We start from the raw sequence: 1,153,433 nt of genomic DNA on the forward strand, positions 1-1,153,433 counted from the left end.
CTCGGAATTAAGCGGGCTTACAGTAGAAATCAAGGCTGGAAGCAGCCTCGGGCCAATTCAGAGAAATGAATGCCAGTGATTCAGATGCAGGGCAATTTCAGATTCCTTTTCGCAATTTTTTTCCGAGTGTGAATCCACACTGGAGATCTCGTTCTCATTTCAAATCACTCTTGGGAAATAGGTCCTCAGGTACAATCTACGCATGAATCTTCAGCTTCATGGGGACTCTGGTGGCAGTAGGACCCTGGGGCAGGGAGACTGCACACCAGTCTGGGGAAGCAGTGTTAGTCACCTACCAGCCCCTCACGCCCAAGTCCCCAGTACTAGGGTTTGGCCGGGGACCACACTCTGCCCCCTAAACACCTTGGGGGCGTATCCACCACTGCTGCTGTCTTGAGGCCAGATGGCAATAATCTCTTCCTTAGATTGTCGATTTGTTAAAAACAGAAATCCCACTGGGTCATCGCATCACTTCAGAACCTTCCAAATGATTCCCCACTTACCCTACAGCAACCTCCAGGCTGACTCACGCGGCACCCCCCTAACTCCGTATTCCGTCTCCCTCCACCCCATCCCCTGCTCACACTTGGGGCTCCAGCCAGCTGGACTTCTTTTACTCCACAGGCATGTCATTCTTTTCTTTCCTTTTTTTTTATTGTTTACTTATTTTTTGAGAAAGAGAGACAGAGTGTGAGCGGGCAAGGGGCAGAGAGAGAGGGAGACACAGAATCCGAAGCAGGCTCCAGGCTCTGAGCTTGTCAGCTCACAGCCCACTTCAGATTCTCTGTCCCCTTCTCTCTCTGCCCCTCCTCCGCCCCCTCCTCCGCTCCCGCGTGTATGCTCTCTCTTAAAAATAAATAAACATTAAAAACGAATTCCAACATCCAGATTCTTTGGCGTGAGCAACAGTTGCTTCTTGTCCCCTGGTCTCTACAGCGTGGGCGGCTCTGATCTCTGTGGTTTAGAGGTGACCGTGGCCTCTGCCCTTAGGAGATAGCAGTAATGATGTTGTTAAAGCAAAACTGACTTTGAAAAAGGCTGCTCCCCATCAGTGTGCATTCGGGCGGCCAGGAAATTGAGGTTTCTGTCCATTTCAAGTCTGGGAAAAACTTGGCTTTCATCATGTTTGAGACCAAGAACAAAAGCGAATCAGGGAGTCATAAGACATTTTTGGATGGGACTAAGCCAGGTGAATGGATTAAAACTGTAGGATAAGGAGTGAATCTTAATTGACAACCACTGCCATATACGGGGCTTTGGGGGATCCACCCCTGACATACGGTGACCTCGTGGGTGCTGAGGCTTCCGTGAGGTCTTAGGTCTGCCCTGATATCTGTGAGGCCTGCATGCCTCTCTCCCAGACCAGAACTGTGGTTCTCTCAGATCCCTCACTGGCTACGTATTCTTTTTTTTTTTAATTTTTTTTTCAACGTTTATTTATTTTTGGGACAGAGAGAGACAGAGCATGAACGGGGGAGGGGCAGAGAGAGAGGGAGACACAGAATCGGAAACAGGCTCCAGGCTCTGAGCCATCAGCCCAGAGCCCAACGCGGGGCTGGAAATGGACCAGGAGATCGTGACCTGAGCCGAAGTGGGACGCTCAACAGACCGAGCCACCCAGGCGCCCCAACATATACAACACTTTATTTATTTTTTTTTTAATTTTTTTTTCAACATTTATTTATTTTTGGGACAGAGAGAGACAGAGCATGAACGGGGGAGGGGCAGAGAGAGAAGGAGACACAGAATCGGAAACAGGCTCCAGGCTCTGAGCCATCAGCCCAGAGCCTGACACGGGGCTCGAACTCACGGACCGCGAGATCGTGACCTGGCTGAAGTCGGACGCTTCACCGACTGCGCCACCCAGGCGCCCCCTGGCTACGTATTCTAAAGACTTTTCAATCCACTGCAGCACGGATTTTTAATTCATCATCTTTTATTTTCTCATTCATTCATTTATTCATTCAACAGGTGTTTACTGAAGCTCTACCACGAGTCAGGCCCATCTAGGGAGAGACCAAGAACTGATGAAGAAAGTACAATGGAGGATAGTAAGTATCAGGGTGACATTGGAGCCCAAAGCAGCCTCAGGGAAAGTATCAGAGAAGAGAACAGCTACAATGAGTGGAGAGGGGGAGAATGTTCCAGGCAGAGGAACCGTGTGCATGCAAGTCTAGCAAAAGACTCTCTCAAGAATGACATATTGGGGCACCTGGGTGGCTCAGTCAGTTAAGTGGGCTTGAACCCATGAACCGTGAGATCATGACCTGAGCTGTAATCGGACACTTAACCAACTGAGTTACCCGGGCCCCGCTGGATGTTGGAATTTTAAAATCACTAAGCTATGGCTGAAAATATTTATTTGTACCTTAAGGACAGCAGTGCTTTTTAAAACCTTTATTTATTTATTTATTTTTAATTTTTTTTTAACATTTATTTATTTTTGAGACAAAGAGAGACAGAGCATGAACGGGGGAGGGGCAGAGAGAGAGGGAGACACAGAATCGGAAGCAGGCTCCAGGCTCTGAGCTGTCAGCCCAGAGCCCGATGCGGGGCTCGAACTCACGGACCGTGAGATCGTGACCTGAGCTGAAGTCGGACGCTCAACCGACTGAGCCACCCAGGCGCCCCTAAAACCTATATTTAATATGTAAACTAAATCCAGGAAATAAAGCTGCATGGCACAGAGGTTCATACAACTAGTTCTCCTAAGGAAGACCTTTTCTACAGCCTGAAGATGCAATGTCTATAGCTTCGTCAAGCCAAAAGAGAGCATTTCGAAGGTGAAGACGTCCATTGAAGACCCCAGAATAATCCCGCTGATCTCATCCACTAGCCTTGATATCACAGAATGAGAGCCAACAAGACTGGGTCCCTAACCACTGAGTGCTGTGAGAAAATAATAAACATACGGTATGCACGTATTCATACTTGGCCTTGTTCTGCAAAGCTTAGCTACTGGAAACACACGAATTACAATAGTAAGACATAAATAAATGCTAAAACACAAGAATCAGAGAAACCACACAATAGAACGGGGTGTTCGGTTAAGGGGTGGGGGAAATAGAGCGCAGTTTTTAAAGCCAGAACGTTCCACGCATTATTATAGATAAGCTGCAAATTTAAATGTTTTAAAACATGTATTTATTTTTGAGAGACAAAGTGAGAGTGGGGGAGGGGCAGAGAGAGAGGGAGACACAGAATCCGAAGCAGGCTCCAGGCTCTGAGCTGTCAGCACAGAGCCCGATGCGGGGCTCGAACCATGAGATTGTGACCTGAGCCGACGTCGAACGCTTAACCTACTGAGCTACCCGGGGGGCCCCGATTTGCTGCAAATTTAGCTCTGAGCTTTTTGGTACCCCAGATGAGAAGGGACTATAGCTAGCATCTTACAACCGCATATCTTGGGGGTTGCCCTTGTACAGGAATGCCTCCATTCCTGGGAACATTGAGAAATTCTGGATGCTAGTGTGACAGGTATAATGGAGCTTTATTTTTACCTTGGTGAACTGATCTCTTCCCATGCCCCTAAATCATATCATAAAGGTGACAACACATTCTGTCCCTCTCAGGTCTATCCCCAGGCTCTGAATGGGTTCATCCATTCAGCATTTACTGATGGCTCACTCTGTGCCGGGCACTATGCTGGGTGTGATGGACAGTGATGTCCTGCCCAAGGTCCCTGCAGGCAGGAAGGACTCCCCTCTGTCTCTGAGTGTGCTGCAGGCATCCAGCCCCAGCTGTCAGCTCACCTCCAGAACCGCATGAGCGGAAGGTAGCCACCTCACCTGGGGTGGCTGACATCTAAGGTCTTATTCGTTGGGAGCAGGAGGATATGAAGGCCCACCCCCGTTCTCTCAGCTTGCGACAATTCTAGACGGACACACCCCAGAGAGTTGTCTGGGGGCTCAATGGAGACTGAAGTCCTTCCTAGTAAACCTCAGAAACACCACCTGCATCTCAGAGCAAACTTGAAGGAGGGGAAGAAGAGAAGTTACATCTGGTGAGTGGTTACATTCCTGCTTCCTCTCTAAGAAGCCACAGCAGGAGTCAGGAGGGAGGGAGGACCCTAGCGGTGGTCCCCAATTGCCACCATCCCTCACCCCTGTCCCCGTCTCCCTCGCTGCTGGGGGTCCGGGGTCCCAGGCTCCCTCCCTCCTTTCTCTCTCATTATCAGAAATCAATCTCGGGCTAAGTTTTCCTACACTTAAAACGAGGGAAATGGACTAAATGGTTTGTAAGCTCTATAATTATGACTCTTGGAACATTTTAAAACACAGTCGTGTTCTTTCAAATCTCAACCATTTATTTCAGAGAGTGGCAATTTATGCAAACGCCAACCAAAGGACATCACAATACGCGATTTATTTTTTCAATACGCTGTAGTTTAGTAAATACATTTACGTCACCATCATTGAAGAACATTCAATGGGCACCCGCCAGATGCATCGTATAGCGCTTGAAGAATCAGCAATTGTTGAGATGTTGACATGTTTAAATTCGGCTCGTATTACATGAAGCAAACGAGAGCGCATAACTGAGCTTGGGAGTGACATTCATGCTACATGGCTGTTGTTTCTTCTTCCTCTTCTTCTCTCTCCTCTTCTTTCAGGCTGCCAGACGGTGTGGATCAAATTATTCTAGAATGCAGGGAGTCTGGATTTCTGCAGATGAGCATAACGGCAGCGCAGACTTTTGCTTCGGTCACTGCGACTCTCGGTGGTGTAATCTGCTCCCACCAGGATGCCCTAGCCTTCCATGCTGCTCGGGTGTCGGGCCGGTTCCAGCAGCATTTTTAAGTGCCCTTTGAGAATTTCTGCAAGAAAACTTCTGTGTCATCTCTTGTACTTATTTTCTTAAAATCTTAGAAACACAAGTTGTACCTTTAGCTTAAAAAAGTGAACGTATCACTAGACTGCATTAAAACACGGTGGTTAAAATTCCAGCTTGGAGACTCAGCCAGACGATAATGATATCAAAATTTTATTGAGAGTTTTCTGTCAACTTATCTGATCCTCACAACAGTGTCTCCATTTCATAGGGGAAGAAACTGAGGCACAGAGAGGAAGGGCAACTTGCCTAAGGTCACCTGCTAAGAAGAGAGAGAGCCAGGATTTTCACCCAGGCAGTTTGGGTTATAGAGACCCTGTTTTGAACTGCCTGTCTCTGCTGATAGCTCCGTGACTCAGTATCCCCATTAAAATATAGGGATAAGGACATGGGGGACTTGGGTGGCTCAACCTGTTGAGCGTCCGACTTCGTCTTGGGTCACGATCTCACGGTTCCTGAGTTCGAGCCCCACATCGGGCTTACGACTGCCAGCCTGAGCTCACTTCAGATCCTTTGTCCCCTCTCTCTGCCCCTCCCCTGCTTGCACTCTCCCCCCCCCCCATATATTTTAAATATATATATAGGGATAAGGACATCATCTTCAATATAGGATTGTGCAGCGGTAAGGGGACCCAAGGAAAGCATTTGGCTCTCTGCCAGGCATAGTAAGCTCTAAAATGCACTTGCCATTGTGAGAGTTCAAGGGGGCTCTGTCAAGGGGAAGGCACGCATCCCCTAATGTTTCACTATTACCTGTATGGATATGGATGCATTACATCACATACGTATGTGGTACATTGCAAATGTGTATTATGTATCTGTACATACGACCTTTGTATCTGTCTTAATTGGTGTTTCTGCAGAGTCAAACTGTGAGGAAAGGATACAAATGTGTGTCGCCGTTTTCTCTCCCAGGAACCTCCAGTAGGAGAGCGGAGAAGCAGGGCGAGGCAAGGCAAGATAGGTAAGGAAGGAAATGTAGTCAACTAAGGGCAATTACCAAGAAAGTTGCCACTGACGACAGCCAGAGAGCAATGCTGCTGGGCAAGTCTGGAAAACAGCGTAGCTCTCACCCCGGAGTGATCTCGCCCAAGGGGCCAGGAAGCTGAGGCATTTACCCACCAAAGGTCCATCTGCCATCGGTTGTGGGCTCCTCCCAGAAGCAATCACTCTGGAGTCACTCCTGCTTGCTGCAAATGCTCCCAGGGCCAGAACCAGAGGCCCCAGGTGGGAAGACTCAGGGTGCACAGGTGTGCCAAGGTGAGGGGAGAGAGGACATTAGGAGGGGCACTGACAGACTCTGCTCAAATACATAGAGAGGCTGTCTGGGGATAGATACATAAGGAACTGGTGTCAGTAGTGGGAAAAAGAGAGGGGAACTAGAAGGTTGGAGGGGTTGGGTATTTTCACCATGAACCCTACGATGCTTTCAGAATTTTGTGATGTGCAAATATCACCCATTCTCAAGGCAAACAAAATGGTGTCTCAAAATGAAATTGATCCCTGCAGAGATGCACGGGAGGCCAACAAGTATGTCTCTAGAGCACCCGGGTACTGTTGATACTTGGAGCTGGATAATCCTGCCCTGTGCACTGCAGGATGTATGGCTCATCCCTGGGCTCTACTCATTAGACGCCAGCGGCAACCCCGTCCTCAAGCTGGGGTCATCAAAAATGTCTCCAGACATGGCCAGATGTCCCCAGGGGCCAAATCACCACCCTGGCCTCATTGAGAACCACTGTTCTGGAGAACCTGGTCAGTCTGCATTCTCTTGTAGCTCTCTGGTGAGCCCCAGCGGTCTGAGGTGGCACATCCATAGGTCTGCGTGAAGCCTGACTATGGGGAGGGACCCCAGACACCCAGTCTACACTATAAAAGGAGTGACTGGAGAGCCTTCTGCTTCTCCTTCCTGCCCTTCCCTCCGGCCGGCCTGTCCTCATTTCCCACCCTCCGCAATGGTCTCATTCACTTCATGTGTCTGTCTGTTATCTGTCAGCCCCTGCGAGAAGTAGGCTGTGCGGGAATGGGTATGATTCTGGTCCTCCCCTCACAGACAGTGCTTGGTACAAAAGAGGTGGTCAGTGAGTACCTGTTGCTTGAAGAATTGAATGACTGGATGACTGGATGTTCCAGAGCGTTGGAGAAGGGGGAAAGAAAACAGGAACGATGATGAGGGGGAAAGAGACAAGGCAGGAACCAGGGTGGGAGATGTCGTGGAAGGCGGCAGGCACGGGTTCTGCTGCTCAGAACTGGGATGAAAGCTCCTCCCCGACAAAGGAGCTGGGATGCCTTCCCACCGGCTCCTCCCCGCCTCCTGTAGTTGCCTCCCAGAAGCTGGACCTGGGCCACAGTTGGCAGGGGGTAACATTGTCAGAGGGCGGTGACATCGCTGAAGTGAACTGATTTTAGATGCGTTTGGATCGCTTTGTGTCCCGTTTACCAGATCCAGGCGCCATCCGCCACTTTTGCAAACAGGCAATGGGGGAAGAAAGGAGGCTCTGTTTCCTCAAAATGAAGGCCAGCTTGTCCGGAGACTGTGCTGCAAGGTTGGCATTGTTTGGGTGGCTGTCGGGCAAGATGCATTCTCCCTCCCCCGTGGGCCAAGTGCACGTCCCTGCTCCATAGATGTTGGGCTTGACTTGGTCAAACCTCTCTTGGTCAATGGACTGCCAGTCACAACACTCTGAGGCCTTAAGTGCACTCACCCATGTGGCTTAGTTCTTAACTCCGGTGTCCCCTGAGGGGAGCACGTAAGTGCGTGGCCGTTGCCCTTTCCCTTGGGCCCCAGAGTGAACACCCCTGGAGCTGACCTGAATCCGACTCCTAGCCCATCCCACAGAACCCACAGCCGGAAGCCCAGTCACCCACTGAGACCAGCGCAGCTCTCCCAAGCCACAGTCCCACCCACAGACCTCCAAGGCGGAGAATAAAGGCTGACTGTAAGCCACTGAGTCTGGGGTGGTTTGTTCAGCAGCATTATTGTGGTGATAGATGATTGACTCAATAGTAATCAGCAACGCCTGCCCCAAAGTCAGGCATGAGCCTTCCTAATGACTCTTCTCCTAATAGCTCGATAGCACTGGGCAAGTTAGCCTTTCGGCCTCAGTTTCCTCATTTATAAAACGGAAGTAATAATAGCATTACTCTCAGCACCATTGGGAGGATTACATGAGATAATCGATACAGAGTGCTTAACATCGCACCTGTAAACATCGCCCGGAGTAAACGTTCTAGAACTCAGAGGTCACAAATTGGACCCGTGTTCTCAGATAATTCAACGAATTGTCTCTATTGGGATCAATCCTCAACTGCCAGCTGGGAAATTTCATGTGAAAAAGCAATCCACACTTGCAGCTTCTCTGGGAAAGTCAGATCTGGCCAACACTGGGCCAGCCTTTCTACATGGCGACAATGGATAGGGCTAGGGGGCAGTATATTACCATGTGAGTAACAGCAAATGTGACCACTAGGGTTTAAACAATTGAGGGGTTCGGTTTTCGCAGGCAGCATGACATCCAGGAGTCAGAAGCCCAGGGCTGGCACCAAGCCGAACGATGCCATCGGGAAGCTGGGCGCCTCGGTCTTGAAACCTTGCCATCTTTAGCACGTGGTGTTTGGGCCTCATAATCTCAAGATAGCTGCTGCACATCCAGCCGCGGTATCTATGTCTCAGGCCAAAAAAGAAAAAAAAAAAAAAAGGAGGATGGAGGAGGTAAAGGGGCAACGGACATCTCTCCTCGCAAGGCTTTGTCCTTTTATACTGGAAAGGGAGACTTTCCAGGAAGTTCCACTTACGTCTCAAAGGTCAGAAGTGAGTCGCCTTAGCCACACCTTGCTGCGAGTGTGCTGGGAAACGGAGCAAGCGCTCTGTGATGGTCTCTGTAGCTGAGAAAGAAGGGAACTGGAAAGAACAGCTCTAGTCGCACGGCTCAGTTTAGCACAGAACCTTCCTAGGCAGGGTATCATCTGCTTTGTTTGCAAACATATATGCATCTGTTTTGTTTGCAATTCCTGCCCTAGGTGGTGCCTGTCTGTGTGATCCTTGGCCACGTAAGGGCATCGATGGGGAGCGTGCTCTTGAGTTTCTCACCGCTGGCCAAGGTCTTTCTAAGATCACGGCAGAACTGAACTTCCAGGACCCCCCCCTCCCCAGCTACTTTGCCCCATTCTTCGTCTTCATAAAGCTTCTCGTCTGGGGCAGAAGCCGACGTACAAGTTGCTCAGCAAACAGTGGAAAGTTTCTCTTACAAGGAACTCTGACCACACTAGCCACATTCCTGCCGCAGTCTTGGCTAACGCTGAGAAAACACTCTTTCCCTCCACTCCGCTTGTCTTCTTTTTTCTTTTGATGGACTGTGATAGCTTCATACCATTTTTCAAGGCAGGCTAGTGACGTACCAGGAGGTGACCTCTATTTACTACAATAAAATTAGTGATTTATAGAAAGACGGAATTCCACAATCCCCTAAACTCTCCTTTTATCCCTAACTGCTGTGTCAACAAAGCGCCCAGCATCCAGTGTGGTTCAAAGGTCTGAATTGTATAGCAAAATAAATCATTTTTAAAATCCCAACAGTAATGTATGGTGGGAGCATTCTTAACTTGAACTGAGTAAGGGGGAAGAGAACGGATGGAGCCAACCTTAGCTATAGTATATTACTCAAGTTGATGTGGGGCAGAGAAGATTGGATATTTAATGTCAATGATACCATGAGAGGGGGATGAAAAATTCCAAGTTCCACCAGAAAATAAGAAGGAAAAATTTAGGTCCCACAAGCCCTGGCCTATTTTTCCTTTCCTTCTCCTCTCCCACCCTCTGTTTTCTTACCTTCCTCCCTTCTCTCTCCCTTCCTGCCTGCTGAAGGTCTATTTCTGGGGCCACTGCAGAAAGCCCAACACATTTTTCAGTAGGGCCCTAGTTTAGGCTCAGGGTGGACATTCTAATATATGCAGGACCCTGGCCCCAGACTCGCTTGTTCAAACGCACTCGATGCCGTGCCTTACGTCACAATGTTCAAGCCTAAATCTCTGGAGTGTGCGTGCGGACCTGCCTGGAGTCCGTGTAGAAACTGTTTCATTTGGGTCAGTTCAAGCAGGTGTTCACTCCAGGAGGCTCAGGAATCATGGAAAGAAAAGGTCTGACTGGTAGGTCATGGGGCGGGCTGAGTGGGTCTGACCGATCAGTGACAGCAACTCACTTGAGTTCAACCAGTTTACCTTGAGCTCCTAGAGTCAGACACAGTGCTAGGTCTGGGGATGCAAATACCCATACCATATACTCCTGCCTTTCAGAAGCCCACTACCTAGAGGAGGTGGCTCCAAATGAATTATTTACCCCTCCAGGAAAACTCTAAATCCCCGCTAGTATAGTGCTTCTCACACTTCAACATGCACACAGATCCCAAGATTCTTATGCAAATATCAATTGGGGCTCAGTAGCTCTGGAAGAGGCCTGAGATTCTGCCCATCCAACTGGGTCCCAGGTGCCGGCCACGCGGCTGGTCTGTGGCTGCACTTTGAGTAGCTGGGTCCCAGGGTTGAGTGTCAGCTTCGAAGGAGCACAGAGGGCTGCTGGGTGAGGAATGCCCCAGGGAGCAACTAGAGGCTGCTTTTTCCTCGCTTCAGAAGCATGTGGCTCCACTCGGGATGTATGAACAGGCTTTGCCCGGCCCGCTAAGGTCACCTGTCATTGTGTTGCTCCAAGTCAAAGGAGCATCTTTCAGCAGGGGGCTGAGTGGTGGGGCAATTTCAGGAGGCAAGTCTTTGAAAAAGGAAGCAGCAAACCATTGTTTAGGGTTGAAAGTGTTGGGAGAAAGTGCCCTCTTGTTCTTCTTGGACAGACTTCCTTTCTCTCTTTTCGATCTTCCTCGGGAAAAGGGGCCTTTTTTGGTTCGCTGAAGATTCTGTAGCATTCCACGGAGACCTTTTTCTCCCACACCCCCTTCTCCACATAAAGGTTACTGTACTTGTCAGAATTCTTATGGAACTCCATACACAGCAGGTGCTCAATAAATGCTTTAACAATCTTGAGAAGAAAACTCACGGGGATTATATTCCGCGTTTTGCTTTTTAAAGTCTGAAAGCAGACCCTAGGACCGATTATGTACTTCTCAATTCCTACTTAGAAAACGTTTCTTTCTCCTTTCTTGTAAAAGATCGTGTCAGAGATGCACTATGTGCAAAACCATTAGGAGATCAATGAGTTTCTAGTCCGTGAGACTCCAGATGTGTGCTATTGTATTAGCTATCTATGGCCACGGCTAATGCTGTGTAACAAACAAGAAGCCCTCATAAGCAATATACTTATTGTTCATGCATCTGTTGGTTGGCGAGGAGGCTCTGCTCATCTGGGGTGGGCTCATTCACGTATCTGGTGGTCATCCAGTTGTGTTGACTGGACATTTGGGGTAACTGGCCTTTGTCCATGTGTTCTGTCTTCCAACAGGCTCTCCCAGGCATGTTTTTATGGCGACTGTGGAGGGTGCAGAAATGCAAGCAGAGACATTTTTTTCCCCCAAGCTTATGCCTGCATTATGTCTGCCAAAATTCTGCCTGCCAGAGAAAGTCACATGGCTGGGCTAGGGTCAGAGCAGGAGGGCACTGCAAGGTTACATGGCCAAAAACACAGGGCTTTAATGCAGCCCATGAACACAGCCTGTATGTGTAACAAAGTAACTTCACAGTTCATAGTTAAGCTGATACAAGCAACATCTTTGCAAAGAGCAAACATCTAGCCTTCTCCCTGCTCCAAAAGACAGAACAGCTGCAGAAAAGTCCAGGGAAAACAAAGCCATCTGAGAGGAGGAAGAGCAAGAAGTATTCACTGACAATGCTCAATTTGTAATCCACGTTTATTTCAAACTCAAAAGGACGTATTTACAATATGCCAGGTTTTCATGTCCCCACCCTTCAGTGGCATCTCTGCAGCAATAGAAATATCAAGCTTTCTGCCTCTTTCAAAAGCGAGGGCCTGTGTTTGCAAGGTAAACAAAGGGTAATGAAACAGCAAATGGCAGAGTGTCAAGTTGTTGGAAGGTGTCTTCCCGGGATGCCACGGGGACGCGGTTTCATTCTGGTCTCATTTAACATCTTCATTAATGATCTGGAAGAGGGAGTAAACAGCACATTAATTATAATCACAAGTGTTGCTAAATTGGGATTTGGTGCTTGCACCAAAGAAAGGGACTCTGAAAGGACCAGGCAGGAGGTGGATCCGGCTTGGAAAAGCTGAACGGCACCTAGGAAGAAAATCACAGCACATGGCAGGGGAGGAAACAAGGCACTTGGAAGCAGTGAGGCCAAAAGGCAAGGAAGCTGCCTGAAATCCCTTCTGGAACAACCTGAGGTGTTCACAAATAAACCCAAGAGCGAAGTGTTTATGGCAAGGAGGTAGCATCCAGGATTGAGATGTAAGCAAGCAGGAGCAGGAGATGGGGGGACAGCCATAAACACACCAGGGACCAGGGGCACTTGAAACTTTTTCCCCCCTAGCCTCCTTCTCCCTCCGGGATATTAGCTTCTGAGAACAGGGGTTTGTGTTGATTTGTTTTCTGCTATATCCCCAGCACCTGGAATAATGCTTGGGACACAGAAGTCACTCAATAAGTACTTGTGAAACACACACCTGAATGAATGGATGAGGGAGGGACGCTGGGTGGCTTCTGAACGAGAGAGGCTTTCTCTCCAAGAGGTAGGAGCCAGCCAGAGATTGATTAAAAACTGAAACAAACAAAGCAACGAAGTAAAAATTGGGGAAGGGGAGGAAATGAACAAAGTGAAAATCAGGAAAACTCCTCAGAGAGCAGAGAGCCTGTTGGTGTTATTATACAAATAAACAATAGTGTAAAAGACTTAACGGTAGTGCTTATGGGTGTCTGTCACTGTCTAAGTGGCTTTGTACACATTATCTCATGTAATCATCACAAGAAAACTACCGGGTGTGTTCTATCATTGCCCTTGTTTTAGGTCCGAGGCACAGAAAGATTAAGGAGCTTTCCAAGGTCACATCGAAGGTCCTCTCGGTGGTGAGATTCATTTCATTTATTCATTTTAAGTAGGATTCACACCCAGCAAGGGGCTGCACCCAGGACTTGAACTGATGACCCTGAGATCAAGAGCTGAGCGGAGAGCAGAGGTCAGACGCTTAATTGACTGAGCCACTCGGGGTTGAAACCTGTGTGACCCTATTTCCTGTTCTCCACGACCATTTTACATGGCCTGCCATATTGGTCTAAAGGGAAGGTTGGCAGTGGAAGAGACAGAGAGGGAGAGAAGGCTGAGGCGAGATGAGGAGAAGAAGAAGGCAGGGGGAGGGGGGGAGAAAACGGAAAAGAGAAGTAAACAAACACAGAATAGGGCAAGTGACTTTTCTCCACCCCCCACTCAGGGAACCACTCGCCAGCCAGCATGAGCGGGAGGTTCGACACAACTCGGCCCTTCTCCCTGGAGGCGGCTCATGGTCTCTGCCCTAAATATCACGCTAGTATTTAAAGCTAGATGCTTTTTTGGTACAAAATGCCCCTTAATTCTAACCCGCATACTTTAGCCGGTGTTCAACTGAAGAAACCATCGGTCGTCGTTCTGCATTTTCTTCTTTATTCTTCCATTTCTTTTGTGCCTTTTATGTAAGAAATCTGGAATTTTGTACTTTGTATTTTGCCTGTACGTTATTCATTATTTCCTGCACATTATTGCAGGCCTCTGTCATTTGTATATATCGAGCGTTAAGGACATAAAACCACATAGACTGTACTTGATAGGTGATTTAAGGACTTTCAAGGGTGATTTTTTTACAGGAATTGTTTTCTGTCCCTCTCTTTGGCTTTAAAATAAAGCCCCCACCATTCTGGGCTTCTCCTCCTTTGAAACCACTCTGTGCTGCTTAACATTTTTGCTCGTGGCTCTAATTTTAAAACAATCGTCTTTGTTTTGTCTAGTATTTATTATGTGAATACTTGAAGGTCATGAATTTGACTTCTGTCACCAGCAACTAGAGGCAGCATGGTCTGTGGTGGGGCGTGTTGAAGCTAAGGCAGAAACAAGCTGTGATTGATGAGAGAGTCCTGGAAACATCAAGAAACAGGGTCCAGCCCCCAAGGTACCCAAAAGTGCTCTGGTTACTGAAATTTGTCCTCTACTTACAAAAGTTTCTTCCTGAAATTACTTTTTTTCTTTTTTCTTGCCTGCTCAAATTGAGTTTCCATCTCTTACAACCAAACAATTCCTTCACCATGCAATGACCTTACAATCTGTCCAATTTTAAACAGTCCATGCTTTATTTTCTGGCATTCGAATGCTAACACTGATGGGGGGAAAGGGATCAAGTTATCAGTGTTCTGGGGGATGATGGGAAACCATTGCTCTGAGTCTTTCTCATCCTGGGATCATCTGGAAATCACTGTGAATCAACTCTAAGCTCCATGCCTCAGTTGTGAAAATATGCCCCCAGAGGAGACTTCCTAAGACCGATTTAAGGTGGTATTCAAAAGCTGCTCGTGCAAGGACAGTGGGCATAAGACAGGGTAATCACACCCTATGTACAATGTGCCTCAGCAAACAGAGTTCCTTGGCCCAAAAAGTTTCCTCACTTGAGTTCCCTTCTTGAGGGTCACAGTACCCGTTCTGTTAAAAGCTCTGAGTCCTTGGGGCACCTGGGTGGCTCAGTTGGTTGAGCTTCCGACTTTGGCTCAGGTCATGATCTCACTGTCCGTGAGTTCGAGGCCCGCGTCAGGCTCTGTGCTGACAGCTCAGAGCCTGGAGCCTGCTTCGGATTCTGTGCCTCCCTCTCTCTCTGACCCTCCCCCGTTCATGCTCTGTCTCTCTCTGTCTCAAAAATAAATAAAAATTAAAAAAAAAAAAAGCTCTGAGTCCTATAATAAAGAAGTCCACTAAATTTTATCTAAGCCCAGTATTTCCCAATTTATCAGATTATGAAGTCTTTCTTCTCTTTTTTCCTTCCCCGCCCTTCTCCTCCTCCTTCATGAAATCTTCATTCTCAGTAACACTTAGTACCACCCCCAAGGACTCAGTGTTCTGTAGAATATCCTTCAGAAACTGCTGACCTTGAGCATATCTTATTCAGATACAGAGTCACCTGCCACCTAAAGGAACAACCCAAAATCTAAGGCCTCCGAAACAAAAATATCTTCCCACCAAGCTCCCATTTGCCTGAAATTTCTACCGTTATTTTCTCCTTTAAGGACCTTTTAAAGGATATGCACGTTGTAATGGGGTTAGGCATTATGTCATCTGGAAGGAATAACTCATTAGCTAGCTAAACATTAGCAATAATTAGTTTATCTGAATAGCCACTTACCACCCATAGATTTGAGCGGGGAACGGGTCCCCCAGGACTTCTCTTCATGGGAGGAATGGGGGAAAGGGTCTGGCCGGTGCAGTACTTTAGTGGAGGGTAATATTAATACGGTTCCCAAACTTTACTCCACCGAAGATCATGTCTCTTCACTTACTCTCTCCTATCTCGTTTTAAAAGATGCTGTCCTTCAAATAAACTGAACTTACTCAATAGTAACATTTGTTTAACTTTGTATTATATTTTCTTCACCTGCTTTTCACATTTTTTCTTCTGAGAATGCTTCTTCCCAATGTCAATGTTGAGGTTCTAAAAAGGGTATTCATGGGGCACCTGGGTGGCTCAGTCGGTTAAGCATCCAGCTTTGGCTCAGGTCATGATCTTCTGGTCTATGAGTTCGAGCCCCGCTTTGGGCTCTGTGCTGACGGCTCGGAGCCTGGAGCCTGCTTCAGATTCTGTGTCTCTCTCTCTGCACCTCCCCCGCTCACACACACACTCTCTCTCTCTCGAAATAAATAAACATTAAAAAAATAAATAAAAATAAAACATAAATAAATAGGGTATTCATGATCTAAACTCTTACCTTTCTGGACTTCTGGACTAGTCTAAGGGTGAACCCCCAGACCAAGCTGAGTCCGTCAGAGAACTTCCCTGGGATTTATTATTATTATCATTATTATTAATTATTATTTAAATATAGTTGACATAAAATAGCCTATTAGTTTTAGTTACACATCATAGTGATTTGATATTTTCATCCATTACAAAATCATCCCCACGACAAGTCTAGTTACTACCTGCTACTATACAAAGCTATTACAGTATTGTTGACCATATTCCCAATGCTGCACATGACATCCCATGACTTACTTATTTTGTAACTGGAAGTTTGTACTGCTTAATCCCCCTCGCCTATTTTGCCCATCCCCCCACCCGGTCCCCACTCTGGTAGCCAACAGCTTGTTTCCTGTACCTGTGAGTCTGTTCACGTTTTGTTTGGTTTGTTCATTTGTTTTGTTTTTTAGATTCCACGTAAAGGTGAAATCATAAGGTTTCTCTTTTTTTTTTTTTCATTGATTTTTGACGTTTGGATCAGAATGAGCAAGTCTCAGTCCCCCTGGGATCTTGGAGCAGGTTTCTCAACTGTTATGGACATTTGGGGTCAGATAACTTTTTGTTTTGGGGGCTGTTCCGTGCATCGTAGTATCTTTAGCAGCATCTGCGACCTCCACCCACTGGATGCCACCCTCCCCCCAGACATCTCCAAGTGCCCCCTGCGGGGTAAAATCCCTCTCCATCCCTGGCAGAGAACCACTGGTCTCGAGAATGAAGCCCACACTCAGAGGACAACACAGGTAATAGAGCTAGAGAATGAGAGAATGTCCTGGTGACATTTGAGGCCCCCGTTCCAGCTGTCCCCAAGGCTCAGCATACCCGAGTTCTTCCTGTGGATTGATTTCATGAGCCAATAATTCCATTTTTCTCCCCCTAAGCCGGCTCAAGTCGGATTTCCCTAGTTGCACACAAGAGTATTGCGTTCATCTATAATTTCCATTTGGATTTTTGACAAACTGAAAATAGCTCACTTCCCGGCTCTCCTCCTTCTGTCTCCCCACCCCCACCGAGCCGGCCCACGATTACATGTAAAGACCCCTGTGAATCAGAGTTCCCTACGCCTGTACCAGACGGGCAGGTCTGAGGCACGAAGGAGGACGGAGGTAGGAAAAGTGAGCCAGATCTAATGTGCACCCAACAGAAACAGTTCCTCTCCTTTCTCCAGCAAGCAGCAGAGGTGGGCTTGCCTAGAGATTTTTTTTTTTCCTTGGAAAGGGGGCTAGGGGTTGTGGAGAGGGGGGAAGGAAGTTTCCCTTCAATGGTGGAAATAAGCTAAGGAAAAGCTAGAAAGCACAGAGAGCGAATACCTCGATGGCAGAGGAGGCCTTTCTCCGGGACTGCTACAGGCTGCAGGGAGTTCCCAGGGTACCGAAACCGGTGCCCATGCCTCCCGCAGCGAGGAGAGGCTGTGGCCTGACCTGCCAGACATTGCCTTCTTGAGCCACAAGGTCCTGAGCCTCTTGTGTAAAACCCCCAGCTCTGCTCTAGGACTGAGCTCCCTGGCCCACCCACCCCCAAGGGCATAGGCCCGCTGACAGCTGAAGTCTCTTAGGCTCACTTTCAGCACATCTTCCGAGCTTAGAACAGGGTGCTTGGAGCGGGGCAGGGCACGCCAGGACAGCCAGAGGTTGTTAAAATATTGGAATGCTTCCACACGGGTGGATAATGCTATTCTGAGCCAACTGGGCATGCCTTGGCCCCCGTGGAACCCAACCCCCGGGAACGAAAGAGTTAATGGGGCACAACAGGTGGCTCCGGGGACCCTGCTTCCGAGCAAGGCTGTTTGCACCTCGGTGGGTGCTGATGCCTTGCTGGTTGTAACTTATTTTGAATAGCCAATCTGAAAGGGAAAACGGAATTCTGGAGGAAAGGGGCAGGGAGGTGGCAAAGACCTCACGTTATCTTCCACTTCTGCTTCGGAATGGTCCCGCGATGTCACCTGTTCGTGGCGTTCAACGCCATTATGCGCCTACACTTGGACATGAAGGAGACTTGGCTCCTGCTGCAGGCGCTCCCCGGTGTGGCGGGCGCCGTGGAGAGCACAGGTGACGAAGAAGATGCTGCCCGGGGACTCCGCTGATGGACGGATGCCTGCATTCCCTCTAGAGGTCCCGCTGGGTTTCTGTGGTTTGCCCAGGGGTTGGGACCCACTGGCAGTGTGCACTTGCACTCTCTTTTGGTGCTCCCTAATGGGCTCACCTGGGCAAGTCCACCTCATAGGAATTCAGCTTCCCTCCCACCACAGAGGAAGCACACTCATCATCCTGGCCATGTCTGGGCTTTGCTGCGGCCCGCTGAGCCACGGGGGCCACCTGTGGCCCACGGGACGGGTGCTACGAAATGGAGCTGAAATTAGACTGGAGGGGGATTCATTGTGGTAATTTCCTTGGATTACTTTTACCCTTTCTAATTTAGGCATGGGGAAGCAGAGACACTCCAGCATCTCTCCTTAATTCAATTTGTGCTCAGGTCAAGGAGAAACAAAGCAACCATTTTCAAACTACTTGTCTTCCGAAGGCAAAGAGAGGGTTCTGGATAATGGGGAGCAGTGTTCCCTCTGGTCAAAATATAAGAAAGAGCCAAATAACCCCCCCTTCAATAAATACTCTGTCTCCTTCCTGAATCTGTGTGTCCCCCCCCCCCCATCCCGCTGCCGATCTGCCCCCGCTATGCTCCTGCAACAGTCAACTATTAACTAATAAGGCTTAACAACTCCCAGTAGGTATTTGCATTTTAATAGAGAATTATTGAAGACCAAAACGCTTTCAGGGTCTGAAAGAACAAAGCACAGAATCAGAGGCTATGAGGTGGATGTTTGGGGGAGCAGAAAATTGTCCAGGTTATTCTCAATTTTCATCGTGTTTACTTTGTCCTCTTCACAAGGGACACCTATCGTCTAACCCTCCCGTGGCGTTCTCCCCTCCCACCCCACTCCCGCCCTGTCCTGTGCACACGTTGGCGGTCAGTGGCTAGTTTGGGGGCTGTCTGCTAAAATGGAGGACGTAAGGAGAGATGACAAAAAGGAAAGAAGGTAGAATATGGGGATAGATCATGATTTTATTTTTTAAAGTTTATTTATTTTTGACAGAGATAGATAGAGTGTGAGCACGAGCTGGGGAGGGGCAGAGAGAGACGGAGACACAGAACCCGAAGCGGGCTCCAGGCTCCGAGCTGTCAGCCCAGAACCCGACGCGGGGCTCGAACCCACGAACCGTAAGATCGCGATCATGACCTGGGCCGAAGTCGGACGCCCAACCGACTGAGCCACCCAGGTGCCCCTAGATCATGGTTTTATACGGAAGACCAGCCAGTAAGAAGCTCATGGCCAACGGCCATCGAGAATAGGGATTTTAATGTTTAATTTTAAGTTGGGGTGTGTATGCATGTGTGTGCCTGTGCTGTATTGAGTTAAAAGCAACCCCCATACAATCAAAATATCGCCAGAAGCTTCCTACGCCTTGTGTCAAGAAGGACTTCGAGGGGAGTGCGTGTATTTGAGTAAACATCACTAGCTGTGGTAGCAGGGAAGCCTGAAACAGATCAACCTTAATCGATACATGCTTATCTCTCACTCTGGTCACAATCCAATGAGGATTGGGAAGCCACTTCGTGGCTATGCATTTGGAACACAATGGCCTCCCAGGTCAAAGACCGATGCGATGTTAAGAACGAAATCAATCAGGCGACATGGAAAAGGAAGAGCATGCCCCCCTCTACCAAAGGATGTAGAATGGAGGTGGGGAATTATATGAAAGCAAGAAACTGAAACCAGAGGTGGCCAGGAGGAAATTAAAGCCACAGAGAAAAGTGTAAAAGATTTTGGGAAGGATGTTGATCTGGGACAAAAGTGAGATGGGAAAATTTGAGTGAACCTTCTTGAAATCTTAAAGGGCATCATGACCGCGGGCTGGGAGAACTGGGGGCTTCTAGATAGCTGACATTTAGTCACCGTGAGATAGAGAGTGTTTACCTGTCCTCCCACTGTGCTCCTTCCAATATGTCCCTGTTTCAAATATTCCGGTCGTCTGTAGTGTGGATGTGGAAAGAATGAATGCCTTTTCCAGGGAAAATGGGAGCCCAGCTCCCATCATTTCCACTCCTGGGTACAAGACCGCAAAAGAGTACAGGCTAAAAAAACCACTGGGCATGACGTGACTGTGGCAGAGTGGTGACAGCGGGGTTGTGTTCAATCATGGGACACAGGACGTGCATGATGGGGAACTCCGCGTTCAGACCAGGTCCCAGATGAAGAGACTCTTTCCACCAAAGGGGGTTAAAACACCGCTCACATAGTTACAGATGGCATTTGGGAAATTATAACTGGACCAGAGAGACAGAGAGTGAGAGGTGCATGATTAACACGCCCAAAGACGCAGCCACAGTAGAAACTCTAAGGTGAACACTAGACAAGACTTCTGAGACAGCTCTGCCCCACCACAGAAGCCACAGCTGGTGGAGGTCAGCCTCCAGGGATAGCAGCCAACAGGGGGCGAACTTTGTGTAGGGAGACAGAGTCACGGACCCGAGAAATTAGACCAAAAATGTACCTTCCAAGATATGCGGGAAGCCACGCCTCCCTAAAGATAACATGTTAAGGGGATTTTGAACATTGTGTATGCAAAGCCAGGGACTATCTGCAAATCACAATAAAGAGAGGGGAGTGGGTGTCCTAAGATCCATTTCTCCACCTTTCCTCTCCTCTGCTCTGTATCCTGCAAAGTATGTGTGTTAAGAGGGTGAGAGATAGGGGCCCCCGGGGGGGTTCGGTGGGTTAAAGTGTCTGACTCTTGATCTGGGCTCAGGTCATGATCTGCCCCTCCCCTGCTCTCTGTCTTTCTCTCCCTCTGTCTCAAAAATAAATAAACTTAAAAAAAAAAAAAAAGAACTCTTAAAAAAAAGAAAAAAAAGAGGGTGAGAGATGGGTTCACCCTGACCAGCTGCTTTCCCCAGGTTGCCCCGTTAGGGGGCTCGCATTGGATGCAGCCACTAGGAGGCAGTAGTGAGAGACCGGAACCCAAGGAAGGGAGAAGCAGGGTCTTCCCTCTGCCTCTGAACCGCCCCTCCTCCTCCAGCAGCAGCAGCACCGCCTGGCGCAGACAGACAGACTTGCGGTGGTCCTTGCACCTGCCAGGTGAGCCCCGCCCAGCCCCTGGGCTCCAGCAGCACTGCCGTCTCCCTCTGTCCTTCCAAAGGGGTGGCAGTAGCTTTCTGCCTTTGCAAGTCTCTGGGCCACTTCCCTCTCCCCTTTGTCTTCTCAACTTTTCCGTCACCCGACCAAACGATGCCAGCATTAAGTTCCCTGTTTAAAACAAAGTTTGTTTATTTATTTTGAGAGAGCGAGCGAGCAGGGGAGGGGCAGAGAGAGAGAGAGAGAGAGAGAGAATCCCTAGCAGCTCTGCACTGTCAGCGAGGAGCCTGACACAAGGCTTGAACTCCCTAACCATGAGATCATGACCTGAGCTGAAATCAAGAGCCAGATGCTTAACCGACTGAGCCAGCCGGGTGCCCCTCCCTGTTGTAAATACTCAGAAGGTTCCCACCGTCCTGGCTGGGGCCTGACGGTCAAAGCCCGGAAATTGAGAAATACTACCACGTAGAAGAGTGGAGGGAAGAGAGGTGGACAGACACACGGAGTAGCGAGGTGCCGACAGAGAACCTCCACTCCTTTGGTTGAGGATCCCCATCCTAGCCTAGAGAGGGTACTAGAAGGTTATACTAGAAGTGATTATGCGTAAGTACATGTTTAGAAAAACGTTCAAGCAGCTTCCATTGCAGAATGGGGGTTCAGTTATTGTCCACTCCTTTTGTCATCCTAATGCATGCCAGCTCAATGAGGTCAGAGGTTTTTTGCGTAACTTTTTATTTGGAGATAATTTCAAACACGGAAAAGTGGCCAACGTAAAGATAGTACAAAGAACAGCCTTTTCCCAGATTCACCCTTATAACATACTCCTTCCCTCTTATATAACCATGTTATCACTTCTAGTTACTTCCGTGTATATTTTCCAAGAACTGGGATATTCTCCTAAATAACCACAGTACAGGTATCAACTTTAGTACATTTAACTCTGCTAAAACACTTTAATCTACTTGCTATATTCCAATTGACAATTGACCCAATAATGTCAATCGGCCCAAAATGTCAATTGACCCAATTCTGTACTTTATAGCATTTCTCCCTCCCAGCCTTCCTTTGTATTTTATGACATCGGCACTTTTGAAGACTAGGGGGCTTCTCTGTCTCCGTCTCTCTCTCAATAGAAGTTTCCTCATTTGGAGTTCATCTGCTGTGTCCTCATAGTTAGCTTCAGGATCTACATTCCCTGCCAGAATCTGCCATAGGTGATGTGTATCCTTCTCAATAAAGGACATCTGGAGCTATACAGCATGCACCTGCCCCCCCTGGGTGATGTCAGTTTTAATCATCTGGTCAAGGTGATGTCTGACTTCGGCACTATAATAATCACTGATGACCAATCTCTAGAGAGACACTTAAGCCCATACAAATCTCCTGTTGCTTATGAAAATTACCTCCTAGGTTTAGAACCATTGGCGATCCTTGCCTGAGCCTACCTTCGTTGTGGTGCTGGTAAGAGGGGATCTCTAACGTTAGCGCTCCATGCACACTTACCAGGGGGACTTGGCCTTTTACTGGAAGCAAGAGCCCTCCCTTCTCCCTTATCTGCCCATTGTTAAAACGGATTCATCTATTTCTATTTTTTAATGATTTATAATTCACTGTTGTCTCTAATTATTTGGCACTTAAATGTCCCAGATTTTGCTGGTGGGAACCCTTTTGAGCGGGCTCTGTGTCCTTGAGGCATGCATTCAACCTTTTGGGGGTGCTTCCTTACTCTCTGCACATTAGCAGCTGTTCAAGGTTCATCTTGTAGTTACCCAGGTCAGGGATTTGTCTGTTTAGTTCATTGCTGTGTCTTCAGTACCTAGAATCATGCCTGTACATAATAGGTGCTCAATAAATCTGTTTTGATTATATGAAAGACGTTCCTCTTCAGGTACTGAGACGGATATCTCTGCTGAGCAAAACCTAAATGTTAAAGTTAAGATTTTGGTGGCCAGAAGCTTGTGAATCCTGTAACCTACTAGTTCTATCTAGGGATCAATCTGAAAAGGAACGATCTGAGATTAATATATAATCTGTGATTGAACAAAGATGCCGATGCAGCCATGTTTGCACAAAGAAAACTTAGACTCAGTGTCCAGAAGTGGGGGAAATGCCTAAGTAAAACTATGTGATATTCACATAATATAAAACAGTCATGAGAAGTCCTATTTCTAAAGGTTTGTCAGTAGTGGAAAATGCTTTTGCTCTGATAGTAAGGGAAAAATGAGAAGACAGAATTGAATATGTAACGTCTATGAAATATACTAAAATATGCCTACCAGAAAAAACCAAAAGAAAATACAGAAGAAAACTTAGTGGAAATGGCCTGTGTGGGAGGAGTATGTGTTTTTTCTCTCTTTTTACTTAACTTTTGCACACCCAATTTTTCTACAGTCCACCTGAATTTCTTTTTTAACTAGTAAAGTTAATGTTTTAAAAAGGAAAGAGAGGGGCGCCTGGGTGGCTCAGTCGGTTGAGCGTCTGACTTCGGCTCAGGTCATGATCTCACAGCTTGTGAGTTCAAGCCCCGCATCGGGCTCTGTGCTGGCAGCTCGGAGCCTGGAGCCTGCTTCGGATTCTGTGTCTCCCTCTCTCTGCCCCAACCCACTCGCATTCTGTCTCTGTCTCTCTCAAAAATAAATAAACATTAAAAAAAATAAAAAATAAATAAAATAAAAAGGAAAGAGAAAATATAAACATGCATAATGAGTAACTAGGTAAGGGGTACCCGTCGTGTTTGCTAACACGTGTGCCGCTGTTACAGAATCAATCCTATGTTCTGGGGAGCACTTGTATACGCACAGAATAGACCAGCTTAGAGCAGCTTCAAGACCTTATTCAAGCAAGACCCTGTGCTTACACCTCTGCACCAGCCTCCCTCCATCTGTCAATATTGTACCCATCAAGGCGACTTGGTTTGATTTCTGACACAAGCAGAAACAAGGGCTAGGGTGTAGGTGGCTTCTTTGAAAGAGGAAGGCAAAAAGGTGTGTGTTAGTGAGCAGGTTACAATTTTCTGTGTGAGCTCAGGTACTTCTAAATGGCTCAGTCCCCTCATCTGTAAAAGGGGGATAATAGTCCCTGGGTAGTTTGCAAAGCTGGCTACAATTCTTCACCCCTCTGGTAGCCACACTCTTTACATGTAACTGTGCCGTGCCTCTCATCAAGAGGTGGAACCTATTGCCCACTCCCTGAATCTGGGCAATGTACCCTTGTAGATTTGCTTTGGCCAAGTGCAAATGTAGCAGAATCGACCATCTGCCAGCTTCAAGTCTCGGCCTCCAGAGGTTTCTATGCTCCTTGGACTCCCAACACTGTCATGAGAATGCTGGAGGAGCAGAGACTGAGTAAAACAGAGGCAAAACATTTCATCTGAGACCCTCCCAAACGGGCCGGTCCCTGGCTGCCCAGAGGCAGGAGAGAACCCAGCCGAGGTGTCTCAGCCAACAGCCGGCTGCCCCAGAAGCGGAAGCTCCCAGCTGATACACAGACTTGTGAGCAAAAAGAAACGTTGTTGCGTGCCGCTGAGGTTTTATGGTCGTTACACAGCATTATTATGGCCATAGCTGACTGATACAGTGCCGATTTTACTAAGGATTAAAGAAGCATATAAACCTGTGCAGGATTTAGCATAGTGCCGGGACCATGATACCCTTTCCTTAAATGTTTATTATTGTTATAATAATATTGCACTATCACAGTGTGCCATATTTTCAGATCGTGTGTGTGTGTGTGTGTGTGTGTGTGTGTGTGTGTGTCAGTTTCTCCTGCTAAACTAGGGGCTCCTGGATGATAGAAAACCAGAACCAATTCATCCTTGAGGACATATTTTCCTACACTCAGGAGCCCATAATTCAGAAGAGAGACAGATGTATACATAAAGTCTGTTGTGGGAACCGGAGATAGCAAGCATCCAAAAGTGCTGAACACAGAGCTTAGCACAAAGAAGATGCCCAATAATGATAAAATAAATAATAAAAAGCAAGCTTCCCCCACGTCAGAGCATTTCTGTGGAACGTGTGATTGATAAGGACCAGGCTGGCCATCACCCTCCCCCTCTCAGAAGCTCAGCCAAGGGAATGATGGGCTTATTTGGTGGTTTTATACCCGTAGCTGCTGCTCAAACTTTCAAGCTCTCTCTTCCTCCAGAGACCAGCATCACATGATGAAAAAACTAATTAGAGCAAGCACGGTGCTCAGAATACGCGGCCTATTAAAGAAATTTGAGTCGAATGCAGCAGGACTTATATTATAAATATATCCTTAACAAGTATTTATTTTGGGGTTTTTTTTTCTCCCCAACCTCCCTAGGGGAGTTTATTGTTCGAGAAAGGGCCAGGTAAAAATCAGAATATTTTTACAATAGGCTGCCTGCTCCCCATAGAGATGCTCCCCGGGGCCAGGAGGCTGAGCGGAACAAGCTCCTAGCAGGAAACATGCAGGCAGCACGTGCTGAGCCTAGACAGCAGGTTAACAGAGAATCAGACAAATTCATCTTCATTTCATGTCTTCGACAGCCTCTCAACTTAGGTCAAGTCCAAGGTAAACCAGGTAATTTTATTAGAGGCAGGGAAGGGTGGTAGAGAGCATGAAGATTGGCTTGGATTATGTTCCCCGCTCCATGACCCGCCAGTCAAGAGACCTTGCCCTAGTTATTTAATTTCTCTGAGTCTCAATTCTCTCATCTGAAAAATAGGGATCATGAGAAGTCACCTTGCTGGGCCAGGATGAAGACCAAAGAGAGCCAAGTGCCTGGCTCATAATGGCAGGCAGATAGGGACAGGATAGCCCAGTGGCTAAGCAACTGGGCTCTCGAGCCAGATGGCCCGTGTTTGTAAGCGGCTTGTCCAGTTCCTACCTGTCCTTAACCTCTCTGGGCCTCGGATTCTGCAAAATCTGTAAAGGAGGGAAAGTTATTTCTGGCCCTTAAGGTTGTAATGATTAAGGGAATTCGTCTATGTGAACTCCCGAGGACAGCTTCTGCTACACGCAAGTGCTCAGTAAGTGTTAGCTATTATTGTTCTTCAAATAGGATTATTAATAAAAATCTCTGATGACCAGAGACCTCCTAATCATTTCACTTTGGTCCAGATATCAGCTGCAATGCATTAGCTCATACGCACAAATGGCGAGAGTGGATTTAAGCACATCATAATTCAGTGAGTCATGATTCCAGTTTATAAGCAGAGAAGCACAATTCAATTTTATAGGCAGCTGGGCTGCTAATTAAGAAGAAGCCCTTAATTACAGCACCTGACATAGGAGACTTGTCTCATGCTCACTCGCCTTATTCGTCCTCATTTCTCCTTCCTCCATCTATTTCTCTGCTTATTATTTATTTTCCTGTCTCCATCGAGGGTATGTCAGTGGTCTGGAGACCTAAATACTGAAACTTCTCCCTGACTTTGGAACCCACTCGTCTCTGCTTGAAGTGGACACAGTACTCAACTCTCTAGGCACGGATTAAGGCAACAGATATAGGGGAACCATAGGAGTCGTGGGAAGCCAAGGAAATGGTCCATGGGTTTACCCAAGGGACATAAAGACCTATGTTCATATAAAAGTCTATATGAAGATATGTATAGTGGCTTGATTCATAATCACCCAAACCTGGAAACGACCCACATGTGTTTCAACTTGGTGAATGGATAAACACGCTGTGGTATGTGCACACAGTGGAATACTGTTCAGCAATAACGAAGAACAAACCACCGGTGCAAATGCACCATGGTGCATCTCAAATGCATTAACTGGGTAAAAGAAGCCAGAGTTAAAAGGCGACATACTGTATGATTCCATTAACATAACTTTCTGGAAAAGGTAAAACTGTGGGAACTGAAAACAGATCAGCGATTGCCTGAGCTTGAGATGGGAGAAGGGGGCCAGCTACCAGGGGCCTTAGGGAATTTGGGGGAGGAATGGAAATGTTCTAACCCGTACACATGTGTCAAAAGTCATAGAACTGGACACTAAAATGGGTCAATTTTACCCCTTGTAAATTATGCTTCATTAACCTGACTTTAAAATGAAATTGACCATAGGATCCATGGAGCAGCAAAAAAAAGGACCTTGGCATTTCCAAAAGTCTGACTGCTAACCTCTATTTTTTCCTTTTATTTTGATTTTATACGCTTCTTGACATCCTTGTTAGCTATTAAAATGCGCATTAAACTTTTTTTAATGTTTACTCATTTTTGAGAGAAAGAAAGAAACAGAGCACGAGCAGGGGAGGGGCAGAGAGAGAGGGAGACACAGAATCCAAAGCAGCGTCCAGGCTCCGAGCTGTCAGCACAGAGCCCGACGCGGGGCTCGAACCCACGAACCGGGAGATCGTGACCTGAGCCCAAGTTGGATGCTTAACCGACTGAAGCATCGGTTCAGGCGCCCCTAAAATATGCATTTTTAAAAGTAGGGGGTGATTAATCTCATCAATATAGTAACACTAGCATAAGAAAATATTTCTTTTCCCAAGTAAAGCTAGTCTTTTAGGAAGAATCCGATAGGAATTCCATTGGGCGAAAGCCGTTGTAAACATCAGATGATGCATAGAATAGGATGCGTGTGTTTCAGAGTCTGGGGTAGAGGGGAGAAGGGCTATTAACATATTCTGCCCAACTGACTCCTATCAGATCTCAGTGCACAATGACCTCAACACATTGGGAAGTTGGTCCTGCAAAATTAGGACAAGGTCAAATGTAGACACATGCTATGTAGGTACTCCCAGCAGAATAATAGCTTTGCCCAAGTCAAAGAACACCAGCATGGGTAACAATCCAAGAATTCGTATTTAGAATGCCTACAAACTGCCCAGGGTCTAGCATTGCAGAAAGAGAACCAGTTTTCACAGTTCGCCACGGCATAAACGGGTGTGGATGGATGGCTGTGAGCTTTTTCCACCATTAAAATGATTTTTCTCAACTAGGAACACACGTCACTGATGAATCACTAGTGCCAGCTTTTCACACAACTCCAAAAAGTATCCGCGAATAAATGAATAACCCACGGCTGGGCGGGGCGGGGAACGGCAGGGGGCTGTGAGCCAATTAGCACGGAGTTATTTGCTGAGTACTGATCTGCACGGCCAGGTCTCACGCCACCACCGCCTACAAGAAAGATGGGGTTGTCACCACTTTACAGACAGGAGATGAGGGCTTAGAGAAGCGAAACCACTTGCCCTTAACCCTTTTATAACACCCCCCCCCCCTTTTTTTTTAACGTTTTCAAGTACTCATGTTCTGCGACCCCACGGCAAGTGGGAATGGTGATTGCCGAGTTACATTCAGACAGAGCCGGGGGGAGGCAAAGGGAGAGAGAATGAAATCATAACGAGGTGGGCCACGGTGTGCTGGTAAGTGTTTAACAGCCTGTTCTGGGGCAGAGAGGGCTGGCTGGTTTATGGCGGCAGCACCATAGCCAAGTTGAGGCTATCCGTGGGAAGCTAACGAGCTTGCAGATTTCCTGACAGTTCAGCAAGCAGCTATCCTGAGAGTTGCTGCTGGGGAAATTTGGGGTGAAAAACTTGGGTTTCGGGAAAGCCTCAAGAGAACCCTGGGGGAACTAGAAATCTAGGAACAGGAAAGTAATCGGAAGAGGAAAGAGACCGAAGATGGGGGAGGAAATAACAAAGGAAGACAGGATCCAGAAGACAGAGCTGAGACCCCCTGATGAAAATGGAGGAACTGTCGGCAGTTTAATGAAGCCGGGGAAGCCCTGAGTCTGTCCATGCCCCACTGTCCCAAAGCCCCCAGAGTTTAAGCAACGCGTGGACCAGGAAACTGAGCAGAAGCCTCTACCCTGGGTGCCTGGGTGGCTCAATCAGTTAAGCAGCCGACTCTTGATTTAGGCTCAGGGCACGATATCATGGTTTGTGAGATCAAGCCCCGAGTCGGGCTCTGTGCTGATAGTGTAGAGCCTGCCTGGGATTCTTACCTCTCTCTCTCTGCCCCTCCTCTGCTTGCTCACTATCTCTCTCAAAAATAAAGAAAGAAACTTAAAAGAAGAAGAAGAAGCAGCAGCAGCAGCAGCAGCAGCCACCTGTACCCGAGGAAAGACCAGGAACACAGGGATCGCTGGTCAGGGTTTGGAGAAGGGATCTGTAGAACAGGAAAAGACTGAGTTGTTTAGGAGAGGAAATAGTGGTTTCCAGTGACCGCATTATCAGATTGACCTCGTTTTCATCTTTCCGCTTTGCAGCCTCATCACGCCCTGCGGGTTTGAGGGACACATAGTCTTGCCCTCCTATACATCTGGCTTCCTGTTGGATTCTCCCCACCTCCATGCTGTTTTGAAACAAACCTGCCAATCCTTTGATGCTCATTCCTTTGATGCGTGTCCCTTCCTTTCGAGTCCGGGCAGGCTTGGACCAATAGAACGTGACGGAGGTGCCACAACACGATTCTGAGATTGGCTCATAAACGATCATGCAGTCCTGGGCTGCCAAGTAAGAACACAAATTACCCTGAGGCCACCATGACAGAAAAGCCACACGTAGGCACGCCAGTGGCCAGTCCCAGCTGAACTCAGTGTTTCGTCCAACTTGCCGAGCCACCAGACGTGTGAGTTAAGGCCAACTTGAGCTCTTCCGGCCAGCCTAGCCTTCAGTTGGATACTGCCGAGTGCTTTTAGGTGATGCCGCACTGAATACTTCTGCTGACCCCTGCCTCAATGCCTCAGGCCCTAAATTGTGAGATCTCCCAAAACGGTTGTTGGTTTAAGCCAATAAGCTTGGGATAGTTTGTCCCATAGCAATGGCTGACTAGAACACTGCACTCTCAGGCTTTTCATGCCTCCCTCTTTAAAGAGCCTCTGGGAAGACAGGGCAGCTGAGAATAGCACCATGAAATACTGGTTTATTTAATTCTATCAGATCAGCCAATAACGACTTTACTAGCCTGTGTTCCGCACGTGTATGGATATGCAATAGAGAATCACAGCCTTCAGCACACCTTTCCTTGAAAAATCAATCTCTGGACATAAGAGCTATCAGATATTTCTAAAGTGCCCTGTTACTATTTGTTTGCTATTTGTTTATTCACTTGCTTGTAAACTGAAACCTATTAGAGAAATAGAAGCACATTTCAAAGATTAATAAACAGTTTAAGTGAGAAAGTTCTTTTTTTAAAATGTTTTAAATGTCTATTTTTGAGGGAGGGAGAAAGAGAGAGAGCACGAGTAGGGAAGGTGAAGAGACAGAGAGAGAGAGAGAGAGACAGAATCCCAAGCAGCCTCCAGGCTCTGAACTGTCACCACAGAACCCAACACAGGGCTTGAGCTCACGACCCGAGAGATCATGACCCGAGCCGAAGACGGACACTTAACCGACTGAGCCGCCCAGGCGCCCCATTAAGTGAGAAAATTCTATCCATTTATGTGAGCTTTTTACTCCTGAATTTGAGAAGAACTTCTTCAAATTGAGAAATAAAACATCTCCATCACAATCCATGGAACGAGGAAGAATAAATCAAGAACCACTCTTTCAAACCCATGTCAGTCCAACTAAATAACTGATAGATGAACATGTGCCATTAGTTACCTGACTAGCTTCTAGTTTGCATTTACCCACTTATTTCTATAGTCTTTATTGAGCACGTAATACATACCAAGCACCATACTGGACTTTAGCAACACAGAGATGAAACTGAAGAAATAGCAGAACTAAGGGGTGTATAGTCTTGCAAAGGAAACAAAGGCATTGGCAACCATCTTAATTTTGTGATTGTAAATGCAAAAGTGTTCATGTTCCATATTTCTGGAATTGGAGTGTGTCTTACAATTTACAATCAACGTCCATTCTCACTTTCCTACCAACTGCCAGGCAAAAGAGTCAGTTGTCACCATCTGGGATAATACAAGCGGGAAGGCCCAAGCATGGAACTATTTAGTGCCATACAGTGAATCTATTTATCCTTTTCTCGGCTCTGCAAGTTATTTCCATTGGTGACAAAACTATAACTGAACTTTGGATTTTTAATTGTTGCTTCAAATGTCTTTCAGAAGATTATGTTGTGATGAAGCATTAAAACAAAATAATATCAGGGCGCCTGGCTGGCTCAGTGGGTATGGCATGTGACTCTTGATGTTGAGGCTGTAAGTTCAAGCCCCACATTGGATGTGGAGATTACTTAAAATAAAATCTTTTTAAAAATTAAAAAAAAAAAACATTAATATTGGACACAAAGAAAAGAGCCTCTCTTCAACAGACAATGCGATCACAGGCAGTACAAACAGCCGAGTCTCTCAGGAATAGCTGACAGAACTTCCCAAACCTGGGAGAGATGGGTGTGACCAATTCACACACCATGAAGAATTGTCACTCAGGTTCTAGAAGTTTCTTTGTTCGAATCTTCCTGTCACTTAGAGAGAAGCCATTTAACTTTCAGTAATGGAGCAATCAAGACTCTGAGTTTAACAAAATAAGAAACAAAGACAAAACTCTGATAATGTTTAATATACTTCAGTACTTAATGGTCTTACCTAAAGGTCCTAAAGAGGTCACCATCATCAGTTCAGATTACAACCTGATCATGAACTAAACCACAATGGTAGGCAAACTGCAGGTGTTGAGATGTGATTCAGAAGGACCCTTAGATTTTCAGTATGTTGAAGACTTACACTCAAACTTTGTAATACTAAACAAAAAAGTAGAACGTGATGATCTGGAGAAGTTTGGTAGTTTAAAAAATTTGATGTAGTTTAACGGTTCTTTTAAAAAGTCATTAGTAAATAAACGTGCCATCTTAAAACCAATAGTGTCTTCAAATCAAGGAACTATGGTAATTATATTTTACTGCCTAATGTGCTTATGGAGAGGATGACAGAGCATTTTAATATACTGTAATTATAATATATTGTCAGATGTGCTATGGAGTCTTGATTTAAAATATTTTATCCATTTTCCTCATTAGTATTATTATACTTATCAGAAAACATGGTATGCTTGTTGATCAGGAAGATCAATAAGGTCATGGATGATAGAGTAAAAGGACCATGGGACATAAAAAAAAGGAGTGATTCATTTTCCTTAAAATAGAAGAGTCAAGAAAGACATTGGATGTCTGAAATGGCGATTTCTTTTTCATTTTGTCTTTAAAGATAGATAAATTTTTGTCGCAGGAGTTAAATTAGGGGAAAATGGGGCAGCTGGGTGGCTCGGTCGGTTGAGCGTCTGACTCGTGATTTTGGCTCAGGTCATGATCTCATAGTTCGAGGGTTCGAGTCCCACCTTGGGCCCTGCAATGACAGTGCGGAGCCTGCTTGGGATTCTTTCTCCCTCTCTCTCTGCCCCTCCCCTTACCTGTGCTCACTCATGCACTCTCTCCCTCAAAATAAATCAATAAACTTAAAAAAAAAAAAAAAAGAAAAGAAAATTAAAGGAAAATAACATGAATGAAGCCAAAATATTTGGTTTATTCAGGAACCTCTGAGTGGTTCAGGGGCTAGATTTTAGGGCCTAGTTTAGGACAGTGACAGAAAAAGTACAATGGCGGAAGTGGCAGGACCATATGTGAAGGGGCTTGTGTTTCATTTCATCCTCTGCACACAAAGAATTCACAAAAAGGTTTAAATAGGCAAGTCTCCTGATTAAATGTATGTGTTAAAAAAAAACAAAAAAGCAATTGTGACAGATAGCTACAGAGAAAATGAATGGGAAGAGAACAAGGCTGGAGGCAAGCAAGGAGGCCGGTGGAGGCTGTTAGAATACTCCAGGGGAGAGATAATGAAAGCCAAGTAAGTGGCTATGCAAATGGGTGAAGGAAGCAACGCCTCTGGGTTTCATTCTATTGTATTCCCCTATTCTTCACCATATTCTTAAATTCTGTGTGTGGGACCAGAGCACAGACAAAGGAAACGTATATTATTGGAGATAAAGAAGATAAAATACGAAAAGTATATGAATCCAGGGCTTTCAACGGTGGATAGAAAATTCCCTTTTTAAATTCGTTCTTATTTCTTATGAAAGCAATATTCATAAATCGATCAGTGTGATCCACCATATTGACTGGCTAAGGGAGAAAAATCACATGATCATTCCGACGGAGGCAGAAGCAACATTCAACATAATTTAGCACCCCTTGATAATAAAAACTCTCAGAAAATTAGAACTATAGGAGAACTTCCACAATTTCATAAAGAACATCTACAAAACTACAGCTAACACCGAACTTCATTTGAAAGACTGAATGCTTTCCCCCTAAGATCAGGAAAACAATGTTGTCCACTCTTACCATTGCTGTCAACATAGTACTGGGTGTTCGGGCCAGAGTAATAAGGGAAGAAACGGAAATTTTTTTTAAAGGATACATTTGGGAAGGAAGAAATAAAACAACCTGCTTGTAGATGACATATGGATCTACCTTAGAAAATGACAAGAACTTTGTTAAAAAAACCAAAACTCCTAGAATGCTAAGCAACTTTAGCAAGGTTGCAGGCTATAAGATCAACATACAAAATCAATTGTATATTGGTACACATATCAGTAATTGTATACATACTAGCCATGAATATGTGGAAGGCAAAATTAAAAATACAATACCACTTATATATATTGAAAGACTCAGCATATTAAAGATGTCAATTCTCAGAGGGCCTGGGGGGCTCAGTCAGTTAAGCATCCGACTTCGGCTCAGGTCATGATCTCGCAGTTCGTGAGTTCAAGCCCCATGTTGGGCTCTGTGCTGACAGCTCAGAGCCTGGAGCCTGCTTCGGATTCTGTGTCTCCCTCTCTCTCTCTGCTCCAGCGCTCACGCTCTGTCTCTCTCTCTCTCTGTCTCTCTGAAAAATAAATAGACGTTAAAAAAAATTTAAAGATGTCAATTCTCTCGAAATTGATATACAGCCTTAATGCAATTCCTGTCAAAATCCCAGCAAGATTTTTTGTAGCTACAGACAAGATAATTATAAAATTTATACAGAAAAGCAAAGAAAGTAGGATAGGTAAAGCCCTTCTGAAAAAGAAGAATCAAATGGAAGGAACCACTCTACCTGATTTCAAGACTTACCGTATAGCTATCGTAATTAGGGTTGTGTGGTATTCGCAGAGAGATAGACACATAGATCAGGGGAACAATTTAGAGGACCCAGAAACAGCTCTATGCACGTACAGCCAACTTACTTTTTATAAAGGTCAAATGCAATTCAACAGATGAAGGAGAGTCTTCTCGATAAATGGTGCTGGCACAATTGGCTATGCATAGGCAAAACCCAAAACACAACGAAACCCCCAAAACCAAAAGTAAAGCCGACTTGAGCCTTGCACCTTATACAAAAATTAACTCAAATGTATCATAGACTTAAATGTAAAATATAAAAACCATGAACATTTTACAGGATAATGTAGGAAAAGTATTCAGGACCTCGGGCTTAGTGAAAAGTTCTTAGACATACAACCAAAAACACTACCCATAAAAGAAAAAAAATGGGTAACTTGGACTTTGTCAAAATTCAAACTTTGCTCTGTGAAAGACCCTGTTAAAAAGATAAAAAAAAAAAAAGCAAGCTATAGACCGGGGAGAAATATTTGCAAAAAACCAAGGTCTCATTCCTCTAATACCCAGAGAACACTTAAAAGTCAACCAGCAATGTGATTGGAAAGTGGGCAAAAGACACGCAGAGACATTTGACCAAAAAGGCCATACGAGTGGCAAATAAGAATATAAGTAGAATTTTAACATCACTAGCCATTAGGAAAATGCAGTGTAATAGCATACAATGAGATAGCACTATACACCTGTCAGAACAGCTAGAATAAAAAATAATGGGGCGCCCGGGTGGCTCAGTCGGTTGAGCGTCCGACTTCGGCTCAGGTCATGATCTCGCGGTTCGTGAGTTCGAGCCTCGCGTCGGGCTCTGTGCTGACGGCTTGGAGCCTGAAGCCCGCTTCGGATTCTGTGTCTCCCCCTCACTCTGCCCCTCCTCCACTCATGCTCTGTCTCTGTCTCTGTCTCTGTCTCTGTCTCTGTCTCTCTCTGTCAAAAATAAATAAACACTAAAAAAAAATTAAACTAAAAAATAGTGACAGTACAGTACTAATTTACCAGGGTTGCCATAACAAATACCACAGACTGGGTGGCTTAAATCATCTGGATTTCTCACAGTTCTGAGCCTGGAAGTCCAGAGCAAGGAGTTGGCATGATCGATTTCATCCTGAGGCCTTTCTCCATGGCTTTTCGAAGGCTCTCTTCTCCCGGTATCTCCCCATGGTCTTCCCTCTGTTAACAAATACCTAGTGGAGGATGTCAAGAAACTGCATCCCTTGTACATTGCTGGTGGGGATCTTAAATAGTACAGCGACCTCTGGAAAATAGTTTGTCGCTTTCTTAAAGAGTTAAACTAAACATACACTCGGAATGTAACAGCATTCGCACTCTGGGGCTTTTATGCTAGAGAGATGAAAACTTACACCCGCACAGAAGTCTGTACGTGAATTTTCACAGCAGCACGATTTGTAATAGCCCCAAACGGGAAACAACCAAAATGTCCCTCAATAGGTGAATAGTTGAACAAACTCGGGTACATCCATACTGTAGAGTACTCAGCAATAAAAAGAAGCAAACTATTGATGCTTGCAGCAATTGGGAGAGATTTTCAAAGGTCATGATGCTGAGTGAAGAAAAGCCAGACTCAAGAAGTCATAGACCATGTGAGTTCACTTATGCACCATTCTTAAAATGACAAGATCACGGATGTGGAAATCAGATGGGTTTTTGCCAGCGGTTAGGGAGGGGGAAAGGAAGGGATGTGTAGCACAAGGGAGATCTTTGAGGGAATAGAATCGTTTCTGCATCTATAGAATCAAACGAATAGATTCTGCATCTTGATCATGAATCTACACATTATTTTTTTTATTTTTTTAATGTTTATTTATTTTTTAATTTTTTTTTCAACGTGTATTTACTTTTGGGACAGAGAGAGACAGAGCATGAACGGGGGAGGGGCAGAGTGAGAGGGAGACACAGAATCGGAAACAGGCTCCAGGCTCTGAGCCATCAGCCCAGAGCCTGACGCGGGGCTGGAACTCACGGACCGCGAGATCGTAACCTGGCTGAAGTCGGACGCTTAACTGACTGCGCCACCCAGGCGCCCCATAATGTTTATTTATTTTTGAGAGAGAGAGACAGACAGAGAGAGAGAGAGAGAGAGAGAGAGGGAGGGAGCATGGGTGGGGGAGGGGCAGAGAGCTAGAGAGACAGAGAATCTAAAGCAGGCTCCAGGCTCTGAGCTGTTAGCACAGAGCCCGAAACGGGGCTCAGCTCACAAACCGGCGAGATTGTGACCTGAGCCGAAGTCGGACGCTTAACCAACTGAGCCACCCAGGCGCCCCTACGCATTATTAAACAACACAAAATTATACTCACACATTACACCATGTCAGATCTCTGGTTTTGACACTATTCTATGGTTATGTAAAACGTTACTGTTGAAGGAAACCGGGTAAAGAATACATAGGATCTCTTTGCGCAGTAGTTGCCTCTTATCCACAGGGATATGTTCTAAGACCTCTGGGCGGACGCCTGAAACTGTCAACAGTACCAAATCCTATATATACTATGATTTTTCCTTCACATACAGACCTGTGATAAAGTGTAATTTCTAAATCAGGCATTGTAAAAGATTAACAATAACTAATAACAAAATGGCATAGTTATACTGTAATAAAAGTTACGTGACTATGGTCTCTCTCAAAGTATCTTACTGTAGTGTACTCCCCCCGTCTTCTTATGATGATGTCAGATGATAAAATGTCTATGCGATGAGATGAAGTGAGGTGAACAGTGTACTCATGTGATGTAGCATTAGACCGACCCTGACTTTTGGGGGGGGGGGTTTGGCATCCATGGGTGGGCTATGCTACCACCACTATTGACTGTTTTGTTTTTGTTTTTGTTTTGTTCCGTTGTGTTGTTTGTTTGTTTTAGAGAGCGCAAGCAGGGGAGGGGCAAAGGGAGAGAAAGAATCTTAAGCAGGGGGCTCCATCCCACAACCCTGGGAACACGATCTGAGCCGAAATCAAGAGTCTGAGGTTCAACCGACTGAGCCACCCAGGCACCCTTTACTGTTGACCTTCTGCTGATGTGTTAGAAGGAGGATGATCTCTGCATCCGAATGGCATTTGACCGCAGGTAACTGAAACCGTGGAAAGTGAAACTACAGATAAGGGGGGACTACTATATAATCTTTGCAATTTCCTGTGAATGCATAATTATTTCAAAAAAGAGAAAGAGATTTCAGGGGCGCTTGGGTGGCTCAGTCGGTTAAGCATCTGACTTCGGCTCAGGTCAGGATCTCACGGTTCGTGGGTTTGAGCCCCGCGTTGGGCTCTGTGCTGACAGCTCAGAGCCTGGAGCCTGCTTCAGATTCTGTGTGTGTGTGTGTGTGTGTGTGTGCGCGCGCGCGTGTGTGTCTGCCCCTCCCCCATTTGCGCGCGCTCTCTCTCAAAAATAAATAAACATTAATAAAATAGCAATATTTTACATAAAGGCAGTATCCAAAGGGACCAGGATTCTAGTGAGGTAAGGCCAGTCATGCAATTGTAAGGACTTCATTTAAATTTTTGACATTCCGTTCCCCGATAGATTTTTTTGCATTAACTTTGATCTTTTTTAAATGTTGCATTAAAGTATCTCTTACCTCGACTACTGAGTTTTTTTGCTATCCCCTTAAATTTTGCGCCCAAGACCAGTGCGTCCTTTGCCTCATCCCAGTCCCAGCTCTGTGGCTCACCATGTGTTGCCAGACCGTTTGTCAGAGGGTTTTGCCGCTAATGACTGCTATGTAAAACCCGAGCATTATTTTGCAGTGTTTTTAAATTCGACTGCAAAAATACTGCATGCTCATAAAAAATAAGAGTGTAAAGTAAAATGTAAAAGTCTCTCATATCTTTCTCCTCTCAGTCCTGTCTCCAGAAGTAGGCATTGTTAATAAATTATGTATCCTCCCAGATAGCTTTGATATAAATGCATGCAAAGCATACGTGCTATCCATGAACTTTAAGAAACAAATGGGATAGTATTCTACCACTCTTCTGAATTTGCTTTTCTTTTCAATTAATGATATAACAGACACATTTCTGTATCCTCCTATTCTAGCACATTCTATCTGAGATGCATGGAAATCCGTGGCATTGCTAGGTCAGAATTTGGTTAATCAATTACTTATTGATAGACATTCAGGTTGTATCTGGCAGTATTGTTTCAAACAGTGCTACGACAACAAAAATCCCTAAATATATTTTTGCCTGTTTTTTTTTTTAAGTTTATTTATTTACTTTCAGAGAGAGAGAGAGAGAGAGAGCGAGCTGGGGAGGGGCAGAGAGAAGGGGGACAGAGGATCCAAAGCAGGCTCTGTGCTGACTGCAGAGAGCTTGATGTAGGGCTCGAACTCCCGAACCATGAAATCATGACCTGAGCCAAAATCTAGAGTCAGACACTTAACCGACTGAGCCACCCAGGCACTCCAATGTTTGCTTGTTTGTTCTTATTTAAGTTTTATTATTAATATTGCCAAATTGCCCTTGCAAGTATATCGTGTATTTTTCGTCCTTCGCGGATATTTTGGGAGCATCTGTTTCCCTTCTCTGTTACCAACACTGTATGCCATCAATTTAAAAACATTTTTTTGCTAATCTGATAGGTAAGAAATGTAACATCATTGCTTTATTCTGATACTCCTTTTATTATCTTTTTATAGGTTTATTGGCCATTTACTTCTTTCCTGTGAATTTTATGTTCTTATCCTTTGCCCATCTTTCTATTGGATCATTAATTTTCTCCATATGGATTAGTATGAACTCTTTGCATATTAAAGAGGTTAGTCATTCATGTGTCATGTAGGATTCTTTCTGTTTTTTGTTTGTTTCTTTATTTTATCTCTGGAAGGTTTTTTGTTGTTGATTTGTTTTTGTGGGCTTTTTCTTGCTGCGTGGAAATTTCAGGATTAAAAAAGTATTCAAATAATTAATTTTATTTAATCGTTTCTTAATGTGTCACGCCTAGCATGGCCTTCCCCATCCAAACTTATTTTTTTTAACTTACTCATGTTTTCTTCTAGGGTTTTTGTTGTGGCATTTCGTTGAGAGTTTAAACGAATTTCCTTGTGAAAGAGATGATGTAGAGATCCAGATGACTTTTGTCAAAAGGCTTTCCACTTTTTGCAACATACTTTATTGGATAGGCCATCTTTCACCACTATTTTTGAGAGGCTAACTTTACCATGTAATAATGTTTATACATACTTCCAATCGTTTCTGAATGTCCAATTATTTCTGAATTTCCGATTCTGTTTACTTAATAGAATCTTTTCCATATCAGTTGCATATCATGGAAACTGATATGTTTCCACATCAGTTCATAGCATGTTAATTACTGCAATTTAATGAAGCATGTAAATATTTGATGGAGCTATTTCTTTTCTTTATTTCTTTTGATTTGCAGATTTTTTTTCTGGCTTTTCTCTTGTTTGTTTTTCTAGATGAACATCAGAATAATTACATTATGTTTTTAAAAACTCTTGCGTTTTGACTGGCATCACACTAAGTTTATAAATCCACTTCAGGATCTTACCTTTTAATATCTTTTTACTAATCTTCATATCTTTTTAATTCCTAGGCAAAAAGAACACATGTCCATCAATGTATTAAAGTCTTCTTGGGCACCTGGGTGGCTCAGCTGGTTGAGCGTATACCGTCAGCTCAGGTCATGATCAGGTCATGATCTAGATCTAGGATCTAATTACAGCTTGTATTCTCAAAAATAAATAAATAATGGGGCGCCTGGGTAGCTCGGTTGGTTAGGATTCCAACTTCACCTCAGGTCATGGTCTCACAGTTAGTGGGTTCAAGCCCCTCATCGAATTCTGTGCTGACAGCTCAGAGACTGGAGCCTGATTCAGATTCTGTCTCCCTCTCTCTCTGCACCTCCCCTGCTTGTGCTCTGTTCTGTCTCTCAAAAATAAATAAACTTGATAGATAGATAGATAGATAGATAGATAATTAGGGGTGCCCGAGTGGCTCAGTAGGTTAAGCATCTGACTTTGGCTCAGGTTATGATCTTACTGTTTGTGAGTTTGAGCCCCATGTCGGGCTCTTTGCTGACAGCTCAGAGGGGGAAGCTGTTTCAGATCTTGTGTCTCCCTCTCTCTCTGCCCCTTCCCCACTCAAGCTTTGTCTCTCTCTCTGTCTCTCAAAAATGAATACAAACATTTAAAAAATTAAAAATAAATAAATATTTTAAAAAATAAAGTCTTCTTGAACAAAATAATATCGAAGGGGCACCTAGGTGGCTCAGTAGGTGAAGCATCAGACTCTTGACTTCAGCTCAGGTCATGATGTCATCATTTGTGAGTTCGAGCCCCACTCAGCAGAGTGACAGCATGGAGTCAGCTTGGGATTCTCTCTCCCTCTCCCTCTCTCTCTCTCTCTCTCTCTCTCTGCCCCTCCCCTGCTCATGCTCACACTCTCTGTCTCTCTGTCTCTCTCTCAAAGTAAACAAACTTAAAAAAATATTTTTCGGGGGTCCTGGTTGGCTCAGTTGGCTGGGCACCCGACTTTAGCTCATGTCATGATCTCACAGTTTGTGAGTTCAAGCCCTGCGTCGGGCTCTGTGCTGACAGCTGAGGGCCTGGAGCCTGCTTCGGATTCTGTGTCACCCTCTTTCTCTGCTCTTCCCATGCTTGTGCTCTGTCTCTCTCTCTCTGTCTCAAAAATGAATAAACATTTTTTAAAAATCTCAAAAAAATATTTTTTAATATACATACATTTTTAAAAATAATGAAAATAGTGCATTATGTTGCATCTCTTTGATTAAGAGCTTGGGGAGGGAGATACTTTCTATAATTCTATAATTACTGCTTACATTTGTTTTAACAGGAACCTAATTCATTCAATAAACAATTATGAAGCACCTACTGCATGTACCACACACCGTGTTACATAATGAAAAGATAATGAGGCAGAGACACGGTCCCTGCTCTGACGACTTATCAGGTGGTCATTTCTAATACTGTTAATTATATGAGTAATTGCAGATTAATGCAGTGGTTGCTATAACAAGGGCAGTACAATGTGCTATAGAATATAGGATTGCAGAGTTTGAAGAGAAGCTTACTTTCTGTGGGAGTTTTTGGGGAGTTCCAAGACATGACATGTCAACTAGATACTGAGGAAGAGTGAGCATTGGCCAACACCGTATTGTCCATTCGTGTATCTACTAGAGTCTTGGTGTTACTCAAAAAGACTGTTTTAGTTAAAAATAACAAAACAAAACAAATGAGTAGAACTCATTAAAATCCAGTTCATTAAAAATTGGATCTTATATAGGAGCAGAATTTCATAAACATGAGTGAATTCTTTAGATCGTAGAGATGTGAATTTTTAACCATTCTATGTGATGCAAATACTTTCCCCACCAGCTTTAATATTTTTTCATGGTAAGAAATCCAAAAATCGAAGACAGTTAAATCGGTCATTTCCTGTCTCATTTTTCCTATTGTTTCAGTCTTTCAAAAGCTACCATTTCTGCAGAGATCTTGTAAATGGGGTCCCATTGTGGCCACCACATTTTAATAATCACATGGAATTGCTGAATAGCATCCAAAAATGATGAGAAATGAAAAGTAGTTTTCTGTTTTTTCCCAAGTAAAAATTTAAATAGACCAAAAAGAGAACTTGTGCATTGTCTCCAAGAATAATACAGAGGATGTGAGCAATGATTTTCCATGTCCAATAATTTTGATTGAGAGAAAATGAGTTTACAGTGAAGTAGATACATTTTGGATGAACACAAGGCAAAATTTACCTACTACAACAATGGAACAAAATCCCAAACAAGACGAGGACCTCCATTCTCATAGGTTTTCCCAAGAAAATGGAAATCATTTATACCAATGATTTACAAACAGGAGTTCTTATTTGGAGAATCCTGGGGAAAGTAAGGGAAAGGTGGGGGTTTAGCAGAAGGCCAAGGGCATGTGCCTATCAGTTTGTACATAAAGATCTGGAAAAACTGGTTTATCTAGTTGATAGATGGGATGTTGACAGGTGGGGTACTGACTCAGCTGACAACTCAAAGTCTCTTCTCAGTATTGGCTGATATTAGTAGTTAAAGATCAAGTCACATTCTTAAAAAATAGTAATTTTGGTCACAGCTTTGTGATTTTGTGATCTGTATTAATTCATGTTTGGCTTTGGACAAATAGGCTCACAGTCCCTTCAAATCCAACATAGTCATGAAATTACATAAAAGCAAAGAATCACAAGCATTGAGAATATAATTTTTTTTTAATGAAGGACCAAAAAGTATGTTTTTCTGTGGTTTAGAAATGCTATGCTGGTGGGAAAGTTAGATAAAAATAGTTTAGCACATTCCCAAACTCTCAAATTAACCAAAGTTCTTTTCGTAGGGCAGGCATATTCAGCATATAAATCAATGGCCAAAATCTGGTCTTTAGTGATTTTGAAAACAGACATAAAAATGCATATTTTACATTTTGAAAAGTCTTTAATTGACTCGTAGAGTCATGGCAAAAGGAGATTAGAAAGTTCTTCAGCTGCATAAGATTTTCAATGAGTTCCCTAAGGATGTGGGTGGATATCTTTGATTTTAAGATTGAGTTGATTAGTAGGAAGGAAATGTGGTGTCAGGCATTAGAACCTCATTTTTATTATCTAGCATTTATGCAATTCATTTCCTCTCTGAATTAAAAAAAAGAAAACAAAACAAAAAACTTTATAAGATGTGGTTAACGAGAGCAGTGTTACATTTCAAGGGCTGGAGCAGCTGCTGGCCAAGCCAGGCGTCACAAGGCTACATTGTGTTGCCAGGGTCACCAGTAACTCCAGTCTATCACATTTACTCAGACTGGGAGAGAATGACTCACACTAACAAACTACCAATTCTCTGAGGTCAAGGATGGGGGAGGGAGCACACACATCTGCCTTTCCTTTTTCACCAAATTCTATGAAATCACTGTAGAGGCGCTTTTAAGAAGAATAAATCTATAACCATGTGGGGGAAATAACAGGAAGCTTCATTAATGAGCCAGACATTTGGAATTATTTCTAAAAGGAAAAAAGCAAAAGGAGTTATATTTTTAAACAAATTTTTTAAGAGTTTATTTATTTATTTTTGAGAGAGAGAGAGAGAGACAGTGCAAGTGGGGAAGGGGTGGGGGGGAGGAGGGGAGAGAGAGAGAACCCCAAGCATGCTCTGTACCACCAGCACAGAGCCCGATGGGAGGCTCGAACCCACGAACCGCGAGATCATGCCCTAAGCCAAAGTCAGACGCTTAACCACTGAGCCACCCAGGTGCCCCAAAAGGGGTTACATTTAACAGAGAAAAAAAAAAAAAAATCCCGCAGAACATCACAGTTCAAAACACATGCAAAATAGGAACTGCAGCATTAAGAGGACTGGTTTTGGGGAGTTTTATGCTCAGACCTAATGCAATTCACTAATTCATTCTTCTATTCACCAATTACAAGCTAAACATCTGTCATGTGCCACGCACTATTCTAGGCATTTAGGCCCATCAGTAAAAGAAAACAAGATGCCTGCCCTCTTGGAGCGTAGGTCCTAGTGAGATGACACAGACAATAAAAGATAAACCTAACAAACGTCTCAGCATGCCGGGAAAGGATGAGCGCCATGGAAACAAAAAGTAGATGGGGGCAAAGATACTGAATAAGGTGGTCACGGTAGGCCTCTTTGAGAAGGAGCAGAGAGTTAGCTAAGCAGCTACCTAGGGGAAGGGCATTCAAAGCAAAGGGAACAGTGAGTGTGAAGGACCCAGGATGGGAGTGGTGCGCCTGTCAAGGTCTAAGGACTTCAAGGAAGCCTAATGGCTAGGGAGAGTAAGCGAGGAGGAGAGTAGAAGATGGAGTTGAGAGGTCACAGGCAGCTGGGTTGTGCAGCCTTTGTACGGACCTTGGGTTTTAATCTCAATGAAATGGGAGCAGTGGCAGGGAGAACAGTGTAGGGGAGAGAGGGAATTCTGAATACACTTTTTTTTTTAAGTTTATTCATTTTGAGAGAGAGAGCGAGAGCGAGAGCGCTCAAGCACTGGAGTATGGAAGAGAAGTCTGGGCTGGAGCGATCTATGTGGGGGTTGTTGGCATGTGTACAATGTTTAAAGCCAAGAGACTGAAAAAGATCACTACATGGGACAGTATAGATATGGAAGAGAAAAATGACATTAATTGATGGAGGGAGAAAAAACCTGATGATCTTCTCAACAGATGCCAAAAAGATTTCATAAACTTTAAACCCTCGTTCCTGATTAAGAAAACAATGGTAACAACAAAAATGTCAGCGGGCTAAAAATATAAAGAAACTTTATTTAAGGGGAAAAAGAAGAGCTCAGTATATATGGTGATGAATGAATGGTATAGTATTCTCTAGATGGAGGCCCCTATATATATATATATATATACATATATATGTATATATATATTATATACGTATATACGTGTATATATACGTATATATATACGTATATATATATGTGTATATATATATATACGTATATATGGCTGCTCTTTTTTTTCTCTGCTTGATATTTCTCAAGTTACATACAAAGCAAGACAGCCCATTGTAACAAGTAAAATAGTACCGTGATATATAAAGAATAAGTGAATCACCGTTTCATCCCCATCTCAATCCCCTTTGAGGTAACAAATGTTAACAACCTGGCATTTATCCCTTTACATCTTTTTCATGGCTCATTCAGTATTACAAGCGTTTGTGCAGCCCACAGTTTTAAAGGTTTGCCTGCGAGCGCTTTGTTTTGACAAAACAGAACGGTACCACACACATTGCAAGCTTTTTAAAATTTAACATTTATGGACACCCTGCAAATATGTAGATATAGATCCAACTTTAGTTTTTTCCCTTAATATATGTCGTATACACACACATGCACACTATATATATGTGCGTATATATAACGTATATTAATGTTATTAATATATTAATAATGTATATTAACGTACATTAATATAAATATGTCAACGTATATTAATGTTTGTGTATATATATCTAGATCTAGATATAATGCTAGTTATATCTAACCTGCTTGGGATTCTCTCTCCCCTCTCTGTCTGCCCCCGTCCCAGCCCTCGTGCGTGTGCCTATGCAAGCGTGTGTGCATGCACGCTCACTCTCTCTCTCTCTCTCAAAAATAAAAAAACAAACTTAAAAAAAATTTAGATCAGCTTTTTTTTCTTTTATCCTTCTTACATCTACCCAAATGTCATTCCCCTACCCTCAACCTGGCATAACCCCTGTTAACAACCCTATATAGAACATTCCACGTTTTTCCCCTAGGCTCACAAAATCATCAACAGAGAAGTTTGTGTACAAATATACACATTTTACACACACATACACATTTATACATATATACTAGTCGTCACAGGAGCCATACTGCACACAATCCTCAGCCTTTCTCAACATCTTTTAGAAATCCTTCTAATTCATAGGGAGTAGTTCTAACGCCTTCTTAGTAACTACATAGTATTTTGTGATGCAGATACACAGTTTATTCAACCATTTCCTTATGGGTGCATATTCACTTTGTTTTTAGGTTTTTGCCACTATAATTCTGCAGTGCACAACTTTACATATACCCTTCTGTACTGGTTCTTTTATTTCTACTGGCTACATTCACAGGAGTGCAATCCTTGGATCAAAAGGTATGTGGATTCTTTATTTTTATAGATGCCGCGAGACAGTCTTTTTTCTCAAAAGGCAATAACAATTCGCATTTTCACAAGCAATGCATGAGATTGCAGTAGATAATATCACTCTTTTTAACTTTTTGCCAGTCTGGTGGGTGTAGAGTGATGTCTCATTATTATTTTAATTTTCAGTTCCCGACTGCTGGTGAGTTTGGCTGTCTTTTCATATGTTTATTAGCCATTTGGATTTGCTATTCTGTAAATTGCCTGTTTATACATTTTGCCCTTTTTAAAAATTGGAAGGGTTTATCTTTCTCTTATCACTTTGTAAGAATTTGTTGCATTTAACAAATATTAACCCTTTATCTGTTACCTGCATTGCACATATTGTTCTAAATACATATTTTGACTCTTAACTTTGTTTATGGTATCTTTCACCATATAAGAGTGTTTTTAACTTCTATATAATTAAATGTTTCTCTTTCATACTTTCCATGTTTCTGAGTTTAGTTACAAGGTGTTCTCTGTCCCCTAGATTTGCATTCAGTCACCTAAATGTTCTTGTAAGATTTATTGTTTACACTTAAGTTGTTAATCCACTTGAAATTTATTTTTGGACTTGTGAAATTGGGACACAAGTTCATTTTGTTCTAGATGAACAGCCAGTTACGCCAGCACTGTTTATTAAATAAACCATTCTTTCCCATAGAATTGAAATACTACCTTTGTCACATATTAAATTAAGATATATATTGAGATCTATTTTTGGATCCGCTCTTGTGTTCCACTGATTTGTCTACTCTTATGCCAATACCGGGCTGGTTGTATTACAGTGATTTTTATTATAGCAGCTTTCAGTTGAAGACAATTCTCTCATTATTTATCTTCTTCATAGTTGTCTTTGCTATTCAGGCCTTTATATTTCCCTATGGATTTTGATATAATCTTATCCAACTCCCTCCACCCCTCAAAAAGATATTGAGATAATAAATGGAATTGTGTTATGTCTATTGAGGGGGAGAATTGATATATTTATTTTTTTTAATTTTTTAAATGTTTTTATTTATTTTTGAGAGAGAGAGAGAGAGAGAGAGCAAGCAGGGGAGGAGCAGAGAGAGAGGGAGACACAAAATCCGAAGCAGGCTCCAGGCTCCGAGCTGTCAGCACAGAACCTGACGCGGGGCTCGAACCTACAAACCGCAAGATCATGACCTGAGTGGAAGTTGGATGCTTAACTGACTGAGCCGCCCAGGAGCCCCGAGAATTGATATTTTTAAAATCTGTAACAGTTAAAGTATTTCTTTAAAAAAAAACAACGGGGCGCCTGGGTGGCTCAGTCAGATAAGCGTCTGACTTCGGCTCAGGTCATGATCCCACAGTTTGTGGGTTTGGGCCCCGCATCAGGCTCTGTGCTGACAGCTCAGACCTGGAGCCTGCTTTGGATTCTGTGTCTCCCTCTCTCTCTCTCTCTGCCCCTACCCCACTCATCTTCTGTCTCTCTCTCTTTCTCTCAAAATACATAAATAATGATAAAGAAAGAAAGTATTACCACATTTTAAAAATTAAAAATTTCTCAATAGAATTAGATGTCTAGTCACTGTTTAAATTTCTCCAATTATCTCATGATTTTTCAGTTTGCTTGTTAGACTCAGGAGCAAAATAAAAAAGCCATAAATTGCAGTTGGGGGATGATTGGTTTTTAATTTTTTTTAAAATCTGTGGACTCTCCCCCTGCCATATTTGTTCTTGCAACTTATTGAAGAAAATAGATTGTTTAGCAGCATTTTCCTAGGCTGAATTTTGATAATTGCACCTCCTTGGTGTCATTTAATGTATTCCTCTGTCTCCTGTAGTTTCTGTATATTGGTGGTTAGATTTTAGAAGTCTGATCAGACTCAGGTTCAATTTTCTGGCAAATCCTCTGCAGAGAGGGTGGCACAGGATGTCTGATTGCCTCTCTTTGCTGCTCAGCACTTTTCTATCCATTGAGTTGTTAGGGGTCCCATAAGGGGATATTTTAATTCCATCATTCCTTCTTTATCATCAACTGGAGCAGCTTTGGAAGTTTCTTCTACAAAGATGCAGTGTCCTTTACAACCACCTGGGTACCTGGAGTACAGGTTATGCAGGAAAACAAGATAAAGGATTGATTCCAGAAGAGCTGGTTTCCTGGAATCCTCCAAGGGTGACCCCTGAGTTTTGTTCAGTGTGTTTGTTTTGTTAACAACTAATGGGCCTAAAATATTGATGTGTTTCAATTATAGTTATTAATTTTGTTTCAGCAGCCTCTGGGAGCCTCTTCAGGTTGCCTGGCGAGTTCTTTGCACACAGCCCTGGGAATCTTTGCGGTCATATCAGAGGAAAAGAAGCTCAGGTGCTCAGAGCAGGGGGTCTAGACCTGTCCTGGCTGTAGTCCCAGGGACACTGCTGCCTTCTAGAGAAAATGGAATGAGACCACCATCCGGGCATTTGACGTTACCGGGCTTAGTCACTGTTTCTGGACTTTTTCAGTGGACAGAGTAGAAAATGGTGTTTATTTATCAGATTACAGGTATCATGAATTTATATTAATAGCTTTTGTTTTTTGAGAGAGAGAGGGAGCAAGTGGGCAAAGGCAGAGAAAGAGAGAGAGAGAGAGAGAGAGAGAGAGAGAGAGAGAGAGAGAGAAAGAGAATCCCACGAAGGGCAGAAAGAGAGGGAGGGAGGGGACACCTGGGAGGTTCAGTCAGTTAAGCGTCCAACTTGGGCTCAGGTCATGATCTCATAAGTTGTGGTTCAAGCCCTGTGTCAGGCTCTGTGCTGACAGCTAGCCTGAAACCTACTTTGGATTATGTCTCCTTCTCTGCCCCTGCCCAACTTGCTCTCTGTGTCTCTCTCTTTCTATCTCAAAAATAAATAAACATGAAAAAATATTTGGGGGGGGGTGCCTGGGTGGCTCAGTTGGTTAAGAGTAGGCCTTCGGCTCAGGTCATGATCTCAGGGTTTGTGAGTTCGAGCCCTGCATCAGGTTCTGTGCTAACAACTCAGAGCCTGGAGCCTGCTTTGGATTCTGTGCCTCCCTCTCTCTCTCTGCCCCTCCCCCCCTCGTGCTCTATCTCTGTCTCTCAAAAATAAATAAACGTTAAAAAAGTTAAAAAAACATTTTTTTTTAAAGAGAGAGAGAGAGAGAGAGAGAGAGAGAGAGAGAGAGAGAGAGAGAAGCAGGGCTCACCCAAAGTGGGGCTCGAACTCACAAACCCTGAGATCATGACCTGAGCCGAAGTCAGATGCTTAACCGACTGAGCCACCCAGCCACCCTATTAACAGTTTCAATTCAAATTAAAGACTACAAGATTTTTACTTAACTATTGATCTCCTTTTTTCCATACTGAAAAAATTTGGTTGTTAACAATCCCAGAAGATTGTTTATTTGAGGCCACTCTGCATACACTACAGCCTCAAAATAACCATCTCCATGCTACCTCTGAATTTTTTTTAATGTTTATTTATTTTTGAGGGACAGAGAGAGACAGAGCACAAGTCGGGGAGGGGCAGAGAGAGAAAGGGAGACACAGAATCTGAAGCAGGCTCCAGGCTCTGAACTGTCTGCACAGAGCCCGACCTGGGACTCGAACCCACGAACTGTGAGATCATGACCTGAGCCGAAGTCGGACGCTCAACTGACTGAGCCACCCAGGCGCCCCCACACTACCTCTAAAACACAAGATTTCTGAAAGCAGCCAAAGATAGTTTTTGCAATTCTTTTCTTGCCCTTAGGGCATATCTCACTAGGGACAGGCTATCAAATTACTGTGCTTTAAAAATCACTTTATGTAGGTTCTCTCTGTATAGTTGTGCCACCAACCTGGTTCCAGGTGGGTTGGGTTCATTTGGTTACTTTCAGTTTTCAGAGGTTGCTTGTTAAAAATTTAAATTGGATGTGTAACTATGTAAAAGATACATGGTTTTAAAGTCACATCTAAAAGCAAGACATATTCAGAAAAGTCCAGCTTCTGTGTCTGCTTATTCACTCTTTCCCCTAAGAGGAAGTCATTTAAAACTGCTATGACGGCTAATTAACTTTCCAATTTTAAATGTAAGTAGATTTATGCACCTGAGTACATATACTAGTATGTGTATATGTGTGTTGTGTATCTCCCCTTTCTTCAGTGGTAGAGAATTGTATATACTGCTCTCTACCTTGTTTCATTTAACAAACTGTCTAGGGAGAGATCACGCTTTCTCCCTGATGTTGAGAATTTTAATATTTTCATCCAGTGGAGTTCCTATTCTTTCTAGCTTATCGGTCTTGAATTGGCCAGCATGCCCTCGATTAGGTTTTCAAATGTACCCTTCAGTCATATCATACATCCTCCCTTTCTAATCCATCGACAGCATCCAGCAGGTAAGATGTGTTATTTTATGATATTACCTTGTCCCATCCAAGGGCAAAGTATATGTAAGTGTAAGGGTATCAGTTATATCTCATATTAATATAGAAATTTAGTTTTGGGAATGCAAGCTGGTGCAGCCACTCTGGAAAACAGTGTGGAGGCTCCTCAATAAAACTAAAAATAGAACCATCCTATGACCCAGCAATTGCACTACTAGGCATTTATCCAAGGGATGCAGATGTGCTGTTTCGAAGGGACACATGCACCCCCATGTTTATAGCAGCACTATCAACAATAGCCAAAGTATGGAAAGAGCCCAATTCATCGATGGATGAATGGATAAAGAAGATGTGGTATATATATACAATGGAGTATTACTCGGCAATCATAAAGAATGAAATCTTGCCATTTGCAATACGTGGATGGAACTGGAGGGTATTATGCTAAGTGAAATTAGTCAGAGAAAGACAAAAATCATATGACTTCACTCATATGAGGACTTGAAGAGACAAAACAGATGAACATAAGGGAAGGGAAACAAAAATAATATAAAAACAGGGAGGGGGACAAAACAGAAGAGACTCATAAATATGGAGAACAAACTGAGGGTTGCTGGAGGGGTTGTGGGAGGGGAGATGGGCTAAATGGGTAATGGGCACTAAGGAATCTACTCCTGAAATCATTGTTGCACTATATGCTAACTAATTTGGATGTAAATTTTAAAAAATAAAAAATATAATTAAAAATATATATATATATAAATTTAATTCAATCCCAATTCAAATCTTAACTTGACTTTTTTTTTTCACTTTACATTTTTATTTTGGGGGGGGCGAGTGAGCACAAGAGGGGGAGAGGCAGAGATAGAGGGCAAGAGAGAATCCCAAGCAGGCCTCATGCCCAGTGCAGAGCCCGATTCAGGGCTTGATCTCATGAGTAGTGAGATCATGACCTGAGATGAAATCAAGAGTTGGATGCTCAACTGACTGAGCCACCCAGGTGCCCTCCAACAGGACTTTTTAAGGGAACTTAGTAAGCTAGTTATACAATTCATAGGAAAGACAAAGGGACCCAAATGGCCAAGAATTTTTTGAAAAGAAGAAAAATGAGAGAAGACTTTCCCTGCCAGATATTGGAGCATATGCTGAGAGGCTACAGTGCGGACATAGTCTACTAACATCTGCTCCTGGCCATAATGAAACAACCAGCATCCAGATTTAACTTCCTCCCAACACAATGAAATTACTAGACAAAACATACAAAAGAACGGTTTCAGCCATTGGTCAACAGGCAGCACAGAGAAGGAAAACAAACAAGGTGAACCCTAAGATTGCCCAAGCCTACTGCCCACAGAGAATTTCTCAGCTGCAGTTCAGGGAGGAGCGTCCAACCAGAGTGACCTCTGACCTGAGCACAGAGTCAGTGTCTGAAGAGGTCAAGGCAGCTAGAATGTGTGGGGGCACACCAGAGAGGAAAGAGTCACATGGAGAGAACTCTGAAGACCTACAGAGGGTTCCCTTTGAGTGTTTCAGCCTGGCACTCATCAGTACGTGTGTATCTTACTGAAATCCAGCTGCTGTGACAAAATACCATAGGCTGGGTGGCTTAAACAATGAACATTTATTCTGCATAGTTCTGAAGGCTGGAAGTCCAAGATCAGAGTACCTGGTCAAGTTCTTGGTGAGGGGGCCCTCTTCTTGGTCATACCCTTAGGTGGTCTTGCTTGGTGCTGCTTGTAGATAGGAAAACATCCTGTGTTTCCTCCTCTTTTTAGAAGGGTGTCAATCCCATCATGTGAGTCTCACCCTCATGACCTCATCTAGCCCTAATTACCTCCTAAAGACCTCACCTTCAAATGCCATCTTGTTGGGGTTAGGGTTTCAATGTATGGATTTGGCGGATTCAAACATTCAGGCCACAGCAATGTATATGAGAAGACCACATGTAAGTGAGAGACCACCAGAAAGGATCACGCAGAGCAATCCCACAACTAGCTTTATCAGGGTAAAGACCCTTCAGGACCTAACTATCAAAGCATAATAAAAGCAAGCTTTGAAAGGATCAGATTCCTTCGCAATATCTTAACTGTGTCCTAAGACAAAGCCCGAAAATATTTAAAGGGACAAAAAATACCCCGTGTTGAACAAGACAAAATTCATAGTATTTGCATCTAATGAAAGTTTACCAGACGTGCAAAGAAGCAGAATGATATAACTCATGATGATGAGAAAAAGAATCAATAAAACAGACCCAGAAATAATACACATGATAAAACTAGTAGGCAATGGCATTAAAAGAATAATCCTGTTTAAGAAGGTGGAGAAAGGCATGAATGTGTTAAGAAGGAGCACAGAAGATATAGGAAAGACCCACATGAAATTTCTAGTGACTGAGGTTTTGAAGACTGAGCCATTCAGTGAATTGGCCTTTGGTGAATTTTGGCTTTTAGAAAATTGGCTTTTGGAGAACTGACCACTAACTGTAGCTCAGACCTGTGACTGACAGCAGGCTAATCTCTTCACTCTTGGAATGGAAGTCGCACAGCTGGGTAACTGTAGGCATTCCTCCTCTTGGTGGAGAAATGGGGGCAAGAGCAGTGTGGGTGTTCTTCTTGGCCATTTACAGGAGGAGTAGAGGAAGGGAACAGACTCCATTGGTGGGCAGGCAGATCCAAGAGAACAAGAACCAAAATTCTGGGTCACACAAGACTCATTAACCCCACCCAACTGAGAAACATGAACTCATGGGGATAAGGCTCTCGTTGAGTGGGTGGAAATGGTGAAATCTTCCTCCTTGGTACTTCTCTATGAGGAAGATTGCCTAAAAAGTGTGTAAAGCTGGGAGCGGAAGAGAAACTGTCCCCATCACTAAGTTCTAAGCACCACCAGCTTGTGGTGATGTGGCTGCTGTTCTCGTTTCTCAGTCTGGTGGGCCTGATTCCTTATTGTCTTCTCCTTCCTGTTTTCTTTCTAGGCTTCCATTCATCTTACTTGCCTCTCAAATAATCCCGTACCTGTATGGGGCTGGTAACAAGGTGCTACCCTGAGCTTTCTGCTGCTGTGTTTATAAAGTTGACATGAGAGGGGGAGACTCTGGTACAAAATACTAGAGCCTAGAGCACGGTCTCCCTTAGACTCAGGGAACCAGGGCTCAAGCCCTGAATGGCCCAGATCTTATGATCGTTCTTATGACCCCGAGTCCTGGGCCACTCAGGGATCCACCGGGGGTCTTTTCGAGCCAGTATTCACCCACTTGGTCAGTTGTCTAGAGGGCCAAGGGAATGTGGCCATTTGGAGTCCCTATCCCTGGGAACCTGGACAGGAGGCATAACAGTGGGGCTGGGATGTCCATGAAGGGAAGGGAGAGAAGGTGTGCATACCACAGGCCAGGAACATTCATTTGTATCCTTGATCCAGATCCCTTAAATGTTGGCAGTAGGCCTGTTTGCCAGTCTGAGGTGGTCTGAGTTCTTGCTGGTGGAACTCAATATTATTTTTTACCAGCTTGAACACTTTCTCTGGGGTCTGGATGTTGTATCAAAACTCATGGCTTTACCTATCCCTCTGTGTCATATATTTTCATCTCTCATTCACTCAACCCCTTTGTCTGGGTTTTTATCCCCACCATTTTTCAGAAACAGCTCATATAAAGGTCATCAATGGGATCCATCGTTCCAAAGCCAGTGGTCAGATATCTGTGCCATCTTATTTCAATGTTCATTTTCTACTGTCACTGTAACACATTATTACACACTTAGCAGCTTAAAGCCACAGACTTTATCTTATAGTTCTATGTGACAGAAGTTTGACAGGGGACTCACCAGGCTAGAATAAAGGTGTCAGCAGGACTGCATTCCTTCCTGGAGGCCCTAGGGAAGAATCTGTTCCTTTGTTTATTCAGAATATTTGCAGAGTTCAGTTTCTTGTGGTCATAGAACTGTTTGGTTTGCAGGCTATCAGCTAAGGGTTGTTCTCAGTTTGTGGAGGTCACATTCATTCCTTCGCTCATTGCCCCCTTCCTCCATCTCCAAAGCCAGCAACAGAGGGTTGGCTCCCTCCCATGCTTTGAATCTCATCACATTCTTTCATCACATCAATCTGACTGACTGTTCTGCCTTCCTCTTCCATTTTTAAAGCCTTTTTGATTACCTTGGGATTGCCAGCATAATCCAGGATAATCTCCCTATCTTAAAGTCTGTGAGCTTAATTTCATCTGCAAAGTATCTTTTGCCACATGATGTAATAGATATAGGCGAAACATCCAGAGAATTAAAATCATAGAGCCAAAGTCCTGCCTACCTTACTGGGCTTCCTAGGAACATGGAATGTTTTCTTCTCGAGATGTTTACTATTCTTATTTTAAGGGGCCTGTTTTTGATGGCTGGTTCTCCTCCGTTGCCTTCTCTGGCAGATGAAAGGACACCAGGAAGATTCCAGGGCCTGGTTCTTACTCACGGAGGAATGATCTCACCTAGTTCCATGTTTTCAAATAACATCTCTATGCTGATGACGCCTAGGCTTATATCCCCAGCCTTAAGGTTTAGTTGTAGGCTTAGCTGCCTCCTTGATATTTCCACTTGGAAGTCTGATAAGCATCTCAAACTCAGCACAACCAAAATAGAACACTTTAAAAGTTTGTTAATGTTTATTTACTTATTTTTGAGAGGGAGAAAGAGTGTGAGTGGGGCAAGGCAAAGAGAGAAGGGGACAGAGAATCCCAAGCAGGCTCCATGCTGTCAGCGCAGAGCCCAGCATGGGGCTTGAACCCATGAACAATGAGATCATGACTTGAGCCGAAATCAAGAGCCAGACGCTCAACTGACTGAGCCACCCAGGTGCCCCTCAAAATAGAGCTCTTAATTCATTCCCTCCGACTCCCCATCACAATCCTACCCACCTTAATAAATAGTTCCAGCATAAACCCAGTTGATCAGATGTCCCATATTCTTCTTTCTTTCTCCTTTCTCAACCTTCTGTTGAGACAACCCATTAGCATGTCCTGTTGGCTCTGCCTCAAGAAGAGAACCCAAATCCAACTATATCTTGCCTGCTTTTGCCATCATCTGGGTCTAGTCACCATCACTTGTCACCTGGGCTACTTCAGCAGCTTCGGTACAAGTCTCCCTGCTCCCATTTTTGCCTTTTTCCCCATAGTTGATTCTCCAATGGTAAATGGTAGCTAAAGTGACTTATTAAAAAGTAGAACAGAAATAGGCTGGAATACATCCAAACTCCTCACCATGACCCATGGGCCCTACACAATCTGGCCCCTGCTTATCTCAGTGAGCTCATCTCAGCCCAGTCTCTCTTGGTCACCACCTCCATCCACACTGGTCTTTTCCTATTGTTAACACACTCATAATAATTTCCTTCCTTACACTTCTTTGTCTGGAATATTCTTCTCAAGTTCCTAAAAAGGCTGAGTCCCTCTTGCTTTGGCAAGTGCAACTTCTAAGAGGAGTCTTTCCTAGCTACCTTCTCAATATACTCCCTTGTAGCATTTTCAGTCATTCTCTATCGTACTATCCTGTATTATTTTCCTCAAAATACTCATCAATGTCTGAAATTATCCTATCAATTTATTGCTTATTGTTTATTGTTCTCCACTGGAATATAAGTGTCTCAAAGGCAGGAATCTTTTCTATTTTGTTTATCACCATAGCCTTAGCATCTAGAACAGTTCTTGACATATAGTTGTCACTGAGGAAATGTATGTTGAATGAATGAATGAATGAATGAATGAATGAATATATGAAACTTTCAAACTTTCTGACAAGTCATCTAGAATGTGTTTGGAGGTTGTTTATATTGAAAATAAGGAAACCAACTCTAATATCTTAAATTGGGTTTCCTGGGAAGCAGATACTGACATTGAGATGAGCACGTAGGAAATGTATAAGAGAGTGCTCCAGGGATCAAAACAAATGGAAGGGAAGGGAAGAGAGTAGGATTGGACAGAGAGAAAAGTGTGGCTGTGAGAGTCCCCCAAAAGGCTGACGTCAATCCCAGTGGGAACTCCAAAGCTAGGATAGCTCTTCCAATTGGGTCCAGTTTACAGAGATTTACATTCCCATAATAGCAGGTCATTAGACATAGGCTACCCTGGTGAGGAGGGGTGCAGACACCAGCACTGCCATAGGTCTCAATGCTGCAATGAATCCTCATTGCCTCCTTCCTCTACTGCCCATCTACTTTACCCTCACTCTCAGGCAGCATCTTGGGTGCTCCTGATGGCTTACCTGGTAATAAAACCCAGGTCTTCAAATCTTAAGGGTCTGAGTCCCTGGTCATTATGCCATTCTCAGGCTATAGCTACTACATTTGTATATTTATTATCAAATTTAGAAAACAGAGTATCTAGATGCACTCAAATGAATCACCTGAGTGGAAAACATATTCTTTTTTATGTAGCAGCAGCCTTATCTCCTTCTGGTGACCAAAGCCAATTACTTCTGCCAGGATGGTGATTCCTCTTCCTGCCTTCTGGTCCCTTGGCATGAAGAGCTTAGAGAGCCCAGTTGACGGTCATGGTAGGAGTATTCCCTTTTAGGAACCAGGACCCTTAATTATTCAGAATCCAGACTTTCAGGAATGGAAAGTACAAATTCTCAAAATGAATCATTAGAAGTGAAGGAAAGTGGGGATACTCTTTCTCCCAACTTCTGATTTCCAGATCTATGTATTCTACCTATTGGGGAAACAGCACCATATAAAAGTCATTTATTTAGTGGGGTTTTTGTTTGTTTGTTAGAGAGAGAGAGACAGAGACAGAACACAGAAAGACAGAGAGAGAGAGAGAGAGAGAGAGAGAGAGAGAGAGAGAGAGAATTCCAAGCAGGCTCCACACTCAGCACTGAGCCAAAATTAAGAGTAGGATGTCCACGGGCGCCTGGGTGGCTCAGTTAAGCGTCTGACTTCGGCCCAGGTCATGTTCTCATGGGTTCTTGAGTTCAAGCCCTGCATCAGGCTCTGTGCTGACAGCTCAGAGCCTGGAGCCTGCTTCTGATTCTATGTCTCCCTCTCTCTCTGCCCCTCCCCTACTCTCGTTCTCTCTCTCTGTCAAAAATAAATAAAATTAAATTAAATAAATAAAAAAAAGAGTAGGATGCCCAACTGACTGAGCTACCCAGATGCCCCCAAAGTCATTTATTTAGGATGTGCATCGCATTATGGTGGATGGCATGCCATCTTCATAAGATGTTGTCTCTGAGCCAGTTATCCCATCATACTCATCACTTCTGGGTATTGCACCATGTGATAGGAACAGTGTACCTCCTGGTTATGTGTCTGTTCCAGCATTTCCTTTAATGTTAAGTAGGTCCCTTTGTCTGACACAATAGTATGTGGAATATCATAATGGGGGATTAAATATTCCATATGCTCATGGATAATGGTACTGGCTGAGGATCTGTGGATAGAGAAAGCAAACCCATACCTATTCTCGTCAAAATGTGTTTATTCTTCGCAAAATGAATGGCTACCCCTGCCAGGGTATCCAAAGTAGTTAACCTGTTATCAAGTGGTTTCTCGGTCTCTTGGAGAAGTTGTATCATGCTGGGCATTCAGTGCTGGTTTCTGTTATGAAAAGGTTGGACATTCAGTCGTTGCAACAGTTAGATCAGCCTTGTTACGTGGGACCCAGGCTGTTGCATCCACATATAGCCTCCATCCCTGCTACCATGACAGTTTCATTCATTTGCCCATCAAGCAAGCAGTGGAGTGGCTGATGACAGAGGGCCTGTCTATCACCGGATGATATGTGGTTTATTAGTGCCTCTTCTATGATGGATGTTCTCTGATATGCATTAGCATATGAAATAAAGATCTTCGCACTCTGTGCCCACTTCAACTGCATGGCTTTACCCTAATCCTCACTGTCTACCATTGTCCCCCCAGTCTTCCAAGCTCTCTGCTTCCAGACCCCTGACCAGATGGTCAAGCTATCCAGCATTGCCCACGAATCCCTGTGTTCTCATTTCTTCGCAGGCAAAGTGGCTGACTGAGTGCGACGACATCTCCTTACCGCTAATCTTTCAGGACCATGCTGAGTGAGGCGGCAGTGCAGCCTCTGTTCATTTCCAGCTTTCACCAACAAACCCAATCGAGCCATTTATGAATCCGTCTCAGGCTTTTCCCTCTTGCATCACCTGATCATTGAGAGGGGAGATGAGCGGCGGTGTCCCGGTAAATATGTGACAACCAGCTTACTGAAAAAAAGGAAAAAAATATGTGATTTGCCGCATTGGCTCACTTTCGTGGGAGAAATACTTCTACTGTGGTCGGTTTCCAGCTATCCACGGGATGTCAGCGGGATGGCAACATTCCTGAAAATTTAACAATGAGCTCGCGCGAGCTGGTGCGAACTGGCTCCAGCATACCATTACAGCTGAGGGAGGGGTGGTGTAGACCGGGGGCAGATGATTGAACTACATGCCCGCTTCCCGCTCTGGCAGTTTTGTGCTTTCTGGTTTTATTGACGTCCAGTCCTAAAGGTTCCTCTTCCACGTGGGCCCATCCCACTCTATGGTTTGGAGAAAGTCATAGAACCTAGCTCACGAGGGGCAGTTCTAGTGTCATGGTCGCTTGATGTTCTATGATAAGGTACCTGCCTCGGTTGGGGCCTGATAGTACTCCCAAAGCTGTTTTGTGAAAGGTGTTCAACTCTCTGTCTTAGTTGATAGGGTTTTGATCCAGAATCCTATGGATCCACATTGTGATTCTCCAATTGTAGTTACGTAAAATCCATGTGACATCTCTGTCACTGATATCCCTAACGCCATAGGATCTGCTGAGCAGTATGGCCCAGAAGGCTAGCTGTTTGCCCTCCAGCCTGGAGGGCCTCCAACTGTGTCACCCAGTGAGTTGGAGCAGTACTTCTGGGAACATATTGCTTCTTAAAAAATTTTTTTTAATGTTTATTTATTTTTGAGAGAGAAAGAGACAAAGCATGAGCTGGGGAGGGGCAGAGACACAGAATCTGACACAGGCTCCAGGCTCTGAGCTATCAGCACAGAGCCCAACACGGGGCTTGAACTTGTAAACCACGAGATCATGACCCGAGCTAAAGTCGGATGCTTAACCAACTGAGCCACCCAGGTGCCCCGGAGTATATTGCTTTTAGAACTTGAAGAGACCAACCTGGCAGGCATTGTGCATGATGGCGAGGAGGCGATGTCCCCGCATAGCGAAGATCACTAGACTCTAAAAAATTACTTATGGGGCAGGCTCCTGAATCTTTCAAGGTTTGCCTCCCTCAAGAGTGCATGTGAATTACCAAGGCCTCCAGACTCCCAGCCACTCATTTATTTGGTCTCGCTAGTATGATGTCACCAATTTCCCAGACCAGTGTGATATTCTGTGGGAGGTCCAGCTGGTTCATGTCTCCTTAGGCTCTGTTATAACAGAGGACGGCAGAGTTAACACAGCACTGGGGCAAGTCTATAAATGGAAACTGTTGCATACTCCAAAGGAATGTGAATTCTGATTCTTGTTTTGATAGGGATAGAAAAAGGGTGGATTTGCCAGATCACTGCCACATGTCACATACCTGAGTCCATGCTAATCTGCTCTGGCAGAGGTAACACACCTGACACAGCAGCTGCCATTGGGGACGCTATTAATTAGGTTTGCGATAGTCAACTGCCATTTTCCAGAATCTGGCTGGATTTTGCAGCGTCCAGACCAGTAAATTAAATGGAGGTGTGATGCAGACTCCCACCCATCCATCTTTCAGATCTTTAAGGGAAGCAACAATTTTTACCTTCTTTCTCTCATTTCTTTTTAATGTGGCAAAATATATACAACATGATGGTTGCCATTTTAACCATTAAGTATATGGTTCGGTGGTGTTGTGTTCACATTGTTGTGCGTATACTCATCTCTAGAAAGGTTTCGTGTTTCAGTGGAAACTCTGTACTCATTAAACAAGAAATCCCCATTTCTACCTCTCCCCAGCCCCTGACAACCACCATTTTACTTTCTGTCTCTATGAATTTGACCACTCTAGGCACCTCACATGAGTGGAATCATATAATACATGTCCTTTGGAGCGGGGAGGGGCAGGGGGAGAGGGAGAGAGAGAATCTTAAGCAGGCTCTATGCCTAGCACGGAGGGGGCCTGATGCAGGGCTCGACGCGGGGCTCCATCTCACAGCCATGAGATCACGACCTGAGCTGAAATCAAGAGTCATTAACCAACTGAGCTACTCCATTTTACATTCTCAACAGCAGTGCACAAGGTTTCCAATTTCTTCACATTCTTGCCAATATTTGTTTTATTTGTTATAGTAGCCATCCTAATGGGTGTAAAAGTGGCTTCCCATTGTGTGTTTTTTTTTTTCTTTTAACGTTTTATTTATTTATTTTGAGAGAGACAGAGACAGCATAAATAGGGGAGGGGCAGAGAGAGAGAGAGGGAGAGAGAGAATCCCAAGCAGGTTCCTAGCTGCCAGCACAGAGCCCAACGTGGGCCTTGAATTCACAAAACCACAAGATCATGACCTGAGCTGAAACCAAGAGTCGGACACTTGGTGTCCCTCCCAGGTGACCCTCCCATTGTGGTATGAATTTACATTGCCCTAATGACTAGTGATGTTGAGCATCTTTACATGTACTTATCGGTCATCTGTGTATCTACTTTGGAGAAATGTCTATTAAAATCCTTTCCCCATTTTCAAAAAAATGTTTATTTTTGAGAAAGGGAGGGGGAGGGGCAGAGGCTATGAAGTAGATTCCCTGCTAACAGGAATGAGCCCACCTCGGGGCTCAAACTCTCGAACTGTGACATCATGACCCAAGCCGAAGTCGGAAGCTCAACTGACTGAGTCACCCAGGTTCTCCTGAATCCTTTATTTATTTTTAAAGTAAGCTCAACGGACTGAGTCACCCAGGTTCTTCTGAATCCTTTACTTATTTTTAAAGTAAGTTGTTTTTCTTGTTTCCCTAGGTTGATTTTGTAACTGTTTTCTATTCCTTATAGTTTTTTCTTTATTTCTTTTTTCACCTGTTCTTTAGCTTGCCTTCTGTGATTTAAATTGAGCATTTTATATAATTCTATCATATCTCCTCTCTTTATTTAAAAAATGTTTATTATTTATTATTGAGAGACAGAGTGAGAGCGGGGGAGGGGAAGAGAGAGGGAGGGAGACACAGAATCTGAAGCAGGCTCCAGGCTGTCAGCACAGAACCCAATGCGGGGCTCAAACCCAGGAACCATGAGATCATGACCTGGGCTGAAGTCGGACGCTTAGCCTACTGAGCCACCCAGGTGCCCCTATTGTATCTCCTGTCTTAATGTGTCCCTTACACTTAAATTTAGTTGTTGCCATGCACACCCTCTTGGCTCCTGCAGGTACCTGTTAGCTAGGTCTTACAGCCTTTGTGGGACAGGGTCACTTTCCAATATTATCAACCCTAAGATGTCCCTGGAATATCATATGTTGTGACTTCACTTTATTGCCTAGTAGTCAGCAGGGGAAGTGGGGGTATATCCTGAGAGAAGTGCATTATTATCCCGCAGACAGGAGGCCTGTCACTAATTCACAAGCAAGGACCACTAGCTTTTAATAGGGAGGAGTGGGGCATTTGGGCAGTCTCAGCAGGTTGAAGGGAATTTAGAAATTCAACATGGTTCAGGTGTACCAACCTAAGTGCCCCCATCCCATGTGTGACAGTTCCACTCTTTCCCTACCAGGGCCCTGCCTTTGACAGATCACGTCTGCCTAAGTTGAGAGTTTAATCTTTGCAAGTTTCCACTTGGCTTTCTGTACTGTCGGGTTTAAGTCCTGGGACTGGTCCTCAGTGTTCTCTGCCTTCCCACTGCAGGAGATGAGAACTTCTTTATATGCTCCCGGAAGGTCTTCTGGTGTTCACACTTCACCTTGAATTGCAGATCTACCATTCTAATCATTGATTATCTCTCCAAAGCATCAACTCCATTTAGCATAGCCATCACATCCTGTATGTTTACAGTTACTATTTCCCTCATATTTTGACAGCAATGCATGTTCTTTCACTGCATACCACAGGCTCTTTGCCAGTACACCATGGGCAAAACTTTTAACAATTGCCCTGTTTTCTCGTGGTAGCTATGTTCTACCCATCAACACTGATTCATTGTGGGCCGGCGACCAGTGGCCAACTTCAAAATGCAACCACGGCGTCTGCTTTCTTGGACCGTTCCTGAAACCAAATCTTTTCAAGTGGGTTCCATGAAAAGTAAACTCTGGGGGCGCCTGGGTGGCTCAGTCGGTTAAGCCTCCGACTTCAGCTGGGGTTGTGATCTCGTGGTTTGTGGATTCGGGCCCCGCGTGAGGCTCTGTGCTGACAGCTCGGAGACTGGGGCCTGCTTCGGATTCTGTGACTCCCTCTCTCTCTGCCCTTCTCTCTCTCTAAAATAGATAAACATTAAATTTTTTTTTTTTAAAAAAGTAAACTCTGAGGCAAAGATCAATGTTCAGGAAGTTTATTAAGGAGTACACTTAGGACCAACACCGGTGGAAGGGAAGAGAGGACAGCAGGATCAAACAGTGAAAAAGATGGGCTGTGATGCTTTTGCATAATGCAGGATTTGACTGGCCTTTGTCCCTGGTTCCTGAGAGGTAACTTCTAAACCCTTGGAATTTCCCAAGTGATAGGACTGTTTTTGCCATTTATGGTGGGTCTTTGGACCACATTTGAGTTTGCTAATAAGATGGTTCAGGGTGAGGGCTGGTCATGCCAGAAAGACAAACCCTGTGATTAAAAGGTTGAGGTTTTGAGGGGCGCCTGGGTGGCTCAGTCAGTTACGTGGCCAACTTGGGCTCAGGTTGTGATCTCACCCGTTTGTGGGTTCGAGCCCTGCATCCAGTTCTTTGCTGCCAGCTAGGAGCTTGGAGCCTGCTTCAGATTTTGTGTCTCCCTCTCTCTCTGCCCTTCCCTTCCCCCCCCCCCCCCACTCTGTCTCTTTTAAAAATAAACATTAAAAAGAATTAAAAAAAAAAGTTTGAGGCTTTGAGCCTCTCGACATCAGCCCAACCTCCTGACCTTTAGGGAGGAGAAAAGGGGCTGGAGATTGAGTTCAATCATGGGGCTAATGATTCAATCATGGCTACAAAATGAAACCCCAGTAAAAACTCTGGATACTGAAACTTGGTGGAGCTTCCTGGTTTGTGAATACATTCACGTGCTGGGAGTGTGATGTGTCCTAATTCCACAGGCAGAGGGTACAGAAGCTCTGGGTTCAGGACCCTCCCAGACCTCATGCTATTTCTTCATCTGACTGGTCCTAATTCGTATCCTTTATAATAAAATTGTATTTATAATGATAGTGCTTTCCTGAGTTCTGTGAGTCATTGTAGCAAACTAGTGAACCTGAGGGGGTTGTGGGGGAACCTGAATTTACAGCCACTTAGTCAGAAGTGCAGGTGGCCTGGGCCCCCGGAACTTGTGGATGGCATCTGGAGCAAGGCCAGTCTTGTTGAGTACTATACTCCTAACTGTGGGGTCTGAGCTAACTCTCTGGGTGGTTACCGACCGAACCATATTGCGGTACAGAAGATGCCATTATAACAACAGCCCCAGATGACCTCGCAGGGAGCTCTGACTCTGGAGCTCACAGTTGTCCCAAGTTAGGAAGAAGGACGAGGCGCACATACTTCCACACTGTATTCAAAATGCCATCGGGGACCTTCCCTTAGCCAATGAGCTTCCTGAAAGGAGCTGACAGCTAAAGGATGTCTGCAGGTAGCCTTCTTGGGAACTGAGGGATGTCTTTCACTCTTGGCAGGATTTCCATGGCCAATCATAGTGCCAACTACACTTTGTAACCATTTCTATCCATTAAGTGGTGGAGACAGAACAGGGTGATTAAAGGCAGTACTGAAGATTCTTGCAAATTAGTAGGCATTTTGCTGCTAAAGAGAATCCAAAGCGTGGGATTTGTGGCAACTGATCCTGGCAATTGCTCAAGGGTGATCATACTGTCTTCACACTTAAAACTTTAGGATGCCCTCCTGTTTCTCTTGGGAAGGATAAAGTCTCCACATCCTTAGCAAAACCCCTCAGGCTCTGCATGATGTGGTCCCTTCTTGGATCTGCAGGATCATGTCTTCCTCATCTCGTTGCAGTCATTTGTTCGGTCTATGGATTGCATCTGACCTTTGAAAGTTTTGGGGCCTTTGCACGGGCGTTTTCTCTGTTTGGAATGCTTTCCTCTTTTTGTCTGACCAATTTGTACCCATTTTTTAGGTCTTTGTTTACATGTCTTTTTCTCAGGTCTCCCCTAACACTCATTCTGGTCAGAACCACTTGTTATATGTGTGCAGAGCACCTGTCCCCTTTAGATGGCCCTTTTGGCGCTTATCAGAACTTTAACAAATGACAGGTATTTTCGTACGTAGCTGTTTAATGCCTCTCTTCCTTTGATAAGTGTTACAAAGGCAGGAGCTATGACTATTTAGATGGCCTTTAGATGGCCCTTTTGGCGCTTATCAGAACTTTAACAAATGACAGGTATTTTCGTACGTAGCTGTTTAAAGCCTCTCTTCCTTTGATAAGTGTTACGAAGGCAGGAGCTATGACTATTTTGTTCTGTCTAGTCTCCCCAGGACTAAACTCAGTGCCTGACATGGGGGTTTAATAAACACTCATTGAGTGAGTAAGTACATGAAGTAATTAAGATAGACAATAGTGATGCAGTGTAGTGGTTAATAGTGTGGATCTGTAGTCAGGCTGGGTTCAAATCTTCCAAATCCTAACTTGTCTACCCAGAGCTCTGTAGATGAGTCCTCCCCTCGTACAATGTCGAAAATTCAGTTTATCAGTCCACATTGAGTTTGTCAGATTCGTGGAACTTGTCCTTAATAACCAACCTCTAGGAGAACAATGTGGAATAAGAATACCTACTTAGCAGCAGCACAGCATAGCACTTAAATACAGTCTGGGAATCCCAGAACTGTGATCTTGCCCACAGTGCTTAACCCTGTCTGTGCATGTTTCCTCATCTGTAAAGGAGTCTAGCTCATAGCACCTAGCTGAAAGTTGTTGTAAGGGCCAGATAGGTTAAAATATACAAGAAACAGGGGCGCCTGGGTGGCTCAGTCGGTTAAGCATCTGACTCTTGATTTCCGTTCAGGTCATGATTTCCCAGTGGTGGGATCGAGCCCTGCATCAGGCTCCACGCTATCAGCCCAGAGCCTGCTTGAGAATTTCTCTCTCCCTTTCTCTGCCCCTCCCCAGCTCGCTCTCTCTCAAATAAATAAATGAACTTAAGAAACTATTTATATACGTGAAACAGTGTCTGGTATGCATTAAGTTCTTCATATGCATTTGCTATTTTCATTATCGTTAATTTAGGTTGGAAGACATCTCTGACTGGACATTTGGAGCTGGTTAGTTGCATAAGACGTTCCCTCCAGGTGAATAAATTCATGCCACAGACAAATAATAGATCAAAGGTTTGTCTAGTAGATAAAGAGTTGGTGTAAAGGAAATATTTGCTGGCATTTCCAGGAAGCTCTAGGGACCTGGTGGGTGGCTCTTCTCTCTTCTAGGGCCAGTTGTATCTAAAAATCTAAGGTAGAACATCTAGGCACAGGACTCTGCCCCTTCTTCCAAGCAGTGTGAACGTTCTGGCAGATTTTGGCTTTTTGTTCCCCTTATTATAGATTCCAGAAAGGCCACTATCTTTTGGTAGGTATGGCTTTTCTTCATTCAGATTACAACACAATTGATTAGTTTATCCTTTTCTTTCAGTACAACCTAGGACCAAGGCAAAAGCATCACTGTCTTGATTTCAGATCCTCCTTCACCAGGTCTTCTTGCACATTTAAGACAGCCTGATTCTCTTAGGGTGGATAGAATTCCTACTTTTCCATCATTATTTCTCCAAAATTTTAAAGTACTTAATGGTAGCCTTCAAACTGGGAAACACATATGCTGTGGGTGCAGAGACCCACAAAAGTCATAAAAGTCATTTCACCCCAACAATTTTCTATGGCTTTCGGATAGCTATTATGACAGTATGACTTACCTTCCCCCCAGGCTCAGTGTTCACATCTATTAACACCTACCTTGCAGTGTCACTGTAAAAATGAGGACAGAAGTAGGGTTAACACTGTGGCATCCCATAACAGGCACACGGGGTAAAAAAAGCAAATTACGCCTTTACTGCCAGTTTCCTCTATTCTGGGAAAAAACATACATACAAACAAAATATAGATTGAATACAGGCCGCCCGTGCTAGTTTAAAAAAAAAAAAAGGGCAAAATGGATTACGGAGAGTTTTGACATTTTCTCACCTCAGTTTCCCTGACATAATTGAAAGGGGTCTGGTCAGTGGCTGCAAGTTCTTTTAGATTTGGAGTTATAAAATACTGGGTTCCAAATTTGGCTCTGTCCTGTTTTTGCTGTCATGATCTCGATTAGTTTCTTAACCTCTCATGGTGTCAGACTCCCCTAAAGCCAGGATAATGGAGACGGATAAAATTTCCTAAGCAGGACTAGACTGTCTCCTCTCTGAATTTCCCAAATCAGAAGGGCAGGAAGGCCATAGTACATATACCTCTGAGCAGCCGCACCGTTGGCGGACAGAACTCCCAGGAGGGAGGAAGCCGCCGAGGCGGAAGGAGGGCGGGCCTGGGATTCCCGCCTACGATGCGTGCGCGCGCACCACGCACGCATGCACGCATAGCACGCACAGCACGCTGCGGAAGCGCGCGCGCAGGCCCAGCCCTCGCCGCCGCCGCCATTTTAGCTCCTGGTTCCGGCCGCACGGTGTAGGCTGTTGTAGCGGGAGGGGTGGGGGTCCTCCAGAGTTAAGTAGCTGCCCTCGACTGTACCAATACAGCCGCCAGCTTCTTTTTCTTCTTCCTTCAAATCCGCGCGCTTGCAGAGTCCGAAGATGTCCAAGCGGCACCGGTTGGACCTGGGGGAGGATTACCCCTCCGGCAAGAAGCGTGCGGGAACCGATGGGTAAGCCAGGCCGGGGGCGCGAGGCAGCGGCTCGGGCTTTGTTGGGGTCCCCGCGGAGAGCGGGCCAGGGCCGGCCTAGCCACGTCGGCCCTGGAGCCCGACCCTTTGTTTCCCTCTGGGCTTGGCTCACTAGCGGCGGGTCGGGGAAAGCGGCGCCACTCCCGGTGTTCGGCTGGGCAAGGGCGCGGGGAGATGTGTGGTGCGGCCGCCGCCCGGCCCAATCGGGAGGGTGGAGAGGCCTGCGTGGCCACGAGGGCGCCTCCTCCCCGGGCCGAGCCAAGCAAGAGTCACTTCGAGGGGAGCAGCCGGGAGGAACCGCGGACCTCGTGGCCTGGGTTCCCGGGTAAGGCCTGGAGAGGGTGGGGGAGGGCGCGGCGGGAGTATTCCCTTCCAAGGGCACCAGGTATTTCTCAGGCCGAGCGACCGCGGAGAGGACCTTGCGGGGGGGGGGGGGCGGCTGGGTGCCCCGCAAGGAGAAACGCGGAGGCCAGAAAGTGAGGGAAGCGCGTGGATTCTTGTGTAGGTTGGGATGGGGGTGGCGGGAGTTGAGTGAGGCGTGCGGACGAGTTCTCGGGGGAAGGGAGAGTAGAGGGCCTGCGGGGGAAAGGAAAATGTGGAGTATACATGACGGGCACGAGGGCTGGGGGTTTGGAGCCACTGCATTTGTAGTTTGGCGGGAGAGCTTGTGTCTCGGTCCATTCAAACACTTCAAAGTAGATACTAGGCAAACTTCCGCTCTCTGCGTACGCTCCCGCCATCTCCTTTATTTCCTGCTTTGGCTAAAACTGGTTGTTGGGCATCCCTGGGATGGGAATTAGAAGGCATTCCCCCCCCCCCCCCCCAAGAAGTTCTCGTTTTCTGCCCCTCTGCTAGTAGCTTTCGAAACAGGCAGACACCTTTCAAAACGTTTTTAGTGTTTATGGCAAAATGTCGCCCGTGGGGAGGTTGTTGGGGAGTTGAAATAGACTCGTGATGTTTCCGATTGCTTTCTCTTCGCGTTTTCTGAAAGCTACAGAGGAATTTAACAGTTGACTTTAGCAATTTCATCAAAACCGTTTCTTGTCCAGTGTGTGTTTTCATTCCTGAAGTTCAGAGATTTATTTGGATAATTCAGGCTAGAACACAGAAGTCTGAGTATCCAAATACTTTTCACAGTTTTATCCTTGCGTATGTGGAGAGAGCGTAAAGAATCACTGTGTCAAGCCGTCTATATAACTTCTGTGAATTTTTGTCCGCCCAAAGTTCTTCATTTGGATTGGTTTCCAGGTGTCTGTTCAGTGTCTGGAGTATAAGCCAGGGTAGGGTGTACTTTTTGATACCTTCCCGTGTTGAATGTGGAAAGCAGAAGTATGTAACATTTTAATCTTGTGATTTTTTTAGTTTTACAATGTTAGACATTCGTTTTCTCTATTTTTAGGCTATTTTCTTTTTAGGATCTCTCCTCCCCTGCCCCCAGCAAAACTTTAGCACATTTGGGTTATAGTGTTACAGACTCCTTAGAGCTGGAAGTGACTTTGAAGAGTATAATCAGCTCCACTCAAGGGATGAGAGATGGAGACTCCGTGAAGGTGGCTTGGGCTCTTAGTGTGTAGCTGGATCTGGGACCTTGATCTTTTCATTCTCACTCTTGGCCATTTTCTTTACAGCACAGACCATGGCTGTAGTTAAGTCAATGCAGCCTATCTTAATGACATTTGTAACGGGTTGTAAAGTAGGGAGCACTTGGTTCTTGGTTCCTGTGAAGTAAAAATAAATTGCATCATCTGGCTAAGATGCACCTGATGTCTCTCACACGAGTTCACGTTGGAACAAAATACACTGGGATGCAGTGAATTCATTTATTCATATTTGTGTGTATGTGCACCATTTAAATGCTTTTCTTGAGATGAGTGGTTCCATGGTACATATAGAGCTGATCCTTTTCTCTTGCAAAACAGATATGCTCTGTAAAAATGTGGACGTTTTCGGGTCTGCGATGGTGACCCTGTGATTCTCTTGGATATCACATGACATCTACCTGTTGGTGAAGGAGAGTTATTTGGGATAAAGCCCAAGTTCTGAGATATTCTGGAGAGAAGTTTCTGTACGCATTTCTGTATCACTTCTCACAGAACTAATTTTCTTTAACAGTGGGTTACAATGTTTGATAGTGCTTGGGTTCCTCCCCCCCCCCCCCCCATTGGATAATTTTAAAAGTTAACTTGTGTTGACTGCCGTGCAGTCTTGAAGGGTTTTTTGTTTTTGGTCCTAATAGTTATTAGCAAGTGGTTTTATCTAAGGGAATAATAGTCTTGTCAGTCTTATGAACTCCACTGCTGAAAATGGCTGGCCCATTTCCCCAGAGAAGGAAGGTAATTTGGTGGAAGATTTCATTTAGATTCAAGTTCCCAAACTGTATCTGGCATTATTTAGTCCTGCTGTATTTTATTTGGAAATCAAGTACAAAAGTTGAAGGTTTCTGTTACATAGTGACCTTATTACTGCTTTTTTCATCATCCCACATTTTCTATAATAATATAAAATTATTACCAAAAAAGACAGCTGAAGTATGGAGAAAACTTCATGAACATAGGGACATTATCCATTTTGATGTTTGTTTCAGAGATTACTTCCTTAAAAAAACATTTTTTTTAACGTTTATTTTGTGTGAGATGGCATGAGTGGAGGAGGGTGAGAGAGAGGGAGACAGAGAATCCCAAGCAGGCTCTGCACTGTCAGTGCAGAGCCGGATGCGGGGCGTGAACTCACGAATTGTGAGACGATGACCAGAGCCGAAGTCAAGAGTCCGATGCTTAACCGACTGAGCCACCCAGGCACCCCAGAAATAACTTCCTAATTGTGGACAAGTGAAACAAATAAAACATGGGTAGAATACATAACTGTGGTCCCCAAAGGATTCTGGGTGCGTTGTATGTATAACCACATTTTCACTGCAGTCCTTTGATGAAAGTGAGGTTTTAAGTCACTTGCCCCAGGGAACCGAAGAAATGTCTGTACTTAAAGATACAAAGGAAAGGCAGAAACTTCTCTGAAATCTTCATCCTCCTGTTTAACCCCTTGATGAGCATTGTATTTAGTCTTTGCATGGTTATTCATAAATATAAGTTGTAATATTTATTACCAGTGGGATGTTTCAATATTGGTTGTTTTTGTGTTTTGGTTTTTATTTACTAAGAAATGTGTCAAACAATAGACTAGATATACATTATCCTTTTCACTGGCTCTGTAATACTCTATTTGTAAAGGGGTATCATGACTTGTCTGCCCTGTTTCCTGTTTGTTGGTGTTTAGGTAGTTTCCCAGTCTTTATTATTTTACAAGTGAAAAGATTATTGATATGTATACATACATGTTTGTGCACTTCTATCCTTAGGAGAACTTCCAGAAGTGAGATTGCCAGATAAAAAAAGCTTGCTTATTTAAAATATTCTGATTTTAATAATCCGTTGATATCTTATAAGCAGTTCTTGTTATTTCATGTGGAATTTTCACATGGTATTGTAAATTAAAAAACAAACTTTAATGTTAAGCGTATTTATTGGACATTTACTGTGTTCAGGCACAATTTTAAGCACACTGCGTATATTAACTTATTTAATTTTTGCAATATGAGACATATGAGTAACCACATTTTACAAAGAAGTAACTGTGGTCATACTGTTAGCTTAAGTGCTGAGCCAGGGCAGTGGCTCAGACATTTAAGAAACAAGTGCTTCACGACTGTGTCGTACTGTGTCTACCTGCCAGTACCGTGGCTGTGTGATCAATAAGCACTGTTTTTTATTCAGGTTTTTAAACATTACTCTTATCTCAATGAGTAAATCTTTGTGACAGCAAAACTCCTGTATAATAAAAGTGCTTGTTTAAAAAAAGAAGACATGCATGTACTTGGTAGTCTACACATTATTTATGAAGCAGTGGGTTTGAGAGTCCTCCCTAGCTGACTTAATTTTTATCCTCCCTCTGCCATTGAAAGTAGGTAGTTTGAATCATAGGCAGCATTTCAAGATGATTGAATTTACCCTCTGCATCCTTCCTGTTGCTTTCTTTCTTTTTTAAATTACGTATAAACACACACACACATATATATGTATATATATATATATATTTAATTTAATTTGAGAGAGACAGAGAGCACTGAAGGGGAGGAGCAGAGAGAAGGAGAGACAGAATCCCAAACAGGCTCTGTCTGCTCTGTCAGCACAGAGCCTGATGCGGGGCTTGAACTCACAAACCTTGAGATCAGGACCTGAGCTGATATCAAGAGTTGGACGCTTAACCGACTGAGCGGCCCAGGCGCCCCTCTTTTTAAATTTTTTTAATGTTTGTTTATTTTTGAGAGAGGGACTGAGCATGAGTGGGGGAGGGGCAGACAGAGAGGGGGAGACACAGAATCTGAAGCAGGCTGCAGGCTGTGAGCTGTCAGCACAGAGCCCAATGCGGGGCTCGAACCCACGGAGTGCGAGATCACTACCTGAGCCCAAGTTGGCCACCCAACCAACAGCCATCCAGGTGTCCCACTTCCTGTTGCTTTCTTATTTTATTACTATTTTATTAGTACTTCTCATTTTGCAGGTTAGTAAATTGAGGCTTATACCTTGCCAGTGGTGTCTTTACTTCCATTTCTTAGCAGTTAAATCTTGTGTCCTTAGAATGTATTTTATGCTTCCTATGCTATATTTATTTTTGGTAATGAAGTTTCTGATGAAATAGGCCCTCGAAAAACATTTTCGTATTGCTGTTAACAAGGTGATATGATTTACTTTGTCAATCACTTTCCATCCCCCGTGTTTTATAACTCTTGAAAGATTGGGTCCATATGTTAAGTGCCTGGTACTGTGCTAGGAGTATGGTGGAGTTCGTTAAACTTCTATTTTTGTCCTGTGTCTCTTGTTGGTCAGGTAATGGTCTTCTGTCGCACCCTGCCCCCCACCTCTAGAGTACTAGAAACATGAATCCTTTACATTTAGACCAGATTGTTCTTTAAAGGTTCTTTTATGTTCTGTGACCTTTTAAGATACCTGGTCTTTGAACCATTCATGGCTACGGTGCTTCTCATTTTGCTGGGCATATTACTGTGTCAAAGTTACAAACTTTCCCACTTACATTCGGTGCAATATGCTTATTTAATTAATGAGCACCTGAGACCAGAGGCAGAATGCGGAAAGCAAAGAAAGGATGGTTGATGGCATATTTCAAAGATAGGGTAGGGAGCTGAGTTCTGAGACTTAATTTTGTATGTTTACTAGGTTATCCTTGGGGTTCTTTTCCTTTGTGCCAAATGGGATGAAAGGCTTCAATCCTAGCTTGTTACCTCCTGTGATTCTGGAGGTGAACACTGGGATGGGAGAAGGGAGAATAGCTTTTCATATATATATTTTGTATGTATATGAAAAGTATAAAGGGGTATATGAAAGTATATATACATATGAAATGTGTGTATGTATGTTTGCACATAATAAAGCTTTTCTATGTAAATTACTGTGCAATTCAATTATATTTTAGGGAGGACAACATAAAATGTAATTGGTCTCCTTTCTGTAGTTGGGAAACCATCCTAACTCTTGCTGGGTCTAGCATTTTAGCTGTATACTACCAAGGGATTTCTCTTGTCCTGCTGATGTGCTAGAGAATGAATGGTCCTTCCTGCTTGGCTACTGATAATTGGGGTATGGGAAATTTGTATGTCTTTTGTGTCTTATGGATAAGGGATAGTGATGTGTAAGTGGCTTGTCTTCTAGCTCTGTGTTGCTTCACTATTTCAAGTCTGGATCCAAACACCTTGTGGCCCGTTTGCTATAGGATTTGTTCTGAAGTAAACAGGATTAGTAGAATAAAGAAGCAGAGATTATTTAAAAAGTATTGTATTAGGAATCATGTCTAGTAAATAGAAGTAGATACTAGAATTGAGTACTTAAAATTGACGTAGGTTTAATACAGTGGCCATCTGCAGAATTTTAACATTTAAAAAAAATTTACTGTTGTTCATTGGAGCTTGTTTTTATTGGCTATATTTCACTTGATGGGTGACAAAAATATACATAGGCTTACAAAGTAATTTCAGTGTTTTGCAGTTATAAAGGAGATAGTGTAGGAGTAAACAATGAAAACAAAATAATGAAAGTGTATTGATTTTAGTATTTCTTATAGAGCAAATATATGCTTATTAAACAATGTTGAGAACGTGCTGGAAAGTGTAACTTGGAAACAAACTCACCTACAGTCCTTTAATTTATATCCTGTTACATGAAAAGGAATTGTCTTTGAGTACAGAAATAGTTTTGAATTTTGAACATACTAGTCAGTGCAGAAAATACCATTTCATGTAACATGAAGGAGAATCTGGGGAAGATTGTGGTATCACCCTCTTTTTGCTTTATTTACCTCTACCTTTTCCCCACCTTGCCCTCAGTTTTTAACTTCTGCTGTCCTATTTAAGAAGGGATTTTACCTTACTCGAGTCTGAGTTCTTGTGTTATCTCAGCTGGTGACTGAAGGTTGTAGAAAGAGGCCGTCCCTTAACAAAATTTGAGGCCTCATCATGGAGGGAGAGATGTTTATGGGTGAGGCATGGAGAATTCTTGATTATAAGGACTTTTTATTATCATTATTTCTGATACTTAAGTAATTCATTGAGTTTTTTACATTGGTTTTATACATTTGGTTGTTGGACATTTACTTTCTTTGTGACTGTAACATTGCCAAAAACATTTTGCGTAAAATTTCAGAATCTGAATTCTAAATTTTTGTTTTTAGGAAGGATCGAGATCGTGACCGGGATCGTGAAGATCGGTCTAAAGATCGAGACCGAGAACGTGATAGAGGAGATAGAGAGCGGGAGAGGGAAAAAGAAAAGGAGAAGGAATTGCGAGCTTCGACTAATGCTATGCTTATCAGTGCTGGATTACCACCTTTAAAAGCTTCCCATTCAGCTCACTCAACCCACTCTGCTCATTCAACACATTCGACACATTCTGCTCATTCAACACACACCGGACATGCAGGACACACATCACTTCCACAGTGCATTAATCCATTTACCAACTTACCCCATACTCCTCGATACTATGATATTTTAAAGAAACGGCTTCAGCTCCCTGTTTGGGAATACAAGGATAGGTTTACAGATATTCTGGTTAGACATCAGTCCTTTGTACTGGTTGGTGAGACTGGGTCTGGTAAAACAACACAGGTGAGTTATCGTATACCATGGTATATACTGTATTGATGTTTACCTTTACTAAATGTTGCTTATTTGATTCTGGTCGTCCTTCCCATTGTCTGTCTGGTAGAACATCCTGAAGAATAATAGCTGCTTTGATGGTTAGCACTTTTCAGTGACAGAGAGTGGGAATCCGGTAGGGAACGCCTGTTTTCCTGAGTCTGGAGGGAAATAGCAGTGCTGTTTTGTTAATATTAAGTATGGCAGAATGATGCTTTCCCACCACTTTGATTCTGGGGTAGTGCAAATTTGGAGGTACAAGTTTTGTCCATTGCTTGAGTGTAGAGATTTGAACCATTGGGGCGGTTTTGTTTTTGCTATTCTCGTTTGTTTCTTTGTTTTGTTTTGTAATTGTTTTGAACCACGTGAGGATTATCTATGCTTAAAAAAAATGGAATGGCTAAATTAAAGTCTGTTTCCCCGTGCATGACCTCCATCCATCTAGTTACATCCTCCCCCCGTGTACATAGAAGTAAACGCTAGTATCTTGTTAGTAATATGCCTAGGATATTTTTCAAAAATGGATGAGCCATTGTTTACTGGACCCACGTTATAGACCCCTATGCTGCTTCTAATGGTTTTCATGAGCAAGTAGATCCATATCCAATAGAGTATACTACTGAATGTGAAATTTTACAAATCTGATAGGTAAAAAGGCATTTCAGTGTAATTTTTAAAAATAATTTAAAGTTTATTTTGAGAGACTGAGAGATGGTGAGCAGGGGAGGGGCAGAGAGAGAGAGAGAGAGAGAGAGAGAGAATATCCCAAACAGGCTCTGCAGGGTCAGTGCAGAGCCTGATAACGGGGCTTAAACTCATGAAACTGTGAGATCATGATCTGAGCCGAAATCAAGACTTGGATGCATAACCCACTGAGCCACCCAGGCACCCCTGAGTGTAATTTTTCATTTGCATTTTCTTGCTGTGAGTGAAGTGTTAATCATCTTTTCATATGCTTGACTTAAAAGTTTTTAAGATACTACAAAAGTAGTAGTCCCTGGCCATTGTAGAAAATGTGGAAAATCCAGGGAGTACTGAAATGAATTTAATAAATTCATAAATTATTATGTTGTGTTTCCTGGTGGCTTGTTTTCCACGTTTATATACCTGTGATACATGTATAGAATTGAGCATACTGCATATGCGATTACCATTTATTTTTATTTTATTTCTGTTTTTTTTAAGTTTACTTATTTTGAGAGAGACAGTGCGAGTGGGGAGGGGCAGAGAGGGAGAGGGAGAATCCCAAGCAGGCTCCACGCTGCTAGCACAGAGCCCAATGCAGGACTCGAACCCATGAAACTGAGAGATCATGACCTGAGCCGAAATCAAGAGTCCGGATGCTTAACTGACAAAGCCACCCAGGTGCACCTCCCCACCTCCCGCCCCATTTTTTTATTTTATTTTTTTAAAGTTATATATGCTACAAACCTATCAATTTGGGTATATCATGGAGACATTTTGAAGGCTACAGTGGCAACCAGAATAGGAAGCTTTTAAAGACTGAGCCTTTAAGGGGCACCTGGGTGGCTCAGTTGGTTGGGGATCCAACTTCAGCTCAGGTCATGATCTCACAGCCTGTGGGTTTGAGCCCCACGTCGGGCTCTGCGCTGACAGCTCAGAGCCCAGAGCCTGCTTCGGATTCTGTGTCTCCCGCTCTCTCTGGCCTTCCCTGTTCATGCTCTCTGTGTCTCAAAAATAAGTAAACATTTAAAAAAAAAAAAGTTACATATGCTACAAACCTATCGATTTGGGTATATCACGGAAACATTTTGAAGGCTACAATGGCAACTGGAATAGGAAGCTTTTAAAGACTGAGCCTTTAAAATGATTTTTCTTAATAAGTGAAAGAAAACTTCTTGTGTTGATATTAGGAATTGAAACTGATTTCAGTTTCACTATTACCTTGTGAAAATTTGAATAATGTGTGAAAAGATATAATAACTCTAAACTTCTTAGTATAGTATTTTGAAGAATTACTTCAACTGGTTTATCTAGTTTGCATAGTGTTAATTTATCTGTTTAGTTAACAGTTGGATAAAGCTAGGCACTGTGTCCTACGTATGTATTACCTCACTTAAGTGTTTCAACAACCCTACAAGGAAGTTAATCACCATTTTACAGATGAGCAAAATGAGCCTTAGACTCATAACAATCTTAGAGATATAGTGGGTTGCCCTAGGTTACGTAATAGATATTTAGGTGGGCTCAGTATTTAAAACTATTCCTTTGTTATAGCCAAAGTTATATTTATTTCATTCTGCTATTCTGTGGTCTTACGTGGTTAACCTTAATTCAGAGATGAGTTTATTTAGGAGCAATTAATGTAGAAGAACATCAGTTCGAAACAAAAGGTTTGTGATTATTTGGATGAATATTTATGGGTTTTTTTTGTTTTTGTGTACTTACAATGGCAGGGCATTTGGGGGATTCAAAGGGAAGCTGAAAGCTTGAATAATGAGTTGCATCCAAATGCTTTTTTCACATAATCCTGTTAAAAACTTTGACTCGAAACCGCTAAGAGTATTCAGCCATTTTTGGTTATCTTTTTGTGCCTGTCAGAAAATGAAATCCTCAAAGCAAAATCTAAACTATCGACTCTTTTGACTAAGACGTCTAATAAAGTCACTTTGCATTGCAACTTGCTACGTTCCTACTATATCCTTATGTAAGAGACTAAAGCTTGTTCTTTCAGTCCACGGGACCGCATGAACAAGGGCACAAGTTCAGAGAGGAGAAAGCTTTGTGTAACCTGGCCAGCACATAGGGTGTGTGTGAAGAGGCAGGTGAGATGAACAGCGGGCTGAGAGCCTTAATGTATCATACTGTAGATGGGGGAGCCATCAGAGCATTTCACTGGAGGAGAATGATAAGAATTTTTGCAACAATGTTCTGTCTTTGAGAATGTTGATGACAGACTCTGTAGGAGGTAATCACAAAAATTGGACTGGATAAGGTGGTAGGATGGAGAATGACAGGTGGATTGGAGTTAGGATGTTAATACTGCTGAGGGGACATGGGAGGAATTAATAAGTATTTGGAGGAAGGGGAGAAATGGTTTTGGTTTTTGAACTTCTTGAATTTGTGATATCAATGGACTGCTTCTCAGGTGGAAATGACCACAAGGTTAGGTATGGGAACTGTCATTAGGATTGTTATTTGGTGTATTCTAGGTAATGGTAGAAGTCCGAGGAGAATGAGACCAATCAGGATAATGTGTAAAATAAGACTAGACGGTTGAGGATCGGTTTTTAGGAAGGTAGCCTCAAATGGAAGGGCAGAAGCTGAAAAGAAGGGTTGGAGCCAGTTTGAAGCCTGGTTTGAAGAAGCCTGTACCCTGCATATTTCCGTTCCTGCTTCCCTTCTTAATGCTGTTCTTAGAACTATGAATAGATGGCATTGACTGCGCCGTTTTCCAAATACTGTCTGGGAACCCTTGAAGGTCCTTGAAACTCTTTCTAAGGTCCTGGGAATTTCTGAGTTTACTTCCAGTGAAACACAAATAATGGCAACACATCCAGAATCGAAGCCCATTAGAGAATAAAACTCTTCTAGTAAGCCAGACGTTAGACATCTGCAAAAATGCAGGAACAATGTACTCTTGCTAATTTTTTCTTTTTTCTTTGGAAGATGTAATCATTTTTCATAGAGAATGTTTGTGTTAGTATAGAGTGGGCTTTTATCGTTAGGAATTAATAGTCTAACAATTTTTCAGTTTTAATTTCCTAATATAGTAAATCTATTAGTTTGGTATCCTTGGTTATTTTAAGAGTATAAAGAGGTTCTGAGATCAGAAGTTCAGAAATTGCTATATTAGTCAAAACTTTATATTTTGTTTTTAAAGTGGGAGTAAGTTATCCATTTCACTGAAGTAAATTTAAAAATCTTTTGAACGTTCTTGCCTTCAGAATTCAGAATTAGTTTTAAATAGCTTTAACTGAATGGCAAATGTTCCTTTGAATTTCATTTTGTTTGGTCTTATAAAGTACATGGTTTTGCCTATGTAAGAAGCTTGATGAAATGAGATAAATCTATAAAACTTTGCTAGAAAGCCACTTAAACTTTGGTTTGTGGGTTTACAGACATAGAGAGGAGACCCTTCTGTTTTAGGGTAGTATTTATTTCTGTTCATTTCAAATCCTTTAAAGATACATATTGTTAAAAAATTCTTAGAGAGGTTGCAAAGTCACCCTTCCCCTGTCAGATATTTGTCGGTGAAAACGGTTATCCCCAAATTGCAGAAGTAACGTAACTAAAATACAGTAATGGTACAGCAACCTATATACAGGTGTCCTTGTACAGATCCTGTACCAGAAAAACCTGCACGTGGGTTTTCTCTAGTATCAGAGTTTGTTAGGCTTTTGGATGCTTTTATGGACCCCCATTATGAACTTACAGCAGTAGATTCCCATTTCTCATAGTGATCACTTAGATTTTTTCCATGGTTTTTACGCAGGTAAGTGAAGAGCCATGAAATTCGAGGTTCTATTAGGTTCTATTGATAATGGAACAAGGAGGAAATGCACTGTCACCATGGCAGCCATCCAGCTTGCGCTTGGTGTTTTTGGTGATTTTTTTCTGGCTTCTCCAGGTGCTGTTGAATTCGAGATTGACAATTACTGTAATTGACTTTTAAGATGGCACCTAAGGTGTTGGTATTGTGCCTCCTCTTCTGCAGGCAGAAGGATAGGAGTTAGATTCTGCTGGTTTACAAACCAAATTTGAATGGATTTACAAGGCACATAGCTCTATAACTACAAGAGGATGTGATTTCTACTTTTACCTGCATTTTGTAATTCATTAAGAATTTAATTAATAGTTTCTTAGAATAATTTTGGAAACTCACATTTGTTACAAAGTAGAATTTTTCTGTATTTTTTTATTAAAAAAATTTTTTTAATGTTATTTATTTTTGAGAGAGAGACAGAATGCAAGCAGGGGCGGGGCAGAGAGAGAGAGGGAGACACAGAATCCAAAGCAGGCTCCAGGCTACAGAGCCCGATGTGGGGCTCGAACTCACGAACCGTGAGATCAACACCTGAGCTGAAGTCACACTCAACTGACTGAGCCACCCAGGCGCCCCTAAAGTAGAATGTTTCATGGGTTGAGTTTCTTTCCAGTGTATAGAGAAATGCTTAATGATGGAACAGTTGATGTTAGAGAGCATACTCCGCACAGCCTCGGGGGACCTAGCCCGTTCAGGAGTACAGTTATGTCATATCAGTGTTATGTAGGACTCCTCCTTGGCCTAGAGAGCTCACAGAGCTCATGCTGTAAGTTTGAGTCTTAATAATTTTTGGTGTGCCTGACTGAATTTTGTTTTACGTGATCGGAATGCAATAAAATACGACATGTTAAGTATACCTAATATGCAGGCAGAGTAGAATTTAATTTAAATGTGAAATTATTTGATAGATTCCACAGTGGTGTGTGGAGTACATGCGATCATTACCAGGACCCAAGAGAGGAGTTGCCTGTACCCAACCCAGGAGAGTGGCTGCAATGAGTGTGGCTCAGAGAGTTGCTGATGAAATGGATGTGATGTTGGGCCAGGAAGTTGGTTACTCCATTCGATTTGAAGACTGCAGTAGTGCAAAAACCATTCTTAAGTAAGTACTATCTTTAAAAATGGCTACTTTGTTTCTCTCCTTTCAGTTTTCTGCCACTAGACAGGGGACTTGCTAGTGGAGTCTCAAGTCATCCAAGTTTAGACTAGTGCAGAGTAGACCTTCCTAGACTTACTAGGTGACTTTTTGATATGGATTCTCTTTCTTGCTGGTAATATATATCACTCAGTAGACAATGAATTTCAAAGGTCAGATTTTAGTTATTTTGTGCTGTATCGTAGGTGAAATGTTCTATCACTTAAATGATAGAAAAGTTAAGTGATGCATCTTAGTAAAGGATAGTTACTTTAGAAAGAAAGATGTGTGGGATGAGATAGAAATTATTTGGGGAAAAGGGCTTTTAATGTTAATTATACAGCTATTACCATACATATATTATGAGCTAAAGAGAGGAATCTTTTGTTTTGTAATATACTCTGGGAGTCTCCTCAAATTCCTTTTCCTTTTCCTTTATAGCTGTGGTGCATTATTGACTACCATATGGAGCTTTTTTCTAAAATTTTCTTTAACTCCTAATTTTTTTTCGTCTTACACTTGTACTCTGCATAAGTCGTAATACATGTTGCCTGATGGTAATTCTTTTGAAAATCTTCCCCTTTTGTTGCTTGTGTTTTTTCTGTGTATATGTGACATTTAAATCATTTTTTAAAAGTGATTTGTCACAATGTAATCTCTTCCCTGAGGTTTTTAAAAGACATTTTTGGAACAGAATGTTACATGGGCAGTGAAATGAGTCATTGATGGCAGAAAATATATGCGGTGTTGTAGGGTAAATTATGTATTATGGAAATTGTCAAATGTATGCAGAAGTTACAGTAGTATAACGAACTCCCATGTATTCGGCATCTTCAGCTGTGACAGTCTTGTTTCATCCAGATCCCAACCTTTTCCCTGTCCCATATAATTTGGAACGAATCTTAGACCTTATATATTTTCATCTCTAAATATTGCAGTGTATATAGCTCAAAGATAAAGTTTCTTAAAATACAGCTATGATATTCACAACTTAAAATGTTTCCCTAATCAAAACATCCAATCACTCTTTAAGTTTCATGTCAATTTTTTCTAGCTTCTTTGATAATATTTTATTGGAACTCCAGGTTAAAGAATTCAATATTGGTTTTTTTTTAATGTTTATTTATTTTGAGAGAGTAAGGGAGCAGGGGAGGGGCAGAGAGAGGGAGAGAATCCCAAGCACACAGGGCTCTAACTCACCCTGTGAGTTCATGAGATCATGACCTAGTTGAAATCAAGAGTTGGATGCTTAGCCTATTGAGCCTCCTAAGTGCCCCTCAGTATTGTTTTGTTTTTTTAATTTTTTTAATGTTTGTTTATTTTGAGAGCCCGCGCGCGCACACACACACACACACACACACACACGCACGCATGAGCGGGGGAGGGGCAGAGGGAGAGGGAGACGCAGAATCCAAAGCAGGCTCTAGGCTCTGAGCTGTCAGCACAGAGCCTGATGTGGAGCTTGAACCCATGAACTGAATATCATGACCTGAGCTGAAGTCGGACGCTCAGCTGTCTGAGCCACCCAGGTGCCCCTCAATATTGTTTTTAATATAGTAGCTGGACAAGTATTTACTTAAGTTAGTTTGCCTTTTGACTTTAAGGCATTGTTTTGGTTTGTATCTCAAACTTCATTGGATATTGTTTACTTGTAATTATATAATTGATGAAAGAACTACATAAAATCATAAGATTTTATACTAATTTAAAACGTAGATAATGTCAAGGACTGGAGGAAAACAAAGGTAGATTCTACTCATTTTTAGAAGAAATAATATAATTATTTTGACATTCACTGTATTGAATGTTCTTCTTTGGTAAGCTACAGTTGAGCAAGGAAAATGGAATTTGGAAACAGGGCGAGAAGAAAGTTATATGCAACACTGGGTCAGAGAGAGAGAGAGAGTGTGTGTGTGTGTGTGAGAGAGAGAGAGAGGAAGTGGCAGGCTTTCAAAAGATGTATGCTTATGGTTCACTTAATAGGGAATGACAAGTAATGTAAATTGATTTGATAGATCAAAATGAATGTATTTTTGGCATTGTGATGTTTTCTTATGGAATGGTTCTCAGAGGCAATTACTAAACTTAAAAAAAAAAAACAAACCCAAAACTTAATTTTGGACAGGGTAAGCTTACTGAGATTTCTTCTAGAACTTGAAGAGCTAGAAACTAACCCAAGATTGTCTATAAGTGATAGTAAATCCCATTTAGTAGTAAGGAGTTAGTGATAGTTTTGATGATAGGAATGCTTCATCATAAATCTCTAGATATATTTTGTATAGTCATCTATCAACTCATTTCTTGAATACCCCAGATCCCAGATGTTAAAAACAGCTAGAACCTTCTTCTTTTTTTAAAATGTTGACTTATTACTTTTGAGAGAGACCGAGAGAGTGTGAGCCAGGGAAGGGGCAGAGTGAGAGTGGGAGAAAGAGAATCCCCAGCAGGCTTGATCCCATTAACTGTGAGATCGTGACTTGAGCTGAAACCAAGAGTTGGATGCTTAACCTACCGAGCCACCCAGGTGCCCCGAAAATAGCTAGCACCTTAACTTAAGGAAGATCAGTTATAGGTAATTGGGCAGGAAGAGTGAATACCTCAGGCAGCTCTCAGTGTCCTCTGTTAGCTTTTCTCATACACAGATGAACTTTGAGCCACATAGGGAGTAGGAGCAGCAGCCCCCCAAGTCAAATCTGTATATAACTTTTTTTTAATGTTTATTTTATTTCGAGAGAGAGAAAAAGTATGAGTGGGGGAGGGGCAGAGAGAGAGAAAGAGAGAATCCTAAGCAGGCTCCACGCTGTTAGTGCAGAGCCCGACTTGAGGCTCGATCCCGCCCCTGTGAAATCATGACCTGTGAAATCATGACCTGAGCCAAAATCAAGAGTCAGACCCTCACCTGACTGAGCCAGCCAGGCACCCCTGCATATAACTGTATAACTTGTGACTTCCCCCAAACTTAACTTACCAGTAGCCTACTATTGGCTTCATCAGTAACCGACAACACATATTTTGTATGTTACATGTGTACTATCTACTGTATTCTTACAACAAAGTAAGCGAGGGAAAAATAAGCAAAAATACATTTACAGTACTGTACTGCATCTGTTGAAAAAAATCTGTGTTTAAATGGACTTCTGCAGTTCAAACATGTGTTGCTCAGGGGTCAACTGTGGATATAAATGCCTGTATGTCCATTATTTAGCCAGGAAGAAAAAAACTTCTAATTTTGACCATAGAAGGATGGTTAAAGAGGACTAACTACTGAAAAATCTACCTGGGGGACTCAGACTGCAACCATATGCTTCCTGATTTCGTTGTTGAAACTAAACAAATAACTTTTTTGCTAATTAAATAATTTTGTTTTAAGAGTACTTAAATTAGTGTATATTTAAGTTATCTCTAGGCACATTAAGGGTTTAAAAGTACTTTTTCCGGTGTTTCAGACATAGATACTTAAATTCTGGATTCTAGGTCTAATCCTGTGCTATTTTCAGAAGATTGAATCTAGTGTAAATTCGTATACTCTGTTAGACTAGCCTTAAAAGGCTGTCCTGTCCCAGTAGACAGATTAGTTTTCAAGCCGCCACAGCTAAATGGTTTTTATATTTTGTTTGTTGTGATTTTTGCCTGCTCCCGTCTCTTTTCTGAATTGTTCCTTTTGCAATATGTTTATGTTCCATTTACCATTTTGGGATGGAAATTACGAAAAAAAAACCTAGTGAGATAGCTAAAGAACAGCACCAGTCAGTGGACGATGTTGCCAGGTTTGTGACTCGTCAGTGAAATTATTTTAATTCACAAAAATTGTGAGGAAGAAGAGGTGATATACTTCTGCAGTGGATTTTAAGAAGCACCTTGGAGTTGTGATAAATTGTAAGAAATAGGTTATTTTATTTTGAGAGAGCAGATGATTTTTTAGGGAATAAAACAAGTTGATAGTCTTGAGCCTTCAGGCAAACATATTTGCAGTTGGTAATTTGGTAGCCAATTTAGTTATTTCCTTTTTGTTTTCTCCCCCAAAGCTGCAAAATTTTGAGATATTTTGCTATTGAGAGAACCTAGTCATTTATGTAAGTCAGTTAATTGAGTGCCTTCTGTGTGTTGGACGGTGCTAGATGGATAGTGCGAGATGTGCTAAAATGTAGATCTGGTTCTTGTCCCCATAAAGTAAATACTACAAATGGTGATTAGGTTTCTGAATGAGAGTACTGGGGGTTATATGAGAGCATGATTTGAAAATTCAACTTAGACTGGAAAAGAGAAGGTGGGATTTAAGTCAAGGCCTAAGTTGAAAGTAATAGTTCTCTAAGTATAGGGATTGGGGTACAGGGAGCAGAGCATTCTTGGCAGATGGAACAGCATTTTTAAAAACTTTCTGAAAGGAAGAAAAAAGCACTTGAGAAGACATTGCAGTCTATATATTCTTTAAAGTGTCCAAATGATTTGTGTATGTCAGCATTTCCATGCCAAATCACTTTTGAGATGTTACAGGACTGGTTTATGGAAAGTATGGATAATTAAAGATTGATTTCTTTCTTTTGCCTAGTTGGAGCATAAACTCTTTAGGAACAAACAGAGTTTGTGTCTATGTCTGTATACTTATGCATGGAACTTAAAAAAAAATTCTGAGTTGGAAAAGGCAACAGAAGAGTGAAACTTGTCAATACAATGTAGAGTGTGGGTGAATCTTAGACATAATTGTGAGACATGGGTAGCTTTTTCATGAAAAGACATTTTCCCCTATTTCTTGGTAGAGAGGGTATAGTGATAGTGTAATTGGGTGTATACAGTTTATAATTTGCCTCTTATTCTAAATCTTTTGCTTTTGGGTATCAGATTCCAAAATTGAAAGGAATCTGTCCCAGGCTAAGGAATTGATCTGGGGTAGTGTTGATGAAACAGAAAGTGTTATGGTTCTTTATTCAAGGACACGTGTTTGTTCTTTAAGACTGCACCATCCTGAGTTGTTATTTGTGTATATGTAGCTTCAGGACAAGCTGCTGGAGAAATCGAGAAAAGTTAAGGACAGATCATAGTTTACATCTGTAATTGTGAGTGATAAGGAGAAATGAACAGTCTTGGGTCTTAAGGTGTGGTAAACTCCTAGAGAGCTTGAGGGAGAAAAATGTTGAACAAATCAGCCAAAGAAGTGCTATTCTACACAATATGGGCTGGAAATTTTTAGCACTGTTTAATCTCCAAAAGGTAATCTGGACAAGAAGATGAAAGAAAATCTAAAAATACTTATTAAATATGAGATTCCAGGACAAACATTGCTACAATATGGAGCTGGCTGGTGCAGGACCTTTAAGGTTGACACTGGGGAAGGTTTACCAGGCATTGCCATAGCAGATCCCCATAGCAGATTGTTTGGGGCCTGTGGAAACAACAGTTTGAAGGGCCAGCTGCATAAAGACTACTTAAGCGATTCAGAGCGGGTTTTCAACAAGGCAACCTCGTTATTAAACTGATGAGAAGAGAATCAAGAGCAAATACATCCTAAACCACATCCTAAGATTATAGGGCCAGAATTGTGTCCTAGCTTTGCCACCTATTAGCTCTGATCTTGGCAATGTTAATTAACCTCCCTGTGCTTACTGCTTTTTCAGAAGATAGAGCTAATCATAACAACTACCTCATATGGTTGTTCTGAGATAAAATACATTAATTTGTGTACAGCCCTTAGAGTAATTCCTATTGCCCAGCAAGTGCTAAGTCAACATTTTTACTTTTGCTGCTGCCGATAGCAGGGGTAGATTTCCAGTTGGAGAAATTATTGGATCTTATTAACCGGTTAACCCAGTTAATTAAAAAGAAACATAAAAACAACTTAATGAGGTTCCTTTTAACGCAGCAGTTGAATTACAATATAGGGGTTTTAACTTGAATTAAAACTTGACATTACTTATCATTATGAAATGGATGAATCCAAATCTTTTAGGGCTAGAGGTAAGCTGTGGAAACAGACCATTAATTACATAAACACATATAATGTTTATTATTTATATAATACATAGTTACATATGTTTATATAAACATAAAATATACATTATTTTAATTATATAAACATCAATTATAATTTCTCAAACATCTATTTTAGTAGGCTTTGTTCTAATTCAGGTATAGCACTGGGATTAGATAAAGGTAATTTTGACTAAATCTTTAGAAAGGGGTGGTAATAAAGAGTAAGTGCAGTTATTTACCATTTACTTATTTCCTGTCAGACTAAAAACTTGTTGTTGTCACCTAGAATTAGAATTCTTGGGCTTTTGTTAATTCATAGAAAGCTAACATGATTTCCTAAAGGTATGCATGTATTATTACACTTGACCTTTGTGTTTGACTTAGGTAATTACAAGGGTTTAGTTACAGTAGGCTCTTTACCTTGCTAACATCTTACAAAATATTACATAGAACGTTTGCATTTATACTAGCCCTCTGTGAATTGTGTTGTGAGGATGATAGAGCATTTCTTTCAAAATTTTTGAAAACTTGAGGAATGGGCAGTGTATTTCGAAACAGTGATTTAGTTACCTTCTATTGTTGTTAATTTCTTAGGCATTTCTTTTGCTTGATTACATACGTAGCTGACTGAAACACACCAGTTGTATTTCAGCTGTTTGCCCAAATAAAATTATGTTTTGGTTGCCGATGTTAGGCATTTCAGCTGAGAACTAGGAGGCTGTCTATACATGTGACAAGTGGGGTTTGATGTTTTCTGTTTGCTTTCTTTTTGTCCATTTTTTGGCATTAGAAATACATTAAAACATTGTAGATTCACATTATTCAAAATATTGTGTGGTACCTTTCCATGTGACTATTTACATCTAGTAGTTGTCATTGTACTCAATATCCTGCTATATATAGGCTGTTGTGATTGTCGTAAGAGGACTGTTGTTTCGATGTATCAAATTGAACTTGATCCTATATAAATGTTGACTTATCCCATTACAGATGAAGGCAACATTAAGTACATAAAGGAACTGTGCTAGTGTCACTGGTTCTTCTCTGACTTGGTTGGGGGGCTTAAGCTGTGAGGCAATTAAGAAGATAGTTTGACTCAGTGACATGAATTGTGTAGATGATTTCACAGAGACAAGGTATTTCATCCTATTGGAACTGAGAAGGGTGGGAAGGCTTAGGTGGGCAGATTAACTAGGTAGATGAGCTAGGTTTTAAGTAGAGTAGAAGTTCCCACGCTACCTTGGTTCACAGCATCAGTGCTTAATAATGTCTCACTAATTTTTCATGGTAGCCTAGGCCTGAAGAAATAACTAAGAAGTCCGTTTATTTAGTAGTTCGGTCCTAAAAACTTACTAATAATATTTATGTCCTAACAACTTAGTAGCCATTTAAACAAACACCACACATACATCGGGAAAATACTTTTATTTCATTCTTAACTACCATTGTCTATTAGTGTGATGTCTGCGCCAGTCGAACACTGCAGTTTCTTAAACTTTGGGGTCACATTGGATACGGCCACCTTTATTTATTATTCCACACTGATATTTGCCTTATATTTGCTTTTTATTATAGCAACGATCAGAAATTGAGCTTTTGAAAGGTAATATCAAAAGGAATATAGCATAATGAACTACTTCTGCTAGTAGTTCCTGTGGCATCCCATTTTGAGTGTATGGAAAACAATAATTAATATAAATTGTTTGGAATCATTAAGGTGAGAACATAATTAGTCTTCTCTCTGGACGTAGGATATCATGGAGCAAATTGAATCAGTTTACTAATAACAAGTGACCTGTCTGTACTCAAAGAAGGAAGTAGTTTTCTCCTGACTGGATGTATAAATAGATGTTAAAGTTATACAGTAATCTAAATTTGGACTGTGCTAGGGGATTATGCATAAGCTGTCCTTCAGGAGATCTTAATATTGAACACAAGTGTATTTGATTTTTTTTTTTTTTTTAATGCTTATTTTTGAGAGACTGAGAGAGCACAAACAGGGGAGGGGCAGAGAGAGAGGGAGACACAGAATCTGGAGCAGGCTTCAGGCTCTGAGCTGCCAGAACAGAGCCCGATGTGGGGCTCAAACCCATGAACCATGAGATCGTGACCTGAGCCAAAGTCGGATGCTTAACCGACTGAGCCACCCAGGTGCCCCTATTTTGATTTTTTAAAGTGCTGCGTTCAAATGTATCAGGTTTGTAAAGTGTTGTTGTTTTTTAACATCATAAAACTATATAAATTGAGAAATACAGTGCTAGCATTTTGGACACATACAGAAGACTTTAAGTTAGTGATGAATCCAGAAATAGCCAGATTACCTTAAAGAGGTGAGTAATTTCCTATTAAACTGATTTATATGTACTTAGAATAGATGGTCAGTTCTCTTATTTTTGTACCCACGACATATAGAAGTAAATGATATTGGAAGAAATTGTTGGAGGAAGGTAATTTGATGACTTTCAGTAGCTGCTGAATAAGTACAATAGCATTCACTGTGAACATGTTTAAAAATTGGTAAGTGACCATTTCATTATGTTGGTATTGTGAAAGATGGGTAGCGTGTGGGTGTTAGACTCACCATATTTATAGTAGTGAAAAGAACTGTATTTTATAAAGTCACTATACTATATATGCTTCTTTCTTCTAATATAGTTCCTGGCAAGCGCATGCTGTTTTTAGCTTTGTCATTTCTTCTGTTTCCTTTACTGCTGTTACTTAAAACGTATTTTACTTATAGGGGCTTTAAACAAAAATAGGTTAGATGATATGGGGGGGAAAGAGAATAAATTTTTTTGGGGGGTTACAGTCTTAGAAGTCTTGATTCATTATAAAGAATATTGCACACAAAGCTGTTTGTGTAGCCATTTTAATGTGGGTAGTTTTTATCTTAAGTTTGTTTATTTATTTTGAGAGAGGCCCGCATGCATACACCCAAACGAGGGAGGGGCAGAGAGAGAAGCCCAAGCAGGCTCCACACTCGGTGTGGAGCCCCATGCAGGGCTTGATCCCATGAACCTTGAGATACTACCTGAGCTGAAACCAAGAGTCAGATGCTTGACTGACTGAGCCACCCGGGCACCCCTAGTTTTTCTTTTTCTTTCCTTTTTTTTTTTTTAACATTTATTTATTTTTGAGAGACAGAGCAAGACAGAGCATGAGTGGGAAAGGGGCAAAGAGAGAGGAGGACACGGAATCCGAAGCAGGCTCCGGGCTCTGAGCTGTCAGCATGGAGCCTGATGCTGGGCTCGAACCCACAGACTGTGAGATCATGACCTGAGCTGAAGTCAGATGCTTAACCAATTGAGCCACCCAAGTGCCCCCTATTTTTTCTTTTAATAGAGCCACTCATATGACTAGATTGGATTGTAGTGGGTTAATCTAAAGATTTTAGTAAACAGTAGTAAAAATTTATACAAACCTTAAACAGGTTCTGAATTATAACTTAAAACTTGTACATTCATTCATCAGTCTGTTAATGTAGGACTGACACCTTTTCCTTGAATACGGACCCTTTGTTTGGAGTTGAATTATGTAGTAAAATGTCTAGATCTTACTGTGGTATTTATAAACTTCACACACTTACAAAATACACAAGCGTTATCTTTCTGGAAATCAAGAGAATTCACCCTTTGAAATTTTAGAATTCCAGACTGCTTTTGCTCTTATAGTTATGTCAAGCATTTGATAGTTTGTGTGTGTGTGTGTGTGTGTGTGTGTGTAACAACTTTTTCAAGCTTTTCTGAGCACATAGCAGGACATGCATATAAAACTCTTTTCTGTGCTAAGAGTTTACCATTTCATGTCAAGTATAATTATGTTGACCCAACTGGTAGGAACAGAGATGTGGCTATACCACTGTATGTTTTAAAGAGGGTATGATTATCTCGAGGATTTATTCATTAGATAAGAGGTAATTAAGAGTGTAGTGTGGACTTCTATATTGAGTATTTAACAGGTGTCAGACAATTGGTATACTAGGTTCTTTTAAATACATTGTTTTGTTTAATTTAAACAAGAGCGACCGTATTCTCATTTTACAAATAGAGCATGAGAGAAGTTGATCTTGTTCAAAGTCAGCTGCCAGTAAGAAAGCAGGGACTTGAACCTAAGTTTGTCTTGCATCAAGGATATATTCTTAACCACTGTTACTCCTCAACCATCCTCATTCCTCATCTCCATGTAATTCTTTTATATGTAAGTATTTGGAAAGTGGTAATTGTAATTAGATTAAACAGTACCAGTCATTTATAATAGATAAACTTCAAAGTAGGTACCAAGAATTTCTTTGGGTCATGCTGTGTCAAGTTTTGGATTCTTAAGAAATGCAGTTTTATATTATCTGCATATTTAATTATGCCAGAATAAAGTCTATACTTTGAAAGGTAACCGAATCCTAACAGTATTGTAATGGCACTACATAACTAGGATTTTCAGAACTAAAGATTAACTTCTTCAGTGTTTATAGCAGGGCTGGTGTAAGACATGGCTGCTGATTTCACTTCTGTTGTTCTAGAACAGTAAAAATAAAGTTGCCCTATTTCTTTTAATGACTGTATATAGTTTGTCAGATTCTATCGATGGATACTCAGATTTGTGGTCTTTGCTATTAAAAACACTTGCTGCCCTTAGTACCCTCTTAGAACCTTGTACACGCATTTTTTCACACATGCATAAATATATGTCTGAAATGAATTCCCTACAAATGAAATTGGTTGGGGCACAGGGTGTCTTTGAATTTTATTAGATTGCCAGATTGCCTTTCATAGATGTATCTACCCCAACCAGTAAATAATGAGCATGCAAGTGTCTATTCCTGTATTCCTTGCTGACACTGTGTTGTGGAACTTTTTTTTTTTAAATTTTTTATTAATGTTTGTTTATTTTTGAGAGAGACAGAGACAGAATGCGAGTGGGTCGGGGCAGAGAGAGAGGGAGACAACAGAATCTGAAGCAGGCTCCAGGCTCCGAGCTGTCAGCACAGAACCTGACCCGAGGCTCGAACTCACAAGCTGTGAGATCATGACTTGAGCTGAAGTCAGACGCTCAACTGACTGAGCCACCCAGGCACCCCTGGAACTTTTTATATTTGTCAGTATTATAAGTGAAAAATGAAATGTTATTATGGTTTTAGTTTGTGTTTCTTTTGTATGAAATTGAAATCTTTACATGTATTTATAGCCATTGGTGTTTCTTTTTGGATCTAAGACCAGTGCTTTTCTCAACTTTCCAAAAGTATTGCTACCTGCTTGACTGACAGTCATTTGTAAGGTGGTATTTTAAAATGCATCCCAATCACAGAGAAGGTAAATTTGAGAAAGTGTAGAGTACTATAGGATTAATAAAACTTGGTGTCTGTTCATATTCCTTGCCCATCTTTTTATGGTTAGCTGGCCTTCTTCTTTAAAAAAAATTTGTTTTAATGTTTATTTTTGCGCGCTCAAGAGAGAGAGAGCGCGCGAGCGAGCAGGGGAGGGGCAGAGAGGGAAGGAGACACAGAATCTGAGGCAGGCTCCAGGCTCTGAGATGTCAGCACAGAACCTGATGTGGGGGGCTTGAACCCATGGACCAGACTGCGAAATCATGACCTGAGCTGAAGTCTAATGCTTAACCGACTGAGCCACCGGGGTGACCTGAGCTGGCCTTTTTCGTATGGATCGTAGGTGCTTTTAACAGAATAGCTTTCTCGATAGAAGTTGCAATTTTCTTAACAAAATTGGCATTCTGTATTTAAGTTCTAATTGTTGCTCCTGTTTTTTTGCTTTGTTTATCACACTTCATACCATGTAGAAACTTGAATTTTATACAAGTGCTTTTAATGAATTGAATTATTTGAATCCATGTGTTCCACTATTTACTGTTCTAGTTTGTTTTATACATCTTTGGTCAATCTGGATATATATATATATATAATATATATAAAATATATATATTATATATATATAATATATAAAATATATATAGTATATATATTTTTTAGTTTATTTTGAGTGAGAGAGAGGAGAAAGAATCTTATGCAGGCTCTGCACTGTCAGCACAGAGACCTACTTGGGGCTCGAACTCATGAACTGTGAGTTCATTACCTGAGCAGAAATCAAGAGTTGGATGCTTAGCTGACTGAGCCACTGAGGCACCTCAATCTGGAATTTTTTTTAGATGGATGTAAGGTTTGAGGTAGGGATTCAGGAAGGCGCACAGTCTCTATCTCAATATATTCCCTCATCATAAAACATAACACTGAGTTATTAGGGGTTATTTCCCCATATTGACACATTTTCATTACTCATAATTTGAGCATTAGTCATTGAGATTCATTAAAGTTATAAATAATTTGATAGAGTTCATGAAAAATTTAAAACTTTCTGGTGTACATTTTGGGAAACATTTTCACCTTTCTGTGGGATCTTTTTTATGATTCGTTCTTTGAACCAGACCACTTGAGAGATACTTCAAAAAACTCTTATGTATATGTAAACACAAAAGTAAATAATGCCTTTGCAGTATCTCATGTTTTGCCATACTTGGTTCATGTCAGAATTGGTGATACTGGCTGGTGTGAGGTTTGGCATTAGTTGTTGTACTATGCCATTTGGGTGTGCCCGTTACAAAAAAATACTCAAGTTGATACTACTCAGCACGCTGAGGTTTTTTTTGGTTTATTTTCTTAATTAAACAGGGTTGGAAATATGAACTGCTTTTGACTTGCTTTCCAAGCATGTTTTTGCTGCTTTAGGCATCTATTTAACATGCCTCTTATTTGCCTTGACTTAGAGTACTGTTTCTCATGCTTTAGCGAGCGTCAGAGTCACATGAAAGCTGGTTAGAATAGATTGCTAAGCCTCATCCCCAAATTTGTGATTAAGTGTGTCAGGGGGCAAGACCCAAGTTTTGTATTTCTAACCAGTTCTCAGGTAATACAGATGACTTTTTAAGCGAGTCTTTGTTTCAAGACCGGAAAACACTGGGTTACAGGGTATCCAGTCAAATGTAGAATTTGACTCTCTTGTGCAATTTTCAATTATTAGTCTGTCATTGAAACTTCAAAATTAGGTAATCACAGTTTTAATAGCGTGACACCCTATTTTTGTGACTGATGCCTTAGTCTGCATAAATACTCCATGATTATTATGAAAGGTGGTAAAACTTAAAAGGAAAATGGTTATAATTCATAGGATCACTAGTACTTGGTTCTGCCTTTTTCTGTGCTCTGTGTTAGGTTATTTATTTATTTATACATACGTGGAGGGCCTCATCTATTTAGTAGTACAGCAGATCATCGGGTAGCTTTTCTTTTTTTCTCAAGGTTAATAAAGGCCTTAATTTCTCTCTCTCTCTCTCTCTCTCTCTCTCTCTCTCTCTCTCTCTCTCTCTCATACACACACACACACCCCCCTCTGTGCATAATTTAACAAGGAAAGAAAAACAAGAATCCATAAAGGATACGAGGGAGCAGTTCTGTTAAAACACAGATAAAGTGCTGTTCCATACAAAACAGCATAAAGAATAAGAATCAAGTCACTCTGAACACGAAGAAAATCATCTCATAAATCATGTAGCCAAAGTTGCCAGTAAATCTGGTATTGGCTCAATTAGGCAAACTGCTGGATCCTTCCGTCTGTTTTCCTCTCTGTAGCATAAGTAAACGACGCTGACAGCAGGCCGGAGGGGTCTAGATGGAAGGAGGAGTACAGAGAGGGAGGAAACCTGGGGATGATGGGTCTGTGGTCTTGCTCCCTGCCTCCCCTCTGGTTTTGAAATAGGCCAGGTCAGTTGGTTGTGGTCTTCATTATTTCTGACATTTTTGACCTGTTGAACTTGGGTCTTGATCTAGACCCTCATCCCCTCTAGTTTGCCAGTGAATATGCCTATACTTTGAACCTCTTATTGTACTTTGAAAAGTCCACAATGTTCGCAGAGTCAATGGCTTAAATTCATACTAGTATACTTTTTATTTAAAATTTCAAAACCTCAGACATATAGCACACATAGAAGAATTTACTGTGTATACATATAATACAGTGGTAACGACTGCCTCAAGCCTAGTAATCAAAGCATGCCATAAAGGAGTCTGTGATTGTGGTGACACACAACAGAAGGATTGTCACAAAACTCTCAAGGCCTAACACACCAGTTTTCCAATAAAATATACTTAAGTTTTTCAGATGTTAATAAGATACTCCAGTAGAGACAGAATTAGAATTTTGAAGTGATACATGAGAAAGATGTTAGTTAGATCTAAGGCAGAAATCTGTCCAGGTTTGGCATACACTTAAAGAGGGCATTGCTCAGTTTTCAAGTCAGATGGGGAGGGGGAAAAGGACATAGCTGTTTTTGGAGGACACTTTTATGTGACTTGCATCTGGTGCTGGGTTATTGATAGATCTACTTCTGTTTCCCTGATTTAAAACAAAAGACCACCTAAGGGTTGGGATCAATTAAATCAGGGCCAAAAAAAAAAAAGTGCGGATGACTTAACAGCATCCACTGTAGACGAAGGACAGAGAAGAGTAATACTTTTGTTTGTTTTAATATAATCTCTGTTCAGTAGATCACAAACTTCTTTTCCCTATGTTTCCAACTCCCACCCCCACACTAGCTAACTTTTTGCTATTGTATTTATACGTACATTTTCTTGGGACTTTGAGGAGAGTGTGTTAATGTAGGAGGGGCCCAGGATTGGGAATCAGTACAGTGATAACTAGTCTTAATAAGCTGCTTAATTGGCTTCAAGACCCTGGAAAGATTAACTACTAATACTGAATTTTGTTCATTGGAAAAGCAGCAGTATCGACTGTATTTTTAAGAGACCTTTCAACTTTAAAAATGTAGTTTTTCCTGAAGTTCTCTATAGCACAAACAGTAAGTTTCTTATATTCCTGTGATAACAGTATAGCAGTAGATAACAGTAGCATCTCATGGAATTGGATCATTGGGTGATGATCGAATATTGAGGTACTAGAGTAGTGTTGACAGTCTGTCTCTGGAGTCTGGAAGTCTGAGGGTTTGGTTGACCATTTAACTGAGTACATACACTATGCCTAGTTTCTAATAAAACATGGCAAATAGTTCTGTTAATGTACAGTATTGGTGTTCTGCCATTTACACCAATTTGTTCTCAGCATTTGTTCTCAGAAAAATATAAAAGAATGAGTATTTGGGTTAACTGTGCTTTTGAATGCCTTTACGCTGTTGAAGCTTGAGGAGTCTGAGCAGGAAAAAGATCAAAATAAAGAGAGTGGCTTTTTATCTTAATGTGTTTCAAGGACTTTTCAAGTACAAGTCTGATCTGTTACCAGTTCTGTGACTTTCTCATATTTTTAGTATGTGAGATTGAAGGTACATTTTTACAGTCTGAGGGTCTTACAGACTGGTAGCTGTTTGGTGATTATTGCCTGTGAATGCTTGAACTTGATCTAACTGTACCTATTTCACTTCACTTCAAGTAAGTAATGTGCTACTGTTGGAACTATGTATTGAGGTAACTTGCTAATTAAAATGTCTTCAAAAAGATGACACTAGGATTCTATTTTGAAATGAGTAAACTTGGAAACTGAGCAGTATGGTGGTGTAAATTTGATAGTATTTAAACAAATTTTTATTGTTTGACAAGTGACCAATTTGGTTTTTGTTTTTTTGTTTTTTTTTTCTTGCCTTGCAAGGCAACAGACAAGCGCTTTGTTGAGTCTGAGGAAGTTACTCGCAAAGTAGATGAAAACTGTATTACGTTTTGCTACTGAGATAATGTGGAAAAGGATTGCCTGTCTTATGTCAGTAATCACATCCGGAGGCAGGAGAAGTTCTAAATATCCTCAAATAGATCAAAGCTATTTCAAAGCAACTACAGGCTCTAGTGTAGCTGATTCATGCTCTGTGCTGCACTGTCATTAAGCCGTTGAGTCATAGTTTAATTGGCACTGGTTTTTTTTTTCATGGTCTTAATATAAAATAATCTTGCAGGTAGTGCTGTGTCAACTCCAGAAACGTAGTTTGCTTTAGAAAATATGGCCAAAGAAGAAAGAAGCCTAAAATATATTGAGTAGGATGGGTTTGTTTGCCAAAAGTCTTATTAAATTTAGAATTAAGTTCAGGTGAATTAAAGAGAAGGATTCACTTCTATTGTACATTGTCAATTTGGTGAATTTAAGTGCTCCAACAGATGGCATTAGCTAAAAATACCAAGTTGGTCCGTGAAAGATTAGGTTAGGCTATTTTGTGAAAAGTAGAGACCCAAAATAGCAAAGTCATAAATGATGACTTCAGATTTTTATACTGTTTTTTCAGTTTGTAAATAAACACATTAATTGAATGAACTGTGACTTCAGCATTTGCAGGTGGACTTTATTTTGTCCACATGCCAAACAAAATATGGTTGTTTTGTGCTAGTGACGGTAGCAGGTGGAGTAGAAGGGATGGGAGATGGCTGCCCATACCGGTATTTGCAAACCACACTTCATCTGTGTGCTACATTAGCCAATTTGTCTTGAACCTTCTCTAAACCTGGTTTCCCTCTCTAGTTCATTGATTTAGCAGATGTCCTTTGCCTTTCTCTTTCATACATATTTATCAACATTTCTACAGCACTAGTGCTGCCCCTTATTATCCCATGAATGTATTCCTTTTTGTGCTTCTTTGCCATCATTTCATTGAATTGGGTGGGGCTTGGGAAAAGAGATGGTAGACTTACATGCTGTTTTAGCTCTTTTGAACCGGAGTGGCCTATTGTTAGCGTAAGTGGGGAATTACTGAGGCTTTAAACAAATGTAAATTTGCATGTGGTAACATTTCAGTGATGTTACAAAACCAGTGTCTTAGTTTTGTTTTGCAGGTTGAATATTTGTGTTTTAAATTTTGTACTTTAGACACTCATTTAAGTGATGACTTTTGCTTTGGTATTTGTGTGAAACCACGTGATCATTATATTCCATAATCAGATTTAAATTTGTTAACACGTTTTCACCATTACAGTCTCACTTGACAAGATTTTGTAGTGTATGACTTGTTTCATATATACTCTTTAGAAAATTTTCTTGATGGTTAATTTTGCAATTGATTATGAAACAATAGCACATTTGTTTTGGGAGAAGGTTTAATTTTGATTCACCTGATGTCTTTGCGTTTTATTTTTATGTCATGAAGTTCAGTTTTAAATGCCCTAAATGAACCTTGACCAACTTTTTTTTTGTGAATATAGGTATATGACTGATGGGATGTTACTTCGTGAAGCTATGAATGATCCCCTCCTGGAGCGTTATGGTGTAATAATTCTTGATGAGGCTCATGAAAGGACATTGGCTACAGATATTCTCATGGGTGTTCTGAAGGAAGTTGTAAGACAGAGATCAGATTTAAAGGTGAAGTAGTTTTTTTACTCATTTCATTAAAAAAGGTACATATGAAAAACAGAACACATGCTGATTACTTTAATCAACTGTAAAAGAAGGAACCAGTAAGTACCTGCGTTGGCATTTTTCTTTGTTTCTAATATCCTTACCTGTGTCTTCATTTTAGACTTTAGTATGATTCCACTTTTTAGTAGTGTATTTTGAAGCCAAATCTTTTCCATTTCTTTTTTTTTTATTAAAATTTTTTTTAATAAACGTTTATTCATTTTTGAGAGACACAGACACAGTGTGAGTAGGGGAGGGGCAGAGAGAGGGAGGCACAGAATCTGAAGCAGGCTCCAGGCTCTGAGCTGTCAGCACAGAGCCTGACGCAGGGCTTGAACCCACGAACCATGAGATCATGACCTGAGCCAAAGTTGGATGCTTAACCGACTTAGCCACCCAGGCACCCCCACCTAACCCTTTATTAAATATAGAAACTTCTTCCTATTAAGGATCAAATCTTTGTTCTGTCCCAACATAAACACATCCGTTATAACTTGTCACGTTGGGAAGTAGGAACAACTGTACTCAGAACAAGCTGTTCTCAGAAATGTGTTTACTTAACCTACTTGTCTCCACCAAGGCAGAAGGATTCTGGGTCTTAAAAATTGTTATCCTAGTTTGGTTTTGCTTCTAGAAATTTACATTTTTAAAGATTGAAGTACTATGAGTAGTCATTGATTAAAACTTAGGAGCCGTTGAAGTTTGTGTTTTGTTTTAATTGAAGTATAGTTGACACACTGTGTTAGTTTCAGTTGTGCAGCGTAGTGATTGGCAGTGACAGTTCTGGGTGCTGTGCTCAACTCGAGTGTAGCTACCAACTGTCACCACAGTGCCATTACAGTACCATTGACTGTATTCCCTGTGCTGTACTGTTCATCCCTGTGACCTATTCATTTCCATAACTAGAAGCTTGTACCTCGCACTCCCCTGCACCTATTTTGCCCATCGCTCCGCTTCCCTGTTCTCTGGCAATCACCAGTTTGTTCTTTGTATTTATGGGCCTGTTTCTGCTTTCTGCTTTTTGCTTTTAGATACCACATATAAGTGAAATCGTGTGAACTATTAAAGGTTTTAGGAAGGAAAGTCAAAAAGTAGAAATTAACACTCTAGTAGAATAGTTAATGGGAAAGCTTTTATTCAAGTAAGTTTTTAATGGCTTCTATAATGTGTGATTTACATGGCGGGAGGGTGACTGCATAGTTTTATATCCTTGCACCTGAAGAGCCTTTTGTGCTGTGGCTTTTTTACAACAGTGTAGAAAATCCCTGTTTAATTTCAGGAATTTTTAATTTTAGGAATTTTTCTAAAGAAGTCATGCTTATTAATGATGATTTGGGGGCGCCTGGGTGGTGCAGTCAGTGAAGCGTCCGACTTCAGCTCAGGTCACGATCTTGCGGTCTGTGAGTTCCACCCCCGCGTCAGGCTCTGGGCTGATGGCTCAGAGCCTGGAGCCTGCTTCCGATTCTGTGTCTCCTTCTCTCTCTGTCCCTCCCCCCTTCATGCTCTGTGTCTCTCTGTCTCAAAAATAAATAAACGTTAAAAAAAAAAAAATTAAAAAAAAAATAAAATAAAGATGATTTGGAGAGAGGAGAGTAAATTTATATCTGCCACATTTTTTTTAATTTTTGCATCCTGTTTACTGTGTACAAGGTTGTCATGTCCTGTTTTAATAAACATAGCAGTAGTCGTACTATTTATTAATGTTGCTTTTACCAATCCCTTTTATACATTATGTTAACCTTATGTAAACATAAATATGTGTTTTATAAACTTGGGTGTTTTTTTTTAATGTTTATTTATTTATTTATTTTGAGAGCAAGAGAGAGAGCATAAACGGGAGAGGGCAGAGGGAGGGAGGGAGACAATCCCAAGCAGCCTTCGTGCTGTCAGCGCTGTGCCCAGCACAGGGCTCGATCTCATGACTGTGAGATCATGACCTGAGCTGACATCAAGAGTTGGGTGCTTAACTGAGACACCCAGGTGTCTCTAAACTTTGGATTTTAAGGTATTGTTTCATGAAAATATAGTTTATTTATCGGGTATCGGGTTTATTTCTTATTTTTTAAAATGTAAGTCTTTTACTGTAGCTGGGTGTTTCTGTATTTGATTTTTTAATTGGTTGGTTTACAGGAAGGCTTCTGTAGGCTTTTTTATAATTGATGTATATAGAACAGTAAACATTAACTTGTCTTTTTTTCCTGAAGACCATGTGAGAATCCTTGAAGACAACTTTAAATAATTGACTGTTTTCTTTGCAGGTTATAGTTATGAGTGCTACCCTGGACGCAGGGAAATTCCAGATTTACTTTGATAACTGTCCTCTCTTAACTATTCCTGGGCGTACACATCCTGTTGAAATCTTTTATACTCCTGAACCAGAGAGAGATTATCTTGAAGCAGCCATTCGAACAGTGATCCAAATTCATATGTGTGAAGAGGAGGAGGGAGATCTTTTACTTTTCTTAACTGGTCAAGAGGTATCGTCATTGTTTGCTTCATTATTTAGCCTTTAAACATATTAAATTATGCAACTTTTTAAGCCCAAGAACTTGCCATATATTAACCACATATTTCTTATCCCATGGTATAAAGTTTCTCTTCAGCCTGATTGCATTTATATATGAAATACATAACCCCTTTGTATACTCTGTGGATACCTCTGTGTCATTAGTGTTAATTACCCTGAGAAGAAATTGTTTTAGAATTTCACGATTTAGCAGCTGTAGTCTCGACTTTGGAGAGACCTGGGTGCGGTAAGTAGTGGTGTGTGGTAATTTGCAGTTTTGCTGAGGTATGAATTTGATCCACACAACCCCTATGAAGTAGGGTTGTTAGCTTGTGAATGAACTTGAGTAACTTGGATGCCCATCCAACGTCAGAATGAATGTTTGTGTTTTGGTTTGGTCATCTGTGTGTGCGCTGAGGATTGTAAGAAATCGTTGAAATTTTTTAGTTAGAATTTACCCGTTTTAAGATACACGTTTTATTCTCAGGTGCTGCATGTTTTAAACTTCTTTCCCACGGTAGCTTTATAGGTGTGCTGTGACATTCTGGAGCTGAAGTTGAGGAAAAAGCTGTCTGGATAAATCCGTTTCAGAGAGCCTTTTGGTGGAGGCTGTTCTTAGAATTTGTCTTCTGTTTCAGTAGGCTTTAGGGGTTTTCTAGAACGTGCTTCTCACACTGACATACCTGCAGATCACGTAGAAAATTTGCAGATTCTGATTCAGTAGGTCGGGTGGAATCTGAGACTGTTCCTGACAAGCTTCCAGGTAATGCTGAAGCTCCCCAGGTTTGAGTCGCACAGGTTCTAGAGCGGCGTTGTTCTGTTAGACCTTTTTTCAGTGCCACACGTGTTCTGTAACTGTGCTGTTCAGTGTGGTAGTCAGCGGCAGCGTATGGCTTGTGAGTGTTTGAATGTGGCTAGTGAGAGAAAGGACTAAATTTTAATTTTACAGCATTTGAATGAAGAGCTACCTGTGACCACCCTTTTCCTGTTTCAGTTTTTGTATGGCCCATTAGTTGAGAATTTTTTTTTCCGTTTTAAGTTTATTTATTTTGAGAGAGGAGAGAGTAAGAGTGCGGGGGAGGGGCAGGAGAGAGAATCCCAAGCAAGCTCCTAGTCGCCAGCCTGGAGCCCACACACTGTGAGAGCGAGACCTGAGCTGAAACCAGAGTGGAACACTTAACCGACTGAGCCACCCAGGTGGCCCTGTTTTCACATTTCTGAAATGTTGTAAATAAGACCAAACAATGTGCAACAGACAGGCTGTGTGGATGCAAAGCCTGATGGTTTTGGCCCTTATGGTAAAAGGTCTGACCTCTGCCCCAGAACATTTCTCAAGTGTGGCCAGTGGACTGCCTGCCTGGGGAAGGAGAGTTTGTTAAAGCAAGTTCTTGGTCCTGTTCCAGACTTGCAGAAATAGGTGAAACCTGAGGCCAAATATAGGAATCTGCATCTTTGATGAGGTCTACAGGCCACTTTTATATTTCCTTAGGTTTAAAAGTCACTGTCCCAGAGGGATGTTGAAGCCTGTATAATTCCTGTAGTACGTTAATGACACAACTCTGGACAGGGTTGTGGGGAATTGCCCTAGTTCTCCCAGATACCAAAATCCGAGGTCTTCTGTGTGATTGCCTGCCTCTATTGGAATGTGAATTATTTGATTTGTATTCAGTTTCTACGGGAATGCTTGGTATACATAATATTTGAGCAAATGCTATTGCTTTAAGAGCTAGAAATGTTGAGTAATTGTTTATCCCTGCATTTCTTCAGTATTCATGTAATTTACGATTTGTGCCCCACTGGCCGTGGTTCCTTTTCTATAGAGCAAGGGTTTTCAACCTCAGCGCTGTTTACCTAGTAGTTCATTCAGTATTTTTGTTGTGGGGCGCCCTGTGCATTGTGGCATCTTTGGCCTTATCCGTTAGATGCAGTAACATTCCCTCCTGCGGTTGTAGCAACCAAAAATGTCTGCAGACATTGCCAGATGTCCCCTGGGTGGAAAATCATTCCCAATGCAGTCATACTTTTTCTTTTGGGATATAAAACGTGTTGCAAATTCAGTTTTACGGATACACCTCTGTTGGTACTAGGCTTCCTTTCTATGTGTTTTGAATGGAAGAATTTTTATATATTTTGTAAACAAGAGTACCAAATGCTTTTTTGATGGCATATAAACAGTATTTATGCTCTAATGCAGTGTTTAGGTTGTTGAGGTCTTTTTGTCCTTTTGTATCTGGTCTCTAGTTTCTTCATCTAGAGTGCATAGTGTATTTTCTTAGACGACTTCTTAAAATAGCCATTATATTCAGATAACTAAGCAAATTAGAATTTTATCAAATATCAGATGGTCTCATGAAAGGCTTTTCTATGATTTAACTTCATATACTTGATATTTTGGCAGCCAATCCCATATTTGGGGAAAGGGAGTAAGCCCCATGGTTTTCAGATGTGTGCTGGAGTGTATGTTTTCCAGTGAAGTTATTAACTGTAATTGTGAACTAGTTTTGCATGTGCCCTGTTATATTTTTAAATACCCTTTAGGTGACTAGGTTTGAATTTTGAAGATCTTTAGGGAGAAAGTAGCAGAGTACCTAATGTATTTTGTTTCACTGATTGTGTTTAGTAGAGCTGACTCAAAGACATATAAAATACTATTTTTCCATGGCTGTGAATCTGTGTTACTTTTACATGGTCAGTTAAATGGTAGATTCCTAGAATTCTCCGGACTCTTGTCTTCATAAATTTGAATAGCACCCATAAAATTTAGTTTTCTCATGAAATTTTAAAATGATTTTTTATGAGCATTTTACCATTTTGACCACTTAAACAGTAATGCTTGTGTGCTAATCTGAGTAAATTTGGGTAAAGGAGATCAATCTTAATTGGTGAAAGGTTGGGAAGAATTTGAATTCTAGAATTTTTTTGTGTTATTTTATGTTAATGCATAAAATCTGGACTTATGATTAAAATTAAAAGTCCTTAGGGAAGCTATACTTCTGAATTAGATAAGAGTGATTGTAACTGAAATATCAATTGTTTGTGATATGAAGATGTTGAAACCATTCTTAAAGCAGCACGTTCTTTTACCGTGAATTTTGATGAATAAAATATCTTTTCCATATGCAGTGAGTTCAGCCTCCTCAAATTACTAGTCCAAATTTATTTATTAACCTATATTAATACTTTTGGAGCTGAAAGTCGTAAAAACTCCTGAGCTTCTGTCTCAACACTCAATCTTGCTCAAAACTAACAGATGGTTGCTTTATGCTGATGAATGTCAATGAGTTTTGTTCTTTTCTGAACTTCCCATGTTGACTGTGGGAATTTGGTAAACTTAAGGAAAAATTTTGTTGCAGTTTTAAAAGTGTTTAGAACTTTGCTTACATAAAAAACATAAGTGGTGTCGGAATTTTTTCCTCTCAACTTTAGAGATATCTTTATATCCCATGCAGTACTTTTGTTTTAACTCTGTACACATTTGACAGATTGGATAGCCTAGTCCAAGTAAAACTGGGGTTACCTTGTTAAAATTCTGGAATCTGCAAATGTACGATTTTGGGTACTTTGTTTTCTGATATATGACATATGGATGTTTGCTGGCGTTGGACCTTTTATTGTCTGGTCAAATACATGTTTAATTAAGTAAATTAAAAACATTGTGGATATTGGAATCAGTTTTTTCCTATTTTCTTTTTCTTAATTTTAGAAAAAAACTAACTTGGGGCTCATATCCAAATCTTTTTGATTTGGAAGAGATATAATTTTGTATTTGCATACCAGCAGGGGGCATTCTAATCTAGATACAGCATTTAAAAGCTTTTTTTTTTCCCTAACAATATTTGTTCTATTTGTTGTAGTTTTTCTTTCAATCAGTAGCAGTCTTTGATTTTCTTTTAAAACTTCAGATTTCAAAGGGAACTATTAACATCAAGTCCTTAATAGTAATTTTCTATGTGATAATTTTCTAAGACCCTTATCTTTTTTTTAAGGAAATTACTGTATTTGAACGAGAGGGGAAAATTTTTGTTCTTAAGTGCCCAGAAACTTTGTATTCTTTAGCATGGAAACAGAATTGCATGTTGATTTAAAATCATTTCAAGGAAAATCATTTTAGTTTGATGTAATAAAAATACAGACTACATTTACCCGATACATTTTCCCCCTTTTTTGTTTAATCATTCTGATTTTTAAATAAGAGATACTTTGTTGATAAAGATAGCTTTTGTTTGGGTCGTCCATTGGATAGGCTTCCACATTATTTAACATACTTCTGAGTATAACCAAATTAAGGTTTCAGTAAAATTTAAATTTCTGGGTCTCCCCCCCCCCCCCCATTTTTAAGTCCCCTTGCCACTCCCTTAGAGCCTTCACCTACCTCTCATTTTCTGTCTCCCACACTCTGAGTAATCATTGTGTGTCTTCTCTTTAAAACCTGGATTTGAATGAAAATGCATTGCGATTATATTCTGTGATGGAGAAGTTTTTGAAGATGCTAAATTATTTGGGTTAGCCTACTTCTTAAATATCTGTGTTGATACTATAAGGTGTTTGTTCTCATTAGGCACAATGAAGCAAATCTTCCATATAATTACATTAGCGATACGTGACATTAAAGCCTAATTGGCTTATTTAAAATATCTAGCACATCAATTTCTTTTAGATTGTGAAAATTGAAAAGGTTATGAGTGCAGTTAAATATTCCTGGGTGAGAAATTTCAATTTTAGTACAATTTGTTGAGAATTAATTAGGACATTTGACTAGAAGAAAAAGAGTGTGGAATGCCAATAAGATAGTTATCTATTTATTTGATTATACAAATGAAAATTTCTTCAGTAGTTTTGGAAACCAGTGAGGTTTACCTAGTTTGGATTTACCAAATTCGAAATAAGCTGTACAGAATTAAGATAATGGTAAATACTTACATGTTTCAGTGTGTATTTGTTGTTTTTACACTCAGACTTTTATTTTGTAGGAAATTGATGAAGCCTGTAAGAGAATAAAGCGTGAGGTTGATGATTTGGGCCCTGAAGTTGGTGACATTAAAATCATTCCGTTATACTCTACGCTTCCACCTCAGCAGCAACAACGCATTTTTGAGCCTCCGCCTCCAAAAAAGCAGAATGGAGCGATTGGAAGAAAGGTTAGCATAGAAATGTTCTCTGTAAACATTTCATTAATACAGAAAGTGTATTGAAGTATGAAAGTATGAGATATGAAAGTATATTGAATTATTAAGGACTAAGTGATGGGTGATAGTGATCTGGATTGCACACTACAAAATCTGTATTTCAAATGCAAATATTAAACCGTATATTTAGGTGGAATTTTGCATAACTTTTGACTGTAAAGTAAGAGCATGTACTGTTTCCCATTCCCTCCTTATTAAATGGGAGTTTGATTAGGATGGCTAAAGAAAAGAGGGAGATGGCCTAGTGTTGTCTTTCTCTCCATTAGTAAGTGGATTTCTTTAGAGCTCGAATGTAGATTCTCTTAGTATAGATGTCTGCCTGGCATAGGAAGGGAGCAAGGGTTTTCCAAACCTGTTTCTGGGCTCTTTGTTGGGATGGGAAGGGTATCTGAGTTCTAGTTTGAAACAGAACAGCTATCCTTTTATTTTTTTTAAGAGCTGGGTGTTCTAGTAGATACTTTGAAAATAAAATTACATTGCTTGAAAAGGTTTGAAAAACACTAGTATAGTGGAGTCAGTCATTAGGTTAAATAGTAGCTGTATATGAAATTTGTGAAGATTCTTGATCTCTGGATTTAAAGTTTTCAGTTTTTAAAAACAATTTTTTTTAACATTTATTTTTGAGGTGGGGGGAGAGAGCGCATGGTAGTGGGGGAGGGGCAGAGAGAAAGGGAGACAGAATCTGAAGCAGACTCCAGGCTCTGAGCTGTCCGCACAGAGTCTGACACGGGGCTCAAACCCATGAACTGCAGTGCAAGATCATGACCTGAGCCGAAGTCAGATACTTAAGCAACTGAGCCACAGCCACCCAAGCGTCCCTTAAAGTTTTCCTTTTTTAAAGTAGGTATAATTTACCTTCATCACCTTGGGAGATTATTATCAAGGATTAAGCTTTGTGTATACAGGGTACTACTATATCTAGAAGAAACTAGTCCTTCATGGTAGCTGCCATAAATTCCTTGAATATATTCACGTAGAAAAAAGTCTCAGTTGAAATATTACTTACTTATGATTTACTTATCAGATTTGGAATTTACTGCTCTCTTATTTCTATATTCAGGACTAACAGAGTCTCACAACTTTTTTTCTGCTTTTTTTCAGTCTTTTGCTAATGTTTGTCATGATTATTGAAAAATTACACATTATCAAGGTACTTAAATATATCAGGGCTAATTATTCCTTTACATGGTTGTGTAAAAGTTAAATGAACCAGATACATTTTTCAAATTAAAGGAACTTACTGAGAGGATATACAACACCAGCTTAGTGGAGTGTAAATTAACAAGAGATTGATAAGGCAGAAATCAGCCTTCTGCGTTTTTCAGATCAGCAAGAGTAGTGAATATGACTTGAAAAACTGTCTGATCAGAGCTTCATTATGTTGAACTTTTCCAGTTATTTTAGTCGTAGTGCTGTTTCTAGAACATGTTAAAATATTTTTCCCTGTTACTTTATGTGCATTCTGAACTTTGGGGGAAAACTTGAAGTTTAAGTGATAGTTTTAGTATATAATTCTGAAGTTGATCTGTTGACTGAAAAATACTTGTGGAATTCTTAGCATAATTCTGTATCAGTGGTTGTATATAAAGTAGCTGTTTTCTTATATATTTCAATAGTAAAGAGGAGTAGCCTGCAGGCAGATGATTAAATTTTTCTTGAAATCATGTACACTTTGCATATCTGCATTTGTTTTAATTTGATGGTTTTTTTTTTAACCACTGAGTAAAATTACGTATATAGCAAGATTTGCCAAATTTGTGTCTTTTCGTGTAGTTCTTTTTATTCCATTTTTAGGTTACTGTGAGAACTTAAAAGGGCCTGAGCTTACTGAAATATATTTCACATCTGAGCTCTTTTGCTCTGTTACTTATCAGTGTATTGGAAAATTAAGTTCAGTCTGCTGCCAGTCCAGTAGATGATACGTTTTCTAGGATCTTCAGCTTAAGCTCGTGGAGTATAATTGAACTCTTGCTTTTTGTGTTCTTTTAAATCATAAGGATATTGAGGAGAGTTTTGTCTTCCTGAAAAGAATAACTCAGCAGTAGTTGGATGTATGTGTGGTGAAGGCCATAGATGATGAGGGGGCTACTGGAGTCCCCAGGGCTTGGGGAATCCCATCCTGGGCTTTTAATTCAGAGTCAAACCAAGGGCCATAGTGCTGCTTCATCATCCATTGATGGTGTTTCATTCAGCTAAGGCTACAGGACCTCTTGCTGGGAAATCATGTTCTCTTCTTGGCATGAGTCAGCTTCATCTTCCAGCCTGAGAAGAGCATTATCACAGCCGTCCTGGATGGACCCAGGAGAGGGAGGGAGGACTTCATTAGCGCTTGGTGTGTCATTGTCATGCGAAAAAAAGAGCTTTGAAGCCTGGCATGTTTAAGGAGAAGTAAACGTCTTTATGGAAGCCTAGTTACAGAGAAAGATTCACTCCTCCAGTCCTGTTTTTGGTGCCAGGTGGAGAAGTTGCCTGGAGGAAGGTGGGAGTGCCGGCTGAGACGCAGCGATAGCAGAAAAACACCCCGTCCAAGTGCCGTGACTGGCACGTATGACGAACCGATGACCTCGCAGGTCGCAGGCGACCGTGACCCTTAGAGAGGTCAAAGGGACTAGTGGGACTTTGGGGGAAGGCGGAAGGGTATGACGGAAGATGCAGAGGTTCTGTGAAGGCAAGTGGCTGGGTACTGGAACAGGAAGAACTGGCATTCTGTTGCTGTTTTCCTGTTGCGCTGTTTTAAACAAAAATGCCACAGGTTTGATAATGTCCTGTTTATATTATAAAATATAGGCCTAGAGGCCAAGGCTTGCTGCTTCTGTCATGAATTCATTACACTGCCAGTTACTAGAATGGAGCTTTCATTCATGAGTGTTAAACTGTCACTGATGGATACTCACAATTGATTTAAAAGTACAAAGGAACGTTTAGGGATTTATGTTCTGCTTCCAATTGTGTAAAACAAAATACAATTTGATTCTGTTTCTCGTTAAATTTGTTCTAATATAAGGATACTAGCTAGCATAAAGTAGAATGTAATAAGTTAGAACGTTTGGAACAAAGAGAATATTTAATACAGTTTTTAAAATTCCACCAAAATATTTAAGTATAATTCCATATTTATATTGGGGCACCTTTTGTAAGTAGTGCCTTGTTATCTTACTGAATGTATTAACTTATGCAAAATAGAGTTTATAATATGATTGCAGTAAAAGAAGCAAAACAGCTTTTTACTATTAAAGTTTTAAAATGTAGGCTCTATTAAAGGTAAAGTTTTATGGGCATTGGGGACTTGAACTAGCATTCCTTTTGCAAATAGTTACTGAGTTTTTTTACATGGACTTCTAACACAGCACTACTGGTAAACAGCTTCAAAGTTTTAGTGATCAAGAAAGTTGAGAATGCATGTATTTATGTGAGGGTAGATCATGTTACCTGTTTTTGTTTGTTTATTTAATGTTTATTTTTGAGAGAGGGGGGAGTATGTGCAGGGGAGGGGCAGAGAGGGAAGGAGAGCGAGAATCCCAAGGAGGCTCTGCCAGCGCAGAGCCCTACATGGTGCTCAGACCCGTGAACCTTGAGATCATGACCTGGGCCTAAATCAGGAGTCAGACGCTCAACCAACTGAGCCACCCAGGCACCCCCATTTTACCTGTTTTGATCATGCTTGACATTTATTCACGTATTTGACTTTCAGCTCAAGCTACAGTAGTTTTATAGAAGCATTAAAGTTTGCTCATCAATAAATTACTTGTATGCATCTTTTGACTAAGACTTACAATTGCTGTTTTATAGATTTGATGTTATTAAAATCCAGCAACTATTCTTTAATTTCACTTAGTTTTCATTAATTTTGTCCATACAAATAGTTGATTTTTCTGTAGCTTATCTTACAGTTTACTAATTAACATGGCTCAAAGCATACACTGCTCAATAAAAAAGAGAAATGGCCCTTGTGGAGATGGTTCTGTAGTTTTAAAGAGAGGCTTAATGATCCACTATCTGAAGATAACTTAGTGTGGTGCTGCTGGGATGTGTACAAATAAAGAAGTTAATGTCCTTACTGAAGTGGCGACCCCCGCAGAGTTCCCTGGGGACTAAAAATCCAGACTAGTTGAACCTCAGTGCATAATTGTGTCCAAGTAGAATTCAAGTAGAGCAACTCAACGAACTCTGAGTTCTACTTTCAAGTGGAATTACTGAAATAAGTCAAAGTGGATTTCTTTGGAAGGCGTGTTATTGAGGGGGAAGAGGATACATCTAGATGAAAGTTTAATCTTAACACTTCACATAAAAACATAAAATTGGCAGTGACGTCAAACTTGTTTCCACAGAGTTTATTCTATATTTAGGGGCTATTTACCTGGAATAATTGCTTGGCCAATGAGGTTTGAACACTTCTTAAGGTTCTTTGAGTGCGTATTGCCATGTTGCAGTCTAGAAAGCTTATCCCATTTATATATATTTCCATTGTTCATATGTAGGTCCCTTGATAAATTCAGGATCATTTTGTGTTCTGGCCAGTTCCTAATTAGATCATATGCCAGTTAACATCTAGAACATACTTAGGCTTGCATTAGTCCACTGCTAAGGTTTCAAGGGAGCTGGGTAACTTTTATCATCTCCTTTGTTTGTTCTCAGGCGTTATGTATGTAGGTTTTCTTTCGGCTTAGCTAGTATGGTCTCTCCATCTCTAGTAGTAGAGTTATTATTAGAAGAAGCACCCTGAAAGTTGTACAGTTTATTATGTGAGTTTTTTCCTCATTTTGTCCCCAAACCTACCTCCCATGGTTTCAGAACCCTGCCTTTTTTCTCATAGACACCTTAATAATTATTAAATCAGTATGGTAGGCAAGTCCTGCTCAGATGTTTTCTAACCAATTTTTCTTTGGGGAAAAAACTTGAAAGTCCTATTTCTCTGTGTGGTCTTTTTTAACATTACTTTGACTTTTGGGTAGCAGTAGACTGTCGATAATGACATGGGGTTTGCCAGGATGGCCTAATCCTGTGGTTCTTAAGCACTTGGGGAATCACAAATCCACACCTCCTTGTAAGTATGCTATGATTTGTAACATACACACCAAAAGGAGATGCATGCACATGAAATGAAATGATTTTATGGAGGAAAATTATTTTTAAGTAACTCTAAAGAATTGATGTCATCAAGAAACTTTTATCACACTAACTGTATTCTGTTGTAGAAGAAACCTGTGAAATGTAATTTTTTCATTTCCTCCATTGTTCTAAATATATATCCAGAACCATAGTAATTTCACCCCAGAATTCCAGAAAACTCTAAGAAATCACAAGCATGTATCTGGTTCTGTAACAAGTTTATAAGGAGTTTTTACATTTTTTATGCAATTTTATTTGTTACAACTTTGTCTTATCTAGATTAATATGCAGGAGTAAAAAAAAAAAAGGTAATTGAGGTTTGGGAGTGTTAAAAACCTTTCCACTAGAACTCATCTTTGCGGGTTTGCTCCCCAGCTCTGCCACCCGACTCCTAAATTCATTACCCCTTCCATCACAGGACGCTGACTTTGTAGAAGAATATTAAACTCAGGATAGTTATTCAAATCCACCTGTCAACCTCATATGCTTTGCTTATGTTTGCTTCAGTTCTAGCGATTGAGCCGTGTGCGGATCATCTAAATGTCTTGAAAAATCTTTCAGTAACCTCAAACCTCCATGTTTCTTCTCCGTTTGCTAGTTAGCAGTCTTGGCAGCTGCCCAGTGAAAAGAAGGGTTTTGGTTTTAGATACGTGAATGATTCTAAAATATTACCCTGTTAGTGGCTCCCTAGTAAGTTTTAAGACCTCCATGAGGGCCTGGCGGTACGAGTCCTTTAATTTTTTAGTTGTGCTTGTGGACATTTCTGCCCATGTGCTCTAGTTTGAGCTGAGTCTTCTACTACTAGTGTTCTTCCCGGTTCTCTTGCGGCAGATCCCACCCTAGCCTCGAGAACTCTCCTAAGTGCCGTTTTCTCAGTAAGCTTCCTTTGTCTTCGCTGTGGAATTAAACCCTTTTTAAGTCCCACAGGGAATCTTTGGCGTCATTTACACTTTCTGTCCATGTCTAATCTTCCTTCACAAAATGTAAAAGCTGTAAGAGCAGGCTCTATATCTGATTCGTCTTCTGTGTCAACTGCTTGCATATATAGGCATCTTCCCTTAATGGCAGTTTTCTGTTCCTGAAAATCAAATGTTCTGGGAAAAAATACTAATGAGAATCCCATTTACTTACTGTTTAAGAAGAAAAATTGCGTGACATGTTACTCTCAAAGCCCAACCAGTTTCCTAAAATATATCTAAAATCCATCGTATATTTACATAAAAAAAACCTAGCTACCATATTAGTATGTAAATGATTTAAACATTATTCCCTGGCAATAAAAGGTTCAAATGATTCTTGATGGTTGGTATGCAGTGATGTTTTGTTTGAGACTGTACTCTTTTTAAAAAAAATATCTACAGTTGATTCTTAAGATTTGCCAGATCTTGGAGTATAACTTGAGATTTGACCTCCCACCCGCCCCCTAGCCTTCATGTGCCATTTTGTTTAAAATGTTGAGTTTTGGTGATACAAAGTTTCCTTATAAATATTGTCAGAAAATATTGAAATATTGAAAGAAAATACTGAAATGTTGTAGAGTTTGGATAATAACCAAATAGTGTTCTGTAAGGGAGGCATTTCTGTAAGGTAAGCTTGAGTTATTTCGTTATTTTTCTTTTGATGCTATGCTTAGGTTTAAGAAATCAAAACAATGTGATTGAATGATAACCTGAAGTAATAGCTTTTGTTGAGAAAGAAATTTGCTGTAATGGACTAAATGAAATTTTGAATTGAGATCTTAAATGTTAATTTGTCTTGATATTGCATTGGCTTTTAAGGATGAAACCTTATTTTTAGTTTATTTACTGGATTGAAATTCATTGTTCAGTAGAAGTTCGTGGCTATTTTTTTTAAAGTTTATTTATTTTGAGAGAGAGACAGAGCGAGAGTGAGCGAGCGCACGTGAGTGCAGGGGAGGGGCAGAGAGAGAATACCAAACAGGCTCTGCACTGTCAGCAAGGAGCCTGATGCAGGGCTGGAACTCAGGAACCATGAGATCATGATCTGAGTTGAAATCAAGTGTCAGACGCTTAATTGGCTGAGCCACCCAGGCACCCTGTTATAGCTATTTTTACTGTCATTTGAATTTTACCTGTTTTGTAATACAGTTTATGTACTACTTATTTCTTAACAGGTAGTTGTGTCAACTAACATCGCAGAAACATCTTTGACAATAGATGGTGTGGTATTTGTGATCGATCCTGGATTTGCAAAACAGAAGGTACATATGTTGGTACTTTAGTTGTATACTTTATTAAATTAGTGTTAGCTTCACAGTACTTACTATCTACTCATGTAATGACTGGAATTTACTTTTTAGAATTTTCTGTTGTGTTTTGTTTTCAAACGTCAGTGGTGATGAGCTCTTTCTGTTCTAGCTGGCTCTCATTTAGTAAGCCCAGGCATGATGTTTAGTCCTAGGCTGCTTTTCTGTTTCCTGTAAGATTGCTTTGGCCTTTTTGTTTTTGTGTAGTAATAAGGGAACAGGATTGTCATCCCTGTAGATCAGTCACTTCCCCTTTGAAATTAGGGTTTCTGTTATTGCTAGGCACAGTATCTGAAAAGGTGTTAATTTCTAGTTTACAGTACTGAATACCAAGCACTTTGGCCAAATGGAGTGACTACTCAGTAAATAGTGTGTATGTTCTATTATTCACAGATCTTTGATTATATTTGATTACATTTTGTAGGTATAATTGGGAGAATTTGTTACACGTAGTGTTTGTGTCTCTGATGGAAATTTTTCTTTTTAAATTGGCAGTATGTAACTGATTTCTTGTGGATTAGGTTCAAAATATATTTCTTGAACGTTCACTGTGAACATCAGGTGTTGAAATTGACAGGTTCTTTTCAGGCAAAAGCTTTCAACGCTGTTTGTCCACTCTATTAAAGCAAGATAAAACTGGTAGAACTGAAATTATTTTTATTAATTTTTTAACTTATTTTTGAGAGGCAGAGACAGAGCACGAGTGGGGGAGGGGCAGAGAGAGAGAGAGAGAGAGACATAGAATATGAAGCAGGCTCCAGCCTCTGAGCTGTCAGCACAGACCCTGACGTGGGGCTTGAACTCATGAACTGTGAGGGCATGACCTGAGCTGAAGTCGGATGCTTAACCGACTGAGCTACCCAGGTGCCTGAACTGAAATTATTTTAAATTCGGAAGAAAAAGATGATGTAATCTCTGTGTATAAGAGCCTTTTCATCTTAGCTTGAGTCTTCAGAATGATAGAGTCAGAATATCTGAAAGAAAGTTAAGGCACAGGATGACTCATTCTCAGTTTCCATTTCAGTGTGATTTACAGCCTTCATTAATACTACTTTGTTTATTGTGGGTTTAGCTGTGGACTTTGTATACTTTATGTTAGATTACAGTTTTGTGTTTAACTGAAGAAAAAATTCTGAACGTTATTTCCATTCCAATAGGTGTACAATCCTCGTATCAGAGTTGAGTCCCTTTTGGTGACAGCCATTAGTAAAGCTTCAGCTCAACAGAGGGCTGGTCGAGCTGGGCGTACCAGACCTGGGAAATGCTTCAGACTTTATACCGAGAAAGCTTACAAAACAGAAATGCAGGTAAGGGGGTTTGCTGTATACTTACTATGTGTTTGGAAGGTTAAGTTGAACTTGTTACCAGAAGAAAATTGTCTTATTTATCTCATCCTGCCTTTTGGCACCCTTACCTCCTTACTTTTTCCCTGAGAGAGATTTATGGTGTAATCTACCAGTATAGCTCTCTGTTAACAGTTCTAAGTTGAAGTGAACAGCAGCAGAAACACTTTGAACCTTATAAAGCTAGTTTCACAGAATCTGATCCCTTTCGGGTATGTTCCACATGTATTTTTCTCCTGTGATCAGTGGTTTAGAAGTAATGCCAAAGTAAATAGCCAGAGAGGCAGAGAACAGATATGTTTTGTTTTCTGGAGCAAGAGGATTAAGGCATGTTTAACAGAATAAACATTTTTGTTTTTTGCTAGGATAACACCTATCCTGAGATTTTGCGTTCTAATTTAGGATCAGTAGTGTTACAGTTGAAGAAGCTTGGTATTGATGATTTGGTGCATTTTGACTTTATGGATCCACCAGGTATGAATCCTCAAAGCGTATTTTAGCAAATGTTGTAACCAGAATTCACCAGCTCTGCATTGTATTCTTTACCCACATGCACACACGCACATAACACCCCCTTTTTTTCTTCTGTGTGCATCCAGAGAAGTCTTGTATATTAGGATTAAAACTAAGGAAGTGATAATTATATGAGAAAATTTGTCTTAATTTTTTTCTTTCCTTGGAATAACTAAATTATTCTCGGAATTATTGATTGCATAGGAAAATGAGAACTTTCCTTATTTTTTTTATTTGAGAGGAAGAGCGAGCATGCGTGTGTGTGTGTGTGGCATGGGTCAGGGAGAGGGGCAGAGTGAGAGGGGCAGAGTGAGAGAGAGAGAGAGAGAGAGACAGAAAGAGAAAGAATCCCAAGTAGGCTTTTTGCTCAGCACGGGGGCTGATGCAGGGCTTGATCCCACAACCCTGTTATCACGGCCTGAGCCAAATCAAGAGTCGGATGCTGAGCTGATTGAGCCACCCAGGCACCTCTGTTTCTAATTTTATTTTTGTGAACAATTATTTAATTTACTTAGGAAGATGACAGTTTTATCTCCTGTGCAGGGAAATTTTGCAAGTTTATATGATTCATAGTTTGCTAGATCTCCGTAACTGAATTTGATGACAGGTTGAGTTTTGAGTTTGGTCCACTGTAGAATGAAAAATGAGATTGCTTGTAATAGTTTGTACTTTATCACATTTTTGCTTATTAAGGCAGTTTGTTTAATAGATTGCCTTTTCCCCCAGCTCCTGAAACTCTGATGAGAGCCCTAGAACTTTTGAATTACCTGGCTGCTTTAAATGATGATGGAGATCTGACCGAATTGGGATCCATGATGGCAGAGTTTCCTCTAGACCCACAGCTCGCTAAAATGGTTATTGCAAGTTGTGACTACAACTGTTCTAATGAGGTCCTATCTATTACTGCTATGTTGTCAGGTAATAGAGGGAAAGGAACTAAACAAAGCCCAGCTCTTCACAGTTTGGGTGGACTTCACATTTGGTTTTGTTTTTTAATATTTAGCATGATAGAGGATTTTATAGATGGTTTTGAGGAACTCCTTTTGTTTCCTAAATATCTTGTAAATAGCTTTATAAAGACATAATATTTACAGAAGTAAAGTAATTCGTTGTGCACAAAATATAGTAAAAACATTGGCTCTCTTGAGTGCAGTAAAATTGCAGTAAGGGAAGAGTACGTCTGAACACAGTTGTAACTGACTTCTTTGATAGGTCCATCAGTTTTGCGGTTTATTACTGAAAGTACAAGAAGAACCTGTTCCAGTACTTGGCACTGTTAAGTGAGCCTGAGACAAACCCAGACAACTGTCCTTAAATTGAGCTTTTCTAGTGGCAGTCAAACAAAACATGAATTTTAAACTTAGTATCAAGTAAATAGAAGTAGTAATGTATAATTTTAGGCTTAGAATCTAATCTGACAGTTCTTTTACAGTGGCAGAAAGCACTTGATAAAAGAAATATACCTAAAAGATAAAATGGCTAATTTTGGAAATTAGAGCATTAAGTTGAACAAATCATGCTGTTTTTAGTAGCAGTAAAACATAATCCACGAATGAACTACAACTTGGAAATTAGATTTTCCAAAAAGAAGAAATACGGCTCATTACTGTTCACTGATTCTCACAGCTAAAAATAGAAGACATCTTACGTTTTTACTGATGGTCAAAGTATTCTATACTACTAGTTCCAGTACTGGGGAGAATGACTTCCAGTTTCAGAGTGGTTTATTAGTCTTAATTACAAACTTAATGCCTCAAATGATTCAAAATCTTACATGGAATTAAAGGATAAGTTTAAAAGATTTCTAAATATAGCAATTTTGGCTTAGTTTAGATGTATGGTATGTTTTAATGGTGTGACTTTTTTTATTTAAGAACTAGCTAAAATGTTTTTTTGCAGAGTTATGACTGATCAGACTCAGAGCAGATGGGCAGGGCAGTATCGAATCATTTTAATAAAATTGTAGTCTCACTTGCGGAGGTGGTGGTAGGTTGTTGTCTGCCTTTCTTACATGTTTTTGTTAGATGCTCCCAGTTGTACTTCCACAGGATTTTAGATGGTAGAGAAAGTGTGGGGCAAGAGTTAACAGACTGTTTGTGTATTTATTTGTTATCTGCTCGCTTTTTATTCTTCTAGTTTCTCTATCAGGCATTCTATATAATTACCATCGAGTGAGTCTAGATTATTAGGCTTTTAAAAAAACTGGTCATTGTGACACAGTTGAAATCTTCCAACTGTACCTTTTACTTGTAATAAGGAGCTCTGCAAAACGTAGGGGTTTATTAGCATATCAAAAAAATGGACATTTATGTGTAGCAGTTACTAAGCATGACGCTTTTGGGGGGGACAGTGTTAAAGGGTGAGGAAGAAGTCATGGAACAAAAACAGTTTGCCCAGCTTATAATGCTTTGATTTTCATTTAAATAGTTTTTGAAGTTTTCAGGTCCTGATGTAAATAATGCAAATCAAGGGCCTTATAGGGTGCTACTTATTCCCACTGTTAATTCTGGGAGCTAGTTCTCATTAACTTTCACATCTTTGAGAGGTTTCTGTACTTTTACGCATTACCTTGCTTCAGTTACATTAAGCAAGACATTTAATTATTACTTATTGTGATCATGTGTCATTGTCTCTCTTGGCTTCTCTGGTATCTTTTTAAAGGGGAAACTGTATGGGAAAGTAAATTGATACTGTATTTGATCTTGTTGTTGGTTATTCCCATTATCTTCTATCTGGACTGATCATTTATACTTTTTTATATTGACACGGTTTTAAGAGCTTTAAAAAAAATGTGTTGACAAAAGTCCCAAGCTGTTAAGTATTTTTATTTTCATATTGCTTTTATGACTATGGAATTGCTAAAGTGAATTAAGGAAAGTTGTATTTTAAAAATGTAGTGCACGCTTTGTAACAACTTAAAAATTTATGTGAAATAACATCAAGGCTCTAAACAAATACTGTAGTTACATATTTTGATGACCCTTGAAATAATGACTGTTTCAGACTAATTGTCAACTTTTTAAATACTGGATTTTGCTTTTTATATTGAGGTTTTGATTCAAATAACAGTTTTTTTTTTTTTTTAAACTTGGGACGTCATTCTCTAATCTTTTTATTAAAATGCTGGAAAACTAGGCTGAATCTCCCCAGCCTTTTTGAATTTTCTTAATTCAAAGGCGGTTTAACCTTCCACCACTACTGCTATCCTCAAAACCCAAGATTTCATGATATTTTTTATGTTTACATATGCTTCTGCTCACCGGTGCTAATAGTGATACCCACCAGTTGGTAACAGCCACAGCACTAGGGAAAAAATTACAGTAGAAACGTGCCAATAGATCGGTTAGAAAGTTGTTTTTAGCCCTGCAGTGGGCAAATAGAGCTTCGTAACTTCCCTAGCCACTCAGTGGATTCGACGGATGGCCTTTTGAAAAATTACATTTAGCTTAAAGGCTATTGACACCATAATTCTGGTTATTGGTAGAGCTATCGGCACTGGTTTTTGAACTAAGTTGAGCTTTCTATCTCTAGTATCTTGATGGCCTTCAGAATAGCTGTTTTGATGCCTACTTTTAGATCTAGTTAAAATAATCAGGTACTCTGTAGCTTTGAAACCCTCTTGTCTTACAGATGTGGTTAGGTGTTGATGTACCAAATCAAGGTAGTAAACAGTCCAAGATGCAGTTGGAGGCCATCCTGCCCTGCCCTATGCTCTGTGAACTGACCTAGCTAGGCCTTGTTCCTCTATCTGTGAATGCGTGACTCATCGATATGGGCGTTTGTGTTGGGCCCATACCAACCTTGTTTAGTCCCACAGTGTTTTGTTCGCCCCACGGAGGCCAAGAAAGCCGCAGATGAAGCCAAGATGAGATTTGCCCACATAGATGGAGATCATCTGACACTGCTGAACGTCTACCACGCTTTTAAACAAAGTAAGTGTAAATTAGATTGAAGGCACTCTTTTGTCTAAATGTCACTTGCAGCGCATAAGATGTTTCTTCATCTCACTTTCATTTATTATCCGTGACAACTTTACATTAGAAACCCAGAGGTACTTTAGGAAAAACTCCTGACTAGCATTTAAAATAGAAATTGTCTATCTTTTTCAAAGTTGTTTGCACTTGTAATCAGGGGAAAAGCACCGATTATAGAAAGCTGGAAAATACAGGACAGTAAAAACAAAATACCAGTATAAAATTTACTACTAACACAGACATTTTGTATACTTTCTTTTACTGTTTATTTTCATACCGTTTGTATTTTTGTAATTTTGTATGATTTATAGAATCTTTACTGCTTAATAATTTTACTAATAAATAGCTCTTAAGTAAATATAAAACTGACAAAACAGAAGACTGGGCTGCAGATGTGAATGATCATTCTCAGTCAGGTACAAGTGGTCTATAAGCGGGAGGAAAAGTCAACTTTATTTGCAGTTCAAGAAGAGCCATTATTATTGAGAGGTACCATTTTCTCACCTATAAAATTGGTTACAGAAAGGAGGTTATAGAAAAATAGCTCTCAGGTGTGTAGGAGTGGGTTTAGTGGAACAGTCCTTCACTGGAGGTGGGAATAGAAGTTGATGTTGTCTTTATGAAAAGCAGATTTTATGTTATCAAGAACCTTAACAAGTTCATACCGTTTGATCCAGAAATAATCTATGCAGTTACCTTTCAGTATCCTGTGGACACAGATATAGTTAATGACTTCACCTCAGAATTGTTTCTGATAGTAAAAAAAAGGGGGGGACTACCTAAATTGCCCACGAGTAGAAAGATAGTTCAGTGATTTACGCTATAGCCACATGGTAAAGTGTTGTTCTAACTTTAAATCATGTTTTCAGAGAGTATTTAGTGACGTGAAAAACATTTTCCAGTTGTTTGAAAACAAGGAAATGCGGTAATCAAGTTACTGCCTGATACTGTTGTTGGAATCGACCATTATAAAAATTAGAAAGTTAAAGAAGAAAAATGCAGAAAAAATTGAAACAGGTTGTGAAAATGTTTGATATTTATGTATCAGTTTACCTGTTGGGTGACACGCAAAGAATGGTAGCTTTACATCATCACCCTTTACCAAAACTGGGGTTCACAATCACTGTTAAGTCTGTGTTTTCTGCTGTTAAGAAAATGGTTCCCTAATTTATAGCCTTGATAAATTTTTCACCTCTGGTTTTCTTTGCAACTCATTGTTATCTCATAAAAATCTCTGTATACGCCTAAAATAGTGTGTTGATTTTGGCACATCTCCTTTGGGGTGGGGGTGAATTTATTTATGTCAGAGTCTAAAAGTGCTGGAGAGCCCGTGAGTGGAGCAAAGAGCAGAGCTGCCAAAGTCCTGCACGTCTGTGCAGGTAGGAGTTGACTAGAATTGATAAATAATCTGTTTAAAAAAGGAAAAAAAAAAAAGATGAAGGCCAGTATACAGTTTACTTCAGAACATTTATCCCTCTCATGTGCAAAGTATTGATAATGCATCACGTTTAAAGATTTTATTCCGGGGGTAGGTCAGTCCAAGAAATACTCTGTATTCCTTTGTGTGTCGAAGTGTACCGTGGTGGTTGATGCTGGGCGACCACCAGACACATAACCTGTGGACGGACGATGAGAAGAGGTGGAGGGGGGAGGGCCTTGGAAAGGAAGGCTCCTGTCCCGTCAGAAGGAGCAGATTCATATCCATCCTGCCTCTCAAAATCCTTTGGTATCATTAAGATACTGTTTTAAGTGGGATTTAAAAGATGTCTAAAGGAGCAGTGCGGGTTTTTACCGTATGGTCTCACAAGACATTTGAATGTTCTTTGAAATTAGGAGATTGTGTTATTTTGTTCTGTAAGTTTTGATAATTGGCACAGCAGTCAGCGTATTTGGATTTCATAATTTGCTCTGAAAATAAAGTTTAGGGCGCCTGGGTGGCTCAGTTGGTTAAGCGTCCGACTTCAGCTCAGGTCATGATCTCGCGGTTTGTGAGTTCGAGTCCCACATCGGGCTCTGTGCTGACCGCTCAGAGCCTGGAGCCTCCTTTGGATTCTGTCACTCTCTCCCTCTGTCTCTGACCCTTCCCTTCTCTCTCTCTCTCTCTCTAAAAAATAAATATTAAAAAAAATTAAAGTTTGGATTGATAATAGAACTATGCATTTGGATTTTAAATATGAATGTAATAATTCAGAAGTTTAATACTTCAAATGATAAAGTTACTAAATAATGCTTATCTTTACATGTTGGCAGTTGGGGGCTTTCTATGAAAATATTGTACAGTAGGTATTTATAAAAGTTTTATCTTACCTTTTTTTTTCTTTTTTTTTTAAATTTTCCATTTCGAGAGAGAGTGAGCACTTGTGGGGGAGGGGCAGAGAGAGAGAATCCCAAGCAGGCTCTGGAGGGTCAACACAGAGCCCAGCGTGTGGGTGGAACTCAAGAACCATGACATCATGACCTGAGTAGAAATCAAGAGTGGAACCCTTAACTGACTGAGCCACTCAGGCTACCTGCCCCCCCCCACCCTCCCCCTCAGTACGATTAGTGGAGGGAGTATCGTGAGTGAGACTGGTAGCATCCACTTAACTACATACTTGATGCTTGTCTACTACGTGCTTCTCACTGCCACAGGGATGGTAAGCTGTTGGGTGGTTTTAGACCTTTTGTGGTATATGCTGGTCTTAATAAATAAGGTCAAAGGCAACATAATGACTGAACACTTGGTAAGTGTCTCCAAAGGATTCAGCCTTTAATTACTGACCTATTTTCAAATAAGGAGAGCCATTAAAAAAATAGTGTCAGACTTTGAGATCTCCTTATAATACTTGGACATTTCATATCCATTTGTTGAGTTTGGAATATTTTCACTAATTTTTAAATGATGCTATGTTTTAATTAAAACAAGTATGTTTGAAAAATAGCAACTGTGTTTCAGGTATTAGTCAAGAGGAACCCTTTCATCACAGACAATGGTTGATTATACAGTGCAGCTAAAATTCATCTTAATACTGTTGAAATAGAAACAAGGGGATTTAAGTTAATTTGCAACACCTTGATTTCTGTATGTGTATATATGATTTCACTCTGAAATGATTGGATTTTAGATCTTAAAAGTAGCTTACTGGATTGGTAAGAAATTTGTAACTAGCATTATTTTAAGAATATGTTTCCATTTGTAGGTTTTATCTATCAAATTATTTCTCACATATTTAGAAAATACAGATAGTATTTGTTTATTGACAACTTGAATTGCCATTTTGTTACCCTTTAGGGTATGAATTCTGAAATTTATAACTCCAGAAAGCTATACTGGTGGTCAGAGTCTGCACATCCTTTTCAAAAGGCCCCCTTTTTTATTGTCTCAGTTTGGACATTACTATTGCTTTTCAGCTCAGTACATTACAGCAGCATAAGCAAGAGTACCTCTAAAGCATACTTTCTTTGTCTTCTCTCTGGAAGATACTTGGGGCTTTGTTTAAATGTCAGTAAGTTCAGATGGATACTGCTGCTCATTCTAGTTGGGTGAATTAATGGTCTTGAACACATCAGTTCTTCAATTGAAAGATCGTTTACTACCCCACCTACCCACCCACCCTTTCTGAATTGTGGCTGCATTTTGTAATGGGCAAACATTTATTAATATATTGGTGGTTGTTTGAAAAGCAATTAAGAAAATATTGTATGTTATAATTGGTAGAATCCTAGAACTAAGGAGAAAAGAAAGTGCCAAAGATGAATGTACATTACAGAAATGGTAGGAAGGATCAACAGTTTTGGTTTTTAAGGACCCCCCCCCAATTTCATAGTAACCCTCTTAGGTTTATTTATCAAAAGGCCTCTGAAGTAAATAATGAAGTTTTCCATTGTGACTCTCTGGGACATAAAAATGTCACTGTATAATATTTTCTATTATGCTGCAGTTTGAGCTCTTTGATTAGATGAGAAGACAGTGGATTGGTTGGAAGCTTGTCAAGGAGTCATCAGTGGAGAGATACCCTTTGATAATAAATAAATACATGGATTGAAATTATTTGAGGGGCGCCTGGGTGGCGCAGTCGGTTAAGCGTCCGACTTCAGCCAGGTCACGATCTCGCGGTCCGGGAGTTCGAGCCCCGCGTCAGGCTCTGGGCTGATGGCTCAGAGCCTGGAGCCTGTTTCCGATTCTGTGTCTCCCTCTCTCTCTGCCCCTCCCCCGTTCATGCTCTGTCTCTCTCTGTCCCAAAAATAAATAAACGTTGAAAAAAAAATTAAAAAAAAAAAAAAGAAATTATTTGAAGTGTTCAGCTTTGTTTATTAATACTAATTAATAAGCCTTGTTTATTAAACATGAGTGGGGATTCCAGACATCCTTATAAACTATATCACTTGTATTTTAATTTTTTTTACTTCTATAGTACAGCTCTTTATTTGATTGTAAGTTTTTATTTTAATTCCAGTTAGTTGACGTTGTTACATTAGTTCAGGTGTATAATGTAGTGAATAATTCCAACACACCCGTACATCATCCTGTGCTCATCACTATTCATAGGGATACACGCACCCCTATGTTTATAGCAACGTTACTTGACAGTAGCCAAGATAAGGAAGCAGCCCAAGTGTCTGTCAGTTGATAAATGGATGAAGAAGAGGTGGTATATATACACAGCGGAATATTATTCAACCTGAAAAATGAATGAAATCTTGTCGTCTGCAACAACATGGACAGAGCTAGAGAGTGTAATGCTAAGGGAAAGAAGTTGGAGAAAGACAAAACCATTTAATGCTTCCTTTCACTCATGCAATTGAAGAAACAAAACAAATAAGCAAAGGAGAAAAAATAAGGGAGGGGCAGATCAAGAAACAGACTCAATTAATTGAACAAATTGATGATTACCAGAGGGGAGGTGAGGGGGAATGAGTTAACAAGTAGGTGGTGGGGATTAAGGAGTGCATTTATCACTCGAACTTTAGATCTTGTTTGGCCAACACCAAGAGGCACATGGGTTGCAGTGAAACTTCGAAACACTTCAGGTTTCACAGTAGTCACTTGAGTTCACTTTTACAACTTCTAAATTGTTTTTGGTAATCTTAATCTAAGGCTGTCTTTTCTTTGAAAATGAGAAAGACCTGGATGGCATTTTATCAAATTCCCTCAACTCAGTCTGTTAGACTGTATTAGAAACAACCAGGTGGATGTTCGTGGATAAAATAACTTCATTAAAAATAGTGTATTCAAAATCCGTTTATTCAAAGTCACAAAATCCGCTAGCCAGAAACCTTAGTGCTGTTTCTGATTTTGTACTTCACTACAGATTTTTGGGAAAGTTGATAAAATTTTGATTTGTTTTTACCGCTGATGTGGGTAATTTTCCTTTTTGGATTACTTAGTTTACACTTAATAATGATTTGCCTTTTTAATTAGATAATATACCTATTTGGATGATTCATGTCCGCTTTCTTTCCCCCTCCCTCCAACTTTGTAGATCATGAATCGGTTCAGTGGTGTTATGACAACTTCATTAACTACAGGTCCCTGATGTCAGCAGATAATGTACGCCAGCAGCTGTCGAGAATTATGGACAGATTTAATTTGCCTCGTCGAAGTACTGACTTTACAAGCAGGGACTATTATATCAATATACGAAAAGCTTTGGTTACTGGGTATTTTATGCAGGTATGTGGATAATGCACGCATACATAATTAAATGTTTACATAATATTGTTTGCTTTAACAGCCCTTTGAATCTCCTTAAACACAAGGTAAAGAATGCCTCTGATTATTGATTTTAAATGTTATGTCCAGATTCTCGAATCAACTGATAATGCTAAGAAATTTTATGTGTCTAATGAGTAACAGATTAATTTGCTAAACAGCAAAGTCAGTAATCCAGTTACATAGAAATCAATTTGGAGTTAACTTTTTAATTACCCGTCTTTTTTTTAATACCAAATGAGGTGCTAGCCATTTTTCAGGTGGGATTAACGATTTCTTCAATGTAAATTTCAATTCTTGGCTTTTGATAAACATATTGAAAAGTTTCTGTGACTAGATCTTAACTGGGGATGTATAAACAATGCTGAAGTGAGGCATTTGTCTGTGTGCATCCAGAAGTACAGTTCACTTTCCTCTCTGTAGAAACTAAAGACTCTAAAAGTCAAATACTCAGACAGCTGTATTTGATTCACAATGCTGTGGAATGATTATTGGTATTTACAACTGAGACACGGGTGCTGGGAAAAGACAAAAATGTTATTTTAAGTGATAAGATGAAAAGTAACTTAAAACGTTTCATTTACTGTGAAGTGTGATATATATAGTGGGGACTCTACTAACTGAAGTACAGCTTGTCAGGTAAACATAGCAGACATTTATTTTAAGGGATTTAAAACAAATTATGTTTAAAAAAAACTCTGTGGTTGCAAAATTGAAAACAAATCAATCCATTACTTGGGATTGGATTGATTTTAATTATGTCTTCTATCTCCTGGTTGTTTTCTCATTCTCTATTTTGGCTATGTCTATTAAGCAAGATGTGGCCTGCTTTAAGGCCAGATGAGCTGAATAAATAGAACGGACCCAAATGTGCAAAATCAAAATAAGAATTGATTGGTGCATAGTCTGTAGTTGAAATCATAGTGACAGTAAGAACTTTTATTGTGACATCTTCCAAGATTGCGTGCTTATTAGAGTTAGGAAAATAATAGAGCTAGGTATGAAAATTCATTCTTCAGACTCTTTATTCTTCATATTTAATAGGTACTAGGATACAGTGGCTTCTTTTTGACATATTCTTAGATTTGCTTCTAATTCAGAAAAGATTGGCAAAGCCATATTCAAGCATAATGGGTTTCTAATTCTCTCAGGATTAAACTTTGTTAGAAACAGGGCATGCAATATAGTACCTGGCACCTAGCAGGTGCTTAGTAAATATTTAGTGAAGGAAATGGAGTTCATTTTCTGTTATTTATTCAAAGTTATTCATGTCAGTTATTCACACACATTCTTCATATTACTGTAGGTCTAGGATTTTAAAGGGTGTATCGTCTTCTGTTTCACTGTTTGTTAATTAGTTATTACATAAGTGCCACCAATCAATATGTTTGATTATAGAGAGAAGTACAGGAAGGAATTACATGCACCTTCCCCCCTCCATTCTTTTTCTTTTCTTTGTCTTGTCTTGTCTTCTCTTCCCTTCTCTTCTCTTCTCTTCTCTTCTCTTCTCTTCTCTTCCCTTCCCTTCCCTCCCCTCCCCTCCCCTCCCCATAGACTACCTTTTGCTTTTCACTCCTTTTTGCTTTCTTTGTCTCTTAATTGTGAATCTTCTAGTAATTGTTCATCTAATACATAGTTGTTACCTGGCACTAAAGAACCCTTTCTAGTCCTTCTAAAGCAGGAAGGACCAGGTAGTATATATATGAGGCTCTGTGGGCCCATGAGGTCACTGTTCACCTGCTCAGCTCTGTCTGCCCTTGCAGTGCAAAAGCAGCCATGGGCAAATTAGTGTCCTTGGGTTCCAACCAGACTGTACTTATGGACCCTGAAATTCAAATTACATAATTTTTACTTGTAATACAAGTACATGATTTACATAATGCAAATTACATAATTTTTACTTTTTAATTTTACATAGCTCCTTGCCCCACCCCCAATTATTTAAAGATGTATGAACCATTTTTGGCCAATAGGCCTTACAGATGCAGGCGGTGAGTTGGATTTGGCCTGCAGTAGTTTGCTGTTCCCTGCTTTTATCAGGCAGTGATAAAATAACTGTAGCCATTGAATTAAAAGCAAAAGATGAGGCCTGCTTGTTCCTAATCCTATAGGTAGCTTTTCACAGGTTTGTTTTGTAACTGGCACATCAGAAGCATTGTATTAACTTACTGGGTTTTGGTTTCAGGTGGCACATTTAGAACGAACAGGGCATTACTTAACTGTGAAGGATAACCAGGTGGTTCAGTTGCATCCCTCTACTGTTCTTGACCACAAGCCTGAATGGGTGCTTTACAATGAGTTTGTTCTTACAACAAAGAATTACATCCGGACGTGTACGGATATCAAGCCAGAATGGTAAGCGACACCCTTTGTCCTAACAGAGTTTGTTAGTATTTTGCTCAGAATGCAGTCTGACTTCGTTGGCAGCAGTCTTGTCCTTCCTTTGATTCCGAGGAACTTGATGGTCTCATCAGCTCAGGATGTGTGCTCCATGTTTAGGTATGGGGCTTTTCACCGAATGGTATGGTTGATCTCTCTCTTGTGATTTTGCTTTCCTAAGATGACAGAGGGATTGTTGGTATGGGTGTGGGCGGGATTTGCAGCCAAATACAAAATTACAGCTGACTAGCATCAAGGGTCTTTGGAGTCCTTCTCTTGCTGTTGTGATCGACTCAAGTCTCCTGGTACTGTCCTAGATATCAGTCAGTCTTTGTAGTTTCTCTGTTCCATTATCATTAGCTCTGAATTATTGATGATTTATATGTTGATACTTTGGAAAGAGTTAAGCAAGCCTAAAAACCACACATCTCGTTGTATCTTAGCATATTTGATTTGCAATTTGTTATTGGAACTGATTGCCATCATTTTTTAAAGTTTTGGTTTTTTTTTAATGTTTATTTATTTTTGAGAGACAGAGACAGACAGAGTGCAAGCAGGGGAGGAGCAGAGAGAGGGGGAGACAGAATCCAAAGCAGGCTCCAGGCTCTGAGCTGTGAGCACGGAGCCCGATGCGGGCTCGAACTCACAAACCGCGAAATCATGACCTGAGCCGAAGTTGGACACTTAACCGACTGAGCCACCCAGGCGCCCCGATTGTCGTCATTTTAAGCAGAATTACCACCCTTCCCCTTTTGTGTGTTTGGCTTTTTGTTTTGGTTAGTTGGTTGGTCGGTTTGCCAGAATCCATTCTATAACTTAAGAGAGGAGACGTTAGTTGGGGATGGTGGGACCGAAAACACTTCTTGTAGTTGATGACGCTTGCTGTGAGCCTGCTTTCTTTCCTACACAGATTTATTATGACTTCTGACACTTGTGTAGGACATTACCATTTTATCTTAAAGGCTTTGTTGAGAAAAAATTGTATGGCCAAACATTAAAAAAGATTCAGTCAAGGGAATTCTTTGGGGTATAGGGCTATATTTATAGTTATTAAACTTTGAGAAGATCCAATCATTTGAATACCAAGATGTTTCTCCTACAGAGCCTGTGTTACTCTAACCTTGGAGAGGTTGGTCAAAACGGTGTTCTAAAGTGAAGAGAGTAGTGGCCTAATTTTCATATCTTTGTATTAATGTAAAGAAAGGTTTTTAAAAGATTTTATCTCCAGGTTTTTTTTTTTTTTTTAAGTCTATGGAAAGTCCAACATGCTCACTAAAATAAGGCATTTCTAAAAGTGGTGTTAGGCATTTGTAATTTTAATGTTGATTTGGGTTTGTAGATTTGCCTTTGTTCATCATTATATTAATGAGTAATTCCTATCCTACTAGCAACTCCAGTACTTTAATTAAATGTTAATTTGGTAATTTTTCCCCCCCTTCCGGACAGGTTGGTGAAAATTGCCCCTCAATATTATGACATGAGCAATTTCCCACAGTGTGAAGCAAAGAGACAGTTGGACCGCATCATTGCCAAACTTCAATCCAAGGAATATTCACAGTACTGAATTCAGTGCTTAGAACTGAAGTTATTCAGAGGACAGCTTTAAAAGATGAATGAACTCAAAAGTTCAAGTTGTGCTCTTCACGTTGGTTCAATAATGGCCTTTATTTGAAAGCTTTTTAATTTTTCTTTACAGTAAATATTCCATTCTGATTTCATAAATTAAACATTTATGCCTCCCTTTTGTGTTGACACTGTAGCTCATACTGGAAAAGTCGATCAATGTTTTGCAGTTTATTGAAAGTAGTTCTATATATAACAATGTTATAAGCATTTCTTTAGAAATGGTTGAAAATGCTTCTAAAATGTGATTATCGACCATGGTATGCATGATCGTTGTAATTGTTGACATTCCTTTTAGAAGTTGTGAAATGTTACAACTTGTGCTTATGTAGACACAATCTTCTGTCTCAGTACAGAGGCACTGACTTCAATAAAGTCTATTTATACTAATTTCAGCCAAAGCACTTTGATATCTTTGTTCTAGTCTCTTTATGGCTTCTTCTCAAGCATGGGGCTATTTTTTTAAATTGTAAGTATACCATGATTACATACTTAGCATCGTTCCACAACCTTTCCTACTTCCGTAGATAAAGTAGTCATTAAAGCAGTATTTTCAAGAACATAGTGTGGCACTTTGTTAGGTTAATCAGGGTGTGATCTAATGGGATAAAAGTATATGGTTTTCATTCACAAGGCAGAGTAATGAATAGCTTTCTCTGGTCTTAACGTTTATTTCATAAGGCTGATTTTGCACCACATTTTTAGTAGATCTTTTCTATACAAGAGAAACACCCTAGCTTCTGAAACCAACATGTATTTGTATTAAGTAGATAGTAGGGAGTGATGTTATATTACAGATCTTAGTCCATTTTACTAGAATCTCGGCGTTGGATAGTTTATGCAGTCTACAAAGTAATTAGTGTGTTAAAATGTGAATTTGACTTTCCATTTCCTGTGACAGGCAGTAGACAAGTTAAAAACACCTTTTTAACAGCAAATGAGGTGTTTGGTGGGACCCATCAAAGGGCCTGTGATAAATCACTTCCTTTCACTTAAAGATTAAATACTGTACTCATTAATGTCTGGACTCCTGTCTTCTCTTCCTCCCTCTCTTTTACAAATATTTAAATGTTAAAGGGAATTTATAGGTGTGTGTAGTTGGAATTTAAATGTACTTTGAAGCATACATCTTAACGCAGTTTAAGGGAGTTAATTGGGCAGATTGGAATTTTTCAGGCTGTATACTTTTTACTGTATAGGTAGCTGTTCTTAAACGATGCTGGTGGCTTAGAAGAGTTCAGATGCTTCTGGAAATGCCTCATGTTCTTTTCATGGAATAATTTACATGCTGAGATGATATTTTAGGTTACCCTTAACAATTTATTCTGCTTTAAGTATTGGCAACATTATCTGCTAGAGTTTTTTTATTTTTATTTTATTTTTTTTTAGATTATGTTAAGAAAATCTAGGCACTTAGATTTGTTTCCCCTAAACCGGCACCTTTTGCCAAAGTGTTAATGTTGCATTTTTTTTCAGTTGCATCTTCTTACAATGTGACCATCTATCTAGTTTTAAATAGATGTCAGTGTCGCGTATGTATTGTTTAATCTTGTGCTCTTTAAAATCCTGAATGAGACCATTAAGTTTTCTTAACGAGAAACTTAAGTTGCCATGCTGATGTAAAGAATGCAGGTTGGCATTTGGCAGAGTTTCTAGGAACAGCCGTGCTCTTTACATCTTGGTAAGTGATGAGTGTGCACTGGGAGTGGCTATGTGGAAACGGTAGCGCGAGCTGAGCTCTTTTTTATTCTGCCCTCCTTGCGACCCCAGCTGTTCAGTTTTGCAAGCCTGGCCACATCTGACCAAAGCTGTGAGTCTTAAGCACTGATGTTATTCACAAAGGTGTGGCTCTTAAAATTGGTGTCCTTTAACCCATTTATTATAGGCTTGCCAATTGGATACAAACATGGTTACAATTTCCCTTGTTTACCTAGGTGGTTACAACTATCAAATGAATCCCCTCAGTGGTGTGGAACAAGAAAATTAAATGTAAAACGTTGTCCCTAATACTCCGAAAATCTTTCTTGATGATCTTGTTTTCTTGAAGAAATCTTGCCTCAAAATAGTGGAGCTGCTTTTTGTTGTGAATGTAGCATAAGAAAGGAAGGCCATCAGCAAGTAGAAATTGGGCAACAAGTTGAGGAAATGAACTCAACGTGGGGGAATAGGACAAAATACACCCCTCCAGTCACACTACTTAGCCAGAACCCCACAAAACAGAAAGCATATGACTTAGTCCTAGGATTTGAGGCTTGTAAGGTAACACAAACACCTTCAGATTCTCTTGTGCATAATTTTGATGGCTATCTCCTGTGTTCAGATACTTCAAAGAAAACCATTAGTTTCGAAGACATCTTAATAGTTTGCTAGAAATGCTGAGTTAAAATTTCTTTCTCCGTGACTGATTGTTTCTATTTCTTGCTTTTAGAGCAAAGTTAGTTAAATAAGGATGTTTGTTTTACTGCATGATGCTATTTAGATACTTTGTCTTCTTTCTTTACTCCGATTTAGGCTGAAGAGCCTGTTTTCCCCTCTTCGGTATGGTTGCTAGATAATCCTGAATATTCCTGATTCTGCTAGGTATTCTTTGGATTGTAGTCAGTACTGTGGTCTCAACTGGGCAGTAGCCAGTACTGTGGTCTCGACTGGAACTTGTGTTTCTCAGGGGACCAGACATGACATCATTTCTGTTAATGCAGCTGAGGATCACATTAACCGTTCAAACATCCGCAGCATACTTTTGGTTCATATTAATCTTACCGTAAATTTAAGGTCTCTAATGTTTATATGATAGTTTGGCATGTGGCTCAGGGCCAAGAAAAGACCCTCACAGACCGTGGGCATTGATAATCTTCAGAGACCTCACCATCTATTGAACTTAGAAATAAAGTTGACAGATTTGGTATGTACCTATTTAAGCAATGATTTGAATTTTAAAACTTCTTTTTATCCTAGAGAAAGCGGGGGGGGGGGGGGGGGCGTTGTGTTCTTAGGTATTTATAGTGATGCGCCAGCCCTGTACCGATGGGTGAGATGGCCCCGTAGAGAACCATTGTGCGGGTGGTCAAGTAGTTTATCTTGCATTGAGAACATGCTGCTGCAGTGACTTCTGATTCCTTCTCTTGGAGCACACTGGCTAGATTATGGACACTGGTTTGCTTGACCGAATTCTCTAGCTTGGACTCGGCGATTGCTCATTTCTAGAGTATTTGAACCAAAGTTAGCAAAAGCAGTTCTCTGTCACCACCTCTTTTACCAGTTGCGTGCTAAATGTCGCCCAACCTGGGAGTTCTGAGGTTTGGCCAATTTTCTTACATTTTTTGATTTATATGTGGGCTTATTTTTATTCTCTCTTAAAAGATGCTGTTTTTTGTAGGGCCTTCATTTGTAATTATAGTAGGTTGTAGTAAATGGAACGTGATGGAGAACTCAAGTCATAAACTTGGCAAAGCCACATTTAAATAACTTGGGGTGTTTTTGTTTGTTCTTATTTTTGTTCTTTCACATTCTCCCTGATATCAGCGATTTCATTTCATTAGTAGTATTCCTTCATAGGATTTCTCTAGAAATTACTTAGTGGTACTGATGGTTGTTCATTTTATTAAGCACCAGCTCTTAAAGGCATTGTGTGGGATTATAAAGAGTAGATTCATAATTCAGAGATCATCTCAAATTATGGTCTAGTTAAAAAATGTGCAAAGGTCTGAATATAAAGCATGGTATAATGACTGTGATAAGACGGATCAAAGAGCTATAGGTATCAGGAAGGATGGGTTATAATTAAGCAAGTGTTGTCACGAAATCCCTGATGGTATTTCAAACAAAACTGGAAATAACAAAATGATGGGTGAAATCTTCCTTTTAGAAATCTGTAAATTTTTTTTCTTAACACTTAAAGCTGGATTGTGGGCAGCCACTTGGCAACTTCTGGGTTAAGGAATCGGGAAATTTTGTGGAGGAGTTTTAGTTGGACCTCACATATTAGGCTTTCAATCAGCACGGAGGATTTCTTAGATGATTAACAGGATTTCAGGCCAAGAGTCATAGTTCAGACCGTTTTTAAAGTTACGCTTTAATTGATGCATAGTTTACTCAAATGATTCCCCCTTTTTAGGTCTTCAGTGTTAAGTGTGAACAGTTTATGCAGTTGTGTGATCATCACCACAGTCTACATAGCATTTTCATCAACCGAGAGGGCTTCCTTTCCCGTGTTCTTTGTAGCAGATCCTCTTGCCCCACTCCCCAATGCTCTGCAACCACTTAACTTTGTCCTTCTGTTTTTGCCTTTTCCAGAATGTCAGAAATGGGATGGTACTTACTGTATGCGGTTTTGTATCTGGTTTCTTTCATTACTTTTAAGATTCATCCATACTGCACGTATCAGTGCATTCCTGTTGATGGCTGGATAATGGTCCATTATGTATGTACCATATTTGTTCATGCATTTATTAGTTGCTAGGAAGTTGGGTTATTTCCAGCTTTTGGCTATTGTGAGTAAAACTGTTTGCATGCAGACCTTTGTATGGATATGGGTTTTTATTTCTCTTGGGTTGTAGGATACGTGCATGTTGGATTTTAGGAGAAGGTGCCAACTAGTTTTTCAAAGTACTGTACCTTTTTGCTGTCCCACCAGCAATGTACAGGTGTTTTAGTTGCCCTGCAGCTCACCAAAATCTGGTAGTTACCCATTTTTGTTTTCTGTTTGCCATTGTAGTAGGTATATCTTAGTTCTTCATTGTGGTTTCAGTTTACATTTCGCGAATGACTAATACTTAGCGGTGTCAAGCATCTTTTCTTGTGCCCGTTTGCCATTCATATCTCCTCTTTGGTGAAGTGACTGGTCGCATCCTTCACTCTTTCTAAAATGAGTTTTAATCGTGGAGTTTAAGAGTCCTGTGTATTCTGGATCTAAGTTCTTACTGAGATACACGTTTTGCAAATGTCCCCGTCTGCTGGCTTTCATTTTCTTAAGAGTCTTTGTAAGAACAGAACTTTTAAATACTGTGTAAGTCCAATTTATCCTTCCTTAATTCCTTTAATGGTTTGTACCTTTGGTGTTCAGGGCCAGTGTTGATGGTCTCTTAAAGGGACAGCAAGGAGCATAGTTTGGCTGGAGCATGTTCTCTAAACTGTTAGAGAAACGGTTAAAGAAGACTATTTAGGTGATACAGAAAAACACTTCATAAGGTAAACCTCTCCTTTTAGAGAGCTGCAAAACAGGGCAGAAGGCAAGAAGCTTTTACAGGATAAAGAATAAAGAACAAGGGAAGACAAGGAGAAAATGTCTGATTGTCAGCCACGTTGACAACCTTGTTTGAGGTGAGAAGGCCCAGAGTTGCCTTGACGTTTGGCATTTCTGGTCAAACCAAAATTAACCTGACTTGGTTTGCTGATGTGGCACTCTGGCCAGGAGTGGCTCCGTTTGGGTCCTGAAATTTATTTCAACGATACAGAGTAAGGACAGATGAGGTTGTGAAGGTAGGTTGGGGTTGCGTCATGGAGGGCTTTGGAGGCCAGGTTGGGAGTGGATCTGAGTTCAGTAGAGAGGATAGAGTGTAGGAGGTGGGCATTGGCCGCCGCTCGAAAAAATACTATAACCTAAATAGTGAGATTAAACTGAACAGAAGAGCAAGAGTGAAAGAGCAAGAGATAAAGTAGTGATACAAAGAAAAAATAGTGATTAAAGATAGCTGGTTTAGCGTGTGAGTGAACGAATGAGTGGCGTGCCAGTTGGGAATCCAGACTTGAGAGCGTTCTATGGAGATCCTAGCTGCAGCTAGAAGAAAAATGGCAGAAATTTACAGACAGAATCCTTCGAAAGGGAATGGGCGAGATGAAGGAGAGACCAAGAGAGAGAACAATTCTTGCAGCTTCGTGTTGCAGGAAGGTGGGATGGATGAGGGCTGTGCATGTTGAAGAAGGCCACCGGCTGTGGCAGTTTGGTCTTCAGCCACCTTACATAGGGATGAAGGTGGAGGCTGCAAGCAGGTAGCCAAGAGAGCCGGAGGCAGCCTGCCCATCTGTCTCACGTAGCCCTGATGGGGCATTTCGACCCAAAATATCCGTAGGTCTGGCCAGGACAGGCCTTCCTGATGTTTAAGCGTGGCACTTGAGGTAATCTGCTACTCTGGGGTTATGGCTGCCCCCTGTAGGTAGGTGCCTGTTCTGGTTTGCCAGACCCCCTTGCCTTCATTCACTCTGCCACCCCCCTGGCCTCTGTAGGCGATGTTGAGTGAGAGAGGGTTTTGAAGTGGAAAAAACTTGCAAAGGCTACTTTTTACAAGAAGTCGTATGGTTAGGATTGAGATCAAGAGGAGGGATCCTGTTTTAGGGGCGCCTGGGTGGCTCAGTTTATTGAGCATCTGACTGATTTCGCTTCACATCATGATCTTCGGGTTTGTGGGTTTGAGCCCCGCTTCAGGCTCCATGCTTCAGTGCATTGCCTGCTTGAGATTCTCTGTCCCTCTCTCTGCCTCTGCCCTGTTCATCCACCTTAACATGTTTTGGGGGGAAATTTCAAATTAATGTCTCAGGAGAGAGTGGGGTTGAGGCCAAGCTTGGTTGTGTTCACCTTAGAAATGAGAAAATTTCCTTAGAAAGATTAGGATAAAGAAGGGACAGTTAAGGGACCTCAACTCAAATGGCCTCTTAGGGGGAGAGTGCAGGGATCAAGTTCAGGCTTGAGGGAGGGGAGTAATATGTGAAGTTGACAATGGGTTTCTTCTTTGGTTCCTCTTCTGTGGTCTTAGCCTGGGAATGGAAAAATCGGGAGAAGGCTGCCCAGCTTGATAGGGGTGCCTAGGCGTGAAGAAATGTGGTAAAATCTTTAAGATCTTGCCATTAAAAAGAATCATTGATGACAGCTGTCCCCATAAACTCATCTAGTATCTGTGAATTTTCCTCCTGCCTTGTGCTTCTCTGATGTTTGGTCCGTAGCATTGGTGAATACATTCAGTACACAGTAATGGTTGTGATGTCTTTGCTGAGAAGCCTCTTCATTTCAGCTCATAGATTCATTTTTTTATATGAATCGTTGGGCAATTGAAATTTTGTCATAGCCAGATCTGAGGCCTGATGAGTGAAATGAGGCATGCTCTCAATTTTAGGGAGTGACTTACTTAACAACCCTTAATGAATGGAAATTTATTTTGATGCTTACAGAGGTGTGTGTTGTTTTACTTTAGATGTAGAATTGCTAAGAAGTAGAATTGCTAAGGCTAGATTGTGGGGAATATTTCAGCCTTACTGCACTAGGTCTGTTTAGTGTCTTACCAAAGAACCTTGTATTTGATTCATAGGATTTACCTACCAGTGCTAACGTTGTTCTTTAAAAGGGAAACATTTTAATTTTTGAGGAATGATAACCTCGTCAGTAAATTGTAACAGAAATGATGAGAAATTTCATCTCTGAATGGTGATCGTGTATGTATGACATTACTTGAGTATATTTGCCCTTAATTGTACAATCTCAGTTCTCCTTAGTGTAAAAACATACAGTGCTATTTTGTAAAATACTTAAAAAAATTGTTAAAGCTTTGTATTTGGTGGTTTTGTGTAATCATTACTTCCCCAGATTGATTAATGAAAGAAATTTCTTTGATTTAAGATCGTTAATGTTTTATTATTTACCTTTTTACATTTAAGAGGGGCTGTATTGATGATGTTGAAGATAGTGTTTAAGCTTTGAATGTCTGTCTGCACTTGCCCTCTGGAGACATCTAATCACCTTCACGAAATACAGGACTTTGTGCAGAAACTAATGACTGATTGCTTTAGAGTTGTCCCTTTAAAATAATGTAATGATTAGGATCGGAACCGCTCATGTCAACTCTGGTACAAGATATCTTGTTTGCAGGGTGAAACACATTTCCGCATTTTTGCTTTATTAGTGGAGAAGTGTAATAATGGGTACCTTTTTTGTAGAGGACTGACACGAGTCGATCGCTCTTGCAGGTTGTGGTCATGTTTTCACTAAGAAATAGTAAGATAGACTGAAGGCAATAGAAATGATCAGGCATGGTGGAGGAAAAGAGAAAGCAATCAATAGTGACTTTTAAAATAGTTCATAGGAACTCTTCAGAGTCCTTTATGAGAACCGAACCTTACAACTCTGGGGTATATTACATTATTTCCATTTTTCTGGGGGGGAGGGGGTACTGAGTTCCAAGGTCCTGCGGGCACTTAACAGCACAACTGGCTATTCCTTACTCTGCCTAAGGGCCCCTGTACTACATGACTTTCCCCTGAGCTGTCTACCAGGGAGCTTGGATATATAAAGCCAGTTTGGAGTTTTTGATCTGCTGCGTGGTCCTAAGATTGTGATGCCCATAAGTTTATTTTATTTTATTTTATTTTATTTTATTTTATTTTATTTATTTTATTTTATTTATTTATTTTTTTAACGTTTATTTTTGAGACAGCATGAACGGGGGAGGGTCAGAGAGAGGGAGACACAGAATCCGAAACAGGCTCCAGGCTCCGAGCTGTCAGCACAGAGCCCGATGCGGGGCTCGAACTCACAGACTGCGAGATCGTGACCCGAGCCGAAGTCGGCCACTCAACCAACTGAGCCACCCAGGCGCCCCATGATGCCCATAAGTTTAGAGCACTATCTGAATTGTGTATTAGGCATCTCTATGACCACAGTTTTCCATTCTGGTTTAATGTTCACCAGAAAATGGAAAGGGGACTTTATTGTATCCCTGGTCCTCTTCTTAAGTGGGACTGTAAGGGTCTGATAAGGATACCTTTTTTTAACTGCTAATTTGTTTATTATAGTGTGGGTTTTCAGTGCAACCTTCTCCTGATTGTGTTTTCAGAATGGATCAGTGAATATAATCTGAAGGGAAGTCTGAAGCGAACATAATCCAAAAGTGATTTGTTCAGTTTTGGGATTAGAAATATTTCCAACCGGGGTGTCTGGGTGGCTCAGTCAGTTGAGTTGTACAGTCCTTGATTTTGGCTTAGATCGTGATCTCATCATTCATGAGATCGAGCCCCCGCATCGGGCTCTGTGCTGAGCACACGGAGCCTGTTCAGGATTCTGTCTCTCTCTCTCTCTTCCTCCCACACTTGCATGTACTCTCTCTCTCTCACTTTCAAAATAAATAAACTTAAAAAATATACGAGTGAGAAATGTTTGCAAACCAAAGTGAAGCATGTTTATTTCCTCCTGCTCATTCACACTAAACTGCTTTTCCCCATGACTTGGAGCCATCGTGATGATAGATTGTCTCTCTCATTTCTCTACTTTCAGTACAGAGTATTTGAGGCTGTTTTTCTCCACTAGGCTGGGCGTCCTAGAGCTGTGTTGCTTGTCTCTGTCCCTAGTACCTAACCCTAGGTCTGGTATGCAGTAACTCTTCAGCAGATGTTTTACAAATACAACCTCTGTGGCTTTCTTGGGTTTGGTTTTTTATATCACTGTTCCCTTATTACTGGCAGTGATAGAACTTAAGACTTCCTACTCTTTTCACCCATTAGACTAAAAACCAGATTGTTCAAGGGTATGGAATGGAATGGGGCAAGAATATGATGTAATGCACTTTGGTAAACAGACCGGATTTTATGTTTTCCTTTTCCAACCAGGTTTTAAACCCCATCTCTGCCCTTACCCAGCAGTAAGATTGTGGATTTGTGACTTACCCTAACCTGATTCCTCCTTTGTATAAGGGGAGGCTTGATTATAGTACTGTACCCAAAGTGTTTGGTTCACTAAATGAAATAACCCAGAACTTCTGGTCCAATGGATGCCCATAATTGACAGTTTTTCCTATTCCACTGTTAAAAATATGAATTAAGTAGGTATTTCGTGGGGGCCTTAATAAAGCTCCATTCTTTTTTTTTTTTTTTTTTTTTTTAATGTGTTTGTTTTGAGAGAGGGGCAGGGGAGGAGTGAGAATCCCAAGCAGGCTCCCCACGGGCAGCACTAGCAGTGTGGAGCCTGGCGTGGGGTTTGAACTCCTGTACCGTGAGATCGTGACCTGAGCCGAAACCAGGAGAATCAGCCACTTAATAAACTGAGCTATCCCAGCGACCCAAACCTCTGTTCTTTATATGGAACTTGAAACAATTATTGTGACCTCTTTCCAGAGATGGGTCTTGCTTTTTCCCTGACTCTTTGGATTCTCGTGAAGTTCCTTGGAAAGAGATTCCCCTGTGTAAACATCGATACTGCTGTGACCAAGACAAGCAGATCTGCGTCACCTGAATGCTTTCCCTTCTTGATTTCATGGTAGGGGATGCTTTCAGGGAAGTATCCGGAATGTATTGGATGTATTGAAAGGAATCACAAGCTTTTCAGGGGTAATCCAGATTGTATTTATGAATTGACAAGAGTGTAGTGTCTGTGACTGTACCTGTTGATAGGTCTTGTGCTCCAATCTGCTGAAGTCATCATCTGATTTACAAATAAATGACCAAAGTATTGATGTACTGGGTGAACTCCGCATCATGCCCTCTTTAAACATCTAGTTTAAGTTTCCAGGGGAAGGCCTTACTTGTTTTTCTTTTTCTTTTTTCTTTTTTTTTTTTTACGTTTATTTATTTTGATAGAGCATGTCACAAGAGCGGGGGAGGGGCAGAGGGTGAGGGAGAGGATTCCAGACAGGTTCCACACTGTCGGTGCAGAGCTCCACGTGGAGTTCTATCCCACAGACTGTTGAGCTCGTGACCTGAGCCGAAATCGGAGTTGGACTTGTAACCGACTGATCCACTCAGGTGCCCCAGGCCTTACTTGTTTTGACCTTCCTTTTTAGTCTCATGACAAGGGTTTTGGCACAGTGAGGCAGGCAGGAGCTGGTGTTCAGCCTTACAGAAGGGTTTTGGAACTGTTTGGCATAAATTATTATTTTTCCTCTGTAGCATTTCTTTTCGGTCTCATAAGGGAAGGAAGAAAAAAAATAAAACTTAAATGGCATGAGCTTGTTATATTTCATATTAAAAAGTAATACCGATAGCTTTTATTACTGATAGCTATTGTATGGGTATATCTAGAGAAGTACTTTTTCAAAATTCACTGACGTTATGAAAGGGAGTATCAGGTGTTACTTGCCCAACTTCTTCCGTTAGCAAATATGTAAACACCATTGATCATATATTCATATTTATTATTATTAAATCATATCTGAAAAATACAAAGACTGATAGTGACCTAAGAGTTTTCCATGGCCATTGGCTTTCCCACAGAATTCCTAGGCCTGCTTAGGTTTAATCTTTGTAAGTTAGTGTTCAAAGTTTTGCTCTTTATTAAAAAAAAATAGAAAGCTTAGAAAGATAAGTGGCGGTTCATCACTTCCCAGGGCCCATCCCTCTTTTTATTTCCAAGTCATTATCTAGGTTCTGAATACAGCGTTGCCACCCTGATTTTTTTTTTTTTTTCACTGTTCTGCACTAAAATATTTGAGATAAGTCCTTAGTGTTGAGGAAATCCTGAATCCTAGAGCCGGGGGGTTAAAAGAAATACAGTGACAGACTGTGAAATAGTGTTGTCATAACTTATCAGTGGCTTGTAAATAGGGTAGTTGCCTTGTGACACCATTTTGAGTGAAGGCAGTTTAATTGCGTTGGCTCTGTTTAGATAAGCATTTGGGATCCACAGTCAAATGTGTGAATGCTGTGGTTTAAAGTACTCCCTTATGTAAGATTTGATTTCTTAAGTGATTTTTCTTTCTAAGTTCTATTTTATATCAAAAGTTATTTTGGACAATGTCTTTCACTATGTACCTGGAGAAAGAAACCTCACCTACAAATGTATGTAAATCCAGTGACTGTAAAAATCGGAAATTTGCAACATGAATGACAGTTGGTGATTTCCCCCCATGTGTCACCCCTCACCCCCCAGTCCTGTGGAAACAATTAAACAATTCTAAGAATTTGTAATTTTTTACTTGTGTTCTTTTTCCTTGAAGAAGACCTCTTCTCTGTTGAGTGAAGATTCTAGAGTCTGGGCATATCACATTCACGCTTCCAGCCTCATTGCTTCCTGCAGCATAAACAGTCAACACTTAAACCACTAAGCATTTGCCAGGATACTCGTAGAGGAAGGCTGCAGCTATTTGAGCTAATTTTTGCATGCTTTGTCAATTCAAATTTTCTACTAGGTTGAAAATCCACTTTGGTTTGCAGTGGTGATGGGTTTTATCCTCTCATGATTCAACCTTTTCGATTTTTGAAAGAGAGAAGCTTTAACCTTAGCAGTCATGTAGCACTTTAAAATTCAAAACAAGAATTTGACTCTTTGACTCTTAAAATGATACTGTGTGTTTTGTTTCTGTGGAATGGGAGGGCCAAATGGATAGTTAGTTTCTGTTGCAATTGCAACGGCTGTCATAAAATCAAAGAAAGTGCTGGAAGGGACCTCAGAAGTCCTTGATTCCAGACCCTCATTTTCAGAGAAAACCAAGGCCTTGAGATAACCAAATTCTCTTCAAGGTCATTCAGTTTATTTTGTCTCCTCATTCCGAGTCAGGGCTTTCCCCCCATATCCAGTTACATACGTGGTGGCTTTTAGTTCCACCTAATTTTCTGCTTTCCCCAAATAAACAAAAATGGCTTTTGAACTGTACCGGTGGCATTAAAAGACCGTGGATGATAGTTACCAAAACTTGTATGTGTGCATTATTTCAGTTATTTCACCATGAAGGAAGTTTTAAACCTTTGCTCATTTTCTAATCACGTGATTAGGATCTGATATGGCTGTAAACTATTGACCCTTTAAAACTAATGGTCTAGTTTATTTATTTTTTTTTTTTCAGGAAATTTTTGGATAATGCATACCATTTCCTGACTTCCTTAAGAAGGAAAAATCTGTTGAACTCTGGAAGAAAAGCACATTTCAAACACATTTTGATTTGCCCTACCATTTTTTGAACACTACTTTTATGTTACAGGTCTTGTGCTGATTAAGCACTTAACATGCACTGAGTTTAATCCATTTTTCACAAAGGCCCAGCCAAGGAAAACTAGGCCCTGTGAGGTTATGTAACCTGCCAAAGGTCTAGGACTGGTGAGAGCTGCGTTTTACACTTTGGTAGTGCAGGTGGAGGGTAGGGAGAGCAGACCCCGAAGCCCCATTAACTTCTCCCTCCAGCCATGTTCTCCCCAGTCCAAACCAGTGCGAAGCCGGCCTTCGTTGTCCTATCTCTGTGCCTCTTGGGACATGGTCTCTCGAAGGCCCAGGCTTTATGGAGAAATCAAAGTTTCACTCCACCCTTAATTTGCATCCCTCCTGCCTCGGTCTTGCCAAGTTTGGCAAATGTCAAAGCATATGCCCAGCCAGTCACATCATCATTTGAATTCCTACCATTCCCATCCCAGGGATTTCCCGTTTCTTGGCATTCCCGGCTGTGCATTTTCAGAGATCTTGTTAGATTTTTTTTTCTTCTGCATTTCCAGGTGTTGTACGAAGCTCTCAGGTTATCTGGGTCTAGAATTGTTGGATGCAGAGGTTAATCACTCTTCCATCTTTAATCAGAAGAAACGAATGAGGCCCCATCACTGTGCTGCCTAATGAATTATTTGTACAGATGTCGAAAAGATAAATAGTAGTTGATGCAATCAGCTGGGTGAAAGTTTAGTAAACTCTCCCTGACATATTGACATACTTGGGCCAGCCGATTAGTTCTGTCCTTTTAGCAGATCTCACGAGTTCTATTGGCGCCGTTAAGTGGGGTTGATAAACCATGTCTATTTATTTTCTTTTTGCCCGAAGCCCGACACCCCGTGGTCAGGCTTTGAAACCAAAGCATTTCTTTGGGGGGTTAACTAGGAAAAATAGAGTTCGGTTCTTGGCCTCCTGCCTCCCGCTTTTAGCTCCACCGCGGAGGAAGTAGCTGAAATACTGAGCCAGGGGCCAGACCAGGAGAGCCACACGGTTCTTGAGACTCCTCTACGTTATCCCTTCACAGGGACTTGCCTTGAGGAGATGGGGATTCTGAATCGCTTCTTTGCCCATTGTCCTTGTTACTCCAGAGCTGAGCCTCTGTTCCTTCCCTGATCTTTCAGAGAGGCATCAAGTGGGGTCTCATCATTCACTTGGACCGCGGCGGGGGGGGGGGGGGGGGGTTAGACTCTAAAGTCATTTCTTAAGGCTAAAATCATTATATAGTTCAAATTAAATCTCCCCGTAGAGGGGAGATGTTAGAGATGCATGCTGGACTATTTCAAGAGGGGAAATGTGGCCATTTCCCCCTTCAATATTGGAAGATTACAATTTTTAAGGTAAGAATTGGTATAGTTGACCTTCATTCAGAGTCCATTCACAAGAGTCCCACTCTTTATGAAGACGCGCTTTAAGAGGCAGGCAAGCCTTGAGCTAAGCAGGTGGCAGATTCACACCTCCTCTATTTCATAAGACTCAAGGCCCTCTCTCACTTGTATTTCCTCTGACTTTCTTTTGGTCTTTGGTGGACAGCTTATAATTGAACTAAGCGCATTTAACTAATTCATCGCTGTCTTGGGTTTTGTGAGAATTAAGTTGGGTGGTAGTCATGGTGACAAACGCTTTTGTGAACCGTAAGATCCCTGTGGTAGTCGTGAATGCAGTCCTCCAGATATTTTTGGTTCCAGGAGTACGGTGGGTTTTCGAATGCCCCATGTGATTTGCTTGAGCCGACGGGACGGAGCAGAAGTGACGGGCACATCTGAGTGGAGGCTGTAAGAGCACAGGGTGCCCTTCCCGGGCTCCCTCTCCCTCGGCCCCGGCAACTTGCCAGTGGAGGGGACACAGCAGAGTTCCCAGATGACCTCAGGTGGAGATGAGCAAGAAATAAACTTGGGCTACAGAAGCCACTGACGTTTGAGGACTGTTTGTTCTTAAAATATAACCCTACCCTGCCTCATGTGCACAGAACGCACACGGGTCTTACTTGGTATTGTGCTGTCCTGACCTATAGGCCTAACCAATCAGTTAAGCCTTAAGGTAAAGGCACAGCTGTGAGTTGTATCTACAGTGAAATCTTTTAGGGACACCTGGCTGGCTCGGTTGGTAGACCATGCGACCCTTGATCTTGGGGTCGTGAGTTGAAGCCCCACATCGGGCATGGAACCTGCTTTTAAAAAAAAAAAGAGTCTAGGGCATCCTGGGTGGGTCAAGTCAGTTAAGCGTCTGACTCTTGATTTTGGCTCAGGGCATGATCTCATGGTGTGTGAGTTCAAGCCCTGGGTCTCACGGAGCCCTCTTGGGATTCTCTCTCTCTCTCTCTCTCTCTCTCAGTACCCCTCCCCCACAGTGTGAACACACTCTCTCTCAAAAGAAATAGCCTCTTAAAAAAGAAGAGGCTAAAATGAAATCTTAAATCTTAAAACTCATCATAGATCCAAGATCCTCCGAGGGTATGTTTCTTTCATTCCTGATTTCCACTAACCTAACGCCATGGGCCCTTGTTGATAAGACAGACTTGCCTTCCAGTCCTGGGTCCACTGAGGAAATTACTTACCCTTGCCGTTTTGTCATCTAAAATGGGGAAAGTATTGGGGCGCCCGGGTGGCTCAGTCGCTTGAGTGTCCGACTTCGGCTCAGGTCATGATCTCACAGCTCGTGGGTTCTAGCCCTGTGTCAGGCTCTGTGCTGACAGCTCGAAGCCTGGAGCCTGCTTCGGATTCTTTGCCTCCCTCCCTCTCTGCCCCTAACCCACTCGCATTCTGTCTCCGTCTCTCTCAAAAATAAATCAACATTAAAACAATAAATAAAATGGGGAAAGTATTGGCATCTACTTCATACATATGTATTAGTATATATTAAGCATAAAAATATGTAACATATTTAAAGAACGTAGTCCTAGCCATGGAACAAGTACCCAATAGATTATTATTGTGGCTTATTTGTAAATGACTAGGAACTATGCATCAGGAAAGAAAGTCCCCTTTGCAGTGAAGCCAACCCAACCTCTACAAAGTTTGAGAAGCAACTAGCCCAAGTTCTCCCGTGTAGGCCTAGGATCCATTTTCCTCCTCCAGATCGAATTTTCTTCTCATTCCATGCTGTCTCTTCTTTAAATTTCAGTTTCGTTACACCAGGTGTCATTCCCTTAAATTAGCCAACAGGAGTGAGTTGGGGGCCTTTGTGAGGCTAAGGTAAGCACTTGGGGAATGAAAACACGAGGCTACCCAGTCCCGCCCAACCCCCCTCCCCAGTTACGCCTCTGGAACTGCCTCCAGCTGTACCCAATCTGCTTCTCCCTTCTTAGAATTATTCTGTTGAGTGACATGGCTCAGGGCTTGGGGACGTTAAGGGTGGGACGTTTGGAGTGGTTCTTAAGGCCCTGGCTCCCAGCACTTGCACAGCTGTGGGACTTCACATCTGTGTGGTGCAACAGGTGCTTCTAGAAGCTCTAAGGGGAGGCAGGGAAACAGGTTGTCCTCTAGAGCTTACAGAAGAAATGCACATCTGTTGACAGCATGATTTTTAGCCTGTAAGACCCATCTTGAAACTCTGACCAAATTCCTGATGCCGCTAAGACCCATCTTGAAACTCTGACCAAATTCCTGATGCGGCTAGATTTATGATACTTTGTTACAGCAGCAAGCGAAGCGAATACAACCTGTATCGGGTTTCCTGCAAAAGCTCTAAGCCAGTATGGTAATGCCTTCTGGTTCCCTCTTCCTAAAATCTCCCCCACAAACCCACATGGCTTCCTTCCTCACCTCCTTTACCTTCTTAAGTCCCTCTCTACTCGTGTGCCCCTTAATCACAGGGACCTATTTCAGATAACACACTTCCCTATCGCTATTTCCACTGCTTTCTTTCTTTTTCATAGCACTGATTACAGCCTGACTGTAAATGTATATAAATGTGTGTTTTTATTCATATATGAGAGTAGAGGCTTGGCTTTTTTTCACTTCTCTGGCAGAAAGTAGGGGCTCCATGAAGTATTTGCTGAATGAGTGAAGGAAGGAGAGATCTTGTTTGTGATACGAACCCTCTAAGTTAAAGGCTTCCTAAATGACATTCCTGCTTCACCTGTATTCTTAGTGTAGTTTGTACATTTCATCCTCAGATCTTTCAGGAAAATGAGGGCACTCTGCTTAAATGACAGAATGCTTCAAACACACAGCACGTTGCCAGCAAGAAATCGGCATTAATTCTACATGGCAAATGGAGAAATGAGAAAAACAAAAGTGCCTGGTCCAAGACCAGGGGCTTTTTTAAACCAGAATTGTGGGGATTTGGGCTGCTGTGCTGGGCAGAGGACAAAGGTGAGCCCAATGGCTCGCAGGACTTCCCAGGACGAGCAGATTTGTTTCCTCCTAATCGTTCTCAGAGATCAGCAGAGCTGGAGGGGAGCTGGGGAGATCATCTGGATTCACTCCCTGCCTTTGCTGTGTGGCTTTTGAAACATTGCCTGGGCTCTGGAGTTTCAGAAAATAGTACCCCTCTTCAGAACATTCCTTCTCCCAGGTTCCATCTGGCCCAAACTTCCCAGCCTTTAGCAAGCCACTTGATAGGTTTTATGATACCGCTGGGGATAGAGAAATCCTGGCCGACCTGGCTCCATGCAAAGGCCGTCAGGCAGATTGGTGACTGTCGCAGGCCCCTGGGACTAAGCTCTTGTGCCTGGCTCCCCGAGGTGGTGGGACTAAGCTCTTGTGCCTGGCTCCCCGAGCTGCCAGCTGCGGGCAGGCTTGAAGAGGTAGCGGCCCCAGGAGCAGCCTTGAGCCAGACTGCGGTGGGGAAGGTTGTATATGAACACCTCTTCTCCCCTTCATTGGATGATTCTCAAGCACGTTCTGCACCGTCTCCCACGACCGAGCTCCAGATGCCCTGGCAATATGAACCTTGACCATGGCCCTTCTATTAGCTTCCTTCCCTGCCCCATTTTCCTACCAGGACTTTCAGGGATCACATTCCCGCTTGCAAAATAGACACACTGAATTTCCGTCTCAGGGTCTGCTTTGGGGGAAACTCAGCCTGGAAATCATCCCTTAGGCCCACCTTCGCCAGCTGGCTCACCCCGTGGGTTCTTCCGTGCTCACATCTATCTGGGCGGCCGCTCAGGGCATTCCCCATCTCGTCCCATCCTTACCTTCTCATTCCGCCCTAGCCCATTCCGTCCTCAGCCTGATAGCCCTCTTCGTACTTGGTGGATGTTCCCTGCCTTGTGACAGCTCTGGTATTCAACTTTTGGTGGAGTCAGGGTGGACAGAGTGGGCGTATCACTCCCCATGTGACCGCAAGTTCCTGGTGGGGAGGGACTGTCTTGTTAGACGTGTTCATCTTAGAAACCTTAGAGACTATAGTTTCTGCACGGGTGGTGCAGCCCGACATCACTCCCGTGGCCTCCGCGAGTGGAGGAGAAGAGGTTCTCGCTCTCTCAGACCCTGATCCAGACAGTAGGACTTTAGGCAGCTGAGCTCACAGTGCCTGTTTCCTTGTCTTTGAAAACGGGAATAATAATAGTATCCAGCAGAAAGCAGCGTTGTGAGAATTAATAGCGTTGCTACTTTTAGAGCATCGCCAGATCCATGGAAAGCACTCGGCAGATGCTCACTATTGTGTGAGCAAGCTAAATAGACATTTTCGATTCTGTGGAAGCACTCCTTTCCAGTAAGGTTGGAACCGATTGGTTGGTGAGTAAAAAGATGGCTCCTTAAAAATGTTGTATCCCTGGGGCACCTACTGTCACCAAGCGGTACATTAGATCCTGGGAACTCCTTGGAACTGAAAATCTGTGGCCTTTGACCAGTGGCGCATTTCCACTTCGCCTCATCCCCCACAACCACCCTTCTGCTCTTTGTTTCTATCAAATACGATTTTTTTTTTTTTTTTTTTTTTTTTTTTTTTTTTTTTAAGATTCCACATATAAGTGATACCACACAATACTTCCCTTCATCTCTTTCTGGCTTATTTCACTTAGCGTAATAGACTCATCCGTGTTGTGGGAAATGGCAGGATTTCCTTTTTCATGGCTGAATAATCTTCTTTTGTATCTCTGTCGCTACCTCTTTTTCTTTACGCGGTCATTCGTGGAAAGACACTTGGGTTATTGCCATCTCTTGGGTGTCGTGACTAAAACTGCTGTGTTCAGGGATGTGCAGATACTGCTCTGAGATACTGATTTCATTCCCTTCTGATATATATCCGGGAGTGGGATTGCTGGATCATATGACAGTTCAATTTTTAATGTTTTGGGGAACCACCGTTCTGTTTTCCATAATGGCTGCACCATTTTACATCCCCTCCCAACAGTGCATACGGGTTCACTTTTCTCTGCTTCCTTGCCAACATTTGTTATCTCTTGTCTCTTTGATTATAGCCATCCTAACAGGTGTGAGGTGATATTGGGGCTTTGATTTGCATTTCCCTGACGATTAGTGATATTAAGCACTTTTTTTTTATGCACCTGTTGGCCATTTGTAGGTCTTTGGAATATATCTCAGATACATGGTTTGTGAACGTTTTCTCCTGTATCAGTGGAACAGAATAGAGACCAGACATAAACCCAGACAAATACAGTCAACTAAGTTTTGAGAAGGGTGCCAAGAACACAATGGCGAAAGGATAGTCTCTTCAGTAGATGGCATTGGGAAGACTGGATATCCACATGAGAAAGAAAAACTGGACCCTTATCTTACACCACTCACAAAAAGTAACTTGAAATGGATCAAAGACTTACATGTAAGTCCTGACACCATAGAAGTAAAAACAAGAACGAAGACAAAACAGGCAAAAAACTCAAAAGAGGGAGAATTGAAAAATGTTTAAAAGTTATAGTGGTAGTTTCCCCAAAGACATTACAACAAGATTCTTTTCATGCGCTTCATCAGTGTTACTTCCACAGTGATGATTGGTAGATAATGGGTCCACCCAATGAGTAAAGACAGTTTCTAGACTCACTGGTCAGCCTAGAAGTCATGGGGATGAGGTGGCCTAGCACTTTGGTATAGACGCACATGGAAATAGAGGCATGTGGTAAAGCTCACAGGGACTGCAGCCATTGACCGACCAAACGGTTGATTGTATTTGTAGCCAATATAAACTGTGTAGTACCTTCTAGAAGAGTGGGAGACTATGATGGAATACCATGTGTTGCACTGTTCGTGTTCTACAAAGTGGTACGAGTCACTGGGTCAGGCTGTAGCCAAAATCAACCTTGTAGATCTTTCTAGAAGAGTGGGAGACTGTGATGGAATTCTGTCCCTTGAACCAACATTATCCTCACCAGACCGGGTCTAGCCTCTCGAAGGAGTTGGTCCTGGTAGTTTCCTTTCTGCCACCTCCCGTAGAGGGGCCCTCCCCACGCAGTCCTGTGGCGTTGTAGCACAAGCCCATGTTTTATTATCTTAGTGGAATTTTATTAAAGTTCTTCCCATCAGAGTACCCTCTTTATTTCTTCATGACCAATCACCTAAGGATCTGTAGGCCTATTCCTTACATGGACCTGTTGAGCTTAATTTCCCTTCTTCAGACCGAACCCCTTTTCTTGACTTTTCCTCAGAGAGGTTAAAAACAAAGCCAACCGACACCAAAACCATCTGTATGGAACTGTATCTAGGAAAAATTCAGAAGAGGCTGGGCAACCAGGAAACATGACAGATAAGTCTGCATTGCCCTGTTTCCAGTGGAGGGGCTGCTTGTCAGGGGCAGTGGTTGTGGGGGCGGGGTGATGGAACACTCTGGCTCAGCCTTAATTCGGAGACAAATGTTTCTGCTGAGCCCATATCCACGTCTCTAGAACTTCTACTCTGTGCTTATTTAGAACAGCCCACGAGACGGGTTTGGCTCAGCGTTAGGGCCTCCTGTTTTGCAGCTGCACAAATCAGAAATCAAGGCCCGGCTCTCTTGTGAGACATGTTCCCCTGGGCGACTTGCTCTCTCAATTCTGCTTTCTCATCTGTAAAATGGGGATAATACTGTGGTGGGCACCAGATGAGTTTGAGGCAGACACTGAGTGGAATCACGCAGGTAGTAACCTAGCACAGGACTTGGCTCATGAATAGTGCCGTTACCATGGTACTGACCCTCAAGACCCTTCCGCGCACCATGGCCTTTAGAAAACTGGCGGACTGCTGCCTGGGCGCCCCCTCGTGTCCGTCAGGAGGACTGCCCCTTCTCCCTCTTAACTCTCTTACAGCCTTCCGTGAGCTCCACTGGGGCACAGGGCTGTGGCCCAAGCACGCTGTCCCCAGAGTACCATCTCACTTCATGTCTGTCCTTGTCCAGTACCGGTCTCCTCCCTCCCCCCTGCCTTCCCCCTGCTCTCCTCCTCCAGCCCCCACCCTGCCCTCGCGATCAAATCCTGCCCACCCTCTCTCGCTCTAGAAACCTCCCCTTGCATCCCTGCCTGCTGCTGTCCGCACCAACACCTTAACACCCGATGTTGCTGGTGGATTTGTTGTCTTTTCTCGTTTCTCCCTAAATAGGCTTTGGGCACCTTGAGGACCAGATAAATATTTTAAGTGCCTCTTTTTTCTTCTTTGGTGCCTGTGCTGGTGACTTGTCCTGTGCTGTCTGCTCCATTCTCACCTACCAGCTCTTCGCCCTCTGCACTGTCCTCCCGACCCTCCTCCTCCTAGCTCCTGCTCCGGAGAGCCACCAGTGGGTCAGCGTCCACGAGAAACGGGCATTAGCTCATTTAACCCCCAGTACCCATGGAAGCAAGTAAGAGTCTCCACCCAGAACGGTTAAGGGCCTGGCCCACAGTCACGTAGTCGGGAATGTCGCAAGGACCGGCTGATCCCAGGAGCCTTAACCACTCAACCACTTAACCTTACATACAGCCCATCCAGCCGTCCGTCCGTCTGTCCTTCCCACCGGTGCCGCCTGCTGCTTCTGCCCCAAGCGCCGCGCTCGGGCTGCCGGTGTGCGAGAGGCTTAGAGACGCGGGAGGGAGAGCTGTGCAGACCATTACCGTAAAAACTGTTAAATAGGAAAGCAAAGGGGAATAAGCAGACCGACGGGGAAGAGGCGGCAAGGAAGGGCCACGTTTCTCAATCACGCAGGTAGTGCCTGATAAATATTAATTATTCGTCGATTGATTTGGCTCCGTTTGTTCCCTGGGAAAAGCATCTGCTCTCATGGCGAAATGAGCATGTGGGGAAATGCAGTCGGTAAACTCTGAAGCACTTACAGATGTAAGCACCCGTGCCTGTGGTTACCTGCCCGGTGAAACCCTGACACGTAGTAGGTGCTCAACCCACCGCGTCAGTGTTCTCTAAGGATGAGGGTCCAGAGTGCTTGCTTTGCTAATTTAAAGGCAAAAAACTTTTTTTTTAATGGCTCATTTATTTTTGACAGAGAGACACACACACAGAGTTACAAGTGGGGCAGGGGCAGAGAGAGAGAGAGAGAGAGAGGGAGACACAGAGTCCGAAGCAGGCTCCAGGCCCTGAGCTGTCGGCACAGAGCCCGACGCGGGGCTCGAACCCACGAGCCGTGAGATCATGACCTGAGCCGAAGTCGCACGCCCAACCGACTGGGCCACCCAGGCGCCCCCCCAAAACCCTTTAACATTGTGAAGCTCTTCCCTCCCTACTTTTTCGCGGTCAGCCCCGTAGCACGTTTTGATGACAATTCTCTGTAGCCTACAGCTTTTATTCTATTTTGGGCAGTGTCCGAGGTGCCTTCTCTTGCACCCACATAAACTCACCATTCACTTTACTTTTGCCCCACCTCTTTGACCCCTCGCATCTTGGGTGGGTTCTTCCCCTTAAGGGTTGCCTAGTCATTGAAGGTACTGGAGGCAGGTGAAATCGAGTTCTTGTGTTCCTTGGGGCGAGTTTCTTAATTTTCCCAGGGCCAAAGCCGTAATGCTCACGTTTGTGTGATTACACGACCTGCCTTGCGGAGGCTTCCGTGAAGACGCCAGGAGGTGGCATTCCCCCCACCTCGGTGCCTGTCATTAAGTAGCTCAGTGAAATTGTGTTCCGGCTCTTGAACAAATGACCTCGAATTCAGCGGCCCTGAATTTAGACGACAGGCGTCCTCTTACATTCCATGAGTGTAGGGTCAGGTTTTCCAGGATGGGCTTGGCGGGTGCACTTCCGAGATGGTTCGCTCCCACGGTGGTGCTGGCCGTCGCCTGGAGCTCGGAGCTCACTCAGCCAGAGCGCCTTGCGGCCTCGTCGCCGGGCCGCGTGGCGGAGCCCAGCCGCTCCTCGAGCGTGTCCCGAGAGACCGCGACGCAAGCTGTAATGCTTCTCGTGATCCAGCCTCACGAGTCCCCGGATGTTACTGCGGCTGGATTTGCTTGAGCAAGTGACTCCCTAGGACCCGCTCGGATGCAAGGGGAGGGGAATCAGACCACACCTAGTAAAAGGAATTATCCAAGGATTTGCGCCCATAACGTAACTCTCGCCAGGAGCAGGGACCGTTGTTATTTGTCATCCCGAGGCACGAGGTCAGCGGCAGCTTCTGGGCGCCTGCGCTATAACCGAGGGTCTCCTCGGGGTCAGCCCTACAGCTGCTCCAGCTGTGCCCGTAGCAGCTGGTTCCCTCCTTGTCTCCGCTGGCCTCTCTCTGAACCGGGAATGCAGGTTCCAGAGCTCCCATGTGTCTAACCATCTGTCCCCGTGGACGCTACTTTTTTCTCCTCTGTGTTGACTTCTTTCCTTCCTTCCTTCCTTCCTTCCTTCCTTCCTTCCTTCCTTCCTCTTACTTCCTCTTTCTTGAATTTATTTTCCTGAGTAATCCTTTAAGTACTGTTTAAATTCTTTTTCCCCCCAGTTTTATTGAGATACAACTGACAAACAGCACTGTGTAAGTTTAAGGTATACAGCGTCATGATTTGACCTACGTATATTATGACGTGATCATCACACGTGAAGTTGTTAACACCCACGACCTCGTGTACTTACAAAACATTTCCCCTTCCTTGCGATGAGAACTTTCAGGATCTACTCTCTTAGCAATTTTCAACTATGCCATGTAGTAGCGTTAACCACAGTCCTTAGGTACTCCATGAAGCCCCAGGTTTTACTTCTAGATGGGAGTTTATGCTCGTTGACCCCCGTCATCCAGTTCTGCCTGTCCCCACCTCCCGCCTGTGCTGACCACAGGTCTGATCTCTTTTTCTGTGTGTGTGTGTTTTGTTGTTGTTTGTTTGTTTGTTTGCTTGCTTTTAATTCCACATATAGATGAGATCATACATATTTGTCTTTCTCTGACATATTTCACTTAGCATAAGGCCTTCAGGGTCCATCCATGTTGTCACAAATGGTAGGAATTTCTTCTTTTTAGGGGGCTGAATAGTATTCCATTGCATATATGTGTATACCACATTTTCTTTATCCATTCATCTGTCTAGGGACACTTAAGGATGTTTCCCGAGTCTTGGCTGTTGTGGACTGTACTTTTCTAAGTCATTCAAATGTCGAGCCACAGGAAAACCTTGGATCATGATGTTGGTGAACATAGCAGCCTCACAAATACACTCACATTCTGGGGGTGCTGGGGTAGCTCAGTCAAGCGTCTACCTCTTGATTTCAGCTCAGGTCATGATCTCATTCTTCGTGAGATCGAGTCCTGCATCAGGCTCTGTGCTGACAGTGCAGAGCCTGCTTGGGATTCCCTGTCTGCTTCTCTCTCTCGGAATAAATAAACTTAAAAAAAAACCAACAACTCTCATTCTGTGCTTAAGGTCTTAGCTCTAAGCATGCACTCACAAAATATAGATTCTGTACTCCGTGACGTGAAAGAACTTGGTTGTCTTTGATTCTGTCTTCTGGATTATATTTGGGAGTCATCCTGAGTGCCGAAGTGGTTTTTCATATCATGAGGACTTTAGGTTTCTTTGTGGTTCTGATTCTGTTTTTTCATAACTCAAACTTTCCGTTAAATATCTTGCTTGGGCACATTTTCCCCTGTCCTGGGACATCTGTGGCAACTCATTATTGAAGTGTGTAAGGTCTTATTTTTTTACTTTCATTATGTTCTTTATTTACCACAACCAGCGTTTCTCAAAGTGAACCCTGATAGAGATTATATGGACATAAAGGCCCTGATGTCAAATAGGTTGGGGAAGTGCTGACTGGCTTAAACAAAGTCAAGCAAACAGGTTTCTTTACGGCAGGACTTCTCAGAACCTTTAACTAATGTGCACTTTGTATTTCAGAGAGAATAGCGAAGGCCACATTTCGTGGACTTATGTGATTCTAGACTCTTTTTAAAAGGCACTTCCCAGGACATACGTTCCGTGGGACACACTTCGGGAAAGGTAGGCCCAAACCTGTGCTCCTTTTTGGGGGAAGAGGCACACTGCCCACCATTTTGTCAGTGTCTGCATACCTTCCCTTCCTCCAGGCAAAGTTTAGTGCTGCCCTCTCCTGGGGTCCTGCGGGCAGCCTGGTAGAGGAGAGAAAACTGGGTTCCTTCAGTTTCTCGTCTTTTTGCTCAGTGATCCTGGGCAGGTTAGCCCCATCGGTCTCAGGTCTAATGTGGAGTTAATCCAGTTCCCCGAGCTGGGGCAGTGGAAGGATTATGAGTAGTAGTACACACGGAGATGGGGCTGGAGCAGGTGCCCCGCCTAGGCTGCCTTTCTCTTCCCGGGTTTGGGGACTGATCCACCACCGGGAACAATGAATGAGCACACTCGCCCCCTAGTGGGCATTTCTGCCTCTGCCACGTGAGTTGACCATCCTCGGAGAAGACCAGACGGCTTCCGTTGGCTTGTCAGCAACTGTTCTGGTGCGTGGGCAATTCGTTTTAGACTAATGGGTCAAGACATTATTTAAATGAAGACGATAGATTTGAGAGCAGAGACGGTGGGTTCTTTTCTCAGTGAGAGATGAAGTACTATCCCGATTATACGGATGCTGTCCTCGAGGTCGCCCAGAAGGTGATCGGGTGGGGGGCGCCTGGGTGGCTCAGTCGGTGAAACCTCCGCCTCTTGATGTCGGCTCAGGTCATGATCTCATGGTTTTTGAGTTCCAGCCCCATGTCGGGCTCTGTGCCGTCAGCACAGAGCCTCCTTGGGATTCTCTCTCTGCCCCTAACCTTCTTGTGCTTTCTCTCTCTCTCTCTCTCAACATAAATAAACATTAAAAAAAAAAAAAAAAAAGGGTGTGACCAGGTGACAGTGAGACTCCCAGTGGGTCATTTTCACACAGCTGAATGTCTGCGTAGACAAACAAGATCTTATTACCTTCATCACGTGTGGTTCTTGATTTTGAGGGGAGGACGGGGCGGGGGGTGGGAATGATTCACCCGATTCTGTCTTTGATTGAAGGTAATGTCCGGTATCTCAAAGTCTTGCAAATAGGAGGCAGCCCATGACAACAAAAGTTATTGTTCATTGAGAGCTTGGTCTGTCAGGAAGCGTCCTAAGTGTTTTACTTATTTAATGCTTGCAAGAAGCCTTGGAACTTGGCATATAATGGCTGTCCTTCCCATCTGAGAGTTGAGCAAGCGGAGGCACCGAGCATCTGAGTCACCTGCCTCAGGTGGCACGGCTGACGTGGGTTGAATCCGGCATTCGCCACCCACGCGGTCTGACCTCACACCTGTGTGCCTAACCAGCACGCCTCCCTGCCTCTCCCAACGGCCGGCTGCCCACCTTGGTGGCCACAAGTATGTATTGTGTCCCTGTTGTGTGCCCACCCCGGTGCCGGGAGCTGGGAAGGATACAGAAGATTCATGAGACTATTTGGTATCTATGATTGCTCCAAAATTGGTTTTGACTTCTTAATAAAGGGTAAAATCCCCGAGGAAAAAACTGAATGATGAAATTTAAAAGAGCAAGTTTTTCAAAGTAGGAAGAAGCTGGTTAATAGCAGGCTGAAGGGCAAACATGTTTAAAAAAAGAACCAACGCCGGGAAAACCAACACTGTATTAGTGACACATATGATTTGTATGCCTGTGAGCAGGAAAATGCAAAAGGGGGAGAGAGCTGTCTTCTCGAGTAAATGAAGCATAGAAGTTCATTAGGACTATAAAGAAGTGTTAAAAGAGGAAACCCTGCCTTCAGAGCATCAATGGACGGTAATATAAACCATGTCAGGTAGGTGCAAATTGGGAACTGGAGATGCAAAGGCCCGATCTGAGGAACACATTTACAAAAATATCAGCTAAATAATAAATTATTAAATATGTTAAAAGCTAAAAGGATCTTTGTGTCTGCAAGGCTCTTAAATTTGAGAGAAAACAGTGCTGGGTTGGTCTGGTCCGAGAGGGCGAGGGGAGGGGAATGGAGACAGTCTGGCTAGAATAGTCCTTCCTCCGAAGACGCACAGGAAAACACCCTGGGTAGAGCTTCCATAGGAAATCATTAGGCCCAGGCCACATGCAAGTCCCCAGGGGAAATAAAGGAACAAGTTAAAAACACCCGGGCATTTGAAAGATGGGAGGTCCCCCGCCTTCATTCCGCACCCTGGAGCCTGAGGCCTGGCGGGAGATCCCTCTGCCCGGTGCAGGGAGGTCTGGCCACCGAGGCCCTTCTCTCCCCCTCCGAGTAGTGCCCTTCGGCCCTCCCCCCACCCCCACCATCTTTGTTTCTGGCTGCTCAGGACCGCGGGGTGCGGTGACTCTGCAGGCCCAGTGCGCCTGCCTGGCGTCCAATGTTTCCTCTGCCCTCCGTGCCACCTCTCCCACCGGGCCGTGGGTGTTTACCCCATGGATGGGAAGGAAAGACCCCACGGCCGGCGGAATGGCCAAGTGAGTATGAGCACAGGATTCGGGCCAGACGGAGCTCGGCCCCTTGACCTGCTGGGTGACCTTGAGCAAGCTCGTCAGCTGCCCGATTGTGAGAGGGTATTGTGTGGTGATCCCGATCGTGCTGCACTGAGTTCTCCAGGCACCCGTGGTGCACCTCTTTGATGCTCTGCTGGACACGGTCCCAGCCTGGGCAGGGCTCAGCGGAAGGGGAGTCAGCCCTCGGGCCCCTCCCTGCGGGCTCGTGCCGTTGTCGCCGCCATCCTGTTGGGTCATCATCAGCATGTCCCTTGTGTGACCGATACGGGAACTGGTGGAGCGAGGCTGGTGAACTTGCCGGAAGGCAATCGGCTGGAAAGAGGTGGCGCTCGCTCCAATCCCACGGACCCGATGCCTGAGCTGTGCCCTTAGCGCCTACTTTTACACAGAAAGCCAATAATCGCGTGGACAACTGGGCCGTTGGGAGCAGTGACGGGCCGCACGAAAGAGAACACAGAGCCTGGCAAGCCCACATCTGGGCATTTCACGGAGGAAGTGACATCACTGGAAGCCGAAGACTAGGTCGGAGCGAACCAGGAGAAAACAGAAGGGGGGGGTGGTCCTCAAGGCAGAAAAGGATGGGACGTAGGGATGTGGAAAGGGCGGGGCACAGAGCTAGCTGCCTAACTGCTGTGTGGCCTTGGCCAAGGTCCTGAACCTTGAGGGACTTCAGTGCCCTCATCTGTATAATGGAGAGAACAGGAGGTAGTCCTACCAAGCGCGTGCCCAGCACGCAGCAGGAGCCATCGTCAGCGTGACTTATGGTCACGAACAAAGATGTGCTCTTTGTTGTCATCGTCCCCCTAGGGGCCCCCCGCCCCAAGGTCTCTACCTCAACTCTGACACCACGTGAGAGTTGAGAGAAGTCAAGGGTGGTCAGGGGGGGCCCAGGAGTCTTCTCCCTCAGTCTACCAGAGTAAACGGAGTAGATGAGAAGCCGAAGTCACTAAGAATTTTCTCGGCTGCCCTGGCGCTGAGACTTACCAAATGATGTGCAGAGTTTATCTGAAACTTTTTTTTTTAATTTTCTTTATTTTGAGAGAGAGAAAGCACGCGCTGGGAAGGGGCAGAGAGAGAGAGGGAGAGAGAATCCCACGTGGGTTCCCCGGCAGCACAGAGCCCGATGCGGGGCTCGATCTCACAACTGTGGGATTGCGACCTGAGCGGAAATCAAGAGTCAGATGCTTAACTGAGCCTTCCAGGTGCCCCTCGTATTATCTGGATCTTGATCCTGATATGGGGGCAGGGCCCCACAGGCTCCCGAGCCCATGTGGTTTGTGAAGTCTCAGGAATCCTGTTGCACCACGGATTAATACAGATGTCACAGTAGCCTGGATTTGATCTTCAGCAGCCAGGCCAACTAAACACTTCACTGTCAATGCCAACAATAGCTCCGGCACTCAGTGTCCCCCCACAGGCAGGTCCCTTAGACCATTTCATGGTCCCAGCAGCCCTGCCCCACGCGAAGGGTCACAAGCCCAATTTGTAGACCAGGTGACTGAGCTGCATCTCAGGCTGCTCGGAGAACACAGCCAGGATCAGCCCCTCCAGCCCCTGGCCCCGGAGCCTTGCCCTTCTGCCTCCCTGCCCTCTCACACCTGTTCTTCGAGAGAACTTCCTAAAGGTACCGCAGAGTATCATCCCTCGGGTTTCGTCTCGTTTTGTTTGAAGAGACTTGGAGAAATCGGCCTCGACTGCCGTGAGATTACCTCCTTGTCGCGGGAGTATCGCCTCCAATCTTACCTCTTCAAACGGCCTAAATTCTCACCGCCGCTTCCGTTCTTTAAACCAGAGGCTGGAATGGTTTTCCTGGCACCCCTCAAAGCCTCAAATCGTCTCGCTCACACGTCTGCGTACTTCTACTGCGCGGCTCAGCCTGCTGGATGGCGGGTCCCGGGTCAGTGGGAATCGTGTTGGTCTCCGTTGTCCCCTGGGACCGGCAGATACCTGCGTGAGGCAGGCGCTCCGTGTCGGTTTCTGAGGGCGCCTCGTGAACTCTCTGGGTCGTAATGCTTTTTCTTATTTCATTTGGTTCTTCCCTTCCTTCCTCTCGACCTCCCTTCCTCTCTGTCTTTAGGCAAACGTGTATCGTTTTGTGTAGTGAGACAACAGCACCGAGAAAAGTCATTTAATATTAAAAATCGGGAAATCATAAAATGGGCAAGGTACCCTTCCCAGGGAGGGGGGCGGGGGATGGGCTCTAGGTTTCCCTTCTGTCACTCTCATACCCTGTCCTCCAGGAGGCCTCCGAGCCAGCTAACAAGAAGTAACACTTAACCAAATGCTTTTCTGACTCCCCAGGCCTCACACGTAAACCCCCTTCGTGAATTGCACAATTTAATCCTCTCGCCAGACCTGCCTGATAGGTGTTATCATTGCTGTTACACAGATAAGGAGTCCAAGGCCCAGAGAGGCCAAGTGGCATGTCCCAAGAGCGCCCAGCTTCCAAGGAGGCAGTCCTTCAGCCGGGCCTATCTAACTCGGAGCCTGAGGCCTAAAGCCTCATCACTGGAATTGCGGGCCCCAGGCCAGCAGCATCAGTCTCACCCAGGAGCTTGCTAGAAAATGCAGAATCTCAGGCCCCAGCCCAGCTTCACCAAGCCGGGAGCTGCACTGTGACGAGATCCCCAGGTGGTCTGTGTGCATAGTCAAGCTTGGGAGACCCTGGTCGAGCCGCTGTGCCGGGTGGCGTCGCCCAGACTTTCCCCACCGCCTGCCTCCCTCTCGCCTGGCCTGACGTGCCTTCCCACCGCTCGCTGGGATCTCACTGACTAGAAATCAGCAAGAGAAACCAGTAGAAGCCACCTCCTGACTACTCTTGTGGCGACTACTCAGCAGCTCTGAGATAAAGGTTTGAAGACAGAAGGTGTTTGAAACCACAGACCTGTCGTAGGGATAATCTACAGCGTGCCCATATCCGTGTTACCCCTTTCCAAACAGTGGGCTGGGAATAGGATATTTTTGTTCTTTGAAGAGCAAAGGTAAATTATCCCGGCCTGTGGGTGTTTGTACATGATGATGGAACGCGAACAAGCATCGTTTGGCTCAGGACGCACACGCGCACACACCAACACAGGCTCTTTAGGATGAGAAAACAAAACGATCAAAAGAGAGTCACCCGGTGTTTAATTCTGCCTGGGTAACAGATTGGAGATGGGCATTTCTCCTGTCTGTGCACGTATGTGGGTTGTACAACCTGATAAAGTCAAGGTGCTGGCCCATAGCTTCAGGTTTTGCCAGTTTCTTATGAAATATCAGGGCTTTTCCACTAGTGTGAGAGCCAAGGCAGAGAACTAGAAAGATAAATGATTTAATTCAGGCTGTCAGGTTCTGTTTGCTTGGAAGCAAGGATTCGCGAGGAGAAAGCACATTAATTGAAGTCTCAAGGTGGTAGTGGAACACATTTTCTTTATTACTGCTTTCTGTGCAGGGGATTGCTTTTTTTTTTTTTTTTTTTTTTTAAGTTTATTCTGTCTTGTTCAGTCAACGTTTATCGAATAGGTCCTGTGCGAGGTGGGGAAAATCAAAGTAAGACCGGCTTGTGGGAAATGGGCCGTGGGAGTGGTTAGAAACAGGGAGAAGAGAGACACAGAGTTTCCTCGGGGGCTGGTACAACGGGCTTTCTCCAAACAAGTGACTTCCAAGCTAGATTTGGAGAAGGTCTTTGCCAGGCAGAAAGGATAGAAAGGGCATTCCAGGCACCTAGAACGATAGGGGCAAAGTTAGACTCCTGTGGAAGGATCGAACGTCTGTGGGACTTCAGCGTGTGGGCCGAGAGACCCGTGACAAGGAGCAGAGAAAGTTACTTGTGATGAGAGTGGAGAGGGTAGGTGGTAGGAATTGCTCGTGAGGGGTCCTGTGGCCTTTTAGGCCACACGGGCTCATAGGTAAATACGTGCCTTTGGGTCAGGTGTGGGTGCCTAGAGTGGAGGCATGGGAGGGATTGTTTTAAGGGCTTTGATCCAGAGAGCAATGGAAGCCACTGAAGGGAAGCCATGATTAGATCTGTGCTTTGGAAACATTATCCTGGGGCACCTGGGTGGCACGGTCAGCATCCGACTCTTGATCTCGGCTCGCGTCATGATCTCAAAGTTCGTGAGATCGAGCCTCAAGTGTGGCCCGGCACGGACAGCGCGGAGCCTGCTTGGGATTCTTTCTCTCTCTCTGCCCCTCCCCCACGCACACTCACGCACGTGCTCTCTCTCACAACAGTAACCTTAAAAAAAAAGTTTAAAAAAATTTGAAAAAATGGAAAGACCATCCCACTGGCAGGGTGAAGGAGGGCTGGTCGAGGGTAAGAATGGATGTAAAAAGACCTGTCGGGAATCTACTGTAAGGTCCTGGCAAGAGAGGAAAGTGGCCTGGCCTAGGGTGGCAGAGCGGAAACGGAGAGACGTGGAAGTTTTTAAGGGGAGGAAACACCGCCTGCGGGTGTTGAAGGGTAGGGAGGGGCCAGAATTACTCTTCTCGCAACATGGTCCAGACTTCCTCCTGATTGGCTCTTAGGGACAAACACACCGTGCCCTCGGATCTTCAAAGGGACCTCCAGGAATGGTGGCCCCAGGTGGTCTGAGCGTCCAAGCTTCTGTAGACGTCTCACCCCCTGGCTATCTAGAGCCTCTCATTTTTCAGCAGGTGTAGCAGCCAAGTCAGATAAACCAGCGTGACAGGTGAGCCGATGTCAAGTCCAGCCTTTATTGGCTTCTCTCCCACTGAACTCCCGTCCTCTGCTCAATGGCTGATACTGTAAAGTCACTCACTCAGTATCCATTGCCACGCCTCCTACTTAACCCTTTGGTACTTAGAGGCCAGAAAACTACATTTCCCAGATTTCTTTGCGGAAAAGGCCATGCATGTGACTAAGGTGCCCCCAAACAAGGTGCCTGCTCTAGAAGGACAGGCAGCAGTGCGCAACGTATGGTGGCTGCTTGGGGCAGGAGATCAGTCTGGCAAAGTCTTGTTTTTCCAGGGCAGCGGGAAGTAGAGTGGCTGGTGTCCACGCCCTACGGGCATGCGGCTTCTTTATCTGGCTGTTTTGTTCCTATTTGTAGCATCTAAACCCAATTCGCTGGCCCATCCCGGTAATTACATAAGTTCCCTCAGACTTATCTGCTTAAAGTATTGAAGTGGACGCTGTTGCTCTGCGAATAAGAATCTGCAATTCATTTATTATCATATATTTTCTTTGTTGCTCTACGTATAGTGTCACTTTTCCCTGAACAAAGTATGAACTCTTTAGAGACGAGGAAGAGGTCAGGGGTCCTCTGTAATGTCAATCGGTTTGCCTGCCTGACAGCCGAATCATTGTTCTTCCAGAAATAGGAGGCTACCAGATTGTGCCCTCGTTTTCCTCTGGGAAACCGCATCTTCTCCGCTCTCACAGTTTACATGCTTTGGTAGTGCGGATTCCACCAACAGAGCCACGGATGGCCATGTGACTCAAGTCTGGTCGGTCAAGAGTATTGCTTCCCACTGGCTAGTGTAAAGATGCCTGGACCCAATCAGAGCCAGTGACTTATAGTCTCAGGGTTGTGTCCGGGACTGTTGAGAGAGAGGGGCGTCTGTCTACTCTCTTTCTGTTAGAACCACCGGTAAAAAGGAGGCGATGAGCCAGGTGCTTTACCGGAGGCTCTGTGAGAGACTGGGCATGAGGTCAACCCCAAGGCAAGCAACACCAAGAAACTGTTCATGCTGTTCGAGCCTTGCGTAGATCCAGCATTGCCTGAAGACAGCCCTATCCTTGGTCTCTTCAGTTAGAGAAGCTAATAAAACACACACACACACACACACACACACACACACACACACACTCTCTCTCTCTCTTTTGCTTTAGCCAGGGAAGTGGAGTTTTCATCACTTGTAACCATTAGTCTTGACTAAAACAGGAGTTGTCCCTAAATATCTCCTGATTGGCTCATCAAAACAAAAAAGCACAAAACAAAACAAAACAAAACACCAACCACCAACAAAAACCTGAAGGCCTCGACTCCTTATTTCTTTTCTTTTCAAATTTTCTTTCACGTCTACTCCAGACTTTCTTCAAAGGACCAACATGCTGACATGGCTGCACTTTTAATGATTTGGTGGGACGATTCAAATAAAACCGAGAGGCACCCTGATCCCTTATCCTCTTAAACAAACTGGCAGCTGCTTCTGGAAGGAGAGAGGCTCCAAGTGAAGGCCAAGCAATGAGAAGGATGATGTGGCTCTGAGCTCTGTCCTGTGGTGGATGCTAAATTGCCTTTGTGGCGCATGATGGTTGAGGACATGTGCCATAGCGCCGTCTGCAGTTAGGGTTACTCGGGTTTGAATATTACTTCCGCATTCATTAGATGTGTGATCTTGGCCAAGCTGCTTAACTTCTATGAATTCAACTCAAACTGGCTTATAATTAAAGAGGAGTTTATTGGCTTGTGAATTTGGAGAACCCAGGGAAGTGTCTAGCTGCCGGTTGGGCTGGGTCCAGTTGTTCAAAAGATGTATGTCAGGAACCCGGGGTGCTTCCTGTCAGGGTTGGATCTTCAGGCTGGCCTTCCTCTGGGCTGGCTTCATTCTCAAGCCCAGTTGGGTTCATTCTCGTGGGAGTAACACGGTCTGGAACAGCTCCAGGCTTACATCTTCCTGGCTTTGCTCTCCCAGCAGAAAGAGCATACCTCTTGCCCTACAGCTCCTGTGAAAATTGGAGGGAGAGCTCTTACCAGGACGGCTTGGGTCACAGGCACATATCTGGAGTGAGGCAGTTAGGTCAGATCACCGAGCCGGGGGAGGGAATGTTTCTCAAAGGGAAAGCAGGGGGCTGTTACTGGAAGAGGGAACTGATGGTAACTGGGTAAAAACAACAGATGCCACTTCTTACTCTCCTAGGCTGTGTTCTCTGGGGGAAAGTGGAAATGTAATAGTTCCCACTTCACAAGGTTTTTGTAAAATGAAATGAGTTAATGTTTGGGTAGCAGATGCTCTTGGAGCCCCACCCATATCCCCACAGCCCCTACCATTTCCATGTACATGGCCGCAGATTCTAACAGCCCGTGCATCCCTCTGCCTGAGGACTTTCTCTGGCGGCCAGACCCCACCTTATCCGTGCTTGCCCCAGGTCGTACGTACCGGGGAGTTAGCAACACCTGGGAGCAGCCTTTAGCTGAGGAGTTGGAGGGTCAGTACCCAGGTCCTGTCCCCCTCACCCCTACGATGGGTGAGTCTGATATGTGCACGCTCCACTACCTGCAAGGTTTTCTCAAGTAGTACTGGGTTCCAGTTGCCCAAGGTAGCAACCATCATGCGTCCTTCACTTCCTGTTCTCACTTCTTTTACTTCCCTACTGTGTCTCCTAGGATCTCCTCCCAAATAAACAACTGGCACTAAAACTCTTGTCTCACAGTAAGAAAGACTGCCCTGCACTTAACATCACGCCTAACATACCGTAAGCATTCGGTACGTGTTTGTACTTCTTATTGCCGTAGTTATTTTCTGCCGTAGTTTGTTGTTGCCTTAACTGCTGCATCCTTCCTTATGTCCTTGCCTTTCCGTGCTTTTCACTGTTAGGCCGTTCCTCTGCCCTCCGCACTTTGCCTTGTCTCGCTACTTCTGCCTTTTCACCTTTCCCCAGGCTAGCTGCACTTTTGATGAGAGGCTGGAAATTTTTAAACAATTACAGAGAAAAATTGGCAACTACAATAATTGTTAGATCAAACAACATTTGTCAGGGACTATAAACTTCTTGAAGGCAGGAACGATGCTGGTTTTCACTTTGCCTAGAAGTAACACATGAGTTTGTATTCAGAGGGCTTTTAAAAATAAGACAAATTAGCAGACTTTGTTTTAATAAAGGAAGGAGGCTGAATGGATTCTACTTCTTTTGTGTATCACATCTGCTTCCCCTCTGCAGTTTTAGCCCAAACGATCATTTTTTATCCACATCCACGACAATCTGGCCTCTCCCATCTGCAGAACAGAGCCACCATTCACTAAATGATACTCTAGTGGTAGAGACTGTAAATGCACCTCATTTATTAAAAGGAAAACACCCCAGCATCATCTGGACTATTAACCAATTTCCAATATGAGATTAATGCAAAACTTACGTCTTGGGGGGGAAAGTGTTTGTGAATAAAGATGGGTTTTCTCATTAATGGGATGATACCAGTTGGACAAATCACACATTTTTGCTGTGACAAATCATGACTTGGCAAGATGACAGGAATGTATGCAGAAGAAAGTTTGGTTTGTCTTGAGAAAACCCAACTGCAGCGGATTTAGAAATCAAAAGTTTTCTGTTTCGGGTTTCTATCTTCAGACCTCTGACTACCGTACAGCAAGAAGTTGGCAAGGTGGCCGGGGTGATCTTTCCTCAATGAGCTTGCTCTCTTCTCTCTGCTTCCCGAGGGGTTGTTGCATCTGTTCTGGGCCCCAGTGGGGGTAGGGAGGGAGGGGATGGCTTGTTTTTATGTTGTTGGGAACTGGCAAACAAACCTCCATGTTACTGTGCTCATGCCAGGTGAGCAAATCTACTGAGGAAGAATTCTTTCAGGGTGACAGGGCTGCCCTGGGAGGGTGGCAGGCTGGGCAGAGAGGGAGGCGTTCTGTCAGAAGTCTGTCCAGGTGGCCCTCCTCGGGCCTCCTCTGCTTAAAGAGAAAGAGCCAGAGATTTGAAGGGAGCCAAACATTGGTGGCTGGAGGCCAGACTTCATTTGTACAAATGTTTTCCTGCGTGTCACTCCGAGAAGATTCTTTCCACCTGTCCCTGCCTTTTGCCCCTGCAGGTCTCTACAGTCCCGGGCCTTGCTGAGTGGACCCATGCACCTATTTTTCCTGTGTGTTTGGGGTCGGGCAAGACTAATATTCAGGGAAAGAGAAGTCACGAACCAGAAGTCTTTGGTTCAAGACCCAGCTCTGCCTTTTAACTAGCAGTGGGTTGGAGGGGGAATTGGGAGTCTGAGTCCGATTCCTCATCTATAAAACAAGAATAGTGAGAGCTTCCTAACAGGGTCTTCATGAAGAGTGGATGAGCTAGTGAATGCGTGATCATCGTTTAAGTGAACACGTCTCACAAATGTACATTTCGGCAGTTAGAGGGGGGAACCACTGTCTCTATTCCTGGGGGGGGGGGTGCGGTATGTGAACGGGTCATAGGGCAGTACTATGATGGGCTCAGAGCTGGATGGGAGAGGTAGGCGGGTCTCAAAGTTTGGGTTCAGTTCCTACTGGGCAGCGGGGTGAACTTAGGCAGAGTTCTTTAGCATCTCTGAGCCTATTTCCCATCTGTGAAATGGAGATGAAGAGTCTGATTCTTCCAGGATCGTTGTGAGGAATAAATCCACTCATTCAACCAATACGAAAAGGGGATCACAGAGACAGAAGTAACTTCCTCTACTGGGGTGGTGGAAACCAGGGAAGCAATAAGTGGCTGCAGGCACAGAATGTAAATTTGAGCTAAACTATACAGTTGACCCTTTAACAGTATGGGTTCGAACCGCACGGGTCCGGGTATACATGGATTTTTTAAAATAAATACAGTACCGTACCGTGAATGTATTTTCTCTTCCTTATTTTTTTCTTGATCACATTTTCTTTTCTCTAGCTTACTTTAAAAAAATTTTTTTAATGTTTATTTATTTTTTAGAGAGAGAGAGAGAGAGAGTGAGAGCCAGGGAGGGACAGAGAGAGAGGGGGAGATGCAGAATCCGAAACAGGCTCCAGGCTCCGAGCTGTCAGCACAGAGCTCGACGCAGGGCTCGAACTCACGAGCTGTGAGATCATGACCTGAGCCAAAGTTGGACGCTTAACCGACTGAGCCACCCAGGAGCCCCTCTAGGTTACTTTGTTGTAAGAATATAGTATATGATACATATACAAAACATATGTCTATCAGCTATTTATGTTGTTGGTAAGGCTTCCAATCAACAGTAAGCTATTAGTAATTAAGTTTGGGGGGAGTCAAAGTCAGACCCAGATTTCGACTGTGCGGAGGTCTGCCCCAACTGCTGCATTGTTCAAAGGTCACCTGTAAATGAAAGCACTCTACAGACTAGGCTTCTATAGAAGCAATATTCTATATTTCCATAGTAGAAATATTATCTCCAGAACTTTATTTAGAGAAGAGAGCTAAGAAACCCCAGACATTGGTCCTAATCTTATATTTTCCAGTCCTTTTACATTTAATATTTATAGGCTTACGCAGGAGGATTAAAACAGCATGAAGAATGCTTCCGTCTTTCCCCAGGAAACAATAGAAGGAATGACGGAGGTGAAGCCCCTCTATTCAATAATGGTGAGATCAGCACTAATTTTGATAACTGAATAGAATTTTGTGGGTCTAATACTTCTTAAAAACTATTGTGTTTTTGAAGCGAAGTCAGTCAGCATTATTTGGGTCTGAAGTTAGTACCTTAAATTTCATCTCTCCATGTTCTTTCTTTTCTTTCTTTCTTTCTTTCTTTCTTTCTTTCTTTCTTTCTTTCTTAGGAAAAAAATCCCTTTCCCCTTCATTAAAATCTGTAGTGGCCAGTGTGGTTAGCGACCACTGATTTGAAACGCCATTGTTCACAAACCCAGAAGAGGAAGGTGACCTATTTTTTTTTTAAGATCATTTGATGTATCTTTGAAAAATAAGTCAGTCTCAGGAAGAAACAAACAACCCTCCCCCCAAAAAGCCCCCAAATACAAGTATTTATCCAGAAATCTAATATATTTTCTGAATCTCTACTTGCGAGCAATGCTATTTGCAAGAAACAGAAACTCTTTCTACAGAGATCCTTTCTCCTGCTTTATTTCCCCTCTGAAATCATGAGCCGATGTTTGTGACATCACTGGGTTGCTGTGGAAATGTTTATTTCACAGAGGATTTCGACCTCAAGTGGGTAATTTGTAGGAGGAAGTGTGAAGTCTTGGAAAAACACAATCGGTCTGAATAAAAATGGGCAGCATTTGAAAAAAGAATTCAGAAAGAAAACAATATAAATTGTCTATAACAGGTTGTTTCAAGTTTTCCTGTGAGGATTCCAATACTTGTAAGAGCATCTTACACTGATAGGCCCATTTTTATTTGAATTTTACTCACTGGAGAGATCTGTATAAAGAGTTGGGGGGAGCAGGTAAGGAATGGGTTTTTGCATTAGAAAAAACTTTTGGCTACTCAATTATTAAAACTGAAAAGGAGGTTTGGTCCTAAATACCATCTTGAGGTGTGTGTGTGGGGGGGATTATATTGTTTATATTTTTAGAACATACAATAGGCTTAAGAGAATTGCTCCATTTAAAGAATTGTGACTCAAGGGGCCCGAGTTTTAGTCGCAGAAGCTACAAAATCCCTTTTCGTCTTAAACTGTTAAATCAACAGAATGCCAAACTAGAGCCTTTCTTCCTGCTGGGGCAGTATTGTCCCCTAAATCCACTTTCCAGTTTTCTCAGCCTAGCCTAGTTTGATGTAGCATTGACTTAGCTTAACTACAGCAACCGGCAAAAGGAAGTGGCTTTGCATTTGGGATGGGAGGAGGCGGCCACGGGTGTGTGTGCGTGTGTGTGTGTGTGTGTGCCTGCGTGTGCGCACGCGGGGGACGAGGGGCCCGGGGAAAGAAAGAAAATCGAGACATAGCAACTGTGTGAAAATAATTTCCCGTGGCTGGAAGAGGGGTCTCTGCACGGGAAAGCAATTTTAGGAATTAAAAAAAAAAAAAAATCTTCAAAAGAGGGCGGGAGGAAGGCTCGCTAGGAGGGTGCGGGGCGTAGCGAGGGACATGTGCGTCTCCGCGGGCATCTTCCTCTCCCCCTCCCCGCGCGCCCACCTGCCCGGGGCCGCACCCGCGCCCCCTGCCGTCCCGGAGCGCGCGCGGCCAGCCGTGCGGGGAGCCGGGTGGAGGGGGGGGGGCTGCAAAGGTCTGGCGGCGCGGGCTGATTTAGTGGCCGGGGCTGTAGTACAGGCTGTCCCCGGCAGCCGGCGGAGTCAGCGCGCCCACGTGACGGCCCCGGCTCTCCGGTGAGCTCCCCAAACAGACGCACACCCAGCCACACGCGCGCACACACACACGCACGCACCCCCGCGCGCACACGCCCGCCCGCCCGCTCTGCCTCTGCGCCCTCCATCCCGGCTCGCTCATTCTCTCGCCCTCTCGCTTCCCCTGCGGTCTCTCGCTCTGCGCGCACACACCACACACACGCACACGCACACACACGCGCGCACACACGCAGCCGGCACAGGCGGCGGCGGCGGCGGCTGCCCAAGTCAGGACGAACCTCTGTAGGTACCGTCTTGAGAAGGCGGCGGCGGCGGCGGCAGCCCGAGCATCCCTCCTCACCCGGAGAGCGAGCACCGCCGAGAGTTTGCGTTCCCTTTGCCGTTCCCTTCCCCCTCCTTTTCTTTATTTTCAAGAGAATTTGTTCTTCGCTTATTGGTTTAATTTGATTTTGAAAATTTTGGGTTGCTTTTGTGTGTGTGCTTTTTTTTTTTTTTTTTTCTTTCCTCATTTTATTTGCATCCAGAGCATGGCGGGCTGCGGGCTGTCGGAAGACACCTTCTTCTCTTCCTTCTTTTACAACTACGGCTCCTCCTGGGAAACCCCTTCCAACCAGGTAAGGGGTGGCTCGGGGCCCGGCGGCGTCGCGCCCTGTGCCCCCTGCCGCGCGCTCACTTGGCACTCGGCGGGGAGGCAGAGGCTTGGGAGGGGGGTGGGGAGGCTGGGGGGCCAAGTGGGTCGCACTGTCTGGGTCAGTGCCAAGCGGCGAGAGGAGGTGCCCCTCTTCCCCAGCGCCAGCTCTTCAGTCTCCAGGGGCGGTCGCGTCCCTCCCATGCCCAATCTGCCTCCCTACCCCCCCCACCTCCCAGCCCAGCGGGAACCCGAGAAAGAGGCAGGAGCCGGCACGTTACCCCGAACAACTCCTGGCAAAACCGGGGAACTCGAGCGCAACCTTCCCCAAGTCGCCGCGGGCGCCGCGCCCCTGTGCGCCCGGCGCCTGCCCGCCCTCCAGTTGCGCCGAGGGGCTGCGGAGCTGTGAGTCCCCCGCGACGTGCTGTTCCCCTTCCACTCCCCCGGGCCCGGAGCTATCTCTTTCCCTAAAATGGCTGCAATCTCAAGTGGAGGCGTCCCCTGACCCCGCGGAGGCGGGGGTGGGGGGGCAGAGTGGATGCTCCGGCGCCCATGACCCCGCGCTTCCCATGGCGCGCACAGGCACCCCACAAACACACACACTTAACTTTGATGACTGTGCAATGCAGTCCGGCTGCATCGTGCCCTCGACGCTCCCCGCCGCCGGCCTCTAGGTGTGCATGTCGGTGTGACTCCGAGGTGGAGGGGCTGGGGAAGCTGGAGGTGGACGCCGGAAGGGGGGGCGTGGAAGGAGATGGGTGTTAGCCGGCCACGGATAACCTGGAGAGACAGGACTGTGCTCAGGGTCTAGGGGTGCAAAAGCTATTCTGAGAGCCAGAGCGAGCAAGAGAGAGAGGAAAAATGCCTTTTAATTAAATAACTGTTGTAGTCTGCTGCCCCCACCGCTTGTTTGGTGAAAGTCTACAGGCATCTGTCATCTCCAAACTACACGGGGAAGTGGAGCTGGAGTCGAGGGAGGGGAGGTGTGTGTGTGTGTGTGTGTGTGTGTGTGTGTGCGTGCGCGCGCGTGTGTGCACGCGCGCGCGCGCACCCGCGCATGTCCTGGCTGGGGAAAGTTGGGGCCGGAGGAGAGGTGAAGGAGCAATGGTGAAAGGCAGCAGCAACTCGGTGGGCGGTCGGGGCTCCGGGCGCTGGGGATTCCCGAGCCCGGCGGAGTGCGCGCCGCGGGGGGAGCCGGGCGGCGGGGGTTGGGGGTGTCGACGAAAACAGCTCGGTTCGGCCCGGCTCACGGGGCCGCCGCGGCGTCTCTTCTCCCCAGCCTGCCCGCCAGCCTCGGCCGCTCGCGGGGCTGCCCGCCGCACTCGCCGGCTCTGGCTCGCTCCCTCCCGGGCCCGGGGCGCAGCGCGCTCCTGTGAGCTCCAGGCTGAAAAGCCAAACCCCCGAAGCAAAACAACCGAAAAATGCGCTCCGCCGCCCCCCGCATCACCCCCAGTTTCGAAGAAACGGAAATCTCCAAACTAGTAGTTGCCGGGCGAAGCCCTGGCGTCTCCGGCGAGGGCTCCCCAGAACGCGCCGCGGCCATCCGAGTGAATAATACATAAGGGCGGTCCGGGAGCCTTGGAGAGGCTCCTGCCTCCGCGGCAGCAGCAGCGGGAGGCGGCGGCGAGCTCCGGCCAGACCGCCGGGCCGCCGCCGCGGGTGGGGGCGTCTGGGCGGCCCCCGGGAAGCGCGCCCGGCGCGGAGCTGCGGATGGGGCGAGAGGGCTGTCCAGGCGCGTGCAGTGGGGGGTTTGGGGCGAGGCAGCCGGGAAAGGGGAGGCCCCGCTGTGAGTAGAAACTTGAAGAAACTGCCAGGGTGGTCGGGCTGGCGCTGGAGTTGGGGGACTCGAGGGGTGCCGTGGCTGCCCACGGCCGGTGCAGGGGGGCTTTCTTCAGACCATCACCCGGGTCCTGCGGGACCCCGTGCTCTGCGTGCTAACCCGCACTGGCTCCGGGTAGTCGAGGGCCAACGACCCAACTCCAGCTCTCCAGGAGCGGGCGTCCGCGCTCGTGTGTGTGTGTGTGTGTGTGTGTGTGTGTGTGATTGTCGATGAGTCAGAAACCAACCCCTGCTCGCCTTTAAGGACCGAGACGAGTAGGAAAGGCTTGAAGCGCACAGCCCGCACGAGCCCGGCGGGGATTCGGGACTCGGGATTCCTCGGCAGCGCCGCGCCCCCCAATCCCGGAGTCGGATGCGTTAGGATAAGTTTCCAGGCGCGTACCTCCGACCTGTATCTCGAGGCCGCGAAACTCAGGCACTGCGTTCGCCTCTGAAAAGAGAGAAAAAGGATGGAAGGAAACTCGCAGTGAGACAGCTTTACAGCGATGCGAGCTTTGGCAACATCTTTAAGGAGATAGGGAACAAGTCGTTAGTGAGCGTTTAAAGAGCGTAGGGCCGTGGCCCGAATTTGCAAGACTGGCAGTCACGTGCAAACTCCTTGGAAACCGTAGGAGGTGGGCGAGAGGGAGGGGAGAGGGGGCAGGATCGGAGTAAAGGAAAGAGGGAGCCAGAGAAGCGGGGGGTGGGGGGGGCGCGGCATTTATAAAGAGGAAACCTATCGGTTTCCTCGGGTAAAGTTAGTTTAACTTGATTTGGAAAAGCATTTTCCCAAAAGGCAAGATCTTTCTTCTAGAAAGGGAGACTCGTGTTGCTAAGAAAATCGGAAAGAATTTCTGATAAAGCAGCTGGCGCTGCTCTGTGGAGGATGATTAGCTCGCGGGCTGGATTGTATGGTGGGGAGAGGGAGATTATTTGCAATATTGATCTCTCTTCCAGTGGTGCGGTGTGAACTTGACGATAAAGTACAGAAACAAACGAGAGATGTACCTCATTAGAGAAGGGTGCCCTCAAGTGCTACCGAAGCCTTCATCTCTGGTGGTGAACGCGGCCAGGCAGTGCGTCTTGCCGGGGTTTGCGGTTTCCAGCGCGGCCGGATCACCATTTTCCAGGGATGCAGCTATGTGCCTAAGAAGCTAGGTCCTTAGTGCTCTCCAGTTCACATTTGCAGCGGTGGGGCATGGGCACATGACCGAGTAGCCTGCCCCTAACTGTTCTTCGTCGAAAAAGGAAAAACAAACAAACAAAACCAAAGGCAACACTAAATCTCATCTTGGACTCAGGCAGGGCTGCTATGGGGAGGCCTGGGCCAAATTTGAGAGAGTGAGACTTATTCATGATTTTTACCTGAATTCCTGCCAAAAAAGCTTACAAACCCTCCACTCCCTAAAAATAGCTTTGCTCTTCAAATATAATTTGTTTACTCTACCTCAATTAAAAATAAAACCATCTTCCTGGTGTTACAAAGTGCTCATGAACGTAAGGGTTGACTGTACTAAAAAAAAAAAAATCAAGCTTTTTATTTCTAGATCAATATGATGTGCTCTCGACATCTAATACCATGTAAAAGGAGCCTTTTTACAACATCAATAACAGGCAGGCATGTCTCCCTAAGAAGCTCTTTTCCTGGAATCACAAGGCATTTTGATTACGTTCATTTTCACAAGAAACATGATTATGACACCTCTAGTTATAAACAAGCAAGTGAAAAAAAATAATGAGGATGGGGGCTCTTTATATAGAAATCTAGAAATTTGGAAACAACTGGGGCATTTTTTCACTACCGAACCCCAGAACAAAAACAGAAACCCAACCACGAATGATTGTTGACTCCAAGGTGTTCAGGCTTCTCTGTGACATTTTAGCACTCAGGCTGGGGGAGGGGGGATCAGGGTGATATTTTGGGAGAGAGCCCGATGTGTATCAGAGCCGAAACTGCATCTGTTACCATTTAAAAACTGGGAAATTCCATCTTATATCTGAATAGACCATGTTGCAGATCGTTTGCACCCACTTGCCAATGTGCAAAACATACCATCGTGCGAGTGTGTGTGTGTGTGTGTGTGTGTGGGAAGCATCTGCTTAGGTGGAATTTATTTCTTCGATTCAGATGAAAACCCCAATTAAAGTGTGTATGTGAAATGTCTCTGAGTTGGCTCAGTGCAGCAGACAGCAGACCATTCTTTAATTTACAGTTTCACGCCTAGGGATGGCAGTAGTGTGAGCTTCCAAAACCCAGCATTATCTTTTTCTGTTGTGCTTTTTAACCTGCAAGGCTCTCCTGTGGTGGTTTGAGTCTCCATCATGATGCGGAAGGTAGAGTGGTCATTACTGCTTGCAGCGTGGACCTAGGTCACCTTTATTTGGTTGTCACTGTGTGAGCCCAAATCAAGGCAGGCCGGGTCTGTATGATATTGAATCAATCAGTGGGAAGTGAAAAATGGAGCCAATCCACGAGGCCAGACATCTGACGTTACTCACCCGATTGCCCAGTTCTTCGGTTACTGGATAGCCTAACCTGAGTTTGTGAAGAGACCTGCGACCACCAGACTCGACTATGCTTCTTGGCTTTTCTTGCCCCCTCCCCCAGCCCCTGCCTCTCCCTCAGATTTTCCAGACTCGAAATATAAAATGGCATCCTTATATGGACACACACTAGCTTTCCAGAGTAGGCAGTGACTGTTTTGAATTTGGCCCTGGAGTTTTGTTAGCCAGCATCTGCAATTCTTTCTACTCACTCTATCTTTTCAGGCAGGATAGAAGTTTCAATGCAGAATCATTAATGGATGTGGGTAAGTTGTTGAAAGCTTGTGCTGACTGCCTATTTTTTTTTTTTTTTTTTGGCTTGGCAGAACTTCCATGAATGTGGATAGCCAAGCAGAAAGCAGCCCACTGAGGAACGCTTCTTTCCCATCCAATCCAAGTACTATAAAGAATTCAATACTCTTTTCTTCTTTCCTGGTTGTTTCATAATTCTCAAAGTAGTAACAATGTTTGGATCCACGGAGATGAGCCAAGACTTGGGAACGTCCTGCATGTACAAGGTTGTTGGAAAACCAGTATCTTAAAGTTCCAAAGATACAAACTGGGTTTCTAAATTTTTTTTTGTTTTTACATTTATTTATTTTTGATAGAGAGAGAGACGGAGCACAAGTGGGGGAGGGGCAGAGAGAAGGAGACACAGAATCCGAAGCAGGCTCCAGGCTCTGAGCTGTCGGCACAGAGCCCCATGCGGGGCTCGAACTCACAAACTGCGAGATCCTGACGTGAGCCGAAATCGGACGCTTAACCAACTGAACCACCCAGGCTCCCCTAAACTGGGTTTCTATGCACTTTAAACATTTTTATTTTCCTGAAGATGTGCGGATGAACTGCAAAGTCATTTTTAGGTGCATTTCTATATATTTACTTTAAATACATTTTAGAAGTACATTTTCTAAATCTGGCTCACATGACCCCCGTTTTCCCAACGTTGGGTGTCTCCTCGGTGGATAGAAGAGTGAAAGAGACTTTTGTAATATTTTGGGTTTCTTGGGGGTCTTCCTGTATGGCTGGCTTCCTTAATTAAGGCACCAGCTTGGAAATACTGTTTGCTTTTCCTTGTAAAATTCTGGTAACCTGAAACTTAGGAACCAAGCAGCAGTGATGAGAGCTGCTGTTTTTTAATGCTGTTCCAAACACTCTGCGAGTATTTGAATCCTTTAGTCTCCAAGACAACATACGAATGAGGTACTTTTGTTATCGTTCCCATTTGATAGATGCAGAAAATAAGGCACAGAGTTAAATACTTTGTCTCTCAGTGCTGGGTAGGGGCGAACCTAGGGTCTCCTCTAGCCAGTCTGGTTTCAGAGCTCAGAGTACCAACTAATTCTTTCTCTCCACACTACTTACTCTCCAGTACAGTGTAAGACATCACGTGGCTGCAGGTACATGTCTAGCAAGTTTGTGATGGTGTCCTTCATTTCCCAGCTTCATGAAATAGTGAAGATCGCCTGTGTTTGCCCAAGTTTGTCCATTTTTTTTTCTGGTCATTTACATAACCGGGTAAGATTCTCTTTGGTAAATGAGATGAAGTCTTCTGTTTCAGCAAAACCAACCGCAACCACCTGATGCTTTTCTTTTTTCTTGGTGATGGACTAAATGTTTTCAGTTTGCCCCCTCCCCCTTTTTTTTTGGTTTGAATGGTTGATTCAGTTTGAGAGATAGGGTCTTTAGATTGCCAGCTCCCAACCTCAGATAATTATGACTTAGTGGAGGACCCATTACAAATATATGTGAGTATCAGTGTAATAACACTCTACAGAACAAATGTAATTTTAAGATTCATGAATAGAATAGTTTTATAAATAATCACTCAGATGCATCATGAAAATCCTATCATATGTGTGTGTATTTGTGTGAGTTTATGTAGGATCTATGTGTCATGTATCATATGCATGTATATATATATATGTATATATGTATACATACATATATAGGCATAAACTTACTCTCATTATGTAAGCAAACCCATATCATGTTGAGTTGCCCTGTATACGGTTATATTTTCAATTTAGTCCCAAACTTATCTTTTTCAGGATGGTCATGTTATAACAGGTGTCTTTTGCATTGAATCATGCATCTAACGTTTCTGTCCATCGTGAACCTCAGGGCTTTTCGTGGTTCATCCCTTATATTGTGATCTTCCAAAATGCAGTCGTGGGAAGGGGAGGGAAAACATTAAATGTCAGTAGTTACAGCAAGACAGTCTCTAGGAAGAGGGCAGTTTCTCGGTATTTTCACATTCCTGTGGCCCTAGCGGAAATGTAAAAGTGCACGGTTTGCATTGGAATGAGAATGGGGTCACCTACCCTTTGTAGTCATCATCAAGGAAGCAGAACTTCCTTCCAGAGAGACCATAGGAAATCAATGATCACACTTTGCCGGTGAAGAGGTAAATGTGGACAGCAGCCGACATTAAATAAAAGGGCAGCAGAAAAGTGATTTACTCTAGAAGGCAGTGTGACTTTTTGGTCCGTTCAAAGAATTCACGTTTTTGATATAATAATTACATTTAAATAGTTTTCTCTTGGAGAATGTTTGTGGAAAAAAGGAAAGGAGAAATGCCAATAGGTGATGCTACCCGCGTTTCCCTTGAACTTAGCTATTTAAGGAAGGCAGTGTCTGGAATATGGTCACAGATACGCCCTCCCCTGATTTTTGTCTTAGTAAGAATTGACCTGATTCGTTAAAGTTACTGGATTTCCGTTTGATTGTTTTTAGATTTCGCATAGTCCCTGATGCAGAGGGGAAGCTTGCCGCGGGGGGAAGGCTCCCCTCGACAGCAAAGTGTTGCAGAAGAATCGCCCTAGAGGAGAGGCATGGGGTGGGGGGTGGGGGCAGGAGAAAATGGGGAGAGTGATCGCTGACGTCAAGGGAAATGTAAGTTTGGAAGCTTAATGAGATGTGGAAGAGCAGGTGTGCAGTTCTGATATGCGTCTCCTCTTTTGCGGGCACCTCTGATTGCTTTGTGAGCATTACCTTCTTCCGGTAGATTTGAAATCTAGAACTTCAGGTGATATAGCTAAGGGGCAAAAGGGAGCCTTTGGCTCCTGTCCGGGAGAATACAGAACATCCGTGTCATCTCTTGCCTGAAAGCGTATTAGAAAAAGTGTGTTGGTTGTGTAACGACAAAGCAAAACAAGAGGCACAAAGAAAAAGAAAGAAAAGTCTCAACCAGCAACCCCTACCACAGTTTGCTCCAATTTATTATTTCCAGTAGAAGTTTAGTCCCTAATGTTAACAATGAGTGATTATGATTCTGTAGTTTCGTTTACAGCATAAATTAGCATTTTGTTTTCTGTTACGGCTTTTGGATGAGGAATTATAATGTATAATTTGCTGAAAATAGATGTTATCATCTCTTAGGAGGAGAACAACCACATAAACTTGAACAAATGATAAAAATGGAATCAATTACATTTCAAATGGAAGCAGTTTACAAACCTCCAAATACAAAGTGGCAATAGTAGCTGGTTATTGTAACAAATAATTAGTTTTTTTAAACAACATTTATTGAATTCCATTGACAATTTGGTAATTGTTCACAGTCGACTGTAGCCCTCCCTCTTCCAAAAGGAAATGTGGTGTGGAATGACTGCGTTTTATAAACTGCACTTTCCCTCATTATTTAGTGCTGCCCCCAGAATGCATGGGTATTTGCATAGGCAACCCCTTCTCACTAATAGGGAAATGTTGACTTGAATAAAACGGGGTGTCACCAGACCTAGTTGACGGCTTAAGATAAACACCCAAGGGCTGATGATTGACAGTGTTTTCAGGTTCCAAAGAAAGAAAAGAAGCAAATAGTTTAAAAGGGTGTGTGCGTGTGTGAGTCTTTGTTGAAGGGGGAAACATTCAAAATGGTTTATGAAATTGACGAATCGTATTGTTGCTTCAGCAGGAATTAATGTCTCTTTGCACTGCTTATGCGCCTTCTCCTACCTGTCCTGTAGTGTCTTGTCTTGTCCTGGTTTATGTGCCGGCTCACCTCCCACACTACCCAGGAGCCCCCCTGGGGGAAGGCACCTCACCTGCCTTGGTTCTAGATCCTTCCTCGTGTCTAGCCTGTAGTAGACACACAGAACAGATGTGTTGGATAAATGGCTGAAATTTCAGAAAAATATATGTGCCATTACGTTACATACAATACTGTATGCCATTACATGTGTCACCTTATTTATTGTTCTTTGTTCCATCTCAGGATGATGAGGGCAATTCTGCAATGTCAGTTTTGAAAACGGGAATTTGACTCGAAGAATAAATGAATCCTGCCTTCGTTTAAGCGTCTCCAGGGAAGAGCATGATTGGGTTACCATAAGCTCACTAGACCTCTTAATTTTTAAAATGAGAAGTTATGAAGGATATACTTAAATTAATAAATTCAGAAAGGATAAAGGAGGAAAAGTGGGAATCTGAGAGCTTTTAATTTTAATTTTAATTTTTTTTGGTAACTGCTACAAGCTGAGTGGTTCATTCGTTTTTGATTATTCCTAAGATTAATCTATTTCTTTAAAGTTAATATGCAAAGAAATATGTTCAACATCACTTTATTTTTAGATCCCACGATTGAGTCTGAAACAAATCAGTGGTGCATTATAAACACACAAGAATGTATCTAATGACAGGAGTCAGGCTGAACAGATGCTAAAATAGATGCTTCGTGTGAAGTCGAGGGAGCTGCAGGAGGGGATGGGAAAAAAAAAAAACCCCAAAAACCTCTAGAAGTTGGAGGGCTTGTGAGGCGAACCCTATGGAGACTTTTTACCCGCGAGATAGGTGCTTGTGCAGTTCAGGGCAGAAGAGACTCCATTTGCTCCCGCGTAGAAGTAGGAATAATGATACCCATCTCCGAGAACACTTGTAAAGGTGAAAAGATGCTATTGGCTGAGTCAATGTTAGGTCTTATCAGTCCGTCCTCAAATATTTATAGAGTCCCTACTGATGCGGCAGCCTAGTGGAGTGCCTGGCACATGGTGGATTCTTAATAAATTATATTGAGTCAATAGTAATAGAATCCATGTACTGAACACTTACTACAACATTCCAGAAACCTTCTAAAGTGCCTTATGTGGATTAACTCATTTAGTCATCAGAATAACCCTATGAGGTGGGCACTATTATTGGTTATGACATATATATATTTTTTTTATTTAAAAACATTTTTTTTTCAACGTTTTTTATTTTTGGGACAGAGAGAGACAGAGCATGAACGGGGGAGGGGCAGAGAGAGAGGGAGACACAGAATCGGAAGCAGGCTCCAGGCTCCGAGCCATCAGCCCGGAGCCCGACGCGGGGCTCGAACTCCCGGACCGCGAGATCGTGACCTGGCTGAAGTCGGACGCTTAACCGACTGCGCCACCCAGGCGCCCCAGTTATTAGTATGACATATTACCTGTCACCAGTGAGGCAACTGAGGCACAGAGATCCCACAGCTCGTAAGTGGTCCACCCGGGATTTTTGCCTATTGTGTCTGGCTTCCCAGCACCCGTTTTAACCACCTTGCTCGGCTGCCTTCAGGTGGATGAGCCAGTGGATGAGAGGAGAATCGAAGAGGGGTCAAACATGTTTCCTTCGGCATGGTTCTGGGACACAAGCCGGGCATCACCTCTCTGCCACAGAGAAGCTTAGAAAATGCTTTAAGAAAGGAGCAGAGAATAGTGCTATCTATGGTCATTAGGATGAGGGAGAGTTTACTCTTGCCTGGCAGAATCACAGAAGGTTTTAAGAAGGTAGTGACATTTCATTTGGACTTGGAAAAATGGAGAGAATTTGGGCAGGTGAGTATAGTAAGGACGGTAGTGGGGCAGAGGGAGTATTTCTGGCAGAAAGAAAACATGGGAGGAATTTGTCAAGGAGTAGGTGTGAAGGGTTTTATGGCGATTTGTTTTCATTCAAGACTTATTTTGTGCCTGCAATGTGGTGTCCCTGCCCTCAAGGAGCTTTAATTTTTTTTTTAATGTTCATTTATTTTTGACAGAGAGAGAGAGAGAAAGCAAGCAGGGGATGGGCAGAGAGAGAGGGAGACACAGAATCGGAAGCAGGTCCAGGCTCTGAGCTGTCAGCACAGAGCCCCACAGGGGGCTCGAACCCATGAACCACGGGATCATGACCTGAGCCGAAGTCGGATGCGTAACTGACTGAGCCACCCAGGTGCCCCTCAAGGAGCTTTAATTTAGTAGGCAAGACGTAGATCATGTGACATATATGGTATGTGTGTAATTTATATCATAGAAGTCTTTTTGTATCTATATCCATACATACACACATGTCATGAATCTGTCATCTACTATTTGTCTATTTATCCATACATCCATCCGTCCTCATCCTACTTACTGATTTATTCATTTATTTTTGAGAGAGAGCACGTGCGAGCATGTGCACGAGCGGGGGAGGGGCAGAGAGAGGTGGGGACAGAGGATCCCAAGCAGGCTCTGCACCTGACAGCAGAGAGCCCGATGTGGAGCTTGAACTCAGGAACCGTGAGATCATGAACCTGAGCCCAAGGCGGTCACTCAACCGACCGAGCCACCCAGGTGCTCCTTGCCTCACTCCCTTTATTTTTTTTTTTAATTTTTTTTTTAACGTTTTTATTTATTTTTGAGACAGAGAGAGACAGAGCATGAGCAGGGGAGGGGCAGAGAGAGAGGGAGACACAGAATCCGAAGCAGGCTCCAGGCTCTGAGCCGTCAGCACAGAGCCCGACGCGGGGCTTGAACTCACAGACCGCGAGATCATGACCCGAGCCGAAGTCGGACGCTCAACCGACTGAGCCACCCAGGCGCCCCCCTCACTCCCTTTAAACTGCAAGGTGTCAAGAAAGAAAAAGAATGTCTACAGTAAGACCAGGTGAAGGGGGCGAGGTCTGTCCTGAAACTCATGTGTGACTTTGGAAATTTACAAGTGGGGCCTTCCCAGGGTGAATCTCCCTCCAGCGGCTCCCCTCCTTCTCTCTTACTCAGCAAAGGGAAGGAGCTGGCAGAGCTGGATCCTGTGAGTAATCCAGATCCAAGACTTGCTTTCCACCCTGTTCTGTCACAAGCAAGCAAGCTTTGAAACTTCGCTGGAAAGGGAGGATCTATGCATCATTCAAAATCCGCTCTGTTGACAATGTCAAGAGAACAGTTTAACTAGTAAGTCAAACGTAAGATTTTATTTTGGATCTTCTTGAACTTTAATAGATTCCTAACCTTTTTCTGGGTTAAAATGAGTCACCCGACCTAGAGAGTAAAATAGCATCTGAAGTTGGGGCCACACTCTGGGCCTGTGCAGCTGTGCTAATGCAATCTTTTACTTCTTTCTTTGTGTGATGTCAGACTGAAAGGCTTACATAGCTTTGTGAAAAGAGCCAAAAAATTGTAAAAGGGGATGGAATCATCTTTACAATGTTTATCAAAGGCTTGTTATTTTTAGGAAGTAGGACTCCATTGCTAGTGGATTTTTTGATCTGCTACACAATTGCATGAGAAATAATTGAAAAATTATTTCCCCCAATTAAACTAGTCCTAACGACCACGTTGCTAGAGAAGAGTGGGCTGATTCCTTGGGTACGTGCGTGAAAGGGAACGTGCTCGTTCATTCTTCCGAGATTTTGGCCGTATCCATTCTTTTACTGTTCTAGGATAATCAAGTGTGATGATGTTTTTGGGGAGTGTTTGTAAACTGTAAAGTTCTGTCTTAGTCATTATCATTATGGTGGAAGGAGGGTATGCTTTCCGAAAAGGGAAACCATTTTTGTATTATAGTAGCACGGAAAACAGACCCAGAAATAAAGTAAATGTTAAATAAATAGACATTATTCTCACTTAAGTAGTTATTTTTAAAATGCTTGCTTACAACGATATTAAACGTTTGCATTGTGGGGCCTCACTCCAGGAGCAAGGACTAAATCTGTATTAAATCTCTTTGCCTCCGCCGTAATGGATTCCATCAAGTGACCTCTCAAAGCATCCCAAACAAGCATTGACTGAGGTCATTTCAGGCTAATGAGTCTTCCCCAAGCATTACTTAGTTGTTTAAATAAAGTAATTAGAGAATGTCCTATAATATGAGAGCCTTCGGAAATACTCGAATAGCCCTCCTTTCTGGAGAATTTTGGGAAAATGCCTCACAGATTTGGGCATATATAGTAAGTAAGCCTTTATTTTAATGTTTAGTTTTGAGAGAGAAAGAGGGGGGAGGGGCTGTGAGAGAGGGGAAGGGGCGGAGAGAGAGGGGGGCAGAGGATCTGAAGCGGGCTTCGTGCTTGACTGCAAAGAGCCTGATGTGGGGCTCGAACTCACAAACAGTGAGATCACAACCTGAGCCGAGCCGACTGAGCCACCCAGGCTCCCCGATGAAGAAGTCTTTCTAAACAGTAAGCACTGCTCAAATGCTAGTTGTTACTAGCGCTTTTATGCCTGCATTGTATGTAAATAGCTAGTTTTTTTCTTAGTTGATTTGTAAGTGCCGTGTGTTTTTCTTTTTTTATAACATTGTTTGCACCCCCCACAACATTAAACACACTGTTGAACATGAAATAGGTGCTAACTAAAATCTTTATCAATCATTTCAATAGAGAAATAAACCTGGGCTCGTTATGGGAATTTCAAGATATCAGCCCCTAATTCAAAAATGGTCAGACCATAGAGGGGCAGGAATGTTCTCCTTTAAGTACCAACCCCAAAGGCCCTTTCCTTCAAAATTAGGACTAATACCTCTGTTGTCCTGCATTTTCAAGTGCAGGGAATACTTTCCTCCTTTATATTTTGCTACCTAATTAAAAAAAAATGTGTGTAAACTTGTTTTCTGGGGCACTGTTTTTGAATATCAGCTGCCAGGAAACTGATAAAAACATATCATTAATTTTTCTTATCGATAACATTTTTGTTTTGGAAAATTTTCCTAAGAAAGTAAAGAAAAGAGAGGAAAATCAAAACCGTACATAATGCAAATACCTAAAGATAGTCACAGGTGATATTTTAACATATACACTTCTCTACTGTGTTCTTAGCCTTCAGATTTCATTTTTGAATTGGTATCCTGTGTATTTTTGTAACCTGATTTTAGCCCAATAAATCATACCCAACTGCCGTGCAGTATTTCATATGCCTTTGTGTCCCTTTTAATGGCTCTGTAGTATTCCATTGTGCGATTATAGGACAATTTATTTTATTTTTTTATTTAAAAAAAATTTTTTTAACATTTTATTTATTTTTGAGACAGAGAGAGACAGGGCATGCACGGGGGAGGGGCAGAGAGAGAGGGAGACACAGAATCGGAAGCAGGCTCCAGGCTCTGAGCCATCAGCCCAGAGCCTGACGCGGGGCTCCAACTCCCGGACCGTGAGATCGTGACCTGAGCTGAAGTCGGACGCTTAACCGACTGAGCCACCCAGGCGCCCCTAGGACGATTTATTTAACCATCCTCCTAAATACTGGGTATTTAGCTTGTTGCCAATTATGACTGAACCTGGGGGCATATCTATGATTATTTCTTTAGGGTAATACCAAGTGGTAGGACTGTCAGGTCCAAGGGCATAAACATTTTAAGACTTTTGTGTTACTTGCTTCTCAGAAAAGAAGCACCAACTTAACACTCCGAGTAGCTATTTGTTAAGTTCCCAGGTGGAGGCTATTATATAACGAATCTTCATAGTACAGTATTTTCTTTGCCTGTTTGGAAACTTCAAAATAAACCTTTCTTTAATGACTGTATCAGTCAAGAGGTTATACTCTTTTTTTTTCTTTCTTTTTTGAGAGAGAGAGGGAGCACGCGTACATGTGCACATGCATGAGTAGGGGAGGGGCAGAGGGAGAGGGAGACAGAATCCTAAGCAGGCGCCACGCCCAGCGAGGAGCCCAATGCAACGTTCCATCTCATGACCCTGAGATCATGAAGAGTCAGGCGCTCAACCGACTGAGCCACCCAGATACCCCAAGACGTCATACTCACAACAATGATGACCTTTTGTCTTCAGCTTTTGCAAATCCTTTGGGCTACTAGAACAAAATGTGGGTTAGGTGACCCAAGCAAATAGTTTATGTCAAGAATTTAAGTCTGGTTATCAGATGAGCACTTTTTTTCTTTTTTTCCAGGGCCTATCTCTGCAAATATCTACCGCCTTATGTTCTGTTGAGATCTAAAGAGAGAAAAATCTTTCTTGTTCCTCTCACTGAATTCCTTAAACTTCAGCACAAGGAATAAGCCTGGACTGTAAGCAGTATGTCTTGTCATTCCAGAGATAATTCCAAGGGAAGAGGGATGTTGACTACAATGCATTCATGCGTCGTTGTTGTTGGTCTGGTCTGGACGCCGACAAAACAAATCTTAGAGATATTCATGACAATAAAAACTCTTGTACAAAAGTCAGCATGATTAAGTTCTGTAATGAAGGCCATTCTCATTTCTCTCTGGCTTTCCCCACTTCCTTTCTCAGATGACCTCCTTGCCACTTTTCTCAGTAGGACTTTTTTAGGACGCTTGGTCCATTGGCAGTATAAATGCCCTTTCCCCAAATCTTGCCTTGACTGAAATTTCATTCCTAAGAAAGTGCATTTTGGGGAGGGGGCAGCAGTCGTTCATTTGTTTACATCCCTTAGGCCCAGGGAGGCTGTGGCCATTGTTGCTTCCAGAACATTATACTATCTCACAAAACTGTATGATCCCTGCATAGCCTCCAGTGAAATTCCCATCAGACCTTTCATCCCGGCCATCTTATCATGTTCATGTCACTTCCCTGTGTCCTTCAGGGCCCAGGACCTGGCTCATGTCTCCTCTCTACCCCGAATGCCACCACCCAATGATCTTCAGCATCTGTGCACGGGTAATGTACCCAGTGGCTTAGCTTCCAAGTGGCAGCCCAGTCACATCGCCCACACCCTGGCCTCGTCCTTTGGAATGGCTCTGCTTCTAGAAACTTAAACTCCAGTGTAATCATCTATGACTGTAGTCTCGTAGCCTTCCTACTCCCTCACCCATTTATCTGCAACATGTCTGTCCCTGTGCTACTCTCCCTTTTCCCCAGGTCATCAACCATACTTTCCCCCCACTCCTTTAGCCAGCCCAGATCCTAGGATATGTCACTTTAACCATTCTCTTGAGAAAACCTCAAAGCCCTTAATCTCTTGCCCTTCTGCATCTGTCCGTTAAATCTCAGTCTTGGATCCGTCCAACCAACGGCCTTGGTTTGCTTCCACAGGCAAGCTTTTGACTTGCTATTGGAAAAACCCAGTCATGTTAAAGAATGCTGCTATAATTTTATTGTCCGCCCACCTCAGTGCCATTCAAGAAGCCTTGTTTGGATCATCGGGCTCACTCACTGTCCATATCTGCAACTGCAGACACTTGCCCACCGTCAACAACTCCCCTGCCCACCCTGGCTGTCTTCCCAGGTGAAGACTTGCGATTACCCAATATAAGTTCCGTCAGCTTTTGGTCTCCTATCTGGAAATCTCCATCTTTCCAGCCCCAGTTTTCCTTGAACCTGTGGATATCATTCCCTCCCATTCTCTCCAGGATGTTGAGCCATTAGTTATGCCTTTGTGACTCCACTTAGGAATAAATGTACCAAGATCTCTCCCAGCTTGAAAAATTTCTCCATCAACATTTCACTTCCCTTTAGACGTTGTCTGTCACCTTTTGTTGAGTGGCATGAAAGACCCAGCTGTTGTCGAGGACCATCCATTTTAATGACGTAAATCCACAGATTCTTGGAGCAAAGGGGCAGTTAGTGTTCCAGGGCAGGGAACCTGTTGCCATGCTCAGCAAGAGACTTGTAGACACTCACTGTTTCCAAATCCTCCCCTCCCTTTCACTTTTTAGTGCCCTTTAATAATGGTTTTAGCCTCCACTACTTTGCTGAAGCTCTTCTGGCAATGACTTTATAATTCCCCATTGCTGGGGACTCATATTAGTTTACATATACGTTCTTTAGACATTTGTGTGACTTCGAGTCTGTTGAGAAATTCCTTTGGCTTCTGTGGCATCTTCCTGTCTTTCATCAGGTTTCCTCCTCTCCCTCATTGACTCTCTTGCTTTGCCTGACCTTTGTCGTTCCTGGGATCCCACCTGGATCTCATTTCAACTCTGCGCTTGCTCTCCTGTGGCAATCTACCCACCCATGAAAATCAGTGGCATGCATGCCTTTGTCTTTCAGATTTGTGTTTCCAGGCAAGATCTCTCTCCTGGGCTCCAGAACTGTTGAACCAACTGGATATTTGACAGTCCTATTGATATTTCAAGCACAACATGTCACATATGTCCTCATCCAGATTATGTTGCTCTTGAATTCCTTATCTGGGTAAAAGGCAATAATACTCATTGTACCTCTCAGTTAACTCTTGCAGTATACCAAGCCACCCAAAACTTTGTGGGTTAAAACAACCATTTGTAAGGGCATAATTATATGGGTCAGGAATGTGGGCTGAGATCAGTTGGGTGGTTCTTCTGCTGGATTTGGCTAGGTTCAATGATGCCTGTGGTCAGCTGGCAGTTGATGGTCTGACTCCTATCTGGCAGAGGGCTGGCTGTTGGCTGGGCCATGGGGGTGACTGAGCCATGTTTTCATGTATCCATCATCCAGCATGCTAGCCCATGCTGATTCATATAGCAGTGATCACAAGGTTCTCAAGAAAAGCAAGAGAGAGGAAGACCAAAGGTTTCTTGAAGCCCCTTGCTATCATTATAAAACATTACTTCTGTCTTATTCTGTTGGTCAGAGAAAGTCACAAGGCCATCCCAGATTCAGGGAGTGGAGGAACAGATTCTACTACTGGAAGGGAGGGGCTACATGGCCACGAGGACCACATATGTGTTTGGTGGCTGTGGGAGTGGGTGGGTGGGAAGGAATTAGATTGGCTTAAAGTGGTTCATGCAATGGTCGAGGCCTGGTAAATCCAAAATCTGCAGAGTAGATTGGCAGTCTAGAGACTCAGGGAAGAGTTGCTATTTGATTCTGAAACCCATCTGCTGGCAGAATTCTTGCTGAAGAGAAATCAGTCTTTCTTCTGATGGGGACTTCAACTGGATCGGATGAGGCCCACCCACATTATGGAGGGTAACCTGCTTTACTCAAAGTCACCAATTTAAGTGTTAATCTCATCCAGGAAACACCTTTACGGAAACATCCAGAATACTGTCTGGATGCAGGTAGCCTATGCAGGTACCACGGCCCAGCCAAGTTGACACATCAAATTAATCCTTGCATGGTCCAACTGTCTTGGTCCCTGAGGCACTTCGTGGTATAGAGCAAAACGACTGGAATTTAGGCAGAAGGAATAAACTAAAACAAATAGTCACTGACCTACAGACATATATGTAGAGCAGAGTCTTGTTGAAAATGCCGTTGAGGTCTTGCCTGATTAAGATGTTAGCCAGCCTTTCCGAGAGATGTTCTGTAGTCTGAAAAAGAATTATCATGTGATTTTCTATAGCTAGAACAGAAAATAGGATAAGCCCGAGTGTTTAAGGAAAATTTGAAATCATTGTTTGATGGTGAACTTAATTCTAGTCGATAAGATACAACACAAATGCAGATACTTGTTCATTTTTATGCAAACACGAAATCAAAGTTTATGATATGTACTGGGAAGGGGTATTATAGATTAAACAAAATCATGAAAATCAAAGAATTATTTGATTAGGAACCCAAGCTGAAGTGCTGATTATCGTAGCTCAGTTATCTTCGTTTACTATTACTCTTAGATCTATTTGTGATTCTAATCAAATTCCCTGTCGTTTCTTGTCTTTGAGCAGACTCGGAAAAGTTATGACAAGAAATAATTCTTTCCTCAGAGAGTTTTTGGAACCCGAAAAAGTCTTTCATAACAGAAGAGGTCTTTGTTAGGTGGTCATTTGAAGGGGCAGCAACAGGCACGGAGCTACATCTCCATTAAGCCTTCAAACCATTTTTAAGGGTGAGGAATTTGGAGCCAGCCAGTTTTTTTTTTTCTTCAAATGGCCAAATATTCAGATGATGACGTACTGTTTTCAAAGCTGTCTGTAGGCATCCGGTCCAGATTTAATATGCAGGGTTTATGAAATCAAGGGAAGAGAGAAAGGTTACTTGTAATGATGATTTTAACACAGTGGTTATTAATACTGTCATTGTTTTTACTAGTGAGTATAATTCAGGCTTTCGATTCCTCTATTTGTGCTGGGAAGAAAAGAATCTCTGAAACACTGATGTCTTCTTCCCGGGAAGGTTTGCATAAGAAATCTGCCTTGCTTTCAAATTTTGACCTCTGCAAATTGAAAGCTATTCAAATAGAGGTTCTGAAAGGAAATTCGAGGATAGCGTCATGGTGAAAGGTACGCTATTTTACAACCAGCTCTGCAAGGTACTAACCTTCAGTTTTTTGATCTATAAGATGACACATGTGAAGAGCTTAGGGTGATGCGTGGCATGTGGGAAGCGCACAGAAGCCACAGCAATGATGTTAGTATAAAATTGGGCAAAGGGACACCAACGCAGTACCTGCGAACTGATGCTAACCAGGTTTACAGGAGGCAGTTGTGGGGAAACCATGGTATCCATTTGACCTCATTTTTCTCTGTCCCTTTCTTGACTTGTTCCCACAGACCACGTTGGTGATGAGGTAAGTTTCAAGAAGATATTTTCTAGGAACAGACACGTTTATTCCTTTGTTGAGAAGCCCCGTGGCCGGCTGCACACCAGTCGGGTCATTTCTCGAAGGTCTGTTGTCCGCTTCAGATTTTAATATTTCTTTTCCCCGATTTGCAAACAAAGTGGAAAAGATTGCCTATATATTTGCAGGGAATAAAAACATGTAATACCAAAGAAAATTAGAAGGCAAAACTCTCGAATAACATGATTCTTCAGAAAATACAATCCAATTATAGGAGACAGGTAATATCCAGTTCTTTTTTGGTTGACCTATAATAAATGCAGATTGCTTAGGTATTTAACATAGAGTGGTATTTCAAAACCAAATGGTGACTATTATTTCCATTATCAGTGGGAAAAGTAATGTTAAGGTAGAAATGAGTACTTTGGGCTTATAAATGGGAAAAGGAATCTTTTGAGCAAAACTAGCTGAAATATTGTAACTCTTTGGATCTCAAGTTAGAGGAGTGTTCTTTCAACAAGTACTTCGGGAGGCTTTATCCTGTTCCAGGCACTGTTTTAGAACCTGGGTGGAGTGCAGTGAGTAAAGAAAGAAAGGTCCTGGCTTTGGTGGAATTTATAATCTGTCGGGGAGAGGCAGAATGAAAACACAAGTAAATGCAGGCACCAGATAATCTGTGAAACGATCAGTGCTGAGAAGATTATGGAAAAGGACCCTGTGATGTGTCGACAGTGAGCCGGCTGGTGTGTGTACCGTGGGGGGGTGTTCAGGTTGGGGGCTGCTCAAGGGGAGTCCCTCACGGAAGCCTTGTTGGGGCTCGGGGAGGTGGCTGTTCCCGGCTGGCCGGCGTGGAAAGTACTTCCCATGTGGCTGCAGCAGGGCAAGTGAGGGGATGTGGCTGAGATAAGGAGGGAGGTTGCCGACCAGATCCCAGGAGACTGCAGGAGTCATGAGAGGAGTTTAGAATTCATTGTCAGTGCTACGGGAATCCCCTGGAGATTTTTAAGCAGGAGAGGGACATGGCCTGCTTTGTGTTCTCAGAAGATCCCCCTGGCTGCTTTGAGGAGGCTGGGCGAGAACGAATAAGGGGAAGAGTGAACCATTGGGGCTCTTGCGTGATATGGATGAGAGAGGTGGGACATGCAGGGACTCAACGGGGAGAGTCGTTTCCCCAAACAAAGAATATGGGCAGCTGCCTCCATTTCCCATCGTGGAGAAAGGCCACCTGAGTGTCTGGTGGGAAGATGCCAAGACAAAGTTGAAGGTGGAGCCTCAGACGCTGAGCGGCGGATGGACCGTTCGGGGCCAAGGCACGGCCCGCTCTTTCGTGAAGTGAGTGTTGGAAAGTGTGGAGCAACGGTATATCCATCCAGTTATATGGGAAAATATCGTGGTGCGGGTCATGGAGAGAGTCAAGAAAACTTGGCATGTCCCAAGTTAAGTAGCGCGTTCAGGGCAGATGTCCGTGGTCTTTGGTAGCGAGTTGGCTTCTAGTGGAGGATGAGCAGGTGTCACTGTCGTCGACACGCTCTGCGGACCCTTGTAAGTCCTCTGGTGGTTTTAAATGTCTAAATGAGCAGTGCCCGGCTGGCTCAGTCCGTAGAGCATGAAACTCTTGATCTCAGAGTTGTAAGTTCGAGCCCCACGTTGGGTGTAGAAATTACTTAAAAATCAAATCTTAAGAAAAATAACTAAGTGAGCAGACCGCTCTTGTGTCCGTTGCTGTAAAGGACAGTCGCCCCTATTGGAAGAAGGGCTTGGTGCTGAAGTCTTCAGAAGGTCATTGCCTCGGTTGTTGTGTGGGAAAGGATGTCTTCTGGGGCTGTTTCGTGCCAATGTTTCCTCCTTTTGTTTGCAAGGAAGAAAACCCACTACACACACCCCCACGCCCCCACGCGCCGCCCGCACCCCCACTCCCCCAGGGCTTGGGTGGCTAGCAGGTGTAGGTGAGGATTCAGACTCATTATGGGAATCTAAGGTCAGGAAGTGAAGCCACATGTCATGCGAAGTGGGACCGAGCGCTGTGCAGTCGAGGCAGAGGCTGCTCACCCCTGCTGTCTTCGGAGCCCCTTTCTCCCTGACTCGTGTGGCTTAAAAGTCATCTCAAATGGCTGCCAGTCCAGATTCTATATCATCGCCTCCCAACTCCAGTGCCCCATCCCAACCGACGCTCCTTTCCCGCCTTTCTTTGTTCGCTTGCCCAGAGGACGGTTGTGTTTGGTTCAGCTCCTGAAGTTACCTGCCCGGTCCTGCTTTGTGGTGATGGTCTGGAGCCCGTCAACGTGGCCCCTCATGCGTCCACTCAGTAGCACCGGACAGAACAATGACAGATGGGTCTAGCGTTGCTGTTTCGTGAAGAAACGCCGTCTTTGGTTTCTGCACAGCCTTGGGACCACTTGGCAATGGAGGGAGGAGAGTGTTTCTGGTCATGTCATGGAGATGAGTGGGGGGGGGCATCATTGTTGCAGGGCTGGGTGGCCTGCCCGAGAGCATTCGGGATGTGTCTAGGAGGGACAGGGGAAGGTTGTGGTGGCATAGCAGCGAGTAGAGAAGAGATGCTCCGGGGTTGAAGTGACCAGCTCTGGAAGGGGGTGTTCCATATGTGGCGGATGAATTTTCACTTGTAAAGTCAGGCAAAGACGTGAGACTGTTGTCTAGTAAATTCAGCGTTTCCCCCTGTCTTAGTGAGTTTGGGCTGCTGTAAATAAGGCACCGCACACTCAATGGCTTATAAACAACATGTATTTGTCACAACTCTGGAAGTCCAAGGTCAGGGTGCCTGCGTGGTTGGATTCCGGTGAGGCCCTGTTTTGGGTTGTAGACAGCCAGCGTCTCATCGTATTCTCACAAGCCCGGAAGAGAGAGACCTTGGTCTTTTCCTTTGGTTGTGAGAACACTAATCTCAAGCATGGGGGCTGCTCCTTCGTGACCTGGCCTCCTCCCAATGACCCCACTTCCTAATGCCATCACCCTGGGGATTGGATTTCAGCATATGATTGGGGCGGGGCACACACATTCAGTCCATCACACCCCACAGGGCTCTGAGTGAGTTCCATCTTTCATTCTGGCCTCTCCTTAGCACCCTTCTGTGTTGTTACTGCGTTAACGGCGTCTTTGTCTCCGCCCCCCCCCCCCCCCGCCTTGAGGCATTGAATATTGAGTTGCAAAGAAGTCCCGCAACTCAATAGCAAAAAACCAATAACTGAATTCTTGAAAAACGGGCTCAAGATTTGAATAGACAGCTGTCCAAAGAAGACATACAAATGGCCAAGAGATTTATGAAAAGATGTACAACATCACCGGTCTTCAGGGAAATGCAAGTCAGAACCGCAGTTAGATATCGCCTCACACCTGTCAGGATGGCTATTATCAGCAAACACAAGATGACATGTGTTGGTGTGGATGTGGAGGAATTCAACTGTCCCTTTCCTTCTCCTGGCTTTGGTGTATGCCAGGTGGCAGAACAAGACGTGCTGAGGAGACACTGCTTCCCCGCTGTCTTAGCCCGTTCGGGCTGCTGTAACAAAAACACCGCAGACTGGCCGACTCAAACAACAAACATTGTTTGCTCACAGTTCTGGAGGCTGGACGTCCAAGATCAAGGTGTGGGCAGATCAGTGTCTGGTGAGGGTCCGCTTCCAGCTTCCCAGATGGCACTTTTCTAGCTGTGGACTCGTGTGGCAAAAACAAAAACAAAAACAAAGACAAACCAAGAGAGTTCTCCGGGGTCTCTTTTCTAAGGGCACTAATCCCATTCAAGGCAGCTCCCTCCCCGTGACCTAATCACCTCCCACAGACCCCACCTCATACCATCACGTGGGGAGTTAGCATCTCAGCATAGGAATTTGGGTGGGGACACAAGCATTCAGACCATAAACAATATGGACTGGATCATTTCAATGATAGTGAGTGAATATCTTATTTTTAAGTTTATTTATTTATTTTGGGTGGAGGCGGGGGGACTATGAGCAGGGGAAGGGCAGAGAACGAGGGAGAGAGAGAGAATCCCAAGCCGTTCTACGCAGTCAGCCCAGAGCCTGATGCAGGCCTCAATCTCACGAACCATGAGATCGTGAACTGAGCTGAAACCAAGAGGCAGACGCTTAACTGACTAGAACCACCCAGGCGCCCTGAGTGAGCATCTTTTAACCAGTAATGTTCTCTGGATTCTCAGAATGTATTTTTTAGAGGTGGGCCGTCCCTGCCTGCTGAATTAACTCAGAAATGCATAATGGGTGAGATTTTTCGGATAGTTTTCATGTCTCCCTGCCCCCCCCCTCCCGTCCCCCCCCTTTGAGGACTTCACAAGAACCATGGCTATACTTCTAACTTCTGCACTACTTTAAGTCGAGAGCGTAACACATACCAACAGGTTTCTTGAGAGGTTTGGAAGAACTGAATCCTATGTGTGCCAATTATTACTATTTCATAATAATAAAACTCACCGCTGGTACGCTGCACAGGGTTTCTGTAAAACACGCTAATCCAAAACTGGCAATCTGGTTGCGTCATCAGAGACGAAAAGGAATTGTGGAGACATTGATTTTATATCAACCCGGGCCTACGGAAGCATGATTTAGGACACATTTAAATAAAAGAACAGTCAGAGAAAAGGGGATTATATGAATCTTCAGGACAGAGAGACCATCCGTCTTGAGATCGTATTTCATGTTCACACATGTGAATGCCACCGACTGCCTAGGGTGTGGTCCTAGGTGGTTAGGGTGAGTATGTTAACATTTGGGGGTGTTTTGTGTAGAGCTGGTCTTTGGCCGTGGGGGGGTTTCTGGGGGGGCGTCATCAGTGGAAGCCTGGCTGAGCCGACTGCTCCGTTTGAAGTGCTGCTCCATACGGCCACCAAGAAGGTGTCCTTGTTTTCTCCCAAATTAACAGCCTCCGTTGCTCAGCAAACACTCACCTAGGCCACTGTCCCCTCAAGCACTGCTTCCCGGTTTGCCTGCTTTTCTCTGACTTTCTCGTGTTCACTGGTCTCCCTTTCCCCGGTGCCCACGCAGTTAGCAGTTGATCCCGAACGACCTTGTGCTGTTGTCTGTTCCGTCGCCTTTGGCTCACCTTCCAATCTAGACGGTAGCCTCCTTGGGGTAGAAACAACTCTCAAAATGGACCCATCATCTTGGCTACAACTCGAATTCACACATTCATCATTTCTGGTCTGGAGGGCAGTAGAGGTTTTTGTTTTATTTATTTATTTATTTATTTGAGAGAGAGAGAGAGAGAGAGACAGAGCATGAGCAGGGGAGGGGCGGAGAGAGAGGGCGACACGGAATCTGAAACAGGCTCCAGGCTCTGAGCTGTCAGCACAGAGCCCTGTGTGGGGCTCGAACTCAGGAATGGCGAGATCATGACGTAGGCCGAAGTCGCTCGCTTAGCCAACTGAGCCACCCAGGCGCCCCTGCAGGGCAGTAGATTCTTAACTGAACCACCTGTAAACAAAGTTTCTACAGTGCAAGGCTGGCTGTGGTCATCCTCACTTAAAAACCCCTTAGGGGGTCCCCTGGCCTGGGCTTGCTTTCACCCTGGGTAGCAAGGTGCAGCTCTTCGTGACCTGGCTGGCTTGTCCCTACTTTGAGTCTCGTCTCCTACCGCTTACTGCCGTCCCTTCCCTCCGCCAGGGCTATTTCTTGGTGTTCAGGTGTGATGGGATCTCGAATCCCTCTGAGCTCCTGCCAGCCCCTTGCCCGGACCTTCCTTTCCAGCTCACACGGTTCTGTAATTTTTCGCATATTATAAAAAACACCGTACATTCTTGGGACTAAAATAGTGACATTAAAAGCGAAGGAAGAGAGGTACAGAACGTATGTAATAATGAACATGATTTGACCAACCAGACAAATATATAATTTGTGCAGGTTAAAAAAGCATATGAATAACTTCATGAGGTTAACCAATTTAGGGCTCAATTAGAAATGTGATCCCAGGAACTACATACAAATTATTATAATTATGGTGACAGGAAATGGCACTCCTAGGAAATGGTAGGAGGCAGAAATTTAAAAGGGGAATATATTATTTAAAAGTCAGGCAGCTTGTCTTTGCGGCCCCTAAGAGTTGAATTGGGAAAATTAAAGATCTCAGATCATAAAACTACCAGCAGAATGAAGTACTAAGCTAATCCACTCAGCAGAAAGCAGTTCACCACCATAATTGGAAATACAGGCTTGTGGTTACTTAATAGAAGTGAGCATTCCATCATGTCAGGGCCACCGTGTGCCATAGATTTAACATACCATTTCTAACATATTTTGCAACTTGGACAATTAATTCCACACCTGTACTGTCCCACATCCAGCTTTATAAAACATGTCCTCCCCATAAAAATAAATGTATGTGGCAAATAGCCCTCTCTCTTGTTTGCCAAAAAACAGATTACTATCAGGAAGGCCGAATTATCACCTGCTGTCAACAAACAGATTACCCAAGTTAAGGTCATTACCATTGCTGTCATTATCTTACATATTAAAGCAGTTATGGACGCACGTAGGAATGCAAGGGACGGCCTTGAATTTATCCGGGGGCTTCCATGAGACCTTTTCGAACTTCATTTTGCATGCTTGTAAGATTAGGAATTAAAACTATCCATGCAGCCCTACATTTTTTTTTTTTAAAGAGAAACTGCCTCTTTAAGCGAAGAATTTTTTCCCTTACTGCTAAAGGTTTTAGATTAACTCAGCATCCCATGAACCTTTTCATGTTGTCATCTCCTGACATTTTTCTTTCTGGATTTTTAGAAATATAATACAAGATAAAAATACACTTGGAGGTGAAACAGCGAGAGGTGGAGAGAACAAGAATATTTATTTAGTTTACTCTTGCTTGTGTTTTTTCCCTTATTATTGATGTGATGGATGTTTCTACTCTTTTTTTTAACCTCCAAAGTCTGTCTCAGTTAACTTTGATTTCCATGATTCGATTTTATTTAATTAGACTATTTGAAGACTTTTCCCCACCCCATGTAAATGAAACCTGACCGAGGAGAGAATGAATATAAACATCTTTGCGTAACTGATAACGTTGAAAAATGCATGACCACTTAAATGTCACAACGCGGTGAAGCATTTCTTTTTCATTCTAGTGCCGCTGGATCTTAAGGACAAGCTGAATTCTGCATTGTGCAGCTTTGCTAAAATCAGGTAGCACCATACTCTTGAGCTAAGAACTACCTCCATGATGAGTGTGTTGCTGAGAGCTCAAAGAATTTCTCCCTCTGCTCTCCTCCTCTCCCTCCTTCCCTCCCTCCCTCCCTCCCCCTTCCTTCTTGCCTTTCTTCTTTTCTCTGGCAAATAGCCAGGGCTGTGGGCATGACAGATGTAAGGCCAGCCTTGGGCTGAGCCTGGGAAGTCCACATTCAGGCCAGCTGTCCCACCTCCCACATCCTGTACCTCCAGGGCCTGTTAGTGAGCGCGGCTTGGGTTCTGCCAGGTCCAGCAAGCCTTGGGAATTAATTTTGTTCTGGGTGGTGTAGCTCTTCCTGACCAGACTGCTCATTTACTTGCTCTTCAGCAGGCAGGCTGCGGTAGCTGAGACTCCAAGAATGAGGTAAGGTCTGATTCAGATGTCCTACCAGCAGGATCCCACGGGCCGGAAGGGGCAGGGGAATACAAATCGGAAAGGGAAATAAAAGGACACAGAAACAATTAGGTTATTACGAGACGAAGTAGATCAGAGCACAAAGGCAGGGGAATTGGGTCGGTAACGACCATGTCCTGAGCACCTACGAGGGCAAGACACGTGAGGACAGGAACCAGCGGGGGACGGACGGATGGACAGACAGACGGGGCGGTGACTGGGGTGTGACCTTGTCACTGTGTCACAGTCTCCATCATTCCAAAGTGTCTCTCTGGCCAACAAGTGCTGACTGTTTTTAATGAGCAGGGATTTTTATGTCGTGAACCAGAAAATCTATGCTTCTCGGGAGAAAAGCTACCCCTACCTCTCAGCTCCCGTCCATTGTCACCGAGGAATGTGTGCAGAGTGATGAGGTCCGAGTGTCCCACGGAAGCGAGCGTTCCAGGTTTGTGTGCGGGGTTTGCGTGGGAAATCTCCGGATCTGTCAATGTGGGCAACGGAACAAAAAAACTTTAGAAATTAATTAACGCTCTCTTCGCGAGGAGGGTGTGGAGCTGGTGGCTTAGGACCTGCGTCCTGACCTGTCCGTGGCCTGGCCGGCTCACTCCTCGGCCCAGCCCTGCAAGGGGTGGGTATACTCTCCCCTTTCTCAGGAATCAAAGGAATCAAAGAAATGACGGCGTGCTTGGAAGAAAACGGATTCAGCAGATAACTCCTGGGCACCTGCTATGCGCCAGATGCCATGTAGTTCCCTGTGGGAAGATGTGAGCACCTGCCCTGCAGACGCATCTGGTCTACCTCGCGATGCGGGAAGGATGCGTGAAAGTGAAGGCATCACCACACTCTTTAAATAACAGTTCTGAACCACACCAATAGAAGGCCTTCCATCCTTGCTATGGGAGCTCCCACGAGGGAGGGAGAGCTCTCTGTGGGCTTGATAGAGGACAAGGAATTGGAACAGAGGTGAAAAGATTTGGCACATTCTCTCCACAACAGGATGGATGAGAAGAGAAAGAGTGAGAGATGGAGGCTTCTTCTTTTTCTTCTTCTTCTTCTTCTTCTTTAAAAGAAAGCCTTCTAGGGAAAAAAAAAAATCTCCTCGGAGGCGTGGGATTTGACCCAGGGGGTTGGGTCACTTGTGCTTGACTGGACAGGACATTCGTGGCAAATCCAGGCCCAGTACTTTGGGGGCTGTTTGCACGAATGGGTCATTTTGTTGGACTGTATCTTGGATCTTTAACAGGCAAAGGTCAGGACGGTTATAACTTACAGTGTGACCGCAGAGTGCTTGTGCCTGCTGGTGAGAAGCTATCTAATGCTGTTTTAACTTTTTCCTATTTTCTTCTGGAAATCTTTTTTTTTTTTTTTTTTTTTTATTCCAAGCGAAAGCAGTTCTGGTAGGACGTGGATGGAGGCCATATTGTTCCCAGGTAGGAGAGTCGGCCCAGTAGCAGTTGAACATTCATGCCTCATCCCTGGGAACTGCTTTAATGGCTTCTAGCCTTGAACCTGGAAGAACTTAAGGAGGTAACAGGACAAATTACGGCAAGTGCAGAGAGAAAATGGAAGGGAGCACACAGACCACTTCTCACTGGCCTGCATGAGGAGTCCTCGCTGCTCTGGAGAGTAGTGATTTTTCCAACTTGATTTTATTAACTACAAAGCCCTTTGCTCAACTGGCCTTCTCACACAACAATCCCCAAATTTAAAACAGATGAAAATGGTCCTCCCAAGTCCTCCATCCAACCCTAAGCCTTCCCTTAGGGTGCTATATTTAGTCCTAGGGGTTGGAATCCATTATTGAGTCAGTTTTCTCAGAGCATGAGAAGGATGGACAAGAACCAGAGGGGGGGAAGGACAAGTGGTCTAGGCCAGTTCTTTCCAAGCTACAGGCCATTGACCCAGAAGGTGTGCAAGGGCAATGGGGAGAGGGAAGAAGATCTTAGAACTTCTGTGTCTTTTTCTTTCGTATCTCGTCCTTTTCAAGTTCTTCTTGGTTTATATGTTATCATGCATGGAATATATTAGTGCAGCAGGACTTAAGTTACGATGAAGTCCTATCACATTATATTATAAATTAAAAAACACATTCTGGGGGCGCCTGGGTGGCTCAGTCGGTTAAGCGTCCGACTTCAGCTCAGGTCGCCATCTCGCTGTCCGTGAGTTCGAGCACCGCGTCGGGCTCTGGGCTGATGGCTCAGAGCCTGGAGCCTGCTTCCGATTCTGTGTCTCCCTCTCTCTCTGCCCCTCCGCCGTTCATGCTCTGTCTCTCTCTGTCTCAAAAATAAATAAACGTTAGAAAAATTAAAAAAAAAATTCTAAAAAAAACACACCACAACACATTCTGGGGATACGTGCTCAATTTTATTTTATTTATTTAATACATTTTTTGAAATAAATGTTTTTATTTATTTTCGAGAGAGAGAGAGAGCGGGAGTTGGGGAGGGGCAGAGAGAGAGCGGGGACAGGGGATCTGAAGCGGGCTCTGTGCTGACAGCGGCGAGCCTGATACGGGGCTCGAACCCACAAACTGTGAGCTCATGACCTGAGCCCAAGTTGGATGTTCACCTGACTCAGCCACCCAGGCACCCCATGCTCAACTTTGTTTTTAATTATACTTGTGAGATGAGAATTGAAAATGTGAGGAGGCCACCGTTCTGGACTGTGACTTCCAACCTTTAGGTCGGAGTTCACTTCTCCAAAAGGACCGGGATCCACCACGAGAGAAACAAGAAGTCCAGCTTGTCCAAGGAGAGAGTTTGCTCGCAGGCATTCTGTAATTTGTCACTAATGGCAAGTTTTAGGGACGTCAGCACTGCAGTGGTGTTTTTGAGAGGAAATTTTTATCACTGTAGCTCCAAAACACATCCCAAACAGAAACAATAATTTCGTTAGTAGCTGAAAATTGTAATAATGTTGTTGAATATAAATTTCACTGCTGTGGTAATTCTGAAACACAAGGATGATGAGTAAAAAATTGCAGCAGTATTATTGGGAAAAAGCTTTATTGCCATGAGCAAGACCCAGTGGGAGGATTGATTGAGACTAAAATTTGGGGTGATGGTTTTCAGCCAGTGGTATGGGTATTATCAGTAGGAATATATATTTTTTTTCTCCTCCAGTATCATACCCTCACCTCTGGTCAACAGTCCTTACTCCACAGGGCACGGGATAACTCTCACATCTGTTTCTTACTCAGTCTTTTATTACCGTAGTAATTCTATCTTGTTGCTTAAACCAAAACCCTAGGATTGTCCTCTCTTTGCTTGTTCCTCCACATCAAACCCGACCCCGGGTGCTATCGGTTCTGCCTGTGAGTAAGTGTGTTCCTCTCCGTCGTCTCTGCCACCTCCCGGTCTGATCCTGGATGACACGGTACCTCCTACTGGATCTCCCTACTTTCCTCCAAATAGCTTGTCACTCAGGACCAGAGTGAGCACAGCCATCCGGCCATTGGATCAGCTCCCTCCCAGCTAACGCTCTCCCGTGGCTCTTGCCCTGATGTACAGATTTAACCCACACACCTTGCTGTGGTCTTCAAAGCCCTGCAGGATGGCCAGCCTTACCCACAGTTCTCTCCCTGGGTCACCACCTCTAGCTGGATTGAATTGTGCCCCCTGAGGATTCACGTCACCCCCAGGGCGATGGTATTTGGAGGTGGGGCCTTGGGGAGATAATTAGGTGTAGACGAGGTCATGAGGGTGGCGTCCTCATGGTGGAATTTGTGCCCTTGTAAGAAGAGACACCAGAGAGCTTGCTTATTTCCCTCTTTGTGAGAACACAGTAAGAAGACCGCCTTCTGAACACCAGGAAGAGGGCTCTCACCAGGAAACAAATCGAATCAGCCAGCACCTTGATTTTGGACTTCTTAGCCTCCAGAGCTATGAGAAATAAATGCCTGTTATTCAAGTCACCATTCTGATGTTTTGGGATGGCAGCTTGTGCTTGCCAGCCCTGGGACACTCCTGTTCCCTTGTCTCTGAGCTGGCTCGTTTCCATCCTTCAGGGGCTATATGCCCCTCTCTTGGAAAGCTCCTCTCTGACCACGCCAGCTACGACAGCTGTGCCCGGCCCCTGACCCTGTCCATCACAACAGAACTGCGGCCTCCACGCCTCCAGGGGGCACTGTTCACACAGATCGGAGGGGGGCCAGGTGGCCCCTGCAGCCATGCAATGCCTTGGTCCTTCGTCAACCTCTTTTTTTTTTTTTTTTTTAACCTGCACGGACATTATCCCAATCTGACATTACCGTGCATGTTGGTTTATCACCTATTGCTCTGATAAACAAAAGCCTGGTCTTGAAAGAAAAGGAGGTCTGGCGACTTTCAGGTTTGTAGTGTGACCGGCGATGGCGAAGACAGACGCCAGGTACCTATTGGCAAACGAAACACCCACGTCTGCCATCTCTGCTCACCTGTGAGAATTGCATGGAGCAGTGTCTTGCCAAGCCACGGGGGGAGCGTGAGGCGGAGAGAACCCAGTACTCCCTGTCCTGCCTTTACTTAAAACGTTGACATTTTGTTCCTCAGTGTCTTTCTGTCAGTTTTTTGAACACATTGCATTAAAATGTTCTACTGATGGCTGAGATTTTGGTGTCTCTGCAATCGCCTCCCCTTACTGCCCTCGTCTTGGCCCTGGCTGGGAACCTCACCTCTATCGGAATGTATAGGGAGTACACAAGAAATCAAGGGACTTATTTTGGCTCAGTCGGGGGATTGATTAGGAATGTGGGCTGTGGGGAAATTTTGCACAGTTATCTTTGCTAGCCCCTCACTGATGGGAGGCTAGGAGCATAACAAAATGGTGGGTAGAGCAGAGCTTGGGAGTCGTGTGGCCTTGGGTTCAAATCTTGCTTTTTAAAAAAAGTCTATTTATTCATTTGGAGAGAGAGAGCGCGCGCGCTTGAGTGGGGTAGAGGCGAAGAGAGGGGAGACCGAATCCCAAGCAGGCTCCATGCTGTCAGCGCAGAGCCCGATGGCGGGGTTCCAACCCGCTGACCGCGAGATCGTGACCTGAGCCGAAACCAAGCGTCGGATGCTTAACCGACTCAGCGCCCCCCGGGCGCCCCTCGAATCGTGCCTTTGCCAACTTGTTAGCTGTGTGGTTTTGCGTGAGTGATTTGTCTTCCTGGAGCCTCAGCGTCCTTGCTAGCAAAATGGAGTTGCAGAAATACCAGCTCTTTCGTTGAGTTGTTGTGAGCAGTAAATGAGGTGATTCATTTGTTCCGTCCGTGTCCCCCTAGGGCCCGCAGTGTGCTAGCTCTGTGCTCGGCGCGGGATTCAGAGGTGACCGACAGAAAGGAGGATGTTGTCTTGCCCCTCTCGGCGTTTGCTGGCTGGAGGGCGTGGACATTAATCCGAATCTCGTGTGTCAAGTGCCCATACCGGGACGGGGTGGTTGCCCTCATCAGAGACTGGGGAGGGGCACTGATGTCGGTAGAGCCGCAGGAAACACGGGAGTTTGGGAGGCAAAGCAGGTGGAGGTGGCTTCCAACTGGGAAGAACAGCTTGCCCAGAGAGCCAGTGTAGGGGAATGGCATGGCCCGTGTGCGGAGAGGTGGAAACGCCAGTGCATGGCACCAATTTATGTAATTTATGTTGCTGGTTTTCCCATCATCAGCCACTCTGCTGGGCCCTGGGAGATACGGAGAGAGTGGGATCCAGAAGCTTCATTGGCCTGCCTGTGCATGCCACCTGCAGGCAGGACAGTTCTGCCTTCCAAGGCAGGGAGCGAGTCTAGAGACGAGGCTGTATTCCTAGAGAAGGTTCCAGTAAGAGGCAGGAGAAGCCCGACAGGATGAAGAAAGAGGGAAAAGAGTTAAAGCAGAAAGAGCCAGCCTTAGAATGGACAGTGAATAAACAAGAAGGGACATTTCTGTGTCACCTGCCATATTTCCTTGGAAATAAAAATTATTTTTCCAGAAATAACTTAAGTATTCAGCAAGAAAAGGTCCTGAAGGGTACAGCGGCTGGGCGGAGAAAATTCCCTGGTGTGTTAACATTTCTGAGCAAAATGTACAGGCAGCTCTCGTGGGCCCTGCCCATTTTCCCTACAAGGTAGTCGAGTTCTGGGAGACTCTTCAACATTGCAGCTGCTCACATGTTTCCACGGGCCTGTCCCCGGTGGACAAAAAAATTAGGTGAGAGAGAGCCAGGCTTGAACTTTAATAAAAGTAATTTCAAAAACGCGTCGAGGGGAAATTTGCATTTATAAACGTTTCGATGTTGGCAAAGTGCATTTCCCCTCGGAGGTCACAGGACAGGTGGAAAAGAGCCACTAATTCTGTCGCTCAGTCTCATGCTGTCCGGAGCCCAGCGTGACCTCAGAGAGCGTGAGTTTCCAAGCTCTTCCTTGAGACAGCGTGCAGTGAGTGCTTGTCATGAGAGCACCATTCGCGGCAGCTGATGTCGCCTGGACGCTTTCCCAGGGTCCAGCAGAAGAGCGCGCTTTTTATGGCCTTTCGCATTTGAACTAGTGACCCAGAGGTGAGAAACTCTATATTCCATTACTGGCTCCCTCAGCAATCCTGGGCGCCCTGGTACAGCCGTGAGACGCAAGTCATGTGTGGCATGCCCATCGGGTCACGGTGAAAAGCTACACTGGCCTGAAAGCAAATCCTCCACGCAAATCCCACGATGCCGGCGGGGGTGATTAACAGCTCTGGCTGTCCTGAGGGGGGCTGCCTGGAGCTCTGTCATTGCCAAAGTCTTCAAAATCCCAGAAGAGGGGTGCAATCTGTTGCATACGCCTCTTCTTAGGTCAGGTGCTTTCTTTCCTTTTTGGGGCAGGTGGAGGGCGGGGTGGGGGGACAGTTCTCATCGGTGCCCCGCGACGGGTCAGCAGGACGCAGGTGAAGATTCAGGGCCCCTCAGATGTCGCGGCATGTTTTGACAGTGATGACAGGAATAGCAATCAACAGGTTGTCCTCCCCATCTAGGGTCTTCCGTGGGTGGGAAAAAGCAGTCATTACGGAGGCCAGTGCGGCTTAGTGTCATTTTGTTAATAAAGGCTTTATAAGAGCCAGGAGAACACCATCTGGTCCTGGGGTTCTGCCAGGTTGAGGAGACTTTAATAGCTTCTTGAGTTTCAGCAGTAAAAATTGGGCTATCCGGGGAACAGAACATGTGCTCGGGAATGGTGAGGAGTGGAGCTTATTTAAAAAGCGAGGGGGGCCTAAGATAACCCTTTTCATTGGCACGGGAGAGAGATGGGCTGGGTGGACAGAGCAGCTGCTCCAGTGATGCAAGAAGGAAGAGTTTATGGCCGCAGCTCACCCTCCCAGGTGACCCCATTGTCTGGGATCTGTGCACCAACAAGATGGAGAGGCTTGTTATGTAAAAGGCTGGCCAGTAATCCTTTGGGCAGGAGACCTCATTCATAAACTCCGTGTCCAAAGAAAAGGAGCATTTAAGGTGAGGGTTCACACGTCCCTTCGGCAGATGATGGTAATTTGCCCTGGTCAAAGGAGATGTGGATTTTTCTAGTTTATGAAACGTGTAGGCCAAACTAAAACCCAGTGACCTGTTTCATGAAGTAAACTGTCGAAGAGTTGACAGTCACTCTCCAGAGAATCTCTTGTTCCCCTCAGAGCAAAGGAAGATGATATTTATTCATGGTATTAAAAAATTTAAATTAAGTCATCTGGTAGCGGTCTCCTGAGAAAGAAACAAAAACGTACAGGGACACTGGTTAGAAATGTTGCTATAGATTAAGACTATGGAGGCAATTAATATTGAGAAAAAGTCAATCTAGCAAGGTAAGAAACTGAAATATTTATATAAAAAGTTAAAAAAAATCCCATTAGCTATTACCCAGGTGGACATATCTCCATGTAATTATGGAGTCCGCTCACAAAAGCAAATTTCTTTCTCCTTGGTTCCATCTCTAAGGCATTAGGGTTGGCTGAAGTTCTTTTCATGAGGAAGTAATTTAAATAGATACTGAATGAGTTAAGGGTCTCCTCTGTAAATTGCTCTGACTCTGTAGGTCAAAAATGTGGCTCCCGTGGGGCAAAGAGCAGAGCTGGAGAGAAGGAAGCTACCTACCTAGTAGGTGTGCAATATGTCCTTGTTGAACCATATTGTGAAAGATGGCAGAAGGCTGGTTTCAGGGGAATAGCCAGGCGCGAGGTCTGAACGGTACTTAAGAGTTTGCAAAATCACTCCAATAAGTTGTTCTGTTTGAGCCCCACCCACTCCAGCGAGGTTAGAGTGATATTTTTTCTCTGTTTGTGCCCTGGGCTCTAAGCATTGCTCCATGGAATGTTCCATGACTGTGTTGATAGATACCACCATGAAGTTATAGTTGGCCGTTTTGCTAGATTTTCAGTGCTTCTCGAAATCTCTTTGCTTTCCCCTACTTGGCCACCTTTCCCATCCAAAATGAGCTATTCCTCACTGTATGCAGATTATGTAGACAATCTTTCCTCATCTTTCATAGAGAAAAAAAAAGAGTCTATCACTTGAGGATTCCCTCATTTTCCTTGCATATACCTGAATATTTACCCATGGCAATCCACATCTCCTCTCTTTTTCTGTAACAGAGAAAGCTTTTAAAGTCGACTTCCGCTACGTCTGAATATTGGCGTCCTTTCCAAAATCTCACCTTGAAGTCCTATCCCCTAATATGATGGTATTAGGAGGTGGGGCCTATGGGAAGCGATGAGGTCAGGAGTGTGGAAACCTCCTGAGTGGGATGAATGCCTGTAGAGACGGTTTCAGAAGGCTTCCTTGTTCCTTTCACTAGAAGACATGGCTAGAAAATGCCACCCGTGAACCAGAGAGCGGACCCTCACCAGACACTGAACCTGCTAGAGCTTTGATCTTAAACTTCCCAGATTTCAGAGCTGTGAGGTATTTCTTTTGCCATTAGCCCGTGGTACGGATAGGACAACCCCTTCGCCTGTATGCTAGATGCCCCAACTTCATCCATCTTCCCTTCTGCCTTATCCCATTGCCTCTCCCCCTTTTTTTAATCTTCAGTTTCTTTCTCCTGGTTTTTTCATGTGAGTCCATACATAATAGCAGATGGCTTCCCTCCCTCCTCTCCAGAATGACCCTTCTTTTGACATTGCCTTCTCTCCCCTTGCTACTAGTGCCCTCACCCCCCTTCTGTTTGGGGCCATAACAGTTTAGTTCTTATCTCAACACTTTATTGAAATGACTCTTTCTAAGGGCACCAACCAGCCTAGTCTTTAAAACAAAGACCTGTTTTCAGTCTTCTTTCTTGAGTCTTTTAAGCAATTAGTTGTCTATGTTGACAACCCCCAGAATTTGAGTACTTTCCTTCCTTGGATCGCATTCCTTTCTTTATTCATTCACTCCTTAACAAGTATTTATTGAGTTATGGGGCGCCCGCGTGGCTCAGTCGGTTAAGCGTCTGACTTCGGCTCAGGTCATGATCTCACGGTTCGTGGGTTCGAGCCCCGCATCGGGCTCTGCGCTGACAGCTCAGAGCCTGGACCCTGCTTTGGATTCTCTCTGTCTCTGCTCCTCCCCCACTCACGCTCTGTCTCTCTCAAAAATAAATAAACGTTAAAAAAACCCACAAATATTTATCGAGTTCTGCTATGTGCTAGGAGCACTATTGTAGGTGCTAGAGGTCCAGAAGTGTATCATATTCTAGTGGAAAAGGCAAGAAAGAAATATGGAAATGAATATAAAGTATCATGCTGAATAATGATGAGGCCATGACGATGGCCAGCCTTCCAGAGAGGAGCCCACTGATCTCTCTCTTCCAGTGCCTTTGCCACTCTCTCTAGTTCTTCTGTCTGGTTCTTCAATTTGGTCTTCCCAGGGCGACATGTTTATTCTCCTGTCAGCTTTTTCTATAGGGCTTTCCAGAAGATCTCATCGACCCCAAGACTTTAATGATCGTGTCCCTGCTAATTACATTGACATTCATGTTTCCATCTTCAGGCTTATCTTCTGTAATTTGGAAGCACCTATCCAGCTATTTGCTGGACATTTCCATAGTCACCTCATATTAACCAAGGCCAGGCTGCTAGCCTTCTGCCACTCAACCTGTTCTCTCTCTGTGTTCTGTCCCAGGTCGTGTTGCATTATCCCACCCATCTTTCAATCTACAAGCTTTCTCCTCGTTTCTGCTATGATAAGTCACCCAGGGTAGTTAATTCTGTGACTTAAAGGCTCCAGAACTTTGCCCTACTTTCCACCTTTGGGGTCATCGCCTTAGTTCAGACTCGTATCTTGTTTTTAACAGACTCTGGCAGGCTTCCCTGATTCCGAGGTTCTCACCTCCAGTCTGCCTCTCACCTTGATGTCAAAGCTATTATGCAAATATACCTGGCTTTTTCAGTTCCCAACTAAAAGCAAAAAACAGAACAAAACAAAACAAAACAAAACAAAATTAAAGTGCTGCCTTCTACAGTCTAATCTAAATTCCTTTGCTTGGCTGGTAAGGCCCTTCCCAGGCCTGCCTCAGTGTTCTCAGCAGGTGCTTCTGTGGTGCAAGAAAAGTCTCCTCTGGTCACGGGTAAGACGAACATGTCTCACCAGCGCTCAGCAGGTCTGGCTCGCTGTGAGTGCCGGGCCTTTGCCCATACAGCTTCGTGCACTCCTCTTCCTTCCCTCAGGAAAGCTGTCCCTTGCTGTCCCCATCTCTGCTTCAGCATCCCCCTCCCTGGCCCTCCTCAGACAGAACTATTGATTCTCTTCCGCTGCCGGGTGGTCCCCAAGCTTCCTGATCTTTCAGTGTGGCACTGGTTTCTTTGGAATGGGATTTGCCTGTTGACGTGTCTCATTTCCCTTATGAGCCATGCGGGGGACGAATGTGAGGCCAATTCATCTTTGTATGTTTGGTACCCAGCACGGGGGTTGGTGCGGAAAAGAACTCAAGAAATACAGGAAAACGTGTGCATGCACAGGATTAGTTTTGCGGCAGTTCTAAATATGTGTACGGGTGTGCATGCAGGGCTTACTTTTGAGTTATTTGACTCCTCGTATGTTGGCTCCCTTGGCTCAGTTCTCCTGAGGCCAGACACTGATCACAGGGTGTGATCTGCCACTGTTCCTGGCTATGGCGGGGTCATCTGCAGTGAAATTATATGTGCATCTTGTCACATGCCACCAGTCATGTGACACTAGTCTCTGCCCTTGTGTTGGGACTCTCACCACTTACTGAGGTCAGCGTCTTATGGTACTGGGTCCAATGTCAATTATGCTCTGTCCTCATAAAGTCTGAGATTACCCTGTGGCCCGAGGCTCGTGGGATAAGCCATGTGTGTAGCTAATGATGAGAGGGGTACAATTGCATTTTTCAGCCTCTGGATGGATTGGGCTTACAGTCACCTCGGGAAAGAGGGGAGATGCTGGCCTGAAGTGAAGTTTATTTCTTGTTATATTGTTTTTACTCCTCAAATGCTGACGAATGTTTTTGAATTCGTTGTTGAGCCAGGTCAGTCACCCCCTTGCCGCGTGACCAAGTAACATCCCAGGGAGTCCTTACTGGGAGAGAATAATTGGCCCTAGAGCTGGACACACATTGGTTTCACCTGTACAATTTAGTAACTTAGGTGACCTTTGGCAGATTGTTTATATTTTTGTGAGCTTCAGTTTCGCCCTGGGTAGAGTCAAGACATAATACTTCCTTCATAGGGTTGTTTTGAAGATAATGTCGGTTCCTAGGTTAACTATGAAGCACTCTCCAAATGTAGCCTTTGAAGGGCAAAGAGAAAGAATAGAGAGGGAGGGAGGGGGGGAGGAGAGAGAGACATGGTAGAGAGGAACAGAAGAAAATGGAAGAAAGTGGGACATCGAGTGGAAATCAAGGAAAAGGCTGGTCTCATCTCTTGACTCTCTGGCCATAGATTGCCTTTGGTGATTCCCCACCAGCTCTGAAGGAAGGCCTTCCGCATGCTAGTCATCAGCATGTGCTTGGGACTCATGTGTGATTCAGGGAGATTCTAAGCAAGGAATCTAGACCAGGGTTTCTCAGCCACTATGTACATTTGGGGCTCAATAATTCTTTGTTGTGGAGGAGCCTTCCTGTGCCTTTCTTGGCCTTTACCCACTAGATGATAGGGCAATTGTCATGCCCTCATCCCGCCCAGATTATAACAACCCCAAATGTCTCTAGACGTGGACCAGTATCCCCCAGCAGGGCAGAAATCACCCCTTGTTGGGAATCATTGACCTAGACACATACTTGCCCACTTCCCTATGGCCCATCCAGTTGGGAGGCAGCTGATGCTGTTGGGGACGTCACCAATGGCATCGTAGACCCTGAGCTCTGCTCCCGGAAAAGTAAAGCGAGTGAAGCTTTGAAGGAAAGTCACTTCCTGCTTCTTCAGTAAAGACCTTACCAAAAATCAGTGACATGAATTTTTTTTTTTTTCCTTCTAGGTAGGCTAGGAGAGAAGGAGAAAGCTAGTAGGAAGAGATCTAGAACAAAAAGGGCCCTATGTTTATTTAGTGAGCTGTTTCTCAGCTTTAGGCCGTGAACTTGGATCAAGGGGTGAGCCCCTGGATATAAATGTGACCCAAAGGAACTCAGGCCGATGTCCGCTCTGGACCCCCAGCTCCTCAGAGTGATCGAAGAAGAGGTGGATAGAGCTGGTGGCAAATGCTTTCCTCCTTTTGTGTTTCACGCAACTGGAAAGAAAAATTCTTGCTGTAGCTGGTTTCATTTCATCTGTTTTCTAGGAAGCGCCCAACTTGTACATTCCCTGCTAGTGCTTGTTCAAGAAATAAGCAGTGAGCTGCTTTGGAGAGCTGGTGGTTTTCGAGAAAGCGGACGGACCCTTTCCTCGGTTGTGGAATGGGATGTTTGAGAAGACCTTAGATCTGGGGTTGCTTCCAGAATGTGCTGTTGCCCTCAGCTTGGCCAGAGACGCATTTGCAAAGATTAGGTTGTGTCAAAAATTTTGCGGAGCAGAAAAATTCCAAAAGAGAAGGTCGATGCAACATTCCCTGTACATTGGAAGAAAAAATGAAAAAAAAAATGTGCAAAATTCCCCCAGTTAACAGGAGGCAAGAGCGAAATACAAACGATTTGTGATGAGGGCTTTGGAAAATTGTGAAAAATTGACTTGAACGTAGGAGCCCGGGCCCACCCGACAAAGCAGCTGGTGCTCATTCTCAGTATCGTTCCCTTGCTTCCTCCCATCAGCCCATTTGGCTCACTTGCGCCTCACCGTTCTGACCTGCAAAATGGGAATATTGATATTACACCATTTCAGAGGGGTGATGAATATATTAACTACGATCCTTGAGGCTTTCCTGACAGCTGAGGCTTAAAAGGGTCAAAATGTTACCACCCACCCCCGAGCCTCTGTGCTCTAACAACATTCCTTCCCCTGCATCTCGGGAACCAGCTTTCGGTGTGTGTTTTTGATGACAGTGGTCTGGATATTTATCTTTGCAGGATAGCCCTATTACCCTAAGGTACATGTTTTTCAGATCATTAGAAGATTCCTGATGTGATAATGCCGGGGAGGGAAAAATCCCCGCACGCAGGCCAGCCGTGGAACGGTTTGAACATTTACGGCAAGACTGTTGCTGATTCCTCAGCTACACATCTGCGGCGAGCACCAGACCATACTTACACCATAATGTATGGTTTTAAGGTCACTGCCGGCTATTATCTGACCGGTAATGACCACAGAAGTATGCATTATTGCTATTAAGGAGCCATTTTTGTACTATTTTCAGTTTTCCTTTTTATTGAGTAGCCATTGACACCCCCAGAGTTTCAGATTTGGATGCCATTAACTGAAACTCCCCGTCATCTTGCTAGGTTTTATTTGAGGGTGAAGCTGGTATGTAACTGCTGTTTTTGTTTGTGTGTCGTCAAGGGGCTTGAAGTTTATTTGGAACATTCCTTTGATTTTGAAATGGCACTTGGGGCCTCCTGCCCCACCAAGCCATATTTTCTCCTCCCTTAAATTAGGGATTAAGGTTTGAGGAGGAGTTGGATTTGTTTATTTTCTTACTCTTTCTGAATAATTAGTTATTACATCTCAGAAATAATCACAATGTCAATATTGTATATTCTGGGATCATAGAGCATTATATATTAGGGGCTTTACCTCTCAGAAGAAATAAGAATAGAGTCTAAAGTTAACTGATTGTGTTTCCCCAGAGTTGTAATTTTGAATCATATTTATGATTGCGTTGCTGATCTTACTGAGAAAATAGTAGTGCTGGAATTTGAACTAGTGAGATCTTTATTTTTCCAGCGCGTAAGCATTTCTTTCTGAAATATTTACTGTTAGGGAAAACACCACAGAGTGGTTTTTCTGCATGTGAAAGCTTGTTATTTTGTGGTTAGCTTCAGTTAGCTTTCATTTTCTGTGGAGCTTCCAATAATTATTCAGAAAGTAATACAAGGGGAAGGAATTAGGAGTGCGGCACTGTGACAATTTGATCCCAGATGTGAATTCTGTCCCTGAAAGTGCACAAGCGATATGAGAGATTTTATTCAGCTGAACAGTTGGACATAAAGGTCTTAATAATGCAACCTCCTTTTGACAGCTTTTACTGTTGGACAGCCGGCTTCATTATACTTGCCACGTTGATTTATTATTTTTTAACGTCTTTTACATATGTATGCACGCTACGTAGCAATTTCTTCGGTATCTTTTTCTTCCCATTGCTATGTGGCCTCATGAAGGGATGTATTAACATTTTTAATGGGGAATTTTATGTAGGGACAAGAAACAACAAACTAACATTAATTATTATACTTGTCTAAAGTAGAGAAGAATCTCTACCATATATCTTTGTCTATTTATGTGACTGTCTAATGGCGGATAAATTATATCCTAGTTGCCGCAGTAAATTAAAAAAAAATAATAATCCAAACTAGAGAAGCAGTTTTATAAATCTATGGTTCTACAGAAATATTTCAGGAGACGATGAAGCTTTCTCAAGACTTTGTTATTATGTCACGCACAAACCTTGGCTAATGGGTGTCATTGTGGTCGTTATTGAGACAATAATTATGGTCTGTGATATTTTAAGGTATCTTTATAATCTTACCAGCATAGTTTTTTTTTTTTCCATAAGAGAAATCAGATGAGTGGAAAGTTTTGCTCCCTATGATTCTTTGCTGAACTAGAGCATTTTTGAGTGGATGATGACAGACGATCTCTTTTATACTCTTAAAGACATAATCCCAAGAAGGTTTAAATCAGTGTGTTAATTGGTAAGTGATACTGTAATTATATGCATAATCAGGGAAAATTTGAATCCAGATTATTTACTTGCTCTTAGGAAATTAATCTGCAGAGGTCATATAGTAGATTGCTTGTTTATTAAGTGGAACCCCTGTAGTTACAAAGTGCCGCCTGGCTCTGCCCTCCACAAAGCTTTCTTCTAGATGCTCCCAGCAGGTGTCAACGGCACAGAGCCTCGAGTGCTTATTGATCCAGATTCAAACAGTTCATTAATCTAAGCACACATTATATAGATTTTTCAATGTAATTTTGAAAGGGTTGAAAAACTATATTGAATGATGAGAGATAATACTCAAATTATGCTTTTTATAGCACATCTCCCTTGGGATTGTGGCATTCTAACTGGGATGGATCCTGGAGCACATGGTATGGTTTCCTCTGGATTTAATTTGTCTTCCTCTCCCCTATTCCTAGGTGGTTACTCAAACTGTTTGCCGGGCATTGTTCTTGCATATTCCCGCCCCCCCTTTCCTATTTGGCATAATCAGTGAGGCTCCCCCTCAAAATGCCGAAATAAAAAAGCCAACTCCAGAGATGTGAAAGCTGCAAGAAACAAACAAACAAATCACATTTTGGGGGATGTTTTTGTCTTTCTTATGAATATAGTCAAATTGTCCTTGAAATTTTCAATTATTCTCAAGATCTTTACTTTCATACATATACCAGCTAGTTTCAAATAATATATTATGTCCTAAAATAAACAGAGCGACTCTAAGATCTAGAAAGGATGCTATAAATAATCATTGCACATATTTTAATCCCCACCATGCCTGCTGCCATTTTGTACATCTCTAGTTGAGCCAAAGTCACATTCCATCCAAACAGGTTTGACTTGTGGGCAGAGTTGGGTAATGTTTGACTTTTCCTTGGCCTGTTGCACATGTTGCCAGTTCCTTTGATTCTGGATAATGCCTTTACGGCCTCTCTTTGGATGGAGGCTGAGAGAGATAAGTAATTATCTTATTCATACGAACGTGGAAATGACTGATACTGGCTTCTTTCCTAAAAGAAAAAGGAGCAGTAATAGGCAGATAATAAGAATTTGACAGGAAGAGAAAGCATACAAAGAGGGAAATGCTAGAGGTCACTGAACTGCCCTTCCTTCCACGCGACTCTTTGTGTATCTTGACCCGATAGTCCTAACTTCTCAACTGAACTGGATTATGAACAGAATGTTTCTCCAATTGGTGCAGAAATGTTTACCTAGTTTTGTTCTATTCTGCTAGTTTAGGAGAAAATTGTGGTCATATTCTGCTTGGATCTCATTTAGAACAACTTGGGGGTTTCATCCCTTCTTTCAATCAAGACCTGTTGAGCCCTGTTGTATGTTAGGTGCTAGAGAAAGAGAGCCAGACATAGGTGTTGATTTAGAGGCGACTAGGTCACGGACTTATCACCAGGTACACGATTATGGCAAGTTCGTGAGTTCTGGGCTTTCAAGAACAACCACAGTCTATGGATGTTCAGGGAAGGGCAAAACATTTTATCTGGACCCGCATGGAAAGGTTTACCAATGGTGTTTCCAAGGCTGCGAAACTTTCTAGAAACGTTCGATGTCTGTTACAGCACAATAGGGACTGTATTTTAATTTTATTTTAAGCCTAAGGTGTCTGTGTCTTCCCATCTTAGTGAATTGGGCTTGAGATGCTCCAATACTGCTGACCTGTTGGATTAAAATGCTATCATGCTTAAGGAGGCTTAACCAGTGGGTACAATTATGCTTACTCAGACATTTGCACTTGATTAAAGCTTTATTTCCAGAGCTTATCCATTGTTTCAGAAGTAATTTGTGCATGATTATGGAAGTTACTGTTACCTATTTATGCTAACTTAAACAAATTCTGTACTAAAATATTGAGTTGTTGAGTTATTAAAAAGGGTTTGCCTTATATGGCCATAGTTCTTGATAAGAAGAGATGCCACTCCCCCCCCCCTTTTTTTTTCATTTTTAAGGAGAGTGCAATAAAAGGCATGTTGGTGTATTTCACTTACCATAACCTAGTGCAGGGTGCAGGAGGGTCTGAGTTAATATGGGAAAGCTCACTGGAAGACACAGATATTATTCCACACTGTAAGTATGAGAATGAAGGAGGGAAAGCTTCAGCAGATCCAGGCATGGGGAAGAGGTTAATAAAAAGAAATCTGAAATGGGGAATGGAAGACTGTGTCGGCTTTAGGCTTTATTGTGTCACATAGTCACTCTCCCCAAACATATCTGCCATGGAGACTCTCAAAGTTCTGTCGTTTCCTTTGACTATTTTGTATGAGTGATACTTTAGGTAAAGAGTCTCCTTCTCCTTCTATAAGGGCCAGAGTAAATATTATAGGCCTCATAAGCCATATGGTCTCTTTTGCAAGTACTTAACCCTGCTGTTGTTGCACAAAAGCAGCCGCTGGCAATACATAAATGAGTAGTTGTGGCTGTCCCACAATAAAACTTTATCTACCGAAGCAGGTAGTGGGCCATGTCTGGCCCGTGGGCCAAAGTTTGCTAACCCCTGTTTTATGTCATTGTTTCCAAACTTCAGTCATGATATCGCTTAATCTGAGTAGATTTGAGTAGCAAATTAGTTTTCTCCCTTGTATTGATTTAACTTTTCTTTAAAAATATAACACGTTTATTTAAAAAAATTTTTTTAATGTTTTATATTTATTTTTGAGACAAAGAGAGACAGAGCATGAGCGGGGGAGGGGCAGAGAGAGGCGACACAGGATCCGAAGCAGGCTCCAGGCTCTGAGCTGTCAGCACGGAGCCCGACGCGGGGCTCGAACTCGTCAACTGAGAGCTCATGACCTGGGCCGAAGTCAGACATTCGACCGGATGAGCCATCCAGGCGCCCCAAGAGCACGTTTATTTTCAAGGAACTTTATATAATTACCAGATATGGAAAAACAATATTATGTGTTATTAATAAGCCATCACCAAAAAATAAATACGACAGAAACAAAATGATAGCAAAACGATAGAGTCATGTGTGCATACCATGTTTTGGGAACCACTGACTGAGGCTATTGTCAGTCATAAACAAGACAGCTTAACATTAGTCTCTCCGATTTGATGACTTCTTGCTTAGATGTTTTACAAGAATGTTAATAGGTAGGCACCCTCATGGAGGCAGTGGCTGAAGAGCCAATGGGAGCAGGGGCTGTGATAGAAGTCCAGGTCATTATGTGACATACCAAGAGGGCCCCTGGGCTGGGGTTGTCAGACCAAACACAGAATACCCATTGAACTTGAACTTTAATAAACAACAAATAATTTCTTGCTATAAGTATGCCTCATGCAATACTTAGGACATACCTATACTAAGACTTTATTTGTTGTTTATCTACAATTTAAATTTAACTGCCTACCTTGCCCCTCCCCCGCCCCTCCGCGCCCCACCCCCCCCCCCCCCCCCCCGCCGGCTTTTTTTTGGTGACTTTTGGCAACCTTACCTGGCCCAACAGCAAAGAGTCGATGCAAGGATATTCAACTGGGAAGAGGGGCAGGAAAGCCGCAACTTAGGCTACTGAAAATGTAGTCAATAGTAGGTTTCGGTAGGGGACAGTGAGTTGGCTTGATTGGGAGGTATGGGTCGGAGATTAAGTCAGCTTCTTGTGACTTAGAGTCCAAGGCAGGAGTTTGTATACAATCCATTTCTGCCCCAGAAAACCACTGGAGGGTTATAAAGAAGGGCATGTGTGATAGGGCAGAAAATAATCTTTCAAAGAACTTTACTGTTAGCCTATTTATGTAGCTGTATCATGCCTTCAATGCTCTGGAAAAATAATCAAAGGAGAATTTAGAGCTGTTCTCAGATTGTCAGTTTTTCATCTAAAAATGTTAATGAACATTAAACTTAATTATAAAAAGCATATCCCATCACAAACTATTTTTAATATGGAATATTTAGCAGTGGTGCACACATTCTGTTCTGAGCTCCACCAGGCTATTAACCAGAATAATCTGGATTTAAAAATGAACCGAATCAGTTTGTATACCCCTAGGTTAAGTCCCAAACAAATTACATTATTTAAGCTGCCATCCTTAAAATGCAAAGGCATGTTTTTGGTTGTTCGGTGCAGGAAAAGTTGCAATTCGGTTGTGAGTTTTGGACTGCATCAGACATGTCAGTCGTGGGGCGCCTGGGTGGCTCGGTCGGTTAAGCATTGGACTCTGGATACTGGTCATGATCTCAGTTTGTGGGATGGAGCCCCGCATCGGGCTCTGTGCTGACAGCACGGAACCTGCTTCGGATTCTCTCTCTCCCTCTCTCTCTGGCCTCTCTCTCTCTCTCAAAATAAGTAAGTACACATTAAAAAAAAAAAAAGAAAAAAGAAATGTCAGCTGTCGACAGAGCTATTTGTGGAAAAGAGAAAAGAGGAATCTCGTGATAGGTCTTTAGATCTATTTTTCCTCTTGCTTTTTGTTTTCAAATGATTTTGTGTCCATAATTGCGGGCCTTGAAGACTTGATAGGCCACGGAGTTGCCTCGATTTAAACTAAATATTTGTGCAAGTTTGCGAGTTTGTATGAGGATGCATTTGGACATGAAAACCTAATGCTGGCAGGAATCTTCTGTTCCCTTGTCCCTTCTTGGTGATCTGGATAGGATTATAATCAGGAAATCGTTTTAATGTGACAGAACCCTGGTGATTCCTAATTCTAGCCGTCCTGTGCTGCAGCCGCTTCCGTTTCTCTTGGGAAAGGGCTGAAAGAGCCGGGCTGTTTCAGACGGAGAGGGAGCGCGTGCCTAGCTCACCTGGCCACTAGGTGGCGCTGCAGCCATAAGGAAGGGTGGTCACAGTTACACAGTTTGGCTGTGGTTTAAGGGGGTTCTCCAAGGCTGGAATTGGGAGAGGCCAGCTTGCGTATGTCTGGCTTTCCGGGACTGTGGAGCTCTTTGGAGTCTATTGCCCACTCTGTGTATCTGAGATGCTGCTGGAAGGGGAGAGGATTATCTGACTGCGATGCGGTATTTTCTGCGTTTGTGTTATAACACACAGAGACGGACACACACAAAGATTTGCTAGACATTTGTGTCGGCTGTGGCGTGGGAAGTGAAGGGAAATATCACATTTCCATAGTTTCTAAGCAGGATGGGCTGTTCCACTGGGCACCAGATAGTGTTCTGACCTATGGATCCTGAGTGAGAAGGCGTCCCCTTGGCTTTGGTGTTTGTGTGGTAGGGAGGCAGTGGGAAGTGTACTCTTAGTACAAACAACTGTCTGCATGATCGTAGGCCTCAGAGCATCTCTCTCGGAGGCTAGCCTCTTCTTTTAGCTGTTTTCTCTCTGTTTTTAACCACTGAGAAAAAAACCATCATCATCCAAAAGAACTTTTTTTTTTTTTTTTTGGATTTGAACACAAGCCAAGTGTTTGAAACCTAAAACATCCCACTATTGTCCCAAAGAAGAAAAGAAACCAAGGAGGACTCTGTCAGCGTGAAAACGGGATAACAACAACCCAAGTTGCTCCCTAAATATAAGAGTTCCAGCAAAGAATGAGAAAACACTGTTTCCTAAATAGTGACAGATGTGGTATTGACCGAAACGTGAAGCGAAATTTGCTACCAATCACTTAAAGAAAAATGTGCCGAGGGTATGTTGGCAATTAAATCAGCAAACAATGGGATTCGTAATGAAACCATCACAGCTATGTTTACTGAGGTCCTTCCATGTGCCAGGTCCTCTGCCAGATGCTTTGATATAATCGCCTAATCTTTAGAATAGTATTTTTGAAATGGGTATGATCGTCCCCTTTGGAATACAAAGAAATGGTGGTAGAGACAGGTCAAGTACTTGGGTTGAGTTCTAACACCTTTAAGAGCTCTACTTAGAATTAGGCTTGTTAGGGTCCGACACTGCGTCTTGGCATTTAGGGAGGGACTTGATAATGGAACGTAAGGTAGAGATAACATCTACGTCCCTTCTCATTGCGTATCCAGGACCCGCCTCGGTACCCAGCTCACACCAGGACGTCGGTATTCCTTTATTTGACTCATAGATAAATGCCAGAGGACTGAAAATATTCCATGGCGTTTCGTTAGAAACCCCGGGTGAAATCTGAGCCTGGCTGCACACATGGAGGGCAAGGAGAGCCTCAAGGGAGAGGCAGACCACCCCAGATCGGTAGATGGTAGGTTGAGCGAGCCAGGGAACTTACATGCAAGGCTTGTGTGGGGCCGTTGCAAGATGAGTAGACCTCTGCACCCACCCACCAGAATCTCGAGTGTTTATATAGAGGCCTTCACTCTCACATGCATGGTTCAGGTGGTCTCAACAACGCCTTACTCTGTCAAGGCTACATCTTTGAGACAGCTCCTAGTGTGGGAACGGTGGATGGAATGTATATTTCAAGGGCAGGGGAGGGAGCGAGGAGCCCCTATTGCCCTGGTGCAGCTTGTGGGTCAAAGGGCAGTCACATCCTCTCGAGGCACTCCTCCAACAGACTGGCACATACTTCACTTCGTTCAACCAACCTCAGATCCTGAGTCCACTGGGGTGGAATGTATCATCGACTTTTACAAAATGGAGAAGCTGGAGCTCGGGGTTAAGGAACGTCCCCTAAGTTCTCTACTCTTTCTGACCACAGACTGGAGGATTTTTGCTGTAGCCTCGCACTTCATGGATGGCGACATACTTTTTTAAATAAATAAATATGATGCATAATGAATAACATCCTATTCTTTTTTATTATGGATATTTGATAAGCATTCCTGCAGTAAAGCCAAAATAGGTAGTCTGAGAGAGGGGGTAGGATTATTGCCATACAGAGGCCTTTTTTTTTTTTTAAACTTTTACCTATAATATATGTTTACTCTAGAAAACTGAGACACTATAGATAAGCAAAATGAGATATGATGAAAACCAGCCATTATTTCTCTACTTGAGAGATAGAGACATTTAAATCATCTATACTTTTGTTTTTATCATTTATACTTTTTTGTGCACATATGTTTTTAACAAAGAGATCATGTTCTTATAATTTGCTTTTGAGATTCAATACATTATACACATCTTCATGTGTTAATCAATTATTTGTGTCCTAGCTTGTAGTGGCTACAAAGTGATCTGCGATTCAAACATAGCATAACTTATTTAACCAATCCCTTCTTGTTGGAGCGTTGTTTTCAGATTTTTCCTACAATAAAGCAATGCTACAGTGAACATCCTTGCATATACCTTTGTGCATTTAATCTTGACCCATCGTTTTATAGCTGAATCTCCACCCAGAGGGGTTATGAAATCTATCCGAGAGGCAGAACTTGAACCAGACTTGAGGGCTGTTAGCTTCCTGACTAGCTGTTTTCCTGTTACATCAGTGGAGACCACTGAACTTGTCTGGTGGCCATGCCTGCGCCCTCCTGTGGAAAGGGAGCGATACATGGCCTGTGCAGGGAGTCATTTAGCAACAGAGCTAAGCCGGCCGTGGAAAAGAAAAGTCAAATGAAAAAAACACAAATACATTTTGTTTTGTTCTGTTTGTTTATTTTGCTTTAACGCTGTTAGTACAACTTCTTCTTTAAAGCCTTTCTTTCCTTTTTTCTGTAACATTATATTCCCTTGGTTTCCTTCCTGGGTCTCTGATCTGTACTTACTTTTTCTCCTTTTCCTTCCTTCCTTCCTTCCTTCCTTCCTTCCTTCCTTCCTTCCATTTTCCTTCCTTCTTACCTTCCTTCTTTTGTTCTCCCTTCCCTTCCTCGTTCCTTCCTATTTTCTTCCTTCTTTCCTTCCTTTCTTCCCACTTTCCTCCCTTCCTTGCTTTTATCTTTCCTTCTTTCCTCCCTCCCTTCCTCCCTCCTCCCCTTTCTCCCTCCCTCCCCCCTTTCTCCCTCCCTCCCTTCTTTGTCAATAGTACTTGAGTTTCTATCTTCAAATTTCTTCTCTCTCTACTCCTTCCCTACTTTATTTATTTATTATTTATTTATTTATTTTTTAATGATTATTTATTTCTGAGACAGAGAGAGACAGAGCATGAGTGGGGGAGGGGCAGAGAGAGAGGGAGACACAGAGCCCGACGCGGGGCTCGAACTCACAAACCGTGAGATCATGACCTGACCCGACGTCGGTTGCTCAACCGACTGAGCTACCCAGGCGCCCCTCTTTCCCTACTTTAGTGGCTTCACCTACCACTTCCAGACGAATGACTTCCACATCTGAAACTCCACTCTTGATATCCCTCCCGTGGGCCGGTTCTGTACTTCCTATTGGCTGTTAGAACTTTGTGTTCCTGGAACCAGCACGTGTAACGGAAGCCACTCATTCCCTCCGACAAGAACGCTGAGCTGTCCGGTCGCTCTCCTGCATCCACGGAACCTCCCACATCTTGCCAAGTCTAGTTAGTTCTGTTTCTGGCACTTAGCCTTCCTCTGCATTCCCACTACCGCTGCCCTAATTCTGACGTGCGTTACCTTTTGCCTGGACCGTTCCAGTGGCCTCTCACATGGTTTCACAGCCTCCCTTCTCTCTCTGGCCAATTCATCTTGCCTGGGCTTGGCAAATTAATCTTCTGAATAGGGTCCAAATCTGTTAGCCTGGCATGCCAGTTTCTTTGTAGTTTGACCCTAAACCACCTTCCTGGCTTCATCTACCCTCTTTTTCTAGTATAGACATTGAGCCACAGTCAAACTGAATTCCTTGATGCTCCTTGAACATACCCAGCTCTAACTGGCTGTGGGTCTTGATCAGGCCAGTTCCTAGGCCTGAAGTGCCTGGCCTTTTGCGATCTTAAAACATGAATGACATCCCTTTCGTGAAGCCTTCCTTGGTTCCTTAAACCAAAGGTGATCTTGTGCTTCTCTGGTTAATCACAACTCTTTGTTGGTAGTACTAAGCACCCACTGGTGGTAGTACTAAGCACCCACTGTAGCTATGTGCGTGTGCGTGTTATGTCCCACTCAGATTTTAAACTCCTTGTGAGTAGGAACATGCATCTTTCTCAAACCCCTGCAACCCTGCTCCTCTCCCCTTAACAGAAGAGTCCCCCCCATACTGGGTTCTCAGAAAGTATTTTTGAGGAAATAAATGAAAAGAATTCGGGATTTATAAAACTTTAGCTCAATTTATCAGAAATATAGCCACAGTAGAAAGCAAATTTGAAGGGCTTGCTGTTCCCAAAGCAAAACAAACTTTACATGTACTCGTAAAGCTATTACTTGTCAAATTGCCTTGCTCTGCGTTCTGGCAACGCGTGTGAATGAATGGGACTCAAAAACAGTTGGTCGGAAGGTCAGTAGAGTTGTCTGGAAAGATCTTTTTAAGTGAGAGCCCTTTCCTCGGTCCTGAAAATATACTCTGCCCCATTACCTCCAGTAGAAAGGTCGTAGGACTGGAGTCAGAACATTTGGCTTCTGAGACTTACACACCGTGCAACCTTGGGCAACTTGTGTCATTTGTAACACGGTGATGCCCACTGTATGCTTAGGTAAGAGTTGCATTCGGCTCTTGGCAGTAGACATTTGATACGGTGGCTTAAAAAAAAGAAAGACTTATTTTTCTTCCTCGTAAATCCATTCTATAGGTAGTTCACGGCCCCACGGCCATTGTGGCCCCAGCTCCTGCTCCCCGTTTCCCCTCTCGGCATGTGGTTTTCATCTTCAGGCTGGCCTTGCCAGACAAGGTGGCTGCTTGGGCTCAGCCTCCATATCAACAGTCCCAGCAAAAACATTCCCAAGGCTACCTCTTGCCAGCTGAGTGAGCTTCCTTTAAGCACTGTAAAAGATTTTTGTTTTTTTTCCTGTAAGTTCTAACCGTTTTGGCTTAGATATGGTGCAGTGCTTCTCAGGCCCGGCTGTCTATTTGAAACACGTGAAGGCTTTAAAAAGTACCTGTGCTTGGGCCACACAGCACAAGGGTTAAATCAGAATCTCTACGGTTGGGGTTAGGACTCCGTATTTTTTAAGTTTATTTATTTTGAGGGGCGGGGAAGGGGCGGAGAGAGAGGGAGAGAGAGAGAATCCCAAGCAGGCTCCGTGCTGTCAGCACAGAGCCTGATGTAAGGGCTTGATCTCATGAACTGTGAGCAGAAATCAAGAGTCAGATGCTTGACTGACTGAGGCACCCAGGTGCCCCAGGACTCTATTTTTAAATGACTCCAAGAGGAGTGCCTGGGTGGCTCAGTTGGTTAAGTGCCCAACTTCGGCTCAGGTTATGATCTCAACAGTTCGTGAGTCTGAGCCCCTGTGTTGGGCTCTGTGCTGACAGCTCGGAGCCTGGAACCTGCTTCGGATTCTGTGTCTCCCTCTCTCTCTGCCCCTCCCCAACTCAGGATCTCCCCCCCCACCCCCCCTTGAAAATAAATACAGGTTAAATGGCTCCAAGAGATCCAGTTGCATAGCTGAGGTGGAGGGCCACTGAGCTTGGGTGACCATATACTTGGGGATTCGAGAGTGAAAGAGCGACAGCATGCTTAAATGGGGCCTGTCTCTGGCAGAGCCAGAGGTACAGGGCCCCAGTGTGGTTTGTGCTTGGCCAGTAGCTGCCAGGTGGCCAAGCGCATCGTTTTCTACTGCTCTGGAAGAAGGAAGAAGGGGAGAAAAGATACTGGTTAGGCGCTCAGGGTTCCCTTCCATTCCTTACGCAAGCTTCTGGGCAAGATTAAATGAGGTAAAGGTACATGAAACCAGTCTGTAAGCTGCAGTGTTTCAAAGATACGTTTATTTTTTTTTTTTCAACGTTTATTCATTTTTGGGACAGAGAGAGACAGAGCATGAACGGGCGAGGGGCAGAGAGAGAGGGAGACACAGAATCGGAAGCAGGCTCCAGGCTCTGAGCCATCAGCCCAGAGCCCGACGCGGGGCTCGAACTCACGGACCGCGAGATCGTGACCTGGCTGAAGTCAGACGCTTAACCGACTGCGCCACCCAGGTGCCCCTCAAAGATACGTTTAAAAATAAGATTATCCTAAGTTAGTACAGATAAGCGCACTTGTTGGCCTGAAGAAGCCCCGTTTGGATTCAGTTAGTTAGCACCTGTTGGATTACTTTAGGTCTTACAGTCATTTTCTTCACAATGCTCACTGGGAGATGGTGGTTCATGGTGCTTTTGGAGTGTAGACTTAGGAGGCTAATAAAGCCTCCGTGGGTTTGAATCCCCCTTGTCATTTGACTTCCGTCAGTCACTTCAAAGTCTCCATGATATGACTTAGCTCAAAGGGTTGTTACCAAGGTTAAAAAAGTTAATATGTGGAAAGCATTCAATTTAGGGCCTGGCTTACGGTAAATGTTTAAAAATTGGCCACTCTTGGGGCACCTGGTGGCTCATTCAGTTAAGCGTCCGACTCATGATTTCAGTTCAGGTCATGAACTCACGGTTCATGGGCTCGAGCCCTGCATTGGGCTCAATGCCGACAGTGAGGAGCCTGCTTGGGATTCCCTCTCTGTCTCTCTCTCTCTCTGCTCCTCCCCTGCTCATGCTCCCTCTCTCTCTCTGTTCCTCCCCTGCATGTGCGCTCTCTTTTTCAAAAATAAATAAACTTAAAAAAAAAATTGGCCACCCTTTATCATTCATAAGATTACTTTGGGGGCTACAGAAAAAGGACATATTTGGGGGGTGCCTGGGTGGCTCAGTTGGTTAAGTGTTTGATCTCAGCTCAGGTCTTGACCTCAGAGTTAGGAGTTCAAGCCCCCCTTTGGGTTCCATGCTGGGTGTGAAGCCTGCTAAAAAAAACAAAAACAAAAACAAAAACAAAAACAAAAACAAAAGGTCTTTTTTTTCTGCCTGTCAAGAGTCTAACGTGTCAGGGGTGTTTTAAACTGACACTGGGAGCCCTTTCTCCCTGCCTTCTGATCTGAAGTGAGCAGTGGAAAAAGGAATTTCAGATTCCAAACGTCTTCCCATTCCCCGTGGCTCCCTGTCCTAACTGAGCCCCCAGCAAGGGTCTGGGTTGAAATACCAGTGGGGATCCCAGGTGGCTAAGGAAACTAATAGGTAGAATTAAATTCATTATTTCAGTGACTTGATCCACAAGTCGGGAGATCTGTGCTTTGAAATAACCTTTGCCTGTGGCGATTTTGTCTCCCATGATTCTTGCTTCTGGCCACAGTGTTCTGGTGTAATCTCCCTTTCCATCCCCTCGGTTGCTAACTTGTAAACTTTCTTCCCTGGGGCTTGCTCCTCTAATCTTGCCTTCTCGCGTTTTGCTGGAGTCTTGTCTTCCTTTATTCATTCTGCATTGCTTTTATCTCCTTACCTTTCCTCCCGCTGAGTGTAAACAGACCTTAAGGCAAAAAAAAAAAAAAAAAAAAAAAAAAAAGCAGCAGCAGCAGCAGCAGCCAGGATGCTGCCTAGCTCCCCGGAAGAGGAAAACAATCTAAATCTTAGAGAGGGGGCACTTTATGGTTGGCAATCAAAATTCAGGACTTCCTACGTGTAGCGTCACTGACTGTACAATGTGCGGCTGTGTGGAAAAAGTAAGAAAGGGAGTTCTATGCAGGGAGAGCCACCTCAGGAAACTGGTTTTGAACTATTTTTTTTGAGTTTGTTGATAAAACAAAACAAACACAAAAACATTACAAAGTCTAGAACTGTCTTCATAGAGATACTTCTGGTTAGGGTTGATCCTTTGGTGCGGAGGGTGACAGCCTTTTTCGGAAAAGGCCCAATGCTAAATATTGCAGGCTTCCAGGCCATCCTTTTTCTCTGGCTACTCTGCCCGGACGGCACGAAAGCAGCCATGGACAGTGGCGATGGGTGAACAACGAACATGGCCGTGTGCCAATAAAACTTTATTTACAGACAGTGGGCTGTGAATTCCACAGAATTCACAGGTCATGATATTTATTCCTCTTTTGATCCCCCCCCCCCCCGCCCCCAACCGCTTAGGTATGTGCAAAGCTTGTAGAACAAGACATGGTGGGCAGGACGCGGCCCCCGGTTTGCAGACTCCTGGTGTAGCGGACCGGAAAAAGCACGCTGATTCATTACAGTTAGAAGACCTTGGTTCCAGCCACTTCATTTGAAGTCTAGACTCAATTTCCTCATCTGCAAGATGAGTTTAGATGATAACACGCCAGGCTGGCCGGGATGTGGGCCACAGGCATTCTCGTTCATCGCTGGTGGCAACGCAAAATGGTGCAGCCAGTTAGGAGAACGGTTTGGCAGTTTCTTATAAAATTAAACCACATGGTTTAATGTGGTTCTGCAAATCATGCTTCTTGGTTTTTTTCTCAGATGAGCCGAAAACTTAAGTTTATGCAAAAGCATTGATGTTTATAGCAGCTTCCTTCGTGATTGCCCAAACTTGGAAGCAATCAAGATCTCCCCCAGTAGGTAAGTGGATAAGGAAACTGTGGTCCATCCAGACGATGGAATACTATTCAGCATTAAAAAGAAATGTGGCTACCAAGCCATGGAAAGACATGGAGGAAACTTAAAAGCATGTCACTATGTGAGAGAAGCCAATATGAAAAGGCTACATTGTGTATTATGAATTATGTATAATTCCAACGATATGACATTTGAGGGGAAAAAAAAAACTATGAGGACAGTATAAATATTGGTGGCTTCCAGGGAATAGAGAAGAGGGAGGACGAACAAGTGAACAGAGGATTTTTAAGGCAGAGAAATGGATATTATAATGGTGGATACATGCCATTATACGTTTATCAAAACCCATAGAATGTATAACACCAAGGGGGAACTCTAATGGAAACTGTGGACCTTGGGTGATAATGGTATGTTGGTGTAGATTCATCAAATATAACCAAGGCAACACTCTGTTGTTGGGGTTGTGGGGGGGGGGGGTTGTGCACGTGTGTAAAGACAGGACTATAGTTTCTGCTCAATTTTGCTATGAACCTAAAACTGTTCTAGAAAATAGTCTATTAAAAAATAAGGTTAGGGGCGCCTGGGTGGCTCAGTCAGTTGAATGTCCCAACTTCAGCCCAGGTTATGATCTCACGGTTTGTGAGTTCGAGCCCCGCATTGGGCTCGCTACGGTCAACCCAGAGTCCGCTTGGCGTCCTCTGTCTCCCTCTCTCTGCCCCTTCCCTGCTCACGCTCTCTCTTTCAAAAATGGATAAACATTTATTAAAAAAAAGAAAGTGGGGGCACCTGGGTGGCTCAGTCTGTTAAGCATCGGGCTTCGGCTCAGGTCATGATATCATGGTGTGTGGGTTTGGGCCCCGTGTCAGGTTTCGCACTGATAGTGTGGAGCCTGTTGGGGATTCTCTCTCTCTCGCCCTCTCTCTGCCCCTCCTCTACTTGTACTTTCTCTCTCTCTCTCTCAAAAATAAATATTAAAAATATTAAAATATTTTAAATATTAAAAAAATTAAAAATATTAAAATATTTTAAATATTTAAAAATTTTAAAATATTAAAAATATTAAAAAAAACAGTAAAAAATAAGTTTGGGGCGCCTGGGTGGCTCAGTTAAGCATCCAACTCTTGATTGTGTCTCAGGTCATGATCTCGCAGTTCATGGGATCAAGCCCCACATTGGGCTCTGTGCTGACAGCACACAGCCTGCTTGGGATTCTCTCTCTCTCTCTCTCTCTCTCTCTCTCTCTCTGTGTCCCTCAAAATAAATAAGTAAAACAAAATAATGGTGTTTGCTCAGTCTAACTCATGGCGGTCCAGCAGATCTGATGAGTTAGTTGTAAAGTACTGAGTGAACAAGGAGTTGCTGCCCAAATGTTAGTTATGGAGCAGAAGTCAGCTCTCCTTCCCTCTAAGATGTTCCAAGTAACGGGAGTCTGGAGAGATGTCTTCTGAACAGAAACATTTCTGGATACCTCTTGATTAGCAACGTCGGCATTAAATTCTGAGAAGGCTTGTAATTCAAAGCCACCACCACCAAGGGCAAGAACCTGGCGAAAGATTAGCCAAGCATTTCCAAAACACATGCCTGACTTGAAAGACCATTAACAAATGCAACACCATTCAAAGTTGGCAGAGTGGGCTGCTGATGCTCTTTGGGAAATGCTAGTCTCAGGCATTTCGCTTAATGCCATAGAAAAGATAACCATACCAGAAACTTACCTTCAAGAAGCTGCAAATCGAGTAGAGAGAAAAAGACAGGGATCTGTCGTATACTGACATTTGCCTTATTTGCTATTTGATGTTACCTAACATGTTATATTTTATTAGAAAATTACGAGCCATTGGCAAATGTATGGGTTTCAACTGCCTGTTGAAGTTACATTATTTCATTAATTTTTTTTCACGATTTATTTTAATAGTAACAGATCATTGAAATGGAGAGACAAGTTAATGGAGGACCTGCTTCCATTACAGATACTTGGTTTGCTCTGCACTCGCTGTGTAAAGAGAGATGTACGTAGAACTCTAGTTCTCCATATAGAAGCACACAGATTAGCGGATTAATTTAATTTATTAGCGAAGTTAATGGGTTGTTAGTCTCGTTGGTGTTGTTTGGGAGGAAAATCAACCACCCTAAAATAGATGCATCTCTGAGTTGCTCGCCCTGCAGGAGCCAGCTCAGGAGTTGCCCACGGCAGGAAGCAGTTTGGTTATGCTCTCCTTTGTAGCACACGTGGTTTTCTTGTCCCAACATAGCACCCTGCTTCTGATGCCCTGGTGATGAGCGCTGTCTCTTCAAGATGCACCCGGCCCCCAAGATGAATCGTGCGTGCCCTGCATAGCTGTTCTTTTAACCAGGCCATCCCAAATGCATCCCCTGGCATAAATAAAGAGCTGTCGAGCTCTTGAATGTGATGTGATAAAAGAACAGAAATTTAATGTTATTTACACTGGTAGGCAGATGATGTGCAGGGATATAACATTGTCAGGGATATGAGAGTAGATGATTTCTTTTCCATTACAGCTTGCAACAATTGTATCCATACCTTTGTAGCACTTTATAGTGTATGCTGCCCCTTTAACTGTTTCAGAATTGGGCAGCCTCATCCGGAAAAAGTCCTTTGCACAGGAAGCAGTGAAGCCCAGAGCGGTTGAAGAACGTGCCCGAGGCTCCCAGCTAGAAGGAGCTGGAGCTGGGATTCGAATTCACTCTTGGCTCCAGCTTCCTTCCACTCTATTTGCTGCTTTCTCAGAGATGGATGTCCTGTGGTTGGATGGGTCATAGCGGGCTTATCAGTACTGCATATTTAGATGACAGCTGTGATGCCCACCTCATAGAATCACCTCATAGCTAATGATATTCTTTCCCCTGTAGTCCTGAAACTTTGTCTTGGTAAATTCAAAGCTCTTACAAAAGCTTTCATTAGAAAACGTTTCAAAAATATTCAAGAGTAGAGAGAAGAGTATAATGACTCTCTATGATCCAATTTCCTAGTTTTAACAAGTAGCAGCACATGGGCAGCTTGTTTGTTTCAACTCTACCCCTCCCGCCCCAATTAGATTAATTTGAAAATCCCAGATATATAATTTCTTCTGTAAATACTTAAGGATCTGTCTCTAACAGATGAAGCTTTCTGGTTTTTGTTTTTTCTTTCTTTCTTTCCTGCGTAACAAAGCACCTCCAAACTTAGGGGCTTAAAACAGTAGTTTACTGTGATCTCTCATGGTTCTGTGGGCTGATGGGCTCAGCTGAGCAGTTTTCATTTGGGGTCTTTACTGTGATTTTCATCAGATTCCAGTCGGGGCTGTAATCGTCTGAAGATATGACTGGGCTGGTTACGAAAGGTGGCTCGTTCATGTGACTGTCAGTGGGGGACTCACATGGGGCTGGTGACTCTGCATGTGGCATGGGCTTCTCCCATGGATGCTGGGTTCCAAGAAGGAATGTCCCATGAACAAGAGTTCTGAGCCACTTGAGTAGAAGCTGCAAGGCTTCTTATGACCTAGACTCAGAGTTTATGACCATCCCTACCATCCCCTTCCACTGGAGAAGTGAGTCACTATAGGAGTTCTACTCTATTTCCCAATGAGAGCAGCTAAAAAAATTAAATTTAATTAAAGTATTTAATTTTAAAGGGGCACCTGAGTGGCTCAGTCAGTTGAGCATCTAACTTTGGCTCAGGTCATGATCTCACTCACGGCTTGTGAGTTCAAGCCCCGAGCCCAGCTCTGTGCTGACAGCTCAGAGCCTGGAGCCTGCTTCAGATTCTGTCTCTGTCTCTGTCCCTCCCCCGCTCATGCACTGTTTCTCTCTCTCTCTCAAATATAAATAAACATTAAAAAATTAAAATGTAATTCGAAATTTTAATTTAGGGGCACCTGGGTGGCTCAGTTGATGAAGCATCGGCTCAGGTCATGATCTCGCGGTCCGTGAGTTCAAGCCCGCGTTGGGCCCTGTCCTGACAGCTCAGAACCTGGAGCCTGCTTCGGATTCTGTGTCTCCCTCTCTGCCCTTCCCCCACTCACACTCTGTCTCTCGCTCTCTCTCAAAAATAAACATTAACAAAAGTTAACTTTTTAATTTAGTGTCATTTAAAAATTAAATTCCTTAATATCACAATTATCCAGTCCATGTTCCAATGGCCTCATTTGAACTCTCAGTGTCTTACATTTGGTTTGTTCAAAGCAGGCTCAAACTGAGGTCCACACATTCCATTGGGTGGGTATGACTTTCATGTTTCCTTTAAGATACCCTTCTCTTTGTTTATTCTTTGCTTAAAACTCATTGTGGAAGCAACAGATGATTTGTCCTGTTGAGTTTCCTACAAGGTGGATTTTGCTGCCTGTGTCCCTGATGTTCCTCAGTCCCTTTTATTTTTCTCCTGTAGACTCTTAGATCGTTGATCAAGTTCAGGCCCACAATTTTGGTAAAAACATGTCACAGGTAATGATGTGTCCTTCTTACCCCATCACACCAGGCGGTGCAGATCTGTTCATCTCTCTTTGGTGATGTTAAAATCGAGTTGTGGGTTCAGGTGTGGGAGCCAGAATTCCTTACTCCAACTGAGCCTTTTTGGAAAAAGCTTCTAAATAGTTGCTCCTCTTTCGCAGGCTCAGGAAATGGAATGAGTCTATATTTATATATCTGTGTCTGCATTTACCGTGTGCTAACCATGTGCCAGACATCACATCAGATACTCAGATGACTCAACCGATTTATTTTTCATAACAAACCGAATAAAAGAGGAATTATGATCATCCTCATTTTACAGAGGAGGGAACTGAGGCACACGCGGCCTGTGCCCGACATCCAGAGAGCGGATGCCTTCTCATTAGTTCTCACTGACAAAAGGCATTCATGTTCATTTTCAAAATTCCTGGGGGAAACCAACTTAGGCCCACGAGAAAGGGAACAAGGTCCATGGGAAGGCAAACCAAGGGAGCCACACATTTAATTGCTTCCTCTTAAAATCCAGAGTCACCACCCTGAATCCAGAAGCTCGTGAGGCCCCTTCTGCCCCAGCTTCCCTGTGTAGGAGAATGATTTATTTAACAATAACATTTCCCTTCTCTGCAGTGTGTATTAGGGTCAGGAGGCGTGGCCTGCCGCCTCCGCGAAGGATGTGAGGGGGGCGCCCGGCGTTAACACGTGTGCTACCTGCTGTCCCCAGACCAGGGGCTGAGAACGACAATTTCATTTTAAAGAAAATATTTTCAAATGCAATTTGCAGTTTATACATGAAACGTAATGAGCAAAATGGATGCCGCTGTCTTTTAAATTAACCTTGCAGTGCCACCCGGGTTTGCTTTCCTGCCGAAGGGATAATGTGGGCGGCTTTTGTGCCTTTCTTCCAAACTTTGGAGCCTCTGAGCTTCAGAGGGAGTGGAGTGGGGCTGACAGGTGGGCAGGTGCCCGGGGTGCCTGGTATCGGGGGCCGCCGTAGCTGAAAAAGAGAAGACAGGGAAGGACCGAGCCCAGGAATGAGCAGCGAAGGCCGGGCTGGTGGAACCCTGAGGGCGCTGTCTTGCAGCAGGGACGCGCTCCTTGATCCGGGGAACATTTTTGAAGGACGTCACAGCATTTCTTGCATCTCTGCAAGAGCAGTTTGGAGCCGTCTCAGCGCTGGGGGTCCGGTCTCAGGGGGTCTAAAACGGAGTCTGTGCCCCGTCGGTTCCACGAGGTTGTTCTCTGACCTTCTTGTGCAAGCACGTCTGCAATGTTTGGGGCCTAATGGAGCCAGCTGGATCCTCCCTGGAGGGCTCAGCGTTCTGGAGGCCCTGACCTTCCTCTGTGGCCTGGTGTGCACTCAGCTGTGGGCTCACGGACACTGCACGTTGGCAAAGCCAATTTCTTAATAGCGCTTGAAGGGGGGAAACGACTTCCAGTTTATAAGATGCCGTTTCCGGACAGCCCTAGCATTTGCTCTCAGTGGTTCTAAAGGACACTGAGTGGCTAAAGTCAGGGTGAGTCCACACCTTGTTACAAGCACAGAGACATGCACATGCATGCACACACCCACACAGTTAACTTCTTGACATTAGGATATTCACCGATCCCCCCTCTCCCCCCTCCCCCCGCCGGGCCAAGCAGGCCCAGTGATTGGTGCGTATGACTCAGGGAAAGAAGGAAGATGCCTCAGATGTAACACAGGGATACACATTCCCAAGAAGTTTCCACGGTCCAGTGAAGGAAATAGAATCCACTTGGAAGCACATAACGGCTTTATTCGTCTGCTGTTTACTTTCCTTTTGTGGGGTGAGGGCTGCCGCCTGGAGTCTCCAAGCTAACTTGACCGTGTTAGCCACTCACGGCCAGGACCTCTTTAATGCCTGTGAGGCGCCACAGTGGTTGCTTATTTCGTAAAAAACTTTTTCTGTGGCACGTCCCTTTCCCATGGACGAAGAGCCCTTGAGTAGCATTTGCTCGTCTGCTGTCTTGTGACTTAAAAATTGAGCCTTGTTCTCTGTATGAGAACCGTGGGGAGGAAAGGGAAGGGAGGGAGGAAGGTAGAAAAGAAGCATGAATGAATGAATAAATGCAGGGAGGAAGGAAGGAAGAGGGAAGGAAGGCAGGAAGGAAGGAAGGAAGGAAGGAAGGAAGGAGGAAGGAAGGAAGGGAAAAAAAAAAAAACCCCACCATGCTGAGGCTTTATATTAACCCTAAGAGTGGGCAGTTCATTAGAGCTGAGTTGAATAAATCATTGTTGAAGGATTTGTTTTTTTCCTAAGCCAAGGGAATTGGCCACACTGGCTGGTTGGAGGCAGCCATTGGGTTGTCTCCATCTCAGGGCAGTGGTACAAAGTCTTAGGTGGGGCAGAATCCCCAGCCGTGATGTAATGAGAGTTTCTACCTCATGCTTGTATGTCATTCACACAAGTGGAGCATCATGGGAGCTGGACCAGATTGATGTCCCCTCCAAGAATAGCACTGATTATAGAACAGATTTTCCCATATACAGAGCCATTTTTAATTCTCTGCCTACCACAGCTGCCAGCCTGCAGAGATAATTCCTTCTAGCAGAATAGCTCTAGATTATTATAGGGAAATCAAATTTGCATAAAAGCACTCTCTCTCCCCTCTCTCTCCCTTTCTCTCTAAGTTACTAAACAGATACTGTCAATTTCTTTTGTTGGAAGAGCTTTTTTTGGGGGGGGGAAGGGAAAATACATTGTTTTTTGGAAAATCGCCACATGAAAACTTTCTGCACAACTTTAAAAGATTCTGAGGACTAGCACTTACTGTGACACTTCACATTTGATGGAAGTCTCACTATTTTCAAAGCGTTTTTTCAGCTCAACAAACTTTTTAACGTGTATTTTCTTTTCTTGTGGAGGGGGCCCAGACCCTGGGGACGTGCAAAAATGAAGAGCCCTGGTTTTTGAAAAGCTTATTTTATTTGATTCATGGAAAATATACATGAAGTAAATAAGGCAGGCATCACTAGGCCCATTTTGAAGATGAGGAAACTGAGGCCCAGAGAAGTTTCAGTGACCTTTTGAAAGTGCGCGTCACTGGTAAGTGAAGGAGAGAGAACTCGGGTTTTTGGAGTCTTGTTTGAGCTTATTGTGGGTACCTGACATCACTGAGGAAGGGAATAGTTGCAGCTGCAAATTGGCAACTTGTAGTTGCTTGGGAAAACCTTTTATTTATTTACTTATTTTTTTTTTAATTTTTACTTATTTTTGAGAGAGAGAGAGAGGCAGAGAAAGAATCCCAAGGAAGCTCTGCACGGCCAGTGCAGAGCCTGACTCAGGGCTCGAACTCATGAATCATGAGATCATGACCTGAGCCGAAACCAAGAGTCAGATGCTTAACCAACTGAGCCACCCAGGTGCCCTTGGCCAAACCTTTTAACTTGACTTAGAACACAAGAAGCTTTTACTTCAGTCCCAGTCCCACACCCCCACACCCCCCACCCAAAAGAAAGGACTTCTGGGATTCTTTACAAAATGTTGTAAAATCTGTCAACACCAAGTCTGTATTCTACCAAGGAAGGACTGTTCCATCACACTGGGCACAGCCAGGGGCCACTACTCTCCATGTCCCTATCTTCACATCACTAAGTTACCAGCTTTGGGCCCAGAAGGCTTGGAGGTGTCCCCTCTGCTGAATCTGGGAGAGCATAGTGATGTGGGTATCTTGTCCTGGGAGCAGCATTCTTGCCATGTTTTAAAAATAATCTTCCAGGTTTCCATTGCCTCGGTTTTTTAGCTTTTAAAAAAAGTTGGCAATTTTCAGCTTTTTTGTAAGAAAAAGATGGCCCCCTGTGGGTTCCCAATCCTGATGATTCAGGATTTGGAGACCCATGAGAGGTTTTTACTTTACTAGACACTTGTAGGCTGATATTCTATTTGTGTTCTTAAAAAGGCTTTTGTGGCTATTAGTTAATTGCATTCTATTTTCTAATCTGGTTTAAGCCATCTTCTGGGGGATGAAGGGTGTGAAGGTAGAAGTCTGTTTAGTTCTCACTTTTGCATTTGGGCTTCCATTTTCTGATTTTATTGGGCAGATTTCTATGCTGAGTGTAGGTTCTTAAGAAAATGAGGATTAGGTGACTGTAAGAAAGAAATAGAGAGATGGTCATGGTGAAAACTCCTTAGATAGAAGGTGTTACTAAGTTCTAATTTACTGTGAAAGCTTAATTAAATCACTTGATTGAACCATGGAAGTTACAGGTTAGACAGATCACCCAGGAATCTAAAAACAGCACCAGAGCATAAGAAACCTTGTGAGGAAGGACTGTCTGAGCTGGCTGTATGTATGCAGTGGGTTCTGAACCCTCTCCCCCTTCTTGGTGTTACCCTGTCACTTCTTTGTTCCATCAGAGTTGAGGTGACAGTTCATTGAGGGTCCCACTTTGGGGGGAAGGTTGTGTTCTGTGCTTTTTGCTTAACCTTGCAACCCTCCCTGCATTTCCAAATCTGGGGATTCCGTTCTCCCCCTCCCTCCTGAGAAAGTGGCTGTGAGCACACAGGATGATTTGATTTCATACTTAGCGACAGCCCTCTTGTCCCCATATATTCCAGTTCTTCTTGGTGATTAAAATTCCACTTCATTTATGCTGTTTTGGCTTTAGGCTTTGATTCTGTATTAAAAATCAGTTATCAACCTTTCCAAGTGCAGAGTTTGTAAAACACATTCATACACCTTGTCTCATTTGATCGTCCCCATAGCTCTGGGAGGTAGAGAGTGGCACTGTGTGATTGGGGAACTAGAGATGCTAGGTTTGAGTACCAGCTGAAACTCATTAACTGTGTGACATTAAACAAGGGATACGACCTCTCTGAACTGAGTTTCTTTCCTATATATAGATGATTAAAACTTTACAGAGTGATTGTAAGAATTAGAGTTTTTGTATTCATTCATCTCTCTGTCCATCCATCTATCCATCCATCTATCCATCCATCTGTTCATCCATCCATCTGTCCTTCCATCTGTCCATCCATCTGTCCTTCCATCCATCCATCCATCCATCATCCATCATCTGTCCATCTGTCCATCCATCCATCCGTCTGTCTGTCCATCCATCCATCCGTCTCTCCATCCATCCATCCGTCCGTCTGTCCATCCATCCATCCATCCATCCATTATTATATTTCCCCCGTCCTCTGGGGAAAGGGAGCTCATTGTTGTTGCAACCTGAGTCCTTTCACTGTGCTCGTTATGTCTGGTGAGCATGGTCGTAGGAGAGTGTCTTAGTCTGTATGGGCTGCTATAATGGAATATCATAGACTGGGTGGTTTAAACAACAGACATTTATTTCTTATAATTCTAGAGGCTGGGAAGTCCAAGGTCAAGACACCAGCAGGTTGGGTGTTTGGTAACAGCCTGCTTCCTAGTCCGCAGACAGCTCTCCCGATTGTGTCCTCACAAGGCAGCTGGGGGGAGGGAGCTCTCTGGGGTTTCTGTTATAATCTCATTCACGAGGGCTCCATCCTCATGACCTCCCAAACGCCTTACCCCCTAATGCCATCAAGTTTCAGCACATGAGTTCTGGGAGGACACAGATGTGAGTCCGTAGCACAGAGCGTACTTAGATCGGTTAGGACTTAGCTCCGGGCTGAGCCCGGCCCTGCTCTTTAATGACATGCCTGTGGGCAGTTTACTCGTTCTCGCTAATCCTCAAGTTCCTCTTCTGAGGAGAGGGCACAGTGACAGCAGGTTGTCATGGGGATCAGATACAGCCTCAGCAGATACAGCCTCAGCAGGCTGTCGTGGGGATCAGATACAGATGTTCCTGTATAGCGCCCAGCACAGAGCCTGGCACGTGGCAGAGTGTTTGAAAGCGGTGGCCTTGTTGTTGGCTGGGCTCTCGCACAGCGTGCATGTCGGTGGGAAAGACGTATCGGAGCCCGCTTCTCACCAGCCGCCTTCTCTGTGGCCGGGCAGACAGCACAGCAGCAGGGTCTGAGTCTGAGAGGCTGCGGCTTATCTCTCGTCACCTCTCAGCTGTTGGTCCACATCTTCCCTTCTGCAGGGATGCTGGGCCAAGGCAGGTCGTGTGGTGGGGCAGGCCAGGAGGACACGCCTCTCCATGGCGTGTTCTGGGTCCCTCTCAACCAGACGGAGCTCCCGTTGGCAGTCCTGCCCCCGAACTTCTCCTCTGTGTCAAGCACCTGAAGTCAGGCTGCCTGGGGTCGCGTCCGAGCTCTGCCTCTTACAAACCAAGGAGTTTGACTTCTTTAAATTCCAGTTGCTTCAGTTGAAAACGACGGGGTGGTAATAGCTGAGGCTTGTAGAGCATTTACTGTGCTCTGGGCCCTTCCCTCGGACCAATTCATTCGTCCTCACGTTAGCTCTGGGCGTTGGTGAGTACTGTTGTGTCTGTTCACGGATTGTGAGATTGAGGCACAGACAGGTTGCCGAGCTCGCTCGGGGTGACGATGCCGGGATTCAGGCCCAGGCGGACAGATTCCAGGGATCTGAGGTCTCCGCCACTCTTCATCGCCTTCCCCGATAGGCTGGGATAATACGCCTCACGCTTGGCACCTAGTATGTGCTCAGGAAATGTGTGTTTTTTTCCTCAAGTGAAAAATTTTCGTTTTGTTAATCAGGGATTTACTTCTTGCTTTATGATTTCTTCCTACCATCTATGTTGCAAACTCTTTTGGATTTCAACTGTATGCGCTCATTCTTTTCGGACTCTCTTCACCACGTGAGTTTTATATGTAATTACTTTAGTCACAAAAAGCACATGCTTTGGGGCGCCTGGGCGGCTCAGTTGGTTAAGTGTCCGACTTCAGCCCAGGTCATGATCTCACGGGTCATGGGTTCAAACCCATGACGGGCTCTGTGCTGGCAGCTCGGAGCTTGCGGCCGGCTTTGGATTCTTGTCTCCCTCTCTCTCTCTGCTCCTCCCCTGCTTGCACTCTGTCTCCCTCTCTCTCTCTGCTCCACCCTGCTTGCACTCTGTCTCTCTCTCTCTCTCGCTCTCAAAAATAAATAAACGTTGAAAAACAAAACAAAAGCATGTGCTTTTAAAATATTATTTGTTACTTTATCGTGAGAAGAACATTTAACACAAGATACACCTTTTAAAAATTTTTAAAAATGTTTATACTAGAGAGAGAGAGAGAGAGAGAGAGAGAGAGAGAGAATGAGTGGGGGAGGGGCAGAGAGAGACAGGGTGACACAGAATCCGAAGCAGGCTCTAAGCTGTCAGCACGGAGCTCAGTGCAGGGCTCGAACTCACTAACCATGAGATCATGACCTGAGCCGAAGTCGGACGTTTAACCGACTGAGTCCCCCAGGTGCCCCATGCAAGATCTACCTTTCAAACAAACTTTAAAGTGTAGAACATGTTGTTGACAATAGGTATACAGTAGATGGACACCACATCTCTACAGCTTATTCTTCTTATGGGACTAAAACTTTATTCCTGTTTAGTAACTCCCCAATGCCCCCTTCTTCAGCCTTTGGTAACAGTACATGCTCAGTAAATAATAACTGTCATTCTCAGGGGCGCCTGGGTGGCTCAGTCGGTTAAGCGTCCGACTTCGGCTCAGGTCATGATCTCACAGTCCGTGAGTTCGAGCCCCGCGTCGGGCTCTGTGCTGACAGCTCGGAGCCTGGAGCCTGCTTCGGGTTCTGTGTCTCCCTCTCTCTCAGCTGCTCCCTGCTCACGCTCTGACTCTCTCTGTCTCAAAAGTAAAAACATTAAAAAAAATGTTTAAATGAAAAAAAAAATAACTGTCATTCTCAGTCCTGATGAGTGGAGCTTTCTTTCTGGAGCCATAAGCAAGCAATAGGGCCTTAGAACACCAGTTGTGGGGTATGCCTTAGAGATCTCAGCCTCAGGAGTACACGTATCCCTCTTGACCTCATGCTGGAAGTTTGAAACCTAATGCTCATGATACCCTTGTGGCAATACTAATAGCTACTGTAAATATAAAACATTTATTAAGTACCTACGTAGACCTGGTGCATTTTCAGATGTTTCAGATACAAGTAAATAACCCTGAATCATGCCCCTCTGGACTTTCAAGTTCAAAACAAAGAATGCTCCGTTTGTCCTGCACTGGTTTTAGTTTTCATGGCCATAGTTTACATATGGCATATGTACCTCACATTTTACACAGATGCTTTTAAAAATCATCACCCTCACCCCCATCATCATTATCATCACCTTCCCACCATCATCATAACAAGCTCTTACTATGTGCTAAGTGCTATCTGCTTTGCCTGAACCATCTCATTTAATCTTCACATCAGAGCATAAAATGAAGATTTCTGCCAATTAGTCACCTACAAATTAAAGCAAATGTTGTGTAAATATCATTGCCAGCAATAGTTACAACAGGGGGAAGGGGAGAGAAATGTATCTTAGCTCTTTGAATATTTAAGAATTGCTCCGTAGACTACTTGAAGAGATTCCTTTGGTGTAAATGCCCATATGCTTAGAATAATAAGATTTGATGAACAGAATATCAAAATATTGACAAAACTCAGGGCACCTGGATGTCTCAGTTGGTTGAGCATCTGACTCTTGATTTCGGCTCAGGGCATGATCTCACGGTTTGTGAGTTCAAGCCCTGCATGCAGGTCTGGGCTGATAGTGCGGAGCCTGCTTGGATTCTCTCTCTCCCTCTCTCTCTGCTCCTCCCTTGCTCGTGCTCACACACACACACTCTCTCTCTCTCCAAATAAATAAATAAACTTAAAAAAAGTATTGAAAAAACTCTGCCAGTACTCATTTCCAAAGTACTGCCTGGTGGACATGGGTATTTAAATGTTGATATAAACATTTAATGAGCCCCTACTATGTTCTGGCACTTTGCTCTTCTCCCACACCCCACTTTCTCACCTATGGAAGTTCTTGACTTTATATATCACGTCCTTTCACTCTGGTAATGAATTAACAGTTAATTTTAGTCTCAGTGAAATGCAGGGATTTTCCTGGAGCTGCCTCCAAGGTTGAATAATTTTTAGTGATGGCAAAAGCAACGTTTCAGGGAATTTTTGATAGGTGAACCTCTCCCCATATTGTAGGGATAGGTTCTTTTGTACTTAGAATTCTTCTGATTATAAAAGGAACATCAGCGCAAACTTCCAATTCTAGCCAAATGGTTGGAAGCCACATACTCTCATGTACCTTCCTGCTCAAATAACCTAAGAACACCGGATAAAGTATAACTAACATTTTTATGATACCTGCAAGAAAAGCATGCGCGGTTTCCATGGTCTAAAAATAAATAAGGCGATGGAAAATGGATATGAAGTATAAGCTTGAGGTTCTGCCCTGAGGGTGTTTGCTGAGAGCAGAAACTTAGATTCTTACATTTTGACTACTGTGCTAGGAACCTGAGACCAGGATTTGGGCCCTTGCAGTGTGGGAGGTTGAAACCGAGACCTTAATCTAAAGCTAGAGCCCTTACGGGGCTACACCCTCAATGGAAAAGTGAGTTAGAGAAAAAAAATCCCCCTGTTGGCAGAGAGATATATCTTAGCCTCTGCTCTCATTTGGGAAAAATGCCTCTTTCCCTGAAATGTAACAACAGCTCTGCCCTCATTTGGCCTTGACGTTGAATTTCTACTGTGTGAGTGATCTGGATCAGGTATTAACTTCAGAGGTCCTGGACTGATGCTATGCAGAGTGCTTAGAAGACGGTAATGCAAATACTGTCCAGAGAAGTGCACCTTTATCCCAGGCTTGGTGGCGCTCTGTAGTTTCAGATAAGTCTCATGAGATCTTACAATCTAGAGTTACAAACCCACAAAGGATTTAGTTGCTATGCAGTTCAGATAAGTCTCATGTGACCTTAAAATCCAGAATTATAAACCCACAAAGAATTTAGCTGTTACGCAGTTAAGAGTCAAGGGAAACAACAAATAGCAGAATGAGACCCTCAAATACCTCGTATATTGGAGTTATGATGATACAGAGCAGGATACAGAAATAAGCTAAAAATGCTCGCTGAAGTAATAGAACTGAAACTTGACCAAACGAATAAACTAATCCCAAGTAATATGTGTATCAAAAGTCTATCAAAAAGCCTAGAGGGATTTGAAAAAGGCCCTGGTAGAACATCCAGAAATAAATGTAAAATTATTGAAATTAAAAGTAAAACATGCTCTTTGTAAGAAATTTGAAAAGAATAAGTTACCCATTTATTCTATCACTAAGGGGAAAGCAGTAGTAATAATTTTAAATAAACCTTCAAGTCTTTTTTCTATGCGTTTTATGCATATAAGTTTTATGTTATCATTTTCTTTCTATGTGAAAGGCATTTTTCATATCATTGTGCTGTATAATATATGTTAATGAAGACAGATCATAATGTAAATGTTTACCTATAAGGGGACTTACTTATTTATTTACTTTTTTATTAACTATGTATTTATTTATTTGCAAATAACGTCTCAGCATCTCCCCCCTTCCCTCACCTCTTGTTTAATTGCAGTACAGTTGATACATGGGTTCTCTTAATGCTTAGGCTAGGAGCTGGCACAGTGTTGTTTTCCCTACATTCTACTGGTTTAGGTGAATCATATGGCAAACTCAGATTCAATGTGGGAAGAGACTGTGTGCCAGTATGAATAATAAAAGGCATGGTTCATTACGGACCCAGCTGTCCCATACGTACTGTTTCGTTTTCCTTTTTTGTGCGATGGGGGCATATTATACACTGTTCTGCATCTTACTTTTTCAATAAAATATTTTTCAATATATTCAGTATTAACACTGAATACTGAATATTTTTTGGGATTAGGATGGGCTGCGAGTAAAACTACAAATTATAGTGACTTAAACAAAATAGAAGTTTGTCTTTTTTTTTTTTTAAGATTTTTTTTTGTTTTTTACGTAATCTCTACACTCAACATGGGGCTTGAACTCATAACCCTGAGATCAAGAGTCGCATGCTCTTCCGGCTTAGCCGGCCAGGTGCCCCAGAAATTTGTCTTCTGAATTTAAGAAGTCTGGAGTTGCTGGGTGGCTCAGTCAGTTAAGTGTCTGACTCTTGATTTTGGCTCAGGTCATGATCTCACAGTTGTGAGATCAAGCCCCACGTCAGACTCTGTGCTGGGCGGGGAGCCTGTTTGAGATTCTCTCTCTCTCTCTCTCTCTCTCTCTCTCTCTGTCTCCTTCTGCCCCTCCCCCATTTGCACTCATTCTCTTTCTCAAAAGCAAAACAAAACAAAACAAAACAAGCCAGTTTGGAAGTGGTTGGTCCAACTCTTTCTATTTTGTTGCACCACTATGTGTGACTTCTGTCCTCAAGCCACCTCAGTACGTAAGATGGCTGCTGGAGTTCTAGCCATCCAGTTGCATTCCAGCCAGTAGCAAAGAAGGAGAAAGTGGGAGAAGAAAGTACATTTTTAAGCCTATTATCTGGAATTTGCACGGATCTTTCCCATTTACATGCCTTAGGCTAGAACATATTTTCAGGACCCTACCTGCCTGCAAAGGATGCTAGAGAATATAATCTTTACAAGGGTGTGCTCAGCTAAAAAAAACTGGGGATTCTTTTCCTAATGAGGAAGAGGAGAATGGCTATTGGAGGACCATGGTACGTTAAGAATTTCCTCATGCTTTGTACATGAGTTCGAACTATGACTTTAGATATATTTGTTATATTGTTTTCAGGAAGATTGTACCGGTGACAGCATACTGAAATGCCTGTCTTATGCCATCCGCGTTAGCATTGGATGTAATGAATTTCATACACTTGGCAATTAAGATTATGTCATGTTTTGATTTATTCTTCCTTGATTACTAGTGCGGATTGACATTTTATTCTATCGTTTATTAGCCATTTCTCTTTTATTTTGTGTGAACTTCTTGCTCATGTCCCATGTCCATGGAGTAATTGGGCCTATTTGGTTTTTTTTAACTGTTTACTAATTGCTTTATTTCAAGGTTATTGACTTTTTATCATGTTAATTATACAGCAGAAATACTGTTTCTTGCAATAGGGAATTTATGCGAGTTCCATTTTGTAACTGTGGTGAGTGGTGAAGAGCTCTCTTCATCATGCTATACGGGGATTAAGATTTGTACAGATTTGAGTTAACAGGCTTCCTCTGTAGTGCTTTAATTGAAGAAATTAGAGAATCTTTATATGAACGAGTCAGAAGACCCAGAAAGGGTGTGGAGAAAGGGGTAGCATGGAGAGAGTTACAAACATTGTTTGAAGCATGAGCTGTGGGGATCAACGAAGTGCTCTTTGGCCTCTAACGTGATTTCCAGGACGTCATGAATTCTGCTTTGTCAAGCCTGAGAAGAAGAAAAAAATGAGACTCATGCCATGATACGAACTCTTCTTGTGACTGAAAGGTAGAAGAGGTTGTAATGATACCACCTATCCAACAGAGGGCGCTCCACGGATAGCCGTCTCTGTTAGTTAAGAGCTGTCTCATTTAATCTGCTCCGGCACTCCCCCCACAGCAAGAATGCTATCACAGCTCCTTAGCGCTAGACTATAAAGGGCATGAGTCAACAAGTCTTAAAGAGAGGACTAGTTAAATCCCTCGCCTAACAGGGGAAGCAACTTGCCTAACATTCCCCAGCTTGTTAGCTGCGGACGCAAATCTAGAACCTCTGCTTCGCACTCTTATATTAAACTACCACATTCTCCATGCCTAGCTGCATCCGGATCTTCACCATCGCCCTGCCCCTGCCCAGAGGGTCTGGACTGCACACTCGCTCTGGAGAAGCCCACCTTGCAGCACCTCCCAGAAATTCTAGGCACGTCTGCATACTGTCAGCCTTCCCCCTTGTGGCTCTGGCTGAGAACAGCACTGTCCTGCATCCTTTTGACCAGGATGTCAGGGTCTGCTCTCCCTCAGCCCCAGAAAGCGAGTCTCCTGGAAACTCAGAAACTTGTTGCACCTCAAGAACCCTGAAAAGAAGTGGCAGAGAGCTTGAGGGCTAGTGTGAAAACTTGGAGAACCGACGAAGAACAAGTCGTGAACTGAAAATGTGGATAAAGAGCAAATTGGTATATTTAGGGGTTTTTTTTTTTTTTATTCTTTCTTTTTCTTTTTCTTTTTTTTTGTTAACGTTTTTATGTCATGGAAGTGTGGAGTGGGTGGGATGGGCATCACTTTTGGAGCCAGATTTGGTCTTCCTTCCAGGTTCCTTCCATTACATACAGTCGTGTGACCTTGGGCAAGTACGACAGTGACATCTTTGAATTCCATTTCTTCTTCCATAAGTTGGAACAACACCCGTCCTAACACCCAGGCTTGGTATGTGTGCAGGTTGTGTTCCAGCTCGAAAGCACCTGGTACAGTAATGCACGCATGAAAAAGACGTTGCCTCATTCATGGGAGGGACAGCTTCTTATTCCCGGGAGGTGTATTGGGTAGACCATGCCACATGTTATCTTCAGGACAATGCACACTTATAGACTTATTAATGTCCAGGAGGAGCCATGGAATAGAAAATCATAAGGAATTGGAATCTGGGGTTGTGAGTTGCACAACCCAAATGAACCCATCTGTATGGAACCCAACTCTGTGACTGACCAGTTGTCATGTACTAACCTATTTTAGTAAACATCAATAAAGCATGCGGTGATCATCTAAAACCAGTTGGCACCATGGTTCTTGGGTCTGATGAGTTAAAAAAGGGAAAAAAATTACTACCTATATTACCATAAATGATGATTAGCTTTCACTAAAAGTCATTTCTGACAAACCTGGGCAGAAAAATGCTCAGTGTTCTTTCCAGTGGGGGTTTGTGTTTAAATATTGAAAAGTACAAAGAACATTTTACAGATGAACCAATAGAAACTTCCAGAGTTTGTTACTCATCTCATGTGCCCCATCTAGTAAGAAACAGAAGGAGGATTTGAACCCAGGGTCTTTTCGTCTCTGCTTAGAATCACTGTTCTGTATTGTTTTCTCTAGAAAGGGTGACAGTTTACTGTTCTAGTTACATCAAGCACGACATTGTGCCAGATACGCTTTTCATTGTTTTCTGAAAACCAATTAACTTCCAAGTTCTATATTATTTGTTTTTAAACAATAGTGATTAATAATGTGTCTCATTGATTCTAAGACGAGCAATTTTTTTTTTCTCCCACATTGTAACATCGTTGAAATTAGATGCCTCTTATAGGTGATGGCGTCTCATCATTTAATCGGTAGCATTTTTCTTTCTTAGTGGCATATAAAATAATGGTGCATCTCACAAGTGATAGTATCTTAAACTACATGCAGTGCAGCAGTAATGACTTGGTTCATATAAAGGATAGAGTAGCGTGGAGACACATACAGATAATCACAGGGTGTTTTAGGGCAGGGTACCATTGGGGAGCAACATTACCTATTTCCATCCCTTCTCTAGTTAGGACCCCTAGCTCTCAAGTGACCTAATATCTCAGCTTTTCATCTCTTTTCTGCTTAGTTATCTATTGTACCACAATCAGAGTCTTCTTCCTAAGGAGCTACCTACCTGTAATGTTTTCCCAGCAACTCGTATGAAGGTCAAACGCTTGGCATGAACTTCAGGGTCCATATGAGGCCCCAATCTACTTTCTGCCTTATCTCTCATTACTTTCTTCTCTCAGCCAGCCCCTGAGAGTTTTTGATCTATTCCAGTGTTTCCCAGAGTGTAGGACAATGATTCAAAATGACTGTGGGTGGTACACTAACATGACATTGAATAACCTTGAAATACCTCGTTTAGAATTCTCTCTCAACCCCTGAGAGAACCTTGAGGAGAAAGTCTTCATTTGATGTGGGGAAGTCTTCAACATTTTGCTACATTAGCTTTCCTCTGTAACAAAGAGAGGGCAGGCTCAGACCATAGTATTTAGCTAGAATTTCACTGTCTTGTTTTCATTTATTTACTTTTATACTTGGGGCAAGAGGCACTGGCTTTCTATTTGTAGTAGTGACATAAGATTTCCTTTTAAAAATAAATTTATTTTCGTAAACATGGAGTCAATTCAAAAAGGATAGGAAGCAAACATGAGTATAGATGGTATGTAGATATGGCAAGAATTGCGAACGTGGTAGTCCCATGACAAAAATATGGGCAGTACTTTATTTCTCTGTGCTGTTCCTTAATGCCAGATGCTCTTTTCCCTACTCCCTAAGAAAGGAATTCCTTTCCTTCCACCTCCTTGAAGCTTCCCTGGTTTCTCCAGTCAGAATCAGTTGTGCATGATCATAGAACACTGCTTAAGGTTTGATTTAGTATTTTTGCTATCCTGACCTTATCATAGTTAGATATTCATATGCCCCTATCTGTTGGGATTGTAAGCCTTTTACTGGCAGGGACTACTTCTCAATTCATCTTCATGGCTTCATCGATGCCTTGTATGTGACCATCAGAAAGAAGGGACGGATGGATTTGTAGTTCACGTTAGCAACTGTTTTCTGCAATTTCCCCCCATTCTGCAGACAGCCCAGTCAGATTTTAGACAGCTCATTTGCTTGGCTTACATTTCAGTTTCAGTGTAAGTTACTGAGACATTTGTGGAGCTGCATTGTTCTTCAGCATAAATATTTTGCAAAGAAGATCATAGAATCATCCGAAACACTCATAAGGAAGTTAACCCTAGGGTAAAGCCAAGGAAAGGCCAGAAGAAGGTGTAACTGTGTGTGTGTGTGTGTGTGTGTGTGTGTGTTGACAGAGCAGTAATCAACTGGGTTTAGAGCTGTACTTCTGGTTGACTTTGCTCTCCATTTGAAACCCAAAAGACAAAATTCAGTGACCAAAGATAATGGTAATCTAAGCAGAAAGAAAAAAGAGATAAATAAACTACTTGTAGTTTTTATACTTGAGCAGGCCTGTTATCCTTTACAGAGTCTTAGATAAGGAGCTTTGCTCAGCCTGCACGGGCTAAGGCAGTGGGAAGGTGTGCAGAATTACAAAGATAGGTGCTGTTTCTGGAAAGAAGTCCGATTCTGCTACCAATGTTGTCTTCTGGAAAAAGAAAGCAGAAAAAGGGGGTAGCACTGTATCATCAGTTAAGTTGAATCGATGGTGTTCTAAGCAGCTCCTAATAAAGCCCACTGTTAACGAAACTTATCTCTGCTAAAGAGGGCTGATGCCAGGGTGCACCAGAGGGAGGGGAGGTGGTGAAAAATGGGAGTCAGATTGATGGGAACACAATCTTTTATCTCCTCATAAGACTTTCAAAGCTCACCCTGAGCACTGCTCAGTTCACAGTGTATTTGTAAAGAGTATGTTGGGAGAGGCAAGTGGCCTGGGGCCTCCTGTTAAGCCACCTGGTTTTTCTTTTCCTCCTTTTAGGATTCAACCGCATCGAGGTACCATCAACATGATAGTTTAATTGCACCCCAAGGATGCTGTAGTACAATCAAGACTGACACATGATGATCTATGGAGTGAGAATCTTTATTAGAAAAAAAATCTCCGCCTGGTTGTCAGTCATTTACAAAAGAGAGTCCGGTTTTAATGATTGATGGTGATTGGACACATCTAACTGTCCTTCCCGTGCTGACTTTTTCTTGGATTCTAGTTGGCAGCTTTGGAGAAAGGGATGACAATAAAAAAAAAAAAAAACCCTTACACTATCAGGTTTTCCTAGGGCGTCCCTAGTACTTTAGCCAACTCAATTGGGATTATAATTCATTCGACCGATTTTACATTAAAAACTAACTTTTGCTTGTATCTTTTGCATCCTTTGTCAGGATGCAACCCTGTGGTCTGCTGATCTTTAAAAGAATATATAGTATATCTACTTCAGAGTCCATTGAAAGCAATTTACTGTATACATATTAAATATATGGGACAGTTGGTCTTGCTACAGCAATACGATTATTCTGGAAAAGAATTTTCAATGATGAAAATGAAAAAAAGTTAAAATAGTCATAATTTACTGCTTCAGAGTGCCAGGCAGCTGTTTTCTGCCTCGATCTGTATTCTAATAAGTCTTTTAAATGAAGAGATTTATGAGATTATTTTAATTTTGATGTCTTTTTAATGCTTCATGCATTTTAAATACAACCTTTTAATAGTTTTTGAGATTGAAGAATTTAATTTTGTTTTATACTGCAGAAATAAATGTATTCTCAGGAGACCACACCATTATTGTAGTTCGTTCTTTCTTTTTTAAAATCAGCATATCTACTGCATGCGGTTCAATTGCCGACCGGAACCGACAAAGTCTTTCTTTAGCTGGGGACCCAGCAAATTAGAAGGAAAGTGTTCATCACTGCATGACAATGTAGCTGGTGCTAATAGAATTTTTGTGGGTTTAGATGTGTATTTACCCCCAGTGGGGAAACGATTTCCTGATGAAAATGACTCAACTTTGTTTGGATGAGTAGTCAGAGATATATGCGAATTCAACGTATAACTGTGTTATACGATGTGCGTAACACATTGCTTGTGGATGAGGTATGGCCAGAGCAAACTCAAATCTCAGAGAGAGATTATTGGTGTGTTTGTAACTGTAAATTGGTTTCAAAAATTAACATGATGGACAATATTTGTCCAGAAACATATTTTAGAAAAGTAATAACAGTCTGGCGCCATTAGTTTTTGGAGAAGTCATGGAGGTGGGTTGAGAATTAGTTCCTGCCTGTAAAAGCCTTCCAGTCACAACAGCTATGGCCGTGTGATGTTCAGAATAAAATTTTACTTTTACTGTTATTTTTTGAGGCAGGGAATATTATAAAGCTAAGGAAAGCTGTTGTAGCCAGACTTGGAGAACTCAAAACAGGTCATTAAATGCAAATACAAGGGATTACCGCTGACTAGAAGCTTTTCTCTGATATTTTAAGGCAAAAATCAATTATGTTCCTAAATAGCTTAAACAACTTCATATGTGTTAATTGGAGTTATTAGGGGGTCATGACACTTAGGTTTCCATACACGTAAGAGAGGTTTGAAATGTAGACAATTCTCGAATATATGCACTATTTTAAAAAGATGAGATATCCAACTTAAAAAGTCCCTAAAAATACCCTCCCAAACAATGTTCAATAACACAGGAAATACGGGGTACCTGGGTGGCTCAGTTGGTTAAGCGTCCAACTTTGGCTCAGGTCATGATTTCATGTTTCGTGAGTTCGAGCCTGGCGTCGGGCTCTATGCTGACAGCTCGGGGCCTGGAGGCTGCTTCGGATTCTGTGTCTGCTTCTCTCTCTGCCCCTTCCCCACTCATGCTCTGTCTCTCTCTCTCTTTCAAAAATAAATAGAAACATTAAAAAATATAACACAGGAAATGCTTTTGATATAAACTGCATACATAGTCTCCCAGTGAAGAGGGAGAACAGTTTTTGCATGACATAAAAAAGTTTTAATATCAGCTGCAACAAATTAGCAAGTAAAATGTAAATAAATAGATGTATACCTATGTGTGTCAAGCATATACAAGACATCACACCATTTAATAGTATTTATTTTAAAGTTGCGGAACTTAGCATGATTTTTCTTTCACTTTCTTTTTCACAATTTTCCACAATAAACCTATGGTTTTATATAGTACCAAAAACTAATAAAAATACATTTTATTTGGGGAAGAGGAACCAGAATTTATCATATAAATTGCTAAAAATCTAACCTTCCTGTTGTAAGCATAGGTGTTTTCAAACAGCAATCTTCTCTTAATTTGTATTTGAGGAACAAATTCACTACGTTCCTGACTTGTGACTCTGATCTCATTTTGAAGCTGGAAAGGCGGACTTGCCTGAAGAATAATCATATTCCATGAACTTTGAGGATATTGCTGCTAAAATACAGTTTTTACAGTGCTGGTTTTTTGCAGCCCTCTCTTTCAGTCATTTTTCTGAAAAAAAATATAAGTTACTTACCATTCCTGCTCTGATTAACGATTACTCAAGTTTTACTGTAGCATTTAAAACTGCAAAGCCATCTAAATTGCTTCGTCAACAAAAGGCAGGCTATAAAACCTTAACTAGTTCCCTCCCGCCCCTTGGGAGGGTTGACACTTGTGTATACCCTCTCCTCTAACCTGCAGATTCAGAATACAACCTACCTCAGCTCTTAGAGAACGTGGTTATTTGTGGGCAGTCCTGTCAGATTGCATCCTTACCCTGGACCTCCGTTTCTTGAGCTATATCATGGGCCCAAGACCTATCTTCATAAAGAAATAAAGAAAGAGTTAATGCACGGAAATGATGGCATGCGTGCAAAGGTCCGCTAACACTATCATTGTCGTTCTTTCTAGCACCGTGATTAATAGTAATAAAGGCAGGCTCCTTTCAGGCCAGAGCTCTGAGGTTTCTGTGTATCCTTCCAACATCTAATAATAATAACAATTAACATTATCTGTGTGCTCGTTGTGTTCCAGGCACATCACTAAGTATTCTACATACATTAATCTCAATATTCAGAAGACCTCATGAGACATATTGTACAATCATCCTCATTTTGCAAATGAGGACACTGGGAGCAGGGAACGTGCCTGTAACTCACTGAGGATCTCCAGTTCAAAGCCTTCGGACTCTGGAGCCACTCTTCTAACTATTATAGGCCTTCGAAATTGTAAGCCAAATAAAGAATTCTTAGAAGAAGCATGATTACAGATGGTAAGAAGTTCAGTTCTCGTGGAAATGTCGGGAAATAGCCTTTGTATTAACAAATCACTCAAAATTGAACAAGGCTTGTTAGCAACAGGCCGACCCAACTCTATCTTAGTGTTGTATCTGAACATATTCAAAATTGTACAGAAAATTTAAAAGAAAAAAATAAAATTAAGTTTATTGTAAATAGTATTCAACTAGAATGCAAGGTGACTTGGTAACTTTAGCACTTCAGTCATCTTAGGCTGGAGCCATCTGCCTGAGATGGCTTTATTTCTTTGTTTTCAGTGCAGTGGGTCAAAATATGTATTTTTTAATATATATACACACTGTAGAGATAACAGAGTATCTGTCAGTGTCATTTAAATGAGTCATACTTGGAACTGGATGACTCCATTTAACTTTGTATCCGTGCTAGGCAGGGCTTTGGAGTCTATAAATGAGTCTTACAAATAGTTCACAAACATTTCAAGATAGATTTTAGAATGCTTTTTCCCCCTAACTTAGGACTCTCTTCTTGCCACTGGTTTGGATTTTCAGTTACTTTTCCCTCTCCTTCCATCCCTCCTTTTCTCCCTCTCTCTTTCCCTTTTATTTATTTTTTATTATTTTATTTTATTATCCTTATTAAATTTTTTTTATTTTTAATTTTTTAACTTTATTTAAATCCAAGTTGGTTAACACATAGTGTAATAATGATTTCAGGAGTAGAAGTCAGTGATTCATCACTTACATTAATACCCAGGGTTCATCCCAAGTGCCCTTCTTAATGCCCATCACCCATTGAGCCCATCCCCCCACCCAACACCCCTCCAGAACCCTCAGTTTGTTCTCTGTGTTTAAGAGTCTCTTATGGTTTGCCTCCCTCTTTCTTTTTATCTTATTTTTTTTTCTCCTTCCCTTTTAAATTCTGAAAGTTCTTATAAGAATGTTCCAGGGAAATAGGAAAAAAGAAACAAAAATCTTTCTTACTCCTACAACATGGCTTTAAAAATTTTTTTGAGCTCGTGTGATTACATTACCTTTAAGGATTATTGGTTGGCACACATAATTTCTTTCCTTAAAAAAAGTTTATGTATGTATGTAGGTATATTTACATATTTTGAGAGAGAGAGAGAAGGAGAGAGAGAGGGAGAGAGAGAGTGTGTACACATGAGCGAGTGAAGGAGGGACAGAGAGAGAGGGAGGGAGAGAGTCCCAAACTCCACCCTGTCAGCACAGAGCCTGACTCAGGGCTTGAGACTGTGAGATCATGACCTGAGCCCAAATCAAGCGTTGGCCCCTTAACCGACTGAGCCACGCAGGCATCCCCTGCACACAGAATTTCTAATATATGATTGCTGTCAAAGTAAACAGATAATTTTATTCAGCTATGTTTCATGCAATTAATGACTATATATTATTCCATTAAGCAGCTTTCCATAATTTATATAGTTTCCTCCCCGTTGTTAAATTTTTAGGTTGTTTTCATATTTTAGTTTTCCTAGATACTATTCTAGTGAACACAGAAAATCTGTGCGTATAACATTTTTCTTCTATCATATCATATGATAAATTCCTAAGAGCAAATTATTGAGTGAGAAATAATGAGTCTTTTTGTGGATCTTACACACAGAATGAATTTGATATCTCTTGGTGAATCGAAGGAACAAATGGTACAGACTTTCACTTCATTATGGGTTTAAGTCCCTATTACTAAATTAAATGACCCAATGAAAAACCTCAACAAAAAAAAAGTTTCTTAAATTTCTATTGAAACTTGTTCAAGTAGTTTATGTTACGCAAATGGACTTTTACCTAATCAACCTCAAATCTACTTAATGTTGAAAGAGTTATTCAGTTAATTTAGAACATCTTGGCCACTCAGTAGGTAATTTAGCCAAAAATTAATTCATCCTGGGTTGCAAATAATTTATAAGTATCAATTGTATTCATTATATTAGCCAATTCTTTCAATTATCTGAGTAACGTAAACATTTAAGACTTTGGAAACGGGATCTCATCTCACGATTTTTTTTCACACTGACAAAATATCTTGCAAATGTGAATTTTGGCTGAATAACGTTGCCATTTTAAGGGCAAACATTTGGACATGTGTTGTCTTATCTTTGCTTTGTGGCTGCATGGTTATAGTTTTATTAGGTGAAAAAAGGTGACTTCACTTCCCTGAGAATCATTACAGTGATTGTAGCTAATTGGTATTAATAAACCATCAGTACACTTCTTCCCTAGTCCTGTTGATCTCTAATTTGGGCACTCCCTTTCTTCTTCAGTGAATAGTGAAGTTTGTGGAAGGAGCTGCTAACATTTATTCTTTCCTTAAATCTGAATTATTCTTTGATCTGTTGTCTGCTTCAGTCCATATCAGCCACTGAAACTGCTCCAGCAATGGTCAAATGAGGATTTATTTTATTTTATTTTAATATTTATTTATTTTGACAGAGAGACAGAAAGAGAGACAGAGCATGAGTGGGAGAGGGGCAGAGAGAGAGGGAGACACAGAATCTGAAACAGGATCCAGGCTCCGAGCTGTTAGCACAGAGCCTGATGCGGGGCTCGAACTCATGAACTGCAAGATCATGACCTGAGCTGAAGTTGGACGCTTAACCGACTGGTCCACCCATGCGCCCCCAAGTGAGGATTTTTATTAGCAAACTTAAATGATGCATTTTGGCCTTTTCTTATTGACCGCCATAGCCTTCCCAATTTTGATGATTCCATTCTTGAAAATCTCTGCTCATTGGTTTCTATGACCTGATCTCTCTGACCGTGCCATATTGGTTGCTTTCGCTGGTTCTGCATGCCTGCCCCCAATATTGATGTTTACTCTATTTCCAGGTTCTTCACCTTGCCCAGCATTCTAGGGTGGTATTCCTAATTTTATAAGCATAGAGTTATTTGCTAAGTGCTCTCAAGTGTCATCCTTGATCCTTCATCTATGACTTGCGTACTAATCCATGAAGCCTACTGTGTGTTTTTGTTTTGTTTTGTTTTTTAAATTAAAAAAAAATTTGAATTTATTTATTTATTTTTGAGAGAGAGAGAGACAGAGAGAATGAGCAAGGGAGGGGGAGAGAGAAAGGGAGAGAAAGAACCCCAAGCAGACTGTGCACTGCCAGCTCAGAGCCTGATGTGGGTCTCGAACTCATGAACTGCAAAATCATGACTGGAACCGAAACCAAGAGTTGGATGCTCAACCAATTAAGCCATCCAGACACCCCCCCCCCTTTTTTTTAATTGAAGTAGAGTCACCCTGCTATTTCTTCTTATCTGGATATCCAGAGTCACTTTTTTTTTTAAAGTTTTAAAAAATGTTTATTTATTTTTGACAGAGAGAGACAGAGCACGAGTGCGGGAGGGGCAGAGAGAGAGGGAGACACAGAATCTGAAACAGGATCCAGGCTCCGAGCTGTCAGCACAGAGCCTGATGCGGGGCTCGAACTCACAGACCGAGAGATCGCGACCTGAGTCGAAGTCAGATGCTTAACCAACTGGTTAAGTCAGATGCTTAACTTGTTGTTGTTGTTTTGTTTGTTTGTCTGTATCCACTTTGTTTAGGTGATAGTACCTCTGTCCACCGCTTATTTCATCTAGAAACCTGGGAATTACCTTAGACACTTTTTCTCATTCACCCACATTTAACCGGCCACTAAGCTATGTCTGTCTTTTCTCCTAACTACCTCTGGAACTCTTTCTTTCCTGCTTGTCTCCTTCCAAAGGTAAACTTATCAGACTCAGTTCCCTGGTGTCCCTGAGTCTAGTCTTGCCTTTCTCCAACCCTTTGCTTGCTGTACTAGTGATCTAAATAACTCATCTCTTACTATTTTCTTGGTCTAATACTTCTCAACGTCCCCCTCCCCAGCAGGTTCTACCCATTGTGTATAAGGACTGACGTTGGATCATTTTCCACAGTTCTCAAGGTCTGTGAGCTGGTATGTGCCGTCCTCATCACCATCTTCTATGCATCCTGGCCATACACTTTGCCCCACTGAAGCTCATCATTTTTCCTGTTGTTTCCACACATCTTCTAGTTCTGTGCCTTTGCATAGGCTCTGTTTGGACTGCCCTCTTCATTACTAAATACCTGCTTACCTTGCAAGGTCTAATTCCAGGCTCTCTTCCTTCCATTCTGAGCTATCTTGGGTTACTCCAGTGCTACTCTTGAGTTCTCTATGCTGAAAGAGATTATCACACTGACTGCTGTTTTCTGTCCCTGCAACAGAGTATGAGTTTTTAAAGTAAGGGTTATGGTTTTGTTTTCTTTTAGATAACATTGGTGTCCCATGATTAAAAAAATATATGTTTTATTGCCAAGACTTTAAATAATAAAGAAAATCTAAGGGAAAAAAAATCACAATACTCCTATCACTTATATTTATTTCATCCACTTTGCTTATGTGCTTATATATAATTATTTCTTTTATAAAATTGACTTGATGGGATGTAGACAATCTTGTGACCTTTAAAAAACCAAATATCATAATGCAAAACTTCCCATGTTTTAAAATATTCTTTAAAAACATATTTCTTCAGGCTACCTTATAGTGGATAATATTATATAGACATACCTTAGCTTACTTAACTATTCCTTATGATGCATGTTTAATGTTTTCCAATTTTATTATGATAAAGCTTTGTTCAACATCCGTTCTTATTGACATTTAAGAGACTTCATGAAATAGAAGAAGGGGACAAAGTAGATAGGTCATAACACAAGTCTGATTTCCTCAAACTTTACAGGTTCAGTGAAAGGGAGATTTTTATGAATAGTAACACCTTCCTGGTACAGTAAAAGCTCTGTTTACCCTTGGACAGTTTCATTAACAGGATTGATAATTAAGCGTGTTTTCAGAAAACATACAACCTTTGTTGAAGATTAACCACTGCGAAGAGTGACTGTAGCTAAGAGACCCTCAGCTTTCCCATTTTCTGATTTTGCAGTAATATAGCTTTTTATGTAACTAGTTCATATTTGTGAAGCACTTTGAAGATGAAAGCTATTATGTAAGGGCAAAAATCACTTCATAAAAATGTTACATATAAAATACGAAAATCCATAGACAGACCTTAAGATTTTCAAAGTAACATCAACTCTTTCGTGTAATCACTTATAACCACCAGTGTTCGACTAGTAATCCAGGATTCATTTATTGATTATTCTTGGAGTGTTTTAGTGTTATCCATTATGGTGAAATTGTTTTTATAGTCAAAGGCAGTGGTTAGGAATGACGTTATTCTTTTTAACCATGGCTGTTGAAGCTGTAACACAATTTATAAATAGGTAAGGATAAATAAAAACTGGCCATAAATATAAATCATTCTTTCTGCCATCCAACATTGCAACCCCACAGATTGGTATTTTAAAAGAAATAGATTTCATTGTGTGTTGTTTAGGCTTTAAAGTTGTAGCAATCGTAAATTACAGACCATCAGATTTCTGTAGCATAGTTAAAGAGTATATGGACCGTGTGAGTAATGGACTTGGAGAGTTAGCCAGGTGTTAAAATAAGAATTTTCCCTGCGTGTGTCTCTAGACAGTATTCCATATGAACAATGTGTCATGCCTAAACTATAGGTGTCTTGATGTTAGCAGGTGACCCTTTTATTCATACAGGATTTTCATTTAAAAATATTTCCTTTAGGGGCGCCTGGGTGGCTCAGTCGGTTAAGCGGCCGACTTCAGCTCAGGTCATGATCTCGCGGTCTGTGAGTTCGAGCCCCGCGTCGGGCTCTGTGCTGACAGCTCAGAGCCTGGAGCCTGTTTCAGATTCTGTGTCTCCCTCTCTCTGACCCTCCCCTGTTCATGCTCTGTCTCTCCCTGTCTCAAAAATAAATAAAACGTTAAAAAAAATTTTAAAAAAATAAATAAAAATATTTCCTTTAGGGGCACCTGGTGGCTCAGTCAGTTGAGAGTCCAACTCTTGAGTTTGGCTCAGGTCATGATCCCAGGATTGTGGGATTGAGCCCCACATTGGGCTCCACACTAGTGTGGAGCCTGCTTAAGATTCTCTGTCTTTCTCTTTCTCAGCCTCTCTGTTTCTCTCTCTCTCTCTCAAAAAAAATTCCTTTAAAATTTCTCTGGATCTCCTCCACCCCTTCCTACATACATATTAAACAAAATATCCCTCTGTGTCCTGAGACAGAAGCTACATACTTTCAATGATCGCTTCTAACGATGGTAACAGCCCGCACACAGACACATCTACACCGACTCCGAGGGTCCACAAGACCATCTCGTGATACGTGATCTCTTTGTCCAGAAATGAAATTCAAGTATGATGAAGTTAAGAACTGTTATCAGTGCAAGGAACCAAGAATCAAGCTAACTCTGAGTACAACTGGCATATAACATAGTTCAAGTCCAGTCATTGTGGTTTTGCTTTTACACCTTTTGACAGGTATTGATGCATATTTACGCAATACGACTTCAACTTTGGAAATTGAAAAGGAAGGAAATATTTTCTATCTTTTTTTTTTATTCTTCGTTCTGATTTTGTCTTATTCCAGGCTCCTCCTTGCTACCTTCCCCTGCATCCTCACCCCTGCCCCCGTGCGGGCCTGCTTGGTTTCTAGGGGTATTTAAGCCCAGACATACATGAAGTATGAGAAAATTAATGTTGTTCTAGAAATCTTTTTTTTTTTTGGCTTCTGACCTTTTTGTGCACTTGAAATTGCATTTAATATTTCATTACTACAGGTCTTTCCATTTAATTTCCTGGATTTTTTTCTACTTGAAAAAAAAATCTACAAATTTGGTTTTGCGGTACAGAATGATGGGGTCTAATAATTCTCCAGCCCATGACAGTTCAGTAACTGGTGCCCTCCAGCATTTTTATTGCACACAATTTTATTGCTAAAAGGTTAGGCCATTTGGCCATTTTTTTTTAAGACTTATCCATCAAACATTGTTCAGAGAGAACTAAAATCATGCACGATTTAAAATGTAACCAACATTTAGCCATTTCTTTGAAAGGGGGGGTCCTTAGATTCATTAGGAGAAGAATCGCCAGCATAGAAATACCACGGATGGGTTCATGAACATGGAAAGATGGGTAAGGGTGTAGCGTAGGTATGTCTAATACTTCATGCAACTAACCACGCAATTGTGAAGGCAATGAAAAAGTATTCCTCTAATAGTCTTCCCCTTTCAGTCACCCATAAATATTTCTAGGACAGTGACCTTTAGTCTGATGGTGAATTCTTTCATCTTGAGATGACAAGGAAAGATCAGCGAGCTAGTTAGGAAAACTCTGGCAATCCATTTTATTTTCCAAATGGCTTAAAAATGATCAAGAGAACTCTAAGCTTGGAATTGCCTAAAATTGACAACTTTTCTGGCCATTGGGAAACAGAAGCATGCCTTGTACCATCAGGCACATCCTACTGTCTCCCTGAGGATTGACCTCTACCCACAGAGCTGATTGGGTCCATCCTGAACGTGACAAGCTTTCATGGAGGGCTGACTGCTTCTGCAATCCTTCCTCTTCACACCTCCCACCCACCCCAAGCGCTGAAATGCCCAAGTGCCGTTTGCTTTATAGGACAGGCAGTAAATACCTGATTGCTTTTGGAGCAAACCGGTCTGATGGAAGGCTCTTTTACTGTCTATAATGGGAAGTTTATATGCTTCCGAGTGCCAAATGTATTAAACTATGTATCACACTTAACATTCCTTAGTGGGGTTGATGATAATATTTAATAATGATAATTTGCCGAAGGAAAGTAATATGTGTGAGCTGTCAGGTATTAGCTAAGGCGTGCCTGGAAAGCCCTTAAAAAGAAGAAAGGCAACACGTACGGTTTCCTTTTGGGTGTAACATCTCCTGTTTTGCAGGATTTACATAAATAATTTCTGACAGTGTACTCTTTTTTTTTTTTTTAAGTTTATTTATTTATTGAGGGGGGCGGTGCGGGGCAGAGAGAATCCCAAGCAGTCTCTGTGCTGTCAGTGCGGAGTGTGATGTGGGGCTCAATCTCATAGATCATGACCTGAGCCCAAATCAAGAGTTGGATGCCTAACCAACTGAGCCACCCAGACGCCCCTGGCAGTGTTATTCTTGATATCGCCAGTGACCACTTGGCTTTGCAAGTTGTGGTGGGCCTGCTCCACCTTTCCTCCTCCCCTCTGGGCCCCTTATCTGTCCACGGCCATGACAGATCCCACCTAGGACCTCGGAGTTTGCTCCTTGTTTTGCATGGGACGTTTTTCCTTTGCTCTTGGTAGGACTGTTTCCAACCCATTCTTCCATCTCAACCTAAGTACCTCCCTTCAGAAAAGCTTTCCCCACAACCCTGTGTAAAGTAGGCTTTCTCGATTTTTCTCTCTCTCAACACCCTTCTTAGTCCGTCATGGCTTTAATCTCTGTTTTTAATGATTTTATGTCATTATGGCCCCAACCCCCTGTCATCATATAAACCCTCCAAGGGCAAAGACTTTGCCTTGTGATGTGCGTATTTCTACTTTTCCTGCACCACCTGGCATAGGGTAGGTGCTGAATAAAATATTTGTTGAGTGAATGAATAAATACAGGGATGACCAACTTAAGCACAATTCCTGCTTTCACTAGCTGATATGACATTTTCTTCTTTAACTGTCTTTTCAGTCTGTCCTATGTGCAACTCCCAAAGAAGCTGACTGATTCTGATAAAACTTGGTACGCTGCTCAGTGTAAGTCCCATCTTGAATTGGATTTATAGCTCAGTCTGTCATCTTGAATCCAAATGGTGGCAGATAAAACTTGACAAATGGGACTTGGAGCGGATTTTAGTACAGTTTGGTACATGGGTCGATGTACCACTTAATTGAAATGTGTGGAGTCTGAATTTCGTGAACTCTTAATCCGAACCTTAACCTAGCCCAACTTTATTTTCCTTTTTAATGATACTGCTTTCTTCAAAACCTAACATATGTGGCTAGATTAAAAGTGTCTTGGGAGGTGAAAATCTGCAAGGAATTTTAATGGTGGATATTTGGTTGTTTTTTCTAAAAGCCCCGCATCCTCTAACCTGACAGGGTTGATGATGGACACAGGGTTCTTCATGACTTCTGACAGCCAGGCCATGTGCAAAGGCCTCTAAAGATAGAGTGACAGACGGGGTGGGGTTGTTCTCTGATTTTCTCTATACCAGCAGGCCAGGCATAGACACAGAGAGAAGGAAAGCAATTCTGTCTTTGGGTTTCCCACATGGAAACTCTGGCCCTCCCCAGGGGGGTGAAACATCAAGAGTTTTGCTACAGGAAACATTTTGAATGTTGTAGGAAAATTTTAACTCTGAGATCTGGGATCACCTTTTAGAAATCCTGATACTCTGTATGAGTTTGCATGTATTTTTAGATTGGAAAATACCGACAAGTGGTGTTTTACAACATAGAAGCCCCTCCTTGGCTTTGTTTTGGTTTCTGTATGCCTGTGCTCAATGCTGGGTTCCTTTGCTCCAGAATTTGCCTTCGCGCGTTCCTCAGTGACTTATCTGTGTTTGCCATCCCATAGCGGTTCCCAGCTTCCAAAACACTCGAAAAGCCAGTGTCAACACTGCAAGCAAAAAAGGTTGAAATATGGACTGCGGACTTATTTGCTATTTGCAGTGGCAAATTCTGACCCAGTCTCCTAGAAAACATGGTCTCATGGATGGTTAACCCACCAGATTTTCACTTGGTCTCTTCTTAAAAACACGGCTCTTTTTTTTTTTTTTTTTTTGATGTCTTGATCTTTGCGTCCTCGCCCCCACCCCCACCACATGCCTCTTCACTTCATGTCCCTCTCCTTCATTTATACACTTGTGGGACATGCTTCATTTATTCCTTTCACTTTTTTTCCGTGATACTAAAAGACATTCGTATTCATTATAGATTTGTAATCTACGGACATGTGTATTGAAGAGACTGGAAATGCGCCACAAGTTTACGACCTAGAGGCAAACCGTAGTAACATTTTAGCATGCTTCCTACTGGTGTTTTTCCTGTGCCTATGTAGGCGTGGATAGGGGACAGCTAATTTTTTTTTTTTTTAACGTTTATTTATTTTTGGGACAGAGAGAGACAGAGCATGAACGGGGGAGGGCCAGAGAGAGAGGGAGACACAGACTCGGAAACAGGCTCCAGGCTCCGAGCCATCAGCCCAGAGCCTGACGCGGGGCTCGAACTCCCGGACCGCGAGATCGTGACCTGGCTGAAGTCGGACGCTTCGCCGACTGCGCCACCCAGGCGCCCCAGGGACAGCTAATTTTTAAGAGCAACCTTACTTACAGCAGTGCTGAACGTTTCGCTGGCTGCTTATTCTCAGTGGTCTGAGACATTCATTTCATGGCCCTGCCAAAGCTGGAAAGGGCAAATATCTTTTATTTTTCTCATCCTTTCCCTCTTCCATCTGTTGTAGACGGCTCTTTGCCTGCGTATCACTAGACTCCGCTGTCTCCTCATTAGGTTCCTTTGACCGTTTGCCTGTCTCTTCCTGTGCTTTTGGTTGCAGGAGTCCAGGACTGGCCTACTTATCTCGTGGCCTGCAGTTCTGTTAGCTCCCACTTGTAGCTTCTGCCTTCCAGGGCACAGGACTGGATTGTATCTGTGCTTCTCTGCAGCCGATGGGCAGGGAGGTCGCTGCTGCTCATGGCGGGGAGGCAGAGCTTTGAAGCTCTGAGTGTCTCTCTGGCTGGCGTTGGTCGGCTCAGCCCAAGACTGCTCTTGGGGTTCTCGAAATTCAGACTGGCCTTCCTCCAGCTCTTTCTTCTGTGAGCACAGAACCCCCTGGTAGCCTCCACATTGTAGAAAGGGAGCGGTAATTAACATGTCTTCAGCATTTGCATACGGCCGCGTTCTTTACATATATTCACTCCTCTCACAGTGACCCGTGAAATAGGCGTTATCCCCATTTTGGACTTGGGAAGGCTGGGGCTTGCAGGGATTAAGAGGCTTACTCAAGGCCACCACCCGAGGATCCCACACCAGGTCTGCAGTAGCTACACGGCCTGTGCTTTTCCTCGAACTACGAAGTGCCCTTTGGTAGAAGAATAAACTTCAGCTCTTTGGTGCAGGAAGTTCTCCCGATAAGGCCAAGAACTGCAGTTGAGGCAAAGGCAAAAGTGTTTGCTGATAAAGGCTGGGTGGAGCAGGTGGGAATAAGAGAAGGCCTTCGGCCCTAAGTGAGGGTCAGAGACGTCAAGAATGTCGGAAGTGGACAGGCTCTTAGAGATAATCTATGCCGGGGATCCCCCAACCTGGCTGTGTTTTAGAACTACCCGGGAAAGGTTAAAAACACAAATGGCTGGCATGTGCTGACCCATTAAAGAATTTCTAGGTGTGGGGCCGGACCTGGCCATGGTTATAAAGGTGACTCGATTCTAACGTGGAGCCAGCCGTTTGAGAGTCACTGATTGAGGCCAACCCCCTCATTTGGCACTTAAGGAAACCTAAAGCCATCAAGTTCAGTGGCATGCCCAAAGTCACAGAGTAGGTTGGGAAAGACTGGGAGGGGGATTATCGCTCATGGTCCTTAGTGTAGCTGCTGCCTCAGGGTGAGTGGAATGAGCCTGGAGTTTGTATTAAAACTTGTATTAAAACTTGATCAAATCGGGGGCCCCTGGGTGGCATAGTCGGTTAAGCATTCAACTCTTGATTTCAGCTCAGGTCACTCTATCACAGTTCATGGGTTCAAGCCCCGCACCAGGCTCTCTGCTGGCAATCTGGGGCCTGCTTAGGATCCTCTCTCTCTTCCCCTTCCCGCCTTCGCAAAAATAAATAACTAGACATTACCAAACAAACAAACAAACAAACAAAACTTGATCAAATCTGAAATGCACATCCTTCTCCCAAATTCCAAAGGCCAAGAGAGAGCTGTATCTCTGTTAAGTGTCTGTTCCGCAAGCAGCACCGGCCAGTTTCCGAAGAGAGGCAACCTTACAATGAAATGAACCCGCTTTACCGACCTCCCATTGAGACCAGTTCTCTCCCCACCCCTGTCTTTACCTTCTCCTCACAGGCTTTTAGAATTCCTTTTCCAGAGGTGTTCCGTCAGCTCTCCTTTGGAGCAGGCAGGGTGGGGGGGTGAGGGATAGAACAGTCACCCCTCTAATCTGTCAGCAACTTGACTCTTCTGGAGGAAGTGTGCTAGAGACAGGAAGGGGTGTCAGTTTTGGAGGCAGGATGAAGTCGTTTCTGACAGATTCAAGGTGGTTTGTATAAAGGTGTCATATGTGGTCTAGCATAATTTACATAAGGGAGGTGAGAAAAGGCGAGAGGAAGGGGATGAGAGGGAGTGGAGTGGGGGTCCTGTGGTCTTGTTTCTGCGTAGTGAACTGGGGCCCGTGCTTCTCCCTGGTGACTGGCCCCGGGCCACAGTGAGGCCCACTCTGAATGAAGCCAGGATGCCCTTGACCGGATCAAGAGTCAGCTCATCAAGGAAGAAGGGTATCACTATTGAAGAATGAGTTTCCAGCTTGATACTACGACTGTCCTAGTAACAAGGCTTCTCCGATGAAAGTCACTCATCTACTATCATTTTGGGGGCATCATATCTAAATACGTCTCTATATAAATGTATCAGTGTGTTTTGTCATATCTATATACTATTGCTGTCGTTTACTACCCATCTATCATGCATCTATCCATCAGGTCAGATCATGAACATGGGAATTTCGGACTATTTTTGATCTAAGAAAAAATACCACCTGTGGTTTCATACAGTTCCATGTAATATATTTATCTCCCCCCCTTTTTTTTTTAACATCCAGAAATTTATTCAGAGAAGACATTTTGTTATTTTGGGTATATCACTTGCTATAAATAGAAGGATATCTAAAAAAAGTTAAAAGAAGTCCAAAAAGTTACTAGACGTGGCTAGAAACTGTTGCTGGCTTGAGGCTGTGAGCCTGAAACCTGTTTTTCTCTTGTTAAAGGAGCATTAACTAGTCCTGGTGGGCTCAGGGAGGTGGTAAAGGTTTATCATCTCCAAGCCATGGCTTTCTCGTTGATGGAATCACAGTGATGGAAAACAGGATTGGAGAGGAGGCATCCTGTTATTTAATGCTGAGTTTGCCTACCTAACATCATCCACTTTCTGCCGGCGGAATCATCAGACACAATGAGTGACATGGAGCCAAAGGACGTGATGGGGTGCTTCGCTAAGTCCCTGCGGATTTTGTGGGGGAGTGGGCGGGGGAAGTTTCGGCTGCCTTTCTTCATTGTGATTGAGTTGAATGTGTTGACGGGGCACTTGTGCCTTCTTGAATAATTATGCAACAGCAAATATGCCAAAATTCTTCTGGCTGCATTTATAGCTACAGCTTTGCAGGGTGTTAAAAAAGCATGGCGCGCTACCAGTCAGGATGCTTTTAAAAAGTGAATGAGTTTGATGTGTCTTCTTTCTTCCTCCGTGTGACCCTGAGCCACTTTTCTGTCCCTTCTGAGCTTCTCAGGTGTGATTTGGGGATTGTACCGCTTCTCTTTCCCAACTTCATGGGATTATAGTAAGGACAAATGAGATAGTGACGGGAAAGTGGGTTCGGGATGTAAGGTATTGCTGTCATTCTAATTCAAATTAATTTCTTTGTAGCTTCCGCATCCCTGAGAATATTCCTCCCCATTCCCCACCCTTATCAGTGAAAATGAACTGTGAGACGGAAAACGTTTCCTTCATCCCTGATCTCAGAGTTTGAACATGAGGCGGAAAGCTAGTAGGTTTTGGCTCAATTTTTAAAAAAATAAAAATTTTATTTTTTATCTGAGGGTAAAAATGATATGCATATTCAGTTACAACATTTACAGAACAGAAATATGCAAATAGAAGGACATAGTGATCACCCGTGTTCTCACCGCATCCTTCCGGCCTTCTTTCTCTGTCAGTGTTGGTATCGCCTTACATAGATCTTTAAATTCAGTGGCTTTGGGAAGATGGAATCGGCTTGCCCAGACTCCAGGCCTCTTCTGAAATGGCGCTTGTCAGAGCCAGCTGGGGTGCCAGCAGGAGGCTGAGGATCCTGCAGGGGGAGGACCAGGGATAAAGCCTTGTCTCCATTCCCTTGTCAGGAGAGCCTGAGTGTCTTCTCATTTCAAAGGAGAGGATAAAACTGTTCCAGAGAAACCCTTAACAGGGTTAAGAAAATGGACATCTTCTGACTGCTCCCTCTCGATTTCCTGTGCATCTCCTGGCGGATATGCCCCCTTCGCGTTCATTTTCCAGGGCAAGTTCTGCCTTTCGAATTGTAGATTTCACCTACCTCCCTTTGGCGTAAATCTTGAGGAATTAATTAAAATACTGATCAGTTTCTTGTACAGCGTGTTGGGAACGGAACACTTAAAGGTCCCTTTTCACGTTTCGCGTGGTGTGAATTGTGGGATACAAATGTGTAGAGTAACAGGGGCACCTGGGTGGCTCACTCAGCTAAGCGTCCGGCTTTGGCTTAGGTCATGATCTCACGGGTCCCGGTTCCGGAGTTCGAGCCCCATGACGGGCTCTGTGCTGACAGCTCAGAGCCTGGAGCCTGTTTCGGATTCTGTGTCTCCCTCTCTCTCTGCTCCTCCCCCGCTCATGCTCGCTCTCTCTCTCTCTCTCTCTCTCTCAAAAATAAACATTAAAAAATTTACAAATGCATAGACTACCATATTGGTATCTTAAAGCCCTTGATCAGAAGATTTGCCTTAAAATTACTAAGTTCTGTCTTGAAGAGAGAAAACCCCCAAATTAGGCTCCATTGTTGTTGGAATCTTAGTTACTCAGCTTTAGATAAGAATATCGAAAAAAGAAAACTAGAAGTTGGTATCAGGAGAAAGGGGAGAGAATTTTTTTTTTTTTTTAGTGTTCTAAATTTGCATGCAGGTTACCATGACTACAACATATCTTTATCACTTATTGATAGTATCTGTTAACCTTCTGTGGCTGTCCCGTCCGTGGCTGTATTTCAGGATTGCTACCCTAACGTTGCACAGCACTTTAAAATTGCCCCTTTAACAGATGGCAGAGTCTGAGTTGGAGTCTTCCAATTTTTATGCAAATTCAGCTGAGAACTCCCTTCTTACTGCAGCCCTAGCTCACATTTGACCCAGCTGGTTAAGACGATTCACATCTGACATCTTAACATACAGCAACGCGCTTCGGTTTCTGTGACTTGGGAATGAATTAGAAATATCTCAGTCATTTTGGCAAGTTGTGCAAAGGTATTTTTAGAAAACCTTCCTTATATGATTTTGATGTCTTTTGCTTTCTCTCTTCTCCAGGGAGAGACCATAGGTGAGTGTTCGGAAGTGAGGCATTTTGGAGAGCAAAGATATTTGTGTCCCTTGAATAAAAGGGTTGAAATTCCTAGCCACACTCCTGGAAGGACTGGAATATGATTGCAGTGATTGTCCCTGGTTATTGGAGCGTTTTAGAGTTTCTGGTCATGCTGGGTTGTTCCAAAGCACCACCTACCTCTTCAAGCACAAAAGGAGCCTGAAAGTGGCTAGATTTGCTTTTTTTTTTTTTTTTCTTCTTCTTTTCCTATGGCGGCAAAGAAACAGCAATACCCTTATCAAGGCAGTATAGATGTTAATACATGTCTACTCAATAGGGATGTTTATAGAGATTGACTTCTATTTTGAAGCAAGCAAGAGAGGAGAAGACTTTTTTAGACATTTTAAGATGCCCCTGAAATCTCTCCACTGTGTGCTCTAAATTGCTTATTATTGCTTTAATCTGCAATTACTCTTTTCTCTCATAATTGAAGCCCCTGGAGTTGCTTGGAGTTAGGCGTGGCTTCGCTGACCAGATTCCTGACATATTTGCCCACTGCAAGGCCCATTGCATTTAGAATTTCCTAGTATGTGAACCTGTTCTACTTAAGGTTTTCAATAAGTGCTTTTTTAGATAATTTTTAAAATGTTTCTATTTGAGAGAGAAAGAGAGAGAGAGAGAGAGAGAGAAACAGGGCATGAGTGGGGGAGGGGCAGAGAGAGGGAGAGGGAGCGACAGAATCTGAAGGAGGCTCCAGGCCCTGAGCTGTCAGCGCAGAGCCCGATGTGGGGCTCAAACTCGTGAACCGCAAGATCATGACCTGAGCTGAAGTCTGATGCCTAACCGACTGAGCCACCCAGGCGCCCCTTCAATGAGTGTTTTTTAAGTTAAGATGGATGTTGAGAATCAAAACCTTTCTTTCTGTGTCTGTTCTTTCAACCTGATTCTGCACTAAACCATTTGATTCTTGTGACTAATTTGGCCCAATTATGGCCAGTTGGTTTATGTTTCCCTGATGATGGAAATTTGGGGTTATCCTCTGTCCTGGTGATTTCCCTGAGGACCCCCCCCCCCAGTTCTTCCTTGGGTACCCACTTTTCCTTCTACAAAGTGGTTATTGACCCTTGGGCTCCTACCATCGATTACCAACCATTAACCCAAATGCTTCTTCTTGACAGCCAATGCTTTCCAAGGGACGAAAGGCACATTTCGACCATTTTATCCATTATGACCTATTTTGAACATATACACCAGAAGAGAACAGGAGGCTAAAAACATACAGCCTTGTGGTTTCTCCAGAAGTGTGCACATCAAATAACGATCCCTCAGGCACTTATATCTCCCCTCCTAAAATGTTCCTGGATGGGATCCCAGCCCAGTTGTCATCTTGTGAGCATGATCGGAGTTGGAAGGTAGCAGAACAGGAAGAAAATACTTATTTTTATTTCAGAGAACAAAACGTCCTACCCATGCCTGGTATCAGTGGAATTCTCCCACGAAGGCCCTCGAAGAGGGTGTACTAAGTTAGGTTTTGTTGGCTCTTAATTCATCACAATGGGGTGTTGACTGAAAATAGCGTTAGAATTTAGGTCTTGGGGAGGGCAGAGTAGACTGCCTTGAACCAGGGTCAGGTCTTCTGAGTAGCATCTGTTTAGGTAGGCATGGCCTTTGCACTTCCAGAACATTAAATGCTGCCAGTTTAATTGTTAGGAGTTTCGTGTCACCCAGTTCTGAAACAGGAGGAAAATATTTGTTGCTGGTCGTGGTGTGAGGAGACTTAAAAATAGAAGATAAAGGCAAGGAAAACGCCAAACAAACTCCCTGTTTTAGCTAGATCACCGGTAGTTGAGTCAGATATAGTTGAAAGTCATCAATCAATCCTTTCCAGAATGGAAAGGCTTCAGGTAAATATCAGCTCTCACATAAATTGTGCAGAGTCAATAAAAATTGGCCTAATCGTTTCAATAAACATGACATGATTTCTTTTCTCATTAAAAATTTAAGGAGTAATGCTACATAAACGATAACTCTCTTCAATGAATGAAACTGAATAAAAGACGTGCAAAGACTATTTTGGCTGGCTCGAGGAAGGAGAGGCTGGTGTTTTGGTTTAAATACCAAAGAATCCTGTTTTCGACTTACTATTTTGATGGTGTGCATTTCAGTGCTTGGTTAGGCGATTTCTGACCGATGACTCTTTCAGGCTGGTTCAAGCCCAGAGGTTTTCACGAGGGGGATCAGAGAGTAAGGAAATGTTCAGATCCTTTCTCTCCCTACTTGCCTCTCCCTCCCAAGTTGATGATTATGAGAGAAGCCAAAATTGGAAAAGTGTAGCATACTGAGTGATCTGGCTGTTCTGAAATTTTCACTGTATATTCTCTAATTTTGAACCTGTCAAGTATTATCTGTCAATCATCTGTGTATAGCTTGTTAAGATTACAGAGTCGTGAATGTGCATAGGAGTCTGACTAAATCCTGTGATTAGCAACAAAATTTATAAGAAGAAATGTTGAAGCATACATTAAAAAAAATAAAAAAAAAAGCCTATTGCCAATAAAATCCTCGATGTTTACTTATGAAAAACAGTAAGTGGTTGGGGGGAGAAAGGTATTTTGGAGCACGAAACGCAACTGGCATTTATCTGATGTACATTTAATAATATAATAACAATGCTGGTGTACCCGCGATTCCTAAGAACAAGAGGGATTATTAGGTTTGTGCATGGAAGGCAAAATTACTGCAAAGAATGGCTTTGGGGAATATACAACATACAGGAAATGAAATGAAATAAAATAAATAGAAGGCAGATGACTGGTTTCTCTGCATTTCTGGGTATATTTAATTAATTGCTAATATAGCACTGAGCCATGAATTACTCAGTCATTGCCACTGTTTCAGTTTTGGAATTTTCCTCTGAAATACAGATTCATTAGGAGAGAAGAAAATGTCACTGGGCAGGGAATAAGTTTATGATTCTGAATGTTAACTTTTCATAGTCAGCCGTTGAATATGGAGAAATCTTATGAAGACACTTTTAAATAATTTGGAAGTTCCCCCCCCCCCCTTTATTTTGGTGCGAGGCTTTATTGTCTTTACAAGTCCCATTGAAATCTGAAATAAATCAATGAACTCTTCAATTATTCAATGCCCTCTCTGCATTAGCCTGTTATTGTAGGTTTTTGAGAATCAGCAGGATGTGATGAAAAAGGCCAGGGTTTTCCACTCACACAGATCTGGTTCAAATCCTAGATTTAGCGTTTGTTAGAAGTGTGACCCTGGAAAAGCTACATAATTTTTCTGGGCCTTAGTCTTTTGTTATGTACAGGCATATTTTGAGGATTCGTAATAATTCATTTACCTGCTGTTGTTGAATGCTGACAATGTCACAAGCGCTGTGCCAAATGCTCTAGATGTAACCCAATGATCATAATTGTACCTAACATTGACTGAGAGCTTATTAGATATTGGATATTGCTGTAATCATTTCATGTACATTATGTAAGTCAGTCCTCATAGCAAACCTATCATGTATTTATAATGCATAGAAATCATGTAATACATATGTGATACATTGTATCACATATACATTGTATATACAATGTATATACATTGATAATACATATACCCTTTATTTACACACACACACACACACACACACACACACACACACACAATTACATAATAGGAGTGGAATACTTTGCTTTCCAGAAAGACCAGTTTCCTTATCGGAAGCAAGTTTAAAATTCATCTTTGGTTTTTTTCTTTTTGTGTGATTCTTAGAAGAAAGTCTCAAACGTTACTAACCTGAACAATTAGAGAAAAACACGAATGTAAGAACATGATGTCATGAGAGTGGAGGAGAAGCCCAAGATCTTTACCTCTTGCAGAGTTGGAGGTTGGGAGGCTTGAGGCAACCTCCCTGGAAGGAACATGACCGGAATATATGGTTTAAGGGCTTGCAACTTTACACGTAGCACTTTGTGTCTGGACATCGCTTCTGCTGAGGGTTCTGCCATTTGAAATGTCACGCAAACCAAAGTTTGCCATGTATTAATTCGTAGAGAAAAGGGACGGTGTAATTGCCCACAGGAAATCCCTCCATGAGTTTGAATGTCTCTGTTATAAATAAGCCTCAAGCACCTTAACTGGAAACACTTTACATTCATCGGAACGGCCTGCTTCTCTTTCTGTTCCTGAAAGCTAGGTATGATGGATCATACACTGTTGATATTTGCGAGCCGTTTATTTTGCAGCTGACACGGTTTCTTAAAAGAGGGGGACTTGTTCCGGCGATCTTGGGCCTCGAAAGCTTAATCTCCTAAGAAAATCTTTAGCCAAGTCAGGTTTTTAATCGCTGTGTTAGTCATCCTACTGATTACATAAGGAACACTGTAGGAGCATTTCAAATGCCATCAGCTCTTGGCAGAGGAATGACAATGAGGATGAAGTATTAAAAACGAGGTACCCATCAAGACAGACGTGGAGAGAGGGCCTCCAAGTCCCCGCTCCTGAATATGCCTCCACATTAATTCTGCTCCTTTATAAGAGAACTCACTGGAAGAAAAGCATAATTTGAATTAATTATTTGCACATATGGTGTGCTCCTGATGTCAGCAAATGCTACATTAAGGACAGACATGCTGGGCACCCATTAAATAATCAAGTAAATATTTGTATTGTTTATGATAAACTGATTCCTTCTGTGGGTATTTTCTGTGCCTTCGTAAACATTCGTTTAGGAGGCCGGCTCTGTTTGTCGGGGCTTCCTACCAGGCTTAAATCTGACAAAGAGCGTTGTTTAAATTCCAAATCCGACCAAGAAACCTCACACCCACTGTGTTTTTTGAAGCTAAGTGAATATTTAGTAACACTGTAATATAATAGCCGGATCATTATTTTATATTACTGAACTGAATGCCATGTTAATAACATTAATCACATGGACTCCTTCTTGTCCTAGCCTGAATGTTATAAGTACTTCTATACGATTTCCACTAGAATTCAATGGTAATTGGTGATACAATTACTTCAAGCTGGCCCCAAATGTTTATATTGAACCAACATGAATGTTGGGTCTCAATATATACGCGAGCCCAGCCTCTGAATAAAAGGCTGGGGCCGAGGTAAGTCAACCCAGTTTTTCTTTGGCCCACGATGTTACATAACGGCAGCATAGCCAGGGTTTATAAATGCTCGGAGTACACGAAGGAGACTGACTTTTCTCATTGTTCGCCGAAGGTCACAGTGTCACAGGGAAACATGTAAAGGGACCCTCTCTGGGTACATTTTCCTGCAAAGAATCCGGCGTTTGAGAAACCTGGAAGACGTCAGGTTGGAGAGGCACCTTGGGACCTGGACTTGGCAGTCTGACTATGGATTCCTGATGCTTGTTGGGACCTTTCGGAGTAAGGTTCTTACAATGGTTCTCTTTCAGTGACCTCTAGGACATCTTGATTTTGTTTGTTTTTGCAGGCTTGATAATTCAAAGGGGCCTCTGTATGCGCTCTCAGATGCCTCTTTTTGTCTCATAAAAAGAGGGTCATTATACACGTGGCATCGTTCTACTTAAATCCAAGTGTGGAAGCCAGGGGCAGTGCTTTACCAGGTTCTGGGATCCCATGGTGCCTGACCACGTCAGCCCCTAGAGACTGGTGTACCTGGGTGAACAGACCTGCAAAAAAAAAAAAAAAAAAACAAACAAAAAAAACAAAACAAAACCCTCTAGACATTTCTTGGAAAGTTAGAAGGAGGGATCTCATTTGCAAAAGTGAGGAGAACGGGCCCGTATGTACTTTTATTTCCTTTAGGGCAATGTGGCTTATAATTGACTACTTCTTAGCTGTGGCCTTTAATTTGTGGAGGGAAAACCTAATCGTTTTATCTCCCCCTGCACTCTGCTCTAAAAAACAAACCCTTTGAGTTAAGTTACTTCTATAATTTCACGGGCGGATCTCTGATGTCTCAAATAAATCTATTCATTCATTCATTCACTCATTCATTCACTTGTTCAACAGACTTTTACTGATTGCCCTCCAGGCCTGGGAATTGTACTTCATGCTGGAATCGGCACAGGAATCAGGAACCTCACTTTTGGGGGCACTGAAATGAGAGAGTGGGAGATATATATTCAAAAAAGAAGAAGACGGTCACATGTCGTATCCGCAGTGGGTGAGCTTCGGAAAAGGCAGGCACTAGGGAGTGGGGACCCATGCCTGGAGTCGCTTCAGAATAGGACACCAGGGACAGGAAGGTGAAGCAGATCCTGGATAAATTGCAACACTGAAGGATTATAGGTTTTGCACAGGACTTGGTGTTGCTTTTCTTAAAGCTCTGTTATTTATTACGACAGAAAAACTCCCTCAGAATGTCAGGGTTGGGCTGAAGTCCAGTTTGTCTTTCTGTCTTTATTCCCCACATGGGAAGCCTTTCTGGACGGTGCATTTGTGTTTGAGGGGACTGCGTGGTCTCAGGAAAGGAACATGCTTTATGCTCTCCGTGCCTGAAGCCTGCCCCTTTCCCCTTGCTGCCTTCTGGACTTTCTAGATGCCAGAGAGCGATTTCTTTAGCTGATCTTGCAGTCTTTGCTTGCTCACCAGCAGAATGTGGACATTGTTGTGTTGTTCCTTTCTTTGTGCTGGGGTCCTGAGTATACGTTTCTCTAGCCTTCACCTGGGTGCCTTGCTTTTAGAAAATAACTCTAGATTTATCTCCTTGATATTTGTAAGCCAAAAAAGCTAAAATAGAGGCATGCCAACAGTAGGTGTTCAAACTCAGGTTATTACATATACAGCCTATCTATAGAAAAAGATATTGAGAGGGGGAGAGAGACAGAGACAGAAACAGACACACACACACACACACACACACACACACACAGAATGAATTAATCTCTTTTGGGCAAAGCTTGTGAAGTTTTTGCTCCTACTGGTTGTGAAAGGAAAAAAGTCTCCATTTCAGGCTGTACTGGCTATATTATTGCTGTAGGAACTTAGCATTTCAGCTCTCAGATGTGAACCGGGGAGTTTTAGGTTCTCAGTGAATTCCTGATGTATTGCACGTGTGCTCCGTTCCCGTGTGCCATTTAGATCAGATCCCATCTTTCCGCCCCCTGGAAAACCTTTTGGGGTCTGACCTCTGCCATGTCTCTTGTCTGTCTTCGGCTGCCCCCTGACTCCTCTTCCTTGCCACTCTGCAGCTACCACATTCGTTTGTGTTCCAGCCCCACCGACCACCGGCAAATGGTTGCCTGCGTACCTCTTGTAAGTGCCCGCCTCATCCCCTGCTCTCATCTGCCTATGGTTCCCATTCTCCTCACCTGCCAAGAGCTAGTTCAAGGGACACCTCCTTTGTGAAGGCTTCGCATTGTTTTCTGAATTCCTCTCGTGCATGAGACCCTGCATGCTAGACGCTCCTTGTCTGTATTTAAGCTCGATGTGGTGTATATATATATATATATATTCATCACTGACTTAAACTACATTATAGCCTCTGCTAGCTATAAGCATTGCATTGTCCCAGGGGATAGATGTTATTATTATTCCCCTTTTAGAGATGAAAAGAAAAACTGAGCTGTAAGATAGAATTAGGGAGTGCCCCTGCAACACCACAGCTGCTCTGTCTATGCTCTCTCTGGCACCTCCGTGCTTCAACAGAGGTGCCCAAGGTCTTTGATGATCTGGGTCCTGTTCTAGGACAGTTTGCCTTGCAAAGGGTGGTGCTGAAACGCCGGACCCTTGTTCTCAGGAAGCTCCTGTTCTAGGGAGGGAGACAGACAATCTGTAAGCACGTATATAATATGCTGGGCGGTGGTGGCAGTGAACCGCCAAGAGGACAGATAAACAAGATGAGGGACAGAGGATGAGGGAGGGGGGTGCTGTTCGGACAGATGGATCAGATGGGAGGTCCGCATGGCTGGAGCAGAGTGAGGGGTGGACGGAGGTCAGGGATGAGTTCAGAGACGAGGGTGGTCAGAGCCACACGGGAAGGGCTTCTGAGCTATGGCACGGAGTTTGGATTTTATTCTGGCTCATAGGCTGGTTGCGCGAAGAGTGCAGTAATCCGATCTGTGTTTTGGAAAAGACATTCCAGCAGTTGGGTGGAGAATGGTCTGTGGCTGGCTAAGAGTGGCAGCGGGGAGACCAGTGAGGAGGGGTCTTGCTTCATTCCGGGGGAGAGTTGATGGTGGCTTGAAGGAAGAGTAGCTGCACAGGTGGCGAGAAGTTGTCACATTCAGGGTGTGTTTGAACGTGGAGCTGGTGACATTTCCTGATGGGTTAGATGTGAGCTGTACGAGTGAAAAAGTGCAGAATTGGTCCCATCAACGGGGAGCGTAGAGTTGCCTTCCATTCAGATGGGAGGTGTGGGTTTTTTTAGGGGGTGCGATCATTTCTTAGGGCTACGGTAACAAATGGCCACAAACTGAGGTGCCTAAAACAACAGGAATGTATTGGTTCATAGTTCTAGAGGCTTAAAGTTTAAAATTCAGGTGGCAGCAAAGCTATCGTTCTCTGAAGACTCTGGGGAGGGATCGCTCCTAGCTTCTTCTGCCTTCCAGTGGTTGCAATCCTCGGCTTAGAGACCTATCACTCCAGTCTCTGCTTTCTAATCGTATGGCACTCTGTGTCTAATTTCCTCCTTCTTGTAAGGATGGAAGCCATTGGATGAGGGCCACCCTGATGGTCACGTGCACAGGGACTGGGAATTAGGACTTTAACCCATCATTTTGGAGGGCAAAATCCAACCCCTAACAGTGGATCAGGACTTTGGTTTTAGTCAGGTTAAATTTAAGATGCTATTTGATATCCAGGGAGAGACGGTATGTGAGCCGTCGGACAGGGGGGCATTGAGTCAGGGCAGATCTGGGCTGGGGGTGCAAAGTGGGGTGGCGTCTGTACAGACGTAGTAGTTCCAGCTGGGGGACCAGAAGGGCTGTCTGCAGAACGGTGGATGTTCCGAAGAGATAAAGTATGGGCCTGAGTCTGGAACGCTCCAGTGTTTCGAGGTCAGGCGATGGTGAGGGTGGGGAGGATCTGGATGTGGCTTATTCGGTTGTGCCTGTCCTGCGTACAAGCTTGGGGCTCCCGGAGAGCTGCAACCATCGTTTCATTCCCAGCCCCCAGCACTGCCCTGGCGCAGAGAGGCTCTCCATAAATGTTTGCTAAATAAATGGACGGTGGCATTTCTGTTTGTTTTTCTTGTTTTGTACTCTCCATACCCAACACGGAGCTCGACTCATGACCCCAAGATTAAGAGTCGCCTGCTCTTCCGACTGAGCCAGCCAGGTGCCCCCACATTTCTCTGTTTTGTAGCCGCAAATAACCACCCAACATCGGTGGGAAGACAATACCAAGAGAAACGAGAGTGTTGGCCCGTTTGTAGCAGGCCCAGCATGTTTGCAGCTGTCCCTGCTCTTCTGTGCGGTCTGCCTGGTATGGAAGAAGGACATATGTGTGAAAATGGGGGTGGTGGAACTGAGGACAGCGTCTCCTCTTTGCTGAGCCTCTCCGGGGGACCCAGCTGCTAAAAAAGGCCCAGCCCTCAGGCGTCGCGAATCCAAGCCCTGCACTGGGGCATGGGAAGCCAACTCCATATTGTGAGGGGCAGGGGTCCCGCCGCACCTGGAGGACCTCAGCTCTGAGAAGGACTCTCCCCTGGGGCAGAGAGTTTCCACAGGGCCTGGATGATTTGGCAAAGGATTTCCAAGAAAAGCGTTGTTAGAGAAGGGAGGCCATGGGAGAAAAGACAGGATCGCCGTCTTTGAACATTTCTAGTTTTATTAAGGGAAGGGAGAGGAGGCTAGTTTTGCATTCCGGATGCCGAAACTAAGGGCAATGGGCAGAAGTGACAGTGAGGACATTTAAATGGACCCTAAGAGTTTGTGTCAATACAGGGTATCATGGTTAAGAGGGTTAGCAACAAGCAGTGTTTGAAAACTAGAAGCCAGAGTGCCTGGGTTTGAATCTGGCCTCGGCCATTAACTGTGTGGCCTTGGCGAGTTACTTCACCTCTCTGTGCCTCAATGATCACATCTATAAATGAGGATAGCAACGGTACCTATTTTATAGGGTCATTTTAAAGATTAAGTGAATTAGTGTTGTAAGATTTTGGAACAGTACCTGGCACATGTAAACACTATTTGTTACATGAAAAGAGCTTGGGTTCTGGGGTTAGAGAGATGTAAATTTTCATTCTGACTCTGCAGCATATTAATTGCATGACATTGAGGAGGTTGCTAGCCTCAGTTTACTCCTCTGTGAGATGGAGATATTAACACCCGCGAAGGGATATTGTGAGGATTCCTGAGATGATACGTTTGCTACCCCTGGAACATTGCCTGGCATACCATTAATACTCACAAATGTTAGCTCTCTACTCACAGGAAGGACTCAACCCTCTCTAGAGATAGCTCAAATGATAGGCAGGATGGCAGTATGTCAGAGATGAAGCAATGAAGTGGTTGCTTCATTGGAAGCAAGGAAGGTCAGAGTTCATGCCTTTTGTAGCCTCTAACCAGAGTATTTAAGCCAGTAGAGTTGTTGGAAGCAACATGGGCAGGAAAACATATAACAAAAGTGTGGAAAAGTCTAATTCTAATTCATTACTCGAACGCATTGATTAAACATGACGCCGGATATGGGAAGGTGCATTTTTGCTAAAGACGCCAGGCGGCCATGGAAGGAAAGCAGTATAATCTAGGGGGTAAGAGTATGGACCATCAGCCAGCCTGGGTTTGCTCTCAGCTGTGCCATTTGTTGGTGATGCAGTCTGAGGCAAATGTCGTAGGTTGGCCTCTCCAGAAGCTGACTCCGAGTCTTAGACTTGAGCTGAAGTTATTTATTTGGGTGCAGATTTATTTGGATGCTCCTGGTAATCTTGAGGTAGAGGGTGAGGAAGTCAGTATAAGATGTGTTAGTGAGCAGGTGACTGCTGTGGGCAACTGGAACCCAGGTCTGCCGAGTCCTCCGGATGACCATGTAGACCTGCGTTAGCCTCGTCCTCCTCAAGGGGAGAGGAAGCTCAAGTATTATCCATAATCACATCTGCCATTATTTGAGGGATGCTCCTGGGACAGGGGACCTCAGCATCTTGGCACTTCCATACTGCCCTCCTCAGTGGACCCAGGGGCATGGCGAGCAGAGAAAGCCCTCAGGCAAAGGGTCTGGGCTTGTATAAAGAATCTAAGTATGCTTACCAGTGGTCACAGAGGGTCTCTTAGCTTGGGCTGCTATACCGAAAGTATCATAGGCTAGTGGCTTATAAACAACAGATACTTTCTTCTCACAGTTCTGGAAGCTGGAAGTCTGTGATCGGGGGCCAGGACGGTCAGGCTCTGGTGAGGGTCGTCTTCCGGTTTCAAACTTCTCATATCCTGTCATGGCCAAAAGAGGCAGAGAGAGCTCTCTGGGGTCCCTTTTATAAAGACACTAATCCCGTTCATGTCGGCTCCAACCTCATGACCTAATCACTTCCAAAAGACCCCACCTGCTAATATCATCACCTTGGAGGTTAGGATTTCAACATATGCATTTTGGGGGAGATACAAATGTTCAGTCCATTGTTGAGGGGATATACTCATATATGGTCATTAACAGTACTTTCTAAGACAAGTTACTTGAACTCTCTAAACTTCCTTTCTTCCTCTATCAGATGGACATAAAAGTAACATATACCTCCCAGGTCTTTATGGGGAATAAGGTAGATAAGGACCATACAATGTTTAGCTTAGACTGCTTGGCCTATGGAAAGCCAGCAAGGGTAGCTATAACAACAGAGAAATGTAAGAACAAGGAGACTGTGCCTTTCAAAGAGTAATGCCCACAGACTCTACTGAGGAAATAAATTATTAGAGGGAGTTTGTGTCCATTTAATTTGCTTGGAGAAGTGCCCATAATAGAATCTTGTACACTTGGTCACTTTAAAGAATTATGTGTGGCTGACACATTGAAGTCACATTTATCCACTAGGACAGAAGGTTCATCTTGAGTATAGAGCCTGTAATTTACTTACAGGTGTATATGGTGGGATAACTCAGGTTAATGTCCGTGAACAGAGACCAACAATTAGCAAGTTAATTAGGGTCCTGATTTTAGTAGCGAAGGATAATCATTTATTAGCTTAGGTCACACCCTGGGCCTTCCCGTGAAGTGACTTTCTATGAAAATATTGACTGAGAGGGACTCCCTGTCGCTTCCTTAGTACAATTCACAGAGGCTTGGGAAACTCATTATCTTACAGAGATAGGAGTGAGGATTACAATAAGTTTAGGAGGCCTGGCTTCAGCTGGCCTATTTCAAGTTGATGGCTGAAATATAAATAGGATTCTAGCATAACAATAGGAGTGTCCCTCCTTCGCCACCCCAGTTGAGCTCTTTGAATGGTCCTCTGCTAGTTTGTGACTGCTGCGCCCTGGCACTTTGCTTTCTTCTAGCCACTAAGCTCAGATAAATTAACATTATCATTTCATTTGAGGCTTTTGCTAAAAAAAAAAAAAATCTATCTATCTATCTATCTATCTGTATCTATATATATACATATAGATATATACATACATATATACGTGTATATATATGTATACATATATACATACATATATAGATATATACATATATATATGTGTATATATATATGTGTGTGTATATATATATATATATATATATATATATATATATATATGGAAAGGGTACTATTGTGCCTTGGGGCTAAAAGGCATTAGGAAGTGGTAAGCTTTTCTTTTTTTCTTGTTTTTCACAGTGACAGCCATTGACCTGTACCTGGGATTCTGTATAAGGGGCTGGAGATTATAAATCCAATTTAGAGAAGGAGAGAGGGCACAGATTGAGGGGGCATCTTGCCATAGGTGAAGATACGAGCGGCAGGCACACCGCTTCTCTTTTTGGCAGTAAGAGGCAGGGGGTCCATTGTGCTGGATTTTTCTTCTCACTTGACTCTTCTTGCCTTGGGGCCTATTTAGCTTGGTTAGAGAGTTACTTAGAATGTTACTCGCCTAATAAGGCAGAGGCTTGGCCATGCCTCAGAAGCTATAGAAAGGATGATGGACAAGTCTTCTAAAATCTGTTTGGCTCCTGTTTCCTATGCCATCAGTCATGACTTGTAAGAGTGAGTTGTTTCTGTTTGTAAAATAGGAGCAGAGAAGAGGCCGTGACGAGTGTAGCTTTGGTAAGTCGCTTCAGCTTTCTGATGGAAGCTGACTCTGGGAGATGAAAACATTCCCTGGCTTCTCTTTGCTGGGGACAGATTTCTCAACACTTTTTTCCCATCTTGGTTGAAATAGCCGAATTCAAGTCCAAGCCAACGACAGAGGGACAGTTTCAAATGATATGTCACCGTGGTTTTGTTTTCACACTACCTGGGTAAAAACTTAATTTTGGTTAATAGAAGATAACTAAATGGTGGAAGTAAACCCACGACTAATTTTCCATTGCCCAGGTCCCAGCGTCCTGGGTGTAAAATGGCGCACATTTTAATGAATGGTTATTGTTCAAGAAGTACTCTTGTGTGGTAGACAACATAATGCTTTCGTCGCCCCAGAATGTCTGCGTTCTGATCCCCCAGGGGCCATGATTGTTCCCTGACGTGGCGAAAGGAACTTTTCGGGTATGATTACAGTTACAGGTCTTGAGATGGAGAGAGTCTCTTGGATTATCCGAGTGTACCAATGTAATCACGAGTCTTTAAAATCAGAGGGCTTTTCCTGGCCATGGCATGAGAGAAATGGCAGCTTGAGGGGGAGTTGGTGCCCTGTTGCCGACTCTGGTTCCAGGGGCCGTGTGCAAGGAACTGTGTGCCAACCGCCTTAAGGATTGGGGAAACGGTCCTCCTCTAGAGCCCCCAGAAAGCAAGTGAGCCCTGCCAGGGCCTTGATTTAGCCCTGTGAGACCCGTGTCAGAGTCCTGACGGACAGAACTGTGAGATATTAAATTGGCATTGCCTTCAACCACGGAGTCTGAGGAAATTTGTTGCATTAGCAACAGGTAACAGATACATCTCAGCTTCTCCTGTCTAGAGTTTTTCTGATGACAAAGTGGTTTTTTGAACCCAGCGTGTACCCTGCAATCAGGTAGGGCTGAATCGCTTCCCATCAAAATGGCTCCAGTGTTTCTAAGAATTCAATCTATGGTCCTGCAGTGTTAGAATGTCAGATGACTTGAGTGGGTCCTGAGGAAGCATCCCCATGTTCCAGGGATATTCGTGATCTTACTTAACACTGTAACAACCTCAGGGGTAGATATCATCGTACTTCACACACGAGACACTGGTCCTGAGAGGCTCAGTGACTTTGCGGAGTTCACAGAAGTAGTAAGTGAACTTAGTAATTCTGGACCTCTAAAGAATTTGTTCTATCTTCTGCCCCACTCTTGAAAATCCTTAGCAAGCCTTGGGAGTTAAGAAATCAAAAGGCCAAGCCTTCTGCCACAGAAAATGAGAACGTAGAATCGCTTGCCATCTCTCCGTAATGTTTCTTCAGTTGATAAAATATTGATGAAAATGGAAGATATCGTCCCTGACTTTTTTTCCCAAAACCCACGTTGGGGGCGGTGGGTAGGGGGAAGGACAGACAAACTGGCTCATCTCTCAGTCTGTGCTCAACTTCCCTTCTGTGTCCTCGACTTCCCTGATTACTAATCAGCAGTGCTTTGTGGCTTGCAGAATAAGCACCTGGTTTGTTAGCAAAGGAATCAGGTTGGTATTTAAGACGAAGGAGGATTTGAGGAAAATGATTGATTATTTTAAAGGGTCACTTGGGACTGGCTTTGCAGATATTACTGCATTAAACCAGATTTTGGTTCGATCGCTGGCAATGCCAGTTGGATTAGATGTGTGCAACATGCCGCTGAAATCCCGAATTCCTCTCCCAGCCCTTGAACAGTCCCACATGTTCTCCGGAGACACTGACTATCAGCTAAGGAACCCCAGCCTGCCTGGCAAGATGGGCTTCTTTAAATTCAGTGGTAATGCTGACCAAGGCCTCCAGACAGGATTTGTTTAATGGGTGGTTTTAAAGCACTCACTCCAGAGCATTAAGTTCCATGAGAGTGGGAAAGAAGCATAAAGAGTGCTACCTGCTTCTGAGAAGCATCTGGTCTGGAGGGAGAGAGAAGGCTGCTTAAAAAGACAAACGGGTTTTTGTAAACAAATAATCCTGTGCTTCCCAGGTGGGGAGGAAACTCAGAGGTCACCTGAGTACATGTCAAGGTTTGGGGCAGGCAGTCGGATGTTGGCTTGTCTGCTCTTGGGTTGGTCAGTCTAAAGCAGCCCCAGCACTTTCGGTGACTTGAGAATTAAGTCCTCAGACCTTGGTCAGGCCTTGATGCTGGATCTAGGTAGGTTGCTCAAGAGCTCTGGGTCTGGCGTGACCCCACCTCTGAGATCTTGAGGAGGGGGTGAACGGGGCTCCTTCTGAATACCCTCACCCACAGAATAGTGAATGCTAGCTAGGTCCATTAGCCCTTTCAAATTCCCTTCCCTGGAGCTGGACTGAGCTTCATGCTTCTAGAACCTTCTCTTCTGTCAACTGCTAGGGTACTGCCTACCTGTGTTGCCCATTTGTGTCCTAGCTGCCCCCCTCACCTAGCTTCTGGCAGGGGCCAGTGCCTGATATCACTGTGTGTGCTGTTGGATTGATGTCTTTGTGCAATCTACCTCAGCGTGCAACTCGCTTTTCAGATTCATCCCTGCCTCTGGGTCAGCTTCTATCTCCCATGTTCCTAATATCCCAGGCTTCTCCTGGCCTCTCGCCTCCCACTCTCTGGTGGCTCTGTATTGGTAATGTCCGGGCGTGCTGCATTTGGGAGTTGGAATAGCAACAGAATGGACCCAAAATTCAACCCTCTCGGGCCTCCTTGATTTACACCCATCAGGTTTATCACTCCCTTTCGGGTCTTTAGCTGCAACCCTAGGGCCCAACCAACATAGTACCCAGCTCTGCAACTTTTCATAGAAACTGCTGCACAGGATAGAATAAAATTCATGCTGAAATAAAAAAAAAAAAAGTGAAAACCTCTCTCTTCTTTGTTGACTACAGGAGGCCTTTTTTAAGAAGACCATATTTTTAAAAAAAACCTGTGATTTTTGGGTTAGAAAATAGTCTCACAGTACACTATGTCCCAAATCCAGATGCTGTATATTTTCTGTACCATGAAAGTTTTTTCCCCCTTCAGCTGAACTTGTAAAATAAAATAATTTCAAATACTTAAGAGTAAATACTTCTTAGACTGGGTCGTGTCTTTTTGGAAAGGGTTTTGGGTTATATCTGGGTTTAATTTTGTGAACTATTTTTTTAAATATGTTGAGTTCTTTAATGTCCACTGTCATCTTTAAAAAATTTTTTTAATGTTTATTTATTTTTGAGAGACAGGGTACAAATGGGGGAAGGGCTGAGAGAGAGGGAGACAGAATCTGAAGCAGGCTCCAGGCCCTGAGCTGTCAGTGCAGAGCCTGATGTGGGGCTCGAGATCATGACCTGAGCCGAAGTCGGATGCTTAACCTATTGAGACACCCAGGCGCCCCCTAAAGGTTTTTTTTTGTTTTTTAATAAATACCCCACATCAAGCAAAGCATCCATAGCCAGAGTAATCTGCCTTAAACACTGCTTTCTGTATATCACAACTGTTGTTGCCTAATCTCTTTTCCCCTAACGTAAATTTCAGCATCTGACTTTCTGGGTCTGTCAGCACCCGATCCCACCTGACCTTTTCTTTCCCTACATTAGTTTTTGTTGTCCTTCCTCCACATTCTGCTCGTAATGAATGCAAAGCCGTGTTCTAGTTAGTGACAAAGACCCTGATGTTATGTATATTAGCTGTGTGACTTCGGCAAATTGCCTAACTTCCTTGCTTCGGTTTCCTCATCTGTAAAATGGGATAGTAATGTGACTTGTGTTGTAGGGTTGATATGAAGGTTAAATATGTTTTCTAGCATGCAGTAAGTGTTCTATAGGTGTGGGCTATTATTTTACATCCTCTCATGAAGGGATTGGTGATTTGGATAAGGGGGGGGTATTATGTCCCCTTTCCTCAGTTTTTCTTTACGCCTTGAGTGTAAGTATCCTTGCACTTGGTTTAACCTGACGTTGGTGTAACATTTGGCTCATTTAATTGTTTTTCTTTCTTGCTTTGTTTTTCAAATACAGGGCAGCTTTGCTTGCTCAAAATATATTAACTAAAGAATCTTCCTAAAAGTAACACACATACCACATCTCTACACTCAGCCCTAACTATTAGGACAGGCCTATAAGGTATTACCTTGAGTCCATAAAGTAAATGGATTTTAGATTTGGATCACTTTTTTTTTTTTTTTTTTTTTTTTGTATTTACTGCCATATCATTGAGACTAGCTTGGGAAGTATGCATACAGGGTAATGCATCTGTAAGGGTTTGGCTTGAACCAAGAGGGTGTAGAAGCAGAATGCTTTAGTGGTGGTTTTTGCTATTTTGAAACGTTCTATTCTGGGTCTCCAGTCCCCTCCCTCCAAATAAATCCCACAAGACAACTGACCTTCAGAGCTAAGTTTGAAGCTCATTGAGCTCATCAGAAAATGAGAATGTCACAGTGGGTCGGATTTCTACTTTCTAGACCAGTTTCTGTCACCAATATGGGAGGGCTTGTTGGTTTTAGGAAAACGTCACAGATGTGCCACAAAATTATCTTCAGGATGTCAGAGGCTTACCCTAGCACCAAAGCAAAGCATTCCAGTGGACCACACTGGCTTTGGATGCCCATGATGGAATCTGAAGACATCAAAGGCTCAAAGTCAGACTCAGTAAAGTTTTCGTATTTTCCCCAAATGTAGTTTAATTAAAAGAAAGTAGTTTTGTTTTTGATTACTTTATCCATCTTCTTTAAAGCACAACACTCTTTAATTTTACTATACCCTAACGAAGAAAACACATTTTCCAACATGAATTTAAGTCTTGGTAGTATAATAGAGGAACGACTTACTTATATATCATATGGTAGCCATTATATGTATTTTTGTCTAAAAGAGGAATCAGTGGGGTTCTTACCTTTATAGTTTAGTTGAAAGAGGCAGCGTACTGTAATAAAAGAATAGATACTAGGGGCAAAAGATTTGGTAATTGTTAGCAACAGGATCTTGGGCAGGTTCTCTGATCTCCATAAGCCTTCATTTTCTCGTGTGTAATTGGAAATAAAAATCATGAAAATTGTGCTTTCTTTCTCTCACGCACATGTGCACGCTCCCATGCACACACAAAAAGACACCTACATTTATTGCAGTTTTTTTTTTTTTTTTTGAAACTTGAGTGAATCAATGCATACCAAGTGCTTAGAACACTACCTGGCCCATACTAAGGACTCGATAAATGGAAGTTCAGTCAATAAGTACTCAAGTGCCTTTTTATTCCTTGCATGTGAGAGGTCCAGGGCCATAAAAATGAGAAAGAAATGGCCTCTGCCTTTGAGAATCTTACAACAAAGATACAAAGCATAGGAAGCCTGTGGGTTTAGTCAGTAAAAGAGGAAACAAGTTGGTGGTGGGTGTGTTGGGTGTTGTGGTGAGATATTAGAACCATCTTCAACGTGGTGGCAGGGCCCTCCATGATATGACTCCTGCCTGTGTGAACAGATTCATTTTAGGCTGCTTTTCTTCTTCTTCTTCACTAAACTCCAGCTACACTGGCCACATCTACTCACTCAACAATTTAACGCATATTTAGTGAACGCCCTCTGTGAGCAAGACATTTCTGTGAGCAAGACACTATGAACAGGTGGTAAATGAAGCAGATCGGAACCCTGCTTGCTTGGAATGTACATACTGCCAGTGTCTCAACTGTGCTTAGCTCCTTCTCACCTCAGGGCCTTTAATTGTGTGTCCCCTCTGCTCAGAATGTGCTTTCTTTGACGCTTCTGCAGATTAACTTCCACACATCCCTCATATCTTCAATTTTGTCTTCTTGGACAGCCCTTGCTGATCTTCTGTCCTAAATCCAAGATTTTTTTTTTTTTTAACGTTTATTTATTTTGAGACAGAGAGAGACAGAGCATGAATGGGGGAGGGGCAGAGAGAGAGGGAGACACAGAATCCCAAGCAGGCTCCAGGCTCCGAGGCATCAGCACGGAGCCCGATGCGGGGCTTGAACTCACGGACCGCGAGATCGTGACCTGAGCCGAAGTCGGACGCTTAACTGTCTGAGCCACCCAGGCGCCCCTGTCCTGAATCCAATCTAAATTAAATTCTGCGGTTAGCTTTCCTCAACGTATCCTTAACTTTTCTTTCAAGACAATGATCACCGTTGATTTGTATCGTTGTTTATTGCCTCCTCCACTAGACTGTCAGCTTCAGGAAGTCACAGACTGTGTTGATTTTATTGTTTTCTCTACCACATCTAGGACTTAGCTAGTTCGCTATAGGTTCCTGTTTTGTTTTGTTTTCTTTTTAATTACGATTCCAGTATAGTTAACATATAGTGTCCTATGAGTTTCAGGTGTAGAACACGCAACAGGTACTTAAAATATATTTACTGATCTAATAAAAGAATGGACTTAGTATTAAAAGATATTTTCATTTTACAAGCACTGATGGAAAATTTGTGCAGATTTTTAGTGATGATAATGCATTTAGATCGGTAGGTTTATTTTGGTTCTGCTAGCTGACTCTATGTGTAGATGTATATATAATTTTTTTAATTGCTAAATTATAATCCTGGGGAGCTCTTCTTTATATTTGAAAAGCTTTCAAATAGTTTTCTTTTCCTCCCCCCACGATTAGCTTTTAGAATGAATTTTTCCTGGGATTCTGTCATGTTCTTTCATCTTTATAATAGCATGGGTCACTCAGTATGAAAGTCCTTGGGTGTTTCGGAGGGTCATTCTTCAGATGGAAAATGTAAATCTGCTGCCTTGATCATCTGTTCTGTCAGTATAAACTCAAATCTCTGGAGATAACGTTCAGAAGAAAATGAAGCAATGGATAATGGGCTTACCTCAAGAGGAGGTAGTGAGGGTGGTCATTGGGTTTAAGTGTCTACAGCTGGTATTAGCTTGCAACATTGGTTAAACAGAAACTTCTTCTAGCAAAGTGGACTCAGCCAGCCCCGTGTTCCCATTTTTTTTTTTTTTTGAAAAGTAGTAGTTCAAGTTTCAGTGCCGCTGTGAAAAAAAAAAAAGAGAAATCTGCCATCATGGCAAATGGTGCTGTTGGATGTGGACAGAAATCCCATAAAATTGTATGGGTGATATTAATTTAGTCACCTAGGGCTTAATAGTCATTTTATGAACATTAAAGAAAAGTTTTGTAGCCGTAATGTTTTATCTATCTTTATGGTCTCTTATGCTGTGTTTAATCAGTGTAATTATGGGAGAAGATAATTAAATATAGTACTATACAGTTCTTAAGATTTTAATGCTGTTATTACTAATTTAACTACAAAAAAGATATATAAAATCCAAGCCATTGCAAATCTTAAAGAGAAAATCCAGTCAGAATTTTTAGTGAGCAGTTTAATTAATAGAGGTGTAGTTGTGTCTTCTTTCTTTCTTTCTTTCTTTTTTTTTTTTTTTTTGCCAGTGTGTTTATGCCACTTACTATACTTTTTATTTATAACTGAGAAGGAAAATCAAGAGAATATGTGCCCTACTCTTTGGACTAAAGTGATGTTTATCTTTAGTTCAGATGGTTCCATTAGAAATAGTCCACTGCCCCAAAAGGCTATTCATTTTAAACTGAGATCACACACGCAATATACTTTATTGTATATGTGTACTCAGGACATATTAGCCATATTATTTTTTTCCCTGGGCAGAGATAAAAAAAAATGTTTCTATTTTTAAATTTTAATGAAAACAGGAATTGTCAAAGAATTGACAAATGTGTTCTGAACTGTCTTGCTTTAGGGAAGACAGGACTTGAGTTTCCATTTGTTGGTATGAAAGCACACGCTGTACAGGTGGTCTGACTGTAATTGAATGGTGTCCTGAACATAGAGGGTGCTTAAGGGACCTCTCTTTTTTTAAATGTTTACTTATTTATTTTGAGAGAGAGAGACAGGAAGAGAGCATGAGTAGGAGAGGGGCAGAGAGAGAGGGAGAGAGAGAATCCCAAGCAGGCTCTGCACTGTCAGCACAGAGCCCAGTGGGGGGAGGGCTCCATCTCACGAACTCTGAGATCGTGGCCTGAACCAAAATCAAGGGTTGGACGCTTAACCTACTGAGCCACCTGGGTGCCCCAAGGGATCTCTTTTGATCTGTGCTCCCATGGATCTCTGTGGTGGAGTAGGCATCGAGTGGAGCTAAGAGAACAAGTAGGATTTAGGTGAGAGAAAGCAGGGTGGAGGGTGTGCTGGGTGGGATCAGGAACCGGCATGAGCAAAAGTGGAAAGGTTTGAAAATTCCTGGGGAATAGACAAGGAACTCCTGAATCATCTCTGCCCTGGGACCGGCAGAACTATGTAATAAAAAATAAGTTAGGGAAAGAAAAATAGAAATCAGGCAAGGATTTGGAGGGTTAAAATGTCACGCAAAGAAGTACTGGCCTGAATACGATGGAATATTATTTAGCCTTGAAAAGGAATGAAATTCTGTTACCTGCATGACAGGGGTGAAACTTGAAGACATTAAGCTAAGTGAAAGAAGCCAGGCACAGAAGGACAAAGGTGGTATGGCTCCACTTACGGGAGGGACCTAGAATAATCAAATTCATAGACACAGGAAGTAGAATGGAAGTTCCCAGGAGCTGGAGGGAGCCGGCATGAGGAGTTGCTTTTCAGTGAGTACAGTATACAGGTATGTATATACTGTATACCAATGTGAATGTACTAAATGCCACTGAACCACACACGTCAGAGTGGTAAAATGGTAAATTTTATGTCGTATATGTGTGTATTTTACTACAATAAGAAAAACATGAAAAGTATTGGGCTGAATTCTGTGAACAACGAAAGGCATTGGAGATTCTTGTGGAGAGGCGGAAACGATCCAAGTGGTGTCTTTGGAGTTAAGCTGTTGCCTTTTTTTTCGGCTAATAGCTTCGTCCTTTTGTTGACAGGCTGTGTTTGAAACCATCTTTGTGGCGACCACTTAGGAAGATGAGTTCTCAGTACCTGTAGTTTCATGAGAAAACTAACAGGGTTGATGGATGGACGTTTCTAATGGAAAATGTATAGCTGAGAGTAGAACTGGGGCAGCAAAATATGACTTGAAACCGGAGTTGGTGTCCCCTATTTGAAAGACTTCTTGGCAAAGCCAAAGACATTTTCATTTGCTTGTGTGCTTCTAGGAAGCGGGAGTTGGATGAAGCACCTAATGTTGAAAGTTGTCAGCCTGGAATTAATGAAAAATGTGAGACCAGACCCTTAGGTGTTAGAGTGGTTTTCCGCACTAAATTGATGTTGTGTTCTTTTTCATTTTCCAGCAAATATATTCTCGTCACGTGCTCTGAGGAAATGATTAAAAAACATCATTAAAATACTTCTTGTCCTTTCTTCTCCATCGAAAGAGGCCACGAGTGTCTGCTTTTTCAATTGGACACAAACCCTTGGTTTGCCATTCAGATGGCAGTGCTAAATGCGGATGGTTCAGTGGCTCGTGGGTGGGATTTTATGCCACGAGCCTTGCAAAGGGGCTTACTTCCTGTCCTTTCTGATCTCCTTGCTTTGGAGACAGAGAGGCTGGGACACTGAGAGTCGTCACTGGCCCTTGTCTAATTCCATCAGTTTTCTGGCAATTTGGACCAATTTACACCTGAATGCCAAGGCTCTGGGAATGTCAGGTGCACCAAGCTCAAGAGAAAGGGAAGGCATGGGCTGGGTGACAAAGGAGCTCAGGGGTGGAGCCACCGCTTGCAGGTCAAAGCAAGGGAGGTTGCCTGGGAGGAGGTGGGTTCGAGGGGAAGGCACCTCTCTGTCCTCACAGCTAGAACTGGGGAGTCAGAGCTCAAGCCTTGGGGAGCCTGATTTGGGCTGATGGGTCCTCGTCATTTGGGCTGATGGGCCTGGGAGAAGCTTGATGTAGAGCTTTGAAGGTAGATCTGGCTTACATTTGGCTTTACCCTTTATTAGCTCTGTGATCCTGGACAAGTCATTTCTTTCTCTAAACCTCAGGTTTCTCACTTACGAAAGAGTTAGTAGTATCTCCCGAATGGAGGTGCTCTGAGGATAAAGAAAGCAGTGCTTGTAAGTGCAGAGCAAGTACTCAGAAGGACTAACTACTTATTTATTTAATTTTTATTTTTTAATTTTTTAAAGTTTATCTCTTTATTTTGAGAGAAAGAGTGAACACGAGCGGGGGAAGGACAGAGAGAGGGAGGGAGAGAATCCCAAGCGCTGACAGTGTGGGGCCTGACGCAGGGCTTGAACTCATGAACTGGGAGATCACGACCCAAGTCGAAATGAAGAGTTGGACTCTTACCTGAGTGAGCCAGCCAGGTGCTCCAGAAAGAGTGACTATTATTATTTATTATTTGATCCTCAGGGGAAGGGTCAAGTATCATCCCCCCTGGGCGGTCTTTCTGGCTCCCCCTCTTTTCCCGTCCTCTACAGATTCTCTTCTAGGAGCACCTGGAACATGTGGAACACCAGCACTCCCTCCGTAGAGCTCTTGTCTCCTGGTGCTGTCATGTACTTACTTGCCTGCCCCACAAAACCATTGTTCCTATTGGTTAGAGACAATGTCCTGCTCAACTTTATATCCTCAGCACCCGACATAGGGCCTGGCAAATAATTTCTCAGCAACTGTTCATCTGTGGGTTGGATGCATGAATAAGAGAATGGCGTTAGTGGACTTGTCTTGCAAGAAAGGGGCATAAAGCCAAGAGGGCGTAAGCACTTGACCCTCTGTGGGTGGCGTGGGGAGACAGGGTGGTGAGGATCAGAGTAAAGAAGGACCTCGATTTTTCTGGCCTCTTCACAAATGACAAATCAGGAGGTGATTGTTTGCTTTGTAAAACTTTTTAATAAAACTTAAAAAAAAGTTATTTGCTTGGTAAGGGATTTGGAGAGAGCACACGCTTTTTGGAATGCAATTTAGCAACATAAAGAACCTTAAAGTGCTTATAACCTTGATCCAACAGTTCTATTTTTGGAATAATTTTCTAAGGCAATTAGTTGAAAATTACAGAATGAACTTTTTGCACAAAGTTGTTCATGGTAGCATTATTTATAACGGCAAAAAATTGAAAAAGAAAAGCCAACTATTTACCAAAGGAGTATGATTCAGTGTATTTGGGTATAATCACACATTGGAATAAGATTCGGCCGTTAAACGTGATGTTGATGAGAACTGTAATAATATGGACAATGTGTGTACGTATGTAAAATTAGTGATATATACAAATTTATGATATATGTTAAAATATAGGCATACAACACATGTGGATTTAACAGCAATCACTTCTGTACTGCAAAATAATGGGTGATTACTTTCTTCTTTTATATTTTCCTATATCTTCCATAAATATTTACTAGTCTTGTGATCAGGAAAAAAAACCCAGGAAAAAATCCCTTTTCCATAATCCATTTAATTTTTTTTTTTTAATTTTTTTAACGTTTATTTATTTTTGAGACAGAGAGAGAGCATGAACGGGGGAGGGTCAGAGAGAGGGAGACACAGAATCCGAAACAGGCTCCAGGCTCTGAGCCGTCAGCACAGAGCCTGACGCGGGGCTCAAACTCACAGACCGCGAGATCATGACCTGAGCCGAAGTCGGCCGCTCAACCAACTGAGCCACCCAGGCGCCCGCCCATAATCCATTTAAAAAGAGACACTGGGCACAATTTTTAGTAGGGATTTCTGGAGGAAATTACCGCTGCCTCCTCCCCCCACCCCCTCCTACCGAGGTCCACGGGTACTGGCATCATCTCTGTCTCCTCCCAGGAGCAGGGGACACTGATAGATCAGCGCCTCCAGAGTGACTCAGTGACACCAAGCTCTTGCCCACAAGGAGGTACGAGTTCTACCACTGTGGTGTCTCCTCTTGGAGGCAGACAGAAGATAATCAGGGAGGAGTTGCTCAGGAGGTGAAGGACAAAAGAGTCCTTGAAGAGAGGGCCAAAAGAGACGTCGAAAGGAAGGATGCGTAAAACAGAAAAAATCAGGAGGAGAGAAGTGTGGAGACGTAGGAATGGGGGGAAAATAAGCAGTGGAAGAGAAAGACAACTGGTGTTTTGGGGGATGTAACGAAAGCCCTCAATTAGTTCCCTTTATTGCTCTGGGCCTCCGGTATATTCTGAAGAAATAATAAATCAAGATGCTTCACTTTTACTTATTCACTTATTTTTCTGTAGCAGTGGTATCATTAGGCGATAAACAAATGGGCATATCCACCTGACTTGTCTCCAGGAAGCATTTGTAATTCAAATGGGAAGCAAGACCATTTTTGCCTCCCATGTATCTCTGTCGTCTTGAGCAGCTGGTTCATACTGTGCTGGGAATCTCAGCCCTGGGTGATGGACTGTCCTGTGACTGTTGTCTACACACAAACACTTTGTTTTCCTACATAAAAGATCCTTTGAAATGTACCCTGGTGCTCACAGCTGAGGACTGAGGGATAGGATTCAGAAACGCACTCCATATTTTATTCTGAGACCTTTCAGAGGTTCTTCCCTACCATGAACTGATCCATAAAATGGGAATATCTTGTTGACGTCTGTCCTTGGCTGGCATTTAAATGGCTTCTGATATCTGTGAAAGGAACGTGATAGAGGAGGGGAGGCAAACAGGAAAGAAGGAACGAAGCAAGGAAGGAAACAGCTGAGCGTAGTGAAAGAAAATTGGTTTTGGCATCAAGCACCTGTGGGCTGGCATCTTGACTCACCTACTTACTTAATGATCTGGTAAACATCACGGAACTTTTATGAGTCTCAGTTTCCTCATCCATAAATGAGGATAGTCCTACCTCATTCAGGGGTTATTATGAATGAAGACTAAGTGGCATAATATGTGCAAACACCTAACACTTACTAGGTGGTCATTTACCTGACTCCCCGGCCCATTTATTGACTGCCTACCTTATGCCAAGAATTATGCTGAGTGATTTCCAGGGCCCCTGCCTAGTAATTTAGACAGACAACTCCCATTATTTCCTCCGAATGCAATAAAGTTGTTTTGAGTATATCCTGATAAGTAATTGCTTCCCTTAATGATACTCTAGCGGAATACAATATGGAAACCTCTGAAGGTTCTTATTCTTGAAACTAATTTTTAAGTACAAGTGCTTACAATTAGTCTTGCCTCGGCATGATTTGTAGCATACCAAAAAGCCCTGGGTTTCTAAATATAGAAATCAAAATGCCTTGAATCTTCTGAAAGCCAAATCAGAAAAGCTTGCACCAAAGGAGGATACTCTTACACTATTATCCCACGTAACTATGTATAACAACACAGGGAACACTGTCTCTTCAGTTAATAAGTGTTTTAGAAAAGGGAGCATTCAATTTGTTAATAACTAACCGCCTATCTGTAACTGCCCTCCCCACACCCATTGCAGCACATAAGAGAATTTCTTGGAAAAACAAACTCAGTAATTAAAAAACAAAACAAACAAATAAACAACCCAAACAAGCAATAACAACCAAAACTTGTGGTTAGTCATGCTTGGATGGTAGAGTACTTTGCTAAGATAGCGGTTAGAAATTTTCCACGCAGATAGAAAAATGACAAAAATAAGAGCGTGCGCCGAGTGTGAATCCTGGAATTCTACCTTAGTTTTTCTCCAGCGTGTTGAGTCCTGTGGTAGATAAGCTTTCAGGGGCTGCTTTTGTCTTTGCTAGGCATCTCTCAGACATTGCGTTCTTTGAATCCTCACTAGATGTCTGACGATATTTTTTCGCTAATTGAAAACAATGGCCACAGAGGGGTTAATTGACCTTCGGAAGGCTACAGTGATTTGGTTCATCAGCAAGCTAGAATTAGGGCAAGCTTATACTTTGGGTCTCAGTTTCCCAATATATAAAATGGGTATAATAATATTTACTTTCACAGAGTTCTTGGTGTGGGGGCTGGAGAGTCCGAAGAATTCATACGTGAGAAGGTGGAGCTCTTGGCTCTCAGTGTGTGGTCCTTAGACCAGCAACATGAGTGTTACCTGGGCACCTGTTAGTAACGCAGAATCCTAGGCCGCATCGCAGATCTCCTGAATCAGAAACTCTGTGGGTGAAGTGCGGCAGTCTGTGTTTTTTGAGCCTTCCAGGTGATTCTGATGCCTCCTTCCCCCACAAATTTGACGACCATTAGGCCAGTTTCTTTTGCGCTAACTTCTCTCCTGGTGACTATTTTGTGGGCCTGGTGGCTCTATAATATGATCCACAGATTACAGGCTCAAGAGTTTTGATCCTGGTTTTTCTCTTCTGACTCATCCTCTGCTTCTGGTAGGATTGAGAAGCTTTCCATACCATGGGATCCTTGGCTAAAAAATGGGGAGAACAGAAACAAAATATTAGTGAAGAATTATAAAATGACTAGGAAAAATTTTGCAGGTGGAACATTTGGAACAAACGTGTAACAGCCATTTGAGACTTAAAGATTGTAAAAAATAGATCTAATTGATTTTTAAAATTTCAAATGTATTTTAGGTCTTTGGAAATGTCAAAAGGATGGGAAGATAGCAAATGCCAATTAGCTCATATTCCTGCCACACTTTTAAGCCTTTATAGTGTTTGCTCATCTATTAATTTATTTTAGACTCATTATGAATATTTCTGGTTGGTAGATAGGCAAGAGATTGTCTTTAGTGTACAGATGAGGAAATTGAGGTTCAGTGAAACTGAGACAATTTCTGAAGTTTGCACTTGAGAAAATCAATTGATGTCACATCCACTAGCCTCCTCAGCCTACGGACTTCCCTTTATAGACTTCAGTGCTTGCACATTATGTATTTCGGGGAGCATAGATGTTCTTTTACATTTCAGTTTTGCCTTGTGCCGATTAGCATGAATGATTTTACAACTCTTTAGCCGCTATTTTTGGTAAGTTTCACATTCACAAAATGAGAGATGTGCTCTGGGTTCTTGTCCATATCGAAATAATAAGGGGCTAAGTGATAAGACAGAAGGTAGGTAAAGATGTTTCATTCATTCATTCCACAAATGTTTGTGGAGGGTTCTAGATACTGAGTTGAACCTCTGTGTTTACAGTAGTGAGCGAAACTGACCTCCACTGGATTTAATACTGTCATCTCATCACGTATAGCTATGTGGCCTTTATTAATGCATGAAGTGCCGTGAAGTAGGTCTGCTCAGCCTCCCTCTCTCCTTGGAATCATCCTAGAAACAGCTCAGAGAATCAGCTTTAAAGGCACCGACCTCCAGAGAAACGCAGTCATAAAGGAGGGTGATAAGCAGTGGTTTGGACAACAAACCAACACGTGAGCTACTGTCCAACAGTATCGACATGTGGCTAAATATGGAGTTTACCTGAAAACTCCGTGTAGGTGCTTTTCCATGAGAAGTGGAAGGTTGTATGTTGTAGAGATGCAACTGACACGTTAGGGGAAAATGCTTTATATATACATTAAGAAGCCTGCTCCATGGTGGAGCTTTATGAAATGAAGATTCCATAAACAAAGGATTCATTCATTTATTCAGTAGGTAGTTTTCAAAAAGCTACTGTAGGCCAGAAGCTGCCTAGGGACTGGGATGACCAATGAGCAAGATGGGTAAGTTCACTATCCTTGTTGAACTGGCTTCCCGGATAAGGAAGTGAAGAGACAAGTCACTACATGATACAACGGAGGGCACAGAGATGGTGAATGGCTGTCTAGGAGTGCGGAGGGGTGGCTCTTTTAGACAGGGGAGGCCACTTGGAGGAGGGGAGAGATGAGCTGAGATCGGGATGCTGTGTGTGAAGGAGCAGCTCAGGCTGACAGCTAAGCAGGAACATTCCAGAGAGAGGGAACTGTGAATGCGGAGGCTCCAGGAAGGGAATGGGCTTGGCCAGTGTGGCCGAAGAAGGTGTTTACTGAAAGCACAGCCTTGTGCTGGGTGAGGTTCTGTTGAAAGGTAGACAAAAACAAAATAAAAGATTTGGTTTCAGCCTTCAAGAAGAGAGTATGTGGCATGAGGAGTAATACCAGAATAATTAAAGGCAAGACTATATGCCTACCTGTGAATGCACCGAGGCATTTGGAGGAAGGGGGCGTCAGTGGAGAATTCAGAGAGGAGCTGACCGAGGTAAGGAATTAGATTGCGGTGGGGCAGATAGACAGGGAGAGAATCCCAAGCAGGCTCCGCGTCAGCCTGATGTGGCGCTCAAAGCCAGGAAACCGTGAGATCATGACCTGAGCGGAAACCAAGAGTCGGACGCTTGACTGACTGAGCCACCCAGGTGCCCCCCTGGTTTGTACACATTTGAAATGAAGATTCTGTTCCGTTGGTTTTGCTTTTCTAGGTTCTCTCCTAGACAGTCAATATCTCTTGCGCACCTACTTCATTCATTCATCCGACCTTGGCAGGCATTCCCATCTCAGGCACTCAGTACTTGGCATTGTACTGAGTGCTAGGTGAATAGAACACAGTCCCTGCCAGCGGGGGAGCAAAATTTTAAAGCAATAGTCACCAACAGTTAATTATTTGTGATTGTGTTAAGGACTGGGAAGAATGAATGCATAGGGCCCCAGGAGATCATAACGGGGGACCTTGCCAAGTCTCTGCAGATGACATTCCACCTGGACCAAGAAAGATAAGGAGGACTCACCAGCCAAAGTGCCCCAGGAGGAGGGCCCGGCACAAGAAAAGGCCGCAGGTAGAGAGGAGCTCCGGGTACTCAGACTCTGAATGGTGGCCCTTGTGGGTGAGAGTGGCAGATTGTGGCAGCAGCTGGGGCTGGTGACGCAGGTGGGACCCCATCACCCTAGGGCCTTGAAGCCTAGTTAAAGATTGCAGATTTTATCCCGAGGGTAATGGGGTTCACTGGGATGGTGGTATTTGAAGAGTTCCCAAAATTGCTAAGTCTTTTTGCTTGAAGAAGAAGAAGAAGAAGAAAAAAAAAATTCTTACAGAGATGGGAGATGGTGTTGAGGGATGAACTTGGCTGGTTTCACTTGAACAAATAAATCACCGGTTGCCATTTATCCCCAATCAGCAATAATCCTAGCATTCTCACCCTGGGTCACTCTGGACAAAAGCTGCCCACTCCGCTCCTTTCCACATTTGTCAGCCTGTAATAGCATCCTTATCTTAGGAAATCTCTAGATTGCTCCCCAACGTAAACTGTTTGCTGGGCGGCCAGGGTCAGGCGTGTCTGCTAAGCTTGCAGACTGACCCAGGTGCCCTGTTTGAACTGCAGAGGGTTCAACGGAATTGGAGCGGCCAGTCCGAGATGGTGGTGTTTAGTGATACAGGTTTGGGTCTGGAACTGTAATTTCCTGGCGCCCCTGCAAACCACCTGCAGTAACCAGTTCACGGGCTGAATGGCCAAGCGATACGTGTGGCCAAAGAGGACATTGCTTCCCCTACAGCCCCGCCCCCCGTCCCCCGCCGCCGCCGTCCCCACACCGTCCTCAAAGAATCGGACCGGTTTGCAAACAAGTTCCATTCATGCGAGGAGCAGGATTTCTCGTAGATTTGGGGATGGGTGGTGCGTGGAAGAAACTCCCTCAAGTTGCACAACACAACGAAACAAAACACGCACATGGCCCTCACTTTACTTGCGCCAACAACGAAACGAAAATAGCCTCCCAGAGGAGGAGGAGAGGTGAGTTCCGCGGGTAAACTGTGACTCTCCGCCAGGTGGGGTTTAAATGCTCTGGATATTTCGGATGAGAAATGTGGGCTGAGAAAGGCCTCCTTGCCCAAAGGGGTTAAAAATGTGAAACATGTGTCCTAGTGCTTCTTTTCTTTTGTTAATGGGAACTGACGTTCCCTACAATCAAATGGGACTGAGCCTAATCATATTCTCCATGACAGAAGAAATTAAGGTCTGTGGTAGAAGACATTATAATCCTGACAGAATTTTCATGCTCTCCCAAAGCCCAAATGACTCTGTTTACTAAAATCACATGTTGGCAGATCTTTGTTTCAATGCTCTGATTTGGGCGCCTGCTAATTTCCATTTTATGGGGAGGGGCTGGCCTTCAGTGTTGTCCGCAGCCTGCCATCATTTACCCTTAAGATGTGCTCGAGCCGATAAGTGGCTCCATTCTACCATCCTCTGGCTGAAAAATCTCCCCCCATGCAGGATGACTTCAGGGTTTGGGCTGGCCAAAGGCAGCAGTGAGAACTGACTCATTTTGTTTTTCTCTGAGGCCCAGCATGGTTTCTTCCTTCCCAAATGATCTGTTCCGGGATCTACCAGCACAGGGGGCTGTAGAATTTATTCAGCAGAGTACCTGAGATCCAACCACATGCTCAGACAAAAAAAAGAAAAAATATATATATATATTTGTGATGATGGATGGATGATAGATGATACAATAGTATGTACTATCCAAAGATAAAGTACACCTTGCAACTACATTATTTGGATACATGTGTTTGAAGGTGATATTCAAGATGTTGCACGTGACCAGTCAAAGTGGACACTGCAGCCAATCAGGATGGATGTTTGTAAACAGCCGGTACCACCCCCCCCCCCCAAAAAAAAAAAGAAAATCATAAGCCCTGGCTCATAGTGCGTGCTGGTTTACGCGATGTAAATACTCCCGGCACGCTTAATTTCCAGCCCCCAATGTGATGTCAATTGGCTTGCAAAATTCTTGCAAATTTAATAATCCACTCCTGCGAAGCCAGTATAAGCCAGTTCTAGCACACTCCTGTCTGTAGCAGGTACATACCCCTTTAATATTATTCTTGCACATACACACGCAGGCAGAGACACATGCATCCGAGACATACATTTCTCCCTGCAAAAAAACGTGACGTTAAAAATGACATATAGGAACAACTCAGCTGGGAATAAAGTGTCTGAAGTGTTACCAGATGAGCCATGAGGGTTGTCAAGAGGACAGCTACAGTTTGATTATTTTCTGCTTCTCCATTGTAGCAAAGCTACAACTCAAGCTTCATTTTCCAAATGCATCTCTCACCAAATATATATATATATATATATATATATATATATATATATATACACACACATATATATTTTAAATATACTTCATCCAAGGGGAGGGAATAATTTTGTACCCTGGCCACCAGTGAAGCTCTCTCCAAAGTCACCAATTTAAAGCACCATTTTCAGATTTGGTGTGTGGACAAAATGAGCAGAGGCTATAATCGGGAAATTCTGCATGAGACCAGATGGATGTGAGCTGATTTTAAGTCGGTGGGTAATGAATTCTACAGCATTATAGTCGGAGTAACTCTTTTCAAGTCTTCTTGGGGCAGCTATGTTCTAAAAATGGTTGATTCTTCTATTAGGTCAGTGTTCTCCACTAATCCATGATCTATTTTAGAAGGAAAACAATCCCCAACAGCCGGTGAGGTTTCTGATTTGAGCACCTTGGTCAGAGGCCGATTATTTCTCTCTTACGGACAAGTCCAGAGTTGCTCCTTACAAGGGCAGTCCTTACAAAGAATTCTAATAGGCTTCCTGCTGGGTGTTGTCTGTTCTTAAGTCTCTTTTCATTTGAATTGGGGAGAAATAGTGGCCAGTTGAAATACTGGACTCTTTGGCAGCGGCCTTTGCAAAGCTGAACAATACGCACCAATGTCCGCGATCATGCATTATGGCTAAATCATTTCAGTCAGGTTGTGTGGCAGATAGATGGTGATTTTTGCATTGTGCGGCTTCTGACAAATATTGTCCTCTCCATCCATAACACATCCCTACTGGTGCCTCTCTGGGTTCTGGAAAGGTGGTTCCAACAGGGTATTGCTGCGAAGAAATTAAAGTCAGAGAAGTACTCGTATTGTCCCTTTTGCCTTGATTTCTTTACATATTAAGATTAGTTTCTCATTTCCACTTGGGAGAAAATAATACAGGAGCTCCTAGTGGAAAACTTGTCTTCAGTTATATTTAGCAGGGAAATGAGTCAATCTATTGAGGGACTGCCAGCTTCATCATTATAGGATTATGCATTTTAATGGGACACAAGTTCAAAGGCCTTTGGACTTGATAGTTTTTTGTCATACACATTTTATTTTTCCAGGCATTCTGAGGCCTGGAATCTACCTAGTTTTTAAAAGCCAGGTGTTGGGTGACCTCTGTTTCTTTTTGCTTCATTTTGATCACTTGATCCTTCTTACATGGTATCATTTAGGATGAGGGAATCAACACCAGCAAATTTAATTTGAAGGGCACCTCTATTTTGGAAGCTTTACATGATGACTTAGCAGAGAAATGAATTTCCTCTTCTCTGAGCTTGCTTAGGTAATTCAGGCTTGCACAAAAGAGTCAGGCCCTACATTTGGCAACTCTTGGTTAATACAGCTGGGACTAGGTGAAAAAAATGAGGGCCTGGGTGTCTTCATGGCCTTGGGAGGCTGATTTCTGGCAACTACTGGAATAGTGTAATTTCAGAGGATATTAAGGCCGGCTTTGGGGGTCATTTTCTGGCTACCGATCTTGTTTGCACAAGTGCAGTTTTTGTCAAAATAACAAACGGGCGTGCTGAAGTTTATTACCTAGCTTCTGGGGTTGTCTACGTGTGTTTCTCTTGGCTGGAATCTGTAAATCTGGATGATCTCCATGATACGCTGAGAGGCTTTACTTATGTAAAGCCTTTACACAGATTCTCAGGAGCTTCCCTGAGCTTTTTGCTAAGGAGACACCTGTTTACCGGTTTGGGCATCAAAGTGTTATCTCTCTGTTTTAATGCACGAGTGCCCGTGGCTTTCAAAGGACGTTCATTACCTGGCAAAATATTTTCAAGTTCCTAACGCTTAAGTGTATTTGGAAAATGTCAAAAAGAGTGAAAACCAAGTTTTCATTTTAAATGCATTGCTGTATGGCAAAAAGCAAGGGAGGAAGGAATGTGTATGTATCGTGAGTAATACTGAATGCTAAGTTTGTTCACTTTCCTTTGGACTTGACTAAGTAAATGAAATCTAGCAGGATGGCATCTATGAGGCATATTACTAATGGTGCTATATTTATTTTCTGTGAAGAAACGATATTATTTATCCTAGAGTAAAAAAAAAAAAAAAGATGCATCGTCTTCTTTCTGCCTTCCTTTTATGATGTAGAAGATACAGGATAGAGGATAATTTTAGAAAACATCGCTTAAACCCGCAGGAAGCAAAGTGCCTCAAGAAGGTTTAAGAGAGATTGTGGTAGTAAAAGTTTTCTAAGGAAACCCACTGGTTAGAAATTTAAGTTTACCAAGTGAAGGAAAAGAAATCCTCACTTGTGTTCCTCTGAATTGTGTCTCGGCGTTAGTCATTCTGTTGTCTTTTTTTTTTTTTTCAACATTTATTTATTTTTGGGACAGAGAGAGACAGAGCATGAACGGGGGAGGGGCAGAGAGAGAGGGAGACACAGAATCGGAAACAGGCTCCAGGCTCTGAGCCATCAGCCCAGAGCCCGACGCGGGCCTCGAACTCACGGACCGCGAGATCGTGACCTGGCTGAAGTCGGACGCTTAACCGACTGCGCCACCCAGGCGCCCCCATTCTGTTGTCTTAATGTTGGTATTTTCCGGGCGTCTTGCTTTATATAATGTTAGACACACCCGTGCCCAGAATGGCTCTTACCGAGTAATTGTCTCGTTTTTTTGACGGGCCGGTTTTTGGACAACAGACATGAGGAAGTGACAACAACAACAAAATTACTATGAAATCAGAGACGTTTCTGTGGCTAGCACTTTAAGGAAAAGTAGCCTATCTTCTTTTGTGCATTCAACTCATGCTGGAACAATATAACGGGAGGAAAAATATTCTTCTCCACCCCAAATGTCTGGCTTGAGTTATGAGTATCAATAACGTTAGCCATAACTGCGGATAGAACCATTACTTGTATGAACATACAATTCTATTAAAATAAAGCTCACTAAGCTACTTGGGAAAATAGTATCTACGGCAGTGAATCCCAAAAGCTAATTGTGTTATGTTAAAAGCCCTTCCTCCACCCATTTATTTTTTTCTCTCTCTTTAATTTCATGGAGTGTTTCCTTGGTCTTGCATTGTGGCACAAGGTAACTAAGAGTATCCATCTGGCAGACTCATGAATCCTCATTTATTAATTACTTCATTTGTACTTTTCACCTTTCTGGACACTACTCTCTTTTCCCAATGAAGAAACTCTCATCTCGGGACAAACCAGGCCTGTTCGCAAACGAATGACTTCATTTCTGACCCCCCCTTTTTTTTTTCCACTTCTCTGCGCCCAATTGATTTTTTTTTTTTTTTTTTTTGAATGTGGAATGATCTCCCGATTTCTCTCCATCCACAGAAATAGTATTTTTCTTGAATGTGATGCTTACATCTTATCTTGTCTGGGAAGTTCTGCAAGTGCCATTGGCCGGGTTATTAATGTGGCACAGCCAGTGATACTGAGTTCTCTCTCTTCTGTGTGTGTAAGTTCACCAGTCAGATTGCAGTCTCCGGAGAAAGGATTCAGGGGCTCCCCAGGTGACACACCCTTGGCTTACTCAGTCTTTGTTGTCTGACTTAATAAAGGCCATTCGGATGATAGCAGAGACAAAGACATGAGGCTGATTTAGGCCACAGCCTAATAATACTTGACTGTGTGTTTTTCCGTGCTTTTCAGAAAAGGCTGCCGACGGTTTATGGGCACTTTTGACGACGCCGGACTAAGAGTAGGGGTTCTCGTGACGCTGGCCAGGGGGATGCCAATAGCTTGCTCTGAAGAAGTCATCGCTTGTTTGGAACCAATCAAGACTCACAAAAATAGCAGGGCAAAAATGTTTCCTTTGCCTTTTCTGGTCTTCTTGATCCTGGATGGTTGAATTTTACTCATTCTTTTTCTGCCTTCTGGTTCTAACGTCACTTCGAGTCGAGGCCCACTTTCCCAGAAGGTCTGAGACCCCTTAGACTGTCTGGGGTGCAGCCTCATCGTGTCGCAGCTAAAGAAAGGTGGGCACTGAGGAAGGTTCTCGCACGTTCAGGCCAGGCCAGGCTCCCTAAATCCCCGCCAGCCCCGCGCTTTGTCTCCTCTACCACGCGGTCTCCTGTCATCAGCTACCTGCATTTTTCTATTTACTGTACTTCATTTGACAAATCATTAAAAATAGATAGCACAACACTGGCCTCAGGACTAATCTTTGAGCGGCCCATTATTTTTAGCTTCCCATGTGGAGAATTGGCTCTTTATTCCCGTGCTTTGTTTCCTCTCAGTTAAGAAGCCTTTAATCACGACACAACTTTACCTTTCACCCTGTCGTTACCGACTTGTCTGCCTGGCCTTAATAGCCTCCTGTGAGAGAGACCTTCTCAACAGCCTTTAGAAAGTCTAAATAAATTATGCCCACAGATTCCTTTTTATCTGCTGTTTTTAGCACACAATTTTCCCAAACAAAAAACCAGGCCAGAGTGCACGTTCGTCTTGGTAGGTGCTCTGAAATGCCTTTCTGTGGAATTTATTCTTTTTTGTGCTCGGTAAAGGCGGATGCTTGTCGGTGTCCAGAGCATGCCAGCCAGCTCTGAAGTGAAAAGTCCACAAACAACCGGTTTCTCCAGGTCTGTGAGAGGCAGCGCGGCCAGTCCGACTGGGTAGGTTTGAGGGACAGTCGGTTCCCTTTTGGTGTTGGTTGTCTCCTCTTTTGCTTGTGTCCTCCTAAAACTGGACTCCTCCAAGTCACCTCTGCTATGAAGCCCTTTTGGGTCTCCGTCCTTTCATCCCTGTCCCTCTGTCAGTCCCCAAAGCCAGTAGGACCTCACCTACCTTGGGCTGCCCAGGTTTCCTCTCCAAACTTCTATCATAGAGCCACAGCATGTTGATATTCCTTTAGTCACCCGTTGGATTCGGACCACCGGCCTGGCCATCATGGCCGCCTAGGGCGGCGTGACAAATAGTCAGCGCTCAGTCAGTGCCTGCTGGATGAACGACTACCGTATCCCCAGTGCCTAGCGTGGAGTTCGACTACAGCTGGAATTCAGTAAATGTTTCTTAGTGAATGAATGAGTGAACGAATGACTGCGTAGCCACGGGGAAGGTGGATGCTCCCCAACCAGTTGAGTAATGATGGGTGTGCTACTTAGCTAACTTTTTTCTTTTTCCCCAATTAGATGAAAGTGTAGTATTCAAAAGAATTGTGCAGACCTAAGGGATAAGAAGCAGATGAAAAGAATGCAGGCTCCTTTAGAGTCAGATGGAAAAATACACAGTTATATGCCTTATGGGTCAAATAAATGCAGAGTCAGGGAGGGCCCTGGCTGGGGGTGAACGGACCGGACTCTGCTTTAGAAAGTAGCACATGCCTATCGAAGGGAGTGATGTCCTCAGCAGCCTCCGTCTTTTTAAGAATTGAAAGAAAACTTTTTTGAGGCGTAGGTGACGCACAATGACTTCCTCACGTTCGCGACGTTAGCTCCAGGCGTACGACATGATGAGAGGGACTCTGTAGGTTCTACGATGCGGCCCACAACGGTAGCTGCCGTCTGTCACCACATAGGGCTGCTACAGTACCATTTACTATATTTCCTCTGCTGTGCCTTCCACCCCCGTGACTCATTTTACCTACTCTTTTGAGGCCTCATTTTCCTCATCTGTATAATGGGGAATATAAGACGGCCCGTGACCTAGGATGGCAGCTAGCATAAAGCCATAGGTGCTTAGCACCCTGACCAGTTGATGTCTTTATTTTTATTTGTTGTTTCTGAACCAAAACGGAGCAGTCTTCTTCTCCCTCCCACATGTGCACACAGCGGAAATGAACGTGGGCTTTGCTGAAGGGTTGTGGGAACAGTAGGGATGTCTGCAGTCATAACTGCAGTTAATTAGCTCGAGACACGGTGGCTTAATGAATGCCTGCCCTTGCAGATGACTGTTAAAAATGTATGCCGCTTTTGGAGTTCTTACAATGGGCCAGGTACGTTACGTCTGTGATCTCATTTACGTCTCAAGACCAGCCCATTAAGGGCAGGCGTTGTTATTTCCATTTCGCAGAGGATGGGGTGGAAGCGGAGGGAGGTCCAAGGCAGGACCTTGCGTGACTGGAATGACACAGCCCGGCGTGGGGCGTGGACCGAGGGTCCTGCCGCTTCCCTGTGGGACTTCCAGCCAGATCTGTCTGATGGGAAGACGCGGCCATAAAACAGACACACGGAGGGTTTAGAAAACATTTTTCGGGTAGCGTTTGAGGAACAAGTTCCCGTTCATGAGTATAATCATGCCTTTTTTAAAATTTGTGCTTCAAGAGGCCGATAGGACTTCCGGTTATGGAATTGCAGCCCATTAAGTAAGCACTGAAAGGAAAACGTTTGGATTCGGTGCTAACTGGTTTAGAATCTTGAGGTGCCCCCTATGCTGACTCAGCAGCTAAAGAGATGTGGTTGCTTCATTTGACCCGGGGACCGGTCTCTCCTTAGCCCTGGTATATCTGCCCATCCAAGATAGAATGTGCTGTGGCAGACACATTTTGGTTTTCACAGATGCAGCGTTACTTTGGCTGGCCCCTGAACACCGAGAGAAATTTTGATCTTCCTGCTAGACCAAGATAGATGAAAGCATTAATGACACAGAAACTCATTCTGGAATCCAAGAGAAGAGACAGATTGAGCAGAGCTTCCAGACACAAAGTCAGAATGAGAAGTGCTGGGCTCAGAAGCCGCCCTCTTGGCCTGGCCTCTGTGGGCACATGTCAGCCCGGGGCTCGTCATTTAGGCTGGAGCCCTTGGATGTGAAGTGTCCTTTCTGAAGAGCAGGTCTAGAACGGAACCTTGAGATCTGTCTCGTGGGCTCCAAGTCTGACCTTAAATACCCAAGAAAGCCCTGGAAGCCTAACCTACAGGGAAGAGTTGCCCAGCTGTGGCTCTATGGACATTTGGGGCTGGATAATTCCTTTGGGGGCTGTCCCATGCATTGCATTATAAGATATTTATCAGAATCCCTGGCCTCTACCCACTGGATGCCAGGAGTATCTCCCTAGTTGTGACACCTGAAATGACCCCAGGCATTGCTCAATGTCCCATGGGAATGCAGCAAAACTGGTCCTGGTGGAGAACCAATGTTGCAGGGTCATTGGCATGCGAAGTCTTGGCCTGGGCAGAGCTAGTCAGTGAGGACATGATTCATTGACGTATCTTATATTCCAGGTGTGCGTTTGAATGTTTAACAGCTCAGGCTGTCTGGTCCTCTTGGGTGGAATTCTTTAGATGTTTGGAGCCTAATACCATCAAACGCCAAGCGTTTGCAGTTTTTGCATATCAAAGAAGGTCATTTTCTTCAAGTGCTTAAACCTGGGGTCCAGCCCCACCCCACCCCAACCCTACCCCCACACTCCTGTGCTCCAGGCAGACGGTGCATGCAAATCCGTCCCGACCCTGGTTCCTACCAACTTTAGCGGCTCTAGCTTCCTTTCAACTTAGGCTCCAGGAATCTATCACTGTTTAGGATTAGTAAGCAAGTTGTAACCCGTTTTGTCACCTCTGGGCTAGACGCTATGAAATCAATTAAAAGACAACTGCCAGATATTAAGACAGCACCAGGAAGAGGGTCTGCTTGAAATAAGAGGGTCTGGACCTTTGATCTCAAATTTATCTTGATTTCTTAACATCCAAGGTCTCAGTTGTTTGTTCTGTAAAATAGAATCAAACTTTTCTGGCTGAATGCCATGAGAGCTCTTCTTCTTCTTCTTCTTTTTTTTTTTTTTTAAAGTAGGCTCCACGCCCAACATGGGGCTTGAACTCAGGACCCTGAGGTCAAGAGTTGCATGCTCTACTGACCGAGCCAGCTGGGTGCCCCAGAGCTGTTATTCTTCGTGGATTCTTGGATGATGGAAAGCAGGCGGGCTTAGGGACTGAGGTCATGCTGTCTCTGGCATCATGATCTAAGCAGAAGACACTATTTTTGCCACCACTCTGGATTTCCAAGGCAAATTTTGAGTTTGGGTTAATAATAGCTCTCAGTACATTCGAGATAGTAATCGGTTCAATGAAGTTAAGCCTTGTCTCCAGGTGATGGAAAGAACATTTTTCTTTTTAAAACAAAAAACAAATAGGAAAATGACAGAAACTCTGTCACCACCACCCAGAATGGATAATTGCTACTATTTTGTCATATTTACCTCGAATCATTTTTTTTTTTTAATTGGAGAAATAGATCTTCACGGAAAAAGTGAAATATTTAATCCATCTCTGATTCCAGCCCCGTCTCAGTCCTTCTGGAGGCATCCCCGTATTACGAATTTGTCTTACATCTTACTAGGATATTTTTTACTCGTTTATTCACCTACACGTGAATCTGTAAAACAAAAAATGTATTCTGTGATTTTAGTTGTTTAAAAAGTTGTACATAAGTTTTGTCATGTTGTTTGTATCTTTCTGTCGACTTGCTTTTTTTCACTCCATGTTATGATTTTGAAGCCTGTCGAAGTTGACACAGCTAGATCTACTTAATTAGGGGTAAAAAAGCTAGCCAGGTTTGTGGGGTACCTGGCTGGCTCAGTCCAAAGGGCGTGCAACTCTTAGCCTTGGGGTTGTAAATTCGAGCCCCACGTTGGGTGTAGAGATTTCTTAAAAATAAAGTCTTGAACAAAAAAAAACTTTTTGTATTTCCTTGCGTGAACATATTTGGTTTATCCATCCCTCTATTTGTGGACGTTGACGTCGTCACTGATTTTTCACCTCTTGCAGTGGACAATTTTGTACTTTCTCCTAGAGCTTCTTTCGCATACGTACCTAGCAGGGAAACTGGTGGGTTCATTTGGCATACACGGTTTGTGCTTTACTAGGTGCTACAAGCGTCCTCTAGAGCTGGTGGTACCAGTTTATTTTCCCACTAACAGTACATGAGAATTTCCATTTTCATACATTGCCAGATGGGCTGTGTCAAAGCTTCCTTCTCGGTGTTTGACTGTTGGTCAACCAGCCAGTTGGGTTATAATACACCGGCTGGGTATTTTGCAGTATGGAGATCATCCTAGCATAGAAACCCAGCACACTTTTCAACCATGGGGGAATGTAACTTGCTTTCCAGTTTACCACAGTAGGGAGCCTTTTAAATGGCAAACGATAAAGCTATGGGGAATCAGAGATTAGAGGCATCCTGAGCTTCTGGATTTTCTGGTGAATGCCTCCTGCTTTGGCTGAAACCTGGCGATCCTTCTTTTACTGTTTCATTGACTCATGGTTCCCTTTGATGTCTCAATCTGCGCGGGGCCTCTCTTGCACATAATAAGGTTTTCCCTCCCTTTTCTCCATTGCTTTATTCTCCAGTGTGAAAACTGATGCAAATACATTATGTAGTTTCCCTGCAATCTCCTTATCCTTTTGAATATCTCCTCTGTGGATTGCTTGTCTAGCCGATTCACTGATCCCTCTGCAGCGGTCTTATTTCTGATGTACTTAAAGAATTTAATATTATTTGTTGTGTTATCATTGGCTGTTTGTTTTCAAACACCATTTTTAATCCTCTCTAATCTGTGCTTTACATCTCACCTGCTAAAGTTTATTCTTCCGTAAGCCTCACACTGGAATGGATTTCAATTTTTTGAAAGATCCTTTTTCTTTGGTCTCAGTAAGCTTCTGAACCTTGCTGGTTTTCTGGGTGTTTTGTTTTGTTTTGTTCTGTTTTTTTTTTGTTGTTGTTGTTTGTTTGGCTTTGTTGCCACTGGTCTAATTTTTTGTTCTGATTTTTTTTCTTCTGATTATGGATTAAAATTTGGAATCTCTCTTTTTCAGGGGACTTCTCATAATAGAATTCCTGGAAAAGTGTTATACATAGTTTCATCTTGGGATGAAGCTGTAAACAAAACACAAAACTTCTAGGAGGGTGAATCACTTCTAGGAAGTGAGTTTATCAAACCCCTGCACCTCAGTACTGCTGGTTAGTTCCTAGTAACAGAGAAAAAAACAGAGGTGTTTGCTAATACCCACTGTTGTGGGTCAGTAAGCTGCAACTTTATTTTTTGTAGGAGATGAAAGTTCCACACCTTCCCCCACCCCACCTTTTTTGGTGCCTGGATTTGCAGAAATTAGACAAAGAGAAAAACAAACCATCAGAGTTGATTTTCTGATGAAGAAAATTAAATGATTTCTTCTCCATCTTCTTTGTTGATTCTTCCTTCGATGGACCTCTCTGAATATTGCAGTGCCCGGGGACACAGTCCTTGACCCCTCCTCTTCTCTGTCCACCGAGGTGATCTTATCTGACATTTCTAATTATATATATGCTAGACTTTTTGATATTGTCCCACAGGTCACTGAAGCTCTGAACATTTTTTTTCTCAATCTTTATTCTGCGTTCATCAGATAGCATAGTATCTATTGATCTATATTCAAACTCATTGAACCTTGCCTCTGTTATCTCTACTCTGCTGTTAAGCCCATCCAAAGATTACTGTTTTAAAAAGAATTTCAGATATTTTATTTTTCAGTTCTAGACATTTCATTGGGTTCTTTTTCTGGGGGGAGGTGGTATTTAATTTTCTTTGGGAAATATCCTATCTTCTAATTCATTACAAGCATGTTTTCTTTTACCGCGCTGGTAAATTTTTAATAGCTGCTCTAAGATCATAGTCTGTTAATTCCAACATCTGGGTCATCTTGTAGTTGGCCTCCTTGTAGTTGTCTTTCTTTTAATGCTGGGGCTTACTTGCCCAGATTTTGTGTGTTGAGTAATCTTATATTGTACGCCAGACGTTGCAAATTTTATATCATGGAACTTTTGGATTCTGTTACAGTCCTCAAAGAGTGCTGAGATATAAATATATATTTCAGGAGGGGTCAAGGACTAGGTCAAGAAGAGGAGGGGTCAAGGACTATGTCCCCGGGCACTGCAATATTCGGAGAGATCCATTGAAGGAAATATCAACAAAGATGGAGAAGAAATCATTTTATTTTCTTTATACACACACACACACACACACACACACACACACACACACACACACATTTGTTTTAGTAGGCAGTTGGTTAAACTTAGAAAATTCTATTTCTTGGGTGTTAGCAGCTGAAGTCTCAGTTCAGGTATTTTATATTTACCTATGCTGCTTGCAGTTGGCCCCATGCAGTCGTGGTTCATGGCCACAGAGATTTGTTCTCCTCTAATTCTTCAGGTCAGAAAGACAGATTTTGTTCCTAAATAAGCTAAAAGCCATAAAAATGGGAAACTCGCCTATGACAATCTTTTTCCAGGTGTCAGTCCCTCTCCAGAATCTTCTTGCTTTTATTTACTTTTCAGAGCCTTCATGCAGTTGGCTTTGGTATTTTGTCCAGAGTTTATAGTTGTCATCTGTGGAATGGTCCATCTGATAGAGCGTTTTCAGCCATACTGGAAGTGAAACTCCCCAAGTTCATGGTTTCAAATACCATCTCCGTGTTACAAATACCACATTCTCCACTCTAGCCCTGAACACTCTTGAGCTCCAAGTGTGCATAATCAGTGGCTTACTCAGCATCTCCATTTGGATATCTAATAGCCATCCCAAACACAATATACCTAAAATGATTTTTTTTTTTTTTGGTTTCTGTATGCAAAATATCCCTACCCCATTCCTAATAAATGGAATCCCATCCTCCTTGATGTTTAGCCAGGAGTTATTCTTGACACACTTCCCCTCACTACTCTTCCCTATTCATTTATCAGCAAATCCTATTGGCTTTACATGCAATATATCCTTTGGAATAATCCACTTTTCTCCATCCCTGATATCATCACCTTTATCACCATTATCTTTTTCCTTGACTAATACAAAAGCCTGTCCATATTGGTCTTTATTGCATCTAACCCTTATTCCTTACAAATTAGGCATCACATGCCAGCCAGAGTATGGTATTCCTCAAATATAAATCAGATCATGTGACTCTCTGGCTAAAAACATTCAGTGATTTAGATTCTTTGCTCTTAGACTAAAACCCAAGTTTCTTACCATGGTCCGCATGGCCATGTGTGATCTGGTTCTTGTCCATAGTTCAACCTCATCTTGGCCACTCTCTCTACCAGGTTCCAGCCATACGGTACTCTTTTTTTGTTTCTTGAATCGATCTCAATTTCTCTTGCTTCTGCGATGTTGTACTTTGAGTTCTTTTTATCTGTAATGCTCTGGCTATCCTTTTTGCATGACTGTCTCCTTCTCTCCCTTTTGCTTAAATTCAAAGACTACCTCTTTTAAGTGACCTTTCCCATCTGTAGAGTTATTTCCTATCTCATTACCTTGTTTATTTCCTTTATGGTGTGTATTACATGATCACATCTGTAATTGTTTTGCTTATTCATTGGCTTGTAATTTTTTTTTTCTTCCACGTTGGAGTCTGAGCTCTCTGAAAGCAAAATCCTTTTCTATCATAATTGGTGTTCTTCCTCAGTGCTTGGCATAGCATCTGGTGTACAGAAAGTACATAATAATATTTGTTGAGTGGATGAATGAAACCATGAGTTCTGAGATTTTTCCAAGGCTGAAAAAAAAAGCCACTGATATGGCTGTGAGTTTTCTCCATTAGTATCAGTTTTCTTTGAGATTTCACCCTCATTCCATCACCAATTAACTGAATGATCTTGGGTAAGTCTTCTGTCTCCTTGGGGCCCAGGGTTTTCCATCTGAGAAAGGAGAAAGTAAAGTGAGAATCAGTGGTTTACAGGTTTTTCAAGCAGCAGAAAACCTACCCCTCTTTGTTTTTTTTTTTTATTTTTTATTTAAAAAAATTTTTTTTTAACGTTTATTTATTTTTGAGACAGAGAGAGACAGAGCATGAATGGGGGAGGGTCAGAGAGAGGGAGACACAGAATCTGAAACAGGCTCCAGGCTCTGAGCTGTCAGCCCAGAACCCGACGCGGGGCTCAAACTCACGGACCACGAGATCATGACCTGAGCCGAAGTCGGCCGCTTAACCGACTGAGCCACCCAGGTGCCCCTCTACCCCTCTTTGATTTCCAGTGAAATCTCATGCAGAACCTCAAATAGCTCCACTCGAAGTGAGATGGGGGGGCCTACAGTTTCCTGTTATTCTTACACTTGACCCTGACGTGCCTCTGTAGAGCCTGAGGTCTTCAGAATGCAGCCTGGAAACCATTGTCCGTTGAGCTCAAGCAGCCTCCGACTCTATAACATGATCAATTTTTCTGAGATGAACTGTAGGTCAATAAATCCCTTACTGTCCACTGTGGTAAAGAGTATAATTAATCCCTCTGTACACAAACCAAAAAAACATTTGCACTTGTTAAAAAATTAAGGCAAGAAAATCTGACCCCAAATCCAGCAAACTAAATAAAAGTTAACCTGATTTAAATGTACCTCAGAGAAGCTAGGCTTTCGAAGATGCTGGGTTTTTTGTTTTTTGTTTTTGTCCCCCCCCCTCCCCCCCATCCTCCTGAGGGAATTAAATCTTCCTGTTATTTGGGAAAGGCAGGGAATTTGTGCATCAGAGAGCTCTGGAGCAGGGGCTTGTGTCCCTGCCCCTTCTCTAAAGGATGAGGCGGAGAATATTGTTTGTTACAGTACTATCTTGGGTATTCATTAAAAAGGGTAGGGCAGGCTAGTGGAAAGAGCCAGGACCGACATGTGGGCATATGGGTAGGCTTATGAGTCAGCTGGGACTCCGGTTACTATTAATTACTGGCTCAAACAACTTGGTTTTCTGAACCAGCCCCTCTGCTGGGGCTATATTATATATATAGCATAAAAATATACTTATATATAATATATAATATATATATTTATCTCAGAGAATCTGCCGTTAGCAACTCACACTACCTTTTTTGTGCTTTACATTGACTCCTCGCAGTGACTCTTAGTTTTCCTGATTCTTTTGAACCATGTCCAGTAACAGAACGCAATTGCCTCCCCTGGTTTGGGGACAAAGTATAAGCTTCTTGAGGCCAAAGAAGGCATTAGAACTCCCTCAAATTCACAAGAATGCATAGCATAGCACCAGGCATATAGCATATGCCTCTGATACTGTTCCGTTCAAACACGTGTGTAGAAAAGCGTATTTTTCTCTTTAGAAAAGCAATGTATATTTAATGTAGAGAATTTAATATAGGCAGAAAGAGAGAAGTATATCCAAGTGTCAGCTGGGGAGAGTTGCTTCCAGTGTCTTCATAGGTTAGATGAAACCCCAACATACAACTTGTGGGAACCTGACACTCTTTTTGTGATGCCTCTCCCCCCAGGCCATGAACATGGCCTCATGGGTGTATTCCTATTCTGGACTTCATTGACCTGGAAGGGAACCTGTTGTTCCTTGACTCAATTTTCTCTACCCTTTTCTTTCTTCCCTTTTTTTAATTAAAAAATTTGTTTGACATTTATTTATTTTGAAGGCGAGAGAGAGCATGAGCAGGGAGGGACAGAGAGAGAGGGAGACAGAGGATCCGAAGCAGGCTCCAGGGTCTGAGCTGTGAGCACAGAGCCTGATGCGGGGCTCGAACTCACAAGCTGTGAGATCATGACCTGGGCCGAAGTCGGACGCTCAACCGACTGAGCCACGCAGGTGCCCCTTCTCTACCCTTTTCAACAAACAAACAAACAAACAAACGAACCCAGCTCCATGCATGTAAGACATTTGTATTTACAGCAAACTTTACTGAAGGTTTGGGAGATGGAAGAAATTGAAGTTAGAGCAAAACCACCTCAAACTGAATATTAGACATACCTATTCTTCAGAGCCATTGGATAGCCTTGCGATATTGCTTGGCTGTTTTCTTTTTTCTTCTCTACCCAACCTCCCCGCCTAATCTCCACCTTTTCTTTCCTCCTCATGCCCAAATTCCTGTTTTTGTTTTTGTTTCTCAATACAGGGCATATTTAATGCAAGGGAGGGCATGACAGAGTAGAAAGTTTTCTTGAAACTTTTGCTTCAGGTGTGTGTGTGTGTGTGTGTGTGCACGTGTGTGCTTGTATATGTACTAGGTCACTGTACCTGTACCAGTCATGGTCCCAAGATGAAACAGAGGACGCTCTTAAGTTAGAGTCAAATAGAGAGACTGTTTACAAAGGTGGGAAATAGGGAAACCACTGGTGTAGGTCCCAGCCTGGCAGGAGCAAAGCTATTATTAACCAGTTCTTTCGATTTTTTGGGGTCTTGCTGGTACATCCTCTCTGTCTCCTCTCTGCCCTTAGACACTTATCTAGGAATAGTCCCAAATGAAAACAGCACCCTTTCTAAAGGGAATCTTGAAAATGTTTTTTTCTACCTTGCTACAAAAGAAAATAAAAACCACACAGCATATCACCACTAGGATAACTGCTGTTAACATCTTGGCGTAAGCCTTTTTTGTTCTTCTACGCTCCCTTTTTTTTTTTTTTAAAGAAAAAACAACAAAAAAACCCATTCAGTGTAAGTCACTGAAGTGTTTGTTTCACAGTACGGACGGGTGAGTAAGGCAGTGCTTGAAAGCAGCTTTGATGTGCATAGCCGGGTAGAAATAATGACAGCATAAACCTGACAATCATTCAGTAGCTATTAGTTTCCTATTGCTGCCACACAAGTTACCATAAACTCGATGGCTTAGAGCAACTCGAATTTATTGGCTTACAGTTGTGGAGGCCAGAGGTCTGAGCGGGGTCTCCCGGGGCTAAAATCAAGGTGTTGGCAGAACTGCTTTCCTTCTGGGGGCTCTGGCAAAGAATCTGTTCCCTCGCCTTTTCGAGCGCCTAGAAATTGTCTGCATTCCTTGGCTCGTGGTCTCTTTCATCTTCAAATCCAGCAATGTGGAGCTGGGTCCTCATGCTGCCATTTTTTTGGTTCTCTCTTCCGACTCCTCCTTCCGCTATGATTCTTGAGTAAGCACACCTGGATAATCCAGGCTAATGTCCCTATTTTAAGGTTAGCTGATTAGCACCCTAATTCCATCTGTAACTCGATTTCTCTTTGCCAAGTAGCCTAACATATTCACAGGTTCTGGGGATTAGGAGGTAGGCCGCTTTGGGGGCCCATTTTTCAGCCACCACAGCCACAGTCAGAGGTTTTGAACAAGACTCTAAGGGCTACCTCTTGGATGCTACAACAACCAGAAGGTACCATGTGCTATGACCAGTAAGCATCAGTTGGGGGAGGGGGTGGTTCTTAAAAGGGAAAGCAATAGAATTTGAACTCTGGGCCGACATCTTGATTTGCAGAGGCATAATGATGAAAGAATAGACTTACTGCTTGGGGCAGGTCGTGTGCATAGAGGAAGCCAATCCTCACTCCTACTTATTGTTGCCATCAAAGGCGATGGCCTTCAAACTGAAACTGGTTTATCAATGATGGCGAACTTGGGGTAGGCGGTGGATGTGACCCAGCCACTGAGCCACCCCACAGTCCTGCAGGGACATGGCTACACATTGCAAGACCACTGTGGGTGGTTCCAGGTGTATCCCATAGAAAGGGAGCCAGGCCAGAGGCCTGGAAATTTATAGACGACTTAATTTTTTGAAAAGAAAAATCAAGTGGATTTTGGAAATCCTACAAACCAGTGACTGTCCTATCAATCTTCAGAAAACTCCTAGGAAAATTCTGGAGAATTAAGTAGTTGGTTATTGAACATCGAAAAAAAAGATTGCTGAAGTCAATGAAAAGGAAGGCACGCTAACCTCATCTCTTTTCTGGTGGACTGTTAGACTGATAAATCAGGACATGCTGTAGATAGTGTGAATATTGATTTCATCAGTGTGCTTGACCAAGACTCTTAAGGTTATTTTTCTTTCGGTTGGGAGGGAGTAGCTAAGGTGACGAACTGGAGGGCAATACCGAGAAGAATTTATTGCTGATCTACGGCTGTGTTACAGGTTTTGATGTGTCAGACCTAACTTAGCCCACTGGTTGTTATCTGCCACTCCTTAAGCCTCCTCTGGATGATGTCGTCATTGTCCTTCTAGGTGCTAACACTTAGAATCACAGCAGCGTCATGAGGGTAAAGTCCCTTCCTATTGTCTATATTAAATCCTGTCAATTCTAATTCCGAAATGTTTGGACTCTGTACTCTGTGCTCACTGCCACTATCCTGGGTTAGGCTCCTGTTCCTTTTTACCTAGATTAGTGGTCTCCTTGTCTCCTGGGAGGCTTGCTTACCTCCTGTATTTTACCTGTGAGTATTCTCTCCTTAATACTGATCTGATCATCTAAACACCCTTTCTTGAAAACATTTGCTAGTTTCCCACTCCCTATAGTCTGGCTCACATTCACCTTTCCATTCATTCAATGAGTTTTACTGAGCACTGGGTTAGGTGTTGGAGAGATAATGATGCCAGTAAGACATAGTTGTAGTTTTCAGACATGCTGCAGCCAGATATTAAGTTTATTGTCTTTGACTGCTTTTGTGCTCTAATGACAGAGCTGCGTAGCTGCAACAGAGATTGTGTAGCTTGCAAAGACTAGGCTATTACCTATTAAGCCTTTTTCAGAAGAAGTTTGCCGTCATCTGGCCTGGATCATCACTCAGAATTTGCAGACAAGAGAGCTAACATCTGGCTGTTCACTATGTTGATCATGGTCTTGGGGTAAATCTGTGACCCCGCCAAGAACCCAATGAGCATGGTGGCCTTGTTTCCTTCTTAGTCATCTGTTCCTGTGGATTCTTTTTTCTTGACTTACGGGCACTGACCCTTCCTCACCTTCTCCGTGTGTTTGGTGTCATTCAGATTTCTTCCATAGGATGAAGAGATAGCCCTGGTATCACCGTGCTTATCTCCTTCAGGTCACCTTTAAATGTTGTACAAATTCAGCCAGCTAACTATCCTTTAAATTTTATACACCTGTTGGGTTGTGAATCTACCCAGGGCATGAGGACCCAGACATCCCAATAATGATAACGGCCACCATTTTAAGCAATGACAAATGTTGTGCTAGGCATGTAGCGTACGTTATGTAGCATTCTCACTACCATTTTGCAATGAAGATATTCACATTTTATAGGTGGAGAAGTGGAGACTCAGAGTGCTTAATTAATGTGCCAAAGTCACACAAATATTAGAATCACGGTCTATTTCACTCCCAGATTTGTATACTTTCCATCAAAATGCCCTTCTTCTTAGTGACAGTATGATGTCTATGTATTACACTCTAGAGTGCTCTCAAACAACCATTCTTACGTATATTATCTCATTTAACTGGTTTTGAGCCTCACAACAACCTACTCGAATGAAATCTTCAAGAGGGCAAGGGCATGGTCTGACTTATTCTGAGCCATAATTTTAGCACCTGGCACAGTATTCGACATACAGCACGTGTTGAATAATACTTTCTTGACTGAGTGGCCCTGCTCACTATCCCTCTCTACCCTTTTTTAAAAGCCAATAATGCGTGACTTTTACTTAGGTTTTCCTTTCTCATTCAAACATTATAACATGTACATCTTTACAATTAAGGGGACCGTGTTTTCCTGTTTGCCAAAGACAGTTCCAGTTTGCTTCTGATTTTTGGCACAGTTATGAACAGGATCCCCTCTCACTCTCAAAAGTATTCTGATTTAGTCAATGAATCAAATGGTCACCTACACATAACACTTAGCACTGCTGAGCCCAGGAGGGTTGAATTTGGAAGCCTGGTGGAGAACGGGTTGTAAGGACAGACTCTAAAGCCAGGCCGCCCGGGTTTGAATACCAGCTCAACCATGTACTTGCTGTGCATGTTGAGGAATAACATAACTTCTCTGTGCCTCCATTCCCTTATGGAGATAAGACTAAGACCCGCCTCACAGGGCTGCTGGTAAGGATTAAAGAAAAACAATTGCACGGTGCTTACAGTAGTGCCTGGGTCATAGTTATTAGGAGTACTAAGTCCGGGAACAAGTTATAATAAGTTTGGGGGCTCATTGTTGGGAGTCCGTATCCTTCAGCATTCGCCAAAAGTCAAACGAGAGGTATAAGCTCTCTTCCAAAAGGCTGCCCCATTGCTACAAGCCGGTCACCAGCAAGTATTTATTAGATCAAAATGCCTTGTAGTGTGTGAGCAATTTACTTCAAGCTCTCCCAGTCATCATGGATTTGTCAGCTTGTTCTCTGGTTGACCGAATCTTCTAGAATGGAAACTTGTCTTTCCAGATTCTCCTTCCATTTCAAGGGAGTTAGGGTGGGAACTTGTGGAAGGGTGTTCCCCTTTCAAGGTCTGCCACTAAATTGGATTTGTATTCCTATACACATTTCTTATTGGGACGAACTCCATGGCAGGAAGAATTCCCCTTGTGTATTTTCCCCCCTTCTGGCATTAGCTTTTCAAAGTGAAAGCATCAGAGCACTGCAGAGTTCAGTTAAGTCGGACATGAAGAGTATCCAGTTTAAAAGGCACCAGCAATGAACAGCACCCAATTTCTGCTTTTCCCCCCTTTTTCTGTACAACACTGTTTATTAGACCAGATGATGTACTCGACTCCAAAACATTCATAAGGAAAAAAAAAATTGAAGAATTGTGATTAAAATTGATTTTTTCCCTTTGGGAAGTTGGAATCAAAAATGGTTACCTGCTCATTTATGAAACAGATTTATTCTGTTGACATGAAGGCTTGTTTGAAATGTAATTGAATTTCTGTTACCTAATGGAAAGTGACAGTTAACAGTATTTATTTTCCATTTGTGTCTCAGCAGATAACATAACACAATTTTGATTTGTAGTTAGCTTCGGAATCTGAGATTGTTCTATCTCTGTAATTGAAAAGATGGGAGTGTGATGGCCCCAATACAATCCTTTTTTGTTTTTATACAACCAGTAAAGGTAGCTTTAATACGGTAAACAGCCTCTCTTCCATGCTGCTAATGGTTATATTCAGAGGTACTGCGTGCAGCATGACTTTCTTATTAGGCTTTAACACATCTTTCTATGTTGATAATCTTCCCATTTAGAGTCATATTTTTTTTTCTCTCTGCAACTAATTTCTGTAAATAACCTCTCCTCTGTCTTCTCCCCCTCCCTGTTGGGCAAAAATAACTTCTATCTTAGAAATAAAGTGAATATTCTCCACGCAGATTTCAACTGTTCCCGTCTAGCTGACATTTCTGGGTGACTTGTGTACGGGAGATGGATGTCGTGGGGAAGGGTGGCTTTTGAATGTGGCAGTTGTTCAACACAGGGGGCCGGGGCTTTCGTATTGGCGAAAGGAATGCTTCCTTTGACCTGATGTTACATTTCTTCCTTATCTGAGTCTAGACTGAGAGGCACAAGAATACAATGACTTTTAAAATAGACTGAAAATGGGAAAGAATGTTCATTAAGATGGTTTTCTTCTTCATTTAGAGAAGTTGGAATCAAATTTTGAGGCTGCCTCCTCAACAGAGATTCATTTGTCTTCCCATAACTGTATTCCTCAGACCCCTGCTTTCCCAGAAACCTCTTTGGATGGATAATTCCTGACTGCCATTTGAGAAACACTGAATGTGCATGACAAATGGCAGAAAAGGAGGTTTCACGGCCATTGGGCTTGATTATGGAATGCCCTGCCTGGCCCTTGACTCGCTAAGTGACCATGGGAAGTTCACTTCATCCACCTGCTGTAAACGAGGGCCTCGAAGGCCTTCAACGGTGGTTGGATGAAAGGTCTTCAGCAAAGCTATAGCATTTTGATTCAATAAAACCAGCCTTTTGCCTCAGGGCCACCTCCATCAAACACCCTGTCAAAGTGCCCAAGTTTAAGACAAGTAGCCAAGATGGCCTGGAGGGCAGGGGCAAAGAAGAGATGACCAGATGCTGACCATTCATAACAACAGCCTGCAAGGGGAGAACAGACATTTTGGCTTTTGCTAATTTAAAAGTTGCCCATCAGTCTCCGCGGGCAGTGCAGCTCTCTTCTGGAAATAGAGTATTCTAGCAAGGACATTCATTACTCAGGACATTTTTTTTTTTTTTTAATGTGGTGTTTTGTAAACAGTTATGCAGCCATGAAATCAAACCTTTTATACAACATCAGATATCGTAACCATCAATTATTATTCTATCATCAAACCATTTCCTTGTTCATGCTGAAAAATGAATCAGGTCGGGAAGATGGATTTTCAGAGGTGGCTTGAATCTAGAGTGGCAAAAGTCTCATGAGCATGCGAAGCGTCTGCCTCGAGAGGGACAACTTTGGGGGCATAATAGAGAGAATGGGAATCAGCTGCTCCCAGTGTGGGAATAATCGTGTTGCTTCAAAGCGAATGTTGAGTTTCAGCAGCAGTGTGGCCCACACGATGGTTCTAGAAAATGGCTCTTCATTTAGCAAACACGTGCCCCATGCTGTGCTGGATTAATGGGCGAACGGCAAAAACAAACTTCGGACAGGATCTTTGCATTTGAGGGGCTCACTGGTTCTAAGAACCAAGAAGCCTAGGCTGCTTGCTTCAAAACATGTGCACCCCCCCTTTTTTTTGATGATGATGGGGGTGAGGAGGGTGCGTCGTAAACTTTCCATTAAACGCTGACCCTTAAAGAATCCTCGTTGATGGCCTTAGAAACTCACAGCAATCTCCACTGATGTTGTTATTCACTAAATAGACCCCGGGCTATTTAATGACTTGATGACTCAGTTTCTCTGTCGATAAAATTATGTCAGTAATTTTGTCCACCCCACGGGGCTATTTGTGATTTGCTACAAATTTTAGGGATGGAAGGCTCTAAATCACTACCGGTGTTATTATTTACTTAACAGCTAGGGTTCAATTCTCATCAACGCGAACCTCATTAACCCGGACTTGGATGGTTTTGCCAGATAAGGGTCGAAAGATACTGTGCTTCTTGTTATGATAAATACTGAAGGCAAATAAACTTTTATTAACACAAAATCAGACTTGTATTCGTTGCTTCGCTATTAGTGAGCTCATCAATGATTATTTTGACTTTTAATGCTGTGTCCTTTATGCATACTAAATTAGGTAGTGGATACGCAAATTAGGGGTTATTTTTTCTCTAAGACAGGCCCCCTTAAAATGGGTATGGTATGCCCAAAATGGTATGGTAGCCACCCCCCCCCCCCTTTATTAGGGACCCAGGTCTTTTCTGTCTTTCTGTTCTTTCATTTGTAGTGAATGGGCTTTCATCTCCAAGATGAAAGACAGTCGGTGAACCTCCAGCCATTATTTCCATGTTTCAGACAGGAAGAAGAGGGGCACGGGGCAAGCAGAGGTGAGTTCCAGTCCTCCGTCACTGTTTCAGGGGTTCTTGGACATCCTCCAGTCAATGGCCTCTGCTTTCATGTCAGTGGCCAGAGCTCACTGACCTCTCCTCACAAAGCTGCAAGGGAAGCTATGGCATATAGAATCAACTAGGCACATTGGTACTTCCAATGAAATTGGGGCTTTATAATTAAGGAGGAGAGGAGAATGAGTATTCAATAGGCAGCCTACCAAATAGACGTTAGGCGGACATTCGTGGTGGTATCCATGTTCCAGTTTATAAGCCGATGGGTCAATTTAATAACAAGTTTATTGCAATGTCAGCTTACTGCCAGATGCCAAAGGCAAATAAATTTATCTAGCTGGAAACTACATTATGCATCTGTAGGAGCGTGTGTGTGTGTGTGTGTGTGTGTGTGTGTGTGCGCGCGTGTGCGTGTGTGTGTATACATGCTTATTTTTACACAGTCATGTATTTCGCTATGTGCTTTTGCAGCACTTTACCACACAAGTTGGATATGACATATGCCAAGATGACTATACTATGTTTGTTTTTAATACTACAGTTTGGGAAGATACTGTTGCTTAAAGGAAAAAAAAAAGCCCGTAGTAAAGTGGTTTTGCCCGATTTCTAGATAATGAGGTCCTAGATATCAAAATGTGGCAAATCGAACAGTGGTACCAAAATATGAGGAAGATACAAATAATGGAGGCAAACTGCTCCGTAAAGGAAGCTGAGGGTAGATACTGAAGTCAGGAAAGCCAGAATCCTCGTATTTATTTCACGCTGCTCCCACCTAATCAGACCTGACCTTTAGAAGGCCTCGATGCGAGGGACCCTCATCAGGTGGGAAATGATGAATTAAGTAAAAGCTTAAATTGCAAATATGGAAATGTTTAATTTGCACATCACAAATAAAAAGCCACATGATTTTTGATGCAGACTATAATTGCAACAGACGCGGCTTTTATAGATGAGGTTGACTAATACACAATTAACATACAAAAATTTTATATTTCTTAAAAAGGTGCTTTCTTGCCTAAAATTTCTGGTTTGGATCTTGACTCTAGTGACGCTATTCATAATTCAGTGCAAGGTGGGCCTTCCTACAGGATCCAAACAGCCTAATTAACTGTTTTTCTGGTGACAGTCCCTAAGGCCGAAGTTATGTTTGTTAGTTAGTTGGGATGCCCTTAGTTTGTCATGTTCTGTGCCGTCGAGATTGGACTGGATACCGATCCCTGTCTACATGGTCCTTTAAACAAGAGGCATGTTTTGGCTTACTCGGAGAAGAGCTAACTTGAAATAGCCCATGTATTCCCGACTCCAAACAGGAAGCTAGGTCTTCAACCCCACCGGATCTGAGCAAGGTGACTAAACATTTGAGCCCCCAGAAGAGGCCTGATTTTGTACATTTCTGCTAAAGAGCACTCTGCAACCTTAAAAGGCCTGTATACTCACGTCTGTGTGCAATTGTACGCCCCAGAGGAAACTCAGTCCCTATGTCACAACTGCTTAGGCAACAATGCTGATGCCCAAGACGTAGACCTTTCACGTTGCAATGTCAATATATTTTTTATTGCACTGGATACTAGGGCTTTAGTGCATAATTTTTAATAGCAAAAGTCCCATTCATCAGCTAGGATCCACGGTCGGCTGTGGCGATCCAGGCTGACAAATGAGGAAATCAGTGACTGAATTTAAAACCGGGTCCTTAGAGGAGTTGTGTAATAAAGAGCATAAAATTTTCACCGCAGCTGTGTTCTTTGTGTTCAATCTGTGTATTTGGCTGTGACTTTTGGCAGCATTTGTGCGTTGGTTTTGGTATAGAATATTTTATCCCCTTCTTGGTAATGAGACCTATGGATTTAGTTGACTCAATCCTGTACTTCTCTTTACTGCTCCGTCCACCAGTGGCCTATTAGCTGTTATATGACTGTAGTGAGAGGAGTTGTTTAGATTCTTATCATTAAACATTTAGGAAGCACATTTATTAAACACATATGTAGTATAAATGCTGTTTCACAGAGGGGAGGCGTAGGTGCTTCTAGATGTTTATATTTTGAGAAGAGTAAATTCGTACGACAGACAACCAGTAAACCCCAAGAACTTTATAGGGACGATGCCTCTTGGATGTCTGTTTCTAGGTTTTGTCTTTGGTGTGGCACTGAGCATCGTAAAAGCCATGTTTTATAGAGACACTATAATTTTCTACCACATTTTAAGCCCAGGCAATGCCTTTTTCTATGACTGTTCAATGCCTAACTCAGAATCGGGTACCTGTAGGTGATTCTTGATGTGTTGGTTGAAATGAACTAAACCGCTTTGAAGGTCAAATACCATATCCGTCAGGATAGGGGAAGTTATGCTGCATTAACAAACAATCCACACATCATGGTGGAAAATGGAGATCGTACGTAGCGGTAAGAATGACGGCCAACATTTCTTGAGTAGTTACAACGTTGTAGACACTATCGTAGATAGTTCACATGGATTCATTCTTTTAATCCTCACAACTGACCTGTGTGCTACTATTATTTCTGTTTTGCAAACGAGGATGCAGAGGTACAGAGTAGTTAAGATGACTTACCCAAGGTTACACACTGAGTCTCAGAGCCAGTATCTTACCCTTGGAAATCTGGTTTCAGAATCTAAGCCTGTAACCACCCTGTGATATTTTTGTAACCATTTAATGCTTTTGTCTGCTGCAACATCTATCCTCCAACTACCCCCTGCTCTCTCTTCTCTCTCTCTCTCTCTCTCTCTCTCTCTCTCTCTCTCTCTCTTTTCAGTGGTAGAGCCTGAATTTTGCTGGCTTTGTAACTGAGATTAGACCAATCAGAATTTCTCTCCCAGGAATTGGAATAATGACCTATAATTGGAGCTAAAATATGTCTCCATGGAGGTGGCTGGTAAAAAGGTCTATTAATTCCTGTTATCTAGATCCTCTGTTATTGAAGTCCCTGTTCTTTGTGAAGCCTGGCTGTACAGTCTTTCTCTGGTACTACGGGTTAGCACATGTCTGCCCATTTTCTCTTTGTAAAAATTATTTGGCCTTATAGTAGCCAAAGACCGTTTTTGTTGCTTACAACCAAAGAACCCTGATTGACCCAGAGCATAGCTGACAGGAGAGTTGTGGCATCTTAGTGACACATTTCTCTTTGGTCTCCTTTCTGGGCATGGAATAGTAGAGGGTTTGGACAGAGGCAAACTGGCCTGTTACAGCTACTTTGGTCTGTGTACAAACGGGATACTCATTCGATGGTGATTGAACTGACTCAGAATGTGAGGGGGGATCTCACTTCCACTTTCCTCAAAGCTCATGATGAGCTCCAAGTGTTAGTTATTTTCTCACTCTGGGGATGGAAACAAATAGGTGAGGTTGTTTTTTTTTGACCTTATGGTAATGAATCCTTTCTTTTTCTTTTTCTTTTTTTTTCTTTTTTCTTTTTTTTGCAGTGACCCTTTTTGTCTAGATATAAAGATTACATATGGATGAATGAAATCCGTTCTTAGGCTTTGTTGGAGTATTATACACCCCCTTGGTGGCCCATGCAGGCAAATTTTGCATTTGTATTTTGAGGTGAATTGAAGGCTGCGAGAAGTTCATGGGCATAAAAGGGATGCTTTTAAAAGTACATTTCTGAGAAGAACAGATATCCAAGCATCACAACCTATTGGTTTAGAGTGTGGGATTTGGGGAAGAGGGATCATGGGGATGTGGGCTCAATTCTCCGAGCTCTATCACTTGGCGTCTCTGGGAAAGCGAGTTCGCCTCTGTGTCATTACCCCATTGTACTAGGAAGGTTGTCATGCTTACTGTGTGCCTGGTATATAGTAGGTGTTTATTAAATGATGCTCAATATTAATGACATTGATTGGATGTCCAGAACCCTTTCTAGTTTCAAGTGAGAGTAACTTTGACACTTCTTTGCTACCTTTTATTTATTTATTTCAATGCATTTGTCTTGTCTCCTCAACAAGACACAAATCCCTTGTCTTTTGTCTTTTTCCACCATCAACCTGGATCCGTCCTCAGTATCCAGCAACCCTTTCGCACATCAGACGTTTCTGATTGGAAAGAAAAATGCTGTGTTGATTTGAATGGTGAGATTGGAGGACATATGCTTGAGGGCAGGACAGACATTGATATGTATCCTGGCACCTCCATCTACCAATTGTGTGACCCTGGACAGGTTTCGGCAACTTGTCCAGTGGTAGGTAATACCAGCTTCACACGGAGACCCAAGGGTTAAGTGGGCTAGAGTTAGAAGAGCCTGGCACCGAGGCTGGGTGCAAAAATAGAGATCTTCTTGATGATAAGATTATTTTCCGTTTAAAATGTGATGGTTCACCACTGTAAAGGATATACTACAGGTGTACACAGCCAGAATTGCTGAAATAGTAAAATTTGCAAAGGTGATGGCCACTGACCATGTTGTCGTGAAGGCTATGTCCTGAACTTGTGTATAATTCAAGCAAACTCTCTGCCAGCCTAACTGATTTAGATGAAGAGGCTGACCTTTGAGTGAGCTCACCAACAGGACTTAACTCCTTGTCTTCTTAGGATCAACTTAAATTCTTTGGGGAGGGGGCTACTAGGTAAACTACAGGGCAACCAGTTAATTTAAGTTCCAGATAAACAATGAGTAATTTTTAGTGTATGACTTACTTACGCTAAGTAATATTTGGGACATACTGATACTAAGAAATTGTTATTTATTTGTCATTGAAATTCAACGGGACATCCCATATTTGTATTTTCTAAATCTGGCAACCTTGTGCGGGGGGCCATATGGCAACTACTTCTCTTATCTTGCCACTGAAGTCAAGAATAGGCCTTTTGGGATAAAACTAGGTTTCTCTCTCTACTGTCTGCTGCCCTGGGTCCTAGCACAAGGCTTACTCTGATGCTTTTCCCACAAACTCCAGGAGAACCCTGTTTTACCTCAATTTTGTGTTCATCTATTTTAATTCATTTCATCATATGAATAGCATTAACTCATCCTATTTATATATAATCTATTTGTAAGCACTGCACAAGAGAGGGTGTATTTGGCAGGAAAAATAACTCCGATTTAGCAATTGGCAAACGTCAAGAGAGGTTTGGCTTCGATAAACATCTCCAAAAGTTGTGATGGAGGGAAGGAGATTATTACCATCCTCTTCCTTTTTGGGTAAACCTAAAAAATGAAAACAAACACATGAAAACATCTCGTGATAAGGAATGGAAAAAGCTTTTGCTTTTATCCTTATAGAATATTCTTTGAGGCAGCTTCTTGGTCCCAACTCTCAAGGCGCTAACTAAACAGCTTTGCATTAATTGGAGAGGCAGCTGGGTTGAGAGCTACGCCTGACGCCTCTGATTGACCACCGCGTGGCTAGTCGCCCATGAAACTGCTTCTCACAAGCCTTCCCATGGGCTTGCTGGCTAAGGGGGCGCCGGGGGACGGTGCAGGGAGGGCAAGGGGCCCAGGGTTGTGCTGTGTCCCTGGGCCGGCGTTGTCCTAAGAGCCGCCACCCCCAAAAAGCCTAATGGGCATCATCCTAGAGTTACTGGCATGATCGGTGCCAAAGAACTGGGAGCTCCTTCTTGTCTCGTCCTTGCATTTTCAGACGATCATAGTGAAAAAAAAAAAAAAGTAAGAGGAAAGCCTTTGCCCGGTTTCTTACCTTTCAAAGGGAGAGATTAAAACGTGACTGCGCAGTGATCTGGTATCCACGGATGAGGAGATCCACATGAACGCCAACTCTTGTGGGAAGTCTCCAGAGGCCAGAGAGTGTCCCCTCCCAGAACGTTTGTTCTGGGGGAGGGGTGGGGTTTAGAGCTTACTAGGCTTTTCTTGGTGGCAACTCAGCTGGGTTATGCTCATTCTCACTTTTTTTTAATGTGTGACCTAACTATACTTCTGAATTGCTTCCTATTTATTTTAGAAGAGAGAGAATTTATAGCAATAGATATAGACTGTTTATTCCCAGGGACTTTAGATATGAAAGCTCATAAAAATTAAGCCTTCTGGAGAAGCTATAATATGCATTTTAGGGGCATTACCTACGTATTAATGGGCGTTGAAGCAGCATTCAAGTCCTGTTTTCTGAGCATCAGCTATGACCCAGGCAAGGCACTGTAGCTATTAAGATAATAATAATAAAACAACAACCAGCACGTATATAGTTTGCCTACCTGCCCAATTCGAGTCTAAAAAATTGTCTGTATTTATATATCTATCTGCGTTTATAGATTTATAGATAAAAGTTTTCTGCATCCATGTCTACTCACGCACACCATGAAAACAGCCTCCCTCAGCCTTGGCCCAGGCCGGCTCTAAGAAAATGTAGTAGAGAAGAAAGAGAACAAGTATAATTTCTATACGCAAAGGCCTGGATTTAAGTTCGAAAGAGCAGGGAAGGGATCTGTGCCTGCAACAATGAAAAAGCAACTGAATGTGACTCATCATCCTGGCGTTCCTGGCAAGGAGAAGGGAGTTGTGGAATCAGATCATCTGAGAAGGCACCGAGGAACACTGTAATCTTCAGAGTCAGGCCTTGAAGGAAGGTGGGGGTCTGATGGGAGAGCAAGGATAGGAGGACATAGCACGTGGGGGTGGTGGGTGGAAGGGTGTGCCCCGGGAAGGAAGCAAGACAGGCGTGATGGGGTGACACTTCTGAAGCTTCTCTGGGCGAGGGTGTATCTAGCAGTTGGTACATCGGGTCTCGCCACTTATTTGTAACTGACATTTTCCATAGAAGAGTGGGCAGCTCCCCTGATCTCTCATGTCTCTGCAGTCCTTCCTTCCTTTCTTTTTTTAATGTTTATTATTATTATTTTTATTTTGAGAGAGAGAGAGAGAGAGAGAGAGCACACATGAGAGCACCAGCAGGGGAGGGGCAGGGAGAAGAGAGAGACGGAGAGAGAGAGAGAGGGAGACAGAGAATCCCAAGCAGGCTCCACGCTGTCAGCACAGAGCCCCACAAGGGGCTCAGATTCACGAACCGTGAAATCATGACCTGAGTTGAAGTCAGGAGTTGGCTGCTTAACCGACTGAGCCACCCGGGCGCCCGCGCAGTCCTTCCTTTCTTGAAGGCAGCCAGCGTCAACATCATTAGGCCACTCAACGCAACTCCTAACGGTCCCCTCGTCCGGCGCGGGAAGTGTTTGTGGAGCGGCTGTTTTGTGCCTGGAGCCTCATGTGGTCTCCGGGGGATCCTCTGTATGCAGGGGTGAGATTAGGGGCTCAGTCCGTAGGACGGTCCTCATGCAGGAGGGAAGTCTTAGAGAAGGCCACGTGCTGATGTGTCTGCCTCATCACCCCAGCCCCGTGTCCTCCTTTCGGCCTGTCTCCGTGTGCCTTCCTCCTCCTCTTCTTCCCCCACTTCTGTCTCTGAGGAAACACAGCCCCTCTCATCAGGTTTCTGCATGCTACTGCTGGGGGACCTCCCGAGCGATAACCCTTTTTGTTCTGCTTCCCCAGGAGACCTGGCTGTTTTCTTCGAGCCGCTGTAGCCATTTGCTGCTCAGACTCACTTCTGTCTTCATTTCTCATATTCTCCAATGAATTCTCTCTCCAGCTTCTTCACTCCTCGCTGATTTCCTACCAGATGTTTCTCTCTGACTTACTGCTTTCTTCCTGTTCCTTTTCTCTTTTAGTTAATTTATTTATTCCTCATGTCTGCTGGTCTCCACCCCGGGCACTCTGGCCCCTGAGCTCAGCAGAAACATTCAGTCTGGTCAAATGCACAGGCTTTGGGATCAGCTGGTCTTGGGATAGAAGCCAGTCCTACTGCTTCAGTGGCTGTGTGTTTGGGGACGAGTTGTTTTGCCCTCTGAGCCTCAGGATTCTCATACTTGGGGACAAAACTCCCTAGCTTTTGGGAGGGGGGGGTTGTGAGGATTAAATGTGATGCTGCGGGATTTCAGCGTCATGCCTGGCAGAAAGCAAGAGCCCAAAGAATGGCAGTCACAGCTGTTATTTACCATTTAATGCCATCCCAGCTCGAGTTCAAGGAATGCTTTTTAACAGTTATCTTGTACATGCATTGACATAGAATGGCTGCATATGACCTCTTGTTGACTACAAAACCAGGACGGGGCAGATGATGGGAAGAAGTTAATTTACTATGTCACTTAGAGGGGTTGAGAGAGAGAGAGAGAGAGAATTTGAAATAGGCAGTTTTGTCAGGCTTAGAGGTTTGGACTTGTTATAAAAAGCAAAGGGAACAAACTTCTTAAACAAGGGAGTGATGCTGGGCACCCATTTCCAGGGGATTCATTTGGCAATTGGGTGGAATGCTTTAGGGAGATGGGAGACAGAGAAACCACTTAGGAGGCCACAGTGATGATTTGAGAGGCAGAAAATGGGATAAAGACCCAGAAGTAAGTGACAGCAAGAGGGAGGATGAATGGGGTACACGAGAGAGTAAGAGAGAGTAAAATGCCAACCAGGATTTTGTCCATAAGATACTGTGAAAATGATTATTTCAAATTAATAAAAATGAGAACTTTGCCAAGAGGAATCAGTAGGGAAAGAAGCACTGAATTCAATTTTAGGCAGACTGTAGCTCTAATGTCATTTCAAACGGATGTCAAAATCAAAATCAAATCGAGTCTGAAATAAGGGGACTTTGATTTTGGAATCACTCGTTGAACCATTAATTGAAATGTTTTTTTTTTTGTTTTAATTTTTTTTTTTTAACGTTTATTTATTTTTGAGACAGAGAGAGACAGAGCATGAATGAGGGAGGGGCAGAGAGAGAGGGAGACCCAGAATCGGAAGCAGGCTCCAGGCTCTGAGCCATCCGCCCAGCGCCCGACGCGGGGCTCGAACTCGCGGACCGCGAGATCGTGACCTGAGCTGAGGTCGGATGCTTAACTGACTGAGCCACCCAGGCGCCCCGAAATGTTTTTTTTTTGATGTCATTAGTTCAACACACAGTTAGGTTCAACATTAAGTACCTAGTATGTGCAGGCATGATTCTATGAGCTGGAAATATAAGGGGGAACAAAACACAGTCCCGGCCCTCCTGCCACTTACGTTCCAGTGTTGGGACTGAAGAGGACGCTCAAGGAAGTCATCATAAATCACATGAACTTGTAGATGGCACCATGCTTAGCCCTTTACTTGGACTATTTATGTTATTTATTTCTCAAGACAATGAGATAGATACTCTTGTGATCTTACTTCATAGATGAGGAAATAGAGGTGAAGGGAGGCTAGTGCAGGAGGAAAAGCAGAAGGTTCAAGACCATGCTTTGTAGGCTGTTGACCAATGCAGCTCAGAGGCAAGAAGGAGAAGTGAGGAAGAAGATAAAGAAAGGGTGAGAAAAATGGGAGAGAAACCAGAAGTGGCCGGTAGCAGCGATCCATGTCAAGTGCCCTGGTAAGTTAAGCAGATGAAGAAATGAGAACAGATCTCAGGATTTAGCTGGAAAGATACTACCGACTCCCCCAGGGGTCACTTTCCCCCAGGCAGTACAAACAGAGCCGGATATCAGATTTCTCCCCAGACTGAGGAATGTCTCGTGAGAAGGTGAGCATAGACCACTCATCCCAGGAGTTAGAGAGAGAAAAAAGCAACGTAAGATAGCAGTTAACAGCCGCGACCACAGCAAGTAATTTTCTACGCGGAGACAGCTTCCTCAGAGGGTAGGTGCGGAAGAGTGAATAAGATATTGGTGAAGTAAAGAAAAAAAAGTGGCCCCAGGTGGCTGGAGAAGATGGAATTAAGAGGGACGGTGGACGAGCCAGCCTTTGATGTGAGGGCTCAGCTCTTGAAGAGCGCAGGAAGGATAAGAAAGGCATGGGTTTATGGAAATGGAGCCGTGTAAGGATAGGTGGGACTCTTGCTTCCAATTTTTTCTTCCAACAGAAGATTCCATGTTATCAGGCACAAGTCTTGGTCAGCAGGAAGGACTGGGGACTAAAACGAGGGAGGAATATTTTTAGCAGTCCCTCGGGGAAACTCATCAAATGGGACTAACTATTCAAGCTGGTTGTATTGTTGATGTCTACTGCTGTTTTATTATTTATTTTGGATTTTTAAAATAGCTGTTCCTCTTATCCTGTTGGCGCATGTCTTGTTCTTGTAGAAAAATACTGGCGCTATTAAAAGGAAATTTGTATTTGCACTTTCGCTAGTCTTCCACATCCTCTTCCTGTCAACTTTATTAGTGTGAAATGCCATTAATCATTACAGTGTCATAAAACGCATTTTACAATAATGTTATTTCCCCCCAAGGTTTATGTCTACCATTCTAAGAGATATTTGTGTTGGAAATAGCTTTCGTTTTGAGCCTTTCATCTTGAACTCCATAGTTATTCCTGGGACTACTGGCCCGTAGTTGATAATTGGTTTTGGATGCCTGTTACAGACTTTGTAATCTCCCAAGGGGACTCTGTAAAGGGATGGGTTAGTCCAGTAAAAAACCCCTTAGTTTTTTAAACAAAAATCACCGTATGGTCTTTTCCTGGGATCATGTGTTCAAAGCCTGGGAGGTTGAGAAGCCCAGCCAGGGTCATCATAAAGTAGAAAGGAGCTTTTGGGCCCTGGGACACTGAAGAGTGGCCAGCTCCTGAAGGATCTGAAGAGGGAAAAGCAGAGTTGTTGGTAAGGGGAATGGGTTCATATAGTTCAGATTTGCGTGGAGCAGTAAGGTTAGCCAGAGAAGTGGAATGAGTTGAATTTCTAGGTCCTTAAAGATATTTCCGTTGGAGGCCACCCAGAAACTGTGGGTGTATGTGTGTGGTGAATGGACACAAATGTGAGAAAAGGTGTGACAGGATCCCCTGATTGGCATTCTCCTTTGCTATTCACTCAACTCCTCAGTCTTCCCCATTTCAACTTCAAGTCCAGGTAGACCGGGAACAGTCTTTCCCTGAGCATGTGGCATTTCCTAAGGGCTTAGAGAATCCCAGTTGGTATAATATGGTCATTCCTTTTTGGAAGTGGTAACATTTTATTTGTATTGCTAGCTTTTACATTCTGACTTTTGTATCTCTCCATCCAGTGAAAATGCACAAGAAGGGGGCAGTTGATGTCTTTCCTTTAGAAACTTGTGTGTGCATGCACGTGTGTGTGTGTGTGTGTGTGTGTGTGTGTGTGGTGGTATTTTATTGCTCTGAAATGGAAGATACTGGTTCTTTCCCAGGACACTAGTGTTGAATCATTTCACCGGGAAGTATATGCTTTGCTTGACTTTTTACTTAACACTCTCAAATATGGGAAAAATAACAGTCGTATTAATGAGTGAATTAAGTGGCTAGTCTTTTTGTATTACTTGGGGAGATCTTGGCTTCAAATAACCAAAGGACAACTTTAAATGACTTAGTCTTAAAGAAGTTGGTTATCTTACAAAGCAAGATCAGGTATGCAGGCTCAAAGATGAGTCCCAATGATACTGCTTCTTGGCATTCATGCCTTGGTATAATCCTCTCCCCTTGGTGTGGGCTAGTTTTGTGACTTGCTATAAATCAGTGGTTCTCAACTGGGAGCAATTGTTACCCAGAGGACACTTGACAGTGTCTGGTGACTTCTTCCTTTGTTACAACTGGGACTGTTGGTGGTAATGTTGGCATCTAGTGGGCAGAGGCCAGGAATGCTGCTAAACATTCTATAATACACAGAACAGCCCTCACAGCGAGGAATTATCCAACCCTCAAATGTCAATGGTGTCAAGGCTGAGACCCTCTGCATTAAAAGAATGCAATGTAAGGGAGTAATAGGATGTCATTTCCAGTATTAGGTTAGGGAAAAGACTGTGGCTTCCTTGATGTGTACTCTCCCTCACACTCCCTCGATTACTTATTATGGAAGAAGCCAGCTGCCATGTTGTAAGGCAGCCTAGGGGAATAGCCTCTATGAGTGAGCTTGGAAGTCGATCTTCTGAGGCTTGCCACCTGCCACGTGAGTGAGTTTGGAAGCAGATCCTTCCCTGGTTGAGTCCTGAGGGGGCTGAAACCCTGACCAGCACCCTGAGTGTAACCTTCTGGAAGAACCCCCAAGACACAATCTCTTACCAGCACCACTCTTAGATTCCTCATCCACTGACGTTGTGAGATAATGTTTGCTATTTTAAGCCACTAAACTTTGGGGGGTAATTTGTTACCCAGCAATAGGTAACTGATATACAAGAGGTCTGGAGGCAAAGTGTTTCTGGGATTGGATCAGAGATTCAGTGACATCATTCAGACGCAGCTTCTCTCTGTGCCTGCACTCAGCCATCTTCTCTGTATTGGCTGCTCCTTGGGCTTTTCCTTTAGCTTCGTAAGATGGTGTTCTAGGCACCACACACGTTCAAATCCAAAGGCAAGAAGGAAAGTCACTTCTAGGGCTTCTCTGTTTATTAAGGATGAAGGCTTTTCTCAGGAGCCACCTGTAGGACTTTCCCCTCAGATCCCTGCGGTTATGATTAAGATGTATACTGATGTCCTAGTTGTAAGGCAGGCTGGAAAAACACGTATTCGGCACTTGCAGCTTCGAAGATGGGAAGTGGTCTGTATCAGCAAAAAAAAAGAAGAGCGAGCCTGTGGAAGAGACGATTCCATACCTTTCCCTCTGGGAGTAGAAGCCTGTAGCTTTAGGCCACTTGCCTGTGGTGGCGATAGCCATATCGTCAGTCCAGGACTCTATTTAGGTCTCTGGGCACTGACTACTTAGGCAATTATATGTCCCATTCATCCCTTCCCTTTTTGTAGTCGATCTCTTCCCACTGAGATATGCTTGCATGCAGGGAATTGGTAAGGAGGGAGAGAAGGCATGGATTGGCTCAGGTATTTTACTCTTGGCGCTGGTTGAATCTCAGGGGACCGCTGCTGTAATAGGAAGCATTGTTTCCTTTCGAAGTTCGGGCAGAGTTATTGAAGAGGGATGGACTGTGGTTTAATAGTTTTGCTTTTCCTTAAGCTTTAGTGCCACCCCTGCTGCTTTTGACTATGACCATAGCCTTCTAGAAGAGAAATTATGGAGAGAAACAAAATCACATATTTTATCCTCATGACTGCATTGGAAGCGGTGGGGAGAGGAAGAATACAGATGAGGGGGAAACGTTGGTAAACACGAGGCCCTGCTGGGGAGGGGTGGAGCACAAATTCTGGTTTAGAAGCAGACTCACGGCCCCATCTGAGTTGCAAGAGCAGGGAGTGTAATACAGAGAGGCAGAGGGTATGGGGGTGACAGGTTTGGAGGCACCCATATTCACATCTCAGTGCTGCCCGTTGTGTGATCTCGGACAAGTTGCTTAACCTCTCTGAGGCTCAGTGCCAGAATCCGTAGTACATGAAAGCGTCCGAAGTTGTACACACCATACTTCTCTTGTTTTGTTTCCTCCCCCAGCCTCTCATTCAGAGCCCCTTCCTCATCCCTCCCTGAGGACATCGATGTGCTTATGGTGTCTCACCATGTGGCAAATGGACCCAGGGAATACTAGCACCTTTGGGGGCAAGAACCGATTTTTTTTACCCATTGTAGGCATATTTGCTGGATGCCTATGGGCTGGATGAATATGGGCTACGTGTGAAAGCTCATATGGATGCCAGAGCATCAGTGGGTAAACATTTTGGGGGGAGGCTGTGTCTTTCTATGGCATCTTCAATCCCCCCATTTAGGCGACAGCCTCCCCCCACCCAAGACTGACATTACAAGTGCGAGGTTCCCGATGGAAGAAGAGGGCTGCCCCCAACACTGGATCACCCCCAATTCGCTTCAATGGATGATTTGTGTCTCCTTCTTTTCTTTCTAAGATTTGTGTCTCTTTCTTTTCTTTCCATCCCATCCTGCTTCAGGGCAGGAAGACTTGGAGAGTTTGTTCATTCTTTGTAAAGGGTCAGAGGAGACGGAGCAGAGTGTTGCTGTTTCGGGAGCACTTTGGGGCAACACCGTGTCTGCGGGCTGTTTGAGACACCAGAATCACACCCCCCATTCTTGTCATGGCTTTGGGCGGCCCTTGTGGGGTCATTCCCCCTTCAAAATGCTCATCTTTGGTTCACAAGGCTAAGAAAGGCTATGGGACCGGAAACTCACCGCTGAGAACTGATGCCAGGAAGAAACTGATCGAGCGGTTAAGAACTTGGGCTTTGAAATTAGACTCCCTGGTTCAAATCCCCACACGTCCAATCTGCAGTCATCATCTTGAGCATGTCATTTATTATTTTTTTAATGTTTTATTTATTTTTAAGAGAGAGAGAGAGAGACAGAGTATGAGCGGGGGAGGGGCAGAAAGAGAGGAAGACACAGAATCCCAAGCAGGCTCCAGACTCTGAGCCGGCAGCACACAGCCCGACGTGGGGCTCGAACGCTGACCTGAGCTGAAGTTGGACGCTTAACTGACTGAGCCACCCAGGCGCCCCAAGCATGTCATTTAATAAACCTCCTTAAGCCTCATTTTCCTTATCTATGGAACTGGATTAATATAGTAATAATATACGGTGCTTTCCGGAGCATGTTTCCTGTGCCCAGACCTATTCCAGCACTATGCATTGTCTCATTTAATCCTTACAGCAATCTTAAAAGCTGAGCGTCATTATCCCCATTCTGTGTGTAGCCAAGTAAGCTTAAATGACTTGCCCAAGGTCACACAGCCGGTCAGTGAAGAAATGAGTAGTATGGGTCCAGAGCCCCTGCTCCTGGCCACCGCACTGCCTTGATTTCATAGGAAACCTTTGAGGACTCATTGAGATGATGTAGGCAAAGTGGTACAATGGCTTCTAGGTTGTTGTTGCTGTTGTTGTCATTTTCTGTTTACTGGGTTACTTTGCAGAGAAAATCTAAAGTGTGGATGATACACTCTAGTTCCATTGCATATATATACCACATCTTCTTTATCCATTAGTCAGTCGATGGACGTGTAGGCTCTTCCCATAATTTGGCTATTGTCGACAGTGCTGCTATAAACATTGGGGCGCATGTGCCCTTTTGAATCAGCATTTTTGTATCCTTTGGATAAATACCTAGTAGTGCAATCGCTGGGTCAAAGAGTCGTTCTATTTTTAATTTTTTGAGGAACCTCCGTACTGTTTTCCAGAGTGGCCGCACCAGTTTGCATTCCCACCAGCAGTGCAAAAGGATTCCTCTTTCTCCGCCTCCTCACCAATGTCTGTCGTCGCCTGAGTTGTTAATGTGAGCCATTCTGACAGGTGTGAGGTGGGATCTCATTGTGGTTTCGATTTGTATTTCCCTGATGGTGAGTGATGTTGAGCGTCTTTTCATGTGTCTGTTCGCCATCTGGATGTCTTCTCTGGAAAAGATTCTATTCATGTCTTCTGCCCATTTCTTCACTGGATTGTTTTGGTATTTTGGGATGTTGAGTTTGAAAAGTTCCTTATAGATTTTGGATACTAACCCTTTATCTGAGCTGTCATTTGCAAATATCTTCTCTCATTCTGTCAGTTGCCTTTTACTTTGGTTGATTGTTTCCTTTGCTGTGTAGAAGCTTTTTATCTTGATGGGGTCCCAATGGTTCATCTTTGCTTTTATTTCCCTCGCCTCTAGAGACATGTCCAGTAAGAAGTTGCTGTGGCCCAGATCAAAGAGGTTGCTGCCTGTTTTCTCCTGTAGGATCTTGATGGTTTCCTGTCTCACATTTAGGTCTTTCATCCATTTTGAATTTATTTTTGTGTTGGTGTAAGAAAGTGGTCTAGTTTCATTCTTCTGCATGTGGCTATCCGGTTCTCCCAGTACCATTTGCTGAAGAGACTGTCTTTTTTTCCATTGGATACTCTTTCCTGCTTTGTCAAAGATTAGTTGGAATGGGTTAAGTGGGTGATAGGCATTAAGGAGGGCACTTGGGATGAGCACCGTTGATATGTAAGTGATGAATCACCGGTTCTACTCCTGAAACCAGTATTATACTGTATGTTAATTAACTTGAATTTAAATAAATAAATGAATAAATAAAATAAAGTGTGGGTGAGATTAAAGAATTATCTATTATTATTATTATTTAAAATGTTTTCTTGATTTTTTTGAGAGAGAGAGAGAGAGTGGGGAGGGGCAGAGAGAGAAGAGGGCAGAGAATCTGAAGAGGGCTCTGTGCTGACAGACAGCAGCGAGCCCAACGTGGGGCCTGAACTCATGAACGACTCTGAGATCATGACCTGAGCCGAAGTCAGATGCTAAGCCCACTGAGCCACCCAGGTGCCCCAAGAACGATCTATTATTGATCCTTAGAAATTGTCAGAAAAAAGACTTAACGACGTCCTTTTTCTTCTTTTGTTTCCTCTTTCAAGTTCCAATCCTACCAGTTAAAAGGAGAACTTTAATGTTTTAAATATCAGAAAGGTTGGCAGGTAGGCTTTATGACCTCCATTTTGAACACGAGAAAAGAGGAAGCAGTGACAGATCGCATGACAAGTTAGTGGTGCAGCGAGGACTGCCATCCAGGTAGCCTCTGGCTGGGCCCCAGTGGGGGGCTGACTGGGATCTGGTGGGAGAGTAACCAACAGGGAACCTCAGTGGTTGAGAACAGTCATGTCTGATGTCAGATCGCGATCGTTTTGGGTCCAATACCTGCACCGTGACTTTGTCACTGCGTAACGTGTCACAAAAGGGTGGCTCGCGGTGGAGTCGGCCATACGTCTCGGCCTTAAAATTGTTGCAAAGGAGAAGTGAAGGCCAATGACCAAGTTGGTTTGTTAGGACCATGGGAAGTAGCGGCCGTATTATTGAGGCTGACCTTCTGCTTAAACCTGTAGCCATTTCATCAATCACCCACTGGTTGGGTCTCCTGAAGGTCAGTCAAATGGTTCTGTTAATCACCCGCTCATTCTCAGATTCTCGCTTCAGGAGTAATAAATTTTTAAAACTTTTTAAAAAATGGAAAGTTGGGTGACAGGTGTGCATGGAAGAAAAATAATCAGATGGAAGAGTAGCCATTTAGGAGCAATTGGTCAGAGCAGACGCTGGAAAAAGGTAAAAGTTTTCCCCAGCTGGGAAAGACCTCACTGACTCCCACAACTGTGCCTGGATGGAAGAGAGATCCTTGGTTTAGCCAAAGAGTGTCACCAGTTGCCAGTGCGCTGCGCATTGCTTGGTATTGAGTGTTTCCATCAGAGGCCAGGGTGGGGACTGGTCCTTGTCAAATTCCCCACACAGAGAAGGTCCTCGCCAGTGGCAAGCTCCGAGGCACAGGCTCACTTGAAATCAAAGAGCTTCCTGGTCCCCCACTCACTTGTCATCTGAAACATCAGCCTTTCTTTTGTGATGCGGTTTCCTGGGGAAAACAAACAAAGAACACACAGACCCAGGAAGAGAACAATCTGCTTTATTGTCAACAAGTTTCTTTGTGCGCAAAAAAGATGTGACCGGAAACAAATGGGGAAAACGGAACCTGTGACTGGAAGCACTGAGCGGGGAGTTGCTTGGCCATGTGGTTTAAAATACTCCAGGTGTTTCAAGATCACGGGCCTCCATGTCGAGAAGACCTGAGTAGAGGCCTCGTCCTGTACAATTAGCTGTGTGACTTTAGGCAGGTTACTTACCCAGTCTGAGTCTCAGTTTCCTCCTTTGCAGGCAAGGGTAGTCATATTTATCCCCTGAAGTTCCTTTAATGCTTACATGAGCGCTTCATTCAAAAAATGTAGATTGATGCAATAAACAGCCTGCAATAGCGTAGATCCTGGAAGGAGCACACCTGCGTTTGAATTCTGGTTTCACCATTTCCTTGGACAAACGACTTACAGCCTCCGAGACTCAGTTGTTGCATCTATACGAAATGGGGATAACGAGATCCTTTGATTAGAGTATCTGCCTCATAGAGTTAGTGTGAGGACTTGGTGGATTTTTATACACGCTCTTCTTAGAACAGTGTCTGGTGGTTAGTGCTGTGTCAGTGTCAGTCATTCTGCGGTGGGGACAGTGGTGAAGAAAAAGGAAAACGGAAGAAAAAAAACGACGGAGGTAAGTGAGACCTCTGCCCTTCGTGGGACTCCCGGGTTTACTGGGAGAAGACAAGTATCCGAAGGATCATGGCGGAGAGCCTGGCATTTAGGTATTCAGTAGACGGTAGCTGTAAGTATCATTATTGGTACTTGATTTACTTGGCTGGAATCATCAGCTGAATTTGAAAGGCAGAGATGAGCTGTAAATCACGTTTCATCCATCCGTCATGTCTGCCCTTACGACCAGTTCCTCTTCTTGCATATGGGATGGAGGTATCCTTTGAGATAGGCAAGCAAATGGGGGTGGCCGCCTGATAGCCCGCTCATAAAATGTATTTTTACCCGTGATGAGAAATGGTGGGCTTCTCCATCTTTCGTTGGTTGATGCAGTTGTGCATTACCTGCGCCGGAGAGAACACAGATTGCAACATGCCAGAGTATCTTGAATGATTAACTCCATAATCCTTCAGCAAGGAGTTGCTGTTGAGAAACGTGACCCATGAGGCCAAAGGACCAGGAGCAATAAAAAGGCCCGACCAGCGATGTCTTCATAGAGGCAATGGATACATGCCTGCGAAGTGGAGGGTCAGGTGCAGTGAAACCTGTTTTCTCATGAATTCATTGCATGATTGGAGATTCAGTCCATTGAAAAAAATAGACTCCAAAATCTCTAATTTCCATAGAAATGTGTGCTATAAGAAATAACAAGGCTGGGTATTGTCTTCCTAGCCAATGTTTTCTGTTCATTAATTGGGGGACAAATAATAGGAAAGGCTTTTCTGTTTCCCTGTCCCTCTCCCATTCATTTCTTTTTTCCTTCCTCTCTCCCTTCCTCCCTCCCTCCTTCCTTCCTTCCTTCCTTCCTTCCTTCCTTCCTTCCTTCCTTCCTTCCCTCTCTTCCTCCCTACCCCCTTTCCTTCCTTCCCTCCTTCCTTCCTCCTCCCCCACCAGAGGTAAAAGAGCATTCAAGGCACAAGAGAACAGAGAGACACCTAAGCCGCCAGGATGCGATGCTGAAGCAGGTCACAGCATATTTCTGAGAACAAAAACTGTGATCTCCTGCCCTTTCTGCTTCCTGGGAAGTTGGGTTCTTTATTTGGCATTTGTTTAGCATTTATTTACAAAGTTTAGGCAGCAGCTGTGACTTCAGCAGGTACACAGAGAGACGAGTTAGCAGGTTGCCAAACTGCACGAGGACAAATCAAATGTACTGCCACGTTCTGTGAGTTCTTGGTATTATGTGAAATTCAACTTGGGACTCTCAAGTTGCTGTGCGAGAAGGGACGCTTCCACTGATCTCTGCAAGCCAGTGGTCAGCATTAAAGATGAGATGTGCGTCTGGCTGGGATGCATCAGGGCAGTCCTGCTTGAAAGGGGGCGGGATGTGTGGGGCATTGTTGCAGGGGGAGAGCCGATGGGCTAGATATTGGCTTTCTGGCTGAATTGGGCTGGGTCTCTCTAATAATAGCTCTCGGAGGGAAAGGCCAATTTGCTCTCCTGCTGTTTTCTAGAATGCTTAAATTCCTTTTTCTCAGTGGCCCAGTTATGTACCTTAAGCATATGGGGACTCCAGCAACTATCTGCCCCAAATCACACATCCGGAGCACATTTCTAACAGTGTGCCATTTTGATGGCGGGGGGAGAGAACGGGAAGGGGAGACAGAGACCCCCCCCCCCCCCCCCCGTGGCAGCTGAGAGCAGGAGCAGCCAGTCACCCTCAAAGAGGGTTGGCGGGGGACGTTTCAGGGCCTCAGGGCGCTGCGTGTGGCAGTGGAGCTTTGCCACCATCTGTGGCAAGAGTGAGGAGTGAGGAGACCATGTGTGAATCAAGGCGGGAGAGTCTGCCCGGTTCTGGCTGGTGAATTCTTTGTTTGTTTGATTTTACTTTTTTTTGATTTGAAGAGCTAGACACAACGATAACAAATGCTTGGACTGACTAAACAGGATAGAGCATGTTTTTCCTCTCCCCTCTCGCCGTCCCTCCATTACCTTCTCCGCCATCTTGAACACGTCCACATCCTCTTTCTCACGTGCAAACTTACCCCCCCCCCCGCCCCCGACCCCGTGACCCAAGAATGGGATTACAAGGACCACTCAGTAGCTTCATACCTGTCTTTCTCGAGATGCCTGTGAAATCACTAAACCTTACTTTTGCTCTTTGCACAATATTTGGTCAACTTCAGGCTTCTTGGTCCTCTACACCATGTATTTATAGGGAGAAAAGCAAACCCAACAGACTATTGGCTCAGTCAAGCCAAAGCCCATTTTATTGTTGCAGCATGTTGGAAGGGAGCAGAATGTGGTCTTTCGCCACATGGTCAGATCACGGAAGTGGAGGGTTGGAAGGCGGAAAGGATCGGATGGGGAAAAGCCATGGCAAATTTTGCCGGCCGGTTGAAGTCAGAATGCTAACGCCAACATTTTTCTCAGCCCTGTAAGGTTTCTTCTTGTTCCAGGAACAAACAGTTTCTTTTGTCTTGGTTGCTGTGGGAAAGATGTATCTGGAGCTCAGCTGCTTAAGCTCAAGAACTGACTTTCTGATCATCAGGAGTGGCCTCGGGGAGGATGTTTGGTCACCAGGAGTGGCCTAGGGGAGGTGAGGCTTTCTGTTCTGGAAGCAGAGGCTCAGAGGTATGGTTTGACTGCTACATGCAGAACTTTTCTGATGAGGGAAGGAAGTAAAAACAAAACAAAACAAAACAAAACAAAACAAAACAAAACAAACAAGACCCCAAACACTAACAGGACTTGGTCGCTTTCCTGATAAAGCTCACAGCGTAGGGATTTGTTACTTTGTTAAATCAAGATTGCAACACAGTGTGGAAAATTAGAGACTGCCCCTCAGTGGGGAGCTAAGAGAACCCAGGGGAGGAGCTGGCCGGAAGTCTCTGAAGGCTTTGGAGGGGATGGACACACTTCTTCAAGATTTGTTAATGGCATAGAGGACTGGGCCCTTATGCAGTGTTGGGATTTTTGCCAAAAAAAAAAAAAAAAAAAAAAAAGATTTTTCCCATTACCTGTTTTTTTCTTGTGTATCATCTTAAATATTGGTATTACACCCTTTTAAAGTTAGAGGTCGAGTCTGGACGATTCCCAGAACCAAGGACAAAGCCCAACACATGATTGGTGCTCAACTGAATGAAGGAAGAGATCTTAACGGGCTCTCTCTTGGATTTGTGGGGAGCAAGGATGGATTTGGGTGGGAGGGGTGGCTAATTCTTTTGTTTCCCTTTTTGTATGAAAAAGAATTTTAAATGAAGACAGGGGTTGCGTGCGATAGCTACCATTTCGAAATCCTAACGCATGCGTGGTACCTTCTCGTTCATCCAATTTGCTGTCATAGCTCCTGTGCAAGGGATTTTCTTATACGTATTTTAGAGATGACAAAACTGAGGCTCAGAGGGGATACGTTGCTTGCTGGTGACACATAACAAGGGAGTGTTGCCGGGAGCGTTTGCTGTCCTGGCTGTCTGACCCCTGACCTGTGCTCTGTCCCTGTTCCTTCTATCATCTCATGTTAAAGTTCGTAACTGATTGGAAAGTCAGTCTTTAAACAAGGGAATAAATGAAATGGGGGAATTTTATTTCCCATCAGATTTCATCTTTCTTAGAGAGATTTACGTCCCCGGATTGTATTTCATGGAACCTTTTTACGCGTCGCTAGATTTATAGGTAATAGTCAATAGAGTGCTGAGCTGGGTTTCTGTTGCATATGTATACCTTCCACAAAGAGCAGGTAAAATGGCTCAGGGAGGGGAGAACCTTCCCACTTCCCAGGCATCCGAACGGAGCGGACACTAGTGGAGTGAGGGAGGGAGACTGAATCGACACGAGGAGGGACTCTGGGGAAGTAATGGGGCTCCAGCTCTACATCCGGAGAAGGCTGATCCTCAGAGGAGGCCCCTCTGTCACGAGAGGGCACACCCTCACACCAAAGGCTTCATGTGTATGCTTCTGAAAGTGGATACCGTGAAGTAATGCCCGTTGGGAGCTGAATACATCCTGGAATACATTAGGATCTGAGTGTGAATTCCTTTTGAGGTCAGACTGTGCTCAGCAGAACTGGACGAAGCCGGGATGCCGACCCCTGTTACCCGTGCGTTTCTCGGAGGTGACATGTGATCACATAACCCAAGTGTGTGTGTTTATATGCACAGGAGCGAGTCTATTCCCGTGTCTTCGATCCCTTCCTTTTATGGGTCACATTCTTGCCCTTTTGGGGAAGCTTTGTTTAATTCCTGCAGGGCTTTAGTATCTAACCTGCCATCAGCTAGTAAGAGGACTTAAGCTGTTTCTTCTTGTAGGTGTATTTGGGTTCAATTTCAGTACCCTGGGAGACCAGGAAACCTTTAAAAGGCAAAAGAATGAATCACTAATTATGAGATTCCTGGATACTGAGAGAGCAGCGTTACAATAATTTCCGGGGCAAAAGGCTCTTCCCTGATGTCTTCCAAAAAGGATCACGGAGGCCACTGGTTCCTAAACGTTGAAGTGCATCAGAATAACCTGGGCACCTTATTGAAAATACAGGAGGCCTAGAGTAAGGCTCGTAATGCAGACATGCGGGTTTGGAATAGGACTCGAGGCCTTCAGTATTTGAGACTCTGCAGTGTAGACGGCTGGGTGCTTCTTCTGCTTTTTTGGTGAGGATTCGAAGTCACCCCTGTGAGGGTGGCCACGCGTGTGTTTGTGTGGGCGTGCACCCGGGGTGCACGTGTCCTTGAAGGCCGAGGCCAGGGGGATTTCTGAGCTGCTACCTAAGCTCTACACGTGGCTTCTATCTCAGGAAAAAGCAAGCAGCAGGCGTTTCTCTTACTTACTGCACAGATTCAGGTGCTGCTGCCCTTTTTCTGAGTCTTGAGAACTTTCCTGGATATGCACGGTTGAGCCTCACTAAACTTTGTCAAGCCATCCCCTGGTTTCTGGATGGCCAGGAGTGTCCAGGGGTAGGATGCAGTTATGGCCTGGCGGTATTTTTATATTTATGCTTTCTACAGTTTTGCTTCTTCAGATGTTGTAGCATCTTCATTCGCTCCTTTCCTTCTAGACTTCTTCCCTCTCTTCTCTTTCTTCCTCCCTCCCTCCTTCTCTCCCTCCCTTCTTTCTGTCCCCATCTCTCCTTTCTTTCCCTTCCTTCCTTCCTTCCTTCCTTCCTTCCTTCCTTCCTTCCTTCCGTTTTAAGATCAGGATATCAGCATGAGACTTAGTATTCTGAGAAGCATCTCCATAGTTCTTTCCATTAGCCTGTGTGTATTATATACATACCCATCACTTGTGCATTTGTATTGGCAGTGCGTGCTTATAAATGCTGTCATAAACTCCGTTCTTCCATCCAGGATGGGAATCGAGTTGTTAAAGACAGTTGATGAGGTGGCATCTGTTGGCCAACGGTTTTATGCTGCAGTAGCTCTGAGCAGATAACATTAATAGGAATCACATTTTAAAGTTGTAAATTTGATGTAAAATACTAAATTTGACAATAATTGCATTATAAAGCAAAAATTCTATTTATTAAAGGGCTCCCATCTCTCCTTCGTGTGAAGGGCTCTGAAATTCTTGCTCATACCTGCCCCTAACAATTATCATGCCTTCTCTAAAATTCTGTTTTATTTTTCCATTTTCATAACAACTACATTATGATGTGACATATTTTTTCCAGATATTTTGCTTGAATAAATAAATAGGATATTAAATTCAACTGGGGTATTAGATTATAAATTAGTTCTGTAATAGGCGTCATAATGTTATTTAGGTTTTCAGTTTACACAGACCTTGTAGCAACTCCCCAGAGCTATGCTACAGAATTAGAAGTAGATAGAAGTTGATGTAAGAAAATTGGTTTTTGTAATATGCTGATTCCACTGGAGTTGTGTTGTGTGGAAAGGTATTTACATGGAGAGTTCCTCCTTCCTTCCTCGTACAGACAAAAGATTGATAACGATTTCTGTGACTGCTTTGTTGGTGCTGATATTGACCCCACGTGAAACTAAAATATTTCTTTCCAAAATTAAAGCACTATTTACGCACAAAGGCTAAAAATCCATTAGCAGAACTCATATCAACTGTCCCAGGGACAGATGTTTCTTCATCCGATGGGTATAATAATGACATAGCCTCACAACTGCTTCTTGGTGGCCAATTAGTACGTTCAGTTATATTTCACATCAAGGAAGATACCACACCCAGGAACATCATATGATTATTGAAGTTTCCAACCTTATCGAACTAACCTGTTTCTGCACACCAATGGAAAAGCATGCACGTTTAATAGAAACATGTGGATTCTCCAGGTGAGTGCCAATAGCGAGTTAGAAAGAGAGCAGCTGAGTAGGAAGAGGGGTTTGTCTCTGTAGTGAGCCATACCCCTAAACCAAGGGTTGGCAAATCAAGGCAGGAGTGAGACTGATCTGGCCCATTGCCTGCTCTCATGAGCTGAGAGCAGTTTTTGCATTTTTAAATAGTTGAATAAAGGGGCGCTTCGGTGGCTTAGTCAGTCAAGCATCCGACTCTTGATTTTGGCTCAGGTCGTGATCTCATGGTTCGTGGGCTCGAGCCCTGCGTCCGGCTTTGCGCGGACAGCGCGGAGCCTGCTTGGGATTCTCTCTCTGTCCCTCTCCCTCTGCCCCTCCCTGGCTCATGCTCTCTCTCTCTCTTTCTCTCTCTCAAAATAAGTAAATAAACATTAAAAAAAAATAAATGGTTGAATAAAAATCAAAAGAAGAATAATGCTTCATGACACATGAACGCCATATGAAATTCAGTTTCAACGTAGATAAATAAAGTTTTCTCAGAATGTGGCCATACTCATTTGTCTATATTATGTCCATGGCTGCTTTTGCGATACAGTGGTAGAATTGAGTAGTTCAGAGACCACATGGCCTGCAAAGCCTAAAATAGTCAGTATCCAGCCCTTTACAGAAAAAGCATGCTGACTCCTGCCTTAAACGAAAACCAGGGTAGACTGCTGGGTTGTCATCACCTCAGAAAGCCCCAAATTTGGGTGGGGGGCAGGGGAACTGAGTAGAATGTGGCTGTCTTCTGCTTGGGACCTCCGATGACAAGTGAACAGTGGTGCTTTACTTAAAAGGGAGAAAATGAGTTAACAAATGAGAAGGAATGTACTCTTGGGTCCTGGCTAAAAAAAAAAAAAAAAAAAAAAAAGCCAAATGTAAAATCAATCCAACTAACTTCTGTGGCATGACTAAAAATACCCTACTGGGACGAGCCCACTTACAAGTTTTATGGAACTTTTACCTGAATACCAGTAGGTTGGTGCCTCAGGGGACTTACGAAAGTGCCCCCACAGGACAAAGTCTATTTTAGAGCCTTGTCAACGGGACGGCACCGGTTGACAACCGGGACGTGGTTGTCTCTGCCCTCACCAGCCAAGACACTCTGGGAAAATGTTCTCCCTCAGACCTCAGTGTCCTCCTCTGTGAGCTGAAGTGGCTGGTCGCCATGGCGGCTAAAGCCCCATTTGGTTCTGAGGTGACACAGCGGTGTCTCTGACGATGAGAACAGTCACTGTCACAGGAAGGCCCCAGTCCCAGGAAAGGGGCCTCTTCTTTCTGGCATCTTTTTAGCTTCCTCTTGCCTCTAAAATGCTGCATTTCATTAAGGGTTCACAAGTCTTGACATGTTTGTAAAGAAAGACACGGCAGGAATTCATATGCCGTGCCTTATAACAAACATGTTGTGAATAACCTATATTTGGAATACAATTTGTCATAGGGATGCAGGCAGGGTTTTAAATTTGAGCAGCTTCTGAGACACATGTTTTATTCTTCTCAAGCAGATCCCTGTGGTCTTCCACTATATACCTTGAAGGGAGCCTTTATTGGAGACGCTGGTCTCCATTTCCGAAGAATGGGAACATTCGCATTAAACAATGCAAGAGACGCCATTGTAATTTCATGAGAATTACCCTTTCCAATGAATGTTAGATTAAGAACCAAGTGGAATCCCTGGAAAGTGCCTGGAAGATAAATTAGAGCTGAGCCGCAGTTAGGTAGAACTAAATTTTATTCCTTCCCTTTAAAATGGTTTTTAATTGATTTGGCATACTTTTTAAGTTAATAATGAATACTGTACCTGGGCCTGCATGATCACTCCTGTGAATTAGATCTATTGCGCTTGAAACAGCTTTCCCTTACAGAGGACAGTGATTTTAATGAAGAGTCTTTGCTTACTGCACCGATGGAAATGTGGTTCATGGCGGTTTCAGACAGTTCTCTAATTAGCAGTCCGGTCTGTTCCCCTGAATGTTTTACCTGAAACAGTATGGAAATGGGGACAGTGAAGGTGCTTTATCATAGTGCCCGGAGTTCTTCCCCACCTTGCAGGAGACCGTGTAATGCACGGAGATCTTGGAGCCGGGAGAGTCCTGCAAAGATGTTGCAAGGCTCAGAGGTCTTTGAAAGGATGGGCATAGGCAACTCCGGTTGAACAAATGTTTTTTTATGTCAGAATAATGAATTTTACTTTTTTTGGTGGAGGGGCACAGAGGAGGGGGAGGAGGAACATTAAATTCCTAAATTAGGGGCTGGTGATCAGATTTCAGGTATGTCAGGGAGTCACGTGAGTGGAGTTGCAACAAGTTCATGGCTCTTACATGCCCTTGTCGGGGAGTGGAGTTTCTTGGTGTCTCTCTGGTGGGTCTTTTCATTCACAGAGCATAGGGTATATGCTGGAGCCATGTATAGGGGCCGTGGTTAAAGCCAACACAGAGATAGGGGCCAAGAAAGAATGAGCCAAAGTCAGAGCTTCCCGAGAGGTGAGATTATAAAGGACAGGGTCTTCCCAGTGACTCACAACATGGAGTGAGTGAAAGAGTGAAGAGAAGTGGAAAAAACATGGAAGGAAAGAAGCAAGGAGAATGATAAAATTCTGAAGCATAGAGTGTCATGAGGGATAGATCCAGCACATTTCTACTTTATTTTTTATTTTTTAAAAAATTATTTTGTTTTTTTAAATTTATATCCAAATTAGTTAGCATCTAGTGCAACAATGATTTCAGGAGTAGATTCCTTAATGCCCCTCACCCATATAGCCCCTCCCCCCTCCCACAACCCCTCCAGCCACCCTCTATTTGTTCTCCATATTTAAGTCTCTTCTGTTTTGTCTCCCTCCCTGTTTTTATATTATTTATGCTTCCCTTCCCTTATGTTCATCTGTTTTGTCTCTTAAAGTCCTCATATGAGTGAAGTCATATGATATTTGTCTTTCTCTGACTGACTAATTTCGCTTAGCATAATACCCTCCAGTTCCATACACGTAGATGCAAATGGCAAGATTTCATTCTTTTTGATTGCCGAGTAATACTCCATTGTATATATATATACCACTTCTTCTTTATCCATTCATCCATCGATGGACATTTGGGCTCTTTCCATACTTTGGCTATTGTTGATAGTGCTGCCGTAAACATGAGGGTGCATGTGTCCCTTTGAAACAGCATCCCTGTATCCCTTGCATAAATACCTAGTAGTGCAATTACTGGGCCATAGGGTAGTTCTATTTTTAATTTTTTGAGGAACCTCCATACTGGTTTCCAGAGTGGCTGCACCAGCTGGCATTCCCACCAGCAGTGCAAAAGAGATCCTCTTTCTCCACATCCTTGCCAACATCTGTTGCTGCCTGAGTTGTTCATGTTAGCCATTCTGACAGGTGTGAGGTGGTATCTCATTGTGGTTTTGATTTGTATTTCCCAGATGATGAGTGATGTTGAGCATTTTTTCACGTGTCGGTTGGCCATCTTTGGAGAAGATATCTTCTTTGGAGAAGTGTCTGTTCATGTCTTTTGCCCGTTTCTTCACTGGATTATTTGGTTTTTGGGTGTTGAGTTTGATAAGTTCTTTCTAGATTTTGGATACTAATCCTTTATCTGATATGTCATTTGCAAATATCTTCTCCCATTCTGTTGGCTGCCTTTTAGTTTTGCTGATTGTTTCCTTCACTGTGCAGAAGCTTTTTATTTTGATGAGGTCCCAGTAGTTCACTTTTGCTTTTGTTTCCCTTGCCTCCGGAGACGTGCTGAGTAAGAAGTTGCTGCGGCCAAGATCAAAGAGGTTTTTGCCTGCTTTCTCCTCGAGGATTTTGATGGCTTCCTATCTTACATTGAGGTCTTTCATCCATTTTGAGTTTATTTTTGTGTCTGGTGTAAGAAAGTGGTCCAGGTTCATTCTTCTGCATGTTGCTGTCCAGTTTTCCCAGCACCACTTGCTGAAGAGACTGTCTTTATTCCATTGGATATTCTTTCCTGCTTTGTCAAAGATTCACTGGCCATATGTTTGTGGGTCCATTTCTGGGTTCTCTATTCCGTTCCATTGATCTGAGTGTCTGTTTTTGTGTCAACATTTCTACTTTAAATAAGACATTTGGTCATTCCTATTGAGACCATGGTCTGAAAGATTTAGGAGAATGATTGACCTGATTATTAATATTAAATACTAATTACAAACAGTAGTATGTATGAAGACTGACTATCTTCGAGGTGCTAGATTGAGCACTACAGACAAAATAATCTAGTTTAGCTGCTATTATCACTCTTTGAGGTAGTACTCCTATGTTTTCCATTGTATGTATATATATGTGTGTATGTATGTTTATTTATTTATTTACTTACTTACTATTTATTTATTTATTTACTTAAAGTAATCTCTACACTTAACGTGGGGCTGAAACTCACAACCCCAGACCAAGAGTCACACACTCTTCTGACGGAGCCAGTCAGGTGCCCCTGTTTTCCATTTTAAAGATGAAAAATCTGAGGCACTGAGAAGTTACCATTAGCCAAGTTCGGATGGCCAGAGAGTGATAGGATTAGGATCTCAACCCTGGAAGAAGGACTCCAAACCTCATGCTAATGCTGCCTCTGCAGAGGGAACTGAGCTCCCTGTTTAAAGGTGGAGAAGGAAATGTGCATTTTCTGAACTCCAGCCACGGGAGTCAGATTTAGGGCTGAAATGAAAAGCTGCCGGCCCCTGTGGTGCTCTTAGAGCTGTGGTCTGCCACGTGCCGTCTTGTTACCCAACTGTAATTAAAATTATCATACAGTATAATGATTTCTAATACATTTCAGAACAAATCACCATCTTATATCTGACATGTTGTTAATGTTTACTACCATAATTACTAATTTGAAATATAAGGCGGCAATTTTTATTAGTGTTTGGTTATGTATAATTATGTCAAATACAAGACTACAATTTAGGTTGAACTGTATTAGCAGTGATCATACAAAATGACTATACTGTATATTTGACACCCTGCATTTTTATGTTTCTATAGATTTGTTTTTCTTCCAAACCATAAAGAGTTATTTAAAGACCATCCAAAGGTTATTTATGATGCTTTGTGTTTGAAGAGTTTTAGAGTGTGGGAATATGCACACTGAAAATGGAATATAGTGAATCATTGTTTAACAGAGAGGAATGGAAACCACCGTATGCCTGATGTGCCAGACCCTTTCCTGGGCGCGTCGCAGGTCTAATTTCCAATCCTCACAATGACTACGCTATTTCCCTCACCGAAAGCAGAGCCCAGAAAATTTAAGATGTTATCTATCTACTGGATCGTGGAGCTGGAATTCAAGTTCATGGTCTTCCTGGGAGTTTTTATCCTGGGTGGGTACAGAAGAGATCTTTTTCTGGTAGGCTATGGTCAGAATCTGTATTTAATGAGGTGATGTATGTGTCGGTCCTTCCTTATATATCGTCTCATTAAATAAGTTCGATTAGGTCCATTTTAGAGAAAACTGAAAATCAGAAATTTAAATGTTCTATCCGAGTTTATACAAGTTAGCACAAGACGAGCTAGGACTTTAAAGGAGGGTTTCTGAATTAAACACTAGTGTTTTCTCAGGAGAGATTGTGACCAGCTTTCTTTGTGGTTACTGCCAGGATACTCTAAAGCTGCGTTTCATTACAACAGACCTTGAAGTTCTTTTTGTGATGATGATGATGATGGAGTGTGATGACGAAGGCAGCTGACAGTAACCCAGGATTACATGCAAGCTATTCACGTTTATTACATTCATTTAATTATTGCTATGTGGCTAGTTCCCTTTATGGATAACAAAAGATGTGGAGAGGTTCTCAATACACGGTGATAGAGCCAGGACTTGACTATAGAACCTGACCAATTCCAGAGTTCCCCTTTTGCATGTTTAGCTCCCCACAGAGATAATAATCATATCACTTTTGCGGGCGAATGACCTTCATTGTTATCCTCTCACAAGAAGACCCATTTGCTACCCCTGAATATATTTTTTGTTGTGTTTCTATGAATACTCTCCATTTTATTAACATATTGCAAAAATTTGATGATCAAAATTTCTTCGAATGTCAACATTTCAAGGATCAACAAACAAACAACAAATACAAAAGCCAAAATCTACTGGCTCAATCAGTTGAGCATCTAACTCTTGATTTTGGCTCAGGTCATGATCTCAGGGTCATGGGATGGAGCCCTGCATCAGGCTCCATGATGAGTGTGGAGACTGCTTAAGGATTCTCTCTCTCTGTCTCCCTCTGCCTCTCCCCTGCTGTCTCTCTCTGTCTCTCTCAAAACAAAACAAAACAAAACAAAACAAAGCAAAAAAAAAAAAAAAAAGCCAAAATCCAGAAAGATCATGTTCTGGTTTATAATACATTGTCAAATTATTTCAAGCCAGTAAATGTCTTAGATTTTAAAAAGCAATAAAGCTATTTTAGAGAGAGAGGGAAATGGAATAGTTATATATCTTAGTTCATCACTAATATGATTTGGTGATTTTCCACCCACCTGCTCATTCACCCACATACTGTTTTTTTTTTGTTTTGTTTTTTGTTTTGTTTTTTTTTTTTAGAGACTATAAGCTCCATGAAGGCAGGGACTACATCTGTTTTGTTCACCATGCCTGATACATATAGTACTTAATATGGCACTCAAACTGAACTAAACTTAAACTAAAGAGACAATCCATGAAGTATAAATATTCGTTTGTTTTCTGTTTTTTTTTTTATTTTGTTGGTTAGTACATCATATACATTTTAATCATAATATTTTTATATCTCGCTTAAAATTAAATTTACAAAGTAACTGACTATGAGTGGACAAATTTGCATCCTGGAGCGAGATTTTTGTCTTTGACTCTCTTGAGCTGCATCTTGCTTCTTTGGATTGACACAAAGCTGAAGTAATATAACTTGTAAAACCAACGACTGTTCTCTCTAGGGTTCTATTTGGTATTCTTAGAAACTCTTTAAACAAATCTCTCCCTGCATGTTTTGTCACTCATCAGTGAAGTCTGCACCCAACAGAAGGGCATCTATTATGAGTTTTTTTCCACCAGTGGTGAGAGTATTGCTGGCTGAGTCCTACTGGCAGGATTAACCATCACTGGGCCAGAGACTTCGCACTTGCAAAGCCGCATTAAGAACTGGACAAGGCAGGGGGCGCCTGGGTGGCTCAGTTGGTTAAGCGTCCGACTTCCGCTTAGGTCATGATCTCATGGTCCGTGAGTTCGAGCCCCGAGTCGGGCTCTGGGCTGACGGCTCAGAGCCTGGAGCCTGCTTCCGATTTTGTGTCTCCCTCTCTCTCTCTGCCCCTCCCCCATTCATGCTCTGTCTCTCTCTGTCTCAAAAGTAAAAACAAAAACAAAAACAAAAACAAAAACACAACAACAACAACAACAACAAAAAACGTTAAAAGAACTGGACAAGGCAGGGTTTGACCACGTGTCCTGAATGAGTGAGCGGACTGGATCCTGATTAAACTCCTAGCGGTGACCTTGGCTAATCCGGGGTTCTGTCTGACCCATAGGGCATCAAATCAGATCACTCTGAAAATTAACCTACCCTTTCAGCCAAAATGGAATGAAGTATTTTGTCTATGATTGTTTTACTGGACTTCACAGTAAGAGACTCATCTGGCTTGATTAAACAATGTACATGTCCAGACCTCGGACCTTACGTTTCAATAAATAAAAATTACGTTTTGTTGTTGTTTTTGGTTTCACGTGTTACCAACATCACAGAGATGTATGAATAAGTTCATCGTAAAAGGTTCACCATGGAAAAGAGACCTATAAATCCTTTAACCCAATTCCGAAATTGATCCCCTAAGAAAAGTTAAATATCACCGTTGTTTGTAGATTGCTAGATCACCACAAAGATAATTCTTTGATAAATACAGATGGTGCCCTTATGGAAATTTCATGACAGTAAGTAGATGCCAATAGAAAAAAAATGACACATTGATTAGCTAATAAAATGGTGTTCAGTGAAATTACGCTTCTTTGTCTAATTTATGGCTTATTTGAACTTGTGACGCCCTGTTTTCATTTTGGCTTTTAATAAGTGTTCCTTTAAAAACTTTTAAAATGTAAAGTGATATGAATTTGATTGTCTTGAGCATAAGATGCTAATCATCAATTAGTAGGGAATCATGGCTATAAAGCTCCCACCTCCTCCCCCTTTCTTAAGCCATTCTTAAGAATCAATTGCCAGCAGGCTGAAAACACAGCACTAGAGTGACAGTTATAAAAAATGAGCCAATGAATAAGTTATTGGCAAATTATTGATATAAGAATCAATATTCAGGGTTTAGGCAGGCAAGGGGGAGGGGCCGGGGAAAGGCACCTACATTTACTGAGGGCCTAGACCGCAGAAACCATCTCATCTTTACCCCCTCCCGGCACTTTCTCCTTTTATTGTTTCTGAGCTGCATGGTCCCCACGCCTCTCCTCTAACATCAGTTAGAAAAGAGAGCAGAGGAATTTTATCGCGGAATTGGGACGCGGAGGGCATTTGAATATTAGCATGACGTTCGCCACTTTCGCTGCTCTGTTTGTTGGTAGTGCAGTGTTGAGAAACGTTGCCCAACCTCTTGGAACCGGCACGTGAACAGTCCCGTAATCAGTGTAATGTATTCTGTTAAGGGAGTAATCAAGCCATTCAGCTTTGAAGTAAGATCCAATTTTTAAAAAGTGGCTGATGAATGCAGTTTCAGGTATTTAGAAGAGGCTGATGGACCCGGACTACTTGGGTCTTCTGGTTGAACTGGGGAAAAAAAATTCCTGAGGAAACTGAAGTGGACCGTTCTAAAAATATCTAGGTTGCAGGATGTATTTTTCCCAGCGGGCATAGTATGCAATTTAAGATTTTGAAATTAACCATGTCTGTGTGCTTTTGAATTTAGTGTGGCTGAAAGCTGAGTTGGTTGGAGGTGAGGCCCGATGACGGCTCAAGCTAGGTCTGAGGGGACTAGCCGCTCCCTTCTTTTACACTGTTCTCGCCTCTGATCTTGCAGGATGGGAGTCCTCCTTGCTATTTAAGCCTCAGCTTAAACTCTCCTTCTTCAGAGATGCCCTCCCTGAGCACATGTTCCCTCGCTGCCCCCTGCCCACAATCCCTCTCTCTCCCTCTTTTCTTTTTGCTTTGCTTCCCAGCTCTTACAACCAACCAAAATTCTTACTTAATTGCTGGCTTCCCCTCCTTGGGAAGAATGCAAGCTCCTTGAGAGCAGGGACTTGGTGTTATTCATCACAGTGGCTCTAAGACCTGGGCTAGTTCCGGACACTTTGGAGGCACTAATGAAGGATCAATGGACAGAATGAATGCTTGATTCTACAACGGTGGCTCCAAGATTCCTTGGTTCAGAGGGTCTCCCTCCATCCATACCGTTTGCATTACTAAGTGATTCAACAGCACGGCTCCTTCTCCCTGCTCCGGTGGCCCCGGCTCTTCAGGGGGCACCCTCAAGGGTTAAAGCCACCTGCTGGGTTCTGTCCTGGGTGGGAGGCTGCTGCTCATTGGGCAGCTCCAGTTTGTTGCCAGCCAGGTTCCCAGCCAGGCCTCAAGCTGGCAGCAGCCATGCAAAATGCTGTGAGTGTCCCTGCTAGTTAAGCTTCCTATTACTTAAGACATCCATTTCAGAAAGAACTCCGGCATCTCTGGTTATGTTCTGTACTTGGTTCGCGGGGCTTTAGCAGTCCAAATCCCATTAATGCCAGAGCCCTTGCACAAAGCCTTTTGTATTGACTTGGGTCAACTTAATCTCTGGGCTTGTGTTCCCCTCCCCCACCTTAGGCTTCTCAACAATTCTCTTGCTTACCCACTCTCTTGCTTTCTCTCTCTTATTCTTTCTCTTTCCCCTCTTCCTCCCTTCCTCCCTCCCTCCCTTCCTCCCTTCCTTCCTCCTTGCCTCCTCCTTCCCTTCCTTCCTCCCTCCTTCCCTCCCTCCCTTCCTTCCTCCCTGCTTCCTCCTTCCCTTCCTTCCTCCCACCTCCCTCCCTCCCTTCCTTCTTTCTCTTTCTTTCTTTCTTTCTTTCTTTCTTTCTTTCTTTCTTCCTCTTCTCCCTTTTTCTTATCTCTCGCCCCTCCCTCCTTCTCCCTCCCTTCCTTCCCTGTAACATTCTCTCTCTTTCTCTCTTCTTTTGCCTCAGAGAAGGTGGGTGAATCCCATGGATTCTCTCTTTCTGCTGTTGAATTGGAAGCCGGTGAGGAATAACCTTGGCCCTACTGGCCTCTTTGTCTACTTGCACTTCAGATTTATCTGGTGTTGTAACGTTAAGTAAGATCTTCATGAAAAGCTTCATCTATAAAAATCTTCATGTACAAGTAGGCAATTTTTGGACTAATCATGGTGTCTCAACACATCCCTATAGAATATCTTCCTTCCCCTCCACCGCCCCACCATTGATTTTCTGTTTATGAAAGTGATGCACGCTCACTGTGAGGCACTTGGATGATATAGAAAACCCAGGGTGACTCTAAGCAGTAGGTTTCCCCAGTGTCGCCGGAAGAGGTTTCGGCTTTGAAGAGAATAATTAACAAAAGTCGTTTTAAGAGCCCATTTATTGCGGAAAATAGGGGAATTACCTGTCCAAGGGAATGAGAAGTGTTCAGATGTTGCCGACACTTGCCTCCTGTGCACTGTGGCCCCAGAATAATGGCTTCTTTTATAGGAAGGGAGAAGTTGCTGCGGTCCAATGGCTAGGAAATGCTGCTGTCAGGCTCTTGGTTTGCGGAAAAGCCGCCCAAGTCTGCCTCTTCGAAGACAGCCAGTGGACCACACCGAAACCAAATACAGTCTATATTCCTTATCTTTGGATTCATTTGTTCTTATCACGAAGCCACGTTTCCCGAAGTCTGTTCCGTTGAACAACTGTCACGTGCGATTTACCGCGTCCAAGGGTTCCGTCGTCCGATAAGGGGGGAAACACACATCCCATGGCTCCTGTTTCCTGGAGAGAAGTGATCCACATCACCGTATTCTCTAGAATAGGAGGGTAGGGAGTATAACGAGACCTGTGTTAGTTCATTTGATTTGTTTTTGTGTCTGAAACTTACTTGATTGAGGCCTTTTTTTTTTTTTTTTTTAAAGTAACATCTGCTTATATTCCCCAGAACCCTTGGGCCACAAAAACAGAAAAGAAATAAGCAGAAGCGGTTATTGTATCCTTACTCTAGACACCTAGTCTGTTCGGAGCTGTTGCCTTTGTGATGCCCTTTTTCCTTCTGGATGAGACGAGTGAAGCAATTAATTCAGCTGTCCGATTAGCGTCAGGCACTGTGCTGGGCACTTCCCTTACATTACTGCCTTTGCACCCCACGGTGGCCTGTGGGCCTCATTTTGCAAGGGTAAAGAGGGGATGTAACTTGCCTCTAGCCACTCGGCGAGGCGAGCACTGGAGCTGAGCCAGGCCCGCGGTTGGCCAAGCCAGGCCGCGATGCTCCATGCTTCCAACATTCCTGCTGTTCAACAAATCAGACGCGGATTCCACCACACCCTGCCCATTTTGGGGGCCGTTTATGGCATTCGTTAGTGGCCCTTTCAAAGAAATGGCTGTTGGCAGTGTGGCACCGCACACAGACCCCCACCCCCCCCCCACCCCTTGGTGAAAATTTCACGGCCTTCAGGTGCAAATGACTGGAACCCAGTGTGTGGTATTCGTGCATCAACATCCACACCCATCTCTCTCTATCCATCTATATGCTCGTGTCTCCAGAATCCATTCCAGGGCCTGAAGCGCTGCAGAAGCTTGGTGACAAATGTTTATTGACATGACATGGGGCAATAAATGCCGCGTGCAGTGTGGGTTCGTGTCTCTACCCTCCCTGGCCTCCCGTGCTCTATTTTTCTCCATAGCATTTATCACCGCTGGACATATATATTTACTTATTTGCTTACAGGGTGTCTCCCCGCGTTTGGATGTGAACTCCTCGGGGGTGGGGAGGGAGAGGGAATGTTCTTGAGGTCATTGATTTACTACTGTAAACCTCCAGTAGGTGCCCAGTAAATATTTGGTGAAAGGACAAATGGTCAGATACAAATTTTCACCATTGCTTCCGCTCTCCCCAAACTCTTGGGATTGCTTTCTTTATTCATCTCCTTCTCTCTCAGGAGTAGTTAAAACCTACTTAGGGCTGTAAATAAAGGAAGTCTACATTCTTAACTATTCCAGTGCAGCAGATATTGAAGTCGTCCGGGTTAATGGGCATGGGGCTGTTTATAAGACAGAAACAGCCCCAGAGTCTAGTGTCCAGGAAGGCGTAGAGTCACAGGGACGGGATGAAAAGACGCCGCTCTGTGCCCCTTGCTGTCGCAGCACAAAGCTCTTTGGTGATAACGGTAGCGGAGGCCCGGCCAGGATGGAGAGCGCCACTGGGGGGCGTTGTGCCAAAAAGTTTTCCTAGGGACCAAAGGTAGAGATCGCAGCTGGTTGGACGACCACAGCCTAGAAGCACTTTAATCTCCACGGCTGCCCCTTGTGGTGGGGAGGGAGCCCCGGGGCCAGGGACGCAATGATTGAGATGTGTGTGTGCAGGAGAGGCTCTTGGGGGCTCGTGTCTCCCAGCTTGGGGGCTAGTGCTGGAAACGCAGAGATGAAGTTAGGGATTCTGAAGTATGGGTCTGTTGATAGCTTCCCTTTAATGTGGATTCTGTTGCATAAAATCTTTGTCAAACAGGCATTTAACACACACAGCCGGGTGGTGGCAGATTGGGCATCAGTGGCCCGTTGTACTCAGGGAATAAACCAAAACTTTAAATAGGGCTATGCTTTCATGATGGATATGTGCTGAGGGCGGGGGGAGAAAAAAACCCAACCTGGATTGGTAAGGAAAAAGGAACCCTTTAATAGCCCAAAATGGCAGAGTGGAAGGAGAAAGGGACAGACTAGAGCATGAATGAAATAGAATAGCCAGAAAAATAGCATCAATATGAATGGTGTTTATCCAATTAAATGCATGTAACTAACGTTAAAGTACTCGGAAAAAGACTTGCCTTGGAACAAATTTATTTTCTTAAGCCCCACAGAATAAAGCAAATTATAGTAAGCTGTGATTAATTATATCCTAAGGAAAAAAAAAAAGAAGGGAATAAACCAGGTTTTCTGTCTGTGCGGGTCTCACTGTCCACAGGAAGGGAAGGTGTCCACATGACCCAGGAGAAGGACTGGGAGGGGACCGGGAGGGGAGGATTCAGAGGAGTGCATAGATCTGGGGAGGTCAAAGCTCTGAAGGTGGAGTCTTCTGCATTTGAGGCTGAGGGAGAAGGAGAGCCAGGGCCAGGAAGTAGGAACATGGTCCAAGGGGAGGTAAAGATAGATTCGCTTAGCATTGGCATTTTAGACGCGTTTAGTGACCAGAGATGAAGGCAGGAAAATGGAAGGCAGGAAGAGTAACAATGGAAATATTCTCTATTACTCGGAGACTTCCTCAGTGGGGCAGAAAAGAAAAGGGGCGGGGTGCTGATTTCTGGGGCGATACCAGAAACATGTTGGGAAAACTGACAAGGAGGCAAGCCTAGAGCTCGTCGGGGTGGGAATGTCCGTATCTTTCCGTGTACAAGGGATGTATGAACCTGTGTGTGCCCAAGGAAGGGCAAAAGTTATTGGGGAAGCGTCAAGGTGGAAATTCATAGCTCTTATTTTTGTGGCCTCTAGCTACAAGAGCTAACAGGTGAAGATAGTCTGGAGACCCAAAGTGGGAAAAAATGACATTTTTGTCAGGTAGGCAATTTAAAAATAAACTTGAATTCAATATATACCATTAATGCTAGGGGTTGTGTCATCACGATGCAAAAATGCCTTCTTTTCGATAGCGGTTAAAAGAAAAAAAGTGTGTTGTTGGGTGCTAGGAACCATATACAGAAGAGGCATACGTGGCTGTGCCAGCAACCTCACAAAGCTACTGAACACGTACCATGAGTCTGCCCTCCAGAATTAACACCATAACCTGTGTCAGGGACTCACTATTATCCTAATATCTGCTTTTGGATTCTGTCCAGTCCCATTAGCGGTTCCCATGTTGATTGCTCTGTTACTCGTGAATGTTAATTGCTTCTAAATCTCTTTGGATGTTCAGATGCTTGGGGAAAAAAAAATTCTGACTGGAGAAGGGGCGAGTTTTATTAATGTGCGAGTAAACAAGAAATCTGTTTAGAGACCTCAGTGAAGTGTCTGTGACTCAAGATGTCATAAACAGCTGAGGTGGCATCTTTGTTTGCATGTCTGTCGTATATTGGTGGTGTGATAGTGGTGGAGGGAGGCGGGGAACCAGGTTTTCAGTGATATCTGTGGTGTTTGTCCCAAATCAGCATGCTCATAGATACAGTTAGATAATAACAGCCTTCCCTCTGGGATTCCTGCTTACTTAGTATGAAATGGCCTTGCTACCTTTCAGATAAGCTTATACGTAGAAAGTGCTAGTAAATCGGAAGATGTAAAAACGTGAATATGATTTGGTCTATCACCTACGTGTTGATCTCCATCGTTTCTGAACCAGAAGGAAGCGTGGAAATGAGCTTCCGAAGCTTCCTTATTTTACTGCTGGGCAAGCAAGGCCCAGGGGGATGAAGAGGTCAGGGCCCCAGAGCAGCTCACAGGGGCACTGGCCAGAGAGCGAGGTTACCCGACCCTTGGCCCGGTGCTTGAGCCATCAAGAGAAGGGAAAATGATAAAAACTGGTGGTTATTATATTTCTCAGAAACATTTCACTGAATGTTGGTGGAGTTTTTCTTTGTTTTGTTTTTTTCCTTTGGGTGAAAAAAAAAATCTATTATGATCCAGTATCGAAATTCATCGATCAGTAATTATTTCAGCATCCCAGTGAAAGAAGATACAAGAGAAGGGCACAGCCCACGGCTGAGCCTTGCCAGTGACTTGTTCAACCAATATTTATGGAGTGCCTTGACCCTGGAATTTAGTAGTGAACAAAAAAGCCCTGCTGTTATGGAGTTTCTATGCTGGTTGGGGATGGGGTGGGGCCTCAAAAGACAAACAAAGAGATGAAACATTTACTGTAAAGTGGTGACAGTCCTCACCACGAAAGAGAGAATGGTAAGGGGTTGGAGTTACACGAGTTGCAGGTATGTTAGACAGGTGCAGGAGCAGAGATCATGGATGTATCTGCCGCAGGATGGTCCCAGGTGAAGAGAATAATTGTAAGGGCAGAGGTCCTGTGGTGGGGACATGCTTGGGTATTTGAGGACGAACGAAGAGGTCAGCGTGGCTGAAGGGGTGAAGATCGTGAGACATCATGACCCTCAAATCATGGGCTTTGGGAAGATTCTGGGTCAAACATTTGAAGATACATCTTTTAGCATTTCTGTCATCCCAAATAGTAGGGCTCATAAAAAGAACCCAGACTCATCTTTTTTGAGACTATTCCCCGAAGGAGCCATCCTTCTGGGATTGGTGTCTATGACTCACCAAGAGTGTCCAGAAACCGTCAGATCTTTCTGGAGACTTTTAGAACAGAGGGATTGTCACTGTACTAACATCATTACACCACAAAATTGTAAGTTTCTTGATGGTAGGACCTATGTCATACACATTTTTGTGTCCTCCAAGAAACCACATGCAGTGCTAAACTTGTACATAGTAAGAACGCTGTAAATATTGACTATTTGTTCAGTGGAATAAATGGCCGGAGAGTGGTAGAAAGGATGGGCTGTCCTAGAAAGGGTTGTTAAAAATACACCCTTCTAAAAATGCCGTTAGCAAGATTACTTCTGAAGCATTCTGACTTCCTTGGAATCATTTTTAAAGACAAGTCCATATGCTGACATGTGAACATAAGTATATAACAAACTGAACAGTAGTAACATTATTTTCAGGCCAAATTTTAGTTGGATGCTTGTATTTTGTCAATCTAAAATTTTAAACTATGTTTTAAACGATGGGAAGTTTTTCTAACCTTTTCTGTGGTATTAAAGGGATCTTGGTGTCTGGGCTCATAAGACCAAGGGGTTACATTCAGCACTGTTTTCTGTGGGCAAAATGCGTTTAATACATTGATATTATGGTGGAAATTATGTGGGAAAGATCAGTCCCCAAGGGAAAGATGGGCGGTAAAGTTGCACTGGGATGGGGAAGGAGAAAATCGTAATTCTTGCCCTGTGTTACTGAATTCTGTCATTATAATGGACCAATAATTTATTCGCCTATTGCATTTCAATATCCCCATCTTCATAGTGGGGGGTAACACAAACTTACCCTCTGCCTTTCAGGTTTTTTGCGAAAATCAGTGAACTAATATTGGTAAAATTGGAGCCCCATGGATGAAGGGTACTTTGTAAGTATAACACATTATTGTCATGTTATGTTCTATTACTCCAAAGTGCAAATACCAGATGTCTGCTCTTGCCGTATTAGGAAATTAGCAACACCAAGTTTCACAACCCAATGATTGATAATCTGACTTCCTTTGAGGAACTTAATGTTTCTGAACTCTCTAATGTTTTGTCAATATGTTGGATATAGAAAAGCCTGACTCGCCTCCCCAAACTATGGGGAGAATATTCCAGACACTTTGGAAGAATACATGTCTGCAAACTATGTGAACATGTTGATATAAACCCTGGATATGAATGCAAGGTGTCTTTGTTTCTCTTTCACTACCTCTCTCCTTTTTTTCTCTTCTCTTCTCTTCTCTTCTCTTCTCTTCTCTTCTCTTCTCTTCTCTTCTCTTCTCTTCTCCTCTTCTTTTCTTTTCTCTTCTCTTTCTTCTTCTTCTTCTTAATTTTTTTGATTTGTATTTAACTCTGAGTTTTGAGCAGTGTGTGTATCAAAGAAATGATTGGTTTCGGGGAAAGACCGAATGTTTCAATGGGGTGAGCAATGTTTTGTTAATGATGAAACTTAAGTTAGACATCCCTTAGGCACGTTGCTAAGTATTGTGTTTCCAGAATTGAGATAAAGGAAGGAGGTCAACTAGCAAGGTGAGTTAAGTGTGAATCACCTCTTCTGGACCACGTTACAGCCCAGGTGACTCCTATCCGTGGAATGGCCGAGGGTTGCAAGCTACAAAGCCAAAGAGCAGGCAGAAAGGGTACTAGACGGAAGCACTGCTTCATCTGATTTTCCCCACTGAATGGTACATCTTTTTATTTTGCTAGGTCAGCCAATGCCCTGGTGTTGTGTGAGTGAGTAGACTGGTCAGTGACACGCCCAGTGCTTAACCCATGGTGTGTGTGTGTGTGTGTGTATGTGTATGTATGTATATATAAATATATATATGGAATAGCTGTCACCCCTTAAAAACTCCTAGCACAAAAAGTTTAAAAAGGGTTGTGACTGCTTATCGAAGCCTGTTTTATTGAGATTCATGGGGTTGTAAGATCTTATGTCTGGATGGGTCCCTACACATCTCATCTAGTGCCTTTTCCTGGCCAGTTCTAAGGATTCCATCCGGTGGGTGCCCCAGAACCTCTAGGGACAGATTTACTACCTCAAGAGGCAACTCTTTTCAGTTCCAGGATTCTTTCTTGAGTTGAACTCAAACCTACCCTCATGTATCTTCCACCCTTGGGTCCTAATTTTACTATCACTATCCACAAAGAATGACTTTCTCCTCCAAAGTGATACCCTTTCAAGTATTTAGTGGCACTATCGGGTCCCCCTGAACGTGGCCTCTTTGTCAGTTGCCATTCCCTCAACAACTGGACCTTCTGTGTTATGACTTCCAAATCTTCTACCCCTCTGGAAAGACTCTCATTTGTCTATATGTTTCTTAACAAGCAGCACTGAGAATCTACCTTCTTCAGGCCCCATTCTGCATCCCAGAGTCAAGAGATCTAATCAAAGGTCCAGAAGAGAATGACCTCGAGGAAATCGTCTGGAATCACGTGCGCCCGTGGATTGGTTTGAGTAATGAGACAGCAAAGCCCACATCCCTCTGTGAGGTGCAGATGATTGACAGGGAGAAAGTTGCTTTGGTTAATAATACAATCTACTTGCCTCCTGGAGACACAGCAATAGCCTACTAATTCGTTGGAAGTGAATTAAGGTTGTTTACCGATGTTTTAAAGTAACTGTCAGAGTGGAAAAAAAAAGTTCGTACTAGATGAGCCCACTCACCTACTTCAGAGTTGCTGTTTATTTTAAGCTGAGTGCATAAATAATATATTGAGATACGAAGGGTGATTTCAAGCATTAGAACAGGAAGCATCCTGTTTACTAACTGTCATTGGGCTGAAGAGAATTTAAACAGCTCTGAACCTTTTTGTCTGTGAATGCAAGGCATGAAATTAACTTACATTTCGTAGTTAGCACAAATCGTGATTAAGGCAGTCTTGTTGATGTGTCTTCTGCCGATCTGGGTCTTTTTTTGTGTGCAAAATAAGCCTTGGCAACAGAATGCTTCCCGTATCTTGTTTGAGAGAATACCCCCTTCCCTGTGCACATCCCCCCTCCCCCGAAAGAAGTCTGGGTCACTGAATCAGTTTGTTCTGGATATAAAGACAAATAGTGGGAGGATACTAGACTGGGTTCCAGGGGTTCTAGTCCTGACCTCCAGCAGCCCTGTCTGAATCTCGCTTTCTTCACCTGTAGAATGGGGATAGTAACGTCTGCTCCCACTACTTCATAGGAAGACAGAGACCTTAATGAGGTCATTGTTGTCAAATGGCTTTGAAAGGGATCAGTGCTCGCTTCGGCAGCACATATACTGAAAGGGATCAGGTGTATGTGGATGAGACAAAACGATAACAGTTACTGCTTTTGGTGACTTCCATGTATTAACTCATTTCATCCCCTCAATAACCCTATGGGGTAGGTCCTATTATTATCCCAGTTTTACCACTACAAAAACTGACGCCCAGGGAAATGAAGGGATTCCCTCCATCATCTCACAGCTGAAAAGTAGCAAATTGGGATTCCAACACCAGGCTAGAATCTATGGGTCTAGAGTTCGTGTTCTAAACTATCACTTATTTGGGAGAATAGGTTTTCCTACCTATGACTGTGCCTCTTGGTCATGCTCAAGTAAATGAAACATCATTCCTAACAGCCTGGACCAAATTTAGCCTGAGCAAATGCAGGTATGGCTTCCCCATGAGTGATTATCAGCCAGGAGGAGTCCCATTGGGTAGGGATGTAGCACACTGTATGGGTTAATTATGTTTTATGTGTAAAGAGCCTGGTGATTCTTAGACGAACAGCCCTAAGTGAAAAGACCTATTACTTGTAATGCTTTCAGAAACAAGAAATTTGATTCACTTTTTGCTCCTATAAACTTGAAAGTGTGATAGCCTATTTTGGAGTATAGGGAGGGTGTTAGAAAATGAATAGAAAATGTATGGAATGTTTAATTTTGCATGATTACATTTCACATTTGCCGAGGTGACTGTGGCAAAGAGAAGTGCGTGAGAATATCACAGCATACCTATTTTAGATGTTTGGATGAAATCCTCTGACTTTTGCAGTCTGATACATGAATCCTCTGGGACAAGTCCCTATTAAGCAAATGAAAAAGGCTGTATTTGTGCTCGCATCACTGAAAATGTGTGATTTGTATAAGTGCTTTTTTTATTTATATTTACATTATATTTATTTGAATTTCAAAAGAGGAAAGCGCCTGAAGTGACTAATGAGAACAAAAGGGGACATGAATCTGTAGACATTTTCCCCTGAAATATGCTCGGTCGGTAGTGGGGTCCTGCTTCAAAGTTGGAGTGGCAAAGGTGGGGTGTGATTTGCGTTGGGTTTCTGAACGAAGCGGTTCAGAAATAGGACCATTTCCATAATCCCAGAAAAAATGGACAGACTCATGAGAAGTAATCAGCCAGGGGGAAGAATAAATTCTGCACTTTTCAGCTGCAAAAATCTCGGCAACTGCTGCTATGCCCTAGCACTTGTTACTACAATAAGATAATTGCATAATTAAATACACTATGGAATTTCAATAATTGGAAACTTTGTTTTCTCGTCAATGTGCAAGTTGCTGATGTTGGAAAGCATCGCAGTGTTTTAGGGAGGCCGAGATCATTCTTTCCCATCACGTCCCCTGCAGCCTTCTGCTGCTTCTCTGGCGGTTCTGAGACACTTCCCTTTTGGGTTATTTTTAGTTGGTTATATTTAGACAAGGTGAAATTAAGCAGGAAGTCCCCCAAAGTCTGACTTGCCTGCCCAGGTGGTGGGGGTCGAGGCTCATTTCGCTGAAAGTGTCCCTGGTGCCCTCTAGATCTTTCTAGGTAATAATGGGTGAAGAGCAGGCTGAGTGCCCTTTGGAGCTGGGGAGCAGCTCTTTGGGTCATAATTTCTAGATAGCTTAGTGGAATTGCTGAGAGGGGAGACTCCAGAGCTAGGCTCCTGGATCAGACCCTGGCATGGCCTCTTGCAAGCTGTGTGACCCTAGGAAAGATACTTAATCTCTCCCGTTTGCTTATCTGCAAAAGGAGAATCAGCCTTGGTGCAGGGCTTTACTGAGCTAGCATCTAGAGGAGCCTAGAAAATGGCAGGTTGTAAGCAGCCAGTGAATGGTAGCTGGCTGAGAAAACAAAGCTGGAAAATAATACCCACTCCCCGTCCTAGAAAAGTTGGGGAATAGACGGGTAAATGCTGCGGCTGCTGCTGATAAAAATAATAGTATTAAGGCAATGTCTGGCAGACAGTAAGATAGTTTAGCAGGGACTGGTCTGGCATCAGGGAGTCCCTGGCACCTAACGCAGAGATGAATACATGAATGACACAAATTTGGTTGAAGACGATTTCGTGAGAGTCAGAAGGGTTACCGGTCGCAGTGTGGGTTCCCAGCTGAGTCGTCCCTTAGCATCCGGCTGGGACTCAGTACATGTTTGGAGGATAAATGAGCGAATGCAGGCGTGGATAAAATTGACTGCAACTTTTGCACTGTAGGACTGCTACCATCAGTTTGAGAAAGCAGGTGAAAATATTGGACACCCACACAGGGTGAAACAAGGAAGACACGGAGGGTGTGGAATTTAAGGAGGCGCTTGCTCTCAGAGTTATGCCAGAGCCGAGGGGGGCTCACTCTCGGGGTACTTCCTTTAGCCTTGCACCTCAGAGGCCCTACTTTCCTTACCCGAGTCCAGGCCTATGGAATGTATTGGTTTTTTTGTGTATGACTGTGCTTTACTTGTGCAGGCTTTTTTTTTTTTTTTTTTCATTTTGTTGTGTATTTATTTATTTACTTATTAAATAGAATTTATTGTCAAATTGGTTTCCATACAATACCCAGTGCTCATCCCGGTAGGTGCCCTCCTCAATGCCCATCACCCATTTCCGCCCCCCCCCCCCCCATCAATCCTCAGTTTTTTCTCCGGATTTAAGAGTCTCTTACAGTTTGCCTCCCTCCCTCTCTGTAACTTTTTCCCCCCTCCCCTTATTTGTGCATGCTTTTGGACATTCTCCCTCAATTTTATTTTGAAAACTTCTCAGAGCTGCAAAATTGTGACGAGGCTACTATAAGGAATACTCTGCACGCTTTTTTTTTTTTTTTTTTTTACTTATCATTAATTAATTAATTACCATGTGTTCAGTCACATTGATTATCTTTCTCTATAGACATGACTTTGAACTTTGTCCTAAGTTACCAGAGAAATCACTGGCCCTCTCTCCCACCTCTAGTGCACATTATGTTAAATTTACTTCCTAAATTCTGCATCTCGAAATTACAAGTATCGGAGGAAAAAGCCAAACAGAGCAGCAAGAGAACTTGGCTTAAATTTTCTTTTTCAGGTTTAAAAACTAGTGCTGGAAATTTATTTTTAGACTATTAATATACTAACATATTTGGAACATGGCCAAAAGAAGATACCTAAAATTTTAAAGGTTAGAAAGTTTTTCTGGATGCTCTGACATTCTCTTTCACAGGAGAGATCTTTTTTCAAAAAGGAAAATACCCTCGGCCATTATTTTTCCGAGAGCCTTCCAAAAGTAGATGGTAGTCCAATTACTAATACAACGAGGCCATCCTTTTCCATGTTAAGCATATTCACTATAAAGGATGACCTCGCAAATATACTATAGGAATTATTTATAAATCTGGTGATATCCTCTCAAATCAAACGGAATACACACTTGACTTTGGACAACACTGACAAATTGTCATGAAAAAAAAAATGCCTGTCTGAAAATCTTGCCTATTTATAAGAGATAAGGTATCTGTCTCTGAAATTGTGGCTAGGTCTACCAGAAGGTTGCCTTACGTCAGTGGTTTTGGAAATGCTTTCTGTGAAGCCTAGGGAATCTGGAGAGGGGCCTTAGGGCCGCCATTGGTGGTGGTGATGATGGGTGGTGGTGAGAAGGGGGAACTGGGGTTGGAATCCAGGCCACTCGCTCATGTTCCATGGGGATAGCTCTGAGATTATGTGCTTTTTATTGGCATCTGCCTAAACATCAGTTTTCAGGAAAGCGTTCTGAAGCTGAAAAGAAACCATATGGCTTGGAAACCATACGACGGGTGGCTAAAAGATAAAACAGGCAAAATTCATGCAGCAATGTTGGTTGACAGTGATAAATGATAGCTGTCAACGTGCAGGGTGGGAGAGGTCAGGAAAACCGTGAAAGGCAGACACAAGAACTTAAAACACAGTCAGCGTCTAGAAGTTTTAAGCAGGGTCAAATGCCCAACCATTGCCTAAGGCGGTCATTCTGAAACTTGAGTGAGTCCTGGTCCTTAACCCAGAGAATCTGATGCAGTAGCTCCAGAGAGGGGCTCAGGCGTCTGATTTGCTAACAGTCATCCCGTACCATGCAGAGAAAAATTGCCCTAAAGTTACGTTTATGTCAAAGAACGTTATAATATTCGGCGTTGATAAAGTTGACTGGAATTGCAGAGAAAATGTTAAACTCGGCTCGGTGTAACGTAACCCTTTTTCAAATTTAGGGAAATTTTAGAGTGACTTCCTCCCCCAATGCTTAAAATAGAAAAGATAACTCTGAATCATAGAGGAGGAAAGACAAAACGGGTAAGTCATTATATTATAAAGTGGTTACTAAGTCCAGTGGGGGAGGTCCCTCAGTGGGAGAGGAAAGAAAGCCCGTGTCCTGCTGGATGCTGAGACGGGCGCCTGGGAGAGTGACTGTGGTGGCGGGGCCCCGTGGCTCAGGGGGATACGCACAGGCTGGGAGGTGGGTGGACCCGGCTTTGAATCCTAACTGTCCTACCTACTGGTTGTAGCATCTTAGGAGAATTACCTAATCTCTCCAAGTCTGGGTCTTCCTCAGAGAGCAGGTATACAAGATTAAATGAGACAGTTGTACTCAGAGTATTGAGCACAGGGACTGCAGAATAATAGATACTAAAGAAGTGGTTGTAATTGCCAGTATATCCATTTAAGGTGGACCTTCAGACAGGTCGGCTTTCACGAGGGCAGGAATGAGAGTGTGTTGGTTTTGATTGCGGTTGTCGGATGGGGCCAGGAGGGGAGAAATAGAGCCTTCCAGAGAAGGGGAACCGTATAAGCCCATCTTGAGGTAACAGAGGGTGTATGCTTTCGTGCCTTCAGTGTTCCCCAGAGAGTTGTTTGTGTAGAAGGTTCTAGATGGCACAAATATTTTCCCAGTAGTAACTAATTTAATCGTCACGTTGACTCTATGAAGCAGGTGCTGTCGTTTCACAGGCCATGAACCTGGCGCACAGAGAGGTTCAGTAACTTGTCCAAGATCATACAGCTGTCAGTGGCAGAGCCTGGGTTTAAACACAGGCAGCACCTGTACTTACGGCCACTATGTCGGCTGTTCTCATCATGATGATTTACGTTCGTGTGTATTAGGAAGATTCAAGTAGCACCATAAAAACCATGCTGTTACAGATATTTTTGCCTGGAACAATAGTAAACTTTTGAAAAGTACCTTGATCTGGAGGAGTCACATAGAAGGAATACTAGTAGGGTCAGCATCGAACATGATGACAGTCCTGTAGGTGGTCTCTGGGTGATTTTGGCCTGGGAAAATCTGGGACAAGGAGAGATGGAGCCACCGTGGGGGACTCTTGTGTCCCCATCATTGCTATGTAAAACGCAGTAAAACCCTTAAGCTCTAGGGAAGAAACAGGTAGGCTTTCCTCAGGGTGGGGAGCCACGGGAAGGGAAGGCTTTGTAGCCTGCCAAGTTCACTCCCATTTCCTGCAGTTCCTTTGGGGAGCAGAAAACTGCAACCCCCCCCCCCCCCCCGCCCTTGCTGCTGAATGTCTATGGAGGGGCCAGACTGAGCTCTTGGCTAATTTGGAATCTTTCAGTTTCTCTTCCCTTCCCCTGTCTTCTGTCCTTCCTCTGCCTTCTTTTCTTCTTCTCTCCTCTGCCACCTCTTCCCCTTCTCCTTCCTCTTCTTTTTTTTTTTTTAACGTTTATTTATTTTTGAGACAGAGAGAGACAGAGCATGAACGGGGGAGGGGCAGAGACAGAGGGAGACACAGAATCGGAAGCAGGCTCCAGGCTCCGAGCTGTCAGCCCAGAGCCCGATGTGGGGCTCGAACTCACGGAACGTGAGATCATGACCTGAGCCGAGGTCGGATGCTCAACCCGCTGAGCCACCCAGGTGCCCCGCCCTTCTCCTTCTTTTTATTGTGAATGAAGACAGATTCCAAAGAGGCCATGCCCCAAGGATGCAAGTGCCCAGTGCAATTCAATAAGAGAGAGTTTAATACTCTACCTGGCCTTTTAATTTATCTTCAGCTTTCCCGAATGGCAGTTATATCTGCCCCTGTATCTCTCCTTTGGATGTGGTTGGAAAAATCTAAAAGCCCAGATAATCCTAAACCAATCCATGCCTAGGCTTTTATGTGTGCAGCAGATTTACCTTTCTAACAACCTGTTTGAGGCTCATATTAAAGTGAGTTTGCATTCCCTGGGCAAGCAAAGAGTTAGTCTATAAGTTGCAGGAAGCCAGATTGTAACCAGCCACCTCTGGGCAAGAAATTTCGGATAATTCCACAGTCCCCCAACCCTAGGTGTGGATGCCTGCCCCTCGGACCCCAGACCTGGGTCTCCTGTCTAGAATGACTGGTTTCCTAATCCATTACTGTGCGTTTCCTCTTATTCTGAGAACAAGTGTCATGTCCATTCCCCTTACCTCTCTATTCCCACCATTTAGTGCTTGGCCGATGGTATGCATTCATAACTACACTTTGCCCGTTGGTTAATGAGTGGTATCAGTAATTCAACATTTCTTGTTTGAGATTATGTTTCAGTAAATATTTATTGAGCACTTGCTATGTGATAGGTGTCGTGCCAGGGGCTTTCATGCTATTGGTTCCCACAAAAGCCAGCTTCACCTGCTGACAGTGGGGAAATCGAGGCTCAGGGAGGTGAAGTGATTTATCTAAGACTGCACACTCTTTGCTCTGCATGATTCGGGTCCAGATACCCCAGTGTTCAAGCTCAGTTTTCTCTCTTCTTTATGCTTCTCTCCTGGGCCTTGCAAGCATTGGGTGGGTTTCCCCACCTCCCGTTAAACTAGAATTTCCTCTTAGTGGGTTCCCTAGGATCTCAGCCGTAAGTGGAAGGAAGGTTTCTCTGTCTCTGACTGTAGATAAAGAATCTGTCTTCATGCCACGAGACCCCGAGTGTCATCAAATGCCACTGCCCACAGCGAGTCCAAGAACAGAAGCCGCTGTCAGAGTTTCCAGCAGGGGCTGCCCGTGAGAGCGCCAGGGGATTAGGCCTGTTAACGTGCCCCAAACGCTGTTTCACAGATGAAAATAGTTGTCACAGTGACTAGAAAATTGAATTGGTTAAACCTTCTGGCTTTAGATTGTTTTTTGGAGAGTGAGTAACTCTATGATTTTTACTTGTCACAGGCTAAAAGGAAAAAAAAAGTAAGAGTGGAACTTCATAGCTATTTTTCTTCCCTGTATGTTCATAGTGGTTATTTATATCTGGGAAGTTTCCATTGGGATTTAGTTCAGGATATAGACTTGGCAGGGTGGCTTCAGCACTCTGTGGTGACATTTGACAGACTGCAGGCAAAGCAGGATGGATTTCTAATATCTGGATGGATGGATTTGGGGGTGAAGTGTTGGGATTGTGCTGTATTATGAGATGGATTTATTGATCTGAATCTAAAAGTGGCTCGTTGCCTGTCAATATCAGGTCTGTATCAATATGTGTGATAAATTAGGGTTCCCGACCCTTTGCTTTGTTTGCTTTATTAACTCCTCTTGGCAATAACAATAAAAGACTCCAGGTCTATAATTCTCTCCATCAGAAATGGCTTTTTGCACTTGTCATGTTTGCTACTGACCTTCAGGCCCACTTTTGCAATACTGCATATGTCGTAACCACCCAGAAGCGCATTGCTGTGCCTGACTTCCTCCCCTGGAGTAGGAACTCCTCCCCTGGAGTAGGAGTGGGACTTTCCCCCCACAATGTTGCATTTCAACATCGGCCTCGTGCATTAATCTTGAAACACTGTGCCCATGCTGGAGGTAGCATTTTCATTTTCCAGATGAAGAGATCAAGACACTGCGAGGTTGAATAAGTTGCCTGAGGCCACGCGGTAAATCTCTAATACGGCTGGGTCCCAGGCAGAAGTGTCATGGTTCCTGGGTGACGATGGGACACTTCCCTTGTTTGTAGTTACAAAGTAAAGGGATCTGAGTTTGCAAAGAGTTTGCTGATAATACACTTTCTCTCCAGGGATGATGAGGCTGCCATCTTATTTCTCAGTTTTTTTGGACAAGAAATTCATGTGGTTGTGTAGGAAGCAGAGGGTTCAAAATGTGTGTGTGTGTGTGTGTGTGTGTGTGTGTGTGTGTTTGTCTTTGCAGTCATAGACCAAGGCTGGGTCTGACCCTCATGATGGTTCTTGTCATGCCACGTGTATTTTTCAGGGGGCAGCTATATCCCCAACCAGATGCTAGGTAAAATGGGGGGACATAGAAATAGGAGCCACTGTTTGCCCTCCTTAAGTGCTTACATTTTAGTTGGTGGGGATGCTTGAATTCTTGCCTGTATCTCCAGATCCCTTCCTCTGTGGGCTGGTAGAAATCTTTGGTAGGTTAAACAGACCCCGTGATTCCATTCACACGACCGTAGCTGCAAACATAGTAGTAATGAATGAGTGCACTGTGCTAACAGGTTGCATACACCTACCCAGCCAATCCTGGCAACTACGCGGAATTAAGGTTAACAGAGGTGTTTGGAATTGGTAGTCCCTGTGTGCGCCACGTGGGGTTCGGGTATAATTCTGAACGTATAGCTGATCTCTTTGGTGTAAATGATGTCACCATTTTACTTTTGAGCCTTATCTGGAACTTTGAATTAAAGTCATCACAATGATGATAAGCAGGAATAGAAAACCAAAGAGATAATGAATTATTTGGCAAAACCATTAAGAACCAGAATATTCGGTAGGTAAGTGGAATTTTAGCTGGGAAAACTTTTTTTTTTAAACCTTTTTGGTTGAAAATTCATTCTGAAGTATATGGCAGAAACATGCTTCTGTCTCTGTTTTCATGCCTTAGTATACATGATATCACTACATTTTTCTTTTTGTAGAGCTTCAGGGTAGTCATTGTGAGGACAAGAATTTATTTTGTAGGTTGAGAGGATATAGGGCATTAGCCAACTAATGATCTTTAGCGTGAAATTTTTAACGTTGGTTTACTTCAAACGCAGTGAGTTAACGAGCACATTTTCTATAATTTCATTTGCATCTCTTGTCCCAGGAAATATTGTTTTGATAGTATGCCTTTGCTTTCTCTCTTCTACCCTCCCAATCCATATTCCTTAAGTTTCAGAAAACCACTTCTCACCTGAAGGTATTGTTTGATGTGCAGCTTCCTCCCAAGATTCAGATCTAATCAGTTTGGAATAGCAGCTAGGAATCTCCATTTCCAACCAGCACCTTGACAAGCTTATTAGGATCCTCATTTCTAACAAGCAAGTGTTCTGAGGCCCACACTTTGAGAAACAGGGTAGAGGCAGAGGAATGGGCTTCTGAGGGGTCACAGGTGGAACAGGAGAGAAGATACGTATTATAGGAAAGTGTCCCTTATTCCAGACGACAGTTTCATGGGTGATTTGGTTGTGGCTTTTAATCAATGACCAACTAGTTACACAGTCCTGTAGGAAATTCAGACCATGTGTCTTACCCAAATTCGAGTTGACAAACATTTATTGAAGATATTCCTTGGGGATCCCAGGATCCGGATGAGAAACAGTAAAATACCGATCACTGGAGAATATATTTATTATGGGAGCTGTTTTTTGTTTTGTTTTGTTTTGTAGTAAGGAGAATTTATTTCATGCAAAGAATATATTATTTGATTGATATGATCAGATTATAGGAAGTCTGTGAGAAAAGGAACAATAACACCAGCAAATTATCACATTAGAGTTATTCATCCAGCCATTTGTATACCATATGAATAAGTGCTCTTCGAAATCTTTCATTATTCTGTCAAACAGAGAAATTATTCACAGAAACCATTTTCATGACTTTCAAAGCAACAACACTAGTATGACTGAGCCTAAGTGTGGGTGTGTGTTTGTGCGTGCGTGTGTGTGTGTGTGTGTGTATGTGTGCACGCATGCGCTCACATGCCTTGTTGAATGGATATCAGCAAACAAACCATGAACTAATATCAACAAATTAGCAACAATTTAATGAAGCATGATTTATGTTAAAGTACCTGAATAGGGATATGATTACATAACGAGACGGTAAACTTTGAGGGAAAGAATAGACATTTTTATGTCTTACGTTCAACTCCATATTCCGACGTGGTCCAGCAGCTGTTTTTTGAGCTACAAAACGGGGTCACAACTTGGGCCCGACTTCCTCCGAGGGAAGGGTCTATGCGGGCTGGCGGGCTGTCAAGCTGTGTGTGGTCCGTGTACCAGCAAATGAGTAGATTGGAGTTATAATGTGCCTCAAATTAACTTCTGCACAGTAGAGAATGCGCTTGGCATGATTTAAAGTCCAGCTCACTGACAGCCTTCTCTCGCAGCGGCCGAATCAAGGAGATGATGGAAAATTAAGGCACGGTGGAGCAGGGAGCTTCCACAAGGCGTGAGCTCAGTGTCCTGCTCTCCAAATGTCACATTCCAAGAGGTCCTGGAATTAGCAGGCTCTGTGTCAGCGCGCTGTGGGCTCAGTTCACATGACGCAAGCCTTTGCTTATCTGACCAGGACTAAAATAAGACGCTCCGATGCTTTATTTATGAGCTCTGGGCCACCCAGGCCCGGGATGTAAGTAACCTTGGGGTACACAGCATTTGATCACTTCAATTCTCATTAACTACCTGTTTCTAAATGGGGAAGAGCATTTACCCGGCACATTGCGTTATTCATGAAGACACAAAGGCAGCCTGTTGTGCTGTCACTGGGGCTGATTTCCATGTAACGTGATCCAGCTGTTGAATGCCGCGGCGGAGGTTTCTAACGTTAGTTTTCTCCTTCTCTTTCCTCGTTTTCGTTTTTTTCCCTTTTTCCCTCCTCCTCCTTTCCTTTTCACTCATAAAAAGGGTTGGCCGATTCCAGACGTTAGTAAGCATTTAACCGTACATCAGGAAGTTACAAGCTGTTCCCCCTTTTTAACACAGAAGGCAGGGGCACATTGTATGTAACACGTGGTGGCAGAGAGCCCATTGTACCTAATAATGGGGGCATCTAGTCAGAGTTTCTCGCCTTTGACACTATTAACATTTCAGACATGATCATTTTTTTTGCTGTTGGGGCTGTCCTGTGATTATAGGAGGTTTGGACCATCCCTGGCCTCTATTCACTAGATGCCGGTAGCACCGACCCATTGTGACAACCCGAGACGTCACCAGCCGTTCCCAAATGTCCCCTTAGGAGCAAAATTGTGCCTGGTTGATCTAGTGTGACAGCTTGCTGGGTCTTTGTTGATGAACAATCTCAGTGACTCTGCGGTTGTGTAGATGCATTTGTCAGATCTGGATATGGAGGCAGAAAGGCTGGGTTGGAATGTTGGCTCCAGCCTGAACTGGTGCTAATTGGTGTACTTTGGGCAAGGTATTTAGCTTATCTAAGTTTCAAGTTCCTTACCTATTAAGTAAGGATAATAATACTTATAAGGCCATGGAAAATCAGGGAAACTAGTGTGTGTAAAGAATATGGCATACGATACCTGCTTGAAAGTTGATGATCTGACTATATAAACAGATCAGTGGAAATATTACGGTTGTCGACTTAGACGTGCAGTGAAATAAAAGGCCGTCCTGTGAACCCCCTTTTGCCATGTGTTGCTCGGTTCTGGGTTTGCCCTCTTCCTCTCTTCTTCCACCCCCTAGCTGCTCTTATATTCCAGAAAGTGACTAATTATGGCTGAAGATGTGAAACTGGGAGAAGGGAGAGATGTGTCGAGGGGGTGGACGAGAACAGTTTCCCGGTGGGATCATCCTATTAGGAAACCCCATGAAGAGGCGTGGGCAACTCATTTAGCCTCGTGAATGTGAAAATACAGAAAGACTGTAAAAACAAAGAAGCCCTCAACGTGCCATTAATCCGAACCCCACTCTGCACTCAACGAATGCCAAATCCTCCTTGTGGTTTTCGCTTGAGGACAGAGTGAAATCGCCTTCCTTATTCAGGAACGGGGGTGACACGTGTTAAATCTGTTTTCTTGGGGAACAGCTGAGAAAACAGTCAATGAATCCACGTGACTAGCACAATTTTCTGCCTGGGTCTTCAAAGTCGGAGTCCCTTTTGAGTTGTATCTAAATTGAGAAAGAAGGGCCAGGCTAAGAAGGAAGAAGACGTCAGAGAGGGAGTTAAGACTGTAACCCTTGACATCTCTCCTCCAGCCATCACACACATTTTTACGGTCTGCTACCTGCCAGCAATTTTGGGAGACTTGGCAAGAACCTCCTTTTCCCGTTTGTCCTGAAATTCTCCTTTCTGGTTTGGCGGTGGGGGTGGTGGGGAAATGTTACAGTTTCACCTGTGTTTCGCAACTCTTTCTCTCTCTAGTCCTTTCTAGTTGCACCATAGAGCATGAGGGTTGGAAAGGATGTGCGAGCTCATCAAGTCCATTGGTTGAATTGCTTCTAGACCGTTCCTGACAGGTTCCATCTGTGCTCAACTTGAATGATTCCAGAGACGGGGAGCTCACTGTTAGGAGGTTGCTGAAATGCCGAACCACTCTTGTTAGAGGCACAAAAATCTGCTTCTCTGTATCTGTGGTCAGTATTCCTTCAACAAGTGCATCTGGAGGATTCCCTGTGTGCCAGGACCCAAATATGAATAAAATCTAGCTTCTGCCATTAAGGACCAAGTTGTGGTCATAGTGATACGTTGCATGGATATAAATCATTCATTGATTTAGTCAGCAAACATTTATGGGCAGTTGCGATGAACCGAGTACCTTGCTAGGAGCTGGAGGTACACTGGGGCAAGAACACCATCCCTGCTATCAATGGAGCTTGCAGTCTAGTAGAAGAGAAAGACATAAAATCAAAAGTCCACGTTAATCAATATACAGTAAGGTTGCACTAACTTAAGTGCAGTGAGGGAAGAGGGCTTGGTTCTATGCATGTGACCACGAAAGCTACTCAAATTGGGTGGAAGGAGGGGATTGGGGAATGTTTCTCTACCAAGCAAACTGTTTTGTTTGGGCTGTGAAGGCAGAGTGTGCATTAGCAAGATCCTGAGGTTGGAAGGGGAGGAGAGGGATTAGGACCCCGATCAGGGGTCTCACAAGGGCTACAACGTGAGGCAAGCATGGTGACCCAGGGCATGATGGAAGCTGGCAGGCCTGGAGTCCAAACAGCAGAGGTGGATAGAGTCAGTAGGGCTTTGGGGCCTAGAGATTTTGGCCTTTTCCCTTAAGATCAAGGCTACTGAAGGGATTATGAGAGCTATTTTTCGGGTAAAATGGACATATTTGGTTTTAGTTGGATATGGGCCAGATTAGATCCATGGATGGAGAGGATAGGACGGAGGAGGAGAGGATAGGAGGAGAGGACGGAGAGGACTGAGATAAAGGCCATTAAGAGCACTGAAGATAGAGCCACTGAACCTGCTGGAGGGCCCCTAAGTAGGCTTCACGGAGACGGTGACATCTGAGTTCTCGTGAGGTAAGAGTGGGCATCTTCCAAGCTGATGTCCCAGATAGGGAGAGTGCAACTACACAGACAGGTGGGAATGTGCCAGAACACAGCAAGTTATCGTTCCTAGGCTGGAGCCCAGGGCTAGCATGAAGAGGGAGCATTAGGACATGAGGTAAGTTGGGTGTGGCCAGCTGGCCAAGAGCCCCGGAGACTCGGTCATGACGCTGGGTGTCGCTCTGAAGACGAGGCAGTGGAACAACTTTGAGAGGGAGGTCGAGATCCTCAGCTGGCGGTTGAGGAGGGTCACGGGGCTGCTACGTGCAGGTGTAGAGCTGAAGCCGGAACTTCTCATACAAAGGCTGCGTAGCGGTCAGGATGAGGAATGAAGAGATCTTTCACCAGGGCATCAGGGGTGGGCTGGAGCTGTTAAGGAGAGAGAATCAATAAAACTCGGTGTCAGGGGTCTACCATGCCACAGAGGGCCTGACTATTGCTTCCCTAGTAGCCGAGGAAATGCTGGTGAATGTCAAAGTTAGTCTGTACCAACGTGGCTTGGATAAAACTTTCCAGCGGAGCAAAATGACAGGAATGAAATATTCCCACACGTACAGAAGCACCAGTGAGTATTTCCCATTTTCTCTGCTCTTTTGGATTCTTCATGCACCTGTTCATTTTCTTTGTCAAAGGCACAGCATTATCTATAAAATGTAGTACCCCCCCCCCCCCCGCCCGCCAAACATCTGGATGTTTGGAGTCGCATAGATAAAACATCTGTATTTAGGCCTGAAGTTTTGCCTCTTCTTCCAGATGTTTGGTGTCCCATTGACAAAGCCCGTGAGTCTTTGTGAAGAGCCATCTCATAAAACTAGGTGCTAAACAAGGCTTGAGCCTGTAGATGAATTTTAAGGGGTGTAAGAATGAATAAACTCCACGTAAAGGGACAATAAAAAGAACCAAACTAACTACGGGTCCAAGGCCATCGAGAATTTTTCTGGTCAACCAAAAGGCATATAAAATAGTGTATTTGGGCTTTGTAGGACTATAGTTTCAGGTGATTATTTGCTTTGAGCAGTTGGGAGTGGGGAGGCCGGGGGAGATTAAAATGCTGTGCATATGGAGGGGTTCTCCAGCTGAATTAAAGTCTGTCATTTCACTTGGCTGGCAGACAAAGGGCCAAAAGAACTGGAAGTTTGAGTTCATTCTTTCCTAAATAGCACTTTTTGTGACAGAAGTATTTTCTAGGCTTTTTGGTTAACCCCTTGGGTTCTTTTTTAAAACAATTTTTTAAAGTTTATTTATTTTTGAGAGGGGAGGGAGGGGCAGAGAGAGAGGGAGACACAGAATCCAAAGCAGGCTCCAGGCTCTGAGCTGTCAGCACAGAACCCGATGTAGGGCTCGAACTCACGAACCGCGAGATCATGACCTGAGCTGAAGTCGGATGCTTAACGGATTGAGCCAGCCACCCAGGATACGCCCCCCCCCCACCCCACCCCCGCCCCTTGTGATCCATGAAGGGTTTGGGTAATTAAATATAGGAATTATACACAGACTTTAGAAAAGTGCATCTTCACCATAACATCAGGGGCAGAATCATCGAGCGAGAGGATATGCAAACATGTTCATCCATTGGGAGGAAACTGTCTTAGCCATTCCAGGAACAGGGGGCAAGTTAGTTCATTTTGTACACCATCCCCCCTTCCCTCTGCATCCTGGTTTCTCTTGTGTCTTCAGATGTTTGTGTGTTTGGATGGGCAGGGGATGTGGTGTGACGGGTCATGCCAAGGCCCGGCTGAGGGTTCGAGGAGGTGGCTCCTGAGGGCTAGGACGGGCCCCTTTCTCTTTCACCTGCCTCCTGGGAGAAGGGTGTCTGCTGGGAAACCACTTACCCTTTCCAGATGGAGGGAAACTGCCTTAGAGCCGAGGGTGTATCTGACTAGCTACATTCCTCGGCTAGAACCGCCTCCGTTTGAACTACCGTCAAGGTAAAATTGCTTTATTTTCTAATTTTGATGATATTAGCAAATACATGTAGTGGGAAATAAAATTAATCAGTTTGTGCTTGTGAAATTGCCTCCTGTTTACCTCAGCCTTGTAGCGATTTTCCCCCTCCTACAGGGGTTATTTTAATTAACAGCGTGAATTTTTGGTAGTTTAATTTATTTTATGATTGTGTAAAAATACTCCTTTGTAAGGGTTTATATATAACTAGCCAGCTAATTAGCAGTAATATTTTAACAACAGCTGTAGAAGCGGGGAGTCCCATGAAACATGGCTTCTCCCTTCAGACTGCCAAGATATTTATTGGTGTCTTTCCTTATCAGCTCTAGCTGAAGGCAACAAAGGAGGGTAGTGTGAGCATCAGATAATTAAAAGAGAAGTGAGCATTCAAATCCTCTCACCTGACACACAGAACTTCCTAAGGATTTCTGTGTCTCCGAGCCTCTGATTTAAGACTCCGTCCCCTTGGCTTCTAGTTCTCCCTAAGTCTATTATATATTCCCGTGGGCTTCAGCATAAGACATACCTTTCTGGAAAATTATGGGGAGTCTTTGAATGGCCTTAACTTGAGCTGCTATTAACAGTCACTGGCACTGGTACTACTCTTCCCATTGATGAGAAGCATTTTAACACAGAGTGAGTTCCAACTTCCGTTCATTTAGCTTATTGTAATTCAAGTGTGGGGAGAGGGTGGGGCTGCGGGGGTGGGAGGGGGGAGGTGGGGCAGGTCATGGGGAGACATGCAGATAGGGAGAGTCAGAGGGAGAGAAAGCAAGACAGAGACCGCCTCTCCCTCCACAGCTATGGCAGACCCCACAGTCTGCTCCCTTCCCCTCCTCTGTTGCCACCAGGCACCTGTTTTGCTGCTTTGGGTTTGGGTTCGAGGACAGGCTCAGGCTCTGTGAGAACGGTAGGCAACTCTTTCCCCTTACGTGTGCAGATTTTAGATTCTGACTCCTGCAAAAGTGTTTGGTCCTCGTAACCGTGTGAGGGTGCGTCTCCTTAGCGTTATTTTCTATCCCGAACCCTACTTTAAAGATGGGACCGTAGGGGCTAGAAGAGTCACGTGATGTGCCCAAGCTCACACAGGAAGTTGGCGGTACATAGGCAGCTGGAACGAAGCAAGCTCTTACCTGTCTGGGGGCCGTTTTCTGAAAGAACACTGGGAGAATCTCACCCTGTTTTCTAAGAGGGAGCACACTACCTCTTCTCTGGGTCCCCACAGCCCTTCACCTGGTCTTCCCATGATGGCCCATTGGCACCTTTGTTCCCCTCACCGGACTATGAGCTCTGTGGGAGCACGGTCTCTTTGTGCCCAGCAAGGTGCCTGGTCCATGGTGGTGCTCGAGAAATAATTATCAGGCGGGTGAAAAAATCATGGTGAGTTGAATCTGGCTTTCCAATGCAAACTTCTTTAGAGTAAGGAGTCTAAGCTTCTGATTAAGTACTTGATATTCAACTCCTTTTACTAATAGCTGTGTCTAAAAATACTGTATGTATCAGGGTGGTACAGTGCCTGGAGCATGGTGAGGGCTCAAGGGTTAATTCTCATTATTTTCTCAACTTTAGTAAATTAGAAAGTCTTTACAGAAAGTACAATGTGAAAATTTCCGAAGTGTCTAAGTCAATAGAATATGAAGAATCAATGATCATGTACACATAGACACCAACCCCCCACCCCCATACACACACACACCTTGGCTTGATCAGATTCACTTAAGAGATCTTTGGGCTGGGAAAATGCCCAGTGGGGGGATAGGTAAAAGACTCCTAAGAAAGGGAAACCTTCTTCTACTATATAATCACTCCGATGACCAATATAATGACTTCTATTTTGGCTCCTTATATTTTACCTACATGCAGAAAAACAGACATGGGGAGGCAGAAAAAGCAAGACAGACAGAGACAACCTCTCCCTCCATGGGCGATGCCTACCCATAGTCTGCTTCAGTCCCCTCCTCCTATTTTGCTGCTTTGGGTTTGGGTTCAACGGTAGGGCTCAGGAACAGTGATGTGGCGTAGCCAGTACTTGAACAGCGCCTGACACGTAGTAGGAGCTCAGTGTATATTTGATGAAAGGCTGAATGAACTTATTTGGCTTTCATTATAACCTTTTTGAGGTGGGTATTGTTTTCTCTCTCTCTTCGGCCAATGAAGTAGTCTCAGAGAGTTTAACAATCGTGTTGAAAGCTCCCTAGCTAATTGGTGAAGGAACCAAGAGGCAAACCCATGCCTCTTCACTCCAAAGTCTATATTTTATGTATTGTAAACTAGCACTACTAACGACGTTTGCATTCATGGGGATATGTAATAACTCAGTATAAAGGTACTTCATGGTGGTATTGCAAAGGTAGTTCTGTGTAGTGTTTAGGTAAGGCTCTGGAATCATACAAGCAGGTTGAGTCTCCATTCTGCCACTTAGTATCTGTGTGTCTTTGGGCAAATTGTGTAACCTCCCCAGGCATCGGTGTCTCCATCTCTAAAATGGAAGAAGGAATCGTACCTACCTCGTGTCTCGAGGATTGTGGGAGATGTTGCCACTGGCTCGGTATCAGGCACAGAGTCAGGGCTTACTGGTAGCTGCTTGAGAAGTGGCTGACAGGTCCTGACTTTGGTCCCTAATTGTGATCTTCCTGGGTCACAGTATCCTCATCTGGAAAATGACAGGCTGGCTGACATGATCTATAAGGCCCCTTCCAACTCTAAAATCAGGGATCGGAGCCTAATTTTGTGGTGTCTCCCATCTAACGTGATTCCCCTCAGTATTTCGAAAACGTTTTTCATTCTCTGGTCAAGAGAGAAAATAATAACTTGGAGTGGAAAGAGAGAGAAGAAAAGAGGAATTGCCGGTAAGGGATGGGTGAAGGAGTGGGTATCATATGACAAGTAGCTAAATTGACCATTACGGGTATTGAACTCCATATGGTGTGTAATAGTAGGTGAGCACTTGGCCGCATGAAACTCGTATCTGTAGATCAACTTTCTCCAAACACCATCTCAATTAATGAGCACTGAATGAGGAATGGAGATTTGCCTGGGCAGAGATAAGGGTAGAAAATATGAGAAATATAAGGATAATACTGTAATTAAAGGAAAACTGATGTGACTTATGGCCCCATCTCAATTCCTTTTTCTTTTCCTGTTAGCAGCATAAAGTAGGAGCTGTTACAGAAAATAGAGGAAGCGACATTTCTTTAAAAATCTAAAAAAAAAAAAAAGAAAAAAAAATCCAAACTTGGGATTTCTTTTGATGGGGGAACAATAAAGTGTTAGGTAATTCTGAAGTTCTCACTGCAAGAAAACAATAATTGTATTTTGTATTTTATTATAATAATAGGTTCCCGGATAAATGCACAAATCTAATAAAACCGTAATACCAAGCTACAATGGGCTTCATGAATTGGAAATGGAGCGAATTTAAATGTTTTTGGCATCTGCCACCTAGTTCCCCAATAATAAAATCTATAATTTCCTGATAAGGGCGGGCACAACTCTTGTGAATTCAGCTCTATAGAAGGGCCAAAGGCTGTTTTCAATGTTCATGTTAATTTCTTATGGGCCTTGCCAGACCCACTCCTCCATGGCTAACCCCTTTGCCATGTAAAAGCACTGAGAGTACTGGGGTAGGTTTTGTGACTTTTGAAGGGATTTCTGAGCATATAAGTAGCTGTACAGGACCAGAGAATGATGAGTCATCTTGGGCTTATTTAAGAGTGTTTCAAAAGCACTGGGTGTCACTTACACGCGTTTAAAGAATGCTGCGTGTGTGCACAAATGGAGCAGGAGATGTTAATATGCGTTGGTAAGGCTCAGGGCATAGTGGATGAAAGTTGTGCGTCTTTGATCTGAGCATCTGCTGTGAAAGTTCAGTGCAGTTTTCTCTAGTGCAGGTTGCAGACGTAACCACAGGTTGGGTGGGCATGGGGAGATTTCATTTTTTTGATGAGGCTCTTGGTACCTGATGAGGCCTCTAGGCTAAAAGCAGACGCTGAGTGGGCTCTCCCAGCATTTCTGTGTTCAACTCAGGGTACCGCACAAAAATCCTTGGAAATCCCTTTTTTTTCTAATAAAGGGGTGTCATCGTTGGTGGGGCAGACTTCAAGTTGGATCCCATTTTATGACTACCCGAATGTCAAGTCCGGAAGACATACATGAAGAAGCCACGGGGAGTATGTTTCGCCTTTAGAGAAGTCTTGCCTACCCCTTCCAGACTCCCAGGACATCAAACACTGATGGTATGAACCAAGCTGGGAAGCGTAGTCTCTTTATAAAGTCTCCAGGTGCATGGCAAAAGTTTAAAAAAGGTTGGCTCATCACTAGATACCGTTGGGAGGGATACCTCACCAGATCCCTTTTCCTTCTGCATTTAGCTGGAATGCCATCCCACAGTCAGGGTTTTGTTCCTTTGGGCTCAGGCTGAACCTTTGGATGTTCATGGCGACTTGATTGTTAGTGGTGAGAATTGCAGATATTTGATGCATACAGTCCCAGGATGAAGGAAAACTTACCTCTGAAAAACCTGAGGCTTCCCCCTGTGCCCTCCCCCTCTCCCTGTGATACTCTTTGCTCTCCCTTCCAGCTTGGAAAATGCAGTTCAGTTGAGCTGAGTCACCTGCCTCTGATCACTTCCTTATCGGCTGCGGATGAGTCTACCTTGACTTTGCCCCCAGTCTCATTTAATTAGATATAAGCCTACCTCAAAGTCAATTCATTCTGTTTCTTAACATTGACCGCAGTTTCTCTTTTGGCTAACTCCTTGCCTTTCCCTGTGATTGAAGCAGTGGAGGTTGATAATTCATTTTGCTCCGCCATTATTGATTTGGTGGCTCTGGTCCAAAATTTGAAAATTTCTCTCCAGGTTGTTCTTGCCCTTGGTTTTTACAAAGACATTGCATAAAATGAAGGGTGTAGGTCAGAAATAGAAGCATCAGTGGCTACTTTAGGGTATGAGGGTCCACTTTCAATTGTGAAAGAGGCTTATTGTTAATTACAGAGATTTCCAAGGGCATCACACACTTCTCATGCGGTGGCTGGGAAAAAATCCTCCTTACAAATGCTTTCTGAACTGAGAATGGATTTGAAAGACCATTGTCTGCCCTAGCTCAGAAATTATTCCCTCATAAAGGACTTGTGTAAAGGTTTTCAAGATACCTTTATGTGAAAGATAAACTATATTAAGGGCCCAAGAGTTTCTGCTCACCACATTTTTACTGAAGGTTTCCTTTCTTGATTCTTATAAATGTCAGGTTCACCGAAGAGTTTCTTAAAGTCACCGCCTCCCTTGGATTGAGGATTCTGAACCCGAAAGTGGATGCTTTTCTGACATCCTTTCTTTTTATTCTTGGCACCTTGGTGGGTGTCAAGTGGCCAGTGGAATCTTTCTTCGTGGATCGTAATGAGATTATTGGTAGGCTCTTATATTGCCTTAAAAGATCTTCCCTAAATGAGCATTGCAGAAACCCTGGGAACCGGGAATCTGTGTTGTGGGGTTCTTCTTGCTGAGGTTTACATTTGTGCATTATTCATCTAGCATGTGATGTTTTATTTTTATACTGCAAACAGTTCGAATAAAGGCCAATCCTCAAGAAAAAAGAAAAGAAAGGGGGAAAACCCCCATCTTTCTTTGTTTCATTGTTTCCAATTAGTATGGCAAGCCGAGTCAGTGACCCCTGACTGTGTGTGTTGCATTGTATGAAAGAGCAGTGGAAATGAACAAAATGCATTGTTTTCCTCGGGTTACTTCACTTCCATATGAAGATGGGTCCGCTGAAGTAGCTCACAACCTCAGGAGTTTGTAAATGTCGCCTTTCCTCCTCTGATTTTTCTAAAGGCAAAGACAGAACTCATGGCATTGTCTTACATCTTTAGAAAACTGGTGGTAGATGGCTGCTCGAGAGACTTCTTCTAAATAAAGCTCAATTCTTGCCTCTCCGCCTTGCCATCTAATTTTATATCATGGGTCTCTATAAATAAAACATGCCTGTAATGCCAGCTTATCATTGGCTTAGAGATCATGCCTATAATGAACTCAGCCTTGACCTCATGCCTATAATGAACTCAGTTTCCTATGATCTGATAGTGAAATCACAACCAAAAAATGGGTTTTCCTGAAACGAGATAGAAAACCCAAAGCTGGAACCACCATCTAAGGACTTCTCAGATGTTCCCCTTCTGTCAGTCACGACCGTTATAAAACAGGTAGTGCAAATAAGCCTCGCCGGCTGTCAGCTACCGACGTACCCAGCCAAAATTGGGGGGAAACTCTCACTGCGTTAAGCATTCTGGCTCCGTGCAGCCAAATCCAAATCTGCCCGTGTGCTTTCATTTCAATAGGCCCTCTAGATTCTTAATTACCACATGGGCTAATTATGCAGTCAAAGTTCTGAACGGCACTGGCTTCGCACTGCACGTCTTTCCTTCTCTCCTCTCTCTGGCATTATTGTATTGGTTTTCCCGACCCTGTCAGACTGAGATTTAAATCCTGAACCTGACATTCATTGTGTTCTGTGTATCAGCCTTTCCTGCCTTTCTGAATTACGTGCCCAATAAAGTTCTCATTTCTGTCATAGGTCAGGACTTGGTCTTTTATAAATTCTTAGGCTGGGACCATGTAAATTCTGTTTTTGATTTTATCCTGCCTCTTCAAATTATTTGCCTTGTAAGCGCTTTAGCTTTTTGGTCTTTAGCCCCAGCTTCTTAGGCTATTAATTTTTTTTTTTTTTTTTTTAACCTGTGTGACCATCGAAGCACATTTATAGAAAATCTCATTGACAATGAGGTAGCTCCATTCTGGAAAGAAAAGAGAAATGTTTGGAAGGTCTTCAAATGGGAGTATTTGCCAAACCTGGTGTGTGTGTGTGTGTGTGTGTGTGTGCGCGCGCGCGTGTCCTCAGTGTAGGTCACCCCTGGAATCTCCAGCTTTTAGAGCCTCTCGAGTTTGGCACGGATGGGATATTCTCCATCCTTGCATTTCCTCCAGGCACTCCTTTGGGTGTGTGCCTGCAGTCTCATTGGGACAATGTCTTAGTTTCCTCTGAATCCAACTGAGAGAAAGATAGAGGGCGAGGGGGAGGGGCAAGGGGCCAGGGGGACCGAGACAGAGAGACTGCTCTTTAGTGTAAAGTGTGTGGTGAAAGGCTTTTGATGCATGAACAGGCCAATACATCATATTGCAATTGCTTTTTTATTGGGTGACTTCTCAGAATATTTTTGTTTCTTTGTTTTGCCTTGGGGAGGAAACTCTCCAGTCTCATTTTATTTGCATTTGCCTCCAAGTGAGACTTTTTGCGCGGTGCTTACAAATTCCAATGATTCGTTGGAGACACATTGTTTCCAGGCTTTCCTCAAGAAGAAAGTGGACCCAGGGCAATATGAAAACCGGGTAATGCCGTGTCTCTCGGCCCCAGGGCCCTGATACAGCCTTGGGGCACCTTTGGTGGGTATTCTAGCTACCACTGGACATTCTTGGTCAACTTCTGCCTGCCTTGGAGTCCTCCTTTGTTTATCTTCTCATCACACTTACCTGTTTCTGACCCCTGTCCTTGGGGACTTTTTCTTTCTGCCAGCTAAATCAATAAACATATCCATGCAAATATGTTAGAAACTACTAATTCCTCAGTATGTTATCACTTCTAGATAAAATATTTGCATTTTAACAGTATCCTTCTAGAGACAATGCCCTAAGTTCAAAAGATGGTACTTGTGGTAGGAATTTCATTTGATCCTGTGAGTATTCCCCAGTCAGGCCAGGCTGAAAGCCAGCTTCTCTGTATTAGAACAAAAACTAAACCAATTCTTAGCAGTAGCAAATTTTTGTGAATTTTTTAAAAAAAGCATATTAATGTATTATATATGTATTATGTGTGTATGTATATATATATATATATCCACACACATGCATATATATATGTATATATATGTGTATATATGTGTATGTATATATATGTATATATATATACATACACATATATATATCATTTTTCATGGGTGGACAGTTTATTGATCCCAGGAGCTGTTGAATTTTTATATGCCATTTATGATTGTTCCTGCGACATAGTGAAATATTCAAGGCAGATTTGATCTGTGTTTCTTAAAAAGGTCAAGTACTTCTATATAACTTTAGTCTGGAGACATTCCAACATGTCCCTTGCCAGTCCAAAGGGAGTTGGACAGGTATATGTAACTAATGGAGTCCCAAATTGGAGACTGGCAAAGTAGTGACACAGGAGTTTAAGCAAACGTGGTTCCACATCAATAGTTCTACTGACCTGAAATCTCTCCGAGAAGGGAACTGTGCGAGTCCACTGGGTTGCTTCACTTGTACAAATAATCAGGTGTGATTCTGTGCCGGGATTTTCTCAGTGATTTTTTCCCCCCCTCCCTTTCAGGAAGTAAAGGATGGAGTATGATAATGATAGCAGTTGGTTAGCTAAACCAGATTCTGTCATGTCACATGCTGAACTGTCTGGTAATTTCACTGTCACACTGAAAGACAGATTGAGGCATATTTCAGTAAAGTGTTTCATGGTGACCTGAAAGGTTATGCATTTGAAGACGGCCACAGAAAAGCAGACAGTGTCTACCGTTTTGTGTGAATTTGAAAAGTTTTTCTCTTAAATTGAGGGGGAAGTGGGCGGGGGGGGGGTGGGGTATGGCCAAATGCAGGGCTATTTTCTTTGCTAGAATAGTTGCTACTTTTTTCCTCTGGAAAATAAATAGGTTACTATCTAGGTCTTTGTGTTTCTCTTCCTCAACTTTGTTGTATGTCTTGTCAGTTTCACTCTTGCAGAATTATGTTTGACAAGAAAAGGACTGGATTTTGAGTCGGCAGAAGTAAAAAATAAAAAAACACATGCCCCAAATACCCAAATGATGTTTAGTGGCACCCTCATTCTTTGTGTTCCTTTATGGAAGTATAATTTTTTTCCTGAGTGGAAGTTTCTGGAAATAGGTATTTGACTTCCCTTCCAGACTGCTGCTTGACAGCTGATTTGGAGGGTGTGTGTGGGACGGTGGACTACGGTACCCTTTCCAGAGGTTTCTGTAGCCTGGCTATTGCCCCCCAGTGCAAACTCCATCTCCTAAGATTTAAGGTATTGAGCCCTTTGGGATGGGCCACTGTAGGGATCACGGCAGATCCTTTGTACTGGGAACCCTGAGGAGAAAGACCAGATCAGACTGGAGAATGTCTTACATCTGTTTGACATGTTGCATACCAGGGCTCTCTGAATGGTCTGGCACTTTTAGTGGAACTCCTAGGTCAAGATCTGAGGAGATCTGACGTGCAGGGCGGGAAAGTAGATACCCTGGTGTCACAAAATGGGTGAATGGTAGAACCAGGTTTTCACCTCTGTGGCTTTTGCTGCCAACCACCCAATCCTTCTGCTTCATTTTAGCCATATAGTCTGTAGGTGTGGAGAGGCTTGGGGTTGTGGAGGGTCTGAACAGGAAACTAAGGAGATAGGCAGGGGCTGCGTCATAAAAAGACTTGGGTTTTAGGCTGTGGTCCTTGGACTTTCTTTGGAATGCACGCAGAGCCCCTGTGCCCAGTAACTGCTTACCTACATCTTGCTTTGGATCATTTGCTATCTGTTTGTTCTGCTTTCGTATCTGATGAGAGTTTTCTGATTATAAAGTTCAGGTGACATCATCTCTTATAAACAGTAAAACCTTCCCTTCTTTTCTATACATTTGATGGTCTGTATGGTTCCATAGCCCTTCCTATGCCTCTCACTTGATCCATACTCCTCCCCCAAATTTCTAGATCATATTTTGAAATTCATATCAAGCCAATTTATTTGACATGTGCACTTGGCAGTTATCTCTGTCAAGCCTAACCACATTTGTCTCAAGATAACAAGATGCAAATAGCCTTCTTTGTTTCCTTCCACTTTTAGATCTTTTCCTAGATTCTACCTCCAGTGTCCTTTTTCTGCTCACACTGCCCAACATCATCCTACTCTGGATTACAGTCTGTGGGTCCCAGACCTCCTTCCTTCTCTTGAGGTACTCATCGTTCAAGTTGGAGACCAAATCTTGTGACAAAAGAAAGCACAGTATAGCATGGATCCAGATGGGGATTAAGAGTGTGGCCTGCTCACTGCTCTGCCGGTAACCAGCTGGTGATGTTAGGCAAATTAATTTATATCTCTAGCCTTCGCACCTCATCTGTAAAATGGAGCAGTCCCTATGAAATGGGAACCGATTTCTATTAAACTGGGTCTCACAGCCTTGTCTTACCCATGCCCTCTCCCCAGAAGGAAAATCTAGAAGAGCAAAAGAAGATTTCTTGGAGGGATTGGATTTAACTGTTGTCGACTCGTTTCGCAGGCAAGTTAGACATCTGACGATGATCCTTCTCACCCCCAACATGTGTGTTAGTTTAAACACCAAGGCTTGTTTCTATACACGTAGTCGTGCAAGAAGGAATATGGATGATGACTTCGGAGTGTGTTGTTAACAGCAGCACTGCAGTCAACAGGCTTGGAATGGTAGCAACATCAACAGTCTAGTTCAAGACATGCAAATTGTACTCCCTTTGAAAGTGAGTTCAAGCCACAGTGGAAGACGGTGGGAAGGGGAGCTGGGCTGCCTTAGGGTAATGAGCTTTGGTGCTGGTCTACTGACTTTGGGGATTCTAGTCTGCATTTTCAAAAAATGCCTTCAGCTACCATGTTGTCCCCTGCAGAGACGGTGAACAGAAAGCTTTTCCTGCCATCAACCACAACAAGTGCTGAAGGGTCATCCTTGTGGTCTTGCCCAGGCAGCAGGTTAGAATCACCTAGAGTGCTTTTAAAGGCCCACGTAGTCAGGCTTCATCTCTAACCAATTGAATCTGAATTTCTGGGAGTGGGGAAGCAGGAATCACTATTTTCAAAAAGCTTTTCAGGGCATTCCAATGTGCAGCCAAGGTTGAGAACCACTAGCTGTAGACCTTGCTTCCCAAAGTATGGGAATTCATTGAGGTACTTATAAAAGACCCAGTTACTGACTCAGAATCCCATGGGTTGGAGCTAGGACACATGCATTTTCAACCAATTCTCCAGGTGACCCTGACAACAACAAGAATTGGAAGATAAATCCACTGGTAAACAAAGAGATGAACTTTGGTGATACGTATCTACTTTTTTCCTTAAGTTTATTTATTTTGAGAGAGAGAGAGAGAGAGAGAGAGAGAGGGAGGGAGTGGGGTGGGGGAGGCACAGAGAGAAGGAGAGAGAGAATACCAAGCAGGCTCCACATTGTCAGCACAGAGCTTGATGCGGGATTTGAACTCATAAACTGCGAGATCACGACCTGGGCTAAAATCAAGAGTCAGACGCTTAGTTGATTGGGCCACCCAGGTGGCCCAAGACATATCTAATAGTCTTCATTGTTTAGTGGTAATTCTTTTTTTTAATTAATTTTTTAATGTTTATTTATTTTTGAGAGAGAGAGAGAGAGAGAGAGACAGAGACAGAGACAGAGCGTGAGTGTGGGAGGGGCAGAGAGAGAAGGAGACACAGAATCTGAAGTAGGTTCCAGGCTCTGAGCTGTCAGCGCAGAGCCCCATGTGGGGCTCGAACCTATGAACCGCGAGATCATGACCCGAGCTGAAATTGGATGCTCAACCGACTGAGCCACCCAGGCGCCCCCTCCCACCCATATTTTGTTCTCCCAAGTCCAGAGGATCCTGGAGTGCTATAATCAGGCTGGGGTTTGGACGTCTGGAGCCTGAGCTGAGCCTGGGGCTGAGGGAAGCTGGATGCTCTTTTCATCACTGGAATAACAAACCCTCTGTATTAAATCTCCAGCATTTAAGTAGCTGGAGAGATCTCTGTTTTTGTGAGTGGACCATGACTGATAGAGTGAGTATTTTCCATTTATCATCTTATCTAGTCTCCCCAGCAACCCAGATATCTTTGTCTTATTCTCTGTCCCTTTTACAGATGAGTCTGTGGAGACATAAACAGGTTAAATGATTGGCTCAATGATTTCTAGAAGCGTTGGAACCCGGAATTCAAATCCAGTTCTGGCTGAATGCGAAGTGTGTGGTTTTCCTGATGTTCCACTACTCTGCACAGAATAAGGAGCCAAGATAGGGGTTTTCTCTTTTTGTTAAAGATCTCCTAAGAAGTTCCTCTCTGAGAAGGTGCAGGAGGTGACCGCGCACATCTGTTCCCTGCACACATCTCTAAACTCCTGCCCTTGTACATTTCACTGTCTATAAACATCACACAGTCATAGACCTTAGATCTGGGAGGGTCTGAGCCAGATCATCTGGCCTGGCATGCTGCCTTCTGGCAGGCGACCGCTAATTATCTTTATTTATCCAAATGAGACTGCTGAGCACTGAGAAGTTGTGTGACTCACCCAAGAGGACACAGCGAGTAAGCGATAGTTCAGGCTCGGGCCCTGGGACTTCGACTTCAGCAATCTCCAAAAAAAAAAAAAAAAAGCCAAAGAAGTCACCAAAAGAAAAGGCTGTGAGATAGTTGTTCTGGGATCATTCCAGAGGAATTAATTCTCTTCTCTTTCGTCAGCTTTCCCACCTCACTCTGGAGGCATGTGCGGGAAGAGCTGCTGACCGGGGGGGGGGTTTCAGCCTCGTCCACCCTCCTTCTGCCCATGTCTTCCTAGTTCTCTGTATTATTGGTGAACAGCCTTTCCCAACCTGCCAAAGCCGGGAGTGCGGGGGGAAAGACCTCGGAACAATTCCTGTTCCACAGCAAACAGGTATTAAGGAGACAGACCCAAGCTGAGTTGACAGGCCGTGATGCAGAAGGCTGGGTGCCCGTGCCCCGCACCAGCTTTCCAATTTCCAACCATCCCGCAGCCCGGCCGGGGGGAGCACATTTTAGACCAACGTGTGGAAAATCATCTTGTCACTGGTATTTGCGGTGTCAGACGGGGGCAGATTCAGACACATGCTCTTAGTTTAGCAGGAGAGGCAGAAGTGGGGTGGAGAGGAAGTTCAGACCACCCCTGACGGCTGGGGGGGTGGGTTACAGACCCCCGGGGCACACGGGCGCCAGCCTTCAGCTGTCCTCACGCTTTCTCTTCCCTGTTTTCTAGGCTGTTTCCTCCTCTTCGACTCCCTCTCTTGTATTTTATCGTTAGTATGATTTTATTGAACCTTTCTCTCTCCTTTCTTTTTGTCCTATTCTCAGTTTTCGTTTTTTTTTTTATTTTTCTGTTCTTTGACCATTTGTTTAGCTATTGTCTGAACCTAAACTCCAGTCCACTGGACGACTGTGCTGGAACGCCTAGTAGTTTCACAAACTTATTACATCCCGAAAGTTGACTCTTGTTGTGCTCTATCCAAACCTACCTCTCCTGTGGCCTTTCGTGTCTCAGCACACGGAAGCCCTGGTTTTCATTTGTTCAGACCAAAAAGCCTGGGGTCACCCTTGACCTCTCCCTTTCTATCACATAGCATGTCCAATCCACTTGCAAATCTCAGGGGATCCATTTTCAAAACATCCCCAGAATCCAATCCCTTTTCAATACATTTCAATGATTGCCTTGGTCCAAGTCTCTCAGCTGGATTATTAAAACAGGCTTCAAACTGGCTTCCCTGCTTCTCTCCTTTCCCCTGTGGACTGTTCTCATCACAGCAGCAGACCCTGCTAAAATTGGTCAGATCATGAAACCCTTCTCGAGACCCCACTGGCTCCCCATTTCAACTCATAAGAAAAGCTTTGGTCTTACGATGGTCTCTGAGTCCCCAGCCTCTCCACTCTGTCTCTGAGATCATTGCTCTGGTCCATCCACACTGGCCTCCTGGCTCATCTTTCAACATGCACTAGATACTTCCACCCCAGGACCTTCGCACATGCTATTTCCGCTTCCTTCCTCCGATATATACATGGATCACTCTTGTGGTCTTTTAAGTCTCTTCTCAGACGTCACCTTCTCAGTGAAGTCTTCCCTGAGCACTCCATTTATGTTTATTTATTTATTTGCTTACTTATTGTTTCAATGTTTATTTACTTTTGAGAGTGAGAGAGAGACAGAGTGTGAGAGGCGGAGGGGCAGAGAGAGAGAGGGAGACACAGAGCCCGAAGCAGGCTCCAGCCTCCGAGCTGTCAGCACAGAGCCCGACGCGGGGCTCGACCTCACGAACTGTGAGATCGTGACCTGAGCCGAAGCCGGACGCTCAACCGACTGAGCCACCCGGGCGCCCCCCTGAGCCCTCCATTTAAAGTTGCAAATCTCTTTCTCATTCTCCGTCACTCTCATCCCCTGGGCTCCTGCATTTCCTCCACCACACACACCACAGTGCAAGGTTCTGTATGCTTTACTTATTCGTTCATTATAGTCCCTCATCTCTACCGCTCTTCCTGCTTGCCCTATCCCCACCACCATATAAGCTCCGTGAGGGCATGGATTTTCATCTGTTTTGTTCAATACTTCATCTCCCTTGTTTAGACAATTGCCTGCCATATAACAGATGCTTAGCACATAGTAGTTGAACGAATGAATGCATGTGCGATGGAACGCGTTATTGAGCATCTACTCCGAGCGAGGCATGGTGTTAGCATTCAGGCAGAGCTCAGTCCTTTCTTATTTGTTCCCTTAACAGATATTCATTGAAGACCTGTAAGATGTGTCTTTGCCAGTGTTCCAGCACATACCCCCTTCGCGTGAACTTACTTCTTCTTCCATGGCTCTGTTTTTTTCCCACCTCCACATCAACCTCCTGATATCTTCCGCATTTTCAAATACCTGCCCCTCCTACTGCATTATCTTCACTCTCCTCTTTCTGTGGAGCGTGACTCTTTGGTGGGATGTGGGAGTAGCTACACAGTCTGAGCAGGTCCTATAATCCACCGTAGGGGTTGGCTTTGGCTCTCGGTATTGTCCCAACCCACTGCTTTCAGGGGTAGATGCACTCAGTGATCACACGGCTGTTGTCCCCGCATCTCTGTCCTCCCAACACAACCCCTGCTGGAATGGAAGGAGAAGATAAGGATCAAAAACTCTTAAGTTTCTGGTTCTATAGCGAACAGGGGCATTTAGGTGGCTTTCATTCCTGTATTGTCTATGTTTCTGCCCAGGATTTCATGGGAAATGAATCTCAGAGAAGACATTTCTTTGTAAAAAAAAAAAGAATGTTAACACATGCAAAATATCATAGGAACCTTAATGGATCTCTAAGCGAAAGGAAGAAAATATTACTTGTAAATCAAACCGCATTTGTCTACATTTTCTACATTTCCATTTGTATGCTCTAGCCCCCGATCATACAAAATTTAGTGTGGTGGTATTCTCTAGTCTCATGTTTTTATATAACCTCTATAGTTACTATTTTTAATGACTGCATACTACTGCATTTTCTTGATCATAAGATGCTACTGATTTTAAAATGCACCATTGCTCTCATAACAGCTTTTCCAAGAAGACAGTAAATGCTACATTCAATGCAAGATGCAGTCTAATTCCAGAAATGTGGAAAATTTGCCAAAAAAAGTGATCTTAAAATTGAGAAAGATAAAATAGTTCATAGTATTTATATTTATTTTACATTTGCATTTACTTTACATTTATATTTTCATAATTCACGTACAAATAACCCTGCTGTGAGAGTCTTTGCGCCTGTAGCGTTTATCTTTGAATGATTTCCTTAGTATAAATTTATGGGGATGCAGACAAACATTTTTAATGGTGTTGAAGCTTATCGCCATGATGTTTTTCAAAAGGGTTAAAACATTTCAGCCAGTTACCCAAAATGTATGCCCGAGTATCTACGCTTAATTGCAACTCTGCCAGCATTAGGTTTTATCACTTTTTTTGTTTGGTTTAATTTTGTGCTAATTTCATATACAGATGATTTATCCATGCATTGTTTTGATTATTTGGGAGATGGTATAAATACATTAATAGCAAATTTAGTGCTGTGTCTACACTGCTAGTAAAATGTGTTGTTATTGACAAAGTGGTATAAAGTTATCTTATTTAGGTGATAGACACTCGAATTTGTTCTTCAAAGTTCCGGCCTTTGGCTGGGGTGGAGGAGAAGATTCAATTAATAGAATTGTTGAAAAAAAGAAAATCAATTTTTGTTTCTGAGAACAAATCTAATTAGACTCTCACCATTTCCCAAGGACCTTTAAAGGCAGGTACGACTGTCTAACCTTGGAATTTTCAAAAATTTCTGTTGTGAACTTTGATGCTGCTTTTTTCTGTTAGAGACTAGTTAAGGAGGGATTTAGTTTAATCGCTTTGAACACATGATAATAACAGCAATAAACATTTCCATAAAGCATTTACCATTTGCCGGACAAAGTTCCAATCACTATCTATAGTCGTCGAATTCTCACAATGGCCCCGTGAGACAGATATTATTATTATTCCCATTGATGAATGAGGAAATTCAGACACAGAGAAGTTGATGTATATAGTAAGGCAAAACACTGGGAAGCAAAGCCAAGTAGTTTGGCTTTGAGCCTATTTTGTTAACCACCTCAAGATACTGCCTTCTATGGGCATAACACACGGTACGATAGACAGGAGGCTGGAGGGGTTGATAGACGTGCTAAATCCTCCAGAGCTAACAAGTCACTTTCCATGTCTGGGGTGGGAGGATGAGATTTATTCTCTTGCCAAGCAAAAGCATATTTTCTTTTTTTTTTTTTTTTTAATTTTTTTTATGTTTATTCATTTTTGAAAGACAAAGAGAGACAGAGGACAAGCAGGGGTGGGGTGGAGAGAGAGGGGGACACAGAATCGGAAGCAGGCTCCAGGCTCCGAGCCGTCAGCACGGAGCCCCGCGTGGGGCTCGAACCCACGAACCGTGAGATCATGACCTGAGCCGAAGTCGGACGCTCAACCGACTGAGCCACCCGGGCGCCCCCAAAAGTATATTTTCTAACTGCTTCTGCTTTTTGACTTCAGTCCAGAGCCAAACACCCTGATGGTCCCTGCAGTATACCCTTCTCTGATACCCCTTACCTTCCCTCCTGTGTTATCAATGGGTGTCTTTCAATGAGGCAGATGTTCGAAACACGGGGACTTGCTAAAATTAATGCAAACATTCCGAATGCTGCAGCAGCCGGGATGTTTCTAGAACATTTTATTTCTCTACTGGACAGAATGGTGAACTTTGAGCAAGGAAAGGTCTTTTGTTATTGGAACAAATAAATAATTTCAACTCAGTAATTTAATTACAACTATTCCATTTTTTTCCCCAAAGCTTATCATTTTATGCATCTCCTCTGTGCTTTTATATCATATGCAAATGTCTCCTCTGTGCTTGGTTGTCAAGAATTAGTAATACGTCTTATTAATATGAAATTTTATTCTTGTTTGGAAAATAATTTAGCCCAATGATTAAGAGCACAAGTTTCAGAGTCAGAAAGACCTGGATAAAAATCCCAGTTCTGTCCTCTCTCATTCTTGATCTTAGACAAGTTGTCCAATTTCCTCAAGGAGGAAACCAGGATAATACCACCCTACCTCGTAGATGTGCTGTAAAGGTTAAATAAAATTAATGAGCCAATGCTTATAGAATGCACAGACAGTACAGGTACCTACCATGTTCAATAAGTTAACTATAATAATGTATATGTAATAACCTTCTAATAAAATGTAATAAACATTTAGGTAGAGTCCAAAGTCAAACACTCCTTTGGGAAGTGTTTCATTATTTTCCTGTTTCTCTTTCTCTCAATGAATAACTCCCAGCCTCTTTTATTGTCTAGTTTTGTGACCTCTCCCCCTCTAAAAATTTTCTCTAGAAAATAAGATAAGATTTATTTTATTTTATTTGTATTTTAAATAATGCCACAGGTTTTGTGTGCGTGTGTGTGTGTGTGAGCATTAGAGATGTCTTCATTTACCAGCACACCCCCCACCCCACTCTGGAGGTAGGATATGCTATTTCCTCTAATGGCCTTATTTCCAAGAAGTGAAATTTTCAAACAGGAGAAATGGGTAGTGGAGATGTGAGCCCCAGAGTGTGGCAATGGCCTTTGTGTGGGTTATGTTAATGGCCTCCAATACTGGGTCCCAGGCACCACTTACAGAGCCTCAAACACCCAAACATCATCCCTACCCTCGCATCTTTCTTTAACCAGTCTCAAGGGCATCCATATTTGGGGGAGGGGAGATGAGCCTCTGGAGACCAGCCAATGGCTCCAGGTGCGTAGTGAAAATAGATAAGTTAAGGGAATAATGGAAGCAACTTCATTGACTGTTAACTAAGCGGGACCCTTCCTTTGAGGCTTTATCTCGATGGCGATTCTCCTGGGGCAGAGGCAGTCATGCAGGTGGCGACAGAAAAATGACTCCATCGCTGAACAATTCAGGGGAAGCCCAGTACGATGGAACGGATAGCCTGGTTGCAGTTGTTGATGAGATTCTGCCTGGGATCCCAGCCTGCAGGCATTGGTCTGGCAGCTGCCGTCAGGGTTAGCGAGAGATTCTGGACGGCCTCTGCCAGATAACGAGAGTTCAGAGCACGCTGGCCCAGGTGTGACTGCCCCTGTGGTGTGCTGGCATTTGCAGAAAAGCATCGTGCTTTCCCTGGCTCCATTTCCAGGGGTCGTGGGGCTGTGAAACATCTCCAGGTCATTTGGCCTGGTACCACTCGCCCTGTGTGCTCACTTTGCTGCCATCCCTACTTCTGAATCAGCTGAAAAGTTGAGCTCCAAAGGAAAACAAGTTAGCCCTCTCCTACTCCACCTAAACAACAGTACGGTTGTTTTAACTGGAAGAGGATCGTGTGTTCCCCATCTTGGACTTGGTGATTGTGCCAGAAAAGGACGGACCTTATGCGTACGCATCTCAGACAAAGTGGGGTCGGGGGGTGGGGTCACTGGGGCACCAGCCTTGAAGGGACATGAAAATAGCACTGAGAGGGAAAGGAGGACAGTGTCGCATTTATCAGAACCCCACTCAGGGTGGAGACAGAACTGTAACGGAGGGAACGCCATGACTGTGCTGCACGGTGGGGGCGGCTGTCGTCTCAGGAGGCATGCTGAGCAGTGATGGATACGTCCCGAGCTGCCTTCTAAGGAGGACAGAAGCTGCTGACCGACTTGCTGGGTAGGGTGTGGACATTTGGGCCAGGCCCGGCTTGCTGGGGACCCCACAGAAAAGATGGAATACTGCTACATGAACAATGAACCAACATGTTAATGCCTTTTGGAAAAGATGACAAATTGTAAGTCTGCTTGAGACACCCGCATGACTTGGTCCAGACTTTAACCTGGCTGGCGTAGGTGACAGGAAACACCCCCTTTCCTTCCTGGCTGCCTCCTTGAGTCACTGCTCATCACCTGCCAGCTTCTGGCCCCTCTGAAGTGTGAAAAACTTGTGTGCATGGTTTTACCCAGGATTTTCCAAACTCATTATGGAATCTTTTTCTCCTGTGACAACCGGTACTCTTTAGCCTTTTGTGTACCAGGCTTTTTTTTTTTTTTTTTTTTTTTTTAGGTTTATTTTTATTTCGAGAGAGAGGGCACATGAGCAGGAGAGGGAAGGGGGTGGGGATGGGGTGGGAAGACACAATGGCCCAGTATTGGAGGCCATTAACATAACCCACACAAAGGCCATTGCCACACTCTGGGGCTCACATCTCCACTACCCATTTCTCCTATTGAAAGGCCTCTTGGAGGGGCTCTTCCTGATGATAACGCCCAAACAAGCTCCATGTTGCCCGACATGGGGCTGGAACTCACAAACCGTGAGATCATGACCTGAGCCGAAATCAAGAGTTGGACGCTTAACCAACTGAGCCACCCAGGTGCCCCGTGTGTACCAGGCTTTGTAAAGAGTCTGGTCTAGCTGTTCTATCTGGCGTCCCTTCGTTCTCAGAGCCGACAGTCTCTACCATTATTTTCTTATCCTGACAAGCATTTATTGAACACTTGCTATATGTCAGTTGCTGCCGAATGCTTTACCAACATTTCAGATTCCAGAGGACTCTGGATACATCCATCACCGCTCTCTAACCCGTCCTCTGGAAAACTTGCTTTTCTTGATTTTCTACGTTTGTGTGAATGGCACAACCAGCATTCTGTCCCGGGCACCCAAGACTGAGGCCTTCGCACTAATGCCTTCCTTTCTTGATGAGGTCACTTCACCGTCTTGAAAATGAGCGTGAGTGGGGGAGGGGTAGAGGGAGACACCGAATCCGAAAAACTTGTTATTTTTATAGTCATGTTGTACATGTGTTATAGGAATATTAGAACGCACGTTAGCTAAAAGTGGAACAAAATTACTTGCCATTTCCAAACAGCAGCCTTTCTATAGTCTTTTGTGTCAGGTGTCTTCTCTTACCTCCACGGCCACGGTCCAGGACCCTTCCACGTGCTTCACTTTTCACACCTGAACGATGGCAAACGTCTAACCAGATGCCTCCGGCTTTCCACATTCTAGCGTTCACGGGACCCGTTTCTGTGCAGGTGTGGCACAGTTCCTGGAAGACCCTATGGTCAGGAATGAAAGTTACCTTCTTTCGTCTCCCTAACAGACTCTTAATACCTCCTTTGGACCACTGGTAGTTGAAGCCAGGTTACGGCTCTTTAATCGGTTTAAGGAGCCACTGTTTCTTAGGGATGCGAATGTGCTCCAAACCACTTGGGAGTTTTGCGGAGATCTCTGGGAGAAAATACCCACGGGACGAAAATCTCTTCATTCCCGTGGGCCTGTAATTGACGTTGCCCCCTGCTTCACCAGGTTGCACGCACGGATGCACGCATTGCCTTCATTTCACACTCACGGGTCTCACTAGGCATCGGCCGCTTTGTATGTGTTTTCCCCTTCTGTGGTCCTCACAGTACTAGTGGTTGTGTGTTTTATTCGTTCTGTTTTAAGATAAGGAATATACAACGAGCTTAAACAATGCACCCAAGATTATAGTTTCAACGTTTATTAACTTTTTGGGGGAGAGAGAGAGAGAGAGAGAGACAGAGCGTGAGTGGGGGAGGGGTAGAGGGAGACACCGAATGTGATGTTGATCCAGAGCCCCGTTTTTTTTTTTAAATTTAATATTTAACTTGAGAAAGAAAGAGAGCGTGAGCAGGGGAGGGGCAGAGAGAGGCGGAGACACAGAATTGGAAGCAGGCCCCAGGCTCTGAGCTGTCAGCACAGAGCCCGACTCGGGGCTCCAACTCACAAACTTGGAGAGCATGATCTGAGCCGAAGTCGGATGCTTAACTGACTGAGCCACTCAGGTGCCCCCCGCCCCCCCCCCCCCCCCCCCGAAGACTACAGCTTCCAGATCAGGTCTTGATCCATAAGCTGTCCCTTCTCAGGAAGGGTCTTGGATGATCAGAAAATCCAAGGGGTAAGATTTTTTTTCTATCCTTTTTCCGGTAGTAAGGTTTGTCTGTAGTTCTGGAAATTGTCTCTTTAAATGCACTCAAATATTTAAATAAAGAAGAAGTTTGGGCTCCTGAATTTTTTGTTTTAAAGCTGTGTTTCATGGAAGAAATAATTTGGACCAGGAATAAAAAAAAAAAAAAACAAAAAACCAAAGGGTGGAAAAATTCCTAGTGAATCTTTTCAACTATTGAAGAACCTCATTATCTCTTCCTAAAGAAAAGCTGCTTTTGAGTAAGTGAGTTCCATGATGTCCCATCTCATAAGAAGTTAGCTGCAGAATAGAGGAGCCTGTGCTGTGAGGTCATTCCATACAGGAGGGAAGTCTGGTCAGACTGGATAACTACCCACCTCAAGTATACCTGGTGAAAATATGTGCCTCCGAGGTTTACACACAAATTTTAACAGGAGCTGGGAAAAAGCCGATTGAGTTGCCCTGTGTCTAGTACCCATCCCCATGCCGAGGATATTTGCTTATCTCACTTTTTCTAGCCTGAGACAAGCTACAAGGAAAAATAAGGGACATACGCCTCGCCCTTTTTGTAGAAAGCACATTCTCACACACATATCCCAGTGTATAATAATCAATCTGCTTAGTACAGTAAGTGCTCAATAAATGTTCCTTCTTTTAAATTTTTTTAATGTTTAATTTATTTTGAGAGAGAGAGAGAGAGAGAGAGAGAGAGAAAGTACAAGCAGAGGAAGACAGAGAGAGGGAGAGAGAGAATCCTAAGCAGGCTTCACGTGTCAGCGCAGAGCCTGATGTGGGACCCAAACTCACAAACAGCGAGATCATGACCTGAGCTGAAATCAAGAGTCAGACACTTAATTGACTGAGCCACCCAGGCACCCCTCAATAAATGTATCTTATGTTAATTCAATATGGATATTTCCCCACTATGGCCACCTTGGTCATTCCCTCTGTACCTGCAGTGGGGGAGGAGAACCATGGGTGTTCACATGGTATTATTTCAACCCCCCCCCCCCACCTCTTCCCTACCAAACCTGCTTGTTTGAAAACTTCTTTATTTATGTCTCCATTTTAAAAGTTGCATGTAACCCCCTTTAAGAAGATATCAAAGCCCCGTTGATAAAAACGTTAAGCCAAGTACAGTGAGATTAAGTAACCGATCATTCGCAAAGGCAAGATTCACTACTAGGATTGTCTGATTCCAAACAATTTGTTTCTCCTCTCTGGAAAATTCTTCTGAAAATCATTTAACGAGGCCAACAAATCATTACTTCTGTCAGTGAATTCAGCTTGGGTCTTCCTAAACTGATCAGGTACTAGCATTCTCCATGTCCCCAGCAAGAGTGCAGGAACCATTCTCTCTGTGTGGGCTTCTCTGGATCTCTGTTGACCCATGACATATAAGCTGACAAGATGCTGGTGGGTCTGAAGGCATCTGTTTATTTATAGCCTGGACATATTTACATATATAGCCTGGACATATCCTGGGGAGACTGACCCCCTTTCTTCCCAGACTCGAGCCAGTGCGTCTGGGGAGGAGAGCCAGATTTGCTGCAAATCTGGAAGGTGCATCTAGAGCTCTCTGTAATGCGACTGGATTCTTTTTCACCACTGGATCTTTGGTTTGAAACCACAGACTTGACGGCCCGTGATCCAGAACCTTTGAGTAAGCTGCCCACAAAGAGCGAGGGGCCGCGTGCCTGGTGTGTACATAAATACCGTGCACCCTGACTCTCCGGTGTGACTTCTGTCGTTTCGATAGTTTGCCTTTTTCCCCTCTTTGCTCTCAGGGAATGCTTTGCTTTTCTGCTTTCGGAACTTTGCCTTCTTGGGAGTGAGCATTTCAATTATGGCAGGAGAAGCAAGGATTATTTTTCTATTGCCGATGCTCTCTCCCCTTAGCACTCTTGCTTCCCGTTCTGCGGCAGACAGAAAGGGCCTGGGCACACACCACAGGCAGCTTAGAAGGTTTGGAGGGCAGGATTGAGGAGGCAGCCTGCCCTGGTCAAGGGAGCCATTGCGGAGGAGCCCGGGGATCTTTGTCTTCACCGTCGTGTACCTGTCAGCTGCGATCCACCCTTCTCGTCTCTCACGTGCTAATACTACCCACCTCTTAGGTTGTTGCGTTCTCCTCCTCCTTGCTGTTGCTAGAATCCTCCAGAGGCCTTTTGGAAGACCCTCCTCTGTAATCCTCCCCACTCACCTTCCCTACACAGGGCAAGGTTTTAAAGGCGAGCGTGAACCCCCTCCGCCCGCTCTGGCTTCCCTAAATCCTTAGAAAAATAATGTGAAATAGTGCTGTTGTTTTCGGGGGCACATGTCATTTGTTTTACCGGTCTGTAGTTGATTAATTTGCAAATGATATTCCCAATAAAGTGCTTAGAAGTAGATAATTACAACTATATTAACAGTTCCCGGGGAAGCAGATGGTATTCTGAGAAGCTGCCATGTCGCATCAGTGCTGATGCTCCGCTGTAATGTGCCATCTACCCCAGAAAACCACAGACAACAAGCGCAAATCCTGCTGATATTCCAGATTGGGAGGGAATTGTGCTTTTGCCTCGCATTCCATTCTTATCGGAATTTTTATGCGTGTTTTCTTGATCGCTACAGTGCTCAGTGAACTGGTGCATTTTATGTTGAGTCCCATAACTCTCCAACTGTAATTCTGAATTAGCCCCATAGTAAGTCTGCAGGAAGCAAGTTTTTCAACTCTTCATCACTGTTCCTCCTATCCACGCCAGATATTTTTTAAGAGTAGATTATCTCCGTACAAACGTATAATTTCAATTTCCTAAATTACCTGAGCCAACACGCCGTGTTAGATAATCCATTAAGAATTTTTGGACGCCGAGGGATCTCTTCTACACTCTTTTCCCGTTCTGAGACAGACCCATGTTCGTTCATGCACGCACACGCGTAGGCAAGCACGCACGTGCACGCGGGTGCACGCTCACACCCTCTTGTCAAGTTACCGTCGTGTTTTGTGAAGCTACCGGACAAAGAGGGATCATTCTCCAGCTTGTGGCTCTCAGGAGAAAAGTGATGGTGTCACACATTCCCATCGGTATTTCTACAAGTCAGGAGTTGTCCCTCTCAAGTGAGCTGACGTTGTATGTGTCCATACCCAACGGGGCATGGGAGTTAGTCAAATATTCATGTGTGTCCTCGGCAGCTGAAAACTGTGGGTCACCAAGACCATTATGTAAGTATGACCTGGAGCCTCTTTGGTGACCACCGCTGGATCTTTGCTCTAGGCCAGGCTGGCAGCAGGCCACCAACAAGCACTAGCCTTGTCATATCAGTGGTCTGCTTCCAGTTGCCATTATCTCTGCGTCACTGCTGGCCTGGGGAAGCTGTGCACAGGCCACTGCAGTAGACCTGGAAGGACCACTCTTTTACTCAGCCAAGTTCATAGTCGTTTCTGCTACGAAAGTAGGAAAGGGTGGTGACCATCGTTTTCTCCGCTTTCCTTGGGTGAGAAAGGGCTGGGAGGAGCTGTGAGGGTTGCTGCGTGCTTTGTGCCTATTTAAAGCTGTCTCAGAGCATATGCTCACTGGCTTTTCTAGAGCAGGCCTTGTGGTTCTTGCCGGGGGCTTACACATTAGGGGGCTTAGTGGGATACGCAAGTAGGCTCCAGGACTCCCCACAAGTCACCCAATTATCACCATAAGCCTTTTTACTGTTGATGTACTCTAGAAGCTTTTAGTTTCAGCTGCCATTTTTTAATTTTTTTTTGCGGGGGGTGGGGGGAGCACCAGGCACTGTGAGAACTACTTTGAATATATCATCCCATTTAATTCTCACAATATGCTATGAAACAGACAAAAGCCGAATTTCACCAAAGATGAAGTGCAGTTTCAGAGAGGTTATTAAACTTGTCCGAGGTCACAGAACGACTAAGTGTCAGAGTTGAGGTTGCAACTCGAATCTGCCCGTTTCCGAGGCCCAGGCTTTTAACTGTGACATTATTCAGGATTCGGTTATTTTATGAAATTAATTACATTAACTTAAAACAATCACCTAGAATGTTTTTATAGTTCTGTGCAGGTGCAGGGATAGGTGAACAATGCACGTCCTTGATTTTATGTAGGTTTTGCTCAAAGATCAAGGAGGTAGAACATGGAAAGAGGTGGGGGTGTGGCTTGAATGGAGGTTGCAGCTGGACGGGGAAAGTACTTGACAGTCACGTGATACGGTTTGGGCGGCATCCTGCGGGTGGTGCAGAAGCTGTGGGTGTTTAGGCGAGGGAGTCATGATTAGATGAGAATTTTCTAAAGGGTTTAGAAAGAGGATACTTGGAGAAAAGGTGGGGCAGTAGGCAGGCTCTCTGATTTGAGGAATGCAACGGTACTGGCCGGCGTGGGGGATGAAACACTGGAGAATTGCACCGTGGGGGCAGAATGTGCCAGTGTAAGAATAATGATGGCTAATACTTATTATCCTATGACCACGTGCCTCTCGTTGCCTTAGGCTATTAACAAAAAACGTATAAACTCATTTAATCCTCATGACATCCCTATGAAGTAAGCTGAATGATTTCCCCCACTTTACGGAGGAGGAGAGGGAGAGAGAAAGGTCCAGGTGACATCACTTGTAAGCGGCTGACCTGGATCCCACGTTCGCCCCTCTCACCCCAGATCTCGAGACTGGCCAGCATGGCATCAGACCCCACACTGAGGCGGCACAGGGCCCAACACATCTTTTCCTAGATGCACAGCCATAGGGACTCCTAGAGCTGTCCGCCTAGGACAAAACGCACGGAGAGCACAGAGGAAGGGAATTGGCATTAGCAGGTATGACCATATCTGTTCGTGCCCTTTTCGGGAGCCTGCCAGCTGCTTCAAGGCTGTACTCAGGGGAGCAGCATTCAGCTTTCTTTCTCCTTATCTCACTTAGGAAGGAATTACCTCCTCTATTGTTGTCTTTGGTGAAATTAAGATCAGACGCTTGGGTCCAGGACTGTCTCCGTAACTTGCAAAAGCACGTTTTAGGGCACGTGACTTAAGGTCTCTGATTTTCAGGCTTCTTACGGTTAAGGTAAGGATGATACGATCCGTTCATCTAGTGGTGCTTTCAAGAAATGGATACTGAGCACCCAGTAGGAGCCGTGCACAGGCTAGGGAGGCACCAGGGATAACAAAATGTGAAAAAGTCACAGCATGCATTCCGAAGGAGTTCAGAATCTTACTTCTGATACAAGTACGTAAATAAGCAATTGCAATTCAAGGAGATAATATTCCTTACAGCTTTTACCAATCTGAAGTGCTTTAAAATGCTGTGCTATTATTATTATTATTAACTCTGTTAGGGAGAAGGAGAGGAGAAAGGCAGAGAATGCCAGAACAATCTGGGTTGGGGTTGGGCTCACTGCATCTCCAAGACTCCCACCGGGAGAGGTTCCAAGAGTGCAGACCCCTCCAGTGAGGGCTCCGTGGCTCCCGCCTGCTTTTGACCTTTGTGGAGAGTGCTTTCATGAACACATTTCGTTTTCAAAAGTTTAAAAATACGCACTTGGAATTGGAGATGATCAGGCATGAATCCCAGGCCATAAGCGTGTGGGAGAATTGTGCTGATCTGGGGGGATGCAGGGCCACGTGCCCTGTGGTCTGACGTCAGCACCGTCCTGGAGACGCACAGCGTCTGTGCCCCTCTGCGTGGTCAGTCTGTGATGCAATGTGTTTTCACAGCCTGTGAATCAGTTCCCTCTAGGAAAAGGAAAAAAACAACAACAACAAAAAAAGCCAACACACCCTGCTGATTAGCTGGATATACCACTGTTGAAATGCCTGATTTTGCAATATTTAAGCACTTTCTCAGCTAAGATGGTGAAAAAGGGTAAGCAGAAAATAAAAAGCCATGTAGTTATTAGAATCAAGCCCTTTCCATTTTGAACGTTGACCTTTGAGTTTCCAAATTGGGCAAGGGAGTAATTATCAGGAATACCTTGATAAAAGGTTGTATGATTGCAGTTTAGGAAAACAACTTTATAAATCTTTTGTAGTTTTGGTAGCACTTTCATATCAATTATCTAATGTAATCCTTTATCCCAGCTCTGTAAAGTAGATGGAACATTCATAATCAGATTATAGGTGAAGAGACTCAGGACAGAGAACCTTTGACCTGTCCAAGGCTCTTACACCTCAGACAAAGGGGAGTGGGAAGAGGGTAAAGGAAAGGATTAAGGAATACCTATTGAACACCTACTGTGTGCCAGTACTTAATATGCAATTAAATTTAATTTTTCACACAATCCTGGCAGGGAGGCGGTGAGTATTCTCACTGCCATTTTACAGATGGTTAACCCAAGGTGTTACACATTTAATAAATGAGAGGCTGAGCTGAGGATTGGTGCCCAGATATCCTTGATTCCAAATCTGTAGTTCTTTCTCTACATTTCCAACATTCTCTTACAAGTGAACTTTTCTGAGCATTTACCTCCAATAAATGTGTATTTGTTTACATACAAGTTCTTTGCATGTACCACTGTAGTGCTCCTTTACGAACATGATAAAACATACGCAGGAAATAAAAGCATAAAGATGGATGTCTATGAACAGAAGACTTACTCTTTCCTTTCTGCACCCAATATTGAAGACTGCCATCAGGGCTATGCTTCTTTTTTGGCAAGAGCACAGGGTTCAATCCTAATGTTCATTTTCTTAGAAAAATCCACAAGGCAGTATAGGGATACTTTAAGGAAAGATTTCTCAATAATGGCACCATTGGTGTTTTGGACCAGATCATTTGTTGTGGGTGTGAGGGGCTGTACGTTGTAGGATGTTTAGTGGCATCCCTGGCCTTCATCTGCTAGATTCTGATAGCAACCCCTCCCCTGCGTGACAACCTAAAACATCTTCGGACATTGCCAAATGTTCCCTGCTGCGAGCGGGGCACCAAAATCACCCCGGGTTGACAACTACTGTTTTAGGGCGATAAATAGGAATGTTTTCGTCTTTGCTAATGCCCAAGGAAGAAGGCATCAGACAGCATCAGCTTGGAAGATGTTTTTTTACGCCCGTTGAAATTCATCCGGAGGACCCTTGGGCTTGTTTCCAACCTATCCAGCAGCTCCTGAGGTCGGCCAGCTAAAACAGAGGTCCAGCTGTTCAGTGATGATATCGGCCTTTGGATGGCTCCTGTCCCTTGCTTATCACATCTAATTTTAACATCTTGCGCTTCACCGCCAACGGACTTTGACAAAGTGCAGCGTGGAAGACCATGGTGGCCCAGCGTGGTTTACGGTGTTGCATGGCGGTTAAGAGCATGGGCTCTAGAATCAGGCAGACCTGCATTCAAATCTCTGTTCTGCCATTACCATCTGTGACTTTGAGCCATTCCTTCACCTTCCCTAGGCTGGTCTTTCGTTGTCATGATAGGACACGGAAGGGAGGAGAACACTTGTGACATAGGGTTGCAGTGTTTAGTTAGCACAATGACCGTGACTGGCTCTTAAACAGTAATAGCTATTACTGCGATTATGATGATGCTTATAGAAAACACCGAGACTTTTGCCTTGCACATAGTGAGCTCTCGATGACTGATACATCTTATCATAATGTGTAATGTAAACCTAGATTTCTGAGTTTTGTGTATTTGGTTACAGATTCCATGAAATGGAAAGCAGACCTATCTTCTTCATCACTTGACCCCCACTGCCTAGTTCAGCTGGTCTGTACTAAATCATCCGTAATTATTGGTTGTGAGTCCATGAATGCATTTTTTCTTCCCTGTAAGCCAGTGGAAATTGCGATCACTATCTCTTTTGGCCTGCTTTAATATCACACAAAATGGCCCTGGCTGACGCTCCCTGAAGTCCTGCCCGCTTCACCCTGTGCAACTTCATGTGAATAAATATATTTGGCTCTATGTGGAGGGAAGGCAATTCAAACTTTTCTTTCTTCCGACTTGAAGCTCAAGGAGAGTGAATTCTTCATGATTTTATCCAGTCAATGGAAATGCAGAAACTTAATCATCAGGATCGTCTAATTGTTCCTTTGAATTTGACCGAGGTGCTTGCTGTCATGGTATTTTCTTGAACCCCATTTCATACCACAAGTTTGCTTATCAGGTTTCAGGTTTTTGATTTATTCTTTGTTTCTTCTGGCTGGTTTTAGAAAAATTAGAACTCTTTGTGGTTTAAGGGAAAAAAAAAGGTAACTTATAAGGTTGAGGACAATTTTTTTATTATTGGCAATACATCAGAAATCATCAATAAATCAGGCATAACAATGCTTGATAAATTTAGGAGGAAATTGATGGCAACAGCAGGAGCTGATTTAAACTAATGCCTGCTTGCGTCATTACTCAAACACAGGAGCTACGTCAGTTTTAATTTCTGTCTCGCTTAAAAATGAGCAAGTTTCTTTTCAGCAAATGACTGTTGATGATCCGTATCTTTGCATTAAAAAGGGAGAAATTTTTCCACCATTTCCTGACTCGTTGATGTGGCGTGTTCTTCAGATTTTCGGCACCTCAAACCTATAATTTTCAGAGTATGGTTTGTAAAAGCGGAATTAGCCGTATGGGCTTGTTTTTGTGTTGGTCTGGGTATTGGGAGTGAGTTAGAGAAGTGTGTACGTAAGTTTGCATGTGGTTTTTGTTGTTTAACCTGAGTGAGATATGTAATTGGAATGTTCCTTTTGTTCAAAAAGTGTGTATTCAAGAAAAACATATTGCCTCTGAACTTCATTGAGTAACCTCTCTTTAGGTATTAATGGAATGAGTGAATAGAAGTTTCCATTTTGCCTTGTCTATTATCACTCAAAGGCTGATTTTATGTTAAATTATATGTAATTGCCCAGCCTTGTCAAAATATTAAAAAAAAAATTTTTTTTGAGACCAAGAGGAACCAGCCCCATTATTCCCACTCTGTCTAGGAAAGGACATTGAGAGTCAAAGGAAGTAGACGACTGAGAGACTGGGGAGGGGGTTCAATTATGAAAGTACGTGAAAAATGCGGAAACATTTTTTTAAAAGTCAAAAGAAAATACTTAACAGGTATATAAAGTTCTGCCATCTAATTGCACCCACTGTTAGCATTTTTTACTGTGGTTCAAATAAAACAGTGAGATAAGGGCCCATACATTTCTGTATCCCGATTTCCCCCCCTTATGTAACTTACAGTCATGTTTTTGTGTTACTAAAAATTTATAGCAGTGTAATATCTTCGTCAGTGAGTAAGCCGTAATTAACTGCTCCTCTATTATTAGCTATTTAGGTTGTTTCCATTATTTTTGCTGCACAAAATGGCAGACTTCTTAATTAGGTGAGTGCTGTGGCCCAGATATTTATTTCCCTTCTCATACTTTTGTGATTTGCTTACACCTCCTTCTGTGGCGTCTTACCTTGGCTTTTTCCCTAAACCAAATGGCTCTGTCCATTTGGCCCTCTGTCTCTTTAATAAAATTTCCACATCTTGACTGGGGGCTGGTCTCAGGCATAAAGGTGATTTACTGCAGTTGATGTCTTGACCCTGGTGTGGAAACATTATTGCCCTGAGGCCGAAGAATGGAGCTATTGCTGCCTCCAGCCAAGAGAGGAACTTGGCTGCACTTGGTCTTGCCTTTTAAAGCTAAGCCTTAATAATTCATAGTTGCTTCCCCCAAAACGTACTTTATATCTTGAATTGTCCGAAGCGTCTTATATTTTGCCACGTGTTGGTCTGACTGAACACGGGTTACTTTATGCGGAAAACATATGGCTTATTAACCACAGTGATAGACTTGCCATGACGAACCTGCAGTAGGATGGTTCCCAGACCTTCCGACCTGACTTCAGTGTTTTCTACACGGGTCTTAGATTTTGAGCAAAAGCTGTACCACACACTGAGTATGTTTCTGGGAAGAGAACCCTTGGTTTCTCTGATCCAGGTTGGGCGCGTAGCATCATCTGTGCGTGTCCATCTATCGTTTGGAGGGGCCAGGCATGAGCATTTTGAACATCTGCTTCTTTAAGTCACATCTTTTCCTAATTTCATGTTATAATTTTCACGACAGGTATCGTTTGCTCACTGTGTGTGATTCTAAATCTATACCTGCATACCTGAAGTCTCTCCTTTTGATTGGTGGTTCAGCTTCTCTGCTAATGGTCTCACGGGCTATGTCTTCCTTCTGGTCTTGTTGGCTCTCTTGATCACACTGGCGATCACCATTGGCGGTCTGGTATGAAAGGCAGTTTTATTCGTTGAAAAGTTATGTAGTGAGCTCTTGCTGTGTTCCCAGGGACGGCAGCTCCGAGGGAAATAATTCAGTGTGGGATATGAGGGACTACATGATGCCTTTAAGGTGCTTTGGAGGGGCGCCCGGGTGACTCAGTCGGTTAAGCGTTTGACTTCGGCTCAGGCCATGATCTCACGGTTTGTGAGTTCGACCCCCGCGTCGGGCTCGGTGCTGACAGCTCAGAGCCTGGGGCCTGCTTCCGATTCTGTGTCTCTGCCTCTCTCTGCCCCTCCCCTGCTCATGCTCTCTTTCTTTCTCCAATTAAATAAACATTAAATTAAAAAAAAAAAGGTGCTCTGGATCAACATCACTAGGTGGACGCATGGCCCACTCCATCAAAAAATAAGAGGAAAGCATGATGTCTGTTGCGTGGGATTTTCTGCTGTTAACACTCTGCTCTGAACTTGCTAGGCCCCTCTCTATGTCTCTGTCAGGCCCTGTTTCTCAACGGGCAGCATGGAGTAAACAAACTCATAAACAACTAATAAGGTACAGAGTAGTGGTAAGTGCTACAGGGGCGTTGTGCACAAAATGTTAGGGCATTGTGAAGGACGGGGATAAATTTGGGGTTCGCGTCCTGACATTCACAGCTCTCCTGCCAGCCCTTGTTCTCTGCGTCCATCTTTCAGGATGTTGTGGGGTGTGTGGGAAGGAATCGTTTCTAGCAAAATTATCCTAAGAAAACTTCACTGAGGAATGCAGATTCCTCTCTCTTCTTTTCCTCAAGCCCTTCCTTCCTTCCTTCCTTCCTTCCTTCCTTCCTTCCTTCCTTCCTCCCTCCCTCCCTCCCTCCCTCCATTCCTTCCTTCCTTCCTCTCGTTTATGATTTCATTTATTCAACAAATACTTACGCAGCTACTGTTTACCGGGATGGAGCGACAGCAGGGACAAGCACAGACAAGTGTTTTGCCCTCAACGCTGATATTCCAGTGGATGGACCTCCTGGTGCTGATCAAAGGATCAGTGCTCCGTGGGCAAATGTTTCCAGTGGGCAAATGTTTCCACGGCAAACCAGGCTGTCTTAGCAGGACAGCTCCTTTCGGCCCTTCAAGTCCTTTAACTCTTTGTTGGCCCAGCGTGAGTTTTATTAACATCACGCTGCGTTCGTGGCAGGCCTTCGTTAAGTACTGGTTGATCAGCGCTTGGCTGACTCTGCAACTTTCCTAATAGATACTCTAGTTTTCCTTAAAATTCACTTTTCTGCATCTTTGACTTATGTCACTTCCAGGCAGAGTCTCTGCAGGAGTTGACTCAACGATGGTCTCAGTTCTACATCTATAATAAGCAAATCCCTTAAACATTTATTTTTAGAGGTTCTGCTCTGCTCTCGCAACTTAATTTCACAGTAACAACGAACAATACGTTTTCCAACGAGCACTTCACAGCACCCATAGGCATAGAGCGAAGTTCGCCGCATTCAAGTAATCCAGAATCTAAACCACTCTGAGTGAGTTATTTGGCACACTCTCTTTCTTTCAGAGAGCTCAGAGCAACTTGCCTGCTTTATCTCCTTGATCCTCCTGTTATCCATCAGACGTTCACGATGGGGGTTTCATCATTGCCTTACCCTCTGTGAGTCCGCAGGCAAAAGGATAGATTTCTATATTCAAAGACGTCTTATGCTTTTGTACTTTAAAGCCGAACTCATAAATACTTCTTTATTCTTTCTCTGTTTTCTCTTTCTCTTCCTTGCTCTTGACTATCTTTCTCTTCGGCTTCTTCTTGTTTCACTCTCCTTGAATAGTTTCTTATTTCTCTGTTGAAAGGATGGGACTCAAGTAGTGCCCATTCTTAGGAAAAACCGGCCACAGGAGGGATTTCTGTGCCCCTGCTGGCTGGCGATTTGTCCTTCCCTTCGATCATGGCGTCTTCCTGTGTGTGGACCACAGGTTGGATTTTAAAAGCCGTGCCGTGTTAAATTGATAATGGTTCATTTTCAGAGCTGCCTCTGTGGTTATGGATCCCCGGTCTCTTTTGTAAGCCCTTTCCGGGGCCATAAACCTTTCTGGAGAGAGAACCTCTTCCTGGAGAGGGGCAGGTACCTCCTCGGCCTCCTCCCTGCTGATTTGATGACTTGGCCTCTCAAAAGGTTGTGCACACCGTGGATTCTTTAAAGCTTGTTTATCTGGGAAAGGGCTTTAGAAGGGAGATTGAATCCCTGCTGTCAATGACTCTTCTGAAACAGGGCCAGGGAGATAAGGGGAGTTCATGTTGCCAGGTAATGACCTTGCCTGCACCCACTCGAGCATCTTGTTTGGAGGGGCCTGGCAGAGCGAGCGACGGGCTCTCTGCCCGGTGGGGAGTGGGCTGTGTCCTTTCTGCCCCTAAAGGCCAAGGAAGAAGCGAATCGATTCACATGGAGAGTTTTCCAACTTTCTGGCACAATGCGTTAGTTTATTCGAGTTGTTGGGATCATTTAATATTTATTAAAGTGTCTCCTGTGAACGAGATGCCAGTTGTCAGCTTTTACCCCAGCACGTTTCGCTCATCAGAGGAGCAGAGGCAGTGGGAACGCTAAGGTCCCAAATGTCCTCAATTCGTGAGCATCTCTTGAGTACATTGCATGGGCCTGGCTCTGCTTTAGGTTCAGTGGAACCATAATTAAAACACACATGACGCTGTCACTTCCTCCTGAGGGTTTGAATCATATTGGGGCCCGTGGCAGAGATGGAGCAGCTAGAAAATGGTGCCTGGCTTGGTTGAATTGAGCTTCACAAGGAAATTGATTGCAACGTTATTTAAAATCACAAAGAAGTTAGAGACACCCTTGATGTCCATCGGTAGGGGAATGCTTAAAAATGATGTTCTAACCATACTGCAATATTCTGCACTTGTAAAAAGAATGCTATAAATAGAACTGTAAGTAATGACGTTGAAAGATTGCCAAGACTACAGTGCATTAAGTGACAAAAACTTTTTAACTTTCCCTATAAGCCATGTATATTAAGAATGCATATATATGTGTATGAATGTAGAAAAATGCACTGAAGAGAGATTTCCCTAGTATTTACATGTGGACTTTTGTTTTTCTGTTTCATAAGGATAATGTATTTATGTATTACATAACTGAAAAAGTTAATACAGAAGTAAATCCTAGATTATGCAAGATCAGAAGAGACGAGGGACAGAGTGAGTATCCTCTCCTTCTTGACTGTGGGTATTGGGCCACTGTCCTATTTGAACAGAAGGCCGGGGGTCTGGCTGGAGTTTTTTCTTCTCAGTCCTGGGGGGTAGCTGTAGTAATCAATAGGACTTTATCTTTTCCCATTCAGTAGGTAGCCTTTTCATTTTGTTAATGATTTCCTTCACTGTACATTATACATATATATATATATATATATATATGTATATACTATATTATATAAATATTGAATTGGAATATATGTATGGGAATTATATATATTGGAGTATATGATGGTATATATTTATATACATATAAATATATATTTCCTTCACTGTGCATGATAAATATATAATGGAATACTACTTGCCCATAAAAAAGAACAAAATCTTGCCATTTGTGAGAACATGGATGGACCTTGAGGGTATTGTGCTATGTAAAATAAGGCAGACAGAGAAAGGCAAATATTCTGTGATTCCATTTATATGTGAAATCTAAAAAACAAAAAAAATGAACAAACAAAATAAAACTCAAAGATCCGGAGAACAGATTGGTGGTTGGCAGAGGAGAGGGGGTAGGGAGTGGGCTAAATGGGTGAAGGAGATGAGGAGATACAAACTTGCAGTTACAAAATAAATAGCTCATGGAGATGTTAATGTACTCATGGTCACTAGAGTCAATAATATTGCATATTTGAAAATTGCTAAGGAAGTAGATCTGGAAAGTTCTCACCATAAGAAAAAATTTTTTTGTAACTCAGTATGGTGACAGATGGTAACTAGACTTATTGTGGTGATAATTTTGCATGTATACAAATATTGGATCATTATGTTGGACACCTGAAACTAATCTAATGTTATAGGTCAATTACACTTTAATAAAAAATGGCTGACTCTGCTTGTGAACAGCACCCAGGGGAGGGGATCCACCGTTTGTCTTTATTTTCTCCTTTCATCCCACATGTGTGTTAATGGGAGTGAGGGTTGGCAACATGACTTCTGGCTCCTTGTCCTCAAGAAAGTAAGAACCTGGGGGCGCCTGGGAGGGTTAGTCTGTTAAGCTCTTGATTTCAGCTCAGGTTATGATGTCGTGGTTTGTGGGATCAAGCCCTGCATCAGACTCTGTGATGACAGCACGGAGCCTGCTTAGGATTCTCTCTCTCTCTGCACCCCTCCCCTCACGCTTGCAAGCTCTCTCTTTCTCAAAATAAATACATGAACGTTAAAAAAAAAGAAAGAAAGTCAGAACCTCAGGTATAGAGTCCTTTTCTGCCATTACTTTTTTAGATCTCGACAACTGCTGAGATACGAGAGAGCTGATAGTGTGTTTATGGCTCCAAATTTATTTTACACTGACACCAGCCACATGCTAATAAGAAGTAAGGTACATCAAGGTGATGTAGTTTTGTGGCATGTAATCTCTACATATTAGAGATTGGATGTGTATGTCCTTTGTCTCTTGACAAATTATATACTCATTGAAACTGAGGCTTTTATCTTTTGAGCTTATAGATATCCTCTATGGTTGTGTAGAAAAGTAGCTTTTTACATAATGGACACATAATAAATGTTTGTTGATTGAGTAAAAGTTTGGATGAATGAATGGAGTAGTCTCTGAGTTTTTGTTCTAATACAGAAAACAGAGTCAACTCATTAAAATTAAAGCCATGGAATGAAAACAATAAAATAGGTCTTATCTTTCAAGTGAAATTTATTTGACCACTAAAAATGAGATATTTTTAAAAAGTATGAAAAACAGACTAATATAACAAATGCCTAAGGAACACCCACGTGTCCAACATCCATATTTAACAAAGGCTCACACTTTGTCACGTTTGCTTCTGATTTTTTTTTTTTACTTAAGAAATAACACATTTTAGATACAGTAAAGCTCCATTTGTCCCCTTTCCAATCTCATTTGCTGCTCTCATCTCTGAGATAACCACCGTTCCACAGGAAGCTATTCCTATTTTCATACCTTTACGTTTTATGTACAAGTATCCTCCGCAGTCTAGACTTTTGTGAGCTTCAGAATTTACACAATAGTGTCATGATGCATGTATTCTCTTGTGACTTGCTTTTTAAAAAAAAAAATATTATAACAGATTTCTCCATGTTGATTATGTAAATCAAGTTCATTTAACTCCCTTCTAAATAAATTACATGATTTACTTACTGCCTGTAGACACGCATTCCCCTATTGATGGAGAACTAGATTTGTCCCAGTTTTTCACGGTTATCAATTGTGCTGTTAATTACATCCTCATAGATGTCCGCTTTGGCTTGTGAGAGCATTCCTCCTAGGTGTCTACCAGAAGTGAAATGGCTCAACTGTGGGGCAATTGTATTTCCAACTTTCCTCGACACCAATCAATTGTCCTCCTAAAAGGTTGCACTAATTGCCATCCCCACCCACGGTGTTAGAGGATGTCTCCTTCTGTACGTTTTCACTAACACTTGGTATCAGAGTCTTTCACACTTGACTTTTTAAAGGAATTTCTATCTGGCTGATGAAGGCTGTGTTACAGAGTTCAATCCCTGCCAACGTGTTTCATGTTCCAGATTTGTGTAATGTCACACAGCTATCTGAACATCCCCAAAGCCACCCCTTTTCCCAGGAGTGCACGTAGGGCCTTCCAGCGGCAAACTCTTAACTCATTCTTCGAGACCCAGTTAATATGTTCCTGCCTCTGTGCACTTTTTTTTTTTTTCTGATTTCTCCAGATCCATGTGGTTCCCACTCCTTACTCATGTAGCTCTCTGTAGAGATCTCAGTTGTTGCATTTCCGCTGTTACGTTGTTATTGCTTTCTATGGCTATTTTTATCACTGGACTGTAGATTCTCCAGGGCAGGGATTATAGACATGGAGCTCGATGCGAGAGAATTTCTTGAGTATCTTGCGTGGGTCTGGATCTGTGTTAGGTTCTGGGGAACCCAGCAGCAACAAAACGCAATTACACGACATAGTCTCTCCCTCCTGAGTAGTTTGTTTGGTTTTTTTTCTTCTTAGGAGCTAATAAAGCAGCATCTATCCCTCCCGAGTAGTTTTTGACTTGTACTTGGGGGCCCAGGGCAGAGACTTATGAAGCATCTAGAAAACAGAACTCGGCTGTGCAGAATGGAGCCTCTGTCACTTCTGACACCCTACGTACAGCTCAGTCGATGTTTGCTACGTAAATACACGAACAAATTAATAAATAAGTTAATTCATCCAACACGATCTGCCAAGCACTTTTCTAGGTGTCAGGATGTAGTGGGAATCTGTGTTCCCACTGAGCATACGTGTATGTGTTTGTTGGGCTGGGAGCGGGAAGGGAAAAGGGATATACGGTAAATAAATCGACAAATCACCGGCACTGCGTCGGGGGATGGGAGCTTCAGGAAAAGAAGTCCAAGCCAGGTGATAGAGAGGTAGGTAACACAGGCTGGTGCTACCCTGCACCTCGTCCCTCCAGGCCATCTCAGAGTCAGCCGCAGCTGAGGAAGAGGTCCCTTGCCTGTGAGAGTTTCCCATCTCGGTCACTTCCTCCAAAGCTCTCCTGGGACAGCAGCCCTCCCTCAGCCCGGATCAGCTGCACCGCTTGTCTCTCCTGCCCCGTTGCACCTCCCCACCCGTTCACTCTGGCTCCCCAGAATCACCTCTACCAATGACACTGTGCTTGTAAGTCGTCGCCTCAGAATAGAGGAGCCTGAACGAAGACAGAGAATGCAGTGGGGCTGCTAATTACTGGAGGGGACTGAAGGACTCATTGAGTGGGGACCTGAAGGCAGGGAGAGTAAGCTGTGGACACGTGGAGGCAAGATGTCTTAGAGAGAAGGAAGAGCAAGTCTAACCCCAGCCCCAACTCCGAGGTGGGCGTGTGCATGGGCTGTTTGGTAGGAGAGACAGCTGGAGCAGAGGTGAGCCAGAGAGAGAGAGAGCGAGCAGGACACGATATCAGAGTGGGAGCAGGGACCCTGCAAGCCAAGGTAAGGGGTTTGCATTTCTTTCCGGATGGAATGAATGAATTGGATGCCTTTGATCGCAGGCGAGGCAGGATGCAAGTGAGATTTGAAGTGAACGAATGCCCGCACGCATGTGCACGGATGACTTAGCAAAACATTTGATTATTCAGAGATTCCAGCTGATGCCGATCTGAAGGGCAATCGTACTTCATGGGACCCTCTGGAATCGCAAGCAGCTATTGTAGTCAGGGACCGACTGGATTCCGAGCTCAGGTGTCCCGGAAGTTGGCTGCTGTCAGAAGTTGCTTTGCTTTGGTAGGTCTGTGAAGGAGGTGGAAACACGAAGGGTGGCGGTGGGGGGAGAGGACCCTGCAATTTGAGGACGGTTGGAATTTCCCTGGGTGCCGAGGATTTGGGAAAATCATGTTTGAAGCTGCAACAAGGTCACGGGTGACTTGTTGCTTTGTGATGAGTGGGTTTACATCAGCACACCTGCTGCTTAGCAGGGCCCTCCTGCAGGTGGGCCTCGAGGAAAGGTAGGCTTCCTTCACAGACCCAAACTCCACAGCTAAAAGGAAGGTCAGGTTTATAAGAAACTGCTAATTGGCAGCTCGATTACCTTTGCATTCCCCATGGCGAAGCCCTGCAGGTTTGTTGGGTTCCAATGGCAGTTCCTCCTTTTCGAGGTGCTACCTTCCTGCTTCAGTGCTGGGATTTCTGTAAGAGGTGTTTATGGTGTTTATTCACTGCTTTGTTGGAAAATGAGCACCTGCATTGAATCACAGAATGAAATGAGTCAGAGAAATGATTTCCCTTCCTCCTTTTTAAAAAAGAGTTTGTTTTCAGAGAGAGAGAGAGAGAGGGAGGGAGAGAGAGCGAGAATCCCAAACCAGCTCAGTGCTGTCAGTGCAGACCCTCCCTCCACCGCCCCGCAGGGCTTGACCTTGATCTCACAAGCCGTGAGATCATGACTTGAGCGGAAATCAAGAGTCAGATGCTTAACCCACTGAGCCACCCAGGCGCCCTGATTTTCCCTCCTCCTTAAGGCTTAGGAGCAAAAGGGCCTAGAAGTGCAGGAAAAAATCAGAAAGACTGTAGCATTACTCAGGCCAAGTGGTCAAGGTGTGGGCATCAAGCTACCCGCCCGGAGGAAGGAACGTGATGAAGATTCTAAGGAGAGAAATGCCCCTTTCCCTTGTAGAAACTCAGGAATGAATAATCCCACACTAATCTGACTTTCTCCGGGCCTCCTGTTCATTTGCTCTGTGTGCATTAAATTTATCATCACTGGCATAGCTGGAAAATGGAGGTCAAATTTCAGTTTGGCCTGCAATGTGATAAAAATGACCTGCAAAAGGTAGATGATAGGTTGTTATTTTATGCCCTGGAAAATAGCAAAGATCAGATACTGCTTCCCCTGTGTCCTCCCCCTTTTTTTTTTTTTTTCCTTCTTGGATGGCTGATACTAACTTTCCTTAGTAATGCATCATAAATGCACACCCTGATTTGTTAGAAGGGTGGTCAAGGTTTAATACAAGAACGATCTATTTCTAACTGGCAGTTTCAATCAGTACAGGTTGACTAGGCACCTTTTGCTGTGTGAGTTCTTTATGGAACCACTGACAAGTCATAAAAATATCCAGGGCACAAACGTGACATTCAAACACACTGTCTCTTCTGCTTATAGTTCATTGACTCCCAGAAGTCCTCTATTTATAGCAATTAATGATTTCTAAGCAATTAGATCCCCCCTGTTTCAACAACTATCATGTTGTAGGATAAATCCTTCGCCGCGGAAATGCATGTGGCAGGCAGTTTCGGTTATGGGAATCGAGGCCAAAGTTGGGACACAAGAGGCTGGGGAAGAAATCTCTTCCTCCAGCGCTTGAGGTGGGTAGGAGTCCCGTCAAATAAGGACTATCGGGGATAGTCTCCACGTCAGCAACGTTTTACACTTCGATAAGAAATTTTTAACCTCCACCTAGTCTTGCCTCCGGAGGTGAGACTGGTAACACCTGCCTGCCCCTTTTCCAAGGGACAGTCCGACTACAGCACCACATCCTTCTCCACTGGGGGTCCTTCATGAGTCAGTACGACTTTAGCTGTGCTTTGCAAAGATCACTGCAAGGGCTTATCTTGGGTAATTGTTATTACGACCATCTGCATTACGGTATAATTACCTTTCCAAAATGCTAGATCTCTTTAGCTGATGTTTAAAGATAAGTAATAGCCAAATAATTGCAAAGCCTTTGGATACAGAGCAGGAGTTCTACAATAAAAGGTGGGCCTTGTTTATAGCATGTGTTTCTCTCTCCTGTTTTTACTTTTTCTCCTTTCCCGGGGAGTGCTGAAAGAGTGACTGATTTCCCTCCCCAGCTCTCCCTTTATTTTTAGGCAGACCGATGACTAAGCCAATGTTGTAGAGTTTCTCCTGAGCCCAATCTGATACCCATCCTACACAACCGGCGGGATGTGGACTGTGGCATTTAATAAAGTTAACTTTCGTTAATCGGAAGTCATGACGGGTGAATCCTCTCTCTGTTCCCGGGGACGGAGTGTGGGGAAGCAGAGACGGATCTCAGAAAGGCCCCACGGCCTCATTCAGGTCCGGCGGGGAGATTTGCTGTCACCTCTTCCCGACTCCTTAACTTTTCCGTAAGCTGTTAATTGGAACTTCTTTGTAGCCTGTAATGCTCTGAGGTTCAGGCCACAGTTTGGTGATTAAGCCTTGAGCGTATTTTCTTTATTAGCGTGACCAATCAGAAGAACCACAGCTACACGTGAACCTGGGGCTCTTGCTCTAAATCCCACAGTATCGAAGACACAAAACTATGGAAGGTGAGGCATAACAATGAAGAGGATGGGGAAAATGAAGAAAATGGAGAGAAAAATATGGACTGATTGGCAATACGGGGGGGGGGGGGAAGGATGGCAATATCATCACGGTTTGCATAAGAAACAGTCTTGAATTTATGGTTTTAAAATTGCCACTTTAGATTCCGCTTGCTGTTTGACATTCTTGTTTTTCTGGAAATTCATTTGAATTAGCATATCTGGCCCAAATATTTACCTCCGTGAGTTCTTAAACAAGTAAGGCAGATGAATTACTTTGAGCCATGTGGACTCAAGGAGTAGGTACCATATGCTCACAAAATTTGGGGTAAGTACTAGCTTGTAAAATGCCATCAGTCCCCAAACTCCTCTTTGCAGAGAAGACTTATGGCAGACGTAACAACTATTATTATGAGGATACTTCAGAGTTGCCACCAGTGGAGAGTGACTTTGTGCTCCCACGCATACGAGGCTTTTTATTAGCATTATCTCATTTAAGTACACAACAGCCCTATGAGGAAATTTATTATCCTTTCAATTTTACGGATGAGGAAACTAAACCTTAGAGAGTTTAACCAACTTGTCTAAACTCATATTAGTTAGCGGAGCTGGTCTAAGAGTCTGTACTGTTAATTACTTGCACATGGCATATATACGCTCTTCACCTAGCAGACTAGATGAGATACCTACGTCTGTAGCCACAACTATGTCGATAGCTATACCGTTATAGATGTATATATGCCAGGATTTATATTGGGCAAACTGGGAAAGAAGCTATAAGGAAGACTGAAAATGGGCTTTCCTCCCTAAAATACATGCCCGGCCTACCAGCGTCTGAAATTCTTCTGTTAGGTCTTCCTTCTTTTGGCATAACGTTTTATTCCGTGTTCAAGGACAAAACTCCGGGAAGGGGTGCTTTAGTAAACCCAGCCTCTCATTGTAAGCAGTCTTATCGGATGTTTTCCAGAGAAGCAGACTTGGATAAGCCAGGTGCAGAGAGCAAGAGGCGAGTGGAGAGCTCGTGAGTGTTGGTGGGAGCCGGGGGTTGGCGAATAGAAGAGGGGTGGCAAGAGATATAGAGGCAAACGTCATCTACTTCCCCGTCTTTCATTAAACCGACTCTAACTCTGATTATTCATTGGATTAACCAAAGAAAGGGTTGACTCAGTGCCGGCTGCTTTAACAGAAGTGTGCATAGTTAGGGCTAAGAAAATACATACTTCCTAGTAGAGACTTGCCAGGTCTATGGTCTTTCTTCTTCCTTTGTCTTCTTGATCGATTGTGCATGATCTACTGATTGGCGTATGCTTTGCAGGAGTCACTGTGCAATGCTGAAGCACCGAGAACAGGTACCCTGCCTGCCTTCATGGAGCCCCTAATCTGGGTGGACACACTAAGCATCAAAATGCCCTGGGCTTCATAAAACTCAGGCAGGGACTGACTCAGCCTGGAGTAGTTGGGATTGCTTTTAGAAAAGAGGCTGTTGAACTCTGGGTCCTGATGTATGAATGTGGAAAGGAAGAAGGGTGTGGACACATCTTCGGGAAGAATCATTCTGGAGTCAGAATTTTCAGGTCCTGATGAAGCCTCATACAGCTTGCAATTAGCAAGGGTAAAACAGATCAGTTTCCGGGGATCTCCGTGCAGGACATTCCCTGCCAGAATGCACTTCTCTGGAAGGCAGGGGAGAGGTGAGTGGCTGCTGATCTGAGTCCTGTGTCCCTTTGCCTGGCATTCCTCTGGCATCTTTGGAATTCATGCCAACTACATTTCAAATCAAAGGTACCACTCCTCTGTTACTGTGCTGAATATCCCAGTCACTGAAAACTGGCATCACCTTATACATTCCCAGCTTTGGCTCCGGCTGTTTGTGAGTTGCAGCTAGGGTACAGCTCAGAGAAAGGCAAATACATGCCAAACAGATAGCTTTATGCATTTTAAGCAGAGAAAACCAGGAAGGCCTTTAAAAAATTGAAAAACCAAATAGTTTGATAATTTTGAGAAAAGTTACTAACCACTCCTAAATTTGCATTACAACTTAAACACGCTAAAGCTTTTGCATTTATAGACTCAGTAATTGATCTAGATATCTCTTCTTTCTTTCTCTTTGCTAATGTTCTAGTGCTCAGAAAAACAGCATTTCTAATTTACATGTCCAAATTAGCTTCAACTTACTTATATTGAATGATAATAGATTTCTTTTTCTTATAATTAATGTTGTCTGAAAACATAATACAGATTTAACTTATCATTGTAAAGATCTTAAGATTTTAATATTTTTGCAGAGGCATAAATACAGTGTAGCTATAATTATTTCATTATGTATGTATAAAAATAGGATACGGCAAAAAGTACATGCTTTCCCTCACTGATTACTCTTAATGTCTCCCAAATTTCCTGATTTACAATATTCTCTAAGGATGTAGATTTTTCTAATTGAAGTACAGTAATTTGCATATTTTTAGACCTTGTTGACACAGTTAATTGATATGTCATTACTTATATCATGCTGAATATAATTTACACTCCTTATTCACGGCAGACTTACAATGCTGTCCTTTTGGGGAAGAATTCACAAAGTAGTGTTCTTTGTCTTGCTTTTCTCTTTGGCTTAGCCAGCCTTTGCCTAAGGAAAACCAGAAGGAATAATGGCCAGTTGGCAGGGTTTTCTGTTTGGCACAATATTAACCATTAACATAATAATCTAATAAATTTTAGCACTGGTGGTAAAATGTATATTTTCCTAGCAGTTTGCTAGAAAAGTCCTTTTCAAACGCTTTTCACATATGATCATTTCGGTTAGTCCTCCTGGAACACTTGAGACAGGGATCGTTACATTTCTTTTACCAAGGGGCAAATGGAGGCTAAGGGAGGCACGGAGACTGGTCCAAGGTCCCATAGCTAGAAGATTGAAGAGCTGGGATGGGACATCGTTCTTTTGTGTCTCCAGGACAGGTTTTTTTCCACTGCAGGGCACATTCTACCAGAGAGGTAAGGAAACAGGACTAGAGATATGTGAGAGAAAGAACAGGAAAGTAAGGGAGAAATACTAGGGGACTGTGGACCAAACACATGAGCTTAGAAACAGGAAGGAACTTGTCCATTTGGGTGTCCATAAGGTCACGTTAGCGGTGTTTGAAAAATCTAGTACTCCTTGGTGTGATTGTCCAGTTCTGTCTCTCTCTGAGAACTCCGAATGGGAACGTGGGGTATTCCCTATGGGCTGGGCTAAGCTTTTTGCCTCTTTGCCACTCCCACAGTGCCTTGCTATGTTCAAATGAGGCACTCAAAAATAATTGTTGAATGAATGAATGGCATTCTTCAGAAGTTGGAGTGATAGCCTCATTGTTCCCATGATGGGCTGTGATTATATTTGTGCCAGCTTCGGCCACCCACACCCTCCAAATCACACAGGCCTCCTCTGCGAGGGAGAATTACTTTTTGCCTTTCTCCTTTTTCTTTTTTTCTAAGTCCCATTACTCAGGCTGGAGGGTTCTCTTGTTAAAAAGATGGTTGGAATTTGGCCTAGCGTTTACGTGAATTGCTAAAGATGTAGTATCTGCTTTTGGTGGATTTCCAAGTGTGCAATCCATCCAGGCAGCTGAAAATCACAACAAATAGAGTTCAGAAAGCATGCAAAGGCGAGACATTATCGTATAATGGAAAAAGCATCAGCCTGGGAGTGAGATAGACCCGGGCATGGGTCCAAAATCTGCCACTTGCTAGCCCTGTAAACCTTTGCAAGTCACCTCCCTGAGCCTCAGTTTACTTTTCTGCACAGTGGGACTGTCGTTAATACTTCCCTCTGAAGGTGGGTCGGAGATAAGACCTGTAAAATGCCTAGCTCAGCACCTGGTGTCTACTGGGTTTTGTTTTCCTTGCCCTCATTCATGTTCAGGCCAATGTTGACCCCATTTAGATGAGGTGTAACTTCTGCTCAAAGAACTCATATAGTTAGGTTCTTCATGACGCAGAATCATGTGACTTGCATGCCTTGTCAGTGTCATGGCTTTGCGCCGAGAACTGTGGAGCCTTGCCTGTTATCCACCATGAACACAAGTGTGGGGCCATTGCCGTCTTCACCTAGCAGCTGGGGGCTACGGTCATCTCAAGGAACCTGGGGATCATTGTCCTGCTCCGTTTGACAGAAGGGGGGAAGTGTTTGGGAACCATGTAGGATCCTTTTGCTCTCTTTATTTGGAAACTCTTTCTCTGATGAAAGTCAGACTGATCTCTCTCTTGAGGGTGTCGCAGCTGTTGATGACTCTCTACCAGCGGTGGGAAATATGCTGAGCTTGAAGAGAGTGAGGGCTGGCCACTGGCTGTCAGATTCCTTTGTTTCTAGAGAGATTAGGTGGTAGAGTAGCAACAGCCCAAGCTGTGGAGACTTGCTCCTGAGTCCTGCCTCTGGCTTTCACCTGCATAACACGCGGAAGTCACGCCACCTCTTTGAGTCTCTTTTCCCCTCTGTAACGCGAGGCTAATAGGACCTAATTTACAGAACTTGGAGAGGATTAGCACCTGGGAGTCAGTAGGGGTTCAAAAAATAATGGAGGTAGTTATTTTTATTATTTTCATGAGATTACTTACAGGTCAGGTGTATCCGTGAGTGGAGTTGGTAGCCACCCAATGTGATTTTAACCAAAGATGGTCCTGCAGCAGAGGACTACTGGCCAGGGGTTCAGAATTCTTCTAAGTCCTTTGTAACTCTGGACATTCTGATGGGCTTATGTTATGAAGCTACTTGGGAGGGAACCTCCTTACCTAGGTACCACGTTAGCAAGGCTTTGTTTATTGGACCAACCAATTCGCATCCTTTGTAACCTAGCAGGAGGTAGCAGGTTGGGCAGAGATGGGATACAGAACAGGCGTGTTTGGGATGAGGCTGCTGGGAAATGGCTGAAGACAGAGTGCTGCTGGGTGACATCCTTTGCTGAGGAGCCCAGGGCAGTGTGGTTGGGACACTGTGGAGCATACTAGGCAGTGAAAGAGAGTTAGGGCTGCCCATGATTAAATCCATGAAATGTAACGTAAGCAAAGTGAGGGTCCTTTGTGCCAGCTACAATGTCAGGTGCCAGCAAGGAGACCTTTGACTAAGTCAGCCTCTGTTCTCAGGGTGCTTACCACCAGTGAACAAATGGTAAATGCAAGTGAGAATAAGATAACCATCTATGCAGGTATGATACAAAAACTACAGCTAGTCAGATGAGTGAGTTCCCATGTAGAGCAAGCGTGATTAGAGAAGACTTTCTGGAAGATGTGACGTTAGAAGGACCTGGAAGTCTGAAAAAGACAATTGCCAAAGGCTTCAAATTTCATAGTCTTACCAGAGGATGGGCTAAAGCACTTAGCTGGGGCTTTCTCAGGGGGTGCGTCAGAACGTCTTGATGGGTTTAGAGTTCTGTCTACATTTGTGAAGTGAAATGGAGAATCCCAGAAGCTATTGGAACCATTCAGGTCAGTTTTGAAGCATTATTGGAGACTTTACTCGAATTATCCAGGTAGCCATTTTCCCCAGGACTGTCCCTGTTGGTGAAAAGAATGATGTAGATAAATGTTGTTAAAGCACTAATGGGGCTTGGGGCTTTCTTAAGAGTTGGTACCTTTTCCTTATCCTTATTGTTTCCTTGGGGAAAGCTTGATTTCCTTTGAGATGGGGAGCGGAAAGGATTCTTTACTATGATGATTAGTAGAATTCTCTGGTAGCCTGAGGATACAGGACACGGATGGGCACAGACACTAGTGGTCTGGTTCTTGCCTGCCTCATGGCTTCTGTCTGGTACCACTTTTTCCCCAACTCATTGTGTCCCAGCTACATCGCCTGTTCTCAGTTCCCAGAATGTTCCATATTCTTCACCTCAGCCCTTTGCATGTGCTCATCTCTCAACCTGGAATAGCTTTTCCTACACACTTTAACTAACCAACTCCTACCTATCCGACAGTTCTTACTTTAAATAGCATATCCTCAAAAAATCCCCTGGCTTAGATTGGGTCATTTATGTCTTTCTCTTTCATGGACCCTGGTACTTGTCCTTTAGGGCATATATACATATTTGTGATTAGGTATTTACTTGTGTGCTTAACATTATCTCCTCTCTAGACTATGAGCTCCAGAAAGGCAGGAAACGCATCTGTTTCTTTTTCACACCTGTTGGATAAGGACCCATATGGTGTCTACAACATAGTAGATGCCTCATCCACAATTACTAGTTGCTAGATGAATGAGTGAGTCATACAATTGTTGATCTGGACGAGACCTTAGTGGACGACTGATGTGAAAGCTTCTCCTTCTTAGAGGAGGACATTAAAACTAAAGGTGTGAAGCAACTTAAACCAGGTACGGTTACACGGACCAAAAGCTAGTTGGGTAGAACCAGGACCCGCAACTGGTTTTCCTGAATTCCAAACCAATGATTTTTCTACTAGACCGTTTTAGGGGTAACCTGTTATGATGTCGTAGCGGAGGTTCTGGAGTCACTAGCTGTGTGACTATGGGCAAAGTACCTACCTTATCAGCACCTCGGTTTCCTCATCTGTATAAATGGGCATCAGAAAGGTAACTCATCTCCTAGAGAGGTTGTGAGGAACGAGCAAATCTGGGTAAAGCACTCAGACAAGTGCCAGCTCAGGGAGAGTGCTCAGTAAATGCGAACCGTCATCCCTACGTCACCCCTGCCATCGTCCTCATCAGCGTCATTGTCATCATCGGGTCAACGAGGCCATTTGCAGAGGACAAGTGACACCATCTTAAGATGCATAGGCAAAGAAAACCTAGTATTCACGGCATTTTATTGCTCTAAAACCCCAAAGTCCCTAGAGATGTAGTGGGAGCTGCGGTTGATGGTCCTGTCTTTGGGGGTGCCATGTTTGGCAATGAAGAAACAGGTGTATTTAAAGAAAAGGCACATTGAGTTTTTTTGCAAATGGATGCTCATCTGTAAAATACCTCTGGCTGCACACGCAGGAGCAGCCTCGGTGGTCATAGCAAGTACCCATATGTTTTTGTTTGTCTGCTTTTTTGCTGATAGTTAGCTGCTATCCTTCCTTGGTGGTCCCACCATGGTTCTGGTGACCAGTGGCACTGACGATCACCACTGGTGACCAATAGAACAATCATGATGCCCCCATGCAAAGAAGCACATGCTTGATGTGGCTTCAATGGGATATCAACCTCTTTGAAACCTTCCTTCAGAGACTGTCATGTGATAATTAGGTATAGCAGGAGTGGATGTTTATTGAGTCTTTCCTTACTGCGGGCCAGTCACTGTTCTAAACCCTTTCCCTGCATCCGGTCATTCTGACAACCCCATGAGGTGGGCTTCATTGATAGAGATTGAGGGCACAGAGATGTGGAGAGTGTGATTAAACTGCTCAGGTCATATGTAGCATGAGCGTGTGGCAAATTATGGATCTGAATGTGGGTGGTTTGATCCAGAAGCACCCACACTCTTAATAACTGGGGGGGGGGATCCTGCCTCAGGAGCCACAGCTGTGGTTGGCGACAGGTGGCATCACTTGAAGCCCACATACTTATTCAGAGGTGGCTCGACTAACTGAATGGTTTCATAGAAGGGTCCTCTTTGTATCCTGGGGCATTTGGCAATGTGTGGGCTTCTGTCTCGTTGCCTCTATTAACGTGTCTCTCTCATCCCTCTCTTGCTCTCCCTCACCAGCCCTCCCCGCACCCCTCCATCCCCGACCCTCCTTCCACCTCATATGGGGCTAAAGTCTGCAATCTGTGCACCGGCTGATAATTGACAAGTTCACCAGAGGTATCAACCTGCCACGAATTCATGAACATTCAAATTGAACTTGCTGTACATGAGTAACTGAAGATTAGTTTAAGAATTTTTTTCCTGTTTTTCCCCTTCCTCCCCCAAATATCTGTAAACAGAATCTGGTCCAGGGAGATTCCTCCTACATATAATGCCTTTGCTGCTTTAAAGGAGAGGAGAAAGGTACAAATCTTGAAGCCCGGAAAGAAAGCAATATTCTCAACTAAAAAAAAAAAAAATCTGTTTTCTCCAGCTATAAACATGCAATAAATCACCCATACAAAGAGCCTAATCTTTAAACCGAAAGTTGGCAGCTGTTCTAACTCACTTGTTGGTCTGGTGAGGGGAGAAGTACAATGCCAGTGTCACCACCTTTGAGAGGGACTGGGGGCTACGTGTTGATCGTGTGGATACAAAATACCACAATTGCATAGAGGTGCATTTCTAAGGTTCTGGAGACGTGCTCATCTTCGCTCTTGTGGAGAATCCCAAGGTTTGCTTGTAAATATCAACCTGATTTAGTCTTCAGTTTTAAGACAAGACAATCATCTACCTCTCGGTGTCTCTTGGTCTCAGGTATATGACTTAAGAATTTTAATGATTTCAGAATTACATTGTGACAGGCTGAGGTTTTTTTTTTAATTTTTTTTTTTTTTTTTTTTTTTTTTTTGTGGAGGGTGGTGAAGGACATAATTAGCCAAGTTTCAGGAAATATCTGGTATTTCATGAGGGAAAATGTCAACATTTGGTACATCTGATGATTTCATTTTATATGTGTGAAAACAGAGGCAAATGTCTGTATTTGAGGAGAGTAATTGTATAGATCAGTGTCTGTACTTTTCTCGAACACACTGTTAAAATAATAATTAAGCCTCCACACCTGTTAGACTGTGAACAAAATCCTCTTCTCAGAGAACAGTGCCTTTCAAGAAGCTCACTGTATCACCGGGTTGAGGCTAAGAATGGTCCATAGCTCTTCTGTCTCTGATTTTCTGTTTCCTATTCCTGTCTCCTTTTCTCCATTTTGATTTTTCGTCTTCTGCCTTTTCTTTTCAGCACCCTCACCTCGTCCCTTTGTTTTTCTCTTCTGGGAAAAGCTATTTCTTGACCCTAGAAAATGATTTTAGCTGGGCTATCTCTGAATAGCATGAGGATTCAGCACCCCCTCCGATGTTTCTTGAGCCCAGTAGAATTTCACGTAGGCTCTGGAGGACAAAAAAGAGGTGGCAGATGAAAAGAAAAGAGCATCACCAACACCAAGAACAGAATCTTCACTTTCATGTGCTCCAGGCTGAGGCTGGGCACAGAGGAGGAAACTAATCAATTGGCAGGTATTTATTGAACATCTACTATGTGCAAGACACTCCGCTTGGTCCTAGGGAGGCACCATTTTTGTCCTTGGCGACATGATTGGATTGCTTGTTGCAAAACAAAGGTACCTCCCACAATACCAGGTATGGATTAAGCACCTGCTAAGGGTTGGTTGATTAATTTCTCAGACACCTCCTCAGTGTTAGTTTCCGAGTTCTTTAAGACACATGGAGGTAGGAAGGAAAAATGTAGCTCAGTGCTTGCCATTGGACCATCTGTTGTCTCACCAGAAAATAGAATATTCTTTTTTTTCCTCTAGTAACTTTACATACTCCCCTTAAGAAGTCAGCTTTCTAATTTCCAAACTGAGATAATAAAAGTATGGAACTCTGGGTGAAACACTTAGAACAGTGCCAAACGCATTATTATGTCCAATAATTGTTAGCTACTATTACTGTTGTTGTTGTTATAGTTCAGTGGTGTCCTAGAATTTTTGTATCACCAATTCCAGGTAGCTCCACAATACCTTTCCAGCATCACACTGCATCTGATGACGTTGGAGGGCAGACGTGCGAATAAGAAAGTTGGACGTGAGATCCCAAGGAAGTGCGTTTTTTTTTTTTTTTAGGAATGCAGCAAAGGAAGATCCAGCAAGTGTTGTTGTTTTGTTTTTGTTTTTGTGTGTGTAAGTAAGCAAGGGTTTTTCACACCAGGCCTTATGTACGTGGAGTTTTGCATCTTTCCTTCAACTTGGAAACTGATTATTTCCCAGAAAACTAGACTCCGGTTGCATTTTATTAAAGAAAACATCTCTGGCGGGCAAAGCACTAGGTCGCATCTTGCATTTTTTTCTTTTATCACAAGCAGATTCTTTTCAAGATCAAATGTTCCTGATACAGGTAACAAGGTCACTGAAGGGAGAAGGAAAGGGCAGAGTGAGGAGCGAAAACCATGCCCACCGTAGGATTATTTTATATCACAGGAACGCTGCCTCATTTGCTGCAAGCCCGCTCTGAATATAAACCTGTGGCTCTCACCACAATCTCGTGCCTAGCAGGGGGCTGAAAACGTTGCCAAGTGTCCAGGGACCACGTGTTGATTGATATTCTTTGAAGGCACTTCCTAACTTTGTTTTATTCCTGTCTGCTGGTCTACCTCGGAGCGTAGACGCTCCCTTTTGATGAGATGATCCTTCAGTATTTGGAAGGCATGATAGCCGAGAGTCTAGGCTTTAGAGCCAGGCTGCCTGATCCACAGCTTGGATCTCAACCGCTAGCTGGTCACTCTCATGATCACAGGCAACTTACTAAGCACCCGGTGCCTTAGTGTCATCCTCTGCAAAATGGGGTAGAAAGAATTCCTACCTGAGAGAGGACTTAATATATGCAAAGTGCCTACAGCAGAGTCTGGCACCTCAGTAAGTGCTGTAGAAATATTTGCTCGTGGTGGTGTTACTGCCACCAGCTACTGAGTCTTTTACCGTGTGCCAGGCACTTTGATAAATGCTTTACAGCTAGCATATCATGTTATCCTTATTTCCATCTGGTATTCTTCCTATCTTTCCATTTGGAGTCATGTCCTCAGAAAGGCATTGCATAAACTGTTTTATCTTCCTTGGAGCACTTCTGAGGGCCTGAGGCCACAGATGCTCTTTGTTTGATTACATGTGTATTGCGTGACTATCCTCACTGGGGTGTGAGTTACTGAGGGCAGAGGCACTGTCTGTCTTGTCCTCCGTGTGACGCCTGGTGCCCAGGACAGCCCGGCACAGATTAGGTGCTCCTAGGTGTCAGTTGATCACTTTGGTTCTCTTGCCCAGCGGGGATATTCCTAAGACAGTTGGCCATGTCTTAGGTGACTTGGTTCCGATGCTTTCTGCAGCCTCCCATTCATATTATTTCTCTTAAAACGTGGTACCAAGAGCTGAGCACCGTATATTAGATGTGATCTTATCAGCCCCGAGGCCTGGGGAAATGTTCCTTCCCTGGAAAATGGGTCTCTGGGTTGTTTTCTCGGGGTGAGATTTCCATGGCGTTTTCATTTCTGTTTCGGTCGTGTAGAGCACGTTAGCTACTGGCCAACTGGACTTCATGAAGTAAGGTTTTCTGTACATGGTTGTAGTTGACCATGGAGGACTTGGCTCTTATCCTTTTTTTTTTTGACAGAGAGAAAGTGAAAGAGGAAGTGTAGGAGCAGGGGAGGAGAGGCAGAGAGCAAGAAGGAGACGGGGAATTCCGAGCAGGCTCTGCTCCCAGCGCAGAGCCTGGTGTGGGGCTCAGTCTCACAATCCTGAGATGATGACCTGAGCCGAAATCAAGTATCAGATGCTTAACCAACAGAGCTACCCAGACACCCCACTTTTATCCTTGTTCAATTGAGTTTTCTTGTCTGTGTGCCTCATGTTCTGCTTGTCAAGGTATCTTGGAACTTTCATTCTGACATCTATTGTGTGAGCTCTTTCTATCTTCATATACCCACGCATAGTGTATCAGCATGATTTATACACATTCCTTCCAGGGCCTGGCAAACATGTGGAGCTGGATAAAGCCCGTGGCACCCAAAGTCGAACGTCCTGTATTGACATAAAAAAGAAACGATCAGCCTTACCGACAATAGTAATAGCCAGTGTTAATTAAGTACTTAGCGCATGTGAGGGGATTTGAACCTGTGGTTTTCACTCTAACAAATACCCTATGATCGCTCTTGTAGAAACTAATCCATTAGTCCATACTTCTTGGTTATAGTGACTTTTGGCTATTGGTAATTCACTTAAGTCTACAATCCTATTTTCAAAGAAACCATGGAGCATTTTATCCCATGTTTTGATTAAGATTTATTGCCTTTATGGCATTTCCTTGATATTGTTTGTCAGCGGCAATCCAAGGGGCAAAAATAGGTTCCCAAGGGTGGAAGCTGGCTTATTGTGGACCAGAAGCTATCTACTTGGATGAGGCACAGGCATCTCCTTTGTCCCAGAGAGGTCTTTTTTTGAGTCTTGATTTTTGTGAATGACACAGAAACGGTAGCTTTGTTTATTTTTTTTAAAGTTTACTTATTTATGTTGAGAGAGAGAGCACAAGTGGGTGAAGGGCAGAGAGCAAGGGGAACAGAGGATCCAAAGTGGGTTCTGCACTGACAGCAGGGAGCTCAATGTGGGGCTCGGGCTCTCAAACCGTCAGATCATGACCTGAGCTGAAGTCAGATGCTCAACTGACTGAGCCACTCAGGCGCCCCAGAAATGGTGGCTTTAAATGCTTTTACTTAAGAGCTTCTGTTGAGGATCAAATGTATCAAGAAAGGGTGTGGAGCATTGGGAACAATCCAACAGCTTCTGCACTTCCTCTTCTAGTTCCCACGGATGAACGTGAACGGTTCCACGGTCTCAGAGCCACCTGAGGACCTGGTGATATTTACCTTGTCCTACCTCACATCACCTGTTCAGATCATGAGTGCCGAAAAGAGCCAGAAGCTCAGTTGGGATCATGGAAGTAGGGTCTGCTTGTTGGGCCAAGGGCTAGAATACCTGTGTATGTTGTTTAGATGGCAGGGTGTTGCTCAAGTAAGTCACCCATGGAATTGTCATCTCCATCAGAGTTCCCTTTGGCCTATGAAAGCCTTGTAAGTTATTTTTCTCTTATAGCTGGTATTCGAAGGTAAAGACTCGAAGTTAGTTAAATATGGGTAATGCAACGTTTCTCAGAATATAGCAAGCAAGGTGCTTTTAGGTGGTACACAGCTGAATATACGCATTTTTATTTTAACAGTCAGGTAGAAAAATATATAATTAGTTTATAAAACGTCATCTCACGCGTATTATCGCTTAAGATTAGGCAAAGTAAAAAATGTGAGTCAATTTGAATTTCATTTAAAGAAAAATATGCAGTAAATAGCAATACAGGTAGTTTGCAGATTAGCAAAGATTGTGAAAGTGATATGTAAATGAATAAGGTTTGGAGAGTATTGGGCTAATGCAATGTTAATTAAAAACAAAATGGTGTGTATGTAAATGCCACTAAAAGTTTTTCATGCTCATTATATTTTCAGAGCTCAAATTGGGCATGTAGTCACAGTGGATGCAGTCATTCAAGTAAGTAAGTAAGGCAATAATGATGGTAAATTCTAGACAGAGATTGTTTCTTGGTAGAATGGTGGGTAGGATCTGGTAACGAATCACACACACACACACACACACACACACACACACACACACACAGATAGGAATAATTGACCCTACTCATTGTTTAAAGCAATTAATTCCATGTTTTCATCTTTTAGTGTTACTTGAACACTTTCATCCCCAACATTTATTTTTTAATTACAAAGCAGTCTAGCTTTACGATAACTAACAGAAGAACATACCTGTTGAAATAGCAGTGGCTCCTGGAACTCTTTTCAGCAATGTCACTGTGTCAGTCAGCTCTTGCCGTGTAACAAATTGCTCCAAGATTTAGTGGTTAAAATAACCACTTATTCATTCATTCATTCATTCATTCATTCATTCATTCATGTAGCTCACAATTCTGTGGTTCTGTAGTTTGGGCTTGTGTCATCTGGGTTCATACATATATTTACAGTGAGCTGATGGTTGGAGGTAGCTTTGATTTGGGGCTTGCAGGCCCATGAGAGTGACCAGGCCACATGTCTCTCAGCATCCATTAGGCTAACATGGGCTTGTTCTCTTGGCAGAAAGAACACAGAGAGTGCAAGATCTTTTGAGCCAGAGAACTAGTACGTTACTGCTTCTAACACACTGGATTGGTCAAAGCATGTCCCGAGGCTGGTTCAGATTCAGGGGGCAAGAACCCCTACCTCTTGATGAGGGGGACCACAGAGTTACATTGCAGAGGGGAGTGGTTACAGGGAAGGGAAGCACTGTGGCCAGTTTTTTTGCTCGTTCGTTTTTGCTATTTTTGCAGTCTGTTACAACCATTTGGCAAACATATCACCTTGGACAAGTCACTTCAGTTCTGTAGGTCATGGTATCCTTGTGTCTAAAAAAGAGATAATGTACTAACCTCTCAGACTTGCAGCCAGGCCACACAAATCAGACCAACTATGTCAAAACACTTTGCAAGCTACAAAGTCCCTTGAAAAAGATGTGATTTTGTGCTTACATTGCACAAATTCCTCTGTAGCACAGGACGTCGAAATAGAACTTGCCTCATAAAGAGACGTGAAGAGTCAGGATGATGAAAACCTCAAGCTGCTTAGCCCAGTCCTGGCACAAAGAAGGATTCCATAAATGGCAGTGGCTCTTTTTATTATTAATAAAAAAATTGAAGATAAGCTGTAGGTGGAGAATACCGAGTAGGTTGTGATTAGAAAAGAAACAAAAACAAAAGGCAACACAAACACATTGTAGTGACTATGGGCTTACTCAAAAGATCTCCAACTGCTCTCCTATAAAATGTATTTGTTCATCACCGGTTGATGGCTTTTGAAATCATTTATTTTTATTGTCTAACAAAGGGCACTTTGTTGAGTGCTTCATTATCTGTAGAAATGCTTTAGCATTTGCACCAAAACCCTGTGCTCAAATGCTGGCTCTGACAATACCTCTTAGTGATCATTTTCGAGTTAAGTATTATGCATCAGGTAAATGGTTGTGCATATAAATGGTCATTTTAGATTGTGCATTAGCAGGTAGAAATGGACAATCTTTTCCAAGAAATATTCAACTTTTTTTCCTCCCACAGTTAACTGCTTCAAGTGAAATTGTCGAGCATGCTGTGATGTTGTACAGTCAGATTAAAAAGAATAATAATAAAGATCTTAAAACCGTTAGCCGTTAGTCTAACGTTAACCGTTAGCTCTTCTAAGAGACGACTTGGTACATTTACTGGTTCCTTTTTTCTGCTGCACAGCCTCACACATGTTTATGATGTTATTTGAGTGATGCTAATAGAATGCGATATGCTAATAGCAGCGTGTGATTTAGAACTTGTGGCTCTTACTCATTATGGGCGTTGTTTTAAAATGTAGACACCTCGGTATATACACCTTGGTAGTGAAAGGGTGTCTTTGCTTCCTGTTTCTGGCCCTAGATTATATGGCTCTGGAAGGCACGGGTTGAATTTTACTAAAATCTCAGTGAGTCGCAAATAGGTAGCATGAAAGCCAATGTATGTTACAGTGAATCTCAGGTGCTTTATGAGGCTATTTTCTGACACTTCTCCTTTTGATGCCATCCTGCTTAGACTTCCAACGAGAGAACCTAGTGAATGACAGGTGCATTTCAGTTAAAAATAAATGAATGAATGAATGATGGTGGTTCATGGAGAACAGTCCTGCCTCACTCACGAAATACTCTCAAAGGCCATTTTGTAACCAAAATAGCATATGGTTGATGAAAGAGACAAGACTACATCCTGCTAAGGTGTTTCCGGTTCTGCCGTTGTACTCCACGCTGTGTGCAGGAGTATGCTTCTCTAAGCTGATCTGTATACGACATACAGAGAAGTCAGTCCTCTTACAAGGTAACCTTCAGAATTATAGATGATTTCCTGGAAGTGGAATCTGTATTGTCGCATATAAGTGACAGTTCACCCATTACATACTTCTCTCCTGAGACATTCCATCACAGATATTTAAGTGGCCCGTTTGCCTGTGGGTCCCCTTCTTTAGATGGCCAACTCCTGGAGGATGAGTGACTGTGTTTTGTGTGCTTGGTGGCTCTCAGTGTGCCTGGTGTCTACGAGGCACGAGGAAGGCTACGAGTTCTTCAGGCTTGGAGACACTGCCCAAACCCTCTATAGGGGCTTTGCATCTGATGCTGAGGCAGCAGGGAGTCCTCGAAGTTGAGCGTTAAGACCCATTTCCAAAGACCATGAATCCTGTGAAGAATGTGTGAAGTGGAGCAAATTAGCCTCACACCAGGGATGTGAGGTATGTGGCTTACTGTCCTCTGCTCTGGAACTTTCTTCCTTGGCTCTGCCCTCCTATCCCCAGGTCTATCTCTTCTGTGTGGTTCTTTGACTTGGCATTATCCTTATTGTTCATTATCATTATTGTTTTCCTGGTCTGGGGTCATGCTTCTCTGAGGAAGTGGAGTTGTGCCTAGCACAGGGATTTGCACACTCCACATATTCAGGAAATACATTTTTAAGCGGCTAAATAGATTCTGTCTTCTGTTTTTGGCTATTCCCCAGCTCCTCATGATCTTTTCCCATTATAATTTTCTGGGGCCTCTTCTGCCTTCGAGCAGCATCTCATTGCCTTCCTTTGCCATTCTCTCTACTCAAGGACGATTCTCGCGCTGTGCTCCCCCTCCCCTCCCCTTGTGACACTTCTTCCATTGTCTGCCAGGGCCATGGAAGATGATGGAGGCTCAAGAAGTAAAGGCCATGTGACCAAGCCATTGAGTCATGTTGCAAGAGGAAGAAACAAAACAAAACAAAACACCCACGGGCTCAAAAGATAATTTGGTTCTGTGTCAGCACTGTTGTAGGTATTGGGACAAAGCAGTGGCTAGTGGTGGCTGAGTTCTAGGATGTTAGAGCTGGAAGAAGGGCGCTTTGACACGACGCATGCTTATCGCGTGTCCTCACGGTACCAGGAGCTGTGGTATGTCCTGGGGCTACAGGAATACTCCAGCCCAAGGTGCTGAAGAGTGACTTTCTGGGGAGGAGGCAGAGGCCCAGCCCGGCGATCCTCAAGACTTGGGATAGCTAGAGTGAAAGGGTAAGTCCTTGTTATTCACCGTGTTTCCGGTTGGAATCCCCAGAGCGGTTGCATTTGAGGAGGGGTCAATTGACTCTGTGCCCATGGCTTCTAAGCTTCGAAAGGCCCCGTGAGATGAGAGGATGCCATATGCTGCCTGTTTAAATGGTCATTACCGTAGTTGTGAAACAAATGAGATTTCGGAGGATTTTGCACTCCCTTCTGCTAAATAAAGCTCTGAATGGAATTACAATGAATTTTTTAGATATTTCATTATTTACGGTTGGCTTGGAGCCACTCGCTATATATAAAATAAAAGAAAAGCAACAAAAAGATTTTTAAAAAGTCCCAGAAATCACAGTAATCTCAATCGTTGTTATCACAAAATGGGATCATCTCTTTATCACGGAGCACGGGGATGGACCTTCATTTCTCCCAGGGCAGCGTTCCATTTTCTCCAGTAAATAATACAGGGTTTCCCCCATAATTACCTGATAGACTCGAATAGCTCCTTGGGATCCATTTCAGTCTATTGGGAAAATGATACGTTTTCTAATGGCATTTTTACCCAACGGTGAAGCTTGTGAGCTAATGACATGTATAGTGAGGCCTCTGTAGGGAACCGTGTGGAGGCAGTAGGTGCTTTTATAAACTTATACATAGGCCCCGAGCTCCCGGATTCCAGGGAGACGACGTGTGTAGTTAGTATTACCAGAGAAAATAAACACCGTGCGAGAGCATTCTTAGGGCATTTTCACAGGATGTCTGAAGAGGCCGTGAATTGGGCAGGGTGCCATTTGCGGCCAGTGACATCCCATTGGGAATGCAGCTTCTGTTTGCTTCTATGAAAGACATGTCAGAATTAGTCTGGGAAGATCCCATGACTAGTCCCGTCCGCCTGCCTGGATCATCGGTCTTGCAGTTGTTGATAGAGGAGTGATTTAAATTACTGCGGCAACCGTGAGCTCATGGAAAAAGGCTCTGGTGGCAGTCATAAGACCGCGTTGGAACCCCTGCTTTAACACTTACGGAGCCGCTCACTTACCACACTGAGCTTCAGGTCTGTCTGTTACCCCGTTTAGGACGTCACACCGAAATTGGGAGGATGGACAGGCGTGACTCACGGGCATCATTATAAGAAGGTTCTGGCATATCCCAGGCCCCCAGTGAGTGTCTATTAAGAAATCAAACTGGAGCACCCGGGTGGCTCAGTCAGTTAGGCATCTGACTTCAGCTCAGGTCATGATCTGACGGTTCATGAGTTCGAGTCCCTCATCGGGCTCTGTGCTGTCAGCTCAGAGCCTGCTTCAGATCCTCTGTCCCACCCCTCTTCCCTCCCCCTCTCCCCCTCTCCAAAATAAATAAACGTTAAAAAAAAAAAAAAAGAAACCAAACCAATGATAAATGGTTTGGTCCTAAGACAAGTATTCTCCAAAGTTGCCTGCTCCCTGAATCTCCTGGGATGCTTCTTCAAATCCAGATTCTTAGGCCTCCCTACTGACCCGTTAACTGAGACTCTCCAGAAGAGTGGCCTGGAAACCTGCATTGAATAAGCACGCCCGCGGATTCTTTTGATCAGACTCGGTTGGAAAATGGTAGTGAAGACAGAGAAGCTGTGAAGGATTCATTGGATGGTTTTTCTGTCATTCGCAGGGCTGAATCAGGCACATGATTTGGTTATCTGTCCCATTCACGCGGCCCTTGATTTCTGCAAGTAGCAACGTAACCGACGATTGTGGTCTGCTGTGTCTCAATTCAGGTGCACTTGCAGATGTGGCCTGTGACTCTGTCGTGACCGTCTCAAGTGGCTTGGCTGCCTTTCTTTGACAGAACGAATTTTTTCCGTTTGCATCATTTCAAGTTGCAAGGCACACAGATACATTCTGAACTTAAAATGAATATCAACCCAAGAAACAAGATTCCCCAAAGAGACAGAAATCAGAGTGACATGGGTGCACAGCCCTCTCCGAGCTGACCTAGCCCACTGCAGGCAGTTCTAATGCACGTGGTCTGCTGGGGTAGAGCTGCCATTAAGACGCTCTCCCCATAAGCGGTAGTGAATCTTCTGAGGCATCTGCTCAGCCAGGCATCTTCACAAGGTGTCTAACAGGTGCCCCATGGATTAGATCCACGGTCAGCCAGCCTGGCATTTTGTCTGGGGCCACGCTCGTCTAGCACAATCCGTGGGGCATTTGACAGTTTCTTTCTGTGCTGATGATCTAGAAGATTAAATGCTTGAATGGCATTAAGAATTAATAATAATGAGCCCCAAGATACGGGAGGCCCCATATGCACTAGGGACTTCCCAGCTTTTCGGATTTATCCCTCTTAATCTTTATGACAACTCTTTGATTTAGTCCCATTTTACAGATGAGGAAACTGATGTTTGGGAAGAGGTCATGTAACTTGCACGAGGCTGTTAAGCCAGCATCGTCCGTGGCAGAGGTGGATCTGGAACACGGTTCCGACCTCAAACTTTCCACTCGCCTGCTGTGGCTATTCTCACAGTTTATCCCGATGGTTTGGAGTTCTTAAGTTGCTTTGTACAGCTATGGTCCCATTGTTAATAATGCAGCCAGGCTCCACTTCCTTGACTTCAGTCTGGCCTGTGACAATTGGCCTCTCTCCAGAATTTCTGCGGGGCGGGGCCTTATTTGTCCAGTCCAATACTGAGCGCTACTATTTTGCTTTTATGATATGGATCTATCACCTCCATTTGTAATAAAAGAATCTCATAGTTAGATGGGGATTTAATGGTCATTTAGGCCAACCCTTGAGCAATGTTTGTGATGCATCATGAACTCTGTCTGAATTCCTCCAGGGATGGGGAACCTGTTCCCTCTGTCCTAGGCTGTCTGAGATACCCCTGAGCTGACAGCACAATCTGCTCACGTTCACTTCCATGTACAGTCTTCCGTTGGGCTGACGGGGTGGATGGAAGCTACTAAAATGCAGTCTGCGGTAAGTAGTGGTTGACTGAATTCAGAGCACAGGATTCCTGGGTTCGGGGATGGTTGCCTTCCGTGGGTAAACGACAAAGCGACTTCACATCAGAGCTGAGGAAAATGGTTAGATGGTGAAAACTGAAGAGGCTTTTAAGTCACGAAGGGAGTGATGTAAGGGAAACACTGCGGTGTTTTTAGGATTGAAGGGAGAGAGTCTAAACCGGCAAGGGCAAAGTGCCATGTTTTCATTTTATTGATTTCCTACCTATTGATTTCAACGGATGAACTGTCTGCCTGAGAGAAAGAGACTGACAGTGAAGCAGAAACCCAGACGGCCCTTCAAGGGAGGGAGGGGATTACATATAAAACACCCTGGGCGCTCACTTCTTTCAGGGTCGGCCCCATGAGCACATCCCAGGGCTTTAATCCTTCTCTTGGAATCCTGGAGGGAGATAGATTTGTGGACTGGCCTGAGCCTCCTCCACTATCATCCCAGGAACCTCAGCTGTCAGGAGAAAGACGAAGGGTTCTCATCTGGATCTTACTGAATGAATTTCGGGTGCCAGTATCAGAGCTATTCTGGACTTCGTTGTATCTGATGCATCTGAAGTGTCACCAACACCTAGCAGATGATTGCATTATAGGTTGAGCACAAGGAGGTGCTCAATAAATGGTTTGAAATATGAATGAATGAACACTGGATGAATTGTTCTCCTTCTTTGGAAGCTCAACATTAAAATGTTCTTAAGTGGGGAGTTTATCTGAACATCTCAGTCCTTCCAGTTGGGAAACACCCAGAGGGGCAGAGTCCACCCTTAAACTTCATTTTCAGTGCTCTGTTGTGATGACGTAATATATCTTGGGGAGTCTTGGGTTCAGTATCAGCCTTTTCTCCTTTTGATCAAATAAGTGGTAGTTTTTGCCCGGTAGAGGGTGGCTCTTGGAGGCTGTTCTTCCTCTGCTTCTGTCCTCTCTACTGACTCAGAACACCGTGGTAAGAGAGCTTCTAGATGGCTCCTCAACACTTTTTTCCCCTCATTTTTGAATATCTTTATTGAAGTATACTTAACACTCAATAAAATTAATCTGTTTTAAGTGTGCAATTCAGTGAATCTTAGTCAATTATATAATTGTACAACCATTGCCACAATTCAAATCTAGAATATTTTTTATCCTGCCAGAAAGATTCCTCCTGGCCACTGGTAGTTACTGCCCATCCCTTCCTTCAGCTCCAGGCAAATACTCATTTATATCACGTTTCTATAGATTTGCTTTTTTTGGTATTTTTTATGTAAGGTAATTATATACTTTGTGACTTTTGCCTGTTTGTGATAGCGTATGTTTTGAAGGTTCATCCACAGTGCGGTACATGTCAGCAGATCATTTGTTCTTATTGCTGATTGGTTTTCCATTGTATAGACACACCGCAGATTGATTTTCCATTTACTAGCTGATGGACATTAGCATTTATCCTACATTTTGATTTCTATGCTGCTTTGAAAATTCACGCATAAGTCTTTGGATGCACGTAAATGGACAACCGTGTGCTGGGCTTTGTATAGAGGAGAGGAAGACAAAGATGAATGAGGAATGAATCTCACTTGAATCTTGAATTTCCCACCCAGTACCTAATAATAAACAAAAGAAACCTGTGTCATTATCATCACGTTTAATATGTAGGGTGATAGTATTTTCTACACCAAAAGCCAGTCTTAAAAAAGACAGGTTAATGAAAAGTTTATAAGGTTGTAAAAGTGGAATGCCATATGGACACATATCATGAATTAACTTTTTTAGAGGGGTGGTATATAACGTTCCTATAAATATGACTTGCTTATTAAAGGGAAAGTTTGAAAGTGAAGAATTTAGTTGTTCATGAATTTGTATGAATTGAGTGATATGTGACAGCCACAGTTCTGAGTGCTGGGAGTACATCAGTGAATAAAGAACCCTGACTTCATGGAGCCTATACTCTAGAGGGGAAAATAAGACAATAAAAAAATAAATGATGGTCGTAAATGCTATAGAGAAAAATTAAGCAGCAAAGGAGGGCAGAGTACTGGAGATGGATGTGTTAATGGGACAATTCAAAATGGTCCGGGAAAGCTTCACAGACAAGGCAACATTTGGGCAAAGACATGAAGAAGGTGAGGGAGCGAGTCATGTGAGTATATGGTAAAAGTACATTCCACATAGGAGAAAAAGCAAGTGCAAAGGCCCTGAGGCAGGAGTTTGCCTAGAAGGTACAAGCAACAGTGAGAAGGTCAGATGGCTGGGGTATGCGGAGTTAGAGTCAGAGATGATGTCAGAGAAATGGGATCCAGCAGGGGCAAGGATACCCTCGGAACATGCCTTGAAAGGTAATGAGGCCCTCGTCCCAAGGAGAGGCTGAAGGAGCCCTTGGCAGGGATCCTATGATGATAGACCAGGTGTCAAATAGTCATCTGGATGCAATCGCTTTTCAGATCCCTTGCAAAACTGAGATGGCACCATAATTCTTGGAGATAGAAAATGGCTCTTCTGTGCTAAACAGGCAGGATGTCTGAGTGGATGAAATTCAAGCCAGAGAGCCTCCATTCTGTCGATGAGCTGATGGTATATCGCCCTGGCATTTGTTGTAGGTGGGGCTTGTGAAGCAGCCTCTGAGGACCTCAGCACAACACCTCATTTCACCCGCCAGAGTCTAACTTGGGCTCCCTCCCTGCCATGGCATTGCCACTTAGCTCCATTTAACAATCAAGAATTCTTTTTTTCTCCCCCTCAGTAGATTATACTCTCTTGGTGGATAGGTAGGAGGGAAAATAATTTAGTTTGTGAGGCTCCAACAGGTACTTTAGAGTACATTAATGTCCACTTAGCTGCCACATGGATTGCTCTGTCAATACCCAAGGCATTTAAAGTTGCAATTTTAGGATCTCTTTCACACGGGGTACAGACGCACTTAAGCTGAAGCTTTTGCCTCTTACTCCCCCAATTGTGAGTGACTGACTGATTTCTCACCCTTCACCACCACTCAGTAGAGGATTGTTGGGGCCAGAATCAGATAGCCCAGGTGCTACCACATGCCACACTTTTCTTCTTCTTCTTCTTCTTCTTCTTCTTCTTCTTCTTCTTCTTCTTCTTCTTCTCCTTCTCCTCCTCCTCCTCCTCCTCCTCCTCCTCCTCCTCCTCCTCCTCCTTCTCCTTCTTTTAAATCTTCCCTTGTTTCTTTTGCAGCTGTTGCTTCTGATCTGTTGCTAGTCTGCTCCATGGTGAGGAAGGATAGCCCATAGATTATAGATGATCTTATGATTTTTTAATATTCATTGTCCAACATTTAGGTGGCTGAAACATTTGGGCTACCATGGGGGCCGATGTATAGAAATCATAGTTACGTTTCCTTGTTTACTCTGAATTAAGGTCCATCCTTTGATCGTGGAGTTTATGTGTCATGTATATGATTTTGGTGCAGAGAGGTTAATCTTTTTTATTCAATAAACGCTTGAGTTTAGAATAGTTTTAGATTTACAGAAAAACTGCAAAGGTAGAGTTTTCATATACATTGCACCTGTTTTCCCTATTATTAACATTATATTAGTACGGTATCTCAGTTACAATCAATGAACCAATATCGATACTTTACTGTTACCTAAAGTCTATACTTTATTTAGATTTCTTTCATTTTTTACCCAATATCCTTATTCCGTCCCACGAGCCTACTCAGGATACCACAGTCCATTTAGTTTTCATGTGCCCATAGGTCCCTCTTGGCTAAGACAGTTTCTCAGACTTTCCTTGTTTTTGATGACCTTGACAGTTTTGAGGTGGACTGGTCAGGGCATTTTGTCGACTGTCCCATCATTGGGATTTTCTGATGTTTTTCTCAGGATTATATTAGGCTTATAGGTTTGGGGGAGGAAGACGACAGAGGTTAATTACATTATATGAGAGTGCATACTGTCAGAATGACTTACTACTGTTGGTGTTGAGCTTGTTTCTCTGAGGAGTGTATACCAGGTGTCTCCACTGTAAAGTTCTTCTCCCCCTTTTCCATACTGTGCTCTTTGGGAGAAAATCACAATGCATAGGCCATGCTTAAAAAGTTGGAATTATACTTCACCTCTTAGAGGGAGGCATGTGTACAGAAAATGTTTGGATTTGTCTCCTCTCTCTCATTACTTATTTATTCACATCATTTACTTGTATCATATGGACTCATGGGTATTTATTTTATACTGCAAGTTATAATCCAGTGATCTGTTATTTATCTTGTTCAGCTCTGGCAATTGGGTCCCTTTGACTGTCTTCCATCATTGTGTGCGTGTCTGTGTGCATGTGTGTGTGTGTGCATGCTTAATTACTTTCTGGCGCTGCAGGATGCCCCAGGGTTACTTTGTGTCTTTCTTGTCCCAGTCCAAGATTCAGCCACTTCTGCAAGGAGCCCCGGTCTCTTTTGTTGGAGAATGGGATTAGAAACCAAAAACAACGTGCTAGGAGTACTCACTATTACTGAGATGTTATTGCTTCTATACCCAGAGAAATGTTATCTTCAACACTTTTTTGAAGGAACGAACTTGTGATATGGGAAAAGGGGCTCTGAATTTGAAGCTACTCTTGGGGCACTAGCATGCACTAGTAAGTGTAAGCGTGTGTGTGTGAATGCAAGCAAGCCGTTTTGTCTGTGAGCCTCAGTTTTGTCTGTGATGTAGAAAATGGAGACACTGGTAGCTTGCCCACTTCTTTTGTAGGGTTGCAGCAAAGATCCAGGGAGTTCATATATTTGAAAATGTTTTGCAAATTAAGTGTTCTATGTAAAGATTTGCTTTATTTTTATTATCCTAAAACTTCTGCGTATATTGTGCTTGCCATTGTTGTAATTTTGGTTTGACCAAATTACATACATTTAGTACAGCATCCTAAATGCCAGCATTCAGGGTTTTTTTTAATGTTTATTTTTGAGAGAGAGAGAGAGAGAGAGAGAGAGAGAGAGAGAGAGAGAGAGAAGCAGAGAAAGAGGGAGACACAGAATCCTAAGCAGGCTCCAGGTTCTGAGCTGTAAGCACAAAGCCCAACGTGGGGCTCAAACTCACAAACTGTGAGATCATGACCTGAGCCAGAGTAGGATGTTTAACCAACTGAGCCATCCAGGTGCCCCTAAGTTATTACTTTAATGAAAAATAAATTATCATTTTTAACTGTAGAATTTATTGCATCATTTATCATTAGAAATTTGTGTTATGAAAAAAAGTTTCTAATATTTTCCTTAAAATATTTCCTTTTCCTCAAATGCCTTCATGTTTCAAGAGGTTTCAAAAGGAGTCAAGCAAGTCAGGCACCAGCCAAGAGATAACTGTAATCACTCCCAGTAGTTGTATTAGAGTAGCTTGAAAGGACTTCGAGCCTTTCCCCTCAGTGAGCTCCCCTCCCACACCCAATGGATGGGCTAAGTTGAAACAGTGCACTTGCCATAAACAATGTCACGCTGAGATGGGTCCTCCATTCCAACCTGCTTGCCCATCCTCCTCCTCCTCCTTATAGAAATTCTGGGTCTGCCAATGTGTGTAGCCAGGTTTATTTACTCTCCAATCTGTGCACTAGGAGCAAAGCAAAGACTAAATCATGCTTTCCCCGTGCACTGCGAGCTCTGAAGGCCGTACGTTGTATGTAATGTGGTAGAACTCTCAGTAATTTTAAAACAGATTTCTCTGAGGCAACTAATTTGAAAGGGTACAACGAAATCAAATCAACCTCTTTCTGTTTGATGTCCCTTGTGTAAACCAACTAGATGGCGCGCACACACACACACACACATGCACACACACGCACACATGGCGCCATGGAGATACAGTCAATTTGAGGACGGGAGGCTCTGCTCAAAGCTGTCAGTGTCTGGGTATTGCTCCCTGGCCTGGCGACCCTGTGGAATAACCCCCAGCTGTGGGCTATAAATGATGTAGAAGAGGCAGTGAACCATCTCAGCAGGAAGGGAGACACATTTTGCTGGTGCTGCTGTGTTTGTGCTGCTTATTGGAATTTTAAAGCACAATTTTATCCAGAGGAAGGCTCGCCTACTCTGTCCCCACAACCAACCATACTGAGATTTTGCTCCTGCACTGGGTGCCGGCTTGACCCTGCTTACCACCGCCTGGCTCAACTTTGTTTTCCCGGGCATGGAGCTCTGCTTGCTCCTACCACCTGTTTAAATCAGTTTATTTGTCTTTCTGTTTTCATTAAGAGCTAATGGCAGAGAGGAGAGACATAGACACGCAAAGAAGATAGTTGCCTCTTGTACTACGGGCACGATAACAGAGATGCCCATTTTGAAAATGAGAATTATTTGGTTCAAACAGGATTTTCATTTTGCTGGAAACAAACCAGTCTAAGGTGAAATGACCAAGGAAAGGGAGGGCAGGACGATGGAAATCCAGACTGCTTGAGCATGTGTTTATTTAAATGAATAGTCATGGTATTTCAAGCCTGACATGGGTAGGAGGCTCTCTCGTTGGTTTGGGAATAGCTCCCAATGGGCTGTTCGTCTCAAACACAGCCTCACAGAATGCTACTTAATGAGAGTGATGCGGATCTCAGATTCAATTTTGTTTCTAACTGGCTAAACCCCGTATTTAACTTTGATCTGTAAGTAGGAATCAGGAGCATGATTGGCTAATGTTTGACTTCCAGTTGGCCTAATGAGGTTTTATGAATATCCATATTGCTACAGCATCATAATGTATTTGCTGGCTTTTGTGGCAGTGAAAAAATATTTCTGTTAGTCGAATAACTCGGTTTCATAACACCACATTAATGATTCTGATTTCCCTTTGGTGAGTGGGTGACAACTGCTTCTTAATTTTGGGGGGGGGGAAGCCAGCATATTTTTTTAATTGATGCTTAGTTTGGCTACATCTAATGTCAGTCAACTGTTGTTAATAGGCTCAATTATCACACAGAAGTGCTGATATTTTAGATGTAGTTGGTGAACCCCAACAGGGCTGTGAATTCAGGACTGCTCTACAAGGTAGTATTAGTCATTCTGTAGTGGTACCGAATTTATGTTGTTAAATTCATTTCAGCCATTGAAACTTGACAACTAATTTTGGATAAGAATGATTGGAATTGATAAACTCTTATTTTTGGAAGTGGCTGTTTTTCAAAGCAAATCTTTTATCTAGTATGGCACATAATTTAGTGGAAACATACACAAATCAGCATTGCTGTTGATCATGGGGCGAGGGAAGCATTCAAATCATTAGATCTTTTATTTTTCAGGAGGAAATCAAGAATATTGTATAAGAGCCATGATGCTCATCCAAAACAATACACATAGGGGAAATAGTTTGTAAACGATTATTTTTTAGAAAGAGAGATGGAAAAAAAATACATTTAGTGTCTGTTTTCCACAAATCATCTATTATTACTTTTAGAGGAAGCACAACTCAGACATTTCTGGCGTGGCAGAAAACCCCAGTAAGAAGGAAATTCAGAAAGTCTATTGCCTAAGTTCCTTCTCCTATAGGAAAGGCTCTTTACATATGTATCCTACTTAATGTTTACAAGAACTCTGTGAGGTAGCTAATATTAACCTCATTTTATAGCTAAGGAAATAGCTTTGGTGAGGTTGAATCACTTGCCCAAGACCAATTGCTAAAATATGGCTGAGCTGGAATTTACTCCCAGATGGGCCTGGCTCCAAAGCCCATTCCTTTTCATTAAATTGGAAGCTTCATGAGTGAATGGGTCCTATCATTTTTGTTCACCTCTGCGTCTCCCAGGGCCCTATGTGGTGGCTGGCACTCAGTGACACGATAGCTCCCTGCCAATCCCTTCTCTGACCTCTGAATTTACCATCTGACCCTCTGCAAACCCATAGCTACTCCTTCATATTTTATCCAACTAAATCAAACCGCCACCCCCCTCAAGGTGCTGATTTACAATTTGCTACCTGTCTGGCCTCCATTTCCCTTACTAACAATCCCATTGTGGTACCTCCCTACAACCCTGTGAATCAGTGAGATGGATCCTGTTGGCTTCATTTTGGAGGTGAGAAAACTGGCTCCGGCGAGTTCAGTGGCTTCCCAAGGGCACACATCTCCTACGGGACGGACCTGGTATTAGATTCCAAATGTGCCTTGCTCCAAAGGCAGGGCTCCTTTTGCGTGGAATCCGAGCTGGATCCTGAAGGTGGGGCTGGAATGGTGTTGAGTTGGACCTTCTAGGTGGGAGCAGGCTAGAATGCAAATGCAGAAGCGTGAGTGAAGCTCAGATGCGTGAGAGCCGGTGGCCAGTCCCGAGAAGAGCGACCCTGAAGAAAGTCATTTGGATTCCAGTGTTTTAGATTTGTCCGCCTAGAGACGACCTGGGTCATTTAACAGTGCTCCGTTCCTGCCTGACCATTGCAGTCCTGAATTATTCTCTTCCTTCTGTAGGACCAGCCAACATAGCTCTAAAATGGACAGAGTGCTCTTCCTACAGCCACCCCCCACCCTTGTGTTTGAGGGTCCACACCCACACCTTTCCCGTCATGGCCTTCCCCTAGGCAGGTAGGACGATTTGGCTCAGTTCCCACATTGAGTCTTCCCGCTGAGGCACAGCCCGGTGTCCTGGTTAAAACATCCTTGCCGCCTCCTGCCACGTCTTCCACGGCTCCTCCTCCCGGTGAACACCTGGTTTTGGCATTAGGAGGGAGAACAATTGACAGAGCCAGAGATCCTCAAAAGCCCATTTCTGATGAAACAGTTTTGCTTTTTCTTCCCTCATGCTGTTGTGAAGTTTCAGGTTTCTGTCTAGGGAGCCCCTTGAAGTTAAGAAATTAGACCACAAACAGTGTCACCACTGAGCTCCCGTGACAAAGTGGTATAATATGAAAGCCCGGCGATATCAAACTTGTCAAATGTTTATTTTAGATCATGCAACAAAGAAAATCCTTTGCTGTTCAGGTCTTGCATTGCTAAGCCAAGGGAAGCAGGGGAGCCCAGATTTTCTAAATGTTCTCATAGAACAAAGGCTTCTCGTGTTGGCCATTTGGTCCATGATGAAAGTTACCTACTTTCCTCTCTCTGTCCCACTTCTTCCCCATTGTCACGAGAATCAGGGGTGTTGACTGTTGTTCTCGACAAACAATCTGTGGTCTGCTCAGGTCTCAGGAATGAAGAAATAAGTCTGGCCCTGAGCACAGTTTCAGCTCTGCCTCCTGTCATCCAAGGTCTCTACCCCCAGTGTCTTGAAAGTCAATGCAAGTCACATCTTAGCTGTCCAGTGCCTTTCCTCCTCTTTTTCACACAATTAGTGTCTGTTGTGTACTAGCTCTGGTCTAGACCTGGGCGCACGGTGACAACCGAGATCGAGAAAGCCCTTGCCTTTCATAGCCTCTCACTTGCCTCTCCCAAGGGGCTTCTGCCAGTGCAGCACTCACAAAACCACTCCTTTGCTATTCTTCTGAGCATCAGGTAGCATTGTGAACCCTTTCTGCCCCTTTATTCAATCAGCTCAACATTTTATGAACCTGAAGAGTTTGTTTTGCTCAGCAGAGCTGGAGAATTGCATGCATGCTTCTATTTAGATCATTTATAAAACTATCGAAGAAGCCCAATGTTGGTGTAGCCACTGGGGCTCCCTCTTGTTGCACTCTGTCGGATCTTTATGGCAGCTCACCTGACGCAGGTTAGGTATATAGTACGCGTTCAATAGATTTCTTGTTGGTTCATTGATCCCCTTTTGTTGTCAGGCTAGTTTCCACAGTCCCAGCGTGACTCAGTGTCTTAATGGCTGTGGATTTGAAATATTGTCAGAAGTCTTTTTTGAGGCTAAATAAACCATATGGATTCATTTCTCCTAATTCCGATGCTTGCCTCCTCAGAGGAGTTCCCTGCTCAAGCAGACCTGGGTTCATTGCATCTTACCTCCGTTGTACTCCTATTCTCCCACTGGTTTTGTGGTCTGCGGTGTCCAGTGATCTGAAACCTTTGAGTCCAAGGCTTGCAGGTCTCAGAGTAAATGGAGTGATTTGTCTTTCCAGAAGCTGGGATCCAGCCTCTGTAGGCGTTGCCAACCATGCATCACGTTGGCCACTGGTAGCAAAAGTTTGGGTGTTTTGTTCATGGGGTCCCCAACTTAACCCTTGGGTTTAACATGTTTATTCATTGTAGCTGATAGCACTGATGTTCGGTCATGCAAATTTTAAGTGCCAGGACCTAGTCTAGGTACAAAGGGCAGGAGGTCCCTATGCTCTGGGAGCTTACGTTCTCATGGAGGATGGCACCATGAATAAGGAAACAAGCAAACACATTTAAAAGGCAGAAATATCAGACTGTGGTGAGGGCTAACCAAGGTGGGGTGATAGAGACCCGGGACCAGGCAGAAGGGGTTGGCTTAGACAGTGTCTCCTCTTTGAGGGGTGACATGGGACTGAATGCGGCGTGATAAGGAGGCAGACATGTGATGATCTTGACAAAGAAAGTCCTTGGCAGAGGAGACCCAAGCGGCAGGGCCCCAAGGTTTAACCGTTTGGTGCTTTATGAAGAATTTGTGGGCAATTTTTGGCTGGACACCTGTTCCAGTCATAGTATCTGATGTGAAGCTTTTCACTTAATTGCTTTAATAATGACTCTTATTTATGAATCACCAAGCGATATGCTAGGCACTCTACATCTGCTAAAATGTAAGCCAAATGAGGGCAGGGATGTTTCCTTGTTCATCTCAGTGGTGCAGACCAATGCACATGGAAAGTGCTCAGTGAGTATTTATGAGCTAAACACATCATTTCTACAAGCCTGCAGAGGAATAGCACCTCCTTTAATTTAGAGATTACTTCCTTTAATTTAGAGATTCGAAAACTAAGGTCCAAAGATGTTAAGGAGAGCTGGGGTTTGAGCCCAAGATGGTCAAGTTCAAAAACCAATGCATTTCCCACTGTGCTCTACCTCCCTTGCTCTTTCTAGAACAATCGACCCATCTGCTTCCAAAGTCTAATCTCATTAGTGTCCTCTGAGTCAAGACTGAGGCAGGGAGTTGATATGGCTGTTCGTCTCTCCCCTATTCATCAGGGAGGGGTCTCTCGGCAGCCCGATCATTATGTGGTCCCACTGATTTCCGAGCTAACTTGCTGCCTTTGATATAGGCTCTGATCTTTTCAAAAAGCCAGACCTCAAACTCTGACTGCCAAAGCTTGCCCTCTAAGAGGTTTTACATAAATCCCGGAATCAGAGCACGGTTCATGCTCTCACATTCGGGCAAATGTAAAGGAGTAGAGAGGAAGGGAACTCACATGAACTGAACACCTGCTATACGACTCATTTGTGATGGGCATTTTGTCTATCATGTACAGGACCCAATTTAATTTAACAATTGATAATTATTATAGCAGAATGGTGACAAATTTGTTTGGAGGTCAGGTAGCTCTGGACTAAATTCTGGGATCAAACACTTAGAGTCTCTATGAGTTTAGAAAAGTTATTTATATCTCCTTGTTCCTTAGTTTCTTATTTATAAAACAGGCCTGATGTCACCTATCCTGATAGGCTATTGGGAGGATTAATATGATAACATTTGTAAATGCTTCCCCAGAGCCAGCGTTCGATGAGTGTAAATTATAAAAAAAATTACTGTATTTTATTGAGTCTGAGATGCCACATATTAAGTATCATTATTTTATGTCACTAAGAAAAGATGCTGCTAATGTAACTATCATGCACTAAGATACATTCTGATAATCAGTGATGGAAGGTGGAAAAATGTGCATCTTAGAACGGGTGAAATGTCGTGTATGTTATGGGGGTTATGTAACCCATTAGTAACGACAATAAATTAACAAATTACTGAGCATCTAAGGCAAAGCATTGGGTATTGTTTGTCAAGTGCTTTAGGAATCAAGTCCTGGCACCTTTCTTGGCAACCTCTCTCCATTATCCACGACCCTTAAAATTCAAAAGATTTTTCTTACGTCAAGTCAAGCTGTCCCACGATTTCAGCCAGCTTCTGCTCATTTATTCCACTCTGCAGACGACAAGTGGTCAGCATCCTCGGAACACTCATTCATCTGCTTGTTAACTTACAACTTAAATGCCTTTCTCTCAGACTAATTACAGTCTAATTATCTAGGCCCACAAAATGTCTCGCCAAGGTAATGTGGATCAGTTCAGGGAATTAAGCGATTTTAAACATTTGTTATTCATTCTTTCATTCAACAAATATTTATGAACAGTATAACATTTGCCTGGTCTTTTTTAAATATTGAAAGTGAGACGATGAACCAGACAAAGTGCCTGTTGATATGAAATTTGGGGGAAGGTGGATAATAAATGGTTAACAAAGAAGTAATATTTCAGATAGCAATGAAGTCTATCACAAAAATAAATCAGGATAATGAGCTAGAAAGTGACTGACGCTGAGGCTATTGTAGGCAGACCAGTAGGGAAGTTTCTCTGGGGAGGCTACTACTGAGCAGAGACCTGAATGATGGGAGGGGAGAGAGAACATTCTGGTCAGAGGCAACAGCGATTGCAAAGACCCTAAGGTAAAAATGAGCTTGGACTATTCACAAAGCAGAAAGAATCAGGGAGTGTTGGAAACGTAGGGAAGCGTATGGGATGGGAAGTGGAGAAGCAGGCAGGGGCTAGGTCACGGTGGACAAGGCCAGGAAGAGGGGAAAAGAGTTTATTTAACATGTAAAAGGAAACCAGTGGAGGAGGGTGGGTCATTAAACTGGTGAGTGATTAGACCTAACACACTTTTTGTTTTTTTCTGATTTCTCTGGCCACAGAGTAGAGAGAAGATTTGGGGGGTAAGGGACAGGAATGGAATCGGGGGAGGGCACTTAGAAGGCTGCCCCAGAGATCCCGACTAGATCTACAATGGCACGGATAAAAATGGAGAGACGTGGCCAGATCAGGGAAGATTTTGGAGGTGGAGACCTTGGGGTATGGATTTGGGAGGATGAAAAGAGAAAAATGAAGGCTGACTCTGAGGCAGAATGGGAGTCTATACAGTGGGACGTACACAGTCAGGTGTCCAAGTGGCGGGGGACAGATGGCACCTATGGGAGTCAGGGGTTCACAGGAAAAGTCCCTGTTAAAGGTATAAATTTGGGATATGATTTCAAGCTCGGGTGAAATTTTCTAGGAGAGAAGGGAGGTAAAGCTGAGATGTTTAGGGAAAGGGGACAAGGAGCCTGCAGAGGGGATTCAGAAGGAGCCCCCACAGGGGGTAATGCCATGAGAAGATGGTAAGCTTTGCAGATGCGTTGAAAGGAGGAAAAGGAACAAAGGACTAAAGACAGTGAGGGCTGGATCATAACTGCCAAGTGACAGACCCATTTGGGGCTGGGAGTCTAGTAGAGAGAGACTTTTCCTGGAACCAATATTGATGATGGTCCAAGGAGCAGCTACTTTTCATTTTATAGAAACTGAAGCACAGAGGTCAAGTGACTTGCCAAGGTGACAGAAGTGACAGGGCTGGGCTCAGGGATCTTGGCTTCAGCATCTGTGTTCTTAATCCCAGGACTATCTTGCCTCTGTGTGGGATCCTAAAGGATGTTTAAATTAAATGGAGAGGGGGAAAAAAAAAACCCCAAACCAAACCAAAACCAAAACCAATGTTCTGTATCAAAGGAGCAGCAGGATGGGGACCGTGGATTGGCTTAGCGAAAAGGTATTTGGGGTTGGCTTCACCATTTGGGGAACAGCGCCATTTTGAAAGAAGCCAGAAACGGTCATAATGAAAATACATGCTGCTTGGAACGGAGGGAGCAGGCAGAAGTTCATTTTCTTGCCTTTCCCTTTCAGGTAGTTTTGAGCAATAAAGGCCACCAACTACTATTCGCATCCGATTAAACAAAAGCTACAAAACAAAAACAAAACAAAATAACAGCAGGGAAAAGACTGCCATGGCAAGTGGCAAGCTTCATCTTTGGTATTTAGAATGATGAAGAGAAGCAATATGTGAAATCCACTTAAAATATGATTTCATGTTCTAATATACATTTTGAATTTATGGGGAACTGACTTCTGCCATTTATTCAGAGAGCAAAAAAATGCATAAGCTGTGCAGCCGAACTTATCATACCATAATGGGACACCTAGCATTTTTCACAAGTGATTGATCTTCCCCACCCCTTAACAGTCCCTTCCTAACTGTTACAAAAAATGGAATACATTTCAAGCTCCTCTTGAGTTGAATTGAGCAGAAAACCCAAGAAGCCACTAACATTTGCCAGCTTTAGTAAGAGAAGGGGAAAAAAAAAAAAACAAAAAAAAAGAAGTAGGGGGCGGGGAGAGTATCTCCTTCACGTTACAAAAAAGGGAGAAAATTTCAACTGGGAGAAACACCCCGGGGGTGGATATGTTAATTGGAATATTCCCCACGAAGGTTAAATAGAACTTAAACACTGTTTGAAGCCTATGTTATATATCCCAAAATACATACTGAACCAGGAGGTAAAGAAACTGGGTTTTATTTCCAGCTGTGTCGTTGATTTGAACAAGTTGTTTAGCCTGTCTGTGGAGCTCAGTTTATCCATCTTCAAAATGAGAAAAACAGCGTTTGCTTATCCCCGACAGAACCTGAATGCCAGGTTTCATATTCAAAGCTCAGGGTCCCATTTAAATTTGAGTTTTAAGGTGAGTGGATCTTCTTTCGGGGAAAAAACCAAACACACACACACACACACACACACACACACACACACACACCCCAAACTGTTCACCCTGAGAATACAAAGAAAGAAACAGCTGGATACAGAGGTCTAAAATTTCCTTGCTTTGCACAGACCCTCCTCCAGTTATCCAGATCCTAGTGCTAGCCCCTTACACGGAGCTCTCTCTGCTGAAACTTGTATGTAACTTACACTTCTCCCAGAGGGGGACCAGCTCCTGGGAACTTGTTCCGTCTGGGTGAAACCTGGATGATTGCGCACCCTGATTTCCACTGAGCCCTGTGCTGCACTTGCCTTGGTGTTTGGGTCCTTGCAAAGGGACCACAAGCTTCATGAGGCCTCGGGAAGCCAAATACTATGATTTGTTCATATTCTCCTTGTATGTTTGGTAGTGAGTGTTGGGTTCATAGTATGTCCCTCTTGCAAATACTTCATTGATGTATTTCCCAAATGAACGCTAAGATCTTCAGCCCCTGCCTTTTGCAAAATATTCTGCCAGGCAACTTCAAACACATGATCACAATTAATAGAAGAGTCCGTTGAAGTTAGCCCTGACCTTCCTATCTGTAGAAAAACTGGGGTTCAAAGAAGAGATGGCCAATTCACATAAGGCCATCCATTTTAAAGTGTCTGACCCCAGACTAAACCACAAATCTGAGCCAAGTCTAGACTCTTTTGCTACATCATACTGGTTCTTGCTTTTTTTCGCCACTCACCTGATGGGTGGGTATCTGATACGTTTCCTAAGGTGTAGCTCAAGACTTAGCAACTACTATAAAGGCTTTCCCCAGTGCCCTGGCCTGTTAAATCTGTCTTTGATTTGTGTCAACAGCATTCTGTTTCTTTTTAAAAAATTTTTTTTAACGTTTATTTATTTTTGAGAGAGACAGAGACAGAATGCAAGTGGGTTGGAGCAGAGACAGAGGGAGGCACAGAATCTGAAGCAGGCTCCAGGCTCCCAGCTGTCAGCACAGAGCCCGATGCGGGGCTCGAACTCATGAGCTGCAAGATCATGACCTGAGCTGACGTCGGACGCTCAACCAACAGAGCCACTCAGGCGCCCCAGCATTCTGTTTTTCTTTAAGCCTTAATCTCACCCTGCCTTTTATAAGATTGTTATTCATCTCTGTGTCTTGCTTTCTGTTTCCTGGGTGACTGTGGGCTTCGTGAGGGCAGAGACAAGAGCTTCACTCCTTTTGGGTTCCCACCTTCCAGCGCCTGCTTATTCATTCGCTCAGGGTTGGATGACTTGATTGTCATCGTGATTGTGACCAGCAAGGGGCATGCACTTCACCTGGCTTGAAGTCAAGGGGAAAGTTCGATGCTAGAAGGCAGAGAAGAAGCCTTTCATCAGGTTGGCCGGCCATCTATTTTGAGTGGTGCCAGACCACCACGACTTGTAGAAGACTGTTCCTATAGCATTTGCTCCAGGTTTTCTTGCATTTTTTTAAGTTCCGCCAGTCAGACAATAAAAATGTTCAGATTCTGTGCATATGAGAAGAAAGCCATTGGCTTGGTTAATTTATTTGACGGGCATTTTTTTTTTTTTTTTTTTTTTTTTGAGCATCTGCTATGTGGGGATGTCATGTCCGGGTCCTGTAGGGAATTTGAAGAGTGAGAAGCCCAGCTCTTGCCTTCTAGAAGCTCCTGGTCTGGCTGGAGAGACGGACACATTAATCACAGTGGTGCAGTGCAGCTTATGAGTTCGCAGGATGAGGGGAGATACATCTCACGGGTGGTGATAATGGGCAGCTTCCCAGAGAGGATGGAACTCAAATTGGGCCTTGAGGTTTGAAGAAAATTAAAAATAATGGCAACTATCACTTTCAGTTGCCTTAATGGGAAAGGTGACTCCTGAATTTGGGTTTGTGGGTTCCTTTTCTTTGCCTCATGATGCTCTTTCTTTGTGAGAAAATCTGGCCTCTCTGAGATCATTTGTCCTCCACTTACTTCACCTTTTCCCCCTTTCACGTATGTTCTCCACCGTCATGTCCCGGGTCATCTGGAGAAATCTGCTTTTGTTTGCCCAGCTCCGTATTCCTCTCGGGGGCCGCTGGTCTAGTTTGGTTTCAGTTTGATCTTGTTTCCAGGACGGCAGTGATAGAAATGCTACAGTCCAGCCCATGGAAATCAGATCATACCACTTTTATTCATCGGCAGAGTCACCATCAACCCCTATTAACATGGCACAAATAGGGGCGCCTGGGTGGCTCAGTCGGTTGGGCGTCCGACTTCAGCTCAGGTCACGATCTCGCGGTCCGTGAGTTCGAGCCCTGCGTCGGGCTCTGGGCTGACGGCTCAGAGCCTGGAGCCTGTTTCAGATTCTGTGTCTCCCTCTCTCTGCCCCTCCCCCGTTCATGCTCTGTCTCTCTCTGTCTCAAAGATAAATAAACGTTAAAAAAAAAAAACATGGCACAAATAATAATATCACTAGGTTTTCATGTGAATGAAGAACATGGGAAAATGTGTGTCGTATTTTATGACATTTCTATGGACTAAGCAGTGATTGACATGTTAATAAACAGCAGAGAGAATTTTTGGTGAGCTTTTTGGTTGTCCTCAATATTTCCTATTGGAAATCCATTGCCAACTGTTGTCCTTCATGCCCAGTGTACAGGTCTGTTGATAATTGCTATTTATACTTCGTTTATAAAGAAATCTTGGGGGAACACTGGAACAGGAATCTGTAGGGTCTAGTTTCATTTTTATGCAGATCAAATCTTCTGGGTTATTGAAAGAAGGGGAGGGTGCTAAAAGGCTTGGTATTTTTTTCAAAGCATGCCAGTTTTTTGTTTTTTTTTTTTTTTGAGATCTTATCTACAGGATTTTTATTTCTGAGAGCTGGGGGCCCGGCAGAGAGAATTGAATTCTTAGTGTTGGGTACAAATTCTAGCATCTGTCCGCTAGGTTCCGTTCGGCTTACCAGTATTTCTGTTTCTCTTCCATGTGGCCACATAAACAGAACGACCCCACGGTCGGTGTTTTCAAACACTCCGCGTGACTCTTTGGAACCTTCTTCACGTCAGAGCTCATTTCGTCTCCTGTATCCAAAGGGTCTCCCTGAAAACCGAGTCTGTGCTGTTATTCCTGTTGCTAACAATAGCTCGTGTCCACAGCAGGGAAGAACAATGAACAAATTCATGAACTGTGTTTGTTTTCCTGTCGGAGCTCAAGGCTAATTATTTAATTAATGTCTTCTGTCTTCAACGGAAGTGTTGGCACATGGAAGCGTTGCCGAGTGGCAAGCAAGGTGAGATTTGAGAAATCCACCTTATTTGTGATATGTAAATAGACATTTCTTCATAGAAGACCCAGAGTTAGGGTAGGAGCGTGTTAGTCTCCACAGTTCACTGTCAGAGAGCTCGGTGAAGAGTTCATGAACGACGTTAGCTCCCGTCGTCATTGGCAGGTACTTCAACAGCCGTGACTGGCAATGGTTAAGAAATAACAAATGGCAAACGAGTCGCGTATTTAACAGAGGCTCTGTTGCGTTTCGTGTTGTAGCCCTTAGACGCATGTAGCTGCCAACAGTTCTGAACCTCAGCGCCCCAACTCAATCCCTGATTTTTCTGTGTGCCCTCATAACTCCTTATGTGTGTCTTTCACACGGTGCTAGGCTTTGCGTTGCGTAAACCACTACCTTCCCTCTCCGCGGGTGTGAACTTAACCTTGCTGTCCCATGGTAGCTTGCGGTGTTTCACACCTTTCGGGCGCTCCATAAATGTTTGAGTGAATGGAAGGCCGATGTTCGGAGTTTCATTGATTTTAATACCAGCCAAGGAAATAGTTTGCCCCCGGTGCTGCGTATTTTTAAAGATGTAAGTACAGATAGAAAGGCAAGACAGTTATGAGGCCTTTGTAGTTAATGAAAAGCTTCTTTTAGAATGTATCTTTATGTTTTGGGTGGAAATGGCTTGAAAAGAAGAAAGAAAAACCTTCCAGCATCCAGCAGCCCCCTCGGTTGAGGAGCGATGCTTTTCTTCTTCGGTTTCCTCGACAAAAGACCAGCTCAGGAGCCAGGCCGTGCATTTCCCCTGTGTGTGCCTCATTGTTTGAGCGAACGAACTGGATGCTCCCAGCCACCGCAGACTCTGAGTTGGCTTGAATTTGATGATTCCGACTCCTCTGCCATCATTTATTTGTTTCTGCCTGTGGCTGAGGCATTTTCCTGGGTGCCTTTTTATTTTACTTATTTTATTCTTTGATGATTTTTAAAAAAAGTTTATCTATTTTGAGAGTGAGAGAACGAGTGGGGGAGGGGCAGCGAGAGAGAGGGAGAGAGAGAGACAATCCCAAGCAGGCTCTGCGCTGTCAGTGGAGAGCCCGACGCGGGGCCCAAACCCATGAACCGTGAGACCGTGACTTGAGCCCAAGTTGGACGCCTGACCGACTGCGTCACCCAGGTGCCCCCGAGCCGGACGCTTTTGTAGAGGACGCCGTGGCATCGAAGTTGAGAGAGTAACCTCTCGACAAATAGGGCCTGTGCTCATTCAATAGCACCGTGACGTTATGCTGCATTACTAACCACTCTGTGCCTTCACATCCCCATCTGTAGGATAGGGATAGTAATAGTAATAGTTAATAGCCCTATTCCTAGGCTTGCTGTAAATTAATACATCTAATCAATACAAAAAGCTTGACACAAAAATATGTGCACTCAATAGGTATTAACTAGGTGCTATGGACTGATGTTCGTCCAAAATTCATACATTGAAGGCCTAATCTCCAATGTGAGGTGTTTGGAGGTGAGGTCTTTGGTAGGTGATCAGGCTTAGATGAGGTTCTGAGGGTAGAGCCCTTGTGATGGGATTAGTGTTCTCATAAGAGAGGAGGAGGGGGCGCCTGGGTGGCGCAGTCGGTTAAGCGTCCAACTTCAGCCAGGTCACGATCTCGCGGTCCGTGAGTTCGAGCCCCGCGTCGGGCTCTGGGCTGATGGCTCAGAGCCTGGAGCCTGTTTCCGATTCTGTGTCTCCCTCTCTCTCTGCCCCTCTCCCGTTCATGCTCTCTCTCTGTCCCAAAAATAAATAAACGTTGAAAAAAAAAATTAAAAAAAAAAAGAGAGGAGGAGACCAGAGCCCTCTCTCTCTCCACCATGTGAGGTCACAGCAAGAAGGCAACCGTCTGTCAATCAGGAAGAGGGCCCTCACCAAGAACAGAATCTACCAGCACCTTGATCTTGGACTTTCAGCCTCCAGAACTGGGAAAAAAGAAATTCCTGTTGTTAAGCCACCCAGTCTATGGCCTTAGCCCAAGAGGACTAAGACACTAGGCAAACAGTTCCTGCCCTCAGGCAACATACAGTTTGTGGTGGTGGTGGGTGTGGGGGAAGCAACAAAGTAGAGAAATGTGGAAAAGTAACAGACATTAGATGCAGTGGAAATGTTTTGTTGGAAGCAGCAAGTGACAACAGGTGGGGAGACAAGGCTACAGTACGACCTTGAAGATAAAGAGTGGAAGGGATTCCATGGGGCGCCTGGGTGACTCAGTCGGTTGAGCTTCTGGCTTCGGCTCAGGTCATGATCTCACGGTCCGTGGGTTCGAGCCCCGCGTCGGGCTCTGTGCTGACAGCTCAGAGCCTGGAGCCTGCTTCGGATTCTGTGTCCCCCCCTCTCTCTCTGCCCTTCCCCCGCTCATGCTCTGTCTCAGAAATAAATAAACGTCAAAAATATATTTTTTTAAAAACGAGTGGAGGGGATCCCAGAACACGTGGACAGCTGTAAGTGGCAGAGCACAAGCCATGTTTGGGACAATAAGGAGATACGTGAGAAGAGAGAGGAGAGGGTATGTGGGGAGACATTGGAAATGAGGATGGGCCAACTGTGGCTGGTAGTCCCCAGCCACAGTGTAATGCATCGGGTAATGGGCTTTGGAGTCAGACTGGCGACGTGAGTCGCAACCTTGCCTCTTTCAGTTGTATGACCGCGGGCGTGTCGCTGTACCTTCCTGAGTGTCAGAATCTTCATCTATAAAATGAGCATCACTTACATAAGTCCTAATGCTTTAGACGCTCAAAAGATGGCTATAATTAGCATATCCCCTGTGTACGGTGCACTTTAGAGTTTTTGTAATTGAGGAATTACCTTCCAAAAGCGATCTTTTAGAGTTAACTGGCACAAGAAAAGAAAGGAGCCCTTGGTAAAATTTCAAAGGCGTTGGGCTAATTGGGGTGGGTTAAGCCCTCTGGTTTAACTGTGAAGGGTTTAGTCGACGTTGATAGGTTTTCTTCTGAACATCATTTAATCAAAAGCTAAAGCAAGAGGTGTCTCATTCTTGCTCCCGCGAGATGAACAGGGGCTTCAAAGCCACCACAGTCCTTGCTGAAGGAAGTTTGTAGAAGGATAATACGTTCATTGACATTTGTGTAGAGTGCCCTTTTATGTTCCACCCACCTGTCCTTTCTGCATTGCAAATCCCACAGCCCGCTGGTCTCCACTGACCTTCTCACTCAATAGTTCCCAAGCATCCCATCCTGGGAGCAATTTTTAACCATGAAACACAGCCCAGTGTATCTTTTCAGTTCGTGACGGAGGATGAAATAAGACTGTCTCATCTTGTTTGCACTGCTGATTTGTTAGCTCTTTATCGATTAAAGATTGCAATGCGCAATTTGTTTTTCATCTTAAGTAAGGATATTCTGTATCTGTCATACTGTCTATGAGTTATTGATTTACCATGATCTGTAAAAACTCTTTTTTTTCCCCCAAAGTTGGGGCCATTCTACCTTCCTGAAGGGTTTGGGAAGGACAGTCATTCATCCTATTCCAAATCAATGAAGTTCAGCTTCTCCCATGGGGTTTGCTGTTAAGTTAAGGAAAAATTACATTTAGATTTAGGTGAAAACAGTCAAGTCCAGGAAGGCCCCTCTTAATTTCTATTATTTCATAACTGGCTTATTGCGGGAGGATCCATAAATATATATAACTGCTGAACAAAGCTCCCACACCGCTCAGTATTTTTTCCTGTTTATTGAGTGGTAGGCATCATGACATTTCTGTTCTACTTGCAAATACATTCCAAGAACATGTACAACTATTGGACCATCAGAGGACAGCTTGTCTGAGTTCTTATGAGCTATAGCTCATTCACATCAGGAAATGTGTGTAAATTGTAAAATATGTGAAATCCAAGCCTTTAATGGCAGTAAATTGATTCCTTAAATGAACAGAGCAAATTAGTAATAAAAATGGTAACCCAATAGTCCTTGTGGCTTGAACTCCAGCCTGATTCCGTAGATACAGGTCTGTCTTTTCACTGCCAACTTACTTTTTTTATTAGCAGAGTGTTATAAAAGATGCTAGATATTGACATCTTTTTAAAACTTCTAAATCCAGCAACTCATGAAGACTACATACCTTGGTTTTGTCTTTTAGAAATATTGGCTTTAGGAGCAAATAGTGAATTATGGGAATATATCTTCATTATTCTTGATTTACCATGCAAGACAGATAGAGCTAATAATGACTGTGCTCATATAGAAGAGTCTTGATTGGAACTGTTTGATCCTTTATTTCCCTGTAGTTGTGAGCATTCTCTTTGTATTTTATCAATTTTACTTTGACATTCATTCGAGTGTGCTTCCTCACCCCCCATTTAAAGATAAGTGTAGTAATAATTTTAATGGGGATGGTGAAAGGGAAAAGCAGCCAGAGATTAATATTTGGACACAGCATGATTTGAAAGTCGTCTTTGATGCTACTGAGCATGTTAACGGTTTTGACTGATATATCAAGCACATGTGTTTACATTACATTTAGAGAGGCATTTAGTCTATGTCATTAATGGGTTGTCTCAGCTACTGTTTGTGAATGGCCTCACTTATGAAGAGGAAATATTTTTCATCATGTCCATGTCTACATGACAGAAGCATTTCCAAGAACATTTTTTTTTCTGTCTTGTCCATATTCCTATCACTTTGATATGGCGAGCAAATAATTTTTTCCCCTGATGTCACCTGTTTGAACTTCAGATTTATTATAGACACAGAAGTACCAGTTCTGACCCCGAACCTATACAGGAGACCTCAAGGCTTCCTGCCCATTTGTCACTCCATTTAGTTCTTGACATTTTGTACTAATTTCTTGATATCTTGCTCGTTGTTCCTCGAGGTCAGAGACCATGTGTCCCTGGTCACCAGAGACGAGAACCTGACAGAGCTCAAGGCAGATTCTCAATACGTAGGAGAAGGAACTTCAGCAGATGCCATAGGGAGTGCGAGTTCATGGCTAATTTTGTAAGGGGGGGGGGTGCTGATCATTTTACTGGGGCTCAAAGAAGACTTCAGAGGGCAGTTTAGGATTTGAGCAGGGCCATGCAGGAAGGGTGGAAAACAGAATTTATGTAGAGAACCACGGGAACTCAGATAAAGAAGGAACCAGTGCCGCTCACGAACGCCAGTGCATCTTAGACCCAAAGCAGGTGTTCCAGCCAGGAGTATGTTTGGTTGTGACGTAAGAAACACCGCACGGGCTAGTTGAAATAAAGAAGGCATTTGAGGGGGCATCGGGGGCAGACTCACTAATATAGGAATGAAAACTGCTCAGATGTTGGGTGAGTTGGAGTCTGACATCTGTTAGGACTGAGAGCATCTCTCCAGCCTCAAAGAGGGTGGGGCCTGGTTTCTCAAGCGTCTTAACCACTGAATCCACACAGTATCTCTTTCCTTCTTCTCTCCAGGTGACTGTACTTTGATTGGCTTCCTTTTGCTCCTTTAGGGGCCAATACGGCTGCACACCCTGATTTGTTAAGACCTCATAGGTCTACAGCCCGTGACCAAGGGACGGTGGTCTCTGTGACTCTTAGATATTCTCTCAGGAGAATGTGAGCTGATTGGCCACTGGTCACTCAGAGCGTTGGCTAGCTGTAATCCTGTGGACAAGATTGAGGGGCAGGTGACCTTACCAGGGTGTTTGAATTATTCAGTTTCTTCAGAAGGGGCTGTGGGCAGGGCAGAGAATAAAATATGTCCAGTGCAAGAAAAGTTGCAAGGAGGGGTCCTCTCAAGTGTGCAAAGGCTTTGACGTGCCTCTTGTGCCCAGAAGGCTGGTTCACATGCTTGGCATTGTCTACTCTGGTGCAAGAAGCTGCGAAATACTTCCTGTGAAGTCTTCCTTGAAGAACCTGACCTTCTGGTTAGCATATAAGCTCACGGACACAGGTGATGTCTACCTCAGCACCAGAACTCTACCTTCTTCCCCTAGACCTCCTGTTTTCTTTTTTCCTCTTCCTCTGGTTTTCTGGACTCCTCCCCCTGGTTAGGTGGGAGCTGACAGGAGTCTAAGAAGGAGTGACAGTTGTGTCAAGGTAGCACAGGAAATTAAACCCAGGTCTATTCCTGCCCTCAAGACAGGGTACCTGTTACCGGAATCCAAGTTTCCACAAAGCAGAACATTCATTCAGTGTTCAGTGAGTATTTATCGAGTGGTTTCTCTGTGGCAGGCATTGTTCCAGGTGTGTGGGTGTTGGGGGGTGGGGCGGGTATGGTGATGAATGTGTTAGATTTGTTCCTGGGCTCATGGAACTTACATTCTAGTCAGGGGGAGGTGGGCCATAAAAAAGAAAACTAAGAAGATCGTATTAGACAATACGTACCACAGAAGGCCATGACGGGGAAATGGGCTGAAGAAGCACAAGGTCGCTTTTTCAGACAAGGTGGTCAGGGGAAGGCCTTTCTGGTGACAGGACACCGTCAGAAAGTGCTGAGGTCTGCTGTGTAAGAATGCTTCTCTGCCACACTCCAGCCGGCTCCGTTCTGAGCTCTGCTCAGGTCCAGTGTCGGCCATTGGACCGATTTTCTTTTTCAGGCCTGATTTAGGCCGCATGTAGCTTGTCTCCTGATAACACGGTTCGACATTGAGAAAAATTCTGATGCTGGTTGGAGTTTTTAATATGTCCCTCCTTTGAGGCTCTACTGATGCTGGGTTTCCCTTGGCGAAGTGGGCAAAGGTTCCTGTGGTCCCAAGAGTAGGGATACTTGAGGTTCCGCAGAACTTCTGGCCCACATTGGCAGAGGGGAAACACTCATGCAGTGTTTTGAGGCTCTTTGTGAAACCTTTGATTCTAACTCTGTTGAGCACCTCTCAATTAGGACTTCACATGTGCAGAAATGTGCTTTCTCAGTAGCATGTAAACTCTCGGAAATACCTAAACCCTCGGATAGACAACTTTGCTCGGCTCGTGGACACAATGGCTGGTGATGAACCGATGTATGTTCTGTGTGCACTTTATTTATTTATTATTTATTTATTTATTTATTTTAATGCTTTATTTATTTTAGAGAGACAGAGTGGGAGTGGGGGGCGGGGCAGAGACAGAGGGAGACACAGAATCCGAAGCAGGCTCCAGGCTCTGAGCTGTCAGCACAGAGCCCGACTCAGGGCCCGAACCCATGAACCGTGAGATCATGACCTGAGCTGAAGTCGGACCTTTATCCAACTGAGCCACCCAGGCGCCCCTCTGTTTGTACTTTATTATGATTCAGATATTGGGTATTGCTACAGTTGTTGTTGTTGTTGTTGTTGTTGTTGTTGTTTTTGGTTCAACATTCACTACGCTAGTGTTTTAATGGACTAATAACTAGTGAGGTCCTCTTTTGAAGAAACTTTCTTTGGTCAGTGTTCAGAAAATCTGATGTAGAGCGTCCCATCTTGGAGATTCAGGGGACGCACTAACACCTTACATGATGTTAGAGATTTTGAGGTAAAACAAGTCCATTTAACCCTCTTTAACTCACATTCTCAAACTTGTTGGGCCTCTAGGCTCTTCTCCAGGGCATAATACCAAACAGTTGTTCTGGGCATACAGACAGGAATACTCACTGGACCTGTATCTCTAGACTTTGCGATGTAAGGCTTGGAGAAAGCTCATGTCCTTGTGAAAGTTTCAAGCGCATTATCACTCACTTACAGGCACTAATGACTCCGATAATGTAGTGAAGTTTAGCATAAATAGGCTCATCATTAAAGTTGATGGCAGAAATATAAACAAGGCCCACACTATTAAATTTGCTATTTGTTCGTTATGCATCTGGGACTCTCCTCCTGTCTCTCGCTGTCTCGTACTGGGTGTTTATAAACCTAAGAAGAGTGCGGTATTATTCTGTTTTTCTGTGAGTGACTTTAGTTTTTCACATCTCCTCTCTGACAAAAGGGATTTCCAAAGCTGGGAAAGACAGACTGTGGCTTTTCCAAGGTAGCCTCTGTCACTCTGGTCGTAAATCCTTTCAGAACACCGGGATTTTTTAGACAAATCTGGGCAGTAGATTCAGGGAAATGGGTTAGGAGGGCGCGACTGTACCAAGAAAAGCTTCGACTTGCCGAATCTTTGTGCCGTTATGTGTTGGTGGAAGTGGTGAAAGCCGACTCATCTACCATGAGTGGTGGCCCAAAGGGCACCGTGTTGTCACAAGGAGGGATGGATTTGGAGCCAGACTGGCTGGTTGTGGCTGCTGGTACTGGATGAGGGACTTGGGGCTAGGCATTCCATTGCCTCCTTCCTGTGTACCCAGGAGATGATAACAGAGAAGCTGTGAGGAAGGGTGTGAGACTTAAGTGAGAAGATGAAGTGTATAAATACTTATAAAGTGCCTAGGCCCGTGCCTGGCACGCGCAAATACTTGAACACGTATGCATCCAGGAAACACTGGCTTTTACACAAAACGGACGTACTCGAAAGGGTGGAGACGCATGGAGTCACTCAAGTCACTACTTGAGTGACTACTCCTGGCCCTCAAGGGGGGCAGAGCCGAAGAGCGAAAAGAAGCCTTGAAACATGCCTATTGCCCTCACAGAGCTTGCAAATGAAAATGAAATGATGCGAGATAACACCTCGGTTGTTTTGCCAAATGTCCACTTCAGACGAGGGCCAAACGTTTATTTGAATGGCGCGTCTATTTTGTGGGGATGCTGGGTCTGTTCTTCTACTGTCTGGATGAGGTGACATAAAGGTTCAAAGGAGGACAGAGAGAAAGGGAAGAATGGGCCACCATTTTTAAAACTATCAAGCAGACCTTTCCCTGTTTCTTTCTTTCTTTTTTTTTTAATGTTTATTTATTTATTTTGAGAGGAAGAGAGAGAGGGTGGGCAGGGGAGACCCAGAGAGAGATGGGGAGAGAATCCTAAGCAGGCTTCGTGCTGTCAGTGCAGAGCCCACCATAGGGCTTGATCTCACAAACCATGAAAATCGTGACCTGAGCTGAAACCAATAGTTGGCATTTAACTGTCCCAGCTGCCCTTCCTTGTTTCTTTTTTTTTTTTTTTAACGTTTTCTTTTAATTTATTTTTGAGACAGAGAGAGACAGAGCATGAACGGGGGAGGGTCAGAGAGAGGGAGACACAGAATCTGAAACAGGCTCCAGGCTCTGAGCTGTCAGCACAGAGCCTGACGCGGGGCTCGAACTCACGGACCGTGAGATCATGACCTGAGCCGAAGTCGGACGCTTAACTGACTGAGCCACCCAGGCGCCCCTGCCCTTCCTTGTTTCTCAATCACAGACCTCTGTATACCTCCCATCAGACTGTCGGCAGGCCACCGAACATTCTAGTAATAATATATACCTTTGTAAATGTAGCATCGTGTATCATAACGTGCTCGTGCTGGTGAAGGCTTTTGGACATTTGTGACTTTAAGGTAATCAAAGCCATTAACATCTGTCCACCCTATTTGCTAAAATACACGTTAATCATCACAAGGCTGAACGTGCAGACTCTTTCACGGGGTGCTCTGTGTACTGTAAATGTTTACCGTCCATCTCATCAGATCGGCTGCTGGCTCCTTCAAAGGATACCTCTCTTCCACCTCTGTAACTTTCCCTCTTAGCATGGTGTCAGCATAGCGATGTCACGTGGTCAATAGGGCTGGGTGAATGTATGAATGTGAACGAGACGAAGGCAGGTATATATACTCGTTCAGTCAAAAGCGTGCTAAAGAGAACCAGTTTCGCTGCTATTTGTGTTGAAGTTTGTGGCATACTTGGAATTAGACTGCCAGGTTCCTGAAATTCGTCCCTGGCTCTTCCCCAATTTGCCGTCATGCCAAGTGGGAGTTCTGAGATCCTGGCTTTGCCTCTGGTTTGACTTAAGTCTTCCTGAGAGCAGAGACCATCTCTGTGTTATTTACAGCCTTATTCCTAGCACAGTTACTGGCATATAATAGATGTTCAATAAACAGTTGTTGAATGAATAAGTGATCAAAATACTGGGGTGCCTGGGTGGCTCAGTCCGGGATGTCTTTGACTCTTGATTTCGGCTCAGGTCATGATCTCACAGTTTGGGAGCTTGGGCCTCATGTTGGTAGGGGATTCTCCCTGCTTGGGATTCTCTCTTTCTCCCTTGCTCTGCCCCTCCCTCCCCTTCTCTCTCTCAAAATCAATAAACCTAAAAAAAAAAAAAAAAGACAACTTGGCAGTCATATAACCATGTAAGACTAAACACACAGGTTTTTCCCACTATCTGAAAACAGAGCATTCCTATGAAACCTTTTTGTCAGCCAAAATGGCATAAAGTGAAGAAGCAATTAGCATAAATTTATACAGAGAGAGTTTTGAGCATTCCCAAGCCCCTCCCCCCCCCCCCCCCCCCCAGAATAACTTCTCTTAGGCTTTTCTGATACCTTAGGTATCATCAGGTATCCGTCTTGCTGATGGATGCACAAAATAAATGGAGATGAAGCACAGATGCTCACAGACCCAGTTCAGAGCCATGGTGACTTGATGATGCGATGGTGTGAGTGCAGTGCTTGGGGTAGGAGCTTGGTGGGGCCACGCTCACTGCTTTGGCTGGGGGCTGCCTCTGTAGTGCCTAGGCTGGCTGTGGAACCAAGGCCGAGAGCGAGGTTTGTGTTTCTGTTTTTTGCATTGTTTCACAAAAGCAAGAAGCTTCTTTGGATTTCTTTCAGTTAGCGAAAGCAGGTCTTTTGTACAAACAAAGTGGTGAGGAACCCAGCTCAGTCAGTAGTGCCTACGACCCTTGATCGCGGGGTTGTGCGTTTGAGCCCCACACTGGGTACAGAGATTACTTTAAAAAAAAAAAAGAAAATGTAGAAAAAAAAAGCGTATTTTGAATCTATAAAAAGATGAAGCAGCATGTTGTGAGCTTTCAGAAAGTAGAAGATATGTTTGTACATATACGTTACATATATATACATATGCGTTATAATATATATATTTTGTAAATATATATATATATAAAAGTTATTCATATTCACGCCATCTCATGCTATTTAATTTACATTTCCTCATTTACTATAACTTTATTTTAGTTCCTCAAACGGGCCTCTTTCTTGCCTTAGGGGCTTCTACATATCCCAGTCCCTCATGTAGAAAGCGCTTCTAACTACACTTGCCAGATCACCTCTTTTTGATCGGTTTGGGCTCAACTTAAGTCACCACCTCACTGGGACCTTCCCTCACTGCTTTCTTCCAAGCGTGTTATTCTCTATCTTAGCTGTTTGATTCTTCTCAGCACGTGTCACAACTTGCAATCGCCGTTGTTGTTGTTTTTGCAGAAAGATTTCTTGCTGTGTATACTTTCCCTCTGTCCTATTAGAATATCAGCTCAGGAGGGAAGAAAGGCCTCTGTGGGTTCATCCATCATTACATGTCCCATGTCTGGCATGCAGCACACGCTCCATAAACATTCACTTTTGAAAGAATCCAAAAAGAAGAGAACAGAGACCACGCCTGATCTTCGAAATTCTTTCCCCACCAAAAGCCACTGTACATTTTTGGTGTATTTTCTCCTATTTTAAAAGATACGTATTATGCAGCAAATTTTAAATAAACATGGGCACCCTATGCTGACAATTTTCTTACTGGCCTTTTCCTCTCCCATGATACTTATTCCATTTTGTTCTCTCTCTCTCTGTTGCTATTTCTTTTCTTAAATTTTTTTTTTAATGTTTATTAATTTTTGAGAAGGAGAGAGAGAGAGAGACAGAGTGTGAGCAGGGGAGGGGCAGAGAGAGAGGGGGACACAGAATTAGAGGCAGGCTTCAGGCTCCAAGCTGTCAGCACAGAGCCCGATGCAGGGCTTGAACTCACGAATCGTGAGATTATGACCCGAGCGGAAGTTGGACGCTCCACCAACTGAGCCACCCAGGCGCCCCCCCCCCAACCCATGTTGCTGTTTCTAAGTACACTAATGCTTTTTTACAGTCACAGTGGTCTCTTTGCATGCTCCTTGCACATCCTACTTCATCTGTCTAGAAAGTTCTTCCTTTGGATGTCCACATGACCAATGGCCTCATTCTCTTTAGGTTTGTCCGTGTGACTTTCCCTGACCACCCGCTTCCCCCTTTTAAATTGCATCCCTAGCACTCTTCTGTCTCTCTTCCCTGCTTTTTTTTTCTCCACAGTGCTGATCACTGTCTGATCTAATGTACATTTTTCTTACTAATTAGTGCTCCGTTTTCACCTTTCCTGAAATGTAAGCTCCGCAAGAGCGGGGGAGTTTGTCTGTTTTCTTCTTTGCTTCCTCCCCAGGACCTATAACGGTGCCTGGAATACTTCATTGATGTTGGTCATAGTAAATCTTTGCTGAGTGAATTATTCCTCAGTGCCATCATTTTAGGTAGTGGGACTGTGTGGGCCACGATGATTTAATTTGTTGAGTGCATGTCATACTACGTGCTGACTCTCTTACATTAGGATAATGTGAACATGAAAGCGTTCTTTGAGCACTTCCGGCAAGGGTCCTAATGTAGTTTTACAGATGACCGTTTTCAGCATGATGCCCTGGTTGTTGAACCACTGTTTCGTAGTAATTTTGCGCCCTGATTAGAAGCATGGTCCCTTTACCTGGTAGCTGTTCTTAGAACCTGTTGACCCGCACGTGGTGTCTTATTTTCACCAAAGGAAACTGAATGTGTCTTTCTTTGCCTCAGACGGGCACATCTTTAGATCCCCAAGCAGGGGATGCAAACCATTCTCTCAGGAGTCCAAATGCAGCAACAGATTTTGCCTCCGAGCGAGTCAGATATGCCATAAAAACAAGCAACTTTCCTTCCCCAGCCTGTTTCTCACTTGAATTTTCGATGCCTTGGTGGTTATTTCGAGATGAAAGCTCGTAGTCAGAAAGTCTGCACTGGAAGGGGGAAACGTGGCCCCTTTTCCCCAGGGCCTCCTGCTCCTGCTTGATAAAGGAATTCTTTGGATTCCCCATTCTCTACCTCTAGCCACTTTGCTTGGAATCCCTGCTGGTTCCTCTGAGAAATGCACACTTTGGCGTAGCTGGTCAGCAAGCCCCAGATCTGGGGTCAAACTCTACCAGCCCAGCAGTTCTTGAGTCGAGGGTCAACACTGGAGGTGTTGGAGGGACCTCACAGCTGCCCATGACATCTGTGTATATGCCTCTAGTAACTCATTCCCTGAGGGGTGGGCACGCTCAGGATAGGCAGGGGACTGAATATGGGGACTCTGAGGCCACTTGGCTGTTGTCTTCCCTTTCTGGCTCTTCACATGTGCCCGCCATCTTGTGAATTAGGGAAGGCAATTTGCCAGAGTTGTAGAGTTGTCTAGTGGTTCTTCTGGAGTGAGGGATTTTGCCTGTTCCTTGTTTCCCTATTTCTCTCCCTCACTCACTGCTTGGAGCATCCTGGCCCAGCGTCTTCTGGTGCCTCTAATGGCTGCGAAGCCTGCAGTCAGTCATTAGCCCTTCCTAGAGTTCTCCCACCTCCTATTAGTTCTTTTGGTGTCTGGAGAATTATTCAAGATGATTCAGAGGAGGAAAAACTGATAAGTCTGCGTTGCCAAGATCACCCTCCATCACTTTTGGATGGGGCTCTATCTTTGCTTTCTTTGGGGGTGGGGGGGGGTTCTGGGTGGGATGGGGACAATGTCTCCCACTTGTCTGAAAGGGCTGATGTCTCTTGGTGGTTTTGAGGGTAAGTACATTCATCAGGAACTGGGGTTTTGGAAGAATCCCTCTAAGTCATGCTTTTCTCAGATATGTGAGCACAAAGAAAGAGATTCACCTTTCTTTGTCGCCCTTTTTGTCAGCAGAATCCTATTTTTAGGCCCTTGGCATATAATCCAGTTTCCCTTACGGGGCCCTGGCATTCGTTTTAGAAATTTCTAGAGCCATTAATGGTATGTGACCAAGTGGAGGGCAGAACGTATTGTCTCAGTCCTCTTCTGGCAATACATACGTTTGAGGAGCGTGCTATTTTCAGAAAGTTTCCAATGGAGCATTGTCTGAGGATCAGGCCACAACATCCCAGATCCTTGGCATTGTGGTGAACAAAAGAAATCTCTTGCTCCTGTTTCAAGGCAATGTGATTACAGGGCCCGTGATCAGATAGGTGACCCAAGATGGATGCCTTCCCGAATGCGAGTCGGGTTTATCTCTACCTGTCCCCACCCTTATCTCTGAGCGTGTCCTGTGCATTTGAAGACGACGTCCCTGTGTCTACCCTCGGTGCCACGCTGAGGGCGGAGCGTTCTCTCACCCGTGCCTTTGTGGGCGAGTGTCTCACACAACCAGATGGCAGGCAGGAATCGCGGGCAGTTTTTGGCTCCTGACTGAGTGACACTCTCCCCATGACCTCTGGAGTGGCAGGGCAGAAGATGGGCCTCCCTCTGCTTATTATCTGGAGACACCCCAGCTCTCCTCCATCCTCCATGGGGATGGAGCAAGCCTGTTTTTGTTTGTCTGTTTGGTTTTTGGAGGAGCTTCCAGTTGAGTTTTCAGATGCACTTGTTTCGGAGATTTTGCCTTTAAGGTTTAATCCTGTGGATAATTGAGCTGTAATGGACCAGTTTTACAGACCTCCTTTTTGGTGCGCTCGGTTCCAGTATTTAAGCTCACAAATGAGCACTTCCCTTGTGAGTTATTGAGTGTGTTGTTCGCCTGATGCTTGCGCTCAAATGCTTATCAATACGTGGGAAGGCAGAAAGTGTACCCTCTCGTGGGGGCGCTCACGGGGTCCTATCAGACACTGTCGAGAATCCTCAGGTATCCCTGGGCCCCAAGAAACAAGTCAGAGTGACAGCAGTGACCTTCATGTTGGGGGCTTTTGCTTGTTTCTCACTAAATGAGATCATTTAGGTAGTATTTCATCAATTAATAGCAAAAGTCTGTTTTTCTCTTCACGTACACTCTGTAAAAAAGAAAGTGATGTTTACTTAAGCAATCTGTGTATTTCACACTTGGAGTCATTAATGTCAGTTGATTTTTTTTTTTTAAATACCGTTTAGCAAAAATTCACCAGTAAACATATGTAATTGAAAGTTTCTGATGGTGGAGAAAAACAACTTAGTGACTTGCTTCTTTTGAAATAGCTTAACCCACTTTGCATCCACCATCGATTCAAAGGAAGAAAAACTGCACGGGAGAACCCCACGGAGTTTACAAGGAGACATTACTAATGGAAACAAGCTTCCCTCAGTAGATCACAATATATGGCCCAAAACACAGAAGTTAAAAGAGGTGCCAGATAGAGGCCACAGAGTGTCTTGTAGGTTAAAGGAGCAAGTCTGTAAATCAATACTCTTGCTTAATAGACAGTCCCTGCTGTGTTTTCGGGCAGGGTGAAATGTATTCATATGCACACACTAGGACCTTTGCATTCAGGTGGATTTCTCCTGACGTTTCCAGTTGAATTGAGTTGGCAGTCTAAAGGGAGAGCGGACCGTTTTCGTGGCCGGAGGCCTCTGCCTTTGCGAGAAGGGGCACAATTCTGCCCTTTTGCTTCTTAACAAGAACCAGCAGGAACTGAATCCTGGTAGGCCTGGTAAGACTAAAGCAATTTGCAAAAGAGAATGAATTTCATGTGACTGAGCTGGTTATTCCCAGGCACACACTTTGGGATTTCACCAGGAACATCTAGAGGCCCCAAAACAAACAGCCCTAAAGGATTTGTGAACAGGAAGTGTTCCTTCCCTTGTTGACCTTGACTTATACGTTGAGTAAACAAGTCCCTGTTCTGTATACCCCGGTGTAGCTAAGGCAGCTTCTAATTTCACTGCAATTGAACTGCATCCAATTGTCTCTTTGGTAGTGCTTCTTAGAACTGCCAAGATTTGGAGGTTTAGAGACCTGACTGAACTAGAGAAACCAAATGGGATCAGGGTGTGGGTGGGTGTGCACGTTTCTCAGGTGGTGGGTGAATTACCTGATCTTCAGTGGGGATTAAGAGGGGGCACACATGACTTGGTGGCCCTGTCTGACTGCAGTGTAACTATAAACCTGGCAGTGCATTTGTTGTTCTAACTTTTAGATGCCTCATAGCTGGTTTAATCTGGTGAGCACTCAGCCCAGGAGCGTGGGCAGTTATATACTCAAGAGTCTTGACTTGCACATGATCCCTGGCCTCCTGGTGCCCTGGTTTTCTCTTTGGCATGAAGCTCTTCAGATGCTTTCTTGGCCACCTATGAATATGACTGGGAAAGCCTTCACAGTGGATGGCATTTTGGTGGGGGGGGGGGGTGGGTGGGTGGGTGGTGGTGGTTAGAATTGGGTTAGTTTTCATCATAAAACTGTCAGGTAGTCTTGTCTGTCTGTGGGGGTGAGGATGGGCTAGCCATTGCTTGATGGTTTGGATAGTGCTTTGGAGAACGGATTTTGCAAAAGCTCATTGCCTACGCAGTCATCTCCCACCGAACCCTTGTTTGTGGCTTAGAAATACTGAAGTTACCTTGAGATGTGAATCATGCCTTGGCCAGAAGCCAAAAATGTCACGTAGGCCCTTTGTTTGATGTGATTCCCATGTCCGCTGGGCTCCCATTTCTTGTTGGGGGAGGCAGTATGGTCCAGTAGACCCAGCATGCACTAGGAGTCTGGGTCTCTGCAATTTGGAAGGTGACTTCCTCCTTCCTCACTTATTATATCACCTTCAGGCAACTCATCTTAATGGGTCTGTTTCTGTTTGTGCATCTGTAGAATGGGGTTGGGGAGAGTGGAATGGCAACTAATGTTCTCCGAAGGTCTGTGCTTTGCTGAGCACCTGTTGTATCTGATGTCACCAGAGGCTCAGAACAGTCTATATCAATTTATCAAGTCTGACAAACTACAGACTGGCTGGCTTGCATACCAGAAATTTACTTACTCACAGGAGGCTAGAAGTCCGAGATCAAGGTGTCTGCTGTGTTGATCTCACCCTGAGGCCTCTCTCCTTGGCTTGTGGATGACCATCTTCTCCCTGTGTCTTCACCTGGTCTTTCCTCTCTGTGGACCCAATTCTCCTTTTTCTAAAAGGACACCAGTCATATTGCATTAGAGCCCCCCTGCTCCACATGTCCTCATTTTACCTGAATTACCTCTTTAAAGGTGATTGTCTCCGAATATAGTCACAATCTGCAGTCCTAACAGGACTTCAACATATGAATTTTGGGGATGACACAATTCATCCCATAACATGACCTCTCTGCGGTGGGTCTAATATTATAATTTTTAGGTGAGAAAACAGGCTGTAAAAGGCTGTTTAACCTTATCCAGAGCAACAGGGCCAAGACTGGAGTCTCCCTCTGATTCTATGCTTCGTGCTCTCTCTCTTTTTTTTTTCCCTTCTGCTTCTGTTGAAGCAGACCTCCCTCCTGGGGATAGTTGGTACAATGAGTTCACAAGTGCAGCGTTTCCATGGCACTGTTCTCATGGTTCTGCACCTCTGCTTCTGACTTTCCAGAGCTGACTTAAGAGTCTGCTTCTCTTCACTCAAATCAGGAGATCTTGTGACGCCCGTCCACACGCTTAGTGAGATGCTCTAACTCATAGTCCTCCTGCGCTCCGTTAGAAACCCAACTACAGGAACATAGACTCTAGAATTTAAAAGATCACTCGTTGGGAAAATGGCGACTGGACTTGTTATCACCTTTGAACCACCTCTTCGTAGCCTGAGTTCACAGAATGAACACTCATTGACCCGGTTGACTCTCCCCTTCCTGATCTTGAGACAGTTCAGTTAAGTGCCCGCACAGTGGCTCCGTAAGTTGGGTGGATGCAAGGCGCCGATACTTCGAGGCTGCTTTCTCATTAAAATGATCAGGGCATAAGCCTGGAAGATTCCAGCGTGTGCCTCACCTGGGACCTCCCCAAGGGAAACCTGCCTGCCAAGCAAGCCAGAAATAGTGTCAGAAAGGAAGTACACCCCCTCTGCTGGCTCCCCTCCTGGATGGAGTCATTAATGAGCACTCTTTACCCCTGGCAGGGCCAGGTAAGTCTGAGGAGTGTACCTCCTGTGGTGGTTAAACGCATTCCAGTTACTCCCATGATAGCGATGCATGAAGAATCAACATATTGACCCCCCCAGAGTATATATTAAATTCTGAAGGATTAATCAAAACTGCACCATGTTGTGTGCAATTAAACCCTTGAAAGGCAAAATAAATTTGCTGGAGAAGTAGCAGCTCTCATACCACTTCTGGCCGGAATGAGGCATTTTTCAGTTCTATTACTAACAGATGAGTTTTTGCTCAGGCACATTTTTCAAGAGGTGGGATGGGCCAGAAAGAGGTATCTGCAAAACACTTTACGGATGGGAGGAGAACAGGGAGTCAGGCTCTTCTAGTGTTACCCTCGGAACCGGGTAAATACCGAGTAAAATCCTTCCATCGGGATTTTCAGAAGGAGCCCTGGATTGTGCCGTTTTTCTTATTAGAGAAGAAAATGCCAAAAGAGTTGTCTTGGGAATAATGGAGGGAGTAGCACCTCGGCTGTCTGCCGGGGCCGTCCGTGGTGATGGGTGTGGCCTGTAAGAGGACCATTGGGAAGGATTACTCTGCTCGCTTGGTCATGCTCCTACATCAATGAGGAGGATGATTTGGGGTGTGTGTGCGTGTGTGTATGTGTGCGTGCATTTCCAAATCAGGTGGACAGAATCTTCCGGAAGAGGGTCCTGGAGAAAACAGAGGTACCTCTGCACTCCCAATTAAATGTTACAGTGGTGCCATATTGCACATTGTGTAGTCATTTGGGTTTATTGTATTTTTTAAAGAGTCAATTAGAGTCTGTTGCAAAGAGTGGGGAAGCTGTATATTCAGCTCACCAAGGACTGAAAGAGAAAAAGGTTGGTGTTGGGAACACAGGATGGCCAAGGTGTCACAGAAACTGTACTTTTTCAAGCTAGCTGTGTGTGCTAAGGGAGAATCAGAGCAATGTGAGGTCTGCAGGGAGAGAGTTAAGAAGTTAAAAGTCTTAATGAAGGAGACCAGAATTCCATTTTCCTTTGTTCACTTTTGACAATGTATTTCCTGTGTTAGCCAGAGTGCCAGGGCTCCAGACAGCCTCATAAGGATGAAGAGTATAGCACACCGTTAATAGCACAAATTTGTCTCCGTGTCTCCTGTTTCGCTGGAAAAAAAAAATAGCGAATCAAGATGCCTAAGTTGCTCCCATAAATAACCCAAAACTGTATTCATTGCGAGAAAAAATATTATGTAGATGGTGTGAAATCCTTGAATTAATAAATCCAGAGGCCCTCTCTGTGTTAAATGTAGCAATTAGAAAAATAAGGATAATATGCTCAATTTATACAAAGTACATTTGTGTGTTTTTTTTCAAAGTTCGGAAATAAATTTTATTGGGAGATGCATTGAAAACTCTCATGACATCTGGAATATGGAGATCTAATTGCTGATTCAATGGCATTGCGAACACGCAAACATATTTCCTTGGTGAAATGTCAAAAAGGCAGCAATCAAAATGAAGCGTTTAAGCATTAAAATGAAGAAATGATGACTGGGTTGATTTGTAAACATTTGTCTCTAAGCTTACTTTATGAAAAAGAAGGAATAAGTTTAGGAACATGATGGCAAATTTGCACATTCTAAGTCCTCCGTATTGTGAGGGCACGGAAGTCTCAAGATGCATGGTGGGTTCGATTAAAATTTGTATTTCCCGAAATTCTGATAATCCCACTGTTTTTTTTTTTTATGTGGGGTTTATTGCACTTTAATGAACAGCAAGAGGTTGCAAGGGAATTAGGGAAGGAATGGGCTTATTTTTCACCTTTAGCTTAGTTATTCTCAGATGGAACAATTCTCTATCTTCGAAATCATCACTTTTTAATGTGTTTTGGAGTCATTACTTGTCCTGGTGGTGTTGGTTGCTGACAGTACTTGCTTTCACTTGTGTTACTGAGTGAGTTAGGTTATCGGCCTCTGGTCCTGGTGTCATTAAGCCTTGGCCTGACCTTGCACCTCCAACCACTCTGTAGAGCTAATTGTTCTGAAGGCCAGTGGCCGTGCACTCCAGTTATGTTCTTGGAGGCAGATCATGATTTCAGCCTACACGTCAAGTTTGCTTCTTCTTCTAGTACAAGAAGCGCCTAACAACTGTTAACCAGGGCCGTCACTATCAAACCACAATGTGTGAAGCCACCTCACAGGGAAGGCAAATCAACCTGTTGCCGAAGCAGTGTTCCTCTGTGCTCGCTTGTACAAATCTCTACCTTCTAGAAAAGCAGTCCAGAAAGAAGTTTACAGTGAAAGGGGGAAATTGCTAAATCAATGAAATCCCCCATCTAGGGAGGGACTCACAACTGTCTTGACCACTAAATGAATAATCTCCCCCGGGTGAATGTATTTCCACCATCCCAAATTATGCCAACCGCATACAATGACACTCGCTTCCTCGAAGACCTGATAAAGAAAGAAAATCTGCTTGAGAAGCCAAGTTGCCTTCCCCAGAGCAAGCATTTGTAAGGTCTCCACTGTATTGTGCTTGCAAATAACATTTATTTCTGTAGTGTAAATATGCAAGAGTTCATTTTAATAAAAAGTGAGTCCTAAAATAAGATAAAACCCATGACTAGACTTGCATTTGAAGATTTAGAGTGTATTCATCTGCTGGTTTTCAGTATAAATATTCATTGGTTTTGAGCTCTCAGGTGTTGAAACTTTTAATCTGCATTCAGATGGAGGTACTTTAATCAGAGAGTTCATAAAAGGCTGCAACTTTCCCCCCACCCAAGAAAAAAAAAAACAGACTAACAGAATAGAGGGTGTTAGGGCTTCAAAATAACCCACAAAGCTGAACTGTATTACTGGTGGGGGTGGGGTGGGAACAAAACACCAAACGCCATTTGTACCAGAATATCAATATTCTATTAAAAATAAATCTCTTGCCGTTAGAGCGAAAAGTCTCAAAAACCTGTCACTTGACTGCAGTCTTCAGAGATGACTGATAATGGGTAAAAAAATCCCATAGCATCTGTTTACCATGTAGTTGCACAAACTGTTAGGAATGTTTTTAAATGTCAGCAGTAATGTATGCGTGTGTGTGAGCTACCACAGAGCAATGTCGCCACCAAGATGGCACCGGGGACTGCTCTAAATTAGGTAGGTCAAGTGAAGAAGGTACCAGAGGAACCCTTGGAGAGGCTGTTGTTTGTCTGGAAAAAAAAATCCGAACAGCAAATGTTACTATGTGACTACGTGGGAAACCCCCTACCAGATTTTGAATCGAGCTTGAAATCACAGGAAGGTTTGTCAAGACCCCATGGCCAGGGTCCGTTTTGAGAGAGCAGAGGGTGGAAGCAAAACATTTTGCATTAGATGTGTCTTGCATTAACAGGCTCTCAAGCTTTCCCTTGGTAACCTAAGCACATATCAGGAGAAGAGAGTCATTGTAGGTACAAATGCTGACTAGACAATGTAATGTGTAACGGGGAAGGTGATGGCGTTGTTAGCAGCTGCTGATTACTTGAGAGTTCTGTGCTATGTAACTACTTACAGGGGGACGCCTCCTAGTGTCCCAGGAAGTCCTCAGAATGAGCTTTAGAGCGGTTGGCTGCTGACTTCAAAACGAAAGCCAAGCCAACTAAACCAAACCAACAACAAACCGAAGCTGGTTTGGTAATTGATTTTGATGATGGCTTTAACTTTTTTGATCTGGTCTAGTTCCATGAAGGTAATATGGCATATGGATTACCGGAGGGTGTAGGAGACAGAAAGAACGGAGCATGAAGTTTGGTTGTACCACTTGCAAGAGCACAACGTTGGATGTGTTTAATGCATCTGCCTCAGTTTCTTCTTTTGCAAAACGGGGACGATAACAATAGCATAGCCTTGCGGGGTTGTTGGAAGGATTTAACGATGCGTGCAAAATGTCTTCCCCAGCGCTCAGTAAATGCTCCAGACAGAGGCAGAGGAAGACCGACATGAACTAGCGAAAAACCTAAACTATGCCATGTTTTAACATAAATGTGGGTTCATTATTCTCAAGTGTGCACGAGAATTACACTACTATCTGGAGAGTCTTGCCTTAATGATTCAGCGGCCCGATTCGTAATTCACATATCAGAGCCGCTGGCCTCTGCTTATATCCTGAGAGCTGTGTTTACGTACAAAATGGGTCCTGCTCAGGTGCTTGCAAGAGTCGACTTCCTTTCTGATCTTGTTTTCAACATGAATTGGCTTCTGAAACCCCTTTGGAAAGTGTAGAACCAAAGTCACCTTTGGAATACCTCACATTCTGGTTTATATTTTCGGTTGTGGTGTTTTAACTAAAGTGGTTTTATTTTGTTTAGTAATCCTACACCTTGTGGAGGGACGACGGAGAGAATCAAAGTAAGCGGTTTCTTTCCATTTGTCCATTCTAATTAGTTGGGGGAATATTCAGAGGGCTGCTTAACCTTCTCTTCCGTTTTGTGGCCCAGTATAATTTCTCACACCGTGTGTCTTGCGGCAGTATGATTACTGACGTGTGCTACGTACCCGTCTCCCCAGCTAGCATAGGATTTCTCCCAGGGCAGGGACCGTGCCTTATTTACTGGTGCCATACATGGCGTCTGGGCAATGCTTGGCACTTCAGACACTCATTTATCTTTTGTTGACTGGTTATAGTTGTAATGGTAGGGTGGTGACAGAATTAGTGAAATCGGTTCTTAATTCGTTTTGGATGCTAGATACGACCCCGGTGCTCAGATTAGAGCCATTGTCAACACTTCTTCAGCCTACAAGTTCATCCTTTGTTCATTCAGCATTTATTCACCAAGCCCTGTGTGCCTGGCCCTGTGCTAGATACTAATGAGAGATGTGGCCCCTGGGTGCAGCCGAGGGAGGTCGATGGATCAGTAAAGAAATGCAGGAAAGTGGAAGGGGTGCTGTGACAGAGGGTAGGGAGAGGCTGGAGACAAGGAGGTGTCCAGGTGTATCTGAAAGGCACGGGAAGCAGGTGAGAAAACCTTAGCAGGTTTTGCTGGGCAGAGAGAGCATTTGGCTGCGCGAGCGTGTTCTGGGCCGAGGGACCCACGTGCAGATCACGGGCATGGCCTGGATGTAGGAACGGGGTGGGTGCTCAAGAGATGAGTCTGGAGAGATGAGCAGGGCCAGTGGCCTGTTCCCGGGAGGTCGGACTCTACCTCCTACGTAGCGAGTGGCTGCTGATGGGTCTCGAGTAGGTTGTGGCACGAGTTCATTTTCATTGATGGAAGCATCGAATGTTGGAGCCGGAGGTGGGTTTGGAATAAAGGTTACCTATTTTACAGATGAGGAATTGCAGGCCTGGAGGCATGAAGGAATAAGTTGGAAGCAATGATGTGTGATAGGAAGATTGGCGGGGGGTTTCTAGCGGGCCGTTTGGTGGTCTGAATTGGGTTTGGCCGTCTTGTTAAGTTTCCTATCATCAAACAAGTCAGTCTCTCTGAGCTCTCAGTGTCTCCATCTTTAAGATGGCAAGAGTAATTTCAGCTGCCTTACCGGTGAGTAGGCGGGTATTGCCATGGGTACTAGTACCCTGAGCATTAGGTGATTATGTGTGTAACCCAGTCCCCTGCACACTGCAGGCTCTTCATAAATGCTGTCCGTTAATTAATTTATTATTTTGATTAGTATTAGTGTAGCATTCTTTCCATTATGCCCTGCTGCCCCAAGATAGCTTTAAAGCCACAGAGATCTTGGACTTGACCAAAATACCACAGAGATCTTGGACTTGACCAAATGTATTCTTCTGGACATTGTAATGCTGAGCCATTTGCTGGGTGATGGCATGGAGACTTTGGCTCTTCAGTCCTAATCCCACGGAACTTCCGGCACCATCTGTAGATCTCCACCAAGCAGTTTGTGGAAGCCTTTGGCTCTAACGAAGGGGTTCTGTAAACTTACTGTCATCACCTGTGTGCTCTTAAGGAATTGCAGTCTTCCACTTGTCACCCTGGGTACCAATCCTTTACATGCAGCCTTGTCATTTATATCCCCATGCTTCAAATGATTAGAACATCCAATAAGTTCGTTTTAACCTTAGCGCAAAACATCGGGTTCTTACAATATGGAGTCATATTTAAAATTGTCGTCATACTCACATGATACATTTCTGTCATTTGCTGCCCTGTGACTCCTTATTGAAGTATTCTCCTCTTCCTGGTGAAGTATTCTGGGTTGCCCACCTTCTTGGAAGGTGAAGAGCGTTTGGTCACTTTCTGTCATTTGTTGGGTGAGGTGTCATTGGTTGTTAGGGGAGATGCTAGTTCATTTTACCCCAGACTTCAGATTCTTTTCTCAAATTATGGGTGAGGAGTAGAGTCCTATTTGGGGCATGGAGAAATCATCTAGCTTCTCACCTAGGCAGACAGAAGTGTTTTAAGAGAGGGCGGGGAAGACAATCGTTTTTGTGTTTCTAATTGCTATACATCTAACAGTGAGACTAAAGAAAAAATGGAAAATAAAGGTAGAAACCACCTATAACCCCATACTCACACATACATTGGCTTTGGCTTTGTTTATATCCTTCCTATTATTGGGTACACGCACACACACACGTGCGCACATGCAAACACATTAATACACTGTGACAAGCTTGGATTGTGGTTTGGGGAGCTGAGATCGGCATCTTTCTGTTGCTGATATGTAACTTCTCAGGATCCATGATTTACTCATGCAACCAAGTAATGAGAATGATAATAATAGCAATAGTAATAATAATGAGTGGCATTTATTTAGCATTTAGTACTTAGGAAGCACCGTTTCAAGGACTTCATACATGTATCAATTCATTTAATTTTCACAACTCCCCTTATGAGATCTGTCCTCTTATTATCATCTCCATCATAAAGAAGGGAAAACGGAGTCACAGTGAAGCTGAATAACTGGCCCAGAGCTGTTGAATTGTAAAGGTAGAATTTGGACAAGATTCTCAAGCACCACACCAGACTGGCAGGTGACAGGGGATCTGACCATGCCTTACAGAAAAGGTTCTGTTGGAGGACGGCAATCTGGACTTTCTATCATCTGTCCCTTCTCTCTACAGATATGTATGGAGAAGGCTAAGGGAGCTCATTCTGAGATATGGACACATAATAACTTAGGTGAGAGGAAGTTCAAGAACAGTGTGCAGAATTTGTGTTTGGTCTAAACATTAGTAACAGAACTATTATTATAGGGCATGGAAAATAACTTGGAAACTAGTCTTTGTCTGCCTAGTTCTTTTTTGGGTAATTCATTTGGTCTATATGGCTTCTTACTGTTCCTTTATGGCTGGATTTTTACATATTTCCTTCCTTCCTTCCTTCCTTCCTTCCTTCCTTCCTTCCTTCCTTCCTTTCTTCCTTCCTCCCTCCCTCCTTCCCTCCCTCCATCCCTCCTTTCATAATGACATCCTTACTGATGTACTGATATATTGGGCATATTTGCACACATACCAATTTTTTGCGTCCCACTTAGTATCCTTGATTATGGAAATTTTCTCCAGGAAGAAATGGAAAATTATCATAGAACTTAAGTTTTTATTAAGTTGAGTATCTTCATCTGTATTTATTATATAATATTAGGTATATATCCACATACATGCATACCTATGTGTATATATATGCATAATATATATTTTATGTCATATATCATATCTCATATGATTCTTGAGAATTGTACCGAAATTCTAATAACCAAAGGGTGATCCCCATCTCCATCCTTTTCCCCATTAGATAAAAATGTTTCTAAACAAAGATCTCGATGTAATAGAAAATCATCAAATATGGAAGAAAACTAGTGCTTTGGTTTATGATGTAAAAAGGCCCTCTGTCCCCACCTGTTTTTATTGACTGAATTTTCTAAGCACGGGGTGCATTTGAAACTTTTCAAATACTCTGGCAGTGACAGCTAATGGTGGATGGTGCCATGGTTAGGAAGTTTCTCAAGGCTAATCTCTTTTCAAAGGGGGACAAATAAAAACAAAAAACCCTAGTAGATTGATAAAAAGGGCACGGTGTTCTTGATGAGGCAGGCAAAATCTCGAGGCATGGCTCATCCCCTCTTTTAATTATCCAGTTCATTTAGTCAGCTGTGATCCAGGACTTCGGGAGGTCACCTGCAGTGCGAAAGGAAGGCATGGAAGCTACTGACCCACGGTTTGGTTCAAGGATGGAAAATGGCCACCCAGGCTGACTTGTCCTTTTACAAATGGAACCCGGTGAGAAGGGCTCTGGGTATGATGTGTTGTGCCGAGAAGTCCTCCTGATGCCCTGAGCTTTCCTGAACCTCATCATAAAAACGTAATTGTATCTGAGAAATTGGCCGGTCAGCCAGCTTTTGTGATGGCTCATTCACTTGAGCAGAGAGAGCTCGAGAATTGAAAGTTACAGGTAATGTAACTGGAATGCTGCCCTCGGGAAGCCATAATTATCATCAATGCTGTTGTCTGACCCCCTACCTTTTCCACACCTCTGCTGATTATTTGATATATAGGGGCAACCTTTTGGGGATTCCTACCATCGTGGCTAGACAGCTTCTGAGACGTTATCATCAGGCCGGGGAAAGGTCCAGAAAAACTCACCTAGTTCCCGCCTCACTATCTCTGAGACTCACTTGTCCTTGGATGACAAGGCAAGTACCTGTCTCGTCCTGCTGCCAGGCTTCTGCTCAGTCCTCTTGAGGTCACACATCCCAGTTAAGCCACCCACCGTCTTGTAGCCCATTTGAGGTATGTTTCCTCCAAGGAACCAGAGAAATGATTTTGTCCCTTGTGTAACTTTAGACTGCAAAGGTCCTAGAAGACCTTTTTGGGTCAGTTTACCCATGTAACAAATGACTGTGTCTGTGTGTGATGAGAAGCCAGGCCCAGGCGATGATTTAAATTACTATGTCAACACTCACGGAAGTGGGAGAAATTAGTCATTGTCAGGCGATGCACTGCTGGCATCTACCCTGGGTTGCGGGGCCAGCAAGATCTGGATCAGAGTCTGGTTCTGTCACTTACAATGGGCAGGCACTCCCCCTAGGCACCTCACTTAACCCTTCTGACCCTCCATTTTCTCTCCCTTACCTGTAAAGTGGGGGTAATGATGACTACCTCACAAGTCATTGTGAAGGGTCGAGAGCAGCCTTCACTTCATAGCCAGCCAAGGTTTTAAAACAATGACACCTTGGAGCTCATCCTTCTCTTGGTTTGCTTTCAATCTCCTGGAGGCAAGGGGAGGTATTCGCTGATTTATTCAAGGATCCCTCGGGAGAGGTGGGTGGGTCAGGCAGATATATGAGCCACAACCCCCCTCACCTCAAGGAACCAAGGGGCTGGTTGTGCTACTGAAGAAATATGGCACCCTTAGTAAATTTGGGGTATGAACACACACACACACATGCACACACACACACACTCTCTCTCTCTCTTCTTATATGAGCCTTTAATATTCTATAAAACTTTTCAGCAACTTTGCAGATTCGATGCCACAATTTGGAAATTGCTGGTCTTTCCTATGGAGATAATTATAAAGAAGGGGGATTAGGGAGTAGGGAAGGAGAAAGGAGGGGGCAGCAGTGGAGTCTTCCATTGAACCAGAACCACTTCTGCAAGAAGAGAAGGTAGCCCGGCCAGGTAGCCTTGAAACTAATGACAGATGCCTTGGAGGGGAGGGGCGTGTGGGGGCTTCTCTGGAGAAGCAGAGGCCAGGAATCCCTAGCTCCACATCATTTAATCAGTAATGCAGAGGATATTTGCCTGGAGACCACCACGTAGAAGGGGTTGGCGAGGGAGACTCTCAGCGTGCTTGCTGTCTGCAACAAAAATGAATTTATAGTCATGTTGTTGGCACTGTAGTGGAGGGAGGGCCTGGCAAGTTTCTTGAGAGCCCAGAATGATAATGCTAAGTGGGAGTTAATTATGTGATCCCCATCATGATTAATTTAAGATGTGTAAAATACCATTGTTGGACTCTATGTAGCAGGGGATCATTATTCTTCATGCAGCCTGGGTTGGTCATAAAACATATTTTGAGATCTTTTCACTGTGCTGCCCTAACTTCAGGCTGTCTAATCCAATATTTTCTAGGAAGCCTTGAGTTCTTGCGAATTTCAGGAGCTTTCTGGACTCTTATCCCATGTTGTCTTTCATTCAAAGAGGGAATGTAAAGCATTCACTCTGAGAAATTGCAAGACCCAGGGAGGTTTTCTGAAATTCTTCTGCTCTCCTGTGTTTACCATAAATCTGAGACAGTGATACGATCAGCAAGCTTATTTATGTCTGAATACAGAACACGAATACAATTTAAACAGAGCAAGTCCCCCTTTCTAGTATCTCCCATCACGGGCTGAATATGATTCTTACAACTGCGGTGGACAGTCTGTTCTACTGTCAGATATTGATTAGGAATTTAGTTTGCAGTAAATTGTTCTCTGTACTAACATTTGCATATCCATCCCCAAAAAGGTCTTTCTACCTTCAGCTCCCTCCCCAATGTCATTTGAAGACTGTATCTGGCCCGCAAGCAAGGGCTCCCTCCTCTCTGGCTTTCTAGCGAACAAGTCACTTCCGGGGCAGGCACGCAGCTCAGGGCTTCAAAGCCGCTCTGAAGTGGCACCCCAATGGAGGTCATGCCATCGACTGTCAACGTAAGGGGTCTCTTGGCATCAATAGCATGACTCTTGAGGAAGCGATAACTTTAAAAATGTATGATGAGTACCACTGAATTAAGACAGATGGGCTGATTTGTGTTATTCCTAAAATAACTGGCAAGTAGGTGTTTATCTCCTTTTACAACAGGACAAAATTGCTTTTGGAGTGATTCATTTGTGATCCCAGCTAAGCTGTACTATTAATTTACTTTGCTTCTGGCTGGGAAGTTTGCCTCAGTATTTATTGTCCCTCGCATCAGTATTGTCAGCCCGTGGTGCTGCCATGATGCCCCGACATTTGCATTTAGATGGTGGGGTTACGGGTTAGCCCTGTAAAGTAGCGTACCCGGCTACAGGGTGGCTGCTGAAGGTGCGTTCACAGCTATTTCCGGCACCCTTCCTTGGGTTCTGTGTGTGGAACCTGGATGTTATCGTCATCCCCTATCACGTTCTCCTTCCTCCGATCTCTCCCCATTCCTGTCACCCATTCTGGACACTGGTGCTTGAGTGAGGGTTTTAACATGTAAATCGGATGCTGCCACAACTCTCTCTCTCTTTTTTTTTTTTTAAAGCAAACCCAGATTCCTACAGGCATCAGGCTTACCTAAGGCAGTGGCCCAATTAGATGCTTGGGAGCGTGTGGTGACTACGAGCACTGTCCATTCCAAAAGAGCAAAGCTATTCCAGCTCATGGGAAAGTCAGCCCAGCTTCTTAAGGCAAGTCAGAGATCCAAGTTGAGGCAGAATGCCTTGATTTTGAAAACCTTGCATAGGCCAAGCAAATTGCATCTGGGCACGGCTTTTACTTTGAATCCCTGGCTTCTGGTCATCGCCGGTCCCCCCATTGGACCTCAAGATGATGTCCAAACTCTTTAGCAGGGAATATGCAAGTCTTAACAATCAGGCTTTGTTTCTATGCTTATCTTCTGCATTGCACTCTGTTCCCACTAGTCTCTATGCCATTCACACTGAACCAACTATAGTAAAACCTTCTATAATGCAATGAGTGGGTTCCAGAAAAGTCAACTGCGTAGGATGAGGAGGCGGGGGCACTAGCTGTGAAGTGGATGAAATGACTGAGGAGAACTTATGCAGCGAGGCAGCCGGGCTTCAAAGATCCTGCTGCAAGATCCAAATCCATCCCAGTCCCATCTGTAGTTTGGTACCACGTGGTGGCAAATGTCTACTCTGGCTTAGTTATTGATAGGAACCATTCCGGTTGGCTGGGACCCTCAGGATGGCAGCAGTCGTCCCAGGAATCTCTAGCTAGTTGTCGTCTGTTTTGTTGGCCCGCTCCGGAGCCATTGGGAGGAGTGAATACTTGGTATGTGGGACCCCACGTTAACCTCCCTTTGTGTATGAGGACACCATGTGCACGTGCACACACACAGGTACACCGATAGGCACGCGTGCGCACACACACAGCAAGAATTTAAGCTGCTCCCATTTGAGAACTGGGGCCGGAGAGAGGAGCCAATTCTTAATGATGTCCAAATTCACATTATTGCATGACACGTGATCCGGGGGTTTTTCTGTGCCTGTAGTTGCTGAAATGCTATCACTAAGCTGTGTTTAGCTTCTGACCCTTTGTAAGGACTGTTCTCTCTGGTGGCGTTACTCTGGTTAAATCTTCTTTAATCCTTAGGATACAATTTCTGTTTAACCACCTCCTTGAAGAGGTTAGGCCACCTCTTTGCACCCCTAGGTGGAATCAGGTACCTCTTCAGAATTCTTGGTACATCTGAACAACTTACCACGTCTCTGAAATGGGTTCATTTCACTTTGGGTCCCAGACTAGGACTCAATTTTTCGGGCACAGGGACCATATTCTCGCTCCCTATTTCTTTTCCCAGTACCTTGTGGCAACGAGCAAGTGCTCATTAAATGACTGGAAGAATGGAAAGAAAATGTAGGCAAATGGCCGCAGAAAAGTTTGCCAAGTAAGAATGAAGCCATTTTTTGGAAAAAATTTATAATATATCAATATGCTATACATAATAGATAACAATGAAATATGCAATAATACACAACAAATTAATATATTTATATAGTTGCCTCTTTATAATGTGTTCTGGCTCCTACAGAGAAGCTAAGAAGTTAGCGTACCTTCCTCGCCACCCCCTCCACCAGCAACATTATTCTGCATTTTAGTTTTGCTCTCAACTTCCTGGCCGAGAAGGAAGGTCTCTGTGAGTGAGGCCTTTCTTGCTGCTTCCGGGCTTGGCCTGAAGTCAGATGCAGCAGAAAAGGAACTTCACAAATAGGTCCGCTCTTGCCAGGGCGCTGGCCAAATTGAGAAGTCTTGATATGCTCGTTGAAGTTCTAAGCACACGGTCACAGCGAAGCCAGACTCGCTGCCTTTCTCTTCCCCTGCTCCCCCGTCTCGAGTATGAAGGTTCTGCAGCTCGTTTTCTACCCCCTCAACTTTTCCACTCCCTTTGAGTCAGCGTCAGTGACGTCCTCTCCCCAGTCACTTCGAGTCTTGAGTCTTGCTAAAATGAGGTTCTCAGGAACAAAGGGAACTCAAGTTCAGGGTTAAGATGCTAAAATCAGATTGTTCTCCTCTGGCAGTAAATTGGTATGCCACTCTCACCACTGCCGCAGATAAAATTAACCATGCGTTGAAATCATTGCAATAGGCAGTGTCATCAAAGCTTATTTGTAATGAAAATATGATGTTTCAAACCTAAACTCAGGAGTATATTGAATGTAGGACCATATGTTCCCCTCCCACATAGGGCTGCAGAGAGGAGATGCTATTTAAAATATATAGCTGTGGATGGGGCTTGTGGTTTTCTCTGCATTGCTCACCCCTGGTCGCTGGTGGGTTGTCCAGGAAGAGCGGGGAAGCAGATCACAGGTGCCCTGGCCTGGCAGGGACGGCTCCTGAGTCTGAGGTGGTGCCGGCAGGTGTCTTGGTCCTTAGCGATCTTTCTCCGGTCGCTAGCAGTTGTGCTTAGACAGCTATGGCAATAAGGAGGAGAAGCAGGGAAGGACTGGAGGACATCTGTAGTGAGCGTGACCCCCGGGATCCTTGATGAGGCGCAGGGTTCCTGAGGGGCCGAGTTAGTTGCCGTTGCAACCTGTCTGAAACTCCTCGCTAACACTCCTGTGTTCTCCCTCGCCAGCTTTCTCGTGGCCAGAGCTGGCTCTTGGTAGGGGCTGAGAACCATGAGCTTTGGCCACCTCGGTGCTTGGGCTTCTGATGCAGCTGGACTAGAGGCGCCCTGTGGGTAACCCCAAAACATCGCAGTAAACCCGACTGGCAGTTATTACTAGTTCTGGTTTTCAGGTGAGGAAACCGGGGACCAGGGTGGTTAGGTAGCTTGCTGCAATGACGACCAGCAGGCTGAGTTATTTCATTCTTGCTGCTGCACGGGAGAAAGAGGAAAGCAGAGGAGTCCGAGTACCCGGTTTGAATCCTCGCTTTGCCGTTGACCAGCTGGAAGATCTTGAGCAAGTTACTCGTTCTTGGTCTTGATTTTCTCATCTTTAAAATAAGAAACATGACGGGGGCCTGGGAGGCTCAGTTGGTCGAGTGTCCGACTCTTGATTTCGGCTCAGGTCAGGATCTCACGGTTCGTGGGCGCAAGCCCCGCGTCGGGCTCGGCGCTGGCAGCGTGGAGCCTGCTTGGGATTCTCTCTCTGTCCCTCTCTCTCTGCCCCTCCCCTGCTCATGCTCTCTTTCTCACAAAATCAATAAATAAGCCTTTAAAAATAAATAAAATAAGAACCGTGATGATCTCAATAGTCTTTATGGGGATTAAATGAGAGAGTGCACGTAATAGGCGGGAATCAGCACATAGTAAGCGCTCATTCAATCTCGGTTATGAGCATCCTGCTGTGGCCTCTGCCAGCGTCCGTGGAGTAGCTCTGCTGTCTCTGAACCAACCCTCCCCACATTCCTGCTGGCGAGCCTGGCTGGGGTGGGACCAGATGGCGGTGTTAAATGTCTACTTTAAAAGACTTTTTTTTTTTTGCAAAGATTCAAGGAGACAATATACGTAATGTTCCTGGTACATAGCAGGCATTCCATACTGGTGAGGTTTTTATTCCTCTCCCACCCTCAGCTGCCTTCCCGTGGTACCGACATCGCTTTTGGGCCCCTACCGCGGTGTTCGTCCCGGGTGTTTCTGTAACCTGAGAAGAGGACTTGTGTTCAAGACTCCAGAAATATGTTTCCAACGAGGAGGCGCATTCGAGCCCCTTTTACAAGGATAAGACGATGATTTGGGATGTGTTTCAGAGACAGGGATGAGCAGACAGGGCTCGGGGGAGGTTTCAGGGCCTGGGATCGCACATGTTGACATTCACGTCTCTCCAGCTCATCCCAGATGAATAAAAATGGATGAAAGCCTCCATTTCTTCTCCCTCTCCCTGTTAAAATATGCACCGTATTATCCAAATTCCAATCCTCCAACAAGTTGCTATTTGTAATTTTTTTTTTTTTTTTTTTTTGGCCATATGTGTATACTATATCACTGTAACGTTGGCCAGGCCTACGGCTTTCGTCAGGCCTGGTCAAATAATGAGGTGCAAACGGATGATGACCTTCCTGGGCAGCTCCCTGGAGAAGCCCCTGTATCTCTCCCCCCCCCCATCACTTTCTACGACTGAACATTTGGCACATTCCTGTCTTGGAAACCAGGACTTTCGGGTCTAGGGAGACCGTTGATTTGGGGACAATGTTCTGAGAGCTTCTTTCTGATGGAGGGGTCCTGCCTCAGACCCGACTCTCGGCTCTCAGATCGACAGGCTTTGTTATCTGGTGGTGGGGGCAGCGTCTGGAGGTGGGAGGAGGAACAGGTCTGGGTCTCATCTTCTTGGTTTTGATCAAGCGTCTTTTAAAAAGGTTTCCTGACAAAAGAGCCTCCCTCATGCCGTCAGGGAAAGCAGGCTTGGCGTTCCATTTTATGTTGAGACAATGCAAAACAAAATCCCTCCCCAATGACTGCCTGATAAAGGAATAAATTGACTGTACAAGGTGAGGCGTTTGATAGGTCATTCTCGCCGATGCACTGGAAACACCTTCTATTAAGAACAAAATGAGGACAAATTTGTTATGCACCTTTTGTTATTTTTAGATTGCATTGACATTTTTTTTTTTCAGGTTGGAGCCTATTATCCTGAACTTCCTAATAAACAGGAGTGACTTAGAAAACCTTTCATTGTGTTGACCTTTACTTAATTTTCTATGCAAGTGAAAAAAATCTATTACGGAGGACCAATCAGCACTTTAAATATCTTATGTGTGTATGTTATGCTTATAAATAGATAGGAGTATGGGCTTTGGGGTATATTTTTATCAGCTTGCATAAGGGTAAAGGGCTTATTTAAAAAAATATATATGTCTCTATATTTATCTGTTTCTGAGAATGGGGTAAAATTGTTCATTTAGGACCATTGTGGTTCTAGAGATCACATGACTGCTAAAATGTGAAAACCGGGTAGCGTTCTAAAAATAATATTATTCCACTGTGGCTCGCCTTTGGTGAAAGCTCTGTGTAGGGCAATTAGACGAACATGATATTCTGGTGCCGATTTCCTCTTTTGCAGAAGGCAGTGGCCGGCAGTGGAGCTAAAAGGGTTTGCAGGGCCCGAGAAACACAGCAAGGAGAAGGGCAGCACCTTCTAACGTTTGGGAATCTTTCTCTTAATTTTCTTCCAATGTTCCAACTGTAGGAGGGTGGGTAATGCAGCTGTTCTTTGTACCTCCTCTTCTGGCAGGCCGACAAGAAAATCAGAGGGCTGCTGGAGTCCCTGACTTGGCCCATAAATAGCGGCCAAGTGCTCGGTTTTGAAATGCCTGCGTAGCTCATTGACCGTGCGCGATGGCTGGGATGCTAATGGTTTATGTGGCCTGCAGGTGACAGGAAGATTTCTGCAGGCAGGGCTTTGTTGTAAATTCAGTCTGCCGCGCTGCCTCCTCCCATCAGAGGTGGTTTCCAAGTGATCACCGGCTTTTTGAGTTATGGCGAGGGGCGCCAACATGAATGATGGGTTGGCCTAACACAGCTGTTGTGCCCGTCTCGTGGAAGAGATTGTGCTTTGGAGAAGTGGGAATTAGAAATGAGGCTCAACGTGGGTAACAAAGCGGGGACTCTGGTGAGACACCGCACGAATTGCTTAGAACTTGCCAGTGACTGGTCCAGAACTGCGGCGGATGTGAGGATAGTTCACGTGACGCGTATTGATCTTCCTGATTATTGCTATTTATTATTAATAGCAATTGTGTCTTGTTCCTGCAGAGGACTTCAGTGCCACGGTGCCCTCGTATCTGTCATCTCATTTTATCCTCATACCAAGTGGCAGATATTTATAGAGGGGGCGGCGTTCTTTCCTGGGGAGCCACTGGACTCCTTTTGAAGTGTGCCAGGCGCTGTTGAAAGTTAATTAAAAAGACACATTCTCTGCCCACTAGGCACTTATAGGCAAGAGAGATGAGAAAGCAGCAAATGTTAGACATGCACTAGCTGTCCTCCAAAAGGGTGTGTGTGTGTGTGTGTGTGTGTGTGCGCGCGCGCGCACGCGTGCTTTGGTCTGATTTTTTGTTTTGGGGGACCTGCTGCTGGAGAAATAACGTCAATAAACAACACCTTCCCAGGACGTGAGTATGCCCTTGGCCCTGTCCTAGCTGGCACCTCGTGTGGATTCCCTCGTTCAATGCCCTCAGCCACCGGACAGCGTTAGTCTATTAGTTCTGTTTTACCAAAGAGGAAACCGCAGCACAGAATGAGCCCAAGGCCACGCAGCTGCTAAGGGCGCCAGCTGAACTTGAATTCGGACCATGTGGTCTTCTTGGAAAAGTGCGAAGCGCTCTGTTGATGGGGATATTATTACTTGATGGTTCTGAAAGCCTTCTGGGAAAATCCCCCCTGCTCAAGACAGATGTAACCCTTTCAGGTGAATCTAAAACATTCTTCCCAAGGTTCCTTTACCAACCTCACTGCATTGGCCTCAACTTGGTTTGCTGAACTTCGTGAGGCCCCAGAACCCGTGGGGAAGGCCGCATAGTCCTGAGGGCGAGCTCCTCGAGGGCCACTCTGTACAAAGGATGAGACAGAGTCTTTTATCCTAAGTAGAGCAGGGCTGTGGTGCGGGGGAGAAGCGGGCTTAGGAGCCTGCAGGTCTGAGTTTGAGACTCCAGTGAATTTTCACACAGTCTTGCCTGGGCTTCAGTTTCATCACTGTAAAATCAGGACCTTTCTATGAGCCTTGCTTGTTCCCTCATTGTTCTTTGGATTGGCCAAGCTTGTTCTCCCCTCCTACCCTTTGCACGTGCTGTTCCTTCCACCAGGAAGGCCCTTCCCAGATGTGTGCGTTGGCTGCTTGTCTCCCATCGTGTTCACAAGCCAGCTTCCAGAAAAGTCTTTCTCGACCACGTTACTGAAGTGTCGGCCCTCTACGCTCGAGCTTCTATTGCATTGTTTTATTTCATATTTTGATTATGCTTGTTACATTTTTAGTATGCTTATTGCTTTGAGAAATGATCTTTTAATTTGCTTGTTTGATCACCTGTGACCCCAAATGCACTAGAGTGTCGGCTCCTGAAAGCAGGGATGGTCCTGTTAAGTCCATAAGTCCGGTGTTTGGGGTCATGCCCGGGGCAGAGAGGGTGCTCGATAAATTTTGTTGAAAGAATGAATGGGAAAATGTCTGAGTGGTCTAGTTGGAGCGTTATTCAAGATAAAGTACATGAAAATCATATATACACGTTACTGTAAATATCAGGCACAAATACAATGAAAACAAGGGGGCAGATCTGCTCAGGATATTTATTTTTCTTAAACAAATTTTTTTAAGTTTATTTACTTTTGAGAGACACAGAGTGTGATTGGGGAGGGGCAGAGAGAGAGGGAGACACAGAATCTGAAGTAGGCTCCGGGCTCCGAGCTGTCAGCACAGTGACCGACGCGGGGCTCGAACCCACGAGCCATGAGATCATGACCTGAGCCGAAGTCAGACACCCAACCGATTGAGCCACCCAGGCACCCCGTCTCAGGATATTTAGACTGATTAGGTGGCCGCATAAGGACTTTTCTCTCATCTGCTTGTGCCTGTTCCAAAAACTGGGATGCAAGGTAATAGCTAATTTAAAATTAAAAAGCCTCTTTCCCCGGTTCTCCTTATCATAATGTTGGAACCGAGTAAGTAAATTTCTTGGATGTGTTCTTGATTAGAATTGAATACAAATCAATGCAAAGTGAAACCCAAATCCTTTCTTCAGATCTTCCTTCAGACAAAGTTTCAGGCCTCTGATCTTATCAGGGAGGACAATCAAAGGGAGGATGTGTTGGGTCAGTGTTTGGATGAAAGGGAAGTCAAGAATAGCCATTAATGATTTTCTAACGCTTGGTCAGCATTAAAACGCCACCTGCTTGGTGTATGAAAACGATTGCGTTTCTGGTAGGCACACAGGGCTCTCATCTCACCGGGAGCTGGTTAGAGACTCTCTTACGCCCACTGCCATTTTGCATCCCATTTTAATTGGAATCATGTGAATCCTGGTCGGTAATGTTCAGAATCAGAAAACCCTCCACCTGTGGAAAACACTTTCAATGGCGATTGAAACGGAGGTGTTTGTCTTTGCATATCACGTGTGCAGAATGATGTATGCCAAAACACTCAATTTTTTTGCAAGCCACAGGATTTTCCTAAGCATGTATGACCGCTTTTGCTACCTACCCTTACCGGAAAAATGTTTATTTAAATATTGCACCATCCACACAAGCACTTTTATTATTTACCGATTTAAAAAAATGACATCATTACTTTTCTTCTGAATTTTTTACAGCGACAATTGTGCAATTAAATTACTGAATTCATTTATATTTAATTGTGCTTTTGGTTTAATGTGCTATTGGACGACATTTCTTTCTGAGGCTGTTAGTTTTCCATGCAACGCGGAGAATCTAAGGCTATATCAAGGAAATATATTACATGGGCAAGACAAAGTCTCATTAGTGTTATTTATAGCATGCTGAAACCTCATTAGGGGAAGGTATGCTGGATTCAAAAATGCATTACCGGGAACGCTTTATTTTTTGTACTGGAGAAATTGCTTTTATTGTGTTTCTTTGTCACAAGCATAGTGGCTACTGGACATTTTGGTTTCTTAAAGTCTGAAATAAATTAAGTTAGAAGAAAAGAGTAATTAATCCACTTGCAAGTATAGCCTCGTCATATTAGCAGAATGGCTTCCACATGGTTCTCAGGGATTTCTGTTTACCCACACACCTTACCCTCGACCAATCATTAATTTATAACTTGTTTCACCTCAGGTAAAAAGCACTATTTTTCAGGGCAGTAGTTTGCATCTTAAACAGTAATAATGTGCTTTTAGTGCACTTCAAATCAGGGATGAGTGAAACCTGAGGTGCAGAGTCACAAATTGCCCAATTTAGGAAGTTCTATTTGTTCTAATGTGAGCCATGTATTCAACCCTGCACAAATCCTGTCCGGGAGGCCTGCCGGAGGCCTGTGATTTGAGGCAAATGGGGACAAAAGAACGAGTCTCTTAATTGTCAGTCTTAGCAATGGCACTCATTTGGAGTGTGTGGTTGCCTGATGAGACGGGGCAAAGAGATGCTGGAGTATTACCGTTCAATTTCTGCTTTTTCCCCCAGGACTTCGCTTTGCTGCAGGGTTGGGTAGTGGAAATCGTTCAGACCTGGCCACTAATTTCCAGGCTCCGGCATCCTCCTGCCTGTGGGTGGTTATTGACATCTGTCCTTGGGTGGAAGGCCATATCAGTAAGGAACGATTTCTGCTGAAAGATTCAAGAAACTAACCATTATTTACGATATAAGTACATTAATTATTTACCTAGCGGGAGAGATAGGTGATCCCAGGGTTTATTCGCTCAGCTCTCTCATTAAGAATCCAGGTTCTTTCCATCCTCTTCTCTATCACTCTCAGCCTTTTCTCTTCATGCTTATCGCCACATGGTTTCAAGATAGCTGCCGCAGCCCCAAGTATCGCATCTTTACACTAAGTGTTGCAAGCAGAAAGGGAAGGACAGGGGGAAAGTCTTGTACTCTTGTATGTTTGTTTTCTATAGAAAAGAAGCTCCTCCCTGAAACTCTGCAGGCTTCTCCTTAAGTTTCATTGGCCAGGGCTAGTCCATTTGATCCACTCTTCCCCCAACAAATTACTAAAGAGCAGTAAGATTATTAGAATTGCACTAGGGCATGGAGGGGGGATCCCTGTTCTCTAAGATCAAGGGTTTTCTCTGCAAGGAGAAGGTGGGGTTATGGCTGTTGGGTCATGAATAGCCAATATTTGTTGCCTGCCACAAAACAAGCACGAGTCTTTTGCACAGCCGATGTTTCTTCTAGTCCATACTTGTGATCATGCTTCCTGGGCCTAGCCAGAGAGGAGTTTTCTCATCTATCCTTTCTCTTTCCTTCCACTCATCCACCCATCCATCCATCCATCCACCCGCCCACCCGACACTCATCCAGCCAACTGTCTACTACCCACCTACCAAATACTTGAGGAAAAGTTGCCATTTACTAGGGATATATTAATTGCTTTGTGGGATACAGAGATAAACCAGACGGAGATTCTGCTCTGAAAGCAACCTTGATATATTTTGGAAATTAGATGCATTTTGGAAATTACATGCCCAAGTAATTGTGGTTCATGCTAGAAAGTCTGAGTTGAACTGGGAGTTCACAGATGGGAGAACCACAGAATCTTTCAGGAATAAGATGAGATGTGAACAGTTTGTACGTAATAGCCCTTATTAAACACAATAGCCCTTTCTGCAGCTTTGTCATTGGAAAGCATTTTCATGATCCTCTCAGGAGTTATTTTTGACAGTTTCTCTTGCCCCAGCTTCCTGTGGCTGCCAGTGACACATGTAGGGATGGAGTGGTCCCTGGTTAGGAAGGGAGGGTTGATAGGGCAAGAGATGGGTCTTGATGTCCTTTTGCCTCACTTGATAATGAGTGCATTTGAATTGGTGGGTGAATTGGGTGGCTGGTTTTGATGAGATTGCTATTGGAATTATGTCACCAATGACTCCAAGTAATGCATCGAGGGCAAGATCACTACAGCAAAAACCAGGAGAAGAAATAGAAATCATCAGCCGCATTAACAGTGATGAATGATCATGGCATTGATGTGGTCTCTCTCTCTCTCTCTCTTTTTTTTCCCCTTTTGGAAGCAGACAGCCCTATACCTGGCTACATTTCCAAGACATAATGACATAAATAGCTCCTAGGTGTACATCTACAAACGGCCTTCTTGCCATCTTAGACTTGAAGTCAGAAACCATTTAGGGCAGACGGGCAAACTTGAAGCTTGTAGGTCAAATACAGCCTGCAGTCGTATTTTGTTGGGTGTACCTGGGGTGTTTTAGAATCATGAAATTTTAAAAAATAAAAATTCAGATTTGGAGCCTCTCTTTAAAAAATGGGAAGATGTAGGAGTGCCTGGGTGATTCAGTCAGTTAAGCGTCCAACTTTAGCTCTGGTCGTGATCTTGCGGTTCATGGGTTCGAGCCCCACGTCAGACTCTGTGCTGACAGCTCAGAGCCTGGAGCCTGCTTCGGATTCTGTCTTTCTCTCTCTCTCTCTCTGCTCCTTCCCTGTTCTCCCCACTCCCTCAAAAATAAATAAACATCAAACATTTTTTGAAAATGGAAAGATGTCAGGGTGACTGGATGGTTCAGTAGGTTAAGCGTCTGACTCTTGATTTCAGCTCAGGTCATGATCTCACAGTCATGGGACTGAGCTCCATGTCAGGCTCTGTGCTGAGTGTGGAGGCTGCTTGGGATTCTCTCTCCCTCTCTCGCTACCTCTCTCTCTCTCTCTCTCTCTCTCTCTCTCTGTCCAAGCAAATAAAAAGAAGGCAAACTCTCAGATTCATCCAAATCTATAAAAAAATGGAAATATGCAGACATCCTGGGGCCATGTCCCACACAGCAACGCTTGCTCAGAACTTGGAAGCTTCAACTGCTTTGAACAGGGTGTGGCCTCTTCAGTTTGCCGCAATACCTACCATTCCCTGTTGCCTCACATGGGATCTACTGAATCATTTGTTTTTCCTGGTGGAGACTGGAAACTTTGGGATTTGGCATCCCTGACTTAGAGGTTTTAGTTCAGATTTACGCAACACAGCACAGATATACTCTACTGACTTAGAAATCATTCTACTTTTCTCATTTTTCAAAGTCCTAGGAGAAAGCTTACCACTCTCTTCTAAAGGTTTTATTGTTTTGTTTGGTTTGTCTAAAGTCATGAATAACGTCATATTTGAATTGCTAATAGCCCTCTTTATAATGTGTTGACATTTCAGTTAGTTTTAAATGGAGTAAAACTATCTGGGCAGAGTTAATCTAGCTAAGTGTAAATTAATAGGTTTCTTTAGAGCTATACTGTATATGTATATGAACTCTTTCCACAGGGAGACATTTTGGAAGGCAATTAACTCTTTCAAAAAACTGTCATTCAGCGATCCCAAGCGGCTTGAAAGAGTTAACCCACCTCCCAAGTATGCAATTAACTTCATTGGGGCACAGCAAATTACAATCTTGGAAAATTTGGCTGAGTTATTGTGGTTGTTACTATTGCTTTAAATAGTAGTAATAATGGATTTATGTAGTACCTTGACACCGCAGAGCTGAAAACAATTACATTTAAATATCAATTTAATTTAATGTGAAACCATGTTTTGTCTAATCATCGTAGCTAATTGCCATCCTTTAGAAGCGGTTTCCACAACATTTTTATTAATGGTCTGATAGCAAGTTGGCTGCCTGGAAGTTTCTCGCACAAAGCGTCATGTGGTGTGAATTTATGTGTGTCAACCATATCTTTTTGAGTGTATTGACTAGATGATGCGTACATAATATCTGACCGACTGAAGATTAGAAATGCCAGTGGAGTGAACATGTCTTTGAATCACATGTCCGGAGAATGTCCATAAGGATAAGATGGACGCCTCAAATAATGAAGTCGATGCACAAAACAATGCAAGAACAAAGTTGGCCTTTCTACTCCTTCTGTCAGCTAGGGATCCCTATTAACAATCAATACGTGTTCAATGAATACCCAGAGATCAAGTAGTGTTGTAATAAATAATGTTTGCAATAATCTCCCTGGGGCCATGCAAGACGTGTGATGTCAAGAGTAACACTGAAGAAAGATTAAAGACCTTAAATGCTTTCTCCCTTAAGCCCCTAAAACAAGAAGAGATCGAATATTCGGTGGGAAATAAAAAAAAAAAAAAAAAGAAAACATGTAACTTTTTTGTATGTGATGACCAGACAGACTGATGGGCTGAGAAGTTAGGAGACCTACTTTTTAGACCCGATTATTCCACTTTTTAACTGTGGGACCTTAAGCAAGTTATTAGACATTTAGGAGCCTTTTTCAGTTTCCCCCTTTTAATGAAGATGGATATTGCATATATCTCATAGGGTAATTGAGAAGTTTAAGTCACATGATTTCTATGTAGAGCTTGCGTAGTGCGGGACACATTGGAGATGCTCGATGTGCTTCTCAAGTCTTAGTTCCCCTTTACTGTTACGTGAAGAAAAGCTCTTTTGCACCTTGAGTGTTAGGAATTTTCCGAAAACAGCCAATATTATTGTACCGAGTTGATGAAAATGATTTTCTTGTTCCTACCTGCGTTTCTTGCCTTGTCCGAGAATGCCTATCTGGCTACCAACACCTGGACCTTCTTCCCTGCTTATTTTCGTGATGATTTGGTCATTCCTGCTGCTGAGCTGGGGAAGGAGGTGGTAGGTTTGGAGCTGAGACTTTAAGTCTCATAGCGCTAAAGTAGGTGTGTAGACAGGTGTTTGTTTAGTATGTGTGGTTTAGGCAATGTAACTGTGTCCACTTGATTTCACGCTCAGGCAGCCTCTTCCTAAAAGGCACAGGGTTGAGGTATTTGTAAGTGAAGTGGGAGGTACCAGCTCTCAGGTTAAAATCGGGGTTTGTCTTCATTTTTGTTTTTACCACTCTTGGCCCATACGCAATGTGGCCCATTGGCCTTCCCACGTGAGGCCAAGTCCTGTGGTCCAGAGGGGTAGGGTAGATAAGATGGCGAGGCGAGGGCACTGGCATTCAGGCCTGGTGGCTCAGGCTTGCGGTGGCGGGCTGCAGCTCGTCAGGCAAGCGGCAAAGGGGTGGGAAAGGGAATGCAGTCTGGTTGCCACCTGTAAAAAGGGTGGAGCGCTCAGAGGGCAAATTGGAGACTGCTGCTGGGAGATGATTGCTGGGAGTCCCTCCTCCTCTCACACCTCACCTCCTCTCTGGGCTCCTGGGGCTTCTTCCTTCTCCTCCTTCTCCGTGGGTATGCCGAGCTCATCTGCAGCAGCTGGAGGGGAGGATCCCTGGCTCAGTGCCCCACTTCTAAGGAGGTAAGGGTAGGCCAGGGAATGGAGTTCCAACAACAGGGGCTCTCTGTGCCTCACCTCCCCATCCCTCCCCTCTTCTCCCACCCACCCCACGGCTACATCTGTTGTGGAAGTCTAGAACGGAAAAGAGATGTGGGCTACCCCACTTTTCAGCATCTATTTTCAAGGTTGATTGTGGGGGGAGTAATTGAACAGTGTGTTTTCGATACACGGTGCCATGTAAATGCTAAATAGACTTGTAATTGATGGGCACACTTATATTTCAGATACCATAAGGTGCGATGGGAATGGATGGATATACAGGCTCATTCCATAAATAGCATGACACAGTAACACATTCATTGGTTCAACAAATATTTATTGAGTGCCTGAGTGGTTCCTAGAGCCAGACATTATGGTAGGTGCTAGAGCAACAGAGCAAGCAACCACAGAAACAGCAAGAAACCTACTCTCCACCCCCGCCCAAGGAACGTACGTCCCGGTGGAGGGAGAGAGGCAGTAAGCAAAGGAATAAACACGATCTCTCGTTTTAGAAAATGGTGTTAAATGCAATGGAGAAACGAAGGTAAGAGGGGATAAAGACGTGGGGAGAGGTGCAATTTTAAAGGGGGTGGGCTAGCTATTATGTTTTAATAATTAATTCTTCCAAAGAAGTTTAGATTTTCAAAATTAAAATCTATTCCAACATAGCATAAAAAATGCCTTTTATGTTACATAGACATCCTTTCTAGACATGGCATTTATGATTGTGTGTGTGTGTGTGTGTGTGTGTTTGTGTGATTTTTTATAGCTCCAGAGTCAGGGTTTCTGTTTTCACCAATTCTTCCAGGCTCCACTAATTTACGAATCTTTTTTACAGATTCTTTCTAGTTCTTTCAGTCTTTCTCTTGCTATGTCTTTCTCTCAACATATTTCTTCTGTTCCCTAAGTTTAGTGGCATCTTCTAGCCAAAAGCATATCTGAATGTGTTCCTAGAAATGCAAATTCAAACTTAGAGACCTCGAGACTCATGGAGGAACCACAGGCTCCACTGGGTGGGCAAGACTGAGTGTACCGCTGTGCCTTGGTGGTCAAGAACCCAGGCTCTGGGATCAACACTGAGGTCTTGGGCAAGGTATTTGATCTCTCTGGGCCTCTGTTCCCTCACCTGCAGAATGAAGATAATTCCTCCTTCAGAGAGCTGTGGTGCGAATTAAATGAGAGACCCTAAAGAAAGTGTATAGCACATTGCCCAACCTATAATATGCTCAGGAGGTGAGCACCTCCTGATTTTTTTCTCATTAGAAGTTTTGGAAGATAATTAGTCTAGTATTTTATCATGGCAATCGTCCGGCTTAATAGTTTTCAAATTGTTATTATTTTTTTTAAATCAATACAAGGAACGCTATATTTTCCAAAGAAAATCTAGCATGGATGCTTGGTATATAAGGAAGAAAAATGGGATTAAGCATGTTGAAATGAAAACAGGAAGTCTGAACCTTGCCCACTCAGCCTGTGCCCCTTGAGTCCTCAATGTTCTTTTCTTTCCCAATAACAGCCTGTTAGACATTTCTGAGAAACACCAGGGTTTCCTGGGTCTTTTAGACCAATGAAAGCAATTTATCAGAGGGAGGCTGACTCGAATCTTCCCTCAAATGATCTGCATCCTTAAATTCTCTTTATGAACAATAGTCAACCTTACCTCCTCCCTAGAAAAACTTGGGGCAGGAACTGGTAGTTTGGGTTTCTCACCTACCTCCTCCATTTCTTTCTCCTTTGTAGTCCATTGAACTTTTCCTTTACAAGGTCACCAGAGGCTACCTAGTTGGCAAACTCAATTTTTCATCCTGTTTTACCTCTATGTAGCATATGCAATTGACCATCTCATCATTTCTGAAACTCCATCACCCTGGGGCTTCCACAGTCCTGCCGTAAGGGCCTGAGACCTCTCAATAATGACAGCTTTGATTAGGTCACTCCCTTTCTCAGAAGCCTTCCATGGCTCTCTGTTTTCTGTGGAATCAAGTACACACTCAGCAATCAATATTCAAGAACTTTCATGATCCATCTGATCTAAAGCTTCTTTTTTTAGCCTTGAATTTTATGACCTTCCTGGATTATTGCCTCAGCCTGCTCTAGAGCTCCCATACGGTGTTTTTAAAGTTGAGGAAGTTTACTTATGTTTCGGCAAGAAAAATAAGGGTGAGATTAGGGAAGATATAAAATAAAGGACCCTTCATCTGGGTCTGGTAAGCCGAGTAAGATTTACAATGGTAGAGACAGTAATAAGGGCATGACATGTTCTCTGCCATGCATGAAAAGTGAGTATGTGCCCTTGTCAACTCTAGGAGATGGAAGTTATTTGAGATCAGGGACCATTGTGTCATTCATATTTGAAGCCCCCACCATATCCAGCTCGCAACTCTGTTCATCATAATCCTCAATAAATGAACACTCAAAAGAAGGAATGACTAACAGAATTTGAAGTCTAGCAAACTTAAAAAATTTGCTCAAGTTAATATAGTCAATTACCGAATAGATTAAACCCTTTGAAAAATGCAAACTAATATAGAAATGTGTTTTTATTATCTAATTCCCTAATGTGTTTTTTGTTTTATAAATGATGCAATTATGTTATTACAGTGTATCTGCGTTCATTAATAATTTTGTCAGAGGAAAGCCGGTGTCCTGTTGGAATTATTTGTATACCTGGACTTTTTATCACAGCTTCTCCAAAGGAAGCTGCATCAGTTATTTATGTATGTATTTATTTAGCCAAATAATGCTGCATCACAAAGCATTCCAAAACTTAGCAGCCTGAAGTAACCACTGTTTTTTATTTGTCATGGATCTAAGGGTCATCTCTGTAATTGTGCTGGTATAAGCAAAGCTTGGATGATCTGAGCCGGGCTCACTCTTGTATCTGGGCCAGCTAGTGGGTCAGCGAGAGGCTGGCAGGTTGGAGGATAACCTTGGCTCTGCTCTGAGTAGTCTCAGGCGGGCCCGGGCTTGTTCTCTTGGTGAAGGCAGAGGAGAAAGAGAGTGGGGAGGAGAGTACAAATCCAGTAGGCTCATAATGCTCGTGTGTGCGTGTGCGTGCACACACACACACACACACACACACAGCCACTTCTACCATATTCTACTGGCTCAAGTGTCACAAGGCAGCCAAGAATCATGGACTGGAGAGAGAGATTCCACCTTCTTCTCAGTGGGGGGAGCTACAGAGTGACATGGTGGCACAGGGTGTGGATACAGGGAGGAACAGAGAACTGGGACATCCAGCTTTCAGTCAGTCTGCCACAGAAGATCTACATGCACCATCGTTTTTTGTTGTTGTTGTTGTTGTTGTTTTTAATATTAAGAAAGGGACCAGGGAAGATGCACATTACTCTAGCTTGAGAGACCAGGAGCTTGCTTTTGCCTCATTGATACTCAAGCTGCTACTTGAAGGTGCTCAGGGTATTACCATTCAATCTGCCCCTGAAGCTGATTTAATTCTTTAAAGGCTAATTCTATATTCTGTCCTTTCCATGCCCTCTTAGTCTCTTATCTTCTAACACGGGAAATGATAGATCAGTTGATTTGTTGCCTTTGTATCTATAATGACTAGAGAAAATGAAAGACATTGGGAAGTTCGTAGGAAGCAGATATGTGGACAAATGAAAAGAGAGCCTCTTTCTTGGCTTGTTTTTGAAAGGCAAAATCTCAAAGAAAGTAGAGTGAAGTCTTGGGGGATGTTTTTTGGTTTGGAAAGGATCTAAATAGGTGTGTGAAGGCATCTGTAGGGGGGAAGTGAATGGAAGTGCTGATCTGAAGTATTGGAAGGCATAAGAAAGAAGGGACTGATCAATAGCTATTTTTCAAGTGCGGAGCATAATTTGTGTCAGGCTGCTGAAATGAGTTAGTGCTTCATAGTTAATGGCTGTGAGCACATTCCTGATCGCAGCACTCTCCAGAATGTTTGCCATCGACAATTCTAAAAGGCTGTGAGTGACTCACAGCCTACGTGAATAACCCACTGGAACTTTGTGATCTGGGGCTTCTTCTTATTAAAAAAAAACTTTCTCTTGGACACTGAGCATCTGTACTTATGTCCCTGGCCTGGCTGCCCCTCAAACCATCCAGTACCCTTGCCATCTTGTTTGGGTTGCCCTTCTTCCATCTGAGGCTCTCATGGTTCCCCCACTCAGCTCTTTCTTAAGCTCTAACGAAATACCGTTCTCTTCCTATTCAGAGTGTGGTCCATGGGCCAATGACCTAGATGCCACTTGGGAATTCATGAGTTTCAGGCCCACTCCAGACCAACCAGTCAGCCTTCATTTGAATAAGATCCCCAGTGGGTTTGTGTGCTCACAGAAGTTTAAGAAACACCACATTATTCCACAAACATTGATATTCACCCTGGCTATTTCTGTTCCCTCACTGTGAACCTCTAAGGCCCCATTTTTCTCTTACCTTACGTTAGAAAATGCTCGTCAACTTTTCATTAACCTCTATATGAGTGACTCCAAAGTGTCATGAGCTACACTAGCATAGAGTGAAATAAAGTCCCGTTAAGAGATATTATTTTTCAAGGTTCTATATTTGCTTTGGTAATTGGAAACTGGAAGTGGCTGTGGGGCCTTCTTCCTTTGTCGAGGGGCATCAGCCAAAAAAGTAGTCTGAAAATTAGACATTTACGAAAACCAAGGCCACACCATTTTACCCTTGCTGTACCCCAATGTCAATCAAGACTTTCTGCCAGCAGCGTGGAGGCTGCTTGTGATTGGAGCGATATTAGAAACATAATCTCATTGAGTAGCTACCATTTGAGTGAGTTATATCCATTCACTGAGTGTTTTCCATGAACTGTATGCCACTCACTGACCCAAATATGTAGTCATGATATGATATAATCAGCACATCAGCTGTATGGAGCATGGCCCCCATTTTACAGATGATGAAAGTGAGGCTCAGGGAAGGGAAGGAAATTGCCTAAGTTCTACAGCTGGGGAATTGCAAGATTTGAAAGAGGCTGCATTCTTAAATCTATGTGATTTCTCCAACTGGAAATCCCTTTCTTTGGTTCTAAAAGGCTTTTTCCTCTGGGTTTACCAACCATACGTTTTTGAGAAGAGGCATTACACTAAGCTGATTCCTGACCTTCTTTCACACCTGGGCTTGGGTATTTTGAGTTCTCCGTCCCCATCCTTGTCTTCATTGTCTGTTTCAAATGCCACGTCCAGCATGATGTCCATTCTGATACCTTCCAACAAGATGTCACCTCTCTCTTTGCATGGTGTTGCCTGTGGTCCTCTGGAAGCTTTACTTAATTGTGGAATTACCTGGCACCTTCTCTAACAAGGACGTTCCATCCTTTGCTCCCCTTTGCATCCTTTGCCCTGCCTGGCACCGTGCCTGGCACATCACAAATAACACGTATTTGTTCAGTGAATTGAATCTAAGCTGACTTCGCTCTGACAGGGACCTTGGGAGTGTCAGAATGCCGGGTGGAGGAAAGGTTGTTAACAGAGGAGAATTTCTCTCCACAGACTATCTCACACTTTTTGCCAAGGGCCAGCCCAGATTTCTCCTAAAATCCAGACCACAAAGAATGGAGGCTGAGGTGATGATGAGAGGAGACAGAGCATGTTTTAAAACCCCAGGAGCCACCTGGCCCGGCTTCCTAAGAAGGGGAGTCCACTCAATTGCTTTTGTTCCTGAAAAATCTCAACTAGAAAGAAAGCAAACATTTAAAACTTTCTCTTGGAAAGCTATTCTGCCTTTGATTTTTCAGAATGTCTTCAAGTGATTTGGGTCTATTTTTAATACCCGTGAGACAGGATGTTGTAAGGAGAGCTAAATATAGGGGCCACATCCCCCTTTCTTTTATTCATTGGCCTTAATCTTCCTAGGAGGAAAAGAAATCGCACATGATATTTTACCACGGAGTTGTGACGTTTGCCCTGATGGGCTCTGTTGAAAGAAAATTCATAAATACTGTGTCGGAAATAAAGATAATGAATGGATTCTTTTTGAAGAAAATGTTAAGTGGGAGTTTCTTTATGTTAAACCTCCCCTGTCTGCTGAAGACTAGGAGATAGTTCCTCTTGTCTTCTTCAGGGTCCTTTGGGGACAGCAGTCAGCCTGTGTTACTGGAGCAAGCTTCAGCACCCTACCATCGGATTCCAGAAGAGTAGGACACTCAGCCAAAAATAACACACAGCATCAAAGCAGCAGCTATAATTCCGGTTCATTATATACTTACGAGGCTTCTTCTTCCTCCTCCTTCCCTCCTCTTACCCTCCTCCTCCTACCCTCCTCCTCCTTTAAAGAAAGCACCAAACTCTCGTTAAAAGCAAACAACTGTGTGAGTACCCATTGAACCAGAAGGAGGGACTAGGGCTTCTTGAAGTAGTGTAAGCTCAAGGATCTCTGCTAGAGGGCTCTGCTCTCTGTCTTGTATATTCTTTCATGCCTTTGCATTTCCCACATACTTCAGGACCCATCGTTTCCATTTGTTGTGGGTGGATCTGGGAGATGGCTTGGAAAACTCCCCCGGTGAGGCTTTAGTCTGATGGCTGGTGCCATCACAGCCTTCCGTGGTTGTAAAGGCTGATTAGGAAGGAACAGTGGGTATGGGGATGGCTATCAGAATGGCCCCTGGGATCACCACTTAGTCCAGGTTCTACCCCTTAAAGGCCATGAGAACTTTGGAAAGTTTTCGAACTTGGTTTTCCATGCTTCCTTCCCTTCATCTCTGTAGAGGAGATGATAATGCCTTACAGAACTGTATCAAAGACTAAAGCGCATGGCATGCCTTTAGCCTGTATGTCTGCCATTGTAACAAAGGGTGATTCCAGGGATTCTTCTAGAGCAATGACATGATCCAGGCCCCTGGTTTGGTATATTTACTATGTCTTCACCATCTGCAGGATGGTCTTGGCTTAATTTGGTTTCCAAATTTGTTCATGGTCTCGATTCCCGGTGCTGTTTTAGGTAGGGCGGCAGACTCGGCTTGAGATGCGAAGTTGCATCTACAAGTGTTAGATCTATGCTCTATGTGGGCTGCCTTTTGGAGGAAAGGTGTCCCAGCCTCTGCTTCCTCTGCTGTTCCCACAACCCCTTCCTGATAGATGGAACTGCTAGAAACATCGCACAGTTTCTTCCAATGAGGTGGAATTAGAAAGGTCCCAGAGAGCCCTCTTTCTGCCCAATCCAAGCCTCCACCCACTCACTAATTCTTCTCAAAGAGGCTCCACTGTTGAATCTCTTTGTCGTGTGCACTCCTGTCCCTCTGTCTTTAAGGATGGCAGCTTTCCAAAGGAACATGCCTTTGTTAAATGCCATTCAAAAGACCATCTCTGCTGATCATGGGCGGGTCTACATCTGAAGGAGACCTTTGAGGAAACAGGGCCTATGGGCTGTTAGGTCAGGAGGACCCTTGTCCCCAAGTTTCTCTGTTTTTACAAATCGTTAACTGGAATCTATCAGAGGAGAGTTCATTTGTCTGTGTGGGCATCAGTGTCTTGCAGGCATGCGTGGATATTTGGCTTTGGAAATGAATCTGAAACGAAAAATAATCCACAGGTCAGAGTACCGTCGAGTCCTGGTGCTGTGGTTTACATTGCTGTGGAACTATTTCAGAAACTATTTTATTGAAAACCACTACCTCCCAAACCCTTAAACCTAGATTTTACATCAAGGGTTGGGGCAGGGTCTCCATGCTGCTCTTCTTAAAAAGGACACTGCCATATGGATGGGACTTCTAGAGTCGAACTATGTTGGGGTAGGGGGGTGGGATAGTATGGCTCCCTGGGGTAGTTAGTGCAAACACGTTTCTCTCTCCATAGCTCAGATATTACTTGTGGCTGAAACGATTTGCTTACCTAGCTTTCTCCCCAGAGGACGGTGAAGACACGTGCGTATCCTCTCCTTCTCTTAATCACCAGTAACGGGCACCATTCTTAGCACACAGTAGGTGTCTAATTCATGCTTTGAGTATCCATGTATAACAAAATGATATGAAGACACTACTTTGCCTCTGTTTACTTATCAAGAAAGACACCTGTCTTGGTCTCTGTTACAGGACTGGATTTATCTCTGATGCCAGTTTAGTACTCAGAAAAACATTGAAGTTGAATTTCCACATTTGGTCTGTCTATAAATTTCTGGTTTATTTAATAGCTCTAATAGGCACATTTAAAATATAAAATAAAGTGAACTAAATACGTTGTAGAGTTTGTCCCCCTACCTCTACTCTCTAAATGCTGAAAGTGCTGAACAAATGTATGCTTAGTTTCCTGGTTGCTAGGTTAATACATGGTCTGCATCTGCAAATTGGTTTCTTTGTTGTAGAACCTTTAAAAATTATGGCTGTTCAGACAGAAGCTAGAAAGTATGAATTCAGCTCTCATTTTGTAGTTCCTGTCATAATGCTTTTCTGGAAAAAGAATGAACAGCCATGTTTGTAGCAAGTGGCCTTACCTCTAAATTGTAGACACAATTTATGATGGTTTGCTTTAGGATTTTTTGACTTTCTGATGGGGTAAAAGGGATACACATTCAGTAGAACCTGTATTTGGGGTTTTGAACTTGGAATTTGGATCTTTTCATGGGCTGGTGATATGCATAGGATACCCTTGTGGTGCTGGGCAGTGGCAGTGAGCAGGAGCTCTCACTCAGCCACGTGATCACAAGGGTAAACCACTGACACATGACCATTCTGTACCCAGACAACCATTCTGGTTTTTTTTCACTTTGAGTACAGTCTTCAATAAATTACATAAGATAGCTAACACTATATTATAAAATAGTCTTTCTGATCTTGCCCAACTGTAGGCTAATGTAAGTGTTCTGAGCACACATTACGGTGTATTATTAAGTGCAATTTTGACTTATGATATTTTCGACTTACGATAGGTTTATCAGGATGTAACCCCATCGTAAGTCAAGGAGGATCTATATACTATTTGTGTGTGTGTGTGTGTGTGTGTGTGTGTGTGTGTGTGTGTGTGTGGTTTTTAGTCAAATCCTTGATGTTACTTTGACTTGGTTTTCATGGCTTAATTTATTTTAGTTGGTAAAGATTATTCATCTCTCATTTAATTCCAGGGTTATCTATTGATTCTTTTCTCCTCATTTGGTATTTTCTGACATTTTGTGGCACTCAGAATTGATTTATACAAAATCAGTCATCTAAATGTCCAGAGGAGGTGTCTTTCACTTGTCATCAGCTGTTTTTCGGAACTACTAAGAGGAATAGTCATGTATGTTGAGATTGTTGAGTGATTGAAGGGTGGGAGCCCTGCCCTTCACACCAATTGTATCATACTTATAAAAATTCTTATGTAATTTTGAAAGTGAGATCACTGAGAAGGTTCTCCAGAGGGAGCACCAAGCAGTTTCTTGGCTGGGGACTAATCTCTTCCCTATAACATTTATCAGTCATTCTGTTTCTAAGCTGCTTTAAATCTATACTCATAATAATAATTTATAATAATAATAATAATAATAATAATAATAATAATAAGCTTGCTATGCAAGTAGGCCTTCAAGGAAAGTCTCCCTAGCCAATTGTTTCTTACACTTAATGAATTAGCCTTGTTAAAATGCAAATGAACTTCTGTATATGTGGAGTGGGGCCTGAGATTTGACATTTCTAACAAGCTCCTAGGTGATGCTGGTCTGTAGTGACAAGTCCTTAGCCTACCTTGTAACCAAATTCACATCCTAATTCACTCCTATTTTGAAAATTCGCAAATGGTATCTGAGCTTTCCCTTGTGTTAAGATATTACTATTAAGAGTAAATGAAGAGGAGGGCCACCTGGCTGGTTCAGTTGGGCTCTACTTGAGATTCTCTGTCTCCCTTTCTTTCTCTGCCACTGCCCCAGACACATGCATTCTCTCTCTTTCAAAAATAAATAAATAAAAATAAAAAAAAAAGAGTAAGTGAAGAGGGAAGAAATGCCCAACACCCCCTCCCACCCTTCCACCCATGTCAACTTGTGTTTCATAACAGCAATGAGAACCTAAGTATGTGTGTAAGTATGTAAAGCAAGTGGGTTGTTTTTAATAATCTTTAATCAAAAGAACTTGGTGGTTGATAAAGTCAGTTTTCATGAATCTTTAAATTCTTATTTCAGAAATTTATTTGTGCCTCAGGGACTTTGGCCATCCTTAACCTTCTCTGCTCCAAGCCTTTCTCCTCTTCTGAAGTTCCCAATATCCCTACCATCGTTCCTTGCCTGGTTGCAAAGTCTTACTCTTCAAGCCAAACTGGAAAATAACTTGTGACAAGGTGTTAGCGGATAAGGCTTTAGGCTACCCCTCCTAGGAGTATGTGCAGTTTCATAGTGATAGGAAAGTTTTTAAAACCAAAGATATGACTGATAGAATTTTCAGCTCCATGATGGACTACTGGAGGACTTTTCTTGGTGGGGGCAGGGGGGAGGAGAGAAAGAAGAGGGAAAGACATTTCCAGTCTACCAGATAGCCTATTTCTCATTCATCTTACTCATGAGATCTACCTTTCCACTCTAGTCATTAGTCTATTTGAGGGCTTATGACTTCAGATGGTCTCTCAAGTAAACTTTAGGAAAATATTCCGTAATTCATCTCTGCTTTGTTTAACATTTGCTGAGACAATACTCTGTATCTCTGTGCTCTCTCTGTGTCCAGGGTACCACAAAGTCAGGAACAGTATATGAACATACTAGAAAGGGAAATATTTTTATATTGAATCGGGAAGGATAATGTATGGAACATCTTCACCTGGTTGGACTTAGATTTGATTCTTCTCAAATCAGTGACAGATTCATATGTAGAGAAAAATTGAGGTTCTCATCTGTATGTTGTTTTTTATTACATTATTTTGCTGCAGGCTCAAACATATCAAAGCAATTCAGACATTGTGGATGAAATCATCTGATTTCCATCAATAAATGTCTACTAAATCCTTCCGATTATAGGCAGTTGGTATTATTACATAGCTATAGGAAGACACGGTAATACCATGCAGTAATTAATTGGAGTCTACGTGGTTCAGATTTACACAACATTTAATGTTCATGAGTATAGCTAAGCTGCTTCTCACTTAAGTGATATAAGTAGACTTGGGTATTGAGATGGATTCTGTTGCTTGGTTTGCATATTTGAGCCTATTACTTTCGATCTCTGTTCATTATACGTAGGTTAAGAAAAAGTCCTTCCTAGTTTACCATTTTCTTTTTTATCATAGGAGACTTTTTCTTCCATACAATTGAAAATGGTTGCTGACCGATCATATAAGTCGATTAAGTTGGGGAATCATAAATCATATACATACATAAAACATTTGACTTTTGCTCAGAATTCATAAATGTACATTTATTCACCATTATTTTGCTGTGGAGCCAAGGACTTTGCTGTAAGTTGGGGGTGGGGGATCTTTTTTTGGATAAGCTATATCCCTAAAAGAACCTCTACAAATTCCAGGTTCAGTTTCGTTAAAGTGAATTAAGAATATAAAGACTGACTAGCAACCCAAGTAGAGTTCATATGGATTTTTATGATCCTTTTCCCCGCAACAGCAAATTTTAAAGCCTTTTTTCTTTATTGGGTCTTTTCAAAGCATTTGACTAGTTTCAGGAAAGCAACAAATCCCTTTCCATTGCAACTCAGATTTTATGGAAATATTATTTAATTAATTATGTAATTACATTAACATGCACAACTGGCATAAACAGGGTTGGGAACAAACACAAGTGACTCTTGGTAAGCGTACAACCCAAAGTACATGGGTATATGAGAGAGTATTTTATAGGCCACATTATTCTATTGTGGGTATCACTGTAGTTCAGTTTAGATATTTTATGCAGGGAAATGATAAACATTAATTATTCTAGTGAAACAATGAACTTAAGACCAATACTCTGTTTTTTTCTCTTTTTCAATATACGACTATAGGACCAGAGTTCATCTATTTTAGGTTTATCATTCTTATGACAGCGGTTCCTGTTTGCTTATTTGCTTTTGTATTATTTTGTTAGAGTTAATATTCAGGCACCTCTGATACATTGTTATAGTTTTTTGCGTGAAGCACATTTCTGAAGATGCCCACCTTACTATTAGCTTCCAATAAAAAAAAGGCATAAGCAAACCAAAAAGCAAAAACAGAAGTAAACATTTACAAGGAAATGTCTCAGAAAACTTTGAGAGAATGGGTGTGAAGGGAAAATGTACAATAAAATGGGTGGTAAGAACTCATAAAACTTCCAGCCCAGCTGTCAAGTGAAAGTTTGTACAAAATCCTCTCTGTTGGTAAAAGACCATCCATTTCTTCTATGCCTGGAGACTCCTTGGCTCCCTCCTGACTTTCATCACTGTGTCCCTGCCCCCCTGACCCCAGACTTCCTTTCATTTTCTCCTTTAGACAGACTATCTGCATCTATTACAACAGGTTTATTTTTTAAATGTTTGCTTTATTTTTGACAGAGCACAAGCGGGGGAGAGGCAGAGAGAGGGGGACAGAGGATCTGAAGGGGACTCCATGCTGACAGCAGTGATCCCAGATGGGGGCTCAGAGCTCGGGGCTCGAACTCACGAACCTCGAGATTGTGATCTGAAACAAAGTCAGGCACCCAACCAACTGAGCCATGTAGGTGCCCCACTAGAACAGGTTTATGGCCATATTGTGTCCTCATTGGGTACTGTGTAATGCATGGTTTAACTCACCTGGAGAACTCTTTATTTTCTAGACTTTTGATTCTTAACATAAAGTATTAACCCATGTTTATTGTGTAATGTAAAAGAAGTTTCCTTAAAATCAAGGGAGGATTGACTGACGATGCATTTTGTATGGATTTTTCCTTTTTTTAATTTTTATATCTAACTTTTTCCTAAGGAAAATGTGATAAATTCTAAAACTCTTTCTATTTCTTATTAGTCAGCATATTCTTAATAAGCTGCTTATCTTGAGGGAAAAATAGTGATCAATCCTTGGTGTTGCTTGGCTTGTAGATGTATCGCCCTATCTCTGCCTTCATTTTCACACGGCTTGTCCATGTGTGTCTGTCTTTGTCCACATTTCAACCTTTTTATAAAGACACTGGTCATATTGGATCAAGACTCATCCTAACGACTTTGTTTTAGCTTGATTACCTTTGTAAAAACCCTGTGTCCAAATAAGGTCACATTTTGAGGTACCAAGCGTTGGGACTCCAACGTATCTCTTTGGGAGGACACAATACAATGCATATAACATAGGTCATGGTTATTAGCACTTGCATTTGAACACCATTTTATAAAAGGACTCTCCAGGCACATGGGTGGCTCAGTCAGTTAAGCATCCAACTCTTGATTTTGGCTCAGGTCATGATCTCACAGTTCTTGGGATTGAACCCTGTGTCAGGCTCTGTGCTCATGGTGTGGAGCCTGCTTGAAATTCTCTCTGTCTCCTCTCTCTCTCCCCTATCCTGCCTGGGTGTGCTCTCTCTCTCTCTCTCTCTCTGTCTCTCAATATAAATAAACATTAGAAAAAAAAAAGACTCTCTCAGTGGTGTCCTAGAGTAGGTTAGAATTTGTGTCTTAAAATGACAGTGCTGTGATCTGGCCAGTGTGTTATCTGTACTTTCCTTATACTTTATTTTCTTGTCAAAACTTCCTTTAATGAAAACATTTAACAAAGACAGAAACAAAACGAATTCTTTTTTTGGTTGCTTGATTTAAGAACAGTAAATAAAAGCTATGTTATTTAATAAGCTCCTTTATTCATGTATGTTCTCATTATGTTTACATTTTGGCAACATGTACTTTATTCTATCAGTAGTGAATTTATATTGACCTACATTTATTATTTGATGCTTCATTTTGCTTTCATTAAATTCCTTGCTAAATGCTAAGTAGCATTAAAGTCATGCTATTCTGAGTTTGCATTCTGAGACAGAGTGACACTGCATTATTGAACCCTTTTCCCCTTTCGTTTTAAAATTCATATTTCTACATCATCTGTAGAAATTGCCACGCTTAATGCTAGTAACTTATGAGCAGCTGTAAAAGAAGGGGGAATAGTGGAGTATGAGGGACATATGTAGAACAGACTGCCCTTGTAATGGGATCTATTTAAAATAATATTGCAGACTTACTCAGTGCTTGTGGTAAATGCTCTAGTTGGATAACGTCATGTTCTTCTTACAACTCCAAATAGCAAGAGTGGTGTATTGGCCAGGGTGGGCTAGGTTATGCTGAGGAAACAGCCAACCCTGGAAGTTTTTGTTGGTCCAGGTTACTCACCAAGGCAACCGTTCTCCATGAGTTGGCTCAGCAGTCTAGTGTGCTTTTGTGTTAAGGCACATCTTATCAACAAATGCCTCGTAATCACTGCCTTACGGGGAAAGGGTAGGCTGACAGTCAGTTACCTCCCTTTCGGAAGTGATACCCATCATTTTTCTTTTATTTCATTGGCAAAAATGTGCCGTGTGCTTATGGTTAATTTTAAAGAGTTTAATGCAATGCGGTCTCGCTGTTTGACTGGAATAGAAGAAAACCAGATGTTGATGAGCAATCATATGCCTAACTGAGATGATAATACCTCCCTTTTACTAGGTTCAGAGAGGTTGGGTGTGTAAAGAAAGTAGGGTTTGGAGAGGTTGGGTGACTTGCCCAGGGATCTGGAGCTACATCATAATGGGGCTGCTAAACAAACCTAGGTCTGTTTGACGTCAGAGTCTATAGTCAACCGTTTTGTGTCCTGCCTTCTGTGAAAGTTGATTGAGCTGCTTTTCAGATGGTTTGATTCAAATGATGAAACCGATTGCTCCAGCTTGCCTTGTGGAGTCCTGTTGATCAGTGTTTATAGGAGATGGGGAAGAACTGATGATTGGTGAGGCTGCCACTGAGTCTAGTGTCTGGGAAAATGTTCCGGACCCTTGTCTCTCTGGCCTTTCTCTTTTTACACCTTGGGACAATCCCTGAAGCGCCATCTGAATATTCTCAACAAAAGAGAGAAGCCAAGCAAGTGCAGGAAGGGTTTTCAGGTATCTGCTTTGCTAGAGGTGAGGTGGAAGGTATAGTCTTGTAGGTATTAAGAGGATAATAATGGCAGGTTAGGCTTGTGTGGAAATTCCTAGTCTACAAAACGTGTTCATTGATCATCTGAAAGTGTGAGCAAACCTATGTGCGCTAATTGACAGTGACACTGTTATCAGTGACGTGTGATTGTTAACACAGGCAATGGGGTCCAAGACTCCACAGGGGAAGGGGCATTGGCTGGCATGAAGTAGGGATCTACGGCATTGGAGTCACATCTGGATTAACTCTTGGCCATCACCTGAGCAGATGTCTGTGTTTTGTGAATTCTCCATCTATAAATCAGGAGTGTGATGATGGCTTCATAGAATCTTGGTGGAGAATAAACAAGGTAAAGCTAATAGAGAACTTAAAACAGCGCTGGATACCTAGGTCCAGGCCCAGTAAATGCTGGCTGCTCTTCCTATTATTATGGTGGTTGTTGTCGGGAGGATTTTAGGTGATCATTGGGCTCTGTGTGTAATGGTAGATCATAGCAGAAATACGACACTGACTTCTAGAATATTGCGATCACTATCACTAGAGATAGTGGAATATATTTTGAGGCCAGTAACCAGGATGGAGAAATTACCCGAAACCCTCTCACCTGGTTTGCTGAAGGAACTAGGGAGATCTCACCTGAAAAAGACACACGTCAGCAGAGACTTGAGGCATGGACCACTATTGTCTTTGGATCTTTGAAGGGCTGTCCTACAGAATAGGCTTTAGACTTACTCCTTATGGAATAAATCAAAAACAAAAACAAAAACAAAACAGTACAGTTATGGAAGTTACAGGGGGAAGGATATCAATTCAATTGAGGACAAAGCTTTCAACCATGAAACCAGACTGTCTCAGGAGGTGGTGAGTTGACCGTCTCTGGGGGTATAAGCACAGTTTGGATGGGGATCGGTAGCATCCTGGGGATTCAGGCATCAGAAGAGTGATCAGATTCGAGAAACCTCAAATGATACTCAAAACTGAGTTTTGCGATTTTAATCCTGGGTTCTCAAGGGGATGAAGGCTTGGTGGCAATATTTTGTAGAGCTTCCCAGTTGATTCTGTTGCACAGCCGAGTTTGAGGACCACTGTTCTCACTGAAAAGAAGTAGGAGATTTTGACGATAGTGCCAGCTACAGGTCTTAAAACTATAGGTAATGAGTTCTTAAGAGCAGGAGAGGGTCATTCTGTGTGAGAAACCATTGAAGCAGGACAGAGTTTGGTTGGAGCTGGCTTGGTTTAGCCTCACATTTTGAGCAATCTGTCCAAACTGAAGCCTCTGCTCATTTCGGATAATCATTTGCACAAAGGGTTGAGGTCCACGGTCAGGGTTGAGTGCCTGCAGTACAACGTTCTGTGGGGGTGAAAGCAGGGACTGTAGGTCCTCAGGATTCAACTATAGGGATCGGTCTATTTTTTACCCAAGGGAGCTTGCTGTTATTCATGTTTACTGGCTGCTGAGTGATTCATATGGTGCTGGGGGAGATGTGTTCAAATGAAATGTGTTGCCTCTATGTAAAATAGCTTATTACTTCCAGGATATTCCAACCTATTGATGCAATCCTGCAGAACAATGCAAATTCTGGTGTGTGTGTGTGTGTGTGTGTGTGTGTGTGTGTGCATGTGTGTGTGTGTGTGTGTGGTGTTGGGGTGAGGAGAAGATAGGAGCACACACACAAGTGCGCATTTCTAGGGCATAGAGCATGCCTTCACATTTCCCTCCTCTGACCTTTATGCCAGAAACATAAGAATAACCCATTGTCTGCTGGCCCTGGAGCTCAGTTGTTCCTAATCTCTGGACGCTCAATGGCTGAGCTGGCCTCCCGCCTGGCCAGTTGGCAGCTGTCAGGGTAGCCCCATGTATCCCAAATTTACTCCCATGTGGCTTCTTCCTGCCCGATCCCTCATCCTCTGGCCTGGCATTTTCTCCATGACAGTCTGCCCCTGAACGGCCCTCGCTGCCGCTTTGGTAAAGGCTTGCAACGAAAGGGAGTTACAGCCACTGGCGGATCCAGTTTGCGCAAGCAGCATCAGCAATGGATGAGACCTCCCCCAGGCTGGAAGAAGACTGGAAAAAAGGCCTTCAGCGAGAAGTGAGCTGGCAGGTAAGTGATGTCCTCAGCTCCAGACGGACCCAGATCTCTCGCTCAACTTTTTAGCCCAAGTGTAGATAATTCACATCAGTCTGTTTGCAGAACTGCGTTATCTGCGGGCATATCCATTTGGGAAAAGTCCTTGTTAATTTCCATTTCTTTGTAAACCATGCAAAGAAGACTCCAAATGAATTTACTCAATATTCGCCAGCAAGTTAATAGAGTTTTACAAATCTATAGATGTTGCTAAATTTATACTTTCTTAATAAAGGCCACGAATTAACAAGTTGCAGGTGTATATCAAAGGAAACATGCAGATTTGGTTTGTGTGAGTACAAGTTCATTGTAATATAAAAATTTAATACAACACCTGTCATCAGACTTACTTTATGTTGTTATAGTAGGTTGGAAAAAGGGGCTTGGTTTTAACCTATTTTAATGAGGTGACCATTCTTTTAATGCAGCTTGCGTGCCTTTCTTATTTATGCTGAACTCATACGAGGTAGAAGCTCTGTGGTATGCAGAGAGTTCAAGCTAAAGAAATCATTTTGGTGTAGAGGTAGTTTTCATTAAAATATGCAAAGCAGTAATGTTTATACGTTACAATACCTATTTCAAATTAGCAAAATTATATGCTCCTGTCTCGTAAGCTGCCAACTGAAATCCCTTCCTAAATCCTGGTGAATGGCTTTGATTACTCTTCTTCACATTACACATTACACACCTCTAATGCATATTTTTACGCATACACTCCATTGCCATTTAATTAGACAACAATACTGAAGAGCGATGCAGAGCTTTTTTTTTTTCCCCCTTAAATGCTGCTGCCTTATGGAAAAAGAACACTTCCATGCATGAAGCGTTTCTTTTGGGTGGTGTCTGATAAAGTGAAACTGTGATTTTCCATTTTGTCTATAGAAGGAAGTTTCACAGAAAAATGGCGACTCAGGAATTTGTTGATTTTCAACACCAATTATAAAAAATAATTCTCTCTTTTTGTCAAGAGAGGGAAACTTTTCTTAAAATTTCTCCTCTGCGGGAGAAATCTTGGGGAAATGTGGTACTGATATTGACAGGTATGTTCTGTTCTAAGCAATGTGGTGTTAAGTAAGGAGCTTCCAAAATAAACATCCTTCAGCCTGCCATGAAATTGGCATCCTTCCACTTTGAGTGGGAGCATTATTTAGGAAGTAGGAAGGGATACCGAATGAATCTCTGCGTGCTACTTTGAGAATGTCATGTGGTGGGTCTCCAGGGGGTCTAAGCAAATATTCAGATATCTTATGGTAGGTGGATGTGACTGTAGGATTTTTGTCTTTTGTTTATGTGTTTTCCTTTAGAAAGTTAGCATTTTATATATAGTCTTTGCCTCAAGGGAGGATTAAAGGAAGAAGGATGTGAGCAGGTGACTCAGAGATCTCTGTAGACAAAATATTTAAATTTGGAACATGAAATCCAAATGTTTATGTAAAAAAGCATGTGTCCTATAATGTTAGCATCCCATGACCTTTTAGCTTAGTAATTTCCCAAAGGCAAATAATGAACACGTTCTCTTTGCTACTTGCTTCCAAAGATGTGATCCTGGTATAGCTGGTCAACCCCTTCATTTCCATTTGATAACCTAAGCTCTCCCTCTAGGTAGTGGAAGCAGTGGCTATGAAAAGAACATCCTAATTAATCTCCGATTTGGTCTCCCTGACTCTTGGTAATGCATGGCGTTGGATGGAAAAGGCGTCCAGTGTGTCAGGTCCAGACTCACCTGCTTCACCCTATTAAGGGTTGCTTGTTGTCACCACCCTCTGGTCATCAGGATCGTCCCGCCAGGTCCTCACATGCACGAAGTCACCCCACTTCTGCTGATACTGCAGTTGTCCCCAAGGGAGGAAATTAAATCTAATGACACAAGATGTAAGAGTTTTATTGTTTGAATGATGTCTTTTAGCCATCCATGGTAGTGATGGAGTTGGGTTTTTTTAAACAAATTGTGGGGGCACCTGGGTGGCTCAGTCAGGTAAGCGTCTGACTCTTGATTTTGGCTCAGGTCATGATCTCAAGGTTCGTGGGATCGAGCCTCACACTGCGAGCCTCTGCGTGGACAGTGTGGAGCCTGCTTGGGATTCTCTCTCTCTCCCTCTCTCTCTGTCCCTCCCCTGCTTGCGCGGTCTCTTTCTCTCTCTCAAAATAAGTAAATAAACTTAAACAATAATAATAAAACAAATTGTGGGTGATGCTGAAGCTTTAGTTTAGCCAAGGACTACATTTCTTACTGAAAATGATCCAGTACTTTCCTAGCTACCTACTCTTTATCAGTCACAGTGCTAGCGATTTTGTGTATGTGTGAGTGTGCATGCGCGTGTGTGTGTGTGTGTGTGGTTGTTCACATCTTCATAAGAAGCCTGGAAGGATGCTATGATTGCCTCCATGTTACAGATGAAAGAAATGAAGACTAGAGAAGGTTACGTGACTTGTGGAAAGCCATGCAGGGCTCAAGTTCAGGCCTGTTGGACTCCAATACCAATTCCATTGGGGTCTGAATTGAATTTTATCTCATTTTTTATCTTACGGAATGCTAGTTTATGAACAGCTGTGATGTGGGCAGGCAGGGAGCAAAAGGAAAAAAAGGGAGAAAGCGTGCCGATCTTCTAATGGAATAATCAATCTCTGAATCATTATGACTTTAATGAAATGTTTTTTAAGAGTTTTATTTTTTAACCCTTGCTCTATACCAGGCATAAAGTTGCATTTCTAATTCTTACAAGTACTCTGACGGACAAATATTACGTGATCCTATTATACAGCTGGGGAGACTGAGACTCAGCGGTATGAGGGAACATGCCCAGGGTCACACAGCTGATAAGATGCTGAAAAGAGATGTGGACCCACTGAGATTGGCCCCGAGGCCTCCAGCCTTATACAAGACTGCCTCTTGGAGTGTATTTTCAAATGATATTTTGATCATGCATATTTTAACTGCCTCATCTCACAATGATGTGGTGGGATTTGGTCTTTGAGAAGTCCCTCTGATAGTTTTTTGGCTTTTTGTTTTTCTTTTAAATTAAGAGTTGGGCAAAAATGGCTTGCTCACTTATTTCTCCAGAATGTGTTTTAATCGGACACTGTTTGCCTTAAATGAACCAGCTTACCCATGGAGTTGGAAATAAAGTAGATGCAATTTCTGGAATTGACTGTAAATCTGAAAATTCAGTTAAGCATATACCCCATACTGGAAAACCAAATAGCAGCTGTGTCCAAGTTAATGCTCCCACCTCTCATAGCTCGACTATGCGAGGGCCTCTAGAGCCTCGGAAACAGAGGTGGGAGTGGCTTATGCCACCAGGGAGTCATCTGACCACTGACAAACTGACTTAAGGCAGTGACTGCTTCTTTAGTTGTAAAACGAGGGGACTGTGCTTGAGGGAGGCATTGGAGGGAAGGAGTCATGGTGCTACTTTCTCGTTCTGGGCCGCTGGACGGAGGAGCGAACGACTCATTTCTGGAGAGCATTTTATTTGGGGGTGGTTCCCTTTAAAATAACCAAAGTAATGGCACTGTGGCCATTTCTAACCCAGCTGTCGATATTGTCTGTCTGCGCCTGTCTCCCCCACAAAAAGATAAATTCCTCAGGGCAGGGATGCATCTTGTCTCTGTGTCTCTGCACTTATCACGGAGCCTGGCACACACTCAACCCTGATGAAGGTTGCTGAACTAAGGGGACTGCAAACTTGAGCTGGAAGAAAGCAGAGACGTGATCTGGCCCTGATCTGCACTTGAAATAAGGCCTACGGAGGCCAAGTGACTGCCCCGAGTTCCACGGCTGCATAGTGAGGGGCAGGGATCCTGCATAGTGAGGGGCAGTCTCAGCCTTGGCTGTCTTTTCTCTGGACCACTTCTCCATGAACTTCCTATGCCTCCACTTTCTCATCTGTGAAGTTGGAGCTAAACCATCCTGTCTATGTCTGTTTAGGTATCTTAACTGATCATGGTACCACTGTCTAGACAGGTACGACAGCATAAATGTCAAGTGTTTAGAACCCCGATCATCCAGAGCCAGTCATAGGGCTTCTAAACTTGGTGTCATCCGTTTCTAACTATGTAACATTGGTAAAGTTTTTAACTTCTCTGTGCTTCAGTTATATCCTCCATTCACCTGGAAAATGGAGATAATTATCCTAGCTACCATATAGGGTTGTCGTGGGGAGTCAATGTGTTAATTTGTGGAAAGTGCTTAGAAGAGCACTTCCGTAAGAACTATTAAGTGACCCGCAACATCCGCTAAGTGTATCAGCTACTATTACCTGTTGTCTATGTAATGAGATCAGGCATTCAGTGCTTCTTTGGATACCTACTATGTGCAGAGCACATCCACACTTAAGCGGATGAGAAATTGGCTAGAGGCAATGCCCTTGAACTTGAGGTCATGGTGGGACAAGTGCGGCAGGTCATTATAATTATAGAATAGCCAGAAAATGCTCCGTATCATGGAAACACTGAGGAGGAGTAGCCTCTGGTCTAAAGCATTGCCTGGAGGAGGTGATACGGGAGCTGATTAAACAGTGGGAGCGCTTTAAGCCAGACGAAGAACTGGGAAGAGCGCTCAAGCCAAGAGAGAGAAGAGGTCAGAGACAGGAAGGGCAGAGACTCTAAGGTATGTGTTGAGCAGCGAGTTGTCCTGTGGTTTTAGCCTTTCAGGATGAGGTAAGAGTGGTACAAGATGAGTCTAAAGAGAGAGGGAGGAAACGGGTCCTGTGTGGCCCGACCAGACAGCCTCAAATGGCGGTGGGGAGGCATGGGGAGCTTTTAAGTAGGGGCATGATGGAGGAATCAAATTTCTTTTTGAAGAAAGATCATTCCGAGTTCCGTGTGGATGATAAACTGGGGTGCGTAAGAGTCGAGGCCAGAAATCCAGTGAAGAAGCCGCTTCACTATCTTAAGCGAGGACTGGTTGGGGTGTGGCAGCAAGATGGAGACCGAGGGGTGGATTCAGAAATATCTAGAAGATACTAGCCTCAAGATGTGGTGATTGACTGATGTAGAGTATGATGATAAGGGAAGAGTCAAGTGACCCCCAGGTTTTTCTTTAGGATGTCTAGGTGACTACGTGTGCCGTGATCTGAAAAAATTACCAGAGAGGAGATGGTCTCTGGGCTCATGATATGGTCGGTAGGTAATAACTAATGAAATAGTTGAGGAGAGTTACAATAAATACGAGTGATCTAGCATTTTATACTAGGAGGACAAACAAAACCCTGTGAGGACTCAAAAATCTCAGAGAAGGTACTAACACCAGGAATACGCTGATGAACAGCTTACTTTGTGCCAAGAGCTGTTTGAAAGCACTTTCCATGTGTTAACTCATAGAATTCTTACCATTGTGGCATTAGGGAGATATGAGTAATATCTTCATTTTGTAGATAAGGAAGTTTGAGAGAGGTTAGGAGCAAGTAACTGGTACCTGGGCCTGGGCCAAAGCAGACTAGATCCAGAATTTGTAAGAATCCTAGGGTTATGTCTGTCCACGCGGAACTAGGGGGCCAGATGATTTCACAGAATAGTTGTCATCAGACCCAGGTATTTCAGGAGGAACATAATTTGGGGGCAGTGAAGGCCTGACTTAGAATCCAGGATCTCCTGCTTCAATGATGGTGGATATCTCTATCTGAGGCACATCGAACAGCCTGTTGTACACGTCTCTGAGTTCAGGAGGTCTCCTAATGTTATTGGACTGGTCCGGTTTCTCAGGGTGGTACAGGCCAACTCCACAGGTCCCAAAAAGGTTGCACATGGTGAACGATGATCCAGCAAGGCTCACAGAGTAACCAGCAGGTCCGTACCCAACAGGCCATGATGTATGGGAAATGGTGGTCCTGGAAGCTGGAGGGCTAATTTAGGAAGACCTGCTGGTCCTAGATGTGTGGTCTCAGGCAAGTCCCTCATCTCTGAACTGTTTCCTCCTCTGTATGATGGGGGGAAATATATCCACCTCCCCCCCAAACCCCGCCCCAGGTAAAAATTCAGTGGTGTAGTGTGTGTTTGAAAGAACCTTGTCTGGGGTGCCTGGCTGGCTCAGTCAGTTGAGTGTCCGACTCTTGATTTCAGTTCAGGTCTTATGATCTTATGGTTTATGATCTTATGGTTCATGATCTTATGGTTCATGAGTTCAAGCCCCACATCAGGCTTTGCGCTGACAGTGTAGAGCCTGCTTGGGATTCTCTCTTTCCCTCTCTCCCTCTGACCCTCCCCCGCTCATACGCTCTCTCAAAAATAAATAAGCGTAAACCATTAGAAAAGAAAGAAAGAATCTTGTCTGCTGGGAAGCATCACACAAGTGTAAGATATTATTTCTATTAACGGAAAATGAAGCAGAATTGTGTCATTGAAATAATGCCAAGCACAGAAACAATTTGGTGTACTCTCTCCCTCTTCCAATTCCCTTCCAATTCCATTACCATTTGTGTTTTGGTTTCCATGTAGGAAGGAAAATAAGTAGGTTTGGTGGTGTTTTCTGCTCTCAGGAAAGGATTCTTTTTTTTTTTTTTTTTTTAATGTTTGAAGCACTTCACATTGGGATCAATGGGATAGTGACTCATATTTTGAGTTTACTTTGTTTAGAGAAATCTGCTTCAAGATACCAAATTAAATGGTGATTAAATGGTGGTGAGGGATCAGGTCAAAGTTGGCACCTGAGGATGTAGACCAACCAGTTCTAACTTTGTGTCCGAGGTAGGATGGACCTAGCAAGACATGTTTTGAATGTAGAACATGTAAGAGTTTAGGTTAGTTAGAACACAGGTTCTAATTTTTCTCCATCGTTACGTTTCTGACACAATGGTATGTTTAAGAAGACTCCTTTCCTTACTGATTGTAATTTTTTGTCGTTGCCTTTTAAATTATGTGGGGCTCATTCACTTATTCATTCGTTCATTTGGTCAAGAAAACTAAAGTGTTTGGTGTATTTCTTAGATTCAAATATCATAGCTTCATAAAGTTAGAAGAGACCTTGGGGTGACAAGTCATTGTCACCTGAGCAGAAGGAAGTCCAAAGGTTGAAGACACCTTATATAGCTTCTTGCCATAGCTCCTTCTTAGGTCTAACAAACAATTCTTAGGTTAAGGAAATTCTTCTTTGTGGTGGATTTAAATGGCACCCTATGCAGCTTTAGAACAAGTTTCACGTCTCCATCCTCCCTGAAGGTGGAGAAAAACAGCTCAGTCACTGTCCTCAGGAATCAGCCTTCCTGGCCTTGAAGAGAATTATGAAAGCAGCCCTCAGCTTTTGCTTCTCAAGGCTAAGCAACCTAAATCCTTAGGTATAATTCTTCATTTCCATCTTCCTGAGTTTCTCTGAACCTTCTCTAAGTCTGTTCATTACCCTTAACTTCTATAGCCTAGAACTTTCCAAGAGATCCAGCTAGGACTAACCAGTAGTGATCATCTGCTCTGTCATTCAGTCAGCTAAGACACATTTGTTGGACTCCACATTTTAAATACTAGACCTCTGGGCAAAGCACTGAGGGTAGAAAGATAAGTAAAAACAGCATAATGTAGCACTTAAGAGCCAGGTTCATATCATGGATCACTGCTTACCAGCTATATGACCTTGAGCATATTGTTTAAGCTCTATATCTCATTTCCCTCATGGGAAAAATGAGATAATGATAGTATCTATCTCATAGGGTTTTTGCGAGGATTAAGTAGATAAATACACGTAATACACTTGGAATCATGGTTGGCACATAGTTATGGCCATGAAACCGTTACATAAAATAAAAATTAAATAAGATGTAGACCCTGCCCTCGAGTGGTACCCACTCTACTCGGAGGGATAAAGCAATAAATATGCATCGAATTACAACTTGGTACATTCAGTACTCTACCAGCATGTGAGGTGGAAGTTCGGAGGACCGAGAGGAATTATGCCTCAGGGCATCAGGAATAGCTTCATAGTTCAAGGAAGGTAAACTGTTTGATATACTTCTTAAATTCACATGTCCTTGTTTATCGGGTGGGAGAGACCTTGGAATGACAGGTCATTGCTCACTTTCACCTTGCAGATCACTGAGTTGGATTTTAGGGGAAGAGTAAGGAAGCTCTTAGGGGAAGACAGAACCTTCTGAGCAAAGAGCTGAAAGAGTAAATGTTGGCGCATGGTTGAAAACCAGTGAGTGGCTAGTTGTGACATGGGCATGGCAGGCTGTGAGCCTGGCAAGAGGGTCTTCTGATGCCTGGCATCAGATAATGAATGGAGTTTGGAAGCTCTGTCTTATCCTTAACCTAATCCATACTCGTGAAGCTTTATTTAAAAAAGCTATAGACCAGTTAGGGAGGCTGCCAAAGCATTTCATGTTTCTCTTCTAGTACTTTTCTTACTCTGTCTTGGGTCAGAGTTATGTGTCAATCCTTGGAGGCCAGAATCTGAATCTTACTTATTTCCTTTTTTTTCTCTCAGGCCCTAGCAGACTCCCAGGCACAGAGCAGGCTTAAGTCATGTGTGTTGAAATAACGTTTGCTGTGTATAGCCAGTGCCCTCATCTGCCTGTTCTAGGACAGCCGATTGTGCTTATGCATGAGTGAACAAATGCAAATAAATGAATCCGGGGATTTTACAGTTTTCAAATTTGACTCAATTTCGAGCACCTCTTGGGAAGGGAATGGTTTTGTGTAAAACCCCCAAGACCGAAACGAGAAACAAATTCTCCCTGTGGTGTCTTTGCCTTTTATATTCAGCTTTCTGTACTCCTGTATGTCACGTTCCTGGCTGATTATTCTGATGGGGGCCCGATGAACCTAGGGTGAATTTAAGAGTTATATTTTTCCCTTCTCAGACTCCTTCTTGAGCAATGACTTACATAGGTCACGACCCATGCTGACAACGGCTAAAGAATATTCACAGTGTGGAGTACAGATTTTAAAAGAAGGTTGAGGGCGGGAAAGGCAGCTCTCGAGCATCTAAAAAGACAAATGTGTTTTACATCAAGTTCCCCTGTTGAAAAAATGTCAAAAGAAGTGAGAAATACTCAAGTTGTAGCAGCTGGTTGAATGCAGTGACTCTCTCACTTAGGGCGCAAAAGCCATGATTTTCTATCTAATTCACTACTCAATCATTCCATGGCCAGTTGAAGCTCAGTTCCCAGTACCCCTGTACGGTATATAAAGAAATGACTGGCTGCAGGGACTGAGGGAAGAAGGAGCCAGGTGGCGGCCCAGAGCCTGAGTTACCAAGTGGTCCTGGGATCACGTGGCATCTCTCTCCAAAGCCTCTCGGAAAGTCCATGTAAAATAGGTCATTTCTCCTTTAAGTTGTGATGATCACCGCCTGATAGGATAAGATGATCAGGCACAGCCCGATGCTGCTGTTCAAGGGCTCACCACATATATTGGGGAAACAGATAAATTTACTGGAGACTCAGGGGTAGTGCCTGGATTGAAAGTTTGCTGCCTCGAGGGCTTTGAATTGAAATGGAAATGGGCCGGCTCTGCAGAGCTCCATTACTGTTGATGACTATTTGTCTTTTTCAGGGGAGTTTGGGTGAGCAATAAATATGACTGCTCTTTAGGGAGAGTGTCCTAGAAACTGTTGGATCTTTCCTTACACATGTCAATTGCATTTCAGTTTTCAAAGGCACTTTTCCATTTATACTCCTTTTTCAATCTCCTAGAAGCCCTATGAAGGCAATGGCAGCAATGTTATTATTACCAACTGTCTAATGAATACGCCGAGGGCTGATAGGTCCTGCCCGGCAGGACCGGGACTGGAATCTGGGTCTGAAGTGCAATCCTGGGCTTGTCCACTCAGATTGAGCTGCCTCTCTGTTCACTGGTCAAGGGTACACTTTCCTAAAGCTTGTCAAAAATTGAATTCTGAAATTAACACCTAATTAGCTCCAATCAATTGTGCGCTTCCCCGAAAAGTATGACGTTTAAAGCTGAAAACTTTTATGTAACTGTTTCTGGGGCAAAGCATCTCTCCCTAACACCAACAATGAAATTGTCTGGTGAAAAAGCAAGATGTTCATGTTTTTCCACGCTGATCATAATGCTTCAGGCATGGGCTTCGTGCAGTGGTGGGAGTCCAGCAGGGCTATTACACAGTCAGTAACCCGGGGTATGCTGCAGAAATACATAATTTTGCGTAACACTCTCAGAGACTTTATTTTCAGCATTGCTGAATTTCTTTTTGTCACACTGGAAAAGGAGGCACGCTGTCTCCCACAACTCAGCTCCTTGCCAAGATGTGACTTAAATAGCATGAATCACCTCCACCCCACCTTTTGGCTGAATCAGAGTTTCAGTGAATCAAAGATCTGCATTAATGAGACCCAAATATTTTCTTGAGAAATTTCTGGAAATTGAAATGACCAAGAGATCGCATGATACCACTTTGTTATTTGTGTGGGAATAATAATAAACTCTTAGATGCATTGGTCTTTGAAATATGTTCTTTTTTTCTTTAGTAAGTTGATCTTGATGTTCACACACAGCTTGAGACACTATGGAGAAGCATCTTATGCTGCACTTTTCTTGCATCATTAGTATACTCTTTGTGTCTGTTTCATCTGCGTGGATTCAGGCTCCTCTTCTCTCTCCCGTCTCCTTTCTCAACCACAAAATAATTTAAAAAAATTTTAAATGCTCATCATCAAATCACATTTACTTAAAGTTCTAGAATATAATATTAGTTATATTACTTATAAGCTTGAGCTCTGAAGTTAAACCAATGTGAGGTTGAATCCTGCTTTGCTATTGACTAGTTGGATAACCTTGGATATATTTCTGTTATAGAGTCTCCATTTCCTTACCTTTAGAGTGGGATTATAATAGTAACTTTTTTCTATGATAATCATGCAGATTAAAGGAAATAACATAGTTAAATCCCTTGGCAAAGTGGCTACCATGTTGAAAGCACTCAGTAAAAGTTAGCAATTATTATTCTCATTACAAAGGTGTTTCCATTAAGACCAAAATTGTGACAGTGCTGTTTACAATCCCATTCATACTAACCTACTGAGAACTAAATATAGAAAGAAAAGATCAAAAGCTATGTTATCGGATAAAATTATTGTTTCCGTAGGAAAGCAATGATATTTAGCAAAGGCCCAACAACTATTAGAAAAAATGAGAGTTGAGTTAGTTGATTCAAAATCAAATAAATATACAAACATTAACAACTTTTTGGCCTAGTAGTGATAACCAATTAGAAAATGCGAAGATAAAAATAATTCAATATAGCACTAAAAATAAACTCTCTAAGAAGAAACTTATTGAATAATAATGAACATTCTGTATGAAGAAAACAATAAAATTAACAGGAGACATAAAAGAAAACTTGGATGTATGGAAAAAGTGTCAACTTCCTAGAAAGGAGAAATGAATACTGTCAACACTTTAATTCTCAAATGAATGTATGTATTTAATGTAATTTTAATCAAAATTGTGTTGCTGCTGTTTCCTGGAAATTTGATTAACTCTTCTGAAGTTCATTGTGAATGATAAATAGAATGAAAGAGTTAAAAACTATTTAGGAAGAAAAGTAGTAAAGCAAAGTTTTCTCTAGAAGATACAGCTATATACTATAAAATTATGGTAACTAAAACAGGATGCTCTATAGGCAGAATCAACAGAGAAATGAAGTTAAAATAAACCAAAAACAGACTCTGGAAAAGTAGAGTTTAGGATGTGGATGTGGTCAAGGTTACATTACATATCAGTTGAGGACCTAACAGTAACGTAATAAACAGTGTTGACTCACCTGATTGACTGGCACAAAATGCTACAAATTAAATTCCAGAGAGAAAGAGTAAAATGTAAAAAATCCCAAAACATATAAATGAAAGATGAAAATATAGGGTAATATTTATCTTATCTGGGAATGGGAAGTTTTTCTAAGCCTAAAAGAGAAGGGCGATAATTTTGATTATGTAAAAATATAAAAATTCTCTATGTCAGAAATGTAAAGTAAAAAAATATTTTTGAAAAATCCGGTCTAAAGTCTTAATATCTTAACAAATTAAGAGTTCGTACAAATAAGAAATCATTTAGTATGCCACTGGAAAAAATGAATTTGGTCCGTGAGCAATTACTAGGAGATATATGTTATCAATAAATACATGAAAAAAATGTAGTTTTGTCAGCATAGAAATCCAAATTAAAACAATAATGAGACACAGGGGGTAAAGATTTAGAAGAGCAGTCATGATGGTGATGATGTTGGTGATGATAAGATGAATCCTATATAGCTATTGCCTCTGTCTCTTGGGGTGAAGGTGTAAATTGTTACCACCTTTCTGGAAATGAGCTAGGTAATATGTGTCATTAGCTTAAAAGTTTTAAAATTTTGATTTAATATGATTTTAGAAATAGATTAGAAGGAAGTTATCAGAGACAAATATAAAACTTCTTGGAAAAAGATGTTTATTTTGATGTTGCTTATGAAAAAAAAGTTGACTCATCCTGAAGTTTCCAATTATAGTTTAATGGTTAAACATGCTACGAAATAGGCATAAAAATGGTGTTTTTAATATTTTATGTAGGATATTTAACTTTTGGTATAATATTAAGTGAAAATAGTGGAAAATATACTTTAGATTAAATAGGGTACTTGAAAACCAACAAAAGACAGTTAAGCCATCAGAAATGTTTAAAACTCAAAGGACAAAAAGAATGAAAGAGGAGACAATATCAGTGAAGAAATGTCAACTACACTATGAAGGCTCAAAAGAGAATAGACAAATGGTAACTGTCTTGGCACAGCATTCACATAAGAGTGAAATGTAACCTTGTAAGGGTAGGAATCAACAAAAAGCAGGTTGTTTTGCACTGCAAGATTCTGGAAATGCTCAGGAATTTGATGTGCCAAGTATCTTAGCAGGTGAGGGTGTGGGATGGAATGGAGAATAAGTGAACAGGTTGAAAGTAGACAGAAAAAAAGCAGAGAGGCCAGGTCCCTTCTCCCACTGGACCAAGGCAAAAAACAATTCATATCTAACAAAGTTGAGCCAAAAAAGATCTGGCTTTGGGGACAATCAAGCACCATGGAGGAACTGGCAATAAACAATAATGAAAATAAAGAGGTTTCAAGTGAAAATTTTTGACTGAACAGTGAGACCCCAGTTCTCTAATCTCCACAGTGTTGGCAACTTGTCATATTCTTTGCCAGAGAAGAGAGCAGAGGAATCCTTTCTGGGGAACAAAAAAGCTCCAGGGACCAGCCCAATAGAAAAAGCCTCCAATGAAAGGGTCAGTTCTTGTCCATATCTCGCTGCAGTAAAGCCCACCACTTGTAACTCTCTCTCTGGAACTTTCAGTCAGCCTTGGGTGGTTTCTCTTAAATGGAGCAGATGACCAGTCTTACTGGAAGACTTCTAATATGAAAGAGAGAGACTGAAACAGAAACAAAACATAATTGAAGCAAACTACGGCAATGCAGAGCAGAAAAAAAAAAACATTAAAAAAACTCTAATTTATTTTGAGAAGTCAGACAATATATGGCATTCATGATACAACAATAGACCACTGTGGGAAGAAACCTTCAGAAAACCAGAATGGGCTCTTGGAAATTAAAAATATGAAAGCAAGAATTAAACTTACAAGTTGGAAGGCACGTTTGAGAAAACTCCCTGAGAAATTAGGTTAAAAAGACAAAGAGATATCAAATAGGAAAGAAAAAAAAACAACAAGAAAATTTAAGGAGCAGCCTAGGAAGTCCAACATCCAAATAATAGGAATTTCAAAAAGAAATACCAGATAACACGAAAGACTTAAGTTTACAGATAGAAGGGTCTTCTCACTTAATGTCAGTACAATGAGTGAAACACACACACATACACACATACACACCCCTTCATACATCACTGAAAAATTTTAGAACATCTGTAATAAAGAAAACCTAAATAATTCCGGGGGGGCGGGGGGGAAGGCAATGGGCAAAAGAGTGAGAATCAAATTGGAAAACACCACTTGAACCTCGTGAAGATTGGGTAGCACATTCCAAATGTTAACAGACTCTCAACCTAGTAGTCAGTATCCTGCCACTGACTCTCATTCACATGGGAATACAAACAGTCGGCATCTCATAGGATTAATTAAGATGATGAATGTAAAGTTGATCAAGTTTTGGAGTAGAGTAACATAGTCTCGGATTGCGAGGTCTTTACAAATTCTCAGAAAGTTACTAAAGGATGTACTCCAGAAAAATAAGAGAGTAAACCAAGAAAGAAAATATGGGTTCTAGGAAATAAGAGGTCCAAATGCAAAGAGAGGCAACAGATATTGGAATGGAATGATGGAATGATGGCAAAAGAGAGCTCTAGGATGTCAGCTATGCTGAATGCCTGAGGAGAAGCAAGTTTAAATCACAAGAGGATTAAGTACCCCCAGAGGGATGCCTCTTGGAAAAAAAGGAGCTGAACAGTTGTCTGATGTGAACCTATTGAACGTATTTGAGAGGTATTTTTCAGCTCTGACATAAAGTTTGTCATTGAGTCCAAGAAAAAAAAAAAAGGAAATGAAATATTAAGGCAACTTTTTAAAACTCCAGGAAAAAACAAAAAAGTCTCTAAGAAAGAAAATTTAAAGTTTAATCATGAGAACTACATAGTTCGGCAGTGAACAAACCTTAAATAATTATAATAGAAACAATTTAACAAAAAGCTATGAAATTATTTGGAAGAATGAAGGGAGAGCATGTTTATGTGAGAGAGTAGGGGTGGTCTAAGAGCTCATCCTCCCCTTCCATACCTGCGAGTCTGTAGGTAAGGTCTGCTATAACAATCTGGTTAGACGGGCTATTATAATTTTCAGGAAAGGAAATGAATCCAGGTGTTGGATGATTTGTTCGAGGTTTCACAGCAAGCTCATAGTAGAGGCAGAGCTAGAACCTAGTTGTCTGATCCCCCAGGTTTGATGTTGAACTATGGCAGAAAGGTCTGTCAAAAAAATATCCTTTGCCTTTTCTTGGCTTTTCCTACACCTCTAAGTTGGACGACTCAATAGAATTTTCTCTCTCCATAAACTCATATTGAATTAAGATCGGTAACCGGTGATTTGTATCATGTGTTCGATGTGCGTTCCATTCTAAGAGGCAGGAATCGTGCTGCTGAGGAAACTATTTTGTAGGAAGAGGCAGAATTTATATAGAAATTGTGATTTGAGTGGGCTGGCTTAGTTGTTACTCTGGGTCTGGGTTTGGGAATTGTCCCATCCACTGATGAGTTGTCTGGTCTTGGGCCAGCTGCTTCATCTGTCCAAGCTTAGGTCTTCTTATCTGCAAAATGGGAATAAAAATAGTAGACATCTCAGAGGATTAAGTCAGATGATGAATGCAAAGGGATCAACACGGTGCTTTCCTTAAGGAAAGGCTCAAGGCGTGTTAATGGTTGTGGCAGCAGTAGAAGCATGGTTGGGGGTAGAGAGCAGGGGCAGGCAGGAGGAACAGCTGAACCCCAAAACCCACTACAAATATTGTACCTTCTGAATATGTTTGTCATGTTAACATTACATGACATGGCTGCTGGGACTTATGACATAAAAATGCAAGAGGAACGTGGAGATAGGTAGAGAAATAGTCGAGATGGTATGGTGACAATTTTAGGTCTGATGCCTTAGCAACTAGTAGCATGGATTAAACCTAGCCTTGCTTCTGGTAGTGGTATTTAACAACCGGACCAGAACTCATAGTTCTGCTAGTGGTTGTAGTAGTCATATCTTACAAGGTTTGTTATTTTTCCCAATTATCCACAGAATATTTCATGGGACATCTCAGGATATAAAAGTAGGTCCAGGAATTATTGAAAAATTCCATGGGTGGCAGTTCTGAGAAGTGGTTAAGCAAAAGTGGGATGCTTGGCCTTAATCCCTGCCTTGGGAGGTGGCCCTGATGGAGACTGCCATTAATCACACATTTTCACAAGGGAGAAGATAGGTTGCTCGGTCTACAATGGGAAGCCCATTTAGCAAATTTCCTTGCTTTTCAGAGATACACCGGTCGTGGTACAGGGTATTTTCAAAACATAATGTATTGTTCAATGACAAGCTGTGTTCTCTGATATATGGGGTAGAGATGGGCTCCTGTAAACCTGAAGGTTTCTGCAGAGTGGGGAGTATTTGTCATCCCCTCTTTGGAAACGCTGCATTTTTCTCTAATCTGGGACTGCAACTTGGCTTCTGGGACTTGAAGACAGGGCATGCCTGGGTATCTCTGGAGCAAAAAGTAGGTTCTGTGAGGGGGACCACGAGGATCTCACCTCCTTTTGCTTTCAGGGAAAAGACTCCCTGACATTTAGGGAAGGCAAGAGCTTCCCATTCGTAGTACTATGTTCGTGCTTATGGTTCAAAAACCCCAGACATCTCTCTGTGCAGCGTTAGGGATGTGGGAAACACTTGGTCAGGCAGATGCTTAAGGGCAAAAGCGTCCAGTTATTTGCATCTCACTGCACTAGGCAAATATTTTCAGTCAGTGGGAATTACCCCAGGGAGAACACTTCATCCACATTTCAGAGAATTCTGTGGAGGAATGAAATGGCGAGGCTGATCTCACAGTAGAAAGATTAGGGCACGTGAGGAAGGAAAAGGGTCATGTGGAAGAAATGACATCCGTGGAGAAAGGTGGTAAAAAGAAGGAAACAATAGGGAGAAGGCAGCTTAGGTAATACACTGCCCGTGTGGTAGCTTGCATTGAATTCTCATGGCTGACCTGCAGCTATCATTCTGTAATGATTGCCATTCACAGATGAGGAAACAGAAGGGTGGAGAGGTTGGTTCTCTGTAGGGTGTCCAAGCTCACACAAGTCGCAGCAGGCAGTGTCCTCTCAGGTCTCTCTGGCTCCAAAGGCTGTCATCTTCCTTCCTTCCTGTGAGGGGAAAGTAAATTCCTTCCTCTTCCAGATATTTCCCCGTTACTAGAAATCCTCCTTGCTGGCGTCCCCGTGACAGTGGTTGCTGGGCCGCTTTTCCTTCCAGAACCCTCTACAGAGGCTAGGAGGAGGATCTGGGCAGCCTCCACGTCTCTCTCTTCGGTTGTGGTGCCGGATGCCCACGGGAGCCACCGCAGGATCTGAAGACATCACAGCTGTCCCCTGCACCACAGCCACCGTCTTCAAACTGAGACACACGGTTGGCCAGCAATTCTTCATGATTGCCTGTAGAGAGAGGCCAGTCTAATGCCAATCAGCACACCGAAGGGTCCCAGTCCTGGCTCTACCTTTTAGAAGCTGTGAGAACTTGACAATCGATGAACCTCTTTGTGCTGCCCTCTGTGTAAAATGAAGCTAATAATAGTAGCTGCCCCAAAGGGCTGTTGTGTTGAACAAGAAACTCATAGCATCACTTTCAGCAGCACCAACGTCATCATCATCATAGCACTGCCACGCCCAAAGAGTCTGCACAAGGCATGTTGGCTTTCTTTTTCTTTCTTTCTTTCTTTCTTTCTTTCTTTCTTTCTTTCTTTCTTTCTTCCTTCCTTCCTTCCTTCCTTCCTTCCTTCCTTCCTTCCTCCTTCCTTCCTCCCTCCCTCCCTCCCTCCCTCCCTCCCTCCTCCCTCCCTCCTTTCTTTCTTTCTTTCTTTCTTTCTTTCTTTCTTTCTTTCTTTCTTTCTTTCTTTTTCTTTCTTTCTTTCTTCCTTCTCCTTCTTCCTTCCTTCCTTTCTTTCTTTCTTTCTTTCTTTCTTTCTTCCTTTCTTTCTTCCTTCTTCCTTCCTTCCTTCCTTCTCCTTTCCTTCCTTCCTTCCTTCCTTCCTTCCTTCCTTCTTCCTTTCCTTTTCTTTCTTTCTTTCTTTCTTTCTTTCTTTCTTTCTTTCTTTCTTTTTCTTTCTTCCTTCCTTCTCCTTCCTTCCTTCCTTCCTTCCTTCCTTCCTTCCTTCCTTCCTTCCTTCCTTCCTTCCTTCTCCTCCTTCCTTCCTTCCTTCCTCCCTCCCTCCCTCTCCTCCCTCCCTTTCTTTCTTTCTTTCTTTCTTTCTTTCTTTCTTTCTTTCTTTCTTTCTCCTTTTTTGCCTGAGATTGGTTTCAGCTACTGGCAGTTTGGATTTTCCAGAATAGGGGTGATTGAAGGGAAGGGTCAGAGAGAAGGAAAAACAGGAATAAGAATAATGCTTGGGAACATAAGCTCTTTCCATGCATGATGTTTCTCTTGACTCCTCTGAGCATTCCACCCACCTCCCTTACACGTACACACACACACACACACAGGCTTCTCTCCATTTTTATTATGGATAAAGCCCACCATTCACCAGAATACTCTGAAACGTGTTTCTCAGAAAAACTGAAAGCTTTCCTGGATTGCCTTTCTAGATTGAATGAAAGAAGACACCAGGAAGCATTTTAAAAGACGCCTCGGCGTCCGTGCTGTCCTCGGAGGTTTTTTCTTACGTCTCTTTCGTGCAGCTCTAGCTGGACTTAATGTGTGACTTGGGGCAAGTCAGTCATTGTGACTGCGTGGTTTCAGGCGATTCCACCTGGTGCCTTTCCTTTACCAAGTCCCCCTTGGCCTGCAGCTCCCAGTGCAGCTGTGAGGTGCCAGTGTTTCCACTTGGTTTTGTCCCCCCTGCTACCAAGGGGCCCTTCCAGGAGTCACTGAATTGTTCCAGCTTCTCTGAGCAAGGCTGAGCCACACTCGGGCTGTTGAAGTACCGGGGTCTTTCGAACAGTCATGGTGCAAGACGTTCAGGCTGCTTGAGGTTGCCTGGAGAAGTCTGTATGTGCATTTTAGGAAGAGTTGTTTAGAAATCTTTGATCATGAGTGCACAGGGCCTGTAGTCACCACTGAAGGGATGTCAGCGTCCTGGGGAACATGACTAAGCCACTAAGAATCAAGTTTCTCTTCTGTGTGTGTGTGTGTGTGTGTGTGTGTGTGTGTGTGTTTGAATTCCTAATTTTCAGATTTATAAGAGCAAGTAATTATATCACCAATTAAATTAGTGAAAAAAATCTATGAAACTGAAGAAACACCATTGTCGTTGAATAACATATGTGCATAAAACTGGAGTAATTCGCAAATGCAGAATTCTAATGTTCTATTAGATGGTTGGAATTGCAAACCCTGCATTCCTATTTCCGTGACAGCTCTGTTTCCTTTCAGTGTGAGGAAATGTTTCCCTTAACAAAAGACTTGAATGCTTTATTTTAGCCTAGAGGGATAAATCTCATACAAGCTCTGTTTTAAATGATTTTCTGAGGTTTTAGAGAAACAAAAAGATTTTTATTTTAATCTCATTTTTTTTTTTTTTTCTGGGAGGACTCAAACATAAATGAACTTTGAAAGTTGAAACCTTCCACCTGCCTGGTTCCCAGTGAGGAAATTGCTCATGAGCTGAGAATTGTTCATAGAGAAAATGAAAGAATAGAGAAGAGACAGAGGTCCAGAATCTGGCATTGGATAAGGCTTTAGGGTCATTTAGCCCCCCGTGGTCCCTTCAGTGACCCTTGGGAAATGCATGTCAAACAAATGAGTTGTCTAAAATTCAATAATATATCTAGCCCCATCAATCAAGATATGAATTGGAAGTAATCTAAAGCCCCCTCTAGCTTCAATTAAAAATTTAAAAAATCAAAATGATATGAGCTTATGATAGTTCCTTTAAAAATCAAATGGTTCCAAAGGAATTTTAATGAAAGCCAATTGGCCCACTTTTCCCCATTTTGAGTCTTATGCCTTAATGGGCAAATACCATTATCCCTTCCTGATTCCCAGGCCAGAACAAAACAAAACAAAAATTTAAATACTCGGACCAAATACGACCATTTAATTTTTCCAATTGTCATATGATGCCAACTATGTAATTAGAATCGATGAGTGAGTTATCTTCGGAGAATTCGGGTATGTGAGAGTGAGAAAGCTCTTCGTGGTCCAGACTAGCTCGATATAATTGTAAGTGAAGAAAACTAAGAAAGGTGCTGTGACTTGTCCAAGGTCAAACAGTTGATTTATGACACTGTACAAAATAAAACTTGGGTCTGAGGTCTTTTCCCCACCACCATCCTGCTTCTCAGAATGTGTTTTGACACTATTCAGGCACATCCTGAATAGGGCTCTGATAAACTAGGTTCTCTTCTTTGGACAGACAGATGATTTTAAAATGCTATTTAATGTGGTTGCAATGGGAATGACTCATTTGTCATTTAGAGACTCCTGGAGATTATAACACACCTGTAAACAATTACAAGGTACCTGTAAAACTGGCCCAGTTGGGCAGGAAAAAAAAGAAACGGGCAAATTGGAACAGGAAAAATAAAGTAGTATGCATAGAGAGAACTATGGAATATTAGAAGAATTGGTAGGAGCTTTCCAATGTTAATATTGCGTTCTGGTAACGTCTTTACCTGCTTGGTGGTTCCTTTAGTTTGTCATTAAGTGCGGAAATGGAGTGTTGATAGTTAAGGAATTATGGAAGACAGTGTGATAGCAAGGCAGAGGAATTCTGAGAGTATAAAGATAGAGGAAATAAAAGCAGAATTTGGAGTGTGTGTATGGGGGGAGCTGGGTGTGTACCTGGAGGTGGAGGTGGTAAATCAGAGGCAAGAGTGAAGAGTGTTCTGGAATTCTAGGAACCATCTTTAACAGAGGCTGACACATTTGCATTATAGTGTTAAGGTCAGAAAGAGTTTGACAAGGAACAGCTAGGCCAGCGAGGTCAGTTTTGCAAACTGAAAGAAAACATAATTGGCCTAGACATGAGGAGTTGGCAAAAGTATTCTGTAAAGGACCAGGGAGTAAATATTTTGGGCTCTGCCAACCATAAAGCCTCTGTTGCAATTACTCAACTCTGCTATGGTAGCTCGGAAGTGACCACAGAAAACATGGAAACAAACGCTCATAGCTGTGGTCTAAGGAAACTTTATTTATGGTCACAGAAACTTGAATTCTATATCATTTTCATATGTCACAGAATATTATTCTTCTTTTAATTTTTTAAATGTTTTTTAAATTTTAGAGAGGGGGAAGGGAAGGGAGGGGGGAAGAGAGAGAGATTCTTAAGTAGGCTCGATGCCTAGCACGGAGCCTGATGTGGAGCTTGATCCCATGACCCTGGGATCAAGACCTGAGCTGAAATCAAGAATCAGATGCTCCACTGACTGAGCCACCCAGGCACCCCTATTCTTCTTCTTTTAATATTGTTGCCAGCCACTTAAGAATAGGAAAATCATTCTTCGCTCATGGGATATACAGAAACAGATGGGTGGCTGGATTTGGTCCACGGGTCGTGGTTTTCTCACCACTGGGCTATCAAACAAAGGATTAGGATGTATCACTTAAGAAATGGTTCTGCCGTCCCAGCAAACACGTAGAAGGCAACTGCCACTTTCTCCCTAATTTTGTGGTTTCTGGAATCTAAGTACTCTTTGTTTTGCTTTGTTTTCCATAGACCAGCGGTCTTGACAGAAGACAGAGTCAGGTCTGTGTGTGATCTTTTCACTCTATAGCCCATTTCCTGATCCACAAAGCACTCCAGTGGATAAAACAAAGAGGGTTCTTTACTGCATTGTACGGACCATTTGCTGAACAGGTTTGCCATCATGCCAAAGGTACAGCACTTCTAAAGATTTTTGCTGTTCTGAAGTGCCTTCTGCATTCTGATAGTCCTGTGTAGAGTGCTCACTGGTGGGGAAACCTTGCCTCACGTACTTTGGGTTCTGGCTTCCTCCCATCTGTCAGAGGGGCTCTACTCTGCTAACAAACCCCAGGAGTGCCCTCAGTGAAGGGTGTTGGCTACATCCCTCACTGGTTACTGATGTCCCTCATTTGTTCTTAGTCTAATTCACATTTCTAATCCCTACACTCTGGGTTGACTCCTGGCCCTCTTATGACAGTAGTACCCTATACTAATAGCATGTCCTTAAGGGAACAAGTTTCCTCCTTATAAAAACTCTGGTACAGAAGGCAGACTGAACTCAGGGAAGTCACTCAGGTAGAAAGTGGTGGAACTATAGCTCAAAGAAATACTGGACTCCAGATGTGTTGCTCCTTCTGCTCAGCCACGCAGCTTGCCTCTAGTTTAGAGTTTATAGGGCTTGGGATCTAAAGCCACATGTAAACTTTGATCTGATGAGGTCAATTATACTTAAAATTTATTGCCAGTGGAGAGTGTTTATGCATTTTATCAATGTGTTTGCTTCCTCCTAAGCAAAAGTCATTGACTTGAGTGTAGGAGGGCATCTCATGCCTTCGAGAGTGAAAAATGAATACCCACATTCAAATTTGTTGAGCAATTAGCTCCTTTCCTTCTGTTGACTTGAGGATCTTTGCCTTTGGACATTGAAGAAAATAGATACCTAGGGAAACACGAGAATTTAAGTAAAAGATTAGAACATAACTTGAAATTTAAGTTTCTCAGAATTTATAGGATGGATAGAGATATGTACAAATTTCTTCTCTCTGAACTAATTTATAAATTACTTGGTTTCCTTCCAAATGTGTATTTATTCCCCATGTGAATGCTGATAGTATTTCCTTATTCGTTATTTTGCCAACTTGTTTGGAAAACCCGTGCCCTTAGAAATGTCCTGGCTTCTGGGAAAGTTACTAGGGGAAGACAAGATCTGATTACTGGTCCAAGAAACATGCACATTATTGGAAAGACCAAGAAAGTTTTAAATAATCCAATTATAACACAGAAGTATATGACCAATGCCAACAATATTACCAATGAAAGGTAAATATGTTAAATTGGAAGGGATTTCAAAGAAGGAACATGTCAATGTAGACACCATCTCTGGAAGAGACTTCATGAAAAAGCACAGATTTGACATAGGCCCCGGGAATGGGTAGGATTGGAATAGATGGGGGAAATCCCTATTTCTTGAGTGTGTACTGTGCTGGGCACTGAAGTTAGTCATTTAAGCTTTACCGAACATCAGTATTACTATATCCACTCTGAAATCGAGGAAACCAAGGCACCCAAGAGAAGTAGGATAGCTCAGTAGTTAAAACTTCCTGGGGTTGGCTTTAAGCATGACCATTAACTGGCCATGTGACTACATTTAAGACACTGAACCTTGCTTTTCCTTAGTTTCCTTCTTTGAAAAATAGTGATCATTGAATGTGTATATTGCTTTGGGTAGTATTGACATGTTAACAATATTTGGAAACAATCAACAAAACTAAAAGGCAACCGACGGAATGGGAAAAGATATTTGCAAATGACGTATCAGACAAAGGGCTAGTATCCAAAATCTATAAAGAACTCACCAACCTCCACACCCAAAAAAACAAATAATCCAGTGAAGAAATGGGCAGAAAACATGAATAGACACTTCTCTAAAGAAGACATCCAGATGGCCAACAGGCACATGAAAAGATGCTCAATGTCACTCCTCATCAGGGAAATACAAATCAAAACCACACTGAGATACCACCTCATGCCAGTCAGAGTGGCTAAAATGAAAAAGTCAGGAGACTATAGATGCTGGAGAGGATGTGGAGACACGGGAACGCTGTTGCACTGTTGGTGGGAATGCAAACCGGTGCAGCCGTTCTGGAAAACAGTGTGGAGGTTCCTCAAAAAATGAAAAATAGATATACCCTATGACCCAGCAATAGCACTGCTAGGAATTTACCCAAGGGATACCGGAGTGCTGATGCACAGGGGCATTTGTACCCCAATGTTTACAGCAGCACTTTCCACAACAGCCAAACTATAGAAAGAGCCTAAATGTCCATCAACTGATGAATGGATAAAGAAATTGTGGTTTATATACACAATGGGATACTACTTGGCAATGAGAAAGAATGAAATATGGCCTTTTGTAGCAACGTGGATGGAACTGGAGAGTGTGATGCTAAGTGAAATAAGTCATACAGAGAAAGACAGATACCATATGTTTTCACTCTTATGTGGATCCTGAGAAACTTAACAGAAGACCATGGGGGAGGGGAAGGAAAAAAAAAGTTAGAGAGGGAGGGAGCCAAACCATAAGAGACTCTTGAAAACTGAGAACAATCTGAGGGTTGATGGGGGGTGGGAGGGAGGGGAAAGTGGGTGATGGGCATTGAGGAAGGCACCTGTTGGGATGAGCACTGGGTGTTGTATGGAAACCAATATGACAATAAATTTCATATTAAAAAAATAAATAATTAGAGTTTCCTAAAAAAATAAATAAATAAAATAAAAAATAGTGATCATAGGAGGTGAGGGTGATCCGGCTGCAACATTTATCACGTCATTGATCGCCAGGGTTGATTCTGCCGATCTGGTTGGCTAGGCGGGTGTCCCCTTCCTCCCTCACTGGTTCGTATGTGTTCCTCCCAAAGCCGTGTACTCGACTGAAGAGCACCACCGTCGCCAACAGAGGAGGACCAGTCTTAGGTCAGGGGTATATGAGTAGCTGCCCTTCCTTGCTAGACCCTCCAGACAAGCTCTCCAGGTGCTTTTGCAGAAGAAGGTAGGGAAGCCAAGCTTTCAAGACTCCAAACACGTCCAAGTGAAGCACTACAGGTGGCAGTCTGCCTTCTTTAGGGGAAACGAAAAGAAGAAAAAAGGTCACAGCCGTACTTCCTTGTTGCGCTATTGTGACGTTTGAATGAGTTAATCCATGTCGAGTGTCACGTAGGTAGCACATATTAAGCGCCAGGTATGGTTGTTACTATCATTGCCAAGGCTGAGATTGGAATGCAGGTCTGACCCTAACTCTGCAGTCGTTTCACCACTGCCTCTTGGCAGAAGGGGTCGTGGTGGATCCAGCAACAGCAGAAGGCTGGGGTGCAGAATGGGGTACCATAAGGGCGCCATGAGGGTCCGGGGGGAGAAGAGTGCTGTGATGAGGTCGAAGATTTGGGGTGATGAGTGGCATGAGAGAAAGTTGGGTGTGTAGGGGGACGTACTAGTGTTGCCCTTCAGAACAGGACACACGGCTCACTTAGGAAGTTTGGCCAGGCTATGACTCAGTGAGCGCTACCCCATACCTTTTCCTTTGATTTCAGCGCAGGCCGGGGCTGTGTGTCCTGTTCTGATGTCATATCCTCCCACACTGTACAAACATGGGCACCCATCTATACACAACGATGGCGCGATGCGTAAAGTCCAAATCCTCAACGTGACAGAGGCGAAGGTGTGCATACTTCTGTAGCCGCGGCTCTTGTTTCCCCCCCCCCCCCCCCCCCCCCCGCTGTGCTGTGGTCGTCCGGAATTAAGCTGCGACTCCCCAAAGCCCACTGGGATGTAGGCCCTGGGAAGGCAGGACCAGGTCTGTCCCACCCCACTGTAAACCCTACCGCCTGGGGTGGTGCCTAGTATATAGTAGGTGCTCAGTGAAGGGTAGAAAGAAGGGATGAGTGTGCGAAGGTTCTTTCACACCTCTGGACTTTTCCATACACTCTTCCCTCCGACTACAAAAGCTTTCCCCCTTTCTGTTTACTTCATCAGCTTCATCAGTTTCATCAGCTAAATCAGCTTCATCAGTTACCGCTTCCAGAAGGCATGGCCTCCTTCTTTCCCCCTGGTATGTATCCCATTGTATTGCAATTCCCTCTGGTTTTTTTTTTTTTTTTAAGTTTATTTTATTTTTGGGAGAGAGAGAGAGAGCGAGCAAAAGGGGGGAAGGGAAGAGAGAGAGGGAGACACGGAATCCGAAGCAGGAGCTGTCAGCACAGAGCCCGACATGGGGCTCGAACTCCCAAACCGCGAGATCACGACCGGAGCCGAAGTCCGATGCTTAACCCACTGAGCCACCCAGGCACCCCTGCAATGCCGTCTTTATCAGTCCGTCCGGGCCATTGAGCTCTGCCTGGCACCTCCCGCGGGAGCCCCACGGGAGGCCCCAGGACCTGGCTGTGAGCACGAGTGAGCGTGCACACCGCGCGCAGGCGCACACACGTCCTCTCGGGAGCCGTTCCGCTCTGGCCCCTCCAGGAGAGTGAGTCACCGAGGTAAGTACCAGGTGACTCAGGACAGTGGCAGATGTCTCTCTCCTCCTTTTCTGGCAGCGGGGGAAGCTCGGCTCAGCCTCCACAGTTACTCTGGCAGTCGGAATTTAGAGAGAGGAGCAGCTGACAGCAGACGCCCAGCGCCTGCGCCTGGAGTCCGTGATCAGCCTTGGGACTTTTAATGAGTGTTCTCCGGAGCAGAGTCTCTAACAAACCATCCTGGACTCCCTTGATCAGTTTAATTGGAGGACAGACGGTCTTAAACATTTTAAAAAGCTGACAGAAGGATCTAATTCCCCAGGCTTTCCCTCCAGCTAGGCGTGTGCTTCCCAAGCTCCCTTTCTTGGACACGTGCGAGGCTTGCGTGTTTGACCTTTAGTGGATTCTAGATCAGTACGTTCCCAGTTCTGTTTCTGAGCGTGATCTTTTGTCCTTTGGAGCGCACGCGGGCAGATACCAAATTCTCCATTAGTTCTGAGGTTTGGCTGGTGGGCACACATTTGAGAGAGGGATCACTCGGGGGGGCATTTTGATGCTGGTGAATGCCACAGGATCCCGCTTATCTGTTATTATAAAGCATGTTCACAGCGAACTGTCTTTCCACTCCCGGACGATTTAGGCAGCGCTGTAGAATTTCCTAGCAATCGACATGTTTCTTTGCATTAAATGGGTTTTTGTTTTTTCTTAGCAAATTAAAATACTTGGAAAATTGAATTTTTGTATGAATAGTATGTATCACAGAAGCTGATAAATGTGAGATTAATGGCCGAAAAGAGACATTTCAGATGGATAATTTAGATTTTTATCATTTATTAATCATGGAAAATAAACCTGCTGTATAAGTAATTTTAGTTTTATCAAGAAGATAAATCGTTCTGGCTAATGAACGTATAGATATTCTATGCCAAAGGCATTTGGAGTAATCTGTTAATCATTTAACTGTGTCAGGGCATATGCTATGTCTATATAAAGCAATTAAAACACATAACTTTCTCCGCCGAAATGTGTGTTGGCCTTCACTGCCTAAAGCAAATTAAAATGCATTTGTCTTAGCCTGGGTTTCGGTGGCACGGTATCCAGAGGCAGAAAACATGAGAGGCTGTGGGTGTCATGGCAAAGAAAGACTAGCTCCATCTCTCACTCTCGGGGTGAGGTTGCAAATCACTCGCAGAGTGGGGCTGTGCTAATGAGGACAGACTTTCTGGCTCCCAAGTACCTATCGCAGGGGATGGGTTCTCGGGCGGCAAGTCCCAGGGGACCTTTTCCTCTCCCCGTGCCTGGGGATTTACATCTGTAGCTCCCATTAGCACTAATGGGTGTTCCCCGCATACAAACAGTCCCCTCACTGATGGAGGAACAGACCCCTGAATAATATTCTTGCTCCATTTATCCGGTGTTCAGAGTTGGACAGAGGGCTGCATTAACGGGGCTTTGATGGCGTTGCGGTGCCATTATGCTAATCGAGATTTGTGTCAGCTCCGTTTTAGAGGGTCGTAATTCTACTTTGAGAACCCCCTGTCGACAGAAACAAATTCTAAAATACTAATATTCTTTGCTTCCCCTGCAAACGAACCATCGCCCCCTCCCACCACCACCCGAAAAATAAATGGCTATTTTACTCACTTGGCGCTGGTTTGTGGAAGGCGATTTTCACTCCACTTGCTTTCCAGGCATCCTTCCACCTGACTGGCCTGGAGCTCGGGGCTCGGCCTCGATCGGCCTCCCCTGCGCGACTCTGGCAGGGGTGAGTCTTAGAGGACCCCCGCCAGGGAGGCACACAGCGGAGAGCATCAGGGAGCACCCGAGGAGAGCAACGGCAAAGAGGGGAGTAGCTTGACGTTTGTGTGCAGCCTGGAGGCTGAAGCCCACTCACCTTGGGAATCAGCTCTCTGATTCCCGGGGTTGCTAGGAATCTAGCATCCCGTGGGCAGGTTCCCCCCCAGAGCTTGTGAGAAGGAGCGAGGGCATCCTCATTTCTACCTAGGCGTCCAAGGTGTGGCAGCAGCAGTGTGGTGAGCCGACAGGTGTAGGCACGGACACGTGAGCTCGACGTTGGCTTTCATCCTTGTCTCTTACCGGCTCCATAAGCTCTTCAGGTCTCAGCTTCCTTACCTGGGACCCAGGGGAGGCAATTTGCCTGACCTCGTGGGGTCTTCCGGAGGGGTCAAGGAGTTAAGTCACATGAAGGTTTTAGCTCTAGAGTAAGGACTCAGTAGATGTTTCCTTAGACCGAAGGCCGGTCCCAACAGGGACAGACGAGCACGAAACTGGCCTACTGGCAGTCCAAGAGAAGCAAAGCACGGATTCTATTAAGCGCACCTCTTTTCTTAGCCACACTGAGGTCATGGCAACAGCAGAACCAGCCGGGCTACATGGGGTTTTGGGGGATCGCTTCGCCTGTGTTAGGTAGACATGAGAGGCAATCAGCCAAAGATCAGAATATTGGGCACCTGGGGGGCTCAGTTGGTTAGGCATCTGGCTTTGGCTGAGGTGGTGATCTCATGGTTTGTGAGTTTGAATCCTGCATCAGGGGAGCTCAGGCCCCACTTTGGGTGAGCCCTGCTTCTCTCCCTCTCTCTCTCTCTCCCTGCCCCTTGTGGGATTCTTTCTCTCCCTCCACCCTCACTCACTTGTGCCCTCTCTCTCTTAAACAAACAAACAAACAAAAGATCAGGGGCACCTGGCTGGTTCAGTCGGTTGAGTGTCCAACTTTGGCTCAGGTCATGATCTCATACTTCGTGGGTTTTAACCCTGTATTGGGCTCTGTGCTGACAGCTTGGAGCCTGGAGCCTGCTTCAGATGCTGTCTCTCTCTCTCTCTCTCTCTCTCTCTCTCTGCCCGTCCCCGAGTTGTGCTGTCTTTCTCTCTCAAAAATAAATAAACATTAAGAAAAAAATTAAAAAGAAGATCAGAATGTCAATGCTATTATTGGTAAAATCTTGAACGAAGAGCCTGCCATGGCTCTGCGGGGTCTTTCTTAGAATTAAACTGACTAACCCTGATACTTGCAGAGCAGGACTCCTGCTTGGGGGAGCAGACACAGGTAGGCAAGTCTTAATGAGAGAGCCCAGAAGCTACCCGAGTCGGGTTTCTTCTTCCAAAGTGTCCATCAAGTAAGTCCCTTCTCCCAGCATGGAGAAGAGAGAGGCATGGAGTGAGGGAAGCCAATAGTGTTGCCCTAAATGATATCTTCCACCATAGAAACAAGGCAAGTGGGGAATAAATGTTCCTCCTAAACAGGTTGCAAGGTGTTGAATGAATTTGTTCTCTAAAGAGTTTGAGGCACAACTTTCTCAGTGCTGTGCTAGGGCAGCCTCCCTGGAACCCCTATGTTGTAGAGTGATTATCTTTCCCCATTTTTTTGACCCCCAACATCCACTGATCTGGATTGTACCGAGGCCCGTGAGGAAAAGGCAGGCTGGGAAGTCATTTTCTTTTTTTCTTTTTTTAATTTTTTTTTTCAACGTTTATTTATTTTTTTGGGGACAGAGAGAGACAGAGCATGAACGGGGGAGGGGCAGAGAGAGAGGGAGACACAGAATCAGAAACAGGCTCCAGGCTCCGAGCCATCAGCCCAGAGCCTGACGCGGGGCTCGAACTCACGGACCGTGAGATCGTGACCTGGCTGAAGTCGGACGCTTAACCGACTGTGCCACCCAGGCGCCCCTGGGAAGTCATTTTCTAATGAGCAAGGTGGACGTGTCGGCACTGTAAAAGTCCAGAAAAGACAGTCTTTTACGTAGATGACGTCTGAGAAAAAGGGAGGTGCTGAGGGCATTTTGAAGGAGAAGAGGTGTTTAGAAAAGACGAGGGGCGGTGGTGGTGGGTGGGCACGTGAGAGAGGACAGCTGCCCGGTGTGTACCTCTGTGAGCATCTTCAGTGGTCTTGGTGTCACGTTTTCTGGTAGAGAGCCTCCCCTGCATCTTTTCCAAACCCCAGCTGCTGCCCTCTGTTCTCTGACAGCTCTAACCAGGTCTGATTGTCGTGGTTTGCTGACCCTCGGGATGCCTCTGACTCCCGGGCCCGGAGAATGAGGGGGAGAGTCACTCCCCTCCCCTCCCCTCCTTGCTTCTTTCCCTCTGGCCCCCGGTCCCCAACCCCGGCACTGGGACGACCGCAGCCAGCAGTGGACTCATCGCCCCTCGATCCCTCACTGCCGCAGGTCCGCACTGGTCCCCTCTCCTCAACCCTTCACCAAAGGCCTTCCAGGCACGCCGAGAATGAATGGTCACTGACTTGTTATAGAGCCAGGGCATCGCACTGTAACCACCTCCGCCCCTCCTGTCTTATTTCCATTGAATTATCTTCTCGGTTCTTTGTTCTTATTGGATTCCTTTTCTAAGTTTTTATCCCCAAATAAAATCAGCTTCTTTTCTGGTCACGGAGGTCTGTGCACAGCAGTCTTCGCTACTTTTTGGTGCCTGGGCGCCTGGAAAGCCTCTCCAGGGAGGGAAAGGAGGGAGGGGGGTGGGTTGCTGCTTGGGCAGTTCGGATGTGGGCGTCTGGCCAGCTCCGGAAGGCTGGCCCACTCCAGAGTCTCGAACACAGATTCCCTGCTGAGTAGCATGTTGGTGCCAGCAGACTGCCAGGCGGGCCCCCTGATGTTTGTAATACACAGATCCATATCAGCGTTATGAAGTTCCATATTAATATGATGCTAAATAGGGATTCCGATGCTTGCGAGAGGGGGATGGGGAAGCACGGAACGAGGTCACCAGTAAAAATGAAAGCCCCGGGACCGGAATAGCAGCAGACTTGCAGGTGACTGTCGAGATGCATTAGCACTAGGGGGAAGCTCGAACAGCATCTGCCTGCATTATTCTTGGTTCCAGCCCAGTGCCCCCTCTCTCCTCTTTCTCATTGAATTTGATGCTTTATGGAAGCTGCAACGTCATAAAAATAACACTCTGCTGCATCCTTCACCCCGGGATCTCAAAGCCCTCCACGGACATTAATATTTATCGCTAGGAACCTGGGATGTCGGTTGAGAAATATTATCCCAATTTTACAGATGAGGAACTTGAGATTGGGTGGTTAAGTGACTTGGCAGAAGTCACTCCCTACCTACTGAGTGGTGGGGCCATGCCCTGGGCCAGATCCCAGAAAAGTAGGCTGAGCCCTTGGCAGAATGGGAGAATGCCCTTTGTTTAAACGGAAGAAGACAGAGTATGCCCTGAACACGCCGGAGGAAGGCAGGACAAGCGGTCTCGTCTCCTCTCTCTGACTTTGGTTCTCCCCTTGTCAGGCTTGAAGGAGTTGGCTCTTATGGCCTTTTTAGGTTTTTACTTTTCTGCTAACCTTGCCGGTCAAATCTGCCAGCTCAGGGTCCATGGCTGGGGCGTAGTGGACAGTTTCAGTTATGGAACCTTCCAAAAGTATGGAAGGGTCCACTTGCCAGCGGGACGTCTCAAATGGTCAAGAAGAAGGGAGACCTTGCCCTAGAAAGGCACCTTGCTATGGCCCCTTGCCATAGAAATTCTCTCAGCCTGGGAAGATGAAGGCCAGGAGGAGAATACCATCTAATTTGATGGAGTCTTGAGAATTTAGGGGAAGGGTAGACCATTGGTTTAGGATTCTAGAACCATGGGCATGTTTTTTCCCTTACTTTGTAGTTGTTCAGGAGGTATAAGAGGCCGTTCTGCACTTGCCTGTGTAAATGTGGGCGCTTCTGTCTCTGGGCAAATGCATAGCTTTAAAAAAGTGGGTTAGAGACATTTCTGGATGAAGCATCCATTTTGAAGCACGTATCTGACTATTTGGGTTGATACCAGGAGACAATGCCGCAGTTTTAGCTTCCAGCACTTAGTGTCTGGCTGCAGAAGAAAACTGGGAGAGCGGGTAGCATGGTGCTTTGCTAAGCATTTGGAAAGCTCTGACAATGGGCCATAGACTGTGTGGCACCGAGAACGCGTAGCCGCATCGAACAGAGCTTCTGCCTGGCCGGTGGGGGCCCCCCAGGCTAGTTGGGGCGCGGCACACATGCAGATGAATAATTCTGGGGTTGTGTGAGCTGAGCTGCTGGGGAGACTGGTACACCGTGCTGTGGGAGCATGGAGGAAGAGGTGATTCATGTCAGAGAAATCTCCTTGCAGATTACGCTCTCCCCAAACTGGCTTTGATGAGGCTGGCACATTGTACCTATTAGGAATTGGATGGTGACCACCTGGTTCATTTTATGGGTAAACAAAAGCTGCTCTGAAACACTTGATCTAGTTGAATGTTATAGTCACGTCCTATGGAGTTTTAGGAGGTGTCAAGAGCCTCCTGCAGGCATGAGAAGAACGTCATTGTCACCTGTAGCACATCTGGGGTACCATTACAGGGGAAGACATCAACGTTGCTCTGTTAGGGCCAAGTCATGCTATTTCCTTACCTCTCAAATTTTTATCAGTAGTGTTAGAACAAAATCCCAGGACTGAGTTTGCAAAGGGCTGGGTTTATTGCTTGGAGTATAAATAGTTGTAGGCTACGTTTTGGGATGTGGTGTATTATTTGGTAGAGTTCCGGTTCCTGTGTGCCAGAGCCTTGACCAGACCTGCTGTAGACATGATGGCTTCTTCTCATGAAGGGCCTGAAGAAGATTATATAGATGGCAAAGGAAAATAAGCCATATTGAATGAATAATCGAGACAGTGACCAACCCCCCTGCCCAAACTCTGCAGAAGCCAAGCTCTGGTCAGCTGGCTAGGCTGAGAGCAGGTGGTTGAGGACACCTGTACTCACACTGGGGAGACCTCAATGGCCTCCTTTCTCTTGGTTTCTATTTCAGCTCTACGCCTGGCCTAGATGCCACATGTGAGCATGAATTTAGAGCGGTGGTCCTGAGAAGAAAGCCAGAGAGACCAGGATGCGCAAGAGCTTGGATCCAAAGGGACCACAGCAAGCTGACTCAACAGCTTGAAGCCTCCTCCCTCCACCCTACCGTCCCGTAGTGCCATAGCTTAGCATATGCCTTTTTTCTCCTGGTCTTGACTCCTGTGCGAAATGACTTATCATCTCGAAGACAGGTCTTGGTGGTTGCAGGGATAGAGGGTCTGCGTCTTCCTCTCGTGGTCGTGTGAGCCCCAAGGAAGTAGAAATGGAGTGATGGTTGCCATAAATTGCATACAGTTTCTGAGACACTTGTCTGGCATTCCCTTTGGCCAGAGTTGCTCACATCAGTGCACGCAGCCTCTCCCAAGTTGCCTGCGTGAATGGAGTCCAGTCATCGGGCCAAACCTGGATCCCAGCCAAAGTGCCTGTGTTTTAGCACCGTGAACCCAACCGCCTTCGACCATTGTAGTCTGGAACAGTGAAAATTGGGTTGGTTTGTTGAGAAAGTTTATCAGCCATGTTAGTTAGCATGGAAGTTAAGAGTGTGGATTCTAGAAGGAGGTGGCTCTGGGTTGAATCCCTGTGTGGTGTTTGATGTATCCTGTAACTCTTTAATTCTCTTTCCCTTCAGTTTTTAGAAAAAATAAAGACGTTTATGCCATGAGGATGATAATGAGAGTTGCCAAGATTAAAGTAATAATGTATGTAGAATATTTAACACTGTGCCTCGTATATAGTAGGTGAGGGTTCATGTCCTCATTTTTAAAATGGGGTTAAATGTTATATAGACCTCACAGGATTTTTGTTAGGATTAAATGGATTAATTCATGTAAAATGCTGGCATGTAGCGACCACTCATTAAATGTGTGTGTGTGTGTGTGTGTGTGTGTGTGTGTGTGTTTTACTAATATGTGCTCATTGCTATTCTGTTTAGACATTTATATAAACATTTCCAAGGAAGACCTCACAAAATACTGCCCTTACCCCTATCACTTGGCCAAAAAAAAAAAAAAAAAAAAAAAGACTTGATTTGAAAAGTCTAAGTGGCCAGGACATTGTAATCAACAGACAATCTGAAAGCATTTCCTTAAAATCCCTTTTGAAAGAAAAAATAGCTTCGTTCCCCAACCTTAGAAAGGCTTAAATGTTAAAAGGCAATGCTTGGATGCTTTTGTTTTTATAGTGGTTTTTTTTGTTTGTTTGTTTTTGTTGTTCCACAAAAGTACTTTTAAAAATAGCACAACCCGGTATTAGACAAATGTTTATCCGATTATATAGGCACATCAACCAAGAGAACATAATAAGGTAGAGTTACTAGAAATTCTAAACGTGAAAAACAGGCATATTAAAATGAATGAAAAATTATAGGTATTACTGCCGTAAGCTGCTTGTAATATTCTTTAACGGCATATATTTCCTGAAATTGTGCTCTGTAGTGGTTTGCTTGCAAAATGCACGAAAGCTGGTTTCCAGGGTCGGCCTGTGTGGCTGTATGCATAACCAGCACGTAGCTCCAACTTTTGTGTTTCTTCACTGTGACACTTTCCCGGCTTGCTCGTTTTTGAACTTCCTGGGGCTTTAGCCATGTGAAGTTCTCTCATTCTTGAGTTGGATCTTCAGAGCTTAGAGCCATGTGCTGCCGGTCAACTCAAGAGTCTGCAATAATAGCTTTGTGGGGAACCTTTCTGGAAGGCAGGTGCTGTGTGCTTGTGGTAGGTGTGGGGGAGGTGTGGCGAGGCCACTCCCAAAGGGACTCCTTCTTGAGTAGCGTCCTGAGAGATGGGGACCCAAGTGGCTTTGGGATTTGAAGGAAATGATTGTTTTGGGCCATGTTGCCCTAGATTTTGGTGGCCGCTGGGAATAACACGGAGAAAAGGGATCTATGTTATATGGGTTGATGAAAGCTGGGGACCCCAGGAGGGGATGGGTAGACAATCCTCACCTGGGGCGCCAAACCCAGAATGTGAGTGAGTACGTTCGGGAAACTGATGGCATTTGGCGGTTCGGCTGTAGTGGGGCTTGTCTTGAAGATGCTATTCTATTTTTCAGAGAGGGGACCCCTGTCAAGAATGCGTGACAGCCACAGCCGTGCCCAGGACAGGGGACTGGAGACTGGGAAGTGATGGGCATGGGCACAGAGTCAAAGGGGAAGTGAACGTGGCTTTTCTTCCTTTTCTCTTTCCCACACCAAAGAGCATGAGAGGCTCAGGGTGCTTGTCCGTGAGATGAATTGCTAAGTATGAAGTTTACCGGCTTTTTGGAGTAAGCGATGTCTGACGGCCATTTGCTCGGCCTTGTCACGGGGACGGGACACTCCGAGGTACACTTGGGTGGGCCTTAAGCCTCCAGTGTTGCAATTCCCACCTAAATAAATGATACTTTGGGTGGATTTGCATCGAGACGTTGGACAAATTCGGAGGAAAGTAATCCATGAGTCTGTTGAGGCCAGCTGCTGCTCCCCTTGAAAAGGTCAGTAGAGCATTGCATTAAAAAGCACATTTTTAGGTTTTGCTCCTGGAAACTCATGGATTTTGTTCAGATTTCACACCCTCCCCCCCAACAGCCACAATATTGGCATGTTCTCTCTTTGGTTAAGGTGGCACAGCTTGACTGAAATAAACACGAAGAGAGCGTAGGAAGACATCTTTTGATGGGTTTTATTGGTAAATCACAATAAAAAAAGCACTTCCAACACCACTGCTGCCACCGCAGACACATATACGGTTATTTTTCCTTTTTTTCTCTGGGCAACTGTATCCTGGAGATTCCCAGTCCTTAGCACACACTCTCATCTGCATTTTTATCTTTGTCCGCTCAGCCGTGCTTTTCACTGCCTGCCCCGAACTCATCCCTTCTGTTGCCTTTTCCAGATTCATTGTTGATCTTATAAACGGGGGGAGGGGGCTACAACATCAGTGTCCGCCTGGGTATGCGACAGGAGAAGGAGCCCCTGAATTCGGGCTTGCTTGTCAGGAAGTGGGCAGCAGAAGTAAATTCGCTTGCGGATTTCAGGAGCGCCTGTTATCAGTGCCCTCTGCCAGGGATCGTGCAGAGTGCCAGTTACAATTGATTTCTCAATAAAATTGTGTTCAACCTTCCCCAACATAGCCCGAGACAGAAACGATAGAGAACTGTCTCACTTTAAAACTTTTATTCTTTTCAGTCAATTTTGTTCCTGGGGGTTCATTATTGTTATTAGCCCTGGCCCATGAGATGCTTACCTCACTAGCCTTCCTAGAAGATACGAAACAGGCAGAGTCAGCCGAGGAAGTGTGGCAGCAATGGGCCACCCCCCTTCCCCCCCGCCCCAAGCCATCCCTCTAGGGCAAGGCTCCGTATCGGGTGCCACGGAAGATATCACTGACTCCCAGGATCCCAAAGTGCAGGAGTTCACTCTCTGTTTTGTATCACCTGCTCAGAGCCTAATGGGCTGTTTACAGCAGATCGTTTCTCTTCCTTCCAATCAATCACTCCCCTCACCAGTCCCCGCCCCCTGCATGTGCGTACTCAAGCACATACATGCTCACCCTTGCCTTCCCCTCAGAGCCCATTGCTTTGGGAATCACCAACCAACCAACCTAATTAAAACACATTTTTCCAATTTCTGGAGCAATTCCCCAAATGCTATGCCTTGCCACACCAGGCTGGGCCTCTCCGTGTGCTACCTGTATTCAGCTGCCATAGAGGCTCATCTTGTATAAAAGAAGTCGACCCATTCAGTGTTGCTTTGCATTCTGAGATCTAAAGCCCGCGTCTTTCTCTCCGGAAGCCAACCTCTTCTAAAGAAGAGAGACGTAACACATGCCACGTTCATATCACGTTACTACCTCTCCCGTCTCGGCTGCAACCTCACAACCACCACCTTCCGCCATCTTTACCAACAGTTCAACACGCAATAGGTCAGCACTGTACTCAGTACTGTTTTTCTTTTCATTTCAGGTATTTTGATTATGTCATTGTTCTCCCTCCCCCAAGTTGGCTGTTCCCATGACTTTCTTTTTTAAGCTGTCTTAACTATTTTTTAAGTGTATTTTCAGTGGAATTAAGTACGTTCGCAGTGTTGGGTACCCATCACTACTATCTGTCTCCATCACTCCTTCGTCTTACAAGACTGAAGCTCTGTATCAATTAACCCATAATTCTCCACTCTCCCCTTCCTCCAGCCTCTGACGACCACCATTCTGCTTTCTGTCTCTATGAATATGACTCCTATAGGTATCTTGTGTAAGTGGCATCACCTCGTATTATCTTTTATTACTGGCGTATTTCATTTAGCATAATGTCCTCAAGGTTCATGGATATTGTAACATATGTCAGAATTTCCTTCCTTTTTATGGCCCGGTGATAGCCCATTGTATATGTATGCCACATTTCGCTTATCCTTCCGTCCATCGATGGACACTTGAGTTGTCTCCACCTTCAGGCTGTCGTGAATAATGCTGCTATGAACACGGGTATAAAATACCCTTTAAGGTTCTGCTTTCAATTCTTTTGGGTATATACGTAGAAGTGGAATTATGGGATTACACAGTAATTCTGTTTACTTTTTTCAGGAATCACCATTCTGTACTCCATAGTAGTGGCACCATTTTTGCATTCCACCAATAGATCATAAGGGTTCTGATTTCTCTACACCCTGACCAATACTTGTTATTTTCTGCTTTTTTCATAGTAGCCATCCTAGTGGGTGCAACGTGGGATCCTAAGTACTTTATATGCCTCACAACCACCCTATGCTGTAGCAGGTCTTATTTTCCTCATTTCAAAAGTCAGGAAATTGAACTTAAGCGTTCTCTTAAAACAAAACAAAAAAAAGGTAAATACGTGAGGTGATGGATGTGTTAATTAACTCAGTGGGGGCAGTCCGTTCGCAATGTAAACGCGAGTCATCATGTTGTACGCTTTAAATATCTTACAATTTTATTTGTCAGTTATACCTCAGTGAAGCTGGAAAAGAAAGATCAGGGAATTGAAGCTTGGGGATAGGAGATAAGTTGTTCAAGGCTACACAGCTGGTTATACTCACATTCAGCTGGCTCTAGAGCCCTTCTAGAAAAATAAGTTTCCGGTTCTGTAAGGCCTCCTGTGCTGGCCATATTGACAGCATATCAACAAAGAACTGGAAGCCCTTCTTTTCCCATTTAATGGCTAACACTGCCATATACCTTCTCAGGGAAACAGAGCTCTGCACATCGCGTATGAGCGTGGAAAAGATACTATTCCTTTGTTGTTCTAAGAAGAGCAAAGGAAAAATAGGCTAAACAACAATAGGGCAGGTCATTCTTGGTGCCATAATAGTTTTCCTAATTGGGCAGGCGAGACCAACCTAGTGACGACTCCTAGGGCTGGAAGGAGGACGACTATTTTCTGTCAGCCTGAGCAGACCACGCTCAGACCATGCCTTTGTAAAGATTTCCTAGTACAGAAGGTATTATCTTCGATTCAAGGTGAAAGGAATAAACATGTAAATGTATGCACTTCACTGACACTGGTGAAATTTTTGTTCACCAGTCCTATAGCTGAGCCCTCAATCTGTCACTTACTAGCTCATAACATTAGGTTAATTTATTTGAACCTCAGTTTTTTCATCTATGGAATGGGTGTAAAAATATCTAGCTCATAACATCTGGCCTCTTTTCCCCAAAGGAAGAATGGGAACAAACAAAACCTCTTAGGTACATTGGACAGTCAAACTTGGTACCCACCCCTGCTCCCTTAAGTTCAGCTGACAAAGGGTAGCCCTGATTCTGATTGATGACTTCATCACTAATCAATCCTGGGGGTAGAATGTCTTAGCTGAGATGTGATCTGTGCCAGGCACCAGGGGGAAGCAGGAAGGCGCAGCGAAGACGCCTTCTCTGGAGTTGGAAGCACACACGGAGACTGGGCAGAGGGAAATCCAGGGGGCTGGTCCAGTGTTGGTTTCAGCATTAACACAGGGTGTGACTTGGGGCATGCGACTGCCCCTCTCCCAGCCGAGTCTCTAATAATTCTGCCTTTTGATCACACTGTGGCTCTGTTTCTGAACTCTGTGCTCCAATGAAACAAGTTCTTACATATAAGGTCCTGAGTACTTTTCTTGGCACGTAGTAGGTGTTGATTAAACTCTTTCTCTTCTCTCTCCCTCCTTTCTTCTGTCCCTCCTACTTATACTCCAAAAATGAGCAAAGTTCTCAAGTAAGGCCTATAGAACCACTTCCCTGATGCACATTCATTTTTTTTTTTTTTTTCCATCGCTGCCCAGACCTAACTCATAGCTACTTTTTGGACGAGGAAGGTAGGTCATATACTCTGAGCTCATGAGATCGGTCCCTCGGCATAACATTTGCCCAAAAGCCACGGGAGCCTCTTGAAAATGAACCGTGGTCTCATAATCAGGGGTTGCGCTCTGGAAGCACACGGATGTGGGCTAGAATTCAAGCCCACCTTCCTCGTAGTTGTGCAAGTGTTGTGTGTTCTAGAGAAGTATTAAACGAATCTCAGGTTCTCCTGTCTTTCTGGGGTAAATTCCAGCTCTGCCATTTAGCAGCTGCACGATCTGTTGTGTCGCAACTTACTCCTCTGTAAAAAGGAATAATAAAGAACTGAATTCAAAGCGTTGGGAGGATTAAGTGTGGTAACACCAAGGACACATTTAGAACAATGTCTGGGGAAACTTTGTCACATTAGGACTATTTCCCCCGCCACTCCTCCTCCTCCTATTAGTATTATACTTTTTAAAAAAAAATTTTTTTAACGTTTATTTATTTTTGAGACAGAGAGAGACAGAGCATGAATGAGGGAGGGTCAGAGAGAGAGAGACAGAGAGAGAGGGAGACACAGAATCTGCAACAGGCTCCAGGCTCTGAGCTGTCAGCCCAGAGCCCGACGCGGGGCTCGAACTCACGGACCGTGAGATCGTGACCTGAGCCGAAGTCGGAGGCTTAACCGATTGAGCCACCCAGGCGCCCCAGGATTATACGTCTATAGTCGCTACTGCTGCTATGATGCAGTCATCTGCCTGCTTAAAAGCATTCCTCGCTTCACCACCATTTCTGGGATTCAGATAGGTCTTGTGAAATAAGCCTTAAAGCACAATTGCTAGGTGTTAAATGTTCTGACTTCAGGTTCTAAAGGGATTACATTCCTTTATTTAAATAGGATCCCTCCTATTATTAATAAAGTATGTTAATAGTGACTTCTTTGCCAGTTGAGTGAGATTATGTTTTTACCATGAGAGTTAAATATGTATGTAAAATGTAAATTATGTAAAAATTTTACTCAATTGACAAGGTATCTTCAAGCACCTACCGCACTACAGAGTAACTTTCTCCCGAGTACAAACACGATTAGTGACAGAGAGAAGAGAGTAGTATTTGAAAACTCTAAATACACATATGCAAAACATAAAGTTGAAAATGCGAGTGGAATAAACATCTCCAAAAAACTCTCCTTTCTCCCAAGACATCAGTAATTGGCTGTGATCTCAGATGGGTTATTTCCTCCAACCAACCCCTGTTCCAAGTGCCCATGTAGTGTGTGTGTGTGTGTCTGTGTGTGTGTGTCTGTGTGTGTGTGTGTTTAAGAGGCTATAAAGAGGGAGTGTGTTTCATTCCCTCCCAGACACCACCTGTCCTCAGTAACCAATAAGACTATACATATAGAAATGAGCATTTTTTTTTCCTCCTTAGGCTCTCTCTCCTTAAAATCGCACTCAGATTCTTATCATTTCAATACCTCCGACAGCTGGTTGTGTCCTCTAATCCTTTCTCCATTAGACAATTTGACCCGACTTTGACCAACACTGGGGAGCTGATGACCCAAATCTCCTTAATCCAGAGCAGCCGCAGTGCTAGACCAGTAACTAGCGTATGTCTTTCTAATTTACTCCACACATTTTCTCGTTCCCTTCGTGTCCTGGTGGTGTTCTGACGATTGAAGCAGCTTTATGTGCAGGCGTTTGTTGGCTGAGGCAGGTGGGGAGTGCAGGGTCAAGGCAGCAAGGCTTAGATTTCCTTCGACTCACCTCGGTACTTAGCACAGTCTGAGACCATTTTGAATAATAGCTACAGTTTATTGAGCCATCTACTGTGCACCAGCCAGATGCTAAGAGTTTAGGCACATTATCTCATTTAATCCTCACAACTAACCGGAGGCTTTATCTCCATATTACAAATGAGGAGACTGAGGAAGAGAAAAGCAAAGCCTCTTGCCACCATGTCACTCAGTGAATGGCAAGGGTGGCTGAGACTCCAACCCAGATCCGTCTGACTTCGGAACCTTCATTCGTATTCGCCACACAGCATTTGGGTGGATGGATGGATCCGTCAACAAATTCCATTTTTCGTGGTCTCAGAGATTTAGGATTGATGAACTTTGACTCACTTCCTTGTTTGCTCGTTGCTCGCTCAACTTCCGTCTTTCTCTCTCACTCCTGAGGCACGAGTGGTGGTGGTAGTCAAAGCTGGTATCTAGACTTCTGTGAGTACGACTTCTCACCCATATTACTCTACTGGCTCTTCTGTTTTCCTTTTTCATACGTGCCTTATAGCCAGTGCAGAACATCAGAATAATTCCTTAGGTTATTTGGGTAACCCTTTGGATCCTCTGATTTGACTTGTATTCTGAAGGAGAGTTAAAAAAAGTCACCTCGTATTAACTGGATAGAGGTATAGCTTGTGTCTTCTTGTTATCGGAGAAATCCTACTGGATTCAAAAAATATCTGGCTTCACAACAGGGTATATATATATATATATATATATATATATATATATATATATATAGGAATTACTTCTATAAATCTGAATGTTTATTTACGACATTTTCTGAAATAACTCAGGAAAGGAGTTTTAAAATGAATATGGAGGAAAGGAAGAACGATCAGTCTGCTTGGCTACCACAGGGGCAAATTAAAAATAAATGAAAGAGTGCAAGGAATGTGGATTGCTCCCAGGGGCAGTTCTATGGGGTTGGAGTCTACCTGAAAGGCTTTGCCCTTCCCCCCAAATCCAGCTTTTTAAAGACCTCATTCACGTACTCATCTGTCCCTCCATTTTTTAGTTGTGTAAGAACATCTGAAAGTCTACTAGGTACCAACTGTTTTGTCAAGCTCAAACTAACGCCTTTGTCGGATTTACATGATTTTCAAATAATGGCAGTCATAGCTGTCTGCTCCAGAGCCTTCGAATCATTGTTTATACCTTCCCACAAAGTCTAATATTCAAATCTTGCCCACTCTTTTTTTGTGATGCCTCTTCTCTTAATTCATGGTTGCCCCACCCATAGACTATTGCTATTTCCTTCTGCTTGGTCTCAAGGCCTCTGATTTTTGGTTCCCTGTGCCATCACTGCTGAGAACCGTCGTCCCCGGGTGACACACTCACCAAGTTTGTTCCCTGCTCAGAAGCTTTCAGTGCCTTCCCCCTCCCAGGCAGGTGTTAGTGTTCGCTCCACAGTCTGGCTTCCCAGAAGAGGCCAAGGCCACTCCCTTGGCCTGCATATCCACTCCTTGCTCCCATTGCTTCCTGATTCAAACTTGTTTCAGTGCACTGTTGTCTCCCCAGCCCCTCTTCTCACTGATGATTAACCAAACGCTGTTACGAGTGACACAATGGTGGCATGAGTGCCAGACACACTCATGCTGGCTGTACATTTTAGAACTCGAAAATGCAGACAGTAGAGACGAGAATTTTAGCTCTGCCACCGGTAAGCTCTATGATTTGGGTTAGTGCCTTAATTTCCTTAAGCCTCTGCTCTCTTACCTGTAAGATGGGGATAACGACAGCACTTAACGCATAGGTCTGTGGTGGGTATCAAGAGAGAATGAGCCTAAAGCCTTTAGCGTAGAGAGAGCCCGCAGAGCATAAGTGTACAATAAATGGCTGCCATTATTATTGATATCGCGTATGATAGAATATAGTCTTTTTCGAAAAATGTGTCCCGTTTTTCTCAAATATGAAGATATTTCTCTTGAAACCCCTTCCTGGAAGGCAGGAAGCATATCTTTCATCATATGCCCTGCTCTTTAGTATACTACCTGGCATTCAATAAAATATTGGAATGAATGGATAGAGTTCTATGAATAGACTAGATTCTAAATAAAATGTTCATTGGATTTGGTAGCAAGGCTGATAAAATTGCTTTTGAAATAAGCTGGTTGTCACTGACTATTTAAGAGTCAACTGGCCCCGGACAGTTTGCATTTTGTAGAAATACGTTCCACTCTGCCAAAAACAACCACAACCCAAGTATTTCATGTAAACGATGGAATTAGAAAGGGAAGGAGGACACGTGGCCAGACGGGTCACTTCATGTGGAGAGGGAAACCAGACTCCCAGAGAACTGTGATGTGAGGAAATTAATGAGCGATTACTCGGCCTACCTCTGTAACTAAATTATAGAGACGAGAAACTTAGAGGAGCCAAGGCTGAGGAGATTTTTGATGGGAGAGTCAGAAAGATACATAAGTGGCTTTGGTACTTGCTACCAAAGCATACAATACAAATCAGCAAGACTATGTCATCTATTTCAAGGGTTCTTAAAGAGCTAACAAGGGAGTAATTCATGAAGAAAAATCTTCAGAATGAACATTAGAAACCATGGAAATATGTGATTCACCACACAGTCCTTGATTAAGTACACTAACGGAGAAGAATTCAGATAAATCACATTTGTGGATAATCCTCAAACTATTGGTTTGGGTTTGAAGTGCTTCAGTACTTGTCTTCTTCACAGTAGGATGATGCACTTTCTAAAAGCATTTGCTAATGTCGTTCTGAAATCCCTTGGTGGACAGTGACTATGGCTGGGAGCCAGTTGTTCAAAAGGGCAAAGGTGGAAGTGGACCATTCTGGATTTGGGGAGATGCAAACAACCACGACTTTGGATAATGCAAAAGTGAACAGTCTGCATGAAACCCTCACAAAGCCAAAGCCTCTTATAGAACAGTCTTGGCAAGGATCAAGTCAAAGGAAAATAATCATTGCCATTGATTTAAGTTTTCATTGTTATTTCTCAGACAGATGCTGAGAAAGTAGAACATGGAAAAGACCCACGATATTTTCCTTCTGTTCCTATTTTGTTTTCACACAGACCATAGTCACTCTTTTTTCTATTCTCCAGATTTTGTCCCAAATCCACTCCAGGAGGCTACTGATATACCCCTACCCCATTCCTGAACCTATTATTTTTACCTTTTTCAGAATCAATCCTGTCTTTGGACCTTCTCAGGTTTTCCCCTTCCTGATTATCCTGGGCTGTCATATATATATCATATATATATGGGAGTCTACTATGTACCAACTATTTCATCAAGCTCAAACTAATGCCTTTATTTTATATATATATATATATATATATATATATATTATATATATATATAATGTATAATATATAATAATGTATAATATATAATATATATATAATGCTCCAGGAGCTCATAGGAGGAGAACATAGCAATACTAGAATTATTTTGTTAGGGAGAAGAGTGAAGGGAAGAGGCTGTGAAAATTAATGTGTTGTTACTGCAATAAGCATATGGATAATTGAGAATTCCTTACATAAAGAAATGCATAAAGCAGAATTTTATCTCCATTTTACACATAAAGAAACTGAGATTCAGAGATGCTATCATTTGACTAAAGATAGGAAAATTTTTCCTTAATGTCCATTAGTTAGAATTAGTTTATCAAATTAACTGACTGATAGCTTGGAAGCGATTGGTGTCGAAGATCAGAGTGTGAGCCGCGGACGATCGGGAGGAAAATAAGATCTATGGACAGTTTAGGGGCAATTATAAAAAGGCATGAGAATAGCAAAGCAGAATTATTTCTTTGTCATAAATTCTCTAGGCTCAGTTGGTATAGACAGCATTCTCACAGGCACCATTTGGATGCTACATTTCATCGCTATTGGAAAGACTGGATTGAACACTGTCTGAACCCTGATTTTCACAGGGTGCTGCAAGGATCCATTTATAGTTGCTTATGTCCATCACTCTTTGGAATTCTTGAGTTTTGAAAAAATTCGACTGTAAGATGTGTTTACTTGTGTATATTATAGTGTATCAAAGAGCCAGTTGTGACTACTGAGGATAATCGGGCAACAATGAGAGAGACAGATCTAGGCCAAGAAGGAAAGTGTTGACCAAGGAGCAGAGCTGGGGAAGAGGCAAGCCAAAAATTATGCCAGCCGTTGTCAAGAGAGAATTAGGATGGAAGGACTGGTTTTGGAGTGCCTGAGACTGTGGAGTGTGTGTCTCTATATGTGTGTGTTTATATTACAGCACCATTTTGCTTTTAAAGAAAGATGAAAAGGAAATACTGCAAGCAAGGATGACGAGGATGATAAATGGATTAGAGGGCGTGACTTACTGTACGAAGAAAGATGGAAGTAATATAGCATAGATAGCCTAGAGAGAAAAATAGCAAAAGAAAAGAGAAATTGCTAATACTTCTAAGCACCTGAGAGGTTGTGACATGAGTGACATTCATTTTGAAACTTGAGCACATCAAAAGACATGCTCAGTATGGTCTGGAGATATATATTTGCCCATTTACCCACTAAGTTCAATGGCATTGAACCCGAAAAAGCAGAGGAAGTGACGTGTAAAGTGTGAAGAGTTGGAAAGAAAACACTTTAAGTGTTTATGTTACCTTCAAGGAATGATATTATTAACTTTCTTCTCTGTAAGATTAAGAGTGACATTAAGAATGGGGAATTGTATAGCTTGTCCGTGTGTGCTCGTAAATCGTATCTTTGGGTGGTGTCTGAGCTTTCAGAGTGGTCTGGGGCAGGTCTGGTGATGGCTCCACCCTGAGCTCTTTTCTGCCGTTGGTTGAAAAGGACTCATTACAAACCATTTATTGATTCATGAACTAGAGGTTAAGTGCAAGGGTTTTGTATCTATCTGCCTAGGTTCAAGTCCTGACTCTGTTACACACTAGTTGGCAACCTGGCAAGGAACTTAACCTCTCAGAGACTTTAGTTTCCTAATATGTAAAGTGAGGATAAGGAATAGTCTATCTCATAGCATTCTTATGAGGACTAAAAGAGATATATCTTAGCACATGCCAGGCGCACTGTAAACACTTGAAATTACCAGTTGTTATTTATTCATTTTTTTCAGGACATATTTAAGGTTCTACTTCAGACCCTGCTAATCAAGGTGCTGGGCAGATAAACATGAAGTAATTAAAGTTCATATTCAGGGGCTTAATTTCTAGTGGGAGAGAGAATAAAGAAATATATACACAATATGTCTTTGTGATAAAGACAAGTAAGTCAGGCAAAGAGATGGGGCAGTGAACTATCCTAAGTAGAGAGAGTGTTACTCTAATGGAATCAAAGTCAAGATGGAAACAATGAGTTTGGAGACCACAGTAGTCCACTGAGGCAGAAAGATGGCATGAGGTAGAAAGGAATAATGAATGGATGATGAGGGGGGAGAGGTAGGTAGAGGCCAGAACAACGAGAGCCTCCAATGGTGCAATGGTAAGAGTAAGCTCACTGCTCTAATTAACAACCACCACAACTCAGTGCCTTAATACAGTAGACATGAATATCTCACTCGTGTAGCGGGTAGCTTTCAATATTAATCCAGGAACCCAGATTTCTTTTGTCTTGTGTCTCTACCATTTCCTAGGGCCCCAGGGCCCTGTAGCAGACCTGCATCTAGTGGAAAACTGGAGGAGAAAGAGCATCGGGGATGGCTTGGGAGATTTTTAGGGACGAGGCTGGGTATAGCGCCTGTCATTTTCTTTCATGTTCCATTGGCCAGGAACATACTCACCTGGTCACATTTAACTACAAGGAAGGCTAGACCTTGAATTCCAGCTGTGTGCCCAGGAGAAGAGGAAATGAACTTTGATGAACACTAGCCAGCAGTGTCTAGCACATATGGCATGTTAAGAATCGTGGATTTAATCCCGAAGGAAGGACCGTTGCCGAGGTAATTTAAACCAATGAATGATCAAGTTTGCAAAATACGAAGATGAGTCTGGTAGTAGTAGAAAAATCGGTGGGGCCAAAAATTCACATTGGCAAAGGGAGTAATCGGAGATGCAACAAGTCCTCAACCAAGAGATGGTGTGGGGGTGGAGAAGAGGAGGCTGATAGAGGCATGTGGAAGGGTTTGAGTGTACAGGGTTAAGTGGATGGGAGGGAAAAGGATAAAGATGACAAAAATTGATGGAGAAGGGTCAAGAACTCCCAACTGTCACTCACTGAAAGAAGAAACAGGAGGAGAAGAGATTTGTGAGGGGCCATGAAGAGTTTGAAGAACAAAACTCCCCATTTCTGACTCCTGTGTTTTAGTAAGCCTTTTTTCCAAACCAGTATTAGGACGAATGTTCTGATGTGCACACGTGAAATGGTGGGGCCAGCATAGTTACAATCGGAATTATCTTGGAATATCCAGGGGGTGCTATTACTCTATGGCTACTGTTATCCATAGTCCATATGTTCATCCATTCATAGGACTTGTTCATCTGACATTTACTGAGATCTTAATATGTGTCGAGAATAGTGCTTGGCACCTACAGCTGAGCCATGGCCCTGATGGCCCTGTGAATCAGCCAGAAACAAATAATTTGCAATGCTTGGTGGTTGATGCTGAAGAATACAAGTCTTTTGGTTGATTGGGCTATGTGATACAGCCAATATGTTGGTAGTTGTATTGTTTTTAACCTGTGAGGTCAGGGGATGCCTAATGTGCTTTCTAAGGATTGGACTGTATCTTTCAGAAGATACGATGAAGTTTTAGTCCTCAGAGCCTGTGAGTGTGACTTTATTTGGAAATAGAATCTTTGCATATTTCATCAAGATAAGATGAGGTCATACTGGATCAAGATGGGCCCTAATTCAATTACTGGTGTCCTTATAAGAAGAGGGAAGTCTGAACACGGATGCACAGGGAAGAATGCCATATGAAGACTGAGTCAGAGATTAGAGAGAGGCATCTACAAGCTGAGGAATGCCAAGGTCTGCTAGTAACCCGTTAGAAACCAGAAAAGACAAGGAATGTATGAAAGGTTTCTCCAGAGAAACAGGACCAATAGAAGATGTATGCATGTATAATATAGTATATATACAGATATATAACACATGTATAAATAATAAACCTATAAATATTATGTGTGTGTGTGTTTATAGAGAGACTTATTATAAGGAATTGACTCTTGTAATCGTAGAAGCTGAGAAGTCCTATAATGTGTCCTCTGTAAGCTGCAGACCCAGGAAAGCTGGTCTTATAGTTCTAATCTGTGCCCAAAGGCCTGGGAACCAGGGGAACCACTTGTGCAAATTCTAGTTGAAACTTGAAGGCCTGGAGACCAGGAGAGCTTATGGTCTAAGTCCCAATCCTAGGGCAGGAGAAGACTGACGCCCACATTCAACCAGTCAAATTCTCTCTCTCTCTCTTTTAACTTTTCTAACCAGGTCCTCAATGGATTTGGATGATGCCAACTCACAATGGGAGGGCAATCTGCTTTATTCAGTCCACCAATTCGAATACTAATCTCATCCAGAAATCTCTCACAGACACGCCCAGAAAGAATGTTTAATCGAATATCTGGATACTTTGTGGCCCTGCCGTGTTGTCTCATAAAATTAACCATCACAGAATTCTTCTTCTAGGGCCTAAAGAGAAGGCATGACCCTGCTAACACCCTGATTTTGGACTTCCAGCCTCCATAACTGTGGTAGAGTGAATTTCTATTGTTCTAAGCCCTCAGTTTGTGGCATTTTGTTAAGACAGTCCCAGGGAACTAATAATGCACAGTGGGCTACCTAATGGCACCAAATAGAAAGAGGCATTTTGACAGAGAAGGATGGTATATCCTTGTTCAGCATCTAAACTGACATTAATTTACAAATATTTTCATATTGCCAAATTATAAGACTATTTTTATACATAGTCTCATTCTCATATAACACAATTTCGACTGTAGAGAAGAGGAAACTAAGGCTTAGTGAGTAAGGGAACTTGCCCCAGTTCACATGGTTAGTGAATGTATTGAGGTCCTCTGGCTTTCATAGTCGTTCCTGGAACTAGGGTGATCCATTCTGTGCAAGAATTAGATGCAGGCTCTTGCTGAGTCATCAGGTACCACCAGGGGAAATTAGCAAGCAGTGACCCTGCAGGCTGTGGGTAGTTCCCCAGAGAACCTCTGTGCTCAGTAGGGCTTAAAATACTTGGCTGTGCAGAAAGACCTACCTCTCCCGCTCCATGAGCACTGCCTGGGAAGTGCCAAAGACAAGTGCAAATAAGGAGTTGTTCTTGGTTGTCACGTGAGCTGTATGCAGGGAGTTTGGCAATTCTTGTACACTCCAAACATTTCTTTGGGTGTTGCCCGAGTGGCCTTCCAGCTGCCGGAGAGTGACGTGTGCTTTCTGGTGACCAGCCTTGCCAATTAACTGGGTGCCCTGTGCTCTGGGGGAACTCGATGTCACCGTACGTCATTTTGAGATGGACCCAGTTGCTCCCTTGGCTCAGAGGTTCTGCCGACTGAGTGTATATGATGGCTGAACTGTCTCAGAGCAGTTGACTGTGCCTCAGCTCAGATCTTTCATTCCAAGCTCTGCATGAAGAAAACAGTCTTTTGATAGAATAAAATCTGTTCATGCTTGGTAGATGGTTGTGAGGCATGTGTATTCCTTACTGAAAACAAAATGGCTGCTCTGGTCCTATGTGAGATTTCTGTGAAGTGGCCATGATTTTGACTAATCAGTTGTGTTTCCTAATACTTTCCGCTGTGCTGGCAGGCATCAGAGTGGTTCTTTTAAGAGACTCATCACAGTACAGCTCAGATTAGAGTCTGACCCTCAAGGTCTTTTAAAAGAGGAAGGCTTCGTAAGAAACCGCAGACCAACACGACAAAGTGGCACCTCATTTGCTCTCTATGTAAGTGCGCACTCGGGAAAGCTGGAGAGGAGGAAATGGGCCCCTACTCAAAGACTCGGTTCCTCTGGTAAAAGCAGCAGGGATCCTTGTTACCCTCAGCTGCCATCTTGCTCAAAAGAGCTTCAGCCTAGGCGTTATGGTTGACATCTCTTAGAATTCAATTAGTGATAGTGCAGTGACCCAATTTAACACTCTTTGTTAAGTGAAAGCCAGTGTTCACATATGGCATTTCCAGGCCAAATTGATCTGCATAGATGATGTACTCAGAATGTGAAAACGTTGGTTCTTTCTTTGCCCCAGAATTGCGGGCATGGAGTTTCTTTCATATGTCCTTCCTCTGTCCCTTCGTAAGTTATTTGTACTGGGGTAGTGGCAGTGGAAGGTACAAAAAGAAACAAAATCCCACTCAATGTTCAAGTCCCTTACGCTATAGTAACTGATTTGGGATACAAGCAATAACCACAACAAAACACAAAGACTGTATCTGTGCTTTGAGTATTTCACATATTTAATCCTCATAATTACTTATCGTTAACTCCATTTTACCAATGGGCAAACTAGATATAGTAAGTTTACAAATAGGTAAACTACTACCAGATAAATCACTGGGGTTTGGGCTGGAGGGCCCGAAGATGTGAGAACATTTTTTAGATGAGGTAACATTTGAACTGGCCTAGAAAAGGCATTCTGTATTGATAGATGGGAAAGAGGAGCAAAGTCCTGGTCATAAAGAACATGGCACCTCCAGTGAATGGTGATGTAATCCATCTGGAGCCCCCAGTAACACCAAACAGGAAAGTGGAAATCAGAGTAAGGCCAGTACCAGATTATTGAGGGCTCTGAATCCCAGGCTGTAGAGTTAAAACAATTTCTCCTTTCATGGAACAAGAAGAACTCTTGAAGGGTTTTGATGTGTTGGGGGAGGGACCAACTATCAGGGCTTGCTTTTGGAAAGGTTAATCTGGCAGCAGGGTGTTGGATGGAGTCAGGGGTAGGATCCCTATGTGAGCTGAAGACGGCAAGGAGAGAACTTAGACTTCTGAATATGTTTGCATGTTTATTCTTTTAAGCTTAAACAGAAGTCATGTCCCGATGCAGTAGGAGAGAGTCGGAGTGGGGAAAGGATGCAGGGAAGACATACATCACAGTTTGCTGACCCCAGATAGCTGCCTACAAGATTAGCAGATTAGGAAATCATGAGGGACGGAAATAACATTTTAGGATAGACCACTCTCACAGGACTGCTGATGATTGATGTTAAAGATAGTCACCAAAGATCGTTAAAGATAGGAGATCTTTGTTAATAAAGAAAATAATGTAGGATAATAAAGAGAGGCACTCCACTGCTAATAAACTAGGTGAACTATGGAGTTTATATATTCATGCATTCTTTAAAATTATGAACACCAAAGCTATCTTTTATGTTCATCTTATTTTTTGTGGCTAAAAAAGAATAATTTATATACCCATCGGGCACATACAAGTTTATATATACTATATCATGGTCTTTAAACAAGCTTATAAAAAAGGTGACTCTTAAATACAGGGTCATTAAGATGACTGACAAAAGGAAAACAGCTAGGTTATTTATTTTTTTTTCCATATGCTCCTTGGTTGACATTTATATGGTCTCACATCTATTGCATTGGTTCTTTTGTCCTCCTGTGAACCACACAGAATAACTTAAGCTGCTGGTAGCTTAAGGAATATGGGATAAGTAGCATGTGTTTTCTACAGTTAAGTATTATGCAGTGCACTTTAAATTTTAATAGCCACTGATAGAGACCTTAAGAGATTCGAGCACACTGGAGTGTTGGACTTGAGCCTTCTTTATTTTTTTTTCTTCTTCTTCTTCTTCTTTTTTTTTTTTTTGTCATCTTCTATAAAGGGATGCTCCTCTGGACCATGGAGGCAGAGAGGGTGGCTATTTGAAGTGGAATTTATTTTTCATCACAATGCATGCATGTTTTCTATTGGGGTAACTTGGTGTATACATTTTTAATATTATGAAGCCACCAGTGTTAATAAAAAAAAACAGCTGAATACACACCAGCATCCTTAGAGATCAGGCTTTGGAATGCTGAGTGGGTCTGATAGATAAAAGTTTAAGAAATCTCTTTCGGAGATTTTTAAAGACATTTACTTATCAGTAGTCCTGACGGCACTCGAAATGATGAATAATAAACTTTACAAGTAAGTAAAACACTGGCTGATGGAAAGACATTCTAAGGGTATAAGTGGTAAATACTTACATGATATGAAAAATAAGGAAAGAGGTGAAATGAAATATGTAATATAAAATAATGTATTTTCTATTTATCCTTTTTTTGGAGATTTTTTTTAGGAGTGGGTGCTCTTTTATAACTTCATAGTCTACAATCTTATGTTCAGAGTAGGACTCTTTAAAGAACAACATGGTACCCACATAATTTACATCTGAAAATAAAAGTGTTTTCTTAAAAATCATCTTGCCATACATGGTAGGAGTGTATACTTTGGGATCGTTGGATGTGCTTCAGGGTATCTGTCAGTTCTTTCAAGTTGTATCAGAAAATTCTCATGCATGTGACTATGTGCATTTTGGTAGAGAGAGGTCTCTCTCTCTCTGTGTTTTTTTTTTTTTTTAATATAGGTTCTTTTTTTTTTTTTTTTCTTTCAACGTTTATTTATTTTTGGGACAGAGAGAGACAGAGCATGAATGGGGGAGGGGCAGAGAGAGAGGGAGACGCAGAATCGGAAACAGGCTCCAGGCTCTGAGCCATCAGCCCAGAGCCCGACGCGGGGCTCGAACTCACGGACCGCGAGATCGTGACCTGGCTGAAGTCGGACGCTCAACCGACTGCTCCACCCAGGCGCCCCTAATATAGGTTCTTAAAGGGGTATGTAACTCCCAATAGGTAGAGGACCACTCGGTTAATGGAAGGTAGTCATATCAGTCAGGATTCTGGCAGTTAAGAGATGGCAAACTCACATGGGATTAGAGTTTAATAAAAAGACTATTTTTAAAAGTGTGGGAAGGGTTAAAGGAAACCAACAAGTGACGAATCCCCGGGGCTAGCAGCAGTATGAGGCCAGGATCACCTCTGACCTGAAGCTGCTGGGGGACAGAAATTGTTAGAGAACCCAGACAGCTCTAGCTATAGCCGGTGGATAGGGTACCTCTCAGGAATGCAGCCTTCAGGGGTGGAGTGCAGTCCCTTTCAACCTGTGGCCAGCAGGAGGGAGCTGCAGGGAAAGTACCCCCCTCATATTCCCCCTGGCCTCAGTGCCTCTCAGCATCTTAGTCTAATCAGGAGTGGAAGGCAGGGAAGCCTGTGGACGCAGTGTCTAAATGTCAGCTTCAGGGGCACAGGTAGAGAGGAGGATGAAGTATAGATCTGGAGGAACAAATGGAAAACAGCGCAGTGAAACTTAGCTAGCATGCTTTATTATAATCCCGATGTCTGTTTTCCTACTGCCAACGTGAACTGAATCCAAGTACTGCATTTATAACTTTCTCGGTTTAGAAATAGTCACAATCTAGACCAATGCAACTTTATGTTTGGTTATATTTTTGATGGTTTCTAATTGAGCTGTATGAATCCTAGAAGATCAGCAGCTTAAAATTAATTTTATGTTAAGATAAGTGTTATGGATGTTGGGAAAAGTTTAAGGCAGGTAGATATCATGTGAGCATATTTTGCTAGAATGCTAGGGAAGCAAGAGGACCATAGTCATCTATTCGCTGCTAGTGAAACAAAACTATCTACAGTATTCAACAGAATTTGTACTTTGTTTTTATTTCGGTGAGAGACTAGATCTGTAAGCTCCAGTATTGCATTAACTCATTGTACGGAGTTCATTATTGTAATTAGACTGCTTTTTAAGATTATTAGCGGACTCACTAATGTACTCTTAAAAAGCTTTATTTGGAAGGAAGTCAATATCCAAAGCCAATAGAACCGACGAGCTTGTGCCACACGCTTTGTTGCTGAAAATCATGTTATCAATTTTCATGTGACTGTTAATCAATTAGAGTAACAGAGAGATGATTTGAAGTCAATTTCCTGTTTATTGCTAAATTAGCATTTGATCACGTGTGCGTATTTTGGGTTTCAAAGAAGCCGTGGTTTTCTTGGTCAAGAGACAGAGTGGAGGTCCACGATGGGAATAATCATTTGTGATCTTAAAAATATTCGCGTACGAAGAACAAGTTGCAGCATCTACAGCTGTTAGTTACAGAGCTCAAATGGCAGATCTGTGTGCGTTTGAGTCGGGACAGCTGGCACAGGAAGACTAAGCTGGTGAGGTGTTGTGCCTGGTGCACACAGACCTAGTCGGCATAGAACCCAGGAAGTGACTCCAGCATTAGATGTCTAGTGGTCGGTTAGTATATTCTCAGATGAATAGGGATCCAGTTTTGCAAACTGGAGACGGGTGCTGTGAGATGTGCCATCTTTGGGATAGGATGTAACGCTCTTTTGGCCACCGTGGAATAGTCATCATGCTCTATTGTGGTCAAATCACTGGTTGGATGTTGAGAATGTCAAGATGATTGAAATAAAAGACTATGAAAGGCTACAGTGACCAGCACTGGACATGTGGCGGTGGTAGTGGTGGCAGCAACTAATTTTTTATTGAGTAAAAATTGGTATGCCTACCATTGTAAGCCTAGCGCAACGCTAAGTGTTTTAGAAAATACACTCTGGGGGCGCCTGGGTGGCGCAGTCGGTTAAGCGTCCGACTTCAGCCAGGTCAGGATCTCGCGGTCCGCGAGTTGGAGCCCCGCGTCAGGCTCTGGGCTGATGGCTCGGAGCCTGGAGCCTGTTTCCGATTCTGTGTCTTCCTCTCTCTCTGCCCCTCCCCCGTTCATGCTCTGTCTCTCTCTGTCCCAAAAATAAATTAAAAATGTTGAAAAAAATTAAAAAAAAAAAAAAGAAAATACACTCTGTCAGCAGCTCTAGGCGTTGCTCTCTGTTGCTAGTTGCTTTCGGGGTTATCATCTCTATTTAACAGAGGAAGAAGCAAAGACATCTGTATTTAAGCAGATAATAGTCTTTAGTTGCTCTAGGAGTTACCATCTTTCAGAAGAAAGGCATAGAAAAATTAAGTGGCTTGTAGATCGTCAAGATTGAATTTTGTCCAACTCCAGAGATGTGAATTTGACCACGATGCTAAACTTTCTGAATTGGAGTCAGACAGCCTCTTTTTGAGCGTTCCTTTTGCAATTTATAAGCTGACTGGTCTGTGAGCTTTATATACCTCGTATATAAAACAAAGGGTTAAGCAAGATGAGCTCTAAGGGCCTTTGTAGCCCTAAATATTCAGATTCAAGAACTATCCAAAAGGGAGCAATTCCTCTCAAATGTAGAATATTATGCCAATATTCCAATTATAAATCAAATACTAGGGAATCTGGAATGCAGACATTATATTTCTCATAAGAACCTCAACTCCTTGTAATTGTGTATTTTCAATTACTCAGTGGTGTAATTGAATCACTAAAGTATGGCTCCTTAATTTATGTTGGATAGCAGGTGGACAAGTTTACTATCAGAAGTGTTGCACATTCTGACTTTTCTTCCTTTAAGATATGCTTCCAGTTGGAAAACAGAATAAATTACTGAGGATTTGTCGATGATTCACAGTTATGGAGGGAACATTAAAGCTTTGGGATGACAGAATGTATTTTGTCCATATATTTGGACAAGTGAAGTTGAGTTTAAATTACTTATGATAATATTTAATGGTGGGCCAGTAAATGCACTGTTGTCTATTTCGTGAACGTAATTAAATTGTGTAAGACAAGGCCTCACCATGGCTCTTAGCTATTAAATCTCTGTGGCGACGTGAGGTGAGCCTGTCTGTTCTATGGGGAATTACCAAGCTGAGGAGTTAAGAGGGAGGATTTGCTCGCCTCTGTCATATATCACTTGCTCTATATGGATTCTGGAATGCCCATCTCAGTGCAGTGTCTGGGGTGCACTTACAAGGTTTAAATAGAAATTAAACTGGGGATAGGTCCAGTACCGAATGTAGCCGTTTGCTTTCATAAACACAACTAGAGGCGGAGAAAAAAAAAGAAAAAGAAAAAGAAAAAAAGAGCCAAAAGGAAAAACCCAAGCCAGTAGCCCATGTAGAAAGACTTTCTTACACTGAGGATCCCAGAGGGCATATTCCCCTCAGGGAGAGTAGTTGGAATGATTTCAGGGCCTAAGTTTGGAATTCTCTTACTAGGGACTCACTGGGGGAGAGAGTTAGAAGAATAGGCTGGACCCAAACAACCTTAGATGATCAGAATCAGGAGAGGCAATTACTCCAGTATCTGGTCCTTAAATTATTGGTATCAGTGATAGACTCTTAGTTCAACCTTGTGTTAATTGCATTGGCTTGGCAGGTATGGAAGTTATGGAGACTGGGTATTACTGACTTTCCTGTTGAAGGGAAGTTTGGGCAGGCACAACTGTACCCCGGTTGACCCCCATAGTCGTTGGGAACCCTTTTAGTTACAGTTGTCTCCTCTAGAAGTGACAAAGACATCCAGATTAGGTTCACAGAGGGGACTGTTAGTAATCCCGAGCTAGAGAGTGATGCGTGGTGAAGCCATTGGCATTCTGTGTTGTTTTGCTCTACAAGGTCATAATGTTCTCTTGGTCTTCCACTTGTGTTGGAGCGGGTTGTGTACTACATAGGGGACTTGGTTTGAGAGGGCAAGGGGGGGCTGAAATCCAGTCCATTCTCAGCTTGCTGGGCTCTGTGTCCTGGTGAGTGGCTGCTTGTGTTGGGAGAAAGGGGTATCTTTGATTTTTAAAAAGCTGCCATTCAGGCTAGCGGCAGCTTGGATCATTCTGGATATTTAGGTCAACACAAAATTGTTGAGTACCTACTTTGTACAAGGCACCATGCTAAGCTCTGGTGGGTATGAGATGAGCAAGCCATAGCTTCTGCTCTTTAGCGGCTTTGTGGTCTGGTGGGGATGGCAGGCAGGTAAAGGGATAAAGGGGCTATCAGGCAATATATGCAGCGATCAAAGTCCATGCCTGCAATGGGTCGTCAATACAAAGAGAAAAGAAGCTTAGGCAATTTCGCGAGGTTGAGAAAGGTACGTGCACCAATACTGGTGAGGATCACACTCGGGTGTGGAGAAGCCTCTGCGGTTTTCTGTTGTTTTCGGTTTCGTTTTCATTTTTGTTTTTAGGTCATTGGAAAATCTGCCCGTAATCAAGAGACACACACAAATATACAGCTAGGGATGCCCTGCTTTCTCTGCTGGTAAGAGGGATAATACTTAAAAACAAAATCATAATTGACTGCCATATTGACAGGTTTTCACAAGCACGTCTGTAAATAAATTGGAGCTGATACTCCCATGTGATCTGGAAAGATCATCTATCTGGCCTTTCTTAGATGATGTCTACATAAACATTCTGAAGTGACTCAGACAAAGGTGAACCCGGGAGCATAGCTAACTCAATTGTAATTAATGCCTCTAAAATATTTACCTTTGGCCCTGATCAGTTTTCTCTGAAAAATAAAATTAAATCAACCCGGGAATGGTAATAGTAGCTAAATTTTTGGAAGCATCTCAAAACATCTCATGAAGCAACTTCTATTATCAGCTGTGTTTTAAAGATAAAGACACTGAGAATCCCAGATGTTGAGTAACCTTACCAAGGCTTGTAAGGGCAGAACCAGTAGATTTTTCTGACTTTGGAGGCTACCTGCTTAATGGCCAAGGCATGGTGATGCTTCCAGACTAGTGACTGGAACTGGTTAACAAGTCTCCTCAAATAATTTATCCCCGTGTTCGGATGGGGACTGTATCCGATAACCTTTGTACCATCATGGCACATTTGGGCTCCCAAGAAATGCTTGTCAACTCTTTGCAATGGATAGAGAACTAGAAGATAAAAGTAAATAATAATAGCAAACACTTCGAGAGTACTTGTTATGTATTTGGCATTGTTCTAAATACTTTTTTCTTAAAAGTATTTTTGATCAATATATAAAGAATACAGTAAAGTGTGTAAAGTGCTTTAATCTTAAATGTACAGCTCAATGTGTCTTTATATGTGTGTACAATATTTCCAACACTCCAGAAGCATTCCTAGTGCCTTTTTCAAGTCAGTTCCCTACCCAAGAGGTTACTGCTCTCAGAGGTTACGTCTATCACGATCACTTAGTTATGTCTGTTCTTGAACTTCATATAAATGGAATCATACATTATTTATTCTTTCCTGTCCATCTTCTTTTGCTCAACAAAATGTCTGTAAGATTTACCCATGTTGTTACACATAAGTATTAATTCTCTATTTTTATTGCCGTGTACTATTTCATTTTATTAATTTACCACAATTTATTTAGTCCTTCTGCTGATGGACATTATGGGTTGGTTCCAGTTTGGGGCTAATATAATGCAAGTGCTAGAAACATTTTTCTGCAAGACTTTTGGGGACATACATATTCAGTCTTCTTGGATATAAACCTAGGAGCAGAGTGTCCAGGCCCTAGATTGGGCATGTATTTGACCTTAGTAGATATGGCAAATAGTTTTCCAAGCGGTTGAACCAATTTACAGTCTTGCCAGCAATATATAAGAATCCTAGTCACTCCACATTTGTGCTAACGCTCGATATTGTTAATCTTTTATTTATTTTATTTCTTTTTAATTTATTTATTTAAATTCAAGTTAGTTAACATACAGTGTAGTATTGATTTTGGGAGTAGTACGCAGTGACTCATCACTTACATATAATACCCAGTGCTCATCCCAACAAGTGTCTTCCTTAGTACCCATCCACCATCTAGCCCATCCCCCCATCCTCCTCCCCTCCAGCAACCTTCAGTTGGTTCTCTGTATTGTCAGTCTTTTAAATTTTAGCCATTCTGGTGGATTGTTTGGTAGTATCTCATTTTTTCCCCCTTCTAAATGCCTTATTGTTAATCCACAAATAACCCCTGGAGATAGGCATTATCATTATCCCCATTTCACAGATGAGGAGCCTGGGGCACAGAGAGGTTAAGTAACTTTCCCAAGGTCACACAGGCCAGTTCGTGGCAAAGCCAGTGTTTCAACACAGGCAGTCTTGTTCCAGAGTCCACATTCTAAAACACTTCACTACCCGCTGGGATATTCTAAAGGGTCCATAGGTAGCTAGCTGTTCTCTGGGCTTCTTCCATTTAAATTATACCATAAACAGTTTTCCCGCAGCTCTTTACCAAGAGTACCAATATTTACCAATTTTATTTAAAATACAAACCACTGTGGCCTCTTCCCAGACTATTGTATCTATATAAACACCAATTACTTTCATCTTAGTAAATATTAAAAGTAAATATGTGATTCCTAAAGAAGAGTTGTCTGTGAACCATGTAAAATCACTCTGCATACACACCATTGTGGTACTCATACTTTGGGAAACAGTGATTGAAGCCATGTGATGACGTGCCTGCCCAAATCACCCATTTCTCAGTTTTCAAAAATTTTGTTGCTATCTATAATGATGAACAAATGAGTATTAAATAGAGATACAAACACTCCCTCAATAGTGTCAACAACTAATTGTTTCCTACACATTTATTGGGTCCCAGATGTTATGTCTGGCTCTTTAGAAGGCAGAGTGATCAACAAGACCCAGTCTTGGTCATGGAGATTATACTCTAACGGAGGAAAAGGGGGAAGGATTAGGTATGGCTGCAGGTTGCAATAGTGTAAGCCAGGATACGTCACATGCTACAGGGCTGTCCAGAGTTCTCCGTTGTCTGGAAGCTCTGCCAGATCATCCAGTGCCTTCGCCACATACCGGTGACACAGTAGCTAATGATTTGTGCCACTTTTAGATGGGACAGAGAAAAAGCCATCCTGTCTTCATCCTCAGTCACTTCCTTTTAAAATACTTTTTCTTGCTCCTTTGAAAATGAATCTCCTTCACCTTTTATCATCAAACATAGCAAAAAAAGCCAGTAGTAAACAGTACTTACTAATGTTGCAAAATAGTATAATAAACCACAATCCATTTGTTACCAGCTTCAATAGTTAGCGATTCATGGCCAATCTTGTTTTTTTTTAATACCTGTATCTACTTCCTACTACCAAATTACTTTGAAGCAGATCCAAGGTATGATTTCTCCTGTAAATATTTTATCATGTGTGTTTGAAGAAAGGCAATCACAATCCCGTCAGCCCATCAAAAAGTTTAATAATAATACCCATTACCAAATATACAGTCAGTGTTAAAACTTCCAATTATTTTATAAATGTCATGTTTTCACAATTTGTTTGAGTAAGGACCTAAATACGATCCATGTGTTGCTATTGGCTGATACGTCTCTTAAGCTTCATTTACCCGAGTAATATGGACGCTCCCCATCTCTTTTGTTTTACTATGTAATTTATTTCCTGAAGACAGATCACTTCCAACTTTTGAGCTCAGAGTAACAAAATGGAAAATGGATGTGGGAATTTCTTTTCTCCCCGTCTTAAATATTTTGTGAGGAGAAGACTTTAGGACTGACTTCTGAGTTAGTCATTGAGTGAATAATGAGGCTTCTTTATTTGTTTAGAAAAATGTATTTCTGCACGTCCAGCAGATATCTGCATAATTATTTATTTACAATGCTATGGCACCAGTAACCTGTCTACGACCCTGCTCACCCACATGTTTAGGAAGAAGAAGGCAAAATGAATCACTCGGCATCCTCGGGCGTCAGAGCCAGAACCTTGCCATTTTGATATGAATGGTATTTTTGAGAGAAAATCGACTTGAAAGTAGCTTAGATGTAGCAGTAAATGAATATGAGTTGGAGTTAAGTATCCCATCAACTGGCTCCACACAGTCCCCCTCTCTTCCAGCCATCTGAACCATTTCTACAGAGCTCTGCCTCGTCAGTTTCACACAGGGTAGCAGCATGACACAGGAATAACTGCTTTTGTATGTCTGTGCATGTGCCTTTTCCCCTCTGTCATCCACTCCAAGGCATTTTGGAATAGCGTTGCTTGCTTGCTTGCTTGCTTCCTTCCTTCCTCCTCCCTCTTTCTTTCTTTCCTTCTTTCCTTCTTTCTTTCTTTCTTTCTTTCTTTCTTTCTTTCTTTCTTTCTTTCTTTCTTTCTTTCTTTCTTTTCTTCTTCCTTCCTTCCTTCTTTCGTCCTTCCTCTTTCTTTCTTTCTTTCTTTCTTTCTTTCTTTCTTTCTTTCTTTCTCTTCTTTCCTTCCTTCTTTAGTCCTTCTTCTTTCTTTCTTTCTTTCTTTCTTTCTTTCTTTCTTTCTTTCTTCTCCTTCCTTCCTTCTTTCATCCTTCCTCTTTCTTTCTTTCTTTCTTTCTTTCTTTCTTTCTTTCTTTCTTTCTCTTCTTTCCTTCCTTCTTTCGTCCTTCCTCTTTCTTTCTTTCTTTCTTTCTTTCTTTCTTTCTTTTCCTTCCTTCCTTCCTTCTTTCATCCTTCCTCTTTCTTTCTTTCTTTCTTTCTTTCTTTCTTTCTTTCTTTCTTTCTTTCTTTCTTCTCCTCCTTCTTTCCTTCCTTCTTTCATCCTTCCTCTTTCTTCCTTCCTTCCTTCCTTCCTTCCTTCCTTCCTTCCTTCCTTCCTTCCTTCCTTCCTTCCTTCCTTCTTTTTCTTAAACAACGTATAAGGTTAAATTGAATTGAATGTTAGTAAAAAAGGATGTGTTCTTCACCTCTACATGGAGTGGCAAGGTGTTATTTCCTGTGGGGCAGGAAAAGATTATTTCCCCCTGTGACACTTCACTGCACCACTCTTTATTCACTCTTAGACTGTTTTCTAATTGGAGAGAGAGAGAGAGAGAGAACATCTATTTATTCTTTCTCTCTCCTTTACTATGAAAATACTAAGTGCTATACAAGTGGTGGCTATTATGTGTCAAGCAATGCTTAAAGTACTTTTTGCATATTGGCTCATTTTTTCCTCTTTGAGGTAGGTATTCTAATTACCTCCATTATTCAGATGAGGAAACTGAGGCAAAGAGAAGTTACTGGTCCTAGGTCACATAGTAAGTAGTGAACCAGCATTGCCGACCGAGAAAGTCTGTCTCCTGAACCTGTGTATTTAACCACCATTCTGTTCAGCCTCTTTGGAATATATATATATATATTCCAAATATATATATATATATATATATATATATATATATATATATATATATTCACTTTGGATCATGTGCTATTCCTTCTGAGCTATTATGGGGGCAATTCTACATACCAGCTGTGTGACTTTAAACAAATTGCTTCAAGATCTCTGCTCCTAGGTTTTTCTTTTTTGGGACTGGGGGGACTTTTTTTACATTTTATTTTATTTTTATTTAATTTATTTTTTAAATTTGCATCCAAGTTCGTCAGCATCTAATGCAACAATGATTTCAGGAGTAGATTCCTTAAAGCCCCTTAATTCCATTTAGCCCCTCCCCCCTCCCACAACCCCTCCAGTAACCCTCTGTTCTCCGTATTGAAGAGTCTCTTATGTGTTGTCCCCCCTCCCTGCTTTTATATTACTTTTGCTTCCCTTCCCTTACGTTCATCTGTTTTGTCTCTCAAAGTCCCTGTATGAGCGAAGTCATGATATTTGTCTTTCTCTGATTGGCTAATTTCGCTTTCTGCTCCTAGGTTTTTATCACTAAATTTGAGATCTACCTCATGGAAGGTGACAAGGATACGTTTCTGTGTTTTTAAATGGAACTGCGTGTGGCTAGTTCCAGTCAGGACGGGTAGGACCATGGTCAGCTTGGAGCTGCCCCCACTGGGAGCAGGGGGAGCTCTGCAGACACATGACCGTGTGGAAAGACAAGAGGTGTCTTAAGCTGGGGCCTCCGTGTGAGCCCTGCTCTGCTACTGGCCTGCTCTGGGACCATGGACAAGGTTTTTAGCCTTTAAAGCGTTTCTAGCCTTTAGCCCCTGTCCCTCGTCAATAAAAATGGAGCCGGTGATATGTACCTTGCAGGATTTCTGTGGCTGCCACATCGAAAGGTTGGGAGAAAATGCAAAAAGGTTGTTAGGAGCATATCTGGTGCATTGCAGTTGTTTAGTGCATGTTAGTTTTTGTTCGTATTATTATTTCTTCTTCTTATAACTTCGTTATTGTAAGAAACCCCCTATATTGATGCCGTATCAATATTAGCTTCCTTTCTTTTTGGACTTCTCAAAAAGAGTGTCCTACAGAATCATGGTGTGGTGGAGAGGCTCCTGTGTTTTTATTTATTTATTTTTTTAATTAGAGAAAAGAGAGTGAGAGTGTGCACACGTGAGGCAAAAGGAGGGCAGAGAGAGAGAGAGAGAGAGAGAGAGAGAGAGAATCTGAAGCAGACTCCATGCTCAGCATTTAGTCCAACATGGGGCTCAATCCCACAACCCTGGGATCATGACCTGAGCCAAAATTAAGAGTTGGATGATCAACCGGCTGAACCACCCAGATTCCACAAGACTGTTGTTTGGCAGACAAGAAAGATTGTTGTCTGGTGGCTTATTCTACCACCATTGGCTAGGTGATTTTTGAACAGCCATTTTCTCTCGATGACCTTTCATTTCCTTACAGGCCAGACTGAGTGAGTTGGGCTGGTTGAGCCCCCACAACATTTTTAATACTGGCATTCTGAGATGGCCTTCTGAGATTGTACATCTAACCAATGGAGACCCTCAGGAGGGGAGGTTTGCAAGGAACACATTACCTATAGTGGTTCCCATTTGGGGGTGATTTTGCCTGCCCCCTCCCCAGGGAGATTTGGCCATGTCTGAAGACATTTTTAGTTGTCATAACTGGGGAGTGTTACTGGCGTCTAGTGGGTAGAGGCCAGGGATTTTGCTAAGCATCTAACCATCTGTAGGACAGACCTCTACAACAAAGAATGATCTGGCCCAAGTGTTAGCAGATTGAGGTTGAGAAATTTCTCAACTGAGGTTGAGAAATCCTTGCTCGGTGCTTATCTTGTGTTTTCAGAACGTGGAGGTGAGCCGCCGTTGCATATGCATGGACATCTCTATCCATAGTTCTTTTACTAGGCGTCTTGGTTATTTGAAAGGGGCCGCATACAAATTGTGTTATTTAGGAGACTTTTCTTCCTATTCTCTTCGTCTTTTCATGATAGGCAGTTGGAAACAAAGATGAGGTGGCATACGACGTAAGAAATGGAATCGGGAACACCTTAGAGTGAAGAGCATAAAGCAGCTTCTGTGTAAAGGGGCCACAAAAGGAACAGAAACGGATCACTGTCTAGCTTGCTAAGACACTGATGGGCAATGAGTGATTGGATTCTCCTGGGAATCCCTTTGTGCCATTAATCCATTCACTCACTCTGCATGAAATACCTGTTGCCTGTGAGGTTCGGTGCTATTGCTGGGGGTAGAGAAAACCAGAGAGCAGCACAGACTTAGTCCCTTTAAAATGAGATTGCCTGCCTCCTTTTCATCTCCCAGGCAAGTCCTATTATTTCTTCCAGACCCAGCTCATAGAAGCTTCCTTTCTGTTTCTCCTGGTGAGCTAGGTACCCTCCTCTCTCTTCCCACTGGGCCCTGCGTTTGCCTTCTTGGGTCATCTGTTTGTCTGTCTGCTTCCCTGCAGGGGTCAGGTGTCACTCTTCTCTGTATCCTGAGCATCTAGCCTCGTGCCTGGCACTGAGCAGGCACTCAACAGTGCTGTGGCAAGAATGAGTGAGAGAGTGAATGAATGAATGAATGAATGGGACAAGGCTTCAAAGGCCAGCCTTCATGCAGTTTTTAAGACTTCGTCTTCCTTTCACCCCTCCCTTCCAGTGTGAGTAGTGTAGATTGGACAGAAAGGAGGAGGACATCTTTCTGGATGAGGTATCGTGAGGGCACATCGAGGGGACGGTCACTTGGAGAAAGGAAGGCTAGTGGTATTTTAACACAAGCGGGACTCGTGCATGAGCCGGTGTCTTGGGTCAGGAGCATGAAGGTGATCAAGGGAAATAATGGGACCGGTAACTGCTCTATTATGGGGAAATATTGATGATCTCCATAAAGGTGGTATACGGCACAAAAGGTATTATTTTTAGTGGATGTCTTCGAGTTGTATGAATTAATAAGGAGCAGCTTGGGTAGTGGAGCTCATTAACTTCTCTAATCTAACTTATTTACACCGAATGTAAACCTTTCTCAGATTCATGGCATCAACCATTTATAAATGATGTTTCCCAGTGTGAACTGTATTTTCTGGCAGAGACTGTATTTTTGTCTTTGAGGATGGGACTGGGGAGGGAGTTCTCAGATACACCAGATCCCTTTTCAGTGGTGGCTTTCTCTTCTGGTACCTGCAGTCGCCACTGAAACCGGAAGTTCTGACCCAGCAAAAGCATTGGCAACCAATCAAATAGTGACTGTGCTTGTTAAACACTATTGGGTAGCAGTTAATTCAGTTCTTTTAGGATCACGTAAGTTGGTCAATGATCCGCTGTCCTTGTCAAGAGGTTATTAGGGTTAATTTATTGTCCACTCCCTTTCTTTTACTTCCCGGGCAGAGGTACTATGTCCGCATGGTGGGTGGCTGACTGTTGCATGGGGGCGGGATCTCGCTGATGTTGGTTTTTCTGTAAACCCCTTTTCAGGCCAACCCACCTCCTTCATATGGTGAGTCCTTGGCAGCTTGTGCTTCCCCCCAGCAATTATTTAACATAGGGTGTTTCTCTCAGGTTTTCAGCTGAACAACCTTATTCTCTGAGAATTTTTTTTTTTTGGCAATGGTATTAAAATGTTATCTTTCCTATTATTATTATTTTTCTTGTAGTCTAGCGGACATTTTGGAGTCTTGGCTTTAAATAAATGATGAGAGTAAAATGACTCTGTTGCATTAGTTCTCAGACCTTATCACTTCCTGCTTTACACAGAATAGAGAAGGGGGGTTAAATCTGTTGACTGTTTCTAATATGGCATTCCCTTTGACCCCTTGCTCTAAGGTAGGCATTACCATCCCAGTTATTCAGATGGGAGAATCAAAGTTCTGAGACAATAGGTAATGTGCCTAATAGCACAGAGCCTGTCAATGGAGAAATGGGATTTACAGTCCAGATATATCTTTGCTCCAAACTTCTGGTAAATCCCATCAAACACTCTCTGTAAAGGGAAGGAGAGGACCAGGGAAAGGCTAAGGCAAAGAACTTTATAACTGGGAAATGGGAGAATACTGGACACGAATGCAGGGAAAAAGTTGAGGGATTCAATTATTTTTCACCGTTTCTACCAAAGGGGATCCTGGAAGTCCACTGATCTGATCCAGCAAAACTCTGAGCTTGCTCAGAGTTTCTCTCCATGGATCAGGAACCAGGGCTTGAAAAGAGTCAAGCTCTGGTCAGTAAACAGCATCCTATGTCTTGGAATGTATCTTCTTGATGCTGCTTGAATTTTTGGCTCCCTTTGTAGGAATTGGAGGGACAGAGCAGCAAATAATTCGTATTAATAACTAACACTTATTGAGAACTTTATATGGAACAGGTAAGCATCTAATCTAATGCTTCTCAGACCACCTGTGGGGAAGGCCTCCCCGCCGCCCCCGCCACCTCCTTTTTGTTCCTTAAAAAGTTCCAATCTGTCATGGACCGTTGTCCAATAAAATATGACAAAATTAATTAGTAGAAAAATGAAATTTTAAAATGGCATAGAAAATACATGCCCCTCTGTTTTATTGTTATTGGGGTCAATGGACATAAACGTTACTTTCTCTGAGATGGTCGATTTCAGTACTTATCCGATCATGGGCTGGTGACATACACAATGCAGACTGGCATAGTCCACAGATCACTCTTTGAGCAACCTTTCTCTAAGCAACTCACATGCAGTAATTCTTGGTAGGCTTATTTTCCCCATGTTGCAGGAGGATGGACAGAGGTGTGAGGAGTCACTTCCCAAGGCCACCAAGCTAGTGAAATGAGGAACCAACGTTGGAAGGCAGGCAGCTGTTTCCAGGACCTTCCCTGTTCACCGTGTCACATTCTGCTTTGACTCATGGGGCACAGGGTTTGGGCATAGAGTGGGATAGACTCCAGGCAAGTCCTGACTAGGTCATTTAGCACCTGTATGGCATTAGGATTCAGTGACATCTCAAAGGCTCATAGATGGCCCCTGGCATGGCGTGAGTGCCCAGCAAATAGACGCCATTCATTTTGACAAGGACAAAATTCCAAGTGGCACTTTGATAATGATTTAGGGTGGATTATTAGATTTAGTGCAGTTAATATTCCACTTGCCAATGCGTCTCAACGGTCATGTTTGTCAAAAAACACTTTGTCCATGGCTTTTTTATTCCAGGAAAGAAATTAAGTTTAACTCTATCATTTTAATATCCCTGCCCATTTATTTCTAAACCCTGTGGCAGAAATGGCCAGCTATAAAACTCATCAGGAGAACAGATTCTGTTTCCTTGGGGAGACAGGAAAACAACTGTGAGATCTGATGCCAATTTTTTCCCCCAATTATTAGCCATATATCCTTGACTAAGCTTATTTTCCCAAGCCTCAGTCTTTTCATCTATAAAAGGGGGCTGATAATAACATGACCTGATGTCATATCGTGTGGCTGTGGAGACTCAGAGAATCAATACCTGGAATGCACTTGGCATAGTGCCTTGTAGATAATACGCACTTGCCAAATATTAATCATTGTTGGTGCTGATGTGACTGGAAAGGCGAGATTCCAAGATATCACCCGCTCTTTGTACATGGTCTTTAACTGGTGGTTGGCAAAAATTAATAATATTAATGGTTAATTTTTTCCTTAGTGCCTGTACACGCGGGACCTAGTGCCAGTCAGTCCCGTACACATTATTTGTGGAGTTCTCTTGGCCTCTTACTGACCGGTGATTAAATCTCAGGGTGGTCAACTTACTTGCTCAGTGTCCCAGTCCGTTGGCATAGAGGCCCCCCCAAATTGAACCAAGATTGAGCTGGCTCAACCCCTCACTGGTTTCCAGTTAATTTCACTCAGAAGCAAAATAAATAATGGGTTAGCACTTACTTTGTTCTACGTGTTGGGCGCTCTAGCTCGTCCTTTGCCTGAATCATTGCGTTTTCTGCTCACACAATCCTACGAGATGAATACCACATTATCCTTTTTTTTTAATAGATGAGAAAACACAGTCAAGGGAAATAGGAGACTCAGGTAGTGAGGACGGGCCCAAGCTCTGAACGCAGATAGGCTGGTTCTGTAGCCCACGCTAGGCTCTAAATGGGGAAGAAATAAACACACGTGCCTGGGGCAGGTGTGCATTATCCTGTTTCTTCAGCTGAATGTTTTCCCTTCTCTGTAAAATGAGAGGGTTGCATTAGGGCCTCTTTAAAATCTTTAAGCCTAAGACCGCAAGTAGGAGGCCAAAATACAGCTTCCCTTGGGTGTCTCCACCATGTTACTGCCCTGGTAGAAAATGGCCAGCACGTGAATGGCTTAATGTATACTTAGGCCCAATTTGTACAATTTTGGGGAAAGAAGTCAGGACGGAGGCCCCACAGAGCAACTGAAAACACGTTATCAGCTTCTTACTCGGGGTTCAGTCCTAGAGTACTGACTCTCTTCCGAAACACACATGGCTGCATTGTGGACCGAGAGATTTCTCAGGCTGGATTTCTTATCCCGCTGTTCGCCTTTACGCTCGGCTCCTTCGAATGGCTGCAGGTGATTGTCTGTTGTGCAAAGTGGGCGCTCCATGACTCAGAGTGGAGGGTGGATGATTATTTGGTGGAAGCGTGTATCGAAAGATTTGCCAATTTTCCCCATGGTGTCTTTGAATGTGCCATAGGTAGTGGCTTGTTTCTTGGTCTGCAAAATAAAAAAAAAAAAAAAAAAAAAAAAAAAAATTCTTTTCTTTTGTTTTGTTTTCTTTTGTTTTGAAACTCTGAGCTTTCCACACTTATCTGGAGCAACTTATTTGACAAGAGGTTTTGTCTCTCACTTAAACGCAATAGGAGTTTGGGAGAAAGGGTTGTTGCCCATGCATACTCTTTATTTACAGACAGGAAGTTCTGAAGGTCAGAGAGGAGACTGGCTGAGCTCAAGAAGCTCTGGATAGTGGGCAACCTTTACCGAAGATTCCGTCCACCTCCGAACCTTTGCAGTGAACTTTGTGTGTACAAACATTTCTCGGAAGAGAAGGCTTATGGGAGGAATCAGACACTCGTGGGCCCACAGATCATGCAAATGAATGACGCAGGCAGGGGGAGGGAAGTTGGGACAGGGTAGGGAGTGTGGCCAATTGGACACCACACACCCCATCGTAAGGAAAAGTTGCTACTCAGAATCAGCCAGTTGTTGCCACAGGGGAATGCTGGCCCACTACTGTTTGACCTCTGAACTTTTCAAGAGAAGCACATTTTTTTTCTGGGCTTTATGTGAAATATTTCAATCTTATAGGGTCAGCTCACTTCAAGGTTTTTGAGGTAATGCAGGCCGAGCACCACATGACGTCAGGTTAGGTATCAGCCACGGGACCACGCATGTCCAAACACGGACTTGTAACTCTCATCTGATTCTTGAAGGAGACTGTGGTCCGGAAAACGTGGGAAAGTCTTGGCTTCACTAATGACAGTTACAGCATCAGAACACAAGTTTTTCCTGCTTCTTTCCCAACTGAATTATATGAGGATTAAAAAAAAAAATCGCCTAAACCTAGAATTACGTCCTTTGAGAGCAGCTCCTCCTTTCGTGAACTTAAGTATATCTATGGCAACGTCACTTATTCTGTTTCTCTCTGTGTGCTGTGCTTGAAGCCTCGCAGACTCCTGGACCACCTGTATTAATACCCATACGTCCTTTCCTAGTGGCAAATACCCATCTGCGAGGGTGAGGCATTGGACAGAGGTGACCGGCAGCTCCAAATAAGTATTAGAGGCATGTCAAACTCAGTTAAATAAGAAAGATTAGAAGGGGAGCCTGGGGAGAGGGAGCAGATCTGCGATTCCTGGGGAGGGGAGGAGAGACTATGCCTTCAAGAAAGATGGGAGAAATGAATGTGAATTGAGAGAAACTGGAGATTTTATCACTGCAGATAAATCTCAGCTGCACTCTCCAAATCCGGGGCCTTAGCTATGACATAAAGATGATGGTCTATAGTCAAGTGCATTGAAACTCCCACACGTGTTTATTTGAAGTTCAGTGTTAATAAAATACACAGATGCATCTCTCTATTTCTTTTTTCCTCACGCTCCCCCTCTGCGTGTGTTAATATATCCCAGGTAGCACCTAAGAAATTCCACATGACTCTGGGTGTAGCACATTTAAGAGTGGCCAGGCGTGATCAGTGTTATGGGACTGGGGATTGTTTTCTTTCGTCTTGAGGGAAGGAGAGCCTGGGTTTAGGGACAGGGCCATTTTATACTGCAACTTTGTTAACAGGGTTGGTTCTCCGCTCGCTTGTCAAAAGTACTTTATTTATCAGTCTTAAAAGTACTAAGTAACTTGTCATTATTTCTATAACAGTGGGAGATAATTAAATCCTACATGCTTTAAGGAATCAAGCCAGGGTCAGAGCTGTTTTGCATATAGCATGCGCAGATTAGGTGAAAGTGGCCTGTTTAAACTGTCACTTGATATTATATTAGCTGTTAGATAAATGGCACAGAGCTGTGAGCACAGCAGATATTTGGCAGTGTCTCTCTATCCTTGCATTGTGCTGTGGCAATGATCTAGCACTTGCTAGGGGATAGCTAGATACACGCCGACCACGAGAGAGCTTGACCACTGGCTGGTCTGTTTAAATCGCCACTGAACACCGTAACGCTTGATGCTTTTCATTTCCAGAGAACCCTCGAAGTCCATCTCTGAGAAGAAACTGGGCCAGGTGAATTGGATCTAAGCGGCTGCCCAGCAGAATTTAGGGACTGTCACGCTGGGTTGTGGGCACCATTGCGACAAGGCTGTTGAGAAGAGGCAAAACCCGAAACTGAGTGAAGTAGGAGGGTGTGGGTGGACAGGGAAGGTGGAGGCAGGTGCTGCTTCTTGTGAACTAAGCCAGGGAACAGCTGACCGTTGATGTGGGGGGAAGATCACAGTCTATGGAATCAGACACACGTGGATTGGGAAGCTGGTTTCATCATTCACCCGCTGTATGACTTGATTTAGCCTCCCAGCCACAGCTTTCACGGTCTGTAGAGTGGACTTATGCAAGGCACCTGGGTCCAGGCTTGACGGGTAGAGCATGCTTTGTACACGCTGGTCTGGGCGGGATCAGAGGTCTGACCCTGAACACAGGAAGGTGCCCATTAGTGAGTTAGGCTTGAATACGGATCCAAACACAGAGAGGATCTTGGTCATTTCTTATTCTAGTCTGCTTAGTAGGTGTGGTTGGCCCGTGGCCCCTAGATATTGATTACACTCAGAGAGAAGGCAGAAGAAATAAGTGAATTATGCCACTGTTTGCAACAGGGACATCCTAGGGTAGCATTTTAGCTCTAAACTGCCACTTAAGTTGGCTACACTTTGGAATGCACTCAGAGAAGCTTAGTTTCCACCTGCTTTGAAGGTTTGTAACGAAACCACCTCAGCCATCTACCGTCAGAGATGCCGCCTGCTCTGATCACCCTGCGCACTTTATTTTTACTTTTCTTATACCACTTCATATTCTCCCTTGCGTTACCGTGTGTGGAGAGTTTTTAATCTCTTCTAGACCAAATCTCCATGTGATCTAGATTTGATGCATTCAGAGGATCCAGTACAATCCCCAGCTGTAATAGGAACCCAACAAATGTTTGTTGCATGAATAAACAGTTTGCTAAAAGGTTGGAGGATGATTTTATTGATCTTCGTTTCTCTTGGCCAGTGATGATATCACCTCTACTTTAAATGTCCAAGGGAAAAAAGACTTAAGTCAGTGGACTTAAGTCAGTATATATTTCCAGTGATATCAGCTCCCGTATTCTTGAGGTATCATGGTTAGAAAATTCTGGACTGCAGAGACAAGTGGCTGAACATTACCGTAAACAGCCCTATGTGCAATACCAAAGGGCACTGGTCTCCATATTTCCCTACTTGTCAGTGGTCTTAATTGAGCTTACCTGTTCATTCCTAAACCTATTTCTTCTTTGATAATTTAGATTTCAGAAGCTAAAAAGAAGGGACACCTGGCCAAAGCCCAGCGGAATGGAGTGACTAATTGGGCTATGATCCAGTTGGGCCCCTGCTTCCTGGGGCCCCAGAGACTCTGTCTACTTTCCAATCTGAGTCAATGGGTGACGCCATATTGGAATTAGATATCGAGGTCCTACTCAGGGAAGCTTCCCCTGCTCCCTCTCCTCCGGAGTCAGTCGCTAACACTCACCACCATAACGACAGATGCCGGATTTACCACAGAGCGCCTACCACATGCCAAGCATATTTCTAGGTGCTTGGAATATGCCCGTGAGCAAACAGGTGGCAAATCTCAGCCCCGTGGTACTTATACTCCAATGGGCAGGGGAGGGGACCAACAAGATGAAACAGTAAGTAACTAAGAGATGTGTTGGGAGGCTGAGACAGCAGGGTGAGGGGGAGACACCAAGGGAGGGACAGACAGAGAGACAGTTGGAGATAGAGGGGCCGGGGGAGATAATCACATGGACACTGAGAGGCAGACGACTAGAGACCAGACAGAAAGAGGAAAGAAAAGCTGTGAGGGACGGCGAGGAGCCAGATGGAAAGAGTGAGACACAGAGGGGTCGACGGAACCATAGACAGCAGGCAGGGGTCTGCTCGGGCCTGGAGCAGCTGCCCCTCCCCTGCTCTCTCCACAGCCCTGCCCTCTCCTCCAGACCTTTCTCACACGGCTGCTGCTGCTGAAGCCAGTTCTGCATGGGCCACAACCCTGCCTGGAAGTCATCGGTCCCTCCATGGTGCCCTGAGGCTATGACCGCAAGAGCAGTTGCCACCTCTACCTCCCCAGTCTCAGCTCTTGCCGTCACCCAGCTGGGGCCACATTGCACTCAGCCGTCTCTCTTAAAAACTGAACTCTTGGCGTCAACCCTGGAAAGGCTTTTCTGACCGCCCCACCCCAGTCTGAGATGGGGCTCACTCTAATGGGTTCCCACCAACTTGTCTCAATTCCTAGCGAACGGAAGCATGGAACGCTAATGCTGAAGTCAGCTAACGTGGGACCTTAGCGAAGACCAGGCTTTTCTTGGGCGCTCTCCTGTCTGAGCTCCCTGAATTCTCCGACAGCCCCTAATCATAGGTACTCTTATTACCTTCGCTCTAGAGATGATGAAACTGTGATTCAGAGAACTTTAGAAACTTGCCCGAGGTAACCCAGCCTACAAATAGCACAGCAACCTAGATTTATCACTGTTTTGGTGATGTTTCCATGCCTGCCCTTCTCTTCCCTCCCTCCCAGGCCCCAGGTGATATACACTCCGGGGTGTGAGCTACTCGAAGTCAGGATAGACGGGTTTAGAGCACAGCCTGGCACCTGGCAGAGTCGGCCCCGAATATGTGACTGAGCAAGGAAAGGAGGTATCCCTGTTAGGACATCCACCCAGGAGAGAGGCTCGTGGGGGATGTCTGTGCTTCTGAGCCATGGCTTTGGAAAATCTGAGTGCCGTCGTGCATCGTCGGCCTGAGGACAGATTGCTGGGGGAGGGATGTTCCTGCCCAGCCAGCAGACTCTCAGTTGCTCGTGTGTCTGAAAGGGGAAAGGGGACAGATGAGGACCAAGAAGACTGGGGAGTTGACTGGAACTTTGAGATCAATCGCGGGAGGCAGGAATAGTGACCAGGCCGCGCTGGCCTGAGCAGAGTCACAGAGGCCGCATTCTAGCTTTTGTTGGCATCTTTGGTGCTGTTTTCCTAGGGCTTCTCGAAAGAACAGAGAGTTTCTGAAAGATGTGAGAGAGAGAGAACACAGACTATAATTACACTGAGTATTGATGTTTCCCCGGGAAGAAAAATGCCTGTTTGGTGGGGCGCCTGCTCCATGGAAGCTTCCCAGAGATAAGGGGTGTAGGGAATTGTGCGCCGGGGTGCGGGAGAAGAAAAAGGCGTGGTGGTGCACCTGTTATGTCTACCTTTCCCTTTCCTGTGTCTGCTCTCAGAGACCCCCTAGGACAGGACATCTGTGAAATCCCAGCATTTCCCATATACATCCTGATCCAGAAAGACAGAAAGCCCACCTCCTTACAAGCTTGGGATGCCTTTCTTTAGTAGCCACTTGCCTTAAAGCTGTGAAGTATTGTCTTGGGGGGTAGAGAACATTGAATGCAGGAGGAAAAGATAAAATAAATAAGAGCTTCTAAGACAGTCTGTATTGATATTATACTTATAAAACCTAAAAGCCCCTGCTGACTGTGGAAAAGTAACGAGAGGTACAGTCAATATTAATTGTCCCTCCAAAAAGCAGAGGGGAAAAAGCCTCCAAAATGAGGATCAATATAATCCCCCTCCCAGCACCGCATTGAGCCTTTCTTCCAAAAATAAATATATTTTTTAAACCATTGACAGGATTATTTAGGAAAGCATTTACTTAGTCTTGCTAATGGAAAACCATGATAATGATCTTTGAACAATAGGTTTTAGAAACATCAGCTCTTGGGTGGTAGACTGGCCTCCCACCCAGTCAATGCGGCAGCTTTTCTTTGAAAGGGGAGAAGCCCGGGCTCAGGGGTGGAAGGAGTTTGGATACCTGATCGCCCCGGTAGAGTTATGTGTTTTTGCGCATCTCCCATGAATTATTAAGGGCACATCCAGCAATGCAAGGGAGAAAAAGGCAGATGATTTCCTTTTGAGTTTGCTGATCAGCCAATTGCTTGGTTCCAGAGGACTCCACGTGTTTCTAGTTTCTGTATACATCCACAGAAATGGAGCATGATCCTTACGGCATCTCAAGTGAATGATTTTTCAATTAGCCTGTAGTTCCTTTGTGATATTCCCTTTACGGTCCTATGTGGGTGATGTAGAGCAAAGGTTTAAGAGGTTTTGGACAATTTATGTGGTTTAGAGAGGCTGTTTGTCAAGAAACAATATCTACAACAACTTTTATGTTCAATTTGAGTCCCAGGTCTTTTGCTTATTTTTATAGCCCCGCTTTCTGAGGTGTTAAAGCAAACTTAAAGGCAGTGTTTCAATGGTGTTGGTGGTGTTGGTAATGTGTTCCTGGAGGGGTCTGGGCGAGCCGAGAACACCATTCCCCTGAACACAGAGACAGTGGACATTGGCATAACTGGAGGGCCATTTGTTGAGTTTCATCAAATATCTTGAAGCATGAACATTGTTTTAGCTGAAAACTTCATCTCCAGTGTGGTAAAATAGTGCAGGTGGGTAAAAGAATGGATTTTGGATTCAGCCAGATCTGGGAGGTGTGGAAATACTACTTAGAGGGTGCATTACTTGTCCTCATCGTATCTCAGTGTTCTAACCTGGTAAACTGGGATTGGTACAGGGATTAAATGGAATAACGTATGTAAAGTGCTTAGGCACAGCCTGGCACAAAGTAAGTCCTCAGTAAATATTAATCTCTACGGTTGTTGCTGCTGCTGTTGGTAGGGATCTACCTTAAGACATGTACAGGGGCGCCTGGGTGGCGCAGTCGGTTAAGCGTCCGACTTCAGCCAGGTCACGATCTCGCGGTCCGTGAGTTCGAGCCCCGTGTCGGGCTCTGGGCTGATGGCTCAGAGCCTGGAGCCTGTTTCCGATTCTGTGCCTCCCTCTCTCTCTGCCCCTCCCCCGTTCATGCTCTGTCTCTCTCTGTCCCAAAAATAAATAAACGTTGAAAAAAAAATTAAAAAAAAAAAAAAGACATGTACAAAGGTACCTGTACGAAGTTATGGACATATACAAAGATTTAATTGGAAAGATGTTCTTCCCAGTGTTTACAACCTTGAACAGTTGGATTGACTAAATATATTATGGAAAATAAATACAATGGTTATTGTCTGATTTGGCTGTTAGGAACCAGGTAATAGTTGATTGACTGAACAGTATTCACAATAATTTAAGTGCAACATTAAGCATCACCTGATTATTATCAATAGGATAGTATCATCCTATTGTGTGTCCAAACAGTAAAAGTGTAACGATATACCCACGCACCAAAAATGCATATCTAGATATCCATGGCTGATGGCATAGACATTTTTTTAATGTTTTAATTTCATTTTTTGCTTGTCTGTATTGTTTACAATGTGGTGTGCCTTTCTTGATTAGAAATTTTTTGATTGGACAAAAGAAAACCTAAGCATGGGTTGATGGTCCCAGTTGGGGAATATCCTCCAAAGGTAAAAAAAAAAAACAAAAAACCATAGTATCGGTATGGCTTTCTCAGACATTTTGAGATATGAAGCGGGACGTGCTAAAGGTTGTGTCACTCCATCAGAAAACATAAGCAAGGAATGAGAGATCAGGAACATTTGAAAATGAGATCATGAAGAATGAGAACCGTACAGTCGCTTGGCCCATAGATTTTTTTTTTTTTTTTTAATGGAAGACTTAGTGACATTTGAAAAATGGAGACCTATGCCATGGAGGTTGATTGGCATTTATGGGCGGTATATGGCACGATTTGCCCCCCTCCCACCTCCCTCACCCCACGTCCAAACCCTCACCCATCCACCCTCTGGATTCAGTTGGATAAGCTATAAAACTCTCTAAAATTGCTATGTGCAGAAAGACTAGTTGTCGTTTTCAAAATATGACTTATCTGGATAGAAATTTGAAAAAGTAACTTGTGACATTTTAAACACTTTTACTGACTCTTGTTAAAAAAAGAGAAAAAAGAATAAAGAAAAAGGAAACTTGTACCTGTTCAGAGAGGAAAAAAAAAAAAAAAAGAGGAGAAGAACCGAGAATAGTTTCATATCGAGTCTTTATTGAAATAGTTGGGTCTAAATCCCAATGGATTTTGTCAAAATTGAAATAATGTTTGGAAGGAGCACATGATTGCTATAAATATCTATTTATATTCATACCTCAGGAGTGGGCTAGTCCCTTAATTTTCTTCATAAATGGAAAATTATTTTCACGAATGGTAGTTTACCATTTTTATAATGCTACAACTTGACCCCTAGGGTTCTGGAATTTTCAGGGCTGCCAGCTGAATATGTATGTCAGAGATGGGGCGCCTATGTGTTCACATATAAGATTGCACCCCGAATGGTTATGAACTCTCCTTTTTTTTTCCTCTGAAGGGTTAACACACAGTTATGTACATTTTATCCTTTTAACTCCAAGTGTTTTTCAATGGAAAAGTAATATTTGTCTCAATACCATCATACTCTCAGATATGTCCACAGACATATTTCCTATCTGTTAAATACTTAATTCCAGGAGTAACCAGTTTTCTTCTGGGGTCCCATTCATCTCTAACACAACTCAGAAGTTCAGCCTCATAAAGTATTCGAATTGGGGCACCTGGGTTGCTCAGTCGGTTGTATCCAACTGTGGATTTGGCTCAGGTCATGATCTCACAGTTTGTGAGATCAAGCTCTGTGTCAGGCCCTGTGCTGACAGCGTGGAACCTGCTTGGGATTCTCTCTCTCTCTCTCTCTCTCTCTCTCTCTGTCTCTGTCTCCCTCTCTCTCTGCCCCTGCTCATGCTCTCTCTCTTTCTCAAAATTGAATGCCATTACAAATGATGGCATTATTGTCAGTAAAAGTTTCTAAAAGCTATTTTACTAGATTCTTCTAAGTGAAACCTTCGAGAAATTATGTTTACTTCCCTGAAATGCCCATTTCTGCCTTCGTTCCTTCTTTGTTTCTGTGCATGCTCTCTCTCCCTCTGCTTCCCTCCACTCCTCTCCCTCTTTCTCTGTATGCTTCTTGTCTCTATCTCTGCTTATTTGTATCATCTTCCTTTTGTTCTCTCTGGCGTGCACCATCTTTCTGTGCGAGACCCTCTTTGCTCCCCTTTAATTCCCTCTTGTGCCATGGAGGTCCCAGCTTTCCCAGTAAGATTTATTCTCACCATCCATTTCCATAGAGCCCTTTCGGTTACCAAGAATTATATTATTATGTTATTATACTTTCATGTATCCTGTTAGGAGATAGAAATGTCTTAACATTTTATGGTCTACTTACTGTAGAGCTCACAACTGGCTACCTGGTTGTTTTCTTTGATACAGATGCTATTTACAGATGTTAAATTGTTTGCCAGGGCTTTACGATTTTACACGGAAATTCGGATTTTCTTTGAAAAAGGTAAAGAAGATTTCTGTACCCTGGGCACCTTCCCAGGTCCACAGTGAGCTGAAGCGGAGCGGTAGCTCCCCAAAAATGTCCAATATGTCACAGTCCTTCCGTCACTCTTTGGGGTCTTCATTCATCCATGTTGCTGCCCTGATGTCTGCAGCCATTGGACTTTGCCGCGTCTGTGCTCTTGCTTTCTGCTCCCACAGCTTCCTCACCTGGAACCCCCAGGTTCCCCTCCACCCCTTCCCCTCCACCAGAAGGAGGACAATGGGATTTCCTGTCACAATGGCTGGACCCATAAGAGGGGGTGCCTCCAGTTATCCTTTAGATGCCTCTTCAGCTTATATCTAAGGCTGGCCCCAAGACAAAGAATGTTGACAAAAACAAACAAACAAACAAACAGACAAACCCTCTGTGGATGTCGTTCAAGGTCCCTGACATCTAAGTCTATCGACCATTTAGTGATATTGGTATAAGTCATTCTCTGGTGTGATTGCAGTGTATTATTCTTTCTTTGTTTTGTTTTGGTTTTTTGTTTGTTTGTTTTTGTTTTTGTTTTTGTTTTTGTTTTTGAGCTTCAGTATATTTCGCCACAATTTGAACAAGTAGCCAAAGTTGGAAGAACTCAAAAATTCTGTTGGTGCATGTCTAGTTTCCAATAATACACTCATATTCGTGGGTCTTCTGATTTCAGAGGGGGTCTTTTGTGAGGTCCTGAGTTTTCCTTGCCCCACACAAATGTTTGATGACTTCTCCCCCCTTCGGGCTGTGCTGATCTCTCTGAATACACTGAGAATAAGGAGACCAGTACCTGGCCTCCGCTTTGCATCCAGTACATGTTTGTTAAATGAATGAACATTTGTGAAACTGAGGCCGAGAGAGGAGAAGTAACTTGCCTTTGGTCACACAGGACGTCACTGAGAAAACTGAGGTTACATGTGGCTGTTTTGTTCAAACATTTGTTTAAGTGAAAAAATGCTGCCTTTTCCTCATCTCTTCCCACTTCCCCTCACACTACAACTGCAACCCAACTTTTCAGTCAATGTTCAATTTTCACTTAACGTGGGCCCTCGAAATGCTCATAAGTATTGGTGGTTCTGACTCTAATTCATGCTTCCGACAGATTTGTGCTCAGATAACGGCTTCCAGTTTTCAGAACACTTACAGACTGTTTCCTTACTTTAACAATTGGTGGAATTCTGACATTTTAGGCTCATAATTTCCTCTTCATGCTGCAGACGCCGAGGTCTGTTGGCAGAGGTTTTATCAACCCAAAGTACACACGATCGCATATTTGTGCATGTCTTATCAACCTGCAAACAACTCATGCATTTGAAATGTTCCAGGGCTTGTCCATGGAGCTCAATCTCACCTCTTTTCGTGACTGTTGGCAATGAAACCGGCATGTGCACTCCAAGTTCACATGTGATGTCTTCTGGAAGTTTTCCCACTTTACAAAATAAACATTAATTTAGTTCAGTTGTGCTTTATTTTTCTGCTCTGGGAGAGGCTTTCTCTGGGTAGCTTTGTATGAATTGCATGAATTGTCTGTTAGACTTGACTTAATTCATTCTCGTCAGAAGTGACAAGTACTTGGGAGGCATTTCCTTCCAGAGTCTCCCAAGTGCACGTACGTACGAGCACAACACCCTCGCACACATACAGACACGCATATGCCACCATGAACTGAGAATAGCTCCGAGCCACTGAAGTCGTGAGGAAAGTCTGATCTCGAATGAGTTTTATCCTGTTCCTCCCTTCCTTGGGACTCCATTGTTGCTGCAGATAGGACGGTGGAGATGAGAAAGAGGACCTAGTAGAATGGAGAACAAATCACAACTGTCTTACCCCTAAAGCCGCTGAAATCTCAGCTCAAATACACATAATATGCACCAGACTGAAAAGAGTACTTGTGGGCAGAGTGCTGTGACAGAGTGCTTTGGAAGATGTCACTTTATGAAAAAGACTGATTCCGTGTCTGTCTGTACCTATCCCATCTGGGCCTATCCCTAGATCTGATCGATCGATTGATCTATCTATCTATGATCACATACATATAGAGAAACACACACATGCATATATATCTTCTGCTCATTGCATGCTGTCTATTTCTGTTGGCAAAAAAAAAAAAAAACAAAACAAAACACCCAATGAAATATTATTGATTTCATAGGGTTTGGCCCAGTACCCCTGACCACAGAGTGGGTTTTTTTTCCTACTTTCCCCACCCCTTTTCCCCTATTTCCTTGTACACTGCAGAAATAAGCTGTAAGGGCCAAAAGAGAATTGCAGCATTGCATCAGACAGAATTTTGCAAGGGCTCCCAAGACTTCTACTCCCTGGTGTGTGTGCCCTGTGTAATCCCATCCCCTTGACTGTGGTCAAGGCTTGTGCATATGATGCTATGCCACTTCTATAATTAGGTTGCATTAAAAGGAAAAGGAGAAGGGATTTGATGGATGTAATTAAGGTCCCAAGTCAGTTAATTCTGAATTAATTAAAAGAGAGATCATACTGGGTGGGTCTGGCTTAATCAGGTGAGAGCACTTAAAAGCATCCTCTCCTTCTGGCTGTGATGAAACAGCCAGCCGTGTTGTGACCTGGCTATGGCCCCCTGGGAGCCGAGAGTCTCAGTCTTGCAGTCTCAAGAAACTGAGAACTGCCAACAATCTGATTGAGTCTGGAAGAGGACCTTAAGCTCCAGATGAGGGCACAGGCTGGCCAGCACCTTGACGAAAGCCTTGTGAGACCCTCAGCAGAGGATCCAGCTGAGATGTGCCCAACTGCTGACTTTCAGAAACTGAGATAATAAATGTGTGCTGTGTAAGACACCAAAGTTTCGGTAATTAGGTGTGTAACGATAGAGAATGAATGCACAGCCAAAGATCTCCATGTTCAGAGAGTGGCTCTGACGGCTCCTGGGCCTGCCACAACCTGCCTCTTCAGCATCTTGCTTCATCCACCTCCATCCATAAGTGACCCAGAGAAAGGTTCTAGGTGAGAGCCCAAGGTACAGAGAGAGCCTCGTGTTCATGCTGGCTTCAGTGGGCGTTTTTGCACCCGGATCTGTGAGCTCAGCTTTATTCTTATTTACTTTGTTCTGTTCCTGCAGTAAGGAGAAACTCTCTTTCCAGGAAAAAAAAAATATTTAATTTTCTCTTGGTTTAGAAACATCAGACACTTGATACTAGGAATGGGGTCTTGGACCATTCCCTGCAGGCACATCATCCTACAGCATTGCGTGAAGAAGAAGGCGTGTGGCTGCTATAATATACTTCTTTTATTTCCCTACTTTCTTTTTTAATGTTCTTTCCTATTCAGGCTTCGGGCTTTTTCTTCCTCTTTCCCTTTGTGTGGTGGCATCTGCCTTGAATGTTGATGAGGGAAAGTTGGTCTCTCCCCAAGAACTTATTTGGGGGTAATTAATTCTTGGCATCATAACAGTGCTTCACAACTGTGACTTTCTTAGGTATGAATTGACTGACTAAATGTCCAGGCATGGGATACGCACAATTGCATTTCCTTTTGCCAACAATTAATTGTTTATTGAATTTGCTCTCGCAGGAATAGTAATGGCGATGGCTTGCGTGGACAAGGGGGGGAAGGGTATTCCCATGAGGACTGTGAGGGAATCCGTGAACACTTGGACTCCGGTCTCAAGTCATTCTTTGCTATTTTATGCCCCACAGCTCTGCGAGGGGACGGTTCTAGAAAGCCGGACCACGTCTCAGGGAGATTACAGTCCATTCGGGTAGCAGTCATGCAAAGATGACCATCTGTGAACTCTTGCTAGATTGTGAGCCAAAAGTACAAAGGGATGATGGACAGGAGGGTAGGGCGACGAAACCATACTGGGGCGGGAGAGAGAGGGGAGGCATCGGGGAAGAAGTGTTGAGATTGGAGTTGGATAGGGGAATTTAGCCAGAAGAAGAGTTTGTGGTGATGATAAATTCATTGATTTTTCAGCTGATACTGAACTTGGACTTGAAACTACAATTTTAGGGAAAAGTTTGTACTACCCAACACATGGCAAAATGAAAATTAATTAGCTAATACTCTGCTAACTGAGAATTTGTGGGAATTTGGAATGTCAACTCCACCAGCGGGCAAGAGACATGCCCCATCCTCTTGTCTCTTGCTTCCGCAATGCCTACCAGAGAGTTTTGCGTGGCAGTGGATGCTCAAACAGAACTGGGACCAAACGAGTGAATCTTACCCACTGAGCAACCCGTTAAAATTCTTTCCTCATAAGATTAATTATGTGATTGCATTTGTAGAAACAAAAAAAGTAGGAAGAACGAGCTGTTTACGTGGCAATGATTGCTCAATCGCGAAACGTTGGTTCCCAGTCATTAAAGCAGGGCTCCAAAGGAAGGCTGCAAATGAATTCATTGATAGCCCAGTGGGACCCACTGTATATTTTGAATGTACAAAAAAATATATACGTGTAGTGTTTTCAAACATAGTATCTGATTGGTCTTTCCTGTCTCACCTTCGGAATGATTAAAGATTTCACGAAGTTTGGGTAGGTTCTCCTTTTTTGATATTTTACCAGGTTTAGGGACACTAATGGGCTATGGTGGCTAATTAATCAGCCAGGCTTGAGGACAGGACAAGTGATCCAGATCTGGAAACTGCTGTGAAGCACAGCTTCAGAGCCGAAGAGCAGCTCAGTACCAGGGTGGCCATCAAGGAGCTGGGGCAGAGGAGAGTCCCATCGAGATGGGCCGGCAACGGCCGGAGAATATTTCACAGGTGGGAGCGCAGGTAGATGCTGACGTGGGAGGGAGGTTAAGAGTGAACAGCAGAAATCATTTGTTCAGTCTGAGTAATGGGTCAAGAGCCTAAGACTGTCGGGTCAACTGGTGAGAGCTGAGCTGTATTTCTTGACAATAGGCTCTCCTAGTATCACCCCTCGCACCTAGAAATTACCAACTTGCTTGAATGAGGTCGGCCGGTCTGCAACATACTTTTGCTCACCTCTATGTACACAGGTGTTTTAGCTTTACCCACACTTGACACTCTTCACGAAAATATTTCCTGCTTTCTAAGACCCGTTGGATACATGAAGGCAGCTCCATTTTGTTGACGAGCCGCTCTCTCACTGTTTTCTCGGTGCTCCTGCGAGGGGGCCTGGAGTATGAAAGGTGTAATGGAAACCCAGATTTCCATTTTAGGGAGCAGAAAGGTTACGTGCACAAACGGCCTTTTGCCGCATTGCACGTGAGATACCTCGCTAACTTAAAAACAGAATTTGAACGTAAATTAAAATGCTTGTTCTCACTCATAACTGCCGTTCAGATGCTAAGTTGGCAGTTTTCTCATACCTTCATCAGCCAGCAACCTCCAGAATAGATTATGTATGGCACCTAACGCCAACTGTCCTTAAAGAGGCGACCCTTGCTCACAAACGGTGCAAGCTTGCCACAGATTCCACCTACAGCTGCTGCCACCAGCTTGTGGTGATTCATCCTCTTTCTGCCATTCTGCCATTTCCCTATAGGCCCTGAGTTGACTGAAATCAGGATTCGAGCGTGACAGAACTCGAGTTCTGTGAGTCAGTTTAGTGACTGTAAGTCAGAGGAGTTCAGGGAGAAAGTCCAGTACCTCGTGGACACAAGAGAGCAGTCTCTGCACAGCCTTCCAGTGGTCCCAGATGACTCTCCCTCGAGTCCACAGGCTAGAAAGCCAAGGGACTCTGGCACATTCCTGCTTGGGCTCAAACTGCCTTATTTACTCTGCTCGCGTGGGGATGAAAAGCTGTGTTGAAGGCCTTGAATGAGAGCCTCCAGTACATGTTTGCATGTGTGCGTGTGTGTGTGCCTGAGTCCATGAGTGTATAATTGGTGCCCTTTTGTTTTCATCAAGACTTTAACATGTATGGGAAGCAAATGTCCTGATGGCAGCTGGTAAAGTCCCTACATGGATGCATTGGCCCAAGAGCTCCAGAGAGAAGGGACAGAAAGTTTTGACCTTTTTTTTTTTTTTTTTTTTTTTTTAAAGGAGACAATCCTAATTAAAGTCTATCATTATTGAGTGGACTCATTTTGTAGTCACAGGAGAAAGAAAGGGTGGCAGCCGGGACTTTTACAGGTAGCCGACAGGATAGATGGTGGGTCGCCTCCATTTGTTCTGAAAATGGTAAGGTCCTGCTTCTGCTACTGGTTCTTCGTATATCCTGGCACATTCCCCCAAGAAACCCCCTGCCCCTCATTATCATAGGCGAACAGATGGCTCTGAGTGGTTCTCTGGAATTCCGTACGATGCCAAGTAAAAATTAACACTCCTGGGAGCTCCGTGTTATTCTAAAACCAAGATCTTACTTCAGTGTTTGGAGACCCTGCCCCAACCTGGAATGTGTCTGTAGTCACAATTTTCAGCATTGCTGTACTTCTTCGGCAAGTGTCATGGGCTGCAGCCTGCTCGAGGAGGCTTTGTGGGCGGTTCTCATTTCATGGCTCTTTTTACTTCTTGATATTTTAGGTGTATGTTTATCAAAAGTTCTTTATCCTGTGATGAGAATAAAATGTATATAAGTTCAATGATTTGTAGAACGTAATCAAATAAATATACATGAAATGGATGAATGAATGATTTTTATGCATCATTACTTTATGGCGTTGCAGATTTCTTGGGGTGTGTGTGTGTGTGTGTGTGTGTGTGTGTGTTACCTGTCTTCTGCACTAGAATATGTCTGTGAGGGCAGGGACCTTGTTTTAGTCGATCCAGATTCTCGGAGCGGGGATACAGTCAGCATTTGATGATGTTAAATGAATGGATCACCTGAGAGGTCTGGGTGAGTGAAAAAATGGGGGTGGTAACGTTAAATTCTTCTTTTGAAGGTGGTTCTGAATTGCTGGGGCAATTTTAAATACCCTAGACTGCACAACGCTGCCTTGAAAGTTTATATTTATTGACGGGTCTGTTGTGTTCTGGGTACTGAGATAAGTATTTTGTTGACACATGCATGAGTCTTTCACTTACAGTTCTGCTAGGTGTATATTATGAATATACCCATTTTGTAAGTGAGGCAACTCAAGTTGACAGAGGTTAAAGACTTGGCCAGGAATACAGACTGATAAGGTGAGTGGCCGCTATTTGACTCCAAGTCTGGTTAATTCCAGAGCCACCCCTTGAATCACGAGAGCCTTCCAATGTCCTTCTTTGATTGGTTCGTTCAGCCAACCAGTGAACTAACCTACTTTTATTGATGGCTTTTATGTCAGCCACCATGTTGGGTTCCTGGTGGCATGGCCTTCCCATTTTTGACGTGCTAAGGAGGGGCCAGGGATTGGGGGAGGGGGTGTAGATATGCCCCAGTAAGATAAACTGACCAGTTTCAACCATTGTTTTTTTTTTGAGATACATAAAGAGAGAGAACAAGAGTAGGAGAGAGGAGGAGGAGGAGGAGGAGGAGGAGGAGAGAGAGAGAGAGAGAGAATCTTAAGCAGGCTCCGCACTGAGTGCGGAGCCCAATGCAGGGCTTGATCTCATGACCATGAGATCATGACCTGAGCCGAAATCAAGAGTCAGACACTCAACAGACTGAGCCACCCAGGCGCCCCAACCAGTTTCTACCAATTTACTTCACAGATGCTCCTGATGGAGTGGGTAATGCACAGTGAAATGCTCCAAAGCCAGACCAAAGTGACAGTCTGTTTGCAAAGAGGTCACCACTGCTTCCCAAACAGACTTGGTGTTGTGTTCTGCAACAGAGATCTTGTCCGTGTTCCCCCGTTAAGTTAAATCCACAGCTGTCCCTTAAAATATTGACCTGGTCTGTGTCTTACCCACTTCACTTCTTCTCAGAATGGAAGTTTACAGAGAGTTGTTTGTAGTCACAAGGAGAGGGAGAAGAAGGAAGCTAGAATCCACTGTCAGCCCAGAAATGTGCAGCATCTCACCGCCTGTCATCCTAACGGGATGATTGACTCTTCAGAACTGCTTATCAGTTTTTTGGGGCTGTATTATTTTAATGTCACTCACATTGCTTCCTAATCCCCTTCCATTGCCAGAAGACACCTAGCAAGAACAGAATCAGACCTCGTTCTCGGAACGAAGCCTGTATAAGAACCTTGACCGCCTTTCTTTCTTGCTTCCTTTACTTGGGGGCACAGCTGGAAAAGGTTTAGATTAGCTTCTTAGTGCGAGGCTGTGTAGGAGAGGCACTGTGCTTTACCGTCGAACTCTCGATTAATTATGTAAAGTTGTTTTACAGTAGTGAATAATCATCAGGAGTGTTTTGCCTTCCATTTTTTCCCTTCGCTGTATTTTTGTTTAATAGGCTGCGGGACACATTGCAGCAAATATTTCACATGGGAGTCTGTGCCACCACAATAATTAATGCCAGAAAGTTATGTGAAGGTCTTCCTGTATTAAGTAAACTAGCCCTTGCTGAGAATGGAAAGATAAATGGTGGGAGAGTCCAGAAGAAAGCTGCTGTAAAAATGACCTAAGATTTAAGATATATAAACTGCGGGAAAAGAACCCACATATTTTTATCTTTGCCAAGAAAGGTTACTATTTTTCTAAGGCAGTAACAGAATAATAACATCTTCAGTTAGCAAATAATTGTACAACTGTGTGATCAGATGGGTATGGATGTCGCAAGGGAAAAAAAAAAATTAGCAGGGAACTGTGTTTTGCCCAGCTTTTGTTTGCTGCCCTTCTCGTGATTAGATTCTGTCAATCAGAGACTGTTTTTATATCAAAAGCCATTAGGAGTTAGATCTTCAGTGCTTCTGAAGGGCAACCAAACTCGAATGCAGCTAGAGATAGCAGTTACTCTACGGCTAACATTATCATGGGGGAGAGTTATAGGTATTGGCGTTTGGCTTTGTAAACTGTGCTTACCTGGGGATTTTAATAAAACATGGATTGAAGTTTTATGTTTTCCCTTCCTAAGAACATATAGCGTTTTTACACTGAGACTTTATTAGTTGTTCATGTGGCTTCATCAAATTGCAATTCATAGGGCAGGTGTACAAGAGCTGGAAATAGATACATTCCAACCCGTGGAGTAAGATCGGTTTGTAAGTCAATATCTGCCAAGGGAAAAAAAAAAAGAAAAAAGCTCCTAAGGACCCTTTGTGTTCCCTTTAGATAAAGAGCACTTTTCGTTCGGGCTTCAAATCAACTTTTATCTTCCACAAGTTGGGTGTGAGGTCCCCAGGACCTCTGAAGAGGACTGAGCCAGAGGTACTTTCGCAGTGTTGGAATGTTCAGAGGAAGGGCCAGACTGGGCACATAACTCCCCCCCCCCCCCACCGGCCAGACCCGGCCGACCATACGGGCCATGCCTTCTCCTCTCCTGGTGCATGCCCCGCGCCCTTCTCTGTCCTGCTTTGCTCCCTGCTGTCTCCCTTCTGCAGCGGGAACCTTTATTGAATACATTCTGACCTCCTTCTCTGGGTGTTGCTCCCGGGCTGTCACTGCAGGTCTGTGTCCAGGCTATGGAAAGTGCTGTACTGCAGAGCTGAGGTCTGTGGCTGAGCCAGGAAGACGAGCGACCCCGAGTCTGTATTTCTCTATCGGTTCCCATCTGGACCACTAGAATGCCGTTTTTGATCGAAGCATCTTCCCTCTCCCACCCCGTCCCCTTGGTTTGACCTCTTCAATGCCTTCAAATTTTCGTAAGATAAAGACAGAGTCCTGCCATCGTCTGACTCCTGACCCAACTCGCCCACCTCTGCATCACCTCCCCTCGTTTTCTGGGCTCCAGCAGCATGACTTCCGCAAAGCTTTACTTCCAACTACCAAAGGACCTTTCGATACGTCATTCCCTCTGAACAAAAAGGCTCTGCCTTCAACCTTTGCCTTTACTTCTTCTCAAGATGGTATCTCGGCTCCTTTTTCGCCTCCTCGGGGAAGTCTTCCCGCCTAGGTCATTACTGTCTGTTCTGGACTCCTTTGTAGCTCCATAAAGCTCTCCTGTCAAGCACTTTGCTATACCTGTGGCCTTACATGTGTTTTTGTCCTACTTAGTCAATACCTGTACAGAGACGTAGTAGTTGATCAGCTTCATGTGGACAAGGACCACTTCTGTTTTGGCTCATCGTTACGTCTCCGGTGCTTAGCATAGTGCTTGTCGCAAAGCAGGCATCGGATACTTGTTAGGTAAGCTAAGAAAAGGATGAGAGAATGAGAGTGAAAGTTGCACTTGTGTACACGAGGGAGGAAGGGAGGGCGAGAAGGAGAGAGAGAGAATCCTGTAGCTTATGGAAGATAAGTGATGAAATAGTTCTCTGTTTCCACTTTGAATACTGCATTCCATGAAGTCTAAGATACCATAATTATATGGCACACAATTACTTTATATATCACAAAAACACTTCCAATTAACATACGAAATACCATTGATTGTCAAATGCCCCCACACCAATTTTAGACATTTAGATATGACATAAAATTTCAGATGACAGAATGTGGAAAGATGTGCATCTTGGAATAAATGCACATTAGCATTGGATGATATCGAGCCTGGGGAAAAATGGGCTAAAATGACAGTCAAGTGAATGTAGAGCTTGTGTTACTAACCACAAATTTTTGGCTATGAGGATGCCACTGCTGACCTCAACAGTGTTTTTATTTTTCTTTTCTGGTAATATAGCATGGATTGGGGCACATCTGGTCACATAGGTGCACCTTGACCATTGGGTGAGAAGTAGCATTCGATTTTCAGGTGGTTGAGGTTATGAGGAACAGTCTAGTCTGTAGCAAGAGGAAGATATCATGGCCATCAATGGCACGCACTGACCAATGGACTAACAGGCTACAAACGGTACGGCACGTAGTCCAAAGAGGTCCTCACGCATGTCTTCTCACTCTGATCCTGTAGAGTAGCATATTTATACATGTCTCTGAGATGATTTCAGCACCATGTTATTCTGAAGACGAGTTATGGATTAACCATGGTTCGAACCAATGTTTAGGGACAAATCTATGGATTGCGAAGCCATTACTCATGCTCCGGAGGAGTGGACATTTTCAGCGACCCTTCCTTGCATGGGCACCGCAGCTTTCTCTCTAGGAAGCAATCTGTAGAATCTCCAGCAAAAGGAGATCTTCAGGTCAATAGCCAAGGATCTTGGTTCTGATCCTAGGCCTATGATGAATTGAATGACCTTGACAGGTAATGTTACCCCTGTGAAACTCAATGGGAATCTCCTGTCTCCAGGACTCTTCCAGTTCCCACTCTTAATCTGAATTCCCCTCCCCCTATGACAATGAATCATAAGATTCCTGAGTTTTGTGTAGGTATGCCCTCTGTGCCTTACACTCCTCCACAGATTCTTCTCCATCTTTCTTCTTAACCAAGAGACTCATTGTCAGTGCCAGTTACTCTTCCATAGAGAAAATCCTCCCCTTTCCCCTTTCTGTTGTATTTTTCCCCCTCACTCCTGGTATTTATTCTTTCATAGGTTCACTCTGTGTTCTCCCCTCTAGCTTGGGTGTGGCACCTCAACTCCAGAAACCTCCAGTTGTGTCTAGAAGTGAAAATGTGAGTCCTATGGCACTTACCACTGCTCTCTCAGTCTTGTGAACTTTGGGCCACAGAAGCATAAAAAATGCTGGATCTTACAGGATCTGTTGGGATATCTTACCTAATTCAGTCATTTAACAGATGAGCAGACTCTCAAGGGGATGGGGCAATGACTTACCAAAGGTTACCCAGGTGGTAGTGGTTGACTTAAGACAGAACTCTCTGGGCTACCATCTTGTGTTCTCTCCAGCATATCAAACTGACTTCGTTCTCAACAATTTTCAGGACAATAGATTCCGGTACCCTATTTTAAGTGTGTATTTACTTTGCCTTCTGAGTTTTGCAAACCTATTTTGAAGAGGAATCGTATCTTTTTTTTCCCCTAAAAGCTTTTCTTTTAGTTTGCATTTTAAAAATACAAATATGAATTTCCTTACAAATTTAGTGCTGTAATTTTCTTTAAGTCCTGAACTTCAAGACGCTTTGTTGCCACTTTTTAAACGTAAATCCTCTTTCTTAGGAATAACCTAGGGTCCCAGAACGTTTCTTCAGGATCTTGTCTTAAGGATTCTCATTCTCTTAAAGACCTTATCTCTGTAACCAGATTGTCTTAGCTCGGGACATTGTAACAAAAATACCATAGACCGGGTGGCTTAAACAACAAACATTTATTTCTTACGGTGTTGGAAGCCGGGAAGTCCAATATCAAGGTGCTGGCCGATTCAGTGTCCCATGAAGGCCTGCTTCCTGGTTCTTGGTGGAAGGGGCAAGAGAACTATCTGGGGTCTCGTTTATAAGGGCACTAATCCCATTCATTAGGACTCCATCCTTAGGACCTAAGTACCTCTCATAGGCCCCACCTCCAAACAGCATCACATTGGGGATTAGGCTTCATAGGCCCCACCTCCAAATAGCATCACATTGGGGGTGGAGGGAACACAGTCTATAGCGCGGGTAGAGTCTGAGTCATGAATACTGTTGGAAAACCCTCAGGGGTGAAAGGTGTGAACAAGTTGGCACGGGTGGAGTGTATCTTGTGTACTACTGTGTGCTTTACTAACATGGTCTTATTTTAACCCTTTCAACATTCGGTGTCAATACGACTTTCATTTTATAGATAAACTGAGGCATAAAGATGTCAAAAATAATGTATCAGCAAGTCCCTCGAGTAGCAAGGGGTGGAACCAGGATTCAAACCTGAGTCTCTCTCTTTATGAAGCATGGTGTTCTTGTAGTTTGCCCTTTCAGATCCAAGAACTTGACTTTTTCATAACGTGTGGCCAGCGAGGTTCTTGAGCTGTTGATTTAATTATTTATCTTTTACCGAAGACCCGTAGCACAATCAGTAATTTCCCTAAAGAGATTCATAAACCGTCTCTTTCTGTTTCTGTCTTATCTGAACATGCCTGGACATTTATCATCGAGAGGCAGCCATTTAGAGGTGGATTCTGCCATGGGTGAGCAGTGCATAGTCACTGCTGAAACTGAATGGAGAGTGCCAGAATGAAATGAACGGGCTTGAATTCAGCGCAGTGCAGGACTCTCCTACCCCTTCAGCCCAGGAAGTCACCAGTTGTGTTTTAATCATCCCAGCGGATCTGGACTTTGATCCCTCAAGTCATGGAGCGTTGCCTGTTCTCAATGCAGAGACTTCATTTCTGTCCTTCAGATCACTTGTGCCACCTCTTTAAAAAGAAAAAAAAATTGTGAACTTTGAGAGAGAGAAGAATTTGTGTTACTTTTGAGAGAGAGAAGGGAGAGAGACAGAGTGCCAGTGGGGGAGGGGCAGAGAGGGAGATGCAGAATCCGGAGCAGGGTCCAGGCTCTGGGCTGCCAGCACGGAGCCCCACGTGGGGCTTGAACGCGTGACCTGAGCTGAAGTCGGCTTAACCCAGGCTCCCCTGTGTCACCTCTTTTTAAAGCAAGATGACTGTTAGGCCCTTCTTTGAGGAAAAGAAAAAATATATATATATTATATATATAATATATATTTTATATAACATTTTATATATTATATATTTTATATTATAATATATATTTATAATATTATATATTATATATTGTATATATATAGTTTCCCTCAATTCCCTCAATAATATTATATATTATATATATATAGTTTCCCTCAATTCAACTAGGACAACTTAGGAGACAAAACTCCGAAGTGGTCACAGCTTTAAGCAGCCGACACTTGCCTGTGTTAGAGTTCGGGTTTTCTTAATCATCACTAGCAGCACAGACGGCTTGAATTCTAGTGACGACACCACCCAATGATGCCCAACGTCACTCTCCTCTTGCCTCTGTTTCCAAGTTCTATCTAGTCAGTGTTTCAGAACGTGGACAGACCACATGCTTCTGGCCAGCGCCGAAGTGTAAGACCTGCTGTGAGAAATATCACCGTATTGTTATCATTTGAGATTGTGATGCTGTTTCTGTAATGACAGCCACTGCTTCCGTTTAGATTTTACCTTAGCATTTTTTTTTCAAAAGGACTTTCATGTATGTCATCTCAGTCCTACAATCCTTTCTTCGCACTGCAGTCGAAGGAATCTTTAAAAAAAAAAAATCAATCTGATCATATCGTATCCTTGCTTAAAACCCTACATCCACTTCCTGTTGCCATCCATACAGGTACCAAATTCCTTCCCGTGGTTTCAAACTCCCTACAGGTGCTGACCCCCGCCTACCTCTCTATTCTACCTCCTGCTCACTCAGTTGTAGCCACTTTGGTCTTTTCCCTATTTCTGGAGTTCATTTCTGCTTCAAGGTCTTTGTACTTGCTGTTCTCTGGGCCGAAATGCTTCTTGTGAAGATGTCTGTGTAGCTGGCTCCTTGACACCTGAAATTGGTGTCAGCTGAGTTAATCTTCGTGGCCTGGGTAATACTCCTGGATGAGTCCAAATCCTCACCCTCTTCGTCCCTCAAAGCTCCTTCGACTGCACATTTTCCTATAGCTAGCTCTGTTCTTTCATCTACTGGACGTCTGTTTTAGGTGTTATGTACTGTTGAAAGTATATTCAACTAAGTTCCCAGAGGCTGGAGGAACATGTCTTTGATTTCTTTGTGATTTTCCTTTCATTGCTGTTCACTTGGAGAGTAAGAAGAAATGGGGTTTAGCAGACACAGTGGAAAGAATATTGGACTCTGAGTCAGGGAGTCTGTGCTCTGGATTAGCCCACTTGCTAACCAGTTGTACGGGTGTAGGTAACACTCCCATCTCTCAGGGTCCTATAGCTTCCTTTTTAGAAAATCAGATGCTTTTGACTCAATCTCTTATTCCTGGACAGAGGTTTTTTTGTTTTTTTAAAATTTTTTTTAACATTCATTTTTGAAAGGCAGAGAGAGACAGAGCGCGAACGGGGGAAGGGGCAGAGAGAGAGGGAGACACAGAATAGGAAGCAGGCTCCAGGCTCCGAGCTGTCAGCACAGAGCCTGACGCAGGGTTCGAACCCACGGACCGCGAGACCACGACCTGAGCCGAAGTCGGCCGCTTAACCGACTGAGCCACCCAGGCGCCCCAGCCTGCACAGAGTTTTCAAACATGGCAATGATTCCTTATGCAATCATAAAAATGGATGTTTCTGTGGTGATCAAGAGAGGATCAGACTAAGGAAATCCAACAAGATTGACACGAACATGGCTTTCCATTTCAAGTTCTTTCTGGTTTGGAAAAGATTCAAGATGCTGTGAGGTTGGCCCAGTCCCCTTTGTGAGGGTCTGTTTCCCCCTGTAACTGTTTTTTAGCCTGAGTGATTAGAAAAAAATCACAGCAACAGTAAGCGGGACATTCGTGGCTATGTGTGGCAGGCCAGGTAGCTGGATCCAAACTGTGAGGGGGTCCGTAGAATGAAGGACACTATGAGGTGTGTTTTCTAGTCCTTTAGCGTAAGGTTTCTATTGGAGAACTAGCCAATTCAATATTGTGTCTCATTCTTTTTGTTAGTGTTTTAGTGGAAAACAAAGCCAGGGAAATATTGTCATGATTATTTAAAAAAAAAAAGAAAGCAGTAGGCACTGGCGAGAACCATAATTAATGCTGGGACTATGCCAGGACCTCTTGCTTGATTTTTGTAGAACCCTTTCCACTCTCTCAATGGCAGATGGCAAGGAGATCAGTGACTTCTGCTTTCCGGAAATGACCAATCAGGTCAAACTAAATTTCTAAAGCCTCGAAGAATGTTCCAAATTTCCAAACACTTCTGGAAATGTTTGTCTTCCAGTTTTCTTTTTTTATCATCCGATTGGTGTGAAACAGAACAACTAAATAACAAACCACGTCGAATGACTCTCTTCCTGACGGTCATGACATTAAGCTGACTATACAGTCCCCTCTTTCTCTTCTTGGTATGTTTCATGATAGACGCATGATTTGGCTGATTAGATCTCTTACTTCTTGAACTAGAGATCCCGTATATCTCTTTGGATACTCGAGGAGTGTCTGTTTCGATGCCACACTCTAATTACAGGCTGGTACCCAGCTGTAGGAGTTTACAGTTTTGTAACAGCTTTCCTTGTGTTGTCACACGGAGTTAGCTCTCTGAAGACAGGCTGACTTTGCAGCAGTCAACGCTCTTGAAGGACATTACCGCAATTACCAGTGATCAATGTGTAATGCCTCTCCACCCAACCCCACCTTTGCCCCTTTACAAGACAGGATGTAAAAGAAAAAGAAAAAGAAAGAGAAAGCGAAAAACAATCAGCAATAGCAGCTTTATAGTGAGCTTGATTTAGTTTACAAGAAAACTGATTGTGGTCTGGCTTTTGAAATATACTTAGGCTCAACAATGCACCGTTTCTGAGCATTCTCGGCAATGTCAGTTGCTAGATTGTTCCTATATTTTTCTACAATGGATCCGTTTCCTTTTGAAGATGTACTATGTTCTCACTTAAAAAAAAAATTACAGGGCGAAAAAAATCATTTGATTTCTCCCTCTCCCTTTCTTACAAGGGCAATCTATATAGTTCAGTATGAGGGCTTGTGATTGGGATGAGTGTTAGCAAAGAGCCGAGGAACTGCAAAGATTCAACACCGAAAACTAAAGGTACACCTCAGAGAGATGACTTATCCCCCCCCCATGCCCACTAATTAATAGCATATTGTAACAAAGGAAATCATTAAAACGTGAAGGTATGTTTGTTTCAAGTCTTATTTATCAAACATGGTAAAGTAGTCCTGAGCTCTATTATTTCCCGTGGATTTTAACATGATATATGGATTTTCCTTTTCTATTGTTCAAATGTGAAAATGTTTTAAAAAGAAAAACATGCTTTTATTGCCATTTTTTTTAAAATATTGAAGGGGATAAAAAGGAAAGTGTAATAAGAGCAGTATATTTTTATGTCAAAAGTAACCTTTCTGTGGTACTTTTTAGATAAAACCGAATATTGGGAAAGAAAGAGAAAGATAAGTAGCTCCCTTATTCATCTTAGTCCAAAATCCATTTTACTCACTGCTGGTTGTTGGCATTGTGTGATGATGTGACATAGTACCCGAAGATCAGATTATCAGGAAAGAAGGAGATTCCCAATTTAATAGTTACTCACCAAAAATTTTCCCTTATCTCTACATCACAGAAAAATAAGTAGTTGTTAAATTTCAAATCCTGCAGTCTTTCTGATTTATCATCAAATTGTGGATGCACTTAGCTGCCTAGCGTCAGGGAATCCAATAAGTCCTGTCACATAAGAAGAAAAGAAAAAATCCCATTGGATAATGGGTTACATTCTCCCCCACGGTGATTTATTTCTGTCACAAGACTTAATTTTATCACGAGGCAGATGCTCTGTCTGTATCAGTGTATTCATTTCTGCACTTATCTACTTCATTAAAAAAAAAAGCACCTTCTGCATTTTGGGGGGGGGGGAGGGGGATGTTTTTGCCTTCTTTGTTACATGTGCCCTGATGACCTGAGCAGAGGCTATTTAATCACACCTTTAATTTCTACTTTGTGATTTGAAAAATTCCGTCTGTATTTTATGAAGTGAGTCTGTGTGAAGGGGTGCTACGGCAAAGGCAATTGCACGGGGTAACCGTTGCAGCGACAGAAGGTGTTAACATCTGAGCTCTCTGGTACCAAGTCTCTGAGATTCATGTCAGAGGGAATAAGCAGAGCTTACCGGGGTTATTGGGCGATACCTGGGATGAAACGGTGACAGCCTCTGTTATGAATTAATTTTGTCGGCCTGTGTGGGGAAGGCACGGTTGCCTTTCACACGACCTGCCAGGTAGACTTAAAATATATAGAGATGTATAAAAGGAAAAAAAAAAAAAGATGGGGCAAAGAAGGGAGAAGAGAAAGAGAAAGAATAAAGGAAGGAAGAAGGAAGAAAACAAGGAAGAGACTTAAAAAAAAATCCCATCATTTTTATTTGGTCTGAGTCACTACACCTCACAGTAGAACATTTTAATGACGCGCTTGTGTCTCATCAACCCGACCCTCCCTCCAATCTGCCACTTAATACAGATTCTGCTCCTATGAATAATCATCCCTGTTCTTGGGGCAGCTGAGGTCTACAGGTTGGAATCCTTTGCCAACTGTCATCATTCCAGAGCAGCCACCACATCTGCCTCTCCGCACCCCTCCTCGCCTTAGTCTCTCCATGCTGGTGCCTTCTCCCCTCCGGTGCAAGGAGGTCCCAGCGAGAGGCTGTCAGATAGCTGAACTGTTCAATAAACTCAGGATCTCTGCGGGTCCCGTTCTGACATTCAGCCCAAAGGACTGTCCTGTTGTCAGCTGCCAATGACAAGTGACAAGACGAACTGTAACTTCTAGAAAGTTTCCCAAATCCCTTGTTTACCCTCTTATGGTTTCTCTTCTTTCCATTCCTGCTCCCTCCTCGGATTTCCCTTAAAAAAACAAACACAAAATCAGCCCAGACCATTCCTTTTTTTTTTTTTTTTTTTTTTTTTTGTGCATCAAAGAGGGCACAGAGGTGAAGGTAAATCGTGATGCTGAGTTTCCCAGATTTGCATTTTAGTGGGAGCGCTGCAAGAAAGCTAATAGACGGGAAAGGAGACCAAGTTAATGACAATTCTCTAAACAGCTGTTGTACGATTCAGCTTCACTACTTCAGTTAATTAATCAGCACCTTGCTGGCAACTCTGGGGGAGAGACTCGTTAGATACTGGTAGCAAACAGACAATGCTTTCATATCAAATATGTTCAACAACGTCTAATACAGCAATAACTTCCACAGAAGAGGGTAGGGAATACCGTGGCTTCTAAAGGCGCTCAGGAAGAGGCCCTTGGCATTCTTGTAGATATCCACTTGCCGGAAGTGCTACATACGCTGGTTTCTTTGTTGCCTGTCACCAGCCCAAATAAAACATGGGCGCAAGAATCTCCAGGGTCCCCTGTTATCCCAGATGCCTCTTTTTATTGTAATAAATAAATATGCATGCATCGGTTGATCGCAATGCTCACGATACATAATAAATCAAGCGTCTTCGTTTCTGAGTTTAGTCACAGTATCCCATTTGGAATTTTAATCGTTGAAATCGTCCTCAAACTTGACAACAACTAAGGGAGATCAAAACATTCAGATATAGGCCACTCACCAAGCTACCACGGCATTTAGGATGAGAGCTATCGACTCTTAAGCTTCTCCTGACTTTTTATATTCTAAAGGGAAGCAACCTCTCCTTCTCCATGGGAAGTCAATAAAGCCATACATATTTTATGAATGATAATGCACAGAAATCTTAAACAGACAAAATTATATCTATATCTGGCCAATGTACTCTGCATTTTCTTACTCTTCCAAAATTGTTGTCAGTAAAATCAGTTCTGAGTTTAGGGTAAAAGTTGTGTTATTCTACGATTCCTGTTATCACATGGCCTTCTCATTGATTAATTAAAAAGTTACCATTTTGCATAGTGCTTACTTTAGTCTCTTTGTTACTCTGTGTCTCTACCCTGACATTTCACAGAGATGATGTAGAAGCATGGTAGGAAAAAAAAAAAAAAGAAAAGAAAAGAAAAGAAAAGAAAAGAAAAGAAAGGATTTGCCTTCAAATGGTAATACTTCTTCAGCTCAATTTAAATTTCCCATTATTGGGGCGCCTGGGTGGCGCAGTCGGTTAAGCGTCCGACTTCAGCCAGGTCACGATCTCGAGGTCTGTGGGTTCGAGCCCCGTGTCGGGCTCTGGGCTGATGGCCCAGAGCCTGGAGCCTGTTTCCGATTCTGTGTCTCCCTCTCTCTCTGCCCCTCCCCCGTTCATGCTCTGTCTCTCTCTGTCCCAAAAATAAATAAATGTTGAAAAAAAAATTAAATTTCCCATTATTGATATAATGAGAAAGATGATATAGAACACAGTAAACAATAGAAATAATTATTACATACATCTTAAAAATATGCATGTATGTGTTTTATAGATGTATATAGTTTTACCTACGTTATCATTTTCCATTGGGGGAATAAAACTGTGAAGTACAAATTGTCTTATGTTTGTAAAGATTATGACGCTTTGGTAATTCTCTTTGAATTCCCTTCTCTGATATTCTCACAAGTAAAATCCAGCCTTGGGTTTTCTGCCCACCTGCCAGGGGTCAGGTGGAGAACTTTATACCAAAGACTTCAGGTTGCATTAGCCAATTCATTTGGCCGATTTATCCAGTCGGCCCGTATGTACCGATGTAGACAATTATAGCTTCTCTTCTTTAATGAATCCTACATTATGGCGGAAGAATATCATCGAGTCTATAATACTCCAGGGAACTATAAAGAGAAATGTCCCTTTTAAATTAGCTTTATGGTGCTGAAGCTTTATGTATTTACTTGCAAGTTCAATATTAACTCAAAGTACAATTCTTGAACTGTCCCTCTCGTCGACGACAACATTGCTTGCAGAAAGGGCTTTCTTGGCAGTTATTAATGGTGAGTCTGTTTTAAAAAGCAAAAAACAATTCCCACCTGCTACAGTTGCTTTTGCCACAGAGAGAGCAGGATGCTTTCTTAATCCTAGGTGATCTGACGTACAAAACTTAGATAAAAAAGGACTTTTGCCTTATCCAACTTCTCCAAGTGTGATTTACTTTTTTTTATTTTTTTTATTTTTTCAACGTTTATTTATTTTTGGGACAGAGAGAAACAGAGCATGAACGGGGGAGGGGCAGAGAGAGAGGGAGACACAGAATCGGAAACAGGCTCCAGGCTCTGGGCCATCAGCCCAGAGCCCGACGCGGGGCTCGAACCCACGGACCGCGAGATCGTGACCTGGCTGAAGTCGGACGCTTAACCGACTGCGCCACCCAGGCGCCCCTGTGATTTACTTTTAGATTTGATCTATAGATGGACATTTTTACTGTCTTCTTTTCCCACACCATAAGTTCCTGATTGTGACCCATTTAGAACAGAAGGGAGGTGAAATTTACTAGGGAAAGAGGCGGTGGCCGAGTGGCAACTTGACCGTTGCTTAGTTTTGGTGAGTCTTGGACTTTTTGAAAACTATTCATTGTTTGGTAGCTTCTTTGTAACTCATTTGTACACTCAAAGCTTAGCCAAAAATGGCTAATGTGGCACATGCACCTCCATGATCCTTCTGACCCCTAAAGCGGACATCACTAGTTGATCATGCCATCTATCCTACTGAGCCCGTAGATACGGCCTTACAATCTTTCACCAGACTCCAGGAAGCTGACTACTACTCCTTATTCAAAGCTGGCATATGAAATAAAACGTATTTGTTACCCTTGACCTAGACCATGGGGTTGGCAAACCGTAACTCGTGGACCAAATATGGCTGGCTACCTGTTTTGGAAAATAAAGTTTTATGGGAATACAGCCATGTTCACTCATTAATGTCTGCTTTCATGCTACAATGGCAGATTTGAATAGTTATGGCAGAGACCGTATGACTCTCAACGCCTGAAAGTACTTACTCTTTGGCCCTTTACAGACAAATTGTGTTGACCCCTGGCTCAGATCTTTATAGGTTTCCTTTGTCTAGGCTTTCCTCGTTTTGCAGAAACAGAAAGTGTTAGGAAGCTTTCTCAGGGGAAACGGGGTAGGAGGGAGGATGAGAGGGGGAAACCTGCTTCCCAACCACGCTCCAGGGGCTGATCTTTTAGGTGTTGCCCAGGTCTAAGCGGTAATGGGAATGAGAAGCAATGAACTAGCTTCATGGGGAACCCTATTCTGCCATTCTGGCTGGGAAATCCCTTTTGATGGAGACGGGAAGGAATGAATGGAAGGATTTTTTTCTCATCTGCAGAAGCTGCCGTATGGTGCGAGGAGCTTAGGTTTCCACAACGTGTGCTACGCACTTTCTGTGCGACTTTGGGTTTTGCGTGATAAACGGAGATGATGCGTACCTGTTCAGGTTGCTAAGGGATACAACACATGAAAAGTGCTGGTAGGAGGTAAGAGTTGAATCATCATTGGTCTCCATCACCCCATTTCATCAGGGCAGAGAACGCTGTCCCAGCTCTGAAAGTGCTTGCAAACAGCACGCTCTGGATGAACGAGAAGGGTCTTCTTGCTTGTGTCAGGCACACATCAGTCCTGCTAGAGATAAGAAGAGCATGCTTTCTCCGGAGCCTCATTTTTTTTCTTGCCTGTGAGGATTGTCTGGATTGGCCTCAGAGTCAGTCTCCCTTGAGAAGGCTGGCTAGAATTTGCCTCACCTTCTGAAGCATTCTATATTGCTAAAAATGATGCCTCGTTGTTTCATTTAGCTAATCAATGAACAGATAAAACTGAATATGACTCATTTCCTCCCCACAGTCTACCAGAGGAATGAGCAAGTAAATGACAATTCGGACAAAGGGGGGAAGGAGGGTGGGGGCTTTTGGCGATGCCCCAGGCGGGTCTGCTCCTTCCCTGGGAAGTTACTGTCTCACGGAAGGGACTCTGCAGCTGAAAGTTGAGAGCTGCATAGAACACAGAGAATGAGAAGGGGCAGGGTGGGGATTCCAGGCCCGTGTCCAGCTAAGGAGGTGACAAAAGTAAAAAATCCAAGTGAGGAGGTGCATGTATTTGGGTACCACTGGACAGTGGTAGGAGGCACTCAGGGAAAATCACAAATACCTTTATGTGCAAACCTAGGGGCTTTGGATTCTCTCTGCCATACCACTGAGGACCCTGAGGGACCACTGAGGACCCTGAGGGATATTAAGCAGGACGGTGACATAAAATGGTGAACGGGTCCTTAAAAGGGTATTTGGGAGGTCAGAAAGGAACTTTAAACCGAAACATGACACGTAGAAGGAGAATAAGCCCATGGCAAGATGGAAAAGCCCGTGTGTGTGTGTGTGTGTGTGTGTGTGTGTGTGTGTGTGTGTGTGTGTTTCTCAGTCAATCTACCTGACTTTCCTGCATTACTTTCTACCATGCAGCACAGTGTGTGCAGAGGACCAATAGGAATCTTCTAGTCATCATTTGGGGACTCCACTTCTCTGCAGACTTCACGTAGCCCTGAGAAATGTTAATACAATCAATGCCATTGGGGGTGTTTAACTGGAGCTTGTCACAAAAAGAGGTTGATTACGTAACAATGATTTAGACTCACACTAAATTATATCAAACTCCTCATTTAGGTAGGATATTATCAATCTCAAATATACTATCGGAAACATGAGTTTGGGCCCTCAGTCCTTCATGGAAGCAGCTGGTAAACATGTTAAGTCTAGGACAGTCTCATTCCTGTTTCGCTGATCGTTGCTTCTATCGGTGTATGTTGCAGTGACCAAATCCATTCCTTGGCAGTGTGTGGTCATCATCATTTCCGAAAGGACTCCACTTGTGGTCGCCTTTCTTGCACAGCCTATCCTATCATAGGCTTCTTTCCTTATTATGATATTTTGTGAATTTTTATTTATTTTTTTATTTTTTTTCAATATAGGAAATTTATTGTCAAATTGGTTTCCATACATTTGTGCATTTTTTTTATTTAAAAAAATTTTTTTTAACGTTTATTTATTTTTTTGAGACAGAGAGAGACAGAGCATGAACAGGGGAGGAGCAGAGAGAGGGAGACACAGAATCTGAAACAGGCTCCAGGCTCTGAGCTGTCAGCACAGAGCCCGACGCGGGGCTCGAACTCACAGACCGTGAGATCATGACCTGAGCCGAAGTCGGACGCTTAACCGACCAAGCCACCCAGGCGCCCCCATTTGTGCATTTTTAAATGCATACTCCTCCCTCTTGAAACCTTGTGGGTTGCTATTTGCTGCTGTATCACTGGTCTTGAGACAGTGGAGCATGCTAGAAGCCATGTGGACTCTGAAATGTCACAAGCTTGAGGGGGAAATCTGAAACGTGTCACTTAGGAGGTTTGTGACCTCGGAACAAGTTTGCTCAAATTCTTTCATTTCTTTTTCCTTCTCCGTCTGTAAAAGATGAAATTGCTGATACCTACCTTGCAGATCGTTGTCAGGTTTAGATTGGACACGAGGACTGTGCCTAGTGCTGTGTCTGCTGCAATTCACATGCCTAGAAAATGATGGCTGAAGGGCCCTATTAGCAAAAGCATTTTCTGTGTTCCCCTTCCCTGTCCGATCTGGGCAAGTGTTTATGTCTATCAGAGAATGCTATGTCATTAGCGAGAAGACCAGCTTCCGTGCAGATCACTTCCCTCCTCAACCCCCTGGAAGATTTTCGCCCCAGGAAACAAAACAGCCCTTTTCTCTAGTACTTTCTGACTGGTATACTTGAAAGCTTCTCTGCTGAATCTTCCAGACAGGATCAAAAGAACTCTGGGCTCCTGGAGCTTCAGAACGTTTTAAATCTGTTCGGGAGCCTTTAACTGGTTACTGCCTGCATACAGGGATTACATGGACAGGGGCGGGATGGGTTTAAGCTGAGGCAGAAGGAAAGTGGCCAGAATAGTAGTACAAAGAGGGTTTTCCTGAAAATGAGGTGACCAAGGTTCTAATCCTCAGCTTATTAGTAGCTCATGGCATGGGCATCTGAGCGGACTGGGATTTTTTTTTTTTTTTTTTTTTACCTCCAATTCACATTATCTGGAAACTTCTACTTTCCCCCCCACCCTTTTGACCTCAGGAGAGATTGTCAAACACAAATGATAACTTTTTAATTCTAAAGTTCCTTTAGAAAGGAAAAAGTGCCCAGTGGATTGTTTCAAGCCCCTAGGATACCACTGAGAAAATTACTCTTGAGGGTACTGAGTATAATCCCAGTCACTCAAGAAATTATTATGCCTTTGCTGTGCTGTCTAGAAAAAAAAAAATCCATTTCCTTCCTTCTATCGTCTGTATGACGTGCTGACCCAAAGACAACAGGTAGGTAATAAACTGTCATGAGAGCCTTTTTAGCTTAGTGGCCGAGAGCTTGGACTTGGGAATTTGGTCCAGACCCTGTCTCTAAGCCCTGATGATCTATGTGTCCATGAGCAAATTACTTACCCATTTCAAGCCTCAGTTTCAACATCTGTAAAATGGGGGTGATGGAAATAGTCCCTGGCTCATAAAGGTGAACTGTGAACAAAATACATCAAGCAGCTAAGACAGGCAGAGCACAGTTACTTTCAAATACGCTACTGCAAATATGAATTTACTTTTTGAGTATTACTGCTTCTTCATGGAGGAAATTGGCAAACATTTCTGACTGGGGATCGTTAGATGTCAGTGTTTCATTCTTGCTGTGTTGGTCCAGTGAACTTTCTCGTCTGTCCTCATTCGTTGTCCTCTCTGTACGTTGCAGGGGTTAAATTTATTTTGTGTCTGATGTGATTCAGTGTTGAAGAAAGAAACAATCTAAGTAAGACAGCTAACGTGTTACCTGGCACATAGAATATACTCAATGATTGTTAAATACCATCATTATTCCTATTAGCTTCTATAATACAGTAACACAGAATATTGCTTTTCTTTAACTGTTTTTTATTACTATGGACACAGAGTCTGACCTTTTGTTTTGCTCTGTTTGTTTATGTGTTCATTTTTGTGGCCCTCGTTTTCTGAGGGAGGAAAGACGAAGACCCATTCCCTTCAGATTCCCGAATTAGGGGATAAGGGTAATTTGTCATCTAAAGGGGACACAATTAAACTTAAGCAATAATTTAGGTACCAAGAGAATCTGATTAAAAGCACCTAAGGCTCTTTGAATTTTTCAGAAAGGAAGTGCTGTGTGAATTAAATATTGTTTAATTGAAAGTCGAAAAGGTGCTTTCATTGGCTCTTCAAACGTTGGAAGATTGGGCCAGAAGGAGCCTGCTGACTTTCTTCTGACGCGTGCACACGAATGGCAGGAGCAGCAGAGGGAAGAGCAGAGTCTGAAATGGAAGCAGAAAAGCTGCAAAGGGAATTGAAGAGATTTTGATACAAGTGGGTTTAAAATTAATGGGCTCTATCGAGTCTTTCAGTCACTCTCTGAAAATGGGAACGTGTAGCTCGTCAGAAGGTACGAGGAACAGTCACAAAACCGGCACCCTCCGTTCAGCTGCGGTTTAGAGGATGGGTCTTCCGTGTCAAGCGGACTTGAATTCACATCCAAACTCTGCCGTTTTCTGGGTGCTAACGTGGTAGGCAAGTTAGGTGACCTCTCAGGCTCCCAGTTCCCTGGTTTTTTTAAAGGTGGAGACACACAATACCTATTTGCTGGGGTTGTAAAGTGGTTACAATGCAATAATGTATGCAGGGCTTACCGTAATGCCTGGCACACAATAGGAATGGGACGTAACAGTAATGCAATCACCTGATGGTCATCATAATATTACTAGTAATATAATCGGGTCTGTTCCTGCTGTCTGTACTAGCCCTGTGGCATAAATAGACCTGCTAAGATAGTTCTTGTTTCCATGTGACAGACACAGGGAAATATGATTGAAACTTCCCTTTCTGAGCACTTGAAAGGAGGGGAAAAATCACCAACCAGTAGCTGATGCGAGGATCATTTATTATATTGTTCAACGCATGTTATAAAAAGACTCTCACAGTAAATTCCTTCCGAAATGCAGTGCCTGCAAACCCGTTTTATTCCGTTGAACTGAGATCTTGCCTTGTATGAGATAAAGAAAACTTGCTCGATTTAAGGAGGTTTTTTGCCAATGGTTTTTCGCTCCTGTGTTGCAGTATTCCTCAGCTGAGATTTCTTACTATGTTTTTTTTTTTTTTTCTTTTTTTCCATTCCTCTTTGTCCGTTGACCTTGATCACATGTTGATTTTTCAGTCCACTTGTTGAACCGTCTGGGCTGTCCGGGACAGAATGTGACATGCGTTTCAGAAGCTTGCACTCACATTTCTGTTCTGACTTTTGCTCGTGGAAAGTTTTGAGCAACTGATTTAAGCTGCCCCGGTACCTAAATTATCGCTTAAATGTAATTGTGTCCCCTTTAGATGACAAATTAGCCTGATCCCCTTATCCTCTGTTTTCTCTTTGGTCAAATGAAGCTTATAAAAGTGGTTTTGCAGTAGGGTTGTTTGGGAATAAATCCAGACAATGCAGGGCAGGCCTCCAGAGCAGGATTGACCCAATAAAGGCTTGTGTATGGTCCCCCATGTGAACGCTTTCACGTTTTCCAGGAGGCTCTTTCCAGAAGGAAGGACATACTCCCAACATGGGATCAGAGTGGAAGAACCCCCCAGCCCTGATGGGAAAGCAGCAGAGACCGTGTTTGCTTGAGCTCAGGGTCAAATGTTTCTCTTACCTGGTTAATTTGTGTTAATTCTAGATGAATCAGTTCTTCGATTTGTTCAACAAATGTTTATTGAGCAGCATTGTACTTGGCACTGGGGGCTTATAAAAATGGAGGAGACTTAGTTCCTCATTCTGTAAAACTTTCCTTGTTGTCTTACATCCCTACACAAAACAAAAAAAGCCATCTGCCTGCCCATCTCTCTTAATTGGCCGTGTCTCTGGAGTGACCATCATTTCCAGAAAGTGGAGTGGCCCTGTCATTTGTGACTGGCCTTTGGGGATTGGGCTTGGAAAAGGCTGTCCCTCCAGGTCAACAATATGATTCTGAAGAGCTCTTTATTTCTGATCTTAAGTGGACATGGGAAAACTCAATTCAAACACGTCTCCTACTTACCAGGATGTTCTGATTGCAGCTGCCACGTTCTTACAGGGTGAGACGTTTAGGTGCTTTGGTCTCATTTTAGCATTTTGGGGAGCATGTTTGGCAACAGATGCCAAATTCTATATCTGATGAGGATGCTTCTTTCTCCGTCCTACTCGATTTTTACTTGGTCAGGCAGTCAGGCTTCATCCCCTACCTCCTCCCCTCTTATAGGAATTGATTGAAAATTGTGCCTCGGCCACTGGTGCTCTTGACTTTCTGTCGATCCTCTGCGAGGTAGTGATGGCTGCAAAAGCCGAACACGTCAGTGTCGTGAGTCTACCTCTGAGCTGGACCTGAGCACAGCGCCTTGGTTCTCCAGCGATCAGGAAATGGCCAGTGTGTTTCTCAACAAGAATTTGCTCTTCCGAGAGGCCGGCAGAGTTTTGACTGCGATGAAAACAGGAGAAGGATGTTTTTCCTTATGTTTCTCGAAAGCACGTGGCAGTTTTCTTATGGATAATGTAGTATCATGGTAATTACTGTAGGAAAATGGTCTATCCTAACGTGCATTGGTTCTTCTTGCTACAAACTAGGGTGCGTCACTGGTGTGGTCAGGCCAGGCTGTATAATTGCTGCATTAACACATGTGTGGTACATAGTATAGTGAATGCGATACCAACAAAGAGGCTCAAGATCCTATTATTTATTCTTCATGAAATGTATATAGTTTGAAATATATGAAATATATATATAATATAATTTTTATAACATATATTTTTACAATATATGAAATATATATATTTTTAAATATATATATTTGAAGTGAGCACTAATGGTAGAGACAAATTATTTAAGAAAACCAATTTAAAAAAATCTTCAGTAAGTGTTGCCTTTTAGGGTGGGGATTAACTAATTGTCTGCTTTGAATATGTATAACTATGTTTCCTTTAAGCCGTTTTTAATCTTGTTAAGGAATAGGCTTAGAACAAAATATTTCATACATCAGGGAGTTCATGAGACTGAGAGTCAGGAAATTAGAGGTGAGGTCCCGTTTCTGCAGAAAATTTCAGTTTGCATTTATTCATTCATTCATTCATTCGTCATTTAATTTAGTAAATACTTACCCAGCCACCGCCATGCTAGAGGTAAAGCAAGCAGTGGGGGAAAAAACAGATAATGTCTTCATTCTCACGGAGTTTATGTTCGTAGGTAATTTACACAACTTTTCTTTATTTGGGTTTCTGCACTTCTAGAAACACATAGGGCAGTATCTTCCGCTGTTCTGGTTCGTTCCTCTTCCTTCCATTCCAATTGCCTTGCAGGCTTGTTGTGCCTGTCAAATGGGATAATATGTAAGAACAGTTTAGAGCACAAGTTAAAAATGTACTCCTGCCACACTTCCCTACTCCCTTACCCGCTTGCACTTACTTATGAAGACAAAGCATACATTTAAAAAAATCTGTCAAGGAAATGATGCAGTGTCGAACTGCTGCAGAAACCATTAATTATTGACATGACCTCTTGTTAACCGAGGATTGAAATGTGCATTATTAAAAGAAAACTCCACCCCGAATTCCGAAGCCATTAATCTGAAAGTTTAGAAGGTATTCGATCTTGTAGTGATGGGGACATTAGAAACACTTGATAAATATATACTTGCTGGTAAGCTTTCCAACCTTGTGTTTCTGTGTAACAGTGTCTGCATTAGGAAAAGTTCAAATGTCAGATGTGTTCCCTAGAGGCCAAGGGATTAGTACAGCATACTATTTTATACACACATACACATGCACACTCATGTGAACATAAAAACTTCGGGTGCAAATTATTTTTATGGCTAAAACTCTTTTTATGTGTTATAGATAATATCTATTATGCATAAATATATAGAGAATAGGTATGTATATAAATATCAATATAGACCTACTGTATATAATTTTCTCTATAAAGAGCAGTAAACCCATACATACTGGGGTATGATTTCTATTAATTCTATTAATAGAATGGGATGATTTCTATTAATTCTATTAATTATAGAATTAATATATTCTAAATACTTATTTAGAATACTTACTATTCCATGAATATATTCTAAATACTTAAGAGAGCCAGAAAAGTTATTAACCTGCAGTACACTAAGCTTTGTATGAAGTTTTCTCTCAAAGGTTTGTTTATTTGAGGATAGTTTTTGCATTTGGTTATTCCCAACAATATTTAATACCAGGGCCGTTCCTTCTCATTCATTTAACAAGTATTTATAGGTAACCTACAATGTGATAGCATTGAGCTGGTTGCTATGGATACCACTGCAAACAAACTAAGGTTCTACTCTTGTGGGTCATATGCTGAGCAGGGTAACCAAAGAACAGGTGGTTATATCTTAGAAGTGTATGTGCAAGAACATGGAGGTGATGAGATGCTCCGGGAGGGAGCACCTCTCATGGGCGTGGCAGGCAGGGTGGGGGCCAGCAGAGGCCCCCATGAACACTGACGCCTAAAGGAAAAGAGTCAGGTGGGTGGTGGAGGGTGAGCATAGGATTGTCTGGGTTGAATGAACAGCGTCTGCTAAGGCTCAGAGGCAAGCATAGCACGATGGGCTTAGGGAACCAGAAGGAGGCCTGGATACCTCGGGGTTTACTTTTAAGATGAGTTCCAGGTTCTTCTTCATGGTAGAATTACCACTGGAATACTTTTTAACCACCCGTAGTGGCCAAATTATATTGGAGAATTTGAAAATGAGGAGACATTGATGTACTCGATACTTGATAAACTTTCTGTGCATTTCTTTGTGATTCCCTCTGAGCATGTCATTTATTTAATATGGAGACTCAATAATGCCTCACTGTTTATGAATATACCCCAGAGAGGTGACACTAGAAGATGGACAGAACTGGTACACCTGAGTTTGAATTTTGTTTTTGCTGGATACTGGGCTGTGTGACCCAAGGCAGATGTGACTTTCCTCAGCCTCAGTCGCATTATCTGTAAACTGTAGACGAGACCACCCATAGTTACTGTGGGTGGAAACACTGAAATGCGGTCATATGATCCAAAACCTAATGCAGCCTACGTTTCCGTGGCCTTTTCCTATGAGGGAGCGGCCCGGACTCCCGAAGGGAAGGGAGCTCACTTGCTCTGAGCTTGCTGAGAATCTGTACAGAGCTGTGTTCACTTGATAAATACCAGCCCATTAGCCTTGCAAGCAGAGCCTTATTAACTATTACTTTTAACTGAATGTTACCTGGGGTCATATACAAATCATTTTAATTTGAGAACCTGAGTCAAAATGTCATTACACTTAAGTTTAATTGATGAAGAATGCCGTGAACCAAAGTAAGGTAAAATCTTCCTTCTGTTTTCCCCTAGCTAATCTCTATTAAGTGTATGTAAATATTTTAGCCTTTTTACTCTGCCTTAAGGCATTTCAATTAATACTGAGATGCATCCCAGTGAACACTTTACTTTCCAAATATTTTCTAGAAATTCTCTAATTTTGAGATTGACGTAAAGGAGGCCTTCAGTACATAGCTTACCTTCAATGCCTCTTTGGAGACTGAAAATCAGAGAGCCAGGTTGTTGTAGAAGCGGAAAGAGCCTCGGGCAGTGCCAGATGAAGTCTTCTCATTTTCTAGACCAGGCAACAGGTGTGGAGAGAGGAAGGGTCATTGCCCAAGGTCGCGTGGCTAAGATACTTTGGCATTTACTTGGGGTTCGGTCTCAGAATTGAGGGTTAGGTCTTCTGATTTCTTGAGCACCAGTAGTTTGCCATTTTCTATTATCATTTCCTCATTAAAAAGTTGGTTGAGGTGTGATACAGAACATCCTTTAGGTGTGATTGGCCGTCATGAGAAATAGACCCAATAAAAACCATTCTATTTTATCGTTGTTGATTAGCTTGAAGATAAAGTAGGCACATCTGAATTTCCTCGTGATCTTTCTGCAGTTCCTTGAGAATGGTACTTTGTGTGTGATTTGTGTTCAGTTGTTGTGTTTTTTTTTTTTTTTTTTTAGCTTCCTTCTCAAATTGGAAAACACCACCTGCGTAGATAAGTAATCGGTCAAAATCACCATCCTTCCTAGATGTGCATTTACTTCTGCTTCCTACCTGTCCATGTAGCCAAAATATTTGCTTTAAACAAACAAACAAACAAACAAACAAACAAACCTAAGCATCAATGTCGGCAGTTCAGGAACGGTCAGCAGGAAAAATTGTGGGGATGTATCTAATTTTCCTGGCCTTTTCTGCTCTGCACGTAACAGCCACCTCCGAACACCGGACGGTGCTGGTTCCCTTACCTTTGCATCAGAATGGACCCTGTTAGGTGAGCCCTCTCCTGCTCACCATCAGGGAACAGGACGACCCTGCGGAGTAATTCTGCAGTCTAACAACCGTCCTGTTCTATGAGCGCTGTGTCTATGTCACAAATGGGGAGTGTGTCCTCATATAATTTAAAGCCGTTTCCCATTCTTTGGTAGTCTTTGGAACTGCAGAGCAACTGGCTAGCCTCCTCCCATGTAATAACCACTGATGGACGGCAGGCTGTTAGGAACCCATCCCTCAGTTTCTGTCCCCCAAACTTTTCACTGTAGCCCTGTAATCTTTCTCACTTTTAATTCCCAGGGCTTTAAGTATCTCCATGTCTGTCTTCTGGCCCCTCTGAAATGTTTGTCAGTGTTGTGTGGCAATGCCTATAGTGGCTTCTTCTGACAGTTCTAATTCCTGTCTTTCTGAGGGCAGCAGGAATGTCCCTGCCCGGACTTGCGCACCATGTCCTGCCTCCCCCTGGCCATGCGGTGGTCGGTAGACAGACGGTCGGAGCTCTTGTCCTGCACCATCTAGCTGTGTGGCTTTCGGAAACTCACTCTAACGCTCCGAGTTTCGGTTCTCTCATCTGTACAATGGGCACAAAAACCCCTGCCCTCATCTACTTGAAGAGGTGTTGGGAAAATCTGATACGATCACGGAGGGAAAAGGCTTTTGAAAAATAAAGATGCCCTTGGAAAGTGGTCTGCAACGACTCACCTGGCTTTATCTTATCAGACACCATCTTGATAAGCCATTACCTGTTTCTAAAGCTGGCCTTTCTAAGGCTTTTTTGAGCTTCCATTTCTTTTCTAGAATCGGCGCACGCATTTGTTTAATCAATATTGAGGAAGAGCCACAATGTGTCGTCTCACGAATGATGAGGACACCCTGGTAAATAAAACAGAGGCCATCTCCACTCTCACGAGGAGGGCCTAATAGATATTTGAATAGATATTTGAATGGGCCATAGGGTGGGGCTGGCAGGGAGACAGGGAGACATTAACTGAATGATTACAAAGGAGCCTGTAGTTTAAAAGGTGGTAAGTACCGGGAAGAAGTGACAAGTAATAAGAGTAAAGAAGAATGGTACCCTCTGGGTGTGAAAGGTTCTCCGAAAAAGTGACCCTTGAGGTAAGACCTGGAATAGAATGAGTGACGGGCAGAGATGCGGGTGTGCGTGTCCAGGGGGTATGGGAAAATATTAAAAATTTGCTTCATAATAACTTCCTAGGTGGCCTTTTAAGTTTCTATTTTTGGAGACGAATGTATGTATACAATTTGTAATAATTTGTAAATGACTCAATGTTCATGCATTCTTGTAAAGGTAGGAGGAATATGAGCAATTTCAAGAAGCTTCACTAAGGGCAGTATGGTCAAGGGGCAGGAAATGAGCGGGGCTGGTGGCGGGTGACGTGCTCTAAAGGAAGATAGGATAGGCAGTTGGGAATTTTCTCAGTTTGGGAACATTGGAGAGCCTTTAGAGGCTCGCTTCCTCCTTTCTTTGCATTTAACACGTATTTTCTATGGGCCAGGCATTGTTCTATCTTTTTCTCTATTCTGTAGTTCTGGAAATTCTTGGCTTAGATTTTGCATCTTCTAATTCAAAGCTTTATATATCTTGGCCCCATTTAGATAAGAACTTACCCTTTATGTGTACATGGATGCTTTGTTCCTATTTGCACGTCAGGGTGCACACAGCTCTCCCTGGCATAACATGAGGTGTCACCGCATTGGCTGGTTGTACCAACGTGTTAAAGGCCCTGCGTCTGCATTTAATATGTGAGCACATCAAGGGGCGCCTGGGTTGCTCAGTTGGTTAGTGCGTCGGGCTCCGTGCTGACAGCTCGGAGCCTGGAGCCTGCTTCAGATTCTGTGTCTCCTCTCTCTCTGTCCCTCCCCTGCTTCACTTTCTCTTCTCTCTCTCTCTCTCAAAAATAAACATTAAAAAATTTAAAAAATATATGTGAGCACATCAAAGTGAAAGATTTGATTTTGTCTCATGACATCATCTTGCACACATTCAGCAGTGTTTTTTTAGGACCAGTGTTGACCATACATCAAGGAACATAAAACAAGTCCAAAGGTTATAGAGCATTTACTATGTGATTGCTGCTGTGGTGCTTTACGTAATTTATTTCTTTTATTTCTTACAGTCACTGCTATGAAGCAGGTATCATGATTTATTTGTAACAGAACATATGCGATTCGGCAAAAGCAAGATCTGTTCGACTCTATACATCCGCGCTTGGCAAACTTTTTTCCTAAAAGGACCAGACGGTAAAATTTTAAGTTTTGCAGGCCACACGGTTTCTGTCTTAGCTGCCCAACTGGGCCATTGTAGTGTGAAAGCAGCCATCGACAATATGTAAACCAATGGGCATGGCTGTGCTCCAATAAAACTTTATTTACAAAAACAGAGGGTGGGCCGGATTTGGCTTCAGGTTGTGGTTTGCCAACCCCTGTTAAGAATAATAACAATAAGGGGAGCCTGGGTGGCTCAGTCGGTTAAGCATCCGACTTCAGCTCAGGTCATGATCTCGCGATTCGTGAACTCAAGTCCCGCGTCGGGCTCTGTGTTGACAGCTCGGAGCCTGGAGCCTGCTTCAGATTCCGTGTCTCCCTCTCTTTCTGTCTTTCTGTCTCTTTCTGCTCATGCTCTGTCTCTCTGTCTCTCTCTCAAAAATAAATAAACATTAAACAAAATGTATGCACTACTGTTATGTTGAGGATTTTTGTTATAGCAGCGAATCTGTTACTCATATAAAACCCCATATTGGAGAGAGCGCACTCTGGGTAGGTCCTCGGGACTATCTTTCGCTTGTGTGGGAATGGGTGCGCCTTCAGGCTTGAGGAGAAATGAGATGAAGGTGTCCGTTTCTTGATGTCAGGCGTCTTGCTCTTGGCCTGGCTAATTCGGGGCCTCCATCTTGGTCTTACATTTTCTTTCTTGCCTTAGGGTCCCTTTGTCCTCCAACCTCTTCTGCTTGCCTCTGCTTTCACTCAGTTATCCTCCTCCCATCCCATCCCTGGGCTTCCTCTCCCCGCTGAGCCTGGCTTCTCCTTAGCTTTCCCAGCTCCTTGTGGCCTCAGAGAAAAGCACCACTGCTGTTCGCTCTGTGATCAAACCAAAGCAAAACAAAGCCACACAGGACAAAGAAAAACCAAACACCAACAGGGAACGATGGTAATCGTTTTTAAAAACATACGCGTGTGGAGAAATGACAAAGCTTATACACTTATGGCATCCTGGCCTTTAGCTCCTTTGTTTCTGTGTGTTGACTTCCCTTTCAAGAGCTTGGACCTGTCCTTTCTCTATCTACATTGCGAAACTCCCTTCCTTCACCTGACCCCTTCCCTTTGTCAGATGATGCCAATCCCTTTTTCCAGAAATGCTGCTTTTCCACCCCACGCCTACCTTCTTTCAAGGTGCCTGATTGTGTCAAGTGGCCATCAGAGATGTGGGCGGGGGGGGGGTGACAATTTCCACAGCAATGATATCCTTGACCCATTTCCTCCTCCTCTTCCTTGGAAACGCAGGGTCTCATGGTTCGTGTGCTGTTTAACTCTGTCCTAAAAGTTCAAAAGTTCAAAAGGAGAGAGACACAAGCAACATTGTTTATGGCCAGCAGTTGGAGAGAATAGCCGGCCAAGGAAATCCTGGTTCCTGACTTCTGCCTTCATGGTGTGTTTACCGAGGGTGATGCACAGTGTGTTTTAAGTAGGAAGCTGGACAGTTCCTCCACTGCCTCATCTATAAAAGGAGACCACTGGGGAAACACAACTGACAGAGTGTCGGGAAGATCAAAAGAGATGATATGTGTGGAAACGCTTTGCAAATCATAATGTAGTTTAAATGTGTTTAATTAAGCTGAACATTTGAGATGCAGATAATAAGTTGAAAGGAGTTCAGAGACAAGCGAGGATGTTCCCTACCAGAAAATTTGGAGGAGGCCTTGGGGGGAGGGTAGGACCATGAGGGCTCAAGTTCACTGTCGCCCGACACCCTGTGCATTTGTGCCTCCCTGAGGGCAGAAGACAGAAGCTTTTTCCCAAGGTCCTTCCTAAGGTGCAGGAATGTGATCTTCGTTCTGCGTCCATGTGATTTGGGTTTGGAAGTGACTTACGGGAAGGAGCAGACTCTGTGTGGAACTGGCTATCAGAGGTAGCAGGGGGAGAGAATCTGGGCAAGCTCTTGTGCCAGCCTCTTTCCTGGGAAGTCTATGGCCTGTCTCAAATGCCTTGGAGACCTACTGAACAGTAGGCCTGGGATTTAAGCGTTGCTTTTGGTTTCTTAGTCACTGGCCTGATGCTCTGGGAGTGCCTGGGAAGTGCTTTTTATGTCCTTTGATCATGTTTCTTTTTTAAGTCAGCTTCAACGGGCAGAAATAGGATCTGTTGTTTCTAACTAAGAATCGGTGCTGATAAAGGTTGGGAGATTTCTTACGTGGGATGACCAAAAGAATATGCAGACGCTCAGAGTAGAGAATTAAGCAAGGGAAAGTGAATTCACTCAAGCAGTGGATTCCTTGTAGTGAAAAAACAAAACAGAAAACAGCCCCAAGAAACAAAAAAACACAGGAGTTAAGTTTGGATAGATAGAGGGAACCAGTTGGCAAGAGCCTCGAATGCCTTGCAGAAGAATGAGGATTTTCACCTATAGAAAAGGGAGCTTCTGAAGATATTTGGGCAGATAAATGACATCACTGGGTGAGAGTTTGGAGGAAAGTAAAGACCAAGATGCTTATCTCCCGTTTTCTGCTGGCTGGTAGTTTGAATTTGAGCCACAGAAAGTGATGTTGGCTAAGTTAATTAAAACAGAAAAGAAAGGCTATGGGGTAGCTTACTGAAGCAGGGGAAAACCTGGGAACCAGGTTTCAGCAAAGTAGGGCCAGAGCATTCTTGAGGCCCTGGAAGCTAGGAATTATAAAGCAGTCTTCAATGGGTTGGAGCCTATGCTTACCCTGACTGGCTAGGAGACATCCATATACTCAGATTAACAGTTCCAATAAAACCAACCAGAGAGAGAGAGAGAGAGAGAGAGAGAGCCAGAGACAGCCAGAGAGAGAGAGAGAGAGAGAGAGAGAGACAGAGAGAGAGACAGAGAGAGACAGAGGTGGTTCTCCAAAGAGATCAGGGGCTCATGAGAGGACGAAAGAGGAGATGTCCACTCTACCTGTCCTCAGCGATAGCCCCAAAGACATTGGGCCCGGAGTGAAGAATACATCTGAAATGAAGAGCGCAAGATACATCAGAGTCTATGTGAGCAAAGGTGAAACAAAACCATTGGAATGGTTATTTTCCCCTTCTGTACAGCAAGGACCCATGGCAGCATCCCTCAATAGGTTTAAGGCAGCTTCTTATCCCCCCTGCAGAGTTGTGAATTGGGATCATTAAGTTTTAAGTTGTTCTGCTGCTTCCGTGTAAGTGATCATGTAAATATCAGGATGCTGGATGGGGGAAGCAAGTAATGGCTTGACTCTCAAGATCCTGGATTGCTGCTTATTAACGTACATCCAGAAAAACCTTAAGAATAGCACCCCATCCCCCAAATCATAAGCCGAGCATACTTTATGAACACTGAGTTAGAAAGGCAAAGCTAATAATTGTAACCATGTAGATGCAGAAACCATTAATGTTTCTCATGCCCCGTGGTAGGAAGAAATATATTAAAAATTGATTTTTGGTTTCTGCCTTTGTCTGTGTAACATTTATAATAAGGGATACGGGAGAAAGTATCCTTTAAAATTGATATTTCAAAGCATTTTGGGCTTGTTGGTGTTAAAATAAATTTTTATTAATGGTTTTCTATTGCGTGGTAAAAGGTCAGCCTCTGAATATGACAATTTTATCTTCTTAAAGAAAAAAAGACGGTGGTAGCTCTCTTCAATAATTACATATAAACCAGAATTTCTGCTAAATTATTGGGTTAAGCCATTTTTAGACCTGACGTTATTGTTTGACTGTAACATGGGCCAAGTGTACTAAAATGGGCAGCCTTAATTTCTTCCTCTCTTTTCTGTCCTTTTTTTTACTCTTTCCCTGTCGCTTTCTCTGTGCGGTAAGGTATAACTTGCTTCCACACCGTATATATGGTAAGCGGTAAGCCATGTGTTCATATTATTTCTTTGTCTCTGGGATCCTATTATCAGTTTACTCTTCCATAATTGAAGAAGCTTTCGTTCATCTGCGAAAAACACATTTCGTTTTATTTTGTTCCTGTTTCAGCTTCTTGGACGTGATGTGGTGAACACACAATTCTGCGGGTGTTTTTTTCTCCCCCCCAGTCACTTTAAACAAAATATACGTTCTAAAAATCCTGCTCCATTTGTTCTGAATGTTTTAGAACGTATCTTAGCTGTAATTCCCCAGAAATGAAATGACACGGCGTACTTTCTGATGGGTTTTCATTAATCTGGTATAGTTTTGCTGCTGATTGGAGTTTATCAAACAGGGGTATAACCCGATAGAAATAACGCTGTCAAATGCTTGGATTTCTCATATGTTTTGTGATTCCACGGATGATATGGGCAAGATGGATCCATATCAGAAAACAGCCTTTGATTCTGAAGAGACGCAGAGGCTTGGCGTGTTAATTGCCCAACCACCTAACGTGGATAAAGAATGACATTTTGTGCTACCTCCTTCATCATATTTTTAGAAAGACGATGTGATGGATTAATAAAACATAGCAGATCTTCTATGCAAACCAAATGTTTATAATAAATGGAGCATAATCTAACTGTTCTGCTATAAAATGAATTAAAGTAGTCTCTAGCCAGTAAATTCAAACAGAATAGAGTAGGATGGTTAGGTGACCTTAACAGGCAAGCGTTTTACTGTTGAATACATAATTTCCTCTCGAATGGTCCTCCCCTGTCAGACTGGAGTGGGTTCAAAGTAACACTGGAGTCTTTTCTTCAGCTGGGAAGTGAGCAAAACCGGATGCACGTGGGGAGCTTAGAGGCCTCGGGGGTGGGGGCGGCTGCCAGAGACGGCTGCCGCTATCTGACTGGAGTCCTGTAAATGCCAGCCAAAAATGCTGTCACCGTCACGTGATTCTCTGCCCCGTTGTACCGTGTGGTAGTGGCCTCTTAACCTTGACTCTGGCTGCCACGGTATGTGAAAGAGAAGGCAAGCAAATACACATTTAGTATACATTGTGATGAAAATACATCAGGAGGCTGATAGTCATGTCTCAAATACTCTTTACCTTTATTATTGGCCAACAGGTACCATGTTAACCTTCAGAGTCAGAGGGGAAGGGGTGATGATGATAGAAGTGGAGAGAAAGTGACAAATGCTTTCCTTTTTCATATTTGTATTCATCTCCAAGCCATCCATTTCTTTGATACTTGAATTTTTCACTCACTGCAGCCATATATATGGGAGACAGCTTCCCTGAGGTTTTGCTGCTTTTCTTTTTTTCTTTTCTTTTCATTCTTTCCTTTATCGTTTAAACAATGAGAGGGTTCACAGATAGCTACACTTCCTATTCTGTTCTCTTTAGAGTAGAGGTGATTTTATTAAAATATCATTTTGCTTGGGGCTCAGTGTCAGCGAGGGCAATGGGCAGAAAAGCCAGCAGATGACACATCCTTGTGGTTTCGGTGCTCGGGCAGAAGATGGAATGGACGTGGCACCACGCGTGGGGCTGAGCACCGTGAGGGGTGACCTCGGTCCTCCGCAGAGGGTCAGGGGAAGATTTTTCAGCAGTGATGCTTTTATACTGTGATCCAGAGCGGATACCGGGGCGCACTGCTCTCCTCTCCACCTCCTGGACCTCTTCTTCCTCCTCCCTCTCTTCCTTCCCCTCCCACAATGCAATGCCTGCTACCTTTCCTCCTGCTTCTTCTTCAACAGTCAAGCAGAGGAAGTCTCTAAGCCTGAAAGTTCTCAGGGCTACTGTCCAGGTATATACTGGCTGCCATTACCAGATACCAAGGATTGGGCGGCTTAAACCACAGAAATTGATTTCCCCACAGTTCTGGACGCTGGAAGTCCAAGGCCAAAATGCCGTCAGGATAGGTTTGGTCTGAAGCTTCTCCTTGGATTGCGGGTGGCCACCTTCTCCTCCCTGTGTCCTCACGTGGTCTTTCCTGTTTGTGTGCACGGACTTCTGGTGGTTCTTCTCTTACAAAGACCTCAGTACTGTAGGACTAGGGCCCCTGCTCTTATGATCACGTTTAACCTTAATGACTTTCTTAAAGGCCCTGTCTCCCAATGCATTTACCTCGGGGGTTAGGGCTTCACCGTACAAAATTTGGGACACATTTCGGTCCACAACAAATACTATAAATGCTGTCTGGATAAATGGTCCATTTAAGGCATTGTATGAAAAGATACCTTAGACGTATTTTGGGGACTAAACGTTGTAATCCCACATCCAAGAGAGATCTGTCTCTGAAGGAGCCCAAACCACCACCTTTTCCAGAGAATCTGGACCAAATATCTTCCTCTTCCCACGGACCAAATATCTTCCTCTTCAAGGTCCCGAGCCTGCAGTTGGGGTGTTGGCAGCAGAACCACTAGATCTTAGGAATGTTCTTTATTTAACGACTGAATAAAGTCTTCTTCGTTTCTCTTTTCCTGCTTCACGTCAGAACTCGAATGCCCGCACGCATGTTCGTTCCAAATTCTGCCCTTCATTTTTCTGAAGTTTCATATCCGCTAAACCAAAGCTGACTTACTAGTATGGTGAGCATTTCAAACCCCAGTAGCTGGCTGATAAAAGACCACCATCATCTTCATCACCGTTTCCTTTATCATCACTGCTGATATTAACTGGGCAGACCTTGATTTAAGTGTGTTAACTCACTTTGTCCCTCCAACAACCGTATCCAGTGATAATAACTACTATTCATGCATTCCAGATGTGGAAACTGAGACCATCAGGTCATTATTTGCATGTTAGAAATGAGAAATGAGGGTCCTTAAGAGGTTAAGTGACTTGCTCAAGATCTCACAGCTGGTGAGCGGCTGAGCAAGGATTAGCCGAGAGAGAGTTTGAATTCGGAATGCCTGCTTCTGGCACCTGCACTCCTAACTGTTACGCTGCTAGGACTCTGTAGCATAGTTTAAATCTGGAAGCGTCGATAGTTTAAATCTATCAACCCACCCTAATTCAACTCAGTTATTCAGACTGAGGAAGAACCCAAGATCCAACCTGGTTCTTATTCTCACATGGTCGTATGATGGGGTGCCACCCGACAAACCCCAGGCGGCAGGGGTTGCTATCCTATGACACATAACGAAAACAAAATTTACAGTTTTAAATACTTCAATACCACTTTGTCGACATAACCTCAGATTTTCATAATTGACTAACCTGGATTTCAATTCCCCCATTTTACAGAGAAAGATACTGAGACCAAGGAAGAGGTTAAGTTGGTTACAATGAGCCCCAAACTCAGAGTAGATGGCTCTCTGTGTCTCTTTTCTCACCCTTGCCTTTCCACTGCGGCCACGGCTTCACATCCTGACCCCCCACCACTTGCAAACTTTGTAAGCCTTGTCCCTGTCCTACCTTAAGCAGCATCGTCTAAATAAAGCACAGATGTGGACAGTCCTTGGGCGCAAGCCGGCCCTTGCAAACTTCTACCTGTGTGGGATCCTAACCTCCTTGAGGTTCTCTCATGTGTAAGAGAGGAAATATAACGGTAACCGCATCGAGGCAATGTTTCTTAATCCATACATGTTTATTGACTGCCTTCAATGTGACTGTGAACACTAGAGACAGGGTGCGACCTCAGAGAATGACATCATACATGCAGAGTGCTTAGCACAGTTGCCTGCCACATGATAAGCCCTCATCGTATGATTATTGCTACTGTTATTACATTGTTTTGGGTCCCATAGCTGGTACCTGCCCCGCTTGCATATAGCATTGTCACAGATGTTCTGTGGGAAAACACACACACACACACACACACACACACACACACACACACACACCCCTACATTCTTTTATTTTTTTTTTATTTTATGTTTATTTTATTTTTGAAGGAGACAGAGACAGAGTGTGAGTGGGGGAGGGGCAGAGAGAGAGGGAGACACAGAATCCGAAGCAGGCTCCAGGCTCTGAGCTGTCAGCACAGAGCCCGACTCCGGGCTGGAACTCACAAACCGCGAGATCATGACCCGAGCCGAAGTCAGAGGCTTCACCGACTGAGCCACTCAGGTGCCCGCACACCCCTACCTTCTTAAGCAGAGAACAGTTTTTTCTCATGTGATCATTATCGGATCCCCTGTAGTGAGCTTCGTGTAACTAATTCTTACCTCTCCATCCATCTAATACTTGGGGCTGCTCTCCTGGGCTTTGTCGTTATTCTTCTACCTTGCTAGCCAAGAGATGTCCCTCTCTTTGATCTCCAGTAGCTTTTAAAAGAGCTGGAGAAATCTTTCTTACCCCCTGAGCCACTCTTTCCTTCTCTCGGCTGCCTGGTCTGTGACTCGGTGACGATGGGGCCACCCATCCCTGCACCAACAGACTGGTTTTGTTTTATGGATATTTGTGTCCTCTACCAATGATGTTCTGTGCTGTTCCCTGAGCTTTGGATTTCATTTCAGAAGTAGACCCCATATATTCAATTAGGAACACTTAAAAAACTTCTTTCTACTGGTTTATAGTCCCATCTGGAGGACAGGAGTTACTCTGCAGAGTAAATTGAGTGTGAAATTTGGCTATGCAATAAGAATTCACTTCCGTTAAGGCAAAGAGAAGAGATGCATAAAATTCAAATCATGCATAGAATAAATGCTTTATCTTTAAGAAACATATAAATAGACATCAAACACCATAGAAACAGAGAGGGTTTCCTCTCTCTCTCTCTCCCTCTCTCTCTCTCTCTCTCTCTCTCTCTCTCTCTCTCTCTCATCTCTGCCTCTGTCTCTGTCTCTTTTTAGAAACAAATTTGTGTGCAATTTCATAGCAAAAACTTTGCAAGGGAAGATTATGCATGTCCAATGCTGATAAGACTGCCCAAATATAAATTTTATGATGCATTTCCTTTAGAATTGCATCTTTCTCCCCGCACAATCAAAGAATGGAAAATAAAGTTTGAAAGCCTTTGGAGTGCCAAGTGCAGGCACCTGAGGAAATCAGGAAAGAATTGAGAACCTGATATTGTAGCTAATTTGTAACATTTTTTGCTAAGGCTGCTCTCCTTAAAAGAAGGCACTTGCTCTAAATTTTCTTTCCTTCTTCATCCACAGGACTGCACTTTCTACAAACACTTGCCAGTGATAAAAATGCAGGGTAGGAAGTGAGGGGGTGAAGCAATTAGGGAAGCTTGCGAGCCAGCATCCTGAGCCCAGGAAGACCACAGTGGAAGGGCTTATCTGATCCTGCAGGGAACTGACAGTGGGTGCAATCTTACAGTTGAATAATAATGCAGTTAATCTTTGCTTAACCAGCAACTGAAGGACCCTCGAGCCAACATCACTGGTACGATAGAAGTCACAAGTAGAAGCCTGAGAGGGTCCTTTTGAGGACCCTCAGTGTCAGACACCTGAAGATACGCACAGAAACTTCATGTTTCAGAACTCTACCGGTAGCATGATGATAATATCTTATATTTTTCTAATGTAATATTCTCCAAATTATGGCAAAATAAAGTGGTTTCTGTGTTGAGGTAAATTTGGGAAATGACGATTAAAGAAAGAAAGACAAAAGTAATGTTGCAGTACTTGTCAGAGCCTTTAATGGCTTCCTGGGCATTGTGAACATCTGAGAAACACAGTGGGAAATACTAGTTTGATTTTTCACTAAGGATCTCACAAGTCTTTGATTCTTTGGATACAAAGGTAAACTGGTTTAGTGCTTCACAAAGCACTTCCATAACAGAAAAGTGAGCCTATGTATATTCCACCAAGGATGTGTTAAATTATGGTCTGTCAGTTTAATAAAATCTCAGTTACCCGAGGGGCTGCAATCACTCATCTGTAATCCCACAGAGTCCCAAAAAGTCATACTCTGACCACCACTACCAGTGATCCTCTGAAACTTTCTGGCTTGCACAGCTGTGCTTTCTATTTTTAGAAACTGCTGTTTATTTGCAGGAAATATTGAATTCGTCTTCCTAGACTAGGTTTACTCTACTGGCAAGAGATTTCAGATTTTCATTTTTATCATTATCTCTTTAAACCTGATTGTGTTTAACTTCTTACAGTTTCATTATTCCTAAGCACCACCTCTGACGTTTCACATTTCACATTTTACTTTATTTCTTTAAATGGCTGTGCCTTTATTCCAGTGTCATTTGGGGAGGATGAATGTCCTCATTTCCATCCTGCTTGGTCAACGTCACTGAAGCTAAGCAACTCGGCAGCCATAGAGTGCTGTTTCTAAGTATGTATGATGGTCCAGATGACAGATATTGTAATTTGCTAGAAAAGTCCTGTTTTCTGCTAAGAATGTGCATTAGAGAAAGGCTGGCCACAAAAGTCAAATACCTGAGAAAGAGGTCCAGGATGCTATCTCCATTGTTTGGGGAGAGGGCCTTTGCCTTGGGTGGATTCCCTGCAGAAGTGGACTAATTTTTCGTAAATGGCGAATTAGGTAATTCTGTCTACACTATACCCTAACCATATCGATTATATGAGTAATTACTATCATATTTCCTGAAAGTTCCAGGGAGCCTTCCATAAATCTCTGCTATTCTTGCATTTATTATCCCATCTACCTAGGAAGATAATTTGGAAAACATAACCATAGGTACAACTTGGGCAATCACCAATTAGAACGGACCGAGGTCCGGGCTGGAGCGGGATTGTGCAGGCCCCCTCTCCCCCTGCTGTGCTATGCTCCCCTCTTAGTTGTTGGATCCTCGAGAAATCGGACAGAGAGCGGGGGGAGCACTGGAGTACCCGCATATACCAGCCTGGAAGTGTAAACTTTTAACAGCCGATGCCACGGCACTTTGCTGAATATCACACGGGCGTATATCATGAGAAGCATACTGGGAAATAGAAGTGGGCACCGTTTTCCTGGTTTTAGAAAAAGTCGGGGGTACAAAGACCTTTTGACCTTTAATCAAAATCATAGCCACTGACACTACTCAGAATAGATAGCAACCTGGTATTCCTTCCATTGGGGTAGGGAGAAGGGATATAAACGAGCGGCCTGAGGTCCCTCAGCGGCAGGGAACACATTTTGTACGGATTGGCAAACGCCCCCCAGAGAATAAATGCATTAAGGCAGAGAGCGTAGTGTGACTATGAATTGTATCCACCCTTCCCCGAGGGTCAAATTCAGAGCTTGTTAATTGTGCTAAACCTCCAGGTACTGTTTCCCCATGGTTACCTACCCCCTGCTATAACCGCATATTGCATAAGCAGCCAAGCATATAAATCATGATTTGAAAAATTGGAGGGGACTAGGCGGGGACATGTGGCTAACAGCTTGTTTTCTGCCAAGTTGCAAAATAGCAGGGCTGCCCTCAAGGAGTTGCAGGGTGCATCTGACTACACAGCTTACCGTTAACTCATTCAGCCTCAGTCTAGCCCCACCCCTTTGCAGCCTCGGGAGAAGGGTTGCCTGAGTCATTTGCTTTCCTCTCTTGTCCAGCGGCCGACACTCTGGTGAGGTGGAAGTTTTTGTTTCCAACGCTTTTCTCCGGTCCCCTGCAGATTGAGATGGGTATTGTTCAACCCAGAGGTCAAAGGTATCTAGTAAGAAGTCTGTCTAAATCCGCCTTACTTTTGGTAAATGAGAAGTGGGGTAGTCGGTCACACACGGAAGGATCCCGTAGAATGTTCAAGGTCACGCGCACGCAACTGTATCTTGCGTCACTCTCTCGCTGTCTTCTGTTTGCTTTTGGAGTGTTGAGGAGAGTTGTTGACTCATCTCTGTGGGAAAGGAAAAAGGGAACAGAAGAAAGTCTTCACCTGGCCCAGCAGAAAAGATTAAGGGACACGATGGGGTCTTTTGAGCAAATAGCATTGAAGTTGCCTTCTGCTGAGCGAGTGTAATTCATGCTCATCCCCTGCCCTTTGAGGCAGGCATACATCTGGGAGTCCCCGTGTGGGTAGGCCCCATGGGTGACCCGATGGCAGACAGAAATAATATGACAGAATGTCCATGGGTTTAGGGTTGAGACTGAATATAAAACAACGTTAGAAAGAGTTGATTTGGGACACCTGGGTGGCTCAGTCGGTTAAGCGTCCGACTGCGGTTCAGGTCATGATCTCTCGGTCCGTGAGTTTGCGCCCCGCGTCAGGCTCTGTGCTGACGGCTCAGAGCCTGGAGCCTGCTTCGGATTCTGTGTCTCCCTCTCTCTCTGCCCCTCCCCTGCTTGTACTCTGTCTCTCTCTCTCTCTCTCAAAAATAAAAACATAAAAACAAATTAAAAAAAAAAAAAAGAGTTGATTCATGGACAGCCATGGTCCTTATGGGAACTTTGGAAGAAAATAATCAAAGCCTTCTAACATTCCAAGATACTTATTCTCCCAATAGTACAGTAAGCTGTTAAAAATATTAATAAATAAATATTCGTTGAGCCTCTCCAATATTCAGCGTATTCTTCCCAGCACTGGAGGATTCCTAGCAAGTATCAGAGAAGTGAAGAGAGGCAGGACGCAGAGTGGTTGTGGATATGGGCCAACGAGTTGGCCAAAGTGTAGGTTACACCTACAGCTCTGTCGTGACTAGTTTAGTGACCCCAGGCAAGCTGTTTAACATCTCCGTGACTCAGTCTCCTTGTCCGTAACAAAGCACAAACTGGTAGTCACTCCTTCACAGAGTGCTTGTGAGGTCCGTGTACTTTACACATGTAATGTTTTCAGAACAGCACATCCAATAAGCACTCAATAGACGTTAGCCATTTTGTCAACACCCTCACCGACATTTAGTACCGTGGCTCTGAGATCCTAGCCTCAGCTCAACTGTGAAACAGCTGTGTGGCCTCAGACAAGTTCACTCAGCTTCTGTGCTTCTCTGAGGCACAGTAGAATGAGGATTATAACACTTGTCCTCCGGGCTGAGGGGGTTGTTCCGCAGATCTTCGTCACGGTCCCTCTGGTGAGAACCCTTTGCGAGCTACAAAGTTCTGGGCAGGTGCAAAGTCTCAGCAGTTCTTATTTTAATGAGGCATTTATTACGGGTAAGTTGTTACGATCTCGTTGTAGGAATAAGGCATGCAGAAGCTCTGTGTGCTGATGATCATGGTGCTGATGACGAAGCGGCCAACGCTGGTATTTTATGCAGCCCATATGGCTGCTGTGATACCTGCTCGCCCCACTGTGCCCTTCTCTAATTCTCATGAGAATACTCGCGTGATTCCCATTTTGCAGATGTGGACAATAAGACTTGGAAGGGTTACATCACTCGCTGGTTAACAAGCGGTGCTTATGGAATTGGGGGCTGTTCTGCCTTCTGTCGGATTTGGGGAGGCTTGCGGATCACCTCCACCCAAGAGGGACAGACCGAGGACCATCTGCCCTTGTGAAGGATCGTGCCCAGGGCTTTCGGACTCCTGGCTTTTCTCGTCTGTGGCACCCACGGCCTGAAGTATCCTCTGCCTTCAGCCATTTGACTCTCTCCTGCTCCTTCTTTAATTTTCTTTTTTTCTGGGAAGCCTTCTCTGATCCTCTTCCTCCCTCTCTCTGGGCCAGGGATCCCTCTGCACCTCCGTGCATACCTCTTGTCACATTGTTGTGTCACACACCATCTCTGTCTTGAGCCTTCATCTGGGGTGTGAGCTCTGTGAGTGCAGAGGCAGGGTCTGTCTTACTCATTATAGTATCCCCAGTGCAAAACAGGAGAGAGGAGGGACAGAAGGGAGGGAGGAAGGAAGGGAGGAAGGGAAAAGGGAAAAACAGAGGAGGATGGGTATTAAAAGATAAACCTAGTAAACGGCTTTGGAAGTTCAGATTCTAGAATAATTTTCAGAAGCCTTCTTAGTGCAAAATTCTTGTATCCCTCCCATTCCCCATGCACACATCTGGGAGATATATTATTCTTTCCCTTGAACCTGAAGCTCCCAGGAGCCCCTAAGGAGCCCAGTTCCCAGGCAGACCGACTCTTCCCATCAGAATAGGAGCCTCTGCTGTCTGCTCACATCTGCTTTACCTGCCCCTCTGACATGTGGGCCCCATTGCTTAGAGCCACGGCGGCCAATTTGGTCGATAATCTGCAAATTAAAAATTCAATAAGTAGTTCCCAGAATCATTTTCAAACGCTGGGACATAGAAATCAACATGTTAATAATCGGTGCACGGTGGGGTGGGTTTCTGCTGTGGATTCTCATTGCTTTCATTTGGCATTACGAAAAGTTCACGGGATGTGTTCCTTTAATTTCGCCGCACGGAGCGTAGGCTTTTAGGGGTGTTTGGTGAATATCGGTGTGGGTAATGATATTGCACATGGATTTTGTGGCAACTTCGGCCGGAAATAAATAGGGTTCGGGTAGGATTCATCAGAATGTCCTTTAGTAACAAAGCCTCACATCCATGTAGCACTTTCACTCTTTAGCACATCCTCAGAGGGATCTTGTGTATGTTCCCGACAGGCCTGGAGGCAGGCAGCGGCCGGCATTTCTTCCTGTCCACACGTATGAGGAAATATGTCTGGAAGTACATGGACTCGCGCCAGCAGCTAGTGGGTAGTAAGGCGTGATGAGAATCTAGCTCTGTCCATTCCTAGGTGGGGAGCTTTGCTGACCTAAATGTCGAGCCCCACGGTGCTAACAAATTCACAGAAAGGTTGCCCTAGTGATTCAAGTATAATAACCTCGAGCCAGCATGCCTGGTCTAAGTACTACTCTGAGAGCAGCAAAGCTTTGACAGACAGACCTACGTTCGCGTCTTTGTTCTGCCACGTGGTAGTCCAAAGACTTCAGACTTGTCACTTGAACTCTCTCAACTTCATGTGCCTCATTTAAATGATGGAGATAATAACGCCTGCTCCAGAGGGTCACCATTAGGATGAAAGCAGAGGGTGCGTGAGAAAGTGCTTAGGGGATGCGCAGCGTGATTCCTGGCACTTGAGACTGAAGGTGTGGGAGACAAGGTGTCTGTACTGGAAGATGTATCGAGCACAGCCTTTCCTGTGCTGTCCCTAGGGTAGCCACTAGCCCCACGTGGCTACTCACGTTTAAGTTGATAGCACTTCAAATAAAATTGAAAGTCTAGTTCCTCTGTCTCGCTACCCACACGTCAAGCGTCCAGTAGCCATACGGGGCCAGTGGCCGCCATATTGATCAGCACAGAGGCAGAGCCTTTCCATCATCGCAGCGACTTCAGTTGGACATGGCTGCCTTGGGAGAAATGACCTCTCCAAAGAAACGGGCCGGTGGGGGTGGGAGTGTCATGAGAAGTCTAGACTCCACGTTACCACAAGAGGAGGCCAGCGCGAAGACGTGGACCGGTGGGTGCCCACTTCCTGGGTTCAACGGTGTTGTTTACACAGGGGCTGTGCAAATCGTGGGTGAGGAATACAGTGCAGTGCGTTGAATAGGCCCACTCCAGAACATCCTGCTGATAATTGTGTGGAGCGCTGCAAATGGTGGGTAATTTCCTCTCAGGTGCCTGTTCTACACGCTTGTTTGGCATGCTTTATTGCCGGGTGGATTTACACTCTGCATTTGCCATAAAAACTGTTTCCAAAAGAAACAAGAAGCGTGGCAAGATAAAAAGCGATATAAAAAGCGTATTTTGTGATTTATTTATGTCAAATTTATGGAAGATGACAGGAGGCATTACAGTTCCAAAATTAGTTGTCACAGTCAGGCTATAAATCTTGCAGGACAGGAGTTAAAGCGGTGGGTTGGGAACCAGGACCCCTGGGTCTATGAGGGGCCTCAGTCCAAACCAGGTAAGGGATTTCTAAAAACCCTTCACCGTAGGGCTCGGCCAGCCCTCGAGCTGGGAAGCCGGCACTTAATAGCTAATGAGTATTGGATGCTTGCTGTTTTAAGTGTATAATCTCACTTAATTCCCGCCAGCCCTGTTTTCCTCAGTTTACAGATGTGGGGGCTCCGTACTCCCAAGGGGTCATGGCAACTAGGGTTGAGTCCAAAGAAAGGCGGAGGTCGACTTGAACGTACCTGCTATGCTTTCAGTAGTGATTTAGATTCATTTGTGGGACACAGGCATTTATGAGGCACCCCCTGTGGGTCAGACATGGCATCCGGAATTAGTGGTACAGGACTGATAATGTGACATTGCCCCTGCCATCAGTGAATTTTTAGTCTGGCAAGTGATACGCAAATGGCTGTGGTATGAATCAGACTGCAAAACAAACAAACAAACAAACAAACAAAAACCATGATGTGGTATAGATATACATGGAATTCTCTAGGACCACAAGGGACCATGGCTTTCTTTCCAACTAGAGGACCTGGCAGAGCATCATGGAGGAGGTAGTCTTTGAGATGAAGAATGGCTGGATCTGACTAGACATGGGGAGAAGGATGGCCCACCGACCACCCCTTAGCTCGTGATGCGAGTTCCCCTATTTTCCCGGGAGATGAGTGGGTATGACACTGATCCATCCAGCCTGTCTTTTAAATCCCTTGCACTTAATTGTGGAGTGGCGTGCTAGAAAGATAAGCGGAAGAAGATAAAATATATTTCCCAGTTAAAAAAATACAGTGTTAAACCAGAAGACCGTTAAAACCTCTTCTCGTTGGGCATCTATCAAGCGTTCTCCTTCTTGCTCCCCTTTAAGGGTTCTTGTGTGTTCAGCCCTTATATGTTGGTGTCCCCCCACTTTCCCCCAAAGGGGTCTCCTTTAGCCTTCTTCCTTTCTCGTTCCACACACTGTGTGACCCCATCTGTCATATGACTCCAGTTCCCAGGTGTTTTCTGATGAATCGCAAATCTGTAACATCTGCCCTCACTTCTTTCTTGAGTTCCAGATCCATATATCCACGAGTGTATTATTAACCATTGTGCCTGAATATTCTACAAATGCATGAGACTTGCTCAACATGTCCCACGCATGCCTCTCTTTCTGCATTCCCTACCTCCATGAGCCCATCCCCTGGACCATTACGTAAGTCAAAACACCAGGAACCAGTCTCGGATATCCCTTCTCTTATCATTCATACATCCTGCCAGGCACTCATTCTTTAATATACCTTAAATCTGCCTTCCTTCCTGATCTACGGCCTTAGTAGTTTATACTGGTTGCCATTATTAGAGAAGTGATAGGGAGCACAGATTCTGGAGATAGTGCGTGGGTTTGGATTCTGGTTCCACGACTTAAATGACTAATTCCCTCTGTACCTTAGTTTGCTCATCTGTGAAATGGAAGCAACATGGAATACATACTTTCTGAGTTGTTGGACACTTACTGTATTGAATGCAATACAGCTGGACATTTGTTGTATTGAATATTGTGCTGAGTGATTGACATTTATCTTCTAGAATCTCCACAATGCTGTGGGGTTTTTGTTAGTTCCATTTTACAGGTGAGCAAACGGAGTCTTGAAGAAGGGAAATAAATTGCCCATGCATGTAGGGAGTATACTAAAGTCAGCATTCTAACTCATGGCTGACTGACCAAAACTCGTGCCCCTTCACCACTACACTTCCTGGATTCACCCTAAAAAGACATCCAAACTGGCGTCCTGGCCTCCAGCTTTGGCTTCTTCCAATGCCTCCTCCGCACGGCTGCTTGACCATGTTATAAAGAACACTTGCTTTAAGAAGATTAAGACATCAAAAACTACAATATTTCCTCCCTGGCTGGCCTCACTCTAGCTCTGCTCCCACACCCTCATTTTCCATCCCTTTGGCCAACTTTCCAAGAGCACCCAGGAGTGAATGCACGACTGCCAGGGTTCGTAAGTGCAATTATGTAGTTAGTAGGAATTTAATATTATGGCCACACGTTTATGAACAGTTAAGCTGCCTGGAGGGGGTTGGGAAATGTATTGAGCTCCCTCTAGGGCTTGAGTCATGCATGACTCTGCCTCCATGGGGACCTGCAATCCTCCGGGAGCTTTCTCCTCCTCTCCGAAGGTAAGATCCCTCTTATTTCAAATGGACTGTGAGGCTTAACTAATGATCATGAAGGACTTACAGGTGCTAGAGACAAAGGACTGCTTAAATGCGCATGTAATATAAATCATATGTGGATGAAAAGAGACCAGTCAATTAGATCAACCAAAGGTCACTCATTTACTCAGCTGGGCACTCTAAAAGTTCATCCAGGATTGTTTCTTGCCAGGAGTGAATGGATTTGAAAGTAAAGATTTTCTATGGTATTTTGCTCACAAAAGGTTCCTGCAGTGGGTAAGGAATGATATTGCTCATGGTAACAGCCATGAGAGAGGCTAGTGAGGGAGAATAATTTGAAAAATGAATGTCTCTTGCTATTCTCCTTTGACGAACAATCATAAAAGATCTTCCAGGTTTAATGCTAGGTCCCAGTTTCTTGAGCCTGTGTTTTAGAAACGGACTGATTGTGGTTTTTCACTGGGTCTCCACTACGCCCGCATCACAAAATGTCACTTTGCAGTTAGATGGCCCCCATCTGAAAGGCACCGAGAGATGCCAATTGCAATTCAAAAATCTCAATTTTCAAATATACCTTACAGCTTATTCCTGGTGAGAAACACTCTCCCCCCCTCATGGGCATGGTAAGTGTTGTGCTGAGAAAAAAGGTGGAGAGTGTTCTTTTGAATGAAAGGAAATTTGTAGCGAGGAGCTCAAGTCCCTGGAGCTTAAGAGGCCTCCCTGCTTTTCGTGTTTCTTGCTGTGCAGCTTTCCCGTGGGCTCAGGTAAGAGCCGGAGACAATTGAAAGGGGAGAGGTAAAAGGCTCAGACTAATGGCAGCTACGTTGATCACCTCCTCTGCTTGGGCTTCAGTCAAGGTTATATATAATCTATACGTGCGGGTACCTCGCAGGCCCTCTGCTCTCAGTGGGCCAAGTGCGTGCAGTAAGCGTTTGGCAAACAGGATTCTTGTATTGACATTCGGGATTGCTCAGACTCAGACTGTTATCTTCCTGTATAGGAAGAACCAACTCCAAGATCAAACACCCAGTTTGGAGTTGAGAGTTAGGGGGCACCGATTCCTTTGCACTCTCAGAGTGTCTCGGGCAGCTTGAACACAGAGATGGTAGGCTCCAGAGAGGGTTCTCAGCGGTGGATCTGAAAGTGGAACAGAGAGGGGAGGCCACGTGATGAAGCGGCAAGTTTTGCTTCCTCGTGCTCTTACTTGAGAATTGTTTGAGCAAGACATTCACCCTGTCTGCGCATCGGTTTCCTCCTCTTTAAAATGAAGGTGTTGGGCCAGTGTCCTCACGGCCCTAACATGCTCTTGTGTGACCAACCTAGGTTCGGTCCCTTGTAGTGATGCATTGCCTTCCACCAAGATGTACAACAGAATGTGACAATTATTGCTGAATGAGTATTCAGACTTTTCTACCCCGCTATATTTTATCTAAAAGAAAATCTGTCTGCCTCTCTCGTTACCTCTGCTTTTCTTTTCTTTTCTTTTCTTTTCTTTTCTTTTCTTTTCTTTTCTTTTCTTTTCTTTTCTTTTCTTTTCTCTTTTCTTTCTTTCTTTCTTTCTTTCTTTCTTTCTTTCTTTCTTTCTTTCTTTCTTTCTTTCTTTCTTTCTTTTCTTTCTGTGTGTTATTAAAAAAAAGTGAGAAGAGAGGTTGTAGAAGTTGGACCCATTTGGCCTTCTCAGCAGATTTTGCCGTTTGATTTTTTTCCCCTCACCCTTTTCTTACTGGCCGGAAGGGTTTGATTTAGTTGGAAATGGCACCTAACAGTGCAAATGCTCATTATCTTTATTGGTCATGATCTTCACATCCATTTCTCTATCCAAAGTCCTCAAAACAGCCTATTAGTTAAAGTACTCACTTGGACACCTTTAGGGCTGGTGTCACCGTGCAGGGAGAAGGGTGATTTCAGGAGAGTCCTCTGCGATGAGCATCTCATCACCGCATAACAAGCACAGGGGGGCTTGTGATAGGCAGAGGATGTGACCACTTAATGCCTGTCCCAAATGCCACAGTGAAAATGGCCAGTTCTCGCACCGTGTATTTATAATGCAATAACAGGTGACACAGGAGGGTGGGGGTTCCTGTGTTTCTGTCAGCCTCGTTGTCCTGCGTTGCTCTGGAAATTGGATTCATGCTGAAATTACCCACAAGTGCCCTAACCTTTTAGAGGAAGGGTAATATGGGAGTCAACAAGGCAAATGGCCAGTCTCCCCAGTAGTTTCTGAAGATACAGTTGAGCAGGCCGGGAACTTCCGGGTAACATATGGTTTCTATAGAAAGGATAAATCAGGTCATATACTTTCGCTGCCTCCCTTACATCCTCCACAAGTGGGACTGGACCTTGCATTAGGAGAGTCTGACCTTCTTTTCAAGTTTGATGAAATTTTGATCAGAGGGAAATTAAATCTAAATGACTGTTCTGTCATCAGAACTACGGCGGCAGATCTTTCGTGGACAGATAGTATTGTTACGAGATATAAATAGTAAAATGGCGTACTGCCTCTTTCCTGGCATTATTAGCTGTCCAGTCATGGGATTATTTTTAAGAGAACTATCTAGGAAAAGTATACCTACACACACATGCACATGCTTTTGGCCATCCTTCTGCTTTTTCTGCCAATGTGTACGCTTAACTAAATGAAAGTGCAGAAATGTAATTAATGCAACTATTCGTAGATTATTTCCTTGATAACTCTAAATGAGAGTACGCGTTGATCAGAGGGATTAATCTAACCACCATTATTTTGCCATGTACGTGTAAGTCCATTAGTCCGTCAGATTCCCGGTGAACTTGGGAAGGCTTTAGTGATGCTTAATTTTGTTATGAATTTGAGCAGATTAAGGAGGGTTTGAAGCCTCAAGCTCTGTAACAACGTGATGACTTTCACCCTAGGTGGAGGTGATGCAGCTAATTGAGCATGCTCATTAAATCTTACCCACCTGCAGGACACATCTCACAATTCAAGATGATGAGGCTCTGTGCCAGAAATAATGATGGTTTTCCTCCTTTTTCGTTTTAGTCATTTTCATAGGACAAATGTATTGTGCTCGGTAGGACTCCATACAGGATTTACTTGGCCAACACATGCCCAGGGGAACTCAAGGAGACTTGCAGGTTCTGCTCATTCCTGCCTCGTAAATTAGGAGCCACGGGTTTCCAGCTCACTCTTTTTGGTCAAATTAGCCCTCCTTTGCTTAATATGTATGCTCTAGAGAAGGGTTTCTCTTTTTTTTTTTTTTTAAGTTTGTTTACTTATTTTGAGAGAGAGAGTGGGGGAGGAGCAGAGAGAGAGGGAGAGAGAGAGAGAATCCCAAGCAGGCTCCATACTGACAGTGCTGAGCCCGACGGGGCTCGATCCCACAAACCATGAGATCGTGACCTGAGCCAAAATCAAGAGTTGGATGCCTAACTGACTGAGTCACCCAGGAGCCCCTAGAGGGGTTTCTTGATAATACTTTAGTACTATTGATATTTTGGTCCAGATCATTCTTTGTGGGGGTGGAGGGGCTGTCCTGTATACTGTAGGGTGTTTAACAGCATCTCTGACTTCCATCTACTGGTGTGAGTAGCATCCCTGTCCCCTATGTAGTCACAACTAAAAATGTCTCCTGACATTGCCAACTGTCCCCTGGGGGACAAAATCACTACTGCTCTGGAGATATTTCTGACACAAAAGGATGAGAATTTAGGCCTTCATATCTAAAATAGAGGCTGAATCTATGTGGCCACCTTATTGGGAGATTTCAAATCAGTTTTTAAAGGTTAGCCTAGATTGCTACCTGATTCAACTCAGCAGGAGAAATCATACCAGGTTGCGTGTGAAGTGACTATAATTTATTAGCTCATTAGTCTGGCCTTGAAATCGCCATTTTGAGCATTTGCCCAGGCTGACCAAGCTTAAGGCTGAGTTGCTTTTTTACAGACTCAAGGTTTCCCCTCTGCTCTGGGGCACTCATTACAGAAGCTCGCTGAGTTTACCATGGCCTGGTGCACTTACTGATAAACAGCCTTTACTTGTGCACCCAATGATTCAAAATCTTCCGCTGCCATCACCTTCTCAGCTGATATGGAAGTTCTGCTCTATCAATGAGAAGGACAAAAAGTGCTGATCAGAGAGCTAAGAAGGAGAAAGACCGACCTGTCACATTTACCCTTCTCCTTCTACCCTTAAAAGAGAGTCCAAGACTTCACGGCCTCTTGAAGGTTTAAAAGGGCAGCAAGAATCTCTACAGGGCTTCCTGTTGGCCTCTTGCCAAATGGCCAAGATGAGGGGTGCCTGGGTACTCAGTTGTTTGAGTGTCTGACTCTTGATATCAGTTCAGGTCGTGATCTCATGATTCGTGGGATCAAGCCCCCCGTGGGGCTCTGTGTTATTGGGATTCTCTGTCTCCCTCTCTCTCTGCCCCTCCCCTGCTCACCCTCTCTCTCTTCTAAAAATCAATAAATGAACTTTAGAAAACAAAAACAAATGAAACAAATGGCCAAGATGAAGCGAGGGCAAGTGATTTTCCCCAAAGCCACACCGCGCTGGCATGCCCCCAGTGAAGAAACAGGGAAGATGCACAATTTCTAATCTCTTTCTCTGGTCACCGTATCTTACCATCCCCTTGTGTAGAGTCCAGAAGCACACCAGCCAATTGAGGAGGTTTTTCCATTCAGGGGTATGTCGTACAACATTCTAACACCACGATAATTACTGAAATATGCAAGAGGGGCACATTTCATTTTACCTTGGACTTGAGGCCTGTGAATAATTTGGAGACTGGGCAGCCAGTTCAAATATCCTGATGGATTTTTATCTGACCAGGTGTTCACTTTGTTTCCCGCTTAGTTCTCTGTCAGCAAAGAGCCCCTCCTCATGTTGAGTCCATTGAGGAGGGCCATATGGTAGGCAATACCACCCCTCAATCAATGCAGTCACATTTGCATTCATGCTCTGATGAGACAAGAGACGGGACACTCCTCTCCCATGCAGAGAACCTTGTGTTTGGAGCAGGACTGAATGTGGGGGATGAGGGTTGGAGGCTTTTTTTTTTTTTTTTTGTAAAAATATCAAGGGTACTAGCTAAAGTCATTTAATTGCATACTGAAGTTCTAGGATGTGTTCCAAATTCCCCTCCTTCTGTCAATATGAATACACCATAAACCCTTTGGGGATACATCACACTAATAAACATACTCTTTAAGAAATTAAGAGAACTAGGCTTCAATTTGGGTATATCCTCACTAACGGTTTTTAGGCTTCCTTGTAGGAAGGGCAAATTAATCTATTTTTATGCTATGCCGTAGTCTATGCTAAAGACAATTCTGTTTCATTAGTACATTGAAGTACTTTCTAGAAGTGATTTTACTATAAACACTGTAAGTATAAAAACATTATTTTCTATTAGCTATTTTTCCATAGGCTACACTTTATTTCTATGAACTATTTTCCTTTTGCCATGATGTCTATAAGAAAACACATTTGTACAAGAAGACATATTTCATATTTCTGTATTTTGATATTTTTTTATAGAAAGTACAATGACTTACATTCACAAACAGATATCCACATAAGACCATTGATTTGAAAATTACCCCGTGCTTGAACAAAATTGATATCGTTAAGGTTAAATGAATTGTCAAAGTAGATTACAGGTGATACAGATACAGTTAATTAAAGTGAAGCAGAATTTTAAACAAGGTAAAGAAAGTTCTGATTATAACCCTGGAAAGTATGTTTAGGCCCCTGGATTTATATCTACTTTTGCTATGAAATTGTGGTTGGCCTAAGTCACGTTATCTGCTGCCTTTAATCTCAATGTACCAATTTACAAGTTTGTCTTACTGGGGTTTTTATGAAAATTTTGTAAGGATTTCAGCTTATATTTATTTCTATGGGCATGCTTATATTTTTATTGTAACTGCAATTCTACCTAGAGTAAAAATGACCCATAAGCACAATGAAAAGGAAAACAATGATTATCGTTAAACTCATCCAATACTTGGAACTTAATTCAAACTTGAATGAAGTCATTTGTGCTTGTAGCCTACAACTGAACAAGTATCAGTGTCCTTTCCTCTGAAAGATCACTTTCTCAAATTATGGGAAGGTGGTGTTTCTCATCCCTCTACTTTTTGTATTTGCAGTGTCCTTATTTAAATGGGCCCATTTAAACCCAGAAATGGGCTGCTTAGCAACTGATGTTAGCAACTGCAAAACGACTATAATTTCAAGGCCCCAAAGGACCGTATCATCAACCTAAACTCAGGTAGCCCTCTCTGCTTTTGCCAACATTCCAGATTCCCACCATATTGATAGTACATATCTTTTCCCACCATATTGGCAGTACATTTTTCAAGACCAAAGGAACCGATTCTTCATCCCATGTACAGCTAGAAATGAAGGGCTGTATTGAGATGTCTTAATGAAATGCCATACCTCGATGGAAAAGGACATATAACGAAACCCCGGTTGTATTAAAAAACCAGGGTGCCAGGCAGGCAGTGACACTGATGCCACCAAAACTCAGTCAAGACCAAATGCCCAAAAGATCTTGGAAATCAAGTTAAACCTGTGAAGAATCAAATCGTTACATAACATTTACCCACAAAAAGGAAAATTAAAACGATCAAATCTATGTAAATACATAAATCATGCTAACAAGATGACAGGACTGATTTTCATTTCAGTATTTTTAACAGACGGAGGTGAAATGCAAAAGAAAAACGATGTTCAGAAATGTACCTCTCGGCCAATTCCAGTAGGTTCGGCCCCTGGGAATGGCTGATATGGCAGGAGGTGTGATGCAGTGCAGCCATACGAGTTGGTTAATAAAATTATAAATATCACCTATAAATAGCTCTCTCTCTCTCTTTTTTTTAAGTCTCTTTATTTATTTTGAGGGAGGGAGGGGGAAAGAGAGAGAGCATGCATGTGAGCTGGGGAGGGGTGGAGAGAGAGAGGGAGAGAGAGAATCCCAAGCAAGCTCTGTGCTTTCAGTGCAGAGCACGACGTGGGGCTTGATCCCCCGAACCACTAGCTGGTGACCAGAGCCGAAATCAGGAGTCAGATGCTTCGCTGACTGAGCCACCCAGGCGCCCCAGTAGCTCTCTATTTTTCTGTGTATGTGGAGATCTCTTTAAGGGAGTGCCCCTTTTGTTCCCTCTATGGATTTATCACTGACCCAGCCTTCACTCCCCGATCAGACTGTAAAAGGCACAAAGGCAGAGCTTTTGCTTTCCTTGCTGTTGGGTGCTGAAGACCTGGAATCATACCTGACATGTGGTAGAAACGTAATAAATACGGGAGTGACTGACTGAATGAATGAATGAATGAATGAATGAAAGAAGGAAGACACGTTGATGGGAACAACTTAGAACTTACCCCATTCAATCCCTTTTTTATACAGATGTGGCAATTAGGCTAAGGATGACCTCTACACCGACCGCTCTTCCATTCATTTGTTACTCATTCCTCTCGTTCGTCCGTCAGAGATTTTCTGAACACCTCCTACCTACAAAGCTTAGTGCTAACTGATGACTGCACCAGAAACAAAGTTAAACAGAGACGCTGCCTTAAGGGAGGTCGGCGTGAGTGGGGGAATCAGGCACAGGAAAACATTAATGGCTCTGGGTGCGTCTGTATTCCTTGGGGATAGGAGCTAAATATTTAGAGAGGAGAAAAACACAGGAGATGATGGTGATAGGAGGTCGTGGGCAGAGGACAAATGGCTGCAAGGGCCTGCGGCCGGAAATGACGTGGTCCGTGTCAGGGACCCTTCAGTGATTAAGCATGATGGGCACGTGAACTAACTTTGGGAGGGAATGCGCCTTAGTGGTGCCCTAGAGTCGGATCCTCGCTCTTTGGTTTATGAACTCTATTGTTGTCTAAGCTCCTTCTGCCTTAGCTTCCTTATCTGTAAAAGGGAAAAAAATAACAGGACTTAACCTCATACAGTTGTCCGGAGCAAAGATGGAAAGAAATACAGTTGTGCCTTATACATAGTAAGAGCTTGACAAAAGTTTGGGGCTGTGGTTATTATTATAATTAGAAAACGTGCAAGACGGGGGCGCCTGGGTGGCTCAGTCGGTTAAGCCTCCGACTTCGGCTCAGGTCATGATCTCGCGGTTCGTGAGTTTGAGCCCTGCATGGAGCCTGTGCTGACACCTCAGAGCCTGGAGCCTGTTTCAGATTCTGTCTCCTTCTCTCTCTCTTTCTCTCTCTCTCTCTCTCTTTCTCTCTCTCTCTTTCTCTCTCTCTTTGCCTCCCCCGCTCACACTCTGTCTCTCTCTCTCTTTCAAAAATAAAATAAACATTAAAAATTTAAAAATAAAGAAAGAGAGAGAGAGAAAGAAAATGTTCAAGACAGGGGTGCCTGGGTGGCTCAGTCGGTTAAACGTCCACCTTCGGCTCAGGTCGTGATCTCACAGTTCGTGAGTTCGAGCCCCACGTCAGGCTTGCTGCTGTCAGCACAGAGCCCTCCTTGGATCCTCTGTCCTCCTCTCTCTCTGCCCCTCCCCTGCTCTCTCTCTCTCTCTCAAAAATAAATACACATTAAAGAAAAGAAAATATGCAAGACAAAATTGGCACAATTGGTTAGGTGAGATTGTGAAGAACTTAGCACTTGAATTTTATTTTGTATGCATTAGTCCCTCACTGACATGAGTATGAGTCAGGGAGGGAAATGTTTGGATTTTATTTTGGAGAGAAAGAATTTTCTCGTATTTTCAAATAGAGGAACACATTTCCAAGAAGACTGAAAATGAGAGACCCATTTGGAGGATGTGACTGGGCAGCGGCATTGGAGATTGGAGATGAAAAGGAGGCAGAGACCCTAGAAAGAGCATTCAGAGGTGGGACAATAATGATAGGGAGAGGGGGCTCCAAGGTTCCCAGCTTGGAGAGCTTAAGAGAGATCATTAACCCAAACTCTGGACATAGGAAAATTAGCATCTTTAGAGATTTCGTAGGATAGCACTGTAGTATACAGCTTCGTTCCTCAGGGTGGTCCGTGGACCAGCGCCATCAACGTCACCTGGAAGTTTGTGAGATTTTCAGAATTTCCAGACCCCACCCAAGACCTCCTGAATCCAAATCCGCATTTGAGCCTAATCCCCAGGGGATGCGCATGTACATCAAAGTTAGAAACGCATCATTCTACGGCAAATTTTGCAAACAGCCCCCTGATCAAATCTAGCCCTCAATCTGTTTTTGTTGTTAGTCGGTGTGCCGAGAATGTTTTTTACATTTTTAAGTGGTTGGAGAAAGCTAAAGGAAGGATGATATCCTGTGGCACATTAAAAATTATGTGAAAGTCAAATTTCAGTATCCTTCAGTAAAATTTTACTAGAACACAGCCACACTCTTGCCTTGACACACTGTCAACGGTCGTTTTTGCTCTCCGGTGGCAGAGTGGTTGTTACAGAGAATGTATGACTCACGAAGCCAAAAGTATTTACCATCTGGCTCTTGACAGAAAGTTTCTTGGCCTCTGGTCTAGAGAAAGGACTTGGAAGTTAGGCGGCCCTAGGATATAGCTCTGCTTCTATTTTCCAATATTTCGTTAGTTACTTCAAGTCTCTATGCCTTGGTTTTTCCCATTTATAAAACGAAGATGAAATTTCTATCCCACGGGATCATAAGAATATACAGGAATAATGCATCTATGGTAGTTATCCCAAAGACTGGCGTCTATGGAGTGCTCAGTACATATTGGCTTTTATTACTCAATAAAAATATTAATAAATGACCAGGGCACATCCCAGGTCTTTTGCTTTGATCATGCATGTTTCTCACTGGTGCCAATTTCCTTTCGGGCACATCTAACACCACTGTCCCTCTGGACATTCACTCTAGGTTACCTTGATTTCTGCCCTTGTGCAACTAACCAGTTTTAGAGGAATGCCTAGTAATAAAGAAAATTGCCCCTTTACGTCCGTAGTTAGGCCTGTCATGAATAATGATATTAATAACTAATAACCTACAATGTGGTATAGATACTAGGGAGTAATTTATTTTGATATTTTTATGCCATCATAATGAATTTGTTTGTTATTCATTGTAATTCTACATTCAAGGCATAAATCAATGTTGTTTTATATTCTGGGCAGATGCTGTGTGTATTTCCAGAGGTTTTCTAGGGTAAAGAATTCACATTTATTAATAGTAACACAAGCACGGGGTATTCTGAACGCATTTTAAAAGCTTCAGTAAAGAAATCACCACCATGGAGGTTTTTCCCAATTTGAGGAAATGCTGCAAAAAAACCGTGCTGGTATTTAGTGCTTGGACCTTGATTTGAACTTAAATTGAGTACAGATAAACATTTTGGTTATCTTGTCAATTGAAGTATAACTTTTCCTCAAAAGAAAGATACTGTTTCAAGAAAAATGGAATGTCCCTGCCTTTTTACCTGTGCCTTTTCTTATTAGTTACAGTCTGATATCTCTTCTAGCAAATACTGATATCCAGGGACATTTAGTGCAAAGAGCAGCAAAGCTGAGAATTTACGGGCTGCTATTTCCTGGTTGTGCATAGAATATTTGGGCTGTGGTGTTAACAAGTGGATAATTTCCTTAGATCTTCAATTATTGGAAATACCTTTTCTTAGTACAGACTTTTAAGAGTTAGGAAATAGAGAAACCCAATTCACATTTGTAATAAGTTATAAACATGACACATGGCAAAGCATGGGACGTTGCTTCAGTATGAAACAACCTATCTCTTCACAGCTTTGTAGAGACAAATACATATGTCTTCTATTTATATTCTTTTTCTCCATCTTATTCTGCTTTATTAATAGACATTGTATTTCCGATTGGCTTCTGCTATCGTTATGCTAAAGTTGTGTTATATAATTATTGAGACTATTTCAAAGTTTCATTTAAACTTTTTCGTGTTAAACAGCTAAATGTGAACTCTTCCCACAAGCCCTTAGTTGTAAAACAGTGTGAAAGAATTCTCCAGAGCCTTTTTAAATATAAAAGAATATATATTACATGGAGGTTACAAATCGTGCAAAATTGCCCAAAAAGCCTTTAAAATGACCACTGCTTAAAATAAATATTTATCTGACTACTAACATATGCCTGGGACCAACCTGCTAGAAAATGAGCAGTATGTGAAAACCGGTTATCACCACAGTTAGCATTGCTTAACTGCTATAGCAGGAGAACAGAGCGTGTTTATTTTTTGTAGCACATTTGGTATGGTTGAGCTTACTATGAAGATCTCATTCTCCCTTGCCTTTCCATCCTAGAAACACTAACGTAGTAATACAAAGTTCAACTTGGTTGGGAAAGGTAGCCAGCATCTATAAGTAGTTTAAAATCCAAAGTGGTAACTATGTTATGAACAGGTTGCTATGAACAGGTTAAGAAAAAAAAAAAAAGAAAAGAAAAGAAAAGAAAAGAAAAGAAAAGAAAAGAAAAGAAAGAAGGATATGACTGATCGTAGGGGGTTAGGTGGATAAGTGATGACATGGGGGAAGGAATAAAACCACATTTCATAGGAAATTTCACTGAATGTTTCTTACTGGACAACATAGTCCTATAAACAATCTTGGTTACAATGAACGTGCTGTTCTAATTTGAAGCACTTTTATCGTGTGAAGTGCCTGGAATCCCCTTGTGTATTTCCAGGTGTGACAATGTGGCCTTGTATTTTCTTCTTGGCACTTAGCTCTTCGGGTTTCTAACTTTGGAAGGTGAAGTTGTTTGACGACTTGAATCAATCATAAAATGGTCACAATTTCTTTTGTTACTGAGTATTTGTGGACGTGAGTAATGACATGGTTCTGAAAATTGCGAAGAAACAACGGCTCATGCAGGCGTAACCTGAGTGAGCTTTAAATTCTCTGGAAAACGAAGTCCAGGCTGCTTCACCGGGGATATTGTTCTATAATCTAATGATTGCATAATCTCTAATGGATACCTTGGATGTTACAGTAAATGCAAGGGGCTGATCGTTCAAACATCTGCACCAAATACCTGCAGAAGCGTGTACTCTGTGTGGTTAGAGCTGAACCAACATGGTTCTATCATAAATTTCTTCTGTAACATAATAATACGTTGTCCTGGGTGGCCACTGAGAGGTTGACTCAAAAGGAGCAACAGGGGGTGATTTAGAAATGCCAGATAGCGCATTGCAATTACAGTTGCTAAAAATAGAAGTTGACTGGCTGTGTCTTCGGAAAGATACCCTAATATTTCTTTGATGCATTCAATGAACATAGACCCAATACGTTCAACTTGTAACCTGCTTGGAAAAGCTCACAAGAGAGTCAAGTGTTTCCTTCTAGCCCTGTCTAGTTTTTGGTTTTTTTCGTTGTTGGGTTTTTTTTTTTTTTTTTTTTTTACTTCTGCTTTTGGAAAGGAAGCGGAGACTCAAAAGTTAGACCAAGTTATAGCAAACTTGAATGTCTCCCAAGCAGGCAGGCAATAGGGGAAGAAAACAAGGTTGCCTGTCACAGCTTCGCATAATACGTTAGAATAGGCTTATGGGAAAAGATTTCTGAGGGACACAGACTCTGCACCGATGGTTTAAATGAAGAGGGGCTAGTTACAGAGGTGTGGTAAAATCGACTTTGCGACCTATTTTCTAATTCAGAGGACTTGAATGTATCATTTTGTGCTCTGAACCCTTTTAGAGGCGTCTGCGAACCTGTGAACTGGGGAGGGAGATTTCTAATGGCCGATTCAGAGAAGAATAAACCACAAGATAGCATTAAGATTTTACAGGAGACTGGTTTGTCCAACAGCCTCTGTCAGGACAAGTAACAGAACACTTGGAGAACCGTGGACCGGCGTGTCCCACGTGGTAAACGGTGATGGGGAAGTGGAAGGAAATGACCGTGAGTTATAAACAAAATGATTCAACCTACAGACACGTTCCAGATGAACCACCATCCTTCAGTCTGAGCTTTCATTAATAACTGTTCCAGTATTTACACGAATCCCTGATGATGGATATGAATGGTGGCTCCTGAAGCATTGTCTTGGGGAGGAAGGTAATGGCTTTGCTGGTAGGGCAGAGGGCGACCAATTTACTTCGCACGAATGGGTTCTAGACCGAGAGACCGATAACTACTCGAGTCAGTACACTGAAGAGGTTAGAGCAGAATGGTTAAGCTCTTGGTTTTTCCTTCTCAACTCCGAGGTAGTTTTGGGCTGTGAATGTCGGGCAGAGGGAGTCAGCTTTTCAGCTTCCCTTGGACCACCACCCCCCTCCTCGTATGTATCCCTCTGCTCCTTATTTGGGTAACGGATGTTTTCTTCAGAATCTGTGGTAAACCCGGGCTTGACGCACTGGAATGCGGTTTGTTTGCATGTTTTGGTCTTTTGTGAAGAAAAGCTGTGTGAGATATCAAGACTAAAGTCAAGAATCCTTTGATGATGCATGACACCCATCTCCTATCATTAGGTTATCTGTTTAATCATACTCCCTAGCTTCATGTTCCAGACCTTCCTCTGTTCTGTTTTCTAGGAAAAAAGGCCCAGCATTTAGCTCCCTGTAAAGTTTCCACGTAAGGTCTTGTGTGTGCTCTTCCCCTTGCCTGGCATAACCCTTCCTGCTCCTGGCCACCCATCTAACACTTATTCATCTTGACTCCGACCTGGCATCCCTTCTAGGGAATCATCCTTCAGTCTCTGTGTACCTCTGTCTCATCGCTCCCGTATCATATATCACATCGACACCGAGTGTTGGACTCTGCTTCCTGGACCGCTGGCCTCTCAGACTCAGGGAAAGGGTCTCATTTCTCTTACTACCCAGAGCCTACAAGAGCTGGCATGAAGCGGGTCATAAATATTTGTTGAACCGAACCATTGTATGATTACAACATTTGCATTTTCCCCAAAGCGGGAAACACTACGTAATCCTCAAGGTAGCTCTAGTGTCCTAGTTAAAACTTAGTCCGATGTGTAAAATTTAATTATCTCTCTCTGATTAATTGGCTCCTGAGATGACTTTTGGATTTTCCCTGTGCTTAGGGTAAAATTAGACCAGTAAGCGTCTGCTTTGTCACATGAAGCTACCTGGACGAGTTAAGTTGTATTTCTTGTTAAGACTAAATTGCAGATTCGGTAATATCTTTTATGTGCAGTAATAGAGCAGGGAACTAACCCTAATTATCACTAGCATGCCAAGTCCACAGTGGATAGGATGGCAATGACAATGGCCGTTTTCACCCTGGATCCTCAGCCCCACTCTGACACGTGCAGAGAATAGGGATCTGATTGTCATGTTCCAGCTAGGAGAGAGATCGAGTCATTTTGCCAAGGTCGCCATTCTGGAGGAAACAGGATTTGAACCTTACATCTTCCTGAGTCAGGTCCAGTGCTTTCTATCCATTATTCCAAATGCCTTCCAGCCCTGACAGAAGGCTCCATTGCTATTTGGGATTATTTTCACCTTCACCTGACCAATACTCACTGTGTTGTATACAGCCTTGTTCTGGCTTTGGTCTCTCCTTAAAGGCCATCTTGGGAATTGGGGAAATGAAGTACATTTTTGTCACCCTCCTAAAAATTGGCTTTGGAGCGAATGTTGGAGAAGAAGGGAGTCTGTAGAAGAGAGTAGCTAAAGAGATACTAGAGACTGATGATGTATTGAATGTGTCACTTTTCTTAGGGCAAGAAAACAGACTCTTCTGAAGATAAGTTTCTCAGGGAAGATTTATATCAGTATTCTTAAAAATGTGTGGAATATATACCTTTCTAGGAAGTGGATCAGAAGTCTACTTTGGGTCTATGCCTATGATGAGTCAATTTGCCAATAAGGTGTTTTGGGGTTGGGACTATTTGCTATCTACTTTTCTAAGTACCCGAGTGTTTTATACCTTGCCTGCCATCATCCATTTCAGAGGAGAGCACTTTTAAAATGGGTTTCTGTCTAAACTCAGTCACATTTTTAGTGCACGGTGAAATTCATTTGAATAATGGGCTTTATTTTCTATGTGCTTTCAGCAGAATTGTGAGCATGGAAAGAAAACAAGGGAGATTTGTAGGGTAGCTGCAAAGTGAAAAATATGCATTTGAGTGAGTGATGGCATGTGATTGTTTTTTTTTTTTTCCCCCACCTCTTGTGGGTACTTCCCCAGGGTGTCATGGATGGAGGGCAAGGGTGGCTCTTGTCCTTGAATTCACATCAGGACACTGTGACACTTCACAATATAGATTCTAGGGGGAAGAAAAATATCTCAAGGTTTGTAAAGTCTAAAGAGGTCTGCCAAAATGGAATCCATTTGCTTAAAATGGTAGGGAGGTTATTTACTGGATTAAGTGTGAAGTATGTTGATAACAGATGGAACGAGTGATCACATGACATACTTAAATAGTCTAAGGATAACCTCGATGTCCTGGTCAATGTTCCTTCTCTCGATTAATGCCAGTGCTAATTAACTGGCACGAGTGTTCCTAGCCATATGGGGGATGTTGCTAAAAGCCGGCTGGCAGCCTATATCCAGCCCCTACCTGTACGTAATTTAGTGCTTTGCTTGGTGCTTTGGGACTTCCATTATGGAACAGCCCAGCATAGAGAGAGTCAATGATTGCAAAGCGTCATGATGTTTTCTTTGTTTCTTTTGTGCACCTCATTCCAAGTGTGGTTGACAGAGTCGAAATTGCATTGGCTTTTTGTGGGATAAGTGAAGCTGTACCTGGTCCATGATCTGTATGAGGGCTCTTCGAGTTTCTGAGTGGTCTGTTAATTGATCTTTATTCGGATTGCCTAACAACGGGCAGCTAATTCAGAAATGATCTTCACTGAACCAGTGCTGTGCCATTCAGCTATCTGTTTGTCTCCCGACTAGAAATATGAGGTAAGAACTAGTTTAGGCCAAGAGAAAGTAATGCCATCTGGGAATTAGGTTATAAGTTCACGTCCAGCTACGATTCTCCTAGGGAGCGGGTATGTTGGGGAAAAGAGCTCCGGATTTGGAGCGTGTTCACTTGGGGAAGAAGCACACTTGTGTTGGTCACCAGTGTTTTGGCTCTGGGTGCTCCCGCGGGCCGGCTTGGGAAACAGAATCTTCAGGCTCACCAATGTCCACCAATCTTCTCCAAGCCAACTCAAAATAAGAGTAGAACAGAATTAAAACTGGGATGATCATGTAAGTTATTATGAAAGTAGAACACTTACAAGTGAAAACAGGAGTTTGTAATAATTTTTTCAGGGACCACAGGCACGAAGAGGGACCATGCTGGGCATGCTGGGACGTGTGGTGTTCGTAAGTCAGGGCAATGGGCTCGCTCTACAAATGCAGCTTCAGTACAAGCCCCAGGGATCCCCCTGGTCCAGCTGCTTTCAACCCCACTGAGCCTCCCAGACAGAACCTTTGAAACCTCCATTGTCTTGGAAAAGGTGTTGCTGAACCTGTCTGAACCCTGGTTAGCTGTAGAATGGGGGTTACAGTACTTGCGTCTCAGAACTGTAGAAGGGATTCAATGAGATGTGTGTGAGGCATCTGAAACGGGGATTGTCACACAGGATTTGTTCCTTAGTGTTTTCTGGTCTTCCTGCCTCTTTCTTCCCCCTCCTCCCTTCCCCACGTGGACAACTCTACTATAGCAAAGAAAATTACCACACATTTTTAAAGGTAGGAACCGTAGTTTTGTTTTCCCTACTAAATGCTGGACCCGTTGAAGTTAGCAAGTGTCCTATTAATCGTGTATCCTGACCACATGGTACCTGACACAGAGTGGTACTCAGCAAACATTTGTTGGAGAGATGAGTGAATTAAAAGGATAAAAGAATAGTAGAGGCTTTTCAGACCGAGAGGAGGGCGGCTGCATTCTTGGCTGATAAGAATTCAGGAAGCACGAGAACACAGAGTGGCCATTCCCAAAAGGAAACTGCAGCTGAGTGGCAAAATCAGAAGGCTCTTCGCAAGGGTTTGTGATACCCGAGGAAAAACCAGGCCCTCCTGTCTCCACTTGACTCCCTAGTTCCTGCTGTACGTCTGAAAGGGAAAGGAAGCAAATATGGAGCCCAGCACAGCAGGGAGGGAGAAACACATGTAATTTCCCTGGTGCCCACTCTCTGCCTCCCACACCGGCAGTTATGTAGCTCTTCTTTTCTAGGCTGCTCCAACAGGCGGCCCCTTGCCCAGTATGCATTGGACAGACCCAGGAGCCTGAGAGTGTCAGCAATTCTGTTGGACCCGAGAGGAGATAGATCTCCACGTGTGATGTGTGTGAACTCTGATGGGCCACGTCTCGACCCTGTGGCTTTTATTTCCTGTGTGCACTAAGGGATAGTAAGCAAGCTTTGGGGAGTGGGGCATGAGCAGCTGTTCTTGAGAAGGATACGGATCTGGGTAGTGGACTAGTGTGCACTGTGCAGGTTCAAATCCCATCTCTCCTAATTAACACTAGTGTGACCTTGGGCAGGCCGATTGAGTGTTCCTTAAGCCTCCGGGTCCCCCTCCATTAAAGGGTGATGGTAATTTAACAGGATTATTTTGCAGGGCAAATAAGATACTCTACGGAAACATTTAGTACAGTGGTTGGCACACAGTAGGCCCACCATAATTATTAGCTGCCATAGTTCATATTAGTGCTCGTCAGGTCATCACCATCAGCCTCCTTATTAACGGGTTCCGAACCTGACCCTTCGTTATACCTAATTCTCTCAATGAGGTGATCGCTCCCAGTTAGCTGGCACTAGGGAACCTCCAGGGGGGAACAGTAGATACTGCAAGACAGGGAATTGTCACATCAAGTATATTACATGCTTCAACAGCCAGGGGCTGATTAGTACAAATCGAATTTCGCACTAACCTGCCAGAGGCAGAGAGTGCACAATTGGGCTCTGTGAGTTCAGTCTGATTGTTGTAAGGAGATATTGACACCAGAGGTGTCACATGAATATTCAAAAATGCTATCTCTGTAGCCGTTAATAAGAGAGCAAAATACCTGCACACATAATATACGTAGATATTAATTCTTTTTAACCTCCCCACCAGGAAGGGAATACATACACCTGAAAACTACTCCCAGCCTTGATGCTTGAAGGCCAGGATCTGCCTTGGGGGGGAAAACCTAAAAAGGATCAAAAAAAGAACCAATCCCCTCGACTTTCGGAGCAGGCCTTATTCATGGCCCTTTTTCTCGTTCCCGTCCGTCTGAGTTGCACTCGTACCTGCTGCTCTTCCTACTAATATTATTCCACTGTCAAGTTCCTGGCACGCGGCTGAGGAAAGATTTTTTTTTTCTTTTTTTTCTTTTTTTGTACTTTGAGCTTGAGCTGGGCAACGGGAGATCCTCCTGTTCGGGATTTGTAGCCGCCCGATGCCATTCTTCAAGCTGAAGCCGCTGCGCGCCCGCGCGCGAGGTATTTTGGCAACTGTTCGAGCCAGTCCCGCTTTGGCTCCGCCTGATGGAGACGAGCAGCGAGTTTTTCCTTGGTGCTTCCGTTCACGGCTGGCTCGCGGTGAAAATAGACCCTGCTTTCATCTTGCGGCGCCTGACGACGAGATGTCTCCCAGACTGCAAGTCAGCATTTGCCCGCACAATCGTTTGGCAAAATCTATTTTTAAAAAGGCCATCGGGTCTCCTGGTGGGCAAAGTGGGTACTGTTTTCTGGGGGGAATGGAAGAGAGCGCGTCCCCCACGACGTGTTGTCAGGCAGCGAGGCCCAATTCGTTCCCTGCTTCCCCCACTCTGTCTGGGAGCACGGCGTCCTAAAGATATCCGTGTCAAGTTATGATAGGGAGAGAGAGAGAGAGAGTCTGTTTGGTCCCGGGGGGGAGGGAGGGTCGGGCCTGTCATTCTGCGACCACCTCCAGCTGTGCGGGATCCTGCCACTTGGGCATCTCCGGCCGTTTGTGACTCACATCTGCAGGTCACATGAGGCTGACCATCGTGACATGTGCGTCACTGGCGTTGGAAATACAAACTCAGAAATCAGGTTAGGCTTCTTTCGGTCGTTTGTTCCTCTTTCTATGTAACGGGAGCGGGTCAGAAAGGCTTGATGAGGGTTTCGTGAGTCAGGAGTTTTTTTGGAAAACAAACATGGGGACTTGGGGACAGTTAAAGGACCCAGACTGATGTGGCTATAAAAGGCAAGCCTTGTGCCTCGCACACTGCTAGGCCCTGAGCTTCGCCAACCCTGTGCTTTGACCCCCGCTGCCCCTCCTGCTGGGCCCACCCTCCCCGCCTACTCATTCCCAGTGTGCTCTCCGCAGCACCCTTTCCTCTCGCCCAGGCACCGTCCTCTCGATCAGTGCTGCTGCCTCAGTTGCTTCTCATCAGAGAGCATTTGCTTTCCTGATCTGTTATATTGCTTCACTGACTGGGTCTTCAACTTTTGGGTGGCTCTCTTTGTCCCTTGTCTCTTCAGCTAGATTATACATTGTGCGCAGGACAGAACCACATCCTAGGTGTCTTTGTTATGTGTCACTGGTCCAGGTGCATGCATGTTTGTATCTCTTTCTTAATAGTTTATCAATATTAAGAAGTGTAATACCTTTTCGTCATTAAAAATTGTGAGCAGAGAGAAACAATCACTTTAAAATAACTGAAGAAAACAGCCAACGTTGTTCAGTCTGGGTTGTAGCTTCTCATACAGACACAGTTTTTAATCACTCCATCTGGGTGAGAGATTAAGTGCATCTCCCCACAAAGAGAGGAGGTGGGAGAGAGAACACGTGTTTCATACGTGTTAACCCACAAATCCTCAGGACCAGCCTATGGGGATGTGTGCAACTTATCATCTTTGTTCTGGAGATTAAGACCCCGGGGCTCAGAGCTGTGAACTGACTTGTGCCAGGTCGTATCATTCCCATGTGACAGAGGATCGGATGCTCTACCTAGTGTTCTGTAAGCTACTTTCGAATTTTTTTTTATTTTTGTTGTCGCTTGACAACGCAGTAACCCATTCATTTCTTTAGCAGGTATCTATGAAGTACCTGGTAAGCGCCACGCGCAGTGTTAGGAGAATTTTGCGCGGAACAGAATTACTCTCTGCCCTCATGAAGTGGGGAGGAGGCTGTCGAGACACCACGTGCGTGTGATGTGTGCTCGAGGGTAAGAGCAGCTCAGGGTACCGTGGGGGCACGTGGTAATGTGTAACCTAATCTGGAAGAGGTGCACGTATCTATTTACCATGAGCGTTCACGACTGCATGATTTCAAAGAGGCTTTTTATTTTAGAATAAAATTTATGGAAGTTATGGAAAAGTTGTAAAGAGAATTTGGAGAATTCCCACACACTTTGTACCCCGTTTCACCTAATTTAGTATCTTCTATTACTCTGGCATGCTTGTCACAACTAATGAACCAATATTGATACATGACTATTAACTAAACTCAGTTCTTTAATCGGATTTCATTAGTTTTTCCCTAATGTCCTTTTTCTGTTCCAGGATCCCATCTAGGATCCCACATTTCATTTAGTTGTCATGTCTCCTTAGGCTTCTCTGGGCTGTGACAGTTTCTCAGACTCTCCTTGATTTTTGATGATCTTGACAGTTTTGAAGAATACTCGTCAGATGTGTTATAGGATGAGCCTCGACTGGGATTTGTCTGCTGCTTTTCTCGTGATTAGACTGTGGTTACGGGTTTGGGGGAGGAAGTCCACAGAGGTAAAGTGCTGTCCTCAACATATCATGTCAAGAATACATGCTTTCAACATGAATTATGATGTTAATCTTGATCACCTGGCTCAGGTCTGCGTGTCAGATTTCTCTGCTGTAAAGTTACTTTCTACCCCACGTTTTATATTGTACTCTTTAGAAACAAGTCACCAAGTATAGCCCACACTTAAGGGGTGGGAGTTATGTTCCACTTCCTTGAGCAGGGAGCATGATTGCATTTTTACAGTGCAAAGATGTTCCACAACTGATTTCCTCAACCCCCTCTTGATGGACATTGAGGTTTTCCTATTTGTACGAACCGCTAAAGGGATGCCAAATGACTACCCTTTACAAATATCCTTGAACCCTTCAAATTCTTTTCCTTAGAATAAACTCCTCTATATACATTTGGGCCAACACACAGGCATTTTGAAAAAATATTTAAATTTGTATTGACAAATTACTTTCTAGAAAGGTGATACCTCTTTTAGCCGCTGGGTGCTAGCTAGCTTCACCAAGCCATAGCAACGCTGTGTGTTATTCATTTTATCATTGATGATTTGATAAGCAGATAATTTAAGTAGGTAAGAGGGTATACAGTTAAAAGAAGGATACAGAATCAAAGGCTTATCTTGACTGAGAAATCATAATCACTTTCTTATTTTAAAATGGAACAAACTGAAGTTGACTAAAAAGTTAATGCCGTGGGTATTTGCTAGACCATATTCTGGATAGGTAAATAGTCCCTAGTCCCAAGGATACTTCTGTCTAGAGAGGGAGACTATCTATCTATCTATCTATCTATCTATCTATCTATCTATCTATCTATTTATCTATAGATACACACACACACACACACACACATATATTTATTTATATATAACTCAAAAATTTCCTGTAATCGGAATAATACTTACAATTCAAATTGTTCTTGCATTTACTCCATTAAGAATTCACAAAATACCTCTCGAGATGGTCTACATGACTTTTCATGCTGAAAAATAGTGAAGATTTTTTGAAGTATTTCAGTAGTGCTAAAATTTATTTAACATGAAATTTAGAGACCTACATAGATGGAGTAGTCATTGGTGCATGAAGGAACCTGCACTCCAAACAGAAATTGTTTATGTAAATATTGGACTCGGAACAGATCTTCACTGAGGAAACCTGCCTTTGTGAGTTCACAGATGCCAAATGGGAGGTGATTATGAAAGAATTATGAATTCCAAGATGTAGTGTTACGTGCGCCTCCGTTTAGATTCCCAAAGGGACCAATTTACTAATACTAAGTGTATGAGCACTAAATGGGATCTGGTGAAAACAGAGCTACGCAGCTTCAGCGAGTATGGAAGTGAATTTTAAACAAATAACAGCAATGTGGCTGTTTCCACAGACTGAGATTTTTGTCCTAAACCCTATACTGTTTACCAGAGAAACACAGAAAAATTCTGAGAGCATGTAGAATTGATAAGAAATTGGGATTCATTTGGATACAATCAAAGGCTAAATATTGATACCAGTTCTTTTCCCCAGAGGGACATTTTCAACTGTTTTGAATTGAATTGAAGTGAAGTGAAGTGAAGTGAAGTGAATTCAACTACTTACTCCTCTTGCTGCTCATTGGCTCCTTGTTTCTTCCAAGGAGACCTGTGCTGTTGACGGTGTTGTTTTAGAACATATTTGGATCAGCATGGCAAGAGGTGAAATTTGAAAATTATTTCAATAAGGTCGAAAATTCATGGCATTGTACTCTTTCTTTTTATCCTTCTTCACCTTCCTCCTCTTCCTCTTCTCCTCCTTCTCCCTCTCCTTGTTTTTCCTTTGCTTTCTGGAAATACATTGTCCTATGTAATAGAAAGACTGTATCTCCTGACATGTGTGGTACTCTTAGATTGTTGATTTTAGGAGCTAAAGCCTTTGCCCAGCTTGAAGTAAGGAGGACAAAGAGGTTCTGGCCATTCTCTGAAATAACGGCAGTTTTTTTTCATCACCAAACCCAATTAAAATCATTCTTAGTAGTCTAGGTAAGCAGGAGAAGGAAAGCTATTATACTCATTCTTTACAATGTAATTGTAGTGCTGGTCAGTGTTGTGACTTGGGTTCATGCAGTGAGGTTTTTTTAGTGATGATGCCCAACATGTGTCCAGGGAAATAATACCTGAAAGGATCGATGGATATGAAGCCCACTTAGTAGTGATACTGTGCCCTAGGACCTCACATGGCCCCCATAAAGCTAGAACAGTCTTGCATCAGAATTCCTGCTACAAAAAGCAACACTAGGTGCCCTCTGACATGGAAATCCATCACCAGAGCCATTCTCCTTTCTAAAATGAGTATGTGTGAAGTGGAATATATACTCTATCTGTGGAGTTTATAAGTCCCTTCAGGGACGAGGTTAAAGGTGGGTCATTATTTCCATTTTAGAAGGTAATGCTGAAATTCTTTGTTGATATCGGTGGCCCGTCTGATGCAGTCTGAGAGGTATCACACTCTAATCTATGGGTTGGACTTTTACTTTCTCTCTTACAAAGCAACGGGGATTGGTTCATTCATTTTAGACAGAAGGCACTGAAAAAACTCTATTTTCAGTGATTCAGCGTTCTGGTTTTGCCCAGGTCTCTCTTTAACAAACATTAATTTTATAAGACGTTTTTGCGGAAGCTAATGGTTTGGGGACACTCCATTTAGGGCTTTAAAGTTCATCTATTTCATACTGAGCTAAGTTGTGTTCTAGGGTCTTCAGGGGAATAATCTTATGCTGAAGCTTTTAAGTAGCAAGTCACCAAGAAGGAGCCAAGCAAATTAGAATTGGATTTTGTCAGCTGACTCTTTGTGAGGCCTGGGTCTAGTTTGTCAGAAAGCCCATAAAACAAGATAATTCCATGAACTAACCACAAAATATAAACAGAAGCAAAAACAACACGCGCGTGCACACACACACACACACACACACACACACACACTGGAATGTATGAGATAAAAACATCTTGTGGATTAATTTTGCTGATGTCATCTGGTTTCATAATGTCACTACTACTGACTATACCATTACTATTCATTTGGTATTATCATAAGCATGTAGAGTCAGTGAAAATTAGACGTTTCTTTTTTGTGCATTTGTTTTCTTTTTAATTTTTTTTAATGTTTATTTATTTTTGAAGGAGAGAAAGACAGTGTGAGTGGAGAAGGGGCAGAGAGAGAGGGAGGCACAGAATCTGAAGCAGGCTCCAGGCTCCGAGCTGTCAGCACAGAGCCCGACGCGGGGCTCAAACTCACGGACCGCGAGATCATGACCTGAGCCGAAGTCGGATGCTTAACCAACTGGGCCACCTAGGCGCCCCTGTGTATTTGTTTTTAACATGAGAGTGGGAACCATAGAATATTTTCAAATGGAAATCTAGAATGTGCTTCCACCTGTCCTTCCTCCTTTGACACCTGCCTGTTGAGGTCACCCGAGAAGGCTCAATTCATCTTTTAAGATTTAAATGAAATATCACTTCCTTCTGGAAGTTTCCCTGAAGCTGATGGAAGAGTTGGCACTTTCTGTAACATGTTCTATGTAGTACCTTCCATAGTTCTCTGTTCTGAGATGGAACTGTTACATTGCTTCCACTATTTATTAAATGTCCCTTGAATTCCTCAAGTCAAGAATGGTATTCTCTAATCCCTGTAGATAAACGGGAGTGCGTGGCAAAAGAAAGCACTTAACGTACACTTGGCAAATTAATTGCTGAAGAGAGACTCACACAATTTTTCTAGGTTTTAGTAAATCACGAATTACATTTTAAAAATTTTATTTGAGAGACAGAGAGAGAGCACAGCAGGGGAGAGGAGCAGAGGGAGTTGGAGAATCCCAAGCAAGATCCACATCTGGCATGGAGCCCAACATGGGGCTCAGTCCCACGTCCCTGGGATCACGACCTGAGCCAAAATCAAGAGTTGGATACTCAGACTGAGCCACCCAGGCACCCCAATCACTGATCACATTTTAGAAATTTGGGCCAGTAAGGGGAGGCTTGAGAATGTGGAGTTCTGGGAAAGATTTTAGGGATGTCAAAGGATTAAAAATCTTCTTTACAAATCCATGCATGTATTATATGCATTGACCACTTCTAAGGGAGGGAAAATGAAAAGAAATACCTTAGATTAATGAGGGGATTGTTTTTCCCTGTTAATTGGTAGTATGCAATTTTTTTAAGATCATTTTTTGAAGGTACTTCTTATGTTCTCTCTCAGAAGTTATGGGTTCTGGAGCCTCATGTTCTCATAGGTAAAACTAGGGTAATATCAAATTCTAGAGTCGTTGTGAGAGTTACATTATGATGTTGCATGTAAAGTTCCCAGCATTCCTCTTTGCGCATAGTTGGTTGAATGCTAGCCATTATTAGTGTTGAAGCGAAACTCTCTCTAACTCCCAGGTTTGTGTCATTTGTTAGTGAGCCACTCTCTGATCCTTTCCCTGTCTCTGATTTTCAAATGGGGTAGAAATTCATTTCCCAGGGAATGTTGATGTGTAGGGCAAAGACAGCAAAATCTCTGACAGTTCCTACCACCATAGAATAATATGACCACGATAATCCTTGAGACGTGCTTTGAATTTTTTAGGAGAGTGTGTAGAAATTAAAAAACAAAAAAAAGTTATTATTTTTTAAATGTTCTTTGACCTAGAGAGCAGTAAGGTGAGGCACACACTTCTGAAGTTGCTCATTGTATTTATACATTATTTTTGCCCATCTGTCAATGAATTAGTCTTTAATTTGGGCTGAGCCATTTTGGTATTGCCAAACAAACCAACGTATTTTGAAGCAGCACAGAAAAATGTCATTATGGATTTTAATATGTTTACTATGCTTTATTTTGGGGGATTTTGATATGCAAAATTCCTATTGAAATGCAGAGGACATCGCGACCATTGATTTGAGTGCTAAAAATAAGATGTAGTCATGTTCTCCCCCCTCCTTTTTTTCCTTATTTGAGTAATTGCATGGTACAGAGCTAAATGACAAGGAAAACAGAATGCGAAAAAAGTAATACTGAGTGAGCTGCCCTGGTCAGGCAATTTTCACCATGGACCCCATCCGGCCCAAAATAGCCTTGATGAGCTTCTGAACAAGAGCAGCTGTGGAGGCTTCTCCCTGACTCCAAGGGGCACCTGCCCGGGCAGCCACAGGATGCCTCCTAGCCACCAAAGGCTGACCTTCGCTGGGCAGCAGACCCACTGGCTCCTCGCAGCTTTTACTTCTCCTGTGTGGAAGTAATGTCCTAAAAGGCTGAGAGGAATATTCGCTTCCCTGACACTGTCTCTCACCAGGTCTCTGGCCTTTGTTTCTAACCTTCTGTTCAAACATTCGCTTCCCTTCCCTTCCCTTCCCTTCCCTTCCCTTCCCTTCCCTTCCCTTCCCTTCCCTTCCCTTCCCTTCCCCTCCCCTCCCTTTCCCTCCCCTCCCCTCCCCTCCCTTCCCCTCCCCTCCCTTCCCCTTCTTTCCCTTCCCTTTCCTTCCCTTCCCTTCCCTTCCCTTCCCTTGCCTTTCCCTCCCCTCCCCTCCCCTCCCTTCCCCTTCTTTCCCTTCCCTTTCCTTCCCTTCCCTTCCCTTCCCTTGCCTTTCCCTCCCCTCCCCTCCCCTCCCTTCCCCTCCCCTCCCTTCCCCTCCCCTCCCTTCCCCTTCTTTCCCTTCCCTTTCCTTCCCTTCCCTTCCCTTCCCTTCCCTTCCCTTCCCTTGCCTTTCCTTCCCTTCCCTTCCCTTCCCTTCCCTTCCCTTCCTTTCCCTTCCCTTCCCTTCCCTTGCCTTTCCTTCTCTTCCCTTCCCTTCCCTTCCCTCCCCTCCCCTCCCCTCCCTCCCCTCCCTTTCCCCCTCCCCTCCCTTCCCCTCCCCTTCCTTTCCCCCTCCCCTCCCTTCCCCTTCTTTCCCTTCCCTTCCCCTCCCCTCCCTTTCCTCTCCCTTCCCCTCCGCTCCCCTCCCTGTTCTTTCTGTGATTCCTGCCTAACAAAAGGGGTCATGGTATTACCACTTCCTAAGTGGCCTTCTCTTACTTGTTTACCTCTTGTACTTGCATTCATTGTTCATGGTGCTTTACACATCACATCTTCAAGAAGGGCCTTCCTTGTCATCTTTAGAGTTAATCATTTTCTCCTTTCTGCTCCCTTAGCCATACTTCTTAATCAGTCTTTTAGAATCTGTCTCTCCAACACTACTGCAAAATTCTTGAAGGCACGTCTTCTTTGTCATTACATCCTCTAGTGATTACCTAGTATGACATATGACATGTACGAAGTTTGCAAAAATTTAATGAAAGGATGAATAGATGAATGACCTAGAGAGTTGTTGGACCAGGAAAAGATGTGTTTCTTTTTAAATGAAGAAGGATCACTTGGTGCCTCTACCTTCCAAGGAGGGACTTTTCATGGTGCCTCAGACTTTCCCTGTAATAGTTCTTACTCAAGATACTCAAAGGTGCTGAAATTAAACCCACAGCAAGAACCAGAAGTTGTAGTCAGCAGAAACCTTTTTTTACCCCCCCTGATTTTCCCATCTCTGTACAACTCCTCTATTTCTTCAGGTCACTTATTTTTGTAACCTCTCTGGAGCCTTGACTCTGGATCTCATAAGACCCATTTTGGCCACTCTCAGCCTCCCATGGGTCACAACATTAGATAGTTTCTTTTGGACCTAACTCCAAGCCCAATTGTGCTTATGCATATTACTCTGACTTTGCAAAGTTCTCCTAAGATGAATGGGAGGTTTGTCAAGGCACTTCCCTTTGGGACGTGGTGAAAAGGGACTAATCCTAAATAACAAGAAGTTGTATAATTGAATGGACTGTGATGATGAGGCAGAAAATATTACCACACAACAGCTCTGCTCTTCCTCCTGCGGGGCGAGAAACACAGAGATCATTTCTGTCTCTGGTAGAGATTTGTTAACTCTTCTGGACATGCAAGGTATAGAATGGGATAATGATTGCCCCACAAGTGAATTTATGCTCAACAACTGGACGGTTGGTGGTACCTACCCACCTTTCTGGAGAGGATAGATAGACCTTTGAGGACAGGCAGAAATTTAGATTATTTAAAGAGAAAAACGTGTAGAAGAGAGTCAGTAGAGGTTATATCTGGGTTAACTTTTTTTTTTTTTTCCAGTGAGAAAAATAGGGAGGTTGTAGACTGGGAATTGGGACTCTTGGGTATGACCCACAATTCTATCTCTTGTTCAGTGCCAAGTTTTACTTTAGGCAGAAACCGTAGAACATTCTGACCCAATTTCCTGGTTCGGAATGGGATCAGCAGGGCTTTTGAATGCATCATCATACATTGCATGAGCATACTATGTCGGTGGGGAAAAGGCATTAAGTAAACAAAGCATGGATTTCTCTTGTAAAGCTACATAGAGGCAACAAACGTAGGATCAATCAGTAGAAGTGACATACGGACCTTGGTTGGGGATGTTGTGATTTTATGGTATCCCCTGTCTTCTCTTCCTCTCTTTTCTATGTAGAAAAGATGTGCATCATTCTGTAGATCATGAAGTCTGTTACTTGTCACTGGGGCAACTGCCCTTCATGGTATCACTTCTGGTCTCTGTTCTTTGTAGTGATTTTGCACAGAAAGTGCCTCTTCCTTCCTGGGCATTACTGAAAAGTCTATGCTTTTGATATCGAGTCCCTGTAGGAGCTAGTATTTTACCCTGTTCCGGGAGCCTGTTTCTTCCTTGTTTTTATATGATTACCCTTCTGGGCTCCTTCTGCTCTTTTCTGTGTCCTATTGATCTGGGTCTTTGAGTCAGTAGAATAGAACCCAGAGCCAGACTGCCTGCTTCATATTCTGGCTCCTGAATGTATCTATGTTAAGTGGGACTAATTATAGTACCTACATTGTAAGGGTGTTTTGTGGATGCGACGTATTATGGAAATGATTTAAAACTGTACACAACACATAGTAGATACTCAATACGCACTAGCTTTTGTTATCAGCTCTTGAAATCATCTTGGCGGGTCAGTTGTATCTGGAGACTCTGTGATGATATTGGCTTATCATTTAAAATTAAATGAAATCAAACTTGTCCTGGATGTGGGTGCAAATTAATACGCACTAATGTCAATACTTAATATTCACTAAACTAAACAGATGTACTAAAAAGGTCTTCTATAGTAAGAGGACAAGGAAGCTTAATCCATTTGCCTTTTTATCTTGCTGAAAAAAGAGAATTTAAGGTCCGCTTCTATATATAGGGTCTGAGCAACTTTGCAACTCTCTTTCGAAGGTTTGTGTCTAACTGTTACATTAGGGCATCAGTTATGATAGTGAGATAGTTAACACGAGCTTTGGACTCAGATAATACTGAATCCTGCTGCTACAACTTACTAGTTGTGTTACCACAGGCAAATCATTTAAACTCTCAGTACCCATTGGTTTCCTTATTTGCATAACAGAGATACCTACCGCATGGCCTGTCATTATGATAAAGTAAGATACTGCGTGTAAACCCTTTTCATGCCTGGCATAAGACAACAGAATTCAGTAGAAACAGCCTTATTGCACACCTCTGGGGGGCACTGCTCACGTTGTGTTCTATGTAAGTGGCATCCCTTTGAGTCGTGCGGTAGGTGGCCCTGAAACGAAAATTGCATCTACTGACATTATCATTATGATGACACAGCTAGGAAAAGTACCTGTGAGCCAGAATTACATGCTCTTCTGCTCTTCCTCTGCCAAATGTATAAGCAGGAATAAGTGGCCAAAATTGGTACATTAGATGCGATACTGCTGGATGTTGTCTCTCTTTAATCTCACCACTTCATCTCTGAGAGATTTCCTGAATGTGGGCTGTATTCATCAATGATCACGTCTCTGGCTCTTATGAAACTGACTGGGAAAAAGAGTGGCCGTCAACTTTGCTTGCTAGATGTTCTGTTGCCAGTGTTCCCTCCTCCCCACCTCCTCCCCACCTCCCAGACAGGCAGGTATTGTAGACAGCTTCTTTGGGGAGGTGGTACCAGGACACCGGTAGTATTTTGCAAGAAGGATCCTTGGGTTTGCCCGTGGAGCAGGGAATGTGATCCCTAGCTGAGAGCCAAACCACAAGCATGTGAGCAGAACCTCGAGCTTGGTTTCTGCCCAAGTCCATGTAGGGGAGTGGAAAAGACAGGGGACCTTTGTGAAAATGATACTGCCTCACATGCAGAGACAAATCCACAGTGTTCGGTGGGATATTCCACCTTGGTCCCAATGGAGAGCAATTTCTGGTTTACCTAGAATCGTCTCTATCCGAAAGGGAACTGGCTTATCCACTTCCTGGGTCTTGAGTCGTAGGCTAACTACTTAAGCTAAACTACTCAGTTTCTTCATCTCTAAATTGGGGCTGATAAGAATCTCTCTGCCTGTCTTATAGTGTCTGGCCCAGAGTTCTTGCTCAGCCAGCATGATTGGCTTCACCAGAATGGGCCACACAGTCACGTTTCTTATTATTGTTATTAATCAACAGAGTGTCTCAGTTGCTATGTCGCAAGAAGTTGAAATTGCCCTCCTAAAGCTTCTTTATCCTCTCACAGATCACAATCCTAATTGTTCCGAATAACTGGGGGCTTATTTAGTCTAGAGGATTCAGCCTGTGTTTTCTAAACACCAGGCTAGTGGGACAAGTGAATACCATGTGTTTTTTGTTTTTTTCTAAATAGCACCGCCACTTTCGTTGCTACCGCATGGTGTCCTTGTTGAATGGCGAGCCTGTGTAGCACAGTAGGGGCTAGTCCACTGCCCAGCAGGGGCTTTGTTGCCACAGATCCCTGTACAGACCTGATGACATCTCCTAGCTTGGGCTCCGGTTTGCCACTTGCTTTCATCACCCCCACATGCTAAGTCAATGCTCCTCACAGCATCATACCAAGACAGGGTAGTAGGCTCTGGGTGGATTTCCATCTCAGCCGAGTCTATCCTTCCCCTTGCTGCCCGGTTAGCCTCCCTATCCTTCTTACGGGTCCTCTTTGGGACCTTAGTTGAGACTGCCTCATTGTAATGGAAAGATTCCAGGAACACTCAGTATCAAGTGAGACCCTCCAAACTTTCTTTCCGAGAGTCCCGTTATTCTCTCTGACAACTTGTTCACCTCTCTGCAGTGGACAGTTCTGCACGGCAGGGAATATTGGGAGACATCTTTGTTGGGCCGCACAGGATATGGTAGCTCTTTCCCGGAAGGAACTGGTGTCGTGAACCTCATCTTTACATAACTGCAGAAAGACTTGCCCTGCCCACCCCTGGCAGATGAGTGGCTAGCACCTGCCAGGACCCGGTGTCCCAGGAATGATTAAGTAATGTGGTGAAACTGCCTTCTAAACTAAAGCACTCTCTATAAAAGCAAGCCATTATGGCTATTATTAAATAGGCAGGAATGATTTATGCACTTCGTATAGGCGAGGCTGGTGCTCATGAACTGCAGGTGATAGCCAGAAAGCTGTCTGAAATAAAATGCTTTCGAGAGCCTCAGAGTAGGCTGGGCCAGTGGCTCTTTCCCAGTGTATGGAATCATGTTTCTTCCTTTCTTTTTCCATTCTTTATTTTCCTCTGTCATCCATTTTTATATTAGTTGCTCTTGCCTAAGCTTCATGAGCCTCGACCCAGTGTGAGGTGAGCAGGTCCAGTCAACTGCTCAAACTTGTACGTGGTGGGGAAGAGGAAGCTGCAAACGCGTGCTTCTAGAAGCAAAGGGAGAATAATAGTATTAGTAACTCACAATGCGCCAGGCACGCCTCTACCAGCTATCTCATTTAATCCTCAAAACAGTGCAGAGGACTTTCTTTTGATAGCTGAGGAAAACGAGATGGCAGTGGTGAGCTTTAGGGACAGGCCCGAGCCACAGAGCTCTTTAGCGGCACGAGAGCAGCTGACTTCATCATCTGTGTGGTTTTCTGTTCTAGCACATCGCCTGGCTTCTGCAGAGGGAATGGCCCCACTTAAAAAAAAAGAAAAAAAACACAGAGGTTTCAGAAATTTTGGCACTAGAATAATTGGGAAGAGACTCCAAGCAATGGCTCCAATTCCTTCCTGAGTTTCACCTTCACTTTGGGGTCTTCCAACTTTTATCCCACTGGAGCCGCCACTCTAGGGAGTAGTGTGCCCACCTGCCCCATGCAAATGTTCTTTCTTCTCCTAATTCTCTCTTCTTCTGATTAGGCACTAATGTTAACAGCCTAGAACCAGCGAGACTTGGATTCCTAGACCCTCTGTGTTGGTGGCTTTCCCGTCTGCAGAGCGAGTTGCCCCGGACCTTTGTCAGAACATCTTAGAACATGTGGTGCCCTGAATAATCAGACTTGGGTACACTAGCAGGAAAGAAAGGTCTAGCTTTTCTCTTTCCCCCTGGAATTCTTCTACATAGCTCTATGAATTTCTGGCTTCTGTGATGTGTCTTCAGTAAGATATCTTTCTACTAAATACCATTTTTACTTCTCATTTAAAAAGTTTTATTGTGTCAAAATACTGTTTGTGCTACTTAAAAATACCTATGATTTTTTTTTTTTCTATTTCCTTCGGCGTAAACAGGAATTTTCATCTGATACCATTTATTGCCATTCCTTTAGCTGTTGATGTTTCCCTACTTACATGGAATTTTTGTCATATTTTTCTTATCCATGGATCTTTTCTAAAAGAGAAGAGTGGGGTGTGGGCCCCCTATGCTATCCCCTATGCTAACTGCGTAATCTTAGAAAAGTCACTACGTGTCTCCGAGCTTCAGTCTGTGAAGTGGGAAGAACACCATATTGCCTTCCTGAAAGCCACAAGGTGGGCTGGGTCATTTCCATCGACAGGAAGAAGGATGAGTCCTGCCCAGGACATTCTGTGGTGTTCTCTGTCTTCTCAGGTATTTGTGTCCTTTTAGAACCTTTCTACCATTATTGATCATCCCCTTTGATTTGTAGTTATCTCTTCCCGAAACCTTTGTACAATCATTACCTTTACCTGGGCTTCTTGTAATTTCCGTCTGCTAACTACATCAACGGACTTGCTGTTTTCTAAATACCTATCTATCTATCTATCTATCTGTCTATCTATCTATCTACTACCACCGCCACCACCATTACAACCACCGTGCCTGTTGGCTGAGCACCCACTCATGCCTGACTTTGTGCTAAGTGTTCAACGTCACCTCCCTAATTCTTTCCAACCACCCTGACAGTTGGGTATCGTTATTCCCGTTTGATAGATAAGGGGACTGAGGCCCACCAAGGTGAAATAACTTGCTTGAGGGCACACACTGGTAAGTGGTGGAGCCAGAATTTGGGCCTGGGTATCTCTGACTCCAGACAACATCACAGCTTCTGTGGTTTCCCAGTAGCTGCTGTCTATCCTGCACCTGCCACGTGTTGGCCGGGCAGCCTACATCACCTCCTTTCATCCTCACGGCTGTAAAGTAAGTATTATTATTCCATTGTACTGCTGAGAATAATAAAGCATACAGAGAGATGTCAGGTAAGTTCACCAGAGGCACACAGCCAATAAATGTTCTCAATCCCCACGTCAGATGACCCTCCCGCCCCCTCTTCCTTTCTGCTGTCTGCTTTGTGAATGAATCAGTGAGTGGATGGGTCACCTTCCTTTCTCCCTCTTTTCCACTATACTTTGCTTCCTTTGTGCTCCTTCTTGAAAAAAAAAAAAAAGAAGAAGAAGATATGACTTTACTTTTCAAATTAACAATCTAAAACGTGCTGGAGGAAAAGGGAATGGGGGTGGGCAGCAGAAAAGCACAAATCAAACAGAGCCAGGCCCTAGTAACCTTCCACCCAGAGGTGGCCGCTTTCCTGCCTTTTTTTTTTTTTTAATTTTTTTTTTTTCCCTTCCGCTCCTGCCCTTGCTTTTGCGTCCTCTGAGCCAAGAGTCACATTCCTTCTCTACCTCTCCCAGCACAAATTCCCTTTGGGGGTCCGAGTTTCCCCACTGCAGCGCTTGGCATAACATGCCACACGCACATTTGCAAAACTAATCAAGTGTGGAAGGGACAGGGAGTCCCAGCACAGCTCAGAAAGGCGGCGGCCGCCACAGCCGCGGATCCCCTTCCTCGGGCCCCAGAGCTGGGGGTGAGCTGGCGACCGCCTGTAACGGAGCCCCAGCTGCCTGTCCCTGGGACCGTGAAGCCACAGAGGCCTTAGTAACGGAAAATGCCACCGGACGCTCCGGGCTGCGGCATGTGCAGGGCTGCCTCTGGGAGTCTTTCGTTCTAAGCCAAAGTTCAGCTGAAGGGCAGTCGTCAAGCCAGAAAGTCATGTGGCTCTCATGTTGGTTAGTGTGTCACTTTGAACAGCTCTTATCTGATATTATTATGACTAACCCAGTGCTGACAGCATGGGACAGATTATAGGGGCCATGTGACACTTATTTAAGGCACCACTGAGGGCACTGTGCTGCTTCTGTTAACCCATTCCTTCCAGGATCGCTTTCCTACACACGAGTGTATTCCCCCCCGAGAGGGAGGGAAAGGAAACAAAAAAGTCCGTTGGACCTCAGAGGGTCCTGTGGGCTCCCGTTTGGATGGTCTCTCGGCAACGATGTATTTTTGTCCCTGTAGCTTGACTGGTAATATGCTCTTTGGGCTTCAAAAGAAAATCAATGATGAGGGTTGTTCATATTTCAAAACCTTTCTTTTCGTACACCTTGTACTGATAAAATCCTATGCCTTTGTTGTTGTTGTTCAAAGGTTGATCTTTAAGGTATTAGAGGACCGCACTGACGTCCTAGCTAGAGAAATAGTCCTTCAGCGTTGTACCTAAATGTCAGCAGCGAGAAGGCGTTACTCCCCACAATATGATTGGCGTCTTGGATGGTGCAAAGCAAATATAAGAAATGCTATTATTTATTATTTATGTGCCGCCCTGGGTGTCCACGGCATGGCACGATGCTAGGCAGCTGCACGAGAGCCTGCCACGACAGAAATCAAATTCAGAGCCTCTCACGTGGTGGAGAGGGATTTTGTCCCTCTTGAAGCCATGTGAAACGGTGCAAAGGATCTCTGTATTTGAGTGAAAAGGAATTTCAAATTCTATTTGGGGACGCAAAGGTACGTAAAACGGAGTGTTTAGATCAAAAATTCAGATGACGTCATGGAAAAGACGTCCCCGGGGCTAACATATCAATATGTTTAGTGGGGGACCCCGGAGGGGTCTGTAGACCTCTAGGAGGTGTTGGACAGCAGCCACGTATTGAGGACTTCCTTCCTTGGTGAGCTCGTGCCCTGTTCACATTCGGCTGTAAGACAGAGTAATAATAGTAGCTTCCTCATAGTGTTGTTAAAGAGATTTAATGAGAAGAGGCTTAGAAAGGCTTAGCCTGGGGCGTGAGTGCTCAGTGAAAGGTAGCAGGTGCTACTCTAGTTATTATTATTGTTTGCATGATCAGCAGCAGAAGGCAGAGCACTTTGAACACAGACTTGAAATGTTGACATCCGGGATGATTTCAAACATCGGGCCACTTCAACCCTTTCCCCTGCTGAGGGAGTGGAGCCACTCCCAAACACCCCTGCCCCAATTTCCCACCCCCCACGATGAGCGCCACACTTCTTGCCCCTCAGAGACGTGTCTGCCATTGCTTTCCTCACTGTTCCCACTTAGCGACTGCGGAGAGACTGGGGCCGCTTCCAGAAAAATGATAAAGGGAGCGAGGTGACCCCCGGAAGCAACGCCAGCCTCACCCTGAAAGCCTGAGCAATTCAGCTCTGCCCCCAAACTCGCAGGTGCCACTCAAGCATTCACAAGGCCTGTGGCTCTCTGGGCCTACATCCTTAGCTGGTGGCTTAAGGCACATTTATTATGGTATGCACACATCTTCGGGGGTTTCGCTCTTCCATCACAAGCGTGTTACCAGTTTTCCTTCTGCCCCATAGAACACCCTGTCTCATTTTATCTACAACAGTTCACTGGCCCTTTATAGATGGGTGCACTGTGTACCTCCCCAGCTGACCTAACATTTAGTCCAGTTGTGGTGAGCTGCTTATTCGTTTACTTAACAATACGTATTGAGAGCCTGTTTTGTACTAGGTGCACTGCTAGGGCCTGGTGATACAGGAGAAGAAGAGTCTAGAAGCCCAGAATAATTTTATGGCCTCTTCTTCCACCAGAAAGTGTGAATTTTCCTTCTAAGGGAGATTCTACTCAATGGCGTCCTTTACCAGGATGATGACCCTCGGGAGAGTAAAATATCAAACCCTGAGAATAGGCCAGACCCTTTTCCCTGATACCCTCACTCTGATGGATTGGGTCAGAGTTGATACGCTGTTGATAGTATGGCAATATCAGGTGTCAAAATAAGTATTGAAATGCTTGTGGGCAAATAGGTGCTGCTGGAGGCCCCTGTGTGCCCACCCCCCTGGCTTCTGCTCCTCGAACCCCTTGGCTGCCTCATGATCCCAGCACCAAAGCATTACCTGTTACAGCAGGGGCTTCGAGGACACATTCTGATTGGTGGGTACCCATTTGCACATTGGCTGTCATGGCTATAAATGCTTTGGAGTCCTAGCACAGTTCCGTCCCACAGTGTGGAAGTCCATCGTTGTGAGCTGCATTTTGATGGAGGGCGGTAGAGTATGCAATTGAAAAACCTGAGCTGCATCGAGGTTCCATCCCTTCTGATTCATGTGGCTTTAGATGAATTATTCCAAAGCCTTTAGTTTCCCTTTTGTGTAGATGGGAAGAATAGTAATACCTAGACCCCAGCCTGCCTAGGGCTACTGCAAGGATAAGTTAATTCAGACACCCAAAGCACCCAGAGCAATGTTTCAACCTGGTGAGGGCTCAGCAAGGATTGTTATTTATTATTGTTGTTATTAGGAATATTGGCAAAACTCATGCTCGAATTTGATTCGTTTTAAGAGAAGGTATAACAGCTCCAATTGCCCTCTTCCCTAACTGCACAACAAAACCAAACCGAGGAAGAAGCCATAAAACTTTTCTCGATGATGTGAAATAAGTGTCTGTGAAGTTGTTATTTTACTGGCACAATAAAATGATAGTATCTTTAAGACGTCTCCGCGTAGAATATATGTGTGTATGTGTTTTCGTAAGAGAGATCCTGTATTCGGTAATTGTTTATTGTTGTGTGTATGCTGGATACAGAGATGAATCCCAGAGAGCCCCAGTCATCAAGGAGCGCACTGTCCATTGGGGAAACAGGTGTATAGGCCAATGATTAAAAGGCAGCAGTAGACAAGCACACCAAGCACTTGAATCCTGAGCGGAAGGACCTAACTCATCCTCAAGGGGTCAGCAAAACCTCCTTGAAGAGCCGACACCTTAGCTGATTCTTAAAAGATGAAGAGATGTCAGATAAGGAAAGAAGGCCGAGAAAGACAATTCAGGTCGAGCTTGAGGAAGAGCGTGAGAAAGGGTGCTCGTCTAGAAGCTGGAAGCAGGGCGCGATAAGAAGCCAAGCAGGGCGTGTGGGCAGAGGCCAGTCAGAGAAGGCCTCGCTGCCATGTTGCGAATCTCCCCCGAGGTCAGTGTCGAGGCGCCGAAATGAGGCACACCAAGGTGGAGTGTGGCCAGACTTGTACTTTGGAGAGATCACTAGGGTGAAGTTGTATAGGACCTGGAGTAGGGCACTGGGAGTGGAATGGAAAGGAGAAAACAAACAAACAAACGAAAGATTTAAGGGTCATAAGGAATGAGAAGCGATGGTTCCCTCTTTTTGGCTGAGTGAAACTTGTTGCTACTTCCCAAGCGATACAGAAAGCGTAGACCCAGGAGCATCTGGACTGGGTGAGGATGGTAAGTAAGGTCCCTTTTGTGAACTTTGACTTTCTCTAGATGTGCGGGCCATTGGTGGTCAGCCATCAGCGGCCGCTGAGACCGAGAGGGGCCACTCGGGTGGGAGACACGGAGATAGGAATCATGGCTCCAGGGAAGGTGGTGAACGCCTTGAGAGGCAGTGACATCATCCAGGGAAGAGTGAGAAGCAGAAGCAGCGTGAGCGGAGAACAGAGTCAGAAGGGATGGAACACAGACACAGCATTTAGGGAAGCAGGAAAGCCAGAGAATACAGTGGAAGACTAAGAAAAAAAGTAGGAGGGTCGGCAGACATACAAGCATGGGCAACGAATGCTGCTTTCTGATCATACGTCTCTCGTGCTGTACTGTGGTAACATTTTAGCTTTGCAGTTTTATTGGAACTGTCCTGATTGCCTTGACTGGAGGTATATTGGGTTTTGTTGGTTTGTTGGTTTGGTTTCATTGTTTGTTTTCTAGTTGCGTTTGTTTCGTTTTGTTCTAGTATTTTCCTTAAGTGTTATTTTTCATTCCAGGTAACCATTAAGCTCTAAACTGAATTTTTTTCTTCTTTTTGCCTGTAGTCTAAAACCAAAGTATAAAGTGGGACATAAAAACGATCCTCCTATGTCCCCTCCTATCTCACCTCTTCCAATGACAACGACCTCATAAAAACCTTTCGTTTGAGTCGTGGACTGAGTTTAGGTCAATTCTTCTTTTTAACGGAATCTATTCCATTTTCTCTTCTCATCCTCAGAATATGTTCCCTTCACTGCTTCTCACGTCCTTTTATGAAATGTTTGTCCTAAATCTCTTTTATTTTGAGTGGCACTTATAAACTAGACTCTAGCACGGAGCAGATGTATTCATTTAATAGTTCGCTTTGATGGCTCCTTTAAGAGGCTTTATAATCTTTATATTTTACCATTGGGTTTGGAATTTTATACTCCTTTAACAGGTGTATTACCTTCATCAGATGTTTTCATTTTAAGCTGTTGACTTATAAACACATGGCCTGCGGGGATTGATGTGCAGAAAATTTATTCACTTACAGATTTATTCTCCTATTCATTTTTGTATTTAGTGCAGGGATATGCAGAGAACCTTAGATTGACTGATAATGACAGTCTATTGGTAACAAATGACTTTTTCAATGACCAAAATAATGGTTTCCTCTAGGTGACAGTGGGTCAGTGAAAGATCACTCATATTGAGAGGATTTTTAGAAAAGTTCATTAGAAACAGAACGCTTTTCGGGGCGCCTGGGTGGCGCAGTCAGTTAAGCGTCCGACTTCAGCCAGGTCACGATCTCGGGGTCCGTGAGTTCGAGCCCCGCGTCAGGCTCTGGGCTGATGGCTCGGAGCCTGGAGCCTGTTTCCGATTCTGTGTCTCCCTCTCTCTCTGCCCCTCCCCCGTTCATGCTCTGTCCCTCTCTGTCCCAAAAATAAACAAACGTTGGAAAAAAAAAAAAAAAGAAAGAAACAGAATGCTTTTGGGCTCATGTTTTGTTGTCCAGGTTTGCGTCTTTGGAGAAAATTGTGCTTGAGCATCTCTTCTGAGGACACTTGCAGGCCTGTGTTTTAAACAATTTAATTGTTCAAGTAGGTGATACTTTCCAAGACAAAATGTATTTTGCTGGAAACTGATGTGTTGTGTTCTGGTCTTATGACCATGAACCCATCATGCTTCTATACAGGAAAGGAAAGGGGAGAAAACCGTGCTTCTGTCCATTGTAGGAAAGAGGGGGCAAGAAGTGTGGGTTACCCAAGGGCTAAGACAGACGGCCACACCCCTTACGCCTTCTGATGATGCGAAAGGGGGAGGGGTTCAATGGGAAACACTGTGAAGAAGCCGGCCCTGCCTGTGCTTGGTGCTCTCCGGAAGTCTGTGCATGTGAAAGGTCAGCTGTCCCAGGGCCTTATTGGAGGCCTGTTCAAGGAAAGAAATGGAATAAAAACTCTGTCTTTACTTTTTTGCCTTAATACCTTGGACATCTATTGTGGACATTAATTGAGCAACCCTTTCTCCAAAGAGCACTAATAGTCCTTGCAAGTAGCGTAGGGAATCTCAGAGGAGGGTTAGGGCAAACCGTTTGTCTACACAGGGGGAGGCTCAGAAGTTTAAGACTGGTGCATTTGGTGTCCAGCCTGTTTTGCAGGATTATAAAAGGAAGTTGATGGTCACCATCTATCTCCTGTGACTGATTATCTTCATCATAAAACCACTCTCAATGATTCAACATAGTTTGGTATCATTTCTGCCTGTGCCCAGGAGAGGCCAGGACTGAGCCAGCATGGAAATGGAGTTAGTCTTGCTTCCCAGACTCAGGAATGACATCCTTCCTTAGTAGAGAACGAGAGTGTAGGCCAGCCCCACTTGTGGTCCTCTCAAAGAAAACCATGTGGCTTCGACAAGAGCTAAAAGAGCGAGAGCATAAAGAAGGTGTTGAGGGCGGGTGTAAAGTTAAGAAAAACCAAGTGGACCAATTATTTTGAGAGTGAACTTGTCTGGATATATCTTATTTCAGGGGAGAGGTGGGGGAGGGTATAATGCCTTTTTTTTTGTCTCAGAAGGGCAAGATAAAATTTTGCTTCAGTACAATTGGAGTATTTGGGGAATCTCTTTCTAAATATGGGTAGATCAGGTTATATTCCCTTCCTTTTTATTCTGACAGTTCTTTGATAGGAGTACTCTGGTAGTCATTTCTCTTTCTTTCTTTTTCTCTTTTCTTTTTCCTTTTTTTTGCACCAAAGTATTTGTTGGCACGTATTTTTCCTGCTGGACTGTGAATTCCTTAAGAGGAGCATCCGCGTCTTACGTTTTGTTTCTGTCGCTACCATTCTATCATTGCACAATAATCTTTCCCATTTGTTGAATGAATGAACAAGTGAATACGTGAATGAATGAGTGAGCAAGTGAAGAAGTTATGACAGGAACAGATACTAGAATAGGATTGTTTTTAGGTGGGTGACTCCAGTGCTCTGTTGACCTGTATATAATTTAAGGCGTTTGGCTTAATTCCATGCCTTAGTCTGTCCATCTCTCCAATCTCCAGAAATACTTCTTAATACTTGAAACCTTCTGCCAACAAAACCCCACTGTACTGGAGACTCTATTACTTTCAAAAGAAAAAACCTGGTGTGGTCCAGCACCAGAGGAGTTAACAAGCAGCCAACAAAATGAAAACCAAAGGCTCCTGGGGAAAAGTCAAGAGCAAGAAAACGCAATAGTTAGCTGATAAAATGTCTGCTTCACTTTCGGCCAACTTCCTTGAACCTTGCCCCATTGCAGTGGCCCCCAGTTGAAGTGGCAAGGAGGTGTCATTGATAAATCACCCTGCCATGAAACAGCACAAACTTTAGTAAATTACGTGTGGAAACAGAGTGGGTACAATAATGGCGTAGCATGGGCGAGCCAGCAGGCCTTCAGTGGGGCTGAATATTTATCCCTCCTTAGCCATGGGATGCCTTCTGTTCATTCATAGATGGAAAATGAGTTGGGCGGTTTTCATTGAAGCATTCCATTGTATCTGTCAGGAGTAAGCCAGACAAACACAGAGAGAGCTAACCTGCCAGCAGAAGCTTCCATCTCAGACCCAGAGAATTCGTGTCTTACCATGAACTACTGAAGTAAACTGCTTTTACTCTTGGTTTGTTTTCGACATTAGAAAGAAAACAAAGGAAAGTGAACCAACTGAACTAATAAAGCTAATCCTCTTAAAACATGACAGAGTTAAAAAAAAAAAAAAAGAAAAAAAAGAAGCTTCCCTATTGTGTGAACACGTCTACTCCCCCACTGCTACTGGGGAGAAAAAACCCTCAGCACCTATAGAGATTCAGACCACACATGGCTGTGTACCTGCATATCTTGGCAAGAAAGTGAAGTTGTCTTAGAGATGCTCCTTTCTCGATGTGATGGGATGTTGAGGACTCCCCGTCTTCTGTTGGATAGCAGAGCTAGGCAATATACTTTGCATTGGCTGGAATCAATTTCTTTTTGAGTGCCAGGCACCCAGTCCATTAGGGCCCATTTTTGAACATGCCTAGCATTTTCCCCTAGCACTGAAGGATCTCTGCTATTTGTGTATCATTTCCCCTAACAGACTGCAAATTCCTTAAGGGGCAAAATCCAGTTATGATTATCTGGGTGTCCTTCCCAGCTCTGCCCAGCTCCTAGCATGGCTGGAACACTTCACCATCATTGTGGATACTCTATTTGTGGCATGAATGGGTGATATTACTTCTTGCTGATGTGTAATGAGGAAGGCTCAAACACGTAGGAAGTGTTCTCTAACGTTACTGGCGGTACATTATAATTTGGGGACCAGCAGAGGCATTCCATTTAGGTGAACGCATGTTTTCCTTGAAGCCACAGACATATTATTATTTTCCCTTTCAGGCTGAGCTTCCTTTGAAAGCAGAGTCCAAATAACTTTTCCTCCCAACTAATCCACAAAATTTGCACCGGTAAAATTTCGCTTGCATTCAGTAGGCTCTACGTGCCTTTTACAAAAGAATTCCAGAAGAGCCCCACACAAAGTGTGCTTATCTTGTTAACCCCTCCCCAGCCACCTGCCTGTGCATGATGGAATCTGAGTGCTTTCAGAAGGTTCTGTTGTCACCAGTGAAATGTCAAGCAAAATGGTGTTCAGCGTGCCCGGGGGGCTTTACAAGAGGAGCTGCCTGGCACCCCGGATTCTGCCATGTAGTGTAGTGCGTTTGTTAACCATGAGGGCAACCAAATCAAATCCCACGCCTGGCCTGGCTCAGGCTGAAAGCTGGAGAAGCCGGGGGAAACATAGTTTTAAATTACAAGGTGTTTCACTCACATGTGCTTCTCTTTGTGGTGACTTTCTCAGAAGTTAAAGAATCCCTTCTCATTCCATTCAATTCCTTCCACTCTGTGCTGCCCCAACACACACACACACACACACACACACACACACACACACACACACACACAGTTGGTTATCTGAGGACAAGAGTTGGGTTGTTTACTCTTTTCCCAGAGTACAAAGTCTTGAAGAGTTTAATTGTGAATGTAATCTGAAGAATCAAAGTCAGCCCCATTCCTCAGAAGAATGTGACAGTGGGAGAGAGAGGAATTATCCCTTTGCCCGGTGCTCAAAGTGGTGTAACCCACTCCTTTCCCTTTGAGATGGGTGGTAGGAAGGGGGTGGGTGGGTGCTGTGGGGAACTCAATGGTCCCTTTTCTAGAAGAACCTCCTAGTTTCCTGGGCTGTGCCCTCCTGGCTCCTTGCTGTTTACTTGGTGGGCAAGCCCAGGCTGGGTGGTGTGGCTGGGATAGAGTTCTGGCTCTGGCCGGGGCAGGCTCCCCAGAGCTGGGACTGGTTTGAGGAGTTGGAGGAACCTCTTTGTTTTTTCCCCAAACAGAAACCTGAGTCTGGCCTGGCTCTGGTCATTTCAATAGCAGGACAAACAGGAAGGGGGGGTTCTAGGAGCTGAATGATGACATCGTAGGATAGGGGAGAGCCCATAAAAGAAGTCCAGCAGAACTTTTCCCAAATTTCCCTTCCCAGGGGCCAGTGAGGGTTGGGATTGGACAGTTGGGACGAGGAAAGTTGGTGTGGGAAGAGGAAAAGACAAGAAGAGTAATTTCAACATCTGGCCTTGACAAGCTTACGATTTCAGGGCAGATGAAGCTTTGGTTTATCCACGGGTTACTGAAGCCAAAGGGTTGTGACATTTACACGGGAGTCGAGTTACCCAGGGGCAGGAGGCATTGCTTGCGCCCCTCATGGGCTCCATGTCCCTCAACACGTTGCCAAGCTGCTGGCCACGAAGTGATTTCTGCACTCGAGTTTAGTGCTCGGGGATGGCAAACTGAAAGCTTGACCATACTACATAAACAAATCACCGTTATGACGACGAATAACAGACACTAACCTTGGCTCCACCTTTTTTTTTTTTTTCTTCCAACTTTAGATAGATCAAGTTCTAGTAGCCAGAGGCTCCTCTCTAGGTAAAAGGGCCGATAGATCACCGAGTTCATCACCTGCTGCAGCAGAATACGGCCCCACCGATAGAAGCTTGTCTGCACATGATGTTAACCCAGACCATTATATTTATGATGCTCCTCTGAACATTTTATGTTTTATCTGTTAAAATCAATAGATGGTTTTTCACAGATTGTGATGGGGTTTCTTTATGCATATCACTCTTCTGGCTGAGTTAAAAATTATAGTCTCTAAAATGATTTCATTTACATTTGATCTTCTGTGGAACTCGGGGGTCACACAGGGCAAGTCAGACGTTTGGAATCTCACTCTCTTCTCAACCTCTCACCCACCACTGGTGATTCTTGCTTTTGTCTTCTCATTGTCTCGCTGAATATGTTGCTGGCTTCCGTTTTATCCTCTTAGCAGGGTCTCTTACGAGCAAGAACCTGGCAGTGCTGCCTTGATTCTTCCAATCAGACCCACGTTCCAGGGGCTTTTTCTTTGTCCTCTGTTTAGTCTCTATCTATGTGTGCTGCAAAGCCACTTATTCAGCGCATGAAAAGGGAGAACGTTCTGTCAATAACAATATTTTATCTAGGGCCCCTGACCAATTAGCGGGAGGGCCATCACTCAAATCCTATTTTCTGTTAGTAAGAGGGTGGGCTTTTTAAAGGGCTGAAGCAGGAGGAGAGAATCACCATTCATTTATTGGGAACTTAGAATGAGAGAGTGCAGGAAAGCTCAACAGTCTCTCAAGAGGATTCACAATTCACTTCTTTTTTTGAAAAAAAACCAAAAAACAAAAAACAACTCTTATTTCACTGGATGAAATGAGATATTCCAAACTGCAGAGGCTTCCTTCGAAGCACATTATCTTCTAAGATACGTAGAATCATCCAATGCTAGGTTGATGCGGGACCTTCGGGATTTTCTCTTGCCATCTCTCTATTTTAAAGATGGGGGAACTGAGGCCCAAAAGAGTGACATAAATTAAGACAAAGTTGTGTACGTAGGTAAGTGAAGACAAACATTTGTTCATGTTTATGAAGCCATGCTTTCAGAGCTCTGAGACTGATTCTTTCCCTGTGCAATCATACAAAAAGTATTTGTAGAACACTTGTGATACAGCTAGCACTGTGCTTAGTGTCGTAGGGTGAGGATAAAAGGTTACTGCCCTCAAGGAGCTTTATGGTTTTGCTTTCGAAAACAAGGCATATCATGGGGCGCCTGGGTGGCCCAGTCTGTTGAGCATCCAACTTCGGATCAGGTCGTGATCCCGTGAGTTCGAGCCCCACGTCAGGCTCTGGGCTGACAGCTCAGAGCCTGGAGACTGCTTCGGATTCTGTGTCTCCCTCTCTCTCTACTCCTCCCCACCTCATGCTCTGTCTTTCTCTCTCTCTCTCTCTGTCTCTCTCAAAAACAAATAAACATTAAAATAAAAGTTTTTTTAAAAAAATTTTTTTAAAGGTTTAATTATTTTTGAGACAGAGGGAAAGAGAGCACAAGTGGGGGAGGGGCAGAGAGAGAGGGAGACACAGAATCTGAAACAGGCTGCAGGCTCTGAGCTGTCAGCACAGAGCCCGACGCGGGGCTCGAACCCACGAACCGTGAGATCATGACCCGAGCCGAAGCCGGACGCTTAACCGACTGAGCCACCCAGGCGCCCCTAAAATAAAACAGTTTTAAAAGCAAGACCTATCTAAATGAAGGAATCGGAGAAGGGTGAAGCCGGACATACAGTCAAGTGCTAGATGGTGCAGTGGGGATGGGGCAACACTCATTATTGCCTTTGCTCATGGTTTATAAAATAGATGGGTCTTCAGATAACTCACAAAGAACCAGTAGAAGAGAGTTATTCAGAAAGAACAGCGCAGGGCAGAGGAGCAAGGTCAGTAGGAGATATATGGAAAAGGAATGGCAGATACTTGACATGCGGGCCACTTGCCCCCTTCTGTGTTCGTGGCAGACATTAGTCATCGATTGCAGAACTTTTTTTTTCCCAGAACCCGGACATAGCTGAATATTTTTTAAACAATGAAATCCTGGCAGCTATTTTGAAGTAGTTGGATCAGGCAGGGCAGCAAATGATGAAATATGTTTGCTAACCTCCATGTTTGGATGAACAGATATTTCTGGTAGTGCGATGAGTTACTATTTTAATATCGGAAGATAAAAATGTATAAGCTTTAGCATTGATAATCACGAGGAATATTGGCCAGGACGAGCCATCGTTAAGAGACCTGCAATGTTTGCGTATAATCTATTTGAATTTAAGTTATTTTTTGGCATGTCGGCTCTCTCTAAGTCTAGTGCTTTTTGCAGTGCCTGGTACATTTTGGGCGTGCAGTAAATATTTGTTGAATGAATGAAACTCACAGAGAAGTTAATTGTAGCCTTGAAGAGGTGAGAGGCCAGAGTTTTATAAGCTGAATCCATCCAACTCATGCTGGGACCTGAGCCAGGAACTAGTATATCTGTAATATATCTCAATGCACAAACCACCTTCTTCTGTAAAATTGTTATCAGCAGGGCCCTCTGTTTCCTGCCATGCACATTTGCTCTAAGTCACAACAATAATTAATAGAGAAAAATTTATTGTAAAAAAAAAAAGAGTAGCAACTCAAAATTACTTGTCTTCCTGCATTTGGATGTCCTACCCAACTACATCCCATGAGAAGTAACATGGCAGGTTTTATTTTCAGAGACTCCATTGGCACTTGTATTTCAATTTCTGTTGTTAATCAACAAGATTACAAAATTCACAAGAGCAAGAACTTCAGATATTTTTTAAACGGCTTACCCATGCGTGAACATTTATTAAGCATCCAGTCTTACGTGGCATTTTACTAGAGAAAAGAGGCCACGAAGAAGGGTTGGATTTACAAGACGTGTACCTTATGTGGTAACTACTCCGTGAGTTCTCAGTAAGCAGGTATCACTGTTTTCATTCCTTATGTCCTCCACATGGGGTTAGCAGATACGTTTCATCTCTCCTGCCTGTTCTGATTGTTTCATAATGGTTGCTTGGGAGTCCATTGTCAAAAAAGATTCCGAGGTCATGAGCAGATTCTGAAAGGGGTGGCCATCAGTGAGTGATATCAGTCTATGAGCAAAGGAGAGGGAGCCCGGTGGCCTTTGCCCGGAAAAGATACACAGTCTTTGCACTGAGAATGAGGCCCTTGGGAATGTTCCCCAACACCTTCCCCCAGTTCTGATTCAGTAGTTCATGTTTTTCCTGTTCAGATGTGGCATCCCTAAACATCATGCTTGTTGAATGATGGTGTGAATACAATTAGATCGAAGCATCATTTCCAGGGGGTTAAAGAAACAGTGAAGGAAGACCTTTCAGGAGTTTAATGGAGACGTCTAGATATTTATTTTAAAAATAATGGTGATGATAGCTAACATTTGTATATCACTTCGTAGTTTACAGAGCACTTTCACAAATTGGAAACAACCTAACTGTCTGTGAATGGAGTATTGGCTAAATAAATCAAGGCACTTGCATACAGTGGAATACTAGGCAGCTATTATATGGAATAATGTAGATCTTTATTTGCTGATATCAGATAACACCCATGGTAAGTTGTTTTTTAAAGCAGGTTTCAGAGCAATATATTAAATGTATCTAGCTCGGTTTAAAAATTGTATTTTCACAAACACACATATATCCACGTGTAGATGTGGCCTAGAAAGACATCTGGAAGTTTACACAAGAAAAGGCTAATTGTGGTTGTCAGTGTTTACCGGGATATAGGGGATTTTTATATCTCTTTTCCATCTTTCGGCATTTTCTGAAAAACTTATGATGAACATATGGTACTTTCATGAAAATAAAAAATAAATCATCCACTAAGAAACATTAGCACATTAGCATATGTTAAGACCACTTAATCCTTATGGCTACACCAAAGGTAGTTGTAAGCCTTGTTTTACAACACAAGTTCAAATTAACTGCCACTACTTAGTTTTACTCTGTGCCAGGCTATGTTCTGATTGATTTACACATATAAACTCATTGAATTCTCACAGTAATCCCTTAAGGTAAGTTCTATCATTGTCTACATCTTGCAGATGAAGAAACTGTAGGCCCAGAGAGGTTAAGTAAGTTGTCAAAGGTCACACAGCTTATGAGCATGTAGAGCCAGGATTTAAAACCAGGTTGGCTGGTTCCAGGATCTGTGTGCTTCACAATTATGCCATGCCACTTGATAGGAGGCACAGGGTGGGAGGACGTGGCCTTGTTAGCCGAATTTAGCTCTTCTGGTTTCAAATTTTGTTCCCTTGTCACTGCACGTTTGCATGTGCCTTTTATTTAATGCTCATTATGGATTGTTAGGCCATTATCTCCCCACCCCAACATAGCCTTATAGCCTGGTGTAATTTGTTTAGGGCTCTTCCTGGTAAATGTCTACTGGAATTCGGTATTGAAAATAAAATCATTCTTGATTGCATTTATATGGCTTAGAGAACAGACACCTAACCTTTTCTGGAAGGGATCCGTTCATTCATTCATGCATTCATTTTTCCAGTGAATCTTTATTAAGGTGAGCTCTGTGGCAAGCCCAGATGAAATAGTGAACAAAAAAAACGAGGAATCCTTTCCTCGTGAGCCCTACATCTTTTTTTGTTTTCTCTTGCCTTTTTATTTAGTTGAAGTATAGTTGATGCACAATGTCACATTAGTTTCAGGGGTACAACATAATAATTTGACACCTCTAGACATTGTGCTATGCTTGCCACAAGGGTGGCTGTCATCTGTCACCGTACAGCACTGTGACAATACCACGGACTGTATTCCCTGTGTTGTGCTTTTTATTCCCATGACCTTCGTTCCATGACCAGAAGCCTGGATCTTCCATTCCCCTTCTCCCATTGTGCCCATCCCCCACCTCCTCCCCTCTGAAAGCCACTAGTTTGTTCTCTGTATTTATAGGGCTGCTTATGAGCCTTACATTCCAGTGGAAGGGGACAGAAAATAAGCAAAAGATATAGAATTTAGAAAATTGACACATACTATGGAGAAAAATACAGGCAGAATACGGATACTGATGGATGGGCCCCAGGAATAGAGGTGGGGTTACAGTGGGACTAGAGTGGTCAGGGAAGTCCTGTTTCCTTTTGTTAACTAATGAATATTTATTTAACCCAACACATTTTGAGTTTTGTCAAAACAGCCAGGAAACTCAGAGCTAAATTCAGAACTCAGTTACAAAAAAAGTAAGGCATTCCAACTATATATGAGCATTTGCTTCCTTGCTCTTTTTAACCTGATTTGATCTGGTTTTCATTCTTATTGTCTTTTTTTAATGTGTCTAACTTTGTATGGAATCCAGAATCTCATTTTTGGAAATAGATAAGATACACATTTTAAACATCAAAAAAAAAAAAAAAAAAAAAAAAAAGAAGAAGAATGGATTCAGTGAGGAGTACAAAAGAGAGTCAACAGCCCATTTTCCTTTAACCCAAAGGAGTATCTCCTTGTTTTTACCCATATTGACTGTTGGATAATCTCATCTTTGATTTGATTGGAAACTGTTTCCTTTCCTTTATTGGTTTCTTCCCCATATGCATCGCATGCACACACACGTACACATTCTCTCCCTCTCTCTCTCTCTCTCTCTCTCTCTCTCTCTCTCTCTCGCCTAATTTTCACTTTCAAGAAAGTCCAGATTTGTGATTCCTGGATAGAATTGGCTTTTTTTTTTTCTTTTTTCTAAGGTGCAGAAATCTTTACTCTTTCATTGCTGTAAACATTTTCAGTGACTGTGGAACTTCTAGGACCATGGTGGTCCTCAGCAGGAGCCGTGAATGTTGATGGATGTTGTAGTTTTCTCAAGTAATTAAAACTACAGTTATTTATAAGGTTCCACTTAGAATCGTTGCAACCTATAGTTGCTGTTAATTGATGACAAATTCATGCTATTTATCAATAATGCATGATATTTATATCAGCATCTTCTGTTGCAGTGCTCACAGTTTCAAGCATTGAGGTCTTGAGGACAATGCATTATGCTAGTGGTAGTGCCTGTGAGGTAATAGAAAACACTCACGTTGGCTGACAACCTAGGTATCTGTGTGAGCCACGCAGAGGCCATGCTGACCTGTAGTCATCTATTCCTTGGTCACACGCACACAGAAAGAGCTTAGTTCTCAAGTATAATTTGGAAGCTCTATCTTGCATGTTAACAGTATTTCCTTTCGGTTATTTTCCTTGTAAGAGTACGGGAGACTCTCAACACATTTCTATTGGTTATGTTGAAAATCACATTTTCAAGTTTTCGGGAAGTTTTGGAGATGGCAGGCCTATGCTATGACAGGGCGTGGGCGAGGCTGTGGGAGTCATACGGTTTGAAATTGCGGTTGTTAGTGTGTCTGTCTCTTTCAGTAAATTTAAGGGCAGAGGTAACGTGTTGTTCGAATTTGTGCCCAACAGTGTGCCTTTTAGATGGTGGGTGATCAGTCATTCTTTGAGGAGTAAATATGAGAATTTGTGCCTGTATGATTGTCTTATAGAAGAGGATATGGAAAATGCATACCCTTTTCTCCAGTGGTACAAAGAGAAGCAGTAAACAAATGCAAAGGGTTTAGACCAATGCCTGAAACATAGTAAGCACTCAATAAAATCTGGCCATTATTGGGGCTCCCGGGTGGCTCAGTTGTTTGAGCATCTGACTTTTGGTTTCGGCTCAGGTCACGATCTCACGGCTTCGTGGGTCCGAGCCCTGCGTTGAGCTTTGCGCTGTCAGCGCACAAAGCCTGCTTGGGATTCTCTCTCTCTCCCTCTCTGTGCTCCTCCCCGACGCGTGCTGTCTCTGTCTCTCTCAAAATAAATAAATAAACTTTTAAAAAATCTAAGATTTATTAATATTATTTATTATGCTATCTGATTATGGCCAGGGTAAATAAAGCACCGTGCTGGCACAGAGTTCGCCTCCGTAAAGATTCATTTTGGAAATGAATGCCTGCATGGGTGAATGAATGAATCCCTTCCAGAAGAAGTTAGGTGTCCATTCTCCGAGGTCCCTTAACACCACCTGCATTATTACTCCAGTATATTCTACTAATATAATTGTGCTTGTTTATTCATCTGCTCACTTACTAGGCTGCGGTGATCCAAAGACAAGACTTCTGTTTTCTTTGTCTTCACAGTCCAAAGCCTGGCACAGCCTGTAGAAAGCAGTAGTACGTGTGTTGTGGACGGGTGGGTGGAGAGATGGATGGAAATACTTGCCTTCTACACGATGCTTTATTAGCTCTGAGGAAAAATCATGTGGGTTGATACTAAGTAACAGGAAAGACTTTGCTGCCTTTCTCTACACAGCTATAGAATTCTAGCATTCGCTCACTGTTAGCACATCTTCAGTGGTCCAGCCACCATTTTAGACCAATGAACAGAATTGTGAACAAATCAATTTCCCTGTCTTCGTGGAGATTATGTTCTAAAACATCTTGAAGCCTCATTTTATTTGCATTTCCTCTCTTTGAAGAGTCCTAAGTTTATTTTTAAATAAAGTCCTGGGGTTACAACTACTAAAATGAAGGGCTACATTTTGTATGTTTATTTATTACATGGGAATGTGGGAGAGAGGGAGAGAGAGAGAGAGACAGAGAGAGACAGAGAGAAAGAGAAACTTTGAGAAATTGGCTCATGCAATTTTGAGGGCTGGCAAGACTGAAATCTATATATCTATAGGGCAGGCTAGCTGGCCGGAAACTCAGGCAAGATTTCTAGTTACAGTCTGGAGGCAGAATCTCTTCTTAGGGCATCCTCTGTTTTTAGTTGTATGATCTTCAACTGATTGGATGAGGCCCACCCACATTATGGAGGATTATCTGCTTTACTTAAAGTCAACTGATTGTATGTATTAATTACATTTACAAAAAAGACCTTTACGACAACTGTAAATTAGTGTTTGAACAAACAATAGGCACCATAGCCCAGCCAAGTTGACACATAAACAATCATGTGTATTATCTTTTATTATGCTTATAGAATCCTAATAGGATCTAAGAAACGGGCACAGTGAGCCCTATTTTACAGTTAAGGAAACTAAGGCACAGAGAGCCTCCATACCTTTCTTTGGGCCATGTGGCTATGAGCCAATGTCATCGTCAGAGTAGAGGGTATAAGGCTCTGCCCTGTACCTTGCTGCCTTTCCACCTGGCCTAGTAAACCAAGAATACACTTCTGAAAATGTCATCTCTTCACCTGGAATTCTCTCTCTCTCTCTCTCTCTCTCTCTCTCTCTCTGTAAATATCTTTTCTTAGACATTTTCCTACTTAAAAAAACTAGTTTCTCCAACTGGGTATCTTTTCAATCTAATCCTAATGACCTCCATATGGTTTAATCTTCCATTTTGTGATTTGTCAGTTTGTAATTGGTTATATTTGGGACCATGAAGTTCCTGAACAGCCTGTAGGATTCCATTTCTTTAAAACTAGGTGCTTTTTAGAAGCTATCAAAATACATTTTAGTATATATTTCTTGACGAAATAATTGCTCTTCATGTATCATAATTTCTCCAATCCGTGGTAAGCACTGTCAATTTTTGTCCAGCTGGAAAGTTATTAACTAATTATAATTTAAGATGTGTTTCTGGTTAAGTTCATGGTCATTGATCTCAGTTTATCTACAGTGAATAGCAGATACTGTCAGACCAGTAGTCCACTAGGAAGATCATCAGGTAACTCTCAGAATTTGGTTTGATTATATCAGGATTCTTTTTATTGATTGATTGGTTGATTGATTTATTGAGAGTGAGGGAGAGAGAGAGAGAAAGCAGAGGAAGAGCAGAGAGGTGAGAGAGAATCCCAATAGACATAGGGCTCAATCCCATGAATGTGAGATCATGACCTGAGCCAAAATCAAGAGTCTGATGCTTAACTGACTGAGCCACCCAGGCGCCCCTACATCAGGATTCTTCTTGTTTACCATGGCTCCCATCTGGAGATTTGAGGTCATCACTGCGGACCATGTGAACTTGTACCAGAATCTTTTGAATCTATCCATGTCTCTGTGCCCACAAGATCGTAAACTCCTTGGGAGGATATATTGTATTTTATTAATATCCCTGAGTAAGATCAGTAGAAAACATCATTATCTCAAGAATCCAAAGATGACAAAGGCAATTATTTCCACTGAGTGGTTCCCTACGCCCTGCTGGGCACACACAGAATGATTTCAAAGAATGGAAGAAAGGAGAAGGGCTCTGTTCTCATAACGCCTCCTTCTCCTCTCCCATGCTCTTCCAGGCAGCCTGGGGTTCTCTGTTTGTGTTTTACTCACTGGGTCCTACGGTTGGTTCTGTTGCTTCAGACTCATAAGTTGCAGAATTGCTATTAAACTGTGGGCTCTGTGAGAGACCAGGAGCCAAATCTAATTGAACTATGTTGTTGTAATGTTTCACTCGACTTTAGTTAGTAAAGATTCAGAACTGCATGAGATGGCGGTGGGAAGCAGCTTAGTGGAGGGGTTAAGGGCATGTACTCCAAAACCAGGCACCCTGGGTTCAAGTCCACACCTTACCCCTTATTATATGTGTAGCCTTGGGTATGTTACTTAACTCTCCGTGCCTGTTTCTGCATCTGAAAACAAGAAAGCAGAAGACAACAATAGATCCCATTTCATGAGACACTTGGAATAGTGGTGGATACATGGTGGGCCACATACATTGGACTGTACTTTAAAAAAAAAAATCACCTTCTGCCATTTTAAACTACCTTTGATTTTGTATCTCTGGTCTTGTGATGACCTCCTGGAATCTGCTGAGTTAAAGACCGATCTTCAATAATACCACACAAGCGGCTGCATCCCACCACCTAGTTGAGAGCCAAATCTCGGCTCTTGCTACCGTTCATATTTCTTTGTATTTCCCTCAGCAGCTAACACTGGACCTCGTATGATTCATCATTTCGCACCAGGGCTTTTTATTTTCTAGTCCCCTTAGTATTGAGGAAAACCAGCATTTACCAAATATCTACCAGGTGCCAAGCTACGTATCAGATCCTTACATTCTCCGTGAGGATGGTTGTGTCATCTCCATTTGCTAGAGGTCCATGTTGACCCATTTCAACAAGTCAGGAAGTCTCAGGACCTGGTTCTACCCCCAAGTAGGTCTTAAAGACAGTACCGTCTTTCCCTCATTACCCTTCCTCCTTCTGCCTCTTCTCCTTTTAGGGGCCTAGCAGTCACCCCCCAAAGCTAGAAAAACCCACATGGTCTTTTCCAGTCAAGTATGTTTCTTGCAATCCTTTGGACCCAGAACTTTTATTGGAAGATCCAAGAATGGATGGGCAAGGTCCCGGCAAACCACATCTTTGGTTTTCTTTCTTGGTATGTTGGTACCTACAGAGGACTGCCCAATATTACACTAAACTAGCGAGTAGAGCCTCCAGCAAAGCAGGGCACCCATCAGGGGCACCAAAATTTTTCCTTTGAAAGACTATTATATTTGGTCATTTAATGTATTTATTGAAGCAGCTATTAGGACAAAGATTAGAACTCTTCTGGGCTTCCCTATCTGTACATAATTGGGTAATGAGTCTAGTTTTTACACTGGACTACATATGGGGCGGGGCCTTTCAAAGCCTTCATAGGGCATGACTAGCTCATTCTAGGCTGTTTATAAGGTTCATGAGATCTGTTTCAGACCTCAAACAATTCCCATCTTTTCTCCCTCAACACACGTGCTGTTGTTCTGTTCACATGTGGGCAGGCTGGTCGTGAATCTGGCCTCCACTTACTCTTAGAATGCAAGCATTTTCAGGGCAGGAAGATATAAAATCTTACAGAGGTTCAGCAACTGGCATCCTGCTGGACCATCTTTTGGAGCGCAATAGATTCTTCTTGATTTACAGACCAGTAGCAGCTGGCTGCATGTCCTCTTATCATGTGTTCTGCACATTCACAGGTGGGTGTTTTCCCATACCCATGGAGAGGGGTAGAGAGAGGTGTGAGGCATGTCTTTCTCTTTGCCATGGCCTCGTGGAGCTAAAGTAGTTCTCTGACCCCAATGGAGACTTTTAGCCAAGATTTTTAATTTTAATTTTTAGGGCCGGCTTTATTTACCTTTACAAGTTAGGAAGACGGTGAACGGTTAGTATGAGCTAAGCAGAATCCATGCAGACAAGAAGGAAGTACATTCCACACCTTTGGACAAGTCGAAGGTTACTGTCTGAGACTATAAATAACAACAGTAGACATGAATTAGAGAGATAGATTCTTTGTGGATAATTGCCCAAGCAGTATGGTATTTTCTTTCGAGTGGTGTTGGTTTCAGACAATAGTTAGAGAAACAATATATAGATTTTGAGAATACATTTTTTTCTCCTGTGTCACCAGTTGAATTTATATTAGTTTTTTAAAATAGTAGGCATTTCTAGAGTATTTTATGAGGCGGATATTCAAAGAAAGCTTTGGTGCATATGAATAGGCTGATTTTAAGGTTTTCCTTGTTTTTGTTCTGTATTGTTTTGTTTTTCCTAAGTAGGAAATTACTGTATTTCAGGTATTTTTGAGTTTTCCAAATTTGGATTTTTCATATTTAGTCCTTGATAGTGTTGTCTTTAAATACCGAAAGAGACGCTTGAGTCGGAAAGTGCAGACATTGTCTGTCACTGGTTCTTTTAAAGAAAGTTCCATGGGGACACCTGGGTGGTTCAGTCAGTTAAGCATCAGACTTCTGCTCAGGTCATGATCTCACAGCTCCCCCGTTGGGTTCTGTGTTGACAGCTCAGAGCCTGGAGCCTGCTTCAGATTCTGTGTCTCCCTCTCTCTGCCCCTCCCCCATTCATGCTGTGTCTCTCTCTGTCTCAAAAATAAATAAACATTAAAAAATTAAAAAAAAAGATAAAAATAAAAATGCCTCGTTAAATATTTCATTGAGGCTGACCTTATGCTCCAAGCAGAGCTGGTGTTTCTTCTCCCGTCTATATGTGGGCAAGGCACCAGCAGAAGGGGAGGGATGGGCCCTGTTTCCCACACATGTTTGTGTAGTCGTAAGTCACAATGTCCACTCCACGGAATAAAAGGTTCAGAAGTCTTTTTTTTTGTAATGTGTATTTATTTTTGAGAGAGAGAGAGAGAGACGGAGACAGAGAGAGAGTGTGAGGGGGAAGGGCAGAGAGAGAGGGAAACACAGATTTCGAAGCAGGCTCCAAGCTCTGAGCTGTCAGCACAGAGCCGGATGGAGAGCTTGAACCCATGAACTGTGAGATCGTGACCTGAGCCAAGGTCGGCACTTAACCGACTGAGTCAAAGGTGCAGAAGTCTTGTTGTATATATTTTATTAAAAAACAAACAAACAAACTCTTGGAAGAGAAGGAGAGTCTGGGAGGGCAGATAAATAGTTGGAGCTGAGCACCGTGAACAACGCAGGAAAGGGACATTTGTGTAGCACCCCTGCAGATAAGGCATTCTCGGCAAGGCCCTCCCTCATATCCCTTCAGCTCTTCCTGTTGAGTCCGCATGATAAGCCAGTGAGGTGGGTGTTCTCCCCATTTTCTAAGTGGGAAAACAGACTCACGGACAGTAAGTGGCTCAACTGGTGATATTGACGTGGTGGATGTTCGTTGAGGTAGAGTGTATTCAGAGTTATGTTCATGTTCCTCGTTCGTGTTCACCACGTGCGTAGCCTCCACAGCCAGTGTATTTATTCCGTGTCCATCAGAGTTCTGATTCTGCTTCGGAGGTTTGTTCTTAGCAGCATAATTTGCATACCTAGAAAAGGATCATGAATGTGGACTTGGCTTAATGCTCTTTTGCAAAGTGAGTTTCTTCTTTTAATGTCATAACCTCTGGACCAGACCTCAGAATTCACATCCTCAAAGGCATGTAACTTCCATTCCTACTCAATAATCATCAGTGTGGTTTTGATTCTTTTAGGTGTGGTGATGTCGGTCACAATGGGGATGTCAGAATTAATAATGGCATGCCTACCCCGCCAGATGGCCATTGGCCATTCCTGTTTGCCTTTGTTCTTCTAGGTTCCAAAAGGTGGGAGGGTATCAGAGAAGGCGGCTTATTCTGGCTTTTTTTTTTCTTTTAAAGTTTATTTATTTTTTGGGGGACAGAGAGAGACAGAGCATGAATGGGGGAGGGGCAGAGAGAGAGGGAGACACAGAATCGGAAACAGGCTCCAGGCTCTGAGCCATCAGCCTAGAGCCTGACGCGGGGCTCGAACTCCCGGACCGTGAGATCGTGACCTGGCTGAAGTCCAACGCTTAACCGACTGCGCCACCCAGGCGCCCCTATTCTGGCTTTGTATTCTGGGCCATTCACTTTGGAACCTGCCCTATTGAATGATGGCCCTTTAGCCTGCCACAGGACCCAGGTACTTTGGACCTTAGTTATAACTGTTTCAAGACCAGAGCCACAAGGTTCTCAAAGTTTTTTTTGAAACATGTTCATTGGAGTTTATTTCTATTCCCGAAATCAGAGGAGGTTAGAAAACCACATATTTCAGCCCCGCTTTCCAAAAACTTGTACCATGGTGAGTTTTGAATGGCTCTAACTCACATGACCTTTTCATATTTGACCATACTTCCAACCAAAAGCTATAAAATATATATTAGAAGTTGACTCAGTTATTAATACTAAGAGTCAAGGTTAAAGTCTGTTTGTTGAGTTCTCGTCTAGAGTCAGATAAACCTAATATATGTACTCCATGGGATAGACTTGCATGGAAATACATTTGTAGCATGGGAAACATTTTTGTACTATGTTTGCCATGTGGTCTTCAGGTATGTTTTAATCTGGCCTTTGTTTGCAATTGCCATCTTCAAAAGGAATCTCAATTTCATTTAGGGGGAGATGTGGCATTATGTAAAGGCTTCTTTTCCTCTGAGAGTGCTCTTAGGTGATCTGAATCAGACACCCCAATTTTAACTTTTTTTACCTTTAGAGATTGGTCTACAAAGAAAGGTGGATTCTTTTATTTTAAAAAATTACTAATGTTTGTTCATCTTTTGAGAGAGAGAAAGAGCCAGAGCATGAGTGGGAGAGGGGCAGAGAGAGGGAGACACAGAATCTGAAGCAGGCTCCAGGCTCCGAGCTGTCAGCACAGAACCCGATACGGGGCTCCAACCCACCAACTGAGCAATCGTGACCTGAGCTGAAGTCAGATGCTTAACCAACTGTGCCACCCAGGCGCCCCTAAAGAAAGGTGCGTTCTCTTAAATGATATGACAGGTCACATTCAAAGACCACTGTAGTACAGCCTCTTTTGACCAGAGCAGCCATGTATTGGCTGTTCCTGTTTGAGTCATGATTTCCTTAGTTTCCCTGGTTGTTTTGGCTACATGTGTGTGGTGTTTTTACTTTCCATTGGAATCAGAGGCTGTGGTTCCCCTTCTGATTTGTAGGGAGACTCCTAGATGTTGAAGTCATGTGATTATTGGGCACAAACAAAAACTTTGGAAATCAGACGAGACTAACTTCAGGTCCCATGTCGCCCACAAACCAGCTTTTTGTCTTGGGAAAAGTCACCTAATCTCTCTAGGCTTCAGCAGACTTACCCTAGAGTCGGTGTAATAGGAGTACTTGCTCCTAGTGGTGGCGTAAGAAGTCAAGGAGATATTCTACCTAACTACTCGGCACAGTGGCTGGCACATATTCACCGAATGTTGGATATCATTGCTTTATTGCTATTATTTTTACTCCGGCTCAAGTAGCTATGACCCATGATGCTTAGAGCATTAGAGAAGACCCTATTCTTTAAAGTTGAAGGAGGACGGGGGAAATAGGAGTACCTTGCTTGGTTTCTCATTCTTCAGACTTGTTTATTACAGTGGTACGTTACCATGGAAACTTTAGGGATTAAGATGGCATTATTGAGTTAAGCATGCAATGAACACCTCGGGAAAAGAAAGCTATAACACGTATGTGTGCCGTTGAGCAGTTTCCAGGCAAAAGGGTTATTTGGGGGTAAGGAGGGGATGGCAGTTGCTGACTTGCTTGTCTCACAGTTTCCTGAATTTTCTAAGAGAATTATGATCAAGGGTTGAAACTGTGACCATCGGCCTGTGTTTGCCCCTTTGCAGACCATTCCATAAGTCGACAGCAGTTATAGCCAGAATTTCAAAATGGGAAGCCGCTCTTTACGTAGCAGGGAGTGTGGCTTTTTCAAAATAGATTCTGAAGTCGAAAAGAACTCCGAGTGTTTTTTGAGAAGGGTTGACCTCCTTTCATGCCACTTACTGTGAATTAAAGCTGTGAGGGAGAACGAGTTTGGGCATGTGGTACAGCACTGAGGGCTGCTGCTGCCAGGGAACAAGATTTGTGTTTCTAAGGAGATACAACAAAAAGGAGAATGCTTTAAGAGCCAGCGGCTGTCAGAGTGTAAAAGTATCTACGTTCAGAAAGGGAAATAGAAGTTGAATTAAGTAATTTTACACACACGTTACAGGGTGCCCTTCTGCTAGTAATTCCTAAATGCAAAAGCAAATAGTTGTGGCCACAGAGGGCTTAGTACATCTCAGCTGATTTTAGTTCTCAGACCCAAACTGGATACGGTTGGTATTGACCTGCTCTCTGCATGTGATTTTAAGACGATCTGACTTTTGTCTGTCATTTTGTTGGGTCGTATTAGTACCAGGGGACAAAGGGTGACATATCCCCACAGAGGGGTTGGGCAGCCACTTGACAATCTATTTTGAATAAATGAGAGGAGGAAAACCTTCGTCGGACCAACGGGGGCAGCAAACAGAATCCTCGCTCAGTAGCTTCAATGCCAGCTTCAGCCAGTTTGCAAATGTGTGGTCCGTTATTAGTATCGAAGAATGTCCTGGATGGGTTCATTGGATAAAGTATCATCACAGGACAGAAATCACAGGGAGAGCGCCCCAAGGAAAGATTACAGTACAGCTATATTTACTTAGTGCCTCTGCACTAGGGTTTTATTTTCCACAGTTGGAAAGGGAACCACCTGTCTCAACTGCTGATGTCAGAGAGCTCCCTCGAGACACAGGGCTGTTGGAAAGCACATGATACTGTATATGTTTGCTCTTACGTCCATATCTGCCTAAGATTGGGTTTCAGATTTGTGCCCTATTGTGGAGTTCATTGAACAGTGACTCTGAGGTGCCCTCCCACGTCACCATGCCCTTGTGAATTAAAAGTAGCCTGCGGAGGCCCCTGTCGTGAGTGTTCCCTCAGCTTGCAATACAAGTATTTGCACTGCAGTAAAATGAATGACATACGTCTTGGGGTTATCATCTATGGATTCAGTTTTGACAGTGAGTATCCAGAGGCATTATCTCTGCACCAGAAGCCAGTATGCTGCCGGTGTTTGGGCTTTTGTTTTATTTCTAATGATCAGGATTTTAAAAATTATATGGGGATCAGATTTGGAGGTTTTATGTGTAGATTTCTAAAGAGGCAAAAAAAAAAAAAAGAGAGAGAGAGAGAGAGAGAGAGAGAAGACAGAATAGTATGTGCTTTTTTTTTTTTCCCTTGATGGTAGAATGTCAATATGGAGAAATTGTTGAATGAATGAAATGCTTACTGCCTAATTTGGGAAGACTAAATATTATGACCATGCATTTCAAGGGACCTATTGCATTATTATTATTTAATTTTTTTTTTTTTCAAAAAGTTGGATAGTCACCGTTCCAGCTTTTTGTGCCTGGTGGGGGGCGAGGGGAGGAATTAGGCCTTTTAAATGTTGTTCTCTAAGGAAATGTGAGGGCCACTGCACTGCACAACTCCAGGGGGCCCCGTTTATGTCACAGTGAGGACTCACGCTTGAACTATCCCGCTGACTATATGTCCAATCCCAGAAAATATGATGCTATCAACATTACTCAAACATTACATAAAAATAGAATTGTTAACAACAATTGCAGAAGGCTCTCTATTAGTGAAGTTGTTCATTATTTTAATAGTGCCATGCATCTCAATTTGAATATCTTTACCAACTTGCAAATTATATGGCTATTACACAAAATAGGTGGAAAACGGAGTCTCTGAGAGTGTGAATTACATTCTTGGGCCACATCACATCAATGTCCTATTAGGGATCAGAACCCGGGTTCTTAATTCCCGGCTTTCCCATGATGCACACCTTCAATTAAATTAATATTTGAAATGATGCTCGGTATCTTTTTCTCAAATCCTAAAAATAGAGTAAATAGGATGGGCTCAGACCCCTCAGTTCATCTAATCTTTCCCCCAGTGTAGGGTTTTCCTCTGAACCATTAAAAGTGTTATAATATATGATTGATATTAATTAGTTTTCTGTAAAGCACTGCACTCCTTAACATGAACTGAACTAGAAATAAATATATTACCATGAATTAAGATTTTATTAGTTGCGAAGAAGAATTGGATGAAGGCACCTATGTGAAATCCTAAGTACAGGCGTCAAATTGAATTAATGCCAGCACTGCCTTGAGATTAATTTGAGTGCTGAATAAGAAATAGTATACCATAACATAACTGTGTTTACTGAATCATTTTTGGCATCAGAAACTAAAGCTACATTACAGATGCAACAACAGGCTTTTCTCCCTTGGAAGAGAGAGGTGGGTGCATTTTGTAATTAACGTGGATGCTACCCTCTGAAAAATGCCTCTAGTCTCCAGGAAGAAAACCGTCTTCTTGAGAACGCCGCATCCCGGTGTATATCGGGGACTGCATACTTTGAATTGCTCTGGCTATCTTCTGTCTCCTATTAGAATTGTATAATATGATCAGCTCTATTTTCCATCCTCCCAGTCTGGAGTACTGGGGTAGACCTCACTTTATACATTTGCATCTCATTATTTTGTATATGTTTTGGCAAAGTGTGTAAAGTGTTGAAGATGTATGCGGTTGCCTCAGGGATGTTCTGGAAGAGATTCCTGATTATGTAGGGACGATGGATTATACAGCATATAATACAGAGCTGTGCACACAGAATACTCTAAAGCTCCAGTGATCACTCTTCACAGCCTGGGATGCGAGTGGTGCCCCCTAGGGGAGTGCATTGCTGTGGCCCTCCTCTCCTACCCCGTATTCATTCTGCAATTCCCCGATGCCGTAATTCACTAATTTAACTTGCTTGTACCATATCACTTGCTTGAGGGGGGAGCGCAAAACGGGACATGGGGACTGTCAAATAGGAAGGTTCCGCACACCACATACGTGATTTTGAATTTTCTAGGGGCCACGTTGAGAAAACGTAAATTTAATTTTAAGAAAATCTCTCGTTTTCCCCAATACATCCGCCGTATCATGTTAACATGTAGCCAATATAAATTATTGAGATAGTTTCCATTTGATTTTTCACGCTAACGTTTTGAAATACCATGTATATTTACATTTATAGCACATCTTCATTTTGACTAGACCTATTTCAAGTGCTCAGCAGCCATATGTGGGCGGTGGCTGCTGTATTGGACAGTACAGTTTTTAACTTATATGCCAGCTTTTCAGCATTTCATGACACAGAAAAATGACTTACAAGAAAAAAAAAACAACCTTAAATATCTAAGACAAGTATAACATAGCCTTTATGTCGTTTTAGCCATCTAAAAAGTGATTGTATGATCACAAGTTTTTGGGAAGAGTATGGACTCTTGGATGATTCAGTTGATAGGCCACTGGTCGCAAAATTGACTTGATATTGAAAAGTGTTTTGCTCCTGTGGCTTTGTTTTTCATGCTTCCCCCACGGACACCATCATTTTAAAACACGGTTTGATACTTTGTGGTTCTTCTTACATTTGCAAGCTCATGGTATCTTGTCAGTTTCCATACAACGTATGGGATGTCTTGTTTCTTAACAGAGAAAGTGTTTGCAGACTTCTGGCTTAAGTGACTTTTGTGGCCAGCACAATGGAAACAAAAACTGTTTTCTGCACTTGGTGCTTCTGGTCTCTTTGGAGGTAGAGCCGGGTCATGACCAGTATGAGGCTGGTTTTACTTTTCTTCAGGTAAACAGAGAAACCAACAGACACGTGGTGTCCCTGCAGCTTAGACGATGATTCTGTATGTGCTCTCATAGAAAGTCGGCTTAATGTTAAGACTTCAAAAGAAAGTGCTCTGCTTTGTTTCTAGATTTTTTTTTTTTTTAAGATGAGGAAGCCAGGCAAAGTGCAAACTTACGCATCTACTATAATGTTGTTTGATGTTAAATTGAGTGTGAAGTATTTGTATGTGAATATAAAGTATCATCATTGAGTACTTTATATGTCAAGCACTGGGCTCATATACACCTCATTCAACCCTAACAGCAACTATCAAAAATGGGCATTTACGCTGCCATTTTCATTGTTTAGAATGTGAGGTCAGATAGTTTAGGTACCTCACTTGAGGTCACACAGATAGATAGATTCTAAGTGACAGATCTGCACTGACTGACCCCCAAGGTCATGTTCTCAGAGAATGGGATCGCGTTTCCAAACCAAATCAGTGACAACATTCAATAATGAAGTTTGAACCATCGGCAAAATACTACAGATTTGGAGTTGGAAGTTTCCTTCACTCAATTTATTTAAGAAATACGTTCAGAGGGGCACCTGGGTGCCTTGGTCAGTTTAGCGTCTGATTTCGGCTCAGGTCATGATCTCACAGCTAGTGAGTTCGAGCCCCATGTTGGGCTTGGCACTGGCAGCTCAGAGCCTGGATCCTGCTTCGGATTTTGGGTCTCCCTCTTTGTTTCTCTCTGTCCCTCCCCTGCTTGTGTGTGCACTCTCTCTAAAATAAATAAACTAAAAAAAAAAAAACAACAAAAAAAAACAAAACTAAAAAAAGAAAAGAAATATATTCAGAGAATACCTAATCCTATCCTATCTTTTGATAGAAAATATACCTAGGAAGTTGAAGGGGCTTTGTCCACGGGCAAACAAACACACTTAGACATCAGGTTGCTCCACACGTACTCCCCAGTGGTTTGTCTGCGTGGTTAATGGTTCTTTTGAGAAGATAAGTTAAACATGCAGGATTTTTTTTTTAACAGAAGTGTAGTAATCTTTGAAACGTTGTAATATTATAGGAAGATTCTTTTCTCTTTCTCCTCTATGCATTTTAGACTTTTTTATTGAAGTATAATGCGAATACTGAAAAGTGCGTACATCGTAGGTATTGAGCTCTACAAATGTTCGCTAACTGAACATACCCACATAAACAGCATTGACAGCAAGAAATAAACCATGGCCAGCTTTCTGGAGCCCCTCCCCACAGCCCACATCCCCAGCTCCCAACCACTGCCAAAGGCAACCTCTATCCAGACTTCCAAATGCGTAAATTAGGCTTATCTCTTTCTGTACTTATTTTTATAAAGAATAGAATAAGGTATGCGCTTTTTTGGTGTGTCCAACCCCTTTTGCTTCACATGATGTTTCTGGGATTTATGTACATTTTGATGTGTCACAGAAGTTCATTCTTTTTCATTGATGTGCTTGACTATACTCTTGAAGCGTAAGAGTCCCAACAACCTTAATATTGTAAGTGGAATTAAGAAGTTTATGGAACATTAATATCATTTCAATGGATTTTCCCCCCCAGAACATTATCATCCCTCGTTCCATTTGGTTCAATCTAAAACACAGGAACAATACAATCTAAATACATCAACAGACAAAGGGAAAGTAGTAAATAAATCTAAATAATAAACCTAAAACACAATGACAGAGCGGTCACCTTAGCGGTTGTGATGCAAGGTACATCCCAGCAACCCACTCTCGTCCTGTGTTTTTATGCGATAGTCAACCTCAGGTAATATAATAGAGAGGACAAAGAACACCGTCTGAAAATACCCACAGGAGAGCACCGAGTTGTAGTTCCCACTTAGTGGCTTTGTATAGCTGTGCAAAAGGTTAGACGTGGCCTATTTTTAGGTGCCCTACGTGGAAGTGGGTCCACTAAGATAGATGGTGGAAAGTTAACACCTTAGGAGCTGTCAGAGATTTTTGCTTTGAAAAGAGGTAGCAAAAGAATCCTTTCTGATCATCTGCTCGGGGCAAAGGACAACCCAGTCTCCTTAAAGCAGAAGGAAGCTTTTGGCATGTTTAAAAGGCAAACTCTTGCAAACTGCCTTTTGGAGATTAATCCATAGGCATGCAAATGAAGCTTTCCTATGTTAGCTTTCTTATTGTTTCTTTGCTCTTGGTGCAGGAAAATGGGACCGTTAAGTATGTCGTGCTAGTGAGTACTCTTTGGACATCCAGCATTGTATGAAAATAGCTGGTGGTTTATCAAGGTTTTGTCCTCACCGAGGTTTATCATTTACCTGGTCTTACTTTGCTTACTCCATTGTCACTAGGGCTCTCTCTCCAAATTTCCTATTAGGGAATTTAGTGTGCCTGTGGATGCTCACTCAGCCCTAAAGGAGGATCTCTGGCTGGGTGGCATCAGATGACTCTGAAGCATAGATCTTCCTCCTCCTGTTAAACTGGGTTGTACGTACAAAGAAAACAGCTGACTGGGAGACATTATTAACTCCCAAGGATACATCAACCAACCTGTGATACAGCCTTGGTTTACTACATTTGCTAATAATGCCATAATAAAACATTTTAGGCGCACGGCCTCTTCTCTTTCCATACCCTGCCGTAATATCTCAGGTAATTTCCCTCAAATTAAAAAGGGGTAAGGTCTCCTTTGACCAAATATAATGAATCCTTCATTTAAGCTGGGGGCAAGGGGGAGTGCAGTGGTGGGGGAGCATTCCAGGATTAGGAGGCAAGAGGGTTACTCTAAGTTTTTATTTCCCTAGATGCTGTAGACCTTATTCCTCTTTACAAAACCCTAAGTTCAGGATCCTTCCTCTTTTCCAAATCCTCTCTCTCTCCTGGTAATGTCTTTTAATCCCTGTTGTAAAACCAAATTGCATGTTAGTATGTCAAATGGCATCTCTATGCAGGCATAGTCAATAGTCACTATCACGCGAGGTGTGTGGTTTTCATTTTTATTGTGTGAGTAGGAACTTGGTCTCACACACGACTTATGCCACTTAATAGCATTAATGACAAACAAGATGAAAACTTGCTGTTTCTCTGGGGCAACTGCTGGGCTTTGTAAGAAACTCAGGTCTGTAGAAGCCAGATTTCGCATAGTCAGTATGTGTGAAAGTAGTATATTCCTTTTCTAGAATGGTTAGGAAGTTAAATACCTATATTGCAAGGGATGCGATGAAGCTGTGCTCTTTCAACAAAGTTGAAAACCAGCTTCCTACTCTTCTTTGCACACGCTTTCTGAATTCTTGCCTTTGTGCAGTGAAACATTTGGATTTACTCTGTGCGAAGAGGTCTTTCCAAGTTGCCTGTCTCTGCCTCTGTCAAGGCAGGCATATCCTTGCGTCTGAGAGGTGGCAGGGATCTGAGATGTGTTTGAATCTGGCCATCTCCTTTGAGCGAGGCTCAGAGACATTAAGTGAACTGCCCGAAGCTGAACTGTGGGCTAGTGACACAGCTGAGTGAGGACCCATGTTCTTCCATCATCCGTTTCCTTCCATCTTGGACTGAATCAAGATCCACAAAGTTCCTCTACCTCTACTTCTCGGATAAACTTGAGCCAAATGTAATCCCTTTTTAAAAAAAAAAAAATATATATATATATATATTTTAATTTGAGTATAGTTGACACACAATGTTACATTAGTTTCACGTGTGCAACACAGTGATTCGACAAGTTTAAATATTATGCTATGCTCATCACAAGCATAGCTACCATCTGTCACCATCCAAGGCTACTGTAATACCATCGACTATATTCCTTTTGCTGTGCCTTTTATTCCCGTGACTACAAATCTCATGAACTTGGCCTTGGTTCCAGCCTCATTACCCCTTTTCCCACGAAAATTCTTAATAGTCAAAATAATGATCACCCGAGTGTGGGAAGAGTGATTTGCAGGAAAGGCCCATGCAACTGTGAGAACACTAACTCCAAGAGGCTAATAGTAAGAGCCTTCATTCCTGTGAGGATAGTGAGCCTTCCTGGGGGAAGAGAATGGGTCAACCTCTCCTCCAGGATACTCGGAGGGTCCAGAAGGAGCTTCCTGCCCAAGAAAAGCGCTGCACCACATGAGAGCCTGCACAGTGGCTACACATTTGGGAACAGATGGCGTCCCAGAAGTTCACTTGCAAGTCACTGGTTTGAAACTTGGACGGCACTTTCCTCATCCTGTCCACTTCAGTTGTCTTGGGAAGAAGTCACGTCTACATCAACTCTTCCCAAACCTGCCAGGACGGCCCCTTCCTGTTCCCAGGTGCTAAAATCTCTTCCTGAGAAATCTTCTTAATAGTGTATAGTCACACCATTCTGAAGACATTTACTAGTCTTTTTCTTGGTATGTGCTTCTGAACTCTGTTAGATGCTAGAAAGGAAGGAAAAATATGGCTAACAAATAGATGCTTTTGTATAAATAACTGAAATCTCCTTCACCCTACCAAGGATAATTACAGTTTTGAACGGAGAGTTTGTTAAACTGAACTGATGAAATTTCAAATCGAGAAACAAAGTGAAAATGCCAGGGGATCTTGGGGCCAGGGGTTTGGGCCCAACTCTGAGGCAAGCTACTAAGACTTGATAGCTTTCCTCAACCTATAGCTCAGGGCTCAGAGGGTTTCTGAGAATGCTGAGGAGTAACTGCTCCCAGTTACTCAGGAGGCTTTCTTCTGAGTGGAGTGTGGGCTACACTCGGTACGATAGACAGAAATGGCTTCCTTGTAAACATGTGATGAATATTTGAGACTTCCGTTGGATGCCAGGGGCCATTTCTGTTTGCCACATTCCCTGTACATTAAGAGGGCACAGCTATACGCCTGAACCTCTAGATTTCCTTGAAAAAGGGATACTTTCTATTTTGAATACAAAAGTTATACATGTTCATCACAGAAAATTTAAAAATTACAGAAAAACATACACGGAAAGAAAATTAAAAAGGACTTATAATATCATCAGCCACTATTAACACCTTGCCATATGTTCTCCCAGTCCTCTTTCTTCTTTTCTTTGAGTAGATACATTGGCATGTAAATTTGTTTTGATTATAGTTTTTTCAAACGTAATTTTAAACCTTAGTGTATTTTGAACATTTTCTTATTTGCCATTACATGTATTTTGCAATAGATTTTAATGTTAGCGTTGAATAGACATATATAATGAATATATAAACATATGAATATATATATGAATATATATGTGTATATACACAGACACACACACATATAAAATGCTTTATAATTTATTTAACTAGACTATTACTATCACTCATTTACCTAGCTTTCAAGTTTTCAAGTATTTTATTTGTGTATATTTATATACAAATAATATAGTATTGGGTCTCCTCACACCAAAAATCTTTGCACACATCCCCTTGTTGTGCCCTTAAGATGAATTCCTTAAGATGAATTTCCAGAAGTAGAATTTCTGGGTTTATGGGATGCCTATTTTTAACACTTTTTAAAAAAAAATTTTTTTTTTCAGCGTTTATTTATTTTTGGGACAGAGAGAGACAGACCATGAACGGGGGAGGGGCAGAGAGAGAGGGAGACACAGAATCAGAAACAGGCTCCAGGCTCTGAGCTGTCAGCACAGAGCCTGACGCGGGGCTCAAACTCCCGGACCGTGAGATCGTGACCTGGCTGAAGTCAGACGCTTAACCAACTGTGCCACCCAGGCGCCCCAGCACTTTTGATACGTATTGCCTACTTGTCCTCTAGAAACACTTGTACCCATTTGTAATCCTACCAGTAGTATTTGACATCTATTTTTGATTGAGCTGCTAAATGCGGAGGTCAATCTTAGTGAAGTGTTCTTCTTGGTTAAGAAAGTTTTCTCAAAAATCCTGTGTCTGTTGGAGCTAGCAAATATAAGGTAAGATTTTATTTAAGTCATCATAAAATTCAGCTTAGACCTGAAGCGAATTGCTTCTTAAGATAGGAATTTATTCCCTTTCTGCCTTCCCACATTTTCAGGATAGATATTAGCTCTGCTGGAATTAAATTCAAATATCAAAACACTGGAAAAATCTACAACAGAAACAAAAGCAAAATCACCAAACCTTTCTGAGACTTGTCTGATGGGAGTTAAAGAAAGAGAGAGAGAGGAAGGAAGGAAGGAAGGAAGGAAGGAAGGAAGGAAGGAAGGAAGAAAAATAAAGGAGGGAGGGAGGAAAGAGAAAGAAGGAAAGAAAGAAGGAAAGAAAGAAAGAAAGAAAGAAAGAAAGAAAGAAAGAAAACTCTTCACCTATTTCATGCTTCCATTTTGAGACTAATTGAAAAATACAATTTACTTTACTAAAGTCAAGAAAAGTTAAGCTCATTAGGACCCAAGCTCTAGAAAAAAGTACCAGGCAGAACTATTCGACTAACAGTTTTTTTTTTCAATTTAGTAATTTGTGTACCTCAGTTTTCTCAGGCCCTTCACTAAGTTCCTTAAGGAATAAAAATATCTTCTTCAGTGAACTATTACATTACTGAGGTTTAGTGGCTCTTTATATTTTTCAATAGTGCCAAATTTAATAAAATACAATGTGCTTTATTTTCAATTTCAGTAAAGAAAAAAATTGCTAAATAATCCTATGGAGCATTTCTTATTTATATAACCAATAACTCCCTGCATTATAGATGCATTAACTTGAAATAATTAAGGTAAATGAAAATGTCTGTAGAAGCACAAATACGGCAGAATTAAATATCAGACAAAAGCAGATTTTAACCATCCTTTTATTATTTCTTATCTTCACACCTAATAAGCATACTTTTTACTTTATGTTTAGCTTAGTCCAACTGACTGACTGCAGCCCAAATTCATTTTCACTTTTTTTTTTCTTTTTTTTTTGGCTTTAATGTGAAAAATGGCAGGAGGAGATTCTGAGGTCTGTGTTAAAATACAGGCTGACTCAGTTGCACAGAACTGTTCTGCAGAAGGTTTTATTGGGGATAAAAGTTGTGTTGCCAAGGTTGTCTATTGCCTTCAGTTTATTTTAAAAAATACACAAATGAATTCAAGGAAGCATTAAAGCCATGCAGTGACTTTTCTTCTGTTTGTTTCCCCCAAGGTGCTTTGTTCACACTGACATCATCATGGCAGAACAAAGTAAGATTTGAGAGTGTTTGTAGGCTAGAGGTGTTTGATATACCCTGCTCTGCCACCAACTTTGGTGCCCTGCATGGCCCCAGCTTCAAACATGTCCCAGAGGCTCAGAGCATGTGCTCAGAAACTGACATGGGGTATCAGAATCAATCAGCCCCTCTAGGAATTAAAAGCAAGCAATTGAATGCCTGTTAGCAATGATTAACTTTAAAAACATTAGCAATTCTGGGCAGATCCCTTTCCTTTTCTGGAAGAATGCTCTAGGCAGGCAGCATTCCCAGGAATGTTAGTTTTCAGCTATGTAGACACTCTCTCGGATATAAAGTTACCTCCGGGGTCTTTGCTGGTGCTTTTGACTTGGGAATGAATATTATTCTTATGTATGAAACTTCAGTCCTTCCTAGAAGGGTTTTCAGAGATCTATATGCCATTTTCAGCTGCTCTCTAAACCCTTGCTTTTTTTCTTTTTATATTTTTTTCTCAGTTATAAAATGAGTACAAGATAATCTTTATTGAGTAGCTTTGAGGACCAAAATTGATTGAAATATGCTATATAAAATGCTGATCTTAATGTCAAGCTCATGTCAGCCCTGCTATATATATTTTCTTTTCCAGGTTTCTTTTTAAGTTTCAGCCTTTAATTTGTCCTTACATCTCTATTTAAGTTTATAAAAAAACAATGGGACAAAGATATTTTATACTAGTAGCTCTTTACTTCTGAGTTCTCACCTATTTGCAATAATGATGTTAAAACAAATTGTCTTTGCTGCTGTCTACTTGGGTGTTTGAGTTTGATTGTGTTTATTTAGTTTTTAAGTGATAATTGTCTGAAGCAGAGAGGGTGGGAAAAGCCTATAGTTTGGGGCAGTGGTGGGGAAATGTTACATGCTTTGTGTAATATTTTTGTTACGGAATGGAATTATCTCGAAGGTTTATTTTCTCTCTTGTTATCAACTGAGGCTAGATCTCTTGCCTTCACTAATGTTGGAGTCTTGGGAAACGTTAACAGAGCTAGTGAGGGGAGAAATTCCACTGGGGTGGAATCTAGGTTCTGTGAAGATATGGAACATTATGGGCTCTCAACAGATGTTAATAAATACCTCTTTCTATTGTTGGGACAAAGTGGGGTTGATTTGGGTGTGAATTGTAATGGTTAGTGGAAGGACCTTGTACCTAAAAAGGGTGTGTTTTGAGGAGAAGAGGAATCCTGGTATTGTGCAAAGTTGCATTGTTTTTTTTTTTTCATAACAAATTATTTTTCATTTTTAAGGGCTGTCGTCCCCCTAAAATTGTCACCTCCCTTGTGTCCATGTCCTATGCCTTCTTGGTAGTCCTTACAATACGTTGCTGTGGACACAGTCAGATTTCAATAGATCCTTGCTGATTGAAAACAAACATTTGGAAATCTTAGAGGCAGAGCTGATGGAGAGGTATGAGGAGGGCCGCAGGGAGAGAGGAAGAGAAAAACAGTCAAGACAGAGAAAGAATTAAATATAGAAACTGCCTGGGAAGCCAGAAAAGAGCTAAGTTGGTGAGGAACTAACAGTTTATGTTCTCCTGAGAAAAGAAAAAACTGGACAGAAGAGAATTTTTAAAATCTGCAGAGCTAATTAACCAAATTATAAGACCTCTCAAATATCCCTCTCGTTAGAGTTGTAACTTTGAGATTAAAAAAAAAAATAGTGAAAGTTACTCTAATTTGTCCCAAGAATCAATTTAAGTTTGGAATTGTCCCGTCATAGAAACTTGAGGGGAAATATGCCCTATGCTGTAGCTTATAAATCATGTCAGTGTTTTGACTCTTAACTCCCCCTCATTGTGATGGTGAAGGGAGAAGAAAATGTATATAAAACCACTGTAGTTTTAGTGAGTGTGCTGATTGGAATAAGAAAAAGTGGAATTAGGTGGTAAGAAAACAAGTAAGAAAACCCCAGCACCACAATGTGGACAGGTTACAATATCAAAAACAATCATACAAAATGTTCCAGTGCAGAGAACTTCTTTAAAATGTGTGAACAGAATTTAAAAAAATATATGTATATACATTTATATGCTTATAAAGATATGCATGATGGATGCCTAACCTTTGATAAAGACAGTTAAGAGTATCAGAAAAAATCACCACGGGGATCACCTGATAATAATTAATAAACATCAACTCTTGTTGGTCAACTGACCACTCTTATTTCACAGTTGGCTGTGTTGAGGGTAGAGCCAATGACCTTTGCCCTGAATTTTAATAATTTACTGCAGTTTTACATTAAATCAGAATATAATTGGGAAGAAAATTAGTGTTTCTTTGTGGGGAGTGCAGAGTAATGCCACTAATTGCATGTATAAAAGCCTTCCCGAGGTCGTATTTTCCTGTTCTTTCTTGATTTAGGAAATTAAAACTACAGTAATTTTCCGCTATTTGTAAGAGGGAAAATGTGCTGGTGAAATGTACTCAGCTAACTTAAAATGTCAAAGCTCTGGGCCATCTTTTCATGTCCAGTAATGACAAACTGTCAATTTCATCACATTTTTCAGGAATTTACTGGCAACTTGTTGCAGATATCAGAGTAGAAAAATACCTTATAACATGTGTGGTCTGAAAGAAGAAACAGTTTGATTTTTGTTTGTTTGGTTTGTCTTCCTTTCACCTTTAATATTGGTGCAACTTTACAGTTAAAATGTGTCAGGGAGAATCACCATTTTTTTTTCTTTAGAAAGAGATGGACAAGAGAGAACCCATTAAATTAACCTTAGTGGAACAGGAGATTAAATTAATAGTGCTTTAAAATTATTTTTAGATACCTGGGGGATTTTTTTTTCCAGAGAAGTTATTATCAAGTAAAAGAATTGAACTGATTTTAAAGTATATTGGGTTGAAAATTTTATTAAAAACATATGTATTCACAAATTTATATACACATGTACATTTCCCTGGAACTTGGAAGGGTTAAATCAGACCACTGTAGTGTTATGGGAAGTGTTTCTCGGCGATCCCCAGTGCCTTGAGTTTGTTATGTATTCAATATGTATGTCATCATAAAACAGTGCACCTGCATTAGCCTTCATTGTCTCAGGGTAGAGGCTGGAAAAAAAAATTAAAAAGCTCAAGAAATGAATATTTCTGCTAATAGCGTGTCAGTATTTTTCCCTTACTCCACGGACATTCTTGGTCTCAAATGCAAACTGCACAGCTCAGGCACTTGGGTTGGAATCCAGTGTTTATTCAAAAAGGCACCCTAAGGCGGCTGGGGTGGAAATGGTACACGTATGAAAAAAAAGGCAGCCGGGAAACTCAGCTGATCTGAGCACAGCGGCAGCAACTGTATTTACTAACACTTGTTTTCTGGGAGCCTATGAGAGAAATGGAAATAATTAGAAAGGACCTGAAAGGGTGGTATTTTGTTCGTTGTTCTCCTTATAAGGAGCAAAGCAAATTGCAGTAACACTTTGGGAGCTGGTGTTCCCTACCGCCACGGGGACAGCAGATTCCTGGGTAGAGGAGTTTGTTTATACCTTAACAAATACAGACTATTTTGTTGATTAAACAAGCAAAAAAAAAAAAAAAATGCCTGCCCCATTCTCTGCTTTCAAACACTTCCCCCAATTAGAAAATGTCTCATAAAAATGCATCATGTGATAAGCTCTTGCTTTAGTCCCAAACCGAGCTGGAGTCCACTGGAGGTCTTAGTATTTGAATCCTTGGGGAGTGCACATTTTAGCTAAGAGTATAGTTACTCTGTGATGAAACAGGGAGCTTTGCCACTTGCTTGTTTTGGAAGGAAAATAAATTAAAAAAAGATTGCAGGGGATTTTAGTTATTATATGGCCAGGACTCCGTTTAGAGTCTGTGGCATTCAAAGCTGGCTTTAATCACAGCATGATGCTTGAAGCCTCCAAAAGTCCAAGTGTTTCCTTTCTTTCTTTCTTCTTTCCGTTTTTTTTTTTTTTTTTTTTTTTTAAGCGTTACTTCACTGAGGCAGAAGGCTGCCTTTGAGTGACGTCACGAGTTTGAGCAGCAAGCTGCACAGGAGAAGGGAGGCTGGGTGAGTGACAGCCCAGCCTACTTTTTAATAGCTTTGTCATGTGACTGGGGACTGTAGTAAGACAGGTGCCTTCAGTTCACTCTCAGTAAGGGGCTGGTTGCCTGCATGAGTGTGTGCTCTGTGTCACTGTGGATTGGAGTTGAAAAAGCTTGACTGGCGTCATTCAGGAGCTGGATGGCGTGGGACATGTGCAACCAGGACTCTGTATGGAGTGACATCGAGGTGAGCTGGGGCTGGGCTCGGCACTGCAGCCAGGACTGAAGCTTCCCTCCCGATGCAATTATTCCTGTAACGGGGCGGGGGGGGGGGGGGGGGGAAGGGCTTGGACAAGGAGAGGAGGCAGGAAAGTATCCCGGGCAGGAGCTTTTGGAAGGGAATCTCAATCTTATCTTAACTCCAATAACTTTGCTATTTTAAGGTGGCTCTGAGATGCCTTGAGCAAATCAAAGCTTAGCTGCTGTCACCCATATCTGTTGCAGTTGGAAACTCTTTCCATGTGCCTTTGGCTCTGTTTCTACTCATATGCAATATTTATGCTCTAAGATATTGATATGAATCAGAAGCTGAAGTCTTTCCAGTGGTGTTTAGTGGCCCGGTTGGAAAAATGCCATTTCTATTTATAATAAGATGAAGATAAAAATATTAAAATGGATGTGCTCAAATATAGTCAGTTTTGACTCTAGTCCGGATTTTTTTTTCTCTTTTTCCCCTCTCTGTTCATCAGACAGAGAACTCACAAAATCCTAAATAATCCTGCTAGGCTATTTTAGATTGCTTTCCCCACAGCACCACAAAACAAGGGAGCTGGTCCCTTTAAAACAGCTATATGTGGTTGAAAGATCTGGTCAGCAAATAAAAAACTATGTACATACGCCTTACGATGCAAGGTTTTGCATTAGCGTCGGTGGCAGGGAAGCCAATGGTTAAATCTCTCTGTACCACGGAGAGCTGCCTGAAGCCGGAGAGAGGAGTTTATGCAGGGCTGTGTGTGGGGCTGCTCGCTGCTTGTGTAAAAATAGACGGCAATACATCAATTCCACAGTCTCTCCTGGCCACAATTCATACAGGGGGAGAAAAGCAAGCCGTTTCCTCATAATCTCTGGAGCCTACAGTGACTAGCGGGGGGAAGGAGGGCCGCGGCATGTTTGCATTCAACACAATGGAATGTTCTCGGAAAGTTTGGGCAACTTGGGAAAGAAGCGAAACTTTCTGCGGACTGCAGCGAGATGTAGCCCAATTGCATTGCCCGGGGGACCGGAGCAGCTAACAATGACTCCGGCAGAGGACTGCTAGGGCTCCCTCTGGGCAGCCGAGGGCACGTAGGGGGAGGGGGAGGATCGAGAGCCACACGTGATTTGATTAAGTAAGATGTCCATGTGGTGGGGCGATACACATCTAAAGTGAAAATCATTTGGCCGGGCCGTCCGCGAATGCATTTCTCCTATCTAGCGAGGCATGCCCTGGCTCCTTAACTCTTTACTGGGTTTGCACATGTTGGCTCGGGTTGCCCTCTCCTGCCTTGGCAGCTGGTACTTGCGGATCCTGACTGTCCTTATCTTGTTGTGATTTCTCGGTAAGGTGGACTGGATAGGGCTAATTCATACGTGCTGTCGCTATTAGGAGTCAGGGTTCTAAGTGGCTTCAAAGTCCCAAGTGTCTTGGAGCAGCCGGAGCGTCCTGTGGCTGGCTGGCTGGCTGGCTGGCTGGCAGTGTGGGTCTCTCAGCTGCTGTAGTTTCATTTTTCCATCACGCATTATTCTGGATGCTGTTGGGAGTTGATCTGGAAATATGGAGGATTTCTTTTCATCACTGGAATTCCTGGAGTCGTTTTCAAGTCAGCGTCCGGACCGTTTAGAACCGTGGCCCTTTTATGTTCTTCTGAAGGAGGTGAGTTCCCGGGCTCAGCGTCCAGCCGTGGATTGAGTTGTCGGCGGAGACTGGCCAGTCGCCTCTCTGTTGCACTGGAGGCAGCGAGCTGCGAGAAGCCGTGCCTTGGCGGCCGCAGCTCTGGGAACCACCTCGGCCAGCCTAACGTGTTACGAGCAGCAGGTAGCATAGGCAGTTTTCATTTTTGGAATCATTAATGTTTGCTGTCATCCTAAAACGTATTATGCCCTTTTGCACGTAATGACAGGACAGCACAGTGGTTCATAAAGGCCTATATCGCTGTAGCTACTCAGAGTCCCCAGTGTTTTACAGTTTAATGAAGGTGATGTACAATAAGGTTACCAAGATTGATAGAGACAGTTCACATGACATACCCTCCACTAAGACTGTCATTCTTTACTGCCTGCCCCCCCCCCGCCCTACTCCCTTTTCCCTGTCCTCACTAATTTTTTTCTAAGAAGTAAGAATTCTTTTTTCCTTAATATAATTAATGTGGCCAAGTCCACTCTTTCTTCTCTCTCTCTTTAAAATTTACCATCAATGGCACAAAAACCTCCAAAAGGTTAATGGAGAATTATACTTAATTATGATGATTCATTATCATCAGTGCAGTTAAGCTAATTTATTGTCTGCTCCTTAACTAAGGGAAAAGTCTGTTGGGGTGAAAAAACGTACAATAATTAGCCTTTTGTGTTTAGTGACTGCTTTATCCTCTTAAATCTTATTATAAAATTAAGGCTATGGTTGTGAAATAGCTGTCATAGTTGCAAAGAGGCAGGAGAATGTGTCTCTGTAACTGCAAGAAAGACACCTGTTACAGATGTATAGGGAAGCAGTAAATATCAGCATGTCAGATGAGGACAGTTACAGGGCTCGGACTGTTAAGTCTGGCATCATCCAAAGGCCAAATACAAATTAATAACAGGGACACCTGCTATCACTAATGTGTTTTAGATTATCGGGATAATGCCACATTCAGAAACACTGATTTTACTAGCATGTCCACATTGGCCAGAGCACACGCACATTTCCAACCGCAACGTAAGAGCAAAAATGGGACGGAAAGAGAAAAGGGAGGAAAGGAATGCGTGAATGACAGCGTAGTAAAATGCCAGAAACTGATCTGGTCTTTTTAATGGTTTTTCAGAAGGCACTTAAAAATGCACGTACCTGCAAGGGTGAAGGGTGTTGAACAAGCCATGCTTAGAGAAGGCAGTTGAGGGGAGAGACAGCAAGAAGTTGTTCGCCAGTCGATGGGACACGCCGGCATTCCAAAGCATGGCTTCTAAGTTATGTTCTCCACGACAGGAACTTAAGCCAGATGGACACCTCCTGTGTTTTCCACCTTCATTTTATTTTTTGTTGCTGTTTCTGTTGTTCATGCTGCTTCTTTCTTGTTTAAGGACTGTCCCTCAATGAAGGCCTGGTGGGTTTTACACCTTTGAAAAAGTTACCCTTGTCTCTGAATCGATCATGTTGGGGAAGAGTTAACACTGTGTGTTTGTACCTGGAGGATAAGCAGCGTGGGCCAGTATGGAGACTGGGAAGTGTTACGCCCATAACAGAACGCGAACATTGTACCAGAACAAAATCTCCGCAGCCCAGCCTCCGCCTACTTATAAACCTAGTCAAGTATACCGATCTGCAACTTTGGGCTAACTCGGATAATAAAAAATGGAACGACCGATAAAATGATAAGGAAAGAGTTCAGGTGGAGAGGATTGCCCTTTCTTTTCACGTTACTGTCGTGCCTGCAGTCTGGGATCTGACTGGGGCCTGGTGGTCTTAGGGAAGAATCACAGTCATCTTCAGGCTGCCCCCGGCCTCCCCTTACCAACTGCTGACTCCATTACCCAGTACCTTCTCCTCAGCGTGGTGCTTACGATCGTGCTGCTGCATATGACCCGTGTAATGTAGCCTGCCAGGGATGACAGGGGTGCTCGAGGAAAAAAAAAAAAAATCTGCATAAAACTTCTTTTATTCAAAACCTAAATGTCAGGCAGAATCTTGAGCTTCAGGCCCAACCGCTGCCTGGATGTGAACAACTCCACGGCATCTCTCCTGACCTTGGAAGGCAGGGCCGTGAGGGTGCCACTTCAGCCTGCGCACCTGCTCTGATTTAGACACCTTGGCTTGCAGGTGGATAAAGTCCTTCTGGCTCTGGTATCGCCGGAGCCCTGCAGTAGGAAACTTCTGCAGGGTTCTGCACAGTATGCCGTGAGGAAATCAGCAGTCAGATTGCCAATTGGAGGTGAGAAGACCACCTCTCTGATAACGGGGGGCCACTTCCTTCAAAAAGCCACAGTGTGGGACAATGAAAAGACCACCTACTCCGTGCAAGGAAGTGAATGACTCTTCTATTTTCAACCTCTCGCTGTGTTGAAGTCGTTGAAAAACTCCGAAGGAAAATAGTTTCTTTTGAATTCACTCAGAGCGTAGGTGAGGAATACATAAATGATGAGAAAAAATACGGTTGTGGGGCGCTATAGGGGTTTTTCCTTCGTAGATGTCAAGCGATCCCACTCACACGCACTCCCTCCACACTTGACTTGCAAGTTAAACGTTGTAAAAGATGTAAAGATCATACAGAAAAACTATGACTTTTGTCCTTATCTCAAGGAACTTGCTTTTGACCTGTTCAAGATGAAGTGCTGTGGCTCATGAAGAGTCAAGTTGCGAGATTTAAATAATAATTCAAGAGAACCATAGACAAGTTAGAGGACTTGCATCATTAGTTGCTAAATGAATTATGTGGATTATAATGGTCAAAAGGAACGTGAATGGAGAACGTTTTCCTAGTAGAGCTCTTATGCTGCTAGTTTTCATTCAACAATTGTTTATTTTGTTTTTATTACGTGTGATGGCGATTCCAAGGTAAAATCAAATTTGTATCCTTCCCTCAAAGAGATTATACTCTCAGGGTAGAGTAGACTTTTGCATAGAGGTAACTCTATGCAACTGAAAAAGTTGAAACTCGTTCAGTGCTAACCATCAAAAAAGTCCAAATCCAGTTACTTTCTTTTCTTTTCTTTTTTTTTTTTTTTAAGTTGATTTCTAACTGGAAGAATCAGAGAGGGCTTCACGGAAACATGGCATTTACCATGAATTTGGAGGTAGAATCTTGGATGGAATGGATCAGGCAAAGTATCCATTGAGAGCAAAGTCAGGAAAAGAATTTAGGATGTTTTTTCCCTGGTGGCTAAAAGCCTGGAAACCAGCTTTGGTGGTGTGGTTGAATTAACCAGGCTTAATTCCTATCACATGCTATTGCAGTTTAATAAATTCCTGCAGTTAATGAAAGCTTTTTTTCCCCCCTGCCTCCTGCAGTGTGCTGCTCTGGTTGGTGAAGACCAGCCTCTTTGCCCAGATCTTCCTGAACTTGACCTTTCTGAACTAGACGTGAACGACTTGGATACAGACAGCTTTCTGGGTGGACTCAAGTGGTGCAGTGACCAATCAGAAATAATATCCAATCAGTACAACAATGAGCCTTCAAACATATTTGAGGTAAGGGCATCATCCCTTGGCGAAAATTAATTTCTCATTGAACGTGGCTTGGGCCATCATATCATTATTGGCCTGAAAGCATATCGGCTTCTCACTTTGCTGTCATCAAAAGACTTCTTATCACAGGTAGGCCCTTCCTCTTTCGTGGAAGAACAGTGTTTGGCAAATGAGTGGACTCGTTGTTGTTGTTTTGAGATCTGGGGGGGCTAAGGGCCCCTAACAGAGCGCATTACTCTGTGTCGAAATACTAAGGGGTTGTGAAAGCTTTACGGACAAAGAAGAACAAGAGTCTAAACCTGTTTGTTCCTGTCTATTTCCCACAGAAAAGTGCCTAATGTAAATTAATGTGAAATGTAAAAGAATGCATTTTTTTTTTATCCAGGAGATTAGACGTCTACCTTTATTTGTCTCACAAAGTTAGTGGGTAGTTATTATTATTGTCATTTTTTTGATCAGACCTCTGATTTCTCTACAGTATAGAAATGTCTAAGCCCAGCTATTCTAATATTTACTGACAAATTAGTAAAAATTCGCTTACCTTTCAATAGGGAAAATTACCTCCTAGGCTCCAGACTCTTATTATAAGCCTACCCTATAATAAGGAATGTTAATCTACTCCTATTAAAGTGTTACTTTGAAAAAAGAAGTTCTTTCTTACAAGATCAGCACTCATTTACTTAAGAAGAAATGGTTTCTTAGAGGGACAAACATTGAGCAGTCTGGCAAATGAACTGAATAAAGATTGTTGAGTCAACTAGTTTTCAATATCACCACTACCAGCACCCCCATCATTGTCTAACATCTTCTCCCTGATATGTGCCAGGCCCCATGCGAAACACTTTAAATGTCTTTTGTATCCCACCAGTAGAACCATTCCTTAAACTTCAGTGTATTTGGTTGAGATCTCAAGTCATTAAGAAAGCCAATTTTACAATATTTATTGAGTTTTTCCAGCACCCGGCGCATAAAAAGCACCGAATAAATGTTTATTGAGTCATTAAGAAAACCAATTTTACAATATTTACTGAGTTTTTTTTTCCAGCACCCCAGCACACAGAAGGTGTTGAATAAATGTGGGTCGACTGATAAATGACCGGTGACTATAGTAATGTTAATAACAGTAATAGCGATAACAGCAATGGCCAAGCTTTTGAGACACCTGTGCTATGTATGTGTCATCTTGCATATCCCTAAAACAACGTATTTTTTAGGTACCATGAGTACCGTTCCCATTTTCCGTCGAGTCTCAGAGAGGTGAAGTGAGTCTCAGACTCCGAGTCTCAGAGAGGTGAAGTGATTTTCCCCAAATCACACAGTTGACAAATAAAGACCAGGGATCTGAACCCCAAATTGATCTGATGTCCAAGGCCATATCAGTGGTAAAAATAGAGTACCAGTGAGGTGGGGTGACAACCATCCTTCACAAAGACATATCAAGCTGCTGCTTTGCTGAATATATTTAAAAATAGAACAGACTCGTTCCTTTCAGTGTTGGTTGACACGGGAGCAGGAATAGTTGGGGAGCCAAGGCGGCTGTAGGTTCCGTCCATGGCTAAGAGTTTCTAATATGTCTGAGCAGAGTCTTGGATGAGGACTTAAGATGGGGGAGTCCGGGCTGGGGAGAAGAGGCACTGAAGGTCTGCGGTTAGTTCTATTTCCCAGGCTTCTCAGCCGGGTCTTTGAAAGTTCATGTGAGGACTTGGCTAGTTAGAACTGGTAAATTGAACATTCCTCATTCAGTACACTTGTCAGGCGACAGGCCCGTTTTAAGTCATGCTGCATTAAATAAACAGTACTTTTAAAAATGTCCATCTCTGTAGACCTCTTATCTAAAAATCGGTATTCCATTTTGGGTGATTGCCATGCATTTTGTAGGTGATGGCCAGGGAATAACTAAAAGGTGGGGGTGGGGGGCATGGCGTGGGAGTCAGTGCCTCCTCGGTGAGCTAGTTTCAAAAAAAAATCCCTTCCCCATGACCTTGTGTCCCCATATTTCATGTTGTGGCACCTGCACGAGGCATTTCTCATCGGTACCTTGAGGAGACTTGGTTCAGCAACTGGTTATATATAGGTGCTTTAATCTACACGAAGACACCTCTTTTGGTTCTGTGTATAACTTTCTACCACTGATAGAATTGTTTTCAATGCTCTAAAACACAGGGTTCATTTAATTTAATTTCTCATTAGCTCATTTTAAACCAGTGACTCTCAACCGAAAGCAATTTTGCCCCCCAAGGGACGTTTAGCAGTGTCTGGAGATGTGTTTGATTTTTTTTTTTTTTTAGGACCGAAGGCAGGAGGACGCTCCTGGCGTTTCGTGGGTAGAGACCACACACAGGACAGCTTCCCACAACAAGGAGCTGTTTGGCCCCAGAGGATAATAGTGCTGAGGTTGAGAAACCCTAAAAAAAAAAAGTCACTGAAATTCCCTTTTGTAAAACACTAAAGATGAACTGGTCAGGTTTCAGAGAGACTACATAGTTAAGACACAGGATATGAAGGATCAGAAGCTGGGGCGCCAGGGTGGCTCAGTCCGTTAAGTGTCCAACTTCAGCTCAGGTCACCACCTCGTGGTTTATGGGTTCGAGCCCTGCGTCGGGTTCTGTGCTGACAGTGCAGGGCCTGGAGCTTGCTTCAGATTTTGGGTCTCCCTCTCCCTCTCTGCACCTCCCTCATGCGTGCTCTCTCTCTCTCTCTCTCTCTCTCTCCCCCCCCTCCCGTCTCTCTCTCTCTCAAAACTAAAATAAACATTCAAAAAAACTATGTAAAAACAATCAGAAGCCATATAAAATTGTGGAGATGCCCAGGGCCTCGGGACTGAGATGTCAGGAATTCTGTCAGTGACAGCAGAAGTGACCATTTAGATAACTGTAACCATTTTCTCTGATGTCACAAAACTCATTCTTCTCTGTCTGTGCAAAGGGTAAGGCCGTATGTGGCAATACTGTGACCCAGGGCCGCGGCTTCCTGAGCATTTGCATACAGCCAGCATGCCTCTACTCTTTGCCCTCTAGCGTTAAACTCAGACATCTTTTCTATAACAGGGGGGGAAAAAAGTGTGTGCGGAGCACAGGTGGAATTCGAAAATTGTGTCTTCCCCTGGGCGGTTGGTCCACGCACAACACGGTAACCCTTGAATGGCCACGGCTTTGTGTAGCTTCCTGCGGCTCCCCGAAGCCCTTCTCGGAGCCTGTGCCTTTAAGCCTCTCCCCGCGGACTTTACCCCGGGCTCACTTTCTTCCAGTTCTCAAAGCCCTGCCTCATCACATTTGTGAAGTCCTTGTACTTGAGCAAGCCAAACAGTCACGGTTTCCGCCACCTCTGATGTACCAATACGAAGCATTATCTACCTCAGATTCCCAGAATAAAATAAGGCACCAGGAGTGAAACACTTTCCCTGGCTCAAGCAGCACGTGGAAACTGACCACAGGGTTTCTGAATTCTAATCAAAGCAGAAAGCGAGGGGTGTTTAGCGATACGGATGGGATCCGGGTGGCTTGCAGATCGTGTAGCAGAATGTTAAAACCCCACGAGTGCGTAGAAATTCCTTCCTTTGGCCTCTTCCGTGCGTTCGGATCTAAGTTTAATTTTTATCGGACTTTAGAAGAAAAGAAGAATGGCATTGAATGTCACGGTTTGGGGAGGAGTGAATTCCTCCGTGAGAGCCGGCGCGGGGGGGGGGGGGGCAACGCGCAGTTGTCCATGTCGATTGAGAAATTGGACACACAAACAGCCGTCTCTGCTTGCACAACCTCTGTCGGAGGTGTAAATGCAGGTGACCAGGTATTATTCAGAGGCCACTTAGAAGAAAACAGGACACAGGCGTTTGTAGGTGCGGCCTCCTGTGAATCTAATCCATGTGTCAGGAAAACAGGATGCTGTCTCTGGACCGGTTGGTAGCAAGATTTATGTTTCAGAACATTGCAACATAACTTCCTTCCCTCTCTTGCCTTTGTGCATTGTTTGAAGGAGGCGAATAAAGGAGTACTTTTACAGCATGGCATGGGGTAAGGATGGGTGGCACGGGATTAGTTTAAACAGCGCATTGGCCCTTCTGGGTCACCGTGGGCCACCTTGTCCCTGCTTTATTTGAATATCTGCTTTCAGTGCCTCCTTGATACAACTGAATGAGCATCTTTCATTCATTAGTCTCTTACTTCTGAATGCAGCTACTTGGAGTTCTTTACAACACGGCAAGGGAGAATGTAGTTGTCTCTAGGTCATTACTCATAATATGTTCTGAGGCCTGCCTTTGCGAATGGGCAGAGAAGGGCTCACAGCTGCACCCAGCATTCATGTCAGGTGATTACAGGGACTCCGCGTAAGGTCTGACACTGAACTTTTGTGGGAGTCAAACTGGGGGTAGTTTCCTGCTATCTGTTCCTAAGATATCCTATCATGCTAACAAGGGAATTATGATTAGAGGCTTTTGAGGATGCTTAATTATTCTGGTGAGGATGTAAATGATTTTATATTTCTTCTTGTGACTTTCAATTGTATTCTTTTTTTCTCTAAAATGGGCATATACTATGTACTTACCAAAGAGTTAAAAAAAAAAAAAGCAATCAAAATTTGGCTCTTCAAGCGATCGTGAGCATTTTAGAAGCAGGGGACTTGCTTGTCTTGTTCCCTGAAGTTTTTCTAGATGTTTTGTTAGAAAACATCAGAAAGTAAGTACTGAAAATATTTACAAGATAATGAATGAACGGACCATCATACATTTATTGATGGCGTGAACTGTCTTAGGTCATGTGAAGATTACATACAAAGCAGAAAGGATCTGTTTCCTAAAGGACCTCAAGCGTGATTTGGGATGTCAAGTGAAGAAATGCGGAGCAATTAGCAAACAATGAAAGACTGCATACACATATGTATGTATATATGTATATGTTTATAGTTTAGCAATTAAATAACATAAGACTGTATATTCATGTATATGTGTACATGTATATTTAAATACATGGGGTTACATATTAATATTATATTACATATTCTATATATGTGTGTGCGCATATATATGTGTGTGTGTGTGTGTGTGTGTGTGTGTGTGTGTGTATCCTAGCTGAGGAGGGAAGCAGAAAGAATAACTTCACCATGGCTAATAAGAGAATAAGAGTGAAGTGTTTTCGTATAGGGGGTATGACAGTGAGGAGTTTGATACCCCCAAAGTAAAATATATACTGATAGGAACGTAGGAGTAGGAGGAGTAGGTTTGGACTTAGGGTGGGTACAAAATTATGGCCGTCCATGGGACCCCTGTTGGGAATGTTTAGAGTTTACATAGTAGGGATTGGGGTGCCAGTGAAGATTTCTAGCAGGAGAGCCCTATAATGGAGATGGGATTTAAAGGTGTTCATTTGATAACCGTAAGAGCTGTGGACGAGCAGAAAGTAGAAGAAATTGGACAGCAGGGCTTGCTGCATTTCCAACACCATGCAATGCAGGTGCAGCGAAGGGACAAGGTGACAGCAGAGGGGATGGTGTCCAGGGAACAAAGACTTGAAGCACCTTGAAGGAAAATTCCATCAGCCCTGATGAATATGAGTTAGGTTAGAGAGGGAAGTGGCAAAGAATGCTAACTCAAAAATACTCCAAAGGGAACCAGAACTCCACGGAGAGCTTCCTGGTTACGTTTCTACTCACCTTTAGGAGCCGAAGTACCTTCTTCGGACTTGTGAGTCATTTTACAAAGGGGTTCCCCATCTCTCTGCTGCCTCAGGGGCAGAACATATTTAACCCAATCCACAAATTTATGTGGTGTCTGCTTTTTTTCACTTGTCTCCTTGGAGGAAATTCTGCAGCCTTCCATGGTAATGAATTCCTGCTCCTGACTGTGCCTGTGGTCAGACAGACTTTTCTATGAATGGCAAACCTCTTGGAATTTTAACACAACGACAGAGAAAAAATATGAAAAAATATGCGTCAGAGCACCCTCACCTTAATTTAATCATCAGGAGAATAAATTTCCCTTTGTTATTTGGAGACGCTGAATTAGTTTACAATAATCACTTCTTTGAGATTTCTGGGATTTCCCATTTGCAATCAATAAATGTTTGTCATTTGAATGAAATTTACAGCCCCCAACCAGATTTTTGCCACACTTGGCAATGACACTTAACGGAGAACATCAACTTCAAGGAAGAAAATAATAGCCGTTTAAGTGGGGAGATAATTGGCTGTAACATAAGAACATTGAAAAATGTTGAAACTCATGGAGACTTATGGAGTATTTTAAAAATTTATGTTGTACTTATCTTTGCCTTTGTAATCTACCACAAAACTCCAAATTCTGGTTATAAATCAGTTAGATGTTCATCTTGGAGAGTCACAAATCAGGAAGCAACAATCTGACCCAGCCTGTGTGCTGCTTTGTTTTCAACCTCTACTGTCGGCTTATCTTGAGGGAGACTAAAGAGTGTTGTTGTTTTGTGTGCGTGTGTGTGTGTGTGTGTGTGTGTGTGTGTGTGTGGTCATCTACCCACCTCAGTTAGAGACTATTTTAGACTTCTTGCCTTGATAACATCTGCCTTATCTTGGGAACATCTGGTTTATCACCGTATTTCCTCCCTGCCATTATGCTGACCGCTGGAAAAATAGGGCTCAGGAGTCCTGACCCACAAGGTGATGTCTAACTGGCATCACCCCCCACTAGTAAATAGCAAGTCGCTTGCAGGTGCTGGTTACATGACCATCTTTCACCATCACTAACTCTCCTGGTGCCTGCTTTTGCTAATGTAAGTTGTGGTTACAGGAGACGAGGTCGGCGGCTGTTTTTCATGGAAGTCGATCCAGTCCTTAGCCATTTGCAACTTGGAAAGTGAGAATCTATATGTTTAATTAGGCACAATGATTGCAGAATGTACCATTTTGTGTTCTTTTGAGTAGAGACCAATTATTTCATGCCGGATACTCTAGGTGTTCTCAGATGTGGGTGAGCCATTTTATGGGCATAGCTTAGGTTTCCCCCATCTTCTGGATTCATTTAAGTGGATGATTTAACTAAAAATGACCCTGCCCAGATTTCTTTGGGGCCAGAAAAGTGGAGACCCACATTCACAAGGAGGTAAACCTAGAGAGGAATCAGGAAAAAGTGGCTCATGGCCTCTTAGATTTACTTGAAGGATATTAGTGTTGGTTAAAGTAAGTAATCAAGATTCGGGGTGCTGGATTGGACAAACTGGCTATTTGTGTAGCCACGGTGTGTGCTTGTATAGTAACCTTACACATATGTTGTGTCTATTTGTCCATGTCCCCCTGTCTGTATGTGATATGGTGGAGACACAGCCCAGCAGATGGCTCACCTCTGAATGAGATCAACACACAAAGCAGATAAAAAGATGAACTTTAAAGCTCATGTTAAACAGAGAGCCAAATTGTTCTTCTACTGTTCCCTACCCTAGACTTCACGTTTTTAACAAGGTTAATTTGTCCCTATGATTACATGCCTATTCTTTTAGCAATGAAAACTTTTATTGTGGGTTTTATAAAATGAATTACCTGTAATGTAAAACAATTTTGTAAGGACCATTTTTTTCTTTCCCTTTCTTTCTTTTCTTTTCTTTTCTTTTTTTCTTTCTTTCTTTCTTTCTTTCTTTCTTTCTTTCTTTCTTTCCTTCCTTCTCTATTTCTTTCTTTCTTTCTCTCTTTCTTTTTCTTTTCTTTTTTCTTTCTTTCTTTTTCTTTTCTTTCTTTCTCTTTTCTTTCTTTCTCTTTCTTTCTTTCTTTCTCTCTTTCTTTCTCTCTTTCTCTCTTTCTCTCTTTCTTTCTCTCTCTCTCTTCCCACCTGTGAGGCTACTTCCAAGATTGTGTGCTCTGAAGTATAGTTTTGAAAACAGAGCAGGATACCAAATTTTCCTGTAGCCTGCCACAGATGCTGACTTACAAGTAGCTAGGATGAGAGGTAGGGAAGGGGGAAGAGAGATACACAATGAAATACACGCTCTTATTCTTGGCAAGGGCAAAATTTTATGAAGATAAATGGCTTCTTATCCATTAGGCCATTTGTCCCAAAACAATGATGGGAGATACTTTTGTGCCTTTTCTGTTCCAAAGTGATAGAATAATTTGCATAGTCTGAGATTCTAAACACCATTACCTTGTAGACCTGCCCATCTCTATTACTACTGCGAGTTATTCACTCAGGGTTTGCAGCCAAATGGGTTAATGAGTTACCAGATCTTGCGTAAAATGACTTGGCCTGACTTTGAAGCAACTACTTTTTCCTTTTTTTTGGCCAGTCTTGTGATTGGTGTTAATTCGCTCTAGAGACCAAGCCTCCTATAGAATCTTTTTTGTCCCCCCCCACCCCCCAGAAGTATCTTCCTTAAATACTCTCCCTGTAACCATTTTCATTCTTTCCCAAACTTGTGCTTGAAGGCAGTCAGTGCAAGGAGCTGCAAGCAGGCTGATAGGGCAGGGAGGAGGGAGGAAACTCGGTAGCCAAATCCTTGGTGGCTGATGCCTTTCCTTGTGCCAAATCAGCACCATTTCTCGGAGCCCTGTCTGCAGCACAACTAAGTTTAGAGTGAGTTCCTTGGTGTTCCTCACGCAAAATGCAGAGCTGGAGCTCTGAACTTTGAAGGAAAGCCTCAGAGCTATTTGCAAAGTGCTGGTGCTTAGTGAATACTAAATTACATTTAGGAAATCGTCTACTGCTACCCGTTATACTTCATTTTTATTCTTGACACAGACACCTAAATCAGAGAACAGTAACATTTCAGAGATTATGGAAGCAGTTTGGGTATGTTCCAACACTATAATAGGATCAGAATTTTAAGGCCTTTTGTATTATTACCAATAGTCACTTAGTTTCTGCTGCAGTGTACTTTGTGGGGAATTACAGCTTTTACTAAAAAGATTAAAATGCTATTATGCAAATGATTGCAGTATGTTATTATGTTTACAAATTAACATCCATGGCTCAACACACAAATTAACTAACTATTCTATCTATGTTATTAAGGATTTAATAAAGTAACTGTTAATAAAAATGGGTAGCTTGGAACACTTAATAGGAAACAATCGTGATTTAACACAGAACTCGAGCGTGGTGTTTAATGTTCTAGGTGATATAATGGTAAAATAAAGTTGAGCAAAGCACACAGAAGAACCAGGACCGTGTGAAACGCAGAGCTCCTTGTCTGAGATGCTGACGACCATGAACTAAGTAGCTGCAGGCTACAACGTGCAGTGGGCAGCATATCAATAAATCTAAGCAAAGCACACAAGGCATCTTCTATTAATAAATAGTTCATTGAAATGATAATTGCCCTCCATTACATGTGTGATATGTTCCGTACACGCGGAGAATACTTACATTATTCTAAGATGGAGCTCAGAGCAAATTTTGATGTGGCAAATGGGATTTCGCTGCAGAATATCACTGTGTGATAAAAGAGGAGAAGGCCAGGTTCAGACTAAGATGGCTTTACAAACAGGCTGCAAATTGCTATTCCTGGCTGTTCATAAGAGATCATAAAAGCAAGGAGATAAGAACCGCCAAGGTCCCTGAGAAATGAACGTATGTGATTATGTTATCTTGTGGGTTGGCTTTCCTAGACAGACCGACACCACCACTTTCGTCCAACGGGAAAAGGACAGAGAGAGAGAGATGCCGATTCTGGATGGCAAACTTTGTTAGATTGGGGAAGTTCCAAAGCACTGTAATTAAAATGTTTCCAAAGAGACCCAGGATTCCCATCACCGAATCCTTTGCTGGATCTCAAAACAAGAGCGAGAAGTGTTACCCAATACTAAGCAAACAAACAAACAACAAGGACACAAAAGAGTCACTAGACAATCCTGGAACAACTTGGTTTCGATCTCAAATGTTGGGGACTTACTTTTCTTAGCAGCGAGATAAAAATGTTGAAGATTCCTACGTAAACAGCAGCCTTTTTAGGCCAACCTGAAAATATATAATTATGTAACAAATCAACAATTACCTTTCCAGGTCTACCTACCGAGGGCAACTAACCTGAGCTTCTGAGCAGGAATATCTGGGTATACTTAAGAAGCACGAGCAGGGAAAGCAACCACAAACTTGGTCAAGGTTTGGTGTCCTTGCGTACAATACAAGCAATTTGTTTTGTTCTGAGTCCCACCTCTGTTGGAAAAACTACTTATGCAAATGTTTGATATCTAGCTCCAGCAAGGCGCCTGGTTCCTTCATTTCCTTCCACATTCGGATAAATTGTGTTGTTCTTCACTCTTCCAAATTTGTCCTTGTGGAAGCAAACGCTTGCAAATTGGTTGAAGCTCGCTGAGGGGAAAGAGAGGGAGGGAGGGGAGCGGGAGGAAGAGGGAAAAACCTGACCCCAAACAGTTGCCGGGGACAGCTTCTGGTTTGATGGTTTGTGGCCTTGTCCGGTTCCCAGGCACCTGATCGGGAAAGTGGTACAGTCCTGTTATGCAGGCCTTCTGGAACGCCTGCCAACATTCACCTGACATGACCAAGGTTTAAAGTACTTGCTGTAACTTGAGGGAGCGTGGTGGAAACGTGTGCCTGTGTATGTGCATACACATTTACATTTCCTTTCTTTTCTTTTTTAGAGGAAAACACAAAGCGATAACTCGCCATAGAAGGGTGGTAAAATAATTAGTCCAGCAGACAAATGCCTTGGCCCATGTTTAAACAGAGCTTTAAGGACACAGTGTTCTCAACAGTCACATATCTAAATACAAACCAGTGTCAGCTGCCATGCAGACCAGAATGTAATAGCCCGTTCTCACATAGGTCATCGCCAATCCATTTTGGTCGCAGTCACACTGCACATCTGTTTCTGCATGCTGCAGCTTCTTAAGGCGGCATTTAGACTTCGTAAGGACACAAACAACCAAGCTATAAATTCCCACTGCTGGAGTTATTTTGAATAAGTATATACTGTTTCATATTTATAATGGTGAGGCTTCCTAATATTCACAGTGAATATATAACACCGATCAGTTCAACAAGCATGAAATTGTATGTTGTCAACTTGTCACATAAATAGAGTCCTATTCAGGCTTGCGATAATGTTGAACTAACATTTTTTTCCCCCGCGATCGTCGAGAGGGTCACAAAAAAGTAGGGAGGTAGCACTTCCTTTGGGTAGATAAACAGTCAGGGCCATTGTAAAGTTGATATTCACGATGATGGGTCCCTTTTCTTCCCTCCCTCCAAAGCACTTGTTTTTCTTGGGTGAATGCTAATTGGCTAATCTGGTGTGTTTCTTCTGCCATCCAATGGTATCATTTGCAGCCAGTGCTAGAAAGCTTTTTTTGGGTTGTGTATGTGTGAGTAGCTTTTTTTGTGCTCCTTTAAAACAATTTTTTTTTTTCCTATTCTTGGAGCGCAAATCAGCGCTAATTGTCATGAAATTCTCTAGCTCTACTCTGGCAAGCTTTCTTGTTGTCTCTGCACCTCTGTTAACTCTTAATTCAGTACCAGATCCCTGGTGAAAGCTGGGCATTTGGGGTGAACTCTCCTGGCCTGGAGGATTTAGAGAGATGGAGAAAAGAAATTACTGAATCCAAATTGCAACTTACTGGAAGGAGAGGAGAAGGCAGATGAAGTGTCCTCACCAGGAGCTAGGGAGAAATGGCAGGTGCCACTTTCCACAGCGACTGGTATTTCTGCACCAGAGGCGAGAATAGAAACTGACGTCGAGTACTTTCTCACTTTTGAGAAATTCTTAGGCGTGTTCCGCCCTCCTAGTCTTCCTCAAACGGCCTGAAGACGGCAAGTGTCACAGTGTGTCTCTGCAGGTGTGGTGGTTTGTCCCATCAATTGCTAACTCAACACCTCAGGGCAGTGCATTAGAAGACAGCTGTTAGGGAGGACTGTTATCCCCACCGGTCTTTTCATCCCGTATCGCTTGTGATACAGGTGGTCACATTTTCTCAGATGGTTTCCAGCTTTTGTGTATTGTCACATTGCTTCGTGCTTCTCGATTTTAAAAGTTCTTCTAGGGGCTCCTGGGTGGCGCAGTCAGTTAAGCGTCCGACTTCAGCCAGGTCACGATCTCGCGGTCCGTGAGTTCGAGCCCCGCGTCAGGCTCTGGGCTGATGGCTCAGAGCCTGGAGCCTGTTTCCGATTCTGTGTCTCCCTCTCTCTGCCCCTCCCCCGTTCATGCTCTGTCTCTCTCTGTCCCAAAAATAAATAAACGTTGAAAAAAAAAATTAAAAAAAAAAGTTCTTCTATTACTTGTTTACCCATCCATATCCAAAAATAATTATCGTCGCCCACCATCATCGCCAATTTCTGGAAAGGCAGTGGTTTAGAGTCAACACAGTCCATGGCCTCAGGAAGCTCACGGTTAGTGATAAAGACAAGTTGTTCAAATCAAGTGAGATAAGCTGTGTGATAGAGACAGCAAAGCAGGAACTTTCTCCGCCTGCTTATTACCCTGGTCATCGCTAATACATCAGTTCTACCCTTCTCTGAATTGGCACACTTACCATTTTCAGAAAGGCCTTCACCTTGAAGCGGGATTTTTCTGGAGAGCAGCTCTCCTAGTCACTGGGGCCGTCCATTCCAAACCGAGAGCCCGGGCATAGGGTCCAACAAGTGCAGGGCAGTGGAACAGAATATTTGAAAATGGGAGACCTGAGCTTTCCGGTTTTCTACACATAGCGTATCAAGGAAAACAGAAGTTTGCTCCTTGGAATTGCTGAGGGAGGACAAGAGGAAGCCATCCTCAGGGAGGACCGCAGAGCTGTCAGCAGAAAGTTCTTTAACCCAAGTGCAAGGCTGACGTGATTAGAATGTTGTGCCCCTGGCAAAGTATATGGGGCTCCTTTGGAGGAAAACCATTTTGCACCATTTTAGGCCTAGCGACCTTTCTCTCTGAGAATGATATTTCTGTCCAGCCAGAAGGGCTGGCACGCTTTTGCCTATATGTGACACCCTGCATATGTGACTTTTCTGTCTCTTGGAGCGCTCTTCTCATTGACTCATGGGATAATCCTACACGGGGACTGTCTTGTTGCACACGAAGAATGTAGACCTACCCTCTTCTTCTTGTCTGTTGAGGTACCAAGCATTGCACCTCTACTGAGCTATGCTCAATATTTCCTGTAATACCTCAGTTTAAATCTCTTCTCCCCAGTCTTTTCTCAGAGGCTTATTTCTGCTTTGGAATAGTGCTTACGTAGGGAGAATTAGGTGCCTCTATTATAGGAACGCCCTTGGTTTTTCCACAGGCTCTTGGCCTAAGGACGTTAGCTTCCCTGGGTGCCATTTCATTTGTTCAGATGTGAAGTTGGAGTGTCTCATTTCCAGCCACAGTTCTGGCTGCCCAGGGATTCTGGCCAACTCAGATTCTGTCCAGAAATGTTCTCATGTCAGGATCCTCTCGTGTCTTGCCAACACATGCTTAGCGGGGACACCCTGCTCTCCTCTGAGCTGCATCTATCAGCCTGGTTTTTTTTTGTTTTTTGTTTTGGTTTTTGTTTTGTGTTTTTCAGGCAGTGCTGCCTGATGGGTGGGCTCACCTCCTGTTCCTGCCGGAGAGGAGTCTAGGCGAATGCCTGAGCATTTGAGTGCAGTGATGCTGCATGGGATGAGTGACTTCTCTCTCCTGCTGGTCCCCAATTCCAGGGCTCTGCGTGCAGCAGATTTGAGAGTTACATTAGGTCACAGTGCCACTTTCTAGCTCCTTTAATCCTGTCACCCGGCAATCCCACCGACGTGGCCGAGGTGGCTGTCCCTGTCCTAAAGGAATGTATGTCAGTTTCTCCTGGGACAAATCTAGTCTGGCTGCTTTGCAATATTTGTTCCAACAAATATTTTGACAAAGTTTTGTCCAAGTTTGTCAAAGTTTTGACAATGTTTTGGCAAAGACATTCTGTCTGCACAGAACCAAAGAATTCTCCGTGTTTAGATGCATTTGGAGGTAACTGTTCTTGGCAGATAACTGAGTCTGGTCACCCACATTGCGTGGTCCATGTCCCATCTAATTTGTCTTCGAATGGCAAATGGTTTCTTCTCTGAGTCAGCCAAAGGCATGATACCCTCCGACAGTCCTGGGTGACCTCCCTGCTGCTTTTGTGACACAACAAAACAAAACAAAACAAAACAAAACAAAACAAAACAAAACAAAACACTGATCCCACTTTTTCCCTCTCATTGCTGGTTCATTTTTATTTCCAGCTCCATGTTTCATAGCTGGAAGGGAAGATATATGTTCCACAGATAGGATGCATTTTTACTTAATCATGGTGGTTATTTTTATAATTCATATTAGGAGACCTCATTTCTTCGGCCGTTATTAACTTAGTATTATTAATTGTCCGAAACATAGCTGAGAAGCACACCATTTGTAAAACTGTCTCGGAGAAGCCAAACTGGAGGCAGAAAAATCATACCCTCACACTGAATGCATTTTCTTCCCAGATAAGCTTCTCCAGCCCTCCCTTACCACTTGCTTCCTTTTGTTTTACTTACAATTTAAACCAATCTGGTTATCTGTTTTCCAAGCACATGGGAGATTAGAAGAAATGATTTAGAAGGTTAATGAGCTGGTAGAGGCAAGGAGATCATAGCAGGAAGTGGGCCCTGACCAAAAGAGATGAGACAAAAAATTATCAAAAAAGGAGGCACGCACTCAAAATAGGACTGGGTTTGGGGGCACGTAGCCCCGTTTTTCTCGGGGCTATATTTCCAAATAGCTCCCTGTGGACCTTTAGCAGTATCACCCAATGCTACAAAAATCAAATCTCGCAATTTTTAAGATGGGAGAAGTCCGAAAACGATTTTGAGCTCTTTCCGTTCAATGCTTTAATAACAAGTTGGGTGCTTAAGTAAGTCAGCCTCTCGTTTCATCTGCACAAGTGTCTGTGGATTAATGCCTGACGAGGAGGATAAATGAGGCGTATATACAAACACACATGCACATTTTTGGATCTGAAAGATTTTCATGGAGTTTTGACGTCATTCTGTAAGACTTTCCCATGTAACAGCACTAAATGAGACAATGCTCCATGAAATGCTGAACTTCATTGTATGATCTGTCAGATCACTTGCTCCCTTAAAAAATACAGCTGTTAAAATTTCCTCTGATAAAGAGGCTGCTGACTTTTTTTCTTCTCTTGTCAATACTAAAGCTCTTTGGCTACGGGGCCATTAGTCAAGACAAATACAGCTCAGCAGAGTTATTCTTAAATCAGTAATTCCCCACCTTACTTTAGAATGAAATTACCTATACTTTTCCCCTTTCTTGCTCTCTTCCCCAGTCCCCAAATAAACCAGCGCCACAATAATGCATAATTCACGCCTATATATTCATTTGGGGCACACTAAATTGTAATATCAGTGCTCTAAGTCATTCCCCCTTCTTTCTCATTTTGTCCGGAGACCCTTATAAATAAACCACCCACCTCAGGGCTTACCGAATAATCACTAAAATGTGCTATTTGGTTTTGGAGAAAGGATTTCAGCTAAGGTTCAGGACTGAGTTCCCTAGATCTAATTTCTGTCTAGAAACCCAAGGAATGCTCTAACTGTGACTTCTTTATCCAAACTCTCTGGCCCAGAGAGGGCCACCTCTCACCTGAAGGGAGAGAATGGACAGCTTGGATTTTGCCACATGGGCCCTGAGCTTTGGTTAGGCCGCGACCCCTCATTACTATTCAAACTTTGGCAATTTCAAAGGCTGCTGTCCCCCCTGACTTCTGTAAGCAGCCGGGCTCCCCTGGTACTTTTTCATGCCTTATCCTTTATACGAAGGCATTTGTGTCTCCCTTCATGTCCCTTTCAGGAGTAATTCTTCCCGTGTTCAATTTTTCCCTTTCTCTTTATGGCTGTCGTAATAGCCCCTGATACAGTCAGGCAGCAATGACCCTGTCCATCATTCACCTGCAAGCTATTCTTGAACTAGCGGATGGTCCCTGAGTGACCAGATTACTTGTGCCAGTGGTGGGTCTTTCCACCCGACCTTTCATCCGGTGGCATAAAAGCCGGTTCCAGGCCGTGCGCAAGGCTGGCCGCCCCGCCATCTCAGTGCCCTCCGTGGAGGGAGCGGTGGGAAGAAGAGCGTCAATGCAAATTAATCGCGGAGGCAGGGATAGAGCAAGGTGTGTAGCTGGGGTTACCAGAAATGACATCTGTCCTCCTCGGAGTGACAGTGGAAATACGTCTCAAGGAGTGAGCGTCCAAGGGAGATTTTCCACAGACACAATTGGCATAAACTGCCTTAGAACAAAGCGCTATTCAAAAGGCTGTGTGTTTGCCTTGGTCTGTGTTCAACCGGAGCCTTTACCGGGCAAAGGATAAGCTATTAAGTCCCTACATTTAGGAAGGGGATTCGTGGCCCTTCTTGGGCACCGAGTGAGTTTTCACTGCCACACGTGCAAAGGCGCGTCTTTTCCTTTCCCTTTCGTGCGGGCCTTTGAATGTTGTGGCTGCGGCCGTTTAGACGTCAGCTTCCTGGCGGCGTCCCTCACGCTCTATGATGCACTTCATGAGGGAAAGGATGTGCCTCAAGTCGGCGCCTCATCGCCTTGCCAGGGCCCGGCACCAAGCCAGGCACGTAAGGGACTCGATCTCCGATGTCTGTTGATGGTTGGATTTACGGTGGCTCTACCCAAATCAGGGAGCGAGGGAGAGAAGAAAACGACCTTCCCAGCCATTCAGAGCAGTCATGCTAAAAATAAGACGTGCCAAAGATCTGAGAGCGTGTTCTCTAAGAGGTGGTTTGTAAGCAGAGCCAACAGCGACAACAGTATGTTGCGTGCCTGCCAGAGAGGCTGCGAACTTACCTTCTAATTCGCTTGCTGCCCCGATGAAGACATCTGGGTGGTTTTAATGGCAGTCGGGGAGCCACGTGGCTGCTTTAAGCCGGTGCACGTTGGCACATGAAGGCGCCCTTACACGTTTTACGATGGGTGTTGAGTGTTCACTCCTCTCGCCTACAGGACAGGGAGTATTTCTCATACTCCATGAAGAGCTAAAGAACTGGTACCTTTTCAAGGATCCAGAGCATCGGGGTAATTCTGCTACCCTACAAGGACCCGAATGTTACCTGGGAGCTCCCTTAAGTACGCGGCAGCAGGTTCCCAGCACGCTGTTCCCATCACTGTGCCCCTATTTCCTGGTCTGTTCTAACTCTCTTAACAGATCCGGGCATCAGATTTCCGCAAATATTTTGTTGTTGCTGTAGTGTCCTTGTCAAAAATCACAACGGAAGGAAGGCACCTCTCTCGGAAACGTGATTGCGTGATTGTACAGGTTGATCGTGCCGTATCTGTCTGGCAGTTACCTGACTTCTTGGAAGAATCAAACACAAAGGCTAGAAAGGAATGGCGGGATGGGGAAGGATGACCGATTGCCGCAGGCTTTTGGGCTTTTCAGAAGGCGTGAATGTTTTTGGCCCTGCTTTCGCTTATGGGCTGGGATCATTGAAGCCAGGGTGCAAAAACAGCAAAGAGGATCCGCTAACCTGAATTTCTTAGTAGATTTTGTAGAGCAGTTGAATTCATGGTCATTTTTGCTATTTTAGCAAAGACCTTGGCGAGTTGTCTTTGTTCGAAGGGGATGGTTTGATCAGTCCAGGACTTTAGGCTGATTCATGTGTTATAATTCAGTATGCTATTATACAGGACACTCCAATCCAGGGAATGATTTTATTCGTTCTTAAATTGATCCATTTATCAACTATTTAAAGAGCACCAACGATGTGCCAGATTTGCAGTCAGGTACTCAAAATACAAAGACGTATGTACCATGTACATAATCCTTCAGATGTAGGAGTTGGTGGAACGGTGAAAAAGACAGACTTAACTAATTAGAAGATAGCGGGGTGAATTCTGTGGTCAAGTTGTGGCAATGAAGTGCCACAAATACACAAAGAGAGCGTAAAAATGTCTGCTAAAACAGAGAGGAGAATTGGTAAGGGTTGCTAGATTATAGGGTCGTGGGACTTGATTACATCAGACATTAAACATTCCTGTTGATTTATAAAATGTAGTAAATTGCATTTCTCCTCAAGGGGAAACCAGAACGGTCAGGAAAAAGGAGGCGCACAGTAGGCTTTTCCTCACATTTCCAGTAAGGCCAGTCTACATTGTGCTTGGCAGTCCGACAGCTCGTTAGATTTTAACAAAAGCAACAGAACTAAGTAAAAATTCCTCAGTCAAGCACCCCGGGTACTATCTCTGAGAGCAAATGTGACACAGAGAATGAGAAATGAATTAAATAGTCAGCTACAGCAAGCCAAACTTAAAAAAAGCCCTGAAATGACCAAAAATGGAAACATATTACAGTTATCTGCATTCACAGTACAGAACAAGTTTGGTCGTATTTAAGATAATTCTCTAGTGCCTGCTATTTTTAGCCCAAGGGTAAGCTCCTCTAAGAGTCCTTCAGAATTGCATCCCTTTAACCTGGCCTAACAAACTAAGCCAATAAGCTGTCTGATTTTCTTCGTCCATCCGGGAGGAAGAGAGATAGCTAAAACAAACCATTTGCAGGGAAAATGTTCGGCCTATCTTGTATTAAGAGCTTTTTTTCATATAGATTTTTAAAACATCCCGATATTAAGTGTTGCCTGTCAGAGACCAAAATGTCAAGCTTTGCTGTTTTGAAATTGTAGGCTCATGGTTATAAAAAGAGGATTTTATAGGCCTAGTCTAATGGAAATAAACATTACTCCATTACCTTCGGTAAAACCAAATCTTTACAGTTCAAGCTATCATTATTAGTGTCTACGAGAAGAAAGAAACGTTTCCAGGGGGCTTATTTATTTTTTTTAGGCAAAGGAGGACCGGCGAGCTGTACCATAGCAAATGAAAGTTTTCTTAAAGCTTTCCCCTCAGTGACTTTGCAGTGTGTAATTTAGAAGCAGAGAGCAAAGAAAATGCAGTTTTAAAACACTAGGCTGGCTATTCCTGGCATCTTTCTTTCCTACATATTAACGGCCCTTTGTAAAACCATTGCTCTTGTCTGTTCTTGTCTGTCTGTCTCTATACAGTATACATAAACAGCTTTATCAGCTCTTGATTGTGCACACTTTCTCCTTAGTGCGTGCTTCTGCGTGTGTGTGTGTGTGTGTGTGTTTGTGTGTGAGCTGTCCCTGTTTCAATCGTATGACCATATTAGGTGGACGCTTGAAATGTCTTCTTTTCTACTTGGTTCACCAGAAACAATGCTGCTAATCCTCAAAGTTTACAATTGTTCCAAGGTTAACCAGGTTCCTGAAATTCAGAAGACTGAATCTGTCAGTTCAGTATGGAGTAGATTTTAGCCACAGACGCTCCCTGTCAAGCAGTCAATTGCCAGATATTTATTGAGCTCATATATTATGCAAGGTGTTACGCCAGGTATGATGGGGAATAGAAAGGGCTTTAGAGCAGGACCTCAGTCCTCAAGGAGACTTGTCACCAACTTGTAGAAATAAGATAGCCATGCCCACAGAGTGGCAGTCAGAAAAGTTTGGGACATTTAGAGATATCCTACCATGTCTCAGACACATGCCTAGGCTCCTCTCTGACGCATGATTCTACCTCCCTTACCAGCCTGTTGGTTAGCATTTCATTGGGCCCCCGGTAAGTTCCCCAATCACTACCTTTGGTTATGCCTGGGTTCTGTCTTCCTGCAGATTAGGAATTTAGGAGTTAGTATTTAACCAGAACTCAGATTTCCTGGTTCCCATCACATCTCTTGCGGGGGGGGGGGGGGGGGGGGAAGCGTCAGGAGGATGGAATTGCTCTCTTCTGTGAGCCAGCCTCGGAAACACTGGCCACTTGCACGGCCATCTCCCAGAATATGTGTGCTTTATCAAAATGCCCTATTGACTGTTAAATGATCAGAGGGTGCCAGTTTCTGCAGAGGAGCGGGTGGGATACGGGCATCCATCGCCCCACAGCGGAGTCTGCTGCCAGTGAGGGGTTTTGTGCTTTGCAAGCTCGTTCCTGATCTTTACTCCCCTTTAAGACCGGCTGTTAATCTTTAGCACAGGCTGACTCTGCAACACGGTGCACACCAGGTTGCTTAACTTCTTGTTTGTGTGCTCCCAGGGATCAGAAACCAGTCTGCTGTTCTTTCCCCCAGACCACATAGGGTCACTGCCTCTGTCTCTCTCTGTCCTTTGTTCTCCATGTTTGGTCGGTTGCTGAAGACTTCCTCCTGGGTCTTAGGTGAATGTTCACCATCTTCCTCCATCGATTCTTTTTTCTTTCACTAACTCATACTTAAGCGAGCACAGCCTCCTTTACTGCCTCCCTCTTCCCTCGGTCATCCTGAACAGATCATACTCCACACACACCATACTTAATTATGAAAGCGACCATTATTTTTCAGCTTCTGCTGTGTGCCTAGGCTTTGCCCAAAACTATAGTACTTGTAAAAGGGGTTTGGGGATCATCGTTGGGGATGCACGACTTTATGAGGAGATAAAGCCCACGCATGTGACACAATCAGACAGTGGGTGAAAGGTGGATTGTCACTCAACAAATCTCTATTCCAGGCACCGTGTGGCACAGAGAGTCAGCGATTTTGCTCCTGCCTTCAGTTTCCATTAAAAAGTAACTGTCCCATAAGGAGATGTGATCATTGGCATGATATTAGCAAACTACACTAAGGGTTTTAGAGGTGGGAAGAGATCCATAAGACCAGTGGGGCAAGTGGGAAGTCGGGCTGGTGGAAAAATAGATCTTCAAGATGGAGAGAGATTTCTGTCGGCAAAGAGGAAAGGAAAAGACAGGTGACCCTGAGCAACATGGGTTTGAGCTGCATGGATCCACTTGCACGTGGATTTTTTCAATAAATGTATACATAATACTGTAAACATATTTTCTCTTCTTTATGATTTTCTTAATAACATTTTCCTTAGTTTACCTTATTGTAAGAGTACGGTGACTACATTTTACATACAAAATATGTGCCCATCGACCATTTATGTTATCGGTAAGGCTTCTGGTCAGCAGGAAGGAATTAGTAGTTAAGTTTGGAGCAGGGCAAAAGTTATACCCAGGGTTTTGATGGCGGGGGCATCATTGCCCCTAACACCACGTTGTTCAAGGGTCAAAGGTCATCTCATTACTTACATAATACTTATTCGGCACCTGCTATGGGCCAGGATTCATGTTAGGTGTTGACATAACTGGATAGGATAGAGACGATGTTATGAGCAAAGTCAGTAGTGAGAAGAACCCCAAGGGTGATCGGGAAATAAGGACCCATCTAACTGGGCAGAAGAGAAAGGGATACAAGTGAATAGAATCTTAGAATTAGACTCAATGAATATGAGACAGTTTTAGACTAGCCCTAGGGACACTGAGGCCCAGGCATGTTAAGTAGGTTGCATAACGGACCTCAGCCTGACGTCAGGACGAGCAGGGAGAAGACAGACTATAGGGTTTGTTGTCATGGAAGAAGGGTTATCTTGGACGGAGATTGCAGGCAGGAGCCCAGTGAGCAGGCTGTTGTGGTTTTCGAGCTTGAAGCAATAGGACTGAATTAGGGGGTGACGGTGGGGTGAGCGGAAGGGCTGCATGTGGGCGACGTTGTGAAGAAGAATCGATACAGATCTTTGTCACATGAAGTGATAGGTTCAATGTTGCGGTGAGAGAAAAGGAAGCGAAAATGACTGGTTCCGAGCCTGTGTGATTTAGAGGATGTGGGGTCAGTTAAGGAAAATAAGAGAATCAGAGGAGGATCCGGTTGAGGGAAGGAGCTAAGAGGAAAGATCTAGAATGCGATGTGCGTAGATTGTAAATGGGGTAGCTGTTGTTGGGGGTCTATGAACGAAATATAGTGACTGAGCTGGAGGGCAGTCACGGAAGCCTTTCAGAGGAGAGCTGTCTTGAAGAAAATGTTCGTTTGGCAGACACAGTGGATGGGGGAGTTGAGGGTTCCCCTCTGTCGGCTGTATTACGCGTTTTTCACTTTCACCCTGAGGTCGATAATTTGCCAGACTTCTTGCCAATAGTAATAGTAACTTTGGGTGTCTTTATGTGCCAGACCCTGGGACTAAACATTTTTCCACGGCGTTTTAATGTGAAAAACCTTAGTTTTCTAAAGTTTAATGTAATAAATTAAAAATAAATGATCTCACCTGATTTTCTTAATCACCATGATGGGTTGGAGGGTGTACCTCATTTTACGGGTCCGAAAGTAAGGCTCAGATAAGTAACTTGCCTAGGGCCACGTTACAAAAAGGAACCAGGAGAACCGAGATTGCCCAACTCCAAAACTTAAAATTTTAACCACTCGCTTACACTGCCTCTGACTTAATACCTCTACCGCCAGGCACTAAGCTTCTCATCCCCTCCCACTCCCAAGCCTTTTTCAAATTTTCCAAATGCCTGGAATTATTTCTGTCCTCTTGTTTTCAATCCTGCTGAATTTTAAAATCGCAGGAACCTCTCAAATTCAGGAAGTGTTCCCTGATTAATTCCACCTCTACCTAAACAGCTAACAGAGCCCAGACCTGATCTTGCTGGAGCAGATTTCATGTTATTTAGCCGAGAGATCAGCATGAAGCCATGCTGCCACAGACTGGTCAGCAGATCGGAGTTCATGCCCTGCTGCCCATGGATCCGTAGATGTTTCCATTTGCAGAGAATTGCTCTTGAAAGCATATATTAAAATCGTACGGCCAGTAACTATTTGTGATGTTCTTTGCTCCCAGCGTGCATGCTTTTGATACTTGTTGACTGATTAACCATGATTTTTTTGGCATTTGATTGAGAAGGAAGGCAATTCTGAAGTATTGATAATACATCCTAACCTTGGCTTTAAAGTCCTTTATTGAACTCTTGGGCATGTCTTCGTAAAGTAGATTCGGTAGAATATACCTGCAAGATAAGTCTCCCGAAAGACAAGTTTAGTGGAGAATATAACTCTTTTAAAATGCAATTGAAACTAGGCATATTCCCCCAAATAAACCATTTCTTACAAATTGCACCTAGCTCTGATCATTCTCCTTCCCTTAGCAGGCACCAAATCATCTTGCAATTGTGGCTGTGTAGTTTTTTTTCTTAACATTTTGGCTTTCTGTTGCTCTTGGCTTAAGGTGTGAAACCACACCTTATGCATCTTTTTCTTAAATGCAACACCTCGCACATACATAATAGAAACCAACAAATACATGCCGTGGGGTTACGTGTTATTACTGAGGTACGTATCATTACCTCAGTTAAGTTATAAGTAGGGATGATGATTTTTTAATTCCTTTTGGTTCCTGTGTTCTTCTAGCCATTCTTTAGTACCTCGTTCAAAATTCTGGACACAAAGGGTACTCCATATCGAATGAATGAATGAATGAATGAACGAGTGGCATTTAACTCGTGATCTCCTAAACCATCCTGGAAATGTTTTTAGGAGACTGGGAAAATTACCTGCGTAATAAGATCCTCTAAGCAGTTGCCGGGCTGGGTCTGGTGAGTGTATCAAAATTTTGGTTAGGCCAACGAGTCCATTTCAGCTTGTTTTATTCACTGTTTCGAATAATACAAGTTTTTGTGCATTGATGTTTAAGATAAAGCGGTGCCCATTGTGCATTTCTGGTTATGTTTACAAAACAGTGTTTTATTGCCATCTAAACAGGAGAGGGCCCACAACCAGCCCCATTGCAGCACCCTGAGGAAACACTGTTACATGTACTTGCCCTTCGTTTGAAATATGTTGTATTTAAAGGTCATAGTGTTCTGGGCTGGTGGCAAGTTATTGATTGGGGTATCATGGTAACAACTCTACTGCTGTTGGATGGAGATAAATCTCCAGGAGCGCAACTGGTTTTACCACTCGCATTATTGTTTTTCCCGGGAGCCTGGTCATCCCGTGGAGGCGAAGAATGGTCAGCAGGTGGGTATTACCAGGCAGAGTACGAACCAGTGGTACCCAGTGCCCTCCAAGCATCACCGTTTGTGTTCTGCCTCTTCTCTTGTCCTGCATCCATCTTTTTTTTTACCCCTTTTTTAGAATCCCTTAGCTTTTTAGAATTTTTCTGTTGCCCTGCTCACTTTTTTTTCTTCTTACTTTAAGTCATACTTTCATCTACTTTTGGAAGGAGTATGAGGACACAATACCATTCCATCTAATCCCCCCTCCATCTTGAGTTTAATGGTGCTTCCTCTGATACTATCCAAAGATTCTTAATTGTCTAATATAAAGCCTTTTATCAGGTTCCCATTCTTCTGGAATTTTCTGTGCTATTTGAATACCCTCCGTTGACCAGGATGTAGTGAAGCTCTTTGCTCCCCTTGGTATTTTATTTTAGATGATTTAAATGTTTTAAATATTTTAAGTGTTTTAGTTCTTGTTAATGTTCCCCTTTGCAGTCTTTTAATGTTCTTCCTCATTTTCTGAACACATCTTTTCTCTTTCCTTTGTTGGAAGATCTTAAGGGTGCCTCTTCCTTACACTTTCGGAATGCCAGCAGACTAGAGCTAACTGGACAAGCCAAAGATCACATCTGAAATAGCCCACCAGTGACTCCGTGTTGATTGTGTTGGCATCATCTCTGCCCCGAGCGTTGTCTTGGTCTGACTTTGGGACTGGCATTTGAAGCAATATCACTCTTCCCTAATTAAGAGGCAACCCAAGGAAGAATGGTTTATGGAACGATGCTTGAGCAGGCTCCTAATATAACTTTATTCCCTGGGAAGTCTAGGAAATCCAGGAGAGTGGATAATTCATGAATACTTGGAGCGGGCTGGCATTAAAAGTCGTTACGGTCATACTTTAATTTATATTTATAACCATGTTTATTTATATCATATAAATCTGCACTTTTATGTTACCTTAATTTATATTTATAATTATCTTATGAACCATAGGTATACATTTATACGTTAAGTTTATATATAATTTATGTTCATATAATTATTTATTTGAATGCCTTAACTTAGCGTTTATAATTCAACTCACAGAGTCAGCCCATGTGCGAGCAATAATTCTCCCTGCCTTTCACAAAGACTACAAGGCAGGTGTTTTGAGGTGTGGCACTCACTCTCAGGATTAAGAGGTTTGACAGCCCACAAGCTAGCAATGGCCAAGGTAAGAGTTGACTCTTCTGGCCTCTTTTGATTTTAACGTATTATCACTCCATGGCATTCTCCACGTGTGCCAAAAGAGTGCCACGAACTTACAAAAGCCAAGTGAGAGTCGTATCCCCACTTCACAGTGAAGAGACAAGAAATCAGAGGGCCTTGCCTAAGTTCCTGGACATAGGCGATCCCAGAGGACATAAAGGCACAGCAAGATGTTTTAAGAGGTGGAGGGGTACCTGGGTGGCTCAGCCGGTTAAGCGTCCAACTTCAGCTCACGTCATGATCTCGCAGTTCATGAGTTGGAGCCCCACGTCGGGCTCTGTGCCGGATTCTCCAGATTCTGGAGCTCCGGATTCTCCAGCTTCTCCAGATTCTGTGTCTCCCTCTCTCTCTGCACCTCCCCCTTCTCTCTCAGAAATGAATAAACATTTTTAAAAGGTCTTTAAAAACAGATGTTTTTAAAGAGGCGGAGCCCTGGAGTTAGACAGGCCTGGGTTTCATATTTAGCTTCACCGCTTACTTGCAGTGGGACCATGGAAATGTTTACTCGACTTCTCTGAGTCTCAGTTTCTTCTTTCACATAAGTGTCTGCCTCATAGGGTTATTCATTCATTTAGCAAAGATTTGCTGATCACTTACGTGTGAAAAATCTGATAGACACTGGGGATTCAGTAGTGAACCAAGGGGTAAAAGAAATCCTGCCTTCCTAGAGCTAGTGGGTTGTTGTTAGAATTAAATGAGATAATACATTGAAAGTGATTTGCGCGGTGCCTGGAACATGGTGGGTATGCAATAAATGTTTTTTTGGAAACAAGAATAAAAGGTCTATAAACAGCTGTAGATGATGATACTTGCCTTTATCCATAAGTATATCTATACAGATAAAAAATGTAACATTAATAAGACCTTTTCTTTTCTAAGAATCAGTCTATTCCCAGGGAAACCATTCTAAACAATATATTTAACTATAGTAGTTGGGATTTATAATTTAAAGTGCTTTGGTTGCAAACAACAGAATTCAAACCAAACAAACAAACAAACAAACAAGGAATCAAGTCTGTTTTCCTTACACAGAAAAGCAGAAAAATATCCATGGAGGCCAAGCGAGGGTATTGAACTAGGAGCAGCACTACAAGAAGGTTCCAGTCACAATTCAGATTTCAGTAGGTTTCTCCTGGGTTCTGTGCCAGCCCCTGGGTAGTGAGCAGAGAGTGGGGCTTTTGCTTTCTGGCTCTTTTAAGTTGGTTTTGTGTGTTTGTTTGTTTATCTTATCTACTTATGCATTTATTTAGAGGAGGAGGGGCAGAGAAAGAGGGAGAGAGAATCCCAAGCAGGTTCCACGGTGTCCTCCTGGAGCCTGACAGGAGGGCTTGAACCCATGAACCGTGAGATCATAATCATAGCCGAAACCAAGTGGCTTAACCGACTGAGCCACCCAGGTGTATCCCCCCTCCCCGCTTTTTTTTTTTTTTTTCAAGTTTGCTTTCTGGCTCTTGGCTTGTACCTAACGGTGGAGGGATAATGTATAAAGGAAATTTTCGTGCTGTTACAAACAGTCAAGAAACAACACATGAAAACTATAGGGTCTTCATAGTAGTTAGAGGATCTTATCATCAGCATGTTTTTGACGTTTAGAAAACAAATGGGGCTCTTGTTCCCCAGTAAGCGGTGGGAGTTCTACCACCCTTGGTGTCCTCTGGGATTCCAGTAATTGAAAATAATGCTGATCTTTTCATTATTAGTGCCTTTAAAATTTAAATGTAGATAAACACACACTAAATCGCTTTTATGAAACCTTACCTCTGACATTGTTTACCAAAGGTGAGCTCTCCCTCTTATGGTCTGTGCATCGCGTTGACATTTGGAACCGTGCACTCATCGCCTTTTCTGGTGATTGAACAATTCTAGAAGCAGGTATGGAGCATCACTGATCAGCATCTTCTATGAGTCTAGCGGTATGCTGGCTCTGGGAACGTGGGAGGATGTGTTACACTGCGCTTTGTAATTGCATATATTTGCTATCCCTGAGAATTCACTTGTATGTCTCTGCCAAGAAACATGAGTCTTTCCATTAAAAAAAATTCCAAATAATATATGGAGAAATAATGTAAGGGAAGGGCATAGTTCAACGCTTCTACATAATCGGTAGTCAATAAATGGCAATTTGTAGGAGCATCAATAGCCCAGACTTCCTGGATAGCTCTGTAAAACCAAAAGTGTCCTTGGGCACAAAACTGTAAGAGAATTCTAGGCAAGATTCAGATTTCGGGAGGGTGTGTCCAACAGCATTCCCCTGGGCTCTGTGCCAGCCCCTCGGCGATGTAGGGCAAGTGGGGCTGCTGAAGTGGCTTCTTCGTGTGTATCCAGTGGGTGCCTTTAATCCAGTGTAAAGGCCGTGAGGGAGGGGCCATGTTTCTTCTTATTCACCATGGTACCCTTCACTGAGCACGGTTCCTAGCACATGGTATGCACCTAAGAAATATTTGTTGAAGAAATGACCAAATTGGGAAGCTCTAGACAGAGGCCAAAGGGAAATGAGTAAGCTCCTTGCTTGAGTGGCTATCATTAGTGCATAATTTTCAAAAGCAATCCTAGAACGGGCAAGATGTTTAATCTCTGTCATGAAATGTAACCTTTGGAGGGAAGACAAGCATCCACAGTGTGACTCCTCAGAGTGCCCTGCAGCTTTGAGCACGGCCCGGACCTCTCTCTCATGTGGCTGATGAGAGCCAACACGCAAAGGCATTTTGTATGTTAAAGTGAACCACATTTAGTCAATGATGTTTGCGATGACTAATGAGTCCTGGCTAAGCAGAAGCCGGGAAGCAGAGGCCTACACTACAGAAAATATCAACACAGAGGGTCCTTGCTCAGGATACCTGTTGCAAAAGTTCAGCACGTGGCATTTTCAACAAACTGCTCTGTGATTTTCTTTACAGTTGTCATGGCAAATTCTAGAAAGGCGGCAAGCTTTATTATGCATTGTGTGAGCCATTTGGGCGGAGGGGAGGAGGGGTCAGGGGCTATACATTTTTGTTGTTGTTTTATATTATAACTCTGGCAACAAGTTTGCATATCTTATGCTTTATTTTGGTGCAGGGCGGGAGAACCTGGGGTTAGTTATGTATGAGATGGTTTCCCTGACATAATGCTGGGGTAATCCCTGCTTATGACTGTTGAATATCTGCTACAATATGTCAGGTCTGGAGACACTCTGGGTTTTTCTATGTGTAAGTTATATTGTTTCGTTTCGATGCAACACATCTCCTTATCCACCTCTTTGCTTGCCTAATCCCATATTATCATCTGAGTGTTCCCTTCTCTATCACTTCTCTTAGAATCTCTCTCTCTGGTGTCCTGAGGGATCTAGGTGTCTACACTAAGTGCCCTGTAGCAACTGTACTTTCCCCACCGATTTCTCAATCTACCTGTTTCTAATCTATTCTGCCTCTCCCTCTGGACAGGAATCTCGTTGACGGTCTGGGCTGTGACTTCCACTAACACAGTCCCATTATTTAGTGCAGTGTCTGATATACAGTAAATCCTTAGTAAGTATATGTTGAATGAATAAGGAGTTAAATAAATCTGAAATTATTTTTGGAGGACATTATACCAAGGTATAATGCTAGGTATTTGGAGAACCATCAAGCATAAATAGGTCCTTGCCTGTCCTAAAGGAGCTTCCAGTGAATTCAACCAATCTTGTATATTGGACAAATGCTCTTTGAATGCCTCCTATTTTCCAGGTCAGCATCTATGTGAAAGTAAAGATGGGTATTTTAAAGGGTAACTAATATTGAGTGTTCTCTGTCTTGAGTGCTGAGTGGCAGGTTCAAATAAGACAATGACAAGTGAAGTGTGGCATACGGAAGGAGATTATAAAGCTGGTAAAATATTTGAACTTATTTTATTCTGAAATAAGGCCTTTCTTTCTCTTCCTTCCCTGTTTTTCATCATAGCCATTCATTCATTCATTCATCTGGGACTTACTCAGTGTATGCTGTGTTAGATACTCAGAATATAAAAATAAATGGCACATCTGTCCCCAGGAAACACACACAGGTAAACATTTTTTGAAGATGAGCCCTGCCTTTGAACCAAACATTTTAGTACAGTGCATCTTAATAGTATTAAGACACGTCTTTATTACTGACATTCAGAAAATGAACTAAAACGTATAAATGATAGCAAACGTGTATTGCCATTTTTATACTGATGGTAAATGCCAATATGTGAGGCTTTCTATATGGCATTGATAAACTTCTATTATATAGCTACCATCAAAGAAATCATGCTTCCCCCCCCCCATTGTGGCTTCCTATTTTAATTTTAGATCATTCCTAACTTGTAAATAAAATAAAACTCCTGCATTTGAATTAAAGATAAGTAGACTGATAAAAATAACTGAATACAAATAAGCTCATCTTTGTGGGACAAGGGCATCTTGGTTTGAGTTTTTATTTCTTCTTTCAAGTTATGTTTCTGTGCTAAGCCTGTGGGATTATTTGACTCTAAGACCTCTCTGTCAGGCCGGGTGAGCTGAGAGGCCTTCAGAAATGTGTTTGTGTTGCCAGTAATTGGATAGGTCCATAATCAGTTTTTGTGTGAAGTCTAGATGTGCCCGTGATACGCCTTCATTGTCCGGGTCAGATGGGAAAGCCTGGATGTGTTCATACGCCAGAATGTTAGGAGAGGTCTGTTTTATAATGGTCGTCGAAGGGATTTCCATGACCAAAATAATGTATGCTGTGGTAACCTTTTGCTAAAAATTCTGTGCCTTGATAAGCAATCCCTTGCCTAGATTCCTGGTGGCATGAGTTAAAACTAAAAATGATTCTCCCTTCTCAGAACTAACCCCGAGTATCCAAATGGCTTATCTGACACTTCTCATACATACAAGCCTTGGGAGATAGTGCTATTTTCATTGTCCTATCTCACTTCCTCGACTAGATTATAAACTCACGGAGGAGGGCAAAAATAACATTTAACAATAATTAGTATCTATCAGAAGCCTCAATGGGCCAGGTAGCATTCTGTGTGCTTTACGTGTTTTAATCCATTTAATCTTGACACCAACCTCGGGGCAGGTGTTTTATAATTGTCTTCATTACCCATGGGGAACTGAGTCCCAGTGTTCAGTAGCTTGCCATGGATCCTCAACCCTAGCGAGTGGCAGGGCCAGGATCCCCTCCCACGCAGAGTGATCCTGGACCCTCATCCACGTCACTGCACGGCTTTGCGAGATGTCTCTTGCCTTACTGAACGATGACTCAGGTATGGAAGGGGCTCCACAAATATGAAATGATCGATTTACCAAATAGTTTCCCAAATGTTTTCATTATTCTAATAATCCTGTGACCCATTGTAAGAGAGCACATCAAATATCACTACCCTAGTGTAAATCTTGGTTTTGTGCAGAATCTTCTGCGCCACCTCTGTTTCTTACGTGTCTCCCACTTACGTGTCTCCCACTCGAAGAGATGTTTCAGAGAGTGCCTGCCACTAAACTTCTGGACTTAACATTTGATCAACCTGTCAAGTTTTCAGTAGTTAGAAGTTTTGATTATGGCTTTGCTTTCTATGGCCAAAACGTTCTCCTAATGTAGAAAACCAATACCCTACGTGCTGAATGCTTGAACGAAAAGTTCTTTTCTCTAAATTTTTTTTAAATTTATTTATTTTGAGAGAGAGAGAGAAAGAGAGAGAGTGCCCAAGAGGGGGAGGGGCAGAGGGAAAGGGAGAGAGAGAGAGAGAGAGAGAGAAAGATTCCCAAGCAGGCTCCAATGCAGGGCTCGAACTGGCAAACCAGGAGATCATGATCTGAGTTGAGGTCGGATGCTTAACTGACTGAGCCACCCAGGCAGCCCTCCCCCCCAAAAACTTCTTCACAGATAGGTGCCTTGTACAAAAAGGAAAACCTGTGAAAACAGGTCTATCATAGCTCCATCATACAATCAGAAATAACTGTTCCTGTAATTACTTCATGGAGATCATCCTGTTAACCTGCAAACACCGCAACGCACTGTAAATTCCCCGAGGACAGTGACAATGTAGTTGAAAGTTGAAGTAATTGGTCTAGAAACAGCTCACGGGCAATGCATACACACTTGCATATCTCCGTCATAGATCTTGTACGTCTCTACTTCACTTCATCAGATAAAGGCCGACGAAAATGTGCTTATGAAAAGATGAAAACTGGGCTTTATATGATAAGCATAAAATGTGGTATGATGTGCTAAGACACTTTAAAAGAGTTAATTTAGTGTGCTTACAGAATATTTAACGGGACAGGAAAAGTCAAACAGGATCTTAAGCCCCACTTAGGATTTTTTTGAGGAAACGAAATGGGAAAAGCATTTTATATCAGAGATAACTTAATGAGGAGGTGCAAAAATGGAGGAAAAACAAATCAGAGGACAGAGTGAATCCAATGCCAACGGGAAATACTGTAAGGATGACCACGGAAGTCAAAGTCAGGGCTGTAAGGAGAGCGGGAGGGGGTTCTGATCACATTTCCTCATCTTCTGGGTTCCTTCGAAAAGACAGAAACTTTAGACGAAATCTCCAGTATAGTAAATCTTGTTACCTAACATAATAATGTTTAAAATCTTTTAGAGGCATGCTGTTTAAACAAAACCTATGTCTGGACTAGTTCTGGCCTGAGGACCTTCAGTTTGCAACCTGAGCTAGAAGGAGTGCAATGATAGAAGGATGTAAGTCTTGATTCAAAACGTGATGGCATGCCTTTCCAGTGGGGATTAGTTGTTATTAAACAGATCTTCCCCCCTGCCCCTGTACATGATGAGGGCCAGTAATAAAGAAAATGTGCTGAGTTGAAGAAAACTGGAGTCTTGGTACTCAAACTGTGGTCGTGGACCAGCGGTGTGAACATCATCTAGGAGGTTGTTAGACACTGAGAGTCTCAGGCTCTGTGAATCAGACTCTGCATTTTACCGACATCTTCCGGTGATTCGTACGCACATTATTGTCTGAGAAGCACCAGATATCGGACTTAATGTTCTTGTTTTTAAGTAGCTCCTGTAAGACAGATCATACCCCAAGAGTCTGAGCAGAGAGCCAAATTTCCAAGAACCTTTAGAGTTACCAGTGGAACATGGAACCAAAAAAGTTCACTCTTACTAAAGCTTGAATGGAGCAGTTAATATGGTAATGCTGACATATTTAGTAATGCTTTCAAAGCGTTAAGTTCTGTACGAGAATTTGGCGAGCCAATACAGGGCTCGACACAGGTAATGCATTTATTTGGTAACCAGTAAATTGCCTTCCATCGTCCGTAAATGTTGAATCTTGGACAGCTGATAGGACCCTTTGCTTTCACGTGTGTTTTCAATATTGTGCTCGGCTTCAAGTATGAATTGAATAGAGTGACCTTTTGATACTGTATGAAATTGACTGCATTTCCTAAGATTCTGTGGTTTCAATCACCATGAATTTTTTATATTGGGCCGTTGCACGGGCCCCAGCTTAACGACCTCTCGTTATTGGTTCTGATAATGCAGTCGGCACCTGTACAGCCCGTTGTTACTAGTCTGTGTGAGAGCATGTGTGCGTGTGCGTTCCCAGTCAGAACTTCATGTCAAGTGTAGGGACAATATGTGGTTTTCCCAAATCAAATCTGATCACTCCGTGGACTGCAAAATGTGAACGATTTTGGGTCCGGTGATGGAAATTGTGTTCTAGGGTGCTAGCTGGGTCCTGAATTTGCGAGATGGGTAAGTCAATTAGTGGTTCCTCAGTTTATTAGCAACTTAATTGTCAGAATGTAATGGAAACTTCTGAACTGCAACAACTCATTAGAGGCAGTGAAACATGTGACTTTCTTTTTCTAGAAGAATATTCAGTGAAGTGTGTTTTTTTTCCCCAAAGAGATCTTGAAAATAAAATTAACAATTAAGTTTAAATGTACACCTGTGAAGGTATGAAGAGTTTTGAATTCTGCTACTGGAAAAACGCTCTGGAAAAGTTATGGGTACTGAAGAGAGGGAAATCTGGCTTCAAATTTCCAGTCTGTTTGGTATAGAATCTTAGGGGAGTTTCTTTTCTTTCTTTAAAAAAATTTTTTTTCCCCAAATTTTTATTTAAATTCTAGTTTTAGGTGAGTTTCTTAACTCCCTTAATCCTCAGCCTCTCTATCTACATAAAGGTGACATTGTAGATATTTCAAAGGATTGTAATGCAGATAAAAGGAAGGAGCACGTGCAAAGTGTTTAAAAACACCCTAGCCCACAGCAAGAACTCAAAGACGACTATTTTTTTGTCAACCTAAATATTTTTCTTCACTTGCCCTTTATCCCCAAATCAGTTGGATTTTAGAGCAGCCTTCTTTCAAGATTAAAGATGTAATCATTAAAAAACACATAGCCATTGTATTATCTATCAGAAAGAAAGCTGTATCTCCCTGTCATACTTAATACTTGAAATTGACAGTTTCTGCCAAAAAAAAATAGTTTACTTTTTAGTTCCCTGGTAGATTATGGTTTGATTTTATTTGGCCTTTATGGCAATAATACTCTGATGCTCAGTGTCACGGAAGCTCAAAGAAAAATCTTGCTTCTCCTCTAATGTCTCATTATAGCTGTAGCCCCCAACAATCTTTGCAACGTTTAAGAATAAAGAGGAGTTGAAGAGTTGTGTGTGGTGATAAAAACGTTAGTTCACATTACAAAGAGAGTAATTATTTTCTGGAGCCCGCAGCCCCAATGAGGAATAGAACATGAGAAGAGTATTTTATTTGTAACTATAAGTGATGATGCCATTATGGATTATTCCACTCTTTTTCTAATTCCCTTTTCTTTGGTGTTCATGTTTCTTTTCCATCTGTATTTTTATTTTTTAGTCTATTTTTCCTTCATTCAACATTGAAATAATTATGTTGTGTTATCTACCAGTGACTGCTGGGCAGCTAGGATGCTGTAAGCATCATGAGGACAGGGACTGCGTCAGTTAGAACCACTTTGTGTTCCTGAAACACCTGAGAGCCAAAAACATATCTTGGAAATCTACAAATGAATAAAAGAAGAAAAGAATGAATAAAGCCAAATAAAACATGGCCATTGACTTGAAACAGCTTAGATATGTATTGAGGCCTTCTTTCCTTTTTTTTTTTTTTAAGATATTATAAACAATTTCAGTAAAATGTCTGCTGCATTTACTGAGGACTCTATTTTGCCTAATCATATTTTTAAGTAAAATGAATTGTTCTTCTGCCTTGTCATCTCCAAACAGATAAACTGTGCTTTTTCATATATATCTTCTGTTGATATTTCCTATGACTCCGTGGCATTTGTTTTTGTTTGTTTGTTTCTTGTTTTGTTTTGTCTTGTTTTAACGATATTTTTGTCCTAGGTCAGCTCTTCCGACTGAAGGCAATACCTGTAGGGTTTTATAAGTTACTAAACCCACTTTGTTAGGTAAGGAGGAAGGCTATTTAATCAGGAGTAAACGTTGTAAATGGCTTATCTTAGGTAATAAATTCTTATTATATAAGGTTTCTTTGGATTTCCTTGTTGGTTTTGCTCTTTTATTCAGGATAGCATTTTGAAAATGATTCTTGAAAAGGAACATCATTGGGGAGTCTGGGTGGCTCAGTTGGTTAAGCATCCAAATCTTGATTTTGGCTCGGGTCGTGATCTCACTAACCATGATATCAAGCTCTGCATCGGGCTCTGCACTGACAGCACAGAGCCCGCTTGGGATTCTCTCTCTCCCTCTGTTTCTACCCCTCCCTTGATCGTGTGCATGCGCACTCTCTCTCTCAAAATAAATAAATAAATAAATAAACAAACAAATAAATAAATAAATAAAAGGAAAATCGTTAGAAAAATAGCAGGAAATACTTATGTAGTATTTCATGGTGCCCATCACGCCCAGTACGTTACTTCTTACCACACTGTTGTAGGGCAGCTATCTTTGCTGTCCGGTTGATGGCACTGGGGACACAAAGCCCAAATGCCTCTCCAAGAATATAGGTTAGCAAGGGGCAGGTTTAGAACGTGAATCTGGTCTTGGGAGACCACAGCTCTTAAGATTTTGACTACTACTTTGGAAACTGTCACAGGGGACATGCCATCAATAGCAACAGCAGCAACTTGAGAGGCCTTGGATTCATGTTTCAGAAATACTGAACTACCGAATGCTCTTTCAGGGGCAGACTGAACAGCAATTAATGCTGTAATGGCACAGAACTATTTCTCTGTCAGTTGCTAAAGCCTGCTGTTTTCCTCTTATGCCTGGAGGTGAAAGGATCTACTTCAGGGCCGCCCTTAGCTGCTACCATCAGATCTTTCACCTCCGAACAGATTGCTGTTGGCGGACGTCATCCCGACAAACAGACCTGGAAAGTTTGTTTACAACCATTGATGTCACCTGGGGCAGAGAGGACTCCCCGAGGGGAGCATCCCTGTGGTTCCTCCTTTCCTTCCACACGTTGCTGTGGAGTCTCAGGCAAACTGTCATCGTTCTTATATGGGATGTTATCGTCTGTTTGATCTTGTGGGGTGATTTGAGGGAGAAATACATCCAAGTGAAGGATTCAACCATAAAAGGGTAGTACAAATTCGGTAAATATTGTTTGATTGACTTAATCTGAGGTGCATGTATCTTTAGCATTACATTTTTATCTAATGCTTCCTCAAAGCACATAGGTATTATGCTATGTTTACTTCTGGTAACCTTAGGGGATAGATAGCCATGGCAGATTTCACGGCTGCCAATTTACAGATGAGGAAATTAAGGCCTAATAAAGCCAGATTCTAAGCCAGGGCCCCAAAGTTGAGTAGACCTGGACTGACCTTGGTTAATTACATAGTCACACGTGAGCTTCTTCTCTTGTCCCTTTTACCACACACCATACACGTTTTACAGTTTTATATTTGTATGTTACAGATACAAAAATGCTCATTGTAAAAAGATTAGGAAAAAATTCAATTAAGGTCATCTCAAGTCACAGTTCCTTATAATACTTTGGAGTTTATTCTTTCAAATGGCTTCCAGTATGCATGCCTAGGTCATGGGCTGAACAAGTGCTCCTGGCTAACTTTCTTGATTGATTTAATGCTATTTAATGGGTATGTTTCACTTTAATGACATACATCTATGCCATCATTTTCATGGATGTAGAGTGTCATGGTGTGGCTTCTACTGGACGTCTTCTTCCTTTAAGTTCAAGCTTTTATAGCCTGACCTGCCTATGATCATAGTAGGTAGAGTCTTGGTTGGTGGGTGTCCCTGCCATCTGCCAAAGAGATCTGTTTGAGGGACTTATAAGTACTGAAGGAAGCATTGGAGAAAGATACTGATAGGCACAAATGAAGGGGTTCAAAGGTCGAAGCTCCCAGCTACAAGAGTGTAATTGAGGCAAGAATTGGGGCCCAGGAAAGAAAGCCTTCATAGTAAAGAGGACTGCCTTGATATGTACCAGCTGAAGATGGAACATACAGAGTCTAACATTTTATGATAGAAGACATGGGTTTCAGGTGTCACAATGTGAGACAGCTGGTCTACCCTGATGGGAAAGCCGTCTCAGCTTTAGCCCATAAGATAGATCATGGCAAATATAGTCACCTTCCCTCAAAGACTCTACCATTCACTCTTTTATAGGAGTAATTCTCAGTCCTGGTTCCCATTAGAGTCCCACCAGGGGAGCTTCTAAAAATACTAAGTCCGTCCTCCAAAAGAGACTGATTTAATTGCTCTGGGCTAGGGGTGGGAGTGGAGGGCAAGCATAAATAATTTTTTGAATGCTCACCTAAGTTTAATATGTAGCCAAAACTGAGACTCGTGGCTTTATAGGCATCTTCCGCTTGGTATAAAAGATGGTCAGCAGGAAACTTTTCTTTGCGTGAAGTTTTTGTACTAAGAAACTATATTTTCAACAATTTAGGGATTTAAGTGTTTCTAAGTTATTCCACCCCTTTTCTAAGAAAAATATCTATGCTCTGCTTCCCTAAATAAATCAGATTTTTAAAAAATATTTGACTTTCCATAAATAAAAGTGGACTTTGTATTGTTTTATCCGTTTATTTCTTCCTCACAGTTGTTTATTTTGTTTACAGTAATTTATATTGTCAATCATCTGCCTTTCCTGTTAGAATAAAGCTCTGTGAGGGCAGGAAGTTTTAGCTGTTTTGTTCATTGCTAGATCAGTGTCATGAATGACTAGTGCACAGTAGGTACTCAACAAATATTGAATGTTTTTTGATGACAGTTTGATGTGCAAATCATGATTCCTTTTTTTGTTTTAAGTTTATTTATTTTGAGAGAGAAATGGATCACACAAGCTGGGGAGGGGCAGAGAGAGAGGGAGAGAGAGAGAATCCCAAGCAGGCTCTGTGCTGTCAGTGCAGAGCCTGATGTGGGGCTTGAACTCATGAACTGTAAGATCATGACCTGAGCCGAAGTCAAGAGCCACACGCTTAACTGACTGAGCCACCCAGGTGCCCCTCATGATTCCTATTTTCAAGAAGGTTATGCACAAACACACAAGAAGGTTAGGCACAAATGCACATGATTCCTATTTTCAAGAACGTTACACACAAACATGGAACTTTGTTACAGTCCAGGATTTCTAGAGAGGTCTGCACTGGGAACTTCCCATGTGCAATATTCTAAACAGTGTAGAGGCCTAAAGAAGAAAAATGTCAAATGTAAGAGAAAGATTCTTTGCTAGTATTTCCTTTTATTCTCCAGGGAAGCAACATGGCATAGTAGAAAGACTAGGGAGCCCATAGGCCCCAAACAAATGCAGATTTAGATCAGTTCCGAATTGACCTTGAGAAAGTCTGTTTAACACTTTATTTATCTGTCTTCTCATCTCCAAAAATCATACAGTTGGATGAGTTGACTTTTTGGCTCTCCCTCTTCAGTATTTCAGTGACTACATCCTATCATTATGTGAGCCTATTGTTAAATGACTTTTTTCTCCTTTTATTGTCCTGTAACTTTTGAATTTTTATCCAGTTTGGTTTGTACTTCCTTTGTCATTTTCCACGTTGTTACAGGCATCTGTGCTTCCTTAATCCAGTGATCAAGGTCACTTTAATAAATGTCCCCTTGTGTGTTATTAGCCACTTAGTCTAACTGGGTGTCATATGCTACCCTACTGTGTGTGTTCACCACATATGCATGCAAATCGCTGAGAATCATGAGTGATTCTGCATCAAGAACTGACTCAGTATAAAGTATTTAAAGATTCCTCACGAAGGGTATACTCATTCTGGTATTAAGAGAAGCTCAGTTTCTAAATCCTAGGAGATTGCAGCCTTACTCAGATGCTTTGCAAACCTAGACCCGTGTGGAATACTTAGATACAAAGTCATTGAGATTGCTCATATTGTATTCGTTTGGCAAGTATTTACTGACAACCCACTATTCTGTTCAGAACACTTTAGTAGGAAATGGAAGTTGCTCAAGGAGTCGAAGACCCAATCCCGGGCTCCAAATGGCTCCTATTCCCTTGGGGGAAGGGCCCTGCACGGCACAGAGGATTACCAGGAAGCACACTGATTTCCTTCACCCTAGATGTCCCCACAGAGAGGACAGCTTTGCCTCTGAATAGCTCCTAACCACCTTGAGACAATTTTCTCTCATTTTAATGCCATTGCCAGATTATTGCAAGTAATCAGATCATTTGATGTTCCCTGAATCTTGGCGTCCCCAACCTTAATGTACCATGTACGTCCAGGTGCCAGGGATCTGCAGCTGCGTGGTTTGCACCCATCTTGGGGTGCTAAGCGTTCATGAGCCAATAGCATTGGCCTGTGTAATAATACCTTCTAAGCACTTCTCTGGGACAGGAAATACACTATCGTATAGAGAATTTATTGGTTGTAATGGGAAATTCTTACAAAATGTCTTACAGAGTCAGCCTAAAAAACATGCTTATGCCCAGGGTTAATATAATCTGCTAATTTGCCACAATAAAATTTTATGTGTCGTTTATAGGATAGGCCTTCTTCTGACATCCTGGTGCCGCTGTTCTGATTGATCAGTGCTCGTGTGTAATGTTTGTTAAATATTTTCAAGATCACTTCCCTCCCACTTATACCAATATGTAAACTCTGAAAATGTTAACGTCTTCCTCACTGCAAGTTCTCAGCTCAGGACTTTTATACTTTTCCTTTCTCTGCCTAGAACATTCTATTACGGCTTGCTACTTCAAATGCTATCATCTTGTCTGTCTCTCTGTGTATATATCAGTATATATACATAAACATTATTGGATGTATATATTTTGCTATCAAGTATGCATACACACATATTCTATTCTTCTTATGTTATGTTTTGTGTATATATATGCAAAACGTATTATTATGTTATATAATAACATAATAATTGTATGAAATTATATATTATTATATGTACTCTATATGTTATAGAGTACATATATTATATACCCTCTATGTTATAGAGTACATATATTATATACTCTATATTATTTCTCTCTATATGTGTATGTATACATTGCCTATCTATTTATCTATCTTTGGAAAGGGCTCATTTGTTTATTATCTGCCTTCCTGCCTCCACCAAAGTAAAACGTAGGTTCCTAGAAAACAGATTATAGCCTATAGTAGGCACACAATAAATAGGTATAAGTAATCAAAATATATGTACATAAATATAGTATAGGTCTGCATGTGTGTACGTGAATGGTGGATGCATCCAATGCGGATATCATGGTTCAGTTTGGTATGGATTTCAGGTGATCAGTCCATGTGATAAACATGCAAACAGCCAGTGATTATGTCAAACTGCATCTGTTAACTCCAACATATCAGCCTTAACAAGTAACTGGTAGACAGTGACCTTTATACCAGTTGTAAGGATTTTTGAGCATTCTGAGCATTTTGAGGCCACACTTAAAACCTCTATATTGTGTAGGCTTATTGTGTAGAATGGTCTTCCCTTTTCCCTTCATTTGTTCGTATCCTGTGCCAACTCAGTCCACTTTCAATGTTCTCTCCCTTATAGTATTTTCCCAGTAGATCCATTTTTGTGTCACTTATTTTGAACTCAACCTAGTGTATAAGGACTATAATAATGACAATGATAGTCCTTGCTGTCTATCAGGCACTGTGCTACATGATTTTCATGGATTTGTTCAAAATAAGCCCTCAACTGAGGTCTTATTATTATAACGCCCTTCTCCGACATGAAATCTGAGACACAGAGACGTTAAGTAACTTACTGAAGGTTATGCACCTTGTAAGTGATGAACTCAGGATCCAAACATAAGCGGTCTAACTTCAGAGTCTATATTTTGCCTCACCGCCTCTGTCATAATAACATAAAACTTGTATAAGGCTTTTATGCACTTCTTGAGCTGTAAAAAATCTTAAGAAGTCTAGAAGTGTTTCAGAACTCTGTGAAAGTATATAGAAGAAAACCCTCAAGAACCAGTTGGCATGTAGTCTATGTAATCAAAGAGACTACAAAACCAAAATGAACTTTATGATAATGATGATGGTAAGAATATGTTGAAGAAAGAGGAGAATGATTGGCAATAAAAAGAGTGAAATGCCATCGGACTAATCAAAAAGAAATTCCGGGAGTAAATAACCAGTAAGTTATAATCAACAAGGAAGCATTGACTATAAAACATCTGGGCACATAATGTAAGATATTGGAGATAAGAATTCACATAGAGTAAATAAAACTATGTTATTAATGACTATTAAGAGCTGCTAGAGTTGCTTGTGTTAGTAGGGATAAGTCTAGCGCACATGGAGTCATAAATTCCAGTCATAAATTGATCTATACACTACTCAACGGCCACAAAACAGAAAATTACCCAGACCTGCATGATTCGGAAACTCTTGCGGTGCTTATCAAAACTGCAGAATCCTGGACTGTTCCTCCGGGATAACATTCTCAACTGGGGGCAGTTTTGCCTCCCGGCAAATGTTTGACGATATCTGGAGACGTTTTTGATTATGTTGATAATTAGGGAGATGTTACTGGCATCTAATAGGTAGAGGACAGGGCTGCGGCGAAACATCCTGAAATGCACAGGACAGCCCGTAACAATAAATCATCTGGCTCATAATGTCAAGAGTGTCAACGTCGAGAAACCCTGATCTAGAGGTTTTGATGTAGTGGTTTGTGATGAGACCTAGAAATCTGTCTGTCTATCCGGGGATCCGTGTTATTCTTACAAAGGCTTTAGGAGCTTGAAGATAGATAGGCTTTGAGGTAGGGATAGGCTATGAAGAAATGAAGGGAAATGGAAAGAACATTTTAATAGAAGGATGGATTCCACCCAGTAGAACTGAAGATATAAACTCCGTGGAACACTGGGCCAGCAATAAATACTGAGAAGCAACCTCAAAGCAATATCCTCTTTCTACATGGAAGGCCATCAGGGGATATAATTGCGGTTCCCCACCTTAGTTCTTATCTGTTGATAATTAACTCATTTTGTATCCTCTAATATGAATGTAGATTAGACTAGCGCATGCCCACTCTCATTTTTGTTCCATCAATTTGGTCATAAAATTCCAACATATAAAGAAAGGGAGTGAGAACAAGGTTTTATCAGATATACCTAGTTTGACAGCCAACCCTACCTCTTATCAGCTGCATGAATTTAGGGCCACCAATAGGGTCAATGGGGGGTTTAAATGAAATAGTATGTACGGGGAAATTAACTCTGCACTGGGCACATAGGAAGCACTCAGTAAAAGTCAGTTGCCACTTCATAGTATTTTTTTTTATTAAAATAAAATGTACTGGTAGTAGTATTTATGAAACTATTTAAATGAACAGGAAAAAAATGTGAAGTTGAGGCTTAAGATGATGATCGGTATCTTATATCAATCTTAGCAACTGATTATTTTGGACTCTGTTTTGATCTAAGAGGATTGAGAAAATCCTGCTTCATAGAAACGAGTATTTGTAAATGGCTCCAGGTTTTAAGCTGCTAACCCTCACTTCTCAAGGTATTTTTTTTTAAATCCTGAGACCAACATAAAGTGATTCAGCATGGCAAGTTAATGCAGTGGTGGTCTCCACTGTGTTTATGATAGGAGAAATAACACATTTGAGTGTGCATGTTGCTTTCTAAAAACTAATTATATTGCTATATGAGCTCAATTATATAAATACATAAATATAGCATATACTACAGCGTTTATTATCAGTCCTTATAGCACTTGCACTAACATCCACAGCTCCATGGACTACAGTTCGAAAAAGCCTCTGGCTACTATATATTCCCACTTTGTCAATGAGTGTGTTATACAGTAAGGAATAAAGAAGCTCTCTCTAGTCCAGATAGATTCCATCCATTGTTTTCTCTTGATTAGTGAGCCTGATGCTTCTGCATGGACAGATAGTAAGTTGGTCTGGCATGATTTTCTCTTCACAAACCATCTTGGCTCTTTGGAAATTTTGCAAATTAATTCCTTGATGATCCGTTCCAGGATCCTCCCAAACACCAGAGTTGGGGTGAATTAATCTCTCTATTTACAAGACCTATCCCCACCTCTTCCTTTACAAAAAGTGTACATTATGTTGACTCATACAATTTCAGTACTTTGGGGCTTAATTCAGAAGCCGCCCCTCTGTAGTTCTGTTCAAATTTCCTTATCTCCCACTAAGAAAATATTGGCTGTTTGGCCTATCAGTTGATGTATGAGAATGAATGCAAGCTAATTTTAAATTATAGCCGAAGATGAACACCGTTTAATTAGATGGGGGTGGGAAAAGGTGGGAATTATGAACAACAATGACAACAACAACAACACCAACAACAACAAGAAAATGAAAAGTCACATTATATTTTTAGGATTGGTTCAACATTTTCTTTGTGATGCTTATTCATTTTAAATAAGCATCTACTATATGCCAAGTGCCTTAGTAGTGATCAGACAGGTCTCACGGTGCTTCTATTTTAGATAGACTAGGAACACGGTAAGTCAGTAAAATATATTGAGTTGAGTTATAGAAGAAAGTGTCAAAAGGAAAAATAAATTAAGGTAATGGATAGAACGTGCTCGGAGTAGTTGGAAAGGTCCAACTGAGAAAGTGACTTTTGGGTAAATGAAGGGATGAAGGGGCAAGTCTGTGGCTATCTGGTAGAAGAGCCTTCTAGTAAGAGGAAATGGCAGGGGCAGAGGCCTTGGAGCAGGAGAATGCCTGGCATTTCTGTAGAGCAGTACTAAGATCAGAGTCGTTGGAGAGGATTGAGACAGATAAATGGGGGCATTGACAGGGTCAGATGATGTAGGTCTAATATAGGGCAATCAACCATACATCTCAGACTCTGATAGTCTGGGTTAATACCCCAGTGATTGAGTATTTACATGCTCAAGAGTGTTCTGGCTTGGGTGCTCAATTACGTGGTGATCCTAGGCTACTAGGTCACTCTTAGGATTTTAACTTTTAGAGACAAAGAGAAGCCTTGGAGGGCCACATCAAAAGGGGGGCAGGCATGACTTAGATTTTATCAGGATCACTTCATCTTCTGGGGCTCCAGGGCGGCTCAGTTAAGCAGTGACTCTTGATTTCAGCTCAGGTCTTGATCTCACGATTGGTGAGATCAAGCATCGTGTCAGGCTCCGTGCTGTCAGTGAATTGGGAATCTCTCTCTCTCTTTCTCTCTCTGCCCCTCCCCCTCTTGCACATTCACAGGTGCACAGGCTCTCTCTCTCCCTCTCTCTCTCAAAATAAATAAATCAGTATTTTTTTTAGAAAAGGGATCCCTTTGTCTTCTGTGCTGATAATGGGCAATTGGGATGGGGAGGCAGGAGGCAAGGGTGAAAACAGCAGAGCCAGTTGGGAACCTACCAGATTATTGTTTGGGCATGTGCACCGCAGCCAGAATTGAGTCATTTCACTTGAGGCTGTGTAACTAGTTAGTGGTGCAGAAGGGACTTGGGTCAATTGTCTTGACTTTCACTCCGGTGTCCTTTACACAGAGCCCTGCTTCTTCAACCTGAGAACAAATTGAGTGCTGGACTAGATCTTTACAGGCCCATTAAGCCTCCTGTGTGGTAGTACCACGTGGTTGCTTCCTCTTCATGTGGTGAGAAATGGACATGAAACATCTCCCTTCCCCCCTTCCAAATGATAGCTCATTTTGAAGCCTCAATCAAGATTTTCTTAAGCCTTTCTCTTGAACATCTGTATTTCCACCTTGGGCTCATGTAACCTCTTCAGAATAATGAATTCCACATGTTGGGGGCATGCTTATTAACTCATGGATGTGTGATATAAGCTGATAGGTAGGATGGAGCCTAATACCAATGTGAACACACATTGTTTGGCTGCTTAAATAGGATCATAAATGTTAACAAAAACGAACTAGACTCCCACAGGTGTAAACATATCTATGGAGGGAAATCTTCAGTTTTGCTTACATTTATTTTCATTTGGTTCTCATTTTATTTTTACAGGAACTGTCTTCAGTTTTTGATCATTGCTTCCCTCAGTTACAGTGGCTAACCGGGAGGAAGGTACATGTGCTGATTACACACATATGTAGTCAACTGCAATGGAATATAGGAGAATACACTTAAGAGATTGAAATGCACATCTACATAGATTCTGTTTTAAGTATGTGTACTTGAGATGCAAACTTTTGTGTGTTTGTGTTGGGGGCATGGTATCTATAGGCACATTTACATACATGGTATTCTTTTTTAAATTATTTTCTTTCTTTTTCTTTTTTTTTTTAATTTATTTTTCAACGTTTATTTATTTTTGGGACAGAGAGAGACAGAGCATGAACGGGGGAGGGGCAGAGAGAGAGGGAGACACAGAATCGGAAACAGGCTCCAGGCTCCGAGCCATCAGCCCAGAGCCATCAGCCCAGAGCCTGACGTGGGGCTCGAACTCACAGACCGCGAGATCGTGACCTGGCCGAAGTTGGACTCTTAACCGACTACGCCATCAGGCGCCCCTTAAATTATTTTCTTAATGTTTATTTATTTTTGGGAGACAGAGACCGAGTACAAGCAGGGGAGGGGCAGAGAGAGAGGGAGACACAGAATCCGAAGCAGGCTCCAGGCTCGGAGCTGTCAGCACAGAGCCTGACGCGGGGCTCGAACCCACGAAGTGCATGATCAATGACCTGGGCAGAAGTCGGACGCTTCACCAACTGAGCCACCCAGGCGCCCCTACATACATGATATTTTAAGTAGCCTATATGTCCATGGAGAGTTACCCAAACAGTGAAATTAAAATTTGTGTTCTTTCTATTAACCATTGTATCAGTACAACTTTAAATTCCAGCAACTTTGGCATCCAACAGAGCAAATACAGTGTCACATAATGTGCTTATCTTATCTCTTATGGGAATAAAATAGGGGAATAAGCAAATTCTCAGGGAGTATGTTAGAAATGAATAGATACAAAAGTATAAAAGAGAAAGAGAGTTGTTTGAGAGTGAGTATTCAAAATATTAACCTCTCCAGCAGAGGCTCAGACCCCTCAGAGCAGATGCATACAACAAACCATCAGTGACGTGGGATCTGTCCTGATTAAAATGCTTTAAAGGAAAAAAAAGCCAATAACCTCAAAGTCTAATTCAGTAGTCTAAGTCTGAATTGTTATTTTTTATTTCATTTCAAAAAAGAAGAAATTATTATTTTTTAAATTTTAGTTCAGCTTTTTGCAAATCTTGAATCAAACTTTGTACATTAAAACCAAAAATTATACATGTAAAAGGTGTTTTTTTTTTGTCTTTTTGTGCCTGAAACAGAAGTACGGAACTTTATGTATGAAGATCCAGGAAAGGGACTCCTATGATCAATTGTATTTCTTATTTGAACCCCTGAATCTATCCTAAAAGTCACTTTTTCATTTATTTACTTCAACTCCCAGTTGGGGTCTAGTGGGACAAATAATCCAAAATAGTGGATAATCCAAAAATGTCATTTATATTTGGCCTCAGAATGCATTACCAGATGTTACTCTAGCAGATTTCCCTTCCTAATTAGGCCTCACTTAAAGGAGGAGTTAATTTTGTCTTCATTAGCTGCTTCCAAATCAGCGGGATGGGGCAAGGAGGAAGCTCAAGGCTTGCTGGGTATTTGGGAGGAAGCTGGCCCAGTGCTAAAAGTCGGTGGTAGATCGTGCTCAAAGAATGAAATTCAAATATGGGCAACCAAGACGATGGGCATATACACTGGAGATGTTTGTTGAGCACCTTCTTGAAGAATTCTCAGGCTTTTATCAATTCTTTTTGCCTCCCTATTAACCATGAGTGCAGAAAAAATTCTGTAATAGGAATTAGGCAGGTAATGACCTAAAATTTTATATAGAAAACAAAAAATAGAGGCTCAGAGAGGTGAAGTGACCCCTCACATAGATTGATCTCGGAGTAAACAGTACCTAAGATACTGAAACTGATTAATGAATGATAAGGAGACCCCACTGTTTCCTTCTTATTGATGATTTGAATAATGAGGAAGCAAGAATTCTCCTGGCCTAATTCGCATTAAGAGAGCTAAGATAATGAAGCTGTGATTAAATGGCTATTAAACTATTTTTATCAAACAGAGATCAAGCGAGTGTGAGAATCTGGGGACGCAGAGTGTAATTGCAATTCTACAAGATGTGGAAAAAATTACTATCATAAGCAGGGCATGGTCCTTCCATAATAGCCTGCATTTAAAAATCTTTGGGATACCACATGCAGTTTTCGCTTCACAGTTCTCCCATAAGGTGTCGGTGAGCATCTCAGAGTCCCTCATTTCCTCCTTCATTTAGTAGATTTAGTCACTCTCTCCGCACCTGGGCAAGCTGAAGGCATGTCTGCCCCACCATGTGTAATCAGTTGGAAGATCCTTTTGCCAACTGCTCACAAGGGAAGCAGGCCCAGATATGACGTACTGGATCCCAAACTGCAGTCTCGAGGTGACTTTGAGCACTTGAAGGAGCAGGATCGACCTTCCTTTAACTGTACCCTTTGAATGAGTTCACACTTAGTGCGGGTCAAATAGGGACCCAGCAGTCCCAACCAGCGATCGTAATGAAACTTCTGGTTTGATGGAGTGTGTTGAACTGTCATTTGTTGGTGACGAACGCTTCGGAATTGTTGAACATTCTAAATGTTGGGTTGTTAGTATACATGTACGCCTGTCATCTGTCACTGGAAATTCTTTACAACTTGAGTGAGTTTTTGTTGATGAGGCGTCTTTACTCCTGGAGCTCCCTTAGAGAGTGAGTGTCACAGTCACACAGACCTTTGTTCAGGCCGGAAGAATAGCACCAGGCTTGCGTAAGGAGAGCCCAAGGTTGACACCCACCAGGGGAAGAGCTGCCTGATAGGTACAGAGCTCCCCTGCGGAAATGCCCATCAGCCTGGGCTCTTTCCTTCCTTTCTCCACCTCTCTGCTACCACCTGCAAGACTGAGCTCAGCTGTGTAGTTGTCGATCGCTACCGAACTGGTGACCCACTCTCTGGTTTTCGCCTCTCTGCTTTTCTTCTCTTAACTTATATGGAGCTCATAAGTGTATTTTTGTAGGAATGGTAATTTCAAATGATTAGAAAGCAGTATCAGAGCAGAGTCTTTGAAGGGATATCTTGTAAAGTCACTTTACAACCTGATGTATTTCCATGCCCCGTCATCTGTGAACAGGCATGTGTTAGGAGGCCAGTGTGCTTCATCTGCAATGACTTTGATTTATTTGCTCTGTAAATTGGGACCGAAGCGATAATGGGAAGTGACATTAATTGTTTACCAGAATCCTTTTTGTCACATCCATTGCCTTCTCTGGAGTGTGTGACTGTTGAAACTCATGCTAAACTAATTGATATTGCCACAGTGAGGAGCAATGTCCACTCACCTTTATATACAGGAGTATGTGTTGAGCTTCAAAACGAAAATGTCATCAATAAATATTTTAATTTTCCCCCCGGTCTTCTATGATTAGGCAAAACATGGAGAATTTGAAATAATAACATTTTCTTCTTCCATAATTCAAGAACAACTTGATTAAATGGTCTCCGAGCACCTGTCTGAGTCACCCACATTCAGGGATGGTAATAAAGAGGTTTAATAATCATTTCTGATGAACACGGATTAAATAACGATTACAGTCCGTACTGGTTGACTACCAGCCTGCCCTAGCTACCTACCCCAACACACACACACACACACACACACACACACACACACACACACACACTGCCAATCTTCCGTCCCACAACCCTCCCTCCCATTGTGGTTCCAGTAGAGAGAATTTAAATGGCTGTGGTTTAATCAGATCTTGTAAATTAATTATGACATTATCAGGCTCCACTATTTCTGCCATTGTTTTTGATGTACATTCACCCGGGCTTTATTAAAGAAATTGGAGAAAACTAGTTAATTTAAGTGTTCTTTGTCATTCTGACTTGATTGGAATTATTGTAGTTTGTTTACACGAGGGATGGAACTAAGGCGCTATTGTATTATGTGATTGAAAGCAAATAGAGGCTTGTAGTGTTGCTGGAAAGCCAAACACAAAATTTAAATCGGGGTAAACAAAATTACTCATTTATTGGTAAACATTCTTAACTGTTTTTCTTGAGCTATTTTTGAACGCCATTGAAATAAGCCTTTCTGAAAATTGGGATACCTGGAAAAGAAGCCCAGTTCACTGAGTTGTGTGTGTGTGTGTGCTTGAGATATCTTCAAAGATTGTTTTTATTAGATAATATGCATACATTTACATTAATGTAAGTCTCGTGATTTTAGATGATTTAAAATAATATATATTTCATTTAAATATGACTTCTATTTAGGACAGATTAATAACCCGAATTTGGTTTTCTGTATGTGGGGGAATCTAAATTAAAAGAGGAGAGATTGGAATCTTTGGACACTAGGTTATGACCCTGGACAGAAAATAAGTGACAATCATTTCAGTATCTTTATTATTCAGATTACATGGACAGATCCAGAAGAATGGAGGCTGGGGGATATGCTCACTAATGTTTTGTTATTAAATCAAGCAATTTGTTTTTGAAGAATTGGTCAGTTTTGGAAGAAGTGGTGCCATTTTGGAGTTAACATTTTACCCCTCTGATTAGGATTTACCTCCTGCATTGGAGTCTTCAAACTCAGAGACTTGTCATTCTACCCCGTGTGCCCAAAACCACTTGACTCATAGCGTTAAGTCCAGGAGCATTCGAGAGATACATTATGCAAATGTAGGAAATGCTAGTGAAATCCACCGTGAGGACAAATGGCTCTTTTTGGGCCCTTGAATCCAAAAGAGAAAGAAGTCTGTAGTTTTATTCCTGGATGGGGGACTCCTCAGTAATGAAGGAAAACAATTTTTATGTGAAAATAGAATGTATACGTGATAAAGGCCTGCCTAATTTCTCTAGTAATACAATTTGATTTTCTGATTAGCTGTCTTATTCTGTGATTCTTGTAATTTTGTCAGGTCAATTAACTGGAGTTGAGTGCTAGAGAGAAAGGACGTGTGGGCACTGCTGGCTTCATTAGATGTCAGTAGCTTAGGTGCCTTTTGTAATAGAATCTGTGTGGGATAATTTAGCCGATATTGTTAATGTCATAGCATACAGAACTAAAAAAAAAGATTTATGAAGCAGGTCAAATTGGACAAACAATGTGAAGTGCTATCAGAAGGGGAAAAAGTGATCTACACAACATACATTCTAGCTACTAAATGCAGATCAAGGAATTATTCAGCAAGGAAGCAATGACGATACCGTGTGCCAGCACTGGCCCTGGTTGCCCAGGTGCATGGGGTATAACACATTTTCCTCTAAACAAGGTGTATAAGCCCCAACTTGGGAGATCTTGAAAGTTTTTGTGCAGAGTCCTGAAATAAATATCATCTTTTATAATACGTTATTTACACATTCTTCCCTTGCACTGGAAGGTTTATGAGGGCGAAGGTTGGTCTTTCTCTTTTTATCTCTAACACCAGGCATGGCCCTGGTATTGTAGGTGTGCAGATGTTTATGGAATGAATACCTGAAGCTTAACTCTCCAAGGGTGTGTCGATGGGCATGATTGTGGGAGTTGGAGAAACAAGTTAGGATATATTTTCAGGAGCCCCCATTCAGAGTAATGTTGCACTAGACTAGTACCCCAGCCGCAAGAAATGAATGCATTTGAGAGACGTTACAAAGCAAGACTCTACTTAATGACTGACCAGATAAAGAAGACTCGGGGTAGTTCTAGAGTTTGAGTCTGCAGAACTGTTACCCAAACTCAGGAAGTCAAGGGAAACAGCAGTTTGGTTGTGAAAGGGCCTGAGTTTGGGTTTTGAAGGATGAGGGAGCCATTATCAGGTAGAAATGTCCAGCGGGCAGTGGTAGATTTATGACTAAAGTTGGGAGAGATGTCAGGGAGGGAAATAAATGGCTGTGGAGTGTTCAGTGATGAGATTATAATTGAAACCATGAAAGTGTATAGTTCCTCTTGATATCGTTTCAGTTTCTGGTGCTGTTCAAACTGAGGGTTATCTAAACATTTTGCCTGTACAGGAGATTGAAACACTGCATCCGCAGATGAAATAGATGATGGTTAAAATGCTCTCAAGTTCTAGAGATTCTCTAGACCTTCTCCTTTGGTTAGGGAAACAAGACATAAACATGGGGAAAGTGCGAGCAAGACGGAGTCATACCCAATCGTGATAAGCACTGATGCCATAAATTGCTAAATTGGACAGCTCAACAATCAAAGACCGGTACCGAGAGGTATCAGTTAATTGTCGGATTCAGACCCAAAGTGAATTTGGAGTTTGAGGAAGACAGGATCTTTTGTATTCCGGCATGAGCCTTCAAAATTTCACGAATAGTTTCCTCATTTGGATAAACATGATCCGCCTATGCTGATTGATAGCGTTACCTATCGCCCAACGTCAGCTCATCACGACGTCTGTTTTTCCGTTTTTGCAGAAGATAGATGAAGAGAACGAGGCGAACTTGCTAGCAGTCCTCACAGAGACACTGGACAGTCTCCCTGTGGATGAAGACGGATTGCCCTCATTTGATGCGCTGACAGATGGAGATGTGACCACTGAGAATGAGGCTAGTCCTTCCTCCATGCCTGACGGCACCCCTCCGCCTCAGGAGGCAGAAGAGACGTCTCTAGTAAGAACCCTTCCTAGTGTTTAACGGGAATTGGAGTTGCCTCTGGCTACCCGCTGCATGGGTATGACGTAGTACCAATAAGGTTTGGGTTTTTAATTTAGACTGATGCCAGAATAATTCCCGAGCACACTCGGAGCTGCAAATTCTTGTGATTTTGTGTTTAAGAATGTTGGTCGTTAACAGTCTTCACGTAGGCTTACGGAAGTTTGTTTTTAACTGTCTATGGCTGTGGATGTGTGTGTGTATTGTTATTTCTTAGCATTATTTATGTTCGTGGTAGAAACTTAGAAGATGTAGACGACCCGAAATGAATGCACCAAAAATTCACCTGTGATTTCAAATAATCTCTAATATAAAAAAGGTTGAAATCTCCTCTTGTTTTAAGATCTGTCATCATATTTATGAATTTTAGATATGCATAACTGTTAGTGTTATACATGACTTTACTGTTTGGAGATGCTCTAATTCATTAAGAGATTTCTTATGGTTGGATATTTGGTCTTTGTCCTGTTTTTTCACCATCATAAATTATGTAATAATCGACATATCTGTAGTTTTATTCTTATGCCCGTGATTCTAGAAATAAAAGGTAGAAAAAGGGATATGCAATATTTTAAGGTTTTTAGATCCATAATTCTTATGAAGATTGAAAAATAATAGCACATTTGCAACCTAAGTTCCCTAAATTTATGGTAGGCAATGAAGAGTGAATTTGTTGGCAATGAAGAGTAAATTTTCTTTTCGATGCAGTGCTTGACCAGAATTTTATTAGTTCTAAGACACAGTTTACCTTCTCATCTATGGTAGCCATTTGTCATTTGCCATAAATCTGATGTAAGACCACACTATGTAAATTATGGAACGCTGTTCTCCAAACTTTAATAATGTTCCTTGGCATGCCATTTAGAGGTTGTTTCTCTCCCATCTCTCAGTTTTTTAAATGTGGAAAGCACTCCATGTAAACATATGGAGACTCTATTCGTATGCCTGTGCATTTTGAGTTTTCTGGTTTAGAAGAAACTGTCTCATAAGTAATTGTTTGGCCCACAACACACACACACACACACACACACACACACACACACACACACACACACACACACCGTTTCTCCATTTCTCTTGATTTCTTTACATTGATACCAGATGATTTGCATCCGCATAACTGATTCGACTAGGAGGAGTTGTTGATTCAGAGTCATCCTGCCTGTCCAAGCAGGGAGGTCCCAGCAAGCCAGCAAGTCAAATGAAGAAACAGGGGTCAAGAAAGAGTAAATGACAGGGCGACTGGGTGGCTCAGTCGGTTTAAGCATCTGACTCCATTTCAGCTTAGGTCATGGTCTCATGGCTTCGTGAGATCAAGCCCCGTGTTGGGCTCTGTGCTGACAATGTGGAGCCTGCTTGAGATTCTCTCTCTTCCTCTCTCTCTGTCCCTCCCCTGCTGATGTACACGTGCGCACACACAATCTCTCTAACAATGAATAAATAAACTTAAGAAAAAAAGAGAGAGTAAATGCTTTGCGTGAACCAGAATCACATCTCCCAACTCTATCTACTTACAAATCTTTTTCAGTGATAGCCACACTTTCATCACAAATATTTGAATCAGTAAAGTTAAAATGGATTGTGAAATATCCTTCAAAGCGTTGCGGAATATTGTATATATTTTCACTTGATGCATTTGGGTTATTGAGGGGACAGAATACATAGATTCTGTCCCCAGTCCCCAGTTCCTCATTTAGCAAGGCAGCATTTCTCATCTAGTAGGTATTTAGAAACCCTTTCAGGAAGATCCTTTTGCCTGATTTTATCTTTAAAAAAAAGTCAAAGTAGACAACACTTAGTCTCAAATGTAGGGAAAGGACATACTTTCACAGTTGGTAGTGTAATGCCAAATTTTTCTTTTTCGAAATATGTTTCCTTTAGCACTATTGTGCCGAGGTGTGAATATAATTAGAGAGTGATGGAATTAATGTTTATAATTAAAATTAATTAATTTTAAGTTTAAAATTTCAATAGCTTATTCGGATGCTTAAAAGATGCATAACTTCTCTTGCTTTTCCCCCTGATATGTTTCTAGCTTAAGAAGCTTTTACTGGCACCAGCCAATACTCAGCTAAGTTATAATGAATGCAGTGGTCTCAGTACCCAGAACCATGCAAACCATAATCACAGGATCAGAACAAACCCTGCAGTCGTTAAGGTACGATGTGAACTTTGTAATATAGGAGGGAAACTAACAAAGGATTTTGCTTGAAGCTGTAAAACAAAGGATAGGTTTATTTCTACGTATTCAGTTGGGATCCCGCAGTTGCTTTCTAACTGTGAAACTATATGAAATGGGTTTCCAAAAGCAGCGCTCCAGCTACTTTAAACTAGAAAGAGTTCATTTATGCTTTGTCTTCGGATGATTGGAATGGAAGTTCCACCGTCTGTTACTCCTTGCCCACTTTATTAATACGTGCGGCAATGTGGGTTACAATAAAATTTGCTGATAGGCTGGTATTATCTAGGAGTGACTTTAAGATGCAGGACTGCCGTTTTGCCAGCTGTCTAACCTGAGAAAGACTGTTCTGGAATCACCGCAAAAGATCTGTCTCTGCCATTAATTGGATAGAATGCTGGCAATGACATAATTCGGTTAGCAGGCTGTATTAAACAATGTTTGTCTTGCCATTCACTGTGAGTGAAAACGGAGCGTTAAGGGGTACTTAAGAGAATTGTGAATACGGGGCTCCAGCAATCAGTGGCAAATTAAGGTTTAAACCAGCTTATTTTTTTTTTATTCACAGTAAAGGCGCTATAGGGTCTTGTTAGTTACATGTTGCTGAGTAGGAACATTGAAATGTAGGAGAAATGAAATAAAAAGCTGCCTAAATGTCATTTAGGAATTTTAAATGTAATTTTCTTTCCTTGTTCTGCAAACAATTATTCACAGCTCATAGATCTAGTACACTTAGACTGAACACTTCATTGAAAATCTCATCTCTTCAGAAAACCTATATCCATTCTGATAAGGTTCAGTTCACTAATTTTAGCTTTTTCTTTATGCCTCGTTTTTAAGACCGAGAATTCATGGAGCAATAAAGCGAGGAGCATTTGTCAACAGCAAAAGCCACAAAGACGTCCCTGCTCGGAGCTGCTCAAGTATCTGACCACAAATGATGACCCACCTCATATCAAACCCACAGAGAACAGGAACAGTAGCAGAGACAAATGCACCTCCAAAAAGAAGTCCCACACACAGTCGCAGTCTCAACATTTACAAGGTAGGCTGGGGACCCAAACACAGGCTGCCGGGGAGGAAGCCGAAGGCAAACCCGGCCTGCACCGGGCTGCGATGCCCCCACTTTGGGCTTTTGCTCCGTGGCCATCTCTCTGGAAAGAGGATTCAGCACTTGGGTAGAGATTAAGGAAAAAAAAAAAAATCTTTCCTTGGACACAGGTTGAACATGTCCTCTTTGGCTGATATGCGGCCGAATTCATAATCACCAAAAGGCACCTGAAATGTGAACTGGATGGGGAGGGGGGGCGGGCGTGTAAAGGGAATAGCTACCTCGGACAAGGTTTATGTGAAATCTGAATTGCTGAGATAATTGAAATTCTGAGCAAGCTGGGCTAGCCAATATTAAAAAGATTTTATTTTTTCCCTCTTCTTTTTTTTTTTTTTTTAATTTTTTTTTTCAACGTTTATTTATTTTTGGGATAGAGAGAGACAGAGCATGCTCGGGGGAGGGGCAGAGAGAGAGGGAGACACAGAATCGGAAACAGGCTCCAGGCTCTGAGCCATCAGCCCAGAGCCCGACGCGGGGCTCGAACTCACGGACCGCGAGATCATGACCTGGCTGAAGTCGGACGCTTAACCGACTGCGCCACCCAGGCGCCCCTTCCCTCTTCTAATAATGGCAAAAATGAGGCATTGTTGATTTGCTGTACATACCTTAAGAAATAGTACATAATAATGTATGCAGCCTCTCCCGATTATTAAGTGTATTCTTTCCTTTCTTTCTTTCTTTTTTTTTTTTAAGACCACATGTTACACTCATAGATTTTATTTTGTAAACAATGATTTGGAAATTCCTGGAATTTATTTTCATTTGCTTTCTATTAAAAAATATGGCCGAGAGCAAACTAAGCATCTGGGGTGATTTTTATTATTCCCATACATTGCTGGAAGGCCGATGCTTCTGAGGCAGATCAGGGTGATTTGGGGAAAACCTGCCTTGGCCGAGATATAATTTTCTTTCTTTTTGGCTCTTCCCTCACAAAAGTCCTGTCTGAGAAGCTTATGAAAGTTGCTGTTGCTTTAAAATATCCCAGCTTCCACATTTGCCCTACCTTTAACCTTATAGTGGAAGCAGGCATATTATAAAATAGCCATTACAAACACCCACTTCTTTTTTTCCCCTTTTGTTTCCTCAACTTCCCCTTCCAGCTGCAGAGTGGTAGTCCCTGATCCCTGTTTTGAACCATGATTATTTCATACAGGTATGCCGTTGCTGCTGCTTTTAATAAGTATTTTCTTTCCAGTGTTTTGAATTTCCCTCTCTCATCCCTACGTCCCCATAAACCTTCTGGAACCTTCGTTCAGAGTTTGAAATTGGCTTTCAATGAGGTTTTCCCTGGTGGTTATCTCAAAATCACTTGGCCAGCCTTTTCTGTCGGTTCAGGGAAAGAGATTTCTTGAAATGGGCCAAGCTGTTTTGCAGCTCACCTTGCCCTGATTGGCCCCTCACACGCATGCGCGGGAACAGTTTCTCTTAGAGCAGAACCCGCGGCGCTTTGGGACGCAGTGGTGTGGAGAGAGCCTCAGGGGAAGGGGGCGCAGCTGGGCTTGCTCTAGTGAGGGGATGAAAAATTCACTGGGCTGCTCTCCCCCTGGTCCTAGTGTGTCCTAGTCATGAGTTCAGCGTTTTTGGAGCTGAATTTGGAGTCCTAAGCCGGCTGAAACCCTGTAGTGCATGAAGCCAGACAAGCAGCACATGTTCTAAACATGTTTTGTTTTGTTTTTTAGTTCGTTAATTTATTTTGAGAGAAAGAGACAGCGCCAGTGCAGGAGGGACAGAGAGAGAGAGAGGAAGAGGGAGAATCCCAAGCAGGCTCTGCACTGCCAGCACAGAGCCCCCGGTGGGGCTTGAACCACCAACCATGAGCCTGACCTGAGCTGAAACCAAGAATTCAGTGCTTAACCGACTGAGCCACCCAGGCATCCCTAAACATCTTTTTAATTTTTACATTCTTAAGACTTTATTTGGCCCTTTTGGATTTTGAGAGTTTGGGGGGGTTCTTGGTTTGTTTGTTTTTTAAATCCATTTACCACTAATATTACTGTAACCTCTTAAAAAACCATGACAGTGAGGCGTTAACATGGCCTGTGGAGGATATATTCCTTAGAGACCTGCTTTGTATGGGTATTTATTTATTTATTTATTTAAAAAAAATTTTTTTTAAACATTTATTTATTTTTGAAACAGAGAGAGACAAAGCATGAATGGGGGAGGGTCAGAGAGAGAGGGAGACACAGAACCTGAAACAGGCTCCAGGCTCTGAGCTGTCAGCACAGAGCCCGACGCGGGGCTCGAACTCACAGACCGTGAGATCATGACCTGAGCTGAAGTCGGCCACTTAACCGACTGAGCCACCCAGGTGCCCCTGTATGGGTTTTTAAAAAAGATATTTTGTCTGTGGCAAAGCATAAAAAGTTTATCCCAGAACAAGGCCTGTTAACAAAACACAAAAAACAAAAACGAGTGACCAAAAAAACCCGCAAAATTCCTGAAGTTACCAAAGGCCTAAAACAAAAAATAAAATGGTTGGCTGTGGATAACCAACAGGAAATAAATGCTCAGCTTCAGGACTTACTTAAATTATTATTCCAACCGAAAAAAAATATATTCACAATTAGAGACAATAACCAAGGGTCTACGTGGTCCAAAATACCATGATCTGAAGGAAAAAGATGCATTCTTGCCCTCAAGGATCTTAGAGGCCCTGGTCTATCAGTCATTGGAATGGTGTGGATTAAACTCCCAGGAAACCATATCAATACTCCCCTAGTGGTAGTTTTTGTGACCGTGGTATCATGATCACCTATACCCAACTATCAGAATGTTAGGAATCTTCCTTTGAGCATTTCAGGTAGCCTACCCTACACCTTGAAAACTGGAATTTCAAAGACCGATTTTCAATGTCTATTTATTGTGTGACCTATAGCACACAGTTCCTGTCTGGTGACATTTTCCATGGAACCTGTATGTGTGATCCTAATTATTAGTTGAACACTGAAAAAGTTGGTAAATTTCTTTCACGAGTGTGCTCTTTTGGAAAGGCTCATTATATCAGACATACTAAAACAATTAATGTAAAACCCAGTTCATTTATCTGTATATATAAAAGCCAATCAATCAATGTACCTAATTTGTAGAAGACAGCATGAACTTCATATTTCTGGATGCACACTGGATAGATGATAAACCATTCAATTGTTTAAAAACCAAATCTAAATCGACAAATTAAATATGTAAATACTATTTATCCAAGTAAAGTATGTAATTTCAGCCTAATTTGGACATAAATAATATTTTCACATTTCAAAGGACCTTAATTACTGGGGTGGATTAATTTACTTTAATATCTATCGAATGCAATTCCTTTCGGTAATAGGAAAAAGAAAACATATTCTGGGCTGACTCTGCCAGGAACTAGTTTTATGGCCCTTCGAAATATCATTTCATATCGTTAGACCTCAGGTTTTTCATCTATAAAATAAAAGTTTGTTCTAGAGACCTTTTTATTTTCAAGTCTAGGATTTTCATTACGTAAATGACTACCTCTTGACCTTTTGAAAGTAGTTATGTTAATGACAAGAAATTGACATAAACTTACTTACATATAAATATACCTTTATAGATAAGCACATATATGCATAACATGTGGATGTCTATCCCAAGTGCGTTTCTCATCATGTTTTCCCCTCCTTCTGTTCAAAATACAAGACTGCCAAGGAGAAGCAATTGAAATTTTGGAGTGAGACTATTCTTACTCCACCCCTCCTAATTAGGAAATGCCACCTGTAGGAGGTAAGATTTAGGAAGCATAAAAGGAAGTAAATGAGCTCTCTCTTTGCAAGTCTGTTGATCTCTCCACTGATAAATGCAGTATTTTACTGTAAGATTTGGGGATCTAAACCTCTTTTAAACCATCTGGGTCAATGTCCACAATTTGTCATAATCTCTCAATTAATTTTCAGTAAATGGAATGGTTATTGCTTGAGCTTTGGCCTCACAGATATAACCTATTCTCAGGGCTAGATATAAAATTATACATTTTAGGAGAAAAATCAACTGAATATTCATAACGTTCTGTTGTCTGATAGTTATTCTGCTGTTTTCTTGTCTAAACAAACCGTGTACTGTATTCCAAATTAAAATAGAAAACATTATTTCTCTCCGATGGTATGATGCAAAATTTGTATCCTTAACCGAGATGCTATATTTTGGGGAAAATTCTGGTTTTTGTATGTGGTTTTGAATGATAGTTTACTGATGCAAATGTTGTTTGGAATTTGTTTTAGCATAATGGACTGTTGTCTGACTTTGATCCAATATTCAGGGATTTCTGTACTTTAGTTTTCCAGTTTCCAGTTTCCAACCTGATTGTAGTAAAAAAAAAAAATCTAAAAAAACCCCTCAATATTTCATAATTAGTTTCCTTTTCTTTCCTTTAGCCAAACCAACAACTTTATCTCTTCCTCTGACCCCAGAGTCACCAAAGTAAGTATTAAGAAATGTAACCATTTTCAGAAAGGGAAGGGGGTTCTAATACATTTGGCTACAGCAACTCCATTTCAGTTTGTTTTTATAAATGTGCCATATCTTCCAGTGACCCCAAGGGTTCCCCATTTGAGAACAAGACTATTGAACGAACCTTAAGTGTGGAACTCTCTGGAACTGCAGGTAAGCCTTATATATCACTTGGAACCGTGTGTAGTTATGTGTGTGTGTGTGTGTGTGTGTGTGTGTATGAAATATGTGTTAAATGATAGCATGTATTCTCTATGTGATTAATGAAATTAACAAATAGTACAAACAACATTGGATAAGAAGTTACCTATAAATATTTTCATTTATTCTTCTTTTTTTTAAAGAAGACATTTTTTGTGTGTGTCAGACTGGGGCCAGATCCTCTGATGTGTATTATTGCTTTGGATCCTTGAATAACCCTATTTCAGATTGAGACCCCAAAACTTGAACAGGAGGAATTTAAAAAAAAAATTTAATGTTTTATTTATTTTTGAGAAAGAGAGAGAGAGAGTGTTGTGTGGGGGGGGGGGAGGGGCAGAGAGAGGGATACACAAAATGGGAAGAAGGCTCCAGGCTCTGAGCTCAGTACAGAGCCCGACACAGGGCTTGAACTCGGAACCGCGAGATCGTGACCTGAGCCGAAGTCCAACGCTTAACCGACTGAACCACCCAGGCGCCCCAAACATGAGGAATCTTTGACTGGTTTCACAACAACCTCATGAAGATAGTGGTAGTTTTCTCATCTTTAAGATGAGGAAATAAGGTTCAGAAATGTTAAGTAACTTGCCCAAGATCACAGAGCTAGAAAACAGGGAGCAAAGTTCTGAACCCAAGGAGCAAAGTGATTACATCGATGTTTTAATTGAAATATTTTCTCACTCGCCATTGTACTTAACAATATGATCTCTCCTATATATGTTACCATCTTTATATCTTTTCAGCAAAGGAGAAAAATAAAAATCTGCCCATTCACCAAAACGAAATGTATTCCCATATCCTCAAACAAGAGTGATTTTCTTTATCATTTGGACTTCTGGACTCATTTAGTGAGTCTTACTTTGTATACTGAAGAGGAAGGAGCCTTAAAAACTTGGAGTAACCCCTAAGTAACTTAATCATCCAGGGACTTCCTAGGAAGACTTCTAAGTTGGTTACAAAAAGTGCCTTTGCACTGAGTGCTTTATGTGGAGGTACTTAAACTACACCAGAAAGTGAATCTTAGGTTTGTCTGAGTAAGAAGTTCCTTGGCTCTGGCCATTGCTGATAAGGGTAAAGGAACAGTAACTTAAACAAGATTCCTTTAACCAGAACTATAGTGCCTATATGCACCATGGTCATTGTTGCTAAGTTTAATTTCGCACTTTGAGTTTGCTAAATTACCTCCTTACGAAAAGGTCTATCGCATGATCGCATGATTTGGTCAAGCAGTAGATTAGTTGAATTCATGGCATTTATATATATGTTATGTGTGTATGTGTGTGTATACAGACATATACATATGCAAATGTAAACATCTCTTTGTATGCCTACATACATACACGCGCACATAGATTCGCTTAAAAGCATATGCTTTACATCATTTCTTAAATAAATTATAATTACTCCTATAAGTAGCTTTTATGTGTGTGTATCATACGCAGCAGAGACCTTCTTATCTGACCATTTGGAATGAGTATTTGGTGGGTCTGTTGAAAAAGTTGATTAAAGTATACAGCTTTGTCATTTTACTTTTGCCTAAATCATATAAAGAAACATTCAAGTATCAAATTTTCTGTATAAGACACAGAGACCTTTGCTTTCAACTTTAATGTTCTAACTGTCAATCCATTCATCTTTCTGGCACAAACTGCACTAATAATGTATCATAGATGGTATACACTGTTCATTTCTTGATTTTTAAAGGAAAAGAATTAAAGATATTTGTGTTGTAGCCTGAGAGCAAAATCATCCTAGATTTTTATGATTTTCACATAATTAAATAATAATAATCATTTCCCATGTTTTCCCAGTGTTTCTAATACCACCTGTCTACAACTTATTTGACAACTCTTCTTTTAGTGGGATACCTTTACTGGTTCTTCTGATGGAAACTATTTTTCGTATAGGTCATTCAATTTCGTAATATTTTATTATCTTACATAATTCCAGTTACCACTATAATAGACATCACCTTGTTTGGGAAATACTACTGTGGATCATGATAAGAACTCAGTTGAATCTATTAAATATGAGTGTGCAGAATGTTGTAAAAGGCAGTTACTTTGTTCCAAAGAGGATTCAGAAAGCTTCCACCGTGTATACCCGCACCCAGGTTTCTGTTAAAACATTTTTATTATTGTATTATGTATTATATTATGAATAATTTAATCTTCTTGTAAAAATGTCAAAAATATAAACTAGTAGAAAAGTTATTTGTAATTCTAAGATGTACAGTTATCCATAGTATTTTTTCCCTATGGATAATTTTATACATTATATTTATACCATAGTCATTTTGTATATATAATTTTGCATCCTGACTTTTCAGTTAGCATTTTAATAGGAAATTTTCATATCTTCACCGGCCTTTTACTATCAGGCTTTTAATGTGTTGTATGACATTAGTTTTAGTAAGTACGTCAGAATTTGTTTCATCATACTCCTATTATAAATTTTGGTTGTTTTAAAGTGTCACTGTTTTGAAATAGCACTGCATTAGAAATGTTTGCTCCGAATTTATTTTTTTTTTTACTGAAGTATAGTTGACATGTAATGTTATACTAGTTTCGGGTATATAACATGGTAATTCAACACTTCTATATATTATGCAGTGCTCACCGGGATAAGTGTAGTTACTGTTTGTGAACATACAAGTTTATTGCAATATTATTGATTAATTCCCTATGCTGTACTTTTCACCCCCATGACATATCTATAACTGGAAGTTTGTACCTCTTAATCCCCTTCACCTATTTTGCCCATCCCCGCCCCCCCCTTCCCTCCCCTCTGGTAACCACCAGTTTGTTCTCTGTATTTGTGAATCTGTTTCTGGCTTTTGTTTGTTCGTTTTTTGTTTTGTTTTGTTTTTTTAGATCCCACATATAAGTGAAATCATACGGGATTTGTCTTTCTCTGTCTGACTTATTTCGCTTAGCGTAAGACACTCTAGATCCATCCATGCTTTCAGAAATGGCAAGATTGTATCCTTTTTTATAGCTGAGTAATATTCCATTTTATCTGTATATTTTTTATATCTTCTTTATTCATCTATTGCTTTTATATCTTGGCTACTATAAATAATGCTGTAATAAACGTAGGGATGCATATATCTTTTCTAATTAGTGTTTTCATTTTTGTTGAGTAAATACCCAACAGTGGAATTACTGGGTTAGATGGTATTTCTATTTTTTATTTTTTGAGAAACCCCCATATCATTTTCTATAGTGGCTGCACCAACTTACATTCCCACCAGAAGTTACGAGGGTTCCTTTCTTTCAGCTTTCTTACCAACTCTTGTTATTTCTTGTCTTTTGATACGAGTCGTTCTGACAAGTATAAGGTGATATCTCACCATGGTTTTAATGTTCATTTTCCTGATGATTTAGTGATGTTATGCGTCTTTTCATGTGTCCATTGGCCATCTGTAGGTCTTCTTTGGTAAAATGTCTGTTCAGGTCTTCTGCCCATTTTAATTGGATTATTTGTGGGTTTTGTTGGTTCTGTTCATAAATTTAATCTTATTGTCTCAAAACAAATTCTTAGTACTTTTTAATAATGAATATAAAGATATAATATCTTAGGGCCTTCTTGTATAGATTGCCACACTGCTTTCCAAAAGAAGTGCTTTCATTTATCGCCCTATGGATATCCTTCCATGGATATACTTGCTTTATTACATCCTTCCTGGCATTGGGTATCTTTTTTTTTTTTAATTTTTTAAATGTTTATTTATTTTTGAGACAGAGAGAGACAGAGCATGAACAGGGGAGGTTCAGAGAGAGAGGGAGGCACAGAATCCAAAGCAGGCTCCAGGCTCTGAGCTGTCAGTGCAGAGCCCGAGGCGGGGCTCGAACTCATGGACTGTGAGATCATGACCTGAGCTGAAGTCGGAGGCTTAACTGACTGAGCCACCCAGGTGCCCCTAGGTATCTTTGTTTTTGAAGTGTTTTGCTCGCATGTATATATGAGAATGTCACTTTAATTGCATTCCTTCTATTAGTGAGATTATGGTGTTACAAAAAAAAAAAGCACTTCTTTTTTCTCCTTGCAAAAGTTTTAGCATTTTTCTTCTTGAGAGGAACTTAACTTTAAATAATTTAATTATCATTTTGAAAGTTTAGTAGCCCACGCTATTGAGAGAAAAGTAGCGATTTATAGAAGATACATTTTTTTTTTTTTACATATTTAGAATCCTTAAAAATATACACAGTGGATTTATTTCTGTCAGTGAATCAGAATTTGTCTGACTGGTTTAAATCCTTTCTTCTTGGTGCTTTGAAAGATTATTGGGTACAATGAAAATCAGTTTACCAACATTTTTAATACCTGCTCTGTGCTTGCAATATGATAGGTCTCAGTGGATGTACAGCAAATATAAAGCCTAGAGACTGATCCATACAAAGCATGAAGCATTGTACTTGGCCTGCTCAATAGTCTTGTGTTTAAGATGTGAGCTTATCCTTCGGATTTTGTGTCTCCCTCTGTCTGCCCCTCCCCTGCTCATGCTCTGTCTCTGTGTCTCAAAAATAAATAAACATTAAAAAAAAAAAGATATGGGCTTATAGTCTGTTGGGGAAATAACACACATGGGACAAGTAGCATGAAGGCGAAATATTTATTACCTCTCATGTTTTGTTATCTTCTAAGAAAGGTGGGCCCAGGGGGTGGTTTTTAGTTTCTTGAGCATGGTAGTTTTAAGTGTAAAGATAAATTAGAGAAAGTGAGGTGGGGTCAAGTTGCATTACATACTAGAAAGAATTTACAGCTCCAGGAAAACAAGGGACTGAGGAGAAGCTTGCAGCAGGCAGAAGGAGGTTAGGAAGAGAAGTTTGGAACTTGACTGCAGAAGGATGTGAGGAAGTTTTTTTTTTGGATAGAGATATTGTGGGTTTGAAACGCTCTGCCGTATGCGATGGTTATGATCTCCATCTCCTGAAACAATCTCTAGTAAAACTTCTTGCATAGTAGCCTTTGGAGGATGTGATGCACACTGATTACAGCTCAGGAGAATCACCGAAGGGAGAAAAGAAGTTATCAAGTCACTTTGCTTCAAGTTAAATACAATGACGGCGCAGAAGATTGAAAAGGATTACAAAGAGGGTTCAAGGACCAAAGGAAGCATTGAGGTGATATCATTAGCCAAGGACCCAGGAGATCCATGGAAAGGAGTGTGGAAGGAACCCTGCTCTCTGTAGGCAAAACTGACTGGGGGAGCCTGAGGGAGAGGAATATTTGTATCAGACTTGAACTGCCCAGGGGACCAAGGGGAGAAGATATTGATGGAGCAGAAGCAAGAAGGCAGGAAATCAAAGAGATGTTTTAGTAACACTGAACTTGGCATGGGCAGTGACATCAGTAAGGAACTGCAAGACGGGCCATGTGCTTTTCCCCCTTCGTCTTTTAATTGCTAAAACGCTTTTCTCTCTCCTTAATCTTTTCTGGGTCTTAGTTTCCTTAATGTTAAAATCATACTTATAATCCCCCAATCGAATTACTGTCTGACTTAAAGGACTAAAATGTAGGTTGGAAAAATAAAATTGCCAGCATTCAACCATTTTTGACATCCTAAAATGGCAATTTTGTGTGCGTTCAACCCGAATTTTAAAACTTTATAAGCAGCAAAGCTCCAAATAAAAGTAGTCTACTATGATTTTCTGAAAGCAGGCAGCATAGCTTAGTGAAGTTATGCAAAACCTTGGCTCTGACATTGGATAAACCCAAGTTCAAATTCTGGATCTACCACCTAGCAATATGGCCTTTGGTCATTTTAATTAACTTCTGTAAGGCTCAGGATCCTGATGCACCAAAGGAAGATAATAACAGCACCAGTATCTCATTGGGTCTCTCTGAGGATTGAGATAAAATGTGAAAAAAGGTTTACTCCAGTGCCAGCATATATAAGTATTCAATAAATATAAGGTATTTAATTACTGATTCTGCCTTAATTTTATCTGCCGAGGTGTCTGTACCCTGTCGCTCATCTTTTCAACTTGTGGTATCTTCACCTGTTCCCTTTCATTGGCCTTCATGTTGTTTTCTCCTTGGCACACTCATATGAAGTTACATATTCTCTTTGTGGCAAAATCCATCTAATTCTCTAATATGAAATTCAGCATATACCATTTTTGGTATGGGTATGGATTTACCAAGTCAAGGAAGAACAATCTCCTCCCTGATACTCTGTCAATAATAGCTACTTCTATTATTCCTACACATTCTGGAGATTAGCCACTCCCTAGTAAGCATGTCATATATACTATCTTTTTGATTCTCTGGCCATTTCATGGTTGAGGAAAAACCTATATGTTGACACTGGCTTCGTGGTGGACCCTGGGTTCAAAGCATGTCTGTCCAACTAGAGATGATGTCTCCTTCCTGAAGCGTGAATTTTAAAGATAGTAGTCAACATGTGTTATGTTAAATAGGTTTCATTTCACTTGCCAAGTGTCATTGATTGGTATTGGCTGCCAGGAGCATTGTGTTGAGGAGGATTCCAAGGCCAAGTCTGTATTCAGTGAAAATGTCATGACCAATTAGTGATGTCTGCCGTTGGTGCAGCAAGGGGGTGGACAGGGTGGAAACATTCATGTTGTTGATTTGTTGATCCTTGGTCTACAGGCTTAATCCATTTCGTTATGGCCAAGGAAATGGATCAAGCTGTTGCCCAGGACCTTCTGGTGTTTCCTTTTTCTTTACTTTCTCAAATTTTAGGGACATGTTCCAAACATTTACGTGCAGATGTAAAGAGTCAACAAAATTCTGAGACCTCCAGAAAAATCCCTCTGCCCCATCTGCAGAGTCTTTGGGAAACAGGAGGGATGAGACAGGAAGTTTGCTTTATTAGGTATTGCCAGCTGGTCTGACTTTGTGATTGTCCTAAACTAGCTCATTTTGGCTGATAAAAAAAAAAAAACGCTTCTTTTTTACAGGTGTAAAAACTAATTTGATTTCAAAATAGCTGTTAGTAAAACAAGATGAGAGGAGAGAATGCTCTTTTGGCAGAAGGCATTTAAATCTATTGCATATGGAGATTTTCAGAGTGCTAGACTTTTTGTTTCTGAAATGGAAATGGCAAGGCAATGTCAGCTCAACTGGATGATGGTTTCAGCCAGAAGACATAAAAGGAATTTGGTTAGGGACCAAAGTGGCTGACCCCCAAGTTTCACATGTATGTATGTGTACATGTGCACGTGAACCGGTTTTAAAATTATTTCTGTAGAAGTAATAAAAAGCAAGATGGCTATTTTATAACTAATTAGGGGGAAGGGGAAGAACAAAATAATCAGCAGTTTCATCACCCTAACGCACTAGGTCTTAACAATATTTTCCTCCATTGGTATTGCAGTTTCCTCGTGGTTTTGATGATAGAGGACAAGTGTTTGGTGTCATTTGTTTTTCACTGTATGTTTTCCCTTGGCTTAAATTGGCCAACATCCAAACTGAACTTTGGTGGACTTGTTCTTAAAAGAACCCACTCATTAACCCATCAGTTTGTCATTTCTTATTCTTTTACGTAGAGTTTTATTTTTTTTAACATTTTTATTTATTTTTTGAGAACAGAGAGAGACAGAGTGTGAGTGGGGGAGGGGCAGAGAGAGAGGGGGGACACAGGATCCGAAGCAGGTTCCAGGCTCTGAGCTGTCAGCACAGAGCCCGATGTGGAGCTTGAACTCACGAACCGTGAGATCATGACCTGAGCCGAAGTCGGAGGCTTAACTGACTGAGCCACCCAGATGCCCCTAGGTAGAGTTTTATATTGTCATTTTTGGACTTCCCATTTAAAAATATGTTTTGCTGGACAGAATGTTGACAGAGAGCATAGATTTGCTGTACGCTTTTGGTATGTACTTCTTTTGTATGTGACTTATCTTTGGGGAAATGAACCAAAGCCAAATATGAGCAGTAGTTGGTAGTTTTCAAAGGAAAACCATAGCATGAGAGAACTGGAAAGTGATTTGACAGGTCATATAATCCTTTACTGAGCCTGAAGACTCCAAGAAAGAGAGACCCCACAAATTCTCTTTACAGCCCATTCCAGTGTTTGGCACCTCTTACTGTCAGGGGTTTCCTTCATATTTCAACTCCATTCTTCGTTTTCTTTTTTTGATCTCATTCTTCTTGACCCAACATCTGGAATGATCATTCCTTTGTTATCTTTTCAGGAAATAATACTATCCAAATTTCTTTTAAGCCAAGAATAACACAGTGATTTCCTCTCCCACGTCAGCTTGTGGGGGGAGTTGGTGATCGACGTTCCCAGAAACGTCACCCCCTCACCCCCACCCTCATCCCTACTCCTGCCCCAGCTCTGTGGGAAAGTGCAAGGGGAACCAATTAGTATCTTCATCTTCCATGAGCAAGAGTTGGGGAATTAGGCACATGTCCTAGGAATGTTCTGAAGGCTTTCCGTGAGGCCGATTTGTTCTCTGGGAATCAGGGGTGATGTAGGAAATACTGAAAAAGCAGTAAAGTCAGGAGCACTGGCCCTCAGACCAGCCGGGGTTGATGGCAGCCAGAGTACTGGGCAGGGTGTGGGATGTTCCCCTGTGCAAGCATTAACACTTCTGTGGCTGGCTCCTCTGGGGCTCCGGTGAGTTCCGGGAAGTTGGGGGTGGGTGAGAGCACAGGAGCAGCTCTTTTAACAAAATATTCTCACTGGCAGAGCAGTCACAGTTCATACTGAGTGTCAGCCCTTCCTACAATCTCCAGATTCTTGAGGCATAGATTATATGGGTAGGAGGAGCCACACGCCTCTCTGCCCAGTCCTTCTTTTTTTCTGGGAAGGCTTGAAGCAAATGAGAACCTCATCTTCCCACTGTTTGTCCTTAAGAAATATCTGAATCGACATGTGGCCTAAGGGAAATCCCACCGTCAAAGAAACTCCGAGGCAAGGCACAGATACAGCATTAGGTTCTGCAAAATACTGTAAACTATTCAAAAACAAAAAACAAGCAAAACCCTGCTGAAGTCACTGCGTAGACAGTGGAACACGCAAAACACAGAGGAGTCACCGTTTATCAGAGTCATGCAATTAAACAAACAAACCCAAGAGAGAACTCCTCAAAGAAAATCGTTTTATAGCCCATAATGAAAAACGAAACAAAACTTGTCTCTGACTTTTTTTTTTTTAAATAAAAGGGCTATTTAAAAAGATGACTGTGGAGTGTGCACCACTTTCCCCAGACTTGCTTTGCAGAAGTGCCTAAGTGTGAGTGATGCAGAGGTACTTGTTTATTATAGAACACATTTCAATGCAGTAATCATAAATATTGCTAAGGTTGTGCTCTGTTGAAATATGACCTACATACTCTTGATTGTTTGTGTTACGTGATTTGTCTGACACCCATTACATTCCGGGTAATAGCAGCCATTTGTTGCTCTGCACAGCAGGCTCTTTTGACAAAAGAAAATAGGCAGTAATAAAAAAGCTATAGTCTGAATTACATTCTGCACAGTGCTGCACTGCTGAGAGTTTGTGCAAGTGTGTTAGCAATGCTCTGAACTGCCTCTTGTCAGCCTTCAGCCTGTAATGGCCATCTGTCCTCACATAAATCTGTCAAAACCTGCTAAGTTCAAGAGAGAGCATGGAATATACCTTGTACTGTCAACACCAAAATGTACACATTCCCCGGAAAATCAACACACAGGAAATAATCCGGAGGTTATGGGAGGCATTAGCCCTGTTGATTTAAGCTTGTGGGGTGAAATTGAGAGTCTGGCCATTAGAGGGAAGATGAGCAAAGGTAGTGGCATTAAGGAATTGAGTATTGACTGCCCTCCTCCCGCAGGGGACAGAGTTCTGGGTGGGGAAATGGGAGAAATCCAATTAGTTCAGGTGCGGCAAGGGGTCTCTGTCCTATCAGCGGCTCTTGAAAGTTTGACACTATTTTATATATATAAGTATATACAGTGCTTCTCATGCTTTTGTTTTGCTTTGTTTTGCTTTAGGTCTCAACTATATCTGGAAATAGATTTTCACTTAGGCACTGGTGGTTGCATCCTTGAGATTTCCCAGTCTTGCTTGGAGGTATTCTCTGAATAAAGATATTTCAGTAAACAGTACAAAAGTTTAGGGAATTATCTGAGTTGTTTTCCCTTACCCACCTACTCACTAATCCTGAAATAACTTCCATCCATGAAGCAGGTATTACTTTTTTTTTTTTTTTTTAACAAGCAGTGCCAACAGAAATTTCTACCCCTCGTATTCTCCCTCGTGGGGTCTATTTGGTTATCTCGGAGTGTTTCCGGAAATCTTACGCACATATGCAAGAACATATGCTTTCTTCAAGTTTTAGGGAATTGCCCGTTTATTAAAAGGAACCACGAAGTCCCTAAAATACCAGCATCTTGGTGTCTTACCCAGCACAGAGTACAAGCCCAGTGAATGTCTGCTCCACCCCCATAGGCCCTCCAAAATGTGCAGAAGGGAAAAGGCTTTGTTTTTAACTCAAAAAACAAACAAAAACAAAAACAAAAAAACTCAAGCAAACAAACAAACTACCAGCAGGGTGTCCCCACTCCCCAGAGCAACTTGAGAATCAGTTATTTAAGTGATAATGAGCTTAGGTACTAGGACAAGGGTTTCGAATGTTCAAGACTAAAAAGAATTTCTATATTTAAAATCCCTAGATAGCTGAGCTATTTTTAGAACTAGTCTCTCTTTAATAGTGGCCTAATTTGGTGTTTCTGAAGTTTAGGGTTTCTTTTTATAAGTCTAGACTGTCAGTCAAAATACATACACCTGAGAACAAGGCAATGTGCTACTTAGACATGACAGGACAGAGGCTCTCCATATGCGGCCCATGAACCACCTCATTAAAAATGTTTGACCAGCTTCCCAAGGTATTCTTGAGCCACTGAAATATAAGACCCGCTACTAAAGGAGAATCTAGAAAAATTTTTCTAAAAAAAGTAGAAGAATTTTTGCACAAATAAGCCCAAGCAACATTCTACTAACAGCATATAATCTATTTGGAAAGACAAGATAAACTATACATTCAAAAAAGAGATGAGCAAGAATATAGAGCATTATCTGATAAATATCGAACGAGTGATCCTGGCAATAAATTATTAGGAATGTAACAACTACTCTAATTTGGGAACCACGAGAAGATTTATGGAATTGGATTTTAGGATGTCGAATGTCATTTCCCCTATTCAAAGGCTATGTCATTTGCAATATTTGACTTTTATTGGCTGAGCAAAGAGAGATTATTCATCATTATTTCTTTGGGCATCTTAGCCTCCTGTGAGAAGTATCTGAGAATTTATCGTTTCTTTGGAGGAGCATTAGTATCTTTAAATTTGTTGTAATGGTAACTGAAGACAGCATGTGGTAGAAATGAGTGTTAGAAACGGGGCAGTGCGAAAGGTAAAGGAAACAAGGGGGAAAAAGAGAGAGAAAGATTGAATACATAAGAATCTCTTAGAGCGAGTAAAAGGCATACCTGTCCATGAAAGAGGGGACAAAAGGAGAGTGTGCCTCAGTGACATGGAGGTTTCATTGTATAATATGTCACCTCCCTATTACCTTCAAATGAAGAGTACGGAAGGCATGTGGGGGTGCCTGCTAATCTAGGGAGCTTTTCTGGGACTCTGCTGGGTCCCTTCTCTGTGTTTGTATTCCCCTGTCTTTCTGAATTTTTCTGGGGTGGATTTCCAAAGTCACATTACTTTGCATTTTTGTAGCCTTTCTCCCCTCATTTAGAAAGCTTTAGCTGTACAGAATTAAAAATTGCCAAATAGTGGTGTCAAATATTTTATTATACAGGAAATATTAATTTCTTCCATATTTTTATTGCAAAGTAGGAAAAAGAGGCAGTATCTTCCTGTTCATACCAAAATTGCATGTGGCTTTCTGTGACCTACTTGGTCGTGTGTGTGTGTATGTGTGTGTGTGTGTGTGTGTGTATTTTTTTCCCTTTTCTCCAGCAAAGTCAGATTTTTCTGCCATTTCCTTGAAATGTGCAGTTGCCTTAAGTCTAACCCCAGACTTGTTAGCAGACTTGAACTCTGCTGAACAGCGTTCACCCAGCCTCCCGAATAGAAAATGGATTGTAAACTCAAATGTTCCCTTGTAAGCGTAAAGTCATTTGAACCCTAGCGTGCCCTTCTTCAAAGTTCCTTGAACTCTGGAGCCATTTCCCAATTATCCTTCCTCGGTGTGAAGGGATGAGTAGAACTTTCTCAGGGGTGAAACATAGTGGAGGCAGCTACAGCTCACAGACTCTCCCACTATGGCCATCTGATGGCATTTTCTGCTCTTCTGTAGAAAAGGACGAAAGACACCAACCGATGGGGTGTCTCTGGTCTCCCTTTATTTTATTATTATTTTTTTAATTAGTTGGTTGCCGGAGTTTGGGTCCGTTTCAGTCCTTCAGCCTCCTAACCCGCCCCGATGTTGTGCTCTAAATAAAATGGTCCACTAGCACTGCAATATTTAGTGTTCTTATTCATTTAGGTTTCTGTTGCAGAACCATATTTTAGACAGAATGTATTAGTTATGCTTACAAGAAAGTATTATACCTACATTAGCCATGGTTTACTAAGTTAATGAACTGTGGAGACAAAAGAATCATTGCCGTCAAGTTGCACAGTTGTCTGGTTCCCTGCTTTCATCTGTCGTGTTTTACTGGACTTCCTTTGAAGTTGTCTGTGTCCTTCCCACCCTGCCCCACATTTGCTGTCATCCCATCTTTTTTTTTTTTTTTTTTAAGTTGCCGAGTTCTGGGGCTCCTTGGGTAGTGATCCTCAATTGGGGAAATTTTTCTGAACCACTTGTGTGCTCCTCAGAATTCCTTGCAGACAAAGGCTACCAAAGCTATTCTGTGATGCCCCTGGAACGTGCTGTGTTAATGTTCCATAAGGCAGACGCACGGTGCCCTTGGAAATGCGAGCTTGGGTAATGCCTGGTGCCCGTGGAGGCCGGTAGGGAGGCGTTCGAGTTTTCTGGGAGGCCAGGTCTGTTAGCATTGGCATTTAAAACACAAAATATCACAGATTTCACTGCCGCCTGCCAGTAGTGAAATCTGTTTTTTCTTGGTGACAGGGGCTTACAGGGAGAGAGGTACTTTTTCAGGTCTTGCATGAATTTCGTGTACCTTCTTTCTCGCCATTGTCTGAAGCCTTGGAGAAGTTAGGAACACTTGTCCTGGCATTTAACCACATGATCTCCATCTCTTGTCTTTCTCCCCACCCCCCTCCTTCTTTTTCCCATAGGCCTAACTCCGCCCACTACTCCTCCTCACAAAGCCAACCAAGATAACCCTTTCAGGACTTCTCCAAAGCTGAAGTCCTCTTGCAAGACTGTGGGACCTCCTCCATCAAAGAAGCCCAGGTACAGTGAGCCTCCTGGCACCCAAGGCAATAACTCCACCAAGAAGGGGCCCGAGCAGTCTGAGTTGTACGCACAACTCAGCAAGACCTCCGTGCTCACCAGTGGACACGAGGAAAGGAAGGCCAAGCGGCCCAGCCTACGGCTGTTTGGTGACCATGACTATTGTCAGTCGATTAATTCCAAAACGGAAATACTCATTAATATATCACAGGAGCTCCAAGACTCTAGACAACTAGAATATAAAGATGCCCCCTCCGATTGGCAGGGGCAGATTTGTTCTTCCACAGATTCAGACCAGTGCTACCTGAGAGAGACTCCGGGGGCGGGCAAGCAGGTCTCTCCTTGCAGCACCAGAAAACAGCTCCAAGACCAGGAAATCCGAGCTGAGCTGAACAAGCACTTCGGTCATCCCAGTCAAGCTGTTTTTGACGACGAAGCAGACAAGACCAGTGAACTGAGGGACAGTGATTTCAGTAATGAACAATTCTCCAAACTACCTATGTTTATAAATTCAGGACTAGCCATGGATGGCCTGTTTGATGACAGTGAAGATGAAAGTGATAAACTGAACTACCCTTGGGATGGCACACAATCCTATTCGTTGTTCGATGTGTCGCCTTCTTGCTCCTCTTTTAACTCTCCGTGTAGAGATTCCGTGTCACCACCCAAATCCTTATTTTCTCAAAGACCCCAAAGGATGCGCTCTCGTTCAAGGTCCTTTTCTCGACACAGGTCGTGTTCCCGATCACCATATTCCAGGTCAAGATCAAGGTCCCCAGGCAGTAGATCCTCTTCAAGGTAACCTTGTCATCACCCACCCCAGAGCGTCAGGTCCAAAAAACAGACAAACCAACCAACCAACCAAAAAAAAAAAAAAAAAAAAACAAAAAACCAAAACACGCACTCGCAACCCACAGGCAGCCCGGCCCCTCAACACCGCATCCCCAGTGCCTCTGGAACAAACGAGGATGTTGTCACACAGACAGTCCTCCTCATCTTAAATCTGTCAGCCTTGAGCACAGTGGCTTGAGCCAGTCGGATCACAGAGAGCAATTTGTAAGAAACCTACTTGCTCCCCTAACTTTTTCCATTACCTGGAGGGTTGCCCTGTGCCAGTACAGTTGAGATCCACGCGAGATAAAGCTGACATTGTACCAGACTGGCGCTCGGCGTTAGCATCAATAAGAGAGGCTGGGAAAACACACATCACTCCCCAGACCTCTAAGCTGACTACACCATCACAAACCGCCACCGGGAAATCTCACCAGTAGCTAGGAAGAAAAAGCCGCTCTCTGTCACACGGTGTTCCGGGGGCTATTCTGTCGTGCCAGTAAACCGGGGTGAAGCGGCGGTTGCAAATGCCCTCTCTGTTTTTCCTCTCGCTCCCAGATCTTGCTACTACTATGAGTCGAGCCACTGCAGACACCGCGCGCACCGAAATTCTCCTCTGTGCGCAAGATCACGTTCCGGGTCGCCCTACAGCCGGAGGCCCAGGTGAGAGTGCCTGTCATTTTCCTTCTGCTCCTCTCACCCCCTCCTCTAGATGACGCGTGTTAGCTCGAACCCTGCCCCCTCCCCCGATCATGATTCGTTTTGCTTGGGTAAATGGAGGCGGTTGACGGTTGACTTAATGATGAAGTTATGTTTCTCAGGTATGACAGCTACGAGGAATATCAGCACGAAAGGCTGAAGAGGGAAGAATACCGCAAAGAGTATGAGAAGCGGGAGTCTGAAAGGGCCAAACAAAGGGAGAGGCAGAGGCAGAAGGCAATTGTAAGCAGCTGGGAGCTCACTTTCATTTTAAGGGAGGGTTTCCCTTCCCTTCCCTTCCCTTCCCTTCCCTTCCCTTCCCTTCCCTTCCCTTCCCTTCCCTTCCCTTCCCTTCCCCTCCCTTCCACCTGTTTTTTTTTTGTTTGTTTTTTTTTGTAGACTAGAAAATAAACTAAAGCGAAGGCTTTGTTAGAATATGCAACATTCAGCCTGTTGACTTTGAAACAGCGGTGGGTCCCCCATCCAATCCCTCTTGATGCAGATTATTGGGAAGCAACATGGTAAATGAGCGTAGGTTCCTATTCGGACTTCACGTTCCTCATTCATCTTGAAGCTCGTTGCTGTTCTCTACTTTTGTTTTCCAAAATGGAGGGAGCAGGGATTTATTCAGTCAAAGACTGGTTCCATCGGGGTCAGAAGATGGGTTTTTCTTACCGTCCTCTGCGGCTTTTGTGAGTGGAAGATGAGGCGGTGCCCGTGTTTGGTTTTTTAGTTTTTGTCTTTTCTGCAGACGTTAGAATTGGATCGTGCGGGAAGGGACCGGGTTCAAGTTAGATTTAAAGGAGGCGGTAGATGAAGATTTGCTAAAAAGTCATCATTTCTTACTTGTGCTGGGTCAGCATCTAACCGGGTAGTTGACACATCCACATTTCTTATGAGCTACTTTGCAGTAACCCATTATGTATTTCGTCACCACGTACTGCAAGGCATCGCATCTCCTTGACATACAGACATCACTGACACTTCGATGTAAAGATCCAGGCTATGTTGAACTTGTTGGTTCTCTGCGGGTCACTACTTCTCAGCACCTGCTCGCAAGTAGGTAGATTTTACCCCAGCTCCCTCCTATTGCTTTTCAACCCAGAACTTAGAAGATGAAAGCCAGTGGCCCCAGTTGTCAGTCTTGCCCATGGCAGACATTCCTAATCAATTATGGAACTCTTCCCACTGAGCCCGCGGGGAAACTTTGGGTCTCTCCCAACTCAGGGCTTCAGGGAGCCTTGAGTAATCAATCAGAAATGGCATTGCTTTTGTCCGCCGTGGCTGCCTGTCTGTGCTTCGTTGTTCCTGAGAGTCATTTCAGTTAGATCAGCTGTTCCCAGGTCTTGCATATAAGGGAACCAAGGTTTAGGGAAATGACTTTCAACTGTAAAGGTGAGATTTATATTGTACCTTTAAGAAAACCTACAACCATCAACAAAATCTTGAAAAAACTACATAAAAGAACTGACGAATGGGGTCAAAATCAAGCACTGGCCAACAGTTATCAACCAGAGGGAAAAGGTTAACTGAGAGGCTTGTTAATAGCAGGCACTCGAGGAAAAAGAAGGGAGAAGTAATTGAATACTTAGGCTAAAGGTCTAGAGTGTTTGCTGTCATTTAACGTTGAAGCTACCTAAGACTGAATCAAAAGTCTTGTGCAAATTACAACACCTTTGCTCATTTTTCTCAACTTTCAAATGAGCTGTGATATTAAGAGCTGCCAGAGTGTCATTCATTAACACTTAAAGAAGACTAATGAAAATTAAAAATTCAATTTTTCTAATTTTGCTGTATTTAATTAATAGCCTGTTCAATAATTATAATAACTCACATTTATATAATGCCAGAGTTTACAAAGCCTTTTGGTATGGCACATTACAGTTAATCTTTACAAAAGAGAATCATGTTGAACAAGCATGTAGGAAAAGAGTTATTTCAGTGTTTGCAAATCCATATTTTGTAAAATCCTTCATGTTTCTTCCCAAAAGTATCACAGTGAAGAGAACGATTAATGGTTTCATTATGTGTTTGTGCAAAACACACCACTATAACCAAAGCTGTGCAGATAAATGTAGCAAAATGGCATGTGTTTCTTTTTGTCCTTCCGAAGATAATTTAGTGCCAGATACTTAAAGAGAGTGCATAAAGGAGAGAGGGGTCTTTTCATTAGTTTGGCTCTTTCCAAAATATCAGTTGGTGTGGCTGGTCTACATTCCACAGTTATGACTGTGCCAAAAGCAACCTTGAGGTCACTAGCCCCAGACTGAAAGCAGATACCCTCTGCCTTCTCTTTATGTCACCAATGTTGACCAGTTCTTTAGTTAATTCTTTCAGTAAGACAGTCTTTATCAGTTATCTCTGAAAGATGGCTTATATAGTAAAAATATCAAGTTGGCTTACACTGAGTCATTATAAATTAACTAGACATCTGGCTTTGAGATTTTTTTTGTTTTTGTTTTGGAAAAGGAGATTGAAAAAAAAAAACTAAGACATAGGGATTATTTACTCTGTAATCAGCGAACTATAGATAATAAGAGCTGAATATAAAGATGTGGGACTAACTCGTAAATTCACCCCCTCTTGGACAATGACATGCTGTTTCTGCTTCACATAAGCGAGAACTCGTGATCCTTTATGTGATAAACATTTGCTAGTTGCTTAGGATATACAATCAGGTAAGACCTGGTCCACACATCCAGAGAGCTTCAACTCTCCCGGCAGATAAAGGTATGCAAACGAGCAGTAAGGTATGTTAAGTGCTATGGCAGAAGGTAACCTAAGGTACTGGTGGCAAATGGGTGGACACCTAGACCTGAGAATGAGGGAGGGCATTCCTGGTGAGGGTGAGATTGATCTGAAATCGAAAGAGAAGGAAGGCAAAGGTTTTCTACACCTGTGCTTTCCAATATGGCAGCCACTCGCCACACTGAATTAAGATGCACTATAAATGTGATTGGCTGTTGAAAATTTAGTTCAAAAGAAGAGGGTAAAATGCCTGATTAATACTTTTCATATCAATGGCAAATTGAAATGATAATGTTTTGGACATATTTTTTTTTCAACGTTTTTTATTTATTTTTGGGACAGAGAGAGGCAGAGCATGAACGGGGGAGGGGCAGAGAGAGAGGGAGACACAGAATCGGAAACAGGCTCCAGGCTCCGAGCCATCAGCCCAGAGCCTGACGCGGGGCTCGAACTCACGGACCGCGAGATCGTGACCTGGCTGAAGTCGGACGCTTAACCGACTGCGCCACCCAGGCGCCCCTGTTTTGGACATATTGAGCTAAACAAAATACATTATTAAAATTAAATTTTCTGTTTCTTTTTGCTTTTTTAACATGTGCCTCCTAGAAAATTTAAGTTTGCATAGGCTGCATTATGTTTTTAGTGGGCACTGCTGTTCTAGGCAGAAGCTATAGGTCACAGTAAGTCCCTAGACAAGAGCAAGGTATGCTGAGAAACTGCTAGTCATTTAACCAGAACACTGGGGAACAGAATCGGTGCTGGAGGGCTCGATGGAAGCGAGATCCCTAAAGTGTCCTGTAAGACATGACAAAGATTGTGAAGGCTATCTTGAAGGCATAGTGGAATTTCTTAATGAGTTTACCATAGGAAGATTTTCTGATTGCTTTCCTTCATCAAGATGATTTACTTTCTTGTGCCACAGTGCATTTGCAAAATGTATTTTAATGAACTTGGGCACAGAGATACATGTGATGAGCTTTGACTCATTTGACTGGATCGGCTTGAGAGGTCATTCGTGAAACAGCTAAAAGAACTAGGGCAGTCCTCTTAACTTGGTTGGGTAGGTGATTTCCATTCATATTTTTGAGAAATCCTTGACGTAATGAATAAGTAGTAAATTTTGTTTAGAATATCTAGGGTGCAATCCTGGGTTATCTATTAATTCAGATCAATCATATAATTAGAGGACTAGCAAAGCAGAGGCCCAAAAAGGAAATGAAAAAAATGTTAAATCATCGAATAACTGATATTTTACAAAATTAAAGCGGTCTTTGCCGCCTTTGGCTTGCTATCTATATTGCTTTTATTTTGAGTTCCGTAAGGAGACGGTTCAGGAGGTCTGTATAAACTTGTCATTGCTTATGCGTCTAAAAGTCTTTATCCAGACCAACCTGGATGCAGCAAATCAGAGAGTTAAGAGAGGTCTAATAGTCAGTAGTTACTAACACAGAATCTTATATTGGGGTTGACCATTGCCACTGTTCTGATTGTTCCTTTCCTCCACTTTCCACCTGAATTCTTTCTCAAGAACCACGTCACCCTGTCTTTCTCAGCCTTGCAGTAATTTAGGTTAATCGGAACTTTGCAAGCCAGAGTTTGGCACTTAATGTCTAAACTGTCACTGCCCTAATTTCTCGTAGAGTTCTAAGTCCCACTCATTTGCAGTCGGTAAAATTTTCTGCCAGAAAACATGATAATGGGATGTTCATTTAAAGGGTAAATGTACACATTATGATACGGCTCAGTGCTTGAAACCCAAACCAGATGTGCCTGGGCAATGACTAAGCCATTTCATTTCTCCCTTCCATTCGTCAGTATGCAGCCCAGGAGTCAGGAACAGTGCTTCATCACGGATAATTATCAGCTTCTTCCAAATGGGGGAAAAAAAATTGTGTGTGTGTGTAATTTCTCATAGTTAGAATTTTTGGAGAAAATAGTTTTCTATCCAAGCCTTTTTCAAGAGATAGTTCATGTAGGTTAGAATACATGTTCTATTGTGAGTTGAACCTCACTATTTAGAAATTATCAGTTTTACTGAAAGCTGTCCTACATCCTCTCAGTTTCCATGCTGTCTGCCTTATCCGTGTGTTTACTTGCATACTGGCTCTTACGTAGACTATCCTGGATTTATTCATCCTGATCCAAACTTAGGCTTAGAAGAATATTCCTGGGTAGTACTTAGCTGCAAGTAACTTTGGAAAACTGAGTACTGTAGTTTTGTTTCTTCTCTAAGAGTATTACTATAATCAATATGAAGGGAAAGAGAGGGAAAAAACACAATTTGACTTTTGTCAAGGTTTGGCATTTCTTTCTGTCCATATGTGCCTTTTCACAGCCATCCACCCCCTCACCTTGTCTTTTAGATGGAGGACCTCACTGTACCATTCAGCCTAGAGGGCATAGATTTTATCCATATACCTTACATACAGTATTTGTAATATCTTTGAAATTTCTGAGGAAGTCAGGTTAGTAGCTAATCTGGAAATGAACATGAGTCTTTTGTGGCTGAAGTTGACATGCAGCTTCCTTAACATAGGAAAAAATTTTTACATTATCCTGACTTGGAAATGTAGGCTAAGAGTTCTGAGAATCAAAATCTAAATTCTATCAGGCTGTTCCTTGTTGTTACCTGGCGTTGCAAAGCATTTTAGGGAGATAACCCATAAAGAAGCATCAAGCACGGTGCTTGGCATATATTAGAATTCAATAAATGTTAACCTCCCTGCTAAATTCCCTTTCTCTTAGTCAAACCCCTTTTACCAAAACTAGCTTATTATTTGACTGCAGCCATTGTATGTTTCCCCAGCTACCCGAGAGGCTCTATTCTCTTTTTGATAAAGATTTTGATCATGCAAAGTCAGTTAATTTCAGTCAGTTTTTTTCCCTGTATTTCCCCCCCTGCATTTTGATATAATGATGATTTACTATACCTGTTAATGCAATATAAATCTTCAATTTTGTTATCCACACCATCAGCAAACTAGCTTTTGTGAAAATTGAAGCTAAAAGATATTTGATAAATGTTCCATCCTCCTCAATAGTGAAAACTGGTCCGAAAATCATTTTTCAAGAGCTTTTTCCAAAGGTTTAGAGTTCCTCCAAGCCTCTAAGAAGTTGAAAATGTTATTAAGCATTTTGATTTCTTTTCCTTTCATCTCCTGTTTAGAAATTAATGTCTTGAAAAATTGGCTGCAAATGTTAAGGTTTTTTAAAGATATGGGATCTATTCATCTGCCTAATAAAACTGCAACATGTTAAAAATAATCGGTTCTTTGCTAGACATTTTGGCCAATCTTGGAAAGATTTTTGTCTTTGCTTTTAGACCTTCAGATGCCTTTTAGTTTCATTTTTAGCACTAGGAAAACCAAGCACTCTAATCATTTTCTAAAATGAGAATTTCAGCATGTATTCAATCTCTGATCTTTGTAAGGAAGCAAGACGTGGTTCCATTCCTGTGTTTCATAAAAGGAGATGATAGACAAATAGGTAATTTAAGTGATTGTGCACCAGCCCTTTGGGTTTCTGTTTTTTCCCATCTAGATTGTGTCTTCTTTTTACTGCAGAATGTATCAGTATCCAAAAAGGTCCTCTGGTTTATCTTCTTTGTGGGATCGTTGTTGCATACAGTTTTGTATAAAGAAGCAATTCAGAGACTGTCCCAATATGTTTGCATATGGACGTGCATATGGTCGATTTTAGCTTTAACTTCAAATTTCCTTGAATACGTAGGCTGTGTGTATTCCCATAATGGTAGTTGAGCAATTTCTTTGTGATGGTTCAATTTCTTTCTCTCTCTTCTGCCTTTCCCCCTCCTTTTTCTTTATACAGTAGTAACCTTCCTAAAAAAGGCCTATTAAAAAAAAAAAAAAGTAACACCCATGCAAGCAGGCGCCAGAAAGTTTAGATAACAATCCCATCACATTTGGCTGTTTGGCTAGAGCTGGCTGTAAATAGAATGGAATGTGGTGTTATGAGTCCCTTACTCCAGTGTACAACACTGCCCCAGGATGAGTCTCACTGTCCATTTGTATTTATTGATTTCCAGGATGTGCTGGGTGGTCTGGAACAACACAATTACAGCCTTAGTTGAGACATACAATCTACATGGAAGTGAATCAGGCAGTCCATTCTGTTTGTGGGACTTCACCCGGTCAATCATTTAGGCCTGATAGCTGTTGTCAAGGGAATTGTGTTTTACTGAGTGTTTCAGTGGAGGCCCACCTCGGATTTTCAGAAGTGATTTTTAGGAGTGAGAGCTCTGCAACCATGTAGTTACTCCACACTTCTTCCACTTAAACCTGTAAAAACAAATCATGGAAACCTTTGTCAATTCACTCAGCTTAACTACCTTGGCAAGGTCTTTCCTATGACTAGGCATCAAACCTGGCTTTCATTCTCCATTTTCTTAGAGAGTCTCAGGGAGTAAGGATTACCCTTCAGCCTCTTTGATGCAATGAAGGGTGTAAGGGTAAGTGTTGAAATTGATTAACTGACTGGTGATTGATTGATTTTTTCAACAAATATCCATTTAGACTCTGTTAGGTTTCAAGTACCCTTAACATACAGTTGTCAATCGGACAGATGCTGATTGTAGGGGGAAACAGACATGAAACAACGAGTTAATTATTAATTATTTAATTACAATTGGTCATCAAACTCTGAAAGAGAAATAGTGTACTATAAGAACAAATGATAGGAAACCTGACCTCATCTCAAGTCTCAGAAAGGAAATGATTGTTGAGTTCGGTGTAATTTTAGACAGTATGTGTATATCGGAGAAGAGGAGGAGGAGACAGTGTGGGGAGGCTATTATAAGGAGCAAGGGAACAGCTTGTGCAAAGGCCTTGGGGAAGGAAAGGAGCACAGTATATACTAGGGACCGAGTAGCTCAAGGTGGCTAGAAAATAAAGGGATGAGTGGGAAGTAGGAGGGAAAACCCACGAGGGAGACGAGTCTAGACCACGCAAGGCCTCGTGGGTCCTGTTAATGATTTAGGTCTTTCCTTAAAAGTTATGTGAGGCTATTGAAATGTTTTAGACAATAATTGACATGATCAGATTCCTGTTCCCTTAGCAAAGATTATTCCGATTGAAGTGAAAGAATAGATTGGAGGAGAATAAATATAGACCCAGGATCCAAGTTAAGAGACTGTTATGCTAGTCCACAAAGAGATGCTGGCACCTCGGTTTAGAGGAGATCGAGTAAGAGAGACAGACCAGACAGGTATTTAGGAGGTAAAATCAACAGAGCCAATGAATGATTGGATGTATAGAGGGGACTAAAAGGGAAGAATTGAGGAAGGCGCTCAGGTTTTTGTCCTGAATCTTGGCTAGATGACATTAACTTCACTGACATTAAGACCATTGGAGAGAGACCTACTGGGGAGAGGGTGGAACTGGAGCACTGGGTTTGGGTAATGGTCTAGTTTGAAGTGCTCAGGGGACATCCAGCTCGAGATGTCAGACAGACAGTTGGCTATTTGCATCTGAGTCTCTGAGGAACTTCTCTTATCAAAACAGAAATATGAGTGTTGCCTGTGGTAAAAGAAGATGATGAACGGATGATCGGATCACCTAGGAGACTCTAGTCTGTAAATTGCTCAGTTACGTTTCACAAGTGCTTACTGAGTTTTCACTCTTTCCCAGGCCCTTTGCTAAATACTGGGCATATGAAAAGGAAAGACATGCAGGGAATAACATAGAGTATCTCTTTGCCATAAGCCCAGATTACTTTGTACCTCATCCGAGACAGGATACCCTCAGTACATCTGGAGGAAACTCTTCGGCAAGCTGAATCCATGCCTTAGTCCTGTGTGTTTCCTAATCTTGGCTCCCATCTAACTTAAAGCTTGCAACCTATAAGTTCACTTCATTCTTGTTTGTTCTCAGTAGGCATAGAGACGAGTTGGTAAGCACATTCTTTCCATTGACGCCCTATGTTCTCGAAAAACCTTGCCTTGGTTTTGAGGGACATCATCACCTTTGGCCTTGTCTTCCTGGAACGACAAATACAGGATTGCTTCTTACACTGAGAAGTGTTTTTTACTGTTTCCTGAAAAAGGAGTCCATCCCTGGGCTGTCAGATATTATTCCCATATTTTGTAGGCTATAAATTGCTGATGGCTTTCAGATTATGATGATATTGACTCCACTTCTGAAAATTAGGCCACACCCTTCTAGTCTGTTCCTAAAATAAGATTCATTGCTAAAGTGAAATTTATAGCTTCTTTTATAGCTCTTATTCTGCAGAGACCCATGGCTTAAAATAGCCTACATTTTAAGACTGTATTTTCATATTATTGTCTTTGGACCACCTGCATCAGAATCACTGGGGTGTGCTTATTAAAAATGAAGATTGTTGAATCGTATTTTCTAATTTTTTAATATAGCCAGGATAAACCCCAATAATTTACATTTTTAATAAGCACCCCAGGTAATTTTTATTTATACTGGAGTTTAAGAATCGTTGTTTCGAGGGATGTCTAAATTTGTACATCTCATTATTCGAATCCTGAGTTAAATGAGAAATTAAACAGTTTTGCAAGCCAGGTCAGTTTCTTACCAATTTGGAAGATGAATAATCAATAATCAAGTCACAGGTGTTAAAATATTTAACCGGTATCTTCCAGCTGTCCAGAGATAAAAAGATTGCATTGCCCATATTTCTTTTGTAATACATAGACGCTCACTTGAGAGAAGAGCAGAGCTGGAGAGCAAAAGCAGAAGAGTGAGATCCAGGGTAGGGTGCGTGGGAGAAAGAGCAGTACTGGAGAAATGGACACGAAAACTGGGGTCACGTGTTGTCTCTCGTTCAGTTTTAGTGTATGTTTTGCTTTCACTGGCATGCTCCGTGGGTTCTTGGTGCGCATGAGCATACATGTATGAATGTTTCTAGAGATGTAACTTCCTTCCTATCTCCAGAACTGGCAAAAGTCTCTCCTTACTCCCCCCCACCCCTTCCCCAGGAAGAACGCCGTGTGATTTACGTTGGTAAAATCAGACCTGACACAACACGGATGGAACTGAGGGACCGTTTTGAAGTTTTTGGTGAAATTGAGGAGTGCACAGTAAATCTGCGGGATGATGGGTAAGAATCTTCAAGATTATTTCTTGTTTAGAGGCTGACATATGTAAAAAATTATGGCCATAAGATTACTAGGATGGGAATGCTTTGACAGATGACATGTTGAGTTCAGAACCTTATTTATTTTCTTTTATCCCTATTTATTAATCTTTCTAGTTGAGATTTCCTGTCCCAGAAATAAGTATTTAGCTGCTTGACAGGACAATCACACTGATAAATGGATGCAGCGGTTGAGACGTTGGCACCAGCGAAGTCTCCCGAAGTAAGGAAGGGTTACAGGCATATATGTTAATCCTTCCTCACCAGCTTTGATCCTCTCTTCTTTGTCTGCTCCAGAGACAGCTATGGTTTCATTACCTACCGTTATACCTGTGATGCTTTTGCTGCTCTTGAAAACGGATACACTTTGCGCAGGTCGAATGAAACTGACTTCGAGCTGTACTTTTGTGGACGCAAGCAATTTTTCAAGTCTAACTATGCAGACCTAGGTATGGATTTTATTGTACATGGAATGAGGAATCCATAATGTAAGGCTCAAAAATGGAAGCAGATGTAAACCATAGGCATATTGGGTTGGGCCATCATTTTATTTTGCTAGGGGGGATATTTGAATACATATTTTATTTCTAATTTTTTATCATCTGGGCCATTCTCAGAAGCAAGGGGCTTAGGTTTTGGAAACAAAGGACAGAAGTGAGTTCTTTGTAGTATCTTCCCAAATGCTGAAAGTCTGGGCTATTTGCGTATGTGTATGTTAGCAAGCGTTTATGGTGTGTGTGTGTGTGTGTGTGTGTGTGTGTGTGTGTGTGTGTGTCTTTATTGTGTAGGTTTGCAGTGCGACTCCTTTTGTATAAACCTTAGCATTATCATCATTGGTTCATGGAACAGAATATGCAAAAGTCTGGTTCTTTTTTCCTTATTGTCCTACAAACTCTTAAAAATGTTAAGACATATTCTACAAATTACACCTTGAGAAGAGAAAATATAATTTCATATGCTAAATCACACTATACTTTCTTTAAAACAAAAGGAGAGGGAAAAAAAACAACAACCCTGTTCTGTTTTTAGTGTTTCCAGATGCTAGGCACTGTGCCCGGGGCTCTGCAAGCATTTTCTTATTTAATTACTACAGAACAATCTTAGAAGGTGGCTATTGTTACTGTCATCTCCCTTTGACAGATAAGGAAACTGAAGCATTTCTAAGTATTCATTTTTCCTGTTACAAAAGTTATACAGACTCAAGGGGTAACATTTGGGAAATATAAAAAAGTACTAAGAAAAATAGTCCTATCACCTATCAGCACATCACCTAAAGGTCTGCTGTGTGATTTGCAGTCCAGTGTTTTGTCTCAGAATGTCTAATTTCTTACAGTTGAGGTCACCTCATATAGATTTATAAAGCTTTAAATTCTACTTTTCTCAGTTAATACTATAGAAGTTCATTTTCCACTGTGATTCATGGGATTCAAAATAATTTATCAACTTATTTGAATGGTTGCACTGTATTGTGTTAGGTGAGTACCATTATATTTAATCATTCCATTACAGCTAAACATTTATTTAATTGTCAATTTTTTGGCATTATAAATAATGCCAAAATGGACATCTTAATTTTCTTCTCCATTTTAATTTGGTGCCTTTGCATGTCCGTCCCTATTTAATGTGTGTATTGTAAGCCTTTAAATTCTTAGATGAAGGAATGAAGGAAGGGAAATGGCAAATGTCTTGTGCATATGACATAATTATTTAAATCAATTTGTAACAATAATCATAAAATTAACATAGAAACCTCTTCCGAAGCATTACTCTGTATCTGTCTGCACTTGCTTTGGCTTGGTGTAAAGAAAGAAATGAATACCAAATACGGGGATTTTTTTTCTCCCTTCCACCGAAGTGATGTCTTCCTAAAGTAATTGATATAGGTGGTGTGCATTGTTCGGGGGGGAATATGCTATAATTCACTTCACAGGCTAAATAGATAGTATGAAGCAGGGGAGCGGCAGCTGACTGTCAGAGAGATAGAGGCCTAGGGATGAAAATATAAAAGGTGGCAAGTCATTTGTTCAAATGTTGGCTGATAAAAGCAGTCAAGACGGATTGAAGTCTTAAGTTGATTTGACTTATTTTCTTCAGTGATGAAGGCCAGGGTGTTTCCAGTCTTTCAAAACATCTAGAGTTTAAAATAAGCTACCTAGAGGGGCCTTTAAATCACGATTCATCACTGGTAGAGGGAGGATTGGATGGTATTTCCAAATTGAACCGGAGCCTCCCTGAAATATTTCTAAGAAGAATGTTTCCCCTCTTGTTATCTCTCTGTCTAGCCAGCAGCAATAGAAACTTTGCCGTCGCTAAGCTGGCTCTGTATTGTGTGAAAAGTAGGTTTGATGTGTATTGTAGCAGCATGGCTTTTTCCAATTCACTCAAGCCCTACAATTTCACGAAGGGTAGTCGATTGGAGCGTAGTTGCTCTGTAGTGGAAAGACCCCTGGCTTTGGAATCTTGCAGACCTGGTTTTGAAACCTGACTTAAATTCTGACCTTGAACAAACAATTACACTTCCTCTGCTTCCAGTCCTTCATTTGTAAACCACTCCATAATGTTGTTGCAGAGATTAAATAAATGTTTGTGAAGCTGTTAGCACAGTGTCTGTGTGAAGCTGTTAGCACGGTGTCTGGTAGAAAGTAGGTGCTCAATAAATAGAAGCTATGATTGTGATTATAAATGATGGTCATGAGAAGTTAGAAATACCAGTTATTTTATTTTTTTAATGTTTATTTTTGAAAGAGAGAGAGAGAGAGAGACAGAGACAGAGTGTGAGTGGGGGAGGGGCATAGAGGGAGACACAGAATCTGAACCAGGCTCTAGGCTGCAAGCTGTCAGCGCAGAGCCTGACTCGGGGCTCAAACCCACTGACCGCGAGATCATGACCTGAGCTGAAGTGGGTCGTTTAGCCGACTGAGCCACCCAGGCGCCTCTGAAATTTTAAGTTATTTTAAAATGAAAGCGTCAGCGTCAGGGGTCAGCTTTGGAACTGAATGACATTCATATGTGTTTTGTTTTTGTCCCCTGAAGATGTTCGGTGCAATGCTTCAGGGAACGTCCGGTGAATTTGGTGAACATGAGACCAGACTGGGCACTTGGAGGGATCGGGAGCTCATATGTGTGTCCAGAGTTAGTGAAAATGATGTGATATAGATTAATTTTACCAGGAGTAAAGTGACCTATCATTTTAGGTAGATTTAACCAGTTTTTTTTCTGTTTTTATTTGCTCCCCAAGCCAAGTTAGCTCACACATCCTATCCCTCTGCTATGGAGGCCACCTAGTGATTACCACAATGCTATTAGTGCACAGTGTAATGATTCCAAGTTAATATCATGAGCCACTTTTATAAGTGAGACTCAAGAGTTTAAAGGGACAATCAAAGTTACCGAGGTCAAGCCAGGATTTAGGCCTGGTTTCCATGAATCTGTAATCTGTGAGTCTGTCTGTTTACTGTCTTGTAAACAGATGGATCTTTCTGAAAGACCTCGATGAAAAATCTTGAAGAGGAAAGATAGAAATTAAATTAGGACTGTAGGACCAGAAGAGAAGGATGGGTCAGTATTAAGAATATAATAATTTGGGGTGCCCAGGTGGCTCAGTTGGTCGAGCACCTGACTACGGCTCAGGTCCCTAGCTCCCTGTTCGTGAGTTTGAGCTCTGCATCGGGCTCTGTGTTGACAGCTCGGAGCCTGCTTCAGATTCTGTGTCTCCCTCTCTTTCTGCCCCTGCCCTGCTCGCACGCTGTCTCTGTCTCTCTCAAAAATAAACATTAAAAAAAGGTATAAAAAGGAATATAATAATTTGCTCATCAGGAATTAGTTATCGCATAAAACTTATACTAAGAAAAGTAAAATAAATAACATATCCATCACAAATTATTAACTCAAAAAATGTATTACATTATCAGCATCTTGAATATATCCATAACTTTATATATACCCTTGGCATTAATTGGTACATCATCCCAAGATCCCAACACAAATATTTTCAACCACTTTTTTTTTTTTAGTATGCTGGCATTCAAGATTAATACATTCATTCAAAAAATATTCATTTTAGTACCTCCTTTGTGCCAAAAATTTTCTAGGCGGTAGGAATACCGTTGTAACATGATGTGTTCTATTTATACGGTATCATTATTTGTAACAACTTATTTATTTTTAATAACTAGAATGGCTTTGGGGTTATTCCCGTAAAACTTTTATTATGTCTTAGTTGTGTTGCGACATCCTTCTTTAGTGGCAAGAAAGAGGTGTTGTCCATGTTATTTTCTCAGGAATTGTACGTAACCACGTTCTGTATTCATGCGACGACAAAGAGTTTGCAGATGCCCGTAGTGTGACATAGTATGCCCGTATAAGTGATTCCATCTATGTGAATACCAGCCAGCACGTTTCATAGTGAAGAAACTCTTGAGAGCCACGGTTTTGAAGCATCTTTTGCTAACGAAAATATGGAAACCCTGAAACTCTGGGTTTGATGTAGAGTGACCCAAAGTTAAGATATTTTAAGTCTTCTCAGAATTTCCTTCAGGAAAGATATGTATGTGTGCTCTTGATGTTTCAGTGATGACCTTAATGCCACAGAGTCCGGCCATCAGGGAGCTCGTCTAACTTTATTTGTAATGCAAGTGGAATTCTGATTTCAAGTTAATGTCAAGCCACGAGCAGGACTTTGTGTGTGTGTGTGTGTGTGTGTGTGTGTGTGTGTGTGTCTACAAGAAAGACTTTGATTGGAACAACCGCTGGTCGTGAGGCTTTAGTGATACGAGCCAACTGCTCATCAGGCTATGAAGAGAAGGGTGGGAGCCAGTGTGATTTAAGAATTGACTCCTGGAAATTTTAGTGAGGAGCGATTTTTTCCCCTTTCTTTTATGTCCGGCCGACTGCCATTGCTGTTCTTACCTGGAAAAACTGGATTGACAAAACGTCAGTAAATACAAGGGATGGTAAGAGTGAAAGGAAAAACAAAAGTGAAGGAATTTCCTTGCCTTTAAGTCTGAGATGGTTAAAGGAGCTCGAAGCGAGGAGGGGAAATCAGCCTGGTACTGGAGAGCTTGAGGGATTGCAACCTTTTCAGCAGAACAGCTTGTGAGGTCAATGAGTATGCCTCCACATTATCTACTCTTACACTCTCTGTCACTTTGGACATTTCTATTTTGTAACTTATTCTGGATAAAACATACAAGGGTTCATATTTTAGTAGGATTGTTAATGTTTCCCAGAGAGGTCTTGTTTTCCCTGCAAATAAGTGCTTTCAAATGAATGAGTTCATTTGCAAGAAGAGGCTTCCTATTCTGTCTCCAAGATACCTTTTCCTCATTTGCAAGACCGGCAAGAAATATCTGACTTTTTTATAAATGTCAGTGGAGGAAAATCAGAAATATTTAGAATCAGAATTTCATTTCACACCCATTGCTGCTGGAACATGACAGTTTTGTTAAGGGCTATGTGAAGTGTGTGGAACTCTTCACAAAAGCTGACTTGGACTAGTGTAGGAATTCAAAGAAGACCGTGGTTTTATTCTTACCTGTGAATTTTTCCTCTCGTATTCTTGGGTAAAGAGGTTGACTTTACCTTCTCTGGACCTGAAGTGTTTCCCTGAACCTTCTCATGTGGGCATAATTTGTGCCACTATTGCTGGGGTTTCCCCAAGGTACTGGAATAGATCAATGGATCATATGTCCCTCCTGCCTCAAAGGGGAGCAGTCAGGTGGCGAATGGGTGAAATTCTAATGATTCTCCCTCCTGCCCACTCTCCTGGCTTTTATGCTTTGTGAAATCCATCCTATTGGATAGGGAAATTAATTCCAGCTTCTACTCTTACCTGTCCACCTAAGTTGTCGAGGAACCTTGGGTAAGTCGTTTAACATGCCAGAAAGGGGGCCGGACATGGTTTTTTTTAAAGTATATTGATTGAATATGTTGCCATTGAATAGAAATACTAAGTTTGTTCTGGTTATCTCCTAGGATTGTTTAAGACTAAAATGAGTCAATAAATGAGTGTTTTGAATGCTTCCCACCCCTTACCCTCTGCAAATATATGTGTATTTTAAATACTTATTTTTATGTATTATGTATAATTATATATATATACATTCATAAGTATACTGATATATTATTCATAAATTATGTGAATTATATATATGTATCAATAGCATGCCAATAAAGTATAAGTATACTGATATATCATTCATAAATTATTATGTAAATTATATATATGTGTCAATAGTATGCCGATAAAATATTGGGTGTATATACCCTCTGCAAATATGTACTTATATAAATTTACATCAATATTGATGTTGATGTCAATTATATTTATATCAATTAATATCAATATTGATATTTATGGCAATATATCTATCTAGATATAGATATAGATATAGATATACCGACAAAAGTTGGGTATATTTTTTTTAACTGGACAAGTTGTGTTTGAATCAGGTAATCTTGAATTGGATGATTGAGTTAATGACACTTGGCAAAGGGTGTCTCTAACCTAGCTTGGGTTTCTTGCAGATTCAAACTCAGATGACTTTGACCCTGCTTCCACCAAGAGCAAGTATGACTCTCTGGATTTTGATAGTTTACTGAAAGAAGCTCAGAGAAGCTTGCGCAGGTAACATGTTCCCTGGCTAAAGATGACAGAGGGACGGTGAATACCTCACGGGACAGCGCGTCCTTCCCTAACTGACTATTGCAAGTCATACTTAGGAATTTCTCCTACTTTACACTCTCTGTATAAAAACAAAACAAAACAACAACAATACAACAACAACAACAACAACAACAACAACAATGGTTTACATGAACACAGCTGCTGAAGAGGCAAGAGACAGGAAGGATATCCAGTAAGCACGTTTATTCATGGGTGTCAGCTTTGCTTTCCCTGGAGTCTCTTGGTGACGGAGTGTGTGTGTGTGTGTGTGTGTGTGTGTGTGTGTGTTTGCGCGCGCGGGTGTGTGCGCGGGTGCGGGTGTATGGGCGTGGGTGTGCGCGCATGCGCACGGCTGGTGTGGGGGAAGTCTGTGTGTACAGGTGGGGACTGGGGGCACGTGACCAGAGTGTGCCCGGGCGAATCGCTTCAAATGGCAGCAGTTCCATGAAGACGCACGTAAAACCTAGAACTTCAAAATGTTCATACTCTATTCAAAAAGAAAAAAAAAAATGCATAAATTCAAAAGGAAAGCAAACTAACCAACCGACCACAGACCACCCTAAAATGACAGCCACCGATGTCTGGGCCTCAACCTCCGTACTCTGTTTTTTAAGAAAGTGCAAAATCAACTTGAAGCAAGCTTTCTCTCGTAATGTAATGGTTATCTGACAATCCCGAAGAAACCACAGTTTCGGTAGAAATAATATCCTTTCTCTCTCTCTCTCTCTCTCTCTCTCTCTCTCTCTCTCTCTCCCCGCCCCCTCCCCCTGTCTTTCCTCTCTCCCTCCTCCTTTCTCCCTCTCTTTCTTTTTCTTCTCTTTTTCCTTCTGCCATGGAGTCTGGGTGGGAGAGGATACTGCGGGCGCCAGAATGCTAAACTTTCCTAACATTTTGAAGTTTCTGTAGTTCATCCTCTATCCTGACACCCATGTAAATGTCCCACATGTTGATCTTCCACTGCAAATTTCAAAAGCCTTGTAAATGGTCGAGCGCGCGGCTTATTCAGTGGTTCTTTCTGAGGAGCGGGCACGGTGTTACATTACTGAGGAGAGTTGGGTAGAACTCTCTGGTATGTGTTCAGATAGTGTCATTGCTACATTCTCTGATGTAGTGAAGTATTTACAGATGTTAAATGGAGTATTTTTATTTTGTGTGCATACTATACAACGATGTTCTTTTTTGTTACAGCTATGCACTGTAAATGCAGCCTTCTTTTCAAAACTGCTAAATTTTTCTTAATCAAGAATATTCAAATGTAATTATGAGGTGATACAATTATTGTACACTAACATATTTAGAAGCTGAACTTACTGCTTATATATATTTGATTGTAAAAAACAAAAAAGACAGTGTGTGTGTCCGTCAAGTGCAACAACAAAATGATGCTTTACGCACATCCATCCCTTCTTACGTGAGCGTCAATCTGAGCATCTTGTCAAGAAATACCCAGCCCCCCCTAAAGGTATTAACCACTTACGCGATATTTTTCCACATTTTCTTGTTGCTTGTTTTCCTTTGAAGTTTTATACACTGGATTTGTTAGGGGAATGAAATTTTCTCATCTAAAATTTTTCTAGGAGATATCATGATTTTATGTAAAGTCTCTCAATGGGTAACCATTAAGAAATGTTTTTATTTTCTCTATCAACAGTAGTTTTGAAACTAGAGGTCAGAAATCTTTTTAAAATGCTGTTTCGTTTTAATTTTTGTGATTTTAATTTGATACAAAATGCTGAGGTAATAATTACAGTATGATTTTTACAATAATTAATGTGTGTCTGAAGACTATTCTTGAAGCCAGTATCTCTTTCCCTTGGCAGAGTATGATGATGGTATTTATCTGTATTTTTTACAGTTACACATCCTGTATAAATACTGATGTTTCATTCCTTTGTTTACTAAAGAGACATATTTATCAGTTGCAGATAGCCTATTTATTATAAATTATGAGGGGATGAAAATAATAAAGCCAGTGGAAATTTTCTACCTAGGATGCATGGCGACTGTCAGGTTGCAGTTGAAATGTTTCATTTGGAAAATTCAGCTTTTGCAGAAGCGGTGTTTCTACTTGCACTAGCTTGGCCTCTCACGTGACCATGATGTTGTTCTTGATGACATTGCTTCTGCTAAATTCAATAAAAACTTCAGAAAAACCTCCATTTTGAGCATCAGGATTTCATCTGAGTGCGGAGCCCCTGGAAAGGAAGTCAGGAAAGTTTGGAGTGTGTATTCAAGTTTCTAAATTGAGATTCGATTACAGTTTGGCCGACATGACTTTTCTGGAAGATGTGATACACCTACTACTTAATCGTTCTTTTCCTTTCTCTCGCCCAACACAATCTTAGAGAACGGATTTCACCCCCAGGCCAATGCAGCTAATTTTGATAGCTGTATTCATTTATCACCAGCATATTGTGTTCTGAGTGAATCCACTGTCTGTCCTGTCGGATGCTTGCTTGATTTTTTGGCTTCTTATTTCTAAGTAGATAGAAAGCAATAAAAAAAAAATATGAAATCAAAGAACTTGTTCACAGGTTCTGCGTTACGGCAGTAACACATCTTTAATCTGCCTAATTCTTGTTGTTCTGTAGGTTAAATGCAGATATTTTAACTCTGTGTGAACGCCAAACTAAAGTTTACAGTCTTTCTTTCGGAATTTTGAGTATCTTCTGTTGTAGAATAATAATAATAAAAAAAAGACTATTAAGAGCAATAAATTATTTTTAAGAAATCAATATTTAGTAAATCATATTATGTGTTCAAGGACCAGATGCGTTCTCTATTTTGCCTTTAAATTTTTGTGATCCAATTTTAAATACATTCTCCTTTTTGCCCTGGATTGTTGACATGAGTCAAATACTTGGTTTCTTTTCTTACTTTTCAAAAAGACAACACTACAGATTTCACGTTGAGGCTTAATTTATCCCCACTCTGGCCTGACAAATATTGTTACCATGAAGATAGTTTTCCTCCACGGACTTCAAATTGCATCTAAAATTAGTGCAAAAAAGAGAATCACTAAACCGTCCGAGTAGAGCTTTTTGTATCTTATGCAGACCCTGTGGGTAGGCCATCAAAATGTAAACTGTGTTCCTCTTACTTTTATTTGTAATTTTTTTTTGGAGAGAATCTTTCCAATGAACACATGCACACCATCATCACTGGAGGCAAATTTCAGCATAGATCTGTAGGATTTTTAGATGACCGCGGGCCATTGCCTTCTTGCTGTGGTAAGTACCACATCTACAGTTTTGGGAACCGAACCGGTGCTTTAGAGATGTGGGCTTTTTTTTTCTTCCTTTTTTTTTTTTTTTAAAGAGATGTAGCAGAATAATTCTTCCAGTGCAACCAAATCAATTTTTGCTAAACGACTCCGAGAACAACGCGGTTGGGCTGTCAACATTCAAAGCAGCAGAGAGGGAACTTTGCACTATTGGGGTGTGTGGTTGGGTCAGTTGAAAAAAGGAAACCTTTTCATGCCTTTAGATGTGAGCTTACAGTAGGTAATGATTATGTGTCCTTTTTCGATGGCTGTAACGAGAACTTCAATCACTGTAGTCTAAGACCTGATCTATAGATGACCTAGAATAGCCATGTAATATAATGTGATGATTCTAAATTTGTACCTATGTGACAGACATTTTCAATAATGTGAACTGCTGATTTGATGGCGCTACTTTAAGATTTGTAGGTGAAAGTGTAACACTGTTGGTTGAACTATGCTGAAGAGGGTAAGTGAGCGATTAGTTCAGCCCTTGCCGGGCTTTTTTTTTTTTTTTCTTTCTTTTTTTTTTTTTCTTTTTTCCACCTGCCGATTCTACATGTATTGTTGTGGTTTTATTCATTGTATGAAAATTCCTGTGATTTTTTTTAAATGTGCAGTACACATCAGCCTCACTGAGCTAATAAAGGGAAACGAATGTTTCAAATCTCCTTCTGCTTTTCTTATTTATTATAACCAAACTCCTGGCATGTTTCTCAGATCGGTACCCATTACTCGCTTATTATTATTCTATTTCCTCTCTGGATCTCCCTCCCTTTATCCCCGCTTTTCCATATTCATGGATGGATTTCAGCTGTAAGGTAACGTAGACCTTCTGTGTTTTACCTTCTCTTCTTTCAAATGGCAGAGGCAGAAGTGCTTTCTATCACGAGCAGTGACGTGAGACTTTATGAAATGGATTGCCTCTGTTTTTGTACAGAAATTGTGTCTTCCTGAGTACAAGCCATTGCCCCTAGTGAGAAACCTGCTGAATATTCAGCTTAGGAAGCAATTCCGTGGACGGACTGAACACGTTTCGAAGACTTGTTAACAGGACACAGCCCCCATCATATGTAAGTCATCAGGTTAATTATGGGACGAGCCGATAGCCGCTGACACAGCTTGCCGTCAGGATGTCTGTCCGCTGTGCCTCGCAGGTGACTGGTAGTCCTGATGACAGAGATGACAGAGGGCACACTTATTAGGGCTCTGTCCTCTCCTGATTTCAGATGGTCGTCCCCGGTCCCAGCCACCTGCATTGCAAGACCCACCCTAAACATTGGGGCACTGGGGGGAAGGTGGCTAAATATATCCCAGCCCTCGCCCCCCTCCGTCTCCTAGAGCAAAAAAGTGTGTGTAATTCTTGGAAACAGTACATTGGAACCTGCCGAATAACACAAGAAGCGCTGCCCATTATTTCTATTTTATGCCACTCTAAGATTTGGCAGTCACATTAGCAAAATAGAAAATAAAAATTGCCATTATCTAACCCAAATACCATCCTCATCGACAACCGCGGGCATGAAGCACTCCTGGAGATTCGGTAGATCACCCTCAGATTCTGACCCGTCTCGGTTGATGCTTAAATTGTATACGACATTTTCAATCTTCTGGCTGGACCCAGCAAGGACATTAGAATAATGCAAGTATTTCTCTTAAAGGGTTTAAAGTTTAACTTTTTACCCTTCAAAACCTGTGGAGAGTAAAGAGGGAATTTGCAGAAGCAGCAGTAGTAGCCGCTGGTCTGATATGAGGATGTTCTGCTTCAAAACAAAAGATTTCTTTTTCATGTTGTCCTCAAAACATTAAATCACTCCCATCCTTGATGACACGAATGGCAAAAACAATTATTGGGACCAAAATTAGGCTGATAAAAAGAAATGAGCGCTGAATATGAATGGCTTACTTAAGGGGAGCTTGTCTCAATGCAGAAGTTCTCTAAACGAAATCTGCCTAAACTGTACAATGTGATATTCAAAATTCTTTTTCAGCATTGCCGGTTTTCTCTCCGTTGTAGGATTATTTAGCTAATCATTGGATATAATTTACAACCCCAACATTAGTATACTCATTTGACACTAGTGTTACGAGCTACACAGTTGTAACTCAGCATTAATTACAGAATATTTTAACCAAAGCATCCTTTTCGCAATATTTACTTTGTATTAATCTCGTATTTTGCAATTCCTGTTGCCATTCCTTGTTTTCAAACACATTATACGCCATTATAAATCAATCTTCGTACTTTATCAAACAGCAGAGAGTAATAAAGAAGGTCACAGCTCATAGAGGAGTTCCTTGGAGGTTTGTAACATCATGATTTAAATCTCAGAAAGATTTAATCAAAAGCTGAATTAATCCCTGGGGGAAAAGATGCTATATAGATTCTATTGATGGGCACAAAGCAGCCTATTTCTTTTCATTGGTCTCTGTTAACACATTGGGGAGAAGAGACACAGTTTTTCGGCGAGAACGGAAACAAGATGTCTTGATGGGGGAAGGATAGTATGAGATGGCCTTTATGCCACGTTTCTTCCCTTTCAGAATGGTCTGTTTCATTCTACTTACAGAGGCATTATCTATTCTAATGCACGGTTAAGTTCAATGTCCTCCACCTCCTCGTTCCTTTCAATATATCCCACATGATTCTAGTAATTCTGCAAAGTCCCCAAAGTTCCACTCCAGTCAAGCATGTGGAATGTGAGGGTCACATGAGCTGACTCTTCTGTTGTAATCAGGTGACTGCTCCTGGGCAAATTCTCAGCATTTGGGGGACACTGGAAACTTGCGGGAAGAAATGATCATAAAATGCGAGTATTTCTAGGATCAGGTTCCACTGGAAAGCTTATCATCATTCCATGACTGGGATGTATGCTAAAGAGGCCATCACCTTCCCATATGCCTCTTTTCTACCCATAATTCCCTAGAAATGTGGCCATATTCCTGTTAGCTCAAAAACCATTACTTACCGTCAGCTGACTTCTAGCAGGGGCAAAGTGGAATTAATTAATTGAAAAAAGTGAGAGAACTTTTAGAGGAGAAAACCAAATGATCTTATAATATTTTCATGATTAAATTAAATGAGCATAATTATACATGCACATATGCACACCAAGGCATTATTATAATCAAGGAACCTTAGAATATTATATTGTTCCAAATTTATGCATATAGCACTTACTGAAGACAAGTAGCTGGTGTGATATTTGAATCTGCATATTGACCATTTTCATATATTTTCATATATTAATTTCTAGGAGGAAGATGCTGAATTATTAGGAAAAATCCTGGGGTGATTTAGAAAAAATATTGTGCTTCCGCTCGTTTTTGAACATCAGGGGCACTTAGCAACATTATCTTTTCTCCCCACATAGTTTTCTGTGATGGATTTTCAACAAGATGACATCCAAGTGAAAGCCGAAATTAAATGGGAAGGAAAGAATGTTAAGTGGTAAAATCCTAAATAGCTTATTAGACTACTTAATTGGAGGGAATTTATTTTTGCTGCTGTTAGGAACTCCATAGTCAAGCTTCTCTCTAACAATACTAATTGATGGGGGGAAAAAGTAGCTATAGTAATATAGTTACCGCACAATACCCTCCAGCAGGTCATTTAAGGGAATTCACCGGTACTTTCCTTTGATTGACTTCTGTGTTGTTGAAAATCACGTCCTGTCTTCATTCATACCATTGCTCTCTCACTTCACTTCCAACTAGGCCTCTTGCCTATTCCTACTGAGATTCTCAGTGCGCTGAAAGACTTGAAGGACAGTGAGACCATGCTTGTTCCTGGTTTAACCATTTAGACCATTTTCAGCTTGATTGCTATATCCTTTAATAAAGTGATTAGTGTTTCATAATGCATAGAGATATTGCCCCGCCCATGAGCATTTTACTATTTGTTGGCAGGAATATGTGTACCCTATCAGGGAATAAGGATCAATTACTTCCTAGAGCAGCTTAAGTTAGTAAACTGGCCACACAGTATGTGATGTCACCATATTACTTTCATGTCACGTAACTTAATGATCAAGTTCAACGTGTGGCCTAATTTTCCTCCAGTTATCTGGCTACATGGGAAAAACATCCTGATCCCTATTCAATAAGGTACCTTTCCCAGGGTCAGCAATCCAAACTGCCGTTCAGACCATCCAACAGGAAAATAACTGGAGGAAACGTAAAAACTGGCGGTCACTGCCCACTGTTTGCCTCAGTGTCTGAAGATTAGAAGTACCTGTGTATTGGAAAATGACATTTTCCAATTTTTAATGGCAGGTTTGGTGGCCATACAAAGGAGCACCAGTGAATGCACCTGATGAATGAAACAATTCATAGAGAGCCCATAAGAGTTTCTTTGTCACATGGTACGAGAGTCTCACTGAGCCACCTTCTGCCATGGCAAAGACGAAGACTAGAAAGGTCAGCTGGTGAAAAGACAAGAAATAAATAGAAGGTTAACCAAACACATTGGAACTTTGGGTACAAAACAAGGTTTGGGCAAAGATTCCTCATGGTTTCTTATTTGCTTTTCATGCCAACTCATTCCATGGGATTCTATAAACAAAAGAGGCAATTGTACAGCTGAGGCAGTAGAGTTGTGAAGAAGATAATGGACTTGACAATGCTTGTTCCATGTGTGTGCGTGGCTGTGTGTCAGCTACACAGCAGTTGGCCTTCACTGACCTGATGTTGTTCTGAGGAGTTGATTGAAATCCTGCCTATTGCCTCAGCTACTGGATTGGTGGAAGGCTTTTAGGGATTTCCATAGCCAGGTTTTTGGATGGAAATTTTCACCTTTAATTTTGTGGAAGGATAAAAAGATGCCCCTATGTGCATGCAGTAAACAATGCTTTTCACATCCCAATAATTCATTGAGGAAGATCCCCTTTTTTCTTCTGATTTATTCAGTTTTACCCTCCCATAGCCATCTGAGACAAGGAACCTTCTCAGACTTTCAGCATTTTGAAGGTGAACGTTGAACCCCTTCAAAAAGTCTTATCTGTTAGACACTGTGGAGACATTTAAACTCTGGCATTGGGGTGATTTACAAATATTATTTCATTTTTTCACACTCTCAAAAACTTAGCCTCATCAACTCCATTTGGAAACTGGATCAACCTGGAGACTTCCTTTCTTAGAATCGGCTCTCAGCAACGCATCTGCTTTCCTTGTTTCACAGTAATTCCACTTCGGCTGTGATGGTGGTACTTAATCTGGCCAGTTTCCCCTAACATCTTCATTTTAAATTAGACAAATCTTCCTGTTGCAGTGAGAAGACCAATAGGAAAAGCCATCCTCCATTTGAAAGTCCAGTAGACTCAGGGGTGATTAAAGCATGAAGATGATGATGACCATAATATGATCAGCTAACATTTATTATAAGATTATTATCTCCTCGTCACTTTGCTTAGCTCTTTATGCGAATTTTCTTAATTGGTCCTCCAAACTGAAGAATGAAGTAGATATACAACTGTTCCCATCACATACATGGGGAAAGGGCGATGTAAAGAAGTTAAGGGACTGCCAAGATCTGAGCAAAGTCCAGTTCACCCCAAAACTTACTTCATTGACCATCTTACTACATACAATGCCTCGACAAATAAAATCTAAATGCCCAGAAGAAAATATTTTGCATTGGAGGTCATTGAAAAGTTGGGGTAGGGCTGTTGTTACCATCTGGTTGAAGCCAAATTTAGCACATATTGCATCCATTCATCAAACTCTTCGAATTGGCCAGAATCCACATGAGGTTCTAAGAGCAAAAGGAGAATTAGATAGGGACCCTACCCTACATTCTAGCTGGAAATATAGTAAAAGAAAAATAAAATGTCTGTTTACTAATAGCAACAGCAGGACCCTCTTGCCAGGACCCTTTGTGTGTGTGTGTGTGTGTGTGTTTTCTGGAATATCTATTACTGTGTAACAAATTTCTGTGAAGGTTAAGGTCAGAGATCCTCATACTTAATGGACAAAACTAACACAGGGCTGTGACACCATAGTACACAACCTGATTTAAAAGGACTGGTAGCCAACTTAAAAGGAAAAAAAGTAGACTTCCTCCCTACATTAAAATGGATTTGGAGGTTTAAGTTGGCACACTATTACCACTTAGGCATTCAATAACAAAACCAATTATTTTAGAGCTCTTTATGATTTTACAAACACTATTTAAAAGTTTCTGGTTTAGGCTGGGATGTATAAGAAACAATAGGCATATTGACAAGTTACCCTTTAACCGGATGCTTCCTCATTCCTGTGGTCATGGTCATTGTTATCTTGACTATCAGCTGTTCGTGGCAGAGGGCCTCCTCAAAATTTCTCAGATATATTCATCTGGATTTGTCTCTACAGAGCTAACCTTTCTACAGTTGGGTCTGAGGATTACCATGGAAATCAATCACTAGATACAGTCCCAGTTTATGGGTGGTCTTTTTGGGGTAGTGTTCTCGTTGCATCTAGCACCAATAGTAGAGAAGAGGGCTCGGTTTCCAATACAGTTTCCAATACGGCAATATCTGGGCTCCATCTCCAACTCAGTTGTCAAGCTCAACGAGGTCAGTTAAGATCATGTAATGGGAAAGAGAGTGGTTGATCAGTCTTTGGAATTCTATGAACCCTGAATAGTCCAGGGTTTGTGGTCTCCATGGTGAGATACAAATGTTTGTGAAATGACTAACAATGGCTACAAAACAGGTGTTGTCAGTGACTCTTGTAAAAAATGGCTTTAATTATAAAATATTTCAAACAAGCATCAGGTCACAAAATAATGAAATAGAGCCCTGTCTATCCACTTCCTTGATTTATAAGATCTTAACATGTTGCCTTGTATGCTTAAAATCTCTCTTCAAACAAATCACATACCCATCTCCTTCCCCTCTCAGTGACCCATCTCCTGTGGTTGGTGTGTGTCATTCCCCATCCATTTCTTTCTCTTTTAACTGCATTTCCATATATCCAAAATTAAGATGCAGTATTATTGTGTGTCTTTTGAAAATTTACATAATGTTTTTCTACTGTACTGTATGTATCCTTTTTGCAATTTGCCAGTGGTGCCTTTTAATGCAAATGCAATTAGAACAATTCAGCCCTGGTGTAAGCCAGAAGGAAATCTTTCTTTCCAGGTGTTTGGAGTTGCCTTAGCAGCTGCTCCAACTGTCCCAGCTAATCATTCTTCACAGTGTTTCTGACATTCATCTTGGTTTCCTATTTATCACTTTGGCTCATGGTTAAGTGCATTTATGCAATATCTTTAAAAATCTTCGACCCTTGGTCCATACCCTCATCTTGCTTATTGAGTGGTTATAAACTTATTCCAGAGAAACAGGAGGTCATAAAATCACAGAAGATGAAAACCCATACCTAGGTTTTTGTTCTGTTTTTTTTTTTATAGGAGAATGGATTCTTTGATTTTTTTTTCTTCTCTGCTAAGTCAGAGATTTTTGCCAGACTCCTAACCTTCCCATTCCCACATACCTGTGAATGGCCATGCCCTCTCAGAGAGGACATCGGGGAGCCCCGGCACCGAAAAAATTATTTCTTGTAATAGTAACCGATTAAACTAGTTACCAGCTGGGGAGCATGTTTTAGCACTTAAGTTAATTGAACTGTTGCAAACTAAATATGATTCTAAATTGTTTCAGTATTCCAGAGTACTTCAGGCGTGCAGATAAAAATGAAAAAAAAAAAAAACCAAATCGGTTTGAAATGTGCAAATCAGGCATACAGTGCTGACATTTAGATCTATGACCTGATAACTCTGCAGTAGGTACCTTGAAAAATTTTGTGGGCTTTTTTTTTTGTCTCCTTTTGCTGAGCTCTCCTTTGAAACCCCTGACCCACTACTTGATGTAATATTCAATAAGGGGAAGTCAGACTGCAATCAGAAGGGGAACTGTCTGCATTAGGGTTTTCCTACCATTTTGCCCAGAAAATAATCTCTTTGCGATTCATTTCATGAGCCAAGTAAGAAAGGAATTATTGACAAGAGGCTGTGATTTATAGAAGAAATGCAGAATTTTATTCTGGAAGAATCTGTCTAGAACTTGGTTCTAGACTCTGTTTGGAGGGCATGTTTCTCCCTTAGGTGACCTTTCTGTATTTAGGACTGCTATATACAACCAATGGATGTTTAAATTCAAAAAGGAGGTCGTTCTGAAGTAAGTCTGGATGCAGAAGACACTACTCCCTGATCTGATCTGTCCCTGCTCCTTCATGTCTCTCCCATCACCCAACAAATATATGGATGACATTCCAATTCCAGAGTTTTCTGTTGCTTTGCATTTTCCAACCCTCTGCATAGATCAAACCAATGGTTGGGATTGAATAGGTTGTTTTATAGGCATAGATAGGCTGTGAACCTCTTGGCAGCTTAACGAATCATTGTTAATAGGTTATACAAGATCCGTGGCAATTTTTCCATCCTTCCAAGGTCACCCCTCTCCCTTCTAAAGGAAACCTACTTGTTAGAGTGAAATGCCATCCCTGTTGTCTTCACGGATTCTCACTGAGAAGATAAATAAAACTCAAAGGATTCTAGAACTAGCATCACGATGAGGATCTTCAAGGACACATACAAAGATTCTTGGGTCACAGAAGCTAAGTTCCTGGCTTCAGGTCACGCAACGGTAGAGCCTGAGTTAGAACAGGCTGCAGTTACATCACTTATGCTACCGGTTGCTGAGCGCCATACAATATCAGAACATGAACCAGCAATACAGTGACAATAACAAACTCTTACAGAAGAAATTGAGCCCGTTAGGACAACAGGGATATTGACTGACCAGTCAGGTGTGGCCAGAACAGGAGGCAGAATCAGTCTCATTAAAGATCAGGCAGCTGCACCCATAGTGGGAGTTGTGAGGTCCGTGTACAGGTTTCCTTCCCACAAAATATCTCTTCCATGGGTGACTTACACAAAATTCTTACAAATAATCAACATTTGGTGATTCACATATTTTAAAAATTTAAAATAAAACTGAAAAGATAAAATGATAATAAATAACGAAAATGATGTAAGCCAATGAACCAGAGACATTACCAGTTCTAGCCCACTGTTGCTCAGATAATTTCAAGGTGTGTTAGAGCAAAAGTGAACAAATCTGGGTACCCAAGCCCTCACTGACTGGAGAAAGGCAGGGAAGACAATGACACTGGGCGATCAGAAAAAGGACATATAGTGGGTGTGTCATTGACTTCACTATCACATTGAAGTTTGAGTGGGCTCCAAGAAGATGTAGTATTTATATTCTCAATGCCTAAGAACTTTCTTTTTCACTTATTTTTTCATTCATTAAAGTTATTGGACATCTACTTTGAGTGTTGTACTAGACCTAAAAGGGATGAATCATATAGTTCCTATCTTTCAGAAATTCTTAATCAAGTGTAGAGACATGTACTGTATTGACAAATGCCAGCAAAATACCTGCTCTGTCCCAGACACTGTTTCAGTCACCAAAGTGGAAAAAAATGAGTTAATGAGAGACCCTGTCTTGAGTAATTTGTAATCCAGTGGATTTATTACAGTGTCATGAGCATATAACTAGGAAATGTCCCAAGATCTATGGAAACAAATCCACTAAGAAAAGGGGGCTGGACAGTGAAGTCTCTATGGGATCTTTACTGCCTGAGTTGACCTTGATATGTAGAACTGGGCAATGGCAGAAGTAGAAGTAGTACAACAATCTTTTCCCCAGGTCTCTCTAGAATTGAAAGCATTCTAGAGTTCCCCACTCTGCCTATGAACTCTTGCCGTATTTCCTTGACTCAGTTCAAGTGTTGCTGTCTCGACAAAAACCCTTCAGACCTATCCCCGCCTCCTACCCCAGATTTGTAGACTGGCTCGTTTTTGTCTTCTACATCCACATCTGTCACAGCCATGACAATATCATATTTTAATTTATTAATTTACCTTTGTTTTGCCCTTTGGGTTTATGAGGATACTGACTGGACGGAGGGATGGGTGTGAATTTTCATGTTTAGCTAAACTAATCCCCAAATTCTGTGGCTATGAAGCATTTCTGGAGTATCATTCTTCTGAGACTCCTGTAAAAATGGCAATTTATGATTCTTGAGATGGGAAAATGATCCCTCAAGCCTTCTGTAGCAAATTGGGTGTAAGGAATACTCATATGGTGGCATTTGCCCTCTCATGGCTCAGAGAACCACCTCCTGACACAACGGTTTTGCTAGGACAAAGATGTGATATCTTCATTTGAGGGTAGTTGGGATGAACTTGTTCCACTTGGTCCACGCAAAACAACCGTCTTTTCTCAGCACTTTAGGACATCTTCTCCCACGGGGTAGCTCTGGGGAAGCTGTCTGCTGCTTCTTGCTTCTAAACATCATTTGGTCTTCTTTTCTAGCTGCTTGGTTCTGATACTGGATTCCTTGCATTACATACTATGGAGGCCAGGCTTTTGGGTTCTTTACCCAAGAGAGAACTTGGGTCAGGCAAGGGGGCTGCTAATGAAAGGGATACAGGGCCAGTTTTCCTTTTTTGTTGTTAATTAATTTTTTTTAATATGAAATTTATTGTCAAATTGGTTTCCACGCAACACCCAGTGCTCCTTCCAACAGGTGCCCTCCTCAGTCCCCAGAGCCAGTTTTCCAAGTATTTGGTCATTAACAGTCTGGCTACAGCTTTAGGGCAACCTTTCTAGGGGCCTAGAAATTTCTGCTGAATATGAGGACCTCGGGAAGCTCGCAACTTAGTGCAAAAGCCTCACCTGATCTGAAGGTGGATGAAGCCGAAAGAGATTTCCTCATGCCTTCCAAGTATCTGTCCCAAAAGTCTCATTTCTCCTATTTCCATGGCCAAATGAATTGTCACATTCATGTGCATCCCTTCCCCAGCAATCTGTTTATCAAGAAAGAGAAGCCTGTTGTCTCCCAATCTCTGCTTTCCAGGTGACTGATATGAATTAGGTGGCAGCAGGCACAATTTATCTCTGGTAGAAACCAAAAAGCAGATGAAAATGCTGCCGTGCAGTACGATTTCTTTTTCTTGAAAGGATGAATGGGATGAAGACACTTATCTGCGAGAACAGGTTTCAGGTGGAGCTTCCATCAGCAGTGCTTTGAAATGCATTGTTAGAGTATGGCTGACCCGGGTAAGAAATAAAAATAGCATGTCATATTTTGACTACATTAACTCATGTCCAACAGAAGAGGCTGAGGCCTCTGCACATTGATAGACTTGCTCTGAAGGAGCAAAGCACCAACTGATAACTCTGAAGTTGGTTCTCAGTTATTGGCATTTCTTGAAAGATATTGCTAATTTCCCCAAAGCTATGGCTCCACTGTAGAATTCATCTCAGTCCCCCAGTACAGAGAACAACAGTTTTAAATCAACCTGGCCTCCCCCTTTTATTAGTATTGTGTGCCCCTCTAAAATTGTCCCTTCTGTCGAGTTTGAATATGGAGTCAGCTCTGATCAAGTTGGCAAGTAATGAGAACAGTGGGACGGTGAAATAACTGTCTTCTTTCCCCACGTGATCCCAGGAAATTTATTTCTTTACATCTCTTAGCTTCAGTTTCCTCAATAAAAAGTGGAAAATTAAGTCCATTTTGTGGGGTTGATATGATATTTCCTGATCTGTGTCAAAGAACCTGGCAGACAATGAGCACATTCACATCCCTTCTCAGTGACAATTGAGATGCCTTTCAAAACATGGAAATTTGTAATGAAATCTGAGTTCCAAAGAATACTTTTTCAATCAACATTTTTTAGTCCTCCTACACTATTCCAGATAGACTAAGGGAAACAAAAACAAAAACAAAGAAACCAAAACCCTGGCATCAGTTGGACTAGAATCTCTGGGTGTTAGTTCTGGCTTTAGTATTAGTCAGCTATACGCACCCTGCCAATACCCTTTATCTCTCCCAGCCCCACTGACCACATCTCAAAGCAAAGGGGGTAGATAGCTTCCAATTCTAAAATGGTATGCAGGTAGAAAAATATGCTCTCATCCTTCTCTTCTGGCTATCCTATCATATTCTCCTTTGTTAGTTTCTTTTCCTCGACTTAACTCTTTCATGTTGATATTCCCCTGGCTTTTTTCTTGAATCATCTTTCTGTTCTTGATGTGTGTCACTGTATCCTTGAGATGCATCACTGACTCCAATAACACTGACTTCCCAAAGGCCCTGGGAGATGACTTCTATATCAATTTCACCAACCCAACCACTGCTCGGACTCATTGACCTACTGGACATGTCCTCTTGAGTTTCCCCTAACAATAAGATGATATGTTCCCAAGCCGAACATATCATCTTATTCCCTAAAAATCTACTTACATTCCTCTTTCCAGAGATTGTCATCAACTCAACCTGCCCTGTCCAAAAACCTAGGAGTCACTATAAATCCTTCCTCCTTTTCCTCACCACATCTAATTTCACCAAATCGAAGATCATCGCGTTTTCTTTACTTCTTTCAAAGCTCTCAAATTGATCGTTTCTCATCGTCATCATTTCGTATATAACCAATTCCACCATTTCTTCCGTTTAGTTCAAAATACTGTTTCTGGAACCCCAATTTTATCCTACCCTGCCCTTACTTAGAGTCCACTGATGTGCTCTTTAAAAAAGACTCCCTGGAACCAAATGCCAAGTCCTTGGCATTGAGTGTGAACTCATCTATGAACGGTCTCTCCCCTCACACAAACATTCTTTTTCCTCATGTTCCCAGCGCTATTGCCCCCGGCATGACAGCTCCGCTCTTACTGCATCCTTTACAGCTTCCAGAATACAGTATGCTCTATTCTATCATGTTTCCGAAGCTTTGCAAAAGCCATCCCCTCTACTTGGAATGCCCTCCTTCACCTGCTCTATGAGAGAGCCCATCGGCCTTTTCCCCATGGTGATTAAGAGCCCATGCTTTGGGGTAAGACATACTGGATATCAAATCCCAGATCTAGTACTTGTAAACTTTGTAAGCAGGCTGTTACTGCTCTCTAAATCCCAGTTATATCACCTTTAAGTGGAAATAGCAATATCTGCTATATAATGTCATTCTAAAGATTAAATATGATGTATCTAGCATGGCATCTGGCACATAGGAACATTCAGTAGTTGTTAACTAACACGTGGCCTTTACAACGAGAATCTAAGCGCCTCCCATCCCCAACTCCATCTCTCTAGGTCCTGAGCTGGAATTTAAGCTCCATGATGTCAGGACAGAGTCTATTTTGTTGACGTATATCTAGCACTTGTCACTCTGTCTGAGTCACAACAGGCCAACCATAAACAGTTTTTCATTTCCATTGCGATTTGACTCCAACACTGTTCCTTCTGGAAAGCTCTTATTAAATCCCTAATCTTCACTCAGCATTGGTTAAATACTCCTCTTAAGTAACAGGCTCTGCTTATATGCTATCAAAATGGTTTCACTTTCTCTTCTAGACTCTTGAGGTTCCAGAGAACAAAGGCCTCAGCCATGTGTCTCCTTGACTCCCCATCACCTTTCCCAGATCCATATGGTAGCACTCAGAAAAAGTTTTTTGAATTAATAGGTGAATGAACGGATTCTTTTACTCGTGTGGCCTTCTCTCTTTGATTTCCTCTCGCCAGGCTCCACTTACATTCTGCTTGTAAGAATCAAGCACGGAATGTGGAAACCAATGGATATCAGGCAGGTGAGACCACTCCTTCACCCTAGAGTAGACATCATAGCCTCGTGGCAATCTGCTAAAATAATCATATTGACAGTGACACCTGGGTGGGAAAGTTTCTTCCATCATAGGAGCTTTAGACAAGCTTTCCCTTGAGCAAGGGCATGAGAACAGAACAGACAAGCTGCTGGAGCCTGTGCAGACTTCCCTGAAGGAAGTCTGACAAGCTGGAGTGTAGGTAAGGGTCCACCGCGTGACTCTGCCTGTAGGGGTTTAAATAAGAACCTGGGAGGACTGTGCATTTCTAAATGATTGGGTGAGAGCGGCTGAGAGATGCTTTGAAAAGGAAGAGGAACACTTCTCTAGCTGTCCTCTGGGCCATGGCCTCCAAACCACCTTGTAGGTAAGGCAGAAAGCCGGGCTGACCCTGATATGCATCGAAATGAAAGGGTTTGTGTGCAAATCAGGGAAAAATTCTTGCAGCACCTACAGGACTGATGCCAGGGAGTTAACATTTGGAAACCTCAGCTCGGTGCCAGGTCGTTGTTTGAAAAGCAGCAGATCTCGGAGCAAATGCCAGTGAGGTACAGAGGGGAAGGAGTGAGGACAAGGACTCCAGGAATTAGCTATTCAAGAATGTTCAAGAAACCTGATAGCTCTTTTCCTTGTCAAAAGAAAAAAGAGAGAGAGAGAGAGAGAGAGAGAGAGAGAGAGAAAGAGAAAAGGACATTCAAAGGAGCGTTCATCGAAGCAGGCTGCTCAGGGTTTTCAGGGAATTGGGAGGGCAGATGCTACAAGGTTATTGGAGTCAGTGTCAAATGCGCGAACAAAGTGGCAGTGACATGAGCTAAGAAATGACTAAGCACTCGCGGCCCGGAGTGGCTAATAGATGGATCCAAATGCCAAGTGAAGCAGTTGTCTCAGCTCATTTGAATACTTCTGAAGAGGTGATAAACAAATAGCAGGAGGGATGCAAACTCTTCTCTTCCAGAATTTCCCAAGATTATAAGCTCATACTGCCTGACTCTGTGACTCCGTGATTCTGATCGCTCAGCCGTCCTTCTTGGTCCCTTCCCCTGGAATGTTTGAACCAGTGCACACCAGGTTTCCATTTGCTACGGGGCTTGTGTTCTTAAGGGATCGCTTCCTTTTATTTTTAATGTTAATTTATTGTGGGAGAGAGAGAGAGAGAGAGAGAGTGAGCAGGGGAGGGGCAAAGAGAGAGAAGGGGAGAGAGAATCCCCAGCAGTCTCCGTGCTGCAGCACAGAGCCCAATGCAGGACTCGATCTCACCAACCAGGAAATCATGACTTGAGCGGAAATCAAGAGTTGGATGCTTACCCGACTGAGCCGCCCAGGCGCCCCTAAGGGATCACGTCTTATTGGCAGTGTGGGAATCTCCCTCTCCCCTATGAGGCTACTCAGAGTTTTGCGATAACTCAGAAAGTGTCCGGGTCTGACACTCCAGCAATTAAGCTTTCGGTTTATACAGAATTTTCTTCTTCTTCCTCCCACTCACGTTTCTCCTTTTCCATCAGTGTTTCTGTATTTTTGGGAGCCTGAAGAGTTGGGGTCTGTGGGATATGGTGATGTGACGAGGGAGACAGAGAAGGCTAGATTCATATGACACATTTTGTTTTTCCTCAGGGTGTGTTCTTATGTGAAGGCACCTTGTAGATGCTTGATAAATATTCCTGTCCCTGCTCTTCCCTTTCCATGTTTAGTTACCTCTTTCCCTTGACCCTCTTCATTTTTGCTTTAGTAACAAGGCTAAAGATTGCTTCGAAAAGAATTGTTGATAATTACTGAGGGTGATAAAACTACCATTCACTGTGCATCTCTTCTGCACTGGACTCAATCTTAGGCATTTTCATGATCTCAATTATGCCTTATTGCGCCACCGAATAGGAGGGGCAACTATACCCATTTTACAGGTGAGAAAACTGAGTAAACACAAAGTAAGTCATAGGCCTGATAGCTAAAAAGGGATGAAGATGGAACTCCAATTTAGGTTTTTTGGACCCCCAAACCTATTATTATGATTATTATTATTATTCATGATGCTGCATTTCTCTCGTGAACAATGCAAACATGGCTTTCTTGCAGCAAACCCATGCCATTCATTTGGTGTCAGGGCCAAGCTAGTTATGTTGGTGAATTGGGTTTAGGTGGCCGTCCCTTTAGCATGCTCTCTTCAACTTCCTCTGCTCAAACAGCAACCAATCATGCCACCCTTTTGGTTGAGCACTTCTGATTACCTCCTGGAACTGGGACTCACCCACCCCATATCTTTGTCCTTCCAGGGCCCGAGGTCTTTATTAGCTAGTTAAATAAACTTATCTGGGCTAACTGCTCTGAATTCCAAAGTTAGTGCCCTTCCTTAGGGAAGGGATGGGAAATTCAGTTAGTAGAAGGTTGCCGGAAGAGAGAGAGAGAGAAGAGAAATGTTTGAAGTAGACAAAAGTTCATTGCCTCCAGGTCCTCCACTCTACCTGCATGTTGGTAGTTTGTTTCTCACAAAAGCTCCACTGAAGAACTACTGAGTGTTGAGATTCTAGCCTCTAATTTTATGAATAATAAGCTCCAGTTATGAATGACTTTTCCTGATTTGTTCCATATTTCTTGAGCACCTACTATATGCTAAACTCTTTGGTAGGTGGGCGATTCAGTGGGAGAATAAGTGACGTCTCTGGGGAGGTCCTATGCTCCTGGACATTTTCTCGCCATCTTTGTCTGCCATGGACATCTTTATGGCCTGTTGAATGCTTAGGAAGACACCCTTGAAAAGACCAAGTGTCGAGTAGCTAGGGAGAAAAAATATTAAAAAAAAAAAGAGGGATATTAGTTTTAAACTGCTCATTTAGAATTACTAGTTTCAATCAATGACAATTTTAAGATATTAAATCCATTCTGGAGTAACTTGTCAAAAAAAAAAAAAAGCAAGCGAGCAAGAAAGAAAAGGTGCCATTACTGATATTCTCCAAGGTTTTTCTAATAAGATCGGGGTCAGTGATGGGAAATAATCTGGAAGATGAATAAGATGTCAGAATGCAATTGAGTTCCAAGGAGTTAATGGCACTTCCCGGTAAATGCAGCTGGAGCAACTTTGTTCTGAGATGGAGGTGTTTGGCGAAGTTGTCCCAAGGACCCGCTGCTGATTTCTTACCACATACACGGTGTTGGACCTTCCTTGTCTTTAACCCATTAAGAAGCATTTTTTTGGCCTTCTCCTCTGAGACAAGGAGAGAAAATGGCAGCCGTGTGAGTCTCTCTGCTCCTCTGATTCTACACCCATTTCTATTTTGTCCAGAAGCCTTGATGGATTCTTCACGTACACCCAGTGGAACCAAAACCTGGCTCCATCAATTGCTAGGTGTGTGACTTTGGGCAAGCCTGGAACTCTTGTAAGCCTCAGCCTCTTTATCTATAAAATGGGACTAATATTACCAGTGACTAATAATAACAGCAAATATTGATTATTTCTCTGTTCCAACATGGCAGGAGATTCATCCCCTCCCTGGGTGCTCACAGTCCCCAGGAGTTAAGTGTGATTACACCAGCCAACAGCTATTATGATCAAGAAGTTTGGTCAGTTCAGGAATCCCTAGAGGTGACATATAAAAATACTCATGGTTACCTTTTTTAAAATTGCAAATGACTGCAACATTTGTGATAACCATGTCTGCCAGGGAAGAGTTTTCGTTACTTAATAAATGGCATACTTCGGAAGAGTTTCTGCAACTCAAGTACCTGGTGCTCCCTGCATGCTCCATAATCCCAGTTCAGTAGGATAGTAAGACATCTGAGTGACTGAAAATATATACTAGCTAGTAAACAAGCATGGGCGGGGCTTATGTGCAACAGGGATTCCTTGTCAAGTGCGGAAAGAGATGGAGAGAGAAGAAAGGAAAACAGGTGTGTGTGTGTGTGTGTGTGTGTGTGTGTATGTGTGTGTGTGTGTGTGTGTGTGTGTGTTTACATGCATGAATCTGTGCCTTTGAAAGTGAAGCAGGAAATCAATGTCCTCTCCTGTGATCCTCATTCTGCGACCTGCTCTGCGATTTGGTCTGGAAATTCCCAACCTTGAAGAGCTCAGGAGATGCATGGATTTCATTTGCAGCGGGGCCCTGGCCCGGGCCTGAGCCTGGCAGAGATCACATTCTTCTTCTTCAGGAAAGAAGGGAAGAATCCCTTCAGCTCTGCCAGCTCTTCTCTCCATCCCTGCTGGCTTCTTGTCTTTTCTCTGTTCTACGCTTGTTATGAGATTTGTGAGAAAAGAAAAATCAATTCTCTAGTTAAGGTCAGGCAGTAAAATTTGCTCATAGGTCTCCTAACCACAGCCTGATGAATCCTGCCACATTTCTCCCGAGTTACGATTCAGCAGAGCCTCCTAACAGCCTTTATCATGACTTCCCTTCACGCCGGTCCCTCAGCAGCTACCTTACATGATCACTCTTAAACCTCCTTGTAGGGAGATGATTTTGTCTTTTAGTTTTTCTGGATCATTTGGAGAGGTGAACTGGGCTGAGGGGGTTCGGTGAGGGTGAGGGTGAGGGCTCAAAAAACCAAGCCCTGGGTTTTTAGCTACATCTAGTTGTCCTAGTCAGTGCTCACCGCTAGTAAAGTAAGAGAGGGTAGCTTCAGAAAGTGCTCGCTGGCAAAGGCTTAAGATATCTTTTTCCTGGCTTCACCTGGTTCTTGAATCACCACGTGACACCTCTTCAATCATTCGCTCATTTATGGTTGGCCACGGGTGAGAAACATCTTATGAGCTGCTACCTTATGGGAGGTAAAGATGCTACGGAGAAGAAAGAGTGCTGGTTGTTGCTCGTATTCTAAGAGAGGGGAGACAGAGAAGCAAACCAGTAACTCCTAGACGTTTTAATTGCTTTCCAATAGCAAGAGAAGTACCTGTTCTCCCCACAGGAGCAGAGGGCATCAGAGGAAACCTTTCTGAACATGGCTGCAATGCATTGAGTACTGAGAGTCAAAGATGAGTTAATTAGGGGGAAAAAGCACAGGAAGATAGTGTGCGTGGACACCAAAAAGACCTACGCTAAAGTTGTATGTCCACCACATACTATCAGTGTTACCTTAAGCAAATTATCTATCCTCTCAAAATGTAGGTTCCTGAACTCTAAAAGATATATAGCCTGCTTTGCAGGGTTTGGGTGAAAATTAGTAAAATAGAAGCATGAGACTTATGTCTGGCATTGAGTAGATATTCAATACATGGAGACTCTAATTTTGTTATTATTATGTATAATAATTAGTTGTTTTATATTATGGATCCATCGAGGGTCAATTCAACAATTAATTAGAACTAGAGCATGATTCATCGAGGCAATGAGAGAATTTCAGTTTGGCAATAGTATGGAGGAGAGGAGCAGAAAGCCTGAGCAGATGGCATGTGTGACTAGTGAGGCCGGAGCCAGTTAATTAAGGGCCTATAGCCTGCATTAAGGATTGGAGATTATTTTCTTGAAGGGAATGGGAGCCATTGAAGGTTAACTACTTTCTGAGAGAGGTTGTGTGGAAGCAACTAGACATCCCGCTGATGTGGCCCTTCTTGTCATCAGCTGTCTGATCCCAACTCACAAAGCCTTGGTTCATTTACCAGCTAGCCATGGAAAATAAAAACTCAGGCACCACTTCGCCTCTGAAGAATTCTCAGCAATTTTTCAGAGTAAAACATTGCCTGTGGAATTCTTGAAGATTTCTCCCCCTCACTCTGAAATGCCCTGAATTTCAAGCAGCTATAATGTTGCTGACTCACTTCTAGTTTCATAAGGATCTGGGTTGAGTTGTCATATGTTATAAATCTCTAGTTTACGGAATCTCTCCTACTGCTCTTAGGTAGACCTAGAAGTGTGTCAAAGGAATTCAAGGTGGGCTAAACAGAAGTTAAGCTTCAAAAGTGCCCTGTGATTTTGCTCATTTTTCCCCAGTAAAAGGAGACCTTTAATGTTTTCACAGAGAGTCATTATTTAATTTTTGTCTTAAGGAAGAAATGTCAAGGAGTGGACTTCCAAGATATATGTCTATATAAGAGTGATTGTGTTCAACATAAATCTCTCAGGGATTGCTTTAATGCTTTATAGAATCTATCTACATCATTCATACAAAAGTATGTCAGATCTCTGACAGCAGGCAAATTTCTCTTTGTAGGATTTTGGCTTGACTTTGTCTATCACAAACAGGGCTATCCAGCAACTTTGGGAAATTGGATACCAAAGCCCATGTGTTTAAAAAGAATTTAAAAAATGTAACAGTGCACAGGACGAGAAGAAGAGACTGGGCTGGAGACAAATATGGCTGGTGTCACAAGTGCCACCCCCCTCCCCCGCATGAATCAACTCTACTGACAAAGCCTACAACATAAACTCCATGGGATTTGAATATGATTTTGCAAGTCAACTTGTATCAGGGCACCTCTTTCCTAGTGAGGATAAAGTTGCCTGTGCCTCTGCATAGCTCCCTGCTCTTCCTAGAATACATGGGTGGATGGATGGACGGATGGACAGATGGATGGATGGATGGATGGATGGATGGGTGGGTGGATAGACAGATGACCTAGAACAGCAGCCCCTGCCTGAAAACATACTTCTTAACCTATCCTTATACTAACTTTTTTACCTTTAAAGAAGATGTTATCTCTGAGTGCTTTGGCCTTGAGTATCTTTACTAATTTCTTTGAGATTTTTCTAGTGCTAAACATTGCTTGATTACCCCTTCTTTTGAAGGTTTAACCCTCCTTAACCTAAAGAGCAAGGTCAGGGGGAATAGCATATAAGACTGCCTAGTCCACTTTACATCTCCTGATCAAGAAATTGAGCTTCTAGCAAAGCATGGTTTCTTATAGGAAGGGATGCTGACTCATAAATAGGCAAGGCAATATGTATATGCAAATACATAATTTCTCTCTTACACTGACTTCATTAGACCATAGGTCAGTGGAATCTGAAAAGTTGTCAATACTTAGGCTTAATTTTACACGATTATATAATACAGAAGGGATATGATCTCTACAATTCCTTAGAGTGTATCACGTCTTTCCCTTGCTAGAAATGAGGGCAGGTATTTTGAGGCTTTTGCCAACTGACATACACTCATCACCCAGCACAGTGCCTAGCATTAGTAGAGATTCACTAAATATTTGAATAATTGAATGACTGAATACAAAGTCAAAATGCCCTTCTTCATTTGTTTACTGTCTTTGCCTCATGTGGTTTTTGTTTCCTCCCTTGGGGGAGGGCTCACAGCATCACCTACAATGAGAGAACTTACAGTTATTTTTCCAGATCATGCCATTTTGTCATGGGGAGCTGGAATTTCCATGCCCATTCTTTCTTACTGACACCAGCTGATTTTATGTCAAACTTTCTCTATTTTTCAGATTTCTTATACTTCTAGGGTTGCTTTTAGCAGAAGTCCAATTTTCTTAGACCATTTTTTCATATATATATATATATATATATATATATACACATACATACATATATATGTATGTATACACACACACACACACACACACACATATATATGTATACACTCATTTCTAAAATGTTACTCAACTTAATTTTATGTTTTATTTTGTTCCCCGTGACCTGTATTTTCTTTTCCTTGTATTTTATCCTTTGCTTTTCTCATATGTAATTCTTTCCTTTCAGGTCACCAAACAGCAATTGCCTGAGTTTCCCGATAGCATCTCTTTCTATTTTGGTATCTTCTGTAGTATCTTTTAGCACTCTTTCAATACAGCCCAGATCAAAGAAGGACATTCCATGTACCTGGCAGGAAAGTGTTAAGCATTAACTCCTAATAGTTCTACTCCTTTGTATCTATCCTTTAAGTTGCCGGATAGATTTGAAGTAGAAAATGAAAAGTCTCTCAAGCCAGGATGTCTTTTCCTGTATAGGAGAGAGGCTGTCTTCCAAAAAGTCATATCTAGAAACAAATGTGTGTGCCCATTTGTCCAAAAGGGCAGATACACAATCTTTTGTAAAGAGGTAATAGAAATTTCTTTTTATACGTAACAGTAAGACTAGTTTTGGCCACGTTTCAAATGTTCAGATGCAACGACAAAGGGATCGAGATATAATCAATCAATGATTAATACAAAGGGCGTAGACTGTTTACTAGCTATAGTGATGGGCACAAGGTCATAATAATGGGGCTTTTCAGAACTCAATGTGATTTTATATGTCTTCTTGACTAGGTAGCCATGAAGATGACAAGGTCAACTAGGACTTAAGAGAAATAAGAAGGGGTACAAAATGAAATTGAAACACTTAGTTGGTACCCTCCAAACTCCCTCCCCCAAAGATATTATCGATTTCTAGTGAACATGGATTTTTGTTCGGATTGTGACTATATATATAGCGTGACTATGCAGTTATTAGGAGATACAGTTAGGTTTCACATTATGTGCCAGCTCCAATTACTGGATAATGGTTGCCTAGAACCATTATGAAGTATTCTCAGGTATGAAGTGGTATCTCTGAAAAAAGATACTGTAATCATCAGCAATATCTATCATAGGCATGGTGCTTGGAATGCTAGCTTGAATTCTATGACTTTTTTTTTTATTGTTGATTCATGCCTAATTGCTACTTCAATTGTGTTTAGTTTTCTGATAATTTTGGGGGGTTCTAAATTTTTTATTATAAAATTTGCTTCTGGAAGGATTGATGTATCATAATAGCCATCTGGCCCTTGTATTGTTTGCCCAGTTGGGGTTGCTACAAAATTGTACCCTGACAGATTTCGTAGCAGAGAACAGACATCCCACATGGACTGTAAGGAAACAGAGATGTTGATCTAAGAAAATATAAAAAATGTGCAGTGCAAAATTCACCGTTGTTTTCACTTGGGTAATGATGTTAGAGACTTTAATTGCATCACAAAGGGCTCTGTTAGTAAGGATGTTTTCCGTGGCAAACACCAGCAAACTCAATCAGCAGTGGTGTAAAATAATATGAGTAACTGTTTTGCACTCAAGAATCAGGAGGTTGATTATTGCTGACGTGTGTTCACTAGCATAGTAGTGTCAGGGCTTGCACCTCTTTAAATCTCTCGGTTGGTTTGTTCGTTTGTTGTTCATGGTTATCAGATGGATACCACATCACCAAATCTCATGTCTACTTAAAGTTAGGAAAAATGGGGTAAGGTAAATTATCAGTGATGTCTGTTCATTTCATCAGTAAAGTAAAAGCTTTCACACCTTACCTCTGACCTTCACATCTTTTTTGTTTAGAAGTATGTCATGTGGCTCACCCTGGTTGTAAGGGGAGCTGGGAAAACATATGTAGCTTCTCTGGCCTCTGCGGTGGATGGGGCACAGGAGAAGGAGGTTAGAGGTAAGTACTGAATTCAACAATGAACAGTCTCTGACATTCCTTAGACTAGTGGGCATCCGTGCATACCATTCTTCATGTACACATTTTAATAGAGTCTACTTAGCCTTTTTCTAGAGGAAGTAACCCCAAAGATCATTTATTTTAGGATCTAGCTTAAAGTGTATCATCTCTGAGTAATGTCCACTCCTCGCTATCAGATCCAGATGTGAATTTTCTAGTCTAGAGACTATTAGGAAAGATAAGTTGTCTACTCCCTTCATCCAGTATCCAGGGGTGGTGAAGGAACAGGGTAACTACAATAGAATCTTTATTTTAGAAAAAGGAAGAATGGGAATTACGTACAAATTACTGGTCTATAACATATGTCAAATAGCACGGACTTTTCCTGACCCTGGAGTCCACCTTTTTTTTTATTAGACAATCTACCTATCTTTTCCTATGAGGATCCCTAGTATTCATCATGACTATATTTGAAGTTGACTTTGGAGAAGATACTTTTCCTGAGGAATGTACAAACTTCTAGTTTATTTCTTGTTCATGAAGTTTCGAGGGCTTATAGGGTTAAAAATAATAAATTTGAGGTTTCTTGAATAACATCATCCCCTCAAAAACCTAGTAATTTGGGGGATGATTTTGCTTCTACCAATTTTCATACTGGACAACTAAAGCCAATACATGTGCATATGACATTTTTGTGAGCAATCCTGTCAATTAGTGCCTAAGTTTAGGGATTAGTCTAATGGGCAATGCATTATGGAGGATGAAAAAATAGGCCTGTATTAGAAAACACCAACCTAGATAAAATCTTGAGGTATACTCTAGTGGTTGCTAAGAATTAGACTGCTTGGTAAGCAGCTGTTTCCCCACATCCCCAGTCTGTAACCTTAGATACAGCTACTAACGAATCAGTGCTCGACATAGTATGGAGACCTTCCAGGATCCACCTCCAGTCCTCTTGCCATCATTCATTTTGATTCCTCATTGCCTCTGTTTTATCAGATATTAAATATTTTGCATATCACCTCTGGCTTATACACACTTAGGGCGGTACAGAAGTATGCCCATTGGTAAGGGGGATCCTAGGACCAAGCCAAACATTTTCCGAGGAAATGTCACATTAGGAGAATGCTAATCAAAGCCTTAAAAAGGAACAACATCAAGTTGAAAGGGCAACTTGTAAGGAAGTAATAAAAATAAAAAGAAGGTCAAAACTAGGTTGGTCTGAGACAAAGTATGAATTGGTTGAAAGTAGATTCAGGAGATAATTATGCTAATGCGGACCAACCACTGTGGCATTCCTCTCCTGCGTGTCTTGGCACAGTGCACTGCCCAGGGGCATGTCCTTAAAGCCATTGACCCACCCTGGACACAAGCCAAGCAAGAAAGGGTCAGGAGCAGAGCCCAATTAATCAGGTACCACCAGTATAGACAGGCAAGGGACCAAAGACCAGAAGGTCAGGTAAGAGAGCAGGGAGCAAGAAGATGTCATAGATCTCAGAACACAGGCAGCATCCAGAGCCTAGGGGTGGGAATTTGACAAAAACAATTCTAGTAATAAGGGTTGAACTTGGATCCTAGGGCAGAAAATGTTTCATTGTACTCTATTATTGTATTGCTTGCTGAATGTGGGTGAGTTGTGACCACAGATATTGGGCATTATCAGGAAATCTCAAATGTTTTTTTGTAATTAAGGGCTAGACAGAGAGGCCGGAGAGAATGTATCTAGATTTTACTACTGAATAATCTTTTTAAACCCATTCATTTATTTGTCATATTTCTTGAGAATATACCATATTAATATTAATATTAATAATAGCTGACTTTTTTAGAGGAGTGCTTATAACATGGCAGACACAGTCTCAAATACTTTACATATAATCAATACCTCATTTAATATTTATAGCCATGATATGAGGTATTTTTATTATCTCCTCTTTATAGAGGAGATACAAGCCTCCATCTGCTTTCTTTATCAAGCTCTCTACAAGCTCATCCTTATCCATCCATCCATCCATCTATCCATCCAACAAATTGATATGAATGCTGCACTAGGTGCTAGGAATACAGTGGTGAAGAAGATAAAAAATGATCACTTCTTTGCAAGTTTACAGTATGGCAGGAGAATAGGCAGTTAAATCATTACCTGTGATAAAATGTGATAAATACAACAATAAGATGTAAGATTTAATATGAGCTCATAAAAGGGGCATTTGATGTTGTTTACCAAAGGGTAGAAAAGCTTTGATGATGATATCTAAAAAGAAAAAAGTGGCCATGAAGAGTTCAGTAGGTAAGAGTAAAATTATGCTCAAGAACTGGAAAAGTACACATTTCTTGATTTGAACCTAAGGTAGGAAGGACAAGAGGGTGAGATTAGGCAAGAAAGGCAGGATGCCAGGCCACAAAGGGCATTCTAAAGGGCTTGGACTTTATTGTAATAGCACTGGGAAACACTTGATGAGTGTTAAGTAAGGAAGCGACATGATTCATTCATTTTGCATTCTAGAAGTATCACTCCAGCTGCAGTGTGGAGGATGGATTGGATGGGGCAAGACTGTAGGCAGAGTCATTTGGGATGGATTCAATTATAGCCTCTGAGTGAGAGATAGTAGTGGCTTGAACTATGTCAGTGGCCATTGGGATAGAGGAAAGTGAATGGGATGAAGAGATAATCTAAAAAGTTGAGCTAGGCAGAACTTGCCATAGTCCTTCGACATGGAATATGTAATATGATACATATTCTGGTATCCATCTGGAGTAAATATGACTTCAGATTTCATGCCATATTTTTAACATCTCATTGAGTGACTGGGAGCTTAAGACAAACCTATGCCCGCAAAATGTACAATTTTATAGTTGGTAATACAGGGGAGGAGAACCTCTCATTTTCGTGAAACAGGCCCAATGTTTATGGCAAAGGATGGGTAGTATTAGAGCATCAAGGTGCTTTGTGTACACTTGAATGCTTTCCTGTAGTCATGAAGCCAAGTGGAAACTCCGCTGTGAGGTATTAATATATGGGCTCACTGGGGAAATCTGGGGGAGTTCTTCTTGACAGTAACTGTTTATTTGCGATAGGAGTATGGTAGAAAACATTTGGCCTCGCAGGCAGAGGTTCTACTGTCCCTTTCCAGGTGCCTTTTCCTTAAATGAAGAAGGACTTGAAGGCAGATTCTAAGAAAACAAAATGACTACAGTGATATTTGGAAGAATCTGAACCCAGCGTGGATGCCCATCCTCAGCTCTGACATAAAACCAGAGAAGCCTCATTTTTTATCCATTTCATAACCAAGAAGTACCTCAACAGAAGCCCCTTTCTGATTTTATATTGCCTCCCTATTGAATTGAACTTCTGTCCCATTGAAAAGACTCCTATTTTACGGGCCAGCTATCTCAGTGGTTATTCAGCTGCCCATCAAGATCTTCTCTTGCCCATGGAACATACTTTCACTGTTGCTGTTTAGTGCAATATTCTGTGGCCTCCTATTTTTTCTGGGGTGTGGCTGGCCAGGGCCTAATCATCAGCCTGTCACCATTTCTGAGTTTCAGCCCCTCACACCATGTTTTGTTCAGGTTTGCGTCATACATTTAAACTGGCAGCATTATCAACAGTAGCCAAATTATGGAAGCAGCCCAAGTTGCTTCATCGAGTGATGAATGAAGAAAGACAAAGGGGTACATATATACAATGGAATGTTAGTCAGCCACCAAAAAGGAGGAAATCTTGCCATTTGCAACCATGGAGATGAGACGAGAGAGTATTAAGCCAAGTGAAGTAAGTCAGAGAAAGACAAATACCACATGATTTCACTCGTGGGGAATTTAAGAAACAAAACAAACGAACAAAGGGGAGAAAAAGAGAGACAGAGAGACAAACCAAGAAACAAGACTCTTAACTATGGAGAACAGACTGATGGTGACAGAGGGGAGGTGGGTGGGGAGGTGGGTTAAATAGGTGATGGGGATTAAGGAGGGCACTTGTTGTGATGAACACTGGGTGTTGTATAGAAGTGTTGAATCACTATATTGTACACGTGAGACTACTATTACACCGTATGTCAACTGGAATTTAAATAAAAACTTTAAATACATGAACGAATGGGTAAATAAATAAATAAATAAGCATCCCAATGAAGTCAGATATAAGGGCTCCCCTTGCCTTCACTCTATAGCTTTCCTCTCATTTCCCAGTGAGGGAGGCAGGATGTTAGAGCTCCTTCAATGCACAGCAGCTTTCCTCAGTCCATGGTCACGGGCCAGTCTTAAAAAAATGTTGGAGGTGACAGAGTTCCTATACGCTACCACCACCGTCTCCTACTTACGTGATTGCATGTGAGTCTTTATTCCTGCCTTCCTCCGAGCCAGCCTCCATTCTGCAGCCAGTGTGATCTTCTTAAACACAGCATGATATTTTCTGTCCCTTTTTTTAAATCCTGGGAGATATCAAAACCCTTCACAACCTCACCTCCCACCAACTCTTTCTGAATCACTGCGATCCATTCAGACCGATCTTTAAATTCTGTGGCTAGGGTGTGCTTTTCTTCACTCAGGACATTCACATGAAATTCCCACTGCCTGGAATAGCTGTCCCCTCCTCCTACCTATTCTCCAGGTCCCAGCTTAACTGTCATTTGCTCTGGAAATTTACTCTAATGATCCAGAAGTAGGTTTGATGTCCTCTGGCCCCGATTTCTCATAGTTTTCTTTATTTCCCTTATCATATCACTTAATTCTCTTGCGTAGTTGCCTATTTTCATGTATGTCTTCCTTCATAGAATATAAGCCCTACTGAGAGTAGGGACTATATTTTTTGCCTTTAAACTAAAAGTGCTTGGCACAGTGACTATCATAGAGTCAGAGCTTGGCAAATATTCGTTGATTCTTTAAGGTTGCAGGAAAGAAATATTCTCCATTTCACAAAGGAAATCTCCCTTATTAATCAATGGAAGTGCCTAATATTAATTAATTAATTAATTAATGCTTACACAATAAATATTTTCAGCACCTATGAATATGCCAGCAACTATTGTGAGCACTGAGGATATGGAGATGAATAATACATTTTTTCTTTCCCCCAAGACATTCCAAGTCTGATTGGGGAAATAGACAGGTAAACAGGTATAATATAATGTGACATATGCTGTAATGAATATATGCATATGTTGCTGTGGACCATAGAGAACGTAGTGCTTAATCTACCTGAGCATCTAAAGATATGCCACCTAAATGAATCTTGATGAAGTACACTCACTCGTAAGTGAGTATCTGTCACACAAGAAGAAAGAAGAAAATCTTAGGAGGAATCAACATATACATATGCAAAGGATCAAACGTTACAGAGTACATTGTCACAGTCAGTAAACTGACTGGTTAGTAGAGTGTCCAATGAGAGTAACTCATTAAACCTGCAGGGTAGTGAGAAGCTAAATCATATGTCAGGATGCAATTTGAAAATTGGGGGTTATTATTTGGTTTGATTTTTTAAACTTTATTTAGTTTTTTAATTTACATCCAAGTTAGTCAGCATATAGTGCAACAATGATTTCAGGAGTAGATTCCTTAATGCCCCTTACCTATTTAGCCCCTCCCCCCTCCCACAACCCCTCCTGTAACCTTCTGTTTGTTCTCCATATTTAAGAGTCTTTTATGTTTTTGTCTCCCTCCCTGTTTTTGTATTATTTTTGCTTCCCTTCCCTTATGTTCATCTGTTTTGTATCTTCAAGTCCTCATGAGTGAAGTCATATGATATTTGTCTTTCTCTGACTGACTAATTTCACTTAGCAGAATACCCTCCAGTTCCATCCATGTAGTTGCGAATGGCAAGATTTCACTCTTTTTGATTTCCAAGTAATACTCCATTGTGTATATATATATATATATATATATATATATATATACCACATCTTCTTTCTCCATTCATCCATCGATGGACATTCGGGCTTTTTCCATACTTTGGCTATTGTTGATAGTGCTGCTATAAACATGGGGCTGCTTGTGTCCCTTTGAAATAGCACACCTGTATCCCTTGGATAAATACCTAGTAGTGCAATTGCTGGGTCATAGAGTAGTTCTATTTTTAGTTTTTTGAGAGACCTCTATACTGTTTCCCAGAGTGGCTACACCAGTTTGCATTCCCACCAGCAGTGCAAAAGAAATTCTCTTTCTTTGCATCCTCACCAACATCTGTTGTTGCCTGAGTTGTTAATGCTAGCCATTCTGACAGGTGTGAGGTGATATCTCATTGTGGTTTTGATTTGTATTTCCCTGATGATGTGTGATGTTGAGCATATTTTCATGTGTCGTTTGGCCATCTGGATGTCTTCTTTGGAGAAGTGTCTATCCATGTCTTTTGCCCATTTCTTCACTGGATTGTTTTGTTTTTTGGGTGTTGAGTCTGATAAGTTCTTTATAGATTTTGGATAGTAACCCTTTATCTGATATGTCGTTTGAAAATATCTTCTCCCATTCCATCGGTTGCCTTTTAGTGTTGCTGATTGTTTCCTTCGCTGTGCAGAAGCTTTTTATTTTGATGAGATCCAAGTAGTTCATTTTTGCTTTTGTTTCCCTTGCCTCTGGAGACGTGTTGAGTAAGAAGTTGCTGTGGCCAAGGTCAAAGAGGTTTTTGCCTGCTTTGTCCTTGAGGATTTTGATGGCTTTCTGTCTTACATTTAGGTCTTTCATCCATCTTGAGTTTATTTTTGTGTATGGTGTAAGAAAGTGGTCCAGGGGTGCCTGGGTGGCTCAGTCGGTTAAGCATCCAACTTTGGCTCAGGTCATGATCTCACAGTTCGTGGGTTCGAGCCCCGCATCGGGCTCTGTGCTGACAGCTCAGAGCCTGAAGCCTGTTTCAGATTCTGTGTCTCCCTCTCTCTCTCTGCCCCTCCCCTACTCGTGCTCTGTCTCCCTCTGTCTCAAAAATAAATAAACATTAAAAAAAAATTTAAAAAAAAAGTGGTCCAGGTTCATTTTTCTGCATGTCACTGTCCGGTTTTCCCACCACCACGTGCTGAAGAGACTGTCTTTATTCCACTGGATATTCTTTCTTGCTTTGTCAAAGATTCGTTGGCCATACGTTTGTGGGTCCATTTCTGGGTTCTCTATTCTGTTCCATTGATCTGAGTGTTTGCTCTTGCGACAGTACCATACTGTCTTGATGATTACAGCTTTGGAATACAGCTTGAAGTCCATTTAAGTACTAGAGAGTTATGCTCAGAGAGGCACTTTAGAAAGATCTGTCCAGTAGCCATGTGGAAGATGGATGGGATGAAGGTAACACTAGCGGCCAATGAGAGCTAATGAAAAGGCCTTTTTAATTTTATTGGTGAAAAATATGGTGGCTGGCTGTATGTAAGTTTCTAGCAGTGTATCTGGAGAGAAAGCCAAAGGGCTATGAATGATTTAGGAAGCAGAACCACTTTGTCAAACCTTGCATTAGGCTGCTCCTTCTTGGATTATTGTTCTCTTCTTTCCTTAGCTAATTACCATTGATCCTTTATCATTCAATGCAAGCATTGCCTCTGGCAAGTTCTCTTTGACACCTCCACCTCAGTCTGATTCAGAGAGCCCTTCCTTTAAACTCTCATTGAATATAGCCTGTAGCCTCTGCAACATTACAATGTAAGCAGTTTGAGAGCAAAGATAAGGTCTAATTCAACCTGGCAAAGGGTTAGCAGAAAGGGTTAGCAGAGTGGCTGGCACATGGTATATACACTCCATAATTATTTATTGCATATATAAGTGTATGATTGACTAGTCACCATTCAGAAATGAAATGAGTAATTTAGTGTGATTCTCAGGTTTCTGCTTGGGCAACAAGGGAAATGGTGGAGATAATCACTGAGATAGAAAAAAGAGAGGGGTTAGCGGTTAAGCGTCCGACTTCGGCCAGGTCACGATCTCGCACTCCGTGAGTTCGAGCCCCGCGTCAGGCTCTGGGCTGATGGCTCGGAGCCTGGAGCCTGTTTCCGATTCTGTGTCTCCCTCTCTCTCTGCCCCTCCCCCGTTCATGCTCTGTCTCTCTCTGTCCCAAAAATAAATAAACGTTAAAAAAAAAAAAAAAAGAGAGGGGAATAAATTTGGAGAATGGTTTGGGGAGGGTAACAATGATGACATTTACTTGGGACTGGTTGTGTTCAAACAACTTAGGAGAAGACTGCCTCATTTTTTCTTTCTTTTTTTTTGGAGAATTCCTAAAAGTGATCAAGAGTTTTGGTTCATTGATTTATAGGTAGGTAGGCAATAGTCGAAAATATCATGCAGTTTGGTCATTCAGCAATTGAGTGAGAGTAAAAAGAAAAAAAGACTTAACAGAGAGACCCGAGGATCACTATCACAGTGGTACTTGTTAGAACAAGAGGTCGGAGACCCACCACATAGACACATAACAGAGAAGTTTGGAGAGAGTATTGCTACAGAAGACAAGAGAGAAATGAGTTTCAGGAAATAGTCAACAATAACAAATATTTCCCAGAGGACAGGTATAATAATTGAAAATAACCAATTCGTTTTTTTTCTTTGTAATTAGACCATTTGGAAAATTATTTATTGCTTGTAAAAAGCAATTTTAATGGAGTGTTGGGGATGCTAAAGAGTTTGTAGTGATGTGAGAAATGGAACCATTAGAGACAGCGAGTGTAAAGTATTTGTCTCTGCTTGGCTGTGAAACAAAGGAAATGCATGGGGTAGAGTATGGGGAGGGGTGAGAAGTGGGCTCCACAGTTGAGGGAGCTTTTTTCTCTTTTGCAATGGGAAAAAAAATGTTGAAATCTTGAGAACGAATAGCAATTTAAGGGGGAGACATGAATAACACAGGTAAAGGAGCTGTTTGCAAAAATGGGGTCTAGGATAGAGTAGCACCAGGAGCCCAAAAGGAAGGAATAACATTGGCTGCAAGAAAGTTACATCTCTTTCGGAGATTCAAAGGAAGAATGGAGGTGCATTCTTTAAATTACGTTTAAATTAAGTTTAGATTAAGTTTAAATTAAGTGGGGATACTTATTTATACCCGATTTCTTCTATTTTTCAGTGGAGTAGGTAGCAGGATGAAAGAGTGAAGGGGATACAGGTGATAAAGAACATTTGTCAACTGGCTTCTGTGGGCGTTAAAAATAGAACTAAAGAGACTAATAAAAAAAATATTGTGCAGCTGCACAGACCCTGCAAAAAGGGATGAAAGTATATCTTTAGTGCATTAATTTGCACAGTTGCATGCCTTATCCTGCATCATTCAATAGCTTAAGTTCACCTAAGATAAAGAAGGAAGATAATTATACTGATCCAAGTTGACATTAACAGACTGCACACGTAAGTTTCTAGCCCGGGGTCCTGCTTTGTGGTCCACGCGCAACTTCAGGAGCAGGTATCTTATGGACTCCAAAAAGGATATGCAAAAATTTGTATATATGCAGATTTTTACGGGAGACGGAGTGAGTAGTTAGTTTTCATACAACTTTTAAAGCAACGCAAGATCAACATTTTAAGATTAAAAGATTGAGGAAGTGAAAGGGCGGGCCTACAACCGCCGACTCCATCTCGTTCTGTGTCCTTCACCTACACCACGCCTCCTCCCCTTGAGTAACCTCCCGCTCACCCGTGCAAACTTCCTGATCAAAACACGCCCAGCGACCTGCGTAACAGGACTCCAACCCTTCCCCAGCCAATCGGCTGAGGCCACAGCCATTACCTCACCAATTGCCCCTAGGCCCCAATAAAACCTTTGTGCTTTTGAAACTCGCTCTCTCTCCCTGGTATCTCACCGCTGTGGCTGTGTCCGGTGCAGGTAGGGGATTGACCTCGAGCTAGCTCGAATAAAGGCTCTTTTGCTTTCACATCGGACTCGGCTCCCTGGTGTGGTCTTTGGGGATCACGAATTCTGGGCATAACAGAAGAAGTATAATTGCTTGAAATGAATGATCCTCAGAAGGTGATAAAAGAGTTAGGAGGTGATTCTGTCCTTGGGGTTGCAACGTTATGTAAAGGAATTATGTGTGTGTGTGTGTGTGTGTGTGTACACATTTAATGTATATATTAAATGTATATATATAATAAATATATATATTCTTAAAGGCAATAATTTGTAAAGAGGAGTAATCATACTATATAAAGAACTCTCAACACTCAATAATAAGGAAAGAAACAACCCAATAAAAAATAAGCAAAATAGTTGAACTTACAGTTCATTTGAGAAGATACACAGATGACAAATACATGAAAAAATGTTTAACGGCGTTCACTATTAGAGAAACGTAAACTGGAACTGGTACACAATTCCTGGGGCACCTGGGTGGCTCAGCTGGTTGAGGGTCTGACTTCAGCTCAGGTTACAATCCCACAGTTTGTGGGTTTGAGGCCCACGTTGCGCTCTACACTCATAGCACCAAGCCTGCTTTGGATTCTCTGTCTCCCTCTGTCCCTGCCCCTCCCCACTCAGCTCTGTCTCAAAAATAAATAAAAACATTAAAAAACTAACAACCAGAACACAATTATTAAAATAAAAAATGGCAATAACCAATGTCAGTAATGATGTGGAGAAACTAGAACTCTAATGTCACTTCAAAATGATGTAGCTTTTTATAAAGCAGTCTGGAAGTTTCTTATGAAGTTAAGCACATACTTACCATACAACCCATTAATACATTCTCTGATATTCACCAAAGAGAAATGAAGATACATGTCTATACAAAACGTATATGTGAATGTATACAGTGGATTTATTCATAATTGTCAACAACTTGAAACAACTCAATTATCCACCAAATTGTAGGTATAATTCAGATACATATTGTAGCGTATGATACAATAAAATGCTCTAATAAGTGTTTTATTCAGCAATAAAAAAGGAATGAGTACTCAAACCTGGAACAGAATGGATAATTCTCAAAAAACATTATGCTAAATGAAAAAAGCAGACTCAAAAGGCCACAATACTGTATGATCCCCCTCACATACCATTCTAAAAACGGCAAAGATAGAAGGACATACATGAGATCACAGGCTGTCAGGGACTAAAATTGAGGAAAGGGGATTTTGTCCAAAGGGACACAAAGGAATATTTGGGGGTGACGGAAATATTCTACAATTTGGCTTTTGTGTGGTAACATGACTATGTCAGTTTGTCAGAATGTGTAAAGCTGTGCACCCAAAATTATGTGTAAATTGTATACCTCAATACAGGTAGGAAAAAAATTGACCACCAAGTTCTACCAAAAAAACATGTTTTTCAGAAGCATGGTGTCACAGTTGTGTAAATGGGTTTGGACTATTTTCTCCTCAACAGCACCTTTCACAAAGTGTTTATTGTCTGGTCCAGCTACTTCCTCCGTTACAGATGTCAAGCACAGAAACCCCCAACAATGTTTTTACCAGAAAGAGCTCTGGAAGGGAAATCCCCATGTGGTAACGGTGGGAAGGATCCTAGTGAAAAAATGAAAATCAGTGGAAAACATCTGGACTACTCCCTACCCGGAGTCTTTTTACCAATTCATATTCTACTAAAACTTTGAATTGAATCGATAATAGACTCTATTGTCTTACAGCATTATACTCAAAGGCAAAGTTTTGTCCCAGGAAGAGGTAATCAAGTTAGTCCTTACTGTTCTCATTTAGTTAGTCCCACCGTTCTCGTTTCATCTGAGAGAACCATAGTGAAGAAGATGCCAACAGGAACCCAGAGAGATGAGAATTTATTCATGTAACATTTATAAGTCATCCTCCTGAGGCAAGAGGCAGGGTGAGGAAGAGTAGTGAGCAGACCTAAAGACACAAGGGAATTATAATTAGCACAGTCAATCCCTTTGGTATCTTGACAACTGGTCTTATCCTTTGTCCCTTTCAAAACTTATGGCCCAAACACAGGAGACAAAGTCACTACTGTATTATTATGGGGAGTAACGTGGATTCCTTCATCCTTCTACCTGAAACTTAAAACATTAGTTCCTGGTCATCATATAAAATATGTAGCAGAGGAAAGAGAAAAAGTAAAAAATCATCATATTTAATCAGGCTTTGGAAGCTGGTCATGCTGCTATCAATATCATCATCATCACTATCCCTTCCTACCATACATTTCCAGTTCCTCGTAGCTTGCGGCAGCACCTCAGCGGGGAAAGTGGTGACTTGAGCCTTCATTCCCATAATTTTGCTTCCCTAGGGGTCTTTTAGGAAGAATGTGTGCGTGTGTGTGTGTGTGTGTGTGTGTGTGTCTGTGTTTGGGAAGGGGGTTGATCCAGTTTTCCAATCATTAGTACTTTGAGGCAAGGGAGCATTTAGAGGCGTCCAGGAGACATCCTATGTTCCATATACAGCCCTTCTTGTACTCTTTGATAGCAACAATCCGGTGACCCAGGATCAATCATGGCTGCAGGTACAGTGACCTTTCTCTGCCTATTGGTGCAGCCACATAAGGAGCCTGAAGTGGCAAAGGGGAAGAATCAGCTTCTATTTAAAGAGAATCAAGGTTAGTAAGTACTTTGTTTCAGGTGTTCCTCCTTTGGCATTAGGCTCTCCAAATCTATTAAGCTTTCGTGTGGCCACACTAGTAAATATTACAAGGATAAGCCCATTGTTGAGTTGTTCTTGCCTTAAAAACTGTCATCTGGTGGAGGCTGTGTTCTGAAGGGTACTATACTAGTTTTTTGGAGCTGTTGGAACAAAGTACCACAAACAGAGTACTTGAAACAAACAGAAATTTATTTTCGGAGGCCAACCGTTCAACGGTAAGGTGTTAGCAAGGCCATACTCCTTGCGAAGGCTCTAGGGTAGGATCTGTTCTAGGCCTCTTCTAGCTCGGGTAGTTCATCGGCTTGTGACCTATAGCTCCAATCTTCACACGACATTCTTGCTGTGTGTGTATTTCTGTCTCTGTGTCCACAGTTCCCCCTTTTTTAAATAAAGACACCAGTCATATTGCATTGAAGGCCCATCCTACTTCACTGTGACCTCATTTAGCTTAACTCATTGGATATGCAATGACCCTGTTTCCAAATCAGGTCACATGGCGAGGTAGCAGGAGGGTTCGGACTTCAACATATGAATTTTGAGGAGTTATGCAACCCATAACAGGAGCCATGCAAATCAATACGGCTGTTTCCCCTGCCACACAGTGCAGACAGCAGAATGTACCATCTGAAGCTGTACCCGCTGGAAGAACTACTGTCTGCCAGGAAAATGGAAGGTGTCCATGACTGTTCCTATTCCATGAGGCTAGGATGATTTAAATCATCACCTTTATTATTTTCATTAGGTCTTGGATTAAAGAATCCTGTCAGATACCCATTATCCATGAACACCATGACTGAGCTGGCCACCAGAGTAGGTAAGTAGCTTCCTATTGAAGATTGCCTTGAGAAGTCTTCTTTCTGTCTCTGTGTGTCCTGTATAACACATGTTTCCAACGAGAGTTGAAAATCTTGCTGAAACAGGTCTTCATGGATGAAGATAGACTCAAGTAAAGGAAATCTTTGCTTTTGATTAGATCCAGTCTTTCTGCATTAGCACCGGCATTTTTTTCCCCCACCACTGGGGATACTTCTAGATACAGGTCTTTATCCTTTATTATTATACTATGGGTTCTGTAATCATGTTTGACTTCCAATATTTTTCCTAAGACCAACACACACACACACACACACACACACACGCATGCAAACAGTCATTTGCAAGATACAGGTTTGAGTGTCAATAAAAGATCCCTTCCTTGACTCAAAGTCAACCTCCCTTTAGCCCACTTTGAGTTCCAGAATTGTCACTGTGTAACAGGTACAAATCCTTCCTATTATAGTATTATATTTAGAAGTCCTTTGTTCTAATAAAATTTTTCTTTGGAATAAGATGGTCTTGTGCAACAAAGTAATGATGGGCTCAGGGATGGGGAAATATAGACAATACCTCCAGTCCCACTGCCAATTGTCCATGTAGACGTGACAATCCAGATCTATTTAGTCCTCTGTGACCTCACATGAATGATAAAGATATTGAATAAAATCAGAGTTTCTAGAATGTTACTGATCAAAATGATCCCATGAAGAGCTTGCTGAATGACAGTCTTCCAGACCCCATTCCAGACAAATCATATGTTGAACTCTCTGGAGGAGGGACCAGTGAATTTTTTTATACCTCTCTCACCCCTACACTCTACTGACAAGTTAGGAAAATGACAGATCAGATTATTTCTAAAGGCCATTCCTGCTCCAATTATCCGTTGACACCAGATAAAAGCCACTGTACCAATTAACCCATTAACTCACTTTGTTCCTTACGTTTCTCTATTTATCATCAAGTAGCATAGGGTCTTGAGGAGTAAGGCCTAGGATGAGTCACTTCTGATGAGCAGACAGTTTGGGGCAGCAGGAGGCCCAGATGTCAGGTGTGACTGAGCTTGAGGGTAGAAGGAGGGCCTCATGGATAAATTTGGGCCTAAGAAAAAAACTGTGAATGTGTATATTATCTATGAATATATATATATATACATAGATATGAATCAAGAAGAAACAGACTAAGTGTGCAAATTATGGATACATTTATAGAGACTGCTAAAAATGGTAGTGTAGATCTATATTTATTGAAATGAAAAATGCACAAGATGGATTTCTAAGTGAAAAATAGATATGTCTCATAGGTTTCATTTAAAAAAACATTCTCTTAGAATTTGAAGACTCTACACTTGCAGTATGGGTGAATTTCTCTGAGCGGTGAGAGCGTAGCTAATTTTTATGCCCTCTTACTTCCCTTTTTATATAAACTGATTTTTTTTTTTACAATGAGAATTCAGCATTTTACATCATAAACAGCAAGAAAGCAATTTCCATTCGGACAATAAAAGAGAGCACAGGTGCACAGGGAAGGTGAGGATGGTGTTTGTTGCTGGACACACGCGAGGCCCGCACAGTGCAGGCGAGAGGAAGAATCGGATAGAAAGCAAGGAACCAGCCCAGGGCTGTAGAGGCAAAGGGAAACCAGAGAGGCCAGAATGTCTGAGCCAGGTGAAGTCTGCACTCTCCTAGTTTCTGATCACTCCCCTTGGCTCCTTGGCTAGGGTAGCAGGGCTGCACTTCCTGGGGCTAGTGAGGAACCCATGGGTCAGTGCAGGAGGGATAATTGCCATGCTGGATTGTTTAAGATTTAACTCCTGTGCTGCCAGTTGCCAGCCTGCAAGCTTGCCTGGGGCCTCTGGCTCCACAGACCAATGTGTTTATTTCTGATGTGCAACCCACGATTGCAGGGTTGACTAGTAGCATGAAGGGAAGGCAAGGGAATGGAGGCTATTTGTAGCAGGAGGCAACAAAGGTTTCCTTTCTTTCTTTTACCACGAGTTGTATTTCTCTGAAACTCTTCCCATATTGTGCAGAAATCAAAAGGGCAAGAGAACAAGTTCTTCGGAGCTGGTTGGAAAGTTCCAGGGTTCTGTTTTTAGAGCAAATCTGCCAGCTTCGGAGGAGGTTGCAACCACCCTCGGATTCTAAATCAGCTTGATGGCAGTGCAAATAGATGCAAATGAGGGTCAAATCAATTTCCATAATGAACAGCACAAGCAGAGCGGACTCCTCTCCACCTGACTGAAAATTACTAGGAAATCCAATGAGGGGGTGAAAAGAAACAAAGAAAGAGAGGGAACGCCAACATCTTAGTAACTTGAAGACCGTGGCCCTTTGGATCCTGGCAATGAAAACTATGAAGTCGGAGAATGATTCTGGATGATATTGTGGAAGCCTGTCCAGGAGCGGAGAGGTCCAGTATAGCTCTTCTAAGGATTTTGGTCGCGATCAGGCCTTTTGGTCTTTTTTGGTCATGGCTCATCCTTTCCCATTCCTAGACTTCACTTAATAGTCTAAAAGTGGTTGGCCTTTTTTTCTTCCCCTTTAATAACAGCTTCATCGAAATATAATTCACCTGCCATAAAATTTCACCCTTTATTAAAGCTGACAACTCAGTGGTTTTGAGTGCATTCATGGATTTTCACAATAATCACCACAACATAAATTTGGAACACTTCCGTTACACCTGCTCATCAATAGTTACTCCCCAAGCCCTGGCAAACACTCATCCATTTTTTTGTCTCTACGGATTTGCCTGTGTTGGAGCTTTCACACAAATGGGATCATACAATGCATGGCCTTTTGTGACTGGCTTCTTTCACGGGACATAATGTTTCAAGGTTCATCTATGTTATAGCATGTATCTGTACTCCATTCCTTTTTGTGGTAGGTTGGCCTTTTTAAGCCCAACCAACATGAGGGCTATAAACTCGGTATCTCACAGGACTGCAGTGAGCTCCACTTATTTCATGGAAAACCACAGGAATTTGCAGATAAGAGTAACATGACCTAACCTTATTACTTTTCCATTAAGCCTTTACCCACTGTGTTTAGTTCTCGAGCTCCCTGCGTTTCAGAAATTAGCTTCATGTCATTCAGCTGATACTGGGCTGAGTTGGCTTCCATTTATAATTAACAGGTATTTTTTATGAGCCACAATGCAGAGGCATTTACTTCTAAAGACTATTTTGGTACTTCTGGCACAGCCTATGTCACTGCATATGGTTGAGAGTTGCTGGAACTATAATACATATGGGCCATTGACTGAACCATCTGAGGAATTTTTAATTGGTATGAATATGGAATGCAATAATTTCTATGGATCCATTACTTTTATATGCTTAAGTACATGGAGGGAACTCATCGAATGGGTTTTATTTTCCAGAAGGCCCCGGATATCTGTGGATAACCCAAAGTTTCTTTGTATAAGGCTATACTGCCATGCGAGTCATTGCCTTTAAGACACATTTGTCAAATGTTTCCCTGGGCATGTCCACACTTCGAAGAAATGTGGTTGCCATCAGTAGTCATGCACAGCAAACCTTCTGCTTTTGACTACTCAGCCAACAAAACCTCACATTTCACTGGCAAATGCACAGGCAGATGACAGGATAAAAACGAAGGTTCTTGATGATGTCTCTGAGGCATGGCTGGGATCTGTTGGGGGATAGAAGAGGCACATTTAATTGTAAGTTGTGTTTATGGCTGGGATTTGGCCACGTCAGGGCATGTTGGACAAATGAGTAGGAAGAATATGCCAGAAATCTATTTCTACCAAGTTCTACCAAAGGAGGAGTCTCCTGAGAGAGAACTCATTTATTCCAAGGCTGATCTGGGATCGTGACATGGGGTATAAGTCCTCTTGAGTTTGGTGAGGTATTCCAGGGGGACCCAAAAGTCATGAAATGGACTAAAAAATCCAGAGGAATAACGCCATTATTTTATATTAACATAATACTATGGAGAGGATGCCAAATTCATATGTTTTTTTTCCCCCTAAGATAAAAGATGAAACACCAAATAGATTTAGCTTTCATGTCAGGCCATTTTTGGCCCTGTTCCCAGGCACACAGAGTTTGCGTTCACTGTGCATAGAACTTGGGTGGGAATGTTTGGGGATGCCAACTAGAGTGACTTTCTCTCTAAGGGAAGAACAAAACAAACAAGTTGACTATGTCTAGTGATCTGACTCTGTTATCGGAAAAAGGGAAAGAGTGGTTCTTAAGAAAAAAAAAAAAAGGAGTGGTTCTAATAGAAGAATGCTTTCAGTCATTCAGATATTTCCCCAAACTACAACCTTAACCTCTACTTCCCAGACAGTAAAAACCCTATAAAATGTTGGGCCACAGGGCCAAACCATTTTTGTGTCTATGTCACAAATGTAATGTAACAGATGGTGGCAAAACATTCTCTTCATTTTGGCACAGAATTCAGTGTTCCTTTGGCACATCAAGAACAGTTGTACATTGGAAATACCCAGGACTCAAGTGGCAGGAAGATATGGGGTGGCCGTGCCTCAGGGTGGCCGTGTGCACTGGGGCCATGCTCAGAGGATGGAAGGGTGGTAGAGTGTTGGAGGAGGGGATTACCGCTTTTCTGGCACTGGCAGGATTAATAAAGAGGAGTCACACAGCTTCCTGCATGGATCTGTTGTGCAGGAGTAGATCTTCACCAAGAGTGCCTATTCTTCCTTCCTATGCTCCCTATGCTCAGAATAGGTAGGTGAGATTATCAGGGGCCTGGAAGTCTGCAATAGCAAGTTTGGGTGTGAGAGCCAGAGAAATAATAATAATGATTGGAGCCATAAAAATAAGAGCTATTGAGTGTCCTATGTGAGAGGCTCTGTGCCAAGTGCCTTCCATTCAGTATCTCTCTCAGTCCTTACAACTCTTCAAGTTAAACATGTTTAATAAGTCCATGATACAGTTGAGGAAACCGAAGCCTCATTAAGTTAGATTTTCCTGTAATGTATATTGTCAGAAATTTGAATACAGGTTTATTTCTCACCCCCTAGCTCAAGCTCTTAATATTACATTACCTCTCAGATTATTACTGTAAGGTATTATTTTTAGCCATTCATATATATGTATGACTATATGAGTATTTAGCAGAACAATGATTTCTTGGGTATGCCTTTTAGAACTATGGCTTATATACATAAAGACACAACTATACATATATGCTTTAATAGGTTATGTTCACATAGATAAATAAGTCCAAAAGTAAATGTATGAACTTTATAAAAGAGTAAAGATGTGCATAAAGATTAGTGTTGTACAAGAGGCATTTTTATTAGTATTCAAAGTGGAGCCAATGAAGAAAATCAGGAAGGAAGAAATGTTTACTGAGCATTCTGGAATGTGGCAATTGTTAGGGTAACACTGGAGCCTCTCATCAACCTTATAAGGTTGGTATTGCTCTATTAATTCTAAAAGTGAGGGAAAGGGGGCTCTAAGGTAGGAAATAACTCACCTAAAATCATGTCAAAAGTGAGATTCAAAATCATGTATGACTTCAGCCTATCCTCTGCACCACTGAGGGCAACTTCTAGCAAGTTGTTAGAGAATACAAGGAATCGTCATTTCCTTAGTTCTCAAACGTTGGTGAACATGAAAGATCTATTTATTTAATTCCGCCAACAAACACACCTATCATGTTCCAAGCACTATGCTAAATGCGGGTTGTAGTTAAGTCTTGGCATTGACATTAGGGGGAAATGTCATTCTTCAATGGGAGAGATGAAATTTAGGCGGATCATTAGTTAATATGCAAGAATGATAAGGTTCTGTGGGAGAAAAAGGGAAGAAGAAGGTTCGTATACTTGGTAGACCGGGAGGCACTTTATGGAGGAGGTGGCATTGAGGTAGGATATAGAGTAGGTGTATTTCAGGCAAAGAACAAGAAGAAGGAAAGAGCAAAGAGCATCTTCAAAGTGTAGACAAGCTCAATCTGGTAAAGAGATCATTCTTTGCTGTGCGTTCGGGTCTGGTTTGGAGATAGACAGTGGAGAAAGAGAAACCTGGTGCCTTGTTTTTAGGGACTGGTCTTGGAAGATTTTTCACGCTGAGGTAATGAACCTGGACTTTTTCCTATGGCAGATAAGAAACCATTAAAGCTTGCCCAGAAAGTGTGACCAAATTTTTATGTTAGAGAGGTAACGATATAAGATTTGAGATGATATGTTCAAGTATAGAGAAAAGAGCATTAGTGAGAACTTTAAAATGCTAATCATGCTGAAGACATCCTTAACTTCTCCTGTAACACTCCACATGACTAGTCACCCGTTCCTAAAAATTTCTTTCAAATCAGATGCCTGTTCTCTCTCACTGCCATTTTCACGGTCCTGCAGTTCATTCTCTCTTATCTGGGAGGTTGCCCTAGTCCATAGTTCTTTCTTCCAAACCCCTGGTCTCCTGCAGCTGTGAGTCCCAGGCCTAGAGGGTCCTCTAGCATACATGACATCACAAGCCTTCAGGTTCTGTCACAGTTTCGTGTCATTTTCCAAGCAGAGTGGTTGATCTTGGCAGGAAGTCGAGTTTTGTAGAAATGTTGGATGCTTCCTCATTAGTTTGATCCCACTAGATCACAGCGGACAGAGATGCCAGTGCCTCCATTCTTTGAAATAAGTACACAGGGCCTGCAATGGCTAGGACTTGAAGTTGGTCGCCTGGACCATAGACATCACCATCCATTTACACTCATTATGTGTACACCATGCCATTTTATGTGTACTCCATGATGTGGAAATGTAATTGAGAAGAATTGAAAAGGCAAAATTGCTCTTGGGGGATAAGACTGTAGAAAAGAACAGTGCGGAATTAGAGCAATGTACTTCATTTAACATTTCCCACACTAGACTGCAAACATTTCCAGAGATCTGAATTCTGTTCTTGGCTCTCTTTATGGCTTGTTTTACGACCTTGGCCATGTCAATTAACCTTTCCATTCCACAGGTTGACCTAAGTAAACTTAGAATAACATATCCCTGCCTCTCTGGCTCCCAGGTATGTGAGGTTGAAAGGGTTAATGGTAGAAAGTTTAGAAAGTATCCAGAGCACTGTTTATCAGAAAGTCTACAGTCTGTTGTGATAGGCAATCTACAAGTGAGTGTGCTAGATAGTGGAGGGTTATGAAACCTTGGTACAAAAGATTATTGAGCAGAGTTATCTCTTTTCCTTGGAAGCCCTCAACTTACAGGTGAATGAGCACCTATGCACAGGGTGATATTCAAGGTTAGAGGAAACACATGCCTTACTACTGTATTGTAGCACATCGGTTAATTACAGGGCAACCTGTTCTTAACAGTCCCTGAAGGCACTGCCTGACCTTGTACCAGGGCTGTGAAAAGATATCTTCCTAACACGGAAATAACCAGACTTTCAAGGGGGGGGGGCTCTCTCTCTATTCAAGTATTTACAAGGGTAGCCAAATGCCCCAGTTGCCATTTCCTTTAAAGTCACCACACCTCTTCTCTGTCTGTGATTTCTCAACTTTCCCCAGAAAGGACAGTAGCAAATAGCAAATGAAAGTCAGCTTGGGCATTGCAAAGACTAGACAGGGAGAGGCCAGTGATGCAACAAGTACCATCTCATCACTGGTGTATAGGTGAGGTTGAGTACCAGCATGGCCTGTGGATAGACTGGGAAAACAGAAGAGGGCCTGTTGTCAATGTCACATTGAAATCACATTGGCATCGCATTTTAAAGAGTGGAGTAAAGAAATAACAATTGGCACGGGCTGATCAGTACATATGGCATAGAGACGTATTTGTCAGTATCTGTTAAGATTAAACTTTCATGTACTCCATGACCCAGAAATTTCACCTCATAGCTTTATATAAACAATCACATGTGTATAAGAGCCATGAATGTGAACAAATATTCTAGCACACTTTGGAATTTAAAAAAAAGGAGAGAAGGATGCCTTAAATATAAGGAATGGCTAAATAAGCAATGGAGTATTCATAGTGCAGAATATAATGGGACAATTTTTTAAAACATGGGAGATGTATGTCCAATCCACCAGCAAATCCCATTAGTTCTTCCCCTGCAATGTACCCTGAATCTTGACCATTTCTCACCAATCCCACCATAGGCCTCATCTAAGTCACCACCCATGACGGTTCCTCCTTCATGAACTCCGGCAATAGCCTCCTTAATGACCCCCAGATTCTTCTACTGCCTCCTACAGTCTATTTTCCACTCAGCGACGAGAGTGCTTCATTCAAAATGCAAATGTCATCGTTTCTCTCCAAGGGCTTCTCATCACACTTAGAAAAACACCCAAGGTTCTCTTAGAACAATACCTGCAAAGCCATGTGAGATCTGAGCCCTGGCTACCTCTCCAAATTAATTTTTTTACCAGTATTTGTTCCCATGCCTACACCATGCCACACAGTGGGTGATCAAGGACACACTGCTAAATCAGTGAAAGATGGGCTCTATATGCACCAGAATGGAGGGAGCAGCAAGGCACACAGGCTGCAGTGTAGATAAACAGATTGGCCATCAATTTAAATGCCTGTGCTCAAATCTCAACTTCATAGCGGTTTTTCGCTGCATGGCCTTCTGCAGGTTAGTAAATTTGATGCATCCTAAATTTCTTTGACAAATGGGATGAATGATACTCTCTATCTCATAGAATTATTGTGGGGACTTAATGATCAATTTCATGCAAAGCTCTTAGAGCCATGCCTTATTCACAGTAAGTCTGCACATCAGTTTACAACTATTTGGAGGATCTATGGCTCTTTGTTTTGCCTCTGAATATAGTCAGCACATCAGGTGTCATGGGTGCTACGTAATTAGTGTGGTCAACAGGGCCTATGGGTAAGATGGTTTTAGGAGAGATCTGAAGCCAGTGAGGCTGAAGACCATGTGGTTTTCAGAATCAAATACTATTTTGGTAGAGGGAGTTGTTGGAGAAAATGCTCAGAGGTGGAGGCATCCCTGATAGTACCCGTGACACACTATGTGTTAAAAATATAAAGAAGGAGCAAAAGCAAGACATAGGAGCTCCAAATAATAGTGATGCAATATTAATTAAAACTTACAATGAGTTAGATGCAGCTCAAAATGCTGTGTACGTGTCAACCATTGAATCTTTTTTTAAGGTTATTTATCTATTTTGAGAGAGAGAGGAAAAGAGCAAATGGGGGGAGGGAGAGAGAGAGAATCCCAAGCAGGCTCCACACCATCAGCATGGAGCCCCCTGTGGGACTCAGACTCACGAACTGCAAGATCACGACCTGAGCTGAAACCAAGAGTCAGACGCTCAACCCGCTGAGCCACCCAGGTGCCCCAACCGTTTCATCTTTATGATAGTTCTACAAAGTGGGAGCATTCTTGAATGTTCCAGACAGAGCAGGAGGGCCGGAGGCAAGCAAAGGGAGAAGGGGTAGGAGGAGCATTAGACATGTGCCAAAGTGGGGCGGGCGGTAGCAGAGTGCAGACCCTTGGGAGCCACGGTAAGGACTTTGGGTTATGCTGTGAGTCAGCTAGGAAGCTGCTGGAGACCTTACACTAGAAGATTAACATGCTAAACGCAGCACCAGGTGAAAGCAAGGCTATATCTGTTAAGATGACGTAGTAATCTGAGTAAGAGACAGCGGTGGTTTCCACAGGAGTGGAGTGCAGACATCGCAGTGGGCTTTGCTAAAGAATTGGAAGTGGTATGGGAGAGAAAGACAGAAGTCAAGATGGCATTGAGACTTCCGTTTGAGGAATGACAGATTGAGCTGCTGTGTACTGCATTTACTGAATGATTGTGGGGGAACCAGTTTGATAACCTAGCAGCAGCAAATTCGATCAAAAATTTGGTTTTGATATCCAATTGGAGATATAAGATAGGCAGATAGATATAAGAGTTTCAAATTCTGGGAGAAGGTTAGGTCGATTGAAAACTCAACATTTGAATCTCTAGAACTCAACCTTGTGCAAAATCTATGTTGTTGTTGTCCCTGGGATGTGTATGTTGAGGTGTGTGTATGTGTGTGAGGGGGGTTTTCTTGTTTCTTTTCTTCTCTAAGATTCAGTTCCAAGATTTTTCTCTTTGATCTGATTCTTCTCATCCATTGAGGATCTGAAGGAAAGAAAAGAGATAAACAAGGTGGGTTTTTTTTTTGTTATTGTTGCTTTTCAGTTTCCATTTAAAATGGTGCTGCTTGGGGGCACCTAGGTGGCTGAGTCTGCTAAGCGTCTGCTTGGACTCAGGTAATGATCTCACGGTTCGTGGGTTCGAGCCCCACATCAGGCTCTGAGCTGTCAGCACATCCGGAGCCTGCTTCGGATTCTGTGTCTCCCTCTCTCTGCCCCTCCCCTGCTCGTGCTCTGTCTCTGTCTCTCTCTCTCTAAAAAATAAACATTAAAAAAAAAAACACTATTTTTTTAATGGTGCTGCTTTTGGAGGGAAACAGGATGCGGATTGGGTGACCACTGAGACAGAGATTTTCTAAAGAGAACTGACACGTGATCAGAAATATTTGATCTGAGAAGGGAACAGGTTAATACTGTGTTATAATGTAAGCCCCCAGTAAGATGTGCTTCACACATTTCTTGAATAGTGGATACAGATGCAAAAATATATTAGCTAAAATAATATAAAAGGTATTAGTTCTAATATTTCAAAGATACATTAGCTATAATAGTAATATTCTTCTTAGCCATTGTTCTCAAGAATTCATCTTGTTAACCTCCATTGTTTCTGCCTACAATATAGCATGTTGGGTGCTTTTCTCGGTATGTAACGTTCATGACTTTATTTGATCCTTACACTTTGCTGCAATATTATTGGTGTCTCTGTTATTCAAATGAGGAAATCAACAACTGGTAGTTGCTTTAATATGGATAGTCCTGGGCCACAATTTCCCAGTTATTTCACAGAATATTAAGTACTATGAAAAGAATGGCAGCCCTGGAAGACTGGGGTAGTGTTAGATTAAACAAATGTAATCATGCTTTTAAACAGGTCTTTTTATGTTATTAATATGCTCCTATGATATTATAACTATCCAAAAGGGGCTATAGCATGTAGCATTTTGCAGTTACTTGAGCACAGAACTGATTTTTTCCTTGGAGCTTCTCACAGTTTAATACTAGAAAGAACGTATTTTGGGATATGTGTCTTTAGGTCAACTCAACCCTGCGGAATGATGTATGTCCATAACTCCATTTTCCTGTGGTGTTTTTCTCCAAATTGTCTTTCTTGGGCCTTCTATGTCATATTGCTACAGGCATTTGATGCTATCTTGTACTTCAGATTTCTTACTACATCCTGGACTCAAATGTACATTTTGATTGATGCACTGTCATTGGCCATGCAAACACGATTTCACTTTGAACATGATTCCATTTTGATGGACGCCCAGAGTGTTTGTTGTATGAATGGGGCCTGGCCACACAGGGTTTTCTTTTGTTCAGCTTCAGCAATAGACTCTCACCCCAATGCCATGGCTATCCCTTAGGCACTGAATGCTTTGTGCTAGTCTTGGTCTCTGTCAGCCTGCCTCTGCTCACCTCAGCTCCTCCCAGTTTGGTCCGTAGCTGTCCTTTCGTAGATTCAGCCATGCCCCAGTTGACTTTGCACCTACGGACAGAGTTCTTAGTGCTCTAAAACCTCTTTGTCTGCTGGGGCTTCATATAAACTGCTTGCCCTAGACATGGGAACTTATACTCCTTGCTAAGAGCGAGGTTTCCTTACCTGGCCATGGAGTTACGGCCTTTGTTTCTACTGGGCTATGTCTTTATGTGGCCACATAATACTTCTTCTCTGGTCCCATTATTAAGTTCCCACATCATTGTCTGTTCAAAACCCTCAGTTTTGCTTAAGAGACCCCATTTGGCTTTTGTCAAATGTTTCTAGCAATTAAAAGTTTAACTGTTAACCTTAGTCCATGGTCTAGACATCAGCTATCCATAGACAGATGCCTCAGATAATGATTCACTTAGACTTCTAGGCATCGCTTAACCAGAAGACTCTTTAGTTGTGCTTTGTCTGCTGTTGTTACACTGACACACTGATGGCAACAGCAGAAGCTCCCATTTTATGAGCGCTGACTGCATGCCAGGCTCATGCTAAGGTCTTTATAAACATTATTTTATATAAAAGCCTAATGAGATGAAGGTAATTATCCCCATTTTTCAGACAAGGAAATCAACTCACCAAAAGTGATATCCCTTCCCTTGGGTAAGGATGAGATTCAAATCCAGGTTTTCACCCTTAACTTGTGCTCCCAAGACAGCACTACCACCACATACATTTAAGACATTCAATTGCTATGCTTTACCTGAATTTGTCTATGTTTTCCTTAATATAAATTTAAATAGTACCTACTATAACAAAGTTACTTTGCATCAGACTTCATTCATTCATTCACACGTTTATTTGCTAATTAATCAAACATTTACTAAGGGCTACCTGAGTGTTAGACCCTGTGCTGGGTGAAGACAATGAAAAAATGTTTTACAAGGCATGATCTCTGATTTCTAGGGGCTCCTGGTTTTAAGGAGACAAATATAAACAAATATGTAGAGAGTATAATGGCTACTGTTATAAGCAGTTACATGTTTAGCATTTATAATCTTTCAAGTCAGTACAGTAAAAAGTAGGACACTGCAAGCACCATTTCCTTGTCTCTATATGCAATATATCTTTAAAAAAAGTAATGCACATGCTTATTGAAAGTATGTTTTTGTAACTGGTAGTCGAGTGAAATACTACTTCTCTAGGTATGTAGGTGATTGTGCATCCTTTGGTGAATCGTTTGGAATTCTCGAGATGTGTGCAAAACTGTGGATAATCCAGAAGTGGAAGAATCAGGTTGCTCGAGGGGATCGCAGGAAGAACACCTCCTTGCAAATTATGTGTGCACCAGGCTAGACCCTCCACCAGGAAACAGGAGCTGAGTGGGAAGGCCTTAGGTGTCTACAAGGTTTGAACTAGCAAATGTTGTCATTTAATGCATTGATATTCATCCTTAGAAGGATATAATAAATAAGCAGTTCTATATATGGGTGATAGAGAGGCAAGATGGTGTCCTCAGGCAACATGGCTTATAGCCAGGCTGAGAAGGAAGAACCACAGTGACAGCTGTGCCAACGCTTTCAAGAATGTCATTATGTCAGGAATAGGGAATTTGGGGTGTGAATGCTCTTCACTGCGTTTTCTAGGATGTATAGAATCAGAAACATGCACTTGTTAAGATGAACTCTGTAATGAACTCTATAATCTGCATTGGATCTGGCTATTTTCCCATAAAGTATCCGGCCAAAATGTCAGCATGTTTCAGTTATTCTAAGGAGAAATAAGAAGAGGGATTTCTATCCAGGTTTGGACCAGAGAGAAAAAGAAGAGCTTCCCTGTTGAGATAGAGACGGGTAAAAGGGAGGAAAAACTCAATGGGAGAAATACAAACTCATCATGTCAGAGGCAAACAGGAGAACAGGGAATACTGTCAGTGATACCAGAACATTCATCTACTCAAAAATCAAGGATTTCGGTAAGAGATATTAGGTCCCTAGAATCCTCTGGTAGACAAAAAGCAGGAAAACCATCCCTGTTTTGCTTGTATTACATCAATCAATCTTATCACTGCGTCTAGGATCCAAAGGTCCCTGGAAGAAGAGACATCATTAGCACAGACAACAGTTAAGGGTGATAATTTGTTTGCTATCTGCCTCATCAAGCAACATTGCACTGGCCTTTCAGAAATCGTAGGATTCTCTTCAATTCACCCTGTCCTTCTCTCCCCCTATTCTGACAGGTCATTACTGACATCTTAGAAGAGTCTGTTTAGCTTTCTAAATCCTGACATTATAGGACTGTTGGAATTTGGCAAGGGAATAATACTAAGTTTTAGCCAGAAGATAAATTGGTCTGTTTGTCAAAGAACCTTGTATCATTCTTACTATTTGCTAAAAGAGAAAGGTAAATGTGTTTGTTCATTTATTCATTCAAAACTCCTTATTGCGAACAAACTGTAGACAAGTAAGATAAGCAAGAAAATAATTTTAATACAGGAGTTCCTATGTTTTGATAAGTTTAAGTCCGAGAAGCTCTAGAAACAGAATAGTGACAACTTGCCCAATACTGGTAGTCAAGGGTGGCTTCTTAGAAAAGATGGCATTGATGTAGAGGCCTACAGATATGATTTGATTCACATATTAAGCACAGACCATGAGCTAGCACTGAACTCGCAAGATCTGGAGGAAACAGAGAAGAGTCTCCGCTGTAAAGTGTCTTCTCTCTCTTTAGAGGTACAAGCAACTCTAGGGGCACCTGGGTGGCTCAATTGGTTTGGTGTCGAACTTCAGCTCAGGTCATGATCTCACGGTTTGTGAGTTCGAGCCCTGCATCGGGCTCTGTGCTGACAGCTCAGAGCCTGGAGCCTGCTTTGGATCCCGTGTCTCATTTTCTCTCTGCTCCTCCCCCACTAGTGTTTTCTCTCTCTTTCTCTCAAAAATAAATAACTGTAATTTTTTTAAATAAAGATACAAGTGTGAAGGTTCCTCAAAAAATTAAAAATAGAACTACCTTATGACCCAACAAAAGCACTGCTAGGAACTTACCCAAGGGATCTAAGAGTGCTGATGCATAGGGGCACATGTACCCCAATGTTTATAGTAGCACTTTCAATAATAGCCAAATTATAGAAAGAGCCTAAATGTCCATCAACTGATGAATGGATAAAGAAGATGTGGTTTATACATACAATGGAATACTACTTGGCAGTGAGAAAAAATGAAATCTGGCCATTTGCAGCAATGTGGATGGAACCGGAAGATATTATGCTAAGTGAAATGTCAGTCAGAGAAAGACAGATACCATACATTTTCACTCCTATGTGGATCTTGAGAAATTTAACAGAAGACCATGGCAGGGGGCGGGGTGGGGGGAGCGAAAAGAAAAAGTTACAGAGAGGGAGGGAGGCAAACCATAAGAGACTCTTGGATAGTGAGAACAAACTGAGGGTTGATGGCGGTGGGGGAGAGGGGAAAGTGGGTGATGGGCATTGAGGAGGGCACTTGTTGGGATGAGCAGTGGGTGTTGTATGGAAACCAATATGTCAATAAATTATGTTAAAAAAATTTTTTTAAAGATACAAGCAACTCTATAAATTAGCATAAATATGAGACAGTAAATTATTATTAGCTCTAATGTGTGGTAGAGATAAGTATATATGCGGTCAGAGGAGGGAAAAGATCTCTATGGTTATTAGTGTGGCCAATTTATAAATGACTTAATGCGTATACCGACTCTTATACTTTGCCATCTGCTTTAAAAGAATTTCCTTCCATTATGTAAAACACCTGATCATGGGGTGGTGTCTGTATGAATGGATGCTTTTTCTTTCAGGGAAGCCTCGTGTGTTCTATCTCAAGTTGAGTTCCAAAGTCAGATTACATTAGTTGTTCATGCTGTTTGCCACTTGGCAATTCTAATCTATCAACAGCTGTCTGGGTAGAGCACTTTTGTGCATAGGGCCTTTGGAAGAAGTCGGAGCTAAGGAAACTCACCAGCTCCTTTAGAGACAAAACTCACAAGGCACACACCTAACGGTCTAATCTTTATGGCTGAGCAGTAGACCCACAGTATAATTTCAGACGTTTTCTTGGTATGTGGAATGTTACTCCTGAAACTTCAAAATGTACGTATTTTCCCCAAATGAGATGTAATTCTGTTGAGTTAATTATCATACAATTATAGCAATGGAAAAGAAAACCCTAATCAAACCTGAACAGCTTGTCTAACTATTAACCAGGCCATGGTGAACCATTACTTAGCTCTGACTTGCATGATCCATCATAGACTTTTGGCCCTCTGTGAACAAATGCTTAAATGAGTCCACGGTCATTTAAAACTGAGAGGCCGGGCCGCCTGGGATCCTGTGATTGTCTTTAAATTGTTTAGTCATTATATTTTACTGGAGTGAAGTTATGGCAACCTTCCTCCTTCTTTCCATCTTCTCTGTATGATGGGAGTGGGCAGGATATGACATGAGAGGCACAGCTTCCCAGGACTCTGACCTACAAGAGTGGTGATTTGTTTTAAAACGTTTCTGCTTATAGTCTCTTAAACTACTAAAACATATTAGAAGTCACATGCTAAGGGATAACTTCCCTTTCTAGAAAGATCCAGATTTCAAAGCATCAAATTCGAGGTATCTTTTAATATTAATCCAGCTCGATCTACCTTTAGGCCACCTCCACTATTGCCAATATTGCAGCAGTCAAATACACAAAGACTCAGATATGAAACTTTTGGTTCCACAGTCTCAAATACAAGAGGTCAATTCATATTGATACAGGGGTACGGAAGTAGAGTTTGCTCTGGTTGAAAAGGGCTACTTTGTTAGAACAGGAAAGGAAAAATAGGGAGGATGAAGCCAATTAGATGGTCTGATACCACCTTCAGGGTTAGGTAATGAGACTGTGGGTTCAGGGGTTCAGTTTCTCCCCAGGCACACTAGAAACTAGGCACGGTACCTAGTGACAGCCAACTATTTATTCATTCTGACCCCTATCACGCTGGACTTGCCCTGGTATCAGCCACAGGGACCTCCAAGCTATCAGCTGCTCCAGAAAGGCAGGAATTGGCATTTCCTTTGGGATTATATGGTGTCAGGTACACAGTCAACTTAAAGGCTGATTGAATGTGGAGCAGATTCATTTGTCTTGGGCTTTGACAGAGTGGGACATTTAGAAATGGAGGCAAGTAGCTGACTTTAATTCTGCAAACACAGGCTTAACTACGGCAAGTCAGCTCTTCTATTGACAAAGAGGTCTACACAACGTTTTAGTTTTCTATTGTGTCCTGGTAGCTAGGGACTGAGGAAAGGTGGGAGGAAGGAGGTGTGGGGAAAAGACAAGGTGGTGGTAAATCTCTGCTGATGGTGTTGTTGAAGCTGCCACGGCAACCAGCAATGGAAACCACCCCCAGGGCCCTCACTGTAAACAAACAGTCTGTTCCCATGAAAATATCAGTCTCATAAGACCAAGATCAGCAATCATATTGTGTCTTCGTTTTCTCCACTCCAGCATTCTGCTAACAAGAAGAGAAAGGCAAACATCTTGGGAATAAGACCCAGTTGAGGTGAATATTCCAGGATGCTTTGAATGTCAAGGCTTGCCTTCCAAGCTTACCTTACTTCTTGTAAGAGTTTTGAAAAGTTGAAAATTAGCTTTGGAAGAGATACCAAGTAGAAGTTTGCATGGAGAGAAAACACCAGTGAGAATGAAGCATATGTAAAGGGCCCAGCCCAATGCTAGAAAGTCAAACTAATACGAAGGCACAGAAAAGGAAATGTACTAACAATCTGTGGAGGCATGTGGCACCTACAGCATAGGGAAGGGAGAGGGAGAAAAAGGAAAGGGAAGAAAAGCAAAGATCCCCAGAAGAGGGTAAGAAAGTACTGGCCAATGGGAACAGTCTCAGCCTGGGTTGGAATAAGAGTGCTTAAGCATTCCAGGGTTGTGTGTCAAGGTCATTGTATAGAAACTCTTTGGCATCAGAACTCAGGTTGTTCTCTCTCATGTTTGTATTAGGTGAAATCTACCGAAGGTGATACATCAATTTCCTGCATGTACCTCGTGAAAGCATTTCCCCCGGGGAAGATGGGGGATACAGATGTCTTCAAAGAAAAATAGGTTGGCTTGGTCATGGTCCACATAGCTATCTTCTGCTTAGGAAGTGAAATGACAGTAATGTATGGGGAGTTAATAGTCAAAGGGGACACGTGATCGTTTCATCTTTAACGTGAAATTGGGCTGGAATGGATGCAGGCTCGTCAGGGCTACCTCTCAGTGTTCTGGAGCTACATCACTACCTTGTTTCCATCACTGTGACCCAGAGGTTTCTTGCCTCTGATAAAAAAAAGAGGCAAATTTAGCTTATTTGGATTATGTACCCTAAAGATTTTGGAATAGCGTGGATTATAGGAGTTTTAGCATTTTTGTGGCCGTTAATGACAATTTCTCCCCTGACAAAATCATTGATCAGAATGAAGGAAACTATCCTGGATGAACTGATTCTTTAAAAAGCGTGTGATGCCCCTAGGCCAGCAGCAAAACAAGAAATTTAAATAATAAAACAATAGTAAAATTCTTAGGATAATCCATACCTCCAAAGTAGTTTTGGGTAGCTGCTGCTCATTAGATTTCTCCAATCAATGCTAATTGTCACATGTTTTAGTAAAGTTTTGCCCTCTGATATTAAACCAAACAAACAAAACAAAACAAAACAAAACAAAACAAAACCCAGAAGATTCTGTTAACACAGGCAGGTAAAAATCTGGTCTCTTGCCATCAGTTTGCTGTATGGCTCTCAGACTTACCATGGGAGAGTACTTGTAATATTCTTGTTTTCCAGAATGTCTGCATAACTGTGTAGGAGGTATAATGCTGACTGGGTTGAATCATTCATTCATCCTGAATAAGCAATGTTTGTCCACTCTTCGTCTCTTCTTTAAGAACAAGTGATTTTGGCACCTATTTGCTTACCTGCTTCATTTAGATTATGTTAATTTGTGAGATCATTTTGTATTAAGAGAGTGTTAAAAAAGAAAAAAAAAAAGGCCAAATAGGAGTAATTTTCCCCCACATCCCCCACAAGGACAGCAAATCAAGATTTAAGATTTAATTACAGTTTCAACCTATCCCAGGAATGTGACCTTTTAAAAGTCAATCCGAAATTTCCTAATCAGTGCCAGCGAGGTCATCTGAATGATAAAAACCATACTGGTTCCTTTCCCACCAAAAAGAAGAGGTCATGGCCCGAAACAATCCTTTCCTGTCTTTTGGAATGACTTCCATGCCATGCCCTCCTTCCTATAAAAGCCTTCCATTTTGTACAACTCCTCAGAACATCTCTCTGCTTGCTAGAAGGGGTGCTGCCTAGTTCATGAGTCATTTGATACAGCCAAAGAGAGTTTCCAATGTACTCGGTTGGATTTTGTTTTTTAACAAGAGTAATAACAACCGCTACCATGTATTGAGTCCACATTATGTCAGGCAATGGACTTTGCTTTTATATGTCATCTTGTTTAATCTTCATGGAAACTGTGCAATGCAGTTATTTTTGGATTCATTTTACAGATGAGGAAACCTGGGAATTAAGCACATTTCTTTAAATTGACACAGCTAGTAAGTAGCAAGCAGAAATCCATCTACCAAGAGAATCTGACTCTAAAATCCAGAGGCATAACTATTAAGGTATATAGCTTCCCTAGGGCAGTTGATAAAAGTCTGTAATGGTAGTCACTAAATAAATGTTTAAAGAATTGCATTGAATTCAAAACTGAATGGAAAGCCATTCCTCTCCAGCCCTTGTCCTCAACGTAATATGCTTCTGACACTTTATGTTATCTGTCTTTTTAGTCTTATAGCCAACCTGAGGTGTGGAATCTAAAGCTGGACAGAGCTATGTGTGCACCCCAATACCCCCACGTCTAGCTGTGTGCCCTTAGATTCAACCTTTCTGAATCTCAGTTCACTCATTAAAAAAAACCTTTTTTTTAAAAGAAGTTTTTAAAATGTTTTTATTTATTTTTCAGACAGACAGAGACAGAGAGAGAGTGAGGGAGGGGCAGAGAGAGAGGGATACACAGAATCTGAAACAGGCTTCAGGCTCTGAGCTGGCAGCACAGAACCCGATGCAGGGTTGAACCCAAGAACCATGAGATCATGACCTGACCTGAAGTCGGAAGCTCAAACGACTGAACAACCCAGGCGCCCCTAAAGAAACCCTTTTTTAACATCTATTTATTTTTGAGAGACAGAGAGAGACACAGCATAAGTGGGGGAGGAGCAGAGAGAGAGGGAGACAGAGAATCCAAAGCTGAGCTGGCAGCACAGAGCCTGACACCGGGCTTGAACCTATGGACGGTGGGATCATGACCTGAATTGAAGTTGGATGCTTAACTGACTGAGCCATCCATGAGCCCCTCAGTTCACTAATTTCAAAACTCGAGATAGTATTTTCTTTATAGAGTCATAAAAAGGGTTTTGTGACTTGAACAATGACTGCTCCATAAGTTGGCATAGATTAAATGTCTGAAATACCTCCCCTCTGTAACGCTCATGCGCACTATCCATTTCTTTAACCAGTCTGAAAACTTCCATTCCTGGAGAATAATATTAAAAATGTCACTCTTGGGGCGCCTGGGTGGCTCAGTCAGTTGGACGTCCGACTTCGGCTCAGGTCATGATCTCGCGGTCTGTGGGTTCGAGCCCCGCGTCGGGCTCTGTGCTGACAGCTCAGAGCCTGGAGCCTGTTTCGGATTCTGTGTCTCCCTCTCTCTCTGACCTTCCCCCGTTCATGCTCTGTCTCAAAAATGAATAAATGTTAAAAAAAAAAAATTAAAAAAAAATGTCACTCTTTCGTGCTTAAATTCATTTTTTTTCCTTTTAATAACACAGAACCATATTGTACTTATGTAATAGTTTTACCTTGTTACATGACATCTCATAAACGTTGGTGGAGTCACCTAATTTTCTCTTTATTATATCTTGATTCACGACTAGGAACTATCAACATCTCAATAAATAACCACAATCTTCTGCAAGTGACAGAAGCTTTTTTGGAAATTAACACTGTCTATTGAGTGCTGATGCCTCTTTTCTGTCAATAAACTTGCGGTACTGATCAAGGCCAGTAGTGCCAATTGTGGGGCCATTACAAATGAGTTTGGATTTCCTTGAAATCCGTAGAACAGGGCTAATGGGATACACTGTCATCCCATAGACAGCACAGGATCGGCTGTGCTTTGCTTAATTTGAAGGGACATTTCATAATTCTGGCTAAATTGGAATCACAAATCAGATGAAATTTAGAAGCAAATTACAGTGATCCTTCTCTCTAAAGTTTTGAAAGAGTAAGTCCTTGCCACAGTGGTAATTGTTGTTGACAAAGTTCCTTTAGCTCAAGAAGAAAAGCTACTATTTCAGGAGTTGAGGGTTTGGGGGGTCTAATGACACAAATGATCAATTCTTCAGAAACTAAGAAGTCTTATGTTTTAAAAGGATGAGAAATATTAGTGTCCAATGAAGCAGTGCAAAATTGAAGTATTTTTAGAACTATTTTAGGAAGGCATGATGAGAATGCAGGAAAATGGCTGCACCCACTGGTAGAGTTCTAAGATCAAGTTTGAAGAAAAAGTATTCAATGCAGATATTGGTTAATTATCCTGTGCCAAGAACTGTGTTAGTTATACATTATATGTTATGTTATATAAATTCTTATAACAACTTTGAGGATAATATCTACATTTTAAATCCATGGTTCGGAAAGGTTAAATAACTGGCCTTTGTACAAATACCTAGTACACTGCATAACTTGGACTTGAACCCAGAGTTAGTCAAGAAAGTGTGTTTCCTTTCTATAATGTACGTTTCATCACTGTCCTCTTGGCTTGTAATCTTTCAGTATCCCTCTACTGTCTGGTGGCCTCCCTCTGGCAGGACTGGATCTTCTGTTCATTTGTCCAAGGTGTAAATCAGTCTACTTTTAGTATTAGGAGTCAGTATTACCCAAGAAATAGCCAAAGGTGGAATCTGAGATCAGTAGCACATCCTTGGGACAGATATTTGGGAAGCATATTTGAATTGGAGATAATCCATAGGCCTCCTATGGGTTCACATGGGAACCGTGCTCTGCACTATGGTTTATTCAGGCATCACCATGTAGAGAAAAGGGAGATACCCACGCTGAGTATAAGTTAAGACATGATCTCAACAGTCATAAGGCAATAACTATGTATTTATCAAGCAGCTACTCTCTGTCAGGTGCTGTACTAAATGTTTTAGTGCTGATCCACTTAATCTGTACAATTATTTTTAAAGGCTTATTTATTTATTTTGAGAGAGAGAGAGAGAGAGAGGCAGAGACAGAGGAGAGAGAAACTCAAGCAGGCTCTGCACTGTCAGCACAGAGCCCATCTCAGAGCTTGATCTCACAAACCATGAGATCATGACCTGAGCCAAAATCAAGAACTGGATGCTTAACCAACTGAGGTACCCAGACGCTCCCCACAGTTTCTATTTTTAAGATAAGATGTGCCAAGTTTTGAAAGCCAGCACTTAGTGAGATCCAGTCGGTTGTGTAGAATCACATACCTAGGAAATGAAAGATCTGAGATGTAGTCGGTCCACTTCCAAATGTTAACATTTGTTCTACTTTAATCTACTCATTGGTTAATTACCACAATTAACCAACCGTGTGCTAGGCCCTGTGCTAGGTACAGGGAATCACATGTCCTGCCCGTAGGGTTTTATGTTTTTCATGTTTTAGTCAATTCTCTCCTATTACAAAGAAAACTTCATTGCTCCTTGAACAGGACTGAGTCTTCTGTTTCGTCCTCCTGGGATTTGCTCTGCACTGTATTAGGTAAGAAGTAGGCATTCAACAATAATACATAATTGGTTTATTTATCCCAAGACCTTGCTCATCCCCCCATCTCCCACTTACAGAGGTGAATCAAGGCCATTCTCTCCTGAAACATGATCTCTCAATGCTTTGGAGAATTCCAACTTTGTAATTCCCTTGCATTAACACAATTAGCGGAATTCTCTTCTATTAACAGAAATGGAAATAAGAGTGGTTAATGCCTCTCTGATATCATGCCAACTGAGCATGGAAAGAAGCTGGAAGCATCAGCAGGAAACAATGTGTCATAATCTCATAGGTCTTTTCCCTCTTGGATTTCAGTACTTTTCTCCTACTGCCAATTTCTTCTGTGCTTTTGCCCAGATCAGTAGAGGAAACCAAAAGAAAACACCTATGAATGGAAGTTTCAGGTGATGTAATCTTATTTAGCTTCTCTCCATTCTCTGGGCTAGTGGATGGAGTGGGACTTCACAGGCAACCAGCTTCCTCACCTGGGCTGTTAGAGATCTACACCTCTCAACCTTTGTCATAAGAACACGCAGAGTTCCCCAGAGATGCCACAAGCCTGAAAAGATGTGCCTCACAGAAAAAGGTGAAATTTGTCCAATTCTGCCTTTTCTTTTAGAGCTTAGAAAAGCACATAGTATGTGCACACACTCTTTTTCTTTCTCTCCTCCCATCCCCCTTTCTCTTGGTCTCCCTGTCTCTCTCTCTCTCTCATATTGTGTGGATATCAGCATGATTTTGAAAAGTGAGTAAATTTTGGTAAAGGGATCTGCTCACTGACAACCAAGAGTCCAAAAGACTATAGTTTTTACTAAATTGAACAATCACTTTGATATGGATACAAATAGACTAATAATACTGATCCATTTATTTATCTATTCAGCAAGTAGTAATTAATTAATTAAGAGACAGAGAGAGAAGTAGGGGAGAGGCAGAGAGAGAGTGAGAGGGAGAGAGGGAGAATCCCAAACAGGCTCCCTGTGGTCAGTGCACAGAGCGTGAGCAAGTCCTGAACCCATGAAACTGAAACCGTGAGATCATAACCTGGGCTGAAATCAAGAGTCATAAGCTTAACCGACTGAGCCACCCAAGCACCCCTAGCAAGTAGTAACTTAGAGTGGTTTCTCTGTAAAAGTCATGGCTCTAGACCAAGAAAACACAGTGGTAGATTAGTAGACACAATCTCAACCCTAAAAGACTTGATAATCTGGCGAAAGAAATAGTTTAAAATACAAGAATAGATACATGTCTGTGCCATGTTATTGTATATTAAATTACAGAAGGAAATAGCTAAGGTTTTGATCTCAAAGTAATAAAGAATATTTGTCTTCATGTAAGTCTTTGAGTTTTTGATCTCTTTTTTTAATGTTTAAATATTCTCCAATTTCTTTTGTTGTACTCCCCACATACCCAGCACATTGTCCTACACTTAGTAGGTACAACAGATAAGTATATACTGCCAAAGGACAAGTGTTTGTTGAGTACTTGCTATGTGTCAGTCACTATAAAGGTTCCCCATCTGTGCGTCACATTGTGCTATGAGCTTAATAAGAGCTAACATTTATTGGGTACTTTTTATGAGTCAGTAGTTTTCACGTAATATTAATTCACTTTGTCTTCACCACATCAATGTGTTAATCAGGGTTCTCTAGAGAAAGGAATCAATAGGAGAGATATAGATATAGATATCTATATGAGAAGTCCCATGATCTGCCACCGGCAAGCTGGAAAACCTGGAAAGCCAGTGGCATAATTCAGTCCACGTTCAAAAGCCTGAGCATTGGAAGGGCTGATAGTCCCCTTAAGTTCTGCTGTGAGTTTGAAGGTCTGAGATCCAAGAGCCCCATGTCCTCAAGCAGAAAAGTAGATGTAAGGGCTCAAGCAGAGACGGTGAATTTGCCTTTCCTCTACCTTTTGCTCTATTTAAACCCTTCATAGCTTGGACGATGCATATCCACAATGTTGAATGTGATCTTTTTACTTGGTCTACATATTTAAATGCTAATGTCTTGTGGAGACACCCTCACACTCACAGAACACCCAGAAATAATGTTTTATCAGCTATCTGGGCATCCCTGAGCTCAATGAAGTTGACAGATAAAACTAACCATGATAATTTCTCTGAGGTATGACCAGCAATATAGGTTAAGTAATTTTTCTAAGTTCACACAATTGGCAAATGTCTGGACTCAGACATGATCCCAGCTGGCCTTACTCTACGATGTGTACCCGCAGCCACAATGCTAATGAGTTCACAACAATATAGTCTAAAATTACATTTGAACATATAACGCATAAATGAAAATGTTACTTGAGGAATTTTTTTCGGTTATAAATATACATACATAATAAATATCATTGTACAGAGTCACAATATAAGATTTATTTCGCATGTGAATCATGCTCAAAAAAGTCTCAAAACCACTGCTATTAAACCATAAGAACCCCGAACACATAAGTGGACAGGAATCTACTTTATCCCAGAAATGTCTGCTATTTATAATGGGCTTTGGGGAAAAGGCAATGCAACTTTAAAAGTGGATACATTGGGCCTGGGAAGTGAGGAGGGTAGAGAAAGGTTGGTAAAGGGTATAAACTTCCAGGTATAAAATGGATAAGGTCTGAGAATCTAATGTATCACATAATGACTATCTAGTTGCTAACACTGGATTGTATAATTAAAATTTGTTAAGACAGTAGACCATAGATATTCACATACATAAAATGGGATTAATATGTGAATTGATGGATATGTTAATTAACTCAGTGCGAGGGATCCTTTCACAATGTGTACATGTATATCAAATCATCATGTTGTACTCTTTAAATGTCTTACAATTGTATTTGTCAATTATACCTCAATAAAGCTGGAAAACAAAGTAGATGTATTTTCTGTGGTTCACGAGGGTTTGGAGTCAAAGAAAGCTGAGTTCACCTCCCAAAGCTATAGCCAAGAATGTGGAGATTCTTGACAAATGCTATGTTTCCCCAATGAAAATGGGGAATCAACAGATTTTCTTTGCACGATTACTATAAAGAGAATATGAGATCAGATTTAAATTGCTTAACATACCACTGGTGCTCAGCAAATATCCTGAGTGCCTTCTCTTTCCCCAACACCCTTGCAATTCATCGTCTATGGACCTTGAATCCTGCTCAAAGAAATTCCTAAAGATCCCATGAGTTGCCTGTGTGACCCCCCAGCTGTTTGGCATACTTGTCATTTCCAACCATTTGGATAGGCTCTGATGACTGCGAAAACACAGGCCATCTATTCTTTTAGGGAACAAGTAATGGGGCTACCATTCACAGTAGCCAGCAGCCAAGATCTACAATATACACACCCAGGTCTTACTCAAGGAATAAAGCAATGAATAGGAAATGTCTTGGGCAAAAGTGAACTGGGCTTCTCTAGGTCTCTTCATACCAGTAATGTTTTAGAAGGTGAAACTGTTACGTCAGTTCACACGTTGGAAGGATTCCTGAAGATTCATTAGGCTTAGGGCTCTTTAAAAATGGAAGACTGTAGAAACTTCCTCCTATGCTACAGGCTACAACCCCCTGAGAACTCTGGAACCTGTATTTTTCCAGTTCTGCAAGGACTTTTGCTCTGAAATGAAAAAAACAGATGCTCCTTGCAGCTGGTTTCACCTATTAGCTCTTTAATCTATCCTAGAAGAGAGCTCTGCTTCCGTAATAGCAATGTATTCCATCTGGGTAGTGTGCAAGATGCCGGCCTGACAGCATTAAATTGCAGGGGAAATACCAGATACTAATTCTCTTTTTTAGTTCAATGAATTTTCTCATCTCCTCGCCCCTGCTCCAAGCTCCTACCACTTGGCCTCACCCCACCTGCTTCCCCATCACCGCCTTTGTAGTTAAGACATGGATGAAGATATGTTTCCAACTACGTAGTTGCAATCAATCCCCAGCTTTCTTTAAATATTGAAAGACTCTTTTTATGTTGTTTTCTTTAGCAACGTTTGCTTTTATTTGACTCACTGTTCCAATAATTGGGAAATGGAATCTTTGCCAAGAAGGTGTAAGTGAATAGAACCTAACAGTTTCAATTCAGCTAGAGCTATAGGAAATGTATGGGGGTTACAACCCTTGTCAGAGTGAGACACTTGCTTTTATGAAGAGCATATATTTCAACAATTGCAACTAAATACAGTCGTCCTAACCCCTGTGCCCATAAACAATGACTATAAATGGTAACCTTTAAAAGAAAAAAAATAAAAGATTCTTCGATGTAGAGTTGACTAGGTTGAATTGCATTTTTGTACCAGTTTTTCAGATGTTGTGTGTGTGTGTGTAAAAAACTATATCTATTTATCTATCTATTTATCTATTTATCTATCTATTTATCAACTATCTATCTATATCTATCTATATACACATAGACAGATATAAGATTTATAAAATAAGATATATCCATATCTATCTAACTATGTAGATATCTTATTTTTTTGAAAACTTTCTTCCTAGTTTACCATGACTAACCTTTAATCTTAACTCATTTCTTTTACTTCACATCTGCTTCCTGATGCCCAGGTTAAGAAAACAAATATTCACCTTTGAGCCATAGGCATCTACAGAAGCAAATACCAATTGAAACATGACCAAAAGTCAATTGAAGGAGAAACACAACAGATTGGAATTCCTTGTGGCCCCCCTCCTGGTTTCTTTCAGGCCCCGGGCAAGTGAGCATGTGCTAATTTGCATGGTTGACTAAATGGCATGCTCAGACCCCAAATTTGCATCTCTGCTTGGGTTCAAAAGTGGGTCCCTGAGCCAGTTTCCCTTAGCTCCTCTGTTATTTCCCACTCATAACTTAACCCCCTTTGGGAGTGCTGCTCACCAGGGTACATCTTAGTGCAGAGAAGCAATAATTGGCTGGGCTCCATTCTTCCTCTAATGTGGGGCACAGCCAGCTGGTACTGATGTGATGTAGGGGAGAGGAAGGGATTGGGGGAAAAGAAGATCATTTCCAAAGCGATCATACACAGGATATGGAATGATTTGCCCCACTCTGCTCCCTTTCCAAGGAAAGAAACGCACTACAGTTCAAGGTCATCCAGCTTTTCCTTCTTCTTCCACTCCCCACCCCCAGTCCTGAATGGGGAAGAGAGGGGTTAAAAACAAGCTGAACAGCTTTACGTAAGCCATACATTTCTCTGTACCTCAATTTCCTTACCTCTGAAATGGGAATTAGACACTTGCTGGGTCTAATACGGTGAGTTGTCAGAAAGGCTTTAATGGTGTTTTCAGGTTATTTAAGGTTCAGGAATGAAAAGCAAATTTCATCTTGTGTCCTGTGTGGAGAAATCTTCTGAAGCAGAATAGAGGGTCCTTAGGAAGAATGCTAGGATCCATACATAGTAGCTACCACCGGGTGTGTGTCTCTCTTAGTCCCTCTGACCTTGGCCATCATTCCATTGATGAGAAACCTAAAACCCAGGCAGCTGAAGCAACTTGTTACGTCAGGCTGTCAAAATGAAGTGTTCTGCACAGGTAAGGCTGCTATACATTTATGCAAGTAATGAGAGTTTTATTGGGGGTGCTATTTCAGTCTTTGCTTGGAAGAAAATTGAGCTGAGTAAATAACACTTTGGTGAGTGTATTAGTTGGGTTGCAAGTGTCAGAAACCTAACCCTAGCAAGCTATGGGCAAGAAGGTCATTTATCAACTTATACAATCGTGACACAGTTGAACCACCCAAGGGCAAGGGGAAAAAGTCCAGCTGAGCCTCAGGAACCACCAGAATCCAGGTGTGAATGCTGTCCATCTTCCCTCCAAGTCTCACGGCTGTCTTTGTGTATTTCAATTTTATTATGATGATGATAATTTTCACCACACATTACCTTTCTGGGGAAGTGGAAAAACAAGATTCACAGTTTCTGCTTTGGCCACAAGAGGGAGACTGTATCACCCTCCCTGTGTTGGGAGATTTAAAGTATCTCAGGAAAGTGCAGGGATTGGTCTAGATTGGGAAAGAGGGTGAGGCTAAATAAAAGCATGGCAGCTCCAGTCAGGAGCTCATGGATAGAGTGGGGAACAAGCTGGTTCCAGGAGATGAGTTTCCTGGGCAGAAAACTAATGTGATGAGGTCGGTTAAAATGCATACCTAATCCCATAAAATACAGCCATGGATCCAGTAGATGATGCAGAGTCCTCTCTTATATCATAGGTTAAGAGAGATGACTGTGATGTGGGACCATCAGTCCCGACCTCCACACTGTGCTGAGATACATATTTTGCATATAGTGTCTTCTCAATCCCAGCACAAGCTTCTTTTTCTGGTGCCCAACTGAAGAGTAGAGACAGTGCTGGAGAAAGGAGAGGCTTGCTTTGGACCCACCGTAGTGAAGATAGTCTCCAAGTCTCTCCCACGCTGCCTTCACCTTTTTCAAGAGTCATTTGACTTGACACGTCATCATTTGGTGCTCTGACTTGAATCTCCAAGTGACGTGGGCCACCGCTGGGGACCGTGCTGACCACACCAAACCTTGCAAAGCTGGCTGCAAGTTCCGAGGGAGACACCTGCATCTTCTCTTTTATTCCTGGGGGCCACTTGAAAGTGTGGTAGCTTCTCCTGGGACTGACCACCTTACAAGACACTTGTATTCTTCAGCACTCCCAGGAATGAAACACACCAACTAACCCAGCGCTAAATGGAAATATAAAAACCATCCAAGGCTCCTGGGTAGCTACAAGGGCAGTTGAGGTAACACAAACAGAAAGGCCCAGAGCACCTCTGAAGGCGGTTTTGATGTTCTAGCTAGGTGTTACTGAGATTAAAAATGCAAGGTAGTATTACAATTCCAAGAAAAGCATTTTGACCGCCTCTAAAGTGTAGCACTTTGTAAATCATAAGTCATTGTTGTGTTCCCGGAGAAAGGAGGCTTTCCAAATAAAATAAAATATCTCAGAACTTAATTGTATTTTTCTTCTAGTAAATAACCTTTTTTGTTGTTGTTGCCTACAGATATGGCTGAATGCAAATGAGGGTGATGTTTTCATATTCATAATAGATTTCAGGTTTAACTATAGCCTAGATTTAACCAGGCCAAGGACTATAGAAGGGGGATAGTATTTACTATAAATTTTTACCAAAGATCTTGTTTCCTTTTCTTCCTGAAGTGAAGCTGTGCACCCATAACATGGAAAGAAAACAAAACATTCTAGTTGCATGAGAAAGAGAAGGCTTTTCTACAAGGAGAGGAAAAGAACCAGTACATTGTACAAAGATTGCTCATTGAGAAGTTAACATTTAGATGGCACCCTGCTTGTACCAGACAAGATATTTACAGGATATTTAAAGAATTCTCTCTGCTAGATTTTTTTTAATTATTTTTTTAAAAAATTTTTTAACGTTTTTATTTATTTTTGAGACAGAGACAGAGCATGAAGGGGGGAGGGGCAGAGAGAGAAGGAGACACAGAATCGGAAGCAGGCTCCAGGCTCTCAGCCATCAGCCCAGAGCCCGACGCGGGGCTTGAACTCACGGACCGCGAGATCGTGACCTGAGCTGAAGTCGGACGCTTAACCGACTGCGTCACCCAGGTGCCCCTCTGCTAGATTTTATATACACATTAGGAATGTGAAAACTGAGTTTGCATGACATTATTTAACGTTCAAGGTCATGCAGACAAGAACCAGAGCGGCCTGGATCTGTCTGACTGTTCATACCTTCGCATTCCTCAGTGTATGTCCTCTAACCTCTATTTTGTTTTGGTAATGCTGATTCAGGAATGAATGAAATATGTTCAGCCCTACTGGATCCTATCATGTCTTCAAGCTTCCAAGAGAGATTATTATAGTTGGGATTTAAAAAAAAAAATCCCCTTTCAAGTTCACATATTTATGAATGTGTCAATGAACACTTTAAGAATGTATCTATCAATATCAAATGTGGTTTTTAGCAGAAACCTTGAAAAAATTGCAGAATTATTCTCTGAAATATTGCCGCTATTATTTTTTAAAATTGCAAGAAAATGTTCTGCCATTTCAGACCATTTATCTCTGTTAACAAGACACTTTTTTAGTTGGATAGATAATGTACACCCATCTGGTCTGCCGTTTCTTCATTTACTGTGGTAATAATAACTAAAGGCATTTCTCCATTGCTTTGGCAATGCCCAGGCCAATCTTTCCCCTTTCCTGCTGTTGATGTGGGATGCAGAAAACAAAACCAAAAATGTGACCTGGTTATACTACACAGACGTGCCATTTAGGATGTCATTTCAGTGTTTATGAGGGAACAGTGTCTAAGTGTTAATGAAAGCAGAAGCTTATTGAAAACATCCCTCGCTACTCAGGAAAGACACGGGCAAATGTCTGCAAATATTTCTGTGCTCTTAGCAGACACTACCCCATTCTTACAGCTTCTCTTTCACAGAGCTCTCCCGTACGAGGTCTACACCTTTGCAGAAAAATGTGTGTCATTCAGATTTTTTGCCTGAGTTGGGCAGTCACAAAAGAGAATTACAAAGAGCTGGACCCACCCGGCACTTGGCTTTAGCGCTGTTTACAACACAACGAGAAGTGAAGCGTTGAGAGACAATTTTCTGAATAATTCGAGGTAAAGAGAAAGAATTTGCTTTACTTTCTTTGATGCTCAGTGGAGACTGTTTTCAGCATCCACGTAGCTGCCTCACTTCCCTATTTTCTCTTCTGTATTCGCAGAGTTGCGCGTTGGCATACATTCTGCCTGGGAATTCTAGAAGGGATTTAAAAAAAAAAGAAATTAAAGGGTAAGAAAGCATACCTTTTGATCCTGAAACTGCAAGCTACAATTTCCCCCTTCCTCTTTTGTTTTCCTCTTCTTCTTGCTTGCTCTCCATCCCATAGACTTCTCTTCTCCTCATTATTCCCAAAGCCACCCTGACCCTCTGTTAATTGGTTTCACTGAATGTAGTCTATCAAAATACAGTGGCGTTCAGAGAAAATTATGTTTTGTCTCAGTTTGACTGAATTGTTTTCTCCTTAGCGAGTTGTCTTTGCTTTGCGGCAATACAGCTAAGCAGTGCACTTATTCCAGGCCTTTCTTGGCAGGTAAACAGACCTGCCTTCTTCCACTCCTTGGCTCCTAACAGAGTCGCTGCACCCAGGCTCCTTCCCGGCCGGGGGACTGGCACAGGGAGAACAAACAACTGGTTATTTTGAAAACGATGCATAACTATCTGCTGAATTGAAGAGGTGGTTTAGAAAAAACAGGTCAACAGAATTCAACTAGTAGGAGCGCTGGCTCAAGGCATTTTCTTTGTGTAGACAAGGCTAGTCAGTGCAGCAGGAGTGGCTGCTAAGGGACACATTTTCTTACTTATCTAATCGGCAGTTTAAAATAATACCCACGTAAAACTGTGTCTTTCTTGTTTTTCCCTCCAAAATGCTGCTAATTTAATTCTTTTTAGATAATGAGCTGAAGTGTCATTCTTTTTTTTTTAATCAGAGCTTTATTAAGGTACAGTTAACATACAACAGGCAGAACACGTTTAAAGTGTGCAATTTTATATGTTTTGACATATGTATACAGTGTCAGTCCTGAAATTCCAAAAAATTCTGGATCATCCTTGCTTTAAATTGGCTATGCTTATTATAATGAGGCAGGGCTCTGTTTATTTTTACAAACTGAATTTTATGGTAGAGCCTAGAACTGGGAACGAGCAGATTAGAGAAGATAGAATAGGGCACATTCATTTTATAGATGAGGAAACTGAGAATAAAGTTCTTCAATCAATCTTCTTTAAGGTTGAAGGTTTGAGATACAGTCCAGCCAGGTTTCCTGATTTTTAGTTCTGTGCTAGTTATGTCTACCCATCTGTCACTTTCCCTCAGTAGAAAAAAAAAAAGTATATATGTATATATGAAAGGAAGACAAAACTTTTCTCAGTTTTGTGTTAAAGGCTGATTGGAATGCAATTTTCTTCTTTTTTACTCAATTTGCCAGGAAGTAAACTAGAGAAAAGCCCTTACATCCCCCTTTAATTTGTGCATGTGCGCGTGTGTGTATTCAGAAGCGTGCATCCCAAGAAACAAGGTCATGGGGCAGTCATACCGATATTGGCAGAATCATACAGAAAGATTTATCAGGTAGAACTTCATGTTGTTGTTGTTGTTGTTTTGCTATTTAATAATCTCATGCCGATCGAATTACAAATACAGTATTCTCCGTGAAGCAAACCAGAGAAGCACTACATGCAGATCCAATGTCCCTCCTTCTCTCGTTCTTGCTCTGAATCTGTTACTGGATTATTTGCCAGGCTTTGCTGTTGGCCTTTCCTCTTGGGACAGGGAACCTGGGCTTGGGAGGTCATCTGAGATTTTCAAAATCACAATTGGGAAGCGGTGCAAAAAACATTTTTTTTTCTGTCTTTTCTTTACCTTTTAGCTTAAACCTTTATAATAATTCCTTACAGGTAACATTGATCCAGTGTCAAAGCCATACGTATGCATGGCGCCATGGTGAATGCTCAGATGTATTAATGCTAGAAAATAGGATTCAAAGCAGTTTGAGAAAGTATTTGAGGTAAGAAAAACATATCCAGTCAACTATATGAAGTATATTTTATAATACCCCTGGAGTATGGCATCCCACACTTCTCTGTTCCTGATGTATCATTTTGTGACATTCCTGAGTGTGGGGATCTTGTCTTTCCTCTTTACTGTTATGTCTGCAGCATCTAGAACTTTGCCTGAGTTGGGTCCTCAATTCCTTTACTTAAATGAACAGTCAGATTAAATACTTTCTAATCCACTCTGAACCCAATGGTGACTTAATTGGAATGCTAATTTCTAGGGACAATAACACATTAATCCAGTTTGGCTTGTGTTCTGTCTTCCCACTAGCTTATCTCACAAATATTAACTGAATACTTTCCATGGCCATGGAATAGTCTAGATAATGGGGTACAGCCATGGACAAGACAAGCAAGATCCCTGCTCACTTAGAGCCAGCATCTACTGATGAAAGATGATAAATGAATTCACAAAGAATTCGAGACAGTACTATGTACAAATTAAAATAGCATAGTAAGATGGAGAAATGGGTACCGGGGTGGGTCAGGAGGATGATGAGCCCGGATAGTCTGCCTCAGTATGTCCCGTTTGAGGTGACAATGAGAAGGCAGCCATGTGAGGCCCTTTGAGGATTGCGCCCCAGGGTGAGGGAATAGTTGAGGTAGGAACAAGGTGGAAATAATCAAGAAACAGAGAAGGGGTGCCTGGGTGGCTCAGTTGGTTAAGCATCCGACTCTTCATTTTGGCTCAGGTCATGATCTCATGGTTCATGGGATTGAGCCCACATCAGGGCTGTCAGTGCAGAGCCTGCTTGGGATCTCTCTTTTCCTCTCTGTCTCTCTAAAAATAAATAAACACACATTAAAAAAAAAAAAAAAAAAAAGAAAAGAAAAGAAAAACAAAGTAAAGGTCCGTGTAGCTGGACTAAAGTTAGGAGTAGAGGAGTCACAGGAGGTGAGGCTGAAAGGGAAATCAAAGGGCCAGACCATGGTGGGCCTTGGGAGTCTGCTGCCTTATTTCCTTTTCTAGCTTTAAGCAAGGACTTCTTCCCTTAAATACCAGAGCTCCTGATATTTTCTTTAAAGTCTATTTATAAAGACAGGATTTGAGGTAAGATACAAACAAAGCTAGTATTTTCAATGCTTCTTGAGGAATTATGAAATTGTGAGATGGATCAAAGAAATGTGTTACTGTCATGTCCATCTAGCCAGGTGGGGGTTAGCCTATTCCCTCAATGAGAAAGTATTTGGTTTACAGCAAGGGCAGCAACATTTTTAGAGTCAGATGTCACATATTTTAGAGTTTGAGGGTCAAGAGACAGCATTCTGGATATTATGTAGGTTCCTACGTAGCTTGTGTGTATGTCTTAATAACAAATAACATGAAGTTTATTGTTTTAACCATTTTGGGGTGTACGATTCCTTCCATAACTATTCATAATGTAGCCATCTAAAAGTATGAAAACCTTCTTAGCTCATGGGCCATGCAGAAACAGGCAATGGGTCACAGTTAGCAGCAGGCCATCATTTGCCAACACCTGGGTTACAAAACATAAGAAAGGCCCTTTCAGCAAGATAATTGACATCGGCAAAAAGAAGTGTGATGTGTTTCAAATCCAAGTAACTTTTGGTTTAAGCCACAATATGAAAAAGTTAGATGATCCTTTTTTATTGAACAGACCCTATTGAGTTTTGTATACGCGAATTTAATAAATACTGTTTGATGAAGTTCACAGCATTAAGTAGTGACAAATAGAGTTGATGCCTGTGATGGTTACATTTTATGTGTCACCTTGACTAGACTACAGCGGTCAGTTGTCCGGTCACACACTCATTTAAGGTTGCTGTGGAGATGTTTTGCAGATGTGAGTAACATCTACAACAGAGGGAAACACCAAAATATGAGTGGGCCTCATCCAGTCCATCGAAGGCAAGAGAGCAAAAACAAGTTTCTCAGACAAGAAGGAATTCTACTTCAAATCCCACCTGCGTTTCTAGCCTGCCAGCCTGCCCTACCAATTTCAGACTTGCCACCCAATTATTGAGCCAATTTCTTAAATTGTATAGATATATGATTTATATATCAGGTATATGATTATATATATGAATAAATCATGTATTGATTGTATAGAATCAATCATGTATATTTTTTATAATAATACACAATATGTAGATTGGTCCTGTTTGTTTCTCTCGAGAATCCTGGCCAATACAATGCCCTTAGAGCTTTTTGAGTCTGAGAGGTTTAAAAGTTCTGTGCATTTTGGAATAATTTTCTTCTATTTAGTTTGTAGTTTTGAAATTTCAGCTTTCCCATCCAAGATAACATACACTTGGTCTGGAGGTTATAAAAGTCTCTGGTACTGAATTTAGAAAGGGGCCAAAAATTTAGAGGGTGACAGCCCTGAGGTTTTTGGTTTTTTTCTCCCCCCAACTCTTACACATTACGTGTCTGCGAAAAGCCCTCAGTCTACAAACAGAATGTACAAGTGTTTGGCAATTGGATTCACTCTACATGTACGTCTCTATTTGCATGTTTTTTTTTCCCTTGGCCTTGTAAATAATCCAAATAAATCCTCCAAGTATAGTTTATGGGAGTTCCTACTCTCAATTAGTAATAGAATGCCATAAAGTGGAGGTATCTGTTACGGAGAGAACTATTCTCTCCTCATTAACTCATCGCTTCAGAGAACTCAGTGCCTAGGGGAACCCTCTCCTTGTATCAGGGTTTCAGGCTGTGTGATTTTTTTCCCCCAAGAATTGAATGATTGTGCTATTGGGGAAATAGCATCATCTGTGACAGATAACTTCTTCATCGGGGAAGATGAGTAACTGTGATTGCAGCACTGATATCATACTTACAAACCTAAGGGGGTAGAAAGGTGAGAGTGGGTATCACCCAACACCTGTCCATAAAGCTGATGATTCATCACACCCAGATAATTTTGTGGGAATAATACATTCATCGTGTCATGGCCGCCGAATCTTCTCAAGTTTAATAGCTGCTGCAGACCCATGGTGCAGTAGAAGCCTCTGAATTAAGATGATTCAGTAGGTTCCAATTCATCCTAAATAAGTGGCTGTCTAGATAAATGAAGTTCATCAAATTGCAATGAATACCATATAACAACCTTGCTGGGATTGCATGCCCCTGGGACACGGACCGTGTCTAACTGTGCTCTGCAGCAACTCCTGGGCTGGCGCTTTGCAGTCCGTGTTCAATAATAACAATATGACAGTGTGTTTGCCCTGAGTCATTTTATTTTTTATCAGCAGAGTTAATGCTTTAACTACATCAATTAAGTCACTTAAATTCAACCAGTTAATGAAATGCCCTTATGGAATGCAGCCTTGGAATCATTTTTTTTTTTAAGTGGCAACAGAATGAAACAAAAAAATCAGTATAAATTATATCTTATTTAGTTTATTTAAAAAAAAAAAACACAACTCTGATTCAGGTCTTATTTTAATTAACAAACTATATTGATGAAGTTGCCTCAGCCATGCGAGGTTCTTTTTGCTTAGTAACTTTTTCTCTAACACACTAGGGGACACCAGGGCAGTGACACAGTGCGGTAGAGGATCTGAGCCATTGGGAAGTGACTCCGGGTGCTCATTCTGGAATGCTTGGACACTGAGCTGGTGGGGCCAGCAACCCTTTCCTTGATGTTTTCCCCAGGGGGAGGGACTGCACTCAGGTTGACTTTTCATAGGCTGGGGTCTCCTTCCTTCTAGAAAGGGACATGGGGGTGCCTTGGTGGCTCAGTTGGTTGAGCGTCTGACTTTGGCTCAGGTCGTGATCTCATGGTCATGAGTTCTAGCCCCACCTCGGGCTCTGTGCTGACAGCCCAGAGCCTGGAGCCTACTTTCGATTCTGTGCTTACCTCTCTCTCTGCCTCTCCCCCACTCATTCTCTCTCTCTGTCTCTCTCAAGAATAAATAAAGACTAAAAAAATTTAGAAAGGACCTGAACATTCTCATGGTGCTGGAGACTCCAGGGATGGACAATGCTTAAAACTGCTGGTAACCCCATCAGATCATCTGGTGGCAAGATGACTGTGCATTCTCTATAGATAAGACTCCTTTCTCATACTTGCCATAAAAACAGTGAATGAGGAGTGGGGCATGGTCCCTTCCTTGGAATGCAGATTTGCCCCACATGCACAGCCACATCCTGGTTCTGAGCTAATTCTCTGTGGGATGATGGGAGGATCAGGTAGACTCTTGCCTCCCCCATCTAGCTGATGCTTGGCTGATGTAATGTTTCCCCATTCTCCAAACATGCCTGCTCCTTAACCTCTATAGTATGACTTTATGGAATCGTTTGTGACTTTCATTGGCAAGAAGGCATTGATCCAGTTGGATTCACCTTGAACAACACATAGCCTACACTGGCCTTTTGAGTCCCCATTTCTAGGAATTGCTTCAGTTCTCATAGTCCAGCAATTTCATGTTTTCGAGATGAAGTATGCCCTTGGTGTCATCTGGGGTCACTTCCTTAGTATAATGGTTTCCTATAGAACATCGTGTTGCTTTGGCACTTAGAGTTGAGGGTGAAAATAACCACTCCCAAGCATTCCTTCTAAAGCCCTTCCTCACTTTGCTTTACTACCTACATGGATCATGGCTCTTTCTCCATTGGGTTTCCCTGCAGTGACAAGCTATGTAGCCTCCTTTTCTTTTGCTGCCATGGGGTTACTCATGGGCCCCAAGACATAGGACCAAGACTGTGTTTTCTGTCTTGGTATATCCAACAGGAAAATGGAATTTGAAAAAGGGAGTGTATTCCCCTCAGAACTCAGATCACAACATTAAAATATATTTACATTTTATAAATACTTTTGTGGTGTGAAGGGGAAAAAAAATGGATTTGGAATCTAAATACGAGATGTGAATCCCCTCTACTAGTTGGTAAATCCACCTTTCTGCCTTAAAGTTTTCAGATGCCTGTAGAGTGTAGCAAGAAGTTGAGAGGGTGGGGACTGACCGTTGATCAACTTCTCCTGGAGGAGTTTGCATAAGCAGCAAGTAAGTTGTTATACTGAGAGTACCTTATAAAATTGAGTTGGGTTACAGAGGTCTTTCTTAGTAGATTGTCTCTTAGATAGAAGGGAGAAAGGGTATCATCCCTATTAAAGACACAGTAACTAAGGCATGGAAAGATGAAGTGTATTGACTAAAGTCATATGACTAGTGAGTGACGGCTGGAACTAGAACCCAGAATTTCCATTTTGGTTTCCATTCTTTCCCCAATACACTTCCTTTTCAATTCACTCAGGAAGACTGAGAACATGGTATGACTCATGATTAGAAGAAAAAACAAAACCTGGAACTACTGAGATCCTCAGGTTCTGAGAATTGCTCATTGGTTGATTGGATCCCACCGCGGCCAGCAACCAGAGGAGTTCAGTTGTCTTCACTTAATCCTTTTATTTTGAACAAAACAAATTCTTTCCTATTTTAATTTTTTTTTAATGCTCCTTACCACTTAAACTTGCTACCCCTTGCCACCAAAAAGATTCGTTGATTTATTTATGTAACAGACACTTCTTTTAAAAATTTTTTTTAAACGTTTATTTATTTTTGAGACAGAGAGAGACAGAGCATGAACAGGGGAGGGTCAGAGAGAGGGAGACACAGAATCCGAAACAGGCTCCGAGCTGTCAGCACAGAGCCCGATGCAGGGCTTGAACCACAGACTGCGAGATCGTGACCTGAGCCAAAGTCGGCTGCTCAACCGACTGAGCCACCCAGGCACCCCTATGTAACAGACACTTCTTGAGTGCCTTATCTGTGCCAAACATTGTTCTGGATGCTAGGGAATGTATCTGTGTACAAGATGAAACAAGAATGCTTTCCTTCTTAAAGCTTACATTCTAGTGAGGAGATATATATTAAATGGTGATAAAGATTTCATCCAGGGAAGAGGATGGGAAGGATTAGAGTTGGAGTTACACTTTGAATGAGATGGTCCAGGACAGATGACTAGTTCTCTGTGTTCCCTGGTATCTGAGAAGACTTTCCAGCCCCTTGCACTTACATTGGCCCACATTACTGATTTGGACCAATGCAAAAGTGATGTGGTAATTTCCACTAAGAGCATTTCAGAGAGGCTGTGAAATGGCTCTATGACCATTCTTCTTCTGCCACTGAGGCCATGGGAGGCTGCATGTTCCAGATAATTCCGATAAAAGATAGCAGAGTTTTCATCAACCTGGCTCCATTAGTGATTGTGTGGGGTACAGACCACCTGACTAACCAACTTTGCACACAGAATATGAAAAACAAATATATGTTTGTTTTGGTAAGCCAATAATATGGTGTTTATTAACCACCATATTACCTATCTTATCTTCATTAATACATTCTGTTACACAAGAACTCTCTGAAAAGATGATTTTTGAGTTACTAGCTAAATGAGGAAAGGAAGTAAGAAGATTGTTCACCCTCAGATTTCGGTTCTAAAATGATCCTGCATCACTGTTTGCTTAATGCTACAGGGTCTTAAAACTCCATAAGTACAGGGCTGCATTTTCAAAATGACTTTCCAACATTGTTGAAATTCAGTACATCTTTGAAGACTGAATAAATGAATGACCAAATAGGTAAAGGACTGAATGAACGGCACAAAAATTGTTAGAACACACAAAAGGTAACTATTACTATTGTATTTAACATTTGATCTCCTTTTTTGTCCTTGTATATCTTGTGCTTCAAACAAACCTGATAATAGATATTTATTTAATTAGGCTCTTGTGATTGACAGTGATGTTAATTATAAGATGCATTTGGACATAAGGGAGACAAGAGTTATACTGGAGCTGAGGGGCTGCTTACATGTCAGTTTTATGACTACTGAGGCATAGTTGATGAAAGTTAATAATGTCTAATATTTATTTATTGAAAAATGACTCTGCACCAGTAATGTACTAAGCCTTCATGTGTATTTAACCCTCATAATGGATCTAATGGTAGGTCCCATGTTTCCTTGTGTTATAGAAGAAACCGAGGTAGTGTAGAGGTTGAAAAACTTGCCCAAATTCCCACAGCTAGTTAGTGACAGAGCTAGGACTTGAGCCCAGCTGCTCTGATTTCAGAGTTATATCATCAACATTTCTACTGTATAGCCTCCTCCTAGACCATCCTGCCTGTAGATGATCTATTGGGGGGTTGCAAGGTCTTAGCAAAATGTTCATTTCTCAAATGTCTCAAGGGTCTCAATTGTATGCTTTGCCACTCATGTAATTCAGCTACTCTGAATATATTTGTTTCTCTCTGGGTTTATCTACTTCTCTCACCATAAACCCATTGATTCTTTCTGTCTATAAATGTTTCTGAATTTTGCCACTTGACACGTGGTCTCCTTTCTCATAACCTCTGTGACTCTTCATGGCTTAGTCTTATAACACGGCTTCTCTGTATAAATCCTTTCAGTCTCAATCTTTGTTACTGACCCCCTGATTCTTTCAGAACTCAAGCAAGAGTCCATTAAGCTTTTGGAAGCAGGTCATATTCAAGCACCATGCCAGCTTGTAATTTCTTGGTCACCTCATGGGTCAGCTATATTGGGTCTGGCTACCAATGGTATGCTCATCTGTGGCCAAAGAAGCCAAGCCTTGTGGTAGAAACAAGGTTGTCTAAGGATTTTCAGAGTTAAGGGCTTGATTATAGCTGTTTACTTAGAAAAGTTTATGGGCATTGCAGGAAATCCCAATTAATGTATGTGCCATGATTGGTCTACAATGAGCCAGGCATCACACAAGACACTTAGACACATGAGATAATATAATTATGGTGCTTGTGGGTGCCTGGGTGGCTCAGTCTGTTAAGCATTTGATTCTCTATCTCAGCTCAGGTCTTGATCTAAGGGTCGTGAGGTTGAGCCCTGAGTTGGGCCCCGCACAGGGCGTGGAGCCTACTTAAAAATGTATGATGCTTAAAGGTAGGCAGTATCATCATTTCCATTCCATGGTGACAGGCTGAGTCTCTAACTTTGACCAGTGGTCCATGGCAAGAAAAGAGCAGAGCCAGTATTCAAACCCCCTTGATATTTTTACTATACCAAGCTAGAAGGTTCCTTTGCATGTGTTTATCTTATTTAAAAAATCTCTGCGCCCTTTCTACCTGAAATAAATAGAACACTTGAAAGTCACCACTCCTGTCAATATTAGAGACATGTCAAATGCTGTCACTTAGCCAGAAAGCCCCTTTGGAGTAACTATGTAATATCATACAACATGACAAGCTCTTATCCATGGTGGCAACATTAAAGCCAGGCGCATTTGGCCTGTGCAAAACCCCAAAGCCATTAGTTGAAATCCCAGGACCAGACGGCCGAAGAACTCACCACTGAACCCAATACAGTCTCAGCCCTGGAGAGCAGAGGCCACTCTGCATGGGTAGGTTATTTTCATTCAAGGCGAAATGTGTGCCAACATTCAGCTTTCTGTTCTGGAGCTAGCTGGGCACGTTATCTTCTCAGTGTGGATTGGATGAAGGAAGTGAGAAGCAAACAGCAAATTCTTGGCAGCCAAAGACAGGCAGGCTGGGAGAGAGGAAGGGAGAAAAGCTGTCAGGGGACTGTGGAGGAGTCATTTGACTCTTGTGATGTTTTTGCCATTTTTTTTCAGTCATCAGCCTGCGGTGTGCAGGCTTCACATTTTCTTAATAAACAAGAAGTGAGGTGGAATCGTGAGAATGAAGAAACTGGAAGAGGTCATCTAATTTTCTACCTTTATGCAGACTGTCACTGCTGCAACCAGGTTTTTAGCAGTTAAGATGCTTCCAGGAACAGGAATGTCCAAGTGAGGGGGAAAAAAACCACAACACCTTGAAATAACATAGCTGATTACAAATAATTCATAATTCTGCATAACTCTAAGACCCAAAGTTAGTGTAGACTTAAAGTAAGGTTTGCCACATTGACTTCTCTATGTTTTCTTTCTGTAGTGCTGGCTTAATCTAACAGTTGATTTTCTTTCTGTTTATAATATGGTGGCCAATATTGTCCAGGCTACATGTGCCCTGGTTCCAGAATAGAGAATATTACTTCCAGTGGTTCTCCCAGAAGAGCAAGGGAGACTCTTTTCCAAAAGCCCCAGTCCAGATATTCTCTGGTCTCATTTACTGACCTTGAGTCACATGTCCAGTCTCAATTTAATTACTATGGTCAAGTGAGTGAATTTAGTGATTAGCTTAAGTTAATTGAGAATCACCCTTGAAGCTGAGAATGAAGTCATTTCATTCAAACTGCAGGCTAAAATTAAGGGAAAGGTACTTTTCCAGAAATCCTATATACCACTAGGGGCGGAACTATGCTCAGGGTAGCCATAAGAGATCCCAGGGGGCCCTTGTCAAATCTCAAGTAGACCCTTGCAAGTCTTCTCATTGAGCTTCTTGCCCCCAGTCTTATCCCTTTGGTCCCTCTTTGGTACTGCTCCTGATGACAACCAAATAAAACATAAGCAGCTCACAAGGCATAACAGGTCTTTTATGATTATTTCCTACCTACCTGCTGGGTTCTTTTCTATTCACTCCACACAGTGAACTGGGTGAAGTTTCCTAAACATTTTTCCAGCCTTCTCCAGCTAAGTAAATATGATTCTTGACAGTTCAGCTCAACCATTTTCTACTAGGGGCCTTTTCTGACCCTACTCTTGGGCTCGCTTCTCCTACTCTGGGCTTTCAAGGAAATCTGAGTTTACCCTACATCACAGAAACATCCTACTGTATTTGCTTATTTTTTCTTTCCTTCTCAAGAATGTGCGCTCCCTAAAGGAAAGATCCACAGCTCTGTGTCCTTAGATCCTGGTGCAATGTAAGCACTGCCACTTAATGCATGTTTATTGAGTGATTATTATTTGCTTATAAATTCTACTAGGTGTTGTAGGCACAGTATGAGCAGGAAACCAATTCAATCCTAGTTCATACCGCCTTACATTCATTAAAAGAATAAATAACAAAAATGTGAGGAGTACGAGGCATCTTTCAGCATCCAGGAGGTATATTGAAGAAAGCATGAAACTCATCTCCCTCTATGGGACCTCATTCTCTCCCTCTCTCTCTCTCTCTCTCTCTCTCTTTCTCTTGGAACTGCATTTTCATCACCTATGAAATAAGGAGCTTTTGGGGGCACCTGGCTGGCTCAGCCTGTAGAGCATGTGGGTCTTGATCTTGGGGCCGTGAGTTCAAGCCCCACATTGGGTATAGAGATTACTTAAATAAGCCTTAAAAAATAAATAAAATAAGGAGGCCTCCAATGCTTAACATTTTTCTTAAACTTAATTGTATTTTTCATTACATTCTACCCAATCTTTCTTCCTTTGTTTTCCTAAAAAAATGGAGGGGGGAGGGAACTGTTTGCACCCTAAGGTATTTGTGGGGCTACCTGGAGAAGCAGCAACCATGCCAACACCTATGAACATCTAGTTGCCATTACTTTAGGGAGGTAAATGTTCAACAGTGGACAGCCCTCTGGAATACTGGTCGATTTTCTTGGCTGATAACTGAGAATCATATTTAATACCAAGTACTGATGGCAAGGCTAAAAAAAAAAGAATATTATATTAAGTGGAAAGTTAGTGAATTTAGTACCAATCTAAATCTCTCCTGTCCTTTTGCCAATGCTTTATTTCAACTCGCTGCCAAATAAACTTGCACCTGATTTTTAACTAATATTTAATGTCGGAAAGCTCTAGGGGCATAATTTGCACTAATAGCAATGATATATTCACCTAATTAATTAAAAACTAGCTTATAACTAAGAAAACAAGTGAACAAAGGACATTTTGGTGATGCAGTGGTCTCAATTTATTGTCATTCCTCCCCCCACCCTACTTTTTTTTTGTTGTTCACTTGCTAATTCTCAGAATTCAATAATCTGCACTGGGTATCCCACTCATTAGTATGAATTAGCAACACTCCATCGTAATTCACTGAAATTCACCAGAGACAGAGTTTTGATAAATGGAGAAAGATTTTCACAGAGATCAGTGTGGGGAAGCCAATTTACAGGAAAACTAGGTCCCTTTGGTAACTAGGTCTTTTTCCTTTTTCCTATCCTGCATTCCCTACCATCTTATAAAATAAAAATATAAAATAAGTGAAATCTCTAAAAACATCACTACATCTGAAACTGGGTGATAATAAACTTAACATTAACAAAGAGTTTGCATGATTAGAGTAAGGACTTCTAATCAATCCAGACAGATAAGATCACAGTCATAATTGCATTGGCTGTTATTATTTCCTTTTCATTTACTTGTACCAAATGGAAAATAAAGTCTTGAGATGTCTACAAATGGAAATGAAAATAATGGTTTTCAGTGATAATTTGATAGGAAGTAATTGGCCACCTGAAGTGAAAAACCCTCATCATGGAAATAATTACAAATAATTGGTGACTACAAGATTGGACTATATTTGATACAATCAGTACAATAAATACTCTTAACTTAAGGTGCCAACATGGAGGTTTGGGGGGTGTTAGCGACCATGTAAATTGGAGACAATAAAAGTTAATAGACTGATCTCTATCCAGCTTTGGCCCATGGATATGATTTATTTGGTCTACAAAATTATTTTTTTGAATTATATTTTAATTAGCTATCAAAACTTAAAAATGGAGATTTTTACCCCCCCCCAATCAAGATTTATAGATTTTCTTTTGAAGAAAAAATTGAAATGTCAGACAACATTGGGCTTTTATTACCACAATGGCAGAAATCACCCACAGGCCCAACGAACGGATCCACCTTACACAGAGCCAGGCCCACCTAGTCCTTGAAGATGCTTTGAGGTTGTGACTCCAGCTGTCAATAGCACCCTGTATTTATAGAAAGTTTCTGAGTTTTATAGCATGTTCACTTTTCTTGATCCATACAATAACTTACAGAACAAATACAGTTTATAGGGAAATAAACTGAGGCTTTGTGGAAGTGGTTCACCCAAGGACACAGTCAGAAGCTGAATAAGCCAGGACCTGAACACAAGTTTTTTTGGCTCTTCTGACATTTCTACTGAGCCCTGCTAACTCTTGCCCAAGATTGGTTATGAGGTAATAAACGTACTCAGGTGAAGTAAACATCCTCTCTTTGGAGCCTAAAGTGCTAACCATTGATATCTTAGATGAAACAATGCGTTTTATGTTAGAAATACTAAATGGCCAAGAAACCAGACACAGTTTAGAATTGAACATTTAAAAACTAGCTGAATATTACTGTTTCTTGGTAAATTCAATACATGTCATTTAAATGGCACAGTCCTGTATTATGTTGATTCAAAAGGAGCAGGGATTATTCAAATGCAAGCTTCTATCCCACCTTGCTTGGACCACTGTGGTAGATTCCTAATTGGTTGTATCATTGTGAGGAGGGAGCATAAGGCGATGCGACAGGCTGCAAACACAGCCCCCTCCCCCCCAGCCAAGGTGGGATTTGTATGGTATTCCTCAGGCACTCCTGGCTGCCCAAGAACAAAGAAAAGGGGAAAAACAAATGGGTAACTGATAGAGATCATAGTCCTGCAGGATCTAAGTCTCCATCGCCCCTCCATAGTGATGTGGGGAACAAAGGCAGAAGGAAATGGCGGAACTAAATTTCCTTATAACCTGCAGCCCATTGACAAACACTTGAGGCTGGCAGAGTAAACTGGTTCTCCAGGAACTCCCCACTGTCTTCATGCTAATACTTTGCTAGAGGGAAAAACGACCTTAGTCTGACAATAGCTAGGCCTCCAGAATCCTGTGAGTCATCTTTAGCATATGAAAATCTCACTGGAAACTTCCCCTGGACTTTACCTCCCCCAACTCCATAGTATTTAACCGGCATCTCTTCATGGCCCACAGGAAGCTCTTCCTGCCCACTGGTCCTGTCCCCATACTTCAATAAAATCACCTTTTTGCACCAAAGACGTCTTCAAGAATTTTCTTGGCCGTGGACTCTGGACCCCACAAACCCCACTATCACCCCAAAACCTCATCAATTCCACAGCTTAACACTCTTCAATGGCTTTCCAGTGTATTCAAAATAAAATTCAAATTGTTTACATGACTATATTAAACAAGGTCCCTTGTCTGACTCTTTCATTTTCTCTCACACCACCTTCCTTCCCTCCAATCATAATCACGTTGTTTCTCCAACAAACTAAATATCTTTCTGCCTTAGAGACATTGTACCTGCTGTTCCTCTCTGGAAAGTTTTCCTCTTTCCTCTCCATACCCCAGGCTCTTTGCATGAATGGCTCTTTTTCACTTTCCACATCTCAGCTCAATGGTTACTTCCTGAATAAGGAGTAGTCATCTTCTGACAAAAACCCTCTGTGGAATCAACCTGTCTTACAGTCTTTAGAGATCTTTTCACTACATCAGTTTTCGTTTTGTTTTGTTTTGTTTTTGTGCTTAGCTATTGTTTCATAGTTATTTCATACTGATTATTTCTATATTACTGGTTTCTTTCCCTCAAAGTGTAACCAGAGACCTGCTTGGTTTATTCACTATTACACTCCTGAGCAAAAGAAAGGTGCTTTGTATGTTGAAGTGTTGGGAAAATGAATAAAGTTTTACACCATATGATGGCTGATGGGACTAAAACAAGATCTGGTCTCTAGCTTAGAGACCCCCTCTTCCGGGTTCTTCTTGCCCCGTTTGCTGCAAAAAGCCGTCACAGATATGGAAGGTGACAACTATAAATTACCCTTCCCTCCTTCATTCAGGGCTCAGATCTTTGGAGGAAAGGTCTCCTCTGAGTCCGCTGGTGTTCAATAAATCTCCAATCCACCAAGATCTCCGAGTGCTGCTTCTTTTTTCCGCCAGGGTTCCAGCCTGGTTCCGTAACAGAAGGTGCTTAACAAAGACAAGAAAAGTTTCCTCTGGGAGTAGGAGGCTTACTGTGAAGTGACACACCCATATCCTTGGAAAGAGCTGGAACTGAAGGATGGCTCCAGATCCAAGATGGGGACCTCAAGAACTGGACCTGGGGACATCTGCCCTTTGCCCAGGAGGCAGAGTTATCTTCTCAACTCTTGTCTATATTGTCATCTATTTTTCATGCAGATTTATGAAGCTTGGGTTCCTGATCTTGTACTACTTCTGTATATTTTCCTTCCTTTAGAATTTCTGCTGACTCATTTCTTATAATTTTGGTTTGCATAGAATTCCTCACTGTCAGAGATTGCTATAAAGCAAAATGGCCATAGCAACACTTCGCTGCTTATTTCGTGTAATTTTAAAATACCTGCATTAACATCACTATTAATTCCAATATTTTAATAAAAATGAAAATAGGATTGCTGTCAACTTCTACACCAGTGCAACCCCACCTAAATATAAGGGAAGCCACATATATAATTTTAAATTTTCTAGTAGCCACATTAAAAAAAAAATAAAAGGAAAGATTGAAATTAATAGCAATACTATATTTTATTTAAGCAAATATTCCAAGGTGCTTTTTTTCAGCAGGTAATCAATGTAAAAATGATAAGATACCTTTTATTCTTTTGTTGGTAATAAGTTTTTGAAATCCAGTGTGTACTTTACACTTATAGCAGACCCTTGCTTTGGATTAACCACATTTCAAGTGTTCAATGTCCATATATGGTTGGAGGCTACTGTATTGAGCAATGATACTTCTATCTTGTATCAGATTCTGTTCCATCTGAGAGAAGAGGAAGTTATTCTGGCCTTATGGCCAGAGTATCCCCAGGGCAGTTGGTTGGGAAATATGGCCCTCCTTAAGATAAATAATAGTGTTCATAGTGTTGGAGGAATAGCAGTGATGAGATCCTAAGAAATATATTTGGTCTTATGAAGATAAAGGAGGAAAAAAAAAGAGGAAACCAAGCCCTGGGAGAAGGGAGATGGTTAGGCTTTAGGGAAATAGCTAGGAAGTGGGCCTGGGAGAGGCTTTCCACCTTTTCCCTGTCTTCTTTTCTCCTGCTCTTACCTCACGATCTTACTATGTTCCTTATTAAGGCACCTGCTACCACTCTAAGCCAAACCTATCAGGGCCTCCAGAATTTACTATGGACCCAAATCGGTCCTGGTGTGTACCAAAATGATTAATAAACATGAAAAAAAAAAAGGTGTTCACCTGGGAAAGAAGAATCTAAAACATTGAAAAAATGCCTGGGAAGAATTTTAAACAACGGAGATACAGTTAAAGCACACTCAGAGGACCACTTCGTTCCGTGAGCCTCTTTGTGTATCTCTCAAGTTCTAAACGATTCAGATTTCAGATTTTTTTTTTTTAATGGTGAAACAATGATATCATAGAAGAAAAAGACAAGTGTTTTGGTCCTTAAAAGTATCCATGATGCATTCAAATGTGGGCTAATAAAACTGATTTTACCACAGCTACTCTCCGCTAGTCTCTTGTTGTCTCAGCTGTTAATGCCATTGCTTATGGACAAATTCTCTCTGCACTTCTTCATTCAAATTCCTTAATGAGAAAAACTTACTGTCCCACTTTTTGCATTTGGCCAAATTATCACTTCCTGGCCTATTTATGGATGGACAATCCTGGAGTCAGGCCCTTTAGTAGTTCAACCAGTTGTGGTCAAGAAAGACAATGTGATGCCAAAAGAGCTGTGGACAAATAGGCATACAAAATGATATATATTTTTAGCATACTTGTGCACTGGGTGAGGTGGGTGGTCAACTGCTTGGCTTTCTTCAAGACAATACAGATTAGTAGATGACAGCATGGGCTGGGCAGGGGCATGGTGGGGGTGGGTCAGATCTCCTGGCCCCAAATATTGATGCCACAGAGAACCAGCTGAATGCCCTTAGACAGCTTAATTGACCTCTCTGCAAATATCTCATCTATGTTGTAGGGATACTAATAGTGTCTATCTCTTGGTTGTTACGAGGACTGAGAAAATATATGAAAGTTACTCGAATAGAGCCTGGCATGTAGTTAATACTGTATAGTATTACTTTTCCTTCTCTCTTTTGTTTTGTTTTGTTTTTTTTAACGTTTTTTATTGTTATTTTTGAGACAGAGAGAGACAGAGCATGAACGGGGGAGGAGCAGAGAGAGAGAGGGAGACACAGAATCCGAAACAGGCTCCAGGCTCTGAGCTGTCAGCACAGAGCCCGACGCGGGGCTCGAACTCACAGACCGTGAAATCATGACCTGAGCCGAAGTCAGCCGCTCAACCGACTGAGCCACCCAGGCGCCCCTCCTTTTCTCTTTTGTGCAGAGGTAACCATATACCTCTGGTACATTGGGCTCTTGTCGATCTTCCCAAAGACTATGAACAATGGTCTTGTGATCACCGTACCACCTGAGAGGCAAGCAGGGCTAAAGAAGGTTAAGCAACCTGCTTAAACCACATAATTAGTAAGTGGCAGGGGGTGGGAACTGAAATGAAGGCTGACTAATTTAAAAAGCCAATTCCTCTGTATTACTACAACTATTTCTCTCCCAAGAGAGCATATATAGTAAAAGAGCTCAATGTCAGGGGTCGCCATACTTTGGGGAATTTTATTTCAATGATGTGCGGTTGATTATTCCAGAATACACCCTCAGGGTCTCATTTGGTTTCCAGGAGGCCCTAATCCTAGTTCCATGTTCTATTCATGTATATGCTCACGCTGCCAAAATGTAAGACCTGTCGCCGACGCTCGGTACAATTGGGTCCCCCTGCCACCAAGTCATCACCGGTGTGTTGAAAAGGTGTGCTCAGTTTCCTTTGCAGAGAAAGAACTGATGCCTCTTTGGGCTGAGACCAGACACACTGCTCAAATAACAGGGCTGTGGAACCCAATCAAAAGGACCAAGCTTTTGCCCCAGGGACTAGAATGAGCCGACCACGTTCCCACCATTCTCTGCCTGCATTGTAGCCTTGAAGTGGTTTGCATGACTGTGCAGCTTGACCAGAAGCCTCCTGGCTTTGCAAAACATTGTCTGTCATGCTTTGGCTTTTTCGAAAGAGGTCCAAGCTTTGAACTATTCCCCCAAAGATAGACTTTGCCTTTGGAGCCTTGAGAAATAAAATACACACCTGTGTCGAAAAGTGTGAAAGTATCACATTTAAGGGTAGAGCCGTTATAAATGTTGGTGCTGTTAAATTCTGAAAATCAGGACTTGGAAGGGAATGCCTCCTCTGCTGATTGCACTGTAACTGGTGCAGCTATAATAGGCTCCAGACACTACTAGAATAGCAGATATCTGTGTGTGACTACAGAGGAATATATAAGAAAGAAAAAGACAGATGGTGTACTTAGGTGCACTTAAGTCTGATTGCATGAGTTGATAATGAATGTTTAAATATGGCACTCCCATAAAATCAGATACCTGTAGACAATACTGGAATAACTACAGACTTGCTAGGGGAAAAAAAATGAAGTCGTGGATTCTAATTTTTGTTTTTGTCATTATTATGATTGCCTATTTACTTGTATGGGAATTTTCATGACTTTCTCTGAGCCTAATCGTAAAACAAAAAACACAATCAGTAGCATCGAAAACAGATTCTTAGAAAATAAGAGGAAACTTAAAAGATGATTTCCGAGCCGTGGAAGCTCATGGCCAGACAGGTCAGGTGGCGAAGGTCAAACAACTCAGTGACAGATAGAGGATTAAAAGCCATGTCTTCTATGTTGCTGCCCATTCATTGTTCCCCCACCAAACACCACGTTTTCTTTCTGGGAAGATTATACTAGAACATTATAAACCACGCAAGAATCGTAAACAAACCACAACCAACATTGTTCAAAAGGGGATAGTCTTTTACCCCATGAACTACTTTGGTTTTCATACTTTATTGGCTCCAAACCAGATTAAGTAGGATTGTTGAAAACCTTAATAAAAGTTGGATTTTATAGTTTGCAAACATGCACTCAATTTTCCTAAGGGGCTCCGATTTGAACACTATTCCTGCATATGCTGTCCAAACATCTCTTCAGTTAGCTTATCAGAATTACAAAGACAAGAAGGCCAAGATTTGGTTTAGGACTGACACCAAAAGATGACTCTGGCACCAAGAGGTCCTAGAGAAGGGTGCCCACTTCACGTGGGCATGGGGATGACGAGGGCACGGAGGCAGCTGATCTGGATCTGCAATGCATGCTCCACGCAGAAAGTAGACATCAATCAGAAGCTGTAAATAAATTGGACCTGGCACCTTAAGTGCCTTAAATGTTTGAAGTTAAACCTTAAATCGCATCCTTATTCTTAAAGGAAGCGGGTGAGCCTCCCATCAAAGAGACTGGTGGCATAATCAAGATGAGTAATGCTGCGGAATTCTGAAAGGACTTCACGATCTGAGTAGGAAAGACAGTCCCCGGTGCTGGGAGCACTAAAAGTCCACATGTCACTTATCATGAATGGGAATCTGGGTGCTGAAAGATGCACATACTTTGAAATCAGACAGTGCTGACATGTACTAGAAACTCTTTGCATGGTGGTGGAAATGCTTTCCAACCACACTCTCAAAACCGCTCCACACTGGGCTGTTGAAAATTTTGAAAACGGTTCAACAAAAAGCGAGAAAAAGGACAGCTGCACATACAACGTGAAATTACTTTATAATTCTTAATTTACACATTATATAGTTGTATACACAGAACTATAAAATTACTTATAATTTCCACATGAATAGCGACATTCAGTAAACAAATATTATACAAATGTCAGCTCTCTAGCCTCTAAAGGTTTTCTGTTTTCAACCCATCAAAATGGCAAGATGACCATTAATTACAATTTGTGAGGTCGAGGTGAATACTATAATACTTGTGCACATTCAGAGTAGACTGCAGGTGGGGAAGAGATACCATCAGCAACATAGACATTTTGAAAAACTCTGGCAATCAGAACGCATGTGGAATCAGATTGACATAGACGTTAGAACAGAGAAGTCCTAACTCTGAAGGTAAAAGCAGTTCTTGCCAATGTGGACCAGGAAAAAGTTCAGCTCAGAATTAAGGTGCAGAGAGAGTGAGTAGTCAGTGGGGCAATCATGTCAGTGGGTCGTGTGAAGGCTTGACTGTGGAGGAGTTGGTCCAACTGTGTTCCTCCGACAATATAATACAATGGTGGCCCCTTGCAGCATATGACTCACCTAAAAATAAGAGGTGCTCCTGATGAGGGTTTCTAGCTATATGTCAGGCAGAGTGGTGAAGCCAATCAGAGTATGTTATGATTTCAGACTTCATAATGGGTGATGATGATAATAATGATAATAAGAACAGAAAGAAGAAATGTAGCTGCACCCAATGCTGAAAGTGTGAAAGGCATTGACACAGTTCTTAAGCAGAGTGAAGACACTCTTTCTGGCAGTTAGTGGGGTGGGAGCAGATCAATCGACTAACTAAAAGGGAAGTCAGCTTGCTCACAAATCTGGCCCGTTCAGTATAGCAGCCAGCCAGGCCTGAGAAGAAATGAGGGAAACCACAAACTCACTTTAAATGAGAAAGTACAGGGGCGCCTGGGTGACGCAGTCGGTTAAGCGTCCGACTTCAGCCAGGTCAGGATCTCGCAGTCCGGGAGTTCGAGCCCCGCGTCAGGCTCTGGGCTGATGGCTCAGAGCCTGGAGCCTGTTTCCGATCCTGTGTCTCCCTCTCTCTCTGCCCCTCCCCCGTTCATGCTCTGTCTCTCTCTGTCCCAAAAATAAATAAAAACAAAAACAAAAAATAAATAAATAAATAAATGAGAAAGTACACATCTGCTACAGAGAAAAAAATACATTAGAAATATATAATTTTAAAAGTGAGTTGAAAAGAATGATATTTCTAGAAACTACAGATGACCGAATTGATTTTAAGAAAAGGAAAATAATCTTCATAGACTGAGAATTATTTAAAAAAATTGAAAAGCGTCAAGAGCTCATTCTAACTCCCCACCAAAGGCAATAAGGCAAGACAGATTAACAGGTGAGAATCATCAATATGTTATGAGCAAATAAACCCTTTATCTATGTAAAAAACAATCTCAGATCTTAAGATAAAATGCAGAGCTTTTCAACTCCTTCTATAAAGCTAAGATAATCCTTATACCAACATTGGAAAAGATAGATTTTTTAAAAAAGGTAAAAGAAAACTACTGTCTAATCACACCTATGAATATATAGACAGAAATTGCAAATTAAAATTTAGCAACCTGGATTCAATAACTTATTAAAAGACTATTTCATGATTCAGAATGATATGACCAAAATTATTTAAATAAAGGATATGTCCATTATATGTTAAGTTACAACCAGTCATTCCTTGTGAGTGGTATAAATATTATATTATTTTCTACATTTGCCATGAGGTAAAGAAGTTTGAGATACCCTAGTTTAACCCCAAATGCTTATTACATAGTCATATGTAGAGCACAATTTCATTTATGTTAAAAAATGTATATTTGGCATGTGTGTGTGTGTGTGTGTGTGTGTTTAAAAATAGATAAGAAAATATCTGGAAAGATAAACACGGGTATAATAACAATGGTTACTCAGGGAGAATCTTTCTATTTTTGTTAAATGTTGGGTCTCCTGCACAGTCATTATCACATAGAAGTTTCCTCTTTGTTAAACAAATAAATTAAATAAATTAAGTTGAAGTGAACTACAACTTTTACTTTTTATTGTATTTATATTGTTTGAATATGTTTTTAAAATTTTTAAATGTTTTTATTCATTTTTGAGAGACAGAGAAAGACAGAGCGCAAGTGGGGGAAGGGCAGAGAGAGAGGGAGACACAGAATCCGAAGCAGGCTCCAGACTCCAAGCTGTCAACACAGAGCCTGATGTGGGTCTTGAACCCACGAGCCGTGAGATCGTGACCTGAGCCAAAGTCGGACACTTAAATGACTGAGCCACCCAGGAGCCCGTATTATTTGAATATTTGTAAATATTTAATTGTGTTAAAGTGACATATTGCCACTATAAATGTACATACACATACACACATACGTGCAAATGTAGAGCTATTATTTCCCAATGGTCATTCATTAACAAATATTTGTTGAGAAAGCATTATGTGTTAGGCATTGTTGTAGATGCTCAGTATCACTCAGTGAACAAAACCAACAAAATAGATTTCAAGTATATCTATTTATTTATTATGGATAATTATGATTATTTAATCATTTATTAATCAGTCAAACTGATCACTTAATCTATTTCACACACTTTGTTAAGGAAAATGTATTGTATCTTATAAAAACAGAAGTTCTCCTACTTATATTTTTCTGTATGTATATAAGGGAAATTCACAAAAATCAGCTAGGAAAGTGAGTATTCATTGTTCTTCATAACTGAGCAGAATTCACTGGCATGAATTCAGACTTTTTGTTAAAAAACAACATAAGTCAATTCTAAAAAAGGGCGATACACTTTTTAGTATTTATATAAACAAGAAAAGTGCAAAACTTTCTAACAAAGGGGAAATATATCGAGGAACACTAAGTTTGAAATCAGATTGACCTGATTGCAAATGCTGTACTGTATGTGAGCATACTTCTGGAGTAGAGGATTTAATGCACTGAAAAGGGTACAGGAAGCTGTGCCAACATGCCACTATGAGGGCTCGTAGAAGCTTGGAGAATGTTATGATGCACATTAAATAAAGTAAAAGTAACTATAACTTTCAGGGCGTATCATGGGAGAAGAGCTCAAGAAACTTTAAGAAGTGGGCATGTTAGAGCAGAGGCGAGCCTGAAAAACCCACTGGGTGATTATCTGCCATGGTACAGCCTGGAAACGCCTTGTTTAACAAATTGGTAGAGGGTCTACTGTTGAAAAAATATCAGCATCACTGAGAACCTCGGTGCCGGTTTTCCTCTGAGGACTAGTCTTGATATTGGAAGATATTACTACACAATTGGCTTCTTGTAGCATTGACAATGATAGGGTGGCAAATAAAAGAAGCCAGATGGCAGTGCTTAATTCTCAGAAGCCAAGGGGGTGTCATTATCATAATGAACAGCAGGGTTGGTGTGGCAGCCAGGAGGACCTGACCTATAGAGAGCTATGAATATTGTAGATCGGACAATAGCCAAAAGCATACTCCATGATCTTTACTAAAAAAAGAAATGAAGACTGGATGATGAGGAGATTGAGAGTAGCCACCCAATAAAAGTCATGAATTTCTTGTACGACTTCACCTTTGGAATCTAGTGACTAAAGAAGAGGCCAGATCTTCAGGAGAAAACAATCTAGAAAAGTATGGCAAGTATAAAGTTTCTCCAATACCTCTCCAAGGGGCCTTCGCCCACTTACAAGAGGGGGTGGGGGATAGCTAAATATTTCAAGAATAGAGGACCCAAGTTAACATTCAAACCTGGTTTTACAACTTCCCTGGTGAAGTTGAAGCATAAGGCAGCCAAAGAATAAATGGTGTTTGGGCCCAGGGATAGCTCACCCTGGCCCCTGAATGTTTAATTGGAATAGACATACTCAATTATTACGTTCCATATTGGCTCCTTTGCTTGGAGAATAAAAGCTATTGTACTGATGATGGCCAAGTAAACGTTCTGAAACTGAACCTTTCTTTCACTCTCTTGCCAAAATAGCTACTGAAAAAAAAAAAAAATTAGAAAAATGGCACAGATTGGTGCCGCCCAAAACCTAGAGAACACAGAGTAGTGGATATTATCATCTCTCCATTTATTTTACCATCTCTCCATTAATTTACCTTATGAAAGTCAGATGAATTCTGTAACATAATAGTAGGATGCTACCAATTTAACTGAGCAACCGTACCGGATGTGTTATATTTACTAGAACAGATTAAAATAGTCTCAAGTCCATGGTATTCAGCCATCGATCTGGTGAATGATTTTTATCTTTTTTTCCCTCATCCCCATCAAAAGGGTGGATCAAAAATAGTTTACATTCACATGCAGGAGTTAACGGTATACATTTATAGTCTTTCCCCAGAGCTACATGAAAACCCTCTTGTGTTCTGTCAAAATATAGACTGAAGAAAAGTGGACTGTCTCAACACACCTTAGAATATCACACTTGTCCATTCGATAATGACATCATGACATCACGCTAACCGGGATGAATGAACGAGAAGTTCGCGCGTAGTAGAGGCCCTTGGAGAGATAGGAGATACTATGAGGAAGAATCAGGGGACCAATATATCAATGAACATTTTAGGATTCCACTGGTTTGGGACATGGTGCAACATGACTTCCAAAGTAAAAGACAGTTGATTCTATTTCTTATCTGTGAGAAAGGAGGCATAGTCTCATAGGCATCTTTAGGTTCTGGAGACAGGCAATACCGCCCTTGCTGACATCGCTCGAATGCGTATCCTGGATGACCCAATAGGCAGACATATTTGAGTGGGGCCTAGAGCCGAAAAGGGCTCTGTAAACAGTTCAGGCTCCATGCAAGGGGTCCTGCTGCTCGGATCATATGATCTGGCTGACTCTATAGCATAAAAGGTATTAGTAATGGTAAAAGACACTGTGTGGAGTTTATAGTAAGATTTGGGGATGAGAATTTGGCCCATGCCACCCAGTAAAACATCTAGAGAAATCAAAGTTGCTACCCCAAATAGAGAAAAATTTAGAATGGATAGCATAGGAAAGAAATTAGGATGCACTTCAGCTAGAAATAAATGATGATGTACTTCAGGGTCACTTAAAACAACAACATTATTTTGAGTACGTTAGAAACTTTCAGAATTTTAGTTTACTTACCTGGAAAATTGTATTAATTTTGAAACACAGTAGTAGTAGAAAGAGCACAATTTAGAGTTCTAAAGTCTATAAATTCTATAAACAGAATCCTGCATCCGTGAGGATTCAAGTCAACTACTGTACTGTGCTGTGTATCACCACTATATATCACAAACTATCACATTGTTTCATTGAAGCCTCTGTAAATACTGGGCACAGATATGATGATCCCAAATGAGCAAATGTGGAATCTAGTTTCAGGGGCGCCTGGGGGGCTCAGTCCATTTAGCATCCTAAGTCTGCTCAGGTCCTGATCTTGCAGTTCATGAATTCAAGTCCCATGTCGGGCTCTGTGCTGACAGCTCAGAGCCTGGAGCCTGCTTCGGATTCTGTGTCTCCCTCTCCCTCTACCCCTCCCCAACTCACTCTCTGTCTCTCTCTTTCAAAAAAAATGAATAAACATGAAAAAAATTAAAATTTCAGGAAGTTAAGTAACTAGACAAAGTCACAGAGTTGATACCGTTTGAATGGCCGGTTCTTCTGTTCATACAGTTGTTCAACTTCCTTTCCTGCTGAGAATCCATTCTTGATGATTAGAGAAGAAATCCTAGCCATCAATTCTCCATGCATATGTTTGACTTTGTATATTTCAAGCTCTACTGAATGCTTTCAAAACCACAGAAAATGAGTGCTTTATATTCATCTCTTTATTAAACAGTACACACAGGCTCTGCTTCCTGATTGTTTGGTTCTTGGTAATTATGTCAGAGGGGGTTACTCTCAACAATAATGATAGTAGCAACAACAGTAATAATAAAACTAAAAGTGTTGAATGCATTTTGTGCGCAAGCCCCTGTTCTAAGGAACTTTCATGTATAATTCATTTATTCAAAATAGTTATCAGAAGTAGGTATAAATATCATACCTATTTAATATTTGGAAAAATTGAAAATAGAGTTTCAAAAACCTTATTTGAATCCATACATTTAGAAAGTGGTAGAAATGGGTTTTGAACTACTATCCAGCTGCTTTGACCATACTCACAAACACATGCTACACAGCAGAAATGACTGCCAGACAGGTACAACCTCACTCTACAGATCCCCAAATAAACTCTGAGTTCTCTTTAAGTGTTTGTATTAAGGTGGTTTGTATGAAGGAAGACAAGGATTTTGAGTGTGTACATGGTGATTGCGAAAAGGCTTTCTATTTGACAATAAAACTAGAGTTTACTTTGTCTGCTCTTCAAATGGTACTGCTAACTTAGACAGATGGGATCAGCATTATGTAGACAAAAGGTCAAGAAATCTGTGCCTTATTCCTAGTTTTGCCGTCAATGGTTATGGAACAATAAGCAAGTCATTTAATCTTATGTGAGTAAATTTTCTCCTGTGTAAGCAGCTGTCAATATTACTACCTCTAAGGACTGTTTTAAGGATTAAATGGGCAGATGTTTGTAAAGCACCTATACAGTATCCCCATCCCTTACAAGAAACAAGCAAAAAGCAAGCAAATAAAAAACATGAGTGATTTCTATGGTTGTTGGAGTAACTGACCCTATGTCCACTGGGCGATAAGAAGCTAACTTTAAATAATCAGGCATCTGGGCACCTGGGTGGCTCAGTCGGTTAAGTGTCTGACTCTTGGCTTTGGCTCAAGTCATGATCTCACAGTTTGTGAGATTGAGCCCCTGGTCGGGCTCTGTGCTAACAGCACAGATCTTGCTTGGGATTTTCTCTCTCCCTTTCCCTCTACTACTCCCCAGCTTACATGCTCTTTCTCTCTCACAGAAAATAAACATTAAAAAAGACAAAAAGAAAAACAAATAGACATTTATTGAGATTTTTGGTCCTTAATGACATTTTGAACATCTCTGGGGCAGTTGTAGTAGTCAAAAATCCGCCTAAGGATTTAGATGTGGAAAGGGATTACGACTGTCTGCTTTTTATAGTCTTGTAGGGTTTCCCAGAATACCTCTTTTCCTTTTAAGTCCATGGTGAACTAAACACCAGACTTTTTTTTTTTTTCCATTCATTTCTTCTTCTAATATTAGCACCATGATTTTTCTTTGGAGAAACACCAATCAGCTCCTCTTAGCACATGCAATTTTTAGGAGGGAGGGCTAACTTTGCTCTTAGCTCCAAGGGTGGCAATTTGAGTGGGGCATTAGAGGTGACCCATGTCTGACCAGTGAGAGAATCACATGTCTTTGCCCATGAGGATTGGTCCAGAGATGGACATATGTACTAAGCCAGGCCATTCTGAGCCAATGAGACTCATTCTGGACTTCTTTTCAAACTACTGAGCACGAAACCCACTTTTTCTACTGAGGTTGCTGACCGAAAAGGATATTAATATAGGCTTGGAGCTTCCGGCAGCTATCTTGCTGTCATGAGTGAAGACTGACAGTAGAACCAATACAGAGGAAAGCATAATGAAGAGATGGCCAAAGATTGAGTCCTAAGGATACCACTGATTTCCTGTGGAGCCATCTGTCTCTGAAGCCAGAATATGACCAAAATTTTCAGTTACCAGGGCCAACAAATTATCATTTTTTCTCTAAACTAGTAACATTGGTACTATATCACTCGCCACTAAACAATACAAAGATAGTTATTCTCTTGAATTCCAAGGGTTGAATCTGCCAAATGCATTTAAAATGCTCAGCACCGTTGGCAGCAAATATTCCAAGCTTTTAAGACTGCTCAGCTATACTCTCCATGCCTGTCTCAGCTGAGCGCTTGCTCTCAAGAGCTAACCAGTGAGCAGCTTTGCCCAACTTCTGGTCTCGCCTCTCTGTCTTTTCCTTAAGGATCTGAATACAGCATTTGAGCTCTTTATAACAGAATGGCAAGATTGTTTTGCATAAACACACATGGCTTCCTCCAACTCATTCCCAAATGAGTCCTCTCCATCAGTGCATGGAGATGCCCATGGCATATGGCTCCAACTACACTATTACATTCATTCCCTACAGAGAATCTCTGGGTCAGCTCCGGGAGACAGTAATTACTCCTTGCATGGAAGTGGCTGTTTATCACTCAGGGGCTTTTGTAATTGATGTTTCTTACACCAGTGTTTCTTTCTTTTTAGAGAAGCCTCAGAGAGCTACAGACTAACTTCTTTAGGTAACATTTGCTTTTTTGTTGTTTATTTAGTGTTTTTAAGCAAATATCATCTTATGATGAATTTGGTCCATTATTACAAAGACCCTGAATTCATATCGGACTCATTGCCTTGATAATGATAGATAACCTCTTGAAAAGAGCCACTGAGTATTTTGAAAAGGAACCATATTTAATTATTCACAATTATAACATTATCTCCTGAAATTGCAAGTAGCTCTTTAACATGAATAGCAAACGATTCATATTATAGGCAAAGAACTTTCTTTGGCTTTGAGTACTCACTTTTTCATTTTTTCAGCCAAAATGCCATGTTGCCTCAAAATATTAACACAAGGAAATATCATTTGTTCCACTGCTTTAGAATACTGCATTTAACATTCCACAGACTTGAGGCTCATAATAACCGTGCAAGCTGAAATTACCAGGGCAGCTTCTTAGTTGGCCTAATGTGAGTATAGAAGAGGAAGTTTTAAGCATGTGCCCATCTGATAGAGGACCTTATTTGAAGAACATTATAGCTAAATTGGAGAGAGCATAGGGCAACAGAAATGATAAATGGAATGGAAGGGATTACTGAACATATGAGAAGAGATTAAGAAAAATGGGGTTGTTTAGTCTTAAAAGAAGATGAGTCTGAGGTGAATTGATTGAGGAATTTCAGCTAGCTACGGGCCACAATGCAATTAAGTTTGATCCATGGAAGGTGTACCTTTAAGCAGAAATGTATGAAAGGCGAATTAAAGGGCTCTTATTTTACAGAAAGTGTGGTGATAAGCAAAGAAAGGACTTGTAAGTACTAAGCTAAAATAAAATTGTTTTATCATACTTAAGAAAATATTTGTACTGGCTAATTGAAGACTCACATAAGCAAAAAAGAAAGACAATGGGAATAAGCATAAAAAGACACGGAATGTTTTTTTTTAGAAGCAGAAACACTTCTATTTATTACTTTCTATTCATATTATAATGGAGTTAAGATATGTGGGTTGAATTCTTATTTATTCACATGTCATCTAATTGACTCTGTGCCTTGGTTTCCTCATTTATTAGAGAGGCAGCAAAGTTAATATTTACAGTTTTATTAGATATTAAATAACTAAATAAAAGTTGTAACTCTACTAATTAAGGTACGAAATATTTATTATATATGTAAATGTTATATTTACCAAGCCTTTCGGTAAATGTGACCAAATACAGCTTGGAGAAACAAATACATGTTGTAGAAAGCACTTTGTAAAGAATTTAAATAATTTACTACTCCTCTCTATCCAGCTCCAAAACATGAGATAGCAACCAAAAGTACATAAGATAAGATAATCAAAGTAGGTGTGATGGGGACAAAAAGTCAGGAAAATAAAATATATTGAGGAAAAAGGTTAATTCATGCAAACTTAATATGGATAGACTTCAAACTTTTCTCTAAACTTTCTCTAACCAAATGAAGAAAACAAAACCAAGCCCTGACAGTTATACAACATAGTAAATTTGGAATAAAAACAGGCCAACCAATATGGCAAATAAAAATTATTCTTGACATTATGGTCAAATAACTATGCTTTCTGTGTGCTGGTCTAGAGAGAGTACCACTGTCATAACGAACAAGTTCCTTGACAATATGCCTAACAATGTACACGCAATACTTTTCATGAGACTACTTTAATGCTCATCAATGTAAATATTTGGCATAAAATCAAAACACAATTCAATAAATGCAGTTCTAATGACTATCGCTTAAACTGGTCAAAATATCCAATTATTTTTTGAACTCATAAATAATACACTCTATTCATTCATTTAATTAGTCATTCTACCAATTCACATTAAGTGTCTACTATGTTCCAAAATTTCATTAAGTCTTTAATACATAAAGAAATAAAGTATAATCCTAGTCCCTTAGTCACTTTTACTTCCAAATTTAATGGGATATCTGGTATTGGACTCGATTTCTTGCCAGACCAACTACAAAATCAGAACAAAATACACAGGAAAAAAGTTATTTGAAGATAATAGAGAACAATCAAGGCAATCAGGATTTGAAAGGCAAGATTGTAGGGAGATATTTCTATGAGTCCGAAAAGCTAATCAGAATTAAGCAGTTTTGTAGTGCTTGGGAGACAAAAATGCAATTCAGGGCTATAAAGGAAGAGAAGCCTAGGTAAACACTCCAAGTTTTCTTGAAAGCCTGGAAGAGCTATACCCTGGGAACAAAGGTAAATGCTAATAAACTGTCCTGGGTGAAGTTGACATGATCATATTCAAGCTACTCTCCAGAAGAAAAATAAATTGTTCATCATCAAAATCTTTAAAATTGTTCATATGCAATATTTAGCATTCAATTAAGTAAATGCTATAAAACAGTCAAATGACCAAAACAGAAGAAGAAACACAGACCATAGAAAAGAGACTTTGGTTAAAACAGTTATTAGAGCTATCCAACAGAAACTTCAAGGTAACTAAGATTAATGTGTGAAAAACAAAAAGATAAAAAATATTGAAATTGAAATATATGAGAAAAAGTCAAATGGAAATTTTGTACTAAATAGGAAATTAGCAGATATTAAGAGATTAATAGATTTTTTTAATGGAAAATTAAACACAATAGAAGATAAGATTAGAGAATGGGAAAATAGAACAGTAGGAAATATCCAGTTTCAGGCACAGAGGAAAAAAAATACAAAATACAAAAAAAAAGCATAACAAACTCCTAAAATACAATAAAGATGTTTCACATACTTGTATCTTGAGACCCAGACCGGGAAAAGGAAGAGAGAGAATGGGGAAAAAATATTTTTGAGTAGATATTGACATCTTGGAAAACAAACACGATAAATTAAGCCACAGATTTGAAGAACTTCGGGAAACCATAACAGGGTAATTATAAAGAAACCTATATTTAGGCATATAATAGTGCAAGTATTAAAAACAAAAACAAAACATAAGGACAAATATAAAACTTATAAGCCAAAGAACAAAAGACACATTATTTTTAAAGGAAGAGGTATAGAGATAAAAAATATAGTTTAATTCTAAAGAGAAATGATAGGGGTGCCTGGGTGGCTCAGTCGGTGACTTCAGCTCAGGTCATGATTTCCTGGTTCTTCGGTTCAGGCCCTGCATTGGGCTCTCTGCTGACAGCTTGGAGCCTGGAGCCTGCTTTTGATTCTCTGTGTGTGTGTGTCTCTCTCTCTGCCCCTCCCCCACTCAAGTTCTGTCTCTCAAAAATAAATAAATGTTAAAAAAATTTTTTTTAAAAAATAAAGAGAAATGATGAAGCCAGAAGATAACGGAGCGACTTTTAAATGGCTAAAAGAAAATAATTGCCAAAAATGCCACCAAAAAATGCCTCAAATAAAGTAAATGCATTTTAAACTGTATTAATATTCTATTGTGGCCAGAACAAATTGCTACATATTTGGTGGCATAAAGAATATAAATTTATAATCATCTTAACAGTTGTATAGATTGGGAGTCTAACACCAGTCTCAGTGGACTAAAATGGAAACGTTGGCAGGGCCAAAATTTTTTCTGAAGACGCTAGAAAAGAATCCAATCCCTTGCCTTTTTAGGATTCTAGAGGCTGCCTACATTTCTTGGCTCTGAGCCCTCACTCCATCTTCAAAACCAGCAACAGTGGGCCAAGTATTTCTCACATCGCCATCACTTTGGTTCCCTGAAGTTGGGAAAAGTTCTCCACTTCTTTTTTTTTTTTTTTTTTAGTTTATTTATTCATTTGAAGAGAGAGACAGCATGAGCAGTTTATTTATTCATTTGAAGAGAGGGGCAAAGGGAGAGGGAGAGAAAATCCCAAGCAGGCTCCACAACTGTCAGCACAGGGTCTGACACAGGGCAGGAACTCACGAAACCATAAAATCATGACCTGAGCCGAAACCAAGTCAGACGCTTAACCAATCAAGCCACATAGGCACCCTCCACTTCTAAAGATGCATATGATTAGATTGGTCCCTCTGGATAATCTAGGATAATCTTCCCAGTTTAAGGTATATAACTTTAGTCACATTTGCAAAGTCCCTTTCGTCATGAAACATAACATATTGTAACATATTCACAGGTTCTGAGGAGTAGGGTGTGAACACATTTGAGAGCCATTGTTCTATTTACCACACAAAGAAAAACTTTAAAAATCTGTTGCCAGGAGACCTTCACTAAAATAAACACTAAAGGAATTTCTTTAGGAAGAAGGAAAATGATTCTAATAACCATGATAGTGCAGGAAGAGCAAAAAGTCATCAAAAAGGGTAAATGTATGGATAAGCTAACTGTTGAAAATCATAATATCTTGTGAAGCCTAGGTGGCTCAGTCAGTGAAGCATCCAATGGCTTGTATCATGATCTCAAGGTTTGTGAGTTTGAGCCTCATGCCCGGCTCTATGCTGACAGCTTGGGACCTGGAGCCTGCCTCGGATTCTATGTCTCCGTCTCTCTCTGCCCCTCCTGTGCTTGCACTCCATCTCTCTTTTTCTCTCAAAAATAAATAATAAACCTTAAAAAAGTAAATAAAATGATAATATCTCGAGGAATTGAAATACATATAGAGCCCAGTGATGTGTTGGAGGCACCTAACACTGGCATGTAAGAACTTAGTGATAAATTTTTAATAATTTTGAAAGTTGGCTGGGTAAACCCATTATTTTAACAATTATTAAAATTTAAGTTATATAACATTACAAACAGAAATTATGAATAATCAAACAGAAATGAATAATTAAACTCAACACCTCCTAATTATTTTACATTTTATCTATGCTGCTAAGATTATTTATGTCTATTATATATGCATGATGAAAATAATATATATAATGGTGCACAAATGTGCATCTTTTTGCAACATACATTCCATGATGCCAGTTTATTACTTTGAGCTTGCTTTCATGAGAGTATTTATACCATGAGAATTGGCAAATACTACAAATCAGGGTTTGATTTCTTGTTTTTGTTGATTGTCTGGAAAGCAACCAAGCAATATTAATTATGCAGATTAACTATTATCCAATTTAGTAAAGAAGTTGCTTATGTCAATATGTCAAGCACTGACATCTTTCTTCATTATCTTCACTTCATCATGCATGTTAATATAACAAGATATAAGCCCATTGATACTTATATATACTTATATACCCAAGTACACTTACTCATCAAATTCAACCATACTCTGAGTAAGGATATGAGTTTTAAACAATCTAGTGTAAGCATTCTGTGACAATCAGTTGACTATTCAAAATTTATAATAGAAAGAAATGTGTATTTTATTTACTTTTTTTTAAAATGTTTATTGATTTATTTTAAGAGACAGAGAGACAGACAGTGTGAGCAGGGGAGGGTCAGAGGAGAGAGAGAGAGAGAGTGTGAGTGAGAGAGAGAATCCCAAGCAGGCTCTGTACTGTCAGTGTGGAGCCCAATGTGGGGCTTGATTCCATGAACTGTGAAATAATGACCGGGGCTGAAATCAAGACTTGGTTGCTTAACCAACTGAGCCACCCAGGTGACCCATGTATATTTATTTATTTTGTTAGTCTATCTATCTATCTATCTATCTATCTATCTGAGGGGAGAAGGGGGGGCAAAGAGGGAGTGAGAGAGAGAATCCCAAGCAGGCCCACAAACTGTGAGATCATGACTTGCGCTGAAATCAAGAGTCAGACACCTAACTGACTGAGCCGCCCAGGTGCTCCAGTGTATATTTTATTTTTATTTGCAGACTTAGCGCCATAATTTTTTACCAGTAAGAAGTACAATAAACTCATATATGCACATATGCATACATTTTCTTCAAATAGCTGCTAACCGTTTACTGGAATATACTGAATGAAGTAGGCTCAAAAGGTGAAATTAAGGTGCTATTACTTACAATCTTTGAGAGGCAGTAAAATTTATTAATCTAAAGTAAAAAATGTAAATTTTAATTTCTAGGGTGGCAACTTAAAGAATAATAAATAACTACTTAATAAAACGGGAGAAGAAAACCAGATAGATACTACTATCCAGAAAGAATAAGATCGTTCATCTATTTCTATACAATGAAATTACTGATATATTTGGAATTAAAAGGATTATCTCATTATTTGCTTTCTCTAACTCAGTTCATCTGATTTTATCCTTTATTCAACATTTTTTATTTTTTCTGTGTGTCTGGTTAGATTCTTAACAAAATTGTTAACATTTCTATATGTAGATTTGTAGCCTGACTTTTCACTACGTTATATGGCATGCCATTAAATATTCTTTGAAACATCATTTTTAATGGCTACATAAAAATCTCATTATATGTACTATTATTTATCCTCTTTCTTATTGGTTGATATTTTCTTTTTTATGAGCTATTATGGGTAATGCTATGAGGAACATCCTTTTCCACACATTTCTTAGGCAATCCTCTGATTATTCCCATAGGATAGATTTTTAGGAATGGGATAAAAAGGTATGAATTGTTTTAAGCACTTCATACATATTGCTAATTGACTTTCAGAAAGGTTGTGCTAATTTATACTCGCTGTAGTAGTTAAAGGATGTTCCTTTCTCACTATGATTTCTTCAACATTGAATATCATTACTGAAAAATATCTTTGTCAATTTTTAAAATTAAAAATATAGGTCTCATTGTCATTTGATTAGAATTTCTTAGATTACGATTCAAACTAAATAGTTTTGTGAGTTTATTAGCCATTTATATATCTTCTGCGAATTGTACATTCATGTGACTTGACTAAATTTTTCAAATACCTTTTTCCTTTTTAAGAATGTTCCCATATTTTCATGATGAGAACTTGATCTGCAGAACTGCATATGCCAATGTTAATCAGTTCATTAAATATTTACTAAGAATTCCTAACTTTTAGATTTGTGAGAAACACAAAAAAATATAACACCCTAAGAAGCTGATAAGGTTAGTGGGAGCTGTTGATTCATCTGATAACCTAACCCAGTTCATCATAGAATGTATGACTAAGAGTGAAATGCATCGTATGGGCAATGAAATCGTACAGCCCAAGAAATGTTAGTAATTGGCAAGCCTTTTTGATGGAGTTGGTGTTTGCTTTGAGCCTTGAAGGAAGAATAGTGTGTACATTGAAGGGAACAAGCTGAAAACAAATGAAATGAAGACAGAATATATGTGTGTGGGTGAGTAGAAACAGTGGGATGTGGTGTGATGTTTTTAGCAGATGGGTTCATGCCAACATTAACTGAGATAATTGGTGGCATTAGACATGTGACTTGACTTAGCATCTAGTAGCTTGTGCTCCCTTTCCAATCAAAATTTACTCTAAGATCCTCTACTGGGGTGAAAGACAACGATAATAAAAAAGACAACGATGAGCACAAGAGAAGAAGACAGTGTGCCCACCAGAGGGGGTGCCATCTGCAAGTTATTTTAGTGTCAGCACTAAATATGGAAGATTGAGGGAGGCTCCCTGAAATAGACACCACACACAATAAAACACTCTAGAAATGTATAAATCAAGAAAGTGATTGGATATATATCTTCCCACTATAGAAAGAGAGGATTTTTACCAACTTCTCTTGGGATCATGGGTGTTTTTTTTAGATTGCCTGAGCAATTTAACCATTACCCACCCCCAACAATTCCTATTCTCTTTAAGACAGACAGCAAAATAATTATAAGCATTCAGATTATAAAGGGGATAATTTTCAAGAGAAAATCATTTGGGGGCTTCCTCTTCATTGATACTGAACTTTCCCTCCTGCTGTAAAAAACAAGGGAACTGGTCAAAATGGGAGAAGCCTTGGGAAACAGGCAGTGTAAGACAGAGGGAGGAAACAAATGATGTGGACTCTGTAATTGTCTGAGCTCTCCCCATGAACGTGCTTTTCTACACTGTAGTGCAGTGAAGGGTACTTACCACCCAACTAGCAGCACACTGTAGTCTCATTGAGAGGAGAAGAAAACATCAGAGGGCTTGTTAAAATGCTAAGTCAAAGTTTATCACTTCTCCTTACCAGACACCCACTAGGCTTCCCACCTTATGAAAAAAAAGATCTGTTGGGCACTCAATATTTCAATCTCTACCATTACCTCTTCCTAGTTCCTTTCCCCTGGGTCACTCATCTCAAAGCACCTGAACTTCTAAATCTCTGAGTTTTTGCTCAAGTGAGCCAGGCTCTTTTCCTTACTTTTCTTTTTCCTTTTCCCGAAATTCCCTTCCTAAGACCCTCTACTTCCTTTCCACCAGGATTTTTTTTCTTAACTTCATTCCAGCCCTCTGTTCAATTCTTACCTGTGCAGATAGACTCTCTGTGGGCATGATTTATAACATACCTTTCCTCTAACTCACCGTTTTCTGCCATGCTCCTTACCTCATACTATCTTTCTCTTCATAACATTTATCACCTCAGAACATGTTATTCCTTTGTTTACTTTTTGAGTATCTCTTTTTAGGCACATTTAAGCTTCATGAGTTCAGAAATTTGTCTATTTTCCTCAAGGCCTGGTGCATGGTAGGGGCTCAAAAAAACATGTATTGAATGAAGGAATGATTGAAGAGAATTCCAGGTAAGGGCAGCAGTAAATGTAGGCTTTCTGAGGGCTAAAGAGAAAGGGTTTTATTTAGATGAAAATGAAATGCCCAGATATACCAGCATGCACAATGGTGTGGAGTGAGGCACAAGGAAACAAGCTCAGTTCAGTCTGGCTGCAGCATGGGGATCTGAAGGGCAGCATGAGAAGACAAGCCAAATCAAGTGGAGGAGATCATTGAATACTAACTGAGGTTGTATGTTTGCTTGATTTTTTTTAATATTCCTGGAAAGCTACAAGATTAACTGGCTCTGAGGGCCTTTAAGAGAGGAGCAATTTGTTTACGGTAGTATTTCCCGAGGACAACTGGGCATCAGGGAGAAGGAAGCTACCTGAAAGCAAGGTACTCTGAGAGTTGTGTGGATGGGACATGGTGAGCACTGGCTCCCAGTCACAATAATATTGAGCTTTGGTGATGAAAAGGAAAATCACTAAAATAGGACACTTTTTATCTTGGCTATTGCTTGCCAAGCATCCTCTGTGAATTATCAAAGGGCTACATAAAAAGAAGTTTGAAATATATTATTACCCTTGCAGGACACCTATTATCGTGAACGATTGATTTCTTCTCTCCAACCCTCGGGGACATTGTGAGTTCAGTGCAGGCACCTAATAGAAACTTCTGCAAAATTGCTCCAAATCCTTTTGGCTGAGTCTTTCAAAAGAGAACAATGTAAGCTAGTGTTTTTAGAATTAACAGCCCTTAACATGCAGATTATCTCTTATTTCCAGCTTCAATTGATCGCTTTCATTAATTAGTGTTTGTTTTTTTTTAATTTTTCTAAGAGGTAGGCCCCATTTTACAGATGGAGAAAGTGAGGTCCAGAAAAATTAAGATATTTCCTTGAAGCTTGAAATATGGGATTGGCAGAACCTGGGACATGGCAGTTTTTTATTTTCTTAATCTAGAAAGTCATGTTGGCTGAGTTTTTCTATTAGCCTAGAAACTCCTATGCATGCATTTGTACTAGAAAACAAGAGGGACATCAACATTTGGTGACATCTAGTTATCAATAATCAGAATTTATATCATTTAGGACAATGACAGGCTGATAAATATAACCATTAATAATAAAAGTCAACTATTTGATGCTTTTAACTTTCTAGACTTCCACATCAATGTCTTTCTTGTGATATTTGCTATATCCTTATAAGTTCAGAAAAGATACTCCTTCTTTTTCCTACTTTATAAGCAGGCTAAAAAGACACCATTTTGTCTGACTACTTCTTAAATGTTTAGAAGGCCATGCACAAAACCTCCTTCATTCATTCAAAAAGACACCTATTTTTTACTTATTTACTTAGGAAATATTTGTATTACCTCTGTGTCAAACATCTGATAGGCTCTACATATACTTTGATGAATACAATAGACAATCTCAGGCCTTGTAGATCTCACATTTCGTTAGAGAAGACAGGTAATAAACAAGTAAACAAATACATATTTGCACCTTGAATGAGGTGATAGAAGGAATTAGATATAATATTTTTTAAATGTCAGCAAAGGCCCTTCTTAGTTAGTCAAGTCAGGGAAGGCCTCTCTGAGAAGATCATATTTAAAGTTTAGACAAACATGGAGAAGAAAACAACCTTGCAAAGCACAGGTGAAGGTATTTCTAGGCAGAGGTGGTTATGTATGAACATCCTGGAGACAGAAACAATTAACATGTCTCTGGAATAGAAGACTGTTAGCACAGGGGAGGCTGCAGGAGTGAGCAGGGGCCATGTCATTCAGATTTAGGTTATGATGAAGAGTTGACTTCATTCTCAGTAGCATAGGAAACCACTGGAGGTTTTAGGCAGGAGAGTGACCAGAACCATGGGTTAAGCAAGAGCATGTTGGCTGTAGATTGAGGGGTAGGGGGTTAGAAAGGAAAAGAGTGAAAGCACAGAGACACTAAGAGGGAAGTGGTCTAGGTCAAGAGTGATGGTGGTGCTGATAGTAGAGATGAGCCAGAGTCAAAATGTATTTTTGGAAGTAGAACCAATAAGATTTTAGGTCAATTTGATATTGGACAGGGAAACAGAGGCAATCATGGATGACTTCCAGTCTCTGGAATCAGCCAATGATAGATGGCAGAGCCCTTTATGGCAATGAAAGTGGTGAAATCTAGGTATAGGAGGGAACAAGTGTTCAGGTTTGAGTAGACAATTTTGGGGGTTCTTGGAAGACATCCAAATAGAGAAAACGAGTATACAGTTGGATATCCAGGTCTAGGGCTAGGAGGGGATGCTACTCTTATTAATAATTGAGAGTCATCTGTGTAAAGATAGAATTCAGTGTCATTTACTGACAGAGTATAAGAATGAAAAAACAGGGTTGAAAATAAGTCCTGGAAAAATTTCAGAAGTAGCAAGTGAGTACAAGAGGAAAATCCTGCTAGGAAAAATCGTAAGAAAGAGGCAGAAGGCAACCAGGCGCATGTGTTTTCATGGAAGTTGGGAGAAGAGTATTTCATTTACTAATCCTTCTTACCCCTCTGGCCCTCCATTCAAAATTCAGCTCTTGGTGTGGGTATCATCTTTTCTTGAATATCTTTCTCCATAATCCCCTTTGACTACCATGCACCATGCAATTGGCTTTTGATTGGGTTACAAGAGCAACTATTAATGTTGGCCATTTATTAAACACTTAAAATGTACTAACATTTTACATACATTTTACCTGCATTTATTATCTCTTATGCCATAATCATGTGCTCATTAAATACAATTGATTATTCTTTCTTCCCCTCTACTTTAGTTGCAGTAGAAAATAAGATCTACCTTGGGGCACTGTTCAGAAAAGAGAAATAAAGAGTCATGCTTGGTACAGTATCTCCTTTGTAGAATTTACAAACTAAATTCTTCTTTATATTCCTTACACTCATAATTTACAATTATACATTTACGATGTAGAGATTTGCCTCCCCTACAAACTATGAGCTCTTTAAGGCAGGCCTTGTTTTTCATTCATCTTGAATCCATAGTGCCACAAACAATGCTAAGTATGTTTTTTGTTTTTTTTTTTTAGTGTTTATTTATTTCTGAGAGAGAGAGAGAGAGAGAGAGAGACAGAGCATGAGTGGGGGAGGGGCAGAGAGAGAAGGAGACAGAATCTGCAGCAGGCTCCAGGCTCCAAGCTGTCAGCACAAACAAACCCACGAACCGTGAGATTGTGACCTAAGCCAAAGTCGGACGCTTAACTGACTGAGCCACCCAGGCGCCCCACTAAGTATGTTTTTTGTTCCCAGAGTTTCATGCAGGTATTATTGTCTTTCCTATTTCAAAGGTAGTTCTCATTCTAGATGTGTGTTGAGTGGAAATGGGTAATATTACTGGTTTTTAAACTTGTTTACAATTCAGCATTAAAAATCACTCTAACTTCAAACTGGATTACCTGGTTTTAATAATTACATTTTTAATTATTGTATTTTGGAGAGGTGGAAAGGAAGGAAAGCAGTCAATACCTGGTGTCTTGTATTACAGATAACTTTCTTCCAACTTGGTAAGTTTGCATGGAATCCTTGAGCCAAATTATACTCTATTTGAACTTTCTATTCCATTTTGAGACACCATGAACAAATTCCACTCATGTAAAAGGAATTCCTCTTCTTTATGAGAGAATGAAAATTTTGAATTACCATTAGATCAATTTATAAAGGAGCATTTTAATAGAGCAGTATCTTAAAGTAACAAACATGTGGCATTATCCCGCTACACCTAGGCTTCTATCAGTGTTGCATTTACATTTTAAATGTACATCTTCAAATCAATGTCATTTTCATCTTATTGTTTGATTCCAGAAAAAATAATTTTCCTAAGGTAAAAGTTTAAATAACCCACGGGCATGGAAAAGCAGAAGTCCGCAGGAGAATTTTGAAGTGAAAAGATTTTTAAAATCACATCTGAAACATTTTGCCATGTAACAAACATACATACATAAATGTGGGAAGGATTAAACTCATGAACACAGGAAGAAGACAGCTTCCGGGAGAGGCCATAGTGACTGACACAGTCATAACTGAGCAGCAAGAGTGACAGGGCAGTTCCGTGGTTACACCATCAGAGGAGGCTGTTTTCAGCAGAAGAAATGCTTGGCTTGGCACCTGCCTTGAGCTCATTGAATCTCACTTGGATATTCTTTGTACTAAAAGAGAAAACTGACAAAGTTAACCAAAAGTTTTAACAGTTTCTTAGCCATTTTTGTTAGAGACGGGCCATTTAATTCAGCCATTTTGGTGGAAGCTGGGGATGGTTTGAGAGCCTTGATGGGGTAAGGTTTGGGCTTAGAAAAAGTCCTGGGTTGTATCACAGGCATGGAGTGGAGCTCAGGTGTGGGGTGAGGTTATCTGTTGTGCATACCCCTTAGTAATCATAACTATGATAAAGCATAAAGTTTAATAATTGTAGCTTACAGAGTATCCTTGAGATGTATTCATTTGTGCATCCCTAAAATAATTTAGTGAAAGTATGCACATTCTTGTATACTTTTCAGCTGGCAGCTGAAATTTTTCTTGTATATTTAAATATGTTAAAAGGTGTCATTTCCTATATAGCAGAAACATTAACATTTTAAAATAAATTTGTTAAATAATACTTTAATTTTTTCCAAAAAATGTGAATACCATAATGATGAATACCTGTGACCATTCATTTAAAATACATGAACAGCTTTAAATAAAACATCTTTTTTGCTCTTCAAGCTAGTATTTTTTATTCAACTCTCTCCAAAATTTTTATCCCAATTTCATGTATTTTATGCTTAAAAGGGCCTTATTAATCTCCTTATCATATATCTCTACAATAAATGATGTATATAAATTAAGCTTTAACTTTGAAAATGTTTCCTGTAACCATAAGACTATTAAGTGTTAAAATTATCTTCCATATTAATTTATTGTAATTGCCGTAAGTACACCATTGATCAAAACAACATATTATATTTCAAATTTTATTAATAATTACCAAGTATAAAAGTAATATTTTATTGGAAATTCATCTCAATGAGATAAATGTCTTTTTATTCTTTCATTAGCTCATATATCTGTGGGTGGATATCGCTTATTGCTAAGATCACATAGGTACTGTATGATTCTGTTCCTATTTTTGGTTTTTATAGATGTGAGAGCTGAGAAGTCATATTCACATAAATAAGTGGATGGGAATGGAAGGAGCAATGTCACTCAATTCTTTGATCTTCTTCAGAGATATATGCCAGAATTCACATAGTCATCTAGGATCATAAATTATTTTTAATCTATTAGCTGACAACTTCATTAGGTCCTCTTCAATTTTGCTGAAAGTAAAGGACCGGAAACCACCTGACTTTCAGAAAAGATTTGTCCCCTAGTTATTAGAGTCATTCAGTTTTTCAGCTTTTCCACCAGCATATGTGTCTTTGTTTGGTGTCATAGAGGTTTATACATCCCAGGGCTTTTCACCAGGGGTAAACTCTGGGATTAGTGAGAGCTATGCCTTTCTCTCCTAAAGTAGAAGAAAAGGTTTATGTTAGAGGAGAGGGAAATAAAAAAAAATCTGCATGATGCCATTAACATTCCCAAGGAGACTGATTTTAGGAAAGAGTACATAAGGAACTTGGGAACTCAGAAACTCTTGGAAAGTCTTCATTTACCACTGGTGGCACATGAAACAGAAAGCCCACACTGATGCCATTAGTATATAGCCCCTCACCATTAGCCTCGCGTCCTAACAGTCTGATTAGGTCATCTTTCACTGATTACTATCCACTTTACATGTTCATATATCTGATGGGTATTAGTTAATTAGGAGATATAAATACATGCAGCACATTGTAAGTGTACATAGTAATAAGTATCTATATTGGGTAGACATAAAGTAGTAAGTATGCCAAAATAGACCAGCCTGCTAAAATGTGTTAGTAGGGAGAGATTGTATTAGACAGTAGAAAATAAGGTAAAGAAAACGGATACGTTTGATACAGTTCTACATCTGGGTATCTAGTTTAATAAAAATATGCTAAATAAGAATAATTTATCTTTGCAAAACAAATATTTATTTAGAGTATTATTTACGACGGTAAGAAACTGAAATCAACCTAAATGCTAGCTCATGATATATTGGTTTAATAAATATGGCACAATTCTTCAAGAAACATTTTCCAGGCATTACAATTATGCTTATGGAGATTATGGAATAATCACAACAAATGTTTGTTATGATGCTTAATTTATACAAATTACTATGTTTAAACAAAATTCCATCAAGTGCAATATAAACAATGTGAAAACTAGGCATATGAGGAAAGACTGGAGGAAAACACATTAGGGTAATAATTATCTTGGGTTGATATTTATGTGCTTTTTCTTTTGACCTCTAAATAGAGGAAATGTGATTACATTGAACATGTGATTAGACATTTCCTCTTTTAAGGTATATGTATATATGCTACACACGCAGTTATTAATATAAATATAAAAGGTTAACATATATTTATATAATTTGCTGTATGTAACATTATATATAACAAGTATGCACTTTATTAATTTTCTAAAAAGTAATACATGCACATAGTAAAATAGTCAAATAGAAAACTTACAAAGTAGAAATATATATTTTTTTAAATTCAGCCTTCCAGGATGTAACCACTGTTGACTGCTACTTAATATATACCTCTAGACACTTTCTATGCATATACATGCATACCAATGCATATATATATATATACATATATATATGCATAAATGAGCACCTGGTGATCACATATTTTTACTAAATAAGAACATATTAATCATATTTTCTTTTATTATTCACTTGCCACCTCCTTCTAAAACCAACATTTCTCTAATTGGCTGTGTTTGTACATTTTCCTCCAGGTCAGTTAGCAGTTGTATAGGCTCTTTCTAAAGCGTGTCTTTAAATTTTTATGTATTGCATTTGAATGTCTTTTATATATCTATATCTATATCTATATCTATATCTATATCTATCTATCTATATATATCACCTTTAGATACCACTTTTGATTTTTTATCAAAAAGATAAGGTAGCTTGTAAATTTCCAGTTTCCATCTCCCCTGTCTCCTTCCCACACTTAACTTCAGGTTTGGTTTGATTCTACTTTTTTTTTTTTTTTTTTTTTTGGTTACCCCCTACTGTTAACATTTGCAAACTTTTATTAATTGATTTATAAATTGAATTAATTACCAATTATTTAAAAATGGGGGAAACCGCACACTTAAAATTCCTCCAACCTAATTCCTCCTTTCACCTTGGAATTTCTTATATTATAATTTTATATTGCCAGGATTAACAGCATTTATATTGTAATCCCTAATTTCCTCAGTTCCTTGTTCTTAATTGTCCATTTAAGTGGATCTGTGACCCATTTCTATTTCAAGGTTTAAAGTTCCTCAGCTAAGTGGTTTATAAAAGAGTCCACACCAACTTCGTCTTCATTTTCACCACCCCCTCCCCACAAGAAGATCTCACAAAGGCTGTATTCCCAGAGTTCTTAAAAGTTGCATAAAACTTTTGGGTCACATTTTTCGAACTCTACTATGTAGACATTGCTGTTTACACATATCACAATCAGTTTTAAACCTCCTAAAAGTTTAAAGCCAACCTAGGGGTGCCTGGGTGGCTCAGTCAGTTAAGCGTCCAACTTCGGCTCAGGTCATGATCTCGTGGTCTGTGAGTTCGAGCCCTGTGTCGGGCTCTGTGCTGACAGCTCAGGGCCTGGAGCCTGTTTCAGATTCTGTGTCTCCCTGTCTCTGACCCTCCCCGGTTCATGCTCTGTCTCTCTCTGTCTCAAAAATAAATAAACGTTAAAAAAAAAAAGTTTAAAGCCAACCTGAGTTTCTGCTCTTTTGTATAAATTGAACATTTTGCCTGGATAATCTGTTTATTGTGAACTCCTCATTATTTATTCTTTGTTACTTATGTATAAAACTTTTCCAAACAGAGTGTTTCTCTTTCATTCTCCAGAATCAAGTGTTCTTTTATTTTTGGAAATTTTTCTTTTATTACGTCTTTTAATACTTTTCCTGTTCCATTTTTACTCTTTACTGATTATGTATCTATTATAAGTCTGACTGTCTCTCAGAACTATCATTTTCTCTGTACTTCCTTTAAAACTGTGTTTTCCATTTTATTTCCTTGAACTTTCTGAAGCCTATCTCTTTGTCAGTGACTGTATTTTTGGTAATGTCCACCCTTGGGTTTATTGCTTCAAATGTAATTTGAATAATTGACATTGTTTAAATTTTCTAGTTCATTTCTTTCTAATGTTGTGATCTTTTCATCTTATCATTTTTTTTTCTTTTTTTATCACATGCATCTATCCTTTGAGGTCTTATTTGAGGATGGCACTATTTTTTTAATTACTTTGGTTTTATTTTAAAAAGGATCTCATTTGTAGTTATTTTTTTTGTCACAATTGTTCTGTGAGTATTTAATAAATTCCTTTGATTCTTTTTCTCCCTGGCTATGTCCTTGTGTATTTTAAGGTTAGCTACTTTCATATCATTTAAAAAAATCTGGACCATTCATTCTTCCTGAGCAAGTAGCTTGTTACGGAGTAGCAGTGTGCGGAGATAGACTGGGGAAGATATTAAACGGCAAGCAGCTTGGATTTAGATCTACCCGCACATAGCGCCACGCCCAGGAACATGCTTCTACTCTGCTCGACACAAAGTCTGCCAATCCCACAGAAAAACCTCATTTATCATAACTTTTGTTTTAGTGGGCTCATTGTTTCTGTTTCATTAACTGCCGAGATCAGCAGATTCAGATTCTTGATTGCCAGCTCTGATTTTTCATCCACTTTGCCACAGGAGCAGCCAGCTTCTTGCAAAATTAGCATGCACGTGCTTCCCTTCATTCATCCTTTTCTCTTCTGTGGCTGTGGTTTCATAAAACGCTCATCGACACTCTAACAGTGCCACCACGCACTTTGCTGGAAGTCCATAAACTTACCCCTCAGAATCAGCCATCCAACCATGGAGAGCTCTGCTAACTCTCCAAGTTCGGCAGAAGTATTTTATCTGTTCTCAAAGCCTTCCCTCAATCTGGTCATATTTCACAATATTTGGCAAGGATTATTTATATGTTGTGAATTGACAGGGTAACTTCATAACTGGAAGCCCTTATATTACCTTTAAAAGTGAGAAAGCATGTATTCGATTATCAAAATAAGGTAAGGATTGGGTTGATACTCAAAGAATAGGTAGAATTTATCATCGAATATGAGGCTACAGTTAGTCTACATAATGAAATTATACCTGCAGAATTGCCCAGGGCGTGTTTCAGGAGAAAGAATGTTGTTTGGCCGGAGTAAGTTTTTTACAGACTAGTGGGAGGTAGGTTTTGAAAGACAGGTTAGAAGATCACTGATAATATAGAATATGGAGGTTTTTTGTTTTGCTATTTTTTTTTAATCTTATTTTCGAGAGCGAGAGAGACAGAGCACGAGCAGGGGAGGGCAGAGAGAGAGGGAGGCACAGAATCTGAAGCAGGCTCCAGGCTCTGAACTTGTCTGCGCAGAGCCCAGTGTGGGGCTGGAACCCATGAACTGCAAAATCATGACCTGAGCTGAAGTCCGACCCTTAACCGACTGAACCACCCAGATGCCCCTGTTTTTTTTTATTCTACAGAAAATTGGAAACTATTGAAGTTCCCCGAGCAGAAAATAGGACAATCATAGTTCTTCTTTAGAAAGATTAATTTAGATGTGATATAACAGATAAATGATAAATTGTACCTAGGGAATTCACTTAGCAGGGTTACTATAAAAGCCTGTGTATTAGTTTTCTATTTTTGCATAACAAATGATGTAATTTACAACAGCTTCTGTAGGTCAGGAGCACAGATTAGCTTGGTCCTTTGTTCAGGGTGCTACAAAGTTGCCATCAAGGTGTTACTGTGGCTGTGGCCTCATCTGAGGTTTGGGCTTCTCTTCCAAACTCAGTTTTCTGGCAGAACTCATTTTCTTAGAACTGTAGAACTCATGGCAACTTGCTCCCCAAAGCCAGTAAAATAGTCTTTACTTAAAAAAAAAAAAAAAAAAAAAAAAAAAAAAAGCCTTAAAGGATTTTCTGCTGATTAAGTCAAGGCTGTCTAGGAAAATCTTCCTTTTGATTAAATTCAATTGATTTGGGGCTTTAATTACATCTGCAAAATTTCTCTACCTTTGCCTCATAATGCAACCTATTCAAGTGGGTAAGATCCATTACGTTTGCCATATAATGTGATTTATTCACAAGCATAGCATCAGGGGCTGGGGATCACGGGGGCCATCTTGGGTGGATTCTGCTTACCATAGTATTTATAGAAGATACTGGGCAGGATCAACATAGTGTCTGGAAAGAGACACATGCAAGGGATCCACGGTGTTCTAATTCAAGCTGGGGTAGAAATAAACACATAAACACATAATTAAATATAGGACAGTAAGTGAAAATATAGAAGCATATATAAGGTACATTGGTAGTTCAGAAGGAGTCTCCAGTTTTTTCTGGAAAGGTGAACATCAGAGAGAGCTTCTTAGAAAGGTGGTTCTTGAAGGATAAGTCAGTTTACTAAGATTACCAAATAGAGAACAGTTATGTAAAGTGAGAGGAACAGTCATCAGCAGATAACTAATATCTTCAACACTTACAATAATATAAATATATTTACACTCTTTTGACATTTTATTCATTATGGACTTTCGTATTTATTTTGAGATTTTAAAATATCGCGTTACATCATTACATATCTCGGTTACTAATTTTTTTTTTTTGGATCCTCTTAAGTCTCACACTGGAGGAGATGCTTCCCCCTCCTTACCCTCATCCTGGCCCTGAGTATCAAGTAGCAGCACTATCCTGCAAACTGTGATTATTTAGGTATTGCCAAAGTCTAAGGTGGGAGTGGAAAAATTACAGGGGACGAAGCTGGAAGAGCTGGCAGGATAAGATCATGAAAAGTCTTGTTCCCTGAGAAAACATGCAAAGACTTGACTCAGGATCACAAGGAAGAGTCATGGCTTTAAAAGGGAGAGTGACCAGATGAGACTGCCATTTAGAAAGATTACACTGGGGAGAAAAAAAGGTGGAAGCTAGTTTGGAGGCGTTTGCTGTTAAAGGAGAACAATTAGGAGGCTATTGTCGTGGTCACTCGAGGTAAGTAATTGTACTTATGTCCCCCATAGAAGCTGGCTCACTGAAAAGTGTTTTAATTTGGGATTCACCGGCAGAAACTGAATGTTTCTTGTTGGGGAACATGTTAGATGGCTTTTTGACTCTCAAAATGGTAGACCTTTTGCTTAATGTGATTTTTTTTTTATGGCAATCACATTTATGGCTGAAGCATTTCTGTAACTATATACAGCTTATTTCACCTGAGAAATGTTTTTGATAACATACAATGTTCTGATATGCGATTGCCAGGACCGAGTCGGAGCCTATAGTTTTTATTGCATTTATATGCAGTGATGTTAGGTTAGGAGTAAGGCAAATGAATTCTCACCATACAAAATTGAACAACCCAGCTTTATAATTGCTTCAGGATAGCCGATTGCCTATTTTGTCTCTGTTCAAAGTACCCAAAGGAAATCTTCCTGGGGCCATTGAAAATATCAGAGTCTGCAGATGGAGATCATAACTATAGAGTGTTGGCTGTATATTTAATATACAACTAGTGAAAACTGATTTAAGGGAGGGAGCCAGGATTGCAATTGGATGCTTGATTGGAAGGGCTGATAGAACCATGAGGCCAATCTATAAAGGACTATTTTACATAGTAAAGAAGTGGCATATTAAAAAAGTATTTACTGCCTTGAAAAATTCTAAATATGCACAACATAAGTGCTGATAGAATCATACAACCCTTTACATGTCAATGTTATTTCATATCTCTGATTCCAGTGCCCCCCCCCCCCAGCTCCATCTTTTGGGATTTTCTTTCATGCAACCTATGGAATGACACCAGCCCCAGATTGTTTCCTTGGCTGATAGAGATTGATCACTCCGTGAAGCTCCATTTATTTATTGGAGTTTGCATGTTTCAAATAGAACAAAACTTAAAATGTTTAGAGTTTCTTGTCATATAGAATGGCCATCAGTTAACTGGGAAAATCTCATGATTGAGTCTTGAAATTAGGGACAGAGTTCTTAATTTCTTCTTTAAGTTTCTTTTATAAGTTTATTTATTTATTTTGAGTAAGAGACAGAGGCAGAGAAAGCACAAGTGGCTGACGGGTGGAGAGAGAGAGAGAGAGAGAGAGAGAGAGAGAGAGAGAGACAGACAGACAGAGAGAAAATCCCAAGTGGGCTCCACGCTGTTAGCATAGAGCCCAACGTGGGGCTCAAACTCAAGAACCTAGAGATCATGACCTGAGCTGAAATCAAGTGTGAGACACTTAAGTGACTGAGCCACGCAGGTACCCCAATTTTAGGTTTAGTTGGAAACTTTTGGAAACAAAAGTGAACCCTAAAAATCAACCCAAAGCTTGTTGGTATACACTTCTTGGCGCTTCTGGTATACACTGATGAGCTAATTTGCTGTGAATTAGTTTCATGAATGCTCTGCGTGTGCAAGGAAAGTAGTAAGATTCTAGAGGAATCTTACTCGCTCAAAGACTCAACCCAAGAGTAAGCAGAAGATGCTTCCCTTGTTGGCATCATTTCAGCAACTCCAAAAATACCTTCCAGACTCCAGAATATACTCCATGCTTAAAATCCTCCTACACATGATGGCCTTTTATGACCCAATAGGATTTGAAAAACAATGTTTAACACATAAACCTTGTTAGCAGAGTTTACATTTTAATTAGATTCCTATGAAAGTAAAAAATTAGTGATGGCTGAGACTCCTGCGATAACAATCCTGCTATCCTAAATTCAAGGGTGCCTTTTGGAGGGAAGGAAGGGACTAGAAAAAAGAGACACATTGGCTACTGTCCCATTTTGCTTTCTCCCACTTTACTTAACAACCACAAAATCTAAATTCTAACTGGCAAGGAAATAAGTTAAAATAAGCTGGAAACATCAAACAGTACAAAAGTGCATAACGTTCAACGTTTACCCGTCTACTGTGGATTTCCAGTTCCCTAGACTTCTCCCAGAGGCAACCATCGTTAGGAAATGTTTAAATATATTTTCCCAGAAATATTCTCTCGATATAAAAATATTATGTGTGTACATGTATATATGTGGTGTGTGCGTGTGTGTGTGTGTGTTTCTTCTTCTCAGTTACACAAAAAGGAATCATGGCACTTTACTTCTCCCAATAAAATGTCTTCAAGATCACTCCTTGCCAGTACATGCAGAACTCACTCATTCTTTTAAGGACCTGCAGAGCCAGGGTTTCTCAGTCTTGGCACTCTAGATAATTCTTTGTCTTGGATGGCAGCCATGTGCATTGCAAGATGTTGAGCAGCATCTCTGGCCTATACCCACTAGACAGTAGCATCTCCCCAGTTAGGAAAACCAAAAATACCTCCAGAAATTTCCAAATGTTCCCTGGGGTGCAAAACTACCTTTGGTTGAGAAATGCTTCTTTCGAGTATACCGTTGTATAAATATGTATTCCCTTTTGATATATACTTAGGTTGTTCTCCATTTTTGAAATCACACACAGTACAAAAGACTGCACCAAGCATTCCAAATCCATGTGTCCCTGAGTAAATGCATCTCCTATCCGTAGGAGAAATTCCTGGATGAATTCTTACCTCAAAGAGGATGTGAACTTTACATTTATATAGTTATTGCCAAATTACCTTTCTTTTATGCCATTTTGTCTTGGAACCACTCTGTCCGAGTGGGAAGAAAACACTCAATAAGTGTTTAAATCATATATTAACAAGCTCTAAAGCCGGTGAGAGGAGCAGTTGTCGATTGCACTGACCCGGGCTATCCTGGAGGAGAAGACATGCCAAATTTTAGATTTCAAGGCAAGAGGAAAGCAGGAGAGGAAGGAAGGCGGCAAAGTAGGAGGGGGGGGGGTGAGAAGGCAAACATTTATTGCATATCTTCTATGCCCAGGTGCTGTGATACGAACATTACATATGTTACCCGCAGTGTGTTAGGAATTATCATTATGGCCCCTGCAGGGATTGGCTTGAGTCTCTGGGCATGAACCCAAACCAGGTGAGCAGGCTTAAGGACTAAACACTGCCAACATCAGTGCAGGTGCTGTGTCCCTGGTGCAAAGGTAAGAGCCACCACCTAAACAGCCTGAAGCTATCTGACAGTCAGTTTCATAGATGATGTATTTCATTGAAATATCCCATTCTTCCAGCCCATCCAACGGTCCAGAAATCAATACTTATGTCACATCTTAGTCTCAAAGTCACAAACCAGTGGCTAGAAGGTAACACTGGCTCACAGACATGGTTTGTTTGGCCCATACAATGTTACCAAAAATTGAGCCAACATGTAAAAACAAGGGGTGTTATACAAAATCTCGAGTTCTGCTTTCTCTTTGGGGAGGAGGAAGATCTCTAACAGCGGGCAGGCATTCTCCCTGGCAATGATTGGCATGAGCTGAGTGAGTGGCAGATGCCCCTTAAGACAGGGCATATGCTCTCCAATTTATCCTAGGCTCTGCCACTCCATATTGATCCTTGATATAAAGGTGTGGGCTCAGTTTCTATTGACATAGTAGCCCTGATGTTTATCTTCCAGTTGAGAAGCTTCTTGCTGTAAACATTCTTTAAATTGCGGGGAAAAGATAGAAGGGAGCTGCATACAAACAGGAATATAAGAGAGAAAACAAGCCATTGATTCTCAAATCTGTCTGCATATTAGAATCACCTGAAAAGTCTTTCTAAAATGATGCATGTCTGGATCTTTCTTCCTCACCTTCACTGATTTGAGAGGATCCTAGGCATCAGTAGTTTTTAAATGTCCCCAGGTGATACCAATAGAGAGAAAAAATTGACACATGTAAGTCCTAATCTAAGTCACTGTTTGTATAATCCGGTGCCTGTAAGTATTCCAGCTTTGGATTCCCCACCCTAAGCCAGCTACTTCAGTCATATAGCTTATATAATTTCCACTTAGGCCTAGTTTAGCCCAGTAAGGTTTGTGTTCGAAGCAAAGCACACTGCAGGACATGATAAACACTAAATAAACTGTGTAGTTTCTTGCCTTGAGTCCAGGTAATGACCTAGACTCAAGGTCTGGACCATGCTCCTCTTTCCCCCCATTTTATCTGACCAACTCAGTCCAGCTTATCTTCAGCGTTCTGTATCTATTCTTCTTTGCCCATTTCTTCTGCTCATGAACAATTCTTTATCTTCAGATAAAGAAAATGGATCTCAGAGAGTGCAATCAACTTAGTGAAGACCATCCTTCTGGTAGGAAGTAGACCTGAGACTCAACCCAAATCTTTGTGATTCTAAAAATCCATGCTCTTTCCACCATACCAATGTGGTCCACAGAAGTCTTGCTTCTCCTCTTATTTTTGAATGCCCTTCGACTGGAAATAAAACTTTTATTTCTCAGTGAGAAAGAGAGCTTAGGGGAAAATGCCTCCAGAGGGGGTAAAGTAATCAAATAAAACCACATTGATACATAAATGACTAATTACAGATTAGATTGGATTAATTCACTAATTACAATACATTGGATTAAAAACATTTTTTTAACATTTATTTATTTTTTAGAGACAGAGAGAGGCAGAGTATGAGCAGGGGAGGGGCAGAGAGAGAGGGAAGCACAGAATTCGAAGCAGGCTGCAGGCTCTGAGCTGTCAGCACAGAGCTCGACACGGGGCTCGAACTCACGAACTGCGAGATCATGACCTGAGCCGAAGTCGGATGCTCAACGGACTGAGCCACGTAGGTGCCCCAATAGTGAATTGGATTTAAATATCACCACACTACTTTTAGCTGGTTATAAGAATTTTACATGCTCATTGGAATAAATTTGGAAAGTAGGTAAAAAATAAGGGGAAGACATTTAGCAGAGAATTATGACTCTTGAAAACCACTCTTAATATTTTGATGCGGTTTCTTCTATTTTTTTCTTATACGTTTATCTCAAAATTGAGATCATATGATTTTCTTTCCCAATTCGCTACTCAGCATTACTATTTCACTGATTCACTGAAAATTCTTTGAAAGATTTCTAATGGCTGCAAAATAGCTTGTTATGAAGAAATCGCTATAATTTATTTAACCAGTTTTAGTAGAGGATGCTGGAGATAAATTTTGAAAGATGTGGGGGTATTTTATAAACGGACAAGGGAACAGAAGGGCTCTCACGCCAGCTCTCTATCAATATTCACTGACCTGGTTTGCTTTCCAAGAACCACAGCTGTAGCTGCTCTCTGCTCATGGTTGACTATTTGATTTGGATCTGAACTGAATCTTTGGAGAGTCTAGATTATGCCAGTCTTTCAAGGGAGGAAGATCAAACCTAGAATAGAGGCGGGGAAAGGAGGAAATGGAGTCAAAGGGTATTATTTCATTAAATTGGAAATGCATAGGTGCTTTTCCTTACCTTTGGAAACAGCTGCAAGAGAATGGTCAGTGCTTTATAAAGGAGCACACTTTGAGAGAGAGGATATGAATCTGGCATTTTAATGCCCCACTTCCTGAACTAGCGCTATCCCTAATGAATTAGGAGATTTTAAATTATAGTATTTAAATGCTATTCGTTAAATATGTATACTGTGTCAAATGCTAGACATTAAGGATAATAGTGATGGACAAGGCAAACACGTGAGTCACCATCTGGTTAATTTGTAAGATAAAATAGTATTTGTGATTCTATGTTCTCACTTATGAAATAAGGGAATCTCTAGAGCCCTTTTCAGTGAAAAGGAGTGTTTTTCTCACTCCATTCACTAATTTAAGAAACATCTAGGGGCACCTGGGTGGCTCAGTTGGTTAAGCATCCGACTCTGAATTTCGACGCAGGTCGTGATCTCATGGTCATGGGATCAAGCCTCACATCCCCAAGCTTGGGATTCTGTATTTCTCCCTCTAACTCTATACCTGCCCCCTCTCAAAATAAATTAGTAAAAATTTTCAAAAATAATTATTGTATTGTGAGCACTTTGTTAGTGTTTGCTGACACAAAGTGACTTGCTTTTACGAAACTCGCTCTACAGTGAGAGTAGGTAATAGAAACATAATTTAGAAAGAAGTACAATTCCTTGCCATTACAGAAGTGTGCACTGGGTGATTAGGGTATACAGAGGAGGCATCTATTTTTCTGAGAGGAAATGGGAAGTCTGGGACAGTGTAGAAGAGAAGACGGTGAGTTGTCACAACATTGGGGCAAAAGCTTTCTGTGCAGAGACTCTGAGAAGGGGCATGTTGCATACACAGCAGCACAGGGGTGTGAGAGAACATTCTCTGTTCAGGAAATGATTGTGTTATTTTGTTAATTCATCCATTCCACAAACATTTATTGCACACCTGTCGTGCTAGGCATCACACTAAGCTCTGGGAATGAAACGGAGATCAACAGAAATATGGGCCCTGGCTTCAGAGGACTTTAAGTGGGTTGGTGGAGACACGCGGTAGACACATAATCACACAGGCCAATATATAATTATACGTAGTCACAAGGGCTATGAAGGAAAATTCTGAGTCACCTCAGTAGGTTTAAGAATTTTAAGAATTGGGGTGCCCCAGTGGCTCAGTCGGTGAAGTGTCCAACTTTGGCTCGGGTCATGATCTCGTGATTTGTGGGTTCGAGCCCACATGGGGCTCTGTGCTGACCATGCAGAACCTGCTTGGGATTCTCTGTCCCTCTCCTTCTCTCTCTGCCCCTTCCCCCACTCGCTCTCTCTCTCAAAATAAATAAATAAGCTTCAGAAAAAAGTTAAAGAAGTCTAAGAACCATCTGGGGAGATGTGGTGGGTGCAAGACATTCAGTAGTAGATATTACATATTCAAAACGGCTCACAAAGAAGGTTGGAAGTGGTGATTTGGTGGAATCTGTAATGCCATACGGCAGAAGCATGCAGGGCAAAAGGGATCGGCACAGGGGAAGTCTGACACAGGGACTAAGCCAAGTCAAACAAGCCCAAGGGTACCTAGGGCCATGATAGGTGCTTACTGAGGTCTTCGAGGACACTCAACATTTACTAATGTGGTTTGTGAGTCCTATGTTACCTGCCCTGTACCTAGTTCTCAGGTTTCATCTTTTACTATGTTTCTCCTCCTAAGTGGATCTCTAAGATTTTCTAACAGTTACTTCTTTTTTAGGAGTTGTTCTTCCCCCATTTCCATGATGACTGTGGTACTCCCAGCCTCATAACACATGCCAGTTCCTGGCGACGGGTTTTAGGGAGTCGCATAACCCAAGGTAAGCCAATCAGACTACCCCTTGCTTTGGACCACAGTATATGGGTCAAGGAGTCCTTCCAACACATTTCATCTTGGATCATTTTTGTTTATTTACAATTGCAAAGGAAACATGGTAACCCACACCATGAGTGACACACAAAGTGCTAGCAATATCAATTTTTTTTTTTTTTTTTTTACCAACAGCTTGAGTAGAGAGATAATACGGGTTCTCCCGAGCCTTCATAGTTGTGCCTGGAAAGTGCGTGTGGCTGTATCCGGAACAACCAGTTGCATGCACATGAGACAAAAATGTCCAGGAGAAAGACCCCACCCACCTTCACATTGCATAGTTACAGATTAGCCTAAAGGAGAGTAGAAAAAAAAAAATCTCCTATCTGTAAGTAACAAAGAATCTAGCAGGGGATCTCTGGACCCAGGAGCTGAGAAGGAAGTATGACAATCATGGGTCAGGTCTGCACTCTGACATCCCTGGGAATAACCTTGAGGAGCCTTCTTTACACCAGGATTACCAGTACCGAAGGCCTTGACATTTCTCTATAAACTAGCTAAGTCCAATTTGCTGCTGAACCCCCAGAAAAAAACAGAGACAGGAAATGTATTTCTCTTCACTTACTTAACCAGGAGAGGCACTGGCCCATCCTAGTACTCCAAAGCCAAACAAGGCATAAAAGACTCCAGAATTTTGGTAACTCAAACAACAGTAATTTGCATAGCACATACAAAATTCCATTGATGGAGATGCTCTTCCCTGGGGCTTTGGGAGTTCACTAGATGGAGTGGAAGTTCTGGAAGCAAACAGAGCTTGTTATAAACCCTGCTTATAGAAAGTTTCTCCAGTATCTAAGAAGGCTGTTCCTTCCATATGTGAGGAGACCATGGGTGACCATGTGTGTAGACAACCCACTCTTGGCTATTCTAAATACAGACAGAGGGGGGACAGATGTCAGAGCCAGACCACCTTCACACTCCCTAAGAAGTGGGATGTTCATCTACAATGCCGTCTTAAACTTTCTGCTTCTAAAAGGAGGTTTTGAATTGTGATTCCATTAATGAATGAGATGCTGAAGAGAGATGCTTACAAGCATAGTGCAAAAAAGCTCAACGTTGAGTGTATTGTTAATCAGGTGTAGGAAACACATGTTAAACATGGGCAGGACTTCTCAGAGCCTTGAATGACTAAGTTTATGTTGTGAATTTCCAAAAAGATAAAACTACAATCGTGATTTCTAAAACTTACTTATTTAGGGAACCTTTTATGTTTCTACCCAAATTCTTGAAGGAACAATTCTCATAATACTGCAACTAATACTAATTCAGCATTTATTATACTCCAGGAACTACAGTACTTGTTCTACACAAATTATTTAATACTCATGGCAGGTCTAAGACATAGAATCTTTTCCTCCTCTCATGCTACAGAGGGGAAAACTGAGGCTCTTTGTATTTAGCATCTTTCCCAAAACATGCCACTTGGGTCTGGAAATATTTTGATTTGGACCAAGGCGGTCTTTGGAAATTTTGTTGTAGACCACCTGATATTACCACCCATAGTTCCTTAGAAAAGCATGGAAAAAAAACACCTGGCATAGAATAGAGAACTCTAACAATGCTTGCTTTCTATATGAATTGGTCTTTTATTACCCGGAGTTATGTTGTTGTTTTGGAACACGTGACTTCCTTAGAAACACACTGCTTTAATAGAACTGGTGACAATGAATCATGTTTTAGATGGATCCACCAATATTTCTTCAAGGGAACTTATCCAACACTATTTTCAAAAGACAACATCATAGAAAACCTTACCAGTGCTTTTCTGTTGTCCCTCACCTTGAAGTGGGTAGGTCTGTAATTAATTTCCTTAGAAAATGTATCTTTGGGGGGCATACACACCCACACTACAACACAAAATTAAGAATACACTTGGGATTTTTCCTAGGCTCTCCATCCTTTTTAGACCACTCTCTAGTCAGTACAAGCTTTATCCTGAAGTTCAGGAACTTTAGGTGTTATTAGAATTAAAATACACTAGAACTCTAAAATAATAATAAAAAAAAGCCTATCATTGGCATTTTGCTGATTCTATATTGAAATCCCTGGCTTAGGGGTGCCTGGGTGGCTCAATTGGTTAAGTGTCCAACTCTTGATTTCAGCTCAGGTCAGAAGCTCATGGTTTGCGAGTTCAAGCCCCGCAACGGACTTCCCACTCAGAGTGCAAAGCCTGCTTGGGATTCTCTTTCTCCCTCTCTCTCTGCCCCTCCCCGCTTGCCCTCTCGCCCTCTCTCAAAATAAATAGATAAACTTAAAAAAAAAATCCCTGGTCTATTGATAGGTACAAGCTTCTCGACTTATTGGTCACCTAGTTCTGGGAAACCAAGGTTTCCTTAGTTGATCACTAGTAGGGGTCACTTGGTTTGTGTAACTATCCCTTGTGATGTTTTTGATTGTATGACACAATAACCACTGGTATAACTCATCCTGAGTTCTGAGGAAAGTTGTGGGGAAAATTTTAGGAGAGAGGATCTTCTTTCTAATATCCCTGCTGCATAACATGCTGAGGGGGATATAATGGGTTGAGGTTAGGATTTCTCTTCATTCTTTTGCTATATTGCAGTATAATTTTGATATTGGTACAATCCTGAGAAGTAGGTGTGATTCTCTTCAATCTATAAGAAAGAGGTTAATTCGCCACGGCATTGACAGCTGAGGAAAGAGGGTATAATTTCAGTGAGGTACTTTCTGCCGACAGCAATTCTAGATTCGATGCACATAAACACAGCGGGGACTTCTGTACTCTACGTCGTGGTGCTGGACTTGAGTGCAAGTAGGGATATGCTTAGATGAGCTTATTCTGGACACCCTGTATCCAAACCTCTGAAATATATTGACACTTAACAAAACTCTTTGCTTTATATATAGCTTTATATTTTACAAAGCAACTTTACGTAGGATGACTTAAGTCAATCTTCACAACACCATGATGGTCAGTTCTCTGTTTTGTGAATGAGGAAAGAGGCCGGGAGAGGTTAAAGGACTTGCCCCAACCTACACTGTTAATAAACGGACAAGATGGATGTCAGGTCCCTTCTGACACTCTTTTTACTATACCTTCCATTAACCCTGCAAAGCTCACCAACGTCCAGAGAAGTACAAAACAAGGAAGCAAAACTGAAACCAATAGAGATTCCACATGGACTATTGAATTATCAGATGTATTTTTTAAGTTATAATACTCAAATCTGAAGATAATGAGATTTGCTATTCTGACACCTGCCTGGTGGATTAGAAATCAAATAAGGTTCGCATGCGGCAGACTTTGAAATGTTTTAGATCTTTTTATCTAATAATTCTACTACAAGTAACTCATATGTAAGTTAAAATGGAAGAAAAGAAGCTTTATGTACCAAGTTGTTTGTTGACATTTATTTTGAAGGATGATTTAAAAAAAAATAAACATTTCCCAAAGAGTATAGTGACTTAATGGAATATTATGCAGCCCTTAATATAATGGCACAAGATGCTTTTAATGACATGGAAAATTCTTGTTATGAAGATAAGAAGAAAAGAAGAATATATTTAGATATTTTGGGAATGTACATGCAAACAAAACAAAGAAATAACTGGAGTCATGTCAGTAATTGGAATGATGGAGTTTTAAGCAGTAATTGGAAGGGTGGAATTGTAAGGGACAATATATTCTTTTTTCTGCTTCTATGCATTTACCATATCATCCTCTATAATTTAAAATGAATTTTTTTAAAGAGTAAAAATAAGATGCACTTTTTAAAACCAGATTAAAGCATTTGGGGCACTAATGTGATGTTTTGGCTAGTGCATTTTCCCGAAGTCAGGGAACTTGACCGTGTTCAATACGTTGGTTTTGCTAGCTCATCTCTAAAGGTCCTTTCTGCATCCACCTCCTATGACTATTGGAAGAGGATGACCATTTACCATCTTTTGGCTGACCGCACTCCATTCTTCCTTACTGAGGGCATCCTGTTGTGCTTGGGGGGCAGTTTCTCATTGTGTATATTCTGGGTGTGAGAAATGGCTGCCTTTCCATTTCTTCCCCTCGCCTATGTTACCCATACCCTGAGGCGTTGAATCTTGACCTAGTGTCTCTAGGACATAGTGTTCGGTGGAGACCGTTTAATTTCCATCTGGCCAGAAATTTCCTGCTATGAAAAGACTGCCATCTTTCCTTCCAATACTTTGGAGCTCTTTTGATGCCTGTTCCTTTGTAAGCCTGGTTCTCCAGCCTCTCATCAGTTCTGTGACTTCCCTCTTGTCTTTCCAGTAAATTCCCTTCAGAATTGATTCAGAATCAGTTTCTATTGCTTTCAATCCAGAATGCCGGGTGATATACACACTGACAACCATTCTGCATGGTGACTATTGGCAAATCCTTTCCTTCAGGTCCATAAACGTTAGCAAGGAAGCATTTTCAGTATCCAAATAAAATTAAAAGTAAAGGCTAACTGCTATAACATAACACTTCACCCACAAGGATCTCATAAAAACACCAAAGGCCATGCTATATCAATTCAAAGCTTTAACAGTGTTTTCATGTCATAGAAACACATTTTAGGCTCCAATATGATCTGAGAATTAATGTTCATAGTAGCCACAAATGAGTGGACTCAGAGAGATCAAATAGTATTTTCCGATTTGAAGCAGAAGACTGCAGTGCGTTGCAGGATCTTAGATTATCGCCTGCTCCTGAATTTCCACAGCATCTTAGACACAGTTTTTTTGTTTGGTTGGTTTGGTTTTTGTTCTTCTTTTGTTTTGTTTTTTGGTTGGTTGTTACTCTAGCTGTTCTTTAAAGCCTTTTGATGAGAACGACATAGACTTTGGCCAGTTTTAGCTACTCTCAGTGTTCTGGAGATAACCTGCTAATGCTCTAATTTCTTCGTAATTAAAGTCTTTCTGAAGGGGTGCATGGGATTTGTAAGAAGTCTCTCATGACAGCAGAGCCAAGCAGAAGACCCAAGTCATCAGCTTGTTTCCTATAGTCTTTTACGTAATAACATTCCCACCATAGACCCTGAGATTCTTAAAGCAGCTTTAACTCAACGAAGCAAGCTTTCTCCTATGGGTCCAGAAACCAAAGCAGCTTTTAAAACAGGATCTGACAACTGCCTTTGAGTTCTGTCCTAAGGAGATATTTTGTCAGCTTTGGCTCTATTTACTTAGCTTACTTACTTACTTACTTACTCTATTTACTTAACCAGGGTAACAAGTTTGACTTGAAAATATATTTCTTAAAAAGAATGCAAACAAAGCCACCATCCCTTCAAAAACCGGCAGTGGGGCTAGAGGCTCCTGATTGTGTGCCTGTACAGAGAGGTTACATTTGCTTCCCCCCCCACCGCCGTATTGACTGTTAGCTCATCTCGCCCTCCCCTTCCCCTCTCCCCTCTCCCCTCCCAGTTTACCTGGGTTGCTAACAGCAGGAGCTGCTGTCAGGGCTCCTGAAAAGGTTGTAGATGGAGGATGACACGGCAGTTTCAAGGCTCCCCCAAGCCAGGAGCCTCTGCATCCATTTTAGAGCACAGGGAACGCCCCTCCTCTTGCCACTAATAATTTTGTCTAGTCCCAGGGATTTAAACAAAAAAATCTCCTTCGTGTCCTCCCAGCCATGCCAATTCTCTCCTCCAAAGCATGGACAGTGTCTTCTCACCCCCTGATTTCTGCTGAAGATTTTATTACTGAGCTTCAGTGGTCATTCTAGGAGTTCGACCTGTCTCTCTCCACCTTCCGGTAGACAATTCTCTTCCCTGTCCTGGTTCCCCTGGGTTCTTCTTCAGAGACACCTCTTGACTTGGGAGGTCCCTCTGGTTCTACTCACCACTAAAGTTACTCCTCCCTCACGCTCCCTGGTGTTCCTGAGTTTTCACAGTATCTTAGACACAATCCTCTCTTTTTAAGGTACCATTTTGCACCAATTCTTTATTTTTCCTGTCCTTACTACGGACCAGGTATTGTAAGCAATGGAATATAGCAGTGATAAAGTCACACGTGTTCCCCATTCTCGGAGCTCACCACCCGGTACAGGAACAGAAAATTAATATGATAAAAGGTGGGGGTGGGCATGGGTGCTCTGGGGATAATGGCAGGGCCCCTAACCTACATTGCTGGGATGGGTGATAGACTTCCCCTTGATAAAGCAAGAGCTAAATGAGCAGGGAGATTAAGTAGGAGTTGGCTAGGTGAAGTAGGTGAGTTTAGAAACCAAGGCAACAGAATTTCTTATTATTTTTTATCAATTGTATAGTTAATTTATTCACATTGTAAACTTTTTGGAAAAATAGAAAATGGTAAAGAAGAAAAAATCAATTACCTTAAATAATTTGCTATCCAAATATCACTGACCATTATTAACATCATGACACGTTTTCCTCTCACCTTGGGAATTTGTGGTAGGGGATGAGAAGGTTACATAGAGATGAGCTAGATTTTGTATTTCTCAAATTGTTTATTGAATGTACAATTTTGAACACTGCTTTTTTTCACTTAAAATTGTACTATAAGCTTTGCTTCACTCCATTAAAGCTTTCAAAAACATCATTTCAATGGCTCATTTAGTCTTTCTACATGAGTCCTTCCTGGCTCTTCTCATTCCTGTGGTCATACCAGTAATCTCTCTTGTTCACACCTCCAAATTAGACTTACCTTTCTAGCACTCCTTTGGAATTGATAATATGGTCACGTGTGTAATCTCCATCATTTGCATGAATGTAGAGTGGCCCAGTGCCCCCAGAGAGTTAGATCAAATGTGCCTAAATAAGGGATATTCCAGGCATCATCTTTCACTACCTTTGAGACTCCCTTCTGTGTGTGGTCAGTAAATGTTCCCGACTAATCTATCAATTGATGTTCCTTTAAAGCATAAACAAGGATCAAAAGCTAACAAACCTTGGTTGAATCCACTCTGAACCTTATTTGACTCCTTTCATTGGGCAACATCTAAATACCTCACACTGTGAGCTATTGATTTTGCAAGTTATCGTGTGTTCTGGAACTTTTTCTTTCGTCAGGGTTGGGGTAAGGGTTAGGACATCTTGTGCCAGGAATTGATAACGCTTTCCTGTCTGCTAAAATAGTTAATTTATTGGCAGCTGCCTTGCAAATCTATGCGTAGAAATTACCATCATCATATCTATATTCTCTGATATAATTACTATTATCACCATTGTCAACATCATTATGGTTGTTGATCACATCACAGCCTCCTATATGTCAGTCATGTGCTTAGTGTGTTACTCATATTATCTTACTGACATTTCAAAATAGCCATCTGAGGTAAGTGTAATTTGCGCTTCTACTTCCAAGAAATTAAGTAAAAAAAAAAAAGGCTGAGTCGATGATTGAACCAGATTTGTTTGACTCCAGATTGTGTGATGGTAGGAGATAAGGAAGGTGAGAGAGAGAGAGAGAGAGAGAGAGGAGAGAGAGAGAGAGAGAGGTTGAGAGAGAGAGAAGGGAGACAGGAGGACATCAGAGAAAATTAGAGGATATCTCGACTTTAGGGAGATTTGAGGTAACACATTACACTTTATATTTCTTATTTTAAAAAGGACATCGGGTAAAAGAACAATGTGTGTGCTGGGGCTGAGAACCCAAAGGCATCTATGGAAAAGAAAGATGTTGCTCATTTGCAGTCATGAATTCTATTTCACCACAAATATTACTATCATACCGGTTGCTTTCTTTTCTGTACTAAAGGCAAGTCTTTCTGGTCTTTTTCCTTCCAGCCTCATTTAGTCCTGGAGTCAAACAGAAGTCCAAGATGCTGTTTTTTTAGGCTTAGATAAATGATAATGTGGCCTATTTGTGAATGGGCTTCTTGAGGGTATAATCACATACTTTTATTTCTGTTTACTTTTCTGTTTCTCTTAAAGAAGATTTTATCTTTCTCTAACTTCTATCCTGGCAATAAATATAGCACAGAAAACATTCACATATTTTATATTAACCACATTTTTAATTTTCCATACAATATCATGTTTTGACATCTTAAAATGCCTTCTGGCTGGGAAGAAACTGCCCCTCCTGGGGCTAGCCAATTCTTAGAGACCGCAAAGTACCCAGGTTGGAGACTGTCTTTGACACGGAAACTAACCAGCCTAGGGCTGTGCTTTCTCCATCAACCCATACACCCCAGAAGGCAATATTCCTTTGCCTCAATCATCCCAATGTGTTGGTTCAAACACTCTTCAGGAGCTTCACTGGTGTACTGTGAAATTGGCCCCCCACAAGCAAAAGGCAAGGAGAGACAGAAGAAAGAGGCAGGCTACTCCAGATTGGTAGGTGGCAGGTATAAAAAGCAGGTTTAATTTACTCATGAGGCTTATGTTGGGTGGCCTGAGATGAGTCCCTCTCCTTACTCACACAGCCAAATCTTCAAAGTTTATATAGAGCCTTAACTGGGGTAAATCACTTATACTAATCCAGAGGGTCTCAACACTACATCACTATCTCAAGGCTATGTCCCTGGGGCAGCCTGTGGGAGCAGGGAAGGCAAACTGAATGCAAATGACAAGGACAGGGGAGGTGGTGAGGAGTCTCCGATTGCCAGGGTCCAGCTGGGGGGTCAACTGGCAGTCAGGTCTTCTCTATGACCTCCCCCAGCACAGGACAAATATCAGGTAACTAGAGATCTTCCCTATAACCCCCAAACAGCTGAACTTATTTAAACTAGCCATCCTGAAGAGTTTACCCTGTCCTGACTTGTCTTTCTCGTGGAAACCCCAATAAAGTCTCTGGTCTAAACCCGTCTCTTGCTCCTGCTTCTGCTTCCTGCTAAATCTGGTGTTCCTCCTGTGACCCTGTGTGGTGAGCCATGGCTCTTGTTTCTAGGGGAACTGTGGGTAACATTAAACCTTTCTTTCAATGCATTGACCTCTACATGTTGTCACTCAGTCACCTTTAAAAAATGAAGACCTAGGCACAGAACCCATTTCAGGAATGGAATTTGTGGCAGACAGATTCTAAAGGTGCTCCCCTGCACTCTGCGTTCCTTGCCTCCTGGTGAGCATGTCTATGTAGAACCTCCTCCCCTTGAGTGTGAGCAGGACATATGACTTGCTGCTACCCAGCAGAATGTGGCAAAGATGACAGATGCCACTTTTCTAATTATATTCCATTATATAGGGTTCTGTTTGGCTAGGAGACTCATTCTTGAGACTTCTCTTGCTGATTTGATGAAGTAAGTGGCTGTGTTGGGGAAGCCTTCATAGCAAGAAACTACAGGCAACCTCTAGGAGTTGAGAGAGGCTTCCAACCTCCAGTCTCCAGGCAGCAGTCTAGGGCCCTCAGTCTTACAACTTCAAAGAAACAAATTCGGGGAACAACCTGAGTGAACGTGCAAATGAATTCCTTCCCTGCATCACCAGAATCATGGGTCCTTTATAGGTCCTCTCAGTGACTTTACCACCCACACTGTTTGAAACTCTCTACTTCAGTGTTGAGCTAGAAGCACAAATCAGAATCAATATGAAACTTATTCAAACTATACATGTCCAGAAGCCTTCTAAGAGATGCTGAGTCAGATCCGAGAGGAGAGTAGTAGGACCTGAACATGTGAATTTTTAGAAAGTAACATGGGACACCTGGGTCAGTCAGTCAAGCACCCGACTCTTGATTTTGGCTCAGGTCATGATCTCACAGTTCATGGGATCGAGCCCTGCATCAGGCTCTGTGCTGACCTCATGGAGCCTGACTGAGATTTTCTCTCCCTCTCTGTTCTGCCCTCCCTCCCAAAATAAATAAATAAACATAAAGAGAGAGAGAGAGAGAAGGTAACACAAGCAATTCTATGGGGCATTTTCAAAAGGGAGTACTGTCCTGTTCCCACCCCTGCTGGGATCCTATACTTTCGTCAAAGGATCGTGTTCTTCAAGTTTCCATTTCTGACTCACGACCTTCCTTTCTTCTACATCCTTCTATTGGTCAATATTATCTAATTTTGTAGTTTTATGACTATCCAATTGTTGATCACTGTTAAATCTCCATATCACCCTCAGCTTATACTTTGAGAAATATATGCCTGACAGCTCACTGAAAATACTCAGTTGAGTGTTCCACAGCCCCATCCAACTCAGCACATTGAGAGCTGAACTCACCATGCCATCCTTGTTCCTCAGTCTATTCTCCCACTGGGCTGTGTTCTCTTGACCAGTGAATGGTATGTCCCTTATTTCAGACCCTCAAGTCAGAAATCTGTGGAATCATTTTAAGCTTTAAGTCCTTTAAGCGACTCCCTATCATCTACAGAATGATTCTAAATTCCTTAGTCTCCCAAGGCTTCCCTGAATCATCTTCAACCCACTGCTATAGCTTTGATTCTTGCCCTTATGGTCTTAACCTTGATATGCATACCCTGCTTAACTACTTGATGTTAACCATATTTACCATTCTGTTGCGTATTTAATTCATTTTACCCCCCCTGCAAAAAGTTTCCTGTGTCTATTCCCCTAACTCTCATCTGATCTGTATGTCATTTCCTCTCCTTTCCTGAAATTTTAGATATATCCAACAGTTCCTTTGGAGTTACTAAAATACGTTATGCGTACATCTTATCACATCGATTCACATATCTATATGGCTTCCTTTCTCTATTGGATGATAAGTGTTTTGAGGGCAGAGATTTCATTTTTGTACCCAGGGCCACGAGGCGCACTTGGCACTCAACTGGACTGAACTGTTGTTAAAAATGACTAACAGCAGGTGTAAGTGCAGTAGTATTGGAGGCATGCTTAGCTCCAGTGAAACCTTGAAATTTAGGATATGGCATGAAGAACTGGGAGAGATGGAGTTAAGGAGGCAGCATGCTACATGAATTGCTCTTAGCTCCTCCAGTGAGTGGATAACTTTTCTGGAACCATCATGGGTATTCTAGAGACTGCCTCTGAGGGCTTGGTCAAAGCAATTAACCACTTTTTAAATTCTGTTTTATTTTCAAGCCACAACATCATTCAAATTTCTTTAGTTATTGTAGCTAGGTTTTTAGAGAGTCCTGCTACTGTTTTCAAATAAATCAGCTTAATGGGAATGGGGCAGTGTGGGGCAGGGAGAGGTGTGTGTGAGGGAGACCGAAGGGGAGAACAATCAGATAAAGACAGACAGACGCAGGCACGCATTATGAATACACAGTAAATTCCTATGAATACACAGCTTGCTTGCTCTGACGTTTTTTCTCTAAACCGTGCACTGGAGTGAAATTTCTACGAAAAGTGAGTGACGGCAAGTGTGATTGGGGTTAGCTTAGGCACCACAAAAGCCCCTTAATGGTTGTCAACTGGAACAAATCAAGGCCTAGATTTGTCTTTTCCTTTATCTTTTAAATTCACAGATAATTAGAGGGTATCTTGTTTATTTTCTTTTCATGCGTTCCTACCTTGTGGAAGAAAGCCAGGAACGATAATGCTGCACACTCACTTTCTTTGCTTTCCTTCAGTCCTGAAACACAGCTAAGGCTCAGCCTCTGGGAACTTCAGAGCTAAATCCTGGTGTCGGCTCTGGAATGAAAGTTACTCCCAGTGAATTCTGGGAAAGGGGGAACCACGCCTTCCAGGCCACCATTCATGGGATAAAAATTAAGCCAGAGGGTTATAACGCAAGCAGAACGAAAGCAAAATATGGTCGAGCAGAAACAGACTCCATATCTTATTTCTGAAACATTTTCAAGTTCGGGCTTCATGGAAATGTGTGTTTGTGGAAAAATGCTACGTATAATTGATTCAGATAGTTAGCAGGCAGATGTAGTGAAGGATGGCAGATGTGTTTGATGAAGCCAGATGTATAAAAGCAGTCAGATGCGCATGTATTCCTAGCCGAGGACTTGATGAAGTGAAAGGTGAAAGTAAATGTACATATAAATGTGGCTGGTGACAAAGAGGACACCAATATTTAGACATGGGGTAATTCAGTTAGCCTCTGAGCATGAAACCATAGAATCCATAAGCAGTGGACAAACAAGAAAGGAAGAAGACCACTTAATGAGACCAGTTCTTGGGCCTAACAATATTGGAATGCTGTCATTAATGGCACTAACCACTGGCTTTTTATTATCATTTTGTTTAATGTTTATTTTATTTTTTAATTTTTTTTTCAACGTTTATTTATTTTGGGGACAGAGAGAGACAGCATGAACGGGGGAGGGGCAGAGAGAGAGGGAGACACAGAATCGGAAACAGGCTCCAGGCTCTGAGCCATCAGCCCAGAGCCTGACGCGGGGCTCGAACTCAGGGACCGCGAGATCGTGACCTGGCTGAAGTCGGACGCTTAACCGACTGCGCCACCCAGGCGCCCCTAATGTTTATTTTTGAGAGAGAGAGAGAGAAAGAGCAGTAGTGGGGGAGAGGCAGAGACAGAGGGAGACACAGAACCTGAAGTAGGCTCTAGGCTCTGAGTTGACAGCCCAGAGCCCAACGCAGGGCTCGAACCCACGGACCGCAAGATCGGGACCTGAGCAGAAGTCAGATGTTTAACCGACTGAGCCACCCAGGCGCCTCTTCCTTTTTCTGTTTTTACTGTACAATCTCAGATTCCTCTTCCATGCCTTTCTTCTAATCTTAGTCGTGATTTCGGAATTCTTTGTTAAGCTTCACTTTTATTTTAAGAAAGAACATTTCGTAATTAATTCCAAAATTAAAAATTTAATTTGCAAACGTGGTACTTCTATATTCTCATATTGAATCAGGAGTCATTAATGACAAGAATAACAAGGGGAAAAAAAAACTGGTTGGACCACGTTTTCATGCTAGCCTGGGTTCTTGTTCTCTCTTTTGCTGAAGGGTAAAGCTGTAAGGTTTTCACACACCGTGAGCAGAGCATGGGGAAGAGGAGAAGACACAAGCCAATGAATGAGTCATAGTCAATGGCTCCTGATACTTCGAAGCCCCACTTTTAGCACTGGGAATTTGAGGGAAGGAACAGTGTAGAAAATTGGCCATTTAGAACCATAGAAACCCAGGAATAGCACTTCACAAACTGATACATACCAAACCCACTTCCTATGCCCTCTCTTGCCTGTTTCCCCAGCGATGACAGCCAGGATGCAGGCTGCCCTTTGAGTAGACCCAGGAGAAGCTGGAGGGAGTTACTCTCTAACTTAAGGGAATGTCTGCCGGAAATAAAATTCCTTTTCTTATATGGGATGACATAAAAGTGTGTATAAATAAAGGTATATTTTATTTGAATTGAACATTGCGATTCATCAACGTGCAGCACGAGTGCTGTTATACTGGTGGCACTTGCCTGTTAAAATAGAAAGTTCACGTTATCGTTTTAGCTTTTTTAAGTCCTTGAAATAAAAGTCCCAGAACAACATAATTTGGCTTTCAGAGGTCGTGTAGAGGGGCTCGGCAGGAGGAATAGAGGGTATAGATCAGCGATTTTCAAGTGTGGCTTTATGTTAGATGAATCTGTGGAGGCATCTACAAGTGTAGGGAGGCTTGAGTCCTACCCCCACAGACACACCGGGGCAGGGCTCCAGTAACGGCATTGTTTCAGAGCTTCTTAGATAATTCGAGTGTGCACCAGGTTGGACAGACCCTGGAAGAGACCAACCAAGCAGGCAGAGACACAAGGTAGTGCCAATATTGCCTAATGAAGTAGTTTCTCGTGGCGAGATGGTCGTAACAAGATACATGAGTTTCAATACATCAGCTATTCAAATCGGCCGACTTACACATCCTTGCTCTCTCTGGTTTGGGGCTGGCTGGGCACACTTTGGTTATAATATGGTTTCTCCTGTTGGTCTGACTACCGGACTTGGGCTGACGACGTTAAGGCTGGCATTATGGTTTATGAGACACTTCTATGTCTCACTACATATGAGTCAATTCACTGACTGCCTACATTAATTAGATTATAGCCTCTTCTAAGACTGGTTGCTGCAGTTAGTTTTCCAAAACCTGCTTATTTCTGCGACCCTGAAAACTTGGGGTTTTAAGGCTGTGGGCCAGAGAAAACCACAAGAAATCAACTGAAGCATTGCACCATTGACTGAGGGCTTTTGTCTTCCCTTTGGAGATATCCCTTTGGAAACACTTGTCATTAATCCTAAATGTTATCTTGGTAGATACAACAATGTTGGGCAAGTCTTTTTAGAATTTGACTAATTTTTGTTAAACTGTTGGAAAGAACTACTGGGCCCTAAATGATTTCAAACAAACTCTAGAGGAAGTTTTTGGGTTTAGGTCACTGCAAGCTTGTGTTACCATTCAGGACGAAACGAAACGGTCACAACTGCAAGCAAGTTTCATGCCATGTGATTTTACACATGTCATTTATTCTTTTCGGGTATAGTTTTCCTCCATGCAAAGCAAGAGGGTAAGGTTATATGGAAATATCTCTAGATTTTCTCGAATCCTAAAATAACATTCCCCTCTGTGACTACGGTCCTTTTGAAGACGAAATTTCCATTTTGCAACAGGTTTAGTTTTATAGAAAAGTTGGGATAATAGTACAAAAAGTTCACATATTGTTAGCATCATGCATGAAACTGCTACATTGGCTATAATTAGTGAACAAATATTTATACATTATAATTAACTACAGTCGGTAGTTTATCTCTATTTACGTAGGTTTTACCTCATGTTCCTTTCCTGTTTCAGGATTAGTTGCATTCAGGATGCCTGCCACATCATGTTCAGGAGTCATGTCTTAGGTTTCTCTTGGCTTTGACCCTTAGATTTTCCCGGTTTGTGATGGCTCTGATTGTTTGGAGGAGTACCAGTCAGGGATTTCAAGTATGTGTCTCAATTTTCCCCGGTACTTTTCTCATGATTAGACTGACCTAATGAATTTCAAGTGACGATTATAGGATTAAAGAGGCATTTTCAATGGATCCTATCACAGTATACCAACATGGCTGATAAGTGATAAATGTTGCTGTTGACCGTGGTCACCTGGCTAATGTAATGTTTGTCATGTTTCTCCCCTGCCCCTTTCTATCCTCATTCAAGGCCAGTCTATCCTCCTACACTTAAGGAGAATGGAGTTTTGCCTCACCGCCCAGAGAGTAGATAACCGTATCCATTGTTTGGAATTCTGGTGCAAGGGAGATTTGTCTCTTCTCCCCCACTTAAGTTATCATTTATTTATAACAGCTTGGAATCATGGAGATTTATTTTGTACTTTAAGTTATAAATCAATATTACTTTCTTTTGTTGCTGAAATTGTTCCATCTCTGTCTACTGGAAGTTCTTTCAGTGGGATCCTGGGTCCCTTTCACATGTCTCTATTATCGATCATTTGTGTGTGTGTGTGTGTGTGTGTGTGTGTGTGTGTGTGTGTAATTTCCGTCACTACCATATGTGCCAGACCCATCTTGTATATTTCCTGTCCTAACTTTAGAATCAAAATTTCTCCAAGGAATTCTGGCTCTAGTTATTGGAACATAACATTAAAAACCAAGACCTGGGTTCTAGGGGTGCCTGAGTGGCTCAGTGGGTTAAGCGTCCACCTCTTGATTTCCGGCTCAGGTCATGATCTCTTGGTTGGTGGGTTTGAGCCCTACATTGGGCTCTGCACTGACTGCATGGAGCTGGCTTGGGACTCTCTCTCTCTTTCTTTGCCCCTTCTCTGCTCTCTCTCTCTCTTTCAAAATAAATAAATAAACTTTTTAAAAAGTCTTTAAAAGAAAAAAGATCTGGATTCTAGATGTTCTCTTTGCTACTGGGATGCTACTGCTTCTAGGCATGTTCAGCTGACAGAACAGGAAACGTATGTTTGTATATATCAGCCTGTGTATATACCCATATCTGTAAATGTTTCTATGTGTAACCATCTGTATCTATATTAAGCTAAACGTAAATTTATCCTGGTGTCTTCCATCTAACAAAGATCGTTGTAGTCTTTTCTACTTGCTTACCTACAATCTCACCACCAGCAAGAAACCTGGCTCCCATCATTACCCACCCATTTATTTAATTGTTCAATCACAGTATAATTATGTTGCACTGTCAGAGCTGTGGCCCCATGGGAACAGTGTTATTATATAGCGACTATGTATAGCGCTTTTGCCTTTGCATGTGTAGACTCCATCCATTTCCAAAGTTACTCAGATTAGCGACTTTTCCCCTCACCCTTTCAGTGAGTTTGTTTCATATATTTGTAATACAATGAGATGATTTGATTGTTTTGTCAGGTCCAGCATGCCACCCTACAGTCTTTCAGCCTCCTAAATGGTGTTTTAAAAGTTTGTACACATTAAGATTTACTCTTTGTGGTATGTAGACGGTGGCATAGTTTGATTTCTGTTGTTGCGAACATTACTTGTACTTCAGCGATTCACCAGTAAATGAAATCAGGTACACAGAAGCCACTTTTGATACACGGTCTGGTGATTTTCCAGAGAGTAGAACTTTCTAGAAATATAGTCTGGGGTGCCTGGATGGCTCAGTCAGTTAAGCATCTAACTCTTGATTTCAGCTCAGATCACGATCTCATGGTTTGTGAGATCGAGCCTCTGTGCATTGCCAGCACAGAGCCGGCTTGGGATTTTCTCTCTTTCCCTTTCTCTCTACCCTTCCCCTGGTCTCTCTCTCTCAAAACAAATAAACATTAGAAATACAATCTGGAAAATTACACACACACACACACACACACATATGTATATATTTCTTTCTCCTACTATAAAATATATCTATTTCTTTCTCCTATTTTGAAAAGCTCAATTCTTAGTAATATTAATAAATAAGTTACTTGCATTTTTCTACAATATAAATAATTTGAAAATAATAGTATCAACATTGCTACAAAAATTAGATTACTAAGTGTACTTTAAGACTTCTTTTCTGTTTAAAAAATTTTTTTTTAATGTTTATTTTTGAGAGACAGAAAGAGACAGAGGGCAAACGGGGAGGGACAGAGAGAGAGGGAGACACAGAATCAGAAGCAGTCTCCAGGCTCTGAGCTGTCAGCACAGAGCCCAACATGGGGCTTGAACCCACTAACTGTGAGATCATGACTTTAGCTGAAGTTGGACTCTCAACTGACTGAGCCACCCAGGCACCCCTCAGTTTTTATTGTCATTTGAATGTTGGCTACTGAGGATGAGTAGTCAAAATATTGTGTTTAGCAGTGCCTGGGTGACTCAGTCGGTTGAGCATCCTACTCTTGATTTCGGCTCAGATCATGATCCCAGGGTCCTGTGTACTGAGCCCCAACTTGGGCTCCATGCTGATCATGGAGACTGTTTAAGATTCTCTCTCCCCACCTCTGCCCCTCTCCCCTGCTTGTACTCTATTGTATTTTAAAATCACTTTAATTCACATCTCTATGATTATGTCATCAAGTTGATACATAGGTAAATTTATTTCAGTTTGTTTATATACCTTGGCGATTGCTTTTTAAATGTAATTGCATTTTTGAGTATGAAAACACAAGTATAGAAGAAATTGAGACTATATTTAGATAAATGTAACTTCTCTTCCAAAAATACCTGACTTTTGGGGCGCACGGGTGGTTCAGGTGGTTAAGCTTTCAACATCAGCTCAGGTCACTATCTCACGGTTTGTGAGTTTCAGCCCCGCATCAAGCTCTGTGCTGACAGCTCAGAGCCTGAAGCCTGCTTCCAATTCTGTGTCTCCCTCTCTCTCTGCCCCTCCCTTGCTCATGCTCTCCCTCTCTCTCAAAAATAAATAAACATTAAAAAAAATAGCAAACAAAAATATCTGACTCCACCATGTTTTTTTACCTCCCCTATGATAACCTTTTTATTAATGTTGGTGTTATCTTTACTATTTTTCTCTTTGCTTAAAACAGCAAATTCATATTTCTTCCCATTTATTACACAGAAGAATCACAGTATGCGTCACGTCCTAGACCTTATTTATTTCACTGAACAAATGTCCCGGAGATCGCTTCAAATCATTGTATAGAGATCTTTACCATTCTTCTTTCTTCTTCTTTTTTTTTTTTTTAATGGCTATTAGTGCTCCTACTTGTGAATATATCATGGTTTGTTCCAGCAATCCCTGTTGATAGAAATCTGCCATTATAAATAATATCCCAATGTGTAACCTTATGCCTAAGTCATTTTGTGCGTAAGTCACTTTGTATTTTTGAGTTACAGTTTGGAAATGATTTTTCTTGGTCAAGGGGTAAATGTGCATATATTATCCTAATTACGGCCAAATCCCTCCATAGAGGTGGAATCATCACATTTCAAGAAGCAATGTAGGGAAGCACCTCTTTTCCCACAGTATTGCCAGTGAAGTATGCTGTGAAACTTTTGGATTTTGCCAGACAGATAAGGGAGAAATATTATTTCAGTGTAGTTTTAATATCCAGTTGTATAAGTGAAGTTGATCTTCTCTTCATATGTGTAAAATAGACTTTCTGTATTTTGCTTATTCTCATCCTATTGGGGAGGTGTTTTTCCCCTCAAATTTCAAGACCTTACTTTTATGGAAATGTTATTCTGTTTTTGATAGAATTTGAAAATATTTTTTGTAGTGTGTCCTTTTTGTTTCACTTTCATTTTAGTGGGGGAATTTTTGCCAATCAAATTGTTTTTAAAAATATTTTTCTGGGGCGCCTGGGTGGCTCAGTCGGTTAAGCATCTGACTTTGGCTCAGGTCACGATCTCATGGTCTGTGAGTTCGAGCCCCGCGTCGGGCTCTGTGCTGACAGCTCAGAGCCTGGAGCCTGCTTCGGATTCTGTGTCTCCCTCTCTCTCTCTGCTCCTCACCCATTCATGCTCTGTCTCTCTCTGTCTCAAAAATAAATAAAAATTAAAAAATAAATAAATAAATAAATAAAAATAAAAATATTTTTCTAAGGTTAGCTGTATCACTAATGTGTTTCATTGTTTTGGATTTTGACTTCCAGTTAGGAAAGTGTTTCAGTTATTAAAGATATTCACTCGTGTTTCTTACTAGAGCTGTTATGAGTTCAGTTTTTACCTTTAAATCTCTGATTTATTTAGATTTTATCTGCGAATGTGATGTGAAGTATGGGTGTGATCTGGTCATTTTCTTTTTTCCTTTTTTTTAATTTTAGTTTTTTTAATGTTTATTTATTTTTGAGACAGAGAGAGACAGAGCATGAGTGGGGGAGGGGCAGAGGGAGAAGGAGACACAGAATCTGAAGCAGGCTCCAGTCTCCAAGCTGTCAGCACAGAGCTCCATGTGGAGCACGAACTCACCAACCGTGAGATCCTGACCTGAGCTGAAATCGGACGCTTAATGGACTGACCCACCCAGGTGCCCCTGCTCATTTTCTTAATAGATATTTCCCACAGCATATATTTTTCCTGTTATGAGTTCAATTGTGTCCTCTTAGAAGGAGATGTTGAAGTCATAACCCTCAAGACTTCAGAATGTGACCAAATTGACACAACGTGACTGGTGTCTTCAGAAAAGGGAAATCTGGGGATGTCCAACTTCTGCTCAGGCCATGGTCTCACAGTTCTTGGGTTCCAGGCCCATGTAGGGCTCTTTGCTGACATTGCAGGGCCTGGAGCCTGCTATGAGTTCTATATCTCTCCCTCCCCCTTTCCCTCTGCCACTCATGTTCTGTCTCATTCTCTCAAAAATAAACAAACATTAAAAAAAAAAAAAAGAAAAACAAAATCTGGACACAGAAATGGGCACACAGAGAGAAGATGATGTGAAGAGACACAAAGAGAAATGGCCATCTAAGTGCTGGGAACACCTGAGGCTCCCAGAAACTAAGAATAAGGCCTAGCAGAGACCCTTTCCTGGAGCCTTCAAAGGAAGCATGTCCTTGCCAACACCTTGACTTTGAACTTTCGGTATCCAGAGCTGTGAGACAACACATTTCTTTCGTTCTGAGTCACACAGTTCGTGGTAGATTTTTCATAGCTGCCCTAGGAAGCTAAAATACCTACTGATTTGAGATACCCTATGTTTTTACAGCAACTTGGGTGTGATTGCACTTACTATTCTGCCCCATTTGGATTATCTGTCTACTCATGTATCAATACCACAGTATTTTATTAAAGGTGGTCTACACTACGTTTTAATATCTGGTAGAGGTACCCTCCCTTGTTTGTTGTCTTTTTTTCTTTTTTGCAGTTTTACTCCATACTCTCTCTTGTTTATTTTTCCATATGGAAGTTATCAAAACAACCAATTAAGCAAACTAGGAAAAAGAAGTTGGTATTTTTATCAGGATTGTAACATTTTTCATTTCAAGGCTCATTCAAATCCATGTCTTCAACCTGCACCCCCGGACTCTATCTCCACGTTGGTGCCTCCCTGCTCAGTTCTGTGGTTGCCCACACTTTCGAAATGGTTCCACATGTCACTGGAGTGCTCAAAATCCTTGGATGCAAGTGCTCACTGAAGCTTTCCCCACCCTCAGGAGCACTTCTGGATACATGCTTTGTTTCCATAAGTATGTATTGAATGGAATCACATTGCATAAACATAAATTTGAAGTTGTAAAGTCAGATTTGTTATAAGTGGCCTGTAATTCAGACTTCCAACTGGCTTGGGATGTAATTTAGGTAATACAGTGCAGTGAACTGAGTACTGGATGTGCAATCTTAAAATCTACATTCTGATATCCTATTCTCCATAGTATTATAGTATTACAATACATATAATTTTAGTATACTATATATTGTATAGTATATTATTATATAGTATATAGTATATATATTGTATACTATATATTGTATACATATACTATACTATATATAGTATAGTATATGTGTAGTATACTATATATAGTATAATTATAGAATAGTATACATATAATTATAGTATATCATAAATAGCAAAATTATAGTATAATATATATAATTATAAATTATATTATATATAGTTATATGCTATATAATATAATTATATATACTATGATACTATATTTATACTAATTATATAATATAAATATATATAAAGTATATATAATTTAAAGTATATACTTTATATATTATATTATATATAATACTTTATATATTATAATTATATATATAAGGTATATATAATTTAAAGTATATATGTATATATAGACACAATTTACATAGAAAATTATGATATTTGTAAAATCTTACACACTATACTATATTTTTATTTTATATATACTGCATTATTCAAAGTTCTGTATACTAAAACAATAACCTTGGGAGCAGTTTCCTAGCCTGTCACATTTTCGAATCCAAGATCGAAAGCCTCGTTCACCAGATTATGGGGAGAATGATGTAATCCGCAGTTCCTGTTGGGATTTCTAGCTCTCCGCCTGCCTCTTTCCTCCCTGTCTCACTCAGCTCCAAACCACACAGGTTTTCTTTGCTCTTCTTTAAACAGGTCAGTCTCATTCTTAAGGCCTGATCATCTGCTCTTGTCATAGGTCTTTGAAATTCTACTTAAATTACCCTGTGAGCTCCTTAAATTGTAAGCTCCAATGCACACCCTCGCATGGCCTTCCCTGATTGCTTCCGCGTATGGTAGCTCGTCTTCTTAGTCACTCTTTAATTCTTACCTGTTTTATTCTTCTTCATGGTGCTTATTTATATCTTAAGTTCCATTGCCTGTTTATTATTTTATCTGCTCTCTCTTTTGCTGAGATATAAGCCTCCCAAGGAGAAAGATGTTATCTTCTTCACTTTGATAACCCCTGGCTTATGACAATGTATTAGATGCTTAATAAATATTTGTTGAATGAACAAATCAAATGACATAATGTACGTAAAATGTTTGTCACATAATAGTTGTATAATGGGCAGTATCTCATTTTATTATTTATTATACAGCAGTGGACTCTTGTTGTAGTAACACTTAAAACACGTATAAAACATACTCGATTCTTTCCCCAAAGTCTAGATCCTTGACGTTTGGCTAATAAAGACTTAAGTAATATGATTTCATTGGCTGAAGAGCAAGTGTTGGGTGTTGTTTTTCTCTAGCTTAGGCCTTTTTGCACTTGACAAGAGGTCGTAGCATTTTTAAATGTCCCTTCCCTATCATTAGTCATGCTGATTTCTTGGGTTCTGGGTATGGTCATGTGTCCAATTACATCTGGGATGTTTGCTTTCCAGATGCCAGCAGAAACTGCACCTCTGCATTTGCTTTTCACAATTGGATATCCAGCCTGTAACACTGTCTCATTTGGTGGTTATCATTTCAACAGTCAGTAGGTAACGGAACTCTGAGCTAAAATGGAAGATATTCAGGCTGGTTTGACTTCCCCATTCTTTAAATGGAAAGGTCCTGACATCACTGACTTTCTTTAAGATTTTGCAGAGTAATAGTCTAAGATTGAGGTTGAGAATTGCCTGTCCTACGGAAAGTTTAGAAAAGTGTGCAATTTGGGAAAGTTTCTGACCAAACTTGACATTTTCCTGAATTGCTAAGGCTCTGGTACTCAGGACCAGGGAGAGACATGGAATTTGGCCTCTGTGGTCATAGCCCTTTTGACAGTCATAATGACAGGGTCTAATCACCAAGGGCAGTGCGTTTAAAATGCGAAGGAACAGAGTAAGGGCCAAAAGACTAAGAAAGGAACTAACATTCCCCAGGCATATACTGTGTGTACATGGCACAGTGCTGGGAGCTAGGTCAGGGGCACTTAAGTAGCCCTTAAGCACTTAAGAAGCACTTATTGCTTTAGAGCCATAAATGCTTGGGAGTTCTAACAATGCTATTTTAGGAATATTCTACCTGTTTAACTCTTAAGCTGTGCTATGGTCTCGATGTTCGTGCTCCCACCAAGTTCATACACTAAATCTAATCCTTCAGGTGATGGTATTAAAACGTGGGGACCTTTGGGCAATGATTAGGTCAGGAAGGCAGAATCCTCATGAATGGCATTAGTAACCTCATAGAAGCAGCTGAGAAAGCTCCCTCGTGGGGTTATATTGGGAAGAGAGCTGCCAATGAGGAGGCAGGCCCTCATGGGCCGCCAGCACCGTGATCTTGGATTTTCCAGCCTCCAGAAGTGTGGGAGATAAATGTTTGTTGCTTATAAGCCAACCCAGTTTTAGGTACTTCTGGTATAGCAGTCCAGATGGACTAAGACAAGCCCTCCTTCTTGACTTGGTCAGGTGCAGTGGGTCCCAAACTTTAGACATTCAGGTATTACCTTTACTACTATGGTCACATTTGAGTATCACCTGTACTGTTATTTATGTATTTTTTTAAATCAACTGACTTTAACTTTTTAATCAATTTATTGTAAAAAAAATATTATATTAGTCATATAAAGTCACTATTAATAAAAATTCTTGTATCACCTAAAATTACATCATATGTCACCAGTGAACCTGAGTTCCTGCCGCACTATGAGAAAGGCTGGAATCCCTGACATCAGCTCCAGACTATTTGAATGACAGATTTGGGCTTTCATTTCTTGTTTGACTTTATTGTGATGTTGGGTCACCCAGTTGGTGTGAGCCCTAAATTATCTCTGTCTCCTTCTATCTGCCTTCTATCGGCGATTGCAAGAGCAAAGCCCTAGGGGTTCCATTTTCCTCTCCTCTTTCTTGAGGACTGACTTTTCCAACCAAAGCTAGGCATCCTGGGTGAGTCTCTAGAAAAACCTAGGCATCTCTAGGTTTTCCACCTGGCACGTGGAAGCTACAAAGGAAAAAAAGAAGACACCAAATCATTTCTAAATGGCCACCATGAGCCAAATACAGTTGCAGATGCTCTATCAACCCAAAGCCGTTCAATACTTTCAAGCCATTTGTTGTTATACCCAGAAGGTACTACAGAGAGTGTAAGGAATTAGCAAAGGTAACACATGGGTAAAGCTGAGATGCAAACCAAGTTACATCTGACAATAAAGTGTGTGTTTCTTTCAGTAAAAATCCTGAAGAAGAGAGTCCATTGGCATTTCAAAGATATGATATGCAGAGCTGATAATCTCTCTTAAACTGACAAAAACTCAATCATTTTTGTGATTCAAATAGCTACAAAATATATGTGTTTTTGATTCAAGTTGCACTTAAGGTATAAAAAGGCTGTTTCAAAGAGCCATTTAATGCTCAAGAGCCTTTTAAATAGGATCAGGTGACTCAAGGTGGCTAACTGAGAAGATCTATTTCTTGTTTCAGTCTTAAATGTGCTGAAATGATATCCAATTCATAATGCTACTATTGATATGCCCAGAGGGTAGATTCCTGTGACTACTTAATCTCATGTTCCCTCAGAGCAGAGGACTGCATAATCTTTCATTGTGTGAGGGCACCATAATTCATTTAAGCATTTCTCTTTCTTTGGATAGTTAGGTTGATTTTATTTCTTGGCTTATATGAATAATCGTGTTATTATTAGTTTTAAAGTCCAATTTGAGATCTAAAGATGTTCCATTTTTAAATGGATTTCTTTTATACTTTATGAGTAAAGGTGAGTATGTGTATTAGACATTAATTTCCTTTTCGTGGAAATTTTTAGCATATGCACTTTATGCATCTCTATTTGTATGGTTGCCTTTTCTTCATCGACTTGCAATCGCCATGAAGACAGGGACCTTGTTTATGCCATTTAGGGTTGGATTCCCAGATTCTAGAAGAGTACCAGGCACAAAAATGGTGAGATTAAATAAAAAGTTTCCCTACATTTTACCTAGAAATTATGCCGATGATGTTAATAAGAACTACCCATAGAATAAAAAAGTGACACAAGCTAGCACAAAACTTTAATATCAGGGGTATTTTTCCTGGTCGGGCAGATCATCCTGAGTTCAGGCTACATGATTTCTAGTTATCATGTAGGCCTTAGCAGATATGGGTCTGAATGTCTACTTTCTTGCTGTAAACTTTCAACTAATCTATGTTCCACATGCCCCCTTTGGGCCTTTGAGTTTTGAATAACAAAACTCTCTAGAGAAATGGGGAATGAGCAAGTGAACTAAATATTTACTTAAAAATAAGGAAAGGCCGAATTGCAAAGAATTTATGAGTTGTGAAGGAGAGACAATTTCATAATGAGAAATTGTTATATAGGTCAACCTTTTACCAAAACAAAACAAAACAAAAACAAAAACAAAAACAAACAAAAAACAAAAAAAAGGGAAAAAACATATAAATGTTTGCATTGTGATGGAATTTTGCTAAACTTTTCAAGTTTGAAACATTTACCACATAACGCAAATAAAATTCTTTTTTTATTTAATTTTTTTTAATGTTTATTTATTTTTGAGAGAGAGAAAGAGACAGAATGTGAGCCGGGGAGGGGCACAGAGAGAGGGAGACACAGAGTGTGAAACAGGGGTCAGGCTCTGAGCTGTCAGCACAGAGCCCAACACGGGGCTCGAACTCATGAACCGTGAGATCGTGACCTGAGCTGAAGTCAGAAGCTTAACCAACTGAGCCGCCCAGGCGCTCCAACTCAATTAAAATTCTTAGAACACAGGCATGTACTCTTACCTACCCACACCATCTACATATACAATAGGTCAAGAAACTGTGTTTTACAGTCAGAGAGAAAACTGTTAGTCATGACAGGCCTCTCTTGCAGCTCTTACTGTGGGCCAACCACCATGTTCAACATTTAATATTTAGCAGCTGAGTTAATTCTCTGTGATAGTTATTCTTATCCCACTTGACAGATGTGAAAACTGAGACACAGAAAAGTTAAATCACCCGCTTGAAGACAGAAAGCTCCTAAGTCTGAAGCAGGATTTCAACCCAGACTCAGTCTGAATCTTTGACCACTAAACATAATTCCACAAATTAAGTATTCTACTCTGACATGTATTTTCCCCTCTTTGAAAGAGGAGTTTATAAATTTCAGTGTTGACTATGTCCCGGGCACCAATCTAAGTGACTTGTTACACATACTAACTCATTTAGACTTCAAAGCAACCTTGAAAGGGACAGTATTATTATTGTTTCCATTTTGCAAATGGGAAACTAAGACAAGCTGAGGTCAAGTAACTTGATCTAAGTTACATGTTTGCAAAGGGTGAATCCAGACTTTCACCAAGACACAAATGGACCGAAACGGGCCCCTATTTTTGTATCCTCTATTTTTTCTCCTCTTCCTTCTATTCTTTTCCTCCTCTCCTCTCCATATCTCCCATCTCTTCCTCCTTAACGAAAAGATTCTACCCGTAAAATGTCATCCAACCTTTTGCTTTTGAGTTTGCAATGCATTTTCAGTTGAAATGCTGATCAGGCACCCACCATCCCCACTTATCTTTCGCTTGTTTTTAAAGCACAATACATAATTCTTATCTGATACAAGTTGTTACCTAAAGTAGGAGATGGAATGGTGCTCATTAACATCCAGTTCCCCTCTCCTCCCTAGGCGTGGAATTCTCTACTTTCCAGTCCTCCTGAGAATTAGCTGGGATCATGTGACCAGTTCTGGCCAATAGATTGTGAACAAAAGTAACACCCGTTGGTTTCAAGCTTGGCAGTAAAAAGGCCCCACATTTGAAAGGCAGAGCAGGGACATCAAAGTAGAGTGGTCACTGAGGCCCTATGTGGAGGACAACTACAATAGGGAAAGGTTGAGAGCTGTAACATTTGCCACTTCTTATTTATTTGCATGAGAAAGAAATAAAATGCTGTATTCATTTTTTTTAGAAGTACTTATTTACTTTGAGAGATAGAGAAAGAGAGAGACGGGGGAGGGTCAGGGAGAGAGGGAGAGAGAGAATCCCAAGCAGGCTTGGCACTGTGAGAGCAGAGCCTGATGTGGGGCTTGAATTCCGGAATCATGAGATCATGACCTGAGCCAAAGTAGGACGCTTAACCAACTGAGTCACTTAGGTACCTAAAATGCTGTATTTAAAAAATTGAGACTTGAAGACTTGTTTGTTGTTTGTTTTTTGTTTTTTACAATTTAGCCTCATCTATCCTGATCAACACTATAGCCAGAACTTCAAAATAATTTAATAAGGCTTGTATAGTTTCTATTACAAATTTGATTAAGGACAATATAAGAAAAGGAAGTAATAAGCTCCCTTCACTTATGAATGCAGATTTAAAAGTCGGATATATATAAAATTATATACTACGTTATATATAAGTAAATTCAATAAGTTTTATAAAGTATATTATGATCCCTAAGTTAACTTTGTCCCTGGAAACAAGGTTGGCTTCACATCGAAAAGCCTCCCGATGTGATAATATTCTGCATTAACATAGTAGAAAAATCAAATGCTTATCTGAATACATGAAGGAAAATATTTCATAGATTTAGCCTGTATTCATAGTTTAAAAATTCTTATTGCACTTAAAATTTAAGAGATCTTCTCCTCTTAGTGTTACCTGTGGGAACCAGGCTCTGAGACAGACATCTTCATGTAGAAAGTTTATTGAGGACTGCTCCCGTGGACAGTCCTGGGGTTGGGGGAGAGTGAAGGAAGCACCAGTGGACGAGAGAAAGTCCACTGTTATGAAATGGTAACCCCAGGCCTCGCCTACTCATGCGAGGCACATGCCAGCCTGCATAGCCGCTCAGAGTGGAGCTCATTTGAAACAAGAAGGCTGTAATTTTATACAACTAAATCCCTGGGGAAGGGCCAGGACCCTGTGCAAGGAGGGTCACTGCAGCCAAGGTCAAGCATTGGAGGGACTTGGACGAGAGATATTGAGCAGCTGCCCGCTGAGAAAATGGCAGCTTCGGGAGAGGATGTGGCCAGGCACCGTAATAGTCACTACCTTTGGCAAACATACAAAACAGAGAAATTTAAATGCATTCTCTGTAAGGTAAAAAAGCCCACCTATTGAGGTTTTTAAAAACACAGTACAGGGCCGCCTGAGTGGCTCAGTTGGTGAAGTGTCCGACTGTGACTTAGGTCATGATCTCACAGTTCGTGAGTTCCAGCCCCTTGTCGGGTTCTGTGCTGACGGCTCGGAGCCTGGAGCTTGCTTCAAATTCTGTGTCGCCCTCTCTCTCTGACCCTCCCCTGCTTGCACTCTGTTTCTCCCTTAAAAGTAAATAAACTTGAAAAACATAGTACAAAAAGACCTGGGAAAAGCCCTTAGAAAAGAGAAGGAAATAACAGGTTTAGGGATTGAAAGGGAAGATCAAGAGTATCAGTATTTGTAGAAGATGTGATCACCTACCTAAAAGAAATAACAAGAGTAGCAAACAGCTATATCAAATGAGAAAATTAAATCAACTTATATGTAAGATCAACTTGAAGTAATCTAAACATCAACTTGCAGTAAAGTAATAAATTAAATGCAATCACATATCAACAGAAACTATTCTGAATCTGGGAAGTAAAGAATTCACAAGACTACAGTGGAGATTGTATTACACCAGGGGGATGATGTAATGTTATAAATTCCCCACAAATTACATCATAATCATACATATTAAATACTCAGTAAGGGGGTGGCTGGGTGCCTCAGTCAATTAAGTGGCTGACTTCGGCTCTGGTCATGATCTTGCAATTCATGAGTTTGAGCCCCGTGTCTGACTCTGTGCACTGACAGTGCAGAACCTGCTTGGGATCCCCTCCCTCTCCCTCCCCTCAAATATAAGTAAATAGATTAAAAATAATACTCAGTAAGTGTGCTCTCAAAGTTACATGAAAAAAGAAAAAGAAAAAAGAAACTGAAACAGAAGACTATGTATCTACATCTTGACTATGTGCTACATTTTAATCATAAAGAAAAATTTCTGGGGTGCCTGGATGGTTCCGTCACTTCAGCTTGCGACTTTGGCTCAGGTCATGATCTCATGATTCAAGCCCGTATCAGGTTCTGTGCCGACAGCTCAGAGCCTGGGGCCTGATTGGATTCTGTGTCTCCCTCTCTCCTGCCTCCTCCCCAGCTCCCGCGCTCTCTCTCTCTCTAAGAAATAAACAAATAAACTTATTTTTAAAAAGTGGGGGGCAGGGGAAGGAAAAAATGTCTTAAGTCATTCACATAGAAAAACCACGTCTGCTTTCTAGGACAAAAACTTCATAGGAGTCTCAGACTTCTAGGAAAACTATACAAAAGTCAACAAAATCCTAACATCGTCATATCAAGCAAGATATGCTGAAGCCCATAGGAGGAGAGAAATGCAGGACAAAAAACAAAAACAAAAACAAAAACGAAACAAAACAAAAAACTTGAAAAAAGAGAACATAGAATCCATAAGCTATCCTTAGAAAGAAAAAATCTAAACGCCAACTAAGAGGTGTATTACAATAAAGAGCCCCCAAATGGGACAAGTATTCATAAAATCATTAAATCTATTTAAATGTAGAAATAAAACAGGGAGAATTACACAGCATAATACAAATGCCAGAAAATTTGAAACAAAGTATGTGCATCGAAAGGTAATTAAGGGAGGGATAAAGTGTTAGGAAAGGTGTGAATCTATTTCATGTTTGATAGCAAGGAATCACTCAACGTTGTCTACATTGAATATGTATTTAAATTTATCCTGCTGCAGCTTCTTAACATTTTCAATATTTCTTTCCTTAAACCCAGAGGAATTTGAAGGATTCAATCTCATAATTTAAAAACCAAATAAAAAAACTTTTAAGTAAAACACATTCATTCTTTTAGATTGACTACATTTTCTTTAATAATCTTTATATTCAAGTAAAATTAAATTAACTCCTTTTAAATTGAATACTAGCATATTAGCATATCTCAATTTGTATGTGTCTATCTACTTCTACTATGTCTGGCTAAATAGATTAAAAATATGAGTTCTTGGATGCATAAAGAGACCTCACCAGATATTGATTATTTCTGGCAAGGAAGTTTATTTGAGGTGATCTGTTGTTTTATTCTTTATGCTTTTATTAATAATGTGCAGGTATATTAGTAAAATAATAAAAAGATTATGCTTAAGGAGATAAGTAAATATAATCAAATGGAAAACTATAAGAAATTAGGAAATTTTATTACAAAACTAAGAGACTGGTTACAAAATTAAATATAAATTCAACAAATTATTTACATAACAAATAGTAGCCAACTAGAAAACATAATGAAGAAAAATTGCATTTTCAAGAATAGCAAAAATCATAAAGACTCTGAAACAAATGTAACAACATATGCTAAATTTCTATGAAGAAACCCAAAAACTCTACCAAAGGGCCATAAAAGATGATTTCAATAAATACAGTAGCATGTTATTCTTGGGTAGGATGGATTAATATTGTAAGGATGTCATTTTTTTCTAAATTGATTAATACATCCAAAGCAATGTCAGCTGAAATTTTAAGAGCCCATTAAAACAAAATTGAAAATCTACATGCCAACTTAAATACATGCTGAATTTTAGTATATGATTTAAATGACATTTTATATCAGTGGGGAAAATAAGAATTAATTAAAATTTTCATAGGAAAAAACTAAGCATCTAAAACATTGGATTTCTAAGTAATTCTTTATGAAAGAATACATTCTGGACAAATCAAATATTTAAATAAAAAAGATAAAATATTGAGAGGAAAACATGGGTGATTTCCTTTATCATCTTGGAGCATTCATGACATTTCTAAACATGACATGAAACCTAAAAGACATAAAAAAGAAGATGACAAATTTGAATCCATAATATTGTAAAAATTTTGGTGCATCAAAGCAAAACTAAACAAAAAAAAACACCCAGGGCTGATAAAGCTGTGAGGAAATGGATATCTTTATGCATTTTGGAGAGGAGCTTAAATTGGTACCAATTTTAGGAGGCAAGTTGGCCAAGATTTTAAATGTTCATTCTCCACTTAGTTCATTCAAGCGATGTTTATTGAAGATCAAATTTGTACCTGGCACTGTGTAGTTTCTGTCAAAAATAAGTGAACCCAACAAATATGGCCCCTGTTTTCTTGGACAAAATGTTTTCTTAAGGAATGAGGCACATCTCTTTCAAGATGGCAACAAAGAGTAAGCCTTAGAATCCCTCACTTGCATGACTCCTTTCCAAGGCCTTAGGTATTTTTACACTTAAATTTAAATTTTATTTCTTAAAAATGGCATTTTTAGCCCCTCCCCCCAAACCTGATTCTGCCTGCTGAGAACAAAATCAAACTAACTCATAAAAATATACACATAAAGATTTTTCCTCATTATAGTGATATTTGTGGCTGAAAAAGAAAGTATGGTCTAAATATAATATTAATAAAAGTATCAAAGAGTCCCCACCATGTGCTCAGCACTTTTCTAAGCTTTGGACACTTATAAACCCACTTATTATCTCTAAAGTGATCTGAGACGAGTATTAGTCATTCCCATTATTCAGAAGAGAAAACTAAGCCGCAGACAGGTTTAAACCTAATCTAAGTGCTCATCCATAGGTGATGCATTAAATGAATGATGGCAAAGCCACACAAGATAATTTGATGGCATCAACGTGATAAAATAGAATCTGTTAATTGACACAGAAATATGTCCAGTGTATTGCTAAGTTAAGAAAAGTGACTATCAATGATGTAGCATTGGTTTTATGATTCATTTATATAAAATATTTTCTATTTTGATCTCTACATTTCTTTCTAAATATTTACTATGGTCGGATCCATAGCCAATCTATTTTTAGTGGTTCCCATTCGCCTAGAGATAGATGCTTGAAAGGGAGTGATGATAGTTTCTTTCTGGATCAGTGAAATTTGGGGTGATTTAATTTTTTTCTTATTTATAATATAATGCATTCCTTAAATTTTTAACTGTGCGTGTATTTTACCCATTGAAAAAAATATGTTGTTTTTGAATAGAAAATACATAGCACAGATATGGAATAAAGATATATTACAAAGCATCATGTATGTTTTGTATGTTCATATGATCTAATTACTGTTCGTGTATGGTCTGCGATAATGTACAGCATAGAGTTAGTAGCATTTATGCAATAGAGTTATAGGCAACTTTAAAAATATTTTCTGGCTTATCTGCATTTTTTGATTTTTCATTATTATTCAGTATTATATAATACTTATATAATAAGCAGTCACATTGAGCTAAAAATGCATTAAAAACAAAATGTCTCATAGTATGTAATCACTCTTGATCTGTAAACTCCTTCAACATATATGTTTCTTCAGCTGTAGCTTTAGTAATTGTTTCTGTTGTTTGTGCTTCTAAGAAACAAGTATCCCCACCTCTGACCTGCCTGTCTGGTCTTCATCCTCATCACCAGTGTCTGCGTCTTTGATTTTTTTCTTCTTCATTCTGCATTTCTTCTGCAGATTCTAGAGTTCAAACTCATCATCACTAATTCTATAGTGTTAACTCTGCTTTTTATTGCTTTCAATTCAGATTTCTATTCTAGTATTGCATTTTTAATCTCCTTATAATCTTTCTTTATCATGTCAAACTCCTGTTTTTATTTCCACCTGCCTCTCAGCCAACTCCCTTCTTATCTCAACTTATTTTAATATAATCTCATTTTTCATCTCTTTATTCAAAGGCTGTAGTTTTCATTTCTATTAAGATTACAAAGCAGACAATTTCTGCAATTTCTGTTTCCTTTAGTGGCTTTTTAAACTGTTCTTTTTCTGCATCTTGATTGCTCTTTCCTTCTTTTAATGTGCACAATATTTTCACTGGAACCATTTATTTTTTCTGTTTTTGGTGTCATCATCTTTAAACGACAGGGTATCCACCGGTGGTTGATGGAGAACCCTGTCATGCCCTTCAACTCAGCCCTAGCTTGCTGTTAAAATCTTCTGCTCAGATCTTAAGTAAACAGGTTGGTTGCTATTCATGTCTCAATGCCACATTTTGTCATCTAGCAGCCGTGATGTTGGTCTTAGGGGGGTGTGCTTATTCTTAAGGTACTGTTGAGTTACTGAGAGAAGGCAGGATACTGCAGTAATGAGGATATCAGCTATCTACAGTTAAACAGTGCATTCAAATTTTGGGTCTACCAATTATTAGAAAAGTACCTTGACCCCTTTAAGGCCTATTTTACTCTGTGAAATGGACACTATAAGAAATTGAGGTAGCAACGTGTTAAATAAATCTGCCCAAGGTCGCAAAGCTTGTAAGACGTAGCACTGGGATTAGGATCTAGGCAACCAGGTTTCCAGTAAGTGCTTTGTATCTAGCATCTGATAAATATTTGCTATTATTATTATGAGGAGTTACATTTATTTATGGATGATCAAAAGTAGCGAATTCTTTCGTTTCCTGAAACAATACAGGCAAAAGAGTGTTTCACTCGTACTTTTTTAAACTCTTCCTATGGTATTCTAAGATGAAAATTTGCCGTAGGTTAACTCCTCTGCCTCAGAATGTGTAGAATTCCTGAAAATTGCAATTCTTGAAAATATTTAGGAGTTCAGATTGGGGGATCTGGGCTGGAATGTGTGTGTGCGTGTGATTCTTTTCATCTGCTATATACGTACGTGTACGCATACACCCACACATATACATCTCACATGCACAACTACTTTAGAATTCATGGTCTGTGTTCTGTTCGGTCGAGCCGTGGCCATATGATCTATATGGTTGGTGGTTATCACAGAGTCTGCTTTCCTGAGCCAAGGCACAGGCAACTGTATTGAGGTGTCGTTGTGTCGTCCTTCACATTGGCAGTTTTGATCTCCTGCAAGTGACGAGGTATGTGTTAATGTCACCTGACAATTGTGTTTCTCTTTTCCACTCCATGAATATTATAATTAGAGGAAATTCCTCTAAGATTTTGGCAGTAGATTAGTTGTCAATCTTAGTTTCTTGGTTTATTATGCACCCTCATCTTTTTCTGTGTTTCCTAGATATTTGGTGATGAAAATATCACAAAGTCTGAGATGGGGAATGCTCTTCTATCACTTTCTTAAGCTGCTCTCGCCTCAATTCCACCCCTGTTTTTCCATGCACGTACACACACACTCATGCACAGTTGGAGACCTTGACCGAATATTCATGCTAGAGGTAATTTAACAACAAAGAGAGTAATGTTAGCATTATATGAGAGAAAACAAGATTCATTTCCTTGAGAATGCGTTCTCTGTGCCCCTTACTCTGTGATGGCGGTAGGGTCTAAATCAGTGCAGATGGATTTGTGAGTTGGAAGGCTCAGCAAAGTCTCCTTACTTGCCAAAACTGTCAGCAAAGAAGTAGGATATGAAGCCATTTACAGAGAATGACAGAGGTAAAATTGGGCATGAACTGTTAGAGACCTGGCAAAAGTTTGCAAAAGCTCCTGTTTGAAACTGAGAAGAGCCAATTTTTCATTAGGATAATGATCTGTCCAGTGTGGTGTAACAAAGACAAAAATGACAGTGGCCTAAACAAGGAAGAAGTTTATATCCTCTTCATGGAACACTCTTCGTATAAGCTGCATAGCTTTATTTCGTGGCCCCATAGTCTTAAGGAACCACCTTCTTTCTGTTTCGTTGCTCTGTGTTTGCCGTCACCTACATCATCCATGGTCACTTCTCACTATGTCTGCATTTCAGGTAAGCAGCGGGAGGATGAAAGACAGAAGGAGAGCTCATCCGCTGACTATACCGTCACTCATGGAAGTTGAGCACATGACTTCCACTCATATTCTATTCTAGAAAGCTCAATTTGGCCACACCCAGCTACAAGGGAAGCTGGGACCTGTAGCCTTCAGCTGGGAAGCACCATGCACAGTGAAAATTCAGTGGTGCCCTTTTAAAGCAGGAAGACAAGAGTGGAAATTGGAGGGCACAACGTTCTATGCCATAGTCACCAGGGGCTATGTATTTTGGAAGTCTTCTTTGTTCCTTTCGCCTTTACTTCCAGTGTTTTCATGATTTTCTCCAAACTCGTAGTAGCTTTTCCTGCCATGTGAGGCAGGGAAATTCATATCTACCTTGGCTCCCAATTTATACTATACTTTCAGGTGGTCAACTGACATCTGCTTGGATATTTCCAGAGTAAGAACTTAGGACTTCAGTTTTTTGAATCTTGACAGTTCTAATCTTTAGAATTTTCTTTTTTCAATTAATTTGATGATGTTGTTATAAATAAGTATATGGCAAAGTCCATTGCAGTCGTTCTTTCTTTTTTCCTGCTAACAAATTCCAAGTTGTTCAGGTTGTACGTGAGGACACTTTGATTGCATGGATTTTAGACTCTTACTCCAGAATGCATCATGATTGATGTGATTCCGTCATCATAATATTATTCCTCTTGGCCAGTCAAGTTGCTTAGTTTTCTATAACCAGAAAAGAGGATAAACCATGGAAATGGTGACTGGAGACTTTCCTTCCACAAACAAACAAACACACAAATAAACAATTATACTGGCAATATTGGTTAAAGAAATATAGACTTCTTTGAAAATTATGAAGAAAGCAGGCAAAATCAGCTGACTTAGACTGGTTGGAATCTATACATACACATTGATGCAATTAGCAATTCAATTGACTGTAGTAGTTAGACTTGGAACTTGGAACTCAGCTAGAAACTGAGACTATGTGGGGATAGGACACACTAACCTATCTGCACTGAAGAGAGTGATGCTGGACCTAGGACCATGGTGGTCCTGGAGAAAGTAGAGAGGGTTAAGAGGTCCAGACAGTTAATGCAGACACGGCATGAATAATACAGGTAGGGGAATAAGGGTACACCGAGCAGAGACTCAGGCAGTAGCAGGTAGACAAGCTATGATGGCCAAAAGGCTTAAGTCACCAGGTTTGTGAAATTCAAAAGTGGGATTCTAGCCTGCAGGAGTCCTTATTTGGCCTGTAAACAAATACATACAGCAAGAGCAGCCAATGAAGCTGAGGGAGCAAATATACTGGATAAAACCTAAGGGAGGAATTTGGATACAGAACTATTCAGGGACATGGTTTTTAGAATTCAAGAGCTAAGAAAGATCATGTATTTGATCTAGGGTTACAAAGGCAGAAGTTTTTGAGATATACTTTTCTATTTGGGAAATACTGGTGTTGAAGCATCCTTTCCTGACACTTCCTTACTTTTCACCTCCCTCTCCCCCCCCATCTCCTCCTGTGCCACTCATCTCCTGATCTTTGACTTCATGTCTTTGTTGTGCCTTTGTCACTGCTCTTCCAGGTTCAAAGCTGCCCCGTGACTCTCCGCACCTCCTAAACACGTGGCTTCTGATATCCTTTAGCCCGTTGTACTTTTTTCCTTTGTTTTTGTTTGTTTGTTTGTTTGTTTGTTTGTTAGCCCCCTGAAATTTAATCCCCAGCCTGGACATGGTTGTGTGCAGGTGACGCCTTTTCCTGGCTTGTGTCAGTCCCAGTGGGAGTGGGATTTGATAACGGGTCAGGCAGATTGTTGTTATCAAGTGTTGCTGTCCAGGCTTTGTCACTTTTCCCAGGCTGGGGATAGTATATAAGGAATTAGTTTCAGAAATAGGGAAGACATCATATTGAAAGAGTGAGGCTCTTTGCTTGAGTGATGGAAAATAGGCAAAAACCAGTTGCTAACCAGTATTAGAATAAGTGGCTTTCTGGGGCACCTGGGTGGCTTAGTCGGTTGAGCGTCCGACTTCGGCTCATGTCATGATCTCACGGTCTGTCAGAGCCCCACATCGGGCTTTGTGCTGACAGCTCAGAGCCTGGAGCCTGCTTTGGATTCTGTGTCTCCCTCTCTCTCTGCCCCTCCCCTGCTCATGCTCTGTCTCTCTCTCTGTCAAAAATAAATAAACATTAAAAAAAAATTAAAAAAAAAAGAATAAGTGGCCTTCTAAGGACCCTGGTGACGTGCTGGAGAGTAGCGGTCGCTTTGTTGGGGTTCCTACCCTTGGTTGGGCATTGTTAACAATAGAGGCGGTGGAATGTTTTCTTTCCCTGATTATATTAGTTGAGACAATACCAGAGGCCTGATATTTCACTTGGCATCCAGTCATATCATCCTGTCTTGTTCTACTTGTCAAACAAGTTTGAAACTGTCACCAGCATCCTGACCAATTCACCCTGCCTTGTATTTTTTGGCCTCAGACATCTGGAGAGTTGAGGCTCTGCCATCAGATCTCCAATTTTCATTCCCTCTAAGTCCCAGCAATGCATGTCCCCGGTTGAAAGGAAAAGATATTGGATATCTGATCATCCCATCTCCGAACTCGCAATTCTCAGTCACATTTCATTTTCTCCTTCAAAACTGATTAGGTGCTCTGCCAGAGATGGCCTTTGTGCTCTGACCTGAACTTTTTACTATGTTATCTGGTTAACTCCCTTATACTTTCTCGTGTCCCCTTTGACATCAATAAGTTATTCCTGTTCTCTCCCCTAGTATCCTCAACTGCTATTTTATTCGTTCTATCTCATCCTCTGTCCCTCCTTTGTATGCATTTCCATGCTCTAAACTCCTTATATATCCTATATGGCAATTTTTCCCCAGTGATGTCAGGAGAGAGACAGATAAGCTATTGCAAGCCTTCTTTCCAAGATTCATAATTACATTTCAACAACAAAAATTATTGATTGCTAAGCACTCTCCCAGGTCCTGGTGATAAAGTGATCAAAGAGACAATTCCTGACACCAGAGGGGTTCACGGTCCTATGCAAAAACCAGAAAGACACATGAACAAATAATTACAATACAGTGGGGTAAGTATTATAAGGGAGATGTGCACAAAAACCTATAAGAATATTAATGATGGGGCAATATATTCGGTCTGTAGATTAAGAAAATGCTACAGATGAAATCCAACAATTAAATGCCTTTTTCCACATATATATATTCAAGGAACTTATTAAAAATTATAGAATGCTAGAGATGACTATTCCTTGTTCTATCTCTGAGAAAATAGACCTTGAGAGGCTGAATGGCTTGTCCCAAATCATGGAGCATGTTTTGACAATGCTGGGATCTTATATATTATTAGTCAGGAAAATTAACTCTAGCTGCTACAATAGAAAAAGCCTCACAATCTCTGTGGCTGGATACAATAAAAGGGTGTCCCTCTTCCTTCATTCAACCTAAGGTGGGCTAGTGGTCTTTGTCCAACCTGTGAGAATGACACTTGCAGCAGGTGGCCTCCAAAATTGTTCCAGCAAGGGAAGTGAAAAGGAAAGACATACTGGCACTTAATTGCCTTGCCCTTGAGGTCATACATGTCACTTTTGTCACAGTTCATTGGCAGACATAAGCCTTATTGCCCCCATACGACAAATGGGTTAAAAATGTATGAAACATGTTGTGTCCAAACTATCTTTATCACACCTGACTGCCCTTGGGAATCCTGCTTCTACTGTCAATGGGGGATCTTCATTGTATCCTGGTGGTGGCGGTAGGGCACAAAGTATATGTTGAAGAGAGATGGGTGGGTGGATGGATGGATGGATGGATGGATCACTTCTACATCTGTGATGATGGTTATTCCAGCTTATCTTCTTAGCTAGGCTGGTGTTTATTTTCTACCCTATTTTTCTTATGAGTTGACCCTCATGTTCTTCAGGTGAAGGGCATGACCACCCTTTTACTCCACAGAATTCAAGAGAATTTTGATAGTGCAGCATGGGATGTTATTGTGTTAATCATTTTGTGATGAGTACTGCAGAATAAAATGCCCAGCATAGTAAATAATAGCATTAGAGCTGTCTTTGAAAGAAAAGGTCAATATTATACCTTGTTGCTGATAGGAGAGATTAATATACTCTAGCTATTATTAATAATAGTAATTAGACTATATTGCTTTAGCTGATCCTTAGGTCCCATTTATAGGAACAGCCTAATGTTCTTCCTGAGCATGACTTGGCATATTTTAGCACGTCATTGCAAGCATTGAAAATCGGTGCCAGGATCTTATCATTTTATTAGCTTTTTGGCGCTTGGATTTTGTATTTGTATTGGACTTGCTTTTCCACCACTGAAACAGTTAGCAGGGATTTTTTTATATGAAAAACAGAAGACCTTTTCTTAATAGCATTTCCTATTGGGGGGCATAACTATAGATCTCCATATATTTTGCACCATTTAGCACAGCCACTGTTGCAAATTAAGAGGACAGGCATCCTTGTCAGGACAATTAACACTTGCAGCAGAAAATTCTTCATAGCCGTGGGGGAAAAATAAAACTTTAAATTGAGGTTGTCGTACGGGGAAACCTTTTAGGGACTGGGAGCAGAGACGGGGGAGGGAAAAATGGAACCCTGTGTGTTTGTTGACCGGATCATCGACCTCTTCTCTGTTACAATTTCTCCATCAAGATCAAGATCTTTGAGTACTGTGCAAAGGGTCTGCAGAGATATAAAAATGTGCCAGAATGAATGATCCTTGTTTAAAGGCTAAACACATAGAGGGTAATTTTAGCAGTTCCCTCATTCCGGTAAATCCCCCTTCATGTTCTTTCTCTGCCATCAGTTTTCACTAATAACTCCAATTTTTGATTAAGGCACTAGAGGCCTCTATTAAAATGAGCCAGTGTTACCTAGCAGGTGTAAACCATTTACTCTTTATCATTAATGTCTTACTGTGAATAATTAAAGTGAGGTTTCTTCCGTCAGCTAAGCTTTAAGAAATAATAGTGGTAATGTTTAAAAACTTAAAATTTACAGCATGCTAGAGCTTACAATGCCAACTGAGTTATTCACCCATTTATTCCTTAAAATAATCATGTGAGATAAAATAGGTGGGGACAGGGTGGGGGTATTTTCTTTTAACTGACGAAGAGCTTGAGATGAATCAATTGCTTGTTCGAGGGCATGCTCAAGGACTGAATTACAGAATTAGTAAGTAAGGAGGAAGTGGGGGCAGCATGTGGGAGGACCAGTTCTTATTGGACCAGTAGGGAGCACACACGGAGTTGCTCAGCTATGTGTGAGGGTTTGGAGGTCTTGAGAGGCTTTAGGTTTGAAAGGGAGACTACTAACCATAGTTGCATTAGCGACCTTTTCCTGGGTGTCTAGTACCAGCGAAGAGAAAACTAGACTCTTCTATAAACTGTATCGTTTCTCCTCTCTATAATCGTACGAGGTGCGTTATATTCCATATTTACAGATGAAGAAATAGGGGTTTGGAAAAATTAAAAAATTGTTCAAGGTTACTCAAGTGAAAGTGGCAAAACATTTTCCTCTCCCCAAGCCCCACATTCCTTCACAGCCACACGCTACTGTGCAAGAAAGCAAACAAAGAAAAGGTCATGGCAGGGACTTGAAAACAAATTTCCCTTTCTTCACATCTGTCTCAGGCTTGGCTTCTCTGCCCTTCACCTTTCCATTAACTCTCTAATCCTGCAAAGAACAGAAATTGGATCACACCCTGACCAAAAGGGAGGGTTTAAAAATGTCTACCTGGATACTCTTTCAGTTTTCAAAGTTTGTCATTCTCCCTTTAGATTCATTATGTGGAACGTTTCATGTTTATTTCAGTAGCTTTTCTATTGTTGTTGAGATAATGAGTTTTTTTTTTTCGTTTTTGTTTTTTTGAGCAAGACACTTTTTTTCTCCCTTATTGAACAATATGGTGGCCACGTGTTTCCCTCCTATGTCAAAACTTACCCTCAATTACTTTCAGGTGCAATAAAACCTGTCAAAAGTTTCTGACCAGATTTTTTTTCCCAAGGGAGAAGTCATTAAGGGCAAAGAGTGACTGAAACAATGGAAAGCAGGCAACTAAACTTTTCTTTAGTATTTGCAGCCACAATTGCTACAAACTAAAATTACTCTCTCTTTGATTGAGAGGTGACCACCTTAATAGTGTATATTAGTAAAATATGATTGTCTAAGAAGAAGCAAGTCATGATGTGTTGATGCATTTAATTGACAAGATAGAGCAAAGAATTAAAGGGTATTTTTTGAGTTTTTATCTCCCTGTTGAGCAACCTTGGATGGGCTGCTTAATTTCTCCATTGCTCAGTCTCCTCATCTGTAAAATGGGGGCGATGACACTTACCTAGCTCGCAGAGGCATTGTCAGAATTAATTAACTTAAGAGAAGTCCTCTGAGATCTCTGGATGACTGGCGCCATGCAATTGCAAATGATTAGTATCCTTATTATTCTGACACTTGCCCATAAGGCCCATCGATCAAGTATGGTTCTAGCTGAACTGGGCAGAGCGATGGATCCTGCGACTGCATTCAATGGCAGTTTGCCCTGAAGATAAAGTCTGTCACACACAATGTCTCCCTAGAGCAAGCTTAAGCTGGTAGCAGTATTGATGTAGGTGATCTGCCTGCCAGGATGCACAGAGGCAGTTTAACTAGAGCTAATTATGGCCAGCAATAATGCCAGAGCCAAGAACTCACCGCTGATTATGATGGGATGCTCAAAGAAACTATTTCTGAACCGGATACTCAGACAGGATTTTCTGCACTGTGGGTATGGGTAGTATTATGAAGGATGTCAGGGCACCTCAAATTTCAGAGGAAGGAGACTTGTAATACTTTTCTAGAAAGGAAGAGAAGCAAAGGGAATTGTTATCCTTGCAAATTGCCCGTTGTGATGTTCATAACTTATTTATCTTGGCCATTTCTTTTTATTGTTGCACAAATTTATGTTTGCTCTTACGGTAGGGATGAAGGGATGGGCAGAATTGGCAAGCAGGCCAGGGGAGATGGAACTCCCAATCTCGCAGGAGTTTTAATCTAAGAGAGCAAGGCAGATGTGTGCAAACAATGTACAGAGAGTAGAGGAAGTAGAACTTTGAGGAAGCTTCAAGCCAATACTGACTGTAGGTGCTTTGATGTGGTGTGGTTGATGTTATTAATCAGAACATCATAAGCTACCAAACTGTATAAAGTGCCAGTGAAAATATTCTCATTTCCAAGATTACTGCCTTAGTGCAAATTATTATCATTTCTCCACTGGATTACTTTGATAACTTTTGGCCGGTGTCCCCTATTTCAACCTTTGTCCTCGAGGTCTATTCAACACAAACCTGATCACTCAGAGCAACCCATTCTTCTGTTTAAATATTTTAAGACTTCTTTCCCCATTGTACTTAGAATCAGATTCAAACTACCACTGCTGCTTCTTATGGCTCTGTATCATTTTTTATTCCCTGTTTCTAAACTAATCTTATTACAAAATCCAGCTGTTGTCTAAGCTCTATCCATGCCAGTTTCCTTTCAGCACCCTGAAAGTCAGATTTGTGTGTGTGTGTGTGTGTGTGTGTGTGTGTGCCCCAGGGCCTTTGCATGTACCTTCTTGCCTAGAATGTTCTTCTTAGGTGACTTCCACTGGGCTAGACCCCAATACTCAAAACATTTCATTTGACATATTCCAAGGCTCTATCTAAACCATCATCTTTCCCTCCCTTGCCCAAATCCTGTGTATTGTTGTTCCCCTTCCTGGTATTTATTAAAATCTATAATTATTCATTCATTCACTCAAACATTCATTCACTCTTTGATTTATTTCTTCATTAGTCTGTCCCCTACAGAAGATGGGCGCTCAGGAGAAAGAACTTGCCTTTACCCCTTATTAACCAGTAGCCAGGACAAACATAAGATTTCTAAATGTTGAATAATAACTACATGCTACATGCTACATAACTACAATAATAATAACATGCTATTAAGCACTTATACCATGTCAGGCATTATGCTATACACTTGAAATACAAATCTCATTTTTCCATCAAACAACTTTGAGAGGTTGGTGTCACTGAACTGCAGTCAATACAATTAAATTGAGGTTTAGGAACACTGACACTTGTGATAGACCACAGCTTGGATTCAGGGAAAACTGGATTCAAACACAAGGCTCCTTGGCTCCAAAGTCAAGGTTGGTCCCATTGTTTCCTGATTCGGAGGCTGGATGAGGGGTCCAAATGAAGGGGTCAGTGATACATCCTATCTCAGTGGCACTGAACACGTATTGACTTGAAAGGCATTTTTGGGAAATTGAATTTAAGAGACAGCCCTGAATTGTTAAGTACCTTTGTTAAGTACTAAAAACTTGGTGATGACTTTCCAGAGGAGAATGAGAAAAAACCTTGAAAAGAATAAGCCAAAACAATTTTTTCCTGTCCTTTTTAGGAAATCTTCCCATTTATTTTCCAACCGCTTCTTACCTGAAGGCATCTCAATCTTTGGCTTCTGATTACCGCTTCCTGGAGGGAAGTTTAGGGAGAGTGAAAATTATTTCACTTTAGGTTCACTCCAATTCACTAAAGAATTTTGTACATTTGAGAATCTAAATGAATGAACAAATAGCAAAAACCCATCGGACTGAAGGGTAGAAACGCTGTGGTTTTCTTTCTCCAATTTTGACATTTAACATGTGATCTTTTGTTTGTGGGTTGGAACGCTCTCAGAACTACTACAAATAAACAGGTTCGCTTTTAAAAATGAGACAAACATTCAAACAGAAGTGTGGTTCTTTTCTTTGCCAAAATTAAAAACAAGCCGTTTATGCATATATGGATGGATTTTGTACAATGGTAGGAGTCCTTTTTCAGAAAGGTAGTTTTGTGTGTGTGTGTTTTGCTTGTTTGTTTTCAGGATTCTTTTGCTGACAGGTTTCCAGTTGCCTGTGATGATAGTAAAAAATGTTAAAATAAAGATATGCATGCATTTAAGTCATCAAATCTCAACCAGAGCAATCAAAACAACCGCAAAGACACATGAAGATGAGATTTCAAATATTGTGACACAGCTGTGGACTGCTAGGCAACAAACAACTAAGCGCAAATCAGAAGTGTACGTTAAAATCGAATAATATGTCTGTGTTCCAGAGACTAGGATATGTACCAAGAGCATAGGCGAGAACACAAGTTGCTTTTGACTGGTAGGACTACTGGTGATGACAGGGGAAGCAACCGATACATCCATCATTTTATTTATGTATTTGTTTATTTGTTTATTTATTTATTTATTTATTTTTAAAAGTTTTTTGAATGTTTTATTTATTTTTCAGAGAGAGAGAGAGACAGAGTATGAGCTGGGAAGGGGCAGAAAGAGAGGGAGACAGAATCCAGGAAGCAGGCTCCAGGCTCTGAGCTGTCAGCACACAGCCCAATGTGGGGCTCGAACCCGTGAACCACGAGATCATGACCTGAGCCGAAGTCAGACGCCCAACTGACTGAGCCACCCAGGCACCCCAATACATCCATCATTTTAAAGTGGTCAGTGTTGGGATAGATGTAGTCACAGGGCTGTACGAGAAGATGGGAGGTAGAGCCCCAAATCCAGCATAGCAGAATCATGACAGACTTCCTGGAGGAGGTGACACCTAGACGGAATAAAGAAATGCTTTAAATATCAAGAGCATAGCAGAGCACAGGAGTACCTGAAACTTCCTTTTCCTTGTCAGTTCATTCCCTTCTGTTGTAACTAGCCTTCTCCTCAGGCAGAGAACATGACCGCTATGCCCAGTTTCCAGATGCGTTAATTCTCTAGACAGGAAAGGATTTTTCTCTTTCCAGCAACCATTTGAAAAATCCAAGTGAACGATTCTGATTTTCTTTGGTTGAATTTCTTTTTTTTTTTTTTTAATTTTTTAACGTTTATTTATTATTAAGAGACAGAGCATGAACGGGGGAGGGGCCGAGAAAGAGGGAGACACAGAATCGAAGCAGCCTCCAGCCTGCAAGCTGCCAGCACAGAGCCTGACGTGGGGCTCGAACTCACACACCGCAATATCATGACCTGAGCCGAAGTCGGATGCTTAAATGACTGAGCCACCCAGGCGCCCCTGGTTGAATTTCTTTTTTAATTGTTAGTCTAATCCCTTTGGCCAAAGAAGTGGTGTTCTCTGAGTGGTCTAGCTTTGACTCATCCAATGTACCTGGCATACTACTAGCTATTTAAGATGACAGTTTCCATTTAAAACCTATGACTGAATATGCCAAGAAAGGCCTTAAAAAAGAATAAAGAAGCATTTACCAGATGTTAAAAAACAAAATTCAACTGAGTCCATTTTAAAGATCTTATGGGCTTTATTCAACGATTCGTGAGTGGAGTAGTATCTCATCAGGGAAATAGGGGATCTGAAAAGTTGTACAAAATGAAAGACTTTTATAGGAGAATGAGATGGGACAAGAAAGTTACTAGCAAAGAGTCGATTGTCTGCTGCCAAGTCACCTTCCTTTGGAGGATGGTTAGGATCTATCAGGCAGATTAGCTCACTAAAGCTGACCAGGTAATTCCAGATGGACTGGTTAAGATTCTACTCTTAGGAGAGGTTGGAACTATAATTAATTGGGTATGAAGTCTCTATTTGGTGACCTGGGTTTAGCGCAAGTGACTCAATTTTGGGCCTCTTGTCTCTTTATTGACACAAATGAAGCATAAAGGATTGTTGACCCAATGAAATAGTTGATATTCTAGGGACTCTATTCCAGTCTACCAGTGGCTAAAGTAATTAAGGCACTTGGATACATTTTAGGTTTGCCTACTGAGAGACTGACAGGGAAGGAAGAAACAAACATTTGCTAAGTTATTTTCTGTGCTAACCCTTTTCTATGTGTTTTATTTTTCTCATCTCATAAAAATTCTGACTACAATCTTCCAAGTATTCATTTAAGTATAGGAACAGAGAGGTTAAATAACTCTTAGAAGATCACATGGATTAAGAAGTCACAGAGATTTAATTTGTTTTTAATTAGCAATTCCATATTCCCTCTACTACACCATGTGGGCTCTTTGGAAAACAATATTTGTAGCATAAGGTATAATCTTCCAAATGGCCAGAGGTGTGCAAATAGGAGCACTGTTCTGTTTTCTTTTTTTGCTGACTTTATGATAAGATGGTCTTTTTTCTTCTGATTTTAATGTGCTGTGTCAGGAGAAAATATATAATGAGTGTTCTGGATTTTCTGTCTTTTGAGCTGATTCTGTAAGATGTGTCACATGTCTCTTCCTTAGAGAGAGTAATTAATGGAGTGTATTGTTATTTCCATATGATGTCGTCTCTGGAAGAATTTCTCTTTGGGCACACAGTGTCGGGGTGGGGGAGGAGGAGGGACATTTGTAAATTTTTGCATTCATATTGAGCATTATCCCAAGAGGATGGCACAAAAAAACATCAATAATTAAATAGAAAAAAATCTCTTCATCTTTATAGACAGATCTTCATATTAAGCTTGGGTGCCAATTCTTTTGGAAAGGTCACCATCACTGGCTCTCCCAGTTGTGGCAGAATATGGGGCAGGGGTGATGACCCAGCAAAGACAATGCTTGGGTCATTCTGCGTGGAAACCAATAACTGCTCCCAAGTTTGGCTCAGTGCTCATTTCATTATATCTGCACAAGTTTCCCTGGGATTTTTTTTCCTCTGTCAGGTAAACATTAGGCTTAGTTACAGAGGCGAAAGAGATGTATAAATGGGGGGTGGGGGAAGGAGGTATATCTCATTTTATTACTCTTTTGTGTAATAGTAGTAAAAGTTTTGTGGGGAGTATTGTATACAGTAAAACAATCATTTGTCAAAGGGTAAACTTACTGAACACCAATGCTCTGTTTTTAAAAGATCCCGTGTGCATCATGAACTACACAGTGTTCATAAAAAGTTGTACTCCAGGGTTAGATATTCTTGCTTCCTCAATTACTAGACTTTTCTGAAGTCTCTCAAGGAAGAGGATTAAACATTTATTGTCAGGAAGCGCCAGGTTGCACTCTGTCCCATGCTTTGACACATTCATTAGCCCAGACTCTAAATTTTCAATTACCGAATCCATAAAATGCTACCACAAAAAAAAAAAAAAAAAGTTAAAAGCAGTGAAAGAGAGAAAAAAGAAAGCAACAGCCAGAAACTATGCACTGCAGTTTTGAAGATTCTACTCTTGCCCTGTCATTTTAGTTTGGTCATTATAGGCAGTGTTTGCCCTTAAGGAATGAAACCTGAAGTTATATATGAGTCATATTCCACTCCAATGGGTTATTTACTATTTGAGACCATGAGAAAATAAGAAATGTGCTATCTTTTATCTTTAGTCCTTTGTGGAGAGTTGACACGACTCATGGAGTAGATGAGGAACATGACAGAAATTAGCAAAAATTCCTCAGGGTCAATCGGCAGACACAGAACATTTTTAGATAATGATGCACACATAAAGAAGATAACTGAAGACAAAGGTAAAAGACAAGATCTATGACATGATCATTCAGAAACTCTAACTTGAAAGACGAGCATAAATTAGATGTGCAAAATTAAAAGAGGGTTTTACAAATATAGAGTGCTGGCTTCGGTTCTGACATTTCAAATGATTGAATGTTGTCACCCTCAACCTTGCAACGATAAAAAATCTGGACAATGTGAAAATCCATGATTCTTTTCTTGGACCAGTCAGAGAATTGGAGTCTGAGGGAAAATCACCACCCCGAAATCTCCAGAGGTAGGTGCCTCTAGAGAGATACAGTCTGGATCTGCTTACCTGAAACAGAAGTCTTAGAGTCATAAACTGGCAATAACACTGAAGTGTTAATTTTGGTGAATTGCTTGAGGTTGAGCGCAAACTAGCGTGAGATTTAGTAATATCCGGTGGCCACAGTCTTGGGGCATGGGGCACAATTCTCTGGGTTTGCCTCCAGGAACTCGATCAGGTTCTTGTAGTAAAGATACAGGAAAGATACCCTCATATCCCTGGCCAAGGGGAAGGGAAGAATAATCACTGTGAAATTCCCCCAGAACCTTCTCCATACCAAAGATGGACTCCCTGTGGAAAGAGCTTTGCCAGAGCCTCATCCCAGTTGTCAGAATGGCATTCCTCCCACTCTGGCCCCCTTCAGCCTTCTTGTCTTACCTTCATGGGAATCAGTGGGGCTCAGTGCTTCAAGGAATTAGATGGGGAATACTACAGCAATAGAAGAGAGTAAGGACTGAAATCTAATCAGAAGATTATAGAACACTCTGCCTCGCCCTGACTTTACCACTACACAAACGGGGCTCTGGGATAGTAACAGTGGCTATAAGCAGAAAAGCTTTACATGCAGACCCTCTGCAGAACAACACATAAGAAGGACTAAATCAGGGACACTAGGGGAACTTGAAGCCTCAAACATCCACAGCAAGAGAAAACACCAAACACAGTCCTCCAGCTCCTAGCCAGATTAATTTAATTCTACACACTAAAGGAAAATCCTTCAATCCTTATTAGTTGAGCAGCATGTCTGGCTTTCAAGAAAAAAACATGACAAGGCATGCCAAAAGGCAAGAACAAATAACCAAACAGCGAAAACTGTCTAAAGAGACAAAGTAGGCATGAGTACCAGATTCACATATGATACGGATCTGGGGATTATTGCAAAAGGAATCTATAACGATTATAATTAACATGTTAAGGGGTCTAATGAAACAAAATTGAAAACATGAAAGAATAGATGGGTAATGTAAGTAGAAAGATAGAAACCTACAAAAGAATAAAAAACAGTGTAACACAAACGAAGAATGGTTTTTTATAAGTTTATCAGCAGACCTGATATGGCCAAAAAGAATCTTTGAACTTGAGAATCAGTCAATAGCAACTTCCCAAGCTGAAATAACAGAGATGGCACAGAGAAAATAATTTCAAAACAGAACAGACATTCAAGGACTATCAAAAAATGTAATGTATACAACTTTGGAATAGGAAAAGAAAAGAGAATTGAGTAGAATAAATATTTGCAGTAATAAAAGCTGAGAACTCTTTTAAATTAATGAAATACAGCAAACCACAATTCCAAGAAGATTAAAGAACACAAAACAGGATGAATACCAAAAAATACTATATTTAGGCATATTATATTAAAACTGCAGAAAAAATAAAAAGGAAAATCTTGAGAGAAATCAGAGGAGAGAGAAAAAAGTACCTTACCTACATAAGGAAGGAATAAAAGTAACTGGTCTTCTCATTAAAAACAGTGCAAGCAGAAGAGTGTGGAAGGAAACTTTTAAAACAACCTTAGCTCCACTGCCCCCCTCCCACGACCAATCTAGAATTCTATATTCAGCAAAATTATCCTTCAAAAGTAAACAAGAAATACTTTTTCAGACTAATAAAACCGAGGAGATTAATCTCCAACAGACATGCCCTGTAAGAAATGTTAACAAAAAGAATTCTTCAGGCAGAAATAAAATGAGATGTTGTGGACTAAATGCTTGTGTCCCCTCCAAAATTCATATGTTCAAACTTATCCCTTCAGTGTGGCTGTATTTGGATATAGGATCTTTAAGGAAGTAATTAAAGTTAAATTAAAGTTAAGTAATTCAAGTTAAATATCGCAAGGGTGATATCATGGTTGTATTAGTGTTTTATGAGACATCCACCAGGGCATGGGTGTGCTGTTCTCTCTCTCTCTCTCTTTCTCTCTCTCTGCCCCCCCTCATTCACACACACACACACACACACACAATGATTTAGGACTGTAGGAGAAAATGTACAGTGAGTCTGAGTTTCTTATAGTGCCAGAAAGTAAGAAAGTTCTCAAGAAAAGAAAAAATGCCCCATAAGTGATGGGTATCATGTCAAAGGGTCATGGGACCCCAGTAAAAGAGCTCCCTATGGCCATAGCTGGAACAGTTTTAGCGACAAAATAATTCAGGTAGTGTGATGGTCAATATTTGTGTGTCAAACTGGCTAGGCCATAGTGCCCACGTGTTTGGTCAAAACGTACGTTTCTGTTAAAAATATTTTTCAGATTAGATTAACACTTAAAGCATTCGATTTTAGGGGCTCCTGAGTGGCTCAGTCAGTTGAGCATCCAACTCTTGATTTCAGCTCAGGTCATGATCCCAGGGTCATGGCATTAAGCCCTGACTTGGGGTCCCTGCTGAGCATGGAGCCTGTTGAGATTCTCTCTCTCCCTCTGCCCCTCTCCCCTGCTTGTGTTCTCTCTCTCTAAAAGAAATTAAATGAAAAATTTAAAAAATCATTAGACTTGCTTAAAACAGCTTGCTCTCCATGATCCATGTGCATGGTTCCTCATCCAATTAGTTGAAGGCCTTAATAGAAAAGGTTGACTTCCTCAGAGAAAAGAGGAATTCTTCCGGCAGATTGCTGTTGGACACCAGCTACAAATCTTCCCCTGTCTCCAGCCTGCTAGCCTACCCTGCAGATTTTGGACTTGCCAGCCTCCACAATCGCATGAGCCAATTCCTTACAATATATCTATATCTACATCCCTGTCTATGTCTATAATCTATCTTGTTTTCATCCATTTATTCTGTTTCTTTTCAGAACCCTGACTAATACACGTAGTAAGTATTGGATTATAGTCTCACATATAAAGATTTCTCACACAAACGAATTCCAAATAATTGATGTAGGCGACACCTTCTCAAGGAGACTTTCACCCTCACCCCCACCTCTTTAGTGCAGGCTGTCCTCGGTGAGTTGATTCTAAAGATTAGTGTATGGGAAAAAGAGAGCAATACAATTTTACAGGGGAAAACCCTGACGGACACTAGCTTGCTCCTGCAACCAAAATTAACCTCAACATAAGTCATGTTGATAACATGCACCGCTAATATGATTTGATGAGAATGGCATTATACTTCTGCAGTCTTCGTTTCAAAACCTATAACTCCAGTCTACCCATGGGAAAACATAACACAAACACAAACCGAAGGACCTTTTTACAAAACACCTGACCAGTACTCCTCAAAACTCTCAAGGTTACTAGAAGCAAGGAAAGCATGAGAAATCGCTACAACCAAGAGGAGTTTAAGGAGACATGATTACTCAATGTAATATGGGATCTTGGATGGGGACCCTGGAATAGAAATGGAATCATTTAACTAAAATCTAAGAAAATCTGTAGAGAATAAATAAAATGTAACAATATTGATTCATGAATTCTGAGGAATGTGTCATACCAATGTAAGATGTCAATGATAGAAGAAAATGGTTGTGGGCTCTATGGGGAGCCTCTTTACTATCTTCACAACTTTTCTGTAAATCTAAATTTATTATAAAACATAAAGTTTATTAGAAATACATATACACAAAGGGGAAATAATATTTTAAGTAAATAACATTACTGTACTGGCAAAACATCAATCGCTTCTTTCTTTTGAGGAAAGAACTGGACCTAACAGGAATTTTAGTAGAAGCAGGATCTCTCATGTAAAGGACCCAAATCTTCAGGATGAAATAGCTCTGACTGTCTGCCTTGGCAACTAGTATTGACTTGTGAAATTCAGACTGAAACTAACTACGTGGGTTTTTGCTGTACTTTTCAGATATAAAGACTGCTAAAAGCATTTGATTGTCATTTCTCCAAATGCATCCTGAATACCTCACTAGAACACCGTCCATGCTTTGTGTCGATGGAAAATCCGTCTTTACCCATAAAGCAATTGATTTTCATAAACGTCTTTGTCGTATACTACTGATTTGTATTTGGCCTAAGCCCACTATTACAGGACAGTTTGCTGGAGTTGACCTGCTCTCTGCTCGGGCTCTCTGGGTCGTTCAAGTTACCAAAGCACAGAAATAGCTGCGGTTTTGGCAGTCTCCATTCTCTTTTTCCATAGGGAATACTCACCATTTAGCAGTGAGCATTTTCAAATGCAAATGACCCTCCAAATGAGGGCAGTCCTCCTTCTTAGAGCCACTGCTAAGCCACCACCTGCGTGCGTGCCTATTCAAAGCTGGTCTACTCAGCCCATATGCATCTCCTCCAGTGTTTTATTTGACAATCTGTTTCAGCTTCGCAAGGGAGCTAGCAAATTATGTATTGCTCATTTTGTCAAAGTCATCATTGATGACAATTCCGGCATCAAGAGGCTCATTTTATTCTGCAGATGTTTTTATCAAATAGAAGATAAATCATGGTTCCCCATCTTGTTTTGCGTTGTACTTCTGGGAGTAACGGAGGGCACAAATAAAAACCCTTTCATTAATAAAGAAAGAAAGGAATAGACTCAAGAGGATCACCAGGCATGATTTTCAGATAGGCAGAGCCCACACTGGAAAAAGATTATATTTAGCACCAACGTAACAGGCTTGGAATAGGGGGAAGTGGTGTTGTGGGAGGGAATCTTAATTTTTAAGGATTCATTTCCTCTCATTCCTTTGGGAAGAGTGGGACCAATTTCATTTAGAATTCCAATCCAGAGCAATGTTCACCATAGCATCTTCTAGAAAGGGGCACTATAAAATATTTCTGAACAAATAAATGATTAATCTCACCAGTAAATCATTGTGAGAAATTGTCTTGATAGTCTCAAGAAATGTGGCTATGGTCTCAGTGATTTTTGATATAACACCAAGAGGTCGGCAGATCTCCCGATTTGGCCTGCTGAGGTCTCTACTCAGATTTAGAATTGGCAGGGTTTGGGGGGTACGGGTATGTGAATGTGTCCTTACCTTCAGGTGTAAGGAATAGAGAGCTAAGGAAAGTAGAGCAAGACTCTGAAATATAAAGAAATCTTGAAAATAAGCACACTACATGCAAGGCACTGGTATTCTGTTAAGGTTCTGCATGTGTGATTGAAATGGCCAGACATGCTTCACTGTGGTCCCTACAGTTTCCAGCACAATATGGAGTGTGATGGGATTGAAGTCAGGGACCCGTGCGGTACTAATCAGAGGAGAATGAGCAAATGTTAAGTGACATATGACCCTCCAGGATGCAGATGACAGCATTGTGAGAGGCAGCCAAGGGTAGACAGTGTTTTGGAAATTCTCTGGAGGATATGGGGAAGAAGAGAAAATGTTAGAGAAGTAGCTGACAATAGAAAGGAGAGTGGTTAATACAAGTCTACCTTTGCTCCTATTGCCATCACTTGCAGAAACGTGGACTATGTGCCAGGCACAGTAGTATGCACTTGCTACGTATTACTTACTCATTGTGTTCACAACTACACGTGGAGACATTATCTCTTTCGGTTTCAGTATGAAAAATGGCGGTTCACAAAGGTTATGCCCAAGACTACGCGGCTAGTACTTTCTGAATCATTTTGGACCGTGGCTAAGAGCACAGAATCCGCATTCAAAAAGTCTTTGGTGGGGATCTGGGCAATCCGACATTTCTGACCATTAGAACCTCTTTCAATCAGTATTACTCTTAACTGGGTAAGTGCGTACTTTCTTGGCATCATCACTGTATTTATTCTTCTGTTCCTTTCCCACCCGTTTATCGATGATCTCCTATCTGATAAGCACGATGCTAGGCTCTGGCCAACAGGGATAAAATATACTATCATCTCTCCCAAAATAAGGAGAAAGGAATTAGTGTAGTAGCCTCTTGTTCTGCCTGGAGTACCCATGGACAGTTATTTCTTTTCTACATCAGTGCCCTTTTCAGACTCTAACAAGCCTCTCCAGGAAATCCTTAGATGCTCTGTATCAGCATTGCAATTTACTATTTAAGCGAGAGATTCCTTCTTATTGTCCAAATGTTCACCCATCAAGTCTGAATAAAACATAAACTGATCAATATATAAAGTAGCCATAAAATTAGGCCACTGCAGTGGCTATTTGTGTTGTTGTTGTTGTTTTTTCTCCCTTTTACCTTACTTCCACATGATTTAACATTAAAGTTAAGGCAAGAACAACAACAACAAAAGAACAGGAAAAGCAAATAAGATTTTAACAAGCTTTCAATAGACTGACAAAAGAAGATGAGAAACCAGAAACATGAAAATAATAAGCAGTAACTCTGCCAAGAAATACAGCCTCTAAATGGATCCTGAATGAGAGATTTACTTATTTATTTGCATCTTTCGGTTCAGTTTTGCGTTAACTATTTTTTCCCTCTTGTTCTGAAAATGATTTGGATTTATTGCATCTCCTGGTGGGTTTTTTTTTTTTTTGCATTTTCTGTTTGTTTCTCAACACCCAATCTCCTTATTTTAACATCTCTTTATGTTCAGATTTTTCAGACACCATTTACTCTTTTTTTTTCCCCTACAAATAGAAATCATGGAATGAACAGAGTTATTGTTAGTGCACAAATAGCTTAAGACAGATAGTGAAGTCCCTAGTGATCAAGGAACTATATAATGCTGACTAGCTCTAGCAGCGACAGCAAAAATTTTCATAAACCAGATGCTTAGCTTTTAGCTCAACCCCATCAACTTATCCTCACCATGTGAGAATCCCCCATTACTTTTCCAAAAAGACTATTGTCTTTCTGACACTTGGAGAAATTCTGCAGTTTCTGAGGTGTTTCCCAGCTTCATTCTTTCTACAACTGTAGAAAGAGAAGCATGCACTATTATTATTATTTTTTTTTTTACCAACCATAGCAAATTCAGATGCAGAATTTTAAAACAGGGTATAGTAGATTCCTTTTGGATACGATTCCACCTCTTGTAGTGTGAAAGTTTAGACATTTCTTGTAAGCATAGATGGTGAATAGACAGTTTTCCTTTTCTAAAGAGCAAAATTAGATTGGCTGTATCATGATTCAAGTTATAATGACTTAGGGTATCTGCACATGACAAAATATTAATTTTTTTTTCATTTACTGATTTTAACCCATAAAAACTCTCTTAAGAGTTAGTGTTGAACACATTAGGCAAGCTGTTAACTTTTTTTAACCTTGCCCATAGAACTTCAAAATCTATTATATGGGAGAAATGCACTTCTTGGAACTTTTCTCTCAAAAACACAAGGAAATTAAATCCCAGAAAGATTTTGTGTTGAGGACATCATCTGTGTAAATATATGATGGAAACTGAACTACCCAGCCAGAGGGTAACAAACGATATCATCCAACCCGTGGTTTTAGATATTTGACTCAATGTGAGTCAGCTGTGTGAGGCAGATTCCTGTACCCTGGAGTGAACATGAACCATGGCTGTGTGAAGAGAATTAGTTGATCTAGGATACAGGAGGTGATGGTTCTGAACTTCTGAGAGCCAGTCAGGCCCCACTAATACACACAGGTATATTAGTTTTCTAGGCTGTTATCACAAACCACTACAACCTGGGTAGCTTAAAACAACAGAAACTTATCATCTCATAGGTCCGGAAGCTAGAAGTCTGGAATCAAGGTGACAAGGGGGCCACATACTTTCTCTGAAAGGTCTAGGGGCGGATCCTTCTTCTCCTCTTCTAGCCTCTGTTGTCTGCCGTGAATCACTGGCAATTTTCTGTTTATAAATACAATTCTTCAGCTTCTGCCTTTGTCTTCACATAACCTTCTCTCCTATGGGTTGGAGCCTTTGTGTCTGTTCAGATTTCCCTCTTCTCAAAAGTATGCTAGACATACTGCATTTAAGGCCCACCCTAATAGAGTATGACTTTATTTAAATTGTATCTGCAAAGACCCTATTTCCCAATGAGGTCACATTTAAAGGTTCCAGGGTGACATGAAATTTGGGGAGGAGACACTATCCAGCCCCTCACACTAAGATTCCAAGCTCCATGTCAGGTGACCTATCTCTAAGAGGCCTCTCCAACGTAACATGTTCAAATCTGAGCTCTTGGATCTCCTGTCCCCACATACCCGTTCCATCCAGGGCCCTTCTCATCTCAGTTCGACATCACCTGAGTCCTTCCAGTTGTTCAGGCCTAGAAACTAAGAATTATCCCTTTTAAGTGTCCTCCTTTCACAGCCAACACCCAACACCTCAAAAAATTCTCTCAGTGACAGCTGCAAATTGTGTGTAGAATCTGGCCAATTTGCCCTCCTTTTACTGTGAATACTCCTGTATGAGCTGCCACCATCCCTCCCCCGTCTCATTTCAACAGTCTTCCAACTGGTTTCCCCATTTCCACCTTTCTTCACCTACAGCCTAATTTCAACACACCAGATGGAGTGATCCCTTTGGAACACAGGTCAGATTCTGTCACTCCTCTGCTAAAAATCTCTCCAGTGACTCCCCATCTCATTCAGAGTAAAAGCCAAAACCTTAAAAAGGCCCAACGTAAGCCTGCGTCCCAACCTATCTGACCCCACGTTCCCATCTCTGTCTCTCTGTTCCATTTGCACTGCCCCTAGCAATGTGTCACATACACCAGTTAGCTCCCACCTTGGGGCCTTTGCACGGCTATTCCCTCTATCCAAGGACAACTTTGAAGTCACTCATCTCTACATCATTGGAGGAATCAAGGTAAGTTGGACAAAATCTTGTTCAAAACGATGTAAAATGAATTCATGTGTCATTCCTAGTTCTCTGAATTAGAGCAAAGAAAACTCCTATGCTTACACTAAAGAAATACCTCCTTTTAATCATTTGATTGCTTATAATAACAATAACAGTATAGTACTTTCTTTTTTTATGTTTACTTATTTTTAAGAGAAAGAGAAAGAAAGAGAGACAGAGAGAGACAGAGTGTGAGTGAGGGAGGGGCAGAGAGAGAGGGAGACACAGAATCTGAAACAGGCTCCAGGTTCTGAGTTGTCAGCACAGAGCCCAATGCGGGGTTCAAACTCACAGACCGCAAGAGCATTACCTGAGCTGAAATCAGATGCTTAACTGACTGAGCCACCCAGGCACCCTGCAATATAGTACTTTCAAAATACTTTTTATGCATGTACTATACACTGTTAAGTGACTTTTATACTGTAATGTGGTCTATAAACTCTTAGTGAGCCCTAGCTCCATTAGGATATGGAAAAGATAAACTTCAAGCTATGGCAAGGGAGAAAACAGTGCATAATTCTATGATGGATAGAAAAACTCTCTTCCTTGTCCTTCTCCAATATAAGCACATCACTCTGAGTGCCTAATCCTGGTCTTCTGGTCCCCTGGACCCATTGGTAGCTTCTGGGAGAGAGTGGATGTATAGAAAGTACCAAGCCTCTTCCCAACTTTTTTTCAACCAACACCCCTGGATCTGTCATCTGGATTTATTTCCTAACAAAACATAATTTAATAAGAAAAGATTTTTCATAGACTAACAGAATTGTCCAAGAAAACACTAGACAGCTTCAGACAACCAGTTAGCTTTAAACCCAAAAGGATAACAGACATTGTTTATCTATTAAAACAAAGAATAAAATAAGGTGACAATGAAACAAAAGACATAAGGATTTACAGAAGAAAGTATTAAACAAAAGCCAGAGATGAAAGCCAAGCAGGCAGAGCTCAGGAAGGATATGGAAGAGAACAAAGAAAACAGAACAGAGAGCAAAGGCACGGAAGAAATAATAACAAGACATAACTTTAGCAGAAAATACTGTCAGGAATATGGCAAATGGGTTTGAGGAAATTGCACAAAATGGATCAGAATAAAATAATATTTAAAATCGATTATAGAAAATATATACTTAGTGTGGAAGACAGCAAAAGGAAATTGAATACATGTAAAAATGATGTTGTGGAAGAGGAGAATAGAACACGTGGGACATAAAAAATATTAAAACACACATTGAAAATCAAACTGTCTTGATAGTTAGGAAAAAAAGCTTGTTTTCTCAGTAAAAATAAAAAGTGTACCTTTTCCTATGCGATTAATCCCAACACATACTGATAAAAGGAATTGAACTTCAAGAATAGAGGGGGAAATGGGCTCCTGTTTCAGTTGTTTGGACCAATACTCTGGCTAAAAACAACAAAAATTGCTAGGTAATATATAAAAAATTTCTTCAAAGTATTAGATACCTGAAAAGAGAGTGAGGAGCTACTAAGTGAAAAATGCATGGAAATGTAGGACCCCAGAGATATAAGTGGTGCCCTGCACTGGAATAAAGGAACATTTGTTCTGAGGGCATTTGTTGCTCCTGGCAAACTTAGACCTTTGTTTTGGCAAGCAGGGCCGATCCAACATCGAACAGAAGACATTTCCACCTTCAGCTGAGAGATAAAGGTGAACAAGAAGTAACTCTGAACTCAGAAGACACAGGGATAGTTGTTGTAATGTTGAACAGATAAAGGGTGGAAAAAGGAAGAGAATTAAGACAATTCTGAAGAGTTGTGGTTTTGCATTGCTGTTGCATTGCTGTTGCTCACATTGGTAGCTCAGATTCACGTCACATGAGGATTTCAAGTAACATGCAAGCTCTGATTTGCGGTGGTCATGAATCTATAGCCCCCGGTAGAAAGCAACTTATCCTAGGTCATAGAGAATCCATGCTTCAAAATAATTTTTGAAAACAGTGAGCAACACACACTCAAAAACATCAAAACACAAAAGAAAATCATAAAAGAACCAATAAAAGTAACAATTGAAACTAACTCATTAAAACTTTAGGCATTGAAGCTATCTTACAAGTACACTGTACTTACCATCTAGTTTCCAAGAAGCAGGGGCTCCAACCCAGGAAACAGTGAAGGGAATCTCCTTGACAGCAGAAAATGTGATATGAAATAAAAGGCATTTGGAGTCTTTCAAAAAGAACAAGAGTTATATAGAGGAGGAATTGTTACTTTGAATCAGCAAACAATGATGTTATTTTCAACTTATGGAATCAAACTTTGTTGAAAACTAAATCAAGCTCCAAAAATTAGTGAAAAAGGCATAAACATAAGTAACGGAGAAAAGATAATTTGATCTAGACTTACGAAATACTCTTTTAAGTGGTATAGCTCAATGTTTCTTATAGATTCATTTACACTACCTAGTTAAAAGCTAAACGCTATTAATTTCCAGCTTTTAAAACCAAACTTCAGGGATGCGTGGGTGGCTCAGTTGGTTAAGCATCTGACTTCGGCTCAGGTCATGATCTCGTGGTTCATGAGTTTGAGCCCTGGGCAGGCTCGGTGCTGACAGCTTAGAGCCTGGAGCCTGCTTCGGATTCTGTGTCTCCCTCTCTCTCTGCCCCTCCCCAATTTGTGCTGTTTCTCTCTCTCTCAAGAATAAATAAACATTAAAAAATTAAAACTAAATAAAAATAAAACCAAACTTCAGGCAAAGCTGGACAGTACAACTATGGCTGCTGAATTCAGTGAAAGTGTCACGAACTTGGGTAATGTAAAAGGAATAGTTTTGCTGATAGAATTTCCTTGAACAAAGAAGTGAGGGTGGTATGATTGAAAAATACGTTATCATTCAAACTTAAAATCAAAGATAATTATTCAAAGTTGATAAACACATGTTTGTGTATTTAGTGGTCCCCATTGAACTGGAATGAATGGCTTACAGTAATTATTTGATGAAAGTGGAAATGGGAATAAGTTATGAGACTGAGAGAAATTCCTGTTTTATATCTTCTGTATTTTAAAATTATTTTTCTATCATTTGCATGCGTCACTCCTATAGCAACTCTAAATATAACACTAGTGAGTGGGAATGTGTAAGCATCAGTTTCCTCATACACTCGGTCTAGGGGCTTTGGTTGGAAGAAGGTCGAACCTCAAAGCATCCTCTATCCACTTCAATATTGGTGATATCAGGAATAAATGCATCAATCCTGGAATCAGACATACATTTCAAATTTAACATTTATTACTTATACTTTCCTACTTTGTAAAATTCAGCTCAGTATTGCTGTGGGAGTTACATGAGAATATATTTGTTTATAGCACTTATCACAATGACAGTCACTGAATACGAGCTCCAGTGTAGTAATGGCAGCAAGGCACTGGCCACTTTGAGAGCCCATTCTTAGTCACATCCCCGGAGAGGCAAACTTATGTGTCCATGTGCACTTGCGTAGTTGTGTTTTGAGGTTCTTTATTAGATTACTTATGAAGAGTATCAAAGTTGAGTTTCCCTCTACACACACTTTCTAACCTATAAAAATACCAATGTAATGAAAACAATATGGAAGTTTTAGAATTTTACTATGAGAAGCTATGATCTGTAAAAATAATCTTACCATTAAGCTATTTTCTTTAAAGTCACAAATAACTTACCAAAATTTAAATTTCCCTTTAAGTCCAACAATACTATCCCTCTACCCTTTCTTCATTCCAGCTTCTTGCCAGTGCCAGTGAAATTTCTGGGCCCTAAGGATGGAGGATGAGAACAATTAGTTTGGTGGAACAGCCTTGTATGAGAATTAGGAGACTATGTTTGGAGATCCAGCCATGCCAGTAAAGAGCTGTGGAGCTTATGGTAAGTGTCCTGCTCTCCTGAGGCTTAGTGTCTTCATGTAGCAAGTGGATGCAGTGAACCCTAGTTTCCAAAGCACCGTCATATCAGTGCACTGAAACTTTATAATACAAGGCAAGAAATGTACAAATGTATCCGGTGTCATTTCCATTTCCTGGGTAAAAACATCTAGGCCTTTTTTATGACTTACTTCTTCCGTGCTGACAAAATTTAGTATTTTCTGAATTATCTCTTCTTTGTGCATGGATACTTTCTGTTAATATCAGTAAACACTATAAAATGACAGGTTTTCTCCCCACTAGTATTGAGCATACAGTAGTATAATGAAATGATGTTGATCAGTTACTTAATAAAGGCAGAACTTGAGTTGATGGAGGAAGAGAAACTATAATCTAAGCTATTTATTCTTTTCTAGAAATAAGAAAGAAAAAACAACAACAAACCTTATAGGAAAATTTGGTTCATAAAAAAAGAATCTTCAGTTCACTGGCAAGTTCGGACAAGGTTCACTGTGTAGGTATATGAAAGAAAACCTGAAGGAAGTTGTCTTTTGGGAGAACCTGCTAAAAGTTAAAAAAAATTCAAAGTCTGCTTTTATGATTTGGCCATTGTCTCCAGCTGATCATCTCCTGCAACTTCCTACTTTAGGAATATGTAACATCTTTGATGCCTCCTTGTCTTTGTGTTTGATGTAGACTCTCCCAATTCAAATGTGCTTATTTTTATCCAAAAATGTCTATTTATCTATCAAAACTCAGCTCAGCAATCACCTTACCCAAGGATCTTTCCTTCACACTTTTGACTACACTCTCCCCCCTTCTGTAACCTTCCGATCTCAGATCCTGGAACCCAGTCTTCTATGCTGCACTCATTCCCTTTCAGCGTATGGGCACTGGCGTTTTTGCACACCTGTCTTTCTTCCTACATTGAGGACAAGGGGTTAAGGATTGATTTGCTTTCATCAGTATAATTCCAACATTGAGCCAAATGTTTGATAAACAATACAATTTGATGAACTTGTGATTGAATGAGTGGGCCCCAATTCTAATCATTTTGAGGGCTTTATTAGTATGAATTTACTCATTAACCCAGTATTTTTGTTTGTCTTTTAGCAGCTTTACTGAGATCTCATTTATATACCATAACATTCACCCCTTTGAACGGAATGATTCAAAGATTTTTAGCATCTCTTTTTAGATTTGCACCTCCCAAAATTTTGGCAGAAAACAGTTCTCCTGAAAATCTTGATGGGCCAAATAAGAAATGGTAATTTAGGGATAAATAATGAATGAAGAGAGACAAGGAGGAGGAAGAGAATGCAATATAATTATTTCAATGCCTTCAACAACAATACTGGTTAAAGTGAAAGAAATACATGCTATTAATCACTAGTTAAGGAGAGATGCACTTTTAAATCGGATTTATGATATATCTTATCTAGGAACTGTTAAGTTAAAGCTCTTTAAACTTCATTTTTTACTACATTCATTATAGCCCTTTTCACACACAGCCTGATATTTTGTGTTTTATGTCTATATGGAAAGGCAAGAATTATGAAATGTATTTCTGTATTTGTCTTCAGGATTTGTTGTACTATTTTGCACATAGTAGGGGCCAAATAAACATGCAATGCATCAAACTGAGAAACAAAAGAGGAAAATAGAAGAAATGATGTATCATCACACCGAGATGTATGACGGGAATCATAAGATCACAACTCCATTTTGTCTTTAAAAATCTGAACATTTTAGGAGCTCAATCGGTTAAGCATCCAACTTCAGCTCAAGTCATGATCTTGTGGTTCCTGAGTTTGAGCCCCAAGTTGGGCTCTGTGCTGACAGCTCAGAGACTGGAGCCCCTACATCTGCTCTTGTGTCTCCCTCTCTCTCTGCCCCTCCCCGCCGCTTGCACTCTGTTTCTCTCTCTCTCTCTCTCTCTCTCTCTCTCTCTCTCTCTCAAAAATAAATAAGCACTTAAAAAATCTGAACACTTCAGGTAATAGTTTGCAAGTCTTACTAATTTCATTTCTCTGCTTCAAATTCCTGGACCAGATTTGTCTTTAGCTACTTATCTCTCTGGAGGAATGACGGGTGTCAGAATGAGTCCACCCGAAACATGCCATTTTGGCTTGTGGATTACTTTGAGTTGAATTCACTCAAGACCCAAAAGACTCAGGAAGAGCTTGTACATCCCCCTTAACTGCCTAAAGGAATTTGGATAGAGGGCCTGGTCCAGGAAGATAACTATCACCAGAGATAACTGCAGAGAATATGGACAGGTTTTATAAGCTGGGGGTAAGCTCCACAGGACCTGCTGATCGAGTTCCTCTCTGTGTCCCATTGCCTCCGCATAACAAGACAAACATTTGTTTACCAAACATCTGTTCTTCCTATCTTCTTGTATATTGTCTTTCTTCCCTTTGAAGTATCAGATACCTACCCCATTCTCCTTAGCACAGGATGGCATGTAAACCTCAATTGTCTGACTACCTTTGGGTCCTGTATTCTTATGAGGCTCCTGTATGTGTGTAATTAAATTTGTTTTTCTTCTGTTAATCTTTTATATTAATTCGCCACCCACAGAACCTAGAAGAGTAGAGAAGAAATTTTCTTCCTCTCCAATAGGAACAGGTGTGAGAATGTAGCCCTCTATTGATAAAATCAATTCACCTACTCTTAGCATTTCTTGATGAGAGGCTGACAAGCCTTAAATAGTTTCAGGCAACCTCCAATTACATTTTACAGTAGGAACCTAAAGAGAAAAAACTGAGGATATTTTAAGAAATAATTGTCCAAGTGGTGTTACTAAGTCTGAACCAGGAAAGCAAGCCCACCCTCAATCTGCTTCCCAGCTCTCCCACCTTCTCCAAGGGAAAATACTGAATAAAAAAGCTACCTCATCAGTCTAATTATCTGAATCTTGTAAAACTACTTCCACACCCTTGGAGTTTGGAGGTCAGTCTAATTTCTTGATTAGCTGAAGGTATATTAAATTGGATCTCTTTGAATTTTGGGAGTTGTCCATCAGTAACTAACAGCTTGTTCATTGTAAATTTCTATGTCCCTTAACCTGGCAACAGTTTATTTCTCATCCCTTTCATTTAGTGTTTGCCCATCCATATTCTACATTTCTTGACACGTTTTTTTATTAAGCGCACATTTATGATTATTCAGGTATTCACTCCTATGTCAAAAGCATCTTGATTTTCTTTTAATGCATCGCTAACTGCATATCCACATTTCTTGCCACCATTGCCAGATATATTCTACTGATTGCAAGACTATTTCCCCTACAACTGCCTTGCAAAGATCCTTTGTGAAAGTCTTGTTTTACAGCAAAGTCATTCCCCCTGCAAAACAGCAAATAAGCAGGGTGCTGCATTCTGTCCCCTTTAAGCAATAATTGGTTGCTTTGCAACTCTTTGGCCTGATGCTTCCTAATTTGTAATGCACAAGGCTCTGTTAAAAAAAAAATAACATATTCCATTTCTGTTTACAGAACTAATGCTTGATGCAAAAAGAGATAGAAAATAAGATTGGTCCTTTATTGGTGATAATTATACCAACAATACTGAGCAAGATATGGAAGGGTTAGATAAAAGCAAATGAACTTACTTTTTAAATTGAGTTTACCAGATATAATCATATAACGAAGTACAAATCTTTTAGCTGTTCAATTAAAACTACCTTTTTCCCCAATAATTTAGGGGTCCATTTTTATATTATTTTGCATAAGTATTTCAACCAATTTCCATAAATTTGCATTTTTGTTCAAAAAGCCCTCATGCCAATTATGTAAAAGACATGTAATTAATTGGTGCATTCTGCAGCAACTGCATTCAAGCCTAGTTTGCAATCAGACCCTTCGATGGCTGAGGATGGGGAGCCGTGGGCTGGCAAACCTACAAAAGTCTACCCCACAGCCCCCAAAGAAAACTGAAAAGTGAGGTTGGGGGATGTTTCCCGGAGAGGTTAATATATATCAGATAAGGGGTGCCCAAGAAGCTGTGTATCGGTAAGCCTAATTCAATGCCGAAAGGTAAAGAGTGAAAGACCCATTTGTGCCAACACCTTCATCTTCACGTATCCATCACTTTGGTGTCTAATCCTTAGGCTTACTTGGCCAAGTTCACCTGTAAGCATAATTCTGCTCTTTCCAGCACATCCCTCTGCCGTAGGAGGCTAGAAGAAGAGGACTTAACACTGTAATAGGAAACGTTGTTTTCCAATTCAGAGTTAATTCAGGAAGCGATAGAAAAACATGTTATTGTCCTTTTAAACACAGTTAAGAACACGTGTCTGTAGTTTTTCATGTTGTGCGTTTATGCTTTCCCAGTGAATCCATGCCGCCCAGGTATGTGTTTCACGTTTGCTAATGTGAAGCAAAGAAAACCTGTAGTGACAACATTAACTCTGGTTTAAAAACCATTTGCTGCTTGTAAAGCTTGGGAGTGACCATCTCCATATTTTAATAATCAGAATCTCTTATCAAACTAGAAAGCTATAATAATTGGCTGAACTGAATATGCCCATTGGGCTGCTTCAAGTTCAAGTCTATATATTTAGAAATTTTAATGCAGTGGGGATTGGGAAGGAAGTGGACGACTGGCCTTCTCATCTAACTTTGAGTTGCATGTGAGGCATGTCTTAGTTATATCTTAAATTGATTCTTGCCTGAATGCTCCCTTAGGGCTTAAAAAATATTTTCATATTTTATAATTTAATATATATTCAGAGGGCAGGCTGTCCCTCCTTTGAAAACTTGGGAGGTTCTAAATTGTTTGAACTTCAATTCACAAGGCTAGAGCCACCTTTTTGTCTTAGGTTTTCCTTCAGTTAGTGTTGGTAATACCCACGGGGATCTGGTGGCTCTGGGGAGGTAGTTCACAGAGTAGAGAGAAAGCATCCAGGCCTGTTTTCACACGATTCCCTGGTATCCTGCACTCATAGCCTTGTGCGGACAGAAGATAGGTGTCTACGCAGCCACGAGTATTAAATATACAGAAAGCAGGGTTGTGTTATGTGTTACACAGACCTGCTATGTGGGGCAAGGTTGGGCTTGTCAGGCTGGGGCAGAATAATTGAAAAAAATATGCTGACCTATTTAGAATCGCCTTCTGGTAAGCTCTATGTAGGGTTAATTTTAACAAAAGCTTCTTGTCTTATTCCCCATATTGGGGCCCGAAGTTACCATAATCATTATTTCTTATAAAGCGACTGGTTCTCAGAATTTTTCTCTTAGGGATTTCTAAATACCTCACTTTTTACTTTCTTACGTCAGTGCAGATACAAGGGATGTCGTGTATATTTCCAAAAAATATATACACATTTTAACGCTCCATTAAGCCCACTTTGGATGAAATTGATTGCTCAACGGCGATCACTGATATACATACCCCACGACAAGGTGATGTAATGAACTGTGACCAAAGCCTGTGTGTCCATTAGCTGCGGAAGCTCTTATTGCCTGCCACCAAGTCTAGCGGCAGGGGAAGCACAAATCTTTTGTTCCATACTTAATTTTTAATGGGATCTGACATCACTCAGAAGTTTAGAAACTCCTAAGAGTGAAAGAGAAGACCTGTTGTGTCAGAGATAACCTGACACTGTAAATGGAGCGGATTTCCAACTAGATTTCAAGTATTTCTTATGCTGAAGTTTGATTGGTTCTTGAGAAAGTCAAAACTTCTGGGTGGAGGGTGAGTTTACAGAAAGAATATAAACATGCCCATTCATTACAATTAAACCCTCAAGCGAGCAGGTATTCTGAAATGAAAGGTAGGGGTGTGTGTGGGGGGGATGGGGAAGTGTTTGTTGTAATGGAGTATTTTCAGTATTTAATGTGTTTGCTTCTCTGGCTCTGACCTCACTCATCCTTCTAGACTCAGTTCTACTGAATACACAGGGAAAGATGACAATGGGTAGGAGTGTTCGATTAAAGCGAAGTATATGTCAAGTGAACACTTTCGAATGAGAATATCAGGTTATTCAGCAGTGCTACGAAAATGCCAAACGTCATGAAGCTAAGAGTGTTGTTTTGGAACTTTTGATGATGACAACATAGATGCCCTCCTTGTCATTTACTTACCTTCACTTGGGTTTCTTCTATGTAATAATCTGTGTAATGATAACTGAAAGTGATCTTGTCAAACTACCACCTAGATGACATTTTATTTTTCATATATCTCTAATATGGAGCATTCTACAAAGCACATAACGTATCTTCACAACAGACTTTAAAGGAAAGAGGTCTGAGTTGGGTTGGCAAAAATCAAACTTAGATAGGAGGTGTGACTTGTATAGACCATGTCGACTGGCAGATTTTAGGTACAGATTGAGAACCCAATCAGATATCATCATCTTTACCAAAAACCTTCATTTTCACTCCATTATTTTCTGCTATGGATAGTGGATCCTGTTACTACAAGATCCTCGGTTAGTTGAGAAGGGTGATGGGTGGGTTAAAGCAAATCTAGAGAAGTGATAATTTTTCAGGCACAAAAAAAAGTTGTGAGTGAGAGAAAGGGAAGTGTCAAGGAATACATTTGCTGGCAAGCTGGGAAAAGGACAAAACATTGCCCAAGGAAAAGTCAAAAAGGAGGTTCAAGAAAGGAGACAAGTAGAAAATGCAGAAGTGAGGATGATGTTTGGAGTATGGAATATACAATCCTCCATATTCTTCTCTAACATGTCTTTGAGAAAATTTGTATTGGTAACAGACACATCAGTGTGATTAGATTTTGTCCGCATAATGAGATATACTAGGTCAAAGTTGACATGGAGTGGAACAGTGGTTCATACTGGAGTACCCCACAGCTGGATTACAGTAGTACTTTTAAATCATCTTTTGAGAGTGGATTATACACTGCTCACAAGTACTTTCTCCATTGTTTTACCTCTCATATCTATTTTCATATGAAATGTGACATAGAGTAGGTTCTTACTACTTTTTGTTTGAAACTCTTACTGCGTGAAGCTACATGCTATTTGAAACTGTATTTCCAGCTATTCCACAAGGAATGTCCAGAATTAGTAATAACATGTTTTTCCTTTAGGTGTTTTTTGTTGTTGTTGTTTTGATTGGTTTCTTTGCTTGTTTTTTGTTGCAAATAATAAAAATCTATAACAGGTGATTTCAGCAGAAATAAATTTACTAGAAAGATATTGGGTAGCTTGCTAAATCCGTATAAAAGACCAGAAAACTAGACCACACACACACACAGTTTCAAGCAGAACAAGAATAATCAGGGCAGGAGAAACCATTCAGCCTGTATATCGGGGTACCAGAGTTAGGATAAATGACCACCAATCAGGTTTTCAGATCTTGAAACTCGCTTGAGGAGAGAAGTTCCAGGAGAAAGAATCTGATGGGTTGAGCCTAAGTCTTATGCCAACCTACCCATTGGTTATACTTAGTTGAAGGGAAAAGATGTGGTCAGAGGAGCCTATGAAGTCTCCAAGCATTCCTTCGGCTCCTATAGCAGAGGATGAATTATTTAGAGTCCCAACAAGACTGTAATCCATGGAGAGTTAATTCCATGAAAGGAAACATGAGGGTTTTTGGAAAGCACTCATGGATGCTAGGCAGCCAGAACAGTAAATATCCACAGCATTTGGGCACCTTTTTCAGTGGTTCTTTCCATCTTTAGGGAGCAAAAACTGTGAAAGCTGCCCAAACTGCTAACCTTTGTAGTTAACAACTGTGAGTAAGAGGAAAAATGAGAAGTCAAACACACACGCACGCACACACACACACGCACGCATATGCACACACACATACACACAAATGCCAAAGCCACCAGGTTTTGTTGAGGAAGTTCTGCAGAGAGGTAAACACTACCATTTCAGCAAAAGAGGGAATTTCGGATATGAAACAAAGGAAGGTGATTCTGGATTGGTTCTTGTTTTCCTCTGTGTTTGAATTGTTTTCCCCAGATGCCTTGAAGCTAAGCTTTCTTTCATTCATCAAAGAAATTGTAGTTTTCACCAAACCGCAATATCCTCTCCCAGTTTCCAACAGCTGTCCATCTTAAAGGGGTTATCTAGAGATTTAAGAGTATCTAAAAGACCGTTGAATCTTGATTATGAATGGCTAAGAAGAAACCAATACTGAGGAATTGTGAAGATAGGGTTAGTTCAGGAGCCCATCATTTCTATCTGTCACTGACAACTCACCAGGCCACTGTAATTCAAAATCATTAGTTATGTCTTCTTGAAGCACAGTGGCAAAGCAATAGAAAAACAGCAGGCACTGGAGTGTTTCAGGAGGATAGATTCTTTTTTCTACGCACTGGTCATATTCTGAGGACCCTACAAAAAAAAAAAAAGACACATGTCAGCAATACCACACTAGATTCATGCAACCTATTTTCAATATGCAGCAACGCAGCAAATGTTGCTGATTCAGGATTCTACAGCCGGAAAAGGAATTCTGATCATCTTGTTTTGAAAATATTCTTCAAGAGATTACCAAGAGAGATGGCATTTGTTACCCTTTTGTAGGAAAGACTGGAAGGTGACTAAAGAAAGTTTCCTAAATCTTGAAGAGATAAAAATATAATATGCCAAAGGATCAAACTGAAGCAAAACTGAATTTGTTAAATACACGTTTTGCAAAGCCAAGCCATCGCCTGTTATGCCATCTTACACAAATTGCCTGCAAACAGCTTTTAAAATGGGCAGAGCATTTAACAGATCACTGAAAACCTAAATACCAAAGAGTCCACTGAGGTGAGATATATTTAGCTATCTACTGTGCCCATGCCTGCATTCACCATTTTTGCCTGCTGCTATGTCAAGGACTTTTAATGCAGCATTTTCAGAAATATTCTTTTTGCAGGTAAAAAAAAATCTTGATGCAAATCTGCATTGGAAGATGCAAACCTTTCTCCTAAAAATGTGCATTATGCCTGGGGGTTAACCTTAGGCTCTGTCAAGAATACATCCTAAATGAGGAAGAAGTCGTTTGTAGGACTGGAGGACTTTGGAACAGTGCCTCATGAAAAATTCTCTCTCCTCCCTCAACCCATTAAATTATATAATTTTGCCTTAAAATGCACAACTGCCTATTAAAAAACTTATTTCACAAATGAGCCTCATTTGAACATGAGCATAAATGTGTCTAAGGAGGACAGCAAAAGCAACTCCCAGAAGGGTGACCTTGGAACATTCCAGAAACATGATAGTTCTTACACTGGTCCTGGTCCAGATGTCATTGAGAAACAGGATTGGGGAAACAGGTCTTTGGCAAGATTCCACTTACTCTGTTATCAAATATCTCTGTTCCCTCCAACTAGATGTAGTTTCACCACACCAGTCATATTTCAATATTGGGTAGACAGATGAACTTGTCCCATTCAATCACTAATATTGATTCCCTCTCGCAAAAATGAAACTTTGAGTTGCCTTGGCACTGAATGTGCTATCCATATGCAAAATTAAAGACAGAATTAACAGGTGCTCCAATCAAACGTTTCTAGAATAGATTCAATAATGGACTATGTTCCATTATTTTTCTCCTCTAAATGCTATGGAATAACTTCTGTTTGAGTACAAATATTCTCTCCAAGTTAATGATTTCTGTTCCCAGTAGATGGAGTAGGGGATATTACCTAAATATTATACGTCTATAGTTCAACTTTGTTAAGTGAAAACTTTGTGCTGATCCAAAGAACGTAAAAAAATATTTTTAGAGTACCCTGTCAATTTTCCAAATGGCGCTGTGAATGTAATGTCAACTAGATATGAGGTACCGTAACATATGTAGCCATATTTCTTGTTAAAATCCACTAATAATTATAACACGGAACATGGCACTTCAGACTTGCTTATTCATTTGGAAAGTTAGCATCATAATGCTTAGAGATACATATTTTTAATAGGAATACATTAGAATGCAAGATGCTTTTGAAAAAGTTTTGAATAATGGGCATTTTATACGGAGCTATTTAATAAGTCCTTTTATGTCAGAAAGGTATACCAATGGATATGGTAATGTTCTCTGAACTATAAGGTACTTGTTTTTGTGGGAATGTTCAAGATGATCCTAGATGAAACAGAAAGGAAAGAGAATGGGGTGATGGAGTACAAGCTTGCTGAACCCCAAGCTTTTTCCACTCTTATATGATAGTTATGTTCATTATAGAGAGCGATGACTATCAGTAATCAAAAATGTCTTTCCCCACTATGTTGGTCCATGCGCATTGGCATTACATACATGGCCTTAAACCACTTTAGACCTATATGACATGTAGACTCTTACTGGTATAAAACAGGTCAACAAGTTTGAGAAGGGTCAGGGCTAACTAATCCTCTATACGAATGCTACTTGGTTATAATAAAAGTTAAGTATCAAATGAATATCTCTCACATAAACTATTTGGTTTGTTTGTTTGTTTGTTTGTTTGTTTGTTAAGCATTTACCTGGAAGCAGGCTTTGAAAGTCCACATGATTGGTTCTGTAAATCTGATAATATTCCTGTTCTCTGTTTTATTAGATACTCTGACCATCACCTTGCATGAAAAATTCACTTAAGGTAAATGTAACAACAGGCCAGAGGTAGGGCTTAGTGGCCTTTATGGTCTGTATCAGGCAACCAGAAATCCTATCAACCAACGGCCTGACACAGGAACTTCAGGAATTTACCCTAAAGTGTAGCCTGGATTTGTACACACTGTTAATGCAAGTATCAGAGTTTTTCTAAATATTTTTGCTTATCCATATATTTTTAATAGTTTTACCCATGAGAACTCATTCCTAATATTAATCATGGTATTTAATAGGATACTAATTTGGCAACTTTCTTTTCCTTTTCTGACAATCACCAACCTACTTAGTAAAGCATTATTATTAATCTAGATATGGGTAAGAGAAGCCCATTCTGGAGTGTTTTTTTTTTTTTAATTAGAATGCTAGATCGATACCCCTGAAGTGTGAATTCCTGATTAGAGCAGCCATCTGCATGTGGGTTATAGCTTAACCAATTAACAAACCCATAACAGCATAACATAGAGGACTATATTGAAATATTCTGAAGTAAATCCATTCATCTCACTGACAGCACGCAGCTCTTGCCACTCTGGCTCCATGCATAATGGAAGGCCAGTAACATTTTTGCACTCTTGGCTCCGTAGATTGCCTCGGGTCTAGGTATTATAGTAATTCATGATCTTTCCCAATTTCTTAATCCCTATAAACAATTCAAGTGCTAACTGCACAAGACAATGCTTAAGAGCAAAGCTGGATCCAAACACGGATTAAAATCTTCCTTCTTCAAACTGTTGAAGTTAAAGATAGATATAACTTTCATTTCATTGTATGCATGTACTACTAACAATTCCTAATACCGGTGAGGCCTTTGAGGTTGTGTATCATTGTGTCATTTCTCTCTGAACAAAGGATAATGTCGCATACCCATTGGCATGTACAATTTTATAGAGTACTATGTTCCAAGTACATAATCAATAGATACTTGTTTAAGGAGGCTAAACCACGATGGTAACTCAATGCCTTGCTTCTTAGAGTTGCATACACATTCTTGTTGCTTACAATTAAATAGAGACAAAGTCTAAGTATTACTACTAAATAGCTGTGTGCCCTGGGCAGCACTCTTACTCTATGAACCTCCAATTTCTCATATGTAAATAAGGAATGAGAGCCTCATAGTTACTGTAAAGTTTAAGAAATAAGACATATAACATTCCTATGACATGCTTCAGTCATAGAATTCACTCAAAACTGTAAGCAAAATGAATTATCTAGCAAGTGAAAAATTGTTTTACACTTTCTTCTTCCTTGGAAATACAGTATAATAAACATCATTGAAATGCTGCATTGGAGTACAGAATTGACTCATGAATATAAACTGATTACATTATATCAGTCTTGCAGACATGTAGGTTTTAAGGGCATTATCTTGCCCCACAGAACATCAAAGTAACTGTAATTATTATTTATTTTTAATAAGATTTTAACATACTTTATTTAGATTAATTGTATAAATTTTATGTGCTCAAAAACATTATCTTGTGTCCTTACCACTAGTAAACAATTATGAAAATGAGTCACTATCTTCACTAAATTAATGGGGTTTTTGCTTTGAACCCATATAAGTTGGACTGAATTCTACGGAGATAATATGGAATCCCTGGTCTTATACGGTTATAAATTGAAAAAAAAATTAAGATATTTTTGGGTATCTGATGTGTTTTAAATATTAGAAATCTGTTATATCATTTAATCCTCATATTAGCCCTTTAAGGAAGGTATTAGTATATCCATTGTATAGATGAAAAAGTCAACATCATAGAATTTGTATCCTTATTTCACACATTGCAGCTTATTGTAATCAGACTTCTACTGTCATCTATCTACTGAAAGTTCACCGGCAAATGTCACCAGTGCCTTCCTTACTTATAAATGCAATGAGCATTTTGAGTTCTAATCTTACTTGACCTTGCAAAATTTTTATACTGTGATCATTTTCTTTGGGAAATTCTCTCCGATTTTTTTCCCTAACATCATTCATCCCTGGATCCCCTTCTACATCATTGGTCATTGTTTCACAATTTACTTTATGTATTCTTCTCTCTCTATCTTTTATGTATTAGAATTCCATAGGGACAGGGGTCTATCTTCATTCCTCTTTTTTTTTCTTTCTCTACATATTGGTACTAAATATTTCCCAGTTAAATAACACTTCAAGTTAAATATCTCCAATTGAACTCTTCCTTCTTCTTCATAAAGCAGTATCTCACCCCTAACTTTAACATCACTCTCTCTTTCTCTCTCTCTCACTCTCTCTTTCTCTGTCTCCTTTACTCTAAAGTCTATCCTCTTCCTCTAGGTCCTATTTCAGTAAAATGCACCACTATCCATCTGGTTTTCCCCAACAGAAGTTTCAGCCCATAAATATAAGCATTGGCCAAAGTCCAACTCCATTTTCTCACCTAATATCATACAAATCATTGCCTCCTCTCCATCTTGACTGCTACATTCAGCTACCAGAAAATCCTCCCAAAAATTGCTTCCCTGCTTAAACTCCTTCACTGCTTTCCCCAAATCTTCAGGATAAAATTGTTAGTAACAAATGTATTCATGTTCCCTGAACTTGCTTAATTACATGAAGCAAATGTGTTCTTGTTAAATGTCCAGGCACCTAAGAGTTGCATGCACCTGGGGAAGTTGCACCAGTAGGTCTGGGAGAGGAGTGGGTTGCTGTGAATCTATAATTTTTAACAAGTCCCTTGAATTCTATTGACTGACAAATTTGAGAAATAATAGTATATAAATCCTTTTATAATCTGGTAGTTGCCCAATATTTACTTAAACACTACCAATATTTAGCAATATTAATATCTAGCATCATGTCTTGCATTTTTCTGGATTAGTTAATGAATAAACTTGTTGGATGAGATTTAAACACAGAATCCGGGTTCTGCCTCCAAAGGGCATGATTTTTATCACACATTAATCATAGTAATAGACAGCTAAAAGGAAAAATACAGCTGAGAGGGATCACTTACAGCTATGTCCTTGGAAGCTGATCCTGGGGTCATATAGACCAACCACTCACTTTATTTCCATGATGTAAGTTCATGATTCAGCCATACATGCAGAAAATGTGTTGACCTTCCACTATTTCATAAGCACCAGAAGGAGAATGCTGACCAAAACAGACACATTCCCTGTCTTTGCAGAGTTCCTATTCTGTTAAGGAAGATAAGAAATAAAATTATCATCACACACTGTGGTAGGTACTCTGAAAGAAAGAAGTTGCTGTATGAGATGCATACTTCAAATAGCCAGAGAAAGTCTGAATATGGAGGTGATATTTAAACGGAATGATGAAAATATACCACCATGTGAAGAGCTGTTTGGAAAACATTGGACGTAGAGGAAATGTCGAGGTCAGGATCTGGAAGCTAAGAGAACTACATGTGTTCAAGGAATTAGAGAGAACCAGTATGTCTGGAGCTTCCTGAGCAAGGCGGAGATAATCTGACATCAGGATAGAAGAAAAAGAAAGGTCCAGATACCATCCACATCACACTAGGTACAGAGGAAAAATGATAAAATAAAAGACTTTAGGCACTTTTTGGCTATTTCATTTACTTACTGAGTCATCCATTTAGGGCAAAGATTTTTGTGTCAGTATTTCAGTACTGGGATAGCTCACACTCCATCAACTATTAAGAAATTATACATAAAGAATTGCTTTTATATTTGCATTAGGAAAAGGAATCTTTGTTTAGTGCTTATTATTCTATAATTTTATTTCTTTGTGTTTTTTTGTTGTGGTGTGCATAGCATTTGTTATATAATACTCAATTTGTCATTCTGATAAAAAAGATATACCAATAATGGGATTTGCATAGTATAATAAGGGGTTAGTAGTCCATGTGTTACTGGAAATATCTTATATGAGATAATGTTATTAAAATAGGGTTATTACTTCGTGAAAATATCCAATGCAGAAAATCATTGAATGCCAAGATCAATAAGTTACTCGAAGAGCAATAATGAAGTAAAATGCGAGCTATTCCTTGAAAATAAAGATTTCCAAATTACAGTGAAATAATCTTCCAACACATGGTTAAGAATCTACCAAAAGAGAAATTCTCTTCACAGTAAGGAGGTTTGACAAAGATATCGGTGCTTGTATTTCATCAGAATTGGAGATGAAGCCTCATCATGAGTGGTTATAATTTTTGCAGTGATAAGAAGGCCCTGAGCTTTTGTGAGAGTGCCTTTATAGTCTGTGTAAGGAAGAGAACAGTTTCATGGTCACAGGCAGAGACAGATAGGAGAGCAAGATATTGTATTAAAGTAAAAATTTATCCAGAAATCACACTTTGAAATAAAAAAACTATTTGTAACAAATATATTTTAAAATACAATATACAGTATCTATCTCGGGAGGTTAAATTTTCAAAGGTAAGTTTTATACCAAGAGTACTGAGCAATTCTTTTAGTATTCACAAATGTGCTACTATAACACAATTTATTTAAGACTATGACACATCAATGTAATTTGTAAATGTTGACTGTCCAGCTTTCAAACAACTTGATGAGAAAAAAAAATCATCCATTACAGAGACACTTATTTTTAGATCTGTAACATTCTATTAAATATGGGAACCACCTGAAAAGAATAAAAAAGTTAAAAAATATTTAAAAAATCCTCTTTTTGTTTAGTTAAGAAAACCCAGGGGATCCTATATGTTAAATGCTTTTAGAGTCAATTTTTCATCGGACCTACAATGTTGAAGGAGAATTACTTAATTCATCAGAAGGAAAAAAAAAAGAATCAATCAACAGGGATTTTTATAGTATTTATGGAGTCCTTGGCATTGGGCTGGATATTACGGAAAAAAAGGAGGGTATATAAGATTGAATCACTGCCTTCAAGGAAGTTAGTTTAATTGGGGAATTGCATTAGCTCACTGGAAATAATTTTGAAATCATGCATTGGGGAGTGCAGATGATTGAAAAAGTTTCATAAAGCAACTAAGAAAAGTTAGGTCTTGACAAGTAGTATTTTGAAAGGCTTGAGAATATAAGGAAAAGAATAATATTTCTTGAGTTCTACTAGGTGTTAGATACAGTGCTAATTGTATATTACACATTTCTTTTTAGTTTTAATTCTTATAGTAGCCCTGTGAGATAAGTACAGTTATTTTATTTTATATTGTTATTTAAAAAATTGTTTTAATGTTTATTCATTTTTGAGAGAGAGAGAGAGAGAGACAGAGTGAGAGCAGGGGAGAGGGAGAGAGAGAGGAAGACACAGAATCCGAAGCAGGCTCCAGGCTCTGAGCTGTCAGCACAGAGCCTGATGTGGGGCTTGAACTCACGAACTGTGAGAACATGACCTGAGCCAAAGTTGGATGCTCAGCCCACAGAGCCACCCAGGCACCCCATTCTCATTTTAAAATAGAGAAATTAAAGCTTAAAGAAGTGAGTTAATTTGCCCATAGTCCACAGCCTGTACATGGCAGACATTGTGTTTAAATACCTTGGGTTTAAGGCCTCTCTTGCTCTAAAGCCTATGATGCTCTCCCACTTACAACATTCCAGATGTGAGAAATATTAGTATGGGAAACAGAGGCAAGGAAGGGCATTCATAGCAGAGGAAAAGGAAAAAACATCAGTGGGTCTCTACACAGATGTGACATTTTCCCCTCAAGAGTTCTTGATTTCACATGTTTTCTTGGATCTGTTTTATCTCTTTAGTGAAATAATTTCCATAGATCAGTATCTTCTAACTCATTAAACAGCTCTGGTCTGCATCCAGTGCTCAAGTAATTGTTAATTTCTTTTGTCCTTTCACTCTTCTACCAACCTATTAACAGATTCTGTTATGTTCATCTCAAATGTATCCATAACTGTGTTTGTGTCTCTATCTAAATTCGTATCTACTTTAATATTGATATCTATATCTAAATATATCTCTATATATTTCTCTATATCTTATCTTTAAATCTGTATCAATTTGTATATGCAAAACTCTATCTAAATCTATATTTCTACATTGATTTCTCTATGTACATGTATACCTAAATTTTATCTGTATTTAAATATGTACCTATATAGGTTTACCTCCGAATCTGTCTCTATGGCTATATCTCCATCTCTACCTATACCCACACGCATCCCTAAACCTATATCTATACCTATATGTCGATTCAACTCAAATCCATATCCACTGAAATCAACCTAGCCTAAGTCATTCATCATCTCATACTTGGATTACTGTGATAGTCTCCTAAGTGTTCTTCCAACTGCTATTTTTGAACTTCTATAATCCTTTAAATATGTAAATCACTTCATGCTAATTTCAAAAGCTCCAAAGCCTTCCCTCACACTAAGAATAGTAGCCAAATTCCTGCCCATGGCCTATTGACTCTACTTTTGCTATCTCTTCTCCTTAAAGTCTCTCTCCATCTTCAGACTCCGGCCACACAAGCCCTCAATCTTTCCTCGAATACGTCAATCGTTTATGCTGCAGGGCTTTGTACTTGATCTTCCCTCTGCCTAGTATTCTCTGCTTGTAGACATTAGCAGGTTGGGGGCACCTGGGTGGCTCAGTTGGTTGAGCGTCTGCCCTCCTCTTGATTTTGGCTCAGGTTATGATCGCAGAGTTGTGGGATTAAGCCCCGTATCTCATCAGGCTGAGTGTGTAACCTGCTTAGGAGTCTCTCTCTCTCTCTCTCTCTCTCTCTCTCTCTCTCTCTCCTTGTCCCCTGCTTGCGTGTACCCCCTCTCTCTCAAATAAAAAAAATACTAAAGAAGCTAACGTTTTAGTTTCTTCTTGTTTTTCAGGACTCAGTTCAAATGTTGTCTCCTGAAGAAAGCCATCCTCCATAATTCAACATTATGCCTGAAGATGTGGTGTGTTACAGATGGCCACATATGCATTGGCAATTCTCCCGCTGCAAGGTGGGGTCCATGTAGCATCCCCCTGAGTTGGGATGGGCTCAGCGACTGCTCACCGGAAGAGGATATGGCAGAAGTGATGCTCTGGACTCTGGCTTGAAGAAACTTGCAGTTTTCACTCACACATAGAAGTGAGTTGTCATGTACTTAGTGTGATTCCCCCTTCAGCATCTTACTCTAAGGAGTCCAAGCCACATGGGAAGACCTTGGAGGATCAAAGTGTAGGGGCAGAGAGAAAAGAGAGAGGGGTAATTCTGAGGTACTAGATATGTGAATCAAGAAGCCCTGTTGAGAAGTGAATTTTCCTGCCCTGGCTGCACTATGTGGATCACAGACAAACATTCAGCTGAATCCGTCTAGAATTGTCAGCTCACAAAAATTATCAACAGAATATAATGTTGTTTTAAGCCCCTACATTTTTGAGCAGCGTGTAACATAGCAATAGTTAATCAGAGACATACCAAGTATGGTTTATCACATTACCTTTTAATTTCCCTACTAGTTATCACTGCCTGAAAGGTCCTTCTTTCTTCCTTTCTCCTTCTCTACCCTTTTCCTTACTTTTTCTTGTCTGTTTTCCTACCTTGCTTTCTTTTCACTCTTTTTTTCTTTGTTACCTGGTTACCGTCTCAAAACTCTTTTGATTATGAATACCACATAAACAAGAACTTGTATGTTTCTTTTCCCACTAATTTCTATATCCACTAATTTCTGTAGAGATATGCCCAGCGATAGTTAGGATCAGTAAACAGTTATTAAATGAGCCTATGCACTTGATGAGTCTACCTACACAGGGTTGGTAGCTACTTCAGCAAAATTATAACACTCATCCTTTATGCAAACACACAAACAAACAAACAAAACCCTGCCAGAACACTTCTGAATATAAGTGGGGAAAAAATACATGATATACGGTATTTTATAGTTGTTCAGTGAGGTGGGTTTCAGCAGAGTAGGAGCTTGAATTGTCTGGAAAATTACACCTCTCTACTGCTCTTTGGTATTAGACTTCAGTAGGATTACAATGGTTAGCTCAGTGCCGTAATGAGCTTCAAAGGAGGAAAAAACATCCACAGATTTCAAAGTAGCTTAAAACACATCCTTTGGCTCCTCTGTACTAGATCTTGTAGCTGGCAGAGCTCCAACCCCCTTTTCATCAGCTACATGACGACCTGGACCAAGCCATGTGCATCCTGGCTGCCCAGCTGCCTCTGATCCAAGGAGCTGACACAGAAATAACTTCCATTGCTCCTAGATAACTCTTCACAAGGGCAGAGTGAGTACTGCTCTCCAAATACCAACTCAGGGCCATTTGAAAACTCCTGCTGTGGAGAAGATGAGGTTTTCAAGATATAAGAAGAGCACCTTTCACATCTTCACCCTTTGTGCTTAATACAAAGACCGCAAAAGGGGGCAGAGCCTTAGAGAGAGGTTCCTGTCACCCATAAAGTAACTAAACTGAGCTAGCCACTTTCTAGACACTTCCTAGGGTGCCCATCCAGCCTGTACCTTATGTTCCACCTCTAAGAAATTCTCTCCTACCTTTACAGTCTCAAGGGTGAGTTGCTGCCCTACCTAGATTCCAGTTACTTCTGTCTTCCAGCTTCTTCAGCATCTGGTGTAATTTGTAGGCTCAGGGCTTCTGCACAGGCTATTTGCTATGACTAGAACTTTCTTAACTCTTATCCTCCTCACCTCACTCAGAATCAAGGCTTCAGTTTAAATGTCACTTCCTCTGGGAAGGCTTTTCTATTCCCCTAGGCAAGGTTATACATCTCTGTTATATACTTCTATTACATCCTTTATAGCAAGGGACACCTCTGTATTTAAACAGTCAGTCCACTGCTGCATTAGTCAATCAATCCATTGTGTTAAGTGTTCTGTGTTGTTAGACAGTAAGCCCAATAAAGGCAGAAATCAGCCCTGTTTTTTTTTCCCTTTCAGTATAGGGAGGACTTAGCATGACTTCAGGCATAGATCAGACATTCAATAATTAGTTGTTCAATGAATGAATGGATGAATGAATGAATGGCTGATGGATGGATAGATGGATTGCAGGGATGTTGTCTTTTCTTGATTTTTCTCTTGTATTTGGAACACTGCGTGTGTCCCTAGTGAAGGTGAAAGGCTTCATGTCTAAATTCTTTATTTCTGATCCTCATAGATCACTGGTCTATTTCAATTGCACGCTGTGTTCTAGACCAATACTGACTTGAAGCAGGAAATACATAAGCATTCCAATTACCTTATTCATGAATTTTTTTACAAAGTTTTCCTTCCTAACAATGACTCTAAAATCTTTGGTGAACGTGGGATCCCAAGTATGTACTTTCAGAGTGTTTCATTGTGATAAACAGTCCTAGCACGTATTTCAAGCCTAAACTTCTGCTGCATGTGACAATTATTGAAACTTGTTTCAGTATCCAGTTAAACTTTTGGCATATGTCAGGCACCCAATAACTGGTAGCCATTATTATCAATGTGATTATTTATTAAGAGTCAATGTTCCAATCACCTAAGCAGTCCTTCCCTCTCCCTGTGAGTTATGTGTTCACGCCTCACATTTTCAACAAGTCCCTTAAAATGGGTCTGTAAATCTTCACCTTGACCCTAATCCATGAACTCAGGTTTTCCTCTCACTGACTATATTTCTAGTGCTACTAGTTTGCTTCTCTTCGAGCAACTACAGAGCATTTGTGCTGGAATTCAGCTTACTGAGCCTCAGCCCATCTAGTGAAAACTCCCAGCTACTTTTTGAATCACTATCTTAGCACATCATTTCAACTGAAATAAAATATGATTGTGAATCTTAGGTATGCACCCTGGTCTGGAACATTAATTTTAGCTACTTTATCTGAGTATGTCACAACTCTAATAGTTAAGAGCCTAGATGCTAGAGTCAGGCATACAAGTTTTGAAGAATGGATCCTCCAGTGATTAGCTGTATAAACTTGGGAAAACTATTTAGTTCCTAAGCCACTCTTTCTTTTTTTGTAAAATGGACATCAGTAATAGGGCTATTGTCAGGAGGATGAAGTGAGATGTCATGCCAGTAAAAGACTATAGGCAAGTTTTGTTTCCTCCCTGGTCTGTCTGCTTACCTGTGATACAATTTCTTGCTTGGTCTTGACATCTGCCCCAAGGTTTTACTGGGTGTGTCTTGTCCAAATATTGCCCCTGTGTATAACCTGGAGGCGCACATACATTATTGGTCTTCTGACTTTTTGGGAGATAGAAATTGCATGCATACCAATATTCTAAGTACTATTAGAATCTGTTCTCTAGTATAGCCTGACCAAGTAGCAAATATTATCTTATGATTCTGCCCCTTATGAGGCAGTCTTTAAAAGGAACTGGACTTTGGACTTTTCATTTAAAAACTAAATTAAATTATTATTTTTAAAAGTTTTGCTAATAACACTTCTGCTTCTGACAGATAGAGTAAACATACTTCTGTCATCAGCACGATAAGTACAGCTAAGAACACTAGATATTATATATAAAATATAAGGAAATTGAAATATAGATAGTAGAAGTCAGTTTGGCAAGAAAATTTAGGAGCCAAGGAATGACATGCCAGTTAGTTACCTGGGTTTTCTTTTTGCCTTATATATTCCAACTCAGCTGATGAGGTCAGCAATCTGAAAACACCAGCCAGCACAGACAAAAATAGCCCCGACAAAAGCTTGCTCTCTCTAGCCAAAGGCCCAGGAAAAGAGACAGCCTAGCAATAAGAAAACTTTAGATTGTAACTGCTCTATTCTAGTTAAATAATACAGAAAAAAAAAATCTGGGCCCACCCTACCCATGCCAGCAAAAGCTAAGTGGGGACCCACTTAAAGATGTCACAAGGAACTCTTACATTCCCAGGGAGCAGGGGGCGGGGGGGTGGGGGGTTGGAGTTGGAGAGGGTTAGGATGGGAGCTGCATTTTATTCCCTGCTGGCCAGTATTAAGCCTTCCACCCACAGTGTCAGTGCAGACCACAAGGGATTCTGGATTTCTACTCATACTTGGCTGTAATGGTCCCATTCCCATTCAACTCAGGTGGCCCCAGAGGAGGTCTGGTGGTGAGTGGTATTTGTCATCATCACCCAGTGGTAACAAGACCATTCCCACTGGTGTCAGTAAAGACCACATGGAGAGTCAGAACTCCCACCTCTGCTTAAAAGTGATGAGGATCATGCCCAGATTGGATGTCAAATGAGGCTGAGTGGCAAACCTGGAATTTTATTTCCATGTAGCAATAAAGAGATGGTACTCTTCCTTCCAGCCGACAGAGACATGTTCAAAAAAGCTAGCTAATAGAGAAGTTTAATACTATCAAGAATTAACTAACATAATACAAACATTAGGTTTCAATAAAAAATCACTTGTCGTATCAAGAATTGGGAAGATCTCAAACTGAATGAAAAATACAATTAAGAGATGCCAATACTGACATGACAGAAATGTTAAAATTATCTGACAAAGTTTTAAAGCAGCTATTGTAAAAATTCTTTAATGAGCAATTACAAACATGTTTGTAAATAAACAAAATAGAAAGCCTCAGTGAAGAAATAGAAAGTCCCAACAAGAAAATAGGAGATATAAAGAAGAACCAAACAGGGGCATTTGAGTGGCTCAGTCGGTTAAGCGTCCAACTTCAATGCAGGTCATGGTCTCACCGTTTGTGAATTTGATCCCTGCATTGGGGTCTGGGCTCACAGCTTCAGGTTCTGTGTCTCCCTCTCTCTCTGCTCCTTCCCCACTTGCACTCTGTGTGTGTGTCTCTCTCTCTTTCTCTTTCTTTCAAAAATAAATAAGCATTAAAAAAAAAAAAGAACCAAACAGAAATTTTAGAAGTGAAAAATACAATTACTGAAATATAACTGGAAAATACAATTACTGAAAAAAAATAATAAAGCCTTAGAGATATGTGGAACTATAATGAAAGACTTAATATTTTTGTCATTGGAGTTCGAGAAAAAGAGGAGAAAGATGGCAGAGCTCAAATAGTTACACATAGAAATAATGAGGAAAAAACTTCCCGAAGTTGTCAAAAGACATAAACTTCCAGATTCAAGAAGGTGAGTAAACCCCAAATTGAATAAGCCCAAAGAAATCCATGTAAAGACACATTATAATTAAATTTTTGAAAACTAAAGATGAAGAAAATGTCTTGACACTGACCAGAGAAAAAGGACACCTTACATGTAGAGGAAAAACAAAATGATTGCTGATTTCTCATTAGAAATGATGGAGGCCATGTTTCAGATTCTGTGTCTCCCTCTCTCTGACCCTCCCCCGTTCATGCTCTGTCTCTCTCTGTCTCAAAAATAAATAAACGTTAAAAAAATTAAAAAAAAAAAAAAAGAAATGATGGAGGCCAGAATGAAGTGGCACAATATTTTTCAGGAGTTGAAAGAAAAGCACTGTTAATCTGGAAACCTATACACAGCAAAAATAACCTTCAGAAATGAAAGGGAAATGAAAATATTCTTAGATGAAGAACAACTAAGATAATCTATCACCTCAGACCTATAATAAAAGAATGGCTTAAAGAAGTTCTCTAAATAGAAAGCAAACTATAAACTAAGGAGCCTTGAAACATTGGGGAAGAGAAAAAAGAGGATAAGAAAAATACAGGAAGTACAGTAAGATTTCCTTTTTCTCTTGAGTTTTCTAATTTTTATGATTGAAGCAAAAACTTTAATATTGTGTGATATGGCTCTAAATGTATGCTGAGGAAATATTTAAAGCAATTATATTATAAATAAGGGGGCGCAAAGGACTGTAAATGGAGGACAGATTTTAACATTTAATTTGTACTTGTAATATAATGATACCAGTAGACTGTGGATATATATACACACACATAGACACTCACTATCACATGTATAATGTATTACCTAGAATAACCACTTAATATCTACACAAAGAGATATATTAAAAAAAACTTTATAGATTAATAAAAATGGATTCTTCAAGTAACCCACAGAGAGACAGGAAAATAAAAATAAAGATATGAAAAACTAAGAGAACAAACAGAAAATGAAAATTAAATGACAGGCTTACCTTAACTACATTAAATGTAAATGGCATAAATACATAAGTTAAAATACAGAAATTGGCAAAGTGTATTATAAAACATGACCCAACTATAAAATATATACAAAATATATGTGTGCATGCATGTGTGTTTACACACACACACACACACACACACACACACTCACACACACACATATAGAATGTAAATATTAATCAAAGAAAAGCAGGAGTGGATATATTAATATTAGATAAAGTAGACTTCAGAGCAAAAAAAATGACCTGAAAGAGTGACATTATATAATGATAAAAGGGCAAAGCCACAAATAGACACAGAAATCCTAGATAACAAAGCTGCAAAATATGTGTGAGGCACTGACTGATAGAACTTAAACAGAAGACATACATCCACTATCATACTTGGGTACTGCAACATTCCTCTCACAACAATTTATAGAAAAATTGAATAGAAAATCATCAAGGATGTAGAAGTCAACAATACCATTAGCAAACAGTATCTACTCAGTATTCCTAGGGCACCCAACAACAGCAGAACACATTAAGTGCCCATGAATCATATCCTAAGGTAGAGAGCTATAAAGCAAACCTCAAAAATTTAAACTAACTGAAATTATACAAGTGTGTACTCTGACCACAATGGAATCAAACTAGAAATCAATAAGAGAATAATTACAGAAAATTTTCCAAACATTTGAAAACTAAGCAGCATATTTATAAATAATCTATGGGCCTAAAAGGTAGTTTCAAGAAAAATTAAAAAAAAATACATTTAACTGAATGAAAATAAAAACACAAATTATCAAAATTTGTGGGACACAGCTAAAGTAGTGCTAAAAGGGAAATTTATAGAACTAAATTTATATATTAAAATATCTGAAATCAATAATTTAAATAAAGAAAAATGAAAGAAAAAGAAAACAGAAGGAAGAGAATAATATACATAAGGGCAGAAATCAATAATCTTGGAAACAGAAACACAATCTAGAAAATCAATGAAACCAAGAGCCGATTATTCAAAAAGATCAATAAGGTTGACAAACAACTAGCAAGCTGAGAAAGGAGAAGTGTTTGAAAATACAAAAATTACCAATTTTAGAAATGAAGCAGGGGATACCACTACAGACCCTGCAGACATACCAAAAGATAACATGGAAATATGAACAACGTTTCCCATATGACTTTGACAACATATACGAAATGGACCACTTTCTTAAAAAACACAAAGTACCCCTACTCATCCAATATGAAACAGAATATGAGGCAAATGACTGCAAAAACCTTATAACTATTAAGAAATTTGAATTCAGCTATTAAAGAATTGAGTTCAAAGTCCTTATAATAAAGTTCAAAGTCCTTATATAAAAGTTAATAGTGTTCATTTCATCATATAGATTCGAGCTAATCATACCAAGTATCAGTTTATGTTCTTTAGACATCAGACATTATATTCCATGTTTTCCTTCTAAAAATTTCATAGTTTTAAATTTACATTTAAATCTATAGTGCATTTTTGGTTAATTTTTGCTTAAGTGTGAGGCTTATAACCTGTTTTGACCAGTGATTCAAGTGTGTATTACTACCAGTTAACAACAACAACAAAAACAAAAACAAAAACAAAAACAAACCCCAAAAACAACTAAATATCCAATACCAGGTAAGAGTTGGTTTTCAGTTCAATACAACTTGAGATTCAGTTTTATCATTTTAACTACACCATGGCCGTAACCTGTAAAACAAGAGCCCAGTAAAATATATCATGCTGGCTGCTGTGATTTGGTGAACAGAGCTCAGGATAGAGATTCCTCCTCTAATTTTGGTATGTTTATATCCAATTATCTGTTTTTACCCTGGGCATCACTTAAATGCCTTGAGTTAGTAATTGGAAAAAGTTACATGAGATTATTTTATGTCTTGTTTTCCTTTTACTTATAACATTCTTTGCTTCAAATCCAGAATCTCTCATCAGAACTATATTAAGGAGCAGGGTGACCAAGGTATCTTTGGCAAATTGGATTTTCCAAAGATGTCCACACCAATATTAATCCCACCCTACAAATTCTTCTTATAACGTGATACTGGAAGTCCTCTATTGAGAGATGGGGTTTCTGGTGCGTCTCCTCAAATCTGGGTATACCTTTGTAACTGCTTCAACTATGAATATGGCAAAATTGACACTTGCCTGATTTCTGAGGCTAGGTTGCAAAAGGCAGTATAGCTTCACCTGGAATACACTCACTCTCTCTCTCTCTCTCTCTCTCTCACTCTCAGAACTTGTGCCTTTGGAGATCTGATCTACCATGTAAGTGCTTCTGAGGTCACATAAGACACCACACAGAGTTACAGAAAGATACACAAGGAGCCCCTGCAGTTCCCAGATGTCCAAGTCTTCCCAGCTGGAGTTCCAGACAGAGTGAGGAAGCCTTCATGACACTAGTCTTAGCTTACATTAAACTGAAGCTTCTTGAAAGACACTAAACCAGAACCACAGAGCTGAGTTGTTCTCAAATTTCTGACTCATATATATCATGAGAGATAATAAATATTGTTGTTTTAAGTCACTAAGTTTTGAGTTGGTTTGTTACATAGCCACTGTTACTAGAACAATGTCCGCATAAAGGACTGCTAAAACATCACTGGAAATGTAGCCAGATCAAAAAAGTTGTATTTACGAGAACACTTTGGAGTACTTGAGGGTATGAATGCATCTAGTAAATCTAGGTCTCACTGAAATCTACCAAATCTTAGCAGTATCAGCATTTGAGGGGTACAGATTCATATTTGTAAAACCTAAGGTAGCAGAGTTAAATATTTTCTAATCACATCCAAGATCAACACAGTAGGGTTAGTCCATTTTCATATAGCCTACTCAGCAAGACTGTAAAAAGCAATGACCTTGGGCGAGTTTACCATACAAAAGGAACTCTTTGCCCTACAGAATGCAAGAACCCAGAGCTCTTATAGCTCAAGGACACGAGTTCCCACTACAGGGGTGCATTGTCTTTCTCTGTGCTAAATTCTGAAGATAAATTCTCTCCTTAGAGACTCTAGAACTCCAGTGAAACCCTGGGTACCAGATCCAAGCCATGGTAGGCTTGGATAAACAACAGTCAGGTAAAGAGAGTAATATAATCTGGTAATACAATCTGACACGATAGATTTTCAGGTTGTATTATTGTTCAAAATAATTTACTCCCATCATTGTAAGAAGGTTGTATATCCTTGTCTTTGTTGTGTAACTTGCAGTGCCACCGTATAAGTGACATACATTTTCCTGTCCCATTGATAAACTTGTTCATTTTAATTTGAGTAATGTGTATGCCATCTTGGAGCAGAAGTTTTAAATATGATCGCACAGTTCAGCTTAGTCTCTTGCGTCTGCTTTCTGCTTTGAGAATGGCACATTCCAGACAAAGGTACTCCTTTAGCCTGCAAGTCTAATCGAGAAGGCAGATGGAGTAGAGCCATTGCTGGAACGGACTAAAGTTCCACTGGCCTAAAGTTTACATGTAATGTGAGCAAGAAATAAGCCTTTGTGTTACATGACACTGAGACGTTGGAGTTTGTTATTATACCAAAGATACCAAGTACACATGCCTGTGAGGACACTGATAGATGTGCACCTATCTGTGGCCTCTTAAAAGAATTAAAAGAATGTATGAGTATATGGGTAGGTGTACATATATTCATAGGGATGTTTTTCTAGATAAATTAAATAATTTTACTTTGGATAATTTGTTAGTGATGTTGAATACTCCCATAATAGATCTAAGTAATTTGGAAAAGCTATCTTTGGTTGGTTTGTACTTCTATGAAAGTCAGTGGAGTGAATCTAGCGTACTAGTTTAGATTTGACAATGCCTTTCAAAGACAGTACTATAAACAACTGGAGGAAATATTTTTCTCTGAGTTGATAAGGGACTGTATTATTAAACCTTGATTTCAAGGGACAGAAACTCAAATTACACTAGCTTAAGCAAAATACAATAACAGTCATAATCATAATCATCATGACTATTTATAAATCAATGAAATGTTTCTGTATGTGCATGGTGTGTGTGTGTGTGTGCTAGAGGAGGCAGATCCATTGGCTTATATAGCTGAATATACAATTTAGGGTATGGTTGGATTCAAGATCCCAAACAATGTCATCAGTGTTTTCTGTCTCTTTCTTCTTCCTTTTCTTTTATCTTTCCCCTCTCCTTTCCTTATATTTATATTGCTCTGATCCATCTCTGTCTGTCTCTAAAGTATACCTCCCTTTGTTTTGACTCTGTTCTTAGAGCAGAGGAAGGGAGTCCCATCAGAAGACACAGACTGAAAATGTGATGAGATGAGGTTGTATAAAGGAAAATTATGGTGCTATTGTCAGAAGAGGAAATAGATGCTAGGCAGGCAAAATTTTTTCCCCAAAAATCTATTATAGAGGTAGTAGAGTATGCTCAAGATAGTGCAGATGTTTGCTAAATTGCTCTTTAGGAAGAACGGAAAGAGTAAATGCAGGTAGGTCACTTGTTTTGCCATGTGGACTATGCCAGTTTGGAGCCAGAGCTGAATTGTTCAGGACCACAAAGGACAAAAAACAAAGCCACCTTGTCCTAAGCTCAGTAAACAGTTCTCTGCTAAAGGAATGCCGAACAATTATTTAAAAATATCAGTTTGAGAAGAGGCCAGTGCAAACTTAGGAGCTTGGAAAGAGAATTCGGAACGTGCCTCAGCACTCTCTCTAGAACCTTGGGTTCTAAACTCAGCATTACAGGGCCTTGTATGCAAGATCAAAGGAAGAAAAATTAGGGAACTCTGTATCAGAAAATGGTATCAGTAGGTCACAAAACTTTTCCCACTAAATCTTTTGGTAGTATTTTGTGTGCATGATTCAGTGCCTTTGTCTTTATTAAAAGAATCAAATTTGTAAAAAGCTTTTTAAATACAGTCTCCCAGGTGTCTGAGGCAGCCTCAAGCCCCTTTTCTTTCTTCTATTGTTCTCTTAATTGTTACTTCACAACAATTAGTTGTGTATTCATATGCAAATATTTGCAAATGAAAAAGGGGCTCAGTCTATGAGATTTTTACAACTAGTTAATTTCTACTTTTGAGTCTACTGATAAGATCTTCAAAACTGATTTTTTTGTACCCTTTTTTTGTACCTAGCTTGGGGCATAAAGGGGGAAGGGTAGCATGAAAGCCACCTAGATATCTCAAAAGCTCTGCCATTGTTAAGACTCATCTTCAGCTTGGAAAGTGTTTTTTAATTGTTTTTTTTTTTCCCCCTTGTCTGCCTTGCTTTCTCTCACAGAGAATGTGTGTTGAAGTTTAAATTATTTGCTACTGACTAGTTATGCATAATCCAGAATGACATTTAGAGTGTTGTAATCAATATGGGAATGGGCTGGGAAAAGAAAGGGATAATTATCAGAAAAATAAATGGAATTTGATGATTGATTGAAACCATTTTTTCAAGATATCATAAAATATATATTTTTTTAATTTTTAACGTTTATTTATTTTTGAGACAGAGAGAGACAGAACATGAACGGGGGAGGGTCAGAGGGAGAGAGGGGGACACAGAATCTGAAGTAGGCTCCAGGCTCTGAGCTGTCAGCACAGAGCCCGAAGAGGGGCTCGAACTCACAGACCGCGAGATCATGACCTGAGCTGAAGTCGGACGCCCAACCGACTGAGCCACCCAGGCGCCCCCATAAAATATTTTTTAAATATCATGGGTGGAGGAATATCTGAGTAACAAATTAAAAATATTTTTTAAGATTTTGAAAAAGATCAGATAATTTGTGTGTTGGAGGGGGCTAAAACCTAACCATTATGATTTTCCTTAATGTAACAGATTAAAGATGTCTGCAAAGTCTTTGTGGTTCTACCCTTAAGAGAGGGGGGAGTTTGTTTTCTATCCCCTTGAATCTGAGCTTGCCTCAAGTGACTTGCCTGACCAATGAATACAATGAAAGTGGTATTCTGGGATTTCTGAAGCTAGGCCAAAAGGTATCTTGCCGTTTTTAAGGGACTGAAAGAACATTCACTCTATGAACTCAGCTGCTCTGCTAAAGAGCAGTCCATGTAGCCAATGGATAGGCGCTTCTGGATCACAACCAAGTTACCCTACCAAAGACTAGACTAAACTCAGCCAACACCAGCACCAACTTGCTAGCCATGTGAATGAGCCATCTTGAAAGTGGAATGTTTAGCACCTGTCAAGCCACTCGAGTTAACATCCCATGGAGCAGAGATGGGAAACTCAGCTAAGCACTTCCCAAATTCCTCATCTGCAAAATCACGTTTTGAACAGATTGTTTTAGGCCACTAAGTTTTGGGATAGTTTGCGATGCATCAACAGGTAACAGGAACACTAGATATAGATTACAAAGAGCGAATAAACAAAACAACAGCTTGATTTGTGAAAACAGTCATACCACAGGTACAATTACCTTTGAGAGGCTAAACAGGCGATCTCTTCACAGAGGGTCTAAAAACAGGAAGCAATTAAATCCAGTTTACAAATGCTAAAAAGAACTTTTAATTGGTCAGGTTTCCTTCCCCACATTTAACCTTGGTGCTTTCCGTCTCTGTTCACCAATGGAAGCCTAGAGGAGAGGGAGGAGCACGCTGGAGAGGATAAATGTGCTGGCCAAGACTCCAATGTCCTCTGTACAACCTACAGATGCCTCAGTGACTAATCTTCATCTGCAGATAATTCAGAAACAGGGCAGATCCCTTGGATTTGAAAATGGGAACTAAAACTCATCCATCTTCTGCTGATGGCTAAACAGGCTATTATTAGCAGGCCAGATGATTTAATAGGCTGGGGATGGAAAGGCACATGTTGATAATTAAACACTCCAGCGTTCCATTCCAAAGCAAGTGTCCTTTAATAACATGACTGAGGTTTGTTTGCTTTTCAAACCCTTCTCCTCCACTTCCAAGACTGGGGAATGTGTTCGGGCACCAGTGATGACTAGAAATGATGTGTCAAACCAATTCTCAGTTGTTTGGGTGATCGGTTACATGTGACATGGAGTTACCTGTACTTAATCAGCTTTGTATATTCATCCATATATAAATTCTAGACAGAAACTGAACCACTCCTTCAGTAAATATGAACTCAGGTCTAATAGATTGTAAGAGCATGATACAAGAGCTGTGTTTCAATTCAGGCTCTGTCTAGTAGCTGTTTGACCTTGAACAGGTTAAAGTATCTTTGGCGCCTTTGTCTGATCACCTGAAAGGGAAGACTACTTGGTTCAAAGGTTGCATCAAGCACTAAAGTTTGCTCATTCTATGGATTTCATTGTCAAACCAAATCCTTCTCTCAGTTAAAAGCTGGCTTACATGATGGTTGAGTTAGTAGGAAACAGGTTGAGTTAAAAGAAAACAGATTTTTTTGTTGCTTTAAGCATGTGCATCTATTTTCTCAGCCCTTTTTCTTTACCCTATCACTTGACATTCTTTTTGTTTTTTTTAATTTTTTTTACCTGATAGACTTTTTGAAAATATTCTTTTTATAACAGTAAATAATTATGTTGCTCATAAATATGTGCCAAGCACTGTGCTAAAAGCTTCAGAAAACGTAGCCTGATCCACTTCTTTATGACAACTCATTGAGGTGAGATATAATTAGTCTATACTTTATAGATGAGATGTTTGTGTTTCAGTGAAACATAAGAACGATGGAGTCAGAACTCACATCCAGGTCTGTGTGATTCCAGGGCCCATACTCTAATGAATTTGTCCCACAACTGTTACTTTAATGCCTGTAGTCAGCTTAAAGATGAGCAGAGGCTTTTTAAACAAACAAAATTTATTTTTTTTAATTTTTTTTAACGTTTATTTATTTTTGAGACAGAGAGAGACAGAGCATGAACGGGGGAGGGGCAGAGAGAGAGGGAGACACAGAATCGGAAGCAGGCTCCAGGCTCGGAGCCATCAGCCCAGAGCCCGACGCGGGGCTCGAACTCAGGGACCGCGAGATCATGACCTGAGCTGAAGTCTGACGCTCAACCGACTGAGCCACCCAGGCGCCCCTTAAACAAACAAAATTTAAATAAGTACACACACACACACACACACACACACACACACACACGTCAGCAAGTTCAGTGAGAAGGGCTCTTTCGCATGGGGTGATGTTTGCATTGATGTCTTGGATGATTCTTTTCCATCCTCAGCTCAGAATAAGCTTCCAGGAGGACTTGAACTATCGTGCAGGGAAAGAAAATAAAACACTTTTCCAGAAAAATATACTTCCTCCTTTTTGAAGCCAGGCTGCTTAATGTAATTTTCAGTGCATTGCAGTACTTCCAGGGAAGGGACTCTATTTTTTAAGCTGGAGAGCTGCCATCTGGACGTAGCTGTCTGTTTTCTGTTTCTGGAATTGTCAACGCAGATTGTTCCTTGATAATAGACTTCCATTGTTCTGAGAAAGTCACCACTATGAACTTTTGGTTAAACAAATGTAGAACAAATCCATACCTATTCTTCAGAAAGACGTGCATCTGAAGCATGTCTTGTTGATTGAGTTAGGGCCTAAACTGAGGCTGAGTGAGCCTTTGCTCTTCCTCCATGCACACAGTTATAAGGAGCGGAGAGAAGAGGAATATTTGCATAAATAAACAATTCTCTTAGAACGGTTTAGGTGGTTGCAAACATTTCGAACACATCTGATGGGTTGAAGGATCTTGATTGACGCCAGCTATCAGGAGAGTCCAGAAGCAGACAAGGGAAGACTGACTACAGCAGATATTATTGTTCACACGTCAACCAGATCCATTTGGCTCCTTTATGGACTGAACGCTTATGTTCCCCCAAATTCGTATGTTCAAGTCCTAATGCCTGATTTAATGGTGTTTGGAGATAAGGTCTTTGGGAACTAATGGGAATAGTTCATGAGGCTTAGTGCCCTTAGAAGACAAAGAAGAGAGAAGAGATTCTCTCTCTCTCTCTCTCTCTCTCCCCCTAACCCCCTCTCTCCCCATGTGCCCGTGCACTGAAGAAAAATTATGTTTAATTATAGCAAGAAGTTAGTCGTCCGCAACAGAAGAGAGACCACCAGGAATTGAATTAGCTGTCACCTTGATCTTGCACTTCTCAGCATCCAGAACTAAGAGAAAATGAGTTTCTGTTGTTTAAACCACCCACTTATTTTGTTATGGCAGCCTAAGCAAACTAAGGCAGCTCCCCTTTACCATTATCTTCCCACTCCTCCCCTAATTCCCCTAATTTTGCCCTCCACTGACTATCAGGCAGCTCCTTCTTGGAGGACAACACTTGGGAGTTCTCCTGACACTACTTAGATCAAGACACCCCTAAGATGTCATTTACACACCCCAGTTTTCCTCCAGCATCAGGATCAGCACAGCACCCTATTTAGGCTTCTACTTCTTGACAGGTTGCCCAATGCGTACTTCCTTAATAAATTGCTTGCACAGAAGCCCTTGTCTCAAGGCCTGCTTCTGTAGAAACTTACCTAAGATGCTTGCTATGAAAAAAATAGTGCTATGTCTGCACTGTTGACTTGGGCACCAAAAGGACTGAAGAGATAGCATGAAGTTCATGAGGAAAGCCATCTAATATCTTTATCTTTGTGCATAGTCCAAAAATGAAGACGTTTACAGAGAGTTAAAGGTTTCTTTTACCTGTGAAACATCCAAACTGAGTTAACTCTTCAACAGATACCTCCTAGGGTGCCTACCCAGGCTGCAATCTGTAGTCCCTTCTTAGAAGTGCTTTCCCTGCCTCTAAGGTTACAGAGGCAAGCTGCCATCCTTCCCGTATTCCACTTTCGGTTTCAATTTTTTTAATGTTTATTTATTTTTGAGAGGGGGGAGGGGCAGAGCGGGTGGGGGGCGGGAGATGCAGAATCAGCACAGACCCCGACATGGGGCTCAAACTCCTCAACTGCGAGATCATGACCTGAGCCGAAGTGGAAAGCTCAATCAACTGAGCCCCCTTCTTTCAATTTGAATGTGTGCTATATTTTTCAGTTGCAGGACTTTGTGCATGTGATTCATTCTTTCACGTTGGCTGAAATTTTCTTATTGATTTATCCTTCTAACCCCACCTCTAGTCATCTAGTTAGTCCAGAATTGTATGTTTGGGAAAACATGGCCAATTGTATAAAAAATACCTGCACTGCTAAATCCGTGATACTCCTAAAGATTTATTTCCTCCCTCTTTTAGAAAACCTTTAATCCAGCTGCCTTGTTTCCCATGGTTTTGGTACCAACCCTGTATACCTCAGTGGCCACAGCTTCTGTGTTTATTCCTTAATTCTTTCCTCTGCCAACAGTTCCACCTCTCATCTCCTGTTTGTTATTAAAAGAGCTCTTTTGTTAGCCAATTTTCTTCTCTGTCCCCAAACTAGCATCATTAGCATCACCTAATAGCTTATTAGAAATGCAAATTCTCAGGCCTCTCTCCCCATTTCTATTGATTCAGAAACACTGAGGCTGAGCCCAGAAATCTGTTTTAGCAAACACTGCATGCCATTTTGGTGCACGCTAAATTTTGAAAAAAAACTGGCCCAAGTATTACAGGATTTTGAATCTTGATATACAAGAACACGTTCGAAATTAAAAAAAAAAAAAACCGATATAAGTCATGTTGGTTCAAGGCCTACCCTAATGACCTCATCTTATCTTCATTCACTCTGTAAAGAGTGTATTTCCAAAGGAGGTCACCTCTTTTTTTTTTTTTTTTTTGGTGGTACACAATTCAATCCGCAACATGATTGTCTCTTTATTTCCTGGTTCTGTCCACTCTTCCACAGATGCTGTGGTTGAAGGGCACAGCTGAGTGGTTGAAGGGCAATAAAAACAATGGGGAAGAAATATTAAAAGAATAGTAATTACTATCCCACAAAAAAATTTCAAATAGAAGTGGAAAGACCAGGAACTCAGTTGATTGCAAATTCCAAGGTTCATTGTTTTGGTCTGCTCAGGCTCCCATAGCAAAAGGCCGAGGACTGAGTTCTTTCCCCACTGTCCTGAAGGAGAAGCCTACGATCAACCTGCTGCCACGGTCAGGTTCTGATGAGAACTCTCCTTTTGGGTTGCGGACGTCCATCTTCTTGCTGAGCCCACATGACCTCTTCCTATGGGAACATGAAGTATAAGAGCAAGCGCTCTGGTGTCTCTTCTTACAAGGACACTATCCGCATCATGGGGACCCCATGCTCATGCCCTCATCGGACCCTAATTAACCTCCAAAGGCTCCACCTCCAAATACCATCACATGGGGAGTTAGGGCTTCGATATATGCATTTTGAAGGGACACAGATATTCAGTCCATAACACTTACCCAGAGAGATTCTGATTTATTTCACCCAGAGGAGAGCAGTCCATCTAAATTTTTAGAACTTTCACAGGTAATTGTGATGCACAGCTAGTCGTTCGAACCTATGGCAAAGCCCAGTAGTTTTGCAGTGCTAATTATCATCAAATAAGACATGACACTAGTAAAGCTGTAACATCTTACTCCACCATTTTCATTGTTTTGTGTCTGTCTTGTCAGTCGACGTCTTCAGTAAGCACCTGAAGAAAGTCACCCCATTTCTACTTGTGAAGTTCTAACAAATATAAGCCGGTTGGTCAAATAAAATCTTGGGTTCTTTACTTCAACCTCTTTGCTTCAACAACTATACAAATAAAAAATCAATACACGCAGATAATTAATTTTCTTCTGTGATAGAGAAATGTAAGCAACATATGTAGCACATTTTCCTGTGTCTAACCTCAGAGTCTAGGGTCTGAGCCCAGTAATAGAGACACTGAAAGGCGAACACAGCCCGTAAGCCTCTACTTAGTAATTAGTTTCTCTGTTCCCGATGTCTCTTTTACACTCTGGCTGGTTAGTAACACAAAACTCTAATGCAACGGGCCAAAGCTTATTCGAGTGTTGCTGTGAAACGTATTAGGATTGCAAAAAGGATCTGAAGAGATTTCTTTTCTGCGCAGCTAAGTTATAGATGGAAAGTTGGGGAAGGCATTCTCAAACCCCTGTCCCTCCCCTCCATTTTCAGCCTTTGTTCAAAAAAGGAAAAAACAAAAAAAGGATTTGGGATGTCAGGATCTCAGAAATGTATTATAAAAATAATGATCTGAAAGTCATAGTCTCCTCTCCCCAAGCCCCTGCCACCAAATCAGAGTAAAACCACTGACATGCGCTATGTTCTGGAAAATAACAGTTTCCTATCTGTCCACCTATTATAGGATTTTTCTATTAAGCCCCAAACACCCTGATTTGTTTGGAGAGATAAATTCCACCCCCAGCATTTCTTTAATAATCCTTTTATACTTTCTTCTTATCTCTCTTCTTGCTGCTTTGTTTGATAGTGCCACTTAAACAGGTCTTTCCACAAGGTTACTCAAATTAAACATTAGCCAGCTCAATAAGCAGCTACAGAAAACTACTGACCGTATCTAGCAAGATAAACATCCACACACCAAACTTTTGAGAATTCTTTATTTCTACCTTGATTGTCTCAAGGGAATGTTCCTTAAAGACCCACCTGACTTGCTTGCTGTTGTGTTTTCAGATATTAAGCTTTCTAACACCAAATGGACCATGTGGCATTGATAATTGGCTAGATTTCTCTTTATTTTGATGATAGGAAATCTGCTATTAATGTGGTCTGTGTTGGGGTTCAAGAGACTGAAGTTCTACATTTAGAGATTCATTTCTTTGGCTTAAACACTAGCAAATATTAAAGCATCAATTTATCCTTTATCTGTGGTTCTCTAGGTAAGGCAAACACACAAACAAATCCAAAGAACAAACAAACAACAACAACAAAGAACTTTGTGACTGATACCTAAGTGAGAATTAGTTCAGCACAGAAGGTCTTCTTGTCGAAAACTCAGATAAAATAAGAGCACTGGACACTTCTGTGGTGGAGACTGAGTGGTTCAAAGGAAGATAAGGTCTAGAAAAGGAACATTACAGGTGAGAGGTATCACAGGTAACCTTTCACGGCTTCATACATGATCTGGGGCAGGAATCCTCTCTCCTTGCGGAATAGGAACGCTCTTGGGGAATAGTGGACTGAGGGCAAACTTGAGGTTCAGACATGTTTCTGAAGCCATCTGCTCCCCCCATTACTATGTTTGTAATCAAGGTGGTACTGAACCTCATTAAGCTCAGTCTCATCATCTGTACAAGAGGCATAGTAACATATATCTATTTGTGTTGTTAGGAAGGTAGAATGAAATAATGTTTATTAAGTATCTGGCCTGTACAGAGATCAGTCATATGACCCTGCGTCCAGCACACCAGTCCCCTCGGCCTCACCTACTATTTGGACTCTGCCTTTTCTTTTGCTCCAGCAACGCAGGGATGAAAGGATGTATCGTTTTGGCAACATGTAACGAAAAACTGTGTAAGAGTCACCTGAGAGCTGGGCTGAACTGTTGACTCTGCTTGTTTTCCCTCTCTCTCTCTCTCTCTCTCTCTGTTCTGTCCACTCCCCTCAAAGAATGTAAACACTTGGATGGGGCTTTGAATATACTAGACTAGAAATTTTTAATAGAAACACTTTGAACAGAGAAAAAACTATTGGGGATTCCACAGCTTAGCTTTCTCTAATGTACATATGTTGATACCCAAAGGACTTCTAGAAAACTTGTCAGAGGTAAGCAGGTACTCTTAGATGTTATTGTATTATAGAGTATAGTGCAATAATATATCATTAAAAAGAAAGCCACAGGCCCAAAATGGCATCTCTTAGGCCCAAGTCACCAAACCTGGGATTAATGTCCAAACAAACAGCAGTTTCAACCTCCCCCCACTAAAATGCAGTCTTGAGTGGGCAGTGAGGAATTTTCTGAGAAGCACCAATGAGATTATCCATCACATGGGCCTCTCCATCCCCCAAAGGAAGATGAAGTCATCTGCATGTTAAGACCCCCTCTTTTCCCTATAAAGGGAAATGACCTTGCCTGAAACTACCCTTTCTTTTATTTTGTAAATAATTTCCTTGTCCTGCATAATAAACCTTCCATTTTGTATAGCTCCTCTAAGTTTCCTTCTCCTTGCTACAAGGGATGCTGCCTTATTCATGAATTTCTTAATAAACCCTATTAGATCTTCTAATGTACTCAGTGGAATTTTGTTCTTTACCAATATTATTGGTATAGTGGAAGATACTATGGTAATTTATTACTATATACTACTATGTGTTAATACTTATTTAATATTTTATTATTATATAGAAAATATACATATCCATCTATGCTTACTATAGATTCCTCTGGAATACATGACAAAGTACTACTCTTCATAATGGGTGGCAGAAAATGTGGGGAAAAATGCTAGAGCAGTAGCAACATCCCATCACAGGTAACCAGTTTTCAATGTGGAATTCAGGGAGAAAAAAAGATACGTTCCTGGATTGGTATACGGTGTGTGTGTGTGTGTGTGTGTGTGTGTGTGTGCGCGTAAAATAAGGGCAAGTGGAAGAAAGAAGAGAGCAAATTCTGAAGGCTTCCAGTTGCTAAGAATCAATCTACGTGCCTCCTGCAACCCTCCAGGGTGACCGCCTAGGTGAGAGCAGAGAATATTTTCTTTTTATCTTTCGATCACTGCCTTTGTAGGTATAAAATAAGAATATCGATTACCGGAAGGCGATAATGGTTTCTCAGTCAAAATGTTATTTGTTGTTGGAATTCATTTCCCCGTCTCTTGATTTTTATGTCACTGTCTCCAGGTCTTCAATCTTCTTCAGATGTGGTCAATGTAGTGGCAGGTCCCAGGAAGACATGATGTTTGGACACTTTTGGAAAAGACCCAGCTTCGCCAGGGGGATATCTTTCCGGGATTCCCAGCTTCCTCCTGCTTTCTCCTCTTGATATAAAAGGATAACCTTGCTTTTTAGTTCCTGACATTATCATGAATTAGTACAGTATGTTTTCCTCCCTCGAAGCTCACTGTGGTGATAACCATCTATAAGAGAGAGAAGCATTCAAATACACAAAAGCAAAAGTAACTTTAAAAATGTGAACAACCTTGGGGAGATGGAAAGCAGTTTTAACTGATGGAAGGAGCAAATGGCAGACCAGGGTGGGGGGAAACCCCAGCGTCTTCCTTATGCAGGGAATACAAATATCGATTAAAAGTAGAAATTCAACATAAAGGATAAATGGCAAAACATATCCAGCCAAAAGGGACTGCTGATTTAGAATATAGTTTTGTGATGTTACCAGAAGACAGTAGAGAGGAATAGAGAGATGAAAAAAAAAAAAGAGAGAGTTGGAAGATATGGAACGTAGAATTAGCAGTTTTAACTTTTTTATATGATTCTTTAAAAATGAGGAAGATCATAAATGGAGGAAAATACATATTTTAGGAAGCAAGGGCTGCTAACAATTTACAAGAGTTAGAGAATAATTAAAGACCTCAACTGGAAAGAGATTACAGAATGCCAAATAATTAGATAAGAGAAACCCACATGTAGACAATTCATGGTGAATGCTAACAATGTTTTTAAAAATGGTAAAAATAATATGCTAAAACTTCCTACACACACAAAAAAAGTGAATCATTGAACATTTATCTTCTCAACAGCAGTATAAGGAAAAAATAATGGGGTAATGTTTTCAAAGTGTTGAAAAAAAACCTCATCAAAGTTAATTTCTTAATAAACTAAGAGATTATTTTAATATACATAAACAAATAAAGCTATTTTATGCCCCCATAAGGTTTACCCCACATATCTCTCTTTGAGAATATTTTTGGAGGAAATACTCAGATAAGGAGACAAATCTTAGAGGAGATTTCATACATATACATACATGACTTTAAGGATGAGTAAATAGTTCAGTCAAGTTTATTGTCTAAAGAAACAAGGAGCCTGTAGGGGAGAAGATATAGTTATTAATAAATGTAAAATGATGTATTAGTGGATATTTATAAGCTAGTCACAGTTAAAATAGAATAGACTAACAATAGAATGTATATAAAGAAGAAATCATAAAAAAATTTAAACATACCATGCTTATCACTGAATGACAATGTAAATGCATTTCTAAGAGGGAAAGTAATATGTATCCAAAGTTAAACTTTGAAAAAACAAAGGAAGAAAGCCAATGAAGCAAGAGGATAGTCTGTTATAATCTTAGCTGGGTCTAGACAATAGCATGGGCATGTAGCTTCCATGCAGAAAAGGGATTTATTCTGCATTATTCACTACTGTGTCAGAGTGCCTATAACGACGCCTAGAATATTATAGGTATTCAATAAATATTTAATAAATTAAAAAATAAGTAACGCAGAGAAAATATTACCAAAATACTCAAAAAAATAAAAATACAAAAATTGTGTGTGTGTGTGTGTGTGTGTGTGTTTAAGGATCTGCATGATAAAGATATCTCTGGCAAGAATGATCTAGGAAAAATATACAAACCAACAAAATACAGAATTAAAAAGATGTAATAAGTAAATATATATACACAAGAACGTTAAAAATAATAAAAATTTATTATAACAGCTATACACAAATACATTTGAAAACCCAGAGAAAAGAGAGAAATTTGTACCAAAGTGTAAAAAGCCAGAATAGAAACAAGAATAAAAACCTGAATAGACCAATAACCATTAGAGAAATTGAAATGGTAATTTTAGGCTTTTCTCCAAAGATGCCTCAAGTCCAAATAGCTTCATACCTGAGTTCTCCCATAGTTTTGAGGGATAGATGCTTCCTATCTTATAAAAGACTTCTCAGAAAACTGAAAAAGAGAGAGAAAGATACCCATGTTTTTATGAAGCTAGTATAATATTGATTTCTAAACCGGATAAGTAGAATACAAAATAAGGCATTTATAGATCCATTTTATCTTTCACCACATAAAGAACTAATCATACAACTGTTTTAATAGGTACCAAAAATTCATTTACTAAATTCAATGTCTATTTTTGACATGGACCCAGAAAATCACTGCTAGAACGAAACTTCCCCAACTTAATAAAAGCCATATAATTAAAGCCTACAACTTCTTATTTAATGGAAAAACTTGAGCCACATTCCTTCAGGTTTATGAATAAGATAAAGATGTCTTTTATAACCACTCTTGTTTAACATGGTACTGGATTTCCTAATTCATGAGAAAAAAAGAAGAAATAAGAAATGTAAAGATTAGAACAGTACAAATACAAGTTAGGATTTAGGTAGGATAGTGATCTGTATAGAAAATTAAACATACTCCTAACATAAAATACTAGACTTACCTGAGTAGTCTGCTAGTTTCTTGGCACATGATCAGTTTATAAAAATCCATTGTTTTCCCTCTTAACTAACAATATTTATCTGGAAAATATATAAAATATATAGCATTCAAGTAACAATAAAGACCATATATAAAGTATTCAGGAAATCATCTGACAAAATGCAAAATATGTTTATAAAGAAAGCCTTAAATTCTGCTAATGGACCTGAAAGAAAATCTAAAACTAATAGAAAGATTGCAGTATGCTCCAAATAATGGACTTTAATTTATAAAGAGGCAAATAGTTTCCAAATTTCATCAATTGATCTGATATAATACTAAAAAAAAAGGAGACTTAATATTTTGACAACACTGAAACATCTGTTCCAAAATTAAAAAAAAAAAAAAAAGAGTGCTACGGTTCAGTGTTTTTAAAAAGAAGAGCAATAAATGAGAACTTCTTCGGGAAAGATATATAACAAAGCCATAGGTAAAAAAATAGAAAAGAAAAAAAAAGATATGAAGAACTTGATGCAAATATAAGAAGAAACAAATAGCTAAAATACAGAAAAAAGAACTTAAGATAAGTTCTATTTATACACTATACTTTGATTTGAAACATGGAGGATTTAAAACCTCCTTCCATTTAGGGAAGGGAAGGAAGAAACTTTAATTTTTTTTTTAACATTTATTTATTTTTGAGAGACAGGGAGACAGAGCACAAGTGAGAGAGGAACAGAGAGAGAGAGGGAGACACAGAGTCAGAAGCAGGCTTCAAGTTCTGAGCTGTGAGCACAGAGCCTGATGCCGGGCTTGAACCCACAAACTGTGAGATCCTGAGCCAAAGTCAGAAGCTTAACCGACTGAGCCACCCAGGAGCCCGAAGAAACTTTGATCTTTTTCTTACACCATATAAAGAGAGCCCCCTTCCCGTCCTACAGAGAGGTTAGCACTTAAATGTGAAAGATAAATTTATAAAGCTTTAGATCAAAAATAGGAGAAATCTTTGATGCTGGGGGTGATGAAGAATTTCTTAAACAAGATGGCAAAAGCAAAACATGAGACAAATTGGTAATTATGACTGCTTAAAAATTATGGGATTTCTGCTTAATGAAGGAAACCACTGATAAAGTTGATGACAGATAATGAACTAGGAAAAATGATCTGTAACATCAAAAGTCAGTATGAGATTAATACTGAAAAGAAAGGAACCTGTATAAGTCAAGGAGAAAAGATAGGGGGCAGTCACTGATTTAAAAAATAGTTAAAAGATGTGAACAAAGAATTAACAGGAATGAAAATCAATAAATCACTATTAGTAGCAGTATTATTAAAAGCCTTACTATTATTTTTAAGATTGCTGGCCTAGAGGGGCGGTCAGGCAGTTGAGCATCTGACTTCGGCTCAGGCCATGATCTCGTGGTCTGTAGTTCAAGCCCCGCGTCGGGCTCTGTGCTGACAGCTCAGAGCCTGGAGCCTGCTTCGGATTCTGTGTCTCCCTCTCTCTCTGCCCCTTCCCCGCTCATGCTCTGCCTCTCTCTCTGTCAAAAATAAATAAACATTAAAAAAAAAAAAAGAAAAAGATTGCTGACCTAGAGAAGCAAAAGACCTAAGTGGGATGTAGTTAGTATAGCAACTTTGAGAATAAGGATAAGGATTGCAGGGATACAATTGTCCCCAGAAAGCTGTGCAGACTTTTCTCACTTGTGTGTATGAGCCTCAGATACCTCTGCTAAGAACTAGAATTGGATAAGAAAATGACAGATGACAATGAGTAGCCAACAAGACAGCCCTTATGGCCATCTGTGAGACATTTTCTGGGACTTTTCAGAAAAACTCAGTGAAGAATTGAGAAGGGGTCTTAAGAAAAAGTTTAGAGGCATTGCAATAACCTGCAGGGGAAACAACTAAATAAATGTCACTTGGGCCTGTTGTAAACCAATCTTTTTACACATCAGATTGAGCCTGGACAATCTGAGGTCCACTAGTGCTAGATGTGAGATGCTAATTCTATAGAGGAAAGTAGAGCATCATCACTGCCCTCTCAGAACTGGAAAACTTTCTTGTTGCTCTAGTAGAAATAAAACTTAGCCAGAATCAAAATAGCGAGTCAACAACTGTATCATCAATAGCTATTAGTGTTTGATAGTGATAACAATAATTAACCACAGGCAAGTAAGAAGATGGCCCTGCAGCTTGGTGCTAGCAAAGAAGTAAAGGAAATTGCTACCTTAAAAACTTAATTAATTTAATTTATTATTATCCTTTGCCACTTGTGTTAGTAGATATTTTATTCTCATTTAACATGGCTAATTTTTAGAACCCTGGCACCCTAGAATTGACGAGGACCTTAAATCCCCCCAGCCTTCACCCATTAATGATGCTTTTAGGTATTTAAGCTAGTTATATTTTATAACATGACATATAACTCATCCAATCTCCAGCTGTTAATGTTTACATAAGTTTATAAGCTGATCTTAAAATTTATGTGGAAATGAAAGGGACCTAGAAGAACCAAAACAATCTTGAAAAAGGACAAAGTTGAAGGATTCATACCTCTCAATTTCAAAACCTATTACAAAGCTATAATAATCAAAACAGTGCAGCACTGGCAGACAGACAGATCTAAAGCCATATGCATTTGGTCAATTGAGTTTTGAAAAAGGAACCAAGCCATGGCTTGGGCAAAGAACAGTGTTTTCAGCAAACGGTATGGAGCAACTAGATATTTACACACAAAACAACATAGCTGAACACCTACCTCACAGCATACATAAAAATTAAATCAAAATGGATGTAAGAGCTAAGACTATAAAACTCATAGAAGAAAACATAAGTGTAAATCTCTATGACCCTGGGTTAAACAATGGTTTCTTAAACAAGGCACCAAGAACACAAGTGACAAGAGAAAAAAATAGAAAAATTGGTAAATTTAAAAATATTTGTGCTCCAATGATATCACCAAGAAAGTGAGGATACATCTCACAGGATAGATAAACAATATTTACAAATCATATTTCCAATAAGGGACTTTTATTAAGAGTATATAAAATATTCTTACAGTTCAATAGTAAAAGGGCAAACCAACCTAAAAATGGGTGTAAGAATTGAATAGATATTTCTCCAAAAAAGATATACAAATGGCCAATAAGCACATGAGAAGACCTACAACATCATTTGTCTTTAGGGAAATGCAAATAAAACCCATACTAGCTTACCACTTTATACATTGATGCATGGCTCCAATCAAAATATGGGCAATAACACGTGTTGGCAAAGATGTGGAGAAATCGGACCTCTTATACGTTGTTGGTGGGAATGCAAAATGGTGCAACCACTTTGGAAAAGTTTGATAGTTTTTAATGAAGTTGAATACAAAGTCACAATATGAATCCGCAGTTTCACTTAAAGTATACACTGAAGAAAAAAGAAAAAAATATCCACAAAAAAACTTGTATGTGAATGTTCACAGCAGCATTATTTATAACCGTCAGAACATGAAACAACCCAAATGTCCAACAACTGATGAATGACTATATAAAATGTGATATATTAATAAGATGGGATATTATTCTGCAACAGGAAGGAGTGAAGTATAAATATATGCCACAAGATAGATGAGAACAATATGTTAAGTGAAAAAGGCCAGTCAAAAATAGTACATATGGGGGCACCTGGGTGGCTCAGTCAGTTAAGTGTTCAACTCCATTTCAGCTCAGGTTATGATATCATGGCTTTGTGGGTTCGAGCCCCACACTGGGCTCTGTCCTGACAGTGTGGAGCCTGCCTGGGATTCTCTCTCTCCCTCTTTCTCTGCCCATCCCCCATTCACACTGTCTCTGTCTCAAAAGAAATAAATAAACTTTAAAATATAATGACTGAAAATGATTTCATTTGTAGGAGATGCCCAGGAAAAAGCATATCTATAAAGCCAGGTAGTAAATTAGTGATTGCTTACAGTTGAAGAGGAGAGTGGGGAATGGAAGGGATTGCTAATGAGTATGAAGTCTTGTTTTGGAGTGAGGAATCATTCTAAAATTAGATTTTGGCGATGGTTTCACAAGTCTGTGATTACGCTCAAAACCTATGAATTGTATGCTTTAAAGGGGTGAATTTTATGGTCTGCGAATTATATCTCCACAAAGCTGTTAAAAATATAGTATCCTTTTAGCCCACTTATATCTTTTTGGGACATGATCTGTTCGCTCAACATACTTTCTGTCCTTCCCAGTTAGTGCCAGTTGCAAATGTGATACGTGGACCATCCACATTTCATCCCAGTCATTGACAAATATTGTAAACCAGAACGGAGACATTGGTAATCTTCCTCCAGGCTGGAATTAACTACTGCTCCTTTCCCATGTTCACTCCATAAAATAAACCATTGATTTACTTATTTGTGAGCAGCTATTATTAGGCAGGCACTATACTGGATGAGGAATATAGATGGGTGCTCCATGCCCTTAAGAAAAGATAGCCTATAGTATGAACCAGATAAATAAGTCCTAGAAAAATTGTATCTGTTACAAATTTTTTTGTAATCAATAGAAATCAAATCTAGCTAATTTAGTTCAAAAGAAACTTATTTGAGGCGTGCCTGAATGGCTTAGTCGGTTAGGGGGCAGTCTTCCGACATGACTCAGGTCATGATCTCGCAGTCTGTGAGTTCAAGTCGGGCTCTGCGCTGGCAGCTCAGAGCCTGGAACCTGCTTAGGTTCTGTGTCTCCCTCACTCTCTGCCCCTTCTGCTCATGCTCTGTCTCTCTCTTTCAAAAACAAATAAACTTTAAAAAATTAAAAAAAGAAAGAGACTAATTTGAAGGCTATGGAGTTGGTCCTATTTCTGAAGGGAAGTATGAGTAACTAAAGCTTCCAAGTAAGTGGTCAGGAGCAGAAGGGCTCCGTGATAAAAGACAGAGACCAGTCGGTGGTTTTGTCAGGCTGCCAGGGCTGGTGATGATCAGCACTAACCATTCTCCATCCCGTGTCCCTCCACTCAAGGTCTTAGTTTCCAAGTAAGCTCAGCTGGCTTACCTTCATCTCCACTCAACAGTTGGATAGGGGATAGCAGGGCACTCTGGAGGGCAAACCCCTTAAGAATGCACATCCCAGGGGAAAGAAAATCAGAAAAGGAGGGCACGGATTCTGAGCAGATAAAAAACAGAAATTCCACTAAAATAACTCTATGCCAGGAGAACATAGATATCCATAGCGTTAGCACTGGAATAACCCTGAGGGAATTAGGAAGTCTTCCTGTTGGAAGTGATGTTTTAACTGAAATATGAAAACAAATTATCCACGTGAAGTTTGGAGAGGGAAGGGGGGATGAAAACCAAGAGGCATTTGCAGCACACGAAGTAATGTGAGTCACAGCATACAGGTTTGAGAAACCACGACTCATTCGAGGAATGGAAAATTATTTAGTCACAGTAAAAAGAGAGAGACAGAGAGAGAGAGAGACTTTTGGATAGGGGATATGAATACGATTTTAAAGAGTGGACCCTAGTAAGACTCTGAAAATCTTTCATATCTTACTGCAGTGGAGTCCAAAGTTTATTTTGGAGTTCAGCAGAATCAACCAGGGATCCTCAGGCGAGTGAGTGATATGATTAAATCTGCAATTTCGAAATTCCGGCTGTTGTGTGTGAAGTGATTTGAGAGATGGAAAAGGCGTGCAGACTGTTGAGGAGGTGACTTCAAAGGTCCGGTTGATACTCAAAACGAAGATGGATCAGGGAGTGGAAGAGAACACAAAGAGGGGCTATCTATTACAGGAGAGAGAAGCCGAGGGCTGGATGCATAATTGGTCATGGATTCGAGAGGGAGGAGGAAGTCAGAATGGAAAGAACGGAAGCAGTCAGAATGTCACCTTGATTTCCGGTCTGGGAGAGTTCTTGAGTTTCTCAGGAAGACTTTTCACCGTATGTTTCCTGGAGGAGCTCTTTGGGGATCCCCAGTTTGTGTCTTTGTCTTTCAGATGACAGTATGGAGACCGCAAGCCCCTCACGTTTCTCTCCAAGCATTTATGTTCTAGGAATCCCTATTCTGATTTTATCATGTCTGTTTCAGAGCCTCTGTAGTCCTTGGAGGCTGGCGCTCAGATAGCTTTGTTTTCTCTGGCACTGCAATGCTCTGTTGTAGGAGCTTTGCCACCTTCATACCTGAGGTAAATCTAAAAGATGCTGCAGTTTGGTCGTTCACGCAGCCCTGAAACATTTTTTTCCCCCAAAGGTAAGATAGAACACTCTCAGTGCAATGCCAACAAGGCTTATTACTTTGGATAGTGCAGTATGTCCTGGCTGCACTGGCAGTGTGGTGTAACTTTGGGTCACTGCCAACTGGATGAAATTCAAACTGGTCACTCAGAATTGAAAGGTTCTCTCCTGCAGGATGAATTCAGTGATCCAAGGGTGCAATTTTAGCTTCCCAATCAATTCAACCAGATAATCTTTTATCAAGTGGAATCACCCGATTAGAAGGTGACGCTGGGGGGGCATTTAGTTTCACCAATCTGCATCCGGGCAGGACTTCACATCAAGCCATGGAAGAAGGTAAATGTTTAGATTGTTCATAAAACATCCATTGGAGCAGTCCCCAAAGGTGCCAGTGTGCACATCTTGGACAGCCAAGAAGGCTTTCTAAGGAGAGCGTACAGCTCTCCCCTCTGTCTCAAGTCACTTTTGTCGTGTTCTGGACTCATTAGAAGTAAGAGAATCTGCTTCTTGTCACTCACACACTTCTTCATATACTTGACAACTATTATTAATCCCTTATTCAGCCTTCCTTTCTCCAGGCTCAATAAACTCTGTCCTCTTAGCCTTTCCTCAGAGGGAATATTAGTCAAACCTTTAATCATTTTAGTTGTTGTCTTCTGGACCGCCTCCAAATTCTCCACAGTGCCCTTTATCTGGAAGAGCTGAAATGGAACGCAATAGTGTAAAAATCACATTAATTCAGGCTCTGCCAATATGAAATTTGTGATAATCCAGACAGGGATTTGCTTAACCGACGCTTCCTTCATCGACTGTGCGAGTTCAAGGCAAAGGAGATCTGGAGGAGGAGAAGCCATAGAAAATATTCCAAATTCTCGTGCGAGCTAATCCTTTTCCAAGGGCATCAGTGGTGCACTTTTCCACAGAGCCACTTGTAGGGCACGTGTTCCCTGGACACTTCAGGAAGCTCCCTGAAGACCTACCCTAAGCTTCAGGGCAAGACTAGATTGAGTTGTCGTTATTATGACCACCATCTATTCTCTCTCCTATGAGTGTGCTTAGTGGGCCAGAGGCCTTAAATTTATCAGTCTGATGCTGTTCCAAAATTCTAGGCTGTAAATCACTATAATTTCTGTATGTATTCTAAAATCACACAATTATATTTCTATTTGATGTCGAGCTTCTAACCAACACAGAGCAGCTATTTTTTTTCATGAATCTCTATGACAATTTTTTTTTCCTGGACACAAAGATTGCACTAACCCACATTTAATTTCAAATGTTCACCTTGCAAGTCTAAGTTATTTATCCATTTATCCATTGAATGAACATCTATCACGTGGCTCCTTTGTGCCCAGCCATAACTGCTCTAGTTGTTTTCAATGAAGATAAGTGGCTCCTGTCCTCTAGGTCTCTTGGCCTGGGGGTGGATATTAAAATAAAGGTGTCAGTAAGGGTCATGGTCCCTGGAGTGACTAGGGAAAGCTTCATGGCACAGGGGACCTCTGGAGAGGTGACCTTATTTCAAAGGGGAAGCAGGACTTTTCCAAATGGACAAAGCAGAGGAAAGAGCTTGTACATTATCACAGAAATCTGGGTTCCTCACCATAGGGTAACAGTTTAATCAGATTTCACTTGTGGCTGTTACGGTGACAGAATAGTTTTGCAATGAAAATTCTGAAAAGGTAGTCTTGCTCCCATTGGTGTGTATACCTTAATGGTTTGGGGAAGGAAAAAGAATCCCTGCTTGATTCCAGAACATATGGAGACACTGACTATCTGAGATGAAGAAATATAAACCAAATTATCTGTGTTGATTGGCAGTGATGGGGGGATTGAAGGATATGGCTATATACAGACATATAGAAGAAGCAGCAGGCCTCCTAAGATTACAGAATTTAACCCCCTGTGCGAAGTAGAGCTAAAAACCACAGACCTCACAAAATAGAGGCAGATCCTTTTCTCTGCATTTATTTTTTAAGGGTTTATTTATTTTTGATAGAGAGACCACAAGATGGGGAGGGACAGAGAAAGAACGGGACAGAGGATCTGAAGCAGGCTCTGTGCTGACAGAGGCAAGCCTGATACGGGGCTCGAACCCATGAACTGTGAGATCATGACCTGAGCTGAAGATAGATGCTCAACCGACTGAGCCACCCAGGTGCCCCTCTACATTTATTTGAAAGAAACCAGATTTCTCTATAAACAGGGATATCCCAAGAGAGCCTAGGAATAGCTGCTCCATATTGGGCCCAGCTCTTTCCCGTAGACTTACCCATTTGGGAACTTGGGGGACCCAAGAAGCCAGACTGATTCTCTAGTGAAAGTCCTTTAAAAGAAACTGTGAGCTGGGAATAAAGTTCCCATTTAAATTCATAACCTGCCTCATTTTCCATAAGTCTGGCTGTGGGTTCTATAGAACCAACACAACTCCTGAGTCTAATCGAGTGCATCATCGCTTTGCTCCTTGGAGAATCAGGGGAAAGAGCCTTGGGAATATAGAATCAGAAGCCGAATTGGTGAAATTTGGATCCTAAATCTGTCCCTTATTAACTGAATGTTCTTGTACAATTGACTCAACCTCTTGTAACATGCGAATAACAATACTTACTTCATAGGGGGTTTTAAGGCTTCAGTGAATCCGCGTATTTAACATGTTTTAATCAGCATTGGTACCTTGTGGGTTCTAGACAAGTACTTACTCCTATTAAGTGCATTTCTGCCTAGTCCCTAAAGGCCGAATGAGTTACCACAGGTTGTATTCATTCTTTCATCCATTCAAGGTTAAGAAGCAACACATCCGATGTACTATGTGCAAGAGATTGAACTGCTACTTCTCACAGCTTTATGTGCACATTGGTCACCTGGGGATTTTGTTGAAAAGCAGATCCCATTCGATGTGTCTGGGATGGAACTCCAAGATTCTTTCATTCTTGAAGTTCCAGATGTTGCCAGCATTGCTGACGGGTGAGCCATATTTCGTGTAGAATGGGCGGAGACACTTGTACCATAGATCCATAAATCCACTGGGTGTGTCTAAAGAAACAGGTGTAAGTGCTGCTTCTAGGTACAGACATCTGGGTTTGGCTACAATGGCATATTTCTTCATCTAAGTGCTTTCTCAGTTACAACCTGTGTAATGCATTTGTGCCCCACTGCTTGTGATTTACAACTAATAGTCTTCTCATCACTTACTCTCCTAATTCTTACCCTAACTCCTTAATTAAGATAGAGCTAAAACAAAAACAAAAACAAAAACAAACAAACAAAAAAAAACAGCCTTTGAGCAATTCACAGCCCTGACAAAACCTGGTGCTTGGAACAGGTTAAATCAATAAAGATTTCCTTCTAGCATTAGTTTTCAAACTTTAGCATGCATTGAATCACCTGGAAAGCTTCTTTAAATTTTTTTTTTCTTCGAGCAGGGGAGATGGACAGAGGGGGAAATAGAAAATCTTAAGCAGGCTCCACACTCAGTGCAAAGCCCAATGCAGGGCTTGATCCCACGACCCCAGGATCATGACCTGAGCCAAAATCAAGAGTTGAACCTGCAACCGACTGAGCCATCCAGGCACCTCTCACTTGGGAAACTTCTTTAATCACAAATTGCAGGACTGACCCCAGGAGGTTCTGACTCAGTGGGTCTGGATTGAGAGTAAAGAACACTTTCAACAAGGGCCCAGGCCACAGTAGCGTTGCTGGTTTAAGAACCACACAATGAGAACCATTGCCTCGTACCAACGAGCTCTCAGTGACTAGGAAGAGGAACTACCCGTATTTGAACAAGAGCGGCCAATCCTATGTGATACTAGAAAGTTCAGGAATAGTACACACGCAATACACGTGTAGTCAAAGATTAAGGAAGTATAGAGGAGCATAAATTATATTCCATCAAAACCCACAGCAGCTAATACCAGCTCGTAGCAGCCAAAGCCTTTATATCAAAAGAGAGGCCTGCATGATCATGTGTAAAGGCCAAGCCTGGTCACCCTGTATTTCAAAACCATGTATTAATGGAGGCGTAGGAAATTTGCAAAGTTTTCACTGGAAAGTGCCACAAAAGGATCCTAGATTGGGTATTGTTATGTGTCAAATAACGACATCATCCCCATCTCCTCCTGGATGCTTTTTCTGACAGTTTGGTGCAAAGGTCAACATTTCCTCCACTGTGTTTTTGTTGTTTCCATACTTCTTTGGTAGTATTTCTTTTGTTGTCTTTTCTTGTCCTTTCTTCTCTTCTCTTTTCTTTTCTTCTTTAAGTTGTTTTTTAGTGTTTATCTTTATTTTTGAGACAGAGAGAGACAGAGCATGAGTGGGGGAGAGGCAGACAGAGAGGGAGACACAGAATCGGAAGCAGGCTCCAGGCTCTGAACTGTCAGCACAGAGCCCGACTTGGGGCTCAAACTCATCAACTGTGAGATCATGACCTGAGCCATAGTCAGAAGCTCAACCGACTGAGCCCGGGCACCCCTTCTTTGGTAGTATTTTGAATTTTATGTTACCTGCTAATGTTGTTTCTGGACTTGGAACTCGGGGAGGACAGCGATCGTCCTCTTTGTGTTTTTAGGGTCCATCACAGTGCACACATGTACTTTTAGCATCTAATACACATTTGTCTTCAACACTTATGATAAAATTTCTCTGAATACAATGAACCTCTATTTCTGTTACAAAGTCAAGTGTTAAATACATATAATAAGGGATTAGATTGCTAGTTGATAGAAGTTGGCATCATGTCATTATGACTGTAGGATATTATATTTATTATTTTTTTAATTTATTTTTTAATGTTTGTTTATTTTTGATAGAAAGACAGAGTGTGAGTGGGGGAGGGGCAGAGAGAGAGAGGGAGACACAGAATCTGAAACAGGCTCCAGGCTCTGAGCTGTCAGCAAAGAGACCAACACGGGGCTTGAACTCATGGACCGTGAGATCATGACCTGAGCTGAAGTCAGACACTTAACTGACAGCCACCCATATTATATTTATATGAAAATAGCATTTTCCCCTACACAATCACTTCAGTAGTATGATCAACTTGTGAATGATAAAAAATTAAAATTTATTTCAAAAAACTTCCAAGTAATATATCAAATATTCATTAATGGAAGAGTAATTTTAAAAGTGGGGCATAGGTGAGCCTGGTTGGCTCAGTTGGTTGAGCGTCTGACTGTTGATTTTGGCTTAGGTCATGATCATAGGGTCATGGTATGGAGCTCTGAGTTGGGCTCTGTGCTGAGCATGGAACCTACTCAAGATTCTCTCTCTCTCTCTCTCTCTCTCTCTCTCTCTCTCTCCCTTTCTCTCTCTCTTTCCCCTCTACCCTTCTCCCCCATTTGCTCTCTCTTTCTCTCTCTCTCTCTCATTTAAAAAGGGGGTATATTTACACAATGGAATCTTATACAGCAGTAAAAATGAATGAAATAGTACTGTAGCCAATCCTCTGATTAACTGGTTGCAAATTCCCTACTCACTAAAATTTATTTATAGCTCCAAAAATAGTACTCATAGTACTCTTGTGGTCATTTATGGATATAGGCAGAATAGAAAAACATTTATTGCCCCAATACATAGATATTCTGCCTTATTGTTCCAGCTATTATATTGCAAACAAGTATCCTTTTCACAGACTGTTTAGTGCTACACTTTTCTCACTTTTCTGTATTTTGTTGATGATTTTGCTATTTAAAATGACGGCCAAGCGCAGTGTTAAAGTGCTGGCTAGTGTTCATAAGTGCAAAAAAAAACCTGTGATATGCCTTGTAGAGAAAATATGTATGCGTTTTAGACAGGCTTCAACCAGGCATGAGCTATAGTGTTGTTGGCTGTGAGGTCAATATTAGTGAATAATAACATATGTTAAATAAGGTGTATTTAAACAGAAACACCTACAAAACAAAGTCAACAAAAATGTTGCGACCAGAGACTCACGGGAACTTAACTCTGTATTTCTTATAAGAAAAATAGTTCAAAATTAGCTAATTCAGTATTTTATTCAGAGAGACTTTATAGAATGTAAGTAGTGCAAAGAATAGAATGAACCGTACAGGCGGCTAAATAAATAAATATTGGTAGCCTAATTCCAAATGAAAAAAACCAAAACACTTTCTGGGAGATGACACAGCACCTTCTTAAAAAGTGCAAAAACAACTAAAACTAGACAGTCTCTTGTTGTAACAAAGTATTTAAATAAAGCAAGGAAATACAGAGTTTCAGTAGTCATTACCTTGTGGGGCACAGGGAATGGGATTGTGTAGAGGCAAGTTGGTAGATGAAGGAATTGGGTGATAGGTTCATGAATGTTATTTCTCTTTGTAATATCTGGCTAAAATTATTAAATAAATACATAAATTGAGAGCGTCGCACATGAAAGACGACACCGTGTCATGAGCCAAGGATGATCACTAAGTAAATCCTTTGCGCTGTCCATTCAAACACATCTGTACATTTTTCACATCCACAAATACATGTGGTGAATGAATGAATACGTATGTACATCTTGCTCCACACAGGTAAGTGATTCTCCCCCTAAATCTAGGCTTTCTGCATGAGATTCTGAGACGGGGATCCCCATGAAGAGTTGGAGGGCATCCTGGCAGGGAACTTTGAGAATAGCACTGGATGTCTTATGCCATTCTTGGCTGTTTAGACACTTAACGTGTGGACGTGTCACTCATGGAAGAGTGTTCCATAGACCACAGCAGCAGCCAGATTCCACTGTGGAAAATCAGAGACATCCCTGCCTCTAGTAGTCAGAACTGAAAACTGCAAAAAAGTACAGCATTCCAAATGAAATGGCAAGCGGATGAGAAAAGGCTAGTGCAGTTTTAAGCTATAGTTTAGAATTAAGGACAGCTCGGGGTGCCTGGGTGGCTCAGTGGGTTAGGCATCTGACTTCCCCTCTGGTCATGATCTTGCGGTTCATGGGTTCGAGCCCCGTGTCAGGCTCTGTGCTGACAGCTCAGAGCCTGGAGCCTGCTTCAGATTCTGTGTCTCCCTCTCTCTCTGTCCCTCCCCCACGCTGACTCTCTGTCTCCCCAAATAAATGAACATTAAAAAAATTTATAGAATTAAGGACAGCCCCTAAACCCTGAATCCCATAGAAGTGGGTAATATGGAAGTGAAATAAGTCAGTCAGAGAAAGACAGATATCATATGTTTTTATTCATATGTGGAACTTGAGAAACTTAACAGAAGACCTCGAGGGAAGGGAAAGGGGGAAAAAATCACCGAGAGGGAGGGAGTCAAACCATAAGAGACTTAAATACAGAGAACAAACTGAGGGTTGGTGGGGGTGGGGGTAGGGGTGGGAAGTGGGGGTGGGGAAAATGGATGATGGACATTGAGGAGGGCACTTGTTGGGATGAGCACTGGGTGTTGTACGTAAGTGATGAATCATGGGACTCTACCCCCAAAATCAAGAGCACCCTGTATACACTGTATGTTAGCCAACTTGACAATAAATTATATTAAAAAGAAAAAGAAAGAAAGACTTAAAATTAAAAAAAAAAGTGTTTGGGGTATTGAGAAAGATGCAGAAAATATAGAGATTTTAAATAGAAGGTTACTCCCTTTTGCCATGGTGGTTAAGCCTCACAACACCTGAAGGGAAGCCAAGCCACAACTGGATTTGGGGAGAGGTAAGTATTGTAAGGTAATGTACCTTCTTAAATGAGAAATCAAGGTGTGTCCTCTCTGGAGTTTGCCTTTGATGTATGAACATTTATATTCCAGCGACCGGTTTGCTCTCAGCGGTTGATCATTTAGGGTGTTTTATAGAATGCACCTTGCCGTAACATGCAAATGCCATGACCCCTTCCTCTGGCTGGGCTGCCGCAGAGTCAGGCTGGGGGGGTGGAAACAAATGCCTAGCATTCAAGCGGCATTAATCACACGTTTGGTTTGATTTACTAATGCTATTGCCTTTCCATTTTCCGTTAAGAAATTAGTAGCAGGAAGTAACTCGGCCCGCACGCCACAATATGTTGGATCAATTTAAGAGACAATATAGATCACTGGGATTCCTTTTGTCAAATGGAACCATTAGACTCGCATATTAAAAAAAGTATATATTGCTGTTTCGGATGTGTAAGTGATCCATCGCTTACCATTATGCAAAAGAAGGCAAAGGCAAGATGCAAATGAATGGCAGGGAAAGGATGGTAAATGCATTGTCGTCCATGCAGCTCATCTTCAACCACAGGTATCTTGGTTTGTGCATTTTCCTCCGTTCCCTAGAAGGCAGCTTACCCTCCTTCTCAAGGAACGCAGAGACAGTCCGCTTTCGAGTCTTCACATAAACACACTATTACTAGAACACATTCCAACTATGTCTGAACACTCATATGACCACTTTTCAGGCTAGGCTTTTATTGAACACTCTGTTTGAAAGTCAAACTCAAGACACAGTTTCTCTCTCTCCCTTTTTTTTTTTTTTTCATCGTAAGATGCATTTTCCTCCAATGCCTGTTTTTCTGTGTCACATCAGGTCTGTTTTTCGGTGTCCCACTGTCTTTTGCTATACAGTGCATGGACGGAACAGCTGAGTAATTATGTCAGTGTGACTGCAATTTTACCTTTGGGGCCCTCTCGCTACGCCCGCACACAGGTGACTACACCAGGAACGGTGACATTCCTTGCCTGTGAGGGATTGGCCATGTGACTTTGTCAACTGGCAGTACAGCAGGGCAGCTGAGTCACACTGCTTAACCTTACAGCTTGGCAGTGTGAGTCTGAGAAAGGCAGGTGAAACGGGACCCTAGGCACTCTGTCCCCAAAGAGTTTGGCTTCAGATCATGACTGGACAAACAAGAGCTAAAGAGACAGTGTGGGCCAGGGAAAGAAAGCGTTCTCTGGACTCTCATTCTAGCTCTCTCTAACCTTGGACCAGGCTTAAGGCTTTGGAGCATCCACTTTCTTAGGTTTAAAATGATGATCTTCCCCCCCCCCCATCTCTTGTATTATGTATTACCAAGACCAGTAATAATAATAGTAGCAATTACTATCATTTAATGACTTAATGAGTGGCTTTTATATGCCCTTGGTATAGAGCCAAAAAAAAAAAAAAACAAAAGGCACAAAAACACTGAGGCTGAATGCACTTAGAACAAAAGCAATTTGTTCTGAAGCAAGTTGGAAAACAGCACAGCGACAACATCAAGCTGATCCGAAGTTACATATTTTCTGTCACTCTTTTTTCCCAATGCTGGCAATGTGGGCACATAGTACAAAGTAGATTCCTAAGCTTTTATGTGCTTTTAAGTATTTTTCCACGATACAGATTTTGTTGTTGTTTTCTTATGTTTTATTGTCTTCACATTTCTAATTTACTTCCAGCTGAGTTTTTCTTCCCTTTGCTATTAGTAGCCATGGAAAGATGCTCATTTCGTTTGCTTTCAAGCAATCCCTATTGTTGGACATTTTGTTTGTTCTGTTGAATCTGTTTTTATTGTCGTTTAGGCTGCTCTAATTTGTATGCTTACTTAAAACCTAGAATGCCTACTTTGGTTCAGTGAACCAGGACTGGTCGCAATAAGAAAGAAAATTATAATGGAGATTAAGATAGCCCTCGTTCTTAATGCAGTTGTAGATATACTAAACATCTACTATGTGTCAACATTCAACTGGGCACGGAAGCCATGGTAGGCACCCTGACAGGATCCCTGCCTTCAGGTAACCTACAATTTAGTGGCAAGAGGTAGACCAGAAGCAAATCAACACATAAACAAGATAAAGGTATACATCCACAAAGGAAATCAAGCAACATCGTAGGTTAGGTACTAACTCAGGGTGTGACAATCCAACTGTGGATGGAAGAAGAAGAATGCGCTAGCCATGATCAGATCTAGGGGTAAAGTATTCCAGGGACATTAACAACGGTTCATCTGAAACTAGCTTTTTATAGGAAGGAATATGAAATAAGACTGGAAGGATAGTTTGGGAGAAATTCTTTGAGAGTTGTGAATGTCACAGTGAGGTAGTGTCATGGGTTGAATTGTGTCCCCTCAAAAGGTGTTAACATCCTAACCTCCAGTACCTCTGAGTGTGACTATATTTGGAAATCACCTTTGCAGATGATCAGGCGAAGATGAGGTCCTTAGGGTGGGCCTTCATCCTGTATGACTGTGTCTATAAAAAAAGAGGAAATTTGGACACAGATAGGGAGAGCACCACGTGACGATGAGGACAGAGGTCAGGGTGACGCATCCGGAATACCAGAGATTTCCAGCAAACTATCAAAAGCTAACGGAAAGGCATGGAACAGATTCTCCTTCACAGCCTTCAATGGAACCAACCCTATGGACACCATAACCTCACTTCGCGGGCTCCAGAACCGTGAGACGATGATATCTTTCTGCCGTGTAAGCCACACTCTTTGAAGTACTTTGTTACAATAGTCCTAGCAAACTAATGTGGGCAGTGGCTCCAAATCCGCGGTGGTGTGGCAGATGTCTCCCTGCATCTCAGTGCATGGCATGACCTCAGAGTGTTCCTCAGAACACCCCCCAGGCAGCCAGGACGACGCAACTGGGCTCAGCAAAGTAGATGAAACCTACGGGGCTAACACATTTGAAGATTTTCACTTTCCAGCTCAAGGATTCTTTATCAACCTACTCCATTTCTGTCCCTGTTGTAGCACGGATTTCACAGTGTCCTGAGCGCTGGCTCTCCATCTGTCTCCTGTTATAAACTGGGAACCACCTGAAACCAGAAATTGTACCTGACAGTTCAGGCTCGCCAACATCTCCCCCAGGTCCTGAGTCTAGTAGCTGTTCATTAATTATTTGTTTGGTGGTAAAGTTCATTATTTTCTCACTTTTTGCTTTGAAATAGTTTCACCCTTAAAGAAAAGTTTCAAAAATAGTATTAACTTGCATATTCTCTTCTTCCTTATTCACAAACTGTTAATATTTTGTCACATTTGCTTCATCATTTTCTTCTGCTCTTTATTAAGCATATCTTTTTTTTTTTTTTTCCTGAAACACTTGAGAGCCAATTGCACTCATCAAGACTTTCCTCCTGAAAACTTCAGTGTATATTTCCTAGGAACAAAAGCATTATCCTATGCAATCATAGTAAAGTTATAAAAGGCAGGAAATTAAACATTATTAAATACTCTTATTTACAGCCCATATCAAATTTTTCCAATTGGTTCTTTACCGCAACTTTTTTTTTTTTTCTGAATCAGGATTTAATGCAAGATAATCCGTTTAATTTACTTGTCATGTCCCTTTACTTTCCATTAATCTGGAACCATTTCTTAATGTTTCTTTGTCTTTCACCATATTAATATTTTTGAAGAGTACAGAGTAGGTAAACTGTAGATTATTCCTCAGCTTGGTGTGTCTAATGCTTTCTAATGGTTACATTTAAGGTACGCGTTTTTAGTGAAGAATGCCACGAATGTAATAATGTGTCCTTGTCAGTGCATCACACTGAGAGACACTGAATGCCAATTGATTCGCCCCATCTTGGGTAAATTTAACTCTGATTTAGAAGTTAAAGTGATGTTGGTCATGTGTCTTCATTCAGTTACCACTTTTACTGTAATTAACAAACAATTTGTGTGGAGATACTTTAAGACCTTGTAAATACGATATTCCTCATGAAATTTTCACAGACGAGTCATAGCATCCGTTGCTGATTTCTGTGTGATTTCATTATTATTATGGTGATTGCACGGGGTGATTTTGTTATTTCTTTTATTCCACTTTTATTAGCTGGCTAACTGGCATTCTGTTTTACCTTCTCCCCACAGTTTTGTTTATTCATTGATTATCGGTATGGCTTCATGTATTCTTATTTTATTCAGTGGATTATAACACATTTTAGCATCATTATTTACTCTGATGCACAAATTGTCTCAAATTTGCCTTTTGGAAACGACTTCAGTCTGGCTCATCCTCATACTGTTTTGAGCACTTTCAGTTCTAGGCACAACAAGATAGTCCAGTTTATCTTGTTTTCTCTTTGCCCTTCTTTGGAATGAGTCATTTCTCCAAGGCTGCTCTCCCTATTCCCTTTTGGCCAGAAAAGATACTTAGACACCAGGAGCTGAGCACAAAGGGTTAAATTAGTTCAGGATCTTTTAAAGACTCTGCTTTCTGGTGTCAGATAACATTTGCAGCAGAATTGTTTTTCAAATTTTCCCTGTGATCCAGTGTAGATCTTCTCTCTTGCTCTCATGTCCTTTTTCATTTCCTAAAAAAAAAATGAAGCTATCTGAAGCTGGTAACTTAGCTTCTCTCCTCTCCATCTCAAAAAAGTTGTCAACAACCATACCATTCACTCTATATCTTCCTTTACCTTTAGTTAGACTTTGATCATCTCTTTTGTGTCTGGGAGAAAAGTATCTCTCCTGCCTTTGCAAGCTAATCATAGCGTCTTTTGATTCCATCTCCTCCTGTCTCCTGAAGGACACCTGCCATCTGTTATTCCTCTCCCTTTTTACATTTTTCCATCTCTTCTTATCCATTGTATAATTATTTGCCTATAAGTTCTTAGGTCTTTTATATGTGAGAAAAATATCATGCAATCTTACAATGCTTGAAGAAAACAGCCGAATTCTGCTTTGTTTCGCTAGCAAGGGGCCTCAAAGAGTTGTCTGTGTTCTCTGCCTCCATTAGCATAGCACACACACTCCTTGGAGGCTGGTGAAGATCTCAGCCCTTCAACTCAATTTGCTATCTTGGAAGTCATCCATGATCATAAAACCACTCACTCTACCCTTCTACAGGAGTTAATTCTCGTTAGGAAAAAGAGATGATGTACGGAAAAATTGAGAATTGGTGTTAAAAATGAGATGTTAATAAATGATGCTTAAAAAGAGAATGATAACTGGTGTTGGGAAACAGTTTCTGCTGTTTCCCATGTGGCTGAAAAATAAACCATGATACATGGAACTTATTTTCCTGCAGAAGGGGAAGAATGGATTCTTTCCTTATAGTTTCCTTATAGTCATGTTCTAAGGAGCAGCTTTGCAAACTGTTAAATCACCACAAAAATATTAGTATTTATCAATACATAATAACAAATATATATCATCACTCTACCTTGAAAACTAGAAGATATCAGTAAAGGGTCAGTGTAAACATTAGAAGGTTAAATAACAAATCAGTGTGTTTACATCTCTTCTTATCTTTCCTGTCCATCTCCTTCATAAATTTCTCTTTCCTCTTGTACCCTGAGTTATACCACAAGATCAGTCTTCAGCTTTCTCTGTTTTCCTTGTCCTGCTTTTTTCCCTTCTTAGACATGATATACTGTCATGGGTCCAGACTTGCTGGAGTGAATTTTTGGTCACTATCTTGCATCCAGACTTCTTTCCTAAGCCTGTGCCCTACATTTCTCACTGCCTGCTGGACAAACTCATCAAAGAAGTTCTGCCAGATTTGAGTTGATTCAAACTCAACTAATATTAACCTGTTTCTCTTTCCTCATACATTCTGTCATTTATTTGATAAAATAATGATATTATTTCTTATGATTTATTACGATAAAATTCTAAAGATTTTCCACACAGGGCACACAAGTCTTCCAGAAGTAGTATAGGCACAGTTTCTAGAGGAGGGGAGATGGGTCTTCCTTGGTCACTTCCCCATCTTCTGAATTCCATCAGATTTGTATATCTCTTAGGAGAATTACCACTTTCTATTTGATATCACAATATGAGCAAAACTTATCTCTGTTAGACTGTTAGTTTTTTTAAATTGTAGCAAAATGCACAAAACATAAAACTTAGCATCTTAACCATTTTTAAATGTACACTTGAGTATTAGTATGTATATTTGCCTTGTTGTGCAAACAATATCCAAAACTTTTTCATTGTACACAACTGAAATTTTATACCCATTAAACAATAACTTTCCATGTCTCCAGGTTAGTTAATTTGGGAGTATTAACACCCACCTTTTCAAATGTTATAATTTTGAAAAGAACTATTACATTGTTTTTTGTATAGTAGATGCTCAGGAGATCTGAAATCACCAAAATATAACAAACATTTTATGACCACCTAAGGTACACCAGGCTGTATACTAAGCAATGGGGGGGGAGGAGAGGGACCAAAACAAAATGATATAAGTAGGGCCCTCCGAGATTTCCAGAATTATATAGGAAATAAAGATATGAAAACCGATTATTAGCATACAACACAATAATAGCAATAATACTCCTTGGTTGAGAAACGCTGCTATAATGGAAGGTATATATCTGTACTGGGAAATGGCAGTGTAGGCTTCACAAAAGAGATAAGTGTCATGCAAACGGAAATCTTATCCTTTTTTTTCCCACTACAATATCTCTAGAGCTTGGAATCATTCAATAAATATTAAATATTTATTAAATGATTGAATGAAGTGACATCTGAGTTTGGTTTTGTTGTCATAATAGTTCACTGATCAAATAGTAAAAAAGGCAAGTTTAGGAAAATAGAAACATAAACAAAGCTGATAGAAACAGAATTGCATAAGGACAGTATGCAAGTTATGTTTGATAATACTTATTAAGATATATGGAGGAGGGAAAGAGTAGCTATGTCAGGAAAGGAGGAGGGGAGGGAAGGGAAGAGGAATGGAAGGGATGGAGGGAGAGAGGGAAGGAAGGAAGGAAGGAAGGAAGGAAGGAAGGAAGGAAGGAAGGAAAATAATGGATAAATAAAAATAACCTCACTGATGATCTCATTTTCTACCCCTTCCCAAAAGAAGGAGAGGACAAAATTTTGTTTCTAAGGCCCATTCAAGGGAGTTTGTTCAGAATGTGCCCAGGGGGAAAAGGATGGAAGGAGAGCTTGGGACCGGAAGGCAGAAGCCATACAAGCCCAGAAGTTGGTGAGGAGATATTCCCAAAAGACTGTAAAAGGCATGGGTTTTATGACCTGTGGGGACCTTCCTAGAGTCATTTTCAATAACACACTGAGGCTCAATGACCTCATGGACAAAGAAGTAAATGGGGTATCTCAGGAGGCTGAGTCAACACTTTAGCAAGTACTATCATGCCCAAGTGAGAGTCCAAAGCAAGACATCCACCCCCATACAAGAAATCCAGAGATATTAATGAATGATCACTTTAGCAAAGATCAACATAGCCCAATGTTGAGGTTTCTTTCTGAATTTTCTTGCATAGGACACCTGCTCCTGAACGGAAATTTTGAACTATGTTGTACACTGGGTGACACAGAAAACCCCCTAAATGATGCAGAATAAATTTCCAGGCAGTATAGACAGATAGGTGCTTAGAGTAGATTACAGTTGGTGTGGATAAATAAAAGGTACAGGATACATATTTTCACCCTGTGCAGTAGAATTAAAGGCAAGACAAAACAGTTGTCTAGAGAAAGGATCCCTACATAAGGCATAACAATCTGTGCTTTTAAGCAATTATCAGGTTTGGACATCAGGTTATTAAAGGAATTTATAAACTGGAGATTAACAGAGGAAAAGAAAAGCTGAAAAGAATGGCCAAAGAAAGTAGAGCTAAGTGGGGCGGAAGGGCGGGAGGTGTGAATGAGGTAAATGGGATCGTGTGATGCTTAATTCTATATGTCAACGTGACTAGCCACAGGGTACCCAGATTAAATATTATTTCTGGGTGTGCCTGTGAGGGCATTTCTCAACGCGATTAGCATCGGAATTGGTTGACTGAGTAATTCAGACTATCGGTGGGCATCCTCCAAGTCATTAGGGGGTTCGATGGGACAAGAGGTGATGGCAGGAGGAATTTGCCTCTTTTTACCCGTCTCACTGTGAAGCTGGAGCGTCCCATCTTATCTTCTCCTACCCCTCGCCTGCGATTTATATCATTGGCTCACTTGGCTCTCAAGCCTTTGCACTCAGACTGAATTGCACCACTGGCTTTTCTAGGTCTTCACTTTGCAGATGGCAGATAACGGAACTTAGCAGATAACTTAGCAGATAACTCTATAATCACATGAGCCAATTCTTCAAAATCTCTCTAGATAAATATCTGGATATATATGCATATATATACACACTTAAATACATACATATGAATACATATCTACATGTGTGTATATGTCCATATCTACATAAACATATTGCACATGTATGTGTGTCTATATGTGTGTGCATGTGCGCGTGTGTGTGTGCATGTATACACACATATATATCCTAATAACCTACTGGATTCTTTCTCTGAAGAACCCGAATACAGATGGTCTCTCCGAAGTTGTGCTCAATAGACAAGCCTTTCTCCACTTCCTCAATTCGCCCCAGGCCATGCTGTCAAGCTTCTTGGTGTTGGAGTGCTTTCAGTATGGGAAGCCTGGGGTTGGACTGCTTAATGCCTTTTCTTCACTTTTAGGTTAAACATCTTAAATATCTTTAGTACCATTTTAGTCATAATAATAAGATCATTTCCACAGGGGAGTGTCATGAGGCCTAATTAGTACCTGTAGAGAACTCTGTGATCTTACAAGGTAAGGACTGCAAAGCACTATTCAACCTGAGAACCAAAAATGCATGAAGAGATTGCTCAATTTATTAGAGCTACAGTCATCTAACACACTGGAAGGAAATGTGAATTTCTCCATGGGAATGCTTTCCAAGGTCAGGATTTTATAAAGTCAACATTTCCCAATTGGAATAGTAACTTTACGTGTCAGCAGTTTGTGAGGCAGCCGCCTCTGTGGAAAAGACAGATACACAAGAACAGGGTTCTAATCCAAGTTAGTCTGCCAATACTTAGCCATGCAAAAATATCATTCATCAATTCACAGCTTTGGGTGTCATTTACTCATCCATGATTTGAGTCTATTGAACTATTGACATCTAAAGTTCTCTTTTAACTTTAGTATATTCATGGTTGAATTTTCTGGTTTTACATTAGACAAATTCAGTTCAACCAATACTCAGTATGTTCTAGGTGGCAGGTATAGTGGTAGTTTCTAGGCAAAATCTGCCTCTTTTCCCAACTTCAAAGGCACCAGCCATTTAGAAAACAGTGCTGTTCATCACCCTCGAGTCGTGTGCAATATTATGACCTGGAGACTCAATAATGAAGCCCAGTCATTGATCAGGGAATGGAGAAATGAACGCAGCTGCACTGGTGCAGAATAAACTAAAGCTTTTCCGGTGAGGATGTCTGCCCTGGATTTTGAAAAATTAGCTGGTAGGCCAAGTGGACTTGGCAGGAGTTTGGGGGAAACATTCTGGTGAGAAAGAAAAAAGATGTACAAAAGCATGAAACATAGGGGCAAGAATATAAACTTCAAGGGGGCATGGAGATTATGATCCAACGCACTCTTATGTGATGATGTGTTTCACTCTATAAACAAGATTTTTTAATTTTCCCAAGCCCCCCAAATCTGTGGTTATTTCTTGTGCGCAGTCAAGATTTGTTCAAAATCTCTGTATAAAAAAGATCCAGAGGTGCCTAGGTGGCTCAGTTGGCTAAGTATCCTACTCTTGGTTTCTGCTCAGGTCATGATATCACGGTTCATGAGTTCAAGCCCTGCAACGTTAGCATGGAACCTACTTGGGATTCTCTCTCTCTCTCTCTCTCTCTCTCTCTCTCTCTCTCTCTCCCCCCCCCTCTATGCCCCTCCCAGCCCTGTCTTACATGCACTCTCTCTCTCTCTTTCTCTTTCTCTCAAAATAAATAAACTTTTAAAAAAAGATCCAAAGAAGACGATCGAAGCTACATAGAATCAAGCACAAACAATGCAAGCTAAAGCCTGCTTGGCATTTTTTGACCTGTTTAAATAAGAAAAAGAATGCAGGATTCCCATGAAGGCATATAACCTCAGAACTGTGAGTTAGCTATGGGGAATTCACAGCGTCTACGCCTCACTTCTTCCAGAACTTGTCACAAAGAAGTGCAAATAAGGAGACCGGAGAAGCCAGCCAAGTCCTCTCTAAAATTATCCCTGTCATCAGAAACAATTAATACTATGTACAGCACAGTATTGTTCTAGGAATAGGAGCCAAAGAGTTTAGGGAGATTTGCAGATCATATAATTTTCTAACTGGAGTTTATGGTTGGCACTGGTTGGTGTGTCAAAACTTAATTGGTGGGAGGATTCAAGGAGGTCCAAAAGAGCTATTCAAGTGATTCAAACAACATTACTAGAGGAAGGAGACAGTTTATGTGTTTATCAATTCTTGGGAAATTTGTATCTTTCATTTCTATTTGGAACTGATCAAGTTGCTCTGACTCAATGGAAGCTTACATATGCATGTGTGTGTGCACATATGTGTATCTGCATGCTCGTGAATGTGTGTGAACTTTTTCCCTCTCTGCACAATATTCTGTGGGTACTGAGTAAATGTCAAAACATCATACCCAGGCAACCTTTTCTGGCTGAACTAATGGAACCTCAAATGAATTTACTTATACTCCTTTGCTCTTATAAATCTCAAGTTCAGTCACACCTGACTTTCTTTACAAATTTTAACAAAAGCAAAGTCACATTGCAAAGCAAAAAGCTAATGTTGGCAGAGAAACAAAAAGAAAAAGAATTGTTTAAAAAGAAAATGTAATAATCTGATAGAATAAACTGTAATTTTTTTCAACCAATATTAGATTATTTCTACTTGTTTAGCACATTCTTTTGTGTAATCGAGCAGGGAGAATTCCACTTTCTCTATTTCTTATATTCAGTCTAAATGAGACATCATGAAATGGTTTCTTCAAGTAGTTTTAGTATTTTCTTTTGAAAGGGGGAATAAACATGTTTCATCCTTTTGTCATGGAAAAGTATGAACTTCAATTTTTTTTTGTTTTATTTTTACATTTGAGGCAAAGGAGATTTCAAGAAGGAAATCTAATTCATTAATAAATCTGTCTCCTGGATCCTGGTTGACATTAAGTTTAATAAAAGCTAAAGGTGCAGTTTCTCAAGCTCATGAAGAAAGAGCAGAGAAATCAGTATTTGTATATTTCGGGAGTCATTAAAATGTGAAGCTTCTCTGGGGCACCTGGGTGGCTCAGTAGGTTAAGTGTCTGACTGAGGCTCAGGTCATGATCTTGCTCCTTGTGATTCTGAGCCCCGCATCGGACTCTGTGCTGACAGCTTGGAGCCTGCTTCAGATTCTGTGTCTCCCTCTCTCTCTGCCTCTCCCCCACTCACACTGTCTGTCTCTGTCTCTCAAAAATAAATAAACATTAAAAAAATTTTTTTGAAGCTTCTACAAGGCAGGTAATTTTGAGATCTGTGCGACTTTGGGAGCTAAGTGAGAATTTCATAAATAATCAGAAACACACAATTCATACAGAAATGAGGAAATGTTTTCTAAGCAGAAGAAAGGTTTTCAGCAGCCTATGTGCCTGTGTAGTTAGCCCAGTTGATCAGGTTGGAGTTCTAGGTAAAGCAAAACAAAAATACAGAGGTCATATAAGATGGGACATAGAGATTCAAGGAAATCTCCTTGTATTCTGAAGAAAACTAAAAGCACCTGCTTCCCCAAATAAACTATTCTGTACAAATTCCCTAGTGGTCAAAAGAAGTCATGATGTAAATCTACTCGGAAAGACAGACCGAATCTGGGCATTGACATCGGGATTTGCAGGGAGGAAAGAGTGCCACCTACTGAATCACCACCTTTCAGATGTTTCTTTCAGCACTTTGATTTTCCTTGGAGTTCTACCAACCCTGGAGCGTGACCTTGCTTAGAAATGAAATCTGACCTCATTACAATGCAAGCTTAGCTTTCTGCAGGCGCATTACAGAATCAGCCAGAACCCCTCATCTGCAGATTTTCCCCCAAATAGTGCAACACTAAGGGAGAGCCGCGAGAAAGACGAGCAAAGGGGCTCCGTACGTAGAACCAAAACAGCATGAACAGCTGCAGAAGGGGATCAGGCATCTGTGTAATGATATGTTTAGTCACTAAACACAACTATTTTATCTTAAGATAGACTCAAAATCCACTACACATGTTTATGTAAAGTCTTCTTATTCTCGGTCTGAGGAAAGTGTCTGACTAAATGTTTTGTTGGATTGAACTTAATTGTTGACATCTGGAATTGGTTAATGTTAATATTAACCAAAGCGTTTGACTAAATAAAATGACATGGGGGAAAGGTATACTCTGAACATTTATTCTGTGATGATAGCATAGTCAACTAGTTGTACACTTTAATAGGAAACTTGCTACATTTATTAAATGAATTATAGATAGAATAATTGTGACCAATATTGATTTTTTAACTTAGTTTAATCTTAAATATTATATTGTCTTTCTCAGTCACATATGCAGGAGGTCCTATCCATATAAAATCTGTATTACAGGGGCATGTGGGTGGCTCAGTCGGTTAGGCATCAGACTCTTGATTTTGGCTCAAGTCATGATCTCACAGTTCGTGAGATCAAGCCCCACATAGGGCTTTGCACTGACAGTGTGGAGCCTGCTTGATTTCTCTCTTTCTCTTTCTGCCCCTCCCATGCTCTCTCTCTCTCCCTCTCTCAAAAATAAATAAACATTTGAAAAAATAATAAAAAAATATTTTAAAAAATCTGTATTACAAAGATCTAAATATATCTGTCAGGGTAATGATTCATGGTTTTGCATCCTAAGCATATTCACTTCTTATCAACCATGAAAATATGAGAAAAGATAAAATGTGAAAATATCAACCCTATGTGTTTTACCATCTCTTTCGCTTTGGAGTTTCCCATCATCCATTGGAACATTTAACTTACCTTTTATATGTGCCTCATCTTTCATCCACCTCAGGTTGACTAAATGGAAATATTTTGGAAATCATATTTCCTAGAGAATAGTTCAACTAAATATAAAAATTTTAGGCCTAAAGATAGATTTGTGCATTAATGTAAGGGAGAGCGTGTTTAGAAACGTTTGCTTGTTTTGTGGCAGATACCATTGGTGTCCATAGTAGAATAAAGAGTTCAGATAAATTATGTAGGTTGGCCTTGAGAAATTTAGAAGCATCAGCCAGCCTTGAGCTAGACTGAAAAGAAACATTTTAACAGAGCATCTTAACCCAATTAAATAGCTATCCCCAGGCATCTTGCTGTAGTAAGTAATTGAAACCAATGACAAATGTTCTGCTTTCATAAAGGGCAAAGTGTTAGAAAAACTTAAACATTTTTCAGTTGTTATTACTTTTTTTTTTCATTTTTTGAGTAAAATGCTTGATCGGAGTACTAGAAAAGAAGTGGTCGAACAAACAAACCAAACCAACCAACCAAACAAACAAAAAAAACAAACAAACAAAAAATAAGCATGGGGCTATGTCAGAAAGATAGAGCAGACAAGTTGAAAGAGCTCCCAATGGCTAGAGCTGGAAAAATTTGGAGAAAATAAATAGCAGTGAATTAGAGTGTGAAATAAATATGTGTATCTGCCCTGACACAAATAAATGAGTGAATAAATAAGTAAGTGGACGAAAACTGACAAATTTTTTCTTACAGAATGTGGATACAAAATGTAGATTGGACTTAGTAACTCACTTCCAATACGTAGAGTGTAGAAAGCAAAAATAGTAACATTGCAGTGGAGAATCTTGGCAAGCCCCATCTATGATCAAAACCAATATTAACAATGATGTCATGGTGATGTCATGTACGCCCTGATATGATGTGATGACAAGTGTACTTCACCTCTGTGATGTTCCTTCCAAAAACCCACGACCCCATTCTAAACATGAGAACATATCAGACAAATTACACTTGAGGAATATTCTACAAAATACCTGGTTAGTACTGCTCGAAACTATCAAGGTCATGAAAAATAGGAAAGACCGAGAAAATGCCACAGACCAGACGAAACCAGGAGGTATGGCAACTAAGAAGAATGTAGCATTCTGGATTGGGTCCTAGAGAAATCCAAATACGTTTTGGAGTTTAAAGAGTAAGATGTCAACGTTGGGTTCTTAGTTTTGACAAACATAAGATGATAACATTAGGAGAAACTGAAACTGAATAGTAGTATAAAGGTATAATTTAAACTATCTTTGGAAATGTTTTGTATTATCTAAAATGATTCCAAAATAAAAAAGTTTATGCAAAATGTTGGAAGAAAACATTCTGTTTTTTACATTTTCTTTTAACGTTTATTTATTTTTGAGACAGAGAGAGACAGAGCACGAATACGGGAGGGTCAGAGAGAGAGGGAAACACAGAATCCGAAACAGACTCCAGGCTCTGAGCGGTCAGCACAGAGCCCCACTTGGGGCTCGAACTCACGGATCTCAGAGATCATGACCTGAGCTGAAGTCGGACGCTTAACTGACTGAGCCACCCAGGCGCCCCTGGAAGAAAACATTCTTATGAAAACAAAGTTTGTCAAGTCTCTGGACCTTGAGATACATAATCCTTGTGACTGCTCTGTACTTTTAAAATTATTTGTTGGATATCATCGCTATACATCCTCCCCATTAAAATTAATTTATTTGCAACATTTCTGGTTAAAGAAGTTACAAATAGCAGCCTTACGTTGTACACAGATAACACCAAGACTTTAAGTACGTATTACCTGGATAAAAGATGATGTCGATTGTGAAGAAAGTGGCCAAAATGGTTCATTTCTGCGTATAGTTTGAAGATAAAATCAGCAGGTTTATTGAAGTATGAGAAGGTATGAAAGAAAGTGCTGACTCAAAGATTTCTTCATGGTCTTGAGCCTGAGAACCTGAAAGAATGGTGTGACCATTAACTGAGATGATGAAAACTTCAAGAGGAGCAGCTTTCTGAGAAGGAAACAGGGGATCGTGACTCAGAGTTGGATATATTACCTCATTATATTAGGCTTACGATACCTATGTAAGCAATATATTGAGCACTTTAAACAAGTATTCTACAGAAGGTATCTAAGTTTGGGGTATAAATTTGGGAATCATTAGCATATAGATAAGAACAAATCGTAGCAGCAAGGAAGTGAATAAGGAAAGAACAGACGAGATCCCTGAGCTCCCCCAACATTAAGAGATAAGGTAGATGAGGGGATCCAGAGGTGACCAATGAGACACAAGAAAAGCAAGGTCAGAGTTTCCGGGCCTTGGCACAGGGAGCAGAGCCCAGGTGGCCTCGGTGGACAACCGGAGTTAAAAAAAACAGTGCTAAGGGTTCAAGGAGACAAAGGTGGAAAGGTTCATGCACCAGTTTCAAAATGGAGAGTTACCGAGAAAAAACTGTGTACGTGCAGAGGACCCCTTCCCTGGTAGTCAGCAGAGTAAAAATCAGGATTCACACGTGAGGAAACTTAATAAAGGCTGGAGAAAGAACCCATCTGGGAGGATTAGAGGGAACAGTGCCTGGCACACATAAGAAGCTGGAAAAAATGCCTATTTCTAATAACCAGGTTGAGGAAAAAAACAAAAACCAAAACCTGTAATGCATACAGCACTGGGTGGAATACTCAGAAGAGTTTGTCTCAGTCAGAGAGAATAATTGTTCTTGACCAAATGCTGCTCTGGTCCCACCTAACAAAACTTGAAAGAAAAATTTGAAAAATTCAACTCCTTCCAAGTAAATAAATTGTGTACTAATATAAAGCAGAAGAATATTTATAGAAGTACAAAAAGAGAAGAAAACTTCCAGAACCATCAAGATAAACTTCATGTCTGTCACCCAATGAAAAACTGGGAGGCATGCAAAGAAGCAGAAAAACATGACCTGAAATAAAGAGAAAAATCAATCAATTGAAACTGACACAGATGTGACACAGATATTAGAATTCGTAGACAAGGATATTAAAACAATTATTTTAAATGTACTCCATATGTTCACAAAGCTAAAGGAAGAATTGAACATGTTAAGTGGAGATGTAGAATATACATAAAAATAAAAGAGACCCAAATCAGACTCTGGAGATAAAAATTATAACGTGTGAGATTAAAAATACACTTTATGGGATTAATGGAAAATTACACCCTGAAGAAGAAAAAAAATAGTAAACTTAAATATATAGCAATATAAATTATCCAAAAGGAATGCAAAAAGAAAAAGAGAATGAAAAAGTAAACATTGATTGCCCTAACATGTTCTTATTTGGGAGGACTCTCATTTGAGTCCCTGAAAGAGAAAAGGGGGCACAAAAAATTATTTGTGGCAGTGATGGCCATCCACATTCGAAGGTAATTATAAAGCAATATATCCAAGAAGATCAACAAACCCCAAGTAAAAATTAATTTAAAAAAAACTTAAAGAAGACTACACTGAAACCCATCATAATCAAATTGCTTAAAACCAGCGGTAAAGAGAAATATTAAATCAGCCAGAGGGGAAAAAGCGACATATATGAATTACCAGAGCAAAGAGAGATAATACGAATTATAATGTGATATCCTGGATGGGATTCTCAAACAATAAAAAGACGTTAAGTAAAAATTAAGGAAATTTGAATAAAATATTGACTTCAGTTAATAATAATGCATCAATATTAGTTCAATAATTATAACATATGAAGATGTGATTAACAGGAAACAGAGTGCATGGTATATGGAAACTCTGTACTATCTCAGCAAATTTTTGATAATTCTAAAAATAAAAGTGAATTTTTAAAAAATGTCTATACAGAAGAATAAAAATAAAGATAATCACAGATTTTTTGTCAGAAATGATATAAATGAGAAGATCAGAGGACAAATCTTTAGTATAATGAAAGAAAATTGATCAACCTAGAATTCTACATACAATAAAATGTCTTTCAAAAATATAGAGTAGGTAATTTTTCAGTCATACAAAAGTGAAATAATTCAATACTAGCAGACCTTAATGATGAGAAAAGTTAAAGGAGTTACTTCAAGCAAAAAGAAGAGGGGACTAGATGAAAATACAGAATCAAGAGCATGAAAAATGGTAGACACTTGGGTACCTATATAAGATATTCTTATAAATTATATCTCATCAAAAGCAATTAATTGCTAAAAAAAATATGGGGCACCTTGGTTGCTCAGTCAGTGAAGCATTTGGACTCTTGGTTCCAGCTCAGGTTATGATCTCACAGTTTGTGAGTTGGAACCTGAATTAGGCTCTGTGATGATAGCATGAAGCCTGCTTGGGATTCTCTCTCTCTCCCTCTCTCTCTGCTCCTTCCCTGCTTGCTCACTCTCTCTCTCAAAAACAAGTAATAACAATAAACCTTAAAAAAAATTTAAAAGTAATTAACTGTGGTGCGAAAAAGACAGTATATGTAAAAGCAAAATTATCAAACCCAAATTTGGATATTTGATAAGATCAATAAAATTGATGAACATCTAGACAGACTAATAGGGAAAAGAGAAGACACAAAATTGCTACATCAGGAATAAGAAAGATGATATCACAATTCAACAGATATTAAAACGGTAATGGGCAATTTGAATAATTTCATACCAATAAGTGTACTAACAGGCAAAATGGACAAATTATTTTAAAGTTACAAACTACCCATCTCAGTCAAGGAAAAGTGGATAACCTGAGAAGATCTTTAAGTAGATGACTTACTTAAATGATAAATTTGTCATTAGAAAAAAAAAAAAATCCAGGGAGCCTCGGTGGCTCAGTAGGTTAAGCATCTGACTCTTGATTTTGGCTCAGGTCATGACCTCACGGATGGGCTGTGCGCTGAGAATGGACCCTGCTTAAGATTTTCTCTCTCCCTCTCCTTCTGCCCCTCTCTCACTCATGCTTGTGCACATGTTCATGTGTACTCTCTCTCTCTCTCTCTCTCAAAACAAACAAACAAACAAACAAAAAGTCCAGGCCAAGATGGCATTATTGGTGAAGGCTTCTAGGCACAGAAAAAATTACAGCAATTTTACACAAAATCTGCCAAAAAAGTGAAAATGAGGGAATACTTCCTAACTCATTCCATGAGGCCAGCACTACCCTATTTGAAAACCCAGACAGAGACATTAGAGGAGAATATAACTACAGATGAAAATCTGCAACGAATATTGATGCGAAAAATTATTTAAAAAATTTTAGAAAATAGAATCTAATGACACATTGAAATAATAATGTATCATGACCGAGCAGGTAAACTAACAAAAAGTTACCAGAACTACGTGAGTTTAACAAGGCGCACTGTATGGAATCAAGAAACAATAATCAATTGTATTTATGTATATATATATGTTTATAGATTAGCAAAAAATAATCAAAAATTTAAATTCAGTAATCATACCATTTAGATCAGTATGAAAACATATTAAATACATAGTGGTAAATTTGTGAAAACATGTGTCATAATTGTACATGGTAAATATAAAACATTGCTGAGATAAATTAAAGGTGCCCTAAATAAAAGGTGATACACATATCCCCCACTTTTCAAGAGTTCAAGTTAGGCCATTTTGCTTTTATGAAAGACCTACATCAGTATGGTAATGGCTTTTTTCATAAAACCAAAAATCCTCTTTGGATTTCTTTCAGTTAGCAAAAACCTAATATAGGTCTTTTGTAAAAGTGAGGTGACCTAACGTGAACTTTTCTTTTTTTTAATCCGAGTTAGTTAATATATAGTGTAATAATGGTTTCAGGAGTAGAATTTAGTGATTCATCACTTTACATATAATATCCAGTGCTCAACCCAACAGGTGCCCTCCTTCATGCCCATCACACATTTAGTCCATCCCCCTGCCCACATGCCCTCCAGGAACACTCAGTTCTATGTATTTTAGAGTCTCTTACGATTTGTCACTCTCTCTGTTTTTATCTTATTTTTCCTTCCCCTCTCCTGTGTTCATATGTTTTGTTTCTTAAATTCCACATATGAGCGAAATAATGTATTTTCTTTCTCTGACTCACTTATTTCACTTAGCATAATACATTCTAGTTCCATCTACGTTATTGCAAGTGGCAAGATTTCATTCTTTTTGATCACTGAGTAATATTCCATCATACACACACATACACACACACACACACACACACACACACCCCACATCTTCTTTATCCATTCTTCAGTTGATGGATATTTGGGCTCTTTCCATAATTTGCCTATTGTTGATAGTACTGCTATAGACATTGGGGTGCATGTGCCCCTTCAAATCAGCACTTTTTTGTATCCTTTAAAAAAAAGAGTGGGAAACTCTTGAGGCTATTTTGCCGTATGAAAGGTTTCGTAGGGACACTCTGCTTTTGGATGATAAAGGAAAATACTATATGCTATTTTCGTGTTTCTGAAGGCTCAAAATTGTGACAGTATCAATTTTTCCCAAGTCAAACAATAGATTTAATAAAATCTCAATCAAAATCTCAGCAGACTATATTATACAAATTGACAAGTTACTTCTATGATTCAATGTAAAAGTCTATGTAGTAAAATGTAATGTAAATAACCAAAACAACTTTGAAAGGGAAGATATCAAGACTTATTATAAAGCTTTAGTAATCAAGACAGTTTAGCGTTGGTATAAAGATAAGCAATAAATCAATGGAACAAAATAGAGTCAGAAATATATGGGCATATGGGCAAGTGATTTTTAAATTAAATGTACAAAGGCCATTCAAAAGGAAAGTATAGTTTTTGAAAAAAAATTTGGTAGGCTATTGATATTCATGTGCTCCCCCCCCCCCCACCAAAGAACTTCGATCTATACTTTGTATCATATACAAAAATGAACTAAAAATGGATCATGGGCCTAAATATGAAACCTAAAACTATAAAACTTCTAATAAGAAACAAATGAGAAAAATCTATGACCTTTGAACAGGAAAAGATTCCTTGTATACAACACCACAAGCAGGATCCATATAAGAAAAATTAATAGATTGTACTTCATCCAACGTTTAAAAATTTCTGCTCCTTGAAGGACACTGTTAAGAGAATGAAAACAGAAATTAGACTTTAAGAGAATTTTTTGCCAATCATCTACACTTGTAAAAGTCTATATCTATACTATATAACAACTCTCCAAACTCAATAATAAGAGAACAAAGAACCCAATAGTAAATAGGGAAAAAGTTAAATAGATATTTCACACTGAAGAAAATACAGTGGCAAATAAGCACATGAAAAGTTGTTTCACATCATTAGTTATTAGTTACATTCAAATTAAAACCATGAGATAAAACTGCACATATATTAGAATGGCTAAAATGCCAAAGACTGCTTACTGCTAGGCATTTATTTATTTACCTAAGAGAATGGAAAGCATAGGTTCATAGAAAGACTTATACTTGAATGTTCACAGCATCTTGATTTACTATAGTTAAAAACCAGAATTAATGCAGCTGCCCATCACAGATGAATGGATAAACCAATTGTGGTATATCCATACAGTGGACAACTACTCAACAATAAAAAGGACTGAGCTGTTGAAACACACAAAATCGTGGCTGAATCTCAAGGAAAATTATGCTAAGTGAAAGAAGAGACACCACAAAAGACTAAATACTATATAACTTCGTTCATGTAAACTCTAGAAAATGTAACTTATTTTTATTGACAGAGCAGACCAGGGGGTGCTTGGTGATGGGAGGGTGAGGGTGGGGTGACATGTCTATAAGGAAACTTTGGGGGTGATGGACATGATCATTATCTTTATTGCGGTTTTGGTTTCAAGGGAATAAATACGTACCAAAATTCGTAAAAATGTATACTTTTTAAAAAGTGTATATAATATTGTTTATCAATCATACCAATCAATAAAGCTGTTAAAAGATAGTACCTAGCACATGATAATTGCTTAGTAAATAGAAGCTGAATAAATAAATGAATGAGTGAAGTAATGGATGGATTAGCACTATTTGAAGAACAGGTAAAGCACGTGAAACATAACTAGATTATATAACAAAATGACTCTTGGGAAATCATCAAATTATGATTCATTTACCCCCTCTCAAAAAATCAGATAAACAATATCTAAATAAATGGAAAACACCTATTTTATTTCTTTATAGCAGTATGAATGCTGATCCCCATATAGAGCAGAATTATGAAGTGACAAGAGGAAGAAAAAAATCTTTTTCTTGTTATTTTAGTATTAAGGAAAATATGTTAATTCTGAACAAATGAACAATCTATATATAGTGTTCGCAGTAACTCTTATTAATAAGTATATGCATAATCAGTTAAAGAAAATCTACTATTTGCCAACTACTTAAAAAAAGTTTCCTGTTTCTTAAAATCTATAATACAATAACTGGGGAGGATCATTTTTATTACAGGAAGATTGTTCACTTTACAAGAAAGTTCACAGAGGAATTATTGAAATATCAGTATTTGCCAGTGCATTCAACTGTTAGTTATCAGATCGTTAACTACTTTATAGGATGAGGTTAAGCTGGAGAGAAAATGAAGTTAATACACAAGAATGGAGTATAGGAACTACTTTGAATTAACTATACACCAGAAATAAGATTTTTAAATCTTGGGAAAAAATAATATTTCAATGGAAAAAGTACACATTTTTAACAAAAATTCAGATTACAGTACATTTTAAGATGATATCTATAGTGGGATATAGTATGAAGGGGTACATGTGTAGAGGATGGTTGGACCAAAGACACCAGTAAGCTGACAAAGGTTTGACAGATTGAATGCATATCCTATTTAGTTAAATATATTCAGATCAGAACCACCAGTGCCTCTCATATCAAAAAAAGGTCATGTGTGAGGATATAAACCTAAGGCTCAATTTTTCTAGACCTTCTTCGACTACCTTGCCCTGGCAAGTTATGTCTTCATGGGACCAAGGAAAACTAGAGTTGATAAGCCAAGGACATTTCTTTCATTCTCATTTGCCGTTGTGGCCCAAGCTAAGTGATCTGTGAAACTACACTGGGTATTTATGTATGACTTCAATAATCTATAAAATTGTGATATGTGAGCATAGTTTTCCATTAGCATGCAAGTCAGAGAACCAGACCAGAGCCAGGTCTTTTTATTTCATTTGTTGAAAAAGTGAGATATACTTATGTAGCCACCATTTTGCTGGATCTTACAAGCCCTCCATTCTGCTATAATAATTCCACTCTATATTGCTAGGAAAAGCCAGGAGGAATCTCATTTGTGTTCACAGATGAATCTTTTCAGAAACAACAGATTAAAAACAAGCAAGCAAATCAGCAAACCAGAAATACCAATTCCCTTAATCTGTTTTCCCTTTATTGGAAACCAGTACATTCATTGGTCACTGCTGACATTTTCATTGGTAACACTTCCAACATACATTGATGATGAGTCATCAGCGGTATATGTTGGTAGTACCCTTCTGCATACTATTGACTTACACCAGACACTCTGCATCCTGTAGAGTACCTCCTCCCATAACATCTTTTTTCCGTTGCATGTCATATTTCATATCCTTTTGTTAATGTCTCATGGTTCAGAAAGGTCAAAGCAGTGGTGCGTTTTGCTCATCCAGCCAACCAACATGTAGAGAACTTTCTCCTAGGTGACAAGGAAACAATGGTTAACTAAGATAGCCAGGTCATGTTCTATGAGACTTTTAATAAGGGAGTATCACACCTTGGAGGCAGGTATCTTGACCCTCCAGGAAGGATGGTGAGGTAGAGTGGGGCTACACCATGAAGTCTTACCCTAGAAGCCACGGGAAGTCATTAAACTATTATAGGAAATACACGGACGTATTTACTTTATGCAAAAGGTCTCCCTGGTTGCAGGGGCGGGGGGAAATAAATGAGGGGAAGCAGTCAGCCTCCTGCCTGAGCCTGCCTACAGCAGAGAGAAATGCATCAATCTGAGTTTCAGCGGGAAACAAAAAACAAGATGGTGACAAATTGAATACAGGTAATAAAGGATTGCAAGATGTTAGGGATGACTTCTCACTTTCTCTGACAAAGGAAGGAGAACCTCTTGGTGTCATGACCCTTATAGGACCCCAAAGTACTGCTTGCCTTCCATCAATATGTAATTTTTAAAAATAGTAAGCCACTATTTTTTATTGATTCCTTCCTATGTATCAACATAGTGTTAAATTTCTTAACTGATGATAGTGCATTTAATTCTCTACACAACTCTATGTGCTAGATGCCCATTATCCTTCCCAATTCAATGAAAAGAAAAGCGAGGACCTGAACATCAAGTAAATGTGTCCAAGGCTATTCAGCTAGGATGGGTCAGAGCTGGAATTGGTAGCCTGGTGATGTAATTCTGGAGGCCTCATTCTTAAAAGTGCTATGCTAACCTAGTGAAAATGCTTTCTCAGTTTGTACTTTTCGTCTCTATGTAATACAGATATAAATTCATGGAAGGATGTGTATATGTATTTCCATTTTGCGTGGAGTTATTAATGATACACATAGATACATATGTGTCTGTCATGCTTGTGTTATTGCACATGTATGTGTAAGTGTGTGGTGTGTGTGTTCATGTGTGGAGGTGTAGATCTGTGTTATGTATATGTGTTTGTGTACACTTTGTATGGGGTGGGGGGGTGGTATATGTGCACGCATATCCACAGTAGGCTAAGAGAGAAATCATTCTACTTTGACAAGGAAGCTTTTATTCCACGTAGGCCTCTTATGCCCTGATCCTTTTTTTCATTAACACAGTCATTTTCCATTTGGAGTAAAGTGCAAATTATTTTAAAGAAGATAATCTCTCAGGTCTCTAGCATTATACTAAATTATTTTTATTGTACTACTTCTGAAATATTTACATGGTTAAAGCTCTTATATAATATAAAGCAAAAATAAGTTTATAAATTAAATGCAAACAAAAAAACATCTAAAAGTAACAGCATTAATGTATTGTGATGGATGATGTTGTTTTGCTGAAACTAAATTCCTCTAATATGAATATAGCTTTGACATGCTATGGCACAGTTTGTGTTTTTTAAAAAGCAGTTTATGTAAAAATTCCTCCACCATTTCTACTCTTCCCAAAATCTTGAACTCTTTTTTCACTTGATGAGCCTTAATGTAATTTGGCCTACACTTGGTGATAAAGCAACGTTTATGTATTAAATCATTTTCTTCCTTTTTTTCTTCCTTCTCGTTAGAACACAGTAATTAAAATAGCATTACATAAAAACTAATGTTGGCACTAAAAATGCTTGCATTAATCAGTTATAAGTTAATATGTTCTTACAATATATTGTGTTTATTTATACCAACCAAGTGAAATATGAAATTTTAAAAGAACTATTTTAGACTTCTTGAAGCTCTGTTTAGAAACACGGCCATAGGATTCTGTGATCTAATAGAGGCTCCTTAGAATCTCACACAAACAAGTTTCTCTCTGACAATACCACCATGCTGTAAATTGTCTCAGACCCATAAGAATCCCAGGAAGGAGCACAGGTTGGCCTTAAGCTGTCCCCCGCTCCCACCATCCCTACCACCGAGCTAAAGCAGTCCAAACCACTCTCTCTGTAATTATACAGATGTAACACCTATGATCATTGTCTGCATAGCCTTCGGTTGAATAGCACAATTTTCGTTCATCCATCGCTTTCACAAACATACGTTTTTTAGGCCTTTTCCTTGGCCCTGGAGACTCAAAGATGGACAAGGTGCTGTCTCTGCCTCAAGGAGCTTAGAGCATCTCTAGATGTCAGAGATACAGATACTTTATCCAGCCTGTGTCCAGGGAGAGTATCCTGGAAGAGTTAACCTGAGAGAGCTAAGTTCTGAACGATAAGCAGGAGTAAGTGAGAGATGGACAGAAGAACATTCTGAGCAGCAGAAGCAGCAAGTGACAAGAGAAATAAAAGCAGTTGAGTTTGTGTGGATCAGAGTGCCGGGGGAGGATGATGAAAAAGACCATGTCACGAAGTGCTTTCCACACCGAGTTTAGGGGTTTGGAATTTTGCTCACAAAGCCACGGAAAGCCTGTGCTGAGTCTCAGAGAGATCAGCAACGTAGGAAATAGTATTTTGAAAGGTCAGTGAAGGAACGGTATGAAAGATACATGGGGTTTGGAGGGGCAGCACAGCCCGGGTTAGGGACGCAGGTTGGGAGGATGAAATAGAAATATGGTGGCTGTGCCGCCTAGAGAGCGGTAACACAAGGGTCGAGTTCACGAGACTGAAACTTTAAAAAGATGCAATTTTGTTTGAACTTGCTGAAGAACTTGAAAACGCGCTTTTTTTTTTAAGTCAAGATGAAACCCTACTTCTTGGCTTGGACATCAATAGGGGATGGAGAGTACTCTACATTGAGCGCTCCATAAATGCCAGATACCAGAATGAGTGTTCCACATTTATTATTTCACTCCCTCTTTACACTACTTCAAGGTGGATACTGTTGTCTCTCTCTCTCTCTCTCTCTCTCTCTCTCTCTTTTCAAGTTGAGGATCCTGACAACTCAGAGTGATTTCACCACTTGCCAAGTTTGAATCTTGTTCACTGAGCTAAAAAAATACAAAAGGGACAGCAGTCATCTGGGGAATGAAGATGAGTTTAAGTTTGGACAGGTTGAGTTTGAGTCACACATTAAGAAAGACACAGAGCCGCACAACTCCAAGGAGCACCATTCACAAAGGCCATGACCAGTGCACTCTGGAGTTCTGCTGTCATACCTGCAGGTGGATAAATTTGGTATGCAGCTGTATATGCATGTCTGGAGCTCAGCAAAAAACACTAGGCTATAGATTTATATTTGGAACATGAGGCTATAGTCTCTGGGAGATAAAACATGTTCAATAAATATTTATTGGATAGATGTCAAACCGATGATAACTGAAGCCTTGAGTATGAGTGAGATCATTCTAAAGGTATGTATAGAGAAGAGGGTTGTAATACATAAACATTTCAGGAATAGACAACGGAAGGAAATGCCATGAAAGGGATTAGCCAGAGCAGTAAGATGTAAACCTACTGTGTGTTTCAGAAGTTAAAGGAAGGGAAGTTTTCATAAGAACCTAGTCATCAAGGTCAAATGCTTCCAAACCACATGGAAGATGACGATGAGGAAGATGTGACGAAACTGGATATGGGGCTCAGTGGCACTAAGGTCTGAGAATAGCCTCGATGCATGAAAAGGAGTCCAGACTAAGGAGAGGTTGGGAGAATCTACACATTGGAGGCTTATTTGAATTTAGTATTTTTCACTTGCTTCAGATCATAAATGATTCTAAGGAGATTCTATAATCTGCAAAGTCTCTGTCAAGTCAGAGGTACTCTGTCACAGCACAAATTTGCCAGGGATGATCTCACGGTTTGAATTTAAAGTTGGACTTAGTTATAATTATAGAATTTCAGACTCCATTGGCCACATATTTGAAAAAAAGTGATATGAAAATCCCAGCGAGCAGTCTGCCCTCCTTGCCTTAGAAAGAAATAAAGCTCAAAAAGTTCTATTCCAAGTATTACACCTAGACTGGTGCCATTTTCTCTATAATATATTGTCTTACTAGGTTCAAATATTTGTTGTGTTTAAACAGGGCTCAAGGCAACCTCAATCTTTCTGGAAATAATCCAAGAATATATAAGTTTTTTGAACACTGATAAACATACTCAGAAGTACAACATAAAAAAAATGCATATATTTGGGAACCACATGCTAATATAACAAGACTGTTAAACCATATGGACTTTGCTCAGATATATTTTCCCTTTCCCAGCTGGTTATTAGCAAGAATTAGAGCCTCCAAGGTCTCTGTTCACACAATTAAGAAGTGATTAAGAAACTTTTTCAAAATCAAAGTTCGTTTTCATTTCATTTTCAAAATCAAAGAAACTTTATTTAAAAAAATTTTTTTTAACGTTTATTTATTTTTGAGACAGAGAGAGACAGAGCATGAATGGGGGAGGGTCAGAGAGAGGGAGACACAGAATCTGAAACAGGCTCCAGGCTCTGAGCTGTCAGCACAGAGCCTGACGCAGGGCTTGAACTCACGGACCGTGAGATCATGACCTGAGCCAAAGTCGGCCGCTTAACCGACTGAGCCACCCAGGCGCCCCTCAAAGAAACTTTAAATTGATAAAAAGATCCAAAATCGTTGGATGGCTTTACTAGTTTTTGACCTAGGGAGTTATCGCCTTATGTATCTGTCTTCCCATTTGACACAGATACAGCACAGCTGGGAGAACTAGGAACCTTGCACAAACAGATCCAGGTATGACCAAGGCTCCAACCCTAAAGCTGAAATGTGACCTCCAGACTGAAGGAACTATGCCTTGGTCTCTGGGTCACTGTCAGCCTCAGTCTTAATCTTGGAACTCAGGGCAGCAAATGAGCTAACTCTTCCCAATTAGACTTTGAAAGCCTAGTGACAGTAGCTTTTTTCCGGCATTTACCAACAATGATATCTGGCAGCCGTGTAGGCTGCCTTTTTTCCTTCCATTATCACTTTTTCCTTCCATTAGCTCCCCTTCCCAGCAACTTAGTGACAGGAATGGTTTTTCTCTGGGATAGATGAAGAGACAAGATGAGAAAGATTAAGAGATACGTTCAAAGTCACACAGTTAATAAGCAGCAGAACCAAGTTTATAACCCATCTCTCCTAGCCCTCTGAAGTAGATCAGGCAGCTACCCATTGTAGGGAAGCATGACTAAGAGAGCAGAATTAATTCCCTGTGATGACTTTCTGATTTCTGAAGAATTAAGGCAGAAAACTTTTTTTTTCCTCTTATGGGGAAAATAAAAAGTGAATATAGATTCTTTGTAACTTCTACCATCGAGAGGTAGAGTCTAATTTCTTTTGCTGTGAATCTGGGGTGCCCTTAGTAACTTGCTTGAAAAACGGAATGTGGTAAAAGTGACATTCTGGACTTCTGAGGGTTGGTCATGAGAACCTATGCAGCTTCTGTCTATACCTCTTGGAAAGCTCAGCATGGGAGAAGCCGGTTGCCATGTAAGAAGTTCTGAGAACACCTTATTTAGGGAAGTTTAAGCTAGCTATGTCAAGAAGCTGCATGGGGAGAGAGGGATAACAAGCTAGCCCCAGTTGTCTCAGACATACCAACCCATGGACCAGAGTTTTGAATAAGGATGCCATCTTGGACGTTCTATCTCAGGAGACACTGTATGGAAAAGAATTGAAGCATGCACCTGATAAAACAGAGGTTTTTAACATTTGGCCCACATTGATCCTGGGTAAACCCACTTGAACTACCTTTACTGACTCCCAGTAATCAGGAAACAGGAATGAGACATTCCTATTCTAACCTGTCTGAGTTGTAAGCATAGTAAATAGATGTTTTACACCACTAAATTTTGAGGGGTTTTTGTTTGTTTGTTTGTTTGTTTTTAATGCAGCAATAGATGAAAAGAGCCTCTTCGGTAAAGCCTTTGATACGACTTCATGATTAAGTATCCTTCAAAATCAGAATTGTTAGGCATGGAAACAACACAGGAAAATCCAGTTATCCAGAACTCTTGGGGAATAAGTTCATTGCGGATGATGGAATGATTGTACTTCAAAAGATGGAGGTGATCAGTCTTTCAAATTCTTGTGACATTGTATTGTTACTGTTTAAAATGAATGATTATACATACAATCGCTTGTACATTAAAAAAAATACATAATGAGCACATATTATGTGCCAGCATTAATGCTCAGCACATGGTAAGAGTCTTGCTCTAGACAGAAATAGCCTTTGCTTCCACATAGTTTACACATTAGTGGGGGAGGCAGAGATACTAAGCTATCTACCCAAAGTTATGAAGAAGTTAAGTTATAGAGCCAGGTTTCCTACCCACGTCTGCTTGACTCCCAAGTTCATGGGAAGATATTTTGCAAGATGGTATAGCTGATATATCAATGGCCCAGTTCATGCTTTGTTTTTATTCCTTTTTTTAACATCATTTTAAGTATTGTCTTTTCAAAAAATAGTGGCACTGAAAAATTATATTTGCGTCTGTTTCCAAAATTCCAAATAAGACAAACCAAGCTACATTGTAGGCGTGAATGTTACTTATGTTTCTGCATGGTCATAGCTAGGACTTAATCAACAAATCCAAATGAAGCAAACTGTTTGCAGTCATTTAAGATGGCATCAGTGATAATAATAATGATTCCTTACACTTTTCTGGTGCCTTTCATCTGAGGATTGCAAAAGGCTTTACAGACATTAATTAAGCCTTACAGAATTTCGATGAAGTCATGAAGCAGTTTAATTACTGTAATATATTGAGATTTTAAATAAAGCAAAAGCAACTTCAAAATCACATGTTCTTTTCAGAATCACTCTTCTTTGCTCTTGGTAGCATGGGCCTAGGAATTTAGGAATGACTTGTATTCCTTCATTTGTTTCCCAAGGTTTTAAGATATTGTTACACTATAATGTATTCCTCTTTCATATTGGAAGACACAAGATCGTGACGCTGTATATCTCTTGGAAATTAACTGATCAACCAACACATATTTCAAGCTTAATAAGTACTGGGCTCTGTGCTATTGACTCATAAGAACAGAGACTATAACACCTGTCCTCATAGAGCTCCCAACTCAGTGGGAAAATACGCAAATAAAATATAATAAAGCTGTGCATAAACTATTATTCAAACGTGTAAAAGTGTACCTAACTCTGAAAAATAATAGGTAATATCATGCACGGCCTATTATGTTCCACCCTTCTAAGACGTCACATATAGTAAATGCTTATTTTTCACAGAAATCCTAATGTGTAGGCATCATTAGTTTCCTAATTTTACAGGAAGAAAACTGAGGCATGGAGAGCTTGAATAACTTTCCTAAGCTCATCTAACTAGGATGTGGATTAGACAGCTCAATGTTATTAAATAATTGCCTTAGTGGGAGTTCGAGAGAAAATTAACTGAAATGAAAAGAGGTATTGGTTATAGAGAGAAAGTGAGAAAGGCAGAGAGAGGGAGAGAGAGAAAGAGAGAGAGGTGGGGAGGGAGAGAGAGAGAAAGTTATTGGTGTAAATTTCAGACTATACTCACATGAGAGGCTGAAGTGATATGGAAGACATTGTTGGTGAAGGACTTAGAAGATGTGAGAGGTCAGCATGTTGGTTAAATCTCTTCCGTTCATATTGAGAGTCAAATATTATGACTATAGTGATAGTGAAGAGGAATGTTCATCTATAAATGGGAAGGGAGTATTGAAATGATAAATAACAATACCAAAAAGCAGAAGTAGATGATGATGCCCGATAATATAAACATTAAAGAAGGTGGGGTCTTTGAAGGCGGAAAAGGGCTTGAAAAAAGCAATGGGGAGTTAGGAGGGAACAGACACTATTTAAAGGTCATAAGGTATGCAGAATTGGGAGAAATATAGCCCATGGCTGAGACAAGTAAGGAAACAGAGTTCTCAGAGGACATCTTTTAGTTGGAGAAAAAAAGAAAAAAGAGCATTCAGATTTAAAAAAATGGAAAATATAGATAGGTAGGATGTTTTGTCAGTGATGAATTGTCCTTGGTCACAAACAATGTGACAGGGTTTGGGAGGGCATGGGTGTGAGTTTGGTCTTAGAGACAGAGAGGAAAGGATGGAAATGAGCTTCTGGGTGAGGGGCTTTGAAATACATGAGGCTGGATGAAGAGTGGTGTATGATGAGATTCCAGGTTTAGTAGCACTTGAAGACTTCAGAGCTGCTGAATTTGACCTAGAGGGAACACTGATTTCCCTGAGCTTAAGCAGAGATCACTTGACTCATCCAGGCAATTGTTCTCATCCATCTTCTGTGTACTTGTGGCAGCCGGGACATGCCAAGTGGGAAGAGTCACTTAACTCACTCTCTTTGTATTTTCATGTAGTGTTACCATCATAAGAATAATATTCCTTCTCTTTGTCTTCACTTATTCCTTCTCTTTGTCTTCAACTTTTTCTCATGGAATGGCAATAGTCATTGCTCCACAATTGCTCATCAGGTAAGATAGTCTATTCAATAATTGCAATACTGTGGAGTTATTCTCCCTTCTTCCCTTTCCCCCTAACATGGTGATGCCTCAATCTTAGGCAAGTACGTGTACTTTGTAGGCACTATCCCTCAGCTAGGCTGACCCAATTCTAAACTAAGTGGGAGATATGGGAGAATGATTATGGGACAGAGAGCTACAGAACCCTAATTGTTTGGAAATCCCAGCCAAGTCCTCCAATCTAGTTTTTTTTTTTTTTTTATTCAATTATGAAGCTAACAATTTGATTTCCATCTTCCTGTGTCTATCTCATAATGGGTTCTAAATCTTGATTAGAAAGAGGCATGCTATGTTTTGATTCTTTAAACCCCAATAGCTATAATAGAAGACTTGGGCCCCTGCCCAATGATGGAAGCACTGTGATCACCTAGAGTATATATACTTAGGGCAGCTGCTTACACTGTTGAGGAAAAGGACTGAGAAATTTATTCTCGGAAACTGGCATATATTTGACACAGAATACATGTGTAATATATGTGAGATTTTCTTCCTCCTTAAAAAAAAAATGAGGCCTTTGATCATTGATGATAACTTGTTCCATAACTGAGGATCCTAGATGTTAATGATACTAAAGAATTCTGAATCATCATGTGGATTTGGCAGCCAAAGCTTTGCTTTGGCTATTAGCTTGGAATTGCTATATCTGGTAATATACTAAGAGTTATCATGGAGTCAGCTTTTCATGGGAGTAGAATTTGGATTGGAGTTTATGTTCCAATATCTAAGAGTCAAACATGCAATTGATCATAGAACAGGAAGTGACTGAAAGGGCCCAGAACGGAGTGCCTCGTGCTAACCAGCTTATATGGGTTGACCGGGTTATCTCACACTCAGAAAGGAGTTTGCAGGACCTTTGAAGATTGCAACTTCCAAATAAAGACAAAAGTCAGCTGGATGACATTTCATTCCTGGGAGGTCACCTGTAAGCATTGGTGCTAGGGTAAGTCTGGCACTGTCTATGGTTAAATCCACCCCTCAAACTGTGATGTAGGAGAAAGTACAATTGTCCCACTTAGATAGACAAAGATGAAAATGGGGAGAAAAGTCCTGACATGTTCAATACCTGGATCTAGCCATCCCTGAGAATAGGTAAAGTATCATTCTTGTGATGGCTGCAACTGAGTCATACAAGCCAATGCATTTCTTAACTAAATTATTTCACATTGGGCATCTTCAGATTTGCAATAATATGTTCTTAGTAATATGGGAAGATTACATTCCTTCTTTTCCTTTTCTCCATTTGGTTTATCATTATTTTCTAAATGTTCTATAAAGAATAAATATTCATTTGTAAACATAAGAATATTAGAAATATATGGAATAACAACAACAACAACAACAAAAGGAATGGGAAATGTAGTTCTGACCCAAAAAGTCCTAAACATTAATTTGGCCTGGGCATATCAAATGTCAGAAATGTGTCAGGGACCAAAATCATCTTTTGGTCTGCTAGACCATATCTGCAGATCTTCTGGAGATTCAATATTAGTTTGTTGTCTTCATTTGTATAGATTGATCAATCTGGATATGAAAACTCAAAATTTGACTTGGATTATCTAAAAAATATATATGAAACCTATGCTGGATAACTTGCATAGAAGAGGGATTTTCACAGGACTACAGGAAATCTTATAAAGTATGTTTAGAATAGAGTGAGAGCCAGGTTGCTCCAGGGATCTACAGAACGCTGACTAATAATCCCATCATGATAAATGGGATGGATCAGCTTTACTATTATTCCTGGGAGAGACTTGAATCCTATCTCCCCTTTCATAGTTGCTTTCTTATTTACCCTTCCTTCAAGACCAAACACAGTGAAGGAAAGGTAGTTAAAGAAAGAGAGAGAATTAAGAAAGAAAGAAAAAAAAAAGAAAAGAAAAAAGAGAAAAAGCAAAAAAGAAAGGAAGATGGAAAGAATGAACACATCCTTGAGTTCTGTTAAAAACTCAGTAAAAAATGAGTCCTGGGACAGTGAACAATACAACATGCCAGCCATGAGTGAGTGAAAATTACTCAATATTAGCTATTTATTCTACTTATCTACTGCTGTGTAACAAATCACTAAAAAATAAAACACACACACACACACACACACACACATACATGCACAAACAGTGGCTTAACAATGACAATTATTTTATTATATTTCAAGGATTCTGTGGGTCAGGAATTTGGGAAGGGCTCAGCTGGGCAGTTCTGGTCCCAGTCACCCCGGTGGTTGCTACCAGAAGGGGATGTTAGAACAACAGGGACTCAAAGAAGCCGGGAGCTACATGGGCATCTCTCTTCAGGGAGTTTCACATCTATCTTCTCCTTGCAATTAGTCTCTCCTTGTAGGCTAGTTTGAGCTTCCCTCACAGCATGGTAATTTGAAGCCAGACTCTTAATATGGTTGCCTAGGGCTCTACAGGTAAATGCACCAAGAAAACCAGGCAAAACCTATGTTGTTTTGTAGCCTAGCCTCAGAAGTCACGTGGCATAATTTCTGCCATGGTTACGAGCCCATCCAGACTTAAGGAGAGGGAACCGAGTCCCTACCTCTTAATGGGAGGAGTGTCAAAATCACATTGAAAGAAGAACATGTGTGTTGGGAGATATTGTTGGAAAATACAATCTGTCACTTTTGGAAAATACCATCTGCTAAGTATGGACCCAAAACAGACTAAACTTGGTATAGGAAGTCTGGTGACGTCTTGAAGTCCTCATAGCCTCCTCGCCTCCCTCTCCATCCCCCTTGTTCAGGGCCTGTAGCAGGCAGGATAAGTCCTAGTGCAACTCACTGCTTGATATTTTTAATACACTTCACAGAACAGGAGTGAAGTTGTGAAGGAAGTAAAATCAATTCCAATAAGTGAATTACTTTTTTTCATAATGGTTTTATGAATATGAGGAATATTGTTTTTATAGGGCTATTTTCGAACACCTCAATCACAAAAGCAATTAGTTCTTTTTTAAGGAAGTGATAGAAGACCTTTGTGGTTTTGGCATAGGACATTTCACAATTCAAAGCACATTTATTGTACATCCACTATGTGCCAAGCACTGTTCTTGGTGATGGGAAGGCAGAAAACAAAACAAAACAAAAAGCATCCTTGCCACCGTACAGGTTAAGTGAATACACCGTTCACCCAGGAAAAGGACACTGCCTAGTAAATGCATATGTATTCAATTTTTTCCACCACTGCAAGATAAGCCCCCCAGGGCAAGAACTGTGTCATTTTCACTACTGTATCCCCGGTCTAGCATAATGCCTGGAGGACAGCAAGTATTCAATAAACATTTTTTGAATTAATGTACAGATATGAAGAAATTGAGGCCAGTTGCTTAAAGAAAAGGGCTTCCCTGAGAAAATAGTCAGAATGCCCTCTTCTTCAAAGTCTGGCACTAGACTACCTTGAGGAGATTGCTAAACTCTATCTTCAGCAATAAAGGTTTGTACAAAATGTGGGCAAGGAGCGAGGACTGGTTTTCTGTTACACTCTCAGTAAGAGGAGAATAAAGAAATCTGTATGATTTCTTAAGCCTTGTAATGCTCTTGGGTTTGTTTTTGTTGCTTTTCTCTGCTTCCCTGTGGTGACTAATAGTAATTAAAAAAAAAAAAAGTCCTGTGTACTTGTCCTTTGGGGACTGGAGGAAAGAGGAAGCTGGGAAGTCTTGCTTTCCGCAAGGAGGCTGGAGGGGAGAGAGAATCCTCAAGGGACAGAGTTGACGTTGGCTGCTTTGGAGAGCAGGGAGTAGGTGGAGTCCCTGAGGTCTGCCACAAGGATAGACAGGGCAGCTGCAAGCCTGGGCTGCAGAGGGTCCTGAAACTCAAGGGTGCAAAGGTCTTTGTCGTTACTTGGCCAATTCTTGCCCAAATTTGAATAGAATTAAAAACAAATTAGTGTTCTTCTCATGCTTTCACTTCTGTGTTCTCTCTGTCGGTTAAATAAAAAACTCCAGTGGGTACACACTGGAAACCTTTCCAAAGCTCTGTCCTGCTTTTCTCATCCTTCATTTATAATCACTCACCTAGTCTTGTTATTTCTGCCTGTTGATGTCTTTCAGTCTGTCCCCTCACTGACTCTACCTGGATCACCACAGTTGCCCCCTAATTGGTCTCCAAACTGAGAGCCTTTTATTATATTCTACACTAACTTTTTCTTAAAAGCAAATTTGATTATGTCCTTCTCTGCTTAACTCTCCGCTGTGAAGGCCTGCCTTCCCCAGGGGAAAGCCCCACACTTGAGCATATGAGGCCTCTGCTCTCCATACGACTTTTTGATTCATTTTTTGTGTCTCGTCCCCCAAACACATCCTACACTCCGGTCATATGGGTTTGCTCACTGAAGCCAAGCATGCCATACTGTTCCAAATGATTGACACATATACATTTGCATATAATGTTCACTTTGCTGAGAATGTACTTCCTTTTCTCTCCAATAGCTAGGTGAAATATTCCTTCTAATCAGTGAAGCTTTTATTCTCTCTGTTCCCCCGCCCCCCAGGTAACCATAGGCTTCCATAGTCTATATTTATGTTCTTATTCTGGATGAGTTTCCTCACTACATTGTGACTTTCTTCAGAGGAGGGATTTTTTTGTTAACACAACACATATTGCCTAGCACAACACATGTTGCAAAGTTGGTAAATAACACACATGAGGTGAATGAATGAATGTGAGAAGGCGTGGATTGTTTTGGCTCTCAGAAATATGATGCTGTGATGCTAGGGAAAAAGGAGAAGCACAAGTCCAGGTAGATATGGAAGAGGCCAATCGGTTACAGGTCACTGATTGTACCTAGAAAGCTGCCTTTTTATTGCTCAGTGCATGAAGACATTAAACCAGGAAATGCTAGTACAGTGTTAAGTCTCTGGACAGTTAGAAAACCTCAACTCTATTTGGGATGAGCAATTCTGTTCTTGGATGAGAGGAGAAGGCCAGCTTCGAACAAAGTAGTTTCTTAAGACAGCTTATACAGTTGCCATGAAGGGGGTGTTCAGTTCTCTGTGTGGCAAAAGTGTCTACTTTCAGGTGTCTTGTGTGTGGCCAGCTCGTCTCATCTAGAAACAATGACTTTAAACAGGTAATACATTCCAAAAAAGATGAGTAAACTTTTTACATATTAATGCAAGAACAGAGATTTAATAGTGATCATTAAATAGCCAATATTTTAGTCTGCTTTGGCTACTATAACAATATTGTAGATGGGTGGCTTAAACAATAGAAAAGTGTTTCTTGCACTTCAGTGCTGGGAAATTCAATGTCAACGTGTCTGCAGATTAAGTGTCTGGTGAGGGCCTGCTTCCTGGCTTATAGCCTTCTCTCAGAATGTGCTCTCAGAGACAGAGAAGGACTTTCTCTTTTTCTTTTAAGGGCACATCCCTTAAAATCCCATCATGAGGGTACCATGATTATAACCCCACGTAAACTTAATTACTTCCCCCAAACCCCATCTTCAAATACCATCGCATTATGGGTTAAGTCTTCAACATATGAATTTTGGGAGGCACAATATTCAGTCCTTAGCAATCAATTAAGAATGATCCCAAAACAGCAGTAATTATAAATAACAATAAAACTAAACTACAAGAATAGTGTAGTAGTTGAGATTTACTGAAAGTTTGTTGTGTGGCAGTCCACATTTTAAGTATTTTTAATATGTTAGACCATTTAATCCTCCTTTTGACCCTATGAGGTTGGTGTTACCAAAGTGTTTACTTTACAGATGAAAATACTGAAGTACAGAAAGCTTTAGTAACTACCCTGAGGACATTCAGGCGGTGATTAACAGAATTAGAAATCAAACTTAGTCTGGCTCCAAAGCTCATACTTTTAAGCACAATGCTGAAGTTAGATGAAGAAATAATCAGAGATGTTCTAACTTCCCAACTTTAAACTTTTTTGTAGTCATGAAGCATTTATCCAAAAAATATATTTTTTAAAAATTCTAGTACATAAAACAGATAAATGCTGAACTAGTCATCTATTCCTAACAATATGGTGGACCAGGTATACTGAATGTATTTGTTCTATTAAAAATGGGAAATGGATTTCTTTAATGTTTAAACGTGCATTGTATTACTCAACAAAATGGGAAAAGCATCAAGGGACAGAAAAAAAAATTGGGATCATAAATACAGTGTAAAAAATGGAGGTTTTTGGAAAAGTACCTGGAGATTTCTAGTAAACTACAGCTTTTTTTTTTTTTTTTTAACAGACATGTAGAGAAGAGGAGAAAAAGTCTTGGACCCATACAAGTACAGAGTCAACACAGTCACACTTAAATCTGGGATTTGTAACAGGATATTCCTCATGAAAAGGATGAATTCCAAATATATATATGCATGCTACAGAAGGAAGAAAACAAAGAAACTTGTCAATCCTAGCCTTGAGGCTTAGGTGACACGAATTTTTAAAAGTTGTCTCTAAAAGTTCTAAACTGCATATTACCCATCCTACAAGTTGACAATTAGGATCTACAGTACCTAAAAATCCTGAATGGAGAAATTATTTAAAATATTTTTGGGGCTAGAGTTCCCTGAAGGGTCTAGCAGAAACAAATGCAAATCCTCTCTCCGGAAATGCATTCTCAGCCCAGATGTTATAGAATTTCATAGATAAAACTCCAAAGGAACATAAACTTACAGAAAAATTAAAAAGAAGCTCATGAAGAAATGAGACATGTGGTTTCGGGCCCAACACCTAAAGAGCTTGAATATCATCACCGCCTTCTCAAACGAACAAAAGCTGAACAAACTGAAAATCAACAGCTCTTCTTAGATCCATTAGGGAACTGAGGTAACAGGGAAAACTGGTGCCCCCTAAACTGGAGAGAGAAGTGGACACCAAAAACGACCTTACCTTCTGCTTCCCTCAAGTGGAAACCTAAAGCAGAAGCCTTCTGCTGGAGCTTGTGCTCACAAGAGCACTCCAAATGTGATTGATGAATTACCAGAGATTGTATGTTGACTAGCCTGGGAGTTCAAGTTGACCTTTCAGGGGCTCCCATACTTTTGTGAATTTTACCCCCAGGAGCTATACTCAGTTCTCGGGGTGAAGATTAGAGAAAAGCTTCTTTTATACTTTTGCAGGGGAAAGTAACCATTTTGAAATATGCCCCACTCATTCTCTTCTCTTTAACAAATTGCCCTTAATCCTCCAAAGAAACTATTCAACCATTACCTCCCCAACTTGAGTATTACCAGAGCCTAACTAACCTGGGGAAGGGAAATACCTTACTCCAGCCATCTCTAGCCTTCTTGTTTACCTAACAGAGAGACAAAAACAAAAAAAACAAAAAAAAAAAAACTTGAAAAGCACTTTTGAGGCTCACAACCAAGGGATATAGGCTCAATAAAAGACAGAGATCCAATCAGAGGATTGGATAGAATGCTTCCCCTTTTCCCACACATCACCACCATATTAATCAGGCTTCTGTAGAACAGTGGGTTTCACTTGAAAGAACTGGAAGCCTCAGATCCTATTGAAGAAGAAGGCTCTGGTAAACCCAATGACATCAGAGGAGATTAAAAAACAAGGACAGTAAAAAAAAGAAAAAAGTTACATTCTGACATCTGCAATGATAGCCAACAGTAAACACAGGCTAATTCCTAGACAAATAAACATACACCTCACACTGAAGGTCTATTTACTCAGTTCCTTTTATGTGTCCTATCATTTCTGGCTTTCAACAAAATATTACAAGGCATGATAAAAGGCTAAAAATGCAGTCTAAAAAAAAAAGTAAGCATCAAAACCAAACAGAGATTTTGGAATTATCAGACTGGAAATTTAAAACACCTTTAATTAAAATGCTATAGACAGTAATGGAAAACTGGAAACCATGTATGAACAGATGGTAATGTGAACAGAGATGGAAATTCTAAAAAAAAAAACAAACAAACTCAAAGGAAATGCTAGAAATCAAAACACTGTAATAGAAATGAAGAATGCCTCTGATGGGCTCATCAATAGACTGAACTTTGCTGAGAAAATAATCAGTGAGCTTGAAGATATGTCTATAGGAACTTCTAAAACTGAAATGCCAATAGAAAGAGAATTTTTTAAAATGGAACAGCATATCTAAGAACTTTGGGACAAAACGGGGCACCTGGGTGCCTCAGTTGGTTAAGCGTCCAACTTTGGCTCAGGTTATGATCTCACAGTTTGTGAGTTTGAGCCCCACCTCAGGCTCTGTGCTGACTGCTCATAGCCTGGAGCCTGCTTCAGATTCTCTATCTCCCTCTATCTCTCTACTCCTCCCCTGATCACACGCCGTCTCTCTCTCAAAAATAAATAAATATTTAAAAAAAAAACTATTGGACAATTACAGGAAGTGGAACATATATGTATTGAAATACCAGAAAAAAGAAAGAAAATTTCAGAAGAAATGTTTGAAGGAATAGTGGCTGAAAATTTCCCCAAATTAATACAAACACCAAATCAGAAAGATCCTGGAAGCTCAGAAAACACCAAGTGGGATAAACAACCCCCCCAAAAATGTATATATATATTTAAAGCCATGTACAACTATTCCTATCATATTCAAATGGAAAAAAGTCAAAGACAAAAAGAAAAATCTTGAAAGAAGACAGAGGAAAAAAGAAATAATGCAAAATGAAGGTCAATACAAAAAAACAATAGGCTTAGGTAAGCAAACCTCAGATTTGGAATTATAACAATGAATGCTAAACATATTAATATTTAGTATATATCAAAATACACATTGTTGAATATATTTAAAGATATTATAATATTATATATTGAAAGAGATAAAATAGAATCAAAGTGATTAAGCGGATTTTGAAAAAAAACTTACATAGTTCTACAAATAAGAAAAAAAAAACCCTGTCCTGTTATGGTTCTCCAAATGTATAGAACCAATAGGATAGGATGGAGATATGCGTCTATCTGTATCTATTATCTCTATCTCTATCTATCTATCTATCTATCTATCTATCTATCATCTATCTATCTACAATTTATTTGAAGGAATTGGCTCACACAATTATGGACACTGGCAAGCCCAAAATCTTCAGAATGAGCCAAGAGTCTAGAGATGGAGAAGAGCTGAGGTTGTAGTTCAAGTGCTAAGACCATCTGCTAGCAAAATTCCTTCTTGCTCTGGGAAAGTCAGTCTTTTTTTTTCTATTTAAGTCTTCAACTGATTAGAAGAGATTCACCCACATTATGGAGGGCTATTTGATCTACTCAAAGCCCATCTATTTATGAAGGGCTATCTGATCTACTCAAAACCTATCTATTTAAATGTTAATATCATTAACATTTTTTTTCACAGGAATGTCCAGAATAATATTCGGCTAAATAACTGGGCACTATGACCCAGTCAACTTGGCACATAAAATTAACCATCACAACTCTGTATGAATGTGGTATATTTAATTACTAGCTGTGCCCTTTGGTCGTCCTTATATCAACACCATTTGTTATAGGGGTTGGCAATTTCTTCCCTGGGGCTATAGTATATTTTCTTGTATCTTAACTTTGACATCAGACATGGTACCTAGTATAGCTAATATTCTAAAGTGGAATTGAGGAGTGCCAGTTCTGAACTCAGGGCTTACAAGGTTTTTGTATTTCTTTTGGTCCTCTTATATTCCTGTCATCATCATTAGAAAAATATGTCAGGAATGCAAACCACATGGAGCAGAGTCATCCCAGTTGAATTCCCCTAGCCTAGCTAAGCCTAGGTTTACCAACCCCCAATTGATCTACATGTATCTGAAATCAGTGGTTTTGAGCTGAGCTCAGCTGACATCAGCCAATTTCCAAACAATTCATAGACTAGTGGGAGACAATAAATGGACATCAGTGTAAGCTACTCAGTTTTTTGTGTTGTTTTTATGTAGCAATAGTTAATGAATATAATGGGATAGTCAGTAAGTTAAGCATAACTGAAAAGAGAATTGGTAAGTTAAAGAATAAATTGGAGTAAAGTACTTGAAATGTAGGACAAAGAACAAAAATATAAAAGGAAGGTTAAAACTATGAATGATAGAATGAGATGGTCTACAAATGACAATTTGAATTCACAGACAAGAAAGTAAATTGTAGAAAAGAATTAGTATTCAAAATATGTAAGACTCCTAAAAATCAACACAAGAAAGAAAAAAAAACTCAAGAGAAAAAAAAAAAGATCAAAAGGCATATATAGGAATTCCATACAAGAGAACTTAAAGTAGCTAATAAATATATGAATTTCTCCACTCATCATCAGGAAACTGCAAATTACAAGAATGGGTGATGTTCAAAGGGCTGGAATTGGCTTGAGCTGCTTTACTAAAATCAAAATGTACAAGTATAACATAGATTCCCAGATAAGCTATAAAATATACTGATTAGTAGTCTTGTTTTGTAATGATGAGTCCAAGAGTTTGGGATAGTCTATGTCAGCTTGTCACTATTGTTTATTAATAACAAAGGCATTAATAATTTGTGTTTGGTTTTAGTAGATCGTCAGAAATTTCTGCCACAGAGACTGTTTATGACAAGTGCCAATCTGATCAAGGAAGTTTAAGACTGAGATCCAACTTTATGTTGAGCTCCCTTTTTCTGAGATGTGCCATGCATATGCTTACAGTTCCTGACTGAGAGAAAAAAGTGCATTCAGTGTGACCCTTATAGAGAGAAGACCATTGGAAGTCATGCCTATCGTCCCTGAACTTCTTGTTGTGAAGCAGCCTTTGGCTTTGGTGCATATTCCTAACTTAGTTCTGTTGCAATCATTTTATATTATTTTCCCACAATAAAATGTAGATTTGTAAGCTTTATCATTTCATATCATGAATCATCATATGTAATCTAACCCTGTCTAATTGTTAGTGGCTGTGCAGGTGAGGTAAAAGTTTAACTCTCCGAACTGGCAAAAAATAAAAATCTGGAATAACAAGTATTGATCAGATCTAGAACCACAGAGATTTTCGTACACTGCCAGTTGCTTTATGCACTGATACAACCAATTTTGGAAGTAATTTGGCATTATCTGACAAAGTTGAAGCCGAGTGTACCCTAAGATCCTAAACTGTTTCTTTAGAATACATACTTTTGAAAAGTTCAGGTACATAAGCAACAAGAGATGTATATAAGAATTGTTATAGCAGCTTGGATCCAATTCAAATATCTAGCAATAGGAGAATAAATATACATACATTTTTTATGGCTGAGTAATATTCCATTGTATGTATATACTACATATGCTACAACTTTTTTATCCATTCATTAGTCATTGGGATCTTCCATAATTTGGCTATTGTTGATAATGCTTCTATAAACATCATGCATGTGTCCCTTCTAATTTTTTTTGTATCCTTTGGGTAAATACCTAGTAGTGCAATTGCTGGATCGTAGGGTAGTTCCATTTTTAACTTTTTGAGGAATCTCCGTATTGTTTTCTGGAGTGACTGCGCCAGTTTGCATTCCCACCAACAGTGTAAGAGGGTTCTCCTTTCTCTGCATCCTCACCAACATCTGTTGTTTCCTGTGCTGTTAATTTTATTTTGGTCCCTAGCCCTTTACCAAGTATGCCATTTGTAAAATATGTTTTTCCATTCCAAATGTTTCCTTTTAGTTTCATTTATTATTCTTCTGCTATGCAGAAGCATTTTATCTTGATGAGGTCCTTTGGTCTTTATTGGTACAAGAATAATAATGAACAGAAACCAGTCACATAAGATATATATTATGAAACTATTTGCACAAATTTCAAAAATATATAAAACTAAGAATATATATTTTAAAATATATAAACACATTTTTTTAAAACTCTAAAGAAAAGACAATTTTATACAGTAATTCAGGATAGATTATGGCTACCTCTGCCTCTATTGTAATGAGAAGAAATGGGTTTTGATATGAATGAATTTGGTATTGGTTTATTAATGCTCTATTTCAGGACGGTTTGGTGTATTATTCTATATATCTGAGGAATAGTTTAAAGTGACTTCTCTTGACCAATGCCATCTACAGAAAGTTAAAGAAATTAAGAACCAGAGAGGTAATAGACTACTCTGCCATATAGCTTACTAACAGAGTTGGGTCCAGGTCACCTCACTCATTCATGCTACTTTCTACCTAGCCAAGGAACTCATAGAATGTGTAAAATTGTACACATAGAATGTGTAAAAATATAACTTGGCATTTTGAATCCATTATGATATAACCATAAGGTGAGAAGAAACCATGCAAGTAACAGGTTTGATCAAGAACTTAAGTGTGGAAGAGATTCAGCACCCTCTCTCCAGACCATACGACAAAGCATCTCAATAGAGCATCTTTACTAGATAAAATCTCAGCCAGCAGGAAGCAGTACAGTGAACTCTGCTAGGGTCTTAATCCAAACATGGGGTATTATTGGAATTCTCTTTAATGAATCTAAGTAACATGGGGGAATGTTTGTATTGAGCCACTTGGGAAATTTGGAATATTGCAGTTTGCTTTTCTTTGCAATGCTCAATGGCTAAGAAATCTTAAACAGCTTTTTTTTTGTCAGCCTATTTCTAGTTTCCTTGTATATGTTCAGGCTAGAAGAAATGTGATGCCAAGAAAGGCTAATCAGCCTTCAGTACTAGGAATTATTTTATTTGGTGCAATATTTATGTTGGAGTTTAATAGACATAAGACAAGTATTCAGGAAGAGATTAAAAGGAAATAAGTAAATTTTAGAAAATATAGGGGTGCCTGGGTGGCTCAGTGGGTGAAGCCTCCTGACTTGGTTTTGGCTCAGGTCATGATCTTTGGGGCTCTGCATTGCCAGCATGGAACCTGCTTGAGATTTTCTCTTTCCCTCTCTCTCACTTTCTCTGCTCATGTTGTCTCTGTCTCTCTCATAAATAAATAATAAATAAAAATTAAAAAAAATTTTTGAAAAATATACTTGGAGGAGGTAAGACTAATTAAAGTGAGGTGTTTTCATACTTCTTTGAGAGATGGGGAAAAGTTTTAAAGGTTTCTGTTTGTTTTACTTTTTTTTGTTTGTTTATTTGTTTTGTCCAAAGGTAGAGAACTTGGTATTGAAACTTACCCATTTTCAAGATAAAAAGGAGAGATGAATACTTCCACAGAATGGTACCCAACTGTGGTTCTCTGACTAGCTATATCAGAATATCCTATTTTTTAATGAAGGTTTATAAAAACTCCCAGAGAAAACCATTTATTTGGACTGAAAATTGGGCTTAGGAATTTTAATTAATAAAAAAAAAAAAAGTCTTCCAGAATGATTTTGATAGAAAGTTAATCCTAAGAATTACTCTTCTAGGTCATTTTAAAAGAATGAAAATATTCAATAACTAGGAGTGCAGTGAGATTGTGGCACTTAATATCTTGGTATAGAAAGAAGATTGCTCTGCCTGTAGGAGGAGTAAAAGAGACGACACACCCTCAGATTCTCTGAATCAAGATTGCAAGAGTTAAAACTAGCAATTTATGCGCAGAATGCAGTCCTTAGTGCCTACCTCCTCCTCTCTGAGTGTATTGTGGACACTAACATGGAAACAAGCCCCCAGGATGCTGGTCAATACCCAAGTTTGGAAGAAGGCAAAAACCACAATTAGTGAAGCCAACTGGATTTTTCAGCGCATCTGATGATAGATCATATTTCTTAAGACTTGAAAGATTTATACCATATACTGTACACCTGGTGCATTCCAGATGAGAGAACTTTGTGTGCTCAGAAGTGAGCGGAAAGATGTGCTGCATTGAATTTTATTGATTTTCCTCTTTGCTTGTATAGTTTTATGATGTTCCATTTTCTCTTTCTCTTCGTTTGGAAAGTGTGGCCTCAGTTATTTATTTTTTCCCTCATCTTGCATTTAAAATGTATATGTAACACTGCATCAATTTTCATGGTCGTAGGTGAAAGATCTGGATGACTGTTCTGGCCAAGAAAAGATGGTCTAATGACAGAGGAGTTAATTCTCTTCCTTAAGAGCAATCCCCCAAGTTCACTCTCATTTAAATTTTCTCACATTTTTGAAATGCATTTATAATTTGTTTTTTCATCTCATCGCTTTCTGATTTTTAGCACTGAGATCTCACGTTCAAAGATTATATATTGAGAGCTCTAAGTTCCTTCTCTGTATTCTATACCAGGCCCTTTGGTTGTGAACAATTTCCTTCTATAACTTCTTGATATAATTCATCTAGCAATAAGACTAAACATCTGAATTACATAATAGAAGCACGGATTTGTTGGTGGAAGCTTGGTAATTGATGAAATCAACTTTGCTACCAAACTGGCTTTTTCTCTGGTTTTTCCTCAGTTCACACTGTGGTTTTAATTAGAATATTATGCCTTTTGTGTTATAAGGTAACTTTCCCTCGATAATCTCAAAGTTTGGGATATGCTAACCAATTATATATTTAAATCACGTTTGGGCTTATGGCCCATGGCACAGAGTTCAACCTCTAATCTTGGTAGTTCTTTTCAATATCTGGTGAGTTAATATGCTAGATTAGAGAATGACAGTATATGGGTCATTGCTAGCTCTAAGGCTAGAACCAAAGTAGCATCACTCTCCTTGTTAAAAAAAATGATTTGGACACATTAAAAGAGGCCCAAAGAAGAGGTTCTTTTTGTCGACTGTTAATCATATGAGTTCCTGTCGAAGGTACTCATTATTATATCAGTATTCCCAGATTTCAGACATCCCCAGAACATTACCACACACTTTCTCTCATTACATACTACTCACAGTATTATAATTAGTTTTAACTTCATAATATTGCCATTTTTGTAGGTCAAAAATGAGTGACTATTGAGAATTTCAAATAATTCAACCTACTAATTAATATTTTCTACTGATTTACTTCTTTAACTGACATATTATCCTTAATAGTAAAAAAAAAAAAAAAAAAAACAAGAATCACCACCACAGAAGAAAGCTTGTACCACTTGTAATAAATAGAATGTAACATCACAAACAAATGCAATAAAAGCAAAACAACAGAAAAGGGCAATGTCATTAAATTCTAGCTAGATACTGCAGCCTACCAAGTACTCAGAGCTGGAAATTTGCATTTCTGTGTTAAGAAGACAGATTAGCAAGTGAAAAGATGCCTTAAAAGTAGCAAAAATCAAGCCAAGACTTTTTTCTTGAGATAGTCAGTATTAAAAGAAATTTTTAAAAGGAAGTAACTCTTTCTGTCTGTGATTTAATATTATTTAATTCCATACTCTGGTACCACATGTCCTACATTTGGGGAAATACCATGTTAGTTCATTTATTTTGCCCAGTTTTCTGTTTTGGATTTGGAGAGCATTTCTAAGCATGCAAGAAATGACACAGTTATTCATGTGCCAACATCTAGGGCTGAGTTAATTTCGTAAGTGATGTCAAAGGAAGCAGCTGATATCTTCCAGACGGTCCACAATTTTCTTAACATAGTTTATCATAGCATATGGTTTAATTTTATATAATTTTTATTTATATTCTTTTTCTCTCTTCGAGTTTCTGTAAATTCAGAATCTTCTCTCCTCTCTGGGTTAGTGCTAACAAGTGAATAAACTAGGTAAAAGTACATATTTAAGTCAATGAGTACAGCAAAAGATGTGGAAAAAGTGATATTTCCAGAAGAAAAATTTAGTTGAATCCATTATCCTTTTTATAGTACTCAGATTCTGAACTATTAAACTGGTATGCCACACATTGAAGGACATGCAATCATTGCTTATTTAAGCCCTCAATTAATTTACTGACTTCTTAAAATGGGACATTTTGATTTCTAGAGGTATGTTTTAGTGTGCTAGTGAGAATGCAAAACCAGGAATTATATGAAAACCTCTTTCTCATTACTGATGTTACCATAGAAGAGTATTTAAAACACATACACACACACACACACACGTACACATGAATATGCATATATAAGCATTGATATTTCTGCAAGTAGTACAAAATTGTATGAATTTGAAAATAAAAGTGATAACTCATGCAAACATTTTAAGTATTCTCCCACAAATGAGGGAGTATTGTTCTGAATCAACTCTCCTGATGTAAATAACCAATAAAAATGGACAAATTATATATACAAAAAAACAAACAAACAAGCAAAACTTTGAAAGTACTAGCAAGCTTATCAAGGCAGTGGGAACTTTCAGGTCCAAGATTTTGAAAATAAGAAAAATCCAGAGAAGTGAATCCCTAATCTGAAGCATTTTTCTTCTTGACTTCTTGCCAATTCTGAAAGTCAAAATGGTGGCTGAAGGCTGAGAAGCCTACCTAATCGTAGTAATAATGCAAAACACAAATAGAGCAATAATCAAGAGTGGAGCCAGATGTCTAACATCTTCAATACTGATGGAGTGATTACTGAAATCACTAAGTGATTTTCCCTTAAAATAGCGGTGAGACAGAAGAAAATGTAAATATATAAGGAGGAATGCACTCTCATCCAAAATATCATTTTTACTATAACTTTTCTATGCAGTATCTGATGTAACCTGCTATATGGAAAGATAGTGTTTCACTGAAAATTGAAGAGGATAAAATGGGAAGTGGAAACAAATCCATAGAAAATGTACAGATTGAAGTTATTAGAAACAGACTTAAAATATCTATGATTGCTAACTGTAAGAAAATATATGACAAGACAGAGAACTATTTCAGGCAAAATAAAAATATAATTAAGAATAAAATAAAAAGTATAGAACTAAAAAAAGTATAGAAAAATTGAAAGTAAGAACTCAGTGGAATGTTTCAGATTAAAGACAGTTGAAGAAAGAGTCAGTGAAATGGAAGACAAATCAAAAGAAAATCTACAAAAAAAAAATAAAAAAGAAAATACACAAACTGAAGTGTGAAAAGACAAATGGACAGAAAACAGAAGAAACATTAGAAACCAGTGTGATGCAGTGAAAAATTCTAACATACATATATGTAATTGGAATATAAGAAGAAAAGGATGAAGAGATTTAAGTAGAGGCAATATTTGAATACATATGTCTAAGAATCTTGCAAAAGATATCACCCTTAGGTGGGAAAAAAAATTGCAAACCTCAAACAGGATGAATGCAAAAAAAACCAAAACACACACACATACACACACACACACACACACTCAAACATATCATAGTAAAATTGTTGAAAGACGGCCAAAATGATAAAAGAAGATGGGGCAGGGGGATAACTGCACACCTAAAATTCAATATTTGGAAACTGATGCTTAAATAAAGTTAAGGTATTTTCTAACAAAGGAAATCCAACAGAATTGGCTGCCATCATCATCATCCAGTAAAGAGAATACTAAAAGTCAAACAGGAAAAAAGTTATCTCAAGAACAAATAAAAGGGAATAAAATGCCTATAAATGTTTATAAATACAAATGGACATTGACTATTTAAAATAATAATAAATAAAGTTGGCTGATACACATAGAATATGACTTTAGTCCATATATATATATATATATATATATATATATATATATATAAAATCTTCAGTAAATTGGATAATGGGAAGTACAATAATAAAAATATACCCTAAAAGTGGAGAAGGAGAGAGAGAGAGAGAGAGAGAGATATCAAAATTGGGACAAACAAAAACAAATGGTAAGATGGCAGATTTAAACCAAATATATTTATACTTACATGAAGTATAAATGGAGTAATATTAGAGAAATGTAAGAATTTTCAGACTAGATAATAGAAACTCAATTATATGAAGATACGCCTTAAATACAGGAATTCTGAATGATAGAAAGGTAAAGAATAGAAATGCTATACAATCTAAACATACAAATATCAGGCAAAGAAGGGTTGAACATAAAAACATACATTTTAGACGTAAAGAAACATTTCACTGATAGAGTGATCAATTAATGAGAAAGATAAAATATTCTGAAACCCCACACCCAGTGAACTGCTTTAGAAAATACAGTAAAACTATACAGCACTAAGAGGAAATACACAACTCTATATCATAGCGAGAATTTTAACAGAACTCTACCATTAACAAAGAACTAATAGACAAAATAAATTGGGAAAGTATAAAAATATAGTTGGCCTAATTGACAAATACAGAGCTCAAGAATTTCAGAATACACTTTACTTCAAATGCACATAGAACATTGACCAAAGTTTACCCTATGCTGGGTGGTACAACAAATGTCAAAGGATTGAAAACTTAAAGCTTTTCTCTAAAGTGGAAATAACTAGAAAACAATAAAAAAACTATAATTTCAAAATTCCCACCTATTTGGAAAATAAAGACATAAATTGCAATGTTTTTCACTGTAAATAGACTAATAATTTTATCAATAATAATGATAGCATTTATTGAGTACTTACTATAAGCCAGATACTGTTTTAATTTTAGAAAATATATATGATATCTATAAGTAAAATTAACCATTCTGGGAGAAAAATAATGGGATAATTATGGGAAATAATAATAACTAATATTTATTTAACACTCAGCATTGCCTGGCATGGCTCCAAGAAATATTTTCATGAGTATTATCTAGAGGGAAGGGGGATAGATGAAATAGATGAAGGCAATTAAGAGATATGCACTTGCAGTTATAAAGTAAGTAAGTCATAAGGATGAAAGTACAGCATGGGGAATATAGTCAATAATATTGTAATAACTTGGTGTGATGATGGATGGTAACTATACTTATGGTGAGCATTTCATAATGTATATAATTGTCAACTCACTATGTTGTACACTTGAAACTAATGTAATATTATATGTCAACTATCCTTCAAATTAAAACCAAGAATGTAATAAATGCATTATCACCTACAGTTTTGGATGAAAAATCCGAGGTTTAAGATGAAGGGAATTGATTTACTTAGAACAAGATTGCCTGTGAGCGGCAAGATTGGTACCAGAACACAGGCTGCGTTATTGTAGATTTCACGTTCACGTGTCAACTGTGCACACACCTAAAAATTGGCTGGTAAAACAAACAAACAAACAAACAAACAAACAATAAAAACAACTTTTTTTAAGTTTATTTAATTTTGAGAGAGACAGAGAGAGAGCACAAGGAGAGGAGAGGCAGAGAGAGAGGGACAGAGGATCTGAGGTGGGCTCCATGCTGACAGCAGAGAGCATGATGTGGGGCTAGAACTCATGAATCATGAGATCATGACCTGAGCCGAAGTTGGATGCTTAACTGACTGAGCCACCCAGGTGCCCCTGTCTGGTAAAATTTTAAATTGACTTCTTAGTTTTAAAATTAACAAAGCCATTTAAAATAAAATGTAGAAATACTAAGCAATATATACTGTATCCTGAATTAAAATAAACATAATGTTTAAAGGCAAAGCAGTAGAAGTAGTCACATCATCATCAATATAGGGAAATTTTGTTATGATCCTACCCTCCTCCCCCAACACACCACAATGTTAAACATCATGCCAGGAGTGCTTTCTAAAGTAAGTAAGCTAAAACATAATGTATGTTATAAATACTGAATATTTAAGCAGAATATCATTATTTGTAGATAGTATGATTGTATACCTCCAAAATAAAAGGAAATCAAGTTAAAATTATTTGAATTAATAAGAATATTCATAACATGAATTATTATAAGATATTAGAAAGAACAAGGACTTTCCTATATACTAGTTTTAGCAGGTAGAAGATGGACTGAAGACAAAATATCCTAGTCAAATAGTGACAGAAACCATAAGTATCTAGAAACAAATGTTAACAAAAGATATATGATGCCCTTAGGAGGACGTTAACAACAACAACAACAACAAAATAATGAAAGACATTAAGAAGTTGATTAAATGAAAAAATATATAATTCTGAATTAACATATTTAATGCTAATCAAAACCCCAGTAGAATAATTTTCTTACTGGGAAAACTGTGTAAAGTTCTTCTGGAAAACATTCATAATTAGACAAAGCAAAGTTTAAAAAGGAGAAATAACAAAAGAAGATCTTCTTTACCAGATACTGAAATAGATGTTTCAAAGATGCAAAAATTAGGTATTTTCTAATTGCAGGGGTAAGCAATATATTACTAATTATTAAATTCTACTATATTAAAAACATCAGAAAAAGACAAATACGTGTGCTAATTTAATATATGATAAATGTGAAACTAACAATGAATGATGCTGCATAACCACTTTGTTCTTTGGAATAGTTTACCCCTAACTCATACCTTAATGCCAAAATTTAAAAAATAGGAGTACAAAAAATTTATGTGTAAAGTATTTAATCACAACAGTGCTTTATCTATTAAAAAGGGCTTTATAATTCTGGAACATAAAGGATGACAATTACAGCAGAAATATAATAACTCAAATTAAAATAAAAGGCAAAAAATAATCATTCAAATTGACTACAAAAATTAAGTATTTCTTTTTTTGGAAACAACATTTGAATCAGAGTCAAAATAAAAAAGTAAGTTTTCATTTTTCAAATCTTTACCCATTAAGCATACTTCATTATTTATATTTATATATTAATGAAAAATGCATAGCCACACTCAAAAATTCAATACCCTTGCAACAGAGGCCTATCGTGGAAAAGAAAAACTAAAGTTTTCGGTGTGCTGGCCGCAGGGTGTAGGAGAATGCTGAAATGTCAGAAATTTGGACTTCTGTTTGTGTTGGGGACTATACCAAGTCACAACGCTTGAGATCGGTGGCCTGGGTTTGGCTCCCCTGTTCAATAATTGAAACTAAAAATTTAGTGGTACTACTAGTCTGAAGTACCACATATTTAAGCACCATTTCTAAACAGAAGCAGATAGCCCAGAAGCCAAGACCTCAGTCAAGCTGCCTGCTGTCTTCAGCGATTGACTCTGAATACTTCTCATCACTGTAAGACACGGTCTTACAGACAGGGATATGACACCTCGTTTTTGACTGAGGCTACGGGAACACCACCATACGAACCTGTGGAATTTCTATAAAGGGGAGGCTAGATAGAGACAAAGGAGTAATAACAAGAGTCTCACATACATTTAGAAATTAAAATTTGAAGTTTAAAAAAAATTTTGAAGCTGAGAAAAATGTCAGGAATTAAAATCACTTCCAATCATAAAAATAAAAAACCGTCTTTTTTTGATATTATTTTTTTTAAACTTACATCCAAATTAGTTAGCATATAGGGCAACAATGGTTTCAGGAGTACATTCCTTAGTGCCCCTCACCCACTTAGCCCCTCCCTCCTCCCACAACCCCTCCAGTAACCCTCAGTTTGTTCTCCATATTTATGAGTCTCTTCTGTTTTGTCCCCCTCCCTGTTTTTATATTATTTTTATTTCCCTTCCCTTATGTTCATCTGTTTTGTCTCTTCAAGTCCTCATATGAGTTAAGTCATATGATTTTTGTCTTTCTCTGACTGACTAATTTCACTTAGCATAATACCCTCCAGTTCCATCCTCGTAGTTGCAAATGGCAAGATTTCATTCTTTTTGATTAAAACCATCTTTTTAAAAAATTTTTTTAATGTTTATTTTTGAGAGAGAGAGAGAGAGAGTGTGTGTGTGTGTGTGAGCAGGGGAGGGGCACAGAGAGAGAGGGAGACACAGAATCTGAAGCAGGCTCCAGGCTCCAAGCTATCAGCACAGAGTCTGATGTGGGGCTGACGAACTGACGAACTGGGAGATCATGACCTGAGCTGAAGCTGGACGCTTAACCTACTGAGCCACCCAGGCCCCCCTAAAAAGCAATCTTAAAATGCCTTAAAAATAAATACATTAAGATACCCCCTTGTGGGAATGCAAACGGGTGCAGCCACTTCAGAAAACAGTGTGGAGATTCCTCAAAAAGTTAAAAATAGAAGTACCCTATGATCCAGCAATGTCACTACTACATATTTACCCAAAGAACACCAATATACAGATTTGAAGGGGTACATGCACCCTGATGTTTGTAGCAGCATTATCTGCAATAGCCAAATTATGAAAGCAGCCGAAGTGTCCATCAACTGATGAATGGATGAAGAAGTTGTGGTGTATACATATACCACATGATTTCACTCATGTAGAATTTAAAAAGCAAGACCCATGAGCAAAGGGGAAAAAGACAGAGAGAGGCAAACCAAAACACTGACACTTAACTATAGAGAACAAACTGGTGGTTACCAGAGGGGAGGTGGGTGGGGAGATGGGTGGCAGGTGATAGGGGTTAAGGAGGGCACCTGTGATGAGCACCAGGTGTTGTATGGAAGTGTTGAGTCACTATATTGTACAATTGAAACTAATATTAGACTGTATATTAAGTAACGTGAATTTAAATAAAAACTTAAAAAATACTGCATATTGTCTGTAAAATCACAATATTCAAGAAATCCCCAAAGAAAGAAACGTATCTCAAAAGAAAAAAAAAATGATATAACAAAGCCATGATATAGGTGAATTATGAATGAGTATAAACAAAAATATTAAAATGGAAATATCATCACTGAAATTTTAAAGATCTCAATCTAGTGCATCAATTCTAGTTTGACACAAAGAGAAATTTAATCAAAAGAAATATGATTGAAATGAAAGTATTGAAGAATTTATTTAAAAGCCAAATCAGGGGCGCCTGGGTGGCTCAGTCGGTTGAGCGTCCGACTTCAGCTCAGGTCATGATCTCACAGCTTGTGAGTTCGAGCCCCGCGTCAGGCTCTGTGCTGACAGCTTGGAGCCTGGAGTCTGCTTCAGATTCTGTGCCCCATCCCTCTCTGCCCCAACCCACTCGCATTCTGTCTCTGTCTCTCTCAAAAATAAATAAACATTTAAAAAAATTAAAAAATATATAAAAAATAAAAGCCAAATCAGAAAGATAAAGAAAGGAAAATCTGTATGAGTAGCTTAAAAATACTGAGGACAAAGCAATAAAATCAGCTTGTAATAAAAATAAACGGTACCTACCCAAATTACTGGGTTCAGATATTGTTACAGGCTATTCTTATTAGAAATTTAAATAAAAGATTATCCTGTTTTTAAATAAAATATATCATAGACTAGGCAAAAGGGTAAACTCTTTTATAAGTTAGTATAACTTACAGATATCAAAACCAGTCAGGGGCCGTAAATGGAAATCTATAGAGAGAAAGACAAACCACATTTATAAATACAGTGTCAAGAATCCTACATACACTGTTAGTAAATCATGCCCAGAAGTGTATACAACTTATTAAACAGTTGTATACAGAAGCAAATTTCCTTCACTTGGTGAAAAGTATCTCTGAAAAGAATATTACAAATATCACACTTAATGGTTATTGAAGTCAGGAATAAGATTAAAAAAAACATCTTTTCTGATCATTACTATTAAACTGAGTTTCTAGGCAATGCAATTAGGAAAGAAACACAGATAAACTGTATAATAGTTGAAACGCAGCAACAATATATATGTTACACAAGATATGATTGCAAACATAAAATCTAAAAGAATCTTCAAACTATCATAGTAGTTTTTAATCACTCCATTTTTCTTGGAGTTTTAGGTATATAATCATATTATTTACAAATTGGGATAGCTTTACTTCATATTTTGCATTTTCTATACTTTTAAATTATTTGTCTTGACTAACAGAGTCGGTGAATAACTCCAGAACAATACTATATGACGACAATGCAAGGGGACACCCAATATTTTCTGTCCGACATTAATGTGAGTGCTGAGCATTTCTTTTTTTCTTTTTTTAATGTTTATTTGCTTTTGAGAGAGAGAGGGGGACAGAGAGAGAGAGAGAGAGAGAGAGAGAGAGAGAGAGAGAGAGAGAGAACACAAGTCGGGGAGGGGCAGAGAGAGAGGAAGACACAGAATCCGAAGTGGGATCCAGGCTCTGAGCTGTCAGCACAGAGCCCCACTGGGGCTTGAACTCACCAGCAGTGAGATCGTGACCTGAGCTGAAGTCAGTTGCTCAACCGACTGAGGTACCCAGGTGCCCCAGCTGCTGGTATTTCTTATTTAAACATGTTGCTGCAGATGTTATGTTTTATTAATTACGGTAACCTTCTCATTACCAAATCCAACACCCTTTTCCTTCTCTTCTTTCCCAGTCTCAATTCCCCTGACGATGTTTGCAATGTTTTGCCAGCTACTTTTTTGTACTTATTGGGGCCACCAAGGACCCAAGAAATCATAGTTCACTTTCCCACCGAGATTTTTAAAAAATAAAAAATTTGAAAGATATGATGGATTGATATCAAAATACTAAAATTGATAAAGACTAATTACGAGAGACAAATGGTCCTATTCACTGAATTCCAGAAATCACTTACCAATGTAGCCACATCCCACGTAGGCCCAGAACAGGCCACGCATGTGGGCAGGTAAGGCTTGCAGCCTGGAGAACCAAAGAGGAGCTTGTGCAGGCGAGCTTGTGTGGGAGCTTGTCCTCCCAGCGAGTATGAGCAAGGGTAGAAGGAAGCCAGGGACAGGTGGGGAAAACCTTCTGTATTGGTTTGCTACTGCTGCTGCAACAAATCCCTACACACTTAACAACATAAATTTATGATGTTACCAGTCTGAAAGTCAGAGTCTCAAGTGAATATCATGGGGCTAAAATCAAGATATCCTCAGGGTTGCATTCCTTCTAGAGGAAGCCTCTAGGAGATCATCTTTTTTTCTTGTCTTCCTCATCAGAAGATACAGCACTCCTTGACTCATGGCCCCCAGCCAGCAATTACATTATACAACCTCTGCACCTGTCCTGTATCCTCTCTGACTCTGACACTGGCTTTCCCACCTCTCCCTTGCACTTATAAGGATGTTTGTGATCGTAGTAGGCTCACCCAGATAATCGAGGACAATCTTCCCATCTCACAATCCTTAACTGAATCACTTGAAAAGTCCCTTTTGCTACGCAAGGTTACATCGCCATGTGTTCTGAGGTTTAATAGGCGAGCATCTTTGGGGGGAGGGGGATATTATTCTGCTTACCACAATTTAATTTTATGGAAACCAGGAGGGGGGTAGTGGACAAGATGGACTCTTCCCTAAAATTCCCCAGTTCTGTTTGCCCACCAAGCTTAATCCTTCAACCTTTGGTCAGTTAAAGATGTGGCTGTCTGCTGAGCAGGAGAGGTTTGGTCTCTGTCAGGATTATTCTGTTCTCATCCCCAAAAGGTTGCTCTTCCAATGACAAGCAGAACTCTTTGGGGTTTTATCCTTGAGCTAGCTGTGAGCAGTTCAGACTGTCCTTATAAAATTATGGAATGGGTCAGAATTATATGTTATAGAATCAATTCAAAGCCAGTCTTTAATCAGAGCTGAAAATCCATTTCCTGTCTTATTTCTCATCTCAATTTTGGGCCAGTCTTATTGTTCAATGGAGCATATCATAAATTCATCAATCAGATTAGGTGACAACAATTAAGATTCTTCAATAGTGAAATAAACAAGCAGGGCACAATAGTACAACTTCAGGACCAGAATTTTCTCAGTCTGAATCTAAACCTCACCTCATTAATAAATTTATCAAGAGAAATAAAACTACAAATATACCAACCCCTTGCAAAGTAAAGTCAAAGACCAAAAATAATGAAATCAAAAATCTAATTTTCTTTGTGTGTTTAAAACTCAAAGAATTTTGTTCTCCACAGTTTTATATTCTGTACAGTTTCAGCCAAAGATATTTTAAGTGGCTGGTGGCGCTGAGATTTTTAACAGCAGCTGTAACCTGGACTGTCTTTCCAAAAGATCTGTGTACTTTCTTCAGAGTCTCAGAAGATGGGTTAACTTACTTCCAAGGCTCTGATGTTTCTAACCTTTCAAAGATTACAGAGAATTAATGGGACACATGAGATTTCCACAGCACTGGCCTCACATCATCACATTGAGGAATGAGCCAGTCTTCTTCCTCAAGGGCAGTTATCCTAAGCAAAACCATTTTCGAAGAACCTAGATCTGTGTTGCCATCTGTGTTGGTGGCATTGGGGTAAGGACTATTGATGGAGAAAACCTGGGTGTCAGAATCATGGGCATCACTGAATCCTGGTTAGTCATCTTTTTCTGGAATACATAATCTGTAAACTTAAACTCGGATTGCAGACATCTCTGGGCAAAAGATTAATTTTAGCACTTGCAATTTACCCTATATGTGATGGGAGTAGACATACATGTTTGCATAATGTATCTTCTCCCAGAGAATCTCATGTTCCTGTTTTGTTTTGTCTTTCAATTTTTTTTTCTTTCAAAATTCAGCAATTTGCAATGTTGACAGCTTCAATCTCCAAGGATGTATCTGGAGTGTCTTTCTTTTTCATCTAGCCTATCCGCATCTCTCATCATCTGCATCATTTTTATTACCTTTTGTTTTTATTTTCCTGCATGGACATTTCCAATGATATTCTGACCACTTTCCCATAAGCAGACCTATTCCATTCTGTTTTCATCATTTCTTGCTAAGGAATTATTTAGGTATAAGGCACCCAGCTCTTAGGGGAGGTTTCTCCTTCTTAAGTAATTAACCAATTCAGGGTCAATACAAGAACCATTGGTGGGATGTAACTGTTGAGTCCATGGACAGAGCACATCTCCCTCTGGTTCTTTCTCCTTGCCAACTATGAAAAGCACTGTCCAAGGGCTTTCCATTCATCATCTTTATTTTTTGCTACTGATAACCCATATAACCCTAAAGCTTTCATCACTACCTTTATTCAAATTTATCTTTTTTGCTCAGACCATCCATTTATGCTCCAATAGTGTAATTTTAATTTTATAGTGGACATATACCCTTGGGTCCCTTACCATCACCTTAAATTCAACATGTCCTAAATGAAATTAATCATCGCCCCCTCCCCTACCAACACCAAACTGGTGTCCAGATTGTTTCCTTGGTTTCTTCAAATGATGGTGCCATGCTTTTGTCACCTAGCCTTGAAATTTCAGTATCGTTTTTGACTATTGTTGATAGATGCAAAGCTTATCCATCCTTTTAAGCCTGCTTCAGCTTATGTATCTTTCATGAAACCATTTCTCCCAATTAATGTGTGTGTATGTGTTTGTATATATATGTACATACACACCTATAATACATACACGTTAAATTATATGTTCATATATACAGATATACAGATATGCATATAGACCAGGAGGGAGAGAAAAGAGGGTAATCTTAACTTTTTTTCCCTTTCATATCCCAATTTATCCAAGTTCTCATCACCCATTACATCTTTTTGTTTTTTATAGATAAGATGTCTCTCATCCTGTGCCAAAGCTAACAGTTACACCCATTCTCTTGTACCTGTATCCTCTTACTTTCTCTAGGTCTTTGATCTGTTGGGTAGCTTCTCTATTTTACATATTGTATTTTTCATTAAATCTGAATATGTTTAGTCCCAAACTTGATCATCCATCCTATCTTGGGTGATGATGTCACCACCAATCAAATTCCTCAAACGAAGACCCAAAAGCTTATCCTTGACAATCTTGTTTTACAGCTCGTATCCAAATAGTTGTGAGGCCTGACCTTCTAAATAACTCTGGTACATTTCTCTTCACTGTCACTTACTAGTTTCTCTCTTCTTACTCATATGGATTATTTCAAGTTGCCCAGCTGGTAGTCCTGACCTCAGATACTCCCCTGTACTTCAATTAATTTTTCACACTACTGACAGATTTGTTATTCCAAAATAAAACTATGATCATGTTGCCTCACTTCCTTGCTTAAAATATTTCAGTGGCTCCCTAGCCTACTGGCTGAAGCCCAAATTCCGTAGGGTGACATGAAGGGACCTTGAAGATCTGATGCTAACTTCAACTCATACCACTTCCTCCCATACTCCAACCAGATAAATTATTTCTCAATACATCATCATTTTCTCTCATCTACTTGTGTGAATATCATGGTCTCTGCGCTTAAGTGTTGCTTCAGTCTGAATCACCATCTCTCCCTTCTCAGCCAAGTATTTCAATATCAAAAAACAATTTTACCTTCTTTGGCATCCTAAGAAATATTAGGCATTTCCTCTTCTGGGCTCCTATTTTTTAAAGAGCTCTTAATTCCTCTGCTCTCCATTTTGGTGTTATCCACATTTAGAATAAAATTCAATGTCTTTTAATGGTCTATAAGGCCATGATCTCGCCTTTGGCTAGTTTCCTGACCTCATTTCCTTCCACCTTCTCCCAACTGACTCTGCTCCAGCAAAATTGGCTTCCTTCCTATTTCCATGCACATTACTATATTTGTTCTTTTGTTCTTGCTGTTTCTGCTGCCTCTTGTCCTTCTCCTCAGATATTTGTATGGCTGGTATTCTCTCCTTCCTATAGGTTTCTGCTCAAGCATCACTGCCCTCTGAAGGCTGTTTCTCCTGATTGTGAAGTTTCAGATGGCCTGTGCCTCATATTGCCTAGACATCTTGAATTACACTCACCATAATGATACATTCCCAGCCTGCCTTCTTTATAATTTACCTTGACTTGTCTGTAAGGGTATATGCATAACTTGTGGATCATGTTGTAAGTGTTCTGGCTTTGGCAAAGTATGGCTGGTGTTGGAGTTCTCTTTTGGAAATAATACTAGAGCCAAGTTTTCATCTGAAGGTCATGATTAACTACGGATTAACTTAAAGTCAAAAAAGCTTTTTGGAATATTTGACTACTGTTAATAGGGTAACGTGCAGTGTAGTGGAATGTTTATCTGGGCTTATTGCATAAACAAACATACCTCAAGGCAATCAGAACCTACACACATTATTTTTAAAACAAATTCCACAATGTAAGCAGTAGCTTTATATGCTACATAATTTATAATATGATACACATAACTAAGTTGAGTTTTTCAGTAGCCAGTGGATTAGTACTACTATGTCCTTATAGATTGTATCCAAAAATGAGGTCTATCATCAAGAGTAGCTTACAGTTTGGAAGATCAAGCATCTACCTTAGACCTAAGAATAGCTGAAGATCCTTACTCTAAGACTGAATGTTGGCTTGTACTGACCAGCATACTAAGTGTGTAGCCAGGGATTATCTCAACATCTGTTTGGCACAGACAGATGTTGTCATTACAAACCTTCATCAGTGTGTTCCTTCATAGTTAAAAAGAATGACTCCCAGGAATTGAGCTCATAAAAGCAAATAAGAAACAGGCAGAAAAGGTGGATGTCTCCAGAATGTTTTGAGTAAGAGGGATGAAGACCAGAGAAAGAGAGAAGGAAATAGAATTAGGAGGTAGGAGGTGTGGTAGTGATGGGGGGAAAAAGTGTTGTGAAGAAGTCTCAAGCTACAAAAAAAGCCTTTTGTATAGTTTGTCTTATGTGAGATTTTACAACCATATAAAATCCAATACGCTTGTTTCATTGCAAGCAGGAGGATGCTGTATATATATTTAAAAAAAGCTGGAGGAACAGCATTCAACTCATAAAAGACATGCAGTTTGAATTTACACACACATCCATCATAGGGTAGTGTGCACCAAGAGGCAGACCAAGATGTTTAATAAGATGGTGCTCCTTCTCTATAGCAAAAGCTTTTCAGTCTTAGCTGATATACATAGGCATCACTGAGAAGAGTGACTTTTCAGGACAATAAAGAATAGCAGCTGATGTTATTCTTCAACAAATGGACAAAGTGGGCCAACTGGTGTCTCACTGCTAATGAGGAATAAGATCTGTGTGTAGGGAAAAGTCTTTTTGTGCAGGAGACATTTAGGTTGCTTTTTTTTCCTATATCTTGTCCCCTTGGCCTCGAGAGTAACAGGTGGCCAAAGTCTTTATGCCAAGCTCATTCTTGACCACAGAGTTGTCTCTGGTGGGTTTTGTGATTCAGGACCCTGAGAAGAGGGAAAGGGCATAGCTATCAACTGCTCACTGACATAAAAATTAACATAAAAGTGTAAATCTCAGGGCTTCCCCTTGGAGGTTGGCTTTGACCCAAAACCACTTCTATCTACTGATAACAGACCGTGATATTTGTGCTCCAGTTCCATTGATCAAGGCTGCCAGCAAGGTTGATCTTACTTAGATTTTATCCAGGTGACAAAGGGGCAGATAGACTTGACACCATGTGATTTGTTTGGGTCCTTGACCCTGCCTAGGTTTGGTGCCTTCTGTGCTTTTGGGTTTATATCAAGGTCCTCATCCTACATCTGCACTAAGGGCCAACTCCTTTTGTGCAGCTTCTGTCCAGTCAACCTCACAACTGAATGCTAGCAGCAGAGACCAATAAGGAACCAATAAAACCACTTACTCACACAGACCACCCTTTTCAGCAAGACTTCTATGAACATTTCCTAAAGACGACTAACTACACAGATTAAGACTGTGATTTGGTCATTTGGGGGGAAATCTAAAAACTACGGAAAATCCAAACGGTTTTGTAAGTCTTTAGAATGAGCACTTCCAGCAGCATAAAGGAGGGCTTCTCTCCCATTAGGGAACTGGAGTCTGTTACATTATCCCCATTGACTCTCCTAATGTCCCTGGCTCAGCACCATATGCAACAGATGCAAAGGGTTACCAGTGAAGGGCAAAATATTTTGTGAAAATAATAGAGCTATGCTATCTACATAGCCAGTTTTTCCCACTCTGCACTTTGAGTGCTATCACCTTGTTTTCATAGAGTCATTTTCTTTTTATTTGCTGGAGTTTATTTTGTTGAATATGGCAGAAAGTCAAAAAAAAAAAAAAACGAGAAAAAAAAGGGAAGAAGGCAAGGTCTCTTTGTTTTCCTCCAAGTATTAACCAAACACTGCCCAGAGCCTGCTTCAAATGGGCTTTGTTGTCCTAAAGCGTTATGTTCGTTTTACCTCTTCCTGAACCTGAGGGATTTGCTTAGCTAATCAATCTTTAAAAAGTATGTAACAGACGGGAAAAAAAATCACTAAAAGCTAGAAATGGCTGCAGCTGTTTTCTGCATTACAGGAGAAGAGCAGAAGTTATCTCTAGAGTAGATGCTCTTCTGTTTAGGAAAACTTACTGATAGGATTTTTAAGTTATGTAAAAGTAAGCCTCCACCAAGACCAGTCAAGGGTGGAAGTGGAGAGAGAAGAACCCAATCACTCTGCATTTTTGAGGGTCAAGAATTCTGCTTTTGTACTCTGCTGGTTTTGGGGGTGCTGGAGGGGGGTAGTAGTGTATTGCAGAGCTAGGAGAAGATGGAAACATAGACATGTTATACATACACACACTCAGTCACACACACACACAGACACTAGGAAGTATGACTATCTGGATTCTGTGCAGAAAGGGGATGTGTGAGATATTTCTTGGGGGTGGAGATGGCTGAGAAACATTAACAGTCATAGGTTGTTTCCTTTTCTGTTATAATCCCCACCCCAAATGCCTCTGGATTTTTCCTCCAACCTTTAGTTAGAATGTGTTACATTCTACAGCACCTTGAATTAACCGTTCTTCCAGGAATGAAGGGGTTGGAGCTGTGTCTACACATGGGGCCAGGTAGTACCTAGAGAGGTCAGGAGATGCATAAATCAATGGACATCTCAAAAGCAGACATGTGCAAGGGGATTCAGAAGAAAGAAGAAGGTAGAGGATATCAGACATAGGATAGGTGCCAGAGAACTTCGGCACCTCCTGCTTTCCAATCCTCAAGATACAGAGAAGAGGGCAGGCCTTCTCTCCCCTAGAGTCACATTTTTTTATTTGGATATGAAAAGAAAGAGTAGCCATAACAGGTTGCTATCCCACCACAAATAGAACTGTCCAGAATGTCTGTTAACTCCCCATACCTGAGCCCCACCATTTGAGCCATGCTCTGCTTTCTCTTTCCCACTCTCTCCAAACACTATCCATAGGGATTCCATCTTCCGACATTTTGTGGAGCCCATTTTTCACTGTGTGAAACCCCCTGGCTTTCATCCTCTGCTTAATCACATTCTACCCATTCTTCAAGGCCCAGTTAAAATTCTACCTTTTTTTTTTTTTTTTTTTTTTTTTTTTTTTTATCAAGTTGATTCTGACTCTCAGAGGCTAACTTTAGATCCTCCGTTTCCGAAATCCTGCATTCATACCAGAAAGTCATAATGCAGCACTGGGATAGCGATCTTCTATTTTCGGTTTCTTCTACCTTAATTTTGTTTTCCCCAAACAAAAATGGAAATTCTTAGGGTAAAGGAAAGGTGTCATTTATTTTTCCTATATTTCTTAACTCCCCCACCGAGACTATTCCTGGATATCTACTAACTTCTCCATTAGCATTTGGTTAATGGGCGAGGAGCTGCATAAGTCTTCAAAATAAACCTTTATGATCCAGAAAATGCTCACTCTAGGGAAGCAATATTGGTGCATTGGTGGATCCAGACAAGTATTGTTCTCTCAGTAGATGTTGCTTAGGTGGGCCACTGCATGGTAAAATTCAAGTCTCAGAATGAAAAATTACAAGATCTGCCTCTCTTTATATGGGTCCAATCCAGCATAAGATTTTCACCTCTTTTTACTTACAAATGAAGTATTGTTTCCAATATAACTTCATTAAGAAAAGCCAAAATAAAGTACAACTGAACAAGTTCCTTAAATCAAATAGTGATTCAACTTGGGAGAACTTACAGAATCTTTTAATAATTATTTAAATGTTGAGAGTACAATTAGCTTAATGAGAGACTCATATTTCAAACCTCAGATCAACTTGAGTACTACAAGTTAAGGCTTAAAATATAACCAGAAGCACAACTCGAGTGTATATTTTATGTAAGTCTGTTTGCTACATGAGTCAAGTGTGTCAGAAGGCCTACAAAATTCATTTTGTGTCTCCATTTTTATTGTTGGTTTCTTTTTCATGCTATCCACTCACTGCACGTTCTCTCTCTTGCCTTGTTTCTCTTTTGCTCCAAGCTTCCTTTTTTGGGCATCTTGTTCTGCATCTGAAGCTCTCGTGGCTTCTCACTGCTCTTTCTCCTCTATGAGTTGTCATTGGGCTACTATCTCCCAAAAAGTTGTATCAACTGAGCACATTAGGAAATAAAATGAAGGTGCCGTTTACATGAGGGCTGGTTTGTAAGGTTAGAGGATAAATACAAAGAAGATTGCATATTGTTGAATTACTCTTGAAACTCCATTTGGTGGGTGCTAGATAGGAGATCTTTTCTAACAAGTTGAGCAAAGTCAGTTTTTTCTCTGACATTGAAACCATTTGCTTTTTATTCACTTGAACCACAGATGAAGTAATTGGCTTCCTTACACAGGCCATGTTGACCCCAAAATGAGATTCTTTAAATACATGTAATGGGAGGAGATGCTTAGGTTCTGAGAAGCACACAGGAAGCAAGATGCTGACAGAAGGCAGGTCCTAGAAGTCCACTTTAGACTGGTTCCGGGGTATTTGCACATTGAATAGCTATACAGGTTGAATTTTCTGAACCAATTAAATGGATATTTCTCTTCTTCTCTGCTAGTTTTCCTCTTTCTTCCTTCCATTTCTCACATCCAAATACATATGATGAAATTCCAGTTAGTTGAATATGTCTATGATATGACTCGATCCTTATATCAGGATGAAAGTGTCCACTGCCCTGGAAACAAAATCTTATTTCTATAATGCTCTTGATAATTCACTTGAAAATAATTAAGGCCATTAAGTACAAAGTTACTGCACATCAAATGTGGTTACTTACAGCGTCTGAAGGATGGGTTTTAGTCTTAACCCTTCCTTCACTGACTCTTATGTTGAACCATGTTATCAGATCTGGTTAAGCAGAAAAATTGTGGTAGACATTTTGGCATCATTAAGATAGCTTTTCTTTGCCTTAATATTGTATGGAGAGATTTCTAATCTGTTTTTTTCCCCTGCACCCCTCAATCAAGATGTGATGAACTAAGATGCCAGTGAACCTTGATGGAAGTCATGTGGCTTCATCTCTCTTCTTAGCTTTAAAAAAAATTAGTTTTTACAATAGTTTTATCGAAATGCAATCCACTTGCCATACAATTCATCCATTTAAAGTGGTACAATCCAGCAGATTTTAGTATATTCACAGGGTTCTACAATCATCACAATAATTAATTTTAGAACGTTTTCATCACCCCCAAAAGAAATTTCATGCCCTTTAACTATCACACCTCAGATCCCCCACCGCATATACTACCCTAGCCTTAGGCAGCCACTAATCTACTTTCCATCTCACTAGATTTGCCTTTTCTGGATATTTAATATAAATGGAATATAAGTGAGGGGGAGAAGGAATATAGCTTTAAGAGTCTGGTAGCACTTATATCAGGCAGAAGGAAACACTATGCACCTCTCTGTACTTCAAACCAGTTTAGATGGCTCAGTGGATTGGTTTTCAGGAATAAAATCATGTCTCAGCATTTAACTGTGTTATACATCATGGGCATGTATGCAACCTATCTCAGCGCAGGTACTGAAATAAACGACGAAGCTCTTAAAATATATACGTTGGTAGTAGATCAACATCAAGTATATATCAATATTTGCTCAATGACAGTATAAAATTTACTGACACATAAAGGTAAATCAGACAATTCTTTTTACTTGTCACCTATTGGTCAGATTTGAGGAATATTTTATGACCCTTATTTAATTCATTTTTTAAGTGATGGCTTTACTATTTAAGTTCGTTGAAAAAAAAATGGATTACTCAATGGAGAAAAGATTTTCCCCAAATGTAAAGATGAAATGTATGAGGAAAATTTTGCCTTACCAATAATTTCTCTAACCGCATCTCAAGGAAATTTTATCTGCTTTAAAATCCAGCATGATACTGGGCTGATGGCTCAGAGCCTGGAGCCTGTTTCCGATTCTGTGTCTCCCTCTCTCTCTGCTCCTCCCCCGTTCATGCTCTGTCTCTCTCTGTCCCAAAAATAAATAAACGTTGAAAAAAAAATTAAAAAAAAATCCAGCATGATAAATAACTACAATTGACTTACTTAGGGTTTTATTTGTTAATTCACATGCATGTATTAGCATGGTTTTATTGGCTTAGTCACGGTGGCTGTGGTATAAGGTATGATTACTGACCTGAGAAACAAACAATATATATGCTTTCCACTTTTAGGCATATCTCAATTTATATTTGTAGTAATTGGAAACTCTCCAAACCCAGATGTCGGTGGAAGGGATAGAAAGGAGGTGTTCCTCATAAGCAATATTTTAATCATTGTGATAGTACTGTTTGCTAAGTGCCTCTTATAGGACAGGTGATAATATATTATCTTTATAACATCCTTGCAAAGTTGCAGGAGTTACCCTCCACTTTATCCTGAAGCTCCATGTATCAGGAAAGCAGCTTCAAGCTTATTCAGCCTGTTGGTGGGGAATCCAACCATTACAATTGGTTTGAATTCCTTTCTTTTTTCTTTTTATTTCTTTTTTTAATGTTTATTTTTGAGAGAGAGAGAGAGGAGAGAGAGACACACACACACACACACACACACAGAGTGCGAGCTGGGGAGGGGCAGAGAGAGAGAGGGAAACAGAATCGGAAGCAGGCTCCACGTTCTGAGCTGTCAGCACAGACCCCAAAGTGGGGCTCGAACCCACAAACTGTGAGCTCATAACCTGAGCTGAAGTCTGAAGCTTAACTGACTGATCCACCCAAGCGCCCTAGTTCGAATTTCTTTCCATACTTCCTGCAGAATCTCGAGTTTCGACTTAATTCTTCAATCGCTCAAATTGGAAAGAATAATTCGAACATTCCCCATGTCAAGTGTGGTGCTATTTTTGAGCAGGTTTTTAAGGCAAACTGAGACGAGCTGCTCAGTTCTAAAGCATTACCAAATAGACAATCAACCTGGTCAGTTATTACCCGCCCATATCCAAGACTGTCCGGATGTCTAGCCAGGAAGTTTCTGTCATTGATAGTCGCCTCAGATTCTCAGACCTCCAGAGAAATACAGTGGGCTTCTTTTCACTAAAAATGTTAAAGAATCATGATCTGGCCATTCTATATAATGGATCTAACATAAATTTAGACACTTTTCTTTTTCTTTTTGGATTTATTTGCTTATGACTTTTATCTTCCATTGGTTTATTAGAAGAAGACTATTTCATAGGGAAATGAAGCATTTAGACTGTCTAAACATCAGGCAGTGTTTACTAATTATCCACTATGGAGGATGTTATACAGGATTTGAAGAAGGATGCAAAATTAGTCTAACTCTTAAAGAAGCTTAAAATCAGCTGAGGAGACATATATAGTTGTGAGACGAATAACCCTGAAACACTATATAACTAAATGGAAAATGACTAGTACAGAAAATAAGAGAAGCCTTAAATCTTGTGCAGTTTTAAATTAAGAAACCTAGTTAAAATGTGTTTTTCTCTATAATAAAAGAAGTAATTAGTGTCAGGGAGACGTTTATACAAGTTTCAGGCATCATAACATTAAATACACTGTCTTTTGAGTTAGATAGCCTGAATTCAAATCTGCCACTTATCTGCAATTTATCAGCTGTGTGATTTTAGAATACCACTTAACTTCTCTGTGCCTCACTTCCCCATCTGTAACCTGTCCATAGCTTATGCTATTTATGTGGTAGGACCGGTGCTCAAGTTCTCTAGACTGTTCTAAGACAACACATGCTGTGAGTCATTGATTCAGACAGCTGCTATCAGTTAAATACTTAGCAGGAGCCATTACATGTTTATACTATTTGACTAAATAAGTCTACTCATATGTATTTATTATAAGCAGGAAGACTAGGGTTGGGTCAATTAACATTAGTTAAAGACTACACTGGGTGAAGTCCACAGCATACTTTAAAATTCAATCCCAGTGAAAACCCTGTGATCTAGGCTTTATAAAGCCAGAGAGGTGAAATAATTTTCTGGTAAGTAAGGAGTGAGCTTAGCTTTCAACTCACTTTTATAAGCGCAAGTCTCCTAACGTCAACACTAGTCATGCCGTAGAAGAAACACGTGTTTAGCTATACAAATAAGTTTATGAAATATAATCTATCATAATAAAAATAATTGGAAACAATTTAAATGGCCAACATCAGAGGCCTAGTTTAATTAAAGATGCTGAACAAACATAAAATGAAGTTATTAAAATTATAATTTACTATGATAATTATTAAAAGTATTTATAAAGAACATAACTAATATATAAACAATTAGGAAAATTTCATAAAACATATAAACATGGATGGCATAAGCTAACACAAAATTACTGATGTGCATCATATACAATTTAAATTTAGTTTAATCTGTATTACTTTTAACACAAAACTTCTGAAGACAGACATTTAGAGGTAGTTTATTAATATGCACATTATCAAAAGTAATTAATTTTTACAAAATTATTTTTAAATATATAAAGAATCGCTAAAAAACAAATAAACAACTAAAATAAAAATAAAACCATATAAAGAATTACTATAAAAAATATGAAGTAACTCTTCGTTAGCCGCTAAGGTCAGTTCTGTACATATTATGATAATAAGAAAAAGTAGCTTTCTTGAAGTTGCAATGAGCTGAATTCAGTAAAAGCATTTTTACTTGCAAAATATCCTTTCCATTTAGAAAAAATAAGTATCTGGATTTGTATAATATTCTTTCTTTCTTTCAAGTGTAGGTGGTTCACATATATAAGCATAAAATAAAATAAAATAAAATAAAATTTTAATCGGACATTTATATATAAATCTGGACTGTGTAATGCATTTTAAAAGAAAAAAAATCCTAACACAATAAAAGAAGTTACTGACCAAATCAACTATATTAAAATTATTTTTGCATGGTAAATATTACCATGCATGAAGACCAAATAAAATAGTATTGGGGAATAATATCTGGAACACATAGGGAAAATTAGCTTATTATGTAAGATTGGACAAACTTTAAGGGGATATTAGAGAACCAGAAAACGGCAACAAGAAAATAATATAATACAACATAGAAGACAAAGTTATATATTTTTTAAAAATTAGAATTTCAAAAGGAGAAAGTTAGGACAAAGTCTCTAATCAAACAGACAGTGTCTGAAAATTTTCTTGAATTGATAAAAATCAGCAATCTTTGGTTTCAGAGAAAAAAAAATCTGAATCAAATTTTTAAAAAGACATTTTTTTCTAACTGCAGTGCACCAAAGACAAACTGAAGATCTTTGAAAACCCAGAGAAGAGACACAGATGACCAAAAAAGAACCGATAATCAGATGATCATCAAATTTCTCAAGGTCTACCATGAAAGTCAAAACATAGGGAAATGATGACCTTAAAATTCTGGGATAGGAAATAATAACAGTTAACCTAGCTTTGGTCTCTATACAATTCTATCTTAGAAAATAGTGGCCAGAAGAAAGACATTTTTATAAATACAAACAAAAACTTAGAGAATGATTACTGGTTAAGAACAAAGGATGCATATTGGAAAGAAGGAAAATAGTTTTAGAAGGAAATTTAGATAGTCAAGAGGATTATGAGAAAAAAAAGCAAATATAGATTAAATTAAACAAACACTGGTTGTTAAAAAGAATAAAAATATTATTTGATGAATGTGGTTTCAAATATGAATCTAGAAAATATGAAAACCCTAGCCAAAAATACATACATTGAAAAACAGTGATTTGAGTTGACACATTCTGAGTTATTTTAAGTTATTTGTATTGTTAACAATTTCTAGGGCTAAACATAAAGATGTGGAAAGTATATAATCTTAAAGGGAAAATAATGAATCTCGGGGGAAACATTCCACCAAAACCAATCAATAAAAGAAAACAAAACAGGGTAGAAAGTAAATCTAAAAGTAAAACATAACAAATTAAAATACAAAATAACTGAATACCCATAAAAAATTATGTGGGTTATTATAATCAAGGTTTTTTGGGCAAATAGATCAGTCAAAGTCAAAGATTTTCTTACTAGGTTAGAGAAAGACTTCTGGTATGTGCTGTTAAACAAAGCAAGGGGTGTCTAGGTGGCTCAATCGGTTAAGCATCTGACTTTTGATTTTGGCTCAGGTCATGATCTCACGGTTTGTGAGTTAGAGCCCCACTTTGGGCTCTGCGCTGAGTGTGGAACCTACTTGGGATTCTCTCTCTCTCCCTCTCTCTCTGTCCATCCTGTGCTCTCTCTGTTTCTCAAAATAAATGAAGTAAACTTAAAAAAAAAACACACAGCATAAAAATCAGAATGATGCAACACAATTGTAAATAGCTGATGGAAAAATTATAAACCCAAATATAATCATAGATTATATAGCTATATTAATAGAGGGCAAAACAGCTTTAAGTCAGGAAGCTTTCCTAGACATGGCAGAATCAAAATAGAGCAATACAATTCACACTTAATGAAAAAGATACAAAGTTGTAAATTTATAATTCCTAATAACACGTCCTAAAAATCAAAGAAATATTTAAAACACACACACACACACACACACACACACACACACACACACGCACGCACAATTTGGCTGAAAAGCAGGTCCAAGAAATTTTTAAAAATTAGGTTCATTTGAAACGTAATATTTTATCAAATGCAATTCAGCTGGAAATGAAAACCAAAGACATAACTCAAACCTTCTTCATTGTTAGAAAATTTTAAATATATATGAAAAAAATACTTCTGAAAAAAAACAGTCAAAAGAGAAATCATAATGGAGATTTGGAAATACTTAAAACAATAACGAAAATACGGTGCGCCATATTTTGTGGAAGGCAACTAAATTCCACAGTAATTAGAGGACAAAATATAGTTTTAAATCTTATTTCAGAAGAAAAGGAAACATGAACGTTAACACAATATGTGTGTATTCTGTTTTTAAAAAAATTTTTTTAATGTTTGTTTATTTTAGAGAGAGAGAATGACAGCATGAGTCGGGGAGGGACAGAGAGAGAGGGAGACAGAATCTGAATCAGGATCCAGGCTCTGAACTGTCAGCACAGAGCCCGACGCAGGGCTCGAACCCACCGATCGCGGGATTGTGACCTGAGCTGAAGTCAGATGCCGTACCAACTGAGCCACCCAGACACCCCAATAAGTGTGTATCCTAATTTAGAAAAAGAGGAAGAGAGTAAACTCAAAGAAAGAATAATAAAACCAATAAAGATTTGGGGAGAATTGGTGAAATAGGAAAAGAAGATAACATTAGTATAGAGGTTCTAAAACCATAAAATATACTTTATTTTAAAAAGTTAATGAATAGGGGTGCCTGGGTGACTTAGTTGTTTAAGTATCTGACTCTTGGTCTTGGCTCAGGCCATCATCTCCTGGTTCGTGAGTTCAAGCCCTGCACTGGGCTCTGAGCTGACAGTGCAGAGGGATTCTGTCTCCTTCTTTCTCTGCCCCTCCTCCACTTGTTCTTTGTCTCTCTCTCTCTCTCTCTCTCTCTCTCACTCAAAATAAATAAAAATAAACTTAAAAAAATGAAAAACCAATTCTCTCTTTCTCTCTGCCCCCACAAATAAATAAATGAACTTTAAAAAAAGTTACTGCATATACATGTGTATAATGACAACATAACTCAGGATGTGGTTGAGACTCAAAAGATAACCAAATGATATTATCCATTAAAAAAAAAAAAGTACAAAGAGAGGGCGTAAAAGTGCTGCAGAACAAACAAAAAACCTGGGTCATCTTGTAACTATTACAGAATGAGGTCAGTAGTTAAATCATCTTCTCATAAGGAACATCATCAGCCCAAATTTTCTTCAGTGTGAATTCTATCAAAAACTCAAGGAGCAGATAATTCTAGTCTTCTACAAAGTATTTCAGAAAATAAAATAATAGGAAAAGAACATCCAACTCATTTCCTGAGCCTAATGCCGACCTGGTATCCAATCTAGATATGACAGCATGAGACAAGAAAATTAGAGGCCAATCTTACAAATGCAAATGGAAGACCACAAAACAAACTATTAGCAACCCCAGATCTGGCAGTATGTAAGAAGGATACTAATAACTAATAACTAATAACTAATAACCAATCTGTGTGTAAGAATGTACACTTGATTCAAAACAAGAAAACCTACTATGTAATTATCCACATTAGTAGATGGAGAAAAATCATCATTCAGTGGAAGTCTAAATAAGTCTGTGATAGAATTCCACAACAATTTATAAATATCTAAATCCTAGCAAACTAAGAATAAAAATAAACCCCTCTAGGAGCACCTGGGTGGCTCAGTCGGTTAGGCATCCGACTTCTGCTCAGGTCATGATCTTACTATTGGTGAGTTCGAGCCCCCTTGTCAGGCTCTGGGCTGACAGCTCAGAGTCTGGATCCTGCTTTGGATTCTGTGTCTCCCTCTCTCTCTGCCCCTCACCTGCTGACACTCTGTCTCTCTCTCCTTCAAAAATAAATAAACACTTAAAAAATTAAAAAAAAACCTCTCTAAGCTGATAATGGGAATCAAAGAATATTCAATTATTAGAATAAACAAAATGTAGCAGTGTTTCCCGATAAAATATCAACATATAAGACACAAAATTTTTGTATACATCTATACCATTTTCCAGATATAATATGGATACACAAACTCAATTCAATACACAAAATTTATTTTTGTTTGTATATATCAGTAGCATGTTCAATAGAAACAGACATGCACACAAAAATGTATCTAGGAACAAAACAAAGTATGTTTAACAATTTAAAAGAGAAAATTATAAAAGTTTACAGCAAAATGGAAAATGAAACATAAAATAAAAATAAGGGACATAAACACCATGGCCATGAATGAAAACATTCAATATCTTAAAGTAACTTAGATCCAAAGTGATGCAGAAATTAACAGGTATTTCTAAAAATTATATAACAAAATTATCGACAAGCTGAGTTTATAATATAAATGGTAGATTAATGGGCCATAAACAGCCAAGGCATTTCCTCAAAGATTAAGCACCCATTTCTGACATGTGGAGACAGTGAGCTTCTTGAGAAAAGGAACTGTGTCTTTTTTTTCTTTAAGTTTATTTATTTTGAGATAAAGGGAGAAAGATAAAGAGCACGTCCATGTGAGCAGGGGAGGGGCAGAGAGAGAGAAAGAGAGAGAGAGAGAGAGAGAGAGAGAGAGAGAGAGAATCCCAAGCAGGCTTGACGTCCAGTGTGGAGCCTGACACAGGGCTTAATCTCATGACTTAAGATCATGACCTGAGCCAAAATCAAGAGTCAGGTGCTTAACTGACTGAGCCACCTAGGCATCCCAAGAACTGTGTCTTTTAATGTTAGTATCCTTTAACTGTGAGCACAATTGGAGGGTGCTCAGTAAATGCTCCATTAATGATTCATTATCACTGGAAGTTTTAGGATTGGCATTTTGGCTTGTGTATTCATTATGAGTCCAATTGGCCAGAACAAGAAAGGAACATTTTAAATCATTTGACTCAACGATTTCACTTCCTAGTTATGTAAACTGAGGCCTGAAATGTTGATTGGCACATCTGTGGCACCATACCCACAGAACTAAGCCGGCAATCCATTCTGGTACCTCTCCTCCCCGGGCCTTGTCATCCAAACACTTGCTCCTGTGGATTTGGCTACTTTTTTTTTTTAATTTTTTTTTTAACGTTTTTATTTATTTTTGAGACAGAGACAGAGCATGAACGGGGGAGGGGCAGAGAGAGAGGGAGACACAGAATCGGAAGCAGGCTCCAGGCTCAGAGCCATCAGCCCAGGGCCCGACGTGGGGCTCGAACTCACGGACCGTGAGATCGTGACCTGAGCCGAAGTCGGACGCTTAACCGACTGAGCCACCCAGGCGCCCCTTGGCTACTTTTTCTATGTGGATAAAGTCCAGTTTAAGAGTTTAATACAGATGTGTTTGTCCAATCCATGCCCTGACTTAGGTGTTTTCCTTAGTGAATAGAGCTGAGGACACTTTAATTAATTTATTATGTCCCTTCAATTAGGGGACCCAATTAATAATTGAAATGGGTTTTTAATTGGTTTATACCCTCTAGGGTATCATATTAATAACATAAATAAACTAACAGGTTTGCATTGAATTAGGATTCATCTATATGCATATCTGTTGCCTCCCGATACATTATCTATCCTGTAACTTTTTAAACAAAGACATTCTGATGCACTAGTTTCCTGTTGTTATTGTTCCACTTTGAGGCAAGGTCATAGTATTCTGCAGTTGGGATGAAAAATGTTGACGTTATTTCTTTTTTTGGTACTAGATTCATGATCCCCCCAGTTTTCCAGTCTTATGATCACCTCTGAGTTGTGTGTCCTCTAAAGCCTTCTATTCGTGGGTTATTATGTACCTTAGAAATCATTTGTTTTCCACCGATGAAATAAAAAACCAGAGAGGTTACACAGAGTTTTCAAGCTCACACAGCAAGGCAGTAATAACAGCGGTTTCTGTGTAGACACTTGACAGATTTTTCTCTCAAATGTCATTTATTTTGGCTCTTCATTCCCCTTTGGGATGTTACCACGCAAGGCCACACACTTGCATTGGTCTTCCCTTCTCTTGAGAATAACTGAATCACTTATCTTACTGAAAAGAAGTCAAATTTCATTATGGTATTTCCAGCACTTAGCCACATATTCAGGACAACAGTGTCTCTATTACAAATTATTTGGATTACATTGTCTAAAGGCTTCTAGCATTATCTCCTGCCAGTAGCATTACCTCCATTCACCCTCAAGATGTACAGTCCTCATACAATCCACCCCCACATGCTTGGTCTAAATTTTCTTTTCTGACCTGCTTCCTAATGTTTGTCTTACACAAGTTCTTTTCCATATGTGGCTATCTCCCTCTTCATTGAATCTCTCTGGCTGATTCTTTCTTCCTTGCCTCTAGTCCTGAAGGTTTTCTCTAAGTCGGCAGATTTCAAAATGCGGTCCTCAGATTGATCTCGAACTTTTTACAAATGCTAGTTCTTGCTTTTTCTCCCCACAAACTTGGGAAGGGGCTGTCTAGCAATCTCTTTTAACAAGTTCTCCAGGTGGTCCCGATGTAGGCTGACGTTTGAGAACCACTGTTCTCACTTCTTGGGTGAAGAAATGATCCCTAACCACACCTTACATCTCTTTTAAAACTCTGTGTTATTTTTTTTTTCTAAATGGAAAAATGAAGCCCTGACATTTATACCTACCTCAAACTCCTCCTTCAACAGAATCACCTTTGACATTTGGTTTGATTTCATATTATTCCTAAGTGAAAGCTGAGGGCAAGCATTCCAGCCTTTATTCCTAGGAATTCTTCCACAGAGTGCCTCACATTGTTTCTGAATTAATGAATGTTTACTGAGTAACAGCAGTGATGACAATATAATGGATATTTCATAGTGGATATTTGTCCTGCTGGTGGTCTTATGGCCTCTCTTCTACATTCTAAGTTTGGGAGTTCCTTAAACTATAGATTCTAGTTTCTCCAAATAAAAGGCCAAACTCACTCAGTTCCTCTTAGAGCTAGTGTGTGGCTCTACCAATCAGAAGACTTAAACTCTAGTGATAGAAAACAAGGAAGGATTGGGGAATTCCTCTCTCTCTGACCGGCGGCGATAGCAGAAATGGTTACATGTTGAGTTCCTGGCAAGAAGAGGCCTTGGGGCTGGAGTCACCTGCAGTAAATTCAAGTTCCTTAGAAATGGCAGGTTCCAAAGGGTCAGTGGATCTTCTTGACTGATGGTGGTACCAGTAGTCTCCTTAATTTTCTGCTTAGACTAGTTCCAGAATGATTGACATTTAGCCTCGGTCTCTAGCTTGTGCATTGACCTTGTGGCCTACCCAATATCATTTCAATAAACTCTTTCTCCATAAGAGAGTCAGCTTTTGCTGCTTGCAAGATAGAACCCTGACTGATGCCAAAATAATAAGCATTGCTACATTTGATTGAGTAGTTGATACATCTATTAAGCTGTCCCCAGCTTTCTCAATAGAATGGAAAATTGACTAGTCTGAAAAGACAAAGGTTGCAGAAAAAATTCACATCGGTTTACCTGCTGTCAGGCTTCCGTATACAAATACGAATACCTGACGATATCTGACACTCTCATTGTTCCAGAAGAACAGAATGAGGTAACACCTAACACATTCTTCAACGTCAGAAATGACATCATCGGTCCTCAAGGGGGTGATAGGCATTGTGAGTGAATGGGGTTAAAGTCTTCCATTTGTCAGCTCACATTTCTAATCTTTAAGGTTAGGGTTTTCTGTTCTTGGCGCATCTTAGATGGGTGAAAGAAAACATTCACATACCCAAGTTCAGATAACATGACTGGAAAAGTCACCCTTTTACCCAGCAAGACTCTCTCTCTCTGGAAAATTACGCAACTATACACAATGATACAAGTCTCCCTTTGAGTTGTTGAACGACGTTCTCCTCTCTCAGAGTCAGGGATAGCTGGTGTCAGATGAGGCTCAGAAAGGTGAAATCAAGGTTACGATCATATAGCTCAATGTGAGCAGATCTAGGATTTACTTTCATGTTCATCTAATTTAACAGGCTGTATTCTTCCTGCTGAAAATGCTGTCTTGCAGGGAAGGTCTTTTCTACCAAGTGTCTCTGAATATTCCTCTATTTTTCCTCCTCAGATCCTACTGAACACATTGCCCCTTAAGCCCCAGATAGACTTTTGTTACGGCATACAGAACATTTTACCACTCATATTTGTTTGCTTGTATATCACCCTATCCATACTGTAAGTTACTAAGCACACTGATTACACTTTATTCATCTTTGTTTTCCAGGTTCCTATCATAGTACGTGGATTATAGCAGTTGCTCAATAAATATTTATTACATGAGTGATGGGTCAAGAAAAGCAGAGGAAAAAAAAATCCAATTTGGTGTAGATAGCCATGAAATATTCACGTGGCATTCCCGAAGTTTCCTTGACAACACAAAGGGAGAAGAGTGCTCTGACTGTCCCTGACACACGATTGCACACACTTTGGCCTACATCAGGGAAAATAACTACACTGTCCGAGATGGTTACTCAATAAACCCCAGCTACTCAATACATTCTGACGCAGCTGGAATGCCAGGCAACTCTCTGGATCTCTCACACGTGGCCATTTTGTTACTGACAAGGGGCCACGGAGCCACACAAATAAAGCTTTTTGCACAGGCTGAGCTCAGCTGCAGCTCAGGGGTCCCTCTCATCTGGGACAGTGCTTCTTGAGAGTTGAACCCTGACCAATAGTCCCCATCAGGGGGAGGGAAGGCGCTTTCCAAAGCCTGTGAGACCCTTGTTTGCATTAGATGGTGTCTGAGCCCTGGGGATTGGCATGGAACCAGCAATGTATGCTGTTGCCATTCAGGGGATTAAAAACTGCAGCCATGACCATTATATGGAATTAGAAGCAAACTAAGAAGTGGCCACGCAATCTGATTGCATGGCATTTCACTCGGTGAAATTCAATTTGTAATGGGAGGGCAAGAAAAATACAGTCTGTTTTCTTTTCTTTCCCTCTTGCCTCTAAAGGGAGTGGCAGAGTGGAAGAGAAAGTGCTTCAGCTTTGAATTCTGAAAGACCAGGATCTCGTACTGGCTGTCTTTCTCATTCATTGCTGACCTTTGCAAAGCTACTCCTTATCCCTGAGATTCCAATCCTTCTGCAAAACGGGTGGTGTAACATCTTCCTCCTGTTCGGCTAGGAGGGATTAAATAAGATGACGTGTGTGAGGTATCTGTTCATTATAGGAAACTAGTGGTGCTGGGCTTTATCCTTCCTCTCTCTCTCTCTCTCTTTCCTTCCTTCCTTCCTTCCCTCCTTCCTTCCTTTTTCTTTCTTTCTTTCTTTCTTTCTTTCTTTCTTTCTTTCTTTCTTTCTTTCTTTCTCTTTCTTTCTTCTTTCTTTGTCTTTCTTTCTTTCTTTCTTTCTTTCTTTCTTTCTTTCTTCTTCCTTTCTTTCTTTCCTGTCAATTTCTTAGTGTCCTCCTGATTCCTTCATCCCGGCACAGACATGCCTAGTGTTCTATCCAGGGGAAAGAGGAGGCAGAAGTCAAGGGAAAATAAGAACGTGTTAGTTATACATCTGCACCTTCCCCAAGATAAACATTCCGTGAGCAAAGAGAAAGGGATCCATGCGGACGTGAGCAGAGGGAAAGAGCTGTACACGAAGGTCCCTGCTGGGAGAACACACTTCCTTTCAAATGTTGTTGCATCTTCAAATCACCACATTGAAGGAGGCCAAAAGATGTTCCTCCTGCTGAGTGACACTGAGATGTCTGCTCTCAACTCACCACTCGTGCAGGGAAGGCCTTCGGTCACCTGAGAGTGGCTTTGCAGGCGGTGACTTCCTCATTTGGTCCTGGATCATAAGCAATTTGTGCAAAACAAATAGAACGCACTTTCACTTCTAATTTTCCTCTGTACGGACTCTCTTTGGTACACAGGAAGGGAGGTTGGTAAAGTAGTTTGTGAAGTGAGGCAGTTTACCCTGTGTGGGAAGCCACTGGGAGTCTCCTTGCTTTAAGGTAAACTAGCATTAAAGACCTTTTGTCAGTTAGTGTCCTATTCCAGAGCTAGACTCAGGCCCATCCAAGTGCAGAGCCGAATGCGTCTTTATTAATGCCTCCAGTGGGAATATTAATTTGCATTTGAGGCTAAATATTCCTTTCCACAAATTTTGCAGTTTCCAGAGTCCTTAAATAAAACTGTGATGTACAGGAGCCCTGAGTGGCTCAATTGGTTAGGCATCTGACTTCTGCTCAGGTCATGATCTCACGGCTCATGAGTTTGAGCCTCATGTCTGGCTCTGTGCTGACAGCTCAGAGCCTGGAGCCTGCTTCACATTCTGTGTGCCTGTTTGCCCCCCCCCCTCTCTCTCTAATATAAATAAATATTTAAAAAATTTTAAATACTTCTTAGCATTCCCCACACTATGATAAAATTCGATCCTGAGTTACTTTATAACGTTGGATGGGACAGAAAACTCCATTTTACAGATGAGAAAAGTGAGGCTCAGAATACCATCTGTCTACAATGGTACAGCTGGTTAGTAGCAGCATCAATGCCACAATCACCCATAATAAGTACCTCACCAAGATAGACAGGTTTTGTGGGGCCCAGAGCCGAACTCTGGATAAATAAAAATAGAAAACAATATTCTACTTTGTGAATTTTATAAGCACATTTATAAACAATTGTGTGGACACATTTCTAAGGCCCCTCCCGGGACCCCGGATGGGGCCCAGGCAAGTGAGGGTCCCAGAGAGCAAGCTTCACTCTCTTCACGGGAAACCATTTCCACTGTTGCAAGGAATGTGCCGGCAAGAGGCCTGCGCCTGGTACAGCACACTTGTTCGCTGACTAGAAGCCATGATCATCCTCTCTGGCTTTATGTCGTCTCTACAGTGACCCAGAAATAGACGTTTCTAGATGACAGCAGTGGGTCATGCTAGACCTCACTGCTATCTTTAGAACACCTGCACCCGTGCCACCCTCCCTCGCTGCTCTCCTTCCCTCCTTGGGACTGTCATCCTTCCCCAGAGCCTGCCCTGTCTGGTAGTGGCTCAGGTCCCAAGACTGGCTTTACAGAATGAACATGACAGCTCCTCACAATACTCGGACCCTGGTTCAGGTAAGGGCCTACGCCCCCCATTTCATTCTTTAGTACCTCCCTTCATCTTTAGAAATTTGTATTATTTTATCATCTCATTTCCAAAGTCACACCTGGTTTTTCTCTGGTTCTCCTTCTGCAGCTTTGAACAATGGCTTTTATTTATTTATTTATTTACTTATTCATTCATTCATTCATTTATTTAGAACCCTGTGGAATCTTTGTAAGCACCCGTCTGCCTTTTCCACGTGTAGCACAATTGTCATTTGAAACACAAGCTGGCCTCATGCAGGATGCAGAGTGGCCAGCTGACCAGGTGTCAGCAGACCCAAGATAAGATATCTTCTTATCTAACCATGTATCATGCACCTACTTTTTTGTATTCTAGAAATAATAATCACAGTATATTATGTTAGGAGGAAACTTTAGGCAGCATTTAGGCTGTGTCAGAAAAAACATGGTGCACTTTTTCAATGCAGATTCCCAGGCTCGGTCTCAGACCTTGAGAATCATAGGAAGGAACAGAGAGTCACTACCATGCTCCCCAATGCATCACCAACAGCCAAAAAAGTAATAAGAAAGAAAGCAAGAAAAAAAGCAGATGGCCGTTCCGATATGCCACAGATAAGTAAGGAATTCAGGGACTATTTATTTTCTTCCCTCTTTTACAGAGGAGATAGCATGACACCAACACTTTGAGAAAGGAGAACAGAGGGCTTAATAATCCCTTTTCATTTCAATCTCAGATAATTATGCCGCTGAATTTGAAGTGTGATCTGTCAGTCATGCACAGCTCTGATAGGCACGTTGGGGACTCCACTTAGCCAACCAACCCAATGATCTGCCTCCCTGCCGAGCTTCCTGCAGTGATAGCAGCAAGATTCCTGAAGGCAGCAAGCCGCCCCAGGGGCAGAGAGGGTCTCTGAGGTCTTTGGAATGCCGTGGGCAGTGTCCTTACGCATATCGGGACACAAATGGGGCAGGGATCTGTGTGGCGCCTACTCTGAAATGCCACAGCTGAGCTTGTGAAAGGTCCAAGAGTAGATCAGATTCCCAAGGCCCCAGCTGGCAGGTCTGTAGGAAAATCAGATTCCTGTGAGTCCTTAGAGGTCACGGGAGGGTGACTGCTCCTGGTCAGAGGCAGGGAGGCTTAGGACAGAGACAGGAAGGAAGTGAATAGGGCAGAAAGGGAAAGAAATGTGACCAGAAGAAATTAACTCGTTATTATTTTCTAGTTTGCCAATCCCAGCTGGGGTATGTTTTTGTGAGTCCTGCACAGAGAGTGGTCCTTAGTTTCAACAAACACATTCACACACCAAGGACAACACACACACACACACACACACACACACACACACACACACTCTCATGTACTTGCACCACACTCACCTGGCATAACCTCAATTTCTAACCGATTATTAACCTTTTATTAGACTCACAGCCTTTGGGGCTAAGCACTATAGTTCACTTATATTTATATTTCTCCAAGCATAGTACTTGGCATCCTGTGGCAAATTTTTGTAAGATAAATTAATAGACGAAACAACAACTATTAGATAGACCGGTTTTAGTATTGAAAGGTGAATATGATAAAAGCTTTCAGAATCACAATGGATTACAGCAAGACAGAAATGTTCATCACATTTTAAATGGAGAACTCTATGCATCCATGAGATTTGAGAGCTCTGAGCTGAAGGCCGGTCAACTTAGTAAAATCCATGAAATGCATTAACTCCAAGAGAGATACATCTATTGATCAAAAATTGTAAAGTCATCTGTGTTAAACAACATAACAATGACCACATGGTACTCTGTCTTTTCCACTAAACAGTAACTACTTGAAGGTAATAGACCAGGATTACTCGTGTCTGTAGCCCTGGTGCCTCACAATATGTGTCAGATATGCTGTAGGGATGATTATGTTCTGATTAAAGAGCATTGAAATGTAAATATTGACAAAAACCTATTGGAAGTGTATGTTCACTACAATAGCACATATGCACCTCTTCCAGTTGACCTTGTAGATGAAATGCTTTGCAGTCGAAGGGGAATAGAATGTGTACAGAGATTTTCCAGTGTTTATTTTTACATTGAACATCAACTAGGCCCCAAGGCTAATGCTATTGACCTGTAACATGCATAGAGATATGGCCAAGCAACTGGCCACTTGGTCAGTGAGCTGAAAGGCCAGGAGGACCTTGTCCTCAATGGGACACTGCCATCTGGTGTATGCCCCAGGTTAGACAGCCAAGGAAGGGATGTAGCTCAGGGTCAGGAAAGGTGGGGGAACCAGAGCTAACCCTCGAGTACACATATTGCAAAGCTCCTGTGTAGACAAGCATGATCGCCTACTTGGTTGGGATCTTGAAGTAAAAAAGCTTAAGTTATCAAAAAATGAGATAGGATATTACTAAGAAAGAAGGGGAAAAATTCCTCAATGACTGCAGTAGATTGAGCATTACACATTGGTTATCTCATTTAATTTTCACAGTCCTCTAACAGCTGAATATTAAAATGGTTATATCACATATAAGGAAATGGAAGACCGGAGAAGTTAAGTAACTTACCTGGGGTCACATAGGTAGAACAAATAATATAATTACTGCTCTTTTCTCTGTATCTTGCTGCCTCTGTGACTCTTCCATTTTAATAAATAGCCTCTTAAGAGGAGGGATGGTTCTTCTTTTTGTCCAAATGTAGTTTTACATAGAGCTAAATAGTTCTCAATGATCAGCAATCTACTGCAATAGGGAAGTACACTCAGAATTCCTTACTGCTTGTAGCTTAATATGTGGGTGAAGAGAGAAAATCACATATTAAAGTGAATTAACACTTAATAGGTTTAATTTGTTTTTAACGTTTACTTATTTTTGAGAGAGACAGAGCACTAGCGGGGGAGGGGCAGAGAGAGAGGGAGACACAATCCGAGGCACCAGGCTCCGAGCTGTCAGCAGAGTCCGATGCAGGGCTCGAACTCTCAACCACGAGATCATGACCAGAGCCGAAGTCAGACGCTCATCCGACTGAGCCACTCAGGCGCCCCACCTCTTCTTTTTTATGGTGAGAACATTTAAGATCTATTGTCTTAACAACTTTCAAGTATATACTACAGTATTATTTATTATAATCACTATGCTGTACATTAGATCCCCGGAAGTTATTCATCTTAAAACTGGACATTTGTACCCTTTGACCAACATCTCTCCATTTTCACCACCCCCAACATATGGTAACCACCATTCTAGTCTCTGTTTCTATGAGTTTGGCTTCTTTAGAGTCTACATACAGTACAAGTCATTTCATAGAGTATTTGTTTTTGTCTGATTTATTTCACTTAACATAATTTTCTCAAGTTCTATGTATGTTACAAATGGCAGGATTTCCTTCTTTCTCAGGACTGAGTAACATTCCATTGTGCCTACTCATATGTGTGTGTATTATAAGTATAAATACATATGCATATATGTTATATATGAGTACATCTTTATCCATTCATCCATTGACAGACAGGTGGTTTCCATATCTTGGCCATTATAAATAACTGCAATGACGTGAGAGGGTAGTTACCGCTCTGAGATCCTGATTTAAATTCCCTCGGATATATAGCCAGAAGTGGGATGGCTGGACCATGGTTCCATTTTAACTTTTTCAGAAACCTGGATACTGTTTTCTGTAGCAGCTGTACTATACTTTTTGCTTTTTAAATATCATTGTAAAATGTTATTTATCTTGATTGCTGAGTTTTTTTGGAGTCTCCTTAGGTTTTGTGCGTGGAGAGAAAGCCTAACTTGTCCTGACTTCGAAGGATTTATAACTGAAAGGTTGGAAATAGTCTAGAAATAAAATCTTACTTCGGCATCATGTCTGTCAAAGAGATATTGGCTTGCTCACTATTACCATAAGACACCTTATTTTCTCATGTGAAAAAAGTTATATTATTATCATAATTATTAATGATAAAGTATCAGTGGAAACACAATATGATAATTATGATGAACTGTATATACTTTGAGGTTTTTATGTGTTTTATATGAATAACAACTACTTTACCTATATTCAAGTTTAACTGGAAAATTAAATGAGCTATTACATATAATATCTCAATTTCAAAGCATGATACATATGTGTTAAAGCTGTTAATCAAAGAATGATGGATACTTGTTTTGATGGGCACCTCGGGAGATTTTGTGTGTGTGTACACAGTGTTAATGCAGAAAAATTCTTTTGCTTCTGATTTTTTAATCAAACCATAAATATCACAAGGGAAATAATGTTTTCTACCAACATGTTGCAAATTTAGATTAACTGAAGTGTTAGCCCCTAGGTTTTCAGTAAAAACAGATTGGTGGCAAAAAGTCACATTAAATAAGACTAGATCCTTTCTAATGGGAGATGTTTGGGACCCTTCATGCAACAAGAAGTCAAGAACATCCCTGAACCACAAGCCATTCCAAATAGGACCTTGCTGAGACGCAGACACAGATTTAAAATATTTTCAAACAGTATAATATCACTAGAAAAATTCCCTATTGATGCTAGGGGATTTTCCCAAGAGGTGTGAATTATAAACCTGAAGAGACACTGTTAAGATTTTGTGTATGAAGTTAAGTCTTAGTCCTGCTCAGCTCAACTTCTATTCATTATATTTCAACTCATAGCAAGCAGAAACTAAGAACGATGTGTCATGGTAAGTAATTCACTTGCATTCCCTAATGCAAGGTCACAATCTAGGTCTTTCTTCTGAGAAGATTTAGTTGAAACCTCCATCCTGCACCTCCTGGTAAGAATACCATTTAATGTTCCATTAGCAGAGCAGAGCTTTTGGAAGAGTCATAAATGAAGGAAATTCTCAGAAGAACTGAAGGGAGACTTGAGGGAGGGCCCTGTTTTCATGTTAATCTTGTGCTTCAGTTGGAGTCTGGGTAAAATTGTACAAATTCCTTTGTAATTTATCTGGCAGAACAAGATTTCAGTCAGACAAGGTACTTACAATTGAGAAACCAGCTTCTCTCCAGCCATAAAGCATGCTAATTGGAAAGCTGTGGGCAGAATTCTTGCCAAAAGCGGGGCATCTTCTCAAATATTAACGATGCCCTCCTGCCAAACTTTTGGATGCTGTCATGAATCTGGTGGCTTACAGCTGTATGTCATCTCATCATGCCTTTGATCTTGCTGTCGGTGAACCCCAAAGAGGTAATACCGTCCGGTGGCGGGGCCATGAGACACAGTGCGGAAGTACCTATGGGATTGGGAAGGAAAGCCGGCGTCTATGCAAGTGGACATATCCCATAAAGGTGACATGTGTTGCAAACGGAAACAGACACTGATGAATATGTTCAGGAGTCATACTAAGCTACAAAAGGAATTTGAATTGTTCTAAACTCATAGAATATGGCTGGCGTTGCTAGCAAACGTAGAAAAGAACAGGAACAATGAAAATGATTGGAACATAGAAAATAATCATGCAGGAGAAGCAAGAAGTCTTCCAACTCGGCTGGGAAAATTTTTTAAGAGAAGGATAACCTTGGCTCTACGGTGCCGCTGACGGATCATATACGCAGCGTAGGGGATGTTCAAGTGTTCCTAACTTTTTTTTTTTTTTGAGAAGCTTAACAAAATTAATGCTGTTTCTCCAGATGCCTAATTCGCTCCACAGAAGTGGTCTCCATCTCAAATCTCGACCAGAAGTTGATTTGGAAGCTGGCAAGCATGCACTCTTGGCAATTGAGAACATCAGCAATGAGAGAAGAGTCTGCAACCTTCCCCTCTGCCCAGGAAGAGGTCAGGACCTTGGCACACCCCTTTGGGAAGATTGCCAACTTTGGGTTTTAGACCGCACATTTAAATGTTTTATCTGAACTGCCCATTACTTTACAGCTAAGCACCTCTCCATTCAGCCAAAGTGGTCAGATAGACACTTGGTGAGTATTTGGGTTGTTATGCCAAAGTCATTTTTGGCCTTCATTTTTGGATACTTGTGAGAGCAACTGTCAACTCAGTTCCTTGAATAATTGATTGCAAAGAGGGTTCCTGTAGATGGGAACTTAAAGTTCTTATGAAGGCATTCCAAGAGCAGAAATTTCCGTGTGGAATAATGGTATAAGAAAAGGTATAATAAATCCTCACATTTATATAGTACTTTATAGTTTAATATAATAGTTAAGAGCACAGGCATTAGAATCAGACCGAAGTAGGTTTTTGACTTATGTTAACTCCTATGAAAATCAGTTGCTGATACTCAGATTCCATAGTTTCTTAAGGGCTTGGGTACTTTCTAGCAAACCTCTCCAATGATCTTGTTGGTAAAATGGGGATAATAATATCTATGTAATAAGGTTGATTTGAGAATTCAAAAATATGCTATAATAAAAATAATATGTATAAATATAATTTTATATTACAGCTCCTTGCAAGTAAGTGATCAATCATAGATGAAAAATCTATTTTATATATTTTTAAAATCTTTTTTCAATTAATTAATTAATTTATTTTGCGAGAAAGAGGGAGACAGAGAAAGCATGAGTGGGGGAGGGGCAGAGAGAGAGACTTCCAAGCAGACTTCTTGCTGTCAGCCCAGAGCCTGATGCGGGGCTTGATCTCACAAAACATGAGATCATGACCTGAGCCAAAATCAAGAGTTGGATGCTTGAATAACTGAGCCACCCGGGTGACCCAAATCTATTTTATATATTGTGAAAACCTTCACATCAATCCTTTAGAGTCAGGGATAAAGTTTTATGAAGATGGTCCAGACAAACGTGTCAAGGGAGACAGGCTTTTTAAGCTATCTTGAGCTTAAATAAACAAACAAACATGTAAATGGACTATGGTGTCATAAGGGACACCTATATACACCAGCTATTGGAGCATGAACAATAATTCAAGCTCAGGAGTGCAATTAAGTATTTCCTACTGTATTTGCTAAGGCAAAGGATGGGATTATGGTGGCAGGTATACCTAATTTGCATCCTCATTTGGCTGTTTACTGACTGTGTGATCTTGGAAAAATGAACTTTTCTAATCTTCATTTATAAAATGGGAGTAGTAATAGTTCCTAGCTCACAGGCCTGAGAAAATTCAATGAGACAATGCTTATAAAGCGTTCAGCATTGAGCCTGGCATATGGTAACAGTACAGTAAATATTAGCTGCTATTATTACACATAGAGAAGAAAAGAGCATAGGAAGCAAAACAAAAATTTATTGAGCACTGACTTCATGTAGGACACACATGCCAGATCCTTTATGTATATTTTTCTTTTTTATCCTCTTAGCTTCTCTGGAAGATGGGCAGTGTGGTTCTCATCTACATAAACAAGGGATCTGAGGCTCTGAAAATTAAGCAGTTAGAGAGGTTAAACGTATCCACTGTTCACATAGTGCTCTAAAGAAGCGTGTTCTGAGTGCCTACTCTTTGCCAGACACAGTACTAGGTACTATGAACACCTCATCTCCTGTCTTCATAGTGCTCATTCTGTAATGAGTGGAGACAGCTGAGTCCAAAGAGGTATAGGGAGTGTGCGAGGGTGGAACATATGAATCATGAGAACCTTGTAGGTCACTGTGAGGATCTTGGCTTTGACTTAGGACCTCTGTACTTGCTTTAAAGTTATGTTCATTTTCTCAGCATCTTTTTTTTTTCTTTAAAGAATCATTTTATTGGCTTCAATGTTAAGATTCTGGCTCAGGTTCTCTAACTTAGAACACTAATGGGATATGGGAGGCCCATAGCAGAGATCTACCATGCAAAAAGCCCTGTGTACATTCCTGGGCAGGCAACAGTGCTCTACTGGGTGCCCCACGACCATGGAAGTTGTCTCAAGACATTCAACAGTCTCCTATGCCACTTCAGCTATCCCAAGTGGTGGTCAGAATAAACCACAGGAAAGACGGAGGTGAGACTTGACCTTGACCCTTCGATACAATTTCTTGTTTCGTGATTCTCAACATTCCATTCCTGACTTTAGACTTTTCTGTGCTTTGTGCACTGGGATGCCTCATATGGTGCCACTGAATTCACTAGACCTAAGATTAGCAATTAGCATCTCCTATGGACATTCAACCTCCACAGTAGAAAATCAATAAATCATGTTCAATAAAGAAATAGGGAATGCTTGAATAAATAAGTGGTTGAATAAATACATCCTCTCTACTATCAATCAAAACTTACAGGCCCAGTGCAATTTCTTCACCGAACAGACTATTTAGATACACCAATTTACCCAATAGTGTCCACAAAGACACAACTCCTAATGTCTTCGCTTTACACAAGACACATCCTTTTAGGCATTCTAAGGAATTCTACAACCTAAAGGGATGATGATGCTCAGGGTGGAAATTATAGGCATCATGGAAGGCTGGTCAAAGAAATGAATTTTTCTGAACATAAATATATCTTTAAGTCAGTTTTGGAATTTGACCATAAAATTCCCCTTATAGGTACTTTCAAAAATGTTCTCTAAGACAAGACTATTTCCTATATTCCCTGAGTCTATAAAATAAGAATGTCTTGAACATGAAATCAATGGCTTGTTGTTGGGTCCATGTTAGTTGCCAATTTAGAACACTCCACAGTAAATGTATAAAAATTAATAGGCAGAACAATCAAATTGGCACACAAAGTGGGGGTTCTTGGGATATATCCAGACAGAACCATGTTCTCAGGCCTTCCTCTTTGAAATGGAGGAAAAGACTACTTGAATAATTGACTGGTCATCATGGCAAGATAGTGTTGCTCTCTCAGCTTTATAAATTAAACATGAGTGACAATAAAAGTAACTGAAATATATTTTTTTCAGAGAGGGAAGTAAACCATAAGAGACTCTTAAATACAGAAAACAAACTGAGGGTTGCTAGAGGGGCTAAGTGAGTGATGGGTACTAAGGAGGGCAGTTGTTGGGATGAGCACTGTTGGTATTATATGTAAGTGATGAATCACTGGGTTCTGCTCCTGAAACCAATACTATACTGTGTGCTACCTAATTTGAATTTAAATAGATAAGTAAGTATCTATTGAATTTAAATAGGTAAGTAAGTAAATAAAATATGTGTTTGTGTTCAACATACATGTGTATGTGCATGCACATGCACTCCCCATATGCCCATTAGAGACTCTATTTGCTGCCATGAAAATAATTGATTTTTCAATGAGTAAGTGACCTTCTCTGTACCCTCCAGGTGACTTGTTTTCCCAAGCACCTGAACATTCCTTCCCTTGCTAAAAACACCCAGCATTAATCCAATGCCCCTCATTAAGCATGGTGAATGTTCCTTTTGACATAGTAAAACTAAAGCTAGCATAATTTGTGTGTGCCGACAAGTAGACTTCCTTGCCGAAGGGGATTTCCCTGCTGCATACGGAAGGTGCTTAACTTGTGTCCTCTTGCCAAGACAGGATGATCACGCACTGTATACAAATGCATAAACAATTTTATGGAGCATGACAATCCCTGTGGGTCTCTAGAGATATTAACCAGAGTCCTCCGTTTTCCAGGCTTGAAGTTTCCATGAATTGAGGAACGCGTAACATCCTCTTCAACACAAGCATTGAGTCCTACGTCTGCTGTGACTGCAAAAAAGAAGCATAATCCATGAAATATCCTTTTAAAGGATACTCAGCATAATCATTAGCATAGCATTGAGTGAATGTGATTTCTCTCTCTTTCTTTCCCTCTCCCTCTCTTAATAGAGATATATAGATATAGATTTAGACATTCAGAAAGTTTTTATGCAATGTGAAACTTGCCTTCCCCAAAACAGAATCATTGGCAGAATCATTGGCAAAGACTTGAGCATTAACGGCAATTCTGATTTGGATCTAAATTAGTCCCTTAACCTGCTAAACCTCAACCTTTCTAGAAGGAAAAAAAAAAAAAGGAAGAACTACTCTCACCTGTACCCCAAACCAGATTAAGGGATAAAACCAATAATGTGAGAGTACTTGGAAACATGCAGCACATTTCAGATCTTAGGGGTTGGAGGATTCCAATGTAAGAATGTAAATGTCTACAGCATATTTGCATGCGTTTCAACTTAGTAGAACCTTTAAAGAGAAATGTGTTCATCTCCACCCATAATTCTTAAAATTACTTTAAATTCTGCAGCTTGGTATTTAGTGCATTATACATGAGGTAGGACTAGTTTCACAGCTGGACTTTATAGCATGGCAGTACTTAGAATATTTTTGTGGATAATGTAGTCCTCTTAAAGGTTTCTCTCCTTAAATTCTGAAAAAAAAAGATGATCAAAATATGAGTTTTTCATTTCCTAAAGAATCCTAAAATTGGTTTAGGACATACTTCAAGTAATGCCAAATGTCCTAGATTCCCTTTTACATTTACAATGAGACCTTCACAGATTAAAACTCCCGTTCACACTTAGGCTAATGTGAGGAGTCCAGAAGTAAAATCCTAAAGGATGATGTGAGAGGACAATCTAGTTCCTCATTCAGAAGAAGGTGCTAAAACATTTGGAAAAGTTAGAATCATTTCTGCAAGTAAACCCTGATTCAGCCAAATGACAGCTTGAGATTTACAACTCAGTGACAGTGGGGAGGCCGGTTCCAGGATGATAACCCTGCCACAGTTCATGAGAAAAAGGTTTTCACCACATAATCCGCTCAACGATCTGTTTGCAGGTGATATCATTTCTGTTTTTCAAGTAAGAAAACCCAGGCTCAAACAGTTATGATTATCATCTTATATGTTAATTTTAATTTATATCCATTCTTGTGCCAGAAATAGCTAAAAGAAGCCAAATAGATATAAATAGCCATGTCGCAATCATTTTACAAATGATAATATAAGCACTTCTTACTAGTCAGCGTCTCTGCCTCTAGCTCCTTACTCCTCTAAGGTAGAGCGTCAGGCCATTTCACGGCCATCTGAAATGACCATATTGTAAATCATTTTAGGTTTGCCAGCTATACCAACCCTGTTGCAACCACTCAATTCTGCTCTGGTAGCCTGAAACAGCAATTGACGATACGTAAGCAAATGGACATGACTGTGTTCCAATAAAGCTTTATTTACAAAAACAAAGCCAGCAAGCCAGACGTGGACTGTAGCTTATGGACCCTTGATCTATGGTCTCTTGCAAATTTCGTAACTTCCTTCCAAATTCCATATGAAGCTCGCTCCCACCAAACATCTTCTGAGCAGCATTAACCGATAATCAGCCCAATATGCCAAGGAACCCCACATTCTTACATGCTTTGCGAACATGTCATGTGAGTTTATCTGTATACTGTTTTATTGTCTGCTTTGCAAAATATTTTATAATTTGTTCTCTCTCTTTTAAGGTTGTATCTTTAAAGACATGGGGCCTATCTTCCCACTCCTACTGAGATTTCTCATATAATATGTCCATTATGCTGATGAGTATTCAGTAAATGTGGTTGAACACTGAAAGGGAATACAAGAATTCAAATTTATTGAAAATTTAAAAAAAATAAGGATATAAAACTTGTGTGGGAAGGAAAATAGAATTTCTTCTTTAGAAATCTGAAAATAATGGAGTGCAAATGTGGTCATTGACATTTTCTTTAAAAAATCCTATATTTGGGCAAATACTATTTTCTTTTGGAGGGGATTGTTCTTTGTCCAATGATAATAGTCACTGTGTCATTGAGTCACGCCATATCGTCAATAGCACTCTCTATGTAAAACCCTAATGAGTAGACAACTGCTGGTCAAGTTGTTGTTCCATTTTAGGTTGTCTCTCTTTTTGGAGACATTTTTGACCTTCATTAAATGCCAATATAATACACTCTGCTGAATCCTATAAATAAAAAATGTACTTGGGTCAGTTTAGCTGTAGTTCTTGGTTTCTGTCAATTTGATTCTATTTCAATTTCAATAACTTTATTGTCATGACAAGGTAAACATGAGCTCAAGACTTGCCAAAGCCAATAAATCAACACTTGGGTCTCAAGATAGCTTCTGTATGGTTCCTTTTCACAATTTCGAATGAGGGGTAGACCGACTGGCACATATTTAGAAAAGCTCTTTTGACCTTGTATAAAAATAATGCATCAGGATTATGCTGGCATCCTGTAGGCCAGCCTAGAGAAGTGCTCTTATTCGTTGGACTTGCTTTCATGGGCCAAATCAGATGAAGATAAAGATTTTGTTGCCAATGCCAACCCTATGCAATAGAACTAGGAAGAACATTTTTTTCTGTGCACGTCACGCTTAAAAGTTATGGGCATTTTTGTGGTTGTTATTACCATTACATAGACCAAAAGTGTGGAGACATTTTCTTTCTTTCTTTCTCTCCCTCTTTCTTTCTTTCTTTCTTCTCTCTCTCTCTCTCTCTCTCTCTCTCTTTCTTTCTTTCTATTTATTTTTTTGAGAGAGCATAAGCAGGAATAGGGGCAGGGAGAGGGGGACAGAGAATCTGAAGTGGGCTTTGCACTGACAAGCTGACAGCAGCAAGACCAATGTGAGGCTCAAACCCACTAACTGCAAGATCATGACCTGAGCTGAAGTTGGCCGCTCAACGGACTGAGTCACCCAGGTACCCGAAGCAAACATTTTCTTAAAGAGCCAGATAGTCACACTTCAGTCTTGTGAGTCTTTAGTTTCTATCACAACTACTCAACTCTGCCATCATGGTAGGAAAGTACCCATAGAGAAAAATTTCAAAAATGGACAAAGATGTGTTTCAATAAAAATATATTTACAAAAATGTGCAACTGACCCACAAGCTATAGTTTGTGAACTCCTGGTATAGACTTTCAATCAGAAGTTGGTCTAGGAACTTCACAAATTCATCACTCTTTATTACCTGAACTGTATTTTGGATTCCTATAAATTTCTCTACACTCACTTTGGTAACATGAAAAATACTTATAATTTACTTGGCCCGTGTCTGGATTGTTCATGTCTGAAACCCTAGTATCTACCATAGTCTCTGGTACATAGTAAGTATACCACAATATTTGTGGGAAAAATAGTTCCTGGGTATATGTACTAGTACATAACCTAGAAGTAAGGTATGTCGCTCAAGACTAAAACTGTGCCCTGGCATGCTGGGATTACATAATGGATCTGTTTTTACTTATTTACATCCAGAGACATTCCTAGGATAAATAGAATTGTGTGATTTTCCTGGGCTCTTTATTTTGCACCCCCCCCTTGAGGGTTTAGCGATGAATTGAAGAAAACAGGTAGATATTAGCAACTAATCTAATACTTTAAAGGACCTATATAATTCCTTTAAAGTATTTAAAGTATACCTTTCAAGTATACCAATTGTTCATAGAATAGTTACACTGTAACCATGAATAGGAACACAGAGTAACCAAAGCATTCTACCATATTTCATAATGAACCAAGAATCAACAATGTGATATCTTTTTTCTCTCTAATTCCACTTTTAGTATTCTCTTCATTTAATGTCTTCTATTGACCACATACTCCGTTATAAGCAAAGTTAATAGAGAAGGAAAGAAATAGCTTCTGTCTCTGTTATTCTCTGTTCAGCTGTGGAAGAAGTGAGGTAATGCAATAAAACTTAATGATTAAAATAGAAGTAACAATGATATGGGAGTACAAAGAAGTGGAGAAATGAAGGAGAAAATACACATTTAGATTGTCTTCATTTCTCCTACTACCAAAGGAGAACCCCCCATCCACACCATCCAAGTTTTCTTAGATCACAGCAGTGTCTTTTGTCAGCCTTTACTTTTTTATACCGAGACTCAATTAGAATCCTTATTTGAAAGCTAAGCCTTAACAAATGTGATTGGGCTTATCTTCAAATATCCAGAATCTAATCTCTTCTTTTCACTTCCAATGTTCCTACCTTGGTCCATGTTCTCATCCTTTCCCACCTGAATATTGAGAATCTAACTGGTCACTCTGCTTCTCTTACAAGACTTAACCCTTTAAAATGTGAATTTGATGATGTCATCCTTTCTGCAAAACATACAGTGGATTCCTATCTCACTCATAATAATAATCTTTCTAATGCTTAACCAGAGCCTATATATGTACTTCTCCCCATTACCTCTCTGGCCTTGCCTCCTACCATCCACCTTTCTCACTACTCTCCGGTCACATTTACCTAAGTGTACTGTAAGAATATCAGAAATGTTCCTATCTCTATCCATGTTTCTTGTTTTGATATTATCCATTGCATGCATATCTATGACACACTATATAAGCATTAGGACATTAGAACTTTATGAAGACAGAGATATATCTATTTATTTCTATATCCTCAGTGCTTAAACCATTTCTTGTTGCATGGTAGGCTTTCATCTTGTGGAAGGGACGAAATGAATTAACATCTTGTGGAAGGGATTAAATGAAATAGACATTATTACTGTTCACCAACTATTTCCATCTCTCTTCCAGGCCACATGGTAGGAGTTAGACATAATTATCTTATTTGCTTTAACGCAGGAAATGTGAGCAGAAGTGGCATATGTCATATATTGGCAGAGACACTAAGATACAGTGTGCAATTTATGCAACTCATCATACTCTTGGTGGATGCGTTTGTCAAAGGAAAGGCCCTTTGGCTATCCCAGAGTGACTACAGAAGAAAAACCTTTCCTGTCTGACTACGTAGGACATGTAGTTTGAGCAAGAAATAAACTCTTTTTTGCCACTAGGATTTGGATTATTTTGTTCCAGCAGCATAACCTAACTAAACCTAACTGATACAGGATCATTTTCAATATTTCTTTAGATCTAGGCCATCTTCTCTATCCCCATACCCCAGTAATCCTCTGATGTTCCAGGAGCCTGAAAATGTATGTATATTACTCAGAAAGCAGAAATAGGAAAGCCCTCAGCCAGTATTCCCTACATCAATTGGACAAAGAGAGAATTTTACACATAGAAGTTGGTGGGCACTATAGACTCTAAAGGAATATCATTCTTGTGCTTCTCAATCCCACCAAGAAGGATGACAGTAATAGAAGACAGACCTATGCAGAAGTCTCTAATGTATTGGGGTTCTTTGGTGAGTGAAAGGAACATGTATAGAAATAATGGAGGGTGTTTCTCTTCCCTACAAATCATAATATATAATTAATATTAATATAGTTTCCAAAAAGAACTACTGTATAGTATGATTAGAGCTCAAAAATGGCTCTTGGCATATGGCATGCTATTTAACAAAGTTGTGTAAATAATGATTTATCCTCATTTTATTTTTTATTTTATTTTTTTTTTAAAGTTTATTTATTTTGAGAGAGAAAGTATGAGCGGGGGAGGAGCAGAGAGAGAAAGAGAGAATCCCAAGCAGGCTCTGCACTGTCAGAACCATGGCATGAACCCTGAGATCATGACCTGAGCCGAAATCAAGAGTTGAATGTTAAACTGACTGAGCCACCCAGGTGCCCCTGTTTATCCTCATTTTAAGGAGAAGATGTAACATGAGCAACCAGGGCTACACAACTACTGAATATCATAAACTAGACTCAATTATGAGGGATTTTAACAGCAATATTTTGTCCTCACATTTATTCACATCATGTATACTTATTACATACTTGCTATTTTTAAGTACTGGGCTCATTTATAATTTAAGTATTTGGGTCCTTCCTTACATCTATAGAAGAATAAATTTCAATGAGAGCAGGTAGAAAAATTTCCTTGTGCAGAATTTCAATATCCAGAAATCTCAGTTAATGAGAAGCTCGGAACATTACTGGGGTCTTATGAGCCTACAACTCCTAACAGAGGGCACGTAGAGGGTGCTCCGCCAATAATCCTTGCTGATAAAGATAATCCTGGGGCTTTCCATGGTCATGAAATGCCACCTGATAGTGTAATAAGCACAGGAGCATTTTGGTGCAAAGTTGGTGTTAAGGACTGAATTGTGTCCCCCTCAAATTCATGCACTGAAGTCTGAACCTCCAGGACCTCAGAATGTGCCCATATTTTGGACATAGGGTTTTTAAAGAGGCAGTTAAGTTAAAATGAGGTCAGTAGAGCGACCTTAATCCAATATAATTGATGTCCTTATAGGAAAGGAAATTACAACACAGAAGCACTTAGAGGAAAGACCGTGTGATGACATAGGGAGAAGACGGCCATCTACAGGTTAAGGAGAAAGGCCTCAGAAGACACCAACGCTACCAATACCTTGATCTCAGATTTCTAGTCTCCAAAACTATGAGAAAATGAATTTCTGTTGTTTAAGCTACCCAGTCTGTGGTACTTTGTCATGGCAACTCCAGGAGACTAACACAATTTAACTGCTCAACTAACACAATTGAACTCAAAGCTATGCATTCTAATTCATAATAAAATTGTTTATTTATGTGCCAAAGTACTTACTTAAGGTAACACTCATGGGGCCTGAAGAGGCTGAAATATAATCAAACAGTATCAAAGGGCTCCATGAATATTCATTTGGCTCTAAGCACAATCTTGATACTGACATGTAATGATGCATCCCTCCTTTCACTTACACTTGTAATTTTTATGAATCTTGGTCTACAATCCTAGATGCAAAAGAAATTTACCTTTATTCTTAAATTGAAATGAATCTCTCCACCCCATTTGGTTGTGACAGAATAAAATGAATTTCAGCCCAGCTGAGGCTCCTGTACCCTTTCTCTAGAATTGTATCAATTTCTCAGAGACTTAAGAGGTATTTAATGATGGGTGTGCTTACACAGTATCACATATGAGGGAAGATCATTTCTCAATGTGTTCATTTTTATCTGTTATACAGATTGCTGCTATGTTGTAAATCCCTCTTCGCTTTAGGGTCTTCTGAGTCTGAATATGTTTTTGCTAATTTTGGATCATCTGGCATTCAGGAATCCCTCCAATATTATTGGGTCATGCTGTTTCTTGGAAACTGTGAGCCCCTTCACTTTTTCTGCCCCTTTTGGGCCACTAGATTCCTTTGATTACTGGTTTTGTCCTTTGCTACTATGGGGAGTTGATTGAAACTTCCAGTTCATGCACAATACTTATTTTCTCCTTATCTATGTTAAAGAACTTTTATTTTGTTTAGGAGAAGCAATATGACCAACAAGAGACTATACTTCTTTCCATTCTTGCAACCAAATGTAGTGATGTGACTAAATCTTGGCCAATTAAGATATATGTGGAAGTTGTTGGATGGGACTTTCAAAGGGGACATGTTCTTTTGATCTTTTTACTTCCTTCCTTTTTAAAAATATGAATGTAATTGCTCATGAAGTCATTTTGGAGCATAAGAAACATGATAAGAATGGTGATAAAGAAACTTGTTACCTGATGATGAGAGAGCGCCTATAACTGGACTTCTTGAGTAAACAAACAAACAAACAAACAAATAAAACTCTCTTATTTGTCTGAGTCTCCCTTATTGTGAAGTTCTGTTACAGATAGATGAACCAAATTCTAATTGATACCCTGTTATCTCAGGAATGAACTCTTAGACTAACCATGCAATGATTTTTATACTCTGGGATCTTGTCTTATCTTGGGTCTGCTTGGGAATGGAACGCAAATCCACTCTTGTTTCAGATTCTTTCTAAACATATCTTGTTGTTGTTGTTGTTTTAAATCTCTTCCCTCTAAGGTGTGGTCCCTGAAAGATTGAGTAGTTATTGGCCATTTTCTCAAGGAAATACTGGCATCTAATTCATCCTTCCTTCCTCTGCAGTCAACCCTTTCTGTCTACAACCATTGTTATCATTTTCTATTCAGCAGGGTGTAGTACTAAAAGCATAGGGTCTAAAGCCAGATTGCCTAAGGTTGAATACTGGATCTAGCATTTAGTGTATGTGTGAACTTGGAATGGCTCTCTGTGCCTCAGTTTTCCCATCTATAAATAAACGGTACACAATTCATACAGAAATTATAAGACAACTCTTGTAAAAAACTTAGAAGTGGGTCTGCAATATAGCAAGTGCCCAACATATTTTAGCTATCATCATCATCATCATCACTTTTGGGAATATAAATTCATATTTATACATCATCAGGTATACCATTAAATGTACCGTGTTTCTTAAAGACTTTCCAATTGCTTAGAGACACTCAACTTTAAATAAACAAAGAAACAACTCCTTATCCCCTGTTGAACACTCTCTCTTGGAAGCAATGAGCATAGAACAGGATACCTGACTAATTGTATGAAAGGCCACTGTATACAAACAAACATGGAGGAAAAAAACTGGTTAACATTTTAAAATAATATCTATTTCATACTAATATTTTCTTTTCAAATATTTGATTTAGCAAATCTATTGATAAAGCCACTGCATGAACCACAATCTAGTATTGTGAAAAGAGCCTAGAATTTGGTCAGGTGACCAACTGTCCCAGTTTGTCCAGGATTGACAGGATGAAAAACTAAAAGGATACATGATTCAGTGCTAAAATGGAAAGCCCTGAGAAACTGACCACCCTAGATTTATATGAAATAGATCTGGGATTAAAGCCTGACATCTCCATTTCTTAAAAAAAAAAAATTTTTAATGTTTATTTATTTTTGAGAGAGACAGAGACAGAATGCGAGTGGGTTAGGGGCAGAGAGAGAGGGAGACACATCTGAAGCAGGCTCCAGGCTCTGAGCTGTCAGCGCTGACCCTGACGGGGGGCTCGAACTCACGAGCTGTGAGATCATGACCTGAGCCGAAGTTGGACACTCAACCAACTGAGCCACCCAGGCACCCCATGGCATCTCCATTTCTTAATGGAGGAAGCTAGTATAATTCCCCTTTTCATGCCATTCTATACGCAAACTACTATACTTCACCTGTTTGGTTTTCAGTTTATTCATCTGAAAAATGGGAATAATAGTATAATGTACCTTGTGTAAAGAATTTAGTATAGAGAAATGGTAATTATTTTTAATAAATATTATTTCCCTTCACTCTATGTGATACTTGAAGACTACATTTCCCCAGTAATAAACCCGAGGAATTCAGGGCAGAACTCACTATCCAGGCGTCTTCAGTCATGTATGACCTGAATGAAACTTTTAACAAAAACAAATGGCATACTGCACTTTCAACAGTGATATGCAGAAGCCTTCCATAAAAGACCCTATTTTAAAACCAATGAAAAGAAACTCCATCACTCTAGTTGAATGAATATAGTCATCAGCAACTGAAAATGGAAATTAGTTAGCAGAGGGTCCCTGGAAACCTGTGGAGAAATGACTTAATAATCACGGTGACTGAGACAGAGGTTTCCTTTTTTACCATAGCAAATAAAAAGAAATGTGAAAAATATACTTCCTCGGGCTTTTAGAAATAGCTTACTTAAAACTAACTTATTTATAATAGATACTTACAATAGAAAAGTGACTAGGGAAAAAATAATCTGAATTCAGAAGAGGATGCTGAACCACATCTTACAGATGCCAGTACATCTATTTTAATAAGCATAAACATTCAGTTACTCATTGTGGTCATGAGGTGACGTTTGCTTCTTAATCAACTATTCTGCCCACTGAGAAAATACTTTCTTTATCTGTCACCAATTTTCCTAAGAAAGAGGGTTTTCTATATCATTCATTCCCATGTCCTTTCTTTGATCTGTTATGGAAGCCCAAATTGGAGGAAAATTTACTCTGGCAGGTACACGGTAGCCCCTCTCCTTACCCCAAGCTGCTGACTGCCTAATACATACATGGAGATGAGACCTTTCTCTGCAAATTGAACCGAGCAACTGACATATATAGAATGTATTTGAATAGAAACATGCCAAGTCATCTTAGAACAATATAGCGGGTCTCCAGTCAATAAAACCAAACTGTAACCCTGCCGATTATATGTAAAAAGGATAAAGAAACAACGAATCTGCCAGAGGAAAAATTATGGGAGCAAAGAAACAGGAGTCAAAGAGTCAGTGCTTGGAAATGTCCACATGCGAACCTTAAAGTCAGAGTACTTGGTTTGGCCAATCAGAACGGTCCTCTTCCCAGAGCATGATGAAATTAAACGTTGGTCTTCTTATAGTAATGGAATCCAGCTTCTGGAGAAAATATTTTCATCATACTGAAGACACGCATTGACTTTATTGGCCACTTGCCACTTTTAAAAAAATAATTTATTCTATTGCAGTAGTCCACTCAGGCTGCCATACAGACGACCACAGCCTGGGTGGCTGAAACAACAGAAATTTATTTTCTGAATTCTGGAGACTGAAAGTCCCAAGATCAAGGTGCCAGCAGGATTGGTTTTTGGTGAGACCTCTCTTGCTGGCTTACAGGCGGCTACCTCTCACTGTGTCCTCACATGGCCTTTTCTTTCTGTGCCCACACTCCTGGTACTTTTTTTCTCTTTTTATAAAGGCGTTTCATTTGACCTTTATCTCCTCTTAAAGGTTTTATCTCCAAATATAGTCACATTAGGAGTTGGACTTTCAACATATGAATTGGGGGGAACCCAATTCATTTCATGTGTTATGAACTGTGGTATCTGTGTGAGTTGGCCAAAACCTATGTATTTAGGGCAATTTTTTTCTATAATACCAAATAACTGAGAGGACTTCCAATAATTTGATATTAGTCAGATACTTTTGATTGAGTTAACATTTTCAAGGTACTGTCCACAGACCATGTTCATCAAAAATAACTGGGAAATTTGTTTAAAATTCAAATTTCGGGACCTCATTCAATACCTGCTAAATCAGAATCTCTGGGACTAGGAGAAGAGAATTATCATTTTTAATGACTTTCCTAGACATTTATAAAAATATATTTCAAAATACGGAAAACCAACTATGGACAGATTATCCTAGGTTTGGTTAGTTTTGAGTTTCAAGATATTAGGAAAAAAAATGTTCCTGGGACTCAAAATAGAAATATGAATCATAGACTATAGCTCGGGAGATATCTAGATTTATATTAAGACTTCCAGAATGCACCCCGTACAAAATAAGCTTCTTATCACGGTGTACCATACCCCTTAAAATCTTATAATCGGGCCCTGGTTACCTCTGAGTTTTAGAGAGTTCAAAAGGTCAGCTTCCTTTCATGTCTCAAAAGGAGGAGGGGTCTAAATCCATAAAAACATAATCTGATTATTCATTCTTTCAATATGCCATATTCTGACAACCTTCCAATAATCCTATGTGGCTAAATTATAGGAATAGAAGAAATGGAGGGTGAGTCTTATCATAGACTTCTGGTCAGCATAGAGTATCAGGACATATTTTTCACCCTTTTTCTGTCTAGTCGGAGATAACCATGTATTTACCAGTGGGTTTAAGCAGCTAAGCAAAAGCCTAGCCTTAACCCTAGGTGATCTTACCCCGAACACTTGCAGAGCCTAAATAGAGACTTATGTACCACATGTCTAAACATTTAAAAGTTTTATGCTAAACTCACAAGACTATAATAAAGCATATTTAGTACAATGGCGTGAGAATAAATGTTTAACAGCTGAGACTCTGAAGGGGGCAGGGAAGAGGTGGGGATGCTGATTTATAGCATTTGCTGATTTCTATGGTGTAAATATTCCAGTTTCAAGCAACCGACATGATACCACTGAACATGGCACTGGGATAAGATAACAGCAGTCAATTCACCTGAGACTTTGTAAACTGACTCTAGCACACCACTGAATCCATCTTCTCCTTAATGGACATACCTTCATAATGACTTCTAAGTCCTGGTTCAAATGTCAAGATCATAGACTTCTGAGAATTCTACACCAGAAACGAGCCCCTTCTGCCACTGGCCTCTGGCAACACATCTCATGTCCGGAAACAACCTACCCCTTCTTTTCTCAACCCTGGGTCCATCTTTTATAGCTAAGGACCGCATATGTTTACATGTTGACAACCCAGACATATCTCTACACTTCATCCACACAGATCCTATGCAGCCCCATTTCCTGCAAACAGTTGTCCATCCCTTGGACACCTCTTAGGATGTCTCACTCCATGGAGAGAAGTATGACCCTGGGACAGCCAGAGAAGAGGTCCTTAAACGTTGGAGCCAGGGCAGTGTCCCTTGCCTGAATCTGAGACTGAGACTAAAACCCTAAGAGCAATAAACTTCAGGCACTGTTCCCTAAGTCTCCAGGCATAAATGGCCTCTGCAATATTGATTAATAAACTTGAGCATCTAATTACCCAGTTAAAAGATTTTGTGAGTCACTTTCCAGTTATGAGAGTAGCAGCAACATTGGGTAGCCAGGAACTCCTTGGTGTGTGACAGGAGAAGCCGTGAGAAGAAAGTGAGATTCCTGTATGTTCCGGAGGAGCCTTGTCTGGTCTTGGGAATGATTTCTAATACCCTTTCTAGTTATCCCACCCATTTTTTAACCTTCACTTTGCTTCCTTCTGTCCTCTGTGTCAGTAACCTCTGAAGGTGCCAAGCTATTTCTTAGTACTCTACCTTTGCTGGAAATGTTGTTTCATCTGAATGCCTCCTATCTCCCCTGCCTCTGGTCTGTGCAACACCATTGCCTGGATGATGACCATTCAGCTTTTTAGACACTATG

At 41.8% G+C, this 1,153,433-nt stretch overlaps 2 protein-coding genes and 4 long non-coding RNA genes across 12 annotated transcripts; 5 read left to right on the forward strand and 1 right to left on the reverse strand.

Moving 5' to 3' along the window:
* Positions 1-11,636: 11,636 nt before the first annotated feature.
* LOC106975122 (uncharacterized) lies at positions 11,637-66,505 on the reverse strand. Its single transcript, XR_008296385.1, has 5 exons — positions 66,199-66,505; positions 57,945-58,128; positions 29,178-33,653; positions 12,455-12,549; positions 11,637-11,932 (listed from the first exon to the last, which is right to left on the reverse strand). It is a non-coding gene; the product is annotated as an uncharacterized LOC106975122 (long non-coding RNA).
* On the forward strand, positions 36,806-58,042 carry LOC128314580 (uncharacterized). Its single transcript, XR_008296386.1, has 3 exons — positions 36,806-37,000; positions 45,456-45,564; positions 57,908-58,042. It is a non-coding gene; the product is annotated as an uncharacterized LOC128314580 (long non-coding RNA).
* A 140-nt stretch (positions 66,506-66,645) lies between the features above and the next one.
* DHX15 (DEAH-box helicase 15) lies at positions 66,646-128,075 on the forward strand. 2 transcript variants are annotated; one of them, XM_027047421.2, is made up of 14 exons: positions 66,646-66,871; positions 73,628-74,063; positions 79,509-79,702; positions 96,894-97,053; positions 99,348-99,566; positions 104,566-104,733; positions 112,025-112,111; positions 113,314-113,463; positions 113,865-113,973; positions 114,739-114,930; positions 117,822-117,944; positions 123,449-123,639; positions 125,864-126,033; positions 127,504-128,075. In XM_027047421.2, the coding sequence occupies exons 1-14, from the start codon at positions 66,801-66,803 to the stop codon at positions 127,619-127,621; spliced, it is 2,388 nt and encodes a 795-aa protein (XP_026903222.1). In that variant the 5' UTR covers positions 66,646-66,800; the 3' UTR covers positions 127,622-128,075. The 2 variants fall into 2 exon arrangements, with proteins under 2 accessions (XP_026903222.1, XP_053073480.1); XM_053217505.1 differs by lacking the exons at positions 73,628-74,063; positions 79,509-79,702 and having other exon boundaries at positions 66,655-66,871.
* A 39,661-nt stretch (positions 128,076-167,736) lies between these two features.
* Positions 167,737-815,479, forward strand: PPARGC1A (PPARG coactivator 1 alpha). Of its 6 annotated transcripts, XM_027047192.2 has the most exons (14): positions 167,737-167,867; positions 356,417-356,481; positions 720,922-721,101; positions 771,956-772,150; positions 774,228-774,350; positions 775,212-775,416; positions 779,874-779,919; positions 780,029-780,102; positions 793,366-794,281; positions 794,873-794,977; positions 795,136-795,256; positions 804,726-804,847; positions 805,181-805,332; positions 811,409-815,479. In XM_027047192.2, exons 2-14 carry the CDS (start codon positions 356,464-356,466, stop codon positions 811,510-811,512), a joined length of 2,361 nt encoding a protein of 786 aa, XP_026902993.1. In that variant the 5' UTR covers positions 167,737-167,867; positions 356,417-356,463; the 3' UTR covers positions 811,513-815,479. The 6 variants fall into 6 exon arrangements, with proteins under 6 accessions (XP_026902993.1, XP_026902861.1, XP_053073484.1 ...); XM_027047060.2 differs by lacking the exons at positions 167,737-167,867; positions 356,417-356,481 and adding an exon at positions 512,712-513,102; XM_053217509.1 differs by lacking the exons at positions 167,737-167,867; positions 356,417-356,481 and adding an exon at positions 512,715-513,102 and having other exon boundaries at positions 793,366-793,483.
* Positions 815,480-828,084: 12,605 nt separating this feature from the next.
* On the forward strand, positions 828,085-886,024 carry LOC113599456 (uncharacterized). The gene is made up of 6 exons (XR_003420382.2): positions 828,085-828,819; positions 851,016-851,087; positions 881,870-882,052; positions 882,157-882,224; positions 883,890-883,999; positions 885,852-886,024. It is a non-coding gene; the product is annotated as an uncharacterized LOC113599456 (long non-coding RNA).
* A 244,608-nt stretch (positions 886,025-1,130,632) lies between these two features.
* Positions 1,130,633-1,143,271, forward strand: LOC106986826 (uncharacterized). The gene is made up of 3 exons (XR_001432123.3): positions 1,130,633-1,131,038; positions 1,136,654-1,136,798; positions 1,140,510-1,143,271. It is a non-coding gene; the product is annotated as an uncharacterized LOC106986826 (long non-coding RNA).
* Positions 1,143,272-1,153,433: the final 10,162 nt, after the last annotated feature.

Source organism: Acinonyx jubatus, chromosome B1 (assembly GCF_027475565.1).
Source record: "Acinonyx jubatus isolate Ajub_Pintada_27869175 chromosome B1, VMU_Ajub_asm_v1.0, whole genome shotgun sequence".
Classification (NCBI taxonomy): Eukaryota; Metazoa; Chordata; class Mammalia; order Carnivora; family Felidae; genus Acinonyx; species Acinonyx jubatus.

Coding starts and splice junctions, on each gene's coding strand:
- PPARGC1A (XM_027047060.2), top strand. CDS start 513,034: ATGGATGAGACCTCCCCCAGGCTGGAAGAAGACTGGAAAAAAGGCCTT. Junction 794,978..795,135: donor CCCTACAGCCGGAGGCCCAG/GTGAGAGTGCCT, acceptor TATGTTTCTCAG/GTATGACAGCTACGAGGAAT. Junction 795,257..804,725: donor GGCAGAGGCAGAAGGCAATT/GTAAGCAGCTGG, acceptor CCCCTTCCCCAG/GAAGAACGCCGTGTGATTTA.
- DHX15 (XM_027047421.2), top strand. CDS start 66,801: ATGTCCAAGCGGCACCGGTTGGACCTGGGGGAGGATTACCCCTCCGGC. Junction 99,567..104,565: donor TTTTCTTAACTGGTCAAGAG/GTATCGTCATTG, acceptor TTTATTTTGTAG/GAAATTGATGAAGCCTGTAA. Junction 104,734..112,024: donor ATGGAGCGATTGGAAGAAAG/GTTAGCATAGAA, acceptor ATTTCTTAACAG/GTAGTTGTGTCAACTAACAT.